The sequence below is a fragment of the Triturus cristatus genome, chromosome 1_2 (assembly GCF_964204655.1).
Source record: "Triturus cristatus chromosome 1_2, aTriCri1.1, whole genome shotgun sequence".
Taxonomy (NCBI): domain Eukaryota; kingdom Metazoa; phylum Chordata; class Amphibia; order Caudata; family Salamandridae; genus Triturus; species Triturus cristatus.
Window position 1 is genome coordinate 1,103,471,147 of NC_140580.1, and position 1,031,247 is coordinate 1,104,502,393.

General features: G+C 47.2%; 2 protein-coding genes and 1 pseudogene across 4 annotated transcripts; all 3 read left to right on the plus strand.

Moving 5' to 3' along the window:
- Window positions 1-288,100: 288,100 nt before the first annotated feature.
- LOC146868756 (uncharacterized) lies at window positions 288,101-308,136 on the plus strand (annotated as a pseudogene).
- An 11,944-nt stretch (window positions 308,137-320,080) lies between these two features.
- LOC146868757 (uncharacterized) lies at window positions 320,081-861,765 on the plus strand. Of its 3 annotated transcripts, XM_085613729.1 has the most exons (5): window positions 320,081-320,239; window positions 383,515-383,607; window positions 447,160-447,311; window positions 481,747-481,882; window positions 859,083-861,759. In XM_085613729.1, the coding sequence occupies exons 4-5, from the start codon at window positions 481,812-481,814 to the stop codon at window positions 860,392-860,394; spliced, it is 1,383 nt and encodes a 460-aa protein (XP_085469855.1). In that variant the 5' UTR covers window positions 320,081-320,239; window positions 383,515-383,607; window positions 447,160-447,311; window positions 481,747-481,811; the 3' UTR covers window positions 860,395-861,759. The 3 variants fall into 3 exon arrangements, with proteins under 3 accessions (XP_085469855.1, XP_085469857.1, XP_085469856.1); XM_085613731.1 differs by lacking the exons at window positions 320,081-320,239; window positions 383,515-383,607; window positions 447,160-447,311; window positions 481,747-481,882 and adding an exon at window positions 617,788-617,843 and having other exon boundaries at window positions 859,083-861,765; XM_085613730.1 differs by lacking the exons at window positions 320,081-320,239; window positions 383,515-383,607; window positions 447,160-447,311; window positions 481,747-481,882 and adding an exon at window positions 618,293-618,334.
- LOC146868758 (E3 SUMO-protein ligase KIAA1586-like) lies at window positions 372,667-373,596 on the plus strand. Its single transcript, XM_085624159.1, has one exon. The coding sequence runs from the start codon at window positions 372,667-372,669 to the stop codon at window positions 373,594-373,596; it is 930 nt and encodes a 309-aa protein (XP_085480285.1).
- Window positions 861,766-1,031,247: the final 169,482 nt, after the last annotated feature.

The window sequence follows — 1,031,247 nt, forward strand, 5'->3', positions numbered from 1 at the left end:
ACCAAGATGAGAAAAGAAAGACGAAGACAGCAAATCCTTCCATAGTCTTCTACGACTCCAGTGCTAACAAAGCGTGACATGCTTTTCATTTTATGTACACATCAGATGAAGAGCAAGGACCTTCCATTAAGCGCTATTGTAACACGCTTCAGTTGGTAACTTGCGTGCAGCTGAAATAGGTACAATTTATGTGTTTTATAGCGCTCATAAACCGCATAAGCGTGTTTCTTGGCACTATTTCAACAAAAGTTAACACTATGCCACTGGCAGAGGTGCAATTTGTTTTATTAATGGGTTGCACACAGACCGGTCTCTGTGACGTGCTGTTCGACGAAAAAGTGCAAGAAAAGACTTCTTAATACCACGTGAGCAGCACTTCAGAACTGTTTGGATAAAGCTTAGCCGATGCCCGGGAGCCGAATAGTGATTTTTGTGTGTCTCTGGCGCCCAGTAGCAGTGCGTTTACCCCGAGGGCCACATTTGGCATGTTCTGATTTGAACTCACCATTATAGAGAGAATGTAATACTAGGTCATTTATTGTCACATGCAAAAAGGGTTGTCAATCCCGGCCCCCTTTCTCTGTAGTCCCCGGCACCTGTTTAGAGGTGGACAGGAAGGAGCCCTCTCTCCTTCCAGCACAGCAAGCAATACCACAGAACAGCGCCAAGGCCGACACAAACGGCTCCCGGTAGCTCAGCTCATGTGCCCCGGTAGATGTGAGGCTGTGAGCTGATGAGTAAGAGGTTTAGGGGCAGAGTGAGGAGCTGGCAGCCTACACCAGGGTGGAGCAACAGCACCGAGGCGTCTACAGCAACAGGGGACGGGTCTCCTCAGCTCCGAAGTGTGAGGCCAGCACGTGGGAGCCATGCAGCGGCAGCCAATGCTTGTGAAGCAAGTAATCAAGCATTGGCAAAGGTAAAATAAAACCAAGCTAGTGCCAACTAACACGAAGGCTGGGACGGTGTAAGGCCCTGAACGTCTCAGGATCGTTTAACAGACACGATAATGAGAACGCAACCACTTGTGAAGGTTTAGTTATTTTAATGAAGGCAAAAATAATACAAGGAATAAACAAAGGTTATAGTCACTGGAATCCTCCAGGCTAAGTATGTTACCAGCCCACAGCACGGATGGTCCTAACCGTCCTCTGCATATACGCCGATCCCGGCGTATGCCAACAGAGGGCAGAAATGAAATGGCCGACAATGCCAATCGGTAGGCTGTGAGGGGGCACGAAGAGTGTTGGGGAGAATCGAGGAGTCAGGGAAACACCCAGCCGGGGCCTCTACCTGAAGGGAGCAGCCGCTCAACCTCTTCCTCAGACTGCACCGGGACGCGGAGTCACCTCCTGGTGATGCGTCACCGATACCCCAATCACAAGCAAAGAAGACTGAACCGAGAGCAGCCGCTCGATCGATCCTGTGGACTTCCGAGTCTGTAACGCGACAAACACCTCCTGGTGTGCGTTACAGCTGGCAGTCCCTGTATCTCTGGTCGGGCTGGGAGTTACGACTCCAACCAGCAAAAGCGCCACTGCGCTTTGACTCAGCCGAGTCAAAAAGCGAAGCTCAATGGTTATCCGGTAGAGCTTCCGGGTCCTTCACAGGTGACGATGGGGCAAGACACGGCCCAGGGAGTAACAACTCGACCTACCTCCGTTCTTGCCTTACTGGAGCACCACTCCGGAACACTGCTCTTCACTAAGCAGGTACGTCGGTGTAAACACAATATCCGACAGCGTTGTACCTCCCGGTTCCTCCCTTTATAGGGCGTGTTTTCCTTGAGTTATGTAACAGCTCTCCTGTTTACATAAGGGCGTGTTTTCCTTGAGTTATGTAACAGCTCTCCTGTTTACATAAGGGCGTGTTTTCCTTGAGTTATGTAACAGCTCTCCTGTTTACATAACCTCTCAACCGCTAAGCATCCTGGGAGAAGTAGTCCGTTTTCGCTAGTTACCGTTTTCCTCCCCTCGCATGACAGGAATTCTTGACAGACGGGGAATGGTAAAATTGGGGGCAGGAGGCAGGCCCGGCTCCAGGAATTTTTATTTGGGTGGGCCAAGGGTACATTCGGGTGGGCCACTGCTGGCCCAATTTATCGCTTATATATCTAGCCAGGCCTGCTTCTGGGCCCTCCTTTATCTCTCCTTACTCTTACAAGGCACAGTAAAACGCACTCTTTTCCAAGTCTCTCTCTAAATGTTATCACTCTCAAAAAGTGCTTTTCTTCCATGCAATGTCCCTTTGATGGGAAGAGGAAGTTTCTAAGGTGGGAGTATCAAGCAAGTGACACTACCCGGGCTCCCTCTGTGCGAGCCTTCAGGGAGAAACCCTCTTCATTACTACCTCCACCTGACCTCTGACTCTGCAGCGCACTCCCTTACAGGCTTGATTATCCACTTTTCTACCACCCTTCTCCATCACACCTTATCTCACACCTGACCTTGGGCCCTAGCCCCATATCAGCCACCATTCAGTTCCACTTTCACTATTCCCAGTAAAAAACAATAGTAAAATCACCTTCAAACTTGAAACATTGAATATAGCAGTAAAAATAATTAGCATGCATGATAAAGTATGCTCCACAGTTGTCCTAATCACCCGACTGTTAATTAAATAAATGAAAACAGAAAGGCCATGACAGGGCCGGCTTTATTGCTGGTGCAAACGTCTTTTTGACCTCTTTTTTGACCTCTTTCTCTGTAGATAGCTCAACTACCACCCTCCAACAGTACCCTTCATCTCGCCATAGCCACTCCCCCTCATGGCCTCCTCCTCAGACTCCCTAACTACCACCCTCCACCAGTGTCCCCCATCTTTACACCCCATGACCTCCTCCTCAGATTCCCTCACTGCCACCCTCCACCAGCGCCCCTCATAGCTTCGTATTTCCCCCCACTCCATGACCTCCTCCTCGGATTCCCTGCCACCCTCCACCAGTGCCCCTCATCTCTCTGTAGTTCCCCCCCCATGACCCCCTCATCAGATTCCTTCACTGCCACCCTCCACTAGTGCCCCTCATCTCTCTATAGTTCCCCCACCCCATGACCTCCTCCTTGGCTTCCCTCACTGCCATCCTTCACTAGTGCCTCTCATTTCTCTGTAGCCCCCCACCCCATGACCTCCTCCTCATATTCCCTCACTGCTCCCTCAACCAGCGCCCCTCATCTCTCTGTAATTCCCCCCGAGCCCCATGACCTCCTCCTCGGATTACCTCACTGCCACCCTCCACCAGTGCCCCTCATCTCTCTGTAGTTCCCCCCCACCCCTGACCTCCTTCTCAGATTCCCTCACTGCCACCCTCCACCAGTGCCCCTCATTTCTCCATAATTCCCCCCACCCCCATAACCTCCTCCTCAGATTCCTTCACTGCCACCCTCCACCAGCACCCCTCATCTCTCCGTAGATCCCCCACCCGTGACCTCTTTGGATTCCCTCACTGCCACCCCCCACTAGTGCCCCTCAGCTCTCTGTAGTCCCCCCCATGACCTCCTCCTCAGATTCCCTCACTGCTCCCTCCACCAGCGCCCCTCATCTCTCTGTAGTTCCCCCCCACCCCATGACCTCCTCCTCAGATTTCTTCACTGCCGCCCTCCACCAGTACCCCTCATCTCTCTGTAGTTCCCCTCCACCCTGTGACCTCCTCCTCGGATTCCCTCACTGCCACCCTCCACTAGTGCCCCTCATCTCTCTGCTGTTCCCCCCACCCCGTGACCACCTCCTCTGACTCCCTCACTGCCACCCTCCACCAGTGCTCCTCATCTCACTGTAGCTCCCCACCCCATTACCTCTTCCTCGTTTTCCCTCAATGCCACCCTCCACTAGTTCCCCTCATCTTTCCGCAGCTCCACCCCCACTCCAGGACCTCCTCCTCCTCTTCCCTCACTGCCACTCTCCACTAGTGCCCCTCATCTCTCTGTAGTTCCACCCACCCCGTTGACCTCCTCCTCTGACTCCCTCACTGCCACCCTCCACCAGCGCCCCTCATCTCTCCGTAGCTCCCCACCCCATGACCTCTTCCTCGGATTCCCTCACTGCCACCCTCCACTTGTGCCCCTCATCTCTCCATTGCCCCTCTCTCATATCCATTCCATTTGTTGTACAGCGCTACTCATATGAGTGTAGGGTGTCACAGTACTTTACATAACAGCACGCATTATACAGAGACAATAAATCAGTCTATGGGGAGTGTCACATAAGCCAATGAGGATTACAAGGTGTAGAAATCACGTCATCCATACTGGTGAGCAATATATTTTACGGGGGTTTGGACTGGAGAAGCACAAACTCAGGATTTAAAGAGTACTCCAGTGGTTGGGGGTCAGCTTTACTGATTAAAATGTATAACTGCCCAAACAAACTCTTTTTGGCAACATTAGAATAATGAAGGAATGGAGAATTTCTAACTATATCACAATACAAAAAAGCGAAGTTTGTATGCAGCTCTTTAAAGACAGTTCATAGGTCACTGTCCTATGTTAAGATAGTAACTTCTGAACTGCAAGTAACACAAGGATATCTGTGACAGAGGTAGTAACCCACTGAGCTATTCTCATAAAATTCAGTTTATCAGCACTTAACCCCTTCGGTGCTCATGACGGAATGGTTCCGTCATGACCCACGGTTGAGCTGTGCTCATGACGGAACCATTCCGTCATGACCACACCCGCGCAAGATTCCGTCAGCACAGCGGCGGAATCTGCGCAGCATCGAAGGGGTTAAAAACTACCAACAGACAAATGGTTACTCTGCAGCAGGATCGTAAATCACCAGTTATCTGCACAGTTTTTATTGTTGTTGTACATCGGTGGCAGATTCACTGGGAGGGCCATGGCTCATGTTTGGGTGGGCCAGGCTCATGTTTGGGTGGGCCTGGCCCACCCGGCCCACCCCACCCTCTAGAACCGGGCCTGGCAGGAGGTAACATATCCTGCACTTGTTAGTGGTGTGAGACAAAGAAAAGGGTCAGGGGGCAGGAGGATATTTACAGCTGGGACTAATTAAAGTCCCAGATAACCTAACTATCTGTAGAAATGTAAATGCTGCATTTTAAAATATATCAGGCATTTGTTATCAACCCACAACATAGCATGTTTTTTGAAGGAGCTCACAATGAAAACTCACAATTAAAACTGCTAGACTTACCACAACGCTGCAGAATGTTATCTGTCCTGCTCTTTACAAGTCTAACCTCTCTCTCTGAAAGCCCCGGAGTTTCTGAAGAGTGGGGCCCCATCCTTTTTCCGGCCGGGCTCTGACTGAAGAGAAACAATGTAACTTGTTACTTTGTTTCTCTTCAGTCCTGCCCTGGGTCAGCGCAGCTCTGAGCAAGCTTCAGACTGCACCTGCTTTCTAGAGCAAAGCATTTCTCTCCCAGCTCTTTACGAAGAGCTGAGGGGGCCCCCTTCACCTAACCGAAGACTGGGGGCCCCCCCGCACCGCGGGGGCTGCGGGGGCGTTTGTTACGCCCCTGAGGAGAAGTGAGTCACGACTGTGCCATGACCACAATGCACCTCATCCCACAGGCATGCTGTTTGAGGGCCAGCACAGACAAGCTACTGCATTAGATATCGTGGCAGAGATGCAGACAAACTCCATACATACAGTGTTGAAGTGGGGGGGAACGGAAGGGCACGGCGTGCCCCTACTTTTAAAAATTATGCTAGTCCGTTCCCCTACTTCTTGATTTTAAAAAAGCGTCCCGGGACTGCCCTAATTCAGGCCCGGTTCTAGTAAGGGCTTGAAGGCAGGCGCGAAATGCCATGGGGCTCAAAGTGCTTCAAAGCCCGGGCGCGCACACACAGACAGTTTCAGAGATTATCGCAGCCGTACCTGAGTACTTCACAGGTCTTTAAAAGACCATTTACATGTTAACGAGGCTTTGTTTATTTTTTCACCCCTTCATCTCCAACAGGGGCATGGCGAAAGGCGACAAATCCTTTCTTTGGCCGCGGTAACCTTTGCCTACTGTCCTGCTGCGTGGATATTCTTTTTCTATGCAGCGCAGGAGAAAAGAAGTTTGTTTATTTTGATTCACCTTTCCCAACCCCTGCAGCTGCTCATCACTTCAGGCTGCGACACTAAGATTGATGGAGTAGGTAGGAGAATGTGTCACTATTTGTTTTTCTTTTTAAATTCTGCACAGGCGCAGCAGGACATGTACTTTGTGTGTGCTTCATTTAATCCGTTTTTATCGTTATCATGGCTGATGCAGAACAACAATAGGACAATAAAAAAATGCCCAGATAACGCTGGGTATTAATGATCCTGCTGGAGAGCAATCATTTCTCTGTTAGTCGTTAAGTGCAGATGAACTGTATTTTATGTGGAAGCTCAGTGGGTTACTGTCATTGTGACAGAGATCCTTGTGTTACGTGCAGTTCAGAAGTTACAATCCTAACATAGGACAGTGACCAATGAACTGTCATCAAAGAGCTGCATGTAAACCTGAATGATATAGTTAGAACTTCGCGTTTTTTGTTTTGTGATTTAGTTAGAACTTCCCCAGTCTTTCATTATTCTAATGTTGCTAAAATGAGTATCTTTGGGCAGATATACATTTTTATCAGTAAAGCCAACCCCTAACCACTGGAGTACTCTTTAAATCCTGAGTTTGTGCTTCTCCAGACCAAACCCTCTTAAAATAACTGCCCACCAGTATGGATGACATGTGATTCATACACCTTGTAATCCTCATTGGCTTATGTGACATTCCCTGTAGGCTGATTTACATACTTGTATGATTCGTTGTCTCTGTATAATGTGTGCGTGGTGTAAAGTACTGACACACACTACACTGATATGAGTAGCGCTACACAACAAATGAAATGCATATGAGAGAGGGGCTACATAAAGATGAGGGGCACTGTTGGAGGGTGGCAGTGAGGGAATCCGAGGAGGAGGTAGTGGGAGTGGCTATGGAGCGATGAGGGGCACTGTTGGAGGGTGGCAGTGAGGGAATCCGAGGAAGAGGTCATGGGGGGGAGGGGGGAGCTAGGGAGATATGAGGGGCACTGCTGGAGGATGGTAGTGAGGGATTCTGAGGAGAAGGTCATGAGGGGGAGGGGCTACAGCGAAATGAGGGGCACTGGTGGAGGGTGGCAGTGAGGGAATCCGAGGAGGAGGTCATGAGGGGGAGGGGCTATGGGGAGATGAGGAGCACTTGTGGCGTATGGCAGTGATTATTGGTGTTGCGCCAAAAAAGACTTTCGCATCAGCGCTAAAGCCGGCCTTGTCATGGCCTAAAGCCGGCCTTGTCATGGCCTTTCTGTTTTGATTATTTAATTAGCAGTCGGGTCATAAGGGCTACTGTGGAACATACTTTAAAGTATGTGCTAATTATATTTACTGCTATATTCAATGTTTTAAGTTTGAAGGTGATTTTACTAATGTTTTTACCGGGAAAAATGAAAGTGGAGCCCGATGGTGCCTGATATGGGGCTGGGGCCCAAGGTCAGCTGTGAGATAAGGTGCACTGGAGAGGAGTAGTGGATAATCAAGCCTGTAAGGGAGTGCGTTGCGGAGTCTGAGGTCAGGTGGAGGTAGCAATGAAGAGGGATCCTCCATGAAGGCTCGAACAGAGGGAGCCCAAGTAGTGTCACTTGCCTGATACTACCACCTCAGAAACCTCCTCTACCCATCAAAGGAAAATGACATAGAAAAAACAGTTTTTGAGAGTGATAATATTTAGAAAGAGATTTGGAAAAGTGTGCGATTTACTGGGCCTTGTAAGACTAAGAAGAGATAAAGGAGGGCCCGGAGGATTTGCAGTCTGGGTGTTGCTACTCCCAAGATAATTTTGAAAAAAAAACTATAGGGTCAAATACTGCATTTTATTTTCAACACCCCATTTTTACACAAATTCTCTCAAAAGCCATTACTGTGCCAGGACAACATCCCCAGGAGTTAACCACATTTTTTTTCAAGATGCACAATATGTTCCTCCCATAAGTAAATATTTACCTCCACTTTGCCAAGGCCTGTGTTTTGTCCTGCTTGCTCACATGTTATCTCACTCAGGCTCACTACCCCCATTATTCATTCTCATTTACTTTCCCTTTTACTCAAAATTGCTCACTTGCACTCACTCTTCAACATTCGGTATCAAATTCTCACTCACTCAGTCTCACCACTTTTTCCTACTCTGATTACCTCATTCTAACTTACAGTTTCACTTACTCTACGTGACTCCTTCTCACTCACTTTCTCTCACTTTCATCGACATACACTCTTTCACTCATGCTCAGTTACATTCAGGCACTCAATCATTCACACCCACATTTACTTACTCGCACTCATTCTTCTTTGCAGGACACTTGAATACATATGTGCTATACTATGTTTGAGCAGCTAGCTGGCTGACATGAATAAGAATTATTTATTTATTTATCTCACTTGTAAAGCGCACTTTCACCTAACAGGCATCCTGGTGCTGACAAGAGTGCACAATTTGTGGATAAGAAGGAGCCCTTGTGGGTTTCCGTGAGTCAGATCAGATTCTCTTGAAGAGTTCCTTTGTCTCTGAGCCCTGCTTAACACATGTGTACAGGAGGAGCCCTATATTCATGTCCTCAATGTTTGAGACAAAAAATACTCATTGATTTCTGAACAAGAGTAAAAGCGTTAAGGTAACATGTCGTTCCTGCTTATATTTTGCATGCTTTACATAATCCTGCATTCCCTATGAGTATTTGCTTTTCCCAGAATGTTCTTACTTTTTTTCAGGCACTGCCTAATTTGAAATGAGTCCCATCCAGGTGCTTATAATGGGGCAGAATTGGGTTGTAGGTGAAGACAGTGCGAGTTTCACTCAGTGGGGCAGAAGGGTGCTCGGTGGGGATAGGATGTGGCATTATGGCCAGAGCTACCGAATTTGGAACAGGGGAACATGGTTCAGCCTTCATGCCTTGTCCATCAGACCACTCCTGAGGGAGCACCCATGATAGACTTTAGAAGGCCCCACTAGACCGTAGAAGCCCTGGTTTCTTAGCACCAGCAGGTGAACCCTACCGGCGGCCAGTTGGGTAAACTTGAAGCCCTGTCCACCACAATTCATACCCAGGTTCACCACCAGTCTTGCGGGCAGGTCTACAAAGCAGCACACCCTAGAGCAGCAGTGGCTTTGTCACGCAGTAGTTTTCCTGCAATAATAAAAGTCTCCCACACAACCCCCACGGTTTTTGACGCATTCATAGATTTACAAGGACTTGTAATCCTGGGAATGCGGCAAAATCTTGCGCTGCCCCAGAGGAGGCATAACTAGGAGAAATATCTATTTCTCCTTGCTTTTTCCTCTTTCAAACTGTGCTTTATTCTGCAGCCCACATAGAAGGATGAAAAAGCCTCTCAAGATTGTTTAAAAACAATCTTGCATGCAAAGGCGGCACCCTTGCACCATGGGGCAAGTGTGCCTGCGTTGAAGCTAGGCTGTCGAAATGGCGCCAGTGCAGGAGGAAAAGACCGGAATGCACCATATTGGATAAATACGGCACATTCCCGCCCTTTCCCTGTGACGCAGGGCAGCGCAGCAAAGTAACTTGCTGTGCTGCCCTGCGCCACCATTCCCATAAATATGTCCCTAAGCTCACAAATAGTAAATTGACCACACTAATTATCTGTGTAAGAGCATGTATTGATAAACACAATAAGCCACTGACCTTTTTCTTGGACCTTGTTGAGTTGCCAAGCACAGCAGCAGATCTAATCTTAGATGCCTTACTTGCATGCTTAGAGACACGGTTTTACTGATGAGTATTTAAAAAGTCATTTGGTTCAGCTTGTAACAGATGGTGCTTCCAATATGATAGGTAGGAAATCTGGTGTGGCAACTCTTCTGAAACTGAAATATCCACAGTTGAGTGTATGGCACTGTGCTAACCACAAGCTGGAGCTTGCTGTGGGTGATGTTTGTAAAGAAGTCGCAGGCATTAATCAGCTCAAATTTTTTTGGGATAAACTATATACCACCTACCATGCCTCTCCGAAAAATCAGAGAGAGCTTGGGGAATGTGCTCTGGAGGTAGAAGTAAGACTTCTGGCAATTGGAAAGGTGCTAGATGTACGTTGGGTGTCCTCAAGTGAAAGATCTGTGAGAGCTGTTTGGAATAACTACAAAGGACTTATTAAACATTTCATGGAATCTTCCGAAGACTCAACGAGGAGTGACATTGAGCAGAGGAAATATGCTGGTTTAAACCGTTTATTAACCTCCCTGGTGTTTGTTGAAAATATGGGCATTTTATATGATGCTCTCACAGAATTGGGTGACCTATCCAGAAGGCTGCAGCGGCGTGATATGACCATATATGAGGCCGATCGTTCAATACAGATGCAGATTTTAGTGTTTGAATCAATGGCTGATGCACCTGGGCCCTTTGTTTGCTACAACTGCATTAGATGCTGCTGAACGGATGCAGTTTGCTGGTGTAGGACTGCAACAGAACAAAGGCTGTGTTAGCATCAATAGGGCACAGTTCTTTAGGAGCTTAGCAAATAACCTGAGAAAAAGGATGACAATGTCTAATGCATCAAATGTTTCTAGATGCACAACCACAAACAATGATGAAATAGAATACAAAGAGTTAGTACATAGAATGAAACTCCTACAACCAGTTTATTGGCCAGATCCAGTAGACATCTTATACGGTGAGGGAGAATTACAAAACCTTTGTAGCAGGTTGCATGTATTTGATACCAGGCAGTACATCCTTGGTTTCAGAGAGTACAAACAAAATAAAAATTGCATCTCTGAAAGCCTGAAACCATTAATGCACATTATAAACACCTTTTGTACCTCAACTGCTGAATGTGAATGGGGCTTTAGTGTAATGAATGATGTGCTCACACCACTGTGGAACAGAATATCAATCAATCGTCTGTCTTCTACAATGTTCATAAATATCGTGGGGCCACCTGTCACCTGTCATAGAATTTAAACCTGAATTTTTATGCTCAGAAATGGTTAGAAAAAGGGAGGAGAAGTGCAGATGAAAGAAACTGCATGGCTCGGAGACAAATGGCTTATGATTCCACTTATAAGCGTATTTGGAATATTCTGTGATTGGAAACATGTCCCACATTGTAAATGAATTAAATATAAACAACTTATATATTAAACCTCAAATAAACATGTTTATTGATTCTTTGAATTAAATAACGTTATAAGCTGTAACTGGTCAGTGAAATGCCAAACGTTCAAAAATTGGTATGTTTTGCTATTTCTAGCCACACCTCTGACTCCGCCCACTAATCCAATCCTTGGGTTATTCCCGCCCCCTGAGTCTCCGCCCACAGTTCCCCTACTGTTTTTTCCCCACTTCGACCACTGCATACATACATGAGGAATCCAAAGCCAATTACTTACTACAAGTAGCCACTAGATGGCACCACGTCACCTGTGTTGTTATTGCTGGTTCTCAGCAGCCCTGTCAGTATGTTAAAGTGGTTTGTGTATCTACCTCAGACTTACCCCAGTTCTCTGTGTATTTTTGAAGAGATTCACTACAAAATGCGAGCACTCCACTAAGACTATTTAATGAAAACACCATATTTTGTATTTTCTCAAAGGACAACACGTTTTTTGATTCGTAAGCCCCGAGTTTTTTTTTGCATATGGAATGGTTTATGCGTGCCTGGGCCCGTATTATAAAATCTGATCTCAAGTACAATATCCATTTGTGATCACAAAGGAGTGAGAGAGACACACTTATGAGCGTTAAACAACAGTTCCCAAACTTTTTAGAACCACAACTCACTTTTTAGAAGGACAAACGTTTGTGACCCACCTAACTTTAATGGACATGCGGAGGGGCGTTTTTTATGTAACTAAAGCATCGCGCGGTAGCGCACTGACTGTTCCATTAGGGAGCAGGGTCAAGACTGATTTGCATATGGCTGAGTCCAAAGCGGAATGGCGTGGTGAGCAAAAAAGCAATGGATTTAACCCAGATCTGTGACTGAAGGTGAATGTTTGACAATGTTCATCATTCCGTCCATCATCTTTTTGTGTTGCTTTAGTCGCCCTAAGTGGGAAGGGTATGACCAGACGTGGGTCCCGTGCTCTCCTTTCCACTGGTTCCAAGCTAGCTGATGAGGGGTGATCCCAAAACCAGTTCCAGGTTGCTTGTTTTCCAGGCCAGGACTTGGCCTGGCAGTTCAGGCTGGACTGTTCCCATGAGTAGCAGGGTCAAGACTGATTTCATTATGGCTGGGTCCAAAACGTAGTTAGCAAAAAAACGATGGTTTTAGGCCTGGATCTCTGACTGGGGGTGGGTGACATTGTTCAGCATTCTGTCCATCAATTGTTCTTGTTGCATCGACGATTGTCTTGGTAGTGTTATTGCTGTTTGCTGTTTAATCACAACCTACAGCCATGGGTTCGAGCTGAATATGAAGTTGCACAATAAAAGGAAGAGGGCAATTAATAGCTGTTAGCATGTGATGGCATGAGGCAATATAGCCATTCCCTCCCAACAGAGAAGACATCCAGGTCAGTTGTCCCTGTTTGCTTCATGTGCCTGCTTTGCATTCACAATCCAGGCAAACCACAGTAGAGTGCCTTTACTCTCAGCATTCTGACTAAGCATTCAGTATGAAATTCAGAACACCAGTATAAATCTGAATCCTGCTGCCAACAACTAAAACACGTGTAAAAGGCCAGCTGCTGGGTATAGGCCGAGCCCAAGACTTAAGCAAGTGCCTATAATGTTAGCGAGGGCATTTAATGACAGATATAGCCTGAGTCCAAAGTCATTTAATGCTATTATGATACTCAATCCAAGAAGGGCACAGTCTTCTAAATAAAACATGGAAATACAAAAAGAGAAATATTGAAGCAGAGGATGCATATGAGGAATTATTCTCCCTCTGTCACTCATTTTTTATTAAAAATGTGCTCCCATAAAATTCCAATATTGAATTATTATTTATGGTGACAATATTTATAATACTGTTAGAATCAAGATAATTATTATATGTTAGCAATTATTCAGTATTGTTTTATTACATATTGCTTCTAGTATCACTGCCACCACATCTAAATAATATTTGCAATATTACTGGTACTCACCGAGGCTGGAATGAATGACTCGATCATAGTGGAAGCCATAGTCCAGTTGACTATCACATTGAGTCCGAAAGACACTCCCCGTATCCAGAGAGGAAGGACCTCAGATATCAGCAGCAAGGAGACTGGACCCCAGCCCATTGTGTAACCAATAACAAACAGTCCCGTTAAACAAGGGGCTCATCAGCTGGGAAATAAAGCAGAGACATTGTTCACAGCATAAACTGAACCTGACCAATAAAGAGACAGGAGAGCTGCAATCACATATCAATAAAATAACACTGAAGAGTTGTGTACATTTATCTAGGGGTTGCTGACACCATTTCTGTAGTTTTTAGTGACAAACCTGGAGAGTTCAGGGGATTTAAACACAGTATCAAGCTCTCTGATGATGCTATTCCCATATGAAACAGAGTAAGGAATGTACCACTCACGTACAGGGATAGATTGAGAAAGATGCTGAAGGATTTGTGCAAAAGAGACATAATTGAGTCGGTGGAGTTTTCATCTTGGGTTTCTCCGTCGGTTATTTCTGGTAAGGTTTCAGGAGAATTGAGGCTCTGTGTGGACTTGCGCAGCCTTAATAGTGTAATATGCGTGGATGCCCATCCTCCTTTCAAACTCCACGAGATGGTCACCACACTGGCTAGTGCATGTGTGTTTTCTTATATAGATTTAGTAAGTGCATATCATCAGGTTTGTCTTGATGATGGCTTAAAAAAGTGACTGCATTCATTACTCCTGAAGGTCTTTTTAGGTTCCGTAGAATGCCATTTGGGTTGGCAAGGGCTGCTTCTGTTTTTCAAAGGTTGATGAAAGAAACTTTGGAAGGGATTAATGGAGCCATAGCTTTTCAGGATGACATTTTAGTTTTTGGCAAAAATGAAGACAAGCATGACAGTAATTTAAGGAAAGTTTTGGCAGGATAGTCCTCCAAGGGTCCCACTCTGCACACAGAAAAATGTATATTTAAGAAGCATGAAGTGGAGTACCTGGGGCTTCGTTAGCGGTGCTGAAATCAAACCCAAACGCAACCACATGGAGAATATCATTATGGCACCCATTCCCAATACTAAAGAGCCGTTAGCAGTTTTCCAAGGCCTTATGGAATTTTACTCAAAGGTTATTCCGAGTAAGCTTCCAGGGTGGACCTGTTTATTGTTCTTTTAAAAAGAAATGTGAGATTTGTGTGGACGGGTGAGATGACGGCTACTTTTAGTGCACTTAAATGCACTTAAGAAGATGATAATGGAGGCTCCTTGCTTCAAACCGTTTGTCCTTGGTAAGGAGTGTATTGTGGTGGTTGAAGAAAGTAATTGTGGTCTTCGTGGAGTACTAATGCAACGTGAACAGGGTAAAGAGTGGGTTGTGGCCTATGCATCTTGTGCATTGTGTGGTGCTGAAACAAATTATTCAGTTATAGAGAGAGAGAGTTATTGGCTTGTGTGTGGGGGGCAGAACATTTTAGTACTTTCCTATGGGGTACCAAGTTTACTTTAAAAACTGATCACAAGCCATTGGTGCACATAATGGCACCTGGCAGAGGCTACACCATGTCAGCAAGGTTGGCTAGATTAGCTTCCAGGCTGCAGAGCTTTCAATACTCATGGGATACATTTTAGGCAAGTATAATGTGCATGCAGATTGTATGTTCAGTATTCCTCTATCATGAGAGGAGCAGATGAGCATGGAGGGAGTTGAATGTGAAGTGGCTTTCAATTTACAAGATGTGAACGTATTAGGTTTGGAGATCCTATTATTCAGGAGACTAAATGTAAAGAGGAAATGGCTACAGATTGTGAATTGAGCAACGTGATCCAATGCATTAAGAAATGGTTGGCCGGAGGAAAGGAAGGTGCCTGGAAAATTGTGAGGATGTTTTAAGGTACGTGAAGAGTTGGCAATAGAAAATTATATTGTGGTCAGAGGGGACATATTTGTTCCTCCTTTCAATTTGAGGAACGTTATTGTAGAAATTGCCCATGAAGGACATTTGAGTATGTCGTGCACTAGAAGGCTGGCCAGGGAGAGCTTTTGTGGCCTGGCAAAACTGCGAGGGCTTTGTCATATGATCCCAGACCGGTTGAGTTACCCAGTGCGCCTTGGAGAAAATTGGGACTGGACATCATTGGTCCATTCTCTGTACTACTGAGGCAGGAAGTGTTTGTAATGTCATGATTGATTATTTTTCTAAGTGGCCTGAAATCTAAATGATAAGGGAGGTCACCTCAGAGAGTGTAGCAGAATTCTAGACAAGGTCATTTGTAGGGAATGCATTCCGCAGTAAGTAGTGACCGACAATGGTCCTCAGGTTGTGAGTGATTACATGAAGAAGTACCTTGAGAAATGTGGGGTTGTGCATAGACGCATGGCAGTGTTCCATCCAGAGGCAAATGGTCATGTGGAAAGGTTTAGCCATGTGGTCAAGGAAGCGATTCAGTTTTCTGTAAAATGGGGTTTGAACTGGAGGAAAGCTTTACAGTCTATGGTATTTTCTTACAAGACTTCTCCTAACTCTGTGCCTTCAGTGAATCCATTCAAAGTACTTAGGGGACACAAACCTAGTATTAAATGTGACAAGATAACCATGAGTGGCACTTTATGCTTCTTGGCACCAGTTTTACCTAAAACATTCAAAATTAATATCACAGGTTCTACTAATTGGTATGGTTATTTTTGTTGTCATTTTATTTATTAATGCACTCTTTTACTGTTTTTCTAAATTCGTTTGGGATTTTTCTTGAGTCATGTTTTCACTTTAATACTGTTGGTGTGTTGCCTAAATACTTTACACATTCGCTTCAAGTTCAGCCTGACTGTTTTGTGTCAAGTTACCACAGGGTTAAGCAGAGGTAATTTTAATGACTTTTGTGGTTCACCCTGACAAGGACCGTGTTTATTATCTGAGTGGGGCTTCCATCCCTCTCAATCAATAACCACATTTCTTGCACTCAGTAAAGTTTGAAGAATCTTGCGTTTTAAAGTGAATATAGACTCCAATGCATGGAAGAATACACCTTTGAAAATTTGAAATAGCATCCAGTGTTAACATACGTAAAATATTAAAGCTCTGCCCTGTACTACAATTAAATGGAAAGACTAAAACAATCACACTAGGTCTTCTAGCAGATAATGGGTCCACAAGGCTCCTGCGTGTAGGACCAGTAAGTTAAGGCCACACTGCATCTACTGACCCAGTGTTGTTGAAGGCATTGTTCGTCAATGGTTGGTTGTGGGATGTCATTGATGGTCCGGCATGTACAAGGTTCTTACATTTGACTTTCGATTTAGATGGAGTTGGAATTGTGGCTCAACAATGTGTTCATGTCATGCAAGTTTTCTTGCTTTCTTACAATGATAATGATTTGAAAATTGATTGTATTTCAGTCATGTGAAAGGATTGTATTGATGTCAACCTACATCATTATTCCATGCTGTTAAACAGAATTTTCAATTGCCGGGGTATAGTGAACCATTTCCAAATGGATTGCATGTGTGCAAAAGTACCTAATTTCTACAATTGGAAAGGGATTTCCCCTTCACTCAGATTTGAAAGGCCCACAGTAGGATAGCTAGAGATCAGCCATCCATATTGCGGAACATAGAGAGAGACAGAAACTCGAGCTAGATGCTAGACTGTGAAAAGCCAGGTTTTAAGAGCTTTTCTGAAAGGGAGAAGGAGGGGTATAGATCTAAGAGCAAGGCGGTAGAGAATTCCAGAGCTAAATTGCTGCCACTAAGAATGCTCTGTCTCCCCATTTCTTCTTCTTGGTTCTTGGAACAACCAGTTGCAGTTGGAGCGAAGAACGCATGGGTCTGCTGGAAGAATGCCAATTAAACAGTCTTCAACCTTGATGGGTAGGAAGCATGCAACGATTTACGAACCATACAAAGTGACTTTAAGCTAATGCGTTGTTCAATGGGAAGCCAGTGCAGGAGTTTCAGTCCCTTCCTGGCAGATTGTTTCCTGGGAATGTCCAGAGTGAGTCTTGACAATGCATTTTGTAATACCTGGAGTTTGTACTGCATACCCTTATTAGCGGCCAGGTATAATGCATTACAGTTATCAACTCTGGACATTACCAAGGCCAGTGCTACCTGTATCCACGCTGGTCGTTGGATAAAAGGGAAGATATATTTTAACATCCTTATGAGCCAGGAGTATGTCGAGATGGTCCGATTCATTTGGATATTAAAACTAAGTTCAATATCCGTCATGACTCCAAGGTTCTTAGCCTTTTTTCTCGGAACAGGAGAGCATCCCAAGGATTGAGGCCAGCAACTACTGTTCCACTTGGATGATCCTGATCCAAATAGCATCACTTCGGTTTTATCCCCATTAAGTTTAAAAAAGTTAGCAGACAACCATTCTGCCACTCTGGTCATGCATCCAAGAATGGTTTTCTGACAATGAACAAAGACCTTTAAGTATAGTGACCATAATTTGTGTATCAACTGCATGTGAGACCACCTCCAATCCAAATGAGTGGATCACAGTTGCTAGGGGTGCCACATACAGATTGAAAATGATCCCTGTGGAACTCCAAAAGGTAAAAATATTTTAAATTCATGCTTTGGGATGAGGACAAGAGGGCTAGTCCTTGATGCGAGATACCAAGATTCCGGAGTCTGTCCAGCAGTAGAGTAGGTGAAATACTGTCAAACGCTGCTGACAAATCCAAGAGGATCAGCACTACCCCCTGTCCTTCATCCACCATGTGCCAATAGTAATCAATGGCTGATATTAAAGCCGTTTCAGTTCCATGATGCTTCCTAAATCCAAACTGAGAATCATTAAGCCATGATTGATGTTCTGCAGTTTCCATGAGCTCCTTGTTAAGATGTGGCTCCAGAATTTTTTTCTGGAGCAGGAATCAAGGAAATGGGGTGGTAGTTTTTGCAATCCCTAGGATCTAGGTTAGGTTTTTTCAGAAGTGGTCTAGTAATGGTCTATTTCCAAGTTTGGGGATAGATTCTGGAACGAATGATATTATTCAAAAGTGGTCCAGTAATGGCCTATTTCCAAGTTTGGGGATAGATTCCTGAACGAATGATAGTGTTCATTACAGTACAGAGGGGTTCAGCTATGACGTCAGCAGCCATATGGAGAATTGCAGGTGGACATGCCTCCATCGGAGAGCCTGCATGCGTTCTCATAAGATATTGTATAAGAAGAAATGGCGTGAGGTCAGAGAATTTTGAAGGCTCTCTATTCTCGCTGCCAGGCACCAGAGGAGCATCCTCAATAGGACTGTTAACTGCCAGTGTTGTGATGGGCATTTTAGAATGTGGATTGAAGCCGGTGTATATGTCCGTGATTTTAGTTTGAAGGAAGATAGCTAACTGGTAGCAAAATATTTGTGATGTTTCTGGTTCTGCTATTGGTTGGGAGGATGAAAGCTGTCGTATTAGCTTAAAAAGCTCTCTTGAGGATGTTGACTTTTCAATTATGTGTGTACAATATTTAGATTTTTCTTCCACTAATGCACCTTCATATTCCTTAACACTAGCTTTGTATTGCGTATTGGGTTATGTCCAACTCCTCCAAAGTAAGTCTCCAAGCTCGCTCAGTGCGACGACAAGCTTGTTTTAATTGTCTAAGTCTGTTGTTGTACCAGGGAGCCGAGGGGCAGCATTTTTTCTGGGTATGTGATTTCAGGGGTGCCACTATATTAGCTGCGGATTCTAACCATGTTGCAAAAGCCTCAGCCCCAAGATTAGTCCTCTTGAATGGTACAAGGAATATTTTTTACGGTATTGATCAAGATGGCGGCTGATATACCTTTCCAGCTTCTACATTTATTAGGACAGTGAGAGGGTCTCTGGATCCACACTTAACGCAGGGGGGAGGAAGTCGAACTGTTCTGCACTATGGTTCGACCAGCAAATGGGTATTGTATCTTGGAAGGTGATACATACATCATTGAAAAACATTCCATGCAGTGTGTGTCCAGCTTTGTGAGTCGGGGCTGTTACTAGTTGGGCTAGAACCATGCTGGCAAGAGTATTGGAGTCAGAGTTATCCCTCATTTCTAAATGAAAATGAAAGTCCCCTAATATTGTTAGAAAATGACGATTCTCCAATTATCATACAGAGAGAATCTTGATTTCATTAAAGACAACGGAGGCTGACATTATGCAATAACTTTTATTGCTGCCCAAGACATGCAGCTCTTCAAAGTGTAACCATTACATCATAAATAAAAACATTCCAAGCAACATAACAAAGCGCCATAGCAACTAAGTATCTTCCTATTTGGAGCTGCGAAAAAAACAATAGGACAACTTTTTCCACGTTAGAAATTATTAGGAGTTGAGTCTGAAAAAGAAAGAATATTGGTAGACAAAATATATAGAAGAAAAAAATTAAAATATATATACATCCACCAGGGAGTGGTGGGAGGGATAATGTCAGCCTCCGTTGTCTTTAATGAAATCAAGATTCTCTCTGTATGATAATTGGAGAATCGTCATTTCAATACAAGACCGGAGGCTACATTATGCAAGTTTAAACCTTTGCAATGCTACATTGCTTACATGTTCTACAGATTTAAGATATAATTTTACAAAAGTGGAAGCATTTGACCAGTCTGCTGCTTTAAGGATATCTGAAAGTGAGCCTCCCCCGCAGGAAACCTTGCTGGCCATAACCCCTCGTGAGGAATGTGCACCAAATTTCAAAAGGTCTATACCTGCTTCCAACATAACTGTTCTAACCCATCTAGAGATCGTAGCAGAATAGACTGCTTTGTAGGGTTAGACAAAGGAAATCAGTAACTGGTTTTCATTTATAGGTCTAAATACATTCATTTTTAGTTATACTTTCATGCAACTTACCACACAAAGTTTGGGAGAGTCAAAGAAGAAAGGGTAGAAAATATTCTCAGACATTGTTTTGGTTCTTTTCCATATTTCAAATAATACACCATCAGGAGAGTAAAACCTATTAGATATTTCTAACGCTTTAACATCTGACACTCGTCTAAAAGATATAAGGCAAAGTAGAGTAGCTAACTTAATGGAGAGTTGTTTTATCGTAAGGGACGAATTATCAGGCCAAGATGAAAAAAGCTCAAAGACAAGATTTACGTTCCATAATGAATCATATTTGGCCTTAGGTGGACGTTTGAGTCTTATACCTTTCATCGCTCTACGAATTAGGGGGTCAGTACCAATAGAGAAGTCATTTAACAAGGAATGTCCTGCAGAAATTGCTGATCTATAACAATTAACTGTTCTATAGCAAAGTCCTGATTTAAAGAGGTCCGCTAAGAAGTTTGCTACATCAACTACAGGTGCGTCCACGGGATCCATATTCCATCCCAGGCACCAACTACACAATCTTTTCCAAGCCCCAGTGTATCTTCTCCTTGTTCCTGGAGCCCAAGATTCGTCCAAAAGGTTTTTAGCCTCTCCCGACAGGCCTGAGTATCTTCTTGTACCCCTGAAATCTTCCAGGCAAAAAGGTTATTTTTTTCCTCTAAAATAAGAGGATGTACCTCTCACTCTGGGCCTTGAAGGAGGTCTAAACTCCCTTGGATAAATCGTGGAGTTTCTATCGCTAACTCCATCATGCTTGGGAACCATACCCGAGAACTCCAAAAGGGAGTAATTAGAACAATGCGGCAACGCTCCATTCGAACTTTAAGGAGTACTCTCTGAATTAGTGCGAAAGGAGGGAAGGCATAACAACCTGGTGTGTCCCATGGTTGGAGAAGAGCGTCCACTGCAATTGCTAGAGGGTCTGGTCTCCAACTGAAGAATCGATCTATTTGACAAGTCAGTCTGCTGGCAAATAGATCTATCTGGAAAGGACCCCAAAGATCCTGAAGACTCTGGAAAACTAAAGGGTTCAGCTTCCAGTCGCTCGAGTCTTTTAGGAACCTCGAGTTCCAATCTGCTCTTGTGTTCAGATGGCCTGGGATGAATTCTGCCCTCAGAATTATTTTTTGATTCCAGCAGAAATACCAAATCTTTTGGGCCAGGTCTGCTAGAAGCTTTGACCTGCCTCCCCCTAAACGATTGATGTAGGAGACAACTGTAAAGTTGTCTAATTTGAGAAGAACTACACTGTTTTTCAGTATTTGTTTGACGCTCATAAGGGCATTCAAGCTGGCCATCATTTCCTGACAATTTAAATGTAAGGGAAGTTCCTCTTGGGACCATTTGCCTCCGGTTTCTAATTTCCCAAGTCTGGCACCCCAGCCTAGATTGCTCGCATCGGATTCCAATATGTGGTCCGGGCTGTTCCCGAATATTGCTTTTCCATTCCAACTGTCTAAGTTGATGCGCCACCATAGTAGGTCCTCTCGAGCTTCCGGGGATAGGGGAACAAGGTCTGAATACCAAAGGCCTTTCCTCAGTCCTGAAGATTTCAGTCTTTGTAAGGCCCTGTAATGTAAGGGTCCCAGTGAAATTGTCTGAATGGGAGAAGATAAGAGACCTACTATCCTTGCACGTTCTCTCAGGCTGACTGCGTCCTTGGATAGGACATAAGAAACTTCTTTCTTTATTTTTGATAATTTCTTCTGGGGAAGTTGTAATTGGGTTAGAGGTGTATTCACCTGAAAACCTAGGAACCCTAAGTTCTGAGAAGGGGTCATAATGGATTTCTCCACATTGATGATGAAATCTAGACTTTCTAGGAGATCCACAGTCCATTTCATGTGAGTCAGTAATTCTTGTTTGCTTTGGGACATCAGTAAAATGTTGTCTAGGTAGATAATGAGGCGGACTCCTCTTCTCCTCAGGGAGGAGACCACTGGTCTCAGTATCTTGGTGAAACACCAAGGAGCTGAGGATAAACCGAAGGGAAGGCAACAAAAATGATAGGTTACATTTCTCCATACAAATCTCAGGAATTTTTGAGAGGTTGGATCCAAAGTACGCGTCCTTGAGATCTAGTTTTATGAGCCAATCTTTCTCTTGGAGGATATCTCTCAGAAGGTGTATACCCTCCATTTTGAAGTGTCTGTATACGAGAAAGGAGTTCAAATATTTTAGATTTATAACAGGGCGCCATCCCTTGTCTTTCTTTTTTACAAGGAAGATTGTGCTCACAAAGCCTGGACTGGGGTCCGAGACGATGAGAATCGCTCCATTAGTTAGTACTTGGGTCACCTCTGCGTCTACCAAAGAGGATTGTTCCTGATCTAGGGTAAGTTCCCTGGGATATTTGGTCTGGTAAGGAGTAGTAATGAAATCTATTTTGAAACCCTTCACAATCTCTAGGACCCAGGTATCATTAGTTATGGTGGACCAGTTGTGTCTGAAAAGGAAAAGTCTTCCCCCTACCCTTGGGAGGGAAGAACCGGGAAGAGAAGGACTTACCTTGTTGTCCTTGGAATCTTCCACGACTGTTACCGCCTCGTGCTCGAGTGTAGCGGCCTCTCTGGGGATAGAAGTTGTTGTTCCTCCAGTAGTATCTCGAGTACCCGCGTTGGTTTTGATGGTAAGAGGAACTGTTGAATCCTTGGCTGGTAGCCGGACCTCCCCTGTCAGCCCTTCCAAAAACTCTTCCTCCAAACATTCTTCTCATATTGGATTGTGCTTTGTTAAAAGCGGAGAAAGTTGATACGTAATTTCCAAGTGTTTTAATAAAAGCCTCTCCAAAGAGTGGGCCGTTAGGGTCTCCTTGAGTATCTTTGTTAGCCAGATCTCCCAATTTTGGAATCATGCGCATTAGGATGGCTCTGCGCCTCTCTGAGGTGAGGTTGGCGTTAGTGTTACCGAGGAGGCAAATTGCACGTTGGCTCCATCCTCGAAGGAGTTCGGTATCCACCGGGGTACCACTCATGGAGGATTCCTCGGCCAGATCCAGAATTCTAGCAAGGGGGCCAAGGGTGTCAAGGAGTTTATCCTGGCACTGCTTAAGGCAGCATTCCAGGCCCTTGTGTGGATCTCTCCCAGTTTTAAACAGGTTGGTGATTAATTTAGGGTCTAGGTTGGGGGTTAAACCGGCCTTGTTGTCCAAAAAGGGGTCTTGGACACTCGGACCACATTAGGTTCCGAGAGTTTCTTTCCAGTGGTTTTCTAATCCAAACCTTAATAAATTTGGCTACATGATCTAGAGGCCACCAGTATGAACCTCTAGGATGGGTAATCTTAGAAGGATTAAACATCTCGGACCCAAATGGGTCTTTAATGATGTTAGAATTGCTAGATTGCCCCAGATCTTCGTCAAGGTCATCCTCCAATTTTTCCTGGGGGTCAAAGATATATTCATCAGCCTCATCAATCATGTCATTTGGGGACAGGTAATCATCGTCATCTTCGATGAGGTCTATTGTGCCGTGAGGTGCACCTGATCTTATTGTGCCGCGAGGGATACCTGTGCTTTTTGAGCCATTAAGGTCGCTCATTCTTTTTGTGCCGCTCTGGACCCCTGGATCATGTGTAGTGCAGAGGCTACCAATCGATAAGACCCTGTCGTTGGTAATACGTAGGATACCTTGAGGCTCAATATGTTTAGTCTTTTTTAGTACTTTATCGATTTTAGTGGGGAGGGTATCCACTTCTTCATCCGAAGAAAGCATTGTTTGTTCACCAGTAATATCCCCTTTACTTTTTGTAAGTGCTGCTTCCACAGCTTCCTTATGGGAGGACTTTAATTGCCTCTCAAAGAGGTTCATTAGTGAGGTTTGAGTAAGGGGAGTCTCACTGCCAGGTTGAGAGCCCTCTTGAGACATAATGCACTTAAAAATATAATATAATATATTTATTTAGTGCAAAAACCCTCTTATTCTTCCCCCCCACCCCTTTTTTTTTTTGGGCAAGTCAAACCTGTAGGCACTCTTTCCTTATTGGATTTTCTGATAAAAACATCCAAATATTGTTTTGTCTTATTGTCTTATTTAGGGATCACAAGGCAGGCAAAGCTCGTATTGTGTTTGAATCGGTAGCGTAGAAGAAAACAGCTGACTCCGGTCCGTTTCTTGAGCGCTGTGCGTCTCCATGGAGACGCACAGCGCGCGAGTTAGACTCGGGTCTTGTTTTGGCTCAGATGTATGCCTTGTGGGTCACAAAGAGCACAGAGCTCTTAATTTGTAAAGTGGGTCACCTCCGGGGGAGTCGGAGTGACCCGGAAGTACTGCGTGTCTAAGAATTGAGGAGACGCTTCAGATCGACGCGCGTATGGTGTCAATGAAAGAAACACCGAGCAAAAAACACCCAGTCATGTCGAATTCGGGAGAAATACGTTATGGAGGTTGAAACTGAGGTTTGTTCCTTACCGTTAATGCCTCGATCTGATGCCTCGTTTGAGTAAATCTGAAAGGGGTGAAAGAGAGCGATGGGAGAGTAGGATACAAAAAGAAAGAGAGGGAGAATAAAGAGCCCAACCGTGAATTGGAAGGGAGATGAGTCTTTGAAAGGTAGGAAGTGAAAACTTACCTTATCAAGAAAACAAGTATGTAACATCTGATATAGAGCATGAGTAAAGGCCACAATGAATTAAAAAGAGTATGTAACATCTGATAAATAACATGAGTAAAGGTCACAATGAATTAAAAAGAGTATTGTAAACACTTCAAGTATGTAAATAAGTAAAGTAACGCCCAAAAAGGCAAGTAAAACAGTTTAAAGATCTTAAAATATCAAAGTCATGAGAGACAAGAAGAAGTTGTACTTAACTGTCCGTGGGGCAGCGAATAAAATAGTAAGATACTTAGTTTCTATGGCGCTTTGTTATGTTGCTTGGAATGTTTTTATTTATGATGTAATGGTTACACTTTGAAGGGCTGCATGTCTTGGACAGCAATAAAAGTTATTGCATAATGTAGCCTCCGGTCTTGTAATGAAATCCTCAGGTATAACTGGCACTGGGAGCTGCTTAAACGCTTGCAAAAACGGTGCCCTGGGTCTTTGGGGTCTGTAAATCAGTAGACCTCCAAAGGTACAGGTGGCTGAGAGAATGAGTTTAAAGTTGGTAGCCTCACACGTATGTGATATCCCAAGACACTCAGTGTGATAGCCTGTGTTATGCTGCAACAAGCATTATTGCTTTTTGGGTTGTGTTCATTTACAATCCAGTTCTCATACACAATGATGATGTGACAGATTCCTCATCTTCAGACCCATGCAAGTCATCCTTAATAACTGTTTTTTCACGTGTGCCTTCCTCTTTTAATGTATGCTTTAGACTTGCAAAGCTTACAACAGCCCCCTTTTATTTGTCACTCACATGGGATTCCTGTGCTGATTCACTGAATTGTTACGGACACTGAGGTATGCTTGGGGATTTTGACCCTGAGTCATATCATCCCTAAATGAGTAGTACATGACATCTCTCTTAGCTGCATATTTATTTTGTGCCTTGCATGTGCATATTCAAACTTCCTTTCAAACATAACCCCTAGGCCTGAAATACGTTTTAATGATACTAGTGAAATTTGCTTTGCACAAAATTCTATTCGACAATTTTGGGTAATTTTTTGCACCCATGAAAATAGAACAAATTTGTTCCGAAAATGTCTTGCCGAAACATGTTAGTCTTGTACTAGTATCTTGCACGTCTTATTATTGTGAAGTATGTTCTTGCAAGATGTCTGCAAAGCACATTTCACTCTAAAATAGTAAACTCTCAAATCTACGGAATTGTACGAGATAAAATATGATATCTGGCACACCCCAATCAAGCCATGCATTTATGTGATCTCTCCCTAAGTCTTAAATGTTGTACTCATACATTTCAAAATTCTATGTTATATTGCAGACAGCAACTCTTTGTTTTGTGTATTAGTTGCTGATTGTGTGCTCTATATTCTGTTTCTTGAGTGTTGCAATTTGTGTTGTTTGTGCTTACCTTTGGTTATTTTGGAATGTAGCCAGAAGCTCATAAATACACTTCAGATGCACTGTAACAATGGTTGTAAGATGGAACCCGACATTCATATACCCTGTATGCCTTTACATGCAGATCCAGACAAGCCCTAATACCACAATCCGAGGAACACTCATCTGCAGTCCCCCCGGACACCCTTCCACACCACCATCACCAACTTAATCGCACCCCACGCCATCGCATCAATGAACTACATACTCATTTGAGATCTTAACTTCCACCTCGACAACCGCTGTGACCCTAACTCCACCACCCTTCATGACAATCTCGGCAACATCGGACTCTCCAACTCGTCACCACACCGACAGACAGAGCAGGACATACTCTCGACCCTTCTTCGCTGCAGGGAACAGCATTCACTTCAGCCACACAAGCCAACCACCATGGACTGACCACCACTGCATTCACTTCACCATCGACAAACCTAAGGCACCAAAAACATCCCCCCGCCCACCACGAAGGAACTGGAGCAAGGTCACCGACGAGCAACTGAACTCGACCCCCACCCAAGACAACCACACCTGGGCGTCCGACGCAAACATCGCAGCCAGAGGACTCCACCCATGGATCTCCAACTGCGCAGACGAGCACGCCCGCTATGTAACTCTGGCAAACAACGCCCCAGAAAAGCCGCCTGGTTCACCACCGATCCCCAAGAAGCCAGGCGCACCTGCAGACACCTGAAAAAGAACTGGAGGAACACCAATAACTACTCCACCTACAAGGACGCCATGACGGACTACCACAACCACATCAGAACAACCAAAAGGAACTTCATCCACAATAAAATCCTCACCAACTCCAAGAAACTCTGCAGTGTTATTCAGGAATTCACCAACCCACGCAGCAAAGCCATAGACATCACACCATCCCAAAACCTATGCGACAAGCTTGGAGCCTACTTCCACCTCAAAATCAGAACACTCTATGACAACTTTACTGACCACCCACAAGACGCCACAGCCGCCCCCGCCTCCCCAAGACACCAGCCAGTCCATCATCTCCAACTGGACACCTAACACGACCGAGGACACCGCTACGACCATGAAAGGCATCCACTCGGGGGCCCCCACCGACACCTGCCCCCCTCACATCTACACAGAGCCGTGGACACCATCGCACCTGAGCTACTTCGCATCATCAACACCACCTTCATTACGGGCAACTTCCCAGATGACTGGAAGCACGCAGAAGTCAGGCCCCTGCTCAAGAAGCCCACGTCCGACCCCACCAACCTCAAAAACTACTTGCCCATCTCACTCCTTCCCTTCGCAGCCAAAGTGGCAGAGAAAGCAGTCATCAGGGAACTGACACGATTCATCTAAGAGCACTCCAGCTTCAACCCATCCCAATCTGGATTCTGAAGCAACCACAGCACAGAGACCGCCCTACTCGCCGCCACAGACGACATTCGCACCCTCCTGGACCAAGGCCACTCCACAACCCTCATCCTCCTAGACCTGCCTGAAAGCCTTCGACCCTGTTTCCCACTGCACACTATTCACCAGACTACATGACGCCGGCATACAAGGAATGGCCCTGGACTGGATCTGCTCGTTCCTCACCGGAAGAAGCCAAAGGATCAGACTACCACCGTTCCTCTCCGCCCCCACGGAAACAACCTACGGAGTCCCACAGGGTTCATCACTGAGCCCGACCCTCTTCAAAATCTACATGGCCCCCCCTTGCTGCAATCGCCCAACAACATGGCCTTAACATCATATCCTACGCCGCAGACACCCAGCTCGACCTCTCCTTCACCATAGACCCACCACTGCAAAACTTTCCAGAGAGGAATGCAAGAAGTCGCAGTCTGAATGACCAACAGCTGCCTAAAACTCAACTCCGAGAAGACAGAAGTCCTCGTCCTTGGAACCACCCCTTCTGCATGGGACAACACCTGGTGGCCAACAGCCCTCGGAAGCCCCACTACCCCCTCAGACCACACCAAAGACCTCGGCATCACTCACCATGAACCGACAGGTCAACACCGTCACCTCCAGCTGCTTCAACACCCTCCACATACTCCGCAAAACCTTCAAAAGGATTCCCCCCTGAGTTGAGGAAAACAGTCACCCACGCACTCATCACCAGTAGACTGGACTATGGCAATGCACTCTATGCCAGCGTCAACAGGTCCCTACTCCTTAAACTCCAAACTATACAGAGCACCGTGGCCAGACTCGTCCTCGGCATCCCCAGGCACGAACACATCAGCCAACATCTGCGGTGACTCCACTGGCTCCCAGTGGAGATGAGTCACCTTTAAAATCCTCACTCACACCTACAAATTCCTCCACAACAATGGACCCAAATACCTCAACGGCAGAATAAACTTCCAGGTCCCCAAAATAAACCTACGATCATACAACCACACACTGGCTGAAACGCCGCGCATCCACAGAGCCAGAGCAGGCAGAAGATCGTTCTCTCACATCGCAGCCAAGACCTGGAACGAGCTACCGGCAGACATCAGACGCACCCCCTCCCTGAACACCTTCAGAAAGACCCTCAAGACCTGGCTCTTCGGCTGAACGGAACTGCATACCCCCGCCCCCTCAGCGCCTTGAGACCCTTACGGGCGAGTAGCGCACTTATAATTCCCTGATTGATTGATTGATTGACAACACAGTCACTAAACCGACTATGATTTTACCATGCATTACTTACCATGCAAGTTATTACAACGACTTGCTTTAGGTGCCACTGGACTTTGGAATAGTATAAATGATTATTCCAACGACAGTCTACGCAAAAGAAGGGAAGGTGTTAGACTTAAAAATACAACGGACCTACAATGTGCCCCTTAGAGCAAGTTCTTATAACGACTTGCGTGGTAAAGTAACGCATGGTAACGTCGCAGTCGAGGTTGTGACTGCGTTGTAAAGGCAGGTCATTGTTGTGACTGTGGGGTTAAAGATATTTCCCTGTAACAACAGCTAATAACAAGGTTGCTTTGGTTCTGTTGGAAAGCTTCCTTTAAATAAGCTTTTGTTCTCCGTCCCAGCTGTGGCAAAATTTCTACCATGTATCCGCTGATTGCAAAACCACTCTAAATTTGATAGTGAGACTATGGACATTTTTTGCAGTCTGTCTGCCTGCTTTTGGTGCTTAGCACGTTTCACCCTAAGTGGGATGGGTATGCCCAGACGTGGGTCCCCTGCTCACTGTGCCACTGGATTCAAGCTAGCCTGGCTGATGAAGGGTAATACCCAGAAACCGGTCCCAGGATGCTTGTTTCCAGTCCAGGGAGGACCTAGCTTGGCAGTTCGGTCTGCACTGTTCCCAAGAGGCACAGGGTCACAACTGATTTGCATATGGCTGGGTCTAAACTGGGGTGGCATGGTGAGCAAAAGAATGATGGATTTAACCCAGATCTCTTGACTGGGGGTAAATGTATGATTTATTCAGCATTCCGTCCATCATTTGTTTGTGTAGTGCTTTTGGGTGATTTGACCTCTATGGGTGAGGCTGGATGATATTGGATGACTACAAAGTACTGTCAAACCATTAACCTATAAATAGGGAGAATAGTATCATGGTTTGATGGTTGGGAGTTTCACTGATATTGATTAACCCTGGGCGTAGTTCGCGAAATAGCACTTCGCGAAGCTACGCAAAGTGCAGTTCGCACTACGCGAGCTACGCGTAGCCCTTCGCGAACTGCGTAGTACCTTGTTCGCACTGTGCCAGATGTCGTTTTCAATGATTGCACAGTGCGGACAAGCAACCGGCACTGTGCAATCATTGAAAATGGCATCTTGCACAGTGCGAGCTGTAGTTTTCTGCTGCTCGAGTAGATTTTTACTCGAGCGGCAGCTTTCTCAATGCGAACTGGTAGTTTCTCATCGCGAGCGGTCGCGAGCATACGCGACCACTCGCAATGAGAAACCTGACCTCCTCGCGTTGGGAATCTCGCCGGGAGGTTTATTTTCCATGCTCGCGATCGCCAACTTGATGTTGCTGATCGCGAACAAGGAAAAAGTCTCGCCGGGATGTCATTTTGCTTGCTCGCGGTCGCCAACTTGACGTTGAGGACCACAAGCAAGCAAAAAATGACCGCAGCACTACGCAACACTACGCTATGCGTGTTCGTACTGTGCTACGTGCAGTTCGCGTAGTGCGAAGTAGCGCGAACTTCGCAAACTACGCGAGCGTAGCGTAGTGCTTTGCCCAGGCAAAATATTGATGGTTTGTCTGCAACCTCCAAACTCTAAATGACCCCTTCAATGTTTAAAGCTTTCTTTAATAATCAGTGTGCATCAAAGCACTTTTTGACAGGCAGTCTCCCAATCCTTGGATGGAACTCTAGAACACATCACTGTAAGAAACTGGGTTATTAGTTGAGGGGTGAGACCCACTCAAGTAATAAAAACAATCCTTGTCCGGGTGCACCATAAGAGTCAATAGATAAACCTGTGTTTGATTTTCGGGGAGCCTGGCACAAAAGCAGTCAGGCTTAACTATTTATGCAGCACTCAAGCAATACAAAAGTGAAAACACAACACAAACAAAATAGTAAATTGTAATAAATAAAGGGTCCCAAAATGGTAAAACTCCATTACATAGAGCCAAAGTTATCAATTTTTAAAATTGTCAACAGAAATGGAACCAAAAAGCACAAATCACGGTTATCTAGTCGCGCTGGACCGGGTCAAAGTCAAAAGTTAAAGCCGACTGCAATGGAGTGCGGGCCAAATACAGGGACCAGGTTTGTCCAGGTCGAAACTTTACCTTTTAACTCAGTCCAGATTCATGCAAGAAGGATTTATTGCCAAGATTGTCAGAAGTCGGGCTGCAGGCTGGATCAGGAGAGGGGCTGTTCAACGGCAGATTAACTGAAGTCCCAAAACTTAGTCAGAACATCATTTTCGGGGTGCTGTTGTAATCGCCACAAAGAGATGGTTGCCAATCAGAGCTGGGCGTTTGCAGATGGGCTGGTTGTTGTCGACTCAAATGGCTCTATGAGGCGAAGTCCGGGGTTCACATCTGAGAACTTCTTGTTGGCAGATGGATGCAGTTCCTGCATTGGCCTCAGTGAAGTCTTCTCCCGTTCACAAGGAAACAGGGGGCTGTTCTTTTCAGCATTAGGAGCCAGAGCCTCTGTATTTTCACATGGAGTCCAGTTGTATGGTTGGAGGAGTACACTAACACCACCAAAGGGTCCGGGATCTGGGGCATACCTCTTGGTAGTTAGGGCTCACTCAGGAAGAAGCCAGCATCAGTATTCAGGCAGGTCCAGTTGGTTCTTGGTCAGCTAGGCTCGCATCAAAGGAAATACCCATGGAAGCTTGTGGCGTCCCTCTAGATCAAACGGGAGGTCAGCCAACTGACCCTTGGAGTCCCTTGTGGGGTCCTGGGTTCAAGGCAACCAGATCCAGTCTTCCTTCAGGATTCATAGAGCATGGCAGTCCTTCTTCTGAGTCTCCACAAGTCCAGAAGTGCTCTCATGAGAGGTTCTGAGGGTGCCACTATTACAACCAATGGCTGCCTGTATGAGGACACCCCCTTTGTCTAACCCTAAACTGTTTCTGGTCAGCTCTTCAGTGTTTGAACAAAATATCAAGTTAAAAATATCCTGTGGACAAAATATTGTGTCAAGAATATTGAGAACAAAAATATTGTGAAGGTAAATGTTTATGGGTAAGTAAAGTTTTACCATACTTAACACCACACACATGTACCTAAGCATTGAATATATTCAAGGTACATCGATGTGGAGTTGGGAATAGTAAATCAATAATTGTCTATTTTCACTTACATTCTTGATATTTTGGTCCTTGATATTTTTGACACAATATTCTCTCCACACAATATTTGTTACCTTCAATATTCTATCAGACGACCCAGTTCTTCTCTTTTCCTGAGGTTTGCTCCAGTCTGTCTAGAAAAACAAAGGCCAGGCAGGCCCATGTACGGGCTGCATTTGCCAATGACAGGGCAGGCATTTCCTGAAGTCCTGAAGGGGGCTGGGTACAGCCCTCAGGCTACCCTGTGAAGCTTAGGTAGGGCTGGGTACAACCCCAAGGCCATCCAGCTCCAAAGAAACACCCTTCCCTACACCCAAGGCCCTTTTTTCCCCTGTCTGGAAGGAATACACATCACACCATAGGAGAGCTATTAGCAGTCCTTATTAGCTTGGACACCGGCAGAAAGGCACACTTGGTTTAGGCAGAAAAATGCCAACTTTCTAAAAGTGCTATTTTCAAAATAGTAATTTAAAATTCGACTTTACCATTAAAGAGGATTTTAAATCACAATTTAAATGAGCGGAAGAAATATTTCTCTAGCTGTTCTCAAACTGAAGTTATCACATATAAAATGTAGTAAGGTAACGCAGTGTTAGTCTATGGAAGAGCTAGACTTGGTATAGTGAAAAAACAACTTTGGTTGTTGTTCACTACCAGGCCATGAAAAACTAAAGTACAAATGTCCCACTTTTTCAATACCAGGCACCCTGCTCTATGAGCTTTTAGGGCCTACCTTAGGGTGATTTATAAATATTAAAAAGCAAAGTTTAGCCTGATAAATGGTATATTTTGCTAAGTCGAGAAGGCAGTGGCAGGCCTGCGACATGTTTTACATTGCTCCTTTAGTGGGTGGCACAATAAGAGCTGCAACCCACTTGTAGGATTCCATTTACAGGCATGTGGTACCATGTACTAGACCCATAAGTATATTAAAGGTGCCAATTAGTTGTACACAAATTATACCACGTTTAAAGGAGAGAATACAAGCACTTTACCACTGGTTGGCAGGCGTAAAGTGCAGAGAGTTCTAATGCCACCAAAAGCAGGTTTTTCATCAGTATGGCAGTGAAGGCAACAATCTGGAGGAATATTACTCAAAAGATGGTAATTTCCAACAATTTGAGTCAGTTACTAAGTCAGAACATGAAAAACAGGAGTTCTCTTACAGTTAGAGTATGTGTCATACTTCAGTTTTTTTGTTCTGTGTAACACTGGGCTGCTCATGCAGTCACCTGCACAGTCTGTACATTGAACGCTGGAAAACCATTACAGTCAGTCATTCAGTTCATATCTGTAACGCCTGCAGTCAGACTGTGAGATACAGCACCCTACGTACCCATGATGTAGAACATGATGCAGAACATGATGCAGAACAGCGGAATCAGTGTGATGTAGTTGGTGGGTTCCATGGTGGTGCTGGTCAGACTGTCTCCAGTGTGGTTGGTGCTGTTCCACTGAGGTAGTGATGTGAAGTGCACATACAAGCCCATGGTGAATGTTGATGCCAACATAAGACCACCTGCGAGACAAAGAATGGAGAAGATAATGTAGTAATAGGCTCGGTACGGTACATCTTCCGTAAGCTGCGGCCTGTCTAGGTGTCCTCAGCAATTTGGTTGTTGTAATTTCTGCTCTGGTCAATTGGCAGCAATATCTTTCTTTCCATCGTGCTGAGAAAAGCCAAAAAGTGACGGGTGGGATGCATGAATGACTCTAATCTACTGGTAATTACCGGGGCCTGGGTTCCAGTCCATCATGTTTATGTTTACTGTGCCACTACAGACAGTGGCCAACCCTATGGTGAGCACTGGTCCTGCTTCAATAGGAGCAGTGCATTAAAAAAATGCCATACTGGGTCCTTTCTGAACGGTAACACAAGCAACCCCAAAGTCAGCTTTTGCCTTCTTTGCCCTCATCATTGAGGTGCAGCTTGAGTCCTATGGCAGCGAGTTATGGCACCCACATCTGCATATATCCAATGCACTAATGATTGGCCCACTGAGGAAAGCAAAAAAGTGCTAACAGATGGTGTTCTCTAGAAGTTCCAGAAAGACTGTTCCCATGGGAACAGTACCAAAGCTAGAATGTGAGTGTCACCGCCTTAGTCTTAGTTACATAGGCCACATCTCTTATACAGCTCTTTTTTGACACCTGTATGAATGTAGGGATGCGTAATTATCATGTGGTAACCTAGCTATAGATCAACTAGGCACTTGTTAGGGAAACCCCATCCCACCTTTAGATGCTCACACACTTTTAACCAACACCAAGCGCAGTGGAAGGTTTTGTCATTTAGAGGGGTCTTTTACAACAGGGCGTACAAACCTGAGACGAAGAGGAGAATTTTCCTGCCTGCCTTGTCCATGGAAAAAGCTGCAATGTCCACAGAAAGTAGCCGCACCAAACCAACCAGGGCCGCATCATATTTCCCGTCCTACAGGAGTAACGGGGAAATAGGTCACCAAACACAGATCGACTCCCATAAGTAACATGTCCTATGTTTAATATATTTCCAATTCTAATGCCTGTTTCAAAAAAACATCTACATCCATTTTCAAAAAAGAATGTCATTAAAGAGCTCAAGGGTCTTATACAAAATGTTATTTTTCTTGTCACAATTGTTCTTCCATTGCTAGCTTGATCTAAAACAAATAAAGGAGAGAGGTAGCATCTCCCAAACTCTATCTTATCCAAAACCTTGTTATGCATAAAACCTGCAGCGAGATCTCCACTGTTGCACCCCTCTGATGAGCTCCAAGCTAAATTAAATCCACTTTAGGGGTTGTAGTGAAGGAAAATGCAAAGACATGTTTACCCTGCGGCCATAATGCAATGAGACACGATAAGTCAGTCTATTCATACCTGGCATTGCTATATAGCAAATGAACTATGAAATAAACACTTACAAGGTCCACAATGTGATGCAATAACAGAAAGAGAAGAAAGACTACTAAAGCCAAGGCACGCGCTGGGGAGACATTGGTGTGGTATGTTGTTTTGCTGCACTGGTTCCTTTGATTTTTCTGCCACGCGACACGCTTTCTCACTTCCTAAGGACTCATTTAAACTTGTTCATATTTGACCACAATATCTCTTTGGAACGTAAATTGAGTTTTGAAATACATTTTGCAAAGACGATTTGTATTGGGAACAAAAACAGCAACACATTGTGTAGACAATCAGCCCACATTACACATTTCAACACATTATAACAGGGGAAAATATAAACTATCTCAAAATGGGGTGGTAATTGCGGAACTGGTAAATATTGCACCCGACGACACCTCAAGGGTGTTCAATTAGCTTGCTGCATAGCAGATCAATGTGAATGAGGCCCTTTATGGGAGCGCACACACCTATTGCACGAACCTCCACTCATATAAGTTGTGTATTAGAATTGAAGCATAATTTCAGCATCTATTCCTAGCTCCTCCCACAATCTTCACCCTCTTTCACCATTAAAGTTAAACAAGCGTGTCAATGAACAGCTTCTCTGATAAGCTACATGATTTACTTTTTTAAAGGAGAAATTCAGAACCTCTAGCTCCTCCCACAACTGCCTGAAGTATTTTCTAGGGGTGTCTGCAAAGTTACCTAAAAACTGGGAAACAACCTTTACAACGCAGTCATTACATCGCACAACATTTACAACGCAGTCATTACATTGCAACATCCTTTACAACGCATGTCACTACAATGCAGGCATTACATTGCATGTCATTACAACGCATACCACTACAACGCATAGTACCCCTACACTATCCAACACTTACAGTACTGTTGCAACCCCTGGAGTTAGAATAGTAATTTTTACCCCTACACTATCCAACTCTTACCCTACTGTTGCACCCCCTGGAGTTAGAATAGTAATTTTTACCCCTATACTATCCAACACTTACCTTAAATGCAATGTAATGGTATGCGTTGTAATGGTATGCGTTGTAAAGGTATAATGCGATGTAATGGAATGCGTTGTAAATGTAGTTTTAAAAAATGTGTTGTAGTGGCATGCGATGTAAATGTATGCGTTATAAAGGATGTTACGATATAAAAACTGCGTTGCTCGCACTGATTTTTATTTTATACCACGCTGTAGAATCAGCGTGATCAGCACCACGTGGTATGCCAGAGGGCGGTGCTTCTTTCTGCCGCTCTTGAAGATGCAGCGACTGCCTGCGTTGAGAAATCCCACTGGGAGGCGATCTAGCGCTCATTTTTTCTTGCTCATGCTCACCAACTGAACGCTGGTGAACTGCACGCAAGAAAAACTGTGTCACACTGCGGTTGGCAGAGTTTTTTTCCAAACTCCACACTCCAAGCGGAGCCAGGAGTGAGCAAAACTCTGAACTCCGCCGGCAGAGCAGAGGTTACCTCGCACCCCTAGTCTTTTCCATAAAAGGGAAAGTCCAAGTCCTAGCCTCAACTTCTGTCATGATCTGACAGATCTATTACTCAGAAAGGGTAATAGCAACCCACACCTTAGCTCCTCCCATATCCTTTCTGTGCTATTATCCTCACTAGCAAACCCCTGCTCACCAGTATTACTTTTGTTTTGTTAAAGGTGGACTCCAAGAAGACCAATATGGGTGCGAACACCGACAGCTGCTGAAGGAAGCGCATGAACACCGTAAGCAGGGGGGATTGTAATAGTAGGGGTCCTGAAGCTCGCCGCATGTGATCTTGTTGCTCTAAGAAAAAAAGCATATGGTGTAACGACATAGCTTCAAAACATAGGATGCAAAAAACGTGTAGTGCAAATCACAGGACATTACAGTGTGGATTATACATGCTTATGGTATAACAGTAATAGATTGCGTAAAGAGTTGAAGTGTTAAGGCATAACATGCAAAGACAGGCAACCTATAGTGTGGCAACTAGAGGTATGGTTCATTAAATCATAGGATGTAAAGCTATAAAGTAACATGCAAGACATTACCATGCGGTTTATAAATGCACACATGGTTTAATGGATAGCTTATAAAGATTCAGTCAATGTCATATATCACCTTAATTATAGAATATATACATTACATATAGAGTACATACCTCAAGACTTCTTGGGACTGCTCTAGTTTTCTGGTCCTTCAACGTCCTTATGGTACCTGTGCGACTTACTCCCCAAACTTGGCCTGAATGCAAGCTTCCGCCAGCCTGGCCTTACTTTTGAATCTCCCTGGTTAGAGGCCTGGTCCCCTCCACCCAGGGCAATGCAGCTACCGCCTTTCCCAGGTCACCAAAGTAGAGCTTCTATGTGGAGGCTAGGTCTGCTCCTTGCTTTGGTGGTATACGGCAAGTACCAAAGATTTGTCCTTGGTAAATGTCTTCTAGGGTGGTACACGGAGCATTTGTTTTTAATCTAGACAAAATGGAAGATGCTTGCCCAAGGAGGGCATCATTTATTCTTGTTCGGAGCACTGGAAGAAATCAAGGGCCAACCAAAAGGCTTCTAAATTCACAGATTAAGCACTCTCCAAAGCTGTGGATCTGGGCTTCATGAAAGAGAGAAGAAGGGGATGTTGATACCAATTGGTAGCTCGATAATGAGTAGCCAGACTGAGTATCCTGACTGGGATCAGACTCTCAGCCAAGGTCTGTGGGTTTCTGGTCGATGCCCACCAAGGAACAAAGGGAGAAAGGTAGCTGAGATATCCTTGCAGTGCAGCTGTGCACCTGGCCGGGAAGGGATGTATGTTCAGTCTCACCCTCTGACTAAAGGCTGCTCGACAGGGGCAGCGATATGCAGATTGTAACATCCATGGCTGAAAGTGACAATATCGAGTGACAACAGATGATCCTGTCATAACCTATTGCCTAGAATATCGACTCCAACAATATTGTGAAGGTAAGTATGTATAGGTAAGTATAGATTTCCAATTCTTAACTCCACATCTGTGTAACTTGAGGAAACATTAAGCACGAACTTACCAATTTTTACGTTCATGCAAGAACACGATGCAAGTCAGGAAACGTTGAATAGGGACAGGGTTGGGCAGCAGTCACGTCTTGTGAGGAGTAAAAAAGATTACCTCAAGCGAAACACAAGGCCTTCATGTTACAGTCTTTACCATTGCAAAGATCCAAGGTATAAACAGAAAGGAAGACAAAACACAAATAAAAAAGAGATGGTAAAAAATATGGTGAAAAGGCTATAGACACTAAGGGCCTGATTACGACACTGGCGGTCTGGGAATCGCTGTCGCTTTTTGGCGGTCCGACCGCCAGATTACGATGAGGGCGGGGAGACTGCTGCCCCTGCCAACATTCCTGATCCTGCGGCAGGAGAGGCAGAGGTGACCAGTGGAGGCAGTCCCCGCTCCTGCTCCGCCGTCGTCATTATGAACTGTGTTTCCGCCGACCTTTTCATGGTGGGGACACCGCCATGAAAAGTTCAGCAGAAAGGCAGGTAATGGGCCAATAACACATGGCTCTAGGGTGAAAATGCCATTATGGGACATAGTTGGTGCTAAGCTGGTGGCCTCCGACATCATCATGTCGGTGCGCACACTGTTTTTAGGTCTAGCCTGACCCAGCGCATGCGCTGGTCTGGCGAGACTTTTTGAGAGGGCTCCAAAAAGTGCTACCAGGCCAGCCTAGAGCTACAGTACATGTGCGCGGGTGTGCGCGCCGCACTTTACCGCGATTACTTTCACTTTCGTGGCCGCACGGCCGCTTTGATGTTTGATCGTGATCGTCATCACTTTCACTTTCGCTTTGCATAGCCAATAGGTCTCGCTTTTGGGACCTTATAAGTATTTAGTTATGCAACTGTTGCATAGCTAAACACTTATAAGGTCCCAAAGGCGAGACCTATTGGCTATGCCAATGCTTGTTTTACATGACATGGTGCAAGGAAACAGTGTGCCCAACTGACTGGAGACACCAGTATAGCCGACATTGGTTGCAGGCACTATCCTTGAGTCGCAGCATGCCGTCGCCATGACTGTTGCCGCAAACACACTGCCAGCCTCGCGGGAATGTCATAATGTGGCAGTCTGGATACCTTCAGCTTGGCTGCGTTCTCCTGACTGTTGTTGCTGCGGGCTGGCGGTATGACCACCAAAGTCAAAATCACCCCCTAAGCCACAGTGCAATGGTTCGACCCAAAAAAAGAATACTAAAAAGGCATGTGTTGAATTGTTGTATTGACACTTATTATTGGGTTTATGGTTCCAGAGGTGACTTGTTTTGCATATATTTTAGGATTCCTACCCCTGTTTTTTATCCCCTCCACCCCGGATGACGCCAACCTCACCGCCAAAGAACTACACAGACGGATCACCAACTGCGCAGACAAACTCGCACCTCTTTACATTCCCGACAGACAGCACCCCAGGAAGGCCAACTGGTTCAAAACCAAACTCTGAGAATCCAGACGCACCTGCAGACGCCTCGAAAAGAAATGGAGGAACAGCAAATCTCCGGAAGGCCGCACCACATACAAGAATACCACGACAGAGCACCACCAACTCATAAGATCTAACAAAAACACTTTCATCCAGAACAAGATAGCCGCCAACTCCAGCAACTCAAAGGAACTTTTCAGCATCATCCAAGAATTCACCAACCCCCCCCCAGCAATGCCACGGATATCACCCACTCCCGGGACCTCTGCAACAAGCTCCGCACCTACTTCCATCTGAAAATAAAGTCCCTCTACGACAACTTTAACAAACTGACACCGGATGGCGAAACCACACACTCTCTCAGCAACGCCAGCCAACCCATCATCTCCACCTGGACCCCAGCCACCACAGAGGGCACCGAATCAACCATGAAATGCATCCGCTCAGGAGCACACACGGACCACTGCCCTCTTCACATCTTCCATATAGCCAACACACCAGAACTAAGACGCACCATCAACACCTCCTTCAAAACCGGCAGCTTCCCCGATGACTGGAAATGCGCAGAAGTCAAGCCCCTTCTCAAGAATACCTTGGCAGATCCTTTGTACCTCAAGAACTACGTCCCATCTCCCTCCTCCCCTTCACAGCCAAAGTCACTGAGAAGACAGTCAACACCCAACTATCAAAATTCATGGAAGAGAACTTCATCCTCGACCCCTCCCAATCCGGATTCCGCAGCAACCACAGCACCAAGACCTCCCTACTCAATGCCAAAAATGACATCCGCACCCTCCTCGACCAAGGTCACACCGCAGCCCTGATTCTACTTAACCTCTCTGCAGCTTTTGACACCGTCTCCCACCGGACTCTCTTGATGCCAGGCTTCACAACGCCGGCATACAGGGAACCACCCTTGAATGGTTATGCTCCTTCCTCACAGGCAGAACCCAAAGAATGAGATTGCCGCCCTTCCTCTCCGAGCACACAGAGATCAACTGCGCAGTACCTCAAGGATCATCTCTCAGCCCGACGCTCTTCAACATCTACATGGTCCCGCTAGCCACCATCGTCAGACAGCATGGCCTCAACATAGTCTCCTACGCGATGACACCCAGTTCATCCTCCCCCTCACCAAGGATCCCGTCACAAACCGACTCAGCTTCCAGGAAGGAATGAAGGACGTTGCATCCTGGATGAGCAGCAGCTGCCTTAGGCTCAACTCGGAGAAGACAGAGGTTCTCGTCCTCGGACCCTCTCCCACCACAAGGGACAATACCTGGTGGACCACCACCCTCTGCAGTCCACCCACCCCAATGGACTGAGCCTGGAACCTCAGCATCATACTTGACTTCTCCCTCTCCATGACCCGACAGGCCAATGCCGTCTCCTCCACCTGCTTCAACACCCTCTGCATCCTCCACAAGACCTTCAAATGGATCCACCCCGAATCAAGAAAGACCATCACTCACACACTCATAACCAGCAGACTGGACTACAGAACACCCTCTACGCCGGGATCAACAAGTATCTGCTCTGCAGACTCCAGACCATATAGAACACCGCAGCCAAACTCGTCTTTGGCATCCCCTGGCAAGAACACATCTCCCAACACCTGCAAGACCTCCACTGGCTCCCCATCAAGAAGAGAGTAACCTTCAAGATACTCACCCACGCCTACAAATGCCTCCACAACACTGGACCCCAATACCTCACCGAAAGAATATCCTTCCACGCACCCAAGTGAAACCTCCTATCCGCCGATCATGCCCACGCCGCAACCCCGCACATCCACAGAGCCAGAACAGGTAAAAGAGCCTTCTCGTTCATCGCGGACAAGACCTAGAACGAGCTCCCGGTCGACATCAGATGCGCCCCCTCTCTGCAAATCTTCAAGAAGACCCTCAAGACCTGGCTCTTTTGACTGACCGGAGCTGCATATCCCCTGCTCACCTCCCCCCCCCCCCTCCGGGCCTTGAGACCCTCAAGGGTGAGTAGCGTGTGTCACAAATCCCTGATTGATTGATTGATTTATTGATTGATTGATTGTCCCGAGTGCTTGTGCAAGTTGCTGATGTGTGCTTCTCCATGGCATTGGCTTGTTGTAGTCAAGGCTATGTCATTTGACTATGCATTTTGGTCATGTCTTGCCCCCATTTAAGTGTGCTTGTCCAAGGTGCTAACTGTATGTAGGCAGGACTATGTCATCCAGTTTTGTTTTGCCCCTATTAGTGTGTGCTTGTTCATGGTGCTGATTGTTTGCAGACATGACTATGTCTTTTGGTTATGTCTTGCCCCGACTAATATGTGCTTGTTCATGATGCTGATTGGTTGTAGCCATGACTATGTCTTCTGGGCATGTTTTGCCCCCACTAATATTTGCTTGTTCAAGGTGCTAGATCTTTGTTGGCAGGACTGTGCCTTTATGTTCTGTCTTGCCCACTCTGACGTGCACTTGTCCATGGCTCTAGCTGGCTGCATCCATGACTAGTTTCGGGTTCCTTTTTGCCCCTCTTACGTGTTTTTGTTTTCCGCAGGTCTTCTCCTACCCTGGCGCTGGCTGGCCGTAGCAGGGATTGTGCCCGTACTTACCATGCTCATCATGCTCTGCTTCATGCCCTATTCCCCTCGATTCCTGCTTTCCAAGGGCAAAGATCAGGAAGCCCTGAAGGCCCTGGCATGGCTCCGCGTGGAAATAACAAGGTACAGGAAGGAATTAGAACAGATTGTGGAGAGCCTAAACCAGGTATGTGAGGCTCATCCTGCATAGTCAAACTCAGGAGTGGGGCTCATCCGGGTGACCTGAAATAAAAGGTGAGGTACTTTCTGGAAGGCCTCCCTCAGACATTTTGTGATAGGAAAACGTTTAGTATTACTGCACAAGTTGAAATCCCAATTTCGGTGAAAGCTGTCTTTTATGTGCAGCATTAGATTCCCTGGGGCTAGGAATGAGCCTGTGTATTATGTTCTGCGCTGAGCTGTGATGGCTTTGTAAACGCAAACTACTCTTGTCTATAAGGACCTGTACTATTACACCCTTTACACCAGTGCTCGATAAGAAGCACGGTGAAGGGACATGAGGTACCTGCTGGATCCAGTTACTGCCACCCAGTCACTGGGTGGTGAGAATTTTACCTGGTCCAATAAATACCTCTGAATCTAAGGTCAGACACTGAATTGGGGCATTCCAAGCAGTGTCCCGGTAATTACCAAATATTTTTCCCCTGGTAAATTTAGACAGGTGTGACTTGGTGAAATGGACCTTGGGATGGTTGAGAGAGTGCGCAGTTTATCGCAGCCAGCAGCTACCAGATGTGGTCAACTCTACACTACTTGGTATTCTGATCCCTATGGAATTTTGCACCCCTCTTTTTACTGAGGCTATTGTATTCATACGTGAATTACAGTTATGGTTCAAGTCTTTTCTTCCCAAGCCTCCATAACAAACCCAAAAAAATGGTTTAATGTATTAAGTTACAATCCAGGGATAAATAAAAAATCCTTCTGGTGATAAAACCAAATTTGGATTTATGGTGTCAGAGGTGACTTGTTTTGCATATATTCGGGGTGGAGGGGGCATCGCGGTTGATGGTGGAATAGAGGTCTTTCTCGGGGACCTTGTTCCAGTTCCTTTGTGGTGGTCAGGGTGTAGGTTTGGGGGAGGTGGGTTTGTTGATGTGGAAGTGAACGCAGTGGTGGTCTATCCAGAGTGACTGCTAGGTGTGGCTGAAGTAGACGTTGTTGCCTCCTGCGAAGATGGGGTCGAGGGTGTGTCCTGCCTTATGGGTGGGGGTGGTGACGAGCTGTTGCAGTCGAAGGTAACCCTGGGCGGAGTTTGCAGAGTTGCACTACGTGAAGCTACGCAAGCGGCGGAGTACGGTAGAAAAATGCAGTTCGCGGTGATTGCACAGTGCCTTAATCGCTTCCTGAGGGTGATGCTTGTCTGCAGTGAGCAATCATTGCAAATAGCACCATACACAGCGCAAGCTTACCTTTTCTGCTGCTCAAGTAGATTTTTACTCGAGCAGCAGCTTTCTCAACGCGAACGGGCAGTTTCTCAACTCAAGCGGTCGCGAGCATACGCAACCACTCGCAATAAGAAACCTGACCCCCCCCTGCGTTGAGAAATTTTGCCGGGAGGTTTATTTTCCACACTCGCGCTCACCAACTTGATGTTGGCGATCACGAACTAAGACAAATCTCGCTGGGAGGTGGATTTTCCTCGCTCGCGCTCAGCAACTTGACATTGGTGAACGTGAGCGAGGAAAAAAACTCCGCTCCACTGTGCGAACCGGAGTTTTCGGAACTCCGCGAGCTCCGCGTAACGCGGAGTGCGGGAAACTCCACAAACTCCGCGAGCGGAGCGAAGTTCACCACCCAGGGTTAGTCAGAGGTTGGCGAGATTGTACAGGAGCAACCACTAAGAAAAGGGGGGACCCCTGAGACGATAAAGGTAGAGCAATGGGGGAAAGTCAATAATATCAAGAAACAAGTCTGCACTACCTATCTATTTTCAAGAAAACGCAATTAAGTCGTTGAATATACCACTCCAGCTATACCATGTGCTAAAGCCAAGGAAGAAAAGATGGTTGTTTAATCAAACATTTTATTTAAGTTTTGCTATTATCATCATAAAATATATACAACAAAATAACATTGGCCCTCAATGCTGAAAATTCCCATGGGACTACCTTACATACAATTCATTCATACACTCTCGCACTCACATAACCCATTCAGACTGTGAAAACACATTTAACATTCATCGAGCATAATACCCAAATGTGATATCAATTCCCTATACAGATGCAACATAACAAAACCTTTTTTTTATATGTATATATACCCTTTCATAAATCAATTAAATTCCTGGTACATAATCCACCGTTAGTAAAGATTGACATCAAAGGTCACAATATAGTTTTGATAAGTTTGTAAAAAAAGTTGATCAAATCAATGTGGATATATGATACTTATTTCAAACAAAAGGATGCATATGAAAGGAACAGGGGCTTTTTTTCAAAGAGACACGCCGACACGTGTTTCGGTTTTGCCACCCCCAATATCGGGGTGTCACCTTCTTCAGGGCATAACTGTGAAATCAAGGCAGGAGTCCATGGGGGCCTATTAAATAGTGAAAAATGTATTAAAAATATTTTTTATTTTTCAGATAAATAATAATTTTTTAACAAATATCTCACATATAAGTTACACATTAGTGTATATGGACATGGCACATGGTGAAGCCAGTGAGTGAGTGCATAATAATAATTCAAATAAGAAGATTAAATAGGATCAACAAAAACAGCACAGATTTCAAGCAATCTAAATAGGGGAGAGAACTACAGTATGATCAATTTTTCTCCATGGAGAAGTCTGGTCAAACAATAACTATAAGTTACTTGCCTGGCGAGAAAAGGAAGACCGAACAGAATATATTTGTCTACTGAAATAATTCAAGCTGAGTAATAAGTTTGATGGAAAGATCTACAGCAGATGGAAAAAAACGAATCTATGTCAGCCTGAATTGAAATGCTGTCTGGTAATGTATAGACATGGGGCAATAGATGGTCTTTTAGTTGCTTACCTGTATGAAAGTGATGGTAGAGGGCAACCGGAGGCGAAAATATTAAAAATAAAAGTAGCTGAATTGAAATTGGGGACTCATCCACCGGGTGGCGTCGTCAACCTAAGAAAGGAAACGAAAACATAAATAAAGCTCGGAAGTACTGAGGGCCTGAACAGGTAGTTTTTAGGTCTCGCATGGGTAGCGCGCATGCGCTGCCTCTACGAGGCATCAAGTAATTATTATTAAGGGTGAAACTCCACCCATTGCGTTTTTTTTTGTTTTGTCCCTTGCCATTGGTTTAAACGTGGCATTGCTCTTTTAAACTCGCTTATTATTGGCTGATGGGCCGATGCGTCACTTCCGTTTTCTTCCGATTTCGGAGGAAGCAGCATCGATCAACTACAGTTACCTTACCCTGCAAGGCAGTATCTTTCAATGTAGGGACTACTTTGTTGTTGCCTGGTGCCTCCTCATGGACCCTTTCTCAGCATTCCATCCACTCGTGGAGTCTGGAGGGTTTTTCGCTCCACCGGGCCAGCCTCCGTGGGAGTGTCTCACTCCTCCTGCATGCAGTGTGCCGGCCCGCCTCTGCTCTTTCCTGGGTGTGTGAGCGCTTCCAGCTCCGAATCGCTCCCTATATAAATTGTTTGATTTGTTTTCAGCTTCAGTCTTTCCGTGTGCTTGAGCCAGAAACGGCCGAGAGAGGCAGGCGGGATGGACACTGTGAGTGAGTGCCCCTGTCCTGGGGGCTCTCGGATGTATGTTGAGTCCAAGTTTAACCAGATTTGGTGGCTTAGTGCATCCCCATCGGCAAAGGTGCAGGGCTTGGGGTGCTTTCAGAGTGCACAGACGGCGAGCCTGGCTGGTAGACTCCCGCGCAGCACCTGTTCACAGAGTAAACTGTTTTGAACCTACCCAGAGTCATCACATTGTTTCCCTCGATGGCGAGACCGTTTTTGTGTACTTCAGGGCGAACTGCGCTTTGCGGTCCCTGGAACACGCAGTGGGGTACTGTGGAGGTAGGAAGGAGAAAGCGCGACGCAGCAATTCTCTGGGGGCCCTATCTTGTTAATGCTGCGTCAATCCTTACACCTGGTTCAGGCAGGCGCAGGGTTTTGACGCAGCATGGGCCTAAAATCTTGTAGATTTCACTCAGCCACTTTTAGGAGGCGTTCCTGCGCCGGAACGCCCCCCCCCGCCCCTGCGCAGGAACGCCTACATGTGGCGCAGGGCTTTACAACGTGACGCATCTCCCAGATTTCTAGGTTAGTGCATTGTGGGATGGGTAGTTTATGTGGTGTTTAGGAGCACTGAAGGATGCAGTAGGGAACGGGACGCGGTTTAATCAGGTTTAATTGGGAAAACGTGTGCAAAACTGGATTTAAGGAAGGGTTTTGGAAGGAGGGAAGTTGATAATTTTCGTAAACAAGGGAAGACACTTAGATTTCGAGCTGCCGGTTTCACGAGGTAAACTCACACTGTTTCCAGATGGCTCTATGTCACTATAAGTGGGGGAGAAATTTTTTTGATATTCTCTTTTGTGTTTCACAATTTAGTTGGCTTGGCTTCAAGAGGGTATGGGTGTTTAATGGCAGACCTGCGCAAAACTGCAGCTGATGTTATTGTTTTATAAAATCAAATGTCTTGAGCTTGTATTATCTTTGATGCAGTTCTTTTTATTTGCAGTACCCCTGAAGAAGAACAAATGTTCGAAATGCATTGGGTTTATTTACTGCACCGGTTTAAGGAAGGTTGAAAGCACGTGTCAATGTTTAAGCTTTCAGCAGCATTTGGCATTTGAAAATGCGGAATAAAACGTTCCAATTCAACTTGGCTGTCTCTGAAGTGATTTAAAAGAATGGAGTACATGGATTATTACTTTCGCAAACTTCCACTGGCTTACCATGGATTACTTGGTTTACTTGGTTGAAACACTGATTATTGGAAGAGGAAGATTCCTCATTTTCGCAGTGCAGCAGCAAGGGGCACAAGTGCTGCCCCTTATTTCCTATTTCTTATCTTGTTGAATGCTGTGTGGTGGGGCGACCACATGCGCTGTTTTGCACACACTTTTGGCAGTCAAAGCAAAATGTATTCATGAAGGGAAGGAGTGCACTCACGGTACTTTTCATTTCAACTTTCTAAAGTGGCATTTTCAAAACTGTAATTTAAAATCTGACTTTACCATAAGAGGGGATTTTTCATTACAATTACAAAGGTACCAAAGATGAACTGGGTGCCTGCTCCCATTTGGAAAGGTAACTCCAATGTTATCATAAGGGAGAGGTAGGCCTTGCAGTAGTGAAAAGTGAATTAAAGAGTTTTTCATTGCCAGGACATATACAACTTATAAGTATATGCCCTATGTTTAAATACACTGCACCCTGCCCTCTGGGCTGTTTAGGGTCTTCCCCAGGGATGACTTATATATATTAGAAACAGAAGTTTAGGCCCGGCAAAAGGTTTTCTTTTGCCAGGTCGAAATGGCAGTTTAAAACTGCACACACATGCTACAATGGCAGGCATGAGACTTATTGAAAGGTATTTTTAAGTACATGGCACAATCAGTGCTGCAGGCCAAATAGTAGCATTAAATTTACTGTACCTGGGTACATGTGGTGCCACTTTCCTAGGGACTTAAAAGTAAATGAAATATGCCAATTGCGGATAAGCCAGTTTTATCATGTTTTAAGGACTGAGCACATGCACTTTTGCACTGACCGCCAGTGTGTAGATTACAAAGCCAGTAAAAAACCAGATCTGCAAAAATAGAGGCAAAAGGCAAAAAGGTTGGCCGGAGACCACTCTAAGGCTAACAGGTCTAACAAGGACACGATGCCCATTGAGGACAGCTTTCCAATGGAATTATTCAGGGCCATACGTGTTCAAACTATTGCACTCAATAGCAATGTTGCAGGAAGCATATCTCTCTCATTCCAAAACTGGGAAAGGACCACCTGTATTGTGCCAAATTCCATCACCTCTCACTTTTGAACTGCAATATGAAGATATTGGCTGAGGTCTTGGCCACCAGGCTGGGATGCGTTATCATGTCACTGACTTATGACAATCAGGTGGCCTTTGTCCCACACAGATAGTCCTGAAATCATCTATGGAACTTGGTACACATCATCTGGTTTAGAAAGACCGACCCTGTGGAAAAGCTGCTGCTTTTTCTCGATGTAGAGAAGGCATTTGGCCAAGTCAAATGGCCATATCTGTTCTGCACCATTGCTAGATTTAGAATAGGACCTACATTTTTCCAATTGGTCCAGGGTCTCTACCAAGCCCCTACAGCAATGATGAGTTGCAACGGCATCCTCTCCAACTCAGTTGTCATCACCCGGGGTACAAGACAGGGATACCCCATATCACCGCTCCTTTTTCTCTTAGCCTTGGAACCGCTAGTCATAACGGTCGGATCGACCATAAGAGACACAACATCGAGACTCAGGTGGTGGAATAAAAGCTTCTGCTTTACACAGATGATATCCTCCTGACACCGGGTAACCCCAGAATATCGATCCTGGGTCTCATGCATCTGGTTGACTCCCTTTCCCACTTCTCCGACTATAAGATCAGTTGGAACAAGATGAAGACTATGCCACTGATACCCCGGAATGATCCTTGTCCCGGCTTTCGATGAAGTGGCTACCAAACAGCCTGAGTTATCTGGGTGTACTTGTGAGCAGCGACTTTTATACCATGGTGAGAGATAATATCCAACCCTCACTTGGAAACTACAAAAGGGGACTTTGCCAAATGGTCAGTGCTCCACCTGTCTCTCTGGGGAACAGTTCAAACTGTTAAGATGGTGATGGCCCAAGATTTACCTACCTGTTTGGCATGCTCCCCTTCAATATACCTGCCAAACTCCTCTCGCAGATTGACTTGATGGTCCGCAAGTACATATGTAGCCTAGGACTCCAAGGCTGGCGTCCGGCAAACTTAATGGCGCCATATCCTCTAGAGGCTTCTGGCTACCTCACTTCCAGACCTATTAGAGGTCTCAGTACTTGTCTCTCAGATATCATTTGAGTTCACACAGCGAAATATCTCTGTGGGTCAATATTAAATTGCAAATCCATGAGGGCACACAAGATATCTCAGCTCTTTACGTGGGCCCCCAGACCCACTCAATCCAATGCTAACAGAGATGAACGTGTTCTGAAAATCTTCCCACTCCCTCGTGAAAGAGGCCAGCTTCCTAAAGCACCATTGTGGCACAGCAGGTCCATTACTATTGATCACTCACCACCGTCCTGGACAGATTGGACCTTTGCCAAAATCCTGGAGATACAACACCTATTGATAGAGGGCTCCATTAAGCCTTTTGCTTACCTTTCCACAGTGTATGAGCTTCCCCGCTCCCACTTTTGGGGGATATCTCCAGCTTAGATATTGCCTCCATTCCCAAACCCGCTTGGGGGACTGGTCCTCACCCCCCTCTTCGCTTCACTTCTCCTTAGTGCAATGGGGCAGCTGGTCCCCAACCTCTACAGCCTCCTCTATGGCCTTCTCGTATCCTAACTGTTTTCTGAACCACTGGAATGCCTCCCCTGGACCTGGTGGCAGAATCGACTTCAAGTAGGCTACACTCCGGCTCATTGGTCACAGCTCCTGGCTTCACATGGCATGGGCCTCCGGGAAGCCCAGATGAAGTTTTGCTATTTTAAGGTCTATCAAGATTGCCACTGGTCCCCAGCCAAACTGCAGAGAGCGCCCACATCTGACTGTTGGCTGTGTTATCGACCAGGCTGTGACATACTGCACATTTTCTGGTCCTGCACGGTGCTCATTCCCTTTTGGAATTGTGTTGACAGCCTCTTGAGAGACAACCTCGGATATACCATCGCACTTCAGGCTCCGCTGGTATCCTCCACCGCACTTGAGGCCTACTGGGTCTTACCACACACAGGGACCGCTCGATAGCCTCCGGTCAGACTGCTGCCATACTTTGGTTACTCCCACGATGGTCTACACACACTGCCACACTCAGGAGAACTGGGTGGAGAGTGTGGCGCTCACGGCTGCATATGAACGCATGATAAACCGATTGAACGGTCAGGAACATATTTCCACTGGCATATCAGGTTCCCTGCTCCGCAGAGCTCAACACAAACCACCCACCCTCTAAGGCCCAGTTCCCATATGACTGTGGTGATGACATCAACTCTGAGCCTTGAACATCTAACCCCTCTTTGAGCTCGTACATGTGATTGCCCACATGGACCTCTCCACCCACGTTATTTCACCTGATGACAAACAGTGACTACTCACTCTGTGTATGCTTGGGGATCGTTTGCCCCCTGACCAATCTTACAGAACCAACCTATGCACTGGTACAGACAGCCATAGTTCTTTATGCACTCCTATGCTCAACCCACTCATGTCACACCAGGATGACGTCCCACACATAGTCCCCACCACAATGTTTAACTACCCTATCCAGGAGAGCCTCATGCGGCAACAGCCTGATACCACTCATGATTGGTATGTTTTTTACTCTACTGTATTCGCACTATCGAACCCTTTTCTTTTCCGTTGCTGAAAACCGATGCCAATATTTTGCCATGTCACACCAGGATGATGACTCACATATGGTCCCTAGCACACTGTGTATCTACCCTATCTTGGAGGAACTCATGCGCAAGACCCTGATACCACTCAAGATTGCTGTATGTTTTCAGTTCTCCTATCTTTGTCCTATGTACCCTTTTCTTTTTTTTAATCTGGAAAACCAATAAAAAGATTTAATTTCAGATAGACTTGAAGAGAACTATTTATTTCTAGCTTCAATTAATCTCATATTTGATATTGATATTGCAGAGGGCTTGATGCCCATGGTGTTGAAGACTCCTCCAAGGTGAAACAGTATGATGAGGATCCACATTCCACCTCGGTGCTTAAAACATAAGTGCCAGGGCTCTCGCCAGGAGGCCACTGTGGCTTGCACCACATATTGCCCCTGCCAGCGCTTCCAATGATAGTAATAACACAACTACTAACCATGACACTCCTCCAAGTTTGACGATTCAGCTATTTCATGCCCTCACAGCTATAAGAATGGCTTGGCAGCAGGTAGTAGTCATTTTTAATGTATATTAAAGTAATAATTAACCGTTGTTGTGGTCATCACTAAATTAGCCAGACACTGCCTCCGCTGGTGTTGACAATTAAGTGCCGGTGCCGAACACCGGAAACCACAGGCTCAAATTAGGCACTGGTCCACCTTTCTCCAAGAGTCTTCTATAATGGAAGCACTCTCTGTGCTGCAGTGATTGTATGTAAATAGTCTAAGATAAGGGTCTCCCTAATTGTAATTTTAATTTTCCCTCACCGTCGTCTGTCTAGTTGCCCCCCACCCGCCCCACTGCTCTTACCTGCACGGGCTGCTCCTGGTGAGACAAGAGCTACTTCTGAAATATGAAACCCATCATGACCTACTGCCTCATTTATGGATTAGATTACGGTACATAAAGCTAAACCAATTTAAGCACTTCATCTACAACACCAGGTCCTGCTACATTGAGCAGACATTAATAATAGCATAAAGTCTACACTCTGTGGGTCCCCATAGACCTGCCTTGTCCCTTTACTCTTTATGAATCCCGTGTGAGAGGCGAGTGTCTGTCTGGAGTTTGTTGTTTCCTTTTCATGAAATACATGGGATGACAGCTCTCATTATGAGCAAAGTTCTCCAAGACAGATCACGAGCTACTGATAGCTCGTGATCGACCTGTTTGAGACTCTTGGGGTATTACAAATAGACACACGTAGAAAACTAAAAGTAGAACGAAAAGTATGGAATAACATGTATTTCGGGGGGCCAAACATGTAGAGTCAAGAATGTAAAATGTTACCACCCATATCAGTAGGTAACCCATAATCTAACTATTTGACTTACTCCAGCATAACCCTTCTCCATCCATTACTATTACTTCAACCCTAGCTATAACCCATCTAACCTCACACCATCCCGGAAACCATCTCTTAATGTGAACTAAATGCTAACCAAACACCTTCTTTTTTTTTTTTAAATAATTTTATAGACATCACAATAGAATGTTATTTAAATATATTCATAACATAGATCAAAATGAATAATGACTGTCATCAGTAAAATACAAAAGAACACATTGAGTAGATCTGAGTAGTTCAAAATAATCATAATCGACAATTGTTATAGTTGATCAGTAAAAATTCAAGAAAAAGAGATTATCCTTTACCAAATTTTCTCGTTCTTAACCATAGAGCCCAAACCCCTGGCCTTACCCAGGGCAGTTTCCAGACCATAAGTTTCTTTAATAATAGCCCACCAATCACCAATAGTTGGCGGTAGCAGTGAGAACCACATCCGAGCAATAGCTAACCTGGCTAACCTGGCTGCCCCCATCATAATTGAAAAAGGCCGCGCCACAGCTGGTTTATCTGCTTTTTAACCTAGCATAATTTCTAAAACCGTTAGTATAGGACTCACACCAATACTGAACCGACACTTGCTTTAATAATGCAGTTTTTAAAAGACCAAAGAATTGAAGCGCAAAGTCATTACATGCAAGCAAAATCAGACACAGATAAGATGTTGCAAATGCTACAGGAGATGTCAGTCAAAGTTGGAGGCCTTGCTAGCGATATATCAGATTTACAGCAGAGAGTCGGAGAGACGGAACAAACTGTAAGTCTTACTGATACTGTGGTCCGGCAGCAAGTTACTCAAATCTCAAATATCCAGCTTAAACTTGAGGATTTAGAAAATCGCCAACGCCATCATAACCTGCGATTATTTGGCATTCCTGAAGGGGTGGGAGGAGCGGATCCCAGGGTCTATCTTGTACAGTTATTTCAAAAGGCTTTTCCCGACTTATCTGATTGGGACTGGGACTCTCAACTGCAAAGAGTACATAGGCTCCCTAATGGTAAACACAATCAGGAAGGCAAATATCCTCGTCCACTTTTGTTTTTTTGTGGAAATTTCTTACTAAGGCAGGCAGTTGCCCTTAAAGCTCGACCTAATACACCCATCACTGTGGAGTCTGTCACTTTTTTTGTTAGATCAGATCTCTGTAAAATTACTATGAACAGACATTGGCAGCTCCGCCAATTGATTGATCCACTTAAGGCCCTTGGGGCACAAGTGTGTTTACAAGAACCAGCACGACTGAAAGTTTTCAAAAATGGACGGTCTTACTTTTTTGTTGATGAACAAGAAGTTAAATCAGCCTCACTGCTATATGGCAAATCGAAGCTGCCCAGAAGTCTTAATAAGATGTATCTGTATTTGTACATGAATATATGTTATTGAATGAGTGGTTTCTTAATCTCTCCTAGTCTTAGCTACTTGCTTGGGCCTTAACTTTTTTCGGGAAAAAAAAAGGGAAGGGGAAACAGAAAGAAAAATGTGTATGATACAGATAACTAGCCCTATGGGATCAAGGCTAACTGATATATTTTTTTCTCTTCTCACAAATGGTATTTGTTCAGTGTGTGAGGCGAATACCGCAGAGGGGTGGCTCTTAAGTGCTGCCCTTTCAGCAGCAGCAGGTTAAAGGGAGGATTCCTCCTTCTAGTAACAGGGAGGGGGGGGGGTGGGGTCCAAGGGTCTCTCGGGTCAGAGGGAGGACTGGAAGGGGTGTGGGTGGATTAAAAATATTTAAGAAATAACATCACTAGGGCAAAATATACTTATTATAAAGGACAATTAATAAGTCATCAGGTTTTTTGTTTTTTTTTAGCTCTTTCAAGGTCAATCTTTATTTGTAGAGGAAAGTTGATAAGGAATATAACTTAGTATGGCTAAGATAAAATGTATAGCATGGAACGTGGCCGGACTTAATAGTGCTAACAAACGTCAATTGGTACAGGAAGAGTTAAAACTACATCAACCGCATTTAGTTTTAATTACTGAAACTCACTTGGCCTATAAAGGTCGTTACTTGTTAAAACATTTAGGATATGAAACAATTGTTAGCACTTCCCAGACAATATCCATGAAAGGAACTGCTATATTAAAAGATAAGAGGTTTTTTTGTAAAATTGTTAAGACATTGGCTGATCCAAAAGGTCAATGGGCATTGGCTCAAATAGAGATTCGGGCAAGAAATATGTATTCGGCTCAATATACGGACCAAATATTGATGATCTCGGCAAATTTGATTTTCTTAATTTGGAATTGCTGAACTGGGATGGGGAACGTCTGTTAATGGGAGATTTTAGTTGTGTCATAGACTATAATATCGACTCAACTAAAAAAGGGGGTTCTAGTAGAATGCGAAAGGTTAGAGCAGCAATACTAGAAATGGCTAGATTACAATCCTTGCAGGACGCTTGGAGGCAGATATACTTACTTATCCCGGGGTACACTTACTATTCAGTCCTGCATAAATCCTATTCCAGAATCGACATGGCGTGGGTTTCTGATAGTTTAATCTTAGGTTTAGACATTGTTATATGCCCTCGGGTAACATCTGATCACAACCCTATTCTGCTATCTTTTATGGCTACCCCTGAAGGTAAGAATGTCAGACCATTTTCTTTTCCTAGATACTTACTTAAGGATGGGGAATACGTTTCCAGAGTGAAGCAACAATTAGTGGCCTTTTTTGAGGAAAATGTAGGGACAGCTTCCCCATTGATTGTCTGGGATACTATGAAAGCCTATGCTAGAGGAATGACCCAACAATATATCTGGCAGCAGAATAAGTTAAAAAGAAAAATATGGAGAAACTGATTATGGATTTACAAAATAGGGAAAGACAACATATAGAGGCGGTAACACGAGGCCAATCAGATCAGGATCAGCTGTTTCTAGCTCTATTAGATGCAAGAACAGCAGTGAAAAAAATGTTTAGGGAAAAAATAGCAGTGAGGTATAATAAGTACCTCTTTGTAGTAGTGAGTCAAATTACCCTCTCTCTTATGATGAACCATATTCAGGCTTTTGGTAGAAACAAAGAGTTCTTTTTATTCGTGAGTTCAATGAACATAAGTAATCAAGTGAACATGGACAGCCAACACGTGTTTCGCCCCCTAGGCTCAGTTGGGGCCGGGGCTTTCTCAAGGCTGGGAATGTGCTTTCAAATTACTTTCCGTATATAACATCTCAATTTTGTCATGATATCTTCATTATCTCCACATTCTTTCACAGGTTACTTGTATAATACAGGTATACCAGCCTTTTCAGGCTTGAAGTCGGGATCACGGCGGGATTGCCGTCTCTGGTATTCTTCCGCGCGGTATAATAAGTACCGTTTGGAACAATATGAATATGGTGAACATATTGGTAAAGTGTTAGCTTTTCAAACAGCAGAAACGAAGGCTCAAACTAAAATCAATACTATAAAGAGTGCGGATGGTGCATTACATACTTTAGCTATTTTGGAGCAGTTCTCACTATTATATCAGAAACTTTCTTCATTCTCTCCTACAGTTGATAAGGAATATATTACGCAGTATATCACTGAGAGCAATCTTCCGGTATTGAATAATGATGAGGTAACATCACTAGATAATTTAATATTATTGGAAGAAATAGGATTAGCCATTACTGCCTTACTTTCTGGTAAAGCTGCAGGGGTAGATTCACTACCTATGGAATTTTGGAAGGTTTTCAAAAGTATTTTGATGGCACCATTCAGCATAGTCATTCAATATATTGGTATGGGCAGTAGGACGCCGGAGTCATGGAATATGACTCATATTCTTTTCTTTCTTAAAAAGGGCAAAACACCTATAGATTGTGGATCATACCGACCCATCTCCCTCATTAACGCAGATGCGAAGATCTTCTCAAAAATTCTCGCAAATAGACTCGCGCCAATGATGTCAGGATTAGTGTCCGATATCCAACACGGTTTCATACCAGGTAGAGACACTACAGCTCATATCAACATGGCCATTGGCGCGTTCGATTATGCGGAGAAAGAGGGAGTAGATATGGGTATGATCCTCTTAGATGCCGAAAAGGCTTTTGACAAGGTCGGATGGGAATTTCTGTGGGCTACACTAAGCGCATTTGGCTTTGGGGGACAGTTTAGACAATGGGTGCGTGCTTAATATTATAAACCTACAGCTAAGCTCTCATATTCTGGTTCATATTCTACCCCATTTGACATCTTTTGTGGGACAAGGCAGGGGTGCCCCCTTTCCCTGTTATTATTTGCCCTCTATATAGAGCCGTTTATACGTGCCTTACAAACCAATAAGCAGATTAAACCATTAATGACTATCTCTAATAAACTGAAGGTAATAGCATACGCTGATGATTTGGCAATTTTGTCTACTAATCCAGCAGAAGCTGACCCAGTTATTGAGAGAGCTGCAATTAAATTTGGATTCGTTTCTGGGTATAAATTAAATATTAGTAAAACACAAGTTCTTATTAATTTCAAACCTAGTTCTCCAATTCCGGGGAGGTGTATAACAGTTACGTATCTGGGGTTCAAGATCTCGGCTAAAGTGGGCCAAATAATATCTTTAAATTATACTCCTTTACTAGACGAAACGGTGAAAATCTTTAAAAAATGGCACAAACTTCCTATAGGGCTTTTGGGAAGATGTAATCTAATAAAAATGATAAATACTGCCAAAATGTTTACATTTGTTTAGATCTATTCCTCTACGTCTTCCTAATATTTTTTTTTAAAAACTGGATTGAGTTCTGAGTAGTTTTATTTGGGGCTTTAAGAGGGCTCGACGAGCCATTAATTTGCTTAAATCACCCTATAAACAAGGTGGCTTGGGTTTATCTGATTTTAGAACTTATTTTTTGGCAGCGTTTGCTGGGCGCTTTCGAAGCCTTCTGGGGGTTTCTCAGCAAGATTCTTTATATAGACTGATTTTAGGCGATGATAGTTTATTTTTCTTAAGTCGCCTTAATGACCCAAATTATTTCAAACGTGTTAAATTTAAGACCGTTAGAGATAGTGTTTTTATTTGGCGGGCTTTGGTTGCCAGAAGTAATTTATCGCCACTCTGGGGTAATCCAATGTTTCCTGAAATATTTCAAGACTATAGTTGTAGATTGTGGTCTACACAAGAGATTTTATGCTTGGGGAATCTGTATGAGGCCAGAGGAATTAAACTATTTGAAGTTTTACAAATAAAATATAAATTACCCACTAATTCTTTGTTTAAATATCTACAGATAAGGGATTATTTGGGGAAGAACTTGGATCCAAATGCGATTACTAAATCTCTTATATGGGATTTTTTATATGGGGAGAAAATTAAATCTCTTATAGGTAATATGTATAAACAGCTGACCAGCTTTAAAGTTGATGGTTCTGTAAAATTAGCAGCACGGTGGAGTCAAGTGCTGAATATAGCTATAACACCTGGTATGATCACTCAGGCTCTGGGTAACATAGGTGATTCAGTCCACTTTGTTAGCTTACGGCTTCAGCATTTTCGCACAATTGGCATGCTGTACTATACACCAGAGAGGATTGCCAAGTGGGCAGGAGGTAGCAGTGGGGGTGAGAAGACCAAGGGCCATATGTAGGTAAATTACATTTACCGATTCTTAAATACCGAATTTTACCGATTCGGTATTTATGAATCGGTAAATGTAATGTAGGTAAATAAATACCGATTCGGTGTCTGTCGGTATTTTAGAATCGGTATTTACCGATTCGGTAATGGCAACTGGCTTCCCATTCATTCCTATGGGCCTGGAGGCCCATAGGAATGAATGGGAAGCCAGTTGCCATTACCGGATCGGTAAATACCGAATCGGTAATGGGGGAGGCATCATCATGGGTGGCAGGGTGTCACATTGACACCCTGTTGCACCCCTGATTCGTCCATGTGTGCACATGTGGCGCACATACATGCCCTAAGGGCATGTATGTCTGCCACATTGCACACTTCAAATAGCCAAAAAATGCCTTTTTACAGGTATTCGTCATTTACCACCAACTTTTAGTTGGTGGTAAATAACGAATCCCCACACCCACGACACACTCCCCCTACATCTCATTTCAGGATTCGGTATTTACCGAATCGGTAAAATTACCGAATCGGTAATTTTACCGATTCGGTAAATTACCGAATCCTGAAATGATCCCCCTACATAGCAAAAGCCTAAATACCGGTCGGTAACGGGATATTTACCGAAAATCGGCCGTTACCGACCGGTATTAGGCTTCCTACATATGGCCCCAAGTGTCCTAAATGTGGGACTCAGGCCGCAAATCTTATTCATATGTTCATAGAATGCCCGGAATTGCGGACCTATTGGCAGAAGATAGGTCAAGTGTTTCATAACCAAACTCCTTAATCATAACCGATTTCGAACAGTTGCCCTTAAACAAAACCCCTACCAAAATCTAATGTTTATTCCACCCAATCCCGGCAGAGGTTTCAAACCTCCCAGTAGATATGTCGTGGCCCGTAAGACTTGTACAAATAATATTTGGAGTGAAAAGAGCCACACAGAGGCCTGCATAAACCTGTCAGGCACCCCAGGTGTGTTATCTTGGGCATGCCCCTCGCTTTGTTTCTAAAAATTAAAAAAACACAACTAATTTGGTCTACAAATCATTTTTCACAACTCTAGAGCAACAAACTTTCAAAGCAGATACTGCAAAGACAAGACCATGAGCCCATGCAAATAGTAAAGGAGAAAACATAGAAATTGTCCAACATCTGGCAGCATTGATGCCAATCAGTTCAATAAATTGAGTCTTATCTTCTGCAATCCCACATATATTTCATGTGCAGTATTCTGTAAACTAAGACCACGCCTATTTGCCTAGCCCACTGGCAGAGGAAAACATGTTTTTTGCTCATCCTTCAGAATATCCTCCAGCACAGTGATTCTCCTCTGTAGCTGTGAGATAAATCATGAACTTTTTATAACGTGTTACACTGAGGACAACCTTGTGGCTAGGCAGCACTTGTTTCCCAAGATGTTCAGGAGAACAGGGTAATGAAAACAGGAGCTACCCTGTGAAGTGAACCGCCAAGAACATGGGGTGATGAATTCATGCATCAATGGCTGATATCTCTGTATTGTATATGCTCACTGATTAACAAATCATTCATGTTACACACATGTCTTACCAAAGACATTAAATGGCAGGGTATTTAAAAGAATAACAGAGGTATTTAAAAAATAGTTGATTAAATATGTTATCACATTTGTTATATGAAGGACAACATCTGGGAAGAGCTGGTTCGCGTCGCGACTGTGTCTCCTTCTGGAGAGTCCTAAACCACCCCTTCTTGGCTTGGCCCTGGTTATACCCGAAGCCTAATGATTCGACCACTTCTCCTTTATCTATTGTTTGGACGAAAGCAAGGGTTAATCCACCTCTAATGTTATCCTCCAGGTTGCCAGTCCTCCCTGCCTTTCTTTTACTATCCCAGAAGTCATTGGTGCCACCAGACACTTGTCTTGTCATAAGGCCCCTGGCCCAGACAGCGTCCCAGCTGACCTTTACACGGGTGACATAGCCATTTGGGCACCTCTGTTGACAAACATCTTAAGTGGGCTGTTTCAACTGGCTCCTTAACCTCTTGGTCACAATCCATTACATTCCCAGTATTTAATATAGGAAGTCGGGAGGAACCAAAATGTTATAGGCCAATCTTGCTTATTGATACTACAATCATGGTCCTGGGTCAGGTTGTCTGAAAAAGGTTGATGGATTGGGCCAATGAGAAGGAAATGAATAACAACTCGCAGTAGGGTTAGGCCTGGGTTTGGCACCATCGATCAATGCCTGAATTTGCATCTTCTGATGCAAAAATATACTGTGACCAAAAAGGGGACCGTTTTTCTGGGTTTTATGGACCGCCCATCAGCCTTTGATCGAGTGAACCAATCAAAGGTGTGTTCTTTATTACTGTCTCTGGGGGTTGAGCAAGCTGTGGTTTCCTTCCTGGCGGACCTTCATATGGATATGTCTATTTCTGTTAGATTTATGACTGATGGCACCTGTGCACAGAACTTTCCTATTACTAGAGGTGTGAGACAGGGGTGCTCTTGTCACCATTCCTATTTACCATCTACATTAATGGTTTGGAGGCTGCATTGGGTGAAGCACAAGGAGAGGAGGCCCTCGGCAACGGGGTTCACGAGCATACCATTCGTCCTATACATGGACAATGGCATCCTTATGTCAAGGATGGCATTAGGCCTTCAAAAGCTTTTATATTCCTACAGCAATTTTATGGAGGGCCTGGTTCTATCCGTAAACACCTTGAACTAGTTAACAGTGGTGTTTGCCCCCCCTCGAATTAAGGAGCCATTTTTGTCTCAAAGCCTAGATTACCCAAGTTTGTTCTTTTAACTACCTGGGCATCCTGTTCGAAGACAAATCCTCCTGGAGCCCATCTTTTCAATAAAAGAAGCTTGCACTTTATAGACTGTGTGGAGCGATTTTGGACCTTAGTTCAAGGGTGGGTAGGAAACCTGTCAAAGTACTGGCCCATGTTTATAAAGCTAAGTGTGTCTCTGCCAGTAGTTATGGGGGTATATGGGTCCGGGAGTTTTAGGATTGGGGCTTAATACAGCTGGAAAAAACAACAAGTTTCTTAGGCAGCTCCTTGGTGCCCCCCAGAACTCATCTACTCTTGCCGTGCACGAGGAACTTGGTATTAGTTATATCTCAGACCTCATTAAACTCGGGCCTTTATTACGCTGGATCTCAATTTGGCTTAGGAGAGAGCCAATACTTAAGAGATTGATACATAGGGACTGCCTTTCCTTGTAGAAGCATAAAGCTATCCCTTGGCTGAGTTATATTAAATCTGTATTCACAGACTTGGGCCGCCCCAGTCTTTTCACGCCACTTGTGGACATCGTTAAAGACAGTTATCGGTGGGTCAAACATAACTTTCTACTGGGTCTTTCGGCCTCTGGAGAGGATACTGAGCTCTGCAAACCTGTGCAGTTAGCTCGATAGAACCACACCTGACCTGGGTGCACAATACTAACCACTGTCAGCTTTTATCCAGATTCAGGCTGAACTTCTTTCTTTGTCCTACTGGTAAGCTTCCCTAAAGGCTGTGCTACAGAGAGCCTTTTAAGTCCTTATGAGTGTGACAAAACCTCAGTGCAGTCTACCTAGCATGTTGTCATGTTCTGTAACTTATACACCCTTCCAATGAAAACGTTTCTGGTTCCTATTTTGAAATAGGCTCAGTTTGCTCACGTAAGGCCAGACATGCTCTGTATTGCCCTATTGGGAGATATTCATATTTGTGTAAACATGGGTTATTTTTCTAAGCAATGTTTTCAAGATCCGAGGGTCCTAGCCTTAACGAGCTTGTTGTATAATCTTTTTTGTAAATACTGTACCCGTCCCTCATACATTTATGCTGCGATTTGTTTTATCGTTGCTTATTGTGCTTGATTTGTCATTTCAATCTCCAGGACTGTTTACCTTGTGTTTTATATTATGTGTGCATTTGCTCCTTTTATTCTGTTTTCATCCTGTTTTATATATTTTATAGTTATTTATTTAACAAATAAAGAATCTACTACTACTATATAAAGTACTGTGCTAAGGTGCTTAAGTGATCACAATGTGACAGCTTCAGAGATATTGGAAAAAAATGTACATACAAAATACCAATACAATAAAGAAATTTGATGGAGCGCAAGACACTATGGGCAGGATTTAAAAACCTTTCATGCAATGCAGCAAGACAACTTGCTGCACTGCGCTGCGTGAAAGTGAGAGGGCAGGAATGCACCATTACTACCAACACATAGTGCAGTCCTGCTCTTTGCCTGTTATGGAGCACAATCTGCTGCCTAACATCATTACAGGCACTCTTGCACAATGGTGCAAGGGTGCCTTAGCTGCAGGCAGGCTTGTTTTTAGTGCAGGAAGGGACACCTTCCTGCACAAAAACAATTCTCCCAGGCCTTTTCCTCTTTCTAAGTGTGCTGCAAAATGCAGCACACTTAGAAAGAGGAATCAACGAGGAGAAAAAAAGATATTTCTCCTCTTTGCACCTCCACTGGAAAGGGGCAACATTTTTACACATTCCAAGGTTTACTGGTATTGGTAAATCCAGGAATGCACCAAAAACTGTGAGCGGATGCATGGGAACACCCATACTCCAACCCTGGAATGCCTTCGCAGGGTAGAGTAATGCAAGGCAGCAGCTTGCCCTGTCATGTGTTACCCCAGATTTACCTAGCAATGCAGGGCCACGCAGGTGTCCTTGCGTTGCTTGGTAAATCTGATTTTGGTATTGCATTGTCCTTGCAACACTATGGGGCCTATTCACGAAGAGTCCTGCAGTGCAGGAAGTCACCTTGCTGCACTGTGTGACAGGGAAAGTGCAGGAATGTGCCGTCTTGAAGGCAGTATGACACATTCCTGCCTTTTCCTCTATGCTGGCGCTCTTTTGGCAGCCTAGCAGAAATGCAGAATACCTTCCTGCACAAAAACAACCCTGAGAGGCATATTCCTCTATCCATGTGTGCTGTAAAATGCAGCACACCTAGAAAGAGGAAGTAACAAGGAGAAATAAAGATATTTCTCCTCGTTATGCCTCTCCTGGGAAGTAATTTCTTTCTGGCGCATTCCCAGTTTTAACAGTTCTGGTAAACCTGGGAATGCACCAAAAACCATGGGAGTTGCATGGGACACACATCCACGCAACGCCCATGGAATGCCTTGCCAGGTCAGAGTAAGACAATGCAGCGATTTGCGCTGCATTGCCTTATTCCAGATTTATGAAGCCATTCAGGGCCTCGCAAAGTGGGCTTGCGTGGCTTCATAAATCTCACTTAAAGGTTGCAGTGCTCTTGCACCACGCTGCGTGGTGCAAGAGGAAATCAAACCACCTCGTAAATAGGGCCCGTATCGTGGTGCAAGGGCAACGCAATACTATGAAAAATCTGCTTGTTACGTTAATCACATTATTCTGTTTCCCTCTATTAATCATTGCAGTGCAAGTATTTTACTCAAGAATCACAATGCTTCAATAAATATTGAAAGGTTTTACTGTGTATTTCTTGTGTATCTCTTTGGGTCTGCATAGTTGGCTGAGCAAAAGTGTTCTAGAGATGTCACCGCAATATCCTTGGCATGTCAGGTTTGTTTTGTTCTGAGTTTGCAAATCCATTTGTTACCTTGTGACGTTAGGGTGCAGCTAGCAGGACTATAGACCAACATATCCTGAGGGGTGCTCAGGATATGTTGAAATCCATTCAGAGCCAACATTAAAATCCAGCCAGGTTTTCTGGGGTTTTTTCAGACATATTTACATTGAATATGCTTGTGACTGATTTAGATATGATGGAATTTTTGGGAGATATTTATTTGTCATGCAATAAAATCTTTTTGGGGTCTGAGCCCCACCTTCCCCAACCAGTATCGATCCAGTGGCGATGGGGTAGTTTTCTCATTAGACAAAAATAAAGCTTTTCTCAACATACCCTGGTAGGCTGTTTCTTTAATATCAAATAGATGCTTCTGGAGGGGGAATGGGTAATTGGGGGGATTTGGCGGGGAAGTGGCTAGGTCTTCAGACCACTGAAGTACAATGTTTGCTTGAACTGACTGGATGCCATCCTCATGGCGCCTCTTTAAAAAATCATGCAATATTGTTTACAGTCGCTGCATGATCCTTCTGAAGACTATGGTGATGTTGGTGGTGTCTTAGTGTATGGTGAATCTTGGTTTCTTTCTATAGTAACCTTTAAAGATAAAATCACAAAAAACATCCAAACGTCGGCTGTTCTGTAATGTGGCATGCTAGTAAGCTAGCTGTCAGACATGCTATGTCTGTTGGTTAAACTTTATAGAAATAAGGCTGTAGGTTGTACTCTGTTGGCACACTCAGCAATGACACAAATTGGTGCAGAATTATCAACTCTTTGTGGAGGTGTAATGTCATCAAAAGTGACAATAACCTGCTCAAAGTGTTGGTCAGGCATTTGCTTTTCAGCGCAAAACCTGTTTTATAATGGAAAAGAGAAGACCGACAATGTGGAAGCCACAATAGCACAACTTCTCATCAACATCCACAGAGGAAAACCCAAGATCCTGAAGGGTATCCCAGCCAGTACAACTGCAGTCACAATGCAGGCGATGCACTCGAAGAGGCTGAGGCCTTCACCTACCTGGGCAGGTAGTCATAAATAAGGACAAATGTTTTCTTTGCTCCAAATTTGTCTAATTTTACATGTGTTCTGCACTGTGCAGCACACATACAAAGTGGGAAAAGTATAAAAGGAAATTGAAGCATAGTAATTTGTATTGTAAGAGTGCCCTTCCAATACAAAATCTATGCTGGACTCATGCAGGCCTCTTTGTACGATGGTGCAAAGGTGTGTGCATAGAGAAAGGCAGCTAAATTGTGCACCAATGCTTAGGAAGACAGCTGCTGTGCCATATCAAAATAGATATATGGTGCTCTGTCTCTCTCTCTCTCTCTCTCTCTCTCTCTCATTTCATGTGGCACAGCACATTAGGTTGCTGCTTTGCATGCGATATTAGTAAATCTGCCCCTTGATGGCTTGAACCCATTGGGAAGCATACTAGCCGCTAGACTTCAATCCAGCTGCATCTTCTGCCTTTAAGACAGTTAAGAGCTAGTGGTGACAGCCTAGTTGTTAAAGGGCATCTATCTTGGGCAATTGCTCTCCGACACAGCAGGAATTGTCAAAACATTTTTCTGTGTTTTAGCTGCATCACCTTTCATTGGATCACCACAGAAACTACCACTATGCCACAGGGGATTACTTTCAAAACCACTATCCCAGATCTTGCAGGTTGTACCAGAAACATAAAACCAGTACTACATTTTTAGCAAGGAAGTAGTCATAAGTTAGTTTTACTGCACATACATTTACACAACACATAATTGAAATACAATGATACAAAGTTGAGCACCAGCAATTTGGTACATTTATGCTGATCTGCAGTCCATGCCACTGGAGGCATGTGGGTGAAGCCCCCGGCATGCAAACAGCAACCAGCCTGATTGTACCCAGTGTGGGGTTTGTATGTTTTGCGGCTACTCATCCCTTTTGTGCATTAAGTAGACCCATGTCAGCATTCTCTCACTTTTTGGTGCATTTGTTCTGATGCATTGCAATTGGATGCTACTGACTTCTATCTTTGCAATTGTAACACTCAACATCTTGTGAAGAGTTTCATGCGTGTGTGCATAATCTCTCAGGGTAGTATCCACTGAATCTGCATCGTCATGCGACAATGCATTCGCTGAGTCCATCGCCACTGAAAGTCCAATCGCTCCAGATGTAGGTCTGGTGGTGTAGACAGTAGGTTTGTCCATGCACCCAGGGTGCATTATCATGCTAACACACAAAGTGGCCAGCATCACACATCTTCTTTGGGTTTCAGATCTTGAGCAGACATGTGTGCATCCTACACACATCAGTGCCTGGATACTCTCATAGTTGACAAGCAGCGCTTTACAAACCCAAATTACATTTCAACCAGTTGTTCTATTGTGACTTAGTGCAAGACCTCAAGAAAGCCCTTTGTGAACATAAGGATCAAATTCACCAACAGCTACAGGTTTGGACCACCTGCTTAGTGCAGACTCTCTTTGCACCTCAGGACACAGATGCACCTGCCTCCAGTCACACCCCAACCTGGTCCCACAAGGTAGTCAGCGTGCCCCGCCGCTAGGGAGTGGGGCAGCGGTCAGTTAATGAAGGACCTTCTTCCAGTCCTGAAGTAAGACTCGATCTGCTCCAGGGTACGGCCTTTGGTCTCGGGAACACAAAACCCAGTAAAAACGAGATTCACTGTGCAGATGACGGCAAAAAAAAAGAAAGGTACGTCAAGGCCAAACGCCTCCTGAAACACAAAGCACAAGAAGGGATAAGCAGATGGATGACCCTAGGTAGAAAGTACATTCTTAAGTTGCAACATCATATCAGACAAATGTTGCACAAAAGTTAATGCACGTTTATAATTTTTTTATAATGAAGTTGACATTGATTGCCAATAGCCATCCTGTATTTCTTAAAACAAGTGCACTATATCCTTGAAAGGGAAAATATTGTTTTTATTGAACTGAACTTTGTGTTTTATGGATTCTTGAGTGAAATGAATTGGGAATAAAGGACTCATGACACAAAGTGAGCCAAAACCATCCTACTCTTGTAGTGGTGTCACACAGGAGAGTGGTGGACGGGGCACGTTGGAATAACAAGTTACATTGCAGTGTTAAGAGGCCTAGCAAATATGTGTCAATTTGGTCCTTTATGTGATTCCTTGATCAGAGACGAATTAGTCAAATGCACAAACAACTCCAAAATTCAAGAAAAGTTACTGACTGGTAATCCTGATTTGAAGGTTGCAGTAGAAGTTGCAAAAAGTGTAGAGCACATAGCAGAGTGCATAAGAGAAATGAAACAAGTAACATATCAGACAATGTTCATGAGGTAAAGAATAAATCTGGTATAGATGTACAATTAGGTGAGAATGGAGAGGGGAAGAACATTAATGTGTACCCTATCAAAAAAAAGAGGATGATAAAAAGTAAAGATTGGATGGGGCGTGGCTTGCGCGCCAAAAGGAAGTGGCGGACCCGTGCTGAGCTCCGCTACGTCGCGGGACTATGACCTTCGTTTCGAGCCTTGTTTGCCTCCTCTGTAAGTAACGAGTGATGGCTCTGAGGTTGCGAGACGGCGGGGACTTGGATTGATGCTTTCATAAGCTTCGACATGCGTCTTTTCTACAGTTTCAAGGCAACGGTGAATATTCCCTCACGGAGACGCGAGCGGCCGCCATTTTGGGTCGCTGAGCTCGCGTTTTTTGCTTTGATGGAGGCTTTCCTGCTCAGGTCTTCAATGTTGTGAGTTTGGCCTCCTCTCCATTTTAAGCATTTTAATTTCTGTGGAATATAAATGAGGGCATAATAATAAGGGCTTTAGTTGTCATTCTCTCATTCATGCACTTCATTTTACCTCATGCAGGCAACTATACATTCTAGCATCTTCCAATACTGCGTCATGACTAACTGTTTTTTCATTTGGAGCGTGAACCTTCAGCTTTTAACCGCAGCACAGTCATTTTTTAATGTCTGCCATTACTCTTGTATCGCTCCTCTGGCTCTTCTACTGCGCTGAGTGTCAGATATCTTTTTGGATGTTTTGGCTGTGCGTATTGCTGACCCGAGAATCCTGTTATGCTCTACATTGTCTCTTGAGGCGCCGACCTTCTTCTTGAACCTGGTTCATATTGCTTATAAATGACAATTGTCTATCCCAGTTCATTTTAGCAAGCGATAATTTTTTCTACGTGGGCGGCTGCCATTTTTGGGTCGTGGATCACGTCTCTCGGTTACCATTCTTTTGTTTGCTGGTGCCATTTTTCATACTTTATCTTTACTGTGGATGACCTGCACATAAGATTTGGCTATTTGTGGATTATCTGTGTCATTTGGTGGCTTTATTTCCCCTTGGCTCCGATTTGTCAGGACTGCTAGCACAATGTCTACTGATTTTCATTCTGCCAAATCGTCTACTTCTGGTACAAAACCCAAGCGTCATAAAAATGATCCGCCTTCTCCTATCCATTCTTCTCAGAATCCTGTTCTGGACTCTATCCTCGATGAGGTTCGTGGTCTTCAACCTTTCATGTCTACTACTAATGAAAAATTAAAGCAGATTGAGGAGAGATGGATTGTCATGGAAAGTAAAGTTCTTGATTTGGAGCAACGTGTTAGTGATCTTCAGGATACCTCTACAAAAATTCCACTGCTTGAACAGGAAATTCATAAACTTAAACTACACACTGAGGACCTAGAAAATCGTAATCGCAGAAATAACTTACGCCTTTATGGTCTTCCGGAAAATATTGAAGGATCTAACATGGTGTCCTTCCTACAGAAGTTCCTTCCAGAGCTCCTTGATTTACCAACTTCTTCAGGTCCTCTTAACATACAAAGAGCACATCGTCTGGGTCGTTTAAACCCTGCTGCTCTTAAGCCGCGTGGAATTATCATGCTCTTCCTGGAATTCACTGAACTGATGCAGGTTTTAAAAGCTGTTAGACTAAAAAGGCATCTTATTTGGTCAGATCATACTCTCTTCATATTGCAAGACGTCTCCACTGCAACCAATGCTCGGCGCAAAGAATTCCTTGCTTTGCGCCCACAGATGAGACGTCTCAACATCCAATATGGAATTCTACATCCATGTCCTTGCAAAATTACGCATGAGGGTCGATCACGTTCCTTTGATGATCCGGAAAAACTTAAACTCTTCCTTCAGAGCCTCCCGTCGCATGGAATGGATACTAATCCTTGACTTCTTTTCACTTTCAGGTTTGTTGCTTTAAATTCTGCACATATGTTTAACTAATATTTTCCTGTTGGTTGTATATGTACTTATGATGTTCCTTTTTTCTTGACTCTTTCTATATCTATTTGTTGTGGTCCGTGTCCTTTGGCGTCACTACGCTCCCTTCCTCAGTTTTTCTTCGCTTTTCTACAGATCTGGATGTTTTTCCTTGATCTGTTTCCGTGTTTCTATCTCTTTCTTCTGTTTCTTTTTTATTTTCTTACTTTTGTGTTTCTTTTCAACTCTCCAGTCTACTCTGTCGCACTCTTATTTATATTCCTCTATATCTACTTTATCTTTTGTATTAGGGTTTTCTTTCCTCATATTAAACAATGTCTTTCAATTTTTCTTGTTATTTCTGCAGTCACGTGTTCATATCTCTTCATGTTCTCTTTCATCCGGTGTTATGGTTAATGTGATTTCGTGGAATGTTCGTGGTCTTGGTCACCCTGTCAAGCGTCAAAAGGTATTGTCTCATTTAGCTAAACTTAATACCCAGGTTGCTTTTTTACAAGAAACCCACTGTAATGATAAAGAATCTCTTAAGCTTAAACGCCAGTGGGTTAATCAAATGGTTTTTTCTCCTGCTATAGATCGTCATGGTGGTGTTGCTATATTATTTCATAAATCTATTAATGCACAGATTTTATCATCAGAATGTGACACAGCTGGTCGCTGGGTAATGGTGGAGGCTATCATAAATAAAAGACAAATCACCTTTTTCAATATCTATGGGCCTGTTAAACCAGATTTGGAGTTTTGGCACTCTATAAAGGTGAAAATACTGTTCATTTCCAATTCTGACATTGTGGTTGGTGGTGATTTTAACAACTGGTTAGACCCGTTTACTGACAGACAATCCAAATGCAAGTTCAAGCCTGATAAATCCCACAAGTCATTTCAATCAGCCCTTTCCTCTCGCCCCCTATTTGATTCATGGAAAACATGTAATCCAGACACTTCAGAATTTACTTTTTTTTCGCCTGTTCAACATACTAGGTCTCGTATTGACGATATTTTAGTATCTAAATCATTACTACCTTGCCTCCAATCGTCTGATATTGGGTCTATTTTTATCTCTGACCATGCTCCTGTTTCCACCCTTTTTGACCTTTCTTTTACCACATGTAAACAAGGCAGATGGCGTTTTAATAATCATCTGTTATCAGATCAAACTTTTATTTCAGAAGCGACTTCCTTTATTAGGGAATTTTTTGTTTTTAATAATTCGTCAGCCACCTCCTTACAAAATAATTGGGATGCATTCAAAGCATCTTTTAGAGCTTTCACTATTGCTTACTCCTCAAGGAAGAAAAAGTTAATGCACACTAAATATAAAGAGACCCTATCCCGTTTGAAAACATTGGAACATAATTATTACTCTTCTAAATCTCCATCTTCATTACAAGAGTTAATTAAGGCCAAATCCTCCCTGAATAAATTAGTCACGGCTGATGCCTGTAACATCCTCCTTAAGATTAAATCGAAATATCATGGAGGCCAAAATAAAGCAGGAAAAATGCTAGCAAACTATTTAAAAATTAAATCAAAACGTAAAGCTATTGGCCCCATTCATTCGGACTCTAACAATGCACTCCTCTCCTCTGACTCTGATATTAGTCTCACATTTCAATCTTACCATAATCTCCTATATACAGAAACTTTTAAGCCCTCGGAAGAAGACTTTATTTCTTTTTTTCGAGATATTCCCAAGCCCATGACTGCACAGGATACTTTCAAACCCCTTGAAGAAGATATCTCTTTACAAGAATTAATTGACGCTCTTAAATCCTTGAAAAAAGCTAAAGCCCCTGGCCCTGATGGATTTTCAGTGGAATTACTTAGCTCTTTTTCCTCAATTTTTGCCCCTAAATTATTAGAACTATTTAATTCTTTTATAGCTAACTCGCAAGCCTGTGGTTCTTTTCTGGAAGCCCTTATCATTGTAATCCCCAAACCAGATAAAGACCCATCCTATTGCAAGAATTTTCGCCCTATTTCACTAATCAATTATGATTGTAAAATTTTTGCAAAAATCTTAGCTTCTCGTTTAGAGAAAGTTATCCCGCTTCTCATTAACCCAGATCAAGTTGGTTTTGTTAAAGGTCGTCTGGCCTCTGACAACGCCAGAATGTTTTCCAATATTCTTGCTCTTAGTAAAAAATATCCATCTCCTCTAGCTGCATTATCCCTGGATGCAGAAAAAGCCTTCGACCGAATCAATTGGGACTTTTTGATTCACGCACTACAATGGTTTGGTTTTGGTCCAAAATGTATTTCATATGTTAAATTGCTATATACCAATCCAAAAGCTTATGTTTTCGTTAATGGTCTTTTTTCCCCTTATTTTTCCCTTCCAAGAGGTACACGTCAGGGCTGTCCCCTGTCCCGTTGCTTTTTTTGATATGTTTAGAACCATTCCTAGAACGTATTAGACGTAATTCTCTCATTACTGGTTTTAGTTTCAAATCCCACCAAATTAAATTGTCAGCGTATGCAGATGATGTCCTCATCTATATGTCCAATCCTGAGTCCTTCTTACCACCCTTCTTACAGGAAATCTCATCTTTTGCTAAGGTTTCGGGCTATAAATTAAATTTCTCTAAAACAGAGATTTTACCCTTAAATTCTTCTTGCTATAAGCATATGTTTGATTTGACCAACTTTACATGGTGTCCTCAAAAAATTAAATATCTTGGCACATGGTTCTCCTCAAATATTCGTGACACATTATCCCACATTTTTACTGCTTTAAATCTTAAAATTATGACTATGTTAACCCTTTGGTCTCCATTATTCCTTTCATGGTGGGTAGACTTGATACAATCAAAATGATGATTGTCCCTCAGATTCTGTTTATTTTATCCATGTTACCTTTTAAAATTCCTAAATATTATTTTGCTCAGATTAACTCGATATGCACTAAATTTCTCTGGAACAACAAACATTCACGCATTGCTCTATCTAAATTGGTCTGTCCTAAAAATGAGGGGGGGGGGTAAGATTTCCTGATTTTATTTTGTACCATAATGTCTTTCTGATTCGTCAATTTTATGCTCTGTCTAAAGATTATCAGGATTTGCCTAAACCTTCATGGGTTAATGTTGAATGTTCTCTGTTAAATGACTTTTCAATACGAGATATTGTTCACATGACTAATTGTACTTTTATTTCCAAATATCCTATTTTAAAACATTCTCAGTCCTTGTTACATGCTCTTTTCTTTAAGAATTTTACTGATTATCAGTCTTTCCTAGCGTCATCACTTTGGTTTAACAAATACATTAAGTTTCGTTTTAAATCATTCTACTTCAAGCAATGGAAAGAAAAGGGTATTTTTTATGTCAACCAACTGATTGTCAATAATGAGATTCTTTCTTTTCATCAATTACAAGAGACTTTTCATTTACCTGACTCTTGTCTTCAGCAGTATGATACGTTAGTCCCTATTTTGCAGAATTGTTTACAGAATGTCACGAATCAACCAATCCCCACTACCTTTCTTCCCGCTACTCCACTGTATCAGGTGTCTGCCGATACTAATCCAAGTGCTTCCTTTATTTATAAATCTTTATCTACCCTTGTTGGCACACGGATTAAATCCAAGGTGGAACTCGAATGGGAGCAGGATCTATCCCTGACACTCTCTGAACTTCAATGGGATCAGTTTTGGCAAAAATTATTTAAGACATCCAAAGCTGCTAATATCACGCAATCTCTCTATTTTATTTTTAATAGAGTTGTCATTACTCCACTTCTGTTACATAAATGTAACCACTCTACTACATCATCTTGTTGGTCGTGTTCTACTGCTGAAGGTTCTTTATTACATTTATTGTTCTATTGTCCTAAGGTATATGCTTTTTGGAATGCTGCATGGTCAAAATGCATACTGATTTTTTCTCATAAGATCCAATTTAATATCCACAATATATTCTTAGGTACCATGTCGCCTGATTTTGCTCAAGTTTCTTCAAAATCAATTTTATTTGATTTGTTTCTTGCTGTTGCTTTTAAGGCTATATTAACCTGCTGGCAAGATAACTGTCTTTTTTACTTTGGTGGAATTATATATGTGATGAACATAGAATTGCTTCTATTCCTCAGTACTCCATCCACCTACAAATTAAATCTGATTTACTTTGGCTACCCTTTACTAATTTTCTATCATCGTCATGCTAATTCTTCTCTATTCCTATAATTTGTTTCTTATTCTCTTTCTTTCTTTCTTCTATCTCCTTTCCTCTTTTCCTTTTTTTTTCTTCGTCTGTTTTCCTTTACTTCTTTTCTTTTTCTCTTTCCTCTTATAAAACTTTACGTCTTTTTTACATTATGTTCCTTTTAACATTTACACAGGTTCTTTATATTCCAATATTGTATAACATGTTAATCCCAGTTTCAATAGGTATCTTAGTTTTATTTTTGTGTTGTTATTTCTACTGGTTAACATTTTAGTCATATTACTATATTGTGTTAAATATTTTGATACCTTTTATGTATAATTTACCTTTTCTGCTGCTAATACTTATATATTCTTGTATTTGCATTCTTTGATTGATTATATCAGCTATTTGTTTTTTCTGTGTTCATTTATCTCTTAATAAAAATTATTTAACTAAAAAAGTAAAGATTGAGGTGTCATCATTGTGGGAACTACAACCATTTAGCCAAGAACCTCAGTTGTCCTGCACATTCTATTGTATGTAGGAAATGCAATAAGAAGAGGCATTACACTATGCTATGTAAGAATCTAATTACAGGAAAAAAAATTACATTCTATTGAAGATTTGGGTGATGTTGGGAAAAAATATGTATTCCATATTGATACTAAATCGGCAGAAAAGAACAATTATTCTATTATTGACATAGCCTTAGATGGGTAAAAATGAAGGTGTATCCTGGCTCATGTTCTCCGTATACATTAATTGATTATAATATTTTCAGAGACAAGTTCCAAGGGAGGAATTATGCCATTCATCTTGCAGACATTGAACCATGGGGATACAAAAAATACCCAATACCCTTAGTAGGAATGATAAGAATGCAGATTTCATTCAAAGATCGTGCAATGGTAGGAAAGATTTACTTAACGGAAAATGAATCCACTTTATTAGGGTGGGCACACCAAAATTATTTGGAGATTAGGCTATATCCTTACAATGTTGAACCTCTCTTATCAGAGGAAGGGGAAAGCAAAAGCAAAGCATTGGGTGATAAATTGACTGATGTATTCACAGAGGAATTAGGACATTTTAAAATTACAGTAAAAGACAACGCAGCTCCAGTTATTTACAAAGTTAGACCAATACCTCTCTTAATGCAGGAACCACTTTGAGAAGAGTTGAACAAGGGGGTCTTGGAGGGCACTATTGAATTGTTTGAGAGTTCACTGTGGCTTACCCCGATAGTGGTGACCCAAAAACCTGGAGGTAGGGGTTTACTCTTGAGAGACCTCAACGCAAATATCTGGGTGGACGGATTTCCTCTCTCACGCAAAAATGGAATGATCAGTGTGATTGGGAAAGCTGAACAATTTACTGTCATTGACCTCTCTTCAGTGTAACACCAAATAGAGTTACATCCAGACTACGAATCTCTAACATCATTCATAACACCTTTTGAAGCGTTCAGGTTTCGCAGAATGCCATTTGGCCTTGCGTCAGCGGCTGCTGTTTACATAGACCATTTATAGGAGAAGTTTACGGCTGCAGTTTTACAACTTTCTTTGTAAATTAACCCCATTGCATTTATTAACCTAACGCTTACTTGAAATATGATGTATACACCTTTATAAATGTACTGTAGCACTTAACAGGCTTCTTTAAACAGCAATTGTGGTGTGCAAACAAAGGTACATCAAACAAAATACAAAGTAAAATCTTATTGAAAATTATGGCTGGAGTAATACTAATGTACATTTATAGCCACATTTCAATGAAGCAATTTCTATCGCTGATTTTTGGGAAAGGCATCTTTCCAATATCGCTTCAGTGTTTTTTTTATTGGTACTCCTCTTTAAGCCTGATTATGGGACAGTGCACTATTTTCATAAGTCTATGCTAGACTCATTCAAATACTCTAGTGGAACTTCTTTGCAACATTCACTGACAGTACACATTTTTTAAATTAATCTTACATTTTGGATTAACTATTAGTCACATTCTGACTGCTTTCTGTCTTCATTGGCATGGCTTTAATGTGCTATGGTATGCATATGATGTCTGTGCATGCCAGAGTTGGCATGTGTCGGCACAATAAGGTCAGACGCATAGACTTTGTCAACGTGGATGGCTTTAAAGTCAGGATAAATTGTGAGTTGCCATATTTGCCATTGAGGGTCCCCTTCAACCTCGACTTTTAAGAGCTGCGTCACTACACACAACTTCATCGATGACCTCTGACTGAGATAGTGCCAGGGCTTCAGGCTGATCCTCTTCCCAGGGTCCCACTTTTGTCAGTGGTTGAAACAGGGCTGTAAAACTACCCCCTTGCTTTGTGGTTGATTTTCATGTAGAGTGAAACTGACCCCTCAAGGTCAAACTTCTGTCTTTCGTTTTTCTGAGTGCTTCAAGACCCATGACATCAAAGTATCTAATGGATTTGACGTCAAAACATTCTTGTGGGTTTTGGTTTCGCCCGTTTTGGATATACTTTCACCGCGGAGTCAAGTGATTGCTTTGTTGTGTTTTGTGGGCATCCTCTGGACTGGGACACCACACAAACCATTCTACTGGAGAATGGTTCTTGTACTATTAATCCCCATTAATATCCATGCATGGTTCTTACAATGTCCACCTTTTCAAATCTTTCTCAAAAGTCCTGTGAGGACTCCTCTGCTGACACAGTTATCCAATGTGCTGGACACCGCAGCCCAGATTAACTAATTGTTCATGCAACGCAGAGCAGCAACCACATTTTCTGTGCTGCATTGTGCCACAGAAAAAGACAGTGCAGAGCCTTATCTACTAAGGTTGGGTTGTTGCTGTTATTTCCTGCACTGGCACTCTCACTAGGCTGCTTAGTGTGCCACAAAACCTCGCACCATGGGATTGAGGTGTGTTCTCTCCGCTTACAATTTGTACTCGAAGCATACATTTCCAGCGTAAATTTCTAAACGTATTGACAAACTCAGAAAGATCCCCTATGTGCTATGCACGTCAACACAAATGAGATGCATGGGGTTTTGGAAAAAAGAAAGCATTTCCCCTTGCTAGTGTCTGCTTTAAGGAATTTGTTTTTGATTTAAAGCCCTTCCAGGCTATTTTAGTAGATTGGGCTTTGCGTCAAAACCCATGTAGTGTTTGTGCTGATCCACCCAAGTAACACCAAGAAACTCCCCCTGGAGGCAAAGTGATGCAAAGTACTTGCGCTTAGAAAAGTGCACCCTTAATACCTTTTGTGCTGCAAATTACTTTGCATCACTTTGCATCAGCAGAAAGCCTGGATCTTGGAGTTATTGTGATTAAGATTAGTGGGTGTTTCACTAGGCACAGACCCCCCAAAAAATTGTTTTCCATTAACGTTAACTCCATCCCCTCCAAACTAATTCTTATACAAGCCAAGTCCACTTGAAGAAAAGGCTTTTAAGATGTTTCTGAATCAGCTTGGTCCTAAGTCACAATTTAATTCTGCCTCTTTGGTGCCATGAAGTACTCAGCCATGAAGTTCTCAAAATATTTTTTAAACTTCATTTAGAGTCTGATGCTAAGAAATAATTCTCCAATTTCTGTTGGAAATACTATCTATGGATTTTAATCTACAAGGTAAATGTCTTTCATCATAAGGATAGGATGGTGGTAGAATCTCTGCGGGTAGATTCCTCTCAATATTTAGACAACCCTATGGAATCTTGTGCATTTTCGTCACCACAAACTCAAAATCGGCCTCCGTCTTTTACCGGAACGTAGGCTGCCTGCCACCTTCTGATTCAATGATAGATAAATACAGCACACTAATTTTATTTACCCAACACTAGATGGCAGTGGTTTAATTTTATTTACCCAACACTAGATGGCAGTGGTGTGTTATGTTATTTTATAACAATTTATATAGCACACTAATACCCATAGGTGTCTAGGCGCTTACGGTTTGCATACTGTGTTAGAGAAACTAATTTGTAAAAAGCCATGTCTTGAGGTGTTTCCTAAATTCAAACAAGGATGAAATCTTCCTGAGAGAGAGCGCAGAAGAGAGTTCCATATCCTGATAGTGCTATGTCTGAAACTCCTCCCCTCCCAGTTCATCCTTTTGACTCTGGATGTGGGCATCAGGAAAGCATTGGCCGAGCGTAGGGGTCTGCTCAGAGAGTACCAGCTAAAGGTATCCCAAAGAAATTGTGGATTTTCGATGTGAAGTACCTTATGTTCAATGCAAAGTGCCTTGTATTTTACTCGCTGGCCGACTGGCAGCCAATGCAGCTTCTGTATCCCAGCCCTAATGGACTGATGTTTGGGAACATCCAGCACCAATCTGGGGGCGGCATTCAGCCCCGTTTGCAATCTTCTGAGTAGATTGGACTGTAAGTTAATGTATAGGCCATTACAGAAGTCCAACTTTGATAAAACCAGAGAAGTTAGAACTGTTTTTCTGGTATTTTTAGGGATGAATTTTATGCAAGGTTCTAATAGTAAAAAATGCGGAAGACACCACCTTCGAAATCTGAGAGTTAAAATTAAGCTTCTCATCTATTATGACCCCCAAATTTTTTGCTTTGGCTACCCGTGTAGGAGGGGGCCCAAGGTGTTTGGCCCGCCAAACTGGCGACCAAAGAGGAAAAAGCTTTCCAAATTGCACCACCTCAGTTTTACTAGAATTAAGCGTCAAGCAGTGTCTACTCATCCAGTTGCTCAAGGAGACCATACAGTCATGAAGTTTGATGGAATAGTTAACATCCTTGTCTATAGTAGAAATGATCAACTGGGTGTCGTCAGCATACGAGGTGGGAATTAGATCAAAACTTCTGATCAAAGGTACTAATTCAGACACATAAATATTAAAAAGCGTAGGGTCCACGAGGAATCCTGCGGCACCCAACAAGGCAGGATAAAAGATGCAGATTTAAAATTGCCCTATTGGACTGTCTGAGTTCTATCTGATAAAAACGAGGTTAAAAGCGATAGGGCTTTTCCTCCTAAACCTATCATCTTTAATCGTTCTATCAACAAGGTGTGGTCCACGGTATCAAATGCTGCGGACAGGTCGAGGAGGATAAGAGCCGCCAACCCTCCACCATCTAGTGCAGTGCGGATTTCCTCCGTGGTCTTTATCAGTTCTGTGACATGCCCTAAATCCAAACTGACTATGGTCTAAAATGTGGTTATCTAAAATATAAGTGTAAAGTTCCGCATTTACAATTTTCTCCACAATTTCAGCAGTTAGTGGAAGCCTCGCAATAGGTCGGTAATTGGCCGGGTCCATTATATCCAGATTGTTTTTTTTTAATAACGGCAGAATGCAGGCCTGTTTCCACATTGTTGGGAATAGTCCTTGTAAAATCATCTGATTAAATATGCAAGATAGCTCCGGACTAATAAAATGGCTAATATTGTGGAGGATCCTCGGAGGGCAGGGATCATCCGGAGAGACAGATTTGGTCCTTGAGAGAAGGGTGGCTATTTGCACTGAGGAGGTAGGAGTAAAATTTAAGAGAGGCGTTAAGATCCTAGCTTCCTGTTCTGTAACATTGGTGTTTGATTTATACATGGCAAACGGATCTTAAATGTGATCAACCTTTGATTTAAAAGCCTGGGCCGGTGTGTTACAGAAGTCTTGAGTACAATTGGCAGCATTGTCCTTTTTAATAATTGTCAGATTATTTATGATCTTAAAAAGGTCCTTGCTCGAATTGCCCGCCTTCTCTATTTTCAGTGTATAATATTGGCTCTTTTCAGCAATTATTTTTTTCTTATAATCTGATAACATTAATTTATGCTGATCTTTCTCAGCTGCTTCATAGATTTTTCGCCAAATTCTTTCTTGCCTCCTGCAGAACATGTGACTCTTCTGAAACTACAGGCTTCAACCATTATCTTGCTAGTTTTGTTATTTGTTAATTCACAACCTACATTTATGGGTTCGAGGGAAATATGAAGAGGCACAATGGAGGGAAGGGCAATTAATTGCTGTTAGCAAGTGAGGGCATCTGGCAACACAGCTTTTCCCTCCCAACAGAGAAGACATCCAGGTCAGTTGTCCCTGTTTGCTTAATGTGCCTGCTTTGCATTCACAAACCAGGCAAACCCCAGCAGCATGTGCCTTTATTCTGAGCATTCTGACTAAGCATTCAGTATGAAATTCAGAACACCAGTATAAATCTGAAGCCTGCTGCCAACAACTAAGGGGCATATTATCAAGGACGGCGTTAACATTATCGCCGGTTTAGCGGCAGAAAACTGCCGCTAAACCGGCGATAATGGGCTTGATAATATGCTCTAGAGAATTCCCATAGAAGCCCATGTTGACACCAGAACATGGGCTTCTATGGGAATTCCATAGAGCATATTATCAAGCCCATTATCGCCGGTTTAGCGGCAGTTTTCTGCCGCTAAAGCGGCGATAATTTTTAACGCCGTCCTTGATAATATGCCCCTAAAACACTTGTAAAAGGCCAGCTGCTGGGTATTAGGCCGAGCCCAGACTTAAGTAAGTGCCTATAATGTTAGTGAGGGCATTTAATGACAGATATAGCCTAAGTCCAGAGCCATTTGATGCTATTATGATACTCAATCCAGTAAGGGCACAGTCTTCTAAATAAAACATGGAAATACAAAAAGAGAAATATTGGAGCAGATGATGCATATGAGGAATTATTCTCCCTCTGTCACTCAATTTTTCATAAAGGGGCTCTCATAATTCCAATATCTAAATATTATTTTGGTGCTAATCTTTATATGATTGTTATGATAAATATAATTATATGTTGGCAATTATTCAACATCATTTTTATTACATACTGCTTCTAGTATCACTGCATCTAAGTAAATTTGCAATATTACAGGTACTCACCGATGCAGGAATGAATGAATGACTCGATCATAGTAAAGGCTGTTGCCCAGCTGACCAGCACACAGAGTCCAGAAGCCACTCCCCGTGCCCGGAGGGGTAGGACCTCAGACATCAGCAGCCAGGTGATTGGACCCCAGCCCATTGCATAACCTGTAACAAACAGTCCCATGAAACAAGTGACTCATTATCTGGGTAATAATGCAGAGATTATATGACATTTTTCACTGCATAAAAGGAATTGGACCAAGGAAGACACCTAGAAAAAAAAAATCACTCTAACAGCAAGTCACTTAAGGGGTGATTAAGATAATAACACCGAATCACTCTAACAGCCAGTCACTTCGGTGGTTGTCTAGAAATAACACTGAGTAACTCTACCAGCCAGGCACATAAGGGGTGATTTAGATAACAACACTGAATCACTCTAGCAGCTGTTCACGGAGGAAGTGATTTAGATAATAAAGCTAAATCCCACTAACAGCTGGTCATTTAGGGGGTGATTTAGAGTTTGGCGGTGCAGGACATTTACCAAAATTGGCAGATGTTTAATCCATCCTATTTACAGTATATACCATAGACGACACTCTTAATTGAACATAAACAACTTCTGCTTATTTTTCTATATATTTGTATACATGGATATACATTCTAAATAGAGTAGATGGGGCATCCACCAATTTTAGACAAATGTTCCACATCCACCAAACTCTTATGGCCATATTATCAAGAATGGCGATAACATTATCGCCGCTTTAGCGGCAGGAATCTGCCGCTAAAGCAGCGATAAGGGGCTTGATAATATGCCCTTGTGAATTCCAATATAAGCCTAGGTTCTGGTGTGAAGGACATCACACCTGGGCTTCTATTGGAATTCACAAGGGCATATTATCAAGCCCCTTATCACCGCTTTAGTGGTAGTTTCCTGCCGCTAAAGCGGCGATAATGTTACCGCCATTCTTGATAATATGGCCCTTAGAGCCTGAATCACAAAGGTAAACTTACACTTCTGTAAGTTTAAGATTCTTTGCTTTTCACAAAAGTGTTTTACTAGAAGTATCTTTATGAATGCTGAGTCTCTGAACATAAAAAGAAAGGACAGTCACATCTGTTACCTTATCCCTAAAGTCTGTCACCATATCAATCACAGTCATCTGCACAGTTTGAAACACATTTTAGTTTCACACAGTCCCGAGGTCTGCTCAAACTGTATTCAGGCTGTAATGTCAGGCCTGGGACATGTTTCAAGGGGCTACTTAATTGGGTGGCATAGTAAGTGCGTCAGACCCACTAGTAGCATTTAATGTTGAAAGTTGGCATTTTCTTGTTGCAACCAACTGTACCTTTCTGCTAGTGTCCTGGATCACGTGACTCAATGGCTCTGCTGTTGGGGTTTGTATATTGCTTTCAGAGAATGAACCAAAGGAAACCTAGGTGTGGGGCGAGAGAGTATTCCTGACCGGATGACTGGAGAGGAACTGTCCGTACTCTGATTACATTTCAAAAGGCCCTGCCTGCAGCACAAACATAGCAAATTGACACCAGGCCTACCTTTCATCACCCTAGACAGTTTGGAGCCAGGGATATGGGAAGAACTGACCAGAACCAGTTTTGAGGGTAGGTCAGGGAATTCCCCCATACAAAAGCTGGCACAAGGAATAAAAATACGATCAGAACTACACATCAGAACACTCCTGGACTTGTGGAAGATTCAGAAGAAGGACTTACCTGCCTACAGAAGGACTGACCTACTGCTTGAAGGACTTCCTTGGTGTCTGAAGAAGGATGATTGGGCATGCTTGCCTTGATCCCTGGCTATAAGAGAGACTATAATGGTCAGTTGGCTAACCTTTGTGAGCTACATCGACACCACAAGCTTTCAGAAGCCTTCCTACAACTGCCCAGCTGACTAGAACCAACAGATCTTGCCTGGACTTGCCTGAGTCTTGATGCTGGCCCCTCTTGGAATGAGTCCTGATCTCCAACAGGTGCCCCCAGATCCTAGACCATTGACTGGCATAAGGAGAGCTATCGCTCGTGCACACACACACACTATTAAAACGTGATATATAAATGTCAGTTAGAAACACCATTAAACAATAATCTTTGTTGTTGTCTTGGATTCTTTAATGTGAGATGTATAGCGCAGCCAGCCGACCCGTGTTTCGTCAGGGAAACAGGTAGTCACCTGACTCTTCAGGGCTGAATGGTGATGGAGCAGGTAGTACAACATTTTGTATACCGCCCCATTTTGCATGTCCATACTAATTAGAATAATCTATTAATTATAATATTAATAATGTGTTTGTGTGAAATCTAATCAACATTACTAACGTATGAAACATGCGTGGGATTTGCATTTTGCATGGCTAAAATAATTTGTAATTTACATATGTACGCATACTAATACTAGAAAAATAGAATATTGCATAATACATGTTGCTTTCATGACGTTATCGTATGTTGCACCAGATGACATCACTGGGTGAATATGAACGCTTTAAATGTCGCCATATGCTAGATAATTACAAGCACATAGGGGAATTAGTGAGGGTTTAACATTTTATTCGTTATTTCTATGTTTTAAATACTTTTTGTGTTTGTTTTGCTTAAGTTATCCTTTGGGCCTAAAGGCAGGATGGCCGCCTGACACACACGACGCGACGGCTACCATTCCACGAGTTTTCAGACCAAGTGTGCATGCGTCAAACACTCTTACCAGTAGCCTCAGCCTGACCCCAAACATGCTGTGCCTTAGCAAGGTCACGATGGGATGCCTGCCAAATGTTCAAACAAAAGACTTATGCAAAGAACCGGATGGATCATGACTGACAATATGTCATCATAGACTGTGTGAAACCGAAACGGACGATCTCAACCAACCAATCGAAAGAGCCCAAACTAAGCAAATGTTACATTTTTTCATTACTTTTATTATAAAAGACGGTAGAATAGAGAGGGAATAGTTGTTGTTCTGCTGCTGAATGGCATACTTCCATGCTGACGGAGATGACGGTGACGACTGCTGTATTCCTGAAACTTTGACAGACTGTATCGCTGACCAATTTCTTGATGAACAACGGACTTCAGGATATCTATGGGCATTGATCGATATTTGCACGTCTCTGGTCCTTGACCTGATCTTTGGGACTGTAGCATGCTGACGACTAAATTTGATGACTTATCGGATGACCGATAGCCAGAATAGGTAAATATGGTGTTCTGTGATTTGCATAATGATTAATAAATTTATTAGATGGAACCAAATTCTTACATTATATAGATAAACAAAATATTGATTAACAAGAACATGTGTTTAGTCGTATATTGAAAGAGACTAAATCAGGAATTTGAGTATGTTTTAGCTGGACTAAATCACTAAACTCAAAACAACTAATTTGATCCGTCGATCACGTGGAAGGAGTATCTTGATATTTAGGATGTGCAGTATTAAGAGTATTAGGGAATAGAAGTGTAAATAAATTTTCTCTCTATGGGTTATAAGGTATTCCTTCCATGTCAGCGCTTGGAAACAGTTATTCCTCCCGTAAGTGCAGACCAGTGAGAAGCAGAGTGTGAATGATTTGTGTTATGGGCCCCACCAAATGATTGTAGGAGTGAATGTGTTAATGTGATATTTGGTCTGTGACAAATGGAGGATATTAGGTACGGGGTTTTGTCTTGATTCGCGTTACCCAGGTTTTCGGCGCTGCAACAGTTTATCTGGTAGCAGGATGATGGTTTCTATTGTTTTGGTTTGGTGATTATTGCTTGTAAATAGCTTATTGATTATTGAAAAGTATTGGTTTATGTATTAACACTCTGGTGCCGATTCCGATCCGTTAAAAAAAAATCCCGTACGACTCGTATCTGTATTTTTTTACGTACGAATCGTACAAGTGCTGTCCCACCGGTGAAGTACGATTCGTACGTGTAAAATAAATACGACTCGTATCGGGAAAATGTCTACGAGACGTCGCCGTAATGTTTTACTTACAAATCGTAAAAATGAAGTCTGAGCGCACAAGTACGATCCGTACCGCCCTTCCAAATACACAAGCGTATGTAAAAAGTCCCGTACGGAGCGAACTCCGTACCACTCGTATCCCGGGTAAACCTGTGCCCAGGATACGAGTCATACAGCACCCCCCCCTCCGCCCCGTGTATGTCCGCACGTACCCCCATATGTCAGCACCTGACCCCCCCATGTCAGCACGGTCCCCCCCATGTCCGCACCATAACCCAGCCCCGTACTTGGATGCACCGTACCCCAGCACCTTACCCCAGCCCTGTACTTGTACGCACCGTACCCCAGCACCGTACACCAGCCCCGTACTTGTACGCACCGTACCCCAGCACCGTACACCAGCTCCATACTTGGACGCACCGTACCCCAGCACCGTACTTGTATTCACCGTACCCTAGCACCGTACCTCAGCCCCGTACTTGTATGCACCGTCCCCCAGCACCGTACACCAGCCCCGTACTTGGACGCACCGTACCCCAGCCCCGTACTTGTACGCACCGTACCCCAGCACCGTACCCCAGCCCCGTACTTGTACGCACCGTACCCCAGCACTGTACACCAGCCCTGTACTTGTACACACCGTACCCCAGCCCCGTACTTGCACGCACCGTACCCCAGTACCGTACACCAGCATCGCGTATGAATGGACCTTACAACAACATTGCGTATGCGAGCACGGTACAACAACATTGTGTATGTACGCACCTTACATATGCGAAAACTACTCGTACTGAACCCGGACACTGTAAAAAACATCAAAATGACTGACCTGGCACATCCAAACAGGCAAACAGAGGCCCAAACTCACAACCACCTCTTATAACACACCCACCAAAAATTCAAACTCAGGCACACCCACAAATGGACCAATAAAAAGGGCCCTCACACACAAACCATGAGCCTTTGCAACAGACTCACTGACGCTACAAACCACACACAAACTACTGCACCCATACACCTTAACATATACACCTTCACACACACTCCTTCACACATACCCCCTCCCACACCCACAACCATCCACACCCTCACCCCACACCATGCCCACAGACAAGAATCCAAAGTTCACAAGGGAGGAGCTGGACATCCTTGTCAACGAAGTCATCAGAGTCGAGCCACAGCTGTTTGGAACATTGGTCAGACAGACCAGCATAGCCGAAAAAACACGCCTGTGGCAGAGGATCGTCGATCGGGTGAATGCTGTTGCGCCCATCAGAAGGACCAGGAATGAATGCCAAGCCAGGTGGTACGATCTGCGGAGGGCAGTCAAGCGCAAAATGAACGAGGACTACCCCCAGAGCAACATCACGGGAGGTGGGCTGCCCCGCAGACCGGTACATTACCATCCCTGGGAGGAGAAGGTGATGGCCCTGCTTCTGCCGGTGGGAGTACACAGAGTCGAAGGAGTTGCCGAGCCTGGTGAGTACACAAACAACTTACGTAACATGGGGGTAATGGCATCCACACCCCAACTACACCAAATGAACGCAACCACCCCCAAACCCTCACCGCACACAACCACACTCAAAAACAACGCCCATGCCACCAACATGTGTATGCCCCATTCACAAAGCAAGGCCATGCCATGTCTCAGGCTACACGAACCACAAACACAAGCCTGGATGTCCTGGATGCTGGGAGGGGGGCTCACAAAACGCATTGTTCAACTCAGAATCAGACAACATTGCCCTCAGCCCATATGGCCCAGGTACATACCCATGCACCATGCTCAATGCACAGGGGCTGGCTAAGTACTGACAAGGTAGCTGACACTTGGCCCTGCTGTAGGCAGCACAAGGCCCTCCTATGACCACTGTAACCACAAACACCAACACCACAAGCTCAGATATCTAGGACAGGAACTCACACTCACTGTCATGGCAGCATGCTCCATAAGGGGACAGATACATCACCTGGGAAACCCACTGCCAAATCACACAACACCCACCAGCAGGCCCTGTCACACACACCCCTTACACAAGCACACACCCCTGGGGCAGCCAATGGATTTACCCACTCTCACAATGGACATGTGACACAACAAGATCAATCCATAGCCAAAGAAGCATCCAAGCCAAAAATAGACATGTCAAACACTCTGGAGAACATTACAATCTGTCCCCTGCAACATACCCATCCACAAGTGAACATTTAGGGGAATGCTAGGCACATACAACTACCTGGAGGAACTGTGACAACTTGAATATGTATGAAACATGAAGGTCGCATGAAACAGCATTAACATTGTCTCTCTCTCACACACAGGGCAACGTCATGGATCTCCCCCCAACAATGGGGGGGAAGAATCACAGTCCCAGGCTCGGGAGGAACATGATCCCACCGGCAGCGACGCCTAAAAACTAGGCCTGGGCCAAAATTCCGTTCCGTTCGCGGAAATTGCGATATTTTGGCATTTTTGCGTTCCGCGGAAAGCGCGAAAATGTAAAAATTTCCGCATTCTGCAGCTTAGCGATAATTTGTTTCTTGCTCGCGCTGTAAAATAATACATTCTCGCGCGCGCGCGATCGCCTTACCTGAATCCCTGCGTTCTCCGACAAGTTTTCTTGATCCGGTCGCGTTCTCCACGAGATGTTGGATTTTGGTAGCCATTTTGCGCTGTCTCGCGAGAGTTCGCGGCCGCATTAACGTCATTTGTCACGCGATCACGTCATTTGTCGCGCGATCACGTCTTTCTTCTCGCGATCATGCACCGCGCGAGTATGAGAAGATTGAGATCTCAAACATGTCATTCTACATCGCGAACAGGAGAAAGAGACCGCGAACACGTCATATCCAACGCGACAGGGACAAAGAAGAGAACGCGATCATATCGTTTTCGACACGCCGGCGGAAGTAATGTGAAGCTCGAGAACTCAACAACGTAAAATTTACAATTTGGAGAGGAATATCGGCTCTAGCAGCATGAAACCATCTGCAAATGCTGATTTTGGATGAAAAGAACTCCTTACATTGACATTTAGCTTTCCTTTTTTGTGCAAGGAGTCATTTTTTTAAAAGGTGGAGAGAGGGAGGAAGTGACACAGAATCTCCAACTTCCTGTTCCTGTCCAGCAGGCTCCTCCCAGTGCTTTGTCCATCTCCTGCTCATTCTGCCTTTGGATTTGGAGCTGGAAAGATCACTCTTTTTGTCTGCTGCATCATTGCAATTGAATTTCAGGATTTTTGGAATAGGATATTTTACAAGTAAGTGGTTGTTGTGTTTGATTGTGGGCATTGCAGTTGTTGTAACTACAATTTATTTTTGATAATTAATTAATTATCATCATTCCTTTTTTTTTTTTTTTAATTTTGTGGGTTGTAGTAGTAGGCCCGAGCTAGCCATGGGCATGGCCTCATGGGTGTGTGTGCATGATGAAGCAAGTGTTCCTTTTGTTTTTTGAATGTATTTCATTTTCAAGCACATTTAGGGCATGGATGGCATTGGATTGAGTTGGGGAAGTGTGTTTTTTGGGGTGGCCTTGCTGATGTTGTTGGGCCTGGCCATGTGGCTGGTGGCCATTTTGAGGTCTAGGCCTGCAAGCTTGCCTGGCCTTGTCTGCCAACAGGCCTGCTTTCATCCACTAGGACCAGAGCAGGTAGCCACAGCTTTATTGATCAAGTGTTTTCTATGTGATCTGTTGAATTTAGACATCATTTAGGGCATGGATGGCATTGGATTGAGTTGGGGAAGTGTGATTTTTGGGGTGGCCTTGCTGATGTTGTTGGGCCTGGCCATGTGCCTGGTGGCCATTTTGAGGCCTAGGCCTGCAAGCTTGCCTGGCCTTGTCTGCCAACAGGCCTGCTTTTTCATCCACTAGGATCAGAGCAGGTAGCCACAGCTTTATTGATCAAGTGTTTTCTATGCGATCTGTTGAATTTAGACTTCATTTAGGGCATGGATGGCATTGGATTGAGTTGGGGAAGTGTGCTTTTTGGGGGGTGGCCTTGCTGATGTTGGTTGTCTTAAAGACAATCCATGCTTTTTTTATGTGGCTGGTCACTGGTGTGTTGGTGTGCAATGCATGCACCCTGCAGAGCTTTTTGGGGCCTGTGAATGTTCCTACATTTTGTTGCATTAAAAAGTCAGAGCAGTGTGCTTTAGCAGGCATCCTTTACCTGGCTTTTATAGGCCTTTTGTCAGCTCCTGGTGTTTCCCAGGCCCCCGTGATTTGTGTGTGTCCATGTGGGTGGTGGCCTTTTTGGGTGTTTGGACTGTGAGTATTAGTGTCCTGCTTTTGCCATTGGCCTGCATGGTTTTCCTATTGGCTCTTTGGCTTACTGCTTCCATCCATCCACCCCCTTTGCCAGCAGCAGCTCCATGGATGCTGAGATGCTCAAATAATGCAATGGACCACCCCACTTCATTAGATTTTTATTTTGTTGTTTATTATTAACTTTCCTATCCTTCCTGAGAGTGTAGTGTGTGGCTGTACACAGTACTAGTAGTATAACATAGCTCTAGTTAAAAAAAATAGTCATACATGGCTAGACTATCTTTTGTTTGAACTAGTACAGTACTAAGTAACTGAACCACAACAACAAATGCAACATTTCACTGATGTTCTTCTCCTGTCTTCTTTGCTTTTAGGTGCACAAAAGACAGAGTAGGAGGTGTCATCGGCATCACCTGGCTACCCGTTGTACTGCCAGCCAGACAGAAGTCCTGCTGCGCATCACGCCCACGTGTGACCAGAACTTGTTGTGCATCTGCCTCCTGCCTGACATCTGAAGAAGATGGCCCCAAAGAAAGGTACCAGGTCCAGTACCAAGAAAGTTGCTGGTGAGAAGAAGGAACAGAAAAAGGAAGTGCCATTAACCACGACTGGTGGTGTGCCGGCCAATGTTTTTTTTGGCACCAAAGCATTGTCCGGGAACCAAGCTGGGAGCAGCACAGCGGTCCAAACCCACCAACCTAGGCCCAAGGGCTTTAGTGTCGCAGAGGTAGCCAGTCTACTAACGAGCAGCGATGTTCAAGAAATGTCATTACCGCAAAGTAGTACACAATCAAGTTCAATGCAGGCGCAAACTCAGCAGATCAGTGTCAAGCCGCCGCAACCAGAACAGCAGCAGCCGCCGCAACCAGAACAGCAGCAGCCGCCGCAACCAGAACAGCAGCAGCCGCCGCAACCAGAACAGCAGCAGCCGCCGCAACCAGAACAGCAGCAGCCGCCGCAACAGCCCACCATAGTAGTTGTTGCTCCTGACGTAGGGGCATTTCAGGAAATCGAGCTTCCTGCAGACAAAGTGGAGCGAAGTTAAACCACTGTTTCAGAAGATCAATTGTCTTCCAGACCACCAGCAAGGAAAAGGAGGCTTAGTCCATCATCTTCTTCTTCAAGCCCCGCTTCTGATGATCGTGATGACACTTGGGTCCCACCAGCTCGGTCTGAGAGTGATGTACGCCACAAGACATTGCTTCTGAAAATGAAGGTCCCAGAAAAACTTAGAGTTATCGAGGTAGATGTAGAAGAGGGGGGTGATGATGTTGATGAAGACGAGCCAGTCATCACGCACATTACTCCCGCCCCAAAGGGATTGGAGACCGACATTCTCACCCTATCCAGAAAGGCTGCTACTGAGCGGGATGTAGCACGGATCTCACCAACACAGGTTACACCACCACTACCTCCAGATGCCATATTTTCCAAGGCCCGGCAGGGACCTACATCCAGCTCAACCATCTCAGTAGGTAGTGGTAGTAAAAGTCACAGTGTAGGTGGACAGGGTCACATATTTTCAAGCACCCCCTCAAGTTCATCTGGTGTTGAAAGTGGCACATCCAGCAGTGCCAGAAAGTTCTCCTCCCCAGCTTGGGACTTCTTTTCTGTTAGTGCCAAGGAGGAGAACGTTGCTATATGCTCAATTTGTCGGCAAGGTGTTCGGCGTGGTAAGCTTGGTACAAACTATGGTACCGGAGGACAAGCAAGTCATCTAAAAATACACCACACTATCGTGTGGGAGGATCACCTGCTTAAGTTAAAAGAAAGTAGAAAAACTCAACCCATTAAAGTTGGTCAGGAATCAGGGAGCGATATTATTGTGGTGGCAGCTGAAGAACAGGGAGGCATTTCTAGCCCTGTCCCCAGTACTGCAGTGGTAACGCCCACATCCTCCTCAGTAACATCAGAGTGGCACCGCAGTAAAAGCCATACTCAGAGTCAGGCTGAGACACCAAGGCGACCGGCGACTACCTCAATGAGACAATCTGTGTCGTTGAGCCTTAGTGGGTTAATGAAAACAGCACCACTAAAGAAAGTAAGCCAGGCTAGCATTGACAGCATGTTTAGGTTGGAGGGGCAGTTCCAACGCAACCACCCAACGGCACGATTGTACAATGCGAAGCTGGCTAAAATGTTAGCGCTGGACCTTCTTCCTTTTTCATTTGTGGAAGGGGTGGGTTTCCTTGAATTTGTGTCTGCCATCTGCCCTAAATGGAAGGTTCCCAGCCGGTCCTATTTTGCATGAATTGCTGTTCCGGCACTACATCATGATGTGCTGAAATTGGTTGGTCAAGGTTTGCAGCAGAGTGCTGTGCACAATATCCACCTGACAACAGACATGTGGAGCAGTTGCCAAGCCACAGATTACATGTGCATCACTGCACACTGGATCTCTTTTGTGGGGGTTAGAGATCAACTATCTGCACGAGGTGTTGTTGACACAGCTGCGATTTTTGAAGGTACTCGGAAACATGCAACTGTAGACATGTTCGCCATGGAGAAACCTCATACGGCTGAAAACATTTTAGAAGAGTTTCGCACCAAGGTTGTGGAATGGCTGTGGCCCAGAGGGCTTGGTATTGGTTTTGTTGCCACAAACAATGGCAGTAATGTACTTAAGGCCATGGAACTTGGTTCCTATTTCAGGGTTCCATGTTTGGCACAATGCATAAACATTATAGTGCAAGACTTTCTGAAAAAAGAACCCATAGTCAGCAATTTACTGGCCATCTGCCGAAGAATATGCACTCATTTCAGCCATTCTTTTAAAGCTCGGAAGCAGCTAAGGATCATCCAACGTGAATTTAGGATGCCAGTCAAGGCACTCATCCAGTAGGTGGCAACACGTTGGAACTCAACGTATTACATGCTTGATCATCTGTACGAACAGCACAGGTCACTCCATGAATATGTCTGGTACAGAAGCAGTGATGCTAGTGTTAAAGGCATGACCCTTCAGAGGGAGCAATGGACCCTAATTAAATGCCTGACTGAGATGCTGTCTCCTTTTGAGGTCTTCACACGTGAAGTCAGCAAGGAGGACTGTACAATGGGCCAAGCTATCCCATTGTTGCAAATGCTAGAGCATGAGCTGAATAATGTGTCTGAATCCTACAAAGGTGTAGAGGACAGAAGGCAAGCCCATGACTTGGTGGAGAGCTTATCCAGGCGCTTAACTGAAAATGTAAGGATACAAAATAAAATTTTGTCACAAAAACATTACATTTGTGCCACAATTCTGGATCCACGTGCAAAATTAGGACTAGTGAAGACATTCCTTGCTTTTTCCGACAATGATGTTGCCCGCTACAAAAGTTGTATAGCTGAAGCAGCCATTAAATTTGAAAAGGAAGGGCTGCTAATTAAAAGCCCGCCACATCAACCCACAACAAGATACTGAAGCAGGCCATGCAGAATCAAGTGCAACTTCGTTGGCTGAGGGCAGTGCGGTTGGCTCACAATCACAACACTCAACATCACCATCGACTACAGAAACAATAACTGGATCATTAGGCCGAGTACAATCATTATCAGATTGGTATGTAAAGATGGGCTATTGTAAGCACAGTGCTGATGCACAGAAAAAACAGCACAAAAGCTTACCAGCAGCAACCCTGAACATTGAGCGGATGGTCCAGGCCTATCTGGACGACCCAACAGAGGTGTACGTTGATCAAAACCCAGTGCAGTATTGGTATAGGAAAAGGTCTGAATGGCCACAGCTCAGCAGGCTGGCGATAAGCTATCTGGCTTGCCCTGTCGCAAGTGTCTCTTCCGAACGTGTTTTCAGTGCTGCTGGTTCCATTGTAACCTTGAGAAGGACCAGTCTATCTCCAAAAAACGTGGAGAGGTTAACAATGATCAAAATGAATCAGCACTTCATACCACCGAATTACACAATGCATGAATCAACAGAGGAAGATGAGGACAGTGGCTCAGGTGTCGGAAGTATTGTGTCAGATGATTACCTACTACTGGAAGAACCACCAGAGTTTGAGGACGAGCTATACTTCCCTGACAATTAGGCTCGCACTTACTGTCTTCCTCCCTTTTTTCCCCCTTTGTTTATGTGTCTGTCGTTCCGGTTATAAACTTGTGAATCGCAACAAATCCATTCTCACCGTCTTCTACTCTTCTAATTTAAGATACAAGTTTCAGGTGTCTACCATTTGACACTACAGTCCTCAGAATCCAGCTCCTCCGCTCGATCATACTGAATCTCCTGCTCAATTCCATTTCCCTCATGAATAATGATTGGATGATGGTAACAACAAATTCAAACTTTCCTCGTCCTTCCAAAACAAGTGGACCATGAATCAGATGACTACTATAGCTATCCTCCTTTCAGAGCCGAGAGAGACTGGCCATTAACTGAAAATAAGATGGAACAGGTAATGATTGATGCCATGCATTGGACGCAGAATCGCAGACTGAATGATGTAGATTTTGTTGTGTGTGTTGCGCATGAATTGATGTAATTGTGCACTGCCACTAATCAACTTTCTACAGAACACACTAATTTTCCCCTTCTTGCAAACAAGAAATGTGTACTTCTCCTGCATCTTGGTGATACATTGCTTTTAATTCAATACAGGAAGGGGACTCACTCAATCTGCGCAATGCAAATGACTGTGACTTAACAGCACCGTCCATCATGATGATGGCGAAAGAGACGGCCTGCAGCGTTAACAAGATGAGATGGAACAGGTAAAGATTGATGCCATGCATTGGCCGCAGAATCGCAGACTGAATGATGTAGATTTTGTTGTGTGTGTTGCGCATGAATTGATGTAATTGTGTACTGCCACTAATCAACTTTCTACAGAACACAATAATTTTCCCCTTCTTGCAAACAAGAAATGTGTACTTCTCCTGCATCTTGGTGATACATTGCTTTTAATTCAATACAGGAAGGGGACTCACTCAATCTGCGCAATGCAAATGACTGTGACTTAACAGCACCGTCCATCATGATGATGGCGAAAGAGATGGCCTGCAGCGTTAACAAGATGAGATGGAACAGGTAATGATTGATGCCATGCATTGGCCGCAGAATCGCAGACTGAATGATGTAGATTTTGTTGTGTGTGTTGCGCATGAATTGATGTAATTGTGCACTGCCACTAATCAACTTTCTACAGAACACACACATTTTCTCCTTCTTGCAAACAAGAAATGTGTACTTCTCCTGCATCTTGGTGATACATTGCTTTTAATTCAATACAGGAAGGGGACTCACTCAATCTGCGCAATGCAAATGACTGTGACTTAACAGCACCGTCCATCATGATGATGGCGAATGAGATGGCCCGTTAACTTAAGATGAAAAGGAACAGGTAATGAATGATGACAATTAATGGCATGCATTGGACACATGACTCTGAGCTATTGGTCTTTGTGTTTGCGTTGTTTGTTTGTTGTGCACAAAGTGATGTCAAAGTGTACTAGTAGTAATCTATCTTTGTGTAAACAATAAAGAATGACTCAAGTCAGTAATATTTATATTTCTACTCTTGTTGTGTCATAAAAATTATACTTATACTGCAGGCCGATCTTCAGTCAGTAAAAGTATCAGAGATGATGATGAAGTCAGGAGGAGGATGTTTCAGGAGTGGCATAAAACGGAAAAGCCTAAAGGTAAACACGTCAACAACAACCACAGCAGACCCAAATGTCTGTGTAGAAGTTGAATAGAGTGTAGCGGTGGGATGACTGCAGTGCATTGATTTTACTAACTTAAACTGTAAAATGCTATGTTTGGAATGGATAATGTGCTTTGCGTTTGTCCAACTCTTTGAGAGAAAAAAAAAGGACTCTAAAGTGTTAACGTAGGATGTGCTAATGGTAAGCACTGTGGGCCTGATCTCTCCTGTTACTGTTGAAGGTCAATGCTGGAAACAGACTAGAGTAGAGATGATGCATATGCATACATGCCACCTCGGAAAGTGTTCTTGTTGCACTACACCATCACTTGTGCATTTGTTTTCACTTGATTTCTCAATATCCCCTTTGGTTTTCAATCTAAAATTACAGTCCGGGCCTTGGCCAAAACTTTGTAAAACATTCCAATGCATATTAATTAATTACCTTACCAATCAATCACCTTTTTTTCCAGCCGGGCAGTGGCGAGTGGCGAGGCGACACACCCAAGATTGATGGACGAGAGGAGCAAGAGGAATGCCGAGATGCAAAAATCCAGTCCACATTTTTGACCAGGATAAGACAGTAACAGTATCCACTTTTAACTTCTTTTAAATAATTTGATTAATATCTTGTATACAATCTTTACAACAGTGTGTTCTTGGAGTTGTTATTATCAATCATCATTAGGTTTGCTCTGTGTTTACGATTCTTCACTACCAATATTTAAAATTTCTATTTGCTATCTGTTAAAGTATTAAGGCCGGAACAGAACAAGAAATAGAAGTGTATGTAATCCGGGTCTCTCATCATCATGCATGCATTCCCTTTTTCTCCCTTAACATATGGATATGGTAGTCTTTAATGATTGTCGTTTATTTGTCTATGTATGCATACTGTTTTTCTATGTCAAACCTTTCCCAAAATCCCCCTTCCCATCCATTCAACAAACCCTAACCCTCTTTCCCCGGGCTGTGTGACTTATTGTCGAGGTGTAACTAAATTAAATTTACACCAATACTTAATCACACACTTGCTGGGGCGGATGTGGTGAAAGCAACACTACTTCAATTTCAATGCAGAGCGATGATCTTCTTCTGCTTGCCCACCCATGAGTAGGATATTTCAGAGGTTATTTTATTTAACAAAGGAACATATACCTCAGCATGAATTGCCGGCATTGATTGGATTTGTTTGTTGTCATTCCTCATATACAGCACTAACTGTTAGACTGTAGGCATAGTCAAGTGACTCGAGTCGACACAACTATAGTTTGTAACTCTGTCTAGTAGGCTATCCTCATAACCACCATTCCGTTTTTTTGTCAAATATTTGAGCATATAATTGTTGCTCAGTAAGTTCTGTAATGTACTTCATTCAACTACTCCTCTAACAGTCTCTCAAAGGCGATTGACTGTCTCCTTTTCTTTTTTTGGAAATGCTGCCACCCTGCCAGTGTCTACTACTACTACTATACTACCACCACCACCACCCCAATCATGGCATGTATGAAAAAGGAAACCATCTTCACCATGCAGCCAGTGCTGTGCCACAGTTGGACATAAACATCAAGCACCGGTTAGAGAGAAGTTTGGGGGAGGCAGAATTAATAATGGACATGTTGTCAATGATTTCATTTTCACACACCACTCCAAAGAATGCATAGACTAGAGGACAGACTGAAAGTACTAGAAGGACCAGTCAATGAGTGAGGTGTGTCGCATCTATCTGTTTGTGTCTTATACAGTCAGCAAATTATTGAAATCAAACACAGGCTATGGGCGGCCATGCACCAGCAAGGAAACAGTGTGATGTAAAACAGTCACCCCACCTACAAAACATTAACAACATTGCATGTAACATAGAAAAATATATTTAATTTACCCTAACAAAAATAAACTAAACCCACAAAAGCTGACCCACCCCTCCCTAACCCCAACCACTGTCCACAGTAGAAAAAAGTCTTAACGGCGAACAAGAACAGGAATTAAAAAAGGGGCAGTGACAGGGACTAACTGGTGGGGCGGGACTGGAGGAGGACACGCATCTGGCGCATCTCGTCCTCTAAATGGGCGACGCGGCGTCTAAGGCCGCGGCAGTTGCAGCCACAGTGGGAGGGGCACCGGAGATGGCACGGTGGCGGCGGGCAGCCGCCAGACGGTGGCGCTGTACCGCTGGAGGGCGGTGGCTGGGGCCCGGGGCACTGGAGGAGGCTTGAATTGCTGCTGCAGTCTCCTCCTCCTCCTCGGCTAGGACCACCAGCCGCCGGTATTCCTGCTGGATTGCCTCCAGCTTCCGGCGCCGTGCCTTGGCGGCCAACTCCTTCCGGTTGAGTTTCGGAGTAGCTGTGTATCAAAAAGAAAAAAACAAGACAATTGTAAAATATAGTCTTAATAAAACAGTAGGACAAGGTAATTATTTATACACATAGTGGCATGGTAGAGTAGCACTATAAAATAAAGCACAGTAGTACATAACATTTTAAATGTCGCCCGTCCTTCTTCCTTCCACCTGTCTTACACTTTTTAGTTGAACAGTGCACCAGGTGCTCTTCTCCATAAAACTTTCAAAGCGGAGTTGAAATCAGATAGATGAGGCCATTGGTTACTCAATACTCCGGCTCCTAGTCCTATACCAATTAAAGGGAATTCTAGTCTTCTAGTTCACTCTTCAAACGTCCCCAACAACTCATACTTACTTACGACATCGGATAGCGGGCGGACTTTGTCTGCCCGCCATCCGACTGCTAAAAAGGGTGGGGGTCCCGTGGGGACAATTAATTAGAATGATGCGCCCGGCACAGTGGCGGGCACACCCTGTTTTTTTTAATTTAAATTCTGGTTGGCTTTGCTGAAAGCAATGCTAAAATGTTGTGCTGCTTTTCCAAGCACAACACGACGGGCCCCGCACGGAGCCTGTCACGTTTTGCTTTGAAAGTCGGGGGGGTACCATAGCATAGGTAGGTACCCTCCATGGGGGCCCCCAAGCATACTCTGCAATGTGTGCATGCCTTTCCGTGGCGGACGGCAATGCCGCCACGCAAAGGCATTCCAAAATGCAGATTATATGGCTGGCGGTGTGGTGAGAGAGACACCACCGCCATATTGAACCCTTTTCCGCCTGGACATGTCTGAATATTTTCTACAGGGATGGCGGGAGGTTTGCCCCTGCGGTGACGGCAGTGAATTCCAGCCGGCCCGGCGGGGGCAATACGCCCACCATCCTAATGGGGCCCTAAGTCACAACTGTACAGTATACATATACATACAGTACACCCTTGCAGTGAGTGTGCTGTCAAGTTCAACAATAGTTAAGGATTATGAATCTAACTTACCACCGCCTGCCACTGGTGCTGCCACTCCCCCTACTGCTCCGTTGCTATCTGCAACTGCCGCATCCTCGCCCTCCGCGTCGCCTTCGCTGGCCCCGGCAATGGTGGTCGGTAGTGCGCCTAGAAAACATTACACATTTATTAGGCGTCATATACACCTCCCCCCTATTGATCAGTAGCAAGGTTGAAAAATGAGTTAATACTAACATACATCACTAGTACAAATCAGGTAGTAGTAGAGTAGACACTAATAGTTATATGATCATTGTAGCCTTTGCTTGATTAGCCCTAGCCATGCACATGTGACGTTACCTTTACCTTGCAGCTTCTTAAGACACCTTTGAGCCCACATGACCTGCCTCACACTGCTACTGTCTAGTCTACGCGCTGCGTACAAGCGGTCAACAAACATTAACAAGCCACTTTTTTAGGAAGAACTGGTGTACTACTGTTACTGTCAGTCCATATTGCTTATCCATAGATGCTACACTTTTTGGCACGGCTGAGAAATGCTTGCAAGTTGCAATATACTAACGCACCCCATTTCTTTTTTCGCATTACAGACGCAAGATTCCCTTCTACGAACCAGAGCTTCTGAACGATGCACCAACTACCAGTACTAGGTTCTTCTGAGGTGAGGGGTCCCTTCACTCACATCTTCATTTATAAATTTATATAAACTAAATTGCTATGGGATTGTGGTGCTGCCTTCCACCACTGTTCAGTTATCATGATTTAATTCCCAACTGTATGAGTGTATCAATGTATATTGTTTTAATGTTATTGATTTGCCGGTTGGTGCTGCTAAGAAAACAGTGTACAGACCTTCTCAAATTGAAATAAACATTTTAAACTTACATAGACTTGGTGGTATTTGGTGTGGACTAACTTACACGAGTGAGCAAATTAAAGTAAGGGTGTGCATGTGAATTGCTTCCACGACAGAGGTTGGGTGTGTTATGTTATGGGTTGTGTACTTGTTGGGTATCTTGGGGGGAGGGTTCCGAGACCTAATAGGTATGACAAGACAGTACTATAGTCAAGCAGTGGAATTGTGGTGGGTGCGGAATTTCTGATTGAGGTGTGCAAGGAAGGTCCAACCTACCATCACCAACATCCTATTTTCTGGTGCAAATGTATGTGCAAGATCGCTACAACATTGGTATGTCCTATAGGGTATCATATCAAAATATTAAGAAATCTGGTAGGGCTGTTGTTGCTGTGAATTTTCAAAGCTTCAACATCAATAAGAGTAAAAGTAGTACAAGACAACGACCCAACGGATTGTACGAGCTACTGGTGAATATGAGTTTTATATTATAACCTTTCACAAAGAGTGGCACTGGCCAACTGGGCAAGACTAGCTACTACAGTACAGACAGACTGATAGTATGTAGTAGTAGTACTCAGAGTCATCATAGCGGAGGCAGGGATAAGATTTTTGAAACCGTACAGATCGAAGGATAATTGGTGGTAAAAAAATAGCATTTGGAAACACACTATAGTTCGGGAAAAATGGGGCAGTAAAAGTTATGGAATAAGAAATATTATTAAAAACAAGAAGACTTACTGGGGCCAGCAGAGGAGCCCTCAGCGGTGTCCTCCTGGTGGTGTTCCTGTCCCGCCGACTGCCCAGTCCCTGTCGGTCTGCCCCTGGGTGCTGATGAACAGGAAAGATATAAGAAAGAGACAAACATTGATGGATGGTGTCAAACAAATACAATATTTTTCATCAACGGTCAAAAAACACTTATGTAAACAACAATTGCAATAACTACATTGACCGATCTCATCTGGTCAACATGTAATATCGGGGGAATTGCAGTTCGACTACTTAAGTTACTATTTATCAACAGTAATCCAGTCTTCCATTCTGATTCCAGAAAACTAAGTTACAACTAAGCCTAAGTAGTAGTACAACGTACCACCCAACCTAGCCCACCTATTCCAGGCATGCCAATTGTACATTAAGTATGCATTTCCACTGTATTCCTCAACAATGCGTATGGTCCAATCATGGAGGACACATGAACATGACTACATTTTTTGTATACACCAAATTTTGGTTTGATTGATGCTGATCTGCTACTGCTAAGTAACTGCTAAGACTACCTCCACTCATTGAACAAACTAGAAAAGGTTCTAAAGACTGCCGTACTAGCAGCACGTCATGTAACTGAGTGAGGGGGGGGCATCACGCATACCACTAACCAATTAGAAGCTCATACAAAGTACCTAAACCTAAGTATCAATCCGCCCCTATCTATTAGTGACAGGACAAAGTAAGGAGTGGACGTGAGTCACTGTAGCATTACGTAACTTAATTTCTCTAAAATAAATTCGTAAAGAATCACGCTAAGCAAGCGCAAACGCAAAGCTGCAAACAAGTAAGATTAGTAGTAGCGCAGAAGAGCACCTGTGTCATAATCACAGAAGACTTTTAAACGTTATTAACCTGGAATGTATTGTAAGAAGCAACATTCTAGCTGGTTGGAAGGAAAAAAAGATCTTCGCAATATATAACATAGAGCAGAAGAACAGACACAAAGTTGTAATAATTAAATAGGTACTCACCAAGCCCCGGGACCTCCACTCCTAGCAGGTCCAGCAGGTCCTGCTCACGGTCCAGGATGTCGGACCACCGGTGCGTCAGCTGTGCCTGGGTGCGCCGGACCCCAGAGATGTGCGACACTGCCCGGCGCACCTTCCCCCACCGCTGTCGACGCTCCCGGAGGCCGTACCCGGACCCAGGCCTGCCACCTGCTGCCAGGGTTGAGGGGAGGTGGCGCTGCACAAAGAAAATTAGTGCAGCCAACTCCACCTCCCCAAATAAGGCCCGTGCCTGCACCCCTTGTGGGCGCCGCCTTCCGCAAGGAAGGCGGTCGCGGCTCTGGCTGCGCCGGCGAACAGCCCTACCCTTGGACATGGTTCTGGGGACGGGGCGGGAAAGAAAAGGTAAAATAAATAAAGGAGTAAAGGAAATAAATAGCAGGCAATAGAAAGAGAAAAAGTAGCTAAAAAACAAAAAAAAAGTAGACAAAAACCAAAAATATAGAAGCAGGAAAATAGTTAGAGAAATAATAAGTAATAAAGATCCAAAAAAAGTGGCTATAAACAAAGGATTGAAAAGATTTAGGGAGGATTGAAAATCAGGCCCCAGAACCATGCAATAGAGTGAAAAACAAGATGGCCGCGCCCATTGCGACCACGTGCGCAAGTTCGCGCGATATTTTCTCCCCGAGCAAGCAAAAAGCAACGCGATCAAGTAAAAGCGGTCGCGAACAGGAAATATCGACCGCGAACAGGTGCGAACATGCATTGCGCGACCCGGAACAGGAAGTAAGCATCGCGAGAGGGCGGGACAAGTGAAAACAAGATGGCCGCGCCCGTGAGCAACCGCATGGGTAAGTTGGCGACCCGCGATCACGCAAAAAATACCGTGAACAGGCGGCAAAAAAACTTCCGCGTCTTCGCGATATTTCCGGCGTGTTTGCGGAGATTTTCTGCATTTTCGCGATAATTTGCGAAAGTTAATTTCGCAAATTCTGCCCACCCCTACTCTCAACACTCCGCGGATGACCCCAACCCACCTGGACCCTCTGGTGTCCAAGCCCCTGCAGCACCTGCTTCAGGTACATCTGTGCCAACCACCACCCCCATTCCTGCCACATCCCAGGAGACACCCAGGAGCCCTGCCCGCACAGAACAACTGAGCCAGTCTGACCTGGAGGGACAAGGTTCGCCAGGCACCCAGGAGGAGGCAGACAACCCCGCAACTGCCATCCCTCAGGGGTCCCGTAGACACGATGTGCCCACAACGGCAGGCCAGGCTCGTGTGGGCAGGGGTGGTGGGAGTGGAGGCAGGCAGAGGCGAGAACCTGACCAGCCAGCTGAAGGGACCGGTATGTCACACGTACGCAACATCATGGAGGCATACCGGCGTGACACTAGGGCCATCAGTCAGGTAGTGGAGACCCTCACAGACATTAAGAACCAGCAGGCCGAGCAACACGCCAGTCAACAACAACACCAAGGACGGATGGAGGCAAGACTGGCTGAGCTCCTGGCGGTGCAAACGGACATAAGCCGTTCACTCCGTCGGATCGCCGACAACATGGGCAACCCTCCCAGTGGCACCAGGCGAAGACCACCACCAGCCACAGGGAGGGAGGAGAAGTAGGATTCGTCCGACGAGCGTCACAAACATCGTCAAGGCCTGCATATGAGGGTCCCGCAAGGAAGGTGGGTCGTCCACGGAAAAGACCGTGAGAGGCAGCGGACCATCCACATCTCCCAGGTCACCTGGCCTGGCACCTGGCCTTCATGCCCAACAGCAGCACCTCATTCACTGACATTCTCTGCCACATGGACTTGCTGGTCACAGTCTGACCAATGATGACCAACACTGTGGTCTGGACTCTGATGACTTCAAATGCCAAGGATCCCATCTCCCCCTGTGAACTTTGGATTCTAGGCACACGGTATAGCACCTATTTTTTTCTAACAAAACACGCACCCCACCGAGAATAAAACTAAATTTCTTTAATTAGATGTTGCAGTCATTTTGCATTAGTCCACAACATACGTGTGGGAAAATGTCTAACTATGCCTGAGTGTTGAACTAACTCCAGTCATCCATACCCTGGGATCTGAGTCAGGTACAGGACACACATGGGTCACAATGTATCATCCAATACAGACTGGGAGCACAATACTCACCCGTGATGGCCTCAAGCTGCTGAGGGGGGGCTTGCAATACTGTGCGGACAGACCAATTAGGAAGAGGATCATTAAGGCGTAGAGGTCATGGCTCATGTGGAGTTTCCCGGGGAGGGAGTACCAGGTATGTTTGGCCAGGTGGGAGAACCATCTCCCTCATGCTGGAGTTTGCTGGATGTGAAGAATGTTGGCCAGGGCAAGTTTGGATGCATAGAGTTTGCCCAACGGGGTCTTGGATGACAGACGTCCAAGGTTGTTTTGGGGTCTGGGATTGTGGACTGCCTCCTGAGTGTTGGTGAGGAGTGTGAAGGTCATCCTGCAGCACACAGTGATCCCTTGCAGCTATCTCAGGTGGACGTTGATGGGGCTGGTGCACAGGATGTTGAAGCTGAGGTGTGCAGATGCACCCTGGATGTGGACAAGTTTGCCGGGAGTTTGGCTGTACTTGCTCTGTAGGGTGCGGGGCTGTAGTTGACACAGCTGGTGTCGTGGACCTAGGGGACGGTCTGTCTTGCCTTGGAGTGGATCTATCTGTGGATCATGTGCATCATGCGGAGGGTGTTGCAGCATGAGGTACAGATGCTGGTTAGTTGCATGGCAATTGTGAGCGAAGAGTCCAGGATGCACACCATCTTGTGTGCATGGCCACTGGGTGCTGGTGCAGTGCCCTGGCGGGTGGGACACAAGGAGTTGAGCCAGCTGGAAGGGGACAATCCTCAGATGATTACCTCAGTCCTGGCAAAGTCCAGCCTCATGTGGCTGATACTCACCCATTTATCAACGGACCTCATGCCTTCTTGAAGGTTGGAACCGGCAATGGCTGTGTCTTTGGTGAGGGTGAGGAGCAGCTGGCTGTCAATGGCATACGAGATGATGATGAGGTTGTGTGCACATGTGATGGTGGAGAGGGGGGTCATGGACACATTGAAGATTGACACGCTGAGAGATGAGCCCTTGGCCATGTGCCAGATGACGCCACTATACCACAAGCTTAAGGCTTGAGACCCACTCCCATGGCCTTGCTGGTGAGCTACTAGGTGATTTCATCAGGGTCCATACCCGGGATACCAGTGTTGGAGATGTGTCAGCTGACAGTGTGTGAGCACATCGTGTACAATGCTGTGGAGAGGTCAAGGGGGGTGGCCTCACCATTGTTGAGCATGGCAAAGTTGTTGTTGTTGGTGGTAATAATGACGTTTGCAGTGGGGTGATTACTGTGGAAGATGGCCTTGAGCAGGTTGCCTGGAGCTCTTTGAGTGGAGGAAGTCTGTCAGTCGCTCGTCACCTGTCTTCCTGATGACATTTGCTGGCTAGGGAAGCACGGTGATGTCCCTTGAGAGCCTGCGTTCCTGCCGTCCGTTGTCTAAGAAGGGCCTGGGTCACTGCATGCCTCCATCTACCATGGATTGTGGCTAACTCCAATGATACATACATGAAGTGCTGGACGGGGGCTACAAGGATGGGGAATGATGTGGTTGAGATGTTGTGTGGGAAGGGGCCTGATGGAGATCCCCAGTGGATGTTCCACATGAGCCGGGTGTTGTATCTCTTGATGATGGAAGGGCTAAACCTGAGGGGGCTTGCTCCTGCGTATAATAGTGCGTTCTGCCTCTGTGTGCCAAGGTTTGCGTGTATGCCCATGAGCTTGCAGTGGTAGAAAGTACAAAGGGATTGGCTCAGCCTTGCAACGGTGGTCTGTCTTTTGGATCTTTTGGATGGAGAGCTGATGTCAGTGCACTCACAATGCTGAAGAGCTCCTTGATGTCGTGCGCAGTGTTTTCCTCTGCACCTTCTGAAGGATCTCCAATTGTCCTTGCTGATGACATGGTGATGGCTGTGTGTGCCGTTTTCCCGGCTTATAAGGCCACTGATGGTTATTTGTGTTGCAAGCTGTGCACAATAGTCCTGCTAGACGTGTATGAGTCCACTAGCTGTGCCTCGTCCCAGGTGGCGTAATTGTTGATGTGCGTCACAGGAAAGCCCGTCAACGTGGCTAGATTGTTGGATCAGTTGCTGATCCAGTGTGTGAGGTTGCAGGGTGTGGCGGTGGTGTTGGTTCCAGTGTCCCACACAGCATGTCTGTGTTGACTTACATCAAGCATCTTTGGTGGTTTGGTAGCGGGGTGTGTGTCAGTGTGTTACTTGTCAGAAACGTGGATGCTAATGTGGATGGACCAATGATGGATGCTGGTGTGGTTCTCATCCACGACGGAGCAGCACGGAGGCATACGAAAGCGAGGAATGATCCTACTTACTTGACTTAAACCAGGCGCCCTCCCCTCCAGTGTGTGCTCATGAAAGCCTGAACATTACGCCTAACTAAAATACCACATTGGTCTTATTTTCACTGGGGTCATTGTACCCTTGTTCGCAGATCTTAATTTTTTTTTTATAAAGGTCTGGCAAATCAGAATAATAGGCATATAAACCCCGTTATCAATTCCATTTAGTGTTAAAGGGATTATTTATTGGTCCTGATGAGTAAAGCAGTGGGGACAGCTTACGAAACATGTTGACCCAGTAGGTAGCCACTAACTTGTGACATCTCCTACTTTCTCCCCCATTTTTAACGCTCCCAGCTAGAGAACAGAATAAAATTGTTTTTTCTACTAGCCAGGGTCCTTTTAATCTTTATATCTCACACATAATCCTAACACTCACATCCCTTGCACCACACATAAGCCTAATCAACATAACAACAGTGCTCCCACGTATTCGTAGGTAGTAGCACGCCCCGCCCCGTAGAGGGACGGGAAGACCCCCATGATGAAGCATGACACTATGGGATTCATAGTGTGTGAGGGGTATTTTAAAAACACATAGTGCTTTCCGTGATATTTCATGGATCACTCCAATACACCTTACTTACCATCACTTAAATTAATAATTAATAATTAAAAATTAAATATTAGTATTTCTTGATAGGATAGAATCACTTTTGTTTATTACACAGTGGTTCTCATCCAGCCAGAAGTTCCGGGTCCACAGCCACATGTATCCTGTGGATGTGAGTGCGTGCGTGAAGATGGACATGTTGATGGCTTTGTGGAATTGTGGATGTAGGCCTGGAGATCTGTAAATGAGTGTTACTCTGAGGGTTTGCAGGGGGTTTGTGCCAAACCCGATTAGTGACCCTGTGTGCGTACTTGGGAATAGATATCAATTCATCCCCCGGGATTGTTAGTGCCGTCCCTGCGGGTGCTCTTTTATCCGTTTGAGATGGCAATGAAGAAGTTGTGTGCTGCGGATGCATTTATCCACGTCACTGTCATGAAGGTGATGTGTGGGCCTGTTGTGTTGAGGAGGTAACAGACTCCAATGCCATGCTGTTGGTCGGAGCCGGTGTGGAGTAGGAGGGACATGACCTGGTTGGTGTGACAGGGCCTGGAAGGCGGGGCAGCGCTGTGTAGGCAATTGGAGTTGCACACTCAGCATGCGAAGGTGTTGTGTGTGAGCTTAGGGTATGCCTGAGAGCATGCAGTTGATTTTCGGTCGGACATTGCTTGGAGGGCGGCTGCAACATGAGACTGTTGGGTGATGTGGGTCATGCAAGGACATGAGAGTCGTGCAATGTGCAGGTTGCATGCGCTGACGGTCCTGTCACCTAATGAATGGGTGGAGGGAGGAAGGGAGGAGCATCTTGGAGTCGTGTGGGTTGCAGAATCCGGGAACTTGGTGGGCCCTTGCCGCAGGGGCCGCAGCAGCAGGCGGCATGCACTGGAAACTAGGCCGAAAGTAGCACAGAAAGACAAGGAGGTCAGAAAGGACAACTGCAACAGGTGTACGTAAAGGAAGGAGTGTCAGGTTAGTCATGGCTCACCCAGAGAAAATGGATGAACAATCACCAAAGATGACTGACACAGGATCAGGAAACAGAAGGCTGAGCTGTGCACAGGAGACACACCCTCAGCAGGCGTGGACGGCCCGTTGGGGGGAGCAACCTGCCCAAAAACATACACACCCATGGACCTCATGCACAATAGAGATCATTATCCATGAAGAACTGCATGCATGTTGACGAACTACACATACACTCCTATGCACAATCTTTGACAACTATGCCAGAGCTGACGCATGCAAAGTGGCAATAGACCTGCATTGACAGAGATGAGGCACTTATGAGTGTGAGGAACACCTCTATTACTCAAACTCACACTAAGGGAAATGCATGTATGTGAACAGACTCACAGGTCAATTGACTGAACATGTGGGACATACGCTGGACACCCCCTTCACAACACGGATGTTGTAATTCCAAATGACCTGGCACACAAGTTAAGGGGATGAGCAAAATACCTCCTGCTGCACACGGAGAGGCTGCAATTCCCCATTGAGCCTGTTATGGGGATGTCCCACACTATGTCCACCCGTAGCATCCCGTATGTTTCAGAGGGAAGTTTTACACACATTGATGCCTTCACCTGAATCCAAAACCCATTACAGATGACTGTCACGAAGGGTGACTATCAATTCATGGGAGGCATGATACATGTTATGTGTCCCATGGTGAGTCGACATGTATGCATGTGAACACAACATGCACAGGAGCAGTCCCCACACATTCCAAACACGTACCACCCCCAAAACGCCTTGCTGCAATCCTTACCCAAAATTACATTTCCCCATGTCCGTGCATGGAACGCTGATTCACCACACATTGCAATACTCATGAGGAATAGCAGGAGGACAACGATGACACGAGCAAACAACATGCGCAAGTACCTGGGAATGACAGACACACAAGAAGTCAGCGCCAAGATTTTTCTACGCATACATGGTCATTTACTAAACATGAACAATGTTGTCCCCATGCTAATTTAAAAGAAAGTGTCTCTGCGAAAATGTGTGGAATGACATCCTCACTCGAGTGACACATCAGAACACACATCTAAGTCACTTAGCATACAGTCAGCTGGACACACACATTGCAACACATGCCACCCAAGGATACAAGCGTGCACATTCAGACCCAGTGACTCACCATTATGAGAAGCAGTTGCGTATGAGCTGACTCTGGATATCCTCCTCCTCGTCACTTGCCTCCTGACCAAGCCCTTCATCCTCCACGGGTGGATGTTCCTGCTCATCCGGATCCAGGATGAGTGGCACTGCCTTCTCCACTGCCATGTTGTGCAGCATGCAGCGCACGAGGAAGATATTGCAGACCTTCACCGGTGCATATGGGAGGGACCCGCCTGTCTTGTGAAGGCACCGGAATCGGCTCTTCAGGAGGCCAAACGTCCTCTCAATCACTCGCCTGGTCTGCCCGTGTGCATTGTTGTAACGGTGATCTGCAGCTGATCTTGGGTTACGGAGAGGTGTCATCAGCCATGGCATGTTGGGATATCCAGAGTCCCCTACATGCAAACATCATGCAAATAAGTGGGTCAGGAGATGCTGTAAGAGCCAAAGATACCGCAACACACAGGACAAACAGAGTATACCCACCAACAAGACATGCTCGTTCGTTGTGCAGCCGCAGCATCATTTGTGGCACCCTGCTATGCCTCATGATGTAGGCATCGTGTGTTGGACCTGGAAAACGTGCACTGACATGGGAAATCAGCATGTTAGCAAGACACACCACAAGGGCATAAATAGAGTGGTAATGTTTACGGTTGCGATAGGCTACCTCCTGTGCCTGTGGTGGTACCAAAGCTACATGTGTCCCATCAATGGACCCAATGACATGGGGCATCCCTCCCAGGGCATAGAAATCACCCTTGACACCTGTCAACTCCTCAGGAGTAGGGAAATGGATGAATTCATCAAGGTGCACCAACATGGCTGCCAAAACATCACGCAGGACACGGCTGAACATTGTCTGAGACATGCCACCAACATCAGCTATGGTGAATTGAAACGTACCGGTCGGCAAAAAAATGTAGGGCTGCCATCACCTTCATCTTGGGGGTCAGCGCAGTAGGATACCTGTGTCGCGGTTGGAGGTGTGGTGCCAGCTTGGGGGTCAGGTCCTCAATCAACTGTGGAGTGAATCGGTAACGTTGGATGCAGTCACGTTCCCTCATGGCACCCAAGTCTGGCATTGGTCGGGGGACAGGCGGTGCCCTGCAGAAAATGGTATTGAATAAAGAAGATTTAGAGCATGACATCATCAATGTCAATGAACAGAGCACATGCTAAACTGCTACTACACATCAGATGAATACAGAGTCTGGTCTGTGCAAGACATCCAGGACACGTATGCCAGCTTGGTGATACTCCTACAAAAAGCAAGATACATCCGTTGATTGTCAAGTCTACATGACATGCCCTGAAACAACCTGGGGGCCAGTCTGAGTGAACAGCCAGAGACATCACAGGAGTGACATACATCCACACAGCTTTATTTAAAGGATGTCATCTCATACAGACAGCTGACGGCAAGCTAGACGCACAGGTCACATGGAATGTCAAATGTACAGATCAAACACATTGCAATGAAGGGGTACACGTGAAAACAGAAAACACAGACATTGAGATGACGCAGATATGTCCTCATGTGAAAATGTCATGTCAGATGCATACAGACCCTGCTTACGTGGGAATCCACATGTGGCATGGTGTGCGCAAATGTGTGCCATGCCCATCTCCACACAGACACATGTTGGATGCAGCAACAGCAGATGTAGTTGACGGAACACTAACAGCAAGCTCATGGGAACACATGACACACACATGACATAGTCACATCGGGGCACGCTGATCGTTAAATGTCAGTTGTTAGTGTCCCTGTCCCTGGCATCAGGGGACAGTTGCGGGTGGTGGTGACTGTACCATGCCAGTGATGCTGTGCTTGACATGTTTGTACTACAGGCACACATGTGCAAAGTGTGAAGGGGAAGTGTGCCACATAGTGCCCCATCACACATGACATGTGTACACAGGTCATCACACAGCAATTGTGCAACTACATGAGGAGACATGTGCAATATCACTGCCTGACACACCTAGGCCCTGCACATGAAAGTCTGCAATGACAATGACTTGATGAACAGCCTTGTGCGAGTCAGAGACCTCCATTCCTTTCGTGTGCGCCTCCTATCACCAGTCTAAACGTGTAAAACGCACCGTACACATGCTCTGAGAGCGTGTGTATGGTCCGTATCACTATTGTAGTGGTGCCTTAGGAGTACGCGTGGTATGGACCGTACACACGTCGTGTGTACGGTCCGTATCACTATTGTAGTGGTGCCGTAGGAGTACGCGTGTGTGTACGGACCGTGTGTAATCACTACTGGATTTAGGCATAGTTCTCTGTACTGGGGTGAATGTATGACATTGTTCTGCATTCTGTCCATCAATTGTTGTTTTTGCATTTGTCACCCCGAGTGGGAAGGGTATGCCCAGACGTGGGTCCCGTGCTCTCCATGCCACTGGAATCAAGCTATCCTGGCTGAAGAGGGGTGAAACCCCGAAACCAGTCCTAGGATGCTTGTTTCCAGTCCAGGGAGGACCTGGCTTGGCAGTTCGGGCTGGACTGTTCCCAAGAGGCACAGGGTCAAGACTGATTTGCATATGGCTGGGTTCAAACTGGAAAGGCATGGTGAGCAAAAAAACGATGGATTTAGGCCCAGATCTCTGTACTGGGGTGAATGTATGACATTGTTCTGCATTCTGTCCATCAATTGTTGTTTTTGCATTTGTCACCCCGAGTGGGAAGGGTATGCCCAGACGTGGGTCCCGTGTTCTCCATGCCACTGGAATCAAGCTATCCTGGCTGAAGAGGGGTGAAACCCCGAAACCAGTCCTAAGATGCTTGTTTCCAGTCCAGGGGGGACCTGGCTTGGCAGTTCGGGCTGGACTGTTCCCATGAGGCACAGGGTCAAGACAGATTTGCATATGGCTGGGTTCAAGGAAAGGTATGGTGAGCAAAAAAACTATGGATTTAGGCCCAGATCTCTGTACTGGGGTGAATGTATGACATTGTTCTGCATTCTTTCCTTCAATTGTTGTTTTTGCATTTGTCACCCCGACTGGGAAGGGTATGCCCAGACGTGGGTCCCGTGCTATCCATGCCACTGGAATCAAGCTTTCCTGGCTGAAGAGGGGTGAAACCCCGAAACCGGTCCTAGGATGCTTGTTTCCAGTCCAGGGAGGACCTGGCTTGGCAGTTCGGGCTGGACTGTTCCCATGAGGCACAGGGTCAAGACTGATTTGCATATGGCTGGGTTCAAACTGGAAAGACATGGTGAGCAAAAAAACAATGGATTTAGGCCCAGATCTCTGTACTGGGGTGAATGTATGACATTGTTCTGCATGCTGTCCATCAATTGTTGTTTTTGCATTTGTCACCCCGAGTGGGAAGGGTATGCCCAGACGTGGGTCCCATGCTCTCTATGCCACTGGAATCAAGCTATCCTGGCCGAAGAGTGGTGAAACCCCGAAACCGGTCCTAGGATGCTTGTTTCCAGTCCAGGGAGGACCTGGCTTGGCAGTTCGGGCTGGACTGTTCCCATGAGGCACAGGGTCAAGACTGATTTGCATATGGCTGGGTTCAAACTGGAAAGGCATGGTGAGCAAAAATACGATGGATTTAGGCCCAGATCTCTGTACTGGGGTGAATGTATGACATTGTTCTGCATTCTGTCCATCAATTGTTGTTTTTGTAATCACTATTGCACATGGTCATCTAGGCTGCCAGTTAATCCAAGTGCACATTGCTTTCTGCATCATGTGTGAGGGTGGTCTGTGACATGTGTTGGTATCTTGCCTGTGCCCTGTCCTCTTCACTCAGTTGGGGGTCCATATTTGTTGGCACTGATGATGAGTCTTACCATAGGAGTGTGAGATTTCCAGTGAACACACTTGCAGCATGCATGACCAATGTTGTGGCCTCAGACATGATGTGCATGAGTGGGAGATATGCATGGTGCCAGGACGGTTGCTCATGTTACAGTCAGATCATTCCAGGAACAAGGAGCCGTGTGCCCACTACAGTCCCCTGAGACACCCTTGCCTCGTAATCATGTGTGCCATCCAACACTGTGCCCATTCTCTGTGTGTTCAGCATTGGTTTGCCTCTGTGGCGTTGTTCCCTGGCCTCATTTGTCTTTATCCAAAGTGTGCTACATGTGTCCACTGGACAGGGAGACCCCATTTGGCTTGTGCATACACACACTGGGCAGTGCCTGTGTGTCTATTCACAACTATCTGTTGATGGTTGTTTGTCACAAATATGTGTTGCCAGCCTCACGAGGTGATGTGGAGTACATTTGGGAATTGTTTCAGCACATTTTTGTAAACCCTGATTAAGAGGTGTCACTTCTTGATCTGTCTCAATCACATTGTCTCAGGTATGGGGTGTTTGTGCGGGCGAGACTGACATGGCCAAACCTTTTGTCTCCTTGCCAGGTCTGACCTGTGTGCAATAATTGGCTTGACAGAGACTCAACGTGCAGTGACCGAGTCATGTTGTGCAGGGTTTAATGTTTGTGCATTGCAGCATGTGTCAATAGTTTAAATACATGATTCATGCTCATACATTTTTGGCACCAGTGTTTGGTCCAGATGCTACGTAGTATTAACTTTGTATGCTGACATCTGTGTGGACATTCTGGCTTGCCATGAGGGTGTCTCCTCAGTGCAGGTGTGCCTTTTTACAACACAATTGCAGGCCCATCAGCTTATGCATTGTCCTGTGTTTGGACGTGTGTGCCACTCCACATGACAGGCAGTGGGTCAGATGTGTCGCCAACTGTGTCATCAGGGAACGGATGGCCATGTGACAACTGACATAATTCAAGTTGTTAGTCAAAAAGTCTTGTACCTTGGCACTCACTACACTTGTCAACATGTCTTCCTGTTTTAAATGCTTTCGTTTGATGTTTTGGTGTGAAGAACAATAATGTGCCTGCATGACAGATGTCTCCCAAGGAAGTGCACAACAAACCACCTTTACACTTTCAGGGAACACGCTGGCACTTTTTAAAAGAAGCCACTGTTCTTATAAGACAGTTTTGCAGATTATACATATACATGTTCCCAGAGTGTTGTGGAATTTGGGTAAGTCCTTGGTTGTTGGTGATACCAACTTACGAGTGTCAAGTCATCAAGACCTCCTTGGGCCCATGTATATGTACTTTCTGCGACACCATTTCTTTTGGACAGTGGCTCCTGTCGATAAGGCTGCCAGCTTCTTCAATGACTGGGTAAATGTAGTTTTGTGTGCACCTCCTTGGGAGACATCTTTTATACAGGCACATGTGTGTTCTGTTCACAAAATGGCACATTCCCACATTCTAAACATGTCGATTGTGTGAAGTATTGTTATTCCCAAGGGACTTAAGTGTTTTTGGGTTAGTGTTCAAAAGTACTTACAAGGCTCTGAGTGTGGGGACACCTTTAGTATTGACGTCTGTTAGTTTTCCTTGGGTGCCCCACTCCTGTTTCTTTCAGGGTAAACAAGAGGTGGCATGACTTCATTGTATTGCTGTGCTCACCTGTTCACAATCACTAGCTTCTCAGTATATTTCTCAGTCAATTTTTGGGCTGGTGTGTCCTATTTTTCCTTGTGTCCAAGAGGCATGGTGGGTCTACCAACTGGGGAGTACAGGGCTTACATATGTGCGGAGAAATCTAGCTGTTACTCATGAAGCATTGCCTGATATGCACTGTGACCTATTGTTTTGGTACTCATGTGTCAGATGTATACAGGTGACTGATGTTTTTCTGTATCTTCACCTTGCCCACAGCATCATCATTGGAAACCGACGGAGACACCTGCACGGACGGAAGTGGCACGGAGGGTGAGGGAAGTCAGTCGGAGGACCTGTCTGGTGGCGACACCAACTACGACGCAGACGGGTCCGAGGCTGACCTCATTGAGGGGGCGGAGGCTGCTACAACACCTTGCAGCTGCCCAACATCTGGCCCCGCCTCCTCCATTCCCATCACCGCCCTCCCAGTTGCTCCGGTCCCTTCTGTCCGTGCAGACCACCACCATGTCTCCTTCGTGCCAGGCACCGCACCCCCTGCCCCTATCACCCCTGCTGCCCTCAGTGCTGAGTCTGTGGACATCCAGCGGCAGTTGCAGGTTGGGCAGGCATCGATGCTGCATGTCCTCCATGACCACACCACACTGCTGACACAGATGGTGTCGTTCATGGAGGGCATGTCAGCATCGATGTCTGACCAACGCCGGTTTCTGAAGTCCATGGACTCTTCACTGACGGCAGCAGTGTCTCTCCTGCAGCGCTGCGTCCCCCCCTACCACAGACCCATCCACACTTCCCTCTCCCATACCTGTCCCATGCACACACAGACCTTCCCAAGCACGCACCACACCAGACACAGCCAGCACACCACCAAGAAAGGGCAAGCGCACACATCCTGGCACGCACACTCAGGGGGATATAGGCACACCCACTGGGTCTGGGGCACAAAGCCATACACGCAGCCACAGTCTGAGTCCGCATGCCTCACAACCCAGTCCCTCCAACAGCACTCCCCTTGGCTCCCCTGCCCCCACTGTGACACACCCCGCAAGCGGTCAAGGAAGTCCACGGGCAGGGGAGTTGAGTCCACCCCCCTGTCCACCCCCTTCCCCAAGAGCGCTGCACCCCATCCCTCCAACCCCCCCTCCGTTGTGCCTGGTGTTTCTTCCGGTGCAGATGTCCGGTTACTCTGGACGCCCTTGTAGAAGTGTGCAGCGCCGAGCTCACCACCACCTTTGGCGCTGCCCCACCCCCTGTGGTGGACAGGTCCACCCCTGCACCCACCCCACCTACCCTTCCCCCTCCTGTCCCTGCGGTGCCTGGTCCTTCCCCACATGATGCCCCCCCCCCGGTCGACGAACCTGAGGGTTCCACTGTGCAGGCAAGCTAGGGGAGACGCTTGTCCCCCCAAGGACTTCTATCATGGACTGGCCATTGGCCTTTGTATATAGTGTTCTTTCTTCTTTTTGTTTAATGCTGAATAAAGCATTTTATTTTACATTTGAACCCTATTGCATTTCAGGTATTGATGTTGGTGCTGAGGCTACAGGAGTTGGTGTTGGGGTAATGTGTTATTGTTCTGAGAAATGATCGAGTCTGATGGTGATGAGGTTGACCATGGTATCTGCGTGCCATCACAAGGTCTCTGCCAAGAATCATTGGTAGTGTGTGTTATTATGGTTTGGAGACATTGTCCCAAGGACTGTTCCTTCCTCTGTGGCACCTGACATCTTCCCTGCAAAGAGTTGCACAATTGTTGTGCTGACCTGTGTCTACATTTCCTTGGTTGGTGACGGATCCCTTCAACTATGGCCATGCCTGCTCAGCAATGTCTCCGGCTGCATCGTCTGTGCCATCCTTGCTAGTCACTGTACTTGTGTATTGAGTATGTTGAAATGCCTTCATGGCGAAATTCTCCCTTTTCAGCACTATGCATGTCTGTAATCCCGGCCTAGCACACATCTGGTACTTGTTCTGCAGGGTATTTGGGCACCTGGCTCACAATTGTGGGCATTGTATCTGTGGGAACTCCACCCTATTCCTTCCATGAGAGACGACATCTTTGTGGCTGGCCCAGCACCTGTATATTCCTATCATTCCTGGGATGTGCGTGACAATGTGTGTTCCCTTTGGCTCTCTTACTTTAGTAGGCAGTGACATGACTATACAGTCTAGTGTCATGATCTCAGTGTGTGTATTGTGCTGCATCCGCCAGGGGTGGGTATGCATATGTCATTTGTCCTCACACCCACATGTGGTGTGTCATGCAGTGGGGGAAAGACAGCCATCCCCCTGGGAGTGGGACACTGCTGTCAGTGATGTGCTGTTATGGCACTATCATCATAGTCAAAACTCAGGGATGCGTACATACACCCATGGAGTTGTGTGCATCTGATAATGATGTACACACCCCCATGTCTTTGTCCACTGCTGGGAGTCCTCTGCACCCACCCCTCATATGACTATCCACTGCTGGGAGTCCTCTGCACCCACCCCTCATATGTCTGTCCACTGCTGGGAGTCCACTGCACCCACTTCTCATATGACTGTCCACTGCTGGGAGTCCTCTGCACCCACCCCTCATGTTGCAGTCCACTGCTGGGAGTCCTCTGCACCCACCCCTCATATGACTGTCCACTGCTGGGAGTCCTCTGCACCCACCCCTCATATGACTGTCCACTGCTGGGAGTCCTCTGTACCCATCCATATATGTCTGTCCACTGCTGGTAGTGATTAGGCCTGGGCCAAAATTCCGTTCCGTTCGCGAAAATTGCGATATTGTGGCATTTTCGCGTTCCGCGGAAAGCGCGAAAATGTCAAAATTTCCGCATTCCGCAGCTTAGCGATAATTTGTTTCTTGCTCGCGCTATAAAATAATACATTTTCGCGCGCGCGCGATCGCCCTACCTGAATCCCTGCGTTCTCCGACAAGTTTTCTTGACCCGGTCGCGTTCTCCACGAGATGTTGGATTTTGGTAGCCATTTTGCTCTGTCTCGCGAGAGTTCGCGGCCGCATTAACGTCATTTGTCACGCGATCACGTCATTTGTCGCGCGATCACGTCTTTCTTCTCGCGATCATGCACCGCGCGAGTATGAGAAGATTGAGATCTCGAACATGTCATTCTACATCGCGAGCCAGAGGATGAGGACGCGGGCACGTGTAATCGAACGCGAACAGGAGAAAGAGACCGCGAACACGTCATATCCAACGCGACAGGGACAAAGAAGAGAACGCGATCATATAGTTTTCGACACGCCGGCGGAAGTAATGTGAAGCTCGAGAACTCAACAACGTAAAATTTACAATTTGGAGAGGAATATCGGCTCTAGCAGCATGAAACCATCTGCAAATGCTGATTTTGGATGAAAAGAACTCCTTACATTGACATTTGGCTTTCCTTTTTTGTGCAAGGAGTCATTTTTTTAAAAGGTGGAGAGAGGGAGGAAGTGACACAGAATCTCCAACTTCCTGTTCCTGTCCAGCAGGCTCCTCCCAGTGCTTTGTCCATCTCCTGCTCATTCTGCCTTTGGATTTGGAGCTGGAAAGATCACTCTTTTTGTCTGCTGCATCATTGCAATTGGATTTCAGGATTTTTGGAATAGGATATTTTACAAGTAAGTGGTTGTTGTGTTTGATTGTGGGCATTGCAGTTGTTGTAACTACAATTTATTTTTGATAATTAATTAATTATCATCATTCCTTTTTTTTTTTTTTTAATTTTGTGGGTTGTAGTAGTAGGCCCGAGCTAGCCATGGGCATGGCCTCATGGGTGTGTGTGCATGATGAAGCCACTGTTCCTTTTGTTTTTTGAATGTATTTCATTTTCAAGCACATTTAGGGCATGGATGGCATTGGATTGAGTTGGGGAAGTGTGTTTTTGGGGTGGCCTTTGTAATGTTGTTGGGCCTGGCCATGTGGCTGGTGGCCATTTTGAGGCCTAGGCCTGCAAGCTTGCCTGGCCTTGTCTGCCAACAGGCCTGCTTTCATCCACTAGGACCAGAGCAGGTAGCCACAGCTTTATTAATCTACTGTTTTCTGTGTGCTCTGTTGAATTTCGACTTCATTTAGGGCTTGGATGGCATTGGATTGAGTTGGGGAAGTGTGCTTTTTGGGGGTGGCCTTGCTGATGTTGTTGGGCCTGGCCATGTGGCTGGTGGCCATTTTGAGGCCTAGGCCTGCAAGCTTGCCTGGCCTTGTCTGCCAACAGGCCTGCTTTTTCATCCACTAGGATCAGAGCAGGTAGCCACAGCTTTATTGATCAAGTGTTTTCTATGTGATCTGTTGAATTTAGACATCATTTAGGGCATGGATGGCATTGGATTGAGTTGGGGAAGTGTGTTTTTGGGGGTGGCCTTGCTGATGTTGTTGGGCCTGGCCATGTGGCTGGTGGCCATTTTGAGGCCTAGGCCTGCAAGCTTGCCTGGCCTTGTCTGCCAACAGGCCTGCTTTTTCATCCACTAGGATCAGAGCAGGTAGCCACAGCTTTATTGATCAAGTGTTTTCTATGTGATCTGTTGAATTTAGACATCATTTAGGGCATGGATGGCATTGGATTGAGTTGGGGAAGTGTGTTTTTGGGGGTGGCCTTGCTGATGTTGTTGGGCCTGGCCATGTGGCTGGTGGCCATTTTGAGGCCTAGGCCTGCAAGCTTGCCTGGCCTTGTCTGCCAACAGGCCTGCTTTTTCATCCACTAGGATCAGAGCAGGTAGCCACGGCTTTATTGATCAAGTGTTTTCTATGTGATCTGTTGAATTTAGACATCATTTAGGGCATGGATGGCATTGGATTGAGCTGGGGAAGTGTGTTTTTGGGGGTGGCCTTGCTGATGTTGTTGGGCCTGGCCATGTGGCTGGTGGCCATTTTGAGGCCTAGGCCTGCAAGCTTGCCTGGCCTTGTCTGCCAACAGGCCTGCTTTTTCATCCACTAGGATCAGAGCAGGTAGCCACAGTTTTATTGATCAAGTGTTTTCTATGTGATCTGTTGAATTTAGACATCATTTAGGGCATGGATGGCATTGGATTGAGTTGGAGAAGTGTGTTTTTCGGGGTGGCCTTGCTGATGTTGTTGGGCCTGGCCATGTGGCTGGTGGCCATTTTGAGGCCTAGGCCTGCAAGCTTGCCTGGCCTTGTCTGCCAACAGGCCTGCTTTTTCATCCACTAGGATCAGAGCAGGTAGCCACAGCTTTATTGATCAAGTGTTTTCTATGTGATCTGTTGAATTTAGACATCATTTAGGGCATGGATGGCATTGGATTGAGTTGGGGAAGTGTGTTTTTGGGGGTGGCCTTGCTGATGTTGTTGGGCCTGGCCATGTGGCTGGTGGCCATTTTGAGGCCTAGGCCTGCAAGCTTGCCTGGCCTTGTCTGCCAACAGGCCTGCTTTTTCATCCACTAGGATCAGAGCAGGTAGCCACAGCTTTATTGATCAAGTGTTTTCTATGCGATCGGTTGAATTTAGACTTCATTTAGGGCATGGATGGCATTGGATTGAGTTGGAGAAGAGTGCTTTTTGGGGGGTGGCCTTGCTGATGTTGGTTGTCTTAAAGACAATCCATGCTTTTTTTATGTGTCTGGTCACTGGTGTGTTGGTGTGCAATGCATGCACCCTGCAGAGCTTTTTGGGGCCTGTGAATGTTCCTACATTTTGTTGCATTAAAAAGTCAGAGCAGTGTGCTTTAGCAGGCATTCTTTACCTGGCTTTTATAGGCCTTTTGTCAGCTCCTGGTGTTTCCCAGGCCCCCGGCTTCTTTGTGATTTGTGTGTGTCCATGTGGGTGGTGGCCTTTTTGGGTATTTGGACTGTGAGTATTAGTGTCCCGCTTTTGCCATAGGCCTGCATGGTTTTCCTATTGGCTCTTTGGCTTACTGCTTCCATCCATCCACCCCTTTGCCAGCAGCAGCTCCATGGATGCTGAGATGCTCAAATAATGCAATGGTCCACCCCACTTCCATTAGATTTGTATTTTGTTGTTTATTATTAACTTTCCTATCCTTCCTGAGAGTGTACTGTGTGGCTGTACACAGTACTAGTAGTATAACATAGCTCTAGTTAAAAAAAATAGTCATAAATGGCTAGACTATCTTTTGTTTGCACTAGTACAGTACTAAGTAACTGAACCACAACAACAAATGCAACATTTCACTGATGTTCTTCTCCTGTCTTCTTTGCTTTTAGGTGCACAAAAGACAGAGTAGGAGGTGTCATCGGCATCACCTGGCTACCCGTTGTACTGTCAGCCAGACAGAAGTCCTGCTGCGCATCACGCCCACGTGTGACCAGAACTTGTTGTGCTTCTGCCTCCTGCCTGACATCTGAAGAAGATGGCCCCAAAGAAAGGTACCAGGTCCAGTACCAAGAAAGTTGCCGGTGAGAAGAAGGAACAGAAAAAGGAAGTGCCATTAACCACGACTGGTGGTGTGCCGGCCAATGTTTTTTTTGGCACCAAAGCATTGTCCGGGAACCAAGCTGGGAGCAGCACAGCGGTCAAAACCCACCAACCTAGGCCCAAGGGCTTTAGTGTCGCAGAGGTAGCCAGTCTACTAAGAAGCAGCGATGTTCAAGAAATGTCATTACCGCAAAGTAGTACACAATCAAGTTCAACGCACGCGCAAACTCAGCAGATCAGTGTCAAGCCGCCGCAACCAGAACAGCAGCAGCCGCCGCAACCAGAACAGCAGCAGCCGCCGCAACCAGAACAGCAGCAGCCGCCGCAACCAGAACAGTAGCAGCCGCCGCAACCAGAACAGCAGCAGCCACCGCAACAGCCCACCATAGTAGTTGTTGCTCCTGACGTAGGGGCATTTCAGGAAATCGAGCTTCCTGCAGACAAAGTGGAGCGAAGTCAAACCACTGTTTCAGAAGATCAATTGTCTTCCAGACCACCAGCAAGGAAAAGGAGGCTTAGTCCATCATCTTCTTCTTCAAGCCCCGCTTCTGATGATCGTGATGACACTTGGGTCCCACCAGCTCGGTCTGAGAGTGATGTACGCCACAAGACATTGCTTCTGAAAAGGAAGGTCCCAGAAAAACTTAGAGTTATGGAGGTAGATGTAGAAGAGGGGGGTGATGATGTTGATGAAGACGAGCCAGTCATCACGCACATTACTCCCGCCCCAAAGGGATTGGAGACCGACATTCTCACCCTATCCAGAAAGGCTGCTACTGAGCGGGATGTAGCACGGATCTCACCAACACAGGTTACACCACCACTACCTCCAGCTGCCATATTTTCCAAGGCTCGGCAGGGACCTACATCCAGCTCAACCATCTCAGTAGGTAGTGGTAGTAAAAGTCACAGTGTAGGTGGACAGGGTCACATATTTTCAAGCACCCCCTCAAGTTCATCTGGTGTTGAAAGTGGCACATCCAGCAGTGCCAGAAAGTTCTCCTCCCCAGTTTGGGACTTCTTTTCTGTTAGCGCCAAGGAGGAGAACGTTGCTATATGCTCAATTTGTCGGCAAGGTGTTCGGCGTGGTAAGCTTGGTACAAACTATGGTATCGGAGGACAAGCAAGTCATCTAAAAATACACCACACTATCGTGGGTGAGGATCACCTACTTAAGTTAAAAGAAAGTAGAAAAACTCAACCCATTGAAGTTGGTCAGGAATCAGGGAGCGATATTATTGTGGTGGCAGGTGAAGAACAGGGAGGCATTTCTAGCCCTGTCCCCAGTACTGCAGTGGTAACGCCCACATCCTCCTCAGTAACATCAGAGTGGCACCGCAGTAAAAGCCATACTCAGAGTCAGGCTGAGACACCAAGGCGACCGGCGACTACCTCAATGAGACAATCTGTGTCGTTGAGCCTTAGTGGGTTAATGAAAACAGCACCACTAAGGAAAGTAAGCCAGCCTACCATTGAGAGCATGTTTAGGTTGGAGGGGCAGTTCCAACGCAACCACCCAACGGCACGATTGTACAATGCAAAGCTGGCTAAAATGTTAGCGCTGGACCTTCTTCCTTTTTCATTTGTGGAAGGGGTGGGTTTCCTTGAATTTGTGTCTGCCATCTGCCCTAAATGGAAGGTTCCCAGCCAGTCCTATTTTGCACGAATTGCTGTTCCGGCACTTCATCATGATGTGCTGGAATTGGTTGGTCAAGGTTTGCAGCAGAGTGCCGTGCACAATATCCACCTGACAACAGACATGTGGAGCAGTTGCCAAGCCACAGATTACATGTGCATCACTGCACACTGGATCTCTTTTGTGGGGGTTAGAGATCAAATATCTGCACGAGGTGTTGTTGACACAGCTGCAATTTTTGAAGGTACTCAGAAACATGCAACTGTAGCCATGTTCGCCATGGAGAAATCTCATACGGCTGAAAACATTTTAGAAGAGTTTCGCACCAAGGTTTTGGAATGGCTGCGGCCCAGAGGGCTTGGTATTGGTTTTGTTGCCACAGACAATGGCAGTAATGTACTTAAGGCCATGGAACTTGGTTCCTATTTCAGGGTTCCATGTTTGGCACACTGCATAAACATTATAGTGCAAGACTTTCTTAAAAAAGAACCCATAGTCAGCAATTTACTGGCCAACTGCCGAAGAATATGCACTCATTTCAGCCATTCTTTTAAAGCTCGGAAGCAGCTGAGGATCATCCAACGTGAATTTAGGATGCCAGTCAAGGCACTCATCCAGGAGGTGGCAACACGTTGGAACTCAACGTATTACATGCTTGATCGTCTGTACGAACAGCACAGGTCACTCCATGAATATGTCTGGTACAGAAGCAGTGATGCTAGTGTTAAAGGCATGACCCTTCAGAGGGAGCAATGGACCCTAATTAAATGCCTGACTGAGATGCTGTCTCTTTTTGAGGTCTTCACACGTGAAGTCAGCAAGGAGGACTGTACAATGGGCCAAGCTATCCCATTGTTGCAAATGCTAGAGCATGAGCTGAATAATGTGTCTGAATCCTACAAAGGTGTAGAGGACAGAAGGCAAGCCCATGACTTGGTGGAGAGCTTATCCAGGCGCTTAACTGAAAATGTAAGGATACAAAATAAAATTTTGTCACAAAAACATTACATTTGTTCCACAATTCTGGATCCACGTGCAAAATTAGGACTAGTGAAGACATTCCTTGCTTTTTCCGACAATGATGTTGCCCGCTACAAAAGTTGTATAGCTGAAGCAGCCATTAAGTTTGAAAAGGAAGGGCTGCTAATTAAAAGCCCGCCACATCAACCCACAACAAGTACTGATACTGAAGCAGGCCATGCAGAATCAAGTGCAACTTCGTCGGCTGAGGGCAGTGCGGTTGGCTCACAATCACAACACCCACCATCACCATCGACTACAGAAACAATAACTGGATCATTAGGCCGAGTACAATCATTATCAGATTGGTATGTAAAGATGGGCTATTGTAAGCACAGTGCTGATGCACAGAAAAAACAGCACAAAAGCTTACCAGCAGCAACCCTGAACATTGAGCGGATGGTCCAGGCCTATCTGGACGACCCAACAGAGGTGTACGTTGATCAAAACCCAGTGCAGTATTGGTATAGGAAAAGGTCTGAATGGCCACAGCTCAGCAGGCTGGCGATAAGCTATCTGGCTTGCCCTGTCGCAAGTGTCTCTTCCGAACGTGTTTTCAGTGCTGCTGGTTCCATTGTAACCTTGAGAAGGACCAGTCTATCTCCAAAAAACGTGGAGAGGTTAACAATGATCAAAATGAATCAGCACTTCATACCACCGAATTACACAATGCATGAATCAACAGAGAAAGATGAGGACAGCGGCTCAGGTGACGGAAGTATTGTGTCAGATGATTACCTACTACTGGAAGAACCCCCAGAGTTTGAGGACGAGCTATACTTCCCTGACAATTAGGCTCGCACTTACTGTCTTCCTCCCTTTTTTCCCCCTTTGTTTATGTGTCTGTCGTTCCGGTTATAAACTTGTGAATCACAACAAATCCATTCTCACCGTCTTCTACTCTTCAAATTTAAGATACAAGTTTCAGGTGTCTGCCATTTGACACTACAGTCCTCAGAATCCAGCTCCTCCGCTCGATCATACTGAATCTCCTGCTCAATTCCATTTCCCTCATGAATGATGATTGGATGATGGTAACAACAAATTCAAACTTTCCTCGTCCTTCCAAAACAAGTGGACCATGAATCAGATGACTACTATAGCTATCCTCCTTTCAGAGCCGAGAGAGACTGGCCATTAACTGAAAATAAGATGGAACAGGTAATGATTGATGCCATGCATTGGCCGCAGAATCGCAGACTGAATGATGTAGATTTTGTTGTGTGTTGCGCATGAATTGATGTAATTGTGCACTGCCACTAATCAACTTTCTACAGAACACACTAATTTTCCCCTTCTTGCAAACAAGAAATGTGTACTTATCCTGCATCTTGGTGATACATTGCTTTTAATTCAATACAGGAAGGGGACTCACTCAATCTGCGCAATGCAAATGACTGTGACTTAACAGCACCGTTCATCATGATGATGGCGAAAGAGACGGCCTGCAGCGTTAACAAGATGAGATGGAACAGGTAATGATTGATGCCATGCATTGGCCGCAGAATCGCAGACTGAATGATGTAGATTTTGTTGTGTGTGTTGCGCATGAATTGATGTAATTGTGCACTGCCACTAATCAACTTTCTACAGAACACACTAATTTTCCCCTTCTTGCAAACAAGAAATGTGTACTTCTCTTGCATCTTGGTGATACATTGCTTTTAATTCAATACAGGAAGGGGACTCACTCAATCTGCGCAATGCAAATGACAGTGACTTAACAGCACTGTCCATCATGATGATGGCGAAAGAGATGGCCCGTTAAATTAAGATGAGAAGGAACAGGTAATGAATGATGACAATTAATGGCATGCATTGGACACCTGACTCTGAGCTATTGGTCTTTGTGTTTGCGTTGTTTGTTTGTTGTGCACAAAGTGATGTCAAAGTGTACTAGTAGTAATATATCTTTCTGTACACAATAAAGAATGACTCAAGTCAGTAATATTTATATTTCTACTCTTGTTGTGTCATAAAAATTATACTTATACTGCAGGCCGATCTTCAGTCAGTAAAAGTATCAGAGATGATGATGAAGTCAGGAGGAGGATGTTTCAGGAGTGGCATAAAACGGAAAAGCCTAAAGGTAAACACGTCAACAACAACCACAGCAGACCCAAATGTCTGTGTAGAAGTTGAATAGAGTGTAGCGGTGGGATGACTGCAGTGCATTGATTTTACTAACTTAAACTGTAAAATGCTATGTTTGGAATGGATAATGTGCTTTGCGTTTGTCCAACTCTTTGAGAGAAAAAAAAAAGGACTCTAAAGTGTTAACGTAGGATGTGCTAATGGTAAGCACTGTGGGCCTGATCTCTCCTGTTACTGTTGAAGGTCAATGCTGGAAACAGACTAGAGTAGAGATGATGCATATGCATACATGCCACCTCGGAAAGTGTTCTTGTTGCACTACACCATCACTTGTGCATTTGTTTTCACTTTCTCAATATCCCCTTTGGTTTTCAATCTAAAATTACAGTCCGGGCCTTGGCCAAAACTTTGTAAAACATTACAATGCATGTTAATTACCTTACCAATCAATCACCTTTTTTTCCAGCCGGGCAGTGGCGAGGGGCGAGGCGACACACCCAAGATTGATGGACGAGAGGAGCAAGAGGAATGCCGAGATGCAAAAATCCAGTCCACATTTTTGACCAGGATAAGACAGTAACAGTATCCACTTTTAACTTCTTTTAAATAATTTGATTAATATCTTGTATACAATCTTTACAACAGTGTGTTCTTGGAGTTGTTATTATCAATCATCATTAGGTTTGCTCTGTGTTTACGATTCTTCACTACCAATATTTAAAATTTCTATTTGCTATCTGTTAAAGTATTAAGGCCGGAACAGAACAAGAAATAGAAGTGTATGTAATCCGGGTCTCTCATCATCATGCATGCATTGCCTTTTTCTCCCTTAACATATGGATATGGTAGTCTTCAATGATTGTCATTTGTTTGTCTATGCATGCATACTGTTTTTCTATGTCAAACCTTTCCCAAAATCCCCCTTCCCATCCATTCAACAAACCCTAACCCTCTTCCCCCGGGCTGTGTGACTTATTGTCGAGGTGTAACTAAATTAAATTTACACCAATACTTAATCACACACTTGCTGGGGCGGATGTGGTGAAAGCAACACTACTTCAATTTCAATGCAGAGCGATGATCTTCTTCTGCTTGCCCACCCATGAGTAGGATATTTCAGAGGTTATTTTATTTAACAAAGGAACATATACCTCAGCATGAATTGCCGGCATTGATTGGATTTGTTTGTTGTCATTCCTCATATACAGCACTAACTGTTAGACTGTAGGCATAGTCAAGTGACTCGAGTCGACACAACTATAGTTTGTAACTCTGTCTAGTAGGCTATCCTCATAACCACCATTCAGTTTTTTTGTCAAATTATATTTGAGCATATAATTGTTGCTCGGTAAGTTCTGTAATGTACTTCATTCAACTACTCCTCTAACAGTCTCTCAAAGGCGATTGACTGTCTCCTTTTCTTTTTTTGGAAATGCTGCCACCCTGCCAGTGTCTACTACTACTACTATACTACCACTACCACCACCCCAATCATGGCATGTATGAAAAAGGAAACCATCTTCACCATGCAGCCAGTGCTGTGCCACAGTTGAACATAAACATCAAGCACCGGTAAGAGAGAAGTTTGAGGGAGGCAGAATTAATAATGGACATGTTGTCAATGATTTCATTTTCACACACCACTCCAAAGAATGCATAGACAGACTGAAAGTACTAGAAGAACCAGTCAATGAGTGAGGTGTGTCGCATCTATCTGTTTGTGTCTTATACAGTCAGCAAATTATTGAAATCAAACACAGGCTATGGGCGGCCATGCACCAGCAAGGAAACAGTGTGATGTAAAACAGTTACCCCACATACAACACATTAACAACATTGCATGTAACATAGAAAAATATATTTAATTTACCCTAACAAAAATAAACTAAACCCACAAAAGCTGACTTACCCCCCTCCCTAACCCCAACCACTGTCCACAGTAGAAAAAAGTCTTAACGGCCAAACGAGTAAAGAACAAGAACAGGAATTAAAAAAGGGGCAGTGACAGGGACTAACTGGTGGGGCGGGACTGGAGGAGGACACGCATCTGGCGCATCTCGTCCTCTAAATGGGCGACATGGCGTCTAAGGCCGCGGCAGTTGCAGCCACAGTGGGGGGGCATCGGAGATGGCACGTGGCGGCGGGCATCCGCCAGACAGTGGCGCCGTACCGCTGGAGGGCGGTGGCTGGGGCCCGGGGCACTGGAGGAGGCTTGAATTGCTGCTGCAGTCTCCTCCTCCTCCTCGGCTAGGACCACCAGCCGCCGGTATTCCTGCTGGATTGCCTCCAGCTTCCGGCGCCGTGCCTTGGCGGCCAACTCCTTCCGGTTGAGTTTCGGAGTAGCTGTGTATCAAAAAGAAAAAAACAAGACAATTGTAAAATATAGTCTTAATAAAACAGTAGGACAGGTAATTATTTATACACATAGTGGCATGGTAGAGTAGCACTATAAAATAAAACACAGTAGTACATAACATTTTAAATGTCGCCCGTCCTTCTTCCTTCCACCTGTCTTACACTTTTTAGTTGAACAGTGCACCAGGTGCTCTTCTCCATAAAACTTTCAAAGCGGAGTTGAAATCAGATAGATGAGGCCATTGGTTACTCAATACTCCGGCTCCTAGTCCTATACCAATTAAAGGGAATTCTAGTCTTCTAGTTCACTCTTCAAACGTCCCCAACAACTCATACTTACTTACGACATCGGATAGCGGGCGGACTTTGTCCACCCGCCATCCGACTGCTAAAAAGGGTGGGGGTCCCGTGGGAACAATTAATTAGGATGATGCGCCCGGCACAGTGGCGGGCGCACCCTGTTTTTTTAAATTTAAATTCTGGTTGGCTTTGCTGAAAGCAATGCTAACATGTTGTGCTGCTTTTCCAAGCACAACATGACGGGCCCCGCACGGAGCCTGTCACGTTTTGCTTTGAAAGTCGGGGGGGTACCATAGCATAGGTAGGTACCCTCCATGGGGGCCCCCAAGCATACTCTGCAATGTGTGCATGCATGTCCGTGGCGGACGGCAATGCCGCCACGCAAAGGCATTCCAAAATGCAGATTATATGGCTGGCGGTGTGGTGAGAGAGACACCACCGCCATATTGAACCCTTTTCCGCCTGGACATGTCTGAATATTTTCTACAGGGATGGCGGGAGGTTTGCCCCTGCGGTGACGGCAGTGAATTCCAGCCGGCCCGGCGGGGGCAATACGCCCACCATCCTAATGGGGCCCTAAGTCACAACTGTACAGTAAACATATACATACAGTACACCCTTGCAGTGAGTGTGCTGTCAAGTTCAACAATAGTTAAGGATTATGAATCTAACTTACCACCGCCTGCCACTGGTGCTGCCACTCCCCCTACAGCTCTGTTGCTATCTGCAACTGCCGCATCCTCGCCCTCCGCGTCGCCTTCGCTGGCCCCGGCAATGGTGGTCGGTAGTGCGCCTAGAAAACATTACACATTTATTAGGCGTCATATACACCTCCCCCCTATTGATCAGTAGCAAGGTTGAAAAATGAGATAATACTAACATACATCACTAGTACAAATCAGGTAGTAGTAGAGTAGACACTAATAGTTATATGATCATTGTAGCCTTTGCTTGATTAGCCCTAGCCATGCACATGTGACGTTACCTTTACCTTGCAGCTTCTTAAGACACCTTTGAGCCCACATGACCTGCCTCACACTGCTACTGTCTAGTCTACGCGCTGCGTACAAGCGGTCAACAAACATTAACAAGCCACTTATTTAGGAAGAACTGGTGTACTACTGTTACTGTTAGTCCATATTGCTTATCCATAGATGCTACACTTTTTGGCACGGCTGAGAAATGCTTGCAAGTTGCAATATACTAACGCACACCATTTCTTTTTTCGCATTACAGACGCAAGATTCCCTTCTACGAACCAGAGCTTCTGAACGATGCACCAACTACCAGTACTAGGTTCTTCTGAGGTGAGGGGTCCCTTCACTCACATCTTCATTTATAAATTTATATAAACTAAATTGCTATGGGATGGTGGTGCTGCCTTCCACTACTGTTCAGTTATCATGATTTAATTCCCAACTGTATAAGTGTAACAATGTATATTGTTTTAATGTTATTGATTTGCCGGTTGGTGCTGCTAAGAAAACAGTGTACAGACCTTCTCAAATTGAAATAAACATTTTAAACTGACATAGACTTGGTGGTATTTGGTGTGGACTAACTTACACGAGTGAGCAAATTAAAGTAAGGGTGTGCATGTGAATTGCTTCCACGACAGAGGTTGGGTGTGTTATGTTCTGGGTTGTGTACTTGTTGGGTATCTTGGGGGGAGGGTTCCGAGACCTAATAGGTATGACAAGACAGTACTATAGTCAAGCAGTGGAATTGTGGTGGGTGCGGAATTTCTGATTGAGGTGTGCAAGGAAGGTCCAACCTACCATCACCAACATCCTATTTTCTGGTGCAAATGTATGTGCAAGATCCCTACAACAGTGGTATGTCCTATAGGGTATATCATATCAAAATATTAAGAAATCTGGTAGGGCTGTTGTTGCTGTGAATTTTCAAAGCCTCAACATCAATAAGAGTAAAAGTAGTACAAGACAACGACCCAACGGATTGTACGAGCTACTGGTGAATATGAGTTTTATATTATAACCTTTCACAAAGAGTGGCACTGGCCAATTGGGCAAGACTAGCTACTACAGTACAGACAGACTGATAGTATGTAGTAGTAGTAGTAGTAGTACTCAGACTCATCATAGCGGAGGCAGGGATAAGATTTTTGAAACCGTACAGATCGAAGGATAATTGGTGGTAAAAAAATAGCATTTGGAAACACACTATAGTTCGGGAAAAATGGGGCAGTAAAAGTTATGGAATAAGAAATATTATTAAAAACAGGAAGACTTACTGGGGCCAGCAGAGGAGCCCTCAGCGGTGTCCTCCTGGTGGTGTTCCTGTCCCGCCGACTGCCCAGTCCCTGTCGGTCTGCCCCTGGGTGCTGATGAACAGGAAAGATATAAGAAAGAGACAAACATTGATGGATGGTGTCAAACAAATACAATATTTTTCAACAACGGTCAAAAAACACTTATGTAAACAACAATTGCAATAACTACATTGACCGATCTCATCTGGTCAACATGTAATATCGGGGGATTCGCAGTTCGACTACTTAAGTTACTATTTATCAACAGTAATCCAGTCTTCCATTCTGATTCCAGAAAACTAAGTTACAACTAAGCCTAAGTAGTAGTACAACGTACCACCCAACCTAGCCCACCTATTCCAGGCATGCCAATTGTACATTAAGTATGCATTTCCACTGTATTCCTCAACAATGCGTATGGTCCAATCATGGAGGACACATGAACATGACTACATTTTTTGTATACACCAAATTTTGGTTTGATTGATGCTGATCTGCTACTGCTAAGTAACTGCTAAGCCTACCTCCACTCATTGAACAAACTAGAAAAGGTTCTAAAGACTGCCGTACTAGCAGCACGTCACGTAACTGAGTGAGGGGGGGCATCACACATACCACTAACCAATTAGAAGCTCATACAAAGTACCTAAACCTAAGTATCAATCCGCCCCTATCTATTAGTGACAGGACAAAGTAAGGAGTGGACGTGAGTCACTGTAGCATTACGTAACTTAATTTCTCTAAAATAAACTCGTAAAGAATCACGCTAAGCAAGCGCAAACGCAAAGCTGCAAACAAGTAAGATTAGTAGTAGCGCAGAAGAGCACCTGTGTCATAATCACAGAAGACTTTTAAACGTTATTAACCTGGAATGTATTGTAAGCAGCAACATTCTAGCTGGTTGGAAGGAAAAAAAGATCTTCGCAATATATAACATAGAGCAGAAGAACAGACACAAAGTTGTAATAATTAAATAGGTACTCACCAAGCCCTGGGACCTCCACTCCTAGTAGGTCCAGCAGGTCCTTCTCACGGTCCAGGATGTCGGACCACCGGTGCGTCAGCTGTGCCTGGGTGCGCCGGACCCCAGAGATGCTCGACACTGCCCGGCGCACCTTCCCCCACCGCTGCCGACGCTCCCGGAGGCCGTACCCGGACCCAGGCCTGCCACCTGCTGCCAGGGTTGAGGGGAGGTGGCGCTGCACAAAGAAAATGAGTGCAGCCAACTCCACCTCCCCAAATAAGGCCTGTGCCTGCACCCCTTGTGGGCGCCGCCTTCCACATGGAAGGCGGTCGCGGCTCTGGCTGTGGCGAGCCCTACCCTTTGACATGGTTCTGGGGATGAGAGACGGGGTGGGAAAGAAAAGGTAATAAAATTAAAAACGTAAGTAAAGGAAATAAATAGGCAATAGAAAGAGTGAAAAAGTAGCTAAAAAACAAAAAAAAAAGTAGACAAAAACCAAAAATATAGAAGCAGAAAAATAGTTAGAGAAATAATAAGTAATAAAGATCCAATGGCTATAAACAAAGGATTGAAAAGATTTAGGGAGGATTGAAAATCAGGCCCCAGAACCATGCAATAGAGTGAAAAACAAGATGGCCGCGCCCATTGCGACCACGTGCGCAAGTTCGCGCGATATTTTCTCCCCGAGCAAGCAAAAAGCAACGCGATCAAGTAAAAGCGGTCGCGAACAGGAAATATCGACCGCGAACAGGCGCGAACATGCATTGCGCGACCCGGAACAGGAAGTAAGCATCGCGAGAGGGCGGGACAAGTGAAAACAAGATGGCAGCGCCCGTGAGCAACCGCATGGGTAAGTTGGCGACCCGCGATCACGCAAAAAATACCGCGAACAGGCGGCAAAAAAACTTCCGCGTCTTCGCGATATTTCCGGCGTGTTTGCGGAGATTTTCTGCATTTTCGCGATAATTTGCGAAAGTTAATTTCGCAAATTCCGCCCACCCCTAGTAGTGATGTGCATCCACCCACATATGTCTGTCCACTGCTGGGAGTTCTCTGAACCCACCCCTCATGTTGCAGTCCACTGCTGGGAGTCCTCTGCACCCACCCCTCATATGACTGTCCACTGCTGGGAGTCCTCTGCACCCACCCCTCATATGACTGTCCACTGCTGGGAGTCCTCTGCACCCACCCCTCATATGTCTGTCCACTGCTGGTAGTGATGTGCACCCACCAACATATGTCTGTCCACTGCTGGGAGTCCTCTGCACCCACCCCTCATGTTGCAGTCCACTGCTGGGAGTCCTCTGCACCCACCCCTCATATGACTGTCTAATGCTGGGAGTCCTCAGCACCCACCCCTCATATGACTGTCCACTGCTGGGAGTCCTCTGCACCCACCCCTCATATGTCTTTCCACTGCTGGTAGTGATGTGCATGAATGAATGAATGACTAGTACTTATAGAGCGCATGGCTACCAAAGGCCTCCCAGCGCTAGAGACAAGCCATCCGACAATCAAACAATCAGACAGTTCTGGAGAACAGCAGGGTCTTCAGTTGTTTACGAAGAATGAGGTGATTAGTCTCAGATCGGATATGATCTGGGAGCTGATTCCACCCTCTAGCCGCAACGAGGGAAAAAAGACGTCCCCTTCTCCGGGCTCGATGTACTCTGGGAATTATAGCTAGGTGTTTTTTCTCAGAACGGAGGGATCTGTTTGGGAGGTACGGGACAATAATAGAACGAAGGACCGGCGGGGCCTTAGCTGAGAGTACCTTGTGGACAACGCATAAGGCCTTAAACTGAATTCTCTCAGCCACCGGGAGCCAATGCAGGGATTTAATGTGATATCTGGCCGATTCCTGCCTATGAACCTGCAGGAGCAATCGAGCCGCACAGTTTTTAACTATTTGTTGTTTTTTGATGGTTATAGATGGGGACCCTAAGTAAAGCACATTGGCATAGTCAAGCCTCGAAAGAATCAGGGCTTGCACCAAAAGCTTCCTGGCAACAAAAGGCAGAAGTGGAAGAACTTTCCTGATCATTTACAGGATACCATAACAGGTACCTGCCACCCTGCATGCCTGTTCCTTAAGATTTAAACTATGATCAAGCCACACCCCGAGACTTCTTATTTGAGTTTTGGGGGCAGGTAAAACCCCCAAACATTGCGGCCAAAGCGTGTTGATGTCCATATTGCTAGTTTTACCCAAGAACATCACCTCAGTCTTGGCCGCATTCAATTTTAAGAAGGAATTGTCCATCCAAACAGAAATCCCCTCCAAGCAGCTGGCCAAGTTGCTCCTAGTATTATTCAAGCTATTCAGGGATGCAATCAGCTGCGTATCATCAGCATACGTAATAATATTAACCCCAAAGGGTTTTACCACATCAGCCAATGGGCGCAGATAGACATTAAAGAGCGTGGGGCTCAACGAGGAGCCCTGCGGCACTCCACATCGTAGAGGCATTCTTTCAGAGCAGGTACTACCCTCAAAGACTTGAAAACACCTGGCTGTCAGGAAAGATTCCAGCCATTTAAGCATAGTTCCTGACACCCCCACCTCTCTAAATCTTGTGATCAGAAGTTGGTGGTTAACAGTGTCGAATGCCGCACTAAGATCGAGCAATATAATAGCTGCAGACCCGCCACTGTCTACGATTTTCCTGGCTTCTTCGACCACAGCTGGCAAGGCTGTCTCTGTGCCTTGTTGGGGTCTTAAACCCGTTTGAGAAGGGTGGAGACGTTCATTTTCCTCCAGAAATGTGGAGAGAACATGATTGACGTGTTTTTCGCATATCTTTGCAATCCCTGGTAAAAGTGAAATTGGACGATAATTGGCAAATACCTCGGGGTCCAGGGAGGGTTTCTTCAATAATGCTCTGACCATAGCTCGCTTCCATGTGAACGGCACAATTCCAGAGGACAGCGAGCTATTAATGAGCTCCAGAAAGGTTGGTGCGACAGAGTCAAAAACCCGATTGAGGGTCACGGGAGATGCTGCATCTCTTGGTGAGCCTGATTTCAGCTGCTCCATGTAGGTTTTCAGGGAGTTTGTATCTAGGGGCGGGATGGTCTCAATCGGGGGCTCCAAAAGACGGGGCTCTGCCTCTGTAGGGGACATTCCTGTGGTCAGAGGAGGAGTAAAGGTGGAGTAAATATCATCAATTTTCTTATGAAAAAATTGGGCCAACCTTGTGCACAGTCCTGCGACATCCTCTGTAGGCACTGGAGGTGCAGGGGGTTTGATAAGGGTTTTCAGAATTTTAAAAATTTCCCTATGGGAGTAAGATGCGGAAATAATCTTTGCTCCATAATACTCAGCTTGGGTGCTTTTAATTCCTGCTTTATAAACTTTAATCGCTTCTCCGTATTTGATTCTTTCCAAACTTAAAAAATCTCTCCTCCAACATCTCTCAAGGCGTTTACATACTTGTTTCTGTTCTCTAAGTTCGGGGGAATACCATGCTACACAACGCCTATCTTTCTTCCTAGTCATCCAACTTTCCGGGATAAGTGTATCTAAGGATGATTCCAGCCACTGCTGGACTATTTGATTGTCCCGTTCAGGGTCATCCCCTAACACCGGTCTAGAGTTGTCGAGGGTAGATGCCCAAGTTTCAGCAGAGAGTTTAGACCAGTTTCGGCACCATGTTTTTTTTCCTTTTCCCATGGCTGGCTACCCTCCTGGATTGTCCAACCGAAAGGGACCAGGAAATGGCCTGACCAAGGCAGGAGTATATGCTTTCCTACCACCAGACTGTCAATATTGAAGAAAAGTGGGTCGAGGAGGTGGCCTTTCTGATGGGTGGGGGCGAGCACTTTCAAAGTGAGTGTCAGAGCACCCAGATTGTCTATGATCGCCTCGGCATCTTCAGATGTGGAAAGATCCAAGTGAATATTGAGATCACCTAAAACAGAGAAATTTGAAGAGGAGCTAACCGCTTTAGCTAAAGTGTCCGGGAGCTCTCTAATAAAGAGGCCCGATGGGCCCGGCGGGCGATAAATGAGGACTCCAGAGAAAGTGCATGTAGGTGAAAAGCCAAGTGTAAAAAGCAGACTTTCACAGTCTGGAATCAGGCCGGGTGTAATCCGACAGTTGAATTTGTCTTTAAACATAATAGCCAGGCCCCCTCCTCTACTCCCTTCCCGATCCTGTCTCTGAATCATATATCCAGGGGGAAGGGCTTGTACTACCGCTGGGTCGGATACACTTGAGAGCCAGGTTTCGGTAAGAAACAAGGCATCCTTGAGGAGCAGGCAGAGCTCTATGGTGTGTCTGGGTAGTGAGCGGCAATTTAAAAGGGCCATCCTGAAAGTCGTTAAGACTGGCAGGCATTTCTCCCCTGCGGGCGTACGCCAGGAGTCTAAATCAAAGCCACATTGGGGACATTTATAACAGTCCTTGACTGACCTCTGCAGACAGTTATGGGGTGACATACCTCTTACCTGACGTAACTGCTCAGAGGTATAGGATATTTTTTCTCTCGTTACGCGGCCAGAGGTCCTGGACCCTGGGCCCAGTCGGGTGCGGACGGGCGCAGACGGGCTTGCCTTAGGCGCGCTGCGTGCGTCCACTGCGTGGCCGCGTCATCCGCCTCTTTTGAGGAGAGATGAGCATAGGGGCCCGCGCTGCTAGACTGCTACACCTGCTTGCAGTGAATACTAATGGTCCCCCCGGGGCATTCAATAAGCTCCTTCCCGCCTCCCGTGCAAATAAGCATTACAAAATTTTGTACACTTTTAAAACTCCCAACACAACTTGATTCTTGGTTCAGAGTAAGTAGCAGCAATTTCAATGATAAATAGCAGCATAAAAATGTGTTTATATTTAAAAAACCCCCACTTATTCCCCCAGAGCGTATTTCTTCTAGCAGCACAAATCGTTCACCAGAGCAGCACAACCGATGCCTGCACCGAACCGAACCGCTAATGATCGGGAAGGAACCCACATATGTCTGTCCACTGCTGGGAGTCCTCTGCACCCACCCCTCATGTTGCAGTCCACTGCTGGCTGTCCTCTGCGCCCAACCCTCATATGACTGTCCACTGCTGGGAGTCCTCTGCACCCACCCCTCATATGACTGTCCACTGCTGGGAGTGCTCTGCACCCACCCCTCATATGTCTGTCCACTGCTGGGAGTCCTCTGCACCCACCCATATATGTCTGTCCACCGCTGGTAGTGATGTGCACCCACCCACATATGTCTGTCCACTGCTGGGAGTCCTCTGCACCCACCCCTTAATGTTGCAGTCCACTGCTGGGAGTCCTCTGCACCCACCCCTCATATGACTGTCCACTGCTGGGAGTCCTCTGCACCCACCCCTCATATGTCTGTCCACTGCTGGGAGTCCTCTGCACCCACCACTCATGTTACAGTCCATTGCTGGGAGTCCTCTGCACGCACCCCTCATATGACTGTCCACTGCTGGGAGTCCTCTGCACCCACCCCTCATATGTCTGTCCACTGCTGGGAGTCCTCTGCACCCACCCCTCATATGACTGTCCACTGCTGGGAGTCCTCTGCACCCACCCCTCATATGACTGTTCACTGCTGGGAGTCCTCTGCACCCACCCATATATGTCTGTCCACTGCTGGTAGTGATGTGCACCCACCCACATATGTCTGTCCACTGCTGGGAGTCCTCTCCACCCACCCCTCATGTTGCAGTCCACTGCTGGGAGTCCTCTGCACCCACCCCTCATATGACTGTCCACTGCTGGGAGACCTCTGCACCCACCCCTCATATGTCTGTCCACTGCTGGGAGTCCTCTGCACCCACCCCTCATGTTGCAGTCCACGGCTGGGAGTCCTCTGCACCCACCCCTCATATGACTGTCCACTGCTGGGAGTCCTCTGCACCCACCCCTCATATGTCTGTCCACTGCTGGGAGTCCTCTGCACCCACCCCTCAAATGGCTGTCCACTGCTGGGAGTCCTCTGCACCCACCCCTCATATGACTGTTCACTGCTGGGAGTCCTCTGCACCTACCCCTCATATGACTGTCCACTGCTGGGAGTCCTCTGCACCCACCCCTCATATGACTGTCCACTGCTGGGAGTCCTCTGCACCCACCCCTCATATGACTGTCCACTGCTGGGAGTCCTCTGCACCCACCCATATATGTCTGTCCACTGCTGGTAGCGATGTGCACCCACCCACATATGTCTGTCCACTGCTGGGAGTCCTCTGCACCCACCCCTCATATGACTGTCCACTGCTGGGAGTCCTCTGCACCCACCCCTCATATGACTGCCCACTGCTGGGAGTCCTCTGCACCCACCCATATATGTCTGTCCACTGCTGGTAGTGATGTGCACCCACCCACATATGACTGTCCACTGCTGGGAGTCCTCTGCACCCACCCCGCATATGATTGTCCACTGCTGGGAGTCCTCTGAACCCACCCCTCATATGACTGTCCACTGCTGGGAGTCCTCTGCACCCACCCATATATGTCTGTCCACTGCTGGTAGTGGTGTGCACCCACCCCCATGTCTCTGTCCACTGCTGGAAATCCTATGCAGCCACACACCCACCCACCCACCCCCTTGGTGCAGTACACTGCTCTCCTTGGCCTCCAAACACACCAATATAATGGTGATATGCTGCACCAGGCCATACAACACCATTCGTGGCATGTGTACGCCTTGTATCCCAAGTGTACTGGTACCGTAGGGTTACGTGTGATACGGACCGTACCCCCGCATTCAGAGGGTGTGTACGGTCTGTAACAAGCGTACCCCTACGGCCCCAATCCAATAGTGGTACGGGCCGTACACACGCTCTGAGAGCGTGTGTACGGTCCGTATCACAATTGTAGTGGTGCCGTAGGAGTACGCGTGTTACGGACCATACACCCGCTCTGAGAGCGTGTGTACGGCCCGTACCACGCATACTACTACGGCACCACCGCTATAGTGGTACAGGCCGTACACCCGCTCTGAGAGCGTGTGTACGGCCCATACCACGCGTACTCCTGCGGCACCACCACTATAGTGGTACGGACCGTACACACGCTCTGAGAGCGTGTTTACGGCCCGCACCATGCGTACTCCTGGGGCACAACCACTATAGTGGTATGGGCCGTACACACGCTCTGAGAGCGTGTGTACGGTCGGTTCCACACGTACCCCTACGGCACCACCACTATAGTGGTACTGGCCGTACACACGGTCTGAGAGAGTGTGTACGGCCCGTACCTTGCGTACTCCTACGGCCCCACTACAATAGTGATACGGACCGTACCCACGCTATGGATGTGTGAGTACGGTGCATATCAATAATCTAGTGTTGCAGTAGGGGTACGCGTCCACATCCACTTCTGTTGTTGCGGGACGCAGAGATTGAGGAACACGCCCCCCGAAGTGACCAGACCCTGGAGGTAAGGTATGTCCTGAATATTGTAGGTTTTAATTTTGAGAGCTCTGAGAGCGTGTGTACGGCCCGTACCACGCGTACTCCTACGGCACCACCACTATAGTGGTACGGGCCGTACACACACTCTGAGAGCGTGTGTACGGCCCGTACCACGCGTACTCCTGCAGCACCACCACTATAGTGGTACGGGCCGTACACACGCTCTGAGAGCGTGTATACGGTCCGTTCCACGCGTACCCCTACGGCACCACCACTATAGTGGTACTGGCCGTACACACGCTCTGAGAGCGTGTGTACGGCCCGTACCATGCGTACTCCTACGGCCCCACTACAATAGTGATACGGACCGTACCCACGCTATGGATGTGTGAGTACGGTGCGTATCAATAATCTAGTGTTGCCGTAGGGGTACGTGTCCATGTCCACTTCTGTTGTTGCGGGACGCAGGGATTGGGGAACACGCCCCCCGAAGTGACCAGACCCTGGAGGTAAGGTAAGTCCTGAATATTGTAGGTTTTAATTTTGGTAGGGGGTATGTTTCCTGCCCCTCACCCCCCCTTTGCCCCTGGGTGTTGTTCTGACCTTCTACGGCATGCGCGGCGGTTTCAGTGCACCAGGTCGTAGGCTAGGAGGGCCGGGATGACACGTAGGATGGGGTCCATGGCTGTCCGTCACGTACCGGGGCTCCCTTTTCGCGTCGGACTCAATTTCCCAGGAGTTTTTGGCTGCCATAAAAAAAAAAGCTGTGCAGAGTGACGAAGGGACGGATCGTACTTGCTGGTCCATAAAACGCAGCCTGACTCCGTACGGACGTCGCGTGCGCGCCGTCCCGGATCAGACTCGTTGGTATTTATTTGCCGTACGGTGTTTTGTACGATTCGTACGGAAATGGTATTTCTGTATGAATCGGACTTGCTGGATTGTACGGTGGACTTCCCGGGTACGAGTCGTACGGAGAAAACGCTCCATACGACGATTCGTACCTGGGTTTTACAGGATCGGAATCGGCACCTCTATGTTGAGTCGCGTTGAGTTCTATTTTGTTTGCACGGCTTCTGGGAGGTAGGAAGTCGGAAGTTTGTAACGGTTCCGTAGTAGAGCAGAGGTAAGCGCTGCTCTCGGGAAAGACGGAATTGTTGTTGCCCTGTAGGTACACAGGGGAAGCGTGTAACGAGTGAAGTTGCACGACGCATTGTCTGGGTTCGATTTGGTGACATCGCCGTGTGTTGCCATTAGAAATATCTCTTGTATGAAAGAAGTGTATGGTAGCGAAGGTCCCTTAGCTTGCTAGAAGGATAAAGTAGAGGGAAGTACTACTTTATTAACAAGTGTTATAATTCTGTAGTAGGACAGACTGTTCGCTGTTCTCGAGAAAGACAGAATTCTGTGTGAATGTACTACATTTTTCTGTGTGAAAGTGCGTGAATGAAATAGCATTCGGGTTAGTTGTGAAACTCTAGTTTTATTTCTCAGGAGCATTGGGTCTCCAACTAGGTGTCTTAATTCTGGAGAAATGGTTAGCTGATGCTTGTTAGAGGGTAAGGTAGAGGGATGTGCTACTTTATCAACAGAGGTAACGATTCCATAGTAGGGCAGAGGTAAGCGCAGCTCTCGGGAAAGACGGAATTCTTGTGAGAAAGGTCATTGACTGTTCTTTGGTTAGCGAAGCGGACAATGGTGGCGTTTTTATGTTGTTATTAACAGATTTGTGAATTGGAAAAACGTAATAAGCTTACCGAGAGAATTTTGTGAAGGAGGGGTCAACAGGAGCAGGAGCTGCGGCAGCGGCTGCTGACGTCAGAAAGACCGTGCTGGGATTGGCCAGTCAGCTAGAGACGTAGACGCTCCTGGTTGGTGCGTTAGTGTACGCCGCGCTAGGAGTGGAGAATTACAGGGTGACGTAGACGCTCCGGATTGGTGCTTTAGTGTGAGTCACGCTACGATTGGTCAAGAATAACAGTACAGTCGTAAGGAGAGGCTAGCGATACACAGAAGACAGAAAAGATGTATTACGATCCACCAGAAAAGGAGAAAAAGTCCTGGTTTGGAAAAATTAAGAAGTGGTTTAAAAAGGACAAACTGATTGTGACTAGGGAAGGACAGTTACTTTCTCCACCGAAACCCCCTGCATCCTTTATGGTTGCGAAATACGGATCTCATACTTATATTTGGTTAGACAATTGGGTAAAATACACTAGGGACTACGGAGTTTTAGCATTTCCAGAGTATGGTTCATTTAATTTTGCAGTTTTGAGAATTTTTAGAGAAAGAATGATGAATCTAGAACCAAGACCTAGACCGACACAGTTTGAAGCATTGACCGAATGGGAAGATGAAATGCATGATAGAGAGAGACAGAGGAGTGGCGGAAGATATAAGGACATGTTTGGTAGATATGGGCATGACACACATGATGAGAGAATGAGAAGGTGGCGAAATGCGAGTATGACTGAAGGTCTGTTTCCCGTAAGATATGCTGAAGAAGTTCCAGGTAGAAAATGTACAGAAAAAAGACATAATGTTGAATCAAGAGGGTATGGAGTGAATGAATCGAAGGATGATGTTCTTGATGACATGTTTTATAAAAATCCACCTCCGTATCAACCAGAATCAGAAATGTTGACACCAAGTGCTCCAATGAGAGAGACTTTGCGAATCATTAAGTCAGAACCAGTGTCCCAAGAATTAGAGAAAAATAATTCCATTAGAGAGGTAGAGAGAAAGTCGGATAGTAAGGTAAATGGTGAGAATTCAGCAGAATTAGTAAAAACAACTTTAGAATTAACTGAAAAGATAAGAGAATTGACTAAAAATTTAGAAGCCATGACCGTTCCAGTGACTATAGGCCCTGTGATGCCTATTTTTGATAAACAGAAAGATAGTAAACATTATTTAACAGTTCCTTATAATAGCAATAAACAGATTGAGAAGTCAAAACAGAGCCTAAATGAAAATCCATGGAGACAGACAATGAGTATGATCGAACCAAATGTTTCGAGTAACCCATTTATAGGCCCAAATATAACAGAAAGACATACAATGACAATGGAGACAATACTAGAGACACAAAAGGATTTAGAACGAAGTAATGTAGAGAAACCAGTAGGTCCATCTTCAGAAGAATTGAGTGAATGGTTGAGAAGCTTGCAGAGAAAAGACAAAGAATCCCAATCAATAGATGTGGCCAAATTACGAATGGTACTGGAAGAGTTAATAGTAGGAACTATCCCCACAGAGAAATTAAAAACTTATCAGGATGAGGAATTACTATTTTTGTGCAAAAGTGTAACATGGAGGGCGAAAAATCTGCATGAAAGACTAGAAGAAGCAGCAAATGAAATGGGTATAGATATTGAAAAGGTAAAGGCATTACAAAAACCATATCGAATAGATTTCACTGAAAAAGATATTGAAAATTTGAACACCACAGGACGGATAAGTCGGATTAAGGAGATAATTATTTTGTTGAGAAAATGGGGAGATGTAGATAAATGGAGAAGCAGGTGGTACCGAAAACGAGATGATGCCTCAGATAAAACATTTGCAGCATTCCTGGTGAGAGAAAAGGAAAAGGTAGTAACAGAATGCCCCATGAGAGAAATTCCAGGAGGAGGATATGTACATGTTCCATGGACTAGACAAGATATTTTGTCATTTACAAATGATTTCCCTCGACTACGCGAAACGCCTGTCGAGTGGTATAGGCAAGTGGACAGATTTGTGAAATTGTCTATAGTATTATGGATTGACCTAAACAGCCTGTTTGACATAATAGTAGGCCTGGGCGGTAAATTCCGTTCCGTTCGCGGAATTTGCGAAATGTAGGTAATTTTGCGTTCCGCGGAGAACGCGGAATTGCCAAAAATTCTGCTTTCCGCGGCTTCGCGGAATTTTTTGCTTGTTCGCGATCGCAAAATGCGTGTTCGCGAGATATTTCCCCCCGAGCACGCAAACAGCGGTCGCGAACAGGAAAAAAGCATCGCGAACAAGCAATTCCGCGTGTTCGCGGAATTTCTGCGTGTTCGCGGAGATTTTTAACCATTTCGCGGAGATTTGCGTAACGCGACTACGCAAATTCCGCCCACCCCTACATAATAGTGCCAGCAGATTTATGGACAGAGTGTAAATTAATGATAAATTGGCCTACACAAGAATACCCTAGGGATCCAAAGACGGGAGCCCCAGACCCCGAGGTAATGAAGAAATATGAACAGGTTATTGCCTTTCTGAAAAATAAGTACCTCCTAAAGAGACAGATTGGGTGAAAATTGACAGAACCCATCAGGAAAGCAAGGAGTCGGTACATGCATATTATGAAAGGATGATTTTGGCCTTTAAACAATTCAGCGGTGATGAAAATTTGAGTGAAAAGGATTTAAGTCATTTTGTATACAGATTTGTATATGGTCTACGTCCAGAGATTAGTGAGATGATCAAACAACATACTGTAGATTGGCAAAATAAGAAAATAGATGAAGTATTGAGACATGCAAAATATTTCAGTGATGAGATTGAAGCAAAACAGCGAAAATTAAAAGAGAAGGCTATGTGGGCACAAGTAAAGGTAGCAGAGAGGCAGGAAGCTCAGTTAGCGGAACAAGCGAATAATACAGGCCCTAGACAAAACTTTATTCCTGGGAAATTTTAATGTAGAAGAAGCTAAAAAGAAATTCCCGTGTCATAATTGCGGTAGAGTAGGGCATTGGAAATCCGAGTGTAAATTTCCCCCAAGTACCAACAATGAAAATGCATCATTGAATCCACAGGTGCAGAATGAGGTGAGTGGTCAACCGCAGCGACAGCAGCAGGTTGTTACCCAACAGAATCAGGTGCCAAAACCTCCTTTTCCACAGAGCAAAAACTCACAGAAATACAGTAATGAGACAGGATTCTACAACGAAGAACAGGTAACTAAGCTGCCGCGCGCTAGCGCTGTTTCGCAGTATTGGCTACAACGCGATGAGAGCGATTCGGAAGAGGGTTATTGACGGTGCCGAAGGGAGGAAGAAGAGTGCGTACTTGGCGCAACTCTTGAAGTAGACCAGACAGGCCCATTTGTGGATGGGAAGATAAATAATGAAAGTGTTACTTTCCTAGTCGATACTGGTGCTACTCGATCAACTGTCAGGTCAGCTGATGTTAAGAACCTTCCTCTCTCGGATGAAATTATCCAAGTAGTTGGTGTATCCAACAGACAGATTAAAACTTATCTTACAGAACCAGTGAAAGTTAGCATAGGGAAATTTTCAGAAATGCACCGCTTTGTCGTGTGTGATACAAGTCCTGTGAATTTGTTAGGTAGGGATTTGCTGTGTAAGATGAATTGCTCTATTTTCTGTACCCCTGATGGGATAGCATTTGAGACCCCTGATGAAGATGTGTTGTATAAAATGACTATGGCAAACAGAGAGAATGAGGTTACTGAGGCTTATGCTGTATTTAACCCTGATGAATTACCTAAAGAATTGTAACAGTCTGTGAAAGCAGAAGTTTGGGATTTCACAGGAGAAGATGTGGGACTAATGAGAAATGTAGATCCAGTAAAAATAACAGTAAAGGAAGGAGTAAGCTATCCAAATGTCCCTCAATATAAATTGACACCTGAAATAATTGAAGGAGTTACTCCCGTGATTGAAAAGATGATAAAACAAGGCATTCTGAGAGAAATAATCTGTAGTCCATGTAATTCCCCGATTATGCGACTGAAAAAGCCTAATGGAAAGTTCAAGATAGTGCAAGATTTGAGAAAGATAAACAAAATTGTTGTATCTTGCTGTCCCATTGTACCAAATCCATCTGTGATTTTGTATCAGATTCCCCATGATGCAGAATGGTATACAGTGATTGATCTATGCCATGCTTTCTTTTCCATTCCATTGCACCATGACAGTCAGCAGATTTTTGCGTTTCGTTTTGGCGAGCGTATTTTGGCTTGGTGTCGAATTCCACAGGGGTATACAGAAAGCCCCTCAATATTTAATCAGATATTGATGAAATCCTTGGAGAGTCTAGAAATGCCCGAAAATTCAGTGTTAGTCCAATACATCGACGACCTTCTTGTGGCGTCGAAAACCCATGAAGCATGTGAAATAGACACTATAGCCTTGCTGAATCATCTGGCTGATGGAAGACTTAAAGTGTCACCATCAAAATTACAATTTTGCAAGAAAGAAGTACAATATTTAGACCATAATATTGAAAAAGGACTGAGAAAGATAACAATAGACAGAATCAGGATCATAAAAGGAATGAGAGCCCCCATGACCCAAAGAGAGGTGAGAATGTTTCTTGGAATGGTTTGACAAGAAGTGATGTGAGAGATCCCATTGATTTGAATAAAGAGGAATTGGCAGCTTTTAAGCGATTGAGAGATGGGTTGTGTGAAGCACCTGCATTAGGTATGCCTGATTATGAAAAAGAATTTGAGTTGTACTGCAGTGAAAGAAATGGATGTGCACTCTCGGTGCTAATACAGAAGCATGGAAAACTGAGGAGACCAATTGCATACTTCTCATCTATGCTAGACCCAGTAGCTGTAGCCTTACCTGGGTGCTTGAAAGCAGCGGCTGCTACCTGTCGGAGTTTGGAACAGAGTGAAGGAATTGTGATGGGATATCCTGTGAAAGTGTTTGTACCTCATGACGTGGCAATCCTTTTAACAAGGAGTCGCACTCAGTATATGACACATAGTCGGCTGACTAAGTATGAGAAAGTCATATTAGGTGCAATGAATGTAAGTCTTGTAAGATGCCTGAATGTGAATCCTTCAACATTGTTGTCTGATGCTGAGAATGTGGAAGTCAGAGATGAAGCAGATCATGATTGTCTGGATGTACTTGATTTCTGTACCAAACCACGTCCTGACATAAAAGATGTGCCATTACCAGAGAGTGATTTTGTGATGTTTGTAGATGGGTCTTGTTTGAGAACAGATGATGGAATGCTGAGTGCAGCCTATGCAGTATGCACAGTTGCAGCAGTGATAGAAGCATCCTACCTGAAGGGAGTAAAATCGGCCCAAGTAGCTGAACTTGTCGCTTTGACTAGAGCATGCAAGATTGGGAAGAGTGTGAGAGTGACTGTGATAACTGACAGCCAGTACGGATTCGGAGTTGTACACGACTTCGGTCAAATATGGCTGCAGAGAGGGTTTCTGACATCGAGTGGAACTCCCATTAAGAATGCTGAGGTGGTGGGAAAATTGCTTGAGGCAATACAGCTGCCCAGGCAATTGGCTGTTGTGAAGTGTACTGCCCACAGTCAGAATGGTGATTACATCGCCATCGGCAATAAGTACGCCAACGATATGGCTCAATACTGTGCACGTAATCAGAATTCAATAAACAGGGCAAAGGAGAAAGAGGTGATTTCTTGCTCTTTGATGTTTACTAACACTGTAGGTACCTGGGAAGAAGTGAGGCAATTGCAGGAAGAAGTAGGAGATGAGGAAATGAAACAGTGGGTAAAAGCAGGATGTGCACCAAGAGAAAAGGATCATGTGTGGGTCTATCGAGATGGAAGACTAGTTATGCCTGATAGTATGATGTTTGCCATGGCATGGATGTATCATGCTCAGGGACACATAGGGAGAGATGCCATGATCAGGTCATTTAAGCAGTCCTGGTACAATGCAAAATTTAGACTTGTAGCAGAAAGTCTTTCTTAAAGATGCCTTATATGTCAGCAATACAATCCTGGAAGAAAGACAGTGGTGAGCCTAGGAACAATAGGTCGAGAAGGAGGGCCTTTTACCAGAATGCAAGTGGATTTCATTGAGATGCCTCCCTGTAACAGGTTGAGGTATGTTCTAGTTATGGTCTGTTTGTTTTCTAGATGGCTGGAAGCATTCCCAACAAGGAGAAATGATGGAATAACAGTGGCAAAATTACTTTTGAGGGAATTTATCCCTAGATTCGGATTCCCAGTAACAATTGAATCAGACCGAGGAAGACATTTCCATAATGAGATCATAAAATTGATTTGTGAAGCATTGAATGTACAGCAAAAACTATATTGTGCCCACCGACCAGAGGCTTCTGGTGTGGTGGAACAGATGAATGTTATTATCAAAAACAGGATAGGGAAAATGTGTTTAGCCACAGGTATGAAATGGCCTGATGTCTTGCCTCTAGTACTCATGACTATTAGATCAATTCCAGACAGAACTACAGGGTTGAGCCCCCATGAAATCATCATGGGAAGAGCGATGCGGCATGTGTTCATACCAGTCAACAAGCTGTTACCTATAACTGATGACATGGTGTTGGATTACTGTAAAAGCCTGGCTGACGCAGTTCATTCTGTGTTTCATCAGGTTGGAGCGGATGTCACCACCCTTGAAAAGAAGCAAGCCCATGATCTGAGCCCAGGGCACTGGGTGAGAATAAAAGTACACAGAAGAAGAAACTGTTTGGTTCCAAGGTGAGGAAAACCACGACAGGTTATCTTGACCACAACAACAGCTGTGAAGTGTGCTGGACTGAAAAACTGGATTCATGCAAGTCACACATTGAGAATTCCAAATCCAGTGGATAGCACAGAAAAGGAGTATTTTGACGAATCAGAATCTAGTACTGAATCTGATGACGAAGAGACAATAACAAAAGAAAATCCTGAAAGGGGGGAATCATATACTAATCTAACTTTCGTCCCGAGAAGTATTTCCCTGAGAAGAAGGTTACAGATTTCTGATACCAGCTCAGACTCAGAGACTGAACAAGGAGCTCAATGTTCTAGGAAAAGACAAAGAAAAGACAAAGAAAAAGACAGTGGAGAGACAATTAAAGAAATTACCGAAAGAGAAGTTCCGGATGAAAGATTGAGAGAAATTCCACCTGAAATAACTCATTTAGATGGACAGGTGCCAGATACAGAGAGAGTGGGAAAGATTTCTGCAGAAGACCCCCGAGGAGGTGTAGGGAATTCCAACATCCAGTTAGAAGTAGGGACAAGTAGTCAGCAGGAAGATTGCGTGCCAGAGATTCGAGGAGGAACAGAAGTAGGGAAAACAAAAGAAGTGGTGGAAAAAGAAGCTGTTGAAAGTAAAAAGCAAGTTGAAACAGAGTCAGAGGAAAGCGAAGAAGAGGTACCTGAAGGTCGAGTTCTAAGGAAGAGAGCTTGGAGAACTGAAAGAATGATAAAGGAAGTAAATTGAAAAGAGCAGCAAAAGACGACGTTTGGCCAAATAAAATAAAAAGATTGAGATATCGACTGACACGAGTAAATTCAACAAGAGCTGAACAAGTGAATGAAGTGAGGAGTCAGGAGCAATCAAAAGACGAAGAAATAGTTGTAATTAAAGAAAGTAAAAGAATGAGGAAACCTTACCAGAAGTATAAGTCGCCAGAATGGACGTATGTGGCCCTGCCTGAAGTAAAAGAAGAGGCGGATAGCCAAGGAAATCCAGAGGTGATTGTACCGGAAGTGGTTGAGGAGGACGAAGAATCAGAAATCCTGAGAGTTATCTTGTCCGATATTGGAGAAGAAGCGGATGTTCAGGACATTCTGTATTCAGATCGCGAAGGAAAAGTGAAAGATGATGAGATGCCAAACTGAATGAGACAAGAAAGCTGCTAATAGAAAGACAATAAAATATGGAAAAAGATAAAAACTGGTAGAACCAAGTAGGTGCTTAGAGCCTTGGGTTAGACAAACTAGTTGTGAAGTAGAAGAGGCAAAGTCAAAAGACACTGTCCATTTTAACAAAAATGGCAAACACAGATAGTAGAAAAGGTAGATGTATATGTTTGAAAAGATGGTGTAAAATGTGTTGTTGTTGTACAGGATTACTAATGCTTCTGTGGAGCATACTTGCTCTCACGATCTCATTTAAGGTTACAATAGATACAATAGAAGGACATAGTGAAAACAAAACCAATATAGAAAAGATCCAAAAGGTAGTTCTGACTAGAATAGATAAAAACTATTTACATAAAGACAGGTCTATAACGGATTTTTCTAATAATGTATTTTCGAAATTGTTGTATGAATATGTAAAGACAATGGACGTAAGGGACTGCTACGTTTGTATGCAGTTACCTGCATCTGTTTCGGAGGGAGTGACTTATCACCACCTCCCAGTAACTTATGGAATAACTTGTAGTGTAATAGCTAGATTATTTTATCAAACAGGGAAGTTAGAGTATTATTTTTCAGACGTAGATAACATATTTTCACAAGTACCATTAATTAACATGCTAAACAAGGTAAAACCCGCAAAGGTATTAGGTGAGTTTTTCTTAGAGACTAAAGAACTAACATTAGAATATATATTTAAAAACAATTTGATTTGTAGTTTGAAGAAAGAAGAAAATACTTTTTGGGATATGGTTGAAGAAAGGAGATTGAAAATGCTAAGGAAGGCATATGAAGGAAAAGACAGTCTGGGATGTAGAAATGGAAAAACACTTGAAAGGAGAAGCTAGTCCAACTATGGCTTTAGATTGTCCTCAGAAAGGGAAATTGTGTATTAGAAGGAATCAGACTGCATATGATAATTACTTTGTAGGTAATAGCGAGTGCCATGATACATACCGAATCATGGGTGGATGGGGATTTAAAGGTGGAAAAGATCCAGTTTTTCCTGGGTTATACTTTATTTGTGGGAACAAGGTGTATTATCGTTTGCCAGACCATTAGTATGGCACATGTTATGTAGGCCTGGTTTTTCCGAAGATCTTTCATATGGAAAGAGGAGAAGATGGTGTACATAATTTAGGTAGTTATTTAGCACGTAGAAAGAGAGAGTCTTGGTCAGAAATTGTGGGTGATATTTTTGGAGCATTGATACCAGCAGTGGGAATATCTCTGAATGCAAACAAAATTAGAAGGCTTTCAACAGTAGTGGCTCGCTTGTCAAGAAGCACCGCTGGAGGATTTTTATTGGTAAACACTGAAATGGTTGCCATGCGTGCCATGGTAATGCAAAATCGACTTGCCCTTGATATATTACTGGCAAAGGAAGGTGGAGTCTGTGGAATGCTGAAAGTTCAACATTGTTGTATTTACATTCCAGACAAAAGTAAAGACTTGAAAATTTATATTAAAAATATAACTGAACTGCATGATGAAATTGCACCACTGGAGGTTGAAGGTGTTTGGGAAAAGATTGGAAAGAAAATATCTGCTATTAAGAATTTCTTAGTCAACCTAGGTAGTACCATTTTAGGTAAAATTCTAATTCCATTAACATGTGTGATTTTCATAGTATTAATAATAAGATTAGGGTGTATTTGTCATAAAAAGAATAAAATTCAGAAAAAGTTAAGAGGAAATTTAAGGAGAAAAGATAAGAAACAAGAGAGGGAATTTGAAGAAATAGAATTAGAAGAATTCAAGGAGAATATGTATAAGACAGCGAAAAGAGAAGACACAGGGGAAACTGAGTTATGAATAAAAGCAAGAAATCGCTTCCGATTCCATAAAAAGAAATACAAAATTTTAATGGTGTGGTGATATAATCACCAAAGGGGGGATTGATGGAGCGGGTAGTACAACATTTTGTATACTCCCCCATTCTGCATGTCCATACTAATTAGAATAATCTATTAATTATAATATTATTAATGTGTTTGTGTGAAATTTAATCAACATTACTAATGTGTGAAACATACGTGGGATTTGCATTTTGCATGGCTAAAATAATTTGTAATTTACATATGTACGCATACTAATACTAGAAAAATAGAATATTGCATGATACATGTTGCTTTCGTGATGTTATCGTATGTTGCCCCAGATGACATCACTGGGTGAATATGAACACTTTAAATGTCGCCATATGCTAGGTAATTACAAGCACATAGGGGAATTAGTGAGGGTTTAACATTTTATTCGTTATTTCTATGTTTTAATTACTTTTTGTGTTTATTTCCTTAAGTTATCCTTTGGGCCTAAAGGCAAGATGGCCGCCTGACACACACGATGCGACGGCTACCATTCCACGAGTTTTCAGACCAAGTGCGCATGCGTCAAGCACTCGTACCAGTAGCCTCAGCCTAACCCCAAACATGCTGTGCCTTAGCAAGGTCACGATGGGATGCCTGCCAAATGTTCAAACAAAAGACTTATGCAAAGAACCGGATGGATCATGACTGACAATATAACATCATAGACTGTGTGAAACCGAAACGGACGATCTCAACCAACCAATCGAAAGAGCCCAAACTAAGCAAATATTACATTTTGTCATTACTTTTATTATAAAAGATGGTAGAATAGACAGGGAATAGTTGTTGGTATGCTGCTGAATGGCATATTTCCATGCTGACGGAGACAACGGTGACGACTGCTGTATTCCTGAAACTTTGACAGACTGAATCGCTGCCCAATTTCTTGATGAACAACGGACTTTAGGAGATCTATGGGCGTTGATCGATATTTGCACGTCTTTGGTCCTTGACCTGATCTTTGGGACTGTAGCGTGCTGTCGACTAAATTTGATGACTTATCGGACGACCGATAGCCAGAATAGGTAAATATGGTGTTCTGTGATTTGCATAATGATTAATAAATTTATTAGATGGAACTAAATTCTTACATTATATAGATAAACAAAATATTGATTAACAAGAACATGTGTTTGGTCGTTTATTGAAAGAGAGTAAATCAGGAATTTGAGTATGTTTTAGCTGGACTAAATCACTAAACTCAAAACAACTAATTTGATCCGTCGATCACGTGGAAGTAGTATCTTGATGTTTAGGATGTGCAGTATTAAGGGTATTAGGGTATAGAAGTGTAAATAAGTTTTCTCTCTATAGGTTATAAGGTATTCCTTTCATGTCAGCGCTTGGAAACAGTTATTCCTTCCGTAAGTGCAGAACAGTGAGAAGCAGAGTGTGAATGATTGGTGTTAAGGGCCCCACCAAATGATTGTAGGAGTGAATGTGTTAATGTGATATTTGGTCTGTGACGAAGGGAGGATATTAGGTACGGGGTTTTGTCTTGATTCCTGTTACCAGGTTTTCCGCGCTGCAACAATGGCAATGCCAAAACTTTGAGTAGTCCCTAAACTGGTGATAATTCCAACCCGGTAGGGCACAAATGGCAATGTATGAAACTTGGGTGGAGCTATAAAAATGGGGCTGTCAGGTAGGTCAGAAATTGGTGTGATCGTTATGCCGGTGATAATTCCAACCCGGCACCACTTTACTAGGTCTATAGATCCGAAGTGTTCTGGTTAATCTTAATGAATCTGTGTTGAAAATATACAACGCCAGTAAACTTGCAGGTAAAAGCTAGTATCGTATGTGAACCAAAAAAGGGGGCAGATGGCTGGCGCATCTAGGTCGGGCATGTGTGTGTGTCTGCCTAAGTCATTTGAAGAGATGCAAGTTGCCGGCGTCCTGGTGGTTCAGCAGTTTCATAATGACTCATTAAGATTAACCAGAACACTTCGGATCTATAGACCTAGTAAAGTAGTGCCGGGTTGGGATTATCACCGGCATTACGATCACACCAATTTCTGACCTACCTGACAGTCCCATTTTTATAGCTCCACCCAAGTTTCATACATCGCCATTTGTGCCCTACCGGGTTGGAATTATCATCGGTATAAGGACTACTCAAAGCTTTGACATTGCCCTTCAACGCTGAAGAGTCAGGTGACTACCTGTTTCCCTGACGAAACACGTGTCGGCTGGCTGCGCTATACAACTCACATTAAAGAATCCAAGACAGCAACAAAGATTATTGTTTAATGGTGTTTCTAACTGACATTTATATATCATGTTTTAATAGTGTGTGTGTGCATGGGAGATAGCAACATGTATACGTTGTAGTTTTTTTCTACACTAATTAAGGGGTTATTGAGGGTTTCCCCTTCCCAGTCAGCACCACACTCCACATTTCCATTTATTGATACCAACGTTAATAAGCAGAGCGCCATACTTCCTATTACTAAAACCCTGCTTCTTTAGGATAAACATAATGAGAGTTTCTCCTGCAGAAAAAGGTGAAAATCCTGAAGTTTGCGCTCTTTGTGAGCACGATTGGGCCTGTTTATGCCAAAATTCTGCCACCCTCGAAAACTGCCAACGCAAAGCTCTAGTGGGACCTGCGCCTCGCGGCAACAAAAACCATCCACAATGACCGGCAACGTGAGATAGTCACTACTCACTTCGTGATGACAATGATCGTCTGTGATTATCAACCAATGTAAATCTCTGGCGATGACTGGCTCTTTGTTCTACAGCAATGACCGCCTACGATCCTTGACATTCTCTTTGCGTCAAAAAATCTCCTCCTAGCGGCCTCCTCTAATGCGAATGGAAATCTTCGTGCTGGATTTGAGAAGGTAACTCGTCATACGAAACGCCTTGACCGAGTTTACCGCAGCCACAGATCTGCAAGCAAACTTGGAGAAATCTGCAATATACCCCTCAATCCGGCCCAACCTACACAACCTGTCTACCTGGGTGAAACTCCCCTTCACTGGCAAGGATCAGAACTCCACTTGACTTGTATGAGGATAATCTTTGTGCTGCGTTGCCTGGCATTAGGGCACAAATTCATTTCTGGCAGCCACTCCCTCTAGCCCCTATTGGGCGGATAGCCTTAGCTAAAAAAAGAATCTATTATCAAGGCTACTTTACTATTTTGCCAGTCTCCCAATAGTTCCTTTGTGTCTATTCTTCAAGGAATTGGATACCTTATTAGGTAATCTTATCTGGGGCCACACAGAACATCGAGTTGCTTTTTGGAAAATACAATAGCCAGTAGACCATGGAGGTCTGGGCACTCCCTCGTTCTAAGCCTACTATTTAGCACATAAACTGAAATGGCTTTCACAATGGACTGCTGGATGATACATGAGTGAGACTAGCAGTGAGGAGGGAGTCCTCCCTCATCCACGGTTAGCAGCTTCCTGCATCCAAAATCCACACCTCCCCCCATATAACCACTACAAGTGGCAGTGGCCTGGACATGCATATCCCGCATTTACCACTTAGCACAGTGTACCGTGGCATATGCCCAGGCATTCCCCCTGGTAGGTTTCCCACACTTCCCTGGCACTTACACACACAGAGACATGACTCCTTAGACGGCTCAGTCAATCCACACCATAGGCGACTTGTTTGTAGACGGACATCTCCTTTCGTTCGACCAGCTGATGTCGACTACAGCCTTAAGCCCAGCCAATTTCTTCTTCATAGACAGTAGTCTACACACCTGCTGTGTTCTTTTGAAACACCGCAGATGCAGAACCTGCCACCCACCCTTTAGTATAGACTGCCCTTATAATGGGGAATGACCAACACCTTATTACCTGGCTCTACAAAGCCATCCAAGACTTTTCAGTGGTCCTCCCTGACTCTCTTCAACAGAAATGGGAGGATGAATTAAGGCTGGGCGTAATTTGCGTAGTCGCGCTACGCAAAGCTCCACGAAACGGTAAATAATCTCCGCAAGCACGCAGAAATTCCGTGAACACTCGGAATTGCTTGTTGGCTATGCTTTTTTCCTGTTCGCGAACGCTGTTTGCGTGCTCGGGGGGAAATATCTCGCCAACACGTATTTTGAGAACGCGAACAAGCAAAAAATTCCACGAAGCCGTGGAACGCAGAATTTTGGGCAATTCCGCGTTCTCCGCGGAACGCGAAAATACCCAAATTCCGCAAATTGCACAAGTGGAACGGAATTTACCGCCCAGGCCTAATGAGTATGGAAGAGGGCTGCATGACAATGAATGGACACAAGCCCTAGAATTTCCTTAGCTGGTCTCTCAAAACTTTTGTTTCAAGAACATACAATTCTTTCTTCTGCATAGATTGTATCTCACCCCGGCTCAAATAAACGGACATTTCCCAAGCGTGCAAGTGAGCTGCCCATGCTGCCGGGTGCTAGATGCCGACCTAATATGTATGCTATGGTCCATCCCGCTTGTTAGACCTGACTTTTTCAGCAGGTTTATCCCCAGACCTTTTGCTTTTTAGACTCCTGTTTTTGACCCTGTTTTCGTTGGTTTTAGGACTCTGGGCACTTTACCACAGCTATTCAGTGCTAAAGTGCATATGCTCTCCATATAAACTGTGTTATTGAATTGGTGTTTCCATGATTGGCTTATTTGATTTACTACTAAGTCCCTAGTACAGTGCAATGTGTTGTCCGAGTATGTAAATCAAATGCTGCTAGTGGGCCTCCAGCACTGATTGTGCCACCCACACAAGAAGCCTTTCACTGGGTTCTCAGACCTGCCACTGCAGTGTCTGAGTGCTGTTTCTTACTGCCATGTCATCCTGGAAAGTGCACCCACTTGTCAGACCCTAACATTCCCTTTTCTGACATGTAAGACACCCCTCAGGTAGGCCCAGGGTACCCCGACTGGCAGGGTGGAGTGTATGTGAAAGATAGGACATGTACTGGTGTGTGTGACATGTCCTGATAGTGAAATACAGTGCATTTTTTTGTTTTTCACTATTGATAGAATGGGAGTTTATTTATAACATCTTATATGTATAACTTCCCATTGGGATAAGATAGAAAGGGAGAGTTTGGTATCTCTGAACTCAGGATGTAATAATGCATCTTTTAGTAAAGATGTTTTTTATATTGTGTGTTTGAAAATACAATTTTTAGAAAGTGGGTATTTTCTTGCTTAGCCATCCTATGTGCCTCTGCAGGTTTGTGTATTGACTGTCTGGTTTTGGAGTGACAGGTGACAGGGTTGGGGATGTGCATTCACTGCAGACAGCCACTGGGGGGTTGAGGTGTGTGCTGCCTTTCCTGGGTGACTCAGAGCTGGGCTGAATATACCTGGGCTGCATTTAGAATAGTGGGAGGTGTTTCGCTAACACCTGAATAGGCCTGGCCTGCATTTAGAGTGGTGGGAGGAGATTTACCTTGCACTTGAATAGGCCCTGTCTACCTTGCACAATCCTGTTTCCACCTCCTGCCAGGAAGCTGGACCAGAGAGGACAGAACTGGTTTGGACTGAACTGAGAGACGTTTGCCACAAGAGAACAAAGGAAAATGTGGAATAAATATTGGGGACCAGGTCCCAGAGCTTTAGATTACTGCTGGACTACGGAACCTGCCAGGAAGAAGAGCTGGAAGATCTGCCAGGACGAGTACTTCCCCTTTGCCGTCTGCTTTGCTGGGTTAGCCTGCAGTTGCTGTATCTCTCTTGGGCAGGGAAAGGACTGGACTGTTCTTTCTGCATTCAAAGTATCTCCAAGGGCTTTATGTAGAGATTGCCTCCTGTTGGAAGTCTCAGGAAAATCAAAGTCTTCAACATCTTCTGGGTATCGGCTTCTGGAACTGGATGTTTCAGCTGCCATAGAGGAAAAAGGTAATCCGACACCGTCAATGATGCCACTGCCGGCTTTGTGACCTGAAGGGACAGCAGAGGGCACTGCTGCACGTCACACTGCAATCCTGGTCTCACCGCCGCCCGATGCCACCACCGAGCCACTGCTTGCACCGTGACATGTGGGCACTGCACTTCAGCCCGCCTCGCTTCACACCGCAACCACAGTATTCCTGATGACACCGTGATGCCGTCACGGACACCGCTGCCTGTACTGTGACCTGCGGACACTGCTCTTGGAGAACACAGAGCACCGTACGGCTTTGCAACGCAGCCCCGGTCTCAAAAACACCGCCACTTCAAGCTGACATCGATGGCACTGCTGGAAGAAAACAAGGACCCCCTGAACAGCAAATAGTTGTATTCCTAGGACAGGGTAATATTCATATAGTAAAGTAAACTCCTAGGCAATCTCCAAATCATGAGTGAACGTCTATCATATTTAGGTTATAGGAAAACGAGAAAAAGGCTAAAACATGCATTCAGTACAGGCATTGTGAGTTTTATTTCTTCATGTTATTCATATGGTCAATAAGAAATATTTTACATACAATGTAAGTTAAAAATAATGAATCAACAATAATAAAAATGCATATACAATACAATATAAAATAGGTGGCAGCTTGTAATGAATAATCGCAATCGACGCGCGTTTCGGCGTTCACAACGCCTTCATCAGGAGTAGCCACTTAAGTATCTACAATAATAAAAAAATTAAAAAAAATAAAAACATATAATTGTAAACAAACAAACTAATATTTATATTTATATCAAATTCATATCTCAATCACCTGTACAAATACATTCTCAGATTCCCTATCTATAGTTTGATATAGTGTCTGTGATAATAGAATGCTAATACAAATTCATTTACAAACATTCCAGACCAATTTTATCAATGTTATAAATTGCAGGTAAAGAGAAGATGGAAAAGAAACAGAGCAGAAAATAGAACAAGAAAAATAGTATTACAAGGGTAAACTTACTTAAAATATTATAGATCAGTCATTTGGAAGAACTCCGCATTTAGGATGTAGTCTATCCGGTAAAGATAATCGCTGTAGGTATAACAATTACAAAAAACGACTTGTTATTTATAACTGTTAAACATATTCAACTAATGTTGACAATAGTGGAACCGAATGTTCCGCGTTATATTCGAGCTGGGGGTCGCGTAACTAGAGATTTAGGTTTATATAATGTGACTTACTTTCACAGGTTAAAGGATAAGAAAGTTCATCTTGAGAGCAATCGTATTTGAATACGAAATTAATAGAGAATCTAAAAATAAAAATAAAACATAATGTTTATGTTTATTGTGTTAAACCAAATAACCTGACAAACTAAATCTTTGATAAGGAAATGAGTGAATAAACTACCTTTTGTGTCCCTTATGGTTCGGAGAAAAAATGATGATCCGAACTAAACCTTAGTCCGCGTATTAGCCTAATTTAATTGTTTCGATAAAATCAGTTGAAGTAGGGTATCTAAAAGAAAACAAAGGAGTTATCTAAAAATGGATAACATAACTAACCTTCATGTAATTACTGATATCAAGAAGAAAAACAGACTAACCATGGCTCAATTCGCTATAAAGATAAACGTTGTTGTTGCGATACCACTGAGAAATAAGTGAGTTCCACGAATGGTTTTTCTGGAACCTGAAAGACACATAAACGAAGTATGGGCTCAATATAATGTCTACACTAAGTGAGTCTAATATAGAGAATAACTAAGGCGAGCTAAATTTACCTTGTATAGTTCTGGTCAGGCTGAAGATGGCCTCCGGCGTATCGCGCATGCACAGAAGAAACGGGATAGCAAAGGGTACAGACTACCTCTACGAATATATACTCGTTGGTAGATCATGTGATAGATCACATGACACCATTCTTTTATTCGTGACCAAGTCATATGACAGGTCACGTGTGTTACGTAATATGCGGATTTTTTTATTTTTTTATTTTTAAATAAATAATCCTCACTACAATCTAAATATTTATATGGATAAATACTATATCTTTGTTGTGTTAAATGTTCAAACACCAAAATTGTTAATCTAAAAGGAAAAAACAGCGCGAGGATAGTTTATTATGAACGAATAGTCCTAATTATTAGAGGAAAGAACCTTGCTTAATGTTGAGAAGCAGGCAAAAACGAGAGCAGACTATACAACTAGAACTACCGATGTTCAACAAACTTTATTGATATGTACATATCATAGTCAGCTCGACAAAAACATGAACTCAAAGACGGTTTAAGGTAAAGAGTCCATTAGTGAATTATCTTAAAAACGGTAGAAATAAATCAATGTATTTATACCTTGTATGTACAAAATACAAGATAATTTTTTATTATTGTAGATACTTAAGTGGCTACTCCTGATGAAGGCGTTGTGAACGCCGAAACGCGCGTCGATTGCGATTATTCATTACAAGCTGCCACCTATTTTATATTGTATTGTATATGCATTTTTATTATTGTTGATTCATTATTTTTAACTTACATTGTATGTAAAATATTTCTTATTGACCATATGAATAACATGAAGAAATAAAACTCACAATACCTGTACTGAATGCATGTTTTAGCCTTTTTCTCGTTTTCCTATAACCTAAATATGATAGACGTTCACTCATGATTTGGAGATTGCCTAGGAGTTTACTTTACTATATCGATGCCACTGCTTGCACCGTGGTTTGTAGGCATCGCTCGTTGGTTACTTGACGCACCACCCTGTCCTACACCACGGCCTTGGCCCACCGATGCCAGCACCATTGACTCTAGATCATCAACTGATGCTGCTGACTGCACTGCAACCTGGGAGCCCTACATGACGCATTGCCCCATCTCACACCGCAGCCTTGGGACGCCGCTGCTTGCACCATGACCTGCCAGCACCATGACGAGCGCCGCATCTCTTTGTACCGCAGCCCTGGTCTCACCAACGCTGCTAGATGACTGTGACCGAGCCGTTGCCTGCACCAAACACTGAGGGCACTGCATGCCGCATCGCTACACTCCATACCGACGCCTGCTGACACCAGTGCTCCTGACAAAAAGCTTACGGAGTTCGAACAGCAACGCGTGTGACTATAAGGGTCTGACGACTCCTGCACCAACTTTCCAAACTGATGCCTGCCGACACCGGCTCTTCCGAGCTCAACGAGGGGTCGCCGGCATTCTGCATTTCTAAAGGTACTGTTTCGCGGGTCTTCCCAACACTGCAGCTGGCCTGCGACGCCGTGGTCAGCCAGAACTCTTTGGATTTGTTTAATCATGACGCCGTCATAGCCCCGGACGGAGCTATCGACTTCAAGGAACTGTATATAAAGTCTATTTTTGCTCTATTGGTATTGTTTATTACTGTATGTTGGATTTGTATCATTTTGTCTTGTTTTACACAAATAAACATTGTATATTTTTATAACACTGGTGTGGTGTCCTTTTGTAGTGTTTTCACTGTATTACTGTGTGTTATGTGCAAATGCTTTTTACATTGCCTCTGAGGAAAGCCTGACTGCTTTTGCCAAGCTACCAAGGGGATGACCAGGGGTTATTTTAGAAGTGTAATCCCCTTATCTTGACTTGAGTGGTGGATTCTGCCTAGGTTTAGGTGCCAACCCTAGCCAACTAGAAAACCCATTTCTAACACCAGCACTTCAACACTGCTGGTAAACAGTCCATGACACCCTGTGGGAGGTCATTGAACTGCCTGTTATACACACCTGGGAAGCGTATTCGCTGGGCATCATTAAGCGCCAAAAGCAATACAAAGAGCGCACCTGTTTTGCCTGCTTGTTGCTCCTCCTTGCCAAATGTGCACTCACCCTACAATGGCGCTCCAACACAGGCCCGCCATTAAAGGCCTGGTATGACAGGGTGCATAAGTGGGCGACAGCAGAGTAAGACACCCTTCGTTATGAAGAGGTGGGACACCTATGCAAACAACCCATATCTTACCACGGGGCTACCCTATTAACACAATTCCTACAGCATACTAGGAACGATGACCTTACCCCCTAGCCACATAGATCCTCTTCACCACCCCCACCAGTGCCAGTATCCCTCACCCTTATCTTACATGTGGAATGCAACTCTGCTTCTTCCCCACTTGGGCCTCCCTTGCTGTGCTCATCCCACTTCACTCTCTCCCTACTCTATATGCTACTACTGTGAAATGCTGCTCCTACTCTCAGTTTATTTTTATCTAGTTCAACATGGTTTATGAACCGAATTCCCACGCTACGTTTACTCCTCCTATCGTTTAGGCCACAGGCAGCACTTGGAAAACCCGCATACAAAATGTCTCGGCCAGAACTGCGCATGCGCTGGATCAGGCGAGACCTAAAAAAGGACGCTTGCAGTCAGAGCTTCACAGTAAAGAACTTGCCTCCCCAGAGCGGGTGAGCATCAGCTGCTGAGCGCGGTAGCCCCTGCAGCCCCTGCCACATAGGAAACTGGCCCGAGTAGAGTGCCTTAGACTCCAGAGCGAAGCAAGTCAAGGCACTTGGTAACAAGCATTTGCAATGCAATAGGTCTTGCAATTGCGAGATTCTGAGCTACTGGCATTCTAAATGACAATGCCTTTTATGTATGTGTTTAAAAAACCTGCAATAATAAAAGGTATTGTCATTTACAATACTAATAGGTCCAAGTTTCGAATATGCGAGACCTTTTGCATTGCAAATGCTTGTTGAAAGTTCTCAGGAAGCACTGGGGAGGCCAAGCCTCAAGTGAACTCCTGCTGATATATTGTCACTGTTGAAAAACGAGGTAGCATCTGTGAGGCCTGCACAAATAACCTGACTACATTTGTCCTTCACTGGGAACCAAACACCCAATTGTAGCGCCTGACTCTCAGAGGGTAGCGTTGCAGAGCAGTCTGAGGCTTACTCAAGGGAGGTGGTGTGGGCTAGTAATCACCATTTGCAGGTGCACAAAAATAACACTCAATAATTGATTGTCCAGTCTGTACTTTGCTTTATAAAAGTAAGAGTACATTTATTAAACACACACTACTCAATACTATGCACCAATTTACAAATATACATAAGCTGATGGAATTACTTTGTGACATTGCATAACATCTCCACCCCTCCCGCAGGGGGGTGGGGTCTAGTACCACCACTCCCATGTATGCACATCAACTTGCCCCCAATGCAGTTAGTTGAACATAACCTGGAGCGAGGGCCCTGCGCACTGGCACCATCCCAGTGGTGACCCACCCCATTACCTCAACAAGCATTAAAAAGGGGTAAACCTGCCTTGGTGACACATGACCCTGACTGAGGATCTCCTACTGACCATAAAGTATGCACCTCTATATCTTAAGGGCTAGCAGTCTGGGGTCTTCACCTAAGCGCAGCAGTAAGAATCCATGTTTACGCACACTTTAGAATGACAGTACTCATCACCTTGGTTGATCATTTGAATGCATTTCAATTACAGCCCCTAAAGGCATCACAGATGAAACCACAGGATTACGCATCTACAGCCAGACACCCTAGCAGGACTGTCTGGCAACATAACCCCACTTGGCTTATGACATCTCCTTACACATGTGACTTACAGTCCCTTCAAAAGAAGTACTCCTGGCAACTACACTTCTCCTGCAGTGCACCTCTTCACTTTAAAAGGAATCACAGGTAAAAGCATGGGATTACTTAAATACAGCCAGACTCCTAGCAGGAAGGTCCAGCAACATAACTCCATTTAGCTTAACATCACCTTACACAGGTACTTCACTTTACACATGTGACTTTCAGTCCACCTAAAAAAAAAATAACAACTAGTAAATGCATTTCGGGGCAATTACACCACTTCACCTCCAGGGGATGCACTTCTTCACACATCCCCAATTCAGCCCTTCACTTCATGATGCACTTTTCCACACACCCTCAGCAGTAGAACAGAAGTTCCAGCGTAGAACGTGTTTAAATGCTAGCTGAGCCCTTGAGGGGTAGTTTCCTTTAGGTCCCCATGACACTGAGGGTGGGACTTTACTTCGTGCTGGGGTGGGGGGGGGGGAGACTGCGCTTCCCCAGCAGCTCTCCCCAGCACCTTTTCACAAGTGAGGGTGACCCCCCTCCTCTGGGGGTCACAAAGCACCAAAACAGCAGATTTCCAAATGCCTGGCGAGGCATTATGGGGCGCTTCATGCTCCTCTTTACCAGCCCCAGCCACTGGGAACACTCTCCTCTGCCCTCTGGGTCTCTGAGAGGGTAGATTCAGCAGTGTGCTGTCTTCACTGGCTCCCTGCGCCAGCCTTTCGCCTGGCTATCCTCCTTGGCCTCTCTTCTTCCTGCGCAGAGGCCACTGCTCCTGCGCTCCGGTCCTGGGCTCTTCTTCTGGTGCTGTTAGGGTCCTGGGGGCAGTCAGGGGGTCTCTCCTTCCAACTGCCCATTGCGCCAGGCTCCAGCACCTTCAGCCTCAGCAGACCACACCACAGAGAGAGCTTCTCTTCCTGTGCAAGCACTTTTTAAAAGTTGAGTAGGGGGCTGGCAGGAAGTCCCTGTTGGTCCTATCAAACAGCGACACATCACTTTCCTGCCCCTGCTCCCTCCTTCTTGTCCAGCCTCTGGGTTTGTTCAAAATGGCATCGTCCAGTGTCTCTGGCCACATGGCCTATGAAACCCAACTCCTTCCCTCCTTGGTGCAGCCTGGTGCCTGGCACCTAGTGATGGATGAGCCTGTAGCCCCACCCATCATCTCTTCATGGAGAGGAGGCCCATGCTTGTGGAAGGTTATCAATCCATCTAGCTGAGGTCAGCCCTCAGCCTGGGTCTGGTCATGGCTGGCTCAGAGAAATATGACAGTTCTGGATGACCCAAAAGCAGTACCAATATGACTTTGGACTCTGTAGAATACTTATTTTCACATTCGCTACATTGGACTTAAGTGCGTGTCTGGAATCTGTAGACCTAATGGAAGTTAATCTAGCCATGGGCCCCACATCCCCATAGGGGAATAATGAAGTGAAAACACAGTAAAACACACTGACTTTCCCTGGCATGTTTCTTTCCAGTGTATAAAGCCTATTCCATGTCACCATCCAATACTGCATAAGTCCTGCCACACCATTCACTTTGTAGCTGCTCCTGGACTGCGCACGCTAGGAATCTCCCCTGCGCAGCCCGTACACGTGTGCACACGCATGTACACAGGTGTCTGCATGTAACCAGCCCGGTGTCCCTTACTCCAGCTGCTGCGCAGTGGCCTGGTCAAGACAGGGGAACACCAGTAAAATCCCCATGCAGTCTCTTACATCCTGAGTTCACTGTGGGTGAGTCCCAACTTATGAGGTTCCCCCACAGTAAAAGCTCAACAATTAGGTGCTCAAAAAGCGAAAAATCCAGGCGGCCCATAGTGTCAGAACCACCTTCTAACAGTCACACTCAAATTACTTTTAACTACTGACCAGGATGCAATCCAGCCCTATGAACTAATGCTCAGGGCAACAGTTCTCTAATGCACATGTACCTTTTTTTAAGCTAATGAGTCTCATGAGTCATTCATGAAAAGAAGACGATTAAGAATAAAGATGTTTCATCATCAACTGCATACACTCTTAACTTGAACTCTGTTAATGGCTCAGTTATTTATTCTATGATTTAAAGAGACTTCCCTCTGTGCGTGTATTAATATTTCCTCATTGCTAATAGTTTGTGTAAACTGTAATGGTTAGCTTTCCTGTGGTTGCGACTTCGCTAGCTGGAACCTGTACCCACGTCATCCGCGGGCCAGGCGTGGCATGCGGGTTTCAATAAAAGGGAAGAGCCCGCTCGGGGGAGTTCTTCTGGCCCCGGCTAACTGGGTGTCATTGTGTGTTTATTGCAATATCCCCTAGTAACAATAATAGGCCTCACCTTTGCCGTTGATCAAACGAGGTCAGCACATTGGCGACGAGGGGGCCGTGACCCTCGCCTCGTCCTGGTGCCCCATGATAGCCTGGCTCCAACAGTGTGCGTCCGGTCCGGCGCTCAAGGAGCCACAACCGCTGTGTCACCCAGCAAGCTGGTGGTGCACCAACAAGGCCAGGCGAGTGAGTGCAACCCCGCCGTGAGCCCCCAGTGTCCCGCTGCTCGAGGACAATGCCTCGACAACACCTGCTGCCTGCTCTTGCACCTGGGGTGGTGGAGTGAGCTAAAGAATGATGATGGATTAAACCCAGATCAGTTGACTGGGGGTGAGTGTTTGATTTGCTCAAACGCTCTGTCCATCATCCCCTTTGGTATCGCTTTGTTCGCCCTAAGTTGGCAGGGTATGCCCAGACGTGGGTCCCTTGCTCACTTTGCCACTGGATTCAAGATAGGCTGGCTGATGGTTATGAACCCGAAACCGGTCCCAGGATGCTTGTTTCCGGTCTGGAGAAGACATGGCTTGGCAGTTCGGGCTGGACTGTTCCCATGAGGCACAGGGTCAGACTGATTTGCATATGGCCGTGTCTGAACTGGAGCGGTGGAGTGAGCTAAAGAATGATGATTGCAGTGGGAGGCTATTGAGGAATCGGCAAGAAGAGTCTAGGCTGGACAGCCCAGTCTAGGAAGACAAAGGGGGCACTGCCCACCGTCCCTGGCGCGGGGGAGGAAAGGAAAAGAAGAAAAAGGCGGATAAAGTGGAAGTAACCTGGAAAAAAATAAATCAAAGAGAGGAAAAAAAAACTGAAAAAACAGGAGGAAAAGGAAAATAGAGGGGCAGAAACATAAAGACAGACACAAAAGAAGGGGGCAGAGTGGCGCAGCAGCATTTCTACCACTCCACACAGAGCCAAAGAAAGAGACATCGGCACAGAGGCTCCGAACACAGGCCCAGGCCGCACTGAAGGAGGCTAAGCACAAAGAAGGGTGAGCTGAGGCACCTACTCACAGGAGAATAGGGGATGAAGACCAACCGCACACTCTACCCAGACTCCCAGTCCAACACGCACTTACAGGGGTACTTCCACCTGTTAACGAACTAGAAGATCCGGCCACAGGGTCCCCGAGGTGGAAGATCTGGATTGAACGCCTGAATAACTATTTCGTTGCCACTAGGGAGACCGACAGGGCAGTGAAAAGATTGTTACTACTCCACTGTGCCGGAGACGAAATATTCAAGTTGTTCAAACACCTGCTGAATACAGGCATTGCCACGGATTACGATGCTGCAGTGGCGGCATTAGATGCGCATTTCGACCCCCAGCTCAACCCAGACTTTGAACGTTTCAAATTGTGCCCGCCAAGGAGAAGGGGAGTAAATTGATGCGTTTTACGCCCGCCTACATGAACTGGCCTGCACGTGCACGGAGGATGATCAGCCAAAGGAGATAAGGGCCCAGTTAATACAGGGGTGCCTGGACAAGTCACTCAGAGGACTCATCCTGCGCCAGCCAAAGATCGCTCTAGAGGAGATACTTATACTAGCGAGGACCCATGATCTATCAGCAGCCAGGGCCAATGAAATGTACCAGGCCCTCACCAAGCCACAAGGAAGACCAGAGAACATTAAGACGGAGCGGGCAGATGCCCTTCGAACGAAACCACGAAATGACATGCCCAGGAAGGCAAAGCCCGAAGCGCCCAAGATTCGGTGCGGGTACTGCGGGCATGAACCGCACACAGCGAAAGACTGCCCTGCGCAAGGAAAAACCTGTGCCAACTGCAGGATCACCAACCACTTTGCTGCGGTGTGCAGGGGACGGAACCGAGGCCGCGACACCCGAAGACAAAGGCCACCATCTCGGACAGTACGGCAACTGTCCCTAGCTGACTTGGTGCAGAAAGAGGAGCCACAAAGAACAAGCCGGAGGTATCAAGGACCAGAAGATTCATCCACAGAGGAGGATGAAGGGGAAACTTACCTGATCTCGTTTGCACGAGAGCTCAAGCAGTGCCGAAGGCCCCAACCAACCTGCACGGTCAGAATCGCAGGTACAGAAGTAAAGGTGATCATCGACACAGGAGCATCGGTGAACATGATGGGCCTCCAGCAATATCGGCATCTCCGACCTCGCACGCCAGTCACCCCGTCCCGGACCAAGATATTTGCCTACGGGAGCCAAACCCCCCTGCCGCTGAGAGGTAAAATATCTGTCCCGATCAGGTCAAATGACCTGATCGGGACAGATATTCACGTCATAGACCGCGAAGCAAATGCCCTACTAACCAGCCACTCAGCGGAGGACCTGGGTCTGGTTTCTTTTGCCGGGAGTGTCCAAGGCTCCAAGCCCATCAGGTAGATGAGCTACTCAACCAATTTCCAGAACTCTTCCAAGGACTCGGAAGCATCAAGTGTGACCCCATCAAGATACACATCGACAAGTCCGTCACCTCAGTCGCACTGTAACACAGACAAATCCCTGGGGCCAGTGGTGGAGAAATACCGAAGTCCTTGAAAATTAAGGAGTAATTGAGAAAGTCTCAGTACCGACGCCCTGGGTATCCCCGATGGTTATCACGGAAAAACCCAAACAGCCAGGGGTCATACGCCTATGCATCGACATGAGGCTGCCCAACCGGGCCATCAAAAGAGAACACCATCTTACGCCAACCATGGATGACATAATTGTGAACGTCAACGGGTCAAGGTGGTTCTCTAAAATCGATCTGAATGCAGGGTACCATCAGCTGCTGTTAGCGAAAGAAAGCTGCTACATCACAAAGTTCAGTACCCACTTGGGGCTACGTTGTTTCAAACAACTGAACTTCGGAATATCCTCGGCAGCAGAGGTATTCCAGAACATGATACGTAAGATGCTGTCAGGGCTACCAGGGGTGATAAACATCAGCGACGACATCCTGATCCACTCTACCATGGCAGCTGACCATCACAAACATCTGAGAAGCACGCTTCACAGAGAAAAGTGTCTCTTCTTCCAGCCTTCTCTAGAAATCTTCGGGTACGTGCTCAACCAGGAGGGCATTCAAGTAGATCCGAAAAAGTCGCATGACATCCGAAACTCTCCAGCTCCAACTACACCTACCGAAGTGAGGAGTTTCCTAGGCATGGCTACTTATCGCGGGAGATTCATCCCTGATTTAGCGACCTGTGCGGAAGCATTGAGAGCCCTCACGAGAGCAGACACCAAGTGGCAATGGGGACAGCGGGAAGAGGAGGCATTCCAGAGTATCAAGGATGCGCTCCTGGAGGAGGCCACCCTTGCATACTTCGATCCGGCAAAATGGACAGAACTACTAGTAGACGCCAGTCTGGTGGGGCTAGGAGCGGTGCTGGCCCAGGAACAGGAGCCGGGCATATGAGCAGCGTTGTCTTTTGCCAGCAAGTCGCTCACTCCCACTGAAGCCGGGTACGCCCAGATTGAGCGAGAGGCCCTCGCTATAAAGTGGGCCTGTAATCACTTCCACCTGTACCTGACAGGCCAGCCATTCACTTTGGTCACCGACCATCAGGCCCTGGTTCCCCTCTTCAAGGAATCAGCCCCTCATTCGCCTCCCCGGATCGAGCGATGGGCTGTACAACTTCAGTCATACCAAATGGAAGACGTGTACAGACCAGGTGCGAACAATCCTGCGGATTTTTTATTCCGACATCCAGCACCACAAGAAGAGATGGGTGACGTCAAAGGGATGGAACAATACGTCAACATGATCTCTGCGGCGGTTTGTCCCCAGGCGATGACACTTGAGGAGATCAAGGAAGACACTGAGAAATACACCGTGTACACTCGGACCCTCCAGGCGGTCCAAGAAGGGTCATGGAGGGACTACCTTCAGCAGACTGGAGGACCGAGAGAGGCTGACGAAGATATGGAGAGTGGGGAGCGAGCTGAGCACCACAGAGGACGCAATACTATTGAGAGGCTTGAGGCTCGTGATACCACAAGCGCTGAAACACCAAGCAATGCAGCTAGCCCATGGAGGCCATCAAGGGATAACCAAAATGAAGGCGAGAATGAGGGATAAAGTCTGGTTCCTGGAACTTGAAGAAATGGTTGAAGACGTAGTTCATCATTGCCCGGCCTGCCAACTGACCAGTGCTCCCGAGAAGCCGACCCCGGTGATCACAGAAGAGGCCTGCACCCTCCCTTGGTCGAAGGTGAGCATAGACTTTGGGAGCTTCCCCAGACGGAAACACACGCTTGTCCTTGTGGATGCCTTCTCGAAATATCCCATTGTAGAACCAGTCGTGACGACCGCCTTCGCCCATGTGGGCCCCATCCCGGAGAAAACATATGCCACGTTTGGATTTCCCTTGGAGATCTGGAGTGACTATGAGCCCCCGTTCCATGAGAAGGAGTTCGCTACCTTACTGCATTCGCGAGGGATCCACCATCGCCATGTCACGCCTCAATGGCCCCAGGCCAACGGAGACATTGAGCTCTTCATGCGGACTTTAAACAAAATGCTATGCATTGCCACAGTGGGACAAATGGATCCCGAACAGCATCTTCACGAATTCCTCAGGGAGTACCAGAGCACTCCACACTGCACCACGCTGCGAAACCCGTGGTCCCTCATGCTAAATGGCCCAAGGAGAGATCTGATCCCTACGTGTCCTGGATAGACACCTTCGCCTCCAGATGCCCAAGAAACTCAAGCAAGGAGGGAATGACAGAACATCCGAGCCAGTGCTCGACGCCATGCTGTAACGCGGTCACTCTGACCCGGCACCACCGTCTTACTCAAAGACCGCTGGCCAGGGGGCAAGTTTCGGACTATCCATGAACCAGGAACCTGGACAGTCGTTGCCAGCAATGGGACCATGGTGACGGCCAGGAGAAGGAGTGAGGATATATCGCGAAACATCTCATGGTTCAAGGAAGTCCCCTCTCAAGCCCCAGCCGAGCCCTCGGTGTATGATCCCCGGCTCCCACGGAGCACCCAGGGTATGGAAGCAGAAGAAGGGGTCAATACAGCGGAACCCAATCCCCAAAACATGCTGCCTCCCTGTTCACCTCCCAGTAGACCAACACCTGGGAAGCCACCTCTAAGAAGCCAACCACATTGTTACAGCCTACGGCCCAATCCTCGCCCTAACCATCGGCTCCAGGATTTTGCGTGCTAAGGCTGTAGAGACTGATGCCACCGAACTGTGTATATTTTACTAGATTAGCAGTTATATTTTCAAGAACCAAGTTGGAGAGGGTAGGGATGTAATGGTTAGCGTTCCTGTGGTTGTGACTCCGCTAGCCGGAACCTGTAACCACGTCATCCGCGGGCCAGGCTTGGCCTACGGGGTTCAATAAAAGGGAAGAGTCTGCTCGGGGGCGTTCTTCCGGCACCAGCTAACTGTGTGTCATTGTGTGTTTAATGCAAGGTCCCCTAGTAACAATAATAGGCCTCACCTTTGCCATTGATCAAACGAGGTCAGCACATTAACTGCGGCAATCTCAAAACTGCATTCAAAACTGCAGCACTGAAACAGCCCTGCTGCTAGTGATTGATGACGCACTGCGGATACTCGATTCAGGGGAGTCTTGTCTTCTAATTCTTCTTGACCTTTCTGCAGCCTTTGACACTGTCAATCACAATACTCTCCTTAACACTCTGCAACAGAGAATGGGCATGGAGGGCACTGTGCTCAAATGGTTTGCCTCCTTCCTCTCTGATAGATCCCAAATGATCAAAATAGCGAACAGTCTTTCATCTCCTTTAGCGGTCGGTCAAGGTGTCCCTCAAGGCTCTATACTTGCACCCACACTGTTCAATCTCTACTTAGAACCGTTGGGAAATCTCCTGAGTAAATCCGGGATCCACTATCATCTATATGCGGACGACACTCAAATCTACCTTAAGGTGGCCTCCACTCACGATCTCTCCCTCCTAAGCTCTACTCTCGACTCCATTCAAAACTGGATGTTAACTCATCAACTGGTCCTGAATCCCTCCAAAACTGAATTCCTCCTCCTCACTTTCTCCTCCCCCAGTGCAATCATGGATGGATCAGATTAATCTACTGAACAATAAACCCATCATTGTCGAGAGCGCAAAATCCCTTGGCGTCATGCTCGACAAAAAACTCAATCTACTCTCCCACATCGATTCCATTGCAAAGTCTGCTCGATACCAACTGCGCCTTCTTTGGGGGATTCGTCGCTTCTTCCCGGAGCACGACCGTAAAACCCTGGTCCAATCGCTGGTTCTCTCCAGATTGGACTACTGCAATTCTCTTCTTACTGGCCTCCCCAAATCCCACCTGTCCCCCCTGAAGTCTGTTCTCCATTCAGCAGCTCGCTTCATACATGGGGCCAAAAGAAGCGACCACATCACACCCATTTTATCCACCCTCCGTTGGCTTCCCATAGAGGCAAGATCTATCTACAAGACTGCCTGTATCACCCACAAAGCCTTGCACTCATCCTCCCCTCGCTACCTGGCGGATAAACTGAAACTCTCTGGTGGCTCCAGACCATCACGGTATGCAGAAAATGTATTGCTTGAACCTCCCACTTTCAAGAAGGAAAGATCGATGGCCCAATCCTTTTCAGGCAACACGGTGAGAATTTGGAACTCACTTCCGCCTCAGCTCCGGACCACCACCTCTTCCCAGGCCTTCAAAACTGACCTCAAATCTCTCCTCCTTCAAAGACACTTCCAAATTTAATTCACGCCCTATATTTTCTGAAGGAAGTCCTTCCATTATAGGAAATTCTGTTCTCCATGCCTATAGAAGTGCCTTCCCAGTGTGTTTTGTGTTTTGAGTGTCTGCCATATATTGCAGTATTATACTTTTACGTGTATTTTGATCGCTTTTGTAACATGCACACGTCACTTTCTCCTTTTGTAACGTATCGTATGCTACCTCTTGTATTTTGTTTGCTTTTGATACATGCACTACGGCCACCACTGCCTCATGTAACGTAACTTCTGTTTTAGTGTTCTGAGTGTCGGCCATTTATTGCAATTTTTTTCTTTTTACCTCTACGTGTACTTTGTATGCTCTTGTAACCTGCACACATCACTTTTTCCGTTTGTAACGTATCGTTTGCTACCTCTTGTATTTTATTTGCCCTTGATACTTGCACAATTGTCACTATTGCCTCATGTAACGTACCGTTTGATTTTGTAACATGCTCACTTGTATTTTTCCTCCTTATGTATCATTATGCTGCTATTGTGAAGCGCTCTGACACCTTCGGGTAAAGTCTGCGCTATATAAAAACGCATTAAATAAATAAACATACAGGAGCAATTCATGTGCTATTTTGCATGTCACACTGCCATCTAGTGGTACTAAGAGGGCGTTTCATCTTCATGGTTTAGAAAAACATATTTTGGAATGAGAACTTACAAAATGCAAGAAAGTGCTCAAGGGACATTGACGCGTTGTGTGGCTGCGGCCCTGGCTAGTTTTGGAGATGCACCAGGGTGCCGCAGTGCACCGATTGAGAACTGCTGGACAAGGGATATTGACGCATTGTGTCGCTGCGCCCCTGGCTAGTTTTGGAGGTACACCAGGGTGCCGCTGTGCACAGATTGAGAACCGCTGGTCAAGTAAGGTGACCAACCGTCCGTAAATTTCACGGACAGTCCGTAATTTCGGCCGTCTGTCCGTGAAGGATTCTATAACGGACGCCATTTGTCCGTAATTTTAACCGGTTTTAACCGGGCACCGGTCGCACCACCCGAAAGCCGATGTTCCGTCGTTTCCACCCACCTCCCTGCTTGACTCCGATGCTGCTGAGGTCGGGTGTAACAGACTCCGATGCAGTACCAAAGCTCAGATACCAGCAGCATTGGAGAGGCACAGCCGGGTGGCAACCCTCACACCTTCAGCCCTTGATGAGCTGTTAAGAGGTGCTTGAAGGTGACTGAGAGGGAAGGGCTTCAGGAGCAGGGGCATCTATTCAGATGCAAACAACCCTGAATGCCTCATGTCTCTGCAATTTAGAGGGGCCTCACACATTCCCTTTCTGCCCAGGCCCCCAAAAATCGTAGAACCGGCCCTGATTACACGAGGCAGCACGTGGTTCTCTTCACAGAGCTTAATTACTGTTACTAATTTGTAAGCAAACCTCGGTTCTTCAAACATGCAGTCTATAATGTAATAAAATGAAGAAATGGCACAATCGCACCCACACTGATTAACAAAGTATGGAGGACAATCAGTTAAATCAGTTCTCTTGGAGTATCTCCTTCAAGTACTGTACATCACATTGGGGGATGGCAAAACTAACATTTTAGAAAGAGAGCCTGTTGTCTCGTTGTCTAGGAGGAGGTGAGGAGCCCTGCCCCACCCTGGAAGAGACCAAGATGATACTAGAATACTGCATGCCCACCCCTGTGCCCACCCTGGTGGATCCTGTTCCCCCTCCTGTGATTGCTCCTGCCCCCCTCCCGTGATGGCTCCTGTCCCCCCATGTGGTGGCTCCTGTCCCACCCCCACACCCACCGTGGATCCTGTCTCCGCCCTGGGTGGCTTCTGTCCCAGTCCTGGAATGGGTCCTGCAGCGAGGGTGAAGTTCTTTATGGGCCTCTTCTCAAAAAGGCTCAGCTCAAAATTAATATGAAAAGGTGGGTGAGTGAGTAAGTGCAGGGATGGGTGGATGGCTGGATGAATTAGTGAAAGGGTGAATGGATGAATGAAAGATTGAATAGATGGATAATGAGAGAGGATGGATGGATTGATGAGTGAGTGGAAGGATGGATGAGAGAAAAGGTAAATAGCTGGATGTATAGGTGGAAGGGTAGCTGGATGGGTAAAAGGGTGGATGGATGAGTGAAAGGATGGATGAGTGAAAAGGTGGATGATGAGTGAGTGGGTGGATGGATGAGTAAAATTATGGATGGATTGATGAATTGATAAGTGCAAGGGTGAATGGATCGACGGATGAGTGACAGGGTGGATGTAAGGGTTGATGAGTGAGTGAAAGGGAGGGTAGGTGGACAAAAGGATGAATAGATGAGTGAAGGAGTGAAAGGATAAATGGATGGGAGAAAGGATGGATGAGTGATAGGGTCAATGGATGGATTCATTAGTGGATGAGTAGATGGATGGGTGGGTGGATGGATGGAAGGAAGGATGGCTAAGTGAAAGGGTCGATGGAGAGAGAAAGGGAGGATGGATGGATGACTGAAAGGGTGGATGGGTGGAAGGATGAGTGACTGGGTGGATGGATGAGTAAGTGAAAGGATGGCTGGATCGGTGAAAGGGTAAATGGCTGGATGGATGGGTAGAAGAGTGGAAGGATGAGTGTACAGATGGATAGGGTGATAGGGTGTATGGATGGATAATGGATGGATTAGTGAAAGGATGAAGGGATGGATGAGTGAAATGATAGATGGAAGGATACATGATGGATAGGTTTGCAAATGGTTGAATATGTTTGGATATGGCTGGGCTTACTTATATACTATTGCGTGACCTCCTCTGATGTGTCTGTAAAACTTACCTATTGTCCTGAAGTTTTGTCCTGAATTTTGACCTCCTGTCCTGAATTTGTGTCCTGAATTTTGACCCTTTGTCCTGAATTTTTACACTCACCGTCCTGAATTTGCACCAATGCCAGTTGGTCACCCTATGGTCAAGGGATATTGACGCATTGTGTCGCTGCAGCCCTGGCTAGTTTTGGAGGTGTACCAGGGTGCCGCAGTGCACATATTGTGAACCGCTGGTAAAGGGATATTGACGCATTGTGTCACAGCGCCCCTTTGTAGTTTTGGAGGTGCACCAGGGTGCCACTGCGCACAGATTGGGAACTGATGACTTGTGTGATTCACGCTCACAAGGATTGTATTTATTATTTGAGTGGGGCTTCCATCTCTCTCACCTAATTTCCTACAGTCACATGTCTAAAGAAGCTTGTGTTTTAAAGTGATAATGAAACTATATGCATGGAAGAATGCATCGTTGAAAATTTGAAATGGCATCCCATGCATACATACGTGCAACATTAAAGCTCTGCTGTAATGCCATTAAATGAAAAGGCCAAAACAATCACAGTAGGTCCTCTACCAGACAGTGGGTCCACAAGACACCTGCGTGTAGGACCAATAAGGTCAAGGCCACACTCGATCTACCTACTCAGTGCTACCCAAGCCATTGTCCGTCAATGGTTGGTTGTGGTTGTTGTATGTCCTTGAAAGTCCTTCATGCACAGGTGTCTTAAATTTTACTTTGGTTTAGATTGAGTTGGAATTGTGTCTCAACAATGTGTTCATGTCATGCATGTTTTGTTTTCTTACAATGATAATGATTTGAAAATTGATTGTATTTCAGTCATGTGAAAGGCTTCTATTGGTCTAAACCTACAACATTACCCTCACGCTGTTAAACAGACTTTTAAATTGCAAGGGGATAGTGAACACCAGTTCTATATGTCTTGCATTTGTGCCAAGGCACCTCACGTCTAAAGTTGGAAAAGGATTTCCCCTTCTCTCTGCTTTGAAATGACACCCAGTGGAATGTCCCAAGACACTCTGTGTGTTAGCCTGTGTTATGCTGCTATTTGGGTTGTGTTCATACATTCAAGTTCCCATACACAATGATGATGTGACAGATTTTCTATTTTAAGACCCATGCGAGTTATTCCTGGTAAATGTACCTTCACGTGTGTCTTGCTCTTTCAGTGTGTGCTTTATACTATCAAAGCTTACAGCAGACCCTTCTATTTGACACTCACATGAAATTCCTGTGTTAACTCACAGTATTGTTCCCAACATTGAGGTATGCTCAGTGTTTTTGATCATGATGCATATAACCCCTGGAGGAGTACAATATTTATTTTGCGCCTTACATGTGCATGTTCAATCTTCCCAACAAACACAAACCCTAGGCCTGAAAAAAGTTTCAATAATATGAGTGAAATTAGCTTTACACTAAATTCCATTAGACAATTTTGCGAATTGTTTTGCACCCACGGAACTTGTTCATTCAGAAAATGTCTTGCCGAAACATGTTAGTCTTGTGATGGTATCTAGCACGACTTTTTGTTACGAAGTGTGTACTTGCAAGAAATAAGTCATGCAAGATATCTGCAAAGCACATTTCACTCTAAAGTAGTAAACTCTCAAATTAATGGAATTTCACGAAATAAAATTATATTTGGCCAATCAACACATGCATCTATGTGATCACTACCTAAGTCTTAAATATTGTACTCATACATTTCAAAATTCTATGCTATATTACAGGAATGCATCTCTTTGTGTTGTATATAAGGTGCTGGTTGTGTGCACTGTATTCTGTTTTTTGAATACTGCCTTTGTGTTGTTTCTGCTTACCTTTGGTTGTGTGTGAATGCATCCAGGAGCTCACTAACACACTTCAGAAGCACTGTAATAACAGCTAATAACAAGGCTGTGTTGCTTCTGGTAAAGGCTTCCTTTAAATAAGCTTTTTTTCTTTGTCTCAGTTGTGGCAACCTTTCTGTTGTGTATCCGCTGACTGTAAAACCACTCTAAATATGATGGAGAGACTATGGACTTTTTTGGAAGTCTTTATGCCTGTTTTTTGGTGATATGACCACCAAGGATATGGTTGGATGATGCTGGACGGCTGCAAAGTACTATCATGCCACTAACCTATAAATAGGGAGGACACTAACCTATAAATAGGGAGGACACCAACCTATAAATAAGGGGGATGAGTGTTCTTTTACATCACTCCTATAGCAAGGAGAAACCTCTCTCTCCACATCAGAACCTCCTCCTCTCTTCTTTAACTCCGCAAGAAGCTGACAACTTGGCATTTCAAATAACCAACTTACCATAGGCAGGGCTAGGCACACTCACCTGCCCAGTGCCAGGCTACTCCAAGGGTGATAGCGCTCTTTACAAACAACCTTACTTAACATAATATAACGGTGTCCTGGCTTTGTGGTTAGGAGTTCCATCAATATTGATGGTTTGTCTGCAATCTTCAAACTCTAAATGACCCCTTGAGTCTATACACTGAAGCATTCTTTAATAATTGGAGTGCACCAAAGTACTTTTCGACAGTCTCTCAATTCGTGCACAGAACTCTAGAACACTTTACTGTAGGAAATTGGGAAATTAGTTGAGGTGAAAGCCCCACTCAAGTAATAAACAGAACCCTTGTCAGGGTGAACCACAAAAGTTTCAAGATAAACAGGTGCTTAAATCTCTGGTAGTTAGGGACAAAAGCAATCAGTCTTACCTTCGAGGAATGTGTAAAATATGTATGCAGGGCACAAACAGTAATAAAGTGAAAACTCAACACAATAAAATAGAGAAAATATTTGCATATGAGGGACCCTCCTTGATAAAAAAGGACGCTTGCAGTCAGAGCTTCACAGTAAAGAACTTGCCTCAGAGCGGGTGAGCATCAGCTGCTGAGCGCGGTAGCCCCTGCAGACCCTGCCACATAGGAAACTGGCCCGAGTAGAGTGCCTTAGACCCCAGAGCGAAGCAAGTCAAGGCACTTGGTAACAAGCATTTGCAATGCAATAGGTCTTGCAATTGCGAGATTTTGAGCTACTGGCATTCTAAATGACAATGCTTTTTATTTATGTGTTTAAAAAACCTGCAATAATAAAAGGTATTGTCATTTACAATACTAATAGGTCCAAGTTTCGAATATGCGAGACCTATTGCCTTGCAAATGCTTGTTGAAAGTTCTCAGGAAGCACTGGGGAGGCCAAGCCTCAAGTGAACTCCTGCTGATATATTGTCACTGTTGGAAAATGAGGCAGCATCTGTGAGGCCTGCACAAATAACCTGACTACATTTGTCCTTCACTGGGAACCAAACACCCAATTGTAGCGCCTGACTCTCAGAGGGTAGCGTTGCAGAGCAGTCTGAGGCTTACTCAAGGGAGGTGGTGTGGGCTAGTAATCACCATTTGCAGGTGCGCCAAAAATAACACTCAGTAATTGATTGTCCAGTCTGTAATTTGCTTTATAAAAGTAAGAGTACATTTATTAAACACACACACTACTCAATACTATGCACCAATTTACAAATATACATAAGCTGTTGGAATTACTTTGTGATATTGCATAACAATGTCACAAAGGGGGTGGGGTCTAGTACCACCACTCCCATGTATGCACATCAACTTGCCCCCAATGCAGTTAGTTGAACATAACCTGGAGCGAGGGCCCTGCGCACTGGCACCATCCCAGTGGCGACCCACCCCATTACCTCAACAAGCATTAAAAAGGGGTAAACCTGCCTTGGTGACACATGACCCTGACTGAGCATCTCCTACTGACCATAAAGTATGCACCTCTATATCTTAAGGGCTAGCAGTCTGGGGTCTTCACCTAAGCGCAGCAGCAAGAATCCATGTTTACGCACACTTTAGAATGACAGTACTCATCACCTTGGTTGATCATTTGAATGCATTTCAATTACAGCCCCTAAAGGCATCACAGACAAAATCACAGGGTTACGCATATACAGCCAGACACCCTAGCAGGACTGTCTGGCAACATAACCCCACTTGGCTTATGACATCTCGTTACACATGTGACTTACAGTCCCTTCAAAAGAAGTACTCCTGGCAACTGCACTTCTCCTGCAGTGCACCTCTTCACTTTAAAAGGAATCACAGGTAAAAGCATGGGATTACGTAAATACAGCCAGACTCCTAGCAGGAAGGTCCAGCAACATAACTCCATTTAGCTTAACATCACCTTACACAGGTACTTCACTTTACACATGTGACTTTCAGTCCACCTAAAAAGAAATAACAACTAGTAAATGCATTTCGGGGCAATTACACCACTTCACCTCCAGGGGATGCACTTCTTCACACATCCCCAACTCAGCCCTTCACTTCATGATGCACTTCTCCACACACCCTCAGCAGTAGAACAGAAGTTCCAGCGTAGAATGTGTTTAAATGCTAGCTGAGCCCTTGAGGGGTAGTTTCCTTTAGGTCCCCATGACACTGAGGGTGGGACTTTTCTTCGTGCTGGGGGGAAGACTGCGCTTCTCCAGCAGCTCCCCCAGCACCTTTTCACAAGTGAGGGTGACCCCCCTCCTCTGGGGGCCACAAAGCACCAAAACGGCAGATTTCTTTATGCTGGGGGGGAAAGACTGCGTTTTCCCAGCAGCTCTCCCCAGCACCTTTTCACAAGTGAGGGTGACCCCCCTCCTCTGGGGGTCACAAAGCACCAAAACAGCAGATTTCCAAATGCCTGGTGAGGCATTATGGGGCGCTTCATGCTCCTCTTTACCAGCCCCAGCCACTGGGAACACTCTCCTCTGCCCTCTGGGTCTCTGAGAGGGTAGATTCAGCAGTGTGCTGCCTTCACTGGCTCCCTGCGCCAGCCTTTCGCCTGGCTCTCCTCCTTGGCCTCTCTTCTTCCTGCGCAGAGGCCACTGCTCCTGCGCTCCGGTCCTGGGCTCTTCTTCTGGTGCTGTTAGGGTCCTGGGGGCAGTCAGGGGGTCTCTCCTTCCAACTGCCCATTGCGCCAGGCTCCAGCACCTTCAGCCTCAGCAGACCACACCCCAGAGAGAGCTTCTCTTCCTGTGCAAGCACTTTTTAAAAGTTGAGTAGGGGGCTGGCAGGAAGTCCCTGTTGGTCCTATCAAACAGCGACACATCACTTTCCTGCCCCTGCTCCCTCCTTCTTGTCCAGCCTCTGGGTTTGTTCAAAATGGCATCGTCCAGTGTCTCTGGCCACATGGCCTCTGAAACCCAACTCCTTCCCTCCTTGGTGCAGCCTGGTGCCTGGCACCTAGTGATGGATGAGCCTGTAGCCCCACCCATCATCTCTTCATGGAGAGGAGGCCCATGCTTGTGGAAGGTTATCAATCCATCCAGCTGAGGTCAGCCCTCAGCCTGGGTCTGGTCATGGCTGGCTCAGAGAAATATGACAGTTCTGGATGACCCAAAAGCAGTACAAATATGACTTTGGACTCTGCAGAATACTTATTTTCACATTCGCTACATTGGACTTAAGTGCGTGTCTGGAATCTGTAGACCTAATGGAAGTTAATCTAGCCATGGGCCCCACATCCCCATAGGGGAATAATGAAGTGAAAACACAGTAAAACACACTGACTTTCCCTTGCATGTTTCTTTCCAGTGTATAAAGCCTATTCCTTGTCACCATCCAATACTGCATAAGTCCTGCCACACCATTCACTTTGTAGCTGCTCCTGGACTACGCACGCTAGGAATCTCCCCGGCGCAGCCCGTACACGTGTGCACACGCATGTACACATGTGTCTGCATGTAACCAGCCCGGTGTCCCTTACTCCAGCTGCTGCGCAGTGGCCTGGTCAAGCCAGGGGAACACCAGTAAAATCCCCATGCAGTCTCTTACATCCTGAGTTCACTGTGGGTGAGTCCCAACTTATGAGGTTCCCCCACAGTAAAAGCTCAACAATTAGGTGCTCAAAAAGCAAAAAATCCAGGCGGCCCATAGTGTCAGAACCACCTTCTAACAGTCACACTCAAATTACTTTTAACTACTGACCAGGATGCAATCCAGCCCTATGAACTAATGCTCAGGGCAACAGTTCTCAAATGCACATGTACCTTTTTTTTACCTAATGAGTCTCATGAGTCATTCATGAAAAGAAGACGATTAAGAATAAAGATGTTTCATCATCAACTGCATACACTCTTAACTTGAACTCTGTTAATGGCTCAGTTATTTATTCTATGATTTAAAGAGCCTTCCCTCTGTGCGTGTATTAATATTTCCTCATTGCTAATAGTTTGTGTTAACTGTAATGGTTAGCTTTCCTGTGGTTGCGACTTCGCTAGCTGGAACCTGTACCCACGTCATCCGCGGGCCAGGCGTGGCGTGCGGGTTTCAATAAAAGGGAAGAGCCCGCTCGGGGCGTTATTCTGGCACCAGCTAACTGTGTGTCATTGTGTGTTTATTGCAATATCCCCTAGTAACAAGAATAGGCCTCACCTTTGCCGTTGATCAAACGAGGTCAGCACATTGGCGACGAGGGTGCCGTGACCCTCGCCACGTCCTGGTGCCTCATGATAGCCTGGCTCCTACAGTGTGCGTCCGGTCCGGCGATCAAGGAGCCGCAACCACTGTGTCGCCCGGCAATCTGGTGGTGCACCAACAAGGCCAGGCGAGTGAGTGCAACCCCGCCGTGAGCCCCCAGTGTCCCGCTGCGCGAGGACAGTGCCTCGACAACACCTGCTGCCTGCTCTTGCACATGGGGTGGTGGAGTGAGCTAAAGAATGATGATGGATTAAACCCAGATCAGTTGACTTGGGGTGAGTGTTTGATTTGCTCAAACGCTCTGTCCATCATTCCCTTCGGTATCGCTTTGTTCGCTCTAAGTTGGCAGGGAATGCCCAGACGTGGGTCCCTTGCTCACTTTGCCACTGGATTCAAGATAGCCTGGCTGATGAGGGTTATGAACCCGAAACCGGTCCCAGGATGCTTGTTTCCGGTCCGGAGAAGACATGGCTTGGCAGTTCGGGCTGGACTGTTCCCATGAGGCACAGTGTCAGACTGATTTGCATATGGCCATGTCTGAACTGGAGTGGTGGAGTGAGCTAAAGAATGATGATGGATTAAACCCAGATCAGTTGACTGGGGGTGAGTGTTTGATTTGCTCAAACACTCTGTCCATCATCCCCTTTGGTATCGCCTGCTCTTGCACCGGCGTGAAGTCCTGCTCCTCGTCGATGCGACTTTGCTCACAGCTCGAGCGTGATCTCCACAGGAGGGGTTCCCCGGTGCAACGCCTGCCCTGCCCCTGCGAGGTGAGATAAGCTCGGCCAGCGCGTACGTGCGAAGAACGTGTTCTGGTGTCCGGCGAGGCCCAGCAGTGCGCATAGTCCCCAGAAAGGGAGGGGGAGCACCACCGCGAGGGAGACAGTGCGCGTCAAGCGTCTCAGCACACAGGAGGAGCCCAGAGACAGCCACGATTGCAGTGGGAGGCTATTGAGGAATCGTCAAGAAGAGTCTAGGCTGGACAGCCCAGTCTAGGAAGACAAAGGGGGCACTACCCACTGCCCCAGGGGCGGGGGAGGAAAGGAAAAGAAGAAAAAGGCGAATAAAGTGGAAGTAACCTGGAAGAAAATAAATCAAAGAGAGGAAAAAAAAAAAAACTGAAAAAACAGGAGGAAAAGGAAAATAGAGGGGCAGAAACATAAAGACAGACACAAAAGAAGGGGGCAGAGTGGCGCAGCAGCATTTCTACCACTCCACACAGAGCCAAAGAAAGAGACATCGTCACAGAGGCTCCGAACACAGGCCCAGGCCGCAATGAAGGAGGCTAAGCACAAAGAAGGGTGAGCTGAGGCACCTACTCACAGGAGAATAGGGGATGAAGACCAACCGCACACTCTACCCAGACTCCCAGTCCAACACGCACTTACAGGGGTACTTCCACCTGTTAACGAACTAGAAGATCCGGCCACAGGGTCCCCGAGGTGGAAGATCTGGATTGAATGCCTGAATAACTATTACGTTGCCACTAGGGAGACCGACAGGGTAGTGAAAAGATTGTTACTACTCCACTGTGCCGGAGACGAAATATTCAAGTTGTTCAAACACCTGCTGAATACAGGCATTGCCACGGATTACGATGCTGCAGTGGCGGCATTAGATGCGCATTTCGACCCCCAGCTCAACCCAGACTTTGAACGTTTCAAATTGTGCCCGCCAAGGAGAAGGGGAGTAAATTGATGCATTTTACGCCCGCCTACATGAACTGGCCTGCACATGCACGGAGGATGATCAGCCAAAGGAGATAAGGGCCCAGTTACTACAGGGGTGCCTGGACAAGACACTCAGAGGCCTCATCCTGCGCCAGCCAAAGATCGCTCTAGAGGAGATACTTATACTAGCGAGGACCCATGATCTATCAGCAGCCAGGGCCAATGAAATGTACCAGGCCCTCACCAAGCCACAAGGAAGACCAGAGAACATTTAGACGGAGCAGGCAGATGCCCTCCGAACAAAACCACGAAATGACACGCGCAGGAAGGCAAAGCCAGAAGCGCCCAAGATTCGGTGCGGGTACTGCGGGCATGAACCGCACACAGCGAAAGACTGCCCTGCGCAAGGAAAAACCTGTGCCAACTGCAGGATCACCAACCACTTTGCTGCGGTGTGCAGGAGACGGAACCGAGGCCGCGACACCCGAAGACAAAGGCCACCATCTCGGACAGTACGGCAACTGTCCCTAGCTGACTTGGCGCAGAAAGAGGAGCCACAAAGAACAAGCCGGAGGTATCAAGGACCAGAAGACTAATCCACAGAGGAGGATGAAGGGGAAACTTACCTGATCTCGTTTGCACGAGAGCTCAAGCAGCGCCGAAGGCCCCAACCAACCTGCACGGTCAGAATCGCAGGCACAGAAGTAAAGGTGATCATCGACACAGGAGCATCAGTGAACGTGATGGGCCTCCAGCAATATCGGCACCTCCGACCTCGCACGCCAGTCACCCTGTCCCGGACCAAGATATTTGCCTATGGGAGCCAAACCCCCCTGCCGCTGAGAGGTAAAATATCTGTCCCGATCAGGTCAAATGACCAGGAGGTCACAGCCATCATTCACGTCATAGACCGCGAAGCAAATGCCCTACTAACCAGCCACTCAGCGGAGGACCTGGGTCTGGTTTCTTTTGCCGGGAGTGTCCAAGCCCATCAGGTAGATGAGCTACTCGACCAATTTCCAGAACTCTTCCAAGGACTCGGAAGCATCAAGTGTGACCCCATCAAGATACACATCGACAAGTCCGTCACCTCAGTCGCACTGTAACACAGACAAATCCCTGGGGACAGTGGTGGAGAAATACCGAAGTCCTTGAAAATTAAGGAGTAATTGAGAAAGTCTCAGTACCGACGCCCTGGGTATCCCCGATGGTTATCACGGAAAAACCCAAACAGCCAGGGGTCATACGCCTATGCATCGACATGAGGCTGCCCAACCGGGCCATCAAAAGAGAACACCATCTTACGCCAACCATGGATGACTTAATTGCGGACGTCAACGGGTCAAGGTGGTTCTCTAAAATCGATCTGAATGCAGGGTATCATCAGCTGCTGTTAGTGAAAGAAAGCTGCTACATCACAAAGTTCAGTACCCACTTGGGGCTGCGTTGCTTCAATCAACTGAACTTCGGAATATCCTCGACAGCAAAGGTATTCCAGAACACGATATGTAAGATGCTGTCAGGGCTACTAGGGGTGATAAACATCAGCGACGACACCCTGATTCACTCTACCATGGCAGCTGACCATCACAAACATCTGAGAAGTACGCTTCACAGAGAAAAGTGTCTCTTCTTCCAGCCTTCTCTAGAATTCTTCGGGTACGTGCTCAACCAGGAGGGCATTCAAGTAAATCCGAAAAAGTCGCATGACATCCGAAACTCTCCAGCTCCAACTACACCTACCGAAGTGAGGAGTTTCCTAGGCATGGCTACTTATCGTGGGAGATTCATCCCTGATTTAGCGACCCGTGCGGAAGCATTGAGAGCCCTCACGAGAGCAGACACCAAGTGGCAATGGGGACAGCGGGAAGAGGAGGCATTTCAGAGTATCAAGGATGCGCTCCTGGAGGAGGCCACCCTTGCAAACTTCGATCCGGCAAAATGGACAGAACTACTAGTAGATGCCAGTCCGGTGGGGCTAGGTGCGGTGCTGGCCCAGGAACAGGAGCCGGGCATATGAGCAGCGTTGTCTTTTGCCAGCAAGTCGCTCACCCCCACTGAAGCCGGGTACGCCCAGATTGAGCGAGAGGCCCTCGCTATAAAGTGGGCCTGTAATCACTTCCACCTGTACCCGACAGGCCAGTCATTCACTGTGGTCACCGACCATCAGGCCCTGGTTCCCCTCTTCAAGGAATCAGCCCCTCATTCGCCTCCCCGGATCGAGCGATGGGCTGTACAACTTTAGTCATACCAAATGGAAGACGTGTACAGACCAGGTGCGAAGAATTCTGCGGATTTTTTATTCCGACATCCAGCACCACAAGAAGAGGTGGGTGACGTCAAAGGGATGGAACAATACGTCAACATGATCTCTGCGGCGGTGTGTCCCCAGGCGATGACACTTGAGGAGATCATGTACACTCGGACCCTCCAGGTGGTCCAAGAAGGGCCATGGAGGGACTACCTTCAGCAGACTGGAGGACCGAGAGAGGCTGACGAAGATATGGAGAGTGGGGAGCGAGCTGAGCTCCACAGAGGACGCAATGCTATTGAGAGGCTTGAGGCTCGTGATACCACAAGCGCTGAAACACCAAGCAATGCAGCTAGCCCATGGAGGCCATCAAGGGATAACCAAAATGAAGGCGAGAATGAGGGAGAAAGTCTGGTTCCTGGAACTTGAAGAAATGGTTGAAGACGTAGTTCATCATTGCCCGGCCTGGCAACTGACCAGTGCTCCCGAGAAGCCGACCCCGGTGATCACAGAAGAGACCTGCACCCTCCCTTGGTCGAAGGTGAGCATAGACTTTGGGAGCTTCCCCAGACGGAAACACACGCTTGTCCTTGTGGATGCCTTCTCGAAATATCCCACTGTAGAACCAGTCGTGACGACCGCCTTTGCCCATGTGGGCCCCATCCCGGAGAAAGCATATGCCACGTTTGGATTTCCCCTGGAGATCTGGAGTGACTATGGGCCCCCATTCCATGAGAAGGAGTTCGCTACCTTACTGCATCCGCGAGGGATACACCATCGCCAAGTCACGCCTCAATGGCCCCAGGCCAACGGAGACATTGAGCTCTTCATGCGGACTTTAAGCAAAATGCTACGCATTGCCACAGTGGAACAAGTGGATCCCGAACAGCGTCTCCACGAATTCCTCAGGGAGTACCGGAGCACTCCACACTGCACCACGCTGCGAAACCCGTGGTCCCTCATGCAAAATGGCCCAAGGAGAGATCTGATCCCTACGTGTCCTGGATGGACACCTTCGCCTCCAGATGCCCAAGAAACTCAAGCAAGGAGGGAATGACAGAACAACCGAGCCAGTGCTCGACGCCATGCTGTAACGCGGTCACTCTGACCCGGTACCACCGTCTTACTCAAGGACCGCCGGCCAGGGGGCAAGTTTCGGACTATCCATGAACCAGGAACCTGGACAGTCGTTGCCAGCAATGGGACCATGGTGACGGTCAGGAGAGGGAGCGAGGATATAGCCCAAAACACCTCATGGTTCAAGGAAGTCCCCTCTCAAGCCCCAGCCGAGCCCTCGGTGTATGATCCCCGGCTCCCACGGAGCACCCAGGGTATGGAAGCAGAAGAAGGGGTCAATACAGCGGAACCCAATCCCCAAAACATGCTGCCTCCCTGTTCACCTCCCAGTAGACCAACACCTGGGAAGCCACCTCTAAGAAGCCAACCACATTGTTACAGCCTACGGCCCAATCCTCGCCCTAACCATCGGCTCCAGGATTTTGCGTGCTAAGGCTGTAGAGACTGATGCCACCGAACTGTGTATATTTTACTAGATTAGCAGTTATATTTTCAAGAACCAAGTTGGAGAGGGACAGGCGGGCAACTAGAGCCAAATTTCGGGGGCGGCTGAAAAAGATTTCGGGGGTGCTAAGTCTTCCAGCCATAGGCAGAGTGGCTGTAAGAAGGGGTGAAAACACAACACAAGCCTCATTAACGAGTAAATGATCTTTTAAAGACCTGTGAAGTACTCTGGTGCGGCTGCAACTAGACGGACGCCAGCCCGCAAGGCTGTCTCAGCCGGGCTGACACACATGACGGGGGGGCTGAAGCCCGGTGAGCCCAATGGGTGTTGCGCGCCTGGAGAGGGATGTAATGGTTAGCGTTCCTGTGGTTGCAACTCCGCTAGCCGGAACCTGTAACCACGTCATCTGCGGGCCAGGCTTGGCCTACGGGGTTCAATAAAAGGGAAGAGTCTTCTCGGGGGCGTTCTTCCGGTGTACCATATTTCCCCGCTCCCCACGGATATATACGCTCCCCCCGCGTTTCTGCGCATGTGCATCATCCCACGCAACCTCACTATGCTCATTCTCGTCATTGCATATAATTTTATGCTCCCCGGTCTTCTGCCTTTCGACTGCGCATGCATTATTGTGTGCATGAGCACTGCGTAGTTTGTCATGCATTCGAAGCTCCGGTGGCATTCGAAGCTCCGGTGGCAGTGTTAACTAACCGCTACCAGTGATTGTGGATGTTGGTGCGTGGTGGCAGCGTTACCTAACCGCTACCACTGAATGTGGATGTTGGTGCGTCGGTCACCCTAGTGATCACAGTACCCAGGTGAGCTGTGGCCGTTCGAGGACGGGCGGGGAGGGCTGAGAAGAAAAAGGTCTGTCTCTTCCTTTTTTCCCAGATCACACAAGGACAGTCTCCACTTCTGTCGCTGGCCATCCCTCCCCATAATTCTGTCTCGCTCCTTACTTAGTGAAGACCACCGACTCTTACCCTAAATATTCTTTCTATTCGTTCCCCTGTGAAATGGACCCAAAAAAGAAAAACACTTGTTGGAAAGGTTGTCTTTTTATGACATTTTTGAATTCCAAAGTGCAGCGTGGCGACGGATAGAAAAAAAGGTTCTACATAATTTATTAAAGCAAGCTAGAGTGGTCGCAAAGTGGCCAGATTGGTTATTATTCACACCCAAACACATTATTGCCACTTTACGGAGTTTGCAAGTGAAGCGCAACTTTAGTTTTTTGGTCTGTATGGGGAAGCGCACCATTCCTGGAGGTATTGCAATACTTAGTTGATGCGTGGAGTGGAAATTGTTTAATGTGATCTGTGTCAGCTGTTTTTCTTACTTTAGTTTATAAAATGTGTACCGCTGCTCTGTTCAGGGATGTGGTCTTTTTAAACCATACTGCTGTCATGTTAACTTTTCAGGCAAAAATACTCATTGATTTCTGAATAATGTAAAAAAAAGTCACCACGTTGTTCCTGCTTACATTTCACTCGCTTTACTTAAACTTGCATTCAGTATAAGTGTTTACTTTTTCAAAGGCTGGTTTTTTTTCAGGCAGTATATAACTTACTCTTGTCTAGTGCGTAATTTGAATAGGGTCTCATCTAGTTGTTTATAGCGGGGCACAATGGGGTTGTAGCTAAAAGAACTGCAAGTTTCTCTCAGTAGGGCAGTATGGTGTTCAGTGGGGAGTGGATGTAGCACTATGGCCAGAGTTGTTGAATTTGGAACTGATGAATTATGGTTCAGCCTTCATGACCAGACCACTCCCCAGAGGGAGCACATTCCTATTTTAGACCTTAGAAGGCCCCACTACACCTTTGAAGCGCTGCTGTCTCATAGCACCAACAGGTGGACCCTAGCGGTGGCAATTGTGGGTTAACCTTGAACGCCTGTCCACTAAAATCCGTACTGCAGTTGACCTGCAGTCTTCCGGGCAATCCTACGAAGCAGCACATCCTAGAGCAACAGTGACTGTCACTGAGGTCACAGGACCATTGATGCCAGTCCGCCTCACCCTTTGGTACCTGTATTGGCATTGTTTCAGCAGTGCAACTCACCAGGGATTGGCAATGCAGGATTTGCACGCACACCAATCTAAGCTTGCAAGCTTCAGGCACAAGCACTTTTAACTAATTGTTCTAGCAGGGAAGCCAGGAAAAAATACTAAGTTTTCAGATTTTTACATTCCTCATTCAGCTACTAGTTTATCATGTCTTGCCCTCTTATACTTTACATTAAAGGTTAATTTTAATAATGTGTTTTTCTTTAATTTGTGGCGCTTTAGTTTACAGCGTGTGTGACAGCCAAAAGCCACATGGAAGCTCAGATTATTTGAGCTCTGGCTCAAAGCTCTCAGTGGCTCGCACACATTTTAGTTTAATCTCACACCACCTGCACTCGGTGGGAATGTGGATACTGCCAAAGAGTTAATTAGCTTCCGTGTTTGTGAGGGGAGAAGTAAGCCAGGAAACCAGATTTTATAGGGAACACTCACCTAGAACAGTCTGGTGTGTACTGGGTGCAGTGAAACTATAAATACTGGTCCTGCCACTGTGGGACGGATCACATAGACCGCCCTTTACTTATGTGGTCTGCTGATATGATTTATTACTTCCCTAAATTCTTGGTCTTTGCAATTTATGTAGATTGTCCGGTATTTTAAGCCATGTTTCTCATTGTTGTTTATTTTCCACTTTACCTTTGGATTGTTTAGGACTCCCAGCCATTGCCACCCCTGTTTATTTATTATTTGTCCTGTACCTGACAAATGGGAGCATTTTGATGTTGTTGCCATGTTTAGTGCTCCCGTACCGAGGGGGTTGGGACACAGGGCGGGAGCGTGGCCTGCTGGTAAACAGATGGTGCGTGCATTCTTTTAAATGGAAAACTCTTGAGAAGGGCGACTGATAAATAGGGGCCTGGGGCAGGAGGGATGTGACGTTTCCCTCATTGGAAAGTCTTTCATTAACTTCAATACTCTTGTGATTCAGTCGCACACAGAATTCTGTTGAGTGGTTGACTTGCATCAATACACTTGCCTTTCTGTCAGTGCATTAAAAAGCCTTCCAATGTGTCCATAATTATTTCCTAAGGCAAGCATGAGTTCCTGAATCAGACTGCATGACCCAGTGATAATAATTGTATAGCTCTTAAATCCCTGGCGGCACAGCACCCCGGATAATGTGCTGCACAACTGAACACTTATAAGGTCCCAAAAGCACAACCTATTGGCTATGCTGATGCTTGTTCACTCCAGTGAAGTCCGCAAGGAGCTGATGACTCACCTGATGGTCTTTGGTACAATCTGTATAGAAAGTCCGCACTCTCTTGTGCTCCAAGTACTGCACCAGGCGACACATTTGTCCTAACAACTGGCTTTATTAATTTTAGTTAAGGGATGCCTGACTGCCAAGAGGATATCAACCACCTCTGGAGTAAGATCAAACGTGTTCAGCTGTCGCCGCTCAATCTCCATGCATGGACATGGATTTTGCAAATGCCTAGGCTGAGAACCCAGCCCTTGTAAAGCAATAGCAGGTTCTCCCGTGGACACAGCCACATCAGAGGACAGATACTCAAACCCAGGAATTCTGATTATCATACCCTCCGTGCCCAATTGGGGTCCTCTGGGTCCATGTTGGTCCTAATATTCTTGATTGTGAGACAGGAGTGGTATCGACAGGAAGGCAAACAGGAGTCCCACATAAGGCGGAACGCCCATCTGAGAGAGAGATGCCTTGGAAACATTGTTCTGCAGAAGTGCTGACATTGCTCGTTCTTGATGGTGGCAAATAGATCAAGCCAAGTTTCTCCCCATTCGTGGAAGAGAACCTGCCGTTGCCTCCAGGTGTAATTGCCGCTCGTGATCCACTAGGCGCTGTCTGCTGAGCCAATCCGCCAAGACCTCTGGCCTCCTGGTCAGAATACTGCTTTTCCCCTCATGCAGCACCCCCGTTGAGTGCCTGCCCCCAGCGCTGCAAGGTTGGTGCTTGAGGCTTCTGTGCCTCCCCCGCTCGTCTCCGCGTCTGTGCCTGATTCTTTCCTCCTTATTCTTGTCTTTTAATTTTTCTTTTCCTTTTCTTGTTCTTTTTTGCCTTTTTCTTGTTCCTTTCTTTATTCTTCCCAATTCCCCCTTCTTTTTATCCTGCGTTTTTTGTCGCTGCTGCCCCCACGTGTTGGCGCTCCCGCCTCTCAGCTGTCCCACCCTCCCAATACTTAATGGCAGCAGCGGGCGCACCAAAGGCAAGCCGATCTGCGTCCCGACCAGTGCCAGGGATCCTGGTCCTTCGACCCACCAGCACTACAGCTCCCTGATCCTCTACGCACTCAACGCCAGCCAAGACAACTACAAGAATTCTTCACTTATCGACACACACAGACCTTTTACCTGCTGCCACTGTCGACACTTCTTCGCCTTCACTGAGACCCAGGACCCACCTCAACCCGCCTCCCACAACTCCACAGCACCCCAAATCATGCAATGAATCCTCCTCAACGTCGGCTCCCTCCACAAACATATCGTTGACCTCCTTGACAGCACTTCCACTGACGTCGCCTTCCTCATAGAAACCTGGACGAGCGCCATCTTGGGACCGGACATCGTGATCGCAATCCCTGAAGGCTCCAAGATCACCCAGAAGGACCGCCACGGAGGAGGCATCGCCATCGCTCACAAATCCAACTTCCGACTGAGCACCTACACTGACGGGCCCACAGACATGATGGAACACCTTCACTTAAAGATACAGCCCAACCCAACCACCATCTTCCGAGGCACCCTCCTCTAAGGACCCGCACACCTTTCTCCGACTCCATCACCAACATCACCCCGCATGACATCGCCTCCACCGACCTACACCTTGCAGGGACACCTCAACTTCCACTTTGACAACCTCCAAGACCCCAACTCCTCCTCCCTCCTGGACAACCTCATCAACATCGGATTTAAACAGATCGTACCAGAACCCACGCCCTCAGCAGGACACACCCTCAACCCCATTTTCACAGCAGGAAACTGCATCCCCTTCAGACCCACCACTCAACTCCCATGGATGGACCATCATTGCGTCCACTTCACCTTCAAAGCCAAAAATCACTCGCAAATGTCCACACCAGCTCCAATGCAGGAATTGGAAACCACATCCCCGATGAACAGCTCACCGCATCCCTCATCTGCTCTGCTCCCACCACCGTGGACGATGACCCAACCACGCCTTCTTCCACCACAAAATTAGGACAACCTCCAGGACAACCTACACGCGGAACCTACACCCACCATTCCCTACACCATGCGGCCTACACTCGACAGCTGGACCGCCCTCTCCATCAATGACACCCTGAAGACTATGAAGTCAGTCCATTCCGGGGCCCCACTGACCCTTGCCCCTACCACATCTCCCACAGAGCTGCCCACATCATTGACCCACTGAGCTTCTACGAATCATCAACCGCTCCTTCGAGACCTCCTTCCCCGGTGACTAGAAACACGCCAATATCAACTCTCTCCTTTAAAAAACCCTCAGTGGACCCCACCAACCTCAAAAACTTCAGCAGCCAGCTTGCCTCCTTCCTAGAAGAAAACAGCATCCTTGACTCCTCCCAATCTGGCTTCACGTAAAATCACAGCACCGAAACCGCCCTTCTCGCCGTGACAGATGACATCTTCTCCCTCCTCGACAGAGAAGAGACTGTGACTCTCATCCTCCTGGACCTCTCCACAGCCTTCCACACTGTATCTCATCACTCCCCAGCCCAAACACTACACAATGCAGAAATCCAGAACAAGTCCCTATACTGGATCCGCTTATTCCCATCTGTCAGTATGCAGCAGGTCAGACTCCCACCCTTCCTCCCGTATCCCACACCGACCACCTGCGTAGTTTCCCAAGTATCCTCCATCAGCCCCACCCTGTTCAAGATCTACATGGCCCCGCTCGCACCCATCGTCGGATCCCACGGACTCACTATCCAATAAACCCAATATCTCCAAACACAACTTCCAAGAAGTAATGGAAGCTGTCGCCAGGTGGATGAAGAACAGCTGCCTACAATGTTGTAAATTGGCAGCGATTGGCTTAGCATTAGCGGAATCCATCTCATATTTAGAGGCTATCTTGTCTATTTTGCGGAATCCATTTTGTATTTCTGACAGCCATTTTGTTTGCCATGTGCTCACCATGTGCTTTATCCTCCCTCAGTGTTGACTGCTCTTGTAATCTGCCTAGAAACGAACTATATTTAGCATCTTCCACCTTTGCACATGCCCAGTGAGTTTTCAACTGTCCTTGCAGCTGTTAGTAGTATGTAACTGTCAGGATGTGTTTACTAGCATTGGCAAACTGTTAACTCCTTCTACTTGTCGACTGTGCATTTCTATATGACCTTATATGTACATAAAATCTTCTGCTGTACTTGTACTGCCCTCTTTCAAGCCCCTGTGTGGGTATAAAAGGACCATGCTCCTTCTGTTTGGTGTGCTACTTCATTCAATACCGAAGTGTGCTGTGTGAATGTAGTTCCGCCTCATGAGGTTTATTAAACTTTGTATTTTCTATTCCAGTTTCTGTGCCAACTTCTTCCTATTGGTCTGAGGACTCTGTGCAGAGAAGGGCGAACGCCTTGCACTGGTAGGCCTAGCTGAGGTCCACTTCTACAAATTGGTGCCCAACCAGTGGGGCTCATCAGCGACTCGGATGCCCAAAGGATTGGTCGCGACGAAGGATTGGAATCTCGCTCTGGACGCAATCGCTGCCCGATGAGACCCGAGTCTTGGTGACCACGGCGTTTTTCCTTTCTTTCTGATCTGCCCATCCAGGTGGTGCCGGTCCTCAACTGAGATCTCTTCTGTTGATTCGCCGTGCAGTGACCATTTGGTCGATTTTAGAACTTGGCAGTTGGAACCTGGACACCAAGTGATTGGTAAGTGTCATTCTGCGACGCTTGCTGTTGGTTTTTATGCCTGGGATTGGTAAGGTAGTTTAGTAACACTTACTGCGGCTTTTGTATTTTGGAATTTGTGTTGGCCAACTTAGATTTCTATGTGATTCATATATAAATTGCAATTTATATAGGCAGGTAATGAGGAGAATTTTCTCTATCTGAATTGATTTGAACGGCACATCGTACTAAAGGTACCTTAAGTGCTACTTTGATTATAATACTGCATATTCTGCACTATTTTTGGCATGCCTGTTTTTAGCACACTTCGTAGGATGTGTTGCTTTTGCAGTGGTACCAATTTGAGACTCGATGAAGCACAACCTGCCCCCCCGGAGGGGACGCCTAATAGGGATATGTATATTAAGCATGGTCTTTCTTTTATAATGTACAGCACATTATGGAATAAATACACTCGTAAGGATCCTGAGTTGCGTTGGCCTATGTATGGGTCATTTGATTTACGAAAGATTGAGTATGTGAAACAATGTCTGTGTAAGCGAAAGACTAGGCAAGATATGTTTGATTGTGTACGAATGTGGGAGAAAGAAGTGCGTGAACGAATGAAGCGTGAGCAAAGCTTGATTGAAAAAGAACAGCGAAAGAACATTTATGTGAAAGCATTAGAGCTGAAGAACAAAGAAATAAAAGAGTTAAAAGAGAGAGAAGATAGGGGGCTCAATTTACAGGTAACTGGCCAATACGCTGTTCGGCGGCCCCTTTATCCTATATTTAATAAACCACAAGATGATTCCTTATTATTAGATCGTCCTCCACCTCCGTATACTGTTCCTTCTGCCCCTCATGAGTCAGATGAGGACTCTAGTTCGGAGGAACACAAGGCACGAGAAACTCGTTCTATGTTGACCGCTGCGCGTTCGACCCAGCTTAGATCTGCTGCTCGTAAAGCAGTTCGTAGCATTGCCCCCGCCTCTGAACTTCTAGATAGTATGAAAGGGTGGCAGGAAAGGGAGCAGCTGTATTTTACTGAGGTGTTTGCCGCAGAGGTCCTTGAGCTGTTTAGGAAATATTCTGAGGAGTTAGAGCCCGACGATGTAGCAGTTAATTGTAAGCAAATGCGTGATGGTCTTTTTGTTTTTCCCCAGGTGAATGATACAATCAGGCGTTTGGTTAAACTGCGTGTTGATGCAGTTCGTTTGCGAGAGGAGAAAAAGGCTGCAGACGTAGCTGCACAGACATCTCAGACCGGCATGGCACAAGCTTCTATCTCCGGAACAGATAAGACTATGATGGTTCATGCGAAACCTATGCGGGAGGCCGCGCCTTTGCATGCTCCTCCTAAAGGACAGGGTACAAGTGATGATAAGTAGGGGTGGGCGGAATTTGCGTAATCGCGTTACGCAAATCTCCGCGAAACGGTAAAAAATCTCCGCGAACACGCAGAAATTCCGCGAACACGCGGAATTGCTTGTTCGCGATGCTTTTTTCCTGTTCACAAATTCGCTGTTTGCGTGCTCGGGGAGAAATATCTCTCGAACACGCATTTTGGGAACGCGAACAAGCAAAAATTTCACGAAGACGCGGAAAGCAGAGTTTTGAGCAATTTCGCGTTCTCCGCGGAACGCGAAATTACGCAAATTCCGCAAATTCCACGAGCGGAACGGAATTTACCGCCCAGGCCTAATGATAAGGCCTCTATCGATGCAAAGGGTTATTTTATTTATAATTGGGTTTACACTCCTTGGAATAGGACGGATGTCATGGCACTTTAAACTGCATTGCCTGATCCGCGGAAAAATCCAGCCGCTTTTTATGAGGAAGTTGAGGGTGCTATTAGCTCTTGTACTATGACTTTGCCTGATATTGATTTATTTTTCGGATTGATATTACCGCCTGATATGTGGAGAACTGTTCATAAAATTGATGATCGTGCAGCTTTTGGGGCGTTATGGAAAGAGTTAGAACAAATGGATGTAGAAAGGGATCCCGCACAGAAGCCATTTCAGTTAATTTTAGATCTTCCCGCAGCTATATTAGTTAAGTTAAAAACGATTATTCCCCCTAAAAAGATAGATTGGACTGTTTTAGCGTCTTGTAAGCAAAAGGCAGATGAATCGGTCTCTGATTTCTTTACACGCTTTGAAGAAGCATTCCACGATGTTAGTGGCCAGTCATTGACAGATGACATGGGCAGACATCTGTTTGTCGATAAATATGTTGCAAACCTGTTGCCAGGAATACCTAGTCGCTTAAAAGCCAGTGAGAGTTCATGGACTACCTCTTCTCCGGTTTCTCTCTTGACTATGGCTCAGTATTAGGAACGCCAGGAATTAGAAGCAAAGGGTAATGAGGATAAGAAGACTAAAGAATTAAAAACAAAGGTTATGTTGGCTCAGGCTTATGGTCCGCCTTTTAGAGGTAGTGATAGAGGTGGACGTGGATCTTATGGTTCGTCTTTCCCTTCTTATACTCGTTCGAATTTGTCTGCTGACCAGTGCGCGTACTGTAAGAAATTTGGGCATTGGGCTTCCGATTGTCCAGCACTGTGTGCTCAGCAGTGTCCACGTGGTCGGGGACAAATGAGAAATCGTTCAGGATATTCAGGGCCTAGAGGAAGCACAGGTGATCGTGCTAGGTTTGATGCTAATATACGTTGGCAGAATGGGTTTAACACTTTTGATAGAAGGAACCAATATCAAATGTCCGACTATGTGCCGTCTGATTCTCAAGATTCTGCTTATGCATAGGATTGCCTAGGATGGGGTAAGGAATCAGTTGAAGTTCCAGTAGATCAGAGGGGTCCCTATGTTACAGCAAATGTTTTGGGTTCCACTGATCAGTTTCTGGTTGATACAGGAGCTACTCGTAGCGCCTTGTCTAAACAATTGGTTCCAAGGGCTCCCTTGTCTGGCTTAACCATTACATCGATAGGTTTCGATGGAACCCCTTCCCTTAGCCCATTGTCACAACCACTTGCATTCCATGTGGATAAATTTACTGCTTCGTGTCCATTTTTGCTTTCCCCGAATACACCAGACAATATTGTGGGTCTTGATATGCTCAAGTATTTCAGGGCTACGATACGATGTTCTCCAGAGGGTGTACGTGTTATCTTGAATGACAACCATCCTGTGAAGGAGAGAGCTTGTCTTGTTAAAGAGGATATTGCATTAGCTTCACTCCCTAGTAATTTGTGGGCTACTTCAGACACTGATGTAGGGCAAATGGTTATTCCACCAGTACATATTAGTGTCAAGGAGGGCGCTGTGCTGCCACGTTTGCCTCAATACAAAAATTCACAGGAATGTGAAGAAGCACTCATACGTATTGTCCATGATCTCATTGAAGTGGGGGTTGTTGAGGAAGTTCCTTACAATGTTTGTAACAGTCCGATTCTTCCTATTCTGAAAAAAGATACTGACACTAGGATTCACCGATTCGTTATTGATTTACGAGAAGTTAACAAGATTGTAGTACCACAATACCCCGTGGTTTCTGACATAACGACACTTCTTACTTTGGTTCCTCCGACAGCAACTACATTCTCTGTGATAGACTTGAAGAATGCTTTCTTTTCGATCCCTATTCATCCTGATAGCCGATATTTGTTCGGTTTCACTTTGAATAATCGATCGTATAGATTTTGTAGAGTTCCTCAAGGCTATACTGAGAGTCCTAGTATTTACAGTCAAGCATTAAAAAGACAACTTGATTCTTTTGTTTTGCTTGAAGGTGTGGCTCTCATACAATATGTCGATGACATCTTGTTGGCAGCCGATACCCCTGAACAGTGTGAAAAATGTACTTTGTCCTTGCTATCTTTTCTTGCTTCCCATCATCACAAAGTGTCACGAAAGAAATTGCAATATTGTAGACCGAAGGTAACCTACTTAGGTCACCTTCTGTCTAAGGAGGGCCGTGCACTCACACCAGATCGCATTCAAGCTATTTTAGACACACCAGTGCCCCTTACTCAGAAAGATGTCCGTGCATTCATTGGTCTTACTTCTTTTTGTAGGCAATGGATATTAGGGTTTTCACACATTGTTACACCCTTGCTAGCACTTTTGACTAAAGATACTCCAATGCCCCTCCCATGGACAGATGAATGTGAGACTGCTTTCCGACAGTTACGACAAGCTCTTTGTTCAGCACCAGTGTTAGGTACTCCAGATTATACGAAGCCTTTTACACTCTATGTACATGAGAAAGATGGAAGCGCATTGTCAGTCTTAGTGCAGACACACGGTGACAAACAGCGTCCCTGTGCATATTTTTCAGCAGTACTTGATCCTGTTGCTCGTGCGTTACCTGGATGCTTCCGTTCAGTTGCAGCAACAGCTGTGTCAATACGTCAGAGTGAAGGGATAGTTTTCTCACATAAGCTGTTGGTGCTAGTACCCCATGCGGTTGATGCCCTTTTAAATCAGACAAAGACGCAGCATTTAACTAGTGCTCGTCTGACAGGATACGAATTGACATTGTTGGCCCCTCACATTACACTAAAGAGATGTGCGATACTAAACCCAGCCACTTTGTTGCCATACCCGGTGACTCAGTCTCAGTCACAGGAGTCTCATGATTGTATATTCCTTACTGAGGAACAGACAAAGGGTCGTGTCGATTTGCAAGACACGCCCCTTTCAAGTGTTGATGGGGAACTATGGGTTGATGGGTCCTGTTTGAAGTTACCAGATGGTACAACGTCAGCTGCATATGCAATTACAACACTTCAGACGGTAGTTGAGACAGCTCGTATTCCACAGAAGTCAGCTCAGGCAGCTGAGCTAATAGCTTTAACACGAGCATGTGAACTTAGTACTGACTTATCTGTGAACATTTATACAGATAGCCGCTATGCTTTCGGAGTGGCTCATGATTTTGGGCTACTCTGGAAGGAGAGGGGCTTTCTTACATCCCATGGGATTCAAATTATGCATGGAGAATTAGTACATAATCTCTTGACTGCTTTAACATACCCGAAGAGAATAGCAATTGTTAAATGTAGCCACATAAGAAAATAATTGATAAGATAGGACAAGGCAATGCTTTTGCAGACCAAACAGCCCGTGAAACTGCCATGCAGCGAAGCACCACGTCTATGTACGTAGTGAAGTCACAGGCTGAACGTTGGCATGATACCAGACAGGAAGTGCTAGATATGCAGAGATCTGCTTCTGCAGAAGAAATTGAGCAATGGTCTAAGGAGGGAACATTGGGCGATGAGGGCTGTTGGAGGAATAAAGAGATGAGCAAGTGGAGACTGCCTACAGCCTATTTACAACCTATGATTCATATGGCACATGGGCCGGCACATGTTGGAGCCTCCTCGATCACAAAATTGCTCTTGCAAGTTTGGGAGCATCCAGAAATTGCCGGCACAGCTAAAAAGATGGTGCAGTCTTGTCTGATTTGTCTTCAGCATAATCCTGGTAAAGGGACACGAACTCCTACAGGAGGGTTTGCTACGCCAACCGCACCTTTTGAAGTTTTGGAAATGGATTACATCCAGCTTGAGCACTGTAATAACTTAAAGTATGTTTTGGTAGTGGTATGTGACTTCAGTAAATGGATAGAGGCATACCCTGCGAAGGACAATACAGCTCTCACTACAGCAAAGGTACTTTTGAAGGAATTCTTCCCTAGATTTGGTGTCTGTAAGCTTTTATGGAGTGATAACGGACCCCATTTTGTTGGCCAAGTTGTCGACTATGTCCTGAAGGGATTAGGAATTAAGCACAAGTTCCACACTGCTTTCCATTCACAATCAGCAGGGCTAGTGGAAAGGTATAACGCCACACTTAAATTGAAACTGGCGAAAATACTGGCTTCCACATCCTTGAATTGGCCAGACGCATTACCTTTGGCACTGTTGTCCATTAGATCAGTGCCACATTAGCGATCTGGTCTTACACCATATGAGGTGGTGTTTGGAAGGCCTATGAACATTTGGGGAATTCCTAAACCACGCCCCATACATGATGTACCATGTGTGTTGATGAGTGACTACTTATCACAATTGACTGACAGTTTGGTTTCTATTCATCAACAGGTTCGAGAAGCTCTTCCTGATAGGTCTGCAGGTGAAGGCCATGGACTTCGACCTGGAGACCAGGTGATGATCCGATCATTCCAGAGGTCGAGCAGCTTGGAACCGAGGTGGCGCGGCCCAGAGCAGGTTCTCCTTTCAACGAGAACTGCGGTCCGAGTGACGAACAGGAGGAACTGGGTGCACTCCACCCATTGCAAGAAAGTGCTGTCTACCTTGGTGGATCCTGCTGCCTAAATCGACCATCGGGACATCCTGGATACAGAGAAAGGCCAAGCCATATCACCTGACGAACTTGAGGGAGTCTTCCCAGACCACAGGATTCCTGGAGTATCCCGATACCAACTGAGACAACGGAAAGAGCCCGCATCGTCGAAATAGACTGGTTGAGCAACCGCCCTGGGGTAGTGAAACGGAATGCCGATGTGGCAAGGGGGGAGGATCAGTCTTGTATAGTGTAGCGACACCCGTCTTGACCCTCGGTGAAGAAACCAACGGCTGCCCAGGGATAAGAGCTCCAACGATTGTTTTCAACGACAAGCTGATCATGTCCACAATGAAATCAACTGTTGCTAAGAGAAAGATCATTTGTGCTATAGGGTTTGTTGTTGCTATGGTGGCTCTAGCAGTAAAAACCTGGTTCGTTGAGAAAGTGGCTCCTGCTCGAGAGCTTTTGATCACCACTACTCCAGTATCAGTTGAACACCACTACTTTACGCTTCCCTACCATGAGCAGAAGCATCGACAATCTTATTTAAATAATACCTTTATCCAGATGTTGCATCATACTCATAATGCCACACATATTACCAACTGTTGGGTGTGTGGGATGATACCTGCACATCAAAAGAAAGGAGGAACACCTTTTATTCCTCTTCCCTTTTCTCATAATGGTTCTTGTCAAGCTTGGTATGCGCTTTTGTTTGCATCTGGAAGACGCACAGTAGGCGGGCTTCTTTTTCGCCTTAATAAAGTATGCTACCAAGATAAAGATGGTTATCCTCAAGCCAAAGGGACCAAATGGGAATGGGAAGAGTATCAACCGGACAATATTTCAACACCATATGTCTTCACAAATATGAGAACTTTTACCAGTAATGAACAATTTGTGATTTCTGTTACTAGAGCTAAAGCAGATCTATGTGTAAGCAGTATTGGGAGAATTCCAGTGAATGTACTGTAATTCTGACTATTGAAGGTATAAATAATAGCAGTTTTATAGCCTCACATAATACCTATTTTGTCTGTGGTAGCCACGGATATTATCAACTACCTGCTGGGTGGTCAGGTGTGTGCTATGTGTCCTTTCTATTGCCCCCTGTGTTTCTGGCACCTGCATCATATCACCGAGACCTTAAATTATTTAACGATATCTCTAGAAATAGATACAAGAGGACAATAAGTACTTACGAAGTAGACCAAACTGATACCACTCTGCAACAATATGTCGATTTTAATTTAGGTTTGTTCTTCTTTGTGGGTGCTGCATTAAACAGTAGGAAAGTAAGACGATTAACTAGAGTTGTGGAAGCTGTTACCAATCAGACAGCTATGGCACTTGGGAACATTACGGAGGAGCTGCAAATTGCAAGGATTGTAGCTCTCCAGAACCGAATGGTTCTAGATGTGGTTCTGGCTGATCGAGGTGGTGCATGTCGCATCATCGGTAGCAGCTGTTGCGTATTCATACCGGATAGCTCACCTTCAGTATACGACACAATATCAAAACTGCATAAGATTGCTGCAGAAATTCATCCAGAGACTGGTTCTTGGACTTTTGCTGGATGGTTTTGGACTCTTGTTTCTGCTTGGGGCTGGAAGCTACTGACTATCCTGTGTGTAATGATTACGATACTTTTTACATGCTGTGTATGTATCCAATGTGGTCCAATGCTTTGCTCCATTTGCATCTCTGCCTGTATACCTGTCAAAAGGAATGTTGCAGAAACAGAAGCCCAACAAATGTTGAATAAAGAGGTGGCCGAAATAATGCTAATAGATGTACGGGATGCATATTTAGATTACCCCAGAGGAACAGATGTCTTCAGCTAATGCTAAAAGGGTCGTCTGTTGTTAATTGGCAGTGATTGGTTTAGAATTAGCGAAATCCATCTCGTATTTAGAGGCTATCTTGTCCATTTTGCTGAATCCATTTTGTATTTCTGACAGCCATTTTGTTTGCCATGTGCTCACCATGTGCTTTGTCCTCCCTCAGTGTTGACTGCTCTTGTAATCTGCCTAGAAACGAACTATATTTAGCATCTTCCACCTTTGCACATGCCCAGTGAGTTTTCAACTGTCCTTGCAGCTGTTAGTAGTATGTAACTGTCAGGATGTGTTTACTAGCATTGGCAAACTGTTTACTCCTCCTACTTGTCGACTGTGCATTTCTATATGACCTTATATGTACATAAAATCTTCTGCTGTACTTGTACCGCCCTCTTTCAAGCCCCTGTGTGGGTATAAAAGGACCATGCTCCTTCTGTTTGGTGTGCTACTTCATTCAATACCGAAGGGTGCTGTGTGAATGTAGATCCACCTCATGAGGTTTATTAAACTTTGTATTTTCTATTCCAGTTTCTGTGCCAACTTCTTCCTATTGGTCTGAGGACTCTGTGCAGAGAAGGGCGAACCCCTTGCACTGGTAGGCCGAGCTGAGGTCCACTTCTACAACAACTCAACGTGGACAAAAGCGAAGTACTCCTCATAAGCCCACACCCTGTAATGACTCCTTGTGGCCCCCACCTTCTGGAACCCTCCCTCCCCCACCACCACACATGGAACCTCTGAATCATCCTGGACTCAAAACGAACCGCCAAATCAACGCCTTCTCCTCCTGTTTCCACACCCATCGTTCCCTACGAAAGACCTTCAACTGGATTCCTCTTGAGCACTTGAAAACTGTCATCCACGCCCTCCTCAGCAGCAGTCTGAACTACGGCAATGCACTCTACGCTGAGATCAACAAGAATCTTACCCCAAACAAAACGTCCAGAACGCCTGCGCTAGACTACTACTCAACCTACCTCGCCACATCACCCAACACCTGCGGACACTACATTGGCTCCCCATTGAGTATAGAATCCCCTTCAAGCTTTGCCACAAAGCCCTCAACAACACCAGACCTACCTATCTTGTTCTACGCACCCCAAAGATCCCTCAGCTCAGCCCAGCTCTCCCTTGCTATGGTGCAGCTCATCAAGAAGACTAGAACAGGAGGCAGTTCCTTCTCCTTCCTTGTGGCCAGGGTATGGAACATCCTCCCTCCTCACCTCCAACAGACACCAACACTCCAAGTTCACGCAGGACCTCAAGACTCAGTGAACATCCGGGACCTGCACGTACCCCCTGGCCCTCCCGAGCGCCTTGAGACCCTTCGGGTGAGTAGTTGCGCTTTACCATCCTTGATTGATTGATGGCCCTCTACTCCAGAAGGTTGATGTGGGGCTGGGACTCCGTCAGAGGCCACTGATCCCCCACCTTTCACAGATGGCCACCCTCAAACCAGAAGCAACGCATTGGTCACTGTCAGCTCTGGGTAGGGAAGGCAAGAAGGCTCTACTGCTGACTCAATCACAGTTCAGTAAGAATCACTGAAGATCTTTTGCAGTGTCTTCCAAAATATCAATTTAGTCTGAGATGTCCCCTTGATATTGAGCCCACTGAGACTTCCGATCCCGCTCCAGAGCCCACATTTGCCACTTGATGTGCTGGAGGCCATCAGTTCCGCAGCCTTAGAGTTGGCCTTAGTCCAGTACCACAGTGTTACATTGAAGGATGCTACTTTGATGTTCAAACATGTATGTAAATATGTGTACTAAAACATGCGGCCTAAACCTGTATATTATTTTTAGCTTTGTACATCCGGCTTTCCATCCTCCTGTTAAACATTGAGGGATTCTGCTTTGTGAGGTTTGAGTGTGGCAGGCAGAAGCAGGTGAAGTCTCTTCAAAATTCACATAACCACACTTCTTGTTGCTTTGTTTTCCATGGAAAATAATTTCGTGTTTTTTGTTATTTCTCTCTGCATTTCCTTAAAATGCGGGAGATTTTCACCTTACTCTTAGATTTTCTCCTACACGTTGTACATTAATGGTTGCACCTTATTTGTGTTTGAGCATGGCGGTTCAGAATCCACATGCAGCAGATGATTGATCTTCAAAATTCATCCAACTTTATTTTTTAAACATGGGTATTTTCAACTTTTTACATTAGATTTTCTCTTGCCCATTCCACATGAAGAGTTTTAGATTTTTCTCTTGCCTGTTTTATATTGTGTTGCTGCTTTGTGTCCCCTCCCCGATATAGTGATATCACCAGGTCTATGCAGCCTCACAGATGAGCCCTAGTAATTGACCCCTAGCAGCCTGTTGTATTTTGGCACGCCTCGCATTGTGGCCCGACTGGTGGATGGCCACTACTGACAGCTAAGCAGTCATGGGCCTAGACCTGCCATGACTTGGGTGGGTGCAGCACTCTGATTCAGCAATTCATGCCTAGTGGGCTCCTGCAGGTCCACTCTATCGGCACATCCTCGCCCACAGACACAGGCTAGCACGGACGCGTAGGTGGTTGCTGCCGATTTCGATCCACCACTGAGGCTACGCGGAGCGACCTCTGCCTCGGGTCCAGAGAGGGCCCTGTAAGACCTGGGACACTTTTCTTGTCATCTTGCTAGGGCTGTGGTGCGTCCATCCCTGTTCTTCTCCAGGTCTCTTCTCCCCTCTAGGAGTTATTCTGAGCTCTAAGAGCAGCTACCTTGCCAAGGTTCTGCTCCTGCTGCCCCCTACCGCATATCCTCATTATGCCTCTCTCTTTCCTCTGCCTGTTTGCTATACTGCTGTTACCTCCCAAGTGTGCCGCGTTCTCTCGTGCCTGATCATTAGATATCCTAGTGTTCCGTGTTCTCCCTACTGACCTGACGGTAATACTGTTGTTTACCCCTTCATTGTGCTTTGGCCTCTCCGCTCCTTATTGTTAGACTGTGTTTGTTAAAAATCTGGTACATTGTGTCCCCTCATTATTTCGCTCTCTCTCACCCCTCCCTCTCTCTTCCCCCTCCATCCCTCGTCACCAACTCTACCTGTTGGAGAGTAGGATCTGCTTCTTATAGTTACCCCCACTTTTTGCTGATGTTTCACTGTTTTTTGACTTATGCTGGGGTCCTGATTGCAAGGATCCCAGTCAGACTATCTGATTTCCCTCTAAATTGATTCCATGTACTTTAGGTACACTCCAGATTGCATACTGGGGTACCCTTATGAGTCCCTAGTATACGGTACACTATGTACCAACGGCATAGGTACCCCAGAGGTCTACCAGGGTCTGCACCATATATTATGCCACCCCTGAGCAACCTTCCAAAATGACACCACAGGTCTGCTACTGCAGCCTGGGTAAGGTGGTGCATTCACCCCTTACTGTGGTATAGGTTACCTATATAACTTTTGATCACACACATATAAACCTATAAGTCTTAACAATCCTGAAGGCAGGGTGCTTGGTTTTCATGTGAGAGGGTGCCCATGCATGAGCAGATCCCCTCTGCAGCCTTTGGAATCTATTCCCCGGGGTTGTATTTGATGCAGCCAGACCATATACTCCTAAGTGCATTATAACCTCACGGTAAATGCTAACTTTGGAATGGCTGCACAGAAACATGTTGTGTTTGGTGTCAAACACTTTGGAATCATACCTCCCTGCCAGTAACTGGCGTGGGAGGTATGATTCCACCCTACTAGAGGGAGAAACATGACTACACTGGTACCAGGTTAACAAAACCCGGGCACCACAAAATGGATGCTGCAGACACAAGTCTGCCCTCCTGCTGCTGGACGAAACTCTGGCAGGGGAAGGCCTGACAATAGGTTTCCTGTCACAGGGAGGTGTGACCACCTCCCAGACAGGCTTTATTGTATTGGGTCTGGGTGGGTGCACTCCAAGAGTGCTTTGATGTCTGCACTGGGGCACGTTTGGTGCCCCTGTGCATAGTCCAGTTCAAACTGGTCCCAGGGGCTACCAGCCCCTGCTCTGGTGCAAAACTGGACAAATGAAATGGGTGTAGCCACCCCTCTTTCCTGACCCCCCCATAGGTGGGTCCACAGAGTATGTACAATCCCTTCCTTGGGTATAAAGTAGGAACCCCTGGCTACAGGACTTTAGATATTCCTGGAAGAAACTCTGACACTGAATCCTGGATCTTCGACGATCTACAAGTCTAGATAACTGAAGAATCTCCCTTGAAGTAAAGGAGTTACTCCCCTGCTTGTCAGGCACCAAAAAGACGCATCTGTTCGGAGTCCTCAGGAGCTTCGGAGATGCCAACAGAAGACTGTTGCCACACAGGAGGTGGGTGTCCAAGCATTCATAAGGCTGAAATGATTCGTCAGCAAACCTGAGACCCGTAGCCCTTGTGGGGACCGTGCAACCCGAACCCCTGGACACTGTGACCATTTGCAGCTGCACACTCTTCCCGGCATTCCCTGAGGCTGTGCTTTGGGCTACTTGTAGTCCAGACCCCGAGCAGCGATTGCACTGAAGATCACTGGCCTACACTCTCCGAGTGTTCCGTGGGCTGGTTTCAAGTGTTTTCTCTCAACACCCCTTCGAGATCTCTTGTCCGTCGACTTGTGGGTCCTTGAGAAGGGCAACTTTACTTTCAGCGGGCTTTCCTGGTTGCTCCAGAAGTTCCCTGACTCTCCATTGCTTGTGGAGTCCCCTGGACCTCGCTGGTCCCCACCGAAACCTTTGTTCTCTCACCGTGTGGGTTGCCACCGCCAAGGCTTGTTGGTTCCAATCCGGTAACTGAGACCCTATCACTGGACATCCTTTGTGGGACAGCTCGCCTGCGGATCCTGGTCATCGTCGACTTCTCCTCGTCCTCATGGTAGCAGAGTCCAGCTTCACCTGTCTTCAACTGAAGCACACGACATCGGTGGGCATTCGCCTATCTTGCCCCTGGTCACTGGCTAGTGACCCAGACTCTGTCGCCTCTGCTTTCAGGTTCTTCCCATCTCGGATCCAAGCTTGGATCTCCTCGGACACTTCTCCTCTTCACGGCAGCAGCACTTTACAGCATCTCGCCATTGAAAACGAGGACGACTTTCGACACCATTTGACACCCATGCACCTGGCTTCCCTGGGTTAGTTAACACGAGTACTCCGGTGCTCCCATGGGTGCTGACATTAGAACCTTCTAAGTCCAAAAGGGTTTGTTCCTAGTCCTCCTCTAAGTGTCCTTAAACTCTAATTTCTCAACCGCAACTTTGTCATAGCATTGTACGGGGTTCGCACCTGTGTTTAGACACTGCACCCGAACCCTGTGGGTCTCCTGTGTCACTACCTTGGGTGGTTCCGTGGGGACCCAGCAAGTCTACGTGCTCTAGGCACTGTGTCTAGCCAAGTCGTGATTCTTATACCACTTTATTTAGTATATGGTCCCCCCCGGGGCCTGTCGTATATATTGTGCTTATTTACTGTGTTGTATTGATTGCAACATATGTGCTTTGACCTCTAATATCATAAAGAGATTAGTAGGGAGTGTTCAGAAATATATATATATATATATATATATATATATATATATATATATACACACACACACCTGGTGTAGATCTCCTTTCATTTGGTTATTTAAGAGATTATAGACTGGTAAAACAAGCAGCTTTACATTCCTTCAAAACTTAGCTTGAAGGCTGCTCACCATAGCTACCACTAGGATAGCGTTCAATAATGGTTGTCTTTAACCTATCATCAATAAGGGTTGTTTGGACTGGTGCAAGGTGCCCACTAGAACTAGTGGACAGCATATACCAGGCCAAACCTTTGAGCTCTGCCTGGCTTGTTGTTCTCCGGCACCACCTGCATCAGCGTTTCAGGATAATACTCATCATCCTCTGCTCATCTCGTTTTTCTTTATGTGCATCACCATTGGGACTATATGAGGGTCCTGTTTTGTATATATATTTATATACATACAACAATACGTAAGGTATAGGAATACAATTTTCTTCCTATTGCCCTTCCTTTCCCGAGACGAAACGTGTCCTAAAGGATTATATAAACCTTTTTTGGATAATTTGCTTGCCTTCTAATTAGCCCTGACGAAGTTCCCGCTTGGAACGATACACGTTGGCTGTGTGCTGTTCGTGTTAAAACCATTGAAATAAAGAGAAAAACATTACGTTTTCTGGACTACTTGATCTTGTGTTTAATTTCAATGAGTGCACCTTCCACCTTTGGATTTACGTTTTGATTTGCTTTGCACCTTTGGACGACGGATGCAGGAAGTGTTTTTGCACCAATTTGTTGACTGTTAATAATACATGTGTTTTGGTTGAGCTGGACCTTGGTCGGTGGTTCTGTTTTTTTGTTTCTTCAACTTCTCACACTACCCACATAGCCGGACACACGCCTGACCCCATTTTCACGTCCAGAGACCTGGTCAAGTTCAACCACATCTCGCAGCTCACCTGGGCCAACCACTACAGCATCCACTTCACCATCTCAAGACTTACCAACACTGGCACTATGCTCCCCAACTCCATGTGCAGAAACTGGAAAAATATAGCAGAACAGTGGAACAATACTCTCAACTCTCACCTCCCACAAAAAGCTGTTAAAAACTTCTCCCAGTGGTTCATAGAATCCGTCGACATAATTACCACTGCCAAGCAAGCCAGATCCAGATAACTTGTCAGAAGAGCCAGCTGGTTAATCGCTGAGCTGAAATCCACCCCATGCAACTGTTGGCAAGTAGAAAGAAGTGGCGCATCAGCAAAGAGATGGGGAATCATACCACCTTCAAGACAGCTCTAAACCATTACCACCCCCTCCTGATAGAAAATAAGAACGCTGTAGCTGACCGCATAGAGGCCAGTACAAAACGAAGCAAGGAGCTCTTCGACATCGTGAATGAGTTCTCTAACTCCCCAGCCACCAAGAACGACACCACCCCCTCCATAGAAACGTGACACCCTGACTAACTTCTTCCATGACCAGATCAGTCAACAACAAAAACTTCAAAAGCCTAACCCCCAGCTGCCGACATGATCAGCCTGCTCACACCCACAAACAGAAACCCCCAACACCTGCTCACCAATTGGGACCTTCACAATTCAAGCCACAATCTCCCTTATGAACTCTGTGTAAAAAGATTTACCCACAGACCACTGTCACCACCCCGCCTTCACCCTCAGGAGCAAGACTATTGGCGACAAGCTGAAGAAAGTCCTGAACACCTTCATTACCTCAGCATTCTTCCCTGAAGACTGGAGACACGCTTAAGTGCAGCCCCTCCAGAATAAACCATCTGTTGATCCAGCAGAACTGAAGGTCTACCGGCCCATCTCCCTGCACCCGTTTCCAGCAAAGGATCTCAGACATTCAACCAGCTACTCGCCAAACACCTAGAACACAACAGTCTCCTGGACTCCTCTGAATCTGGATGCCGAATCAAACACAGCAGAGACAGCCCTCATTGAAGCCACCAATGACATCGGGGCCCTCATTCTCTTGGGCGTATCAGCCGTCTTCAACCCAGTCACCCATCACATCTTGATCAACAGACTTCACCACATCAGAATCCAGTGAGACGCTCTTAAATGAATCACCTCTCACAGAGGAACTCAGAGAATCCTTCTCCCACCAGTCACCTCTGAGCCGGAGAAGATCTGCAGCATCCCACTTGGATCGTTCATCAGCCCCACTCTCTTCAACATGCATATGACCCTCCCCCCGGCCCCCCGGCCAACACCGTCAGATCGCCCAGACTCCACATCATCTCCTATGCCATTGACACCCAGATCATCTTCACACTGTCCGAAGACCCCTCCCCCCACAGAGACAACTTCCACAGATGAATGAGAAACGCCGCTGATTGGATGAATGGCAGCTCTCCCAAGCTCAGCACGCATAAGACTGAAGTCTTCATCTTTGTGGACAACACCTCACCATGAAACAATGCATGGTGGAGTGCTTAACTTGGCCCATTCCCCGCCCTGACAGACCATGCCCGCAACCTCTGCGTCATCTTGAACAGCAAACCATCTATGAAGAAACAGGTAAACGCAGTCTCATCCACCTGCTTCCACACCCTACCCAGCTTGGCAAGGTCTTCAGTTGGCTCCCATTTAACACCAGAAGGACCGTCATGCAGGCCCTTGTCACCAGCAGTCGGGAACACACTCTACAAAGGAGTCACCGCACATCTTCTGAAGAGACTATAGACAATACAAAACTGAGCGGCAAGACACTTCCTCATCTCGCAGACAGACCAGCATTACACTCAACATCAAGAAACTACACTGGCTCCTGTTTCGGAAGAGATTCCGGTTCTAGATGCTGATCTATTCGTACAAAGTCCTGCACAACGAAGGACCAGTATACATCAACAAAAGCATAACCTTCCACTAACAGACCAGACACCTGCGATCGGCTTCCCTCTTCCTCACAGACAAGCCCTCTGATACCCCGTGTTTAATAGTTGAGGACGCTCCTCACACCTGGTGGCCAAAGCTTGGAATGACCTTCCCCTGCACCTTCTGACCGTTCTGGCAATTCAGAAAATGGCTAAGTCCTGGCTGTTCGAATGAACAGAGCACCACAAAGCAGTTCAGCAACTCCAGTGCCTTGAGACCCTCACAGGTGAGATGCCTTGCTTTATAAATCCTTGATTGATTAAGAGGTCGTAGACTGTCCCCTCAATTGCTCTGTGGAACCTGGATAAGTGTAGGGAACTGCAGAAGCCTGAATCCTGCTCTGTACCTACTCAGAGCCTTGCACAGCAGCAATGACTCTCTGTGGTCTACCTCTTGGATGCCTTTTCAGGCTGCTCGAGCTGCCCTGTGGAAAGCGGGCCGGTTGGGGTGTGCCTATACCCTCCCAAGGTGAATATGGCTATGCTGTTGGAGAGGGGCGTGACTAGCTCCCACAGCCGAAGCTGGCCCAAAGACAAATGGACCAGTACATTGAACCTACTGTAGATACCCGGTGGACCGCAGAGCACCTCCCCATCATTAACAATAAACAGACATGCCCATCATTCTCAAAGCAATTCAAGGCGCCGGGTAGCAGTAGAGACAAAAGTGAATGAGGTCTAGGTGGATGTCACCCCCCTGTGCCAATATACTCACAAAATAGCAGACCGGGTGACTGAGGCTGAAGCCGGGGTCTCCACGGTTGAAGATGAAGTGACGATCCTTAAACTCCAGACCTCCAAGTTGCTCTCCACAATGGATACACTGGAAGAACGAGCAGAGGGTGCCGAAAACCAATGCCTGAGAAACAGCCTGTGGCTCGTTGGGTTGCCAGAGGGAGTTGAGACCTCAGTGACAGACTGCTTTCTGGAGCAATGGTTCCATTCTTGTGTCCCGTTGGATAAGCTGTCTTAGTTTCGTGGAGGAGAGGGCGCAGCGGGTCAGGGCTAAGTGTCTTTCCTCAAGGGTTTTCTCATCCCATGATGGGCCACATCTTCAACCACCACTTTCTGTATGTCATCTTCCAGGAGGCTCAAATCACCAATATCTGCGCTTCACCACCAAGCTCATGGTCTTCCCAGAATACACCTGGGCAGTCCAGCAATGCAGGTGCTTTCTTTAGGTCGTTAAACATAAACTTGTGGCCCATCAGATCCAATATATGCTCCTATTCTCGGTACATCTGAAAGTTATTTTCAACCCGTCCACCTATTTCTTTGACATTCACCAACAAGCATGGAAGTGGGCGATGGAGAAATGGGTACTATGGCCCACCAGAGTTGGGGAGGCAGCAAACTCTAGGACAGCTGGGTCCCCCGTGAGTTCTCTCAGGTACCCCCTGGGGAAAGAGAACCCACTCAAGGAGAGACAGACCGAACCAGCACAAGTGACTATGGTTATTGAACCAATCTCATGCTGAGAGTCCACCAGGAGCTCTGGGCCCAAAGGCGTCACTCTCAGGCACCCCCACTCTCTTTCAGACTAAGATGGCGATCATGAACCACTCAATTGAACCCTGGCAGGTGGAGAGGTGCAGAATGACCCAGGCATGGATAACAAACCATTGCTGCAGACGCTGTGAACTATTCTATTGCTATATTGCATAAAAATGTTTTGGATGTGGGGTGGAGGGAGTGTTTTCCTGTGTTCTTTTGTTTTATTGTATTAATTAGAAATTGTTGTCGGCCAGTGTGATCCTTCAATTGAGCAACAGGGAGCCTCCGGTGGATCCTGACCCACCCTACTAGTTTCTTTATGTTGAAATGTTGGGCGACAGATACTTTATAGTTGTAAGTATGTGTTGGAGGTGGGGCTGTTGGGTGGGATGGGTTATTGTTCTGTTTTCCTTTTATTCTGGCTTTCTTTTGCAGGCATTTACAACAAATTTCGTCCACTGCGGGCACTCGCATACAAAATGCTCTACGGCTCCACTAAGTCGATCCCCCTTTGGACCAGGAGGCCTCTCATGAGGAGAGGGGCCAGTTCACCACTTTCCAGTACAGCCCCCAAATGGCTAATGTAATTTCCTGGAATGTAAACCATGTCCTCAGTTCATAAGAGATCGGCAGTACTTTGCTATATAAAGCGGTTTAGCAACGATGTGGTCCTGCTTTAAGAAACGCATCTTTTAGGTTCCCACTGTCCCTTCGCATCATGTTTGGCTATGACTGAGTTTTTCATGTTGGCTTCTTAAGAGGTTCACGAGGGGTCGTGATCCTGCTGCATATGTCCTTCCTAGTTGCGGTGTCCTCCTCATACATTGACCCGCAGGGGAGGTACATAGGGATGGAGGGCCCTCTAGAGACTAGACACCAGTACTTCATATCGGCCTACGTTCCCCAACAGAGGTTGCACTGGACACTACAGGCTCTCCAGGACCTTGTGGTGCCTCCCAAACCCCTGGGCAATCTGATTGGGGGTGTGGGTTATTTTTTATACCGTCCCAGACCCCAGTCTTGATATTTTCGAGACCCTTCGCCCAGGTCGAATTGTGCGCTTATAACAACTTACATTGTAGGCCAACTCAATTGGCCTATGCGATGCTTGGAGATTATGTAACCCCTCACAAGGGCTGTACACTTGCGTGTCAGCAGCGCATAAACTGGGTCAAAGACCTTGAGACCCTCAGAGGTGAAGCATCTGTGTTCTACAAATCATGATTGATTTAATCCGTCTGATTTGGCTCCCAGCCAGTGACCTCCCTTGTATTACAATGCAAAAAGATCCTGACCTGATGCATCTCAGAACACACACCCCTCCTCTTTAAAATGGAAACCCTTTTGTGCACCTTTTGACCTATGTAGCGCATCAACGCCTGGCATCTAGTAGACCAAGACTGTATTGCCTTTACAGAGCACTATAGATCTTCTTTAAGCTCAGCTGTAATACTGTGCCCTCTGCTGGAACCCCTATGCGCGTCAAGTAAACCCATCCTGAGGGGTCTGAACAAACGATATGTAGGGGGAAAGAAGACACGTCAACTGGTACAGGTAATGGATTTAGGAGCCCATATCCTCTCCTTGGAGTGGTGGACCTGTGGCTGACCTCGGCGACATTGAGTGACAGCTGCAAGTCCACCACTCTAGATAGAGGATCTGGACTGCCCACCCTGAAACAGATCTTCCTAGAGGGAGTGTGGGAGAAGGTTGGCCCAGCTGGTCTACGAGCATAGATACAAATCTAGCATGCTCTTATTTTGGCTGGCAGCTTATGCTGCCTCGACTAGAACTGTACCGGCCAATCGCAATTTTCATGGAACCCTTCATGAAAGTATGCCCGAGGTTGCTCATGTCATTGCAGCGTAAAAAAGACTTCTATGGTGCAACCCCTATACCCCCACAGGAGTCTGCATTCCCACTGCTAAAGGAGATTTTCCATGCTCGATTCCCTGCCTTTTCTAGCCAAAAAACTTGACCAAACGATCACAACTGAGAAGATAAACATGGCCATTTCAGATCTCAATTTGGGAAAGACCCCTGGCACAGACTAGTTCAGCATGGAATTCCTTAAAAGTTACCCGACCCGTTCGCTCCCTCACCTACTGGCCCTCTAAACTGCGGGGGCAGAGCATTGATCATTCACCCCCAGACCTGGCACTGCTATTATTGTGGTGATTTCTAAGGCCAACCAGGCTGCAGAACATTGCTCCTCGTATATGCCTATATCTCTCAAAAACGCAGACATCGCATTTTTTCGAATGTCCTAGTGACTACATTGTCAGACACTGAGTTACCTAGTCTACCCAGACCAAATGTTGGTTCATGCCTGGCAGGAGCACCCGTTGTTGCATACGGAGGGTACAACTCACCCTGCCCCAGGCGTGCCGTTTGAGCAGCCCCCCCTACCGAATTGAATTTGAAACGGCCTTTGACACTGTTTTGTGGACCTTCTTGGAAGCTGTGCTGAAGCATGCAGTTTTTTTAACTTACTTCTTCGGGCTCATCAGCCTGCCATACAATGCCCCTGCATCCAAGTCCAGGTAAACTGAGTCCTATACCCGCCCTTCCCAGTAGTCAGAGGCTCCAACCAGGGCTGTCCTCTGTCTCCATTTCTTGTCTTAGTAATTGAACTCTTGGCACGTCTTATCAGATGCGACTCCCAAATTCTGGATGGCTTTAAGAGGAGGATCCTGAAGAGCGCACAGCTCTGTATGTGGATAACATCCTATTATTTCTGGTTTACATGCAGTCTTTCGGCCCCAGACACCTCCACCTATATGGTGAAGCCTCTGGTCTGCAGATAAACTTGAACAAGTCACTGTTGGTACCAGTTGAAGACACAGGAGGAAATTCTTGGTGCCCTGCGATCCCGATATGCTTACTCCTTCAAATAGTTTGATGTCTGTATATTCTACACCTCCCAGCCCTGGCCTGGACTCTTAATTTCAGCCCCTTTACTAAAACCTTGACTAGGGACCTGTAGAAATGGGGCCTCCTGCCTTTAAGCGCTATGGGGCGGGTAGCTTTATTTAAGAAGATGTGCCTCCCACTTTTTGTATGTCATTGTTAACTTCCATCACACAATCCTCCGAGGACAGCACTGTTGTGACTTTTGGAAGAAGTTGGTTGACTGAGACTGGAGAGAACCTTTATCGGTATGGCCACATTGTTGGGCAAACAAGATATCGCCTGTAACTGGAAGTCGCTGGAACCATGCCTCATTCGAGGGGTAGATGGGGGGGTGGACTGGTGTGCCAGCCATGAGAAGCCGATCTCTGAGGCCCAGTTTTGCCACCGAAATTATAAGATGTGGAGCGGGTGGTGGATAAATCATGGCCTGAATGGGTAATGATGTTGATGATAATGTATTTACTATGTCTATATCTCTAATGCATTTTTTTGTAGTCTTGTAGAAGTGTTTGTGGAAAATGACGAAATCTGAGAACTTGGGTATCAAAAAAAGAATGATGTTTAAAGTCCCACAGTTTCCTGGATAAGGACCATGTGTCCTAGTGCCGGCAGTGCTAAAGTTAAAGTAGCTGCCACCCATGGGCTGAGCACCACAAAGTTTTATCTTGCCCGCACCACAGGAGATCTAGCAGCAGGCCCAGAAACATTTGGTAGTCTGGTTTACAAATCTACAGCGGCTGGTGCTGGAAAAGAATACCCGCCTATTTGCAACCATCTCTGGACTTGGATCTTCACGCTGCTCTTCAGAGTTGACAGTAAGTTCCTTTGGTTTCTGATAAAGATTTCAAGCGCGACAGTGTTTACAAAGTTGATTGAGCAGATGCACTTATTGTGTGAGTCTCGACCCACGCTGGTGTTCAAGATCTCCTCTTGCAAATCTGAGGTGTCTTTCACACCCTCAAGACGACCTCCCAATTCTGGTCACATCACTGCCTAGGGTGACAAACCGGTCTTCTCCAGCAGCAGTGTACCAAAGGCGATGGCCCTTGAATCCCCATGAGCCTTTCTTGGTATACAGAGGTTGTGTTACTCACCTAAGGAGGCAAACCACTTGGGGTCACAGCTGTAGCCCTATTATTTCAACATCGTTGAACCAGGGCAACCGTCCCTAAGTTCATGTTGCTCACTCTTGTGCACAGTGGTTGTCTCTCACATTTAAGGCAGCCCTATAGTCTCTGATGTATTGTTAAAACGCGATGGTCCTAACGTTTCATTCCCCCCTTTTCTAATTCAGGGGTCATGTCTTGCATGCAGACAGGTAGTCCGATCGGTGCAGTGGTCCGGATGCACCCTAATCTTTCATTCTGCCTCTCAGATTCTTGCACCCTGACTTCTAGATCTTGCTACCGCCTAGCTCTGTCCTGAACCTCACAGAGTTCACTGGTCTTGGGTTAGGTAGAAGGTTGTGCACTAGGTGAGAATTCTTGATCCTCTTGGGTGATGTTTCCTCAGCAAGCATGGGAGATTGGACGACCCTCTGGGTCACAATCCTGGTTGCAACAAGCTGAACTCTTGAGTTCTTACATGCTGATGATCAGCTTCACTTGACCAAGTCTTCGTCTCAAGACTCCTATTTAAACATTTTCCATATACACTGTTAGATTTTGTCTCTCTGCTTTTCATGTTCGTGTAACGGGTGGCCTATTTGTAAATGCCCACATCTTATGACACTAAGTCATCTATCACTAAAGAACAGTCTTCAAATTTGGGAGCTCCCAACACAGGCCACCTTGATGTTTTCATCAGTGATATGTGGTTTAAAAGGTTACCCGTGACATTGGTACCACTCGTTGTGATTCCCTTATCAGTCCTATAGTCTTCGACAGATGTGCTCAGGCCTCCTTTGACCAGTGATTCCTTACGAATGAAAGAGTTACCTTTTGAAATGCAGGGCAGACCCTTGCTCTCCCTTTACCCAGTGTTTTCCCTTCCAGTGTGAGAAAATGCAATCCACATTTCTATTTTTAAGATTTATTGATTGGCATCTGAACTTAGTGTTATTTACTGTTGATTATTATTAGACTTTTTTGACTACATTCTGTCACATGACCTCTTCAAACTTCATGGCATAAGACAGAGTGCAGGAGTTGCTACGCTTATTGCGAGAAGCAGGGTGACTTGATTCCCTGTTGGACAGGGGAGGGATCTCTGTGTGAGTTCGTCCAGCTAGCCGCCGCAGTATTGGCATGCACTCTAAGGCAGATCCAGTGGACATTATGAAGCCTAGGTAGTTGGATGGGCCGCTTGTGGGTTCAGGGAGGTCCTCTGAAAGCAGGGAGATGTCTGAGTGGAGTGAGGGTGGCAGGAACGCAGACAAGTGGCATAACTCAATGCACTTGCAGTGCAAGACGCTTTCCGCTTGGACTCATGGCCCGCAGAGAAACAGAGATAGCTAGCATAATGAAGCGCATGTGGGGGTTGGGCAAAAGTTATGGCAAGCGAGTCCGGGCACAGAGGTGTCTTGCCCAGGGTAGTAAACAAAGACTGATGCATTGTGGTGCGGCCACAGAAGAAAGCAGGCTAAAGCAATTCACAGGCAATGTAGCACAAAATAAGGTTACAGTTCCTCATATTGGGTGAGGGGGTGATATGGCTGATAGAAGGAACGGGTGGGTGTACTGGGATTTGGTTGCGGGGGGGGGTCTAAGTGATCAGATCTGAATGCCATCAAACACCCAGAAGGGTGTCCAGCTTCATCATTGAGCAGCTCCTCATTGAGATGATGCTGCAGTGCCTGACTGGCTCCTCAGTGGGGTTCTTTAGCTTTGATCTTTTGATCTTAGCCATATTGATGAATTCAAGTGAGGGGGTGTAAGAGAAGGGTGGTGTCTCGGTGATCGAAAATTGCCTAAGGAGTGCCGAGGAGACTTTTACTAAAGTGGTCCCCTTGACAAAGTAAAAACAGTGGAGCTGTCACGGGTAATGATGTACCAAGATAGCTTCAAAAAGGGTGACGTGGGATCTGCCTGACGTAGGCAAAGCACATAGTCCACAATAGCTAGGTGGGCCTCTTTGAGAGGTCTCTCTCAGCCTTTGCTAGACATGGTGGTCCCCTCACAGGATGACCAAACAGAAGCTCAAAGGGACTAAATACCACTGCTTTCTGTGTCACTTCTCTGTAGGTAAAAACCAGACATGGCAAAAGGACATCCGTAACCTTCTGAGTTCATCAGAGAGTCTCATGATCATACCTTTTTTACATTTTCGTGAATACGATAACAGAAAGCAATCCCAGTAGTACATCAGTGTTGAGCAGACGACGCAGTAATATAAAGAATGCAAAGCATCTACTCAGTATGTTACATGGAGATACATCAATGCAATTAGGTGCATAAATAGACACGATGTTTGATCAACGACGAGCAGAATCTAGTACGCACAGGGCTACAACACATGCAGTGAATAACAGGGTTGTTGTCAAATCATCCCACAGGGTGAAACCCTTGTCTCAGTCTGCACCATCAGGCAGGGCCATCCCCTTCAGTCACATCCATCTCTTTTCCAGCTATATAGTGCTGATAAAGACCCCAAAAACGTTTAGGGCAATAGTAATTCACTATACAATTCAGATTGTGTAGTACATTAAACCATATCTTTTGACCAGTCTTTGACAGTAGGAGCTGGTCCTCGAGCACAGCGCATTGCAACCCTGCGTTTTGCAAGCAGTAGACCATGGTGCCGATCACGATCCGGTAAAAAATGTCCCCGTACGACTCGTATCGGGTCTTTTTACCGTACGAATCGTACAAGTGCCGTACGAACTGGCAATCACGATTCGCATGGTAAAAAGTCCATACGAACCGCACTGGGAATATTTCCCCACACGTCCTCGGGTCGGAAAATGTGTCCGACACATCCTCGTACGATTCACCGTACAAACGTGAAAGGTGAAGTCCGACCGGGGAATCACGATCCATCCCGGGCGTCCGAATGTACAACCGTATGGTGAAAAGACCGTCCGCACCGAACTCCCATAACAACCATGGAGACGTCCAAACAGGTGCCCGGTACGTGCCGTACCCCCCCCAGCCCCCGTAGGTACGCGCCGACCCCCCACCCAGCCCCCGTAGGTACGCGCCGACCCCCCCCCAGCCCCCGTAGGTACGCGCCGACCCCCCCCCAGCCCCCGTAGGTACGCGCCGACCCCCCCTGTGTGTACACCCGTGTACGGTGCGTACCCCCCGTGTACGTTCGAGTTGAACCCCCCCGTGTACGTTCGAGTCGAACCCCCCCGTGTACGTTTGAGTCGTACCCCCACCCGTGTATGTACGGTGCGAACCCCCCCGTGTACGTTCGAGTCGAACCCCCCCGTGTACGTTCGAGTCGTACCCCCACCCGTGTATGTACGGTGCGTACCCCCCCGTGTACGTTCGAGTCAAACCCCCCCGTGTACGTTCGAGTCGAACCCCCCCGTGTACGTTTGAGTCGTACCCCCACCCGTGTATGTACGGTGCGAACCCCCCCGTGTACGTTCGAGTCGAACCCCCGGTGTACGTTCGAGTCGTACCCCCACCCGTGTATGTACGGTGCGTACCCCCCGTGTACGTTCGAGTCGAACCCCCCCGTGTACGTTCGAGTCGAGCCCCCCGTGTACGTTCGAGTCGTACCCCCACCCGTGTATGTACGGTGCGAACCCCCCGTGTACGTTCGAGTCGAACCCCCCCGTGTACGTTCGAGTCGTACCCCCACCCGTGTATGTACGGTGCGAACCCCCCCGTGTACGTTCGAGTCGAACCCCCCCGTGTACGTTCGAGTCGTACCCCCACCCGTGTATGTACGGTGCGAACCCCCCCGTGTACGTTCGAGTCGAACCCCCCCGTGTACGTTCGAGTCATACCCCCACCCGTGTATGTACGGTGCGAACCCCCCCGTGTACGTTCGAGTCGAACCCCCCCGTGGACGTTCGAGTCGTACCCCCACCCGTGTATGTACGGTGCGAACCCCCCCGTGTACGTTCGAGTCGAACCCCCCCGTGTACGTTCGAGTCGTACCCCCACCCGTGTATGTACGGTGCGAACCCCCCCGTGTACGTTCGAGTCGAACCCCCCGTGTACGTTCGAGTCGTACCCCCACCCGTGTATGTACGGTGCGAACCCCCCGTGTACGTTCGAGTCGAACCCCCCCGTGTACGTTCGAGTCGTACCCCCACCCGTGTATGTACGGTGCGAACCCCCCCGTGTACGTTCGAGTCGAACCCCCCCCGTGTACGTTCGAGTCGTACCCCCACCCGTGTATGTACGGTGCGAACCCCCCCGTGTACGTTCGAGTCGAACGCACCGTACATACACGGGTGGGGGTACGACTCGAACGTACACGGGGGGGTTCGACTCGAACGTACACGGGGGGTTCGCACCGTACATACACGGGTGGGGGTACGACTCGAACGTACACGGGGGGTTCGACTCGAACGTACACGGGGGGGTTCGACTCGAACGTACACGGGGGGGTTCGCACCGTACATACACGGGTGGGGGTACGACTCGAACGTACACGGGGGGGTTCGACTCGAACGTACACGGGGGTTCGCACCGTACATACACGGGTGGGGGTACGACTCGAACGTACACGGGGGGGTTCGACTCGAACGTACACGGGGGGGTTCGACTCGAACGTACACGGGGGGGTACGCACCGTACACGGGTGTACACACAGGGGGGGTCGGCGCGTACCTACGGGGGCTGGGGGGGGTCGGCGCGTACCTACGGGGGCTGGGGTCGGCGCGTACCTACGGGGGCTGGGGGGGGTCGGCGCGTACCTACGGGGGCTGGGGGGGGGTCGGCGCGTACCTACGGGGGCTGGGGGGGGGGTCGGCGCATACCTACGGGGGCTGGGGGGGGTACGGTGCGTACCGGGCCACCTACTCTGGTGAATTCGCGCCGTACTTCGCTTTTGCGGCACTTTTTGGGTGCCGTGAAAATATTGCCGTCTGGACTGCTGTCGGTTCGAATGATAATTCCTGGTTCGTGAAACGCTGCCTGAAAGCGTCCCGACGTCACGTCGCAGCATTCCCGGATCACATTCGTATGTATATTTTCGTCGGTCGGTGTTTTTTACGATTCGTACGGAAATGGTGTTTCCGTGCGAATCGTAATTCCATGTTTGTAAAGTTTTACGACCGGGTACGAGTCGGACGGGGAATTCGCTCCGACCGACGGTTCGTACGCGGTTTTTACCGGATCGTAATCGGCACCCATGTCTATTAATCGGCATGCGTCTTTCAGCAGTCGCCTTGTACAACCCGGCAAAGCCAATAGTGGGTCCAATGGCAGTGCAACCCTGTGATTTCGCTCAGCATACGAAAAATTAATCTCCAGTGGTTCGCAATCACTGGGCACGACCAGCGATATGCAAGAACACAGCTGGCCGGACTCTATACCGCTCACATTCTGCAGTGTCACGGAGGGCATAACTGTGCAGCCTGTCAGGCGTATAATAAACTCTATTAAGGAACTTAAAATGTATGACACTGTGTATCCCATTCAAGGAGACATGCTGCGTAACCTCACAGCAATATGGCCAGGTGATGTCATGGAGAGCCTCCCCAAGATCATTTAGCCATTCCAGCTAGCCTTGGTGAAGTGATTCCTATGATAGTCCTGTGATATGTTCTAAATACTGGAGACTATCTTAATATGAGATTCTGTACACAGAAGGAAAGAAAAGGAGGCTATCTCGGGCAGTTCCATCATGTCCTCCCCAAGTGTTCTGCGAATGGCATGCCTCACCCTGTGAAAGTGAAACTTCACAAGCGGTGTGTGAACATGCCCTTCCGCCTCAATATCAGCTCATCCTCGAGCCGTGCCTTCAGAAAGTAGCTCCCCAATTTTAACAATGTTAATTGATACCAATGCGTGGACCACCTCTCTTTCACGTTATGCTGGCAGCCAATGGCATCACTCCAGCGGGGTTGAAGGGAAATACAAGATAGTGCCCGCCTGCCTTTTTAACAAATTTTGACATGCATGAGTACCCGAATTAACGGAGTCCAAAATACCAGCTCGCCTGAAACAACAACAATGGGAGAGGAGGGGGCTCAGCTGCAACCCTTTCAATCTGTCCATGTGGGAGGCCAACTTGCTGGTGTACCCAGTGGTACACATGTGAACCTTGCGCCACACAATAATATAGTTCTAAATCCGGGGTCCCAAGCCCCCCCCACGGAGTAGGGTAGTGTGAGAATATCCCATTTGACACATGCCTGTTTCCTGGCCCAGGCTGACTTCACCAATAATGAACAAATGATCCTGAAGATGTGTGCAGGGAGCACCATCGGAACATTCAAAAACGGGAATAAAAACCTTGGGAGCACCACCATCTTCATGAGATATATGCGACCCAATAGAGACCAAGGCAAGCGCATCCAGCATTCCACCTCTTCTAATTTAGCAATTTCTTTGCCATAGTTCTTGATGAGAACCAGCTCAGAGTTTGTATCAACTTTTACTCCCAAGTAGCGCACAGGCTCAGTAGTCCATGTTAGGGGGTAGACTAATTCAATAGGCTCCATGGCTGGGGACAATGGGAAAATAGTTGACTTAGCCCAATTAATCTTGAGGCATGATAGCTCACTGTCTTACCACCTTATCCAGCACTGGGGTCAGATCCCTAATGTACAGAATAGTATCATCCGCGTAGGACGACACAGAGATTGCATTTTGGGAAGCGGGTCACCCTGTTCCCATGATAATCCCTTAAGGCACGTGCCGAGGGCTCCGCCACCAGAGCGTATAGCAAAGGTGATAGGGGGCAGCCCTGAAGAGTGCCCGTGATATCTTGAAAGGGGCAGTGACAGTTTCCCCGACTCTTACCCTGGCTGTGTGGGAGTTGTATAGGACCACCACTAACTGCAGGGAAACTTCTCCCACACCCATCCGCCTCAACACTACCTGCATGAAAGGATTTCTCAGCGTCAAGAAAGACCTCAGCAGCTTTGGTTTCCGGCTTAATATGCAGCAGCTTTGGTTTCCGGCTTAATATGCTGTATTGTTTCAAACTCAGGTGCCAATTCCGATCCGGTAAAAACCGGGTACGAACCGTCGGACGGAGCCGTTTCTCCGTCCGACTCGTACCCGGTGCGAAATCCATCCAAAAATGCAAGTACGATTCATACGGAAACACCATTTCCGTACGAATCGAACAAAACACCGACCGAACAGAAACTAAACACAATTCCGATCCTAAAAGGCGCCGACGTGACGTCGGTACGCATCCAGCCTACGTTTCACGAACCAGGAAGTACGATTCGAACCGACGTCATCCCGCACGGTAAATATTTACCGGCTGCCAAAAACTGCCGGGAAATCAGGACGACACACGCAAGGAGCAGCTGGACGCGACGAACAGACATGGACCCGAACCTACGTGCCATCCCTGCCCTCCTAGCAGTCCACCTGGCGAACAGGAACCGACGCAGACGCCGCAGAAGGTCAGCACAACAACCAGGGGCAAAGGGGGGGGCAGGGGCAGGACACACAACACCAACACATGGTACCAAATCACACATGGCCTGGACATACCTGACCATCAGGGCCTGGACACTGCCAGGGTGTGGGGGCGAGGCCAGCAACGCAAGCGTCCGCCACAATGGAAGTGGATGGTCACGCGAACCGGTACGTACCCTACCCAGGCCGCAAGAGCGTGGGTACGGAACGTACCACGCGTCCCCCTACGTCACTCCAACAATGGCGGTACGGCCCGTACCCACGTCAGAAAGGCCTTGGTACAGCTCGTACCAGCATTGCTGGGGTCATGTAGGGGTACGCGTGGTACGACCCGTAGCCACGCCCCCAAGGCCTGTGTACGGTGCGGACCCCACGGCACCGCAACAATGGGGGGACGCACCGTACCCACCCACCAAAGGCATGGGTACGGCCCGTACCCAGGCACGCAGAGCGTGGGCAGGGGTATGTACGGACCGTACCCCCACCCGTGGAAGTACGGCCCGTACCCCCACCCGTGCATGTACGCCCCGAACCCCCACCCGTGTATGTACGCACCCAAGCACCACCCGTGTATATACGCCCCGAACCCCCACCCGTGTATGTACGCACCCAAGCACCACCCGTGTATATACGCCCCGAACCCCCACCCGTGTATGTACGCCCCGAACCCCCACCCGTGTATGTACGCACCGAACCCCCACCCGTGTATGTACGCCCCGAACCCCCACCCGTGTATGTACGCACCGAACCCCCACCCGTGTATGTACGCACCCAAGCACCACCCGTGTATATACGCCCCGAACCCCCACCCGTGTATGTACGCACCCAAGCACCACCCGTGTATATACGCCCCGAACCCCCACCCGTGTATGTACGCCCCGAACCCCCACCCGTGTATGTACGCACCGAACCCCCACCCGTGTATGTACGCCCTGAACCCCCACCCGTGTATGTACGCCCCGAACCCCCACCCGTGTATGTACGCACCGAACCCCCACCCGTGTATGTACGCACCAAACCCCCAGCCGTGTATGTACGCACCGAACCCCCACCCCATCCTGGTATGTACGCCCCGAACCCCCAGCCGTGTATGTACGCCCCGAACCCCCAGCCGTGTATGTACGCACCGAACCCCCACCCCACCCTGGTATGTACGCCCCGAACCCCCACCCGTGTATGTACGCCCCGAACCCCCACCCGTGTATGTACGCACCGAACCCCCACCCGCGTATGTATGCACCAAACCCCCAGCTGTGTATGTACGCACCGAACCCCCAGCCGTGTATGTACGCCCCGAACCCCCACCCGTGTATGTACGCACCGAAACCTCACCCGTGTATGTACGCACCGAACCCCCACCCGTGTATGTACGCACCCAAGCACCACCCGTGTATGTACGCACCGAAACCTCACCCGTGTATGTACGCCCCGAACCCCCACCCGTGTATGTACGCACCGAAACCTCACCCGTGTATGTACGCACCGAACCCCCACCCGTGTATGTACGCACCGAAACCTCACCCGTGTATGTACGCACCGAACCCCCACCCGTGTATGTACGCACCCAAGCGCCACCCGTGTATGTACGCACCGAAACCTCACCCGTGTATGTACGCCCCGAACACCCACCCGTGTATGTACGCACCGAAACCTCACCCGTGTATGTACGCACCGAACCCCCACCCGTGTATGTACGCACCCAAGCGCCACCCGTGTATGTACGCACCGAAACCTCACCCGTGTATGTACGCACCCAAGCGCCACCCGGCCACCCGTGTATGTACGCACCGAATCCTCACCCGTGTATGTACGCACCGAACCCCCACCCGTGTATGTACGCACCAAACCCCCACCCGTGTATGTACGCACCGAACCTGCAATAAGAATGGGGTGTGCCAAACACCCCCAGCAGTGCCCAGACACAGGAGGGGTGGGTGCAGGGTCCTCCCAGCAGTGCCCAGACACAGGAGGGGTGGGTGCAGGGTCCTCCCAGCAGTGCCCAGACACAGGAGGGGTGGGTGCAGAGTCCTCCCAGCAGTGCCCAGACACAGGAGGGGTGGGTGCAGAGTCCTCCCAGCAGTGCCCAGACACAGGAGGGGTGGGTGCCTATCACTCCCAGCAGTGCCCTGAGACAGGAGGGGTGTGTGCCTATCACTCCCAGCAGTGCCCAGACACAGGAGGGGTGTGTACCTATCACTCCCAGCAGTGCCCAGACATAGGACAATATACCCCATCAACAAGTTCAGTGACCTACAAGGGTGATACCCCAGATGCAGGCGGAGCCATCGCTGAGCCAGCATGGCTATATTGAACGGCAACCCTCACACATCCAGGAAATGTAGACACAGCACAGCACAGCATTTGGGAGACACCCTGCAGGGAAAATGGCCTGCTCCACAGAGGATGGAACACACCTTGGGACAATGTCACCATACAGTGAGAGCAAACATGACCAAATACCATTGGCAGAGACCCTTGTGATGGCACGCAGATGGCAGGGTACACCCCATGAGCAGCACACTCCAACATTTCACAGACCCCTAACACATTATCACCACCCCAACGCAGGGAGCACCAGCACCAACAGCAAGTCCAGGAAAGCATCAGTGTGCAAAACCAAAAGAAAAGGCTTTATTCAGCAGGAAAATATATCTGAGAAAATGTCCACTATGTACAAGGGCCATGGGCCAGCCCAGCAGCAAAGTCCGGGGGGGGGGTACACATCGGGACGTGTGTCCCCTAGCTTGCCTGCACAGTTCACAAGTCCATTTCATCCACAGAAGAGGGGGCATCAGGGGGGAGGGTGGAAACAGGCACCGCAGGGACAGGAGGGGAAAGGGTAGGTGTTGTGGGTGCAGGGAGGGATGATTCTGCCACAGGGGGGGTGCCAGCGCCAAAGGTGGAGGACAGAATGGCGCTGCACACGTCGGCAAGTTCCCCCAGCGACTCCCCCGCACCCAATCCAACCACAGGCCCCAAGGAGGGGGGTGGGCAAAGGGATGGGTCGCAGCGCCACTGGGGGAGGGTGTGGACAGGGTGGGGGACTCAACTCCCCTGGCCGGGTCCCGCCTCCACCGCTTGCGGGGTGGTGTCATCCTGGGGCTGGGGGGCACACTCGCAGTGGATGATGCTGTCACTGACTGTTGGCCAGGAGAGCTAAGGGGAGTGGATTTGGAGGGAGTGGGTTGTGTGGAATGCGGACTCCCACTGTGGCTGCGTGTTCTACGTTTCCCCCCCGACCCAGTGGGTGTGCCTTCCTCACCCTGTGTGTGCGTGACAGGAGGTGTGCGCTTCGACTTCCCTGGTGGTGTGGTGCCTGTGTCTGTTGGGGTGCGTGCACGCTGACGTCTGGATGTGCGTGGGACAGGCACGGGAGTGGGAATTGTGGATGGGGCAGGGGTAGGGGGTGTTACGCAGCGCTGCAGGAGATCCAGTGCTGCAGTCAGTGTGGAGTCTATGGACCTCAGCAACTGCCGTTGGTCAGACTGCGCAGCCGACATGCCCTCCATGTATGCCTCCATCTGGGTCAGCACCTGGGTGTGGGCATGGAGGACATTTAGCATCGCAGTCTGACCAACCTGCAACTGCCTCAGGATGTCCACAGACTCCGCACTCACCGCAGCAGTGGTGACAGGGGCAGGGGGTGCGGTGCCTGGCAGGAAGGAGACATGTGGGGACCGAGCACGGAGGGAAGGGCCACGAGCATGTGGGAGGCCGGTGATGGAACCTGAGGTGGCGGGGGGATGTGGAGGGCTGCCATCAGCTGGGGGGGCAGACTCCGCCACCTCTGGGAGCTCAGCCTCGGACCCGTCTGCGTCATAGTCTGTGTTGGCAGTCAACAGGTCCTCTGCCTCACTCCCTTCGGCCTCCGTGCCACTCCATGTGCCAGACAGGACAGCACTGCTGGCACTGGTGCTCAATCCCTCCTCCCGGTCCGTGCTAGTGTCTCCTTCCGTGTCCCCCGGCGATGCTGTGGGCAAGGTGAAGAGACAGGAGAAAATCAGACACCTGTACACATATGTCACATGAGTCAAATATACATAGGTCACATTGCATAGCCTGAAAATCAACAGGAGTAACACCTACAAAACAATGTACACATGTAGGCCATGGAACACACAGTTTTTCGACCCACCATGCCACTGAGACACAATGGAGATCATGACACAACAGCAAATCACTGCACCTGAAATTTTAGAGAGGAGCCAGCCTCTGGGGACAAATGTGCACAGCACCTGCACCACACTGCGTCGTCAAAAAGGGATGAGCATGAATCATATCCATTTACTCTTGCCGCATGCTGCAAAGGCAATACATGAAACCAGGCCACACATGATAGGGTCACTGCACCTTGAGCGTATGTCCAGTCAAACATCACACACAGGCTAAACCCAGCAAGGAGGATGAAGCTTCTGACATGTAGGCCTTGTACGCACAAACCACCCACACCTGAGACAATCTCATTGAGACGGAGAAAGTATGTACACCTCTTACTCTGGGATGGGAACACATGGCCTCCACTAATTCATGACTGTACACACACAGCCCCTGGTGGCCATGTCCACACATCATTGACAGGCAAACATCATCAGATTGTCTCAACAACACACACAGGTAATGCCCACTGTGAGTATGCACAAGCAAAATGGGTCCCCCTGTACAGTGGACACATGTAGCAACCTGTAGGTCCTAACAGTTGAGCCCAGGGTACAATGCCACCCTACCCAACCCATGGTGAAGACACAGTGAATGGCCATATTGTTGGATGACGCACATGATACCTAGGAAGAGGTGCCCCAGGGCACAGTAGTGCCCACACTCCTCCATGGTCCAGGATGGACATGACTGCAAATTAAGCAACCGTCCCTGCACTTAGCAGGCCTCCCACTCAGGCACATCATGTCAGAGGGCACACAATTGGACATGCATGCTGGAAGGCTGTACATTTTGGAGACACACCCCTATGTCGTGATTCACAATCAGTGCCAAGTGACATGGACACCACAATGACTGAAATTGGCCATGGCACACGCAAGGTCCCCATACCTGTGGCACATCACCCCCACACATGATGCTGATAGCATAGGGCACCTGCATGAACTGCCTGCCTAAATAACCTTGTGCAAGAGTGGCTACAGACAGACCAGGGAACACATTGCAAGGAGGGGAAGGGAGGGAGTGAGAACAGCACTGTGCTACTTTGTGGAGAAGTTGACGCACTGCACAATCAAACCCTGGCAGTGTATCCATGCAACTGCACACTTACATTGGCTGGGGACACACAACTGACACACATGTACCTACCCCCTTCCTGCTGCTGCCTCTCCTGTAGGCGCCTGTCCATATCGGGGAAGACCACCGCCAGCACACGCTTCTGGATGTGGGTCAGACGACGGCGCCCACGGTTCTTACGGCTCTCAGGTGAGTCCCCCAGCAGGAGCCGTGCAATCCTCCTCGTCCAGCACCGGATGTCCTGCCAGCGTTTCCTCACCTGAGACAGGCTCCGCCTCCGACCCTCTGTACCCCTCACGGCACTGACGGCTTCCCTCCAGATCTCCCCCTTGGCAATGCCGCCTACCTGTGAGGATGCAAAAGAGAGAATACATTACTCCACATGAGCAAAGACACAGAGACACACATATAGAACAATCCTCATTATGAACAGGCCATGGTATGCATGCAACTAATTGCACCTTTGTCATAGGGACATTATCCACTGTGGAAGGCCAAATGCACTACGTGCCAGTGAAAGCACACGGGTGGCATGAGGGGTACCACACACTCACTGACCAGGGATCACACTGTGCCTCACAGGCTACACCAGGATTATGTACAGCACCTCACAGCAGTCACCTGCCCCAGCACACTGATGCTACCTCAGCAGAGTACACAGACACACACAGGTACAGGACAATCACATGGCATTGCCAACTGCGGGTACACACCTCACTCTGCCCATGTGCCAGTAGACGGGGGTGTCACAGGTGTGGGGCTGGCTCAGCACGGCATGCACACAGCACTGCTCCCTGCTCACATCGGATGGCCAGGCCATATCCATCCCTCATGCTGCTTGTGTGCAACACTCCCCATATGCACTCACCCACATGACAGGGGACTAACACACACACCAATGTGCAGGGGACGAACACGGCCTTTGGACACTCACAGCACAGGTACACTGAACAAACACACATCCATGGGTACTGACACCTGTCACACTGGGGGGAACACAGGATCACATCAGGACTGTGGAAACAACATCCCCAGGAGGAGTATGCAGGCAGAATGTGGCATGCACCTTGCATTCATTGTCACAGTAGGCACTATGCAAGTGAGGAGTGCACACAGGAAACACAGCATGCTCTGCATGGGTGACATGAGGCCTTCCACACCCTGGGACCCACTCCAAACAACAGTGCATGTCTGTCACACATGGACACAATGCCAGAAGTCACTGTCACACAAAAGGGGCACAGTCTAAGCTAGTGGAGTCTGCACTCACCTGAACCCCTGGTCGACCATACAGGCTCTGGAACTGTGGGAGGATCACATCTATCAGGGCAAGGTTCTCCTCCTGGGTGAATGGCTGTGACCTCTCCACAGTCCTGGACATGGTGCCAGAGGAATCACTATCAGCAGCAGTGGGCATGGATGAATGGATGTGCAGGCAAGTGCTCTCTCATGGGACCTGGCTGCCTTATATATGCCTGGCTGGCCTGTTCATGTATAGGAGTACAGATTGATTGGTCAGTCACATTAGCATCCTACGTTTCATCCAATCCCTTCAAACCTACCCCAGTGTGTGGCTTTGCATGGTTTCAGTTTTGATAATGATGTCAAGTCAACATCCACATTGCAACAATGTAGATTCTTTCAAACTGACTTCTGCTGTGCACCTGGTGCTCAAATTCAAAAATTTAACTCAGTCTCCATGGCAACCATCATGCATTTAGGCCCTTATACTTGTCCCTCATGTGTCCCCTATGTGTTTTCATACATTTACACACAGGTACGGTGCGTTCCACGCCCTAGGGCACCCCACAAGCAGTGATACCGACCGTACAAGCGCTTGTACGGTCCGGATCACAATATGGGCACTGGCGTATGCGTACGCCACAGTAGTACGGACCGTACAAGCGCTTGTACGGTCCTGATCACAATATGGGCGCTGGCGTATGCGTACGCCACAGTAGTACGGACCGTACAAGCGCGTGTACAGTCCGTACTACTGTGGCGTACGCATACGCCAGCGCCCATATTGTGATCCGGACCGTACAAGCGCTTGTACGGTCCGTACTACTGTGGCGTACGCATACGCCAGCGCCCATATTGTGATCCGGACCGTACAAGCGCTTGTACGGTCCGTACTACTGTGGCGTACGCATACGCCAGCGCCCATATTGTGATCCGGACCGTACAAGCGCTTGTACGGTCCGTACTACTGTGGCGTACGCATACGCCAGCGCCCATATTGTGATCCGGACCGTACAAGCGCTTGTACGGTCCGTACTACTGTGGCGTACGCATACGCCAGCGCCCATATTGTGATCCGGACCGTACAAGCGCTTGTATGGTCCGTACTACTGTGGCGTACGCATACGCCACTGCCCATATTGTGATCCGGACCGTACAAGCGCTTGTACGGTCCGTACTACTGTGGCGTACGCATACGCCAGCGCCCGTATTGTGATCCGGACCGTACAAGCGCTTGTACGGTCCGTACTACTGTGGCGTACGCATACGCCAGCGCCCGTATTGTGATCCGGACCGCACAAGCGCTTGTACGGTCCGTACTACTGTGGCGTACGCATACGCCAGCGGCAATATTGGCCCAGGGACCCTATACACGCACTCCGAGCGTATGTACGGTGCGTTTCACAACTGTCAGTGGTGACAGGCGGCACACAGACAGGAATGGAGCGGACAGGTATTGCCAAGGGTGGACACCAATGCATTGTCTGTGCAATACCACATGTGTGTGACACAGGTGTGTCAGGATGTGATGTGGCACTTTACCCCTGAGGTGTGGGCAAAGCACATGTACGATGAGCTGTGTACACATGTCGTGTGTGATGGTGCGCATTGTACAACACATCCCCTGCACTCCTTTGACATGTGTGCATGTCGTACACACTAGTGGAGCCATGAGTCACTTGCATGTCCCAGTCACGGACACCCGCACCTGTCCCCTGATGCCAGGTACACGGAATATTACACATGACATGTGTATGGCTGCGTTGCACGCTGCAACCATGTCATGTGTGTGGCATGTCTTTCCATGATTTTGCTGTAGGTGTGTGGTTCAATGCATCAGCAGTTGCTGCTGCCAACATGTGTCTGTGTGTCGATGGGCATGGCACACTGTTCCGCACACCAGCCCACATATGTGATTTGCCATGAGGTGTGTATGTATGCAACTACACGGAGTATCAACACAAGTACATATCCACATGCTCCCTATGTATGTTCTGTCTCGACATGTACTCCTCAAAGGCAATGTGTGTGGCCTGTCCTATTCCTATGACATGTGACCAGTGCATATCGCATCCAACTACCTGTCAGTACCATACGCATACTACTTCTGCACATGTGTGGATGTCTGTGAATCCTGTGATGCGTGTGCATGTTCACTCACACTGGCCCACAGCTAGTCTCATGCCATGTCATCGTGATCTTGCCCCCCTCCGTTAGTGGCTGTCCCTTGGTAGGAGTGTCACCTGACTGGCGTACGTGTCCAGGAAATGTGGCACAGACCTGACTCACAACGTGGCATATGTGTATTGGCTGTGTAACATGTGCTCAGTGCATTGACGATGTTGTTGTACAGTGCTCACTCTTCGGTGTTCCTTCCATTTCACTGCAGGGCTCCGCCTCTCCCTCGACGTATGCCAGACATGGCTGCCCTGCATGAACGGGACTGTATACGCCGCTACAGATTCAGCCAACGGTTGATTGATGAGTTGACTGGCCGGCTGGAAGCACAACTCCTCCAGCGTCACAGGTATCCCAGTGCCCTGACACCCAAGTTGAAGGTGATGGCAGCCCTACATTTCCTTGCCATGGGTACGTTCCAACATACCATTGCTGATGTCGGGGGCATGTCCCAGACGATGTTCAGCCGTGTTCTGCATGATTTCTTAGAGGCCATGTTGGTTCACCTAGATGAGTACATTAAATTCCCAATTCGTGAGCAGTTGACAGATGTCAAGCGTGAGTTCTATGCCCTGGGAGGGATGCCCCATGTCATTGGGTCCATAGATGGGACACATGTTGCGTTGGTACCACCACAGGCACAGGAGGTGGTGTATAGGAATCGCAAACATTATCACTCCATTAATGCCCTTGTGGTGTGTCTGTCCAACATGGTGATTTCACATGTCTGTGTTCGCTTTCCAGGATCAGCACACGATGCCTTCATCATGAGGCGTAGCAGGCTGCCTGAAATGATGCTGCAGCTGCGGAACGAGCGAGCATGTATTGTTGGTGGGTAGACTCTGGCAGTTCAGTGTTTGGCGTCATCTTCCAATCTCACTGCCTGTGCTGACACACTTCTGTCCATGATGTTTCCTTGTAGGGGACGCTGGCTATCCCAACATGCCATGGCTGATGACGCCTGTCCGCAACCCCAGCACGGCTGCCGAGCACCGCTACAACAACGCACATGGGCGGACCAGGAGAGTCATTGAGAGGACGTTTGGACTTCTGAAGAGCCGATTCCGGTGCCTCCACAAGACCGGCGGAGCACTCCCATATGCCCCGGTGAAGGTGTGCAAGATCATCATCGTCTGCTGCATGCTGCACAACATGGCAGTGGAGGAAGCTGTTCCACTCATACTGGATCAAGATGACCAGGACCATCCACCCGTGGAGGATGAAGGCCTTGGTGACGGGGCAAGTGATGTGGAGGAGGAGGAGGCTGTGGAGGACATGCGGAGTCGGCTCATACGCAACTTCTTTGCTTAGTGGTGAGTTCCAGTGTCTGAGTGTGCACGCATTGGGCCGTGTGTGGCATGTGTTGCAATGTGTGTGTCCATCTGCATGTCTGCCAAGTGAGTCAGTGGTGTGTATTGAAGTGTCACTCAAGTGATGGCGCAATGGAAGGATGTTGTCTGAGGGTCATCATTGTCACCTGTCATGTTGACAACATGATACGTGTTGAGTACATGCTTGCGGATGTGCTCCTTTGTGCTGACTCCTTGTGTGTCTCTCTTCCACAGGTCCATGTGCATGCTGTCTGCTGGTGGCATTGTTGTGCTCCTGCTACTCCTCATGAACACAGCAACATGTGCTGATTCAGCGTCACATGCACGGGCAAGTGTTGAAATCTCCTTAGGGTAAGGGATGCCTCACGTCGTTTTGGGTGTGTGAATTGTTTGTAGTCTGTGTGCACTTCTCCGGTTCATGTGTGTTCCATTTGCATACATGGTGATCCTACATGGGGAACATGACATGGGGCAGGCTTCACCTGGAGCCATGGTCAGACTTGGTGACTGTCATGTGGCAGGGGATTGGGGATTGTGATGAGGCCATCATTGTGTGTAACACTGGCCTCGGAAACATACAGGTTGCACCGGGTTGACATGGTGTGTGATTGCCCCATCAGGGCCTCAATGGTGTATAGCGGCCTCTCCGTGGCAGCAGGGGGTGTTTAGCTGTTATCCGTCACTTGTGTGCCAGGTCAATGGGATACCAGCATCTGTGTTGCAATGGGGGGTGCCAGTGTTGCTCCCACATGTTCATCCACATGACCTGTGTATGTGTTGACAGAGTATCATTGTCATTCCAACACACATGACTAATAAATTTGTCCCTCTGTCTCCAAGGTGCCTCTTCCCTGTCAATGGTGGCCTGTTGCCACTGTGCGTGCGGCATGTCTGGCATAGTTTTCATAGGTGGTGCATATGTGTCTATGTGTAGAGTGACAAGATGCTAGGGGTTTGTCAGGGAGTGGGAACTGTATTATGCACAAGATGCACAGTTCCATCCACCTCAAGGCAAGAGAGACCATCCCCCAGGGCAACTACAACATCCGTGTCGAATCCTACCCTGCAGTCTACGGACATGTGCCTTACGACTCCCATGGTACTTGTCCATATCCGGAGTGCATCTGCACAGCTCTGCTACTGCGTCGGGCAACCAGGCCACATCAACGTCCAAACGGGATGGGGGGAATGTTTCACAGCCAGCTGCAGGATGACCTTCTCGATCCACGCCCACACTCATGATGCAGCCCACAACCCCAACACAACCATGTGGCACTGTGATCCTAAACTGCATTCTGGCATCTCCATGCATCCAACCTTGGCCTAGCCACCATTCTCAACATCCGCCTGACGCAAGCATGCTGCACATTGTAGGGACACATGTCTAGACATACCTGGGAGCGGCAAGCCAGGTCACTCCACATGATCCCTGACCTCTGCGCATGACTCTTGCTCCCCTGAATGTGTCTGTAGCCACAGTTGTGCGGGAACCACTCAGCTGGTTGGGCCCAGCACAGGTGAGTATGGTACTCCATGTCTGTATCAGATGATACATTGGGACCCATGTGTGTCCTGGGCAAGACTGCGACCCCACGGTTTGGATGGTTGGAGTTAATTCTGAGATCAGGCATGCTTTGACTTTACGACACACACATGTATTGTAATAATGCAGAATCACGGCATCATCTTGTAAGTGTGATTAATTTATTTGTGGTGGGGTACGGGTTTGTGGGGATGACAAGAGGTGCACAGCGGGAGTGTAGAATCCAAAGTTCACTGGGGGAGTTGGTATCCTTGCCGTAGCAAAATGTCAGAGTCCATGCCACAGTCTTCGTCAACATAGGTCAGACAGTGACCAGCAAGTCCATGTGGCAGAGAATGTCATGTGCTGCTATTGGGCCAGAGGGCCAGGTGCCAGGCCAGGTGACCTGGGAGATGGTGATGTTCTGCTGACTCTCACAGTCTTTTTCGTGGACGACCCACCTTCCTGCGGGGACCCTCGGAAGCAGTCCGTGACGATGTCTGTGACGCTCCGTCGGATGATTCCTCCTCCTCCTGATCCCTCCCTGTGTCTGGTAATGGCCTTCGCCTGAAGCCACAGGGAGGGTTGCCCATGTTGTCGGCAATCCGACGGAGTACACCGGTCATTTGGGTATGCACCGCCACGAGCTCAGCCTGTCTATCCTCCATCCTTCCTTGGTGTTGCAGTTGACAGGCATGTTGCTGGGACTGCAGGGTCTTCATCTCCTGGAGGGTCCCCTTGATGTCATTGAGGGTGGACGCAATCTGGTCCATGCCCCTGGTGTCACGCCGGTATGTATCCAGGATGTTGCTGACCTGGGACACTACCGGGTCCTGAGCTGCCTGGTCAGGTTCGCGCCTCCGCCGTCCTCCACTCCCGCCACCCCTGCCCACGTGCACCTGGCCTGCCGTTGTGGGTGCATCGGGTCTCCGGGACCCCTGAGGGATGGCATCTGCGTTGCCGCCTGCCTCCTCCTGGGTGCCCGGAGGACCGTGTCCCTCCTGGGCAGACTGGCTGGGTGGTCGTGTGCGGGCAGGGCTCCTGGACGTCTCCTGGGATGTGGCAGGAATGGGGGTGGTGGTTGGCACAGTTGTACCTGACGCAGGTGCTGCAGGTGGTTGGACACCAGAGGTGCCAGGTTGGTCTGGGTCATCCACGGAGTGGTGAGAGTCATCGCTGGCGGTGGGGTCCTCATCCCGCGGAGCCTGGTCCTGTGAGACTTCCCCCCCAGTGTTGGGGGGTGTTCGTCGACGTTGACCTGTGTGTGAGAGAGACAATGTTAACAGTGTCACATGTGGCATCCATGTTGCATGCATTTCTGATTTGGCACTCTTCCTCTGGGTAGTTGGATCTGTCCTGCATTCCTCTCACAGTGCACTTGTGCATGGCTATGTCCCTTGGCCACAGCTGTCAGGGCTTTACGCATGTGTGAGACACAATCTTAGTTGATGCATCTATTTGGGTACACAGTCAGCAGTGTGGTGTGCGGGCGTAGCGAGCCATGCAGAGGCGCCTTACGTGTTGCACTGTACGTGGTCAAATGGTGTTTTGCCAAGGCAATTTGATGTTGCAGGTAGGGGACTGAAGCATTTGTGACAGGGTTCTTACCGACACAGTGGGAGGGTATACTGGGTGTGTGGTTAGGTCTGTGCCTGCAGCACGGATGGACTCGTGCACAGATTGACACATGGACCGGTCTTCATCTACGGAAGGGGGGTTGAGGCACTGCCAGACCTGGTCTGCATGCACACAGTCCACCGGCTGACGAGTGGACATGGCCACACCACCCAAGGGTGATTTAGTCTCCCTGTGTCTCCCTTCCTCCCTCCCTCTGTCACCCTCCTCCCTCCCTCTGTCGGTCTCCCTCTGTCACCCTACTCCCTCCCTCTGTCTGTCTCCCTGTGTCCCCCTCTGTCTCCTTCCCTCTCATTCCCCCTCTCCCTCCCTCTCTTTGTCACTCTCTGTCACCTCAGGCCAGCTTCCTGGGCACACACAGTTAGCCGGTCTTTGAATGGCCATTGGCTTGTTCATGTGAGTTAGTCCCTGTTCTCCGGGCACCCATTGGGCAGTGTGTCTGAGTGTAGGCTGCTGCTGTGGCGGTGTGTGCTGAGACTCTATCAGAGCGATGCATCTTCATTGTCTGCTGTTATGTGCAAATTGTGCCTTCAGACCCATGTCATCCTGCATGGCAGCCACCATTTGCAGGCAAGACAGTACTGTGTGGGTACACACAGTTTGTATGGCTGTGCCCTGGGCCATATGGGCTGAGGGCATTGTTGTGTGCTTGTGAGTTGCTCAATGTTAGTTTTGATGCCCCCACTCCCAGCATCGACCACATCCTGTGTTGTGTTGGTGTTTTGTGTGGCCTGTGACTTGGCATGGCCCTGATTGATGCATGGGGCATGGAGGCGCTAGTGGCATGTGTGTGTTTGTGGAGTGTTGTGTCCGGTGGTGGCTTGGGGGGGGTGGCATGCATGATTGATTGTGTATGGCATCCCCCCCATGTGAGGTGAGTTGTTTGTGTACTCACCAGGGTCTGGGAGTCCTGGCAGTCCGTGTAGTCCCTCCACCGCCAGCGTGGACATCACCTTCTCCTCCCAGGGATGGTATTGTACCGGTCTGGGGGGCGGCCCTCCTCCAGTGATGTTCCCCTGGTTGTGATTGTCAGTCATCTTCCTCTTGACCGTCCTCCGCAGATCGTACCACCTGGATTGGCACTCGTGCCTGGTCCTTCTGGTGGTCCCAACAGCATTCACAGAATCGACGATCCTCTGCCACATGGCCGTTTTTTCGGATATGCTGGTCTGTCTGACCAATGTCCCAAAGAGCTGTGGCTCGACTCTGAGGATTTCGTCGACAAGGATCTCCAGCTCCTCCTTTGTGAACTTTGGATTCTTGGTGGTGGACATGGCGTGGGGTGTGGGTGTGGATGGTTGTGGGGGTGTGGGTGTGGATGGTTGTGGGGGTGTGGGTGTGGATGGTTGTGGGTGTGTGGGTGTGGTAGTGGAGGTGTGTGTGTGAATGTGATGAGGGGGTGTTTGTGTAGGTGGTTGTGTGAAGGTATGCAAGTGTGAGGTTCAAGTATGGTGGTGTGGGTCGTCTGTGGGCTCTGGCAGCAGTGGGTCTGTTGCAAAGGCTCATGGTTTGTGTGTGTGGTCCATTTTTATTGGTCCATTTGTGGGTGTGGCTGTGTTTGAAATTTGTGTGGGTGTGTTATGAGGAGTGATTGAGTTTTGGGCCTCTGTTTGGCAGTTTGGCAGTTGCAGGTGAGTGTATGTGATGTTTGTGGGGTTGTTGGGCATGTTTGGTGGTGTGGGGAAACTCTACTTGACTCTCCTTGTGTAAGTATGGTTTGTCCTGGTTCAGTACGTGTTTTTTTGGCGTCAGTACGGTCCGTACATGCACTGGTGGGGGTGCGGTCCGTACATTCCCTGGTGGGGTGGGGGTTTGGTGCGTACATACACGGGTGGTGGTTCGGTGCGTACATACACGGCTGGGGGGGGGTTCGGGGGCATACATACACGGGTGGGGGTTCGGTGCGTACATACACGGGTGGGGGTTCGGGGGCGTACATACACGGGTGGTGGTTCGGTGCGTACATACACGGCTGGGGGGGGTTCGGGGGCGTACATACAGGGGTGGGGGTTCGGTGCGTACATACACGGGTGGGGGTTCGGGGGCGTACATACACGGGTGGGGGTTCGGTGCGTACATACACGGGTGGGGGTTCGGGGGCGTACATGCACGGGTGGGGGTTTGGTGCGTACATACACGGGTGGTGGTTCGGTGCGTACATACACGGCTGGGGGGGGGTTCGGTGCGTACATACACGGCTGGGGGGGTTCGGTCCGTTCATACACGGGTGGGGGTTTGGTGCGTACATACACGGGTGGGTGTTCGGGGGCGTACATGCACGGGTGGGGGTTTGGTGCGTACATACACGGGTGGTGGTTCGGTGCGTACATACACGGCTGGGGGGGTTTGGTGCGTACATACACGGCTGGGGGGGGTTGGGTGCGTACATACACGGGTGGGGGTTCGGGGGCGTACATACACGGGTGGTGGTTCGGTGCGTACATACACGGCTGGGGGGGGTTCGGGGGCGTACATACACGGGTGGGGGTTCGGTGCATACATACACGGGTGGGGGTTCGGGGGCATACATACACGGGTGGGGGTTGGGTGCGTACATACACGGCTGGGGGGGGTTCGGTGTGTACATACACGGCTGGGGGGGGTTTGGTGCGTACATACACGGGTGGGGGTTCGGGGCGTACATACACTGCGGGGGTGGGGGTTGGGTGCGTACATACACGGGTGGGGGTTCGGTCCGTACATACACGGGTGGGGGTTCGGGGCGTACATACTCTGCTGGGGTGGGGGTTCGGTGCGTACATACACGGGTGGTGGTTCGGGGCGTACATACACGGGTGGGGGTTCAGGGCGTACATGCACTGCTGGGGTGGGGGTTCGGTGCGTACATACGCGGGCGGGGGGGTGGTGGGGTGTTCGGCGCGTATGCGGACACATGTCTCCATGGTTGCTATGGGAGTTCGGGTCGGACGGTGTTTTTTGCGTACGGTTGTGAAATGGGGAGGACGGGAGGGATCGTACTTGCGCAGTCGGACTTTATTTTTCCGCACGGTGGGTTTTTCGACCGGGGACGTGTCGGTGACTTTTCCCGACCCGAGGACGTGTGGGGAAATCTTCCCAATGCGATTCGTATGGACTTTTTTCCGTTCGAATCGTACTTGGCAGTTTGTACGCTACTTTGACGATTCGGACGGAAATAAATCCGGATACGAGTCGGACGGGGAATTTTTTTACCGGATCGGAATTGGCACCTCAGTCGGTAGATTGTATGTCAAGGTATGCCCTGGGACAAACCCTGATTGTTCCGGACCAACAAAGAAAGCAACCAGCGGGCCAGCTGGTTACCTAAGAATTTAGCGAAGAGCTTGGTATCCACATTAAGAAGTGACAGGGGCCTAAAGGATGAACATTCATTAGGGAGTTTGCCTGGCTTTAATAATGTAACTATTAAGGCTTCCCTCGTTGAGGGGGCATTCCCCCCACCCCCTATCTCCTCAAAAAGAGTCCAGTGTGGAGTAAGCAACTCCTTAAAGAAAGCAACAGTAAGGCCATCTTGCCCTGGGGTGCTTCCAGCACGCATTGCATTTAGCGCAGCAAGCACTTCACCTGCATCTAACGGCCTCATTAGGTGCTCCCTATGCTCATCAGTCAACCAGGGCATCCAAATATGTTCTAAGTATTCTTTGATCGCTGCATCATCAGCAGTCACTCTAGAGTGGTGCAGATAGGAACAGTACTGATCAGACTTATCTGCTATTGCTGTTGGGTCTCTCAGTAGCTCGCCACTCTCTGCACGCAACTCAGACACACAGCCCGACTCCCACCAATCTCTCAGCACAGCTTCTTACACTGAGCCCAGCCTTTCCCCTCCCGATATGTTTTGGCAACTGCGTATTTCCCCATGTGTTTAACCTCGCTGTCAGCGATTTTGTGGTACTCCTCCAATGAATTTAATTTTTCCGCTACCTGAGCATCCCAACTCACCAAGGCCTCCTGCTCTATCTCGATCAACCAAATGATTCTCAAGGCTAGCCAGTGTAGGAAACTGGCTCTGTATATACTATACCAAAGAGAGGTATAGTGTGCACAGAGTCCAGTGGAACCCCAAAGGTAGGCAGAGGTAAAGTTAGATAGCACCTCACTCTTTATTTGTGGTAGTGTGGTCAAGCAGGAAGGCATTATCAGAGGACAATGTTAAGCATTTGTTGCACACACCCAGTCAGCAAATTAATTCACACACTCAAAGACTGAACTTCAGACCAATTGGTTTTGTATAAAAATATTCTTTGTTATTTTATTTCCTAGAACCAAGTAAGCCTGGCACAGGTAAGTTGATAATTACTTTGCAGTAAATATACAGTTTGAAATGCCGTTGCAAATGTACTTTGGAATGGTTACAGTTTGAATTAATGGTTATGCAATACTGTGAACTGCTGTACATATACTTTGTATCGATCTTGCAGTTAAAATTACAGGTAAGTTACTTTTACGTTACTTTGAGATTACTTTTTAGATTAATTTTTCTACTCAGTGTGATATGCCTAGCTATCACACTGGGACATTTCCAAGAGAAAAGTAAGTTAAGTCAGTTTTGCACAATTGTTATTTTTCAGTTTTCCATACAATTCAACTCCACACTTGGAACATTTTCCAGAGAAAAATAGTCAATAGGTTCCTATGGAGAGAAATTAAGTTAATGGTTACCAGGTAAGTAATCGGTCTTTGGAGTCGAGCTTCTGGGTTAGAACAAGGGTTCCCCCAGGGTCAAGGATTCACTCTCGTTACACCCTCAGCGGCACTAGGGCGGCCGAGTTAAGAGTGCTGAGGCACAATATTATCCAATGGGGGATGGGGGTTCTCCGGTTGGTGGCTGCTGGCTAGCAGGCCAGTTGGCTGTGTGAGCAAAGCTCCTGAACTTTAGCTAAGGGCAAATGGGGAAACAAAGGTGCACCCCCAGCGGCACTGGGGTGGCCGGGTGCAGGGTGCTGTTTCGACATCAGGCACCCTGTTGTTTGCTATGGGGAACCTCCGGTTTGAAAAGGCACTGCAGGGAAGAAGGTCTTCTGGGTGCGACCACCACTTCAAAATGTAAGTTGGGGGTTGGCTAAGCACCGTTGGTTGGGCCACCCAAGGCCACACGGCGTCGGTTGCAGGGATGCCTTTTGGGGTCCCTTTTGGGGTCGGATCATCTTACCAGCTCCTGGTCGCGGTTGAGGGGTCCTTTTGGATTTAGGTTGCAGGCGTCGGCTTGAGGCAGGTCGGGCATCACTGGATCTCAGGTCAGGATCATCAGGAGGACCACCTCATGCTGTTTTCCCACTTGAGCTCCGGCCGTGGACGGCGGGTGCAAACTTGAGCAAATTCACAATTTCCAGCCAAGGCCAGAGATTGCAGGTTAACAAATCCGGTGTTCAGGGGAGACAAAGTCTTTGGGGTTGAAGGCAGGTAGGTCCTCCGGGGTTTTCAAGGTTGCTGGCTGCAGGACACAACGGGATTTTGCAGGAGCAGGTTCGAGGGGGAGACAGGCCGGTAGGGCTGGGGCCAAGTCAGTTGGCGTCTTCCTCTTGTGAGGTTCTGCACGGCTGTTCAGTCCTTCTTCTTCTTCTTGTAGTTTCATCTTGTTTGAGGAAGCAAGGTTCAGGAGTGCCTCTAAATGCTAGATTCAGGGGCGTTACAGTTTGGTAAAAAGGTTGGGACCAATGGCTCCCTTCCCTGGGGTGGGTACAGCCCCTATTATGCTACCCTACAGTGGGAGGGGGCATAGGCCTATCCCTGGTTAGCTGGGTCTCCCCATCTGCAGGATGGCAGGGACTGAGATTTGTGCTTCACCTCGCTTCCCCCACCTGAGGGGTGAAGTTGGCAGAGGTGGGCACACCTCTCTCCTCACTTGTTCCTGCCGGTTTTCCCGCCCAAAGTGGGGGTCAAAACCAGTGGGGGCCAGTTGCTGAGAGCAGCAAGTGGCCTAGGGAAGCTTACAAAGGCGGCAAGCCTTTGACGCTTCCTCTTCGTGAACCCTGCCAATCCTGGGGGAGGAGGCTTTGTACCTCGTCCCAGGATGTGCATTGTTTCAGGCCCCAGAGATCAGTAAGCTCTCGTCCCAGGGGTCCAGAAACATGTCTGGTGGTGGCAGCTGAAAGCAGCCACTCAGCCTGGACACTAGTGGTAGGTTAGTTTTCAGTGGGCATCTCTAAGATGCCCTCTGTGTGCATTTTTCATTCAGTCCCATACTGGCATCAGTGTGTGCTTAATGTGCTGAGAAGTTTGATACCAAACTTTTCAGTTTACAGTGTGGCCATTATGGCGTTTTGGAGTTCATAATGACAAACTCCCAGCACCATATACTCTTAATGGCAGCACTGCACTTACAATGTCTAAGAATGGACTTAGACACTGTAGGGGTACATGGCTCATGCACCTGTATCCTCACCACTGGTATAGTCCACCAAGCTAGAGGGGAGGCTGACCTATGCCAGGGCAGTGGGTTGCAGGCATGGGACAAAGAGAAGTGTGTCATGTTGACTCTTCACTTTGTTCTGCACCAAAACACACAGCCTGCAAAGGCAGTGTGTGAGTGAAATGGTACAGGACCTCTAAGGGTGGCACAATAAGTGCTGCAGCCTTTAGAGGCCTTCTCTGGTCACAGTGCCCTGGGTACCTGTGGTACCATTTACCAGGGGCTGACCTTTGGCCAGAGATGCCAATTGGGTTTAGGCTTCAATGCAGTTTTAGGGAAAGAACATAGTCCCTGGGTACCTGATTAGCAGGAGCCCAGGGCACACTCAGTCAAAGCACATCATCTATTCAGAAAAAGTGGGGACAACCATGCAGAAAGAGGGCACTTTCTCACAGCCAGTCTCCCTCTAAGAGAACAGAGGACCCCAGAATGCTTGGACATGGCTATCCCCTGTATATAGACTTTTAAAGTCTCCCATACCGTAGAAAACTGGCGAACAGAGCCAATATTTGTTTCAAAGAAGCTCTCTATGTCCGCAGCCGTCTCGGATTTGAAGACCCTGTCTAACAACGAGTATGGGGGAAACCGCCATGTGAAGGGAGCAGGCCTCTTCTGAGGTCTCTCTATGTCCAGCATTATTGGAGAGTGATCTGAAAAGGAGTGGGGGTGAGTCAACCAGGCGAAAATGTGAGGATACAGAGGTCTAGCGACCAACCAATAATCCATTCTGGTATGGAGGTCATGCAGGGCTGAGTAGTGGATAAAGCCCCCGGCAGCCGGTGAGAATGTCTGCCAGACATCCAGCATATTCAACTGAGTTGCCACATCAGTAATCACTATCCGCAGCCGAAGGGCAACGAGCAGGGCCCCAGGATCGGTCCAATGCCTGGTCCAGCACGCAGTTGAGATCCCCACCCCATATTTGCGGTAGAGAGGACTCCCCTTCCAGACCCCCAAACAAGTTGTGATAGAATTGCTGATAGTTAGGTCCATTGATCTTAACTATAAGTAGGTCAGCTCCCTGCCCTAGACAGCTAGAGATCACAAACCTGCCCCCTTGGGTCTGCCTCAAGCGCTTCCAAATGTATTCCTGATCTGGGGTTGACCCAGGTGAGCACCCCCATGGCATGCGTAGTGAACCCCGCCGCATGAAAGGTACCATGTAAACGCCTAAGTGTAAGCATTTTACTATCTATGGGCAAATGGGTCTCCTGTAATAAGGCGATATCAATCTCGTGCCTAGTAAGATAAGCTATCACCTTTCGCGTCTTTCTAAAATCATTAAGGCCCCAAATGTTCCATGTGAGGAAGCGAGCTCTATTGCCCTGGCTCTGTGTCATTTCAAGCTACATTAACTAGATCTGCACTATCTATAGGATCCATGCGTCTCCACCCCTCTCTCATATAACACTGTTACCAGCTCACCGCTTGGAAATCCACAAAGTCAGAAATAAGACGTGGCCATTTGAAAACTGTTTATACATCCATCGAGCAACAGTTAACTGGATCCCCTAAAAGTTGAGGTAGTCTCACAGCCACCAACTCAGAGGCCTTCCTGCCAGGCAAGAGAGGACCATCCGCAAGCTGCGGCAGATCTAAAGTCTCAATGTCGATCTCAAGCAACGCTGACCGCATCCCCAAACAAGCATATGAAGTTATCCCCTCAAACTCTGGGCAGCAGGCATCCATGAATCACCTCTAGTGCACTTCAAACAACAGTCCATATGTTACATACCTGTTCAGAGAAATGTAAGAAAACCAGAGGACAACCGTGTTATACTTGCCCCTTCAGATCAACCCAAACGCCCCGGCCAGCTCCTCAGTGTCTCTTCTCCGCCCATCAGTCTTGATGTACTCCTTGTTGGCCTTCTGCAGTGACTTTGGGTCAGTGAAAATCTTTGATCCGCCATCCACGATGACCCTCAATTATGCTCCCATAGGCAACTCATCAAGGGAGCAAACTGTTGCCTTTCCTCATGCACCCTCATGGTGAAGTCCGGGAAAAGCAAGATCGAGGAACCCTCAAATTGTATATCGAGTCTCTCTCTAGCTTGCCTCAACGCAGCATCCCGGTCCCTTTAGTTCAATAATTTAGCAATAACAGGATGTGGGGGAGCACCAGGCGGTTTCCTAGGACCCAGGGAGCCTTGGGCACACTCAACGACAAATATGGCTGAAAATGTGTCGCGACCCAGGAGTGTCACCAAGAGCTGCTCACCTAACGCCTCCATGTTGCCCATTGCTGTAGATTCAGGAAGGCCTGTGATGCGGATATTACATCTCCTTGATCTAGCCTCCAAATCCTCTCCCTTGTCCTGCAGGACGGTAATGAGCTTCCCCATCTGTTTCTGGGCATTAATTGTTTCCATCTCAGCGTCTTCAGCTTCGAAAACCAGTCTCTCCGCCATATTTAGGCACTCACTATGCTCAGACATGCGGTCCATCCGGTAGGCCAGAGAGTCACTTTTGCCATTTATCGTAGACAAGCTTTTCTGCCTTGCCCTCAAAATTTGACGGATATCACCTTCAGACTCCTCTGTGTTATCACTCTGCACATCGGGAGACTTGTCAGCGCCTATATCCCTCTGTCTCAACTTGCGCTGCTCAAACTGCAGCTTAGACTGTGATTTGTCCATCTTGCCCATAGTCTTTAAATGTCCAAGCCCCACCACAGCTGCCACAAGGCTCCCAGTCTCGTAGTACTCTTCCCACGTCAGCAAGGGTCCACAAATCAATCCGCTCAATCTTCAGGTCCAGGCAAGAGTCCTCTGCTTAATAAAAGCCTACACGGGTAGCACAGCAGGGATACAAACAGGAGAAAACCATAGGGGGAAAGGCCAACCGCTGAGTCGTTAGTAGATCGCAGCAGTTGATAGTGGGCATGGGAACTCCCTAGTCTATCTTCTGGTGCCAGACAGGACAGAGTAACAAGGCCCTCTGTGTGCAGCGATAACGTCTAAACATGTCCCTCATCCGCCGGCCAGCAATTTAGGTCCCCACTCACCGATCCCTAGCAGTCTCACCATGCCTCCCCCAGCAATCCGGAACCAGTATAACAGGGCCCAAGTTGCTATCGCTGCAATTGCTGTCAGAGAGGCGGCTGGGGGCTGTCCGCCGGCGACTCGCAGTGCACTCCCTGTCTGCCAGCAGGAGCACGCTCTATCCGGGCAACGTCACACCCTCGTGGATATTGCCCAGCCGCTGACAACCAGGACCCAGCACCACCCGCCGTCCACCGGTTGGGCACAAAGATCGCTCACGTCCAACGTGGGCACAAGGTTGCGGTTTTGGGCTACAGGGCAGCCATGCACAAGCAAGCCACACCTCGCCGCACAAGCAGCTTGTCCGTTCCCAGACCGGTCAGCAACGAGCCAGACGCCGCCAGCCCCAAGGATGCCATCAGAGCAAGGTATGTGCTCCGCTCACCAGCAGAGGTCAGTACAGGCCACAGGCCCTGAGTCTACTGGTGTCCGTGCTGCCACGTCTCAGCCGGTAATAGACGGCAGCACTCGTCTTCACTAGGCCCTTGGAGGCCGCAGCGCTGCCCCGTCCACCAGCAACTCGGACAGACATGATGCGCACGCCGATGGGCAATGAACCTCAAGTGCTTTACAGAGCGGCAGCGAGCATGTAATTTGTTGCTTGGATGTTGCCGGATTCCTGCCGGAAAGTTACGATGGCATAAGGAGCTCACCTAGAAAGCGGCCATCTTGAGACCAGGCAAACCCCCCACCCCCACCCCCCACCCCCATGATCATACCTTTCATGGTCTTGATGAATCGTTCAACTAGACCATTGGTTTGTGGGTGACATGGGGTTGTAGACTTATGTCAACCCAATTTCAGCCCACATGGGTTTTAGGTAGCCAGATTACTTACTACCCCTGTCTGACACCACCTCCTTAGGAAAGCCCACTCCAGTAAAGATACTGATTAGGGACCTGTCACCAGCAGGAGCAGTAACTGTCCCAAAAGGAATTGCTTCAGGATACCTGGTGGTATTATCCACCAGCAACAGTATAAATCTGTTTGTTGATGATTTACCTTTTCAAAGGGAACCCCAACCACTGGAAGTGGAATTAAGGGGGGCTTTGGGTGGGTACCTGTTTTGCCACTGGCTTGATAGGTAACACAGGTGTTGCAAAACTCCTTCACTTTCTGGGGCATGTTTGGGCAGTATAAGTGGGCAACTTTCCTACTCCAAGTCTTTGCCTGGCCAAGATGCCCAGCTAAGGGGATGTCCTGGTCCAATGAGAGTGAGAAATCTGTATTACTGAGGGGCCGCCCATCCTCCCAATAGGTTTTTTGGGAGCTACTGACATATCCCTTTCCCTGTTAGGCAGCGTGCAGTCTTGGGTTCTTTGTCTATGGCACTGCTCTTCCCTAGAGGAAGGCCCGGGTACCCAGGGCTCAGTTCCCTCTAGGGCTGACAGGTCTTCTCCCAGAGGGGAGGAGAACTGAACTTGTGGCTGCTCTGAATTAGGTTTCCAAACATTTTTACCTTTTCTCTTGGACGGTTGGGGCATTATTTTAGGCTACAACTCCCGTTTCAATGCCCTGGGTTTTGCTCTATTCTCCTTGTTTTTAGACACACCCATTCAGGTATTCCCAGCATAGTTGCTTGGAATCTTGGCTCTACCTCGGCCCATTCTGAGGGCTCCAGGTCATTCCCTAGCAGACACTGTAATGGGATGGCAGAGGACCCAACTACCTTTTTATGGCCAGTAACCCCTCCCCACATTAAGGACACCATAGCCATGACATGAACTTTAGTATAGTTATCAGCATTGGTGACTGGTTAAGTTTGTCCAGCCAAATACTGCTCTGGGGATAGCAGTTCTTTTAGTCGCCTTGGTAACCCTTTTACCTATATCCCTCATGTGGATGTTGTCTACATTTCTCCATGTTACTGGGCAAGACAGCCAGGGCAGTTGCCTCAACCCTGCCCTCTGTGATTAAGGTAGATTCAGTGTGCTCTCTGACCTGGTCAGTGCACACCAAGAATCCCATCTGAATCCCTCAGTGGTAATTGGGTGTGCACTAGTGGAAGCCTTTTTGGAACATGAACAGCCCCAAGTTAGGTGTCCGTTGACCTTTAGGATTGAAACATCAGCCTTTTTGAAATCCCAGTTCTTACTATGGTACCCACCCTTGGATTGTGACGTGCCTCTGGTCCCACCCACCTGAACAGGTTTTTGTGGAACTTTAGAAGACTCTTTACTTTTTTTTTCTTAGACCGTTCCATATCTTTCTAGTTGAGGGAATAGCAAACCCTTTCTTTTGCTCACTCCCACCATGAGACTTTTGGGACACCCTAATTTTGATCCAAAGGTTAGCCTTCTATCCCCAACTCCTCATGAGAGGCTAAACCAAGGTATACCAAGCATTGATGCAATTTTTTAGACTTAGTCACCTACACACCACCATACACTTACAGCCCCTCACTTGAATTCATCAATATGGCTAAGAACAAAAGATCGATGCTAAAGAGCCCCCACTGAGGGGCCTGTCGGGCATTGCTGAATCGGCCCGCCGCAGAGCAGACCAATGCTGAAGCATGAGACCCTTCTGGGTGTGTGAGGGGATTCAGATCTGATCACTCGCTTCCCCCCAGAATCCCACTGATCTACCAGCCAGTTCCTTCTGACATCCTTAACATCCCTCCCACACCCAATGAGGAACTGCACCTTCCTTTTGTGCTAGATGTCCATTTAGGAGCTTTGATGCTGGACCAATTATATCTGCTTCTTGTCCCTCCTTTGGTTTATAGTGATTCAGAAGCAAGCAGTAGTGGAAAGGGTGATCTCTGTTTTAGGCACTGAGTGTAGCGATGTCAGATGAGAGATGTGTGGTAGTGGAAGGGTCTTCCCAAGAGGATTGGTATATCAGAAAAGTAGGATGTGAAGATCAGTGGTTGGAGGGTACATCTGAAGATGCAAGAGTGGCTTGAAAGTTGCTGCAAGGTCTGCATGTACAATGGCCAGTGGAGGTGACTTGGGGGCGGGTAGACCCGAGGTGGTGTATAATGTGCAATATCTGGTGGAGGTACCACCACGCGCTGATTACGCAAAGGGCAGATGAATTGGTGGGTTGTATGGACTTTGACTATGAGAAGGATAGCCTGGAGAAGGACGAGGTCTTGGGCAGTGATGTAATTGATAAGGTGTCACAGAGGTGGTGGCAGCAAAGGGCAGGAAGGTCAGTGGGTGGTGGGGGCTGGATTTGTTAATCAGTGTCCACCTAGTGTTTTACAGGTTTAAGACACAGTATTGTCCAGATCCACTGACACAAGGTTGGCGGGCAGGGGACTTCTACTGGCAAGGCAACAGAAGCAAGGCAGCAGACTACGGAGCGGGTACTGACTTTAATGCCAGGTAAGGATGTAAGTGCCACTTTCTCTGCCACTGTTATGTTTTCAATTGGGGTGGAGGCTGAGAATGGAAAGTAGTAAACAACATGTCTACAGATGTACTGGTATGTTAAGGACACTGGGTTAGGCACGGAGGAGCGAAGGTCTGATACAAAAGAAGAAGGTACACAAAAAAAAGAGGCTGCACAAAGAGATGGAGGATCTTGTGCACGGACAGGTAAGTCAGCAGGAGAACAACGAGGGGGCAAGGTCAAACACGGGAACTGATGCTGTGGAACAGATTGTGATGAGAGGTAGAAAGGTACGGTCAAAATAGCGGAGTTCAAAGAAAGAAAGGATTTAAAAAATGTTGTCATACATGGTGACAAAACAGATGGGGGCACACAATCTGTTGTCCACCACAGAAAAGATCTGGCAGGGATTATATGTCGGAATGTTTAAGCTGTTGCATAGGGAGCTGAAAGCTACAGAAAGGTCCAAGGAGGAAGAATATGACCGGTTCACTGATAAAAGATCGATGTAAAAAATATCGATAACAAATATCGCAGTAAAAATATTGAATACAAAAATATCGACTACCCAAAACTTGAACAGGTAAGTACAAAAATATAGATGTAAATAATATAGATTTTTTATAATATATATAACATAAAATATAATATATTAAATATGAATATTATTTTTAACCAAACTAATTAAATTTAATTGACATTTTAACTAAATATTACAAATAAACTTCATTTGAAAAATATAAACACACTAACAATAATTTATACATATATTTACTTAAAAATAATTTAACAATTATCTTTATTGAATTTGTAAACTTTTAAATTACATAAACATAAAATTAATTCTTATATCAATAATTTAAAATTTAAACATACCATTTTATAAGTAATTCTAACATTTAACTATTACAAAAATAATTACAACATATATTTCACAGTAAAATAAATACAACAGTAGGGAAAATGTTGGATAGCGAGGGGTAAAAATTACTATTCCATCTCCAAATAGTGCAACAGTAGGGAAAATGTTGGATAGCGTAGGGGTAAAAATTACTATTCCCACTCCAGTGACTGCAACAGTAGGAAAAGTGTTTGAAAACACAGGGGTAAAACTTACTATTCCCATTCTAGTGAGTGCAACAGTAGGGAAAGTGTTGGATAGTGGAAGGGAAAAAATTACTATTCCATCTCCAAAGAGTGCAACAGTAGGGAAAATGTTGGATAGCGGAGGGGTAAAAATTACTATTCCCACTCCAGCGAGTGCAACAGTAGGGAAAGTGTTGGATAGCAGAGGGGTAAAAATTACTAGTCTCACTCCAGTGAGTGCAACAATAGGGAAAGTGGTGGTGGTGTTATATGGTAGGGAACAAAATAAATACATTTATGTTTTAAATGTTTTTTTGTTTTTCAAATTTTAACGTAATTAATAATGATTTTACAAATTAGTATAAAAAAAGCTTAATAAACATTTGTTGAATGCACATTCTTTAACACTATAATATGCACAACACACCGAAAATAAATTAAACAATTACCAAAATTACTTATTAATTTTTATTAACTAAATATTGATTCATAAATTAAAAATAAATTACTTCTCACCCTTCCCATCATTTACACCTATAAACACCACACCACAACACACCTAACATTAATTGCACAATTACCATAATTAATTACTAATTAATTAATTCAAAATAGTTAAGTAATTAATTTATCAATTAAAAATAAACTACTTCCCACTCTTCTCGCCATTTTCACCTATAAACACAACACACCTCAAAATATTCACACAATTAATATAAATTGCCAATTAATTAATTAAAATTAACTAATGATTACATTAATAAAAAAGTAGTTTACACATTTAACACATCTCAATTCAACAAATTTGAATGAATCAATGAATTTACTATAATTAAATTACTTCCTACCCTATTCCCCTATAAACCCAGAACCTGCTACAGTATTACAAAACGCAAAATTCAAATTGAAAAAAATGACTACTAAAAATAATCAATAAATCTTAATTAATTGAATTACTTCCCACCCTATTCTCCTATAAACCCACAACCCGCTACGGAACAAAAAATGCAAAATTCAAACCAAAAATAATTGAATAAGTACTAAACTTTTAACACAAATAATAAAAATACAAACAATTTTTATACAAAAAATACATGCATCACAAACATAACATATATACTAAAATACATAACATGAATAAAAAAAATTGATATTTTTAACATCTATATTTTTGCAAACGATATTAAACACTTCGATATGTTTTTACATTTATATTAAATACACAAAATTGATATTCTGCACCACGATATTTTTCTTTCGATATTCTTGACCAACAATATTTTTACCACGATGTTCTGGCTCTGCACCATATGACCTGCCCAAACGACCTAGGGTTCCCATGACAATATGAAACTGCACAGCAGTATTTTTGCTTTTCGCTAGTGTATATTTAGAAAAATCTCCGGGGCCGATTCCGATCTCGGTCAGAAGGGCACCGAATCGGGTTACGGCATTAGCGGATCCGATTCGGAGGCTGATTTTCCGTCCGAGTCGTACACGGGTCCGGATGTCGAAGTACGATGCGAACAAGCGCGAAATCTCTGTCCGAATCTTTTCTGGTTCCGAACTGCTCGGTACAACTTGGTCACAAGCAAACCGTGGCGTGCAATGGAGAAGTTTCACGACCGAGCTAGTATGATGCTCGATTCGGACAGCCGGATCGAGTCTGAGCGTCCGGCTCGCAATAGCTCCCAGAGTTGGACTTCGGGGGTCCGCGTCGGACCCCCCGTCACCCGCAGCCTTACAACTCAGACACAGGGGGAGACCCATGGGTCTCCCCAACACAGGCATGTACGGTGCGGATGGCACCGATGCGTACCCACTGTAGGGGGCGCACTTGTCCGCGACGTACCCATTCAGTCAATGGGAGCCCATGTACGCGTCGTACGACCGGCTCCCATTGACTTCTATGGGAGTTCGACCGAACCGAGTCCGACAGCATACGGCCGCATCGTACTCGCTCGGTCGGACTGCAGGACTCCGGCTCGTTTGGAAAACACTCCGGATCTGGCTCGGTCGGAGTGCTGTCCGACCCGGATCGGAATCCGCCCCTTAATTGTAAAACTCATTACCCGATGTACAGTGTTACCGCATTATATTTTTCTACATTTTGTAAAAGTTTTTCTCTTTTGCATTAAGGAGCACATTCAAGGACTTCATCTTGAAGTAGATTAGTGGTATAGTAATAATAATGTTACAAATATACTTTGCATGTTTTTCATGGTCATCCAAGGGTTCAGATGTTAAAAACGTTTTAAAGGGTTTCAGTGTAACTACAGCCAAACAAGGATGGGTTCCAGGACATCTGGATAACTACATAGGGGGTTAATAACACACTCCACAGGACGACATGATCATTGTCCAGGGCTGTTTCTTAGACTGTGTAAAAAATTTTAAAAAATCAAATAGACCTAGGTGCCGATCACGATCCGGCAAAAACCGGGTACGAACCGTCGGACGGAGCATAATCTCCGCCCGACGCGTACCCGGTCGTCAATTTTTACAAACAAGGAATTACGATTCGCACGGGTACACCATTACCGTACGATTCGTAAAAAAGCCCGACCGAACAAAAAACACCTACCAATGCGATCCGGGAAAGCGCCGACCTGACGTCGGGACGCTCGCAGCCAGCCATTCACGACCCAGGAATCACGATTCGCACCGACGTCACCCCGCACGGTGAATATTTTGCGGCAGCCAAAAACTGCCGGGAAATCAGGACGACGCGAACAAGGACCACCAGTACGCGACGGACAGACGACGCCGCGAACAAGGAGGACCAGTACGTGACGGACACACAGGACGACGCCACCAAGGAGGACCCGTACGCGACAGGACGACGCGATCAAGGAGGACCCGTACGCGACAGGACGACGCGAGCAAGGAGTACCAGTACGCGACGGACAGACATGGACCCGAACCTACGAGTCATCCCTGCCCTCATAGCAGTACACCTCCTCTACAGGTTACGACGCAGACGCCGCAGAAGGTCAGAATAACTAAGGGAGGGGGGAAAGTGGGGTGGGGTGGGGGTGGCACGACCAGGGCAGGCCACAAAACAACCACATAAGTTACACACCACACATGGCCTGGACATACCTGACTCCCATGCCCTGGTCACCACGAGGGGGTGGGGGCGTGTCCTGATAAGCCAGCGACCGCCACAACGGAAGTCCGTCACCACGCGAACCGGCAACACAACCAGACAGGTACGTCCCGTACCCACGCCTGAAGAGCGTGGGTACGAGTCGGACCACGCCCACACACGTCACCCCAACAATGGCGGGACGGATCGCACCCACGTGGCAAAGGCCTGGGTACGGGCCGCACAAACATCACATAGCGCGGGGACGGATATGTACGGACCCTACCCCCACCCCGTATGCAAGGAGCGTACCCCCCAGCCCAACAGTGCAAGTACGACCCGTACCCCCACCCGCGGACGTACGGAGCGTACCCCCACCCCAACAGTGTAAGTTCGACCCGTAGCCTCACCCGCGTATGCATGGAGCGTACCCCCCATGCCAACAGTGTAAGTACGACTCGAACCCCCACCCACGAATGCAAGGAGCGTACCCCCCAGCCCAACAGTGTAAGTACGACCCGTACCCCCACCCGCAAATGCAAGGAGCGTACCCCCCAGCCCAACAGTGTAAGTACGACCCGTACCCCCACCCGCGAATGCAAGGAGCGTACCCCCCAGCCCAACAGTGTAAGTACGACCCGTACCCCCACCCGCGAATGCAAGGAGCGTACCCCCCAGCCCAACAGTGTAAGTACGACCCGTACCCCCACCCGCGAATGCAAGGAGCGTACCCCCCAGCCCAACAGTGTAAGTACGACCCGTACCCCCACCCGCGTATGCAAGGAGCGTACCCCCCATGCCAACAGTGTCAGTACGACCCGTACCCCCACCCGCGGACGTACGGAGCGTACCCCCACCCCAACAGTGTCAGTAGACTCGTACCCTCACCTCGAATGCATTGAGCGTACCCCCACCGTGTATGTGCAAAGCGCACATATCCTGAAATCTGAGGTGTGTGTGCAGAGTCCACGCAGCAGTGCCCTGAGACAGGAGGGGTGGGTGTGGAGTCCTCCCAGCAGTGCCCTAAGACAGGAGGGGTGGGTGCCTATCACTCCCAGCAGTGCCCTGAGACAGGAGGGGTGGGTGTGGAGTCCTCCCAGCAGTGCCCTGACACAGGAGGGGTGGGTGTGGAGTCCTCCCAGCAGTGCCCTGAGACAGGAGGGGTGGTTGCAGAGTCCTCCCAGCAGTGCCCTGAGACAGGAGGGGTGGGTGCCTATCACTCCCAGCAGTGCCCTGAGACAGGAGGGGTGTGTGCAGAGTCCTCCCAGCAGTGCCCTGACACAGGAGGGGTGGGTGCCCATCACTCCCAGCAGTGCCCTGAGACAGGAGGGGTGTAACACATGTGTGTGAGGCCAGAATCATCCACATGCATACTGGCTACAAGGGAACATGTCCCCATGAACTCATGTCAACAGACTCCACACACAAGTACAGTGATCACCAAGGATGCCACGATTGTTGCAGGTGGAGACATGGCCCTGCATGCATGGCCAAAGTAGAAGGGCTCCGTCACACACACAGCTCATGTAGACACAGCTCTGCGCTAAACATTGGGAACACCCTGCAGGGAAGAAAGCTGGGTACACAGAGAAAGGAATACACCCTGGGACAAGTGCACCATGCAGTAACTGCTTACATGAACAAAGAAAGTTAGCCAACACCTTGTGATGGCACACAGATCACAGGGTCCCACCAATGAGCAGTACACTACTACATATCCCACACACCCAAACCCTTACACACCACCCAAAACCATGTAGCAGCCCCACCAACACCAATACCAGCATAGCAGTAGTGTGATAATGAAAACAAAATTAAGCTTTATTCAGCATGAGCACAATGTCCGTGGATCGCAGGCAGTTCAATCTTCACAAAGCCCATAGGGCAGTCAATGATTCTCAGCTGGATGGGGGACACAGTGGGATGCATGTCCCCTACCTTGCCTGCACAGTCAAATGGCATCGTCTTCCACACTGGTGAGGGCATCAGGGGGGGGGGAAGCAACAGGCACCGCAGGGACATCAGGGCAAAGGGGCGGCGTTGTGGGTGCAGGGATGGAGGACTCCACCACAGGGGGTGGGTCAGTGCCAAAGGCGGAGGCCAGGATGGCACTACACACCTTTGCAAGGTCCTCCAGGGAGTCCCCTGCACCCGAAGGGACCTCAGGCCCCAAGGAGGGGGGGGGGTCAGAGGGATGGGTCGCAGCGCCACCGGGGGAGGGTGGAGACAGGGTGGGAGACTCAACCACCCTGACCGGGGACCTCCTTGACCGCTTGCGTGGTGGTGTAACTGTGGGGCTCAGGGACAGAGCGGCCATGAAGGAGTCCTTGGGGGAGATGTGGCCAGGAGAGCTGAGGGGAGGGGATTTGGAGGGAGTGGACTGGGTGGAATGCGGACTCCCACTATGGCTGCGTGTCACACGTTTGCCCCCCGACCCAGTGGGTGTGCCTACCTCACCCTGTGTGTGCGTGTCAGGAGGAGTGCGGTGGACCTTCCCTGCTGGTGTGGTGCCCGTGTCCGTTGATGTGGGTGCATGCCGACGTCTGGGTGTACGTGTGACAGGCATGGGAGTGGGAAGTGTGGATGGGGCAGGGGTAGGTGGGGGGAGGTCGCGCTGCAGGAGACCCACTGCTGCAGTCAGTGTGGAGTCGATGGACCTCAGCAAGTTGCGTTGGTCAGCCTGCGATGAATGAATGCCCTCCAAGAAAGCCTCGATGTTGGTGAGGGTTTTGCCGTGGGCATGGAGGACATTAAGGATCGCAGCCTGACCAACCTGCAGTTGCCGCTGGATGTCCACAGACTCTGCATTGGCGGCAGCAGTGGAGAGAGGGGCAGGGGGTGCGGTGCCTGGCAGGAAGGAGACATGCTGTGACCGGGCACGCTGGGAAGGGACACGAGCAAGTGGGAGGCGGCTGGTGGAAACTGAGGGGGCGGTGCGAGGTGTTGTTCCGCTGTCAGCTGCTGGTGCAGCCTCCGCCCACTCGGAGACATCGTCCCCGGACCTGTCAGCTTCGTAGTCTGATGTGCCAGTCGACAGGTCCTCGGCCACACTCTCCTCCGCCTATGTCCCACTCGATGTGCCAGACCCGATGTCACGGCTGGCACTGGTGCTCGGTCCCTCCGCCTGGTCTGTGTCCATGTCTCCCTCTGTGTCCCCCGACGATGCTGTGGGCAGGGTGGAGAGACAGAAAATAATCAGACACCTGTACACATCTGTCACATGAGTCCAATCTACATAGGTAACATTGCATGGCCTGAAAAGGAAGATCCCTAACATCTACTGAACAGGGTACCGATGTAGGGCATGAAACACACAGTTGGTTGAGCCACCATGCCACTGAAATACCATGGAGAGCATGAGACAATAGCTAAACACAGGAAAAGGAGTCTGACATAGCACCCAGGCCCTGGGGACAATCCAGCACTGCATCTGCACCACACAGCGTTGGCGAAAATACCGATGACCAGGGACCATATCCATGAACTTGAGACACATGCTGCATAGGTAATGCTGAAAACATGCACAACATGACTCGGTCACTGCACATTGCGTGTGTGTCCAGACACATCACACACTGCCCAGACCCAGCAAGTGGTAATCAGGATTTAACACATAGGCATTGCCCGCCCCAACAAGACCCTACACGAGGCAAATTGTTGAGACACAGGTGGCACCAACATCTCATAGTCTGGGTGATACACACAGGGGCAGGCAAAAAGCAAGATTGGACGCCAAACAGCCAAGGTGCGCCTGTACAAATAATGAGGTACCAGTGCCCATCCTCAGATGAGTATAACAAGACACACAGGCACTGGCAACTGTGAGTATGAAGAAGGACAATCAGGTCAGGCTGCACAGTGGACACCTGTACAAAATAGCACGTCTATATACATGGTGACAGGGGACAATGGCACAGAGCACAACTTACGCTGTAGACACTGACAATGGCCACGTTTATGATGACACATACACCACTGAGGAAAAGGTGCCCCAGGGGACAGTAGTGGGCACGCAACTACATGCTACTGAATGGTAATGACTGCAACACACGTCACCATCCCTGCACCATGTGTATCGCACACTCATGCACATCATGTCACAGGCCACTACATGGGACATGCGCGCTGTAAGGCATGACACATGAGAGACCAACTCCCATGTCTGGAGTCAGCATCAGTGCCAACTGACATGGAACCCACATGCAGTGAACTTGACAGTGCACAGGCAAGGTCCCACAACCTGTTACACACCACCCCCACACATGATGCTACAGTCATTGTTCCCGTGGACAAAGCGCCAGCCTACATTACCCTGTGAAGGAGTGACTACACACAGACCAGGGAACACATTGCAAGGAGGGGAAGTGTGGCAGGGGCACAGCGCTATACTGGGGCAAACAGGATCTGCACAGCACCTTTAAACCCTGCCAGTGAATTCATGCTACTGTGCCCTTACAAATGCCGGTGACACACAACAAACACACATGTACCTACCCCCTTCCGGCTGCTGCATCGCCTGTAAGCGCCTCTCCAGGTCTGGAAAGACCACCGGCAGCACACGCCTGTGGAGGTGGCTCAGACGGCGGCGGCCGCGGTTCTTGTGGCTCTCAGGTGAGTCCCCCAGCAGGAGCCGTGCAATCCTCCGCGTCCAGCACCGGATATCCTGCCAGCGTTTCCTCACCTGGGGCAGGCTCCGCCTCCGACCATCCACACCCCTCACGGCACTGACGGCGGTCAGCCAGATCTGCTCCTTGGCAGTGGCGCCTACCTGTGAGGAGGAACAAGTGACACCACATCAATACACCAGCCACATGTCACAGAGAGACATATGGGTACAAATTAGCTGGTTACAACAAGGCATGTCATGCAGCCAACGCATTGCACCTTTGTCATAGGGACATCATCCCCTGGTGAGGGAAAAAGCACTACGTGCCACAGTGGGTACACAGGTGGAATGATGGCAATGTCACAATCAATGATCAAGGCTCACACTGTGCATCACACCCACCCCTCCTGTCTCAGGGCACTGCTGTGAGTGATAGGCCCCCACCCCTCCTGTCTCAGGGCACTGCTGTGAGTGATAGTCCCCCACCCCTCCTGTCTCAGGGCACTGCTGGGAGACATCAGGCACCCCCCCCCCTGGGACCCCCCCGACAGTACATGGCATGTGTGTTACACCTGGACGCAATGGCAGAAGTCACAGTCACCACATAGGGACAGTCTGTGGCAGTGGCCTATGCACTCACCTGATACCCTGGTCGCCCATACAGCATGGAGTACTGTGGGAGGATCACATCCAGCAGAGCCATGTTCTCCTCCAGGGTGAATGGCTGTGTCCTCTCCACAGCCCTTGACATGGTTCCAGGGAATCAGTAGCAGCAGCTGGGTCGACGAATGCAAAGATGTGCAGGCAAGTGCTCCCTCATGGGACCTGGCTGCCTTATATGTGCCCTTCTGCCCAGTCTCATGCACAGGAGTACAGAGAGATTGGTCACTCACATTTGCATCCTATGTTTCCACCAATCCCTTCAAACCTAGCAGTCTGTGGGTTCTCTATCGGTTTCATTCTCCTGCATGATGTCAGCCCCACAAACACATTGCAACAAAGTAGACAAATTCCAACTGACTTCTGCTGTGCACCTTCCAGAACAATTTCGAATTTTGAACTTGGTCTCCATGACAACCAGCATGCATGTAGGCCTTAATACTTGTCCCCTATGTAATTTGGAGCATCACACACAGGTACGGTGCGTGTGGGGGCCCTAGGGCACCCCAAATGCATGGCAACGGCCCGTACATGCATGCCTACGCTCTCCATCACTATGGGTCTGCACGCGTATGCGTACACGTAGTGGTACGGACCGTACACTCGCATCTACGCTCTCTATCACTATGGGTCTGCACGCGTATGCGTACTCGTAGTGATAGTGAGCGTAGATGTGAGTGTACGGTCCGTACCACTACGGGTACGCATACGCGTGCAGACCCATAGTGATAGTGAGCGTAGATGTGAGTGTACGGTCCGTACCACTACGGGTACGCATACGCGTGCAGACCCATAGTGATAGTGAGCGTAGATGTGAGTGTACGGTCCGTACCACTACGGGTACGCATACGCGTGCAGACCCATAGTGATAGTGAGCGTAGATGTGAGTGTACGGTCCGTACCACTACGGGTACGCATACGCGTGCAGACCCATAGTGATAGTGAGCGTAGATGTGAGTGTACGGTCCGTACCACTACGGGTACGCATACGCGTGCAGACCCATAGTGATAGTGAGCGTAGATGTGAGTGTACGGTCCGTACCACTACGGGTACGCATACGCGTGCAGACCCATAGTGATAGGGCCGTACACACGCATCTACGCTCACTATCACTATGGGTCTGCACGCGTATGCGTACTCGTAGTGGTACGGACCGTACACTCACATCTACGCTCACTATCACTATGGGTCTGCACGCGTATGCGTACCCGTAGTGGTACGGACCGTACACTCGCATCTACGCTCTCCATCACTATGGGTCTGCACGCGTATGCGTACCCGTAGTGGCACGGACCGTACACACGCATCTACGCTCACTATCACTATGGGTCTGCACGCGTATGCGTACCCGTAGTGGTACGGACCGTACACTCGCATCTACGCTCGCCATCACGATGGGTACACATACGGCAGCACTCCCACAGTGATTTGGGAACATGCACAGGCCCTCTCAGCAGCAGTACGGCGGATTTTACACATCACTGTGGTGATAGGCGACACACATGTAGGAATAGGGCGGACATACTTGTCCATGGATGGACATACTTGTCCAGGAATGGACATCAAGGCATCGTCTGTGCATTACCACATGTGTGGGGCACAGGTGTCACAGGCTGTGATGTGGAACATGCCTCCTGAGTGGAGAAGGCACCAGATGTATGATGAGATGTGTACATGTGTACTGTGTGAGGGTGCAATGTGTGCCAGGCATGCCCTTGACTCCTTTGACATGTGTGCATGTGGGACTGCGCACTTGGGGTGAGCGTCACTGGCATGGCACGGACACCAACACACGGAAGTGTCCCATGATGCCCGGTACAGGGGTCATGACACATGACTTGTCACTACCCACAGTGCACAATGTGACTATGCCATATATGTGTCCGGGATTTACATCAGGTTGAGGTTGTAGCACCCTCAAAAGCTGCAGCCGTTGCAGCAACCAACATGTGGCTGTGTGTAGATTGTCATTGCACACTGTTCCCAACACCATGCCACATGTGTTATCGGATGTGAGGTGCACATGTATGCAAGGGACACGGAGTAGCGTGACAAGGCCATGTCAGCAAACTCACAAGGAATGTGTGGTGAGTCATGACATGTGCACCTTCATGGCAAGGTGTGTGGGCTGGACTAGTGTAATGTCATGTGACCTGTGGCTCAAGTGTTCCGCTGCCAGTCTCTGCAATCGGCATCACACTTCTGCTGATGTGTGGGTGTATGTCACTCCTGTCTTGCGTCGGGCAGTGCACTTGCACTGGGACACAGCTATTTCCATGGCGTGGCATGGGGAGGTTCTCAATCACCGTGTGTAGCTGGGTCTTGGAAGGAGTGTCACCTTGCATCCATACGTGTCCTGGGCATGTAGCACATGCCTGACTCCCTATGTGGCATGTGTGTATTGCCAGATTTACATGTGCTCAGTAGACATGAGTTATCTCGTAGTGCACTCACTCTTCCCTGTCACTTCCAAATTACTGCAGAGCGCCACCTGTTGCCCGAAGAATTCCAGACTTGGCCACCATGCAGGAGAATGACAGGATACGGCTCTACCGCTTCACCCAACCGTTGATTCTGGAGCTGACGGCGAGACTGGCACCACACCTGCAACCGCAGCACAGGTATCCTACGGCACTGACACCCCAGCTGAAGGTAATGGCTGCCCTACATTTCCTTGCCACGGGTACCTTCCAAAATACCATAGCTCATGTTGGTGGCATGTCCCAGAGCATGTTCAGCGGTGTGCTGCATGATTTCTTGGAGGCCATGTTGATTCACCTGGATGACTTCATCAAGTTCCCAACCCCTGAACAGATGACTGAGGTCAAGCGTGGTTTCTATGCCCTGGGAGGGATGCCCCATGTCATTGGGTCCATAGATGGGACACATGTAGGTTTGGTACCACCACACGCACGGGAGGTGGCGTACCGCAATCGGAAGCACTACCACTCCATCAATGCCCTTGTGGTGTGTCTGTCCAACATGGTGATTTCACATGTCTGTGCTCGTTTCCCAGGATCAGCACACGATGCCTACATCATGAGGCGTAGCGGGATGCCTGATATGATGATGCAGCTGCGCAACGAACGGGCATGTGTTGTTGGTGGGTACAGTCTGTCTGTCCTGTATTCTGTTTGGCCGAGCAGCACTACCGCTTCGCCAGTTCTAACGATATCCATGTGCTTTCCATTTAGGGGACGCTGGCTATCCCAACATGCCTTGGCTGCTGACACCTCTCCGCAACCCCATCACGCCGGCCCAGCTCCGCTACAACACCGCCCATGGCCGGACAAGGCGAGTGATAGAGAGGACGTTTGGCATGCTGAAGAGCCGATTCCGGTGCCTCCACAAGACCGGCGGCGCACTCCCATATGCCCCGGCAAAGGTTTGCAAGATCTTCATGGTCTGCTGCATGCTGCACAACATGGCAGTTGAAAGAGCTGTGCCACTCATCCTGAATCAACATGACGAGGACCATCCACCCGTGGAGGACGAAGGGCTTGGCAATGGGGCTAGTGATGTGGAGGATGTGGAGCCGCAAGAGGACATCCGGACTCGGCTCATACGCGACTTCTTTGCTTAGTGGTGAGTACCAGGGTCTGAGTGTGCACGCATTGGTCCCCGTGTGGCATGCGTTGTGATGTGTGTCTCCACCTGCATGTATGGCACGTGTGTCAGAGGTGTGTGTGGGTGTGTCACTGGAGTGATGGTGGCAGTGATGGTAGTATTTCCCCAGTCATAATTGTGACCTAGCATGTTGTCATCCATACATGTGTCGAGTACATGCACATGCAAGTGGCTGTGCTTTTTGTGGCTGACTTCTTGTGTGTCTCTCTTCCCCAGGTACCTGCGCATGCCGTTTGCTGGTTGCATTGTTGTGGCACTGCTATTCCTCATGGACATGACATCGTGGGCTGACTCAGCGTTACAGGCACGGACACGTTTGGAAGTCTCCATGGGGTAAGGGATGCATCTGGGGTGTATTGGGTGTGGCAGTTGTTCACGATGTGTGCACACTGCCCCGGTCGGGGTTTGGTTCCTCTGCAGACATGTGGCATCCCCATGGGACACGACATGCAGCTGGGTACACCTGAATAGATGGCCTGCCTGGTTGTCAGTCATCAGTGATGGGATAGTGGATTGTGATGAAGGCATCAATGTGTGTGACACTGCCCTCGGACACATACGGTTAACATTGTCTTGACATGGCGTGGGACTTCCACATCAGCGGATGTATGGTGTATGGCAGTCTCTCCGTGAGCAGCTGTGGGTATTTAGCTGTTAGCCGACACTTGTGTGCCAGTTCCATGGCTATCACGCATTTGTGCTGCAGAAGGGGGGTGCCAGTGTTGGAGCCACATGTTACTCCACATGATGTGTTCATGTGTACTTCAAGTTGCCTCTGCAATCCCAAAAACATGACTATTAAAGGTGTCCCTATGCCTCCAAGGTGCCTCTTCTCAGTCAATGCTGGTGTGTTGGCACGGTGCATCCTGCATGTCTGGCATGGTATTCCCTGATTGTGGCTATGTGTCAATGTGTCGAGTGGCAAGATGCAAGCTGTGTGTGTGTGCTGAGACTGTGTATTGGGCATGATGTCCATGACTGTGTGGGTATTGTGACATGTGCCATCCCCATGCATCCAACGTTGTCCATGACCCCATTCTCTGCATCCACCGGACTCAAGCTTGCAGGACATGGTTCTGCCACCTGTCTACACATACCTGGGTGCCCCCCAGGACACGGGCCAGGATCCCTGACCTCTGCGCATGACTGTTGCTGTACTCAATGTGTCTGTCAGCACGGTTGTTCGGCCACCCCCTCAGCTGGTTCTGACCATCACGGGTGTGTATGGTGCTCCATGTCTGTCTTGCCTAAAAAACTGTGACCCATGTGTCCTGTGCCAGACTCAGGCCCCAGGGTGTGGATGGTTGAAGTGAACAGATGACTCAGGCATGTTTAGACTGTACAAGACACATGTTAGGTAATAATGCTACCAGCAGGCATCTACTCTTAATAGTGTGATTTATTATTGGGGGGGGGGGGGGGGACAAAGTGAGGGGCTTTCCGGGATTAGGGAATCCAAAGTTCAGTAGGGGAGTTGGTGTCCTTGCCATTGGAAATCCTCAGAGTCCATGCCACAGTCTTTGTCAACATTGGTCAGCCAGTGACCAGCAGGGCCATGTGGCAGAGAATGTCTCTTGATGCTGTGATGCTGTTGCTCCAGTGGGCCAGGTGCCAGGCCAGGTGTCCTGGGAGATGGTGATGTAGCAGCCACCCTCACGGTCCTTTCCGTGGACGACCCGGCTTCCTGCGGGGAACCTCAGCAGCAGGCCGTGACGACGTCTGGGATGCTCCGTCGGATGTTTCCTCCTCCTCCTCATGATCCCTCCCTGTGGGTGGTGATGTTCTCCGCCTTCTGGCACAGGGAGGGTCGGCCATGGTGTCGGCCATCCTACGGAGTTCAGCGTGAATCCCCTGGGACGCCGTCACTTGCTCAGCCTGTCTGTCCTCCATCCTCCGTTGGTGTAGCTGTAGACAGGCTATTAGCTCCGCATGTTGCTGGGCCTGCTGGACCTTGATCCCCTCGAGGACAGACACAACCTGGGCCATGCCCGTGGTGTCCTGCCGGTATGAGTCCAGGATGTTACGGACATGGGAAAATACCGGATCCCCAGCCAACTGGTCAGGCTCGCGCCTCCGCCGTCCTCCACTCCCACCACCCCTGCCCACTTGCGTCTGGCCTGCACTTGTGGGCACATCGGGTCTCCGGGACCCCTGAGGGGTGGCATTGGCGTTGTCGCCTGCCTCCTCCTGGGTGCCCGGGACACCGTGTCCCTCCTGGCGAGCCTGGCTGCATTGTGGTGTTGGGGCAGGGATCCTGGGTGTCTCCTGGGATGTGGCAGGAGTGGGGGTGGTGGTTGGCACGGTTGTACCTGACGCAGGTGCTGCAGGTGGTTGGACACCAGAGGGGCCAGGTCGGTCGGGGTCGTCCGCAGAGTGGTGAGAGTGGTCGCTGCCGGTGGGATCGGTCTCCTGCAGATCCGGGTCCTGTGAGTGTTCCCCCCCAGTGTTGGGGGGTGCGGCACGACGTTGACCTGTGTGTGAGAGAGAAAATGTTAATTTGGATCCATGCAACATCCATGTTTCATCCGTTACAAAGTTGGCACATTTCCTCTTGGAATTAGGATCTGTCTTGCATTCCACTCACAGTGCACTTGTGCATGTGTGTGTCCCTTGGGCACCAATTTGGCCCCTTTAACTATGTGTGGCACAGTCTTACTTGCTGCGTCAAGTGTGACTGCAGTCAGCAGTGGAGTGTGCATGTGTGCCGAGCTATGCATTTGCGCCTTCCTTGTAGCACTGTACATGTGCACATGGAGTGGATCCACACACTTATATGATGCAGGTGGCTGTCCTTGTGCTCGTGTACAGGTTGTGACATGGCCCTGCGTTTTGCCATGATGAAGAGGGGGGGTTCTGGCACTGGCCACCCTTGTCTACATGCACGCAGTCCACCTGCTGACGAGCAGACATTCCCACACACCAAAGGACTGATTTGCTCTCCCTGTGTCTCCCTCCTTCTCTGTCCCCCTCTCCCTCCCTCTCTGTCCCCCTCTCCCTCCCTCTGTGTGTCAGCCTCCTCCCTGTGTCCATCTTCCTGTGTCTCCCTCCCTCTCTGTCCCCCTCTCCCTCCCTCTCTGTCCCCCCCTCCCTCCCTCTGTGTGTCAGCCTCCTCCCTCTGTCCATCTTCCTGTGTCTCCCTCCCTCTCTGTCCCCCTCTCCCTCCCTCTCTGTCCCCCTCTCCCTCCCTCTGTGTGTCAGCCTCCTCCCTGTGTCCATCTTCCTGTGTCTCCCTCCCTCTCTGTCCCCCTCTCCCTCCCTCTCTGTCCCCCTCTCCCTCCCTCTGTGTGTCAGCCTCCTCCCTCTGTCCATCTTCCTGTGTCTCCCTCCCTCTCTGTCCCCCTCTCCCTCCCTCTCTGTCCCCCTCTCCCTCCCTCTGTGTGTCAGCCTCCTCCCTGTGTCCATCTTCCTGTGTCTCCCTCCCTCTCTGTCCCCCTCTCCCTCCCTCTCTGTCCCCCTCTCCCTCCCTCTGTGTGTCAGCCTCCTCCCTCTGTCCATCTTCCTGTGTCTCCCTCCCTCTCTGTCCCCCTCTCCCTCCCTCTCTGTCCCCCTCTCCCTCCCTCTGTGTGTCAGCCTCCTCCCTGTGTCCATCTTCCTGTGTCTCCCTCCCTCTCTGTCCCCCTCTCCCTCCCTCTCTGTCCCCCTCTCCCTCCCTCTGTGTGTCAGCCTCCTCCCTCTGTCCATCTTCCTGTGTCTCCCTCCCTCTCTGTCCCCCTCTCCCTCCCTCTCTGTCCCCCTCTCCCTCCCTCTGTGTGTCAGCCTCCTCCCTGTGTCCATCTTCCTGTGTCTCCCTCCCTCTCTGTCCCCCTCTCCCTCCCTCTCTGTCCCCCTCTCCCTCCCTCTGTGTCCCCCTCTCCCTCCCTCCGTGTGTCACCCTCTGTCACCTTGGCCCAGCTTCCTGGGCACACACTGTTAGCAGATCTTTGAGTGGCCCTTGGCCTGTTGATGTGAGTTTGTTTCTGATCTCCAGGCACCCATTTTGTCTGCTGTGTGTCTGTGCGCTGCTGCTGTGGTGGTGTGTGCTGCCACTCTCTCACACTGTTGGCTGTTCATTAGCTGCTGGCATGTGCAAAACAGTGCCTTCACCCCCATGTGTTGATGCAAGGCGTCCGCCATTTGCTGGCAAGTCATTCCTGTGTTGGGACACAGTGTTTGTCTGGCTGTGACCTAGGCCATATGGGCAGAGGGCATTGTTGTCTGCTTTGGAGTCGCACTATGTGATTCTTGGTGCCCAGCCTCCCGCCATCCGGGTTACCGTGTCATGTGTTGTTGTCTTCTGTGGCCTGTGACTTGACATTGTCCAGCTGGGTGCATGGGGCATGGTGGCAGCAGTGGCATGTGCCTGCTCATGGAGTGTGGTTGAGTAATGCGATGGCTTGTGGTGGTTGCGTGCCTGTTATTAATTTTGGTTGTGGTTGCAGTTCCCCCCATGTGAGGTGCGTTGTTTGTGTACTCACCCGGGTCTCGGAGTCCTTCTACTCCTTCAACTGCCTCCACCGGCGGTATGGCCATCACCCTCTCCTCCCAGGGATGGTACTGTACGGCTCTGCGGGAGGGCCCTCCTCCGGTGGCGTTGGCCTGGTCGTGTTCCTCCTGTCTCTTGGCTCTGACCCTCCTCCGCAGATCGTACCACCTGTTCTGGCAATCCTGCTTGGTCCTCCTGGTGTCCGCAACAGCATTCACAGCATCGACGATGGTCTGCCACATGGCTGTTTTGGCTGCCTGGCTGGTGCTTCTGACCAATGTTCCAAAGATCTGTGGCTCGACTCTGAGGATTTGATCAACAAGGACCTCCAACTCTCGGTGACTGAACTTTGGATTCTTGGTAGTGGGCATGGTGAGGGGTGTGGGTGGGGATGGTGTGGGTGTGGGGGGGGTGTGGATGTTGGGGGGGTGTGGATGGTTGTGTGTGTGTGTGAATGTGATGAGAGGGTGTTTGTGAGGGTGGTCGTGTGAAGGTGTGCAAGTGTAAGATGTGGTGTCGCTTGTAGTCTGGTTCTGTGGTGTCTGGCAGCAGTGGGTCTGTTGCAAAGGCTCATGGTTTGTGTGTGTGGGCCCTTTTCATTGGTCCATGGGTGGGTGTGGCAGTGTTTGAATTTTGGGTGGGTGTGTTATAAGGAGTGGTGGTGTATTGGGCCTCTGTTTGTTTTTGACAGTTGCAGGTCAGTGATTGTGTTATTTTAGTGGTTGTTGGCCATGTTTAGTGGCTGTGTGCCTTTCGAATGGTGTATTGTTGTGTTGTTTTGTTTTGTCCTTGTGTACGTGCGTTTTGAGCGTGTGTACGGTGTGTACATGGGCCATTTGGTTGTACGATTATGTCCTTGTGTGTGGCTTTGTACGACTCGTACATGCGGTTGTGATGTTGGGGCATGGGGTGCGCTCCGTACTTAGGAGGTTGTGTTGGGGGTGCGCCAGGAACGTACTGGGGTGGGGGTACGACTGGAACGTACTGGGGTGTGGGTAGACGGGGCTATGACACGTCCTGGGGTGGGGGTGTGGCTCGCACGTACTGGGGTGTAGGTACACGGGGGGTACGACACGTACTGGGGTGGGGGTACGACTGGAACGTACTGGGCTGTGGGTAGACGGGGCTATGACACGTCCTGGGGTGGGGGTGTGGCTCGCACGTACTGGGGTGTAGGTACACGGGGGTACGACACGTACTGGGGTGGGGGTACGACTGGAACGTACTGGGGTGTGGGTAGACGGGGCTATGACACGTCCTGGGGTGGGGGTGTGGCTCGCACGTACTGGGGTGTAGGTACACGGGGGTACGACACGTACAGGGGTGGGGGGGTGTACATGGACGGTGGTACGACACGTACTGGGGTGGGGGGGTGTACATTGATGGTGGTACGACACGTACTGGGGTGGGGGTACGACTGGAACGTTCTGGGGTGTGGGTAGACGGGGCTATGACACGTCCTGGGGTGGGGGTGTGGCTCGCACGTACTGGGGTGTAGGTACACGGGGGGTACGACACGTACTGGGGTGGGGGTACGACTGGAACGTACTGGGGTGTGGGTAGACGGGGCTATGACACGTCCTGGGGTGGGGGTGTGGCTCGCACGTACTGGGGTGTAGGTACACGGGGGGTACGACACGTACTGGGGTGGGGGTACGACTGGAACGTACTGGGGTGTGGGTAGACGGGGCTATGACACGTCCTGGGGTGGGGGTGTGGCTCGCACGTACTGGGGTGTAGGTACACGGGGGTACGACACGTACAGGGGTGGGGGGGTGTACATGGACGGTGGTACGACACGTACTGGGGTGGGGGGGTGTACATTGACGGTGGTACGACACGTACTGGGGTGGGGGTACGACTGGAACGTACTGGGGTGTGGGTAGACGGGGCTATGACACGTCCTGGGGTGGGGGTGTGGCTCGCACGTACTGGGGTGTAGGTACACGGGGGGTACGACACGTACTGGGGTGGGGGTACGACTGGAACGTACTGGGGTGTGGGTAGACGGGGCTATGACACGTCCTGGGGTGGGGGTGTGGCTCGCACGTACTGGGGTGTAGGTACACGGGGGTACGACACGTACAGGGGTGGGGGGGTGTACATGGACGGTGGTACGACACGTACTGGGGTGGGGGGGTGTACATTGACGGTGGTACGACACGTACTGGGGTGGGGGTACGACTGGAACGTACTGGGGTGTGGGTAGACGGGGCTATGACACGTCCTGGGGTGGGGGTGTGGCTCGCACGTACTGGGGTGTAGGTACACGGGGGGTACGACACGTACTGGGGTGGGGGTACGACTGGAACGTACTGGGGTGTGGGTAGACGGGGCTATGACACGTCCTGGGGTGGGGGTGTGGCTCGCACTTACTGGGGTGTAGGTACACGGGGGTACGACACGTACAGGGGTGGGGGGGTGTACATGGACGGTGGTACGACACGTACTGGGGTGGGGGGGTGTACATTGACGGTGGTACGACACGTACTGGGGTGGGGGTACGACTGGAACGTACTGGGGTGTGGGTAGACGGGGCTATGACACGTCCTGGGGTGGGGGTGTGGCTCGCACGTACTGGGGTGTAGGTACACGGGGGGTACGACACGTACAGGGGTGGGGGGGTGTCCATGGACGATGGTACAACACGTACTGGGGTGGGGGGGTGTACATTGACGGTGGTACGACACGTCCTGGGGTGGGGGTTCGACTGGAACGTACTGGGGTGTACCTAGACGGGTGGGGGTATACATATACGGGGGGTACGTGTCGGACGTACGGGGGCTGGGGGGAGTGTTGGGCGCGTATGCGGGCACATGTCTCCATGGTTGCTGTAAGAGTTCGGTGCGGACGGTGTTTTTTCCATACGGTTGTAACCTCGGACGCACGGGATGGATCGTGATTCCTAGGTCGGACTTGGTTTTTCACGTTTGTAAGGTAAATCGTCCGAGGACGTGTCGGACACATTTTCCGACCCGGGGACGTGTGGGGAATGATTCCCAGTGCGGTTCGTATGGACTTTTTACCATGCGAATCGTGATTGCCAGTTCGTACGGCACTTGTACGATTCGTACGGTAAAAAGACCCGATACGGGTCGCACGGGGGAATTTTTTACCGGATCGTGATCGGCACCCTAGTATTTCTGTACTACTATTAGGTCATGAACACAATGTCTACTCATGGTCTAGCCATCATTAAATCAAGGAATTGTGCTTTGGAAATTACATGGAAAATCACTATTGAAGAAGGGGCGATTATTCTGGCTGACTCAGGGGTGTCGCACAGACGTCGTAAGGTTCTGGATGTGTTACCTATGGTGCTTTTGAAGTCGGACATGCTCCCTCCTCCTTGTGAAGAGCCTTAATTAATCTACAAGTCAATATTAGGAAAATAATAAACCTATTTTGATTTGGCATTGTAGGAACCTGGATCTCTATGTAGTGCACCAAAGTAAGGTATACTGTGTAGAGTGAAGATGACCCTTCTTGCTTTACAGGGCTCAAATGACGACCACTACATGCTCTATTTTGTGGCAGTGTGGGTGGGAAGTTTAGGCTTATCAGAGGTTATTGCTAAGCATTTATATCAATTTAGATACCACAAACTTCGTATATAGGTATGTACTTTCTGTGTTATTGATTTTAGCAGGTAAGTCAAACATAAAATACATTGCGTCTTTACGTGTAATGCTTTCCTATGAGACAAATAACATCTACTGCATACAGATACTTGTAATGCATTTCCATGGGACCCATTTCGTGCGTGACTCGGTTGAGGGGCCAGGACCAAAGTTTCATCAGCCGATTGGTCATATCTGCCCTGGTGAGGGTTCGCTGACAGAATATCGACCACAAAATATTGCGATACATAAATATTGCAACCAACATATCGATTACAAAAATATTCTCATCCTATGTTCATAATGTGAAGTACAGAAATATTAAAAAAAAATTGATGTAATTACTAGCATTATACTTAATATTATTTATTTATTTCTTTTATAGACATTTAAAAAATAAGTTAAATAATAACATTCAACAAAGTGAAACACATATATAATAAATATATATTTATATATAATTTTTTAAGCTAATAATTTTAATTTATATCAATTTCAAAAATAATTATATATTCTAAAAAAAATACATATACTAATAAAATCTTTAAAAAAACACCATTCTAATTAAAAAACAAAACAACTTTTTTAAAACTTGGTAAAAGATATTTCACGCGTGAAAAAAACAATAATTAAAATTATCATAATTTTGAATAAAAAAAAACAAATTGAAAAAATATATAATAAAATATAACATTTAGGTGCCGATTCCCATCCGTTAAAAAAAATTCCCGTACGACTCGTATCCGTATTTTTTTACGTACGAATCGTACAAGTCCCGTACAAACGGCCAAGTACGATTCGTACGTGAAAAATACATACGAATGACCTCGGGAAAAGTCTACGACACGTCCCCGGACAGTTTTACGTACGATTCTTAAAACTGAAGTCCGAGCGCGCAAGTACGATCCGTACCGGCGTTCCGAAGACACATTCGTATGTAAAACGTCCCGTACGGAGCGAACTGTGTACCACCCCTACCTGGGCGAGGGGTACGAGTCGTACGGCCGCCCCCAGCCTCCCACTCCTCCCACGTATGTCCGCACCGTACCCCCAGCCCCCCCGCATGTACGCACCGTACCCCCAGCCCCCCACCGCATGTACGCACCGTACCCCCAGCCCTACAAGTATGCACCGTACCCCCAGCCCCCCCACCGTATGTACGCACCGTACCCTCAGCCCTACAAGTACGCACCGTACCCCCAGCCCTACAAGTACGCACCGTACCCCCAGCCCCCCCACCGCATGTACGCACCGTACCCCCAGCACGCGCTGGGGGTACGGTGCGTACATGCGGTGGGGGGGCTGGAGGTACGGTGCGTACTTGTAGGGCTGGGGGTACGGTGCGTACATGCGGTGGGGGGGTATGGTGCATACTTGTAGGGCTGTGGGTACGGTGCGTACCGGGCCCCCTTTTCCTCACGTATCGCGACGTACTTAGCTTTTCCGGCACTTTTTGGCTCCCGTAAAAATATTGCCGTGCGGAGTGCTGTGGGTACGAATCGTACTTGCTGGTCCGTAAAACGCTGCCTGACTCCGTGCGAATGTCGCGTACGCGCTGTCCCGGATCGGACTTCCATGTATTTTTTAGTCGCACAGTGTTTTTTACGATTCGTACGGAAATGGTATTTCTGTACGAATCGTACTTGCTGGTTTGTACGGTGGTGTTCCCGGGTACGAGTCGTACGGAGAAAACGCTCCGTACGACGATTCGTACCCGGGTTTTACAGGATCGGAATCGACACCTAAATACATATACTATTCACACCAAAATGTATTTAAAACTACGCAAACTATTATAATAAAAATAGTTAAACGTACAATTCCCACTTTACGCAACGCATTTATTTTATTTTTTTTACAAATCTCCCGCCAATAAATACGATAATAGTGAAAATGCTTATATTGCCTGCCGGTAACCACGTTACACCTAGTCCTACTCTCATTTATCTCCATTATGCAATGAGGCACTTGTGCCTCGTAGACACAATCCCCTACCAATATAAAAAGACATCGCCCAGTACACAACATAGACAGTTGGCCGGGCCACCAGGAGGGAGGGTGAGCCGCAGTGGAGATAAGCGAGAGCAGGACTAAGAGTAATGTAATTACCGTTAAGTAATATTACCTCCACGTCCCTCTTGCTTATCTCCATTACGCAATGAGCCATACCAAGCTAAGGAAAAAACCAGGCCAACAGTCCAAGCATCATCCCAGAGCATCACAATAGATACCCAAATGAAGGGCAAACAAACAGAAAAGATAGGCCAGTCCCAACACAGTGGACCGAATCACGGAGGTACGCCCGGCCTCAAACACAGGAAAGAAAAAGACCCACAGATAACGAGCCGAGGACCCCCGAGTATGCAAGCCGACACAAAAGGCAACCCGAAAACAAAAGGAAGAAAACCAGCAGAACCAGAAGGTGCAAACCCCACAGATAAACGCAACAAAAGGACCGGTAGAACAGACCCAGACTGAGCAACAGACCCCAGCAAGAGGACCGCTGAGCCCCTAAAGTCCAGCCGGAGTGCCAGAGAAACAGAAAGGAACCACGAGCACACCACGTCCCAGCCAACAGTCGACGCAGAGCACCGGAAGACCAGACAGAACCCCAAAAGGCACTCTCACAGAAGAGGCGACCAAAGCCGAGAGACCAAGGCACCCTCGGGCACCATCGTCCACCATGCTCCATCTGCAAGACGCCCACTTGGGTAACACCCGAGAGGGCACCAGGAAAAAAGAAATCACGGGGCCACAGTCACCAACGGACTCGGAGATTCCAGACCCACCACCAACTCCAATAACAGAGGGACTAAAGGAACAGGACAGGCCGGAGGCACCAGAAAACCGGAATCACATCCCACTGAAACAGTAACCTGGAACAAGTCCTAGAGAGAGAAGCCACCAAGAGGCCCGCAGGTCAAGGAAACCGCAGAGCAACCCCCCCACATCCACAAATCAAAGCGGTAGACCATGTAAAAGAGGCGCCTGAACAGCCCCTAGGGCAACCCACACCCAGGTGATCACAGGAAATAGCCCAGTCGGCAGGAACCAGAAAGGCTCAGAGATCACAGCGGACCCCCCAAAAAACGTAGAAGACATGGACCAACGGGGACGTGCAGGAACGTAACCAGAAAAATGAAGCAGGAACGAAGACCCAAGTGCCAACAGCAAATGTCCCTCCCCTGACCCAAAGCCGGCGGAACCAAGGGGGCCTGCCAGGGTTCGGGAGCAGGGAGGCACTACAAACTAGTTTGGAGGAAAAGCCGGGAGACCCGAACAATCCAACACACCCACTAGAAGGAAAGGCAAGCCCCCAGCAGGATTACCCACGGCAACCAACCAGCCACAGGACAGGTGCACACTGGTCACCCCAGACTAGGCACACAGCCAGAGGGACCTTGCAGCACAGCGGAAAAACAGACGCCAATATCATCCGAGCAGAAACCGCCCCACAGAAGGAAAAGAAATGGGGTACTGCATGCAGGAAAAACCCAGGGGATGCAGGCAGCCAAGCTAGAAAAAGAGCCGAGAGAAGACCAACAGGACCAGGAGGGCAACCAAGCCTGGCAACCTGGTAAACCAAACAACCGGACACCAAACATGGAACCAGCAGGCCAGGACAGCAGAGGAGGCTGTCACCGATGCCCCACGAACCCGAAAGAAGCAGTGGAAGCAAGAGGGGCCATGAAGGAACCAGGCAGAACAAACCAGGGCAAGACTTCTGAACTCCTGTTCAGGGACTCTGCCCTCTGCCCCAGCAGCTCCGCTAGTGTGTCGCTGTCGCTGCCCCCTCACCTCACCTAGGGCCATATGTAGGAAGCCCAATACCGGTCGGTAACCGCCGATTTTCGGTAAATATCCCGTTACCGACCGGTATTCAGGCTTTTGGTATGTAGGGGGCACATTTCAGGATTCGGTAATTTACCGAATCGGTAAAATTACCGATTCGGTAATTTTACCGATTCGGTAAATACCGAATCCTGAAATGATATGTAGGGGGAGTGTGTGGTTGTTGTGGGGATTCGTTATTTACCACCAATTAAAAGTTGGTGGTAAATGACGATTAGCTGTAAAAAAGCATGTTTTTGCACTTTGAAGTGTGCAATGCGGCAGACATACATGCCCTTAGGGCATGTATGTGTGCCACATGTGCACACATGCAGGAATCAGGGGTGCAACAGGGTGTCACTGTGACACCCTGCCACCCTTGATTGTGCTCCCCCCGTTACCGAATCGGTATTTACCGATTCGGTAATGGTAACTGGCTTCCCATTGATTCCTATGGGCCTCCTGGCCCATAGGAATCAATGGGAAGCCAGTTACCATTACCGAATCGGTAAATACCGATTCTAAATTACCGACCCATTCCGAATCGGTAAATATTACCGATGGATTACCTACATATCATTTACCACTTCATAAATACCGAATCGGTAAAATTCGGTATTTATGAAGTGGTAAATGTTAGGCTACCTACATATGGCCCCTAGTGAGTAGGTGTGGTGCCTGGTGAGCGTTGATCCACCTGGATTCGTAATTGTGCCTGTATTGTAATTGTAATAGTGATTTTTTTGTTATCTTTCTGTTGCCTCGCTGCTTTTGCCATTGTTGTGTCCGTTTGTTGCCCTTTCCTGCCGCTGCTGCCCCTGCAGCCCCTCCTCCCTGCAGACTCCCGCCTCCCAGCTGTGCTTCCCCTCCACCCCCTCCCCCTTCCCTATTTAATGGCAGCCGCTGCTAGGGCGCGCAAGCAAGATCTCTGACCTCCTGTTAAGGGACTCTGCCCCCTGCCCTAGCAGCTCTGCTCGTCAGCCGCTGCCCCCGCCTCTCCTAGTGTGTTGGTGTTCGAGTCCTGCCTCCCGTGTTGTGCCCAGTGAGCGTTGTTCTGCCTGAATTCGTAATTGTTCCTGTATTGTAATTGTAGAAGTGATTTTGTTATCTTTCTGTTGTGATGCTGCTTTTGCCCTTGTGCCCCCCTGCCAGTTTTTCACCCTTTCCTGCCACAACTGCCCCCGCAGCCCCTCCTCCCTGCCAACTCCCGCCTTCCAGCTGCGCTTCCCTTTCCCCTTCCCTGTTTAATGACTGCTGCCCGCTGCTGGTGTGCCAAAAGTGTGCAAAAGGCAAGCCCGTCTGCGACCAGCGGCAGGAACCCTGCTTCTCTGAACATGAGCCACTACGACTCAGGAGCCCTCCTCGCACTCAACCCTGGGAGGAACAACAACTGCCAGCTGCCTACGCCGAACATCACACACACCCAGTCCTGCTGCCACTCCCGACAGTCCTTCACCACCCTCCGCAACCCTACAGTCTCCTCCCCCACGTCGGACCCCAACACCACCGAAGCCCTGAAGTGCATCCTCAACGTGCGCGCCCTGCAGTCACGCCGTACAAATCTGGGACCTTTTCGACACCCTTTCGCCAGGCGTCGCCTTCTTAACAGAAACCTGTACCAACACCGCCCCCAACATCACAACCGCCAACCCTGACATACAAGATCCAGAGGAAGGACTGCCCCAACCGCCCAGGAGAATGACTCTCCATATCACACACAAGCTCCCGCCGACTCTCCACCTCCACTTAGAGATTCAGACTGGCCCCAAATCCACACTTCGCTGCACCCTAGTCCAGAGACCCCCCGGACCTCAAGCTTCATTCACCACAATCACTGACCTCATCGCACCCCACGCCATCGCCTCCATGGACTACATACTCATCGGAGACCTGGACTTCCACCTCAACAGCCCCAGCGACCCCCCCCCCCCCCAACTCCGTCACCCTCCTGGACAACCAAGCCAATATCTGACTGAGACAGCTCATCACCACCCCCACCAACATGGCAGGACACACCCTCGACCTCATCTTCACAAGTGGGAACAACACCACGCAACCCCCATGGATGGACCACCACTCCATACACTTCCTCGCCAACAAACCCATGCCACCCAAAACTGCACGTAGAAACTAGATCAAGGTCACTGAGGAGCAGCTCAACTCCACCCTCAACTGCGATGCCCCTTCACCCTAACTGATGCCAACCTTGCATCCAAAGAGCTCTACAGATGGATCACCAACTGCACAGACGAGCTCGCAACCCCGACCGACAGCGCACCAGAAAGGCCACCTTGTTCACCGCCGACCTACAAGAAGCCAGACGCACCTGCAGAAGTCTCAAGGAAAAACTTGGAGAAACAGTAAATCCTCAGAATGTCGCTCTCACTATACAAGAACACCATGACTGAATACCGCCAACACATTAAATCCACCAAAAGGACCATAATCTAAAACCGGATCATCGTCAACTCCAAGGAACTCCTCAGCGTCATCCATGAATTCACAAAAACTCCCAGCAAAACCAGACATCACCCCCTCCCAGGACCTTACTAACTACCTCTGCTCCTACTTCCATCTGAAAATCAAGTGCCTCTACGACCCCTTTAACGACCAGACACCTGACTCCATAACCACTCCATGCCCCCCATACCTCCTCCAGCAACGCCAGCCAGCCCACCATCTCCTCCTGGACCCCAATTACCACCGAAGACACCGTGTCAACCATGAAAAGTATCCACTCAGGAGCCCCCATGGACCCCTGCCCCGCACATCGCCCCGTAACTCCAACGCATCAACGCCACCTACTAAACCGACATCTTCACCGACAACTGGAAATGCGCAGAAGTCAGACCCCTACTAAAGAAGCCCTCGGCAGACCCCATGGACCTCAAAAACTACTGACCCATCTCACTCCTCCCATTCACAGCCAAGGTCACCGAGAAGACCATCAACGTCCAACTCACAAAATTCATCAAAGAAAACTCCATCCTCGAACCCTCCAACTTCGGGTTCTGCACAGTGACTATAGAATATTCAGAGGGTGGGATTTTAGGAGTTTTGTGTATTTTTACATGATGCATCATTAACAGAGTGCTAAACGTGGATCAATACTTGAATTCACATGTATACACTCATATGGTGCTATTGCCTTTGAAATAATTTTTCTGCTAACTAAGCCTCCATTAGGCCTCAATGTCATCTTGTTAAAAATGGATGTCACGCCCTGCATATTCAATTTATCATTTCCGCTGCACGCAGTCAAGCAAACTCATGTTTATTAATTTCTGAATGATGTTGTTCTTGCTGTCTTTGAAGAAAACCTTTCTAACATGGGTTCAATAATGTTTCAACTACTCACGGTCTGTTCCGCTAGCTCACTATATAGCATTCTTTCACAATAGTTCACTGCGGTTTGTAATTAGTTTGTTTGGTACGCCATCTCCTGATGGCATATGCATTAAGCGACTGAATCAATATTCATGTTGTGGAATAGTGCATAAAAGGTAGAGCAAGACGACATTAAACAACTCTGTGCTCTGATTTGCTAATACTTGTATTCTTTAGCTCACACTATGACGAATCTGCAATTTTCATTCTGTCTTATGAGAAGATTTCCTATATAAACCCTCAAATTTGGGGTTGAGCTGGATGACTTTCCTAAGCTGCTAGGGATGCTCTCTATTTGTTTAATGATTTTGATATACATTTAGGAATTAGTGTTTTCCTTTATTTTGTAATTGTTCTGAATTAAAGGCTTTTTGCATCAATTTGCAGCTAAATGTAAAACATATGGTTAAGCCATCTCTTTGTGACGGGTCATCAAATCAGTACACTTCTTGATACCCCATATCAAGAATAACACTTATGTTCAAACATAAATGGAGAACTGGTGGAAATAGTCTTGAGTTCCTTCAGTATGTTCATGCAGTTTGTGAAAGTTTCAAATGCATATATTGGAAAAATGTAGGTGCCAGACTGATACATTTAACAACAGTAAGTTATGATGGTTTAAAATTCCATCAGTCCAGGTTAGAAGATCTGTTCTGCACAAAGCCCTCTTCAGTGAAGCAGACCTCCAATCCACCTCTTGCATGGCTGATCAAGGGATATTAGGTTCATTCTTTACCTTGTTGACTGAACTTTGTGAGCACTCCTCATACCATTGGTATCAGAGGAAAAATGTTAAGTTTTAAGCTGTGCCCTAAAGCAACTAATCAAAAGAGTGCTTCTCCTTGTGTCTGGGACCGTAAATCAAAGATACAGTCAGAGATGTTTGTGTTTTCTTAGGTGGTAAACAGACCCCATCTGGACTTTTTCCCAACAGATGAAGTTCTGACTAATGGAATTTGTGTCAGATTTGGAGTTTGGTGGACTTGTTATTAAGTCACAAGCATGACGGAGATTATGTCCGCCTTGATACAGCTGCATTTAGTCCTATGGCACTTGTAGAGAGGAGGACAGGACTGCCTTTCTGACTGTGATGGAGTGGCCCATCCACTAAGCTCTAAGTCGGGTCCACATTCTGCCATGGCCCATTGATATGTTTACGAAATAGTCATGCTCAATGAATTTGCCATAGTAAACCCAAGCATTCTGTTGTATATTTGTACTTCTCTCAACTACTTACAACACATTCTGTCCTTAATATCTTTGCTCTTCAATTTACCAATCTGTACTCATTTTATCACAGAATTTTGTTGTGCACATAGAACTCTGAAACCACTGAATGATGGTCACCATTTGTGTTTTTTTAAGACAACAAGGATTTTTTTTTTGGCTTGGGGAGTTTTCTCCCAATATTCTCAAACATTTGGAGGAAAACAGAAGAAAACCAAAAAAACAGGAAAAGAAAGAGAAACCAAAAAAAGCGGCTCGGCGGGAGAGCAGATGCTTCACGATTCAGAAGTGGGCAGGTTAAAAAGGTCGTGGAGCGGAAAACATGAATAAGGCCTTCTCCCATAAACCCTCTGCCCTGGCCAAGAGACTTGACATTGTGCAAGTGCAGAGGAGTAATGTATTCCCTCTCCCACCTTGCATAAGGGCAGGCTAGGGTGACGGTACTCATCTCCAGTTCAAGATCATATCACAGTCCTGGTCCATGGTGAATGGGCATCTAGTCATTTGTTTCACCTCACTCTTGGGGAAGGAGGGCATTTCCCATACTCCTGAGCAAGGTGATAGGGGTTGTTATTAAACCCCCCAGAAATCACTCAAAGACTGGGAGGTAAGATACCCCCCCCTCACCCTTGGGGATGGTATTGGTGGATTTAGTACACATTCCCACTGTTCTTGGCAAGACAGGGGGGTAAGGTTCTGTAAAGCCCTTCTCCACAGGTGAGAAAGGGGATCGATGTAAAACCCCAGAGCCATAAAACAAATTGCTCCAGAAGTTTGCAAACGTCAGGAGAGATATTTGAAATAAGCTCAGGTCTGGAGTAACGAAACACTACTAATCCATAGGCAGAACTTTTAGAACGTTATACTGGTGTGGAAATGCTGCAAAAGTGGTATTCCAGGGCAGGGGATGTCCAAAGAAATGGGACAAAATGTGGGGGAAATGGACACAATACAGAGGAAACTGAGATATTTGCTGGAGAACTGGGTAAAGAATCGAAGGGGGAACAATACATACTGTACCACATTGTAATGTACTCAAGATTGATTTTACTATTTTGATTTTGCACTGTATACAACAAGATACATAGATGTCAAGATGAATAACAATGTGAATGTATGGAACGTATTTGTTGACTGACGCACTGTCAGATTTTCGGTTACCTACTTAATAAAAAGATTTTTTTTGAAAAACAAATTGTCACTTTGCCATAGAACTCACTTGAGTGTGTCTTCCCCTCATTTTATCAAATTTCTGCCCTGCTGAATGGTGCCTTACCTTGGGAGGACACTTTGCCGCATAAAATTGAGGTTTAACACCAAACTCGATTCATCCACTCCTGGGTGTGTTATTGAGGTGGCATTTGGGGTGTAAGAATTTAGTTGTTCCTCATCCATATATACTCAAACAAAAAGAAGAAAAGGAGTGAATGAAAAAGCAAGCAGTAAAAGGACTTAGTAATGTGACCATGTTCCAGGGGTAGGACAAACACAGGAGGAAGGAAAGCCCACACGGCTAACAAATAAGACACAAGCAAATGCCAGTGAGAATGAAACCAACCAATGGTAAACAATGGTGGCCCACTGTAAGCTAACAATATGTCTTGCATGCAACAGCGCATGTGTTAATTTAGGCAAGACCAAAAAGACTTTAACAACAGCAACCAATAGACACAACTTCCAATCAACAATTCCCAAATGCACCAAGAATGTTTCACCATACTGATTAATTTAACTTAATTTAGAGGGGTCACCTTCCTTTGAAATATATTTGTCGTCCTAAAACAAATAGATCCTATAGTCTTAAATGGTGAACACTTGTCACTCAACAAAAAAGTGTTCACCACCATGACAACTACCAGTGTAAACCTGGCATACGAGTTTAGACATGAACCTGGTGCAGAGTCACTCAGATTCACCTTGATCAGGGCTTGCACCCACAAGGAACACATTGTAGGGAAAAAAAACACCCAGTACTTTCTTTAGTCTTTTTTTCCACTGAAGAAAGTAAAACCAATCCCACCTCAACCAGAGATTTCAGAACTGCTTGTATTCTGACATCTGCATTGTGGGTGGTGTGTCTGCTCCAATTCCTCCTGGTCTGTATGTTGGACTGTTTTCAGGACATCTTACACTCTACACCCTGATCAAGTAACTACAAAGTATGATTACACATTCCCTTCCGATAGAACTCCACTTGATCCCCCTGCCTGACTACATATCTTCAGAACCAGCTGCATCAACTACAAACCCATCACACTCAGCACCCCTGCCTGTCTGGCTGTCAAGCTCAGAGCACTATAAACCAGGGCACAGGGTTCCTTCAGAAAGAACTCCAACAAAGTAAATACCAACTCTTAAGGAAATTAAACACAAAGAGGAGACTACTTGTTCAACCAAGTCCTATCTATATGTAATTAACTCTGATAGAAGATTTTAACTGGTCCAGGAAACTCAATTAGAATGAGGGCACAGATGTTAAAAGAATAAGGTAAAACACATCTGTCAATACACTAACTTATATACAATCAATCAATCAATCAATCAATCAAAGAACTTTATTCGGTTATTGAATAGTGCAAATAACCATAAAAGTACAATTTATAAATCACAGACAACTTCCATAGTTAAAATAGAAAAGATAAATACAGCAAAAAACAAGGAAAAAAATTCATGTCACAATTGATTTACGAAATTTAAAAATGGTTTTTAAAAAGGCAGTGACAGAAGCAACAGTGAATACATTATCTAGATTCTGTAATGCCAAAAATGCTGGGCGGCAGCGTCTCAGTTCCATTCTCTTTAGTAACTTATATACACAACAGGTGGTATGTTGTTAAAACTGAAGCAGCGTGTGACAAGTGAAGACACAAATAAAACAAGCAATGGCAAAGCCAATAGGTTTCGCCTACGCAAAATCTTTTGGCTTTGTTAATGTTTTTTACATGATGCACAGCAGTTGAGTTGCTGTGTAACATGGCTTAAAAAGTACACACACAAAAAATACTATGACGCTGCCAGCATTGGACATGTCATAGTGCTTTTTTTAAGGAACAGGAACCCCCGAGTCAGTTTATTCATAAGTGGCAAAGGTGAAAGTTCCACAAGTAGGCAGACAACTCTGCAGACCAAAATCACAAAAGTTCAATTGCTCTAGGTACACATTATAGAGTGACAACACACTTTGTAATGTCCACAGAATAAACCATGCCCAGTAAACTTTGTACAGTGTTTCCCTCGTCCATGTTTAAATGATCCATGGTCTGCCACATAATTTTTCCCTCTCCATATCTAAACCTATTAGCAATGAGAGAAGATATTAAAAAAGGTTAAAACGCTGCCTGGTCTAGCAGAGCACTGCTGCCTTCAGGAGGAATGCAGTGTTTCGGCGCCGTTTACTAAACATTAATGGGAGATTAAATAGGTTTTTAAAATATCAGAGGTGTAAAACAGGTTTAGAAAGTGAATTTTTACCAGGCAAAGGAAATGTTTCCACTTCATTATAGATCAAATCGCACGAAAAGATAAAGTGTGTCTGAAGGTGACGTTCCTCTTTAATGGTCCTGGTATTCCGAACATGGAATAAGATTAAAATACAGTACTGTATATTGCATTTATGAGCAACATGATTTGTATTCTCTTTGACGGCAACATAATAAGTCACCGCAGGCTCTTCTCATTTGGGTCACATCTTCAAAGGTCTTTGCAGCAGGACCGTGTCTGATGAAACAAAGCCAATTAAGGCCAGGCACCATGGGGTGGATTCTTCCCTTGAAGATACTGACAGGATCACATCACAACTTAATCTCACTTTTGCTTTATGTGGAAAGTGTATTTTTGGTGCTGTAAACACCTGCGTCTCAGCGACACAGATTACACAACTGCACCAGGCGGCTGTTGCTACGAATGCCAGACCTGCCAAGTATCACGCATCAGTCGTGATACTAACGCATTTTAGTGCGTGGTCCGCATTGCCGCACTAAAATGCAACGTCACGCATTTGTAGCGCCTCCTTGACACCACTGTCGGTGCAGAGAAAGAGACAAACGGGACCGAAATCGCCATTTAGGCCAAACACTTCTGACTCCAGATGAGCAAGCAGCGCAAATAGGGAACGCGTGCTGCTCTGGCAGAGTGTGTGATTGGTGTCAACTGTGTGCAAAGTTTGTTCTTGAGTGGCAGGTCAGGAGTATCATCACGCCGATCTGGTGGCTCATTGCTGCACCAATGAGCATTCATTATTAGCTCAGGGGCTGCGGGCCGTCCGGCACGGCATTCACGTAACGTGGTGAGGTCATGTGAATGCAACTAACAGTGTATCCATATCTCTCTCTGAGTGTGCGGCAGGGCGAGCGACAGTTATGGCGCTTTAGTTTGCGGCCGTTGCCCACCACGTGTCGCGGCAATCATTTTATTTGTACCTCATCCATCATGGGCACCGGCGTTTACGGACGGTGAGTGGGTCGCACAGTCATGGCAGAGGCAGCATCAGGTGATCATTAGAATGCGATCTGACTGCCTCTGGTGCGTGCTGCAAAACTCATTGCGGCAGCGCTGACAGGAGTGTGTGAATTCATAGTATATTGTTGTGAATATTTACCTTTGTAGTCAGCCTGATTATGTAACACTCCGCTGTGCTCACCTCAGCTGGTGCCGCGGTAATGTTGGTGAAATATTGGGTAAAAGGCAGCAGCTGAGATCTGCGCTGGTGCCTCAATGCGGGTATATATATATTTTTTTCTTTTTCCAGGGATAGGTTGCTGACTGGATGTCAGCACGAGTATGGCTTAAAGTAATAAATAAGTTGAGACGGTGGGGGGGGGCTGTTGTAGTGGAAAAAGCGCTTGTATAGACACATGGTCACAGAGCAACAAACAAGATGGCTGGCGCTGTTTTGGAACTCGTAATTAAAATGCTTTTTATGTCTCGCCTGAGACAGCGCTTTAGCGCTGCTCTGGCGAGACTTATAGTAAGCGAGTTTTGGAAGTGCAAACGAGTGCATTCAGGCCTCCAAATACAGTGCATGTGTGTCGGGCGCGCGCACCATTTGGAGGCCTGAAAGCACTCGTTTTCTTTCACTTTCCCCTGTCACACAGCCGCGCTTTGAAGTGTGATCGCGATTGCGATCACTTACATTTCGCGGGCGCTTTGATGTTTTCAGTGAGCCGCGCGGCCACTGAGGACATCAAAGCGCCCGTGAACACCATTTGCCACCCCCTTCCTGCTTGTTTTAAAGTTTACAAACTCTCAATTTACTGCAAAAAACGAGAGCTGGGTGTACATGCCCACGTAAAGAATTCAAAGACAAATTTATCGCTCACTATTATCACTGGGTGCCAAATCCTCCTCCCACCCCAATAGCAGGTGGCAGCAGTACACCCTGGTCTGTCCAACCAAAAGGCACATGCAGACTCTACAGCCTATCAGCTCTTCGGGACTGTGATGCGCTAATAGTGGCTGAATGTCTCCAATGCTCCAATCCCGAGCCACTTTACACATTAGCAGTACCGCCCCCTCCAGATTACCCTCAGAATCCGTTAAATCGTGAGATTGGTTGTTAAACGACCGGAAGTACCTACGTTACGAACCAATAGCATGCGTTAACGATCAGCTACGGACATGAGGCTTGATTCACGGATGGTCCCTGTAAGTAGCTGTATTGCTGCTAATTTTTATTTGCTTATGTGTGCCAATTTACTCGGTTTTAATTTTTTATGAGTGACATTTCAGTACCGTGTATGAGAAAAGAACAAAGCAGTAATATAGAAACTGCCCCATACACGTCAGAAATGATTCCTTTTTGTGCACGGTAATAATCTAGAAACTTCCTTAAACAACCACAGCGTTCTGTAACTTCTTACAGAAGGTCGCAATTTTCCTTTTCCTTGTTATACAAACATCTGTGGTGCCATAATAAACAACATGCACTGCAATTTGGTATCTGGCTTTCAACAGAAGGCACAACAGCACGCATATAATGTCATTTGGTAAACATGTAGCTGAAGTTCTAAAAAACTACTTTAAAAAGAAACACAGCCTGCTGACTTTTAAGGTTGAATTCAATCAAAACATCTATCCAAAGTGGAACAGTCGTTCCTTGCCATAACTATCCTTAACAAGCATTTGCAATGCATTAGGTCTCGCATTTACGCGAGTTTGAGCTATTGGCATTGTAAATGACAATGCCAATAGGCATTGTTATTTGCAATGTCAATAGCTCAAACTCGCGTAAATGCGAGACCTAATGCATTGCAAATGCTTGTTAATTGTGCATTCCAAAGGAGTGTCAGCCATTTTAAATGATGAGCTCAATGTTCATGGAGAGGAGGGACAATGTGGTGTAAGGACTAGAGAAGTTGATGTTGGAGCTGGGGAACCCGGTTCAAATCTCGGCTGGAGGCTCGAAATCCTGTAATTTTTGGCAAATTAATCTCTGTGCCTGGGAATGCATCCTATTGTAATGCATCTGGTGCACATATAAAGAACTCCGAGAGTTTGCGCTATCTTAAATTGCTATGATTAACAAATAAAAATAAAAATGAGCAATGGGACATACAAGAGAATATACAAATACAAGGGATTGTGTGAAACAACAGAAGGTGGGGGGAGGTGACAGGGAGCACAAACAGAACAAGCACGCTTGAAATGTGTGCAGCCAGGTGAGATTAGGGCTGTGCAGGCAAAACCTAAAAAAAATAAATGTAAAAAAAAAAAAGAGTTCCACAAAAGGAAATGAAAACAGTACTTGCACCATTGGGCAATGATAAGAGAAACACGAGGAAGAACCGGAAATAGTATGCTAAAGCCAATAGAAACGGAGGACAAGTAAGTGGCAAGCACATGAACCAATTAAAAGGGCGGGATGTCAGCCCCTTTTAAGATTTTTTTTAAATGCAATAGATTTCACAAGCACAGCAAAAGCACTGTTAGGGTGACCAAGCATCCGTAAATGTTACGGACAGTCCGTAATTTTTGCCTTCTGTCAGTTATCCTTGAAGCTGTCTTTAACGGACACCATTTGTCTTCAATTTTAATGATGTTGAGTGACACCCTATGATATTGGGCCTTTCACTGTCCAATCATTGCCATGCAGAAGCAACATAGCTATCTATGATTGGCTTGAAAGCTATCAGCCAATCCCAGGGCTTGCTGCTGCACTCCAGGATGGTTCTCATTGGCCCTGATGCTTTAGAGCCAATGAGAACAGCTTTAGGGTACCAAGTCATAGGATACTTCAGAACGTGCAGAGCACGTTTTTGGCCCTTTCGCTATCAGCTTTTTCACGACCCTGTAATCATTGTTGGGAGAGCGACATCCTCGTTGACTCATGTGTAAGCCTAGTCGTCAACTCGTGTGCCAGCCAGAAGAAGACCTGGACCACGGTCAGCCAGTCGTATGACTCATAGTGGGGGTGGGATTTAAAAATATTAATAAATGTTACCTTAAAGGTTCCCGCGCCGCCTTTGCTACTGGCCCAGTCCAGCGTTTTCCTGCTGCTTTCCTGCCCTGCTGCCTCCGGCAGGAACAGGAAGCAGGCAGCCTCCCTCCCCTCCCCTAAGCCAATCTCAACACTGCAATGGCAGCAATGTGATTGGTGGGGACAGCGCCCAGCCGGGTGCCTTTGAGGAGGCCATTATCTCTATGTAGGCTGCATACAGCCTACATAGAGAAAATGCAGAGTGCGCATGACTGGTTTGGTCGGCCTTAGAGGGCCGACCACACAGTCAGGGCCCACAGCATTGGGCAAGCCACTCCTCCCTGACCCGCCCGCCCCCAACCAGACATACCGTTCTGCTTTCTCGCAGCTCGAGAAGCAGAAACATTAAATGGTATTTTATGTCTTTGCTTCTCGCGCTGCGAGAAAGCAGTGGGGTGACGCTCCTCCGCCCTAGTGGAGGAGCCACCCCTGCAGTCAGCCATGGGCTCCTCCATTACCCCCAGCAAACATCTTCTCGTCTGGTAAGTTCAGTTCCTTTCTTACTTCTTCTTTCAGTGCGTACGTTTATTTGTACTTTATTTAACTTTGTCTAAGGTGGTGCACCTTGTTCTATCAGTCAGTCTCTCCGTTCCTTAAAGCTCCTCAGTCTCCAGTCCCTCTTCTTGTACGTTTGTTTAAGCTTTGCACAAACCCTGTGTTTCTGCTTCCAACTATACCTCACTCTCAGGTCTACTCTGTGAGGAGACGGGAGAGTGAGGCATAGTTTGAAGGGGAATCACTGCGTTTGTAAAGCTTAAACAAATGCAGTGGCGTCACTAGGGGGGTGCGGGGGGTGCGGACCGCACCGGGTGACACCCTCACGGGGGGGTGACACCAAAGGGCCGGTCCGGTCGTTGTGGTGTGGTGCAGTGACGGTCAGGTGCAAAATTGAAACCAGAAACGGCTGAAACGCAACGACGCGTCGCAACCGTTACCTAACTATTCAGCAGGAGGTGCTCTCATCGCCTAGGAGATCGGAGAGTCATGCATAGTTTGAGTATTCATTTTGCCTCTTGCAAGCCCTTGCTACTATCTCAAATTTCACACATGCAGATTCCCTGTCCACATGACATAGAACATTTGTGGTTAGTAAATAACCAGACTCTGAAAGATGTATGCACATCATTGCATTACAAGGGCATGTTAAGATTGGCTGTCGTTTCTATTCAGCATGATTCTCTTTACATGATTGTCAGGTTTTAAACTCTAGATAGTGGGCAGCACAGTATGATATTGGCCCTGCACTGACTTTGGCCAAACTCTGTTTGATCTTTGGCTTTTGCATAGTTTCATCTTGTTCCAGTGCAGTGCGATCTTGTGCCAGTACTCAGTAATACTGGGTCAGCACCAGGCAATACTGGGCCAGCACTGAATAATCTTGACTCAGTTCTGTGTTACCATAACTCAGTGATGGATGATCTGTGCCTGTCTCTGAGATTTTCCTTCACCACTAGGTGAGCTTGGCTAAATTCTGTGAGACATTAATCCAAGGAAGTATGATTTTGGGCCAGTGTCAAGTTGATTGCCAGTTTGCTACTGAGCCCCTCTGCGATATTTGAACAGTTCATTGCATTTTAATATACTTGTCTAAGTGGACAATTATTTCTAAGTCCCAGGATCTTCAATGCAAATGTTATGGCTCAAAACATATTGACAAAAAACTGTTTGATCTTGGTCCAGCGTTGTGTGATGAGTTGACGCTCATTTTTTATTTTTGATGTGGCCCAGCACTGCGATATTGGTTCGCTCTACATGGACATTTGTTACTCTTTGTTTAGTAATGTGAGATCTGTGGTCAATACTGTGTGCCCTTAAAGCAGTTATGTGTGATCTTGAGCCATTGTTGTGATTTTAGGTCAGCACTGTGTGGTGCTCGACCACAGGTATACTGTCTTGTGCCAGTACTATGGAATCTTGGTTCCACTCAGACCAGTCTAATCTTGATCCACTACTGTGATCTCCGTAGAGGGCATACACTATGAAAAGATCAGGTTGAGCCCTTGAAGGGCAGCAAAAAGATGGCATAATGCAAATGGACACTTGGAGATTAAACTTATAATATTTGAACTTGCTTCTTCAGAATTCTTCCCTGATGAAAGGTAATGAGAAACTATAATTATTGCAATTCCAGTTTCTAAAACATACCTTTAGGAGTTCCTAAAATGGTTGTATGGAGGCAGTGGTGTTTGTAATGCGAGGGCTCACAGTCCTCCCTTCTGTTCATACAGCTATGGGAAGAGTTGAGGGACACAGCTCCTTCACAGCAACGTCAGTAATTTGCACAAACATCACAGTGTTCTCAAGTTTCTGTTTTTGAATCAGGTAACTCCAATCCTTTTACATTCAGCCCTATGCTTCAACTTCAGCATCAGTTTTCAAGTGATACTCATTTGAAAAACTACATCCTCAGTTGAAAAGATTCATCCTCATTTTCTGTATCTTGAAATGGTCGTATTCATGCAGTTGATTGCAATTACATGAACTGGCCACGTTGGATGATCACAATATAACCCCAGGAAAAAATTAAACCGGTCAGGAGCTGTGCACAGTGGACAGCACGGGGACCTGCATAGTATTGTAGGACTATGTTATGTGATAATATAATGGCCCAACTTTTGTGGGATATTGCGCCTTCGGAGGGGACTCTTCGGAGGGTAGCGTGTGAAGTTGGGCCTATGATGTATAGTGGACCAACATTGAGGTGGTTGACTCCTTCCCACATCTTAACGCTTGGAGGAAAGGTGACAGTGGTCTGCTGGTTGGTGCATTCCTGGTCCTCCAAGTGGTGCCAGTCAGGAATAATGTTAAGTAACAATTGATGGTGTAGATGGTGCACACCCATCTACTAATAAGGGGCATAAATTGGAGCAAAATGTTAATTGTCATGGATCACACACTACATGAAGGTGGAGTTGAGGTTCACAAATCAAAGCACTGTACAGACTCCAAAACATGCCAAGAATAGGACACATTCCCACACATCAAGCTTTCTCCATCAATCCTGCATTTTAATGTAGTAGTCAGCCATCACTGAAAAGCCTGGCTGTCCTCCTCTGCAGCCACATTCCATACTGTTCCCAATATAAATGCTTTTTAAAGGGTCAGGGTTTCAGCTTCAATAAGGCTGCATTCTAGACTGGTAAGAAGGGCAAGCTGTCACTAGGGGTGGGCAGAGTTTGCGTAGTCGCGCTACGCAAAGCCAGGTGAAATGGTAAAAAATCTCTGCGAGCACGTAGAAATTCCGCGAATACGTGGAATTGCTTGTTCGCGATGCTTTTTTCCTGTTCGCGAACGCTGTTTGCGTGCTCAGGGGGGAAATAGCTGATGAACACGCATTTTGAGAACGCGAACAAGCAAAAAATTCCGCGAAGCCGCGGAGCGCAGAATTTTGGGCAATTACGCGTTCTCCGCGGAACGCGAAATTACCCAAATTCCGCGAGCAGAATGGAATTTACCGCCCAGGCCTAGCTGTCACCCTAATCCAAAGGGTGTGCCAGGCCTCTGGGCCAGTTTCTTATCACCCCAGGTACACAACCACACTACTAACAGCAATGCAACTATTTAAAAGCTGTGTGCCTACACGTGGAAGGCAGGAATTTAAAAAAAAGTAGCAGTGCTCTCTAGATCAGCAAAAAAGCTGAATGTTCTCTTTCCACTTCAATGTCAAGGTACTTATAGAGCACACTGTCACCAGACGGCCACCTTGCGGTGTCGCCTTTTGCGGTTTCCTGGCGCTGATACTCATACCGCTGTGGAACCCCTCCTGGCTTTCACTGTGAAGTGTCCACTCCTGGGCACCCCCAGGGTGAAGCCAGGCATCCTTAGCGCTGTTGGGGCCGGTGTGAAGGCTAAGCAAGCTATTGCCCAGAGTTGCAGCGTGGGGCCCGTGATTAGAATAGGCACCAAGGCGAGAATAGACAGGTCCGAGGAAATTGAGCCCGAGCCCTGCCAAGGCGGGAATCAAACCCTGGTCCCTGGCCAGAGCTCTGCTTCAGGATTTGCCGCTCTAACCATTGAGCCACACTTCCTCCATCTGGCCTCTCTCTCAAATCTATTCAATTCAAAATTAATTTAGGTGACCCTCTGGTTACCTAGACTGATGGTTCTAAGTGAAACAAGTTGTTGCTTCAGTTCCGACCCTTGGTCTTAAAATCTCTTTTCTTTAGGACAGTGCCATTCTGTAGGCGTTCACTAAAAGTCAGATTACGTAAAATTTGCACAAATGAAAAATATGGAAATATAATTTTTTTTAATTCATTTTTTGCATGTGCGATTTGAAATGGTGCAAAGCAGTGCTCTGGTCCATATTAATTTTAAAAACTGTGCATCAGGGCAAAAACGAGGGAGACAATTTGATTTATTTCTGCTATATAATATCAAAAGGATTACCTAAAGTGCTACCCAGCGTAAAAATCTGGAAAAAACTAAATTTGATCTCGAACTATTGTAAGCCATTCAATCCCAAAAGCTGTATATATACTGTAATATATACTATTCATCCACTTTCCTTTCTGCTAAGATTTGTAATACGCAAGAAAATCCATAAAGCGATAGGATTCATTATTTTCAATTGCTTAAAAATTACTCTCCTCCATATTTTGCCTAAATGCAAAAATCTTTACTTAATAGATGGGTACATGAGATCTGTAGCCATGGTATATTCTTATTAGAACTCTGAAGCAACAGCCTAAAGCTAGGGTGCTGTATGAAAGCAACAAATAAAATAAATTGTATCACACATACATTTGGAAATAAAATGTTGTACTTTTCACATAGGGTAAGTATATTGGTTTCACACTTAAATAATTGAGCTCATAACTCACTCTGAGCTAAGCTTAATGTTGGGCGTCCTCGGGTTGTATGTCAAAATATCTTCATCAAAAATATTGTTGGAGAATTAAATTGTGTCTTAAATATTGTTTACAAAATTATCGGCCCATTGGGTGTAACTCCAATCTAAGAAAGCTCAACTGGTGCTTAATCCTCTTACTCTTACACAAGACCAATACGCTATGAGTCTTTTCTATCAAACAGTAGTGTACCAACCACTAAACTAGTCATCACCAGCTGAACAGATATGGAAAGCCTGGAGCGATCTGACACATAAAGCTGGCCAATCAAAGGACTGCACTCTGGTCCACCACTGCTTTTCCCAATAGGCTACATTCTACGAGTGCTTCTTTACATCTTACTACAGCACTCAGATATGGGATGCTAGTAACAAAGTCCATCTCAACAGATCTTCCAAACCACGTCTCTTACCAAATGTGCCTGCTCAGGACCATGAACTGTAAACAGAATCTCAGATTGGACAACCCAGTGCAAGAACCATAACAAATAGAAAATTAACAAATGAAATACCACAAAAAGACCTGCACAGTTCCCTAACGCTGCCAGCATGCCGTAGGACCACAATGGGGCTTATTAGGATGTTGGTCGGCGTTGACTCCGACTGACATCATCTCGAGACCGACCTCCGGTAGGTGATTCCGACCGCCTGATAACTATGCGACCAAACAGTGTTTGGTCGCATACTTCCTTTTCTCTATGGGAGCTTGTGTTACGGCTGTAATACACGCTCCCGTAGAGAAATGGGTGTGTGTGAAATGCTGCACAATGTGGCCCGCACCCCATGGTGCCTGCCACACAGTGTAGGGATTTACAGTGGGGAACCCTAGTTACCTCCTCGACCATCAACCATAGGCAGAGGAGGCAAGGGGGCCTTGCTAGGGGCCCCTAAAGTCGCTTTCCATCAGCTTTTCCATGTTTGATAGAACGGCACGGAAGGGCTGTAAGAAACTTACACTGTAATCCCGATGACGTAAACACCCTCCACAGGGGATTACAGTGCGGTTCCAACCAGCCGGAGGACTCATAGAGCCAGCCGTAACCACGTCAGAATGACCGGCCAGTTTACGCTTCAACTGCCCACATCGTAATTCGGCGGTCGGACGGCAAACCGACCGTGACGATCAGAAAGCCTCCGGCCGTGGTCGGAAACCTTCCATCGATCGGTTGGAGGCTTTCCGTCCAACATCGTAATCGGCCCCTATGTGTACGTTTGTCTCTTACACCTTCACCATTTTGGAAGGATTAGTTCCTTCTAACATAAAACCCACACCTCAGTGGTCATCACACACAACATGGACACAGTTCTCACATTAGGATTAAAAACAAAGACACCCTTGTGTTAGCTGCCATCACCTTTCTCCCCGCAGGCACCCCATCCCAGGCCTACTCCACCCTCTCACCGCCCCCAGGATGATGTACACACACTAATGTGGTCTATGGTTTTCTTTGTCCCTTTGCTTTGGTGCTGCAATTAGAAGTATTCACAGCTGACTGTTGCAGCATGGTTTAAAAAGATTCAGCCAGGTGTCAAATGCACCATATGACAAACTCTTCCAATCACTGCCAAGCCTCTAAGACTTATAGGGCTGTATAGAAGTCGTTCTGTTTCACTCAGGGCAGGATTTGTGATGGGACAGTGGTAGGTGGGCCAGTCCAGTACGGGAGAGGAAAGTAAGCACCTGATATGTTTTATTTTCTTAGTATGCAACTACATTTCAAGATTGTTGGGTATTTTACAGAGTACTTTAAGGAAAAAAGCACAATGTCTGAGTATGAGCCAGGCGAAGGTGCTGCAGAGGCAACGTTCACATCGGATTGTGAGCCATATGCGGAAGCAACATCTAGTTCACAGGCAAACTCCTTGCAAGAGCCACCCAAGAAAAAACAAAAAAAAGTGCTTTGAGAAGTACAGATCAGAATGGGAACTCACACACCACAACATCCAGAAGTTGTCAGAAGATGTGTACAAGGCCAGGTGCAACCTGCATAATAAAGACTTTTCCATTACCAACGGAAGAGAGAGTGATATCAAAATCCATGAGGCTGGAGCACAACATAAGAAAAATGCCTCAGGCAGGGTGAAGATGGTACCAATTTCATCTTACCTGCAACCAAGCTCTTCCAGCCAGAAGTAGCCAAAGTAAGCTATTGCTTGCTTTGTCATAATGTGACATAGGTTGTATGTAATTCTTGTACACTCTTCTTGCTTTGTCATACTCTAAAACTTCCACACTGATTAGGTGAGCAATCTTGTATTTTTCTGTTACTCTCTAAATGTGCATTACACAGCGAGACACTTCCGGAGTCAGAGAAAGAACAAGAGAGATGCGCACGGATTTACTCTGTTTCAAGTGATTTTTATTCTCTAACTAAATCGCTCTTGATTAATTGTTGAACACTATGGCCACTCATTCCGTGTAGCCATCGATATCACAGCAACCTTGCTCAAGATCCCCATTGGACCTCTGTGTTTATGCCCTTCATGTGTCATTTTCTGGATCAGGAGCTATTCAGCCCATCCCCTAAGGTTTTCCACCGCCTTCATTGCAGTGATGATTTGAGGTTGCTCAATTTCTCTGTCCTGAGGAAGACCCTTACCTAAGGAACCACTGGCCTATGCGTTACTTTTTGGGGTTGAAACGTTGACTTTTCTTCCACTTTGACTTGTACTCTTAATATTTGCCCAGATGCAGACGACAAATTACGCATTTACAGTGTCTTGCTACTGGGGAGTTTTAAAGTTAGCAGCAGTGTTTACCAAATCAGGTTGCCTTTACCATGTTTTTCTCACTTTGTTTATATCAAGAGCACATTATAATTGCTTTTGGGTTAGCAGCTGACTCTTTAGTTTAAATTTGCAGCTCTAAGCCCCATGGTGGCCACTATTTTCTTCACCACTGGAGACTTTCTTTGCGTGTTGCTTACATATATGTGTATTCTTTTTTTAATTTTAGGTGACAGCGGTAGAAGTGACTCAGGTGTACCATGCTGTGAAGCATCACATCTCCTACCGCTCCCTGGATTGTGGCATCAAGCTAATGAAAGTAATGTATCCTGACTCATCCATTGTGAAGAAAGCATCCTGTGGCCGCACAAAGGCATCAAGTATCACTACGAATGTGCTTGCACCTCTATCGATGAAGCTGTCAGAGACAGAGAGCAGGGAAGGCTTTAAGGACAGGATCGGGCCTACTTGCCTGAACTGTAAAAATGGAGTAACTTAGCCATATAAAGTCGGTGGCCTTTCATACTTCGGAATCGAATATCCAGTCCATTGATGGCGGATCTGACAGAGAACATGTTGACGGTGGACGCACATATGTTTGCGTTTTGGAAACTGGAACTGGAGGGAACATACATGTACTTGTGACATGCACATAGAACCGTTGGGGTCCAAGATAGGGGACACAACTGATCAGGAAAATCCACACTTCCACATTCCCTCCTTGTCCCCTACTTGCCCTTCAAGAGATATCAATCTTCATCATTCCATCGATTTGCTCATGGAGCATCATTTCTTCTTCCTTCTTCTTCCGGCATTTTGAACGAGAACCTTGATATGGAATGCATGATGTGGCACACAGACCACAAATCGCTGGTCCACATTGCAGGCATAAACAACAACTGAAGAGCATAAGAAGGCCAATACCTAGGAAGGATAGAACTCTCCATCCCCAGGCTGATATCACACTCCAAAACCACCCGGACCACGTCCAAGTGCCTGGATTTTCGTGTATCTGGCTCACAATCTTATGAAGACGTGTTATAGCTTTATATACAGATGGCGAATTTTCTGGTATGAATATGCAGCAGCTGGATCCGATGACCCTGCAAGCTCCGCCCCTATCGGCCAGGATGACGTCAAGGACAAGACGATTCTGGAGAACAACAATTCTCATTACTGATTGTTCCTCTGTCAGATTGCCTAGGGCGGCTATAGTCTCGTTTACTACAGCTTCGAGAGTCTTGGTTAGTTTACGTATCAGCTTACTATTTGATATTGTACCTATATAGGGAAAGATACCTTTATTGAAATCTACATACTTGTCCCATGCCGTCTCAGTATAATCGACAACTGGGAGATCTCTTCGCTCTCTATTGTGTACTAAATGAACATTCCGATAATAATCAGGTGGAGCTAGGAAAACAGGTGGCAGAAGGAATGCTATGTAACAGGTACCATCCCAATCTAGAGGCAGACGCATATATGCCGTCTGACCACATATAAAGTAAGAATGGCGAGAAGCTCTAAATGAAGATTTACCTTGATCACTATATTCTACTGTAGTAACGCATTGGCTATGGCCCATATGTATGGAACCAACTTTTCTTACACATAATTCACCCTTAACTGAAAATACTGACATAGTGGGCAGAATTAGTTCAACTTCGGATTTGACATTCAGAATCATAAGATTAGGTGTAAAATTACCTAATTTATACACTTCATTTTCTAGATCAGTTCCTGTTCTACTGGGGCGACCCTCCTTATTAGGATGACAGACTTTGAATAAAACTAGATTCAGATTTCCCCATATCCAATGTTGTTGATAAACTGCTGTGTCTGGGTCTATGGAATTTAGTAAACTAAACCATGCTCCACAGGAGCCATTGTGTGTGAACGGATGTGGAAAGAAAGGCAGAACTCCTTTGTTATTCTGATAGGGAGGGAGTCGGCCACACACCCAACAATTGGTGGCATTACTAGTCTGATGGGAATGATGTAACATACTAATGAAAGTGTTATTGCGCAGCGCAAGTCTATAAGATAATTCATGTGGCGGTAGGTCGCTAAAAGAATGTTCAGCAGCAACATTATAAACATGTCTAGAAATAGGATGATATATGTGCAAAATCACACTCGTAATAATTATTAAAACACTCAATAAAAACAAAATTAATAATGTCCTCATACAGTAGCTACGCAGTGATTTACAATACGCCTGTCGTTTCAACATTTCTCGGGTATTTTCTCTACTCAGGTCCAAGGGATACATGTCGGAGACAATTCAACCGCTTCACCTTGGAGAGGACTTAAACAATCAAATTGCTCGACTATTTGGGCCTAAGCTTTAATTTATAGCACTGAGAGTCATTCTGTTCAACAAAAGGAAGTTTTGAATCAGTCTGTGAGGGAGTGCAGGGCACAGTGTCTATATCCGAGGATAGTCCATGAAATTTCTTAATGTTGCTGGAATGTATCCAGCCCTTGCGGCCCTCAACTTTCACGGCTGTTCTTGTGGTCAGCAGGACTAGCTTCGGTGCTTTCCACCTGGGCTCCAACTGGGTCTTCCGATCAAAATTTCTCACAAACACCAGATCCCCCGGAGCAACGTCATGGGGTTTCACCTCAGTGTTGTCAGGAAAAGCTGCAGTTACCTGTGAACGACAAGATTGTAGTGCAGACATCAAGGAAGCCAAGTAATCTGTCAGCATATTACAATTAACATCAGTTATTTTACGTGGTATAGGCGTCCCCCACATATTTGGTGGTCTTCCGAAGATCACCTCATACGGGGATAGCCCTGTTCGAGAGTGTGCTACCATTCTTATGTAAAATAGTGCAACTGGTAATGCTACTATCCAGTCAACACCTTTCTCCTTACATATTTTAGACAATCTGATTTTCAAAATTTGATTATGTCGTTCCACGAGACCTGCTGCCTCGGGGTGTCGGACACAGTGGAATTTCCACTGATATCCCAACAAAAGTGAGACATGTTTCATTAATTCGGATGAGAAAGGCTGGCCGTTATCTGAATATACAACACGTGGTAAACCGTACCGCGGGAAGAATTCTCGAACTAACTGTTTGGCAGTAGTCGGGGCCGTGTAATCTGATACTGGGTACGCCTCAGTCCATCGGGAGAGGGCGCAGACAACTACCAGAACATATTTGAATCCTCGACATCGTTCCATCTGGATATAATCCATTTGGAGCACTTCAAAAGGATGATCAGGAGTCTGGAATCCACCCTGTTCTACGGGAACACTTTTTCCTGGGTTGAACTGACAACATATCATACAGGTACGGACTTTTTGTTTAGCTGCTGCTCGTAAATGTTTGTTGAACCAAATGTGTTGAATGCTATCTAGCATAGCTTTCTCTCCTAAATGCGCTGGGCTGTGAATTGTAGCTATAATGGCCTGGACCATAGAGTCAGGAAGAAACCATACAGATTTCTCCTTCGTCATCCATCCCTGATCTGTCTGGATCCCTCCTAGTTCAGTCCATTTCTTTAATTCCTCTGCAGTAGCATGTGTCTGTATGTCAATTACGTCAAGTGCGGGATCCTTAATTGTCATACACTGTGTTGGTGTCTGAACTATTGGCTTTGTCATGTCTAATGTGCGATTCTGAGCAGTCTGTTTAGCTGTTCTGTCAGCTAAATCATTGCCTTGAGAAATGATATCAGTAACCTTCGTGTGTGCTTTACATTTCATAATCGATATGGCAGTTGGTAGATGTATTGCGTCTAACAAGGCATGAATGAGGGTTCCGTGCTGAATGTGGGCACCATGGGAGGTTAAATAACCTCTCTCTCGCCACAGCACGCCGAAGTCGTGTACAACTCCGAATGCATAACGTGAGTCAGTGTATACATTAACTTTCTTATTTGTGGCTTGAATACAGGCTTGTGTTAGAGCAATAAGTTCTGCTGCTTGGGCTGACAAAGTATCTATACAATTTGTCTCAATAACTTCAGTGTCTGTTGTGACTGCATACGCGGCCACTAAGTTTCCTGTACTTGCTCTCATGCACGATCCATCTACATACAACGTCAGGTCTGGATCTAACAATGGAACGTCTGTCAAGTCTTGTCTAGGTTTCGTCTTTATTTCAATAATTTCAACACAATCATGAGCTAGTGGGTCTGTTCCAATTACAGGTAATAGTGTAGCAGGATTCAATGTATTACACCGTCGGATCTCTATGTGTGGCTGAAACAATGTCAGTTCATAACCGGTAAGTCTTGCTATGGTCAAGTGTTGTGTTTGTGTTCGGTTCACAAGAACTTCTACTGCATGTGGTACTTGTACTGTCAATGGATGTCCTAACACTATGGCATCGCTTTGTCTGATTGCTAAAGCTGTTGCTGCCACTGATTTCAGGCATGCGGGCAAAGCCTGAGCTACGGGATCTAATGTACTGGAAAAATAAGCACATGGCTTGCGTGATCCTGCTTGTTCCTGTGTGAGTACTGACAAAGCAGTACCTTCGCGTTCTGTGACAAAGAGTGTAAAATGTTTGCTATAACATGGTGTTGCTAAAACAGGTGCTTGACATAAAGCTTCCTTTAAGCTTTCAAAAGCTTGTGTATGTTCCTGAGTCCAAGGGAGAACAGTCGATGTGGCTGCCTCCTGTGTGGTTAACTGAATGAGTGGTTTTGCTAGAAATGCGTACTGAGGGATCCACTGCCTACAATATGAAGTGAGGCCTATGAAAGCCCGTACCTCTTTTTGTGTCTGGGGTATTGACATGTTAGCAATTAACTGGATGCGATCTGGTGTAAGCTGCCTTCCCTCCTTGGACAGCGAGTGACCAAGATAAATAACTCGCTGGGCACAGAATTGCAGCTTAGAGGGAGACACTTTGTGCCCCTTGTCGGCTAGAAAATGTAAAACTGTCAGAGAAGCCTTTTCACATTCAGGTTCGCTTCTCGCGGTGATCAGCAGATCATCGACATATTGAAGCAGTGCAGTATTGACTGGCATGTGGATACTGTCAAGTTCTCGTTTCAGTGCTTGGCTGTAGATGCTGGGGCTTTCTGTGAATCCTTGGGGAGCGCGTGAGAATTTAAAGCTGCGCCCATTTAAACTGAATCCGAACAAATATTGGCTTTCCGGATCTATTGGGACGCTAAAAAAGGCATTCTTGAGATCAATTACAGTAAAGAATGTTGCTTCGGAATCAATTGCTGTCAATAATGATGATATATCGGGGACCACAGGAAATTGTGGCACAATGCACTTGTTTAGTTCCCGCAAATCAATAACCAATCGGTATACTGGCGGAGCAGTAGGGTCAGTTCGTTTAAGAATCGGAATTATCGGTGAATTACATACATTGGAGTCTGTTTCTACAACTACTCCTTGGGCAATTAACTCATCAATGATTTTCAGCAAAGCCACTACAGCATCTTGCGGTAACTTGTATTGTCGCATTCGTGGTAATACCACTCCTGCCTTGAGTGTAACTCGGTATGGTGTAATGTTCATGCAACCAACATCAGTAGGGCCTTGTGCCCATAGATGTGCTGGTAAAGTCTGTAGTCGGGGATCCATGTCTCTAGACACATAGTGACCTTTAAAATCACGTAAAAACAACCTTATTCCTCCCGGAGAACAACATATTATGGCTCCTAGGGCTTTCAGAGTTTTAATTCCTAACAAATTTTCTGGGCATGATTTAGTAAGCAATAAATCTGTAGTTCGTGTCAAAGGTCCTATCGTAAGTGGAAGAGGCTGTGATACTTCGTTAACAATAGGTTTTCCTGAAAAACCAAGGGAAACATTTTGAGAGCCTGAGAGGGGTGCCCCTGGAACTTCACTACGTTTTATAGTTGTACGACTTGCCCCTGTATCGAGTAAGAATTTTCTATCTTGACCTAATAATTCACTATGTACATAAGGTCCTTCTTGATCTACAGGAATCTCGATAAGCGGTAAGTCAACTTCCCTCTCTAGGCTGGTTCATGCGTAACGCTGATACTCAGGATATTCATACTGTGCAGTCTGATACATTTGTCGTGTGGTGGTTTGTGTGGCAGTAACAGGCAACGGTGGTGCAGCTGGCACAAACTGTATTGGCTGTTGTGCGGCTGGCATGGCCTGGGAATGTGGCATAGCTCCTTGTTCATTCTGATCTTGTCTGAGTGGCCGTGATCTTTCTTGTGTTTTACCTATGGCGATATTATGTTTTAAAACTGGACAATCGTGTACGTAATGACCTGGCTTTTTGCAATAATTGCATGTCCCTTTTACCGGTCCTGCTGAATCGGACTGTGTCATACCCTTTTTATGTCCTTCAGCCGGTACTGTCTGAGACACTAGCATTTTCATTTTTGTATCTTTCATACGTCTTTGTTCGTGTTCTTGTTCATCTCTAATTCTATTGTGATGATACTGTAACATTTGTAGCATTTGTGACGGAGTGTTACTTTGCCAGGTACTCTCGAATTTCAATATTCTATTCTTTACTGGAGGTAATGCATTTTCTACTAATTTTGTCACAAATAAATGTGGATACGACTCACTACTTGTTTTTATACCACTATTTATTCCAAAACATTTTTCAAATCGGGCATAATAGTCACTTGTGTCTTCATCATGCTTTTGTTTACAGGCCGTGATTGCACCCCAATCTTCCTTTTTCGTAGTTAACAAACGTGGCAGTACTTGTACTAGTAAACCTGGTAATGCTTTGACTTTATCCCCGAGCCCTGAACCTGCAGCTCGGGCCTTTTCTTCCGTTTCTAATGCTGTCCAATCTATCTTTTGGTCTCCCACTTCCCACTCTTTTTCTTTCAGTTTTTCATAAATACCAGCAGGTAAGAGCACCTTTAATATCGTCATAATATCAGGATAGGTATACTCTCCCATCAGCAACATGTCCTTAATTTCTCGGTGGAAACCCGCTGGGTCTTTGTCATGACTTGGTACTATTTTCTTCATTTCTAACAATTCAATTTTTGATATGGGTGTGTATACAAATACACGGTGAAACTCATTGTCTTCGCCTTTTATTGGGTGCACTTCTCGTAAGGGATTTTGTCTATCCATATAATACGGCGTTCTTTCTCTGCGGGGCAGCGGGAAAGAATCCGGATTTACAAAAAGGACATACTGTTTACGTGACACTAATATTTCTTTAATCAGCTTGTTACTAGAACCTCTCCATCTGTTCGTGAGTAGTTCCGTTAATATATCAGGTAAAGGACCAGGGTCAGCATGTTGGCTCTTATATAATATAAGGAGTTGCTGAATCATATAGATTCCAGCTAAACATTGTTCATCTGTACTAAGGTTAAAAAACGTGTGTGCTACGGTCTCATCACCGTATTTTTCAGGACTGTCAATCCAGTGAACGGCTGATCTGGCCAATTCTTGCTCATCCATGGAATCGAGGAGGTGGTAACCCCTTCGTTCTCGTAGTAGTTTATCTGCGGCTTGGAACAGATGTTCAGGAGACTTTAAATTTATTACAGGCGTCGGATACGTTCTGCTATTATTTGGACATACAGAGTGTATGGGATCAGAAAAGCATCTAGTATTATCACAGGATCTTCCTCTGCCTACGTATGCTATGGTTTCTGACTGTCTTGCGGAATTCCCTGATTCGGAGACTTCATCTTGCTCGAACTCGTCTGTTTCCAATCTTTCTTCGCGAATGCGTTCTATTTCTCTACGGATTTTTCGGCACATGGCTATTATACAGTTTTTCTTATCGTGTCTCCCTTCTGATATATTCTGGCTCCATCTTGTAAGAATAAGCATTGTATTCGGGTCTACCCCCGGACGGTCTTGATTTCTGATCACGCAGTTTATGAGGAAACGTAACAGTTCCCCCTGTATCTCTACTTTCTGGAATTCCATAGCTCTGTTAATACATTCTGGGTCTCGCCCTGTTTGGACAAAATGATATATGTTATCTAGATGCGTAGTCATTCCTGGTAACCTCGCTAAATACTCTGCGGCTCGTCTGATACGTAATGATGCCAGGACCATTTCGTCCTCTTTACCGACCACCGGGTCATATCTACAATCTATAAGGAGTTCCTTAAGCGTACGTTCACTTACGAATTTGGGTGTACGTGAATGCGCTGATTCTTGAAAAATAAGTTTATTTATTCTAGGTGGCGTAAAAGTATTGCTTGCACCTCCCGTGGCCCCTTCAGGGGCGTCGGGTGTGAATGGATTCGTCGAACGTGACACAGCAACTATAGGTGTCGATACCACTGTAGAATCGATTGCGGGGACAGATGCGGAAACAGACGTGCTTGCCGGAGCTCGCGTCGGGACTTGCTGTTTGCACGGGGACAGATACCTGATCCTGACGTTGAACCCCTCCGCCAGACGGTCTATGTGGTGTGGGGTTAGCATACTCGGGAGCTGCGTCATCTAGATATGAGGAAAGAAAAACATCTTCTGCGGTTCTGGGATGCCCTTTTGGATGTACCTTAATTGGAAATAATGGGGGTGGCAAGTCTTTTGGCCTCTCTGGAACAGCCTTAGGTAGTCCTTCGGCTAGGAGGGGATACATACCACTCATAAGAGCGTTTCTTTGTCTATCTACTTGTTCTGATTTTACTCGGATACCTTCCTCAATTAATATATTTTCTTGAACTTCCTTTGAACTCTCTTTACTCCTCTCCTCCTGTCTACGTGCTTTTTCTGTACGTCTATGAGATTCTTTACGCCATAACTCAACAGCGTCTTTCTGTGACTGTCTGACTTTTCTTTTCCATAACTCTTCCTCCACTTTCATGATGCACTCTGCATCCCAGGTTCCCGCTGCGGGCCACCTTTGACTTTCCGGCAATCCCTTGGTATAATCTACCCATAGATCAAGAAACAATATGGCATCTAAGCCATGCTTGTGATACATAAAATGCCCTGGGGTGTCCCTAGGAGGAATAGGAACTGCTTCTTCGAGCACCCCTTTTCTGGTAGTAATCTGTCTTAACTTCGAGAAGAGCGGCATCTCGGCAACTGATCTGATACTTACTCTTGAATTCACTTAATACGGAAAACACAATAATGAACGGTGAACAATGAACAATCATTCATACCACAATATGCAAGACATTTGAACACTTTAAACATTTAAACATTAAACATTTTAAAAATGACCGACGATGATGACAGTCTGCATGACTAATCACCAAGCTGAATTCTTGACAATAACTGAATACTTCGGAATACTTGATATACTGCTAAACAGTACATATACACTGCTAAACAGTGCAGACCGGATTTGTGTACCCAAATCCGTCTTGACCGGCACAACCTATGTGCTGTCAACACGCCTCCCCGGCGATGGTACTCACCGAGTAGCTCCTTGAAACGGAAGGCCTCAGAGAATGAACGGGACTCGATGACTGCGGACAGCGGACCCTCTGGACATCGGGATTTCGAAAACCTGGTGGGCCTCTGTATACCTCGGATCTTGCTCTCTCAGCTAGGCTCTGGTCGGGATACTTCGCACTTCTCACCGCCTCGTCTGGGTTGATCGCAGCCTCAGTCGCCCCCGCTTGACCGGAGGGAGCTTACAGGAAATCCTGCTGGTACGCGTTTATGGTCCGTCCAGCTGTGGCAGGAGACCGGGCCTGCAACGCACCGCCGGCGCGTGAGATGAGAAAGTGTCCCTGTTCGGGCGCCATTATGTGGTAAATATTCTTTTTACCTTGACTGAATTTCATGCGGAATCTAAAATAAAGTAAAATAGCTCAGAATAACAAGAGGCAGAATCCGTGGTATAAGAGATTTTCTGAATGGGCTTTATTCCAAAATGGCCGACTCGAGTGGCGGCCTTCAGGTTCCGTCACCACGAGGGTTCAGGAAGTGAAGTACAATACTTTATTGACAAGAAGTAACTTTTATAGTTCATACATTACAATGAAATGAATGCAAAAGGCGTAACAATTGATAAGAGAAATGACATATTGGTACGTAATCGAAACTAGGCGTAATAAGGAGCAGAAAGAAACATGATTGGCTCTGATTATCATGCATAGGTGGATCTATAAGATAATTCTTAACATAGATGCGCGCGCAACAGCATGACGTGTGATTGACGTGCAACTAGGGGGTGAAGGGGACTTGACATTTAGCTCTACATGTGGAGACGAGAAGTCTGGGGGGTCAAGTCAACCTAATCCCAAATCATATCTAACATCCTATGTTTAGAGAACTATGTTATCCACAAGAAAAGACTCTCGGACAGAATCTATTCTATACTGACTGTGTGTGCGTGTACAAGCGTCTAAGTGTCTATATGAGATGCGAGGGGCAGGAAACTTTCCATGGCAACAGGGCTATGAATTACTTGCAGGAGGACGGAAAGGCCGAGTCCTTTGCTTGTGAGCTTAGAGGAAATGTTTACCTAAATCACTGGACAGGAATGCATCGGCTGAAGAGCAAAGTAGATAATTCGAAGGTGAAATACAGCTTCTTGGCAGGCAGGCAAAACTGGCCGAGGCAGGCACCGTTAGCTGCACAGGGAGTAGGACAAAGTTCATGGATACAGATGCGAGCTCAAGCTGAAGCTGTCAGAGACAGAGAGCAGGGAAGGCTTTAAGGACAGGATCGGGCCTACTTGCCTGAACTGTAAAAATGGAGTAACTTAGCCATATAAAGTCGGTGGCCTTTCATACTTCGGAATCGAATATCCAGCCCATTGATGGCGGATCTGACAGAGAACATGTTGACGGTGGACGCACATATGTTTGCGTTTTGGAAACTGGAACTGGAGGGAACATACATGTACTTGTGACATGCACATAGAACCGTTGGGGTCCAAGATAGGGGACACAACTGATCAGGAAAATCCACACTTCCACAGAACTATGAACTTCCAAAGAGTGTTAGAACTAGAGCTAAAACGAATAATGCTACTGTCTGTGAGTCCATGTATGAGCAATCGCAATAAGAAGTAAAAATCCTGTTACCTACACCAGTGGTCAAATTTGCTTTGTGCGCTGTACTACTTTTTTAAACTAATATAAACTTATTTTGACTTGTACTTATGTTTGTTGTCTATTTACTTACAAACTATTACACAACCTCGTTTGTAGTGTCTCTAAAACTTGCCCTTTGTCCTGAATTTTTTTCCTGAATCTTGACCTTCCGGTCCAGAATTTTGACCCTTTGTGCTGAATTTTTACACTCACCGTCCTGAATTTACACCCATGCCAGTTGGTCATCCTAAGCATTGTGCAGGTGAATCCCAAAAATTCTTCAAATACGACAACGACTGCCAGATCCACCACGCAAACAGAATTTCTGCAGGGTAATGTTTTAGTGTAAACAGTTGTCTTAAATATTATTACAAAAGTTCTAAGTAACAGAATGGTAGCGTTTTGGCCCCAAAGGAAGGGTGGGCCAGTTTAAATGTTCTCTCAGACTTGATTATGTATAGATAGCCATAAACTTAACTAGTAATCTGTGGGTTCCATTTCCTTGTCCCAGCCCAATGAACTTCTGCCTGGGTCTGAGGCAGGGGCATAATATTAGCCCCCGCACTGGGCAGAGGGGGCTCCAGCACTGTGCTTGGTCAGCGGCTGAGAACTCCTGACTGGTTCCGGAGCGTGTGGTGGGTGGCTCAAGTTTCGATACTCCACTGGTCCGAGGGTACTCGGTTCATGATCTCTGGTAGGGTGACCAGGCGTCCCGGAATTGTCAGGATGGTCCTGGTTTTTCACCAGCTGTCCCAGCAGATTTCAGGAAATTTAGCTCATGTCACGGTTTTTAGAAAACTGAAAACGGTGGGAGGTGTTTTTGTATGTTTTACAAAGCAGGGATAGTTAGCAGTTGTTTCAAGAAAGCAATTTAATTACCACGCAAGCTACTGGGATTACAAATTGCATTTTATGTAAATTCTTACTGCCTGTTCTATAATTCTCTGCTGAGAAGTGGTCATTTTACTTAATTAGTACTTTATTCGGTTATTACAAACATCAAAGTATACATCCAAAGAAAATTTACATCAGTTAAAAATAATAAATACACAGAACATACACCAAGATACTGTATAACATTTCATAGCCCCCTGGGGGCTAATACTGTAAGCAAGCAGTAATACAGAACAGATGAAGCTATCTGGACCTTTCTGCAGCACTGCATTTAGATATTATAATCCTATCCCAAGACGAATCTCTATGACAATGTGAGGTACATAATAATAAGAGAATGGGCTACTACAGGTAAAAAAAATTCAAGGATAAAAGAGCATGCACCAACACACAGCGTTAACAGTGTTGCTTGATTACAGCCCTCATTAAGGGTCATATCAAGGGATAAGGTGCCCAGTGCTTCAAAGTCAGTACAACTAACAATACCAGCGTTAAACACTCACTAAAGAGTATGACACAGCCCCCGTGATGATATCACTTCAAAAGCTAAAGTGATCTGTGCTTCAATATCAGTGCAAAATGAGAGCAGCAATAAATACGCATAAATGGCATACAGCAGGAGTTCCATAAGGCCCTTGCATTAAAAATTACTTACAGAAGGATATAATAAAAAATGTGTTCATAATTAGGTGTATAAAGAAAGAGAGGACCATAGATCATTACACATCACTCTTTAAAATGGCTCTTCGTTTGTGCCTAACTGCCTCTAAAAATTTGCTAACAGCTAAAATGATTTTAAAAGATGTGTTGGTCTTTAAAATCCTAAGAGCTACCTGATAACAAGAGACCCCCAGTTCACGACATATGGGAGTGATCCACTTGCGGCGAGAGACAGAATACTCTGGGGAGAACATTCTCATTGCCCTGTTTGCACATGTGACAAAATGTGGTTACCTGTTCTTAGCTCCATTTATGGGTGAATGATCTTAAAGGAAATTGTAAAACAGGCTCTTAGGAAAGGAGGAGGGTATAAAATCCAAATAATCCTCAAAAAAGGATAAAAAGTGTAATCGAGAAACGTATTGGTCAGGGATCCCACAGGACTTCGATTCATGAGTTATTTGTGGATGTATGCCCAATAAGTAGCTTTCAATATGTTTTTATCCATTTTATTTAATTCAGTTGGGTCGGTCCGAAATCTGAGGAGTCCTAGCTTCCCCATCCAGGGGAACACATGTTTAATCCAGGGGAGCGATCTAGCCCCTGGTAGCTTAAGAACTTCATCAAGCGAGTCCCTGTAATCAGCCAGCTCTGGTGTATTTCAGACATGGACCCAGTAGGCTAATATATTTAGTTTGGCCACATCAGTTACTCTTTTTAACCCTAGTTCAAGATACAATGGAATAAGGGGTGCACTGGATGGGAGGTGGAGTAATTTCCTGGCAAAGTTGTTTTCCGACAATGCCAGGGGCTGGACATCCACATGACCCCATATTTCAGCCCCATAAAGGTCAGCCCCTTGTGCCTTAGAGCGATATATCTCCAGGACAGGTGATACTACATGACACTGTTCTCTTTTGCGTCCTCATAATGCCATTTGACCTATGCTTGATTAACAGCCTACTTTCAGTAATCTGGTCCATCCACTTAAAACTTTTCATGAATCGTACCACAAGGTATTCAAAATGATCTACCCTTTCAAGTGCCTCATTCTCTACCCGATTGGCTGCTTTACCTTTCTTGACTCCTTTGCCCAATACCATAAATGTGGTCTTGTTAACATTTAATTCAAGGCCCCTAGCCTTACAAAAGTCCATGAATTTGTTAACCAGGGTCTGCAGACCCATGGGTGACTTCGAGATGAGGAGGGAGTCATCAGCAAATATAAAATCGACACCTTCCTATTGTTCAGCGTTGGGGAGTCGTTTACACAGTTTTCTAAAACTTCAACTACATCATTTAGATTCAGGGAGAACAGCGTGGGTGCAAGAACACAGCCTTGGCGGACTCCACGTTCGATCAGGATTCGCTCCGTTAGTTCACCATTCAGACTCTAGAGGACCTGTGCAAAATTGTTCTCATGCAGTTTGCTTAGGAGATGTACATGGTTACTGGGAACTCCTATATTAAGGAGGACTTGCCATAGCTTAGTACGTGGGATGAGATCAAAAGCAGCTCCAAGATCTGTGAAAGCTACGTAGAGCTTTTGTTGTTTTAAGAGGATGGTTTTCCAATATAATAACAAAAATCTAAAAATCTGATCAATGGTGCCAACCTTTGCCCTAAAGCCAGCTTGATATAGTGACATTATTTTATTAGCCTCCATCCAGTCAGTCAATGTATTCAAAATGTGTCTGCTAAAAAATGTCTGTGTGTTGTCTATCAGGCTAATAGGCCTGAAGTTAGCTGTGTTGCTAGCATCTCCCATTTTAAATATAGTTGATATGGTTGTGATCTCAGCGCTGTCATTCTGTGCGCTCGCTTGAAGGAAAATCGTTGCCCTTTTTCAATATTTGTGAAATGTCCATGTTTTGGCTTTAAAATTCTGATCACCCTATCTCTGGGGGCTCTCGGCAATCCCACAGCAGGGAAATCATCAGACTGGAGATGAAGACTTGCAAAACATTTTTTTTTAAATGCACCAGGCTTCTCCATGTATGCACCCAGGGTGTTGAACCACATCTCTGCAGCTGCCCGCAGCCCCCGCAGGGGGCCATACTAAAAGGGTGGCCCTTTAGTGCCATTTGGGCACCAGCTCACCCCTCTCTAGTGGTTGGGCTCCTGTTAGGAGTCCGCTCGCCAGGGGGCCATAAGGACGTCACATCAGGAGCGCCGAGGTGCGGGAGGGTATATATGCCTCCCCCGCCCCTCCTGGCGTCCTCTGTTGCACAAGCCACACCGTCGTGAAGGGTTGTGCAATCGTCGCCATTCTTTGCCTGTCCCGGTCGTGCCACGTGCGCTGCTACGCGACATCAGTCACGGTGAGTGCACTAACGCCCCCCCCCCCGTGTCCCGTCCCAGGAAGCATCCCGGGCTGGTCAGGGGCCCTGGCGTGGGCAGCCATGGTGGGGGGTGAGCTCTTTGTGAGCACGGCCGTCCGCCAGCGGCGTTGGCCTACAACCGGGCCAGCAAGGGGTATGGGTTATGCCAGGGGGTTAGGGAGCATCCTGTCAGTAGCCACTTACTCTGGTTCGGATGGGGGTGGTGTGCGTCGCTCCATGCTCCTAGTAAAGCAGAGATGGCGACGTATGACCACTGGGCAGAGGTTTGCAGGAGTGTCTCTAAGACGAGGTGGGCTGGTGCTTGCAAGTGCCGAATATGTGTCAGGGGGTGCGGCAAGCACTGCCTAGAGACGCTTCCTCCTTGCGCAAGTGCCTTGCTGGGGGTAGTACCCGAGGATCTGGCTGGGGTGTCTCACTGTTCCTGGGGAGCTTGGGGGTCATGGGCATGCTTTATGGCACCGGGCCCTGAGTACTCCAGTGCTCGCTTGCTGAGACCACGCGCACCACGATGTACCTGCCAAGATCAGGGTGTGCGCTGGGGTGAGGTGTTGTGCCGGCGGCTAGAGCATCTCTCTCGACTGTTTTGCTTTCCAATTTGCTGGGTGAAAAGTTTGAAGCTCTGGGGCAGTCGCGGTAGGTTGGTGACGGGACTGGTTCTGAGGGCTCGCCAGCCATGGCATCTGCTGTCGCACAGCGAGTGTGTGTGCAGCAGAGCGGGCAGGGGGTGTACTCAGCCTGACGGCATGTCGCCGGCTTCGCGTGTATGCCTGTGGGTGCCAGTGCGGGTTGTGCGGGCACACGGGGGCGAGAGTATGTTCCGGGGAGCAGCGCGCTGGCGGTCTGGGATGCCGATGTTTCCCACCAGGGCCGCGGGCCCAATAGAATAATCCAATGATGGAGCTGTGTAGTTGATGCGTCCGCGAGGAGACCTCCCAGGCTCATGTCATATAATATCATGTCAAATCATGTCAAATGCAAATTAAGTTTGAGGTGTTAATCCTTTGTGTTGTGTAGCGGTGTGTATGGTGGCTTCTTACTACTTGCACTCGCCTGTTAGATCGCAGCTGCGGGTTAGTGGGCCAGTCGGGTTGTACCCCAGCTGCACCAGGTTGTCCCATGCAATATACACCCATGCTGGAGGGCTTGCCCCGGGTCCCTCGCCTGCTTGCCCCCCAACGTGTGATTACGGGGACCGCGTGCTCTCCTGGCCCCCTCATGCGGCACCGCAGCAGTACCGGGACCCTCGTCGGCACCGGAACATCCGGTTGCCGAGGGAACACTGTTTAGGGACAATGCCTTGGAAGGATTGATGGAGGGCGTTGCCTAATCGGGAGGGTATTTTCTTTGGTGCAACTCGTTACCATAGGAGCTCAGAGCGGGGGGAGGGGGAAACGACATCGGAGTGCCGTGCAGGCCGTTAGGGCGGAGGCAGCACCTCGTGGGTCATCATGGCCCAGCGGTTCACATCATGGTGTCTCAATGGTGTGAGTCGGCAACCGGCTGCGTTTGGCAGCAGAAGGCAAGTTACTGCAGAGACAATGTTACTTTGGCGGTGCTTGGTCCGGCCCCAAGTGTGATTCGGGGGTGCAGCAGGGGGAGAGACTGGCACTTAGGGGGCATGCGAGTGGGTTCAGACGTGCCCGAAAGTAAAACCTGTGAATGCGAGTTCCAGGATTGCATGCCATGTGTTCCCATTGCTCATGTCCTGCTAATGGATATGATTATTCTTTGTATTACTGGGTCCCGCCAGTGGATAGGGCACCGTGATGCCCCTGTAGTTTGGAGTATTCAGGGTAAGCGAATGATCCAGTAAGCTGGCCACCGGGTACGGGCCGTGTGAGACCGTGGGGCCTACATGGTCCAGGGATCACAGGGCCAACTGGTCTTAAGCAGGTTGCTGAGGTAATGCAGAAGGGAGAGGAGTTGAGTGTCGTTCTACCTCGCTTGGGGTATATGGCCCTTTGGGACAGAATGCTGGGGGGGGGGGATAGGAGGCGCGGTCCGTTGTGAATGTGGAGATGTCAACAGATTGCCGTGGCGGGGCTAACCTGGGGCTAGGGGTTGTTGGTGGTGGATGGCCACGCCTGAATGCTACCAATGAAATTCTATCTGTCTTGACAGCAGCAAAAACACTGGGCTCTATCCCTACAAGCAGGTCGCTCAGGATAAATAAGGAAGGTTCGTGTCCGCGGACAAACAGGCACTGGTGAGGTGATAGTCATAGCATGAGGGTGCCCAAACGCCATTAATGCGCCTACGGCAGGGGAGGTTTCCAGTCAAAGCGTGGCGAAAACCCTGGGGCGGGGTGTCGACGGGCCACAATGAGTCTCTGGTGATGGGCACGAGTTGTTGCAAAGCGGGCCAAGAAATACAAGGCCCATCTTAACACATTTGTAAGCGTTTCAGAGACTCTGGACACAAGCTCTCTTTTTATGGACCAGAAGGTGCAGGAGTTTGTATTATGGGCCAAAGATCAGGGAAAGAGTCACTCGTGGGTCTGTGGTCACCTGGCGGCGGTGAGCCATGACGCCAAGCTGAAGGGTGGGCAGGACCCAACCAAATCATTCTTGATCAGGGCAGCGCTCAAGGGTGGGCCAGAGAGGAGGTTAGGGCTCCGGACACTAAGGGCCCCATTGACTTTCCCACCCTCCAGGGGATGCTAGAGGGAGTACATCAGGTCACGCACTCGCAATTTGAGGCCAGACTCTTCTCGGCAGCCTTCTGCCTGGCATTCTTTGGGGCATTCAGGATGAGTGAACTGGTGGCTAGATCAAAATCAGACTTGTCTTGCGACGCCTTAAGCAACAAGGATGTTACACTGACGGACAAGCTGGTGATTCATATTAGGAAGTCCAATACAGATCAGGCAGGGCGAGGGGCAGATGTAGTTCTGAAACCTTTGTGGGACCCAAGGTATTGCCCAGTGGCTAGAGTTAAGGATTATATGTCCGTGCGCCCGTGGCACAGGAGTATTTCCTGATACATGCAGACTTGGGTCCCCTGACAAAATTCCAGGGAGACCGGATCATGGGTGCTTGCCTAGCTCGCTCGGGCCTTGCTCGCCCCGATAGAAAGTACTCCAGCCACTCCTTTAGGATTCGGGCGGCCACAGCGGCATTTAAGGCAGGCATGGATCCGGAGGGCATAAAGAGGGTTGAGCGCAGGCAATCGCGCTGTTTGGAGCGTTACATTTGCCCTTGAAGGCACAGCATGTAAATTATAAATATTGAGTGCAGTGGTTTGTAGTGATCTTGATAAAGTTTTATTTAATGGACATTAAACAGTGTATAAAAGATGGCATCCGTTTATTCACCAAGTTCCCGAGTGTGGGTGATCGGCCATTCATTCATTGCCAGGTTGGCTCAGTGTATTATTATCACAATGGGGTAACCCAGTATCCCTCAGAACCTGGGCAGTTTATCAAAATGATACAAACGGTTCTGTCGGGTAAACAGTATTGCTTCTAGCAAAAAACCTTCATTGGTTTGTTTGTACGAACACACATACAGACCATAAATAGTATTCAAAGCAGCTTTATGAATTGCATCATTCATGAATAACTACTTACAATGGCTGTCAAAAAATAACCGTGAAACATATTTGTGACAAAGTGACATATAGTGCTCAGTGCTGTGGTGAAAGGTGCGTAATATATACAGTGTGACTTATGGAGGTATCGATAATTTACAAAGGCCAGAAAAGAAAATATTTGAAACAGTCTGCAGACGGATTGAATAAGTCTTTATGCAGAGTCTTTTCAACTGATCCTTGAAAGAATGTCGACGTTTCAACCCAAGGTAGCGTTACTAGCTAGTCAATACGGGTCTTCATCAGGACAGGGAGTGACAGCCTATGAAATAGTAAGGAATATGGTCAAATGTGTTCAAGAATATGGATGCCGTGAAGATTCGACGCATGCAAGGTGAAAAACTCACCAAAAAGGAGCCCAACGTAGCTCCTGGGGCGGGGTAGACAGATGAGCAAACAGGAGCAACTGTCTCCTGTAAGACGTGGCTAGGAGTCTAATTGAGAGAATAAAACTGTGTAAGACAGGGCCCTAGAATGGCTGTCAATTAAAGGAATTACCGGAAATGCGCTGGTGAACTCACCCGGTAATAAGATATATTCTCTCTCCGAATTTGTTCAAAAGGATGAGATTCATGGAGTTGGGTAACCTCTATGTCGTATTAGTGATCCCCCTGAAGTTCTGTATGGACAAGTGAAAGACAGTCAGAACCATACCATACCAAAAGGTCTGTTTGGTGAGCAGAAATGCTAAAAATGAATTAAAAGGGACTCACCCGCACAAGGGAATGAATCTCTTCCAAGGCGGCAAGGGGGGGCATGGGCAGCAAAAGTCTAATGTCCTCAGGACGAGCGAATCACACTGAGGTCCGGTGAAATAAATATAGCGGGAGCTTAGTCTTATATAATACCATCAAGTAGGGCGAGGTGTCTAGGTCGAGTGGGGCAGGGTGTATAGATCCGGATAATCTCCGCTCACCTTAAATGTCGGCCCGGCAGGGAGCAACTACTTCATGTCTAAGCGAGCGCAGGCAAGCGTCCTGTCTCTAGAGGAATCTGTCGGCGAGTGTTTGACAGACGCTGTCAATTAAATGACTGAGTGAGGCGCGTGTACGTGGCGTGAGCAACCGCGTCATGCGTTCGTTGCTAGGGGACGCTCGTTGTGTGGGAAACTGGCCGGGAATAGGTGATTCCTGATTGGATTTGATGCACGTGGCTTAAGCAACTACGTCAGGCGTTCGTTGCTAGGAGACGCCTATCGTGCGCGAACCAACTGAGTGATTAATTGGATACCACAAATTCCTGAATAAATTAGTGTAACGGCGGTCTCATAATGGAGCGCGGAATCCTAAACGATTCGGAGACTAGCAAGGCTAGTGTGAATAAGTCGCGGTATATGAAAGTGAAATACCGCTTGTTTCCTAGTAAGCAATTATGGTGCTCGGCTCATGAGAATTAAGCATTGTATTGCCCCGCAGTGTCCTCTATCTTTATGAGAGTGCAATGTAAACAGTCGCGGTTGATATGAAAATTATACATATAGGAGGGAAGTTCATAAATTAAATTAAATTAATCCAGTAGTGGCTCTGTTTCATGTGTCTTCAATAAACATGTGACACGATCGTCGAATCTAAATGATCATGTGATTGATGTTAAAACATTGCCTATTACTACAACCAGGACTTTTCTGCATGTATTGTAGTATCATACATATAGACTATTCATGTATTAAAAGCATTACACACAGATTTGTAAAAGTTACGTTTAAAAGCATTCATCAAAGAGCAACATGCCAACATATTGCGTATACTTTGATTACTAAAGTAATACAGTAATCTAGAAAACTTAGTCTGAGACATAATGAAATACATGGGAAGGTTTGCGAGGCAAGAGTTGTCACAACATCTTCACAGTTTCTTCAATGTAGTTCAACCCGGTCTGGACCAAATCGGGCAAGTAAGAACATATACAACAAGGTAACGCGCCAACATGTAGCAGTTACTTGGGGTTCTCAAAATTTACACGGTAAACAGAGGGATGCAACATAATAGAATACTTCTGGAGATTAACAAGCTAAAGTTGCCCCATCTGCCTCGCAGTCTCCTCGATTTCGTTCAGCCCGGTCTGTACCGAGTTGAGCGAATGGATCCATCTACATTCTTTGTAGTTTAAGGCCACAGAGATTGCGCCTCCTCTAACATTAGGGCTAACCTTCTCTAGGATCCACCATTTAATACTGTCTGGAGGGTGATTGTGTGTCATAAAATGCTCGACCATGGGGGCGCCTTGCACTTTGCACCTTATTCTGCTCGTATGCTGAAGAATTCTAGCCTTTGCTTTCTGGATGGTTTGTCCTACATAGATAAGACCACAGGGACAAAGAATGGCATATATAACGTGCGAGCTATTGCAATTGGTGAAGTGGGGCAATTTGTATGTTTTGTTCTCATATGTGAAGCTAGTCCCCTCTTGGCAAAGGTCACATGCCTTACATTGCCCACATTTGTGGTGTCCGGACACAGGTGGTAGTCCAAAGTAGTTCCTTAGGTCAGGTTGTTTTGGTGGTTCAAGAAATGCTCTTACTATAGTGTCCTTGATATTTTTGCCCCGCTTAAATGCAAAGATGGGGTCCTGCTGAGTCATAAGCTCGCTTGCTACCAGGTTCCAGTATTTCTTTACGATTTTTTTGATGTCGTTACTTCTGGTATTGAATGTCGTGACACAGACGATATTGTTTTTTTCAGTGTCTTTAGCTTTGACCTCCAACAGTTGGTCTCGTGGACAGTACCAAGCGCGTTTTTTTGCTCGTTTCAGCAAACCCGTGGGATAACCTCTTTCCTTCAAACGATTTGTGAGGATATCAGATTCTTTAAAGAAATCGACTCTTCGAGTACAATTTCTTCTTAGTCTCAGGTATTGTCCGTAGGGCAAATTGTCTCTCAGATTACGAGGATGGTGTGAGTTGTATCTTAGCAGTGTATTTCTTTCCATGGGCTTTCGATAGAGGTCACAGTACAAGAGCCCTTCCTCCACTCGAAAAGTGAGATCCAAGAAATCTATTGACTCGTTGTTACTAGTTATTGTAAACTGAATGTCGTTGGACCTGGCATTAAGCCACTCATGAAAGTTATTCAAATCTATGTTGTCACCAGACCACACCATGATGACGTCGTCGATGTAACGTTTACATACCGCAATCTGGTTGAGGTATGGATTTTGGTGGCTGTACAAATGCTCCTCCTCATAGTGGTCCATAAAGATATTCGCCAAGCTCGGCGCATATGTGGCTCCCATCGCCACACCTTTACACTGATAGTAAAACTGTTTCTGGAAAACAAAGTAATTCTTTTTCATTGCGATCTCTAAGAGTGTAATCAAGAAATCAGTTGGAATCCAGTGGGGTCTCTGTCGTTCATCCAGGGTGGTTCTGATGACCTCCAACGCTTTATCTTGAGGGATTGAAGTATACAGTGAAGAGACATCCAGTGTTACAAGCAGTTGTGTTTGTGTATCAAATTCCTGCCCCTCCAAAAGTTGTATAATGTGCATAGTGTCTCTAACAAAGGATTTTGTCTTTGGGACCCAGGGTTGCAAAAAATGGTCAATAAACTTGTTCAGTGGTTCCAAGATTGATCCGCAACCAGAGACAATCGGTCTACCTGGTGGTTTGACTTACCGCTTGTGCACCTTAGGTAACGTGTAGATTGTGGGGATTCGAGGTTCTTTTTTATTAAGGAAATCATGTTCATGTTGACTCAGGAAACCACAATCCAATCCGTACTTGGTCACCTGTTGAATCAATGATTGCACTGTAGGGGTCGGATCTCTTCTGGTTAGTTGGTAACTTTCCGGATCTCCCAATTGAAGTTCTATCTCCTCCACATAGTCCCTAGTGTTCTGCAATACCACAGCTCCGCCCTTATCTGCTGCTTTGATAACGATGGAGTCATTGCAGCTCAGGGAGCGCAGTGCCAGCTTTTCTTCCTTGTCGATGTTATATTGTATATACTTTCTTCCATCCAAAAGTTGCATGGTCTCTTGGAGAACAATCTTCTCAAATGCTAGAATCTTCTCACTCATTTGGTAAGCACTTGGAGTGAAAGTGGAGGCAGGCCTAAAACTCGTCGCCGATGATCCTGGATTAAAAGTGTTTTTGCTGAAATAGTATTTCAGTCTGATCTTGCGAAAGAAGTGTTGGAGCTCCAGTTTCACTTGAAATGAGTCAGGTATAACGGTAGGCACAAAGGACAATCCTTTGGTGAGAACATTTCTCTCAGCATCGGTCAAGCTGTGGTTTGACATGTTAATTATTGGTTCTCTATGATCAATTGTAGTGATATTGTTTTTGTTTGTACATTCCGTCCGATCTATTGTGTCAATAGGGCCAGTTATAGCTATCTGAGGTGTTGAGGTGTCAATAATGTCTGTGTTGCCAGTTATAGCTATCTGTGGTGCTAAGATGTCAATGCTGTCTGCAATGGCAATGCTCATCGTATTCTGATGTGTCCTTTCATTCTGTGTTCTCAAATTGATATTGTGGTGAGAATTAGCTAACAAAGCTTCGTTGTTCATATTGTCAATACTGATGAAGGCACTCTGTGTCTGAATGTTATTAACACTGGTTCTCTGGTTTTCTACCACCTGTAGGTTTGTCTCCGAGTGGAGATTTCTCCGTGTGTTTCTGGTTTTCACCTTGCATGCGTCGAATCTTCACGGCATCCATATTCTTGAACACATTTGACCATATTCCTTACTATTTCATAGGCTGTCACTCCCTGTCCTGATGAAGACCCGTATTGACTAGCTAGTAACGCTACCTTGGGTTGAAACGTCGACATTCTTTCAAGGATCAGTTGAAAAGACTCTGCATAAAGACTTATTCAATCCGTCTGCAGACTGTTTCAAATATTTTCTTTTCTGGCCTTTGTAAATTATCGATACCTCCATAAGTCACACTGTATATATTACGCACCTTTCACCACAGCACTGAGCACTATATGTCACTTTGTCACAAATATGTTTCACGGGTATTTTTTGACAGCCATTGTAAGTAGTTATTCATGAATGATGCAATTCATAAAGCTGCTTTGAATACTATTTATGGTCTGTATGTGTGTTCGTACAAACAAACCAATGAAGGTTTTTTGCTAGAAGCAATACTGTTTACCCGACAGAACCGTTTGTATCATTTTGAGGTTGGCTCAGTGGGCTGCACGCAGGAATTGGATGTGGGGTTTGCAAAAACACAGTTTGTTCGGATGGGCTTTCCTGGAATGAGATGGAGCGGCATCACTAACTGACTAGAGCAATGACTGGCTCAAGGGGGCGCACTCCCCAACATCTTGGTGATCCATTTGGGAGGCAACGACCTTATTCCCATGGAGAGGAGGGCACTATTACAAGCCTTGAAGTCTGACTTGGGGGAAATCAGCAAACGCATGGGACAATGCGAGCTCTGGTGGTCTGAGATCATCCCTCGCAGAGACTGGCACGGGGCCAGGTCCAGCGAGGCAGTGGAACATTCCCGCAAGAGGGTCAATGGTTCTATGCGTAAGTTCACAGACGAGAGGGGTCTGGGTTTCATCAAACACAAGCTGATTCAGGCTAATGTCGAGGGATACTTTGAAAATGATGGGGTCCACTTGTCTCCGGTGGGGATGGACCTGTTCCTCCTTGACTTGCAGGAGGCCTTGGAAATGGCAGGTTGCAGGTGACAATACAGCTGTGTTGGTGGGGGGGCTCTGGCGTCGAGGGGAGCCGCATCCAGAGCTGTGGCAGAGTTACAGGGCAATCTGGAAGCAGACGGGTACAGTAAGGGTATAAGAGAAAGAACAAACGGCAGACCAAGGTCAAGCACATCCAGTCCGTATGTATAGTCAATTCAGAAGATGGTGCAGTCACTTCCTACACCCGCCGTCCGGGGATGTCAATAGTAGCCAGGTTCACAAGAGGAAATGGAAGGTGCACTCGTTGTGAAGTCAATACACAAACTTCAAGATTTGTTCCAGAGTTACTTCTTTTTATTCAATAAATCTTTTTAAACTGGCACACAGCCAACGCGTTTCGTTCCCGATTCTTGCCAGAGGGTGCTACCCGAAGTTGCGAGAAACCTTGCCAACTATATTGTTATTGAGGCTAACATTTTGCCCCATTGGGTCCGAATCCCTAAATATATATACCCTTTCTGTTATCTGACCAGCTGAACATATAGGAGCCCTGACGAAGGTCCCTCTGGCAAGAATCAGGAACGACAGGGTACCTCTGCGCGGCACAATAGGGATGCCAGAGCCAAAGACCAGGAGCCTCAGGGCAGGTTCCTGGAAAACCGCCACGGTGCCCCGTTAGTCCTTCGGGTGGTTGGCGACCTGAATAACAGGGGGTTTGACCTACTACACTCCGCCCTGAAAAGGGCGTGAGTAATAAGGGACCAATGTGTCACGTGGCCCGGACAAGGATCACCAAAAGGTGTAGCTCTGACTGGGTGGACCACAGTGCTGGCTCATCAGGCGGGTGGGGCAACATAGGTTGGCATGGCTGCCTGCCCTTGGATCGCCCATAAGATAACCCACGATATTGCATACTTTTGTATGGAATAAACCTGCAGCAATATTTTCCCATAACAAAAGTTGTCTTGTGTATTTTTTTATTCATGCATGCTCAGACTGTGGGTGGGGGAAGTTGGCGATAATAGCACTATGCGGCTGCCCACGGCCCCCGCAGGGGGCCATCCTAAAAGGGCGGCCCTTTAGTGCCATTTGGGCACCAGCTCACCCCTCTCTAGTGGTTGGGCTCCTGTTAGGAGTCCACTCGCCAGGGGGCCATAAGGACGTCACATCAGGAGCGCCGAGGTGCGGGAGGGTATATATGCCTCCCCCGCCCCTACTGGCATCCTCTGTTGCACCAGCCACACCGTCGTGAAGGGTTGTGCGATCGTCACCGTTTTTTGCCTGTCCCGGTTGTGCCACGTGCGCTGCTACGCGACATCAGTCACGATGAGTGCACTAACCCCCCCCCCCCCATGCCCCGTCCCAGGGACCGTCCCGGGCTGGTCAGGGGCCATGGCATGGGCAGCCATGGTGGGGGTGAGCTCTTTGTGAGCACGGCCGTCCGCCAGCGGCGTTGGCCTATAACCGGGCCAGCAAGGGGTACGGGTTATGCCAGGGGGTTAGGGAGCATCCTCCCAGCAGTCACTTACTCGGGTTTGGATGGGGGTGGTGCTCGTCGCTCCGTGCCCCTAGTAAAGCAGAGATGGCGACGTATGACCACTGGGCAGAGGTTCGTGGGAGTGCCTCTAATCCGAGGTGGGCCGGTGCTTGCAAGTGCCGACTATGTGTCGGGGGGTGCGGCAAGCACTGCCTAAAGACGCTTCCTCCTTGCGCAAGTGCCTTGCTGGAGGTAGTACCCGAGGATCTGGCTGGGGTGTCTCACTGTTCCTGGGGAGTTGGGGGGGTCATGGGCATGCTTTATGGCACCGGGCCCTGAGTACTCCAGCGCTCGCTTACCGAGACCACGCACACCATGATGTGCCTGCCAAGATCAGGGTGTGCGCTGGGGTGAGGCGTTGTGCCGGCGGCTAGGGCATCTCTCTCGACGGTTTTGCTTTCCAATTTCTTGGGTGAAAAGTTTAAAGCTCTGGGGCAGTCGCGGTAGGTTGGTGACGGGCTGGTTCTGAGGGCAGGCCAGCCACGGCATCCGCTGTCGCCCAGCAAGTGTGTGTGCATCAGAGCGGGCAGGGGGTGTCCTCAGCCTGACGGTATGTCGCCGGCTGCGCGTGTATGCCTGTGTGTGCCAGTGCGGGTTGTGCGGGCGCACGGGGGGCGAGAGTATGTACCGGGGAGCAGCGCGCTGGCAGTCTGAGATGCCGATGTTTCCCACCAGGGCCGCGGGCCCAATGGAATAATCCAATGATGGAGCTGTGTAGTTGATGCATCCGCGAGGAGACCTCTCAGGCTCATGTCATATAATATCGTGTCAAATCATGTCAAATGCAAATTAAGTTTGAGGTGTAAACCTTTGTGTCATGTAGCGGTGTGTATGGTGGCTTCTTACTACTTGCACTCGCCTGTTGGATCGCAGCTGCGGGTTAGTGGGCCAGTCGGGTTGTACCCAAGCTGCACCAGGTTGTCCCATGCAATATACACCCTCGCTGGAGGGCTTACCCGGGTCCCTCGCCTGCTTGCCCCCCCAACGTGTGATTACGGGGACCGCGTGCGCTCCTGGGCCCCTACCGCGGCACCGCAGCAGTACCTGGACCCTCGGCGGCACCGGAACATCCGGTTGCCGAGGGAACACTGGTTAGGGACAATGCCTTGGAAGGATTGATGGAGGGCTTTGCCTAATCACGAGGGTATTTTCTTTGGTGCAACTCGTTACCATAGGAGCTCAGAGCGGGGGGGAAAACGACATCAGAGCACCGTGCAGGCCGTTAGGGCGGAGGCAGCATCTCGTGGGTCATCATGGCCCAGCGGTTCACATCATGGTGACTCAATGGTGTGAGTCAGCAACCGGCTGCGTTTGCCAGCGGAAGGCAAGTTACTGCAGAGACAATGTTACTTTGGTGGTGCTTGGTCCTGCCCCAAATGCGATTCGGGGGTGCAGCAGGGGGAGAGACTGGCACTTAGGGGGCATGCGAATGGGTTCAGACGTGCCCGAAAGTAAAACCCGTGAATGCGAGTTCCAGGACTGCATGCCATGTGTTCCCATTGCTCATGTCCTGCTAATGGGTATGATTATTCTTTGTATTACAGGGTCCCGCCAGTGGATAGGGCACCGTGATGCCCCTGTAGTTTGGAGTATTCAGGGTAAGCGAATGTTCCAGTAATCTGGCCACCAGGTACGGGCCTTGAGTCCGTGGGGCCTACATGGTCCAGGGATCACAGGGCCAACTGGTCTTAAGCAGGTTGCTGAGGTAATGCAGAAAGGAGAGGGATTGAGTGTTGTTCTACCACGCTTGGGGTATATGGCCCTTTGGGACTGAATGCTGGGGGGGAGGATATGAGGCACAGTCCGTTGTGAATGTGGAGATGTCAACGGATTGCCATGGTGGGGCTAAGCTGGGGCTAGGGGCTGTTGGTGGTGGATGGCCACGCCTGAATGCTACCAATGAAATTCTATCTGTCTTGACAGCAGCAAACACACTGGGCTCTATCCCTACAAGCTCGTCGCTCAGGATAAATAAGGAAGGTTCGTGTCGGGGGACAAACAGGCACTGGTGAGGTGATAGTTATAGCATGAGGGCGCCCAAACGCCACTAATGCGCCTACGGCAGGGGAGGTTTTCACGCAAAGCGTGGCGAAAACGCTGGGGCGGGGTGTCGACGGGGGATGTATGACGTTACAACGCATGCTTTTACAACGCATGCCGTTACAACGCATTTTTTACAACGCAAGATCTGTTACAACGCAAGTCTTTACAACGCATGCTTTTACAACGACATACACTAGATGGCGTGCTGACATTAGAAATGTATAATTTACTATTCTAACTCCAGTCCACGTTGCAGTAGGGAAGGTGTTTGGATAGTAAAACTACACTATTTCTAATGTTAGCACGCCATCTAGTGCATTTCGTTGTAATGTCTTGCGTTGTAATGGCATGCGTTGTAACAGATTTTGCGTTGTAATAGTTTCGTTGTAATGGTAGTGCGTTGTAAAAGTTGCGTTGTAAAGGTTGTTTACCGTCGACGGGCCACAATGAGTCTCTGGTGATGGGCACGAGTTGTTGCAAAGCGGGCCAAGAAATACAAGGCCCATCTTAACACATTTTTAAGCGTTTCAGAGACTCTGGACACAAGCTCTCTTTCCATGGAACAGAATGTGCAGGAGTTTGTATTATGGGCCAAAGATCAGGGGAAGAGTCACTTGTGGGTCTGTGGTCACCTGGCGGCGGTGAGCCATGACGCCAAGCTGAAGGGTGGGCAGGACCCAACCAAATCATTCTTGATCAGGGCGGCCCTCAAGGGGTGGGCCTGAGAGGAGGTTAGGGCCCCATTGACTTTCCCACCCTCCAGGGGATGCTAGAGGGAGTACATCAGGTCACGCACTCGCAATTTGAGGCCAGACTCTTCTCGGCAGCCTTCTGCCTGGCATTCTTTGGGGCATTCAAGATGAGTGAACTGGTGGCTAGATCAAAATCAGACTTGTCTTGCGACGCCTTAAGCAACCAGGATGTTAAACTGACGGACAAGCTGGTGATTCATATTAGGAAGTCCAATACAGATCAGGCAGGGCGAGGGGCAGATGTAGTTCTGAAACCTTTGGGGGACCCAAGGTATTGCCCAGTGGCTAGAGTTAGGGATTATATGTCGATGTGCCCCGTGGCACAGGGGTATTTCCTGATACATGCAGACTTGGGTCCCCTGACAAAATTGCAGGTAGACCGGATCATGGGCGCTTGCCTAGCTCGCTCGGGCCTTGCTCGCCCCGATAGAAAGTACTCCAGCCACTCCTTTAGGATTGGGGCGGCCTTAGCGGCATTTAAGGCAGGCATGGAGCCGGAGGGCATAAAGAGGGTTGGGCGCAGGCAATCGCGCTGTTTGGAGCGTTACATTTGCCCTTGAAGGCACAGCATGTAAATTATACATATTGAGTGCAGTGGTTTGTAATGATCTTGATAAAGTGTGATTTAATGGACATTAAACAGTGTATAAAAGATAGCATCCGTTTATTCACCAGGTACCCGAGTGTGGGTGATTGGCCATTCATTCATTGCCAGGTTGGCTCAGTGGGCTGCACGCAGGAATTGGATGTGGGGTTTGCAAAAACACAGTTTGTTTGGATGAGCTTTCCTGGAATGAGATGAAGCGGCATCACTAACAGACTAGAGCAATGACTGGCTCAAGGGGGCACCCTCCCCAACATCTTGGTGATCCATTTGCGGGGCAATGACCTTATTCCCATGGAGAGGAGGGCACTATTACAAGCGATGAAGTCTGACTTGGGGGAAATCAGCAAACGCATGGGACAATGCGAGCTCTGGTGGTCTGAGATCATCCCTCGCAGAGACTAGCACGGGGCCAGGTCCAGCGAGGCAGTGGAACATTCCCGCAAGAGGGTCAATAGTTCTATGCGTAAGTTCACAGACCAGAGGGGTCTGGGTTTCATCAAACACAAGCTGATTCAGGCTAATGTCGAGGGATACTTTGAAAATGATGGGGTCCACTTGTCTCCGGTGGGGATGGACCTGTTCCTCCTTGACTTGCAGGAGGCCTTGGAAATGGCAGGTTGCAGGTGACAATACAGCTGTGTTGGTGGGGGGGCTCTGGCGTCGAGGGGAGCCGCCTCCAGAGCTGTGGCAGAGTTACAGGGCAATCTGGAAGCAGATGGGTACAGTAAGGGTACTGGAGAAAGAACAAACGGCAGACCAAGGTCAAGCACATCCAGTCCGTATGTACAGTCAATTCAGAAGATGGTGCAGTCACTTCCTACACCCGCCGTCCAGGGGTGTCAATAGTAGCCAGGTTCACAAGAGGAAATGGAAGGTGCACTCATTGCGAAGTCAATACACAAACTTCAAGATTTGTTCCAGCTTTACTTCTTTTTATTCAATAAATCTTTTTAAACTGGCACACAGCCAACGCGTTTTGTTCCCGATTCTTGCCAGAGGGAACTTTACCAGGGCTGCTACCCGAAGTTGCGAGAAACCTTGCCAACTATATTGTTATTGAGGCTAACATTTTGCCCCATTGGGTCCGAATCCCTAAATATATATACCCTTTCTGTTATCTTACCAGCTGAACATATAGGAGCCCTGACGAAGTTCCCTCTGGCAAGAATCAGGAACGACCGGGTACCTCTGCGCTGCACAATAGGGATGCCAGAGCCAAAGACCAGGAGCCTCAGGGCAGGTTCCTGGAAAACCGCGACGGTGCCCCGTTACTCCTTCGGGCGGTTGGCGACCTGAACAACAGGTGGTTCGACCTGCTACACTCCGCCCTGAAAAGGGCGTGAGTAATAAGGGACCAATGTGTCACGTGGCCCGGACAAGGATCACCAAAAGGTGTAGCTCTGACTGGGTGGACCACAGTGCTGGCTCATCAGGCGGGCAGGGCAGCATAGGTTGGTACGGCTGCCTGCCCTTGGATTGCCCGAAAGATAACCCACCACAATGCATACTTTTGTATGGAATAAACCTGCAGCAATATTTTCCCATAACGTAAGTTGTCTTGTGTATTTATTTATTCATGCATGCTCAGACTGTGGGTGGGGGGCGTTGCCGATAATGACACTAAGTGTCCATCAGGAGCGCAAACTCTGGTCCACTTCAGGAAAGAGTTGAAGACAGCTCTTTAAGAAGTGCTGCTTCATGGTAAAACCACTGGAATTAAGTGCGTTTTCGGTGTAAATTATGGATTTCTCTAGTTTGCCCATCATCTGCGCCATACCTGGCACAGCAAAAAAAATACTTTTTCTAGCTCAAAGGAACAAAAAGTAACTAAAAACGCCACGAAACGTGGAACATTGTTTGGTCCGTTTTCAGTTGCTTGTTGCTGTATTTGGGCACTAATGAGGTAAAGCCGTTGCTCAGACAATGTCAAATTGTGTACTAATAAAAACGTAGGTTTCATTTCCAAGCAGTGCAGGCTCAGGCGGCACCGGTCGCTGTGGGCGTCTGATGCAGGCGGCGCTCGGTGGACTACATCGAGCCAGCGGTAGCCCCACATCCTGCGAGAGATAGCCCCACCTCCGCCCTGTACAAAAGCCTGGCGGAAGGCAGCACGGGCTCAGAGCTGCGGCTTGAGGAGGGGTGCCCGCTCTGCGCTGAGCGGCGTCGCGTGGGACCCACAGGATGGTGTGAAGGAAGGTACAGTAGGCACGCCGATAGCAGGGCCTCTCATGCCCAGCTGCTACCCATCCCTCCTGGCTGCAGCCGTCCTTTACAAGCCGCTTCATCTATCAGACGCATGCGCTCTCTGCCGAGGTCCTCCGTCTGTGGTGCCCTCGAGCACCTCCCCCTCCACCACTGTTTGAGACGACGCCCTGCCCGTTATCTTAATTTCCTTCCCAATTTCCTGCCCTTTCGAGTTATGCTGTCATACTGCATCTTGTTTGTGTAGCGTCTTCCAGTGAATAGGCGGCTTTCAAGCGCTGTAGGCAAACAAAAAACAAGCATTTGCAATGCAATAGGTCTCGCATTTATGAGAGTTTGAGCTACTGGCATTGTAAATGACAATGCCTTTTTTTTTTTTTTTTGTAATGCCTTTTATTTATGTGTTTTATGTGTTGGTTTTACAATACCAATAGCTTGAACTATTGCAAATGTGAGACCTATTGCATTGCAAATGCGTGCTATAAAAAAAAAAAAAAAAGGAAAAAAGGGTTAGGCTATAATTAAAGCCTACTGAGCAACAACCCATATAACAGGGGGTGTCGCCATGGGAGGTTACAAAATGAGACAAGGCGGTAGTAAGGAAGGACTACTAAGCATTCTGACCAACGAACAGCCACAGTTAACAGTGAACAGTGACACAAGCCAATTAAAAATGTGGTCGGAGAATGGGTGGAGCTTCATGTCCCTACCTCAATACAGCATGCCTCGCAGAGCAGAGCATGCGCTGCCCAGGCTTGACCTAAAACATAACACCCACGTTCTCTTCCCACGTTTACACAAAAGGGACAGAAATCCTAAAAATATACCAAGATATAAGGAAACTACTTAAGCAACATGTTGAAAGCATAATTCCCTGCAAGGTAAAAGGTAACAACGTAAGCTCGCTTCTGGACCAATCAGACATAAATAAAGGCGCACCTTAGCACAAAATTCAACGGTGTACCTGATTTTGACTAAATCTGTATGCTTAGATACTGATCAGAAATATAGGAGTTTTGATAAATGTGTTGTACTAGCTGGAAACCCTTATGACACTAAGGTTTCGATAACACCGACTTGTCATAAAACTAACATTTTTTATTTTTAAGACAGAGATGGTTCAGGGAAGGACATTCCAAACTGTAAAATTATCAGCTGCTTATTTCATACAGAAATAAAGTGGCTACAGGGATGCCATTAGTAGTCCGCTACTTATTAAATTAATTAGCTGGGTTCTCTTCAAATAAGGAGATGTCGCCTCTACTTACTAACATCGAGCTAGGAGGGTCTAGTCCATTCTCAGTTTTTTTTTTAACCTTAAAATGCATTGCAACAAAGGACTTTTTTTTAGAATGACTAATTATATCAGACATTTTACACATATTTAATTCTATGACCATTAGTCAAGGTTTCCAGGATTCAACACATTCTGCCCCCCCCCACCCCCCGACCAAACATGATAATAGGCCACATGCAAGACGTTTTTTTGTTACTTTAAAAGGTTTACCCTAAAAAGGGAACACAAAGCTAAAAAGTAAAAGTCAGCACACATTTTGATCCAGTTACTCGTTCCCTTCCAATGCAAGCGCATTATGTATTCGTCATTAAAGTAAACACTAAACTCAACAGAATTTGACAATATATTGACCAATTTTGGTACTTGATAGAATGGTCCGCTATTTCAGGTCCCAATCATTTTTCGGGCTTGAATACAAGACTAGAGACTCCTCAATGTTATGTGCATTCAATGTATAGTCTAATAAATGATTACCTACTACCCACTGCATATTAGAGCCTAACAATTATTTTGAGTTAGATACATGCAAGATATAATCAATAGGATATGAGAGGCTCTTAAACTCGCGGCCTTTTTGCATGTAAGTGGTGGAATAATGGGCTCTAATTAGATTGTGAACTAAACTCGGGAGAAATTAACAGATTGATAGAACAATTGCTTAAGCAACACTGTAATGAGCAATAAGGTACTCAAAATATTTGAATACGGGCCATGACTGGATAAAACCAATAGATTGTGAAAAAGATAGTTAAACATATTGAAAACTTTTCTTCATCCAAACAGAGGCTTTATGGAATCCATTCACGGTATTACCATCCATTAATTTGAACAACACGTTCAAATAGAAATATCAGGGAGACTATGAATAAAGCCCGTACACCCCACAGTTTAAATTCTTCTAGTTTCCTGGAATCTTCGTAGGTGAGTAAAGGATCAGAATTGACAAAGAAAATCCGGTATATTCCCACTGGGGAATCCATGTGGCCAAAGCATAGCTGACTAGACTGGCCCTCTCTACACATCTGACAACACATCAACCAACTAGCGAATACTAGATCATCAGTAAAGATACAGTAATATAACAATGGCCACCCATATCATGGAGTAAGTCAGCCATGTCCTCCAAGGATTAATTTATTTCCTCCAAGTGCAAAAGACCACATCGCACCACAAAATTAAAACTCGAATGATAGTTTTCCTGTACAACCTTATGCGATTCTCATTTCTTTAATTTCTGGACTTTAATGGCCAAAGTCTATTCAGCCGCTTATTCAAAATATCATGCAAGCCTTGTTCACAAGGTATGTAACCTTTTTAATCAGGAGATTAGCAAAGGCATATCTGGTCTAGTTATTACTTCAGGGTCGTTTGTCTGTGCCTTCAATAAATCTTTGCACACTTTCAGGTATCCACATCATATTTCCTTTCAGCAGAAGCCAATCGTAATTTAAAGCATTTAATCATCTTTTAGGGTACTCCAAACTGAACTACAGAACCGAAACGTGGTTGAAGTCCATGAACAGTTTCTCATTTACACAGTTGACCTTATAGTCCAGCTTTCTACAGATCCTAAAGCAATGTCCTCAACAGATATTGATACAGACTATTAGGTTTGCCTGCCCATGTGCAGATTTAGCAAGTAATACAGCTGCATGTATAGATATGACAATCTAACCAACTGTAATTCCTCAAATAAAAATCATTCTGGCATTAAAACAATCCTTGAGTAGCTGAAATATTACAATAAGAATGCAAATTCATTTTCAGCTGCCTGCAGTAACAGACAGCCATATAACTAATCAAAGTCCCTCTTAATGTTGATGATGCCCATTAACCATAAATTCATGAAAAAAAAGCGACTTCTGCCTTGCAGTCCCTCAAATCACATCAGAAGTCGCCTTATTACGTTTACATGTAATCTTTGCAAGAATCTTTTATAGAACTAAATAAAGATTTAGATTTTTTTTTGATAAACCCTAAAATACTACACATTGCATAAATGTTTGCAGATTGTTTGGTGATCTTCCCAAATCTGTTGCGTCTCATTCCCTCTCAGCTTCATTGGAAGGTGGTGCTTGGAAAGAACAGAATCAGTTGGTTTAAAACCAGGAGGTAGTTCTGGGGAGAGCCTTGCCCTTATTCAGTCTTTTTAGTACGATCTAACGGTGCAGGAATGCTATTTAAAACTGCCTTAAGTACAAGAATACTTTTCATTTGCAAATTTCTACCATCATATTTGACTCCAAAACCATGGTCAACAGTACTTTTGAGCTGAACTCTGGTGGTTATTCAGGGTATGTCAAAAAAATCACTATAAGAATAGGGTTGGAAACAGTTTTATTTGAGAAGGATATTCTGTGAGTCCATGTGGCACCAAAATGGGAAGGGGTCAGAGCCCAAAGATTAGTTTGTTCAATATGGCACTCGAGGCTACAAAATGTACTCTCAATCAAGGAGGCCGATTTTCCTTTCCATCGATGCATAAATGGCAGCTGTGAGTTTTACGTTTTTTGGCATTATTGTAATGAACGAGGGACAGTCCTGTAAATCTAGCAGCTATACCGTGAATGTATCGACTTGATCTGAAATTATTTGCAATCTTCGATTCCGCTTATTCAACCAGCCTGTTTTTCAGCCATTCACTGCTAATCAGTGTTGTGGGTTTTAGAAAACACTGGTGCTTGGTAACAGCCATGACGTGATGGCCTGAAATGGCATGCTGGTATCTTTCCATCTTTTAGGTTGTTCGAATTAAAACGTGCTCATGTCCATCACACAGCTGGCATGGCCCGGTGAAAGGGTTAACCGCACATTTCCTACAGGACTATCCACAGAAGCTCATAACTGTCCTCATACTGACTGTTCAACAGAGCTCCAAAGACTAGTTATCCCTGCTTTGGTAGTCAAATCGTCTGCCAACGGTGCTAGGTTACATCCTGAAGATACTTTCTTTGCCAAAAGAGATAGTTGGAAAAAACATCCTAAAGAGGCTTCCACAGTGTAGATTTTTTGTGCTGTGGTTTAACTTTTTCGCGGCATGGCAGGAGCCTGCATTTACACTTTTATTACAACAAGCCCGGCGGAGCGTGGCGCGCGCGCGCTTGGGGGCGGGGGAGCGCATTCCAGGCGGGGGAGCGGACCCTTTGAAGTGCTCCCAAAAAGCAGATTGCATGGCGGCACGATGCGCGTGATTGTGCGCGTGCTAGCCATGCAATCCGCTTTTTGAGAGCACTTTTAAATCCCTCTTACAATAGTCTCGCTTAGCGATCGCTTAAGCAATAGCAAGGCGAGACCTAAAAAATCGAGAGTGGCTTGGAATATAAGCAGAAACCAAAACTGAGTTAGGGAGGGTCCGGTGGAGAGGGAAAAAAGAAGCACAATATATGTTTTTCATGCGCTTTATGAAGCTCCACACATTGACATAATGCTGCCTCAAAGCCCTTCTTAGGTTTTTTTAATAACACAATTAATTTCTCTTTCGTTCGCAGGTTTCTCTGTATACCCCACTTTAATTGTTGCGCTCCCGCTGGGGCGGCCAGACGTCCCGGATTTGCCCGGACCGTCACGATTTTAGAAGACTGTCCCAGCGTGTGCCAAGCACTCACACTAATCAGAGTAGCGAATGTTTACGTGTTCACCATCCAGCCGTCCCATAACACCATGGATAACAAACGTTCACCTCTTTAAATAGCCTCTGTGCAGCATCGCTTCCTTAATGCAGCACAGCACACTACCGTAACGAAACGTGGGGGGGGGCGGCACCCGCAGGGTACATAAAGGGCCCCACCCCCCAGGACTCAGGAACTCTCTGGCCAGGATACTGCGCGGCTCTGCCCCGCCCCCATCGCCGGGGCCTATGCTTTGGCACAGGAACATCAGCTTTGAGCAAGAGGTGACTTTGTATCCAGACAAAGTCAAACCTGCCTCGGGGCTTATTACAACAAGCAATTGATGGACGGAATGCTGACAATGCAGACATTCTCCCCCAGTCAAGAGATCTGGGTTAAATCCATCGTTCTTTTGCCCACTACGCCACCCCAGTTTAGACATGGCCATATGCTAATCAGTCTTGACCCTGTGCCTCATGGGAACAGTCCTGCCCGAACTTCCAAGCCATGTCTTCCCTGGACCGGAATCAAGCATCCTAGGACCGGTTTCTGGCTATCAGCCGTCATCTGCCAGGATAGCTTAACTCCAGTGGCGTAGTGAGCACGGGTCCCACGTCTGGGAATACCCATACCACTTAGGGCGAAAAGCGTTACAACAAACAAATGATGGACGGAATGCTGACAACGCAGACATTCTCCCCCAGTCAAGAGAACTGGGTTAAATCCATCGTGCTTGATTCCGGTCCAGGGAAGACATGGCTTGGCAGTTCGGGCTGGACTGTTCCCATGAGGCACAGGGTCAAGACTGGGGTGGCGTAGTGGGCAAAAGAACGATGGATTTAACCCAGATCTCTTGACTGGGGGAGAATGTCTGCATTGTCAGCATTCTGTCCATCAATTGTTTGTTGTAACGCTTTTCGCCCTAAGTGGGATGGGTATTCTCAGACGTGGGACCCGTGCTCACTACGCCACTGGAGTCAAGCTATCCTGGCTGATGACGGCTGATAGCCAGAAACCGGTCCTAGGATGCTTGATTCCGGTCCAGGGAAGACATGGCTTGGCAGTTCGGGCTGGACTGTTCCCATGAGAACGATGGATTTAACCCAGATCTCTTGACTGGGAGAGAATGTCTGCATTGTCAGCATTCCGTCCATCATTTGTTTGTTGTGTCGGGCTTATTACAGCCGAGGGAGGGAGCTCGTCCCCTCTAACAGACCGTCCGTTGCACAATCCACACACCAACTTGGAGAAGGGGCGATGAATGTTTCCTTTTGGTTCCCGTTGTTGTGGAATGGGCACCTCTGGCCCACCTTACATCCCCGCCCCCATACCAGTCCCATGATGCAAAGAAAACGGACTGAGTGAGTGAGGTGCAGTGAGATCTCCGTCTTTCCTTGCTAGCTAAAAATGTTTTGAAATGGAGCACTCGGCGCATCCCTGTAAAGGCGCCTCTGTGTTTGTTTCTTTATCTGTAGTCCTGTTACAGCAGGTGTCTTGGATGCTGGTCGGTTCTAGCGGGTGGGCCGGGTGAGCCAGGCCCACCCAAACATGAGCCTGGCCCACCCAAACAGGAGCCTTGGCCCTCGCAGTGAGGGCTTGAAGGCAGGCGCGCAACGACATCGTGCTCAAAGTGCTTCAAACGGGGCACTGTTGGAGGGTGGCAGTGAGGGAATCTGAGGAAGAGGTCATGGGGTGGCGGGGGGAGCTAGGGAGAGATGAGGGGCACTGGTGGAGGGTGGTAGTGAGGGAGTCTGAGGAGTAGGTCATGAGGGGTAGGGGCTACAGAGAGATGAGGGGCGCTGGTTGAGGGTGGCAGTGAAGGAATCCGAGGAAGAGGTCATGGGGTGGAGGGGGGAACTAGGGAGAGATGAGGGGCACTGGTGGAGGGTGGTAGTGAAGGAGTCTGAGGAGGAGGTCATGAGGGGTAGGGGCTACAGAGAGATGAGGGGCACTTGTGGCGTGTGGCAGTGAGGGAATCCGTGGAGGAGGTCAATAGGAGGGGTGCCATGAAGGGATGAGGGACACTGTTGGAAGGTGGTAGTAAAGGTATTTACGGACAAAGAGGTTATTGGTGCGGCGCCAAAAAAGACTTTCGCATCAGCGCTGAAGTCGGCCCTGTCATTGCCTTTCTGTTTTTGTTTATTTAATTAGCAGTCGGGTCATAAGGGCTACTGTGGAACTTACTTTAAAGTGTGTGCTAATTAGATTTACTGCAATATTAAATGTTTTAAGTTTGAAGGTGATTTTACTAATGTTTTTACCGGGAAAAATGAAAGTGGAGCCCGATGGTCCCTGATATAGGGCTGGGGCCCAAGGTCAGCAGTGAGATAAGGTGCACTGGAGAGGAGTAGTGGATAATCAAGCCTGTAAGGGAGTGTGTTGCAGAGTCCGGGGTCAGGTGGAGGTAGTAATGAAGAGGGATTCTTCCTGAAGGCTCGCATAGAGGGAGCCTGATACTCCCACCTCAGAAACCTCCTCTTCCCTTCAAAGGAACATTACATGGAAAAAACACTTTTTGAGAGTGATAATATTTAGAAAGAGATTTCGAAAAGTGTGTTTTACTGGGCCTTGTAAGACTAAGAAGAGATAAAGGAGGGCCCTGAAGCAGGCCTGCCTAGACATATATGCGACAAAACGAGCCCGCAGTGGCCCACCCAAATGCATCCTTGGCCCACCCAAATAAAAATTCCTGGAGCCGGGCCTGCTTGGATGTGTCCGCAGGCCCGACCCCAGGACATGTGAAGGCCACGAAGAAGCATAGGTGGACCAACAAGATAAATCAGGTTGTCCAGCAAGGACCGGTTCCAGGGTTTATCTGGATGGGCCATAACGAAGAATGGAGGAGGTGGGGCTAAAACATAAGTGGGGCCGCCCAGAGACTCACAGCTGTCTGGGTACTGGGTGTGTGCTAGTGCTTAATTTATAAAGAAGTAAACGCCAGGGCCCTCCTCAGAAGGCCACCGCAGCTTGCACCACCCATTGCCACTTACATAGGTCCCGTCACAGTACCTACACAACTACTAACCATCACACTGCTACAAGTGTGACAATTCCGACTGTTGAAGGCCCCCAAAGCTGTGAGGACGGTTTGGGCAGCAGATATTAGTTGATTTTAATTTGTAATGATTTAATAAAACTGCTCTGCTTATCTCTAAATCACTCAAACAGCGTCACCATGTGGCAGCTGTATTACGTGCAGGTGTCGACAATTAATTGCCGGTGCCAAGCACCGGAAACCACAGGCGAAAATTAAGCTCTGGTCTGTGCATTTTGGGTGGTCTTGTACGGATGTGAGCTAGAGTGACCAGAATTTTAAAGCAAAAAAAGGGACATTTCACAAAAATAGAAGAAGGACTATAACTTTACGTCAAGCGAGCGCTCAGAATGACAGCGCTCCTCAGCAGAGAATTACAAAACAGGCAGTAAGAACATACATATAACTGCTAACTATCCCTACTTTATAAACATAAAAAAACACCTCCCCCCGTTTTTAGTAGACCCTCTCCAAAAACCGGGACATGAGCTAAATTTCTCGAAATCTGCCCAGACAGCTGGTGAAAAATGGGGACCGTCCTGGCAAATCCGGGACGCCTGGTCACCCTAATGTGAGCTGTCTACCATACCTATTGCCAGGGTCGGATTGGGATCACAATTTGGCCCGGGCACTGACGAAAAAAGTGGCCCACATTTGCGGGGCAGAGGTACAGAATGACTTAAGTGTCAGAGCGCAGCCTCCACAACATAAGAAAACCAGACAGGGAGGCACTAAGGGGAATTAAATAAAAAAAATTCATCAGAAAAGCTGTGTTAAAAAATACGGACATGTTTCTTTAAAGTGTCCTCTTTAATTATCATGTTCCCTTTGCAAAATCATAAAGCGTGAACAAATAGATATTTTTTATAGTTGTTTTTCCGTTTGACAGTTTTATATAGTGTGAACTCAGCCCAAGACAAAGGCTATTTGAGTTCTATTCATGAGTACCAATTACAGTACACAAGATCCGATTTTTTTTTATTTAAGGGCCTGGGCGAATCAGTGATCTGCCCAGAATCACAGGGTGTTGAGCAGATGCTGGGACTCAAACCTGATTCCCCATCTCTGCAACTCTGGCGTCAGGCCACATATGCCTATACACACACAAGGAATGAAAGTGGGAGGATACTGTTCTTGCGAAGGACACAGGGCCAAGGTGACAATGGCCTACAAGCTGAGCAACTAAAAAAACAGCAAGGCCTCTTTCTGTTACAAAATTATTCGAGCCCTCCAGCGCAGGAGCACCTGAAAAGCAGCGAGGCCCCTGCTATTAGTTAATTAATCAGCCCTCCACGGTCTCAGGGCAATATCCTGGCAGGGGCGCACAAAACACAGTTGCTGGGTCATCCATGGTAGCCAGGGGGAGGCTGAGGTGAAGATGGTGTGAGTTCCAAACAGCACCTGGCCCCCACAGCAAGACCGATTCTTCCTCGCCCACTATGCCCGGAATGGGAAGGGCTGTGGGCGAGGTGTTAAGACAAACACTGTTTCAGGGTTGTGTGGGCCCCAGGGGGACCGGGTGTAAATGGCTCAAAGGCCTAAGCAACACCTGGCCTCCAGGGAGGCCGATTCTTGCACACAATCACTCCTCCTCAGCCCACCCTCAGCGTGATTGCTTTGCAGGGTCGGGGGTGAAGGAGAGGCCACAGCTGATAATCGCTGTACGGCCGCCCAGCGAAGCTGCTTTCCTTTCTCTGTCTTCTGTCTCAGTGCCCTCTGTGGGCCGTTTTGTTTCTCCCCTTTCCCAGTCCACTCTCTGTGGACTGGGAAAGGGGAGGAAAAAAACGTCCCACAGAGGGCACTGAGACACCGGCCCTGCGGCCAATGCCCGAGTGCCCACAGTGCCAATCCGCCCCTGCCTATTGCTAGATTCTGCCTACTAGTTTTACCTGTGCACTTCTAGAGGCTCAAATCTATAGGTTTGATCTCTTCTGCTCTTTCCACCTCACTCTCCTTTCTCTCCATGTCACCCTCCTCTCTTTCGACTTCACCCTCCTTTCTTTCCACTTCACCTTGCTGCCCTACTTTCTCCCACCCCACTCTCTTCTCACTTTACACTATCATACTCTCTCTCCACCTTAGCCACATGTTTCCATATGTCCCATTCACTTTCTCCACTCCACTTTCATATTTCTCTCACCGCACCCTCCTCTCTTTTCACCTTATCTGACTTTCTCTCTCATGACCACGCAAACCTCTCACTGTGCATCAACCTACTCTCACTACACTTCACCCCTCTATTTCCACCTCACCCTTGTCTCTCCACCTCACTCTCGTCTCTCCACCTCACTCTTCTCTCACCCTTTTCTCTGTTCCTTGCCCTCCACTCACTCTTGCATACTATTCTGTCTTTCCAACTTTCCCTTCTTCTCTCCTCATCACCATCCTCGTTTTGTTCTCTCGCCTCCCTCTTTGCTCAGCCTCATCCTCTCCCATCTTTTTGCTTCACCTTCGCTTATCTCCGCCTCACCCTTCTCTCTCTTATCAGTTTAGGACCAGAAGTAAAGCAACACTAATATGAGGGACTCTAGGATTAGGCAACAGGAGAGAATCAAATTATCTCGCGGGGTTGACTAAATTTTGCAGTGTAATGCGGGATAGTAATACTTTATTATTTTGCCATTTTTAGGTCTTGCTGAGCCAAAGGCTCGAAGAGACATTTTGTATGTGGGATTTTCAAAGTGCTACCCACAGTCTTTTGGCTGGCCTAAACCTTGAGTGCACGATCACATGCACGTGCACAGCTGCTCCCACTCCCCCCTCCCTTCTCTATAGCTTTCTTTTACTTTAACCGCTCTGCTCCTCTGCTCCTTCCATTCCCCCCTCCCTTCTCACCCAGCCCTTTGATGCTCTGCTCGATTCGCTGCTCTAGGAGTGACCTATAGATAGGGGCCATCTGTTTGTAATTAAAGTCACCACGCGCGCTTGTTTATATTGCTCTACTCTCACTCCCCTGCCTCTCTCACCCTCGTTTTCCGAAGCCAGGGCGCATTTCATCTGGAAATAAATTCCCTTTATTGAAAGAGAAAGCACGTGGACATTGAACCCTTACAAAACACGCTTATGCCGAGTTTAATTTGTTTACCATGCAAACACAACATTGTACAGAGCAAAACTCACCAAACAACAGGACACTAGAAGGTCCTGCATGTATGTTATTAGGGAGGTGTGTGGCTCATGTCCACGCATGTTTCAAGGCATGTCTTGTTCTCCCTGTATACCTGTGTATAGCGGTGCCCTCTTAATATTCACCCATCTCTCTCATCTCTCTCCCCCCACACCCGTACTTTTCTCTTTATTTCCCTCTCGCTCTTTCTCTCTCACTCACCGGTCCCTCCCCTTGCCCCTGTGCAGCTCGCTGCTGTCTGTGCTCGTCCCTGCGATGGATGCGCCGCTGCACGGAATGTGGCTACCAGGCATCTCTGGACACTTTGATAATTCTACTATGTGTTTGTGCATATTTATTTTAAGTTGTGTCCAGAAGTGTGTGTGTATGCACCTTAGGTTCGCGAAGCCTGCAGTGGTTACCAAGGGCAAGGAAGCAGTGACCTTCAGGAATGTACAGTTTAGATGTGTTCCTCTCTCGGTTAGATGCTGGTGTTTGCTTGGCATGTTTGCCATTTGCCCCACTGAGTGTCTTCCTTTCTGTTTCCCCTTTGTATGGAAAGTATTTAGCTCTGTTCGGGGCTCGAAGGAGAGCGCGGGCCCCTGCAGGATTCCGGAATTTTATCTCCAATTCATGGCTCGGTTCACAATCTGGAAGTCGTAACACCGTTGCCCCTTGTGCTGCAACTCACTGTCTCAATACTCTGCCAATTTCCCTGCCTTCCACTTACCCCTTTTCCTTTCCTAATTTTGCCCAGTTTCTTGCCTGTGTGCCGCAGTTCCAGGACTTCTGTCTGCCCTGCTTCCCTGTGTCTCTTCTGCTTCCCCGTCTCTCCTCTACTTCCCCGGTTCTCCTCTGCCTCTGTGTTTCCGCTGCTTCCCTGTCTCTCCTCTACGTCCCTGTCTCTCCTCTGCTTCCCTCTCTCTCCTCTGCTTCCCTGTCCCTCCTCTGCTTCTCTGTCTCCTCTACTTCCCTGTCTCTCATGTGCTTCCATGTTTCTCCTCTGCTTTCCTGTCTCTCCTCTGCTTTCCTGCCTCCTCAGCTTCTCTGTCTCCTCTGCTTCTCTGTCTCCTCTGCTTCCCTGTCTCTCCTCTGCTTCCCTGTCTCTCCTCTGCTGCCCTGTTTCTCCTTCTCTGTCTCATCTGCTTCCATGTCATCCCTGCTTCCCTGTCTCTTCTGCTTCTATGTCTCCTCTGTTTCCTGTGTCTCCTCTGCTTCCCTGTCTCCTCTGCTTCCCTGTCTCCTCTGCTTCTCTGTCTCCTCTGCTTCCGTCTCTCCTCTACTTCCCTGTCTCTCCTCTACTTCCGTCTCTCCTCTCATTCCCTGTCTCTCCTCTGCTTCTCTATCTCCTCTGCTTCCCTGTCTCCTCTGCTTCCCTGTCTCCGCTGCTTCTCTGTCTCCTCTGCTTCCGTCTCTCCTCTACTTCCCTGTCTCTCCTCTACTTCCCTGTCTCTCCTCTACTTCCGTCTCTCCTCTCATTCCCTGTCTCTCCTCTGCTTCTCTATCTCCTCTGCTTCCCTGTCTCTCCTCTGCTTCCCTGTCTCTCCTCTGCTCCTGTCTCCTCTGCTTCCCTGTCTCTCATGTGCTTCCATGTTTCTCCTCTGCTTTCCTGTCTCTCCTGTGCTTTCCTGCCTCCTCAACTTCTCTGTTCTCTGCTTCTCTGTCTCCTCTGCATCCCTGTCTCCTCTGCATCCCATCTCTCCTCTGCTTCCCTGTCTCTCCTCTGCTTCTCTGTCTCTCCTCTGCTGCCATGTCTCTCCTTCTCTGTCTCCTCTGCTTCCCTTTCATCCCTGCTTCCCTGTCTCTTCTGCTTCCCTGTCTCCCATGTTTCCTGTGTCTCCTCTGCTTCCCTGTTTCCTCTGCTTCTCTGTCTCTCCTCTGCTGCCCTGTTTCTCCTTCTCTGTCTCATCTGCTTCAATGTCATCCCTGCTTCCCTGTCTCTTCTGCTTCTCTGTCTCCTCTGTTTCCTGTGGCTCCTCTGCTTCCCTGTCCCCTCTGCTTCCCTGTCTCCTCTGCTTCTCTGTCTCCTCTGCTTCCTTCTCTCCTCTGCTGCCCTGTCTCTCCTCTGCTTCTGTCTCCTCTGCTTCCCTGTCTCGCATGTGCTTCCATGTTTCTCCTCTGCTTCTGTCTCTCCTCTCATTCCCTATCTCCTCTGTTTCTCTCTCTCCTCTGTTTCCGTCTCTCCTCTGCTGCCCTGTCTCTCCTCTGCTTCTGTCTCCTCTGCTTCCCTGTCTCGCATGTGCTACCATGTTTCTCCTCTGCTTCCGTGTCTCCTCTCATTCCCTGTCTCTCCTCTGCTTCTCTGTCTCCTCTGCTTCCCTGTCTCTCTTCTGCTGTCTCTCCTCTGCTCCTGTCTCCTCTGCTTCACTGTCTCACATGTGCTTCCATGTTTCTCCTCTGCTTTCCTGTCTCTCTTCTGCTTTCCTGCCTCCTCAGTTTCTCTGTGTCCTCTGCCTCTCCATCTCCTCTGCTTCCCTGTCTCGCCTCTGCTTCTCTGTCTCTCCTCTGCTGCCCTGTCTCTCCTTCTCTGTCTCCTCTGCTTCCCTGTCATCCCTGCTTCCCTCTTAAGGGGTAGCACAGAGAGGACTACTGTAGACTCTGAGCTTAATAATTGTCGCTAGCAATGGTAAAATTACATTGTAGGTCAAGGAGAGGATGTGGCTAGAGCGGCCGAGTTTGAAGTTGGAGAACCAACCAGGTTCGAGTCTCGGCGTCAGCTCAAGCACCCTGTGATTCTGGGCAAATCACTTAATATCCCCTTTACCTAACAAAATGAATGTGTCCATCCGTAATGCAATTTATGCTCATGTAAAGCGCTCTGATACTTTATGGTCGAGTTTGCGCTATATACAAGTCCAACAAAAACAAGCATTTACAATGCAATAGGTCTCGCATTTGCGAGAGTTTATGCTATTGGCATTGGAAATGACAATGCCTTTTATTTATTTGTTTAAAAAACCAACACATTAATAAAAGGCATTGTAATCTACAATGCCAATAGCTCAAACTCTAGTAAATGCGAGACCTATTGCATTGCAAATGCTTGTTAGTTCTCGCTCTGGAGACATGGTGTATCTTCTCTGAGTGGCTTGTAGCACGCCATTTGTTCCTGTGAGTGATTTTTAATTAAAATCCCTTGCCTTTCTGTGGCTAATTGCTCACATTTGTCCCTCCTTCCTGTGGATGGTTTTTGCAGCTGGCGACTGGCCCTGTTACTTTTATTATTGCTCGTCTGTTTATTTCTCTTTGTTGCCTTGCACTCCTTTGTAGGTCTCGCCTACACAGTGCGCATTGCGGGAGCGAGCTTTGGCGCCATGTGTCAGCAATTATCGCTCCTGGCGCTGCTCGCTCCCGCAAGGGAAACGCTTTCTTTGCATTTAGCGCGGCGTGCGTGCGCTTGCTCTCCTTTGATCCCTCTTTCCCTTTCTCAGTCTCACCCTCTCCCTGCCTGTTTCCTTCACGCCCCCTCTCCCAGTCTTATCTCCCCTCTCCGTCTCTTTTCCCTCCCTCCATGTTTACCTCCCCGTGGGTGAGGCGGTCTGCACCTGGAGGGTGGGATGGGCTCTGGTTTACGGTGGGTCCTCTTTGGCTGCACACCATCGGTCTGTATGTATCTACGACTAGCAACCACTGGACTTCGAAGCGCTAGACTCCCCTTCTACGGAGGGGTCCTGAGCTCTCCCGTTTCTGCTCTCAGAGAGGCTTCGAGTCTGAGGATTCAAACCTGGGCTCTGTCTGTATGCCAGCCTTCAGGTAGCAGCAGCAGGCGCTCCAAACATGTGAGCTATCTTAGCATCTCCGCTTGGAGTTCTAAGACACACATGACGCGGAGCACAGCTCACCGGCTGACTCAACATGTTCCAGTGCCAAGGAGGAGTGCTCGTGTCCACAGAAAGACTGCAGAGCTGTGAGAGGTGTCCAGAGTACCCACCTAGCACCCAGACTCCTGTCTCCTCAGCAGGCGGCGCTATACACGACTCCTATATGAACTTCGGTGCCGAGTTAAGGGGCTGGCAGCTAGTGAGCCACTAGTGTCAACCTCGCCCCCCCACCCCCATGGATGACCTCTCTTTGACCTCTGCTGACCTACAGACCTGCCCACCCTCGGCTCCCGGCGCCGCCTCACAGCGTGGACGCGCCTTGTGAGTAAAGCCACCTGCAAGCTCTCTCCCCCCAGGGTGTCTGGAAGGAACATGCTGGGCCGTCTCGCCTCACCTGTTACTGGCTCAGGGCCAACAAACGGCACATTCACCCCCACAAGAGAGGGCGAGCAGGCCGGGGCAGGCATCCACAGGTAACACAGTAGCACCCCAGTGTTAGCCCTGCCTGAGACCGTGGGCAGCACACTCTGAGCTGGCACCATTAGCACTGAACCCGCTGAGCTGCCACCGCCTGGACTGCGGTTTTTTCCAGTTTTATATCACATAAATTTGACCAGAAGTTATTAGGGCGCTTTATATGAGCAACGCATACATTACACAAGGACTGATTCATCCATTAAGTGATTTGCTCAGAATCACAGGATGTTAAGCCGATGCCGAGTTTCGAACCTGGTTCCCCAGCTCCCGACTCGGCATCACTGGCTGTTAACCTGGATGAGAACCCCTGCTTACACACCTAAGAGCCAGTACGCCATGCACCCCTGGTTGACACCCCCGCTGACACTTCAGAGCCGGCATGAACTGCACCCCTGCTTTCACCCCGCTGACACTGCAGAGCCGACATGAACTGCACCCCTGCTTTACACCCTCGCTGACACCGCAGAGCCAGCATGCTGTGTACCCCTGCTTTACACCCCACTGACACTTTAGAGCCGGCATACTGTGAACCCTGCTTTACACCCCGCTGACACTGCAGAGCCGGCATGAACTGCACCCCTGCTTTACACCCTCGCTGACACCGCAGAGCCAGCATACTGTGTACCCCTGCTTTACACCCCGCTGACACTTCAGAGCCAGCATACTGTGCACCCCTGCTTTACACTCCGCTGACACTGCAGTGCCGGCATGAACTGCACACCTGCTTTACACCCTCGCTGACACCGCAGAGCCAGCATGCTGTGCACCCCTGCTTTACACCCCGCTGATACTTTAGAGTCAGCGTGCACTGCACCCCTGGTTGACACCCCCGCTGACACTTCAGAGCCAGCATACTGTGCACCCCTGCTTTACACCCCGCTGACACTGCAGAGCCGGCATGAACTGCACCCCTGCTTTACACCCTCGCTGACACTGCAGAGCCAGCATGCTGTGTACCTCTGCTTTACACCCCCGCTGACACTTCAGAGCCAGCATACTGTACACCCCAGCTTTATGCTCCGCTGACACTGCAGAGCCGGCATGAACTGCACCCCTGCTTTACACCCTTGCTGACACCGCAGAGCCAGCATGCTGTGTACCCCTGTTTTACACCCCTGCTGACACTTCAGAGCCAGCATGCTGTGTACCCCTGCTTTACATCCCGCTGACACTTCAGAGCCAGTGTGCTCTGCACCCCTGCTTTACACCCCCGCTGACACCGCAGAGCCAGAATGCTGTACACCCCCGCTGACACTGCAGAGCCAGCGTGCTGTGCACCCCTGCTTTACACCCCACTGACACCACAGAGCCAGCATTATGTGCACCCCTACTTTACACTCCGCTGACACCGTAGAGCCAGCTAGCAGTGCACCCCTGCTTAACACTAAGCCTGGGCAAAGCACTACGCTACGCTTGCGTAGTTTGCGCTACTTTGCACTACGCGAATTGCACGTAGTACAGTGTAAACACGCGTAGCGTAGTGCAGCGGTCATTTTTTGCTTGCTCGCGGTCCTCAACGTCAAGTTGGATACCGCGAGCAAGCAAAATGACATCCCGGTGAGACTTTTTCCTCGTTCGCGATCAGCAACATCAAGTTGCTGATCGCGAGAGTGGAAAATAAACATCCCGGCGAGATTCTCAACGCGGGGAGGTCAGGTTTGTCATTGCGAGTGGTCGCGTATGCTTGCGACCGCTCACGATGAGAAACTACCAGTCCGCGTTGAGAAAGCTGCCGCTCGAGTAAAAATCTACTCGAGGGGCAGAAAACTACAGCTCGCACTGTGCAAGATGCCGTTTTCAATGATTGCACAGTGCCGGATGATTGTACGCACTGTGCAATCATTGAAAACGGCATCTTGCACAGTGCAAACAGGGTACTACGCAGTTCGCGAAGTGCTACGCGTAGCTCGCAGTGCACTTTGCGTAGCTACGCGTAGCGCTACTTCGCGAACTACGCCCAGGGTTACTTAACACCTCCACTGACACAGCAGAGCCAGCATGCACTGCACGTCTGCTTTACATCCTCGCTGACACCACGGAGCTACATGCTGTGCACCCCTGCTTTACACCCCCCACTGACACCGCACAGCCAGTATTATGTGCAGCCCTGCTTTACACCCCCGCTCACACTGCAGCACCAGCATGCTGTGCACCCCTCATCCTAAGCTCAAAAGCCCCAGTCTGGAACGGGTTAACTACCGATATGTTCAACACGTTTACGAGGTTTTCCGCTCCGATTCCTTAGCCCAGAACATCTGTGAATTTAGAGGCGTCCCTGTGTTTTGCGGCACAGAGGCCTTACGCAACCAATTTACACATTCTAAATAAAAAAGGCAGGCGATTCAAAGAACCACCATCTTAAAAACGTTGTTAGTAATTAGCAACATTTTATTGAATAAGCGTGGAAGCAATGAATTTAACCCGAAATGTGTAATCAATTCATTGCAACCGAAATGTGGAAGCAATCCGTTTTGCCCTAAATGAGTTCCGGAAGCAATGTTTCATCAGCAGCGCTGACACAGCATTAACCCCTACGTCGCGAGAGGCAGCAGAGAAAAGGGGCTGCGAATATAACTCGTGGACAGAAACCTGCTTTGGGCGGAACTGAAGATGGGCATTGAGCGCGCGCCAGTTTCCACCATCCTAAAACCACGTCCGTTCGCACAATAACTCACAATCCACCACTTCTTTATTAGCAAAAAAGGCCACTTTATTAAGACAGGTGCCAAATTATAATTTTCTCAAAACACCATTTTTCCATTATCTGATAATCAAATCCCCAAATTTTCTCTGACATCTATAAAAACCTAACCCCCAAGGTAGACCCCAAGCAAAAACAACTCAATGTCTCCTGTTGATAGATCCCCCTCATTCTCATTTCCCGTCCCCGTGACTGCGTCCCCCACTTCCCCCGTTGGAGGATGGGCAATCCCGCTCCAGTCTGCCCATCCCCCCAGCAAAAACCCGCCTACCAGAAAAACTAGCTAACCGAAAAAACCTGTCTTATCGTGGCAAAAGAAAAAACCCAGGCCTGGCCCTAGCCAAGCCTGGAAGAAAAAACCCCATAGAGGGAAAGGGAAAACACAAAAGGAAACAAAACAAAAAAGGGGAAGGGTGGGTGGGGCCAATTCAAAACCCTTCCTCCCCACTCCCTCGATCGCAATGAATTTCCCGCCCCACATGCCTCTACTTAAAACCTCGCCTCTTGCCTCGCGCCTCCCTAATTAACCCTACCCCGCACCTGGGTGGCCGCTCCCTTGTGCGAAACCACCCAGGGGGAGACTGGCTCGCGCTCCGCTCCCCCTGGGTCCCCTCACGCGCGAGTCAGCAGAACAGACTGTTCCACATCTGACGGCAAATTTATCAAATCCGGGTGGCGAGGCCGCCGCGCTGTCAGTTGGAGTTTCTGCCACAGATTGAAGACCCGAGTGCCACAAATATTATTGTACTGAACCAGTGAGGCATGGACCTGAGACGCCCCCCACTAGGCATGGCGCAGTGCACTTACATGGGGGTCCAAACTGCGCCGTGCCACTGGTTACATGGTTTAAATACACGGCTTTTAGGACATACGACTACAAAGTCACTGCTATCCGTCAGTCTGGAGAGTGTATCTATAAACTATGGCCGGAGCGTGTCGCGTATTACTTCAGAAGTCCTGTTTCTGTAAGGAAAGCAGGAGTCAAAGAATGATAAATATGTAAGATTTTTGTGGGAAACGGCATTCATGCTACCATTTAAAAAAATGCCATATTTGGCCAATAAAGTTGGCTCAAAAGAGAATCGGTTTGATTTTTTTGTGTGGATGTTTTTCATGTCTTTAAAAAAAAAATACAAAAATTACCTTTAAAATTAAAAAAGCCTGTATTTAAAAAACGAAATGTAAGTAAACAACTTGAGTCATAACTTAAACAACAAGCACTGGCATAGCCAATAGGTCTCGCCTTTGGGACCTTATAAGTGTTTAGCCAAGCTACAGTTGATGTAGTTTCACAAAGGATTTTGTGCTGGATAACTAAACACTTCTAAGGTCCCAAAGGCGAGACCTATTGGCTATGCCAGTGCTTGTTCTGTCTGCTTTGGTTTGTTGTTTTGAACCGCTGTTTGCGCACGCTCATGTGCTTCCCTTTATAATAGCGCTGCAAATCAATTCAACCTTAAATATGGTGGCTGCTTCAGGCGGCCCTGCAGGTAACATTTTAATTATAATCAGTGCGGCTGCCCCAGCCTAATCTAAGTCCGCATGAGATCAAGAGGAATTCTAATTTGCATGGCAAAGATCAGAAACCAAGCCTTCCTATTTTATATCACCCAGTACAGCAGTGAAGGTAAGTGTTTTGTTTATTAACCATACACCTAACCTGCAAGAACTGATTTAATAGATTTGACTGGAGATCCGAAGCCGCCATAGGTTCGTGCCAGATGTCTGTCGCCTGCTCCACACACAGCTGCTGCCCAGCTCCTGCCAACAGGCTATGTTTCCCGATCTTTATTACATTCCTCATAAATCTGCTTTCTGGTAGTCAAACAGAACGTGAGAGCTGAGACAGACTAACCTGTCCAGCCAGCTCGGTGTTCTGCATACATTTCATGATGGGAATATCAATTTAACCAGATCTCAACAGTCCAAATTTGTTTTCATTGGCTGTAGTTCATAATCCCATTATTGGCAACACACCCCACCCACACCACAACAGAGTATGCATGCATAAATAAATACACAACATAACTTTTGTTTGGAAAAATATTGCTGGAGGTTTATTCCATACAAAAGTATCCAATATGGTGGGTTATTTTACGGGCGATCCAAGGCCAGGCAGCTGTACCGACCTATGCTGCCCTGCCCGCCTGATGAGCCAAGCACTGTGGAGAATCCAATCAGCGCTACCCTTATGGGGGGGATCCCCTTACTGGATCACGTGACACATCGGTCCCTTATTACTCATGCCTCTTTCAGGGCGGAGCGTAGCAAGGCAAGCACCCGGTTGTTCAGTCCCACAACCGCACAAAGGACTAACGGGGCGCCAACGTAATTATTCCAGGCCTCTCCCCTGAGGCTCCTGGGATTTGGCTCTGGCACAAAGAGGACGCCAAGATGGCCGGGGGAGGCATAAATACCTCCCCACCTCCTTGATGCACCGGAAGTGACCCGCCTGGCTCGTCTGGTAAGGGGACTCCTCCTAGAGTCCCACATTAGTAGTGGGGGTGGGGAAATGCCCAAATGGTACTAACAGGGCCACCCATTTAGGATGGCCCCCCTGCGGGGGCCGCGGGCAGCCGCAATACTCTTACAGCTGCACCACACAGAATTGTATAGTGCTGTTGACTTTAAATGAGGAACTTCTCTTTTTGTCTGTGTTAAAAAGCCTTGTTTTTGTTACAGCTCTTTCTCTTTGCTTCGCTCCCCCATAGTTATTTTAAACTGTAAAATTGCATTTAGCATAAATTAATTATGGTGTTGTTGTGTTTAAGCTGATTTACATGTATGTTTATTTAATTGATTTGGCTGCCAACGTGTTGCACTTTATCCTCTTCAGCGGGTTTAAAACACTGTAAGCAGATGGAATTTCAGAAAAGAAATGTCATAGACCAGCACAGTACCACCACCTCAGCATGACTCAGCAGCACCACCTCAGCATCACTCAGCACCAGCACTGCCCGACTTTAGCACCACAGTATCAGCACAGGACCAACTCAGCATCCGTGCAATAATATCGTAGCACCACCCTAGCATCAGCACAGCACCAGTCAGCATCACTCATCACCACTACAGCAGCACCACCTGAGCTTCACTCAGCAGCACCTGATCACCACCACAACCACAGCATTACCTCAGCATCACTCAGCCCCAGCGCAGCACCACCTTAGTATCACTCTGCACCAGGACAGCACCACTTGAGCACCACCACCGCAGCACCAATGAGTGCAGTACCACCTCAGCACCATGTCAGCATCAGTGCATCACCACTTCAGCACCAGTCAGCGTCAATCAGCACCACTTCAGCAGCACCTCCGCAGCGCCACCTGAGCACTAACACCAGCACACCGCCTCAACATTATTCAGCCTTAGTGCAGCACCACTTCAGCACCAGCACAGCATCACTCAGCACCAGCATCTCCTCAGCATCACTCAACACCAACACAGCACCATCTCAGCATCACTTAGCACCACCTGAGCACCATCACAGCATTACCAAAGCACCACCAAAGCATTACTCAGTACCACCTCAGCATCACTGAACACCTCCGTATCACTCGGCACCACCTCTGCACAAGAACACCACCACTTTAGCACGACATCAGTTTTAACTTATCATGAACGGAGCACCAGCGCAGCACCATCTCAGCACCACCTCAGCACAGCACCACCTCAGCACCAGCACAGTACCAGTGCAGTGCCACCTCACTGCCAGTGCAGCACTACCTTGGAATCAGTGCAGCACCACCACCTCCCGATCAGTGCAGCACCATCACCTCAGCATCAGCAGAGCACCAGCACAGCTTCACTAGCGCCACCACAGCATCATTCAGCACCACCTCTGCACCAGCGCAGAATCTCCTCTGCATCACTCAACACCACCAGCTAAGCACCAACTCAGCACCTGCGCAGCCCCATCACAGCACCAGCACAGCACCAACTCAGCATCACTCTGCATCACTGAGCACCACCTGAGCACCACCTGAGCACAAGCACACCGCCACCTCAGCACCATGTCAGTATAACTTCGCATCACCTGAGCATCAGCACCAGGACAGCCAAACTAGAAGACATTGTATATGTTCATTCTTTTTTTAATAGGGTCGTTCATTTGTGCATAATGTTTACTCGGTTATATATAATATAAGGTAACAAAAATGCTTATAAAACTTTATTATAACTTTTCAACATGCTGCACAGCAGCCACAATGCACTACAACATAGCTTAAACACATTGGCAAAGCCAATGGCTCTGGCAAAACACTTATAAGGTCTCAAAGCAAGACCTACAGGCTATGCCAATGCTTGTTTGCACCTGTTTACACTGTGTGGAAATGGGTTTCACCTCATTAGTGATGAGTAAACCTTTGCGAAGGACCATCCACTGTTCAGCAGCACATCACTGGATTTTTTAGTAACATTTGATCCTTTCATGATTTTTTTTATTTTTAAAATCGTGGAATTATGCTGCAGAGGATGGATTATGTTTCAAATGTGTCAAATCCATAATTACTCGTAAAATGTTGTGGCTACAGAATCGCATAATTCCAATTACCCTGGCTACAATCCATTTCTGTCTATTCATGTGACAAAAAGAGAGAATTTGTTGGGAGAGAATAAATGAAATACACTAGTTCCCCAATGTGGAGGGTATGTTCTTTAAGTTCCTTCTATTTATGTTAGAGAGATCCCCCTGCCGCTAGTACCTCGGAGCACGAGTTAAAGTAGGCAGAGCAGCAGCAGCAGATGTTGCCAGGGCTTTTTTTTTTATGTATAATGGGCACTCCCAGTCTGTACCTGTGGTGTAAAAGTGAAACTTGACAAGTCTTTTCACTTAAGAATCAAAACGTTGCCATTGTCCATGTTTTTGCACAATATAGTAGGGCCACTGCAAATATGTGATTCAGAGACTACAACATATGCTGCATAGCTATGGATTTGCCACATTTGCCACATAATCCATCATCTGCTGCATAATTTGCAGATTTTAAGAGAAAAAAATATTTATGGCTCAAATGGATCAAAACATACAAAAAAACTCAGTAACATGTTGCTTCGTACTGGAGACCCTTCGCAGAGGCTGACTGGTCCCCTTTCAGTTGTCTATTGCTGCATTTTAGTGTTAAACTGGTACTAATGAGGTTTAACCTTTGCCAAGACTGAATTAACATGTAAAAAATTACGAAGTAATAATATCACAAAATGTGCACTATCATGCTGTGTAATTTGGCTTTTCTTGCCACATAATTTAGTCAACCCTGCCGCATAATTTGGTTTGACCCAGCCGCATAATTCCAGTGATCCAAGCCATAAGTATAGAATAGAATCACTGCAGAAAGAAAATAAATGAAAGCACTACTAGGATGTAGATCTTGACTGTATGGGCATTTTCACATGGTTTTCTTTCTATGGCAATATCCTACACACTGTTTCTGACATAAAACTATTTTTATCTTTTAATTACTGTGTGACCGGAGCTTGTGGTCTCAATACAAGGGGAGGGGTCTCCAGTACCCCTTCCATTTAAACTTTCACAGTAATGGCAATCATCTCTTGTGACCCCACACCTGCGCTCAGAAACTTAAAATAGCCCAAGGCATTGGCATTATACATGAAAGTTACACAATTAGGCTTTAATAGTGAGACTGCAGACACGTATGATTGTTTCATCAAGAAAATGAACATAACATAACATGTCTTCTGCTTGTAAATGGGACTTGGGTGAGCCAGGGGGCTATCTTGGGAGGGCCTGGCCCACCCTGTAGAACCGGGCCTGTTGTCGAGGTGTATGAGAGCTGGGTCGGGGCATGCTGAATGGTCTTATTTATTTTTATTTATTTATTTATTTATGTCATTTGTAAAGCGCTTGAATCACCCCGGGTGGGGTATCTCCGCGCTGAGGACGAAGAGGGTGAAGGCTGTGTGAATTAGAAGAGTGTTGTTTTGCGTTTTTTTCTAAAAGACAGGTAGTTGTTACAGAGCCGGATGTCCAAAGGAAGCTGATTCCACAGTTGGGGAGCAAGGTAGGAGAATGACTTGCCTCCCAATCTGGTTTGTTTTATCCTTGGAATGGTAAGGAGACCTTTTCCTTGGGAATGGAGGGTACGTGAAGGGGAGTACCTAACTAGTTTGTCCGCCAAGTATGTCGGTCCCATATGATTGAGGCCTTTGAACACCAGACAGCAGATTTTAAACTGGATCCTCCTTCGTATTGGTAACCAGTGTAGTTTGCGGAGAAGGGGAAGAGAAGGTGTTCGGTGGGGTGCACTGGCTATCAGACGAGCTGCCGTGTTCTGGACCACCTGTAAGCTGTTCAGGGAGGACTCCTTTGCGGCGATAAGTAGGGCATTGCTAAAGTCCAGACGGCTGAGTACTAGAGCATGTACCAGAGTTTTCCGAGTGGAAGGGGGGAGGAAATGGAATACTCTACGGAGTAGGCCAAGGGCATGGAAGCATGCACGTTTGGTTGAAGTTATGTGTTCATCCAAATTGAGTTTGCTGTCAATTAGAACCCCTAGGTTTTTGATCACTGGTTTAGGGGAGGGGGGCGGGCCTAGTTCTTCTGGCCACCAGCTCGGTGCCCAGCTAGTGACTGCATCCTTAAATAGCATTATTTCTGTTTTTCCTGCATTAAGCTGTAGGAAGTTATTGCTCATCCATGATGTTATAGTTTTCATGCCTTCTGAAAAAATATTTTTAGTGTTGGGGGAATCTTTGTCGAAAGAGAGAAGAAGTTGAGTATCGTCAGCGTAAGAGAGTGGAGTGAACCCAATGTTTCTCAGGAGAGTGGCAAGAGGAGCGACGTACACATTAAAAAGGGAGGGGCTGAGGCAAGAACCTTGAGGAACTCCCTTTGTGACCGACGTGGTCTTAGAACTGAAAGGACCCAAGTTTACTGTTTGGGTTCTTCCTTTGAGGAAGTTCCTTAGCCAGTCTAGAGCCGCGTCCTGTATTCCTATAGTTTGTAGTCTTTCCAGTAAAATCTGGTGTGAAATGGTGTCGAATGCAGCGGACAGGTCGAGCAGTATGAGAATTACTGCTCGGCCAGTGTCCGTCTGCATTCGAATGTTATCAATGACATTGACTAAAGCTGATTCTGTACTGTGTCGAGGGCGAAATCCTGATTGTGAATACTCAAGGCAGCCGGAAGATTCAATGAATGCGGACAGGTGAGTGTTGATATGTTTTTCTAGCAATTTGCTGTGTAAGGGGAGTAAAGAAATTGGGCGATAGTTGGATATCACATCTGGGGATAATTTAGTGTTCTTTCTTATAGGCATGATCTGTGCTGCTTTCCAGTCATCAGGTAGCTTGCCTTCCTCGATGGATTTGTTGAGGATATGACAAAGGGGTGTAGCAAGTTCCCCTGCTAAACTTTTCGAAATTTTGGCTGGTATAAGGTCCTTGGGGGAGCCTGACTTAGCAGATCTCAGGAGAGATTCAGTTTCTTGAATCGTGAGCAGGGGGAATTTTTGGAGGGTAAATGTGGTGGAAGGAGGGGAAGCTACTGTAATGTGCGGGTTCTGGTGCGTAGTAGTGATAGTTATTTTGTTATATAAATCGTTTATTTTCTGTGAAAAATGATTGGCTATGTCGTCACAAAGTGCCTGAGTGGGTTCATCTTCTGGGTTACAGGCTTTAGGGTTAATGAGGGTGTTGAGTACTTGAAAAAGGACTTTGGGGGTGTTATCTGTAGCCTCTAATAGGTTGGCTATGTGGTTTTTCCGAGCAGATTTTATGTTTTTATTATAGGAGTCCAGAGCTTATTTGTATTTGCCTTTATCCAGGGGGTCCTGAGTTCTGCGCCATAGACGTTCTATTTTTTTACAGTGGCTTTTTTCTGCATGGAGGTTTTTGGAGTACCAGGGGGCCTGAGTGCGTTTGGTGGTGGCCGAAGAATGTTTCAGGGGGATTAGGGCGTCTATGGTGGATTTAATTGAGCTTATATGGGTGTGAGCTGCATACTGTACCTACTGCCAGCTTCTGTCTGCTACCAGTTTAGACTGTATATTTCTAGAGGTTTTCTGCTCCCACCTCACCCTCCTTTCTCTCTGTCTCACATTCCTCTCTCCCGAGTTCACCCTCTTTTCTCTCCACTTTGCCTTGCTGTCCTGCTCATCTCGCCCTCTATTTCCTTCCATCTCACTCTCTACAAATCATCCTACTGTCTCTACCATATCCACCTATTTCCATGCTGTGCCCTTCTTTCTCCACTTCACCCTCATATTTCTCTCACCTCACCCTCCCGTCTTTCCGCCTTATCCTTCTTTCTCTCTCTACTTACCTCGCCATCCTCTCACTGTGCATTGGCTGACTTACTTTTGCTCCACTTCACCCTTCTATTTTCACTGCATACACCTTTCTCTCTCCACCTCACCCAGATCAGTTTAGCACCTGAAAGGTAAAAGCTGCCCTATATCTGGGCCACTGGAATTATGCAACACGGAAGGACCAAATTATGCAGCAAAGTTGACCACGTTTTGCAGCGTAATGTGAGGTTATATCACTTTATCATTTTGTCATTTTTTTAAAGACGTTAACACTGTCTGGAAAAAGATTTTGGTGCACAGGCATCATAGTTTGAATTTGCGAATCCTTAATAGTGATTTTTAAGGAATCGCTAATAAGGAATTGCAAAATGCAATGCACCCCAAAAATTGCTAAAAAATAGCGAATCGGTAATATTCGCGATCTGTATTAGCGATTACATATTACAGACTCACTATTAGTGAAATCACAAATTGCGAGGCCGCAAATTGCGATATTGCAAATTGTGAGATCGCAAATCGTGATATCGCCAATTAAAAGTCGCTTCTGGTGCAGCTTGATAACATCACAATCAGGAAGTGATGCATCCCATGCTGATTCCAGTGCAATGAGAGAGTCAGAGGAGGAGGCAGACTGCAGGAGCACATCGAAAGTTACAATTTTTGCTTTGCTAAAACTGTTCTGGGACAAAAGCATGGCTTCAGGAGCAACTGGGATGAAGGCTGCTCATCGACAAAGGAAACTGAAATTCAGTAAAAAGGAGATAGAAATCCTCATTGAGGAGGTTGTGAGGAGCCATGACAAGATGTTTGGCAAACTATCACTCCAGGTCCCTGAGTCAGAGAAGTGAAAAATCTGGCTCAGGATACAATCCAAAGTGAACGCAGTGGGGGGTCACCCACCGCACAAGAGGAGACCTGAGTAAACTGTGGTATGACCTACGCAGCCGTGCAAAGGAGAGGGTTGCTGATAGTCTTTCGGAGGCAAAGCAGACTGATGGGGGACCTGCAACACTGTCTGGGAATGCACCCCTGGAGGACCTAGTGGAGTCCACACTCCAAGCTGAAGCTGTAGTCGGAGTGACGGAGTTGGACACATCTGCACCGGCCAGCACTTCACAAGGTAAGATGCATGCAAATGTCCATTTAATGCAGAATATGAAATTAGAAACATCACATCAGATCATGTCTAGTGTTCAGAATCATACTCCAGTTCACATTTTACTTATTACACCCAAATGCATTATGGGAGTAACAGGCAGGGAAGGGAAGTTGGTAGGAAAACAGCATTGTTGCCCACAAGTACATCAAGGAAGTAAAACATATGGACACTATGTGTCAGATAGTAATTTAATGGCACACAAAATGCACTATATGAGACACACATTTTTACATAATAACAAAAAATTGCACTGTTTAACATCACAGATACAGCTGCACAGGAGTCAGAGGGAAGTGACAGTGGAGATACCCAGGAGACTACCAATGAGGCAGATGTGGAGACACCCATGACCCCACAAACCCTGCACCCACTAGATGCAGGTCCACATTCCCACCACTACCTGCCATGGAAGTTGAGGAAGAGAGCGAACATCATCCCCAGACATCCCAGCCTGGACGAACACCCACGACAAGACCCCAGTCACAAGTCCAGCGCAGCAATAACCTAACCCGGAGGCGCAGGTCAAGGGCACAGATGACAACATCAGAGGATAAAAGTTCAAATGTCTGGGGTGAGCTGGAGATCCAAATGCTGAGAGTGCAGCGCCTGCAAGCAAAGAACATGAGATTAATACAGGCACAACTTTGCACTATGTCAAACAACATGGCAGACATGAGGGACTGCTTGAAAGAGCAGAATACAGCAGTGGTGGAAGGACATAGACAGTCCAGTGAGGCCATACAGGAGCTATGCAGGGTGATGCAGGAGGACCAGGTGTCCCAAAGAAAAAGGCATCGCCAATTATTAGGGCGCCTAGATGGCTACACCAGATCCATCAACCAGCTGAGCACCAACACAGCTCTGCTGTCCCGTCGTTCTGTGGCCATGCAGGTCGAAATGAGCCATTGCTGTGCGGATGGGGCCAGGGGACTCGTCCAGGTCACTGATGCAGTAGAGCAATTTCAGACTGCTTCTGCTGGGGGCAGCAATGTTTTGGGGGGAGGGGAGACTGAGGAGGCGTCCAGCCTCAGTAGTCTCTTGGTGCTAGAGACTACATGCAGGAGGCGCACTACTAGAAGTATCACAACTTTAGAAGGCTACAAGAGGGACGTGAATAAGGCCACCGAAAGGTGTTTGGGAGTGCGTGGTCACAAAAAATAAAGTGGTGTTGGCAGAGTACCTCCTATATGGTGATATAACCCTTATCATGGCAGAAGTTGTGACTGACATTCAAGTCCAATGATGATGCCTCGTTTATTTTTGTTTGTTTACACTCACTGTGCTATTTAGCACCTGGTATGTGTGCAATAACACTACCACATTTCTACATTAAAAAACATCCAGTACAGTTCAACCATGCTGTGTCTTGTCTCATAATTAAGCAAAACCAAAGGAAATGATGGACGGAGTGTTGAACATTGCAAGCACTCACCCCCAGTCAACTGATCGGGGTTTAATCCACCACCGTTCTTTAGCCCACTCTGCCACCCCAGTTCCGACATGGCCATATGCAAATCAGTCTGACCCTGTGCCTCATGGGAACAGTCCAGCCCGAACTGCCAAGCCATGTCTTCCCTGGACCGGAAACAAGCTTCCTAGGACTGGTTTCTGGCATTTCAGTCGTCTTCAGCCAGGCTTGCTTGAATCCAGTGGCAAAGTGAGCAAGGGACTCACGTCTGAGCATACCCTGCCTCTGTCTGCCCCAACAGCGTAATGCGCACTCTAAAAAATGCGCTCCTGTATCCTCCTTCTTCTCTGTGCTGCTGCTCGTAGCCGCATCCTCCTCGCCATGACGTAGAGCGCTGCCATTGTGAAATATTCTGAGGCCTCCTGGGCCTGTTTAAATACTTTGCTGATGTTTCCCACCTGTTTTCATTGTTTTCACCTGTTTACCACCTGCCTGTAAAATTCAGTAAATTGCGATCGCTAATTTGCGAATTTCATGAACATCGCTATTTGCGACTTTTCTTGCATAGCTTTGCGACTCTCTAATAGCGACTCGCAATTAAGGAATCGCAATTTTGGTCCTCGCAAAATTGCGATTCCTTATTTTTGCGCATTTCTTACTATTTCGCAGATTTGTATTGATTTATTGCAAAGGGCTAATTTGAGAGCGCAAAAGGCCTGTTTTTGCGAATCGCTATTTTTCGCTCACAATTTAGCTTGATGCATGTGTATCTTTGTCTCATCAGCACCAATTTAAAATGAAAGTACCTCACTAAGCAGCTGAAAGGTGATGAGAAAACCTTTGTGAAGGGCCTTCGACTGTGCAGCAATACATAACCGTGTTTTTAATATTTTCTAATCCATTTAAGGTGGCGTTTTGCTAATATCTGCAAATTATGTAGCAGGTGATGACAAATCCATAATTTTGGGTAAAAGGCTGCGGCTGCAGAAGCACATAATTCCAGTGGCCGTCACTATAATCCTTTTCTGCCTGCTCGTGTGACGAAATGAGAGCATTTGTTGGGAGAGAATAAATGCGCATTCTCCGGTGCCCCAAAATGTTAAGTTAAGTTCCTTCTAATTATACTAGCGACCTCCGCCTTGTGCGAGCACCTCAGGAGATTGAGACCAGGTTGGACCGCGGCTGAACATGCTGCCACTGCTGCCATGGAATTGTTGCCAGAGCTTTTCTCTGGATAGTAGACACTTGCACTGCTCCTTGTCATTTTCTATATTTGTTCTGTTAGTAAAACCTGACAAGCGTTTTTATTTAAGATGAGTCAAAACATTGCCACTGTCATTCTTTTTTTGCTTAAGATAGTGCCATAAGAAGGGCCACTGGAATTGCGCAATTCTGCAGCTGCAAGGTATTATGCATGATGACGTATTTGCCACATAATACATAATCTGCTGATTAAGTCGCAGATTTTAACAAATTGTTTTTAGCTCAAACGGATCGAAAGTTCCTAAAAATGCATTGACACTTGCTGCGCAGTGGAAGACCCTCCGTGAGGGTTGACCAATCACCTTTCTGTTGCCTAGTGCTGTATTGTGGTGTTAGACTGGTACTAACGAGGTGCAACCTTTCCTAAAACAGTGTTCAAATATAGAAATAGTGAAGTAATACTATCTCAAAGTGTGCCGCATTACGCAGCGTAATTTGTGGTTTCGTGCCACCTAATTTCGTCAATCCTTCAACGTAATTTGGTTTTTCAGTGGCCCAACCATAATTTTAGAATAGTGTCACAACAGAAAGAAAAAAAAATGCTCCTAAAATATGTATCCTGCTTGTACACACATTTTCACTTACACTTCTTGAAATGGCAAAATACTTTACACTGTCTCTGCCAATAAACTGTTTTCATCGCTTAATTATTGTGTCACGAGAGCTTGCGGTCTCAATATAGTGGGGGTGTTTTACGTACTTCCGGGGCTTTAAGCGGGATGAAAAAACTGGAGGGTCTCTCAAAGGGGCGTGGCTAGTGTAATTAAGGGCGTGGCTTAACACCTAAGCCGAAAATCTGTGTTTAGCATAGTGTGCCGCCCACCGCCGGACTCGTATTTTGCTGTTTCTGTCATTGCAAACAAGCGGTGCTTAATTTGTGCCAGTGCTTTCAGGTGCTTAGCACCAACACTTTATCAGGGCCGGGTCTACGCACATCTGCTGTGCATGCACGTCACATTGATGATATTGATGTACTATTTTTTAATTTACCTCACTAATGTACTCGTGCAGCCGCAGCGTGTTTTTCACGTCTCCCGAGGGAGTCACGGCGGTTTACAGTGTCGCGGCTGTGAGACTTCGTCACTTGACTTAGCCTGCCATGAGCCCAAGAGGAGATTCATTATTCATATAAACTAATAAATATAATATGTTGATGCAGTACTGTGTTGATGGCGGCTGCGGCCCTTAGTTGAGTCAGTGTTGCCACTTGCCGGTGGGCGGGCCGCCGAACACTGATTTGGGCTGGATTTTGGTTATGATGGGGTAGGGGCTGTGCGGCAGCATGCGCAGATTTGTTTCACATTGCCACGCCCCAGCATAACCACTGCAGCAGCTCCCCACGAGTCATCTTTCAAGTCGGCCCAACCTGACGACGACGTTGAGGGCAGGGCAGCCTGGGCAGGCATTGATCAGCCAGTACTGTCTGATAATAAGCAGCACCAGGCCCAGTCAGTTATTAAAGGCAGTGCAGCCAATATGTGTCCCTCGCTGCCGGCCGGCCCACCACGGGTAACGGAAAGTTAAGTACTAACTTACTTAGTAGCTAAGCCAGCTAGTGATGCCAATATGCCATCATTGCCTTGCCAAAACCAACCCTGCTTTTATTTTTTTGGGGGAGCGTGGTGGGGGTGGCATGGCGGTCACGGTCAACTCCACAAGATTCGATTCACCAGCTGGTCGTAGGTACACTTTAACTAAAGTGATTTCGATAGGGCCTACGCTGCCGGCGCCGTAGTACTGGCCTGCCGGGGTTAAGAAGATTCAGGGGCATATTCTCAAGGAGCTATCGCCGAGTTATCGGCACTTTATCGCAGCCAAATTGGCGATAAATATATCACCCCATTCACAAGCTGGTGCAAACAGCTAATATCACCAGTTTTCCGGCGATAGCATCCTCCAAAAACATTGCCACAAATAACCTCGGGAACTATCGCTAATGAGATGCAGAGAAGGCGTTCCCAAGGAGAAATCAGTAACAACACAACTTCTCAATGACCAGCCCGATCTGCGATAAGGTTACAAAACAGACGATAAGGCGCGATAGCAGCAGGAAATTAACACCTGCTCTGACCTGGTGCAAAGTCGGACTACAACCGGCACCAGAAAAGGGAGCCCAGACCACAGCCACACCTGAAGAACAACAGATGCCATGGAGCCACTGATCATGCAGCTCGGAGCACCAACAGGACCACAACACCCTCTGCCACCACCCCAAGGAACCTTCCCGGACCCACCCCCCTAATCCCGCCTCCGGTACCAACACTAAGGCAGTGCAGACAAAGACAGCGACCTCCTAAAAACGCACCAACCTCACAGACCCAACATCGGGGAATGTCATTGCCCACTACAGGCACAAAAGAACAACCATCCTACGCATCCTGACCACCATTGCCCACAGGCTGACGGTACCAACACAGCGGACAACCAACATCCATCTGCAGACAAAGCTGCTGGCTGTGCTGCACATGTGGGCTCAGGGACCTTCCAACCAACAACCGCCAGAGTTGGAGGAGTCTCACAGCCAGCCCTATCAAAGTTCATCACAACTGTCTTGGATGCCATCATCAGCTTGGTACCCCAGTACCCATACCCCTCCCCCCCACACTGCGCAGGAACAGCTGGAGACCAAGGAAGGCGTCTATGCTATAGCTGGCCTCCCACACATGTCAGGTGGCAATTGACAGCACACATGTCCAACTTGTGCCCCCTGGTGACACTGCACACAATTTCCACACCAGAGGGCACATGCATCACAATAATGTGCAGGCAACAGTTGACCACCGGGGAATCTACACTAATGTCATCGCAACTTCCACCAAAAGACCATAATCAACCAGCGCTACCAGGATGGTACCCATGGAAATGCACTGCTCGTCGGTAAGTACCAAATGAACACACCACACACCACAACTCCACAACCATGCAACTCACAACACTGGGAATGCACACGTTACAAACTCACATACAACATGCCCACCCACCAGACACAACAGCACAACTTACTGTGGCAACCTGGGCTAGCCATGTACATGAGCCTTCAACAGCATGGCACATCGCCCACACCATAGCAGATAGTGTGGAGAGGTGGGCACCAGGCATGTGCAAAGGAGGCAAGTGACCCTTGAATGAGTATGTACACAATGCCAAGTGTGGTTGGACAGACTGCAGTGTGCAGACCACAGTGTCCATGTCAAAATACACCGCTGGTGTATGGAGTGTATTGGACAGTGGACGCAACCCCGTCAACCTGGGCAGTGGGTATGACCTTGGACATGTAGCACTGTCATCCCCCCTCAATACGTTAGAGGAGTGGACTGGTGTGAATGATCAACCTGTGGCTCTGGGCGTGGTTCAGTACTGGAAATATGCAAATGCGTGTGTCTGTGTCACAGTGTGTGTGTCCTTTGTTGAGTGTAAGTGGTCCCTGATGGGAATTAGACACTGGGGTATGTGATCTAGTTTGGCTGCCATGAGTTCGACCCCCACCTGCACCTGTACAGCCACCTCCCTCTTGCAGTCTAAAACCTGGCCTTGGAATGCGATGTGTGCCTGGGTGAGGTGCTGGGAGCCAGACGTAGTGGTGTGTGCCTCCTGCTGTGTGGTCTGTGCAGGGGTGGGGTCTCCAGGATGCAGTTGGGCTGCCCTGTTCCTGGAGGTGGGTTGCCGTGGATGTCCATGACCTGCTGTGGTGCGACGGTGTGGAGGTCCTCATCAGCATCACTGAGAAGTTGTCTGGTCTCCACTGCAGGAGGTGTTGATTGTCCCTCTGCCATGTGAAGAGGAGATGCATGTGAAGATTGTGTTGACATGTTTGTTGTCGCATTGTACATGTGTACATACAGACTGCATGACACTGGACATTGTGACTGCCTGTGAGGTTCTGAGTATTTGAGGCGGGTCACTGGACATTTCAACGCCATCACGGATGTGTGTTTGTACTTTGCCATTTTCAACTCGTATTTCCCTGCCATGCCAGGAGGGGTTGGCCCGTTTCTATGGACTAGCGGCCCCATTTGTGTCCCCAGTTCTGTTTTGGACGTGTTGCGGTTTGTACCACATTGTTCTCAATGTTGATGTGCCCTGCATGTTGTGTTTGTGCTGCATTTTGGGGCAGTCGCCCCTGCAGCTCTGATTTTGTTGCCCCTTATACCTTTCATGCGGTGTGCCTTTGACTTCTGTGCCTCTACGGTGCTGAGATGTTGCATACTTGGGTACATTGGTCTCTTGGTGGGATGTGGTGGTCTGGGGCATTTTATGTCCAGAGATGTGTTGTTGAGGTCAGGGGTTGTTGGTGCACATGGGTGTGTCAGTGCAACCTGCTCCTTTACGGATTTGGACCACACTCAGCCACATCAGTGTAGTTGCGTGCAACGTTTCATGGCATATTGACTGCGTCAATGCTCTTGGTCATGCTGTGTCACTTGCATTGTCAGTGCTGCTCACAGACATGTCGCATTGCTGGGATTGACACATGTGCATGTGTTGGTTGTGTGATTGGTGGTGTGTAGGACGGATCCCCTCTGGGCACATGATGGACGGGGGCCTACTTGGTGTTCCTAGGTGTGCTACAGTGTGGCGAGGGGATCAGATACATGTTCCAGAGTCATTGTGGGTGTGCAATGTGCTGTACTTAATTGTGCATGTGTGCCATTGTGCCCATCTCCCCCCGTCCCCCCGTCCCCCCAGTCCCTGGTCATTACTCACCCTGTTGCTGTTGTGTCAGGTCCTGTTGGGCAGTGTGGGCTCCTCCAAATCCTGCCACCGTCTCCCCACTGATGACTGGAGACCATTTCCTCCATCTCATCCAGCTCCTCCTGTGGCGCTGAACTCCCACCTCCTGTCTGCATTGCTGGCTTCTGGTTGTTGGCGCGTTTCTACTTGGTTTTGAGCTTCACATCATTCCAGTGCCTCTTGACCTCTTCCATTGTCCTCCTCAGCACTCCGACTGCATTCACCTTGTCCACGATGGACTCCCATGTCCCATTTTCTGTTGGCATTGACACAGTGTAGGTGACGAACAGTGGTTGATGGTGTTCTGTCACCTCTGTTATCAGGATCCTGTTTTCTGGCGCTCTGATCCACGTCTTCCTCTTCTTCTTGTCCTCATCTTTCCCTGATTGGAGGTCCCGGGATGGTCGTCTGTGGGGCTTGTGGGATTCGAGTTGTCCTCTGCTCTCGGTCCGGGTACATCCATGGTGCTACGCAGTTTATGTATTTTTTTTTATTTTGACTGCTTTTATGGTGCATTTTCACACACGAATTGCAGGGCTGTCGCTGGTTATCACTGAATTTTGTATCGCAAATTGGGACATTTGACGTGTTATCGTGGAACTATCGCATGGTGCCGCCGGATTGAGAATCCTACGTTAACACGGCGTTGTTTTCCAGCGATAGACTGCGATTTGAAGAGTTGCGTTAAGCTACTTTTGCGGTAGTTCTCACACGTTCTTGACAGGTGCGGTGCGTCCATTAGGGCGTGGGGGCGTTGCCCCCCCGCCCCCGCGCACCCGCCCGCGCCCGCAGCTCCCTCGGAGTCTCTGAACTTAGTTTACTTAAGTTCAGAGTCGCCGAGGGTGGGGAGAACTGACAATGCATGTCAGTCAGCATGACGTCGGACCGTGGGCTGTCCGGCGTCATGTTGACTGACAAGCATTGTCAGACCAGGCAGCACTGCAGCACAAGTGCGCATGGTGAGCTAGTTTTTAGCCCGTGCCCAGTCATGCGCACTTGTGTTTTCACAGATTTGCGCATGCCCATTAGGAGCCCTTCGGTCTCCTAATGGGCAGGTGGCGGGCAAGGAGTAGGCTGTGCCCTCAGCCGATTGGCTGAGGGGTTGCCACTGCAGTGCTGACGTGACGTGCTGTTCCATCCAGTTTGAAGAGGGCAGAGGCGCCAACGCGGACCAGGAGCAGAGGCGGTCAGGTAAGTTTTCCTTTTAATTTTCATAGTATTCTCCTGTGCGACCCCCCCGTGTGTGGCCCCCCCTCGCGACTGCTCACACATTCGTTTGCCTATTCTCCCGTGCGACACCCCCCGCGCGTGACCCCCCCCTCGCGACTGCTCACACGTTCGTTTGCTTCGTTTGCAATCATTTTACGCCCCGCCACTTTCAAATGTCACCAGCCACCCCTGGTTCTTGAGAATATCCCCCTTAGTAAGTTAATGCCAGTTCCTGGCCTAGTAGCAACTGCGCCCGCCGGCAGTAGGTACGCTTGTCTTTAACCCATGTGATTTTGATAGGGCCTGCCCTGGCGGCGCCACATTACTGCCCTGCCAGGGTTAAGACTTAGTAAGTTAAAAGCCAAGGCCCTGCCCAGCGTGCCCGCCCAACCCCTGGCTGGCTGGCTGACTTGTTGTCCAAACATGGCATGCAGCCATGCACAAATTAGATTCACTCCCCGTTCCCGACGAAATGCAGTTTGGTTTCTCAGGTGTGGTGGTGTCACTCAACAAACGGCTGGGTACTGACCCGCATGCTCTGACGAGTAACCCCTTGCCTAGAAGATAGGCAAGCAGCATTCCCTCTTCCTTTCACCAGGGTCAGTTTATGTATGTGAGTTACTCGCTCACAGATAATCATGACCTTATGATGGTCTGGTCGAGGTCCTGTAAAATAACACTTCCGAATTTCTGAGGCATCAAAATCTTGACTGGAATCAATAAATCAAGAATTTTATTAAAGAGGAGTTTGGGCTCACTCGCCCAAATGCTTGGCGGCAACCGATATCAGTCCTCCTGACCGGCCATATTCCAGATTGATTTTTTTTCAAAATTCTTTTTATTAAACATGAAAACAAGCTTCAGATAGGCATCATATACAACATTATATTCCAGGATAGACAGGTGGTACAAGTATTCCAATACATAACAGGTATCTATCGCAATTACTGGTTGCTACCATCCTTATCGAAGGAGATATTGACCTCACACCCTCCTGGAAACTTTGGGACACACCTCATGGTGACACACACTGGCCTCTATACTGTGCCCACGCACCCCATATCTTTTCCCCTTTACATGGGCAGCCCCGGCTCTGGTAGACCACTTGCTCTGCCCTGTGGCACCAATCCATATTGTTCTTCCTGGATTCCAATGTTGGGGCCTCAGCTGCCCCATGCTCGGGCAATATTCCTCTTGCCCACCCCCTGCCAGGGCTAACTAAGTCTTGGCCCACTGTGGCCATGTAGTCTCTCCCTTTACCCCCAGAATGTGCCATCTCGGCTCTGTCGGGACACTCTCTCCCACTACTGTCGCCATAACTCGGGCGAGACCCTCCAAGTACATTTGAATTTTGGGGCAGGACCACAATATGTGAAAGAAGGACCCTTTCTCGCCACATCCCCTTACGCACTCATCAGACATACAATTACCCATGCGAACTTGTACCATTCGTGAGGCATAGAATATATGGAGAATACGGAGCTGGACCAGCCTGAAGCGCACCCTAATAGCTATTTCTCTGGGGCTCTGTAAGGCTTCAGCCCAATCCTCATCCTCGAGTAATCCCACAACTGATTCCTAGGCCTCTCTCAGGGATCCCATACAGTCTGGGGAGTTATTTACAAGTTTTCGTATGTGAGGTATATTGCTTTGTCAATCATGGCGTCTAGGAGGAGATGGTCCTCGAGTGGTGAATACTCTGGTATCAGAGTCCCATCTTTCAAATGACAATGAGGCGCATGGCACAACTGCCGGTATCGGAGGTATCCCCTCCGCATTTGGAGTTCTTCCCGCAAAGTATTGAATTCAATCATCTTACCCTCCTTCCAGACATTTACCAGTAAATCAATCCCTTTAAGGCTCCATTTCCAAAAGCCCTCTAGTCGTTTCATTTCTCCCAGATAATCTCCCTCCCAAAGAGGAGTCTGCTCTGTGAGTTTAGCCTCCCATCCCGTAATGTTTGTTGCCTTATGCCACACTTCAATAACTGTCTGAGTATGTGCCGGGAGGAGTGAGTTGCCTCTCTCCTTCCGATAGAACTCTGCCAAGTAACCACCGTTACTCATTACCAACCGGTCTACTCTATATGCAGGCTCCTTGAGCGGTGAAAAGACCTATCCATTAATATTAACAAGTTGTGAAGCACAATAATATTTTCTAATATCTGGAACGGCCAGTCCCACGTCATACACTCCTTTCTGGAGCTTCTTGAGCGTGATCCTGGGGCTGCCACCCCCCACAGCAACGCACGTTGCTCGAATTTGATGGCTAGAAAGAATGTCTCCTGTATGCGGTATGGTGTGTTCTGACTACATATAATAAATGAGGGAGGGCCATCATTTTAAAAAGGACAGCACTGCCAGCGAGGGAGACAGGTAGCCACCTCCAGTGGGTAGTATTGTCTCTCAATCAATCCAGTTGCGCCTGCACATTTAGTCGCATGAACTCTTCCTCTGATTTTGTTACCCATATGCCCAGATATTTAAACGTCTTCTTTTGCACCAGCTTTGAACATACCGATGTCAGGGCTGGGAGCTCTTCCACCAAAGAGATCACCAGGGACTTATCCCAATGAACACAGTACCCCGAGTATGTACCAAATGACTGTATTATGTGAATGAGCCTGTGGAATGTCTGTCGGGGTCTGTGGCCATAAAGCCAGATATCGTCCACATACAGGGATATGTGGTCTTCCCAAGACCCCCCCTACATCAATGCCTCTCATCAGTGGGTCCCCTCGTATCCAGACGACCAACGGTTTCAATGCCAACGTGAATAGCATCAGTGAAAGCGGGCAGCCCTGTCGCTTGCCCCTATGGAGCTCGAAAGCTCTGGATATGGGCCCGTTGACGCTGACTCAAGCCATTGGAGTGATATAAAATAGTATAACCCACTTCTGTAGGTTTGGGCCAAGTCCTACTTTATCTAAGACAGCGAATATGTATGCCCATTCGATGCTGGCGAATGCCATCTTCGCATCCAGTGACAGGAGGGCTGTAGGCACATCTGATTGCTTTTGGGTCATCAGCAATACGCCGTAAAGACGTCGTAGGTTAAGCCTGGTGCCCCTATGCGGCATAAAGCCAGACTTATCTGGATGAATTAAGGATTGAATAACCAGACTCAAACGATTTGCAATAACTTTGGCCAATACTTTAGCTTTAAAGTTCAGAAGAGAGATCGGTCTGTAGGAGCTACATAGATCGTGGGGTTTTCCTTTTTTAAGGATGACCACTATGGTCGCCATGCTTCCATCCACCTTCATTTCTTGCCCCTAGAAACATATTGAGCATGTGCGGGGCAAGCTTGCTCGCCACACATTTGAACAATTCTGTGGGAAGCCCATTCGGGCCCGCCGCTTTCCCGTACTGCAAACCCCGTATGGCACTTTCTACTTCCACGACACTTAAGTCTGAGTCCAGCGCCTCCCTATCCTCATTCCCAAGTATCGGCAAGGTCATGTCTTTTAGGAGTTCTTAGCTCTCTTCCTCCCCCGCATAGTCTGCGATTGATAAATATTCGCATAGTACCCAGCAAAGACTTCTGCTAGATCTGCACCTGAGCCTCCCCATACACCTTCTTCTGTTCTAATTTCAGGGACCCAGTTTCGAGTCGCATGCGTATGGGCAGCGTTTTCTACTGTCTCTAAGTTCTTTTAGCTTAAGTTTAAGTGCGTGTTTGTGTCTCCCACAGGGTTGGAGCCCAACTTCAGCTCAAGATTCAGTATCTTTTGCTCAAGGTCGTCCCACTGTGTGCGCTTTTCTTTGTGCTTGGTCCCACTTGTCGCCTGCACGAAGTCCCTGGCCACCACCTTATATGCCTCCCAGAGTGTGCAGACTGACCGCACCGAGCCAGCATTTTCGACGAAGTACTGTTCCGTGCGGTCCCCAAACCGGTCCTGAAACTTCTGATGTCTCAGTCTCTTAGGATCGGCCAAAACCCATTATTTTCCAAGTTTCACCGCTCCAAGCGTGGGGCTCCTGGAGCGAGAGTCTCTGGACCGTCTCTGACCTCTCTTCCTCTGCCTGTCGAGTCGGGGACTCCAAATTTCGATTTCTGATTCCTCACCAGTTCTCCTCCCTGCGTCGACTACGTTTCTGGGGGCACCCCTCCTCCAGCCAGTGCTGGACCTCCGCTGGCACAGTAAAGTACCAAGATTTATAGTTATCAATTACTCTGAGTTTTGCCGGAATGAGCATCATGTTGTTGTGTTGCTTGGCAACTAGGTTGCTTTTGCATCCTTGTGTTTTATATAGAATGTTTGTACTTAACTTGGTGTTCTGGTTCCACTGAGGGTTGTATCCAGAACGTTACTAGAGTGGACAGGAAGATGTAATGTTCACTGGTGCTCCTCAGGAAATAAAGGATTTATCTACTGAATTGGATTTCTGCAGCGTCCTTACTTCACTGGCTATGAGGACCGGAGGAGCATTTGAACCTACGTGTGCAGAAATATTCTTATAATTGGAATCTACGTGTTATCTGATCTTTTGGACTTTTTACCGTGCTGAGGCATTCTGGCTGCCTTCGTTTACCTGCTGAGCCCTGTTGTGAACTCTGTATTTTTTTTAATTGGGAATTCGTGCTTTGTTCCGACTCCATGCCTTCTCTTTTGGATCTAGTTACAGCTGAGGAATCACTTGGAGATCTCACATGTCATCGCTTACCTTCCGTTGAGAGATCGCATGGTTTGAAGTTGCTTCAGCATTCCACACTGCATCTTCTCTCTGCCTTCTATCTCGGATCTCCGGAAGCGCACAATTCTCTGTGACGTCCTTCTCCAGCTGCCTTCGATCTTGGATCTTCGGAAGCGCACAATTCTATGTAACGTCCTTTCGCATCCTGCACGTTCAGTGGAGCATCGTCACTACGCGGGTCACGCAGCGTGACCTTCCTGATGGCCATTTTGATTTTGGTCCTTCCTTGTGTGTACTTGTTGCCAAGCTACCAGTTTCTTGGAACTGGTTATCGCCGCAACTGGCAATTTGTATCTCACACAGCCGGTAATCAGCACCTGTATACTGCATCATATTTTTTAGGTATTACGGATACCACATCATCCATTTTTAAAACAATTGAAATACTGTATCATCTGTTTTATTTTCTTACTTTTTATTCCTTGTTGTACTGCACGTCAAGAATAGGATTTCACCAATTTAATTATCCTTTATTCTACATTTTGTCACCATGTCTACAGAGGGCAGAAACACAACTATGAACAATAATTCTGATTTCAGCATTTCTTCTCCTCAACCATTTTGGGCCACGGGAATTGAACCTCCTCTTAAGTGGTCTGAGTGGAAAGCGTACTTTGTTAACTATATTGAAGCTGTTGATGAAGCAAAAAAGATTGCCGCTGAACAGAAAAGAAGATTACTTTTGCATGCCCTTGGTGCAATGGGACTTAAAGCCTTCCATCAATTGACTGATATGGTTACTTCTGGAGATTTTAATCTTTTTGAAATCGCCTTACTACAGTTGGATAACTGCTTTAAACCTAAAGCATGCATTGGTGCCACTAGGTATCATTTTTTTCAGAGAAAACAGTCTAAATCTGAAACTATTGATAACTACTTTTCAGATTTAAAGAGGCTAGCTCTTGATTGTATATTTGGAGTCTTACATGACGATTTAATCAGAGATCAGGTTGTCATGCATACCTCCAATCCTGCGATCCAAGATAGATTGTGGGTGAATGGCGAGGCCTCCCTGGATGACATATTAGCTATTGTAAGGAAAGCAGAAATATCTGGTCGATGTGCTGTTGCTTTAAAAAATGATACTCAAAACGTAGCATTAATTGGAAAAACTAATGTTCCTAATGATTACAATAAAGGCCCTCCCAGGATTAAGAATAGACCACCCCTTAGGGATCGTGGTAAATGCTATAGGTGTGGCAGCCTGGATCATCTTGCTCATAGTAAGACCTGTCCTGCCATTAAGCAGAAGTGTACCAATTTTGGTTTAGTTGGCCATTTTGCTAAAGTTTGTAAAAGGAAGAACTCTAGAGTTAAGTATGTCACAAACACAAATTGTTCAAGTGAAGGTGTGGATGACTGTTCCTGATCCTAGTGATATGATTCTGAATGATGATTTATCTACAAACTTTAGAAGTAACTTGATGCTCAATGTTAATGATGTTGTTTGTACCAACAAACCTATTTGCAACATGTTGATTGGTGGTGTGAATGTAGATATTATAGCAGACTCAGGGTCACCTTACACCATAATTGAAGAAAAGTTATGGAAAAGTAAATTCATTAGTAAGGTAGGTGAGCATTTATTGGAACCAGATATTCACTCAGAGGGTTATAGTGGTGAGAAAATTGATCTCATTGGCTTCAGATGGTTTGTTTTTTAGTTAAAAAACAGACGCTGTTGTGCTAAATTGTACGTTGCCAAGAGCGGCCCTCCTGTTTTAGGTTGGTTGGACCAGAAGTTACTACATATTATTTTAGAACCCAACAGCAAAGAACAAGTTTTGATTGTTGATGAAGGTTCATCATTGGGTGAAAGAATGATAAAACAATTTCCTTCTGTTTTTAGTGGTAAACTTGACAATTTACGGGGTTTCGAACACTTAATCCGTCTTAAAGAAAATGCTACTCCCAAGGTTCACCGTTGTCGTAATGTTAAGGATTATGTGGCCACAGAACTTGAAAAATTGGTATCTGCAAAAGTAATAGAGCCAATAGAGGCTTCGGAGTGGATTTCTCTGGTTGTTGTTGCAAAGCAGTCCAATGGGAAAATCCGACTTTGTGTGGACCTCGGCCATCTCAAAAACAATATTGTAATTGACAGGTTTCCCCTACCTAAAATTAATGAGATGGTGAGTTGCCTTAAGGGAGCAAAGTGGTTTTCCACTATTGACCTCTCTTCAGCCTATCATCAAATTTCCTTGTCCCATGACTCTAAACACCTTATGTCATTCATAACTCCTTTTGGATGTTACCAATTTATCCGTATACCTTTTGGACTTGCATCAGCGGGAGCTGTGTTTCAGCACTTGATGTTTCACTTATTTAAAAAGGAGGCGGGTATGACCTTTTTCCAATATGATATTCTGATTCATGGTGGGACTAAGGAGGAACATGATTGTAGACTCATCAAAGTATTGAGCATATTGGAAAGTAAAGGGCTTACTATTGAGTTTTCTAAATGTAAGTTTGCATGTGAAAGTGTAACGTATCTTGGCCATGTCATTGATCGCAATGGTGTTAGACCTAAGCCTTCTTTGGACTCATCAATTGAAGATGCACCAACTCCTACCAGTAAGGATGATGTTAGGTCTTTCTTAGGCATGGCATAGTTCTGTGTCAAATATGTTCCTAATTTTGCAGACAAATGTTTCAACATTCGTCAATTACTAAAGAAAAATGTGATTTTTTTTTTTTGGGGCCTACTGAATGTGATCAGGATTTTAAAGCTATCAAAACTGCAATTGCAAATGCGGCTTGTCTCAGCAGTTTTGATCCTGCAGCAGAAAGTGTTGCGACTACTGATGCAAGCAATAAGGGTTTGGGCGCAGTTTTATCTCAGTATGATTGTAAGGGCAAGGAACACATTATTGCCTTTGCCTCTAGGCCTCTGTCTCCATGTGAGGAGAAATATCCTATAATTGAGAAGGAGGCTTTAGCGTGTGCTTGGGGTCTCGATCCCTTCAAATCATTTACATGGGGAAAGGTTTGTACCTTAAGATGCGACCACAAGCCTTTAGTTAAAATCTTGACCACTGAAGGTTCTTCTAATGTCTCTTCAAGACTTTCTAGGATTTCAATGCAGATGCAGAATTTTACTTACAGAATTGTTTATACTCCTGGCAGAGACAATTTTGTTGCCGGTTTTCTTTCTAGAATGCCTGTTATGTTGTAAAAGTGTGAAGATGACAAGTGGAATGATTTTCGGGTGGCATTAATTCACGATCAGGGTCGTTCTGCTATCAACAAGATTGAATGGGAAACTGAGTTCCATAGTGACAAAACGTTGTGTAAAGTTGTGTCCTTTGTCTTGAATGGTTGGCCCCGTAAAAACAGTATACCTGATACGGTCAAACCTTTTTGGGAGGTCAGATCTGAACTTTCTTTTTGTGATGGATTTCTGTTAAGAGGAGAGAGGATTATACCTCCTATGAATCTTCGTTCGTTCATCATTGAATTATGCCATGAAGGCCATTCCGGCATTACCAGAACCAACGCGGTGCTCAAGAAATTATTCTGGTGGCCTGGTTTGGATATTGAGACAGAGAGGGCGGTCAGGAACTGTACAGCGTGTGGTAATTCTGACAAGTCCTTAAAGACTTTAAGGCCACCTATGTGTGACACTATTGTTTCAAAAGAACCTTGGGATACTGTGGCTATTGACATTTTGGGGCCTATTAAGGACCAGTGTGGCGAGTCACAAGTATATTATTGTTCTTATGGATCTCTTCTGACATTGGCCAGCTGTTAAAGTGGTTGATAAAGCCGATACTCTTGCTGTTCTTGAGTTCTTGGATGAAGTGTTCTCTTCAGAAGGTATTCCGGCGTCATTAATTAGTGACAATGGAGTCCAGTTTGTGTCTAATATGGCTAAGAATTATTTTGCTAGACTTGGTGTCAATCACAGAACTACCTCTCTTTATAACCCTAGCGGGAACGGTATAGTTGAGAGGTTTAACCAAGTGTTAAAAGGTATAATTCAAATTGCTACTAGTGATTCTCAGGATTGAGTTACATAAGTTGGTAAGACTGTCTGGGCTTACAGGGTGACTTCCACTGAAGTTACTGGTTTACCTCCTTTTATTATTATGCGTGGTCGCAAACCCCGGTCTAAATTCAACCCTGGTTGGTTATGTCCTTCTGGCACTGTCAATTGGTCTAAGGATGAGGTGTGGAATAGAATGCAACGTGTTCATGAGAAAAGCAGAGACTATTTTAAGCATTCTACCAAACCAGTTGTCATTGAGGTTGGTGACTGGGTTAGGGTTAAAAAACCTGGGTTTGTATGCAAAGGAGAGGGTGCTTTCTTCGATGCTGAAGAAGTTGTTGAAGTATCACACAATGCTGTGAAACTTAAAATGGTGAAGTTTGGAATCTAAAAAGTATTGCTATTGATCGTCCTTGTCAATCTAGAAGAATCAATGATGATCCTCACAATTATGAATGGTTGGAGGATGATATTAATATGCATCCTGTTCTCACTCATCTGCTTCTCCTGATACGACAAAGAGTTCTAGTGTTGAGCCTTTTGTTGTTGAGGAGGGGGATGGGGTGGTTCCAGCTGGTTCAACTTTGACTGGTCCAACTTCGGGTGAGAACATCACGCTTCCTGACTCTTCTGCTCTTAATCAGAGGGTGCCTCGTGAGAGGAAAGCTCCCACTTGGCTTAAAGATTTTGTGGTTAACAATATGTAGTTTCTGACTTAAGGATTTTGTGTTAACAATATGTGATGTACCTTCCCTTATTTAGTAAGTTTCTTTTCTGTTTTGTTTTTTTAATTATTATTATTATTATTTCTTTTAAAAAATATATAAAGAGGGGGAAGTATTGTGTTGCTTGGCAACTAGGTTGCTTTTGCATCCTCGTGTTTTGTATAGAATATTTGTACTTAACTTGGTGTTCTGGTTCCACTGAGGGTTGTATCCAGAACGTTACTAGAGTGGACAGGAAGATGTAATGTTCACTGGTGCTCCTCAGGAAATAAAGGATTTATTTACTGAATTGGATTTCTGCAGCGTCCTTACTTCACATGTACTTTATTTGTTTCTCTTTAAGGGCGCGTTTCACCCCATTGAATGTTGCACCTTCAGGGTAAAGTCCGGGAAGAATCATATGGTCGAATTTTTGTAGGGAAGGTTTCCATACACCCTAACGGCCTACAGAATTGCATCGCTGTCCCTGTAATTCAGGATCCTGACTATTATGTTTGAGAGGGGGCCCTAGGCCTCGGCGGAGGGACCGGTGCCCTGTGTGCTCTTTCTACCGTCAAGAAAGTTGAGAGTCTTCTCGGCTTAAGATGGTTCACTATAATGTCTTCTATAAAGGACCCCTACCACTCCGATGTTATTGCGAAAGGCCCTCCCCTCCTGATCTTCCAGTTTCAGGGCCATTAGTTTATGTTGGTGTGTCAATTTTTGTACACGTTCTTCCAGGTTGCGTGTTGCAGATTGTAGCTCCACAATGTTTGTTTCCGCCGTGGTGACCTGCTCCAAGGTCTTGTGCATGTCAGCTCGCATCAGATTCATCTCGATCATAACCTGTTCTATTTTCATCTCCAGGGTCGTACCCAGAACTTGGATGGCCGTCATGATTTCAGCAAGGGAAGGTTCAGCTGCCGCCTCTTTATCGCAGGGTGCACCATCTTTGGACGCCAATTGTCGCGGTACCGCGTACTTATCCGGTGTATTGGCTTCACAGAGGGAGGGACACCCTTCGGTTTCTTCATGGCCAGTACCCCCTCTGTTGGACGTCGCGACTCACCAAGTTCTGAACCTGCCGATAGGCCTCCGCTGGATCTGCTCTCTGCCGGGATTTCTGTATTGAAATAACTCCCCCCTTGGTCTCCAGGACTTCTCCATCAAACCTGAATGTGCAGTGGAGTTACTTCTGTCCTTGCCAGTGCTGCAAGCTCCTACATGGTGCTATCATCTGGGGGTGTCAGGGCCCAGCACCAATTCGGACTCTCCACTCAGGGATCAACTGATTGGGCCTCTTCAATGCCCCACTTTCGGGGGAGTCTCAGGTTGCAGCCCAACTATGCCAGTGGTCCCGGGCCCCCCGTGTCACGTCCCTCCGGGGCCTCAGGCCAGACTTTTCTAAGTAGTTGGGCAGGGAATTGCCCAGCATTCCTCCAGTGGTGGCACCCCTGCACTTAACGCCGTTGAGTTAGGCATGGTCCGGGTTCACTGCAGCTCGGCCTTAGTTTGCAGCCCGGTCTCCTCCCCACATGCAAACGGGCAGAAGCTATGGATCCCCATGGATCCCCCAGGTAGTACTGGGTGAACCTTCGCCCCCACGGGCCAGAATTCTCTCTCGTGCAGACCCCTTCCAGTCGCGCCGATGCCGGCCAAGCGCACGGGGACCGCCCTGATACGTCCCACCGTCTGTTGTGGTCCTGCATCCTCAGGTCTCAGAACGGGCGCACGCCACACACGGAGTCCTGCAGGAGATCCCCAATGACCGTCGCATCCACCCCAGGGTCAAATTACCAGCTGATGGCTGGGCTCCGGATCAGCACGCAACGCCACGGTCCTCGATTTCTCCGTGTCTCAGGAACCAGTTCCGGGTGCCGCAGCTATGTTCTCCACCCCACGTCATCTCCTATCACTGGAACGATCGAGCGAGCAGGCCCCTCACTGTCGCTCTTGATTAGGCACCTCCTGGGGCACAATTCCTATTGATCGACTCCGGGACGATACGCCAGGGTCCGCGATGGCTGTTTTCACATTACAGCTGCCAGATGTCGAATGGATCTTGCGGGCTTTGTAGGAGGCCTGGGCGGAGTCATCTTGGCTGGTGCCAAGCCACGCCCCCATTCCAGATGGATTAGGCTCGGGCATTAAAGTTGAAACCTTGTGCACGCACAACGCATGCACCGGCACCCCATTGTTCTAAAAAAGAAGCACTTCTTGCAAAAAGTTTCCAAGCATGCGACTGAGCATGGATGGATGGATGGAATATATGCAACAGTAACACAGAACTGGTGCAACAGTTGTTCCTTTGGGTTTCTGTATGAAGATCCATGAGTACAGGAGAATGCAGTCCGTGGCTATGTGTCTTTTCAGTGGAGCTCATAGCTTCTATTGACAAGCTGCAGGCCATACTACAGTCCATGCTCACTTCTCGCCCACAGATCACAGTTCTGGTGTCACGAGACCTAAGAAGGCAAGGGCCATTAATGCAATCTGCCTCTAGCCTGTGCCTATGAACGATTGAGTGAATGGAAAGCCTTTGGATGGGAAAGAATTATTATTATCTGTATCAGTCTACTGATCAGGTTTCATTTCTAGAATGGTGTTTCCCCCACATCATAAGTTCAGACTTCGGCATCCTGGGGACCCCTGCCATGATCCTGTCTCGCTGCTGTGGCAGGACATGGAATGCCGGCTATCCGGAATGGCACAGACAGAAAATTAGAACCTCTAACAGTGGGCGATGGGTGACGACCATGGCTCCATTGCCTGACATTTGAGCAGTTGCGTGTTTTAGTATAAATCCACATATTTAGGTTCTTTTATTAAAAGATCAGTGAGAGGCCTATAGACCGACGGATTGAGGTTCCTGCTTGCACTGCCTTTGAAAACTATCTCTCTATATATATATATATATATATATATATATATATATATATATATATATATATATATATATATATATATATATATATATCATGAAATTGCCTTTTTTCCTACCAGTAAGTAAGATGTTGCACACCTAATGAATGAGCCCATAGTCTTAAAGGCTTTTTAAGCAAGCGGTGTGCCATGGTTACTGCTTGTAAATTTGTAATGTAATTGTGCTGTGCCTTAATATGTATTAAAGATTATGTGCAAAAACAACTGACAGGAGTAGGTCAGCGTCAGCCTCGCAGTGTCCTCCATTAACTTAATTTGAACTTCGAAGCAATCTATATCGCGCATCACCTGAGCTGCAGCATTTGATTAAAACAGGTGGCCCCGTGGACTCTTCGTGCCACTGGCTTTCTTGAGTAGCTCGTGCAGATGTATTTTTCCTAAGAATTGTTTGCTTTTCTTTATGGCGGATGCCGGCAGAGCTGCTGCAGTATGTGACTACTAAGGAAATATCTGGGGCTTAATGAAGTTTATTTATGCCTCTACTTTCTTCACTTCATTATTATTACCAGCCGCAGAAGCATGGTAGCAAGAGGGAGGTGAGGTGAAGAATAACTTCGAAGAGGGTAGGGAGCAAAGGGTAGGCAGCAGAGAGAGACCGAGGTAAAGAGGGGTGCGCCCTGAGCCCAGATACCGAGAGAGAGATGACAGAGCAAGAGATGGGCGAGGATTCAGAGAGAAGGAAAGATATATAGAGAAAAACAGGGTGTTGCAGAGAGATAGGTAAAGAAACACGATCGTAGTTAGAGGCAGACAGGGGGTAGGGCCGGGGTGAGAGATTTAGAGAGAAAAATAGAAGCAAGTAAGAGAGAGAAAGAATACCGGGGACTCCGCTATTTTATTCTCCCAAACAGGGCGTTACACTTCCGTGATTGTTCAACACGTTCGAGCGATGTTTGTAATTTTTAGGACTAAGTTATGGTGAAAATGTACTCTATTTTGCTCCAGAGAAAAAATATTTCTCTAGTGTGGCCTGCAACAAAACTGGAGTCCAAAATGTCTATAATACTTTACGCCTTCGATTCTTACTCCCGACAGTCATTACATTGAAGTTTATTTTTCAAATGTGTAAGTTTGATATGTGAAATAAATAAGTCTGCACAGGTGTTCAAGCCCGAACATAGATGTAAAGTATCCCTCCTAATACACACCTAATAGTAGCTACAACACACAGATGTTGCAGGAAGCTTAACAAAGAATCCCTGCCAGCACAAGCATCTCTGGGATAGGTTCGGGTTGCTTGCAGTTTCACTCTTACCTTTAAACACAGGCTGCCTGCAAAGTGGCCTTGACCCAAGGCATGGTCTGCTTTTTAGATCTGGGTAAGTCAAGAGTTTTCCCCATTTCGAGCGAGGCCAGCTCACGTCACCAGCCCATTCCTGACATTGCCTTCAGTTAAAGTGCCAAGCCCTGCAGGTAGTAGTACCAAACATACCGGATGTGACGGCAGGAGTCGGGTGACTCGGGTCCCCTCTATAGTATACAATCTGTCTTCCTCAAAGGACAGGATTCCCTTTGCTTCAGAGTCCTATGTCGAGCCATCTTGAATCGTTACCGCTGCTTCATAGAGCTATGCCTACATGCATATCATCAACAGCTAGCGGTGTTTAATAGCTACTCAACTGTCCAAAGCATCAGCCGATAAGCAGGTATTCTACCACAGCACTGGATAGAGTTGAGGTACTTGGGGTTGGTGAGTTTAGGATTGTGGAAAGATTTGTTTCATACAATTCTCCAATACCACTCAACAAACAGTGGTGTTTTAAATGCCCCACTGCAATACACCTAACCACACCCTCACCACCTCCGCCGGAATGAGTAAGGCTCATTTGCCAGGTTTGTCCTTAGTGTGATGTTTGGATTTTTCACAATCTTATGACTTCTTTAGTGATGTAACATTGAGGGCAGCACTAACACTTTGAAAAGTGTTCCATCGCCTCTGCCTTGAGTGCCATTGTTTGACATTTTCATGCTTTCTGGCGTGAGGCTGGGTGGCTTTGTGTTACGTTTCCATGCTTCCTTGGCTGAGTACTTATGTGTGAGATTTCCATTCTTTCTGGCCTGGGTGCTTATGTGTGACATTTCCATGCTTTCTGGCCTAGGTGCTTATGTGTGACATTTCCATTCTTTCTGGCCTGGGTGCTTATGTCAGGTCATCATTTATGGTTCACTATGCTCTGAAAGTTAATACACTTAAATATGTAATGAGAAATGAGTTGTGCACCATTTTGGTCTTCTTTTTAACAAAATGTACTAGAGGGGGGAATTCCCCCCCAAAAACACCTCTAGCAGTCATTAAACTTGCTGTGCTCGCTTACTACGCACCGCATGGGGGCTGGACTAACAAAACTAGCCCGGGCTGCTTTGGGTTCCCAGTCTGGTCCAGAGTGTCAATTAATTAATCATTTTTGTGAATCACAGTGTGTAACTAACTCTGCACACTGTCACCTCACCCTGCTGTAGTATTACCAGGAGCCAAAGCTTAAAAGTGAGGCAAACTTTAAAGACTTTGTGTATCTTTCCAGTGAGGGCTGCAGGGCAGGCAGGGGTATGAATTGGAAAAGGCCTGAATTTGGGTAGGCAAAGTAGGATCCATTTGGGTTGTACTTGTAGTCAGTCATGGATGATAATAGAGGTACAGCTGCAGAAATGACTTTGGGGCAAACTGCAAATAAATATTAATTGTGCCTGTTACTTAGATGAATTGACATCACACTTTGCACATGTCTAGCGTGTTTTCTTTCACGTTGCTTCCCTAGAATGTCACACACTGGACAGAAGAAGATTTCAAGCTATTTCACAAACTTTAAGCCCAAATATGACGAGGAGCCTGCTAGCAAACGTGCTAGAAAAGACCATGTACTTCCAATGGATGAAGGGAACAAGGAAGATGATGAAGTGCGAGAAAAGGCACTAGATGAGAGGGACACCACTGCTAGCAGCAGCATTATTACCCCTACAGAAGGAAAGACAGAAGATAATCCTCTTAGTGATGAGCAGCATCATGTTGTGGAGATTGCTACAGAGACAGAGGAAACAACAAGCACTAGCAAACAGTTTGACATATCACTAAAATCACATGCAGACAGAGTTTTTAGGAAGGGCATTGTTCCTAAAGGTTGGAAACTTGACCCAAAAATATATTTCCAACGCAAGCATCCATGGTTAATTGTTAAAGGCTCTAACCTTGGCCCTTCTGTGTGTCGCAAGGTCCGTGATCTTGGTGCTGAGAAATCCAGGGGAATGAAATTATCCAAAGAATGTACTGAGTCTACTGGGAAGGCATATGGAACCAATATAGAACAGCAGAAATCATTGAGGAAAAAGATTGGAGAACATGCACAAAGAAAGGCTCGTGTTGCAACTTTAAAAATCTTAGAAAAGGCTAAATAAAGAGCCTTTATTGCAAGTAACTGCAAAAGCACAATCTGTACAAATGTCAACAACAGCCAGAATATTCTGTGTAGCCTATAAGGAAGCAAAGCGGAACAGGTCAGTTTATGGTTTTGAAAACAGAGATAGACTGCCACCAGTTGAATGGACTGGATATGGGGAGAATTTTGCACTCCAATGTTGCTTGCTCAAACATATAATGCCACATATCCTCAGAAATCAAGAGTAAGATATTTGCCCACATTTTTTAACTTTCCCCAAAAGTAAGTCTTTTACTAGATAAAGGCCCTGCATTAAATATGAAAAGTTGTTTAATTGTGTATATGAGAATGCAGCTACCTGGCATGGACTCCCCAGCTAATATTTTTGTTGACCTCATTGAGCTGAGTGATTTGTCAGCTGACGGCATAGTAAACAGTTTACTATCTGCACTAAAAATAGATCCAGTTAACATAAGTGAGGTATTTTTCTCCAAATGCCTGGTTTCAGTTGCCTGTGATGGAGCTTCAGTGATGTTTGGCCATCACAGTGGTGTTGTGAAGAGGTTGCAAGAAAGAAATCTCTCCCCATATCATAGCCTGGCACTGCTCAGCATATCGCCTGGAACTTCATGATGTCATGAAAGATATTGGCGCTACAAATCGTTTCAAAAACTTACTTGATAAGCTGTATTCTCTATTTGCCACATCTGTTCAAATTTTGGAGCTAAAAGAATGTGCAGAAGCTCTTGACATTCAGCTGTGCAGAATAGGTAGAGTGTTAGATACTCGTTGGGTTGCATCAAGCTTCAGAACAGTGGAGGCTATTTGGAATGCGTATCCTGCTCTTTACAAGCACTTTACTAGTGCAGCTGATGATGGTCCCCGTGACAGTTTAACACAAAATATATACACAGGCCTAGGAAAGTGGTTATCATCTATCCAGTTTGTTGCTAATATTGGCCTCATGTATGATGCCCTTCATGAGTTATCAGAGTTATCACTCGAGTTACAGAAACGTGACTCTACAATCATTGATGCTCATCGAGCTATTTGTTGGCAAATAGCAGGGTTTGAGGCAATGGTAGACAGACAAGGAAACCACTTCTCACAGTGTAAAAAGGGTATAGAAGAAAATATATTCCAAGGTGTGATGCTGCACAATGGAAGGACCACTGCCAAAATCATTGAACAGGGACAGTTTTTTCGTAGCCTTGTTTGTTGTCTACAGGAGGTACTAATTCTACTGACAAAAAGGCTGAGTATGATTAGCGAAGTGAAAGTTTTATACAAACAGTACTGGCCTGATGTCCTACCTGTTCTTTATGGTGAAAGTGATATTGAGTCTCTGTGTGAAAGATTCAACATTGCAAGTCAAGAAACCAAACATGCATACATAGAGTATAAGGAATCTGGAGGAAAAGAAATTAAAAGGCAGTTCAATGAACTTTTGATGGCCTTACACACTTTTGCTAGCAGTACTGCAGAATGTGAGTGGGCCTTTTCTCAAATGAATCTTATATGCACATCTACAAGAGCTCCATTGCTGACTGACCAACCTCTTCTTTAATGTTTTTAAATCTTGTTGGTCCACCATTTACGAAATTCAACCTCATCCCCTATGTTCAGTCATGGCTTGCAAAAGGATGAAGAACAGCTGATGACACTAGGAGTAAAGCAAGGAAAGAGGAAGACTTGGAATGCACAAGCAATTCAGACTGTTTGTGGGCTTTTCTAGAACAATAGATGCTAGCCCAGTTCAACTGACAGAACACGTGTCATGGCAATGTTTTGAAAAAAATAGGCTTTACTGTGTTTGGATATTTAATTATTGTTCTAGTTTATAGATTATTTATTTGTTTTTATAACACTTTATTGACAGTGTCAATTTGTTTAATATTTTGTTATATTTATGTGTCTTCCTTATTTGGATGTTATATTTATTGTTCTATTTTATACATTTTATTTATTTTGTTTTTATAAGACTTAACTTGCTTTTTCGTTTTTCCTTTTAGAACATGTATTTATTTGTATTTATCTGTATTTTATTCTTAGTTATTTTGCCTTTATATATTTAAATTTTTTATGGCACTATGGTCATTTTGCACTAGTAGGTATGACTTGAGATACGGAAATTCAAACTGCCCAGCCACTACCTATTCTTCTGACCTAGGTACCTCTAGGACTTTTTTGGAGAGATTACATTCTTCTGTGCTTTGTGTTACAATACAAATCTTTAATTAAAAAGTCATATTTGGAATATATGCCTCTTTTCTAATCTGACTTGTCTGTGTGATGCAGAAGTAGTTCCATGTTTTTACTATTCTGAATGTCTAATAAATGCACATATAGCTCCAGGGGAGTAGGTTATAGCAACGAGTCCAATTATTAATCATCTTTTTTATTGTTTCTCTCAAAGTAATCGCTTTAACGGAATACTCCACTATTTAGGAACCATAAACCCCTTCGGCCACTGGAAGTGACAAAGTGACTCATTCAAGTGTATTGTATGATTTTATTCAGTTTATCTGTTTTGCGAGTTTTCAGAAGATTTTGGTTTATTTTTGTCACATAAGCTATGTAAAAGTTTTATCTTTGAAATCGTAGACTCTGTTAAAAATGTTATTATCCTTACGGGAAATCGACTAATAAAGCACTGGAATTGTCCTTTTTCAATGCATTAGTGATTTTAGCTAATTTATTCCAAAATTGTTCTTTAAATGCACTTTTGAATTCATCTTTTTCAAAATGTTCACAGGGCAGGGGAACCTCCTCTCAAAACCTTACTATGAGGAAGGCTCCCTTGCTGAAATTCAGATCGGGTATTGCATCTGACTTTTGGCAGTACCATTTGAGGATTTGGGTGGAACTAATAGTGTAAGTGGGTGGAGCCAGTGGAAGAAATGGGTGGAGCTGAAGAAAAGTAGGTGTGGCCTCCACCAAACATTTGAGCACCTGCACTTCATATTTTACAAATTAAGCACTGCAAACAAGTAATATCATACCTACAACTAGTCAGAACAATGGTTGTTAGTTGTGTACGATAAATAAGCAGCAACTATGGCTTGTTCTATAGAATATTGAAAAAGCTTCCACTTAAAGCCCTGGTGACACCAAGACGATGTTGCTGCTCCTGAGTTTCAAGAAGAGAAGGGAAATCCAGAGAGAAAATGACTCTCTTTAAAGGATTTCCCTTTCCCTACTACGTTCACATTGCATGACGTCATGCCATAACTTCTCCACTAGCAAAGTGAGCAGTGTGAGCAGGCGCGCATCGATGTGCCTACTGTCACTGCAGGACCGCCTGTGCCAGGGCCCAAAACAGAGCCTAATAGAGACTTGTATCGAGGCCCCCTTTAAAAAACTGCCGGTGCTCAGACCCCGTGAGACCCATCCCACTTACACATGCTTACACTTGTGGCATTCTCCCCCTGTGACCTCAACCCTGTCCCCAGGCATTGGCCTTACACATGAAAGCTGCACAATTAGGCTTTGATAGCGAGGCTGCAGTCCTGTATTATGTTTTTTATTAAGTAAAGAACAAAGGATTGTCTTCTACTTGTGTCTGGGCATTGGGCGGGCCACAGCGCTATTTTGGGAGGTCCTGGCCCAGCCTCTAGAACCTGGTCTGTAGTGGCAGTGTGGTTCTGTGCTGTTTGGTTCAGCTTCTGTCATCAGAGCCAACATTAATTGTGGGCCTGTGTCCGTCCCAGTTTTTGTTTCTGAAAATATGTCCAACCTAACAGTGTCATAACTGTAGTGTCTTCCCCGGCACAGGAGTATGAAAATTAACTCGGCACCTCTCTGTAACGGAGCTCTCTAACGTCTTTGTTCCTCAGCATCCGATCACTCACAGCACTCATTTTGTCATAACATTAATAACCACATCCTGCCTCCTCCCAAGCAGTTACATAATTCCTGTTTAGAGTATGTCTAGGACTGCAAGGGTCGATGTGCACATAATCTCACAACACTACAGTAACCAGAGCATCACAGGCCCTAGTTCGGAGAAGGAAACGCGCAACCTGAACGCTGGTTAAACGCCTCTCCTCCATCCTCCATCTGGTTTTTTGTTTCTGCTTCTTGCACTGCGAGAAAGCAGAAGTGTTTGGTTGTATGGGTCTGCTCTAGGGCAGGGTAGGAGTGGCTTGCCCACTGCTGAGGGCGCCAACTGTTTGGTCGGCCCCAGGGCCGACCAAACCAGTCTTGCACACTCTGCCTTTTCACCATGCAGGTTGCAATGCGGCCTACATGGAGAAAATGGCCTTCCCACAGGGGCCTTGCTGGTCAGCGTCCCAACCAATCACAACGCTGCTATTGCAGCATTGTGATTGGTTTAGGGAAGGAGAGGGAGGCGGCCTGCCTGGTTTCTGTTCCTGCCACAGGCAGGACAGCAGGAGAGCAGGTCAGGAGAGATGACGCGGGACCCCGAAAGGAAAGTTCATGTTCGAGGCATATGAGCTGCAGATTATACACTGTGCATAGCTCGCCATCGGGTGTTGGGCCCGGATGTTTGCAGTTTGTTTTTCTTCTTGGAAAGTCTTTGGAAGTCACGAGTTCGGTGACTCCTCCTTCGGTCCGTACTGCGCATGGGCTTCGGCTCCATCCTCAGATTGTTTTTTTCCGCCATCGGGCTCGGATGTGATACTTCGTGCTCCGGTTCCGAACTTTTCCAGTTCAACCTTCGACGAAAATCCTCGTTCATCGAGATTCTTCAGAACAAAATCAACTTCATCATCTCTCTCTTCGGCACTTCTTCGATTCCAGGCATCGGCGGTGGCCTTCGGGCCTATCTCGACTCCGGTCTCGGCCGATGGAAAGAACTCCCTTTAAGAAGTGCCCTAAATGTGGGTCTAAGTTTCCCCACACCGATCTACATCAGGTGTGCAACCTCTGCCTCTCTCCCGAACACGAGGCCCGAGACTGTCCCGCCTGCAAGTCTTTTAGGTCGAAAAAGACTATTCGAGATCGAAGGGCTAGACGCAGCATGGCGCACTCCTCGACCTCGGCTCCACTCGACATCTTCGGGGACGACGTCGAAGCTCCGGGGCAGCAGCACACCGAACAGGAAGACGACCTCGTCAGCGCTTCCGAAGCCGACGACTCCGACGTGGAGGACATCACACCGGCGCAGAGGGTCGTGAGTACTCTACCCCATCCCTCACCCGCGCCCACACCCAAAAAGGCTTTGGTTACGCCTTCTCCTCCGAGCCTAGGCAAAACCAAACAACCCGCTTCGATCACCCCACCTTCGGGCCCGTTGAAGAAGCCTCATAAGCCTCCCGGCGGCTCGGGCTCGAGCCAGCCTACTAGCGGTGCCGAAAAACACCCTTCGGCACCGAAGAAGACATCGACCCCCACACCAAGCTCCGTTCCGAAGCCATCGGTGTCGAAACCTGGCCTCTCGGTGCCGACCAAACATAAAGCCCTCGGCGCCGATATTCCCATGCCGAAGCCTACCTTGGCACCGAACAAAAAATCGGAGGTCACAAAGAAGCACGGCACAGATAAACCGAAAAAGCCATCGGTCCCGAAAACGTCGGCGTCGACCGATCAGTCGGTGTCGGAGGAACTATTTACGCCAGATCCTTTACAAAAGACCTTAACAAAGGATCCAAAGACTGGACATTTAACATTGTCTTCAAAGAAAAGACATTTGGACAAACCAGCTCCACCTCCACCACCAAAGAGGAAGGACTGTGCTACCTCCCCTTTCAGAGTACCTTCCCCACCTTCTCCACCTCCTCCACCTTCTCCATCTCCGCCCCCTTCACCTTCTCCACCCTTGCCTCATCGCTCTCCAACTCCGTCTCCAGACCATGATGACCAAGGGGACCCATACTATTATCCAACAGATGCCCCACAAGACCCCACCCCTCCTGGATCCCCAGACCAATGGGATGTTTATAATAACCCAGATATCCCAGATGTCCCTCAGGATGATCTTTATCCATCCAGGCCATCCCCACCATTTGCTACAAAGGGCGGCACACTATCATGGGGTGGAGTTACACGCTGATCCAGTTGAGGAAGACTTCCTACTTGACACCTTTGACATCGCAGATAAATCTACTGCCATACTACCCATGCTTAAAGGGGTAATCAAACATGCCACAGAGGTTTTTAAAGACCCAGTCAGGGCTAGGGTCCTAAACCCCCGAATAGAAAAGAAATATAAGGCCGCCCCCACAGATCCTGCCTATATTAAAGGACCTGCCCCATTGGATTCACTAGTGGTATCCACAGCTAGGAAGAGATCAAATTCTCAGTCATCAGGTGAAGCTCCACCACCTGACAAGGAGTCCAAGCTCCTAGACGCGTCAGGGAAACGCACTGCCTCACAAGCTGCCAATATATGGCGTATCGCCAACACGCAAGCGCTGTTGGCAAGGTACGACAGAGCGCACTATGATGAGCTGGAGACTATCATGCAACATCTCCCAGAAAAATATAAGAATAGGGCTAATGAATTAATCCAAGAGGGAAAAACCATCACCAACACCTCTATAAGATGTGCACTGGATGCAGCAGACACCGCTTCCAGGACCATAAACACTAGTGTTCTACTTCGCCGCCATGCCTGGCTCAGAGTCTCAGGTTTTAAGCCAGAGGTACAGGCCTCTATATTAAACCACCCTTTTGACCAGCAACACTTATTTGGTCCAAAAGTAGACAAAGCCCTCGAAAAGATGAAAAAGGATACAGATACGGCGAAGTCTATGGGAGCCCTACAGTCCCACCCTCCTAGGCGCTCTTTTCGCCGCTCGTCCTTTCGAGGCATCGGCAGGGGCTACTCCTCGGATAGCGCCTCTACATCCTACAAGTCCCCTCCTCAGTCTACATTCACAAGGGGTTATCAAAGAGGCGGATATAGAGGAAACAATAATAAGGGCAGAGGCAAAACCAACACCGCCCGCTCTGCCACACCGCCTACCCAATGACTTCCCCCCGCTCCCCCCAGACCATTCCACTCCGGTCGGGGGCAGACTACAAAACTTCCTTCACGTCTGGGAGACCATCACCTCAGACAAATGGGTGACCCAAATTATTCGTTTAGGGTACTGTCTCGAATTAACATCCACCTCCCCAAATATTCCACCCAGACACCGCCCAATGTCGCAAGAACATGCCACATTGCTAAAACAAGAGGTAATCTCCCTCCTGCAAAAGCAGGCTATAGGGCAAGTCCCCATCAATCAACAAAATGTAGGGGTCTACTCCCTGTACTTCTGATACCAAAAAGAGACGAGACTCTACGACCCATTCTAGATCTCCGGCCTCTAAATACCTACATACATTCAGACCATTTTCACATGGTAACCCTCCAACAAGTTCTTCCACTCCTCTGCCAGAACGATCTTCTCACCACACTGGACTTGAAAGACGCATACTTTCATATTCCAATACACCCTGCTCACAGAAAGTACCTCAGATTTGTAGTGGACGGCCAACATTATCAGTTCAAGGTTCTTCCCTTCGGCGTCACAACAGCACCAAGGGTATTCACCAAATGCCTAGCAGTAGTGGCGGCACACCTCAGAAGACAACACATTCACGTCTTCCCTTATTTGGACGACTGGCTAATAAAAGCCACGTCTTACAACCAATGTGTGCAACATACCGCCACTACAATCCAACTACTTCACCAGCTAGGTTTCACGGTGAACCACCAAAAGTCCCACCTGATACCGTCTCACACAAAGCAATACCTCGGTGCCACTATAGACACCTCAAGAGCTATAGCCTACCCCAATCCAGCCAGTATCGCAAGCATACAAGCCTTGCGTCAAAGATTCATTCTTCAACACTTTCTCCCAGCCAGAGTGTTTATGCAGCTCATAGGGATGATGGCCTCTTGCATTTTCATAGTGCCTCACGCAAGACTCCACATGCGTCCACTCCAGGAGTGCTTGGCACGCCAGTGGAACCAGGCCCAGGGACAACTGACAGATCAGGTGTTGGTAGACGGTCGCACCCATCGCTCTCTGCAGTGGTGGAACACCACGAACCTTTCCAAAGGTCGACCGTTCCTGGACCCAGTTCCACAGGTAATCCTTACAACGGACGCATCGCTCTCCGGCTGGAGAGCTCATCTGTTACACCTCACAGTGCAAGGCATATGGACACCACAACAAAAATTACTCAACATAAACCACCTGGAGTTATTGGCAATCTTTCTAGCCCTAAAATCCTTCCAAAGTCAAATTTCAGCCAAAGCAGTCCTCATTCGCACAGACAATATGACTGCAATGTACTACATTCAAAAACAGGGGGGACACACTCTCCACAGCTCTCTCGACTAGCACAGAGCATATGGAGATGGGCAATTCCGCAAAAAATATTTCTCCTGGCCCAACATGTCCCAGGGATACAAAACACCATAGCAGATCTGCTCAGCAGACAGGCGCATCAAATGCACGAATGGGAACTTCACCCACAAGTTCTTCACCCATTCATTCACAAGTGGGGGCATCCTCAGATAGACCTCTTCGCCACCCACGAAAACAAAAAATGCCCAAGCTTCGCCGCCAGATACCCACACCCATTGTCCAAAGGCAATGCATAGATCTGCAGCTCTACATGCCAAGAACAGATGCATACTGGTAAGTAGCATATTCCTTTTAAATTAGCCCCCCCCCCCCCCCGGCTACTGGCAGGTGAGGTGGTTAGCTATTAAGGCTCATGACTGTAAAATTAAATCTAGTACCCTCACTCTGAAAACATAACTCTCAAGCACAACGTTGTGCAAATACTGTACTTTACTCAATCAGCGAGTATAAAACCACAGCACCATGCATTGTTTAATCTTCACACTGCACTTTTTCATAAAGCCTAGGAATACCAATCCTTCTGATTCCCTCAAGGTGTTTTTTGGGGAGCAGCCTCAAAATGAATACAAAAGTCAGGTTGTAAGGTCTCTCTGGGAGTCACCGTGCAGAGATGATACAGTAGCACCGCCGAAGAAACCGCAACGTATGCAAAACAAAATGGTGGTAGACAGAACATCAAAACACACAAGATGAGGGACGGAATGTTGCACATTGGCAAAACATTCACCCCCAGTCACAGATCTGGGTTTAATCCATCGTTATCGGTAGACAGAACATGCCTGCCACTGAATGCACGCTGCACATATCCTAAATCTCCTTATAGCATTACCTGAGGAGCAAACTCTGTGGAGTCTCTATCAACCCTTTATATTTTTTTCACATCTTCAAGGTGTTGAGCGTCTCCTAATCTCATTCTGTTTGAAAGGCCAGAGTGAAGAGTGTTGGCGATGGTGATAATTGAAAGTGGTAGGGCATAATACTTTAAAGCAGCTACCCCACTTTTTTTCCCAAAATTTCCCTTCAGAGTTCTCCATATGTTAGGAATTACCTTCATTGTGCCAAGGCCGACATTTTGTTATGGGTACTGTACCAGAAATTTGCCCATATATCATTGGTGGCCTGTATGTCAAATATCGGCTACAGAGTTTTTGTGCATAACTATGGATGTGCCACATGGCCCATTATCTGCTGCATACATTTTAGATTTTACCCCAAAAAAGGGTCTCGCTCAGACGGGTCATAGTTACTAAAAACCTGCCAATAGCACTTATTAAGTGATATAACAGGCAAATGCGCCTCTAGTATTCGCACTACTGAATTTTGCCTTTCTGTGTATTGAAAAATCACATTAGGGGTGTGCGTCTGAACGCGCACAAGATGGCCGTCGAGTGACGGAGCTCTCCGTCTGGACTTTGCTTCAGCTTTCTGTCCAGAGCTTATACCTGCCTTCTCTCATGGAGGCGGTCGAACTATGAAGGCAGGGGTGCTCGGGTGGTGAGTTTTCTTTTTTTGTTTGTTTGTTCGTTTGCTGAGCCTGTCATCCCACAGCCCGGCCCTTTCCGCACCTCAGCAGCTGAGCGTGATCTTAATTTCTCCTGCCTAGCAGCTACCTGACAGGAATGTGAGCGCTCTTGCACTCCTGGCTTGCTTTTTCTTCAGTTTCTTCAGTCTTTCCTCACACTTGGGCTTCACTTCCAACATTATTTTAAATTTCATTTTAAAAAAAGTTCTGCATTCAATATAATCCTTTTCTCTTCACTTCCAATGCTTCTCTTCATTTCAATTTTGTGCAGTCTCTCACTGGGTCTGGTCGAGACGGTTTATTTGAAGTTCAACATGCAACGTTGCTCATTTGACTCAGATTGTATGTCTGCTAACTGCTAGTGATGGTTTGCAGTTTTATCAGTTTCTAAGTTACATTTCCTGGAAAATGCTGCTCATTGGCGCAATATGTTGGACTAGCCTTTCTGTCATCAAATGGGAGTTCTTTATTGCTACGTTGACTGCTCTATTTGCTCTTCTGTGAGCTGAAAGTATTATTCATATATTCATTTATACGCATTCTGCAGTTACTCAGTATTTTCTTCTATCAATTTCCTCACTGGAAGGTCTGTTATTTTCATCACACAATACTGTACCTTTTCTTTCCTCGTACATAACTTCTTCAGTATGGCGGAGGTTGGCAGCACTTCTATAAATGGTTCTCTTAATACTGCATCTTCTACCAATCGCAAGGAGAATGTTGGTAGAGGTGGTAAAAGACTTAATAGGACCCCACGATCCCAGAAAATCAACCCTTCCAATCACTATGGAGGATTTGATGGACAGACTCAAAATGCTGAAGCGTTTCATGTTAGACACCACCACCACGCTTCAATGTCTTGATGACAAATGGTCATCTCTTGAAGTGAGAGTCTCTGACCTTTATCTTCACTTTGAGGGATTTCTGGACACTTCATCTAAAGTAGCTACTATGGCCAAGGAAATTGAGGTTCTCAAACAATACACCGAAGATTTAAAAAAATCATAACCAGAGAAATAAAGTTTGACTTTATGTTAATACCAGAAGGGACAGAAGGAGGTGACATGATCGCTTTTTGCCACACAAACTTGCCCAAAATTGCAGGTCTCACTAGTAGGTCTCCCCTTAACATCCAGACAGCTCATTGTCTTATTACAAACATATCTAGTGCAAGCTCCAGTTCAAATCCCAGAGGCATTATCATCCTATTTCTTCAGTATACAGACCATATGCAAGCCCTTTCTGCCTCTAAGCAACAAAATCAGATAATTTGGTCGGATCACAAGACTTTTCTCTCACAGGATGTCTCACTGGTAACTGCAGTTCATCGCAAGGAATTCTTAGGTCTACCTTCACTTCTATGTGATGTGGGTGCTAGATACGGTCTCTTACACTCATGCACCTTCAAAGTCACCTATAAGGACAGGACTACTTCCTTTAACTCCCCAGCACAACTAAAGGACTTCATTCATCATTACAAAAGAGTAGACATGGACACTGGTGGATCCGATCCTGAACTTATGCTTTGTACTTTATTGTTTCCTGCTCTCACTCCTTTTTAGGAGGTTATTATATTATTGTCTTGCTATTTCCTTTTTCTTCATCACCAATGTCTTCTCCCTTTTTTCCTTCTCAGGTCTGTTTATGTTGGCATCTTCCATTTGTTCATTGTTCAGATGTGTGATCTTCCTATGTTGGACCGTTCCTCCCAAGTGTTCCACCCTGAAGGGTAAGTCTGTTTCATTGTCTGTTACATTCATCCTGCATGTTTTTTAATCGTCGTTCTTCATTCATGTTTCCCTCCTGCCTTCCTTCATCTTTCTTCCTTTGTTTTCTTCAACTCCGGTTAATTACTTCTTTATCTTATCTCTTAATTTCCGTCCCTGGCACTTTAGCAGGTTGAGCCTTCATTGCGTTCCTCGGTGCTCTCTTTTCAATTTATCTTCTCTTGTTGTTTCTTCTCCTATGGTTCGAGTCCCTTGGGCTCATGGTCATTTTCTTTTCATATCTGATCTTTTGGGTCTTCTTTGGACTCATCTCTCTTTCCCTGTTTCCTCTTTCCTAACTATTTTTCCCCTTTTCTTCCCATCTGTGGTTCTATGATATTATGTTAGTCTTACTTCTCCTTCATATTTCTTTTGTGTCTTCTTTGTCTTTTTTTGTATTCTTTTTTTATTTCCACATTTTGTTTCTTTACATCTTTATTATTCATCCTATTTCTTTTGTTTCTTATCTTCCATATTGGCATAGTAGTTTGCATGCTTTTTTTCTTCTGTACTATCCATGTTTTTCATGAGGTTGTTATGTATCAAGTTTTACAATTATTCTCATAAATAGTTTCAGAGTTATCTCATGGATTGTCAAACGTCTCCACAGCCCCGTCAAAAGACACAGTTCTAACTCACCTTCCGAAATTCTCTTGTCATGTAGCTTTGTTGCAGGTTACCCATCTTCTTGAAAAAGATATTCATATACTTAAAAAGGGTTGGGTTGGTTCTGTTTATTGTTCTCCGGCTATTTCTTATAACAATTGTGTGATTTTATTATTTCATAAGTTTATCTGTAACTTTTTTACAACAAAAAACTGAATCTGATGGTAGATATCTCCACTTAGAAGTTATTATTAATGATTGTCTTTATTCTATTGTTAATGTCTATGGACCTAATAAAGTGAATGCACAGTTTTGGCATTCCCTCTCTTCCAAATTGTTATCTCTCAAAACTGTCAATCTCATTCTTGGAGGGGATTGTAATCAGTTGTGTGATCCATTTTTAGATAGGAAATCAGATTTTAAATATATTCCTAATAAAATGCAAAAGGTCTTTCGTAGAATAATTTCCAATAGAGGTCTTGTTGATGCTTTGCATAATTTTACCCCAGAATTCTTTTTCTTCCCCCTACTTACCATTCCTCTTCTAGAATGGATTATATTTGTCTTGACAAAGTCCGCTCACAACATTTAATCCATGCAGAATTAGGCACTATCTTGCTCTCTGATCACGCCCCAGTGATAATAGACCTAGAGCCCTCACTTTCCCCCACACATTCCACTAGATGGCGTTTTAATAATTGTTTATTACATAATCAACAATTAGTCACCGACTTTGATCACTTTATCACTGAATTCTGTCAATGACTCAACACATCAAGTTTCACCATGATTTGGATTCTTTCAAAGCCTCTGCAGGAGGTCAAATTATTAATTATGTCTCCTAAAAGAAAATTGCCTCCAAAGAATCATCTCCTCTCTTGCAACTTTTAAAAAGAACATGAATATTATTAGTCATACAATAAAAATGCTTTAGACCAACTTATTCAAGCTAGGCTTAATTTTAATAAATCATGCATAACTAATTGTAGTAACCACACTGACAGTGGTTTATAGATAATAACTGTTTTATTCATAAGTACATCTTTAAAGCTGTACAGTGACCTCCAGCTTCTCCAACTGACTGTCTTTCCTAGAACTTCCTAGTGATGCCATTCTATTGCATCCCCAAGTTCAACAATGGAAGAAAGAGATTTCCAAACAAATCCCCCCCCTTACAAGGAAATCCATCACAACTGATAAAGTAAGCAATAAACAATAATGAACAATGTCATACGTGACATAACACTTATACATAATTATCATTGAACAATGGAGCGATCAAGAAATCCCCACAATATAATTGACAAGAAACAAACCGCAATTATTCAGTCGAATTTGGACAATTAACCTTACACAGGCTACCCATACTCCACTCTCTCCCATTATCCAATGTGACCACAGAATTCGTCAATTTAACCACTCTTTGTGGCTTAGAAAATCTGCTCTCTCCTTTCTTGACAAATCTCATTATTTTAACTGCAACCAAATCACCACATCTCATTTCAACAATCTTCACTCCCTTCCTCCTATCATAATCTTCCTTGTTGCGTTCATGAGATTCTTTAACCCTTGCTGCAATCCGTTCACGATCCACCCAGACCTGATCTTTCTTTTGCCACCACACAGGAGACTCCTTGGTTGCAGACTCTCTTCGTTTCAAAGCCACAAATGATGAAACTCCAGTAACAGAATGAGGAGTTACTCTATGAGCCCACATCATTTTGACTAATTCTTCCTTTCACAATAATCTATTAGCCAAAGATTATTGGATGTTGTCCATAATGATACGATTGACCCTCTCAGACAATCTGTTTTCCTGTGGCCTAAATAGTGCCACCCTGTCATGCTTGATTCCTAATCCTGTAAGAAACTTTGTCATAATAGTAGAAACAAGCTGTAAACCGTTGTCTGTGACCAAGGTCCTAGATATCCCTTCCTCCAAGAACACATCTTTCAGAAACTCAATCACTTTCACAGACGTAATGTGTTCCACAGGTCTGACTATAAACCATTTGCTATGGTAGTCTACCAAAACAATTAAAAACCTGTTCCTAACACCTAATCTTTCAATAGGACCAAAACAATCCATCGCCAACTTCTCCCAAGGTCGATCAGGAACTTTCACACATGCTAGGGGAGGTTGACGGATCACTCTACACTTATCACTATTGCTACATGCCTGACAATCTCTAACAATCTCTTCCACCTCTCTATCCATTTCAGGCCACCAAAAGCACTGCCTCAATCTACTCTTACACATGCTTCTGCCCAAGTGTCCTTCGTGTACAAGCTTAATCAGTCCCCCCCATAACATTCTTGGTGGAACAACATGGTTGCACCTCAAGACCTTATCTACTTGAATACTCAGCTGATCTTTCACCTTCACATACTGTTTCAACTCCTCACTTAGGACCACGGCAATTTCCCAATCACTACGTATTGTCTCTTTTAGCTCCATGTACTCTCTATCTACACTCTAAGCTTCACCCCACGCTTCTTGTCTTAAAGCCAATTCTCCATCAACAAGAGTAGACAAAGAGTCCACTTCAATCATAAAAGAAGTATCCCCTTCTTCATCAACTGGCATACACGACAGGTAATCAGCTATGACATTCCTTTTACCTCTGACAAAATCAATTGAACAATTCAAATTCATCACAGACAACAACCATCAAGATATGCGTGGCGTCACACTTCCTTCAAGATGCTTACAACCTTTAAAATTATGTAACAATGCCTTGTGATCTGTCCTGAGAATGAAGGACAAGCCCTATAAATAAAATCTAAAATGATTCATTGCCCAACAACAAGGCTTCCTTTTCAATGACAGAATATAATCTCTCTGCACCCTATAGAAGACGCAATGCGTAACCAATCGCTCTCACTTCATCATCCACCCTCTGGGTCAACACAGCGCCCAACCCCACGTTACTCACATCAGTTGTCAACTTAGTTTTCATTTTAACATTGAAGTGAGCTAAAGTAGGCGCACAAACCAATGACGCCTTAAAATTTTTGAATGCCGATTCACATGCCAAAATCCATTCAAACAGTGCTCCTTTTTAGGTCTCGCCTGACCCAGCGCATGCGCTGGTCTGGCGAGACCTATTGACAGGGCTCCAAAAAGTGCTACCAGGCCAGCCTAGAGCTACAGTGCAAGTGCGCGGGCGCGCGCGCCGCGCTTTTCCCGCGATTACTTTCACTTTCGCGGACGCACGGCCGCTTTGATATTTGATCGCGATTGCGATCACTTTCAGTTTTATTCGGACTCCGCTTGGCCCGTACATTTCAACCCTGACCCATGCTTTGCAACTATACTTCGCTGTCACTGTCCCATTCCTGTCCTTAAAACCAATGTAACCTTACTAACAGGGCGCTTAGCACATAACCTTCCCAAAGTATCCAGTGTCCGGGTTCCAGGTGCATAAATGGCGCTCTAATTTGGCAAAAAAGCAATATGTCGGCGCTTATAAAACACTGACAGTAGGTTAGGGTGCATAGAGTAAGTATACATTGTTTCGCTCCTCACGCGCCGGTGGGATGGAATGCAAACATAGTCGCTATACGCCCATCGCGTTCGCAGCTTTCTTTTCCTCCGTGGTTGGTAAATCGACATACTATACATTGTGTCATAGTAAAATGGTATTTATAATGCTTAGAAACGGCGTCTTTGTTAAAAAGCGCTAGTTGTGTAAAAAGCCTTAGACTGCTTTGCGTGTGACCTCAACCCTGCTAGCAGGCCCCCCGCTGTTCTAGTACACATTGTGCTCCCAGTGTGTGGTGGCCCCAGACTGTCCCTCCCCAGCGCTGCAGTGTCCGAACACCCTTGAGGTCTCACACTCACCCTCTAACCAAACCATTTGCTGGAGCAGCCTTAATTTGAAGGGGGGGTCGACAGAGTTGCTGCTCGTGTGATAATTAAGGGCTATGCCAATTTGCTGCAGACTAAAGTTTTAATTCAGGGTAAACCGGAGTGCAAACTGACTTCAGACTGGTTATCTTCAAAAACAAACACAGGCATTGTCTCCACTTTACTGATGTGAATAATATAGCTCAATGTAAGGCAAAAACTCTGCTCTATTTGCTCTTACATAAGTAATAAGGACGGAGCGAAACCTCTTAAATGCTTTTCCCGAGATTACTTTCAGTTTCGCTTTGATGTTTGATCGCAATCACTTTTGCGGCTGCATGGCCGCTTGGCATTGCCAATAGGTCTCGCTTTTGGGACCTTATAAGTATTTAGTTATGTAACTGTTGCATGGCTAAACACTTATAAGGTCCCAAAGGCGAGACCTATTGGCTATGCCAATGCTTGTTTTAATAGCGCTCTGAATAGGTTCAACAGTATCAGAAAAATTGGATACAAACTTAGAGCAATACTTGGCAAGACCAAGAAACGATTTCAATAACTCCTTATCAGTAGGTTGAGGAGCATCAACAATTGCCTTTATAATACTTCTTGTTTGGTCTAATTCCATTGATGCAAATCTCATGACCAAGATAATTCACCTGTTCCTTTCTCAATTGAAATTTCTCTTTTTTTATGGTTAATCCATGTTCCGCAATTCTTTTCAGCACTTCAAACAACAATTCATCATTTTCATTAAATGACCTTACGACCACCATTATGTCGTCCTGGAAACACAAAACCCCTCGCATCCCCTGAAATATATTTTGCATAATCCTTTGGAACACCATGGAGGATGAAGCTATTCCAAATGGCATACGACAATAGTGGAAATCCCCCAGCGGTGTGACAAAGGAAGTCAGGGGCCGTGAATCCGGATGCAGATTCACCTGGTGACAGGCCGCAGACATGTCTAAAACGCTAAAGATTCTTCCACCCCCATCACACTCAACATTTCTGCTATATTGGGGAGTGGTTGATGATCGACCCATATATTTTTGTTTAAATCTCTCAAATCTATGCAGAGACGAATCTTGTTGCCCGCCTTGGGGGCAACAACAATTGGAGCAAGCCATTCAGAAAATTTGATGGGTTCAATAATCTTACATTCTAACAATTTGTCAAGCTCCTTCTGAAGCAGTTCTCTCATTAGCAATGGTATAGGTCTAACCTTATGCACCACTGGAACAGCATTTTCCTTCAGAATGATGCGGTGAGTGAATTTCTTCAGCATACCCAAATCATCAGTAAAGACTTGTGGAAATGATAGCATCAATTTATTTCCCCATTCTGAATCAACATCTAATCCAGGCAACTTACACTTTTGCATAGTGTCTACAACCATCACCGGTTCCTTAGCATTAGGATCAAGAATAATGTTAAGATGTTTTTGATGACGCCACCCTAAAAGATTAGATCCGTCTTTCGTTACATACACCCTACCATGTACACTGTTATTCTTGAAAAATATATCCATCCATTCCATCCCCACAATGTTAATTCTCTTCCCACCGTAACTCACCGCTTTTATATCAGGATGTTGCAATTTCTTCATGTCTTTTTTTTTTTAGATCTTTCTCATAAATATCCTTAGATATTAGTGTGAATAAACTACCTGAATCTACCAACACGTTGATTTGAGTATTGCCAAAGGTAATCTCACAATGGGGTTTTTCAATTTTTCCTACACTCTCCATTTGTATATTCTTATTCTCATGGATGATTACCTTGTGACTCTGGTTAGACATACCACATTCATCCACAGATAGCATTATTTCTTCTTGAATCTCTCCAAGATTCTCTATTGTTTTAACACTTGGACTCTGTACTTTAAACCTGCACATTTTAGCTAAATGTCCTTTCTTTCCACATGACCTACATGTCATGTTCCTTGCCCCACATGCAAAACTAGAAGCAATGTGCCCAGGGCAACCACACCTATAACACATGATCTTTCTTTTCCCAATTACGTTGGGTATATTCTTTGTATTGGATGCACAGGGTTCTTCTACTTTAGTAGATTTTTTCATTCCAACTTCTTGTACAGCAAGCGCAACAACCTCTTTTTCCGGAGATTTTACAGTTAGTTTTCCCATGTCAATCTCCTTCATCCAGACAGCAGTGTGTTCCATGCTCCTGGCAATCTGCACAGCTTCGTCTAATGTAGGCTCCAAGGACAAAAGTCTTTCTTTGACTTTCTTGTCTCTAGTACATCTCTCAATTGATCACAAATCAAAGATTCCATTAGAGCATGAAATTCGCACGTAACTGCCAGACCACGCAATGTTGCAATATAACTCATAATATCTTCATCATGAGCTTGAGTTCGACAAAAAAATGTGTGTCTTTCAAAAACTACACTTAGTTTAGGTGTAAAATGCTTCTCCAACATTTTCAACGACATGTCATAGAGATTCACAGGTTGACCATTACCAACTCCCAAAGACACTTCAGGAAGATCATCATATATCCTTCTTCCTTCTGTCCCTAAATGATGTAGCAAAATTGCTTGTCTTCTCAGTGGTCCATATTTGTCCCTACCAACAGCTAACATGCAAGTGTTAAAAAATGTTTTCCATCTTTTCCAAGGAATGCTTGGTTCTCCAGGAAGAGGCAAAAAACAAGGTGGAGTAGCCATGCTTTGTTCTGACATACCTGTAATGAGAAGATAAAAATAACAAACTACCCCAACTAATCAAAATAATAAGTTATAAAAATAAACTAAAATAACAATTCAAAATAATAATTTAAAACAAATATCTAAAATAATTATCTAAAATAACTATCTAAAATAACACTGCAGATGATCCTCCTTAAATAGTGGTAATTTCACTTCACTAATGCAGATTAACCTTCACACAAGCTAAACTTTTTATGCAAATAGTTTAGCAATCACGTGGTCCGGAAAATACGTGCTCGCATCACACATTATAATGATCCCCTGTAGAAAAACAAAGCTCCAGTAGTGAAGGGACAAGCCCGTAGAATTTTAACTGGTAGGATCGTCGTTATTTTCATATAATATGTTAAATGCGCGTGACCACTGTTTAGAGTTATAACAGTTTTGTTGATTGTGTGTACATTGCTCCAAAAGAGTGACAATTTTCAACTCGCGCCTATTGTAATGAGCCGCTCGAGAATTGCATATATGGCTCGTGACGGTTCTGTTTGCTCTTTCTGCCTCGTGCGTCGACTCGTGGCATCAGTGTTCCGCCTCGCGCGTCAACCCGTGCCGTCAATGTTCCTCGTGAACACACTTTCTGCTGCCTTGCGCATCCACTCGCGCAGTCAGCACATTCCAAGATACTCGCTCAAAACCAACAGTATCTTGACAACGACATATGTTGAAAACATATGTAAAATGCCCCAAGAAATTGCCGTTTCACTCCGAACAAAATACTGGTGAAACAAATGCGCTGCACGCTGTGTTCTCCTTCATCGTCTTTTTTTTCTTTCCCTTTTTCATTTGAAAGTTTTACAACAACGCCATTGCAGTAAACTAACCATCTGTATGTTCAGAGTTTGACAGAAACAGTGGCAAAAGTAACCTGTTCTTGAGCATTTAATTTATCCCACAAGCAAATTGAAATAATTGTAACTCACGGTTCCAAAGGTCAAAATTCATTAGCAGGACTCCTCACTGAGCTGCTTTTCCAGGGGTGGAGGTCACTCAGTATTCTGCCCCCCTGCACAGATCGCTCGTCGCCAAAAAACTGTAGTAACCACACTCACAGTGGTTTGTAGATAATAACTGTTTTATTCATAAGTACATCTTCATAGCTGTAAAGCTTCTCCAAATGACTGTCTTTCCTAGAACTTCACAGTGATGCCATTCTATTACATCACCAAGTTCTACAATGGAGGAAAGATTTCCACACTAATGCTTGCTGTGTTGAAAATTAATGTTAAATATTATGGTGGTTCCAAAAAGGCGGGCAAACTCATGGCAAACTATCTGAAGGTTAAAAAACAGAAATCCAAACAGAAGTCCAACATGATACCTCTGGTAATCATTTACCTAAAGATTAGGATATTATCACTTGTTTTGCCAAGTTCTATTCCAATCTTTATAATGAAGACACTCTTCCTACTCAAGATTTCCTTGACTCATTTTTCAGTACTATCCTTAATCCCAAAATCCACAGATTGATTTTTCCTCACTTGAGGTTGATATTTCTTGAGCTGAAATTCTCACAGCCATTTCCAAACTTCCACAGGATAAAGCTCCAGGACCTGATTGATTTACTATTGAACTGTAGTCCAAATTCTCAAATTTTCTGATCCCCTAACATCTCACCCTTATAAGCATTTTTTAATTTCTGATTCTTTGATTGGTTATTTTTCTGAAGCTATAATTTGTTTAATTCCCAAAAAGGATAAGGACTTGACTGAATGCAAAAATGTAGGCCGATATCCTTGATTTATACAGATTGTAATTTGTTTTCTAAGATTTTGGCATTTGTGACAATGATCTTGTCCCCTCTCTTGTCAGCATTGAGCAGTCTGGCTTTGTTAAAGGCGGTAAGATGTCTGATAATGCTAGCACCTTTTAAAATATTATACAATGGGCTTCCCATTCCAAAACTCCTTTACCCTTGTTTACTTTGAATACTGAAAAGGTGTTTGACCGTGTTAACTGGGACTTTGGACCTACATTTCTTCAATACATTAAAAATATTTATACCTCTTTTTCCACATCGGTTTTTAGTAATGGCTTGCTGTCTCAATATTTTCCACTAACTAGAGAAGCACAACAGGGTTGCCCCTTTTCACCACTTTTCATTCTCACTTTGGAACCATTCTTAGAATGTATTAGAAGATCCCAGACTTTCATAGGTTATACCCTGAATTATCTCCACATTGAATTCACTGCCTATGCTGATGATATCTTACTTTACATCTCTAATCCTCATGCTTCCGTTCCTGAATTTCTTCAGCTTTTATCTCGATATTCTGAAGTCTTTGGCTATCGTCTTATCATAGATAAATCTGAAGTCATGCCGCTTAATACATTTTGTCTTAAAGATATGTTTAATAATACAGGTTATCTTTATATTTCTTCTAAGATTAAGGGCCTTATAATGACCATGGCAAGGGGGCCACCACACCTTTCTTAATTTCCCTCAATATCATTCTGCTTTCACCCATAGACAGATTTGGTCCCCCTTAGATAGTTCACCTTCTACTTCTCATCCTCTTTGGCGACCTCTCGAACTTTCTTTTAATTTATCCTTTTTTTAAAATTCTCTTATAGCTCAGAAACCTACATCCATGTCCTCTCTTCTACAGAAACACTCTAGCAACATTGTCCAAGAGTGAATTTTCCAGATTTATACTCCTTCTCAATTGTTGCTTTTTACTCCTATTTGGTATAATCCCAATATCACTATAGCTCAAAAGGTTCTTAAATGGTCTCTTTTTTTGACTAATGTTCTTATCTCACTATCTCAGATCATTCATGAAAATCAATTCCTCTATTTCAAAGAATTACAATATGTTTTCATATTCCCTCTTCTCATGGGGCTAAATATAGCATTCCTTCAGATATTCTCAGACAAGATATCATAGATCCTTTTTTAATTCCTTCCCAGTCATCCAGTAGTCCCACTTCTTACGATTTTTCTATTGAGGTTAAAGCTTCTTTTATGTAGCAGCAGTTTTCATCTTCAGATTCAGACAGGGCTGAAATTGTAGAGTCCTGGGAATATTATTTGCAGTCTTCCTTTCCCATACCCTTGTGGAACAAAATATGGCACAAACTTCATCATACTTCTCATTCTGCCAGTTCCACTCAGATAATGTATTTATTTTATAAGTTGTTTTTAACTCGATGTTCTCTTTGTAGAATTACATTTTTGCCTAACAATAATTGTTGAACTTGCCAAGCCCCTCATGCAGATTGTTTCCAAAAGGACATAAAAAGAACATATGAAGACAGTGTCATGCAGAGCAATCCCAAGACTTCGGCATTGAAGAGAGTGACAAGGAGCACTGGCATTTCTCTTACCCAGCTGACCCTCTTCTTTATTTTCAGCCCGTCCCGGGAGCGATCAGAAGCGAGGGAGAACTCCTGTCCTATTAATCGCCGGAAAACGCTGACTCTTTCAGTTATGGGCCCTTTAACTAGAGCAATCCTCTAGATCATGTGACCTCCAACAAAAACGTTGTCATGGGCCAAAGACCAATAAAGAAAGGACCCATCCCGTGATATAGAGAACTGGAAGAAGAGGTGGAGGAGGTCAAAAACATCAGAGGAGAAAGCGAAGAGACCGTGGCAATTAATAGTGCCCAGTGGAAGTCCATCTCAAATCCGGGTTGGCTGTAGACAGCAAGGTGTGACTGCGTCAGCTCAGCAGGTCCAGAGAGTCCCAAGCAGACGTCAGGAGGCCAAAGTCCCTACGAGTTGCCCTGTCACACTCCTGAAGGAATGTGATGTGCAGAGGTAGGTGCATGTCTCTGAGATATAGGTGTGAGGAGGAAGGCCAAATGGAGGACCGTCATCGGGGAAGGAAATTAAATACTATCCGGGCTCTAATTAAGACCAGAGAAGGCTGTTCTATGTGCTTCCAAGTCTGCATACAAACGGCCAAGTCAACAAGTGCTGTCCTTATGTACAAAGTACCATCTTTTGTTTTGCTTGGTAGTATTTCATGCAGAGCTAATTCCCATATCTGTGAAGTAAATACCTGCACTCATATATATTAAGTGTGAATAAAACACTTAACTCTGCCATTTCTTTTCTTTGTTCCAAGGAGAGGAAAAGCTGGCCTCCTTGGCACTCCCAAACAGGAACAGCCTAGAAGAAGAAAGAAGATATATAGAGTTATCTTTACTATCTCATGAACTTACCTAAAATAAAGCATCATAAAATCAGATTTCCCTACGTCTCGGACTATTGTGTCCCACCACTCTCTTACAAACAGGTTTGGAATAAACTGGCCCAATTGCTTCCTATTACTGCACCTTATAACATTCTCACTGTTTTTCTTGGCGACTGTTCGGATATTTGTTGATCTTCTCGTGATGGTGGCATTTCAAGTTATTACTTCCAATTGGAAAAACTGTACCATTTCATTTCTTAATTGGTAGAACTTGATTTGTCATAATCACAGATTGAACACTGCATCACACACATTGCAAATTGCCATCCAAAGGGACCTGTTATGGTATCCTTTGACTTCCTATTTAGCTCATCATCATATAATAAATACCAGAACTGTTGAGGTTTTTTAACCTCCATGGACCCCTATTATATCCTTATTTCATTTTCTATTCCTTTTTTATCACTTATCTTTTAACACACTTCTTTTTCTCATGTTATCCCTATTATCATTGCTTCTGCCTTTTTTCTTTTTGCAACACATCTCCCCCCCTTTTATTCTTCTGTTTGCTTGTACTCAAAATATAAAAATATATAAAATGCTACTTGATATATTTTGATTTCTTTCTGTATTCACTCAGAGACATGTTTTATTTTACTGAGCTGAATTGATTATGTTGTATTTTATAATTATTTCTCCTTCATATCTCTTTGGAAAATATATTGGTATATCTCATTGATAAGTTCATTTGTATCATGAGCACTTGTTTTATACCTTCCATGAAGCTTTTGAAACTAAAAAAAAAATCGCATAAAGGCAAGAACTATTTGTACAGTGAGCATCTGGTCTAAACCACAGAAATATGGGTCTTCACAACGAATGCTTTAACAACGCATTCCATTACAACGCGGTCGTTACAACGCTGTGTCTGTAATGTTGATGTTTTAGAAAATTAAAGAATTGTATGTATTAACTTGATGCAAGCTGCCTTCAATAAAAATGGACACTTGCTCAAAAAAGGATATAAAAAAACAACTAATCACCATACAGGTATGATTAAAGAATTTTCTAAAAAAAACAACATTTGAAACACACATCATAGGGATAAGTGCAATGTAAAATGTTATCAAAATGGCACTAAATAAGGTGTTACCTTTACCTTAGATATTAACAGTAACATAAATGTCAGTCACAAATTAGAAGTAATCAACATATACATCCATGTAACATTTCCCCTTGTCTAGTGAAAGTACTGTACCGTCTCCAATTTCAATAGTCACAATATATTTTTAAGGTGTAATGCATATGTGCTCATAGTAATAAGTAATCCAGGTGAAGCAAACACACCTGTAGTAACACATCCAAATACAATTTGTAAAATCAGTTAATTAGTGCAGGTGGCCATTACTATGATGAATGGCTGCATTTAAATCCAAATGACCATCACATATTATGTTAAGCACTGTATGCACTTTAGAAATGTAGACATTAAAAACGATCAGTTGTATTATCTGCCATCATGATAAAGACCAATAAGTACTTCACATTTTACTCAAACATTGCTAGGAATAAAACAATTGCTAAGGAAAAATAATGCCTGGACTAATGCTGTCAAATCAAATGTATTTATTAAAATGTGATAGGTCTCTAAATAATTTCCAAGCCAAATGGCCGTTCTGATTTTCCAATATGGTGCAATGTTGTGCAGTGGTACAAAGCTTGCCTCCTAATGGACTGCCAAGGGGAACCTCCTCAGAAAGGGCCATCTATTGAGCAGAGCAAGCACCTCACAGATCTTACATGGGAGTGGGGGTTTGGGAGGGGTACCCTTGGGCTTGGTAGGGGGGTGGTTTTTGGAGGGGTGGTCTTGCGTTTGCTAGGTGTCGGTTGGGATGTTGAAGGTTTAGATTTTGGTAAGGGTCAGTTAATCAATCAGGGAATTTTAAAGCGTGCTACTCACCATGAGGGTCTCAAGGTGCTGGGGGAGGGGGGTGCAGCTCCAAGTTAACCGAAGAGCCAGGTCTTGAGGCTTTTCCTGAAGGTGTGCAGGGTAGGGGATCATCTAATGTTGACCGGGAGCTTGTTCCAGGCCTTAGCCGCGATGTAGCAGAAGGCTCTTCCACCTCGCTCTGGTTCTGTGGATGCGCGGGGTTTTCTTCTAGGGTGAGACGGCGGAGCAGAGGTTTCTTTTGGGTATGTGGAAGGAGACTCTTTCGTTGAGGTATTTGGGTCCGGTATGGTGGAGAGATTTATAGGCGTGGGTGAGTAGCTTGAAGATTACTCTCTTCTTGACAGGGAGCCAGTGGAGATCTCTCAGGTGTTGGGTGATGTGCTCGTGTCGTGAGATGCTGAGGATGAGTCTGGCCGCAGTGTTCTGGATGGTTTGGAGTTTGCATTGCAGGTATTTGTGGATTCCAGCATAGAGCGCGTTTCCGTAGTCCAGCCTACTTGTTATGAGTGCGTGGGTGACGGTCCTTCTGGCTTCTGGGGGATCCACTTGAAGGTCTTGCAAAGGATGCGAGGGTGTTGAAGCAGGTGGAGGCGACAGCGTTCATCTGGCGGGTCATGGTGAGGGAGGAGTCGAGTATGATGCAGAGGTTCTGGCCGTGGTCCATGGGGGTGGGCGGGTTACCAAAGGCAAAGGGCCACCAGGTGTGGTCCCAGGCTGAGGGGGTGGGACCGAGGATGATGACTTCTGTCTTCTCCGAGTTGAGCTTCAGACAGCTGCTGCTCATCCAGGCTGCAATGTCTTTCATTCCTTCCTGGAAGATAATTCAGGTGGCTTTGGGGTCGTTCGTGAGGAAGAAGATGAGCTGGGTGTTGTCGGCGTAGGATACTAATCTGAGTCCATGCTGTCTGGCGATGGTTGCAAGGGGGGCCATGTAGATGTTGAAGCTCGTGGGACTGAGCTGTGTTCCTTGGGGTACTCCGCAGTTGATCTCTGTGAGTTTGTAGAGGAAAGGCAGGAGGCAGATCCTTTGGGGTGGAATGGGGGTTGGGGCATGGGAGTGGTCGATTTGGTGTTAGCTAAATCGTGGTAGGGAAGGGGTTAAGGCAAGGCTGAAATGGACATCTTCAATGGGAAACTTGGTAGGTTGTTCGGGTGGGAGTGTGGTTTGGGAAGTAGAGGGAGTGGCAGTATGTGATGTGCATATGTCTGTTGAGGGAGCAGGTGCCTGTGGGTCTATTGTATGTTTTGCACGTTTGGGTGTGTCTTGTGTCATAGGTGTTTGCTGTGTGATTGACTGTGAGCATCTGTGTTTTAGGGTGTGTATTGTAAGGTAGGTGTGGGTGTGGTTCTGGTGCATGTGTGTGGTGGTGGATGTGCTGTCTGTGAGTGTGCTAGTGGTGTGTGGTGCATGTGTGTGGTGGTAGGTGTGCTGGTGGTTGGTGTGGTGCATGTGTGAGTGGTTGCAGGTTTGCTGCCTGTGGGTGAGCTGGATGTGATCCATGTATTGTATTGTAATTGCATATATATATAGGGCTTTCTGCCCCTGGCGCGGAGTTGAAGTGCTTTTTTGGTGAGTAACACGCTACTCCGGAACCCAAAAAGGATTAGTGGTGAATTAGTTTACTGAAATTTGAAAAGTAATTTGAGTGGTGGACATGTTAGTCAGTTATTTGGATTGAGAAGGGTAGCAGAGGGATAGTGGGGGAAAATGTATGCATTTATATAGCGCTTTCTACCCCTGATGAGGTGTTGAAGCTGGTTTTTTGGTGAGGAGCACGCTACTCCGGAACATATAAAGGATTAGTATAGTGAAATATAAGTATATATAATGTAAGGTAATATATATTACCTACAGGCGGTCGCCAGTAGGTAGTTATAGCTAGGACCTTGTGTCTATTTAAAAAAAGTTTTTAATTTTGCCAATATCTTTGACGCTGTTTGAAGAATCTTCAAAACTTTTTCAAAACTAATGGTTCTCTCAGGTCAGCTCCTGTCTTGAAAGATTCGGGATGATTCGTTGAGCGGGGGCCGAGAAAAAAGGGGATCCCAAAATTCGTTTTCTCCATGTTAATTTCCATAGGAATTTTAGACACAGCTACAGCCTGAACTGCTGAACGGAATTACACCAAATTTGGCAAAAGGGTAGCTCTTGGTTCAGAAAGCGACCTTTTTTCAAATGGTGTAAATCTGTTCAGTAGTTCCTGAGAAGTTCAAAGAATAAAAATATCGATATCTGGTGGCCAAGGAGGATTTGCGAACCCTCCAGAGCACGAGCTTCATTTTGATTGGCTGTCAACACTCCAAAACAAATGTTGGCAGCCATCTTGTGACTCTGTAAAACCGAGTTACAAGAAAACAGTGAAAAAAAGGATAAAAAACAAGAAAAGGGGCAGGGTAGAAACACCCTGATCCCCTAGGCCTGCTCAGGGGGTCCCACAAGGACCTCCGGGCCAAAAAAATGCATTTTAAAAATATTTTCAGCCAAATTCATCTGGTTGAAAAAATGAAAAAAACAAAGCGAGGGCTCCCACTGCTTCTTTGAGCACCCGGGTGGGCAGGTCCTGGTGGCAATAAGGAAATTATTTGTGGGGAGCCTGGGGAACGCCACCTCCCTCGCGCTTTATTACGTGGGGGGCACGTGGTTCCCCCGAAGCCCCGGGGACTGCCACCTCCCCAGGGCTTTCTCATTGAAATGCATGGGGGGACTCCTTCCCCCACGCAGCCCAGGGCCCGCCACCTCCCCAGGTCTTCAAAATATTACCAGAGGTGTGGGGAGGGGTCACTAAGTATGGATGCAGCCACGGGGACCACCACCTCCCCGGGGATATTTTCATGTTGGGAGAGGGCTGCGCAGCCCCCCTCCTGGAGCCCTCTATGGCCCTGGAGACCGCCACACCCCAGGGCTGGCTCTGGCAATGTCCCAGAGTGCCCACCCCCAGGACATTGCAGTTTGCAATGGCAGGGCGGGAGCACGACTCCCACCCTGTCATTGCAAACTCCTGCTTTGCTTCATGGAAGCGAGAGCAGGAAACCTGCCCTTGCTTCCACAAAGTTAAACAGATTTCTTTTGGCCAAGGGGAGCTGCATGTCAGCAGCTCCCCTTGTCCAAAAGCAATGCCAGCTTCTGCAGGAGGCGTGGAGCTGGCTGGGACCGCAGCGGCATTGGGGCTCCACCCATGGTCCCCAACATTGAGGGCTGGCCCTGGGGGATGGGGTCCCGGGGCCAGAAGTGGCCCAGGGGAAGGGGACCACGTGTTGCCTCTTTCTGCATCTCTGTTCCTTGTTTCTGTACTTATTTTGTTTCTTTTTGCACATCTCTTGCTTCTTTCTACACCACTCTTGCTTCTTTCTGCAACCTCTTCCCTCTTTCTGCACCCCTCTTGCCTCTTTCTGCACCCTTGTTCCTTCTTTCTGCTCTTTTTTTTCTTTCTGCACCTGTCTTGCTTCTTTCTGCACCCCTCTCGCCACATTCTCCACCCCTGTTCCACCTTTTTGCATCAGTTGCTTCTTTCTGCTCTTCTCTTGCCCCTTTTTCCACCCCTCATCCCTTTCTGCACTTCTTTTGTTTCTTTCTGCAACTCTCTTGCCTCTTTCTCCTCCCCACTTCCCCCTTTCTGCATCTCTGTTGCTTCTTTCTGCACCTCTCTTGCAAATTTCTGCACCCCACGTGCCTCTGTGTGCTCCTATCTTTCCTCTTTCTGCTCCTCTCTTGCCTCTTTCTGCACCCTTCTTGCCTCTTTCTGCACCTCATTTGCCTTTCTCCGTACTTCTCTTGCCTCTTTCTGTACCTCTCTTGGTTTTTTCTACACTGATCTTGCTTATGTCTGCTACTCCCTTGCACATTTCTGCATCCCTCTTGCTTCTTTCTGTACCCTTATTCCCTCTTTCTGCAACTCTCTTGCCTCTTTCTGCAACTCTCTTGCCTCTTTCTGCACCCCTCTTGTCTGTTTCTGCACCTCTGTTGCTTCTTTCTGCTCCTCGCTTGCAAATTTTGGCACCCCTCTTGCCTCCTTCAGCACCTCTGTTGGTTCTTTCTCTACTGCTCTTGCTTCTTTCTGTACCCCTTTTGCCTCTTTCTGCAACCCTCTTCCTCTTTCTGTACTTCTCTTACCTCTTTCTACAGTTCTCCTGCCCCTTTCTGCATCTCTGTTGCTTCTTTCTGCACTTCTTTTCTTTCTGCAACACCCCTTTCTGCATCTCTGTTGCTTGTTTCTGCACTTGTCTTGACATTCTCCACCCCGTTCCCTCTTTCTGTACCCCTTGTGCCTCTTTCTGCACCCCTTGTACCTCTTTCTGCACCCCTTGTGCTTCTTTCTGCACTTCTCTTGCTTTTTCCTGCACCACTTTAGTTTTTTCTGCATTTCTCTTGCCTCTTTCTGCACCTCTGTTGCCTCTTTCTGTACCCATCTTGCCTATTTCTGTACCCCCTTCCCTCTTTCTGTACATGTCTTCTCTCTTTCTGCACATCTCTTCTCTCTTTCTGCTCATCTCTTCTCTCTGTCTGCACCCCTCTTGCCTCTGTCTGCACCTTACTTGCCTCTTTCTGTACCTCTCCTGCCTCTTTCTGCACCTGTCTTGCCTCTTTCTGCACTTCTCTTCCTTTTTTCTGCACCTTTCTTGTTCGCGTTTCTTGTTTCTTTCTGCAACTCTCTTGTCTGTTTTATCACTTCTCTTGCTTCTTTCTGCACCTCGGTTGCTTCTTTCTGCACCCCTCTTGCCTCATGCTGCACACCTCTCTTGCCTCTTTTCTGCACCTCTCTTGCCTCTTTTCTGCACCCCTCTTGCCTTTTTCTGCACCCCTCTTGCCTCTTTCTGCACCTCTGTTGCTTGTTTCTGCACCCCTCTTGCTTGTGTCTGTACTTCTGTTGCTTTTTTTGCACTCCTCCTTGCCTCTTTCTGCACCTCTCTTGCCTCTTTCTGGACTTCTTTTGCTTATTTCTGGTCCCGTCTTCCTCTTTCTGCACATATCCTACCTATGTAGGTATAGTTTAGAAATTCACTGAAAAAAACATAGGTTTCCGGGACATTATAGTTACGAATTAGCATTTAAAAAACCTTTGAAATTCACTGGAAAAAAAACAGGTTTCAGGGACGTTATAGTTGGAAAATAGCATTTAACAAACTATAGAAATTCACTGAAAAAAACCACAGGTTTCAGGGACGGTATAGTTAGTGGGACATTTCAGTTGTACAAAACCAGAGAAATTAGGCCGTTATAGTTAGTTGAGCTAACTATAACTCATAAGCATGCATTGTTATAGAGATATGAATAAATGTTTTATAGAGTTATTTATACAGTGAGTTATCTACTGTTATGTTTAGAATGTATTATATAGTTTTTTTTAATGTGGTGGTGCCCATCGAAATCCTGTTTTTACTTTCTGCTTTCGCAAAGTAACCGTAGGGACCGCGACGAGCGATGTCATCACGATGTCCGTAGTCACTGCGAAAACGGAAAAAAGGATTTAGAGATGGTTCTAGAAATACACTAGAAAAACATGAGTTTGAAGTGAACAGTAATAGCCCCCTAGTGTCTAAAATAGTGCAGTATGTGTTTTCCCTTTATGGGAAAGGTGCGATTGTTGTGGTTAACAACGTGGTTGCGACGTACCGAATAACCGCGAAAACGGGAAATAGGTCAGAAAGATGTGTTTTAAAGAAACATAGTACAAAAATATGAGTGTAAAAATGCTTTGAAAGAAGTATGTATATAGTAATGTGTGTAGGGCAATGTTCAGAATGGATTTTTTTACATATTATTCTTGGATGTGCTGGTGGCCATTGAGTGTCTGCTTTCGTTTTCTGTTGTTGCGACGTTGTCACGAACATCTCCAAAAACTAAAGGATATAAAACCCCTTAGAAAAACACTTCACAATATTTTGGTACTAGGGTGGCTCTGTATGTATATGGCTGCTATACATAAGACTGGATGCAGAGTTTCAGGTTACTTAGAAACACCCTGTTGCCTTCATCTGTAAAGTGCACTCCATCAGTTCTATAAATTCCATGCATGTCAAAACACAGATTGTTGTTATTGGTGCAGCCCATGTGATGGTTTCTGAGAAATGCAGAAACAGGTTTATTAACATGTTTCCTGGCTTTGTCAATCTGTGGACAGAATTGATTTTACTACTTGCATCGCTGTCTTTGGCATATATTGGAGTACACCATGACAGTGTGAGGGAAAAGCGACATCCATTCTGCAAAAGTGCCTTTCAATAGGATTTCCAGTCCTATACCAGTCAATGTGCCTAGGTCATTGCCACCACATTGCACAATCATGAGGTGACATGTTTGGGAATCCACAATGAATTTAACCAAAGCCAGCAACTGATGAAACTTGAATTCTTTCTGGGCAAACCAAGTAATCTGCACATTTGGCAAACCCAAGTCCCTGTCAATATCTCTGTGTTTTGCAGCCTCTTTTGCCCAATAGATATAGGGGTGGCCCACAATTCATACTCTGAACATTTTGAAGTGAAGGAGCAATAGTAGTCAGTAGAAAGCTGGAGCCGAATGAGGTCGTTTTCCAAAGGAATAGTAGTTAAAATGGAGGTGATTAATATATAATATCATTGGATGCTGTCAGCATGAAAGTGAATAAAATTCGGTAGTGTGTTGGATGCCTTAGTAAGAAGTCTTATTATTGATGTCTAAGAAAAGAAATGGAATACAGACATGGATATGCTTTGGAATGTGTGGAATAAAGCACACCTGCTGTATCTAATTTTGAAGCAGCATGTTCCTTTTAGAATGTGCTGTGAACTTGTGACCTACTGTTTCCACTGGGTTGCTAGGTACACTGAGGTAACACTGTATTGGGGAAGGGTGTTATAGAGAAAAAAAAATAAAGTTGAAGAGTGATGACTCTATGTAAGTAATGTCAAGTTTTAATTTCCATCTCAGGACTATGTAACAAACTGTTATATAGTATTTAAATTTCAGAAAAATTAAGCTAGATATCGGTTTGCACTCCAGTTTTATTTTGTGATTTCTCCACAATGATTGCTAACTTTGCTAATATATAGATAGGAATCTCTTTTCGAAAGAGAGGGAAAGGGTTAACCGATACTAACCATTCACAAGAAGAGATAGTGTAGTCTAAAATGAAAGACATGATTTCATTTGCTGCCTTTCTCATGATGATAGACTGGAAAGTTGAAGAGGTTGCCATTTTAGACTTGCTTTATGTGAGAGTGGTGTACCATTCTTGTGCTAAGTTTTAACAGATCTTAACACAGTCCAAACTATGCAGAAAGAACTAAAACAACAATATAATCTACAAACTGAATTCAGTAGTATGTATATAACTTTGTAATTATTTTAAAAATGTACATTAGAAATGAAGATGTATATTGGAGTTTGATTAAAAGGAGTACCACAGTGATGAGAAAAAATATGAGATGAACTGTATCTATTAGAGGCCATGTATATAAGAGGTTAGTTGTGAATGCTTTGGGAAGTAAGGGAAACATTAATTAGTGCCTGTTTATTACATTGTGTATTTTATTGAAAAATAACAGTATAGTTTTGTGGAAAGTTGCATTGAGGAATTAAGAATATTTTAAATATCTTCACATCATGTGCATAATAGATACATCTGTCATTTGCATTCTGGGAGTTGTAGTACTTTACTAACATTATTAAACAGGAAAGGTGTAGTGAGAAATAAAAGATGAGAACCTGTTGTCCGCGTGTATATGAATTAGAAAGAAGTAATACCTGTTAGGTATGTAATGGGAAGTGTTTGTCATTGTGGTTTTTATCTTAGATGACCACTTTGCATATGCTTAGATGGTAAGATAGGTTTGTTGTGCTTGCACATAGCTATATATATATATATGGTGGAACTTTTGAGTTTGCTTAAAGATGCAGAGAGGTATATATTTTGGGGAAGATGGCTTGAAGGTGTAAAACTATTAAGAAATCTCATATATGTTTACATGGTGATCTACGTGGAGTAAGGCTGATGACAATTTAATGTATATGGTGAGGGTAGTGTTTTTCTTTATACATGGTTTGGTTAAAATTGAGAAGCACTAATAGTGCAGAATGCCTCAAGAGTTTGTGTGCTAACTTCTTTTCGAGTGTAATGTTTATTTGAGATATGCTGAAGCAGAAGAAGTATTTAAGAAATGATGCAGGTATGCCATTTGCAAAAGGTTTTGTGCTTTGAAAAATTTCAAAATGTTGTTTTCTGTTATAGAAACTTAATGATGCATGTGCACACTCAGTAACAAAGCAATGCATGTTTCCAAAGGGCCAAGTATGCAATTATATATCAAGTGTGATACCTAGATTTCACTCACACATAGGTCAGAAGAAAAAGCATGTATACAGTAAAACAGGTAGCTTGATACTGACAGAAGGAGATAACCAATGATTCAGAGATATAGTGACAACTGTTAAATATTTCACAGCAAAGAGGGTACTTTCTCAGTCAGGCAGTATTCAGGCACTCATGGAATCACACAGCCACTACGCAGGCAGTCATCAAATCTGTGATTCAGTATCCATGGAATTATTCAATTATCCAGAAACTATACATGTACTCTTGCAATCAGGCAGGCAGAAATTATGTAGTCATTGAAGTATGCAGGCACTACATATACATTCATCTAATCACCTAGGTACTATCTATTGAGTTATGCAATTAAAAAGGCTCTAACTATGCAATCATTATAACATTTGCGCAGAACCTATGCAGCCATCTAAACACCCACTTAAAACCCATGCGGTCATTGAAATACTGAAGCACACACGTGCACTGATGAAACACTCAGGTTCTACTCCTGTAATTACATACCAAGTACCATTGTAGTAAACCTATCACCAATCCAGTACCTATGCAGTTTTTAATTACTGAGCCAATTGTTTTGCACTTATACAATCACCCCAGCAGTATACTTATTTTCATCCATTCTCTCAAGCTTTAACAATGGAATCATGCAGTCACTCAGACTCTAGTCATGCACTCATCTAATTAGGTAGGCACTACAGATGCACTTATTCAATTCTCTGGGCTCTACCGATGTAATTATGTAAGTATCCAGGCACTACCTGTTCAGTCAACCAAAAATACATGGGGAATATCCAATCGCTGAAACACTATTCATCCACTCATCCAATCGGCTAGGTGCTATGTATGGGCTTAAATAATCATGTATGCACTATCCATGCATTGCATAAATCACCTATATGCCATGTATGCACTCTTGCAATCATCCAGGTACTAGGTTGCACTCATTTAATAATTATACCAGTATCTATGCATGTGTTGAATTATTAAAGCATTGGTCATGCACTTGTTGAATCATTCAGACTCTACTCATGCAGTCGTCCAAACATCCAGGCAGTAAGTATGCAAATATGGAATGACATATTCAATGAATCATCTAGGCACTAATTGTATCCTCACGGAATCACCTAGGCACTAGCTATGTACTCATTCAATCATCCAGGGAGTATTGATGTATTCAACTACAAACCCGTGTATTTACAAGTTTAACTGAGGAATATGGGTATTAGGTTTACTTCAATGGTACTCTCTACATAATTACAGGAGTGCATGAGTAGAGCCTGAGTGTTTCATCAGTGCGCGCGTATGCCTCAGTATTTCAGTGCGTGCATGGGTTATAAGTGGGTCTTGATAGGGCCACATAGGTTCTGCTTAGATGTTATAATGATTGCATAGTTACAGCCTTGTAAATTTAGTGTTAAATTTAAAATACATGTTGAAGAAAGAGAGATGCAGTAAAACAGAAAGAACAAGTTGTAAGACTAGTTGACAAGGCCTTTGCTTTGAAGAGGAAGCTTTTAATTTTTCATTCTAAATAGAATGAAGACACTTGACAAAATAGTGTTTTGCATGAGGAGACAAAACCAGAAGAAAAGATTAGTGAATAAAAGTAGCTATTGTACAGTTTTTAGTGGACAATGGATACATACATCTTGTACTGAGGCTTTCTTTAATGAACAAATTAGTTCATGCTATTGATTAAAGAGCAAAAAACAACAAAAGATCTCAACCGGTCTCATTCAGAGGCAATTATGTATGCATGTCTATAACATTGCAAGCACAGAAAGGAAGACTCTCAAGCTATAAAAAATTATTTTAGCAAAAATCATGTATTAAATACAATTCAAACAAAAAAGAGAAAAGAGGGAGGGTTGAGGATTTTGAACCAATCATCAAGGGAGGAAAGTTACAGTTATATCAGCACTGCAAGCAGGATCAATTAGCATAAAACAACCCGAAATTGTACTTGGTGCTGGGAAGTGTACGTGACACAAAAGGACAGCGACACAAGTGACAAAGTGAAGTCAGCAAGGGGACGGCGCAAAGTGAAGTGAAAGTGAATATATACAATATAATACAATCAGCGGTTCCAGTCTCAGTTTAAACAATAGAATTGAATATTTTTCATTTCTCATAGAACCATAAGACACGGTGGTGCCATCAATTAAGCTGACAAGTCGACGGTGTTTCGATCCACGTGATTTGGGATCATCATCTGGACCGGGTTGTCAAATTCAGGTGGTGCTGTATAGAAGGAAAGAACCGGGGGGGGAATTAAACTACAGAAAGGGAGGACAAATTAGACAGGCGTAAACCGAAATAATTCACTCAGGTGGAGTAGGAGTGGAAAAGAGGAAGCAGCTTGTGGAAGAGTGATCATTGAATTAAAGCAGATCAGAAAAGTAACAACACCCAGTGTCCGAAGAACGTGGTTGGTGCATGTTAAGGAAGAGAGGACGGGAGATGAACTAGGCTATTGTTTACCTGAAGGAATTAATTGGTATAAATGAGCTTGTGGAGACGTAAATGCTGAAAGGAATCCAAACGGGGGGGAAAATCTAAAAGAAATGGAGGGGTAGTAAACAAAATTGTACAAGGCATGGAGGGAAAAGGAAACGGTATGCTTGAAGTCTACCTGAATCAATGCGTGTTCCAAGTACAAGTGAAATGCTGGGTTTTGGAAATTCGAAAATGCAGGAGGAATTAAGGGGACCATTGAAATCACAGGTTGTGGAAGAGGAAGGGGGGAAAAGGGAATGAAAACGCTGCGGACATACCTATTGAATAGAGGCAAGGCGACTCAATCGGCCGAAATCCGAAAAAGTGAAGGAGACGAGCAAAGGGGAAACCAGGAAGTGAAGGGAAGGTGGGTGGGGCCAGGTAATGACGTGAGGGGGTGTGCGCGTACAGGGAAGCGGTAGGAAACACTGAAAGGGGACAAGAAAAGACCCGTGGGATAAGGAAGAAGGAGAAGGCAATACACCACTTTGCGCTATGAACAATCGAACATTGTACTGCACTCGGAATTACAAAGGGAGCAATCCATGGAAACGGTTCTTCACCATACATAAAGAATAAAAAGGAATTAACATTAGCAAAAGGCCACAATAGCAGCAAATGAATCCACATCATTTGATTACAATTGAGAAAAATGACATAAATGACATAAGAGGTGCACATTTGATCGTATAAATTGTACAGGGCACAGTTGCATGAAATCAAAAATTGGTATGGCCTAAGGAGCGGGAAGAGAAAGGAAGGAATAGAGTGGCCTGGGTGGGAGGGGAAAAGGGAAGCTAGAGGGGGTGATGTTACAGAAAGAATAATCACAGTCGCAATAAAAACCACATAAACCTGGCATATCAAAATAAGTGATAAATTCAACATAGGTCATCATAGTACAAAGTACTAAACAATAACATGAATTGTAGAGATCACTGTGCAGAGATGCAGAACGTTGATCACAATAGTGCATAAAGGAGAATTTTGAATGGACACTGACATATTCATGTACAAAAACGAAAAGGAGATAACAATGGATAAAGGGACAGTATTGAGAAAATCATTAAATGGCAGAGAGTGTGGGACATAATCCGAGCAGGATTCAAGTCTTGCAAAAACAAGTACAAGTAGATTAGAGTAAAATGGTACTATTCCATTCATCGATTGTGTTTAATCCAGAGTAAACCGAGTTACAGATGGTCATCCACTTGCATTCACTTTTGTTTAATAGTGTTCTAATATTGCCGCCGCGACGGGGAAGTGTAGGCTGCTCTATCACTTGCCAAACAAAGTCAGTCGCACTATGGTCTTTTGCTAGAAAGTGGGTTACGAGGGGAGCAGTTAGTGTTTTGCAATTTATACGGCTCTTATGTTGAATAATCCTCTGCTTGATCATCTGAGTCGTTTGGCCGATGTATGTGAGATTACATAGGCACTTAATTGCATAGATCACATTCTTGGACCTGCAGTTGGTAAAGGTTTTGAGTGTGTAAGTTTTGTTAACACTTTTAAACTCCTTGGTATTTTGTGTCAGATCACAAACTGAACAATTTTGGCATTTGTAGTGTCCAACGGTCGGGGGAAGACCCCAAGATGCAGTGAGGGTGTTGGTCACATTCATTTTTGTAGGCCATGTAATGGCGTGTACCAAGTGTGTGGCCAAATTTTTACCCCGCTGGTATGAGAACATTGAAGTTCCTTAAAAATGTCTAGATGTCTGAGTAAGGACCAATTTCGTTTAATGATTTTCGAAACCAAATGGCTGCATGGACTAAACTTAGAGACAAATGGAGTTCTGGACATCGTTTTGGTGGGATGTGGAGTGAGTAGTGTTTCACGTGGACAATACCAAGCTCTTTTACGAGCTCTGTTCAAGAGGCGTTTGGGATATCTCTGTCTGTGAGTTTTTTTATTAAGACATCTGATTCAAAGAAATAATCCTTACGCCACTTACAGTTCCTGCGAATGCGTAAGAACTGTCCGTATGGAAGACCATCACGGAGTGCACGGGGATGATAACTTGAGTATTGAAGAAGAGTGTTGCGACTGACTTTGTTTGGCAAGTGATAGAGCAGCCTACACTTCCCCGTCGCGGCGGCAATATTAGAACACTATTAAACAAAAGTGAATGCAAGTGGATGACCATCTGTAACTCGGTTTACTCTGGATTAAACACAATCGATGAATGGAATAGTACCATTTTACTCTAATCTACTTGTACTTGTTTTTGCAAGACTTGAATCCTGCTCGGATTATGTCCCACACTCTCTGCCATTTAATGATTTTCTCAATACTGTCCCTTTATCCATTGTTATCTCCTTTTCGTTTTTGTACATGAATATGTCAGTGTCCATTCAAAATTGTCCTTTATGCACTATTGTGACCAACGTTCTGCTTCTCTGCCCAGTGATCTCTACAATTCATGTTATTGTTTAGTACTTTGTACTATGATGACCTATGTTGAATTTATCCCCTATTTTTATATGCCAGGTTTATGTGGTTTTTATTGCGACTGTGATTATTCTGTCTGTAACATCACCCCCTCTAGCTTCCCTTTTCCCCTCCCACCCAGGCCACTCTATTCCTTCCTTTCTCTTCCCGCTCCTTAGGCCATACCAATTTTTGATTTCATGCAACTGTGCCCTGTACAATTTATACAATCAAATGTGCACCTCTTCTGTCATTTATGTCATTTTTCTCAATTGTAATCAAATGATGTGAATTCATTTGCTGCTATTGTGGCCTGTTGCTAATGTTAATTCCTTTTTATTCTTTATGTATGGTGAAGAACCGTTTCCATGGATTGCTTCCTTTGTAATTCCGAGTGCAGTACAATGTTCGATTGTTCATAGCGCAAACTGGTGTATTGCCTTCTCCTTCTTCCTTATCCCACGGGTCTTTTCTTGTTCCCTTTCAGTGTTTCCTACCGCTTCCCTGGACGCACACACCCCCTCACGTCATTACCTGGCCCCACCCACCTTCCCTTCACTTCCTTGTTTCCCCTTTGCTCGTCTCCTTCACTTTTTCGGATTTCGGCCGATTGAGTCGCCTTGCCTCTATTCAATAGGTATGTCCGCAGCATTTTCATTCCCTTTTCCCCCCTCCCTCTTCCAAAACCCGTGATTTCAATGGTTCCCTTAATTCCTCCTGCATTTTCTTCATTTTAGAATTTCCAAAACCCAGCGTTTCACTCGTACTTGGAACACGCATTGATTCAGGTAGACTTCAAGCATACCGTTTCCTTTTCCCTCCATGCCTTGTACTATTTTGTTTACTACCCCTCCATTTCTTTTAGATTTTCCCCCCCGTTTGGATTCCTTTCAGCATTTACGTCTCCACGAGCTCATTTATACCGATTAATTCCTTCAGGTAAACAATAGCCTAGTTCATCTCCCGTCCTCTCTTCCTTAACATGCAGCAACCACGTTCTTCGGACACTGGGTGTTGTTACTTTTCTGATCTGCTTCAATTCAATTATCACTCCTCCACAAGCTGCTTCCTCTTTTCCACTCCTACTCCTCCTGACTGAATTATTTCGGTTTACGCCTGTCTAATTTGTCCTCCCTTTCTGTAGTTTAATTCCCCCCCCCCCGGTTCTTTCCTTCTATACAGCACCGCCTGAATTTGACAACCCGGTCCTGATTATGAACCCAAATCACGTGGATCGAAACGCCGTCGACTTGTCAGCTTAATTGATGGCACCACCTTGTCTTATGGTTCTATGAGAAATGAAAAATATTCAATTCCATTGTTTAAACTGAGACTGGAACCGCTGATTGTATTATATTGTATATATTCACTTTCACTTCACTTGGCGCCGTCCCCTTGCTGACTTCACTTTGTCACTTGTGTCGCTGTCCTTTTGTGTCACGTACACTTCCCAGCACCAAGTACAATTTCGGGTTGTTTTATGCTAATTGATCCTGCTTGCAGTGCTGATATAACTGTAACTTTCCTCCCTTGATGATTGGTTCAAAATCCTCAACCCTCCCTCTTTTCTCTTTTTTGTTTGAATTGTATTTAATACATGATTTTTGCTAAAATATTTTTTTATAGCTTGAGAGTCTTCCTTTCTGTGCTTGCAATGTTACAGACATGCATACATAATTGCCTGTGAATGAGACCGGTTGAGATCTTTTGTTGTTTTTTGCTCTCTTACCCTAATCTCAACTAGGTTTATGGGTTTATGCTCCTGATGCTAAGATTGATTAAAGAGGGTGATGTTATCAAATGAAGAATGGTAGTCCTATAGCAAAAGAGGGGATGGTATCTAGAAATGTAGAAGAAGTTATTGCAGAAGAGGTACAAGGAAGGCGTAGTCAGGGTACTGTATACAAATGGAATTGTAGTAGTGTGTCTAGTATTAGACTGCAATCCATTGATATATTAAGCAAATTCCTATGTATCTTTCCGAGGCAAAGTCTAAAACACAAAATAAGTTATACCAACCAACAATGTGAACTTTAGGTAGGAGGCTTTATTATGTGACAACTCCTGCTTTATGTTTGGGAGAAATAAGTATAGCACTTTTGCATGGTAGTACACCAGACGTAGAAAAAGGTTTGTGGTGATGTGCAGTTTTGTTTCTTTGGTCCTGAGCAGGATTCTAGGGAAAATGAAGAGTTGTTAAGAGGAGGAGTTGAAGAACAAGACACCTATATTACAGCTGATAGTTTTCAAAAAGAGATTCCAAAATTTAACACAGTGTTCTGTAGAAAATCAGAGTATGTTTGTATATGTTGTTAGCTCAGCTAACTATAACTGCAGAATTTCTCTGGCTGTGCACGAGTGGAACTTGAGCCTAACTATAAAATTCCTGTAGCCTTTGTTTTTTTCTGTGTATATATATATATATATATATATATATATATATATATATATATATATATATATATATATATATATACCCAGACAAACAACCACTCAAAGACTCATAAATAGGCGGTGACAAAGCCCTTGAGGGGGTGAAACGCGTAGCCAAAATAAATATTGTGGAGTTGGAATTGTGGCGTACGAGTCTTTCTGGAATCCATAACAATTGGACTCCGGCCTCCTGGACATTTATATGGACTCTGCACCCGTGAACTTGCACGATCCTGCTGGGTGGATGTGGCTGGGCTGCTACAGAACACCTTTTTATTGATATAATATATATATATATATATATATATATATATATATATATATATATATATATATATATATATATATATATATATATATATATATATATATATATATATATATATATATATATATTGTGCTTAGTGCACCAAAGGCCACATGTCCTGGTAAATACCTTGTCTTTCCTCCTCTTAAATTCTGGCAAGGTTGAATTGCCAAAATGTAACAGAGGCCTTGACCTTGTCAACACCCGATAATTAATGGTTGTTATAAAGTCTGCACTTCTCATACTTTCAACCCCTGCATTAACAAAGGTTTGTGTCTATACTTCACACAACTTTTGTAATCTGCATTCCCTGGTGACATCCACTAGTCTTCATTTATAAACTAAATTTACATAAAGTAGCTAACAAATTTCACATGAAAGCACAGCTTAGATAAACCATTCTGCCTGGCTCTTTCCATGGGTAAGTTCTTGTGTCCAGTCATCCCGTTTGGTTTCAATATTTTACTTTAATTTGAGAGTGCACTTCTGATATTTGATATAGGCAGAGCAGTGTTCATGTTTTGTGGAGGTTCATTTTCAGGCATTGCTGTTGTAATAATTTGCACTGCTATGACTTTTGCCTTGTCCGTGTCAAGCAGCTAACTAATAATGAAAACAGGTTTAATGTGGACAGCCATATCAAACTAGTGGTAGTCCAGGACATTTAATACAGCATCGCTCCAGGATTCTCCTGTTTGACACAAGAATGGCTGTGGTTAATGTGTGTGATGTATAAAGTGTAGCCTAATACATCATAGTTTGAGTAAACATCAATCAATCAATCAATCAATACATTTGTAGTGCGCGCTACTCACCCGTGAGGGTCTCAAGGCGCTAAAGGGAGGGGTGCTGTCACTGCTCGAAGAGCCAGGTCTTGAGGTGCTTCCTGAAGGTGAGATGGTCCTGGGTCAGTCGGAGGTGTGCGGAGAGTGAGTTCCATGTCTTGGCGGCCATGTGGGAGAACGACCTTCCTCCGGCAGTGGTTCTGCGGATACGTGGGACGATGGCAAGGGCAAGGCTGGCTGAGCGGAGCTGGCGGGTGGGGGTGTAGAACGAGTGGCGGTTGTTGAGGTATTCGGGTCCTTTGTCGTGGAGCACTTAGTGTGCGTGGGTGAGGGGCCTGAACGTGATCCTTTTGTTGACGGGGAGCCAGTGCAGGTTTCTTAGGTGGGCGGATATGTGGCTGTGGTGAGGGATGTCGAGGATGAGTCGTGCGGAGGCGTTCTGTATGCGCTGAAGTCGTTTCTGGAGTTTGGCTGTGGTTCCTGCGTAGAGGGCGTTTCCGTAGTCCAGTCGGTTGGTGACGAGGGCCTGGGTGACGGTCTTTCTGGTTTCGGTGGGGATCCACCTGAAGATTTTTCGGAGCATATGCAGGGTGTTGAAGCACGATGATGATACGGCGTTGACTTGCCTGGTCATCGAAAGGGAGGAGTCCAGGATGAAACCCAGGTTACGTGCGTGGTCCGCGGGGTCCAGCGCTGTGGGCCACCAGGAGTTGTCCCAGGCGGAGGGAGATTGTCCGAGGATGAAGACCTCCGTCTTGTCTGAGTTCAGCTTCAGGCGTCTGAGCTTCATCCATTCTGCGACGTCTTTCATTCCTTCCTGGAGGTTGGTTTTGGCAGTGGCTGGGTGCTTGGTGAGGGAGAGTATCAGTTGGGTGTCATCGGCGTAGGAGATGATGCTGATGTTGTGTTTGCGTGCGATGGCGGCGAGGGGGCTCATGTAGATGTTGGGCTGAGAGAGGAGCCTTGGGGTACGCCGCAGATGATATTGGTGGCCTTTGAGCGGAAGGGAGGGAGGCGGACTCTCTGGGTTCTGTTGGAGAGGAATGAGGTGATCCAGTCCAGGGCCTTTCCTTGGATCCCAGTGTGGAAGAGGCGAGTTGTTAGGGTGCGATGGCATACGGTGTCAAAAGCTGCCGAGAGGTCTAGGAGAATGAGGGCGGTTGTTTCTCCGTTGTCCATCATGGTCCTGATGTCATCGGTGGCTGCGATGAGGGCGGTCTCGGTGCTGTGGTTTGCTCGAAATCCGGACTGGGACGGGTCGAGCGAGTGGTTTGTCTCGAGGAAAGCAGTCAGCTGTTTATTGACGTCTTCTCGATGACTTTGGCAGGGAAGGGAAGAAGAGAGACGGGGCGGAAGTTCTTGAGGTCTTTGGGGTCTGCCGTGGGTTTCTTCAGAAGGGCGTTGATCTCTGCGTGCTTCCAGCTCTCCGGTAAGGTGGCAGACATGAAGGAGCTGTTTATGACATTCCGGAGGTGGGGTGCGATGATGTTGTCGGCTTTATTGAAGATGTGATGGAGGCATGGGTCAGAGGGGGAGCCGGAGTGGATGGAGTTCATGACGTGGCTGTTGTCTTCCGTACTGATGGGGGTCCATGCGCTGAGGGTGGCGGTGGGGGTCGTTGGTTCTGTGGCTGGAGGCGGACTCTGGAGTCCAAAGCTGTCGTGTATATCTGCGATCTTGCGGTGGAAGAACGTGGCGAGGGAGTTGCAAAGGTCTTGTGACGGTGTGATGTCGTTGTTGCTGGCGCTGGGGTTGGAGAGCTCCTTGACAATGCTGAAGAGTTTCTTGCTGTTGTGGGTGTTCATGTCTAGTCGCTCTTTGAATGATGTCCTTTTGGTGGTGCGGATCAGCTGGTGGTGTTCGCGGGTGGCGTTTTTGAGGGCTGTCATGATTTCTGAAGTCCAGTCGTGGTGCAAGGTTTTTTCAAGGGTCCGGCAGGATTTCTTTGATTCTTTGAGGGCATCTGTGAACCATGATGTTTTTCTGTTGCCGGCCTTGCCTGGGGGGTTCTTCAGTGGAGCGAGGTCGTCGGCGCAGTTGGTGATCCATTGTGCGAGGTTGTGGGCTGTGTCGTTGGGGTCAGCGGTGTCGGCTGGCTGGTTCTGGCTCAGTGATGAGAGGAGCTGGTCTCTGGTGATTTTGCTCCAACATCTGCGGGGGATTTGTTGCGTGCGGTGGTGGGAAGTATTCTTTTTGAAGGTGAAGTGGATGCATCTGTGGTCGGTCCAGTGTAGTTCTGCGGAGTGGCTGAAGGAGACGTGGTTGCTGGTGGAGAAAATGGGGTCGAGCGTGTGGCCAGCGAGGTGGGTGGGTGTGTCCACCAGTTGCTTGAGTCCGAGGTTGGCCAGGTTGTCGAGCAGTGTGGTGGTGTTGTTGTCGTTGTTTTTCTCCAGGTGGAAGTTCAGGTCCCCTAGGAGGATGTATTCTGGTGAGGCTAGGGCGTGCGGGCTGATGAAGTCGGCGATGGTTTCGCTGAATTGTGTGCGCGGGCCCGGGGGTCGGTAGATGACCGTTCCTCTCAGGGTGGTTTTGGGGTCGGTGTGAATTTGGAAGTGTAGGTGTTCGGCGGCGGAGAGTGTGTCTTCGGCGTTGGTTGTGACGTTGATGGTGTTCTTGTAGATGATGGCAATTCCTCCTCCGGTCTGGTTGATGCGGTCCTTACGGGTGATCTTGTAGCCGTTCGGGATGGCTATGGCGATGTCTGGGTGCAGAGGATGCGTTCATCCAGGTCTCCGTGAGGAAGGCGACGTCTGGTGCTGTTGAGTCGAGGAGGGCCCAGAGTTTGACGGCGTGCTTGTGGACGGAGCGGGTGTTGAGAAGGATGCACTTGAGGTGGTTGTTGTGGCTTGGTTCGGTGGGTGGGGGGCATGTTCGGAGGCAGGTGAATTTTCAGGCTTGACAGGTGAAGGGTCCGTGGGTGCGCTTCGGGGTGGCTCGGTAGCAGGCAGGCGGTTGTCCGGTGTTGAGTGCGTTGAGGGCGGCGGAGTCGTATCTCAGCTGGGTTCTCTGGTTCTGGCGGAGCCAGGGGTTCTGGCACTGGGCGCGGTCCAGGAGCGGACGGGCGCAGACGGGCTTGCCTTAGGCGCGCATTCGGCACACCAGCGGCGCGCCCGCTGCGCACGTCCGTTGCGCTTCCGTGTGGCGTCCTCCATAAGAGGCGAAGTGGGAGGGAGGAGCAGCTGGGAGGCGGGAGCGGGGTGGCCAATGGGTGAGGGGACGGGATACAGAAGAGAAAAGGGGGGCGGGGCCGCAGGGGAGTAGCGGCGGGAAGCGGGGATCGGGGGGGGTACAGAGGGCAAGGGTGCAAAAATAGACAAAAAGGAACAGAATACAATGCCAACAAGAGTACAAGTGTCAGAGTACAGGGGACAAGACGAAAATCGAATTAGCAGCACAATGCAGAGCAATCAGTCACCAGACCTGCGGGGCACACCAGCGGTGAACTCCCGGCAGCAGCAGCAATGGGGCAGAGTCACGGGCGCACTGGAGGAGCCGTGCGGCGTGGGGGACGACCTGACCTGAGACAGGGAAAGGTCACGCCAAGATCCCTGCAGAAGTGCAAAATGATATCAAACTGTTCCTCGCATGACCACTCACGTATGTATGTGCGCAGTGCTATATTTGTGCACTTGTTTGCTGGAGGTCAACACCGGCACATTTTATGACATTCCACCACATGGTGGGTTGTCAGTCTAATGTTAAACACAATACAACCACACCTGTATTAACAAGTCAATATACATTTATAAAGCAACATCAGAATGCCCAGCTATTCTTACAGCTTTGGGAGACTTGGAATAGACCAAACTTTCTCTTTTGCAGGCGCGTGATGGTTTGCGTCTGTACTGGCAGGGTCAGAATGCGATCACAAATCGGCCCGGGCACTCCTTAAAGTGGCCCACATTCCCGGATTTCACCATTTATAAAACAGCATTTGGCTAATCTCATTGGGCTAATTTTTAGAGAAATGTTTTATGAATTACATATTTTAAAGCCAGAAACATTGGTGAAAGCTAGATGCATTACCTTTTGGCTGGGCGAGTGAGGTGAAATAAAGTGTCCCAAAGGCCACAACTCCCTATGTGGCAATGTTTGCCACCTGCCCATTATTTGACCAGCATTACTGGCATTTTAATGTCCTGGTCGTAGGAAAATTAAGAAAATCCCCTTTTGCTGGTATTTTCTCCTCTGATCAATATGTACTTTAAACAATAAACCTTAGGTGAATGGAGTTTAAAATGTGGTCGAACGCTGCTTTAATGATCCATGACAGATAGTTAAAAACTACACAAAGGCAGAAAAGCCATGACAAGAAGGAAAAGCGGCATTCGTATTATTGTATAAATCCTCTATTATTATTATTCCACCCTTTTCAGACTCTTAAAACATGCGCAAACTTAAGATAATTGGAATTTGCCCAGAATCACAGGATATTGAGCTGAGGCTGGGACTCCAACCTATTTCCAAATTCAGGAGCTCTGACCCTAACGTTACATCCTCTCATATTTTCTCTCGTCAAAGATGCCTCACTGCGAGGCCTATGCAAAAATACGGCCCCCTCTACCAAGGCCTGAAACTAGACTCTGGTGCTGAGGTGCCAACAACAGGCCCCAGTCGGACAACAGGCCCCAGTCGGGCCCCTCCACCCCCACAGCAAACTATACCCTCAGGGCGATGGACTGGCAGGGGAGAGGTCAAGTGAAGCACAGGACTGCTGCTGCTCCAGGGGAGCTGAGGTGAGAATGGCCCAACTGGGGCATAACCTGCTCCCAGCCAGGCGCCTCAGTTTAACAGCAGGGAAGTGGGACACAGCTTCTGAGCGTCTGCCCCGGCCACACCGGGCCAAGCTAAAGTCTGCAGTGGCCAGAATACTGGCAGAGCAACGTTGCTGCAATAGGCGGGAAAGAACCAGTAAGGATCTGTGGGCCGGTTGCTAGAGATAACAGAAAACCGTCCCACAGGCGACCCTTGGGCACCGGCCCATCGGCCAATGCCCAACTGCCCGCCATCCCAATCCGATGCTGGGTATTGGCCTTTCACAACACTGCCAGGGACAGATGTAATGCGTTTCTGACAATTATCTTGAGCCCTGCCAATTATTATTTTTATTCTTTCACGCAGTGTTTGGGGAAGTTGCGGCGCTCGGGTAGCTACAAAGCAACAGAGTGCTATACAAATAAAGTTTTTTGTGCAGCATGTGGAGGGGGCAGTGCAAGCAGAAAATTGCAATTTACAGAAAGAATAAAGGTAAGAAGATTGTGGTATTGCAGTGAAGAGTAAAAACAGCAATGGAGAAGGTGAACACAAGTTGGTCGCACACTGCTCGTCACACCAGCAAGTTGCCCCAAAGGACTGTGGTGAATGTAGTGGCGACGGCGGGTACGCCTATGCCACGATGTGTAAAAAGAAAACAGTATGTGTTGCATTTAGCCATCCCTGGACACGTGTTTCGAGGTAGTTGCCTCTCGTCAGCAGGGAGCAGGACAGTGTAACGGGGTGCCGAGTGGACTGCCAAAATGTAATTAAAACAGGTCAAATACCTCTCATGGCGCGCAGGTGCAGAACCAGGGCTCGTCAGCCCGTTAGCTCACGGGAGCCGTAATAATTTGAACACAAGTTGGTCGCACACTGCTCGTCACACCAGCAAGTTGCCCCAAAGGACTGTGGTGAATGTAGTGGCGACGGCGGGTACGCCTATGCCACGATGTGTAAAAAGAAAACAGTATGTGTTGCATTTAGCCATCCCTGGACACGTGTTTCGAGGTAGTTGCCTCTCGTCAGCAGGGAGCAGGACAGTGTAACGGGGTGCCGAGTGGACTGCCAAAATGTAATTAAAACAGGTCAAATACCTCTCATGGCGCGCAGGTGCAGAACCAGGGCTCGTCAGCCCGTTAGCTCACGGGAGCCGTAATAATTTGAACACAAGTTGGTCGCACACTGCTCGTCACACCAGCAAGTTGCCCCAAAGGACTGTGGTGAATGTAGTGGCGACGGCGGGTACGCCTATGCCACGATGTGTAAAAAGAAAACAGTATGTGTTGCATTTAGCCATCCCTGGACACGTGTTTCGAGGTAGTTGCCTCTCGTCAGCAGGGAGCAGGACAGTGTAACGGGGTGCCGAGTGGACTGCCAAAATGTAATTAAAACAGGTCAAATACCTCTCATGGCGCGCAGGTGCAGAACCAGGGCTCGTCAGCCCGTTAGCTCACGGGAGCCGTAATAATTTGAACACAAGTTGGTCGCACACTGCTCGTCACACCAGCAAGTTGCCCCAAAGGACTGTGGTGAATGTAGTGGCGACGGCGGGTACGCCTATGCCACGATGTGTAAAAAGAAAACAGTATGTGTTGCATTTAGCCATCCCTGGACACGTGTTTCGAGGTAGTTGCCTCTCGTCAGCAGGGAGCAGGACAGTGTAACGGGGTGCCGAGTGGACTGCCAAAATGTAATTAAAACAGGTCAAATACCTCTCATGGCGCGCAGGTGCAGAACCAGGGCTCGTCAGCCCGTTAGCTCACGGGAGCCGTAATAATTTGAACACAAGTTGGTCGCACACTGCTCGTCACACCAGCAAGTTGCCCCAAAGGACTGTGGTGAATGTAGTGGCGACGGCGGGTACGCCTATGCCACGATGTGTAAAAAGAAAACAGTATGTGTTGCATTTAGCCATCCCTGGACACGTGTTTCGAGGTAGTTGCCTCTCGTCAGCAGGGAGCAGGACAGTGTAACGGGGTGCCGAGTGGACTGCCAAAATGTAATTAAAACAGGTCAAATACCTCTCATGGCGCGCAGGTGCAGAACCAGGGCTCGTCAGCCCGTTAGCTCACGGGAGCCGTAATAATTTGAACACAAGTTGGTCGCACACTGCTCGTCACACCAGCAAGTTGCCCCAAAGGACTGTGGTGAATGTAGTGGCGACGGCGGGTACGCCTATGCCACGATGTGTAAAAAGAAAACAGTATGTGTTGCATTTAGCCATCCCTGGACACGTGTTTCGAGGTAGTTGCCTCTCGTCAGCAGGGAGCAGGACAGTGTAACAGGGTGCCGAGTGGACTGCCAAAATGTAATTAAAACAGGTCAAATACCTCTCATGGCGCGCAGGTGCAGAACCAGGGCTCGTCAGCCCGTTAGCTCATGGGAGCCGTAATAATTTGAACACAAGTTGGTCGCACACTGCTCGTCACACCAGCAAGTTGCCCCAAAGGACTGTGGTGAATGTAGTGGCGACGGCGGGTACGCCTATGCCACGATGTGTAAAAAGAAAACAGTATGTGTTGCATTTAGCCATCCCTGGACACGTGTTTCGAGGTAGTTGCCTCTCGTCAGCAGGGAGCAGGACAGTGTAACGGGGTGCCGAGTGGACTGCCAAAATGTAATTAAAACAGGTCAAATACCTCTCATGGCGCGCAGGTGCAGAACCAGGGCTCGTCAGCCCGTTAGCTCACGGGAGCCGTAATAATTTGAACACAAGTTGGTCGCACACTGCTCGTCACACCAGCAAGTTGCCCCAAAGGACTGTGGTGAATGTAGTGGCGACGGCGGGTACGCCTATGCCACGATGTGTAAAAAGAAAACAGTATGTGTTGCATTTAGCCATCCCTGGACACGTGTTTCGAGGTAGTTGCCTCTCGTCAGCAGGGAGCAGGACCGTGTAACGGGATGCCGAGTGGACTGCCAAAATGTAATTAAAACAGGTCAAATACCTCTCATGGCGCGCAGGTGCAGAACCAGGGCTCGTCAGCCCGTTAGCTCACGGGAGCCGTAATAATTTGAACACAAGTTGGTCGCACACTGCTCGTCACACCAGCAAGTTGCCCCAAAGGACTGTGGTGAATGTAGTGGCGACGGCGGGTACGCCTATGCCACGATGTGTAAAAAGAAAACAGTATGTGTTGCATTTAGCCATCCCTGGACACGTGTTTCGAGGTAGTTGCCTCTCGTCAGCAGGGAGCAGGACAGTGTAACGGGGTGCCGAGTGGACTGCCAAAATGTAATTAAAACAGGTCAAATACCTCTCATGGCGCGCAGGTGCAGAACCAGGGCTCGTCAGCCCGTTAGCTCACGGGAGCCGTAATATTTTGAACACAAGTTGGTCGCACACTGCTCGTCACACCAGCAAGTTGCCCCAAAGGACTGTGGTGAATGTAGTGGCGACGGCGGGTACGCCTATGCCACGATGTGTAAAAAGAAAACAGTATGTGTTGCATTTAGCCATCCCTGGACACGTGTTTCGAGGTAGTTGCCTCTCGTCAGCAGGGAGCAGGACAGTGTAACGGGGTGCCGAGTGGACTGCCAAAATGTAATTAAAATAGGTCAAATACCTCTCATGGCGCGCAGGTGCAGAACCAGGGCTCGTCAGCCCGTTAGCTCACGGGAGCCGTAATAATTTGAACACAAGTTGGTCGCACACTGCTCGTCACACCAGCAAGTTGCCCCAAAGGACTGTGGTGAATGTAGTGGCGACGGCGGGTACGCCTATGCCACGATGTGTAAAAAGAAAACAGTATGTGTTGCATTTAGCCATCCCTGGACACGTGTTTCGAGGTAGTTGCCTCTCGTCAGCAGGGAGCAGGACAGTGTAACAGGGTGCCGAGTGGACTGCCAAAATGTAATTAACACAGGTCAAATACCTCTCATGGCGCGCAGGTGCAGAACCAGGGCTCGTCAGCCCGTTAGCTCACGGGAGCCGTAATAATTTGAACACAAGTTGGTCGCACACTGCTCGTCACACCAGCAAGTTGCCCCAAAGGACTGTGGTGAATGTAGTGGCGACGGCGGGTACGCCTATGCCACGATGTGTAAAAAGAAAACAGTATGTGTTGCATTTAGCCATCCCTGGACACGTGTTTCGAGGTAGTTGCCTCTCGTCAGCAGGGAGCAGGACAGTGTAACAGGGTGCCGAGTGGACTGCCAAAATGTAATTAAAACAGGTCAAATACCTCTCATGGCGCGCAGGTGCAGAACCAGGGCTCGTCAGCCCGTTAGCTCACGGGAGCCGTAATAATTTGAACACAAGTTGGTCGCACACTGCTCGTCACACCAGCAAGTTGCCCCAAAGGACTGTGGTGAATGTAGTGGCGACGGCGGGTACGCCTATGCCACGATGTGTAAAAAGAAAACAGTATGTGTTGCATTTAGCCATCCCTGGACACGTGTTTCGAGGTAGTTGCCTCTTGTCAGCAGGGAGCAGGACAGTGTAACGGGGTGCCGAGTGGACTGCCAAAATGTAATTAAAACAGGTCAAATACCTCTCATGGCGCGCAGGTGCAGAACCAGGGCTCGTCAGCCCGTTAGCTCACGGGAGCCGTAATAATTTGAACACAAGTTGGTCGCACACTGCTCGTCACACCAGCAAGTTGCCCCAAAGGACTGTGGTGAATGTAGTGGCGACGGCGGGTACGCCTATGCCACGATGTGTAGAAAGAAAACAGTATGTGTTGCATTTAGCCATCCCTGGACACGTGTTTCGAGGTAGTTGCCTCTCGTCAGCAGGGAGCAGGACAGTGTAACGGGATGCCGAGTGGACTGCCAAAATGTAATTAAAACAGGTCAAATACCTCTCATGGCGCGCAGGTGCAGAACCAGGGCTCGTCAGCCCGTTAGCTCACGGGAGCCGTAATAATTTGAACACAAGTTGGTCGCACACTGCTCGTCACACCAGCAAGTTGCCCCAAAGGACTGTGGTGAATGTAGTGGCGACGGCGGGTACGCCTATGCCACGATGTGTAAAAAGAAAACAGTATGTGTTGCATTTAGCCATCCCTGGACACGTGTTTCGAGGTAGTTGCCTCTCGTCAGCAGGGAGCAGGACAGTGTAACGGGGTGCCGAGTGGACTGCCAAAATGTAATTAAAACAGGTCAAATACCTCTCATGGCGCGCAGGTGCAGAACCAGGGCTCGTCAGCCCGTTAGCTCACGGGAGCCGTAATATTTTGAACACAAGTTGGTCGCACACTGCTCGTCACACCAGCAAGTTGCCCCAAAGGACTGTGGTGAATGTAGTGGCGACGGCGGGTACGCCTATGCCACGATGTGTAAAAAGAAAACAGTATGTGTTGCATTTAGCCATCCCTGGACACGTGTTTCGAGGTAGTTGCCTCTCGTCAGCAGGGAGCAGGACAGTGTAACGGGGTGCCGAGTGGACTGCCAAAATGTAATTAAAACAGGTCAAATACCTCTCATGGCGCGCAGGTGCAGAACCAGGGCTCGTCAGCCCGTTAGCTCACGGGAGCCGTAATAATTTGAACACAAGTTGGTCGCACACTGATCGTCACACCAGCAAGTTGCCCCAAAGGACTGTGGTGAATGTAGTGGCGACGGCGGGTACGCCTATGCCACGATGTGTAAAAAGAAAACAGTATGTGTTGCATTTAGCCATCCCTGGACACGTGTTTCGAGGTAGTTGCCTCTCGTCAGCAGGGAGCAGGACAGTGTAACAGGGTGCCGAGTGGACTGCCAAAATGTAATTAAAACAGGTCAAATACCTCTCATGGCGCGCAGGTGCAGAACCAGGGCTCGTCAGCCCGTTAGCTCACGGGAGCCGTAATAATTTGAACACAAGTTGGTCGCACACTGCTCGTCACACCAGCAAGTTGCCCCAAAGGACTGTGGTGAATGTAGTGGCGACGGCGGGTACGCCTATGCCACGATGTGTAAAAAGAAAACAGTATGTGTTGCATTTAGCCATCCCTGGACACGTGTTTCGAGGTAGTTGCCTCTCGTCAGCAGGGAGCAGGACAGTGTAACGGGGTGCCGAGTGGACTACCAAAATGTAATTAAAACAGGTCAAATACCTCTCATGGCGCGCAGGTGCAGAACCAGGGCTCGTCAGCCCGTTAGCTCACGGGAGCCGTAATAATTTGAACACAAGTTGGTCGCACACTGCTCGTCACACCAGCAAGTTGCCCCAAAGGACTGTGGTGAATGTAGTGGCGACGGCGGGTACGCCTATGCCACGATGTGTAAAAAGAAAACAGTATGTGTTGCATTTAGCCATCCCTGGACACGTGTTTCGAGGTAGTTGCCTCTCGTCAGCAGGGAGCAGGACAGTGTAACGGGGTGCCGAGTGGACTGCCAAAATGTAATTAAAACAGGTCAAATACCTCTCATGGCGCGCAGGTGCAGAACCAGGGCTCGTCAGCCCGTTAGCTCACGGGAGCCGTAATATTTTGAACACAAGTTGGTCGCACACTGCTCGTCACACCAGCAAGTTGCCCCAAAGGACTGTGGTGAATGTAGTGGCGACGGCGGGTACGCCTATGCCACGATGTGTAAAAAGAAAACAGTATGTGTTGCATTTAGCCATCCCTGGACACGTGTTTCGAGGTAGTTGCCTCTCATCAGCAGGGAGCAGGACAGTGTAACGGGGTGCCGAGTGGACTGCCAAAATGTAATTAAAACAGGTCAAATACCTCTCATGGCGCGCAGGTGCAGAACCAGGGCTCGTCAGCCCGTTAGCTCATGGGAGCCGTAATAATTTGAACACAAGTTGGTCGCACACTGCTCGTCACACCAGCAAGTTGCCCCAAAGGACTGTGGTGAATGTAGTGGCGACGGCGGGTACGCCTATGCCACGATGTGTAAAAAGAAAACAGTATGTGTTGCATTTAGCCATCCCTGGACACGTGTTTCGAGGTAGTTGCCTCTCGTCAGCAGGGAGCAGGACAGTGTAACGGGGTGCCGAGTGGACTGCCAAAATGTAATTAAAACAGGTCAAATACCTCTCATGGCCCGCAGGTGCAGAACCAGGGCTCGTCAGCCCGTTAGCTCACGGGAGCCGTAATAATTTGAACACAAGTTGGTCGCACACTGCTCGTCACACCAGCAAGTTGCCCCAAAGGACTGTGGTGAATGTAGTGGCGACGGCGGGTACGCCTATGCCACGATGTGTAAAAAGAAAACAGTATGTGTTGCATTTAGCCATCCCTGGACACGTGTTTCGAGGTAGTTGCCTCTCGTCAGCAGGGAGCAGGACAGTGTAACAGGGTGCCGAGTGGACTGCCAAAATGTAATTAAAACAGGTCAAATACCTCTCATGGCGCGCAGGTGCAGAACCAGGGCTCGTCAGCCCGTTAGCTCACGGGAGCCGTAATAATTTGAACACAAGTTGGTCGCACACTGCTCGTCACACCAGCAAGTTGCCCCAAAGGACTGTGGTGAATGTAGTGGCGACGGCGGGTACGCCTATGCCACGATGTGTAAAAAGAAAACAGTATGTGTTGCATTTAGCCATCCCTGGACACGTGTTTCGAGGTAGTTGCCTCTCGTCAGCAGGGAGCAGGACAGTGTAACGGGGTGCCGAGTGGACTGCCAAAATGTAATTAAAACAGGTCAAATACCTCTCATGGCGCGCAGGTGCAGAACCAGGGCTCGTCAGTCCGTTAGCTCACGGGAGCCGTAATAATTTGAACACAAGTTGGTCGCACACTGCTCGTCACACCAGCAAGTTGCCCCAAAGGACTGTGGTGAATGTAGTGGCGACGGCGGGTACGCCTATGCCACGATGTGTAAAAAGAAAACAGTATGTGTTGCATTTAGCCATCCCTGGACACGTGTTTCGAGGTAGTTGCCTCTCGTCAGCAGGGAGCAGGACAGTGTAACGGGGTGCCGAGTGGACTGCCAAAATGTAATTAAAACAGGTCAAATACCTCTCATGGCGCGCAGGTGCAGAACCAGGGCTCGTCAGCCCGTTAGCTCACGGGAGCCGTAATAATTTGAACACAAGTTGGTCGCACACTGCTCGTCACACCAGCAAGTTGCCCCAAAGGACTGTGGTGAATGTAGTGGCGACGGCGGGTACGCCTATGCCACGATGTGTAAAAAGAAAACAGTATGTGTTGCATTTAGCCATCCCTGGACACGTGTTTCGAGGTAGTTGCCTCTCGTCAGCAGGGAGCAGGACAGTGTAACAGGGTGCCGAGTGGACTGCCAAAATGTAATTAAAACAGGTCAAATACCTCTCATGGCGCGCAGGTGCAGAACCAGGGCTCGTCAGCCCGTTAGCTCACGGGAGCCGTAATAATTTGAACACAAGTTGGTCGCACACTGCTCGTCACACCAGCAAGTTGCCCCAAATGACTGTGGTGAATGTAGTGGCGACGGCGGGTACGCCTATGCCACGATGTGTAAAAAGAAAACAGTATGTGTTGCATTTAGCCATCCCTGGACACGTGTTTCGAGGTAGTTGCCTCTCGTCAGCAGGGAGCAGGACAGTGTAACGGGGTTCCGAGTGGACTGCCAAAATGTAATTAAAACAGGTCAAATACCTCTCATGGCGCGCAGGTGCAGAACCAGGGGTCGTCAGCCCGTTAGCTCACGGGAGCCGTAATAATTTGAACACAAGTTGGTCGCACACTGCTCGTCACACCAGCAAGTTGCCCCAAAGGACTGTGGTGAATGTAGTGGCGACGGCGGGTACGCCTATGCCACGATGTGTAAAAAGAAAACAGTATGTGTTGCATTTAGCCATCCCTGGACACGTGTTTCGAGGTAGTTGCCTCTCGTCAGCAGGGAGCAGGACAGTGTAACGGGGTGCCGAGTGGACTGCCAAAATGTAATTAAAACAGGTCAAATACCTCTCATGGCGCGCAGGTGCAGAACCAGGGCTCGTCAGCCCGTTAGCTCACGGGAGCCGTAATAATTTGAACACAAGTTGGTCGCACACTGCTCGTCACACCAGCAAGTTGCCCCAAAGGACTGTGGTGAATGTAGTGGCGACGGCGGGTACGCCTATGCCACGATATGTAAAAAGAAAACAGTATGTGTTGCATTTAGCCATCCCTGGACACGTGTTTCGAGGTAGTTGCCTCTCGTCAGCAGGGAGCAGGACAGTGTAACGGGGTGCCGAGTGGACTGCCAAAATGTAATTAAAACAGGTCAAATACCTCTCATGGCGCGCAGGTGCAGAACCAGGGCTCGTCAGCCCGTTAGCTCACGGGAGCCGTAATATTTTGAACACAAGTTGGTCGCACACTGCTCGTCACACCAGCAAGTTGCCCCAAAGGACTGTGGTGAATGTAGTGGCGACGGCGGGTACGCCTATGCCACGATGTGTAAAAAGAAAACAGTATGTGTTGCATTTAGCCATCCCTGGACACGTGTTTCGAGGTAGTTGCCTCTCATCAGCAGGGAGCAGGACAGTGTAACGGGGTGCCGAGTGGACTGCCAAAATGTAATTAAAACAGGTCAAATACCTCTCATGGCGCGCAGGTGCAGAACCAGGGATCGTCAGCCCGTTAGCTCATGGGAGCCGTAATAATTTGAACACAAGTTGGTCGCACACTGCTCGTCACACCAGCAAGTTGCCCCAAAGGACTGTGGTGAATGTAGTGGCGACGGCGGGTATGCCTATGCCACGATGTGTAAAAAGAAAACAGTATGTGTTGCATTTAGCCATCCCTGGACACGTGTTTCGAGGTAGTTGCCTCTCGTCAGCAGGGAGCAGGACAGTGTAACGGGGTGCCGAGTGGACTGCCAAAATGTAATTAAAACAGGTCAAATACCTCTCATGGCGCGCAGGTGCAGAACCAGGGTTTGTCAGCCCGTTAGCTCACGGGAGCCGTAATAATTTGAACACAAGTTGGTCGCACACTGCTCGTCACACCAGCAAGTTGCCCCAAAGGACTGTGGTGAATGTAGTGGCGACGGCGGGTACGCCTATGCCACGATGTGTAAAAAGAAAACAGTATGTGTTGCATTTAGCCATCCCTGGACACGTGTTTCGAGGTAGTTGCCTCTCGTCAGCAGGGAGCAGGACAGTGTAACAGGGTGCCGAGTGGACTGCCAAAATGTAATTAAAACAGGTCAAATACCTCTCATGGCGCGCAGGTGCAGAACCAGGGCTCGTCAGCCCGTTAGCTCACGGGAGCCGTAATAATTTGAACACAAGTTGGTCGCACACTGCTCGTCACACCAGCAAGTTGCCCCAAAGGACTGTGGTGAATGTAGTGGCGACGGCGGGTACGCCTATGCCACGATGTGTAAAAAGAAAACAGTATGTGTTGCATTTAGCCATCCCTGGACACGTGTTTCGAGGTAGTTGCCTCTCGTCAGCAGGGAGCAGGACAGTGTAACGGGGTGCCGAGTGGACTGCCAAAATGTAATTAAAACAGGTCAAATACCTCTCATGGCGCGCAGGTGCAGAACCAGGGCTCGTCAGCCCGTTAGCTCACGGGAGCCGTAATAATTTGAACACAAGTTGGTCGCACACTGCTCGTCACACCAGCAAGTTGCCCCAAAGGACTGTGGTGAATGTAGTGGCGACGGCGGGTACGCCTATGCCACGATGTGTAAAAAGAAAACAGTATGTGTTGCATTTAGCCATCCCTGGACACGTGTTTCGAGGTAGTTGCCTCTCGTCAGCAGGGAGCAGGACAGTGTAACGGGGTGCCGAGTGGACTGCCAAAATGTAATTAAAACAGGTCAAATACCTCTCATGGCGCGCAGGTGCAGAACCAGGGCTCGTCAGCCCGTTAGCTCACGGGAGCCGTAATAATTTGAACACAAGTTGGTCGCACACTGCTCGTCACACCAGCAAGTTGCCCCAAAGGACTGTGGTGAATGTAGTGGCGACGGCGGGTACGCCTATGCCACGATGTGTAAAAAGAAAACAGTATGTGTTTGGGGCAACTTGCTGGTGTGACGAGCAGAGTGCGACCAACTTCTGATTCATTTATTACGTTACGGCTCCCTTGAGCCAACGGGCTGACGAGCCTTGGACCTGCACCTGCGCGCCATGAGAGGTACTCTACCTGTTTTAATTACATTTTGGCAGTCCACGCGGCACCCCTTTACACTGACCTGCTCCCTGCTGACGAGAGGCAACTACCTCGATACACGTGTCCAGGGATGGCTAATGCGACACATACTTTTCTACATACACCGTGGCATAGGCGTACTCGCCGTCGCCACTACATTGACCACAGTTCCTTGGGGCAACTTGCTGGTGTGACGAGCAGAGTGCGACCAACTTCTGATTCATTTATTACGTTACGGCTCCCTTGAGCCAACGGGCTGACGAGCCTTGGACCTGCACCTGCGCGCCATGAGAGGTACTCTACCTGTTTTAATTACATTTTGGCAGTCCACGCGGCACCCCTTTACACTGATCTGCTCCCTGCTGACGAGAGGCAATTACCTCGAAACACGTGTCCAGGGATGGCTAATGCGACACATACTTTTCTACATACACCGTGGCATAGGCGTACTCGCCGTCGCCACTACATTGACCACAGTTCCTTGGGGCAACTTGCTGGTGTGACGAGCAGAGTGCGACCAACTTCTGATTCATTTATTACGTTACGGCTCCCTTGAGCCAACGGGCTGACGAGCCTTGGACCTGCACCTGCGCGCCATGAGAGGTACTCTACCTGTTTTAATTACATTTTGGCAGTCCACGCGGCACCCCTTTACACTGACCTGCTCCCTGCTGACGAGAGGCAACTACCTCGAAACACGTGTCCAGGGATGGCTAATGCGACACATACTTTTCTACATACACCGTGGCATAGGCGTACTCGCCGTCGCCACTACATTGACCACAGTTCTTTGGGGCAACTTGCTGGTGTGACGAGCAGAGTGCGACCAACTTCTGATTAATTTATTACGTTACGGCTCCCTTGAGCCAACGGGCTGACAAGCCTTGGACCTGCACCTGCGCGCCATGAGAGGTACTCTACCTGTTTTAATTACATTTTGGCAGTCCACGCGGCACCCCTTTACACTGACCTGCTCCCTGCTGACGAGAGGCAACTACCTCGAAACACGTGTCCAGGGATGGCTAATGCGGCACATACTTTTCTACATACACCGTGGCATAGGCGTACTCGCCGTCGCCACTACATTGACCACAGTTCCTTGGGGCAACTTGCTGGTGTGACGAGCAGAGTGCGACCAACTTCTGATTCATTTATTACGTTACGGCTCCCTTGAGCCAACGGGCTGACGAGCCTTGGACCTGCACCTGCGCGCCATGAGAGGTACTCTACCTGTTTTAATTACATTTTGGCAATCCACGCGGCACCCCTTTACACTGACCTGCTCCCTGCTGACGAGAGGCAACTACCTCGAAACACGTGTCCAGGGATGGCTAATGCGACACATACTTTTCTACATACACCGTGGCATAGGCGTACTCGCCGTCGCCACTACATTGACCACAGCTCCTTGGGGCAACTTGCTGGTGTGACGAGCAGAGTGCGACCAACTTCTGATTCATTTATTACGTTACGGCTCCCTTGAGCCAACGGGCTGACGAGCCTTGGACCTGCACCTGCTCGCCATGAGAGGTACTCTACCTGTTTTAATTACATTTTGGCAGTCCACGCGGCACCCCTTTACACTGACCTGCTCCCTGCTGACGAGAGGCAACTACCTCGAAACACGTGTCCAGGGATGGCTAATGCGACACATACTTTTCTACATACACCGTGGCATAGGCGTACTCGCAGTCGCCACTACATTGACCATTGTTCCTTGGGGCAACTTGCTGGTGTGACGAGCAGAGTGCGACCAACTTCTGATTCATTTATTACGTTACGGCTCCCTTGAGCCAACGGGCTGACGAGCCTTGGACCTGCACCTGCGCGCCATGAGAGGTACTCTACCTGTTTTAATTACATTTTGGCAGTCCACGCGGCACCCCTTTACACTGACCTGCTCCCTGCTGACGAGAGGCAACTACCTCGAAACACGTGTCCAGGGATGGCTAATGCGACACATACTTTTCTACATACACCGTGGCATAGGCGTACTCGCCATCGCCACTATATTGACCACAGTTCCTTGGGGCAACTTGCTGGTGTGACGAGCCTGAGTGCGACCAACTTCTGATTCATTTATTACGTTACGGCTCCCTTGAGCCAACGGGCTGACGAGCCTTGGACCTGCACCTGCGCGCCATGAGAGGTACTCTACCTGTTTTAATTACATTTTGGCAGTCCACGCGGCACCCCTTTACACTGACCTGCTCCCTGCTGACGAGAGGCAACTACCTCGAAACACGTGTCCAGGGATGGCTAATGCGACACATACTTTTCTACATACACCGTGGCATAGGCGTACTCGCCGTCGCCACTACATTGACCACAGTTCCTTGGGGCAACTTGCTGGTGTGACGAGCAGAGTGCGACCAACTTCTGATTCATTTATTACGTTACGGCTCCCTTGAGCCAACGGGCTGACGAGCCTTGGACCTGCACCTGCGCGCCATGAGAGGTACTCTACCTGTTTTAATTACATTTTGGCAGTCCACGCGGCACCCCTTTACACTGACCTGCTCCCTGCTGACGAGAGGCAACTACCTCGAAACACGTGTCCAGGGATGGCTAATGCGACACATACTTTTCTACATACACCGTGGCATAGGCGTACTCGCCGTCGCCACTACATTGACCACAGTTCCTTGGGGCAACTTGCTGGTGTGACGAGCAGAGTGCGACCAACTTCTGATTCATTTATTACGTTACGGCTCCCTTGAGCCAACGGGCTGACGAGCCTTGGACCTGCACCTGCGCGCCATGAGAGGTACTCTACCTGTTTTCATTACATTTTGGCAGTCCACGCGGCACCCCTTTACACTGACCTGCTCCCTGCTGACGAGAGGCAACTACCTCGAAACACGTGTCCAGTGATGGCTAATGCGACACATACTTTTCTACATACACCGTGGCATAGGCGTACTCGCCGTCGCCACTACATTGACCACAGTTCCTTGGGGCAACTTGCTGGTGTGACAAGCAGAGTGCGACCAACTTCTGATTCATTTATTACGTTACGGCTCCCTTGAGCCAACGGGCTGACGAGCCTTGGACCTGCACCTGCGCGCCATGAGAGGTACTCTACCTGTTTTAATTACATTTTGGCAGTCCACGCGGCACCCCTTTACACTGACCTGCTCCCTGCTGACGAGAGGCAACTACCTCGAAACACGTGTCCAGGGATGGCTAATGCGACACATACTTTTCTACATACACCGTGGCATAGGCGTACTCGCCGTCGCCACTACATTGACCACAGTTCCTTGGGGCAACTTGCTGGTGTGACGAGCAGAGTGCGACCAACTTCTGATTCATTTATTACGTTACGGCTCCCTTGAGCCAACGGGCTGACAAGCCTTGGACCTGCACCTGCGCGCCATGAGAGGTACTCTACCTGTTTTAATTACATTTTGGCAGTCCACGCGGCACCCCTTTACACTGACCTGCTCCCTGCTGACAAGAGGCAACTACCTCGAAACACGTGTCCAGGGATGGCTAATGCGGCACATACTTTTCACCATACACCGTGGCATAGGCGTACTCGCCGTCGCCACTACATTGACCACAGTTCCTTGGGGCAACTTGCTGGTGTGACGAGCAGAGTGCGACCAACTTCTGATTCATTTATTACGTTACGGCTCCCTTGAGCCAACGGGCTGACGAGCCTTGGACCTGCACCTGCGCGCCATGAGAGGTACTCTACCTGTTTTAATTACATTTTGGCAGTCCACGCGGCACTCCTTTACACTGACCTGCTCCCTGCTGACGAGAGGCAACTACCTCGAAACACGTGTCCAGGGATGGCTAATGCGACACATACTTTTCTACATACACCGTGGCATAGGCGTACTCGCCGTCGCCACTACATTGACCATTGTTCCTTGGGGCAACTTGCTGGTGTGACGAGCAGAGTGCGACCAACTTCTGATTCATTTATTACGTTACGGCTCCCTTGAGCCAACAGGCTGACGAGCCTTGGACCTGCACCTGCGCGCCATGAGAGGTACTCTACCTGTTTTAATTACATTTTGGCAGTCCACGCGGCACCCCTTTACACTGACCTGCTCCCTGCTGACGAGAGGCAACTACCTCGAAACACGTGTCCAGGGATGGCTAATGCGACACATACTTTTCTACATACACCGTGGCATAGGCGTACTCGCCATCGCCACTATATTGACCACAGTTCCTTGGGGCAACTTGCTGGTGTGACGAGCCTGAGTGCGACCAACTTCTGATTCATTCATTATGTTACGGCTCCCTTGAGCCAACGGGCTGACGAGCCTTGGACCTGCACCTGCGCGCCATGAGAGGTACTCTACCTGTTTTAATTACATTTTGGCAGTCCACGCGGCACCCCTTTACACTGACCTGCTCCCTGCTGACGAGAGGCAACTACCTCGAAACACGTGTCCAGGGATGGCTAATGCGACACATACTTTTCTACATACACCGTGGCATAGGCGTACTCGCCGTCGCCACTACATTGACCACAGTTCCTTGGGGCAACTTGCTGGTGTGACGAGCAGAGTGCGACCAACTTCTGATTCATTTATTACGTTACGGCTCCCTTGAGCCAACGGGCTGACGAGCCTTGGACCTGCACCTGCGCGCCATGAGAGGTACTCTACCTGTTTTAATTACATTTTGGCAGTCCACGCGGCACCCCTTTACACTGACCTGCTCCCTGCTGACAAGAGGCAACTACCTCGAAACACGTGTCCAGGGATGGCTAATGCGACACATACTTTTCTACATACACCGTGGCATAGGCGTACTCGCCGTCGCCACTACATTGACCACAGTTCCTTGGGGCAACTTGCTGGTGTGACGAGCAGAGTGCGACCAACTTCTGATTCATTTATTAAGTTACGGCTCCCTTGAGCCAATGGGCTGACGAGCCTTGGACCTGCACCTGCGCGCCATGAGAGGTACTCTACCTGTTTTAATTACATTTTGGCAGTCCACGCGGCACCCCTTTACACTGACCTGCTCCCTGCTGACGAGAGGCAACTACCTCGAAACACGTGTCCAGTGATGGCTAATGCGACACATACTTTTCTACATACACCGTGGCATAGGCGTACTCGCCGTCGCCACTACATTGACCACAGTTCCTTGGGGCAACTTGCTGGTGTGACGAGCAGAGTGCGACCAACTTCTGATTCATTTATTGCGTTACGGCTCCCTTGAGCCAACGGGCTGACGAGCCTTGGACCTGCACCTGCGCGCCATGAGAGGTACTCTACCTGTTTTAATTACATTTTGGCAGTCCACGCGGCACCCCTTTACACTGACCTGCTCCCTGCTGACGAGAGGCAACTACCTCGAAACACGTGTCCAGGGATGGCTAATGCGACACATACTTTTCTACATACACCGTGGCATAGGCGTACTCGCCGTCGCCACTACATTGACCACAGTTCCTTGGGGCAACTTGCTGGTGTGACGAGCAGAGTGCGACCAACTTCTGATTCAGCAATGGAGAAGGTGGGCAAATGGAGAGGGAGGCTGCCAAAACTACAGGTGTGCAAAGGAGAAAGTGTGGGATGGCAAGTGTTTCACTTCAGGGGCAGTCAGGGAACCAGATGGTTACATGGCTGGATAAGGAGATGTAACTAAATTCATTTCAAAAGTAGGTAAGAAAACCTCAACTGAAGACTCCCAAATAAAACGTAATTGAACATGTAGGGATGGTGACAGCTCCCGGTAGTTTCAGTTGTTCTGAAATCCTGAAGGAAGACGCAGGGCTTTAAGTGAGCCGGGTCTCACCGGTGCTGAGCACCGGCAGTTTTTGTAAAAGAGGGCTTTGAAACGGGTCACTATCTGACTCTGTTTTGTGCCCTGGCACAGGCAGTATGTTTTTTTGGACTGCAGTTACAGCAGGCATATCGATGTGCGCATGCGCACACTACTCACTTCACCTCTAGTGGAGCAGTTACAGTATGATGTCATGCCAGGTGAGCGTTGTAGGGGAAGAGAAATCCTTTAAAGAGTAATTTTTTCTCTGAATGTTCTTTCTCTTTTTGAAACGCAGGAGCAGCAACATCATTGTGGAGTCACCAGGGCTTTAAGTGGAAGCATTTTCAATATTATATACAACAAGCCATAGCTGCTGCTTATTTCTCGTATGCAACTAACAGCCATTGACCAAGCCAATAGTCCTGACTTGTTGTAGGTATGGTTACTTGTTGCATTATATATCTGGATGCAAAGACAGAAACAGTAAAATACAAGTCGGGTGGCACACAATGCGAAGCACAGATTTTTAGCTTACTTGTTTTAAGCCACGCCCCTAATAACATCGGCCACGCCCCTTTAAGAGACCCCCCCAGTTTTTTCATTCCACTTAAAGCCCTGGGTAGACGTTGTCGCGGGCTCAGTTGGGCACCACCTGATATCGCGCTATGCTGTTGCACGCCACAGGGCTGCCAAAGAAGGGACACAACACTCGTAGCTGGTGGTAGCAGCCGGAAGGTCACGAGCGACCCCGGCTCCTTTATTTATGCTCTCTGGCCACGCCTGGCTAGAGAGTGATACATTGTGTGGTGGTGCTTCCGGGACAGGGGTGTCCAAGAATAAGCTAGACCGCTACATCCCATATCACTTCTTTTTATCAATTATGTTAGAACGGTTTACCATGCAAACTCAGCCAGTCTGTGGTTCGTCAAAGGTTAGGCCTGAGGTTATATCGATGTTGGTCATTACTTGTACCCCTGGTAGGGCTGGTTGTCTCTCCTCCACTTGTGTGGTGTCGTCACTCGATGTGTGTTCGGGGCCTTATTCCTCGACATTTGCCACCAGTACTCTCTTAAACCATGAAATGTTTCTGGTTACTACTTCTCCGTTCCGCTCGGCAGTCATGGCTGTCACTCGGACTTCTCTCACAGTCCACAGCCCTGTCTCGTACGGGGTGCGAAACTTTCCTCCACTCCTGCGATTTCTTAATAGGACCGTACATCCTGGCATCAGTGTTCGAACCTTTGCTCGCCTTCGGTGACTCGCTTTTTCGTTGTTCGCTACTCTTCTGGCTTGGGTGCTTGCTGGGTTATATGGCTCAGGCTTCCAGTTGTCAGCTATTGGAAAGTTATCCCGTTGAGGCTCTGCCAGCATCAGGGACCATGGCGATCTCTGTGTTGTGCAGTGAGGTGTACTGCAGTATTCTCGTAAGAATTTCTGCAACTCGACTTCTGGGTCAGTGTGTTCAGTGACTGCTATTCGTAGAATCTTATTCAGTGTCCGCATGAAGCGGTCTACTTCTTCATTGGCTTGTGGCCACTGCGGTGTAATGCGGTGATGTTTTATCCCCAGCCGGGTGAGAAAGTCTTTGAACTTGTTACCTTGGAATGGGGGACCGTTGTCTGTCTTGATCACATGTGGTAGACCAAATAATGCGAATATTTGCGTCAACACCGGCTCTAGATGGTTAAATGCTGTGGACGGCAGGACTTCAACGCAAGGATATTTAGTGTAGCTGTCGACTAGAACCGCTGTGACCCTACCATCCGCGAAGCTCCCGAAGTCAAGGCTCACCCATGACCAGGGTGATGGAGCAGGATCTTCAGTTATTACTGAAGCTGGCACCTCTGCGTTTCCGGTGAGTTGGCAGGCTCTGCAGTTCCTTACGACGATGTCCACAGCTTCCTCTAGTCCAGGAAACCACAGCTTTTCTCTCATCCAGGATTTCATCTTTCCTGTGCCTTGATGACCTTCGTGCGCTAATACAGTTGTGCGTTCCTGGAGACTTTGAGGGATGACGATGCGTGATCCTCTCAGCAGTAAGCCACACTCAGCAATGCTGAATTCATCTTGGATTCTCCATATTTTCCCCAGTCGGGACCTGTCGATATCGTTCCATCCCTGGATGTCCTGGAGAAAGCCTTCCCAGGAGCCTTTCTGTATTGCGTCTGTCACCCTTTTGATTACCATGTCGGTGTCCATGTGGGTCTTGATTTCGTCAATTGAAAGCGCCTGTGGGCACGACCATTGGGAGATCATGTTGACAAATTCTTCCGTCCTCAGCTCTTGATCAGAGTTCGCTTCCGCGGGATGTGCCGGGTGACGGGACAGGAAGTCGGCTGTGTTCTTGGCACCTGGTCTTTATACAAGTTCAAGTTGATAGTGCTGAAGTTGTATCACCCACCGTTCGATCCTGGGTGGGGGGTGAGGTGCAGTCCCTTTGAAGAGCGAGAGTAGTTGTTGATGGTCTGTTACTACTCTGAATGGATGACCGCTGACATATAAATGAAAGTGATTGCAGGCCCACTTAATGGCAAGTGCTTCTCATTCGATTTGAGAGTAGCAAGTTTCGGTCGCTGTCAGCGTTTTGCTAGCAAATGCCAGCGGGACCCAGGTACCTGGCTCAGTCTCTTGAGTTAGTAAGGCTCCTAGCCCTACTGGACTGGCATCTACTATCAGTTCCGTTGGCCGAGTCGTGTTGAAATATGCCATGGTTGTGCTCTCCACCATTGCCGATTTTTACTTTTTGGAATGCTTCCTCTTCCACTTGAGTCCATCGCCAGGCAGACTCTTTTTTCGTCAGATTTCGTAGGGGTTCTGCAATCGTGGCAAGATTTGGAATGAATCTCCCGCAGTATGTCGCCATGCCCAAGAAGCTTCTGACTTCTGATGCAGTAGTGGGAGCTGGGGCGAGGTGAATCGCCTGCGACTTCCTGGGGTCCACTTTCACTCCGTCTTGACTGATGACATAACCGAAGAATTCGATGGACCTTTTGAAGAATTGGCATTTTTCCTTGTGGAGAGTCACTCCATGTTCTGGCAGACGCTTTAGGGTTGCTCTGAGTCGACGGTGATGGTCTTCGATTGTTGCCGAGTGTATTAAGATGTCATCACTGACATTAATAACTCCTTGAAGTTCCTACAGAACTTCTTTCACCGCATTCTGGAATATTTCAGCTGCTGTAGATATCCCGAAATTTAGCATTTTATAGCGTCAAAGACCTAGATGCGTTGAAAATGTGGTAATATACCTGCTTTCTTTATCGAGTTTCAGTTGGTGGTAACCAGGGTTTAAGTCTAACTTAGAAAACCACTGCGACCCGTTGAGGTCAGCCAGTATGTCGTCAACTGTAGGCATCAGGTGCCTCTCTCTCCTAATCGCTTGATTAGGCATTCTCATGTCAGTGCAGATCCTGATCTTCCCTGGTTGCCTGGGCTTCTCGGCGATGACCATGGGAGACACCCATGGGGTTGGACCCGTCACTTTCACTATTACACCCTGCTGCTCAAGCTTCAAAAGTTCTTGTTCCCCTAGTGGTCTTAGATGAAATGGTATTCTTCAATGCCGTAGAGCGACGGGTTTCACAGCTGTGTCGATGTGTAGTTTTATGGGTGGTCTTTTAATACTCCCTAGGCCTTCAAATAACTGTGGGAACAGCTCCAGTATGTCCTCTGTTTGAAGTGACTTTACTGCGTTCGCAAGAGTGACCAGGCTCTGGTCTTCAGCAGTGTGACTCCCGACTAATATGTCTGCTTCCCTGTCAACTATGTGGAATGTTGTGGTAACCTCATGGTCTTCTGATTTGACTTGTACAGACATTTTTCCTTTCAAAGGAAGCGGAGTCTGGCTTCCGTATGTGAGGATTTTGACCTTGGATGGCGTGAGTGCCGGCCTTGGTTTTAATTTCTTGTAGTGTTGACACCCCATGACATTCACTGATGCCCCTGTGTCTGAGGGCTGTTACAGGTGTCCCGGCTATTTCGATGGCACACGTCGGTTGTGGACGACGTCTTCGCTTGAGATCATTTACGAAGGAAATGAGGTGACATTCTTCTTCGCCATCTGAGGATGAGTCCTCTAGATAGTGCCGACGGTGTGCTGCCGTCATTGGTGTCTTCGAAGTGGCAGGTTCTTCCAGTGTGAGGTGCCTTACTTGTTTGGATGGTGGTTTCCGCCCTGAGGTTCCTCTGTATCGCGTACCTCCTCGACATACACTCGCAAAATGGTTGGGAATGACACATTTTGTGCAGGTTTTTCCCCTCGCCGGGCAGCTGTCTTGGGGGTGCTCCTCCTTCCCACAGTATCCACACTGTGGTTGTCTTGGATTCCTATTGGGCCACCTTCCTCGCCCACCGCAAGTCGTCGCGCAAACGGCATCCACTCGTTCCATCTTGACGGTCACTGCTTGTTCGGTTGTTGAGTTGAGTGCAGCTTCCATGGCGGACGCCCGGACATCTGATAGCTCATGCGACCAAGCTAGGATTAGTATGTCTTCAAGAGATATGCGAGGCTGTCGAAGAATGAGGGTCCGCAGAGTCTTGTTGCGGCATCCTTGGATGAGTTGCGCCCGTACTTCTTTTACCTGGTCATCCTCGGTGCATGTGCTTGCTAACTCGCAGAGACGAGCGTGAAACGTGTCCACTGACTCCCCTTCCCTCTGACGAGCTTGTCGGAGTTTGAAACGTTCATAATCCGGGTTAAGTTGAGGGTCAAAATGGGTATTTAACGGTCTGACAGTTGTGTCGTAGTCCGTCTGTGGTCATGTGTTCGGTAAGTGTGCGAACAGCTTGTATATTTCATCCCCCGTGAAGTGCAACAGAAGTGATCTTTTTACAGATCCATCTGTTTCCCTGGTGGCTATAAAACAGTTGTTGAGATGGCTGATCCACACTTTCCACCTAGGTGACGCAGTTGCAGGGTCAATCAATTCACTAAACGGGAGAAGTGCGCTGACTTGTGAATGCAGATGAGAAGGTGGAGCTGCAGGGGCAACTGGCTGCTGTGCTGGCGCTGCTGCTGCCTGGTCAACCATGGCTGGTGGTTGCTTTGCGGTCTTTTCTGGTGTGGTTTAGTTCTGGTGTGGTCACTGTGTGATTTTGGATGCTGCTGCCAGTTTTTTGTGCCACTTCCAGCTTTATTAGGGCGCTTCTGCACTGTTTATATTCTATTCCTCTGCCATGGGGACTTGCGTTTGTCAGTGCTTGGTTGTATGTTGTGCCTAATGCTCATTTTTAGTGCTCACTGCCTCTTTTGCAATCTGGGGCTTGCCTTTGCTTGTGCTTGTTTAATCCCTGCTTCATTGGAACTTTTTGCCACTTGTGTTAATTTCTCAGAGCGCTGACAATGCGCTCGTGGTTTCCTCTCCACTCGTTCAGCCTGGAGACAGCAGGGGGCTAATGCGCATGCTCGCGTTGATCTTGATGACGCGTGCTCGACCGGCCTGTGATTCGGGAGCTTCGAACACGTCGTATGCTGACTGCGCAAGCGGGCGCTGGGATCTCCGCTTGCGAGCACTCACCGGCAGAGTGGACGACGCGGGCAGCCTGGGTTCTTTCGCTCTTCGCACTCAGTAGGAGTCTTCCATCGAGTGCAGACGCGTCTTCCACATTATACGGCGCCGGGGCTTTCTTCTTACTGGCAGAGTGGCTTCAGTGATGGGCAGTTCTTGCCGTTGTGGGAACGTTGTATCCCACCCTCGTCGCCAGTGTCGCAGGCTCAGGTAGGCACCACCTGATATAGCGCTATGCTGTTGCACGCCGCAGGGCTGCCAAAGAAGGTACACAACACTCGTAGCTGGTGGTAGCAGCCGGAAGGTCACGAGCGACCCCGGCTCCTTTATTTATGCTCTCTGGCCACGCCTGGCCAGAGAGTGATACATTGTGTGGTGGTGCTTCCGGGACAGAGGTATCCAAGAATAAGCTAGACCGCTACAGACGTCACACATCTCACTCTTGGCTTGCTGCCACTTTCAGGGAAGGAGGATTTATCCAGGTCTCAAAAAAATGCCAGTGGTTGGGACATTTGCAACCAGTCCCCCACCACCTTTGTGTTTTCTGCGCAATGTGCCACGGGCATTTCCAGGTGTGGGTTGACAGGACTCGAACTGTACCTCACGGATGAGGACTAACTAGACCAACATCAGTTTCTGGTGGCTTGTGCTCCCGTCTGGAGGACAAACGGCCTGGCATCCTGGGCTTGACTGTCTCTATTGGAGCCCGACCCTGGTTGATTTGCATATGGCTGGTCTCTGTCTGAAGTGACATAGAGTGACAATGACTGGGAGTTTTGCAAGTATATCCCCAAGCGCTTTTTTGTGTTGCTCACTTAGACAACACAATCATACACTGTAATCTGTAAAAAACAAATGAGAGCACAATTGCTGCCCAACCTCATCACTAAACTTTCTTAACCAATGCTGCCTCAATTTCTGCAATACGTTATCGCACAGTGTCCTCACTTAAAAGCTTCAGTTAATGGAAACCACCATTTTTAAAAATGTTCTTTGGTGATGCAACGTTTTCAGCTGCAGGTGCTGGAAAGGATGATTGCTTCACTGTTACTACACGATCAACCGACAGCATTACGTAATTTTCGCTCTTTTTCGTTTGCTGCTGTGCCATCTGGTGGCCGCTCCACTCTGTTCTCATATTATGGCGGCTGCGGACTCTCCAAGAGTCCTTCTCTGACTTCGACGCTTTATTGATGTACTCATGAAGATGACCCTGTGTGCCCGTGGCGTGCTTGGTAGAGGGCACAAGCCATAATTCAGTGCAAGTTAAAAAAAAAAGATAACAATGGAAAGTATTGTTTTTAAATGTACTGTAACTGGGCTGCAAAATAGAAATCGTTCATTTTCTAAGCCACGGTGCCAGAGGTACTGTTAACTTAACTGTTAGTAAATATTGGAATAATTTTCTTTACCAGGGACGCAACTGCTATTATTGTCACAGGTGCAGTGACACCGGGGCCTGGAGCTCTGAGGGGCCATTTGAACCCTGATAATTGCTGTATTTCAGTACCCCAACTGCAGTGAAAGGGACCATTTTCCTTGCTTGCACCAGGTCCCATTGTATACTACTTAGGCAACTAATCTTTACAGCGTACACAGCTTTCGTTTTATATAATTTACGGTAAGTAAACATCAGAAAACATTTACTATATTTACCGCTTTTAATTTGTATGATCTACAGTCAGTACACATCAGAATACCATTACACTACATACAGCTTTCATTCTGTATCATCTATGGTTAGAATACTGTGGCGAGCGTGTTTCTGCGCTCCACTCCCAGTCGCACAGCTTGTTTGGATACTGTGATCCTTTAGCCTTTTGAGCATTTAACCTTGTTATAAATGTAATCCATTTAATCCACAACATTATCCAAGATTTCTTCATGTGATTTAAACCATTTTACTGATCCACATTTTTCCATAATGCATTTTTTTCATGCTTCTCATAATCACGAGTGCCCATCCAGGCCTCTTCGGGAAAACGATCACAAAATACAGATATTAGTTCAGAGCAGCAATTCTTTATTAAGACCCAATGCATTTCGGGCTTATTTCCAGCCCTTTGTCAGGGGTAACTGTGAATCAACAATATAAAAAAATATAATTACTACGTAATCAACTTTGTTACATCTTTTACAAAAAACTGTGTGAATTTACAATTAACAAATATATCTTAATAAACTGAGATAGTGCATGCGCCATTCTATTAAAACCAGAGCTTCTCACTGACCCAACAGAATGAATTATTCAAATATATACCCACGTTCTCTCAAGTATCAGACTTGATTGTGCAACCCCTTTCACATTACACCCGCCCGTTTGCTGGATCATTACGCGCTTTCAATGAACCCGCCACTGCTCGAGTGTTAACACTTATGCGTTTAGACGAACCCTCTCATCCCAACATTTCCATATTGCCGCATTTCATGGACTCTCAAGCCCTTTCTCATGTCTCCTAATATTCCTGTTGTTTCCCATCCTCAACATCTACATAAACCCCGTATGTCACAAATCCTACTCCTCACATACCTGCTCCCCATGATATCTCTTTACGCACGGCGTGCGCCTGAAACAACATTGTATCACCAGTACCGGGCTCTCTAATTTAAACCCAAAATGCTCCACCCCCTTGTGTGTGTGTAATTAATCACCTGATATCTCAGTTTCCCATTAAACTATAATCCCCATAATGCACTTTATCACAGCAGAATCATATGCATCAGTGATTGTATTAATACCAAACGAAAAATAGTTGATCTGTATGCACAATTTTTGCGATTTCATCATGTAAAAAGACTTTGACGATTCATAAGTTAACTTCATTATTCACTGCTGCTACTAAGAACTTGCCGTATCGCCGTATGTGGAGTCCTTTGTATGAAATCCTTCATTTGTAATTCGACTGTTCATTCGGGTGCAAAACCAACAAGGGCAAAAATTTAAATAACAATTCGAGAGGTGGCATGCACACCGCTGTCCTTCTCAATGTAATCCTTATCTTCAATGTACTCATTTGCGTGCGAAACTGGGCCGTGCCTTGCCCAAATTGCATCAAGAGTTATAGAATACTGTGGGGAGCGTGTTTCTGCGCTCCACTCCCAGTCGCACAGCTTGTTTGGATACTCTGATCCTTTAGCCTTTTGAGCATTTAACCTTGTTATAAATGTAATCCATTTAATCCACAACATTATCCAAGATTTCTTCATGTGATTTAAACCATTTTACTGATCCACATTTTTCCATAATGCATTTTTTTCATGCTTCTCATAATCACGAGTGCCCATCCAGGCCTCTTCGGGAAAACGATGATAAAATGCAGATAATAGTTCAGAGCAGCAATTCTTTATTAAGAAAAAAAATATAATTACTACGTAATCAACTTTGTTACATCTTTTACAAAAAAGCGTGAATTTTTTGTAAAAGATGTAACAAAGTTGATTACGTAGTAATTATATTTTTTTTAATTGTTGATTCACAGTTACCCCTGACGAAGGGCTGGAAATAAGCCTGAAATGCATTGGGTCTTAATAAAGAATTGCTGCTCTGAACTATTATCTGCATTTTGTGATCGTTTTCCCGAAGAGGCCTGGATGGGCACTCGTGATTATGAGAAGCATGAAAAAAATGCATTATGGAAAAATGTGGATCAGTAAAATGGTTTAAATCACATGAAGAAATCTTGGATAATGTTGTGGATTAAATGGATTACATTTATAACGAGGTTAAATGCTCAAAAGGCTAAAGGATCACAGAATCCAAACAAGCTGTGCGACTGGGAGTGGAGCGTAGAAACACGCTCCCCACAGTATTCTATAACTCTTGATGCATTTTGGGCAAGGCACGGCCCAGTTTCGCACGCAAATGAGTACATTGAAGATAAGGATTACATTGAGAATGACAGCGGTGTGCATGCCACCTCTCGAATTGTCATCTATGGTTAGTACACATCAGAGTACATTTACTATATTTATAGCTTTCATTCTGTATCATCTACGGTTAGTACACATCATAATACCTTTACACTATATACAGCTTTCGTTTTAGATCATCTACAGCTATTAAACATCAGAAAACCTTCACTCTGTATACAGCTTTCCTTCTGCATCATGTATGGTTAGTGCACATCAGAGTACATTTACTATATTTATAGCTTTCATTCTGTATCATCTACGGTTAGTACACATCAGAATACCTTTACACTATATTCAGCTTTCCTTCTGTATCGTCTATGGTTGGTACACATCAGAGTACATTTACTATAGTTATAGCTTTCATTCTGTATCATCTACGGTTAGTACACATCAGAATACCTTTACACTATATTCAGCTTTCATTCTGTATCATGTATGGTTACTACACATCAGAATACCTTTATACTATATACAGCTTTCCTTCTGGATCATCTATGGTTAGTACACATCATAATATCGTTACACTATATGCAGCTTTGGTTTTATATCATCTACAGTTAGTGAACATCAGAAAAACCTTCACTCTATCTACAGCTTTCATTCTGTACCATCTTGGTTAGTACACATCAGAATACCTTTACTATATTAACAACTTTCCTTCTGTATCATCTACGGTTAGTACACATCAGAATATATTTACAGCTTTCCTTCTGTATTATCTATCGTAAGTGCACATCAGAATAACTTTACACTCTATATAGCTTTCCTTCTGTATGGGCTATGGTTAGTATACATCAGAATATCTTTGGACTATATACAACTTTCCTTGTGTACTAACCATAGATAATACAGATCAGAATATCTTTGGACTATATACAGCTTTACTTCTGTATCATCTATGGTTAGTACACATCAGAATAGCTTTGCTATATTTGCAACTTTCCTTCTGTATCATCTACGGTTAGTACACATCAGAATACATTGACTATATTTACAGCTTTCTTTCTGTATCATCTACGGTTAGTACACATCAGAATACCTTTCTCAATATATACAGTTTTGCTTCTGTGTCATCTACGGTTAGTATACATTAGAATACCTTTACTATATTTACAGCTTTCCTTCTGCATCATCTGCAGTTATTATACATCAGAATACCTTTACTATATTTACAGCTTTCTTTCTGTATCATCTACGGTTAGTACACATCAGAATACCTTTCTCAATATATACAGTTTTCCTTCTGTGTCATCTACGGTTAGTACACATCAGAATACCTCTACTACATATACAGCTTTCCTTCTGTGTCATCTACGGTTAATACGCATTAAAATACCTTTACTATATTTACAGCTTTCCTTCTGAATGATTTATGGTTAATATACATTAGATTATCTTTAGACTATATACATCTTTCCTTTACACATCAGAATAGCTTTACTATATTTGCAACTTTCCTTCTGTATCCTCTACGGTTAGTACACATCAGAATACATTTACTATATTTACAGCATTCCTTCTGCATCATCTGCGGTCAGTACACATCAGAATACATTTACTATATTTACAGCTTTCTTTCTGTATCATCTACAGTTAGTACACATCAGAATACCTTTCTCAATATATACAGTTTTCCTTCTGTGTCATCTACGGGTAGTACACATCAGAATAACTTACTATATTTACAACTTTCCTTCTGTATCATCTACCATTAATACACAGCAGAATTCCTTTTACTATATTTACAACTTTCATTCTGTATCATCTACGGTTTTTACACATCAGAATATCTTTACACTATAGAGAGCTTTTCTTCTGTGTCATCTACAGTTAGTACACATCAGAATAAGTTACTCAATATATACAACTTTCCTTCTGTATCAGCTACGGTTAGTACACATCAGAATACCTTTACTGCATGCACTACTTTACTTTTGTGTTATCTATGGTGTGTAAACATCAGAATAGCTTTACACTAGATAGAGCTTTTCTTTTCTGTCATCTACAGTTGGCACACATCAGAATACCTTTACTGCAGAAGCAAATGATCTTTTTATATTTTGATGATTGGGAGGGGCTTAAATTGTAAAGCTTGTATATGTGAGGTAGAAGAATTGGTATTTCTGGTGAAATATGAGCCTGCAGAAAGCGGTAAAGGGACAGTGTGATGCAACCCTCTGAATTCATGTAGCAGTTATCTTAGATTGCTCATGTGTGAATAGACCGAGTCTGCACTTCATCAGGGTAAAAACGTGTGTGATGTTATCTCTGCAAGCCCTCCAATTTTGGTGAACTAATTCCAATTAACAGAATACCTTGTACCCTCGACATAGAGATTTTGCGAGGGGGCATACTTGAAAATATCCTGCATTTTCAAAGAAAAGAAAATGTAGGCCTTTGGCAATTTTAATTAAAGCTCCCAGTTTTCAGGGTTTTTTTCTTACCGATTTGAACAGATAATTAGGGACTGAAATAAGTATATTTCCTTATTTAAAATATGGACCAGTCGGAGTTGCTGAGTGCTTTATAAATCCTTCATTCATTTATTTATCCATAGGAATGTTTGGCGCCACCAGCACCTCGGGGCGTGGCGCCCTTAATTGCATCTTGGGCGGGAGCCGGATTTTCTCTCTCCCCCTTCAATACCTTGGAAGCAATGGCAGCAAGGGATGGTCCAGTGACGTCACCCGAGGGCACAAGGAGTCCCCGGTAAGGATATAAGCGTCAGGAAGGAACAGCTAAATCTTCTTTGTCCCCTCCAAGAACTCCCAAAGTGGTGGACCGGTGGCAAGTTACCCACCCACCCATCCCTAAAACTGAAGGGTGGGGTCCCTGGCAGCAAAATGGCCTGGGATACTGATGTGGACTCTTTTTGTATGGACTGACCGACCCTTGGGACAGGGCGAGCATTCAATGGGGCTCTGGGCTGGCGGGAGGGGGGACTGACCTGCTAGTGGTCCTGGACTCTCCTGCCCTACCCGAGATGCCGGTCTGTTAAATTTCAGGAACCCCAGTGGCGCCAAGGAGTTATGCGGTGCCCCTGGTGGTAGTTACCTCTGGGATGGAGGGCAGAAAAGTTACTACTAATAAAAATTACTGCTGGTCAATGTGCTAAATCAATGCTGTTGGATGCCCTGGGTGGTACTCAGGGGCCAGTGCAAGTTGAGGCCTGCTGGCACAGCCAGCACAGGGGGTTCACCACACTTTGCTTGCCTTGGTGGTTAATGCAAGGTTTATAATGTATATACAGTATTTGCCTAAATGTAACCTTTGAATATACTTGCATCTTCTGGCCATTCAAAAATTAAGTAGTGAACAATGTTTGTTTTCACTTATGCTTGAATAATTGTTCAAGTTAATGATCAAATTAATAATGAGTACCTTAAAGGTGATATAAAGGATTACACTGTGGATGATCAACAAGCCGTGTTTTGTCGCTCTGTGGTACAGAATTGTTGGGAGAGGGCTGATTTACAATAAGTGGTGCGATACGCACGTTGTATGCATACTAAGGGAAAGGGCCATTTGTTGAAACATTGTTTGCAGTCAGCTGAAACTGTGAAGCCAGTAGCAGTGCAGGCAGGCAGCGAGGGGAGTTTGAAGCAGCAGTTCTGACTGCACCAATTTGATATAAAGTTATCAGCCTCCTTAATGGTTTGAAGCAACCAGGTAATAGTGCAGCTGACTCAGGCCCTGCATGGAAATAAGGGGAATTCATGTTTTATGAAGTTGTTTCCAGCAGTAAGGACATTATGGAAAAAAGTATGTTTTTCAACTGATTAAAAGCTGTTCTTTTTAATGAAGTTTGAAATTAGTAATGTTTCTTTTCAGAATAATTTAAACCTGGAAAATATGTGTCTGAGATTCTAAAGTACCGTCAATGTGCAAGCAGTGTAACATTCATAAATTGTGCGGAAATCACAACCTTAAATTATTATAATTCTTTTTTTTAATTTTCAATTCAAACTAAATAAAATGTACATGGATAAATGAAAAATGTAATAGGCGTTTGTTCACTAACCCCAATCCCGAGATCCCAGAAATCCTTCTGTTTTTAGGTCTCGGCTAGGCAGCGCATGCGATGTCTCGTGGAGAGATGGTGTATACAGTATAGTGGGGGAAGCTACGCCCACTTTCCGCACATATTTTTGATTGGCTTCAGTCATAATTCCTGCATTGCAAATGGTGTTTGGCTTGTTAGCCCCGCCTCCTGACGGCTATGTCATCATTTTTAGATCGAGCCTAAAGCAGCACACATGCAATGCTCTGCAAGACTTTTAGTAAGGGGCTTCAGAGCTGACCACATGCTTTTGCGTGTGTTTGTTTTTCTCACAGGCTATTGGGCTTTTCGTGCGTCTTTCTAAGAAAGACAGCATGCAGTTGGGCAAAGGCGGGTGCATGTCCCGCCTTTGCTCCGCCCACGGCCTATTGCTTGCGGTTACCCGCACGGGCGACATCTGTTTACAATTATCATGCCCAGACGCATGCACGATAATTGGAAACAGATCCCTCACACAAGCGCACGCAATCTCGCGGGCTTGTTGTTGGTGACTTTTTGCTTCCGCCTCAACACCAATTTGAGCACATCACCTTCGGTTCCCTTACATGCTTAAATTGAGAGCACGTTTAAGAAACGGATTCGGTGGGATTAGAGCTACTTACTTGAAAGTTTCCCATGTAATCTGGCTCTAACCCGTAGAATTATTTTGACAGTTACGGTGGCCCTGCGTTTTTCCATACTCGTGGGAGCAAATTGTGAGTACAAAAATATTTGCCTTTGTGCAAGAGACAGTAGTCTGCCAGTACTGACCAGGGGTTATTGGAATAAGTTTCCAATACGTAATAAAGTTAATTGTGATGCCTTTTAGTGTTCGGCTCAGGGTGTCCCCTCCGTAACTCGCCTATGAAGGCCAACAGCTCAACTAGGTTGGCACATCTCTTCTTGGCTCTATGAGAGGTATTTCATCAAATGGAACTGCACGGGACATGGAACCCCGAAAACGTACCCGTCTGTACCTTTAGTTATCTCATTCTTTAGCAGTGCTTTGAATCGGTCCAGTGGCTGTATAAGCGCTGAGCATCTGTTGATTTTCCGGGGCGCGCTTCTAAATGAACGGCTTAACCTACCGCATTTTAACTATATCTCCTAAAAAGTACACAAATGAACTTTGCTGAAATTTGCTCATTATTTTGTCCTTGAGGAGGAACAAGGGATATTGAATGTGCCGATGTTTTCAACAAGCAGTGCTTAAAATTTCCCTCTGTTAAATCGCTCCCAATTTTGGCAGCTGAGGCAACTGAAACTCAAGGGGATTAAACACTTTGGCCAGGGTCACGCCGTGCGATCACATAAGGAAGCCTGGATTAGAACCATAGCCAGCCATATAAGCTCTAGAGGCCATCTTCTATTTTTTTTGTTAAAGTTTTATGTAGTGCGAATTCGACCCAAAGGTAGGAGAGCGCTTTACATGAGCACAAATTAAGTTACACAAGGACGCATTCATTTTTGGTAGGCACAGGGAGATTAAGTGATATGCCCAGGACCACAGGATTTTGAGCCGACGCCGAGACTCGAACCTGGTTCCCCAGCTCCAAAGTCGGACCTTCTAAAAAATATGGAGTGGATCAGTCTCGGGTGTTTTCCTGGGTCAGAAAGATATTTTTCGCTCGAGTGCAGAGAGGGAGATTTATATCTTTGTGGCTTGCATTGAAAAAAACTGTAAACAGTAGATGGGTGGTTAAATATTTTACTCACACCTCTAAGTCTGAGCATTGACCCCGTTCCCATTAAAGAGCCCTTAAGCAACAAGGTATTCGAATGCTTGAGCCGGATTTTGGTTCAGTCAGGTTGCCGCTTCACTAGGATCGCTACGAATTTCAGGAGTAGAAATGTTGGTTGTTCTCAGTGTTAAGCATATTGTGTTTATACCACTGCCCCCTGGCCCAAGGAAATAAAGATAACAGTAGCCACTCCTAATTTTTGTAGCCAACAGAGTAAAGTAATCTGCAACTTAAAAGCCTTAGACGGGAATGTGAACTACGAGTCCCAGCAGGCTTAGTTCTAGAGCTTGGAAAATCCGGACTGGCTTGAAGTTCACATAAGAACATATAGCAAATCTAAATGGAACTCATTTGCATAGTCCGTGGAAGTAATTTGCATAGTCCGTGGTTATTTTCAAAATACAGAATGGATCAGAGACTCTGAGGGTTTAGCAGGGAGTACCACATTCATTTTCCTGACTTTTGGCATTCTCACTATTTCCTTTGGTGCTCATTTTGGAGACAAATCCATTTTTGAGCAGGTGATGGATAATTTGAGCCACTGAGTATTATTATCCATTAGCACCGACAAATTCAATATTTTGTGTGGCTGCCAAATTGAAATGCAAAGAAGACTACAGTAAATGTAAAATCCACTCCCTGTGTCATATGCATAGTTTACAACCAGAACAGTTTTAGGGCATGGGCAAATGCCCATGGCACCACCTTCCAGAAGGTGGAAGAGTCTCCTGAAGAAGTGATAATGGTGGGCGTAAAACGGATTTTTAGGTCTCGCCTGAGCCAGCGCTTTAGCGCTGCTCTCTCGCCTGAGCCAGCGCTTTAGCGCTGCTCTCGCGAGAGCTTTTGTAAAAGGGGGATCTGGAAGTGCAAACGAGTGCTTTTCAGGCCTCCAAATACAGTGCATGTGCGCCGGGCGCGCGTACCATTTGGCAGCCTGAAAGCACTAGTTTGCACTTTCAAATCCCCCGTTTACAAAAGCTAATTTCGCGGCCGCTTTGATGAGAACATCAAAGCGGCCGGGAAATGAGCTCACCATTCGCCACCCCCTCCCTTATCCCACTTCCCTCACAATGGTGACAGCTTGTTATTTCTCGCTCCTGAATTGAACATGTTGCTGCAGCACGGGTTTCTCTCTTCTGCAGTTCATTCTTTTTATTTTTTTGCAGTTTTTATATGGCGCGAACTCGACCCGAAGGGACTGGAATGCTTTACGTGAGAACCCGTTACATTAAGTGCAAACGAGTGCTTTTCAGGCCTCCAAATACAGTGCATGTGCGCCGGGCGCGCGCACCATTTGGCAGGCTGAAAGCACTAGTTTGCACTTTCAAATCCCCCGTTTACAAAAGCTCATTTCGCGGCCGCTTTGATGAGAACATCAAAGCGGCCGGGAAATGAGCTCACCATTTGCCACCCCCTCCCTTATCCCACTTCCCTCACAATGGCGACAGCTTGTTATTTCTCGCTCCTGAATTAAACATGTTGCTGCAGCACGGGTTTCTCTCTTCTGCAGTTCATTCTTTTTATTTTTTTGCAGTTTTTATATGGCGCGAACTCGACCCGAAGGGACTGGAATGCTTTACGTGAGAACCCGTTACATTACACAAGGACGCATTCATTTGGTGGGGGGTGGGGCACGGCACGGAGAGATACAGTGATTTGTTCAGAACCACACGCTCTCAAGCTGATGCCGAGACTCGAACCCGGTTCTAAACTCGGCATCTCTAGCCGTTACGCCACACCATCGCCATCCAAATTTTTATCTTCCCTTTTAAAATCGCATGAAAGGGCCACAGCTCTTTCCTGCAAAGTGCCCTTCTCCCTCTCTCTGCATTTCCCTACTCCTCTTTCTTGCAGTGACTGGTACCCGAGCCACGGTCTTCATAAGCGGCAATAGTTAGGACCCAGAAGAGGAGAGATTAGTGATTTGCCCACAATCACAGGGTGTTGAGCCGACGCCGAGACTCGAACCTGGTTCCCAAGTTCCAAAGTCGGCAGTCCTTTGCATATTGGATTAGGTGTCTCCTACGGGCACTTTAATGTTCGGTGTTTCCACATCACAGCGGCGCTATAAAGCCCAGAGCACAATTCTGCACTTAATAAGAAAAAAACTAGAACTTCTTTCCGTAGTTTAAGCAATTTACAATGCAATAGGTCTCGCATTTACGCGCGTTTGAGCTATTGACATTGCAAATGACAATGCATTTATCTGTTTTTAAAACTTAAATAAAAGGCAGTCATTTGCAATGTCAATAGCTCAAACTCGCGTAAATGCGAGACCTATTGCATTGCAAATGCTTGTTATTTTATTATAATGTAACAGCTGAGCATGTCTGTCCTGTGCTTTAACTCAGTGATGCAAAACCAGCCTCCCCCCCAAACCCAAGCACGCCCCCTCCCCCCCCCCCCCGCCCGCAACATTTGGAGAGGGCGCACTAAAAGAGCACTTAAACTGTCTGCTTCGTTGGTTTACAAAGACATTTTGCCTGATGGGAGGAACCCCCGAGGAGCGTGCAGCCTGCAAAGCAGGTCAGCAGAGTGTTCCAACTGTGCAGCTCCGCCTTTCAACCAGAAATCACTTTATATTACTCATATTGGGCCGTTGCGGCTTTGGCTGAAACCAGCAGCTCTCACGCGGTACCCACACTAAATACACTCCCTTTTATGTGTTGTAGTATGGGCATGCCCGTTCAGTTTTATGTGGTCAGTTTATTTGAGGTGTTATTTCATATGAGCGCTCCTAGGCAGTGCTTTAAGAGGGCCGTGTCCTGACCGTGCTCAGCACGGCCAGTTCTTAAAAGCGGGTGCTGAGACGTACACCTTTCGGGCTCTCTATTTTTGCCATCCCCCTCAGGGTGAAATAAAAATCTTAGCCCTGCAGCAGTACCACCACTTATCAAACCCTTTGATGTAACCTCAAAGAGACTGGTTTTAGTTTTTTTATAGTCTCGTCGTTTCAGAATGGAAGCATTTTCAATATTATATACAACAAAGTCACAGTTGTTGCTTATTTATTTTATGCAACTAACAACCATTGACAAAGCTAATAGTCCTGGCTTGTTGTAGGTATAATGTTACGCGTGTTATCATGGATGCAATGACAGAAACAGCAAAATAACAGTCGGGCAGCAAACTATGCTAAACACAGATTTTTAGCTTATGTGTTTTAAGCCACGCCCTTAATTACACCGGCCACGCCCCTTTGAATGACCACTAGTTTTTTCATCCCACTTATAACCCACTGTACCTAGGCTCTGGCGAATGGCAGAATGCTGTACCACAAAGGTACGAGTTCAAGAGGTTATGTGACCTTTTGAACAATAGCTGGATGAAGGGGAGGGTATGAGTCGATGGCTGCTTTGATACATTATCATTTCACTAAGCAGCGTCGTGCAGCAGCTAGCTTCTGTGCACTCTTCTCTCTGAAAGGGAAAAGAAGGGGGGGCGTCGCAGCATGGTAGTTTACAATAGTGTGGGCAGCCGACCATTTCAAAGGCAGCACTAAAATGTGTACCTCTGCATCTCCACAGAACAGCACTTTAGTATGCAGATTCCTTCTTTATTAGCGCCAAGAAACTACATGGCTTTGACCACTACTCTTTACACCACTTCCCCAAAAACACAATAATTGTTCTTCCCAGCACTGCTGGTTTGGTAGATGGGAAGTGTGAAGGGCGGGGCTGTAGTTTCTATTGCTCAGTTGAACAAGTTTTTAGACAATGCTTTTCTTTTTGTGGGCCGGCCTATGGCTGCTTTCGGATATTTCTTTTTGACCTATTAAGTCACGGTTAAACTCCCCACTCCCTCTCAAACCATCTTAATATTAATTGCGAGTCCCAGTTTTTAGAGGTGGCTAGAGTAAGCTTCAGCTGTTTGCCAATAGGTCGGCGAAAAACACTTATAAGGTCCCAACGGCGAGACCTATTGTCTATGCCAATGCTTGTTCTCCTTCGGAGGCTCTCAGCCCCTTTACTGGAACACTATTTGTTGCCCTGTGTCCCCCCCCTCCTCTCACAGTTCGCAGTTTTTTCGCCCCTCTCACTCCCCCCCACTCCTGTTCCTGCCTTCTTGAACGCAGAAGCTTCCATTTGTAATGCAATACATCTCGCGTAAATGCGAGTCGCATTGCATTGCAAATGCTTGTTTGAAATAGTGCACAGTCACAAGCACACCCACCTCGCGAAAAGGAAGAGCAAAGACCAGAAGTCAGGCGTCTCACACCTGAGTGTGGGCGGGGCTCCTGTGTACCGCGGAGAGCCCCGCCTATTGCTCCAACGCCAGAGAGGGGGATCGGAGCCTACCGGGCTCCATGCTGCTGTTCGCCTCCTGCCCCCAGTTCCCTCCGCAACACAGCCCGGTGAGTAGGGCCGGTTGGTGCGCTATAAACGTCACGGCTTCTGTAACTCAGGTGGCACAACCCGGTGCATCACAGAGCACCGCAGCACCCCTTTGTTTAAAGCAGCACCCCTCAGCCCCATAGCGTCTCTCGTGGCGGTGTGAAGCGAGGGGCGCCTTTCTCTCCAGCCCTGAACACCGAGTCTTCGTCCTCTGTTCGACAAAAGATAAAATTCAAAGTGACAATAGCAGCAGGTTGAATTTAGAATAATTAAAATGGTGCATTTGGTGACAGAGCACAGCTGAGGCTGCACGCGAGCAGCAGCTCAACGCGCATGTATGTCAATTGAAAGCGTGAGACCAACTGCGAACAAGGATTGGGAGGGAGCAGACCACAAACTCGGAAATGTGTGTAAAAGGCAGCTTTATTGAAAACAGGTGCGCATCACATTAAAATTCCTCGGCAAACGCCTTACAAAACTAAACCTCACTAAATACCAAATACTGGCCTTTAAACCCCGCCCCTAACATTTTCTTTGAACCCGCCCATACATTACCACATTACAACCATAACGTCAATGCATCAAAACATAAACACTTTAAATTCCACCCATCCGTAAACAAATTAGCCCGCCTGCTTCTTTTACCCCCGTCAAACCCCTAACCTGCGTGACCTAACTATAACTTAACTTGCCTACCCTTTCCATGACGATAACCTAGATCCAACAATAAACCAACAAACTCTGTCAACCTTGCCACAAACTTCCAATAAACCCCGCACTGCACCTGTTTCCAGCGACAATACATAGTCACCCCCCCTGCGCACCTGTCCCAACAAAACCGCCTAAGCCCTCGGATGAAAAAGACCCCAAACCCATCAATACCGGAAAGGAGGGAGAGAAAAAACAATAATCCCCGCTAAGCTCCAAGCCACCAGGTCACCAAACCTAAAATGGTGGCTGGGAGCAGGAGCCCAATCTACTTATGGTTGAGCTCCATTGGGCTCTTTTTGGGCTACAAATTTACGCAGCCCAAAAATAACATGGCTGGTCCGAGGCCAGGCACACCCCCAACCCCCCGCCCCTCCCAAACTGCCCGGGGGGGGGGGGATCTCCCTTCGGTCGACCGCTCCCCCCAAGCCCTCCTTGGGAGGGAGGGGTGTGGAGAGGGAGCAGACCACAAACTCGGAAATGTGTGTAAAAGGCCGCTTTATTGAAAACAGGTGCGCATCACATTAAAATTCCTCGGCAAACGCCTTACAAAACTAAACCTCACTAAATACCAAATACAGGCCTTTAAACTCCGCCCCCACCCATACATTACCACATTACAACCATAACGTCAATGCATCAAAACATAAACACTTTAAATTCCACCCATCCGTAAACAAATTAGCCCGCCTGCTTCTTTTACCCCCGTCAAACCCCTAACCTGCGTAACCTAACTATAACTTAATTTGCCTACCCTTTCCATGACGATAACCTAGATCCAACAGTAACCCAACAACTCTGTTAACCTTGCCACAAACTTCCAATAACCCCCGCCACCCAGACAGTAGGGGGGGAGAGACACTACCCCCCACTTTCTGCCCCCCCAACTAAGGTGACTGCTTGTCTCTAATCGGAATGCCCCTGCACTTTCAAACATCTCGCTAACGCCTCCCTAATCTCCAACAAGTAGAGGTCCATGCCAACCCTTGACAAATGCACCCCGTCACCTCTGAAAAACTCCACAGCCTCAAAACGCAGCTCTGTATGTGACACTCTTCCAAAACCGAGATGGCGAAAAAACCTAGAAATCTCCAAATTTACCTTCCATGTCAATGGCCCTCGTGTTCAAAGCGCCCCTCTACACTCTGCGCCGGACCAACTCTGTCCACAAAACGTGGCACCCAGCCCATTGCTCCTTTAACCTCGACAAATCCTTCTTCATGGTCCTCATCAGTACCACACCCTCCACTTCACACAAGTCGTTCTCCCCCAGATGTATCAACAGAACATCTGGGCACAGCCCCTGCACCATCCACTTATTAAGGCACAGAAGCAATTCCTTCCACCGCATCCCCCCTTTGCCTTTCCAAACGATGTTAAACAACTGGTCATTAAAGCCCAACAGTGCCCCAAAATAACAATGACATGCCTGTACATGCGCCCATTTGATAAAAGAATGCCCAACAATCCAAATGGTCAGTTCCTTCGTCTGTGGCCCAGCCACTGAACCTGTAACGAGAAAAAAGGGGTGAGATTCACACCAAAGAGGATGCCACATGCGCCTCTTCTACATTCTGCCGAATGTAACGATAATAACAGTCTGCAGACCAGCACCCCAGCCGCATTATGTCCCCTTGCGTCCAGCCCCTGTTATGCGCTTCCGTTGCCGCCCCAAACCTGAAGGAATGTGTCCCATATTCCTCCCCTGCAACCCAAATGCCGTCCAACGCTTTCCGCAACACCATGCGCAGCTGGTACCCTGTAACCTTCTTCCCATTAGCATGCCTAAAAACCTCTCCCGGCCTCATTCCTCTTGACAACGCTCGGAAACGACGGGCCCATGTAAGGGGGCACATCGCTGAAGGCACCCCCGCTTCCAACCGAACCCCTTTATCCAAACCCCTCTGGTCCGTTTTCGAACTGGCCAACCATATATGTATCCCTTCTCCCCCAATGTACACATCCTCCCACCGCACGCCATCCCTGACCTTGTTGCCCAGGAGTTCTGACACTCTGAAAGCCCCAAAAAACATCCAAACCTTAAGGGTGGAGAATAAACAGTCCTCAAAACATCCCTACAGACTGCCGTCAGCTTCTCTCCCCCCTCTCCCTAGCCCACCCTTCCAACATCCTCCTACCACTTCTCCCGCTGATGGAGTGTAACCCCTCAGTAGTTTCCCCATGAACGCAATGCCTGCCAACTTTCCCGCAATTGTAACTTTCATGAGGCCTTTATCAATGAGTGACAAGATAAACTGGATTACATCCTCCGCCCGATGCCAGGCCTCCATCCGTTTGCGTGCCCTGGATGCCAAAAAATCCCGCCATGCAAATTGATATGCTGCCCATGTGGAAGCTGACAGAGACCTACCACCAGTTGTAGCACCCTACGTTGCCTACATACCAAAGGTGCTCCGGCATCGGGGTCGGTGTCCTGTCCGCCTCCTTGGCCAGCCCACGGCATCTCACCCACTGTGAACGAGACAAAGCATCCGCTATGTCATTGTCCACACCTGGTACATGCAATGCCCTGAAAGCAATGTCATGCCTGAGGCAGCCCAGCACAAAAACCCGCAGCAAATTCAGAATTTGCTCATATCTGGCGAACTGTCTGTTAATGACCTCCACCACCGCCATGTTCTCCACCCAAAACAACACCTTCTTGTGTGCCAGCTCTTCACCCCACAGTGTCAATGCTACCAGCAACGGGAAAAGTTCCAGGAAAGCTATGCTCCTCCCCCCATCCTTCCACTCCCGTGGCCACTGCTCCGCACACCACCTGCCCTGCCAATAGACACCAAATCCTTCGCCGCCTGCTGCGTCAGAAAAAATGTGCACATCCCACTGCACGTCCTCCTCCCTCACCAACATGAAAAGACTGCAGGAAAACTAACCACATGCGCAAATCCTCCTTCACCCCTGCTGACAACCGAACGTGGTGGTGAGGCAACTGTTTTCCTGCCAATGCCCACCCCAAGCGCCTGCAAAATGTCAGTCCTGTTCTGACCACCCTGCATGCAAAATTAAGGTGCCCGAGGAGCACCTGATTGTCCTTCACTGTCACCTTCTGTTTGGACAGCATACCCTCCAACAATTGCAACATTTTAACTTTCTTCTCTTCTGGCAAGCGAGCCCGCATTGCTCCTGAATCAATCTCAATCCCCAAAAATACTATAACCGTACAAGGACCCATTGTCTTCTCGGGTGCCAATGGCACCCCCAGGTCACCCATGAGCTTGTGGAATGTGTCCAGAGCTGTCTGGCACTCCGTGGAGCCCGGTGCCCCCACAAAGAAGAAATCACCCAAATAGTGCGTGACCAATGTGTGACCGGTGTGCCGCGTAAAGTACTACTGCAAAAAAGTGCTAAAGCATTCGAACAAAGCACATGACATAGAACAACCCATCGGTAAAGCCTCATCCACGTACCATTTGCCCCCAAAATGTATACCTAGAAGCTCCCAATCATCAGGATGAACGGGAAGTAACCTGAAAGCTGATTTTATGTCACATTTTGCCATCTCTGCAGTCGCGCCCGCGGTCACAACCAGTGACATGGCCACGTCAACTGAGGAAAAGGAAACTGGGGCCGCCCCCTCGTCAATGAAATCGTTAACTGAAGACCCCTCAGGCCAGGAAAGGTGTTGGGTTAACCTGTATTGTCCTTGTTCCTTTTTGGGCACCACCCGATCGGTGATATTATCAGGTTCTCTGTTGGCCAATCGTTAAAGGGGCCTGCCATCCTCCCCTCCCGCACCTCCTTTTCCAATTTCTCCTGTACTACCCCCTTGTGTTCTGATGCCGATTTCAAGTTATCTGCCCACCATCTCTTTCTGGGCCCCTGGTAAGCCAAATGAAACCCCCACTGGAACCCTTCAATCAAAACCTGTTTTGCCCCCAAGTCCCCATACCCCTGCAAGCCCTCAACCAATTTAGCCAGTCTAACTGGCGTAGGAGCCTTTGGGCCCAGCCCCCTGCAGCCCCTTGACCCCCCTGCCATTCTGGAATTGCTGTAAGGTACCAGGAGTGCGGGTACTTCCTTGCTGCCATTGCTGATTTCCTTGTGGCTTGACACCCCAACAGTTAATGAGGGGGTGATGTTTTCCACACTTGGAACACTCATGCCTGAACCTGCAATATTCCCTGGTGCATAGGCCCTTATTAAAGTCCCAGCACGCTCCTGTCCCCGTTTGTGTTGTCACTCCGCTCCCCACCCCTCCCTGGGTGGGCTTTCCCTGAAAGGGCCGATACACCAGCGGTAAACCGCTAGCCGTAAACACTGTCTTACTGCCCGTGGCAGACCCCATTGTGTGTTGCCATAGGTCTGTGTCCAATTCCCCCCACTTGGCCTCCGGATCCCATGCCATCCTAGCCCGAAATTCCTCGTCATACTGTGACCATGCGTATACCCCTCTGTTATCTATGCCCTCCTAATGACGTCCATGTACTTAAACAGGGCTACACAGCACTCGGGGAACTTTTCGCTATAAACACTGGCGTAAATTAAAAAAGCCTCCGTCCAATTTTCTATCGTCACCGGCGCCTTAGGCCTTTTCGCCAGCTCATATTCCTCCTCCTTAGAGCCCTCCTTGGACCTCACCTCCCTGTGCAAGAGCTTCAGCAATTCCACGTACTCCCCTTTCCAAGGGCTTCGTCACGCCCATATAAGGCAGTTTCTTAATCTTTAGCTCTTTACTCTGCAACCGCTCCTTGCCCCCTCCCGTGCTGGTCCCACTCTCCGCTTTTGCTCCTTGCGCGGTCCCTCCGTCCTCCATCCCCACCCAGGTGTCCATGACATATCTTACCTATGTGTAGTCGCCCCTCCGTCTCCCCCCACGCCCCTCACCGCCTGTCCCCACAGACACCATTTTCGGTTTTGCCTGCGGTCCATACCGCTCACCTGGCTCTAAGGAGGGTGCCCGGACAGGCGCAGCCCGCCATGCCACTGACTCCGCATGATCTACCATCCGAGGAGCCCTCACCAAGGGGCCGTGCTCTCTTCTGGCGCCAGCCTCCACTGCCCTTTTTCTCAGTGCCACCGCCGGTGCCTGTAGGATACTAGGAAACCCATGAGAAGACCCCCCCCCTATATTTCCCTCAATTCCCCTTCCTCAGGGCTGTCCTCATCGTAATCCTCCTGTTGCACCTCATGAGCAAAATCTGCACCACAGGCCTTACCTAGCCCCACCTGCCCTATGCTGGCCTTAACAGCCCTTTTATGCCCTCCATGCGGGGGAGCCGACGGTACATGCCGATACTCCCCCTCGCGTTGACCTTTCTGCAAATCCATCTCCTCTGATAAGGCTGGCCACTTCTCTCCGTGTGTAGTTGGGGCCAGCGAGGTCGTGCTGGACCTTTGTGCGATGGCCGTGACGGGATCCCCCGCCGGTATGGGATGTGCCGTGCAGGGCTCTACCCTCCCTTCTCCTCAGTGTACATGGGCCGCACCCCGCCCTACCGAGTCTGCCTCACCACGACGCTCCCTGACCCGCAAAGCAAAAGGTTGGACTGATGTGGTGGGCCCCTCACATCTGCCTAAAGCCCACTCCCCACGCACCACCGGCAACTGCTCCCAGGCTCACCTGCCTCCGACCTGCCCTGACCGTCCAGTACTTAACAATGGGGGGGAATCCCCCTCCTCCTCCCCACTCCACTCCAACATTGCCTGCACCACTGCAGAGCCGGGGCCCGCACTACCCCCCCACCGCACCCCTGAAACCCATGGGCACCCCCCCACGGCCCCATCCCCCAGATACGGCCTGCCGGATCCCCTGAAACCTGCCCCACGCCCCGAGAAAATCGGCCCAGGCCGTGGCTGCCCCGAACCCCCTCCGCCCATGCAGGGAAGATATCCAGGCCCTCCCATGCCGGGCTCCCCCAGCTGACTCAAAGGCCGCCTGCAGGTCCCCCTCCACCCCTGAAAAACCGCCTCCTATGTCTGGCCCCAAAACCTTTTCCCACCGCCCAAATCGATAGCCCGCTGCCCCCCTTGACCAAAATGAGGGCCCAAATTGGCATCCCCAAAGACCCTGCCTGGCAACAAACTGTGCATGCTCCCCCAACCTCCCACCTGTGCCCACTCGCCTTCCCCCAAAGAACTCCCCCCCCACCTCGCCCACAAAGAAACCTGTGGCGAAAAAAGCAAGGGGCTAGAAATATTTTCCCCCACTGATGCGCACCCTTCCACTACCACGGGGCCCGCCTGACCCGCCCGCCCCGCAGGCAGCATAGTGCCATGCTCGCTTGCCGCCGGCGCAGTGCCTAATGCCAGAACCCCAGCCCCGCCCTCCACACCGCCAAGAATGCCCGCTGAACGAGGTGCACGCGCTGGAGGAAAATTATGCCCCACTCCTGCCTCCCGGAAGCTGTCGCCCGTTATCTGAGGGCGAAACGAATGCCCCGGGCCCCCGCCCCTCAGACGCGAAATGCAGAGGAGGGAAACGCCGCTTGCCCGCGCGACTGCCCCTCCACTTAAACTTCGCCGCGGGAACGGACGAATCTCGGGGCTCTATGTCCATGAGCAGCTCCACATTAGCCATCGGACCACTGACTGCTCCCCCCGGGCCACCCTCCACACCGCGCCCCGTCCCGCCAGCCCCCCCAGACACTTCCCCCACAACCGTGCGGTGCGTAGCTGCTGGGGCCGCCTTTTTGATGCGAGGGCGGCCCGTTCACTTACCGGCACAGACTGGGACTGCTTCGGGGACGTGTAGGCAGCCACTACCGCCGCCACCCCTGCCGAGGCTTGACGCGGGGGGCGCTCCGGCCCTGCCGCCTCTCCCACCAAGAGGTACATCCGGCCCGCCTCACGCAGGAACCGGAGGGCCTCTAAAACGCGAGAATCATCCTTCGACATGCTGCCCAACACTTCAGGACTCAAGCTCTTTTCACAAACCGCCACCTGACCACGCTAAAATACCCTAACACTCCTGACACTACAAAAAACAATAATCCCCGCTAAACTCCCAGCCACCAGGTCACCGAACCTAAAATGAAGATTGGGAGCAGGAGCCCAACCTACTTATGGTTGGGCTCCATTGTGCTCTTTTTGGGCTGCAAATTTACGCAGCCCAAAAATAACATGGCCGGTCCGAGGCCAGGCACCCCCCTGCCCCTCCCAAACTGCGGGGGGGGAGAGGAGGAGAGGGGAGAGGGGAAGAGGGGGGATTTCCCTTCAGTCGACCGCTCCCCCCAAGTCCCCCTTGGGCCTGAAGCAGAGAGGCGCGTGTAAACGCTGTAAAAATAGACAGGCTAAGGACCTTGAATCTAGTACCTTCTTTCATGTATTTTTTAGGGATGTGCTCGTTTTTGTTTTTTTTCCAGGCGGTGCGTTTGCTTGCCAATATGTAAACATTCTTCCCAGGTGCTCTAGTCGTCAGAATGTTAACCTGCTGCTATTGTCACTTTGAATTTGAATCTGTCTGTGTTTTAAACTTACTTAAAGACCAAACAAATAGTCCTTATTTTAATATAGTGGTTAGATTTAGATATATATTAACAGAATTCGTATGCTAATGCATTTGTTTTACCTCCCGAATCACGGGCTCTAAGACCTTCCAGAATAATATGTAAAGTGTATTTCAACAGGACGCACGAGCCTCCTGGTGAAAAGTACATCTTCGGGTTTTAGAGCAGACAAAGGCTCATGACGCAGACATCTCGGCTCTGATGGCTATGGCCAGGGCCAGCTTTGGGGCGGTTCCGAAATATTAATAATATATGGGTTTATAAGCACCTGCTGCAGACATCCTTTTGTGTCATCAGTTTTCAGGGAACAAATGTCAACATAACTATGGTGATTAATGTTCTTGCTGAATTGAAAGATTGGAGTTTTGTCTAGTGGCAGTTTTGATTCATCATAAGGTAGTGCCGAGGGTTAACATGCCTGCTGCAAAGAACGTGTACGAAGCAGAAGACAAAACTGTAACTTATGTGCAGGGCAGACTTGCCGCACAGTTGAGATATTGGGCGCTGCCATTTTGGGGAGTGTGCACGCTAGTCCCACATGTGTAAAAGCCTGCACGTGTTCTTTGATTACTTAAAATATAGAAAACCTTGCTAACAATACAAGCTTTGATTTCTGTGACCATTTAATGGAAACTGTTATAATTTCAAAGTTCAGCTTTAGAGATCGTGTATAATGACGTTTGAAATATAGAATGTTCACGTGTACCTTCTTTCCTTTACAATACTGGCACAAAGGATGTTTACACTGCGAAGTCTTCAAAATGACTTTAAACATGAACATCTACAAAGGATACGAAAAGAAGCCGTACTGTAATGCGTAAGTACAGCGGGTGCCAAATGAGAGGTGTGCCAGAAATATGCAGAGAACAACTGGTTCAGTCAGACTCTTGTCTTGGCTGGTGTAGTGTTTAATTGCAGCACTTTTGTGTGACCATGAATGCCCACAGCACTGCCTGGTTTGGTCGACTGTGCCAGTCAACAACTGCTCTGTTATTTCTCATTCACAGTTTCATAACACATTGGTGTTTATCAAACGGTGCAGTAATTGCGATACACTGTAGGAGAGTAGGATCTGCACTTGTGTTGCCCCCACTTTTTTTCTGATGTATACACTGGTTTCTGGCTATAGTCTGGCTGGGTCCCTGCTAATCAGGGCCCCAGTCTAACTGATCTCTCTAAACAACGTGGTATGCATATTAGATGCACTAGTGATTGGATACTGTGGTACCTTATGAGCCCCTAGTATATGGTACCTTAGGTACCTAGGGCATTGGTACTTCACAGGCCTACCAGGGGCTGCAGCATGTATTATGCCACCCCTGGGAAGCATTCACAATCTGACACCACAGGCCTGCTACTGCAGCCTGTGTGAGGTAGTGTTAGCACTCCTCACTGAGGTATAGGTTCCTATATCTCACCATACACACACATATAAACCTATCAGTCACCCCTATGGTAGGCCCTATCAATCCCAAGGGCAGGGTGCTTGGTTTACTATGTGAGGGGGTGCTTCTGCCTGAGCAGGACCCCTCTGCAGCTGGCAGAGTCTATTCTCTGCTGCTGTTTGTGGATGCGGTTAAACCATATACTCTTAAGTGCCTTATAACCTCGCGGTAAATGCTAACTTTGGAATGACTGCATCAAAACATGTCGTGTTTGGTGTCAAACATCTTGGAATCATACCCCCACACCAGTAACTGGTGTGGGAGTATGATCCCACCCTTCTAGAGGGGATGACATGTACCCACTGTACTAAACAGTAGAAATCTTCTAAAGCCCTGGCATCACAAAATGGATGCCACCAGCACAGACACCGGGCTGCCCTCCTGCTGCTGACCGAAACTCGCAGTGGAGGGAGCTCAACAAAGGGGTTCCTGTCACAGGGAGGTGTCACCACCTCCCAGACAGGATTTAGTGTATTGGAGCTGGGTGGGTGCACTCTTAGAGTGCTTTGAAGTCCTTCACTGGGGGAGCAGTAGGCTCCTCTGTGCATATGCCAGCTCAAACCGGTTCAGGGGCTACCTGCCCCTGCTCTGGCGCGAAACTGGACAAAGGGAAGTGGGTGTAACCACCCACTACGCTGACCCTCCTAGAGGAGTGGTCATAGAGCTAGTCCCTCCCATCTTTTCACTATAAGATACCAAACATTGCCAATGCAATTCAGATTACACCTGGACGACGCTCTACGAAGAAGAATCCTGGCCCTTCGATGTTCTACTATCTCTAGAAGACTGAAGGATCTCCCTTGGAGTCAAGGAGTGACTCCCCTGCTTGGCAGGCACCAAAACTCTTGAACAACGGTTGCAAACTTCACCGCTCCCGCCGGAGTCTGAAGTCCCTGCGTCCCCTGAAGCAGATTTCCTGACCTCTTGACGGCCATTTTGAGTCCCCAGCGAAGCTGTGGCATCTGAAACCCACGAGTGATGAGGAACAGCAATACCAGGGAACGGTGCACTGATTTCGAGTGCAAGCCCTAATCTACGTGCTACAAACTTGTGCTTTGGACCATTTGTTGTCCAAGTCCCTAGCAGGTCTAGTACCAGAAATCAGCAGCCTACCTCGTCCCGAGTGACCTTGGGCTGTTGGTAAACTTTTCCTGCAAAGGCGTCTTCGCGGTTGCTTGCCTGTTGGCTAGTAACTCTCCAGAAGACTTCCACATCATCTTCAAGGGCTCGCCTGCTTGCTCTGGGCCTGCCCTCACTTACTCTTGCTGGGTAAGTCCATCAGACCTTGCTGGTCTGCACCATTGCCAATCTTCACTCCACACAAGACTTGCAGTTGCCAAGGCTTGTTGGCTCCAATCCGGGTGCCGACACCGTCATCAGCTGCAGACATTGTGGGAACCTCCGAATCCAGCTGCTGGTCATCGTCGATCTCTCCTGGACCTCGTGAGCGAAGAGACAAATCACGATCATCGACCTGAAGAGACGCGACAGCTGTGGTCATCCATCTTGCTGGCCACCGGTCACTGGCAAGTGACTTTGAACTCTGTCCCCTCAATTTCTAGGTCTTCTGCAACTCCAATCCATCTTTGGATCCCAGCGGGCATCTCTCCAGTCGTCACAAGCAGCAAGTCTTCAGTGATCTCCATTGAAAACAGCATCGCGACCCGACACCAAAGGACACCTATGCACCCGGCTCCCCTGGGTGAGGTAACTCGTGCACTCCGGTGCCCAAGTGTGTGTTGGCTCTCGAAATACTTACCCTGTAAGTTGCTTGCCTGTTGACTTTTGCGAAGTGTCCTAAAACTGTAAAATACAAACCGCGGCATTTGCCATTGAAACCTATGAGAAACACGCGTGTGTGTTTAGACACTGCACGCGCCTCCTGTGGGCTGATTACTTACCTGCTAACACTGCAGAAGTGAAGCCCCAGCGATTCCCAAGGCCCTAGGCCTCTTTATTTTGCAAGTCGAGTTTGTTATACCATTTTCTTTGTATATGGTCTGGTACGCCCCTAGGGCTACAGCCATCTTTGTGCTTAATTTATTGAGAACTGTTGATCTTTTGAATGTTTACCTGACTCTAATCTCATAGAGAGATTAGTGGAGTATATTTAGTAATAAATACATATATATTTGATATATATACCTGTGTGGTGTCTTTTCATTTGGTAATTCAAGAGATTATAAGGTAAAACAAGCTGCTTTACATTCCTCAGAGACTTAGCCTGAAGGCTGCTCTCCACAGCTACCACTAGGATAGCTTTCTTTCAAAAGGTTGTCTTTATACCTATCTACCAAGAGTCGAATTGGACTGGTGCAAGGTGGCCACTATAACTAGTGACCAGCATATGCCAGGCCAACTTCTCACATTGGTGGGCAGCGTGTGGGATTCCAGCTTGCCATTGTTTTACCAGAAAATCTCTATTTGAATTACTAACTGAAAACCACTAAAGGTACTCAAGGTACATATAAAGTCAAGCTAGTATCAATAAGTTATACTGAACTTAGAGCTGTTTGTGAAGGGATAAGCACACCCTTGCTACAGCTCAAGCTAGGTTCAGTAGGCCACAACTAGTGTAGGTAGTACAACACTGCACAACACTAGTATGTCTCACCAGGGTGGAGCCAGTGGGTCCACTCAATCTCAGTACAAAGATATAGCCTACACTGATCTGAAGGCCTTATGCTTTGAAAGACAACTGAGGGTGGGCAGGAGTCTCTCATCACAACACCTGATAGATCTGCTAGTAGCAGATGACCTGAAACAAGCTCTAGGAGCAAGTGGGTCTGCATCAGGGGGTGGGTCAAACATAGTCTCTGGGTCTGGTGATAAAAATCAAGATGACCTGGAGTCTGTGGTTGATGGGCCAGACTCACAAGAGTCTGAAAGAAACAGAGGTATTCTCCTTAAGAGAACTGACAGAGTGGGAGACAGGCCTAGGTCCCTCTCAAGGGACTCTGACAAGTCATATCACTCTGGAAGAGAATCTGTTTCACAGAGGAACTCCAACTTTCCCAGGGAGACCTCCTCTGAAAGAAGGAACAAGTTGCTCCAGTATGAGGAAGCTAGGCTTGCTCTCAGAACCAAGCAATTGGCCTTAGATAGGGAAGCCTTCGAGCTCCAAAAAGCTTCAAAGAAGGAGGGGTTAGATACCCCTGGTGGCAGCAACAGTGTCCCTAGAGGCAGAGATTACATTCCAGACCATAGGAACCTGTCCAAGGTTGTTCCTCCCTACCAGAGTGGGGATGATATCCACAAATGATTAACTGCTATGGAGAGGGCCTGTAAAGTTCAACAGGTCCCCCAGACACAGTGGGCAGCAATCTTGTGGCTCTCCTTTTCAGATAAAGGTAGAGACAAGCTCCTCACTGTTAGAGAAGAGGATGCTAATGATTATGAAGCCCTGAAGAGTGCTTTGATAGATGGGTTTGGCTTAACCACTGAACAGTACAGGTTGAAGTTCAGAGACACCCATCAAGCACAGACTCAGGATTGGACTGACTTTGTTGATTGTGCAACCAAGGCTCTAGAAGGTTGGCTGGTTGGTAGTAGAGTAACTGACTTTAAGGGATTGTATAATCTTATAATGAGAGAACAGATCCTTAATAATTGCCAGAACCAGTTGTTGCATCAGTACCTTGTGGACTCTGATCTGACCTCTCCCCAAGAATTGGGAAAGAAGGCAGACAAATGGGTCAGAACCAGGGTGAGGCAGAAAACCCAGAACCAAGGTGGTGACACTAAGAAGCAAGATCCTAAAGGCTCAGAGAAAGGTGGGGATAAGTCTAAAGACCAGAAGTCTTCACAAGGGCCCCAAAAATCTGCATCTGGTGGGGAGTCACAATCTGCAAAGGGTAAAGGCCAAAAGAAGCCCTGGTGCAAATTCTGTAAGCAGAAAGGGCACTGGACTTCTCATTCATTCATTGAATCTTTATTTCGGTCACTGAGGACCATAAAAGATACAGAGTAAAATACAATATCAATTAAACAAGAAACATAGCAGTAATAAAATCATGTGGAAATCTTAAAACATTTCGGAAGTATATTATTCACTGGGCATAAAACGATTACGAATAAACCATGCTGCAGTTAAAAACTTGGCTACTGCGCATACAGTGGGGGCAGACAGATCAGATTTTAAAACTCTAAATGCAGGACGGTGTTCCCTAAAACCTAGGTTCCTAAGGAGTGGTACAAGCCAGTATTTACGTGGAATGTTGTATGCAGGGCAAAAAAAGATCATGTGTAGATCGTCTTCTCGCTTGAGAGGGCATACTTGGCAATTTGGAGTGGTCGCTGCTTTATGCCAGTGCTCCGTGTAAGCCCTCACTGGGAGTGTTCCATAGCGCCACTGCAAATACAATTTTCGAGTTAGTGGCGGACTAACATCATCAAGGACCAATTCTAGCTGATAAAGATCCTTGATAGCAAGGAAGTGCCTTGATAACGAATCTTGGGATAGGGATTCAATTGCAGTCTGTAGCTTGTACTCGCGGTATGCCTCCACCAGAGATCTGCGCGAGATCCTAGGACAGGCACTCCGCGGGTCCCTCCACAGCTCCGGTTTCCCCATTCTTTCTAGAGTGGTCTTGATATACTTGAACCAAGGTATTTGCAACGCGTTTGGTAGGCCCAGAACTTCTTCTAATTCTGCTCTGTAGCTAGATAGCTCCACCGAACTCCATATTCTTCGCCAATATGTCAAAGGCTTGAGTCCCAGTTCCTCAGTGATTGGTCTTAGGCCGAGGTCCAGTCTCAACAGGAGTAACGGGGTGCTTGATGGTAGGGCGGTGAGTTGCCTGATGAAGTTGTTTTCAGTTATCTGCAACTTACAACACGCGGCATGACCCCATATCTCACCCCCGTAAGTGACTGCGCCTCTAGCCTGGGTTTTGTAGATGTGGAGTGGTGGGCCAAGTGGCTTGTAAGAAGTCCTAGATAACATCCTATGTATGCCACCTGTGAGTTGGGCGAGTTTCAAGTTTGCTCTAGTGATGTGGGTGTCCCAAGTCAAAGTTTGGTTCAAAGTGACACCTAGGTATTCAAATGTGGAGACCCGGTCTAACCTTTCCTGTCTCATCATAGGGTTTGGACGGGTTGAGGTGGACGAGTTAAAAGTCATGAACTTAGTTTTCGTCGCGTTCACTTCCAGACCACGAAGCTCACAAAAGTTCATGAAACCGTCCAAAATTCTCTGAAGGCCCATCGGCGATTTTGAAAGCAGGAGGGTATCATCCGCAAACAAAATTGCGGGTACCCTCCTGCCATTCAACACCGGGGCATCAATATTACTCAACCCTGTCAAGAAATCTACGACACCGTTCACGAAAAGGCAGAACAGGGTTGGTGCCAACACACAGCCCTGTCTTACCCCAGAATCCACCGGAAAACCCTCTGTGAGAGCACCTCCTCTACTACACCTCACTTTGGCATAATTGCCCCAGTGGAGCCTCATCAGCATGGATAGGATGTCACCCGGGACATCTAGATCCTTGAGTACTGCCCATAGTTTGGCACGGGGCATCAAGTCGAATGCTGCCCGCAGGTCAACAAAGACCGTGTACAGCGTTCCTCTACCCAGGTTTTCCAATGTAGGATATTGAATCGGAGAATCTGATCTATTGTAGAGACACCTTCTCTGAACCCTGCCTGATATGGGCTCAGTATGTCCCTCTCTGCAATCCATACTTGGAGACGGTTCAATAGCAATCTCCCAAACAGCTTTTGTGGGACATCTATTAAGCTTATTGGTCTATAATTGGATGGGAGCAGAGGTGATCCCTTTTTGAATATTGGGACGATCTCTGCTCCCAACCAAGTTTTTGGGACCTCCATGCCCCCCAAAATAAAATTAAATAGGCACAACAGGTATGGAGCCCAAACTACTGGCTCGTGTTTAAAAAGGTCACCAGGCAGGCCATCTAGGCTGGGTGCCTTGCCAGGGGCTAGACTGTCTATCGCCTCATATACTTCCTTCAGGGTAAAGGGATGCCCTTTAGTTTCGTCAGTATTTTTAAAATTATTTAACTTTGGTGGGGCAGTTGTGCTGTATAAAGATTTAAAATGGTTTCGCCATGTAGAGGCCGAAATGTTAGGCTCAATTGCATCAGGCTGTGTTTCTTCCCCTGTGTTTACAATGCGCCAAAATAAACGGGAGTCTGCACATGCTAGAGTGGTTTTAAGTTTCTCCCACTTATTGTACTCCCATTCCTTTTGTGCATTGCCAATCATACGTTTGTAGGCTGAGCGCCTGGCCCTAATAACCTCCGTCCCTAGGCTCTCTTTGATTGCCACCAGAAGATCCGATTTAGCCTTACGGCATGCACAGTTATACCAGGTGGGGCTAAATGAACGTTTGGAAGGGCATTGCAGTGTGGTAAAAAGGATATCAGAAAGAGCCAAAGTTAGATCTGTGTGTAGTGTTCCCCACTCCATCCAGTTATCGGGGCAGACATCTCGATCAGTTATCATCAGTGCTTTTTCCAATATGGGAATTGCCCGGGCGTAAAGACTGGGAAGAGTTTCTGGATTCGAAAGTAATCTTTCCCATCTTACTCTGCGTCTATTGTTTGCTAATGTTAAACCCTTCCGAGGGGACGAGGTCTGAGACTTCGCGGCCTCACTATCTGGAAGGATAAATTCTGCTTCCAGAGCGTGATGGTCACTATCCACACCTGGCAGGACCCTAAAATCTTTGATGGAAGACCAGGCTGCTAAGGGGACAAAAATATAGTCCCATTTTGATTTCCTACCACCCCGGCTAAATGTATATTTTGGAGGGATGTCTGATTTTTTCCGGCCATTGCAGGCCCGCAAACCAAATTTTAGGGTTAGGGATGTGATTTGGACCGCTAGAGGTGTCCATGCTCTGGGACCGGGAGCCTCCAGAGGAGGTATAGACCAAAGCACATCCTCCTCGTATGTTAGTCCATCTAATGGGCCATAGAGGGGCTCAAAGTGACAGTTAAAATCACCCCCGATTAGGTAGGGAGTATCAGCGGGAATTTCGCATAAAATGGAGGCGAGATCATCTATAGTTCGTGATTCAAGCCCATTAGGTACTGGGCGAGAGTAAACGTTAACCAACATGAGCTTATTAAAATTTGGCCATTCCAATAAAACCACAAGGATATCCTCCGTGGACAGTGGGTGTAAAACAGCACTACATCCCAAGTCTGCTGCTAGCCATGTAGCAAGTCCACCCGAAGGGCGTCCTTTCCCTCCCCATTTCGCCTGCATGGAAAATGACGCATATCCTAGATAGGTCACCTCGTCACAGGCCCAGGTTTCCCGGAACATACAGATGTCTTTGCTCCTGACAAGTGCATTCCACTCTGGAGAATGCAACTTGTTACCGAGGCCTGCCACATTCCATGCTAGCAATTTTAAAACGGTGGAGTTAGTGCTGCCAATGGATTTTTCTGCAGCTGGGGTACAGCACCGCTCGTGCAATGGGGATGTGCTTGTATTATGAATAGGAGGTGCAGAGGGCGCCGCCTCACAAGGCGGGTTAGCAAGGTGCACCGGGTAATTGGCTATCCGATTCTTAATCTCAGCCTTCATAGTGTTAGACTCCTTTGTGTGGTGGGGTAGGACGGATTCCTCTTTACTGCTTTTCCAGAGCAGTCAGTCCTCCCAGGCTAAACTTCCAAATCTATTCTGCGTGGGGAAATATTCAAGGTATGGTAGGTCACTCATGTAATGAGTACCCATACTCTCCTGGCTTCCCCTGCAGCCATGGCCACGTACGACTTCCCAATCTCCCTCTCCCTGCATTTGTAAGACAGATGGGTAAAAGAAAGATAGTGGCAGGGCTTGGATCGTGGTACCCCTGTCACGATAGGGCCAGTTGATTATGTGGGAGACTGTTCTAGGGTCCCTAAAGTTGACCAGGACACAGTCTCCCGGAATAGATTTCTTATTACCGCCTAGCCATGAAGCTCTTCTTACCATCAGGACCTGGCTACGTATACCATCGGGAAGAGGTCTGTTGATTGTGAGCCAGTTGATAACCTTATTTTTAAGCGATTCAGCTGGCTCTTGTGTTGACTCTTTTAGGGCAGGAACACCTGCCAAAATTACTGTGAATGGGCTAGCCTCAGGTGGTAAGTTTATAGTCAGTTGTTTCCCAGTGATGCTGTTAAACGAGCCCTTGGAACCAGGTACAGACGGGTTCTCTTTTGGACTTCTGTTTAGTGTCTGAGCTGTAGCTGGTAATGTCAATTGGGGAGGAGAAACGTGGGATATTAGGGGGATAGTAGGGGAGTTTGAATTTATAGCTAGAAGGGCTGTTTTGTTTGTGTCACCGCTCGAGTCAGAAGCTGGGGCTAAGACATCTTTTGGACGGGGAGGTGATATACCTGCCAATTCTTTTGCAATGCAATTTAAGGTGGTTTCTATTTTCCCCAGGCGAGCTTCCAATGGTTTGAGCAGCAGCCTCATCATATTACGAATATCCAGTAGTGTAATATCCTCCTCCCCAGAAATTAGTTCAGTGTTGTCAGATTTTGAGGGTGGTGCATTAATTGGTTTGGGCCCCTTAGATTGTAATGGGGTTCGACGTTTGTTCATTGACTCAGATTTCTGGCTCTGAGGTTGAGGAAGGGATTTGGTGTTTTTAAATTTTTTCCCCCGAGACGTCTGGGGCTTCTTACTGTTCTTAGGGATAGCTCCTTCTTTCACTCGTGCCCTATTAGGGTCCATCAGCTCAGCCCCTAAGCTATTTTCCTCCCTACCATGTACAATAGAGCTGGGACTGGGATTAGAATGCGGCGGCTTTGATAAGGGGAGGGGTAATAAGCTAAAATCTATCTGGGATGGTATAGAACAATCAATGTTAGAGGTGCCTGCTATAATAGAATGCGGTGATCTGGTTGTTTCAGGCAATTCAATCTGTCCCTCTCCCCCCGCCATTGATTGACTGCCATCAAGTCTCTGAGTCGGAGTCCTTGCAGAGACTAGGGGGCCCAGCGATGATCTCCTTACCCATTCTATCTCTTGAGAGATACGTCGTTCGAGTGTAGTGATGTCCTCGATTAGTAAAGAACCGGCTTTGGCGAAGTAACTGTCCAGAGTGCATTGGGGCTTTCCAGCGGCCATCAGGGTCTTACTCCGTGTCTCCCTCAAGGCCATTTTCTCAGAGTTGCCAGGAGCAAGTATCGTGAGGTACGGGAAGGTGAAGTAGCAGAGGGGTCTTCGCCCCGGGCTGCGTCCCGCGCGCGTCCCGCTGGCGCGTGAGGCCGAGGCCCTTGATATAGTTGGGGAGTGGGAGGTCCAGAAGAAAGGAGGTAGGGCCAGGAAGAGGATGCAGGTGTGCAAGGTAAACTGGGCAACAAGCACCCTGGTTCTCGCAGTCCCGGCGATTCTAGCCTCTGTAATGGCCTCCCAGTTGAGCGCAGCGTCCCCTTCGCGCTGGTGGTTCAATCAGGCAGGAGAGCGACTCCACAGTATCCCGCTATCCAAGCTGCGAGCTAGTTTCTATTCTATTAAGGACACTGAGGCAAGGATTATGCTGAACTTTAATTATTCCATATTTCCAGCAGTTTTCAACAATAACTAAGAACTATTTTCCCAAGGCTGTCCAAAACAGGTCACCCAGGGTCATCCGATCAACAGCTGGCAACTCCCCCAAAGGGCTTGTCTGTCCATGACCACGTACTCCTTCTTGATTGTGCCAGAGGCTTGGGTCCACTATCCTTTATTCCGCTGTAGAACTTTCTCCGGTACTCCAAAGCACCACCATAGGTCACTTCCTCACGCTGGTCCTCTGCTGGACTTCTGATTGTACCAAGTCCAAAGACCAAACCACCACCACTCCAGCCCCTAAGGCACCTGTTCCCCCTAGTACAGTTATTGGTGGAGGTAATGCTCAGAATAAGGGTGTAGTAGGGTTGACCCTGGGTTCTGTTGTGGACTCTGGCCTAGTCAGATTACCAACACAGGCATTGCTAGTTTGTGAGGGAGACCTTGATATGTCCTTCCTAGTGAGCCCCAGTAATCTGGGCAAATACAAACAGCAGCCTCTTATAAATGGCAAACAGGCGTTGGCATTCAGGGACACAGGTGCTAGTGTCACCATGGTGGCAGGGGACCTAGTGGATCCTGCACAGATCATCCTGGGTGAAATGTACCAGGCAACCAATGCTAGCAACACCAGGACCAACCATAGCCTGGCAGTTGTTAATTTCTCCTGGGGAGGGGTAACTGGCCTCAAAAAGGTAGTAGTCAGTGCAGACCTCCCTGTCGAATGTTTGTTGGGCAATGATCTGGAGACTTCAGCCTGGTCTGAAGTAGAATTATGGACTCATGCTGAGATGTTGGGCATACCTGCAGAGGTATTTGCTGTGACCAGGTCACAAGCCAAAATGCATAAAGCTGAACCAGCTCTGGATCCTGAAACTATGGACCAGGTGCTACCCAAGAGGAGGAGCAGTAGGGTTAAGGCTGGGCCTTCCCCTCTGTCTCAGATCACAGATTCCCCTCCAGAGGGAGGAGAAGCAGAGCCTGAAGAAGGAACTGCCCCAGAGGAACTTGAGCCTGGTCAGGTTGAGTTCTTGGGGGTAGGGGGACCTTCCAGGGAAGATCTGAGCAAAGAGCAACAGTGCTGCCCCACTCTTGAACCCCTCAGACAGCAGGATGCTGCTGAGGCTGCTGGGAGTGCTAGTGGGTCCCATAAAGTTTATTGGGATGAGGGGCTCCTATATTCTGAGGCAAGAGATCCTACCCCTGGAGCCACCAGGAGGCTGGTAATTCCTCAGAAGTTTCGGGGGTTCCTCTTGACCCTAGCACATGTTATCCCATTGGCAGGTCACTTGGGCCAAAACAAGACCTGGGACAGGCTTGTACCACATTTTCATTGGCCACACATGTCTGAAGACACAAAGGAGTTTTGTCGCACCTGTGTCACTTGTCAAGCCAGTGGTAAGACAGGTGGCACTACAAAGGCCCCCCTGATACCACTACCTGTGGTGGGGGTTCCCTTTGAAAGGGTAGGGATTGACATTGTTGGTCCCCTTGACCCACCAACTGCATCTGGGCACAGATTTATACTGGTGGTAGTGGATCATGCCACCAGGTATCCAGAAGCTATTCCCCTCAGGACTACCACAGCCCCTGTGGTAGCAAGAGCCCTCATTGGAGTTTTCTTCAGAGTGGGTTTCCCTAAGGAGGTAATCTCTGACAGAGGTTCTAACTTTATGTCAGGATATCTAACTGCAATGTGGAAGGAGTGTGGTGTAAACTACAAATTCACCACTCCCTATCACCCACAATGCAATGGGTTAGTTGAGAGATTCAACAAAACCCTAAAGGGAATGATTAAAGGCCTCCCAGAAAAGCTTAGGCGAAAATGGGACCTTTTACTTCCCTGCCTTCTGTTTGCATAAAGGGAGGTTCCTCAGAAGGGGGTTGGCTACAGCCCCTTTGAACTTCTGTTTGGGCACCCTGTTAGAGGACCATTATGTCTGGTGAAGGAGGGATGGGTGTTACCTCTCAAACCTCCCAAACAGGATGTAGTGGATTATGTACTTGGTCTCCGCTCCAGGATGGCAGAGTACATGAAGAAGGCCACTAAAAACCTTGAGGCAAGCCAAGAACTACAAAAAGCTTGGCATGACCAAAAGGCTGTCCTGATTGTTTACCAGCCAGGCCAGAAAGTGTGGGTGTTGGAGCCTGTGGCCCCAGCAGCTCTCCAGGACAAATGGAGTGGCCCCCCTACAATTGTTGAGAAAAAGGGAGAGGTCACCTACTTGGTAGATCTTGGTACTCCCAGGAGCCCTCTTAGAGTGCTCCATGTCAACAGACTTAAGCCATATGTGGACAGGGCTGACATGAGCTTGCTCATGGCAACTGATGAGGACCAGGAGGAGGAGAGTGACCCTCTCCCTGACCCCCTCTCTCAGAACCCTGATGATGGATCAGTTGATGGCGTTGCTTTGGCAGGCAGCCTCACTGAACATCAGCAAACTGAATGTAGACAAGTGCTACATCAGTTTAGAAATATGTTTAGCCTGACCCCAAGTCAGACTTCCTGGTGCACCCATGAGGTGGACACTGGAGACAGTCTGCCTGTAAAGAGTAAAATCTACAGGCAATCTGACCATGTCAGGGATTGTATCAGGACTGAAGTCCAGAAAATGTTGGAGCTAGGAGTTATTGAGCCCTCAGATAGCCCTTGGGCTAGCCCAGTAGTCTTTGTGCCAAAACCTCATACCCAGGGTGGTAAGAAAGAGATGAGGTTTTGTGTTGACTACAGAGGCCTCAATGTAGTCACCAGGACTGATGCCTGCCCAATACCAAGGGCAGATGAACTAATAGACACTTTGGCCTCAGCCAAGTATCTAAGTACATTTGACCTTACAGCTGGCTATTGGCAAATCAAATTAGCTGATGATGCCAAGGCTAAAACTGCATTTTCGACCCCTGGTGGGCACTATCACTTTGTGGTAATGACCTTTGGTTTGAAGAATGCACCTGCCACATTTCAGAGGTTGGTGAATAAAGTTCTGACTGGTATGGAAACCCATTGCTCAGCTTATCTTGATGATATTGCTGTCTTTAGTTCTACCTGGCAGGATCACCTGGTCCACCTCAGGAATGTATTGGAGGCCCTGCAGAAAGCAGGCCTCACTATCAAGGCCACTAAGTGCCAGATAGGGCAGAGTCAGCTTGTGTACCTGGGCCAGCTTGTAGGTGGAGGCCAGGTTCAACCATTGCAGAGCAAGATCCAGACCATAATGGACTGGGTAGCTCCAAGCACCCAGACACAGGTGAGAGCCTTCTTGGGCCTGACTGGATATTACAGGAGGTTTGTTAAGGGATATGGATCTATAGTGACCCCCTTAAATGATCTAACCTCCAAGAAAATGCCAAAAAAGGTTCAGTGGACAGCTAGCTGTCAAAAGGCATTTGATGACCTCAAGCAGGCAATGTGCACTGCCCCATCTTACAGAGTCCAGATTACAAAAAGAAGTTCATTGTCCAAACAGATGCTTCAGAGCTGGGTGTGGGAGCTGTTCTGTCTCAACTTAATGATGAAGGTCAAGACCAGCCAGTAGCTTTTATAAGCAGAAGGCTGACCCCTAGAGAGAAACGTTGGTCAGCTATTGAGAGGGAGGCCTTTGCTGTGGTTTGGGCCCTGAAGAAGCTGAGGCCATACTTGTTTGGTACTCACTTCATAGCTCAGACTGACCATAAGCCCCTCCTATGGCTCAAACAGATGAAAGGTGAAAATCCTAAACTGCTCAGGTGGTCCATTTCCCTACAGGGGATGGACTATACAGTGGAACATAGACCTGGGACCCAACATGCCAATGCAGATGGACTCTCAAGGTATTTCCACTTAGAACATGAAGACTCACCTGGTCAAGGTTAGTTTAATGTCCTTGCGTTTGGGGGGGGGTTGTGTAGGAGAGTAGGATCTGCACTTGTGTTGCCCCCACTTTTTTTCTTATGTATACACTGGTTTCTGGCTATAGTCTGGCTGGGTCCCTGCTAATCAGGGCCCCAGTCTAATTGATCTCTCTAAACAACTTGGTGTGCATATTAGATGCACTAGTGATTGGATACTGTGGTACCTTATGAGCCCCTAGTATATGGTACCTTAGGTACCTAGGGCATTGGTACTTCACAGGCCTACCAGGGGCTGCAGCATGTATTATGCCACCCCTGGGAAGCATTCACAATCTGACACCACAGGCCTGCTATTGCAGCCTGTGTGAGGTAGTGTTAGCACTCCTCACTGAGGTATAGGTTCCTATATCTCACCATACACACACATATAAACCTATCAGTCACCCCTATGGTAGGCCCTATCAATCCCAAGGGCAGGGTGCTTGGTTTACTATGTGTGGGGGTGCTTCTGCCTGAGCAGGACCCCTCTGCAGCTGGCAGAGTCTATTCTCTGCTGCTGTTTGTGGATGCGGTTAAACCATATACTCTTAAGTGCATTATAACCTCGCGGTAAATGCTAACTTTGGAATGACTGCATCAAAACATGTTGTGTTTGGTGTCAAACATCTTGGAATCATACCCCCACACCAGTAACTGGTGTGGGAGTTTGATCCCACCCTTCTAGAGGGGATGACATGTACCCACTGTACTAAACGGTAGAAATCTTCTAAAGCCCTGGCATCACAAAATGGATGCCACCAGCACAGACACCAGGCTGCCCTCGTGCTGCTGACCGAAACTCGCAGTGGAGGGAGCTCAACAAAGGGTTTCCTGTCACAGGGAGGTGTCACCACCTCCCAGACAGGATTTAGTGTATTGGAGCTGGGTGGGTGCACTCTTAGAGTGCTTTGAAGTCCTGCACTGGGGGAGCAGTAGGCTCCTCTGTGCATATGCCAGCTCAAACTGGTTCAGGGGCTACCTGCCCCTGCTCTGGCGCGAAACTGGACAAAGGGAAGTGGGTGTAACCACCCACTACCCTGACCCTCCTAGAGGAATGGTCATAGACCTAGTCCCTCCCATCTTTTCACTATAAGATACCAAACATTGCCAATGCAATTCAGATTACACCTGGACGACACTCTACGAAGAAGAATCCTGGCCCTTCGACGTTCTACTATCTCTAGAAGACTGAAGGATCTCCCTTGGAGTCAAGGAGTGACTCCCCTGCTTGGCAGGCACCAAAACTCTTGAACAACGGTTGCGAACTTCACCGCTCCTGCCGGAGTCCGAAGTCCCTGCGTCCCCTGAAGTGAATTTCCTGACCTCTCGACGGTCATTTTGAGTCCCCAGCGAAGCTGTGGCATCTGGACCCCACGAGTGACGAGGAACAGCAATACCAGGGAACCGTGCACTGATTTCGAGTGCAAGCCCTAATCTACGTGCTACAAACTTGTGCTTTGGACCATTTGTTGTCCAAGTCCCTAGCAGGTCTAGTACCAGAAATCAGTGGCCTACCTCGTCCCGAGTGACCGTGGGCTGTTGGTAAACTTATCCTGCAAAGGCGTCTTCGCGGTTGCTTGCCCATTGGCTAGTAACTCTCCAGAAGACTTCCACACTGTCTTCAAGGGCTCACCTGGTTGCTCTGGGCCTGCCCTCACTTACCCTCGCTGGGTAAGTCCATCAGACCTTGCTGGTCTGCACCATTGCCAATCTTCGCTCCACACGAGACTTGCAGTTGCCAAGGCTTGTTGGCTCCAATCCGAGTGCCGACACCGTCATCAGCTGCAGACGTTGTGGGAACCTCCGAATCCAGCTGCTGGTCATCGTCGATCTCTCCTGGACCTCGTGAGCGAAGAGACAAAACACCATCATTGACCTGAAGAGACGCGACAGCTGTGGTCATCCATCTTGCTGGCCACCGGTCACTGGCAAATGACTTTGAACTCTGTCCCCTCAATTTCTAGGTCTTCTGCAACTCCAATCCATCTTCAGATCCCAACGGACATCTCTCTAGTCGTCACAAGCAGCAAGTCTTCAGTGATCTCCATTGAAAACAGCATCGCGACCCGACACCAAAGGACACCTATGCACCCGGCTCCCCTGGGTGAGGTAACTCGTGCACTCCGGTGCCCAAGTGTGTGTTGGCTCTCGAAATACTTACCCTGTAAGTTGCTTGCTTGTTGACTTTTGCGAAGTGTCCTAAAACTGTAAAATACAAACCGCGACATTTGCCATTGAAACCTATGAGAAACCCGCGTGTGTGTTTAGACACTGCACGCGCCTCCTGTGGGCTGATTACTTACCTGCTAACACTGCAGAAGTGAAGCCCCAGCGATTCCCAAGGCCCTAAGCCTCTTCATTTTGCAAGTCGAGTTTGTTATACCATTTTGTTTGTATATGGTCTGGTACGCCCCTAGGGCTACAGCCATCTTTGTGCTTAATTTATTGAGAACTGTTGATCTTTTGAATGTTTACCTGACTCTAATCTCATAAAGAGATTAGTAGAGTATATTTAGTAATAAATACATATATATTTGATATATATACCTGTTTTGCGTCTTTTCATTTGGTAATTCAAGAGATTATAAGGTAAAACAAGCTGCTTCACATTCCTCAGAGACTTAGCCTGAAGGCTGCTCTCCACAGCTACCACTAGGATAGCTTTCTTTCAAAAGGTTGTCTTTAAACCTATCTACCAAGAGTCGAATTGGACTGGTGCAAGGTAGCCACTATAACTAGTGACCAGCATATGCCAGGCCAACTTCTCACACACACACCACTTCTTATGAATGGTATGTAATTGTTTTCCAGAAACGATTATGCACAGATAAAAAGGGAATCGGGAACACCTGAATAGTACAGGCATGGCCATTGGTGCAACAGGTGCAGCGGCACCCGGGCCACAGAGCCCTGAGGGGCCCATTGAGCCCTTAATAGATTTGTCCCTTGTTCCTAAATAAAAATAAATGTAAATTCTTATCAAGATTCAAGCACCTGGTCGGCAGGTATAGTAAACTGTAGCTTGACTTCTACATTAGGTTCTGGCCCCATCTCTTGTAAGCCTCTCATATGAGTTATGCTTTGGATGGCGGAGCCCTCCTTAAAAGCATCCCCCTCTCCATCACATCACACCTGGAATCCAGGGCCCTACGTGGAACTGAGCCATAACCACTCGCAACCTCTTAAGGGATGAACGAATTGGTGCATCCTTTTTGAACCTCACGCGGGCTAATGTATGTTCACAAATAAACTTACATGCCTATGTAATCATATGCATATTTATAGATACTTATGCATGCATGAATAATAATAAAATTAGAATTTTCCTTGCAGCCAGCACAGTGGAAGGGAAATAGTTTTTCTGTTTATATTTTTACATTCAAACTGACCTATAACACTTGGGTCTAACAACCTTCCCATTTTCTCACAAATCCATGGTCCACTGAGATGTTTTTTCGGGCCCACCATTAAAAAGTGGTTCTGATGGGTTTCGGCCTACCATATGATTAACACCTCACTTATCTAATATCTAAACCCTTATATAACCCAGCCTGTCAGGGCATGGTTACTGTGACCTACAGTAATAAAAGCTCAAGCTATCCTAGGCCTCTTAACCTTTTTAAAAGCCCTCTTCAGTCCTCCAGGATACAGGCTGGTTCTACCCAGGCATGTCCAGATTATTCTTACGTAAGGGGTAGAAAAGGCACAGCTTTGCTTTTATTTGTTTATGAAATAGGCTCGTTCGTACAATGAAAAGCACACCATTGTCCATGTTAATGAACAGTAGATGTTTCAGACCACAGGCTAATGTGCTGCATAGCTAAATACATATAAGGTCCCAAAGGCGAGACCGATTGCATTGCAAATGCTTGTTTACACCTGCACACGTTGTTGGGAGGCCTCCTGAGGCAGTTTGAGTAGGTGTGTGTGTGCTTTCCTTGTGCCAATGAATAAAACCTGTAAAGCAAGAATAAAGTTGACTCCACTATTCTCTTTAACGTATTCTTTCTTTCTCTTCCAGGCGATGGTTTACGGTAGCATTTAAAGTTTATGCCAAAGTTATTTTCCTGACACCGGCCTGCTCTTATGAGAAAGGTGCAGAGAGTGGACAGCCTTGTAAAATATGAATGGTTTTCCAAGCAGCAAATGCTTCCAAAGTTAGTAACAGTGTTTCTGGTCTGTGCTCAAGTGAATGTTAAGTGGAAGTTAATTCTAGAAACATACAACATTGAAAATATATATATGTACAATGTTTTTTGCCTGTGTAATGCTATTTGGGCTTGGAGAACTGTGATTACGGGTGCAGAATTTACTAAACGCATTCAAGACACAAATGAATTAGCACTTGTAAATAGATTTTCTCTTACATAAAGTAACGTTATTGTCGCCTAATTTTAAGTGTGGTTATATGCTCAGCTGGGTTGGAAAGGTGCTTCTGGGAGGGAATGCTTACAAAGTAGGTAAATTGTATTGGTGTGCAAAGTTTGCATAATTTCATTTCACATAAATATGAAATTTCAGGTAAATTACTCTCAATTAAGCAAAATACAAGTCTGTCATTCGGTGCTGTTTTTACAGGAGCGGTTTCTTCATCAGGGCTCTGGGGCTGCGCCTCCCTGAAAGTCCTACACATTCCTGTACAAATATGAAATCGATTTATTTAGAGATACGATTGTATCTCTAAACAAATTGATGTATTTAAGTCTGGGCTGTCTGTCCCAGGCTACCTGCCCACCTCGCTTTAAAGCAGGAGACGGAAGCCAGGCAGTAAATTAACTTTCTCAACTGAGACGCACAATGCAGGGCTTCATGTTCCAAGCCCTTCCTTGCCATTGTAGCCTAGGGAAGTATCCACTATAGGCCAGTGATGCTCTCAGCGTCATGGTTTCAGGGGTTGAAGTCTTTATCTCTGCATGAGAGCAGCCATCTGTCATTAAAAGGCACAAGTCCCACCTTTTCGCATTCATGCAAGCACATGTATTTTCGTGCCTTGTTCTCGGTAATGAAAAGTGTTAGAATCTTCTGTTATGTATATTGTGCTGAGACCCCTTGCCATGCTAACCTCCCCCACTGTGACATTCCAGGCTCTGGCTGCACATCATTGACCCCACTAGAAGTCGAGCTGCTGTATTTGTTCCCTCTCGAAATTGATCCAAAAGAGGAGCAGGCCAGGGTTCTTGTTCTCGTGTAAAGTTGGCACAAATATCCGAGTCAAGCGCAAATCGAGAGATATGTGCTTAGAGTACAGAGGTACCTGCTGTATGACATTAAAACTGTCCTTATCTTCATGCCCTAAACAACATTAATGCCAAAAGCGTGGATTGATTTATGAAAAATGAGTGTTGAAAACGTTGTTCCTCTTTCACGTTTTACTTAATCTTGCCTTCCTCAAGAGTAAGCGATCTAATCATGCAGTGTTTCTGTATTTCTTTCCGTGCATCCTTTGTCCCATGCCAGGTGTTTAATAGGGGCTTTGATTGAGAGCTGTGACGCTGATACCAAAGCAAAGTGCCTGTCAGTGGGTTGGCCTCTCTGAAGAGCACACAGAACAATGGTCATGCATTTCAGTTGTAATTGCAATTCTGTGGAAATGCGTGTGAAGGGGGTGCACAGATTGCAAAATATTTAGAGTAAAAGCAAAAAGGAATACATTGCTTAAATGTGAGTGAGTGCAGTGTATGTTGAAAGTGGTGAAGTGAGGGAGGTGTGAGGAAGTGCATTCGGGGAAGAGTGTAAAGAGGGTGCTTAAGAGGAAAGAGAGGTGGTTGAGGGTGTGCAGATGGACGAGATGTGCAGACAAAAAGGGCATACATATCTAACATAAAGCGCGCATAGCTGAAGGCCAAAACTCTTTACACAGGCCTCAGCACTAGTGACATTTTAGAACTGAAACATTTTCAAGGTTATTTATAACAAATCCTTCTTGTTACTCATTTATCTTAAACAGCTAACAACCATTGACAAAGCCAATCGCACTGACAGGTTTAAGTTGTAAGTCAGTTGTTGTGTTATATATCTGGATGCCATTACATCTCAGAGAGAACCCAAAATACCGGTCGGGTAGCTCACTATGGAAATCACAGAAATGTATTTTACCTGTTCCCTTTTAGAGAGCCCCCACATTTTCCATCCCACTTAGAGGCCTGTCTTCACATATTTCTACATGACTGATTGTAGTCAGCAGCGTTGGGTCCTTCCTGAAGCCTGTTTAGAGCAACTTCTTCCAAAGTTGATGCTGCATGCAGTGGAAGACACTGGGCAAGCACACACTTTAAAAGGCTGAAGTTGTCACGTTATACAATTTGCAGTAAGATATAGGGCAGTTTTTAATTTGTTTATTATTTCAAGACCATTTGTTCCCACTGCTTTATAAGCCTTGCTTTATAAGCCTTGCTTTATCGCTAAATTAAGTTGCTTTAAAATGCACCATTTGTCAAACATTTTTCAATTGTTTCCCTGGAGGAGGACCCATCCTGTACCCTATGTTTGACTATTAAGCTTGCTTGCATCGCTCACTAGATAAAATTTCATACTAAACTTTTACACCACACTACATTCAAATGTCTCCAGCCGCCACTGCTGTTTTAACGAAAAACGTCTCCCTAACAATTTTTTGACCTGAGTCTTCATTTTGCGTGAAAGAAATGCCTTGTAAAACACTATTCTCATTAACGAAACCCACTTGCATTTTGGGTGTTTGCATTGTTCCTAGGCTTCTGCACTACAATTTTGCTGCGAACAGCTGCGCAATTAAATGACGTGGAGTAGTGTTGTAATTTGGAGAATTTTGCATAACAAGTGGGACATAAAATTCCCGTAGTATGTGATTTAAGGCAGCGTAACTTAAATTCCACCCAGGCCCAGCGAACCCCCACAACCTCAGTAGCTTGTACATATTCACTCACAACTCAAATACATTTCTAAATTCACTCCTGTCATTGGCAGGAATAAGTGTGGATTTGAGGTTGTAAAGTGAAGGGAGCATGTCTAATTTTAAATAGGTGGAGGGGGTTTTACATGGCAAAAACTATTGTATGAGAACGAAGCTAAGGAAGTTTAGGGCCCGAATCACAAAGGTAAACTTAGACGTTTGGTCTAAACTTAGATCTTTTTCTAAGTTTATGACTTTGAAAATGTACTAAGGGCATTTATGAGTACCATCCTTATGTCCGCACTCGGGAATAATCTCCTTCCCGAGTGTGGATGTAAAGATACTAATCATAAGTGCCCTTTGTGAATTTCCAAAGTTGTAAACTTAGACATTTGGTCTAAGTTTAGACCAAACGTCTAAGTTTACCTTTGTTAATTGTGCCCTTAAAGTGCAAACACACTTCCGTACTACATTTACACCTGCATTAAACATATTATTTTTTTTACATGCTTAAATGGTAAAGCATAGGAGTACCATTCAGTTCACAAAGAATTTAACAACTCCTCCTCCTCAAAGTCTGACCATACTGGGGTGAACGTATGACATTGGCAGTTCGGGCAGGACTGTTCCCATGAGGCACAGGGTCAAGACTGATTTGCATATGGTGGGGTTCATACTGGAATGGCATGGTGAACAAAAAAACGATTGATTAAGGCCCAGATCTCTGTACTGGGGTGAATGTATGACCTTGTTCTGCATTCTGTCCATCAACTGTTGTTGTTGCATTTGCCACCCCGAGTGGGACGGGTATGCCCAGACGTGGGTACCGTGCTCTCCATGTCACTGGAATTAAGCTATCCTGGCTGAAGAGGGGTGGCATGGTGAGCATAAAAACGATGGATTTAGGCCCAGATCGCTTTACTGGGGTGAATGTATGACATTGTTCTGCATTCTGTCCATCAACTGTTGCTTTTGCATTTGTCACCCTGAGTGGGATGGGTATGCTCAGACGTGGGTCCTGTGCTCTCCATGCCACTGGAATCAAGCTATCCTGGCTGAAGAGGGGTGAAACCCCGAAACCGGTCCTAGGATGCTTGTTTCCAGTCCAGGGAGGACCTGGCTTGGCAGTTCGGGCAGGACTGTTCCCATGAGGCACAGGGTCAAGACTGATTTGCATATGGCTGGGTTCAAACTGGAATGGCATGGTGAGCAAAAGAACGATGGATTTAGGCCCAGAACTCTGTACTGGGGTGAATGTATGACATTGTTCTGCATTCTGTCCATCAACTGTTGTTTTTACATTCGTCACAGATTCCCTGGCAGAGAATTGCTGAACCCTTCGTGAATACCATGGTTTTAGGAAATGTACTCCAAAGGTAGATGGAAACTTTTATGGTATTAGTGAACTCCTTTATTGTTGTGATTCAGAAACAAATCTCTAGGAATTCTCATGGAAAGGCAGTCACTTCATAGATGTTCATGCGACTCGTCCTTTATCTCCAGTGCCTTTAACTGCAGGGCTCTCTATACAACCAGGCAGCTGATGTAGCTTATGCTGCTGTGAACAGTAGCTATTCTTTTCCTCTTCACTTATGTGGGATCCCCACTGAAACACTACTGGAAGTTGTGCACCAAGGCTTAGACTGATTTTACAATTTGAACCACAAAACAATTTACAAAAATACAAGTATACCCCAAACAGTCACACAAATTATGATATATTGTATTTAATACACAAGCCGAATATAAAAAAATCAGCATTTTAACATCCAGGTTAGAAACATTTTGTTATGTTTCTAAAACAGATGTTAGACTCTTCCATATCACTTTGTCATTTTTGCTCCTCGTGCGTGCTGTCTTTTTGTCCACTCATAGTAGTGCTCCCATTAAGGTCACCAGTTGTCCATACTAGATTCCATTTGCTATATCTGTGCTGCTCTCACTAATCAAGAGAAGAATACTAACTTAATTTTTAGCCCTGGTTTCAACTGCGTTCGCATTTACAGAGTATTTTAAAATGTTTCATCTTTAAATTTTGCATTTTTATTTGTTTATTCTTCTAATGTTACTTAATTTTCTAAATAGTTGCGGATGCCCTGAATAAGTGCCATAGGACCCCCATTAATCACAGGTTAAGAACCACTGGCATACACAATTTCTGCTTTAAATGTCTTTGTTCTAATTAAAAACCAGCATAACACATTTATGTTGCCCTATTCTTACTCAAGCTCGAACCAGTATTCTTCTAGATATTTCCTCCTGCAAAAAAGTGAAATGTCACACTTGTATACTCTGGAACATTTTGAATGATTAGCATAAATTGAAATATAGAATATTAACCAGATTACGTGGCCATAACATGACTTTTACACAGGCTTACATATTACCCATCAAAGTTTGTGAAGGGGACATTTTGGAAATTAAATTCCCTGGTAAGTCCCCGAGGGCACAGGCTGTTTGATCTCAAAAGTTACCCTTAACTTATTCTTGATTTTACCCTGCTAAACTGCCTAAACATACTCTGCTTCTGAGGCACAATGTCTTTTCTGGTACAAGAAGCACAGAGATTTCTGTCCCGGGGTTTTACAGGACCCTGTGTACCTACAGCAGACTGGGTGCCATCCAGGGGACCTGCAGTACAGAGACTGCCTCTTCCTAGAATCCTCACTTGGAGACAGTCCCCTCTGGGGCCTAAAGCAGAAAGATTGCTATCACCTGGACACACACATTGGTACTACTTGCGGTTGAAAGAGGAACAACGGCACTTTCAGTTTGCTTTGGTCTCACCAGCGCCCCTTGTGTGTTCAGACGTGATGGCAGCACACCTTTGTAGGTCAGGAGAGCCAGTCTTCCCCTACCTCAAATACTGTGTCAACGGTGGGCTCCCCCAGATGGTCGTAAACCACTTCCAGACCACAGAAAACCTCCTGTCATCTTAGGGGTTAACTGTCAACGTGCCGAAGTCGCACATTATTCCTTCTCAGAAGCTCCCCTTCATTGAAACCATTCTGAACACTATCCTGTTTCGTTCCTCCCTCTCCCCCTCCTCCCCCCCAAAGAGAGTCCAGGACATTCAGGATATGATCCTGATCTTTCAGCCGCAGTCCTGGTTTTCAGTGAGGTCGACTCTGAGACTGCTTGGACTGATGGCCTCCTGCATACTGCTGGTCTAGCACCCCAGATGGCATTTGCAGACTCTGCAGTGGCATCTATAGTTCAGTGGACCCAACATCAAGTACACCTCTCCTATCACGTTTAGATTTAGGAAGAGAATCAGCAAGATCTGCAGTGGTGGTACCAGTCCACAAATTGGTCAAAGGCGGGCTCTTCTGCCTTCCCCAACCGGAGCTGACAGTGGTGATAGATGTGCCACTTCTGGGCTAGGTCAGCCACTTGAGAGAGGTGGAGATCAGAGGCCTCTGGTCTCTAGTGGAGGCCTTGCTTCGTATCAACCTTCTGGAGCTTAGGGTCATCCACTTGGTGATGAAAGCCTTCCTGCTGTCCATCAAGGGGATGCTGGTACCAGCAGTGGTTTCTTCACTAGGGCGGGGGAGTGTCACCCCCCCATGCCACACACATTGCCATTAATTAAAAAAATCTATAGATTTTAAAAAAATTAATTCATATGGGTGACCCAGTGCGGCCACATTGTGTTAAATATGTGTTGTGTTTACCTTCTGGGCTGGGCCACAGGGTGTGGCTAAACCTGCTGATTGGCAAGCAGCAGGTATTACCACTATTATGTTAAGTGCGCATGTCTTGTTGGACAGGTTTCTTAGAGTGGTCAACCAGACATGCGCACTTTAATGCCCTGAGCCAGTGCTGTTAAGGAGCCAGGGGAACACAGGACAGCTGCTCTGGTCTCCTTTAGAGTGCTGGTTGCACTTGCTCCCACCAATCCTTGCGTTGTTCTCATGCTGAATATTACTAACATAGCATGAGAGGAATGCACTGATTTGTTCTGTTCACAGCAGTTCCTGTGCTCAGAAGGCAGCATAGGGGTGAGAGTATCACAGATCACGGTCAATCACTGTGCAGCTTTATTTTTAAGTCTTACAGTAATTGGCAATGTTCTATTCCATGTATGTGTCGAGCGACGCTGCAAAATTTTGAGACGCTTTGCTTCGTGCTATTGTACTGCACTATGTGTAAAGAAGTACTGGCGTATCCCTTGAAATTCATCATGCTTATTTTACCGTAGTTTGTCAAACTGATTTTATAGTGCCCGCTTTGTTAATTTCTCTACAATTTTAATAAAGTGGATACTGCTTTGCAAGGCCAGCTTTGCGCATTGCTCTATGGTTTTCAATAAAGGGACTGCGAGAGCGAGAACTCCACAGAAGGTAATGCGGATTCTTTTTTTAAAAATTGTTTTACAACCAGCACTTTGAACGTGCATACTTGAAAGCACTTTCATGTGGAATAATGGAAGGAAAGTGTTTTGGTGAGAAAAAAATGTGTGCCTAAGATCGCACAATTAAACCCCCAAGGGCCAAGCCCAGCCTCACCAATCTCAAACTTTACCAGCTGCCACTGGCCGGTACATGTGCTCAAGGACAACACCACCGTCATGTACTGCAACAGACAGACATGGACCCTGTGCCAGGAGGCTATGCTTCTCTGAAATGGCTGGAGTGCCATGGGATCTTCTTGGTGCAGGCTCGTTCAATGCCAGTTAATATTTTAGAAATACTAGAGAAACCCATATGTCCATGTAAACTGGGTATTAAGCTTATAACAAGTGTTCACATGGAACTCCTTTACAAAGACAGTCTTTTATTGTCACTGACATTTTCTGTGTGGTTTAATCAAAACAGGAATATTTATAATTATAAATCAGAATACATCTGTTCTAATCAAATTGAAGAACAACTCCTATAGCCTGATCAAAGCTGTCATAACACTCAATTCAGCCAAACTGAGTTGTTTATTTTTTGTTATTGTAGAAAAATACAGAAAAAGTATATGTATATGCATTTCGGCGGGTATTGTTTCAGTGATTGGGGTTTGAGAAGTAGGTGATAAAGAGCCCCAAGTTAATTAACCATAACCAAACATGTATTTCTTTGAGTATGCTGGAGAACTTTTGTTTCTCCATGGGTAAAAAGGTACCCAGAGAATCGATCTGTAGCACTCAGAGTACTCAGAGATCGCATCAAAGATGGTGAGTCTAATAGTGGGCCTCTCACCATTACGCACAGTCCAATGCCATGCCCTCCATTATTCCTTTCAGACATATAGGCTTCCCAGAAGGAAGACCGCTTTCCATGGATCTTCCAAGATAAGGAGTTCCACCCACCACTGTTCCCCATGGAGAAAAATAGTTCTCCAGGGTACACAAAGAAATACATGATTGCACTCTATCCTTGGGTAAGTATGCCATTCCCCAGGTTACATAGCCCCCCAGCTGTTACCATATTGGCTTAATTATGAGTCTCAATCCTCTTTAATACGGCACCTTTTGTAGTCCCCAGGTCATTACAGTCTTGATTAGAACCTCATATGACAAGTAGGGTTAAAACGTTGTTAACACCAACGAAAGGACAGCCTCTAGGCGAAAGCACCAGAAAACAATCTGGTTGCTTCTTTTCTATTGTTTAAATGAGCATTTAGACACCCTTGTATATACCAATAACTCCTGTTAATTTGTTGTATTTTTATAAGTCACTTCATTGTCACTTTTATCTACATGTTTGGTTATGGTTACTTTACTTGAGGCTCTTTATCACTTACTACTTAAACACCAATTTGACCCCCTCTGAGCCCAATTGTCTGATGTCCTGTTGCTTGTTCTGTCCCAATCCCAGCAAGTCCTTGATTTGGGCATGGTTGAAGGTTATCTTTTGGCCTTTTTAGCCTCTCTGCGATTGCCTGATCAACCGTGCTTATTTAAATCACCAATGGTGATAAAGTTTTTAAAAGGGCTGCAGCACTTGTTGCCCCTCTACTCTTTTTGTGATGCGCCAACGGGACCTAAATCTCGTCCTTACTTATTTCATGTGTACAGCATTCAAGTCACTCCACAGCTGTTCCCTATGGCTCCTTACCATCAAAACTGTATTCCTAGTTACTATCACCTCAATACAGCGTGTAAGTGAGCTTCTGGCTCTGTATGTTCTTTCACCACCTTCTTCCTGGATAAGCTGGTTCTGCAGACTAGACCATCCTTTCTACCAAAGTTGTGATGCCGTTCTACGTCGCTCAAATCACCACCCTGTCTGCCTTCTATAATCTGCCTCACGTCTCGAAGGAGGTGGAAAGACTCCATCACTTGGACCCCAAAATAACACTCTGTTTTTTCATAGATCGTACAAAGATAGCCGGGTGGATGATCAACTCTTTGTGGTGTTCGCCAAAGTGAAAAAAAGGCACTGCTGTACAGAAGCATACCATGTCACGCTGGTTCGTGATCTGCATTCAGATCTGTTACGCATTGGCTAAAAAGAATCCTCTGGAAATACTGCATGCCCATTCTACCGGGGCCAAAGCTGCTACTACAATGCTAACTCTCAGAGTCCTTGTCATTGTCCTAGACATATACCAGGCTGCTACTTGGCTGTCCCTCCATATGTTCGAAAAGTGCTATTGCCTAGACAGACAAGTCCGCCGAGTAGGGCACTTTGGCTGTTTCAGTCTATTCACAGCCTACCGCCAATTAGGCACTGCCTTTGTATCTATTAAAAAGTTGAGAAATCCACGGCTAGAGGTCTCTTTAAGAAGAACAAGTTGCATACCCTTTCTGGTGAAGACTCTCTCTAGCCGCAGATTCCCCACCGACTGTCCCACCCTCTCTGTTCTGTGATTGGACTCTACCTGTTACAAGTCTAGGAATCTGCACCATACTGGTTCATCAATTGCTTTTGGGGCTCCACATCTGGGGGTGCAGACTGTTTTGAGAGCAACTGTTGTAATCGTACATGAGTGGAGCCTAAATAGGCCCCGCACGTCACTTCAGGAGCCTCAGTGTGGAGCCCATGGTGCCACCCTCTGAAGTACTATGGAAAGATTTCTGGATCCAGTCTGACTCCTGGGAAATATTCAAAAGTTGTAGAATCTGCAGCTAGATGGAGTTCTATTTGAAAAAGCTATACCGAAGGTAAGTAATTTGTGCTTCAGTGTCAAGAGCGAGAATGAGTTGTCTGCTGATCTGAACCATCACAGGATGACGTTACCACAGGTACTCGTATTGAGTGTACAGTATATGATTGAAGAAGACTCCAGTGCCAAGAGAGTGAATTAGGTGTCCGTGGATCTAAACTACTACAGGATGATATTACTACATGTACTGATAAAGAGAGTACAGGATGTGATTGAAAAATCCTACAGTGGCAATACACCGAATGAGCTGACCATGGATCTGAACCACTACAACTTGTCATTACCACCACATGTGCTGATACTGAGTATACAGTATATGATTGAAGAAGATTTCAGTGCCAAAAAATAGAACTCTTTCCAACTGAGAGCCAGTGGATTCATTATAAAGCATTCCCTTCCTTCAAAAATGAGAAACTACACTATTGGTATGATGAGGGGGGGATTAGCCTCCCAGATATCAAAAATACTACTAGCGGGGACATCTGCCCATTACAGCATTACTGGCACTGATGGTGGCTCCCCTGATGATCCGGAATATGCCATGGACCGGTGGCTCCTGCCGGGAGGGAATTACAATAGGGCACTCTATTCAAAACCCAGGCGATACACCGTGACTGGACCAACTAAACACTCGGTTCAAATATGGCACGCCGCAAACAAAACTCTAGGATGGGAGCAATCACTCCCATTAGCAACCCCCTTATGGGATTCCGAGAAGTTGGGTAGTTTGTGGAGTTCCAAAGGGTTTGATAGGTGGGAAATCATTGGGATCTAACAAATCTAGGATATGTGGGAGAAGGGCTAAGTGAAAACATTCGCCTTTTTGCAGCAGCAACATGAGTTAGCTGACTCAGAACACTTCAGATACACACAGATCCGCCACGCCTTACAGTCACATGTCTCGAAAGGCTCCTCCCCTCCAGAATCCTCTCCACTTGAGGACAGACTGCTGGATGGTCACCTGCCCAAGAAATTATATTGTTAACATACAAGAAAGTGATCAATAATATGGAAGGCCCCCTCCAGCAATTGTGGGGAGCATCGCAGCCGCCTAAAGTAGAGGCCTGGAAAGAAGACCTAGATTGGTGTATGTATAGAGAAAAGACAGGTTATACAGCTCAGGGCTGCCCTAAAAAATGGTCTCAAATATGGAGCTCCTGGAACTCCTACCGAGGGAATATTTGCAACCCGCCACATAGTATTGACTTGGACGAATCCCCCACCCCGTAAAATGTCCTTACAGTGTACTGTTGCAAAATTCTGTTTATCATTGTATCCGCTAATAGAACATTTACTTGATTCCTCTGTATTGTATACTATATGTCAATGAATGTTTAATAAAAAGAAATATTTAAAAAAATGTAGAGGTGGGCGGTAAACTCCATTCCGCTTGCACAGTTTGTGGACTTTTGTCTCTACGCTTGGAGTTTGGAGTTCAGCAAAAATTCTGGCGGTAAAGCAGAGTTTACCGGTGTGCACCGCTCACCCCTAATTGTGTTGCAGGACTCGCAGGCATTGAAAGCAGAGTTGGAGATCTGTGGGCGAAGTTACGGAGGAGGTGTGGTGCCCAGGAGACCAGGGCTTGGAGATGTGGTGGGAGAAGGAGTTAGAGGCTGTCCTAATTGCAGCACTACTGTCAGGAGGACAGTGCTTCACAGTACCTTGAGTGCACTGTATCACATATGGTGAATGCAAGCTTTGGTGGAGAAAAGCGGGGGATAACTTCGGGGTGAGGCTAAGGTACCAGTGATTTTTTTTTCTTTTGGTGAGGATTATGTTGTTTTTGGTTAACATGCTTTTCAAAAAATGTAGTGTCAAGGCTAACAGCATGGTTGCTGAGGAGAGGGTTCACTGTGCTTAACACCCCCACCACCCTTTCTCGCCATACTGTTCTCTAACTTTCATGGGGTATAGCGTTTCAATGATTTACCCACATTCCCACTCAACTGTAACATTTATAGTGATGAAAATAGTCAGTTGCCTTGATTTCCCTTCTCAGCCAAGACGTAAGAGCTGAAAGGGGACATGGAGTGGGATCTCTGAAAATTCTCATGTTTGGTGTGTGATGCTTAAGGGGTGTATGGTCCCTGTAGGACTAAGAGGCAGACTTGAGGTACTTGGTTGATACCAAGGTTGGGGGTTGATACATAGAAGAATTGAAGTGGGGTCCTGGCAGGAGGGCTAGAAGCAGTACTGTGTGAAGATAGGTGTTTGAGATGGAACATGAAATGCATTCACTACAATCTGTATTTGCACCAATATCTTCTTTAGGTCGACCATGGCAGTGTTTGTTCTTCCATGTGTGCTTCTCTGCCACACTCTTTTCCTCTCTCTCACGTGTGCTTCTTACCCACACACCCTGCATTGCCTTCTCACCCATGTACTTTCTCTTCACCATCTCCTCATTGATTGTTGTCTTTCATTTGATTTCCCTCCGCCTGCAAGCCTGCTTTGCTTCCTCCACCCATGCGCGCCATTTTACCTCCCCCTCTACCAGTGCCCCGTATTGCTTCTGACCCTCATCCTGTGTATTGTATCTGCAACCCAACCACGTCCCCTTGTTGCTTCCCTCCCCAGTGTTGCTTCCACTCACTGCATGCTTCTTTGTTTTAGTTACTGATCTAACTTAAATGGTTAATTCCTTAGGAACAAAAAAGTGGCCGCATAATTTTGCCTTTGCCAAAGCTTGTTCTGTTGTTGAGTTGGTGAGCATAACCTGTGGATGTCTGTCTTTCTGCTTCACAGTAATATTCCCTGCTTATTTATTCGCTCTTCGCCTGTAAAGGTTAGAAAGAGGATTACATCCCCAACCTAAGCTTTCCAGTAAGTGCTCTACAGGATGCATATTTTGGTGCAGGGAGGGGGGAACAGTGCAGCTCAATTGGCTTCCAAGGATTGTCATTGTGAGGTGTGACGGCACAGAAGGCAGTGTAGTGTGTGGTTACTCTCATGCCAATGTTCTGATGGAGCAGGGTATAAATCAAATGCAGAGGGAGTTTAGTTGGCTCCAACGTGGCTATCTCAAGTGGGCACAGTGCAGAGGTCACTCCTTGAGCTGCCTCCATCAGAAGGGATACACTTTTTACATCTGTGCAGTATAAGGAGGGTTGGTGTCAGGGCATGAGATCCATGCCTCCCACCATGTCCCTAGTCCAGCCAGGCTCTACATGTCCATGAGCATATGGCAGAGAGAGGAAGGGTGAGTGCACTCTGTGTCTATGCATTAGCCGACTTTCAACGACCTTGGGTCTGGAAATGCCTCACTTAACGAATGCAGCTCTGCCGAGGTGGTGCGGAGCCTATGCTAAGGGTCCACACATGATGGGTTGTTTTATAGAATTGAAATGATTGTCACCTATTATGGGTTGCAGATGGAGCGCTTGGCTCCTACCCACTTTTTCAGTAACCCAACTGACAGCTAAATTACATACATCAAGTACACAAGTTAGTGTGGAGCCACAGTCTGCTTATCACATATAATAATTCATACAACTGTGCTAGTTACACTCCTTTGCCTTATTATAAAAGATTTTCCCAAATGTAATCTTCCTTCAAAAGACTTCTTTGTATTCTCAAGACCGACTAACTTCATTCACAGAAATACTTCACATTGCTAACTGCTATACAACAGGCAAAATATTTTCTCTTGAAACCTAAGGGTTCTTAGAAAGTAATAATGCTGGAGAGTAAAATGCCTTCATGCTCACCTAATTTCCCAGCATCCATCAATCCCACTGTGTACATCGAGTAGTATGTATTGTAGAAGATGGTCTAGGCTGTCTAACCCTCAGGTTAGTTTGCAGTGCAGCATGCATGCATGCTTCTTCATTTTAGTTACTGTTTTAACTTAAATAAGGATGGGGATGTAATCCTCTTTCCAACAATTATAGGCGAAGAGCAAAGAAAACATGGTCTACCAGTATAGTATCAATCACACGGTGCACTGGCCTTTTCCCTGGAGTGTACCAAAAAGCAGCAAATGTGCCTGAGCCACCTCGTGATAAAGCCTTATATCGGGGGACACCTAAACCTCCTTGCACCAGGAGCCTCATCATGACACACCCTCACCCAATCAAACCTTGGTTGTGTCTCTCCCATATTAGCCTAGAGATGAGTGTCTGAAGATTGATGTAAAAAACAATGTGCAGTGGAATTGGTATGTCATTAAATACTTACAGAACGTTGTTCAAGATCACCTTTTTGATAATGGTTATTCAATGAGTCATTGAGAGCAGAAGTTGTATTCATCGTTCCTGCTGAAGATGCAACCTTTTCATGACCAGGCCATAATAATCACAAATATGGACTTTCTTGTCATGTAGAACATTACGGTTCAATTCCGTCTTTACTAAGAGAACCAACTAAATCTAATAATCTCACCGATCAGCAAAGGGAGGTTTACATTTGGGGTTTTAACATACAGAAGGATGTTATTGCCATAAAGAGATAACAGTATCTGTCTGGAGGGGTATGATATCCTGTAATGCGAGTATTTCTGCTGCAGCACACAAGTCAAGGGTTCCACTGCCAGGGCCAACAGGAAGGGGAGAAGAGGGCTTCCCTGTCTAGCACCCCTACCTATCGGAAAAGCCTGGGAAAAAGTATTGTTTACCCACACTGTTGGACTTGGCCCTTTTTGCAGGGTCATCCCTGAACTTTTTGTGTTTGCCTTCCTCCTATATTTTTTCTGACCTGTTTGCTGTTTTATGACTTTGGGCACTTTACCACTGCTGACCAGTGATAAAGTGCATATGCTCTCCCTATTGTAAATTGATGATGAATTGGTGATTCCATAATTGACCTATTTGGTTTAATTGTCAGACCCTAGTACAGAGCACTGAGTGTGCCCAGGGCGTATAAATCTAAATGCTGCTGGTGGGCTTGCAGCACTGATTGTGCCACCCACAGAAGCAGCCTTGTAAAATATGTCTAAGGTCTGCCATTGCAGAGCCTGTGTGCAGTCTGGTACTGTCATGCTGACTGGGCAAGTGCACCCACTTGCCTGTCCCAAAACCTTCCCTTGTCTTCTTATCAGACACCCCTATGGTAGGCCCAATGACAGGGTGCATTGTAAGTGTAAGGTAGGACATGCCCTGATGTGTGTGGCATGTCCCAATAGTGAATTACAGCCATTTTTGTTTTTCACTATTGCAAGTCTACCTGTTCTCCATAGGCCAGAATGGGCTGTTAGATTATTACATGTTTATAATCTTAACTGACCCAGAGAACATGGTAGAAATTCAAATTTGACATTCTGTGTTTTAAAATACCACTTTTAGAAAGTAGGTATTTTCTTGTCTAACCATTCAAACCTGCCTCTGCTAGGTTGTGTATTCCTTGTCTGGAGTTTGAGTGACAGGGCTGGGGAATTCCTGGAGACCGAGTGAGTCCGCCCAGTGGTGAATAGAGAGATCTGCATCTAGATGGGAGGGAGGAGTTGCACCTGGGACCTGAAAACGACAGTGCCTGCCCCCCACAGTGCTGGCTCCGCCCCCTGTGGTGCGTCTGATGTCTCTGCCCTGCACTGTGAAAGGAGAGAAGGAATCATGTCAACAAAGTGCTCCAGGGCTGTGCTTTCCCTCCACAATGCTGGCTCCACCTCCTGTGGGGCGTCTGATGTTTCTGCCCTGCACTGTGAAAGGAAAAAAGGAGTCATGTAAACAGAGTGCTCCAGAACTGGTTTGGACTGGGCAAAGGCCCCTCTCCCCTCAGAGAACAAAGGATTTTGGGGTATAAATATTGGGACCCAGATCCCAAGAAATTAGATCACTTTGGGAAAACAAGAAGAACCTCTGCTGAGAGAGGAACCAGAAGAAGCTGAGGAGGAAACTATCCCTGAACCTGGGGGATTGGCCTGCAGTGGTTGCCTTACTGCCAAAGAGAGGAGAAAGGAACGTTGTGTGTACTTTTGCTCAACTTGTGAAGGATCTCCAAGGGCTTGGAAAAGAGCTTGCCTCCTGCTGAAGTCTCAGGAACAGACTTCCCCCCCCAGCTCCCCAGAGTTCTTTGGAAGTGCCTGCTGATGTTGTTGGGCCTTCTGAGGGACTGCGTGTCGCGAGGAGCTGGAAACGCGACTCAAGACGGAGAAGCGTGCCGCTGTCGGAGCTGTTGTCGTCGCATCTCGTAAAGTGTGTCGCCGCTGCAGCATCGCATCGAGCGGAAGCGTCTCGCATCATCCAGGAAGTGTCCTGCAACGCTGAAGAAGCGTGTCGCCATCGCAGCCATCATAGCTGACGCATTGCACCGCATCAAGAGAAGAGTCTCGCATCGAGGAAGAAGCGTGTCGCCATCGCAGCCATCGTAGTTGTCGCATTGCACCGCATCAAGAAAAGCGCCTCGTATCCACGGAGAAGCGTGCCGCCATCGGAGCTGCTGTCGTCGCATCACATAAAGGGGTGTCGCCGCTGCAGCATCGCATCGAGCGGAAGCGTCTCGCAACGTCGGAGAAGAGTGTCGCTGCCAAGGCCGCTGCCGTCGCATCGCGTAAAGTGTGTCGGCGCTGCAGCTGAAGCATCGAGTCGAGTCTTCTCGCAACATCGGAGAAGCGTGCCGCATCTGGAAGATCTTCACGTATTTCTTTGCACCAAAAACTTCATCGCATCAACATCGTTGCAACACTTTCGTTGCCCTGCGTGTCGCATCTAAAAGGTACATTGACTTAAAGTGTCGCATCGAAGAACTTAAGAGAACGAAGCAAAATTCTACCATCTAAAGTAACAGTATTGTGTGTCGTTTAATAGTCTTGTGGTAAATCTATATAAAGAATACTTATTTTTGATATAAAACCTGTTTGGTGTCCATCTGTAGTGTTGTCACTTGGTTACTGTATGTGTTCACAAATGCTTTACACACTGCCTCTGAGATAAGCCTGTCTGCTCGTGCCACGCTACCAAGGGGGTGAGCAGGGGTTATTTTAGGAGTATACCCCCTTACCCTGACTAGAGGAGAGGGTCCCTATTTGTCACAAGTGCATACCTGTGCCAACTAGAGACCCCCAAGTCTGACAGACTCCCTCCCACAAGGATATTAAAATAGCACCCATATCAATCCAAGTATGTGTCTCCCTGCACCCATACGCTCAATCACTGCAAGTAGAAAGGGCCACTCAAGAGAATCAAAGGACTTCTCTGTATCTAAAAAAACCACAACTGCATTAACAATGACTTATCTGCATCATTGCAAACATTGTTCATAGATTCTGAAATGCGACCCTACCAAGTATAAAGACAGGTGGCTCAGGAAGAACCAATCTATCCGTGTACAGGGCCAACCTGGTCAGAATGATTTTTCGCTAGGCTGTTATTATCTATATTAAGGAGGGAGAGGGGCTGGTACAATTGAAATATGAATATATCTCAGCCAGGTCTAGGGAGGAGAGTAAACAGAGTTCCTCACAATGTGGGGGTTAGTTTGCCAAGTTCCAGGGATTCACTATAAACCTGTATCAGGCGTGGAGCTAATTTCTCCCACTACGATTTGTAAAAATGCAGCAGTTAGCCCACCTGAGGCCAGAGTCTTACCACCCTCAAAGCTGTCAATTGCAGTTATAATTTCTTTAACATCTATTAGGGTGTGTAGTGTCTCTTGTTCTGAAGAACATTAGAGCACCTAGATATGGCTGTTCCAAAGACATAGACCTTAATGGCCTCCCACAAAGTAGCATACTGAAACACAGAACCCAATTTACTTTTAAGTGACTTGACAATCTGTGTTCTAATTTCTTCGCAAAAGAACTCTACCCAGCAAGGCTGTAGATGTACACTTCCAGTTCCTCTGACATGGCAAGGAAATCAGAACATCAAGCAACAGCTCCACAGGGGAGTAAAATAACAAATGCTCAACATCGACAGCCCACAGTGTTGTATCTGTATCAAGGAGCCAAAAAATAATCTTGAATGATTGTAATAGACAGAAAAAAAGGAAAAAACCCTCTTGTACCCCCTCCTAACTCTCCATTTGAACTCAATCAGTCAACATCCATGTAAGTAGTAGACCAACCCATGGATGGTGGTTGCAAACCTATCTAACAAGGGATCCACCGCTAAATTAAAATCACCCCTGGAACTCTCACAGTTTTGCTATCACAATTGAAGTTCTTCAAAAAACTATGGTGATTCTGTGGAGCATATATGTTCATGAAAGTGCATTTATTTACATAAATAACCCGATACCAACAAGGACTGGCCACGGGATCAGTTGGTGTATCTACCGAGATAAAGGGCAAAGATTTTCTAATAAAGGTATGTTAAACCTGTCAGCCTGAGGGTGATCTTCCGCTAAACCTTTTGCCTACTTACCTCCAATTTTTGCTGATTTTAGTTTTTGTTGGCCATAGGACTCTGTTCACTTTATCACTGCTAATCATTGTTAAAGTGCTTGTACAAACTCCCTTAAGCATGGTTTGATTGGCATATAACAAGTTGGCATATTTAATTTACTTATAAGTTCCTTGTAGAGTGGTAGACTATATGCCAAGGGCCTGTAAATGAAATGCTACCAGTGGGCCTGCAGCACTTAAATAGCACCCTACTCATGTCCCAAGCCTGCCACTGTAGCCTGAATTCAGTTTTAAACTGCCACATTGAATTGCCATTTAAACCATCTTGCCAAGCCCTAAACTCCTCTTTTATTACATAGAGGTCACCCCAAAGGTAGGCCATAGGTAGCCCACAGGAAAAGGTGCTGTGTAATTAAAAGGTTGATATGTACTTCTAAGTTTTACATGTCCTTTTAGTGAAAAACTCCTAAATTTGTTTTTCATTACTGTAAAAGGCCTACACCTTTGATAGGATAACATTGGGGATTCCATATTACCATTAATAAGCTTCAATTCCTAATTGGGAGCAGATGGATATCTCATGTTTAGTACCTTTGTAATTGTAATGTTAAACCCTCTTTAATGGTAAAGTAGGATTTTTCATTACAATTTTGAAATTGCCACTTTTAGAAAGTTGGCATTTTCCTGCCTTAGGCCTTTGTGCCTGCAGCCTGTCTTGGGTCACATGATTGGGTGAAGCTGCCAGTTAAACATTGTGAATTCCTCTCAGACAGTCACACAATAGAGGGACTTGGTGTGCCATCTACTGGCAGGATGGGGGCATGGAGCTGAGCACAGAACCGCTCACACCTGAAAAGCCTGTGCTTTACCTTCACACAAAGGGCTTAACAACCTTGCATTGTCACCGCAGCCAGCTTGGAGCCAGGGCGGGGAAGTCAGGATATTCTGTGCACTTCAAAGGACCTTTCCAGAAGCTTCTCTGGTCTCCTTTAGAGTGCTGGTTGCACTTGCTCCCACCAATCCTTGCGTTGTTCTCATGCTGAATATTACTAACATAGCATGAGAGGAATGCACTGATTTGTTCTGTTCACAGCAGTTCCTGTGCTCAGAAGGCAGCATAGGGGTGAGAGTATCACAGATCATGGTCAATCACTGTGCAGCTTTATTTTTAAGTCTTACAGTAATTGGCAATGTTCTATTCCATGTATGTGTCGAGCGACGCTGCAAAATTTTGAGACGCTTTGCTTCGTGCTATTGTACTGCACTATGTGTAAAGAAGTACTGGCGTATCCCTTGAAATTCATCATGCTTATTTTACCGTAGTTTGTCAAACTGATTTTATAGTGCCCGCTTTGTTAATTTCTCTACAATTTTAATAAAGTGGATACTGCTTTGCAAGGCCAGCTTTGCGCATTGCTCTATGGTTTTCAATAAAGGGACTGCGAGAGCGAGAACTCCACAGAAGGTAATGCGGATTCTTTTTTTAAAAATTGTTTTACAACCAGCACTTTGAACGTGCATACTTGAAAGCACTTTCATGTGGAATAATGGAAGGAAAGTGTTTTGGTGAGAAACAAATGTGTGCCTAAGATCGCACAATTAAACCCCCAAGGGCCAAGCCCAGCCTCACCAATCTCAAACTTTACCAGCTGCCACTGGCCGGTACATGTGCTCAAGGACAACACCACCGTCATGTACTGCAACAGACAGACATGGACCCTGTGCCAGGAGGCTATGCTTCTCTGAAATGGCTGGAGTGCCATGGGATCTTCTTGGTGCAGGCTCGTTCAATGCCAGTTAATATTTTAGAAATACTAGAGAAACCCATATGTCCATGCAAACTGGGTATTAAGCTTATAACAAGTGTTCACATGGAACTCCTTTACAAAGACAGTCTTTATTGTCACTGACATTTTCTGTGTGGTTTAATCAAAACAGGAATATTTATAATTATAAATCAGAATACATCTGTTCTAATCAAATTGAAGAACAACTCCTATAGCCTGATCAAAGCTGTCATAACACTCAATTCAGCCAAACTGAGTTGTTTATTTTTTGTTATTGTAGAAAAATACAGAAAAAGTATATGTATATGCATTTCGGCGGGTATTGTTTCAGTGATTGGGGTTTGAGAAGTAGGTGATAAAGAGCCCCAAGTTAATTAACCATAACCAAACATGTATTTCTTTGAGTATGCTGGAGAACTTTTGTTTCTCCATGGGTAAAAAGGTACCCAGAGAATCGATCCGTAGTACTCAGAGTACTCAGAGATCGCATCAAAGATGGTGAGTCTAATAGTGGGCCTCTCACCATTACGCACAGTCCAATGCCATGCCCTCCATTATTCCTTTCAGACATATAGGCTTCTCAGAAGGAAGACCGCTTTCCATGGATCTTCCAAGATAAGGAGTTCCACCCACCACTGTTCCCCATGGAGAAAAATAGTTCTCCAGGGTACACAAAGAAATACATGATTGCCCTCTATCCTTGGGTAAGTATGCCATTCCCCAGGTTACATAGCCCCCCAGCTGTTACCATATTGGCTTAATTATGAGTCTCAATCCTCTTTAATACGGCACCTTTTGTAGTCCCCAGGTCATTACAGTCTTGATTAGAACCTCATATGACAAGTAGGGTTAAAACGTTGTTAACACCAACGAAAGGACAGTCTCTAGGCGAAAGCACCAGAAAACAATCTGGTTGCTTCTTTTCTATTGTTTAAATGAGCATTTAGACACCCTTGTATATACCAATAACTCCTGTTAATTTGTTGTATTTTTATAAGTCACTTCATTGTCACTTTTATCTACATGTTTGGTTATGGTTACTTTACTTGAGGCTCTTTATCACTTACTACTTAAACACCAATTTGACCCCCTCTGAGCCCAATTGTCTGATGTCCTGTTGCTTGTTCTGTCCCTATCCCAGCAAGTCCTTGATTTGGGCATGGTTGAAGGTTATCTTTTGGCCTTTTCAGCCTCTCTGCGATTGCCTGATCAACCGTGCTTATTTAAATCACCAATGGTGATAAAGTTTTTAAAAGGGCTGCAGCACTTGTTGCCCCTCTACTCTTTTTGTGATGCGCCAACGGGACCTAAATCTCGTCCTTACTTATTTCATGTGTACAGCATTCAAGTCACTCCACAGCTGTTCCCTATGGCTCCTTACCATCAAAACTGTATTCCTAGTTACTATCACCTCAATACAGCGTGTAAGTGAGCTTCTGGCTCTGTATGTTCTTTCACCACCTTCTTCCTGGATAAGCTGGTTCTGCAGACTAGACCATCCTTTCTACCAAAGTTGTGATGCCGTTCTACGTCGCTCAAATCACCACCCTGTCTGCCTTCTATAATCTGCCTCACGTCTCGAAGGAGGTGGAAAGACTCCATCACTTGGACCCCAAAATAACACTCTGTTTCTTCATAGATCGTACAAAGATAGCCGGGTGGATGATCAACTCTTTGTGGTGTTCGCCAAAGTGAAAAAAAGGCACTGCTGTACAGAAACATACCATGTCACGCTGGTTCGTGATCTGCATTCAGATCTGTTACGCATTGGCTAAAAAGAATCCTCTGGAAATACTGCATGCCCATTCTACCGGGGCCAAAGCTGCTACTACAATGCTAACTCTCAGAGTCCTTGTCCTTGTCCTAGACATATACCAGGCTGCTACTTGGCTGTCCCTCCATATGTTCGAAAAGTGCTATTGCCTAGACAGACAAGTCCGCCGAGTAGGGCACTTTGGCTGTTTCAGTCTATTCACAGCCTACCGCCAATTAGGCACTGCCTTTGTATCTATTAAAAAGTTGAGAAATCCACGGCTAGAGGTCTCTTTAAGAAGAACAAGTTGCATACCCTTTCTGGTGAAGACTCTCTCTAGCCGCAGATTCCCCACCGACTGTCCCACCCTCTCTGTTCTGTGATTGGACTCTACCTGTTACAAGTCTAGGAATCTGCACCATACTGGTTCATCAATTGCTTTTGGGGCTCCACATCTGGGGGTGCAGACTGTTTTGAGAGCAACTGTTGTAATCGCACATGAATGGAGCCTAAATAGGCCCCGCACGTCACTTCAGGAGCCTCAGTGTGGAGCCCATGGTGCCACCCTCTGAAGTACTATGGAAAGATTTCTGGATCCAGTCTGACTCCTGGGAAATATTCAAAAGTTGTAGAATCTGCAGCTAGATGGAGTTCTATTTGAAAAAGCTATACCGAAGGTAAGTAATTTGTGCTTCAGTGTCAAGAGCGAGAATGAGTTGTCTGCTGATCTGAACCATCACAGGATGACGTTACCACAGGTACTCGTATTGAGTGTACAGTATATGATTGAAGAAGACTCCAGTGCCAAGAGAGTGAATTAGGTGTCCGTGGATCTAAACTACTACAGGATGATATTACTACATGTACTGATAAAGAGAGTACAGGATGTGATTGAAAAATCCTACAGTGGCAATACACCGAATGAGCTGACCATGGATCTGAACCACTACAACTTGTCATTACCACCACATGTGCTGATACTGAGTATACAGTATATGATTGAAGAAGATTTCAGTGCCAAAAAATAGAACTCTTTCCAACTGAGAGCCAGTGGATTCATTATGAAGCATTCCCTTTCCTTCAAAATGTAGAGGTGGAAGCTCACACTGAATTGGTATGATGGGGGGATTAGCCTCCCAGATATCAAAAAATACTACTAGGCGGCACATCTTGCGGCCATTAATCATGGCACTTATGGTCGCCCTGACGATCCGGAATATGCCATGGACCGGTGGCTCCTGCCGGGAGGGAATTACAATAGGGCACTCTATTCAAAACCCAGGCGATACACCGTGACTGGACCAACTAAACACTCGGTTCAAATATGGCACACCGCAAACAAAACTCTAGGATGGGAGCAATCACTCCCATTAGCAACCCCCTTATGGGATTCCGAGAAGTTGGGTAGTTTGTGGAGTTCCAAAGGGTTTGATAGGTGGGAAATCATTGGGATCTAACAAATCTAGGATATGTGGGAGAAGGGCTAAGTGAAAACATTCGCCTTTTTGCAGCAGCAACATGAGTTAGCTGACTCAGAACACTTCAGATACACACAGATCCGCCACGCCTTACAGTCACATGTCTCGAAAGGCTCCTCCCCTCCAGAATCCTCTCCACTTGAGGACAGACTGCTGGATGGTCACCTGCCCAAGAAATTATATTGTTAACATACAAGAAAGTGATCAATAATATGGAAGGCCCCCTCCAGCAATTGTGGGGAGCATCGCAGCCGCCTAAAGTAGAGGCCTGGAAAGAAGACCTAGATTGGTGTATGTATAGAGAAAAGACAGGTTATACAGCTCAGGGCTGCCCTAAAAAATGGTCTCAAATATGGAGCCCCTGGAACTCCTACCGAGGGAATATTTGCAACCCGCCACATAGTATTGACTTGGACGAATCCCCCACCCCGTAAAATGTCCTTACAGTGTACTGTTGCAAAATTCTGTTTATCATTGTATCCGCTAATAGAACATTTACTTGATTCCTCTGTATTGTATACTATATGTCAATGAATGTTTAATAAAAAGAAATATTTAAAAAAATGTAGAGGTGGGCGGTAAACTCCATTCCGCTTGCACAGTTTGTGGACTTTTGTCTCTACGCTTGGAGTTTGGAGTTCAGCAAAAACTCTGGCGGTAAAGCAGAGTTTACCGGTGTGCACCGGTCACCCCTAATTGTGTTGCAGGACTCGCACGCATTGAAAGCAGAGTTGGAGATCTGTGGGTGAAGTTACGGAGGAGGTGTGGTGCCCAGGAGACCAGGGCTTGGAGATGTGGTGGGAGAAGGAGTTAGAGGCTGTCCTAATTGCAGCACTACTGTCAGGAGGACAGTGCTTCACAGTACCTTGAGTGCACTGTATCACATATGGTGAATGCAAGCTTTGGTGGAGAAAAGCGGGGGATAACTTCGGGGTGAGGCTAAGGTACCAGTGATTTTTTTTTCTTTTGGTGAGGATTATGTTGTTTTTGGTTAACATGCTTTTCAAAAAATGTAGTGTCAAGGCTAACAGCATGGTTGCTGAGGAGAGGGTTCACTGTGCTTAACACCCCCACCACCCTTTCTCGCCATACTGTTCTCTAACTTTCATGGGGTATAGCGTTTCAATGATTTACCCACATTCCCACTCAACTGTAACATTTATAGTGATGAAAATAGTCAGTTGCCTTGATTTCCCTTCTCAGCCAAGACGTAAGAGCTGAAAGGGGACATGGAGTGGGATCTCTGAAAATTCTCATGTTTGGTGTGTGATGCTTAAGGGGTGTATGGTCCCTGTAGGACTAAGAGGCAGACTTGAGGTACTTGGTTGATACCAAGGTTGGGGGTTGATACATAGAAGAATTGAAGTGGGGTCCTGGCAGGAGGGCTAGAAGTAGTACTGTGTGAAGATAGGTGTTTGAGATGGAACATGAAATGCATTCACTACAATCTGTATTTGCACCAATATCTTCTTTAGGTCGACCATGGCAGTGTTTGTTCTTCCATGTGTGCTTCTCTGCCACACTCTTTTCCTCTCTCTCACGTGTGCTTCTTACCCACACACCCTGCATTGCCTTCTCACCCATGTACTTTCTCTTCACCATCTCCTCATTGATTGTTGTCTTTCATTTGATTTCCCTCCGCCTGCAAGCCTGCTTTGCTTCCTCCACCCATGCGCGCCATTTTACCTCCCCCTCTACCAGTGCCCCGTATTGCTTCTGACCCTCATCCTGTGTATTGTATCTGCAACCCAACCACGTCCCCTTGTTGCTTCCCTCCCCAGTGTTGCTTCCACTCACTGCATGCTTCTTTGTTTTAGTTACTGATCTAACTTAAATGGTTAATTCCTTAGGAACAAAAAAGTGGCCGCATAATTTTGCCTTTGCCAAAGCTTGTTCTGTTGTTGAGTTGGTGAGCATAACCTGTGGATGTCTGTCTTTCTGCTTCACAGTAATATTCCCTGCTTATTTATTCGCTCTTCGCCTGTAAAGGTTAGAAAGAGGATTACATCCCCAACCTAAGCTTTCCAGTAAGTGCTCTACAGGATGCATATTTTGGTGCAGGGAGGGGGGAACAGTGCAGCTCAATTGGCTTCCAAGGATTGTCATTGTGAGGTGTGACGGCACAGAAGGCAGTGTAGTGTGTGGTTACTCTCATGCCAATGTTCTGATGGAGCAGGGTATAAATCAAATGCAGAGGGAGTTTAGTTGGCTCCAACGTGGCTATCTCAAGTGGGCACAGTGCAGAGGTCACTCCTTGAGCTGCCTCCATCAGAAGGGATACACTTTTTACATCTGTGCAGTATAAGGAGGGTTGGTGTCAGGGCATGAGATCCATGCCTCCCACCATGTCCCTAGTCCAGCCAGGCTCTACATGTCCATGAGCATATGGCAGAGAGAGGAAGGGTGAGTGCACTCTGTGTCTATGCATTGGCCGACTTTCAACGACCTTGGGTCTGGAAATGCCTCACTTAACGAATGCAGCTCTGCCGAGGTGGTGCGGAGCCTATGCTAAGGGTCCACACATGATGGGTTGTTTTATAGAATTGAAATGATTGTCACCTATTATGGGTTGCAGATGGAGCGCTTGGCTCCTACCCACTTTTTCAGTAACCCAACTGACAGCTAAATTACATACATCAAATACACAAGTTAGTGTGGAGCCACAGTCTGCTTATCACATATAATAATTCATACAACTGTGCTAGTTACACTCCTTTGCCTTATTATAAAAGATTTTCCCAAATGTAATCTTCCTTCAAAAGACTTCTTTGTATTCTCAAGACCGACTAACTTCATTCACAGAAATACTTCACATTGCTAACTGCTATACAACAGGCAAAATATTTTCTCTTGAAACCTAAGGGTTCTTAGAAAGTAATAATGCTGGAGAGTAAAATGCCTTCATGCTCACCTAATTTCCCAGCATCCATCAATCCCACTGTGTACATCGAGTAGTATGTATTGTAGAAGATGGTCTAGGCTGTCTAACCCTCAGGTTAGTTTGCAGTGCAGCATGCATGCATGCTTCTTCATTTTAGTTACTGTTTTAACTTAAATAAGGATGGGGATGTAATCCTCTTTCCAACAATTATAGGCGAAGAGCAAAGAAAACATGGTCTACCAGTATAGTATCAATCACACGGTGCACTGGCCTTTTCCCTGGAGTGTACCAAAAAGCAGCAAATGTGCCTGAGCCACCTCGTGATAAAGCCTTATATCGGGGGACACCTAAACCTCCTTGCACCAGGAGCCTCATCATGACACACCCTCACCCAATCAAACCTTGGTTGTGTCTCTCCCATATTAGCCTAGAGATGAGTGTCTGAAGATTGATGTAAAAAACAATGTGCAGTGGAATTGGTATGTCATTAAATACTTACAGAACGTTGTTCAAGATCACCTTTTTGATAATGGTTATTCAATGAGTCATTGAGAGCAGAAGTTGTATTCATCGTTCCTGCTGAAGATGCAACCTTTTCATGACCAGGCCATAATAATCACAAATATGGACTTTCTTGTCATGTAGAACATTACGGTTCAATTCCGTCTTTACTAAGAGAACCAACTAAATCTAATAATCTCACCGATCAGCAAAGGGAGGTTTACATTTGGGGTTTTAACATACAGAAGGATGTTATTGCCATAAAGAGATAACAGTATCTGTCTGGAGGGGTATGATATCCTGTAATGCGAGTATTTCTGCTGCAGCACACAAGTCAAGGGTTCCACTGCCAGGGCCAACAGGAAGGGGAGAAGAGGGCTTCCCTGTCTAGCACCCCTACCTATCGGAAAAGCCTGGGAAAAAGTATTGTTTACCCACACTGTTGGACTTGGCCCTTTTTGCAGGGTCATCCCTGAACTTTTTGTGTTTGCCTTCCTCCTATATTTTTTCTGACCTGTTTGCTGTTTTATGACTTTGGGCACTTTACCACTGCTGACCAGTGATAAAGTGCATATGCTCTCCCTATTGTAAATTGATGATGAATTGGTGATTCCATAATTGACCTATTTGGTTTAATTGTCAGACCCTAGTACAGAGCACTGAGTGTGCCCAGGGCGTATAAATCTAAATGCTGCTGGTGGGCTTGCAGCACTGATTGTGCCACCCACAGAAGCAGCCTTGTAAAATATGTCTAAGGTCTGCCATTGCAGAGCCTGTGTGCAGTCTGGTACTGTCATGCTGACTGGGCAAGTGCACCCACTTGCCTGTCCCAAAACCTTCCCTTGTCTTCTTATCAGACACCCCTATGGTAGGCCCAATGACAGGGTGCATTGTAAGTGTAAGGTAGGACATGCCCTGATGTGTGTGGCATGTCCCAATAGTGAATTACAGCCATTTTTGTTTTTCACTATTGCAAGTCTACCTGTTCTCCATAGGCCAGAATGGGCTGTTAGATTATTACATGTTTATAATCTTAACTGACCCAGAGAACATGGTAGAAATTCAAATTTGACATTCTGTGTTTTAAAATACCACTTTTAGAAAGTAGGTATTTTCTTGTCTAACCATTCAAACCTGCCTCTGCTAGGTTGTGTATTCCTTGTCTGGAGTTTGAGTGACAGGGCTGGGGAATTCCTGGAGACCGAGTGAGTCCGCCCAGTGGTGAATAGAGAGATCTGCATCTAGATGGGAGGGAGGAGTTGCACCTGGGACCTGAAAACGACAGTGCCTGCCCCCCACAGTGCTGGCTCCGCCCCCTGTGGTGCGTCTGATGTCTCTGCCCTGCACTGTGAAAGGAGAGAAGGAATCATGTCAACAAAGTGCTCCAGGGCTGTGCTTTCCCTCCACAATGCTGGCTCCACCTCCTGTGGGGCGTCTGATGTTTCTGCCCTGCACTGTGAAAGGAAAAAAGGAGTCATGTAAACAGAGTGCTCCAGAACTGGTTTGGACTGGGCAAAGGCCCCTCTCCCCTCAGAGAACAAAGGATTTTGGGGTATAAATATTGGGACCCAGATCCCAAGAAATTAGATCACTTTGGGAAAACAAGAAGAACCTCTGCTGAGAGAGGAACCAGAAGAAGCTGAGGAGGAAACTATCCCTGAACCTGGGGGATTGGCCTGCAGTGGTTGCCTTACTGCCAAAGAGAGGAGAAAGGAACGTTGTGTGTACTTTTGCTCAACTTGTGAAGGATCTCCAAGGGCTTGGAAAAGAGCTTGCCTCCTGCTGAAGTCTCAGGAACAGACTTCCCCCCCCAGCTCCCCAGAGTTCTTTGGAAGTGCCTGCTGATGTTGTTGGGCCTTCTGAGGGACTGCGTGTCGCGAGGAGCTGGAAACGCGACTCAAGACGGAGAAGCGTGCCGCTGTCGGAGCTGTTGTCGTCGCATCTCGTAAAGTGTGTCGCCGCTGCAGCATCGCATCGAGCGGAAGCGTCTCGCATCATCCAGGAAGTGTCCTGCAACGCTGAAGAAGCGTGTCGCCATCGCAGCCATCATAGCTGACGCATTGCACCGCATCAAGAGAAGAGTCTCGCATCGAGGAAGAAGCGTGTCGCCATCGCAGCCATCGTAGTTGTCGCATTGCACCGCATCAAGAAAAGCGCCTCGTATCCACGGAGAAGCGTGCCGCCATCGGAGCTGCTGTCGTCGCATCACATAAAGGGGTGTCGCCGCTGCAGCATCGCATCGAGCGGAAGCGTCTCGCAACGTCGGAGAAGAGTGTCGCTGCCAAGGCCGCTGCCGTCGCATCGCGTAAAGTGTGTCGGCGCTGCAGCTGAAGCATCGAGTCGAGTCTTCTCGCAACATCGGAGAAGCGTGCCGCATCTGGAAGATCTTCACGTATTTCTTTGCACCAAAAACTTCATCGCATCAACATCGTTGCAACACTTTCGTTGCCCTGCGTGTCGCATCTAAAAGGTACATTGACTTAAAGTGTCGCATCGAAGAACTTAAGAGAACGAAGCAAAATTCTACCATCTAAAGTAACAGTATTGTGTGTCGTTTAATAGTCTTGTGGTAAATCTATATAAAGAATACTTATTTTTGATATAAAACCTGTTTGGTGTCCATCTGTAGTGTTGTCACTTGGTTACTGTATGTGTTCACAAATGCTTTACACACTGCCTCTGAGATAAGCCTGTCTGCTCGTGCCACGCTACCAAGGGGGTGAGCAGGGGTTATTTTAGGAGTATACCCCCTTACCCTGACTAGAGGAGAGGGTCCCTATTTGTCACAAGTGCATACCTGTGCCAACTAGAGACCCCCAAGTCTGACAGACTCCCTCCCACAAGGATATTAAAATAGCACCCATATCAATCCAAGTATGTGTCTCCCTGCACCCATACGCTCAATCACTGCAAGTAGAAAGGGCCACTCAAGAGAATCAAAGGACTTCTCTGTATCTAAAAAAACCACAACTGCATTAACAATGACTTATCTGCATCATTGCAAACATTGTTCATAGATTCTGAAATGCGACCCTACCAAGTATAAAGACAGGTGGCTCAGGAAGAACCAATCTATCCGTGTACAGGGCCAACCTGGTCAGAATGATTTTTCGCTAGGCTGTTATTATCTATATTAAGGAGGGAGAGGGGCTGGTACAATTGAAATATGAATATATCTCAGCCAGGTCTAGGGAGGAGAGTAAACAGAGTTCCTCACAATGTGGGGGTTAGTTTGCCAAGTTCCAGGGATTCACTATAAACCTGTATCAGGCGTGGAGCTAATTTCTCCCACTACGATTTGTAAAAATGCAGCAGTTAGCCCACCTGAGGCCAGAGTCTTACCACCCTCAAAGCTGTCAATTGCAGTTATAATTTCTTTAACATCTATTAGGGTGTGTAGTGTCTCTTGTTCTGAAGAACATTAGAGCACCTAGATATGGCTGTTCCAAAGACATAGACCTTAATGGCCTCCCACAAAGTAGCATACTGAAACACAGAACCCAATTTACTTTTAAGTGACTTGACAATCTGTGTTCTAATTTCTTCGCAAAAGAACTCTACCCAGCAAGGCTGTAGATGTACATTTCCAGTTCCTCTGACATGGCAAGGAAATCAGAACATCAAGCAACAGCTCCACAGGGGAGTAAAATAACAAATGCTCAACATCGACAGCCCACAGTGTTGTATCTGTATCAAGGAGCCAAAAAATAATCTTGAATGATTGTAATAGACAGAAAAAAAGGAAAAAACCCTCTTGTACCCCCTCCTAACTCTCCATTTGAACTCAATCAGTCAACATCCATGTAAGTAGTAGACCAACCCATGGATGGTGGTTGCAAACCTATCTAACAAGGGATCCACCGCTAAATTAAAATCACCCCTGGAACTCTCACAGTTTTGCTATCACAATTGAAGTTCTTCAAAAAACTATGGTGATTCTGTGGAGCATATATGTTCATGAAAGTGCATTTATTTACATAAATAACCCGATACCAACAAGGACTGGCCACGGGATCAGTTGGTGTATCTACCGAGATAAAGGGCAAAGATTTTCTAATAAAGGTATGTTAAACCTGTCAGCCTGAGGGTGATCTTCCGCTAAACCTTTTGCCTACTTACCTCCAATTTTTGCTGATTTTAGTTTTTGTTGGCCATAGGACTCTGTTCACTTTATCACTGCTAATCATTGTTAAAGTGCTTGTACAAACTCCCTTAAGCATGGTTTGATTGGCATATAACAAGTTGGCATATTTAATTTACTTATAAGTTCCTTGTAGAGTGGTAGACTATATGCCAAGGGCCTGTAAATGAAATGCTACCAGTGGGCCTGCAGCACTTAAATAGCACCCTACTCATGTCCCAAGCCTGCCACTGTAGCCTGAATTCAGTTTTAAACTGCCACATTGAATTGCCATTTAAACCATCTTGCCAAGCCCTAAACTCCTCTTTTATTACATAGAGGTCACCCCAAAGGTAGGCCATAGGTAGCCCACAGGAAAAGGTGCTGTGTAATTAAAAGGTTGATATGTACTTCTAAGTTTTACATGTCCTTTTAGTGAAAAACTCCTAAATTTGTTTTTCATTACTGTAAAAGGCCTACACCTTTGATAGGATAACATTGGGGATTCCATATTACCATTAATAAGCTTCAATTCCTAATTGGGAGCAGATGGATATCTCATGTTTAGTACCTTTGTAATTGTAATGTTAAACCCTCTTTAATGGTAAAGTAGGATTTTTCATTACAATTTTGAAATTGCCACTTTTAGAAAGTTGGCATTTTCCTGCCTTAGGCCTTTGTGCCTGCAGCCTGTCTTGGGTCACATGATTGGGTGAAGCTGCCAGTTAAACATTGTGAATTCCTCTCAGACAGTCACACAATAGAGGGACTTGGTGTGCCATCTACTGGCAGGATGGGGGCATGGAGCTGAGCACAGAACCGCTCACACCTGAAAAGCCTGTGCTTTACCTTCACACAAAGGGCTTAACAACCTTGCATTGTCACCGCAGCCAGCTTGGAGCCAGGGCGGGGAAGTCAGGATATTCTGTGCACTTCAAAGGACCTTTCCAGAAGCTTCTCTGGTCTCCTTTAGAGTGCTGGTTGCACTTGCTCCCACCAATCCTTGCGTTGTTCTCATGCTGAATATTACTAACATAGCATGAGAGGAATGCACTGATTTGTTCTGTTCACAGCAGTTCCTGTGCTCAGAAGGCAGCATAGGGGTGAGAGTATCACAGATCATGGTCAATCACTGTGCAGCTTTATTTTTAAGTCTTACAGTAATTGGCAATGTTCTATTCCATGTATGTGTCGAGCGACGCTGCAAAATTTTGAGACGCTTTGCTTCGTGCTATTGTACTGCACTATGTGTAAAGAAGTACTGGCGTATCCCTTGAAATTCATCATGCTTATTTTACCGTAGTTTGTCAAACTGATTTTATAGTGCCCGCTTTGTTAATTTCTCTAAAATTTTAATAAAGTGGATACTGCTTTGCAAGGCCAGCTTTGCGCATTGCTCTATGGTTTTCAATAAAGGGACTGCGAGAGCGAGAACTCCACAGAAGGTAATGCGGATTCTTTTTTTAAAAATTGTTTTACAACCAGCACTTTGAACGTGCATACTTGAAAGCACTTTCATGTGGAATAATGGAAGGAAAGTGTTTTGGTGAGAAACAAATGTGTGCCTAAGATCGCACAATTAAACCCCCAAGGGCCAAGCCCAGCCTCACCAATCTCAAACTTTACCAGCTGCCACTGGCCGGTACATGTGCTCAAGGACAACACCACCGTCATGTACTGCAACAGACAGACATGGACCCTGTGCCAGGAGGCTATGCTTCTCTGAAATGGCTGGAGTGCCATGGGATCTTCTTGGTGCAGGCTCGTTCAATGCCAGTTAATATTTTAGAAATACTAGAGAAACCCATATGTCCATGCAAACTGGGTATTAAGCTTATAACAAGTGTTCACATGGAACTCCTTTACAAAGACAGTCTTTATTGTCACTGACATTTTCTGTGTGGTTTAATCAAAACAGGAATATTTATAATTATAAATCAGAATACATCTGTTCTAATCAAATTGAAGAACAACTCCTATAGCCTGATCAAAGCTGTCATAACACTCAATTCAGCCAAACTGAGTTGTTTATTTTTTGTTATTGTAGAAAAATACAGAAAAAGTATATGTATATGCATTTCGGCGGGTATTGTTTCAGTGATTGGGGTTTGAGAAGTAGGTGATAAAGAGCCCCAAGTTAATTAACCATAACCAAACATGTATTTCTTTGAGTATGCTGGAGAACTTTTGTTTCTCCATGGGTAAAAAGGTACCCAGAGAATCGATCCGTAGTACTCAGAGTACTCAGAGATCGCATCAAAGATGGTGAGTCTAATAGTGGGCCTCTCACCATTACGCACAGTCCAATGCCATGCCCTCCATTATTCCTTTCAGACATATAGGCTTCTCAGAAGGAAGACCGCTTTCCATGGATCTTCCAAGATAAGGAGTTCCACCCACCACTGTTCCCCATGGAGAAAAATAGTTCTCCAGGGTACACAAAGAAATACATGATTGCCCTCTATCCTTGGGTAAGTATGCCATTCCCCAGGTTACATAGCCCCCCAGCTGTTACCATATTGGCTTAATTATGAGTCTCAATCCTCTTTAATACGGCACCTTTTGTAGTCCCCAGGTCATTACAGTCTTGATTAGAACCTCATATGACAAGTAGGGTTAAAACGTTGTTAACACCAACGAAAGGACAGTCTCTAGGCGAAAGCACCAGAAAACAATCTGGTTGCTTCTTTTCTATTGTTTAAATGAGCATTTAGACACCCTTGTATATACCAATAACTCCTGTTAATTTGTTGTATTTTTATAAGTCACTTCATTGTCACTTTTATCTACATGTTTGGTTATGGTTACTTTACTTGAGGCTCTTTATCACTTACTACTTAAACACCAATTTGACCCCCTCTGAGCCCAATTGTCTGATGTCCTGTTGCTTGTTCTGTCCCTATCCCAGCAAGTCCTTGATTTGGGCATGGTTGAAGGTTATCTTTTGGCCTTTTCAGCCTCTCTGCGATTGCCTGATCAACCGTGCTTATTTAAATCACCAATGGTGATAAAGTTTTTAAAAGGGCTGCAGCACTTGTTGCCCCTCTACTCTTTTTGTGATGCGCCAACGGGACCTAAATCTCGTCCTTACTTATTTCATGTGTACAGCATTCAAGTCACTCCACAGCTGTTCCCTATGGCTCCTTACCATCAAAACTGTATTCCTAGTTACTATCACCTCAATACAGCGTGTAAGTGAGCTTCTGGCTCTGTATGTTCTTTCACCACCTTCTTCCTGGATAAGCTGGTTCTGCAGACTAGACCATCCTTTCTACCAAAGTTGTGATGCCGTTCTACGTCGCTCAAATCACCACCCTGTCTGCCTTCTATAATCTGCCTCACGTCTCGAAGGAGGTGGAAAGACTCCATCACTTGGACCCCAAAATAACACTCTGTTTCTTCATAGATCGTACAAAGATAGCCGGGTGGATGATCAACTCTTTGTGGTGTTCGCCAAAGTGAAAAAAAGGCACTGCTGTACAGAAACATACCATGTCACGCTGGTTCGTGATCTGCATTCAGATCTGTTACGCATTGGCTAAAAAGAATCCTCTGGAAATACTGCATGCCCATTCTACCGGGGCCAAAGCTGCTACTACAATGCTAACTCTCAGAGTCCTTGTCCTTGTCCTAGACATATACCAGGCTGCTACTTGGCTGTCCCTCCATATGTTCGAAAAGTGCTATTGCCTAGACAGACAAGTCCGCCGAGTAGGGCACTTTGGCTGTTTCAGTCTATTCACAGCCTACCGCCAATTAGGCACTGCCTTTGTATCTATTAAAAAGTTGAGAAATCCACGGCTAGAGGTCTCTTTAAGAAGAACAAGTTGCATACCCTTTCTGGTGAAGACTCTCTCTAGCCGCAGATTCCCCACCGACTGTCCCACCCTCTCTGTTCTGTGATTGGACTCTACCTGTTACAAGTCTAGGAATCTGCACCATACTGGTTCATCAATTGCTTTTGGGGCTCCACATCTGGGGGTGCAGACTGTTTTGAGAGCAACTGTTGTAATCGCACATGAATGGAGCCTAAATAGGCCCCGCACGTCACTTCAGGAGCCTCAGTGTGGAGCCCATGGTGCCACCCTCTGAAGTACTATGGAAAGATTTCTGGATCCAGTCTGACTCCTGGGAAATATTCAAAAGTTGTAGAATCTGCAGCTAGATGGAGTTCTATTTGAAAAAGCTATACCGAAGGTAAGTAATTTGTGCTTCAGTGTCAAGAGCGAGAATGAGTTGTCTGCTGATCTGAACCATCACAGGATGACGTTACCACAGGTACTCGTATTGAGTGTACAGTATATGATTGAAGAAGACTCCAGTGCCAAGAGAGTGAATTAGGTGTCCGTGGATCTAAACTACTACAGGATGATATTACTACATGTACTGATAAAGAGAGTACAGGATGTGATTGAAAAATCCTACAGTGGCAATACACCGAATGAGCTGACCATGGATCTGAACCACTACAACTTGTCATTACCACCACATGTGCTGATACTGAGTATACAGTATATGATTGAAGAAGATTTCAGTGCCAAAAAATAGAACTCTTTCCAACTGAGAGCCAGTGGATTCATTATGAAGCATTCCCTTTCCTTCAAAATGTAGAGGTGGAAGCTCACACTGAATTGGTATGATGGGGGGATTAGCCTCCCAGATATCAAAAAATACTACTAGGCGGCACATCTTGCGGCCATTAATCATGGCACTTATGGTCGCCCTGACGATCCGGAATATGCCATGGACCGGTGGCTCCTGCCGGGAGGGAATTACAATAGGGCACTCTATTCAAAACCCAGGCGATACACCGTGACTGGACCAACTAAACACTCGGTTCAAATATGGCACACCGCAAACAAAACTCTAGGATGGGAGCAATCACTCCCATTAGCAACCCCCTTATGGGATTCCGAGAAGTTGGGTAGTTTGTGGAGTTCCAAAGGGTTTGATAGGTGGGAAATCATTGGGATCTAACAAATCTAGGATATGTGGGAGAAGGGCTAAGTGAAAACATTCGCCTTTTTGCAGCAGCAACATGAGTTAGCTGACTCAGAACACTTCAGATACACACAGATCCGCCACGCCTTACAGTCACATGTCTCGAAAGGCTCCTCCCCTCCAGAATCCTCTCCACTTGAGGACAGACTGCTGGATGGTCACCTGCCCAAGAAATTATATTGTTAACATACAAGAAAGTGATCAATAATATGGAAGGCCCCCTCCAGCAATTGTGGGGAGCATCGCAGCCGCCTAAAGTAGAGGCCTGGAAAGAAGACCTAGATTGGTGTATGTATAGAGAAAAGACAGGTTATACAGCTCAGGGCTGCCCTAAAAAATGGTCTCAAATATGGAGCCCCTGGAACTCCTACCGAGGGAATATTTGCAACCCGCCACATAGTATTGACTTGGACGAATCCCCCACCCCGTAAAATGTCCTTACAGTGTACTGTTGCAAAATTCTGTTTATCATTGTATCCGCTAATAGAACATTTACTTGATTCCTCTGTATTGTATACTATATGTCAATGAATGTTTAATAAAAAGAAATATTTAAAAAAATGTAGAGGTGGGCGGTAAACTCCATTCCGCTTGCACAGTTTGTGGACTTTTGTCTCTACGCTTGGAGTTTGGAGTTCAGCAAAAACTCTGGCGGTAAAGCAGAGTTTACCGGTGTGCACCGGTCACCCCTAATTGTGTTGCAGGACTCGCACGCATTGAAAGCAGAGTTGGAGATCTGTGGGTGAAGTTACGGAGGAGGTGTGGTGCCCAGGAGACCAGGGCTTGGAGATGTGGTGGGAGAAGGAGTTAGAGGCTGTCCTAATTGCAGCACTACTGTCAGGAGGACAGTGCTTCACAGTACCTTGAGTGCACTGTATCACATATGGTGAATGCAAGCTTTGGTGGAGAAAAGCGGGGGATAACTTCGGGGTGAGGCTAAGGTACCAGTGATTTTTTTTTCTTTTGGTGAGGATTATGTTGTTTTTGGTTAACATGCTTTTCAAAAAATGTAGTGTCAAGGCTAACAGCATGGTTGCTGAGGAGAGGGTTCACTGTGCTTAACACCCCCACCACCCTTTCTCGCCATACTGTTCTCTAACTTTCATGGGGTATAGCGTTTCAATGATTTACCCACATTCCCACTCAACTGTAACATTTATAGTGATGAAAATAGTCAGTTGCCTTGATTTCCCTTCTCAGCCAAGACGTAAGAGCTGAAAGGGGACATGGAGTGGGATCTCTGAAAATTCTCATGTTTGGTGTGTGATGCTTAAGGGGTGTATGGTCCCTGTAGGACTAAGAGGCAGACTTGAGGTACTTGGTTGATACCAAGGTTGGGGGTTGATACATAGAAGAATTGAAGTGGGGTCCTGGCAGGAGGGCTAGAAGTAGTACTGTGTGAAGATAGGTGTTTGAGATGGAACATGAAATGCATTCACTACAATCTGTATTTGCACCAATATCTTCTTTAGGTCGACCATGGCAGTGTTTGTTCTTCCATGTGTGCTTCTCTGCCACACTCTTTTCCTCTCTCTCACGTGTGCTTCTTACCCACACACCCTGCATTGCCTTCTCACCCATGTACTTTCTCTTCACCATCTCCTCATTGATTGTTGTCTTTCATTTGATTTCCCTCCGCCTGCAAGCCTGCTTTGCTTCCTCCACCCATGCCCGCCATTTTACCTCCCCCTCTACCAGTGCCCCGTATTGCTTCTGACCCTCATCCTGTGTATTGTATCTGCAACCCAACCACGTCCCCTTGTTGCTTCCCTCCCCAGTGTTGCTTCCACTCACTGCATGCTTCTTTGTTTTAGTTACTGATCTAACTTAAATGGTTAATTCCTTAGGAACAAAAAAGTGGCCGCATAATTTTGCCTTTGCCAAAGCTTGTTCTGTTGTTGAGTTGGTGAGCATAACCTGTGGATGTCTGTCTTTCTGCTTCACAGTAATATTCCCCGCTTATTTATTCGCTCTTCGCCTGTAAAGGTTAGAAAGAGGATTACATCCCCAACCTAAGCTTTCCAGTAAGTGCTCTACAGGATGCATATTTTGGTGCAGGGAGGGGGGAACAGTGCAGCTCAATTGGCTTCCAAGGATTGTCATTGTGAGGTGTGACGGCACAGAAGGCAGTGTAGTGTGTGGTTGCTCTCATGCCAATGTTCTGATGGAGCAGGGTATAAATCAAATGCAGAGGGAGTTTAGTTGGCTCCAACGTGGCTATCTCAAGTGGGCACAGTGCAGAGGTCACTCCTTGAGCTGCCTCCATCAGAAGGGATACACTTTTTACATCTGTGCAGTATAAGGAGGGTTGGTGTCAGGGCATGAGATCCATGCCTCCCACCATGTCCCTAGTCCAGCCAGGCTCTACATGTCCATGAGCCTATGGCAGAGAGAGGAAGGGTGAGTGCACTCTGTGTCTATGCATTAGCCGACTTTCAACGACCTTGGGTCTGGAAATGCCTCACTTAACGAATGCAGCTCTGCCGAGGTGGTGCGGAGCCTATGCTAAGGGTCCACACATGATGGGTTGTTTTATAGAATTGAAATGATTGTCACCTATTATGGGTTGCAGATGGAGCGCTTGGCTCCTACCCACTTTTTCAGTAACCCAACTGACAGCTAAATTACATACATCAAATACACAAGTTAGTGTGGAGCCACAGTCTGCTTATCACATATAATAATTCATACAACTGTGCTAGTTACACTCCTTTGCCTTATTATAAAAGATTTTCCCAAATGTAATCTTCCTTCAAAAGACTTCTTTGTATTCTCAAGACCGACTAACTTCATTCACAGAAATACTTCACATTGCTAACTGCTATACAACAGGCAAAATATTTTCTCTTGAAACCTAAGGGTTCTTAGAAAGTAATAATGCTGGAGAGTAAAATGCCTTCATGCTCACCTAATTTCCCAGCATCCATCAATCCCACTGTGTACATCGAGTAGTATGTATTGTAGAAGATGGTCTAGGCTGTCTAACCCTCAGGTTAGTTTGCAGTGCAGCATGCATGCATGCTTCTTCATTTTAGTTACTGTTTTAACTTAAATAAGGATGGGGATGTAATCCTCTTTCCAACAATTATAGGCGAAGAGCAAAGAAAACATGGTCTACCAGTATAGTATCAATCACACGGTGCACTGGCCTTTTCCCTGGAGTGTACCAAAAAGCAGCAAATGTGCCTGAGCCACCTCGTGATAAAGCCTTATATCGGGGGACACCTAAACCTCCTTGCACCAGGAGCCTCATCATGACACACCCTCACCCAATCAAACCTTGGTTGTGTCTCTCCCATATTAGCCTAGAGATGAGTGTCTGAAGATTGATGTAAAAAACAATGTGCAGTGGAATTGGTATGTCATTAAATACTTACAGAACGTTGTTCAAGATCACCTTTTTGATAATGGTTATTCAATGAGTCATTGAGAGCAGAAGTTGTATTCATCGTTCCTGCTGAAGATGCAACCTTTTCATGACCAGGCCATAATAATCACAAATATGGACTTTCTTGTCATGTAGAACATTACGGTTCAATTCCGTCTTTACTAAGAGAACCAACTAAATCTAATAATCTCACCGATCAGCAAAGGGAGGTTTACATTTGGGGTTTTAACATACAGAAGGATGTTATTGCCATAAAGAGATAACAGTATCTGTCTGGAGGGGTATGATATCCTGTAATGCGAGTATTTCTGCTGCAGCACACAAGTCAAGGGTTCCACTGCCAGGGCCAACAGGAAGGGGAGAAGAGGGCTTCCCTGTCTAGCACCCCTACCTATCGGAAAAGCCTGGGAAAAAGTATTGTTTACCCACACTGTTGGACTTGGCCCTTTTTGCAGGGTCATCCCTGAACTTTTTGTGTTTGCCTTCCTCCTATATTTTTTCTGACCTGTTTGCTGTTTTATGACTTTGGGCACTTTACCACTGCTGACCAGTGATAAAGTGCATATGCTCTCCCTATTGTAAATTGATGATGAATTGGTGATTCCATAATTGACCTATTTGGTTTAATTGTCAGACCCTAGTACAGAGCACTGAGTGTGCCCAGGGCGTATAAATCTAAATGCTGCTGGTGGGCTTGCAGCACTGATTGTGCCACCCACAGAAGCAGCCTTGTAAAATATGTATGGCTGGGGAATTCCTGGAGACAGAGTGAGTCCGCCCAGTGGTGAATAGAGAGATCTGCATCTAGATGGGAGGGAGGAGTTGCACCTGGGACCTGAAAAGGACAGTGCCTGCCCCCCACAGTGCTGGCTCCGCCCCCTGTGGTGCGTCTGATGTCTCTGCCCTGCACTGTGAAAGGAGAGAAGGAATCATGTCAACAAAGTGCTCCAGGGCTGTGCTTTCCCTCCACAATGCTGGCTCCACCTCCTGTGGGGCGTCTGATGTTTCTGCCCTGCACTGTGAAAGGAAAAAAGGAGTCATGTAAACAGAGTGCTCCAGAACTGGTTTGGACTGGGCAAAGGCCCCTCTCCCCTCAGAGAACAAAGGATTTTGGGGTATAAATATTGGGACCCAGATCCCAAGAAATTAGATCACTTTGGGAAAACAAGAAGAACCTCTGCTGAGAGAGGAACCAGAAGAAGCTGAGGAGGAAACTATCCCTGAACCTGGGGGATTGGCCTGCAGTGGTTGCCTTACTGCCAAAGAGAGGAGAAAGGAACTTTGTGTGTACTTTTGCTCAACTTGTGAAGGATCTCCAAGGGCTTGGAAAAGAGCTTGCCTCCTGCTGAAGTCTCAGGAACAGACTTCACCCCCCAGCTCCCCAGAGTTCTTTGGAAGTGCCTGCTGATGTTGTTGGGCCTTCTGAGGGACTGCGTGTCGCGAGGAGCTGGAAACGCGACTCAAGACGGAGAAGCGTGCCGCTGTCGGAGCTGTTGTCGTTGCATCTCGTAAAGTGTGTCGCCGCTGCAGCATCGCATCGAGCGGAAGCGTCTCGCATCATCCAGGAAGTGTCCCGCAACGCTGAAGAAGCGTGTCGCCATCGCAGCCATCATAGCTGACGCATTGCACCGCATCAAGAGAAGAGTCTCGCATCGAGGAAGAAGCGTGTCGCCATCGCAGCCATCGTAGTTGTCGCATTGCACCGCATCAAGAAAAGCGCCTCGTATCCACGGAGAAGCGTGCCGCCATCGGAGCTGCTGTCGTCGCATCACATAAAGGGGTGTCGCCGCTGCAGCATCGCATCGAGCAGAAGCGTCTCGCAACGTCGGAGAAGAGTGTCGCTGCCAAGGCCGCTGCCGTCGCATCGCGTAAAGTGTGTCGGCGCTGCAGCTGAAGCATCGAGTCGAGTCTTCTCGCAACATCGGAGAAGCGTGCCGCATCTGGAAGATCTTCACGTATTTCTTTGCACCAAAAACTTCATCGCATCAACATCGTTGCAACACTTTCGTTGCCCTGCGTGTCGCATCTAAAAGGTACATTGACTTAAAGTGTCGCATCGAAGAACTTAAGAGAACGAAGCAAAATTCTACCATCTAAAGTAACAGTATTGTGTGTTGTTTAATAGTCTTGTGGTAAATCTATATAAAGAAGACTTATTTTTTATATAAAACCTGTTTGGTGTCCATCTGTAGTGTTGTCACTTGGTTACTGTATGTGTTCACAAATGCTTTACACACTGCCTCTGAGATAAGCCTGTCTGCTCGTGGCACGCTACCAAGGGGGTGAGCAGGGGTTATTTTAGGAGTATACACCCTTACCCTGACTAGAGGAGAGGGTCCCTATTTGTCACAAGTGCATACCTGTGCCAACTAGAGACCCCCAAGTCTGACAGACTCCCTCCCACAAGGATATTAAAATAGCACCCATATCAATCCAAGTATGTGTCTCCCTGCACCCATACGCTCAATCACTGCAAGTAGAAAGGGCCACTCAAGAGAATCAAAGGACTTCTCTGTATCTAAAAAAACCACAACTGCATTAACAATGACTTATCTGCATCATTGCAAACATTGTTCATAGATTCTGAAATGCGACCCTACCAAGTATAAAGACAGGTGGCTCAGGAAGAACCAATCTATCCGTGTACAGGGCCAACCTGGTCAGAATGATTTTTCGCTAGGCTGTTATTATCTATATTAAGGAGGGAGAGGGGCTGGTACAATTGAAATATGAATATATCTCAGCCAGGTCTAGGGAGGAGAGTAAACACAGTTCCTCACAATGTGGGGGTTAGTTTGCCAAGTTCCAGGGATTCACTATAAACCTGTATCAGGCGTGGAGCTAATTTCTCCCACTACGATTTGTAAAAATGCAGCAGTTAGCCCACCTGAGGCCAGAGTCTTACCACCCTCAAAGCTGTCAATTGCAGTTATAATTTCTTTAACATCTATTAGGGTGTGTAGTGTCTCTTGTTCTGAAGAACATTAGAGCACCTAGATATGGCTGTTCCAAAGACATAGACCTTAATGGCCTCCCACAAAGTAGCATACTGAAACACAGAACCCAATTTACTTTTAAGTGACTTGACAATCTGTGTTCTAATTTCTTCGCAAAAGAACTCTACCCAGCAAGGCTGTAGATGTACACTTCCAGTTCCTCTGACATGGCAAGGAAATCAGAACATCAAGCAACAGCTCCACAGGGGAGTAAATTAACAAATGCTCAACATCGACAGCCCACAGTGTTGTATCTGTATCAAGGAGCCAAAAAATAATCTTGAATGATTGTAATAGACAGAAAAAAAGGAAAAAACCCTCTTGTACCCCCTCCTAACTCTCCATTTGAACTCAATCAGTCAACATCCATGTAAGTAGTAGACCAACACATGGATGGTGGTTGCAAACCTATCTAACAAGGGATCCACCGCTAAATTAAAATCACCCCTGGAACTCTCACAGTTTTGCTATCACAATTGAAGTTCTTCAAAAAACTATGGTGATTCTGTGGAGCATATATGTTCATGAAAGTGCATTTATTTACATAAATAACCCGATACCAACAAGGACTGGCCACGGGATCAGTTGGTGTATCTACCGAGATAAAGGGCAAAGATTTTCTAATAAAGGTATGTTAAACCTGTCAGCCTGAGGGTGATCTTCCGCTAAACCTTTTGCCTACTTACCTCCAATTTTTGCTGATTTTAGTTTTTGTTGGCCATAGGACTCTGTTCACTTTATCACTGCTAATCATTGTTAAAGTGCTTCTACAAACTCCCTTAAGCATGGTTTGATTGGCATATAACAAGTTGGCATATTTAATTTACTTATAAGTTCCTTGTAGAGTGGTAGACTATATGCCCAGGGCCTGTAAATGAAATGCTACCAGTGGGCCTGCAGCACTTAAATAGCACCCTACTCATGTCCCAAGCCTGCCACTGTAGCCTGAATTCAGTTTTAAACTGCCACATTGAATTGCCATTTAAACCATCTTGCCAAGCCCTAAACTCCTCTTTTATTACATAGAGGTCACCCCAAAGGTAGGCCATAGGTAGCCCACAGGAAAAGGTGCTGTGTAATTAAAAGGTTGATATGTACTTCTAAGTTTTACATGTCCTTTTAGTGAAAAACTCCTAAATTTGTTTTTCATTACTGTAAAAGGCCTACACCTTTGATAGGATAACATTGGGGATTCCATATTACCATTAATAAGCTTCAATTCCTAATTGGGAGCAGATGGATATCTCATGTTTAGTACCTTTGTAATTGTAATGTTAAACCCTCTTTAATGGTAAAGTAGGATTTTTCATTACAATTTTGAAATTGCCACTTTTAGAAAGTTGGCATTTTCCTGCCTTAGGCCTTTGTGCCTGCAGCCTGTCTTGGGTCACATGATTGGGTGAAGCTGCCAGTTAAACATTGTGAATTCCTCTCAGACAGTCACACAATAGAGGGACTTGGTGTGCCATCTACTGGCAGGATGGGGGCATGGAGCTGAGCACAGAACCGCTCACACCTGAAAAGCCTGTGCTTTACCTTCACACAAAGGGCTTAACAACCTTGCATTGTCACCGCAGCCAGCTTGGAGCCAGGGCGGGGAAGTCAGGATATTCTGTGCACTTCAAAGGACCTTTCCAGAAGCTTCTCCCACCACCCAGGAGAAGGGCACTGGGGTATCAAAATAGGATCTTCAGGCACACTCTTCAGTTCACTAATGGACTTGCAGAAGGACTCTCAGAGGACTGCCTGCTGCTGTGCAATCTGGCAGACTGCTGCTGTAACTGGAAGGACTGCTTTGCTGTCCTGGGCCTGCCTTGAACCCTCAGAGGCATGTCCTACCGTTGAGCCCTGCACCCAGGACTACCAGAAGTGACTACAAGGGCTAGTTTTCTGGCCTCCTGTTCAGAGGCGCAGTGACATAAAAGTCCCCCACCATCTTGATCCCACACCTGGACCTAGCCTGAGTGTGAGCCAAGACCCCAAGAGGTGTCCCCTCAGTCCTGGACCCTTTGTTGTGGTGCTAATGGTGTCCAGATGGCCAAATTCTAAAACTGAGGACTTAGACAAAGTTTGCCCAAAGAAGTGCTCTGAGAACCAGGAAGAGACTGGGTCCAACCTGCTCACCTATCAACTTGAGGTGCATCACTAGTTGGATAGACTTTGTGGCTTCTCGCAATACATTCTCCTCTGCAGCATTAAATCCTTTTCCGTGGTACTTCGCCAAAGGGGTATCTGACATCATGGAACTATCTTCAGCCACAGCCCTCTGCCTCGTCCCACTAGAGATTTTCGATTTCCATTTCTGCGACTAAGTCTGAACGTAAAAACCTTCACTGCTGTTTCGACCCAAGGTCATCCAAAAACGACGCTTCCTCCTCCAATGCCCACTGCAGCCTTGCCCTGTTGAACTTTACCTTCGCAGACACTTTTTCTCAGAATTTCTTCAAAGTCAGAAGGTAAGTGCTGACCTTGTTCAATCTACATCTTGTACCCAAACCGCGCTCCATTGCAATCTGCCATAACTTTTCACTTTGCCCTGGTCTCGTGTGACTAGAAGTCGTGGTTGGTGCTTTGATCTTTTAGGTGCTAGTTTTTCAACAAAAACTTTAAACATTCATAACTCTGATTCTACGGATTAGATTTTTTAAATTTGGGTGTCAAATAGTTTATTACAATACACTCTATTTTTCTAAATTAGTTTGGGATTTTTCTTGTGTTGTGTTTTCACTTTGCTACTGTTTTTGTGCTTCATAAATACTTTATACATTGCCTCTAAGTTAAGTCTGACTGCTATTTGTGCAAAGTTATCAGGGTTAAGCACAGATTTATTCAGCGACTTTTTGTGAGTTCACCCGCAAGGGATTGTGGCTATTGCTTGACCAGGGCTCACTCCCTAGTCAACCAACAACCACATTTTTCACAGTATGGCTACCCCTCATGCATATGAAAACTATATGAAGAGAAGTAGCTAAATGGGCCCCATCTCATGGCAAACTCTTGTGTATTCCTAGGGTCTAGGTGGGTTTTCTGGAGGTGATCCTCCGTAATCTTGAGGTAGGTCAAAACTAGGCTCACTCTTTTACGGTCATTAAGCATGAAAATGTTTCAAATTATACATATAATAAAATGTAGTGAGGAACTGTAGTTATAAATGATTGATACATTTGTGCTACAACAGAAGCGTAGCTACTAATGCCATAACATTTATTATATCTGAGATATCTGATTGCCATCTGACCTATGAAAATACATTCTTATAGCGTACCCCATCCCTCCATATGCCCCCACACTCACACTGTATTCGCCAACAGACATTGGATATTCCCAAACTTACGCTAGCCAAGAAGTTAACTTACAAACACCAAATGCAGATTCACTTAGATGCTTACCCCACCCCCAGCGTCCTTAATGTGTTTGCACCAATATCAATCAATAAGAAGAATCATAGTGAAATATGCAAACTAGTCAAAAACAAGTTATTTTGAATTATTCTAAATCTGCTCACCACGAATCCCCCTCTTAGGCCATCACCTAGAGGATAACATTGTGACACAATGGTAGATCAGTACTTGGTTTACCAAATTATTCTACATCATACTACATACTAGGTAGGAATAGCCTAAGTAAGAAACCATAAACATGATTTACCAACACCAGCAGGAACGCCTTCAGTTGAGGTCGGGTCATCTCCTCTTGCACCATTAGCTGGGTCCCTGGCCATACTGCTTCTGCTGCTACTGCTGCAGGCGGCATTCCCCCTCTTGGCCTGTTTGGTTCTCTTTGCTTCTCTTGGAATGAAGAAATTTAAAAAAAAACTATGATTAGAAATAGTCTCTATAAAAGGGAATTTTTACAAGAATAACATGTTCTGTCTGACTGACCAATCTAAGCCCTCCATTCAACCTCCATTCTAAAATCAGCTCTCTGCCCTGCATATTGTTCACTTTCTACAAATGATATTGCTACTCACCTCACTTCATACCTTCATACATTTTTTGCTATTGATCGGCAAAGTCTGTCTCCCTTGGTATACTGCCCCTCACGGAGATGGAGAGTGTATTAGCAACAAAAAAGCTATGGTGGATGCCTACACCCCTGGTATCAGACAGTCCAAGTGACATCCCTTAAATCAGCCCTGTAAAGCACCTGGCTCAACTTGGAACAGAACTCAGGCAGTATGATTTCACTTGACGTCCACTCAACTTTCAATTCTGCAATCCTAATCCGATACCCTACTAGTCTGGTTTACAAAATGCCTCACTCCTCAGTAGTCCACAGGCACTCCTCAATGTGTATAGAGAAACCCTACCATAGAACATGCCTGATCCTTTGAAACAAATACAGTGGATGCAGGTACTTTCTGGTGCAAACAGTGCATTCATATATGAGAGTGCCACTCACCGTCATACAACACCTCAAACCTGTTCACTGCAAACATGGTGCCACACACATGAATAAATGGAGAGGGCACATGTGTCCACAATCATTGTTGCAAAGGACTGGTAAAAAAAAATACATTTAAATTTTTAAATATATTTGGAATGTTTGGTGTGCTAATAACATTGGTACTGTTTGATGAATCTTCAGAAAATTACCCCCCAAAAGGTTCATCCACCTCTCGGCTCTATCCTGGAAAGCTTTGGGGTGACCTGACAAGTGAAGGCCATGAAAAATGGGGGGTCTCAAAACACGTTTTCCTCATGCAATTTCCTCTAGGAAATTTGAACAGTGCTACAATTTCCTCTAGGAAATTTGAACAGTGCTACAGAAAAAACTGTTGAATGGAATTACACCAAGTTAGGCAGAAAGCTGGATCTTTACACAGAAAACATGGGTTTCTTGGTTTGGTGTAAATCCATTTAATAGTTTTTGAGAAACTAAGGTTGCAAATGTATAGATTGCGGTACTACCGCTGGACCGGCAATTCAAAAGATAGGATTTGATTGGCTGCTGTCCACATCTCCAAAGATGTGTAACAGCCTTTTTAGAACCCAGGAACTTAGTCCCTGTGTCATAGTAAGTAAAAAGAAAAAATATATTGGTGGGCAGGATAGGTATACCCTGCCCCCTAGGGCTTGTACTGTGTCACAGAGGGACATCCCCAGTGCTAAAAATGGGAAAAAGAAATTCTGGGATTGGAACACCACAGTAGTACCACTGTACCCCAGTAAAAAAAAGGTTTTAACAAACAGGGTGGTCACACCCTTTTCAAGACTAAGGGCCCTGGGGTGGGCTAGTGATTAGGGTTTTCAAGCATACTCTGAAAAAATAACATATTGTTCGAGGCATGTGTGCTGTAGATACACATGCTTTGCATACTCCTGCCATCTAGAGTTGGGTCCTGATGTTTGCAAGTTGTTTTTGTTCAAAGAATTCTTTCCCAGTCACAACCTTTTGGTGATAGCGCACACAGGCATCGACTCCATTGTTAGGTTGTTTTCTTTCCACCATCTGGTTCGGAGGTGGATTGCGGCGCTCCGGTTCGAGACCATCTTCGGGTATCCCCTTGACGTGCATGTCGCAAAAATAAGAAAACTCCCATCTTCGATCAAGAAGACGTCATTGGTGGCTTTTGGGCCTAGCTGTGTCTGTCGACTTCCACGCTGTCATAATCATCTAGTCTTCTACTGATGGAATGGACTCCATTTCAATTCTGTCCTCGGTGCCACTCCAAGTGCCCGCGCACCGACCTGCATGAAGTCTGCAACTTGTGCCTCTCACCGAAGCACAAGGAAGAAGATTGTGACGCTTGCCGAATGTTCCAATCGAAAAAGACTTTGCAGGACTGTCGAGCTCCACGTAGGGACATGCAACAGCAGAACATCGACCACACGCCGATATCTTTGGGGAAGGCACCGAACAGGAGGAAATGGAAGCGTCAACAGAAGAAGAGGAGGAGGCCTTCTCGATCCAAGAATAGGATTCGGAACTAGAGATCGAGTTAGTCTAAAGACGTTCCAGCGGGACAGGGTGCCATGAGTAACAAAGCTCATTTGCCCACCAAAATCATTTCCACCAAACAAAAGGTTTTTGGGCCACCATTGCCTTCGGGACAGAGTCGGCACCAAGAGCCTGCTTCTAACGCCCCGCCTTTGGGCTTGGCACCGAAACAGCATATCAAGCATTCTGGCTTGGGCTTGAGTCGAGACAAAACACCCTAGGAACCGAAACCTTCAGGTCCAAAGGATAACAAAGACACGTCCACCTCAGCACTGAAAATTTCGGCACCAAAAGATTCCCTTCAAAAACCTCCGGAACCCATCTTGGAACTTATGAAGGAAAAATTGGACATTCAACAAAATAAAATTTATATTAATCCAGGTACTGGACATATTTTGGCAAAGGATGCAATACCATCCAAAAAAAGACTGTTCAGGAGGATACAAGTTACAAACGTCCACTAAAAACGACATAGCTACAAGTCCTATCTACCCTATCCCCCAGGCCCATCCACTGCTTGCACCATTACCAGGATCAAACCCCTTAAACATCATACCACAGGGCTCTCCTCATACACAGCCTGATATAGAAGAGGGGGATGACAATAGTCCACCACCAATAGATCCATGGAATGGTTGTAATATTGATCAACATATGGATAATGACCCTGATTTATACCCTGCAAAACCATCACCTCCTGATGACAACACAGCATACCAGCAGTTAATCTCAAGTGCAGCATCATACCATGGAGTTACATTATACAACAAATCCTTAAAAGAGGATTTTCTATTTGAAACATTAGGTTCTACACATAGGACAACTCAAATTTTACCCATGCTAAAAGGCATGATGAGACATGCCGATGATATTTTTAAAGACCCTGTACGTGCTTGTATATTAACACCTAGGGTCGATAAAAATATACAAACCTCCACCATCTGACCCAATTTTTTATTAAGGGACAGTTGCCTTTAGATTCCCTAGTGGTATCTAATGCTTGGAAGAGAGCAAATTCTCAAACTACAGCAGATGCACCTCCTCTAGACAAAGAGTCCAAGTTAATTGATGCATCAGGTAAAAGATTAGCTGCACTATGTGCCAACTATTGGCACATTGCCAACACACAGGGACTATTGGCGAGATATGATAGAGCCCAGGGCTGAAATGAAGGAGCTACCCCAACACCTCCCAGAGTAGTAAAAGAGAGAGGACAGGAAATAGTGCAAGAGGGAAAATTAACATCTAATTCCTCTATTAGATGTTCACTAGATGCTGCTGACACTGCGGCAAGGGGAATTAACAACAGCATTCTCCTTAGAAGACATGCATGGCTCAGAATCTTTGGGTTTGAACCAGAGGTTCAACAGTCTATTTTAAATGTTCCCTTGGACAAGGAACACCTCTTTGGGCCTCAAGTGGATGTGTCACTCGAGAAAATGAAAAAAGATACAGAAGTGGCAAAATCAATGGGAACACTTCAGTCACCATCCTATAGAGTTTCTTTGGGCGCTCATTCTATAGAGGAGGATCCAAAAGTAATCCCTCACATTCAAATGTATACTCATACAAATCAAACATGCAACCCTTTTCATCTAGGGTTCTCAATAAGGGAGGTTACAGAGGGAACAATTTCAAAGGCAGAGGAAAAGGCACACCAACACGTACCTCTCCATTTCCCAATAAACAGTGACTTGCCTATAGTTCCCCTGACCACCTTACACCTGTCGGGGGAAGACTACAACACTTTCTTCCAATTTGGCATGCAATAACAACAGACAAACGGGTATTAGACATTATCCAACATGGTTATTGCCTAGAACTCACCAGTAATCCTCCCAATATTCCACCTCGCAATCACAAGCATTCATCACAACACCAACAAGTCCTCAAACAAGAAGTACAAGCTCATCAAACAAAAGGGGCTATAGAACCAGTTCCATTATAACACCAAGGATTAGGAGTCACTCACTTTACTTCTAATTCCCAAAAAGGACGGGTCTCTGCGACCAAGATTAGATCTCAGACCCTTAAACCTATACAGACTGTCAGAACACATTCACATGGTTACCCTTCAACAAGTGCTTCTACTGCTACAAGGCGATTTTATGTCGACACTAGACATAAAGGACGCATACTTTCATATTCCTGTTGACCCAGCACATCACAAATATCTCAGATTTGTATGATAGCAGGAAACCACTATCAATTCAAAGTACTTCCATTTGAAGTGACTACTACACCCAGAGTATTCACAAAATATCTAGCAGTGGTTGCAGCTCATCTAAGAAGACAACAAATTCATGTCCTTCCCTGTCTGGATGATTGACTCATCAAAGCCAACACACAGAGAAAGTGTTTACAACACACTCAAGCTACAATAAACCTTCTCCATCAATTGGGATTTACAGTCACTGCACCAAAACCCCATCTTCCACCCTCACAACTGCAAACATATCTGGGAGTAACGCTAAACACTTATACAGCTATAGCTTCATCCAATGCAGCCAGGATTAAAAACGTTCACACTTTATTACTACAGTTCCAAACCAACCATTACCTAACAGTGAAGACTTTCATGCAGCTGTTAGGAATGAAACCATCATGCATTACAATAGTGCCTCACGCAAGATTACACATGCGTCCTCTACAGGAATATTTGGCACGTCAGTGGAATCATTCACAGGGTCAATTAACAGATCTAGTGTTGGTAGACAGCCACACTCATTGCTCTCTGCAGTGGTGGAATACACAAAAGGGCGGCCTTTCATCAACCCCATTCCACAAGTCATACTAACAGCAGATGCATCTTTCACAGGTTTGGGTGCCCATCTTCAGCATCTAACAGTTCAAGGTTTATGGAACACCAAACACAGAAGTCTCCACATCAATTTCATGGAGCTTCTAGCAATTCAACTAGCACTAAAAGCTTTTCAGCCTCATCTAGTAGGGAAAGTTGTCCTAGTCCGGATGGACAATATGACAGGTATGTACTATGTACAAAAACAGAGGGTATACACACTCTCTACAGTTGTCACGCCTTTCTCAAACCATTTGGCAATGAGCAATACATCATAAAATAAATCTTCTAGCAGAGCACCTTCCAGGAATGCACAACCAGTTTGCCGACCTCCTCAGCAGGATGCAGCAACAAGTACAAAAATGGGAACTTCATCCCCAGGTTCTCCTTCCATACTTCCAAAAATGGGGATTCCCGCAGATAGACCTCTTTGCCACAGAAGAGAACTCATATTGGCTAAACCTTGCCTCCAGATTCCCTCACCATCTATCCAAAGGCAATGCCCTATCGATGAACTGGTCAGGGATGTTTGCTTACACTTCCCCGCATCTCCCTCTACTTCCATTGCTGGTTCCGAAACTCAGACAGACCTTACTCACTATTTACTTATTAGTAAATAACTTATTCTAGTGGTGCCCATATGGGGTCGTCAACCACGGTTCACCACACTACTAGAACTGTCAGTTGTGCCACACCAAAAACTGCACCTCACTTCCAACCTTCTCACAGAGAGCAGTGGAGAAATCAGACCTACAAGCCCAAAGGAGCTCAACCTAGCGATTTGTCTTCTGAAGTCAGAGTTTGGATATTTAAACCTACCACCAGATTGTATGACAATCCTTAAAGAAACAAGAAAACCTATTGCTAGAGCATGTTATGCAGCAAAGTTGAAAGGGTTTGTCATCTATGGTAAAAATAACTCAATTGATCCAATTGCTGCATCTATACAAAATATTATTTGTTATCTTTTGCATCTACAGAGAGTTGGATTAGCTTACACATCTATTCGATTACATCATGCAGCGGTAGCTGCATATCTACAAAACAGACAACATTTGTCCCTATTCAAAGTTCCCTTAATTAAAGCTTTTATGGAAGACCTTAAAAGAATAATACCACCCAGGGTACAACCTGCATCTATCTGGAACCTCAACATTGTTCTCACAAGTCTTATGGGTCCAGCCTTTGAACCATTAGACAATTGTCCTTTACAATTTTTCTCATGGAAGGTTGGCTTTCTAATTGCTATCACCTCATTACGGTGTGTTGGTAAGTTACAGGCATTAACCTTATTAGAACCCTTCTTTCAACTTCATAAACAGAGTGGTTCTTCGTACAAATCCTAAATTCCGTCCAAAAGTAGTTTCTTCTTTTCATATTTACCAATAGTTGAGTTACCTGTGTTCTTCCCTCAACCTGATTCAGTGGCAGAAAGAGCTCTACATACTCTTGACGTAAAAAGAGCATTGTTATACTATATTGATAGGACAAAAGATTTTCGCAAAACAAAACAACTTTTTGTTGCATTCGCTCCACCTCATAAAAGAAATCCCATTTCTAAATCTGATATTTCTAGGTGGATTGTCAAATGTATTCAAATTTGCTATGCTAAAGCTAAAATAACTTTAAATATACCTTCTAGAGCACCTTACTCGCAAAATATGAGCATCTATGGCCTTTTCAGGGAACATTCCCATAGCTGACATATGTAAGGCAGCTACATGGTCTACACCACACACATTTTCCAAACATTGTGTGGATGTCTTAGCACGTCAACAAGCTAATGTAGGACAAGCAGTGCTAAAACACTTTTTCAACAACTGCAACACCCACTGATTAGCCATCGCTTTAGGAGAATACTGCTATGCAATCTATGCAAAGCATTTGTATCTACAGCACACATGCCTCCAACGGACTATGTTACTTACCCTGTGAGCATCTGTTCTTGGCATGTAGAGCTGTAGATTCACATGCGCCCTCACTCCTCCCCAGAAACCTGCGGTTGTTGCAGTTCTTATTATTTACATTACATACACATGGACATCTTTGTACTACACTCACTTTCTCCATTCTCACCCTCTTGCTGGAAAAAAATCTAACAATGGAGTCAATACCCATGCGCAATATCACCAGAAGGAGGAGTCACCTTACCTTGTCACTGGGAAAGACTTCTTTGAAGAAAAACAACTTGCAAACATCCAGACCCAACACTAGATGGCAGGAGTATGCAAGACATGTGAATCTACAGCTCTACATGCCAAGAACAGATGCTTACAGGGTAAGTCACATAATCCTTTTAAAGATAATGGGAGCAGGGTGTGCATAATCCCCCTCCCAGAGCCATAATTTGGCCCCTGGACCCCATCTCCTGGGGCCTGACCATATTTTTATCAAATTAAATATATTGTGGAGGGGGGCTTGTGTGTGCCCCTCCCCTCCATGGGCTAGATATTAGCCTAGAGGACCCCATTCTGTGGGGCCGTGGTGGGAGCGGAAAGGCTCCTACTGGACGGGTTCAGAAAACAAACTCTCTGCTCGCAAGAGCACAGCCAGGAAACAGTAAATGTGTTCCCATCGCGGGAGTACAAATTTAAGCTACTCCCACAAGGTGGGAGCACATTCACTGTTTCATGGCTTCTGGCCAGCGCTTGGACCTCCCCAGCGTGCTTTAAGGGACCCCCACTTGTTGGATGCTCTGGGTTGGACAGGGGTACCGAGGGAAAAAAAGAATGATCTGCCCCCACCGTCGCTAAGAATTGATGCTGGCTCAGGAACTGATGGGGCTGTGGGAGCCTTGGGCCTCACCCCACAGCCCCCTACATTTCACAAATTTGTAAGGTGCCACGAGTGGACCAGGGGCAGGAAAACAAGAAGTAAAATCAAAACAAATTAGCAAGAATATGAAATTAGCAAAGTTGCACAGCGCAGTCCTCCCTCTTGCTGCAGAAAAGCAGAAAATCTGTGTTGTGATCAGGCATTGTGCCAGGGCATGACAGACATTCCCTCAGCTCCAGGAATGCAACCAAACAGTCGCTGTCCCATGGTATTGGATCAGACACATCCTTGTGTGTCAGCTTCTATAAAGGCTTGGCCACTAGAGAATAGTTGGGCATCCACTGTCAACAATGCCCACCATTTCCAGAAACACTGTGACTTCTTTTTGGGTTGTTGGTGGATTTATTTTCAAAATGGCAGAGATTCTCTCTTGTGACACCTTCCTTGCTTTCTTCTCAATATGCTGTCCTAGATACAGGACTTCTTTTTCAAAGTACTGTAACTTGCTTGGGGACAATTTATGTCCATTCTCAGCCACTTGGCTAAGTAGCGCCATAGTGTCCTGTTTACAGGCTTCCTGAGTATTTGACAGGTCGTCAATGGATTGAACCAGTACAGAATTACAGGGCATTTCCAAGGACTCAAGATTAATTTTGAGGATTTGATTGAAAATTGAAGCGCTTCCTGTGTGCCCTTGTGGGATTAGGCACCACACCAAAAACAGTTTGTGAACCAGAAGGCAAAAAGGTACGGCATAGAGAAGAAAGCCTGAGACAAATCGATCTCAGTGAACCACTTGGCCTCACATGGAATCTGATACAGTATCACAGCTGGATTCAGTACCACAGGACAACGAGATATTATGATATTATTAATCTTTCTAAGGTCCTGCACAATTCTGTACTTGCCTTTGCCTCTTGGTTTCTGCCTGCACATAATGGGTGAGTTACATGAACTTCCTGTTATCTCTTAAAATGCCTTGCTGTATCATCGACACAATCACTGGGGTAATCTCAGCTATCATTTCAGGTGTATAATTATAGTGAGGAGTGCTACGGTACTCCACATCCAGCTTGAATTTATATAGACAGGCTCAATAATTTTTTGAAATCTTGTCCTTTCCTGAAAAATACCAGACTTCAGGCTTCCCTTATCCCTAAGATCCGGTGGTATATCGTCAGTAGTCATCAAAGGGTACAGCACAACAGCTGTCTCTTGGCTTGTCAAGTTGAAATCAACATCTTCATCATGGATCTGAAACTCCATACCTTTCGGTATGCAATATGTGGTACAATTCAATTTACATAACAAGTCATGCCCTAAAAAATTTACAGGACTGGAACCACACACCAAAAACTTGTATCTCTGTCTATAAATGACCCTATTTTAACTAGAACTTCCTTGGTGACCGGGTTTGTCATTTTGTTTATTGGCAGCTCCTAAATCTTGGATCCTTTTTCCTGAGAGGGGTAAGTTTGGGACTACTTCTGTTCTAAAAGAGGAACAGATAGTGCCAGTGTCACTCGGTAATGACAGGTGGTGTCCATTCACTTCACCTTCTATGAATATACCGCTCTGGTCTGTCTCCAAGACTGTGCCAAATACGCATTCAATTTCGGAACCTGATTAGTATTGAATCTTGGACCATTTAGGTTTTGTTGAGGCATCAGGTCTTGAGGAACTTGCATCATTGGACCTTGTGGCATGTTAGGATTTTGCACTCTTATCATGGGCACAATTTGTAAGTGCACTGAAATAACATTCTGCATCTGAGCAAACCCCGCATTCTGACCCTGATACTCGTTTGCACCCCTATTTGGATTCAAGCGGCATTCTGCTTCCAATGCCCTAACTTGTTACAATAATGACAAGGAAAACACAATCGCCATCAAAACACACACAGTAACTTCTGCAAGGATTTTGTCTCATTAAGATTAGGGGTTGGCGGTGAACTCTGCTCCGCAGGTGGAGCTTGCAAAGTTTTCCCCGCACTGCGCTCCGCTTGGAGCACGAAGTTTGGTAAAAAAATCAGATTTCCATGTAGCGTTGTTTACCAGCTCCGCCGGTGGCCCACCCCTTCACATTATCTGTAAGTAACTTCAGGAGCAACAAGAAACCGGCAGATGGAAAAAGCAGAGACAAATCACTGTCCACTACAACCACGCCCAATCCGTGGGGAAGCTGTAACTGCTGGTGAGGCCAAGCACTGTAGTGCAAAGGGGTGCCTGTGAAGGGAGTGCAGGTCAGCAGAAGCCCCTTTATTAACATGCAGAGAGGAGGCGGGGTTTTCAGGATCTTCTTCACTGTTGTCGCTCTAATTGGACATTAAATATTAAAAGTTAAGTCTTTTTCTTCATCCGTCTCAAGGAGGGCTCTTCTGCGCAGTAATGGTTCTTGAAAGCTGAACCAATTTGAAAATGTGATCCAAGGACAGTAAGATTACCAACAAATGAGATAGCACACAGAAACAGAGGTAGCACAATGCAAATGTAGATGAGCGACAAAACAGTATCACCAAGGGTTCAATATACGGCTGGGAATTTTATGAAATTTTAATTCAATGTGCGTTTTTTTTTTATTTGTCATATGATTATTCGTTAAATCCCAAGACAATAACGTGCATTATCCTAATTCCATTCTCCTCCTAGGTTGGGAAACAAGAAACATAATAGAAAGGTACAACAAACAATATAGCGAAGTGTCATCATTGGTAACCAATAATCTGGTGAGTCAAATTAATGAATGTGGCGAGCTGATGGAGGTAGCAAGGGGTTATTTAACAAAAAGTCAATCTCTACAATATTAATATGTAGCGTGCAGCCTTAGTCTAAAATAGGAGTGCAAACTTTGCGGATTTTAAAAGAACTGCAAATGAGGAATGCCGCAATAAAGAGGATGACACGGTGCTGGAGTCCATTACACAACTGTAAATGTACTAATATAAGGGTGTTTGGGCGATGCTGCCAAAGTTAGAAAAAACCAAGAAAGTCCTGGCCTCCAAACCACACTGTGATAGTTGCCGGAGTGCACTCAATTTTTAATTCTAGTTCCACCAATGTAAAGAATTTACTCCGTGTACATCCCTTCCAGTGCGTCGTGTCCACTGACGCCCACGTGACGCCCACGTGACAATTGACCTAGTATGCTGAGAGGGAAAAACCCTCAGAGCTGGTGGGAGCACTTTACTAGAAACAATGATGTTTCTCAACAATCTTCATCAAGTTCATAAAGTAAACTCCCGTAATGCTTGGTTGTAGTTTTTTCTGTTCATTCAATTTATTCAAACAGTGAATATTCTTGTGCCAATAGTAACTTGAAATCCAATCACTATATATAGCCGATACACATTTCTAAACTTCCCAATGCATTTCGGGTCATAAGGGACCCTTCATCAGGGTTTACAGCATTTCTGAAACCAAAAAATAGAAGTCTTCACTATACAGTCGCTGAATGTATGCCTAATAACTGGTGCCTGTGTAGCCCTGTAAATGACAAACCACAGGCAACATTTCACAACCCAGACTGAGCCATTTATTTCAACAATCCATTCAGGGCAACTTGGCCTCCAAATCGATGCCAGTTTATGGCAGGCTTCGAATCAAATAAAGCACAGTAACAGTGGTGCAGTTCAGATTCTTCAATTCCCCTCTATTACCACGGACAGAATGATTTCTCAGTCACACACACATACAAACATCATACGCTGCTGGGGCCCATAACACCAACATTCATTCTATCAAACCATCCGTACCTACAAAGGGACAACGGTTCCGAACCAAACTGCTTTCTTGATGGAAGAACCGCTTTCCCTAAATCACCCTAACAATTCCTCCATCAATAGGTCGATCGAATCATTTAGTTTTTATTTAGTTTAATGACGCCTTAACTCTCTAAAATTATTCAATAAACATTTTCAATGAAATAATCACCCGACACATTAATTCAAATAAAGATTTTCTCTTTTATCTAAATCAAATGCAGGTTAAATCTTAATAATGCAATATCATCCTTTGTCATATTTACCTAGTCTGGCTAATTGTCGTTTTCTAAGTCAGAACTGGTCCTCAGTAAATTCGTCAGAGTTCTGTTCTATCATGTAGAGTCAACGTCCTCTCCGTCAGCATAACATCAGGATACTGGAAATGACGAACGTCACGGCGAACTGCGATTCTTACCTCTCTAGTCTACCCTTATTTATAATAAAATTTACATATAAAATGTATCAAATACAATTTTTAAAACATTTGATTGGTTCATTGGATGGCATCTTGGTGCATCAGGAAACATTCATCGGTTTTCCCATGCGGAATAAGTTTCAAAGCGAATGTATGGGAAATAGGAATCCGTAGTCCTAAATGTAACAATTTTTGATGAAGGGTTGGCCTTTCGCCCAGAGCAGCCTTGGTGGGCACTGTAATGACAGGTCACCGGCAGGTCACAGCTGCTGAAGTTTGCTCAGGCGTACTTCTCTTCTCCCTTCACTGATGTCATTCGTAAAAGTCAGATTCAGTCGGCGGCCATTTAATGGCAGGCCCAAATGGTCAACTTAAGCAAAGAAACACAAAAATCGTAATTAATACATGGAAATGATTAAAAAAGTGTTATTCCTTTGCTAATACCCTTATGTGCATGCATTTATCTAGCCATATGCAACATCCAAAGCCGTTAATGCTGGTTTATTTAAGCGCAAATCACAATAACATCACACAAGCAACGTTTATCATATTAATATGCATACAGGCTTAGTTCACTTATTATTTTAGCCATGCAAAATGCATTCCCACGTGTATTCTCTCTGTTAATAAGGTTGATTAATTCACAAACAGCAAACTATTAATTATTATAATTATTCTCTAGTCATTTTAATATAAACATACGAAAATGTAGTGGGTATTTCAAAAATAAAACATTATACCTGCTCCAGCAATCCCCCCTTTGGTGATTTTATCACCACAAAATCAAAACCCAAAATTCATTTTCCCCTTTTATGGAAATTTAAATGTTTTCTTGCTCAAATTTTATAACTTTGTCTCCTCTTCATCTTCTCTTTTTGCTTTGTTATACATACTCTCCCTCCACTCTTCCAATTCTATTTCTTGCAAGTCTCTTTCTTGTTTCTTTTCTTTCTTTTTCATATTTTCTCGTCTAATTTTCTTTTTATTTCTTCTATATCTAGAACACATACATCATAGGCGAAGAATTAATAATGTGAAAATTACACACTTTAGTGGAAATAATATTTTACCAATAATGGTACTACTTACTATAGCTATGAATTTCTTGTTAGCAGCCATTTTATTACTAACTTTAGTCCAGATACTTTCAGCTTCCAGTGGTACTATTTCATCATGCAATTCTGTAATGTTTTTGATATAGACTTTTAGATCTTTGCTTTTGTCAGGAATGTAAGTGCAACAATGTTGAACTTTCAGCATTCCGCAGACTCCACCCTCTTTTGCCAATAAGATATCAAGGGCAAGTCGATTTTGCATTACCTTAGCACGCATGGCAACCATTTCAGTGTTTACCAATAGAAATCCTCCAGCGGTGCTTGTTGACAAGCGATCCACTACTGTTGACAGCTTCCGAATATTATTTGCATTCAAAGATATTCCCACTGCTGGTATCAAGGCTCCAAAAATATCATCTACAATTTCTGCCCAAGATTCTCTTCTACTGCGCATTAGTATGTTATTTTGTCCATTGTTTTCTACTCTATCCATGTGAAAGATTTTTGGAAAGACCAGGCCAACATAACATGTGCCATACCAATGGTCTGGCAACCGATAATAAGCCTTGTTCCCACAAATGTAGTACAATCCAGGAAAGACTGGATCATTTCCACCTCTAAATCCCCATCCGGTTGCAATAAAATATGTATCATGGCACTCACTAGTCCCTATGAAATAATAATCATATTGGGATCTCTTCCTCATAATACATAATTTGCCTTTCTGTGGTGTATCTATAGCCATAGTTGGACTGGCTTCATTTTTCAGCTCCTTTTCTTTATCAATGTCCCACACAGTTTTACTCATTTTATTTCCTTCTGCTTTTCTGTGCATCTTTAATCTCCTTTCCTCAACCATGTCTAGAAATGTTTTTTCTTCTTTCTTCAAACTGCAAGTTAGATTGTTTCTAAAAATATATTCTAATGTTAATTCTTTAGTTTCTATAAAAATTTCACCTAAAACGTTAGCTTCTTTAGCAGGATTCAATTCATTGTTCATAGGCAATTGCCAAGAATGTTATCTATATCTGACAAGTTATAATCTAATTTCCCTACTTGATAAAATATACTAATTAACACACTTCATGATATTCCATACGTAGCTGGAAGGTGATGATAAGTCACTCCTTCTGAAACAGAGGCAGGTAATTGCATACAAACGTAGCAATCCCTTACGTCCATTGTTTTTACGTATTCATACAATAATTTTGAAAACACATTGCTAGAAAAATCAGTTATAGACCTATCCTTGTGTATATGTACATTGCTGGTTTTAGTCGGAACTACCTTTTGGGAACTCTTCCCTATGTTAGTCATATTCCCAGTATGCCCTCCTAATGTATCTGTAGTTACTTTGAAAGAGATCAGTAGAGCAAGTACACTCCAAAGAAGCATTAATAATCCTGTACAACAACAACACATCTTGCACCATCTTTCCATAAAGGTACATCTACTCTTGTTATCATCTATGTTAGCCATCTTGTTAAATTGACCGTGTCTTTTGACTTAGCCTCTTCTACTCCACTACTGGGTTTTCCCACTTAAGGCACAAAGCACCTAACAGGTTATTCCAGTCCTTTAATTTCTAGTTTTAGTTTCTTTATTTTTTCCACAAATTCCTTCTTTGGAATCACTCAGTTTGGCATCTCATAATTGTTCACTTCCTTCTCGTCAACCAAATACAGAAGTTCCTGAATATCCGCTTCTTCTCCAATATCGGACAAGATAACTCTCAGGATTCCCGCTGTTTCTTCTTCTTCAACCAATTTCAGTAAAGCCTCCTCTGGATTTCCTTGACTTTCTGCCTCTTCTCCTGGTTCAGGCAGTGCCACATACGTCCATTCTGGCGACTTAAACTTCTGGTTTGGTTTTCTTGTTCTTTTGTTTTCTTCAGATATCTCTGTTTCTCCTTCTTTTGCTTGGTTCTGACTTGACACTTCGTTCACTTGTTCAGCTTTTGATGAATTAACTCGTGTCAGTCGATATCTCAGTCTTTTGATCTTATTTGGCCAAAGGTCTCCTTTAGCATTTCTTTTAGATTTGCCTTCTTTGCTGTTTTTCTCCTCGATCCAAGTTCTCTTTCTCAGAACTCGACCTTCATGTGTCTCGTTCTCACTTTCTTCAGATTCTGTTTCAATTGACTCTTCCTCTCCAACAGCTTCTTTTTCCACCTCTTGCGTTTGCCCTACTTCTGTCCCTCCTCTGGTCTCTGACACGCAATCTTCCTGCTGCCTACTTGTCCCTTCACCTAACTCAGTGTTGGTTGTCCCTACACCTCCTCGGGGTTTTTCAGCAGAAATCTGTCCCTCTCTCTCTATTTCTGTCCCTTCTTCCCCTTCAAGGATTATTTCAGGTGGAACTTCTCCAACTCTCTCATCTGGTGTAAATGTCACTTCTGTTGGAGTGTTCTTTTTTTTTCTTTCCTTCTTTTTATGTTCGTTACTGGTAGTTGGTATTTCTTGCTTTTTTCCCGAATCTGAACTTGTCTCTGAAATCTGCAGTGTTCTCCTCAGAATTTCTCCTTGTGGAATTAGAGCTGGTCTTCGCCCTTTCTCCCCCCTTTCAGGATTTTCTTTTGTCTTTGAAATCTCGTTATCTGAATCACCACTCAATTCTGAATCATCAAAATACTCTTTGCCAATGCTGTCACCTGGATTTGGAACTCTCAAGGTGTGACTTGCATTTATCCAATGTTTCAGTCCAGCACACTTCACAGCAGTTGTTGTGGTCAGGACAACTTACCTTGGCCTTCCCCACCTTGGAACCAAGCAATTTCTTCTTCTGTGGACCTTTATTCTCACCCAGTCCCCTGGGCTCAAATCATGGGCTGGTTTCCTTTCAAGTGTGGTGGCATCCGCTCCAACCTGGTGAAACACAGAATGGACTGCGCCAGCCAGGCCTTTACAGTAATCCAAAACCATGTCATCAGTTATAGTCATCAGTTTGTTGACTGGTACAAATACGTGTCTCATGGCGCGTCCCATAATAATTTCATGGGGACTCAAACCTGTGGTTCTGTCTGGAGTAGACCTAATCGTCATCAAGACTAGAGGCAAGACATCAGGCCATTTCATTCCCGTGGCTAAACACATTTTCCCAATTCTGTTTTTGATGGTACCATTCATTTGTTCAACCACACCAGAAACCTCTGGTCAGTAGGCACAATGTAGCTTTTGTTGTACACTCAATGCTTCAAAGATCAATTTCATGATTTCATTATAACAGTGTCCTCCTCTGTCTGATTCAATGGTCACTGGGAACCCGAACCTTGGGATGAATTCTCTTAACAATAGCTTAGCTACTGTTATCCCATCATTTCTTCTTGTTGGGAATGCCTCCACCCACCTGGAGAACAGACAATCACCAAAACATACCTCAACCTGTTACCAGGGGGCATTTCAATGAAATCTATCTGCATTCTGGTGAAGGGTCCTCCCTCTCAGCCTATTGTTCCTAGGCTCACTACTGTTTTTCTTCCAGGATTGTATTGCTGACATGTCAGGCATCTTTGACAGAGACTCTCTGCTATCAACCTGAATTTTGCATTGTACCAGGTTTGCTTAAAGGCCCTTATCATGGCATCTCTCCCTAGGTGTCCCTGGCCATGATACATCCGTGCCATGGTTGACATCATGTTATCAGGCATTACTGGTCTTCCATCCCTATAGACCCACACATGGTCTTTCTCCCTTGGTGCACAACCTGCTTTTACCCATTGCTTCAGTTCTTCATCTCCTACTTCATACTGCAACTGCCTCACTTCATCCTATGTTCCCACAACATTAGTAAACATTAAGGAGCAAGAAGACATTTCTTTTTCCTTTGCCCGATAGATTGAATACTGATTTCGAGCACAATACTGAGCCATGTCATTGGCAAATCTATTCCCTATAGTGATGTAATCACTACCTTGACCATGAGCAGCACATTTTACAACAGCCACTTCTTTAGGCAACTTTATCGCTTCAAGCAATTTTCCAACCACTTCTGCATTCTTTATGGGAGTTCCACTTGAGGTCAGGAAACCTCTCTGTAGCTAAAGTTGGCCAAAGTCGTGGACAACTCCAAAGCCATACTGGCTATCATTCATCACAACCACTCTCACATTCCTCCCAATTTTGCATGCCTTTGTCAATGCCAAATGAAAGATTGTTGAGTGCAGCATATGCGATATGCACAGTTTCAGCAGTTCTGGAAGCATCACCCTTGAAAGGAGTTAAATCCGCTCTAGTTCTGCTACTTGAGCGGATTTAACTCCTTTCAAGGGTGATGCTTCCAGAACTGCTGAAACTGTGCATATCGCATATGCTGCACTCAACAATCCTTCATCCGTTCTCAAACAAGATCCATCCACAAACATCACATAATCACTTTCTGGCAATGGCAAATCTTTTATGAACATTCTCACTTCTCTTTGTGTCATCGGGGCTCTCATTCCTCTGATGATTCTGATTCTGTCTATGGTCACTTTTCTCAGCCCTTTCTCAATATTATGTCCTAGGTATTGTACTTCTTTCTTGCAGAATTGCAACTTTGCTGGAGATACTTTTAGTCCTCCACCTGCCAAGTGATTCAGCAAAGCTATTGTGTCTGTCTCACAAGCTTCACGTGTTTTCGATGCCACAAGCAGGTCATCGATGTACTGGACCAAGACTGAATTTTCAGGCATTGCTAGACTTTCCAGAGATTTCTTCAGCAACTGATTAAATATTGAGGGGCTCTCTGTATACCCCTGTGGGATTCGGCACCATGCCAAAATACGCTCTCCAAACCGAAATGCAAAAATCGGCTGGCTGTCATGATGCAACGGGATTGAAAAGAAAGCATGGCACAAATCAATTACTGTGTACCATTCTGCATCATGGGGAATCTGATACAAAATCACTGACGGATTTGGTACAATGGGACAGCATGACACAACAATTTTGTTTATCTTTCTCAAATCCTGCACTATTCTGAACTTTCCATTAGGCTTCTTCAGTCCCATTATAAGTGAATTACATGGACTGCTCAATATTTCCCTCAAAACTCCCTGCTGGATCATTTTCTCAATTAAGGGTGTTACTCCTTCAATTAGTTCGGGTGTCAGTCTGTATTGTGGAATGTTTGGATAAACTGCTCCTTCCTTTACAGAAATTTTCACCGGGTCTACATTTCTCATCAGGCCTCCATCTTCTCCAGTAAAATCCCAGACTCCTGCCTTCACTGTCTGTTTTAATTCTGGTGGCGATTCATCAGGATTGAATATGGCATATGTTTCAGCAACATCATTCTCTCTGTTAGCTATGGTCATTTTATATAGGACATCTTCATCTGGTGTCTCAAAAGCTATTCCATATGGAGTACAGAATATAGTGCAATTCATCTTGCACAACAAATCCCTTCCTAGCAAATTCACAGGACTGGTGTCACACACCACAAATCGATGCATGTCCGAAAATTTCCCTATTCTGACCTTTACCGGTTCTGTAAGGTACGTTCTGATCTGTGTGTTGGACACACCAACTACTTGGATTGTTTCATCCGAGAGAGGAAGATTCTTTACATCAGCTGACCTGACAGTTGATCGTGTAGCTCCAGTGTCGACTAGAAACGTAATGTTTTCATCATTAACCTTCCCATCTACAAAGGGTCCTGTCTGGTCTATTTCTAGAGTTGCGCCAAGCACGCACTCTTCTTCCTCCCTTCGGCACCGTCAGTAATCCTCCTCTGAATCACTCTCCTCATTTCGCAGCCAATATTGTGACACAGCGCTCGCGTGTTGCGGTTTGTTTACCTGTTCTTCATTGTAGAATCCCGAGTCGTGACTATACTTCTGGGCGTTCCTGCTCTGTGGTAAAGGCGGTTTTGGCACCTGATTCTGTGGATTAACAGCCTTCTTCTGTTGCTGCTGTTGGCCACCCACCTCACTCTGCACCTGTGGATTCAATGATGGATTTTCATTATTAGCACTCGGAGGAAACTTACACTCGGATTTCCAGTGCCCTGTCCTACCGCAATTGTGGCATGGAAACTTCTTTTTAGCTTCTTCTATATTACCTTTTCCCTTTCCTGGGCCAAATCTCGGTTTATTTCCTGGGTTATTTGCTTGTTCGACTAACTGTGCTTCCTGTCTTTCTGCAACTTTCACTTGTGCCCACATTGCCTTTTCCTTCAGCTTTCGTTGCTTTGCTTCAATCTCATCACTAAAGTATTTAGCATGTCTCAGGATTTCATCGATTTTCTTGCTCTGCCAGTCAACTGTATGCTGCTTTATCATCTCACTAATTTCAGTACGTAAGCCATATACAAATCTGTATACAAAATGACTCAAGTCCTTTTCACCCAGATTCTCATCTCCACTAAACTGTTTGAAAGCTAGTATTAGTCTTTCATAATAGGCATGGACTGATTCTTTCACTTCCTGATGTGCTCGGTCTATTTTAACCCAGTCTGTTTCTTTGGGAGGTACCTTGTTTTTCAGGAAAACCATGACTTGTTCATATTTCTTCATTACCTCGGGGTCTGGTGCTCCTGTTTTGGGATCTCTGGGGTATTCTTTAGTGGGCCAATCTATGACTATTTTGCATTCTGCCCATAAATCTGCTGGCACTATTATATCAAATAGGCTATTCAGGTCAATCCATAGTACTTTTGACAGCTTCACAAACCTATCTACTTGTCTGTACCACTCGACGGGCTTTTCTCGGAATCGAGGGAAGTCATTTGTAAATGACAAAATGTCCTGTCTGGTCCATGGGACATGCACATATCCCCCTCCTGGAATCTCTCTCATGGGAAATTCTGTCACTACCTTCTCTTTTTCTCTCACAGGAAATGCTGGAAAAGTTCTGTCTGATGCATCATCTCGCTTTCTATACCACCTACTTTTCCATTTATCCACATCTCCCCATTTTCTCAACAAAGTGATTATGTCCTTAATCTGCCCTATTCGTCCTGTAGTATTCATGTTCTCGATGTCTTTTTCAGTGAAATCCACTCGGTAAGGTTTTGTAAAGCTTTTACCCTGTCCATGTCAATCCCCATCTCACTTGCTATTTCTTCTCGCCTGTCATGTAGGTTCTTTGCTCTCCAAGTGACACTCTTGCACAGAAACAACAGCTCCTCATCCTGATAATTTTTCAGCTTTTCTGTGGGGATCGTCCATACTATTAATTCTTCTGGTACCATGCGTAATTTGGCTACATCAATGGTTTGGGATTCTCTTTCCTTTCCCTGCAAGCCCTTCAACCATTCGCTCAATTCATCTGTAGTTATTCCTGTGGATTTTTCTACACTCCCTTGTTCTGTCACTCTTTGTGGTTCTAATATGGATCCTCCTGCCATTCTGTTTCTTTCTATGAAATCGGGACTTAAGAACGGGTTATTTGACACATTCAGTTCACCTTCGCTCATTGTATGTCTCCACGGGTTCTCTCTTGCTCTCATTAGGGGTTGTTCAGCCTGCCTACTGCTCACATACGGAACTGTTAGGCCATGTTCGCTTTCTTTCTGCTTCTCAAAAATGGGCATAACGGGACCTATTGTTACAGGAACTGTGACTGCTTCTAGATTTTTCGTCAATTCTCTTATCTTCTCTGTTAGTTCTAGGGTGGTTTTTGCTAACTCCATCGAATTTTCACTATCAGCCCAGTTTTCCATTTCTTTCTCTCTTTCCCTAAGGGAATTACTTCTTTTCACCTCTGGTGTCATGACTTCTGTTTTGATAATTCGCAGGGTATCTCTCATGGGAGTACCTTGGGTTCCTGCCTCTGGTTCCTGTCTGTACGGGGGTGGACTTTTGTAAAACATGTTATCTAGAACGTCGTCTTCGGATTCGATTGCTCCGTACCTTCTAGATTCTACGTTATGTCTTTTCTCTACGCATTTCCTCCCTTCAGTCTCCCCTGCAGTTCTTACAGGAAACAGTCCTTCAGTCATGCTCGCGTCTCGCCACCTTCTCATTCGATCATTATGAGTTTCACGATCATACTGTCGTCCAAACATATATCTATATCTACCACCGCTTCTCTGTTTTTCTCGCCCATGCATCTCATCTTCCCACTCAGTCAACGCCTCAAACTGTGTAGGTCTAGGTCGGGGCTATAGGCTCATCATCCGCTCACGCAGATTTCTTAATATGGCCAGATTAAATGAGCCATGTTCTGGGTAAGCTAAAACTCCGTCTTCCCTTGTGTACTTCACCCAATTGTCCAACCAAACGCAAGTATGATACCCATATTTCGCAACCATGAAGGATGCAGGGGTTTTCGTCGGAGGAAGTAACTGTCCTTCTCTTGTCACAATCTCTTTGTCTTTTACAAACCATCCCTTTATTTTACTAAACAAAGACTTCTTCTTCTTCTCTACAGAGTGGTAATACATTTTCCTGTCTTACGTGAATTCCCTAGTCTTCTCTACAACTGTACAATCTCTTATCCAATTGCAGCACGACTCACACTAACGCACCAATCCTGGAGCGTCTACGTCACCCTGTACTTCTTCCAATCCTTGCGCAGCACACACTAACGCACCAATCAGAGTGCTTCTGCTGTTCTGACCCACTGTCCAATCCCAGCGCGGTCTTTCTGACGTCAGCAGTCGCTGCAGCAGCTTCTGCTCCTGACTCCTGTCTCCTGTCTACCCCTCCTTTACAAAACTACTCGGTAGACTTTGTTTCAATTTCCACAATTCTGTTAGTTATAACATATAAACATCTCCATTGTCCGCTTCGCTAACCAAAGAATAGCAATAGACCTTTCTCACGAGAATTCCGTCTTTCTCGAGAGCAGCGCTTACCTCTGCCCTACTACGGAATCGTTACTTCCGTTGATAAAGTAGCACATCCCTCTACTTCACCCTTCTAGCAAGCATCAATTAACTGTTTCTCCAGAATTAAGACACATAGTTGGAGACGTAATGCTCCTGAGAAATAAAACCAGAGTTTCGCAATTAACCGGAATGCCTTTTTCATTCACACACTTTTATACCAGAAAATGTAGCACATTCACACAGAATCCTGTCTTTCCCGAGAACAGCGAACAGTCTGTCCTACTACAGAATTATAAGATACGTTAACAAAGCAGCGTTTACCTCTGCTCTGTCCTTCTAACAAGCTCAGAGAGTACCTATTACCTTTCTAGTGATAAGCGTTATCGGAATGCCAATAGGATCCCTGGTACCTAAGACCAGAACTTCACAGGTAACCTTCGCTATCATACACATTTTTCTCACACCCAAAATATGTCTCGAATGGCAACACATGGCAATGCTACCGAATCGAACCCAGACAATGCGACGCGCAACTTCAATTGTTACACGTTTCCCCTGTCTACATACAGGGCCAACAATTCCGCCTTTCCCGAGAGCAGCACTTTCCTCTGCCCTACTACGGAACTGTCCCCGACTTCCTACATCCCAGAAGCCGTACAAACTACATATAACTCAATACGACTTCAACATATATTGTTAGTACACATATCAATACCAATCAATAATCAATAAGCTATATACACGCAAAATCATCAAACCAAACAATAAAAACCATCTCTAGCTACCAGAAAACTGGTGCAGTTCAGATTCTTCAATTCCCCTCTATTACCACGGACAGAATGATTTCTCAGTCACACACACATACACACATCATACGCTGGTGGGGCCCATAACACCAACATTCATTCTATCAAACCATCCGTACCTACAAAGGGACATCGGTTCCGAACCAAACTGCTTTCTTGATGGAAGAACCGCTTTCCCTAAATCACCCTAACAATTCCTCCATCAATAGGTCGATCGAATCATTTAGTTGTTATTGAGTTTAATGACGCCTTAACTCTCTAAAATTATTCAATAAACATTTTCAATGAAATAATCACCCGACACATTAATTCAAATAAAGATTTTCTCTTTTATCTAAATCAAATGCAGGTTAAATCTTAATAATGCAATATCATCTTTTGTCATATTTACCTATTCTGGCTAATTGTCGTTTTCTAAGTCAGAACTGGTCCTCAGTAAATTCGTCAGAGTTCTGTTCTATCATGTAGAGTCACCGTCCTCTCCGTCAGCATAACATCAGGTTACTGGAAACTGCGATTCTTACCTCTCTAGTCTACCCTTATTTATACTAAAATTTACATATAAAATGTATCAAATACAATTTTTAAAACATTTGATTGGTTCATTGGATGGCATCTTGGTGCATCAGGAAACATTCGTTGATTTTCCCATGCGGAATAAGTTTCAAAGCGAATGTATGGGAAATAGGAATCCGTAGTCCTAAATGTAACAATTTTTGATGAAGGGTTGGCCTTTCGCCCAGAGCAGCCTTGGTGGGCACTGTAATGACAGGTCACCGGCAGGTCACAGCTGCTGAAGTTTGCGCAGGCGTACTTCTCTTCTCCCTTCACTGATGTCATTCGTAAAAGTCAGATTCAGTCGGCGGCCATTTAATGGCAGTCCCAATTGGTCAACTTAAGCAAAGAAACACAAAAATCGTAATTAATACATGGAAATGATTAAAACAGTGTTATTCCCTTGCTAATACCCTTATGTGCGTGCATTTATCTAGCCATATGCAACATCCAAAGCCGTTAATGCTGGTTTATTTAAGCGCAAATCACAATAACATCACACAAGCAACGTTTATCATATTAATATGCATACAGGCTTAGTTCACTTATTATTTTAGCCATGCAAAATGCATTCCCACGTGTATTCTCTCTGTTAATAAGGTTGATTAATTCACAAACAGCAAACTATTAATTATTATAAATATTCTCTAGTCGTTTTAATATAAACATACGAAAATGGAGTGAGTATTTCAAAAATAAAACATTATACCTGCTCCAGCAACAGTACCCCACTTTAAAAGAAATGCTGTGGCACGTTTATGTTTATCCTGGCACACTGCACATGTTTCCTAACAAGCAATATGTGATTGGTTGAAACACAGAATACAGTTCTAATGCTGAAAAATAAAGTAATATTTGCATGTATCTGATCAGCTGTGATTTTGTTTTGATTTTGTTTTTATTAATTAAATGCTAGATTAGCGTATCTTTGTGTACCTACCAAGCTTGAGCCAACACAAGTGGCAGCATGCATTCCCAACAAAAGTGGCACTCAGAAGTTTACACTCTGAGGGTTCTCCTCTTCATAACTAATTTCTGGGCTGGCGCCACTTAAATGACGCATTAAACTCACTGAGCACAGGCCCTGCGACAGCAGGCTCTCTGTGCCGACAAGTTCAACCTGGCATAGGTGCAAGTTCAGGACGGTAAGTGTAAAAATTCAGGGCAGAGGGCCAAAATTCAGGACCAAAATTCAAGACACAAGGTCAAAATTCAGGACAAAACTTCTGGGGGGAAACGTAAGTTTTACAGACACAGAGGAAGTTGCACATTAGTATAAATACACAAACAGGCCTTTGGTGAGCCAGAATCATTCATTGGCCTGTTAAATAGTAAATTGTTAAATTTACACTTTGCTTCAGCCCACCACAGCATACAGCAAGGGGCTATAGGTCAACCCACTTTATCATTGCACCCTTCAGTGTGAGTGATGGCACAAAGTCACAGCCACTGTTCATATTTGCCTTAAAATAGTTACTTTCTCTTAAACTACAAAGTGGATTAAAAGTGTACTTTTTAAATTCTTTTTAATTTCTATTTTTTTATTAATTTTAAATACGGGCTAGTTATATTGTATTCACTTCTGTTTAAAGTTCATGGGCTGTGTGTCTCCTAAAGCTTAGGCATTCCTGTCTGGTGCCCTAGGCATAGAATGAGTCAGTATGCCGAAAAGGAGGGTATAGGCGCCACCAAAAACAAAGAAGAAGAAAAAAAATGTCAGCTCAACTAACCGTCAGGAAGCTGTACATGGCAGAGTGACACACACTAATTCAAACATCCTGGCAATTAGGTGGGTGGTGGTGTCCCCAACAAAGAGATGGGGACAGCAAGTGACAAAAATACCTATCCCACAGGGTGAAAACTATGCAGAAATGGGGAATTGGTAATTAATGGGCAGAGTTCATTTCCTGGAGTGCGCTGGACTGACACTCCAACTCTCAAACTAGAGGCTGTGCAGCCATCGCTGTCCTTCAAAATACTGTTTCTGTTGTTTGGCAGTCAGACACACCTCATGCTGCAACTGCAGCATGGCCCATTGTCATGCTGTATGAGAGAGACAGAATGGCAACAGGGTTAACTGACAAGTCTAGGAGGAGCTGTGGAAACCTCTTCACTTTAAAGAAATGCAAGCTGGCCCCCAACAGGGTCTGCTGTGAAACCCCTGAGGCTTCTCAATGGGGTCATCGCAGCCACGCTTCTCAAAGGAGTCATCCCTGCAAACCCCAGAATTATGGACAAAAGGCGTTTGTAAAAAGAAATATAATGGACAACGGACTAGACACCGAAATAACGGACCGTCCGTGAAATTTACGGACAGTTTTTCGCCCTAACCAGCATGGTTGAAATCTCTCGTATTGTACGAATAACTATGGTAGACACCAGTATAATATGCAAATGTATTTAATAATGCAACAAAGGAAAACAACCAGCCAACACGTGTTTCGTTACATAAGGGAAGTAACCCGTGACTTCTTCAGGGCTGAGGAAGATACAAAACATCAAGTAAAATAATAAAAAATCATAGCATTAGTTGTTGCAAAACCAAGATAAACACAACAATGGGGAAATGTGTATCGGGATCACCAAAAGCACATGGAAACCCTAGGAAGAAAAGTGGACAAACAAATGTAAATGTGACTTAGTACGGAGACAGGTCCCACGGCCCGCCCCTTCCAGCGCAGCGTTTCCTGCTTCCCGGGTCCCAGCTGTCCAGCCCTCCCCTTCATACTACTTAATGGCAGCATTGCATGACCGTACCGCTAGCGCGCTGCGGGTGCGCCAAAGGCAAGTCCGTGTGCACCCATCCACACCTAGACCGTGCCCAGCGCCACAGACCCTGGTTCTTGTACCTTCCACCGTTACAATGCCAGCACCCTCCTAGCGCTCAACACCAAACGCCATGCCGCCTGCCACCCTGCGTTGCCAAAGGACACCCAAGGATCTTTCTCTTGCCGAAACTGCAGCTGCACCCTCCCCCACCTTCGTACTCCAGCTCCTCACACCTCCCGGCAAACCTACAGCGCACTAGACTGGCTAGGCTGTATCCTCCTCAATACACGCTCCCCTCCCCCAAACACCACAGAAATCTGTGACCTCCTCAATTCCATATCCCCGACATCGCCTTCCTCATGGAAACCTGGATGAACCCCAGTTTGGGCCTAGACATCTCCACCATCATTCCTGACAGCTGCAAGATCGCCCACAAGGACTGCATCTCCATCATCCACAAGAACTCCCTCTGCCTTACCACCTAATCAGATGACCCAACGACAACCATGGAACATCTCCACATCCAGGTCCAAACCAATCCCAGCACCACCCTCAGCATAACACCCTCATCTACAGACCTCCTAGTCCTCGCCCGCACTTCACCGACGCCATCATCAACTTTATTGCACCCCAGGCTTTAGCATCCACCGATTTCCTCCTACTCGGCGACCTCTACTTTCACCTGGACAACCCCAATCACCAGAACATGGCATCCCTTCTGGAGAACCTCGTCAATGTCTGGCTCAGGCAGCTAGTCACCTCTCCAACCCAAGCAGCATTACACACGCTCGACCCAGTCTTCTCTGCCAGCGAAAACATCACCTACAGCCACACCTCCTAACTCCTCTTGACCAACAAACACTACGTTCATTTCACCTTCACCAAACCCACCATACACCACCGCACCCCTGCCGTAACTGGAACAAGGTCACCAAAGAACATCTCACTGCCTCTCTCAGCACAACCATTCTGCCGACACCCACACATGCCTATACCTGAGCACGCAACCTCCACTGATAGATCTCCAACTGTTCTGACACTCTGATGCCCCTCAAGGAAGCACCCGGCATGTAACACTCCAAGAAAGCAAGTTGGTTTACTGCTGCTCTCCCTGTGTCCAGACGCACCTGTAGACGGCTGGAGAAGACGGAGGAACAACAAAACCCCAGAAACCCATGCAGCCTTCAAAGCTGCAGTCACCACACACCACCACCTCCTCAAAACTACAAAGAACATGGCCTTCCGAGACCGAATCAACGCCAATGCAAATAACAGCCAAGAACTCTTCGCCATCGTCAAGGAGTTTGCCAAACCCAACAGGGAGACCAGAGAAATCCCACCCTCCCATGACGTCTGCAAGAAACTCGCACCTACTTCCACCACAAGATCAAACAGATCTGCGACCGCTTTAAAACCCAAGACCTGCCCATCACTCCCGCCACCACCACACATGATGACGACTCCCCCCAACAGAACCTGCTCAACTGGACCCCACTTACCATGGATGACACTCTGAACACCATGAAGAGCATTTACTCTGAAGCCCCCTTGAACCACTGTCCACTCCACAGAGCTGCCACCTCCATCGCCCCGAACTACGTCACACCATCAACTGCTCCATCGAGACCACCACATTCCCCAATGACTGGAAACAAGCTGAGATCAACCCCCTGCTGAAGAAACTGTCCTCCGACCTGACAGACCTAAAGAATTTCAGACCCATCTCCCTGCTCCCCTTCCCAGCCAAGGTCATCAAGAAGGCCATCAACGCCCAACTCTCCGAGTTCATAAAAGCCTACTGAGTCCTGGACTCCTCTCAATCCGGCTTCTGAAGCAATCACAACACCAAGACTGCCCTCCTCACCGCCACCAAGGATATCCGCTCCCTCCCCGAACTCCTTGGGAGGAACAGCAGCCCTCATCCTCCTAGACCTCAAAGCCACCTTAAACGCCATCTCCCACCGCACCCTAAGCATGAGACTCCACGACGCTGGCATCCAGGACAAATCCCTGGACAGGATGGGTTCTTTCCTCACCAGTAGAACACAGCAAGTCAGACTACCACTGTTCCTCTCAGAACCCATAGAGATCTGCTGCGAAGTCCTCCAGGGCTCTTCCCTGAGCCCCACCCTCTCTAACATCTACATGGTCCGCTCACCGCCATAGTCAGGAATCACGGACTCAAGATTGCCTCTTACGACAACAACACCCATTTGATCCTCTTCCTCACCGAGTCCACAATCACCAGAAACAAATTTCACAACTGGATGAAGACTCTCGCCACCTGGATGAGAGACATCTGCATCAAGCTCAACTCAGACAAGACCAAAGTCCTCATCCTAGGACTCCGCACCTCCACATGGGAAGAATCCTGGTGTCCCGCCAAACTAGGAACCCTCCCATCCTCACGGACCATGCACGAAATCTCGGCATCATACTCGACTCTTCGCTCACTATGAACTGCCAGGTCAACACCGTCTCCTCATCATGCTTCCACACTCTTCACCTGCTTCGAAAGACCTTCAGATGCATCCTCACTGAGGCTACAAAGATGGTCGCCCATGCACTCGTCAGCAAACTCGCCTACGGCCACAAAATCTATGCAGGCATCACTCAGAAACTCCTCAGGAAACTTCAGAATGCTCAAAATACCGCAGGTTGACTGTTCCTCAGCATCCCACACTGCAGCCGCATCTCCAAACACCTGCGAGAACCCCACTGGCTCCCAGTAAACAAGAGTCACCTTCAAGCTCCTCTCACATACCTACAAAGCTGTCCATGGCACTGGACACCGACTCTCATTCTACATACCCACAAGACACCTCGTTTCGCCCAACTGCTCTTGCCACTGTCCCTCGGAACCACAAGACCAGGACCAGAGGAAGATCCTTTTCCTACCTCACCGCCAAAACCTGGAACACTCTGCCTCTCCACCTCAGGCTGTCCCAGTCGCTGACCTAATTCAGGAAAGATCTCAAGACCTGGCTCTTCGACTGAAGCTCAGCGCTCAGTCGGATCTACAGGCCCCTCCCTCCCCCGGCGCTTAGATCCTCACGGGGGAGCAGTCCTGCTGATATACCCAGCCAGAGATGCAGGACAGAGGGGAAAGGAGAAGCTTGGCTACCTACGAAGCATGGTAACAGAACTGCACCACACCCCAGCTAAATGACAGGTAGGGTGGAGCAACTTCATGGAATTCCCTGTAGTGCAACACCGCGAATGCCGCCCACCCCTAATTAAGATCTATGTCATACACTTAGGCCAACTCATAAAGCTTATCATTGGCTTGCCCTACACTTTGTGTAACATCCTTTCACAGATACACAAGTTCATCTTCCTGATAGGTGTCTATATGGGAAAAGTTAATGTTAGAAATTGATTTTCTGGTTGGCCGAGGTATGCACCCTGTCGAAGCATGAACCACAATCTGAGTCACGATAAGCTTATATACACTAAACGATAACCTGTGCTGACCTTGTGGTAGCTTAGCTTACCTAAAGAGGTAATGTGTAAAGTATTTCTGCAACACGCTCACACAATAATACAATGACAACTCACAAAAAGACGCAACAAAGGTTTAGAAAAATAGACAGTGTAATAATTAAATCAAAACCAAAACAGTAAAAATCCAATAAGTGCAAGTCGAGATACGAATTCTTGAGAAATAAAAAGAAGTATAGTGCTTAGAAGCAGTAAGCGCCAAAAGGGGTTAATTGGTCGCGCTGGACTGGGACAAAGTCATAGCTTGGCCGACCTCGAAGGAGTGCAGGCTGGCTACGAGACCCGAACAGGACTGGGAGAGCAAAGTACCTTTCCAGGTCGACAAAAGCAAGATGGGGGCGCAGTCAAGCGATGCATCAATGTCGATCCCTTAGTGGTGGCGATGCTTCAGTTCCGCAGATGAGATGCTAAATTGAGATTTGTTGGTTCCGAAGTACCATGCACTGGGTTTCTCCACGTAGTTGAAGGATGCGTCGATCTCTCCATGCTGCTGTGGTGGAGATGTGCTGTTCCGATACATGGGATTCTCAGGGCTTTGCATTGGTTCGGAGAGAGATGCACCGATTCTATTCTCACAACCAGGTCAATGCACCGGTTCTGCTACACGCAGACGGGAAATGCATCAATTTCTGTGATGCAAGTATCTGGGTCCACTTGCAGTGAACCAGGCACAGGAGCAGAGGAAGAGACTTTGATGGCCCAGAGTCTCAAGCAACTGGAGGCAAGATAACAAGCCCTTGGAGATCACTTTGGTTGCAAGGCAGAATCTAGCTCTCCTCAGCAGGGTCAGAGAGCAGCATACAGCACAATTGCCAGGTCAGTAGTCCAGTCGAGGCAATCCTTAGTTGCAGCACGGCAGTTCCTCTTACAGAGTTCAGTTACAGGTCCAGATATTTGTGTGATTTCATGGGGTCAAAGACCCAGTACTTTTTCCCAAATGTGCATTCGAAGTGAGGGTTTCTTCAAAGAAGGGTCTATGAAGTACACAGGTATCCTTTCTTGCCAGCCCGGGCTCCAGACTAGCTGTAATGGGTAAATCAGCTATTTGTGTGGGGACAGGACACAACCTATTGAAATGTAAGTGTCCGATCCTTCCTCTCTACCTGCCCAGGAAGGGCCATCAGAATGCATATGAATGCAGATGAGTACTCAGACACACCTAACTTTCCTGTGTTTGTTGCTGTCAAATCCAACTTTACCAGTTAAGAGACTTTGTCATTATCATTCCAAAGATATAAAACATGAAACAGGTTCTCCTTTCTACTCAGAGTCCTAATTCCAACAAAAAGAAGGTAGAAAGATAGGAGGAGGAAGGCAAACAATTTGAGATGACTTTTCAGAGAGGGCCATTTTCCAACAGTCAAGATTACCTGAAATCATCAAATCCCATTCCAATTTCAACCTGGCCACATCCACAGGTTTCTCCCTCTCAGGGATGTGGATCTCCCTACTTATCTCTGAACTTTCACATCCTCTAGGGGACCCGCTAAAGAATCTAACCAAGTCTTCTACCTCCTGTGAATTTACACCATTTTATGATACTGGGGTAGTAAACTTTGAAATATAATGGGTTGGACTGCAAATAGACATGCAATAAATTTGAAGTATCGGAGGAGGCTTCTCTGTAGAAGTGAGTCCTGTTGCACTCAATGTTGTAGATGCAGGGGCATTATAGGGTGGGGTTACCTTAGTCAGAAGGCAGGACTAAAGGAGTTCCTCCATACTCTCCTCCCCCAAGCCGGGGGCACAGGAACTGCGGCTGACTTACTTGCAGCAGTAGGAACTGTCAAAGAATATGCACTACCCCAGATGACTCCGGTTTTTACAATGTAAGCACAGGACCAATAGTAACAGGAACAGTTATTGAATCTGGGGCATTAGAAACAGAAGAATTCACAGGAGCACAAATCCCTGAAATGTCTTCCCTAACTATTTGATTTAGACTCACAGAGGCAGAGGCTCCTTTGGATTTCCCACCTGTGACTGCACCACTCATCCCATCAGACAGGCCAACATTATAAGGTGGTAGACGGGCCGACAACAGCACATCCAGACAGTAATCACTACAATTACTATCATCCCCATCCGCAAAACCTTTGCACCCTCTGATGTATCCTTGCCTTTGGTTTTTTTCCTTTTCTGAAGTTCTGGGGTACAACTTCCCTCAATTATTTGTGCTTGCCACTTTTGTTGTTCTGCATTCCACTTAGCTTTAACATAACTATGCACTACTGTCTTCATCTTATCTTAATATTTCCCATTCTCTTTAGCTTGGGCAGCATGCTCCCAAGCAGTAAGTGCTTCATATTGTGTGGGTTCAGGGGGTGGCTTCATCTTGTGCAAAACTCCTCTAAATTTTTTTTATAATTGTTGAGTTAAATGTGCCATAGTGAGGCAATGTCAATGCACCTTTATTTTCTGTGATCTTATGCCACTGACTTAAACAAATGCACATATAGAGCCCCACATTTCCGTCCCTATAATGACCTGCAATGCCTTCTTGTGGAACCTCTTCACCCTCTTGAACAGGAACTCTCACATCTCCTCGGATCATGTCTAATAACTCTGAAACATTCAATTTTTGAATGACAATTCCAACAATCCCAAACAAAACATTTTATTTCCAATAAAGGATAGTTCTTTTCTTAACCACAATAAATGTTTGGCTGGTACTAGTAGGTAATTTCAGTGCTGTACCTCTGCTATGTCCTATCGCTACGCAACTTTCAGTGGCGTAACAACCCATAGCTACAACTAGCCCGATACCAACTTCAACTGCTCAATGATCAGCACATCTACATCTACACAGCTATTTAAAACACCATCACACTATGCCATATAACTTCAAGCTTGACATACACAATTGCCACTTGCGGCCCTATTCATACTCACTCACCTATGCTGCTACCACTCTTTCATGAACCGCAAGCTTGACATACACAATTGCAACTTGCAACACTATTAATACTTACTCTCCTCTGCTGCTACAACTCTTTCATGAAACGTAGACACATCACCAATCCTCCAAACTGGGAACTGAACTTGGGGCTTGGACTTGGCTTGGACAATTCTAGATCTTATATAGGGGCTAACCATCTGACATGCTACCATCTGATGGCGTGGTGGTATCTGCACCTCAATCTTTTGTTAAAATCATCAAATATATTTCCTATTAGTCTTATGGTCTGTGTTAGACCACTTGAAGTGCTGTAAGGGAGTTAATCATCAGAAATGGAATTCTAATTTGTGAAGCCGATGTGACTCCATAATAAGGACCAAGAATCAATGATTTTGATTGGATGAGTTTATTTTAGGATATTCATCTATCCAGTACATATGCAAAGTAAAAATAGATTCACAAGAAACAGCAATATAGTTTGATGGCTGAAATGTGCCAGTGAGTTAAGTCGAAATAAAATGAGATACAGAACATTAGCGGCCACAATGCAAAAAAAGAAAATTGTCGCAATTAGGTGTTCCATAAAAATACTTCCCTAATCTATTCTAAACAAAGGTTGAAAACAGAATTAGCTAACCAGATTTCTATCCAGGAAGCATAGAAGGTGTCCGCATAAAATAGAAGTTCTGTAGAAGCGCAGGAAAATAGAAGAAGTGTTCAGCAGGAACCTTTACACTCAGGACTAGTCCAGCAGAGAGAGAGAGATCTGAAAGAAACACGTTAGTTATAGATTCCTTACCTTAGAATTACCCCCAGGTGTCAGACTGCATCCGGTAAGTGTTTTTGTCAGCAGTACCTCTGTGCATCGGAAGGTGGCGTCGGTCGGCTCAGCATCCGTCATCGGCATCCTGGTTGCCGGGATGACGTCGGGGCAGCTACTTAGATGCCGCACTTGCGTGCTGACGTCAGTTCTTTCTTTTTCCGCGCCAGCCAGCGCAGATACGGGAAGAGCGGTACCTCAGTCATTTTTTGACTAAGTTTTTCTCGACTTTTTGTTGACGTAATTTTTCGAGTCTTTGACTCCGAGCAGGTGCACGAGGGATACCTGGTTTTAAGGCCTGCGGTTCCTTTAACCGGCTGATGACGGTCACAAATCCGCACTGCGTGTGCCTCTTTTGCCTGGAGCGCGACCACGACCCCAAGTTGTGCTCCGACTCTCAGTTGTTGACGCCGAAGGCTTTGCGGGAGCGGTCCTGAATGCTGCTTGAACGACCGCACCATTCAAGGTCCCGGTCAAGAGGGAGGTCGAGGGACCGGTCGCGGAGCCATCGCCATTCCGACTAGTCATCTTCGGGGTCGGGTAAGTCGAAGCATAAGAGGAAGTTGAAGAAGCATCGTTGCTCTTCAACTTCTCCTAGTCGGTCGGCCGACCTGACGAGGCCCGAGGGTGGTGCCCCTCCTGCGGCTCTGCGCACGGAGCCCGTTGAGTCGACTCCAGGCTTCCCTCCCTTTCCGGGGCCTGGAGCGACTCCCGCCCAGCTTCGTACGTTGTACGAGGCGATGCATGTACCGACCCTGCTGGCGTGCTTTTGGGCCCCGCAGACTTGGTCAGGGGGCCTAGGTCTTTGGTGCCATTGGCTCCAGCCCCGATGCCGCAGGCCCCCCTTGGATCCAGGCCTGGATCTGGATCGGTGCTGGTTGGCCTCATTACACCTCCACCGGCGCCGCTACCTCCGGCACCACTACCTTGTTCGGCGCCGGTCGGATCCTCTGCCGGCATCTACCATGGGGTCCATCCCAACGTGGATACGGAGCCGAATTGGCGTCGCTCGACGCCGAATCCAACGCCGATAGGTACTTTTGTCCCTGTGTTCCACCCTGGCCAATTTCAGCCTGTTTGGCAGCCAGAGGAGGGTGAGGAGGGCTAGGAGGGGTCAGGTGACCCTTTAACTGACCAGCTAGAGACTGAGCAGGACTGGAGAGAGGAACTGGGGGATGCCAGTGGTCTTGACACTTTACCCGACCTTGGCATGTTGTCTCCGCCTACCGTGGCTATGGAGGAGTGAGCATCATACGCTGTAGTGTTGCGTAGGGCAGCCGAGGCTCTCAACCTCGAGCTTCCTACGGTGGCAGTCAGGACTAACCTCCTGACTGAGGTGCTTCAACCGGCATCAAGCTATTCAGAGCCCCTGCTGCCGTTTAATGAGGCCCTCACCGACGTCCTTTTGGGCACGTGGTACAGGCCCAACACGGGGGCTCCCGTGGACAGGAAGAGCTCCCGACGCCACCGCCCAGCTCCTGGCAACCCCACTTTCCTCTCCCAACACCCCACCCCGGAGAGCTTGGTGGTCCAAGCCTACACCTCCAAAAGCGCCTACCCTACCGCTCCACCGGAGAGGGAATCCAAGAAGGTCTCCCACCTTGGCAAGAAAATGTTCTCTTCCGCCAGCTTAGGGCTGCAGTCCATAAACCCCGCATGTCTCTTGGGCAGTTATTCGCACTCAGTGTGGGATACGGTGGTGCAAGTACTGCCTCAGTGTCCGGAGGAGGCCCGGGCAGTGCTCTCCCAGGCTGTGGTGGCTGGGAGATCCATTGTGGGCTGGACACCGCCGACTCTCCGGGCAGGACCATTTCAACGTCGGTAGCGCTTCGCCGCTATGCCTGGATGAGGTCCACTGGCTTTTTAGGGGATGTTTAGAACACTCTGACGTACCTGCCCTTTGATGGCCATTGCCTTTTTGGTGACAAAGCAGACAACGCCCTAGAGCACTTCAAGGACTCACGGCCTACGGCCAAGTCCTTGGGCCTCTCCTCCCATCCGACGCAGTCTGCTTTTCACCCCTTTCGTGGCTACGGAAGGGGTGCACCACCACGTCCCACCCAGGGCCACAGGCCGCAGCAAGTTACCAAGTCTTCGCGCGGCCGGGGACATGGAAACAACCGCCGAGGTTCCGGGGGCCAGCAGGTGGGCCAGTCCACCAACCCCCCATCTTCAGCAGCCTCCAAACCCTCCTAGTCCATCCTTTCAGGCCCATCAAACGCCAGTGGGCAGCAGGATTCACCATCTCCTCCCCCACTGGCGCACCATCACTTCAGACAGGTGGGTTTTGCAGGTAGTCCAGAGGGGCTACTCCCTCCCCTTCGAGACTACCCCTCCAGCCATGCCACCGCGATACCACCGCATGTCGTAGAATCATCTGGCCCTTCTCCAGCAGGAAGTTACAACTCTCTTGGCCAAGGGAGCCATCAAGTGCATCCCTGTCCCAGAAGTAGGTTGTGGTTGTTATTCCTTCTACTTTCTGGTTCTCAAGAAGGACAAGGGCCTGCTTCCTATCTTGGGCCTCAGGGACGTAAATCGAATCCTCCGGAAGGAGGAGCTCAAAATGTTGGGGTTGGCTCAGTTCTTGTCTGCCCTCGGCCCGCGAGACTGGATTGTGGTGTTGGACTTGCAGGACACCTATTTTCACATCCCCGTCCTGCCGGCCCACCGGCGTTACCTGCGGTTCACGGTAGTCCACGAGCACTTTCAGTTTACCGTGCTCCCATTTGACCTTACCAGTGCCCCTCGGGTGTTCACGAAAGTGATGGCGGTGGTCACACCCCATCTGCACAGATCAGGGGTTTCAGTCTTCCCCAATCTCGACGACTGGCTGTTAAGGGCGGGCTCACCCCAGGCAGTCATTTCTCACCTCCAGACTCCGACCGACTTTCTGCATATGCTGGGGTTCTCCATCAATGTGCTGAAGTCACACCTGATTCCCTCTCAGAAGCTCCTCTTCATTGAAGCGGTTCTGGACACAATGCGGTTTCAGGTCTATCCTCCCGAACAGCGAGTCTGGGATATTTGGGCTATGATTCCGATCTTTCAGCCTCTGTCCCGGGTTTCGGTCAGAATGACCCTGCGGCTGCTGGGCCTCATAGCCTACTGCATCCTGCTGATTGATCACGCTAGATGGCATATGCGGGCTCTGCAGTGGGACCTGAGGTTCCAATGGGCGCAGCATCAGGGGAATCTGTCCGATTGCGTTCAGATCTCAGAGAGCACTGCTCAACAGCTGCAGTGGTGGTTTACGAACCAGGATTGGGTCAACGGCAGATCCCTCTCCCTTCCCCAACCAGACAACACTGTGGTGACAGATGTCTCCCTCCTGGGATGGGGCGGCCACATGGGAGAGGCGGATATCAGAGGCCTCTGGTCTCTGGCGGAGTCCGAGCTCCACATCAACCTTCTGGAGCTCCGGGCGATTCATCTTGCACTGAAGGCATTCCTTCCCTCTGTCCGGGGAAGAGTAGTGCAGGTGTTCACGGACAACACCACTGCCATGTGGTATTACAACAAACAGGGCGGGGTGGGGTCGTGGACCCTATGTCAGGAGGCCCTCCGCCTCTGGACATGGCTGGAACATCAAGGCATTTCTTTGGTGGTTCAACACCTGGCTGGTTCTCTGAACGCCAGAGCCGACAAACTCAGCCGCAGGTGCATGACGGATCACAAATGGTGACATAATTCGGAGGTAGTGCAAGGTCTCTTTCAACAGTGGGGAGAGCCTTGGTTAGATCTATTCGCCACCGAAGAGAATGCGCAATGTCAGCAATTCTGCGCGTTGGAATTTCCAAGGCGGCACTCGCTCGGTGACTCTTTTCGTCGCAAATGGAGTTGCGGTCTGTTGTACGCCTATACCACTGCTGCCCAGAGTGCTGAAGAAGATCAAGTGCGACTGGGCCCAAGTCATTCTTGTGGCTCCAGATTGGGCATGAAGAGTCTGGTATCTGGAGCTGCTCAACATGGCCATCGATCCTCCGATCAGACTGCCTCTTCGGGAGGATCTTCTGTCGCAGCATCAGGGGACGGTCCTCCACCCGAACCTGTCCAGTCTCCACCTCCTTGCGTGGAGATTGAGCGGCGGCAGTTGACGTCTTTTGACCTGCCCCCCGAAGTCTGTGATGTAATCTTGGCAGCCAGGCATCCCTCCACTATGACGGTATACGCCTGTAGGTGGACCAAATTTGAGGCAAGGTGCTTTCTGAAGTACTAATGTTTCTTCTCTCTTTAGCCCAGCAGGGCTCTGCTCTGGGCACTATCAAGGGCTATTTTCCAGCCATTTCTGCCTTCCTTCAGTTGCCAGATCAGCCTTCTCTTTTCAAGTCCCCGGTAGTCAACCGTTTCCTCAAAGGCTTAATGCATCTGTTTCCCCCCATCCCCTTCGTTATGCCTCACTGGAACTTGAACCTTGTGCTAATCTATCTCATGTGTGCTCCCCTTGAGCCATTGCATAACTGTCCTTTATGCCATCTGACTCTTAAAACAGCTTTCCTGGTAGCCATCACCTCTGCTAGAAGGGTGAGTGAGCTCCAGGCTCTTTCTTTGAAATCTCCTTTTCTATCTGTCCATCCGGATAAGGTCGTTCTTCGGACCCGTCCATACTTCCTTCCTAAGGTGGTCACTGCCTTTCACATCAGGCAGACCATTACTTTACCCACCTTCTTTCTGCCTCCGCATCCTTCAAAGGAAGAAGAGAGGCTCCACTCTTTGGACCCAAAACGTGCGCCCTCCTTCTACCTGGATCGCACAAAACTGTTCCGGGTGGATGATCAACTTTTTGTTGGTTACGTGGGTGCAAAGAAGGGTCGGGCCGTACACAAACGCACCATTTCTCGATGGGTCGTGTTGTGTATTAAGGCTTGTTACTCTCTGGCTAAAAAGGAGCCTCCAGTCAGGCTACGCGCTCACTCCACCAGGGCGACGGCAGCCACTACCGCCTTGGGAAGGGGAGTGCCTCTGAATGACATCTGTCAGGCAGCTATGTGGGCATCGCTGCACACGTTCACCAAACACTACTGCCTGGACAGCCAAGTCTGGAGAGACAGCTTCTTTGGCTGTTCTGTTCTCCAGGACTTTCTGGTGTGATCTTGATTCGCAGACCCACCACCAGGGTTGGTATTGCTGGGGTATCTATTCTAAGGTAAGGAATCTATAACTAACGTGTTTCTTTCAGATGCACAGGTTACTTACGTACGGTAATGATATATCTGTAAGAAACATTAGTTAGTTATAGATTCCTTACCACCCCACCCATCCTCCCCGTTCTGCGAACTGATTTCTAGGGTTAAGTATGTCCTTTCAGGGCCCTTGTTTTGTGCACCAATGATCAGTGTCTTGCATGGTTCTGCGTTTCTGGCGCGGAAAGTCGTGTACAGAACTGACAGCGCGTGAGGGCGGCATCTAAGTAGCTGCCGTGACGTCATCCCAGTGACCACCACACCGACAACGGACGCGGAGCTGACCGATGCTACCTTCCGACGTGCAGAGGTACTGCTGACGAAAAAACTTTCCGGATCCAGTCTGACACCTGGGGGTAATTCTAAGGTAAGGAATCTGTAACTAGCTAATGTTTCTTACAGATATATCGTTACCGAAGGTAAGTAACTTGGGCGTTACCTCTCTTAGTCCAGGGAAGGTCTACCTAACTGGCTATGGAAACATCAATTAAAAATAACAATAGCTTCAAAAACATCCATATCTCTCTTCTCCCTAACAAGAACCAACCAACTTGGTGAATGCGAGAGGAAGTGATATATAGGCCCTAATTTCCCATCTCCTTGAAACCGGGCAAGGAGCTGCCAACCTTGAACACTCAATCATTCTGGTATGTGGTAAACAGAAGGTTTATTTCTCTGAATTAGTTACCAACTTCCTCCCCGCAGGCCTTACTATTAGTCATCCAATACAAACAATAAATCTTTCTATTGCTAACTAGAAGCATTATAGCGTGCCTACAGAAGGAAAATTAACACACTGGTAAATTAAAGAAAGCATTTTCAAACTAAGCCTTATGTCAAGTTAAACTTTTCAGAATCAAAATGGATGTGTTACATTATGAAATACACATAAAATTAATACAATAATCAAATATTAAATATGAATATTCATAACATGGTTTTAGCAACCAATTGATACTCCTATGTATAACTTCAGTGTTTGCAAAGGGTATACTGTATTGATTTGTTCAATGTAATACATACGTTTAAGTAGTTAAATCACACTTTAAATATAAATTTCGTATATGAGAATAGAAATGTGTATTAATGACGTATAAAGGGTGGACACTAAATTATGCTGCTCCACCAAAAAATGGGAACGTTTGAGTTTGGAATTACTAACCAGTGGGCTGATGCTGAAGACTGTCCAGCAAGAAATGTAACATGTTTGAAGTGTAAGAAAAAGGGACACTATGCCAAAATGTATAAATGTACTTGTTGGACCTGGCATCTATTTGTGTGGCTTCCCCTGACTTTTTGCCTTCTGGCCTCGAGTTTTTACTGTGTGCTGAACTTCGTTTTTTGATGGCTTTAGGACTCTGCACACTTCTTAACTGCTGACCAGTGCTAAAGTGCATGTGCCCAGTGTTTAAAATGTAATGTCATTTGGTTTCTTCATGATTGGCATATTTGATTTACTCATAAGTCCCTAGTACAGTGCTCTGCATGTGCCCAGGGCCTATAAATCAAATGCTACTATTGGGCTTGTAGTACTGATTGTGCCACCCACATGAGTAGGCCTTTAAAATATGTCTCAGGCCTGCCACTGCAAAAGGTAGGACATGTACATTTGAGTTTTACATGTACTGGTTGTGAAAAACTGCTAAATTGGTTTTTGACTACAGCAAGGCCTATCTTTCCCATAGGTCAGCATTGGAGATGCCTTGTAGCACTTTACAAGTGTAACTTCCAATTGGAAAAATATAGGAAAAATGAGATTGGTGTCCTTAAAATCACAATTTGAAAACTCATATTTAGTGTAAGCCTGAAAATGCCCCTTTTTGAAAGTTGGCATTTTCTTAATATAACCATTCTTTGCCTCTGCCTGTCCCTAGAATACATGTCTGGTTTGGGTGACAGCTGGGCTTTGTGCACCCCCTCTAGATAGTCACATAGAAAGGGAGCTGATGTGTGCCCTGCATATCCTAATGGCCAATACCAGGCTAATGGATCTTCCTGAGATAAAGTGGTGGGAGGAGCTGACACTTGCATCTAAATAGGCCTGTGACTGTCCCCACACAAAGAGTTGCATACCCCCCTGTAGTATGTCTGAAGCCAGGGCACCGAAGGGAAGGGTCTTGTGCACTACAAAGACCTTTATTTGAAGTCTCCCTATTCCAAAGGCTAGAATGAGTATAGGTACTGAACCTCTGACACCATATATTCAGAACCATACTGGAATGAGGATATTCTACTAGGAAGAAGAGGTGTTGTGCTGCCAGGAAGGACTGCTACTTTACTGCTTGCTTTGCTCTTTTGGACGGTTGTCTACTGCCTCTTGCCTGGGAGTGAGAGGACTGTACTTTACTCTCGACATACCTCATCTTCAAAGGTTCTCCAAGGGGTTGTTTGGACTTGCCTCCTGTTTCTAAAGTCACGGGCTATTAAAGACTTCACTTGTATCTTGCTACTTGCACCTGGGCTCCTCTGCTATGAGTCCTGGTCTGCCAAATGGTGCCAAATCTAGTTCTGGGCCCTTGGAAGTGAGTGTTTGGTGCTGCAACCCAAGAAACCAATGTATTGACATTGGAGTGTCGTTCTGAACTGGTGCATTCCCTGCAAAATCTATGCATCGCCATTACCTGCACCAAAGCCGTGGACACCTCTCCCTGAGTACACGATGCAACAACCTCAACTTATGATGCAGCCCCAACTTTGCCAACGCAGCACCTCCAAATCACTGCTGCTGCATGAGTCTCGGACATCGCATCACCGACATCTGTGAAGCAGTCTCTCTGACTCTGATGTATTGCCGGCCCGGTGTGGCTTCTAAACTACGCATCAACTTCAGCCCAGCAGTTCGACATTAATGCCTCGTAACTAACGCAAAGCACTCTTGACATCGACGCATCAACAACTTTGCCCGACTCCAAAGACCAACGCTTTGCTTGCAACAGTGATGCATCACCTTCGTATTTCAATGCATCGACCCCAAGCATCGATGCTCCAAGGTACTGTAAGCGGGTCTGCGTGACTTCTATATCCAACCCGGGCTCGATCGTGGTCAGACTGAACTTTTGGATTTGCCCTGGTCAACCGCCCCATTGGGAGCTTTTGACTTCTAAGAACTGCATTTTGATTTATTCTTGCAAAATACATATCTTGCCTTGTGTATGTTGGTTGTTTGATGTTTTACTCAGTTAAATAGTGGATATTTTCCTAAATTGGTGTGGAGTACTTTTGTGGTGTTAATACTGTGGTACTGTTGCTGTGTGTGTTTGAGCACAACTACTTTACACATTTCCTCTTTAGTTTAGCCTGACTACTCGGTGCCAAGCTTCCAGAGGGTGAGCACAGATGAACCTTTAGTGTGTACTAAACTTACGCTGACTAGGATTTTGGTTCCTTCTTGGACAGGGTGCACACCTCTGCCAACCAGAAACCGGATTTTTAACAGTACCAAAGAAAAGCAAATGGGTCAAATTAATGTAAACTATGCAACCAACAGGGATAGTAGCGAGATTCAAGAGGAGTATTCTATTCAAACCATCAAGGGTGATGAGAAAACTTCAGAAATGCTGTGTGAAAATACATCAATAATGCTCTGTGATGAGGATGAAATTACAGAAAGAAAGGTTAAAGATCCCAAATGTGCAGTAAAAAATGTATCATATTAAAATTTGTTTTAGTAGATTCAAGAGCAAGATACACCATTGTGTCACAAGAAGATTGAGAAAGATTGTTTGTGAGAAGTTGGCCTGGCATATGCTTGTCACTAGTTATAGTGGCCACCTTGCACCAGTCCAATTGGACTCTTATGATGTTAGGTTTAAAAGACAACCTTTAAAGAAAGCTATCCTAGTGGTAGCTGTGGAGAGCAGCCTTCAGGCTAAGTCTTGAAGGAGTAGTAAGCTTATTGTTTTACCATAATAACCTCTTGAATAACCAAATGAAAGAGTAGCCCACACAGGTATATATATAAAATATATGTATTTATTCTAGACAGAATCCCCAAGTCTCTTTATGAGGCTTAGGCAAAGTTATACATCAAACAAGCATTGATGGATACAAATAAATAGCACTGTTAATATTGGGCCCCAGGGGGGGACCAAACCATATACTAAAATAGTGGTATAAGAACCACGACAATTCTACAGGCAATGCCTAGGGCATTCAGGATCGCTGGCCCCTTAAGAATCCACCCCTGGTTATGAGGAAGGGGACCCACGGGAGGCGCGTGCAGTGCAAGAAGCTGCTATCGGGATCTCTATTACAGCCTATGGAGAATGTCGCGGTTGGAAATAAAACATTTAAAAATACTTCTAGCAGGAGTACAAAGTTAAAACTTTAGACTTAAGCTTTTGAGGAGCCCACTACCTCGAGAGTACCGTAGTACCACTGTTACCTGCCCCAGGGAAGCCGGGTTCATAGGTCGATTCTGGTGTCGGGTCGCGGGCTGCTTTTCAATGGAAAAAGAGTCAAAAGTTTTGCTAGTCAAAAGCGTCGATGATTCCGTGAAGATCAAAGATGTGAAGATTGTAGAGAAGAACCTGAAAGCAGAGGGGACAGAGTCTGGGTCACGGCAAAGTGACCAGGAGGCTCAAGCAAAGAGCCCTTCGATTTCGGGTGCTTCAAGTTGAAAGTGGTGTAGCTTGGATCTGCAGCCACGGGCTCCGGGAGGATTCAAGGAAAGGCAGCTTCGGGAGGGCGACTGTCCCGCGTCGGATGAGGGTCGCTGCGGTGTTAGTGTCTGGATTAGATCCACTAAGCCTTGGCAACCGCGACCCACGCAAGATGCACAAATCTGCTACTGTTTCAGACCCACGAGGTCTGAGAGAGGTCTCCTTTGGGGAGACTGTAGAGCAGGCCTGGAGCAACCAGGGGAACTCTTTGAAACCAAGATTGTCCGCCGCTAGGGCCCACAAGTCAAGCGACAAGGGACCGCGGAAGGCAGCAAAATGGAGTGCGTAAAAGGACGCCCACGGGCCACCGGAAGGTGCTGAGGCGCTGGTCTTTGGCACAGATGCTGCTGGGTGGTTGGCTCACAAGTGGACCAAAGCACGACTTCCCCACTGGTCAGGGTCGTGTGCTACGCAAGAGGTGGCCGGTGTCCTGGGGTATCAGGGATCTCGGCACCCACAGGGTCCACGGTGCCCAAACTCGTTGAGCACGCTCACGGGCCTCTGGGATGCACTGGAAACCCACCTCAAGGGAGCTGGAGGTCGTCAAAGATCATTAGAGCAGCGAAGTTCCAACCGGGTCACTTGCAGTGTTTCAGGTGCCTGCCAAGCAGGGGGATAACTCCTTTATCCCAAGGGAGATTTCTTCAGTCAGCTGGGCAGCAGCTCGTCAAAGGTCAAGTCTTTGAAGTACAAGATTAATCTGAGGCTCTGGGGCCACGTTATTCACCTTTATCCCCAAGATTAGGGGAGTGTCCAGAGTAGTGTCCACCAATGGCTGGTGAGGCGGGAAAGGGTGGCTACACCCTCTCCCCTTTGTGTGTTTCCCGCCTGGGCGAGGGGCAGGATGCCCCTGAACCGGTTCCAAGCGGTGTATGCAGAATGAGGCTTCTGCAGCTGCCTACGTGCAACTCTGAATGGACATTTGGTGCACCCACCCTGTTCCAATCCACAGAATCCTGTCTGGAGAGATGCTAGCACCTCCCTGCCACAGGAGCCCTATTGTCCAGCTGGCGAGGCTGGGGTTTTCCCCAGCAACAGCCAGCCAGAGTCGTGTGGGTGGCGGGCAGTAGCCATTTTGTACTACTAGTGCACTTTTAAATAGTCGAAATTCTACCGCTTTTCCCATATCGCCCCTCTATCAGGGGGGAATCATACCCTCATGCCCATGGCTGGACTGGGGGTATGATTCCTACATGTTTGACACCAAACACGATATGGTTCTGTGTAGCCATTCCCAAGTTATCGCAATGTCGCGATTTACTTATAATGCGGTTAAGGGTATATGGTATGGTTACACTACAAACAACCCAGTAAGGATTTACGAAGGTTGCAGAGAGGCCCTACTTATGTAGGGGTCCCCCCTCACACACACCTCAGCACCCTGCCCTGTAGGATTAGCAGGGCCTGCTATAGGGGTGACCTATGAGGGCATATGTGTTGTAATGGGGTGGGATATAGGGTACCTATATCCCTGTAAGGGGTGCTAGCACCACCTTACCCAGACTACAGTAGTGGTCTGGCGGTGTCAGTTTGTATGGCTGTCCCAGGGTGGCACAATAAGTGCTGCAGCCCTGGTAGGCCTACTGAGGGACCCATGCCCTGGGTACCTAGGGTACCATCTACAAGGGACTGTCAGGGCATCCTCAGCATCCAATTAGTTTGTACCTAGGGTACTTCACATTAGTTTTAGGGGGAACGCAGATAGGCTGGGGTCCTGGATAGCAGGATCCCAGCCAGACTAGTCAAAAACCATTCAAATACCAGGCAAAAAGTTGGGGGCAACCATTAGTCGGATTCCACCTTCCTACATTGATTGATTTGAAGAGTAGAAATGTGATGAGAGCTAAGTAAATTTGAAAGGATCTGAAGGTTGGAGAATGGAGATGACTGGATATTTTATCACCAGCATTGCTTTGAAAGATAGAAGAATCCAAGGTAGGATGCATGTTGCCAAGAAGAGTGCACCAATCTTGGGCTTGATACATCAAACAGCTTTAGGAATATTTTTAAGACCAGAGTCAAAGAGCAACTAATGTTGGTCCAACCAAAACCAGAAGATGGATGATGGAGAAAATAAATTTCCCATTGTTTTCAACGGCACACTTAGAAAATTGGTGGGTTTCAAACATAGAATTGTTTTTAAAAAAACGAGGCAAGCCTAAAGTACATAAAGTAAGATATATACCATTAGTCATCAAGGACCAAGTGAAACAGGAAAAACAGAAAATGTGGGACAATGGTATAATTGAAGTTATAGAGTCCTCTGATTGGTTAGCCCCGATTGTGGTGATACAAACTGATGCCTCAGTGAGAGTACGTTTTGATTTGCAGGATTTAAAATAACGCTGTTTGGATTGACTGTCCTTTGTTGCCCAATATAAATGAAATGCTCTCAATTATTGGAAAATCTAAATGGTTTAGCAACATTGACTTGTCTGCTGTATATCATTGAGCTTTATACTTTAGCCTGTCATTTCACCTAATTTGTAACCCCATTTGGAGCATTTAGGTTTAAGTGCATGGCATTTGGACTGGCGTTGGTCAATGCCATTTTTCAGAGATTAATGCATGTCTTATTTGGTAATTTACAAGGCGTCTGTTATTTTAAAGACCACTTACTAGTATTTGATGAAAATGAGAATGATCATGACTAGAGGTTAAATAAGGTGCTTGCAATCTAGAAATGCACAGGTTCTACTGTCAAAGTACAGAAATGTCACATCTGGCACATACCATTGATAAAAGTGGGGTAAGACCTAGAGATAAAATGGTATATATTATACATGATGCAGAAGTTCCATGCAATAAAGATGAGGTCAGATCCTTCTTAGAGGAAATTGAATATTATTCCAAGTTTTGTAAGAAATGTATCTCAAAAAGATAGGATTTTACTCCCCTTTTTGTAAAAGGGGTGACACTTAGCTGATCTTTAAGACTACCATAAGGATTGTGTTGAGGCTAAAGAATGTATTCAACGTGCAGAATCATTGGGAATGTTTGGCTTAAAGTGTAAGTCTATAAGTACCACAGAGGCCAGTTCACGTGGATTAGGCAAATTCAGAACAAGGAGTAGATAGTATTTGAATATGCATCATGTGCTTTGAATCAAGCAGAGTTTGAAGTACTCCGTAATTGAGAGGAAAATGCTTGCTATATAATGGGTCGTGAAGCATTTCAGGACATGTATGTGAAAAATACTATTCAAAGTAAGGTCCAATCATAAGCCTTTACTACATATTTTGACAACGCAGGGTTCAGGATTGCTATCACCAAGAATAGCCAGAAGGTTGTCAAAAGAAGAATATAGTTTTGAATAATTTTTAAAAGGAAGCAAAAATGTATTTGTGGATTGTTTATCCAGAATCAAATTGAAGAAAAACAGCACAATGATCAATCAATCAATCAGGATTTATAAAGCGTGGCTAATCACCTGCTAGGATATCCAGGCACTTGTTGGCCCCACAGGCTTATTCGAACAGCCAGGTCTTGAGGGCCATTTGGAATTTCGGAAGTGAGGTGATGGTCTGAATGATGAGGACGGGGTGGATATTCCTAACAAAGAGCCTTATTAGGATGTTGGACGACCGCCACCGACAGGCCATCGGTGGTGGTCCATCCGAAATCCAAGGCATCGATCTGACCACTGGATTACAATGCCGGCGGTCAGAGCGATGTTGTCAAAGGGACCAACTGCATCAGTGGGAGGCCAAATCCCTACAATTGAGGCAGTGCCTGCGGGGTCACCACCTTAGGGATTAGGATGTCCCTTACTGGACAGCCTTTCCATGTCAGGCTTTCCGACAGGGAAAGGCTGTCGGAAACCGACTTAGGGGGTCCCTAGCAGGGCCCCCGTCTCCTCTAGGCTGCCACTGTGTGGCCTGGGAGGGGGCACATGTGGTTCCCCCAAAACGTCTATGCACCATGTGCCATGCACCACAGGGTGCCTGGCACACGGTGCATAGATGTTTAGAAACATACCCTTTACCATTGCAGCTTGTGCTGCAGCCCAAGCCGCAATGGTAATGGCTATGTTTCCAACCGCCGTGCTCGGGTGGTCACATCAAATTGGGAGTGGAACCGCCAACTACTTGTCGGGCGGTTCCACTCCAGAAATGTTGTATGTCGGACGCACGTCCGACCGGCATCACAGTAAGGCCCAAAGTTGGGTGGAAGTTGTGAAAGCATTGGATGAAGGTACCATTGTTGAAAATGAATGGTGTGAAGCAACCAAAGATGATGCAGAATTGTAGCGCTTGTCGCAGTCTAGTAGAGACGGTGGCCAAGGAATTTGAAGGTTTGCGATGATAGAGTGTGGAAGTATAACAATGTCGGGGATGAGCTGAGTGAAGACAGATGGTGTGTAAGGATGGGTAGAAGATTTGTGTTCCTCCAGGGAGCCTAAGGAAGAGAATAATTGAAACAGCTCACAAAGGTCATATGAAGTGTAGAGGAACAAATAATTGAGTTTGTGAGGTATTTTTGTTGCCATGATTGGCTAAAGAAGTAGAAGGAATAGTGAAAGACTGGGGGATATGTGCGAACGGTGATAAGTGCACACAACCTTTACAGCCCTTAGAGGTTCCCATGAGCTCTTGGGAACAAGTAAATGTTGATGTTATGGAACTAATGGATGTATGTGATGTACAGAAACAATATATAGTTACAGTTGTTGATTATTTCTCAAAGTGGTTCTAGATATGAGGTAAGTGACTACAAATAACATGAAAAAATGCTTGGGATTTGTTTTTAGTGATGGTTATCCTGATGAATTGGTGTCAGATAATGTTCCAAAATTTTGGTCAGGGGAAATATGTAAATATTTAGAGAAGCAAAGCATACTACATAAGAAGACAGCAGTGCATGATCTGAGGGAGAATGGTTTTGGTTGAGAGGATGAACCAAGTTTTAAAGGATTCCATTCAGATGGCAGAGTCAACAGAAAACATGCACATCTGGTAAAATAAATTATGTAGTCATATACGACAACTATACATGAAGTGACAGGGTTCTTTCCATTTGAGTTGTTGAGGGCGAGGAAACCCAGAACTGCTTTAATGAGAAGGGGCAGTAACTTGTACAGCGATGTTGATTTGAGTAAATTAAGAGAGAGTAAATGCAAAACAGGTTGAATACAAAAAATATTTTGATGAAGGATAAAAGTCAAAAGGATGAAAGTGGAAGTGGAACAATATGTATGTATCAAATCCCCAAGCTATGTGCAGAAGTGTTGTTCTTGTTTTTCTAAACCAATGAAAGTTATGAAAGTAGATCAAAACTATGTGAAAGTTGAAGCTGGCACTGTGCGTCAGCACAAAGTGGTTGTATGTGCTGACAAGTACGATGGTGATGTAGTGGTTTGGGCGATGGTATACGAAGGGACAGTGTGGAAAAAAGAATAACAAGCATTTGCAATGCAATAGGTCTCACATTACTGAAAGTATGGGCTATTGGCATTGCATTATCATTTGCATCACCAATAGCTCAAACTTCCACTCACTAAGATCCCTACTGTGCTTTGGTTATACACAGCAGCTGGTTATGCCCTTTTATTGGTGCTCAAAGAGTTAATTCTAGTCCCCTCCCCGCTTTTGCACCCTGCTGGAAGCACTAGCAGGGTATGACGTGCTTTACAAAACCAACACACTAAAGTAAATAGGAAAAAAATATATTGTGTGGGTTTATAAAGTACAAATGCCAAAAGATAACTGTGTCATAATGGGAAATTCCAAAATAACTACAATCCTCCAATATATAAGACAACAGACACTGCCAGCGTCCCGTGTCCACACTACTACAATGGGCAAACCCTTTAGTGATCTAAACGCTGTACAGTAGTAGGCCTTATGCTAAGAACAGATGACATTTTAGTAATGAGGTGTAGGCTGGTGAACTAAATTCAAACAGGAACTAGGTAAGGTGTGGTGTGCAAAGAACCAGATTACCTTGCATCAGGAAAGAACCTCCTTAATGAAGGTTCACTGAAGTTATACTGCGGAGAACAACCACACCTTCCCGTCAGCCTTCGTGGAGGGCCACCCGCACTCCTATGAATGCATCAGGAAAGAACCTCCTTAATGGAGGTTCACTGAAGTTATACTGCGGAGAACAACCACACCTTCCGGTCAGCCTTCGTGGAGGGCCACCCGCACTCCTATGAATGCATCAGGAAAGAACCTCCTTAAAGGAGGTCCACTGAAGTTATACTGTGGAGAACAACCACACCTTCCCGAAAGCCTTCGTGAAGGGCCACCTGCACTCCTATGAATGCAAACAGGAAAGAACCTCCTTAAAGGAGGTCCACTGAAGTTATACTGTGGTAAACAACCACACCTTCCCGACAGCCTTCGTGAAGGGCCACCTGCACTCCTATGAATGCATCAGGAAAGAACCTCCTTAAAGGAGGTCCACGGAAGTTATACTGTGGAGAACAACCACACCTTCCCGACAGCCTTCGTGAAGGGCCACCTGCACTCCTATGAATGCATCAGGAAAGAACCTCCTTAAAGGAGGTCCACGGAAGTTATACTGTGGAGAACAACCACACCATCCCGACAGCCTTCGTGAAGGGCCATCTGCACTCCAATGAATGCATCAGGAAAGAACCTCCTTAAAGGAGGTCCACGGAAGTTCTACTGTGGAGAACAACCACACCTTCCCGTCAGCCTTCGTGGAGGGCCACCCGCACTCCTATGAATGCATCGGGAAAGAACCTCCTTAAAGGAGGTCCACGGAAGTTATACTGTGGAGAACAACCACACCGTCCCGTCAGCCTTCGTGGAGGGCCACCCGCACTCCTATGAATGCATTGGGAAAGATCCTCCTTAAAGGAGGTCCACGGAAGTTATACTGTGGAGAACAACCACACCTTCCTGGCAGCCTTCGTGAAGGGCCACTGCACTCCTATGAATGCAAACAGGAAAGAACCTCCTTAAAGGAGGTCCACTGAAGTTATACTGCAGAGAACAACCACACCTTCCCGTCAGCCTTCAAGGAGGGCCACCCGCACTCCTATGAATGCATCGAGAAAGAACCTCCTTAAAGGAGGTCCACGGAAGTTATACTGTGGAAAACAACCACACCTTCCCGTCAGCCTTCGTGAAGGGCCACCTGCACTCCTATGAATGCATCGGGAAAGAACCTCCTTAAAGGAGGTCCACGGAAGTTATTCTGCGGAGAACAACCACACCTTCCTGACAGCCTTCGTGAAGGGCCACCTGCACTCCTATGAATGCATCGGGAAAGAACCTCCTTAAAGGAGGTCCACGGAAGTTATACTGCGGAGAACAACCACACCTTCCTGACAGCCTTCGTGAAGGGCCACCTGCACTCCTATGAATGCAAACAGGAAAGAACCTCCTTAAAGGAGGTCCACGGAAGTTATACTGCGGAGAACAACCACACCTTCCCGACAGCCTTCGTGAAGGGCCACCTGCACTCCTATGAATGCATCTGGAGACCCACTAACATTTGTTGCATGCTTTAATACCAAATGTTTTCACGAGTGGGCTCGCCCACTCTATCAGATCCTCGGCATGCAGGGGTGAGTTGCTGGTGAAGAAACAGCAGAGGAAGGCCTGTTAGCCCGATAATATCAGTGAAGTTGCCGGCTTAGGGGCAGACACATGCATTGCTGTAGCGTAAAGAAGAGAAAAATACAGGCTTCCATTTCTACTCACCGTGTACTCAGAATAAAAATAAATACAGTCCTAAAACGGACAAGGAGTGAAAAACAAGCTGCAGATAACTCGTAGCCCTGCCTTAAAGTTTCTGGGATGATGTCAGTTTTTAACCAGGAAAAAATGCAGCGTGTGGGACTAAAAGAGCGAAAGGGGAAGTATTTAAAGAAACAGGCACGTCTGCAGAGACGTAAGTGGTTGATGGGTTGGCATGCCTGTCATGAAGCTCAGGGTTTCATAATTAGCAGCTCCAATTGACTTAGTTTCGAAACTAATATGAAAATCAAGAATCAGGACGAATGAATCCTGTTAACCACAATACAAGGATAATTGCATGTGCCACTCGGATGCTTCTTTGTTGTGAACTGCTACAGTCAAAGCTCTGGTGTGTGAACCAGTCTCACGTTGGTTTGCAGAGATTGTCAGCTGCCATTACGCGCCACAAATAGATGCTGCGAGCTATCCCGAGTTCTGTCAGACTCCGCTCGCTACCATTCTGAAATCTGCTGACAATAAGCATGCCATGAATCATTGTGTTTAATGACGTGGCTAGTAACTTCAGGGCTTTGCATATCTATTCTCCCTGAATTCAAATTAAAAAATCTGCTTGATACCATTATTTTAAAACTGAGGCATTTTCAGGGGATGATGTAGTTGTCTGAAAGATTTCACAAAATATTTTGTGCGCACAGCTTTCACCTGGCGACATGTATGAAGTGACCCTTGAAGAAGACGCAATATTTGAAAAGAATTCCTAATTTCCTGCCTGGGTGGCTTTTCCAATACCTGACGGTTATTGCAGCCTCAAGTGGGCGGGCTGGGGCTTGACTGCCAGGGCTTCCACGGGTAAATTGTGGGTCAGTTTAGGGGCACGCCTGTGGGCAGCTGTAAGTGGAGCTCCCTTCAAAAAGAAACCTCTGTGGCTGCAGGGCAGCGCGCAGACTTCTACCTCTCTGTTACCCGCCAACAGCTGTTAGCGAGAGAAGTGCGATTTAAGCACTGTGTAAACAAGCAACTTCCACACTGACGAAATGCAGCCAGCGAATTGGAAAGCAAAGGCTGTGCGCCGAGAAACCATCACACATAATTGAAGCATGTATCATTTCCATAGGTATGCCGTCGCTTTACATGCCCAGTCTCCGGGAAGCTAAACATATCTGTAATTTTAGATTACTGGGCGCATGTTCCAGATGTGATTTTACATCCTGGGGTGCCCTCGGAGTAATCTGCTTTGTCCCCCCCCCCCAACTGATGAATGTACACCAGATCCTTGGGCATGCATTTATCACTATCCAGGGGGTCCTACTTTGCTGAGTTTAATAGTCCACGACCTCCGCCATGATTCTTCAGTGGCTGGTAACACCGTCCACCCTCACTAATCACAGAGCCATAATAATCAAGAAACAACAAGCATTTGCAATGCAATAGGTCTCGCATATACGCGAGTTTGAGCTATTGACATTGTAAGTGACAATGCCTTTTATTTTTGTTTTAGTTTTTAAAACATAAATAAAAGGCATAGTCATTTACAATGCCAATAGCTTAAACTCTCGTAAATGCGAGACCTATTACATTGCAAATACTTGTTATTAACAGGTCACAGGGACCACACAGGCTTATTAGAAAATGGAGGCATTGTTAAGATTCCCACCTCTTAGGTTGCGTGAGGTATCAGATGTAGTGTACTGGCAAAGTTATTAACACATAAACCTGAGTTATATCAGCTTTGGCATGTCACAAAAAAAGATAAGTGATTCTGGGAAAATCACTTGAACTCCCTTTGTCTAAATTGAGAATACGGTTAAAGCAATCTATATGTGAATTCTATAAAATCAAGGTAATTGTCTCAAATCCCATATTCCCATGCCGCATCACATCGCGGATTCTGTGACCCAGTCTCAACGGAATCTCGAGTGATGTACTGTTTTATGCACTGCACTTGGTTTTTGGCTGCTCCATTACACAACAAGCATCGCGGCACCGACGCTTTACTTTTAATGTTAAGAGTAAAGCGCGGGTGCCGCGATTATACTAAAAGTAAAGAAATAGGGTTATTTTTCTATTTCTTTACTTTTGGTATAATCGCGGCACCCGCCCTTTACTTTTAACATCCAAAGTAAAGCGTGGGTGCCGAAATTATACCAAAAGTAAAGAAAATAAGCGGCACTGAAAGCGATCGCTATTGCCAACAACTAATGGTGCGAGCGCACCACGGAGAGAGGGGGGGGGGGGGGGGGGAGTGGAGCGCGGCAGCAATCGTAAGGCGAACTCGCGCTGCTGCGCATGCTGGCCACCGTCGGGAATGGGCATTTCAAAGGCGGGACATTGTCCCACCTTTGCCCAATAGCGTGCGTTGTTTTTTTTTTTTTAAACAAGCGCAAGCCAATGCCAGACGGGGAAAGCAAAATCACACGCACAAGCGTGTGGGTAGCTTTCTAAACCCCGTACAAGAGGTCTTGTGCTGTGCACTGCAACGCTAGGCGCAAGACCTAAAAAGTCTTAGCATATATGGGACATACTTTGCAACAATACCAACAAGTGCAGGCTATAGTTTTCACCAACCGATAGTGTCTATACAATTTAGAGCTTGTTATGCATTTCCTGCGGTGCTCCAATCAAGAGGTTAGGAGCAGCGTTTCCTAAACAAGGGGTCACAAGTCGATTTTTGATTGGCTGCGGAAGTCCAAGCAAAAAATAAAGATGCTTTAAATCCTATCCATATCCTTATCCTACCCTACCCAAGCTTTTTTTACCCCTCTGGATTTCATTCCTTAAAATGTAATGTGTCGATTACTTTTCTGCTGCACGTCATTGTTTCTAGTATGCAGTTAGAATAATTCCAGATTCACCATTAGTTGTATTATTTCTTTTGAACTTTGCGATGGCCAGCAATGCCCATAAGCCTAGATGTTGGACTTTGCTTACTTTTGGCATTTTACTGCAAACTGTTCCCTTTCACGCGCATCTTTAGGTCAGATGACATGGTGCATCACTTTCCCTTCTACTCCTCTCGCATTAGGTTATGTCGACCACGTGGTTAAAGTTGTGTATAAAACATTTAGGATGAAATTACAATACTGCTGAATAAAGAAAACGGTCCCTCTTGTGACGACCGAGCAGAGAAATTTTAAACCATAAGCAATTGGCCAGGGCACCCTACTGCCAAGCCCTCCAATAAAGCGTATGATGCGTCACAATTCCTGGTTTAACAATTTAGCCCACAAAAAAACAGATTCTTCTAATTGACAGACCAGCATGCCTAATAGAAGTTTAATGCCATGGTTAGTTAATAAGGGTTTCAATCGAAGCAATTTCCTGCGGTAACAAGGGCATTTACTTTCCAGTGCAAACGTTATTTTCTCAGCGCAAGTAGCACTGTGCGAGGTATCCCTTCACGTTCTAATTTGGTCTGCTTAGTGCTAGGCCTAGTTGAAATTAAAATTGCGCTAGCATAATTCGTGCACTTACAAGATGGTTTATGGAAAATTGCCGAAATCACGTCTCTTCACGAGATGGGGCATTCGCTGTAAAAATGTATTGTGAACGCATGCAAACTGTACATGAGAGTCTGTTTGCAACGCTATGTTTAAATACATCCACATAGCAAAAATGTATGCGAGGACACATTTTTTTTCTAAATTGTAATACAAAGAACAATTTGTTTTTTTAACGTAACTTTACTAATATATTACGTAATTACAGTAATAACGTATGTAGGGGAGGGGGCCACATCTGTGAATGCAAATATTTGGGAACTAAAGTTTCAATTCCAAGCGCTCTGTGCTGGCGGACACGAAGTAACTGGAACATTCGGCTGTTACTGTGGTTCCCCGTTTCTGAAGGATTACAATAATTCAGCAATGATCGACATTAGAAGGGCCAGACCGAGCCGATACGGAGAAATACATTATTTTTTTTAAATCACAGGGGACCTAAATATATATATATACTGCTCGTGTCCCACAAAACATTAAAATGTCACTAAGCCAGAGAGTATATCTGATGCTGCCAAACAAATTTCAGCGGGCTGGCACCTCACAAGCAACACGCAATTTAAGCTTTTGGGATGCGGATTGCCATGCAAAATAAGTGCGTACCATCGACTCGTGGAGCTTCCTCATATAGGCAAATAAAGCGGTGGAATAACATGCGAACACTACCAACCGCAAGCAGGAACTCCAGATTTTATTGCAAATATTTTACTGTTTTGAAAGTCATACGTTCTATGAAACGATCAACATCTGAAATTACTTAGCAAAATGCAAACGCTGGGGTATAAACCTTTACCTTAATCGAGTTTCAGCACACAAATATAGACAACCGGTAGAGAGATTTCAGTTTAATAGAAAAGACAGCGGCTTGGCGCCCACCTAACCCAGATAAGCACGTGCGGCAGATCACTCTCCAAAATAGCTTGATTAAAAGCTTTAACAAGACAAGCCCGGCGGAGCGTGGCGCGCGCGCTTGGCGCGGGGCGGGGGACCGGGGACCGGGGACCGACAGCAGCAGTGAATGAGCCCAGGAAGGTTGTGAGGGTGGGGCCCAGCAGCACTGAGAGGAACTGAGCAGAGCAGTCGGCCTGAGGGAGAAATTAAAACAAAAACACAATTGGGGCAAAGGGCATTGTAAATATGACAGATACAGCATGATTTTCAGCCAGTAGCGACCCCTGGTGGGAGTGCTGCTGGGCGCTGACGTGGGGCGGGGGAGGGGTAGTAAACTTCGGATTATGGCTTATTAGAGATAAGTAAACATATAAATAAATAAAACTAAGTTCGTTGTGTGCGCTGCATCGCATTTGGCGATGCAGCGCGCGCAACGAAATTCGGTCCCTGTCCCTGTCCCTGTCCCTGAAGAAGTGACCCGCCAAAATCCAGGGCTCTGAAAGGCACTCCATGGTGAGATATAGATCTTTCTTGAAGTTTCAAAAGAGACAAAAAAGATAAAACACACACAAGACCATTCGGGTCGAGGAGCGATCCAAACCCCGCTGACATAGGGCCTGCAACTGAACAAGCCAACTTAAAAGTGAGTGTCCGATCACAGGCATGCTCCTTTGTAAATCAACCACACTAAGTCAAAGCAGGGGCTAATATACACTGAAAAGGAAAAAAAAAGGCACAAAACTCCCCCCCCTTTCCCCTACTCCTCCCATAACCCCCCCCCCGTTCCATGTCCACCCTATAGATCCCCGGGCCCCCTAATAGGACTCCCTCACCCCCGTCTCCGTTGTGTCCGCTAGGCGTAATAAACGCAGATAACGTGGGCAAGTGACTTCTCGAAATTCGGTTGCCAAAAGTGCCAGAAAAGGCTGCCACAACTCTCTATACTTGGAACCTTCACCCGCCATTGTCAGCGTGAGTTTCTCCATTCCGAGGACGTACCACAAACGATACAGCCATCCCGTGAAGGTCGGCACGGTAGGGGTATGCCAGTGAGTAAGTATGGTCTGTATCGCCGACCCCAGTGCTATTGCCATTTGCCGCCCTCTATGTGCTCGAAGCGGGTAAGTCAAGGGGTTTGGAAGACTAAGCAAAATGTACACCGGGAATCGTGGTATCTCAGTGTTGAAGTGCTTATCTACCTCATCAAGCACTTGTGACCAATAAGTCTGAATATGTTCACACTCCCACAACAAGTGCACCAATGTGCCTATCTGGTCACACCCCCGCCTCCGTCGTGTGGTCCATTAAGTGTTGACGTTCTGGGGTGTAGTACCAATATGTTACCACCTTCGTGAGAGCCTCGGTGAGCCCCATATGATAGGCTGAATGGCGGGCCCTATAGTATATACCCTCCCACTCCTTGTTGCTAAGTGTCCTGCCTAGCTCCTTCTCCCAACGCACCCTGCCAGGGTTGTAAATGTGTGTAAGTCTAACCTGGAGCATCTTGTATAAGTCCAAGATTAACTGTTTGTCCGACGTGCGTGTGATGAGCCATCGCTCGTAAGGAGAAAAACGCCTATCAGCCACCGGACAAACTCGCACATCAAGCGCCCAATGTCGAGCTTGCAAGTACCTGAGCCTCTCTGATTCCGGCAGCCCGTATTTTTGTTTAAAGTGCTGAAAGGGGATAATGCCATCCGCTCCATATAGATGGTACAGGAAGCAGCATCTCGCCGGTTTCCATGCCGCAAAGGCCATCTGTTCCATTCCTGGTGCGAAATCCGGATTGTCCAGCAAAGGATTTAGCGGGAAGGGAAAGGTAGTGAAATCGTGATTAATATTAGTGCGGTCCCACACTTCAAGAGGAACACGGGTGATATACGAGGCGTACAGGTTGAGGGGCCTATGTTGCTTGCGGAGAAAGGGGATCTCCTGCAAAGGCCGTGCTGCTACCGCTTGGTCTTGAAACAACCAGTGTTTCTCTGATTCCCAACGACTCCATTCGACCAAGTGTCGCAATTGGGTGGCCTGGTAATAAAGCTGTTAATCGGGAATTCCCAGACCGCCTCCCTCCGGGGGCAAAGTCGACAAGGTCCGCTTAATGAGCGGCTTCCGACCGTGCCATATGAACTGGGCAAGTTCAGACTGGGTCTGCTGCAGCCAGCCAGTGGGCGGATGTAGGGAAATAGTGCGAAAGAGATAGAGAATTTGAGGCAAAATGGTCATCTTGACCGCTGCAATTCTGCCCAGCCACGAGAGGGGACTATGTTTCCAGCAGCCAAGTTCCCGATGGATCTTCCGACGCAGGGAGGCATAATTGATAGCAACAACTTGCAGGAGAGTGGGCGCCAACTGGATCCCCAAATAGGGAATCGTATCTTGAGCCAACTGAATAAGCAGCAGACCCTGAAGGTATCCCCGAGTGGATCGTTGCAAGGAGAGATCAAGAGCTAACGATTTGTCGGCATTGACCTTAAACCCCGCAGCCTGCGCAAAGGTGTCCAGAACCGCAAGGCATGCCGGCAATGCCGTGCGCGGACTAGATAGCGAGATCAACACATCATCTGCGTACAGACTGATGGTATGGACATAGCCCCCGAACCGGATTCCGGAGATCGCTGGATTCTGCCTAATCCGTTGGGCCAGCGGCTCCATGTAGGCGGCAAAAAGGAGGGGTGACAAAGGGCACACCTGTCTGGTGCCTCTCTCTATCGGAAATCTAGTGGACGTGTAGCCGTTCACCCGGACGGAAGCAGACGGGAACTTATAACAAATAAATATGTGGGTGCGTAATTTCTCTCCCAGGCCCATCCGGTGCAAAACCCGCTCCAAATACGGCCAATGAACGCAATCGAATGCCTTCTCGGCATCGATTGTGAGTAACATATACGCTCCCTCCGTGCGAGAAGCCTTCTCAATCAGATGTAGAGCGCATTTCGTGTTATCCGACGTTTGGCGCTCTGGAAGAAAACCCACTTGGTCTGGGTCAATAAGTCCGGGCATGTGGGGTGCAAGACGATTGGCCAAGATCCCTGTATATAGTTTGAGATCTACATTTAAAAGGGAGATGGGGCGGTACGCGCCACACTGAGTCCTGTCATTCCCTGGCTTGGGAATTACTGCTATTGAGGCCTCTAAAAGATCCGGAGGTATCGACTCCGGTTCGGAAAAGGAATTAAAAAGTTGGGTGAGGAGAGGAGCGTGGCGGGCACAAAACTTTTTATAGAAGATGGCTGGGAAGCCATCCGGGCAGGGTGCCTTGGCGAGCTTTAGCCGGGCTACGGCAGCAATTACCTCCTCAACTCGTATGTCCCTATCTAATAAATCAGCCTGTGCCTGAGTCAGAGCCAGGAGGGTAACACAATCCAGGAAGTCGGCCCTCTCCGTCTCCGCCAACGGGGAGGCATTGTAAAGCGTGGCATAAAAATCGCGGAACGCCTCAGCGATGTCACCGTCCTACGAAACTCGCGTGCCGTCTCCTCTGCAGATCTCGTGCACCCCCTGCGTCTGCCGGACTTCATGTAACTTGTGTGAAAGAAGGCGCCCGCACCTATCTCCCCCCGTGTAGTAAGCATGTTTCAACCTCAGGGCCGCAAACTCTGCCCTATCCTGATCCAGGGATGCGAGTTGTTGGCACGCCGCTTTTAGCTGATGCCACACTCGGGAGGGGCTCCCGTTCTCTGATGCATCTGTTTCAGTTCCCTTGTACGTTGAGTGAGGTCATCCCGTTTACGCCTTCGCTCTACATTACTGCCGCCGATATAGCAATAAACTCCCCCCGGAGGATTGCCTTTAGCGGCGCCCACTGAGTTGCCAGAGTTGTCTGTGTTGGCATTATGTGACAGAAAATCAGAAATAGTGCTTTGAATATGTGTGCCATGTCTGCTCGATGGAGGAGGCGCCATATCCTAGCTGGCTGTGACAAGGGTGGAAAGGTAAAAGTAGCAGTCACCGGTGCATGATCGGAAAGTGAGGCAACCCCTATCTCAACCCCTGCCGCTATCGCTCGGGCCGAGGCAGATCCCAGAAGATAATCTAACCGGGCATAGGTCTTATGGGCATGAGAAAAGTAATAGTACTCCCGTTGCCGTTATGTCAGTAAGGGCGGATTGGAGGAATTGTTCCTGGCCCTCATTGGGGGCGTAGATGGAGCCCAAGGTGAAAGTCGCGGTGCCCAGGGCAAATCTATAGGCTAGCAGCCGACCCCTTATTTCTGCCTCCTTCTGCAGGACCTCCCCCTTAAATCGCTGTGCCACCAATATCGCCACCGCCGCGGACTTGGTAGGGCCGTAGGAAAAGAATTTTGTCTGGATTTTCCGTGACCGGAGACGGTAGCAATCCCTGGCTAGTAGATGTGTTTCCTGCAAAAGGCAGAGATCAGCTTGGGAGTTTTCCAGACATGATAAGACCGCCCTACGCTTAACGGGGTTGTTGAGACCCCGCACATTGAGAGTTAATATTTTAAGTGTGGAAGCCGGCATTTATGGTGTCTCACGGAACCAGGCAGCACGACCAGGACCTAAAAGAACTCCTGGGAGAAGTGCATGGTGTGGAGTCCCCGTGTGTGTTATCGGCTGATGGAGCCCCTTCGGCCCCCCCCAAAGGTGGACATGGAACCCTGAATCCCCATCCAACAAATTCCCCAAATACAGGAACAATAAAACCAACCAAGTAGAAAAGTTTATCATATCTCATTGTCCTCCACCTCGCGGTGAATGGAAGGATGGCATCGTGGAGGAAGTAGCCTACAGTGAGGTGCCCCCCTCCCGCCAGCGACCCGTGTACAGAACAGTTAACTAGCCGGACCCTCGCTGCTGCCGGGGTCAGCCAGGCTGGGAGCCGGTCAGTTCCGTGGACAAAAACTCAAGAGCCGCCTGCTGGCCTTTGAGTATTTCCGCCATTGGGGGTTTCCTGGGCCGCCGTCGACAGCCCTGCAGACGCCATCTGGGCCTCGAATCATTGACCTCCGTTGGGTGGTTGTCGTCGTCGCTATCGCCCGCTGGCAGTTCCACTCCCAGCAATCTGCCTGCCTCGGCCAAGGAGCGCAATTGATAAAGCGTATTGTCAATCCGAAACACCAATCGAAAAGGATGGCCCCAACTTTAAGGAATCTTGTGTTGCTGAAGATGTGCGGTAATGGGCTTGAAGGTTCTGCGATTGTGAAGGGTGTGGGCAGAGAGGTCCTGGAACAAAACCGGCCGTTGGTCACGGAACGACACCGGATGCATCTGACGGGCCTTTCTCATTATATCCTCTTTGGTGCGGTAGTCTTGGACGCACACTAATATGTCCGGAGTGGGGGCGGATGGCGCTCGCGGAGGTCCCACTCTGTGAGTTAGATCAATCCGCAGCTCCGTCTCTAGTGGCCTGCCCAAAATATGATTAAAGAGCTCTCTTGTGTACCTAAAGAGGTCCTTTGAATCATCGTCCATCTTCACTCCACAGATCCGAATATTGTGGTGCTGGGACCGGTTCTCCAGATCCTCCACGTGTGTTTGCAGGTCTACCTGCTGATCGTGAATCTTGAGGACTTCCTGCTGTAGCGCCGCCAGCTCCGTATCCCAACCGTCGCTTTTGCCCTCCAACTCCGCCACTCTCTCCCCAATGCTGTTGACATCTCGGCGAACCTCTCTGAGTTCCGCCGTGAACTCCCGCTTGAGAGTGTTCATATCGTCCCTCAGAGCAGCAAACATGGACTCCAAGAAGGACTTGGTGATTGGTTCTGCACCCTCCCCCTTCTCTGTAGCTGGGCGAGCCCCACCAGTCGCCATGTCGTCTCGGTGCTGACCCACCTGCACCTTCGCAAACAAGTCCTTCACAGTTTTGCCCTTGCGCCCCTTAGGGGGGGACCATAGCGCGCCGCACTCCAAGCCGAGAGGGGCTCCAGACGTCAGTATCTCCCTCCTCCCTGCTCTTCCCCCTGGCTCAGAAGGTCTAGATCGTGACGTCCAGCTGTGTCCCCATGGTCAGCAGCCGCAGAAGCTCCAGCCTCACGCCGCCCGCGCCAGACATCTCAGCGGACCCTTGCACTCCGCCGAGTTCCCACATCTGCGGTGCGCGGACCGTCCCCCCAACTCCCTCGTAGGACATCCAGCTAATGCAATGGGGGCGCCCCCCCACTCTGCCCTTCGTCCGGGAGCCACCCAACTCTGGTAAGTCACGGCCTCAGGTCCACACCGGGATGCAAGCACATGGTGGGGAAGAAGGGCGTCGGCCGTTCTCTGTTCTGTCCCGTAGGGTGTGTGCGCCCCTCCCAGCACCTTCGTGGCCCAAGCCCCCGGGAAGCGCACTAGTCCAGGTGCTGGGTACCCCCCCCTCGGGCGGTAGCACCGCAGAATCCAGCAAGCTGTCACAGTTCAGGCGGGCACTCACTCCCTCAGCTCTTGGGCCAACCGCAGCACTGAACCCCCCCACCTGCGGCATGGGTAGCCTACCAGCCGCCGGATGCGTAGCGGCAGCTCGGAGGAGCGGCGAGTCAGGCACTCTCCAGGGTCACTCGGTCCACCACTGCCTCAAAGGGAGCCGGGGATCGTGCAAGCCGAAAACGCAGGGTCCATTCCTCTCCGCTGCCCACTCCACGACGACCCCCTCCAAACAGTGCTTAAGGCTCTCCAGAGTCCGCACCAGCGCTGCACCAAATGCTGTCCCGACCGCCAGGCGTGCCAACCAGGTCGTAGGTAAACCCTCAGGCCGCCATTTCCCTCCAGGGCGCTAATATGGCGGTCCACCCAGAAGCCTCCGCCTGGAGCCGCCGCCTCACTCGTGGCCCCCTACCGGCCTCCAACGGAGCCTCCCTCACGATCCCAGGAGGAGCCCACTATATCCGCTCATTCCAGGCCACGACAGTCTCTCTGTCTCCACGCGAGCAACCTCCGTGGGGACCCCTCTTCTCACCAGTGCTCAAGGGTGGGCCTCGCCCGCTCCTCCAGATAACAACCACCGCAGGCCCTCCGAATCAAGGAGACCTGGGCGCCAACCACACCACTTACCGGGCCCCCAGCTCAGCCATCAGCCGCTCACCGGTCTCAGCCCTCTCAGCAGGACGGCCGCTTCTCCCGCGGGGTCATCCAAAGCCGGGCCGTCGGGAGGCCTCCCAGAGTCACTGCCGAATCGGTCACTAGCAAAGCCCCTCTCCGCAGCTGGCAGACTGGCTCCCCGTCGTCTCAACAGCACCTCGCCCGTCTTCCTCCCGCTAGGCACGTCTCCGCAGCCCCGCCACTCTCAGACCGCTCCAAAGGGGCCAATAACTCGGCGGGCGATCGCCGCCCCCGGCCGTCAATCAGGCAATCTGTCTGTCTCAAAAGCCTAGCGGCGAGTAGGCCTTCCGCTGCGGGCCTCACCACGCTCCACTGCTGATGCTTCACTACGACTCCCACAATGAGCGCACCCGCTCACCACTGGCACTCCGGATCAGCAGCTCTACGATTCTGGATCATAACCAGCCCCGTAGCGAGGGTCGGCAGGTGCTAAGATGACCCGAAGGCCATTGCTGCAACAGGCCATCGCAGGGAGCTCCGACCCTACAAGTCTGCTCGCACCGCCATCTTGGCCACGCCCCCCTTGTCTGGCTATTTTAAGTTGTAAGATACGTTGTTGGGATGGTCTCTGGCCCCTGCCTTTTCCTTTGAGAAGTTGGCTGCAGTGCTTGGTTTTATAAACCACAAAAGGAACTGGGGGTTCAATGTTAATGAGAAGAAGCACAAAAAGACAAAAGTGTGTATAGAGAATCAAGACATAGAATTCTAGAGCAGAGGCTGGATTCCCATCAATCTTTTTATCGTGATCAGTATTATCAATTGGTCATCCACCCGAGTGAAGAATATATCTCTTGATCATAGAGATTACCTTCATGGGAAGCTCTCTTACTCAAATAGACAGGTGGGACTAGACCCAACGATAAAGAGAGACAGTTGTGTCTGTAGTTAGTAATCCTAGAAAAATTGTGCAGTGCAAAAATGATAGTGAGTGAAATCTTAAAAAAGAGTTGTGCGGAGAAAAATACTCCTTTATTAGACGGACTCCTCACACTCTTATTAAAAACAGTGCAACAGATAGCAGTGTTAACAAATGACTGCTAATTTAAAGGTCGACATGTTTCAGCCATACGGGTAAACTGCCCAAGGCTTTCTTCAGGACCTATGTTCGTCAAAATCTTGCTACTGCATCATATACTCACACCACCCACAATAAATTGTGAAAGTATTTTAATTACATGTTTGATTGTGACTTTTCCTACTCTGATGTGTCCATGGATTGCCTTCTCTTGTCAAGCATGCATTCCTGTTGGCCTCCTACCATGACAGCAAAGGATGCTGTGGATAATTTTGTCACTGAGCCCTCTCATTATATACAGCATCCATTTTAGTTTATAGTGTAAAGCGTTTGATTCAAAACTAACAGCTTTTTAGGTAACTATTCATAAACAAATTTACAAATATTTATTCACCATATATTTGCAAACCCAGCCTCGTACTAAAACATGCTTTTAATGAAGTCTACATATTCACTGAAAAAAAAGAGGGAACTGCCATTTCAGAACATATTTATTTCCCCCTTTTCATGTTTAACAATATATTCGAAATCAGATGTTACACTTCAACATACTTCTGTAACTGAAAGTCCCAAATTCATTATCCACAAATAATTTCACTTCCTTGGTAATGCACTTAAACCTAGTCAGAAGTGCAAGATTTAATTGCCTCCAATCAGTAAGCCATAACCTCATGAATGTGTGTTTGTATGTACAAGATTGGGATATCAATCCACCATGCACCCTCGTGACTAGTATTCAGCTTGGCTGAGATTTAGCAACTATATAGATATTAGAAATGGTTTGTGCATTTATTTTACTAATGATTGTCACCTTTCACTTTATTGCCTGGAATATCACATTTAAGTTCTCACATGCAAACCTATGTACTCCAACTGCTGACTTCTAGTGGGCACTACTTTGTAGCCTTTCTGCAAGGGCATTGTTAACAAGCATTGGCATAGCCAATAGGTCTTGCCATGTTTAGCCATGCAACAGTTGATGTTGTTGCACCAAGGATATTGTGCTGCATAACTAAATACTTATAAGGTCCAAAAAGCGAGTCCTATTGGCTATGCCAATGCTTGTTTGCTTTGTGTGTGTGCACTGGAGTAATTTCTTGTGATGGACAAGAAGTGGTCTGATTAGCACATCGCCTTTTTGATTTGTAGTGTTTCTACTAAGCCTTGACCAGCTGCTCTCGATTAATATTCCCTGCCGCATGGAAAGAAAGCAAGTGGAAAAAAAGTCTATTTTATACAGAGTGTATTTCTCTCCTTCTACGTTTGCAATTTTGAGTTCCTTCTTTGCTTCTATATTGGTCCTTGTTCGTGTATTTGGACATTTAGCATTCTTAAAATAGTCTTCCATTTAATTGCATGAGAAATATTTTTCTTTACGGCTGCCTGTTTGTGTGTTTTGATAAATACTCGTTTATCCGTTTGTAGTGGGAACTGGGGTTCTTTAATGAAGAGGCCTGCCATTCTCTCACCATGTCATTCCTTTTCAAAAGTGTTTCACTAGAGATACTGCGGGCAAAAGAAATCCTTGCTGACATGCATGACTCCAAGTGGGATATTGGAGTGGATGCCTGAGACCCAGCTCAGGGGCTGCGGAGGCACCTTAGGCATTAGTAAACTCTCTGTTGCTTACTGCTAGGCAAGTGCTACTCAACAAATGGGTTAAAAGGCTGCTCCCTGCCATGCAAGACTGGAATGCAAAAGTATGCTACATAATGGGGATGGACCAGATCTCCTACACTGTACTAGAGGAGAAACAGCCCTATGGGCAGTGTTGGGGTCCAGTGTTGGACTACTTTGCAGAAGACTTCATGCCACTGAGGGCCCAAGAATTTTAAGAGCTTTATAAATAGTACCATACTGGGGCATATTTGGGTGCCAAGGGCTGGGGGGGGGGGGCTGGGTTGAGGGGTAGAGCCCAGCGCATCACCTGGGGAGCTGCCACAGCCAGAGAGGGATCTCAAACAGGTTTCTCTGGTAAGTAGCATGTGAGCTTCTGCAAGCCCTCCAGCTACCCATAAGTAGCTCCCCTGTCTACAGCCCAGCATAGTAAACGAGAAGCCTTTGCGTGGCTGAATAAATATGTGGGTACCAAAATTGAAAAGTGTGTATTTGAAGCAAAATCCCTAACCGGTGGGGTTAAAGCTCAAGTTATGTGGAGAGTTGCTACGAGACCCTACTTTATTAGTGCACTAATGATGAAGTGGGCAGCAACATGGGTATTTATAGAAGCAGGCCTGAAATTGGTGCACTTGTGGTGTTTGCAAGATGGTTGGATTTAATTGGTGGAGGCTGGTGCATTGGGCGACAGATGCACAGGGCTACCCGTGCCAAAGGCTATCCTTGTTCTTGGCTGCATCAAAGATGTGCGTGGAAACACACTAAAAGCAAGTTCCAAGAAAACACAACTGACTGGAGAAGCAGTAATTCATTTTGCCTGAGTTCTGAAACATGTCTTTAGCTGCATCCTGGGATGGTGGTGGGATTCCAGTATGCACCTGCTCATGTAGGTTCATAATATTTTCCTGTTATTGAAATCTGATTTTGATTTGAATGAAACGCAAACGTTTGGCAGTGGGTGCTGTTGGGTAAAGAATGCTTCTAGTGGTACACGTCCTTGTACGTGGCTTATGATTAGGGCTCTCGGTTTTATGGTATTTATTTTTTTAACATTTCTGTCTGTATTTATCCATATTTATTTTTTGGCCATTTTATATTTATTTATCCATATTTATTTTGTGTTTTGCGTATAAATGAAGTTGAAAAACTGTACATTAACATATTTATTTAACTGATAGACGCACACTCATACTTTGATGTCTGTTGTGTTTTAGATATTTAAGCTGTCAAATATTACATAACAATACATTTTTTTTTTTTTTTTTAAACTTTTTTTATTGAGTTTTGAAAAACAGAACAATGCAAGAATATCGGCTGTACAGATCTGTAGGCACAAGTGCGGAGATACATCATTACACTCTTCCCTCATATACAAGCAGCAGTTCGATTGTATGACAGCAGACCATAGATAGACCCCCCATCCAGAGCCCACCCTTCTCCTCCGCCCGTGCCCATCGAAGGGAAATGATTCAGTCAGGACTCCCCAACCATCTGCAGTGGGCACCCCCATGGTCGGCACATCTCCACCTATGCAGCCCGCGCAGCGTGCACTCATTCCCCCCAATTCCCCACAGGGAGGACCATCAGAGCTACCCCACCCCTGTGGGTACTATTCCAGAGCTGGCACGCGGTGGGGAAGCGCACGGGAGGTTAGCGATATAGGTCTTGTAGGGGCCCCAGATATCCTTGGGACGCGCAACTGCAGGGAGGAGACTAGCATATATCTCGCTGTTTGTGCTGCAATAAGCCATTGACGTGAGCCACGTCTCGGCAGTGGGGGCCGACCTACCGCCCCAATGCTTTGCCACCTCCCTCTTGGCGACCAGCAGGCCCAGGGAGGCAAGCCTGCGGACGCCCTTGGGGAAGTTCACTGTATAGCCCAGTAATGCAACCTCAGGAGTGGGAACCAGCGTGAGTTCCAACATAGCGCCAAGGATCTCGTGGACCTGCGTCCAGTATGGTTGCAGTCTGGGGCACGTCCAGGACAGGTGTGCAAAGTCAGCGTGTGGTGCAGCGCATTTCCAACATGTGTGCGGGCGCGCCGGGTCAATGGCGTGGAGCCTAGCTGGGGTCATGTAGCAGCGGCGAAGAAATTTATAATGGAGGAGCTTATGCCGACTATTTAGCGAGATCGCATTAGTGACTCTGCAGCAAGCGGTCCATTGTTCATCTGTGATCGGCCTACCCAAGTCCGCCTCCCAGGCCGCTCTCAACCGGCCATCCTCACATGGAACCAGCGCCGCGCATGCCCTGTACAGCTTAGATACCATATGGGCACCCGAGTCGTCGTCAATGAGGAGAGTCAGAGGCTCGAAGGATGTTGGCTCGAGAGGGAATCCCGCAATGTCTGAACGAGCCGCAAAGTAAAGCCGGCGCAGGACAAATTTGTCCATGAACGTGGCCTCACTGAAGCGCTCCTCCTCCGAGACCGAAAATATGTGGCCCCCCGGGTAGAGGTCCCCGGTCGTAGCAAGGTGAAACTTGGTCAGTGTACGCTGAACCAGCGCCTCCCCCGTGCCAGACAGCAATCCGGGATTAGGAAGTGGAAGAGAAGAGGAGTAAAGGAGGGGCTGGGCTAGATAACGAGTAAGACGGTGCCACGCCCAACTTGTGGTGGACACCGTTTGGATATCAACTGGGTCTCTGGGGACCCCCTTTGGCAACACCGCCGCTAAACGGCCCGGGAGAACGAAATCCGCCTCGGGACGCAGGAACGGAATGCGAGCGTCAGGGTGGTACCAGGCATAGGCATGTGCACATTGCGCCACCAGATAATACAAATACAGATCCGGTACCCCGAGGCCGCCCCTATCAGGAGGGAGCATGAGGGTCTTCCAACCAATCCGGGGGTGCTTCCCGCCCCATACCAGCCTGATCAGCTGGGATCGCAACGCGGTGAAAAAGGCACGGGTGATGGGGACGGGGATATTATTGAAGAGGTATAAAAATCTAGGGAGAACTATCATTTTTATGATTGCAATTCTGGCCGACATAGACAGCGGGAGTCTCAACCATCCCTCCACCTGTGTCTCCAGCCTGTCCAAAGCGCGGCCATAGTTAAGACGAATAAGTTCGTCCGTGTTGAGATGGATCTGCACACCCAGGTACCTGACCGAGTCAGAGCACCACTCCAACGGGTACTCGCACTGCCATGGGGAGGTGCCGCTGGTCAAGGGGAAGATGACGGACTTATGCCAGTTGATGCCCAGCCCGGAGTGTGCGCCAAAGCGGAGGATCTCCCGTATCAGGGGGGCAAGGTTGACCTGCGGTTCTCTTACATACAGTATGGTGTCGTCTGCGTAGAGGGACGCTAGCAGTGGACCCGTCCGGAACTGGAGACCCCTGTGGAGGTGGCGCTCCTGAAAATGTCGGATCAAGGGGTCCATGGCCAAAATGAACAGTAGTGGTGAGAGCGGGCAGCCCTGCCGCGTACCACGCGTTAAAGAGAAGGGACAGGACAGCGTGCCATTGATACGCAATCGGGCCGTGGGGCGGCTATACAAAAGCCTCGTAGTGGCAAGGAAGGTCTCCGGCATGCCCATACGTTGCATGACGGCGAGAAAAAAGGGCCATTCTAGAGTGTCGAAGGCCTTTTCGGTATCCAGGAGGACCGCCGCCGCCGGCGTGGCAGGGTTAATTCTATGGAGGACCGTAAAAAGCGTTCGCAGATTTAAAGACGTAGAGCGACGCGGGACAAAGCCCGATTGGACGGGCGAAATGATAAATTCCATCAATTGCGAGAGCCTGTTGGCCACAATCTTTGCCAGGATCTTGTAGTCGAAGTTTAAAAGGGAGAGGGGGCGATAGGAACTACACAACGTCGGGTCCTTGTTTGGTTTAGGAAGGAGAACTATCACCGCTTCGCTGAGGGTGGCCGGTAGGGAGCCGCGCTCCAGGGCCTCCGCATATACCTCTATCAGTTGTGGCGCCAGCTGATCAGTGAACGCCTTATAAAAATCCCCAGAGAAGCCATCTAGGCCGGGGGCCGTGGACCCGCGAAGCACCTTAATCGCCCCGCGCACCTCCGCCACAGTAATAGGCTCAGCCATGAACTCCTGCATACCCTTATCGAGAAACACAAGTGCGATTTCGGACAAGTAGGCCGCACGAGAGGCCGGGGATTCCCCCAACTTGGTCTTGTATAGGTCGGAGAAGTAGGACAGGAATTCGTCTCTGATCGCCGTGGGAGTTGTGCGGAGCGAGCCATCCACGCCCCTCACCTCAACTATCAAGGACCTACCATACGGAGGCCTCAAAGCCTGAGCCAGTGTGCGTCCCGGTCTATCTCCCTCGCCATATCTACGCGCCGTCTGGTACTTCCCAAGGTACAGAATCTCTCTGTCTGCAGCCTCCCTGAAGTCAGTCAGGAGGCGAAGTCGCCTCGCGGACACGTCCCCGTCCAGCCCGCGCTGCGCCTCAGCGTCAATCAACTCAAGCTGTGCCTCCAGCTGCTTAATGGTTGCGCGTAGTGCCTTAAGGACCCCAGAGTGCTTGGCTATGCAAACCCCCCTGATGTAGGCCTTAAACCCCTCCCAGAGCGCAGCCTGTGAGTCTACAGACCCTGTGTTAATCGTGAAGTAGTCTTCTATTGCTTCGGAAATCTCGTGGACAAATAAGTCATCCAGCAGAGCTCTCCCAGGGAATCGCCACTGCCGCTCAAAACCCTCGGGGCGTGGGACATCCAAGCGGAGCAAGACCGGGGAATGGTCAGAGTACGTCCTAGGGAGAGTAAGGAGCCCACCAAACCATGGGGACAGGCCCAGGGACAGCAGCCAATAGTCAAGTCTGGTCCAAGTGTTGTGTTGCCCCGAGAAATGTGTATAGTCAGTGGTGTTTGGGTTGCGCCTGCGCCAAATGTCTACTAGGGAGAACTGTTGACAGAGGTCCGCAAGAGCGCGCCGCGCCCTGGGCTTGGAAGGAGCAGCCCCAGATGTACTATCCAAAGCTGCATCGAGCAATAAGTTAAAGTCGCCGCCAAGAAGGAGGCCCGCAGGCTCCAGCGTCGCAAGCTGGGCAGACAGTGCGTGGAAAAATTCCGGGGAATCAGTGTTGGGGGCATACACACATACCAGGATGATCGCATGACCCATCAACACCCCCCGTACTATGCAGAAGCGACCCTCAGGATCCCCCCGGAACAGTTGGCAGTGAAACGGGACTCTCTTGTGAATCAGCACCGCGGTGCCTCGGGCGTAATTGCTAAAGTTGGAGAAGTATCTGTGGGCGCCCCAGGAAGCTGCAAAGCGAGCGGGAACAGAGGTGTGTAAATGCGTTTCCTGCAGGAAGGCAATGTCGACCCTGTGCCGATTCAAATAGTGTAGCACCTGCTTACATTTCCGTTGATTGTTCAGGCCTCTGACGTTCCATGACATGAGTGAAAGACCCTGGGGGGCTTCATGTAAGCCTATGTGTACTGTTGCCGCCATATCCCTAACAATGAGAGCAGGAAAGCAGAAGTGTCTCCGTGTATTCGCAAAGTTACAATCTGATCAGCCATGTCAAGAGTGTTCAAACTACCCATCCCATCCCCCCACCCCCCACCCAGCCACATCACGCAAACGTGAGGCAATCCCCAACCTGTGGAAGAAAAGCGAAGTTTCAAATAGCAAAACCATTGATAAACAAGTAAACAAAAAATAGGCATTGTAGGTCAAAAAATGCTCCCGGCGGTGTCAACCAAAGGGGAATGGCAACGACCCGCCGCCGACCCAGCGCCACAGAAAAAACAAAGGCATAGCAAAGTGTCTCAAACGTTCCCATTGCAAACAGGTAGAAAAAGAAGTCCAAGCTGCGTCGCGGGCACCGACTCAGCCAGGCCCAGAGCCGGAGAACAGGTCTTGGCTAAGTGCAGCACCACTGTGCGGTGGAGTGTGTCCATCCTCATCGCCCCCCGAAGGGCCCCTGCGTGGTTTATATGTTCGGCAGAACTCCTGCACCGCAGTAGGATTGTCAAAGATTCGCGGTCGGCCATCGATGTCAACCCTCAACCGGGCCGGATACAGCATACCGTACTTGAGGCCCAGATTGCGGAGCGCAGCTTTCGCCCCAACATATTTGCGCCTAGCCTCCTGTACCATGGCGGTGAAATCAGGGTAGAACGAGAGTCTCGAGCCCTGCCAGGTGATCTCGCCCTTCTCCCTGGCCAGCCTCAGGGCCGTGTCCCGGTCTCGGAAGTTCATGATCCGGGCGATCAGAGGGCGGGGAGGGAGCCCCGGGTTAGGTCGCGGCCCAAGGGAGCGGTGCGCCCTCTCAACCACAAAGCCTGGTGTGAAGGAGTCTCTCCCAAAAATGTCCGATAACAGTTGCTCAACAAAAACATCCAGCCTGCCGGTAGCCGTGGATTCAGGAAGCCCAGTGATTCGGACGTTATTGCGCCTACTGCGCGATTCCAAGTCCTCGTTCTTGATGGCCACGTCCTTTAGTATGCGCTCCAGCCGGTCTAGGCGTTTAGTGTCCTGCGCTGCGCCGTCTTCCACCGCAGATATCCGGGTCTCGGCCTCCCCCAAACGCTTATCGTGGGCCTGAACCTTCGCCCCCATCGTTTCTAGCGTTTTGTTCAGGGCATCAAAGCGCCCATCGAGGGCCCTGAATCCAGCACGCATCTCTTGAAGCCATTCAGGGGGTGGAGCGGTAGCCGCCGGGCCAGCGGACTGGCCTCCAGCAGGGTCCGACATGTCTGGGCGTTGGTCCGCAGGCTGATCGTGGAGCCTCTCAAAGGGCAAGGTCTTTTGCTTAGGGTCCTTTCGCCCCATGCCCCCACCAGGAACGACTGCCAGATGTGGGCAGGGTGCCAACAGGCGGTGCCAGGGTACTGGGACGAGGACTCGGGAGGAGAAACGGCTCCGCAACCTCTTCGGCCCGCAGCGCGGGCGACGTAGCGGTCCCCCGCCAGCACCGGCCACGCGTCCAACCGGGCCCGGGCACCAGCACAGGCCGCACCGCCACCAGGTGTCCTCTCCGCGCCAAAGACCAGGGGGCGCCTCTCAGGGGGTCCGAGACACGGACCAATCCGGGCGGCAGCAGAGTCGGCTAGGCGACTCAGGACCGGGGAGGGGGCACACGGACGGCGCAGGCCACGAACCCCAGGGGCGGCCGAGCGAGGTCCCAGGGAAGGGGGGCAGAGGCGGCCCGGGCGCCGAGGTCCGCGCAGATCCCCTCCAACCCACCCTCACCACCAGTCAGCCGTGTCGACGCTCCCCCAGGCCCCCCAGACCGCTACCGCGCGGGGAACCCGAGCGGGGCCGGCAATGGAGGAGGCGGCCGCGGCGCCGAGCAACGGCCCAACGCCCGACCCGCCTCAGGCCAACGGCGGCGAAGGGGGTGAAGCTGGACCACACCAGACCCCGCCCCAGTGCTCAGACCCCCCCCCAGTTACCCCCCGGCCACCCGCATCACCGTCGGCCGCCACCGCCGCACTAACCTCTCCGGCCACCGAGCCAGGCCGCCATCTTGTGCATCGGGTCCGCCAGGCCCCGGCGTTCTTTGGTCGCTCCGGGCGCTGTCGGGGCCGGATCACCCCTCCGGGCTGTTGCGGGAGAGCAGGGGAGTCAGCGCCGGGTCCGGGCAGCCCTCGCCCGCATCAGGATGTCGGGAAAAACAGGTTTGGCGCCGAGTCGACCACGGAGCTTCAACACCGCGCGGCCATCTCAGCCCGCGGCTTGGCCACGCCCCCTTACATAACAATACATCCACTGGTAAATACTAGAATTACACCATAAATGTATGTTGACATATGCCGTTATTTAAATACATTTCATCCTGTTTTTTAATTTCCATGCTGTCCATATGCTCAGCTGCTGGCCTATAATTCATGAAAGGATGCATGGAGAGTCACTTAAATGGAGCAACATTTCTGTATTTATCCACTTTTAAAAATAAATGCAGACAGAAAACACATTGTTTTCTGTCTGTATTTATCTGTAAAAATCAGTAAAAACGTAAAACAGGGAGCCTTACTTATGATTTACCATCAACTTTCTGTTAGTCAATGTAAACTGTATTTCTGTTAATCAGTGTCAACATTATAACCATGATGTAATCCTTTCCATTTTTGGATTTTGTCCAATTAGCTGTTCTAACGAAATATTTGTAGTTGCTAATTATGATAATAATTGTTTTCATATCTCCAAGGGAGTAGCCAGAAAATTAAAATAGCCCTCACTTTGAACCGAAAAACGTGAAGCGAGTGAGCTCGACCCTCCCTAAAAGAGTCTCTTCAATCCAAACATCTATCTATCTATGCATCCTTTCACCCTTGCATCCACCAAAAGATATCCACTGTTTCACCTTTACATTCTGTCATCCATTCATTCTTTCATCCATCATTCAGTCTTTCACCACCCACAAATGCATTCTTTCACATAACCTTTCTCCCACTCACAAATCCTTTCACAAATACACCCTTTCATCCATCCTTTCACCTACCCATGCATTCTTTTATCAAACCACCCTTTTAGACATCCACCCTTTAACCCAAGCATCTTTTCACCCATCCACTCTTTCACCCAACCATTCCCTCATTCATGCATTTTTTCACCAAATGTGCCGCCATTGCTCCGCTAGTAAAGAACAGGAGAAAAAGCGTTAGCACAAATTTTTAGGTCTCGCCTGAGGCAGCGCATGCACTACAATGACGAGATTTTTAGTATGGGCTTCAGAAAATGCTACCACTGTGGCCTAGAGGTTGCGGTTGTGCGCGCGGGCGCGCGCTTACGAGCAGAGGTGCAATATGGCTTTCTTTTCTCATCATGGGTCATCAGCTTTCAAGATACAAGAGCTTTCTTTCACATTCCTGACGTCGATAGCTTCCTTGTCATTTGCGTTACTAAGCAATCCTGGGCGGAGCCAACTGTTAAATTAAATGAATCAGGTTATTCGTGTTAACAAGCATCTCCTGAGAAACGCGGCGAAACTTTCAAACGACTCCATGCTTTGAAATTTGCTGCGTTTTCTCAGGAGATGCTTGTAATCAGCTTTCAAGATAGGAGAGCTTTCTTTCACATTCCTGAAGCTGATAGCTTCCTTTTAATTTGCCTATATATCCCTACGTCTCTTCTACCCCTCTACCTCTACTCTACCTCTCTTCTACTCTTCTGCCTCTCTTCTACCCCTCTACCTCTACCCCACTCTCTCAGACACTCCCTCTCAGACACTCTCTCTCAGACACTCTCTCACAGACTCTCACTCTCTCTCACAGACTCTCACTCTCTCTCATAAACTCTCCGACACTCTCTCACAGACTCTCAGACACTCTCTCACAGACTCTCAGACACTCTCTCACAGACACTCTCTCAGACTCACAGACACTCTCTCAGACTCAGACACTCTCTCAGACTCACACAATCTCAGACACTCTCTCTCAGACACTCTCTCTCAGACACTCACACAGACTCTCACAGATACTCTCTCACAGACACTCTCTCACAGACACTCTCTTACAGACTCTAACACACTCTCACAGACTCACTGGCACTCTCTCACAGACTCTCTCTCACACTCACAGACACTCTCTCACAGACACTCTCTCACAGACACTCTCTCAGACACTCTCTCACAGACTCACAGACTCACAGACTCTCTCACAGACTCTCAGATTCTCACAGACACACTCTTACAGACACTCTCTCACAGACACTCTCTCACAGACACTCTCTCTCAGACACTCTCTCACAGACACTCTCTCACAGACACTCTCGACACTCTCTCACAGATACTCTCTCACAGACACTCTCTCACAGACACTCTCTCTCAGACACTCTCAGACACTCTCACAGACACTCTCTCTCAGACACTCTCTCACAGACTCTCACTCTCACAGACTCTCACTCTCACAGACACTCTCTCACAGACTCTCACTCTCACAGACACTCTTTCTCAGACACTCTCTCACAGACTCTCACTCTCACAGACACTCTCTCACAGACACTCTCTCACAGACCATCTTTCACAGACACTCTTTCACAGACTCTCACTCTCACAGACACTCTCTCACAGACCATCTTTCACAGACACTCTCTCACAGACACTCTCTCTCAGACACTCTCTCACAGACTCTCACTCTCACAGACTCTCACTCTCACAGACACTCTCTCACAGACTCTCACTCTCACAGACACTCTCTCTCAGACACTCTCTCAGAGACTCTCACTCTCACAGACACTCTCTCACAGACCATCTTTCACAGACACTCTCTCACAGACACTCTCTCACAGACTCTTACTCTCACAGACACTCTTTCACAGACATCCTTTCACAGACCATCTTTCACAGACCATCTTTCACAGACCATCTTTCACAGACACTCTTTCACAGACACTCATTCACAACAGACACTCTTTCACAGACACTCTCAGACACTCTCTCCCAGACACTCTCTCTCAGCTACTCTCTCACAGTCACTCTCTCTGACACTCTCTCTCAGACACTCTCTCTCAGACACTCTCTCACAGACTCTCACTCTCACAGACACTCTCTCACAGACACTCTCTCACAGACACTCTCTCACAGACTCTCACTCTCACAGACACTCTCTCACAGACACTCTCACAGACTCTCACTCTCACAGACACTCTCGCACAGACACTCTTTCAGAGACACTCTTTCAGAGACACTCTTTCAAAGACACTCTTTCACAGACACTCTCTCACAGACACTCTCTCACAGACACTCTCTCACAGACACTCTCTCTTAGACACTCTCTCTCAGACACTCTCTCACAGACACTCTCTCTCAGACACTCTCTCACAGACACTCTCTCACAGACTCACTCATTCACAGACTCACTCTCTCTCAGACACTCTCTCTCAGACACTCTCTCACAGACACTTTTCTCACAGACTCTCACTCTCACAGACTCTCACTCTCACAGACACTCTCACAGACTCTCACTCTCACAGACACTCTCTCACAGACACTCTCGCACAGACTCTCACTCTCACAGACACTCTCTCAGCCTCACAGACACTCTCTCACAGACTCTCACAGACACTCTCTCACAGACACTCTCTCAGACTCACATGCACTCTCTCAGACTCACAGACTCACAGACACTCTCTCACAGACACTCTCTCACAGACACTCTCTCACAGACCCTCACTCTCACAGACACTCTCTCACAGACACTCTCTCACAGACACTCTCACAGACTCTCACTCTCACAGACACTCTTTCACAGACACTCTTTCACAGACACTCTTTCACAGACACTCATTCACAACAGACACTCTTTCACAGACACTCTCAGACACTCTCTCTTAGACACTCTCTCTCAGACACTCTCTCTCAGACACTCTCTCACTGACTCTCACTGACTCTCACTGACTCTCTCTCACAGACACTCTCTCACAGACACTCTCTCACAGACACTCTCTCACAGACTCTCACTCTCACAGACACTCTCTCACAGACACTCTCACAGACTCTCACTCTCACAGACACTCTCGCACAGACACTATTTCAGAGACACTCTTTCAAAGACACTCTTTCACAGACACTCTCTCACAGACACTCTCTCACAGACACTCTCTCTTAGACACTCTCTCTCAGACACTCTCTCACAGACACTCTCTCTCAGACACTCTCTCACAGACACTCTCTCACAGACTCACTCATTCACAGACTCACTCTCTCTCAGACACTCTCTCTCAGACACTCTCTCACAGACACTCTCTCACAGACTCTCACTCTCACAGACTCTCACTCTCACAGACACTCTCACAGACTCTCACTCTCACAGACACTCTCTCACAGACCCGAAGGCCATTGCTGCAACAGGCCATCGCAGGGAGCTCCAACCCTACAAGTCTGCTCGCACCGCCATCTTGGCCACGCCCCCCTTGTCTGGCTATTTTAAGTTGTAAGATACGTTGTTGGGATTGTCTCTGGCCCCTGCCTTTTCATTTGAGAAGTTGGCTGCAGTGCTTGGTTTTATAAACCACAAAAGGAACTGGGGGTTCAATGTTAATGAGAAGAAGCACAAAAAGACAAAAGTGTGTATAGAGAATCAAGACATAGAATTCTAGAGCAGAGGCTGGATTCCCATCAATCTTTTTATCGTGATCAGTATTATCATTTGGTCATCCACCCGAGTGAAGAATATATCTCTTGATCATAGAGATTACCTTCATGGGAAGCTCTCTTACTCAAATAGACAGGTGGGACTAGACCCAACGATAAAGAGAGACAGTTGTGTCTGTAGTTAGTAATCCTAGAAAAATTGTGCAGTGCAAAAATGATAGTGAGTGAAATCTTAAAAAAGAGTTGTGCGGAGAAAAATACTCCTTTATTAGACAGACTCCTCACACTCTTATTAAAAACAGTGCAACAGATAGCAGTGTTAACAAATGACTGCTAATTTAAAGGTCGACATGTTTCAGCCATACGGGTAAACTGCCCAAGGCTTTCTTCAGGACCTATGTTCGTCAAAATCTTGCTACTGCATCATATACTCACACCACCCACAATAAATTGTGAAAGTAAATTAATTACATGTTTGATTGTGACTTTTCCTACTCTGATGTGTCCATGGATTGCCTTCTCTTGTCAAGCATGCATTCCTGTTGGCCTCCTACCATGACAGCAAAGGATGCTGTGGATAATTTTGTCACGATGAGCCCTCCCATTATATACAGCGTCCATTTTAGTTTACAGTGTAAAGCGTTTGATTCAAAACTAACAGCTTTTTAGGTAACTATTCATAAACAAATTTACAAATATTTATTCACCACATATTTGCAAACCCAGCCTCGTACTAAAACATGCTTTTAATGAAGTCTACATATTCACTACATATTCACTGAAAAAAAAGAGGGAACTGCCATTTCAGAACATATTTATTTCCCCCTTTTCATGTTTAACAATATATTCGAAATCAGATGTTACACTTCAACATACTTCTGTAACTGAAAGTCCCAAATTCATTATCCACAAATAATTTCACTTCCTTGGTAATGCACTTAAACCTAGTCAGAAGTGCAAGTTTTAATTGCCTCCAATCAGTAAGCCATAACCTCATGAATGTGTGTTTGTATGTACAAGATTGGGATATCAATCCACCATGCACCCTCGTGACTAGTATTCAGCTTGGCTGAGATTTAGCAACTATATAGATATTAGAAATGGTTTGTGCATTTATTTTACTAATGATTGTCACCTTTCACTTTATTGCCTGGAATATCACATTTAAGTTCTCACATGCAAACCTATGTACTCCAACTGCTGACTTCTAGTGGGCACTACTTTGTAGCCTTTCTGCAAGGGCATTGTTAACAAGCATTGGCATAGCCAATAGGTCTTGCCATGTTTAGCCATGCAACAGTTGATGTTGTTGCACCAAGGATATTGTGCTGCATAACTAAATACTTATAAGGTCCAAAAAGCGAGTCCTATTGGCTATGCCAATGCTTGTTTGCTTTGTGTGTGTGCACTGGAGTAATTTCTTGTGATGGACAAGAAGTGGTCTGATTAGCACATCGCCTTTTTGATTTGTAGTGTTTCTACTAAGCCTTGACCAGCTGCTCTCGATTAATATTCCCTGCCGCATGGAAAGAAAGCAAGTGGAAAAAAAGTCTATTTTATACAGAGTGTATTTCTCTCCTTCTACGTTTGCAATTTTGAGTTCCTTCTTTGCTTCTATATTGGTCCTTGTTCGTGTATTTGGACATTTAGCATTCTTAAAATAGTCTTCCATTTAATTGCATGAGAAATATTTTTCTTTACGGCTGCCTGTTTGTGTGTTTTGATAAATACTCGTTTATCCGTTTGTAGTGGGAACTGGGGTTCTTTAATGAAGAGGCCTGCCATTCTCTCACCATGTCATTCCTTTTCAAAAGTGTTTCACTAGAGATACTGCGGGCAAAAGAAATCCTTGCTGACATGCATGACTCCAAGTGGGATATTGGAGTGGATGCCTGAGACCCAGCTCAGGGGCTGCAGAAGCACCTTAGGCATTAGTAAACTCTCTGTTGCTTACTGCTAGGCAAGTGCTACTCAACAAATGGGTTAAAAGGCTGCTCCCTGCCACCCACGCAAGACTGGAATGCAAAAGTATGCTACATAATGGGGATGGACCAGATCTCCTACACTGTACTAGAGGAGAAACAGCCCTATGGGCAGTGTTGGGGTCCAGTGTTGGACTACTTTGCAGAAGACTTCATGCCACTGAGGGCCCAAGAATTTTAAGAGCTTTATAAATAGTACCATACTGGGGCATATTTGGGTGCAAAGGGCTGGGGGGGGGGGCTGGGTTGAGGGGTAGAGCCCAGCGCATCACCTGGGGAGCTGCCACAGCCAGAGAGGGATCTCAAACAGGTTTCTCTGGTAAGTAGCATGTGAGCTTCTGCAAGCCCTCCAGCTACCCATAAGTAGCTCCCCTGTCTACAGCCCAGCATAGTAAACGAGAAGCCTTTGCGTGGCTGAATAAATATGTGGGTACCAAAATTGAAAAGTGTGTATTTGAAGCAAAATCCCTAACCGGTGGGGTTAAAGCTCAAGTTATGTGGAGAGTTGCTACGAGACCCTACTTTATTAGTGCACTAATGATGAAGTGGGCAGCAACATGGGTATTTATAGAAGCAGGCCTGAAATTGGTGCACTTGTGGTGTTTGCAAGATGGTTGGATTTAATTGGTGGAGGCTGGTGCATTGGGCGACAGATGCACAGGGCTACCCGTGCCAAAGGCTATCCTTGTTCTTGGCTGCATCAAAGATGTGCGTGGAAACACACTAAAAGCAAGTTCCAAGAAAACACAACTGACTGGAGAAGCAGTAATTCATTTTGCCTGAGTTCTGAAACATGTCTTTAGCTGCATCCTGGGATGGTGGTGGGATTCCAGTATGCACCTGCTCATGTAGGTTCATAATATTTTCCTGTTATTGAAATCTGATTTTGATTTGAATGAAACGCAAACGTTTGGCAGTGGGTGCTGTTGGGTAAAGAATGCTTCTAGTGGTACACGTCCTTGTACGTGACTTATGATTAGGGCTCTCGGTTTTATGGTATTTATTTTTTTAACATTTCTGTCTGTATTTATCCATATTTATTTTTTGGCCATTTTATATTTATTTATCCATATTTATTTTGTGTTTTGCGTATAAATGAAGTTGAAAAACTGTACATTAACATATTTATTTAACTGATAGACGCACACTCATACTTTGATGTCTGTTGTGTTTTAGATATTTAAGCTGTCAAATATTACATAACAATACATCCACTGGTAAATACTAGAATTACACCATAAATGTATGTTGACATATGCCGTTATTTAAATACATTTCATCCTGTTTTTTAATTTCCATGCTGTCCATATGCTCAGCTGCTGGCCTATAATTCATGAAAGGATGCATGGAGAGTCACTTAAATGGAGCAACATTTCTGTATTTATCCACTTTTAAAAATAAATGCAGACAGAAAACACATTGTTTTCTGTCTGTATTTATCTGTAAAAATCCGTAAAAACGTAAAACAGGGAGCCTTACTTATGATTTACCATCAACTTTCTGTTAGTCAATGTAAACTGTATTTCTGTTAATCAGTGTCAACATTATAACCATGATGTAATCCTTTCCATTTTTGGATTTTGTCCAATTAGCTGTTCTAACGAAATATTTGTAGTTGCTAATTATGATAATAATTGTTTTCATATCTCCAAGGGAGTAGCCAGAAAATTAAAATAGCCCCCACTTTGAACCGAAAAACGTGAAGCGAGTGAGCTCGACCCTCCCTAAAAGAGTCTCTTCAATCCAAACATCTATCTATCTATGCATCCTTTCACCCTTGCATCCACCAAAAGATATCCACTGTTTCACCTTTACATTCTGTCATCCATTCATTCTTTCATCCATCATTCAGTCTTTCACCACCCACAAATGCATTCTTTCACATAACCTTTCTCCCACTCACAAATCCTTTCACAAATACACCCTTTCATCCATCCTTTCACCTACCCATGCATTCTTTCATCAAACCACCCTTTTAGACATCCACCCTTTAACCCAAGCATCTTTTCACCCATCCACTCTTTCACCCAACCATTCCCTCATTCATGCATTTTTTCACCAAATGTGCCGCCATTGCTCCGCTAGTAAAGAACAGGAGAAAAAGCGTTAGCACAAATTTTTAGGTCTCGCCTGAGCCAGCGCATGCACTACAATGACGAGATTTTTAGTATGGGCTTCAGAAAATGCTACCACTGTGGCCTAGAGGTTGCGGTTGTGCGCGCGGGCGCGCGCTTACGAGCAGAGGTGCCATATGGCTTTCTTTTCTCATCATGGGTCATCAGCTTTCAAGATACAAGAGCTTTCTTTCACATTCCTGACGTCGATAGCTTCCTTGTCATTTGCGTTACTAAGCAATCCTGGGCGGAGCCAACTGTTAAATTAAATGAATCAGGTTATTCGTGTTAACAAGCATCTCCTGAGAAACGCGGCGAAACTTTCAAATGACTCCATGCTTTGAAAGTTTTGCTGCGTTTTCTCAGGAGATGCTTGTAATCAGCTTTCAAGATAGGAGAGCTTTCTTTCACATTCCTGAAGTTGATAGCTTCCTTTTAATTTGCCTATATATCCCTACGTCTCTTCTACCCCTCTACCTCTACTCTACCTCTCTTCTACTCTTCTGCCTCTCTTCTACCCCTCTACCTCTACCCCACTCTCTCAGACACTCCCTCTCAGACACTCTCTCTCAGACACTCTCTCACAGACTCTCACTCTCTCTCACAGACTCTCACTCTCTCTCATAAACTCTCCGACACTCTCTCACAGACTCTCAGACACTCTCTCACAGACTCTCAGACACTCTCTCACAGACACTCTCTCAGACTCACAGACACTCTCTCAGACTCAGACACTCTCTCAGACTCACACAATCTCAGACACTCTCTCTCAGACACTCTCTCTCAGACACTCACACAGACTCTCACAGACACTCTCTCACAGACACTCTCTCACAGACACTCTCTTACAGACTCTAACACACTCTCACAGACTCACTGGCACTCTCTCACAGACTCTCTCTCACACTCACAGACACTCTCTCACAGACACTCTCTCACAGACACTCTCTCAGACACTCTCTCACAGACTCACAGACTCTCTCACAGACTCTCAGATTCTCACAGACACACTCTCACAGACACTCTCTCACAGACACTCTCTCACAGACACTCTCTCTCAGACACTCTCTCACAGACACTCTCTCACAGACACTCTCGACACTCTCTCACAGACACTCTCTCACAGACACTCTCTCACAGACACTCTCTCTCAGACACTCTCAGACACTCTCACAGACACTCTCTCTCAGACACTCTCTCACAGACTCTCACTCTCACAGACTCTCACTCTCACAGACACTCTCTCACAGACTCTCACTCTCACAGACACTCTCTCTCAGACACTCTCTCACAGACTCTCACTCTCACAGACACTCTCTCACAGACACTCTCTCACAGACACTCTCTCACAGACACTCTTTCACAGACTCTCACTCTCACAGACACTCTCTCACAGACCATCTTTCACAGACACTCTCTCACAGACACTCTCTCTCTCAGACACTCTCTCACAGACTCTCACTCTCACAGACTCTCACTCTCACAGACACTCTCTCACAGACTCTCACAGACACTCTCTCTCAGACACTCTCTCAGAGACTCTCACTCTCACAGACACTCTCTCACAGACCATCTTTCACAGACACTCTCTCACAGACACTCTCTCACAGACTCTCACAGACACTCTTTCACAGACATTCTTTCACAGACCATCTTTCACAGACCATCTTTCACAGACCATCTTTCACAGACACTCTTTCACAGACACTCATTCACAACAGACACTCTTTCACAGACACTCTCAGACACTCTCTCCCAGACACTCTCTCTCAGCTACTCTCTCACAGTCACTCTCTCTGACACTCTCTCTCAGACACTCTCTCTCAGACACTCTCTCACAGACTCTCACTCTCACAGACACTCTCTCACAGACACTCTCTCACAGACACTCTCTCACAGACTCTCACTCTCACCGACACTCTCGCACAGACACTCTCACAGACTCTCACTCTCACAGACACTCTCGCACAGACACTCTTTCAGAGACACTCTTTCAGAGACACTCTTTCACAGACACTCTCTCACAGACGCTCTCTCACAGACACTCTCTCACAGACACTCTCTCTTAGACACTCTCTCTCAGACACTCTCTCACAGACACTCTCTCTCAGACACTCTCTCACAGACACTCTCTCACAGACTCACTCATTCACAGACTCACTCTCTCTCAGACACTCTCTCTCAGACACTCTCTCACAGACACTTTTCTCACAGACTCTCACTCTCACAGACTCTCACTCTCACAGACACTCTCACAGACTCTCACTCTCACAGACACTCTCTCACAGACACTCTCGCACAAACTCTCACTCTCACAGACACTCTCTCACAGACACTCTCGCACAGACTCTCACTCTCACAGACACTCTCTCATAGACACTCGCACAGACTCTCCCTCTCACAGACACTCTTTCACAGACACTCTTTCACAGACACTCTTTCACAGACACTCTTGCGGACTCTCACACTCTCGCACAGACACTCTTGCACAGACCATCTTTCACAGACCATCTTTCACAGACCATCTTTCACAGACCATCTTTCACATACCATCTTTCACAGACCATCTTTCACAGACACTCATTCACAACAGACTCTCTTTCACAGACACTCTCAGACACTCTCTCACAGACTCTCAGACTCTCACAGACAGACTCTCAGACTCTCACAGACAGACTCTCACAGACACTCTCTTACAGACTCTCACAGGCACTCTCTCAGACTCACAGGCAATCTCTCAGACTCACAGACACTCTCTTACAGAATCTCATAGACACTCTCAGACACACAGGCACTCTCTCAGACCCACAGGCAATCTCTCAGACTCACAGACACTCTCTCAGACTCACAGACACTCTCTCAGACTCACAGACACTCTCTCACAGACTCTCACAGACACTCTCTCACAGACACTCTTTCAGACTCACATGCACTCTCTCAGACTCACAGACTCACAGACACTCTCTCACAGACACTCTCTCACAGACACTCTCTCACAGACTCTCACTCTCACAGACACTCTCTCACAGACACTCTCTCACAGACACTCTCACAGACTCTCACTCTCACAGACACTCTTTCACAGACACTCTTTCACAGACACTCTTTCACAGACACTCATTCACAACAGACACTCTTTCACAGACACTCTCAGACACTCTCCCTTAGACACTCTCTCTCAGACACTCTCTCTCAGACACTCTCTCACAGACTCTCACTGACTCTCACTGACTCTCTCTCACAGACACTCTCTCACAGACACTCTCTCACAGACTCTCACTCTCACAGACACTCTCTCACAGACACTCTCACAGACTCTCACTCTCACAGACACTCTCGCACAGACACTATTTCAGAGACACTCTTTCAAAGACACTCTTTCACAGACACTCTCTCACAGACACTCTCTCACAGACACTCTCTCTTAGACACTCTCTCTCAGACACTCTCTCACAGACACTCTCTCTCAGACACTCTCTCACAGACACTCTCTCACAGACTCACTCATTCACAGACTCACTCTCTCTCAGACACTCTCTCTCAGACACTCTCTCACAGACACTCTCTCACAGACTCTCACTCTCACAGACTCTCACTCTCACAGACACTCTCACAGACTCTCACTCTCACAGACACTCTCTCACAGACACTCTCGCACAGACTCTCACTCTCACAGACACTCTCTCACAGACACTCGCACAGACTCTCACTCTCACAGACACTCTTTCACAGACACTCTTTCAGAGACACTCTTTCACAGACACTCTCACGGAATCTCACACTCTCGCACAGACACTCTCGCACAGACAATCTTTCACAGACCATCTTTCACAGACCATCTTTCACATACCATCTTTCACAGACCATCTTTCATATACCATCTTTCACAGACCATCTTTCACAGACACTCATTCACAACAGACTCTCTTTCACAGACACTCTCAGACACTCTCTCTTAGACACTCTCTCTCAGACACTCTCTCTCAGACACTCTCTCACTGACTCTCACTGACTCTCACTGACTCTCTCTCACAGACACTCTCTCACAGACACTCTCTCACAGACACTCTCTCACAGACTCTCACTCTCACAGACACTCTCTCACAGACACTCTCACAGACTCTCACTCTCACAGACACTCTCGCACAGACACTATTTCAGAGACACTCTTTCAAAGACACTCTTTCACAGACACTCTCTCACAGACACTCTCTCACAGACACTCTCTCTTAGACACTCTCTCTCAGACACTCTCTCACAGACACTCTCTCTCAGACACTCTCTCACAGACACTCTCTCACAGACTCACTCATTCACAGACTCACTCTCTCTCAGACACTCTCTCTCAGACACTCTCTCACAGACACTCTCTCACAGACTCTCACTCTCACAGACTCTCACTCTCACAGACACTCTCACAGACTCTCACTCTCACAGACACTCTCTCACAGACACTCTCGCACAGACTCTCACTCTCACAGACACTCTCTCACAGACACTCGCACAGACTCTCACTCTCACAGACACTCTTTCACAGACACTCTTTCAGAGACACTCTTTCACAGACACTCTCACGGAATCTCACACTCTCGCACAGACACTCTCGCACAGACAATCTTTCACAGACCATCTTTCACAGACCATCTTTCACAGACCATCTTTCACACACCATCTTTCACAGACCATCTTTCACAGACACTCATTCACAACAGACTCTCTTTCACAGACACTCTCTCACAGACTCTCAGACTCTCACAGACAGACTCTCAGACTCTCACAGACAGACTCTCACAGACACTCTCTTACAGACTCTCACAGGCACTCTCTCAGACTCACAGGCAATCTCTCAGACTCACAGACACTCTCTTACAGACTCTCATAGACACTCTCTCAGACTCACAGGCACTCTCTCAGACTCACAGCCACTCTCTCACAGACTCTCACAGACACTCTCTCACAGACACTCTCTCGGACTCACATGCACTCTCTCAGACTTACAGACAATGTCACAGACTCACAGACACTCTCTCACAGACACTCTCTCACAGACACTCTCTCACAGACTCTCACTCTCACAGACACTCTCTCACAGACACTCTCTCACAGACACTCTCACAGACTCTCACTCTCACAGACTCTCTTTCACAGACACTCATTCACAACAGACACTCTTTCACAGACACTCTCAGACACTCTCTCTTAGACACTCTCTATCAGACACTCTCTCTCAGACACTCTCTCACTGACTCTCACTGACTCTCACTGACTCTCTCTCACAGACACTCTCTCACAGACACTCTCTCACAGACACTCTCTTACAGAAACTCTCTCACAGACTCTCACCGACACTCTCTCACAGGCACTCTCTCACAGGCACTCTCTCAGACACACAGACACTCTCACAGACTCTCACTCTCTGACACTCTTTCACAGACACTCTCACAGACTCTCACACACACTCCCTCACAAACACTCTCTCTCTCTCACACTCTCTCACAGGCTCTCTCTCACAGGCTCTCTCTCACAGGCACTCTCTCACAGGCACTCTCTCACACACTCTCACACACTCACACACACTCTCACAGACACTCTCTCACAGACACTCTAACACACACACTCTCTCACAGACACTCTCTCACAGACACTCTCACAGACTCTCACACACATTCCCTCACACTCTCACACACTCACTCTCTCTCACACACACTCTCTCACACACACTCTCTCCCACACTCTCTCACACACACACTCTCTCACACACACACACACTCTCACACACTCTCTCACAGACACTCTCTCACATACACTCTCTCACAGACACTCTCTCACAGACACTCTCTCACAGACACTCTCACAGACTCTCACACACTCTCTCACACACACTCTCTCACACACACTCTCTCACACACACTCTCTCACACACTCTCTCTCACACACACACTCTCACACACACACTCTCTCACACACACACTCTCTCTCACACACACTCTCGCGCACACACTCTCTCACACACACTCTCTCACAGACTCTCTCTCACAGACACTCTCACACTCACAGACTCTCTCTCTCACAGACACTCTCTCTCACAGACACTCTCTCTCACAGAAACTCTCTCTCACAGACACTCTCTCTCACAGACACTCTCTCTCACAGACTCTCTCCCACAGACTCTCTCCCACAGACTCTCTCCCACAGACTCCCTCTTACAGACTCCCTCTCTCACTCTCTCACTGACTCACTCTCACTGGCTCTCTCTCACTGACTCAGTGCCACCACAGCATTACTCAGCAATACCACAGCATCACTCAGCAACACCACAGCATCACTCAGCAACACCACAGCATCACTCAGCAACACCACAGCATCACTCGGCAACACCACAGCATCACTCGGCAACACCACAACATCACTCGGCAACACCACAGCATCACTCGGCAACACCACAGCATCACTGGGCAACAACACAGCATCACTCGGCAACACCACAGCATCACTCAGCAGCACCACAGCATCACTCAGCAACACCACAGCATCACTCGGCCAACACAGCATCACTCACGGCCAACACAGCATCACTCACGGCCAACACAGCATCACTCACGGCCAACACAGCATCACTCACAGCCACAACAATGTCACTCACGGCCAACACAGCATCACTCACGGCCACAACAATGTCGCTCAGCGCCACCACAGCATCACTCAGCACCACCACAACATCACTCAACACCACATCAGTATCACTCAGCATCGCCTTTGCATAGTACACCACCACATCATCATCAGTCAACAAGACCTAAGTATCATTCAGCATCACCTCAGCATCGTCACAGCCCCAGTTACCACCACCACCGCCTCAACATCACTCAACACCACCTAAGCTGCTCTTGGAATCTGCCATCTGTTGATTCTCCCCTAGCGTCTGGCCGCTGCTAGTGGTATAATACAGGTACTAGTTCACAACCTTCAACCTCCAATTGTTTATGCCCTCTCAAAAAAAAACTTTAACAAGCATTGCAAGAACAAAAGAAAAATGAGGAAATGTTTATTTGTACATACATTTTTTAATATGGTTGTTCTGTTGGACATAATGCCTTCTTGCTCATATATAAGGAAACAAAAATGCTTCTGGCACTTTTTTATTACAACTTTTCAGCATGCTGCACAGCAGCCACACTTCTCTACAGCACAGCTTAAACACATTGGCAAAGTCAATAGCTCTGCCTAAACACTTATAGGGCCCCAAAGACAAGACCTATTGGCTATGCCAATGCTTGTTTTTCTATTGATTGACTTTTGTAGCAATGGCGGCACGCCGCGCTTTTGCTTTAAACATCTAAAGCGCGGCATGCAGGCCAGTGCTACAAAAGTCAATAAATAAAAATATAAAGTCAGGTAGGCGCCGCATTTCTTTTCCATTTGTAAAGCCAGTAGCTCAGCCTTTAACTAATGCGAAGCCTATTGCATTGCGAATGCTTGTTTCCTTTGTATATAATTTGTGTATAGTTTAGAAATAACTCGCATTTGTGTTGCTAAGTTATGGGGCAAGATGTGTTGTAAGAAATGTTCAGCAAGTTAAGTTCCTTGCTAGGACATATGAGATGTTTTCAGAATGTTATAATTTGTACCTGGGGAGGTCTCAACGAAAGAAGCCTTTTGGGGAGTTCATCAAGTAAACTCCATAAATATACCTTATGCTTCCTGTCATTACTTTGAGGAGAAGTAATTGCAGCATGGAGTATACTGCGGACTTATATTTAGCTCGCAGTTTGACGCTCCAAGGTGAAACAAGCATTTGCAATGCAATAGGTCTTGCATTTGCGAGAGTTTGTGCTATTGACATTGTAAATGACACTGCCTTTTATTTGTGTTTTGAAAACCTGCAAGTGGTGCGTAAACACACACTTAGTAGGTTTTCTTAACACATACATAAAAGGCATTGTCATTTACAATGCCATATTGCATTGTAAATGCTTTTGGCATGTTCACGCTACATAAAACTGCTATAAATATAAATAAATACTATAACATTACTGTGCCCCTTACCGTGGCTGCAGGGTATGCTCGTTTTCGTTGCTGCTAACCTTTAGCAAGTAAAGAAATATGAATATAATATGTGCCTGTGTATTTCTTTAAAAAATTTGGATTTTTTTATTCAGAAGGAGTAGGGAGATTATTAATGTACCCTTATTAATTGACCGAAGAAATAGAAGACAGATGTTACATAACCTCTGATTAGCTGAGAGAGCATGAACCTAATTTCTATCATTCAACATACGATTCCTCATCTCCCTAATTTAAATAAAATACACAGGGCAAAGACAATTTTATCCAGGTTTTAAGCATAGAAATGAATGAGACCTGTAGTACCTACAGTGGCCGACAGCATCGTTTTTGTTTAACAGCATTGGAATTACAGAAGATTCTAGAACGCACTTCTAGTTATTTTATCGACCCCTGAAGGATGAAAGGCAGAGTCAACTGCTGGTTTTCGAACCTGCGAACTGTAAGATGCAAATAGGCGTCAGCAGCAAGTGTTCAGCTGACGTAGGTATCCTGCCTGCACGCAGCAGTGCACAAACTAGGCAAATTTACAAGAAAATGTCTCATTTGAGTCAGAATAAAAGAACTTCCTCACATGGGCCAATTAAGAGACAAAAAAAACTCATGAATGCAGGTCTGGTCATACTTCTGAACCGAAAGCAGTCTAGCTTCAGTCTAGCAAGAGAGCTGAATTTTTAGGAGCTGCCTCTTGCGTAAAATATGATGAATTCTCCAAACCGATTGCCCCCTTGTCTTCCACAATCGATTGAACATGTTGTTTTTATGGAATTATCGGCGCCCTTTAAACCCAGCGAGATAGAAGCAGCCTCGGGCCCTTTAAGCACAAGCCTCATTTTAAGTTTCTGGAGTGCTACACACATATAACAGCCTTGGTAAGCACTTCAAGGATAACCGTGAGTTCGTGTTCTGCATTTCTTTGATGGCCTGGTATGATCATTTAATGTTGACATATAGTACATTTATTTACTAAGCTTTTCCTATGACACCCGCTGCCTCAGAACACTTTATACCATTTTACAGACGGTGCAACTATCAGTAGTGCAGCAGATTCAGTTGCAGGGGGCCCCAGGGGTCTAAATTCCTGTGCACCCTTGGTTTGGCTGCACAGAAGTACACATGCATACAGTAGGGACCCATTTTACATCCTTCCCAATCCGCTGCTCTGGTCCGGGGCGGGGCCCTGCCGCCTCTGGTTCGTTGGGGATCTTCCAAAAGAACTTGTTCTTCCAGTCCGGGGCTCATTATCCACCAGTGAAGGGGGAGCTGGGCAGGGGCGGGTTTTATAAGGTTCTGTCTGCTGGGGCTTGAGTTTACTGCTGGAGAGGAGGCGCAGGGCCAGGGGAGCGGCTGGAGACAGGGGCCACTGGAGCACAGGTACCGAGATTACAACCAGTGCAGTGGCTTTAAGGCACCATTGTTTGCGGAGCTGTACATTTCCACATGTGGTTTTATATCGGAATGGAAGTCACTTGTGCAGCGCACTGATGTCTTAAGAGTGCTTTGGCGCTAGACACATATATATTTCATTTATTGTTACCTGCCAGAACTTTTTTTACTGTTTATCTCAAAAGCAGAAGGGGCCTGATAGAGGGAGAAAAAAAAGTAAGACGCGACTGCTGAAAAGCAAAAGTAAATACCAACGGATGTAAATACAGCACGAGGGACTTGGTAAAGACAGGTTAAAAAGCATATGTGGGTGCATGTATTGTTGTGGTAGGGTGGTGTATCACAAAAGCACACCAGTGAAGGGGGGGCTGGGCAGGGGCGGGTGTTAAATATCCCTGTCTGCTGGGGCTAAAGTTTACTGCCGGAGAGGAGGCGCAGGGCCAGGGGAGCGGCTGGAGACAGGGGCCACTGGAGCACAGGTACCGAGATTACAACTTCTTTTTTTTTTTTTTTTTTTTTTTTAAATATTTTTATTGATTTTATCCCGTTTTTCCTCACAAAAAACACATTGTTATACATTAGACATTAGTACATTTTCCAATCAGTATTTCAGTCTTCGAATACTCTACCATAACTGGTTTGAAGTTTAAACAATACAAAGTAACAAAACACACATTTTAGACAGCATGTACCTACTTTGGTACAACTATATTTCAAATTATGTCGGATTAACCTATAATACCATACTCGCTTTCCACTTCGCTATCGGTTCCCAAATTTTTAAACCAAGCCTTCTTCCCCTTTTCCCCTTGCGTGCATATATTGTTTTCTCAAGATTGTAACAGAATAATAAATTTGCCAGCCATACTTGCATTCCCGGGGGTACCTTGTCTAACCATGCTCTTGCTATTGACAACCTCAAAACTGCAGCAGCCACGAACACAAATTCCTTATAATCAGATCCAACTTGATTGTCTATCCCCAACAAGATCATCATAGGTGACACTTTTCTTCGTATACCCAATGTATTACCTAGAAAATCCTCAACATTTTTAATCAAGGTATACAACTGAGGGCAAGTAGCAAACATATGGATTAAATCTGCGTCACCTGCATTGCAACGAGGGCAAGTAGTGCCAGTGGAGCCTCCCCATTTAAATATTCTCGCAGGAGTGTGATAGAGTGAGAACAAAGTCTTATAGTGTTGTGATTGCAGGGGGCCCGAACACAAAATACTACAACCCAAGTCCAAAGATTCTTGAAAACTTCCGGACTCCACCCCCAATTTTCCCACCCACTTATTACTAACTTTTTCGATATCATCTAGCTTTCCTTTAACAAGACATGCGTAGAAGGATCTAATTGTGCAATCTTCCGCAATTTTTATTTTCTCCAATATTTCGTTAGTATTAAATCCCATACTCCCACCTTGCTTTCGACAAAAAAAGCTCCTTACCTGTAGGTATTTAAAAAAGTCCTTACTCTCAATACATACTTAAGGGTAAGGTCTGCAAACTGAACTAATCCCTCCTTATCCATTAAATCCCCAATCTGTACTATCCCTTTTTGAGTCCACCTCGCCATTGTCGAATCAGCAAAAACTTCTGGAGGGAAGGACTTATTCTTATAAAGCCTGACATACCTATTATATCTTCCCAGTCCCATTTTTTTAAGGAAAGTATTCCAAATCCTGGTTGCTGCCCCTACGGTCTTAAATCTAGTCCTTTTATGATATCCAAACACAATTCTATTTAGAAAATTATTTTCCGTCTCTGCCCCCAATACTATAGAATACACCTCTATGGGGAGGGTCATATTTCCTGTATCGAGTCCCCATCCACCTATCAAACCCTGCATGTATTGTAGTGCTGCCGCGATTTGGTATAACCTAAAATCAGGGGTCCCCCATCCCCCTCTTTCTCTTGGGAGGGTCATATATCTATAAGCCCGCCTGGTTTTCCCATGCGCCCAGATAAACCTATTCAAAACTCTCTCTAACAGATTAAACCATTTACCTTCAAAGACCAAAGGGATAGCCCGAAAAAAATATAAAAATTTGGGCAGGATCAGCATTTTAATCAAGTTGGTACACCCCATAAGTGAGAGATGTAGGTTGTTCATCCTCTCCAATTTCCTCTTTACCTTATCAATCAGAGGGGTCAGGTTCAGTTCTACAATCTTATCTAGATCCGTCGTTAATAACACCCCTAGGTATACTGCTGAGGAAGCCACCCTATCATCATTACATACTGTATTGCTATTTTTAATAATCTGCGTCTTTGATCTATTTAAACTATAGCCCGAAATCTGGCCGAATGCCTGGGCCTCAATCTCAACCTCCGTTATAGCTTGGGTGGGGTTCGGGGTCATAATAGCTATATCGTCTGCGTAAGCCAAGGTCTTGATGCTGCAACCGTTCACCCTCATTGGTGGAATCTCTTGATTAGCTTCGAGTCGTCATAGTAACGGTTCAAGATACAATGCAAAAAGGAGGGGGGAAGAGGGGCATCCCTGCCTAGTCCCCCTAGCAATTTTAACTATATCCGACAACCCACCGTTCACTCTAATTCTTGCTGTTGGGGTGTTATAGAGTACACACATAGCTTTGATAAACGGCTCCCCCATCCCACACCACCTCAGAACCTGCCAAAGGTAATCCCAGGAGACCCTGTCGAAAGCCTTCTCGGCGTCTAAAAAAAGTGCTGCGACAGGACCCCCTAGGACACCTACAGCGTCAAACATAGTAATAACAGTCCTAACGTGCTGTGTTGTTCCCTTACCAGGGATGAACCCGTGCTGTATGGGTGTTACCAACTGCTCAATGATCCCCGCGAGCCTCTTTGCTAGAATTTTAGAGTATACTTTAACATCAGAATTCATTAATGTAATTGGTCTATATGACCCTGGCATTTCTGGCGGCTTACCCTTTTTCAAAATTACGATTATGTGAGCCCCTCCCCATGATTCCGGGCTAGATACCCCTAACTGCGCTTGTTGCATTATTAAGAGCATATCTGACAGGAGTACATTTTTGAATATTTGATAAAATTCAACCGGAATTTGATCTGGCCCTGCTGCTTTGCCTCCTGGTAGGTTACCGAGGGCCTCAATGAGTTCTTCCATCTGTAACGGTCTATCTAATACCTCTTTATCTTCTTCGGACATTATCGGAGGGGGAATGTTACGCAAATAATTACCGACCTCCACCAAACACGCTGACTCCTCTGGGGTATACAAATCTGTATAAAACTTTCTGAATTCTTCCCTAATTAAATTAGTATCCGTAACCATATTCCCGCATACATCCCTAATTTCCTTTATTGCAGCTGCAGCCGTTTTCTGCCTAGTTCTAATTGCCCATAAACAAAGGGATCCACCCACGAGTACAAGAGATCACTCGATTACTCAATATGTATCCCACGGTCGTGGAGAATACACATTATTTGTTTAAATACCCCTCACACACCAAAAGGGCCCTTGGTGTCATGCTTCATCATAGGGGTCTTCCTGCCCCTCTACGGGACAGGGCGTGCTACGACCTACGAATACGCGGGAGCACTGTTGTTAATGAGACAGCTATGTGTGATGCGGGGGTGTGAGAGGAAGGGTCAGGAGTGAATAAAGAGTGAGTTAAAAAATACCTGGCTCTCAGGTCTAGGAAAATTTATTCTGCCGGTCGAGCTGGTATTATTAAAAGGTGGGGTGAGGAGGGTGTAAGCCTCAATGAGCTATATCTCCCAGTGGTGTCGACATGTTTCGAAGCTTCCCCAAGCTTCTTCGTCAGGACCTTAAGGATCCCTTCCTGTCACTAAATGTGTTGTGTTTATAACAAAAATGAAAAATTAAATGATATGTAAAAGGAAGTAAATAGCCTCCACGGAATAAATGCCTTAATAGGTCTTACATAGTCCTATTAACTTGCTATCAGGAGATAAGTAACCTCATCAGCTCGTAAACCGAGTGGTGGGCGTGCCAAGTAGGCCACGACTCCAGGGATCAGTGTCCCGCCAGATCAACCACCCCGGTCGGCTCCGTATTAAGGCATTTATTCCGTGGAGGCTATTTACTTCCTTTTACATATCATTTAATTTTTCATTTTTGTTATAAACACAACACATTTAGTGACAGGAAGGGATCCTTAAGGTCCTGACGAAGAAGCTTGGGGAAGCTTCGAAACATGTCGACACCACTGGGAGATATAGCTCATTGAGGCTTACACCCTCCTCACCCCACCTTTTAATAATACCAGCTCGACTGGCAGAATAAATTTTCCTAGACCTGAGAGCCAGGTATTTTTTAACTCACTCTTTATTCACTCCTGACCCTTCCTCTCACACCCCCGCATCACACATAGCTGTCTCATTAACAACAGTGCTCCCGCGTATTCGTAGGTCGTAGCACGCCCTGTCCCGTAGAGGGGCAGGAAGACCCCTATGATGAAGCATGACACCAAGGGCCCTTTTGGTGTGTGAGGGGTATTTAAACAAATAATGTGTATTCTCCACGACCGTGGGATACATATTGAGTAATCGAGTGATCTCTTGTACTCGTGGGTGGATCCCTTTGTTTATGTACTATTGACTGGGAGGAAGTATCCACCTCCACCACTCGTTGAGTGGTACCTCTCTACTCCCCCCCTTGTTTTTCTTTATAGTTCTAATTGCCAACACACGCCCCACCTTCTCGCTCAGTTCATACGTTTCTTCCTTCTTTGTTAGAAAGTTTTCTGCAGCTTGCCTAGCGAACCCTTCCACCACTTCAGCTTTTAGGGCTATAATTTCCAACAAGTGTACTTCTAAGGGTAAATTCTGTGCTATGGCCCTGCTGAGGTTTTCTTCCTTTCTCGATAATCTCTGCCCAACCTGCTCTCTCTTAACTCTCTCTCTCTTTTGTCTCCCCCCAACAAAACTAATTGTTTCTCCCCGTATTCCTGCCTTAAAGGTGTCCCAGACCACTCCCGAGGCCGCTGTCCCCCTATTAACATCCCAAAAACATTTAATCCAGGCATTCATGTGCTCCCTATATGCAGGATCCTTTAATAAAGCCCTCTCAAAGGTCCACACTGAGGGTGTCCTTGGTGTTTGTCCAATCTTAAGAGTAAGAATCACCGGGCTGTGGTCTGATATCACCCTAGGCAGCTTCTCCACTTGTGCCCCCGAGAGTAAACAGTTAGAAATCAAAAAGTAATCAAGCCTAACCATTAATTTATGCGGGGCGGAAAAGAAAGTACTTCCATCTACATAGGGGTGTAGCTTTACCCATGGGTCCACCAAAGCATTATGTATAACCATATCAGCTAGTGCCCTAAATACTTTCCTCTTTCTGCCCCGGTATATCGCATCTTGGCGTGTAAATGAGCTATCTAAATCATGAATGTTAAAATCACCACAGCATACTATGGGTTCAGGCCACTGGGCTAACTCCATGTCTAAGAACTGAAATACATCTGGGTCATCCTCCGTAGAACCATAAATTGTAACAAGAGTTATTTTCTGCCCCCTAAAGCATACTTCCAAAATAACCCATCTACCCCATTGATCTTCCTTCTTTTTCCCTACAACCACATCCCTTTGTCTACCCAAAACTGCGACCCCTCTCGTCCTAGTCCCCTGTTTAGTACTTGCCAACACCTTGAACCCTAGTTGCTCCAAGAGGTATGTCCTACCTAGCTCTATATGGGTCTCCTGAAGACATATCAGATCCAATTGCATAGCTTTTAAATATGCTGCCACTCTCATCCTCTTGTTCCCCTCGTTGAGACCACATATGTTGATTGATGCTATCCTGCACGACATACTACTAATATTTGTAGATGCCAAAGATGCCAAAGATAAACATTATTTACCATCCTCAAACCAGTTTGTGTACAACCAATATTTCCTGCATGCATAACAATGTGCCAAATCTTAAAGTATACCAAACAATAATTATTACTGTTCCCCCCCTCCTGAAACCACCCCCGCCCTCTCCCACCCTGCACAATCCTCCCCACCTCCCTCCCCTTAACAGGCAAATAGGCCAGAGACCTATGTGTGCCCGCCTTGGTTGCGCGGGTCGCATCCCTCTCCCGCAAGGTACCTTAACATTCCTGTGCATTACTGTGCTACCCTTCCCCCTGACCCTAATATCTATATACAGGTGGCACTTTAATGCGTACAAGTACTCTAACCCCCCTTATGCTTCCTCATTTCCGCCAAGAATAGCTCAGCCTTAATCTCAGAAGTAAACATCCATATTTTCCCACTCACAATCACCTTAAGCCTGGCAGGGTATAATAGATATGCTTCCAAGCCTAAGGCTTGGAAGGGAGCGATCAACTGCCTTAGCTTCCATCTCCTCTCTATAGTAAAGTGACAGAAGTCGGGTCTAGCAAAGAAAGAGTTACCTTCAAAAATCCTTCTGCTATCTGGTCTTGCCTTACCCAAGATCTCCTCCCTGAGTAAGAAGTTCCCTAAGTACACTAGTATTGCCCTCGGGTGATTCTGCTGTCCATCCCTCCCAGCTCCTCCTGTAGCCTGAGCTTTCTTCATAGTGAATGGGAACCTGTGCGCCCTCTGTACTTCTTTTTCCCACTGCCACTGAGACTCTGGAAAGGCCCCCCTTAAAAGATTAACAACAAATTGTCTAACATCCTGCCCTTCTGACCCTTCCGCCACACCCAGCAGTCTAACATTGTTCCTCCTCTGCCTATTTTCAAAATCCTCCATCTTCCAACACATATCCGCAGCCATTTTTTCCTGCTCCGTCTTGAATAGCTGCCATCTCCCGACATCATCTTCAAGCTTGCCGGTGCGCTCCTCTACCTCTGCTACACGTTCCACCAGTACATCGTATAATTTATTAACCTTTCTTAAGCTGTTCTGAATTTTCTTTGATGCCTGTCTCGCCCTACGGCTTTCTGTCCTTGCCTCACTTTGCATCTGCTTCATTGTAGTAAGCAAAGTATGGAAGGGATCCTGCGGGGGAGGAGTAGGGCCAGCTACCGCACCCTCAATGACGTTACCGGATTTGCTATCCTCCTGGTATACTTGCGAGGTTGCAGAATAATCCCACAGTAACCGTCTATCTACATGTCTAGATGGGTCAGAGTTTTGTCTCTTTAATTTTACACGACTCTTCTTAGTTGTGGATTCTTTCCCTGATGTACTGGTGCCAGAATCAGTGCATTCCTGATTGTCCTGGTCATCGTCCTCTGTGTTGGACTCTGATGAGAGTATTGACACTGAATCTTCGTTCACTGAATAGAATTCTCCTTCCCCTTCAAGGGAGGTACAATCCCCTTCCCCCCAGATGGTGCTTACCGGCTTTTTGCCCCTTTAAGCAGCTCTGATTTTCTACGCTGCTCCTACTCCCCCAGGTGCCGATCCCTTTCTTTGAAGAGTTCATCTCTTCTTCCAACAACGTTAAGGCTTCCAACATATCGTCAGTGGTAACATCTGTGCACCTCATATCAGTAACCAGGCCCCCTCTGGCCCCATCTTTTCCTCCATTATTGTATTCCTTTTGTTGCTCACCCCCGATGTCTGACCCTCCTACCGCTTGTAGGTGCGCTTCTGCAGTTCTCCGCTTAGCTCTCAACTCCGGTCCCAGCTCGCCTTGTTGCCTAGCAACCTGGCTCCCGCCGCCGTCTGTTACGTCCTCGAGGACGCTCCCCGAGGCCAGGATGACAGCGCCGTCAGTCTCATTGAGAGAGTCTGGCATCTCCGACATCACGCTGGGCTTCGCTGCCAGAATCTCTTCCATGGTAGGTTGCCGCATCCCCGCGTCCCGATTCTTTTCGTCTCCTTTCCCGGGGTACAGTTTACTCACAATGCGGTCTCCTCCAGTACTTCCATTGTTGCCTTTAGTAGCCATGTTCGGTTTCCGTACGTCTCCATTTTTCACTTTCCTGATCGCGCCGATATTCTTCTTCCCCACGGGTGTTTCTGTCTTTAAACTAACAGTTGCAGTTCCAGTCTTCGCTGCGGTATCCACTGTCTTTTTCCCTTTTTCACTTGCCTTTTCTTGGTTTACCCGGTTGGATATTTTAGGGGCCATCAGTAATCCTTCTAAAAAACTCCTGATTACTCGTTTAACTTGTTTAACTCGAAGGCAATCCTTTCCGATCCAGAGCACTTGTGCCTTGAAATGCTCAGCTTTGTGTAACCCGTTATACCACCATCGCACAAACTCCATCACAGGTAGCACAGCATCTTACACAGCAGTCTATCCATAGATGCGGGAGAGAGTAGGGATGCGTCCTCTCAACACAACGCAGCGGCGGCCATCTTGCATTACAACTTCAGTGCAGTGGCTTTAAGGCACCATTGTATGTGGAGCTGTGCATTTCCACATGTGGAAGAAAAAGTTGTGTGCTTTTAGTGTGTGAAAGTGCGCTGTGAAGGTGCAGAGGAGGAGTGGGCGGGAGGTTGCTTTATGCCCTCTGGGTTCACATGGAGTTGGCTGAGACAGAAACCCCAATGGCTGGGGAAATAAGCATTTGCAATGCAATAGGTCTCGCATTTATGCGAGTTTAAGCTACTGGCATTGTAAATGACAATGCCTTTTATTTATGCTGTAAAAATGAGAACAAAAATAAAAGGCATTGTCATTTGCAATGCCAATAGCTCAAACTCGCGTAAATGCGAGACCTATTACTTTTTGTTTTCTTTTTTATTGAGTAGATCTGAGAAATACAAAAGAACACATATTCCAGAATTCAAAATGGCAAAACATTCTAGAAGAAAACTTTGACGATCAAATAATAAAGTCAGCGTATTGTACATTCTGATCTCATTACTTTGAGACATTAACATAAAAGACCTTTAAAATTTAAGTTGAGAGAAGAAGGTTCTCTGAGATAGGAGAAGTTAAAATGGAAGAGTGGTTTATATGGACATTATATTACATGGGGCATATATTTAGACCCTTTGCTGCTCATACCAGTTAGCTATTGGTGTCCAAATTTGCTCCCCGTATAAACATGATTTTTTTCCCTCTGGTTCTATAGATTGCAACTTCTTGTTTGTATACTGCTAATAGTCTATTAAGCCAACCCTGGAAAGTTGGAGCATCAGAGTCTTTCCATCTTGCTGCAATAATGATTCTATAAACAGCAGTGCCTATGTAAAAAGCGGGAATTTCTGAATTACTAAAACCTAGGGAGTCATCATACCCTAGCAGAAACAGAGTAGTTGATGTTTTAATTTCGTAACCAAAAATTTCGGCCCAGTACTCCGTGATGCTTTTTTTAATCTGATCTAAGTTGGGGCATTCCGAGAACATGTGTATAAGGTTAGCGGGTCCAAGTGTGCATCTGGGGCATTTATCGTGTGTTGTCTTACCCCAAGTGAATAATTTGAAGGGTGTGTAATATAAATTATATATGGTTTTGTAGATTTGGGCCTTTAGGTTGGAAGCAAGTAAGACTTTGGAAGATAAATGTAGAGTCATGTCGATATCAACATTGGCATTGTTCAGTTTATTAACCCAACTAGCTTCTGTATATTCAAGGTCGTCAGGGTGATTTCTTATGAAGATATTGTATATATTGCTGATTTTAGTTAATTGTTTTCCTATAATATCTAGAAGTGGTATGGGTTTAAGATCAATGTATAGTTCGGTATGTCTAAGAGTTGTGTACATTTGAATAAATTTTAAGTAGTCTGAAGAATGGATTTGATATTTGACGTATAATGCATCAAATGTTATTTTGCCATCTCTGTCTAGAAAGTCACCAATAGTTATTATGCCTAAATTCTCCCAACGCCTGGTTATATTATCGTTAAGGTAGTGTGGTATTACAGCGCTATGCCATAGAGGTGTGTACTTAGTATACTTTGACATTTTCAATATTTTAATGGTTCTATTCCAGATTTTATAGGCGTCTGTAATGGTTTTGAATTTTATTTTTTTTAAATAAGAAGGTTCTACTTGCCTCAGTAGTAGGCCTCTAGCTTTACTACCCAGCATTAGCTCGTAAATTGACGGTAGGGATTGACCTTGATCGTTATAATTATTGGGACAAGATGTAAGCAAAACCGTCGTTTGTTGTAAGATGGTTGCCCATAGGTAGTATGTTAAATTTGGAATTGCTAAGCCACCTCTAGAGGATGGCAATGTTAACTTCGGTAGGGCTCTCCTGATTTTCCCATAGTTCCATATAAAAGAGGAAATTGCTCGGTCAAATGTTTTCATTGTAACATTGCAAGCTATAAGGGGAATATCTCGAAACAAATATAGAATCTTTGGAAGTACCATCATTTTAACATAGTTTCCTCTGCCAATTATGGAAAGATGAAGGTTATTTACTCTGAGTAAGTCTGTCTTCATTTTTTTAATTAGAGGGTTATAATTTAGTTGATTAATTTCACTGATTTTTGGTGAAATGTTGACTCCTAGATATTTTGCATTGCTAACTCTGTGTTGGCTTCTAAAAGGCGTATTATCGGTACATATAACCATAGTTTTGTCTTGATTTAGTGAGTAGCCCGAGTATAATCCAAAAGATTGGGTGGTTTCTTCAATTTCGATTATGGCCTCTGTAGGGTTAGTTGTTACAACCGCTACGTCATCGGCGTAGGCAAGAACTTTGGTACTATACATGCCTGTCTTAATGGGTTTGATCGCTGGTGATGTTATTAGTTTGAGAATTAATGGATTGATATATAGCGCGAATAATAATGGAGAGCACGGGCAGCCTTGTCGCGTGCCTCTCTGGATATTTATATTTTCAGACTCGCACCCGCCAGTCATTACTCTTGCCTTGGGGTCAACATAGAGAGCTTTTATAGATTTTATGAATACCGGTCCAATGTTGTTAATAGCTAATATTTCCCAAAGAAACTGCCAAGAGACCCTGTCAAAGGCTTTCTCGGCGTCTAAAAGGATCATCGACATCTGGCCCCCCTCTGCTCCCATGATGTCAAAGAGGGAAATGACTCTGCGTGTATGATCTGTGGTACTCTTGCCTGGTATGAAACTGTGTTGCCAGGGAGAGACCAGATGTTCGATGATCCTACTCAGACGACTGGCAAAAATCTTGACATATGTTTTTGAATCTGAGTTAATCAATGATATTGGCCGGTATGAAGTTGTTAATTCTGGTGGTTTATCTTTTTTCCTAAAAATGGCTATATTCGTTTGCTTCCAAGATTCGGGGGATTTACCATGCCATTGTATCACAAGAAAAAGATCATGCAAGAACGGAATAATTAGGTTACCCAATATTTTGTAAAGGTCTAGGGGAATTTTATCTGGTCCGGATGCTTTTCCTACAGCTAATTCTGCTAGGGCTAACTCTACTTCTGATCTGGAAATTTCTTTATCAAGTTCTTTTTTTGTATCTTCATCTATAGTTCTAGCAAAATTAGTATCTCTAATCCAGTTGTTTAAAAACTCCTTAGTATCGGCGGTTGAACGTTTACCTTCATTCTGGTATAATTTTTGATAGTAATCATGAAAGCATATGGCTATATCCTCTTGAGTGGTATATTTCCGCCCGCCGTATTCAATACTTTGAATGAAATTGCAAGATTGTAATTGCCGAGTTCTGAGGGCGAGGTGTCTCCCTACATTCTCTCCAGTCTCATAGACTTTGTTTCGATTTGCTTGGAGAGTTTCGGCAGCTTTTTGCGTTACGTCGTTATTAATCTCGGCTTTAAGGACTAAGATCTTACTAAGAATGTCTTCAGCCTGAACCCCACGATGTAGCTGATTAGCGTGTAAATGTTCTAAATCTATAAGCCTATTTGTTAGTTGTGTATATGTATTTTCTCGCTCTTTTTTGCGGCTAGCTACAAAAGTAGCAGTCTCACCCCTTAATGCAGCCTTGAAGCTATCCCAAACATTGAACCGAGAAGCACTATTGGTTGATGTCAAAGAATTCTTTAGACCCTTGCCTGATATGGGTTATATATTCTTGATTGACAAGTAGTTTACGATCAAATGTCCATTGTGGATAAACCATCTTATAGCTAGGGGCCTCAAATATTATACAGAGTGCGTTATGATCTGATATTGTCTTAGGAGCTTTAAATATAAGAGCGTTTAAAGCAATATCCATGGTTGTGAGTATATAATCTATGCGTACATATTTTCTGTGAGGATAGGAGAAGTACGTGTATCCAGGATCTTTTTTGTTGTTTAAAGGCCATATGTCTTGAAGATTATAGCTAAGAATCAAATTGTGTACTGCCCTGAAAACTCTGGGTTTTCGACCTTTGTAGATGTGTTGGATTTGATTATATTGTAGTTGGCCCATTGTTAAATTAAGGTCACCACATAAGATTAAAGTACCTGCCCATAATGCTAATTCTAATTCTAACTCAATGAATAGCGTAGGGTCATCGAGATTAGGGCCATAAATAGAACAAATAATAATTCCTATATTGAGTTGGACAATGGCCCATCGACCGTGAGGGTTAGCTTTTTTACGTGTTGGAGTACCCAGTCTTGTTCTCGCTAAGATTGTGACTCCCCTGGTTTTAGAGGTTTGTGTAGTTGTGACCAATATATTAAAACCCGGAATTTTTAACTGATTTATCTCTCCTATAGGGATATGGGTTTCCTGTAGACAAATAATATCCCATGAGCTTCGAATCATTAATTGAATGAATTGAGCCCTTTTTCCTTTATCATTAAGCCCTGCCACATTCCAGCATCCTAATTTTAACTTCCCCATTTTGTTGTTCTGTGTTTTAGACGGTATTCATAAATCATACATAATGTTTTGCTGTTTCTTAGTGTTCCTTTAGTATTCTCTAGTCTGCTCATTTTACATTGCATTTTTCCCCCTCCCTTCCCTCCTTTCCATCCCGAACGCCCACCCAGCACCCGCCCCGATCCCCACCCCCCTGACACCCCTCACCCCCCCAAAAAAGTCAACAAGACTCCAGAAGAGTCTGTAGTGACGGATTAGCATTGTCCGACCAACACTATCGAAGCATGCAGTCCGAAAAGAAAGAAAAAAGAAAAGAAAACGGAAGAATTGTGAGGATAGAAAAATAAAAAAAATAAAAAAATGTCTAACAAAAAAAGAAGAAAAATAGATAAAGGAATCTGATGATTCTCAGTGATTCTCGATAAAATAGACTGTTATAGGCTATTATGGGCTATTATAGCATGGTATACAGTTTAAAGATTCATTTTAAACTCTCTAAATATTCTTTAGCCTTGATCTCAGATGTGAAGAACTTTGTTTGTCCACCGTAAATTACTTTTAATTTAGCCGGATTATTCAGGTATACCACTGCACTAATAGCCATATTATACTAAATTAACAAGCATACACCATTATTAAAAGACACAGTAAAACAAACCCTAGATTTATAGCACACAGTAAATCTTTGACCAGAACATTAGTAACAGCACCAGATGCAGCTAACCTCTGCAAAAGGTTTGTAGACAAACAGACAGAAGAGTGATAAAACCCACGCCCCCACTTCACTTCTAAAGAGAACACAAGGAATGTTTATGGTGAAACAAAAGGATCTTATGAAACTTGTGCTTATCTCGAGGAAGCGCATTCCTCAAAGGCTCTGTGAAAACTAGCTGAACCGCGAGAATAAGCCCCCAGTAACAACACAGGTTGTTTATGGGCTGTTACCAGAGCTATTATAAACATTAAACCAGGAGAAATTAGAAGTTGACCCACAACGACTATTTAAACCTATGCACAAAAATAAAAAAATATGTGACACACACTGATTTGCAACAGGCACAATAACCTACAAAGTTACATGCAGATTTAATGACTAAAAAGAAACAATGCGATTAAGGTGGTGCAACCTTTTTAGCCCCTGGCACAGAGTAATGTTGGAGAATAAAATGTGAACTAGGTCAAAGTTTCCCTGAGCAGCAGACAATCACAGCTGCACTGATACTGATTTCACACCTATATGTGAAGTAATGGTGATTTCACACCTATATCTGCAGTGATAGTTACCTCACACTTATATGTGTAGTGATAGTGTTTTTATACCGATATCTGCAGTGATGGTTATTTCACATCTGTATGTGCAGTGATAGTGATGTCACACATATAGCTGAAGTAATGGTGACCTCACACTTATTTCGCAGTGATACTGATCTCACACCTATATCTGCAGCAATGGTGATCTTACACATATATCTACAGTAATAGTGATTTCTCAACTTTAGCGTACAGTTATGTAAGTGAGAGAATGGAAAAGTGAAAATGTTGTGGCCCAATTTACTAGACCACTGATAATAAGTGCCGTAATAGCAAATACTTTTTAATGGTGAAAATATTGAAATTATTTGAAACTCGACTGGTTAAATGATCTTTATAAAAGCTAATAAATAGTGTTAAAAAAGCCATCCAGTGGATTGTATATAACAGTAGAACTGTAACTTTTTGCTGCGCAAACCCATAGTTCACCCTACTCCTGTGTGTTTAGGGCCCAAAAGAGAATAAGCATTCTACTGATCAAAATAGCTTTAAATCCTACTGAGAGATAAAACATAAAGCCCCACAGTACAGCGGACATCAGGAAGCATTTGTAAGATAGCTCAGTGAATTGAGCAGATACTGCAGAAAACGGTGTGCAATGTTAACGTTTCAACTTTATCTCCACAATAAGTGGTGTGTCGAACTTTATACTGTGAAGGTTGATTAACTCTCAGAAGCCTGATTATTTGACATGCCATTTTCATGGTAGTTTAAAACGCTGGGCCCCAAAAGCAGGCAGATTGCCCAGAGGTTATATGAATTTGTAAACGTGTCGCTTTAATAAAAAATGTTGGAGAGAACACTGAACCTACATATCATGTAGAACAAAATGGGGGCCTGATGAAATTTGTAATTTTTTTTTTAATAATAAAACGTAAAAGTGCATTTAAAAAAACACTGTATTAACATTCATTTGCCAACTAATATTTACGGGTTACCACTGGCCTGGTACTGGAAGCCTTCACTTTAAGTAAATGCGACCCAGGCTCTAATTGCACTTCACCCGTGATTAGGCTTGAAGCATGTTAAGACCGCACCCTTCACATGAGATTAGTTGTTGAGTAAGCAAAGTGAACTGCATAGATACCCGATCAATAGTTACGGGATAGTAAAGTTTTGGTACTGAAATCCTTCCATTATTGTTGAAAATTGCCATAGCCGAAATAAGCCATAAAAACAAAAGTAAAGCATAAGCATTTTAAACCCGCATGGTTCCTGTGCGATGTGTTGTTTAGTAACAAAACAAACAGCATTTATAGCCGATAAATATTAACGGGGTACCAAAGTGAAAAAACAATGCCTCCCGTGTAATTGAAAAGTGGCACTGGGTAGAAATTGACTACAAACAGGATTATAATAAAAGCGTTCTAACAGTGCAAGAGTAAATAAAAGGGTATTTAAAACTCACGCGTAATGAGAGCCGCAGCAGTTAAATATGTACAAATTAAGTATTAAGAATGCAGCTGTAGCCACGTTACTCGTAATTTTTGGTGTTAACCAAAATGGACATAATAAAAATAGTCTTATAATTTTGTTAATAAGTACGTAGTTTGTACGCTAACTCATGTAGTTAAATCAGTGGGCTTAGCTTTGTTGAAAGTAAGGGAGCCTATAAGTCTGCACTAGTGTTAGAATTCTCCATACCCCCCTCCCCCGACAGTTGTGAAAGGAAACCAAAATGAGTCAATTGTTAGGCTCCTAGTTGTAAAGATCCAAATCTTTTCTTCAGCAGCATGTGTGAAATGCAGATAAGTAACTTGAGAGGAACGAACAGCAGGATGGCTAATTTGCGAAACCTCCATGTTTCTGGCGTAGTGTCTGCAGCGTGCAAATCGGTAACTTTAGAAAACAAGCCACCGCAGCATGATGGCATATATGTGTCTAAACTTTATTTACCATGCATAGGCAAGATGGCGAATGCCTATCTTGAAGCAAGCAATACATTTAAATAACACGTGCAAAAGTGGATTAAAGTAAAATGAGAGGTGCAGTAACAAATTGAAGCTATCAAGCACTCCAAAAAAAGACAAGCAGGAAGTGGGATAAGGGAGGGGGTGGCAAATGGTGATCACTTTCGCGGCCGCTTTGATGTTCTCAGTGGCCACACGGCTCACTGAGAACATCAAAGCGGCCGCGAAAGTGATCAGACAGGCTGCCAAATGGTGCGCGTGCCCGGCGCACATGCACTGTATTTGGAGGCCTGAAAAGCACTAGTTTGCACTTCCAAATCCCCTATTTACTAAAGCTCTCGCCAGAGCACTGCTAAAGCGCTGGCTCAGGCGAGACCTAAAAAAGGTGCTAATCAGTAATGAGGGGGGAGGTCCTGACTGCAGCTCGCATATCGTTTCTGCAGCTTTTTAATTTGACCATCAATTAGAGAGAGGGAAGAAGGGGCAAGGAAATGTGCCGCTTGTGTTGGAAATGCAGCTCAGCTGGGCTGGGATCCAGGCCCTCCCCACTGCATCACTGTCTCCCTGGGAGCCTCCAGCCCAATCACAGGAAGCGGCAGCAAATATTTTTCTCAACAAAAACTTTTTAAACTTTGATGGACTTGCATGATTGAACTTTCTTAAAGCAGCAGGGCTAGACGACCCCTTCCCACCGTGACCCGCCCCCTCTCTATACCCCGAAAGGCAAGTTCCCAGTCACACGCTGTTGTGCTTGATAAGAAATACAGCGGACCAACGCTCTCCATTACAAATCGAGTCCTGTTATTAAACAAAAGATATTAGTTACTTTGCTTTATACATTGTAGCGTTGTTGTAGGTATTTGGGTTAGTATATGCAGGGCCATTAGAATTATGCGACAGGAGACACTCAAATTATGCAACACTTTAGCGTGCCTCCCTGTCAGTGTAAAGACACAAATCCATCCGAAATATTTCCCTTTCACAACGGACTCTTAACAGCTCTGAGTGTACGCGCGGAGTTTGTTTTCTGGAGATCACGGAACGCGGGCAGTCTAAGCAGCGATGGTCATGCCCTAGGTTTAAAGAAAAAGCTGCTTTTGCGTAGGAAAGTGGACTATGGTGAAAGAAGTGCAGCGCCCGGAATGTGTGTAACTGCCAGTGAAGCAGGCATGGTGAGCTGCTCCCTACCAGCTTCCGTGGGGGTCGCGGGCGAGTCCATGTTGAAGCTGGAGGAGGAAGCCGAGGAGACCCTAAAAGAATATATTGCTCACCAACTACATATGAATACACAAAAGCGGACAAAAACTGTAGTTAGGCGGTGCTGCTTCTGGAATAAATGGAAGTGAGTATCGGGACAGCAGCCAATGAAAAGCCCGGTAAGAAGAGCAATGCCAGAGTTCATGGCATTACAACAAACAAATGATGGACGGAATGCTGACAATGCAGACATTCTCCCCCAGTCAAGAGATCTGGGTTAAATCCATCGTTCTTTTGCCCACTACACCACCCCAGTTTAGACATGGCCATATGCAAATCAGTCTTGACCCTGTGCCTCATGGGAACAGTCCAGCCCGAACTGCCAAGCCATGTCTTCCCTGGACCGGAATCAAGCATCCTAGGACCGGTTTCTGGCTATCAGCCATCATCAGCCAGGATAGCTTGACTCCAGTGGTGTAGTGAGCACGGGTCCCACGTCTGGGAATACCCATCCCACTTAGGGCGAAAAGCGTTACAACAAACAAATGATGGACGGAATGCTGACAATGCAGACATTCTCCCCCAGTCAAGAGATCTGGGTTAATTCCATCGTTCTTTTGCCCACTACACCACCCCAGTTTAGACATGGCCATATGCAAATCAGTCTTGACCCTGTGCCTCATGGGAACAGTCCAGCCCGAACTGCCAAGCCATGTCTTCCCTGGACCGGAATCAAGCATCCTAGGACCGGTTTCTGGCTATCAGCCGTCATCAGCCAGGATAGCTTGACTCCAGTGGTGTAGTGAGCACGGGTCCCACGTCTGGGAATACCCATCCCACTTAGGGCGAAAAGCGTTACAACAAACAAATGATGGACGGAATGCTGACAATGCAGACATTCTCCCCCAGTCAAGAGATCTGGGTTAAATCCATCGTTCTTTTGCCCACTACACCACCCCAGTTTAGACATGGCCATATGCAAATCAGTCTTGACCCTGTGCCTCATGGGAACAGTCCAGCCCGAACTGCCAAGCCATGTCTTCCCTGGACCGGAATCAAGCATCCTAGGACCGGTTTCTGGCTATCAGCCATCATCAGCCAGGATAGCTTGACTCCAGTGGTGTAGTGAGCACGGGTCCCACGTCTGGGAATACCCATCCCACTTAGGGCGAAAAGCGTTACAACAAACAAATGATGGACGGAATGCTGACAATGCAGACAAAAAACGATGGATTTAGGCCCAGATCTCTGTACTGGGGTGAATGTATGACATTGTTCTGCATTCTGTCCATCAATTGTTGTTTTTGCAATTGTCACCCCGAGTGAGAAGGGTATGCTCAGACGTGAGTCCCTTGCTCTCCATGCCACTGGAATCAAGCTATCCTGGCTGACGAGGGCTGAAAGCCCGAACCTAGGATGCTTGTTTCCAGTCCAGGGAGGACCTGGCTTGGCAGTTCGGGCTGGACTGTTCCCATGGGGCACAGGGTCAAGACTGATTTGCATATGGCTGGGTTCAAACTGGAATGGCATGGTGAGCAAAAAAACGATGGATTTAGGCCCAGATCTCTGTACTGGGGTGAATGTATGACATTGTTCTGCATTCTGTCCATCAATTGTTGTTTTTGCAATTGTCACCCCGAGTGAGAAGGGTATGCTCAGACGTGAGTCCCTTGCTCTCCATGCCACTGGAATCAAGCTATCCTGGCTGACGAGGGCTGAAAGCCCGAAACCGGTCCTAGGATGCTTGTTTCCAGTCCAGGGAGGACCTGGCTTGGCAGTTCGGGCTGGACTGTTCCCATGGGGCACAGGGTCAAGACTGATTTGCATATGGCTGGGTTCAAACTGGAATGGCATGGTGAGCAAAAAAACGATGGATTTAGGCCCAGATCTCTGTACTGGGGTGAATGTATGACATTGTTCTGCATTCTGTCCATCAATTGTTGTTTTTGCAATTGTCACCCCGAGTGAGAAGGGTATGCTCAGACGTGAGTCCCTTGCTCTCCATGCCACTGGAATCAAGCTATCCTGGCTGACGAGGGCTGAAAGCCCGAAACCGGTCCTAGGATGCTTGTTTCCAGTCCAGGGAGGACCTGGCTTGGCAGTTCGGGCTGGACTGTTCCCATGGGGCACAGGGTCAAGACTGATTTGCATATGGCTGGGTTCAAACTGGAATGGCATGGTGAGCAAAAAAACGATGGATTTAGGCCCAGATCTCTGTACTGGGGTGAATGTATGACATTGTTCTGCATTCTGTCCATCAATTGTTGTTTTTGCAATTGTCACCCCGAGTGAGAAGGGTATGCTCAGACGTGAGTCCCTTGCTCTCCATGCCACTGGAATCAAGCTATCCTGGCTGACGAGGGCTGAAAGCCCGAAACCGGTCCTAGGATGCTTGTTTCCAGTCCAGGGAGGACCTGGCTTGGCAGTTCGGGCTGGACTGTTCCCATGGGGCACAGGGTCAAGACTGATTTGCATATGGATGGGTTCAAACTGGAATGGCATGGTGAGCAAAAAAACGATGGATTTAGGCCCAGATCTCTGTACTGGGGTGAATGTATGACATTGTTCTGCATTCTGTCCATCAATTGTTGTTTTTGCAATTGTCACCCCGAGTGAGAAGGGTATGCTCAGACGTGAGTCCCTTGCTCTCCATGCCACTGGAATCAAGCTATCCTGGCTGACGAGGGCTGAAAGCCCGAAACCGGTCCTAGGATGCTTGTTTCCAGTCCAGGGAGGACCTGGCCTGGCAGTTCGGGCTGGACTGTTCCCATGGGGCACAGGGTCAAGACTGATTTGCATATGGCTGGGTTCAAACTGGAATGGCATGGTGAGCAAAAAAACGATGGATTTAGGCCCAGATCTCTGTACTGGGGTGAATGTATGACATTGTTCTGCATTCTGTCCATCAATTGTTGTTTTTGCAATTGTCACCCCGAGTGAGAAGGGTATGCTCAGACGTGAGTCCCTTGCTCTCCATGCCACTGGAATCAAGCTATCCTGGCTGACGAGGGCTGAAAGCCCGAAACCGGTCCTAGGATGCTTGTTTCCAGTCCAGGGAGGACCTGGCTTGGCAGTTCGGGCTGGACTGTTCCCATGGGGCACAGGGTCAAGACTGATTTGCATATGGCTGGGTTCAAACTGGAATGGCATGGTGAGCAAAAAAACGATGGATTTAGGCCCAGATCTCTGTACTGGGGTGAATGTATGACATTGTTCTGCATTCTGTCCATCAATTGTTGTTTTTGCAATTGTCACCCCGAGTGAGAAGGGTATGCTCAGACGTGAGTCCCTTGCTCTCCATGCCACTGGAATCAAGCTATCCTGGCTGACGAGGGCTGAAAGCCCGAAACCGGTCCTAGGATGCTTGTTTCCAGTCCAGGGAGGACCTGGCTTGGCAGTTCGGGCTGGACTGTTCCCATGGGGCACAGGGTCAAGACTGATTTGCATATGGCTGGGTTCAAACTGGAATGGCATGGTGAGCAAAAAAACGATGGATTTAGGCCCAGATCTCTGTACTGGGGTGAATGTATGACATTGTTCTGCATTCTGTCCATCAATTGTTGTTTTTGCAATTGTCACCCCGAGTGAGAAGGGTATGCTCAGACGTGAGTCCCTTGCTCTCCATGCCACTGGAATCAAGCTATCCTGGCTGACGAGGGCTGAAAGCCTGAAACCGGTCCTAGGATGCTTGTTTCCAGTCCAGGGAGGACCTGGCTTGGCAGTTCGGGCTGGACTGTTCCCATGGGGCACAGGGTCAAGACTGATTTGCATATGGCTGGGTTCAAACTGGAATGGCATGGTGAGCAAAAAAACGATGGATTTAGGCCCAGATCTCTGTACTGGGGTGAATGTATGACATTGTTCTGCATTCTGTCCATCAATTGTTGTTTTTGCAATTGTCACCCCGAGTGAGAAGGGTATGCTCAGACGTGAGTCCCTTGCTCTCCATGCCACTGGAATCAAGCTATCCTGGCTGACGAGGGCTGTAAGCCCGAACCTAGGATGCTTGTTTCCAGTCCAGGGAGGACCTGGCTTGGCAGTTCGGGCTGGACTGTTCCCATGGGGCACAGGGTCAAGACTGATTTGCATATGGCTGGGTTCAAACTGGAATGGCGAGCAAAAAAACGATGGATTTAGGCCCAGATCTCTGTACTGGGGTGAATGTATGACATTGTTCTGCATTCTGTCCATCAATTGTTGTTTTTGCAATTGTCACCCCGAGTGAGAAGGGTATGCTCAGACGTGAGTCCCTTGCTCTCCATGCCACTGGAATCAAGCTATCCTGGCTGACGAGGGCTGAAAGCCCGAAACCGGTCCTAGGATGCTTGTTTCCAGTCCAGGGAGGACCTGGCTTGGCAGTTCGGGCTGGACTGTTCCCATGGGGCACAGGGTCAAGACTGATTTGCATATGGCTGGGTTCAAACTGGAATGGCATGGTGAGCAAAAAAACGATGGATTTAGGCCCAGATCTCTGTACTGGGGTGAATGTATGACATTGTTCTGCATTCTGTCCATCAATTGTTGTTTTTGCAATTGTCACCCCGAGTGAGAAGGGTATGCTCAGACGTGAGTCCCTTGCTCTCCATGCCACTGGAATCAAGCTATCCTGGCTGACGAGGGCTGAAAGCCCGAAACCGGTCCTAGGATGCTTGTTTCCAGTCCAGGGAGGACCTGGCTTGGCAGTTCGGGCTGGACTGTTCCCATGGGGCACAGGGTCAAGACTGATTTGCATATGGCTGGGTTCAAACTGGAATGGCATGGTGAGCAAAAAAACGATGGATTTAGGCCCAGATCTCTGTACTGGGGTGAATGTATGACATTGTTCTGCATTCTGTCCATCAATTGTTGTTTTTGCAATTGTCACCCCGAGTGAGAAGGGTATGCTCAGACGTGAGTCCCTTGCTCTCCATGCCACTGGAATCAAGCTATCCTGGCTGACGAGGGCTGAAAGCCCGAAACCAGTCCTAGGATGCTTGTTTCCAGTCCAGGGAGGACCTGGCTTGGCAGTTCGGGCTGGACTGTTCCCATGGGGCACAGGGTCAAGACTGATTTGCATATGGCTGGGTTCAAACTGGAATGGCATGGTGAGCAAAAAAACGATGGATTTAGGCCCAGATCTCTGTACTGGGGTGAATGTATGACATTGTTCTGCATTCTGTCCATCAATTGTTGTTTTTGCAATTGTCACCCCGAGTGAGAAGGGTATGCTCAGACGTGAGTCCCTTGCTCTCCATGCCACTGGAATCAAGCTATCCTGGCTGACGAGGGCTGAAAGCCTGAAACCGGTCCTAGGATGCTTGTTTCCAGTCCAGGGAGGACCTGGCTTGGCAGTTCGGGCTGGACTGTTCCCATGGGGCACAGGGTCAAGACTGATTTGCATATGGCTGGGTTCAAACTGGAATGGCATGGTGAGCAAAAAAACGATGGATTTAGGCCCAGATCTCTGTACTGGGGTGAATGTATGACATTGTTCTGCATTCTGTCCATCAATTGTTGTTTTTGCAATTGTCACCCCGAGTGAGAAGGGTATGCTCAGACGTGAGTCCCTTGCTCTCCATGCCACTGGAATCAAGCTATCCTGGCTGACGAGGGCTGAAAGCCCGAACCTAGGATGCTTGTTTCCAGTCCAGGGAGGACCTGGCTTGGCAGTTCGGGCTGGACTGTTCCCATGGGGCACAGGGTCAAGACTGATTTGCATATGGCTGGGTTCAAACTGGAATGGCATGGTGAGCAAAAAAACGATGGATTTAGGCCCAGATCTCTGTACTGGGGTGAATGTATGACATTGTTCTGCATTCTGTCCATCAATTGTTGTTTTTGCAATTGTCACCCCGAGTGAGAAGGGTATGCTCAGACGTGAGTCCCTTGCTCTCCATGCCACTGGAATCAAGCTATCCTGGCTGACGAGGGCTGAAAGCCCGAAACCGGTCCTAGGATGCTTGTTTCCAGTCCAGGGAGGACCTGGCTTGGCAGTTCGGGCTGGACTGTTCCCATGGGGCACAGGGTCAAGACTGATTTGCATATGGCTGGGTTCAAACTGGAATGGCATGGTGAGCAAAAAAACGATGGATTTAGGCCCAGATCTATGTACTGGGGTGAATGTATGACATTGTTCTGCATTCTGTCCATCAATTGTTGTTTTTGCAAGAGTTAATGGCAAGCAGCAGTAGAAATTACCTTGAGTTTTACCCAACATACTGATTACCTAATGCCTCGGAGAGGCAGCGCATGCGCTGCCCTATGCGAGAACTAAAAAGAATGAAGGTTATTGAGGGGGATAGAATGCCTCTTGAGAGGAAGAAAACATTGTCCTCCATTGCTTAGGTTCGGAGGGACAAATGGTGCTCAAAACAATTACGCAAGGTATGCCTCACGAGGGTCAAGGTGACATTAATGCTTTTGAAGAAGCTCTACTGTTACAAGTTTATTATTGCTTTGTTAATTATTACCACTGCAAACCATTAAAACATTTGAACAACATGACTACAAATATAGTATCCGGTAACGGTAAACAGCCATTAGTGCGCGACTGTTTCTACGCATGCCATTACTTCGCAAGCGTTACTACGCATGCGATGTAGCAACGCACTGCCTTTAGTACGCGCTGTTACATCGCATGCGTACTAATGCCGCATGCGTAGGGGGCAGGCGCCGCTCTTGGAGCTCGTCACGGAAGCCGGAAGGGAGAGAAGAAGGGAACCACGCATGGAAGGAGGTAAGTGGGGTTGTGTAGTGTCATACTTGTGTTAGTGTTGTGTAGAGTTGTGTGTTGTGTAATTGTGTTAGTGTAGGGAGAGAGGAAGGGTCGTGCTGGGGTAGAGTTTTAGGGTTAAGGGTAGTGTTGTGGAGATAGTGTTTGTTTTTAGGGTTCAGGGAAGTAGGGGGTTGTGTGGGGTAGTGTTTGGGATTAGTGAGAGGACTCAGGCTAGGGGCAGGGTCGTGCTGAGGGTAGAGTATTAGGTTTTAGGGTAGTGTGTTAGTGTTAGTGTAGTTTACAATTTAAGTGTTTTGTGTAGTGTAAGGGGTTGTGATGGGTAGTGAAGGAGTGTATGTAGCGGAGTAGGTGAAAGTGTATGTTAGTAAAGGGTGAAGTGAATTAGGGTTTAGGGTAGTGTAGTGGTGTTTCAGTAGTGTAGGGTAGTGTAGCTTATTAGTGTTTTAGTTTACTTCCCCACCCAAAACCCCTTATTTGTTTGCATCCCGCTCCGGGGGAATGGAAAATTTTTGGAAAAAAAAAACTAATTAAAAAAAAAAATTATCGTTTGGAAGTAATGGGAAAAAAATCATTTCAAAAAAAAAAAGTATTCTTAATTGGAATTAGAAGTAGAAGCAGACGCGAAGTAAAAGCATGCGAAGGAAAAAAATGCGTAGTAACAACATATTCGAAGTAAAAAATGCGTACTAACAGTATGCGCACTAATGCCTTGCGAAGTAAGAACACATATTCGAGCCACAAGGGTGAGTGAATAGTAACATGTTCAAGGCAGATGAGAGCGGAACATAGTCCATACACAACAACAGGGAAATGGACAAGTCATAATAAAAAATAAAGAATAACTGCAAACATAAACAGATGAAATACCTACATAAAACAATGCTCAGTGCTAGCAGCTCCACTGATCAGATCAAAATACCCCCTTTCCCATCTATTCAGGCACTTGTTTGTTCGGAGTTACTGTGCCAAACTTTCTAATATTTGGAGGACTGGTGGGATTGGGAATTAGTCCGTATGGGGTGCCCAGTAAGGAGGAAAATCCACGAGAAAAGCCAGGAAAAACCAGCAGGCCCTGGCAATTTATCCAATGCTGCCATTTTCCCTTACACCTTTTTGAAGAAATTCACTAGGCCACAGTTCAGCTGCGGATCCCCTGGAGCAAAACCAGCCAACTCAGCCTGACTGTGTGTGAGTTATTCTTTGATTGAAGGTCGCTTTTAAGAGTAATCCGCAGTCATCCAATAGCTCTTTGCAAGACCACTGAGCCTTCATCACATAAACGGCAACTGCTCAAACCTAAATTTCCCTGCCATGGGGGTAAATGTAGCTACAATGGAAATGGACCAAGACGGTATTTCAGGAACTTCTCTTTCATGTTGTTACTATACCTAGTATGAAGGTGTGATTGAGAGATGGCTGTTCTATAGTTTTCAAAACTAGCCATGTATCGGCTCGTCTAGCTAAGGTAGCCTTGTCCTCAAGCACAGAGAGCGATTTAATATATTTGCTGGCCACTTTTTTGTAGCACATGTGACAGGAGTTTCCCAGAGGTGAGTTAACCCTGTTAGAGTTGGCGATTCATTAAGATGAGCTCTGGCAGCCAAAATATCATTATTATGTGCATCCTTCCATAGATAGAAATTCAAGGTGTTGGGAGCCGCCTTCCTGATTTCATTCCAACAATTTACGTAGGCCCTGAGCCTTGCCAGAGTTTTGCCTCTGGAGACCAAATTCTAGCCATATCTATGCCGGGGAGATGTATTTTGGGAGATTAAAAATCAGTCTATAAATTCTGGACATGATGTTTTCCAGGTTATTCGCTTCTCTCCCTCGCAGAGTTTCACTCCCATAAGCTATGGTGGGCAGCAGCTTTGCTTGAAGACTTCGAAGGAGTGGCCTGAGAGTTGGCACAGATAGTTTAGGTTTTACACTTTTAAAGGTTATGGCCAGTACATTGCATTTGCTTCTCAGGGCCTCTTTCTAGGGTACAAAGGACCCATCTTTATCAATAATGACTCCAACGTATTTGTTTTCATCTACAGGATGGATCCGCTTCTTGCCCAAATGCTAGAGTCCTTCTACTTGCATTATTAATTGACGTGAAACAGCCTTTACCACGAAGGCTTTTCTACGCGTTACGTTTACAACGGTACACTTACCACGTAAACGTCTTTACAACGTGTATTGCTTCCATGACTGTCTATACCACGCAAGCAACGTCTTCACGGAACGTCGTCTTCCTCATCCGATTCAGTCCTTTTTTAGTGTCGGCGAAGACGTGAGAAAAAGGCAAAAAAAAGAAAAAAGGGGGCTTGGGGGGGTCTTCCCTCCCTCACCCCCCCCCCCCATAAAAAACAAGAAGTAACGTCAGGTCGGGGAGGAAATCGACATCGTTTTAGGTGAAAGGGACTGACGCTTCAACTTTAAGACGTAAAACGTCAACAAGGAAGAACGAGGAGATGACATGAAGAGGTAAGGGGAATATCAATTTAAAAAATAAAAATATGGATTAAGGGTAACGGGCAGGGGTAATAATAATAAGTATTGGGGGCTGGGGGGTCAGGTAAGGTTACAGGGGAGGGGTATAACCTTTACCAAGAGTATGCCATTACCATGCATAAATTTACAAAAAAAGCGTTGTAAAACTATGCGTTGTAAAGGAATAATCGTAGAAAAGGTTATGCGTAGAAAAATCATTCCGTTGTAACGCATGCGTGGTAAAGGCATGCGTTGCAACGGAATGCATAGTAACGACATATATTCTTAATTGACATAGTTGTCGTTTTTTTAGATTGACAGCTAGGCTGTTTTCTATTGAACATTCGTGTGTTCTGTTGGGTAAATGCTGTAGCCCTATGTGGTATTGTTATTGTTCTTGTGCACGAGACGGACACATGCAGTCTTCCATGGAAGGTCTTGCATGCGATCTCCTCGTGCACAAACTTGTTTATACTCAACTATGTTCTACGCTCCATGTCTGTTTGCTGTTAGTGGACTTTCAAGCAACTTTCATTTTCGTGCTTGAATCCGCAGCAGCAGGATGTCATGGCCGTGGGTGTATGTTACTTGCAAATAAACACCTTTTCAATTGTGTACTGCTCACCGCTCTTCATTCAACATCTTGGTGACAACTTGTTTCTACACTCACCAACTTTTTTGAAAAAAATATTCAGGAATTTTGTTTTCACCAACCTTGGGTTACGGTTGGCAATTCTTCAGCTGACTGCATCGCTTGGATTGACCTTCTTCATTCAGCCATGCGGGAATTTCCTTTCCCCAACTTACTTTCATCGGCTTCCACGAATCCTGGTTGAAGGCGCAGCTTACGTTGGCTATCAACACGAGATCTCGCATGCCGATCTCCAACCCTACGTGTTCATCCCTCTTTGTTGCCACGCCTTCTGCATTTTAGGGAGCACCGCATTCATTACGAGATCGTGCACGTCGATCTCCAATTTTACGTGTTCCCCTCTTATCGTTGCCAAGTCATTTAAGGGAACAGCTCGCTTGTACTCAGTTTTGGGAATCTGCATGCGCACGCACGCACTATTCCCAACCGCAACGCTTCAACACAAAGGATTCCTTATCACCTCTGCTTTTCTCTGCTGTTTCGCTCTAATTTATCAAACAACATACGCTAATACCAACACATGTTCAGGCAGGAGTCTTCCCTGAACGTGTACTTTTGATTCGTGAGCTTTTAAATCCAGCAGCCTCTCATCAGGTACTGTGAACCTTTATAATTTCCACTCTGCTGGTCACATTCTTTATTCATTCTCTTTCCAAGCACAAGCTTCTCTCTCAAGTACCATTTATTACTTCACTTTGACATATATGTTTCTTCACAATTTATGACATATATAACTATACCTGTTTGTCTAATTTTTATTACTGATTTTTAACTTCTACTATTTTATTTATATTATTGTTACTAAGCATGGCCTCCTCCCAACAAATTACAGCTCCTCCACCCTTTTTACAGTCACCTGGCAAACCTATTGTTAAATGGCGTCAATGGATTAACATTTTTGACAAGTATTTAGTAGTAATTGATGCCACAGGTTTTTCACCTGCACGCAAAGCAGCTGTTTTGTATAGATGTATTGGCCTTGCTGCACAAGAAGTATTTGATAACTTACCTCAAGTGCCTCATGCAGGGTGAGGTGATGATTGGCACCCTTTTAAAGAGGCTTTAGCTCGTTTGACCAAGCAGTATGATGAAGAACCGAGTATTATGCTGGAACGTCATTTCTTTAAATGGAAACAAAATATTGACGAAACAGTAGAAGAGTATATTGCAGAACTGAGAATACTTGCCTCTACATGTGAATTTGGTGCAAACACAGATTTCGCCATTAGAGATCAATTTTTCTTCAGGTGTTTTTCTCATAAATTACAAGAAAGACTATTGAGTTGCAGGAATCACACCAGTCTGGGGTGGAGGTGGAAGTGGTCACGGTCCAGATATAGGCACTGCTTGTCTGTGCCTCATGAACATTTGTTCTAGTTCCCATCGAGCCTCGCCAGGGTGACGTCAGCAAGTTGCAATTTGGACAAAATAACGTGATACCGCCTCCTGCACCCGAACCATGACTAGCGAACCAACCCCAAAATATTTCCTGACTTGTGAAAGAAAATCTAAGTTTGAACAGCCTCCTTTTCCAGCTGCATTTTGCATTGAGCACGGTTTGCCCAATGTCAAATATAGAGCCTCTCCCACTAAAGTACACGTGCTATGTGCTTGCTGTTCGCTCTCTCTCCCCTGCATCCCTCTGTTACTGTCTCCCTTTGCCCCCCACTAGTGGTGTAACAATAGCTTTCCACGCCCCAGGAAGGGGGGGGGGGGGCAAACTCACGGGGACCAGGCTTTAAAGCTCCTGACTGGGTGCGGGCGTGGGGTGGGGCTCAAGTTTCATTGCGCCATGACCTCACCCTCCCTTGTTGCTGTCTCCCTCATGTGTTTCTCTACCGCTTCCCCTGTGCTTTTTTCCTCGTGCCCCTCCCACTCCACGGTGCATTTCTCCAAATCATCTCCCCTAACCCGCTCTGCATCTCTGCCTGTTTTTTTCTTCAAATATTAAAAACACAAAAGAGTGCTCCACAAATGTTTTTTTTTTAAATTCTATTGACCAATCTAAGTATATAGCCAGGGCTTTATGTGAGATGGAAAACCTGGGGGGGGTCTCTCAAATGTGCGTGGTCCATATAATTAAGGGCATGGCTTATCAACACCTAAGCTAATTTGTGCTTACCATAGTGTGCCCCCCTGGTATTTTGCTGCTTCTGTCTTTGCATTGGGATATATAATGCAACAAGAATCATTATACAGACAACACGATAGGACTATTGGCGTTGTCAATGGGTGTCAGTTGCATAAGATAAATAATCAACAACTTTGGATCCGTTGTATATAATATTGAAAATGCTTCTGTTCTGAAGTGATGAGACTGTGAAAGAATTATATGAGTCTCTTTGAAGTCACATAACAGGCTGTGAAGGTTGGTGCAGCTGCAGAGTTACGATTTGTTTTTCACCCTGATGGTGAGGGACCCATCTCAGCACCTACTATTTAGAACTGCCGGTGCTCAGCACCGGCAGGACCCGGCCCACTTAAAGCCCTATGTATGACTTTCTTGCCTTATTTCCCCATTCCTTATACAACGGCTTTCCTACCTGTTCTAGTGTTTGTCCCACACTTGCAGCATTTCTTCTTTACCATGTTTCCGATTGGTTGCCCACTATCCGTCCACTGTTGATATGAAGGGACTATTTATAGGCCTGGCCTGTAGACAGCAATTTTCCTTAAGTTAAAGCAAATTGCTTTGCTAATGGTATTGTATAGCAAAGCGAATGGCTTTAACTTAATAAAAGGCGAGACTATTGCATTTTTAATGCTTGTTTCTTTTGCAGTTTTATATAGCGCAATCTCGACTGTAGGTATCAGAGCGCTTTACATGAGCACCAGTTGCATTACAGGTGAGTGCATTCATTTTCGGCAGTGGGAGATTAAGGGATTTGCCCAGATTTACAGGATGTTTGAACCTCCCGACAGACTCAAATCCGGTTCCCCAGCTTCAAAGTCGGCCGTTCTGCTGTGTCCCTGAACAGCCAAGTACATGCATGTTCCGGAACTCTTGTTGAAGTGTGCTTCTGTACTGACAGGTGAGTGCACCATGACAGCCGACATTGTCCAACACAGCTCACATATGGTGTTGGCAAGTTTCGTTTCAGCCAGCCACGAATTTTCTATTTACATTCAGTTTCAATTTCCAACAGCTGGGTCTGGCTGAACATGGCTACCTTGTCTAAAGAAACAGACAGTGCGCTGGACTGTTCCTTCTGCTATAACCTTTTCTCAGTCCCCACCACCCTCCAGTGCGGGCACTCCTTCTGCATGGGCTGTCTTGAAAAGCACTGGAGCACTGGCCTCAAGGAGCACAAGTTCCACGTGTGCTGCGCTGTGTACTAGAGGAAGCCCAAGCTGAACAAGAACACCACTATCGCCAAACTCTTGGAGCTGCAGCAGCCCAAGAGGGGCAATGGAGAGCCCTGCTGCCGGGACTGCGCGGGAGAGCGGGCGAGCATGTCTGCCTGACCTGCGGCTATTCCTACTGTCAAGCACTTCGCCCTGCTCTGCAGAGGGGACCACCTTCTGCTGAGATCGCTAGGTGCGGTGGTGCACTGACCTTGCCGAGAGCATGAGCGACCCTGATGCTGTACTGTCCGGTCCACGGAAATCCCATCTGCGCCCCTTGTGCGGAGCAGCAACATGCAGACTGTAAGCTTGTGCCCATACAGCAGCAGCTGCAGATAGCGTTGGTGAGTGACAGCTGTTTAACGCGCCTGCCGCCCATAGAACGAGATTCAGGCTGTAACGATAAATTGGATTATATAGTGAACTGATGGTAAAGGTATTTTGCCAATATTTCTGCTGAAAAATAGATTCAATAAATGTATATGTGCAACTGTAGAGTCAAACCGTGAGCAAATACAAAGCACAGTAATCTTTCCAATAGAGCCAACTTCTGGATGATTGGTAGTTTCTGTTTTTGGCATTGTTGTCAGGTGAGGGCGGGGGAGCATGAAGTGAAACACATTTGCATGTTAAAAAACCTCCCTCTTTTCCTTCAATCTGGGATTTATAAAGCACGGCAAATGGTGAGTGTCTCTTCAAATTGTAGAGGCTTTATCACAGTTTTACATGATGTTTGTTGCATGATTTACGTGACAAACATTTTAAGTGCTCGATTCATGCTTGGGTGCCTAGAGCCATGTAAGACCCCTGGGGTCACCCGCTCAGTGATAGAAATTAAATTAAAAGCATGTAGTTACTAATTGCCCAGGCTATCTTCTATCCTGTAGGACGTAATAATAACGTTTGTTGTCCCTACTGAGATAGTTTTAAACACACACTTTTTGTTGCACTCTGCCCCTCACTTTCACCCTTGAGGTATTGAAATTCCGACGTGCTCTATAAAAACACTCCCCCTCCTTCCCCAAGGGGAAGTTGTAGCCCACACTGGGTACCTTGCGGTCCTTGTGTTTTGGAGGAACCCAATGATGAAGTATGTCACTCTCGAGTGAGTGAGGGTTCTCGTCCATAACACCTGTTGTGCCCCACCAGCCGCAGCCTTTCCTTGGTTGCACTTTGCTACCCTATATCATGCGTGAGTTATATGTTATATTTATAAACATGACCGAGCAGGGGCTCCCCGTGGTGCAGCTTTCAATGAGAGAATACTTGCGCTGCACTTTTGTTTTGAAGTATGGTGGCCGGGCTTTATTTTGTTCCGCACAGAAGAGCTCAACTACCATAAGTTTTTCAATGCCACTTCTGAGCACGCTGCCCAGTCCACGAGAGCTGCGCCTTCTCTTTTCCCAACTACAAAATCACCGTGCCTATTGTAGCTCCTCCCACCCATGCTGCTGGGTTAAGGAGACTACCCATTGTAATCGGCTAGGTGAGCCTCTCCCGGGATCACCTCTACAGCCACAGGGGCCACGGTGATCAGCCGTTGCCGGCCTCAGACCTGCCCATCCCCCTTCTCCCCTCCAGCAGCTGAACCACTGCCATCCACTCTGCTCTGCAGCATGATGGACAGAGAGAGCTGCCTGGGGATAGTAGGCGTCCTTCATGCTTGTTAGGTCTTGCCTGGCGTTAGCAGCGCGCATGTGCTGCCCTCGCCATGCGAAGGCTTTTTGTAATCAATACACTTTTGGAAGGGGACTTGAAGACCCCCCCACCCCTAAGCAAACATCTCACTCGTGAGAAAATGCTTCTGAAAAAGATAAATGCTCGGCCATCCATCCTCAGCTGTCACACCAAAAATCTAATTTCCCACCCACTCTGAGTGCTTTTAATGTGCTGCTGGCTGTCTGGGGTCGACGGATTCCGAAGGGCGGGTTTGCGACCTGTACCCTGTGCGTCGCTGAATGTGCAAAGAACTCAGAGTGGAGAGAGGAGTTCTCGCATCCAGGGGCGTAGCTTCAATTGGTGAAGCAGGTGCAGTGGTACCGGTGCCCAGAGCAGCCCTCTAAACTCTAATTTATCGCTGTATTTTATCATTTCTACAGCATCCAGGGGCCTATTTCCTTCTTTGTTGTAGGGCGCATTACACACTGGCTACATTACTGTGTAGTGAAGATTACTATCTCCCTATGTACAATGCTAAGTTAGCACAACCGCGTCAGCTGTTAGAAAGCCATCTTGACGCTTCTGCTGCTTTTGCACGCGACACTGTTGTTACATGTTTAACATCCTTAACAGTGAGCAGTGACCTTGGTCTGTACATTGTGTAAAGAACTAGTCTGGGTCACTAGACGGTGCATGTTGTTGTGTGCAGGTTGATCGTCCCACTATGTAGCCATAACATGCACGCAGCTGCAGATACCTGAAAGACGAGTGCTTTTAATAGTACAGCGCAGCATGTTTTAGATTCATTCGGAAGAAGAGCTTTTGCAGGAGAGGAGCCTACCCATCCTGTGATGTGATTCCACTAAGCTGATCTATACGGTATGGGGTCCCCCATTCAAGCCTAGAGACCTTCTATTAGTATAATAATAACCTATTAGTTTACTAGAGAAAGGAAGGTGGTTGATTTCCACTGTCATTTTATTATGATTGCTCCTTTCATTTTCTATGGTATTGTAACAATGCTGATGGTTCTGATCTTGACCATTTGTCTGCTTATGTTAGCCAAGTTACTGCATCTTAGGACGTGAGGTTTATAAAATAAACTCTTTAAACTTTACTGTGTCTTTGTTTATTCTGTTGTGGACTGATATGAGAATAATTACGAACAGGTATTTCTGATTCCCACCATTCCTGAGAATATCCTAAGTCGCTTGTTCTGGGTTGTCTATACATTGGGACCGCCGAGCTAAATCTCGGATAACGAATGGGACACTGATGCTGGTCGGATAAGGAGTTCTGGGTTCTGAGGGGAGTTTCTGGTACACCACAATTCTCTGAGGTCCTGGTTTCCTGCGCATAGTTCTGTGCATAAGCAGAATCCCTGCAACAACTGCTTGCAACTATCTAGCGCCTTGACTCCCAAATTTGTAGGGAGTGTCTGTGGACACTGATTCGCTCCAATGTTGATTGCACCCTTCAATGGTACCTAGTGTTTCCACTGAGCATCTGAGATGTGGGCATAACATATGCACTGTCACGCCCTAATGTAATTGATCTACTCAAGTACCTTGACAAGGTTTCACAGTGCTTCTTAGTATAGCGCCAGGATGCTTGTCTACAAGTGGCAGCGTGCTTTAGAGATGTTCCATTCATTCATTCATTCATTTATGCCTCTTGTCTGAGCTCCTGGTATCAGGTGTGATTTAACCTGGCTACATGCCGCCCCCCCTGCAGTCACCGACAGACAGTGAGTGACTCTGCCCATTGCAGTGGGAAATCGTCACATCTTTGTAGGGTCGGCAGCTCATTTTCCTGTAGGAGAATAAAACCACTGTTAAATGGACACATAGCTCCCACATTGCTTGTCAGAAGAACCAACGCTGCTGTAGAAACTACCATTCTGAAGTTTGCCTCCTGGAGGAACATCATTGATTGGAGAAGGTGGGCCAGGTACACTGTGCCAACTTGAGGGGCAGCGTTGTATAATGGAATGTACTACTCCAAACACTGCCATTGCAGAAGCCACAGTGCTCCGCAACATGCAACCATTCCATCTAAGGGTGGTGTTGGCACTACTTGGTGGAGCCAGCATACCTGCCAACTCAAACAACTAGCATTAACAATGCAATAGGTCTCGCCTTTCATTAAGTTAAAGCCATTTGCATTGCTATACAATACCATTAGCAAAGCAAATGGCTTTAACTTAATCAAAGGCGAGACCTATTGCATTTTCAATGCTTGTTTTTTTTCTGTTGTAAATAGCACAACCCCGACCCAGAAGTTATCAGAGAGCTTTACATAAGCGGTGCATTACAGCGGACGCATTAATTTTTAGGCACAGGGAAAGTGAGTGATTTGCGTAGCTTTCCTTGAGCACTGGTTGCATTACAGCGGACACATTCATTTTTAGGCATGGGGAGAGTGGGTGATTTGCCTAGCTTTCCATGAGCACTGGTTGCATTACAGACGAACGCATCCATTTTTAAGCACGGGGAGAGGGAGTGATTTGCCAAGCTTTCCATGAACCTTTACAGACTGACGCATCCATTTTTAGGTCACGACTAGCGTTGCTGCGCACATGCGTAGCTCGCTCTGCGAGATTTAATGATATTGACTACTTTTAGAAAAGGGCTTTAAGCCCCGCCCCTCTTTCCCATTGGCCGGCGTCACCGTTTATGCTAAACGGTGGCCAGCCATTGGAAAAGCGCTTTCTATGTTGCCTCCCTTTGACTTTTTGGGACGGCCTACTTGGACTCCCTCGCCTGCTTTCCTCCCGTCGCAAAAGTTTTCTTATCTTTATGGGGCCATGAGTTTCAAACACATGGCACCATAAAGACAAGAGATCCGGCTGCAGCACGGTCCATGTCTAAGTCAAACATTTTTTTCTATTTCAGAATGTGACAGGCTGGGCTTCATAATTAACATGGCACCCTCTATACTTTATTATGCACAGCGCTGTGCATAATCTTGGCGCCCGCTCAATGTAGTTTAATATGCATGGGCGCCATGCTTAATCACAGCGCCCGCTTAATTTAATATGCATCACGGCACACGCTTAATTTAATATGCACGGGCGCCGTGCATGAAGTTGTAGCACAGCGCTCATTTGGTTGTTTTTTATATTCTGCGCGCCGTGCGTGCTTTCACTTTTGTTTTTGTTTAACAATGACTGCCGCCGCCCCTACACCACTGGCGGGATGCTGCCCTTGAGCAATGGCGGCAGCACACAGGCGCAGGACGCGTGGACTCAGTGGACCCGAACGCAGCAGCGCTTCACCTGGGCGCAGGCTGGTAAGGTTTATTTATATTACAGGTCAGTGGCGGCTGGTCCATTAGGGGCGTTGGGGCAGCGCCCCACAAAAGAATCGGGCAACAGCCATTGAACAGGAATGTAAACAGACGAATTGACAGCTTACAATTCGTCTGTTTACATTTCCGGGCCCGCCTGTGCGCTTCATTGGTGAAGTGCGCTGTGCGCATGTCACGCACAGCGCACGCAGGCAGAGACGAGCAGGAGTTCAAAAGATGGTCTGCGCATGTGAGAGAGGAGCAAAGCCCCTCACTCACATTCACAAACCATTAGGTTTGCTGCGTATGCCCTGTGTAGAGCAGGAGTTTGAAGATAGGCTCCTGCTCGGGCGGTGATGCGTTTTACGCAAAGTCGCCCCATGCCGTATCAAATACCAGGAGACTTTCAGCCGCCCGGCCCCCCAGTCTCCTAATTGGCAAAGGAAAACAGCGGGGAGATTGGAGAAGTTACTTCCACCACGTTGCAGAGCAGACGTGATGCGACGCGGGACCGGAGAAGATGCCTGGTAAGTTCTTTTATTGATCTAATAATTGGTTAATATCAAAATACGTGTCCAGTCGTGTTATTGTCCAAGGTCTGTTCAGACGCTTACACACCTCGAGGTCATGCATTCGTCTACTCGTCTCTCCTCCATGCTTGTGACTTCTCATGCCAGTAGCCGCTCGTGACCACTAAAACACACAAGATGCCGGTCTCTATTCTTGCAGGAAGGATCTGCCTGCCTCCCCTGGACGAGTCGTGTGTTGTGTAGCGCCGAGAGGGTGCGCCTAATGCTCTTGGCACACTGCATGTGCGTTTAAACGTTACATTGTTAGACAGTGACGTTTGCAAGAATATTCTGTAAGTGCAGTCAGGTTTTAGTTTTTTGAGAACAGCTTAACAAGACCCCGGTTTTGAAGAAATGCGGCGTTTTGAAATAATGCGGCAGTTGATTGCAGCTTGGGAAGTGCCTACTGCATTGATCAGTGGGTAACATGAAGGTCGCGGGTTCGAATCCTGTCAGTGCCCTTTCCATCGGGCTTAATGTTGAATTGAAGTGGGTGGTACAATCAGAAGCCACGACTGTGTGTTACTAAGGTATACATTGAGCCACTCTCTTTTTCGAGTTTTTCTTTTTATGTAAGGGAGAATACAATGTTCGAAAATTCAACTGTTTTACAGACCTACTGAAAAGATGTTGATAAAGATACAAAATGAGTTTAGCGTATAGCTCCTCCTTTCAGCGCCTACATAAATTCAAATTCCGTATGTAAAGTGTGCTCTGAGAGGGCAGCTGGTGTTTGAATGTTGCTTTTGCTTATGCAATTACCAATTGATCGGTTGTATATGGTTCCTGCTGGGTTCCTTTGCGGCATGTGGGATCTTGGATGTTTTATGTCCTGTAGAAGAGAAACACAGGGTGTCCTTGTGGTTAAACAAAAATAAAAAGTGGAACAAATTGATAGCACTAGATGCCAGAAACCAGTTCAAACATGTAACTGTAGTGAACAGAAACTGATCTTTAGCGGTTCAGTTGAAGCCCAGAGCTCCACACAATCTGTTTGAAACCTTTTGTTACTGGTGAACTGCAGTCCATCAGGACCGGCAGCGCCGTCGCTGCACCCGTTGTCCCATACACCTTGGAGCGAGGAAGGACAGTGCCGGAAGTTGGAGGCACAGGGACCCAGGAGCCACCTGCCACCTGCATCCCTCCCTGGCTCCATCCTTCTCTGCTGGTCCTGCTGCTGCCGCCGCAGCTCTCGGGAGATGCTGTGCCCTGCAGGTGCCTGACAGCCACCACCCAAGCCTTCCCAGGGCCATGCGATGCTTAAACCTTATGAAAATGACGAATGCCTACAATGTGCCACTAAATTGCTGGTTAGATTGCTCTAACTGCACAGAATCATTACCACCCGTAATGTGAAAATGGCGACCATTTAACACGCTGGAATGTTTACCATGTAATTTACTGCATTATAGCAATAGAATCCATTATAGAGCGTGCAGAGGGTTTGTTGTTGCCCTGTATTTATAGAGGCACTGCTTGTGTGAATGGCTGTCTATGCCGTGTAATGGCTGACCTGTACAGCACGAGCTGCATTCTGCTATTATTATAGCTGCTGGCTCTCATTAGTCTTGGCAATGAACAGTGAGTAATGCCTGTCACCTTTCAGCTTGCTGTCAGAGCAGCCGGAGGGAGTGCGAACTATGAAAAGAAAGCACTTCCACTCACGCGCTTTTTAGTGTTTTGTTCCTGGAGGCCAATACCACACACGTTGAGAACTTCGCATGAGTTACAGTCGGCTTCTTGGTTTCCCAAAAATGATATAGAAACCTCAAATTAGTTTATTATTATCGTTTGGTGCTTGCCTGAGGGAATAATAGTGACGTAAATCCTACATCCTTGTACTTTGGTCTGGGATGTTGACACAGCATACTTTAGGAGTTGGCTGCTGAACTGCAGATGAATGAATAGCATTGTTGCCATATTGAGGGTATTTGCAAATTCTCAGTAACCTGTTTTTCATAATGTAATGTCTACCATCAACCGAATATAGGTTCCTCAAAACTTTAAATATGTTATTGGATTTTCTTTCTGTTCCCTAATCTTCTACAAATAGATGGTCATGGAAATTCTTTATTTTCAAAGTAAGGTTTCAAAGACCTCATGTCATGTGGATAAAGTAGGTTGTGTATTGTGCAACTATCGAAGTACTTGGTTGTGTGTGTGTCCATCATAAAAGGCACACCGTTGAGCAGCAGAAATGTAAACAGGAGGTTTTCTTTATGACCGAGGATGTGGTAAATAAATGAGGGACTGTGTATTACAAGAGGCTGATTCTTGTTGCGTGCTCGATAATTAGTAAGTCATTTACCCAGGCCTTTAAGTGACAATGTATTTCTCCTCTCTAGTGTATTTTTGATAGGAATTATAAAAATATTTATAGAATGAAAGCATGTTACAGCATTTGATGATTTAATTGTTCATTAGTCATTCGCAGTAATATTTTTTATGCATCCCAGTTATTTTCTGTGCATTCAAACCACGTCCAAAACTTTCTTTGCCCGTAAAGTATTCTGCAACCCTGTCGTATGCTATGCATTCAAGATACTTACAGCGCTTTGATTCTGCACCCCTGTCATAACGTTTGTATCCAAGTCATTTACAGCGTTTTCTAGTAAAGTATTGTGCATTTCTGTCATTCGCGATGCATCCAAGTCATTTATACTCTGAAGCTACAGGCCCTGCCACACGTGATGCACCTCTGAGAAGCATACACACTGAGTGCCAGCACTGGGCCTAGCTTCAAATACATAAAAATAGAAAAGTTTCTGACGCTAGGCTCTGCTGGTACACAGCATGTATATTGCTAAGAGGTGCGTGGCACTGGCAGGGTCTAGCTTCCGAAACATTTCTATCTACATGTTGTTATGTGATGTCCCTTTATTAATGTAATAACTGCACTTTCACAATTGCTTTATTAACCTTCTTGCATCTCAAATTTCCTTGAAAATGCACCATTTACCCACTCTTTTTTCAAACTTTTCCCGAACCCCCCCTTAAGATGTTCAGGCTCGCTCGCTCCGCTCGCTCGCCATGATGCACTCTGACAGAAAGTTTACGCTTCACCATTTTCAAAAGTCACCAGCCGCCACTGTTACATGTACGGGCCTGTCGAGAAACTCACCCTTTTGCCTAGTGACCTACCCGTTTCTGGCATTGCCGTGGTCCAAGACTGGAAGAGAGAGAATGGTAGTCGGATAAAACATATAGGCGGAAGGGGCCAGCACTGAAAAGAAACTGCCTTTTTACTCATCTCTGTGTTTTTCCCGGTGCGTGTATCAGCCCAGCGTGCCCTCTGCTCTCTGGCATAAAGGCCTCCATTGTTGACTCTCTCACCGCCCTGTCGTCTCAATGACTGGCTTCCACACACATGACACAATGTGGGGGGCTTCCTAAGGCCACCCGGGTCAGGGTTTAGCCTTCGGGGCGCCCGCTCCACAAGCTCCTCTCCCCTGGCATTTGCATTCCCTACATATATCTTGATTTATAGAGTAAAACTCTTCCGGTTTCACAGAGTTCATTTCCTAGAATGCTTACATGTAAAAGGCTTGTGCAAGTGAACTATTTTCACGCGCTTTACATTTTCGAATAAAAGTTGCTTTTTGGATCCAATTGTCGCTGTAGTGTGTATTTTTAGGTCTCGGCTCGAAGGCTGCGCTTGCGCAGTCTCGATCCGAGATTTAATGACTTGGAGAAGAGGGGCTTGAACCCGCCCCTCTTCTCCCCTGTTCTCCATTGGCTGGCCTCTTGAATGCTGGCCAGCCATTGGAGAAGAGGTCCGTCACTCCGATCAGGCCCCGTCCTTTTCGGATTCAGGGGCGTGTTTTTTTCAACAAATCTAATTATCTCCTCCAGCCAATGGCAAGAGGAGAACACTCCCCCGAATCCGAAGTCGCCGCTGCCTTTCTCCGAGGCATTTCTGCTTCGCCTCGGAGAAAGGCGGTGGTGTGCTTGTTTATGTCTGACTCTACTCTGTGCTGCCCTCTTCCCCCACTCATCTCTCTCTATCAAGCCGACTCCCTCTTCCACTCCTCTCTGTTGACCCGTGCTCTTCCTCTTCCACCCCCTTCTCTAGCCAGGCACATTCCTCTCTCGCTCTCTCGCACCTCGCCCTCATGCTTGCCCAGTATTTTCACCCTCTCCACTCCCTGCACCCCTCGGCCCCCCTCACGCCTCTTCCTGGTGACTGCTCTCTACTGTCCCCCCACCATGTATCTCTCTAACGTCCTTTCCCCTTCCCCCTCTCTGCTCTCCACCTCCTCGCGCCCTCTTTCACACCATCCTTTCTTCCACCTTACCTCGCCCACCCGTCTCCGATTCCTTTTCCCTCTCTCCTGCAGTCTCATATCTTTCGCCCCCCGCGCCTCAACCGCCCCTGCCTTTCTCTTTTTTTTTTTAACGTTTCCTGGTAAAATCTTCCCGTCTCCTTTTTACACCCCCCCCTCATCCTCTCACCTTACCTGTCTGCCCTTCCCCGCCTCCCTCGAGCGCTTTTTCTCACCCGCCCCCTAAATCTACCACCCCTAATCTCCCCACACATATTTGCAGTGCAGTGAAAGGCTTCAGATCAGCCAGTGTGCCCGCCGCGAGGCGCTGGGGTAGATGACGTGTCATGCGTGAGGCTCCAGAGTAGCCAGTGTGCCCAGTGAGAGGATCAGCCGTAGACTGTGTGTGCAGGGAGGTTCTCGGGATTAAACGATGTATGCTGTGAGAGCCGCAGGAGTAAACCGTGTGCGGCTGAGAAGTAGGCAGTGCGCAGGTAGAAGTTCAGGAGTAGCCAGTGCGTGCAGTGAGAGTGCGTTATAGCACAGGGAGGGCTCCGATCCTGGGGTAGATCATGTGTGCAGTGATGGGCTCCTGAGTAGATCGATGGGCTCCTGCGTAGATCGTGTGTGCAGTGAGGGGCTCCTGCGTAAATCGTGTGTGCAGTGAGGGGCCTCCGGAGTACATTGTGTGTGCAGTGAGGGACCCATGAGTACCTAGTGTGCAGTGAGGGGCCCAGGGGCAGTTAGTGTGTGCAGTGAGGGGCTCAGGAGTAGCCACCGGTTGCAGTGAGGGGCTCAGGAGTAGCAATTGGTTGCAGTGAGGGGCTCACGAGTAACCACTGGTTGCAGTGAGGGGCTCAGGAGTAGCCACTGGTTGCAGTGAGGGGCTCAGGAGTAAACCGTGTGCAGTGAGGCCCTTGTGAGTTAACCGTGTGTACAGTGAGACGCTCAGGAGTAGCCAGTGTGTGCAGTGGGAGGCTCAGGAGTAAACCGTGCGTGCAGTGGGAGGCTCAGGAGTAAACCGTGCTGCAGTGAGGGGCTCGGAAATAACCAGTGTGTGCAGTGAGACACTTGGGAGTAGCCAGTGTGTGTGCAGTGAGGGGCTGGGGAGTACCCAGTGCGTGCAGTGAGGGGCTGGGGAGTACCCAGTGCGTGCAGTGTGGGGCTGGGGAGTACCCAGTGCGTGCGGTGAGGGGCTGGGGAGTACCCAGTGCGTGCAGTAACGGGCTGGGGAGTACCCAGTGCGTGCAGTGAGGGGCTGGGGAGTACCCAGTGCATGCAGTGAGGGGCTGGGGAGTACCCAGTGCGTGCAGTTTGTTGTGCATTCTCAGCCGAGAAGAGCACAGGAATGTGGGTGTTCGGAGACGCGCACCTGCTCAAACCTTTATTATTTATAAATCCAATTGTTAAATAACTGATGCACCTGAGTATGGATTTACGACACTGTCTCTTTGTCTAACACAATTACAAGAAGTGTGCCAAATGGAGGCGTCATCATTTGACAAACACAATGAGCCTTTTGACTTGTTTTCAAGAGTCCTGGCGTGGGACACCTTCGCTCACACACCCGGTGACTTCTCGGGGCCTCCACCCCCACCCACACAGACTGCCTCTATACATTGCAAACATGTGCGCAGAGCGGTGCAGAAGCAGACACCGCAGGGGCGCATATAAAACTCCTACAACCTTGACGTCGGTCAAAACGCCCGTTTCCTATTTTAGGGGGAGATGTTACATTAATAAGGGCTGAGCTGCAGACTCCACACCTTTGGCCCCCAGGGGACCATCGCCCAGGCCCCAGGTCTTGGAAACGCAGGGAGTAAGTAACTTGAAGAAACTGAAGGGAAAGAAAGGGCAACTCAGGGCAGATTTCCCGCTGAAAGCGTAAGTTTTTTTTTTTGTGGTAATCGCATTTCACATTTTCTCCATCATTTTTTTCCACCGGGGCCTCTTTAATCCGCCTCTTAAACCCAGATTTGTCTCGGGAAACATATGAAGGCCCCCTTCAAGGTTATAGGCATCCCAGACATGGGATACAAGCTTTACCTTCTTGTTCATTCCAAAATGTGAGTTGAAGCCGTACTGACGTCCAACCAACCATTAACCAGCCTTTCACCGCTTTGTGTGTGTCTCCTTTTTACAAACACGCATTTGTAGGAGACTGTCCTACGTGGATGTTTGAAGCTGGGGTGTGATCCACCAGTCTCTCACTAAGGCAGACTTTTATAAGCAGCAACGTAGCGTGTAACCAACTGTGCCCAGCCCTACCAGCCTTTCACCCCTTTCTGTGTGTCTCCTTTTTTACAAACACGCATTCGTAGGAGACTGGCATGCGTGGATGTTTGAAGGTGGGGTGTAATCCACCAGTCCCCCACTAAGGCAGACTTTTATAAGCAGGAACGTAACATGTAATGGAGTGTACCCAGACCTACCAGCCTTTTACGGATAGCAATACATATTTTATTGAAGTGTGTGTATTTTTGCTCCAAACGCAATCCCTTTCTCTTTCGCGTGCCACGCTTGTTAACATTTTTGTTGCTTTACTCCCTCCCCCCACCCGCTATCCGTGTTCACAATGCGACCACCCTCCTTCCCGATCTCCACATTCCCTTTGTGTGTGTCTCCTTTTTACAAACACACATTCGTAGGAGACTGTCCTGCGTGGATGTTTGAAGCTAGGGTGTGATCCACCACTCCCTCACTACGGCAGACTTTTCTAAGCAGCAACGTAGATAGCCACTCTACCTCACAACATCCCTCTCCCTCACTACATCACTATTTCACTACCTCACTCTTTCTCACTACATAACTCTCTCTACCTCACTACTCCACTCTATCTCACTACCTCACTATCTCACAACTTTTCTCTCTCAAAACATCACTACCTCACTCTCTAGCTCACAACCTCACAACTTCACTCTCTCTCACACACTACCTCAATCACTCTCTATCTCACTACCTCACTCTTTCTATCTCACTAACTCACTTTCACTCTCTCTTTCACTACCTCTCTCTATCTCACTACATCACAACATCACTCTATGCTTATATATCACTACCTCACAACATCCCTCTCCCTCACTACCTCACTCTTTCACTACCTCACTCTCTCTATCTCACTACCTCACTCTCTAGCTACCTCACTCTCTATCTCACTACCTCACTCTCTCTCACTACCTCACTCTCTATTTCAATACCTCACTCTCTCTCTCTATCTCACTACCTCACTCTCTCTCTGCTAATGCAATAGGTATCACATATGCAAAAAAAAAAGCTAATGCCAATAGAAATGACAATGCCATTTATTTAGGGATACAAAAATAATAAAAAATAATGAGCAATACCAATAGCTCTACCTATAATATTGCCGAGACCATTGCATTGTAAATGCTTGTTCCTTTCGCTGTCATGAACACTGCTCTCTGAAGTTAGGTGAAGTTGGTAAAACACACATTTCCCCTCGGCTGGTCTGCTCCTGTACGGGCCCCTCTCCTCACTCAATTCCACCCCATCTGGCTCTTATAAAGAAACGTCATATCTGACTTCCGGTATTTCCCTGTGCCTTTCTAAGCCCCCCACCACAGGTTGTAAAATGAAGCCTCTGTGGGCCTCAGGTGCTCGAGCAGCGGTGTGTGATGCCGAGGGGCCTCCCCAGAGATGGTTCTCTCCTGAACCGGGTCCATAATCCTCAAAAGCCACGTGCACGCCCACACAACACGTCTGGCTGCCTCCAAGAGCGTTTGGGTAACAAAATATGGGGCATATCAACAACAACCGGCGATAATTATCTCTAAGCGCACTTAGCGCTAGGATAATTATCGCCGGCTAGCGTGAATTTTTATCGCTGAGATAGCGTGCTATTAGCAACGCTTATCTCAATAGCGATAAAAATCCTCACGCTAACAGGCTAACGTGAGATTATCGCTGGAAACCCAGCGATAATCACACGTTACCTTGTTGATAGGGACAGGCAAACTTAGCCATGATATCCTCCTTCCATAGGATATCATTGCTAAGTCTGAAAATTAGCAGACGTACAAAAGCAGCGTTAACCACGGTTAGCGTTGCTTTTTTTGTCTCTAACAGGGTTAGCGACATTCTTGATAATAGGAGAAATGTCGCTTAGCGACATTTCTCCTATTATTTTACTCTGGAACGCCCCCTTTGCATCTCATTAGAGATGCAAGGGGAAGAGTAGAGTAAAAGGGTGCTAACATGCAAATTTGCGTGTTAGCACCCTGTTGTTGATAGGGTGCTAGTTTTATCTCTGCTTTTTTGGCTTTTAAAGCCAAAAAAGCGGAGATAAAGCCCTTGTTGATATGCCCCTATGTCTCCACAAGCAAATTGTGCATTACAACTGGGATATTTTGGGGATGGAAAGCTAATGAACCCCTTTCTGCTCCCCCCTAAAAGCACCCCCTGGTCCTCCGTACATGGGAGTTTTCCACTTTTCCCAGTGTCCCACATGGGTCGTTCAGGCAAGATTGCTACAAACTCATTTGTAATTTGAAATGTAATAGATGTAGTAAAATTGGGGAAGCACAGAGTCACTGTGAGTGATTGTTCTAACTGTACACAGGGAAGCTGGACATCTGGTCATTGTTTTTGTTGCGGAGAGAGCCCTGCTGCCTCAGACTTTACTTAAAGTTTTGTGAACAGAGGGGTAGCAGTAGTATGCAGAACATTTTCCAGAGCTATGTAACACAAAAGCTCTTCCCTCCACCTACCCCCTCAGGAGAAGTTACTATAAGAGGTGTAGCAGGAAATGATGTCACTGCGTGTCTCATTACTGTCAGCTCAGTATCACAATAGGTTACTCTGCATCTGCAGGGGTTATCAGTATAGTGTTTCATACACTTCACCAGACCAGAGGCTCTTTATTGTGATTGGGTAAGGTGTGTGCATGCTTACCTTACTGAGGTTGCTTTAACTGCAGATGCAACAGTTCAGTGAAAACGGATGGATATTTGTGCTATCTCACAACTGGTCGCTTCAACTGCGGGCCACCAAGAGCATGTTCTGTTTGTTCCATGTAACTGAGGGGAGCTGAGCTCTCACGGCTCCCACTGACTGCGTACCCGGAGCTATGGACAGCTCTGTAAGTAAGGGCTAGGCCGGCCATCCAACCTACAAATTAAATAGCACATGAGATAGCTTTGTTTCTTATAGGTTAGTATGTGTGGTATAGTATGAGACAGACGCGCAACACCCATAGGGCTGAAACGGACTTTGCCCCACCCCGTCGTATGTCTCAGCCCAGGATGCCGCATCTCCCGCTGCTGGGGTATCATCTAGCGGACTATCTCAGCCACACCGAGTTTTTCACACGTCTTTAAAAGACAATTTATGTGCCTTTTGTGAGCCGGTTAACAAGGCTTTGTCTGTGCTTTTTCGCTGGTTCCAGTACACCCTGGGTCCCCACTTTACCTATTCCTTACATTTGTATTTTATTTTTACTGCCACAGAGGGAGAATGCATTTAGTGAAAAGGCATCTCACAAGTAGGAATGCCAACTTTCACAAGAGCACACCGCTTACCCTGCACGCACATCAGACTCTACACACTTGTCACTTTCACCTGTCACCCTTCATTCACAGCGATCATGCTGTTAACCTGCAATCATCCTCCTCTTACCCTGCACTTACACAAGCACACTACTCACCCTGCACACACGTGACACTTCACTCACCTGCCACTCTCACTGCTCACTTTACAATCTCACTCAAACAAGCACATCACTCGCCATGCATTCATTCCTCCCACTCCGCACTTTCAACGCACCCAAACTCATATGTCACATCACTTACCCTGCAGTTACTCCTTTCACCCTCCTGTCACACTGTCACATCCCTCATTGTGCACTCAGTCACTCCTCCCACTCACACATCTCATCATTCACTCACAAACACACAGCACTCACTCTGAACTCACACCACGCAAACAAGCACAGCACTCACCCTGGAGTCACACCACTCACCCTGCACTCACACGGACAACCCTCTCTATCTGCATTCATATAGGCACTCGGTTCATCTTATCTGTACACACAATAATCTGCCTGAACTAAAAGCGTTAAAGTAGCCATGTTGTTCCTGCTTACATTTCACATATTTAACTTAATCTTGCATTCCCTATCAGTGTTTGCTTTTCCCAGGATGTTTTTTTTTTCATGCTGCATATTACTCATGTCTCCCTTTCCTCATAATCTTTCCAATTTTCTAGTTCTCCAGCACCACAAGGTCATACAAGTGGCAATAGCTCTATGCAAATATAATCATTTCATTGCAAATGAAAAAAAGAAAAGTTAAAAATATTTTCACTTTCAACTCCAAGAGCTCTAACTTTCTTCCATGCGAGACTGATGGGATTGTAAATGCTTGTTTGGCCTTGCCTATCCCTTACATGTTACAGTCCCGCGCTTCCCATGGCCCACAGCAACCTTTCCGCCCATCCCTTTCACTAAGTTTATAATCTGGTTTGGAAATGTGATGTGAAATTAAGGGTAGGCCTCTTATGTGCTTTAGTAAGTGCCTGCCCGTTCATTGCAAACCTTATGTTTAACTTTTATCTAAACAACCAAAGTGCTTCTTTCACACTAGTCGGATGCAAATAAATAAGGCAGTTTGCACTTCCCTGCAGCACCTGCAATATTTCATGTACATTTAACTTGATAACAGAGAAGGAATCATGATGACAACAGTGAAACTGACTCCCAGTCCAAGCCTAGGGTCTTGCAGCAGAACAAAGCTCATCTGTGTTTAGATCTCTGTTAGTAATCTGTCTCTGGTAAAGGTATCAGTTTCCAGAAAAGTATCTCTTAACTGTTAGCACTTGTATTGCGTGTGCATTTCACATTAGGATATTAAAAGAACTATTAAATATCATGGGTGTAGAAACTTTGACAATGAACTGCTTTTTTGTCTGAAAAGCAGTCATTTCATTTTGCATTTCAAGTGTATGACCACCAACTCTGCTGCACCTGCTTGTGTTGCACTGAGGGTACCTAGGATGGTATATATTCTCTTGCAGTATGTCATTCTTCTTTTGTATAACAAGTAAGTTGATATCACAGTATACAATATGCATTGGTAAAATGACCTATTTTTTGCGGTTACATGTGCAATGATAACTGATATCCGCTAGGTAACTCTCTCCCACTAATGTATTCCTTAGCCTCTTTCCTCTATTCACTCCCCTCAACAAATAGCTTTAATTTTAGTACCATAGTGTGTTAGCCTGTATAAGGTTAGACGTTTTCACCTTTTATTGTATTCAACTCCTACTTGGGTGTAGATTCCGATCCTGGAGAAACCGGATACGAATCGTCGGACGGAGCGTATTCTCCGTCCGACTCGTACCCGGGAATAAAAGCTTACAAACATGCAAGTACGATTCGTACGGAAACACCATTTCCGTACGAATCGTAAAAACCACCGACTGACAAAAATATACCCACAATTCTGATCCGGGACACCGCGGACGTGACGTCCGGACGGAGTCAGGCAGCGTTTCACGAACCACCAAGTACAATCCGTGCCGACGTCACTCCGCACGGATAATATTTTACGGCAGCCAAAAATTGCCGGGAAATCAGGACGACGTGCAGAAGGAGCACCTGTACGCGACGGACAGCCATGGACCCCAACCTACGTGTCATCATGGCCCTCATAGCAGTCCACCTGGTGTACAGGAACCGACGCAGACGCCGCAGAAGGTCAGAACAATACCCAGGGGCAAAGGGGGGGGGGATCAGGGGCAGAAAACATAACCCCCACCCAAGTTACAAATCATACATGCCCTGTACATACCTGACACCCAGGGCCTGGTCACTTTGGGGGGTGGGGGCGTGTCCACCAAGGCCTGCGTCCGCCACAACGGAAGTGGATGTTGACGCGAACCGGCAACACAACAATTCTGGTACGCACCGTACCCACGCATTAATAGCGTGGGTACGGCTCGTACCACGCCCACTCGTACGTCACCCCAACAATGGTGGTACGGCCCGTACCCACATCCCAAAGGCATGGGTACGGGCCGTACCGCCATTGTTGGGGTGACGTAGGGGTGTGCGTGGTACGAGCCGTACCCATGCTATTAATGCGTGGGTACGGTCCGTACCGCCATTGTTGGGGTGCCGTAAGGGTACGGCCCGAACCCATGCCTGTGGGACGTGGGTATGGGTCGTACCACGCCTACCCCTACGTCACCCCAACAATGGCGACACTGCCCGTACCCACGTCCCAAAGGCATGGGTTTGGGCCGTACCCTTACGGCACCCCAACAATGGCTGTACGGACCGTACCCACGCCTTAATAGCGTGGGTACGGCTCGTACCACACACACCCCTAAGTCACCCCAACAATGGAGGTATGGCCCGTACCCATGCCTTTGGGACGTGGGTTCGGGCCGTACCGCCATTGTTGGGGTGACGTAGGGGTGTGCGTGGTACGACCTGTACCCACGCTATTAATGCGTGGGTACGGGTTGTACCACGCACACCCCTACGTCACCCCAACAATGGCGGTACGGCCCGTACCCACGTCCCACAGGCATGGGTTCGGGCCGTACCCCTACGGCACCCCAACAATGGCGGTACGGACCGTACCCATGCCTTAGGGACGTGGCTACGGGCCGTACTGCCATTGGTGGGGTGATGTAGGGGTACTGGCCATACCCAGGCCTTAAGGACGTGGGTACGGGTGGTACCACGCCAGTGGACAGACACATAGGGGTGTGTGGCCATCAGTCCCAGCAGGGCCCAGACACAGGAGGGGTGGGTGCAGAGTCCTCCCAGCAGAGCCCAGACATAGGAGGGCTGGGTGCAGAGTCCTCCCAGCAGTGCCAAGACATAGGAGGGGTGGGTGCCTATCACTCACAGCAGTGCCCAGACATATGAGGGGTGGGTGCAGAGTTCTCCCAGCAGTGCCCAGACATAGGAGGGGTGGGTGCAGAGTCCTCCCAGCAGTGCCCAGACATAGGAGGGCTGGGTGCAGAGTCCTCCCAGCAGTGCCCAGACACAGGAGGGGTGGGTGCCTATCACTCCCAGCAGTGCCCAGACATAGGAGGGGTGGGTGCAGAGTTCTCCCAGCAGTGCCCAGACACAGGAGGGGTGGGTGCCTATCACTCCCAGCAGTGCCCAGACACAGGAGGGGTGGGTGCCTATCACTCCCAGCAGTGCCCAGACATAGGAGGGGTGGGTGCCTATCACGCCCAGCAGTGCCCAGACATAGGAGGGGTGGGTGCAGAGTCCTCCCAGCAGTGCCCAGACATAGGAGGGGTGGGTGCAGAGTCCTCCCAGCAGTGCCCAGACATAGGAGGGGTGTGTGCCTATCACTCCCAGCAGTGCCCAGACATAGGAGGGGTGGGTGCAGAGTCCTCCCAGCAGTGCCCAGACATAGGAGGGGTGGGTGCAGAGTCCTCCCATCAGTGCCCAGACATAGGAGGGGTGGGTGCAGAGTCCTCCCAGCAGTGCCCAGACACAGGAGGGGTGGGTGCAGAGTCCTCCCAGCAGTGGACAGAGACATGGTGGTGTGTACACCATCCTACAATTAGCAAAACTCCATAGGTGCATGAAGGCATCCACAAAGTGCGACTATATTGAGAGTGCCATGACAACACATCACTGACAGCAGGGTCCTACTCCCATGAGGGTGGATGTCCATCCCCCACTGCATGACAAACCACATGTGGGTGTGATGACAAATGACACATGCATACCCACCCCTGGCGCTGGCAGCACAATACACACACTGAGAGCATGCAACAAGACTGTATATTCATGTGCCACCCTACTAAACTAAAAGACCCAAAGGGAACACACACTGTCATGCACATTCCAGGACTGATAGGAATGTACAGGTGCTGGGGCAGCCAACAAGTTGTTGCCTCCCATGGAAGGAAAAGGGTGGAGTACCCACAGATACAATGCCCACAATTGCCAGTCAGGTGCCCAAAGACCCTGCAGAACACGTGACACATGTGTGTGAGGCTGTGAGTACACACATGCATAGTGCATAAAAGGAAACATGTCCACATGAAGTCATGTCAATATACTCCATACACAAGTACAGTGACCACCAAGGATGCCACAAATGATGCAGGTGGAGACATTGCTGAGCATGCATGGCCAAAGTTGAAGGGAACCGTCACATACCCAGAAAATGTAGACACAGCTCAGCACAACAATTGGGAAACACCCTGCAGGGAAGATGTCAGGGTCCATAGAGGAAGGAACACACCTTGGGACAATGTCACCATACAGTAAGAGCGTACATGACCAAAGATTCTTTGCAGAGACCTTGTGATGGCACACAGATACCAGGGTACATCTCATGAGCAGCACACTACTACATTTCCCAGAGACCGAACACATTATCACCACCCCAAATCATGGAGCAGCACCACCAACAGCAAGACCAGAAAAACATTAGTGTGCAAATGAAAAACAAAATGCTTTATTCAGCATACAAAATGACTGGATTTGAAATGTACACTATTTACAAGGGCCATAGGCCAGTCCATATTTGAATTCCTGGGGGGGGGGGACACATTGGGGCGCGTGTCCCCTAGCTTGCCTGCACAGTTCACAGTTCCTGTTCATCCACAGGGGGGGGCATCATGTGGGGGAGAAGGACCAGGCACCGCAGGGACAGCAGGGGCAAGGGTAGGTGTTGTGGGTGCAGGGACGGACGACTCCACCACAGGGGGTGGGGCAGCGCCAAAGGTGGTGATAAGCACGGCGCTGCACACACTCGCAAGTTCTTCAAGCGTCTCCCCTGCACCCAAAGGAACAACAGGCCCCAAGGAGGAGGGGGGGGGTTGGAGGGATGGGTTGCAGCGCTACTGGGGGAGGGTGTGGACAGGGGGGGGGGACTCAACTCCCCTGGCCGGGTCCTGCCTCCACCGCTTGCGGGGTGGTGCCACACTGGGGCTGATGGACAGACTGGGCAGGAATGGCTCTTTGTCCGACTCTTTGCCAGGAGAGCTAAGGGGAGTGGTTTTGTGGTTTTAGAGGAAGTGGGTCGTGAGGACTGCGGACTCCCACTGTGGCTGCGTGTCTTCCGTTTGCCCCCCGATCCAGTGGGTGTGCCTACTTCCCCCTGTGTGTGCGTGACAGGAGGTGTGCGCTTGGCCTTCCCTGGTGGTGTGCTGCCTGTGTCTGGTGGGGTGCGTGCATGGATACGTCTGGGTGTGCTTGGGACAGGCATGGGAGTGGGAAGTGTGGATGGTGCAGGGGTAGGGGGGGACGGAGCGCTGCAGGAGACCCACTGCTGCAGTCAGTGACGAGTCTATGGACCTCAGCAACATCCGTTGGTCAGACATCGCTGCTGACATGCCCTCCATGTACGACACCATCTGTGTCAGCAGTCTGGTGTGGCCATAGAGGACATTAAGCTGTGATGTCTGACCAACCTGCAACTGCCGCAGGATGTCCACAGACTCGGCATTGACAGCAGCAGGGGAGACAGGGGCAGGGGGTGCGGTGTCTGGCACGAAGGAGACATGTTGTCGCCTAGCAAGGACGGAAGGGACCCGAGCAAGTGGGAGGCCGGTGATGGGAATGGAGGGGGCGGGGAGAGATGGAGTGCTGCTTTCAGCTCTGGGAGCAGCCTCCGCCCCCTCTGGGAGCTCAGCCTCGGACCCGTCATAGTCGGTGGTGGGACTGGACTGGTCCTCCGCCTCACTCCCCTCGGCCTCTGTGCCACTCGCTGCGCCAGATTCGACAGCACTGCTGACACTGGTGCTGGATCCCTCCTCAAGGTCCGTGCCAGTGTCTCCCTCAGTTTCCCCCAACGATGCTGTGGGCAAGGTGAAGAGACAGGAAATAATCAGACACCTGTATACATATGACACATGAGTCAAAAATACATAGGTCACAGTGCATAGCATGAAAAGCAACATGAGTAACAGCTACAATACTACACACATATGTAGGCCCTGCACCACACAGTTGGTTGACCCACCATGCCACTGAGAAACAATGGAGAGCATGATACAACAGCAAATAACTTGATTACAAATTAGACAGAGGAGCCAGTCTCTGGGGACACTCGAGCACAGCATCTGGACCACACATCGTTGCCAAAAAAGGGATGAGCAGGAACCATGTCTTTTAACTTTTGGCACATGCTGCTTAGCAAATACATTAAACCATGCCCAACATGACTGGGTCACTGCATGTTGAGTGTATGTCCAGACAATCATCACACACAGGCCAGACCCACAAACCCACAAACCCCCCCCTACCTGAGACAATGTGATTGAGACAGAGGAAGTACTTACACTTCTTACTCTGGGATAAAAAATATGCACTTCAAGAAATCAAGATTGTATACAAACTACCCCTCGTACGCCTGTCCACACATATAATTGACAAACAACCATCATCAGATAGTTGTACCAAGACACACAGGCACTGGCCACTGTGAGTATGCACAAGCTAAACTGGGTCACCCTGTACAGTGGACACATGTCGCACACTTCACGTAAATAAAAATTAGGCCAGGGTACAATGCCACAGAGCCCAACCTATGCTGCAGACACAGAGAATGTCCACAATGTTGGATGACACACATGATACCTAGGAAAAGGTGCCCCAGGGGACTGTAGTGGCCACACTCCTCCATGGTCCTGGATGGATATGACTGCAACTGAAGCGACCGTCCCTGCACTATGCATATCTCCCACTCATGCACATCATGTCTGAGGGCACAACATTGGTCATGCATGCTGTAAGGCAGTACACTTTTAAGACACACTCCTATGTCGGGACTCAGCTGCAGTGCCAACGAACATGGACCCCACAATGACTGAACTGTCCAGGGCACAGGCAAGGTCCCAACACATGTCACACACCACCCCCACACATGATGCTGCAAGCATTGGGCAATTGGATTAACTGCCAGCCTAGATTACCTTGTGCAAGAGTGACTACACACAGACCAGGGAACACATGGCAAGGAGGGGAAGGGAGGAAGAACAGCACCGGTTTACTTTGGGGAACAGGATATGCACTGCACATTTAAACCCTGGCAGTGTATCCATGCGACTGCGCGCTTCCAAAAGCTGGTGACACACAACAAACACACATGTACCTACCCCCTTCCTGCTGCTGCTTCTCCTGTAACCGCCTATCCAAGTCAGGGAAGACCACCGCCAGCACACGCTTCATGATGTGGGTCAGGCGCCGGCGCCCACGGTTCTTATGGCTCTCTGGTGAGTCCCCCAGCAGGAACCGGGCGATCCTCCTGGTCCAGCACCGGATATCCTGCCAGCATTTCCTCACCTGGGCCAGGCGCCGCTTCCGACCCTCCACCGACCTCACGGCACTGACGGCTTGCTTCCATATCTCCCCCTTGGCATAGGCGCCTACCTGTGAGGATGAAAAAGTGAGACAACATCAATACACCTGCTACATGTCACAGAGACACACATTTGAACAATTTGGCTGGTTTGAACAGGGCACAGTATGCAGCAAACTCATTGCACCTTTGTCATAGGGACATTATCCTCTGTGGAAGGCCAAATGCACTATGTGGCATTGAAAGTACACAGGTGGAATAAGGGGTGCGACACAAACAATGATCCTGGCTCACACTGCACATCACAAGCTACACCAGGATTATGTACAGCACCTCAAAGCAGTCACATGCCCCAGGCCACTGACGCAACCTCAGCAGAGTACACAGACACACACAGGCACAGGACAATCACCTGCCATTGCCAATTGCGGGTACAAAGCTCACTCTGCACATCTGCCACTAGACTGGGGGGGCTCACAGGTGTGGGGCTGGCTCAGCACGGCAGACACACAGCACTGCTCCCTGCTCACATCAGATGGGTAGGGTATATGCATCCCTCATGCAGCTGGGGTGCAACACTCCACACAGACACTCACCCTCATAACAGGGGACTTACACACACACCAATGTCCAGGGGACGAACACATCATTTGGACACTCTCACCACAGCTACACTCAACTCACACACATCTGTGGGTACAGTCACCTGTCACACTGGGGGGACCACAGAATCACATCAGAACTGTAGAAACAACATTCCCAAGAGGATTAGCCAGGCTGAATGTGGCATGCACCATGCAGTGATTGTCACAGTAAGCACAATGCAACTGAGGAGTGCAGACATGCACTACAGCATGCTCTGCATGGGAGACATGAGGCATTCCCCCCCCTGGGACCCACTCTAAAGAACATTGCATGTCTGTCACACCTGGACACAATGCCAGAAGTGACAGTCACAAAAAAGGGGCACAGTCTAAGCTAGTGGAGTCAGCACTCACCTGCTCCCCTGGTCTCCCATACAGGCTGGGGTACTGTGGGAGGATGACATCCAGCAACGCCACATTCTCCTCCAGGGTGAATGGCTGGGCCCTCTCCACAGACCTGGACATGGTGCCAGAGGAATCACGAGCAGCAGCAGTGGTGTGGAATGAAAGGTTGTGCAGGCAAGTGCTCTCTCATGGGTCCTGGCTGCCTTATATCTGCCTTGCTGGCCCGTTTCATGTACTGGAGTACAGAGTGATTGGTCAATCTCATTTGCATCCTACATTTCCTCCAATCCCTTTAAACCTACCCCAGTGGGTGCCTTTGCATGGTTTAAAAAATGAGCATGATGTCAAGTCAACAACCACTTTGCAACAAAGTATATTGTCTCCAACCGACTTTTGCTGGCCACCTGAATAAAAAATTTGAACTTGAAACTCGGTCTCCATGACAACCAGCATGCATTTAGGCCCTTATACTTGTCCCTCATGTGTCCCCTATGTAATTTCACTATACACACACAGGTACGGTGTGTTCTACGCCCCTAGGGCACCACTACTCCAGTGATACGGTCCGTACACGCGTGTGTAGGGTCCGTATCACCATGGCGTACGCCTACGGCCACACTAGCATAGTGATACGGTCCGTACACGCGTGTGTAGGGTCCGTATCACGATGGGAGTGTTGCCGTAGGCGCACGCCATAGGGATACGGTCCGTACACACGTGTGTAGGCTCCGTATCACTATAGGAGTGTGGCCGTAGGCGTATGCCATGGTGATACGGACCCTACACACGCGTGTACGGACCGTATCGCTATGGCGTATGCCTACGGCAACACTCCCATAGTGATACGGACCCTACACACGCGTGTACAGACCGTATCACTATGCTTGTGTGGCCGTAGGCGTACGCCATGGTGATACGGACCCTACACATGCGTGTACGGACCGTATCACTATGCTAGTGTGGCCGTAGGCGTACGCCATGGTGATACGGACCCTACACACGCGTGTACGGACCATATCACTATGGTGTACGCCTACGGCAACACTCCCATAGTGATACGGACCCTACACACACATGTACGGACCGTATCCCTATGCTAGTGTAGCCGTAGGAGTATGCCATGGTGATACGGACCCTACACACGCGTGTTCAGACCGTATCACTATGGCGTACGCCTACCGCAACACTTCCATAGTGATACGGACCCTACACACGCGTGTACGGACTGTATCCCTATTGCGTACGCCTACGGCAACACTCCCATAGTGATACGGACCCTACACACGCCCTCAGAGCGTGTGTACGGTGCGCTTCACACCTTACACTGGTGACAGGCGGCACACAGAAAGGAATGGAGCTGTCATACTTGTCCAAGGCTGGACATCAAGTCATTGTCAGTGCAGTCCTACATGTATCGGGCATAGATGTGTCAGGCTGTGATGTGGCACATATCTCCTCATGTTTGAACCCAATAGATGTGTGATGAGCTGTGTACACATGTCATGTGTGATGGTGCACTATGTGCCACACATCCCCTTCACATGTGTGCATGTAGCACAGACTCGTTGAGCAATGCGTCACTTGCATGGCACAGTCACCAACACCCGCAACTGTCCCCTGATGCCAGGTACACGGATAATTACACCTGACATGTGACTACCGGCGTTGCACGATGTGACTATGTCATGTGTGTCATGTGTTCCCATCAGCTTGCTGTTGGTGTTCCGTCAAATGCATCTGCAGTTGCTGCATGCAACATGTGTCTGTGTGTAGATGGGCATGGCACACTATTATGCACACCAGGACACATGTGGCATCAGACGTAACGTGTGTATGTATACATCGGACATGGACTTGCGAGACAAGGACATATCTGCGTAGTCTCAATGTATGTGTGATCAGTCTTGACATGTACCCCTTCATGGCAAGGTGTGTGGTCTGTCCTTGTTTTCAAGGACATGTGACCTGTGCCTCTAGTGTCCCACAACCTGTCTGTATGATAAACATCCTTCTTCTGCACATATGTGGATGTCTGTCTCTCCTGTAATGCGTCTGCCTGTTCACTTACACTGGCCCACAGCTAGTTTCATGCCATGTCATGTTGAGCTTGAGAATCCACGTTTGTAGCTGGCTCTTGGTAGGAGTGTCACCTGCCTGCCATACGTGTCCAGGATATATTGCACAGACCTGACTCTGTATGTAGCATATGTGTATTGGCTGTTGAACATGTGCTCAGTACATTGACATTGTTGATGTACTGTACTCACTCTTCGTTGTCCCTTCCAAATTACTGCAGGGCTCCGCCTCTCCCCCGACCAATGCCAGACTTGGCTGCCCTGAGGGAACGTGACTGTATACACCGCTACCGCTTCACCCGACGGTTGATTGAGAACTTGACCGCAAGGCTGGCACCACACCTTCAACTGCTACACAGGTATCCTACTGCACTGACACCCAAGATTAAGGTGATGGCAGCCCTACATTTCTTTGCCATGGGTACGTTTCAATATACCATAGCTCATGTTGGTGGCATGTCCCAGACCATGTTCAGCCGTGTCCTGAATGATTTTTTAGAGGCAATGTTGGTTCACCTGGATGAGTTTATACATTTCCCAACTCCTGAGCAGTTGACTGGTGTCAAGGGTGACTTCTATGCCCTGGGAGGGATGCCCATGTCATTGGGTCTATTGATAGGACACATGTGGCTTTGGTACCACCACAGGCACAGGAGGTAGCCTATAGGAACCGCAAACATTACCACTCCATTAATGCCCTTGTGGTGTGTCTTGCTAACATGGTGATTTCCCATGTCTGTGCTCGTTTTCCAGGATCAGCACACGATGCCTACATCATGAGGCGTAGCAGGGTGCCAGAAATGATGCTGCAGCTGCGCAACGAACGAGCATGTCTTGTTGGTGGGTAGACTCTGTTTCTCCTGTACTTAGCGTCATCTTTATGTCTTACTGCTTCTCCTGACCCACTTCTGTCCATGATGTTTCCATGTAGGGGACTCTGGCTATCCCAACATGCCATGGCTGATGACGCCTCTCCGCAACCCCAGAACGGCTGCCGATCACCGCTACAACAACGGCCATGGGCAGACCAGGCGAGTGATAGAGAGGACTTTTGGCCTCCTGAAGAGCCGATTCCGGTGCCTCCACAAGACTGGCGGCGCACTCCCATATGCACCGGTGAAGGTCTGCAAAATCTTCCTCATGTGCTGCATGCTGCACAACATGGCAGTGGAGAAAGCTGTGCCACTCATCCTGGATCCGGATGAGCAGGAACATCCACCCGTGGAGGATGAGGGGCTTGGTGACGAGGCAAGTGATGTGGAGGAGGAGGAGGAAGAGGACATCCGGAGTCGGCTCATACGCAACTTCTTTGCTTAGTGGTGAGTTCCAGTGTCTGAGTGTGCACGCATTGAGCCTTGTGTGGCATGTGTTGCAATGTGTGGGTCCATCTGCATGTATGCCAAGTGAGTCAGAGGTGTATTTGGATGTGTCACTCGAGTGATGGTGCAATAGAAGAATGTCTTTCCTGGGACACTATTTTCACATAGCATGTTGACAACCTTATACATGTCGAGTACATGCCCATGCGTGCGGATGTGCTTATTTTGGCTGACTTCTTGTGTGTCTCATCCCCAGGTATTTGCGCATGCTGTGTGCTGGTGGCATTGTTGTGCTCCTGCTATTCCTCATGAATACAGCAACGTGTGCTGAATCAGCGTTACATGCACAGACATGTTGAGAATTCTCCTTAGGGTAAGGGATGCAGCACGTTTTTTTGGGTGTGGTATTTGTTTGCAATGTGTGTGCACTGCTCCTGTTCATGTTTGGTAACTTAGCATACATGTAGATTCACCATGGGCCACATGACATGGAGCTGGATTCACCTGAATTGATAGTCACACTTGGTGACAGTCATCTGTAATGTGATTGTGGATTGTGATGAAGGCATCAATGTGTGTAACACTGCCCTCGGAAACATACGGGATGCACCGGGTTGACATAGTGAGGGACATCCCCATTAGAGGATCAATGGTGAATAGCAGCCTCTCCGTGAGCAGCAGGGTGTGTTTAGCTCAAAGCCGTCACTTGTGTGCCAGTTCTATGGATTTCCAGCATCTGTGGTGCAAAGGGGGGTGCCAGTGTTGGTCCCACATGTTCATCCACATGACCTGTGTATCAGTTAATGTAGATGCATATGCCTTCGTGTAAACATGACTAATAAAGGTGTCCCTCAGCCTCCAAGGTGCCTCATCTCTGTCAATGCAGGTCTCTTGCCACTGTGCATGCGGCATGTCTGGCATAGTTATCACAGATTGTGCATATGAGTCTATGTGTAGAGTAGCAAGATGCAAGCTGTTTGTCAGGGGTTATAATATGTATTGTGCATGATGTCCATGGCTGTGTAGGTATTTTGCCATGTCAGTCCCCACAACGGCCACTTTGCTGCATGTGCATCCATTGTCTGTGTGTGTGCCATGTTGAACCAGACACTCCTTCCTTAACATACACCTTTTGCAGTAGTCCTTTCTGACATCCTTGTCTTGGTGTGCAACTTGTGGCATGGTTTTCAGGACATGGCGCATGCTGCTGCAGGCCCTGCAGCAATGGCACACAGAGTTTCTATATTTGGCCTCACACACACGCCTCTAAGATGCACCCCCTTCCTCCCTCCACCCATTCATTTGGGTGTAATCAGCTTGTGTGTGACACAGTTGCGGGGGCAAAGGCTGGACCGTCTGCACATGCTACATTGCACGTGCCTCATGTCCTTGCATGTGCCACATCACGCTACACCATGATGTTGATGCCACCCACCAAGCAATGTCCATCCAATACATCTGTTGCATGCACTCAGGCATGCACTAATCGGCCACACAACACCTTTGCATAATGAGAGTGCAACTCCAACTGCCTACACGGCGCTGGCACGCCTTCCAGGCCCTGTCACACCAACCAGATCATGTCCCTCCTACTCCCCACCGGCTCTCTACCACAACAAGGCCATGGTAGTGGTACTCCAGGCCTCTGCATGTAGTATGGTGTCATTGTGGGACACATGGCACAGGTATCATGTCTCAGCGTGTCAGTCTACAATGTGTCCAGGATCCCCCTCTACACCCTGACATGCGCACTGCATCTCATCATCATCTGGTGCCCCATTGACAGCCAGGTGCTCCTCACCCTCCCCAAAGACGCAGTCCTTGCCAGTTCTCATATTGAATAATGCATGGTATCCATTGGCAGATGGCTGAACATCGGCCACCTGATGCTGGACTTGTACATGACTGAGGTGTCCATCTGCGGATTGTCCCCTTACAGCTGGGTCAACTGCTTGTGTCCCACCCGCAATGGCCCTGCACAGGCACACAGTGTCCACGCACACGAGCTGGTGTTCATCATGGATTGCTTGCTCACATGTGCTATGCTGATCACCAGCATCTGTACCTCAGGCTGCAGCACACTCTGCATTCTGCACAAGATCCCCAGTTCGATCCACCTCAAAGCAAGACAGACCATCCCCCAGGTCAACTACAACATCCGTGTCTAATCCTACCCTGCACTCTACGGACAAGTACGTTACAACTCCCATGATACTTGTCCACATCCAGGGTGCATCTGCACAGCTCTGCTTCTACATCCGGCGACCAAGCCACATCACCGTCCAACAGAGATAGCTGCAATGGATCACTGTCAGCTGCAGGATGACCTTCACAATCCACGGCCACTCTCAGGATGCAGCCCACTACCACTACCCCAACACAACCTTGTGGCACTGTCATCCAAGACCCCATTGTGCCATCTCCATGCATCCAACCTTGGCCTGGCCACCATTCTCCACATCCACCTGACTCCAGCATGCAGGACATAGTTCTCCCACCTGGCTACACATACCTGTGACTCCCACCCCAGGACACTCCACATGATCCCTGACCTCTGCGCATGACTGTTGCTCTTCAAAATATGTCTGTCCGCACAGTTGTACAGGCTCCCCCTCAGCTGGTTGGGCCCATCACGGGTGAGTATGGTGCTCCATGTCTGTATTGGATGGTACATTGTGACACATGTGTGTCCTGTGCCAGACTCAGACCCCAGGGTATGGATGGTTGGAGTTACTTCAAAACTCAGGCATGGTTTGACCTTACAACACACACTTGTTATGGAATAATGCAAAATGACGGCATCATCTCGTGATAGTGATGATTTTTATTGGTGGTGGGGTACGTGTTTTGGGGGATTAAAAGAGGTGCTCGCTGGGTGTTGGACTTGGCCCTTTTCCCTGAGTTTTTTTGTTTTTTTTACTTCTCCCAAGATGGCTGCCACAGGCCCCTGCTACTGCAGAGTGGTCTTCATAGTAGCACCCTAGCTGCCAGGAGCTGGCTGGAACCCCACAACAATGTTGCAACACCAGCCCGCCTTTTTTGTCCCATAGGTAGAATGGGGAAGCTCCTGGAATGTGCTGGAACCTTCTAGAAGGGAGGTGTGGTTTTTACTTTTGCCGCCTTGGCTAGAGGTCACCTGACCTAGGGATACATAAGTGAGGGAGGGAACTTTTGTAGTCAGTTGGCTAGTTGGGGTGAAGCAGAGCCGGAGAATCCACGCAGGAGTGTAGGCAGTAGGGCCTAGCCAGGGACTTATGCCTCTGAGAGTGACAGGGCTTAGGTGCTGACTCTTAAGTGAGTGAGGGATCCTGTGAAACCCACTGATCTTGCCCAGCAGTAGGAGGACCCAGGGAACCTCTGCCCAGCCTGACTAGGAAGGTCCTAGTCGCCAACTCATTCCCTACCCCCCAGGAACAGAACCCCAAGGGCGCCAGTATCATCTGCGCCACCAGAACTGAATACTGAAACTCCATGACAAGAACTGAATGCTGGAACCTCATGACAATGAACTGCATATTGAAACGTTCTGTGGAGAGTGATTGCCGACTGCAGGGGATCAACCAGGTACGAGTGCTGTGTTTCCCGCGCTTCCCAACCTGGTCTGGAATCCCCTACATTGACCTGTCATCGAGCGCGGAGCTGGCCGAGCTCCCGCTTAATTTGTGACCCCCCTGGTGCGAGGACCGGCAGCGTGATCACCGCCGCGGCCCGTAGGCCTCAGGGACGTGACCGGGCTGAGTCGGGGCCCGCGGAGAAGCCCGGGGCCTCGCCGCTGCCGTCGCAGCGTGAGGAGGAGGAGAGAGGATTCGTGACGTTTCCTGCGCCGTTGCGCGTATCGGGCGAAGGGCCCGGAGCGGAGCCGAGCGACGAGACAAAGGTAACCCCCGGGGGCTGGGAGGTAGCGCGGCAGTGTGGCGGCCTGAGACTCGCCCCCCCCCGCTCCCCGGAAGTCTTGAGAAGGCCGGTGCGCCCCCTGCCACGTGGGAGTGACACCACATGCAGAGACTGTGAGTACCCCCTCCGTGGGATTTCCCTCCGTGCTGAGAGTTCCCCCTCCGTGGGATTTCCCCCCGTACTGAGAGTTTCCCCTCCGTGGGATTGCCTGTAACTGAGGACTGCCGTCCGTGTGACTTGCAGTGCTCAATGCGTTCTATGTTTACGTAGCGCTGATCCTTCAGGTGTATTCACAAGTGCTCAATGCGTTCTGTGTCTAAGTAACGCTGATCCTTCATTTGTATTCACAAGTGCTCAATGCGTTCTATGTTTAAGTAACGCTGATCCTTCATTCGTATTCACAAGTGCTCAATGCGTTCTATGTTTAAGTAACGCTGATCCTTCATTCGTATTCACAAGTGCTCAATGCGTTCTATGTTTACGTAGCGCTGGTCCTTAATGTGTATTCACAAGTGCTCGATGAGTGCCCAGTCCAAATGGCGTGTACCCTCCGTTTGTGTCCTCAAGCGCTCCATTCTCCAGTTGAGGCCTCAAGTGCAAGGCGCTCCGTGTAGAGCGATGCCTTAGCGTCATAGGGTGTCCCGCAGCACTAGTGAAGGTCATTCCGCATGGGGTTGCTGAGGTAATCGTAATAAGAGGCGGAAATGCAAATGTTAATGGGTACCAGTTAAGATGCATTGCCTATAATGTTAATGTGTACAAGTTAGGATACATTGCCCTGAAAGATACTGTGCGTGCTGCTTTGATTGGATAAATCTGATTAATTTGCATTCACCTTACTGTGTGGCGTCCCTTATTGTGTGCGGTTACTGCTTCAGGGGATGTGCGTGTTGTATGGTTGCTTAACACACAGGCCTTTGGGTGCCCAGCCGCTCGTGTCACGTTACCGCCTTAGGGACTGGTGACCCCGGTTTCCTACACCGGGTGTCTAGAATCCAAAGTTCACAGGGGGAGTTGGTATCCTTGCCATTGGAAGTCATCAGAGTCCATGCCACAGTCTTTGTCAACATTGGTCAGACAGTGACCAGCAAGTCCATGTGGCAGAGAATGTCATTGTATGAGGTGCTGCTATTGCGCCAGAGGGCCAGGTGCCAGGCCAGGTGACCTGGGAGATGGTGATGTTCCGCTGACTCTCACGGTCTTTTGCGTGGACGACCCACCTTCCTCCGGGGACCCTCAGAAGCAGGCTGTGACGATGTCTGTGATGCTCCGTCGGAAGAATCCTCCTCCTCCTGATCCCTCCCTGTGGCTGGTGGTGATCTTCGGCTGGTGGCACAGGGAGGGTTGCCCATGTTTTCGGCAATCCGACGGAGTGAACGGCTCATGTCCGTTTGCACCACCACGAACTCAGCCAGTCTTGCCTCCATCCGTCCTTGGTGTCGCTGTTGACTGGCATGTTGCTCGGCCTGCAGGGTCTTCATCTCCTCGAGGGTCCCCTTGATGTCTGTGAGGGTGGACACAACCTGGCTGATGCCCCTGGTGTCACGCCAGTATGTGTCCAGGATGTTGCGGATGTGTGACATAACCGGTTCCTCAGCTGTCTGGTCAGGTTCGCGCCTCCGCCGTCCTCCACTCCCACCACCCCTGCCCACTTGAGCCTGGCCTGCCGTTGTGGGCACATCGGGTCTCCGGGACCCCTGAGGGATGGCATTTGCGGGGTCGCCTGCCTCCTCCTGGGTGCCCGGAGTTCCTTGTCCCTCCTGGTCAGACTGGCTGCGTTGTTGTGTGCGAGCAGGGCTCCTGGGTGTATCCTGGGATGTGGCAGGAATGGGGGCGGTGGTTGGCACAGTTGTACCTGACGCAGGTGCTGCAGGTGCTTGGGCACCAGAGGGGCCAGGTTGGTCGGGGTCATCCACGGAGTGGTGAGAGTCGTTGCTGCCAGTGGTATCATCGTGACACCGAGCCTGGTCCTGTGATTCTTCCCCCCCAGTGTTGGGGGGAGATTGACGACGTTGCCCTGTGTGTGTGAGAGAGACAATGTTAATGGTGTTTCATGCGACATCCATGTTTCATACATATTCAAGTTGGCACAGTTCCTCTGGGTAGTTGGATATGTCTGGCATTCCTCTCACAGTGCACTTGTGCATGGGTATGTCCCTTGGCCACAGCTTTCAACACTTTTCCTATGCGTGACACACTCTTTGTTGTTGCATCATTTTGGAACGCAGTATGCAGTGTACCGAGCGTGCGTAGCGAGCGCTGCAGAACCGGCTTACGTGTTGCACAGTACGTGGGCAAATGGTGCTTTTTCATATCTATTGGAGAATGCAGGTAGGTAACTTATGCATTTGTAACTGGGTTCTGACACACACAGTGAGTGGGTATACTGGATGTAAGGTTAGGTTTGTGCCTGCAGCAAGGATCTACTCGTGCACAGTTTGACACATGTCCCAGTGATTTCCAAGCGAAAAAGGGGTGGTTCACGCACTGCCAATCCTTGTCAACATGCACACAGTCCACCTGCTGACGAGCGGACATGCCCACACCACCCAAGGGTGATTTTGTCTCCCTCTGTCTCCCTCTCTCCCTCCCTCTGTCACCCTCCTCCCTCTGTCTGTCTCCCTCTGCCGACCTCTGTCTCCCTCCCTCTCCCTCCGTCTGTCTGTCACCCTCCGTCACCTCAGCCCAGCTTCCTGGGCACACACACTTTGCAGGTCTTTCAAAGGCCATTGTCTTGTTAATGTGGCTTTGTTTAGAATCTCCCGGCACCCATTGGGCAGAGTGTGTCTGAGTCTGCGCTGCTGCGGCGGTGTGTGCTGACACTCTTTCACAGTGATGCCTCTTCATTAGCTGCTGTTATGTGCAAATTGGGCCTTCATACCCATGTCCTCCTGCGACGCGGACACCATTTGCAGGCAACACAGTACAGTGTCGGGACACACTGTTTGTATATCTCTGCCCTATGCCATATGGGCTGAGGGTGTTGGTGTCTGCCTCTGAGTTACACAATGTGTTTTGTGAGGCCCACCCTCCCGGCATCACGGACATCCTGTCTTGTGTTGGTGTTTTGTCTGGCCTGTGACTTTGCATGGCCTTGCTTGGTGCATGGGGCATGGAGCCGCTAGGGGCATGTGCGTGTTTTTGGAGTGTGGCTGTGTCCGGTGCTGTCTTTGGGGTAGTTGCGTGCATTATTGGGAGTTGGGTTGTCAATGCGGTTCCCCCCATGAGAGGTGAGTTGTTTGTGTACTCACCAGGCTCGGTGACTCCTTCTACTCCGTGTACTCCCACCGGCGGCAGCGTGCGCATCACCTTCTCCTACCAGGGATGGTAGTGTACCGGTCTGCGGGGCGGGCCACCTCCAGTGATGTTCCCCTGGTTATATTCGTCCGTCATTTTTCGGCGGACCGTCCTCTGCAGATCGTACCACCTGGCTTGGCACTCATGCCTGGTCCTCCTGATGGGCGCAACAGCATTCACCCTCTCAACGATCCTCTGCCACATGGCTGATTTTGCTGCTACGCTGGTCTGTCTGACCATTGTTCTGTGGAAATATGGATTTTTATGGTCAGTTATGTCCCCTATCTTGGACCCCAACGGTTTCATGTATAAACCATAAGTACATGTATGTTCCCTCCAGTTATAAAGACGCAAACACATGTGCGTCCACCGTCAACATGTCCTCTTTCAGATCCGCCATGAATGGGCCGGATATTCTATTCCTAAGTATGAAAGGCCACCGGCTTTATATGGTTCACTTATCCCATTTTACAGTTCAGACGAGTAGGCCCTGATTCTGCCATCAAGTCTTTTCTGCCTTCTGCCTCTGAAAGCTCCAGTCTGAGCTCGCATCTGTACCCATGAACTTTGTCCTACTCCCTGCGCGGCTAACGGTGCCTGACTCCAGCCTGTTGCCTGCCAAAAACTGTATTTCACCTTCAAGATTATCTGCTTTGCTCCGCTCCCTATCCAATACATTCCTGTCTAGTAGTTTAAGTAAACATTCTCCCAGCTACCGAGCAAAGGGCCCGGCTTCTCTGTCTTCATGCAAGTAATTCATAGCCCTATTACTATGGAAGATTTCTGCCCTCGCATCTAGTGTAGACACTTAGACGCTTGTACACGCACTAACGGACAGTATAGTCAGTATAGAATAAGATTCTATCCTAAGAGACCTTTCTTTCTGGATAACACAGTTCTTTAAACATAGGATATTAGATATGATTTGGGATTAGGTTGACATAACCCCAGATTTCTGTCTCCACATGTAGAGCTAAATGTCAAGTCCCCTTCATCCCCTAGTTGCACGTCAATCACACGTCATGCTGCTGCGCGCGCATCTCTGCCAAGTATTTCTGCTGACATTGCGAAATTCTTTCATGGAACCACCCATTTATGACATCATACCTGATGACGTTCTTTAGTTACACCCACTTTAGTTACGCATGTATGTTCTTATCTTTGTTATCAAATGTTACGCCTCCGGCATCTGTTTCACTGTAATGCCTATTGTATAAAAATGATTACTTGTCAATAAAGTAGGGTCCTTCACTTCCTGAACCTTCGTGGTGATGGAATATGGAGTCCTCAATTCGAATTGATTTTGGAATAAAGCCCGTTCCGAACCTCTAATACCACGGATTCTGCCTCTTATATTACTGAGCTATTATTATAGATTTTCCGCATCAAATTAAGTCCCGGTAATTAAATTATTTACCACATATATGGCGCCCGAACAGGGACACTTTCTCATCTCACGCGCCGGAGGTGCGTTGCAGGCCCGGTCTCCTGTCACAGCTGGACGGACAACAACGCGTACCCACAGGATTTCCTGTATCTCCCTCCTGCCGAGCGGGGGTAACTGAGGCTGCGATCAACACCCAGACGAGGCGGTGAGAAGTGCGAAGTATCCCGACCAGAGCCTAGCTGAGAGAGCAAGATCCGAGGTATACAGAGGCCCACCAGTTCCGAAGTTCCGAAGTATCGAGTCGAGTCCAGTCCGGTCCGAGTCCAGTTCAGTTCAGTTCCGAGGCCTTCCGTTCCGAGCTACCCGGTGAGTACCATTGTCGGGGAGGCGTTCTGACGTGCACATAGGTTGTGCCGGTCAAGACGGGTTTGGGTACACAAATCCGGTCTGCACTGTTTCAGCAGTGTATCTGTACTGTTTAGCAGTATATCAAGTATGTCTAGTATATGAAGTCAGAATTATCTAGTTAGTATCGAGTATTATGCTTAGTGAACGGCCATCATTGTTGTTCATTAAATGTTAAATGTTAAATGTTTTAAATACGTTCTGCATATTGTGGTGTGAATGACTGTTCATTATTGTGTTTCGTTGTATTAAACGTGTTCAAAATTAGGTATCAGATCAGATCAGTTCTCAAAATGCCGCTCTTTTCGAAATTAAGACAGATCAAAACTAGAAAAGGGGTACTCGAAGAAGCTGTTCCCATTCCTCCTAGGGACACTCCAGGGTACTTCATGTATCATAAACATGGCCTAGACGCCATATTATTTCTTGATTTATGGGTAGACTACACCAAGGAATTACCAGAAAGTCAGAGGTGGCCCGCAGCTGGGACCTGGGATGCAGATTGCATCGTGAAAGTAGAGGAAGAATTATGGAAAAAGAAAGCTAGACAATCACAGAAAGACGCCATTGAATTATGGCGTAAAGAATCGTATAGACGTACAGAAAAAGCACGTAGACAGGAAGAGAAGAGTAAGGAGAATTTAAATAAAGTTCGAGAAAATATATTAATGGAAGAAGGTACTCGAGTAAAATCAGAACAAGTAGACAGACAACGAAATGCCCTTATGAATGGTATGTATCCTCTCCTGGCCGAAGGATTACCTAAGGCTACTCCGGAGATACCAAAAGACTTGCCACCCCCATTGTTTCCGATAAAAGTACATCCCAAAGGGCACCCCAGAACCGCAGAAGATGTTTTTCTTTCCTCTTATTTAGACGACGCAGCTCCCGAGTATGCTAATGCTGCGCCACATAGACCGCCTGCAGAGGGGGTTCAACGCCAAGACCCTCTTCCGTCTGTACCTCCGCAACAGCAAACTCCGACACAAGTTCAGGCAAGCACATCTGCTTCGACATCTGTATCCACACCTATAGTTGCTATATCACGTTCGACGAATCCTTTCACATCCAGCACCCCAGGTGGGGCTACCGGAGGTACATCAAACATTTTTTCCACGCCACCCAGAGTAAATAAACTTTCCTTTCAAGAATTAGCCCACCAACGTACGCCCAAACTAGTAACTCCCAACACGCTCAAGGAACTTCTAATAGATTGTAGATATGACCCTGTGCCCGGAAAAGGGGACGAAATGATGCTAGCATCATTACGTATCCGACGAGCTGCAATATATTTAGGGAAGCTACCAGGAATGACTACACATTTAGAAAATATATATCACTTTGTTCAGTCAGGGCGAGATTCTGAGAGTATTAACAGAGCCATGGAGTACCAAAAAGTGGAAATACAGGGGGAACTGTTACCTTTCCTCATAAATTGTGTGATCAGAAATCAAGACCAACCAGGGGTAAATCCGAAAGAAATGCAAAATTCTTACCACATGGAGTCAGAATATATCAGAGGGGAGACATGATAAACGATCATGTATAGTAGCTATGTGCCGAAAGATCCGCAAAGAAATAGAACGAATACACGATGAAAGATTAGCAGTAGACGAACCTGAACCAACCGAAGACGAGGAAGAATTAGAACTACCCACAGGACAGTTAGAAACCATGGCTTATGTAGGTAGAGGAAGATCTTGCAATAATACTAGATGCTTCACTGATCCGATACGTCCGGTACGTCCAGATAATAGCAGAAATTTCCAAACTCCTATAATAAATATAAGGTCCCCCGAACATTCGTTCCAAGCCGCTGACAACATACTCCGAGAACGAAGGGGTTATCATATACTCGATTCTATGGACGAACAAGAATTAGCCAGGTCAGCCGTTCATTGGGTTGATAGTCCCGGAAAATATAGTGATGATACATTAGCACACACGTTTTTGAACCTCGCCCCAGATGAACAGCGTTTAGCTGGTATCTATATGATTCAACAACTCCTTATATTATATAAAAGCCAACACTCCGACCCTGGTCCCTTACCTGATATATTGACTAAATTACTCACGAATAAATGGAGAGGTTCAGGTACTGAGCTAATTAGAGAAATACTAGAATCCAGAAAGCAGTACATTCTTTTTGTATGTCCCGAACATGTTTCACTGCCCATCAAGGAAAGAACGACGTACTATATGGATAGACAGAATCCCTTACGCGAAGTGCACCCGATAAAAGGTGAGGACAATCAGTTTAAACGTGTGTTTGTATACACACCCATATCTAAAATAGAACTATTGGAAATGAAGAAGGTGGTACCCAGTCATGACAAAGACCCAGCGGGTTTCCACCGAGAAATTAAAGACATGTTACTCATGGGAGAATATACCTACCCCGACATTATGACAATATTGAAGGTATTAATGCCTGCGGGCATTTATGAAAAACTCAAGGAAAAGGATTGGGAGGTGGGAGACCAAAAAATAGATTGGACAGCATTAGAAAACGAAGAAAAAGCTCGAGGTCCAGGTGCAGGGCTTGGGGAAAAGACCAAAACACTACCAGGTTTACTAGTACAAGTACTGCCACGTTTATTAACTACGAAAAAGGAAGACTGGGGTGCAATCTCAGCCTGTAAACAAAAACCAGACGAGGACACTAGTGATTTCTACGCCCGATTCGAAAAATGTTTTGGTATAAATAGTGGAATAAAAGCAAGTAGCGAATCGTATCCACATCTGTTTGTGACAAAGTTAGTTGAAAATTCTTTGCCCCAAGTTAAGAATAGAGTATTGAAATTCGAGAGTACCTGGCAAGGTAACACTCCATCACAAATGTTACAAATGCTACAGTACCATCACAATAGAATTAGAGAGGAACAAGAACATGAACAAAGACGCATGAAAGCCACGAAAATGAAAATGCTAGTTTCCCAGACAGTTCCAGCTGACGGTCATAAAAAGGGTATGACACAGTCCAGTGTTTCAACAAGTCCTGTAAAAGGGACATGCAACTATTGTAAACAGCCAGGTCATTATGTACACGATTGTCCAGTTTTAAAACATAATATCGCCATAGGTAATACAAAAGAAAGACCACGGCCACTTAGACAGGATCAGAACCAACAAGGAGCTCCGCAGCATGCACAGTCCATGCCAGCTCCGCAACAGTCTATGCCAGCTCCACCACCGCAGCCTATTGCTGCCACACAAACAACGACACGACAGGTGTACCAGACCGCACAGTATGACTATCCTGATTATCAACGATACTCATGAAACAGCCTAGAGAGGGAAGTTGGCTTACCCCTTATTGAGGTCCCTGTAGATCAAGAAGGACCTTATGTACACAGTGAACTATTAGGCCAAGATAGAAAATTTTTACTTGATACAGGTGCAAGCCGAACAACAATAAAACGTAGTGAAGTTCCAGGGGCACCCCTCTCAGGCTCACAGAATATTTCCCTTGGCTTTTCAGGAAAACCTATCGTTAACGAAGTATCACAGCCTCTTCCCCTTACGATTGGTCCTTTGACACGAACTACAGATTTATTGCTTACTAAATCATGCCCAGAAAACTTGTTAGGTATAAAAACTTTGAAAGCTCTAGGAGCTATAATATGTTGTTCTCCGGAAGGAGTAAGATTGTTTTTACGTGATTTCAAAGGGCACTATGTGTCCCGAGACATGGATCACCAACTGCAGACTTTACCCACACATTTATGGGCACAAGGCCCTACAGATGTTGGTTGCATGAACATTACACCATATCGAGTCACACTAAAGGCAGGAGTGGTACTACCACGAATGCGACAATACAAGTTACCACCAGATGCTGTATTGGCTTTACTGCAAATCATTGACGAACTTATTACCCAAGGAGTGGTTGTGGAAACAGACTCCAATGTATGTAATTCACCGATAATTCCGATTCTTAAACGAACTGATCCAAAGGCCCCGCCAGTATATCGATTGGTCATTGATCTGCGCGAATTAAATAAATGTATTGTACCACAATACCCCGTAGTTCCAGACATTTCTTCATTACTGACAGCTATTGATTCCGAAGCAACATTCTTTACTGTAATTGATCTCAAGAATGCCTTTTTCAGCGTCCCAATAGATCCGGAAAGCCAATACTTGTTCGGATTTAGTTTAAATGGACGAAGCTTTAAATTCACACGCGCACCCCAAGGATTCACAGAAAGCCCCAGCATCTATAGCCAAGCACTGAAACGAGAACTTGACAGTATACACATGCCAGTCAACACTGCCCTGCTTCAATATGTCGATGATCTGCTGATCACCGCTAGAAGCGAACCAGAATGTGAAAAAGCCTCACTGACGGTTTTACATTTTTTGGCCGAAAAGGGGCACAAGGTGTCCCCTTCTAAGCTGCAATTCTGTGTCCAGCGAGTTGTTTACCTTGGTCACTCGCTGTCCAAGGAGGGAAGGCAGCTTACACCAGATCGCATCTAGTTAATTGCTAACATGCCAATACCCAAGACACAAAAGGAGGTGCGGGCTTTTATAGGCCTCACTTCATATTGTAGGCAGTGGATTCCTCAGTATGCATTTCTAGCAAAACCACTCATTCAGTTGACAACACAGGAGGCAGCCACATCGACTGTCCTCCCTTGGACACAGGAACATACACAAGCTTTTGAAAGCCTAAAGAAAGCTTTATGTCAAGCACCCGTTTTAGCAACACCATGTTACTATAAACATTTTACACTCTTTGTTACAGAACGCGAAGGTACTGCTTTATCAGTACTCACACAGGAACAAGCAGGATCACACAAACCGTGTGCTTATTTTTCTAGTACATTAGATCCCGTAGCTCAGGCTCTCCCTGCGTGCCTGAAATCAGTGGCAGCAACAGCTTTAGCAATAAGACAAAGCGATGCCATAGTGTTAGGACACCAATTGACAGTACAAGTACCACATGCAGTAGAGGTTCTCTTGAACCGCACACAGACACAACACTTGACTATAGCACGACTCACTGGTTACGAATTAACATTGTTTCAGCCACATATAGAAATCAGACGTTGTAGTACATTGAATCCTGCCACACTGTTACCAGTAAACGGAACAGACCCACTTGCACATGATTGTATTGAAGTTATCACTATCACGACGAAACCTAGACAAGACTTGACAGACGTCCCATTGTCAGATCCAGACCTGACGTTGTATGTAGATGGGTCATGTATGAGAACAAGCACAGGAGAGTTAGTGGCCGCGTATGCAGTCACAACAGATACTGAAGTTATTGAAACAAATCGCATAAATACCTTGTCCGCTCAAGTAGCAGAGCTCGTCGCTCTGACACAAGCCTGTATTCAAGCTACGAATAAAAAAGTCAACATATATACTGATTCACGTTATGCATTCGGAGTTGTACATGACTTCGGCGTGCTGTGGCGAGAGAGAGGTTATTTAACTTCTCACGGTACCCACATTCAGCACGGACCCCTTATTCATGCCTTACTAGATGCAATACATCTACCCACTGCAATATCAATTATGAAATGTAAAGCTCATACGAAAGTTACTGATATCATTTCCCAAGGCAATGATTTAGCTGACAGAACAGCTAAACAGACTGCTCAAACCCACACGTCTGACATGACAAAGACAATAGTTCCGACACCAACACATTGCATGACGGTTAAGGATCCCGCCCTTGACGTAATTGACATACAGACACATGCTACACCAGATGAAATAAAGAAATGGACTGAATTAGGAGGGACCCAAACGGATCAAGGATGGATGACGAAGGAAAAATCTGTGTGGTTCCTTCCTGATTCAATGGTCCAAGTTATCATTAACACTGTACATAGTCCAGCGCACCTAGGAGAAAAAGCTATGCTAGACAGCATTCAACACATTTGGTTCAACAAACATTTACGAGCAGCAGCTAAACAAAAAGTCCGTACCTGTATGATCTGTTGTCAGTTTAACCCAGGTAAAAGCATTCCCATAGAACAGGGTGGATTTCAGCCTCCTGATCACTCTTTTGAAGTCCTCCAGATGGATTATATCCAGATGGAACGATGTCGAGGATTCAAATATGTTCTCGTAGTTGTCTGTGCTCTTTCCCGTTGGACAGAGGCATACCCGGTTTCAGATTACACTGCCCCGACTACTGCCAAACAGTTGGTTCGAGAATTCTTCCCACGATACGGTTTACCACGTGTTGTCTACTCAGATAACGGCCAGCCGTTCTCCTCCGAACTAATGAAACACGTTTCACTTTTGTTAGGCTATCAGTGGAGATTTCACTGTGTCCGACACCCCGAGGCAGCAGGTCTCGTGGAACGACATAATCAAACTCTGAAAATTAGATTGTCCAAAATATGTAGAGAGAAAGGTGTCGACTGGGTAGTAGCCTTACCAGTTGCACTCTTTTACATGAGAATGGTAGCGCACTCTCGAACAGGGCTATCCCCTTATGAGGTGGTCTTTGGTAGACCACCAAATATGTGGGGGACGCCTATACCACGAAAAATAACTGATGTTGACTGTAACATGCTGACAGATTACTTGGCTTCCTTGACGTCTGCACTACGATCTTGTCGTTCACAGGTAGCTGCAGCCTTTCCCGATAACACCGAGGTGAAACCCCATGACGTAATTCCAGGGGATTTGGTGTTAGTGAGGAACTTTGACCGGAAGTCTCAGCTGGACCCTAGGTGGAGATCGCCTCAACTCGTACTGTTAACAACGAGGACAGCCGTGAAGATCGAAGGTCGAAAAGGCTGGATACATTCAAGTCATATCAAGAAATTTCATGGACTACCGTCCGATGTAAATGACACACCTTGCGTGTCTTCACCGATTGACTCAAAGCTTCCTTTGGTTGAACTGAATGACAAAGAACAATACAGACTAAAATTAAGGTCTACCAAGTCAGACAATTTGATTGTTTAAGTCCTCTCCAAGGTGAATCGGTCGAATTTGTCCCTGACATGAATCCCCTAGACCTGAATAGAGAAAGACACCGAAGGAAGCGAATGAAACAACATGCGTACTATAAATCACTGCGTAGTCATTGCACAGTGACGTTATTAATTTTGTTTTTCTTATGTCTTTTAATAATAGCTGCAAGTATATTGTTGCACATATATTATCCTATTTCTAAACATGTTCATAATGTTACTGCTGAACATTCTTTTAGTGAACTTCCCCCGCATGAGTTGTCATATAGATTTGCGCTGCGCAATAACACTTTTATTAGTATGCTACATCATTCCCATCAGGTTAGCAATGCTACAAATTGTTGGATATGTGGCCGACTCCCTCCCTATCAGAACTATAAAGGAATTCTGCCTCTCTTCCCATACCCGTTCACACACAATGGCTCCTGTGGAGCATGGTTTAGTCTAATTAATTCCCAAGATTCGAATTCCGCAGTTTATCAAGACAACTGGGTATGGGGAAACCTGAACTTAGTTTTACTTAAAGTCTGCTACCCTGACAAGAAGGGACTTCCCAAAAGAACAGGAACTGATCTAGAAAATGAAGTATATGGATTAGGTAATTTCACGCTTAATCTCATGATCCTGAATGTCGAATCCGAAGCTGCACCAATTTTGCCCGCTATGTCAGTATTTCCAGTTAAAGGTGAATTATGTATAAGAAAGAATGGCTCTATACACATGGGCCACAGTAAATGCACCACTGTAATAGAATTCAGTGATCAAGGCAAGTCTACATTTAGAGCTTCTCGCCATTCCTACTTTGTATGTGGTCAGACTGCATATATACGTTTGCCTCTAGATTGGGATGGTACCTGCTACATTGGATTCCTTTTGCCACCTGTTTTCCTAGCTCCTCCTGATTATCATAGAAATACTCATTTAGTACACAATAGAGAACGGAGAGATCTCCCAATAGTCGATTACACTGAGACAGCATGGGAAAAATACACAGATTTCAATAAAGGTCTCTTTCCCTATATAGGTACAGTTACCAATAGTAAGCTGATACGTAGATTAACCAGAACCCTTGAAGCAGTAGTGAACGAAACTATTTCCGCCTTAGGCAATTTAACAGAAGAGCAGTCTGCTATGCGGATTGTTGTGCTTCAAAATCGTCTTGTCCTTGACGTCATCCTGGCCGATAGGGGCGGAGCTTGTAGGGTCATCGGATCAAGCTGTTGCATTTTCATACCAGAAAATTCGCCATCTGTATATAAAGCCATAACTCGCCTTCATAAGATTGTAAGCCAGATACACCAGAATCCAGGCACCTGGACTTGGTCCAGTTGGTTTTGGAGTGTATTATCTACCTTTGGATGGAGGGTCCTATCCTTCCTAGGTATTGGCTTTCTCATACTATTCAGTTGCTGTTTATGCCTACAATGTGGACCAGCGATTTGTGGTCTATGTGCCACCTCGTGTATCCCACATCCAAGTTTTCATTCAAGATTCCGGAAGAAGAAAGAAGAACAAATGATGCTATATGAACAGATCAACGGATTGATGAAGATTGATATTTCTTAAGGGCAAGTAGGGGACAAGGAGGGAATGTGGAAATATGGATTTTTATGGTCAGTTATGTCCCCTATCTTGGACCCCAACGGTTTCATGTATAAACCATAAGTACATGTATGTTCCCTCCAGTTCCAGTTATAAAGACGCAAACACATGTGCGTCCACCGTCAACATGTCCTCTTTCAGATCCGCCATGAATGGGCCGGATATTCTATTCCTAAGTATGAAAGGCCACCGGCTTTATATGGTTCACTTATCCCATTTTACAGTTCAGACGAGTAGGCCCTGATTCTGCCATCAAGTCTTTTCTGCCTTCTGCCTCTGAAAGCTCCAGTCTGAGCTCGCATCTGTACCCATGAACTTTGTCCTACTCCCTGCGCGGCTAACGGTGCCTGACTCCAGCCTGTTGCCTGCCAAAAACTGTATTTCACCTTCAAGATTATCTGCTTTGCTCCGCTCCCTATCCAATACATTCCTGTCTAGTAGTTTAAGTAAACATTCTCCCAGCTACCGAGCAAAGGGCCCGGCTTCTCTGTCTTCATGCAAGTAATTCATAGCCCTATTACTATGGAAGATTTCTGCCCTCGCATCTAGTGTAGACACTTAGACGCTTGTACACGCACTAACGGACAGTATAGTCAGTATAGAATAAGATTCTATCCTAAGAGACCTTTCTTTCTGGATAACACAGTTCTTTAAACATAGGATATTAGATATGATTTGGGATTAGGTTGACATAACCCCAGATTTCTGTCTCCACATGTAGAGCTAAATGTCAAGTCCCCTTCATCCCCTAGTTGCACGTCAATCACACGTCATGCTGCTGCGCGCGCATCTCTGCCAAGTATTTCTGCTGACATTGCGAAATTCTTTCATGGAACCACCCATTTATGACATCATACCTGATGACGTTCTTTAGTTACACCCACTTTAGTTACGCATGTATGTTCTTATCTTTGTTATCAAATGTTACGCCTCCGGCATCTGTTTCACTGTAATGCCTATTGTATAAAAATGATTACTTGTCAATAAAGTAGGGTCCTTCACTTCCTGAACCTTCGTGGTGATGGAATATGGAGTCCTCAATTCGAATTGATTTTGGAATAAAGCCCGTTCCGAACCTCTAATACCACGGATTCTGCCTCTTATTTTACTGAGCTATTATTATAGATTTTCCGCATCAAATTAAGTCCCGGTAATTAAATTATTTACCACAGTTCCAAAGAGCTGTGGCTCGACTCTGATGATTTCGTTGACAAGGATGTCCAGCTCCTCCCTTGTGAACTTTGGATTCTTGTCTGTGGGCATGGTGTGGGGTGTGGGTGTGGATGGTTGTGGGTGTGTGGGTGTGGTTGTGAAGGTGTGTGTGTGAATGTGATGAGGGGGTGTTTGTGAATGTGGTTGTGTGAAGGAGTGCAAGTGTAAGGTGTATTCAAGGTTGAAGTATGGTGCAGTGGGTTTTCTGTGGGGTCCGGCAGCAGTGGGTCTGTTGCAAAGGCTCATGGTTTGTGTGTGTGGGCCCTTTTTATTGGTCCATGTGTGGGTGTGGCTGTGTTTGAACTTTGGGTGGGTGTGTTATAAGAAGTGGTTGTGATTTGTGCCTCTGTTTAGCTGTTTGGCTGTTGAAGGTCAGTGTATTGGATGTATTTGGGCTTGTTGGACGTGTTTTGTGGTGTTGTGCGATTCTAATTGACTGACTCTCCGTGTGGTGTTTTGCATTGTCCTGGTTCAGTACGAGTGTTTTTCGCGTCTGTACGGTGCGTACATCGGCCATGTTGTTGTACAGTGCTCACATTTGCAATGGCTTGGTACGACTCGTACATGCGCGATGCTGGGTGAGGGTGCTGGTGTAGGAGCCTGGGGTAGGGTGCGTACAGGCACGGGCAGGGGCCTGGGGGTACAGGCCGTATACACGGGAAACGGGGGTACGGCTCGTACATACGGGGTGCTGGGGGTACGGTGTGTACCCCCACCCCTGTATGGACGGTGCGTACCCCCACCTCCGTGTGGACGGTGCATACCCCCAGCCCCCGTGTGTACGCACCGTACACCCAGCACATACCCCCAGCCCCCCGTATGTATGCGCCGTACCCCCAGTCCCCCCCTATGTACAGAGCGTACCACCACCTCCGTGTATGTACGGAGCGTACCCCCACCCCCGTTTATGTACGGAGCATACCCCCACGCCCCCTATGGACTGTGCGTACCCCCACCCCCCGTATGGACGGTGCGTAACCCCACCCCGTATGGATGGTGCGGACCCCCAGCGCCTAGCGCTGGGGGTCCGCACCGTACATACGGGGGTGGGGATACACTTCATACATACACGGGGGTGGGGGTCGGCACCGTACATAGGGGGGTGGGGGTACGCTCCGTACATACACGGGGTGGGGGTACGCTTCGTACATACACGGGGGGTGGGGATATGCTCCGTACATACACGGGGGTGGGGATACGCTTCGTACATACACGGGGGTGGGGGTCAGCACCGTACATAGGGGGGTGGGGGTACGCTCCGTACATACACGGGGTGGGGGTACGCTTCATACATACACAGGGGGTGGGGGTGCGCTCCGTACATACACGAGGGTGGGGGTACGGCATGTACATACTGGGGGGCTGGGGGTACGGCGCGTACATATGGGGAGGGGCAGGGGGTACGGCGCATACATAGGGGGGCTGGGGGGGGTGTTCGGCGCGTATGCGGGCACATGTTTGGACGTCAATCAATCAATCATCATAGGCATTTGTATAGCGCACCTCTCACCCGGAGGGTCTCAAGGCGCTGGGGGGGGGGGAACGCTACTGCTCGAACAGCCAGGTCTTGAGTTGCTTCCTGAAGGCGAGATGGTCTTGCGTTGTCCGGAGATGGATGGGGAGGGAGTTCCATGTCTTGGCTGCCAGGTAGGAGAAGGATCTTCCTCCGGTGGTGGCTCTGCGGATGCGGGGGACGGTGGCGAGAGCGAGGCTGGCGGAGCGGAGCTGGCGGGTGGGCTTGTGGAAGGTCAGGCGGCTGTTGAGGAACTTGGGGCCCAGGTCGTGGAGGGCCTTGTGTGCATGGGTGAGGAGTCGGAACGTGATTCTTTTGTTGATGGGGAGCCAGTGCAGGTCTCTCAGGTGTCCGGAGATGTGGCTGTGTCGGGGGATGTCCAGGATGAGTCGTGCTGAGGCGTTCTGGATCCGTTGGAGTTTCTTCTGGAGTTTGGCGGCGGTGCCGGCGTAGAGGGCGTTCCCGTAGTCCAGCCGACTGGTAACGAGGGCCTGGGTGACCGTCTTCCTGGTCTCGGTGGGGATCCACTGGAAGATCTTTCGAAGCATGCGCAGGGTGTTGAAGCATGAAGACGAAACGGCGTTGACTTGTCTGGTCATCGAGAGGGAGGAGTCCAGGATGAAGCCTAGGTTGCTTGCGTGGTCCGTTGGCTTGGGGGTGGCTCCCAGGGTGGGGGGCCACCAGGAGTCGTCCCAGGCGGAGGGTGATGATCCCAGAATGAGGACCTCCGTCTTGTCTGAGTTCAGTTTCAGGCGGCTGTTCTTCATCCATTCGGCGACGTCTTTCATCTCTTCGTGTAGGCTGGCTCTGGCGGCGTCCGGGTCGCTGGTGAGGGAGAGGATCAGCTGGGTGTCGTCGGCATAGGTGATGATCTTGAGGTTGTGTTGATGTGCGATGGTTGCGAGGGGGCTCATGTAGACGTTGAAGAGGGTGGGGCTGAGCGATGACCCTTGTGGAACGCCGCAGATGACTTCGGTGGCCGCTGACCGGAACGGGGGGAGGCGGACTCTCTGGGTTCTTCCGGCGACGAATGAGGTGATCCACTCCAGGGCCTTCTCCTGGATGCCGGTGTTGTTCAGGCGCTGTACCAGGGTGCGGTGGCAGACAGTGTTGAACGCTGCGGAGAGGTCCAGGAGGATGAGGGCCGCAGTTTCCCCGTTGTCCATTAGGGATCTGATGTCGTCTGTGGCTGCGATGAGGGTGGTCTCCGTGCTGTGGTTGGCTCGGAAGCCAGATTGCGAGTGGTCGAGGGATCCGTTGGTCTCAAGGAAGACTGCTAGCGATCTGTTGACGGTCTTCTCGATGACTTTGGCAGGAAACGGGAGGAGCGAGATGGGGCGGTAGTTCTTGAGGTCGGAGGGGTCTCCAGTTGGTTTCTTCAGCAGGGCACTGATCTCAGCGTGTTTCCAGCACTCCGGGAAGGTGGCGGTGTTGAAGGAGGCGTTGATGATGTCGCGGAGGTGGGGTGCGATGATGTGGTCGGCCGTGTTGAAGATGTGGTGTGGGCAGGGGTCCGTAGGGGATCCGGAGTGGATGGTGTTCATTGTGCGTGTTGTGTCTTCGGTGCTGACTGGGGTCCAGGTGCGGAGGGTGGCGGTGGGGGGCATCGGTTCGGTGGAGAGGTTTGTGGTTGGTGGGCCGAAGCTGTTGTGAATGTTGGCGATCTTGTCGTGGAAGAAGGCTGCGAGGGAGTCGCAGAGGTCTTGCGAGGGAGTGAAGTCATTGTTTCCGGCGTCGGGGTTGGAGAGCTCTTTGACGATGCTGAAGAGTTCCTTGCTGTTGTGGGTGTTGTTGTCCAGTCGTTCCTTGAAGGCTGTCTTCTTTGTGGCGCGGATCAGTTGGTGGTGTTTGCGGGTGGCGTGTTTGAGGGCCGTCATGTTGTCTGTGGTCTGGTTGGTGCACCAGGTGTTCTCCAGGGAGCGGCAGTTCTTCTTGGAGGTGATGAGCTCGTCGGTGAACCAGGAGGCTTTCTTGCTGCCGCGTCTGCTGGGGGGGTTGTTCTTCAGTGGTGCGAGGGCGTCTCCATTGTTGCTATTGATGTTCGGTCCGTACGGTGTTTTTTCCATACGGATGTACATTCGGACGGACGGGACGGATCGTACTTGCGCGCTCGGACTTCATTTTTCCGATTCGTACGTAAAACTGTCCGGGGACGTGTCGGACACTTTTCCCGACCCGAGGACGTTTCGGGGAATTTTCCCAATGCGATTCGTATGGACTTTTTCACATACGAATCGTACTTGCCAGTTTGTACGGCACTTGTACGATTCGTACGGAAAAAAATCCGGATACGATTCGTACGGGGAATATTTTTAACGGATCGGAATCGGCACCAAAGTAGGAATAGTGCAAAAGTAGCTTCTTTTGCACATCCTTCACTGATCTTCAAATAGTAACTAACGTGATGGGATTTTTTTGCTAATAATCTTGGGATATTTTCTCATAACAAGATTTATATGGTTTCATCTGATGCATGCTGTCAATTATGGTGCAAAAACCAAAGGAAATGATGGACGGAGTGTTGAACATTGCAAACACTCACCCCCAGTCAACTGATCTGGCTTTAATCCATCACCGTTCTTTAGCCCACTCTGCCACCACAGTTCAAACATGGCCATATGCAAATCAGTCTGACCCTGTGCCTCATGGGAACAGTCCAGCCCGAACTGCCAAGCCATGTCTTCCCTGGACTGGAAACAAGCTTCCTAGGACCGGTGTCTGGCATTTCAGCCGTCTTCAGCCAGGCTTGCTTGAATCGAGTGGCAAAGTGAGCAAGGGACTCACGTCTGAGCATACTCTGCCAACTTATGGCAAACAAAGCAAAAACCAAAGGAAATGATGGACAGAGTGTTGAACATTGCAAACACTCACCCCCAGTCAACTGATCTGGCTTTAATCCATCACCGTTCTTTAGCCCACTCTGCCACCCCAGTTCAAACATGGCCATATGCAAATCAGTCTGACCCTGTGCCTCATGGGAACAGTCCAGCCCGAACTGCCAAGCCATGTCTTCCCTGGACTGGAAACAAGCTTCCTAGGACCGGTGTCTGGCATTTCAGCCGTCTTCAGCCAGGCTTGCTTGAATCCAGTGGCAAAGTGAGCAAGGGACTCACGTCTGAGCATACCCTGCCAACTTATGGCAAACAAAGCAAAAACCAAAGGAAATGATGGACGGAGTGTTGAACATTGCAAACACTCACCCCCAGTCAACTGATCTGGCTTTAATCCATTACCGTTCTTTAGCCCACTCTGCCACCCCAGTTCAAACATAGTGTAGGATGGTTTAGCCACTCCCTATTTACAACACTAAGTTAGCATAACCGAGCCAACTGTTAGAAAGCCAGCTTGCCGTTTCTGCTGCTTTGCACGCGACACTGTTGTTATATGTTATTCATTTAAGAAATGCTTACTCGACTTTGCCTTACAGGATAACAGTTTGTTGTTTAACATTCTTAACAGTGTGCTGCGACCTTGGTCTGTACATCATGTAAAGAACGAGTCTAGGACACTAGACGGTGCAGGGTGTTGTGTTCAGATTGATCGTACCACTTTTTAGACATATAATACATGCAGCTGCCAATATCTGAAGTACAAGAGCTTTTAATATTGCAGGACAGAATGTTTTAGATTCATTCGAACAGAAGAGCTGATGCATGAGAGAGCCTAGCTGATCCTGTGATGTGATTCCACTAAGCTGATCTATACGGTATGGGGTCCCCCATATTAGCCTAAGAGACCTTCTATTAGTATAATAATAACCTATTAGTTGCTAGAGAAAGGAGTGTGGCTGTTTACCACTGTCATTATTATTATGATAGCTCCTTTCATTCTGTATGGTATTGTAACAATGCTGATGGTTCTGATCTTAACCATTTGTCTGCTAGTGTTAGCCAAAGTACTACATCTTAGGACGCGAGGTTTATAAAATAAACTCTTTAAACTTTACTGTGTCTGTATTATTCTGTTGTGGACTGCTAAATAAGTACAAACAGGTATTTCGGATTCCCACCACTCCTGAGAAATATCTAAGTCGCATGTTCTGGGTTGTCTATACATTGGGACCGCCTAGCTAGATCTAGGCTAACGAATGGGACACTAAGCTAGTCGGATATGGGGTTCTTGGTTCTGAGGGGAGTTTCTGGTACACCACAATTCTCTGAGGTCCTGGTTTCCTGCGCATAGTTCTATGCATAAGCAGAATCCCTGCAACATGGCGCACCTAACGTTTGGTCTTATGATCTGAATCGCCTTAGTAGTACTTTTATTAGTCCACAACGCCCGCACTCTGGTTTCCGGATAATGGGAGTGACGGCTTAATCTACCTAGGTTTCGACTAAAGGTTCTTTCAAGCTTGATAATTAAAAAGATTAGTTTTTACTGAACCCGAGTGCTACTGTAGAACTTGTTGTTATTCTTTAGTGTGTCCTAATGGCGGTCGATATAGCCGCACATAGTCGGGTTCCTTGAGGACGTATGGGGTGCCTGATGACGGGCTGGCTGTGGTCTATGTGGTAAGTGCTGATGCAGCACACCCTTATGAGTTGTTTTACTCTTGGGTGACTTTTCCAGAGGTGAATGCGGACGATGATACGTTCCACACCTATACTGCCACACAAGTACCTGCAGCTTATGCTCCGTATAGGACACTAGAAATACCTATTTCTGCCTGGCAGCATACCATTTGGCTTAATGGCGCCCTTCCCCATACGGTGGCACCGCCGAGACTGGGCCCTTTGTCAATTGCAGGGGCTGATTGGCCGGTGCTGGCCGGTTTTACACCCCATCCCAACTACTTGACGGTTGGGGTGGCAGACTTACGGGTACTGCACACTGCCCTGATTACGGTCCATAGGACTTTAGTGCAGTACGTGTCTCGCAACGTGCAGGTGGGGGCACCTGCTGTTGCGGGTCACACGACTGACCACCGTGCAGTGGTCATTAGTCCCGTGATGTTTAATGCGGTTGTAGGCAAGCGCCCCCAAAGTAAGGATGAATTTCCTTACTGGCTTGCTGAAAAGTTTAATCAACTGGAAGCCGTGTTTCCAAACACTTCTCCTGTGGATAAACACAGGATACTCACCATTACTTTGCCGAAAGATCTAGTACCTGATATTGTTGATTGTAACAATTGGGGCAAGGTCTTTGTTGCGACTTATTCAAAGTGCTATGGCACTCCGTCTATGTCTGTACTACCCTCTGTCATCAAGAAAGTTCAGGAAAATCATGGTGCAGAGGCGGCCATTGAATTGGGAATGAGGCTTGTCGACAGCTTCGATGTGGTTTGTTCCATGGTGATGGGGAACCTAAAAGGAGATGCCATGCAGTTCCAAGTAGGCAATATGCTGGAACTTGTGGATCCTGCCGACAGGCCCAGGGAATTTGCAAAAATTATTGCAAAAGCCTACAGAATGGTGGGACGTAGCGCCCTAGGCGTGAAACCCGCCGTTAAGATTCCTGAGGTAGTGCAGCAGACTAAGGTGAGTTCGTCTACGAAAGACGAGAAGCCCAAGTTTCCAAAGGAAAGTTGGCGAACCAAAAAACAGGGGAAGCAGCAACAGAAGCATAGGTCGCGTTCTGCCTCACCAGTTCAGTCGTCTACTGAACGCAAATATGATTTGCGCGATCGTTCTAATATTAAGTCACCTGATAGATTTCAGGTTTCTGAACGCTCTCCTCGTTCTTCACAGGAAACATCGGCTTCACAATCCGGTGGCGGAGACTGTAGAAGAAGAAGGGGTGCCCAAGGTTGTGAGCAACCCCGACAGACTGACGTAAAAGGCAAGCAGGACGACTCTGTGCGTCAAAGACCTCCGTTTCAGAAAAAGAAGGTTGCTGCTCTAACAGCGAGATATGCCTCAGATGGTACGGACACTGCTTCAGAACCGGACATGGGCTCTAACGGTGTTAGACAGCGCGGCGGAAGTTACAGTAGTGCAGCAAGCACTGCGTCCGTATCTGGAGGTGACAGCAACTGATACATATGTGAGTGTTGAAACTGCTGATACTCGCGTAGCTCCCCCTGAACAGATGTTTGACATAATCCTTAAAATTGAGGGTGACATATATCGCAGAATTAGAGTAGTTTTTTGGGATAATTTGTCCTCCACTTATGACATTCTGTTAGCGGAGGCAGATTGGCCTCCGGCTTTCATTTTAGATGCTCCTAGAGGGGAGGTGGTAATCCTCCCCTCCTTTGGTCACACAGTGCCGATGGAACATTCTAACAGGTTGGCCGGGGAGTGGGCGCAGGTGCAAGCGCCTGCGTTGTATCGTAATCAGGTGGGCTGGGATACAATTTCTCCCGACCATACGATTCCGTTGCGGTCCGATCCCCAGCCTCAACCCCAACCGCAATATCCCATGCGTCACCAGGCTAGATCTCACGTCGCGGCTATCCTTGAACAATTGGAATATCAGGGAGTAATTGAAACTTGTGTGTCACCTATGAATAACCCTTTATTTACTGTGACGAAGCCTGACGGGTCGTACCACCTAGTTTTGGATTACCGGCACTTAAACTCGCACTGCCGGACGTGCGCGGTACAGAATACTCACAGTTCGGCTCTCGTCGATAGCCTTGTGAGAAAACGGTTTAAAACCACACTTGACATTTCCAATGTCTTTTACAGCCATAACCTGTCCCCTCAGAGTAGTGAGTGGACGGCTTTTACCTCGGGCGGTAAACAAAGAAAGTTTAAAAGGCTACCTATGGGCTATAAGAACAGCCCTGGGGTCTTTGCTGCTCGAGTGGTCTCGCTCCTAGAGTATATGGACCCGGATTCATACTCGTATGTAGATGACATCTATCTAACGGACGACGAATTGCTCCCACACCTAGCTCACGTGGATAACATAATAACTATGTTTGCAGACTTCGGTTACAAATTCAATTTTGCGAAGTGCCACATTGCCGAGTTCACCGTGTTGTTCTTGGGGTACGAACTCAACAGTGAGGGTCGCGGCTTGGCTCCGCACTTCCTTGAGAAGTGCGCACGCCTTTGTGCTCCTACAACGCTGAAAAAATTGCAATCATTGCTGGGCTTTCTGAATTTCGGTCGTACCCACATTCCTGATTATGCCCAGCGTATCAAGACGCTTTATGCCTTGGTACAACCTACTTTTACCAAATCGTGCTGGCTGCCAGAGCATACAGCTGCATTACAAACTTTGCAGTCTGATCTTTTTGCTTCTAAATACTTACAAACTCGTGATAACCACACTGACCTGGTCATTAGAATTGTACCAGGCGCAGTGGGTTTCACGTACTTAACGTTCAATGAGGGCGACACCGTTCCCATTGCTTACAAATCTCATCTGTACACTTCAGCTGAGCTGCGCTTTTCCGCTGTCGAAAAAGTACTGACAGCAGTTCAGATGGCGATCCTGAAAGAACGAGCGCTATATCAAGGAAAGCACATGCTGGTGGTAACACCGTACCCTGCCCTAAAGCTAGTGTACCAAATTCTAAGGCTTTGCATCCAAGGTGGATACAATGGGCAACTTCCTTAGCTTCGCCTGACGTCACATATATCTTTGACGCGGCGTTGCAGTCTCAGGAGTTCTTGGAGTATGAATTCGTTCATCCGACTCCTTTGACGTTGCGCCCACTCGAGGAGTACCGTTGTGTCATTTACACTGATGGGTCTGCGCAACCCGCTACTGGATCGAAGCACGCCTATTCAGCTGCCTGCGCAATTGTTGTGGGTACTTTCGTGAATGGAGAGTTCCAATCTGATGCTGTGCATACACAGACATTGGGTGATTGTACCGCACAGTTGGCTGAAATTCGTGCTCTGGTGCTTGCACTGGAGTTTGCTGATCCTCGGGTCCCCACTCTTGTAGTGTGTGACTCGTTCTATTGTGTTCAATCTTACAATGACAATCTACATTTTTGGATTCAGAATGACTTTCATGATTCCAAAGGTAGCACAATAAAGCATAAAACGCTTTGGGTTCGAGTGGCAGCACTTAAAGAACTGCTGCCACTCGTGAATGTAATTCACACTCTTGGTCACCAACGAGTTGGTGTCCATGCTGTCGGTAACAGTTTGGCAGACGAGGCAGCAAAAACTGCAGTGGCGACATATCTAGTAGCAGCAGTTACAAGATCAAATAGTAAGATCGATGATGACATCTTGGCGGCTATTGCTGCTTCCGAGACAGGGAAAAACTTTCCGAAAGGTTTCCCTTCTCGCTACCATTATCGCTTAAGTCCTGATAACGTCCCGTTAGTGAGGATTAACGACGTTGGTGACAGATTGCTTCCCAACGCGGACCACAGACCATCTTTGATATCAGCTGCCCACGAGGGTGTTGCGTCTGCGCATGCCGGAGTGTCGGCTACTATATCTCTTTTGCAGCAACGTTACTGGTGGTACGGTTTGTACAAACAAGCGCGGGCATACGTTCTTATTTGTGACATTTGCCAACAGATTAAACCTTCCTCTGCAGCGCGTCCACCACATACACAGTTGCATATATCTAATCAACCACTTGCGTGCGTTTATTTAGATCACTGCGGTCCTATTACCTCTGATACTGCGTACAAATATATCTTGGTTGCAGTTGATTCGTGCACACGTTTCCTGTGGGTATGGCCACAAAGGAGTGCTGATGCCAGAACTGTCATCAAGGATTTGCGTGTCTTTATAGGGAGCTTTTCATGTGGTACCCTTCATTCTGATCAGGGTCCTGCGTTCGCCTCAAGGGCGTACAAGGAGGCCATGAGAAGTTTGGGGGTCCAAGTCAAATTTTCGTCTCCATACCGGCCTGAGGGCAAAATAAGCAATCTTTGACAGCGAGGGTATTAGGTACAGGCCGGAACTGGCGGTCCCACTTGTATGACGTACAACGTGCACTTAATAATCTCCCTAGAAGGTCTCTGGGTGGGAGGACCCCGTACATGATGCTCTTTGGAGTAAGAATGTTTGTCCCGGACCTTGATGGTCTAGACATGGCAGCAGCAGCCGCGCCTTTTGACCTAGATGACCACTGTGCTGTATTGCAGAATCTACAAGAAGCCAGAGACACTCTAGCGAAGGAACACGTACCCTCTACATCCGAAGCTGCGCTCCAGATTCCGGTAGTCGGCTGGCTACCTCGAGTTGGTGACCTGGTCCGTGAGAAGGTGGAGAACAAGAAGGAGTTCGGCCCCTCTTATCGTGCACCGGTCCCGGTGCTTGGAGTCCTGGGTTCACGTACAGTTGTTTTACCTCCACTTCCTGGTCGCAAGGATAACAGGTACATCTCGATTGACAATGTCAAGCTACAGCGGGTGGCCGATTCTCCATAGTATGACACCTTCAGTTTCTTGCCCTTCTATGCTGAGAAACTCTGTTGTGGTGCCACCCTCTAACATCTTGCCTGAAGTTTCCATTGAGTTGCTTAGAGTTACTGGTCCTTCTATGCCACCTAATGCTGGTGGTTTGCCTGATAATCCGGAGTATGCTTATCCTACAGAAGTCCCTTTACCTCTATTAAATTCAACAACAGTTGCCCAGTCACATTCTTCCTTTGACACTGAATCATTGACTTCCACTGCCCCTTCCAAAATTTCTATATTTTTTGCCTGGTTCAAGAGACATTTTTTGGTTGCAACTTGGACTTACATCTTGCTGGTGCTAATATGTATTTTTTTGTTCATGACCATTGGCTTTGTGGTAGTGTTTTTTAAACTGATCAATGGACACTACCTGAATGAACGATCTACAATTCGATTAATTGATGGAACTTTGGCCCAAAGGGACCAGACTTTTGTGAACATCACCACCTGGCCTGTACGTGATGGAATTGCTTGGGATGCTGTGAACTTTCAAATTCATGGTCCCACCGAAGTGATTAATGTGCCCACTGTTTTCCGTGTTTCTATGGGTGATGTAGTTAAACAGAACATCCGATCGGATGATTGGGATGTGCAAGCGATAGAAGCACTGTTTTCTGATTTGAAATATTATGCTGCATTTGATGCTGAAGATTTGTATTTAAATACTGCAAATTACGATGAACAGTTTTGCTATCAACATTATGGCACACATTTCCTACACAGAGCAAATACCTTTCGAAATTTTGTTAATTTCACTCAGTGGGAAAATTGTCCTGTCCCTATGCCTGGCAGCTCTACCACTTTAGTGAAAAAATTCACATACTTTTCGGATTTTAGTGTGTCTCACCCTGCCTCTTTTTATTTTGAGGTGGTGGTGGAACCAGCTTCTAAGGTTAGACTGACACACACCAAATTATTATATTCCAAATCCTTTATGGATGAATTGGCTATTGGAGGTTATGACCTATGGAAAGCTACTATCGATCTTAAATCGGTTTGGGGAACTAAACCGTGGCAGGTGCAAGGAACAGAAGCTTTGCATCGTGCCTGTCTTATCCCAAATCATATGTTATTTTTAAATTCATCTATTTTTCAGACCACCTGTTTTGGATTGGCTATATCTAAAAAATTGAATTCCCCCACAATCCCGGATCTGGGTGCTTATCCTGATTGGGAGAATCACACAGATCTGTCCCTTACTATGTTGCAGTCCCTCGTCTCCAACACCACCTTCAATATTTCAGCAGTAGATCCCAAAGGGTGGTTGGTTTGGCAGACGGGTTCAGATTCCTGTCAATGTCGGTTTCTGGATTTGACACCAGGGTATACACAACTTAGAGTAGACCCTCGTTTTCCATCATCACACATGGTAACTACCTACTCGGTAGGTAAGTTATGCCAGTCATGGTTGCAACATTCCACATTAGCTTCAGTTAAGCTTCATTTATCATGGTTAAATAACAAAATAGATTTAAATGATTTTATTAAGGGTCCTGCGACTGGCAGGTCCAAGAGATGGGTTTATGCTATTTACAATGAAGTTTGGAAATTATCGCAAATTGAAGCTGCTTCCAGGCTACGTGCTATTGACCAGGCCAATATGGAGAAAGTATTGGCTGTTATAGATAATAGTATTAACACCTTGACTTCTAGAATTTATACATTAGATAATATTGTTTCATCTGTCATAGACATTGTGCAAGATGATGTGTCTGTGTTATATCATGGTCAAAATCAGTTGCGTTCAATTATGCAGTTTGCATGGACCTTGCAAACGTTAAAAGCAGGGAAAGTCCCTTGGGATTACATGAATACGTCTTCGTTGTTCCTTCCTTTTAATTTGACTGCTAAACAGCAGTTCATGTCCATGAAAGACGCAACTTACGCATTACTGCACATTGAGAAGTTAGAACCTTTGCCTTTTTCTATTACTGAGTTAAATTCGGCTGTGTGGCTTGTACACGGATTGATCACGTTGCCTTTTTCTCTGTTTAAGTTCAGTTCGTGCATGAAGCATTATGCCATAGGCAGATATGAACAGCTTGGTAATGCCTTCCTGCACGAAGTTTGGTCACTTTCTTTCACATATAGATGTGTGAGGGATGGCAAGGAGGTTTACTTAAAAGGTGAAGAATGCACTTCGGCTCCTGATCATTCTGTGGTTTGTAGACATATACAATTACATGGCGCTTGCAATATACACGCTCCTAATTTAGCGTGTGTCCCAAAAGGGATTCCAATGCCAGTTATAACGTCTTCTTTTAAGCTGCTTGCCAACGGTAGTTATTTGCTTTTAAATAGTGAAGCTTGCTGTGGGATGCTAGTGGGTATTCCTTACATAGTCACTGTTTCGCAAAGGGTGGTTTGCTGTAATAACGTCCTTTTCCCGCCCCCGCAAGGCAGGCTCGATGTATCCATCTGGCCAGCGATTCCAACCTTGAACGCAGAGTTCAACAGGATGAGTAGAATAAGAGCTCTTTTGTCTCAAAAAGAAGTCGCTTTGACTTCGTCCCGTGAAACATTTCTGCTTCACATAGCAAACACACGCACTGAGGTACAGGCTCTTTTAAATACTGACCTCCCCCTACATTTTGGAACATTGATACAGACTATCTTTAATGCTTCGTCTACGACTGGCCTTGTTCATTTTTTTTAAATTGTGGGCTCAGGCCTCGTGACATCTTTCCAAACTATTTTTGGTGTGATCCCCACGTTTTTACATTCTATTTTTTCAAGTGTCTTCAGAGGGCTTCCCGTGCTCCTCGCTCTTGTGGCTGGGATCCTCTTGTTGATCTGCGCACTTCGTTATGGCTACACGCCTAGTGTTACAAGACAGCATGCTCCGCCTGCTCCATCTTCGTAGCCGGATGCTTGATTACTATGGCACTTTACCTCTGGCGACCTTAAGCGTCAAGTATGGATTGTCATTTCGGTTTCCTTTTTTTACTTGTGTGCAACCTGTCTTTCATTGCCTAGATTGTCCCTTCCAGTGGGCTCTGGACTTGTGCCTGTCAAACTTGGCGTCACCTGACCCGGATTTTGATGAACTAATGTGTCCCTTAGTTGCTCATGAGTTTGCTTGTTCTGGTGTTGGGTTTATGGCTTTGGGTGCTACACAAGGAGTCCTTGGTAACTGGGATGTCGGAGAGGCCGCTATTGAATTCCTTGAACGGAGTTATATCGAGGATGCTGACAGTTGTCCTATTATGGTGCTGGATGCTCCAATAATTGAAGAACACGTGTGTTCCTTTCCCTTGCTAAATTGGATGGCAGATACTTTTGCGGAACGCTCCAATGATTTCCTCTTGGAAGCTGTTGCAACTTACGGTGCATATACCTTGATGGATTGACTGTTTCAAATTGTCAAGCCAGGGTGCATTCTTGGATGTCAATTTTTCATCACAATTTTTTTTATTTATTTTTTTCTCTAGGACATCGTTTTTCCTTTTTAACGATTTTTTCTTCTTTTTTTCTTTCTCGACCTTTACACTTACCGTATATGGACTTATAGTTCATACCCTTGGTTCCGTTCTATATCACTTGAACTCTGCGTTCTTGATAAGTGCGCCCCTAGTGGTTACTAGTCCGATCAAGGGGGGGTGTAGGATGGTTTAGCCACTCCCTATTTACAACACTAAGTTAGCATAACCGAGCCAACTGTTAGAAAGCCAGCTTGCCGTTTCTGCCTCTTTGCACCCGACACTGTTGTTACATGTTATTCATTTAAGAAATGCTTACTCGACTTTGCCTTACAGGATAACAGTTTGTTGTTTAACATTCTTAACAGTGTGCTGCGACCTTGGTCTGTACATCATGTAAAGAACAAGTCTAGGACACTAGACGGTGCAGGGTGTTGTGTTCAGATTGATCGTACCACTTTTTAGACATATCATACATGCAGCTGCCAATATCTGAAGGACAAGTGCTTTTAATATTGCAGGACAGAATGTTTTAGATTCATTCGAACAGAAGAGCTGATGCATGAGAGAGCCTAGCTGATCCTGTGATGTGATTCCACTAAGCTGATCTATACGGTATGGGGTCCCCCATATTAGCCTAAGAGACCTTCTATTAGTATAATATTAACCTATTAGTTGCTAGAGAAAGGAGTGTGGCTGTTTACCACTGTCATTATTATTATGATTGCTCCTTTCATTCTGTATGGTATTGTAACAATGCTGATGGTTCTGATCTTAACCATTTGTCTGCTAGTGTTAGCCAAAGTACTGCATCTTAGGACGCGAAGTTTATAAAATAAACTCTTTAAACTTTACCGTGTCTGTATTATTCTGTTGTGGACTGCTAAATAAGTACAAACAGGTATTTCGGATTCCCACCACTCCTGAGAAATATCTAAGTCGCATGTTCTGGGTTGTCTATACATTGGGACCGCCTAGCTAGATCTAGGCTAACGTATGGGACACTAAGCTAGTCGGATATGGGGTTCTTGGTTCTGAGGGGAGTTTCTGGTACACCACAATTCTCTGAGGTCCTGGTTTCCTGCGCATAGTTCTGTGCATAAGCAGAATCCCTGCAACAATAGCCATATGCAAATCAGTCTGACCCTGTGCCTCATAGGAACAGTCCAGCCCGAACTGCCAAGCCATGTCTTCCCTGGACCGGAAACAAGCTTCCTAGGACCGGTTTCTGGCATTTGAGCCGTCTTCAGCCAGGCTTGCTTGAATCCAGTGGCAAAGTGAGCAAGGGACTCACATCTGAGCATACCCTGCCAACTTATGGCGAACAAAGCAAAAACCAAGGGAAATGATGGACGGAGTGTTGAACATTGCAAACACTCACCCCCAGTCAACTGATCTGGCTTTAATCCATCACCGTTTTTTAGCCCACTCTGCCACCCCAGTTCAAACATGGCCATATGCAAATCAGTCTGACCCTGTGCCTCATGGGAACAGTCCAGCCCGAACTGCCAAGCCATGTCTTCCCTGGACCGGAAACAAGCTTCCTAGGACCGGTTTCTGGCATTTCAGCCGTCTTCAGCCAGGCTTGCTTGAATCCAGTGGCAAAGTGAGCAAGGGACTCACGTCTGAGCATACCCTGCTAACTTATGGCGAACAATGCAAAAACCAAAGGAAATGATGGACGGAGTGTTGAACATTGCAAACACTCACCCCCAGTCAACTGATCTGGCTTTTATCCATCACCGTTCTTTAGCCCACTTTGCCACCCCAGTTCAAACATGGCCATATGCAAATCAGTCTGACCCTGTGCCTCATGGGAACAGTCCAGCCCGAACTGCCAAGCCATGTCTTTCCTGGACCGGAAATAAGCTTCCTAGGACCGGTTTCTGGCATTTCAGCTGTCTTCAGCCAGGCTTGCTTGAATCCAGTGGCAAAGAGAGCAAGGGACTCACGTCTGAGCATACCCTGCCAACTTATGGTGAACAAAGCAAAAACCAAAGGAATTTGTCACCCTGAGTGGGAAGGGTATGCCCAGACGTGGGTCCCGTGCTCTCCATGCCACTGGAATCAAGCTATCCTGGCTGAAGAGGGGTGAAACCCCGAAACCGGTCCTAGGATGCTTGTTTCCAGTCCAGGGAGGACCTGGCTTGGCAGTTCGGGCTGGACTGTACCCATGAGGCACAGGATCAAGACTGATTTGCATATGGCTGGGTTCAAGCTGGAACGGCATGGTGAGCAAAAAAACGATGGATTTAGGCCCAGATCTCTGTACTGGGGTGAATGTATGACAAGGTTCTGCATTCTGTCCATCACTGTTTTTTTTGTATTTGTCACCCTGAGTGGGAAGGGTATGCCCAGACGTGGGTCCCGTGCTCTCCATGCCACTGGAATCAAGCTATCCTGGCTGAAGAGGGGTGAAACCCCGAAACCGGTCCTAGGATGCTTGTTTCCAGTCCAGGGAGGACCTGGCTTGGCAGTTCGGGCTGGACTGTACCCATGAGGCGCAGGGTCAAGACTGATTTGCAGATGGCTGGGTTCAAGCTGGAACGGCATGGTGAGCAAAAAAACGATGGATTTAGGCCCAGATCTCTGTACTGGGGTGAATGTATGACATTGTTCTGCATTCTGTCCATCACTGGTTTTTTTGTATTATTTTTTGTTGTTGTTTTTTGTGTGTTTTTTTTGCAAATTATGGTGTGACACCGGCTTTCTTTGTGAACCTCTTTTACATGAAGAGTTTTACTTAGATCACAGTACACAGGATGTACATGATTGACAGCATGTTAGAAGCATGTTTGCAAACCATTAGCAGTGTTAACAGAACTAACTTGTGGACACAGGTTTCTTTACTCTATCCCTCATGTTGACCTTCCTCCCACTTACTTATAGGAGTAACAGTAGATCTTGTAGCACCCAGGATACTGTATTGCATGCCTAAATACATATAAGGTCACAAAGGGAAGATACCTAATCTGCTTTCATCTTATACCTCTTTCTTCTACCAACCAGCACTTCCTGTCTCTTTCTCTCTGTTCATTTTCAAATCTGCTTTCCACTGTTTCCTCTACGTCCTCTTTCCTTCCTCTCTCTTTAAATAGGTGAAAAAATCATCCCTCTGCAACCAAGAAAATATAACTAAAAAACATTGTCATTTACAACGCCAATAGCTCTATATTTCACTAATGCGAGACCGATTGCATTGCAAATGCTTGTTTTAAATTGGTATGGGATCCTTCTTGTGTTGTGTTTTTACTTTATTACAGTTTGTGCATTGCATACATACTTTAGTATAAAGAACAAATAGCCCTGTAAGGGCAGAACAACTCCTAGTTCAAAGAAACAGTTGCTTAGTGACTGTATAATTAAGGTATAAATTCCCTGGAAATCCCATGCTAAGCCGGTTCCTCTGGGGCGATGGAGCCGCCAGAGTTGCGCTTTGCTTCTGGTTCCTTTTCACATGCTGTGGGGGCATTGCCACCGCTGATGTTCAGTCCTATTATGTGGCATCACATCTTCAAGTAGTAAATGACTGGTGGTATGGCTCCAGTGATGAACCTGCATACGCTGTTGAACAATGGCTACTAGGAGACCCCTCTCTATACAAATACATATATGATTATTACTCAAATGTACAGGCCCTTCTCCCAGCTACTAAGGTTGTAATAATGCCATGGTGTCAGTCCCTTCGCTGTATAGACTGGTGGGGGTGCCTCATGCGGGAGGCCCTGTAATGGCACAACAGATTTCTCCCTCAACTGAAACATCTATAGGGCTTCCAAGGGTTGGACCAGATTGGGATATCCTCATTAGGAGACATCTTACATGGCTGTACCCTTAAATCACTTCAAGAGCTACAAGCAGACTTTTCAATGCCCCGTACCCAATATTATAAATACCTGCGGTTCCGTCACGCACTAATTTAATTTAATTGTGGGTTTATATAGCGCTAGAATCGACTCCCGGAGGAGTATCTCCGCGCTTCGACCGCTGGGGAACCCGTCCTGGCTCACCCTGAGAGATGGTCCCTAATGGGTATCTCTAAGGTGCGACCAAGCATCCCCGGCGGTCTGGGGGGGCCGTTGTGAAGATGAGGCAAGCTAATGCCCAGAGTTGCCGAGTGTGGTCCCTGACTGGAGTAGGCACTGAGGCGAGAATTATCGAGCACGCTGACCCTGGTCCACAACCCTGCCGCGTCGGGAATCGAACCCTGGTCCCGGGCCGTCCTCTGCTTACGGGTCTGCCGCCTCTAACCAGTGAGCCACACCTCTCCACACCTTTAATGCATACCTTAAGAACATAACAGTCCGCCCTGAATTTAGCGCATTTGAAGGCAAACTTCTTACGGGAGATCTAGGAGAGCATAACATTTCCAAAATCTACCAATCACTCCTCACTAACTGTGCATCCACACTGGAGACACTTAGAGAGATGTGGCAGACAGATCTAGGTCCCATCGAAAATGATGATTGGATGGAAGCGCTAGAATCCCCCGAAGGAGCAGCAATCTCATCACGTCTGCGCTTGATTCAGTTCAAAGTACTTACACCGAGCATATTACACATGCCTCAGGCTCTGGAGGGGAGGACTAATAGCATCCCCAGAATGTTTGAGATGTGTTGGTGCAGAGGGGACCTTTCTCCATACAGTCTGGAGTTGCCCTACCCTAGATAGATTTTTGAAAGGAGTATTTACATGTCTGACAGAGTTGCTGGGCTGGAATCTCCCTAGGTCACCACGGCTTGCACTGCTACATCACTCAGTAGACATTGGAGGGAACAGATAGAAACGCCATCTTTCATTTCTAGGTCTCACCAAAGCAGGATATCGCCCTGGTATGGAAGGCAGATTACCCGGCCCTTATAGGCGTTTGGAAAAGGGGTATTGACTTTTGTATAGGGTTGGAGAAGCCAGTGTTTTAGGCCAGGGGATGTCACCAAAAATACCAATGCATCTGGAAATATCGGGTCGATTATAGAGGCATTACTCTAGCTTCACTGCCATCAATGACTCTAACACTAGATCCAGAGATTCGATCCTATGGCCAGAATGCATAAATGATGAAATACCAACGAAGGGGCACGGACGAGTTCTTTGGCAGCTTGTTTTATTGTAAAATGTATATAATATTATGTTGCGATATTAAGCCAATTTTACAAGTATACTTGTATATGTATTTAGCTGCCCGTTGGGCAAGATTATGGCAAAATTCAATAAAATATATTCTAAAAAAAATAATAATAATATCCCTGGAATTCAATTGTATATGGGGAGAAACATTTTTAGAGATAAACATACAAAAATGCTCAGTGAGAACCATTTAGATTATATTACCTGCATGTATTGAAACAACTATATATTTTGAATATTTGCATACAGAATGCTGGAGGTTGCTCCATAGGTGCACAGTGAAAAAGTACTCATGCAGTCAGCAAGTGATCAAATGTGATTTAATACACAAAATGCAAATTATAAAGCAGTGCATCAATCTCCTGCAAAACGCCTTAATCAACAGTTTGGTTTTGGGATCCCCTTGAGTCCAGGGCAACAGGTACATTTTCTCATAAATATAATTATGGTTGTTGTTTGAGACAAGTTTTCACCCCCCTCAACAAATACCCCAATTTCTTCCACTTTCATAGTACCTCTTCATGTTAGATTGTTTCTGTGCCAATTTCATTTTAAGTCTTATAGTCTAAGCAGAGATTCACCTTTGGTAGTTTGTGGGTTAGTATGGTATGCTCAAACTTTCCTCCTAACAAACTCCTCCACAATCTGCCCAGAGATCACTTCTGTTTGTACTCCCACTTTTTAATTAGCTAGACCACTTGTCTAGGGGCTATAAAGAGACACAGTATAAAGTTTGTTCCTCCCATCCTTCAAGAACATTTCCATATTTTCAATTGAACACCATTATTTGTAATCAGCTCTTTGGGTAGGCCCTCCAGCGTAAAAAGCATACATAGAAATTCCACAATAACTTTTGTATTCATTGAATCAACAGAAGAGTAATACACCCGTTTAGAAAAATAGTCAATCACAACTACGCAATATCACTTATTCTAAGGTCCTGCAAAATCGACAACCCCTTTGCCCTAATAATTGTCAGTATATTGCACTGGGAACAACAGGGTGTCCCTCAATTTTCCATGCTTATTGGATAACCAATATTATTCACACTTGCTCATTAAAGCCTCCACCTAAGTAGCCATTACGGGCCACCAAAAAGATTCTCCCAAGGTTTTCTTTTTAACTGTGCATCCGAAGAATCCAACATGCACAACCTCAGTCAACTTTTTCTCAACACTTTGAGTAGAACAAACATATTTTTCCTGAGTAAAATACTAGACTTTTGACTGTAGGTGAGTCTCACGACGTGTGTCTCACCCACAGTAATCTCATGGCAAATGGACTGCGTGTGTCTCCTTTTTAAGTGAAGGCAGTTGTGATGCATCTAGGGTAAGGGGCACACACATGTTACAGATGAACATGTGCATAAATAATTAATTACTCTGCTCCCGAGCAGAGGGAACAAAGGCCTCCCCACACAAAAGGAGTAATTAACAGTGCTTCCCTCTGCTCCTCGGGGGGAAGACGTGGGGAATAAAATCTCCCATCTGTTAAAAATCTCCCATCTGTTAAATAGCTCTCATACTGTATCAGGGCGGGGGACAGCTCATACCCTCTGACCAAAGGAGGAAGTCCAAACAACTAGAGTCAACATAGGAATAGGCCCCTCTTTGAAGTTTTGGTGAGAAAAGCCCTGGTAGTAGTGTCAGTGAGGGGTGGTGCTGAGGCTCCCAGAGGAGATGTGATCTATGACTTCTGGACAGTGCCATCTTGGGCTGCCCTAGCATGCTGTGCAGGAGGGTTGGAACAGGGGTGGAAAGTTGATGGGGCATCCTAGCATTTGCCGGGGCTAGCTGGCTTCTAGAACGTTCCACCCCCATTTAAAAACTCTTGCACGATTGAGAAAGAGGACCTTTGTTGTTGGACTCTAGACACTGAGACTGCGGCGGCATCAATGGTAGCAGCCATGGACAACTGGAAGGACAAAAGCCATAAGGGACTAAGCACTCTAGCCCAGTTGATCCTAGGGCCAGGTGGTCCCTGTAGAGGAAATGAGTCTGTCCTCCTTACCTTCCCCCCTTAAGACCAGCTGGGGGAAATATCTGGACTTTTGGTCCATAGCAAAAGGAGAAGAGCACCATAGAACAAAGGCTAGGAGAAAAGATGAAAAACTGGTGCAGGGAGCCAGTGGAACCCAGTCCGTGCAAAGTACACCACCTTGGAGGACAGGAAGCCTATTGGAACTACAGCTCACCACCATGAGTAAAATGAGCCTAAGATCGTCCAAAGCAGCCCAATGTGACCCAAGTTAAGGCCTTTTTATAGTTGGTGGCCGTTGACCAACTCGAGAGGATCAAGCATGCTGGGCTTCACTGCGCTGGTCCAGGGAGTCGTTGCAAGGCTGCTTGTCCTAATTGTCCTAATTGTTGCTGGGGAGGGGACATGCATGGGAGCCCCCTCCCCACATCTCCATTTGCCCCTGGGGCCCCCTAGCTCCCCATGGGCTGACACACCGAAACCAATGGAATGTCGTTATGTACCCCAAGGTGGAAGAAAGGGACCCGGGACACCATTTCAATACCTCAAGGGTGAAAGTGAAGGGCAGAGTGGAACAAAAAGTGTGTGTTTAAAACTATCTCAGTAGGGACAACAAACTTTATTATTACGTCCTAGAGGATAGAGGTTAAAAGCAATGTGAGGCAGGGTTATGGATGTTTTCCCTGTGATGTGGTCAACATGTTTCTGCCCTATATGACATACAAGTTCAAAGCAATCTTCTGGACCAAGATCTTCAGCCACTCTGCTGGAAAAAACATGCAAAAGTAAAAAGGAAAACGATACTCAAGCCTCTATTCTTGAATCACTAAGGCGTACGCATACGCGAGCACTCCCATAGTGACTGGGACCGTACACACGCGTGTACGGTCCGTATCACTAAGGCGTACGCATACGCGAGCACTCCCATAGTGATTGGGACCGTACACACGCGTGTACGGTCCGTATCACTAAGGCGTACGCATACGCGAGCACTCCCATAGTGATTGGGACCGTACACACGCGTGTACGGTCCGTTTCAATGCATATGGGGTGCCCTAGGGCAGTGGAACGCACCGTACCTGTGTTTAATCATTGAAAAACATAGGGGACACATGAGGGACTAGTATAAGGGCCTAAATGCATGCTGGTTGTCATGGAGACTGAGTTTCAAGTTTGAATTTTTGCATCACGTGGCCAGCAAAAGTCGGTTGGAGACAATATACTTTGTTGCAAAGTGGTTGTTGACTTGACATCATGCTCAATTTTTAAACCATGCTAAGCCACTCACTGGGGTAGGTTTAAAGGGATTGGAGGACACGTAGGATGCAAATGTGCCTGACCAATCACTCTGTACTCCTGTAAATGAAACAGGGCAGCAAGGCAGATATAAGGCAGCCAGGTCCCATGAGAGAGCACTTGCCTGCACATCCTTTCATTCCACAACACTGCTGCTGCTCGTGATTCCTCTGGCACCATGTCCAGGTCTGTGGAGAGGGCCCAGCCTTTCACCCAAGAGGAGAATGAGGCGTTGCTGGACGTCATCCTCCCACAGTACACCAGGCTGTATGGTCGACCAGGGGAGCAGGTGAGTGCTGAGTCCACTAGCTTAGACTGTGCCCCTTTTTTGTGACTGTGACTTCTGGCATTGTGTCCAGGTGTGACAGACATGCAATGTTCTTAATAGTGGGTCCCGGGGGGGGGAAGGGCTCATGTCTCCCATGCAGAGCATGCTGTAGTTCCTGTGTGCACTCCTCACTTGCATAGTGCTTACTGTGACGATCACTGCATGGTGCATGCCACATTCAGCCTGCCTAATCCTCATGGGAATGTTGTTTCACAGTCCTGATGTGATTCTGTGGTCCCCCCAGTGTGACAGGTGGCAGTACCCACAGATGTGTGTTTGTGCAGTGTACCTGTGGTGAGAGTGTCCAAATGATGTGGTCGTCCCCTGGACATTGGTGTGTGTGTGTGAGTCCCCTGTCATGTGGGTGAGTGCATATGTGAAGTGTTGCACCCCAGCTGCATGAGGGATGGATATACCCTGCCTATCTGATGTGAGCAGGGAGCAGTGCTGTGTGTCTGCCGTGCTGAGCCAGCCCCACACCTGTGACACCCCCAGTCTAGTGGCACATGGGCAGAGTGAGGTTTGTAGCCGCAGTTGCCAATGGCAGGTGATTGTCCTGTGCCTGTGTGTGTCTGTGTACTCTGCTGAGGTTGCGTAAGTGGGCTGGGGGATGTGACTGGTTAGAGGTACTGTACAGATTCATGGTGTAGCTTGTGATGCACAGTGTGAGCCTGCATCATTGATTGTGTCGCACCCCTCATGCCACCTGTGTACTTTCAATGCCAGCTAGTGCATTTGCCCTTTCCCAGGAGGATAATGTCACTATGACAAAGGTGCAATGAGTTGGCTGCATACGATGGCCTGTTCAAACATGCATAATTTGTAATATGTGTGTCTCTAAGACATTGATAAGGTGGATTAAAGTATTGTCACTTTTGCATCCTCACAGGTAGGCGTCTGTGCCAAGGGGGAGATCTGGAAGGAAGCCGTCAGTGCCGTGAGGAGGACGGAGGGTCGGAAGCGGCGCCTAGCCCAGGTGAGGAAATGCTGGCAGGATATCCGGTGCTGGACGAGGAGGATCGCACGGGTCCTGCTGGGGGACTCACCTGAGAGCCATAAGAACCGTGGGCGCCGGTGTCTGACCCACATCCAGAAGCGTGTGCTGGCGGTGGTCTTTCCTGACTTGGACAGGCGCTTACTGGAGAAGCAGCAGCAGGAAGGGGGTAGGTACATGTGTGTTTGTTGTGTGTCACCAGCTTTTGGAAGTGCGCAGTTGCATGGATCCACTGCCAGGGTTTAAATGTGCAGTGCAGATCCTGTTCCCCAAAGTAAAGCGGGGCTGTTCTTCCTCCCTTCCCCTCCTTGCCATGTGTTCCCTGGTCTGTGTGTAGTCACTCTTGCACAAGGTTATCTAGGCTGACAGTTTATCCAAGTGCCCAATGCATGCGGCATCATGTGTGGGGGTGGTGTGTAACAGGTTTTGGGACCTTGCCTGTGCCCTGGCCAGTTCAGTCATTGTGGGGTCCATGTTAGTTGCCACTGATGCTGAGTCCCGACATAGGAGTGTGTGTTTAATGTGTACTGCCTTACTGCATGCATGTCCAATGTTGTGCCCTCTGACATGATGTGCTTAAGTGTGAGATATGCATAGTGCAGGGATGGTGGCTTGTGTTCCAGTCATATCCATACAGGACCATGGAGTAGTGTGGCCACTACAGTCCCCTGGGGCACCTTTTCCTAGGTATCATGTGTGTCATCCGAACAATGTGGACATTCTCTGTGTCTCCAGCATAGGTTGTGCTCTGTGGCATTGTACCCTGGCCTCATTGGTATTTACGTGAAGTGTGCTACATGTGTCCACTGTACAGGGTGACCCAACTTTGCTTGTGCATACTCACAGTGGCCAGTGCCTGTGTGTGTTGGTACGACTATCTGATGATGGTTGTTTGTCAATGATATATGTGGACAGGCGCACCAGGGGTATTGTGTGTACAATCAGGATTTCTTGCAGGCCATTTGTTTACATCCCAGAGTAAGAGGTGTAAGTACTTCCTGTGTCTCAATCACATTGTCTCAGGTAGGGGGTGGTTGGTGCAGGCAAGGCCTACATGTCAAAACCTGAAGTCTCCTTGCTAGGTCTGGCCAGTGTGTGATGTTTGTCTGGACATACACTCAAGGTGCAGTGACCCAGTCATGTTGGGCATGATTTAAAGTATTACCTTTGCAGCATGTGCCAAAAGTTAATAGTCATGGTTCCTGCTCATCCCTTTTTTGGCAACGCTGTATGGTACAGATGCTGTGCTCGATTGTCCCCAGAGCCTGCCTCCTCTGTCCTATTTGATTTCAAGTTATTTGCTATTGTGTCATGCTCTCCATAGTTTCTCAGTGCCATGGTGGGTCAACCAACTGTGTGTTGCAGGGACTACATATGTACCTTGTATTGTAGATGTTACTCATGTTGCTTTTCATGCTATGCACTGTGTCCTATGTAGATTTGAATCATGTGACATATGTATACAGGTGTCTGATTTTTCCTGTCTCTTCACCTTGTCCACAGCATCGTCGGGGGACTCCGAGGGAGACACTGGCACGGACCGTGAGGGAGCGAGCACCAGTGCCAGCAGTGCTATCTTGTCTGGCACATCGAGTGGCACGGAGGCCGAGGGGAGTGAGGCGGAGGACCTGTCCAGTCCCACGACCGACTATGAAGCTGACGGGTCCGAGGCTGAGCTCTCCGAGGGGGCGGAGGCTGCTCCCACAGCTGCAAGCAGCACTCCATCTCTACCCGCCCCCTCCATTCCCATCACCGGCCTCCCACTTGCTCGTGTCCCTTCCCGCCATGCTAGGTCACCACGTGTCTCCTTCTTGCCAGGCACCGCACCCCCTGCCCCTGTCTCCACTGCTGCCGCCAATGCCGAGTCTGTGGACATCCTGCGGCAGTTGCAGGTTGGTCAGACTGCGATGCTTAATGTCCTCCATGGCCACACCCGAGTGCTCACCCAGATGGAGGCATACATGGAGGGCATTTCAGCTGCGCAGTCTGACCAACGCAACTTGCTGATGTCCATAGACTCGACACTGACTGCAGCAGTGGGTCTCCTGCAGCGCTGCGTCCCCCCCTACCCCTTTACCATCCACACTTCCCACTCCCATGCCTGTCCCAAGCACACCCAGATGTACCCATGCACGCACCCCACCAGACACAGGCACCACACAACCAGGGAAGGCAAAGCGCACACCTCCTGGCACGCACACACAGGGTGAAGTAGGCACACCCACTGGGTCGGGGGGCAAACGGAAGACACGCAGCCAGATTGGGAGTCCACATTCCTCACAACCAACACCCTCCAAATCCACTCCCCTCAGCTCTCCTGGCCAAGATTCCAACAGGGATTCCTTCATGGCCGCTCTGTCCCTGAGCCCCAAAGTGACACCACCCCACAAGCGGTCAAAGAAGTCCCCGGTCAGGGTAGTTGAGTCCCCCCCCCTGTCCACACCCTCCCCCAGTAGCGCTGCGACCCATCCCTCTGACCCCCCCCCTCCTTGGGGCCTGTGGTTCCTTTGGGTGCAGGGGAGACGCTGGGTGACCTTGCAACCGTGTGCAGCGCCATTCTCACCACCACCTTTGGCGCTGCCCCACCCCCTGTGGTGGAGTCCTCCGTCCCTGCACCCACAACGCCTACCCTTGCCCCTCCTGTCCCTGCGGTGCCTGGTCCTTCCCCCCCACATGATCCCCCCCCCCCTGTGGAAGACAAGGAACCTTTCAGAAACCTATCTGCTGCTAAAGTACTCCTGCTGCCTAGAACAAGCATCTGAGGAAGCCGAGTCTTCGCCCACCCGTCTCCCGCCGCCTGACCCTTGTTCCATCTGTGGGTCGGACCGCTGAGCGGAGCGCGGTGCTGCGGCTTGCCAAAACTACATTTCCCAGCATTCCCGGCGACGCTGACCGCGTCAATCGAGCGCCAGGAGGCGCATAAAATTGTTGTCACCCCCGTCTCGTGGGACGCGAGCGGGACGCCGGGCGAAGCCCGGGCCAAGGGCGGGCCCGTTTTAGCCCGTTCTAGACTGTGAGAGACTGGACTGGGCCAGCCCTCTTTCCCCTAACCTCAAATTCACCTGTGGTAAGACGATATATATTCATATTCAAAGTGTAATTGACTTATTATATTTACCATCAGGGCATTTCTGCTCAGGTTTGACTGATCATAATGTCGAGACAAAAAACACCTGTCACCCTGGCAAACACAATGGACAATTATTTAGTCCAGGTAGTGGCAAAGATTAATAATGATCGGAGGTCTTCCCTGGGACTTATGGATTCCCCACCTTGTGCCCAAATTAACCAATCAGGGATATTCCAGTCTGCTAGAGATGAAATCACCACCATCGACCCGATTGAGGACCCCTATGATTCTTCCACAATAAATGTATCCACGGCTTCTATTGTCCAACAACTTGATCCCTTTGTTGATCTACTCATCCTAGAAGAGCCAAATAAATCTGACACAATTGTGGAGCTAGATCCAGAGAGCAACACTCCTCCCACTCCTGTCCCTGCACCAAGAGCTAAAAAAGGGATTACTAAGGTACCTCCTAGAAGAGGTGGCCTACGTTCCTGTAAAACTAAATCTGTAACCCCACCAAGAAGAGCAAAGAAAAGGGTTGAAGAAGGGATAAGGAAAGAAGAGAACGAAAGTGTAGATTGGGAGGATACCTTTTTAAATAAGCTCATGGGAACACTGGAGTCCAAATTATCAGGGTTAATGAAACCTCTTATATCAAAAGTAGACCAATTAGCTAATAAAGTTAATAAATTAGAGTCCCTCCTAAGAAAAACCAATGAGGGGGTGGGGGAAATATCAAACCTAATAATAACCAAATCTGAACATATAGAGGCTGCAGGGAAAACACTTGGGGGAATTATAAATACAGGCCTACAAATTCCACCTGACCATATTCATCAAGCCTGCTCTGGACAGGGTGAGACTCCTAATACCGCCTCAACATTAGAAACAGTACAACCAGTAGGCAATACTGCCTCTGAGACTCTTAATCCAGAAACTGGCCCAGTTGAATTAATCGTTGAAGCTTCCCCCTTGATTCTAGTACTTGCAAACACACCAACGCTGAAAATAGGGCAGATCGAGTCTTCGGACTCCTTACGAAATAAGGCTTTGCAGTGGCTTAGCAATAACATGCACATATCCCCCTGGGGTAAGGAAAAATTATCTCATGATCTGCTCATAGCAAGAAGGGTTAAGTGGATAGGCACTAAGGCAAAGAAATTTCAAGGGGATTGTGTGGTTTTGAATTTTAAGGGCCCTGAAGTTTTATCTGATGTCCTACGGAACATCTTCCCTCCACAACTTAGAACAGCAGAAATAATACCACTGACACTGGATTTCTTCTATAGTAGAAGAGGACTAGTAGCTAAACCTAGCATATTGAGAACAAAGTGGACAGTTGTGGGAAATAGAAGGGCCAGGACTGGCCCATTATACGAGTGGGGGTTAAGGTTGGATAACCACTACTCCGCGCTATCTGACCTAAACGAGTGTGATTGACTCGCATGTGCTTTTCCTGTCGCTCCTGAAATCCAGCTGCACCAGGGACATGATAGGACTCTTATTTCTAATGAGCCTGTATTAGATAAATTGACCCCGGTCTCTAAGGCATCCCCCACTCCCTCCCCAGAGGATCTAAGTAGAGTTTGGATGGGGCAAAAAAGAACACTAGAGGTAATTGAGAATCCACCAATATTGAATGGTGACTTAGCGCCAGGTATAGAACTCGAAGATCGAATATACACTTCTGATATTGATCAGATTCAGCACCAACTGGACATATTGCCATTATCTATTATTTCTTGGAATATAGCTGGCATTACAAACAAGCTAAACATCCCAGATTGGGTCGATTTTATCGACCTTCACGATATAATAATGTTGCAAGAAACTTGGGCGCTCACCCCAATTTTCCGGCAAGGGTATTTGAACTTTCATGTCCCAGCCATAAGAAACCGAGTGGGTCGACACTCTGGGGGCCTGTTAATTTGGGTACGTCAAACATTGAATTGCTCAGTTAAACAAAGGTCTATACCCTCTAATGATATTATAGCTCTTGACATTAGTTGGCAAAATGGTCAACAACTAGCCCTGTTCAATCTCTATTCCAGGGGAGTTGGTAGGGGTAAACCATCAGAGACCCTAACGACCCTCGAGCACTATATTGAAATGCTACCAGTGCTATCCCATGTAATAATAGGCGGGGATTTTAACACCACCTTCGAACCTTTGGGCGAAGAGGATAGGACCCTGGCCGAAGATGAGGATACCAAGTGGAGAATTCCCCAACTGGATATCCCAGCAATTAGAAAATGGAGCACAGTAGCAATCCAACTGAAGAGTCTTTGTCTATCAAGAGGGCTCAGAGCAGTAAATGGACGGGCATCCTCTGATTTAATGGGGAAAAATACATTCGATAACGGTCGAGCAGCCAGCAGAATAGATTATATACTACTGGACGTAAGGGCTTGGGATAAATTGGTGGATATGGAAGTGAAAGACAAAATAGAAAGTGATCACAATCCACTGTGCCTGACACTCCATCCCTACCATGAAATGTCCGATCTTCCAAGAGGGAACCAAATGGTGACGCAAGATCTTGTAAGCTCAAACAATCTTCGCCACCTGAAGTGGAGTATGCTCTTAGAAGATGTTGTCAATCTAGAGACTCTAAAGGAATTAGTGGTGACCGAGGTATTCAAGATTAAGTGCCATTATGGGAGGACTGATTTTACAGACTACATGATGGCTGCCCACGAGAAACTATTTTCGAAAATTCAAAGTTTTTTTGTCAAAACAGTAGCCTCAAATAAAAAGAAAAAAGTCCAAGAGAGTAAAGGGTGGTATGACAGGAGTTGCAGGATAGCACGAGATAACCTTAGCGTGGAACTGAGAACAGGAAATGCAACAGCAGTAAGGTTGGCGAGAAACCAGTATAGACAGGTCCAAAAATTGGCAAAGAAGCGTTGGGATGAGGAATGTTGGCGCGAACTCAAGGAGGCGTGTGCCTCCAAGGATTCTAAGCGCTTCTGGACCACAGTAAAATGGGAAAAGGGTGGCACAGCACTCCATCCTACGAACCATGTTTCGAAAAGCAATTGGGTGGAATACTTCCAACCACAGTATGCTCGTAATCCCATATTTATCATTGGTTGTCCGCCTCCACAAGTCTTCTACAAATCTCCAATATTTGTTGAAAAGGATGTGAGTATTGTACTGGATTGTGTGGCTGGGGGCAAAGCTCCAGGCATGGATGGAATTCCGGCTGATATATTTTTATCGGATCGTAATTCCTGGTGTACCTATTTTGCAATGCTGGCTAATGCGGTGGCAATGGGAGGGAAAGTGCCTGCCTCATGGAAGGGAGCCGAAATTATTCCCATATTCAAGAAAGGTGATAGAACCCTGGCCAAAAATGATAGACCCATTAGTCTGATTGATACAGCACAAAAACTAATGGGCCGATTAGTCCAAAATAAACTGCAGCAATGGATCAACGAAAATAATATCTTGTCATCTTATCAAGCTGGATTTCGCCCTCTAACTAGCAGCGTTGATCAAGTCCTCCACTTTTTAACCATCTACTGGAGAAACGTTACTCTAAAGAAGGGGACATTGTATGCAGTTTTTGTGGACCTAAAAGCCGCTTTCGACTTGGTCCCCAGAGAAAAACTCTGGCAGACCTTGGCGGACGTGGGCTTAAGCCAGGAATTGCTTACACTCCTTGTTCGTCTCCACGAAAATAATTTTGCAAGAATAAGGTGGGGCAAGCAAGGAGAAGTAACTGATCCCTTTCCGGTAGAACGTGGGGTGAGGCAAGGGTGTGTCCTAGCACCGACTCTCTTCTCAATTTATATAAATGGCATCGTTGAGCATCTAGAGAAGATTGCTAGTGACGCCCCAGTAATCGCAGGCTCTCGTGTACCTGTCCTCATGTTCGCGGATGACACGCTCTTACTTTCCCGCACCCCCAGTGGGCTTCAAAAAGTGGTTGATGCCTTTGGTATATTTTGTGACGAGAGGGGCCTTGAACTGAACACCTCCAAAACAAAATTCATGTGCCTCAACCAGCAGTACACCTTCAAAGGTGTAATAAAATATAAAGGTACACCCTTAGAAAGGGTGGACTCTTTCTCTTACCTAGGTATCACTCTACAAGGAAAAATGAGTTGGAAACCACACATAACCACAACTTTACTAAAGTTTAGGCAGCTAGCAGGCGCAATTACCCTAAAACACCGCTCCTCGCTGACAAAGCCAGTAAATTGTGTGTTGGAAATATATTCTATGAAAGTACTGGGGGCTTGCTTATATGGCTCTGAATTATGGGGGTTTTCTAATTTGAGAGAACTGGGCCGAGCAGAAAACAGGTTTTTACGAGGGATTGTGATGGTCCCCCAAAGCACACCCACAATCCCACTAAAATTGGATATGGGAAGAAAAGGAATAGAGGACATAGCGAGGCTACGCCATCTTCTATATTGGAGACGGATTATGGTGACCCCAGAATTAAGCCATTATGCGGCGGCACTGACGGACGTTATTAAATTCGACCGTTTCCATACTATCCCATGGCTAAGGGAGCTCCGGGGACTACTTATAAAATTGAACTTGAATCATCTATGGGACACCAAAGACGTAACCTGCTTTCCTACGAAGGCAAAGCTGAAAGATCTATATTGGGAAATGGTATATCTTACAATGTTTAGTGACGGCACAAGCACAAGCCTAACATCTCGCTTCTTAGACATAAAAATGTACCCTTCTTGCGAAATTTTTTGGGATATTATTGAAAAACCCTATGATAGAAAACTTTATTTTCAATTTCGCATAGGTACACTCCCGGTGAATGCGTTTAAGAAGCACTGGTCCCCAGCATGGGATGAACATTGCCACCACTGTAATGAACAAATTGAGCACATTTCCCATCTTTTGTTCTGTTGCCCATTGTACTCATCCCCCAGACGTAAATGGTTAAAACCTGTGTGCTCTAGTTTGGGAACCCGCAGCCAATCCGTAGCCCTAAGGATACTTGAAACAGATTGTTCCATATTGCTTGTGGTTGGGGTAGCAAAATTTCTGGCTTGGTCATGGTTAATTCGTACTCGTTCACTTATGGCAATTTCATCGTAATGAAATTATGTATATTCCTAATCTTGCACTTTCCCATATGGATTATTGTATTTTATTTATAGAAAAATCTATATTTTAAGAAATTTGATTAAATTGAAGTACTTGTATTCTTATTATGTATTTATTCGACATTTCATGTTTAATATGTATTTTTAGAAGTATTTTTTATATGTAGTATTTATTGTATTAGGGATAGGGGAATGCTTTTATGACAAATGTCGAATAAAGCTTTAAAACCAGACAAGGAAGTCTGAACTGTGCAGGCAAGCTAGGGGACACGCGTCCCAATGTGTCCCCCACCTGGATTGGAACTCTGGACTGCCCTATGGGCCTTGTACATATTGAACTTTTCAATCACAAACTTTTTCCTTAATGCTGAATAAAGCAATGTTTTATTTCCTTAGAACACTACTGCTTTTCTGGTATTGCTGTTGGTGGTGCTGCTCCATGATTTGGGGTAGTGATAATGTGTTGGGTGTCTGGGAAATGTAGTAGTGTGCTGGTCATGGGGTTGACCCTGGTATCTGTGTGCCATCACAAGGTATTTGCTATCAATCTTTGGTCATGTAAGCTGTTACTGCATGGTGACATTGTCCCAAGGTGTGTTCCTTCCTCTGTGGACCCTGACATCTTCCCTGCAGGGTGTTTTCAAAATGTTGTGCTGAGCTGTGTCTACATTTGCTGGGTGTGTGACGGACCCCTTCAACTTTGGCCATGCATGCTGAGCAATCTCTCCACTTGCATCATTTGTGGCATCCTTGGTGGTCACTGTACTTGTGTATGGAGTATATTGACATGACTTCATGTGGACATGTTACCTGTTCCGCACTATGCATATGTGTACTCCCAGCCTCGCACACATGTGTTACGTGTTCTGCAGGGTCTTTGAGCACCTGACTGACAATTGTGGGCATTGTATCTGTGGGTACTCCACCCTTTTCATTCCATGGGCACTGCTGGGAGGACTCTGCACCCACCCCTCCTATGGCTGGGCACTGCTGGCAGGACTCTGCACCCACCCCTCCTATGTCTGGGCACTGCTGGAAGTGATAGGCACCCACCCCTCCTATGTCTGGGCACTGCTGGGAGGACTCTGCACCCACCCCTCCTATCTCTGGGCACTGCTGGGAGGACTCTGCACCCACCCCTCCTATGTCTGGGCACTGCTGGGGGGACTCTGCACCCACCCCTCCTATGTCTGGGCACTGCTGGCAGGACTCTGCACCCACCCCTCCTATGTCTGGGCACTGCCGGGGGGACTCTGCACCCACCCCTCCTATGTCTGGGCACTGCTGGCAGGACTCTGCACCCACCCCTCCTATGTCTGGGCACTGCTGGCAGGACTCTGCACCCACCCCTCCTATGTCTGGGCACTGCTGGCAGGACTCTGCACCCACCCCTCCTATGTCTGGGCACTGCTGGAAGTGATAGGCACCCACCCCTCTTATGTCTGGGCACTGCTGGGAGGACTCTGCACCCACCCCTCCTATCTCTGGGCACTGCTGGGAGGACTCTGCACCCACCCCTCCTATGTCTGGGCACTGCTGGGGGGACTCTGCACCCACCCCTCCTATGTCTGGGCACTGCTGGCAGGACTCTGCACCCACCCCTCCTATGTCTGGGCACTGCTGGGGGGACTCTGCACCCACACCTCCTATGTCTGGGCACTGCTGGCAGGACTCTGCACCCACCCCTCCTATGTCTGGGCACTGCTGGCAGGACTCTGCACCCACCCCTCCTATGTCTGGGCACTGCTGGCAGGACTCTGCACCCACCCCTCCTATGTCTGGGCACTGCTGGGAGGACTCTGCACCCACCGCTCCTATGTCTGGGCATGTACGCTCCATACATGCACGGGTGGGGGTACGCTCCGAACATACACTGGTGGGGTATGGGTATGCTCCATACATACACGGGTGGGGATACACTCCGAACATACACTGGTGGGGTGTGGGTACGCTCCATGCATACACGGGTGGGGGTACGCTTCGAACATACACTGGTGGGGTGTGGGTATGCTCCATACATACACGGGTGGGGGTACTCTTCGAACATACACTGGTGGGGTGTGGGTACGCTCCATACATACACGGGTGGGGGTACGCTTCGTACATACCCGTACACACGCTCTGCAGGCCTGGGTAAGGCCAGTACCCATGCTTTTGGAACGTGGGTACGGTGCGGACCCCCAATGTTGGGGTGCCGTTGGGGTCCGCACCATACCCAGGCATTCGGAGCGTGGGTATGGGTCGTACCACGCCTTCCCCTACGTCACCCCAACAATGGCGGTATGGCCCGTACCCACTTTCTAAAGGCCTGGGTACGGGCCGTAGCAGCATCGTTGGGGTGATGTAGGGGTACGCGTGGTGCGACCCGTACCCACGCTCTGAAGGCCTGGGTACGGTGCGGACCACAATGTTGGGGTGCCGTAGGGGTACGTACCATACCCAGGCCTTCAGAGCGTGGGTACGAGTCGTGAAACGCAGCCTGAATGCGTCCCGACGTCACGTCGGCGCTTTTCCGAATCACATTTGTATGTGAATTTTCGGCGGTCGGTGTTTTGTACGATTCGTACGGAAATGGTGTTTCCATACGAATCGTACTTGCATTTTTGTAATGTTTTTTCACCGGGTACGAGTCGGACGGAGAAAATGCTCCGTCCGACGGTTCGTACCCGGTTTCTCCAGGATCGGAATCGGCACCTCTATTTCCCATATTTTCCTCGACGCAGGCCTCCGGGCCTATCGACGCCACGTGGGCCTTGGGCCAATGGAAAAGACCCCTTTCAAAAAATTGCCCCCAGTGAGGTGCTAAATACCCACACACGGATCATCACCCAGTGTGCAACAGATGCCTATCTCCGGAGCATAAGGAAGAAGACTGTTCAGCTTGCGCACTCTTCCGTTCCAAAAAGACAATCAGGAACCGGAGGGCCCATCGACAAGCGATGCATCGACAAGCAGCAGCACCGGCACCGGACGACATCTTCGACGACGTTTCAGATGCCGAGGGTTGTGACGACCTACAACTCGTCACAGTCGAAGAATCGGACTCAGATGACCCAATCCCAGCGGGGCAGCACGTGAGTACCGAAGCCCCTATCCCAATCACCCCACATACGGCTCCGGTCAAGACATCGCCAGAAGGCCTTCGGCACGATCGAAAAATCCCTTCGAAAGCCCCGCCCTCGGGCCCGGCTCCGAAGATAATAGAAAAGCCTTCCGGTAGCTCGGGACCGAGCAAACTGCATCTCCTGCTACCAAAAATGCCTTCGGCGCTGAGAAAGACGCATACGGCACCAGCTCCGGCTCCGGCACTGAGAGGCTCGACCGTTCCCAAAAACGTTGAACCGAAACAAAATCTTGAGCCAAAAACGGTCGATCCCAAGAAAAATATCGCCCCGAAAAAATTAATCGACACGAAAAAGACAAACGACTCCAAAAAGGTCACCGAACCTAAAAAACAGATCGAACCCAAGAAAACAGTTGATCCGAAAAAGGACGTCGAGGTCTATAAAGCTCCCGAACCGAACAAGAACAAGGTTCCCGAGCCAAACCCGTCAAAGCCGAAGCCTACAAAACCTTTGACTCCCCATAAGAAAAACCACAAATCTTCGGTGCCGAAACCAATAAATACAGAGGAGGACTTGTTTTATCCAGATCCTGTCGATCCAAAACAAGGAAAAATTGGCATTGACCCTAAAACAGGTCATATGGTGCTCCACAAAAGGAAAATTCCTCCTACCTTACCCTCTCCTATTCCTCTTAAAAGGAAAGACATTGCTACTTCTCCTATTAGACCTGTTACTCCTCCTCCTCTCTCTCCTATTATGCCTTATGTGCCATACACACCTCCCATGCCTCCACAACCTGATGTGGACCCAGATGATGACATAGCTAATGATCCCCAGGACCCTTATGTAGATCCTGATGACCCAAATGCCAACCAGGACACATGGGGAGACCCATATTCACCAGACATTAACCCACCCATACTAGACTCCGCACCATATCCTTCAAAACCATCCCCTCCTGACGACACCATTGTATTCCATCAGTTGGTAGACAGGGCCGCTAGTTTCCATGGGGTAGATATTCATGCTGACCCTATGGAAGAGGATTTCTTGCTAGACACTTTCCCAACCACAGAAAGAAGTGTACGCACACTACCAATGCTCAAGGGTGTTATAAAACACGCACCAGAAATATTCAAAGACCCAATTAGGGCTAGAATACTCAACCCTAGGGTAGAAAAGAAATATAGAGCAGCACCCTCCGACCCTACATACATCAAGGGTCAACTACAGCTTGATTCTCTAGTAGTAGCTAATGCTAGAAAAAGGGCTAACTCACAGACCACTGGTGACGCTTCACCACCAGAAAAAGAGTCCAAACTACTAGAGGTATCTGGGAAAAGGGTAGCTTCACAAGCAGCCAACACCTGGAGAATAGCTAACACACAAGCATTGTTAGCTAGATATGACAGGGCGCACTACGACAAGTTAGAGGAGCTACTACAACATCTCCCTGAGCCATATAAACAACAGGCAGATGACCTTATCCAAGAAGGAAAGCTCATCACTAATGCTTCAATAAAGTGTGCTCTAGATGCAGCTGATACAGCCTCTAGATCAGTCAATACAAGCGTGATGTTGAGGAGACACGCATGGCTTTGCATATCAGGTTTCAAACCAGAGGTGCAAACCACTATTTTCAATCAACCCCTCAACCAAGATTTTTTATTCGGGCCGGAAACAGATGTCCTATTAGACAAAATGAAAAAGGACACGGACACCGCTAAGTCTATGGGTGCACTGCAGTTTTACCAATCCAGACGTTCCTTTCGTAGATCCTCCTATAGAGGTACAGGGAGAGGAAATAATACACAAACCTCTCAAACTTTCCAAACTACCTCCCAAAACACATTTCCCAGAGGAGGATATAGAGGAAACAATACTAAAGGCAGAGGTAGAGGTAACAACAACAACCGTACCTCCACCACTCCCAAACAGTGACTTCTTACACCTGCCTCCAGACCCCTTAACACCAGTCGGAGGCAGAATATCACAGTTCCTACCTGTCTGGGAATCCATCACAAGAGACAGGTGGGTGAAGCAAATTATCCATTCTGGTTACTGTCTAGAACTTACATCTACCCCACCCAACATACCACCCAAACACAGGCCAATGTCAGAGGAACATACCATACTATTACAACAGGAGGTCTTAGCAATGCTACAAAAGCACGCTATAGAACCAGTTCCTCTGCAACAACAAGGAAAGGGAGTTTACTCTCTCTATTTCCTAATTCACAAAAAAGACGGCTCCCTCAGGCCCATTCTCGACCTTCGTCTCCTCAATCAATATATACACTCCGATCACTTCCACATGATCACACTCCAACAAGTATTACCACTTCTACAGCAAGGCGACTTTCTCGCCACGCTAGATCTAAAAGATGCATATTTTCACATACCCATTCATCCCGCACACAGGAAATACCTCAGATTTGTAGTACGAGGACAGCACTACCAATTCAAAGTCCTACCCTTCGGAGTAACAACAGCACCAAGGGTGTTCACAAAATGCTTAGCAGTAGTGGCAGCACATCTAAGGAGACAACATATTCATGTGTTTCCATACCTAGACGATTGGCTGATAAAAGCCAAATCACATCAACAATGCCTGCAACACACAGTGACCACAATACATCTATTACACAACCTTGGATTTTCCCTCAATTACCCAAAATCCCATCTATAACCCTCCCACATACAGCAATATCTGGGAGCAACTATAGACTCGACAGTAGCAAAGGCTTACCCAGCTCCAGCCAGAATACAAAACATTCAAGCAATGATTCTAAAATTCCAACCTCAAACTCTATTGACAGCAAGAGTGTTTATGCAACTCATAGGCATGATGGCATCTTGCATATTCATAGTCCCATATGCTCGGCTACAGATGCGTCCCATACAAGAATGCCTAGCAACACAATGGAACCAAGCTCAAGCGAAACTAAAAGACCTAGTTTTGGTAGACAGTCGTACCCATCGCTCTCTGCAGTGGTGGAACACACAAAACCTTTCAAAAGGACGACTGTTCCAAGAGCCAGTTCCACAAGTAGTGTTGACAACAGACGCATCACTCACAGGGTGGGGAGCCCATCTACTTCAACATACAGTGCAAGGTCTATGGACACCGCAGCAAAAAATACACCACATAAACTATCTAGAATTACTGGCAATCTTTCAAGCAATGAAAGCTTTTCAAAAACACATAGCCAACAAGGCTGTCTTAGTCCGGACGGACAATATGACAGCAATGTTCTATATACAAAAACAGGGGGGGACACACTCTCTGCAGCTATCACAACTAGCGCAAAGTATATGGAGATGGGCCATTCCACAAAACATCCATCTTCTGGCAGAACATCTCCCAGGAGTAAACAACCAGATTGCAGACCTATTGAGCAGACACAGCCAACAGATCCACGAATGGGAAATTCACCCAGAAGTCCTACTCCCATTCTTTCAAACATGGGGACACCCAGACATAGATCTGTTCGCCACAAAGGAAAACGCAAAATGCCCATCCTTCGCCGCCAGGTTCCCACACCCGCAGTCGAAGGGCAATGCGATATGGATGAACTGGTCAGGCAGATTTGCATACGATTATCCGCCAACCCCACTCATTCCATTAGTGGTACGCAAACTAAAGCAACAGACACTTACGATGATCCTAGTTGCTCCCACATGGGCACGACAACCATGGTACACAACACTCCTAGAACTCTCTGTAGTTCCTCATCAAAAACTACACCTGTCTCCAAAACAACTAACACAGAACCATGGAGAAATACAACACCCAGACCCCAATCAAATGAACCTAGCGATCTGGCTCCTGAAGTCTTAGAGTTCGGATACCTTAATCTGCCTCCTGATTGTATGAATATCATCAAAGAGGCAAGACGTCCCACTACCAGAGCCTGTTACGCAAACAAATGGAAAAGATTTGGTATTTACTGCCAAAATAATCAAATCAATCCACTAGACGCTTCTGTACAAAACATAATTTTTTATCTACTACACTTACAAAGATGTAATCTAGCATATTCATTTATAAGATTACACCTAGCTGCTATTGCAGCATACCTCCAAAACAGGCAACATGTGTCTCTTTTTAGGATACCACCCATTAAAGCATTTATGGAAGGGCTCAAAAGAATAATTCCTCCAAAACTTCCACCTTCCCCAGTCTGGAATCTTTACATTGTACTAACTAGACTTATGGGTCCACCCTTTGAGCCTCTACATTCTTGCGAATTACAGTTCCTAACATGGAAGGTGGCATTTCTAATAGCAATCACTTCACTCAGAAGAGTGAGTGAATTACAAGCACTAACAATTCAAGAACCCTTCATGCAAATACATCAAAATAAGGTAGTTCTCAGGACCAACCCTAAATTCCTACCATAGGTCATAACTAGTTTTCACATTAACCAATCAATCGAATTACCTGTCTTTTTTCAAAAACCACAGTCAGTAGCTGAAAGAGCACTCCATACACTGGATGTCAAAAGGGCTCTACTCTACTACATAGACAGAACTAAACCATTTAGGAACACAAACCAATTGTTTGTATCTTTCTGTCAACCTCATAAGGGTAACCCTATTTCAAAGGCAGGAATAGCCAGATCGATAGTTAAGTGCATACAAATATGTTATCAAAAAGCTAAACGCACCTTAACTATTCCCCCAAGAGCACATTCCACGCGCAAAATGGGGGCATCCATGGCTTTTCTAGGGAATATCCCCTTAGAAGACATTTGAAAGGCAGCTACATGGTCTACCATACAGACCTTCACCAAACACTATTGTGTTGATGTGCAGGCCAAACAACAAGCTTCTGTAGGTCAGGCTGTCCTTAAAACACTTTTCCAGACTACTGCAACTGACACCGGTAACCACCACTAGAGGAGGAACTGCTATACAGTCTATGCAATAATGTGACTGCAGCAGCTCATATGCCTCGTACGGTAAATGCTACTTACCAGTATGTATCTGTTCTTGGCATGTAGAGCTGCTGCAGTCACATGCCCACCCTCCTCCCTGGTGCCGAGCACAGTTGCAGTACTATCTTACTTAGATACATTTACACCTTTCTTTCTATTACTATCCTCCATCTTTGCCACAATGGCGAAAAAACAATCTGACGATGGAGGTGCTGTCCATGCGCACTGTAGTCCAGGGGAGGAGTCACCTATCTCATGAGACCTCGAAGACTCTTCCAAAACAACAACGTGCAACATCCGGACCCAACACTAGGCGGCGATCTAATGCAATAATGTGACTGCAGCAGCTCTACATGCCAAGAACAGATGCATACTGGTAAGTAGCATTTACCTTTCTGTCTCACACGAGCAAATTGAATCATGCCGTTCTCCCGTCACTTACCCTACGGTCACAAGAGCTCTCTGCTCACCCTGCACTCAGTGGTCATACTGCACTCACACATTTACCCTCCTCCTACCCTGCGCTCACAAGAGCACACCGCTTACCCTGCACGCACATCAGACTCTACACACTTGTCACTTTCACCTGTCACCCTTCATTCACAGCGATCATGCTGTTAACTTGCAATCATCCTCCTCTTACCCTGCACTTACACAAGCACACTACTCACCCTGCACACGTGACACTTCACTCACCTGTCACTCTCACTGCTCACTTTACAATCTCACTCAAACAAGCACATCACTCGCCATGCATTCATTCCTCCCACTCCGCACTTTCAACGCACCCAAACTCATATGTCACATCACTTACCCTGCAGTTACTCCTTTCACCCTCCTGTCACACTGTCACATCCCTCATTGTGCACTCAGTCACTCCTCCCACTCACACATCTCATCATTCACTCACATACACACAGCACTCACTCTGAACTCACACCACGCAAACAAGCACAGCACTCACCCTGGAGTCACACCACTCACCCTGCACTCACACGGACAACCCTCTCTATCTGCATTCATATAGGCACTCTGTTCATCTTGTCTGTACACACAATAATCTGCCTGAACTAAAAGCGTTAAAGTAGCCATGTTGTTCCTGCTTACATTTCACATATTTAACTTGCATTCCCTATCAGTGTTTGCTTTTCCCAGGATGTTTTTTAGGTCTCGCCCGACCCAGCGCATGCGCTGGTCTGGCAAGACATTTTGTGAGGGCTCCAAAAAGGGCTACCAGGCCAGCCTAGAGGTACAGTGCATGTGCGCGGGCACGCGCGCCGCACTTTACCGCGATTACTTTCACTTTCGCGGCCGCTTTGATCGCGATCACTTTCACTTTCTTTGTTTCTTAATTTTCCAGGTTCTTTTGTTGCCCCAAATCTTTTCTTGATTCTTCTATCGTGGTTTTTCTTTTGCGCTCAGTTTCCCTTTATGCTCAATATTTATTTCTTTGACTTTAATGCAGCTTTCTGTGAGATCCTGTCCACTCTTGATATCGTTACCATGGTCCCTATGTTACTGCCAACCCATGGTGGTTGTCTCCTTTCTCTTCTTCCCCTCTTTCTAGCCCTGCTACCCCTCACATGCACTGCTCACCGCCCCTTCTCTCTGATTTTCGCCTTGCTTCCCTTATATTTGTCACTTGCTGTTTCTCCCCTAGTCCCTGCCTTCCCCTTTATCCTGGCGCACCCACACCTTCTTTCTCATGCACTGCCTGTGAATCATCTCTCTCTCTTTATCCCTCCCGGGCCTTTATCTCTGTCCCTCTCAGACCAGCACCGGTTCCTGTCCTGACAGAACATGCCCCGCCTATTTTGTCACTGATTCCTCTTTCCCTCACGAGCGCGACACTTTTTCACTCCCTCCCCCTTGCTCACTCTCCAATATGCCGTGGCTTCTTGTTCTCTGTTCGCAAGGTGGAAAAAGGCCGCGCCTGGAGATATTCAGTTTGCGGCACGTACGTTAAGTGCAAGCAGCAACACGCACGGAGGCCGCACAATATCGTGTGCTTCCCAGTTCCAAGGTCGTCAGCTTGCGGCCGCCACTCTGTGCTGCCATTCTTGCCATCTGTACTGTTGCATGTCTGTCAGACCACAGGCATGTTCATGCCCTCTGAGCAAGGGCTGCGTCTGTTGCTTCTCTGCCTGGCGGCTGTCCATACTGTCTCCTAATGTGTTATGCTTTCCGAGCAATAATCCCCTGGCCTAGGCGTGGCCCTTTTCCGAACGCCTGCACTTTTTCTTATGCGAGCCCACACAAATCCACGTCTAATTTATAAGCATTGAAACCATTTTCACATCCTATTTTCGTGTTTTCGTTAAGCGTCCCCTTGCCAGATTTAACGTTATAACACCGTACACGATGGAGCAGTGCTTAATTTGTAAAATATGAAGTGCCAGGGTGTGAAGAAGATGCTGACTCCCATATGTCTTCAATCTTCTTTATTCAAGACATACATCATCCAAGGTCCCATCCAAAGAACAGTAGTCTTCAACTGACACCAACACTGACATCCACAAGCAGATGTCATTACATTCTACACAGATGTCATTAGATTCTACTCCTACATAACGTTCCATAACCAAGTCAATGGATACCTGTAAGCTATGAATAAAGATATGACAACATCAAGGATACCACACACCTCCCCCCGAATCAACAAAAAAAATACAAATACAAGAAAGTACACTGTTTCAAAATAACACAAAGTCATTGAGAAAAGCAGGAACCTTAACAGCACATGAACACCTACGCTTTAACGTTCTGATCAATTTAACACAAAATCATGAAGAGCAGCAGGAACTCTAACAGCACGTGAGCTCTTACGCAATAAAGCACTACCATCCCTTCGTATGGACTTAGGCACCAGCCTGGAAAGTTTGTCATCACACTCAGGTAGATTATTAGGGATAAGTGATATCCTATTTAAGTTCCAAATGCGTCCATCATGAAGTTTAACCGCATTGTTAAAAAGTTTAACAACTTTAAAAGGAGAGGAGAACTTTGAGCCACCCAACTTATGAGGGAGTCGCACCCTAACACGATCACCAACATTTACACAGGTGCGAGCCACCGCATGTCTAACATCAAACTTACTTTTCCTTTGCAAGGACTTGGCACTTTGTCTTGCTAGCATCTGAGCATTACTTAAATTTACCGTCTCAGCCCCTTTCTCCCTCATCCAGGACTGGAACAATACACTATTAGGAGTACGACCTCTAAAAAGTTCAAAGGGAATAGCACCAGTAGTGGAGTGAGGTGTGATCCTGTAAACCTTGACTCTCTCATGAATCCCAGCTACCCAGTCTTTCCCTTGCGCCTTGGCTAACTGGATGGACTCCTTCAACACTCGGTTGAATCTCTCCACCATCCCATTACATTCAGGATGATAGAGAGAGCAACGTTTATGTTTAATGCCCTTTTTTGCTAAAAACTCTTCCATATCATTCGAGACAAACTGAACCCCATTGTCAGTTAACAAAGATTCAGGAAACCCTTCTCTACCAAATACCTCCTCCAAGAACTTAGTTACATTACTAGTCTGTATACTCTGTGTAACCTTTATTTCTGGCCATCTAGAGAACATGTCCATCAGAACTAGAACAAAAAACTGGCCACTCTTATTGTACACAGGCCCTAGAATATCCAATGCTACATCTTGCCAGCATCGTATAGGTGCTTCACGAATAACCATGGGTTGTACCCTGGTTTTGCATACCTTGTCAGATATGTTACAATCAGTGCAATCTCTTATCAGACGTTCCACGCTTAAATCTACACCAGGCCACCAGAAATGTAGACGCACTCTTTCTTTTGTCTTTGAAATGCCTTGATGACCTTGATGGGCAAGATGAATGATTTTTCCCCTAATCACAGACGGAGGAATTAATCTTGTCCCTCTCCACAACAGACCTTTACTCACAGACAGTTCATTCCTCACGTTCCAATAGCTACGAGCATTTTCACTCAAATTTCTCAATAAAGGCCAACCATTCGCCATTAAACCACAAATTTCCATCAAATCCACATCCTCAGACATGGCATCCCTCCAATCTCTTTCAGTGACAACACCCTCAACAACTTCACACACCTTAAATTCGTCAACCTCCCAAGAGTCCTCAATATCCTCAACACTATCTTCATTTTGCGTTGGAATTAACCGGGACAGACAGTCCGCTACTTTATTGTCAACCCCTGGTATATATTTGACCACAAAATCAAAGTCTTGCAGCGCAATTACCCACTTGCAAATCCGTGAAGAGATTGCATCAAGACTTTTCTTGCAAAACACATCCTTTAAAGGCTTGTGACCCGAATGAACAGTAAAAGCATTACCCCAAAGAAATTTTTTTAGCTTCTTGATGGCCCAAAAAATGCACAGTGCCTCCTTCTCAATTACAGAATAAAGAAGCTCAGGACCTACCAGAGCTCTTGAGAGAAAAAGGATGGTAACCTCTTTCCCATTCTTGATTTGCTTGAGAACCGCACCCAAACCACGTGAGCTTGCATCCGTAACAAGTATAGAGGTTGAAGTGATGTCAAAACTCTGGAGAGAGGGAGCAGAATTAAGAGCCACCTTAACGTCATCAAATTCCAACTGACACTTGGAGGACCAGATAAATTTGACCCCTTTTTTTAAAAGAGATCTCAAATTAGGTGTACGGGAAGCAAACTGCGGTACAAATTTATTATAATACTCCGCCATACCTAGAAAAGTAACCAGCTCATCCCTGGACTCTGGAACCGGCAGTTCACTTATAGTTTTAACCAGGCTCACCTTGGGTTTGACCCCAGTGGACGTTAGACAGTGACCTAAATAATCAATTTCCTTAAGATTAAACTTGCATTTATTTTCTCTTAAGGTCAAACCCCTCTCTGCAAATCGTTGCAAAACAGCTTTCAATCGTTGGTCATGCTCCTCTTGAGACGAACCATACACCAGTACATCGTCCTGGTATATTTTTACCCCATGAATCCCATCAAGTACATCCTCCATGACCCTCTGAAACACAGACGCTGCGGAAATCAAACCAAATGGCAGCCGAGTAAATTTGTAAGTTCCAAAAGGGGTTATGAAAGAAGTAAGACCCATGGATTTCTCATCAATTTTGACCTGGTGATATGCAGCCCTTAAATCCAAAGACGAGAAAACACATGCATCCCCAAGCTGTGTTAACATGGTTGTAATGTTAGGTAACGGATATTTATCAGGTACAACCTCACGATTGAGAGCACGCAAGTCCACACATAAACGAACCTCTCCGGAAGCCTTGCGTGCCAAAACTACCGGAGCCAACCATTCACATGCCTCAGTCTCCACAATAATACCTTCTTTTCTTAACTTCTCTAATTCTAGGCGCATTGGTTCTAGCATGGCCAAAGGTACATTACGTACTTTACACGTAACAGGATTTGCATCTGCTTTTAGAGTTATACAGTGAGTGAATCCAGTGAGACAACCTAGTTTATCACTGAACACATTTTTAAATTGAAGGTGCCACAGATTACTTAGTTTATCTTTAAGAGACACAGAGTTCAAAGTACCAGGACCAGGAGAAGTAACTCTAGCAGAAGTACCCAAATCTCTTAGAACTATACACGGGTCACAACCAGGAGCTAATGACACTCCTAAATCTGCTTGATGAAACCAACTTATTATGCTGTCACCTCTGCAGGAGATATAAATTTTGCCTGCAGTTAACCTTCCTTTATATTCGATGTCACCTAAGAAGTACCCAAATATTTTTATAGGCTGTCCACCATATGCGAGAGGTTTGATGTCAGGCTTGAATACCTTGACCTTACCACGCAATTCCTTATCAAAAAACACTTTTGGTATTAGTGATATCTTAGCCCCAGAATCAAAAAGCATTTTGATACAAGAACTATTCACATTTACATCGTCTAGAGGACCCTTACATTTTTTATCACCATTAGGTAGATAAACCTCCCCACAGTCAACATCATCATAGTCCGAGTTACTTTCCTCTTCTACCATTATCTCTTTAACACGCTTACCCTTGTTCAGTTTCTGTGCATTGCAAGCTCTGGTAAAATGACCCACCTTCCCACAACTAAGACATTTAAACTTAATCGCAGGACATGATTTGTCATTGGCTAGATGATCAAGAGCATTACACCTGTAACACCTGAGTTTACTATCAGTTTTAACTTTAGAAAAGCTTTGAGAAGAGGAGGAAGCACGTTGAGAGCTAGAAGGCTTGGGTAAAAGTTTGAATTGAGACTGTTTTTTACTGATATGAAGCACTTTCTCTTCGGGAACACTCTTTTCTTTTTTTTTAATTGTCTCAACACATACAAGAGAATGCTCTATTCTTTTTGCTATGGCTATGACCTCATCTAGGTCAGGATCATCTTTTTGCCAAAGCTCATCTTTTATTTTCTCTATGTTGCAGCCGAGCATGAACTGATCACGTATTCGCTCCTCAAGAGAATCTTCAAACTTACAAGTGGCTCCCAACTTCCGAAGAGCAGTTACATAAGTTTCCACCGATTCCTCTTCTTTTTGTGTTCGTTTTCCAAATTGATAGCGTTCTAAAATTGTGCTTATCTTTGGAAGGTAATGTTTATCAAGTTTTTTTATGTTTATCTCAAATTCATTTAAATTAGTAGACTCTTCTTCGTTCAAGTCAGGTAGATGTTCAAAAACGTCTTGACCCTCTGAGCCGAGACAGTGTAACAAAAGTGCAGACTTCCTCTCAGCACTGAGTGAAACACCACACACTCTTGCATAATTTAAAAATACTTTTTTCCACTTGGACCAGCGAATAGGTGGATCGCCAGGGTCAGAAAGAAAAAATGGAGCGGAAGTTACATTCTGCATTTTTAGAATAAATAAACAAATAAATCAATAAATAAATAAACTTGTGAATAACACTTGTTGAGAACAGAATATACACACTGCAGCGATTATTGTAAAGTTATCCACTTCTCCAAGTATTTAAACAAGTTATTCCATAAGCTGTGCACATCAGCGTGATTGGAAATTAATCTGTGCACATCAGAGAGAAGATTTCAAACTGCGTGCACAAAGTAGCTTGAACAAGAACTTTCGCTTGAGTTCAACATGTAGAATGACATCTTCACTCAAGAAATTGTTTGTATCACGCCACACGAAGCCACTCGAACACAGCAAGAGTCGCAGGAACGTGAAAGCAGAGCTTGTTATTACACGAGAGTTGCTAGGCAACGTGTAAACAAAGCTTGCTATTTGTTGCGAGGAAACGCTGCCGAAAGCCGTAACTAAGCAACGAAGAATGACGTGACAGAAGCCCAGAAACACGGAAGTAAAGTCCGTCTTCAGTGTTCCATTCACCTCTGCTGCAAGCACGTAACAAAGGCTGACGTCAGCGCAAGCAGAGAAATGGCATCATTTGATCGAAGGACGATGCTCGAGCTCAAACACCAACGCCCGAGAGACAGAAGCGCGAGCTGGCAGGCCTAGAAGTAAGCTTACAAGTTCAATAGATTCAGACGAATTAAGTCTACTTCAATTAGCCTTGCACTCGCAGTAACAGACGTGAGAATTAATTGTCTGTGGCTGACTGCTTGTAAAGCGCAGCGTAAAATAAGGCTCAGAACTTGTATTTTAGCAAGGAAGTAAATCGCCGAAAGTAGAACAAGAAGAGTTAGGCTTGAAACTGCGCAGCGCTTCACATGAAAGTCTCAGAGGTCAAAAGTAAATACCTTGCAGGGTCAGAGCAGTGAGAAACGTCGTGTTGAGACCTTGGTTAGAGTAAAAAAAAAATAAGTCTGTTGATGTATGAGCAGGAGAAAAGATCCCATCAATCGTCGCCAGTGTGAAGAAGATGCTGACTCCCATATGTCTTCAATCTTCTTTATTCAAGACATACATCATCCAAGGTCCCATCCACAGAACAGTAGTCTTCAACTGACACCAACACTGACATCCACAAGCAGATGTCATTACATTCTACACAGATGTCATTAGATTCTACTCCTACATAACGTTCCATAACCAAGTCAATGGATACCTGTAAGCTATGAATAAAGATATGACAACATCAAGGATACCACACAGGGCTCTGACCAGGAGGCCACTACAGCTTGCACCACCCATCGCCCCTGTCACCGCTGCCAAAACAACAACTGATCATCTCTCTCGCATGAGAATGCGACAGTTCAGATTATTCCAGGTCCCCAAAGCTAAAGGAATGGCTGGGGAAGCAGGTATTAGTAATTTTTAAATGTATGTTGTTTTCCTAAACACTGTAATACTGCTCATCTCTAAATTTCATGAGCAGCGCCACCTTGTGGCAGACTGCCCTAAGTGTGGTCTTGACAATCATTATTATTATTGTTCAGTCAGTGAGACTGGTGCGTGTAAGGGAGTTCCTATAAGTGACGCTCTGCTCTGTGTAGTGTTTTACAACAGTGAGGCTCTGCTGTACTTCGGTGTTTTCTCTGCAGCTGGGGCCCATGTATGCTGTTATGTCAGTGAGACTCTGATGCGTGTTCTTCCAGCCAGTAATGCACTGTCTGCTCTGTAGTGTCTTCTGACAGTGAGGCTCTGCTGGGTACAGTGTTTTGTAACAGTGATGCTCTGCTCTATGCACAGTGGTCCAAGCAGGCCCTGCTGGCGGACGCGCCTTTTCTCAGTGCCCCTTTTCTGCTTTCAGTGCTTTCTGTCAGTGTCCCTCTTTTGTACGCACCAATTTTCATACAGTTCGTTGATCTATGTGGCTGTTCTCAGTGAGGCTGCAGAGTTGTTCTTGTTGTGAGGTTCTTTTATACCCCCGCACAGAGTTCTCTTTCTGTGAGTGTTTGTGGTGTGCAGTTTCTTGTGGTATTGAGACTGATGGATGTCGAGTAGCCTTATCAGTGGGGCTCTGTGTACAGACAGATGCTTCTCGTTTAGTGAGGATTTGTTGTGTGTGTGTGTGTGTGCATGGGGGTCTTCTCTGGCAGTGAGCTCCAGTAGTTGGTCTGTTCTTGCTCGGCATCATTCAGATAGAGGTCTGTAGTCACTCCTGCGAGATTTGCTGATGCGATTCCCCGCTTCTCCCGCTCAAAGATAGCAGTGAGCTACACAACGCCCTGATTAGTCTCTTACAAAATTATGCAGGGTGAAAAGATTCTAACCACCTGTACATGCTCTGGGGGACAACCGCGAGGTCCAGGTCAGGTGGCAGGGCGCTCCCCTCTGCAGACTTCGGTCAGCTCTCCACCCCTGCTAAGCCCTGTGCTCCACCTCAGCAGCAGCGTTGAAAGGAGAGGTGCGGGCTGCCCCACAGCGTGCCCAGATAACCTTCAAGGAGCTATAGTGGAGAGCGAGCGATAATGTGGCATGTGTGTGTGTGTTTTAAGTGTGGGGTTTGACAACACAGCTGGAACCCATTGCTTGCTTAGAGTGGGATTTGAGTTTGTCCCTTTCAACCATTGGCTCTCTTCGACCAGCCTTTTTCAGGCATTAGTTTAGACTTAGACATTCATGTCTTGGCTCAGACTAGTGTAGAAACAATTTCTCACCTAATTCCATTGGCTGTCTGAGTGTATCCTTTACACCTCCACTCAGTTGATCCTTTACACTTCCACTTAAGCACTTGTATTAAACTGCATGGTGATTATTTTACATTTATCGCATCTTCTTTGCGCACAGGACTTTAAGTGGGATTAAAAAAAGTGTGTGTGTGGGGGGGTCTCAATGGTGCGTGGCTTAAAACGCAGAAGCTAAAACTATGTGCTTGGCATAGAGCGCCGACTAACTGGCATTTTGCTTCTTCTGTGATTGAGTCCAAATATATAATACACTAAGTAAGATTACCTACAACAAGCTAAGCGACTCTTTGAAGTTATCTCAAAGGCAATGAAGGGTGGCCATGCTGCAGAGTAAAGATTTTTTTTCCACCCCGATGGTGATGGTAACAAGCATTGGTATAGCCAATAGGTCTCACCTTTGGGACCGTATAAGTTTTTAGCCATGCAACAGTTGATGTTATTGCACCAAGGATATTGTGCTGCATAACTAAATACTTATAAGGTCCCAAAAGCGAGACCTATTGGCTATGCCAATGCTTGTTTTTCATGCTACATATTACTCATGTCGCCCTTTCCCCATAACCTTTCCAATTTTCTAGTTCTCCAGCACCACAAGGTCATACAAGTGGCAATAGCTCTATGCAAATATAATCATTTCATTGCAACTGAAAAAAAGAAAAGTTAAAAATATTTTCACTTTCAACTCCAAGAGCTCTAACTTTCTTCCATGCGAGACTGATGGGATTGTAAATGCTTGTTTAGCCTTGCCTATCCCTTACATGTTACAGTCCAGCGCTTCCCATGGCCTACAGCAACCTTTCCGCCCATCCCTTTCACTAAGTTTATAATCTGGTTTGGAAATGTGATGTGAAATTAAGGGTAGGCCTCTTATGTGCTTTAGTAAGTGCCTGCCCGTTCATTGCAAACCTTATGTTTAACTTTTACCTAAACAACCAAAGTGCTTCTTTCACACTAGTCGGATGCAAATAAATAAGGCAGTTTGCACTTCCCTGTAGCACCTGCAATATTTCATGTACATTTAACTTGATAACAGAGAAGGAATCATGACAACAGTGAAACTGACTCCCAGTCCAAGCCTAGGGTCTTTCAGCAGAACAAAGCTCATTAGGTCTCGCGAGCCAAAGGCTCGAAGAGACATTTTGTATGTGGGATTTTCAAAGTGCTACCCACAGTCTTTTGGCTGGCCTAAACCTTGAGTGCACGATCACATGCACGTGCACAGCTGCTCCTCTGCTCATTGCATTCCCCCCTCCCTTCTCACCCAGCCCTTTGATGCTCTGCTCGCATCTACGTAGGGTGCAAGTAAGCACTCAGACCCCCCGGTTTTTTTCTTTTGGGAGCTGCGTGCAAAATTTATTTATTTTTAAATCAAGCCATATTCAGGAGGCAGAGTTATTTCTAGTGGGATTTCGTTGCCAAACGCAAACCCCTTTAACTGAAGTTAAATAACCTCACAAATACTTTGCTCTGTTGGCGCCCATTTGTGTGAAGTAGCTGAGATTAGCACCAGTAAAAAAAAAGCCATTAATCAAGCAGGATTGCTCTGTCTCCCTTCACGCCCAGGGAGGAGGGAGATGCGAGCAGAGCATCAAAGGGCTGGGTGAGAAGGGAGGGGGGAATGCAAGGGTCAAAGCGGCGAAAGTGAAAGTAATCGAGCAGAGCATCAAAGGGCTGGGTGAGAAGGGAGGGGGGAATGCAATGAGCAGAGGAGCAGCTGTGCACGTGCATGTGATCGTGCGCTCAAGGTTTAGGCCAGCCAAAAGACTGTGGGTAGCACTTTGAAAATCCCACATACAAAATGTCTCTTCGAGCCTTTGGCTCGCGAGACCTAAAACACCAGGGGGTCTGAGTGCTTACTTGCACCCTAACGTCGGGGTGAAATCGTTCAACAAAAGGCATTTATTTTAGTGTGCGGACTACAAAGTTTTTTTTTTTTTAACGCAGCCCACTTTGATTTTTTATGCATTTCTTTTCCTTATCAAATTTCGCACTCTTTGAGTTGGTCACAAATGTAGTAATAATGCCAGCCGAAGGAGGACTCGCTTCCAGACTACTTGAGGTTGCCTCCTTTCCACCGAGCGGCTTTGAAGCACTGGTCCCTCCCTGCCTGTTGGAAGCCTCGAGGGCCTGGGCAGACGCTGAGTTGATTGATGTGTCGAGCACAGAGTTATTATAATTACATCCTCCTCTGAACCCGATTGAGGTTTTTTTTTTCAACAGCGGGCAAGAACGCAGGAGGCGTGCCCTGTACAAACACAGGTGTCCCCGCTCAACTTGTACACGAGACGTTTCCGGCCGGGCGGGGCCGAGCGCCACAGTCTGCCCGTGGAGTTTTAAAACAACATACTTCACGTAAAACCCAGGCCAGCGTTCCTCGGAATCCTTGTTTGATAACGCCACTAGCCGGTGAGATAGCTCGGTGGGATAATGTGTCTGATGCGTTAATCTTTTTGAAACCAGAGGGCTACAGGTTCGACTGCTACCAGCAGATCCGCGGATTCAGTTCTAGATCCGCGGATTCCATCATAACCTGTGACATTGCATCTTCTACAGAGATCTGTCTGTCGCAAACCCCAGTCCCTTTAACAGAAGCATAAGAAAAAGGCATCTCTTGAAGGGTTTAGATTCTAGTCCACAGAGCACGATTTCCAAATCCAGTGGGTTGGGTTTAGCAAGTGGGATAAAACACCTGCAGCAGAGGACTGTGAGCATCCTACAGGCCACTGATTTCGATTCCTATAGCACAGCTCAGCAGGTTGACACATCTGCTGCAGAGGTCTGTCTGTCACTTGCAGGTCACAGTTTATATCCACACTGGTGTAGTTGATGTGTGTTAATGTATTCAACATTTGTAGCGTGTCAGCAGCAGCAGTACATAACTGATGACGAGCAAAGGTTGCTGTGATATCATATCTTCAGCGTTTCAAGACTATTTAGACTGTGCCAGATTTGTTTTTTAGTTATAAAACTCGCATTTGCACCTTAACGTCGACTTTTTTAAGACGTTTGTGATTTTTCCTGGCTTTTGTGAAAAGGTTACAACTGTAACAAGCATTTACAATGCAATAGGTCTCGCATTTACGCGAGTTTGAGCTATTCACATTGCAAATAACAATGCCTTTTATTTGTGTTTTCGTTTTTCAAACATAAATAAAAGGCATCGTCATTTACAATGCCAATAGCTTAAACTCGTGTAAATGCGAGACCTATTGCATTGCAAATGCTTGTTTTTGTTTAGTTCCCTGTTAGTAATCTGTCTCTGGTAAAGGAATCAGTTTGCAGGAACGTATCTCTTAACTGTTAGCACTTGTATTGCGTGTGCATTTCACATTAAGGTATTGAACGAACTAATAAATATCATGGGTGTAGAAACTTTGACAATGAACTGCTCTTTTTCTGAAAAGCAGTCATTTCATTTTGTATTTCAAGTGTATGACCACCAACTCTGCTGCTCCTGCTTGTGTTGCACTGAGGGTACCTAGGATGGTATATATTCTCTTGCAGTATGTAATTCTTCTGTTGTATAACAAGTAAGTTGATATCACAGTATACAATATGCATTGGTAAAATGACCTATTTTTTGCGGTTACATGTGCAATGATAACTGATATCCGCTAGATAACTCTCTCCCACTAATGTATTCCTTAGCCTCTTTCCTCTATTCACTCCCCTCTACAAATAGCTTTATTTTTAGTATCATAGAGTGTTAGCCTGTATAAGGTTATACGTTTTCACCTTTTATTGTATTCAACTCCTACAAAATAGGAATAGTGCAAAAGCCGCTTCTTTTGCACATCCCTCACTGGTCTTCAAATAGTAACTAACGTGATGGGATTTTTTTGCTGATAATCTTGGCATGTTTTCTCATAACAAGATTTATATGGTTTCATCTGATGCATGCTGTAAATTATGGGGTGACACCGGCTTTCTTTGTGAACCTCTTTTACATGAAGAGTTTTACGTAGATCACAGTACACAGGATGTACATGATTGACAGCATGTTAGAAGCATGTTTGCAAACCATTAGCAGTGTTAAAAGGACTAACTTGTGGACACAGGTTTCTTTACTCTATCCCTCATGTTGACCTTCCTCCCACTTACTTATAGGAGTAACAGTAGATCTTGTAGCACCCAGGATAATGTATTGCATGCCTAAATACATATAAGGTCACAAAGGGAAGATACCTAGTCTGCTTTCATCTTATACCTCTTTCTTCTACCAACCAGCACTTCCTGTCTCTTTCTCTCTGTTCATTTTCAAATCTGCTTCCCACTGTTTCCTCTACGTCCTCTTTCCTTCCTCTCTCTTTAAATAGGTGAAAAAATCATCCCACTGCAACCAAGAAAATATAACTAAAAAACATTGTCATTTACAACGCCAATAGCTCTATATTTCACTAATGCGAGACCGATTGCATTGCAAATGCTTGTTTTAAATTGGTATGGGATTCTTCTTGTGTTGTGTTTTTACTTTATTACAGTTTGTGCACTGCATACATACTTTAGTATAAAGAACAAATAGCCCTGTAAGGGCAGAACAACTCCTAGTTCAAAGAAACAGTTGCTTAGTGACTGTATAATTAAGGTATAAATTCCCTGGAAATCCCATGCTAAACCGGTTCCTCTGGGGCGATGGAGCTGCCAGAGTTGCACTTTGCTTCTGGTTCCTTTTCACATGCTGTGGGGGCATTGCCACCGCTGATGTTCAGTCCTATTATGTGGCATCACATCTTCAAGTAGTAAATGACTGGTGGTATGGCTCCAGTGATGAACCTGCATACGCTGTTGAACAATGGCTACTAGGAGACCCCTCTCTATACAAATACATATATGATTATTACTCAAACATACAGGCCCTTCTGCCAGCTACTAAGGTTGTAATAATGCCATGGTGTCAGTCCCTTTGCTGTATAGACTGGTGGGGGTGCCTCATGCGGGAGGCCATGTAATGGCACAACAGATTTCTCCCTCAACTGAAACATTTATAGGGCTTCCAAGGGTTGGACCAGATTGGGATATCCTTATTAGGTGACATCTTACATGGCTGTACCCTTAAATCACTTCAAGAGCTACAAGCAGACTTTTCAATGCCCCGTACCCAATATTATAAATACCCGCAGTTCCGTCACGCACAAATGCATACCTTAAGAACGTAACAGTCCGCCCTGAATTTAGCCCATTTGAAGGCAAACTTCTTACGGGTGATCTAGGAGAGCATTACATTTCCAAAATCTACCAATCACTCCTCACTAACTGTGCATCCACACTGGAGACACTTGCTGGCACATGCATCAACGTAGGCTTTTGCGATTCCTTAATTGCGATTATTAAGGAATCGCAATTAAGTAATTACAAAAGCCTATGCATGTAGGAATCGCTATAAAAATAGCGATTCCTACACATTCCTTAATTGCGACTCGCTAATTGCGAGTCGCAATTAAGGAATGCCGTCCTATTCATTCCTATGGGCCTCCAGGCCCATTGGAATGAATTGGAGATTGCATGAGCAATTTGCGAGTACCAGTAGGTACTTGCAAATTGCTCATGCAATTTCAAGGGTGCAAGGTTGTCAAAATGCCACCCTATTACACCCCTGAAATTGATCTGTGCACATATGTTGCACACACACATGCCCTAAGGGCATGTGTGTGCGCAACATGAAACTTTGAAAAATACACACAAATGCATTTTTCAAAGTTTTTGCAAATTACCATGAAGTCCAACTTCATGGTAATTTGCTCCCTCTATTAGCGAAATCGCTAAATTTTTTACTTTAATGCATTGCATTTAAGGAATGTCAATTTGGGATTCCTTAAATGCAATCGCAATTTAAGTAATCGCAGTTTAGAGATTCCTTAAATTGCGATTTTTGCATTTGAGATGATGCATCCCAAATGCAAAAATACCGGTCGCAAAGGGGCAGATTCTGAGAATCTGCCCGTTTGCGACCGTTTTTTTCTTTGATGCATGTGCCTGTTAGAGAGATGTGGCAGACAGATCTAGGTTCCATCGAAAATGATGATTGGATGGAAGCGCTAGAATCCCCCGAAGGGCAGCAATTTCATCACGTCTGCGCTTGATTCAGTTCAAGTACTTACACCGAGCATATTGCACACGCCTCAGGCTCTGGAGGGCAGGACTAATAGCATCCCCAGAATGTTTGAGATATGGTGGTGCAGAGGGGACCTTTCTACATACAGTTTGTACTTGCCCTGCCCTAGATAGATTTTGGAAAGGAGCATGTACATGTCTGACAGAGGTGCTGGGCTGCAATCTCCCTAGGTCACCAGAGCTTGCACTGCTACATCACTCAGAAGACATTGGAGGGAACAGATAGAAACGCCATCTTTCATTTCTAAGTCTCGCCCTTGCAAAGCAGGATATCGCCCTGGTATGGAAGGCAGATTATCCGCCCCTTATAGGCGTTTGGAAAAGGGGTATTGACTTTTGTATAGGGTTGGAGAAGTCAGTGTTTCAGGCTAGGGGATGTCACCAAAAATACTCATGCATCTGGAAATGTTGGGCCGATTATAGAGGCATTACTCTAGCTTCACCGCCATCAATGACTCGAACACTAGATTCAGAGGTTCGATCCTATGGCCAGAATGCATAAAATGATGACATACCAACGAAGGGGCACGGACGAGTTCTTTGGCAGCTTGTTTTATTGTAAAATTTATATAATATTATGTTGCGATATTAAGCCAATTTCACAAGTATACTTCTATATGTATTTAGTTGCCCGTTTGACAAGATTATGGCAAAATTAAATAAAATATGTTTTTAAAAAAAAATATCCCTGGAAATCAATTGTGTATGGGGAGAAATATTTTTAGAGATAATCATACAAAAATGCTCAGTGAGAACCATTTAGATTATATTGCCTGCATGTAATGAAACAACTATACATTTTGAATATTTGCATACAGAATGCTGGAGGTTGCTCCATAGGTGCACAGTGAAAAAGTACTCATGCACTGCAGCAAGTGATCAAATGTGATTGAGTACACAAGATTCACATTATAAAGCAGTGCATCAATCTCCTGCAAAACGCCTTAATCAACAGCTTGGTTTTGGGATCCCCTTGAGTCCAGGGCAACAGGTAAATCTTCTCATAAAAATAATTATGGTTGTTGTTTGAGACGAGTTTTCACCCCCTCAACAAATACCCCAATTTCTTACACTTTCATAGTACCTCTTCATGTTAGATTTCTTCTGTGCCATTTAAGTCTTATAGTCTAAGCAGAGATTCACCTGTGGTAGTTTGTTGGTTCGTATGGTATGCCCACACTTTCCTCCTAACAAACTCCTCCACAATCTGCCCAGAGATCACTTCTGTTTGTACTCCCACTTTAAATTAGATTATCTGGGGGCTATAAAGAGACACAGTATAAAGTTTGTTCCTTCCATCCTTCAAGAACATTTCCATCTTTTCAATTGAACACCATTATTTGCAATCAGCTCTTTGGGTAGGCCCTCCAGAGTAAAAAGCATACATAGAAATTCCACAACGACTTCTGTATTCATTGAATCAGCAGAAGAGTAATACACCCGTTTAGAAAAATAGTCCATCAGAACTACACAGTATCGCTTATTCTAAGGTCCTGCAAAATCGACAACCACTTTGCCGTAATAATTTTTAGTATATTGCACTGGGAACAACGGGGTGTCCCTCATGTTCCATGCTTATTTGATAACCAATATTATTCACACTTGCTCATTAAATCCTCCACCTAAGTAGCCATTACGGGCCACCAACAAGATTCTCTCAAGGTTTTCTTTTTAGCTGTGTATTCAAAGAATCCAACATGCACAACTTCAGTCAACCTTTTCTCAACACTTTGGGTAGAACAAACATATTTTTCCTGAGTAAAATACTAGACTTTTGACTGTGGGCCAGTCTCACGACGTGTGTCTCACCCACAGTAATCTCATGGTAAATGGACTGTGCTTGTCTCCTTTTTAAGACAAGGCAGTTGTGATGCATCTAGGATAAGGGGCACACAGCTAGTTACAGATGAACATGTGTGTAAATAATTAATCTGCTCCCTAGCAGAGGAAACAAAGGCCTCCCCACACAATAGGAGTAATTAACAGTGCTTTCCTCTGCTCCCAAGGAGGAAGAAGTGGGGAAGAAAATCTCCCATCTGTTAAATAGCTCTCATATTGTATCAGGGCATGGGACAGCTCATACCCACTGACCAAAGGAGGAAGTCCAAACAACTGGAGTCAACACAGGAATGTCAGTGAGGGGTGGCGCTGAGGCTCCCAGAGGAGATGTGATCAATGACTTCTGGGCAGCCCCATCTTGGGCTGCCCTAGCATGCTGTGCAGGAGGGTTGGAACAGGGGTCGAAAGGTGATGGGGCAACCTAGGATTGGCCAGGGCTACCTGGCTTCTAGAGCGTTCCATCCCCATTTAAATCTCTTGCACAATGGAGAAAGAGGACTTTTGTTGTTCGACTCTGGACACTGAGACTGCGGTGGCATCAACGGTAGCAGCCAAGGACAGCTGGAAGGACAAAAGCCCTAAGGGACTAAGCACTCTAGCCCAGTTGACCCTAGGGCCAGTGGGTCTCTCTAGAGGCAATGAATCTGTTCCCCTACTCCCCCTTAAGACCAGTTGGGGGAAATATCCAGACTTCTGGACCAAAGCAAAAGGAGAGGAGCACCAGAGAACAAAGACTAGGAGAAAAGATGAAAAACTGGCCAGGGAGCCAGTAGAACCCGGTCCCTGCAAAGTACACCACCTTGGAGGATAGGAGGCCTTTTGGAACTAGAGCTCTCCACCATGAGTAAAATGAGCCCAGGATCATCCAAATCGGCCAAATGTGACCCATGTTGAGGCCTTTTTAGGTCTCGCCTGAGCCAACGCTTTAGCGCTGCTCTTGCGAGAGTTTTAGTAAGCGGCTTTTGGAAGTGCTAACTAGTGGCTTTTTCAGGCCTCCAGCTACATTGCATGAGCGCCGGGCGCGCGCCCCATTTGTCAGCCTGCGTGATCACTTTCGCGGCCGCTTTGATGTTCTCAGTGAGCCGCGCGGCCACTGAGAACATCAAAGCGGCCGCGAAAGTGCACACCATTTCCCAGCCTGCGTTTCTCTCTCCGCCTTAGTGCGACGTGCCCTACCCCCCTCCCTTATCCCACTTCCTGCTTGTTTAAAAATTCAGTTTAAAGCCCTCCGTTCATTATTGCAGAGAAGATACATCTTATGCATTTATAACCACAAATGTATTTTACTGCCATGAAAAATCCACAATAAGAAGAGATTACCATAAATTAGAGGTTTAGCGTTACCATTGGAAATTGTGATATTCTCGAGGGATTTTGTGATGAACAACAGGAGCAAAGACCCATAAACCATGTTGAGACTAGGGTAAATATGCAAAAGACAACAAAAAATCTTAACTGGTATCATTTAGAAAAGACAGTTAAAGATGCTTGTACGAGACATTACAATCAAGAAAAAGGCAGACTCTCAAACAATAAATTTAGAAAAAGTTTTCAAAAAGCATTTTGTATTAAATACAATTAATACAAAAGGGGATAAAACAACATAAATGAGCAGGATAATGTTACAGTTGTAGCAGCACTGCAAGCAAAATCAATTGGCATAAGAACAACCCGAATTTGTACTTGGTGCTTAAAAGTGTACGTGACACAAGGAATAGCGACGCAAGTGACAAAGTGAGATCAGCACGGGACGGCGCAAAGTGAAGTGAAGGTAAGTAATTATACAATGAAAACAAAGGTCCTGGTCTCAATTTTAGGCAATAAAGAATGATTTTTTGATTATTCATAGAACCATAAGACAAAGCTGTGCCATCAATTGAGCTGACAGGTCGACGGCGTTTCGATCCGGTTTAATTCGGATCATCATCAGGACAGGGTTGCAATATTCAAGCGGTGCTTAATTGTATTGACGGCAAATTTGAAGAATCAGTACATCGGTATTTCGAATTGCACGGTCAGGATCTCGAGGTAAATGAATTAAAGTTCGTAGTCCAGGATGCAGGCAAAGCGTGATGAGTCAGGAAATCTTGAGGAAATGAAATTAAAGCTCATGTTTCAGGATGCGGGCAATGCGCGATGAATCAGAAAATCTAATGAATAGAGGGTCGGTGGGGAGGCGTCTCAGTCAGCCAGGATCCTGGACTACGAACTTTAATTCATTGACCTCGGGATCCTGACCGTGCAATTCGAAATACCGATGTACTGATTCTTCAAATTTGCCGGTTAGCACGAATCAGATACACTAAGCAGGTGGTCTCTGTCAAAATGTTACCTTCGCACGTCGAAACTTTTTCAGATCTTTTTCTCTCATCGTCGAGCAAGGCACTTCCTCAGGCTGGATTTGTGTCAACATCGTCAGTTTGTCCAGCGTGAGCCCTGGGTCAACTGCTGGAAGTCTCGTCGATGGCTGGTTCTCCAGATCTTTCAGCGGGAGGAACCTGAAATCCAGGCCGGGTTGCTGTTTGATGGCAGCAGCTTGACTCTTGGCGACTGGTCAGTGCACTTATGGAGCTTTTTAACAAAGTTGCAACGTCTCCAAACTTATGGAACTTCTTCCTGAAGTTCCTCTTGTGGTTTTAACATGTCCAAAACACCAATCCAAGTATCTAGAAGCTCTTAGATGGTCCTTGGGATGTTGGATTACATTTCCCACATTGCACCTGGCCAACTCCTTAAATGTCCACTGAACGCTCTCCACATGGGTCCTTCTTGGTGGATATGATGCAGTTGGAGCTGTTAACCTCTTGCTTTCAGGGAGTCCACTGCTTAATCCTTGTGAAGCCTGGCAAAGTCCTCAGGGCTACAGTTCCAGTTTGTGCATCAGGTGTAGTCCTTCAGAGTGCAATCCTTGGGGTGCAGATCAGGGTTCCAGCAAGGCAGTCCTTCTCCTTGTTGTTTCAGGCAAGAATCTAAGTTGCTGGGAAACACTCACATATTTATTCACAGTTCCCGTGTGAGAAGCAGTAGGGCACCCCTGCCCAATGGGTATGAAAACTTGCTGCAAAGTGTGGCATATTCTTGTCCCAGAAAGCGCTATTCTTCCAAAATCCAAAATGGAGAAACTCTCTCCTGGAAGTCAACATCTAGCTAAGCCAGCTCACTGGTGTAGCTAAGTTTCCCTTACACTCCCTTTCCAGCCCCTCTGCTAATTTAATTAAGGGGCTCCTGTCTGGCTGGAGCATGCAGGATGTGGGGGTGAGCCTGTGCTGCCCTAAACTGGCATTTCCTTTTTGCAGATGAGTTTGGCTATTACACCCCCATCCTGCCTTTTGCTCTGCAGCTGCAGTTCTCCTCCCACAGGATGTCCTTTGTTTCTAGTCAGGCTACTTCACCCCTCACTAAGACAGCTTGGCTCAGTCTGGCAGATGCTGGTCAATCAGAGAAGGGCTGCTGGAAGGCTGAATTTTGGCTCATCAGAAAAGCAAGTTCTATAACGTCTTTTCTGTTATAATAAATCTAACAGTGACAAGTTGTTGAATTTATTCTATAATTTTGATGCTTTGAAGTAAATTTTTTGTTCCTTTCTGTCAATAGTTATACTTTAATAAAGTATTCCCATGTTAGCCTATGAAGCAATTTTGCTGCAATGAGGAAAAACTAAATTGGCATTTATTCTCTCACCAGGGCATATAAAACATGTTTTATAATCTCCCTGCCTATAGCTAGAAGGCACCCTACCCATGGAGAACCTAGGGTAGACCTTAGGGTTGACTTATATGTACAAATATGGTAGTTTGAGACTTCGGAAGCACCTTTAATTCCAAAGTCAGATTTGCATATAACTTTATATTAAAAGCAGCCTGCAAGGCAGGGCTGGCTTTTAAATTAACAGCAGGCACCACAGTAGTGCACACTAAATTGCATTAAATCTACTGGACCTCTAAACCTACATGTCATACCATATACTAGGGGCTTATAGGTAGGTTGTCATGCCAATCGTAATTATATCTAATTACTATAAACCTTTTAAACAGAGCACTAGCCCTGGGTCTGGTTTGAAGAGCCTAGGTTACCATCATAGTCAGTAACCACCAGTATCAGTAAAACAGTGGGGGTGATCAGGGTGAAAAGGATGAATTTCTCACACCAACAATATTTTAATTTGATCAAAAATGTCTGGCTCCCTTTCAGTCCAGATAAACTTTTCTTTCTTCTTCAATAAATGTTTCAAAGGTTCCATTAGCATTGCATAGCCCTCCTCAAACCTAGAATAATAATCATTCAGACCAATAAATATAATCAGCTGAGCTTTATTTCAAATAAATGGTGCATCCTTAATGGCATTGATCAGATCCTGTTGGGGTTTGATGTCTTCAGCTGTTATCCTGTGTCCAAGATATTCCGCTAAGTTTGTCAGAAACTTGCACTTATCACAAATATGAGTCATGCTCCAGGGGGCCCCCTCAGCATAGTACTCTGGCCGGTGAGGTCCTGAATAAGTCCGAAGGGGGCCTGTCCACGTACCTTGCAGGAGGGCGCCTCAAGTTTTGTTACGCCAGTGCACTGAGTTACCTTATTACACTTCATAAGTGATGACTTCAATTTGGAAGCAGATAAAGAAATATTTGTCCACTCATTTGAATTGTAATTTAAAATCCTCCATAATGGTAAACTCAGATTATACATTTCTATATTCACAATGCTTCTTTTGAAAAGTTGGTATTTTTCTGCCCAAACCAAATATGCCTTTCTGCCAGTGTCCAGGGTCACATAATGGATAATGGTTCTCCTTTGGTGTGATGTGTATTCCCCCACACAGTGGACAAAAGGGTCTTGGTTCTGGAAAAGGTGTTCTTCTCCTGAGCAGGGTGTCTTGTGGGGGGGCTGTACTCAACCCTTCCTGAGTGACCCCCCTCTGGGAGGCTAACACTAAGTATTAAAGTGGCTTTCTCAGAACCTCTCATCAGAAGGATTACCCTGCTGTCTGAAGAAGGAAGACTTAACCTGCTAGTCATCCACTAAATATGCCTTTCTGTCAGTGTCCAGGGTCACATGATGGATAATGGCTCTCCTCTGTTGTGATGTGTATTCCCCCCAGACAGTGGACAAAAGGGTCTTGGTTCTGGAAAGGGTGTTCTTCTCTTGAGCAGGGTGGCTTGTGGGGGGCTGTTCTCAACCCTTCCTGAGTGACCCTCCTCTGGGAGGGTACTACTGACTATCAAAGTAGCTTTCTTCGAACCTCTCATCACAAGGACTCCCTGCTGTCTGAAGAAGGAACACTGAACCTGCTTGTCTTTAACCCATGATCCCATAAGGCACTTCAAGGGGCAGTTGGTAGATGTACTGTTTGAGCTGTAGGGACACAGGTTTTCCAAGGCCTTCACTGCAACTAGCCAGCATCAAATAGGCATTGCTGGGTCCTGCTTCTGCCCTCTGCTGCAGTGAGTCCTGATACCCAGAAGGTGCCTCCTTAGGTCCTTGACTCTTGGCTTGTCAGGGTGTACTCCTCCAACCTACAAACTGCAAGAATCGGACCCCAGGTGAAAACCTATATGTTTTGGGCTCTTCACTACCACGAACATCCGCCACGTCTTTCGCCAATGCAAAGTTGCAACAGCAACATGCTCTTCCCGTCAGCAAGATCCACCTGCATCTCCCTCCAACAGGAAACTCCAACAGCAAACTGCTCGTTGCACTGACAGTGCAGCTGTCCCCAACACAAAGGTCCTACTGAGGTTCCTCGCGTGGTCCTGGATTGTGTGAGAAGATAATTCTCCACCGGGACAAATCTGATCCCTGTATCCAACCTGTGCTAGATCTCAGTTGGCCTTAACTATTGAATTTGACCCGATACAGCACAAACAGATAACCACGATTAGTGCTTTGTGCTTCTAGGTGCTATTTTACATTTTCTAATTTATAACTATGATTCTGCTTATTGTAGTTTTTATGTCATTATGTTTATTAAAATGTACCAAATTTTCCTAAATCTGTTGAGATTGTTCTTGTGTTTGGCTTTCACATTATTACTGTTTGAGTGCTCCATAAACACTTTATACATTGCCTCTAAGTTAAGCCTGACCTTTTGTTTACCAAGCTCCCACAGAGTTAAGCACAAGTTTATTTAGTAACTTTAGTGGTTCACCTAGACATGGATTGTGTTTATCACTTGAGTGGGGTTCTCATTCCTTCCAACCAATAGCTACATTTTTTAGTTGATTTTCAACTTAATCAATATATCATTTGGGAAGGCCTGTACTCCTGTGGCATTTTAAAATAACAGGTTCTGGAAACTCCAAGACAAGTCAGAAAGGCAAACACAAATACTTAAATGGGCTGCATGGTATAATAAAGGTAATTGATATTTGTGAGTTGTAATGCCTCTTGATGGTAAGCAACTCATAAGTCAACTGTGGTGAAGCACTTGCCTGTACCAGTTAACGACATCTCCAGCATTTTAGAGAGTGGCAGCTCAATATTCATATTTAAAGACTGAAAGTCAGAAGCTAAACATATTTGACCTCCTTTATTCTTCGCAATAACCACAGCACTAACCCATTCTGATGCATTAACAGGTTCTATTATTACCTTTTCTTCACACAATTGTGCTAAATGATTTTCAACTCCTCTCTAGTGTCAAAAGAAAATCTCTGAACTTGTGTGTCCCTTGTATCACAACCTTTTTCACTATAATTTGATGCTTGAATCTGTTTACTTTGCCTACTTTATCAGAAAATACAACATCAGACTTTTGTAGAGTACAATTCTTTTGTTCTGTGAGAATTACAGTGGTGCTAGACTCTGGTTTTAGCATTGTTTTTAACATTCCTTGGTTGAGCCAACGCCTAATGTCATTTCCATTAATGGCAACATAAATCTTGGAAAATATTTCCCTTTCACCAATTTCAAAATATCCTCAAACAATCCTACTCTTAATGTTATGCTTCCCATAAGATACATATTTAATGCAAGTTGTTTCAGATTCAGATGCATGTGGAGCCACAACATATGAAAAGTAGACTCCGAAAACATAGTTAGGGGTGCACCCAAATCCGCCATACTTTTCACATTGATCTTTCCTATATGGACACTATAAAATGGGCCCTCGTAGTAGCAAGGATAGTCTTCTCATCTCCAACCTCTACCGTTAAAATAACCCACAAACTTCATCTGTGATGTAAAAGTCCTCAATGCTACTAACTCTAATTGGTGCAAAACTACTACATTATCTTTATAAAGTGTCCAGGTGTAGAAATAAGGTAGGAGAAGGCACAATCACTGCATCCGGTTGGGCATAAGGGGGTGGTTGGGGGGTGAAAAGGTGCTGAGAAGAGGTGTCTAGCGGGTTAGTGGAAGTTTATGTGGTTAGTGAGGTTTGTGTGCCCGATGTTGTGTAAGGCTTTGTATGTGTGTGTGTGAGGAGTTTGAAAAGTGCTTGTTTGTGGATTGGGCGGTACAAAAGGGGGTGGTGATGGACGGAGCATCAGAACCAATCAAACACTCACACCCAGTCAACAGATCCGGGTTTGATCCATCACCGTTCTTTAGCCCACTATGCCACCCCAGTTCAAACATGGCCATATGCAAATCAGTCTGACCCTGTGCCTCATGGGAACAGTCCAGCCCGAACTACCAAGCAATGCCTTCCCTGGACCGGAAACAAGCTTCCTAGGACCGGTTTCTGGCATTTCAGCCGTCTTCAGCCAGGCTTGCTTGAATCCAGTGGCAAAGTGCCAGAAACCGGTCCTAGGAAGCTTGTTTCCGGTCCAGGGAAAGCATGGCTTGGCAGTTCGTGCTGGACTGTTCCCATGAGGCACAGGGTCAGACTGATTTGCATATGGCCATGTCTGAACTGGGGCGGCAGAGTGGGCTAAAGAACGGTGATGGATCAAACCCAGATCGGTTGACTGGGTGTGAGTGTTTGATTGGTTCTGATGCTCCGTCCATCACCACCCCCTTTTGTACCGCTTTGTTCGTCATAAGCTGGCAGGGTATGCTCAAACGTTGAGTCCCTTGCTCACTTTGCCACTGGATTCAAGAAAGCCTGGCTAAAGACGGCTGAAATGCCAGACACCGGTCCTACGAAGCTTTTTATCTGGTCCAGGGAAAGCATGGCTTGGCAGTTCGGGCTGGACTGTTCCCATGAGGCACAGGGTCAGACTGATTTGCATATGGCCATGTCTGAACTGGGTTGGCAGAGTGGGCTAAAGGACGGTGATGGATCAAACCCAGATCTGTTGACTGGGTGTGAGTGTTTGATTGGTTCTGATGCTCCGTCCATCACCACCCCCTTTTGTACCGCTTTGTTTGCCATAAGTTGGCAGGGTATGCTCAGACGTTGAGTCCCTTGCTCACTTTGCCACTGGATTCAAGCAAGCCTGGCTGAAGACAGCTGAAATGCCAGAAACCGGTCCTCGGAAGCTTGTTTCCGGTCCAGGGAAAGCATGGCTTGGCAGTTCGGGCTGGACTGTTCCCATGAGGCACAGGGTCAGACTAATTTGCATATGGCCATGTCTGAACTGGGGTGGCAGAGTGGGCTAAAGAACGGTGATGGATCAAACCCAGATCTGTTGACTGGGTGTGAGTGTTTGATTGGTTCTGATGCTCCGTCCATCACCACCCCCTTTTGTACCGCTTTGTTCGCCATAAGTTGGCAGGGTATGCTCAGACGTTGAGTCCCTTGCTCACTTTGCCACTGGATTCAAGCAAGCCTGGCTGAAGCCGGCTGAAATGCCAGAAACCGGTCCTAGGAAGCTTGTTTCCGGTCCAGGGAAAGCATGGCTTGGCAGTTCGGGCTGGACTGCTCCCATGAGGCACAGGTTCAGACTGATTTGCATAAGGCCATGTCTGAACTGGGGTGGCAGAGTGGGCTAAAGAACGGTGATGGATCAAACCCAGATCTGTTGACTGGGTGTGAGTGTTTGATTGGTTCTGATGCTCCGTCCATCACCACCCCCTTTTGTACCGCTTTGTTCGCCATAAGTTGGCAGGGTATGCTCAGACGTTGAGTCCCTTGCTCACTTTGCCACTGGATTCAAGCAAGCCTGGCTGAAGACGGCTGAAATGCCAGAAACCGGTCCTAGGAAGCTTGTTTCCGGTCCAGGGAAAGCATTGCTTGGCAGTTCGGGCTGGACTGTTCCCATGAGGCACAGGGTCAGACTGATTTGCATATGGCCATGTCTGAACTGGGGTAGCAGAGTGGGCTAAAGAACGGTGATGGATCAAACCCAGATCTGTTGACTGGGTGTGAGTGTTTGGTTCTGATGCTCCGTCCATCACCACCCCCTTTTGTACCGCTTTGTTCGCCATAAGTTGGCAGGGTATGCTCAGACGTTGAGTCCCTTGCTCACTTAGCCAATGGATTCAAGCAAGCCTGGCTGAAGACGGCTGAAATGCAAGAAACCGGTCCTAGGAAGCTTGTTTCCGGTCCAGGGAAAGCATGGCTTGGCAGTTCGGGCTGGACTGTTCCCATGAGGCACAGGGTCAGACTGATTTGCATATGGCCAAGTCTGAACTGGGGTGGCAGAGTGGGCTAAAGAACGGTGATGGATGAAACCCCGATCTGTTGACTGGGTGTGAGTGTTTGATTGGTTCTGATGCTCCGTCCATCACCACCCCCTATTGTACCGCTTTGTTCGCCATAAGTTGGCAGGGTATGCTCAGACGTTGAGTCCCTTGCTCACTTAGCCAATGGATTCAAGCAAGCCTGGCTGAAGACGGCTGAAATGCCAGAAACCGGTCCTAGGAAGCTTGTTTTCGGTCCAGGGAAAGCATGGCTTGGCAGTTTGGGCTGGACTGTTCCCATGAGGCACAGGGTCAGACTGATTTGCATATGGCCATGTCTGAACTGGGGTGGCAGAGTGGGCTAAAGAACGGTGATGGATCAAACCCAGATCTGTTGACTGGGTGTGAGTGTTTGATTGGTTCTGATGCTCCGTCCATCACCACCCCCTAGTGTACCGCTTTGTTCGCCATAAGTTGGCAGGGTATGCTCAGACGTTGAGTCCCTTGCTCACTTTGCCACTGGATTCAAGCAAGCCTGGCTGAAGACGGCTGAAATGCCAGAAACCGGTCCTAGGAAGCTTGTTTCCGGTCCAGGGAAAGCATGGCTTGGCAGTTCGGGCTGGACTGTTCCCATGAGGCACAGGGTCAGACTGATTTGCATATGGCCATGTCTGAACTGGGGTGGCAGAGTGGGCTAAAGAACGGTGATGGATCAAACCCAGATCTGTTGACTGGGTGTGAGTGTTTGATTGGTTCTGATGCTCTGTCCATCACCACCCCCTTTTGAACCGCTTTGTTTGCCATAAGTTGGCAGGGTATGCTCAGACGTTGAGTCCCTTGCTCACTTTGCCACTGGATTCAAGCAAGCCTGGCTGAAGACGGCTGAAATGCCAGAAACCGGTCGTAGGAAGCTTGTTTCCGGTCCAGAGAAAGCATGGCTTGGCAGTTAGGGCTGGACTGTTCCCATGAGGCACAGGGTCAGACTTATTTGCATATGGCCATGTCTGAACTGGGGTGGCAGAGTGGGCTAAAGAACGGTGATGGATCAAACCCAGATCTGTTGACTGGGTGTGAGTGTTTGATTGGTTCTGATGCTCTGTCCATCACCACCCCTTTTTTGTACCGCTTTGTTCGCCATAAGTTGGCAGGGTATGCTCAGACGTTGAGTCCCTTGCTCACTTTGCCGCTGGATTCAAGCAAGCCTGGCTGAAGACGGCTGAAATGCCAGAAACCGGTCCTAGGAAGCTTGTTTCCGGTCCAGGGAAAGCATTGCTTGGCAGTTCGGGCTGGACTGTTCCCATGAGGCACAGGGTCAGACTGATTTGCATATGGCCATGTCTGAACTGGGTTCGCAGAGTGGGCTAAAGAACGGTGATGGATCAAACCCAGATCTGTTGACTGGGTGTGAGTGTTTGATTGGTTCTGATGCTCCGTCCATCACCACCCCCCTTTGTACCGCTTTGTTTGCCATAAGTTGGCAGGGTATGCTCAGACGTTGAGTCCCTTGCTCACTTTGCCACTGGATTCAAGCAAGCCTGGCTGAAGACGGCTGAAATGCCAGAAACCGGTCCTTGGAAGCTTGTTTCCGGTCCAGGGAAAGCATGGCTTGGCAGTTCGGGCTGGACTGTTCCCATGAGGCACAGGGTCAGACTGATTTGCATATGGTCATGTCTGAACTGGGGTGGCAGAGTGGGCTAAAGAACGGTGATGGATCAAACCCAGATCTGTTGACTGGGTGTGAGTGTTTGATTGGTTCTGATGCTCCGTCCATCACCACCCCCTTTTTTACCGCTTTGTTCGCCATAAGTTGGCAGGGTATGCTCAGACGTTGAGTCCCTTGCTCACTTTGCCGCTGGATTCAAGCAAGCCTGGCTGAAGACGGCTGAAATGCCAGAAACCGGTCCTAGGAAGCTTGTTTCCGGTCCAGGGAAAGCATGGCTTGGCAGTTCGGGCTGGACTGTTCCCATGAGGCACAGGGTCAGACTGATTTGCATATGGCCATGTCTGAACTGGGTTGGCAGAGTGGGCTAAAGAACGGTGATGGATCAAACCCAGATCTGTTGACTGGGTGTGAGTGTTTGATTGGTTCTGATGCTCCGTCCATCACCACCCCCTTTTGTACCGCTTTGTTCGCCATAAGTTGGCAGGGTATGCTCAGACGTTGAGTCCCTTGCTCACTTTGCCACTGGATTCAAGCAAGCCTGGCTGAAGACAGCTGAAATGCCAGAAACCGGTCCTAGGAAGCTTGTTTCCGGTCCAGGGAAAGCATGGCTTGGCAGTTCGGGCTGGACTGTTCCCATGAGGCACAGGGTCAGACTGATTTGCATATGTCCATGTCTCAACTGGGGTGGCAGAGTGGGCTAAAGAACGGTGATTGATCAAACCCAGATCTGTTGACTGGGTGTGAGTGTTTGATTGTCTCTGATGCTCCGTCCATCACTGTGAGAAGTTGGCCTGATATGTAGTGCTCACTATTCTAGTGATCACTGTGTATCATTCCAAACGACCCTTATTGATGATTGGTTGTAAGTCAACCTTATAGACCAGCTATCCTAGTAGCGTGGATACGAGCAGTCTTAGGCTAAACTCTAGAGGGCATGTTAAGCCAGCTGTTTACCATCACATATGCCCCTTGAACACCAAGTGAAAGGACACCACACAAGTTGTTATGAAAATAAAGGATATTTATTTATAACAAGACTACCCTGGCTCTTTATGAGTCAGGGAGCTAAGCACAATACAAAACTCTTAGGAAAATACTTCTGGTTGCACAATTTACACAAATGCCCGAGGGCACGAAACCATTACACTGCAAGTGGAAGAGGAGAAGTTAGAAAGTCTAAAGTTACTGATTCCGGAGTGATCCGATCAGTGGGACTAAACGAAAAAGGAACTGGACACTTGTAAAGCGAACCTGCGATGGAGCACCGAAATGCTCGAGTTACCTAGCCCAGAGGCTGCGGCTGTGGAAGGTTCGGCAAGTCCTCGTTGTAGTCTCAGGAGCCTGAAAGAAGAGTTGCTGGCAGGCGACCAGTGTCGATGTTCAGCGAGATCCAAACCTGGATCGGTGATGAAGGAAACCTGAAAGCAGAGGGGACTCAGTTCTCAACCGCTAGCCAGCGATCGTGGGGGCACCAGGAGGTACCGGCTAAAGTCACCTCGACCAGGTGAGTGGATGACGTCGGACTCGGCTGTTCCTCGGACCAGGAGGCGCGGCGGCGACCAGGATGGAGGGCGAGCTGTCCCACGCAGGTGTCTGCTGTCGATGATGCTGGGCCCAGGAATGGGGCAGCGGATCGTGGCAGTGGCAAGCCCACGCGGTGGAGTCAAGATGGCGTCTGGAGTGGACCAGAAGGGTCCGTGGTACTCCTCTGTTGAAGGGGAGCAAGAGCCAGTCTGGAGCAACCAGACTAGTGATGAAACAAATGTGGTGCGTCGTGAAGAGGGCCACAAGCCGGTCGGCAAGTGGTCGAACAACGCGGTGAACAGCAAGGAGCGGAAGGGCCCCCACGCCGATCTCGGGGATGCTGGGGAGGCAGACTTCGGTGCTGGAGCTGCTCAGGGTTAGGGCTTCTCAAACCCTAGGTGCACTCACTCGAGGGTCCCTCGGTGGGCGTGCTAGATAAGCGTCGTGCAGGTTCTGAAGATGGCCGGTCCCGCAAGTCTCGTCACACCTACGGCTCTCAGCTGGGCTGATGAGGTAGGTAAAAGGTCAGAGATGGCAGGGAACTCGGGTCTCGTCGAGCTGGGCAGTCTTGATCCGTGGGAGAGACTTACAGCAAACCGCAAGCGCTTAGGTGGTGCCTGCTGGTGCAGGGTGGCTACTCCTTAGCCACAAGGGAGAGTCTTCAGAAATAGTCAAGAGTTCCTTTCGTGGAAAGTAGTTCAAGATTCAGAATTATCCAATTTGGGAAGGGGACTCGCTCCTACCTTTATTCTAAGAAAAAGGGGCTGGCCCGTGACTAGGTTCTACCTATGGGTGGAGCCAGGAGGGGGGTGGTTACACCCCTATCCTTTGTCCGGCTTCGCCCCAGCTCAGGGGCTGGTGTGCCCCCGAAACTGGTGTGAGCCGGGCTATGCACAGTGAGCACCGGGGTGCCACTGGCAATCACCTTCCTTTCAGCCCTGCCTACCTGGGATACACAAACCATGTCTGAGATGGTGCTAACACCGCCCTCAACAGGAAACCCTTTGTCCAAGCTCCCCTCGCTGGAAGGTCTCCCAGCAGCAGGAGGTCGGACTTGTGTCTGGTGGCAGCATCCATTTTGTGATGCTGAGGCTTGAGTCAACTTTAACCGGGGTTCAAGGTTACTTCCATGTCGTGCCCCTCTAAAAGGGGGGGAATGCTAACCCCGTCACCAGAACGGGCGAGGGGTTCGTATTCCAATTCGTATGACACCTTACTCGACATGTGTAGGTGATGCGATGCCAAAGTTAGCAAGTAACCGCGCGGATTATAATGCATTTAAAAGTAGTTGGCCCGCGTCACTATGAAACGGCTATTAGGACTTGGTTCTGCAAGCCGTCGACGGGCTCAGCTCGCGCCAGAGCACCGTCCCACATGATTCCCTGCACTCTGCCTTCAGGATTGATAAGGCCTGCCATAGGAGTGACTGATAGGAATCCATGTGTCCATTTTAGGGTTAGGTGTAGGAATACTACACCTACAGCAACGGGTGATTACGCCACGTTGCCCCAGCTGTCGTGCAGCCAGTTGTGTTAGATTTGGGCGGCCATTCCAGGGGTGGCATAATACATGCTGCAGCCCCTGGTAGGCCCTGGGTACACCGATGCCCTGGATACCTGTGGTATGCTGAGACAGGGACTGACAAGGCGGCCCAGTTCCAATTGGTGGATGCACCTAATGTACATGTGTGTTAATTTCGAGAGAGAACAGCTAGGCTGTGGGTCTGATTGGCAGGCCCACAGCCGGGGAAAGTCATAAACCAATGAAGCAAAAGCAAAAAATCTGGGTGATCATAGGATTGCAGACCCTACTCTCCTACAATCACCACCCCCTTTTGTACTGCTTTGTTTGCCATAAGTTGGCAGGGTATGCTCAGACGTTGAGTCCCTTGCTCACTTTGCCACTGGATTCAAGCAAGCCTGGCTGAAGACGGCTGAAATGCCAGAAACCGGTCCTAGGAAGCTTGTTTCCGGTCCAGGGAAAGCATGGCTTGGCAGTTCGGGCTGGACTGCTCCCATGAGGCACAGGTTGAGACTGATTTGCATATGGCCATGTCTGAACTGGGGTGGCAGAGTGGGCTAAAGAACGGTGATGGATCAAACCCAGATCTGTTGACTGGGTGTGAGTGTTTGATTGGTTCTGATGCTCCGTCCATCACCACCCCCTTTTGTACCGCTTTGTTCGCCATAAGTTGGCAGGGTATGCTCAGACGTTGAGTCCCTTGCTCACTTTGCCACTGGATTCAAGCAAGCCTGGCTGAAGACGGCTGAAATGCCAGAAACCGTTCCTAGGAAGCTTGTTTCCGGTCCAGGAAAAGCATTGCTTGGCAGTTCGGGCTGGACTGTTCCCATGAGGCACAGGGTCAGACTGATTTGCATATGGCCATGTCTGAACTGGGGTAGCAGAGTGGGCTAAAGAACGGTGATGGATCAAACCCAGATCTGTTGACTGGGTGTGAGTGTTTGGTTCTGATGCTCCGTCCATCACCACCCCCTTTTGTACCGCTTTGTTCGCCATAAGTTGGCAGGGTATGCTCAGACGTTGAGTCCCTTGCTCACTTAGCCAATGGATTCAAGCAAGCCTGGCTGAAGACGGCTGAAATGCCAGAAACCGGTCCTAGGAAGCTTGTTTCCGGTCCAGGGAAAGCATGGCTTGGCAGTTCGGGCTGGACTGTTCCCATGAGGCACAGGGTCAGACTGATTTGCATATGGCCATGTCTGAACTGGGGTGGCAGAGTGGGCTAAAGAACGGTGATGGATCAAACCCAGATCTGTTGACTGGGTGTGAGTGTTTGATTGGTTCTGATGCTCCGTCCATCACCACCCCCTATTGTACTGCTTTGTTTGCCATAAGTTGGCAGGGTATGCTCAGACGTTGAGTCCCTTGCTCACTTTGCCACTGGATTCAAGCAAGCCTGGCTGAAGACAGCTGAAATGCCAGAAAACGGTCCTAGGAAGCTTGTTTCCGGTCCAGGGAAAGCATGGCTTGGCAGTTCGGGCTGGACTGTTCCCATGAGGCACAGGGTCAGACTGATTTGCATATGGCCATGTCTGAACTGGGGTGACAGAGTGGGCTAAAGAACGGTGATGGATCAAACCCAGATCTGTTGACTGGGTGTGAGTGTTTGATTGGTTCTGATGCTCCGTCCATCACCACCCCCTTTTGTACCGCTTTGTTCTCCATAAGTTGGCAGGGTATGCTCAGACATTGAGTCCCTTGCTCACTTTGCCACTGGATTCAAGCAAGCCTGGCTGAAGACGGCTGAAATGCCAGAAACCGGTCCTAGGAAGCTTGTTTCCGGTCCAGAGAAAGCATGGCTTGGCAGTTCGGGCTGGACTGTTCCCATGAGGTACAGGGTCAGACTGATTTGCATATGGCCATGTCTGAACTGGGGTGGCAGAGTGGGCTAAAGAACGGTGATGGATCAAACCCAGATCTGTTGACTGGGTGTGAGTGTTTGATTGGTTCTGATGCTCTGTCCATCACCACCCCCTTTTGTACCGCTTTGTTCGCCATAAGTTGGCAGGGTATGCTCAGACGTTGAGTCCCTTGCTCACTTTGCCGCTGGATTCAAGCAAGCCTGGCTGAAGACGGCTGAAATGCCAGAAACCGGTCCTAGGAAGCTTATTTCCGGTCCAGGGAAAGCATTGCTTGGCAGTTCGGGCTGGACTGTTCCCATGAGGCACAGGGTCAGACTGATTTGCACATGGCCATTTCTGAACTGGGTTCGCAGAGTGGGCTAAAGAACGGTGATGGATCAAACCCAGATCTGTTGACTGGGTGTGAGTGTTTGATTGGTTCTGATGCTCCAACCATCACCACCCCCTTTTGTACCGCTTTGTTCGCCATAAGTTGGCAGGGTATGCTCAGACGTTGAGTCCCTTGCTCACTTTGCCACTGGATTCAAGCAAGCCTGGATGAAGACGGCTGAAATGCCAGAAACCGGTCCTAGGAAGCTTGTTTCCGGTCCAGGGAAAGCATGGCTTGGCAGTTCGGGCTGGACTGTTTCCATGAGGCACAGGGTCAGACTGATTTGCATATGGCCATGTCTGAACTGGGGTGGCAGAGTGGGCTAAAGAACGGTGATGGATCAAACCCAGATCTGTTGACTGGGTGTGAGTGTTTGATTGGTTCTGATGCTCTGTCCATCACCACCCCCTTTTGTACCGCTTTGTTCGCCATAAGTTGGCAGGGTATGCTCAGACGTTGAGTCCCTTGCTCACTTTGCCGCTGGATTCAAGCAAGCCTGGCTGAAGACGGCTGAAATGCCAGAAACCGGTCCTAGGAAGCTTGTTTCCGGTCCAGGGAAAGCATTGCTTGGCAGTTCGGGCTGGACTGTTCCCATGAGGCACAGGGTCAGACTGATTTGCATATGGCCATGTCTGAACTGGGTTCGCAGAGTGGGCTAAAGAACGGTGATGGATCAAACCCAGATCTGTTGACTGGGTGTGAGTAATTGATTGGTTCTGATGCTCCGTCCATCACCACCCCCTTTTGTACCGCTTTGTTTGCCATAAGTTGGCAGGGTATGCTCAGACGTTGAGTCCCTTGCTCACTTTGCCACTGGATTCAAGCAAGCCTGGCTGAAGACGGCTGAAATGCCAGAAACCGGTCCTAGGAAGCTTGTTTCCGGTCCAGGGAAAGCATGGCTTGGCAGTTCGGGCTGGACTGTTCCCATGAGGCACAGGGTCAGACTGATTTGCATATGGTCATGTCTGAACTGGGGTTGCAGAGTGGGCTAAAGAACGGTGATGGATCAAACCCAGATCTGTTGACTGGGTGTGAGTGTTTGATTGGTTCTGATGCTCCGTCCATCACCACCCCCTTTTTTACCGCTTTGTTCGCCATAAGTTGGCAGGGTATGCTCAGACGTTGAGTCCCTTGCTCACTTTGCCGCTGGATTCAAGCAAGCCTCGCTGAAGACGGCTGAAATGCCAGAAACCGGTCCTAGGAAGCTTGTTTCCGGTCCAGGGAAAGCATGGCTTGGCAGTTCGGGCTGGACTGTTCCCATGAGGCACAGGGTCAGACTGATTTGCATATGGCCATGTCTGAACTGGGTTGGCAGAGTGGGCTAAAGAACGGTGATGGATCAAACCCAGATCTGTTGACTGGGTGTGAGTGTTTGATTGGTTCTGATGCTCCGTCCATCACCACCCCCTTTTGTACCGCTTTGTTCGCCATAAGTTGGCAGGGTATGCTCAGACGTTGAGTCCCTTGCTCACTTTGCCACTGGATTCAAGCAAGCCTGGCTGAAGACGACTGAAATGCCAGAAACAGGTCCTAGGAAGCTTGTTTCCGGTCCAGGGAAAGCATGGCTTGGCAGATCGGGCTGGACTGTTCCAATGAGGCACAGGGTCACACTGATTTGCATATGCCCATGTCTGAACTGGGGTAGCAGAGTGGGCTAAAGAACGGTGATTGATCAAACCCAGATCTGTTGACTGGGTGTGAGTGTTTGATTGGTTCTGATGCTCCGTCCATCACCACCCCCTTTTGTACCACTTTGCTCTCCATAAGTTGGCAGGGTATGCTCAGACATTGAGTCCCTTGCTCACTTTGCCACTGGATTCAAGCAAGCCTGGCTGAAGACGGCTGAAATGCCAGAAACCGGTCCTAGGAAGCTTGTTTCCGGTCCAGAGTAAGCATGGCTTGGCAGTTCGGGCAGGACTGTTCCCATGAGGCACAGGGTCAGACTGATTTGCATATGGCCATGTCTGAATTGGGGTGGCAGAGTGGGCTAAAGAACGGTGATGGATCAAACCCAGATCTGTTGACTGGGTGTGAGTGATTGATTGGTTCTGATGCTCTGTCCATCACCACCCCCTTTTGTACCGCTTTGTTCGCCATAAGTTAGCAGGGTATGCTCAGACGTTGAGTCCCTTGCTCACTTTGCCGCTGGATTCAAGCAAGCCTGGCTGAAGACGGCTGAAATGCCAGAAACCGGTCCTAGAAAGCTTGTTTCCGGTCCAGGGAAAGCATTGCTTGGCAGTTCGTGCTGGACTGTTCCCATGAGGCACAGGGTCAGACTGATTTGCATATGGCCATGTCTAAACTGGGTTGGCAGAGTGGGCTAAAGAACGGTGATGGATCAAACCCAGATCTGTTGACTGGGTGTGAGTGTTTGATTGGTTCTGATGCTCCGTCCATCACCACCCCTTTTGTACCGCTTTGTTCGCCATAAGTTGGCAGGGTATGCTCAGAAGTTGAGTCCCTTGCTCACTTTGCCACTGGATTCAAGCAAGCCTGGCTGAAGACGGCTGAAATGCCAGAAACCGGTCCTAGGAAGCTTGTTTCCGGTCCAGGGAAAGCATTGCTTGGCAGTTCGGGCTGGACTGTTCCCATGAGGCACAGGGTCAGACTGATTTGCATATGGCCATGTCTGAACTGGGGTAGCAGAGTGGGCTAAAGAACGGTGATGGATCAAACCCAGATCTGTTGACTGGGTGTGAGTGTTTGGTTCTGATGCTCCGTCCATCACCACCCCCTTTTGTACCGCTTTGTTCGCCATAAGTTGGCAGGGTATGCTCAGACGTTGAGTCCCTTGCTCACTTAGCCAATGGATTCAAGCAAGCCTGGCTGAAGACGGCTGAAATGCCAGAAACCGGTCCTAGGAAGCTTGTTTCCGGTCCAGGGAAAGCATGGCTTGGCAGTTCGGGCTGGACTGTTCCCATGAGGCACAGGGTCAGACTGATTTGCATATGGCCATGTCTGAACTGGGGTGGCAGAGTGGGCTAAAGAACGGTGATGGATCAAACCCAGATCTGTTGACTGGGTGTGAGTGTTTGATTGGTTCTGATGCTCTGTCCATCACCACCCCCTATTGTACTGCTTTGTTCGCCATAAGTTGGCAGGGTATGCTCAGACGTTGAGTCCCTTGCTCACTTTGCCACTGGATTCAAGCAAGCCTGGCTGAAGACGGCTGAAATGCCAGAAACCGGTCCTAGGAAGCTTGTTTCCGGTCCAGAGAAAGCATGGCTTTGCAGTTCGGGCTGGACTGTTCTCATGAGGCACAGGGTCAGACTGATTTGCATATGGCCATGTCTGAACTGGGGTGGCAGAGTGGGCTAAAGAACGGTGATGGATCAAACCCAGATCTGTTGACTGGGTGTGAGTGTTTGATTGGTTCTGATGCTCTGTCCATCACCACCCCCTTTTGTACCGCTTTGTTCGCCATAAGTTGGCAGGGTATGCTCAGACGTTGAGTCCCTTGCTCACTTTGCCGCTGGATTCAAGCAAGCCTGGCTGAAGACGGCTGAAATGCCAGAAACCGGTCCTAGGAAGCTTATTTCCGGTCCAGGGAAAGCTTTGCTTGGCAGTTCGGGCTGGACTGTTCCCATGAGGCACAGGGTCAGACTGATTTGCACATGGCCATTTCTGAACTGGGTTCGCAGAGTGGGCTAAAGAACGGTGATGGATCAAACCCAGATCTGTTGACTGGGTGTGAGTGTTTGATTGGTTCTGATGCTCCGTCCATCACCACCCCCTTTTGTACCGCTTTGTTCGCCATAAGTTGGCAGGGTATGCTAAGACGTTGAGTCCCTTGCTCACTTTGCCACTGGATTCAAGCAAGCCTGGCTGAAGACGGCTGAAATGCCAGAAACCGGTCCTAGGAAGCTTGTTTCCGGTCCAGGGAAAGCATGGCTTGGCAGTTCGGGCTGGACTGTTTCCATGATGCACAGGGTCAGACTGATTTGCATATGGCCATGTCTGAACTGGGGTGGCAGAGTGGGCTAAAGAACGGTGATGGATCAAACCCAGATCTGTTGACTGGGTGTGAGTGTTTGATTGGTTCTGATGCTCTGTCCATCACCACCCCCTTTTGTACCGCTTTGTTCGCCATAAGTTGGCAGGGTATGCTCAGACGTTGAGTCCCTTGCTCACTTTGCCGCTGGATTCAAGCAAGCCTGGCTGAAGACGGCTGAAATGCCAGAAACCGGTCCTAGGAAGCTTGTTTCCGGTCCAGGGAAAGCATTGATTGGCAGTTCGGGCTGGACTGTTCCCATGAGGCACAGGGTCAGACTGATTTGCATATGGCCATGTCTGAACTGGGTTCGCAGAGTGGGCTAAAGAACGGTGATGGATCAAACCCAGATCTGTTGACTGGGTGTGAGTAATTGATTGGTTCTGATGCTCCGTCCATCACCACCCCCTTTTGTACCGCTTTGTTTGCCATAAGTTGGCAGGGTATGCTCAGACGTTGAGTCCCTTGCTCACTTTGCCACTGGATTCAAGCAAGCCTCGCTGAAGACGGCTGAAATGCCAGAAACCGGTCCTAGGAAGCTTGTTTCCGGTCCAGGGAAAGCATGGCTTGGCAGTTCGGGCTGGACTGTTCCCATGAGGCACAGGGTCAGACTGATTTGCATATGGCCATGTCTGAACTGGGTTGGCAGAATGGGCTAAAGAACGGTGATGGATCAAACCCAGATCTGTTGACTGGGTGTGAGTGTTTGATTGGTTCTGATGCTCCGTCCATCACCACCCCCTTTTGTACCGCTTTGTTCACCATAAGTTGGCAGGGTATGCTCAGACGTTGAGTCCCTTGCTCACTTTGCCACTGGATTCAAGCAAGCCTGGCTGAAGACGACTGAAATGCCAGAAACAGGTCCTAGGAAGCTTGTTTCCGGTCCAGGGAAAGCATGGCTTGGCAGATCGGGCTGGACTGTTCCAATGAGGCACAGGGTCACACTGATTTGCATATGGCCATGTCTGAACTGGGGTAGCAGAGTGGGCTAAAGAACGGTGATTGATCAAACCCAGATCTGTTGACTGGGTGTGAGTGTTTGATTGGTTCTGATGCTCCGTCCATCACCACCCCCTTTTGTACCACTTTGCTCTCCATGAGTTGGCAGGGTATGCTCAGACATTGAGTCCCTTGCTCACTTTGCCACTGGATTCAAGCAAGCCTGGCTGAAGACGGCTGAAATGCCAGAAACCGGTCCTAGGAAGCTTGTTTCCGGTCCAGAGTAAGCATGGCTTGGCAGTTCGGGCAGGACTGTTCCCATGAGGCACAGGGTCAGACTGATTTGCATATGGCCATGTCTGAATTGGGGTGGCAGAGTGGGCTAAAGAACGGTGATGGATCAAACCCAGATCTGTTGACTGGGTGTGAGTAATTGATTGGTTCTGATGCTCCGTCCATCACCACCCCCTTTTGTACCTCTTTGTTTGCCATAAGTTGGCTGGGTATGCTCAGACGTTGAGTCCCTTGCTCACTTTGCCACTGGATTCAAGCAAGCCTGGCTGAAGACGGCTGAAATGCCAGAAACCGGTCCTAGGAAGCTTGTTTCCGGTCCAGGGAAAGCATGGCTTGGCAGTTCGGGCTGGACTGTTCCCATGAGGCACAGGGTCAGACTGATTTGCATATGGTCATGTCTGAACTGGGGTTGCAGAGTGGGCTAAAGAACGGTGATGGATCAAACCCAGATCTGTTGACTGGGTGTGAGTGTTTGATTGGTTCTGATGCTCCGTCCATCACCACCCCCTTTTTTACCGCTTTGTTCGCCATAAGTTGGCAGGGTATGCTCAGACGTTGAGTCCCTTGCTCACTTTGCCGCTGGATTCAAGCAAGCCTCGCTGAAGATGGCTGAAATGCCAGAAACCGGTCCTAGGAAGCTTGTTTCCGGTCCAGGGAAAGCATGGCTTGGCAGTTCGGGCTGGACTGTTCCCATGAGGCACAGGGTCAGACTGATTTGCATATGGCCATGTCTGAACTGGGTTGGCAGAGTGGGCTAAAGAACGGTGATGGATCAAACCCAGATCTGTTGACTGGGTGTGAGTGTTTGATTGGTTCTGATGCTCCGTCCATCACCACCCCCTTTTGTACCGCTTTGTTCGCCATAAGTTGGCAGGGTATGCTCAGACGTTGAGTCCCTTGCTCACTTTGCCACTGGATTCAAGCAAGCCTGGCTGAAGACGACTGAAATGCCAGAAACAGGTCCTAGGAAGCTTGTTTCCGGTCCAGGGAAAGCATGGTTTGGCAGATCGGGCTGGACTGTTCCAATGAGGCACAGGGTCACACTGATTTGCATATGGCCATGTCTGAACTGGGGTAGCAGAGTGGGCTAAAGAACGGTGATTGATCAAACCCAGATCTGTTGACTGGGTGTGAGTGTTTGATTGGTTCTGATGCTCCGTCCATCACCACCCCCTTTTGTACCACTTTGCTCTCCATAAGTTGGCAGGGTATGCTCAGACATTGAGTCCCTTGCTCACTTTGCCACTGGATTCAAGCAAGCCTGGCTGAAGACGGCTGAAATGCCAGAAACCGGTCCTAGGAAGCTTGTTTCCGGTCCAGAGTAAGCATGGCTTGGCAGTTCGGGCAGGACTGTTCCCATGAGGCACAGGGTCAGACTGATTTGCATATGGCCATGTCTGAATTGGGGTGGCAGAGTGGGCTAAAGAACGGTGATGGATCAAACCCAGATCTGTTGACTGGGTGTGAGTGATTGATTGGTTCTGATGCTCTGTCCATCACCACCCCCTTTTGTACCGCTTTGTTCGCCATAAGTTAGCAGGGTATGCTCAGACGTTGAGTCCCTTGCTCACTTTGCCGCTGGATTCAAGCAAGCCTGGCTGAAGACGGCTGAAATGCCAGAAACCGGTCCTAGAAAGCTTGTTTCCGGTCCAGGGAAAGCATTGCTTGGCAGTTCGTGCTGGACTGTTCCCATGAGGCACAGGGTCAGACTGATTTGCATATGGCCATGTCTGAACTGGGTTGGCAGAGTGGGCTAAAGAACGGTGATGGATCAAACCCAGATCTGTTGACTGGGTCTGAGTGTTTGATTGGTTCTGATGCTCCGTCCATCACCACCCCCTTTTGTACCGCTTTGTTCGCCATAAGTTGGCAGGGTATGCTCAGAAGTTGAGTCCCTTGCTCACTTTGCCACTGGATTCAAGCAAGCCTGGCTGAAGACGGCTGAAATGCCAGAAACCGGTCCTAGGAAGCTTGTTTCCGGTCCAGGGAAAGCATTGCTTGGCAGTTCGGGCTGGACTGTTCCCATGAGGCACAGGGTCAGACTGATTTGCATATGGCCATGTCTGAACTGGGGTAGCAGAGTGGGCTAAAGAACGGTGATGGATCAAACCCAGATCTGTTGACTGGGTGTGAGTGTTTGGTTCTGATGCTCCGTCCATCACCACCCCCTTTTGTACCGCTTTGTTCGCCATAAGTTGGCAGGGTATGCTCAGACGTTGAGTCCCTTGCTCACTTAGCCAATGGATTCAAGCAAGCCTGGCTGAAGACGGCTGAAATGCCAGAAACCGGTCCTAGGAAGCTTGTTTCTGGTCCAGGGAAAGCATGGCTTGGCAGTTCGGGCTGGACTGTTCCCATGAGGCACAGGGTCAGACTGATTTGCATATGGCCATGTCTGAACTGGGGTGGCAGAGTGGGCTAAAGAACGGTGATGGATCAAACCCAGATCTGTTGACTGGGTGTGAGTGTTTGATTGGTTCTGATGCTCCGTCCATCACCACCCCCTATTGTACTGCTTTGTTCGCCATAAGTTGGCAGGGTATGCTCAGACGTTGAGTCCCTTGCTCACTTTGCCACTGGATTCAAGCAAGCCTGGCTGAAGACGGCTGAAATGCCAAAAACCGGTCCTAGGAAGCTTGTTTCCGGTCCAGGGAAAGCATGGCTTGGCAGTTCGGGCTGGACTGTTCCCATGAGGCACAGGGTCAGACTGATTTGCATATGGCCATGTCTGAACTGGGGTGGCAGAGTGGGCTAAAGAACGGTGATGGATCAAACCCAGATCTGTTGACTGGGTGTGAGTGTTTGATTGGTTCTGATGCTCCGTCCATCACCACCCCCTTTTGTACCGCTTTGTTCTCCATAAGTTGGCAGGGTATGCTCAGACATTGAGTCCCTTGCTCACTTTGCCACTGGATTCAAGCAAGCCTGGCTGAAGACGGCTGAAATGCCAGAAACCGGTCCTAGGAAGCTTGTTTCAGGTCCAGAGAAAGCATGGCTTTGCAGTTCGGGCTGGACTGTTCTCATGAGGCACAGGGTCAGACTGATTTGCATATGGCCATGTCTGAACTGGGGTGGCAGAGTGGGCTAAAGAACGGTGATGGATCAAACCCAGATCTGTTGACTGGGTGTGAGTGTTTGATTGGTTCTGATGCTCTGTCCATCACCACCCCCTTTTGTACCGCTTTGTTCACCATAAGTTGGCAGGGTATGCTCAGACGTTGAGTCCCTTGCTCACTTTGCCGCTGGATTCAAGCAAGCCTGGCTGAAGACGGCTGAAATGCCAGAAACCGGTCCTAGGAAGCTTATTTCCGGTCCAGGGAAAGCTTTGCTTGGCAGTTCGGGCTGGACTGTTCCCATGAGGCACAGGGTCAGACTGATTTGCACATGGCCATTTCTGAACTGGGTTCGCAGAGTGGGCTAAAGAACGGTGATGGATCAAACCCAGATCTGTTGACTGGGTGTGAGTGTTTGATTGGTTCTGATGCTCCGTCCATCACCACCCCCTTTTGTACCGCTTTGTTCGCCATAAGTTGGCAGGGTATGCTCAGACGTTGAGTCCCTTGCTCACTTTGCCACTGGATTCAAGCAAGCCTGGCTGAAGACGGCTGAAATGCCAGAAACTGGTCCTAGGAAGCTTGTTTCCGGTCCAGGGAAAGCATGGCTTGGCAGTTCGGGCTGGACTGTTTCCATGAGGCACAGGGTCAGACTGATTTGCATATGGCCATGTCTGAACTGGGGTGGCAGAGTGGGCTAAAGAACGGTGATGGATCAAACCCAGATCTGTTGACTGGGTGTGAGTGTTTGATTGGTTCTGATGCTCTGTCCATCACCACCCCCTTTTGTACCGCTTTGTTCGCCATAAGTTGGCAGGGTATGCTCAGACGTTGAGTCCCTTGCTCACTTTGCCGCTGGATTCAAGCAAGCCTGGCTGAAGACGGCTGAAATGCCAGAAACCGGTCCTAGGAAGCTTGTTTCCGGTCCAGGGAAAGCATTGATTGGCAGTTCGGGCTGGACTGTTCCCATGAGGCACAGGGTCAGACTGATTTGCATATGGCCATGTCTGAACTGGGTTCGCAGAGTGGGCTAAAGAACGGTGATGGATCAAACCCAGATCTGTTGACTGGGTGTGAGTAATTGATTGGTTCTGATGCTCCGTCCATCACCACCCCCTTTTGTACCGCTTTGTTTGCCATAAGTTGGCAGGGTATGCTCAGACGTTGAGTCCCTTGCTCACTTTGCCACTGGATTCAAGCAAGCCTCGCTGAAGACGGCTGAAATGCCAGAAACCGGTCCTAGGAAGCTTGTTTCCGGTCCAGGGAAAGCATGGCTTGGCAGTTCGGGCTGGACTGTTCCCATGAGGCACAGGGTCAGACTGATTTGCATATGGCCATGTCTGAACTGGGTTGGCAGAGTGGGCTAAAGAACGGTGATGGATCAAACCCAGATCTGTTGACTGGGTGTGAGTGTTTGATTGGTTCTGATGCTCCGTCCATCACCACCCCCTTTTGTACCGCTTTGTTCACCATAAGTTGGCAGGGTATGCTCAGACGTTGAGTCCCTTGCTCACTTTGCCACTGGATTCAAGCAAGCCTGGCTGAAGACGACTGAAATGCCAGAAACAGGTCCTAGGAAGCTTGTTTCCGGTCCAGGGAAAGCATGGCTTGGCAGATCGGGCTGGACTGTTCCAATGAGGCACAGGGTCACACTGATTTGCATATGGCCATGTCTGAACTGGGGTAGCAGAGTGGGCTAAAGAACGGTGATTGATCAAACCCAGATCTGTTGACTGGGTGTGAGTGTTTGATTGGTTCTGATGCTCCGTCCATCACCACCCCCTTTTGTACCACTTTGCTCTCCATGAGTTGGCAGGGTATGCTCAGACATTGAGTCCCTTGCTCACTTTGCCACTGGATTCAAGCAAGCCTGGCTGAAGACGGCTGAAATGCCAGAAACCGGTCCTAGGAAGCTTGTTTCCGGTCCAGAGTAAGCATGGCTTGGCAGTTCGGGCAGGACTGTTCCCATGAGGCACAGGGTCAGACTGATTTGCATATGGCCATGTCTGAATTGGGGTGGCAGAGTGGGCTAAAGAACGGTGATGGATCAAACCCAGATCTGTTGACTGGGTGTGAGTGTTTGATTGGTTCTGATGCTCTGTCCATCACCACCCCCTTTTGTACCGCTTTGTTCGCCATAAGTTAGCAGGGTATGCTCAGACGTTGAGTCCCTTGCTCACTTTGCCGCTGGATTCAAGCAAGCCTGGCTGAAGACGGCTGAAATGCCAGAAACCGGTCCTAGGAAGCTTGTTTCCGGTCCAGAGTAAGCATGGCTTGGCAGTTCGGGCAGGACTGTTCCCATGAGGCACAGGGTCAGACTGATTTGCATATGGCCATGTCTGAACTGGGGTAGCAGAGTGGGCTAAAGAATGGTGATTGATCAAACCCAGATCTGTTGACTGGGTGTGAGTGTTTGGTTCTGATGCTCCGTCCATCACCACCCCCTTTTGTACCGCTTTGTTCGCCATAAGTTGGCAGGGTATGCTCAGACGTTGAGTCCCTTGCTCAAGTAGCCAATGGATTCAAGCAAGCCTGGCTGAAGATGGCTGAAATGCCAGAAACCGGTCCTAGGAAGCTTGTTTCCGGTCCAGGGAAAGCATGGCTTCGCAGTTCGGGCTGGACTGTTCCCATGAGGCACAAGGTCAGACTGATTTGCATATGGCCATGTCTGAACTGGGGTGGCAGAGTGGGCTAAAGAACGGTGATGGATCAAACCCAGATCTGTTGACTGGGTGTGAGTGTTTGATTGGTTCTGATGCTCCGTCCATCACCACCCCCTATTGTACCGCTTTTTTTGCCATAAGTTGGCAGGGTATGCTCCGACGTTGAGTCCCTTGCTCACTTTGCCACTGGATTCAAGCAAGCCTGGCTGAAGACGACTGAAATGCCAGAAACCGGCCCTAGGAAGCTTGTTTCCGGTCCAGGGAAAGCATGGCTTGGCAGTTCGGGCTGGACTGTTCCCATGAGGCCCAGGGTCAGACTGATTTGCATATGGCCATGTCTGAACTGGGGTGGCAGAGTGGGCTAAAGAATGGTGATTGATCAAACCCAGATCTGTTGACTGGGTGTGAGTGTTTGGTTCTGATGCTCCGTCCATCACCACCCCCTTTTGTACCGCTTTGTTCGCCATAAGTTGGCAGGGTGTGCTCAGACGTTGAGTCCCTTGCTCACTTAGCCAATGGATTCAAGCAAGCCTGGCTGAAGACGGCTGAAATGCCAGAAACCGGTCCTAGGAAGCTTGTTTACGGTCCTGGGAAAGCATGGCTTGGCAGTTCGGGCTGGACTGTTCCCATGAGGCACAGGGTCAGACTGATTTGCATATGGCCATGTCTGAACTGGGGTGGCAGAGTGGGCTAAAGAACGGTGATGGATCAAACCCAGATCTGTTGACTGGGTGTGAGTGTTTGATTGGTTCTGATGCTCCGTCCATAACCACTCCCTATTGCACCGCTTTGTTCGCCATAAGTTGGCAGGGTATGCTCCGACGTTGAGTCCCTTGCTCACTTTGCCACTGGATTCAAGCAAGCCTGGCTGAAGACGGCTGAAATGCGAGAAACCGGTCCTAGGAAGCTTGTTTCCGGTCCAGGGAAAGCATGGCTTGGCAGTTCGGGCTGGACTGTTCCCATGAGGCCCAGGGTCAGACTGATTTGCATATGGCCATGTCTGAACTGGGGTGGCAGAGTGGGCTAAAGAACGGTGATGGATCAAACCCAGATCTGTTGACTGGGTGTGAGTGTTTGATTGGTTCTGATGCTCCGTCCATCACCACCCCCTTTTGTACCACTTTGTTCTCCATAAGTTGGCAGGGTATGCTCAGACATTGAGTCCCTTGCTCACTTTGCCACTGGATTCAAGCAAGCCTGGCTGAAGACGGCTGAAATGCCAGAAACAGGTCCTAGAAAGCTTGTTTCCGGTCCAGGGAAAGCATGGCTTGGCAGTTCGGGCTGGACTGTTCCCATGAGGCACAGGGTCAGACTGATTTGCATATGGTCATGTCTGAACTGGGGTGGCAGAGTGGGCTAAAGAACGGTGATGGATCAAACCCAGATCTGTTGAATGGGTGTGAGTGTTTGATGGGTTCTGATGCTCCGTCCATCACCACCCCCTTTTGTACCACTTTGTTTGCCATAAGTTGGCAGGGTATGCTCAGACGTTGAGTCCCTTGCTCACTTTGCCACTGGATTCAAGCAAGCCTGGCTGAAGACGGCTGAAATGCCAGAAACCGGTCCTAGGAAGCTTGTTTCCGGTCCAGGGAAAGCATGGCTTGGCAGTTCGGGCTGGACTGTTCCCATGAGGCACAGGGTCAGACTGATTTGCATATGGCCATGTCTGAACTGGGTTGCCAGAGTGGGCTAAAGAACGGTGATGGATCAAACCCAGATCTGTTGACTGGGTGTGAGTGTTTGATTGGTTCTGATGCTCTGTCCATCACCACCCCCTTTTGTACCACTTTGTTCGCCATAAGTTGGCAGGGTATGCTGAGACGTTGAGTCCCTTGCTCACTTTGCCGCTGGATTCAAGCAAGCCTGGCTGAAGACGGCTGAAATGCCAGAAACCGGTCCTAGGAAGCTTGTTTCCGGTCCAGGGAAAGCATTGCTTGGCAGTTCGGGCTGGACTGTTCCCATGAGGCACAGGGTCAGACTGATTTGCATATGGCCATGTCTGAACTGGGTTCGCAGAGTGGGCTAAAGAACGGTGATGGATCAAACCCAGATCTGTTGACTGGGTGTGAGTAATTGATTGGTTCTGATGCTCCGTCCATCACCACCCCCTTTTGTACCGCTTTGTTTGCCATAAGTTGGCAGGGTATGCTCAGACGTTGAGTCCCTTGCTCACTTTGCCACTGGATTCAAGCAAGCCTGGCTGAAGACGGCTGAAATGCCAGAAACCGGTCCTAGGAAGCTTGTTTCCGGTCCAGGGAAAGCATGGCTTGGCAGTTCGGGCTGGACTGTTCCCATGAGGCACAGGGTCAGACTGATTTGCATATGGTCATGTCTGAACTGGGGTTGCAGAGTGGGCTAAAGAACGGTGATGGATCAAACCCAGATCTGTTGACTGGGTGTGAGTGTTTGATTGGTTCTGATGCTCCGTCCATCACCACCCCCTTTTTTACCGCTTTGTTCGCCATAAGTTGGCAGGGTATGCTCAGACGTTGAGTCCCTTGCTCACTTTGCCGCTGGATTCAAGCAAGCCTCGCTGAAGACGGCTGAAATGCCAGAAACCGGTCCTAGGAAGCTTGTTTCCGGTCCAGGGAAAGCATGGCTTGGCAGTTCGGGCTGGACTGTTCCCATGAGGCACAGGGTCAGACTGATTTGCATATGGCCATGTCTGAACTGGGTTGGCAGAGTGGGCTAAAGAACGGTGATGGATCAAACCCAGATCTGTTGACTGGGTGTGAGTGTTTGATTGGTTCTGATGCTCCGTCCATCACCACCCCCTTTTGTACCGCTTTGTTCGCCATAAGTTGGCAGGGTATGCTCAGACGTTGAGTCCCTTGCTCACTTTGCCACTGGATTCAAGCAAGCCTGGCTGAAGACGACTGAAATGCCAGAAACAGGTCCTAGGAAGCTTGTTTCCGGTCCAGGGAAAGCATGGTTTGGCAGATCGGGCTGGACTGTTCCAATGAGGCACAGGGTCACACTGATTTGCATATGGCCATGTCTGAACTGGGGTAGCAGAGTGGGCTAAAGAACGGTGATTGATCAAACCCAGATCTGTTGACTGGGTGTGAGTGTTTGATTGGTTCTGATGCTCCGTCCATCACCACCCCCTTTTGTACCACTTTGCTCTCCATAAGTTGGCAGGGTATGCTCAGACATTGAGTCCCTTGCTCACTTTGCCACTGGATTCAAGCAAGCCTGGCTGAAGACGGCTGAAATGCCAGAAACCGGTCCTAGGAAGCTTGTTTCCGGTCCAGAGTAAGCATGGCTTGGCAGTTCGGGCAGGACTGTTCCCATGAGGCACAGGGTCAGACTGATTTGCATATGGCCATGTCTGAATTGGGGTGGCAGAGTGGGCTAAAGAACGGTGATGGATCAAACCCAGATCTGTTGACTGGGTGTGAGTGATTGATTGGTTCTGATGCTCTGTCCATCACCACCCCCTTTTGTACCGCTTTGTTCGCCATAAGTTAGCAGGGTATGCTCAGACGTTGAGTCCCTTGCTCACTTTGCCGCTGGATTCAAGCAAGCCTGGCTGAAGACGGCTGAAATGCCAGAAACCGGTCCTAGAAAGCTTGTTTCCGGTCCAGGGAAAGCATTGCTTGGCAGTTCGTGCTGGACTGTTCCCATGAGGCACAGGGTCAGACTGATTTGCATATGGCCATGTCTGAACTGGGTTGGCAGAGTGGGCTAAAGAACGGTGATGGATCAAACCCAGATCTGTTGACTGGGTCTGAGTGTTTGATTGGTTCTGATGCTCCGTCCATCACCACCCCCTTTTGTACCGCTTTGTTCGCCATAAGTTGGCAGGGTATGCTCAGAAGTTGAGTCCCTTGCTCACTTTGCCACTGGATTCAAGCAAGCCTGGCTGAAGACGGCTGAAATGCCAGAAACCGGTCCTAGGAAGCTTGTTTCCGGTCCAGGGAAAGCATTGCTTGGCAGTTCGGGCTGGACTGTTCCCATGAGGCACAGGGTCAGACTGATTTGCATATGGCCATGTCTGAACTGGGGTAGCAGAGTGGGCTAAAGAACGGTGATGGATCAAACCCAGATCTGTTGACTGGGTGTGAGTGTTTGGTTCTGATGCTCCGTCCATCACCACCCCCTTTTGTACCGCTTTGTTCGCCATAAGTTGGCAGGGTATGCTCAGACGTTGAGTCCCTTGCTCACTTAGCCAATGGATTCAAGCAAGCCTGGCTGAAGACGGCTGAAATGCCAGAAACCGGTCCTAGGAAGCTTGTTTCTGGTCCAGGGAAAGCATGGCTTGGCAGTTCGGGCTGGACTGTTCCCATGAGGCACAGGGTCAGACTGATTTGCATATGGCCATGTCTGAACTGGGGTGGCAGAGTGGGCTAAAGAACGGTGATGGATCAAACCCAGATCTGTTGACTGGGTGTGAGTGTTTGATTGGTTCTGATGCTCCGTCCATCACCACCCCCTATTGTACTGCTTTGTTCGCCATAAGTTGGCAGGGTATGCTCAGACGTTGAGTCCCTTGCTCACTTTGCCACTGGATTCAAGCAAGCCTGGCTGAAGACGGCTGAAATGCCAAAAACCGGTCCTAGGAAGCTTGTTTCCGGTCCAGGGAAAGCATGGCTTGGCAGTTCGGGCTGGACTGTTCCCATGAGGCACAGGGTCAGACTGATTTGCATATGGCCATGTCTGAACTGGGGTGGCAGAGTGGGCTAAAGAACGGTGATGGATCAAACCCAGATCTGTTGACTGGGTGTGAGTGTTTGATTGGTTCTGATGCTCCGTCCATCACCACCCCCTTTTGTACCGCTTTGTTCTCCATAAGTTGGCAGGGTATGCTCAGACATTGAGTCCCTTGCTCACTTTGCCACTGGATTCAAGCAAGCCTGGCTGAAGACGGCTGAAATGCCAGAAACCGGTCCTAGGAAGCTTGTTTCCGGTCCAGAGAAAGCATGGCTTTGCAGTTCGGGCTGGACTGTTCTCATGAGGCACAGAGTCAGACTGATTTGCATATGGCCATGTCTGAACTGGGGTGGCAGAGTGGGCTAAAGAACGGTGATGGATCAAACCCAGATCTGTTGACTGGGTGTGAGTGTTTGATTGGTTCTGATGCTCTGTCCATCACCACCCCCTTTTGTACCGCTTTGTTCACCATAAGTTGGCAGGGTATGCTCAGACGTTGAGTCCCTTGCTCACTTTGCCGCTGGATTCAAGCAAGCCTGGCTGAAGACGGCTGAAATGCCAGAAACCGGTCCTAGGAAGCTTATTTCCGGTCCAGGGAAAGCTTTGCTTGGCAGTTCGGGCTGGACTGTTCCCATGAGGCACAGGGTCAGACTGATTTGCACATGGCCATTTCTGAACTGGGTTCGCAGAGTGGGCTAAAGAACGGTGATGGATCAAACCCAGATCTGTTGACTGGGTGTGAGTGTTTGATTGGTTCTGATGCTCCGTCCATCACCACCCCCTTTTGTACCGCTTTGTTCGCCATAAGTTGGCAGGGTATGCTCAGACGTTGAGTCCCTTGCTCACTTTGCCACTGGATTCAAGCAAGCCTGGCTGAAGACGGCTGAAATGCCAGAAACTGGTCCTAGGAAGCTTGTTTCCGGTCCAGGGAAAGCATGGCTTGGCAGTTCGGGCTGGACTGTTTCCATGAGGCACAGGGTCAGACTGATTTGCATATGGCCATGTCTGAACTGGGGTGGCAGAGTGGGCTAAAGAACGGTGATGGATCAAACCCAGATCTGTTGACTGGGTGTGAGTGTTTGATTGGTTCTGATGCTCTGTCCATCACCACCCCCTTTTGTACCGCTTTGTTCGCCATAAGTTGGCAGGGTATGCTCAGACGTTGAGTCCCTTGCTCACTTTGCCGCTGGATTCAAGCAAGCCTGGCTGAAGACGGCTGAAATGCCAGAAACCGGTCCTAGGAAGCTTGTTTCCGGTCCAGGGAAAGCATTGATTGGCAGTTCGGGCTGGACTGTTCCCATGAGGCACAGGGTCAGACTGATTTGCATATGGCCATGTCTGAACTGGGTTCGCAGAGTGGGCTAAAGAACGGTGATGGATCAAACCCAGATCTGTTGACTGGGTGTGAGTAATTGATTGGTTCTGATGCTCCGTCCATCACCACCCCCTTTTGTACCGCTTTGTTTGCCATAAGTTGGCAGGGTATGCTCAGACGTTGAGTCCCTTGCTCACTTTGCCACTGGATTCAAGCAAGCCTCGCTGAAGACGGCTGAAATGCCAGAAACCGGTCCTAGGAAGCTTGTTTCCGGTCCAGGGAAAGCATGGCTTGGCAGTTCGGGCTGGACTGTTCCCATGAGGCACAGGGTCAGACTGATTTGCATATGGCCATGTCTGAACTGGGTTGGCAGAGTGGGCTAAAGAACGGTGATGGATCAAACCCAGATCTGTTGACTGGGTGTGAGTGTTTGATTGGTTCTGATGCTCCGTCCATCACCACCCCCTTTTGTACCGCTTTGTTCACCATAAGTTGGCAGGGTATGCTCAGACGTTGAGTCCCTTGCTCACTTTGCCACTGGATTCAAGCAAGCCTGGCTGAAGACGACTGAAATGCCAGAAACAGGTCCTAGGAAGCTTGTTTCCGGTCCAGGGAAAGCATGGCTTGGCAGATCGGGCTGGACTGTTCCAATGAGGCACAGGGTCACACTGATTTGCATATGGCCATGTCTGAACTGGGGTAGCAGAGTGGGCTAAAGAACGGTGATTGATCAAACCCAGATCTGTTGACTGGGTGTGAGTGTTTGATTGGTTCTGATGCTCCGTCCATCACCACCCCCTTTTGTACCACTTTGCTCTCCATGAGTTGGCAGGGTATGCTCAGACATTGAGTCCCTTGCTCACTTTGCCACTGGATTCAAGCAAGCCTGGCTGAAGACGGCTGAAATGCCAGAAACCGGTCCTAGGAAGCTTGTTTCCGGTCCAGAGTAAGCATGGCTTGGCAGTTCGGGCAGGACTGTTCCCATGAGGCACAGGGTCAGACTGATTTGCATATGGCCATGTCTGAATTGGGGTGGCAGAGTGGGCTAAAGAACGGTGATGGATCAAACCCAGATCTGTTGACTGGGTGTGAGTGTTTGATTGGTTCTGATGCTCTGTCCATCACCACCCCCTTTTGTACCGCTTTGTTCGCCATAAGTTAGCAGGGTATGCTCAGACGTTGAGTCCCTTGCTCACTTTGCCGCTGGATTCAAGCAAGCCTGGCTGAAGACGGCTGAAATGCCAGAAACCGGTCCTAGGAAGCTTGTTTCCGGTCCAGAGTAAGCATGGCTTGGCAGTTCGGGCAGGACTGTTCCCATGAGGCACAGGGTCAGACTGATTTGCATATGGCCATGTCTGAACTGGGGTAGCAGAGTGGGCTAAAGAATGGTGATTGATCAAACCCAGATCTGTTGACTGGGTGTGAGTGTTTGGTTCTGATGCTCCGTCCATCACCACCCCCTTTTGTACCGCTTTGTTCGCCATAAGTTGGCAGGGTATGCTCAGACGTTGAGTCCCTTGCTCAAGTAGCCAATGGATTCAAGCAAGCCTGGCTGAAGATGGCTGAAATGCCAGAAACCGGTCCTAGGAAGCTTGTTTCCGGTCCAGGGAAAGCATGGCTTCGCAGTTCGGGCTGGACTGTTCCCATGAGGCACAGGGTCAGACTGATTTGCATATGGCCATGTCTGAACTGGGGTGGCAGAGTGGGCTAAAGAACGGTGATGGATCAAACCCAGATCTGTTGACTGGGTGTGAGTGTTTGATTGGTTCTGATGCTCCGTCCATCACCACCCCCTATTGTACCGCTTTTTTTGCCATAAGTTGGCAGGGTATGCTCCGACGTTGAGTCCCTTGCTCACTTTGCCACTGGATTCAAGCAAGCCTGGCTGAAGACGACTGAAATGCCAGAAACCGGCCCTAGGAAGCTTGTTTCCGGTCCAGGGAAAGCATGGCTTGGCAGTTCGGGCTGGACTGTTCCCATGAGGCCCAGGGTCAGACTGATTTGCATATGGCCATGTCTGAACTGGGGTGGCAGAGTGGGCTAAAGAATGGTGATTGATCAAACCCAGATCTGTTGACTGGGTGTGAGTGTTTGGTTCTGATGCTCCGTCCATCACCACCCCCTTTTGTACCGCTTTGTTCGCCATAAGTTGGCAGGGTGTGCTCAGACGTTGAGTCCCTTGCTCACTTAGCCAATGGATTCAAGCAAGCCTGGCTGAAGACGGCTGAAATGCCAGAAACCGGTCCTAGGAAGCTTGTTTCCGGTCCTGGGAAAGCATGGCTTGGCAGTTCGGGCTGGACTGTTCCCATGAGGCACAGGGTCAGACTGATTTGCATATGGCCATGTCTGAACTGGGGTGGCAGAGTGGGCTAAAGAACGGTGATGGATCAAACCCAGATCTGTTGACTGGGTGTGAGTGTTTGATTGGTTCTGATGCTCCGTCCATAACCACTCCCTATTGCACCGCTTTGTTCGCCATAAGTTGGCAGGGTATGCTCCGACGTTGAGTCCCTTGCTCACTTTGCCACTGGATTCAAGCAAGCCTGGCTGAAGACGGCTGAAATGCGAGAAACCGGTCCTAGGAAGCTTGTTTCCGGTCCAGGGAAAGCATGGCTTGGCAGTTCGGGCTGGACTGTTCCCATGAGGCCCAGGGTCAGACTGATTTGCATATGGCCATGTCTGAACTGGGGTGGCAGAGTGGGCTAAAGAACGGTGATGGATCAAACCCAGATCTGTTGACTGGGTGTGAGTGTTTGATTGGTTCTGATGCTCCGTCCATCACCACCCCCTTTTGTACCACTTTGTTCTCCATAAGTTGGCAGGGTATGCTCAGACATTGAGTCCCTTGCTCACTTTGCCACTGGATTCAAGCAAGCCTGGCTGAAGACGGCTGAAATGCCAGAAACAGGTCCTAGAAAGCTTGTTTCCGGTCCAGGGAAAGCATGGCTTGGCAGTTCGGGCTGGACTGTTCCCATGAGGCACAGGGTCAGACTGATTTGCATATGGTCATGTCTGAACTGGGGTGGCAGAGTGGGCTAAAGAACGGTGATGGATCAAACCCAGATCTGTTGAATGGGTGTGAGTGTTTGATGGGTTCTGATGCTCCGTCCATCACCACCCCCTTTTGTACCACTTTGTTTGCCATAAGTTGGCAGGGTATGCTCAGACGTTGAGTCCCTTGCTCACTTTGCCACTGGATTCAAGCAAGCCTGGCTGAAGACGGCTGAAATGCCAGAAACCGGTCCTAGGAAGCTTGTTTCCGGTCCAGGGAAAGCATGGCTTGGCAGTTCGGGCTGGACTGTTCCCATGAGGCACAGGGTCAGACTGATTTGCATATGGCCATGTCTGAACTGGGTTGCCAGAGTGGGCTAAAGAACGGTGATGGATCAAACCCAGATCTGTTGACTGGGTGTGAGTGTTTGATTGGTTCTGATGCTCTGTCCATCACCACCCCCTTTTGTACCACTTTGTTCGCCATAAGTTGGCAGGGTATGCTGAGACGTTGAGTCCCTTGCTCACTTTGCCGCTGGATTCAAGCAAGCCTGGCTGAAGACGGCTGAAATGCCAGAAACCGGTCCTAGGAAGCTTGTTTCCGGTCCAGGGAAAGCATTGCTTGGCAGTTCGGGCTGGACTGTTCCCATGAGGCACAGGGTCAGACTGATTTGCATATGGCCATGTCTGAACTGGGTTCGCAGAGTGGGCTAAAGAACGGTGATGGATCAAACCCAGATCTGTTGACTGGGTGTGAGTAATTGATTGGTTCTGATGCTCCGTCCATCACCACCCCCTTTTGTACCGCTTTGTTTGCCATAAGTTGGCAGGGTATGCTCAGACGTTGAGTCCCTTGCTCACTTTGCCACTGGATTCAAGCAAGCCTGGCTGAAGACGGCTGAAATGCCAGAAACCGGTCCTAGGAAGCTTGTTTCCGGTCCAGGGAAAGCATGGCTTGGCAGTTCGGGCTGGACTGTTCCCATGAGGCACAGGGTCAGACTGATTTGCATATGGTCATGTCTGAACTGGGGTTGCAGAGTGGGCTAAAGAACGGTGATGGATCAAACCCAGATCTGTTGACTGGGTGTGAGTGTTTGATTGGTTCTGATGCTCCGTCCATCACCACCCCCTTTTTTACCGCTTTGTTCGCCATAAGTTGGCAGGGTATGCTCAGACGTTGAGTCCCTTGCTCACTTTGCCGCTGGATTCAAGCAAGCCTCGCTGAAGACGGCTGAAATGCCAGAAACCGGTCCTAGGAAGCTTGTTTCCGGTCCAGGGAAAGCATGGCTTGGCAGTTCGGGCTGGACTGTTCCCATGAGGCACAGGGTCAGACTGATTTGCATATGGCCATGTCTGAACTGGGTTGGCAGAGTGGGCTAAAGAACGGTGATGGATCAAACCCAGATCTGTTGACTGGGTGTGAGTGTTTGATTGGTTCTGATGCTCCGTCCATCACCACCCCCTTTTGTACCGCTTTGTTCGCCATAAGTTGGCAGGGTATGCTCAGACGTTGAGTCCCTTGCTCACTTTGCCACTGGATTCAAGCAAGCCTGGCTGAAGACGACTGAAATGCCAGAAACAGGTCCTAGGAAGCTTGTTTCCGGTCCAGGGAAAGCATGGCTTGGCAGATCGGGCTGGACTGTTCCAATGAGGCACAGGGTCACACTGATTTGCATATGGCCATGTCTGAACTGGGGTAGCAGAGTGGGCTAAAGAACGGTGATTGATCAAACCCAGATCTGTTGACTGGGTGTGAGTGTTTGATTGGTTCTGATGCTCCGTCCATCACCACCCCCTTTTGTACCACTTTGCTCTCCATAAGTTGGCAGGGTATGCTCAGACATTGAGTCCCTTGCTCACTTTGCCACTGGATTCAAGCAAGCCTGGCTGAAGACGGCTGAAATGCCAGAAACCGGTCCTAGGAAGCTTGTTTCCGGTCCAGAGTAAGCATGGCTTGGCAGTTCGGGCAGGACTGTTCCCATGAGGCACAGGGTCAGACTGATTTGCATATGGCCATGTCTGAATTGGGGTGGCAGAGTGGGCTAAAGAACGGTGATGGATCAAACCCAGATCTGTCGACTGGGTGTGAGTGATTGATTGGTTCTGATGCTCCGTCCATCACCACCCCCTTTTGTACCGCTTTGTTCGCCATAAGTTAGCAGGGTATGCTCAGACGTTGAGTCCCTTGCTCACTTTGCCGCTGGATTCAAGCAAGCCTGGCTGAAGACGGCTGAAATGCCAGAAACCGGTCCTAGAAAGCTTGTTTCCGGTCCAGGGAAAGCATTGCTTGGCAGTTCGTGCTGGACTGTTCCCATGAGGCACAGGGTCAGACTGATTTGCATATGGCCATGTCTGAACTGGGTTGGCAGAGTGGGCTAAAGAACGGTGATGGATCAAACCCAGATCTGTTGACTGGGTGTGAGTGTTTGATTGGTTCTGATGCTCCGTCCATCACCACCCCCTTTTGTACCGCTTTGTTCGCCATAAGTTGGCAGGGTATGCTCAGACGTTGAGTCCCTTGCTCACTTTGCCACTGGATTCAAGCAAGCCTGGCTGAAGACGGCTGAAATGCCAGAAACCGGTCCTAGGAAGCTTGTTTCCGGTCCAGGGAAAGCATTGCTTGGCAGTTCGGGCTGGACTGTTCCCATGAGGCACAGGGTCAGACTGATTTGCATATGGCCATGTCTGAACTGGGGTAGCAGAGTGGGCTAAAGAACGGTGATGGATCAAACCCAGATCTGTTGACTGGGTGTGAGTGTTTGGTTCTGATGCTCCGTCCATCACCACCCCCTTTTGTACCGCTTTGTTCGCCATAAGTTGGCAGGGTATGCTCAGACGTTGAGTCCCTTGCTCACTTTGCCACTGGATTCAAGCAAGCATGGCTGAAGACGGCTGAAATGCCAGAAACCGGTCCTAGGAAGCTTGTTTCCGGTCCAGGGAAAGCATGGCTTGGCGGTTCGGGCTGGACTGTTCCCATGAGGCACAGGGTCAGACTGATTTGCATATGGCCATGTCTGAACTGGGGTGGCAGAGTGGGCTAAAGAACGGTGATGGATCAAACCCAGATCTGTTGACTGGGTGTGAGTGTTTGATTGGTTCTGATGCTCTGTCCATCACCACCCCCTTTTGTACCGCTTTGTTCGCCATAAGTTGGCAGGGTATGCTCAGACGTTGAGTCCCTTGCTCACTTTGCCGCTGGATTCAAGCAAGCCTGGCTGAAGACGGCTGAAATGCCAGAAACCGGTCCTAGGAAGCTTGTTTCCGGTCCAGGGAAAGCATTGCTTGGCAGTTCGGGCTGGACTGTTCCCATGAGGCACAGGGTCAGACTGATTTGCATATGGCCATGTCTGAACTGGGTTCGCAGAGTGGGCTAAAGAACGGTGATGGAGCAAACCCAGATCTGTTGACTGGGTGTGAGTAATTGATTGGTTCTGATGCTCCGTCCATCACCACCCCCTTTTGTACCGCTTTGTTTGCCATAAGTTGGCAGGGTATGCTCAGACGTTGAGTCCCTTGCTCACTTTGCCACTGGATTCAAGCAAGCCTCGCTGAAGACGGCTGAAATGCCAGAAACCGGTCCTAGGAAGCTTGTTTCCGGTCCAGGGAAAGCATGGCTTGGCAGTTCGGGCTGGACTGTTCCCATGAGGCACAGGGTCAGACTGATTTGCATATGGCCATGTCTGAACTGGGTTGGCAGAGTGGGCTAAAGAACGGTGATGGATCAAACCCAGATCTGTTGACTGGGTGTGAGTGTTTGATTGGTTCTGATGCTCCGTCCATCACCACCCCCTTTTGTACCGCTTTGTTCGCCATAAGTTGGCAGGGTATGCTCAGACGTTGAGTCCCTTGCTCACTTTGCCACTGGATTCAAGCAAGCCTGGCTGAAGACGACTGAAATGCCAGAAACAGGTCCTAGGAAGCTTGTTTCCGGTCCAGGGAAAGCATGGCTTGGCAGATCGGGCTGGACTGTTCCAATGAGGCACAGGGTCACACTGATTTGCATATGGCCATGTCTGAACTGGGGTAGCAGAGTGGGCTAAAGAACGGTGATTGATCAAACCCAGATCTGTTGACTGGGTGTGAGTGTTTGATTGGTTCTGATGCTCCGTCCATCACCACCCCCTTTTGTACCACTTTGCTCTCCATGAGTTGGCAGGGTATGCTCAGACATTGAGTCCCTTGCTCACTTTGCCACTGGATTCAAGCAAGCCTGGCTGAAGACGGCTGAAATGCCAGAAACCGGTCCTAGGAAGCTTGTTTCCGGTCCAGAGTAAGCATGGCTTGGCAGTTCGGGCAGGACTGTTCCCATGAGGCACAGGGTCAGACTGATTTGCATATGGCCATGTCTGAATTGGGGTGGCAGAGTGGGCTAAAGAACGGTGATGGATCAAACCCAGATCTGTTGACTGGGTGTGAGTGTTTGATTGGTTCTGATGCTCTGTCCATCACCACCCCCTTTTGTACCGCTTTGTTCGCCATAAGTTAGCAGGGTATGCTCAGACGTTGAGTCCCTTGCTCACTTTGCCGCTGGATTCAAGCAAGCCTGGCTGAAGACGGCTGAAATGCCAGAAACCGGTCCTAGGAAGCTTGTTTCCGGTCCAGAGTAAGCATGGCTTGGCAGTTCGGGCAGGACTGTTCCCATGAGGCACAGGGTCAGACTGATTTGCATATGGCCATGTCTGAACTGGGGTAGCAGAGTGGGCTAAAGAATGGTGATTGATCAAACCCAGATCTGTTGACTGGGTGTGAGTGTTTGGTTCTGATGCTCCGTCCATCACCACCCCCTTTTGTACCGCTTTGTTCGCCATAAGTTGGCAGGGTATGCTCAGACGTTGAGTCCCTTGCTCACTTTGCCACTGGATTCAAGCAAGCCTGGCTGAAGACGGCTGAAATGCCAGAAACCGGTCCTAGGAAGCTTGTTTCCGGTCCAGGGAAAGCATGGCTTGGCAGTTCGGGCTGGACTGTTCCCATGAGGCACAGGGTCAGACTGATTTGCATATGGCCATGTCTGAACTGGGTTGGCAGAGTGGGCTAAAGAACGGTGATGGATCAAACCCAGATCTGTTGACTGGGTGTGAGTGTTTGATTGGTTCTGATGCTCCGTCCATCACCACCCCCTTTTTTACCGCTTTGTTCGCCATAAGTTGGCAGGGTATGCTCAGACGTTGAGTCCCTTGCTCACTTTGCCGCTGGATTCAAGCAAGCCTCGCTGAAGACGGCTGAAATGCCAGAAACCGGTCCTAGGAAGCTTGTTTCCGGTCCAGGGAAAGCATGGCTTGGCAGTTCGGGCTGGACTGTTCCCATGAGGCACAGGGTCAGACTGATTTGCATATGGCCATGTCTGAACTGGGTTGGCAGAGTGGGCTAAAGAACGGTGATGGATCAAACCCAGATCTGTTGACTGGGTGTGAGTGTTTGATTGGTTCTGATGCTCCGTCCATCACCACCCCCTTTTGTACCGCTTTGTTCGCCATAAGTTGGCAGGGTATGCTCAGACGTTGAGTCCCTTGCTCACTTTGCCACTGGATTCAAGCAAGCCTGGCTGAAGACGACTGAAATGCCAGAAACAGGTCCTAGGAAGCTTGTTTCCGGTCCAGGGAAAGCATGGCTTGGCAGATCGGGCTGGACTGTTCCAATGAGGCACAGGGTCACACTGATTTGCATATGGCCATGTCTGAACTGGGGTAGCAGAGTGGGCTAAAGAACGGTGATTGATCAAACCCAGATCTGTTGACTGGGTGTGAGTGTTTGATTGGTTCTGATGCTCCGTCCATCACCACCCCCTTTTGTACCACTTTGCTCTCCATAAGTTGGCAGGGTATGCTCAGACATTGAGTCCCTTGCTCACTTTGCCACTGGATTCAAGCAAGCCTGGCTGAAGACGGCTGAAATGCCAGAAACCGGTCCTAGGAAGCTTGTTTCCGGTCCAGAGTAAGCATGGCTTGGCAGTTCGGGCAGGACTGTTCCCATGAGGCACAGGGTCAGACTGATTTGCATATGGCCATGTCTGAATTGGGGTGGCAGAGTGGGCTAAAGAACGGTGATGGATCAAACCCAGATCTGTTGACTGGGTGTGAGTGATTGATTGGTTCTGATGCTCTGTCCATCACCACCCCCTTTTGTACCGCTTTGTTCGCCATAAGTTAGCAGGGTATGCTCAGACGTTGAGTCCCTTGCTCACTTTGCCGCTGGATTCAAGCAAGCCTGGCTGAAGACGGCTGAAATGCCAGAAACCGGTCCTAGAAAGCTTGTTTCCGGTCCAGGGAAAGCATTGCTTGGCAGTTCGTGCTGGACTGTTCCCATGAGGCACAGGGTCAGACTGATTTGCATATGGCCATGTCTGAACTGAGTTGGCAGAGTGGGCTAAAGAACGGTGATGGATCAAACCCAGATCTGTTGACTGGGTGTGAGTGTTTGATTGGTTCTGATGCTCCGTCCATCACCACCCCCTTTTGTACCGCTTTGTTCGCCATAAGTTGGCAGGGTATGCTCAGACGTTGAGTCCCTTGCTCACTTTGCCACTGGATTCAAGCAAGCCTGGCTGAAGACGGCTGAAATGCCAGAAACCGGTCCTAGGAAGCTTGTTTCCGGTCCAGGGAAAGCATTGCTTGGCAGTTCGGGCTGGACTGTTCCCATGAGGCACAGGGTCAGACTGATTTGCATATGGCCATGTCTGAACTGGGGTAGCAGAGTGGGCTAAAGAACGGTGATGGATCAAACCCAGATCTGTTGACTGGGTGTGAGTGTTTGGTTCTGATGCTCCGTCCATCACCACCCCCTTTTGTACCGCTTTGTTCGCTATAAGTTGGCAGGGTATGCTCAGACGTTGAGTCCCTTGCTCACTTTGCCACTGGATTCAAGCAAGCCTGGCTGAAGACGGCTGAAATGCCAGAAACCGGTCCTAGGAAGCTTGTTTCCGGTCCAGGGAAAGCATGGCTTGGCAGTTCGGGCTGGACTGTTCCCATGAGGCACAGGGTCAGACTGATTTGCATATGGCCATGTCTGAACTGGGGTGGCAGAGTGGGCTAAAGAACGGTGATGGATCAAACCCAGATCTGTTGACTGGGTGTGAGTGTTTGATTGGTTCTGATGCTCCGTCCATCACCACCCCCTTTTGTACCGCTTTGTTCTCCATAAGTTGGCAGGGTATGCTCAGACATTGAGTCCCTTGCTCACTTTGCCACTGGATTCAAGCAAGCCTGGCTGAAGACGGCTGAAATGCCAGAAACCGGTCCTAGGAAGCTTGTTTCCGGTCCAGAGAAAGCATGGCTTGGCAGTTCGGGCTGGACTGTTCTCATGAGGCACAGGGTCAGACTGATTTGCATATGGCCATGTCTGAACTGGGGTGGCAGAGTGGGCTAAAGAACGGTGATGGATCAAACCCAGATCTGTTGACTGGGTGTGAGTGTTTGATTGGTTCTGATGCTCTGTCCATCACCACCCCCTTTTGTACCGCTTTGTTCGCCATAAGTTGGCAGGGTATGCTCAGACATTGAGTCCCTTGCTCACTTTGCCGCTGGATTCAAGCAAGCCTGGCTGAAGACGGCTGAAATGCCAGAAACCGGTCCTAGGAAGCTTATTTCCGGTCCAGGGAAAGCTTTGCTTGGCAGTTCGGGCTGGACTGTTCCCATGAGGCACAGGGTCAGACTGATTTGCACATGGCCATTTCTGAACTGGGTTCGCAGAGTGGGCTAAAGAACGGTGATGGATCAAACCCAGATCTGTTGACTGGGTGTGAGTGTTTGATTGGTTCTGATGCTCCGTCCATCACCACCCCCTTTTGTACCGCTTTGTTCGCCATAAGTTGGCAGGGTATGCTCAGACGTTGAGTCCCTTGCTCACTTTGCCACTGGATTCAAGCAAGCCTGGCTGAAGGCGGCTGAAATGCCAGAAACCGGTCCTAGGAAGCTTGTTTCCGGTCCAGGGAAAGCATGGCTTGGCAGTTCGGGCTGGACTGTTTCCATGAGGCACAGGGTCAGACTGATTTGCATATGGCCATGTCTGAACTGGGGTGGCAGAGTGGGCTAAAGAACGGTGATGGATCAAACCCAGATCTGTTGACTGGGTGTGAGTGTTTGATTGGTTCTGATGCTCTGTCCATCACCACCCCCTTTTGTACCGCTTTGTTCGCCATAAGTTGGCAGGGTATGCTCAGACGTTGAGTCCCTTGCTCACTTTGCCGCTGGATTCAAGCAAGCCTGGCTGAAGACGGCTGAAATGCCAGAAACCGGTCCTAGGAAGCTTGTTTCCGGTCCAGGGAAAGCATTGCTTGGCAGTTCGGGCTGGACTGTTCCCATGAGGCACAGGGTCAGACTGATTTGCATATGGCCATGTCTGAACTGGGTTCGCAGAGTGGGCTAAAGAACGGTGATGGAGCAAACCCAGATCTGTTGACTGGGTGTGAGTAATTGATTGGTTCTGATGCTCCGTCCATCACCACCCCCTTTTGTACCGCTTTGTTTGCCATAAGTTGGCAGGGTATGCTCAGACGTTGAGTCCCTTGCTCACTTTGCCACTGGATTCAAGCAAGCCTCGCTGAAGACGGCTGAAATGCCAGAAACCGGTCCTAGGAAGCTTGTTTCCGGTCCAGGGAAAGCATGGCTTGGCAGTTCGGGCTGGACTGTTCCCATGAGGCACAGGGTCAGACTGATTTGCATATGGCCATGTCTGAACTGGGTTGGCAGAGTGGGCTAAAGAACGGTGATGGATCAAACCCAGATCTGTTGACTGGGTGTGAGTGTTTGATTGGTTCTGATGCTCCGTCCATCACCACCCCCTTTTGTACCGCTTTGTTCGCCATAAGTTGGCAGGGTATGCTCAGACGTTGAGTCCCTTGCTCACTTTGCCACTGGATTCAAGCAAGCCTGGCTGAAGACGACTGAAATGCCAGAAACAGGTCCTAGGAAGCTTGTTTCCGGTCCAGGGAAAGCATGGCTTGGCAGATCGGGCTGGACTGTTCCAATGAGGCACAGGGTCACACTGATTTGCATATGGCCATGTCTGAACTGGGGTAGCAGAGTGGGCTAAAGAACGGTGATTGATCAAACCCAGATCTGTTGACTGGGTGTGAGTGTTTGATTGGTTCTGATGCTCCGTCCATCACCACCCCCTTTTGTACCACTTTGCTCTCCATGAGTTGGCAGGGTATGCTCAGACATTGAGTCCCTTGCTCACTTTGCCACTGGATTCAAGCAAGCCTGGCTGAAGACGGCTGAAATGCCAGAAACCGGTCCTAGGAAGCTTGTTTCCGGTCCAGAGTAAGCATGGCTTGGCAGTTCGGGCAGGACTGTTCCCATGAGGCACAGGGTCAGACTGATTTGCATATGGCCATGTCTGAATTGGGGTGGCAGAGTGGGCTAAAGAACGGTGATGGATCAAACCCAGATCTGTTGACTGGGTGTGAGTGTTTGATTGGTTCTGATGCTCTGTCCATCACCACCCCCTTTTGTACCGCTTTGTTCGCCATAAGTTAGCAGGGTATGCTCAGACGTTGAGTCCCTTGCTCACTTTGCCGCTGGATTCAAGCAAGCCTGGCTGAAGACGGCTGAAATGCCAGAAACCGGTCCTAGGAAGCTTGTTTCCGGTCCAGAGTAAGCATGGCTTGGCAGTTCGGGCAGGACTGTTCCCATGAGGCACAGGGTCAGACTGATTTGCATATGGCCATGTCTGAACTGGGGTAGCAGAGTGGGCTAAAGAATGGTGATTGATCAAACCCAGATCTGTTGACTGGGTGTGAGTGTTTGGTTCTGATGCTCCGTCCATCACCACCCCCTTTTGTACCGCTTTGTTCGCCATAAGTTGGCAGGGTATGCTCAGACGTTGAGTCCCTTGCTCAATTAGCCAATGGATTCAAGCAAGCCTGGCTGAAGATGGCTGAAATGCCAGAAACCGGTCCTAGGAAGCTTGTTTCCGGTCCAGGGAAAGCATGGCTTGGCAGTTCGGGCTGGACTGTTCCCATGAGGCACAGGGTCAGACTGATTTGCATATGGCCATGTCTGAACTGGGGTGGCAGAGTGGGCTAAAGAACGGTGATGGATCAAACCCAGATCTGTTGACTGGGTGTGAGTGTTTGATTGGTTCTGATGCTCCGTCCATCATCACCCTCTATTGTACCGCTTTTTTCGCCATAAGTTGGCAGGGTATGCTCCGACGTTGAGTCCCTTGCTCACTTTGCCACTGGATTCAAGCAAGCCTGGCTGAAGACGACTGAAATGCCAGAAACCGGCCCTAGGAAGCTTGTTTCCGGTCCAGGGAAAGCATGGCTTGGCAGTTCGGGCTGGACTGTTCCCATGAGGCCCAGGGTCAGACTGATTTGCATATGGCCATGTCTGAACTGGGGTGGCAGAGTGGGCTAAAGAATGGTGATTGATCAAACCCAGATCTGTTGACTGGGTGTGAGTGTTTGGTTCTGATGCTCCGTCCATCACCACCCCCTTTTGTACCGCTTTGTTCGCCATAAGTTGGCAGGGTATGCTCAGACGTTGAGTCCCTTGCTCACTTAGCCAATGGATTCAAGCAAGCCTGGCTGAAGATGGCTGAAATGCCAGAAACCGGTCCTAGGAAGCTTGTTTCCGGTCCTGGGAAAGCATGGCTTGGCAGTTCGGGCTGGACTGTTCCCATGATGCACAGGGTCAGACTGATTTGCATATGGCCATGTCTGAACTGGGGTGGCAGAGTGGGCTAAAGAACGGTGATGGATCAAACCCAGATCTGTTGACTGGGTGTGAGTGTTTGATTGGTTCTGATGCTCCGTCCATCACCACTCCCTATTGTACCGCTTTGTTCGCCATAAGTTGGCAGGGTATGCTCCGACGTTGAGTCCCTTGCTCACTTTGCCACTGGATTCAAGCAAGCCTGGCTGAAGACGGCTGAAATGCGAGAAACCGGTCCTAGGAAGCTTGTTTCCGGTCCAGGGAAAGCATGGCTTGGTAGTTCGGGCTGGACTGTTCCCATGAGGCCCAGGGTCAGACTGATTTGCATATGGCCATGTCTGAACTGGGGTGGCAGAGTGGGCTAAAGAACGGTGATGGATCAAACCCAGATCTGTTGACTGGGTGTGAGTGTTTGATTGGTTCTGATGCTCCGTCCATCACCACCCCCTTTTGTACCACTTTGTTCTCCATAAGTTGGCAGGGTATGCTCAGACATTGAGTCCCTTGCTCACTTTGCCACTGGATTCAAGCAAGCCTGGCTGAAGACGGCTGAAATGCCAGAAACCGGTCATAGGAAGCTTGTTTTCGGTCCAGATTAAGTATGGCTTGGCAGTTCGGGCTGGACTGTTCCCATGAGGCACAGGGTCAGACTGATTTGCATATGGCCATGTCTGAATTGGGGTGGCAGAGTGGGCTAAAAAACGGTGATGGATCAAACCCAGATCTGTTGACTGGGTGTGAGTGTTTGATTGGTTCTGATGCTCTGTCCATCACCACCCCCTTTTGTACCACTTTGTTCGCCATAAGTTGGCAGGGTATGCTGAGACGTTGAGTCCCTTGCTCACTTTGCCGCTGGATTCAAGCAAGCCTGGCTGAAGACGGCTGAAATGCCAGAAACAGGTCCTAGAAAGCTTGTTTCCGGTCCAGGGAAAGCATGGCTTGGCAGTTCGGGCTGGACTGTTCCCATGAGGCACAGGGTCAGACTGATTTGCATATGGTCATGTCTGAACTGGGGTGGCAGAGTGGGCTAAAGAACGGTGATGGATCAAACCCAGATCTGTTGAATGGGTGTGAGTGTTTGATGGGTTCTGATGCTCCGTCCATCACCACCCCCTTTTGTACCGCTTTGTTTGCCATAAGTTGGCAGGGTATGCTCAGACGTTGAGTCCCTTGCTCACTTTGCCACTGGATTCAAGCAAGCCTGGCTGAAGACGGCTGAAATGCCAGAAACCGGTCCTAGGAAGCTTGTTTCCGGTCCAGGGAAAGCATGGCTTGGCAGTTCGGGCTGGACTGTTCCCATGAGGCACAGGGTCAGACTGATTTGCATATGGCCATGTCTGAACTGGGTTGCCAGAGTGGGCTAAAGAACGGTGATGGATCAAACCCAGATCTGATGACTGGGTGTGAGTGTTTGATTGGTTCTGATGCTCCGTCCATCACCACCCCCTTTTGTACCGCTTTGTTCGCCATAAGTTGTCAGGGTATGCTCAGACGTTGAGTCCCTTGCTCACTTTGCCACTGGATTCAAGCAAGCCTGGCTGAAGACGACTGAAATGCCAGAAACCGGTCATAGGAAGCTTGTTTCCGGTCCAGGGAAAGCATGGCTTGGCAGATCGGGCTGGACTGTTCCAATGAGGCACAGGGTCACACTGATTTGCATATGGCCATGTCTGAACTGGGGTAGCAGAGTGGGCTAAAGAACGATGATTGATCAAACCCAGATCTGTTGACTGGGTGTGAGTGTTTGATTGGTTCTGATGCTCCGTCCATCACCACTCCCTATTGTACCGCTTTGTTCGCCATAAGTTGGCAGGGTATGCTCCGACGTTGAGTCCCTTGCTCACTTTGCCACTGGATTCAAGCAAGCCTGGCTGAAGACGGCTGAAATGCGAGAAACCGGTCCTAGGAAGCTTGTTTCCGGTCCAGGGAAAGCATGGCTTGGCAGTTCGGGCTGGACTGTTCCCATGAGGCCCAGGGTCAGACTGATTTGCATATGGCCATGTCTGAACTGGGGTGGCAGAGTGGGCTAAAGAACGGTGATGGATCAAACCCAGATCTGTTGACTGGGTGTGAGTGTTTGATTGGTTCTGATGCTCCGTCCATCACCACCCCCTTTTGTACCACTTTGTTCTCCATAAGTTGGCAGGGTATGCTCAGACATTGAGTCCCTTGCTCACTTTGCCACTGGATTCAAGCAAGCCTGGCTGAAGACGGCTGAAATGCCAGAAACCGGTCATAGGAAGCTTGTTTCCGGTCCAGAGTAAGTATGGCTTGGCAGTTCGGGCTGGACTGTTCCCATGAGGCACAGGGTCAGACTGATTTGCATATGGTCATGTCTGAACTGGGGTGGCAGAGTGGGCTAAAGAACGGTGATGGATCAAACCCAGATCTGTTGAATGGGTGTGAGTGTTTGATGGGTTCTGATGCTCCGTCCATCACCACCCCCTTTTGTACCGCTTTGTTTGCCATAAGTTGGCAGGGTATGGTCAGACGTTGAGTCCCTTGCTCACTTTGCCACTGGATTCAAGCAAGCCTGGCTGAAGACGGCTGAAATGCCAGAAACTGGTCCTAGGAAGCTTGTTTCCGGTCCAGGGAAAGCATGGCTTGGCAGTTCGGGCTGGACTGTTCCCATGAGGCACAGGGTCAGACTGATTTGCATATGGCCATGTCTGAACTGGGTTGCCAGAGTGGGCTAAAGAACGGTGATGGATCAAACCCAGATCTGTTGACTGGGTGTGAGTGTTTGATTGGTTCTGATGCTCCGTCCATCACCACCCCCTTTTGTACCGCTTTGTTCGCCATAAGTTGTCAGGGTATGCTCAGACGTTGAGTCCCTTGCTCACTTTGCCACTGGATTCAAGCAAGCCTGGCTGAAGACGACTGAAATGCCAGAAACCGGTCATAGGAAGCTTGTTTCCGGTCCAGGGAAAGCATGGCTTGGCAGATCGGGCTGGACTGTTCCAATGAGGCACAGGGTCACACTGATTTGCATATGGCCATGTCTGAACTGGGGTAGCAGAGTGGGCTAAAGAACGATGATTGATCAAACCCAGATCTGTTGACTGGGTGTGAGTGTTTGGTTCTAATGCTCCGTCCATCACCACCCCCTTTTGTACCGCTTTGTTCGCCATAAGTTGGCAGTGTATGCTCAGACGTTGAGTCCCTTGCTCATTTTGTCACTGGATTCAAGCAAGCCTGGCTGAAGACGACTGAAATGCCAGAAACCGGTCCTAGGAAGCTTGTTTCCGGTCCAGGGAAAGCATGGCTTGGCAGATCGGGCTGGACTGTTCCAATGAGGCACAGGGTCAGACTGATTTGCATATCACATCCAATTGGCCGCACACTGCTCGTCTTACCAGCAAGTTGCCCCAAGGAACTATGGTCCATGTAGTGGCGACGGCGAGTACGCCTGTGCCACAGTGTTAGAAGAAAGTAAGTGTAGCATTAGCCATCCCTGGACACGTGTTTCGAGGTAGTTGCCTCTCGTCAGCAGGGAGTAGGTGAGTGTAAGGGGGTGCAGATTAGACTGCCAAAAACGTATTAACAGGTAACGTACCACTCATGGCGCGCAGGTGCTGGTCCAGGGCCCATCGGCCCAATAGCTCAAGGGAGCCTCAGTACAACACATCCAATTGGCCGCACACTGCTCGTCTTACCAGCAAGTTGCCCCAAGGAACTATGGTCCATGTAGTGGCGACGGTGAGTACGCCTGTGCCACAGTGTTAGAAGAAAGTAAGTGTAGCATTAGCCATCCCTGGACACGTGTTTCGAGGTAGTTGCCTCTCGTCAGCAGGGAGTAGGTGAGTGTAAGGGGGTGCTGAGTAGACTGCCAAAAACGTATTAACAGGTAACGTACCACTCATGGCGCGCAGGTGCTGGTCCAGGGCCCGTCGGCCCAATAGCTCAAGGGAGCCTCAGTACAACACATCCAATTGGCCGCACACTGCTCATCTTACCAGCAAGTTGCCCCAAGGAACTATGGTCCATGTAGTGGCGACGGCGAGTACGCCTGTGCCACAGTGTTAGAAGAAAGTAAGTGTAGCATTAGCCATCCCTGGACACGTGTTTCGAGGTAGTTGTCTCTCGTCAGCAGGGAGTAGGTGAGTGTAAGGGGGTGCCGAGTAGACTGCCAAAAACGTATTAACAGGTAACGTACCACTCATGGCGCGCAGGTGCTGGTCCAGGGCCCGTCGGCCCAATAGCTCAAGGGAGCCTCAGTACAACACATCCAATTGGCCGCACACTGCTCGTCTTACCAGCAAGTTGCCCCAAGGAACTATGGTCCATGTAGTGGCGACGGCGAGTACGCCTGTGCCACAGTGTTAGAAGAAAGTAAGTGTAGCATTAGCCATCCCTGGACACGTGTTTCGGGGTAGTTGCCTCTCGTCAGCAGGGAGTAGGTGAGTGTAAGGGGGTGCCGAGTAGACTGCCAAAAACGTATTAACAGGTAACGTACCACTCATGGCGCGCAGGTGCTGGTCCAGGGCCCGTCGGCCCAATAGCTCAAGGGAGCCTCCGTACAACACATCCAATTGGCCGCACACTGCTCGTCTTACCAGCAAGTTGCCCCAAGGAACTATGGTCCATGTAGTGGCGACGGCGAGTACGCCTGTGCCACAGTGTTAGAAGAAAGTAAGTGTAGCATTAGCCATCCCTGGACACGTGTTTCGAGGTAGTTGCCTCTCGTCAGCAGGGAGTAGGTGAGTGTAAGGGGGTGCCGAGTAGACTGCCAAAAACGTATTAACAGGTAACGTACCACTCATGGCGCGCAGGTGCTGGTCCAGGGCCCGTCGGCCCAATAGCTCAAGGGAGCCTCAGTACAACACATCCAATTGGCCGCACACTGCTCGTCTTACCAGCAAGTTGCCCCAAGGAACTATGGTCCATGTAGTGGCGACGGCGAGTACGCCTGTGCCACAGTGTTAGAAGAAAGTAAGTGTAGCATTAGCCATCCCTGGACACGTGTTTCGAGGTAGTTGCCTCTCGTCAGCAGGGAGTAGGTGAGTGTAAGGGGGTGCCGAGTAGACTGCCAAAAACGTATTAACAGGTAACGTACCACTCATGGCGCGCAGGTGCTGGTCCAGGGCCCGTCAGCCCAATAGCTCAAGGGAGCCTCAGTACAACACATCCAATTGGCCGCACACAGCTCGTCTTACCAGCAAGTTGCCCCAAGGAACTATGGTCCATGTAGTGGCGACGGCGAGTACGCCTGTGCCACAGTGTTAGAAGAAAGTAAGTGTAGTATTAGCCATCCCTGGACACGTGTTTCGAGGTAGTTGCCTCTCGTCAGCAGGGAGTAGGTGAGTGTAAGGGGGTGCCGAGTAGACTGCCAAAAACGTATTAACAGGTAACATACCACTCATGGCGCGCAGGTGCTGGTCCAGGGCCCGTCGGCCCAATAGCTCAAGGGAGCCTCCGTACAACACATCCAATTGGCCGCACACTGCTCGTCTTACCAGCAAGTTGCCCCAAGGAACTATGGTCCATGTAGTGGCGACGGCGAGTAGGCCTGTGCCACAGTGTTAGAAGAAAGTAAGTGTAGCATTAGCCATCCCTGGACACGTGTTTCGAGGTAGTTGCCTCTCGTCAGCAGGGAGTAGGTGAGTGTAAGGGGGTGCCGAGTAGACTGCCAAAAACGTATTAACAGGTAACGTACCACTCATGGCGCGCAGGTGATGGATCAAACCCGGATCTGTTGACTGGGTGTGAGTGTTTGATTGGTTCTGATGCCCCGTCCATTCACCACCCCCTTTTGTACCGCTCTGTTTGTGGATTGGGAGCCCGTGAAGCTCTTTGAGGTGCATGGTGATGTGAATGTGGAGTGGGAGGTTGACAGTGAACCTGGTCCCCGAGTTTTTTATGGTCTGGAGTCTTCTGGCCAGTTGAGCGTTGATTCTGACATAGAGTACATTGCCGTAGACCAGCTTGCTGGTGATGACGTCTTGGGTGACAGTTCTGCATCTGTTGGTGAGAAGCCTTTTGAAGATCTTCTTGAGCGTCTTGAGTGTGCGTTTAATTGGATGGTCGTGGTGAATTGATTGTCAATGTTATGTGGATTTGTAAGGTGTGGCTAATCACCTGTGAGTGTATCCAGGCACTGAGTAGGGTGAAGGGCTGAGAAAGGTGAAATGATTAAATTATGCCTGTTTTTTTTCTGGAAGAGCCAAGTCTTGAGCTTCTTTCGGAGGTCCTTAAAGGAGGGTGTGACTCGGAGGTGTAGGGAGAGGTTGTTCCAGACTTTGGCTGTGATGTGTGATAAGGATCATCCCCTGCATCTGTTCTTCGTGATGCTGAGGTGCATGCAGTAGTCTGGGAGGCAGACTGAAGGTGTCTAGTTGGTTGGTAGAAGTTAAGGCGATGATTGAGGTATGTGGAGGGCTCTGTAGGCATACCTGAGCAGCTTGAATTCGCATCTTTTCTGGAATAGTAGCCAGTGAAGTGTGTTGAGGTACCGTGAGATGTGGGAATTGCATGGGATTTCTAAGATGAGTCTAACATCACTTTTCTGGGTGGTTTGGAGTTGGCGTAGGATGTGGGCTGGGATTCCAGCATATAGGGCATTTCCGTAGTCGTCTGCTTGTGATTATTTATTTATTCATTTATTTACAATCTGGGTGACCATTCGTATAGTGTTCATAGGGATCCATTTGAAGATCTTGAGTAGCATTTGCAGAATGTGGGAGCCTGATTAGGAGATGGTGTTGATCTGTTTATTGATGGTGAGGTTGGTGTCTAGAAAGATCCAGAGGTTCTTGGTATGATCAGTAGGGGTGGGCGTGGAGCCCAGTTGGAAGGGCCACCAACAGGCTTCACAGTGGGAGTGTTTGTTTTTGAAAATCAGGACTTTGGTTTTGTTTGAGTTGAGCTGGAGGCAGGTGTTACTCATCCCTGATGTGATGTTGCTCATGCAGTTGGCGAAGTTGGTTTTGGCAGCATTGGATCTATCCATTAGGGAGAGAATGAGTTGAGTGTCATAGACGTTTGAGACAGTGCTGATGCTGTGCAATCTGATGATGTCTGCGACGGGTGCCCTATATACTTTGAAGAGTATTTTGCTGAGGGACGAGCCCTGAGGGACGAGCCCTGAGGGACCCTGCAGATGAGATTTCAGGGTTCTGAGTTGTATTGAGGTAGTATCCTTCATTGTGGTTGATTATTATTCTGAGGTTCTTTGCATGGGCTGAGGGAGGAGTCTCAGAGAGAGGTGTCTTTGCCAAAGATTACTACTTTCATCTTGTCTGTACTGAGATTGAGACATGCAAGTAAAGAAATTGGTCCGATTGTTTAGGGTCTTGTTAGAGAGGGAGAGTATGGTCAGTGTAGGATATGATATTAATTTTGTGGGCCCTGATGATGCTGGTGAGTGGGGCCATGTAGATTTAAACAGGGTGAGGCTGAATTAAGATCCTTATGAAACTTGGCAGATGAGGCTGACAGTGACCATGGTGAAGGGGGCCAGGATGACCAACTGGGTGCAGCCTGTCAAGAAGGAGCAACTCTACCAAAGGGCAGGCCCTCGGATGCCAGCTATGTGCAGATAAAACCGCTCCTGAGGCGAAAAGCCGGGAGACGCCCTGTCCTTGCTTTTTAAACTGTTAAATTGTAAATAGGGTAAACTGTGCTCACTTGTGTGTTTTGACTTTGTTTTTAAAAAAACTTACTCACCACTAGCTACTCGCCACGCGATTAGCCAGCACCTCGCACAGCTGATTACAAGCTGTCGCAGAGACACGCCCACTCGACAGGCCACGCCCCCCGTGGATACAAAAGCCCGCGCTGATCGAAGCGGCGCTTACTCAGATAAAACCGCTCCTGAGGCGAAAAGCCGGGAGACGCCCTGTCCTTGCTTTTTAAACTGTTAAATTGTAAATAGGGTAAACTGTGCTCACTTGTGTGTTTTGACTTTGTTTTTTAAAAAAACGTACTCACCACTCGCTACTCGCCACGCGATTAGCCAGCACCTCGCACAGCTGATTACAAGCTGTCGCAGAGACACGCCCACTCGACAGGCCACGCCCCCCCCGTGGATACAAAAGCCCGCGCTGATCGAAGCGGCGCTTACTCAGATAAAACCGCTCCTGAGGCGAAAAGCCGGGAGACGCCCTGTCCTTGCTTTTTAAACTGTTAAATTGTAAATAGGGTAAACTGTGCTCACTTGTGTGTTTTGACTTTGTTTTTAAAAAAACTTACTCACCACTCGCTACTCGCCACGCGATTAGCCAGCACCTCGCACAGCTGATTACAAGCTGTCGCAGAGACATGCCCACTCGACAGGCCACGCCCCCCGTGGATACAAAAGCCCGCGCTGATCGAAGCGGCGCTTACTCAGATAAAACCGCTCCTGAGGCGAAAAGCCGGGAGACGCCCTGTCCTTGCTTTTTAAACTGTTAAATTGTAAATAGGGTAAACTGTGCTCACTTGTGTGTTTTGACTTTGTTTTTAAAAAACTTACTCACCACTCGCTACTCGCCACGCGATTAGCCAGCACCTCGCACAGCTGATTACAAGCTGTCGCAGAGACACGCCCACTCGACAGGCCATGCCCCCTCGTTTGCTCCCTCCCTCTCCCACCCTCATAAACATGCCCACTTGTAGGACGCGCAGCGGGCGCGCCGATTGCGTGCCGAAGGCGCGCTTAAGGCAAGCTCGTCTGCGCTCGTCCGCGCCCGGCCGTGCCCAAGGGCTATGTCCCCTGCCCTCAGAGACGACAGACAGGTATATAGCCCGAGCTCCCTACATCAGCTACGGCCACCTGTCTCTCCCAAGTGTGGCACCCCGCTACACCCCCTGGAGATCCCTCGACGCTGTAGGAACTGCAAATCAGACCTACTTACTACACTCCCCGAATCCAGAGCCGAGGTAAAGAACTACTCTATGCTCCTTCTTAACTGTAGGTCTCTTGTAAAACATTGCTTAGAAATCTCCTTACTACTGGAGGAATATTCCCCAAATGCACTTTTCTTGACCGAGACATGGCTGAACCTAGACTCTCAGCCAGACTTGGCACAAGCCATCATCCCGGGATATCAGATAGTGCGGGCTGACCGACCACTGGGTAGAGGTGGCGGCCTCGCGATTATCTACAAAGAAAGCTATACCTGCCGCCATTTAGCGGAAGACCTTGAGGATTGTGAAAACCTCTCCTTCTCCATCGAGTTCACTCCCAATGTCTGCTTCTCCGGTATTCTTATATACCGCACTCCCGGCCCTATAGGACAATTTAACACCTCCCTTCTTTCAGTGCCCTCCCAGTCGGTTGTCTCTCCCTCCAATTTCACCCTACTTGGAGATTTTAACATCCACTTTGACAATCTGCTGGACTCCTTAGCACAAGAGATACAGTCAAGCCTGGCCGCAATTCAACTTGAACAATTGGTCCCCTCCGCTACTCACGAAAAGGGGCATCTGTTAGATCCGATCTTCAGTAACTCCGACCAACTCAAAGTGGGCAGTATCACCGGACTTCCTTGGACAGACCACTTCCTGATAGCTTTTAACTGGACCACGAGCAAACCACACCCTTCCTTATTTAATACAAGGAAAACCCGTAATTGGTCTAAACTTTCCATTGACAGTTGGACGCAAGCTCTTCGCACCACTAGACCCTCTCTTTCTCACGACCCTACCTCTAATAATACAAAATACAACGAATGGATAACCACCTCCCTTGACTCGGTCCTCCCAGAATACTCACCAAACTCCAGGAGACATAGTAAAACTGCTCCTTGGTACACAGAAGATCTTAGAAACCACAAACGTCTCTGCAAAAGACAGGAGAGAAAGTGGCGCATGTTGTATAACCCTGAAGAAAAAGCGACCTATAGGGAAATGATCAGGAATTATAAACTGGCCATAAAAGCCTCGCAAGCTGCCTATTACAACCTTAAAATAACCGCGGCGAAATCTAAACCCAAAGAAATTTACCGTATAGTTAATGCCTTGATCAAGTCTCCACCGCCTGCGACAGACAATAACAACTCACCGTCCAAATGCAACGATTTGGTGGAATTCTTCTTTCAAAAAGTTAATAAAATCTATCTTTCCTTTCCCAACCCGCCCACTGATCCGCCGGTTCAAGGCTTGCACTCAACATCAAACCCGACCAAGCGGCTGGAGTCCTTTCCCCTGATAGCATTGGAAACCTTGGAGAAACTGGCACAACAAATAAAAACCGGATCTCCATGCGACCCTGGTCCTCCAGGCTCATTGTGCCTGGCAAGCAAAACTATCTTCCCCACTCTCGTGGATCTACTGAATTCCTCCATAATAAGCAGGACAGTCCCCACGACCTAGAAACACGCTATGGTACGGGCTCTATTGAAAAAACCCTCCCTTGACCCGGCCAACCCCAGTAACTATCGCCCGATCTCACTACTCCCATGGGCTTCAAAAATCCTGGAGAAACATATCAATACCATCTTGACATCATTTCTGGAGGAAAACCATCTCCTCGACTCCTCCCAAACGGGCTTTCGAGCCAAACATGGGACAGAGACCGCCCTACTGGCAGTAACAGAGGAGGCTAGACGGATCCTGGATCGAGGAGGGTCAGTGGCAGTGATCCTCCTCGATCTAAGCGCCGCATTTGACACGGTACATCATAAAATCCTGTTAACCCGCCTTTCCAACTTAGGAGTGACCGGAGACGCGCTGGCATGGTTCGAATCTTTTCTATCAGACAGAACCTTTCAGGTCTTCAACGGCACATCCCGCTCTTCCACTCGCCCTCTGGGATGTGGAGTCCCGCAGGGCTCTTCTCTAAGCCCCACGCTCTTTAATGTATATATGAAGCCACTGGCTGGGATTGTTCGTCCGCATGGTGTTAACATCATCTCCTATGCGGACGACACCCAGCTGGTGGTCTCCCTTACACAGAAGAGCGACCTCCAGTCACCACCAGACCTAGCGGCCTGCCTGGAAGACGTAAAGAGCTGGATGATGAGCTCATGCCTAAAGCTCAATGATGATAAAACTGAGCTCATGCTCCTGGGCCCGGCCTCCCCTGCCACTATAGAGTCGATCTGGCCACCTAGCATGGGAATGGCCCCACCCCCCAAAGACAACATCAAAAGCCTAGGTGTGTGGCTCGATAAATCTCTGAGCCTCAATACTCAGGCCTCCAAGATATCAGCCACCTGCTTTGGCCTCCTTAGAGTGATCAAAAAAGTCCTTCCCCTCCTCCCGTTCGAGGCCAAACAAATAATCATACAGGGCCTCATCCAAGCTCGTCTGGACTTTAACAACGCCCTCTATTTGGGAGCACCAGACTACACCCTACAAAAACTTCAATGCGCGCAGAACTGCGCCGCCAGGGCGCTGCTGGGAATTCCTCGGAGGACCCCAATAAAAATCGGCCTGAAGACCTTACATTGGTTACCTGTCAGGGACCGAATAAAGTTCAAAGCACTCTGTATTGCCAACCAGACATTCTGGGAAACGGGCCCAGACATCAACTGCTCCCTGATTTCTCCATACAGGCCTAACAAGACCCTTCGCTCCTCAACGGCATTTCTAGCCAAAATTCCCAGAATCTTTAGAGCCAGAGCAGGAGGACACTCTTTTTCGTATAATGTCTCCAAACTCTGGAACACCCTCCCTCTGCAGCTGAGAAACAACCCCTACCTGACCAGTTTCCGTAAACAGCTAAAAACTCATCTGTTTAACGCTTAACAAAAATAACCTCACGAGGGTTTTTTCTCTGTTTTTAGCGCCTGGACGCCTCAGGGCAACTGCAGCGCTTTACAAATCACATTTTCATTTCATTTCATTTCAGTTGTTTGATAAGGATGTGGTGAGAGACAGTTTTGAAGCCTGCAGAAATGTCCAGTAGGATGAGGGCCGTGTAGTCACCTCAGTCCACGATCCTACAGATGTCGTCTGTGGCAGAGATGAGGGTGTTCTTTGTACTGTGGTTGGGCCTGAATCCGGATCCAATGATATTGAGGAGGTGATTGCTGTTGAGGTGGGTTGCTAGGTGTTTGTTTATCATCTGTCTAATTACTTTCACCAGGTAGGGTAGCAGGGAGATAGGACGGTAGTTGGCTAGCGTCTTTGGGTCTGCTGTGGGTTTCTTGAGGAGGGGTGAGTACTGTGGCATGTTTCCAGGCATCCAGGTCAGTAGTTTTGATAATTGAGTCGTTCAGGATCGAGGTGAGGGCTGAGCTGGTGAGGTCCAGACCTTTGATGAAAATGTGGTGAGGGCCTGAGTGTATGGACTACATAGTTGCGTTTCTTGAGTGGTGATGGTGGGCCAGGCATTCATGGTGGTCCTCGTGGTGTTGGTTGAGATGGGCAGGAGGGCTACAAGGGGGGAAAGGTCTGATTGGGGATCAAAGTTATCATACATGCTGATGATCGTGTTGCTGAAAAATAGGGACAGTTCGGTGCAGAAGTCTCTGATGGCGTTACGCTGGTTGAGCTTGCTGTCCAAGAGGGGAAGCCTTTCATAATGGCAAAGATTTTGTTGGCACGGTTGGTGCTGCATTTGAAGCAGTCAGTGAGCGCAGAGCTTTTTGTGGCTTTGATTAGCATATGGTAGGTTCTCAGGACAGATTTTTAGATGCTCTTGTTAGTGTTGTCCTGACATTATCTCCATCTAAGTTCAAGTTGCTTGCTTTGGCATTTGCTGGAGCTGTGCTCTTCCATGTACCAGCTCTATGCTGTCTGGTTCTCATGGCTTTGTTGGCTTCGCAGAGAAGTTAGAGTGTCTGTACAGGCATTGATTTGGGCATTGAGTACGAGTTCTGGAGACATCGATGATTCTGAGATATTCTTCCAGTCCTGTTGTGAAGATCTGACGTAGGCGTTTCTGAGGTTGTGCGGGATGGGTATGCCTAAGTCGACAAGTGTGTTATCAGCTGAGGTGTTTGGCGTGGCCTTGTCTGCTGTGATGTCGCTGTTGCTGGGTACCAGTAGGTGTCCTATGGCATGTGTGGGATCTTCCCTTCACTGCGCAGTCCAAGGTTGACAGGCCTTTGAGGAGTTTGATCGTGTTGGGATAGGTGAGGTCCTCCAAGTGGTAATTGAGGCCACCGAGGAACATGAAGGCACTGGAGTCGAGGATGCAGGGGGCCAAGAAGTCTATGAGGGTGCTGCTGAAGTTGCCACGTGGTTGGCGGTGGTAGGTGAATGAGCTGCTCAGGGTGTCGTTGGCAGAGATGAGCAGTCTGTGAGTCAAGTGTCCCATGTTGCTGATAATGTTTTTTGAGATGGTGGAGTATTGCATGGATTCTTTGAAGATGATTCCAATTATGCCACTGACTCTGTTTGTCTTATCTCCCATCCGGCGATCTTGTATCCGCCGGGAATTCTAGTAACAATGAAGGGTGTCAACGAGGAAGCCAGTCAGCTTTCTGAACAGGAAGAACAGGTCTGGTGAGTGGTCATGTATCAGGTACCAAAATTCAGTGGCGTGTTTAGTGAGGGAGCGATTGTTGAGTATGCCAGACATGGAGGGGTGCAGTATAGAGAGGGTCATGTGTGTGTGCATGTCAGTGTTCAGTGTGTTTGGGTGAGTGAGAAGCAGGGAAGAGTGAGGTGGATGAAGAAGGGTGAATATAAAATGGCAAGGGGTGCAGGATAGCGCAGCTGCAGTGTTGGGCGGCAAGTCATGGCAGTAGCACTGAGTGGTAGAACTTGGGTTCTTGCCAAGGAAGTTTGTGGCAGAGTACGGATGGGGGAGGTGGGTGAAAAGATTACAAGAGGTGCTCTCACTAGGTGCTAGTGGCACGCTGACGGGTCCAAACATGCTTGTCTTTGGCACGTCATTAGCGCATCTGCGACGCGACTTCTGTTGGCATCCGCTATGTATCCACTTGGCCACCGCTAATAAATGAAGACTGTTTTGGCAGGAAATCAGTGATGTCACTTCCTATGCAGATAGATGATAGGTAATCCAGAGATGTCACTTCCTGTACAGCTGAATGAGGGGCCATCAAGTGATGTTACTTCCTTCGCTAATGGATGCTTGGAATGATTTATTTTGCTTGGCTTCTTCTTTTAAAAGTTTCATACAATTTACGAAGTCACATGTCTAGACTATTTAGGACTGTTTGCATGAATAAAAGTTAAATCTTTCCACTACAATACTTGGTCTATTTGCAAACGTACTTTCAAGCCTCTTCCATTTACATCATTTAGCGGCCGCCAGGGGTCACAGCTGCAACACCTGGCATGCAGTCTGCTGCCCCTGGCCATCACCCTTGGCCTCAGAGATGGCAAATGCAGTCTGCAAAAAAGGTACACGGTCTCCAGATGAACACGGTTTACATTTTGCTGATCCCACTGGGATCCAATTCACTAAAATAAATAAATTCAGCAGAGGAATGCCATTCTTCAGAATAAACTAAACAGTGAAAATAAAAACACACATTGATGAACAACTTGTCATGTTTCTTTTTATTTTAGAACCATGCCTTCACCTTTGTGCTTAGAGTTATCAAGTGATCATAAATAAAAACATTTTAACAATCCTAGGAATGCTGTAAGCCAATATTTTGTTTTGTAGCACAATACCCTCCAGTTCAAAAGAAATGGGTAAAGTTTCCCTGGCATATCATGCCAGTATCCCAATTAAAAAACAGTTATATATAAAATATACGTCCATTTGTAATGGCGACTGCGGTGTTATTCTAACTGTGAAGTTCTTACAGAGTTCTTAACGTCAGGTGCAAAGGTCATATGACATCTCTTCCTTTGATGTCACTAAGGTCAAAGGAAGTGTGATGTAACTTCCGCTACCCTAGTAATATGGTGAATCGATTTCCATTGCCTCTTTTCGGCTTTAACACATCCATCTGTCGGAAATCTCTTGTGGGTTTTACTTCAATGAGATGCTCAAATATATTTTACTCCTCTCTGCCCAGGCAGTTAAACAGCAGAGCAAGCCTTTTTGTGGCTTGTACCCTATGGCATTAATAGCCACAAATATAATTCTCGAATAATCTAGGATATTGCCTCAATTATTGTCATGTTTACCTGGACTTTAAAAAAAAATGGCCGCTGAACATGACTCCGCTTTCCAAATTGTCCTTAAATTTTTGACTGGAAGACCTTTCCCCAGCTTAGTGGTGAATAGTGTTTGTAGTTTTTGCACCTACAAACCAAGGCTCACCACTCCGAAATCACAATGTCATCAAGTAACAGATGACTTGGCTTGAGAATCAAATGTCCACTTTCTTTCTTTTTAGGTCTCGACCTTGCTATCGCGTAAGCGATCGCAAAGCGAGACTATAGAGAGCGGGTTTGAAAAGTGCTCCCAAAAAGCGGATTGCATGGCTAGCACGCGCACAATCACGCGCATCGTGCCGCCATGCAATCCGCCTTTTGGGAGCACTTCAAAGGGTCCGCTCCCCCGCCCCCCAGCGCGCGCGCGCCACGCTCCGCCGGGCTTGTCTTTTTTTTTTTTTTACTTTAAGCGCGAGGCGCGCGTGCGGCCAATGCTTGTTCTTCAGCTTAAGGCAGGGGGGTGCATTTAGAAGTGCAGGAGAGGAAGACGTAAGATGGCGGATTCTTTGTCAGATGGAAAACGCGCGCCCTGCAGGTCCCTGGTGGCATGGGAAGACTCTCTGGTCGCACATTGTGCTCCCCTGCCTTTGGATTTCGAGCATGCAAAAGGTTAGGGCGAATTGACCCTCTTTCGTCCGATATCTAAACGCTGAGTCGACGAATAAAGCGAGACAAAAACTTTTTTTAATTAACCAGTTTGTGTTCCTTCGTTTATAGCTCGTTAATTGTATTGCTTGCGCCTAAGTTCTTGCCATTTTAAAACCGTCTTAAAAAATGTGAACCATCGATTCTACACTGGTTGTATGTTTTTCTGCGATGTTTAATGCTGAACATTTGTGCGAAATCTTCGTAAAAAGAGACTGCCAATTCTTGCATTTATAATCCTGTTTAGCGCACTTAAAAACACAAATCGCACCGCTACGTCTTAATGTGCATGCACGTTTGGGGATAAAACCGTGGCGAGTACCAGCTTGGTGGGCATCAAGTATTTAAAAGGCAAGCTGTGTATGGGTATTACCAATCTTTCATCAGCCATTACCCTTAACACATTCAACCTGGGGTTTTCGATATGGTTTTGACCGAAAACAGGAGCATCGCCAGCGAAATCACAAACTTCAAAAGGGGTTTCTCTTGCCCGTGCTCTCCAGCCCCTCGGTGTGAAAGCATGTCCCACACTACCCTCCCCGGCAGCAGCCCTCACAGAGCACCGCGAGCCGGCATGCTGCTGATGTAAGTCAATCAATCAATCAATAAAATACTTTATTTCGATTGAGTTTACAATCATAAAAAGTACATTTAAAGGATTACAACATTATAAAAATCAGTTTGCTCATTGGCTGCTTAAAAAGTGACGCATTTTACGTGTAAGCACTAACACTCTAAGTACAAAAATATTAACACGGTAATCAGTAAAAATCAGTTTGTTCAATAGCTGTTGAGGAAAGCAGACAATTAGGAGTAAACGCTAACACTCTATATACAGGAATAGTAGCCAAGTAATCAGTAAAATCTTAAGAAACAGTTGCCAATAGTTGAGAATGAGTTTTCAAGCAGGCTTTAAGAAAGCAGGCTACAGTTTTGGCTATATACGGGGTATCCAGATATTGAAGTGCCAAAAGAGCCGGTCTGCATCTTCTCAGCCCTAAGTGTCGAAGCAAAGGAACCAGCCATCGTTTCCGCGGAGACTTGTAGAAACCGCAGAAAAAGGTTACGTGCAGGGTTGACTGGCAAGTTAGACCGTCGCAAGGACAGTTTGGTAGTTCCCGTGACCAGACTAAGGGCACAGGCAGTGAAACAAGACGATAAAATAGATCAAACCGAAATCTGGTTAAAACATACCTCTCATAATTTGACAGAAAAAAAGATAAATACAATTGAATGCCATGAGGAGATTGGACCATCGTTAAATGAACATTTGATTTTTTGACAAGTTCAGAACACAAACGAAGATCATTTAAATGATCAGCACAAAGCTTTTTCAAGGATTTTCTGGATATATCCGATAAGGATTCAGGGTCAGTGAAAAATGCAGGGCGATTCAAATCTGTTAAAAATCTCGATACATATAGCAGCCAGGGAATCTTTTTCCAATAGGACAAAGAGAGACAGTCAGATATTAGTGACCTGGTTAGATGACATTGCTCCTTAGTCCATATACGGTGCCATAGTAGAATCGGCTGGTAGCTAATGATATCAGTCAGATACTCCCGGCCGAGTTCCGCATGGGTGCCGAAAGTAGGAGCACTACGGGGGAGGGCTAATATGTATTTCAGGAAGCAATTTTCTATAACTTGTAGCTCGTCAGTGGACACATAGCCCCAGACTCCGGCACCATATGTTGCCACACTCATGCATTTGGCTTGGTAAATCTGCAAAAGTACAGTAGGGGCGGGCTTACCCAGTTTCCTAGAGAACGAGGTCAGTGCAGATGTTGTGCGTTGGAACTGCAGTTTTTTACTGGATATCGCAGGTTTCCAGGACAGTTGATTATCGATAAGGATACCTAGATACGGATAGGTAGTGGCAGTTTCTAATCTAGTCTTCTCAATAAGGAGAGGTTTACATTTTTGGGCTCTCTTCCCGATGTTCATAACGAAAGTCTTAGATTTATTGACTTTGAGACCAAGAGAAGACATAAATTCGCAATATTTATCTAGTTGGATCTGAAGCTGGTTCGGTGTCCTTGCTAGGATAACTGAATCGTCTGCATACAGTAATGCAGGAATAGGGCGGGAGTTTATGCAGGGTAAATCTTTGCTGTCAACCAACATCGCTTGCTCCAGTCCGTTAGTATAGATGTTAAATAGGAATGGAGCAAGGACGCATCCCTGCCTTACGCCTTTTTCGATATTAAAGGATTCAGTAAGCTCCCCTTTAATACCGTATCTCACACAGGCTTTTGCGTCCGAGTATAGCTCTCGGAGAAAATTCAACAGTGCGAGATCGATGCCCAGATGCTTCAAGATCGCCCATAACTTGGAGTGAATCACGCAATCGAATGCGGAACTCAAATCCACGTAGACTAGATGAAGTTTACCACCTTTGGCCCCTACGTATTTGCCTATGAGTAGAGTCAGATTTAAGGCCTGTTCCACGGTGCCCAAGCCCTCCTGAAACCCAAACTGTAGGTCAGTTAAGATCTTATTCTCTGTAGACCAGTCCCTTAATCGCTCCAGAATTAGTCTCCCAGCTACCTTGCCGAGGGAGTCCAAAAGGGAGATGGGCCTATAACAGGCTGGATTGTCCCGATCTCCCTTTTTGAAAATGGGCAGGAGCACAGAAGTAGACCAAGAGTCAAGAGGGCCAATCTGGGTGACTGCAGACATAACCTGCATGACAATTGGAGACCAGAGATCTATATTGCTCACAAATATGTCTAAGGGAACCCCGTCTGGGCCGGGCGCCTTACCGGTCTTTGAGGCGGTCAGTGCTGTAATTATCTCCTCTAGATCAAAATGGAGGTCGATGGGGAAGATGTTATTACTAATAGGAGCTTCCGCCTCTGGGCTAGGTGACTCAGTTGTCAAGGGGTAATCCGCGAAAATCTGCGAGTAGTGTGCTACCCATTTATCAGCAGGTACTGCCACATCTAGATGCTGTATTGCAGTTTCATCAACTAGGAAAGGAGCCCTGACTGTTCTCCAGAACATGGTGGAGTCCTTGGTTAAAGTACTCTGGTGTAATTGGGCCCAGAGATTATTTTTTATTTCCCGTTTACGGGATTGCTGTGCCATCTTATAATTTTTCCTCAAGGAGGCAATTTGGGGCTTGTCCCTGGTCTTGTTTTGAAGTGCGTTTTTCAATGCACGCTGCGCTTTACGGCAGCGGAAATCAAACCACCCTCTTGAGTCCTTATCATTGATGCGAGTCTTATGAGAACGGGTGAGCTCTTGTCTGATGGCTTCTAATATTTTGGTGAAGCTGGAAAGAATCAGCTTTGGGGAAGATGACGTCTCCAAACAATGGTAGATGAGAGGGAGGGTTTTTTCAATGATCTTACTGGTGATCTCTGCGGGATTGATCGTCGTCCACTTAACAGTATAACCATTGGTTTTATTCATCTCCAGAGAGTGCTGCACCAAGAAGCTTGTTTTTGTGCAGGCTGGAGATGGTGAATTTAGAGCTATGGGTATGCTATTTGGGTAGTGGTCACTTGAAGGGTCGGTGCCAGTTGTAAATTGCTTCAATCGGTGTTTTAAAGATTGAGAGCATAAAATAAAATCGATGGTTGTGGTAGCACCTCTACCATGAAAGGTCGTTTTGAACTCTACAGCGGGACACACTAGGGTATTAGCGAATTCGAGTTCTAATGTAAAAATACAAGTATTTAATGCGTGACCTACTGCATTATGAGTGAAGTGGGCCAAGGGAACGTCGTGCTCGTCTGAAAGCCCACAGATACCTTTACCATGATTGTTGCACAGATACACATTAAAATCCCCACCCCACACAATATGACAGTTTTGCTCGTGACTCTTAGCTTTTTGGTCTTGTATATAGTGAGTAATTTCCGACAAAGATTTTACACAGTCGCTAGGTGAGGAGTTATTATACATGTTAATGAGGTAGTAACTGGAATTATTGTCAGGAACTAGTTTAAGGATTTGAAAAATTGACGAGTCTAGCTGAACTTCCGAGATCGTAAAAGGAATTAAGTTGGAAACATAGATGGCTAAGCCGCCCTTAGGTCTACCATGAATGGACGGTAAGGGAGGAAGGTGAAATGTTTTGAAACCCTGTATATGAATAGGGTTAATTGCCCAAGTTTCTTCGAGACATATTAGCTTAAATTTATTAGTAAGTTCCACCCAAGACTGAAGATGGATTTTCGATCTTAGGCCAGCTACATTCCAAAATATGATTGGAAGATCCTGGGTTGGTGTAAAAATAGAATTTGAAGGGTGAAGTTCGGCAGAGGGATGTGAAAGTTGGGACAGGGACTGAGTGGTTATAGCAGGAAAAGGAGGGATGGGTTTAGGCTCCCTGGGTTGGGGGGTAGGAGATTGAGGGTTTGGGGGCGGATCTGCAGGAGTAGCTGACAAGCTATAGCATGCGTCCTGGTGGGGGAAGGATGGCTGCTGTTGGGCCAGGGTATGCTGGGGAAGGGAAGACTCAGACTGGGTACCATGCAAGAATGACAAGGAGGAGCCGGCCACCCGGATGGTCTTACAGGGAACTTTTGGGTTAGGAAATACGCTGTTGTAACTGCTATCTTCCATAGGTACAGATGATAGTCAATCCACCATGTCCAGGCAATCATATCTGTTGGATAGTAGTGGACCTCTCCAGTTCCTAACGTGGCCTGATGGTGGGTTGCTGAAACCGTGCCCCAACCACTGATTTCGGTCTCTGGTACCACCCCAGTTCCCTACCCTCGTCCAGGACCATGGAGGGCCTGCATTGCGTCGCGTATTAGGGGGATAGAAGTACGACAAGTTATGGGTAGCGATCCCTTCGGGAGAAGTTTGATCACCCCAGGAGCCAATATGCTCGACTGTATTGGGATTTTCAAAATTTACTATTATACAGTCGCCCTGTATATTTTTTGGTTGGTTGCCTAACCAAGGCACTCTTCGCACTGTAGTAACTCTGTTGTCCATAAAGATTGGAAGCGGTCTATTGTTGGACAGCCAAAAGATTACTTTATTTTTCAGGGACCAAACTGGTTCATCCTGATTTGGGGGGAGTTCCGGAACCCCAGTCATTATTACTACGTATGGGGAGGCCTCGGGTGGGAGATGGATAGGGGGAATCTTTCTGTTACGGTTAATAGGAATAGTGTTGAAGCCGGTAGTGATGTTGGATTGGACAGGAGCGGTGGTAGGGGGTATAGGAGTGGGAAGGGAAGGAGGAGGGTTTGATGGGGGGAGTGCTATTGATTTAGAATTAATTACAGGGCGAGATTGTGGCGGATTCAAGGATTTAGGAGGTGGGTGTAGCTTGCTTACAGATGTTAGGGGATGATTTTGAATAGGCTTCTCAGGGACTTTTTGATTGTTAGATTTAGAGTCCTGAACGGAGGTTCCTGGTTTTGACACTTTGGCGTTAGGGGTATTTAAAATAGTGGACCTACCTTTCACCAAATTGGAATCCTTCTTGTTTCCTGTACTTTGAGATATTACTAGAGACAGTTGAGTGAGTTGGGACTGAACCATGTGTAGGGCCTTTTCTATGGGTTCCAAGTGAGATTTAAACAGATCGCCAATTCTAGTAAGCAGTAAACTGTCATTGGTGCATGCGTTAATTTTGAGATTGCCGTCCATCATGTCTACACTGCTGTAAATGCTGGTTGAGCTGGTGGAACTTATGTTCAAGTTAGCTGGAATAGAGTCCGCTATTTGAACATTTGGCAGTGAAGGGGAGTGATGGAGGGATGAAAAATTAAGGTTTTCCGAAGGAAGATTTGGGACAAGAGAAGTTACAGAGATAATTGGGGCAGATGGAATGGTGGAATGGGGAGGCTTAACAATTGACTTCCTCTTTACTTTCTTAGGGATAGCTCCTTCTCGTGTACCCCTAGCCTTTGAAGGGGGGGTGTTATCTGGTTGGGTGGCAAAAATAACTGGAGATTTTTCCAAGGATAAATGGGAGTCAGACAAATCCAGAGATGCAGAAAGATCCACTGTGCGAGGAACCGTATGCGTTTCTGCATGCACTATCACTGGAGGAGGTAGATCAACAGGACGTAAAGGGGTTTTTGCAGTGCCCAATAGGCCCATCGATGAGCGCCTGGCTATCGTCAGATCTTGTGAGATCCTTCGATCCAGTAAGATAATGCCCTGCTCAATGGCGTCATTGGCTTTGGTTATGAATTGGTCAATTGGGCCAATGATCTCGCCAGCTAATTGAGCTTGCTTTTTAACAGTGTTCCTAGTGGTTCTTGGAGACATTATACCGTACAAGTTGATTACAATATGAATACTTATTCTCAAACCAATACTAATAGTGTCAATGTGAGATATCAATGGTAATAAAATTCATAAAGCACTAACTTTAACTGGGGTGGCCCAGTCCAGTCCTGCGCCCGCGCTTCTCCCCGCGCGCGTCCCGCGTTGCGTTTGGGGCTGGTCAATTTATAATATGGCGGACAGGGGGCGTGACCTCCGGGGGAAGAGGCTCCAGCTGTTAGGTGTAGGGGCTGCTGGTCCTCGCAGTCCCCCGGTGAAGTGGACAGGTAGCCCTGGGGTCTAGTGCACGCTGGGAGCGTGCAGGCTGTCCGCCGAATGCGGATTAGCTCCCACCAGCGACACGACCCTTCGTGAGCAGAAGCTGAGCACTAGCAAAGCGCCCTCCTTGACAGCGTTCCGTGGTCCCTTCAAATGGCAAATTCAGCAAATTACAAGTCAGCGGCACCCGCGAAGCGGGTGTCGCGAACAGTAAATAGGCGTCAGGTGGGGGGCGTGACCTCCGGGGGAAGAGGCACCAGCTGTTAGGTGTAGGGGCTGCTGGTCCTCGCAGTCCCCCGGTGAAGTGGACAGGTAGCCCTGGGGTCTAGTGCACGCTGGGAGCGTGCAGGCTGTCCGCCGAATGCGGATTAGCTCCCACCAGCGACACGACCCTTCGTGAGCAGAAGCTGAGCACTAGCAAAGCGCCCTCCTTGACAGCGTTCCGTGGTCCCTTCAAATGGCATATTCAGCAAATTACAAGTGAGCGGCACCCGCGAAGCGGGTGTCGCGAACAGTAAATAGGCGTCAGGTGGGGGGCGTGACCTCCGGGGGAAGAGGCACCAGCTGTTAGGTGTAGGGGCTGCTGGTCCTCGCAGTCCCCCGGTGAAGTGGACAGGTAGCCCTGGGGTCTAGTGCACGCTGGGAGCGTGCAGGCTGTCCGCCGAATGCGGATTAGCTCCCACCAGCGACACGACCCTTCGTGAGCAGAAGCTGAGCACTAGCAAAGCGTCCTCCTTGACAGCGTTCCGTGGTCCCTTCAAATGGCAAATTCAGCAAATTACAAGTGAGCGGCACCCGCGAAGCGGGTGTCGCGAACAGTAAATAGGCGTCAGGTGGGGGGCGTGACCTCCGGGGGAAGAGGCACCAGCTGTTAGGTGTAGGGGCTGCTGGTCCTCGCAGTCCCCCGGTGAAGTGGACAGGTAGCCCTGGGGTCTAGTGCACGCTGGGAGCGTGCAGGCTGTCCGCCGAATGCGGATTAGCTCCCACCAGCGACACGACCCTTCGTGAGCAGAAGCTGAGCACTAGCAAAGCGCCCTCCTTGACAGCGTTCCGTGGTCCCTTCAAATGGCAAATTCAGCAAATTACAAGTGAGCGGCACCCGCGAAGCGGGTGTCGCGAACAGTAAATAGGCGTCAGGTGGGGGGCGTGACCTCCGGGGGAAGAGGCACCAGCTGTTAGGTGTAGGGGCTGCTGGTCCTCGCAGTCCCCCGGTGAAGTGGACAGGTAGCCCTGGGGTCTAGTGCACGCTGGGAGCGTGCAGGCTGTCCGCCGAATGCGGATTAGCTCCCACCAGCGACACGACCCTTCGTGAGCAGAAGCTGAGCACTAGCAAAGCGCCCTCCTTGACAGCGTTCCGTGATCCCTTCAAATGGCAAATTCAGCAAATTACAAGTGCCACATCGATTCATCAACGAAACCTGGGACGGGTGTGGGCTCCCTGGGCGGGAGCAATTACTACAGCAGGTGTACTGGCAACAACAGCACAGCTCCACACACGACCTGCTTTGGGGACAATCCTGCTATGGGTCACACAACACAAGCCGGACCTCTCCCTTGAATACGGCCCGTGTGAAGGAAGTCACTAACGACTCGTTACGTAACGAGTGAAAACTGCACTAATCCCCCGCAGAGAGATGGAATCTCCCTACAAGCAAGTGAGAAACTCATTACATGAGCAGCTTCCCGGCATTTTAAAGTAAACCTGCCACGCTGTGTAATGATTATAAACGTCTATGCTCTAAAGACGCCCAACGTGTCTGTCTGTCCTCGGCACCGAGCGTGAGATTAACAAGTGTCACAAGTATTGTTGTGCACCTGGCTCGGGTGAAGGTGTAAACCAGGACGACTTCCCAAATGTGAATAATAGGGTGGTACTACTTCAGTACAGGGTTGGGGAGCGGGTATGTATAATAATTTTTATAATATTTTTCAGTGGCTCGCCATGATTTGGTGAGGCATAATTGTGGCAAGGGCATTAGTAGACACACCGACCCCACCCCCCTCCCCTCGAGGGGGCATCAGGCCCTCCCTTTTCATGAAACCTCGCTCACACAGGAGCTATGTTCATATCTGATGTTCGTAAACTATGCGACGTGTGTGGCCTCAGTGGACCAGTGGGACTCCAAGATGGCAGTGTGGATTTGGGAGGGGGGTCAAAGGTGTGCCCAAGGGCTGGAAGAGCCAGACCGTGTGTAAGTCCCTCTGGTAACACCAATAGACAGTTTCACCATTGGCAAAAGCAGAGCAAGCATCGGGCTACTGTCCTCGGCCCTTTGATCTCACCAGCCCCCTGCATCTCCTGCCCCCAATCCAGATTCTCATGTCCTGCTGCCGCCCCCAATCCGGATTCTCATGTGCTGCTACGGGCCGTGAACACTGTGGAGATAACTTTATGAACTCAAAATCATTCGTGCCTTTCAGATTATTTTCCAGCATTTATCAATTGAAAGTAGCACTGAACACGTGGATGGGAAAGGAGAGGGGCAAAAAGGAGAGGGACAGATGGTAAAAAGCAACAGAGCAGGAGGGAAAAGAACCAGAGAGGTAAGTAAAAGCAAGGCAACTACGAGCATTGAAAATGCAATAGGTCTCGCCTTTTGATTAAGTTTATTAAATTCTAGCTTTGCATTATTTAATGTATAGTTGTGATATGTTGTAGTTGTATGTAGTTACAATTGTTTTGTTAGCTGTGTAGTAGTTTAAAGCATAACGTTAGTAGGAAAAGAGCAGTGTTTCAGATTTGGGAGGTGAATGAATAGAAGAATAGTATGTGTGTTAATTTTGTATAGTGAGGATAACAATAGCATAAGGCAGACGAAAGGGGCGAGGGGAGAGCAAATATATGCACATATCACAAATATACATTAAATAATGCAAAGCTAGAATACAATTCCATTAGCAGAGCAAATGGCTTTAACTTAATCAATCAAAGGCGAGACCTATTGCATTTTTAATGCTTGTTTGTGTATAGATACCAAAACAACAATATATGGATAAAACTCTAAACGAACAAGAAAATATACTAGTCATAATATCTGTAATGAGCTTCACAGAAGTGGCTGAATATAGAACAGACCTCTAACTCCAATGTATTTTTTTTTATGTAACTCTAAAATGAACTTATTTTCTTCTTCCTGTTCACAGCATCAGTGACCAAATGTGTTGTATGCAATTCTACATGGCCACACATTGTGTGCGTTGTGCCCCTGAACGTGTGCATGTTAAGAAACAGATTGGAACAAAAGCGCTTGTATTTAAGTATATCAATCCCAACTTAAGGATATTATAAAGAGTACATATTTGTAGTGTTTTATCTTTTCAATACCAAATCCATCAGAGTCACATGGACAAATCATATTACAACCGAGTCAAGTATTCTTGTATTGAATTCTTCTTTATTTTTTTTTAATTATATTCCTTTAAAGCCCAACGCATATAATGAATACAATTTTAAAAGAACAATTTTTGAACTGGTAGAACATACAGAGTGAATTTTCAGGATTGCGCACAAGATATTACCTGGAGTGAATTGATTCACCAGTTTACGTGCTACAACTGATGATGTCCTTATAGACGAAACATGTTGGTTGGGCTGACTGATTTAAGGCTTTAAAAGAAAAATAAGCCTACCCGCTTTGCCATTGCTTGTATGTTCCAGCTGTGCTACGAGGTTTCACCTTTTCACTGTCTGGGATGCTCTAAGAGGGTCGTGACCTTGGGCATACTCTCTTCCACCTCTGGCCAGAAACAACTCATTGCTAAATATGTAGAAGTTTAATGCGCAGATGGGCAACAAATATTAGGCAGCAATTTAGTTACTAAGACGTTGAAAAGAGCCCCCCACTCGGTGACGTACTGCGACCAGCTTTATCCTCCAAGTGGCAGAAGAACATGAAAAGTATGTCTCGAGGCACAGCTGGAAGATAACAGCTGTTCAATAAAAAAAATAGATAAAATGCATTTTGGATAAAACAAGGGCTCCAGTTCTCGGAAGAGTAAGAGTTGGGAGAATCTATGGGTTGAACGACCATGGGTTGAGGGAGGCAGGTGGTGCTCAGAACTTTCCTAGAATTGCTGCACTTCGGACCCAGGCTGCACAGTCCAGAGCAGGAGTAATTTGTGCTCCTACCATGAGGGGTTCCTCAAGATGCCTCCAGTTTCAGGGCCTGATTTAGATGCTGGCAGATGTGTTACTCCTTCTCAGCGGTGACGGTCCGCTGAAATATATATCCCATTATAGCCTATGGGATTTATATGTCGGCAGAGGGGATATCCGTCACCGTTGTGACGGGAGTAACCCGTCCTCCAACATCTAAATCAAGCCCTTAGTCTTCATAGGCCATATACTTCACAAAGTTTACAACTAATTAAAAAATATTTAATATATACGATCCAAAGTGGCAACAGTGGTGACACTTTTACAAAATGACAAGAGAAAAACTACAAGAGTAATTTGAGTTGAAAACTAGTCACAAAACATTGATCAATACATACTAAGTTTCAAGTTTGAGGCATGTGCCACATCCCTAAGATCAGATTTCCTCATCATTAAATACTGCTGAACTGGCAGAAATTCTGTGTGAACAAATTCTTTTCACATGCACAAAATGCCACAGGGCTCTATGAATTGGCCGCAAAGCTGTTTTCCGATAAATGCATATATATGTGCACATCTAGGTTACAATTGGGCATGCGGACTACTTTGCGTTTCAGGCCCTCTATAAGCAAATCAGTATTGTGATTTGGACAATTTAGGTAAAGTATGTCTCGTAACACGACCAGATCACCTTGATATTCAGTTTCTCTCATTTTCCACACAAGACAGGAAGAAAAGGTTCTAAAAAAACTGGTGTAAGCTTCCACGTGATAACTCATCAACTGAAGCCACTGCACATTTACTTGTTTTATGCACAAGTACTCGAGGCTAAAGTCAGCCTGACACAAAGGATCCTAAGCCTTATTCTGCATTAAAAGTTTAGGGCTCATTCTGCATTAAAAGTCTTTTGCTTTTTCGTAACAAAACAATGGTTCGCTCCGAGAAAGAAGAACTGGAAGCATAATTCAAGCAAAAGAGAAATACGTATTTCAGATTCCTCTTTCGCCAAAGGTTAGAAGTGCAGGTGTAAATATATCCAGCAATTACAGGGAAAAGCCACCAAGGACAGAAGAAACAAAAAACACAAAAGGATATGTTTTAGCTGCAAAGCCATTATATATTTAAAAAGAGGAAAAGGGAAAGGAAATCTGAAATGTAGCTGTGTATTTTAAAGAAGCATTTGCAATGCAATCTGTTCAGGAAGGGAAACTTTCCTGCACAAAAACAATCACAAGAGGCTTTTTCCTCTTTCTATGTGTGCAGCAGAAGTCACCACACATAGAACAAGCATTAATAATGCAATAGGTCTCGCCTCTTATTAAGTTAAAGCCATTTGCTTTGCTATACAATACCATTAGCAAAGCAAATGGCTTTAACTTACTCAAAGGCGAGACCTATTGCATTTTCAATGCTTGTTTAGGACTTGTGCCCTGAATATCCCCCTGTCTCCTTCCTCTGTGTCTCTCCTTCCTATCGGACACCATCGCAAGCTGTCAGGGGCAGGTCCAGTCCCCAGTGCCCTCCCCCTATCGCACTCTATGCCACCGCTCTTCCGTCCATGACAGATGATGTGCACGTGAGACTGCCTTTACTGGCGGCGGAAAAAAAGTCCCCAGTGTATTACGCCACCAGTAACACATCCAATCCTTGCGTGCACATCTTCTGTCTCATTTGTCTCCCCGCGTGCACGCTATAATCGTATTGATTCCAAAAGTCCTCTCATGGCTGAGCAGCGCGTGCTCTGCTTTCGCCAGGCCGAGACATAAAAAGGACAAGCATTGGCATAGCCAATAGGTCTCGCCTTTGGGACCTTATAAGTGTTTAGCCATGCAACAGTTGCGTAACTAAATACTTATAAGGTCCCAAAATCGAGACCTATTGGCTATTCCATGCGGCCTTGAGGCCACGAAAGTTAAAGTGATCGCGATTGCGATCAACATCAAAGCGGCGGCAAGGCGAAAGTGAAAGTAATTGCGGTAAAACGCAGCGCGCGCGCCCGTGCACATGCACTGTAGCTCTAGGCTGGCCTGGTAGCACTTTTTGGAGCCCTCTCAATAAGTCTCGCCAGACCAGCGCAAGCGCTGGGTCAGGCGAGACCTAAAAAACAAGGAGAAATAAATATATTTTTCCTTGTTGTGCTTCCTTTACGCAGGCGTAAGTTTTTGGCGCTGCCTCGGAGTTATGTTTGCTCGTGAATCTGGGGCAGTGTCAAAAGCCCTGAATGTGTGTGGGAACGCCACCAGCAACACCCATTAGTTACCCCTTTAACGCAGAAAAATGCGTTAAAGGGAACAATATTTATGAGGCAGCATTAAGCCCAAAAAAGTGGCTTAGTGCTGCCTCATAAATATGGAGCAGGCGCTTGCGCCACAGAACATCATAAAAAGTGACGTTCCGGTGGCGCAACCCTGTGTTCTTTTGGTACCCGTAGGGTCACAGTTTTTTTCTGCGCTATATAAATATTTATACATTACATACATTACATTACATTATAAAGATGACAGGCAGTGAATAAAGTTTCCAGTGAGTCGGGCGGGAACGATCGGACTGAATCCAACTTCTACCCTTTATAAAGACGGAAGCTGGCAGGTGGAAAGTGAATATCACCAGTGATCTAAACGCAAACCTTACTATAAAAATTATTCCTAATTATTCCCAAGGTTGGGGGATGCATAAAGTAACACATTTAAGGAGAGAATGAAAAAGGTATAATTTTCTTTACTAAACAGTGGAAGTAGTAGCGCAACATGGACACTTCTGAGGAGCGGTGGGAGGGATAGATAAGGGCTTGGGGTTGTGTTAGAGTTCTACAAAAAATAATAATGATTTACAGAGATTTAGAACATTTCAGATAACTAAAACAAGATTCAAAATTTAATTGTGAACACCGATTGCAAAAATATGACAATAGATATAACAACCAATGAAAACCTTGCGAATCCCTCTGTTGAAGTTGTTACGCAATTAACAAAAATAAAAACACAATTTGAATTTAAAAAATCCCGCACATTGCATGGGTGGGAGCTTTACATTATTTTTTTGTTGCAATGCGTGATGCATTTAATTTGAGGACAGATCTCTTGAGCTTTACAAACCATACATCGCTGATGCTTAGATTTGTTTATTTAAGGTTCCTCCAACCCTCTTAACTAGAGGTGGGACTGTGTGAAAGGCTGTCATTTACTACCAAGAGATGTAGAAAAATACGGGACTCCCTGGTTCAACCCTTAAAACACCTAGGGCCAGATTTATGAGCCCCTTGCGCCACTTTTGCGTCACTTTTCCCATGTTAAAAGTGACGCAAAAGTGGCGCAAGGGGCTCATAAATCTGCCCCCTAGTGATCTTGGTTAAATGATACCAGCTGTGGGGTATGCTGTGATGGCTACCTGTACTAATACTAGTCCGCCGCATTCTTCTTTCCATGTGCAAGATTACGGTACCCGAAACCATTTCCAAACTTCCCGCCAAACACTCTTGGCCAACGATAAATCTTCTTGTTGTTTTTCCCTCTCGGAACCCAGGTGGAAATCCAGCAATATGGTCTCCGGGAATCACTGCATTGACCAGCAGCAGTCCAAGGGATGTGATGGTAGGCACAGCGCATGCATAGAGACCATCCTTCTGTGAAAGAAGCCCTAACCGAGCAAAACCTGCTGCTTGGGGCAGCCAGGGTAAACAAGGAAATGATTATAGAAGGCAGTTCAGCGTGTTCATGCGATGCTCGCAGCAGAGTAACTATGATAAAATCTCGCCTTTTAATTACAACACTCAAATTCCTTCCCTGAATGTCATTAGATGAAGCTGTGGGGTTGGTCATCCACTGTAATGGGTCAGAAGGAGGATGAGGGGGCTGAAGGGAAGAGTCAATGAAATACGGCACTGAAGCTGAACATGGGCAGGGAAGAAATACAAATATGCGCATGGGCGCCATTTCAGAATGCTGTGCATTTAAACGCAGCAAATTACACTGGTCTCAAGGAATCCCTCCGCACCACAAGGCACATGGATGTGGATGCCTGCTATGTGTAGTTTGCCCAGGCACGGGCACGGGAATACTTTATTATAGGCCGTGCTGCTACGCGGTGCGGACAGACTCAGCCCACACCAGATCACAGAACGGAGACCGCGCCCTCGAGCGGGCTGCTCTTTTTATTTGACCCCGCAGGCCACGCCTGGCCTGCGGATGCAGTGTGACGTCTAGTTGCACCACTAGACCGTGGGATATTACATCCCTATCCAAATCGGTCAATGAAAACACAAAAATACAAACTCAGATCATTTAAACAGTTCAAACAGTTGAATCCCCAGAGGGGTGGTACTTGCAGCCACCGAGCACCTTCAGCAGGCAAAGTCCTTCAACCGCTGGCTGGGGCGAGGATTGGGCCTTAGGCTGTATCTTTGCGGAGAATCTCGCAGTTGTGGACCCGTGGGAGGTCCACCCTCTGGTACTGAGTTAGGTGCTGGTGTCTTGGTGGCCTCGGTGGTTTCGGGTGTCTGTGCAGGTGTACTACCGGTGGGCTCTTCCGGGAGTCTTTCTGGGTGGCATGGGGGCACCTCTTTGAACCAGGACACATTTCGGGACACTTCCTCTCCTCCCTTTTGGGCTGTCACCATGGTCCCTCGCTTCGCGTTGACTGTCCAGGGTCCCGGTTCATATTTGGTTTTGAACTTTCCTCCAGGACGGCGGTCCTTCAGAAGAACGGTGACTCCTCTGCAGAGTGTCCTCGGCGTGGCACGGCGGCGTATGCTTGCCTGTTGGTTTCGCCGGGATCTTCTAGCTTGTACCGCCTCAGTCTCCATTGGGGGCGGTGACCACCCTGGGTACGTAGGGAGTAAGTCTCTCCATGGGCCCTGGAGCATCAGTGCCCATGGGCTCCTTTGGGTGGTGCAGTGTGGTGAGCTCCGGTATTCCCGCAGGAACTCGTGCAGTCGTAGTTCCGGGTCTGCTTGTTCTACCCCTGCGATGCGGAACACCTTGTTCAGCACACGCATAAAGCATTCCACATCACCGTTGGCCTGGGGCCACTGGGGGGTTATTCGCCGGTGGTGTATTCCCCTCTGTCTTAGAAACGTGGCGAATTCCGCTCCTTGGAAGGGTGGCCCATTGTCACTCCGGATTTCATGTGGGAATCCGAACATGGCGAATACTTTTTCTAAGACTGGCTCTATCTGGGCAAATGCCGTGGACGTCACTGGCTCTACTATGGGATATTTCGAAAAGGCATCCACTAACACCAGCGTGTGTTTTACTCCACGGGAAACTTCCAAAGTCTATGCTGACTTGTGACCACGGGATTGTACATGCATCTTCGGTGATCACCGGTGCCGACCTCTCCAGGTTTCCGGTCAGTTGGCATAGGGGGCATCGCCTGATGTACTCCTCCACCATGTTTTCCAGCTCCGGGAACCAGACCTTCTCCCGCATTCTGGCCTTCATCTTTGTGATTCCTTGGTGTCCCCCGTGGGATAGTTGCGTCGCCTTGTGTCTCAGGGTCCACGGTATTACCGGCCTGGGTCCTCGGAGTAGGAACCCGTCACTTGTGGCGCTGAGTTCATGTCTTATGTGCCACATCTTCGTGGAGTACTCCCGCTCGTCCGGGCTCCATGAGTTGGCTTGCCGCAGGTAGTTCGTCCACGACCCCTCCTGGACTGCTTTCAGAGTTCGGCTATACACGGCGTCTTCGGTAGCCGCACCCTTGATGTCTCCCAAAGTCATGTTCACCGGGCATGCTGCTGTGGATACGAGGTGTACATATTGTTCGATATCCGCATTGTCTTCCTGTGCGTTGGCCGGGGCCGGGTGCTGGGACAGAAAATCGGCAGGATTCTTTGCTCCTGGTCGATACACGACTTCCATTTCATACGGATGCAGTTGGACTGCCCATCTCTCAATGCGCGGCATCGGGTGAGGCGCCGTCCCTTTGAAGATGGGCACAAGCGGCTGGTGGTCTGTGACCATTGTAAACAGTTGTCCCTTGAGGTACAAGTGGAAATGGTTGCAGGCCCATCTAATGGCCAGCGCTTCTCACTCAATTTGTGCGTACCTTGCTTCGGTCGGGGTAAGAGACTTGCTGGCAAATGATAATGCTGCCCATCGCTCTGGTTCCTGTTCCTGGGCCAGCACCGGGTCACTTACAAGTACCCGCGGCAGGTGGTTTTGAGATAGGCAATTTTGATGTCACCTCACTACGTTTTGGGCCCTTGCCTGTCGCGGGTACTTGGGCCTCCCACACAAGTGAGGCACCATTTTTACCGGGAGACCCAGGGGATCGCTGGGAGGTGTGAAATTTGAATGAGCCCGGTGATGCCACAACTTTCCCACACAAAAATGTGTGAAAAACGTGATTTTTTCAGCTAAAATTGAGGTTTGCAGGGGATTCTGGGTAAGGAAACGTTGGGGGATCCACGCAAGCCATACCTACCTGGAAGCCCCCAGGTGTCTAGTTTTCAGAAATGTATGGGTTTGGTAGGTTTCCCTAGATGGCCGCCGAGCACCGGGCCAAAATCCCAAGTAACCCCCCTTGCAAAACCAGGTGGTTTTGGGATAGGCAATTTTGATGTCACCTCACTACGTTTTGGGCCCTTGCCTGCCGCGAGTACTTGGGCCTCCCACACAAGTGAGGCACCATTTTTACCGGGAGACCTGGGGGAACGCTGGGTGGTGGTAAATTTGTGTGAGCCCGGTGATGCCACAACTTTCCCACACCAAAATGTGTGAAAAACGTGATTTTTTCAGCTAAAATTGAGGTTTGCAGGGGATTCTGGGTAAGGAAACGTTGGGGGATCCACGCAAGCCATACCTACCTGGAAGCCCCCAGGTGTCTAGTTTTCAGAAATGTATGGGTTTGGTAGGTTTCCCTAGATGGCCGCCGAGCACCGGGCCAAAATCCCAAGTAACCCCCCTTGCAAAACCAGGTGGTTTTGGGATAGGCAATTTTGATGTCACCTCACTACGTTTTGGGCCCTTGCCTGCCGCGAGTACTTGGGCCTCCCACACAAGTGAGGCACCATTTTTACCGGGAGACCTGGGGGAACGCTGGGTGGTGGTAAATTTGTGTGAGCCCGGTGATGCCACAACTTTCCCACACCAAAATGTGTGAAAAAAGTGATTGTTTCAGCTAAAATTGAGGTTTGCAGGGGATTCTGGGTAAGGAAACGTTGGGGGATCCACGCAAGCCATGCCTCCCTGGAAGCCCCCGGGTGTCTAGTTTTCAGAAATGTATGGGTTTGGTAGGTTTCCCTAGATGGCCGCCGAGCACTGAGCCAAAAACCCAAGTGACCCCCCTTGCAAAACCAGGTGGTTTAGCGATAGGCCATTTTGATGTCGCCTCACTACGTTTTGGGCCCTTGCCTGCCGCGGGTACTTGGGCCTCCCACACAAGTGAGGCACCATTTTTAACGGGAGACCTGGGGGAACGCTGGGTGGTGGTAAATTTGTGTGAGCCCGGTGATGCTACAACTTTCCCACACCAAAATTTGTGAAAAAAGTGATTTTTTCAGCTAAAATTGAGGTTTGCAGGGGATTCTGGGTAAGGAAACGTTGGGGGATCCATGCAAGCCATACCTCCCTGGAAGCCGCCGGGTGTCTAGTTTTCAGAAATTTGTGGGTTTGGTAGGTTTCCCTAGATGGCCGCCGAGCACCGGGCCAAAAACCCAAGTGACCCCCCTTGCAAAACCAGGTGGTTTTGCGATAGGCCATTTTGATGTCGCCTCACTACGTTTTGGGCCCTTGCCTGCCGCGGGTACTTGGGCCTCCTACACAAGTGAGGCACCATTTTTACGGGGAGACCTGGGGGAACGCTGGGTGGTGGTAAATTTGTGTGAGCCCGGTGATGCCACAACTTTCCCACACCAAAATGTGTGAAAAAAGTGATTTTTTCAGCTAAAATTGAGGTTTGCAGGGGATTCTGGGTAAGGAAACTTTGGGGGATCCACGCAAGCCATACCTCCCTGCAAGCCGCCGGGTGTCTAGTTTTCAGAAACGCATGGGTTTGGTAGGTTTCCCTAGATGGCCGCCGAGCACCGGGCCAAAAACCCAAGTGACCCCCCTTGCAAAACCAGGTGGTTTTGCGATAGGCCATTTTGATGTCGCCTCACTACGTTTTGGGCCCTTGCCTGCCGCGGGTACTTGGGCCTCCCACACAAGTGAGGCACCATTTTTACCGGGAGACCTGGGGGAACGCTGGGTGGTGGTAAATTTGTGTGAGCCCGGTGATGCCACAACTTTTCCACACAAAAATGTGTGAAAAAAGTGATTTTTTCAGCTAAAATTGAGGTTTGCAGGGGATTCTGGGTAAGGAAACGTTGGGGGATCCACGCAAGCCATACCTCCCAGGAAGCCGCCGGGTGTCTAGTTTTCAGAAGTGCATGGGTTTGGTAGGTTTCCCTAGATGGCCACCGAGCACCGGGCCAAAAACCCAAGTGACCCCCCCTTGCAAAACCAGGTGGTTTTGCGATAGGTCATTTTGATGTCGCCTCACTACGTTTTGGGCCCTTGCCTGCTGCGGGTACTTGGGCCTCCCACACAAGTGAGGCACCATTTTTACCGGGAGACCTGGGGGAACGCTGGGTGGTGGTAAATTTGTGTGAGCCCGGTGATGCCACAACTTTCCCACACCAAAATGTGTGAAAAAAGTGATTGTTTCAGCTAAAATTGAGGTTTGCAGGGGATTCTGGGTAAGGAAACGTTGGGGATCCACGCAAGCCATACCTCCCTGGAAGCCCCCGGGTGTCTAGTTTTCAGAAATGTATGGGTTTGGTAGGTTTCCCTAGATGGCCGCCGAGCACCGGGCCAAAAACCCAAGTGACCCCCCTTGCAAAACCAAGTGGTTTAGCGATAGGCCATTTTGATGTCGCCTCACTACGTTTTGGGCCCTTGCCTGCCGCGGGTACTTGGGCCTCCCACACAAGTGAGGCCCCATTTTTACCGGGAGACCTGGGGGAACGCTGGGTGGTGGTAAATTTGTGTGAGCCCGGTGATGCTACAACTTTCCCACACCAAAATGTGTGAAAAAAGTGATTTTTTCAGCTAAAATTGAGGTTTGCAGGGGATTCTGGGTAAGGAAACGTTGGGGGATACACGCAAGCCATACCTCCCTGGAAGCCGCCGGGTGTCTAGTTTTCAGAAATGCGTGGGTTTGGTAGGTTTCCCTAGATGGCCGCCGAGCACCGGGCCAGAAACCCAAGTGACCCCCTTGCAAAACCAAGTGGTTATGCGATAGGCCATTTTGATGTCGCCTCACTAGGTTTTGGGCCCTTGCCTGCCGCGGGTACTTGGGCCTCCCACACAAGTGAGGCACCATTTTTACCGGGAGACCTGGGGGAACGCTGGGTGGTGGTAAATTTGTGTGAGCCCGGTGATGCCACAACTTTCCCACACCAAAATGTGTGAAAAAAGTGATTTTTTCAGCTAAAATTGAGGTTTGCAGGGGATTCTGGGTAAGGAAACTTTGGGGGATCCACGCAAGCCATACCTCCCTGCAAGCCGCCGGGTGTCTAGTTTTCAGAAACGCATGGGTTTGGTAGGTTTCCCTAGATGGCCGCCGAGCACCGGGCCAAAAACCCAAGTGACCCCCCTTGCAAAACCAGGTGGTTTTGCGATAGGCCATTTTGATGTCGCCTCACTACGTTTTGGGCCCTTGCCTGCCGTGGGTACTTGGGCCTCCCACACAAGTGAGGCACCATTTTTACCGGGAGACCTGGGGGAACGCTGGGTGGTGGTAAATTTGTGTGAGCCCGGTGATGCCACAACTTTTCCACACCAAAATGCGTGAAAAATGTGATTTTTTCAGCTAAAATTGAGGTTTGCAGGGGATTCTGGGTAAGGAAACGTTGGGGGATCCACGCAAGCAATACCTCCCTGGAAGCCGCCGGTTGTCTAGTTTTCGGAAGTGCATGGGTTTGGTAGGTTTCCCTAGATGGCCACCGAGCACCGGGCCAAAAACCCAAGTGACCCCCCCTTGCATTGGTTTTGCGATAGGCCATTTTGATGTCGCCTCACTACGTTTTGGGCCCTTGCCTGCCGCGGGTACTTGGGCCTCCCACACAAGTGAGGCACCATTTTTACCGGAAGACCTGGGGGAACGCTGGGTGGTGGTAAATTTGTGTGAGCCTGGTGATGCCACAACTTTCCCACACCAAAATGTGTGAAAAAAGTGATTTTTTCAGCTAAAATTGAGGTTTGCAGGGGATTCTGGGTAAGGAAACGTTGGGGGATCCACGCAAGCCATACCTCCCAGGAAGCCGCTGGGTGTCTAGTTTTCAGAAGTGCATGGGTTTGGTAGGTGTCCCTAGATGGCCACCGAGCACCGGGCCAAAAACCCAAGTGACCCCCCCTTGCAAAACCAGGTGGTTTTGCGATAGGCCATTTTGATGTCGCCTCACTACGTTTTGGGCCCTTGCCTGCTGCGGGTACTTGGGCCTCCCACACAAGTGAGGCACCATTTTTACCGGGAGACCTGGGGGAACGCTGGGTGGTGGTAAATTTGTGTGAGCCCGGTGATGCCACAACTTTCCCACACCAAAATGTGTGAAAAAAGTGATTGTTTCAGCTAAAATTGAGGTTTGCAGGGGATTCTGGGTAAGGAAACGTTGGGGATCCACGCAAGCCATACCTCCCTGGAAGCCCCCGGGTGTCTAGTTTTCAGAAATGTATGGGTTTGGTAGGTTTCCCTAGATGGCCGCCGAGCACCGGGCCAAAAACCCAAGTGACCCCCCTTGCAAAACCAAGTGGTTTAGCGATAGGCCATTTTGATGTCGCCTCACTACGTTTTGGGCCCTTGCCTGCCGCGGGTACTTGGGCCTCCCACACAAGTGAGGCCCCATTTTTACCGGGAGACCTGGGGGAACGCTGGGTGGTGGTAAATTTGTGTGAGCCCGGTGATGCTACAACTTTCCCACACCAAAATGTGTGAAAAAAGTGATTTTTTCAGCTAAAATTGAGGTTTGCAGGGGATTCTGGGTAAGGAAACGTTGGGGGATACACGCAAGCCATACCTCCCTGGAAGCCGCCGGGTGTCTAGTTTTCAGAAATGCGTGGGTTTGGTAGGTTTCCCTAGATGGCCGCCGAGCACCGGGCCAGAAACCCAAGTGACCCCCCTTGCAAAACCAAGTGGTTTTGCGATAGGCCATTTTGATGTCGCCTCACTACGTTTTGGGCCCTTGCCTGCCGCGGGTACTTGGGCCTCCCACACAAGTGAGGCACCATTTTTACCGGGAGACCTGGGGGAACGCTGGGTGGTGGTAAATTTGTGTGAGCCCGGTGATGCCACAACTTTCCCACACCAAAATGTGTGAAAAAAGTGATTTTTTCAGCTAAAATTGAGGTTTGCAGGGGATTCTGGGTAAGGAAACTTTGGGGGATCCACGCAAGCCATACCTCCCTGCAAGCCGCCGGGTGTCTAGTTTTCAGAAACGCATGGGTTTGGTAGGTTTCCCTAGATGGCCGCCGAGCACCGGGCCAAAAACCCAAGTGACCCCCCTTGCAAAACCAGGTGGTTTTGCGATAGGCCATTTTGATGTCGCCTCACTACGTTTTGGGCCCTTGCCTGCCGTGGGTACTTGGGCCTCCCACACAAGTGAGGCACCATTTTTACCGGGAGACCTGGGGGAACGCTGGGTGGTGGTAAATTTGTGTGAGCCCGGTGATGCCACAACTTTTCCACACCAAAATGCGTGAAAAATGTGATTTTTTCAGCTAAAATTGAGGTTTGCAGGGGATTCTGGGTAAGGAAACGTTGGGGGATCCACGCAAGCCATACCTCCCTGGAAGCCGCCGGGTGTCTAGTTTTCGGAAGTGCATGGGTTTGGTAGGTTTCCCTAGATGGCCACCGAGCACCGGGCCAAAAACCCAAGTGACCCCGCCTTGCATTGGTTTTGCGATAGGCCATTTTGATGTCGCCTCACTACGTTTTGGGCCCTTGCCTGCCGCGGGTACTTGGGCCTCCCACACAAGTGAGGCACCATTTTTACCGGAAGACCTGGGGGAACGCTGGGTGGTGGTAAATTTGTGTGAGCCTGGTGATGCCACAACTTTCCCACACCAAAATGTGTGAAAAAAGTGATTTTTTCAGCTAAAATTGAGGTTTGCAGGGGATTCTGGGTAAGGAAACGTTGGGAGATCCACGCAAGCCATACCTCCCTGGAAGCCGCCGGGTGTCTAGTTTTCAGAAATGCATGGGTTTGGTAGGTTTCCCTAGATGGCCGCCGAGCACCGGGCCAAAAACCCAAGTGACCCCCCTTGCAAAACCAGGTGGTTTTGCGATAGGCCATTTTGATGTCGCCTCACTACGTTTTGGGCCCTTGCCTGCCGCGGGTACTTGGTCCTCCCACACATTTTTCCCGGGAGACCCAGGGGAACGCTGGGAGGTGGGAAATTTGAGTGAGCCCGGTGATGCCACAACTTTCCCACACAAAAATGTGTGAAAAAAATAATTTTTGCAGGGGATTCTGGGTAAGGAAACGTTGGGGGATCCACGCAAGCCATACCTCCCTGGAAGCCCCCGGGTGTCTAGTTTTCAGAAATGTATGGGTTTGGTAGGTTTCCCGAGATGGCCGCCGAGCACGGGCCAAAAAGACAGTTGACCCCCTTGCAAAACCAGATCGTTTTGACATTGTTTGTTTCTACAGCGTGAGAATTTCGGCACAATATTGCAAGGAAAATGTGACAGACATTTTGAGGTTTGCAGGACATTGTGGATAAAATAACTTTTTGGAATTCACAAGAGAGACATCACCATGAACTCCCGTGGGTTTACGACAATATCTACAGTTGGTGGGTTATTCTTACATGGAACATACACCTTGGCAGAGAAACTAAAAAGACAAAGATTACTGCACAGCCATCTATTCCTCAAACGCACACACATACTGGTTGGATTTGGCACGAGGGCGAGTGATGGTTCAGTATGTTAAATTTTATTAACAAGAGATTTCACAAAAATGAAATGCACTGTCAATAATTAAATGGAGAAAAAACTGAACCAATGACTCGCAGCTCGTGAGCTGTAAAGCTACGACAAGGCACCAACCTCTTTACAGGCCATTCATACACCTTTCATACGTGTGAGACATACAAAACCATTCACACCGCCAGCCGTGGGCCCATCACATAACCAAACTCACACCAGCACACAGCGCCATTCAAGGGCCCATCACTTTCACACGCCCACATTCCTGACACAGCAACTACACAAGCTGATGGATTGCGTGGAGTGGCACTCAGCTAGCAGTGTTTGTAGTGCCCAGCAGCAAGTCACTACTCACACACAGCCAGCCGAGCGCCAGTCCACGCACACCGCTAACCGAGTGCCAGTCCACGCACACCGCTAGCTAAACACCAGTCCACGCACACCGCTAGCCAATCGCCAGTCCAGGCACACCGGCAGCCAAGTACCAGTCCACGCACACCGCCTGCCAAGCACCAGTCCACGCACACCGCCAGCCAAGCACCATTCCACGCACACCGCCAACCAAGTGCCAGTCCACACACACCGCCAACACATTTAGGATTTTTTTAGACAAAAATAAAAACACAAACAAATCGCAAATAGATACAAATCTACAAAAACACAATCAGAAACTAAACACATTGCACTAACGCCAACCTTGAAACAGAATCAAATTTTCAAAAAATACAGACCAGGCAGTTCACTTTACCACTCATGAATGCTCCCAAAAAATAAAGGTAACTTGTCAAACAAGTCAACAACAACAAACACTTTGTAAAATAAGTAATAAACAAAAAGCACCTTTATCAAAAACTCATATATACTCCAACAAAATACCACTCACTTGCCAGAGGCAGCTAAACTACTCACCACCACCTACTCTGTACAGACATAGTATAGATCAACAATATCCCACTAAAAAAGAAAGAGAAAAGCAATTACACATAAGACTATGCAAAACACATCGCAAAGAATTTCATGCTCAAACCACTAACTAAATATGCCGCCATTATGACATCACTTACAAACAAATTCATTCAGACATTACAATTTTACTCATTTGGAGTAAATACAACAACAAAAAAATTCTTACCAAAACAATGCAACTACACAAAACTGCAGAACAAGCACTGTCGAAACCGGAATCAAAAGCTTTAGACTAGAATAAAAAGTAGAAAAAAACATTACTGTCAAGAAGGAAAGATCAATGGCCCAATCATTTACAAGCAACGCGGCGAGAATCTGGAACTCCGCCTGAGCTCCGGACCACCCCCTCCCTCTTCCCAGTCCTTCAAAACTGACCTCAAAGTTCTCCTCCTGCAAAGACACTTCCAAACTTAATTCACACCCTCTCTATTGTCTGAAGGAAGTCTTTACATTATAGAAATTCTGTTCTCCATGCCCGTAGAAGTGCCTTCCCAGTGTGTTCCTGTGTTTTGAGTGTCTGCCATTTCTTGCACTTTTATACCTCAACTTGTACTTTGTACTCTTTTGTAACTTGCACACATGTCACTTTTCCTCTTGTAACGTATTGTTTGCTAGCTCTTGTATTTTGTTTGCTTTTGATACATGCACAATTACCACCATTGCCTCATGTAACATAACGTTTGCTCTTGTTTTCAGAGTGTCTGCCATTTATTGCAGTATTTTACCTCATGTGACATCCATCAGAGAGCTGCGTGAATAATTACCTGGTAATCCCCTCAGCACAATGCAAACACCCACCCGAAATAGGTACCCAGTGAGGTCACACCGTTCGCATCGCCCTAACCTGCTCAAGGTTCATGTGACCTCAGTGACAGTCACAGCGACTGGATCACTGTTGCTCTAGGGTGTGCTGCTTCGTAGGCCTGCCCGCAACACTGGAGATGAACTTCAGTATGGATTGTGGTGGACAGGCCTTCAAGGTTAACCCTCAATTGACACCACTACAGTACACCTGCTTGTGCTAAGACATCAAGCCTTCTAAGGTCTAGTGGGGCCTTCTACGGTCTAGCATGGGAATGTGCTCCATCAGTACAGTGGTGTGGTGGACTGGTCATGAAAGCTGAACCCGGTTCCCCAGTTCCAAATTCGACAGCTCTGGCCATAGTGCCACATCCCCACTGACCGCCATACTTGCCCACTGAGAGAAACTCGCACTGCCTTCAGCTATAACCTAATTGTGCCCGCAATAAACACTTGGATGTGGCTCAATTCAAATTATGCACTTGAGAAGAGTAATACGCTGCCTAAAAATTTTTTTTAAAAAGCAACCACTCATAGGGAATGCAAAGCATGTGAAATGTAAGCAGAAACAACATGGTTACCTAAACGATCTCTCACTAACTATTCAGAAATCAGCGAGTGGTTTCACCTGAAAAGTTATGGACATGACCGGAGGGCCCTGAAGGGAACCGTTTCACTGTCCATTGCTTATATCCTTACAAAACATAAGCAGTATGGTATAAAAAGACCACATCCATAAACACAGAGCCATGGTGCACATTGTGTTTTCCAATTCACCCATCAACCAGGTATTGCAGTACCTCCAGGAATGGTACACTCTCCCAACCTGGAAACAACAATGCTGTTCAAAGAAAGACGAGAAAACGAAAGTAGCACTTCACTGGCAAACTCTGTAAAGTGATGCTGGTGTATTTGGATGTAAAAAAAAAACAATCTGGCCACTTTGCAACCCCTCTGTCTTGCTTTATTTAGTTGTGTATTTATTTCCCATATAATATCTTCTAACTCTCTCCATCCTGCTGCACTTTGTAATAGTAAAGATCAGAAGAAGGGCATTACTTGGCAGAGCGTTTTTCCTTTTTTGGATCCATTTCACATGGAAGCAACAGACAAAAACACGAACGAAGCCGAGCCTTGCAGCATGGCTTCGACCTCCCCCTACATAGTGCCCCAACCCTGAAAAAAAACAACGAGGTATTGCAGTACCTCCAGGAATGGTACACTCTCCCAACCTGGAAACAACAATGCTGTTCAAAGAAAGACGAGAAAACGAAAGTAGGACTTCACTGGCAAACTCTGTAAAGTGATGCTGGTGTATTTGGATGTAAAAAAAACAATCTGGCCACTTTGCAACCCCTCTGTCTTGCTTTATTTAGTTGTGTATTTATTTCCCATATAATATCTTCTAACTCTCTCCATCCTGCTGCACTTTCTAACAGTAAAGATCAGAAGAAGGGCATTACTCGGCAGAGCACAATGTTGTTCAAAGAAAGACGAGAAAACGAAAGTAGCACTTCACTGGCAAACTCTGTAAAGTGATGCTGGTGTATTTGGATGTAAAAAAAACAATCTGGCCACTTTGCAACCCCTCTGTCTTGCTTTATTTAGTTGTGTATTTATTTCCCATATAATATCTTCTAACTCTCTCCATCCTGCTGCACTTTGTAATAGTAAAGATCAGAAGAAGTGCATTCATCGGCAGAGCGTTTTTTCTTTTTTGGATCCATTTCACATGTACGCAACAGACAAAAAACACGAACGAAGCTGAGCCTTGCAGCATGGCTTCGACCTCCACCTACATAGTGCCCCCACCCTGAAAAAAAAACAAAGACCATAACAAAATCCCCCCTCCCCACCCCCAAAATTCACCTTGACTCTCCGAGGCGCAGGAAGCAAATGGCTTCCTGCGCCTCAGAAAACCAAGCGGAACCCTCTGACGTCCTCGCGTGCTGACGTCATTGATGACGCGGGGGTGGGGGGCTTTGGGAGGTAGGGGAAGGTCTTCCCCTGCCTTCCCAATAAAAAATAAATAAATCAACCACTCACGGGGGGGGGCGCCAGCGCTTCCCCTGTTGGTGGGTGTCATGACGAGCTGGACTCGTCATGGGCACAGCGCGACTGTGCTCCATGACGAGTCCAGCTCATCATAGGCACAGAAGGGTTAATGGACTGTGACTTACGGGGGTCCACCTGAATGCCTTCTTGGTTGAACACATAACCAAAGAACTCTAGCGACGGCTGGAAGAACTGGCATTTGTCCTTGTGTAGGGTCACCCCGTGTTGTTTGAGGCGTGTCAGGGTATTGCGGAGATGCTGGTAGTGCTCTGCGGCCGTCACCGAATGGATGAGGATGTCATCACTTACGTTCAGCACGCCGGGTAACCAGGACAACAGTTCTCGTATTGTGTTTTGGAACACCTCCGCCGCAGACGATATTCCAAAGTTGAGCCTTTTGTACCGTCGTAGGCCTAGGTGGGTGCTGAAAGTGGTGATGTAGCGGCTTTCCTTGGACAGTGGGAGTTGGTGGTACCCTGCGTTTAAGTCAATTTTTGAGAACGACTTCGAACCGTTCACATCTGCGATGATATCATCCATAGTTGGCGTGATGTGGCGTTCCCCACGTATGGCTTTATTTGGTAGTTGCATGTCGATACAGAGGCGTATCGCTCCCGGCTGTTTCGGCTTCTCTGCGATAACCATTAGTGAAACCCAGGGCGTCGGGCCGGATACTTTTTCAATGACACCTTGTCTTTCCAAGTTCTCTAGCTCTTTCTCGACCAGCGACCGCAGGTGGAAAGGGACTCTCCTATGTCGCAGCGCGACTGGGACGACGGTTTTGTCAATGTGCAGTTTGACTGGGCTGCACCTAATGCGTCCGAGGCCCTGGAATAGCTCCGGGAATTGATTGAGCAGCTCTTCTACCTGGTGGACTTGTACTCTCCTCACAAAAGATATTAGCCCCAGGTCTTCTGCGGTGTTGCTGCTTAGCAGGGTGTCTGCTTCCCTGTCAATCACGTGTATCGTCGTCGTGACCTCCCGATCGTCTGCCTTGACGGGGACTGTGATTTTCCCCTTCAACGGAAGGGGCGTGTCCGCTCCGTACGCGTAGATTTTGGTTTTGGATGGCTTTATCGGGGGACAAGGCTTTAGGCATCGGTATTATTGGAGGCCCATTACGTTCACTGTGGCCCCCGTGTCGATGACCGTCTGCACTTCCATTCCCGCCACGTGGACCGTGCACGTTGGTTGGGGTCTGCGGCGTAGCTTGAGTTCCCTCGCGAATGAGATTAGGTATGCTTCTCCCTCGTCCTCGTCTGACGACTCTCTGCTCATCTCCTGATATCTCCTTCCTTTCACCTTCGAGACATCTTGCGGCTGCCCCTCCGTCACCGCTAGTTGTCGTACTGCCTTCATCGGGGGTCTCTGGTTTCGGAAGTCTCGGCCTCTCGTGCGTCTTCGGCACACGGATGCAAAATGGTTGGGAATTCCGCAATTGGCGCACGTTTGCCCTTGTGCGGGGCAGTCCTTTGCGGCGTGTGGCTCATGCCCGCAGTATCCACACCTTGATTTGGTCTCTTCGGGTTTCTGACTTCTGCTGGAGTCTCCTCTTGGCTTAGTTCGGAGGGTGTCTGCCCGTTCCACCTTGATGTTTTCGGCCCGTTCTGGGGGCTTTGGGAGCGCCTTGTCCATTTTGTTTGCTCTGGCTGCTGACAGGTTATGTGTTCTTGCTAGTACTAGCATATCTTCGAGCGCGATTTTTGGTTGGCGCATGATGAGCCCTCGCAACGTCTTGTCTCGGCACCCTTGGATTAACTAGGCGCGTATTTCTTTGGGCTGGTCATCTTCCGTACATGTGCTGGCGAGCTCGCGAAGCCTGGCATAGAATACGTCCATCGATTCCCCTTCTCTCTGTCGAGCCTGGCGCAGCTTAAACCGCTCGAAATCAGGGTTCAATTGGGGGTCAAAATGGGCGTCGAGGGCGGCCACCGCCGCATCTTAATCCGTGGCTACTCCCGTGTTGGGTAGGTGTTTGAATAATTTAAATATCTCATCACCCACATAGTGCAGGAGTAGGGACCTCTTCACTGCGTCGTCCGTCTCCCTGGTTGCGATGAAGTAGTTGTTGAGTCGCTCTATCCAGATCTTCCACCGGGTAGAGGCTGTTGCAGGGTCTTCAAGCTCACTGAATGGGGGCAGGACTCCCGACGCCGCATGTTGGAACGGAACGTGGACTGGCACGGCAGCTTGACCTTGTGCGGCCCCTGGGCCTGGTGCTGCTCCCCCATCGTTATCCCCCATCGTTCCCTTGAGGCAGGTGGCTTATCTCGCTTTGCTTGTAGTCCTGGGCTTGTCCTACCGGTAGGAGCGGCTCTATATATGTGGCCTCCTCCCTGTTGCGTGTCCCTACGCCTTTATCTGGCTTGCTGCAGCTTGGCGGTATTGAACCCCTAGTGGGGTGTGCTGTAGGCCTGCTTCGTCCTTTTCCCTGCACTCTCCTTTGGGGCTCAGGCGTGGTGGTTTGCCTTGTGCTTGTTATATTCTGTGGCCACGTGTCTCTAGCAGCCTCCCTTATGGCACAGGCTATTTTAGTGCCTTGTGCTTGTTTTTCCTTTGGGGCCCCTTGTGCAGTTGCACTCACCGCCTTATTTCCGCCGACACTGCCAGACCGGGTGACTCCTCTGGGGCCTGGTGCACGTGCGCGCTGCTTTCGGCGCTCCGTCTCTTCTCCCGTTTTCTTTTTATTTTTCCTCTCCGTGATGCGTCGCGGGCCCTTAGCGGTTGGGGCGCGGGGTTTCAGAGAACCTGCCTCGTCGCCAGTGTAGTTTGCCCAGGCATGGGCACGGGAATACTTTATTATAGGCCGCGCTGCTACGCGGCGCGGACAGACTCAGCCCACACCAGATCACAGAACGGAGACCGCACCCTCGAGCGGGCGGCTCTTTTTATTTGACCCCGCAGGCCACGCCTGGCCTGCGGATGCGGTGTGACGTTTAGTTGCACCACTAGACCGTGGGATATTACATCATGGTCCCTGTGGCACCGGAGAGTGCACCTCTGACCTGCCCCCATAATGTACTGCTGACCTGCCTTGGAGTTCGTTTGACCCAATCATGGGTCAGATTAGTTCGTCAATGGTCGGCGTGTCTGTACATTACCGGCCCGCCCCCTTATCTGTTTGGCCTTTATCATTTGGTGCTCCCCCTGCCTCCCTTCCTCCTTTTGAACTTCCTCTGCTGCAAGTACGACTACGGACCCCCGACCGACCACCTTGATTGAGGCCTCCTGTTGCCAAGTATCGTGCTACTCGGTCTCCGACTTGCAGCTTGCCCTGCAGTCAGCTGTTCCTCCCAGTCCCAGCCCTTTTCCAGCCAGTTAAAGGTGAGTGAAAGGTACAGCGATTAACGCGATGTTTTTTCCCCTAACTAAAACAACATGTTGTGCGCTTTGTCACTGTTTTACCCGAGCTGAGGGATACGGGAAGCGTTGATATTTATTCACCTCACGCACCCCCAGCCTCCTCCACCCCGCACCCGACTCCTTCCTAAATTTGGATAGCAAATCCTTTGCATCTCTTTAGTTCCGGGCTTAAGTAACTAACTCCAGCATAGAAACGAAAAGTTTTAGACTGACTCCAGTCAGCATCCTTCTGGAAGTATTTAAGTGATTGGCTCAAGTACCATCTGCGGGTCACGGGGTTGGTCCCAAAGAAGATTCTATGGGTGATCACTGCTTCTGCCGCGGGGATGTTTGTACGGCCTACCAGCCAAAAGTTAAAATTCATTGAGATAACTCAGTGGCTTAATGCCGATCGCTGGTCTTCTGTGGGGGATGAATGTGTTCTCGCTGTATTACCGAATTGCACTCCGCCCCCACAAAACACAATCGGGCTTGTCTGCTGTTAAGCAGGAAGGGTTCACGCAGACACTCCCAATAAGTGTAGGAACACACTTTCTTACCTCCTTCGCTTCCTTGAAGTTGGGATACAGGGAGGTGTACGTACGTACATTCCTTGCTCCTGGGAACATTCCAGGCTGATCCAACCCTTCTGGGGTTGTGGGTGACCTTTCATTCGCATTGGCATCAAACCCCCTGTACTGTCCGGCACAGACTGGATATATCAAGTGGTGACCAAGAAGTCAATGTTTTCCAAACTCCCAGAAGTCTCTCTCTGTGAGTTATACAGTTTGTTTGACTTAATCGTTTCTTCAACACTTTTCATTTGGTTCGCAGTTCTGGCTAAAAACAACGGAACCACACTTGAATACCAACTACAATAATTTATTTTTCGAAAGCGTTACTGAAGTTTAACAATTATACAAACAAATGTATGTTGCGCAAAGAGAATCCCTTTCCTTTATAACAATAGTAAGAGAAACAGTTCTTGGGCAGAAACTCCTACTGCATTACTTTTTTTTTTTTTCGCCTAGCATTACCCCATTCTCCCACTTGTATGAGAGCAGTGCTTGAAATGGAAAAATAGAAGTGCAGGTACTCAGTACCAGAGTACCTGCTTGTTTCTGAGAAGTGCCGGTACTCTCCCTCTCAAAATAAAAAAGTACCGGACAGTACCGGCCCATTTAAATCAATGTACCAGAGGAAGGTGCATGGTGCCTGTACCTCTTAGAGCAGTGGTTCCCAAACTTTAAAAACCACAACCCAATTTTTAGAACCAAAAACTTTCGCGACCCACCTAGCTTTAATGGACATGAGGCGCACAATTTTTTAATGTAACTAAAGCATCCTGTGGTAATGCACTGTCATTTACAAACAACACATTTTCCATTGAAATAGCCACCTAATTTGCACAGACATACAGTTTTACTAATAAAAATATATTGCACACAAATGATAATGTGTGGAAAGCAGGATTCAGTTAATATTTATCACTTGTGCATCACCAAGTAAAGTGTCTTCATTTCTTTCCTATTTAATTCTTTGTTTCCTTCACATTTCACAATTGCCAAAAAATGTGCTTCATTTTTGCTTTCTTAACTGCTGAATGTGTGCAGTTCATGTATAGGTATTTTCCTTTTGTCTCAAAAAAATAAAATGACATCCTACAACCTTTCCTTTCATATGCTCTGTACCCCAGCAATATTGTCACATAATTCTCTTTACTTTTCTGACTGCAAAGTGAGGAGTTTGTAAACACCAATCCCCATTTTAAAAAAGCACCAATTTGTCAGAAAACCTTGCCTGACAAAGCCTTTAAAGCACAGCAAATGTGACAAGAAAAATGCAAAATTTAAAGGCATCTTAATTTATTGCTTGGACGTTGACGACCCACAAAAATCGCCTCACTACCCACCAGTGGGTTGACGCACAGGTTTGGAAACACTGTCTTAGAGCATTTTTCGTTACAATAGGATTACAGGGGATCTTCCTCAAGTTTTGTTAGACTAGTTTTACGTTAGTGAACATATCTACGAAAGCTGCACCTTCCCACTCTACCCCTTCTGACCCCTTGCATACTAGGGTCTTTTAGGTGTTGAAAACAGTGCAGGTGCAATGCTTCTATTTTTAGGTCGAAGCCTACCAGACGGCACAGCTGCCTGGTTTTGCTAACAACGTCTTGTGGGGATTTTGATTGCCACTGCCAGACTCTGAAGGCTGCTGCTAATCTTGGCAGTGCCTGGCCCAGAAGAAGACGTGTGTGCACCTTAACCAGACAGAAGAATTTTGCCCACCTCAACCTGCCATTGCCAGACCCTGAAGGATGCTGCTATTCTTGGCAGTGCCACTGCCAGACTCTGAAGGCTGCTGCTAATCTTGGCAGTGCCTGTCCCAGAAGAACTCTTTGGCACAATTGAACTTTCCACTGTCTGAACAAGGATCCACCATACTGTTGCCTGGCAAAGAACAGGAGATGGAGATTCTTCTGTGAGTCTGCAGAATGCACGTGCACTTTATTGGGTATTAGCTCATGGGAACATCAAGCAACAATCTCTGCACCCCATGCCATGGACTGCTCTGTTCTGAGGAGTACCAAAAAGTATGAAACATGTAATTTGCGTATGTAAAGAGATGTTCAGTGTTGGTCTTGGATCATTAAAACAAGTGTGAAAAAACATGGAGCATTGGCCTATATTGCCGTCACTCTGGGGAGCCTGACGTGAGTATGCAAAAGGAACTTCATGCTGAAGAGCACCTTTCCCAAGAAGAACGTATCTGCAGTTGCAGTACTCAAAATTGGACCCCGAAAATGTTTGGGCAGCTTGCACCACACCATGCTATATAAAGTGAGACAGTTGTCCTGACAGGTCAACTTTGATTTTAGTGTACCAAATATAGGTAATCTGATTAATGTGGGTACTAAACATATAATCCTTGAACTATAAGTAAGTTTTTTAATGTTGTAGTCAGGCTACAGGTAAGTTAATGGAGTGGCAACATTGGGCTATTTTGGGCTACTTTTCTGTTGCTTTTGGGCTTGAAAGTTGTGAAAAAATCTGGCAATCAATCGGATAATTTGTAAAGTGCACTACATACCCACAAGGGTTTCAAGGCGCTGAAAGGAGGAGTTGAAGGGGGTGCTGTTGCTACTGGTCGAACAGCCAGGTCTTGAGTTGCCTCCTGAAGGTTAGAAGGTCTTCGGTTTGTCTTAGGATGAGGGGGAGGGTGTGCCAGGTCTTGGCGGATCGGTGGGAGAAGGATTTGCCTCCGGCTGTGGTTCTATGGATGCGTGGGGCGGTAGCCAGGGAGAGGTCTGCGGAGCGGAGTTTCCTGTTTGGTACGTAGAAGGAGGGTCGACTGTTGAGATAGGCTGGGCCGGTCTTGTGGAGTGCCTTGTGTGCGTGGATCAGGATTTTGAAGGAGATTCATTTGTCGACAGGGAGCCAATGCAGGTTCCTCAGGTGGGGGGGTGATGTGGTCGCGGCGCGGGACATTGAGGATCAGGCGTGCAGAGGCATTCTGGATTCTTTGCAGTCTGTTGATGAGCTTGGCCGGGTCCTCCGGCGTAGAGGGCATTTCCGTAGTCGAGTCTGCTGCTGACTAGGGCCTGGGTAACTGTTTTCCTTGTGTCTGTCGGGATCCATCTGTAGATTTTTCGTAGCATACGGAGGGTGTTAAAGCAGGAGGAGGAGGTAGCGTTGACTTGTTTGGTCATGGTGAGTTTCGAGTCGAGGATGACTCCCAGGTTGCGTGCGTGGTTGGTGGGTGCGGGGGGTGTCCCCAGTGATGCGGGCCACCAGGAGTCGTCCCAAGCTGAGGGGTTGGGCCCGAGGATGAGGATCTCCGTCTTGTCTGTGTTCAGTTTAAGGCGGCTATCCTCCATCCAGTCGGCGACGGCCTTAGTTCCCTGGTGGAGGTTGGATTTGGCAGTGAGGGGGTCCTTGGTGAGGGAGAGGATCAGTTGTGTGTCGTCGACGATTATGTTGAGGTCGTGATGTCCGGCGATGCGTGCGAGAGGCACCATGTAGACGTTGAACAGCGTCGGGCTGAGGGAGGATCCCTGCGGGACGCCGCAGATGATCTCGGAGGATTTGGATCGGAACGGGGAGGCAGACTCTCTGGGTTCTGCTGGCAAGGAAGGAGGAGGTCCAGTCCAGGGCCTTGTCTCGGATCCCTGCGTCGTGGAGTCGTGTGTGCAGTGTGCGGTGGCAGATGGTGTCAAAGGCGGCAGAGAGGTCCAGGAGGATGAGGGCTGCCGTCTCGCCGTTGTCCAGTAGGGTCCTGATGTCTTCTGTGGCGGCGATGAGGACGGTCTCGGTGCTATGGTTGCTGCGGAAGCCTGACTGGGAGTGGTCCAGGATGTTGTTGTCTTCGAGGTAGCGGGTGAGCTGAATGTTGACTAACTTCTCGATGAACTTAGCTGAAAACGGAAGCAGGGAGATGGACCGGAAGTTTTTCAGTTCATTCGGGTCCGCCTTGGGTTTCTTCAGTAGTGCGTTGGTCTCGGTTTGTTTCCAGCTTTCAGGGAAGGTCGTGGTCTCAAAGGAGAGGTTGATGATGTAGCGTAGGTGGGGTGCGTTAGAGCTGCCAGCTTTGTTGAAGATGTGATGTGGAAAAAGGTCAGACGGCGAGCCGGAGTGGATTGTGCCCATGGTCTTGATTGTGTCTTCGATGCTCATGTTGGTCCAGGTTGTCAGGGGGTCGTGGTCGGTGCGGTGAGGCGGTTCCGGCGTGTTGGGGCAAGACTGGCTAAGCCCACTAGGAGGTCCCTGCTTGTGCCCTGGTGGAACGGTGGAGTGCGTGCTCGATCGGAGCGTAAAACTGACCCAGGCAGAGAGCAAAGCTGTTGAGGCAGAGAAAACGGTGAGGTGGAGAGAGAGGGATGTGACTCAGAGAGTGGGAAGAGTGAGGTAGTGAAAAGTAATGTGAAGCAGAGAGCAAAAAAAGGCACAAATGTAGCCACTCAAGACACGGTGAAAAAAAGCCCCAAAGCAGAAGGTAAAAAGCGGAAGCAGACAAGTTCAGCCGCAATACTCCAGAGCCCACAAAGTTCAGATTATCCTGCAGCGCTAGCACTGTAGACTCGACCTAAAAAGGATAAAGGAAGTCATGGCAGCGTAGTGTCTTAGTTTGCAAATAAATTACAAAATGATAAAGTATATGCAACCAGCATTGGTAATGTCAGTATGTCGTGCATTTGCGAGAATTAGCGCTATTGGCGTTAGTAAATGCAATGTCTTTTACCCATCTGTTTTAGTTTGGAGTGGATGTATGTGGTGTGGAGTGAAATTATGTGTGTCGGATTAGAATTGTTAGTTGTGAAATTTTGTGTGGTGGAATTGTGTGGTGTGGAGTTGATTTGTGTAGTGGAATTATTTGGCATGGAGAATAGATAGAGGGGGGGAGCTGCACAGAATAGATAGCCCATATCAGGATGTGTTGACACCAATATATACTGATGTCAAGATATGCTTACGTCAAAATACACCAACATTAAGGTATGCCGATGTAAATATAGGCTCACTTCAAAATATGCCAATATCTAGATACGCCGTCGTCAAGATATGCCGACTTCAGCATACTACAACATCTGAATATGCTGGTGGCCAAGCCTGAAAAGGTTTTAGAGCTTGTATGCATGTCTGCTTGTGTATGAGTGTGTTTAGTAACATGGTTGAACATTTATTTAAATGTATATTATCTTGCAAATATAGTGCATGCATGTCACCTATCTTTAATACCCATTAGGTACATATCTGTATTTACATGTTATACACCCGCATGGGAAATAGATGGACATACAGAGGTAGGTGCTGGAAAGACAGTGGGTGGGTAAATAGACAGACGAATGGATGTAGAGGGTTGTTGGAAAGACAGGATAATCTCTTAACATCATCCTTGTCACCGTACACAGCCGCCCTCACATGACATGCCAACATGTCCCTGTCTACTGATCTTCTATCATGAGGTTGTATGGTGTATAAGCTGTCTCTGCTGGCATACAAAACCTAAGTTAATATTGATTTGCACCTAATGAGTTTAGCCTCATACGAGTGGCAATCTCGCCTTTTTAATCTGCAATCTTACATTGTTTGTTTATTCATTTATGTGAAATGGTTTAATCCTAAAGTATATCTTTTGCACCTCTTAGTGAAAAGGTGTGAAATAAGCATTTGCAATGCTATAGGACTAGCATTTATGCGAGACCTATTGCATTGCAAGTGAGAGTGCATGCAACAAGGCACAAAGGGAGGTTCGGGGGGGTCGAGAAGGCATCGGACTGTTGGAGGGAGGGGCACGGGAAGAAAGTAGTCTGTGCAGTAAAAGAGCCAGTATCCATGGAAGGACACAAATGACATCATGGCCATCATAAGGAGAGACTAACAAGCCTACAACCAATCGGAAGCCAGCATTTAAGACACAAGCCAATGAAAATGATGGGCGGAGAGTGGTTGGAGCTTCCATGCTATACTGAATACTGCATGCCTCGCAAAGTGACAGCGCATGTGCTGCAACGCTAGGCTCGACCTAAACAGGGATTAAAGAGTATAACAGGCTGGCTGGCTGGCTCTTTAAAGAGCAGAGATCTTATAATGTGCTATAAAACTTTATGAAGAAAGAGAGTGAATCACCCCTAAACACTAAATTGCAACACATCAGCATATGTTACACTACCGATGACACCAGAGCTGAAAATGTATAGCAACAAGTAAAAGGAGAAGGAAGAAGGAAGACATCTGCCAGGGGGCTGCATTGTTATAAGGCTGCTGCAGGTACAAAAGGGAGACCAGTGGGAACCTCCAGGGTCTGTTGCATCCAATAAGGGCTACTTTTATGCAAAAATAATACACAATTCACAGCTGATTAACAATACATTTTCTCTACAGTGTTTTCTTCGTGAAACGTTTAGCAACTGGCATGTTAATGAGTTTCACCAGAATGTGACACACTCATTAGGGTGTCACGAAAGAGTTGCACAGCCTGATACACGTTTGTGAGCAAAATAACCATGTACTCGATGCTGTTATCAAATTTAATTCCATTTATTCATCAATGTTTATCCAAATTTATCCGTCACGTCAAAGATGCAAAGTTTCATGTCTTCAAGCATTTTTCATTTGCACAGGAATTGCCCATCCGGGCCTATTCGCAGGCACGTATAAACTTCATTCCTCCGTGTTATGCAGTTCACCCAATGCATTTCGGTCGTTATTAGACATCCTTCAGGGGTATCTACAATGGTTTAAAAACATACGTCAATCCCACACAATCAACTTGCCAACCAAAAAAACTAGTTATTGTTGCCTCTCAATCCATACCATAATTCATATTCCTCCCTCCTCAAACGAAAAAATAATTCAAACGCAATGCCTCATTACCCATGTTCCCTACTAAACAAACCTCCAAGCACATGATTCTCGATGTTACCACCCTCACGTTTCCCTCACTGGCCTCTGCTTTCCATCAAACCGGTTCCCCTTGCTTACTCCAAACATCGATGCGGGAACATAACCATCCCCGATGTTCACCTGTGAAAAGCTTGCAATTTCAACAGCGGCGTAATCTCCCTATGACCTGGCGCGTTGTTCTCAGTACGATCTCCCACAGTACCAGATTTTATTCACAGCGTTAACGGCCCGCCTCTATTCCACTCATGTCACATGGTTCACGTGCCCCACCTTCAACAAATTCGACTACAAAAAGAAAATGAATTTGAAAAAAAACATACCGCACGACTACAACACCCACAATCCCATTGTTCCCAAAATTACATTGTAATATAATAAAGAAAAAACAATCTTCTTAACAACCCAGGGTCCTTCAAAAAACATCTGTAATTGCTGTGATTAGACATATGTTTTTGTGTTGACATTCACTAGGAGAGTCTTTGGCATGACAATGTTGCTTTTAATGTTCCACTTGCTCTTTTCTTGGGGTGCTAACAGGGTTGGAACGAAAAAACAGTTCAAACGCAATGCCTCATTACCCATGTTTACCCGTATGTTTTATAAACCATTGTAGATACCCCTGAAGAAGGTCTAATAACGACCAAAATGCATTGGGTGAACTGCATAACACAGAGGAATGAAGTTTATACGTGCCTGCGAATAGGCCCGAAAGGGCAATTCCTGTGCAAATGAAAAATGCTTGAAAACATGAAACTGTATCTTTGACGTGATGGATAAATATGGCTAAACATTGATTAATAAATGATATTAAATTTGAGAACAGCATTGAGTAAGTGGTTATTTTGCTCACAAACATGTATCAGGCTGTGCAACTCTTTCGTGACACGCTAATGAGTGTGTCACATTCTGGTGAGATATACTATGGTGCCAAAGGAACGGAGCGCTTCAAGAGTGTATGCATGCCAAACTTTACGAACATGTTCAACAGAAACTTTTGGATTAACAAAGGGTGTGCTTCAGGTTCTTTTGTTATTGATGTTAATGAGTTTTCCTATATTATCTGAATGAAGAAACGCATTGTTTTAGTAGAACTGCAATTTGAAAGATATTAAAAGCAAAATGTCTCTTCTGCGGGTGCAAACACATTATGAATAGTTTTAGAGCTACACATTTGAATTGGCTAGACCCACATACAGATGGCATTCATTAGTTGTGTTGTAGAGTTCAGGGCCCTGCAACAAAGAAGGGGGTGGCTGCACAGGGTTTCTTTGTGTTTGTTGCATAACGCAAGAAGATTAATATACATCGGCAATTCCAGAGTTATAGGCTTTATCAATGTTAATGTCTTTTAGCTATGTGTTATGGAGTGCAGTGGATGTATGTGGTGTAGAGTGGAATTATGTGGGTTGGAGTTATTGTTTATTGTGGAATTGTGTGGCGTGGAATTGTGTAGTGTTGAGTGGAGTTACGTGGTTTGTAAATATGTAGTATTGAATGTAGTGGAATTATGTGTAGTGGGATTGTGTATTCTGGGGTTTAATTATGTGGAGTGCTTTTATTGGTTGTAGAACTTAGTAGCATGTTGTGGAATTCTGTGGTGCCCTCAACTCAAGTGTTATAACTGTCAGGAAAGGTGGCCCCTAACTTCCTGAAAGGCTATCTTTACTAAAGCCTAAGACATCCTTCCTACTGTTCTAATTTTCTGCTGAGGTATGTCATTTGTTTGGTCGTTTAAGAGAAAAATCATGTGCAGGGTCTCTCCTTTAATAGTCTTGAACATAAGGCTTCATACAAATTGAGATTACAAGTCTCTAAGGCCTAATATCTTTCATTTTAAAAGTACAAAAACGTTCTAATACAAATGTGACTGTTGGGATTTAGGAACATTAATATGACTATCACGTAGTGTATGCAACAATAAAAGTTTGTGCAGAACACAGAGTTGGGCTGCGTAGGTTGCTGCGTAGGTTATTCCACCTCTTCGCTCTCACATTTTGTTTATCTCCCAGAAAGTTGATTTATGAGGGGGGTTATGAACTGTAAACTGGGCAGCAGCTGTCTGTGGAGGAGGGGGTCCAGTCTCTGGCTGGCGCACATAGACGCTCTGTCACAGGCATGTGATATGCAGCTTCCCACTTCGTTGCAGTGGAAAGAGCTGTGTGCATGTGAAAGGTGAAGGTTCTTAGAACTTAAAGTGCAAGAGGTTTTGTATAAGTTGGAAATTATAATTATATTGTGACGTTACAGGTACGCTGCCAGGAAGCCTAACTAACACCACAATATAATTATCATGAACTCTGACCCATAACAGTTGGGCTTACGTATTTTTTGTTGTTTGTTTTTATATTTTTGGTACATTGGTGTATGGTGGTGGCGTGTGGGGGGGTGGGGCAGAATTGAAAAGTGGGTGTCACGAATGGAAGTTAACAAGGCTTATGTGGAGAATCCTCAACAGGCCCGTACCGCTGGAGGATTAACAATCGTAACAACTGTCACATGTCAAGCAAAGATGCCCCTTTAAAACTAGTCGTGACACATTACTGGGTGGCTGAGTAATCATGTTTATTATCAATTGGAATTGCCCTAAAACGTAAGCATTATACTGCAAATGGACATTGCAGACCCTTTAAATAAACAAATACTTGTTCAAATTCTCTGCGTATAATTAAAAACAAGTTAGACCATTACCCAAGTCTGGCAAGACAAAATATTTAACCTAGAGCAAAGCATCACCTGGAAAGCATAAGCTTGCATGCGTATAAGGACAGAGCTAAAATGTCATATAGTAAGAGGCATATTTATGCAAAGAGAAAGAACAACAAACAATTCTAAAGCTGTCCGTGGCGCTGGTGTTAGCGTCGCTCTGGGCTTGAGGTGATGTGATACAGAAGCCTATGGGGGAATTGTCTCTCCGCACATGATGAATAAAAGTGAAGACGAGGGGGCACAGCAATAATTGCCACCATCACAATCTTTATTTTACAGATAAGCACCCATCTTCTGATTTGATAATAGCTTATCTGTCTTGCTGAGCAGATTTCCACCTCTCTAAACGAAAGAGTGCACCTCCACTCACTGAGCTGATGCGAAGCTCCATCACAGCTGCTGTGATGGGAGTACAACAACCGATCTTTTTCGGCTAGGGAGGATGTGGGAGGGATGAATACTGGGTGGGACGAACCAGTTGTGCGCATATAACAAAAACATGAGATGGCAAAAAATCATTAGTTCCTGACAAACACTTAAACACACTGAGTGGAACCATGCAGTAGTTGGTCTCTGCTCTCTGGACGTTAACAACCAAATAAAAGGAGGGACAAAAAAGAAAGATTACCCACAAGAAAGAAAGACTTTCTAAAGGACAATCCAAGTTACCAATAAAAAGCCAATAGGCGGGCTTGTAGCCTATACTGAGAATACAGCATGTCTCGATAGACAGCGCATGCAGACTGCTTAAGCTCAACCTAAAAAGGTTACCATATGCTGGTGGCTATTAGCCGTGAGGCCCTTCTACCTACAACACATCTTAATAATAGACCTAGTAGTCCAGAAATTGCTCGAAGAATTATAAGGTCAAGGCTTCAGCCTCAAAGGCTTACTTGAATAGGGCAATCATCAGGAAAGCATCTAAGACAATAAAAAAAAACAACTTCGGGTTAGTCTATAGAGACACATTGAAACACAAATAGGACAGATCTAAAGAAGAGTGCATACATTGTGATCTGGAACTGTTCAAGGACAACTAGTCAGGGAGGCCGGTATGAAACTGGCTGTGAAAAGAGACCAATTTTACTGTAGGTAAGACACCCAAGAGGTGCTCAAAAAAAGGCAAGGGGAGAAATGGACCTGCAAACATTGAAGGCACTGGCTGGCATGGAGTACGGGGAGAGGGCACCAACCAGTGTAAGCAAGCAGCCTAGTAGCTACATAAAGAAAAGTCTAGTTATCGAGCCACCAAGGAAGCTGCTTCACAAGGTGACTTAGATGCAAAAAGCCTAACCAAAATGGGAGCCAGATACCGGAGCAAAACCAGATCTCCAACCAGCACTCGATTAAAAGAGTAGTGTAGCAGTTGTGTGTGTGGTATGATTGTAGAAGATACATAGAATACTCTGTGCTACAGTTCTCGGCACTGCGCTTTCCTCTTCTCAAATAATTCAATCAGCATACTTGGCAACATGTACAGTTAAGACGAGGACTGGTTTTAGGCACTGTAGCATTCTAGATTTATTGAAAACAGGCATTCCCTGTGTGCTTTTACATCACAAATGTCGATCCATGATCTTAAATGGACTCCATTACTAACAAATTACAGATGTATGTGGGCAGCCCATTGCCACTCATGTGTTGATAATTACAAAATAAATAATTTTAAGACATACAGCAGTAGACCAAATCCTCAAGTTCGGACTATGGAAGAGGAGGGTATGCAAGCGGAATGTTGCAATGGCCTGTTGGTTAATCAAGATAATTCAAGTTGCATCTTAGTTGCAGTAGGACAAAGCATGTTATTTAGATCTGTGTTGTGACATTTCTATCTTTAAGAGAGGCTTTCGATGATTTTAAGTAAAGAACCTCACGGTGTCGTAAATTGGCTGCGATTGGATTAGCATTAGCGGAATCCATCTCTTATCTAGAGGCTATCTTGTCAATTCTGTGGAATCCATTTGTATTTCTGGCAGCCATTTTGTCTGCCATGTGCTCACCAAGAGCTGTTTCCTTCTTCACTGTTGTTTACCCTTGTGCTCTGTTTAAAGGACTGGTTATACTTAGACTCTGCTACTCTGCGCCTGCGCAGAAGAATCTAACTGTCCATGCATCTGTTTTTAGCCTGTAGCTGTCAGGTTGTTTCTACCAGAGTCAGCAACTGCTAGCTCCTCCTTTACTGTTGACTGTGCATTTCTGTATGACCATCTATGTATGTAATTCTCCTCAGTGTGCTTGTACCGCCCTCTTTTTGAGCCCCTGTGTGGGTATAAAAGACCCATGGTTCTTCTACTCTGTGTGCTACTTCACTCAATACCGAAGGGTGCTGTTTGAATGTGGTTCCACCTCATGAGGTTTTATTAAACTTTGTATTTTCTAGTCCAGTTTCTGTGCCAACTTCTTCCCAATGGTCTGAGGACTCTGTGCAGAGAAGGGCGAACCCCTTGCACAGGTAGGCCTAGCTGAGGTCTGTCTTTCAACAACGGCTGATCATAAAAGAAGAGTGGTGAAGAGACTCGCTATTTCTCATCTGTGCAGTGATGTTCTGCCTGCACCTCCTTTCAACCTGGCCTCTCCTTTTTGCACGCATGGAGTGTACTTCACAGAAGGCGTCATGCATGAAGATACTACACAGTGGAGCCCTAAAGTTCTACAGATATTCCACATTTTTCTGAGGCCCACAAACCAATGTTGTGGTTTATAGATCAATTAAATGATCCATAAACAAAGAAGTGTAGTTCACCCATCCTATTTGAACTGCACTCAACCTAGAATAAAGACCTGAGACTATGTGGAGATTAAGTCACTGGGTCCCTCACTGCTAACTTTCATAAATCCAAGCCCTAGACTTCCTCATCACAGTCGTCTGTGACCGTACATGTTTTCAGCACTAGTGCAGACTTCATTCAACTATTCAACCAATGCACTATGTCTTTTATGGACCACCCTATATTGTGTAATTTGCTTATTTGATTTGGCCGTAAAAGTTGTTATTAATTTGCAATTACTGATGCATTTATTTTCATTACTAAACAAATTCTGTGTTTTGTTAGTCTACTTCATGTTTACAGATTCATGTATTTATTTGCAAACATGGTGCTTAGTAGAATTTATAATAACTTTAGTCTTTCACTATAGTGTTCAATTGAATTTTCATATGTCTCTTACCTTAAATCATGACCACAAGGTTTACTTTACTTAAACTAAACCCTTACAGAAGGATAAAATGTACCCTATGAAATATGTTGCCTGTTTTCATAATCTTTATATATTTCTACTTATGCTTTTAGTAAAGTTTTACTTGTGCAATGGTTTTGTTTAATTTATTCTGCAATAAAAGTTGCTTGAAATAAAGCCCCTAAAAAAAAGTGTGGATTTCTTTAGTGTACAGTTGTGGTAAGAGGCTGCTAAAACTCACAACTACAATAAATAAATATGCCTGACAATCTTTAGCATTTTTGCTGCCCAATTGACATTATCCCAAGGCAAGTTGATAGGGTGCATTGGTTTTAACTTGTCTGTTCCTTTTGCCAAGGAAACCTGTGCTTGGCAGAGATACTAAGTATGTACCGAGTTGTGTTTACATAATGCTTGCATCATCATCCACAACAGTGATTAGAAGCAGTCAATCAAGAATGAATTAATTTACCTGTTTTACCTTTCAGTGAACAATACTTTAAACCATATACCTTTATTTTGATTCCAGGTACATGGCCGCTGCTGTACAAAAAATGTCTTCGTTAAGAAAATGGTGGGTGTGCTGTTTACTGACAGCCGTAATTCTAACTTCTGTGATACACCATGCGCTAGAAAAACGTCGCCTTCTTCTCAACAACACAGTACAAGAAGCTGCAAGTATTACACCCCTGAGTGACAACCGAACCTTTATAATTGGAGCTTACTACGATAAACGAGAGAAATACCTTGCACGGGTGGTCGCCATTGTTCATCGCCAGGATGTGAAAGAACTCTACTGTTGGTCCAACTGCAGTAACATTACGGGCCATGTGGCTATAAAGAAGGCTGTTATCGATTTTCTTGCCCATGATTGTGGCTTCCCCTATGTCATAGCACATCTGCTTTGCCCAGAAGTCAGCCACTGTGACCCAAAATATGTGTCAATTCACTGGTCCAATAAAGGAGACATTGCCAAGCTCCCTGTATTTGAGATAAGAAACCGCGGGCCCAATACAATATCTACAAACTTCACGGTCTGTATTTCTACTATGTTTGGAAATTCGACCAATGTTTTACAATTCATTCAAGCCATAGAGATGTACAAACTGCTTGGTGCCCAGAAAGTGATGATCTATAAACATAGCTGCAGCTTGCTGGTAGACAGAGTCTTACAGCATTACATCTCTGAAGGTACTGTTGAGGTGGTACCATGGCCAATTGACTTGTATCTTCATGTCTCTACAAACTGGAAATTTTCAATGGATCTTTACCCAAGAGATTTGGGCTATTATGGACAATTGGCAACCCTTAATGACTGTGTCTACAGAAATATGTACAGCAGCAAGTATGTGGTAATCAATGACTTGGATGAAATTATTATCCCCCAAAATCACACCAATTGGGCAGATATGATGGATTATCTCCAGAAGCAATATCCGGGCACTGGAATCTTTTTCTTTGAAAACCACGTCTTCCCCAACAATGTGGATGACCCAACTTTAAATGTATCAGCATGGAGTGCAATACCTGGAGTTAACCTCTTGCAGCAGGTTTACAGGGAGCCCAAGACCCCTTACCATGAGAAAATGATCATCAACCCCAGAAAAGTGATACAGATTTCGGTTCACACTGTTTTAAAAGCCTACGGAGGTCGGATGATGGTCCCTGGAGAAGTTGCAATTCTCCATCACTGCAGAAATGCCATGCAACCAAAGTTACCAAAAGAATCCTTAATTAGGGACACAATACTCTGGAGGTACAGTATGTCCCTAATCAGTAGGATTGAACAGCTGAAAAACGACACTTCACTGATTGGAACCTTTTTCCCACAAGCACCATGACATTGGTCCACCGACTACCATAACTCCAGCTCAAACAAGTGCTCATCAACTTGTACTGTGGATCAATCACTCGAAAGGTGGAGGGAAAGTAAAATAAAGTTTTTTTAAGACAAGCAAAAAGCCTTGTGTACAGATAACGTAGCGGCACAAACAGGAAAAGAAAAACAGTGTTGGGAAAAAACGAATATTCAAAACAATTTTTCAACAGATTTGCACACAGTATGACCTCTGAGGATAAAAAAACACCAAGAAGTGTTGTCCGTGATAGATTCCATGGTCTAAATTTAAAAACTAGTTGTGAAGGCCATTAGATACATCATACTTGATACTTCTTCACACATCAACTCACTGAGTTGCCATTAATCATGTGGATCTTTTTGCTTAACCTCTATTTTCCTGCTATGATACGTTATCTGAAAATTGTAATCTCGGGCAGTGATGTATACTATGAAATTCCCAAAAGGCAGCCATTAATGGAATGCCAGCAGTTCACGCCTGGATTGTAAAGCCAATTTCAGGCATATTTTAAGGATAAACTCCCCCTTAATGTGGTAATTGCTGTATGAATGAGGGATAATGCCATGACTTCAGCTAGTAAACGAACACAAGGGATACACAACGGCATATTTACGCCACCGGAGCATCAATTTTGTGATGTTCCAGAGGCTCAGTGTTCCGGCCCATATTTACAAGGCCACGCAAAGCCACCCTCTGTTGCTTTTCACAGCCTTGTAAATATGGAGTAAGACATTGCCTTACTCTGCATGGGAGGGCGTTCCCACGCAACACCCATGGGTTTGCCACAGATTTACAACATAGTGCAAATCTGGGGCAGTGCGCAAACTAGCACCTTCCCAAAGCAGGCATAAAGAGGAGAAATGTTAAAAGTGCTCCTCCTTTTTCGGTTTCGCTTGCACAGCGCCTGTGATGTGCTTGTGAAATCTCTTATATTTAATATATCTTAAAAGTGGGCTCTTACCATTTCCCATAGTTGGATTGCCATGTTCATTCGCTTTTGTGTGGAACTTTTTTTTCTTAACTTCCCCTGGCTGCACGTATTTACAACAAAAGGCTGTTCACACTGTTTAAGCCCCATTCACTGCCATGACAAGATCTCATGTCAAGATAGGAACTCTTCCCACTGAAATGGCAGTCTTCTAACCATATGCTGGAATGCTTGCTTTATATTACTTAGTTGTGTAAAGCAGAGGCTTTAGCCTTAGAACATTCGTGGAATTTCCTATTCATGCCTCAGTACCTTTCTTTGCACTTTGTAGGCATTATCGGATTGATTTTTTCAACTTAATCTATTTGGTCATTATGATTTAATTCTAAATGTTGTAATACAAATTGTGCATTAAAAATAAGGTTAAAATACATGAGCTATGCTATATTTTACTACTAAACAGGCAGCCACAAGTGCAGTTACTTTACAAACAACAGGATCATGATTTGAATGAAGCAGGTGCAGTAGCACCGGGCCCAAAAGTTGTCAGAACTTCTCTAAAAACATAATATTGCTATATTTGATCACTAAACAGAAAGGTCACAATTGAAGTTACCTTGTAGTTAAAAGGGACTTGATTTGAATGGTGCAGCAGGTGCAGTGGCACCGAGGCCAAAAGGTCTAGGGACCCCACTAAACCCAGATTATTGATAAAATTTTAAACTAAACAGGCGTTCACAAGTGCAGTTACCCTGCAGACAACAGGATCATGATTTCAATGGTGCAGTGACACCAGGACCAAAAGCTTTAGGCACGCCACTAAACACCTAGAATTGCTGTATTTTACTAATAAAGAGGCAGTCACAAGTGCAGTTACCTTGCAGATAACAGGGGCTCGATTTGAATGGTGCAGCAGGTGCAGTGGCACAGGGACCAAACGCTCTAGAGACCCCACTGAATGCAGAATATTGCTAAACCTTACTAGTAAACAGGCAGCCACAAGTGCAGTTACCTTGCAGACAATAGGGTTTTGATTTGGTGCAGCAGATGCAGTAGCACCGGGCCAAAAAGTTGTCAGAACTCCTCTAAACACAGGGCCCGATTCACAAAGGTAAACTGAGAGATAAGTCTAACTTTACGACCTTCGGTATTTACAAAGGGCCTTTACGAGTAGTAAAGTTAGACTTGTGAATCGGGCCCATAATATTGCTGTATCTGACTACTAAACAGGCAGTCACAATTGCAGTTACCTAGCAGTTGAAAGGGCCTTGATTTAAATGGTGCAGCAGGTGTAGTGGCATCAGGGCCAAAAGTTGTCATAACTTCACTAAACACCAAATATTGCTATATTTCACTATTAAACATGCACTCACAAGTGCAGTTATCTTGGAGGCATCAGGATCACTTTTTGAATGGTGCAGCAGGTGCAGTGTCATTGTGCCCAAAAGTTATCACAATGCCTCTAAACACCTAATATTGCTATATTTTATTACTTAACAGGCAGTCACAAGTGCAGTTTTCTAGCAAGCCCTAGTGTCATGATTTCAAAAGTGCAGCAGGTGCAGTGGCACTGGGACCAAAATCTCCAGGCACCCCACTAAACACAGATTATTGCTATATTTGCAAACTAAACATGCAGTCACAAGTGCAGTTATCTTTCAGGACTAGCTCATTGATTTGAATGGTGCAGCAAGTGCAATAGCACCAGGACCAAAAGTTCTAAGGCATCCCAGTAAACACCTAATATTGATATATTTTTCTACTAAACAGGCAGTCACAAGTAACCCTGGGTGGACAACTACACTACGTTCGCGAAATTTGCGTAGTTTGTGCTACTTCGCGCTACGCAAATTGCACGTAGCACAGTGCAAAATCGCGTAGCGTAGTTGGCATTTTTTGCTTGCTCGCGGTCTTCAACATCAAGTTGGCGACCGTGAGCAAGCAAAATGACATCCCGGCGAGACTTTTTCCTCGTTCGAAATCAGCAACATCAAGATGCCGATCGCGAGCGAGGAAAATAATCCTCCCGGTGTGATTCTCAACGCGGGGAGGTCAGGTTTCTCATTGCGAGTGGTCGTGTATGATCGTGATCGCTCGCGATGAGAAACTACCAGTCCGCGTTGAGAAAGCTGCCGCTCGAGTAAAAATCTACTCTACTCGAGTGGCAGAAAACGACCGCTTGCGCTGTGCAAGATGCCGTTTGCAATGATTGCACAGTGCGGACAAGGATCCGGCACTGTGCAATCATCGCGAACAGTGTACTACGTAGTTCGCGTAGTGCTACTCGTATATCTCACGTAGTGCGAAGTGCACTTCGCGTAGCTACGTGTAGCGCTACTACGCGAACTACGCCCAGGATTAGTCACAAGTGCAGTCACCATGCAGACATCATGGTCATGATTTGAACGGTGCTGCAAGTGCAGGGACCCAGGGCCAAAATTTTCCATGACCTCCTCGAAACACCTAATATTGCTATATTTTACTACTGTACAGACAGATACAATTGCAGCTGTCCAGCATTTTAAAGGGGCTTCATTTGATTGGTGCAGCAGGTGCAGTGGCAACAGGGCCAAAAGCACTAGGGACCCACTAAACTCAGAATGTTGCTAAACATCACTGCTAAACAGGCAGTCACAGGCACTAGAGCCATGATTTCAATGGTGCTGCAGGTACAGTGGCACCAGGGCCAAACGTTGTTAGAACTTCCCTAAACCCCAAACATTGCTATATTAAACTACTAAATAAGCAGTCACAAGTGTAGCTGCCTTGCAGGCACTAGGGTCATGATTTTAATGGTGAAGTAGGTGCACTGACAGAGGGGCCCAAAGCTCTATAACCCTTCCAAGCACCAAATATTGCAATATTTTATTACTAAACAGGCAGTCACAAGTGCAGTTACCTTACAGGCAATAGGTTAATTATTAGAATGGTGCAGCAGGTGCAGTGGCACAGGGCCAGAAATGTGTCAGAACTCCTCTAAACACATACTTAGGCTATTACATTAATGAATTCCATTATTTTCCTCTTTCATTTTTCAAAATGTTGCTTTTGCTTACCCACACTATACCACTAGTAACAGCACAATATATTGCCTTTTGTACATAAACAAATGATAACACTTTAATAGACTTTCTGTATCTTAAAATGCACAACCACTCAGCAAGTTACAACTTACAACAAAAAACAGCTTATTATTAATCACATGGAGAATCCTAATGCATTTACCAATGCTTGTTTCTCTTCCCACGTGTGCTGCACTCTGCAGCACACATAGAACAAGGAAAATGTGTTCCTTCCTGCACAAAGACAATCATGCCAACAACACAGACACCCTTGCAGCATGGTGCACAGCTACCTGCGTTGGCGCTTGACTGCGGTTTGTGCGCCCGCGCTTATAGATACGGCACATTCCTGTCCCTTTTTTTAGCTTAGGGCATCACAGCTAGAAGGCATGTGGTGGTGCCCTATGCCAAAATAGTGTAAATATGCCCCCTAGTGTGCCAGTCAGGAAGCAGAGTATTTAATTACGGTTCAAGCAATAGTGGTGCACTGTGAACTTATTTACTAAAACAATAATAAATACGGGGGATGTCTGACTTATCCACGAGAGTGGTAATGGGGGGGGGAAGGGGAGTGAGAAAAGTTGTTTCTTGACCACGTAGATTGAATCTACTGCCACCAGCACTTGAAAAAAGCGTGCACAAGTTTTTTCGGTTACTTTAGTATTAGCATGAAATAACTTCCTCCCCGTGCCACATAACATCTAATTATTAAATTGGATCCAGTCCTGTCCTTTTCACAGACCAAGATGGCATATGCACTGTTTATCCTTCTGCAGAAACCCAACTCGTCTAGGGCCCTTCTTCCGCTCTGAGGCAGCCAGTATGGCTTTGCTTCTATAAATGCCCAGTAATCAACAAGGGGCAGAATTTTGGGGGCATTTGGGGGCCAGGCCAGCCCATATACATTTCCCCCCCCCCCCAAAACGACCAAGACAGCTGGCACAGTATTTATCGAACACTCCCTTTAAACAGAGTTTAGCTAAACAAACTACATTCACATTTGAATACATACAGTCTAATCAATCAATCAATGGCAGCTTTATTCGATTTTTGTAGATAAAATCATAAAAGCAAACAGTTTAAAACAGCAGAATTACATAGTAAAAAGTACACCAGGTGCCTTTAAAATGAGTTACTCAGGGATACAATGATTAATTCCACCAGTAATTTACAAATCAATTTTGTCCTCTCTAGTGAATTTCATATAATAATTCTCTTCCTGTAACTGACAATACTTTTCCGAAAAGATGCTGTCGACTTTGCGATACATTCATTATTTAAAAATTGCAATGCTAAAAACGCTGGCCTACATTGTCTCAATCCTAACAATTGTAAAATGGGTAAAATTAATCTTTTCTTTGCGTTACATAAAATGTATAGAATAAAGTCTAATCGAAAACATGCTGGAGTTTAGATAGTGAGAGAGCAATAAAACTGGGGTTTTTTCATCATGTAACATTTGCTGCTTTTTCACAATGGGTTTAAATGTCAGGCTATGTCTTCTGCCAAACTACTATTTATTCTTTTGAATGTGGAGATGTTTTTTACTGTGACTGTAAAGTGCAAGGATTTTGTAAAGTGAACTATGTGACAATCTTGTTAAGGTACAGGCAGGGCCACTGGGATTATGCAGCCGGGGAGGCCAAATGTATGTGGCAAGGTTGACTAAATTAAGCTGCAAAAAAACACGATTATCTAGTTTACTGTGATAGTATTACTTCACTGTTTTACCACTTTTACAGATTAGCACTGTCTGGGCAAAGGTTTCACTTCATAACCACTAGTTCCATATCCAAATACAGCTGTAGCTGAAAGGTTCAGTTGAACATGGGAGAGCTTTTGGGGGTTTTAAAGTGTGAAGTTTTGGGATTATAGTATTTGAAGTACTGTAGGGAGATTGTCTGTTCTACCCAATTGATCAATAATTTTATCTGTATTCCCTTTATTGAGGAAGCCCAGCTATTACACAAGTATGGGGGAGAGCACCCCTCTGCCTATAAGGCCAAATACTAGACAGAAAGCATCTGTGCGAACCCCCATTGTGAAACCCACAGCTATCGATAAAATGTTACAGCAGGCAATTGGGGCTGTCTCCAGTGAGATAGAACGCACGGAGAGACGCCTCTCCCTAACGCCAACGAACCCAAGAATTACACCAATTTTGGGAACAGGAGCTTTTGATTCTCCGCAAACAGTAAATCTCTCGATCACTCCTGATTTAATGCCTGCCCAAGAAAACGCAATTCTTGTAAATTTAAGTAAAACTGACACGGGGGGGCAAATAGGAAAGGTGGTCAGCGGAAACAAAAAGCTGCTTATGCCATTAAGAGGTTCAAAATGACAATTAAAATCCCCTCCAATGATTACATGTACAGACTCCGGTAAAGTGGGGAGGAAGGAGGCCAAACGGTCCAGGGTCTGTGAGGTTTGCCCCATCCTCACTGGGCGAGAATAAATATTAATGACAGCCAACTTAAGTGAGTCATCAAAAGAAAGGAGGATACAAAAAGGTGCCGATTCTGGTCCGTCAAAAAAATTCCCCGTACGACTCATATCCGGATTTTTTTCCGTACGAATCGTACAAGTACCGTACAAACTGCCAAGTACGATTCGTATGGGAAAAAGTCCATACGAATCGCATTGGGAAAATTCCCCCACACGTCCTCGGGTCGGAAAACGTGTCCGACACGTCCCCGGACGATTTTACGTACAAATGTGAAAACCGAAGTCCGAGCGCGCAAGTACGATCCGTACCGGGCGTCCGAAGTTACAACCGTATGGAAAAAACACCGTACGGACCGAACTTCCATAGCAACCAGGGAGACATGTGCCCGCATACGCGACGAACACCCCCCCATCCCCCATATGTACGCGCCGAACCCCCACCCCATCAGTGTATGTACGCGCCGAACCCAGCCGCCCCACGGATTGACGCGCCGAACCCCCACCCCACCAGTGTATGTATGTGCCGAACCCAGCCCCCCTACGGATGTACGCGCCGAACCCCCACCCCACCAGTGTATGTACGCGCCGAACCCAGCCCCCCACGGATGTACGCGCCGAACCCCCACCCCACCAGTGTATGTACGCGCCGAACCCAGCCCCCCATGGATGGACGCGCAGAACCCCCACCCCACCAGTGTATGTACGTGCCGAACCCAGCCCCCCCACAGATGGATGTGCCGAACCCCCACCCCACCAGTGTATGTACGCGTCGAACCCAGCCCCCCCACGGATGGACGCGCCAAACCCCCACCCCACCAGTGTATGTACGACGCAAACCCACACCCCACCAGTCTATGTACAAAGCGTACCCCAGGCCCCAACACCAGCACCCTCACCCAACATCGCTCATGTACGAGTCGTACTAAGCCACAGCAAAGGTCAGCACTGTACAACAAAATGGCCGATGTACGCACCGTACAGATGCCAAAAACACGCGTACTGAACCAGGACAAAGCAAAACTACACAAGGAGACTCAAGTTGAATCGCACAAAGTCACAAAACATGTCCAACAAGCACAAATACAACCTATACACTGACCTGCAACTGCCAAACACCTAAACAGAGGCCCAAAACACAACCACTCCTTATAACACACCCACCCAAAGTTCAAACACAGCCACTCCCACAAATGGACCAATAAAAAGGCCCAACACACAAAAACCATGATCCTTTGCAACAGACCCACTGCTGCCAGACCGCACATACTAACAACTGCACCATACTTCAACCTTCACTACACCTCACACTTGCACTACTTCACACAAACACCATCACAAACACCCCCTCATCACATTCACACACACACCTGCAGAACCACACTCACACACCCACAACCATCCACACCCACACCCCCACAACCATCCACACCCACACCCCACACCATGCCCACTACCAAGAATCCAAAGTTCACTAGCCGAGAGTTGGAGATCCTTGTCAACGAAATCATCATAGTCGAGCCACAGCTCTTTGGAACATTGGTCAGACAGACCAGCATATCCAAAAAAACAGCCATGTGGCAGAGGATTGTTGATGCTGTGAATGCTGTTGGGGCCACCAGAAGGACCAGGCATGAATGCCAAGCCAGGTGGTACGATCTGCGGAGGCGGGTCCGAGCCAAAATGACCGACGACCACAACCAGGCCAACATCACTGGAGGAGGAGGAGAAGGTGATGGCCACGCTGCCGCCGGTGGGAAGTGGACGGAGTAGAAGGAGTCCGAGAGCCTGGTGAGTACACAAACACATGGGGGGAACGCCATCCACAACCCATATCACAATAATGTACCCAACCACCCCAAAGCCATCACCGGACACAACCACACTCCAAAAACACGCACATTCCACTAGCGCCTCCATGCCCCATGCACCCAGCAAGGCCATGGCAAGTCACAGGCCACACAAAACACCAACACAAGACAGGATATCCCGGATGCCGGGAGGGTGGGCCTCAAAATTAACATAGTGCAACTCAGAAGCAGAGAACAATGCCCTCAGTCCATATGGCCTAGGGCACAGCCAGACAAATAGTGTGTCCCCACACAGTACTGATTTGCCTGCAAATGGCGGCCGCGTTGCATGATGACATGGGTGTGAAGGCACAATTTGCACATAACAGCAGCTAATGAACAGGCAACACTGTGAAAGAGTGGCAGCACACACCACCACAGCAGCAGCGCAGACTCAGACACTACATCCAATGGGTGCCTGGAGATTAGAAACAAACCCACATGAACAAGCCAATGGCCTTTCAAAGACCTGCAAACTGTGTGTGCCTAGGAAGCTGGGCTGAGGTGACAGACAGAGGGAGGGAGAGGGGGAGAGAGAGGGAGGGAGACAGAGGGGGACACAGGGAGACAGACAGAGGGAGGGAGAGGGGGAGAGAGAGGGATGGAGACAGAGGGGATACAGGGAGACGGACGGAGGGAGGAGGCTGACACAGGGAGGGAGAAAGGGAGACACAGGGAGACGGACAGAGGGAGGAGGCAGACACAGGGAGGGAGAAAGGGAGACACAGGGAGATGGACAGAGGGAGGAGGCTGACACAGGGAGGGAGAAAGGGAGACACAGGGAGACCAATTCACCCTTGGGTGGTATGGGCATGTCCGCTCTTCAGCAGGTGGACTGCGTGCCTGTAGACAAGGTTAGCCAGTGCCTGAATCCCCCTCTCATGTCCATAGCAAAACACTGGGCCATGTGTCAATCTGTGCACAAGTAGATCCGTGCTGCAGGCACAAACCTAACCTTACAACCAGTATACCCACTCACTGTGTGTGTCAGAACCCTGTCACAAATGCATAACTTACCTACCTGCATTCTCTAAGTGTGTGCAACAACACTATTTGCCCACGTACAGTGCAACACGTAAGGCGCCAATGCATGGCTCGCTACGCCCGCTCACTACACTGCTGACTGCAGTTACAAATGATGCATCAACTAAGAGTGGGTCACACATAGGTAAAGTGTCGAAAGCTGTGGCCAAGGGACATACCCATGCACAAGTGCACTGTGAGTGGAATGGGAGACATATCCAACTACCCAGAGGAACTGTGCAAACTCTAAAAAGAATGAAACATGTATGTCGCATGGAACACAAATAACATTGTCTCTCTCACACACAGGTCAACGGCGTCGATCTCCCCCCGTCGACTCACAGGACCAGGCTCTGCGGCAAGAGGATCCCACCGGCAGCGACGACTCTCACCACTCCGTGGATGACCCCGACCAACCTGGCCCCTCTGGTGTCCAACCACCTGCAGCACCTGCGTCAGGTACAACTGGGCCAACCACCACCCCTATTCCTGCCACATCCCAGGAGACACCCAGGAGCCCTGCCCTCCCACCACAACGCAGCCAGTCTGACCAGGAGGGACAAGGTCCTCCGGGCACCCAGGAGGAGGCAGGCAACACCGCAAATGCCATCCCTCAGGGGTCCCGGAACCCAATGTGCCCACAACGGCAGGCCAGGCGCAAGTGGGCAGGGGTGGCGGAAGTGGAGGACGGCGGAGGCGCGAGCCTGACCAGTTGCCTCAGGAACCGGTATTTTCCCATGTCAGCAACATCCTTGACACATACCGGCATGACACCAGGGGCATCAGCCAGGTAGTGGAGGCCCTCAACGAACTAAAGAACATGCAGGCCGAGCAATATGCCAGTCAACAGCGACACCAAGGACGGATGGAGGACAGACTGGCTGCGCTCTTGACGGTGCACACGGAAATGAACCGTTCACTCCGTCGGATTGCCGACAACATGGGCAACCCTCCCTGTGCCACCAGGCGAAGAACATCACCAGCCACAGGGAGGGACCAGGAGGAGGAGGATTCATCCGACGGAGCATCACAAGCATCGTCACGGCCTGCTTCTGAGGGTCCCCGCAGGAAGGTGGGTCATCCACGCAAAAGACCATGAGAGTCAGCGGAACATCATCATCTCCCAGGTCACCTGGCCTGGCACCTGGCCCACTGGCCCAACAGCAGCACATCAGCTAATGACATTCTCTGCCACATAGACCTGCTGGTCACTGTCTGACCAATGTTGACAAAGACTGTGGCATGGACTCTGATGACTTCCAATGGCAAGGACACTGACTCCCCCAGTGAACTTTGGATTCTACACACCCGGAAATCCCCTCTTGTCACCCCCCCCCCCCAACACGTACCCCACCACAAATAACATTCAGCACAATCAAGAGATGATGCCTTCATTTTGCATTATTCCATTACATGTGTGTGTTGTAAAGTCTAACCATGCCTGAGTTTGTAAATGACTACAACCATCCATACCCTGGGGTCTGAGTCTGCCACAGGACACACATGGCTCACAATGTATCATCCAATACAGACATGGAGCACCATACTCACCCGTGATGGGCCCAACCAGCTCAGGGGGGACCCCCACAACTGTGCCGACAGACCGATTTAGTAGAGCAACAGTCATGCGTAGAGGTCAGGGATCATGTGGAGTGTCCTGGGGTGCTACTCCCAGGTATGTGTAGACAGGTGGCAGAACCATGTCCTGCATGCTTGAGTCAGGTGGATGTGGAGAATGGTGGCCTGGCCAACGTTGGATGCATGGGGATGGCACAATGGGGTCTTGGATCACAGTGTCACAAGTTTGTGTTGGGGTTGTGGGCTGCATCCTGAGTGTGGGCGTGGATTGAGAAGGTCATCCTGCAGCTGCCAGTGATCCATTCCCCCCATCTCTGTTGGACGTCGATGTGGCATGTTCGCCGGATGTAGAAGCAGAGCTGTGCAGTTGCACCCTGTATGTGGACAAGTATCATGGGAGTTGTAACGCACATGTCCGTAGAGTGCAGGGAAGGAGTAGACACGGATGTTGTAGTTGGCCTGGGGGTTGGTCTCACTTGTCGTGAGGTGGATGGAACTGGGGATCCTGTGCATAATGCAGAGTGTGCTGCAGCATGAGGCACAGATGCTGCAAATCAGCATAGCACATGTGAGCAAGCAATCCATGATGAGCACCAGCTTGTTGCGTGGACACTGGCTGCCCTTGCTGCAGGGCCTGCAGCAGCATGCACCATGTCAAGACAAAAATGCCGCAAGTTGCACATAAAGACAAGGATCTCAGGATGGAAACAAGCAAAAGGTGTATGTCAAGGAAGGAATGTCTGGTTCAACATGGCACACACATACACAATGGATGCACATGCAGCACAGTGCCCGTCGTGGAGACTGACATGCCACAATACCGACGCAGCCATGGACATCTGGCACAATACAGATGATAATCCCTGACAAACAGCTTGCATCTTGCTACTCTACACATAGACTCATAGGCACCATGTCAGAGAACTATGCCAGACATGCCGTATGCACCGTGGCAACAGACCAGCATTGACCGAGATGAGGCACCTTGGAGGCAGAGGGACACCTTTATTAGTCATGTGTGTCGGAATGCAAATGCAATTATATAAACAGAGACAAAGGTCATGTGGATGAACATGTGGGTCCGGGACTGGCACCCCCCTTTGCACCACAGATGATGGAAATCCATGGAACTGGCACACAAGTGACGGGTTACAGCTTAACACCCCCTGCTGCTCACGGAGACGCTGCTAGACACCATTGAGCCTCTAATGTGGAGGTCCCACACCATGTCAACCCCGTGCAACCCGTATGTTTCCGAGGGCAGTGTCACACACATTGATGGCTCCATCACAATCCACTATCCCATTACAGATGACTGGCACCAAGTCTGACCATCAATTCAGGTGAATCCACCCCATGTCATGTGCCCCATGGTGATGCTACATGTATGCAAAGTAACCAAACATGAACATGAGCAGTGCGCACACATTCTAAACAAATACCACACCCAAAAACCCATGATGCATCCCTTACCCTTAGGATGATTTCAAACTTGTCCGTGCATGTAACGCTGAGTCAGCACACGTTGTTGTGTTCATGAGGAATAGCAGGACAACAACAATGCCACCAGCAGACAGCATGCGCAAGTACCTGGGGATGAGAGACACACAAGCAGTCAGCCACAAGAAGCACATCTGCTTGCATGTGCATGTACTCAACACATATACGGATGAGAACATGCTAGGTGACAATGATGACTCTGGAAAAACATTCATCAAGTGCACCATCTCTCGAGTGACACATCCAAACACACCTCTGACTCACATGGCATACATGCAGATGGACACACACATTGCAACACATGCCACACAAGGCCCAATGCGTGCACACTCAGACACTGGAACTCACCACTAAGCAAAGAAGTCGCGTATGAGCCGACTCCGGATGTCCTCTTCCGCCTCCTCCTCCTCCACATCACTAGCCTCATCACCAAGCCCTTCATCCTCCATGGGTGGATGGTCCTGCTCATCCGGATCCAGGATGAGTGGCACAGCCTTCTCAACTGCCATGTTGTGCAGCATGCAGCACACGATGAAGATGTTGCAGACCTTCACCGGTGCATATGGGAGTGCGCCGCCGGTCTTGTGGAGGCAACGAAATCGGCTCTTCAGGAGGGCAAACGTCCTCTCTATCACTCGCCTGGTCCGCCCATGGGCGTTGTTGTAGCGGTGCTGGGCCGCCGTGCTGGGTTTGCGGAGAGGCGTGATCAGCCATGGCATGTTGGGATAGCCAGCGTCCCCTACATGGAAACAACATGGACAAAAGTGGGTCAGGAGAAGAAGTCAGACAGGAAGATGATGCAAAATACAGGACTGAGAGAGTATACCCACCAACAATACATGCTCTTTCGTTGCGCAGCTGCAGCATCATTTCAGGCACCCTGCTACGCCTCATGATGTAGGCATCATGTGCTGATCCTGGAAAACGAGCACAGACATGTGAAATCACCATGTTGGCAAGACACACCACAAGGGCATTGATGGAGTGGTAATGCTTGCGATTCCTGTACGCTACCTCCTGTGCCTGTGGTGGTACCAAAGCCACATGTGTCCCATCTATGGACCCAATGACATGGGGCATCCCTCCCAGGGCATAGAACTCACGCTTGACACCTGTCAACTGCTCAGGAGTTGGGAACTTTATGAAGTCATCCAGGTGAAGCAACATGGCCTCTAAAAAATCATGCAGAACATGGCTAAACATTGTTTGGGACATCCCACCAACATGAGCAATGGTATATTGAAAGGTACCCGTGGCAAAGAAATGTAGGGCTGCCATCACCTTCATCTTGGGTGTCAGTGCCGTAGGATACCTGTGTAGCGGTTGGAGGTGTGGTGCCAGCCTTGCCGTCAAGTCCTCAATCAACCGTCGGGGGAAGCGGTAGCGGCGTATACAGTCATTTTCCCTCAGGTCAGCCAAGTCCGGAATTGGTTGGGGGAGAGGCGGAGCCCTGCAGTAATTTGGAAGGGACAACGAAGAGTGAGTTCAGTACAACAACGTCAATGTACTCAGCACATGTTCAACAGGCAATACACATATGCTACATACAGAGTCAGGTCTGTGCAATATGCCCTGGACACGTATGCCAGGCAGGTGACACTCCTACCAAGGACAAGCTACAACGTGGATTGTGAACCTCCACATCCCATGCCATGAAACTAGCTGTGGCCCAGTGGAAGTGAACAGCCAGACGCATAACAGAAGTGACAGACATCCACATATGTGCAGAAGAAGGCTGTCGATCGCACAGTCAAGCTGCGAAACACTAGAGGCACCGGTCACATGACATAGAATATGGACAGACCACACACCTTGCCATGAAGGAGTACATGTCAAGACTGATCACACATACATTGAGAGTATGCAGAAGTGTCCTTGTCTTGCAACTCCGTGTTCCATGTATACATACACACCTTACGTTGGATTCCACATGTGGGGTGGTGTGCTTAACAGTGTGCCATGGCCATCTACACACAGACACATGTTGGTTGCAGCAACTGCAGATGCATATGAGGGAACACCAACAGCAAGCTTATGGGAACACACGACACACACATGACAGTCACATTGTGCAATGCGGGTAGTCACATGTCAGGTGTAAAATCCCCTGTACCTGGCATCAGGGGACAGTTGCGGGTGTTGGTGACTGTGCCATGGCAGTGACGCATTGCTCAACTAGTCTGTACTACATGCACACATGTCAAAGGACTGAAGGGGATGTCTGGCACGTAGTGCACCAACACACATGACATGTGTACACAGCTCATCACACATCTATTGGCTTCACACCTCAGGAGTTATGTGCCACATCACAGCCTGACACCCCTGTGCCCGACACATGTGGTACTACACAGACAATGCCTTGATGTCCAGCCTTGGACAAGTATGACCGCTGAATTCCTTTCTGTGTGCCACCTGTCACCACTGTCACATGTGAAAGGCACCGTACACACGCCCTGGGGACGTGTGTACGCTCCCTATCACTATGGGAGTGCAGCCTTAGACGTACGTAATGGTGATACGCACCGTACAGGCGTGTGTACGGTCCATTTCACTATGACAGTGCCGCGTATGCGTACGCCATAGTCTAACGGACCGTACAGGCGTGTGTACGGTCCGTTTCACTATGGCAGTGCTCGCGTATGCGTACGTCATAGTCTAACGGACCGTACTGGAGTGTGTACGGACCGTTTCACTATGGCGTACGCATACGCGAGCACCGCCATAGTGAAACCGTTTCGCTGCATTTGGGGTGCCCTAGGGCCCCAGTACGCACCGTACCTGTGTGTGAATATCAAAATTACATAGGGGACACATGAGGGACAAGTATAAAGCCCTAAATGCATGCTGGTTGTCATGGAGACCGATTTTCAAGTTTGAATTTTTTTATCAGGTGGCCAGCAAAAGTTGGTTGGAGACAATATACTTTGTTGCAATGTGGTTGATGACTTGACATCATGCTCAATTTTTAAACCATGCAAAGGCTGTCACTGGGGTAGGTTTAAAGGGATTGGAGGATACGTAGGATGCAAATATGACTGACCAATCACTCTGTACTCCTGTAAATGAAACAGGGCAGCAAGGCAGATATAAGGCAGCCAGGTCCCATGAGAGAGCACTTGCCTGCACATCCTTTCATTCCACAACACTGCTGCTGCTCGTGATTCCTCTGGCACCATGTCCAGGTCTGTGGAGAGGGCCCAGCCTTTCACCCAAGAGGAGAATGAGGCGTTGCTGGACGTCATCCTCCCACAGTACCCCAGGCTGTATGGGAGACCAGGGGAGCAGGTGAGTGCCGAGTCCCGTAGCTTAGACTGTGCCCCTTTTTTGTGACTGACTTCTAGCATTGTGTCCAGGTGTGACAGACATGCAATGTTCTTTAGAGTGGGTCCCAGGGGGGGAATGCCTCATGTCTCCCATGCAGAGCATGCTGTAGTGCATGTCTGCACTCCTCACTTGCATAGTGTTTACTGTGACAATTACTGCATGGTGCATGCCACATTCAGACTGGCTAATCCTTCTGGGAATGTTGTTCCGACAGTCCTGATGTGATTCAGTGGTCCCCCCCAGTGTGACAGGTGACTGTACCCACAGATGTGTGTGACTGTAGTGTACCTGTGGTGAGAGTGTCCAAATGATGTGGTCGGCCCCTGGACATTGGTGTGTGTGTGTAAGTCCCCTGTCATGTGGGTGAGTGCATATGTGGAGTGTTGCACCCCAGCTGCATGAGGGATGGATATACCCTGCCCATCTGATGTGAGCAGGGAGCAGTGCTGTGTGTCTGCCGTGCTGTGCCAGCCCCCCACCTGTGACACCCCCCAGTATAGTGGCACATGTGCAGAGTGAGGTTTGTAGCCGCAGTTGCCAATGGCAGGTGATTGTTCTGTGCCTGTGTGTGTCAGTGTACTCTGTTGAGGTAGCGTCAGTGGCCTGGGGCATGTGACTGCTTAGAGGTGCTGTACATAATCCACGTGTAGCTTGTGATGCACAGTGTGAGCCTGGATCATTGATGGTGTCGCACCCCTCCTGCCACCTGTGTACTTTCAATGCCACCTAGTGCATTTGCCCTTCCCCAGAGGATAATGTCCCTATGCCAAAGGTGCAATGAGTTGGCTGCATACTATGCCCTGTTCAAACAAGCCTAATTTGTAATATGTGTGTCTCTGTGACATTGATCAGGTGGATTACAGTATTGTCACTTTTGCATCCTCACAGGTAGGCGTCTATGCCAAGGGGGAGATCTAGAGGGAAGCCGTCAGTGCCGTGAGGACGACGGATGGTCGGAAGCGGCGCCTAGCCCAGGTGAGGAAACGCTGGCAGGATATCCGGTGCTGGACACGGAGGATCGCACGGGTCCTGCTGGGGGACTCACCTGAGAGCCATAAAAACCGTGGGCGCCGGCGTCTGACCCACATCCAGAAGCGTGTGCTGGCGGTGGTCTTCCCTGATTTGGATAGGCGCTTACAGGAGAAGCAGCAGCAGGAAGGGGGTAGGTACATGTGTGTTTGTTGTGTGTCACCAGCATTTGTAAGTGCGCAGTTGCATGGATACACTGCCAGGGTTTAAATGTGCAGTGCAGATCCTGTTCCCCAAAGTAAAGCGGTGCTGTTCTTCCTCCCTTCCCCTCCTTGCCATGTGTTCCCTGGTCTGTGTGTAGTCACTCTTGCACAAGGTTATCTAGGCGGCCAGTTTATCAAAGTGCCCAATGCTTGCAGCATCATGTGTGGGGGTGGTGTGTAGCAGGTTTTGGGACCTTGCCTGTGCCCTGTCCAGTTCAGTCATTGTGGTGTCCATGTTAGTTGGCACTGGTGCTGAGTCCCGACATAGGAGTGTGGATTAAAAGTGTACTGCCTTACAGCATGCATCTCCAATGTTGTGCCCTCTGACATGATGTGCCTGAGTGTGAGATATGCATAGTGCAGGGATGGTGGCTTCAGTTGCAGTCATATCCATACAGGACCATGGAGGAGTGTGGCCACTACAGTCCCCTGGGCCAACTTTTCCTAGGTATCATGTGTGTCATCAATCAATGTGGACATTCTCTGTGTCTTCGGCATAGGTTGGGCTCTGTGGCATTGTACCCTGGCCTCATTTGTATTTACGTAAACTGTGCTACATGTGTCCACTGTACAGGGTGACCCAATTTTGCTTGTGCATACTCACGTGGGCCAGTGCCTGTGTGTCGTGGTACAACTATATGATGATGGTTGTTTGTAAATGATATATGTCTACAGGCGCACCAGGGGTATTTAGTGTACAATCAGGATTTATAGCAGGCCATGTGTTTTTATCCCAGAGGAAGAGGTGTAAGTACTTCCTCTGTCTCACTCACATTGTCTCAGGTAGGGGGTGGCTGGTGCGGGCAAGGCCTACATGTCAAAACTAGGGGTGGGCGGAATTTGCGTAATCGCGGTACGCAAATCTCCGCGAAACGGTAAAAAATCTCCGCGAACATGCAGAAATTCCGCGAACACGCGGAATTGCTTGTTCGCGATGCTTTTTTCCTGTTCACAGTTGCTGTTTGCGTGCTCGGGGAGAAATATCTCGCGAACACGCATTTTGAGAACGCGAACAAGAAAAAATTTCGCGAAGTCGCGGAAAGCAGAATTTTGGGCAATATCGCGTTCTCCGCGGAACGCGAAATTACCAAAATTCCGCAAATTCCGCGAGCGGAACGGAATTTACCGCCCAGGCCTAGTCAAAACCTGAAGTCTCATTGCTAGGTCTGGCCAGTGTGTGATGTTTGTCTGGACATACACTCAAGGTGCAGTGACCCAGTCATGTTGGGCATGGTTTTAAGTATTACCTTTGCAGCATGTGCCAGAAGTAGATAGACATGGGTCCTGCTCATCCCTTTTTTGGCACCACTGTGTGGTGCAGATGCTGTGCTCGATTGTCCCCAGAGCCTGGCTCCTCTCTCAAATTTGATATCAAGTTATTTGCTGTTGTGTCATGCTCGCCATTGTTTCTCAGTAGCATGGTGGGTCAACAAACTGTGTGTTGCAGGGCCTACATATGTACCTTGTATTGTAGATGTTACTCATGTTGCTTTTCAGGCTATGCACTGTGACCTATGTAGCTTTGACTCATGTGACATATGTATACAGGTGTCTGATTTTTCCTGTCTCTTCACCTTGCCCACAGCATCGACGGGGGACTCGAAGGGAGACACTGGCACGGACCGTGAGGAGGGGGCGAGCACCAGTGCCAGCAGTGCTATATTGTCTGGCACATCGAGTGGCACGGAGGCCGAGGGGAGTGAGGCGGAGGACCTGTCCAGTCCCACGACCGACTATGAAGCTGACTGGTCCGAGGCTGAGCTCTCCGAGGGGGCGGAGGCTGCTCCCACTGCAGAAAGCAGCACTCCATCTGTACCGCCCCCTCCATTTCCATCACCGGCCTCCCACTTGCTCGTGTCCCTTCCTGCCGTGATAGGTCACCACGTGTCTCCTTCTTGCCAGGCACCGCACCCCCTGCCCCTGTCTCCACTGCTGCCGCCAATGCCGAGTCTGTGGACATCCTGCGCCAGTTGCAGGTTGGTCAGACTGCGATGCTTAATGTCCTCCATGGCCACACCCGAGTGCTCACCCAGATGGAGGCATACATGGAGGGCATTTCAGCCGCGCAGTCTGACCAACGCCAGTTGCTGAGGTCCATAGATTCGTCACTGACTGCAGCAGTGGCTCTGCTGCAGCGCTGCGTCCCCCCCTTCCCCTGCCCCATCCACACTTCCCCCTCCCATGCCTGTCCCAAGCACACCCAGACGTCCCCATGCACGCACCCCACCAGACACAGGCACCACACCACCAGGGAAGGCAAAGCGCACACCTCCTGCCACGCACACACAGGGTGAAGTAGGCACACCCACTGGGTCGGGGGGCAAACATAAGACACGCAGCCAGAGTGGGAGTCCACATTCCTCAAAAACCACTCCCTCCAAATCCACTCCCCTCAGCTCTCCTGGCCAAGATTCCAACAAGGTTTCCTTCATGGCCGCTCTGTCCCTGAGCCCCAAAGTGACACCACCCCGCAAGCGGTCAAAGGAGTCCCCGGTCAGGGTAGTTGAGTCCCCCCCCTGTCCACACCCTCCCCCAGTAGTGCTGCGACCCATCCCTCCGACCCCCCCCTCCTTGGGGCCTGTGGTTCCTTCGTGTGCAGGGGAGACGCTGGGGGACCTTGCTAACGTGTGCAGCGCCATTTTGACCACCACCTTTGGCGCTGCCCCACCCCCTGTGGTGGAGTCCTCCGTCCCTGCACCCACAACGCCTACCCTTGCCCCTCCTGTCCCTGCGGTGCCTGGTCCTTCCCCCCCACATGATGCCCCCCCCCCTGTGGAAGACAAGGGAGTCTGAACTGTGCAGGCAAGCTAGGGGACACGCGTCCCAATGTGAATGTGTCCCCCACCTGGAGTGGAACAATGGACTGCCCTATGGGGCTTGTACATATTGAACTTTTATTGACCAATTTTGTTTCATGCTGAATAAAGCAATGTTTTTTTTCCTTTGAACACTACTGCTTTTCTGATATTGCTGTTGGTGGTGCTGCTCCATGATTTGGGGTGGTGATAATGTGTTAGGTGTCTGGGAATTGTGGTAGTGTGCTGCTTATGGGGTGGACCCTGGTATCTGTGTGCCATCACAAGGTATTTGCAAAATATCTTTGTTCATGTAAGCTCTTACTGCATGGTGACATTGTCCCAAGGTGTGTTCCTTCCTCTGTGGACCGTGACATCTTCCCTGCAGGGTGTTTCCCAATTGTTGTGCTGAGCTCTGTCTACATTTCCTGGGTGTGTGACGGATCCGTTCAACTTTGTCCATGCATGCTCAGCAATGTCTCCACCTGCATCATTTGTGGCATCCTTGGTGGTCACTGTACTTGTGTATGTAGTAAATTGACATGACTTCATGTGTACATGTTCCCTTTTACGCACTATGCATGTGTGTACTCCCAGCCTCGCACACATGTGTTCCGTGTTCTGCAGGGTCTTTGAGCACCTGACTGACAATTGGGTGGATTGTATCTGTGGGTACTCCACCCTTTTATTTCCATGGGCACTGCTGGGAGGACTCTGCACCCACCCCTCCTATGTCTGGGCACTGCTGGGAGGACTCTGCACCCACCCCTCCTATGTGTGGGCACTGCTGGGAGGACTCTGCACCCACCCCTCCTATGTCTAGGCACTGCTGGGAGGACTCTGCACCCACCCCTTCTGTGTCTGGGCACTGCTGGGAGTGATAGGCACCCACCCCCCCTATGTCTGGGCACTGCTGGGAGGACTCTGCACCCACCCCTCCTATGTGTGGGCACTGCTGGGAGGACTCTGCACCCACCCCTCCTATGTCTAGGCACTGCTGGGGGGTCTCTGCACCCACCCCTCCTAATGTCTGGGCACTGCTGGGGGGTCTCTGCACCCACCCCTCCTATGTCTGGGCACTGCTGGGAGTGATAGGCACCCACCCCTCCTATGTCTGGGCACTGCTGGGGGGTCTCTGCACCCACCCCTCCTATGTCTGGGCACTGCTGGGAGGACACTGCACCCACCCCTCCTATGTCTGGGCACTGCTGGGAGGACTCTGCACCCACCCCTCCTGTGTCTGGGCACTGCTGGGAGTGATAGGCACCCACCCCTCCTATGTCTGGGCACTGCTGGGAGGACTCTGCATCCACCCCTCCTATGTGTGGGCACTGCTGGGAGGACTGTGCACCCACCCCTCCTATGTCTGGGCACTGCTGGGAGTGATAGGCACCAACCCCTCCTATGTCTGGGCACTGCTGGGAGTGATAGGCACCCACCCCTCCTATGTCTGGGCACTGCTGGGGGGTCTCTGCACCCACCCCTCCTATGTCTGGGCACTGCTGGGAGTGATAGGCACCCACCCCTCCTATGTGTGGGAATGTACGCTCCATACATACACGGGTGTGGGTACGCTCCGAACATACACTGGTGGGGTGTGGGTACGCTCCATTCATACACGGGTGGGGGTGCACTTTGTACATACCCGTACCCACGCTCTGCAGGCCTGGGTACGGGCCATACCCATAGCTTTGGTACGTGGGTACGGTGCGGACCCCCAATGTTAGGGTGCCGTTGGGGTCCGCACCGTACCCAGGCCTTCAGAGCGTGGGTACGGGTCATACCACGCTCTGAAGGCCTGGGTACGGGCCAAACCAGCATTGTTGGGGTGACGTAGGGGTACGCGTGGTACGACCCGTATCCACGCTCTGGAGGCCTGGGTACGGGCCGTACCAGCATTGTTGGGGGGATGTAGGGGTACGCGTGGTGCGACCCGTACCCACGCTCTGAAGGCCTGGGTACAGTGCGGACCCCAATGTTGGGGTGCCGTAGGGGTACGTACCGTACCCAGGCCTTCAGAGCGTGGGTATGGGTCGTACCACGCGTACTCCTACATAACCCCAACAATGGTGGTACGGCCCGTACACACGTTCTGAAGGCCTGGGTACGGGCCATACCAGCATTGTTGGGGTGACGTAGGGGTACGCATGGTACGACCCGTACCCACGCTCTAGAGGCCTGTGTACAGGCCGTACCAGCATTGTTGGGGTGATGTAGGGGTACGCGTGGTGCGACCCGTACCCACACTCTGAAGGCCTGGGTACGGTGCGGACCCCAATGTTGGGGTGCCGTAGGGGTACGTACTGTACCCAGGCCTTCAGAGCGTGGGTACGGGTCGTACCACGCGTACTCCTACATCACCCCAACAATGGTGGTACGGCCCGTACCCAGGCCTTTAGAACGTGGGTACGGGCCGTACCGCCATTGTTGGGGTGACGTAGGGGTGGGCGTGGTACGACCGGTACCCGCGCTCTTAAGGCGTGGGTACGGTACGTACCGGAATTATTGTGTTGGCGGTTCGCGTCGTCACCCACTTCCGTTGTTGCGGACGCTGGCGTTGCTGGACACGCCCCCACCCCCTCGCAGTGACCAGGCCCTGGAGGTCAGGTATGTCCAGGGCATGTATGATGTGTGACTTGTGTGGGGGTTATGTGTCCTGCCCCTGTCCCCCCCCTTTGCCCCTGGGTGTGGTTCTGACCTTCTGCGGCGTCTGCGTCGGTACCTGTAGAGCAGGTGGACTGCTATGAGGGCCGGGATGACACGTTGGTTGGGGTCCATGGCTGTCCGTCGCGTAGAGGTGCTCCTTGTGCGCGTCGTCCTGATTTCCCGGCAGTTTTTGGCTGTCGGAAAATATAATCCGTGCGGGGTGACGTCGGTACGAATCGTACTTCCTGGTTCGTGAAATGCAGGCTGTATGCGTCCGACGTCACGTCGGCGCTTTCCCAGATGACATTTGTATGTTTATTTTCGTCGGTCGGTGTTTTGTATGATTCGTACGGAAATGGTGTTTCCATACGAATCGTACTTGCATTTTTGTAATGTGTTTTAACTGGGTACGAGTCGGACGGAGAAACTGCTCCATCCGACGGTTCGTACCCTGTTTCTACAGGATCGGAATCGGCACCAAAATGTCTGGGGAATCAGTGTCTATCAGCTTAATAGTACAACCCACATGTATGGCAACCCAAATACAGAGACCCCTGAGGGTCTCCCCCTAGGGCCCTGGACAGCAGGAATAGAGTATGCAACATATCCTGCTCTATACAGTGGTAAAGTAGACCATGTTTCCTGAAAGAGACATAGCTCATGTTTTTCAATATATTCTCCCCAGTCGGGGAGGTCCATTTTAGAAATAAGACCTGCTATGTTCCAGGATAAGATCTTAGTATTCTGCGGATCTTTCGGGCCGATTGCAATCATGGATGGACGAGATGAATGTATTAACTCCCTTACATGCAGGATTTAGGTCCAAAACCTCGACCATCGATCAGATCTTCAGATTGCAATTGATCCATTGGAAAACTGTCATTTTGGAGGGTGGTAGCCTTTGTCTAACCTTTGTAGACCTTAAGTCTGCATTTGATATGGCGCAGCGCGACCAGCTATGGGGTTTACTTTACGACATGGGAACGCCAGTCTACCTTTGCCAGCAGCTGAAGCGCTAACATGAAGGCACCAACGCGAGGGTAAGATATGGCAAGAAAGGAGAACTGACAGCTCCCTTCCCTGTAGAGAAAGGGGTGAGGCAGGGATGCGTTTAAGCGCCAACCCTCTTTTCCCTTTTTCTAAACGGTTTAATTGAAATGCTCCTGTCAATGAAGGACATAGATTCACCAAGGCTAGTGAAAAGCAAAATACCAGCTTTAATGTTTGCGGATGACACGCTGCTCCTGTCTAAATCACCAATGGGTATGCAGCGTGTACTGGAAGAGTTTAGCGCATTTTGCAGGAAGAGGAATCTAAATATATGGTCTTTCATGCCAACGCTATCGATTGCCCGCACCCCCAAATGGAGGGTAGGTCCCTAGAGAGAGTGTCCATTTTTGATTATTTGGGTATTACACTTAACGACAAGATGGACTGGGGGACCCAAATAAAGAAAGCCAACTTAAAATTAACACAGTCAATAGGTGGCATCTTAAAAGTTCACAAAAATTGCACCCATAAAGTGGTTGGCCCGCCAGCAGAAATCTATAAAACCCAAGCAAGGGGAGCTTCACTGTATGGAGCTGAACTTTGGGGACATTGCTCATCCAATATTTTATCTGATACAGAGAATACCTTTATTAGGCAGTTGTTGGGCCTCCCAAAAAGTACTCCCTTAATTCCACTTAGTATGGATTTGGGTATTGGACCTATAGCTGATCTAATTGCCTCTCACCCTCTTCTATTCTGGTGTCGCTTTTGGAGCACGCTCAAGCTAGCTACCTAAAGGGAGGAATTGAGGGATGTTATGTCCATATTGGGAGCAGGAAATCTACCTTGGCTGTCATATATTAGGAGTGCATGCCTCTCACTGGGGAGGGCAAATATGTGGCTAACCCCAGAAGAGACCTGCTCCTCCATCCCCAAAAAGTCCTTATCCCTAGCTTTTAAAGAACACAAATTTGCCCTATTGACCCAGAGTATGAATTCATGCTGCCTGACATCTAGGTTTCTGGATGTCAAGCAACAGTACAAACTGGAACTGGCTCTGGACAGTATTTAACCATTTATGGCAAAGAAATTGTTTTTACTGCATATTAAAGGGCTAGATCTAAGTGGGTCCTCCAACTTTGTAGAAATTTGGGGCTTAGAAATTATATTGAGGTTTTTAGGCTACTTAAATATGAGACACATCCACTAATTGTAGTCGCTACTTCGAAATTTTTATTTGCGATGTGGTGCATACGTAGAGGCATCATACAGGGAAAAGAGATGGGCAATAATTTGACTGTGTTCTCCCACTAGAAATGCTACTGTACTATATTTGTACATACCATCACCTAGAGAAATGCTTTGAAATTTCTTCTTTTTTGAACGTGTAATTTTAATGTTTTTCTTTTACATTTTTTTTTTTTTAAATGCTTCAATTCTAATTGTTTTAAATGTTTTTAAATTTTCTACTTAAGAAATCCTGGGTATACTTGATACATAGGGTCGCCAATTTTAGGGGGTCGAGTAGTAGGGTTGATAGCAAAGTATATAATAAAAATGTAGCATATTATCCTACATCCATCTAATGATATCTTGTACAACTATTTTTAGCCCTTACTTGTTGTCCATAATAATTATTTGTATTCTATGTAATGTTACAATTATTTTTACTTTTATGGCTGTACAGCCGAAATAAAGTTCTTTGACTGACTGACAATATTATATACAAGCCATAGTTGCTGCTTATTTATCTTATGCAGCTCACAACCATTGACAAAGCCAATGGTCCTGACTTGTTGTAGGAATGTTACTTGTATGATATATCTGGATGCCATGACAAAAACAGAAAAATACAAGTCGGGCGGCACACTATGCTAAGCACATATTTTTAGCTCACGTGATTTTAAGCCGCGCCCTTGTTTACATTTGCCATGCCCCTTTGAGAGACCTCCCCACCCCCGAGTTTTTTCATCCCACTTAAAGCCCTGGGCATAGACCCACTCCCGATGTAGAGCGCTGGAAACTTTGTCATGTGACAGCTCCAAGGGTCTCTGGAGAGTGGGTCTGCCATCTGACCATTGTTCTGCATGTGTCATTGGAAGCTGTAAATTAGATGAGATGGATATTGGCTCCAGCTCAAAGGTGCTCCAAACGGGAAATGAGAAGCACTGACTTTTAAAAACCACCTTGCTTTCAGTGAAGAGTGCTTTCATTACCCACTGATGCAGTGATGAACACATGTTCATCTACCTTAAATCTTTAAGCTTTGGGAATCCACACGTGACGTAATGCAGATACGTCACTATGCTTATTCACGGGTGGGGGGAACTATATCACATTTTGGAGGTCGGTACCCAGTCCTGTATAATGTGGTTATCGCTGGAATAGGAAGAGCATTACTCTTCTGTGTCAAGGTGTGGCAACTAAAAGTGGGTGGAGTCACAAGAGGCGGAGTCATGAAAAGCAGTCCATCAGTTGCCATGGAGATTTATTTTTTAAAAGCTCTGCCACAAAGAAACAACAAGGAGAAACGTGGCAGTAAATCAGTTTTGGCTTAGTTGGTCGCAAAGGTAGCATTATTAAATTTCTTGTGAGGTTAAAGCACTTGCTGCAGAGAGCTTTGTGTGCCCTGTAAATCTCAGGGAATAATAATGGCGGGAAAACTCTGGTGGTTAATGCGCTTGAGGGAGAGGTCCGTGTTTCGTCTAGTCACAGTCTTGACTCATAAATTAGCATAGAGGGTTAATGTGTATCCTGCAAGGGACACTGAGTAATGTGCAGATAGCAAATGTTTATTTTATGTAGTTAGGTAAGGGAGTTACTGCTTTTGACAGAGAGATCCTTTTATTACATGCAGTTCACACATTGTAGTCCTAACATAGCGCAGTGAGCTGTAAATGGGCATCGAGGACCTGCTTGCAAACTGCAAGGCGTGGATTTAGAACCTTATTGTTTTTTTCCAATCTATTATTATTATAAGCCTGCTAAAAAGGGTTTATTTGGGTAGTATTAAGGTCTTACTAGTACAGACAAGCCCAAACACTACATGATGCTTCAACCCTGATTTATTGTCGATGTACAATGTGTGCATATGAATTAAATAACAAAAATAGGAAGTGATTTTTAAAGTTGTTCGTCTAAATGCTTGTACAGACCAATAAATCTTCCATTTTCGCAGTACCTGCATATGTCTTATATACAGGGATTAAACACATTCAAAAGCTTGTTTCCAAATTGTAGTGTCTCTTGAGTACTTGTAAAGTGATGCCAAGCTAGTAGCCCTTTGTTTTTAGGCCCAGCTGCAATCTGAAATACGTAAGGACCCCTGCCGCTTGCACGCTGCCGCAACAAACAGAAAGAGGACAACGTGCGGGTGTTGCTGAATTGTGCCCTGGTGCTTCCGAAGTACTTACTGAAATATGCAGAATTTGTCCCTGAGGCCAGATGGATCTGCGAACCGGCTCAATAATAGAGCCAGATCACCCTTTATTCCAGCACTATGTGCCACCCTCATTGTTTCATGGTGTCACTCAAATGGATAGCTAACACTGTCCCTCAAACCCTCCAAATGGCTAAAAGTTTTGCTTTGGGGGGAGTAATGATGAATATATTTTGTTATTACTTTGACGTCAGAGTTTCCAACCTTTTCTGTAATAAGAGCTACTTATGTTCAATAAAAATAATTCTGTGCTACTAATAGTATTAGCGTTGTACTACAGTAGACACGATTCCATTTGTGACCACCATAAGCAACATTATTAGCAATGATCACGTCAGTGCTTGAGGCAAGATTGCCAGCAGTAATGTAAACAAGCATTGGCAAAGCCAATAGGTCTTGCCTAAAAGTACTGTCCTGGGGGTTTGGCCACCAAACAATCCCAGGATACCCCTTTCTACCCATAAACTAAGATGGCACAAGCTTTCTTCCAATGTGCGGAGCCCTGGTCACATACCTGATATGTACCCAGCATAATGAGCCACTCCTCCTGGAAACTCAGTTCTGCAACTGGTTTTCCCCTTCTGGAGGAGATGCCAGCCTGTTTGCCTACACAAAGGAGTGAGCAGGTAAAGACGTGATTGCCATTTGCTTCATTGAGGTGTAGCCTCTTTGAAGGTGGGCCATCTGATAGTCTTCCTCCTGGAGGAGGTCACACCTTCTCCCTTCAGAAATTCTCCTTGTTTCCTGGAAGTGCTTCACAATTTCTAGCGGGTGGGCCACTGCTTCAGATAGTCAGGAAAGGCTACCAGAGCTTTGGGCAACCAAGTGGTGACTTTTTAAAGTCACAGTTCAATTAAAAGTTATCTTAAATCCGACCTTCGCAATGAATCAGGTTTAATGTTATGATCAATTTGATACATTTTAGTAATACCTTTGGTGGTCCCAGCTGGAGGTTAGCACTTTGTGCTGTAGCTAGAGAAACTCCATAATAGCCAATTGGATCACCGGCCTTGGTTCAGTGAAAACAGCAGTTTTGTGTTTCACTATCAGAAAACAGGCCCTTTTTTTTTTAGGTGTCGCCTAGGCAGCGTTTGCACTTTCTCTTCGAGATATGCTGTTTTCAGGATATGGGCTTGAAGCTCCACCCATTGCTCACCCATGTTTTTAATTGGCTCTTGTGACTGTCTTTTCTAAATGATTTTTTTCTTTGGTTAGTTTGCTTAAAAGTTCCTCCCTACTACCTACTTTTCTACTCTTGTAACCGCCCATAAGGACTGCCCCTCTTACATGTGCTCTTACTCTGTGTTTCATTTACAATTGCAGAGCACTACTTTCTTAATAAGCTCTGTGCAGGCATGAAGCTACCACTTCCCAACCGTATTTCCCCAAACCTAATTGTATTTTTAATGTATTTGATTTCTTTTGATGCAGTGCGGCATGCCACACTTTATCTTGAAGTATGGCAGCAACGCCTTTCTTTTGTTCTGCACGGCGCAGCTCGCCCACCTCCATTTCTTAAATAAATAACTTAAAAAAGACTTTTATTCTCAGTGGGGCACCTTTTTATGAGCGCCAAGCTTTATCTTTTACTTGCAGCTTTGGCGCTACATCTCCCCGTGCGATGCACTTTTTCCCTCCATAGAACAAAACCCTGCCTATTCTACACTCCTCCCGCCGCCTGCTTATGGAGACCACGCCTTTAATGTCAGTCACCACTCTGCTTGTAATAGATGCACCGTGGCCACCATTTTTTTTTCTTTTGTTACAGCTTGGCATGTTTGCAGAAGCGTATGAAATAGTATTTTTTAATAAGTTACTTGCTTCTGTTGCATCGCGGCATGCTGGTATTATTCTATAAATGCCGTTTCTGTCGCTGAACACGATCCCTCATAGTGTACAGTACCTTATGTGGCCAAAAGAGGTCCCAAGGGACACCTAGTGATAACCTGTGGTACTGCACCCTTTCACTGCTTCGTGCACAGTAAAAAAGTAAATGTTGCTGTACCCACAATAATATGCTGTATAGCTAAATACTTCTAAGGTCCCAAAGGCGAGACCTATTGCATTGCTGATGCTTGTTATTTTTGTTCAACACTCCATTACAGATGAATGTCAGCCACTCTGGGATCCATTCACAGAGCTATTAGCACTTGTAAGTTTAGCTTCATGCACCGTTATGCAATTTTTACTTAAGTGATTATACTATGTTTCAATTCACAAATGCAGGTTTTGCAAATCTTATAAGAGATTTTATTCACACAGACATTTTGGTGCCGATCAGGATCCTGGAAAAACCGGGTACAAACTGTCGGTCGGAGCGTTTTCTCCGTCCGACTCGTACCCGGTCGTAAAACTTCACAAACATGCAAGTACGATTCGCACGGAAACACCATTTCCGTACGAGTCGTACAAAACACCAACCGACGAAAATATACATACAAATGTGATCCGGGAAAGCGCCGACGTGACGTCGGGATGCTTTCAGGCAGCGTTTCACGAACCAGGAAGTACGATTCGAACCGACAGCAGTCCGGACGGCAATATTTTTACGGCACCCAAAAAGTGCCGGAAAAGCGACGTACGCCGCGATGCGAGTGGAATTGGGGGCCCGGTACGCACCGTACCCCCCCCCAGCCCCCGTGAGTATGCGCCGAACCCCCCCCAGCCCCCGTGAGTACACGCCGAACCCCCCCAGCCCCCGTGAGTACGCGCCGAACCCCCCCAGCCCCCGTGAGTATGCGCCGAACCCCCCCAGCCCCCGTGAGTACGCGCCGAACCCCCCAGCCCCGTGAGTACGCGCCGAACCCCCCCAGCCCCCGTGAGTATGCCCCGAACCCCCCCAGCCCCCGTGAGTACGTGCCGAACACCCCCCCAGCCCCCGTATGTACGCGCCGAACCCCCGTGTATGTACACCCGTGTACGTACGAGTCGAACCCCCCGTGTATGTACACCCCCACCGGTGTATGTACACCCGTGTACGTACGAGTCGAACCCCCCGTGTATGTACACCCCCACCCGTGTATGTACACCCGTGTACGTACGAGTCGAACCCCCCGTGTATGTACACCCCCACCCATGTATGTACACCCGTGTACGTACGAGTCGAACCCCCCGTGTATGTACACCCGTGTACGTACGAGTCGTACCCCCACCTGTGTATGTACGGTGCGTACCCCCAGCGCGAACATACACGGGGGTTCGACTCGTACGTACACGGGTGTACATACACGGGTGGGGGTGTACATACACGGGGGTTCGACTCATACGTACACGGGTGTACATACACGGGGGGTTCGACTCGTACGTACACGGGTGTACATACATGGGTGGGGGTGTACATACATGGGGGGTTCGACTTGTACGTACACGGGTGTACATACACGGGGGTTCGACTCGTACGTACACGGGTGTACATACACGGGGGTTCGGCGCGTACATACGGGGGCTGGGGGGGGTGTTCGGCGCGTATGCGGGCACATGTCTCCATGGTTGCTATGGGAGTTCGGTGCGGACGGTGTTTTGTCCATACGGTTGTAACATCGGACGCACGGGATGGATCGTACTTGCGCGGTCGGACTTCACTTTTCACATTTGGACGGTAAATCATCCGGGGTCGTGTCGGACACATTTTCCGACCCGAGGACGTGTGGGGAATTATTCCCAATGCGATTCGTATGGACTTTTTCCCATGCGAATCGTACTTGGCAGTTTGTACGGCACCTGTACGATTCCTACGGTAAAAAGACCGGATACGAGTCGTACGGGGAAATTTTTTCCAGGATCCTGATCGGCACCTTTGTATGTCTAAATGTGCACCTAAGATTTGGGAATGACCAGGTTACTGATTGGTAATCTTCATTACTCCGAGTTCAGGTCTTCCAGTTACATTCCAGAGCCCCTCTCCCCCAACCCATTTGTTCCAGGGGTTGATGCTCCGGTGCTCATATTGTTTGGGAATTCAGGATTTCTTCATCAGGAATACCTCTTATATTTGCTATGTTAGAAGAGGCCATATGGGAGGGACTTTGTGTTTTGGTTGGCTGGACAAAGTGTTTCTCTCCGCAGGATTACTGCTCAAAGTGCGAGGACTGTAACAGGAAGAGGTAATGAGTGTTACAGGTAAAGTTGTGAAAGTCCTTTTCCTTCTAGACTATTTCCACAGTGAAAAAGGTAATAAATTCTCTCCTGTCAAGGGCAGGATAGAAGTTCCTTGTTCAAGATGAGAATCGGAATGAAACACCCAAATATTTTGTGGCAGAGTAGATGTTTTTTTTCCTGTAGAGGAAAGAAAAGGAAATGAAATGCCTTCACACAAATGAGAATGGGTTCTCCCACGCACAAATGTGGACTATGTACACTTGCTCGTGAAAATATCTCCTAATGTGAGCAAATAAGAATTCACAAATGTTTCCCAACAATAAGCCTTGAAACCTGTGGCTATTGCAGATTCTTAAGCCTACATTTGAAAACTTTTGTAAGTTTCAATAGGTCAGAAATCTTCACTAACGAAAGTCAGAAAACTGCAGGGGCAGATTTCCAACTTTGTGGGGTATTCAGGAGACAAAGAGAGCCCGTCCATCTCTTGGGACTTTCTTTTCACTCCAGGTTTTTGGAAAACAGAACGTTTTCTTCAGATAACCCTGACCCACCATGGATTCCCCTCTGTGGCATGCTTCATCATTGGGTTCTTCCCGTTCTGCTGTGGAACGCGCCGTGCTGCGCCCTTCAAGCATTTTTGGTGTTACTCAGAAAACTGAGCATTTGCTAGGAACTATTCAACATTTATAGAAAAACATTTATTGATCTATTTTGCATCGCAACAAAGATGTGATTTTCACTTGTTCATTTTTACTTATCAGAATGAAATACCTCAGGTGAAACCTATTTAATGATATTAGCATTATCTGAACCGGATACTCACAGTTTTATTCCCTAACTAAGGCAACCAACAGGTGTCAGATAAACATTTATCTTTTACAAAGTTTTGGATTTGAGGTTTGTATAACATATTGAGAATGTTTAGAAACTTTGGATCTGTTTGTCAGAGAATGTTTTCTTTTTTTTGCGGACATCTGCAAAATCAAGTGCAGAAGCTCGATTGCTTGGTAAGTGCAGCAAATCTGGAAATTAACGGTGAATTTTAGAAGTCCAGTGGCCTTAGGTAGTGGTTGAGCAGTAATATCGAGGCTACACAGAGGCCAAAATGTTGCACACATTACCTATATCTTGTTTTCTGTGTATTGTTCATTATCTTCTTTAGGCAACATTACCTGTGTCTCATAAGTCAGGCAAGGGCCAATACTGAGTGTTATAGACTGCCCGTACAGTTAGTAATGCTATAATATTGCCTTGCACGTACTGCATTGCCGTATGTCCACTTTAAGAATGTACCAAACAAACGTATTCTTATAGCCAGTGACATAAAAACACTCCATCCACAGTTAAATGTCGTAGAAAGCAACATTACCGATGATCACCTCAACAAAACACTGGTTAACATTGCAGCTTTTATTTCCAACTAATTTCACCCAAGAATCTATGAACAGACAGAAGTTATGGATATTAAATATTCACCAGGGCAACATCCACCTTTAGAATCACTGACCCTAAGCAAAACCTGGCTCTGAATTCACAATCTAGTTACAGTATCAATGTGACGTGATTTTGTTAGTCATTTAACACAAAGTTCAGTTCAATAAACACCCCTTTCATGGACATAGTGCACTTGCTTGAACAAATATGGAATGGCTATTGGTAATGAAATGCAACTTCATAAAAAATGATAAAAGGGCATTCACTTTTGTGCCACATTTATTTGATGCAATGTTGCAACTTAAGAATGTACTTTCTACCTGGGAGCATCTGCTTATCCCTTTATATGCTTTGTGTTTCAGGAGGCATTTGGCCTTGAAGTACTTTTCATTTTCTTTGCCATCGTCTGCACAGTGAATCTCATTTTCACGGGGTGTTGTGTTCCCGAGACCAAAGGCCGAACTCTGGAGCAGATCGAGTCTTACTTCAGGACCGGAAGAAGGTCCTTCATCAACTGACTGCTGCCCCCCTCCCCAGAGGCAGGCCTTGCTGGCTATCGCGCAGTGCTTAATTTGTAAAATATGAAGTGTAGGTGTTCAAATGTTTGTTAGAGGCCACACCTACTTTTCTTCGGCTCCACCCATTTCCTCCACTGGCTCCACCCACTTACACTAATAGTTCCACCCACATCCTCAACTGGCACTGCCAAAAAAGTCATAAGCAATACCCGATCTGAATTTCACTAAGGGAGCCTTCCTCATAGTAAGGTTTTGAGAGGAGGTTCCCCTGCCCTGTGAACATTTTGAAAAATATTAAATGAAAAGTGCATTTAAAGTACAACTTTGGAATAAATTAGCTAAAATTACTAATGTATTGAAAAGGGACAATTCCAGTGCTTTATGAGTCGATTTCTGGAAGGACAATAACATTTTTAACAGAGTCTACGAGTTCAAAGATAAAACTTTTACATAGCTTATGTGACAAAAATAAACCAAAATCTTCTGAAAACTCTCTAAACAGATAAACTGAATAAAATCATACAATACACTTGAATGAGTCACTTTGTCACTTCCAGTGGCCGAAGGGGTTTATGGTTCCTAGAAAGTGAGTATTCCGTTAAAGCTATTACTTTGAGAGAAACAATAAAAAAAAGATGATTCATAATTGGGCTTGTTGCTATAAACTACTCCCCTGGAGCTGTATGTGCATTTATTAGTCATTCAGAATAGTAAAAAACATGGAGCTACTTCTGAATCACACAGAGAAGACAGAGATTAGAAAAGAGGCATATATTCCAAATATGACTTTTTAATTAAAGATTTGTATTTTAACACAAAGCACAGAAGAATGTAATCTCTCCAAAAAAGTCCTAGAGGTACCTAGGCCAGAAGAATAGGCAGTGGCTGGGCAGTTTGAATTTCCGTATCTCAAGTCATACCCACTAGTGCAAAATGACCATAGTGCCATACAAAATATAAATATATAAAGATAAAATAACTAAGAATAAAATACAGATAAATACAAATAAATACATGTTCTAAAATGAAAAACGAAAAAGAAAGTAAAGTCTTACAATAACAAAATAAAATAAATGTATAAAATAGAACAATCAATATAACTTCCAAACAAGGAAGACACATAAATATAACAAAATATTAAACAAATTGACACTGTCAATAAAGTGTTATAAAAGCAAATAAATAATCTATAAACTAGAACAATAATTAAATATCCAAACACAGTAAAGCCTATTTTTTTCAAAACATTGCCATCACACGTGTTCTGTCAGTTGGACTGGGCTAGCATCTATTGTTCTAGAAAAGCCCGCAAACAGTCTGAATTGCTTGTGCATTCCAAGTCTTCCTCTTTCCTTGCTTTACTCCTAGTGTCATCAGCTGCTCTTCATCCTTTTGCAAGCCATGACTGAACATAGGGGATGGGGTTGAATTTCTTAAATGGTGGAACAACAAGATTTAAAAACATTAAAGAAAATGTTGTTTCAGTCAGCAATGATGCTCTTGTAGATGTGCATTTGAGATTCCTTTGAGAAAAGCCCCGCTCACGTTCTGCAGTACTGCTAGCAATAGTGTGCAAGGCTATCAAAAGCTCGTTGAACTGCCTTTTAATTTCTTTTCCTCCCGATTCCTTATACTCTCTGTACGCACGTATGGTTCCTTGACTTGCAATGTTAAATTTTTTACACAGAGACTCAATATTACTTTCACCATAAAGAACAGGTAGGACATCAGGCCAGTACTGTTTGTATCATACTCAGTCTTTTGTCAGTAGAATTAGTACCTCCTGTAGACAACAAAAAATGTCTTAGATTTTCTGCAAGGCTTCGAAAAAACTGTCCCTGTTCAATGATTTTGTCAGTGGCAGTGCCTAATTTGTAACATTTGAAGTGCAGGTGCTCAAATGTTTGTTGGAGGCCACACCTACTTTTCTTCAGCTCCACCCCTTTCCTCCACTGGCTCCACCTACTTACTCTATTAGCTCCACCCACATCCTCAACTGGCACTGCCAAAAGTCAGATGCAATACCCGATCTGAAATTCAACAAGGGAGCCTTCTTCATAGTAAGGGTTTGAGAGGAGGTTCCCCTGCCCTGTGAACATTTTGAAAAAAATTAAATCAAAAGTGCATTTAAAGTACAATTTTGGAATAAATTAGCTAAAATCACTAATACATTGAAAAGGGACAATTCCAGTGCTTTATGAGCTGATTTCCGGAAAGGACAATAACATTTTTAACAGAGTCTACAAGTTCAAAGATAAAACGTTTACATAGTTTATGTGACAAAAATAAACCAAAATCTTCTGAAAACTCTCTAAACAGATAAACTGAATAAAATCATGCAATACACTTGAATGAGTCACCTTGTCACTTCCAGTGGCCGAAGGGGTTTATGCTTCCTAAATAGTGGATTACTTTGAGAGAAACAATAAAAAAAGATGATTAATAATTGGGCTTGTTGCTATAACCTACTCCCCTGGAGCTATATGAGCATTTATTAGACATTCAGAATAGTACATAGGGGATGGGTTTGAATTTCTTAAATGGTGGAACAACAAAATTTAAAAACATTAAAGAAGATCTTGTTTCAGTCAGCAATGATGCTCTTGTAGATGTGCATATAAGATTCCTTTGAGAAAAGCCCCGCTCACGTTCTGCAGTACTGCTAGCAATAGTGTGTAAGGCCATCAAAAGCTCATTGAACTGCCTTTTAATTTCTTTTCCTCCAGATTCCTTATACTCTCTGTAAGCACGTATGGTTTCTTGACTGGTAATGTTGAATCTTTCACACAGACTCAATATCTCTTTCACCATAAAGAACAGGTAGGACATCAGGACAGTGCTGTTTGTATAAAACTTTCACTTTGCTAATCAGTGTATCATACTCAGTCTTTTTGTCAGTAGAATTAGTACCTCCTGTAGACAACAAATGATGTCTTAGATTTTCTGCAAGACTACGAAAAAACTGTCCCTGTTCAATGATTTTGTCAGTGGTCCTTCCTTTGTGCAGCATCACACCTTGGAATATATTTTCGTCTATGCCCTTTTTACACTGTGAGAATGGTTTCCTTGTCTGTCTACCATTGCCTCAAACCCTGCTATTTGCCAAAAATTAGCTCGATGAGCATCAATGATTGTAGAGTCACGTTTCTGTAACTCGAGTGATAACTCCTGAAGAGCATCATACATGAGGCCAAGATTAGCAACAAACTGGATAGATGATAACCGCCTTCCTAGGCCTATGCACATATTTCGTGTTGAACTGTCATGGGAACCATCATCAGCTGCACTAGTAAAGTGCTTGTAAAGAGCAGGATACACATTCTAAATAGCCTCCACTGTTCTGAAGCTTGATGCAACCCAACGAGTATCTAACACTCTACCTATTCTGCACAGCTGAATGTCAAGAGCTTCTGCACATTCTTTTAGCTACGAATGGTTTTTAACAGATGTGGCAAATAGAGAATATAGCTTATCAAGTAAGTTTTTGAAATGATTTGTAGAGCCAATATCTTTCATGACATCATGAACGGCAAGTTCCAGGCGATTTGCTGAGCAGTGCCAGGCTACAATATTGGGAGAGATTTTTTCTTGCAACCTCTTCACAACATCACTGTGGCGGCCAAACATCACTGAAGCTCCATCACAGGCAACTGAAACCAGGCATTTGGAGAGAAAGTCCTCACTTATGTTAACTGGATCTATTGTTAGTGCAGATAGTAAACTGTTTACTATTCCGTCAGCTGATAAATCACTCAGCTCAATGAGGTCAACAAAAATATTAGCTGGGGAGTCCATGCCAGGTAGCTGCATTCGCATGTACACAATTAAAGAACTTTTCATATTTAATGCAGGGCCTTCATCCAGTAAAAGACTTACTTTTGGGGAAAGTTCAATAATTTTGGCAAATATCTTCCTCTTCATTTCTGAGGATATGTGGCATTATATGTTTGAGCAAGCTACATTGAAGTGCAAAATTCGCCCCATATCCAGTCCATTCAACTGATGGCAGTCTATCTCTGTTTTCAAAACCATAAGCTGGCCTGTTCAGCTTTGCTTCCTTATAAGCTACACGGAATAGTCTGGCTGTTGTTGACATTTGTACAGATTGCGCTTTTGCAGTTACTTGCAATAAAGGCTCTTTTTTAGCCTTTTCTAAGATTTTTAAAGTTGCAACACAAACCTTTCTTTGACATGTTCTTCAATCTTTTTCCTCAATGATTTATGCTGCTGTTCTATATTGGTTCCATATGCTTTCACAGTAGACTCAGTACATTCTTTGGACAATTTCATTCCCCTGGATTTCTCAGCACCAAGATCACGGACCTTGCGACACACAGAAGAGCCAAGGTTAGAGCCTTTAACAATTAACCATGGATGCTTGCGTTGGAAATATATTTTTGGGTCATGTTTCCAACCTTTAGGAACAATGCCCTTCCTAAAAACTCTGTCTGCATGTGATTTTAGTGATAATATATCAAACTGTTTGCTAGTGCTTGGTGTTTCCTCTGTCTCTGTAGCAATCTCCACAACATGATGCTGCTCATCTCTAAGAGGATTATCTTCTGTCTTTCCTTCTGTAGGGGTAATAATGCTGCTGCTAGCAGTGGTGTCCCTCTCATCTAGTGCCTTCTCTCGCACTTCATCATCTTCCTTGATCCCTCATCCATTGGAAGTACATGGTCTTTTCTAGTAAGTTTGCTAGCAGGCTCCTCGTCATATTTGGGCTTAAAGTTTGTGAAGTAGCTTGAAATATTCTTCTGCCCAGTGTGTGACATTCTAGGGAAGCAAAGTGAAAGAAAACACGCTAGACATGTGCGAAGTATGATGTCAATTTATCTAAGTAACATGGAAATTTCACATATAAGTACCCAGGCCAGAAAGAATGGAAATCTCACACATAAGTGCTCAGCCAAGGAAGCATGGAAACGTAACACAAAGCCACCCAGCCTCAGGCCAGAAAGCATGAAAATGTCAAACAAAGGCACTGAAGTCAGTGGCGATGGAACAGTTTTCAGAGTGTTAGTGCTGCCCTCAATGTTACATCACTAAAGAAGTGATAAGATTGTGAAAAATCCAAACATCACACTAAGGACAAACCTGGCAAATGAGCCTTACTCATTCCGGCGGAGGTGGTGAGTGTGTGGTTAGGTATGTTGCAGTGGAGCATTTTAAACACCACTGCTTGTTGAGTGGTGTTGGTGAATTGTATGAAACAAATCTTTCCACAATCCTAAATTCACCAACCCCAAGTGCCTCAACTTCCTGTTCTGTCTAGTGCTGTGGTAGAATACCTGCTTATCGGCTGATGCTTTGGACAGTTAAGTAGCTATTAAACATCGCTAGTTGTTGATGATATGCATAGCTCTATGAAGCAGCGACACTTTAACTGAAGGCAATCTTAGGAATGGCCTGGCAAGGTGAGCTGGCCTCACTCGAAATGGGGAAAATTCTGACTTACCCAGATCCAAAAAGCAGACCTTGCCTAGGGTCAAGGCCACTTCGCATGCAGCATGTAGGCCTGTGTTTAAAGGTAAGAGTGAACCTGCAAGCTATCCCAAACCTATCCCAGAGATGCTTGTGCTGGCAGGGATTCTTTGTTAAGCTTCCTGCAACAGCTGTGAGTTGTAGCTACTATTAGGTGTGTATTAGGAGGGATACTTTACATCTATGTCCAGGCTTGAACACCTGTGCAGACTTATTTATTTCACACATCAAACTTACACATTTGAAAAATAAACTTCAATGTAATGACTTTCAGGAGTAAGAATCGAAGGCCTAAAGTATTATAGATATTTTGGACTCCAGTTTTGTTGAAGGCCACACTAGAGAAATATTTTTTCTCCGGAGCAAAATAGAGTACATTTTCACCATAACTTTGTCCTAAAAATAACAAACGTGTTGAACAATTACGGACGTGTAACGCCCTGTTTAGGAGCATAATGAAGCAGAGTCCCCGGTATTCTTTCTCTCTCTCTTACTTGCTTCTATTTTTCTCTCTAAATCTCTCACCCCAGCCCCAGTGGCGTAGCTGGGGTGGGCTGTGGGGTCGGTCCGCCCCAGGCGGCACTATTTTGGGGGCGGCCGCACCGCACTGGTGGCCCGTTGCGGCGGCCTTTATAATTTATTTGGGGACACTCACTGACACTACTGTCAGTCACAGTAGTGTCAGTGACCCCAAATAAATTATAAAGGCCACCACAATGGGCCACCAGTGCCGCGCGTACGGCCCATTTTGAAAGTGCAAGTAGCGCGCACCTGACTTGCTTGCTTGTTGTAACTGGTGCGCCAGTGCGCCTGCAGTGCTGCCACAATTGCCGCCGCGACGTCCCGCGTTTGTGCTTGCTTGACTGTTGGTCCGTCCCAGAGCCGTCAATCTTGTAGCGCACGAGCGCTACCAATGACGGCCCTGGGCATCATTTTGGCCAGCCCTCACGATGAGAACGTAGCAGTGACGCATCACGCGCTTCACCACTACGCGCTCTCGTGAGGAGTCAATACTGGCCTGGGGCAGTGGCAGTGCTGCTGGGCGATTTGCTGCAGCAGAAATGAATGAACTAACCCCTGCCTGCCATAGAGACCCTGGAGCGAGTGAGGTAGGAGGAGAGCTAGCTAAACGTTTTCAGAGGGGTGGCTGACTCTGAACCCTCTAGGGTAGAGGCCCTCATAGTCTCTTAAAATGTCAAACCTACTCTGATAAATGGAAAATTTTGTGTTGCCGCAAATCTGTCGTGGAAAGGGAGGAGAAATCCAACAGTTCTGTACCCACAATTTCCAGACGCTTGGCCTCGGGTGGGGCGTCAGAAGTGGGCACGCCGTGAGTAAGGGAACCAACCGCAAGACTTGGCTCCGTCGCTGAGGAGGGCTGTCACTTACAGGCTCGGCAGCCCTGCCCTGGCGCTACCTCCCAGCTCGTGTCTCTCTCTGCAGTGACTCCTGGCTCCCTTCCCGTGCCCTGGGTAGACTTGGGGGTAGGTTACAGGCTCAGCCCACAGACTCTCAGCTCCCCACCATTGGCTGCACTTCCAGCCCATTAGGAAAATAAAGCCCTCTCTCCGGTTTCCCGAGCGGCTAATGCCGTTTTCTGGAACATCCAAGACATCCTACGGTGGGTCACTAGGGGCAAACAGAAGCACAGGGTGCAGATATTTCTCTCTACTGTACTCACCGCCCCCTGCTCTTGGGATGCCTTTCTTCCCCAACCTGTGCTGTGCTATGCTTACAGTGTCCTATGCTACCTTGTGTTTTGTTAGAAAAGCTTTAGTGCTCACAACCAAGAGCTGAGTCGCCTCATGGCACTAAATTGTTTTTCTTTTGTAAACATGTCATGCTCACCGCTGCCACTTTTCATCCTCTTCCTTACTCCCTGGCCTCTCTTCCTCACACACTGATCATTCTTTTCATAACTCCCTGGCATCTCTCCCTCACACTGGCCCTCCTCATTCTCTTTATCACACCCTGGCCTCTCTCCCTCACACTGACCCTCCTCATTCTCTTCATCACTCCCTGGCCTCTCTCCCTCACACCCTCCTCATCCTCTTCATCACTCCCTGGCCTCTCTCCCTCACACCGGGCCTCCTCATTCTTTTCATCACTCTCTGGCCTCTCTCCCTCACACTGGCCCTCCTCATTCTCTTCCTCTCTTGCCTGTTGGTCGCCCCCCTAAGTATGTGAATCCACAGTCCCTCTACCAATTTGCCTGCCTCTACTCCTTCATTACCACCAGCTGCTCTCTGACACAAGCCTGTCCATGTTTTTTCACGTTCTCTTTTCTTCCTGCATCGCGTCCTCTTCCATGAGGTCCCCTCCCTGTCAGGAGTGTGTCTTGCTGTGCATTGCCCTCCCAAGTTCTTTTGTGTCCTCCGTCCCCACCTCTCTTCCATTGCAGTGGCAGTGCTGGGCGATTTGCTGGCTGCTGAATCAGAAGTGAACCAACCTCTGCCATAGAGACCCTGGCTGCCACCACTGTGAAGTGCTGCTGGAGGCTGAGTGAGGTAAGAGCTAAACGTTTTCAGAGGTGATGCGGTTTTTCTGAGTCCCCAGATCATGCAGTCTGTGTGTTCTCTTTTGTACTGCCAGTCACCGGTCTATTCAACTCTGTAGCCTTGGACCGTGTCATGTATGTGCATGTAACTTGCATGATCGAGGTAACTATTAGCGGCGATACTACGTGTCTCTCGGCCCTCTTTCAAGTGCTCGCCGTCCTTTTTCCCCAGCACCCTTCCCCCCCAGGGGCGGCAATCTGAGGGATAGCCCCGGGCGCCACAAGCTCTAGCTACGCCTCTGCCCGGCCCTACCCCCTGTCTGCCTCTAACTATTATTGTGTTTCTCTACCTATCTCTCCTCAACACCCTGTTTTTCTCTATATATCTTTCCTTCTCTCCGAGTCCTCGCCCATCTCTTGCTCTGTCATCTCTCTCTCGGTATCTGGGCTCAGGGCGCACCCCTCTTTACCTCGGTCTCTCTCTGCTGCCTACCCTTTGCTCCCTACCCTCTTCGAAGTTATTCTTCACCTCACCTCCCTCTTGCTACCATGCTTCTGCGGCTAGTAATAATAATGAAGTGAAAAAAGTAGAGGTATAAATAAACTTCATTAAGCCGCAGATATTTCCTTAGTAGACACATACTGCAGCAGCTCTGCCGGCATCCGCCATAAAGAAAAGCAAACAATTCTTAGGAAAAATACATCCGCACGAGCTACTCAAGAAAGCCAGTGGCACGAAGAGTCCACGGGGCCACCTGTTTTAATCAAATGCTGCAGGACAGATTTATACTAAAACCCGCAACTGCTCAAATGTCAGGCAATGGAGCCATGGCCGTAATACATCACCCACTGTTAGAGGTTCTAATTTCCTGTCTGTGCCATTCCGGATAGCGGGCATTCCAGGACTGCAACAGCAGCGAGACAGGATGATGGCAGGGGTCCGCAGGATGCCGGCGTCTGTGAACTTATGATGTGGGGGAAACACCATTCTAGAAAGGAAACCTGATCAGTAGACTGATACAGGTAATAATACATTACTTCCCATCCCAAGGCATTCCATTCAGTTACTCAATCATTCATAGGCACAGGCTAGAGGCAGATTGCATTAATGGGCTCTGCCTTCTTAGGTCTCGTGACACCAGAACTGTGATCTGTGGGCGAGAAGTGAGCATGGACTGTAGTATGGCCTGCAGCTTGTAAATAGAGGCTATGAGCTCCACTGCAAAGCCACGTAGCCACGGAGTGCATTCTCCTGTACTCATGGATCTTCATACAGAAACCCAAAGGAACAACCATTGCTGCTGCACCAGTACTGTGTTACTGTTGCATATATATTCCATCCATCCATGCTCCCATCCATGCTCAGTCGCATGCTTGCAAACTTTTTACAAAAAGTTTTTTTTTTTTTTAGGACAATGGGGTGCCGGTGCATGCGTCATGCATGCACAAGGTTTCAACTTTAATGCCCGAGCCTAAATCAATCTGGATTGGGGGCGTGGCTTGGCACTAGCCAAGATGACTGCACAGTGCTCCGCCCGGGCCTCCTACAAAGCCCACAAGATCCGTTCTACATCCGGCAGCTGTAATGTGAAAACAGGCATCGCGGACCCCGGAGCACCGTCCCGGAGTCGATTGATCGGAATTGTGCTCGAGGAGGTGCCTGATCAAGAGCGACAGTGAGGGGCCTGCTTGCTCAATCGTTCCAGCGAGAGGCGATGACGTGACAGTAGCTGTGGCACCCGGAACTGGTTCCTGAGACCCGGAGACAGAGAAATCGAGGACCGTGGCGTTGCGTGCTGATCCAGAGCCCAGTCATCAGCCGGTAATTTGAACCTGGGGTGGATGCGACGGTCATTGGGGATCTCCTGCAGGACTCCGTGTGTGGCGGGAGCCTGTTCTGAGGCCTGAGGAGGCAGTGCCACAACAGACGGTGGGACGTATCAGGGCGGTCCCCGGGAGCATTGCCAGCATGGGGGCGACTGGAGGGGGCCACGCAAGAGAGAATTCTGGCCTGTGGGGGCGAGGAGAACCCAGTACTATTCGGGGGATCCATGGGGATCCAGAGCTTCTGCCTGATAGCGTGTGGAGAGGAGAACGGGCCGCAAATTAAGGCCGAGCTGTGGTGAACCCCGACCATGCCTAACTCAATGGCGTTAAGGGCAGGGGCGCCACCACCGGAGGGACTCTGGGCAATTCCCTGTCCCACTACTTGGAAAAGTCTGGCCTGAGGTCCCGGAGGGACGTGACACAGAAGGGCCCGGGACCTCTGGCATAGTTGCGATGCAACCTGAGACTCTCCCGAAAGTGGAGCAGTGAAGAGGCCCAATCATCAATTGATCCATGAGTGGAGAGTCGGAATTGGTGCTGGGCCCTGACACCCCCGGACGCTAGCACCACGTAGGAGCTTGCAGCACTGGCGAGGACAGAAGTAACTCCACTGCACATTCACGTTTGATGGAGAAGTCCTGGAGACCAAGGGGGAGTTATTTCGATACACAAATCTCGGCCTGAGAGCAGATCCAGCGGAGGCCCAACGGCGGGTTCAGAACTTGGTGAGTCTCGATATCCAACAGAGGAGGAACTGGCCATGACGAAACCGAAGGGTGTCCCTCCCTCGGTGCAAACCAATAAATTGGATAAGTACACAGTCCTGCGACAATTGGCGACCGAAGAAGGGGCACCCTGCGATAAAGAGGCGGCAGCTGAACCTTCCCTTGCTGCAATCATGACAGCCATCCAAATTCTGGGTACGAGCCTGGCGACAAAAATAGACAAGGTTATGATCGAGATGAATCTGATGCGAGCTGACATGCACAAGACCTCGGAGCGGGTCACCACGGCGGAAACAAACATCGTGGAGCTACAATCTGCAACGTGCAACCTTGAAGAACGTGTACAAAAATTGACACACCAACATAAACTAATGACCCTGAAGCTGGAAGGTCAGGAGGGGAGAGCCTGCCGCAATAACATCGGAGTGGTATGGGTCCTGGAAGGGCTGGAGGTCCCGAGTATGGATCTCTTTATAGAAGACATTATACTGAACCATCTTAAGCCGAAAAGACTCTTAACTTTCTTTACCGTAGAAAGAGCACACAGGGGACCGGTCTCTCTGCTTAGGCCTGGGGCCCCCTCTCGAACAATAATAGTCAGGATTCTGAATTACAAGGACCTCGATGCAATTTTGCAGGCTGCTAGGGTGCGTGGAGACCTTCCCTACGAAAATTCGGCCATTTGATTCTTCCCGGACTTTACCCTGAAGGTGCAACAGGATTGATGCACATTCAATGGGGTGAAACACTCCCTTAGAGAGAAAGGAATAAATGATGCTCATTCCGGAAAAACTCAGAGTAATTGATAACGATAAATCCTAGGACTTTACTGTGCAAGCGGAGGTCCAGCAATGGCTGGAGAAGGGTTGCCCCCAGAAACGTAGTCGATGCAGGGAGGAGAACTGGTGAGGAAGCAGAATTTGAAATTTGGAGTCCCCAACTCGACAAGCAGAGGATTAGAGGTCAGAGAAGGTCTAGAGACTCTCCTTCCAGGAGCCCCATGCTTGGAGCGGCGAAACTTGGAAAATAATGGGTTTTTGCCGATCCTAAGAGACTGAGCACGAAACTGGATACCTTTCTGTTCAGAGATCAGGAGTTTCGGGGCCAGTTTGGGGAGCGCACGGAACAGTACTTCGTCAAAAATGCTGGCTCGGTGCGGCCAGACTACACACTCTGGGAGGCATATAAGGTGGGGGCCAGGGACTTCATGCAGGCGACAAGTGGGGCCAAGCGCAAAGAAAAGAGCGCACAGTGGGACGACCTTGAGCAAGAGATACTGAATCTCGAGCTGACATTGGGCTCCAACCCTGTGGGAGACACCCGACACAAACACACACTTAAACTTGAGCAAAAAGAACTTAGAGACTTAGTAGAAAACGCTGCCGGTATGCATGCGACTTGAAACTGGGTCCCTGAAATTAGAACAGAAGAGGGTGTATGGGGAGGCACAGGTGCAGCAGAAGTCTTTGCTGGGTACTATGCGAATATTTATCAATCACAGACTATGCAGGGGAGGAAGAGAGCTAAGAACTCCTAAAAGACATGACCTTGCCGATACTTGGGAATGAGGATAGGGAGGCGCTGGACTCAGACTTGAGTGTCGTGGAAGTAGAAAGTGCCATACTGGATTTACAGTCCGGGAAAGCGGCGGGCCCGAATGGGCTTCCCACAGAATTGTTCAAATATGTGGCGAGCAAGCTTGCCCCGCTTATGCTCAATATGTAAAAAAGGAAAACCCCACGATCTATGTAGCTCCTACAGACCTATCTCTCTTCTGAACTTTGAATCTAAAGTATTGGCCAAAGTTATTGCAAATCGTTTGAGTCTGGTTATTCAATCCTTAGTTCATCCAGATCAGTCTGGCTTTATGCCCCATAGGAGCACCAGGCTTAACCTGTGACGTCTTTACGGCGTATTGCCGATGACCCAAAAGCAATCAGATGTGCCTACAGCCCTCCTGTCACTGGATGCGAAGAGGGCATTCAACAGCATCGAATGGGCATACCTATTTGCTGTCTTAGATAAAGAAGGACTTGGCCCAAACCTACAGAAGAGGGTTAGACTATTATATACCACTCCAATGGCCCGAGTTAGCGTCAACGGGCCCATATCCAGAGATTTTGAGCTCCATAGGGGCAAGCGACAGGGCTGCCCACTGTCACCGATGCTATTCACGTTGGCATTGGAACCGTCGGACGTCTGGATATGAGGGGACCCACTGGTGAGAGGCATTTATGTAGGGGGGGCTTGGGAAGACCACATATCCCTGTATGCGGACAATATCCTGCTTTATGGCCACAGACCCCGACAGACATTCCACAGACTCATTCTCATAATACAGTCATTTGGTACATACTCGGGGTACTGTGTTTATTGGGATAAGTCTCTGGTGTTCTCTTTGGCGGGAGAGCTCCCAGCCCTGACATCGGTATGTTCGAAGCTGGTGCAAAAGGAGACGTTTAAATATCTGGGCATATGGGTAACAAAATCAGAGGAAGAGTTAATGCGACTAAATGTGCAGGCGCCAATGGATAGATTGAGAGACGATACTACACACTTGAGGTGGCTACCTGTCTCCCTCGCTGGCAGAGCTGCCCTTTTTAAAATGATGGCCCTCCCTCGTTTATTATATGTAGTCAGAACACACCATACCGGATACTGGAGACATTCTTTCTAGCCATCGAGCCCGAGCAACGTACGTTGCTGTGAGGGGGTGTCAGCCCCAGGATCGCGCTTAAGAAGCTCCAGAAATGAGTGTATGACGGGGGACTGGCTGTTCCAGACATTAGAAAATATAATTGGGCATCACAACTCTTTAATATTAATGGATGGGTCTTCACCGCTCGAGGAGCCTGCACATAGAGTAGATTGGAGGCGAAACTCACAGACAGACTCCTCTTTGGGAGGGAGATTATCTGGGAGAAATGAAACGACTAGAGGGCTTTTGGAAATGGAGCCTTTTAGGGATTGATTTACTGGTAAATGTCTGGAAGGGAGGTAAGATGATTGAATTCAATACTTTGCGGGAAGAACTCCAAATGGGGGAGGGGTACCTCCGATACCGGCAGCTACGCCATGCGCTTCATTGTCATTTGAAAGATGGGATTCTGATACAGGAGTATTCACCACTCGAGGACCGTCTCCTCCTAGACCCCATGATTGACAAAGCAATATCCCTCACATACAGAAAACTTGTGAATAACTCCCCAGACTGTTTGGGACCCCTGAGAGAGGCCTGGGAATCAGATGTGGGATTACTCGAGGTTGATGATTGGGCTGAAGCCTTACAGAGCCCCAGAGAAATAGCTATTAGGGCGCGCTTCAGGTTGGTCCAGCTCCGTATTCTCCATAGATCCTATGCCTCACGAATGGTACAAGTTTGCATGGGTAATTGTATGTCTGATGAGTGCGCATGGGGATGTGGCGAGAAAGAGTCCTTCTTTCACATATTGTGGCCCTGCCCCAAAATTCAAATGTACTGGGACGGTCTTGCCTGAGCTATGGCGGCAGTAGTGGGAGAGAGTGTCCTGACGGAGCCGAGATGGCACATTCTGGAGGTAAAGGGAGAGACTACATGGCCACAGTGGGCCAAGACTTGGTTAGCCCTGGTAGGGGGTGGGCAAGAGTAACATTGCCCGAGCATGGGGGGGCAGCTGAGGTCTCAACATTGGAATCCTGGAAGAAAGATATGGATTGGTGCCACAGGGCAGAGCAAGTGGTCTTCCAGAGCAGGGGCTGCCCACGTAAAGGGGAAAAGATATGGGGCACAGTATAGAGGCCAGTGTGTGATGCCATGAGGTGTGTCCCAAAGTTTCCAGGAGGGTGTGAGGTCAATATCTCCTTCGACGACAAGGATGGTAGCCACCAGTAATTGGGATAGATAAATGATGTGTATTGGGATATTTGTACCACCTGTTTATCCTAGAATATATGTTGTATATGAAGCTTGTTTTCATGTTTAATAAAAAGAATTTAAAAAAAAAATCAATCTGGAATATGGCCGGTCAGGAGGACTGGTATAGGATGCCACCAAGCATTTGGGCGAGTGATCCCAAACTCCTCTTGAATAAAATTCTTGATTTATTGATTCCAGTCAAGATTTGTGATGTCTCACAAATTCGGAAGGAGTGTTATTTTACAGGACTGCGACCCGAACATCATAAGTTCATGATTATCTGAGTAACTCACATACTTACACTGACCCTGATGGAAGGAAGAGGGAATGCTGCTTGCCTATCTTTTAGACAAGGGGTTACTCGTCGGAGCATGCCGGTCGATACCCAGCCGTTTGTTGAGTGAGACCACCACACATGAGAAACCAAACTGCATTTCATCAGAAACGGGAAGTAAGTGAACCTAATTTGTGCGTGCCTGCATGCCATGTTTGGACAACAAGTCAGCCAGCCAGGGGCTGGTCGGGCACACCGGGTAGGGCCTTGGCTTTTAACTTACTAAGTCTTAACCCCGGCAGGCCAGTACTGCGGCGCCGCCAGGGCAGGCCCTATCGAAATCACATTAGTTATAGACAAGTGTACTGTGGAAATTAAATGTTCTTTGATCCAGGTATATAAAGCAGGTTGGATTTATTTAAGCTTAGTTACAAGGTAGGTTCAGTAGAAGAAGATAGATAGATGGAAATGTAACCCCACCAGGAGCAGCCGCCCTGCCGCTCAGCCTGCCTGCCCTCAACTGACACTCCCCACTCAAGCCAGGCACGCAAACATTTCATGAGGTCATCAGGCATTCTAACATTCATACTAGCTGAGCAGCAGGGAAGATACAGCCAAAGGATGGAAAGACACAAGCCAATTATAACATGTACCTACGGCTGGAGGGCGCAGTGGCTACTAGGCCGAGCACTGGCATTAACTTACTAAGGGGGATATTCTCAAGAACGTGTGATAACTACCGCAAAAGTAGCTTAACGCAACTCTTCACATGGCAGTCTGTCGCGGGAAAACAACGCCGTGTTAACGTAGGATTCTCAACCCGGCGGCACCATGCGATAGTTCCACGATAACCCGTCAAATTTCCACGTTAAAAGCAACGCAACGCCGAACAAATACGAAACGCCAATGCGAAAAAAGCAGCGATGCACCAAATTGCAATAACAAATTCAGCGATAACCAGCAACAGCCCTGTAATTACCACGCCTCATGCATGAAAGTGCACCATAAAAGCAGTCAAAATACAAAAATAAACTGCGCAGCACCATGGATGTACCCGGACCGAGTGCAGAGGACAACTCGAACCCCACAAGCGCCACAGACGACCATGCCGGGACCTCCGGTCAGGGAAAGGCAAGGACAAGAAGAAGAGGAAGATGCGGACCAGAGCGATAGAAAACAGGATCCTGATATCAGAGGTGACAGAACACCATCAACCACTGTTCGTCACCTACACTGTGTCATTGCCAACAGAAAATGGGACATGGGAGTCCATCGTGTACAAGGTGAATGCTGTCGGAGTGCTGAGGAGGACAATGGAAGAGCTCAAGAGGCGCTGGAATGATATGAAGCGCAAAACCAAGCAGAAACGCGCCAACAACCAGAAGCCAGCAATGCAGACAGAAGGTGGGAGTCCAGCACCACAGGAGGAGCTGGATGAGATGGAGGCAATGGTCTCCACAGTCATCAGTGGGGAGACGATGGCAGCAGTTGGGGGAGCCCACACTGTCCAACAAGACCTGACACAACAGCAACAGGGTGAGTAATGACCAGGGACTGGGGGGACAGGGGAGATGGGCACAATGGCACACATGCACAATTAAGTACAGCACACTGCACACCCACAATGACTCTGGAGCATGTCCCTGATTCCCTCGCCACACTGCAGCACACCTAGGAACAGCAAGTAGGCCCCCGTCCATCATGTGCCCAGAGGGGGTCTGTCCCACACACCACCAATCACACAACCAACACATGCACATGTGTCAAACCCAGCCATGCGGTGTGTCTGTGAGCAACACTGACAATGCAGGTGACACAGCATGACCAATAGCATTGACGCAGTCAATATGCCATGAAACATTGCACGCAATGACACTGATGTGGCTGAGTGTGGTCCAAATCCGTAAAGGATTAGGTCACACTCTGACACATCCACGTGCACAAACAACCCCTGACCTCAACAACACATCTGTGGACATAACATGATCCAGACCACCACATCCCACCAAGAAACCAATGTACCCAAGTATGCAACATCTCAGCACTGTAAAGGAGCAGTAGTCAAAGGCACACCGCATGAAAGGGATAAGGGGCAACAAAATCAGAGCTGCAGGGGCGACTACCCCAAAATGCAGCACAAACACAACATGCAGAGCACATCAACACTGAGAACAATGTGGTACAAACTGCAACACGTCCAAAACAGAACAGGGGACACAAGTGGGGCCGCTAGTCTGTAGAAACGGGCCAATCCCTCCTGGCATGGCAGGGAAATGTGAGTTGAAAATGGCAAAGTAAAAACACACATCCGTGATGGCGTTGAAATGTCCACTGGCCCACCTCAAATACTCAGAACCTCACAAACAGTCACAATGTCCAGTGTCATGCAGTCTGTATGTACACATGTACAATGCGACAACAAACATGTCAACACAATCTTCACATGCATCGCCCCTTCACATGGTAGAGGGGCAATCAACACCTCCTGTAGTGCAGACCAGACAACTTTTCAGTGATGCTGATGAGGACCTCCACACCGTCGCAGCACAACAGGTCATGGACATAAGTCCAATTGGTCGCACACTGCTCGTCCTACCAGCGTGTTACCCCAAAGCATTGTGGTCCATGAGGTCAGCATCGGCGGGTACGCATCTGCCCAAGTCTTGAGTGAAAGTAAGTGTTGCGTTAGCCATCCCTGGACACGTGTTTCGAGGTAGTTGCCTCTCGTCAGCAGGGAGTAGGTGAGTGTATAGGGTTGCTGTGTAGGCTGCTAAAAAAGTTTTCTCAGGTAAAGTACCCATGAGTGTCCATGAGGTCAGCGTCGGCGGGTACGCCTCTGTCCAAGTCTTGAGTGAAAGTAAGTACAGCAACCCACCTACAGGAACAGGGCAGCCCAGCTGCATCCTGGAGACCCCAACCCCTGCACAGACCACACAGCAGGAGGCACACACCACTACGTCTGGCTCCCAGCACCTCACCCAGGCACACATCGCATTCCAAGGCCAGTAGACTGCAAGAGGGAGGTGGCTGTACAGGTGCAGGTGGGGGTCGATCTCATGGCAGCAGAACTAGATCACATACGCGGGTGTCTAATTCTCATCAGGGACCACTTACACTCAACAATGAACGCATACACTGCGACACAGACACACGCATTTGCACATTTCTAGTACTGAACCACGCCCAGAGCCACGGGATGATCATTCACACCAGTCCACTCCTCTAATGTATTGAGGGGGGATGACAGTGCTACATGTCCAAGGTCATACCCACTGCCCAGGGTGACTAGGTTGCGTCCACTGTCCAATACACTCCATACACCAGTGGTGTATGTCGACATGGATATGGGTGTGGTCGGCACACTGCAGTCCATCCAGCCAAACTTGGCATTGTGTACATACTCATTCATGGGTCATTTGCCCCCTTCGCACATGCCTGATGCCCACCTCTCCACACTATCTGCTATGGTGTGGCTGATGTGCCATGCCATTGAGGGCTCATGTACATGGCTAGCCCAGGTTGCCACAGTAAGTTGTGCTGTCATGTCTTGTGGGGGGGCATGTTGTATGTGAGTTTGTAACAAGTGCATTTCCAGTGTTGTGAGTTGCATGGTTGTGGAGTTGTGATGTGTGGTGTGTTCATTTGGTACTTACCGACGAGCAGTGCATTTCCATGGGTGCCATCCTGGTAGCGCTGGTTGATGATGGTCTGTTGGTGGAAGTGGTACCATACACACTGCCTGGGTAGTTGACGATGACGTTAGTGTAGATTCCCCGGTGGTCAACTGTTGCCTGCACATTGATGTGATTCATGTGCCCTCTGGTGCGGAAATTGTATGCAGTGTCACCAGGGGGCACAAGTTGGACATGTGTGCTGTCAATTGCCACCTGACACGTGTGGGAGGCCAGCTATGGTGTAGACGCCTTGCTTGGTCTCCAGCTGTTCCTGTGCAGTGTCGGGGGAGTATGGGTACTGGGGTACCAAGCTGATGATGGCATCCAACATAGTTGTGATGAACTTTGATAGGGCTGGCTGTGAGACTCCTCAGACTCTGGTGGTTGTTGGTTGGAAGGTCCCTGAGGCCCACATGTGAAGCACAGCCAGCAGCTTTGTCTGCGGAGGGATGTTGGTTGTGCGCTGTGTTTGTACCGTCAGCCTGTGGGCAATGGTGTTCAGGATGCGTAGGATCGTTGTCATTTTGTGCCTGTAGTGGGCAATGACATTCCCTGGTGTTGAGTCTGTGAGGTTGGTGCGTTTTCAGGAGGTCACTGCCTTTGTCTGCGCTGCCTCAGTGTTGGTCCGGGCGGGGGGCAAGGGGTTCCTGGGGGTGGTGGCGGAGGGTGTTGTGGCCCTGTTGGTGCTCCGAGCTGCATGATCAGTGACTCCATGGCATCTGTTGCTCTTCAGGTGTAGCTGTGGTCTGGGCTCCCTTTTCTGGTGCCGGTTGTAGTCCGACTGTGCACCAGGTCAGAGCAGGTGTTAATTTCCTGCTGCTAACACGCCTTATCGCCTGTTTTGTAATCTTATCGCAGATCGAGTTGGTCGTTGAGAATGTTGAGGTGATGTGTTGTCGCAGATTTTTCCTCGGGAACGCCTACTCTGCATCTGATTAGTGATAGTTGCCGGGGTCATCTGTGGTGATGTTTTTGGAGGATGCTATTGCCGGAAAACTGGTGATATCGGCTGTTTGCACCAGCTTGTGAATGGGGCAATATATTTATCGCCAATTTGGCTGCCATAAACGGCGAGAGCTCCTTGAGAATATGCTCCTAAGTCTTCTTAACCTCAGCAGGCCAGTACTGCGGCGCCGGCAGGGCAGGCCCTATCGAAATCACATTCGTTAAAGTGTACCTACGGCCGGCTGGCACGGTGGTGTGGCTACTAGGCCAGGCAGGCACTGGCAGTCAGTGAATCTGAATGCATCATCATATCCAGATAATCGAATCTTGTGGAGTTGACCGTGACCATCACGCCACCCCCACCACGCTAAAAAAAAAAAAAGCAGGGTTGGTTTTGGCAAGGCAATGATGGCATATTGGCATCGCTAGTTGGCTTAGCTACTACTAAGTAAGTTAGTACTTAACTTACCGTTACCGGCCGGCAGGGAGCGACACACATTGGCTGCACTGCCTTTAATAACTAACTGGGCCTGTTGCTGCTTACTATCAGACAGTACTGGCTGATCATCAATGCCTGCCCAGGCTGCCCTGCCCTCAATGTCGTCATCGGGTTGGGCCGACTTGAACAATGATGACTCATGGTGAGCTGCTGCAGTGGTTATGCTTGGGCGTGGCAATGTGAAAAAAATCTGTGCATGCTGCCACACAGCCCCTACCCCATCATAACCAAAATCCAGCCCAAATCAGTGTCCCGTGGCCCACCCACCGGCAAGTGGCAACACTGACTCAACTAAGGGCCGCAGCCGCCATCAAAACAGTACTGCATCAACATATTATGTTTATAAGTTTATATGAATAAGGAATCTCCTCTTGGGCTCAGGGCAGGTTAAGTCAAGTGACGAAGTCTTACAGCCGCAACACTGTAAACAGCTGTGACTCACTCAGGAGACGTGAAAAACACGCTGCGGCTGCACGAGTACAGTAGTGAGGTAAATTAAAATATAGTACATCAATATCATCAAAGTGACGTGCGTGCGCAGCAGATGCGCGTAGACCCGGCCCTGATAAGAAAGTGCTGGTGCTAAGCACCTGAAAGCACTGGCACAAATTAAGCACTGCTACCTCGAGGGATAAGGTTGGGGTGTGACTGGTGGCAGGTGCATCTATCTCCTGAGGTGCATGGAGAAAGTCTGCCCAAAACAGGTGGTCCAAACCTTTAACATTAGTAGCTGTTGGTGAATTTGATCCTTGTGGTCCCTGAGAGCTTTCAAGATATCTTGCACTAAGTCACACTAGAACAACTGGATGTAATGTAAGGTGGATTTGTAGAGTGCTGCTTGTCACCTGTGAGGGCATCCAGATACTGATGTGCGTAGGAAGCACACATGTCTACTGAATATCTGAAACCCTCATGGGTCTATGTGCAGACATGTGTGTTCAAGAACTGAAACCCAAGAATATGTGTGATGCTCACTAGTTTGTGTGTTAACATAATAATGCACCCTGAATGCACGGACAAACAACATCTACTGTCTACACCACCAAACCTACCTTTGGTGTGATTGGACTTACAGTGCCGATGGACTCAGCGAGTACGCTGCTGCATGATGACGAAGGTTCAATGGTTGGTACCCCGAGAGATTACTCACACAAGCATGAAATTCTACACAAGATGTTGATGTTGACTCTGAGTGTTACAATTGCAAGAAGGGTGACCACCTGGCATGGAGGCAAATTCAGGACAAGACTGTCAGAAATTCAGGACAAAGGGTCAATTTTATGGACACATCTGAGGTGTGGCCAAACCCTACTAATTTATCAATGCATTTATTTACTATTTTTTATATTGCACTTATTTACCATTTTTATGCACTGTGCTATATGACATTGCCTCTAGGCGTGCTATATTCAGATAGTGCACTATGGCCTTATTCAACAGTAAATTGATGCCCTTAAGCATGGTGTCAAGGGCATCACCCCTATCCAAATCAACCCAATCTTTCTTCGAGAGAAAGCAACAGCAACATTTAGATTGTTTCTAAACATTTCAATACCCATAGCAAACAGTTTCAGAAACATTAAGGAAAGTGACTTTTTCATGCTCTGCTCACCTCACCCCCCTCTAAATGTCAAACCTGAAAAAATTAATGAGGCAGAGCAGATGGTGTGGGTGACATTCTCACACCTAATGTCAGGATGTAAGGTACCCACAAACTTGTCTGTACTCTCACAGCACCAAGAAAACCGGACTGATACATTTGAGTGTGCGTCAGGGACTCTACATTTATCTCAGAATTGGGAGCCCAATCACCAGAGAATTAAAGAGCAGGATAAAATTAAGATCAGATGGGAGATCCATAGCTACTGATTCAAAGGGGCATTGCGAAGAACTAGACAAGTAAGGGAAAGAAGAAAAAGGCAGAGCAATTGCTAAAATCAGATGGGCCCTCCATGATTATCGGAAAGTATTGCCTACATGAAGAGTAATCTCAGCAGAGCAACCAGAAACAAAAGAAGCACTGTCAAGTTGTAGAATAAGCAGAGCCCAACACCCTGGCAAACTCTGCCTGTGCGATGGTCCATTGGTGGTGCTTCTAGAGGGCAGGCAGGAGCTGGGTCCCTTGAAAAATTGGGCCCTGAGCAATTGTCCACTCTGTCCATGTCTTCAAATGGCTCTGCAGCTGAGCCAACCCCAAACCAATGGTCTGACTCATCCCTAAGTATAAAAGAACATGAGAATCCTCAGAATATTTGGGATACAAATTACAGAATGTAAGAACATGATAACGACTTTACAATCTAGAAAGTGTTTCTTTAACACATGGAAGTGTTTCAAATTAGTATATTAGATCACAACATTGCATTGATATTTATTTGAAGTAGAATTTTCTGAATATGAACTTTAAAAACATTTATTAACTCACCCTTTTGACAAAGTTGTGAGTGACCAAAGAGAACCAATTGTCTGGTGTCCCTTATATCATGGACAATAATATTTGTATGGTTGGTGGGACCTTGTTAATATGGAAATCCAATCATTCATCAATGAAAATAAAATCTCGTCCTTATTAACAGAAGAGCCCGTTGTGAACTCAACATCAACCTTGACTAGCAAATATGTAGTCAAGCAGGCCCTGAGACCAAGGCTGGGGATTGCTGATTGATAGGTCACAGGTGGGAGGATGTAGAGCTGTCAGGCAAACGTTCGGGCAAGAAAATCTTGATCAAAGCCACGTATAGGTGCATCGAAATTATATGGGTTAAGGGAGATTGCCCCAACAAAGCACACATGGTCAGAGGGGGTACACGCGCTTCTACAACACTATAAAATGTCCGATGCCACATGAGTTACGAACACATAGCCAATTTGGGTCTAGCACATGCAGTGATCACACGCTCCTCATGCCAGACATCTGGAAACGTTATCCACTGGCCACAATGTGTCCATGCAAGGTCAAAACCCACTTGTGGTAACCATTAGACAGTTCATTTATGACTCCAAAGGCAGCAACCAACATTCCTCACCATATATGGTATGGCGGAAACTTTTGTAACCCATCATGTTTTGTATAAAAGAAGGACACATACTGATTGTAAACTGAGGCAGTGTCAGACAGTTTGACACAGTGTAATAGGACCTTGTGCCTATAACTGTACTCCCGGCAGCATTATTAAATTAAACAAACTATTCCTGTTTTGCCAAATGCCTCTTGTCTCCTGTTACTGAAGGTACTTTGAACTATAGTAACAACGGTACAGACCATTAAAGCATATCCAAGTGAGTTTTTTGTATGGAATCCATAATGAACTGAATTACTCGAAAGTGCAGAGACGGCAAAGAGGGCATCCGCAGGCTGGACACGCGAGCGATGAGCTCCTCAAGGAATTCCCCTCTCTTCGAGATAACCCGTGTATAGAGATCGCAGAAGGGAGAAGATAAATGGAAATAAACAGATGGAGTTCTAAGAAGCTAAAATTGCCGGGAAAACGAAGGATTAAGCAGGATTAAGAAACCTGCACTAAACAACTACAGACCACCCGTGCTGATGAGGCTGGAAAGCTAGCAGAAGGGCACGCTGGTTAACTGAGTTCGGACTGCTGAAGGTGACACTGCTGCAGAGACTGCAGCTGCGGATGTTTTTTGGCTCTCGAGACTGGGAGCTGGAATAGGGAGCAGCGGATTTGAGGCTGGCGGCCGCGGTCGGCGGTGCAGCAAGGGTAGATCGCTGCCTCTCTGGATGCCTATAACGACCGCAAAAGACGGTAAAGTAATTGGCATTCTCCTGCTTAGTTTGGTGTGAATTTATGCTCTTTAAAAAAATAAAGAAGGACAAATAGAGAGAAAAAAAACGCTACTGCTGAGTGCTGTTTTTTTTAGTAGTGACGGAGCAGGAGTGTTGAGAAAGCTACGCTAGGGTGTTGTCTGTTGAGGTGACCACTTCAGTTAGATTACTGGGCTAACTAAACACACCAAACACGCTAAGCACGTTTAAATATGCCACCAAAATCATTGCGTGGAGGCAAGACTCGTGGTATGTCAGAGACCCCTGCTTGCAGTAGGAAAGTAGGCACAGAGACTGTTGGGAGCAATTTGAAAGCTGCCCTGCTGGGGTGTGTTGGAGACTTGGATAGCTTGGTGTTGGGGCTGAGCACGACATCGGACCTAACAAAGAGAAGGTTCCGCAAATGTTCGCAGCACCAAACAAGAAAAGACAGACGACCACCAATGATGGGAAAATGAAGGCTTTAAGAAGTGGTACAGTAGTAGTTGATCATGTGGATAAAGGTGCGAGCACCGTGTATCAATGCATCCTGTACCTTCGGCAGCAGAAGGGGATGCAATTGAAGTATATTCGGATAAAGAAACTGGCCAGGCAAAGATACAGTCAGAACAACCGCAGAGCGATCCTGAAGGGCATCTAGCAGCTTCAAAACAAGATAGTGTTCAGGAGATTTGTACTCAGACCCTCTTGCTGGGCAAGAGGTAGAAGAAGGAGAGGATGAAGAAAACGAAGTAGTCGGTAATAGAGGGAGTGATCCTGGAGAGAAATTCTATTCACTCTCAGAACCTTCAGACTCATCAGATGAAGATCAAGAGGGAGGATTAAAAGCAGGGTCTCTGAATGGATCAATAGTGAGTCTTGGCAGTGAATTTAATCTGTCAGAGCCAAACCTAGATGTTACTATGGTCCAAATAAAGGAACGTAACCTAGAGAATGAGAAGACAATACAGCTTGGGACAGCCAGAAGCCGTACATGGGAGATTTGACTCTCCCCAGACATCACTCCTGCTGGTGACGAAGGCGATGACCAAAGTCTCGATGCCGCAATAGCTAAACCGGAAGAAATATCGCTGGCATCAATATATCAGTCTATAGTAGAACAGAGAGCGGAAACCCGCACCGAGAATCTTAAGACGCACACAGCATGTCGTAAATTGCAAAACACCGTTAGGAGGATAGCCAAAACTTGTAATGAATTCTCAGAGAGAATAACTGAGGCAGAGGGTCGCATATCGGTACTAGAGGATGAACTGGCTGCACAAAAAGTTACTATGAAAGATATTACCTCTCATCGAGACGATACTCAGCATAAACTGGTTGATTTAGAAAATCAACTACGCAGGAACAATCTCAGAATACTGGGCATGAATCACTGACAAAATATCGATACACAAATTATCGACCTACAATTATATCGACACAAAATTATCGATTACATTATTATCGACATCATATACTTATTTAAAAATTCAAACAAATATCGAGGACACAATATCGAAGTACATAAATATAGATACCACAAATATCGGCAACATACTTATCGAAATACCAAAATATCGCGCTTTATTATGATACATGCTCTAGGTTACAAATATCGTAAACCAAAATATTGACGACAGTAATATCGTAATTTTATATATATCGACTATATAAAATATTCTAAAATATACATAAAAAAAAATATAAATAACACTCAATTCATAATACCCCATTCACACATTATTTCTGAATAATTATATTTTTACTACACTAAATCAATTTACACAGCTTAAAATTTCCTAAAACATAATTCACCACATAACTACATTAAACATTAATAATAGTCAAATGTACTAGGATACTTCTATTTTATAATATATTCTAAAAGCGATGTGATTATATATACACAATTATACACAAAACAATACTAATTAGCGTTTTCCTTATTTGGAAACTAACTCCCAAACATTTTTTTTTTCTAATACAAATTGACCAATAGAAACACTCCAAATTCAAACTAACCAATTAAACAGACATTACAACATCCAATACACTATATAAACAGTTAAACTTCATTCCTATTCCGCAACCAAAATATCACGAAATAATGAAGAAGAAACTCGACTGGAATTGGACTACAAAACGAAGAAGATCAGCATACACCCAAATTTTTACTCTATGAAACGTAAGTAAACTAAATTAAACTCATTAATACTAAAAGCAAATTACTTGAAACAATAATATACATTAACTATACATTAATCTATATATTCTTTGGATTTTATATTTCCACTACAGGAAACTCCTGAACAAACTAAGAAAATACAGAAAAGCACAAAAATAAAGACAACTAACAAAGTAAGTATTTATAAACTCTAATTAAACTAATTAATTACACATCCATCCTAAATCTAAAACAATGCCAAACTCCCTATCCACCCCCCATAAAAATATATAAACTAACATGTTTAAAAATGTCCTTTCTTTTTCCAGACAAAGAAAATACAGAATGAACATTCCACAACTAAAGAGTTAAGGTCATTGTAGGCCAATACATAAAGATCCACTTAGTAAGTCTATTATAACAAAATATTTTGGCCGTGCTACAACAAGGGAAGCAACAGTACTATATACTAGAGACATAACCACCCACCAAACATTACTGAAATAGAAGTCAGATCTGCATTAGAAACTATAAAAGAAGCTAGCACGAGTTCTCAAAAACCTACAAGTGTAATTTTAAAAGAGCAGCTTCCCAAAATTCCTAAAACAGCTACTACACAAATGCCATCTGTATCTTCACTAAAGAGAACTATAGCACGTACAAAAAATAAAACTACTACTTCTACCCCAATTCCTAAAACATATAGCAAAGTTGTTATAAGTCCTCAACATAGTATCACTTTAAACAAAGAACCATTTGTCATTTTTGATAATAAAAACAATGACAAAAGATTAATTATATTTGGAACTGCAACTAATCTCTTAAAACTACAAGAATGTCAAAACAGGATGATGGATGGTACTTTTACTATATGTCCCAAACCCTTTTTCCAACTCTACACAATACATGGCCTACATCACAATTGCAATATACCATTAATTTACACACTATTACCAAACAAACAAAACTCAACATACATGGAACTATTAAATACAATAAAAGAAAAAACTAACAACTTTTCTCCACAAAAAATAATCCTAGATTTTGAACTCTCAATGATTAACACTATATTAAAAACACACCCACATACAAGGCTGTTATTATCACTTTAATCAGTGCTTATGGAGACACATGCAAAAATCAGCACTAAGCATTGAATATGCAACTAACTCTTCTTTTGCATATCAAATAAAAAAATTAACAGCACTAGCTTATGTACCTGACACAGACGTACCAGAACATTACAACATTTTAATAGACAGCACCTTCTACAAAGAAAATGAATTAAAACTAAGTCCACTATTGGACTATTTTGAAGACACATGGATTGGCAGACTACATAGATCCAGCCACAGAAGAAACCCTAAATTCTTAATTCCCTGGTGGAACGTATACAGAAGCACATTAAATGGAGAATCAAAAACTAATAACGCAGTTGAAGGATGGCATAACGCCTTCCTTCAATCAACAGGCAGAACCAAACCAACACTAGATTTTTTTTATCATGCCTACAAAAAGAACAGAGCTATCAAGAGTTCCGAATGGAACAATCCATAACTCCACCAACTCCAAAAACCTCTAAACAAACCAAACAAATGCATAAATATCTAGAACAACAAGTTAAATTGTACCCTAGTACAAAAGGGCTAGAATACCTAAACATAATAGCCAAAACTCTTCTTTAAATCATTAATACAAATAAATAATCTTTCAAACATAGCATAAAAATAGCTAACAATTTATTTTATCACAAAAATAATTACTGTGTGTAACATATTGTACAATTTCTCATAAAATATATAAACACACATTAATTATATTTGTAATAAAATACAATTAAACATTAATGATTTATAACATTACCCACCCACAATAAATAATAATAAACAAACTTACCAAGTTGACTCCAAACTAGGTAAAATCCATTCTCTGCTAACACAATCCAAGTATTAAAAAATCATGTTTCCCCCCAAAAAATGGAAAAATCCAACTGTAGCAAAAACAATAATCCATTTAGCAAATGTCCATCGGAAAGCCATAAAAATACCCGAAAATATATAAAATATGAAAAAACGCTCCAGGAAAACCGAAAAATGTCAAGAAGTGTAAGTAATATATTAGTCAATAAAACTAACCAACACTTCTTTAAAAAAAAAAAAAAAAAACCTTCCAAACGAAGAACTTCTGAAAATAAAAACAGTCAAAAATAAAGAACATACATTCCCACCCACATAAAACAACACATAAACACCTACTAACAAAACTACTACCTCTAAATTTCATACAAATATACATTAATCATGGTAATCCTAACTCTCGACACAAACCTTCACAATGTTAACAATACGTAAAATCACGATACGTAAGGATACCATTTAACATTTCCGAATATAACTACTAAGGTTTCGATTCCGATCCTGGAAAAACAGGGTACGAATCGTCGGACGGAGCGTTTTCTCCGTCCGACTCGTACCCGGGAAAAACACCTTACAAACATGCAAGTAGGATTCGTACAGAAACACCATTTCCGTACGAATCGTAAAAAACACCGACCGACTAAAAAATACATACGAATGTGATCCGGGACAGCGCATACGTGACATTCGCACGGAGTTAGGCAGCTTTTTACGTACCAGCAAGTACGATTCGTACCGACAGCACTCCGGACGGCAATATTTTTACTGGACCCAAAAAGTGTCTGAAAAGCTAAGTACGCCGCGATGCGTGAGGAAAAGGGGGCCCGGTACGCGCCGTACCCCCATCCCTACAGTCCGCACCATACCCCCAGCCCCCCCCATGTATGCACCGTATCCCCCAGCACCCATACGTGTACGCGCAGAACCCCAGACCCCCGTATGTACAGTGCGTACCCCCACCCCCGTATGGACGGTGCGTAACCCCACCCCCGTATGGACGGTGCGTACCCCCACCCCCGTATGGATGGTGCGTACCCCCACCCCAGTGTGGACGGTGCGTACCCCCACCCCACCCCCGTATGGACGGTGCGTAACCCCACCCCCGTATGGACGGTGTGTACCCCCACCCCCGTATGGACAGTGCGTACCCCCCACCCCACCCCCATATGGACGGTGCGTACCCCCACCCCCGTATGGACGGTGCGTACCCCCACCCCCGTATGGACGGTGCGTACCCCCACCCCCGTATGGACAGTGCGTACCCCCACCCCCGTATGGACGGTGCATAACCCCAACTCCGTATGGACGGTGCCTCCCCCAGCGCCACGCGCTGGGGGTCCGCACCGTCCATACGGGGGTGGGGGTATGCACCGTCCATACGAGGGGGTGGGTGTATGCACCGTACATACGGGGGTGAGGGTATGTGCTGGGGGTACGTTACGTACATAGGGGGGGTGTTCGGCGCGTATGCGGGCACATGTTTGGACGTCTCCATGGTTGCTATAGAAGTTCGCTCCGTACGGTGTTTTTTCCATACGGTTGTACATTCGGACGGACGGGACGGATCGTACTTGCGCGCTCGGACTTCAGTTTTCCGATTCGTACGTAAAACTGTCCGGGGACGTGTCAGAGACTTTTCCCGATCCGAGGACGTGTCGGGGAATTTTCCCAATGCGATTCGTATGTACTTTTTCACATACTGTGGTAAATAAAATTCATTACCGGGACTTAATTTGATACGGAAACATAATAAAATAGCTCAGTAAAATGAGAGGCAGAATCCGTGGTATTAGAGGTTCGGAATGGGCTTTATTCCAATGAACGATTATAATCGGTTGCTCCAAGTTCCGTCACCACGAAGGTTCAGGAAGTGAAGTACATACATGATTGACAAGAAATGACTTTTATAGAACATACAATACAATGAAGCGAATGCGGTAGGCGTAACAATTGATAAGGAAGATGACGATTCACCTGCGTAACCAAAAATGGGCGTAATGAGGAGTAAAAAGGAACATAATTGGTTATGATGTCATATATAGGTGGATCTATAAGATTATACTTAGCATAGATGCGTGCGCAGCAGCATGACGTGTGATTGACGTGCAACTAGGGGTTGAAGGGGGCTTGACATTTAGCTCTACATGTGGAGACAAGAAGTCTGGAGGGTCAAGTCAACCTAATCCCAAATCATATCTAACATCCCATGTTTAAAGAACTATGTTATCCACAAAGGGAAGTCTCTTGGACAAAATCTATTCTATACTGACTGTGTGTGCGTGCACAAGCGTCTAAGTGTCTAAGTGTCTATATGAGATGCAAGGGGCAGAAACCTTCCATGGTAACAGGGCTATGAATTACTTGCATGAGGACAGAGAAGTCGGGCCTTTGCTCGGTAGCTGGAAGAATGTTTACTTAAACTACTAGACAGGAATGCATCGGGCAGGGAACGGAGCAGATAATTTCGAAGGTGAAATACAGTTCTTGGCAGGCAGCAAGCTGATGTCAGGCTTCGTGAGCCGCGCAGAGAATGAGGCAAAGTTCATGGTCACGGTTGCAGGCTCAGACTGGAGCTTTCAGAGGCAGAAGGCAAAAAGAGTTCGATGGCAGAATCAGGGCCTACTTGCCTGGACTGTAAAATGGCATAAGTGAACCATATAAAGGCGGTGGCCTTTCGTACTTAGGAATGGAATATCCGGCCCATTCATGGCGGATCAACAGAGGACATGTTAACGGTGGACGCACATGTATTTGCGTCTTCATAACTGGAACTGGAGGGAACATACATGTACTTGTAACATGCACATAGAACCGTTGGGGTCCAAGATAGGGGACATAACTGACCAGAAAAATCCATATTTCCACAATACGAATCGTACTTGCCAGTTTGTACGGGACTTGTACGATTCGTACATAAAAAAATACGGATACGATTCGTACGGGGAATATTTTTAACGGATCGGAATCGGCACCTAAATATCTAACTACACTAAACAGTATGTAACTAGTTTCAAAAGAATGTAAAAAATTAGCTAAAACAAAGAAAACAAACCTTACCTTTACCGACGTGAAGTTGCTCCCAACCGCGAGCTTTCCTGCAACCCAAATAACACAAAACGACATGACCCGGTTACAAAATAAAGAGCCCAAAACCTAATAAAACATTTCACCAAACTAAATTAAAGTGAATTTCTACCTAAAATGTTACTTCACCTCAAAAAAACCTCACACATATTTTACTTAACTGACAATTTTTTTTCATGTTACAAAAATTGTTACTAAATGTACCTAATGTGTAAAATAATAAAAAATCATATTATAAAAATTATATTTTTTATTGTTATAATTAGAGATAAATAACTAAAATAAAACAATGTATAAACAATTGTTACAAATATATTTCATTTATTATACAAATATATTTCAGTTCAAAATTGTTTTACTTTATAAAGCTGATCAAAACATTTATAATAAATGTTAGTAATATTAATATTATTGACATTTGTTACATGTTTGTAAAAAAATTATAACAATATTAAAAATGTATATGATGTGAAAACTGTTGACACTTTCTTTGTATTGATATTTACAATACCTATCATTATATTTAACTTTCTTTAAACACAAAAGCCTACAATGGTGTCGATTCCGATCCTGGAAAAACCGGGTACGAATCTTCGGACGGAGCGTTTTCTCCGTCCGACTCGTACCCGGGAAAAACACCTTACAAACATGCAAGTACGATTCGTACAGAAACACCATTTCCGTACGAATCTAAAAAACACCGACCGACTAAAAAATACCCACAATTCTGATCCGGGACACCGCGGACGTGACGTCCGGACGGAGTCAGGCAGCGTTTCACGAACCAGCAAGTACGATCCGTGCCCACGTCACTCCGCACGGATTATATTTTACGGCAGCCAAAAACTGCCGGGAAATCAGGACGACGCGCAGAAGGAGCACCTGTACACGACGGACAGCCATGGACCCCAACCTACGTGTCATCCCGGCCCTCATAGCAGTCGACCTGGTGTACAGGAACCGCCGCAGACACCGCAGAAGGTCAGAACAACACCCAGGGGCAAAGGGGGGGCAGGGGCAGGTAACATAACCCCCACCCAAGTTAAAAATCATACATGCCCTGTACATACCTGACCCCCAGGGCCTGGTCACTTCGGGGGTGGGGGCGTGTCCACCAAGGCCTGCGTCCGCCACAACGGAAGTGGACATGGACGCGAACCGTCAACACAACAATTGTGGTACGTACCGTACCCACGCCTTAAGAGCATGGGTACGGGTCGTACCACGCCCACCCCTATGTCACCCCAACAATGGCTGTACGGCCCGTACCCACGTCCCAAAAGCATGGGTACGGGCCGTACCCCCATTGTTGGGGTGCCGTAGGGGTACGGCCTGTACCCATGCCTTTAGGACGTGGGTACGGGTCGTACCACGCCTACCCCTACGGCACCCCACCAATGGCGGTACGGCCCGTACCCACGTCCTAAAGGCATTGGTACGGGCCGTACCCCTACGGCACCCCAACAATGGCGGTACGGGCCGTACACATTCCTTTAGGACGTGGGTACGGGCCATACCGCCATTGGTGGGGTGGCGTAGGGGTACGGGCCGTACCCATGCCTTTAGGACGTGGGTACGGGCCGTACCGCCATTGTTGGGGTGCCGTAGGGGTACGGCCCATACCCAGGCCTTTAGGAAGTGGGTACGGGTCGTACCACACCAGTGGACAGACACATAGGGGTGTGTAGCCATCAGCCCCAGCAGTGCCCAGACATAGGAGGGGTGGGTGCAGAGGACTCCCAGCAGTGCCCAGACATATGAGGGGTGGGTGCAGAGGACTCCCAGCAGGGCCCAGACATATGAGGGGTGGGTGCAGAGGACTCCCAGCAGTGCCCAGACATATGAGGGGTGGGTGCCTATCACTCCCAGCAGTGCCCAGACATAGGAGGGGTGGGTGCCTATCACTCCCAGCAGTGCCCAGACATAGGAGGGGTGGGTGCAGAGTCCTCCCAGTAGTGCCCAGACATAGTAGGGGTGGGTGCCTATCACTCCCAGCAGTGCCCAGACATAGGAGGGGTGGGTGCCTATCACTCCCAGCAGTGCCCAGACATAGGAGGGCTGGGTGCAGAGTCCTCCCAGCAGTGCCCAGACATAGGAGGGGTGGGTGCAGAGTCCTCCCAGCAGTGCCCAGACATAGGAGGGGTGGGTGCCTATCACTCCCAGCAGTGCCCAGACATAGGAGGGGTGGGTGCAGAGTCCTCTCAGCAGTGCCCAGACATAGGAGGGGTGGGTGCAGAGTCCTCCCAGCAGTGCCCAGACATATGAGGGGTGGGTGCAGAATCCTCCCAGCAGTGCCCAGACATAGGAGGGGTGGGTGCAGAGTCCTCCCAGCAGTGCCGAAACATAGGAAGGGTGGGTGCCTATCACTCCCAGCAGTGCCCAGACATATGAGGGGTGGGTGCAGAGGACTCCCAGCAGTGCCCAGACATATGAGGGGTGGGTGCAGAGGACTCCCAGCAGTGCCCACACATATGAGGGGGTGGGTGCATATCACTCCCAGCAAGTGCCCAGACATATGAGGGGTGGGTGCAGAGGACTCCCAGCAGTGCCCAGACATATTAGGGGTGGGTGCAGAGGCCTCCCAGCAGTGCCCGGACATAGGAGGGGTGGGTGCAGAGTCCTCCCAGCAGTGCCCAGACATAGGAGGGGAGGTGCAAAGTCCTCCCAGCAGTGCCCAGACATATTAGGGGTGGGTGCAGAGTAGGCCTGGGCAAAAATTTCGTTCCGTTCTCGGAAATTGCGATAATTTGACATTTTTGCGTTCCGCGGAGAGCGCGAAAATGTCAAAAATTCCGGTTTCCGCAGCTTGGCGATAATTTGTTTCTTGCTCGCGCTGTAAAATGATACATTCTTGCGCGCGCGCGATCGCCTTACCTGAATCCCTGCGTTCGCCGACAAGTTTTCTTGATCCGGTCGCGTTCTCCATGAGATGTTGTATTGTTTTTAGCCATTTGCGCTGTCTCGCGACAGTTCGCGCCCGCAGTGACGTCATGCGTCGCGCGATCACGTCTTTCTTCTCGCGATCATGCACCGCGAGAACAACTCAAAACAAGATGGCCGCGCCCGCAAGCAACCACATGGGTAAGTTGGCGACCCGCAACCATGCAGAAAATCTCGCGAACATGCCGGAAAAAAACTTCCGCATCTTCGCGATATTTCTGCTTGTTTGCGATAATTTTAAACATTCTCGCGATAATTTGCGAAGGTTAATTCCGCAAATTCCGCCCACCCCTAGTGCAGAGTCCTCCCAGCAGTGGACAGAGACATGGTGGTGTGTACACCATCCTACAATTAGCAAAACTCCATAGGTGCATGAAGGCATACACAAAGTGCGACTATATTGAGAGTGGCATGCCAACACATCACTGACAGCAGTGTCCCACTCCCATGAGGGTGGATGTCCATCCCCCACTGCATGACAAACTACATGTGGGTGTGATGACAAATGACCTTGTGATGGCACACAGATACCAGGCTCCACCCCATGAGCAGCACACTACAACATTTCCCAGACACCTAACACATTATCACCACCCCAAATCATGGAGCAGCACCACCAACAGCAAGACCAGAAAAGCATTAGTGTGCAAATGAAAAGCAAAATGCTTTATTCAGCATAAAAAATCATTGCAAAAGAAATGTCCACTATATACAGGGCCCATAGGCCAGGCCATGTGCGAAGCCCTGGGGGGGGGGGGGGGGGACACTTAGGGACGCGTCTCCCCAAGCTTGCCTGCACAGTTCACTGTTCCATATCATCCACAGAAGGGGGCCATCATGTGGGGGGGAAGGACCAGGCACCGCAGGGACAGGAGGGGCAAGGGTAGGTGTTGTGGGTGCAGGGACGGACGACTCCACCACAGGGGGTGGGGCAGCGCCAAAGGTGGTGGTTAGCAGAGCGCTGCACACGGTTGCAAGGTCTTCCAGCGTCTCCCCTGCACCCGAAGGAACCACAGGCACCAAGGAGGGGGGGGTTGGAGGGATGGGTTGCAGTGCTACTGGGGGAGGGTGTGGACAGGGGGGGGGACTCAACTACCTTGCCCGGGTACTGCCTCCACTGCTTGCGGGGTGGTGTCACACTGGGGCTGAGGGACACACTGGCCATGAAGGACTCTTTGTCCGACTGTTGGGCAGGAGAGCTAAGGGGAGTGGTTTTGGAGGAAGAAGTCGTGAGGACTGCGGACTCCCACTGTGACTGCGTGGCTGCTGTATGCCCCCTGACCCAGTGGCTGTGCCTACTCCCCCCTGTGTGTGCGTGACAGGAGGTGTGCGCTTGGCCTTCCCTGGTGGTGTGCTGCCTGTGTCTGTTGGGGTGCGTGCATGGGGACGTCTGGGTGTGCTTGGGACAGGCATGGGAGTGGGAAGTGTGGATGGTGCAGGGGTAGGGGGGGCGGAGCGCTGCAGGAGACCCACTGCTGCTGTCAGTGACGAGTCCATGGATCTCAGCAACATCCGTAGGTCAGACATCGCTGATGACACCATCTGTGTCAGCAGTCTGGTGTGGCCATGGAGGACATTAAGCAGCGATGTCTGACCAACCTGCAACTGCCGCAGAATGTCCACAGACTCGGCATTGACGGCAGCAGGGGAGACAGGGGCAGGGGGTGCGGTGCCTGGCACGAAGGAGACATGTTGTCGCCTAGCACGAACTGAAGGGACCCGAGCAAGTGGGAGGCCGGTGATGGGAATGGAGGGGGCGGCGAGAGATGGAGTGCTGCTTTCAGCTCTGGGAGCAGCCTCCGCCCCCTCTGGGAGCTCAGCCTCGGACCCGTCAGCGTCATAGTCGGTGGTGGGACTGGACAGGTCCTCCGCCTCACTCCCCTCGGCCTCCTTGCCACTCGCTGCGCCAGATTCGCCAGCACTGGTGGCACTGGTGCTGGATCCTCCACGTCCGTGCCAGTGTCTCCCTTGGTTTCCCCCGACGATGCTGTGAGCAAGGTGAAGAGACATGAAATAATCAGACACCTGTCTACATATGACACATGAGTCAAAACTACATAGGTCACAGTGCATAGCATGAAAAGCAACATGAGTAACATCTACAATACTACGCACATATGTAGGCCCTGCACCACACAGTTGGTTGACCCACCATGCCACTGAGAAACAATGGAGAGCATGACACAACAGCAAATAACTTGATATCAAATTAGACAGAGGAGCTAGTCTCTGGGGACAGTCGAGCACAGCATCTGGACCACACACCGTTGCCAAAAAAGGGATGAGCAGGAACCATGTCTTTTAACTTTTGGCACATGCTGCTTAGCAAATACATTAAACCATGCCCAACATGACTGGGTCACTGCATGTTGAGTGTATATCCAGACAATCATCACACACAGGCCAGACCTGGCAAGGAGACATAAGGTTTGGACATGTATGCCTTGCCCGCACAAACCCCCCCCTACCTGAGACAATGTGATTGAGACAGAGGAAGTACTTACACCTCTTACTCTGGGATAAAAAATATTCACTTCAATAAATCAAGATTGTACACAAACTACCCCTCGTGCGCCTGTCCACATATATAATTGACAAACAACCATCATCAGATAGTTGTACCTAGACACACAGGCACTGGCCACTGTGAGTATGCACAAGCCAAATTGGGTCACCCTGTACAGTGGACACATGTAGCACACTTAACGTAAATACAAATTAGGCCAGGGTACAATGCCACAGAGCCCAACCTATGCTGAAGACACAGAGAATGTCCACATTGTTGGATGACACACATGATACCTAGGAAAAGGTGCCCCAGGGGCTGTAGTGGCCACACTCATCCATGGTCATGTATGGATATGACTGCAACAGAAGCAACCGTCCCTGCACTATGCATATCTCCCACTCATGCACATCATGTCTGAGGGCACAACATTGGTCATGCATGCTGTAAGGCAGTACACTTTTAAGACACACTCCTATGTCGGGACTCAGCATCAGTGCCAACTAACATGGACCCCACAATGACTCAACTGGCCAGGGCACAGGCAACGTCCCAACACATGTCACACACCACCCCCACACATGATGCTGCAAGCATTGGGCACTTGGATTAACTGGCAGCCTAGATAACCTTGTGCAAGAGTGACTACACACAGACCAGGGAACACATGTCAAGGAGGGGAAGGGAGGAAGAACAGCACAGGTTGACTTGGGGGAACAGGATATGCACTGCACATATAAACCCTGGCAGTGTCTCCATGCGACTGCGCACTTCCAAAAGCTGGTGACACACAACATACGTACATGTACCTACCCGCTTCCTGCTGCTGCTTCTCCTATAAGCGCTTATCCATCTCTGGGAAGACCACCGCCAGGACACGCTTCATTATGCGGGTCAGGCGCCGGCGCCCACGGTTCTTTGCTTCTGGTGATTCCCCCAGCAGGACCCGGGCGATCCTCCTGGTCCAGCACCGTATATCCTGCCAGCGTTTCCTCACCTGGGCCAGGCGCCGCTTCCGACCCTCCACCGACCTCACGGCCCTGACGGCTTGCTTCCAAATCTCCCCCTTGGCATAGGCGCCTACCTGTGAGGATGACAAAGTGAGACTACTTAAATACACCTGCTACATGTCACAGAGACACACATTTGAACACTTTGGCTGGTTTGAACAGGGCATAGTATGCAGCAAACTCATTGCACCTTTGTCATAGGGACATTATCCTCTGGGGAAGGCCAAATGCAATACGTGGCATTGAAAGTAAACAGGTGAAATGAGGGGTGCGACACAATCAATGATCCTGGCTCACACTGTGCATCACAAGCTACACCAGGATTGTGTACAGCACCTCAAAGCAGTCACATGCCCCAGGCCACTGACGCAACCTCAGCAGAGTACACAGACACGCACAGGACAATCACCTGCCATTGGCAACTGCGGGTACAAACCTCACTTTGCACATGTGCCACTAGACTGGGGGGTGTCACAGGTGTGGGGCTGGCTCAGCATGGCAGACACACAGCACTGCTCCCTGCTCACATCAGATGGGTAGGGTATATGCATCCCTCATGCAGCTGGGTTCCAACACTCCACATAGACACTCACCCACATGACAGGGGACTTACACACACACCAATGTCCAGGGGACTACCACATCATTTGGACACTCTCACCACAGGTACACTCAACTCACACACATCTGTGGGTACAGTCACCTGTCACACTGGGGGGCCCACAGAATCACATCAGGAATGTAGAAACAACATTCCCAAGAGGATTAGCCAGGCTGAATGTGGCATGCACCATGCAGTGATTGTCACAGTAAGCACTATGCAAGTGAGGAGTGCAGACATGCACTACAGCATGCTCTGCATGGGAGACATGAGGCATTCCCCCTCCCCCCCCCCCCTGGGACTCACTCTAAAGAACATTGCATGTCTGTCACACCTGGACACAATGCCAGAAGTGACAGTCACAAAAAAGGGGCACAGTCTAAGCTAGTGGAGTCAGCACTCACCTGCTCCCCTGGTCTCCCATACAGGCTGGGGTACTGTGGGAGGATGACATCCAGCAATGCCACATTCTCCTCCAGGGTGAATGGCTGAGCCCTCTCCACAGACCTGGACATGGTGCCAGAGGAAGCACAAGCAGCAGCAGTGGTGTGGAATGAAAGGTTGTGCAGGCAAGTGCTCTCTCAGGGGACCTGGCTGCCTTATATTTGCCTTGCTGGCCTGTTTCATTTACAGGACTACAGAGTGATTGGTCAATCTCATTTGCATCCTACGTTTCCTCCAATCCCTTTAAATGTACCCCAGTGGGTGCCTTTGCATGGTTTAAAAATTGAGCATGATGTCAAGTCAACAACCACTTTGCAACATAGCATATTGTCTCCAACCGACTTTTGCTGGCCACCTGATGAAAAAATTTGAACTTGAAACTCGGTCTCCATGACAACCAGCATGCATTTAGGCCCTTATACTTGTCCCTAATGTGTTCCCTATGTAATTTCACTATACAAACACAGGTACAGTGCGTTCCACACCCCTAGGGCACCACTACTCCAGTGATACGGTCCGTACACACGTGTGTAGGGTCCGTATCACTATGGTAGTGTTGCCGTAGGTGTACGCCATAGGGATACGGTCCGTACACGCGTGTGTAGGGTCCGTATCACTATGGTAGTGTAGCCGTAGGCGTACGCCATAGGGATACGGTCCGTACACGCGTGTGTAGGGTCCGTATCACTATGGCAGTGTAGCCGTAGGCGTACGCCATAGGGATACGGTCCATACACGCGTGTGTAGGGTCCGTATCACTATGGCGTACGCCTACCACTACCATAGTGATACGGACCCTACACACGCGTGTACGGACCGTATCCCTATGGCGTACCCCTATGGCAACACTACCATAGTGATACGGACCCTACACACGTGTGTACGGACCGTATCCCTATGGCGTACGCCTACGGCAACACTACCATAGTGATACGGACCCTACACACGCGTGTACGGACCGTATCCCTATGGCGTATGCCTTCGGCAACACTAGCATAGTGATACGGACCCTACACACGCCCTCAGAGCGTGTGTACGGTGCGTTTCACACCTTTCACTGGTGACAGGCGGCACACAGAAAGGAATGGAGCTGTCATACTTGGCCAAGGCTGGACATCAAGTCATTTTCAGTGCAGTCCTACATGTCTCGGGACTAGGTGTGTCAGGCTGTGATGTGGCACATATCTCCTCATGTTTGAACCCAATAGATGTGTGAGGAGCTGTGTACACATTCATGTGTGATGGTGCACTATGAGCCACACATCCCCTTCACACCTTTGACATGTGTGCATGTAGTACAGACTTGTCGAGCAATGCATCACTGGCATGGCACAGTCACCAACACCCGCAACTGTCCCCTGATGCCAGGTACACGGATAATTACACCTGACATGTAACTACCGGCGTGGCACGATGTGACTATGTCATGTGTGTGTCATGTGTTCCCATAAGCTTGCTGTTGGTGTTCCGTCAAATGCATCTGCAGTTGCTGCATCCAACATGTGTCTGTGTGTAGATGAGCATGGCACACTATTACGCACACCAGGACACATGTGGAATCAGACGTAACGTGTGTATGTATGCATCGAACATGGACTTGCGAGACAAGGACTTATCTGCGTAGTCTTAATGTATGTGTTATCAGTCTTGACATGTACCCCTTCATGGCAAGGTGTTTGGTCTGTCCTTTTTTCAAGGACATGTGACCTGTGCCTCTAGTGTTCTGCAACCTGTCTGTATGATAAACATCCTTCTTCTGCACATATGTGGATGTCTGTCACTCCTGTAATGCGTCTGCCTGTTCACTTACACTGGCCCACAGCTAGTTTCATGCCATGTCATGTTGACCTTGAGAATCCACGTTTGTAGCTGGCTCTTGGTAGGAGTGTCACCTGCCTGGCATACATGTCCAGGATATATTGCACAGACCTGACTCTGTATGTAGCATATGTGTATTGGCTGTTGAACATGTGCTCAGTACATTGACATTGTTGTTGTACTGTACTCACTCTTCGTTATCCCTTCCAAATTACTGCAGGGCTCCGCCTCTCCCCCGACCAATGCCAGACTTGGCTGCCCTGAGGGAACGTGACTGTATACACCGCTACCGCTTCTCCCAACCGTTGATTGAGAACTTGACCGCAAGGCTGGCACCACACCTCCAACCGCTACACAGGTATCCTACTGCACTGACACCCAAGATGAAGGTGATGGCAGCCCTACATTTCTTTGCCACGGGTACGTTTCAATATACCATAGCCAATGTTGGTGGCATGTCCCAGACCATTTTCAGCCATGTCCTGCATGATTTTTTAGAGGCCATGTTGGTTCACCTGGATGAGTTTATTCATTTCCCAACTCGTTAGCAGTTGACAGGTGTCAAGGGTGAGTTCTATGCCCTGGGAGGGATGCCCCATGTCATTGGGTCTATTGATGGGACACATGTGGCTTTGGTACCACCACAGGCACAGGAGGTAGCCTATCGCAACCGTAAACATTACCACTCCATTAATGCCCTTGTGGTGTGTCTTGCTAACATGGTGATTTCCCATGTCTGTGCTCATTTTCCAGGATCAGCACACGATGCTTACAACATGAGGCGTAGCAGGGAGCCTGAAATGATGCTGCAGCTGCGCAACAAACGAGCATGTCTTGTTGGTGGGTATACTCTGTTAGTCCTGTATTTAGCGTCATCTTTATGTCTTACTGCTTCTCCTGACCCACTTCTGTCCATGATGTTTCCATGTAGGGGACTCTGGCTATCCCAACATGCCATGGCTGATCACGCCTCTCCGCAACCCCAGAATGGCTGCCGATCACCGGTACAACAACGCCCATGGGCAGACCAGGCGAGTGATAGAGAGGACTTTTGGCCTCCTGAAGAGCCGATTCCGGTGCCTCCACAAGACCGGCGGGTCCCTCCCATATGCACCGGTGAAGGTCTGCAAAATCTTCCTCGTGTGCTGCATGCTGCACAACATGGCAGTGGAGAAAGCTGTGCCACTCATCCTGGATCCGGATGAGCAGGAACATCCACCCGTGGAGGATGAAGGGCTTGGTGACGAGGCAAGTGATGTGGAGGAGAAAGAGGACATCCGGAGTCGGCTCATACGCAACTTCTTTGCTTAGTGGTGAGTTCCAGTGTCTGAGTGTGCACGCATTGAGCCTTGTGTGGCATGTGTTGCAATGTGTGGGTCCATCTGCATGTATGCTAAGTGAGTCAGAGATGTGTTTGGATGTGTCACTCGAGTGATGGTGCAATAGAAGAATGTCTTTCCTGAGACACTATTTTCACCTAACATGTTGACAACCTTATACGTGTCGAGTACATGCCCATGCATGCGGATGTGCTTCTTTTGGCTGACTTCTTGTGTGTCTCTCATCCCCAGGTATTTGCGCATGCTGTCTGCTGGTGGCATCGTTGTGCTCCTGCTATTCCTCATGAATACGATATAATATATCTAACAACAATGTCTCATAGTGGGATTCATTGGAAGGGCAAGTTATTTAACGCGAACCATATCAACAAATAACGGAGGAATGAATCCATACAGAGAGAACACAGGGAGACCAAGAATGCAAGAGAGAGTTGTATTTTCAACACATGATGGACATATTACGTCATATGTACATATCATATAAGTTTAAAAGCACTGCGTGACACTTAGTGAAAGTGTAACCAACAAAATACTGTGCACAAGTGCTCGTGGAATTTGTGACGGCGCAAGTGACACATGAAGTGGTATGTACAGCGGTGAAAGGGCGCAACAGAAAGAACAATGGTACATTGATTATGTCAAAGTTTTAGGGCATTTACACAATTGATGAAGAAATTATAAAGGAACATTAGAGCAAATGCCCATGGAACAATGCGCCAGAAATAACGCTGTGGAAGTCGACGGCGTTTCGGCCTGTAGTATTCTAGGCCATCCTCAGGACTGGTTACACATATTTGGGGCAGTGCTAGGGTAAAGGAGAGACAATTCTTAAACAAGGAAAAGCACTCCAATTAAAAGGACCAAAGAGAAAAGAAAGAAAAGGAGCCGTGCAACGTAGTGGTGACCACGAGCGACGTAAGGCGACCAGGTATGACGGACTACTGAACGGTCAAGAGTGAGAGGGCAAAGGGGCATAGACAAGAAGACAGTAATAAGGAGAATTGATAAAGGTGCCTGGAAAAGCAACGGAACTGTGTGACTCACAAGGGACGACTAAAGGTGAGGCCAGCAGGGTGACTGAACTAAAACAGAATAGCAACTGGCCGGGTAGTGACTGTGAGTAGTAACAGTCGGCATCTGTACAAACTCCTAACCGAATAGGTGAGAGCTGTTGAGCCACGAGGAGAGTGCTGTGGAAGAGCAACTATGGGTAGTTGACAATGGACTAGCCAAATAGGTTAGAGCAGGCGAGCCACGAGGAATGTACTGTGACTAAGAAAGAACAAGGGAGGCTATGCGCAACAAAAGCGGGAAAGTGAACGTGGATGACAGGACAAGGGTGATCATAGAAAGAGTCACAGAAAGGGAGAAAACGTGAGGCGACGGAAGGAAAACTTACAATTACGGAGCCGGAGGGCTGGAAACGGCAGGAAACAGCCGAGAGGGGGTACGGGCAGGTCCAAGGGGGTCTTAACTGTAAAGGGAGAGAGAGACGGGAGGTGAGGGGAGGCACGGGAGTGCGACGGGCAAAGGCGGGAGAGCGGCGGGCAGTACTTACTTGGAGGAGGAAGAGGACGCAATCAATGGAGAAGCTGAAAAGGGAAAGAAGGGAGGCGGGGTTAAGAACGAGCCAGAGGAACGAGCGAGGACAGTGGGCCAAACGATGGGAGAGGGTACTTACAATTGAGGAGGCGAATGAATTGTCGGGAGGGGGTCCAAGGTCGGGTGCTGACCGGTACGAGTCAGGCGGCGAGTGGTGTGTAAGGACCCCAGGAGGTAGGTGGGAGGCTATAACTCCGGGTCACGTGGTGAGTGGACGAATCACCGCAGATGTGAGAATAGCAGAGGCGTGTGCAGATGGAAGCTAGGTGATGAGTGGTGAAGGGGTGTGGACAGGGGAGTCATGGTAACTAGGAAAGCAACTAATGCTCATGAGTCACGGAGGCGAAACGGCGCGTGTGTCAAAGAGACAAGAAGGGAGGGAAAGCGGATTGAAGGGAGGGGAAGGATACAAAAGGACGAAAACAGGAGGAGGAATACCAATATATATAGTAAATACGTATCATTGGAGCATGGAAAGGCAAAAATTACACAATTCAAATAAAAGCAGAAAGTATACAATTCAAATGATTAAGCATGGGGAAACATACTAGTGGAATTAAAAAGGGGATAGGAGGGCGGGAAAAGGAGCTGGAGAGCGGAGGAAAGGGAAGGCAGCGGGGTGGGGGGGGGTAAAAAGGGTCGGGGAGAGATGAAAAAACAAATTTCTAAGAACTGGAGAAAACATAATTGGCAAAATCAAGTATGACAACATAGTTACTTGGAAGTAAAAAACAGAATAATTCTAATAAAACAGAGAAAGGGAGGGGGGAGGAGAAAAGGGCAGGGGGGGGAAGGCAAGGAGAGGGGAGGCACCAAAGAGAGGGGTATCAAAAAGGTAGATAAAGAAAAAGAATGGAGATGGGGATGTATCAGCTAGACAGAGAAGGTAGGGCAACAGAAATTCAGGATTATGCAAGGGTGGAGTTCCATTCGTCAAGGGAATTCAAACCATGTTCAATGGTGTTAAAGCGAGCAATCCAGCGGCATTCACATCTATTAAGAAGTCTTTGAATGTCGCCGCCTCTTAATGGAGTGGACGGTTTGTCGATTACCAGCCAGGTGAACTCGGTTTCTTTGTGATTTTTCTCTTTGAAATGGGAGACCAAGGGAGCTGTTAGGACTCCACACCTGATGCGGCTGCGATGCTGAAGGATGCGGTCCTTGACCATCTGGGTCGTTTGCCCAACGTATAGTTTATTGCAGGGGCATTTTATCAAATAGATCACGATTTAGGATCTGCAGTTGGTGAAGGAGTTCAAATCAACTTTCAAACCATTGTATTCAAAAGTCTTGGTATTGGTTGTCGAGGAACATGCTGCGCATCTTTGGCATCTGTAGTGGCCCTGTACCGGTGGGAGTTTCCATGAGTTCTGGAGCGATTCCGATATGGCCGGTGTAGTAGGCCAAGTGATTGCATGTACCAGGTGGTCGGCTATATTTTTACCCCTGCGGTATGAGAATAGAGGGGGTTCGTTGAAGATGGTGAGTGGAGCTAGAATGTTCCAGTTTGATTTGATTGTCTTGGCTAGTTTATTGCTGGAGGGTGAGAAGGTAGATACAAAAGGAATACGGCTATTTGATCTCTTTTCCTTGGGGGTGAGTAAAGTATCGCGATGGTTATACCATGCTCTTTTTCTTGCCCTGTTGACCAGTTTTTTGGGGTAACCGCGGGCCACAAGTTTGGTAGTGAGTACTGCGGCCTCTTTGAAGAAATCCTTTCGCCATTTGCAGTTACGCCGAATCCGCAAGAATTGTCCGAATGGGAGACCGTCGCGTAAACCACGTGGGTGGTTGCTAGAATAGAGTAGTAAGGTGTTGCGCTCTGTTGGTTTCCTGTATAATGAGGTGCCGATTTTGCCCTCTTCAACCCGTAGAGTAAGGTCCAAAAATGGAAGGTTGTCTTCTTTTGGGTCAGCTGTGAATTTGAGATGTGGTTGGCTATTGTGTAGCCAATCAATGAAATGGGATAGAGAAGTCCTGTCACCTGTCCAGATGAGCAGGATGTCATCTATATAGCGACGCCAGAAGGTGATGTTATTCCTGAAGGGGTTGAGGTCGGTAAGGATCAACGTACTCTCGAGGTGGTGTACGTACAAGATGGCAAAATTTGGAGCAAAACATGCGCCCATTGATACTCCTTTGATCTGTAGGTAGTAGGTGTCCTTATACAGAAAATAGTTATTTTCCAAGGCAATTTCCAAGAGATCCATCACGAAATCTGTAGGTATTCTTGAGGGGGATGGTCGAGTGTTGAGGATGTTTCTTATAACCGCAAGTCCCTCTCTGTGGGGTATATTGGTATAGAGGGATTCGATATCCATACCCACCATCAGATTAGTACCCACCTCATGAATACAGCAACGTGTGCTGAATCAGCGTTACATGCACGGACATGTTGAAAATTCTCCTTAGGGTAAGGGATGCAGCACGGCTTTTTGGGTGTGGTATTTGTTTGGAATGTGTGTGCACTGCTCCTGTTCATGTTTGGTTACTTTGCATACATGTAGAATCACCATGGGGCACATGACATGGAGCTGGATTCACATGAATTGATAGTCACACTTGGTGACAGTCATCTGTAATGGGATTCTGGATTGTGATGAAGGCATCAATGTGTGTAACACTGCCCTCGGAAACATACAGGATGCACCGGGTTGACATAGTGTGGGACATCCCCATTAGAGGCTCAATGGTGAATAGCAGCCTCTCCGTGAGGAGCAGGGGGTGTTTAGCTCAAACCCATCATTTGTGTGCCAGTTCTATGGATTTCCAGCATCTGTGGTGCAAAGGGGGGTGCCAGTGTAGGTCCCACATGTTCATCCACATGACCTGTGCATCTGTTAATATAGATGCATTTGCCTTCCGGTGAACATGACTAATAAAGGTGTACCTCAGCCTCCAAGGTGCCTCATCTCTGTCAATGCAGGTCTCTTGCCACTGTGCATGCGGCATGTCTGGCATAGTTATCACAGATTGTGCATATGAGTCTATGTGTAGAGTAGCAAGACGCAAGCTGTTTGTCAGGGATTATAATCTGTATTGTGCATGATGTCCATGGCTGTGTAGGTATTTTGGCATCTCAGTCCCCACAACGGCCACTTTGCTGATTGTGCATCCATTGTCTGGTTCAACATGGCACACACACAGACACTCCTTCCTTAACATACACCTTTTGCAGTAGTCCTTTCTGACATCCTTGTCTTTGTGTGCAACTTGTGGCATGGTTTTCAGGACATGGCGCCTGCTGCTGCAGGCCCTGCAGCAAGGGCACACAGAGTTTCTATATTTGGCCTCACACACACGCCTCTAAGATGCACCCCCCTCCCTCCCTTCACCCATTCATTTGGGTGTAATCAGCTTGTATGTGACACAGTTGCGGTGGCAAAGGCTGGACCGTCTGCACATGCTACGTGCACATTGCATGTGCCTCATGTCCTTGCATGTGCCACATCACGCTACACCATGATGTTGAGGCCACCCACCAAGCAATGTCCATCCAATACATCTGTTGCATGCACTCAGGCATGCACTAATCGCCCACACAACACCTTTGCATAATGAGTGTGTTGAAAGGAGACCTCAGCTAGGCCTACCAGTGCAAGGGGTTCGCCCTTCTCTGCACAGAGTCCTCAGACAAGTAGAAGAAGTTGGCACAGAAACTGGAATAGAAAATACAAAGTTTAATAAACCTTCATGAAGTGGAACCACATTCACCCAGCACCCTGTGGTGCTGAATGAATGTAGCACACAGAGTAGAAGAACCATGGGTCTTTTATACCCACACAGGGGCTCAAAAAGAGGGCGGTACAAGTATACATGAGAAGAGTTACATACATAGATGGTCATACAGAAATGCACAGTCAACAGTAAAGGAGGAGCTAGCAGTTGCTGACTCTGGTAGAAACAACCTGATAGTTACAGACTAAAAACAGATGTATGGACAGTTAGATTCTTCTGCGCAGGCGCAGAGTAGCAGAGTCTAAGTATAACCAGTCCTTTAAACAGAGCACAAGGATAAACAACAGTGAAGAAGGAAACAGCTCATAGTGAGCACATGGGAGACAAAATGGCTGCCAGAAATACAAAATGGATTCCATAAAATGTACAAGATGGCCTCTAAATACCAGATGGATTCCGCTAACGCTAATTTAATCGCAGCCAATTTACAACAAGTGTGCAACTCCAACTGCCTACACAGCGCTGGCACACCATCCAGGACCTGTCACAACAACCAGGTCATGTCCCTCATACTTCCCACCGGCTCTGTACCCCAACAAGGCCATGGGAGTGGTACTCCAGGCCTCTGCATGTAGTATGGTGTCGTTGTGGGACACATGGCACAGGTATCATGTCTCAGCGTGTCAGTCTACAATGTGTCCAGGATCCCCCTCTACACCATGACATGCGCAATGCTTCTCATAATCATCTCGTGTCCCATTGACAGCCAGGTGCTCCTCACCCTCCCCAAAGACGCAGTCCTTGCCAGTTCTCATATTGAATAATGCATGGTATCCATTGGCAAATGGCTGAACATCAGCCACCTGATGCTGGACTTGTACAGGACTGAGGTGTTCATCTGCGGATTGTCCCCTTACAGGTGGCTCAACTGCTTGTGTCCCACCCACAAGGGCCCTGCACAGGCACACAGTGTCCACACACATGAGCTGGTGTGCATCATGGATTGCTTGCTCACATGTGCTATGCTGATCACCAGCATCTGTACCTCAGGCTGCAGCACACACTGCATTATGCACAAGATCCACAATTCGATCCACCTCAAGGCAAGACAGACCACCCCCCAGGTCAACTACAACATCCGTGTCAAATCCTACCCTGCCCTCTACGGACAAGTACGTTACAACTCCCATGATACTTGTCCACATCCAGAGTGCATCTGCACAGCTCTGCTTCAACATCCGGCGACCCAGCCATATCACCGTCCAACAGAGATAGCTGCAATGGATCACTGTCAGCTGCAGGATGACCTTCACAATCCACGCCCACACTCAGGATGCAGCCCACGACCACTACCCCAACACAACCTTGTGGCACTGTCATCCAAGACCCCATTGTGCCATCTCCATGCATCCAACCTTGGCCTGGCCACCATTCTCCACATCCACCTGACTCCAGCATGCAGGACATAGTTCTCCCACCTGGCTACACATACCTGGGACTCCCACCCCAGGACACTCCACATGATCCCTGACCTCTGCGCATGACTGTTGCTCTTCGAAATAGGTCTGTCCGCACAGTTGTGCAGGCACCCCCTCAGCTGGTTGAGCCCATCACGGGTGAGTATGGTGCTCCATGTCTGTATTGGGTGATACATTGTGACCCATGTGTGTCCTGTGCCAGACTCAGACCCCAGGGTATGGATGGTTGGAGTTACTTCAAAACTCAGGTGTGGTTTGACATTACAACACACATATGTTCTGGAATAATGCAAAATGACGGCATCATCTCGTGATTTTGATGATTTTTATTAGTGGTGGGGTACGTGTTTGGGGGGATGTAAAGAGGTGCTCGCCGGGTGTCTAGAATCCAAAGTTCACAGGGGGAGTTGGTATCCTTGCCATTGGAAGTCATCAGAGTCCATGCCACAGTCTTTGTCAACATTGGTCAGAGAATGTCATTGGATGAGGTGCTGCTGTTGCGCCAGAGGGCCAGGTGACCTGGGAGATGGTGATGTTCCGCTGACTCTCACAGTCTTTTGCGTGGACGACCCACCTTCCTCCGGGGACCCTCAGAAGCAGGCCGTGACGATGTCTGTGATGCTCCGTCGGACGAATCCTCCTCCTCCTGATCCCTCCCTGTGGCTGGTGGTGATCTACGCCTGGTGGCACAGGGAGGGTTGCCCATGTTTTCGGCAATCCGACGGAGTGAACGGCTCATGTCCGTTTGCACCGCCACAAGCTCAGCCAGTCTTGCCTCCATCCGTCCTTGGTGTTGTCGTTGACTGGCATGTTGCTCGGCCTGCAGGGTTTTCATATCCTCGAGGGTCCCCTTGATATCTGTGAGGGTGGACACAACCTGGCTGATGCCCCTGGTGTCACGCCGGTATGTGTCCAGGATGTTGCGTACGTGTGACATACCGGTTTCCTCAGCTGGCTGGTCAGGTTCGCTCCTCCGCCGTCCTCCACTCCCACCACACCTGCCCACTTGAGCCTGGCCTGCCGTTGTGTGCACATCGGGTCTCCGGGACCCCTGAGGGATGGCATTTGCAGGGTCGCCTGCCTCCTCCTGGGTGCCCGGAGTACCTTGTTCCTCCTGGTCAGACTGGCTGTGTTGTTGGGTGCGAGCAGGGCTCCTGGCTGCATCCTGGGATGTGGCAGGAATGGGGGTGGTGGTTGGCACAGTTGTACCTGACGCAGGTGCTGCAGGTGCTTGGGCACCAGAGGGGCCAGGTTGGTCGGGGTCATCCACGTAGTGGTAAGTGTCGTCGCTGCCGGTGGGATCATCGTCACGCCGAGCCTGGTCCTGTGATTCTTCCCCCCCAGTGTTCGGGGGAGATCAACGATGTTGCCCTGTGTGTGAGAGAGAGACAATGTTAATGGTGTTTCATGCGACATCCATGTTTCATACATATTCAAGTTGGCACAGTTCCTCTGGGTAGTTGGATATGTCTAGCATTCCTCTCACAGTGCACTTGTGGATGGGTATGTTGCGGGGGACAGATTGATATGTACTCCTGGTTATTTGGCTTGTCTAATGAGTGTTGGGATGCTTATTTGGCTATGGATTGGTCTTGTTGTATCACATGTCCATTGTGGGAGTGGCAATTTCCGTTGGCTGCCCCGGGGTTGTGTGCTTGTGTAAGGGGGGGTGTGTGTGACCGGGCATGCTGTTGGGTGTGGTGTGATTTGTCATTGGGTCTACCAGGTGATGTGTCTATCCCCTCATGGTGCATGCTGGCATGACAGTGAATGTGAGTTCCTGTGGTAGGTAGGTGGCATGTGGAGTTGGTGTTTGAGTGTACAGTGGTCACAGGAGTGCCTTGTGCTGTCTACAGCAGGGCCAAGTGTCATCTACCTTGTCTGTACTTGGCAAGTCCCTGTGCATTGAGCATGGTGCATGGGTATGTCCCTTGGCCACAGCTTTCAACACTTTTCCTATGTGTGACACGCTCTTTGTTGATGCATCATTTTGGAACGCAGTAAGCAGTGTAGCGAGCGGGCGTAGCGAGCGATGCAGAACCGCCTTACGTGTTGCACTGTACGGGGGCAAATGGTGCTTTTTCATATCTATTGGAGAATGCATGTAGGTAACTTATGCATTTGTGACTGGGTTCTAACAAACACAGTGAGTGTGTATACTGGGTGTAAGGTTATGTTTGTGCCTGCAGCCAGGATCTACTCGTGCACAGATTGACACATGGCCCAGTGATTTCCAACCGAAAAAGGGGTGGTTCACGCACTGCCAAACCTTGTCAACATGCACACAGACCACCTGCTGACGAGCGGGCATGTGGCTTTGTTTAGAATCTCCCGGCCCCCATTAGGCAGAGTGTCTCTGAGTCTGCGCTGCTGCGGCGGTGTGTGCTGACACTTTTTCAAAGTAATGCCTCTTCATTAGCTGCTGTTATGTGCAAATTGGGCCTTCATACCCATGTCATCCTGCGACGCGGCCACCATTTGCAGGCGACACAGTACTGTGTCGGGACACACTGTTTGTATAGCTCTGCCCTAGGCCATATGGGCTGAGGGCATTGGTGTCTGCTTCTGAGTTGCACAATGTGTTTTGTGAGGCCCACCCTCCCGGCATCACAGACATCCTGTCTTGTGTTGGTGTTTTGTGTGGCCTGTGACTTGGCATGGCCTTGCTTGGTGCATGGGGCATGGAGCCGTTAGTGGCATGTGCGTGTTTTTTGAGTGTGGTTGTGTCCGGTGATGGCTTTGGGGTAGTTGCGTGCATTATTGGGAGTTGGGTTGTGGATGCGGTACCCCCATGTGACGTGAGTTGTTTGTGTACTCACCAGGCTCGGCGACTCCTTCTACTCCGTGTACTCCCACCGGCGGCAGCGTGCGCATCACCTTCTCCTCCCAGGGATGGTACTGTACCGGTCTGCGGGGCGGCCCACCTCCAGTGATGTTACCCTGGGCATATTCGTCTGTCATTTTGCGCCGGACCGTCCTCCGCAGATCGTACCACCTGACTTGGCATTCATGCCTGGTCCTGATGGGCGCAACAGCATTCACCCGATTGACGATCCTCTGCCACATGGCTGATTTCTCTGCTATGCTGGTCTGTCTGACCAATCTTCCAAAGCGCTGTGGCTCGACTCTAATGATTTCGTCGACAAGGATGTCCAGCTCCTCCCTTGTGAACTTTGGATTCTTGTTTGTGGGCATGGTGTGGGCTGTGGGTGTGGATGGTTGTGGGTGTGTGGGTGTGGTTGTGAAGGTGTGTGTGTGAATGTGATGAGGGGGTGTTTGTGAAGGTGGTTGTGTGAAGGTGTGCAAGTGTAAGGTGTAGTCAAGGTTCAAGTATGGTGCAGTGGGTTGTCTGTGGGGTCTGGCAGCAGTGGGTCTATTGCAAAGGCTCAAGGTTTGTGTGTGTGGGCCCTTTTTATTGGTCCATTTGTGGGTGTGGCTGTGTTTGAACTTTGGATGGGTGTGTTATAAGAAGTGGTTGTGGTTTGGGCCTCTGTTTACCTGTTTGGCTGTTGCAGGTCAGTGTATTGGATGTATTTGGGCTTGTTGAACGTGTTTAGTGGTGTTGTGCGATTCGAATTGACTCTCCTTGCGGTGTTTTGCAGTGTCCTGGTTCAGTACGAGTGTTTTTCGCGTCTGTAAGGTGCGTACATTGGCTATGTTGTTGTACAGTGCTCACATTTGCTATGGCTTGGTACGACTCATACATGCGCGATGCTGGGTGAGGGTGCTGGTGTAGGGGCCTGGGGTAGTGTGCGTCCAGGCACGGGCAGGGTGTAGGGGCCTGGGGGTACATGCCGTACATTACATACGGGAACCGGGGGTACGGCGCGTACATAGGGGGGGGCTGGGGGTATGGTGCGTACATATGGGGGGTTGGGGTACGGCGCGTACATACGGAGGCTGGGGGTACGTCGCATATATAGGGGGTGCTGGGGATACGTCGCGTACATGCGGGGGCTGGGGATACGTCGCGTACATGCGGGGGCAGGGGGTACGGCGCGTACATACGGGGGGGGCTGGGGGTACGGCGCGTACATACGGGGGGGGCTGGGGGTACGGTGCGTACATACGGGGGGACTGGGGGTACGGTGCGTACATACGGGGGGCTGGGGGTACGGCGCGTACATACGGGGGGGCTGGGGATATGTCGCGTACATACGGGGGCTGTGGGTACGGCGCGTACTTGGGGGGGGCTGGGGATACGGCGCGTACATACGGGGGCTGGGGGTACGGCGCGTACTTGGGGGGGGCTGGGGATACGGCACGTACATACGGGGGCTGGGGGTACGGCGCGTACAACCCGGGGGGGATGTTCGGCGCGTATGCGGGCACATGTTTGGACGACTCCATGGTTGCTATTGAAGTTCGCTCCGTACGGTGTTTTTTCCATACGGTTGTACATTCGGACGGACGGGACGGATCGTACTTGCGCGGTCGGACTTCATTTTTACGAATTGTACGTAAACATGTACTGGGACGTGTCGGGGACTTTTCCCGACCCGAGGACGTGTCGGGGAATTTTCCCAATACGATTCGTATGTAGTTTTTCACATCCGAATCGTACTTGCCAGTTTGTACGGGACTTGTACGATTCGTACGTAAAAAAATACGGATACGATTCGTACGGGGAAACTTTTTAACGGATCGGAATCGGCACCAATGTTGTTAATAATTCATATGTACTAAAAATTATGGTGTAGATTCCGATCCTGGAGAAACCGGGTACGAATCGTAGGACGGAGCGTATTCTCCGTCCGACTCGTACCCGGGAATAAAAGCTTACAAACATGCAAGTACGATTCGTACGGAAACACCATTTCCGTACGAATTGTAAAAACCACGACCGACCAAAATATACCCACAATTCTGATCCGGAACACCGCGGACGTGACGTCCGGACGGAGTCAGGCAGCGTTTCACGAACCTCCAAGTACGATCCGTGCCGACGTCACTCCGCACGGATAATATTTTACGGCAGCCAAAAACTGCCGGGAAATCAGGACGATGCGCAGAAAGAGCACCTGTACGCGATGGACAGCCATGGACCCCAACCTACGTGTCATCCCGGCCCTCATAGCAGTCCACCTGGTGTACAGGAACCGACGCAGACGCCGCAGAAGGTTAGAACAACACCCAGGGGCAAAGGGGGGGGCAGGGGCAGGAAACATAACCCCACCCAAGTTACAAATCATACATGCCCTGTACATACCTGACACCCAGGGCCTGGTCACTTCGGGGGGTGGGGGCGTGTCCACCAAGGCCTGCGTCCGCCACAACGGAAGTGGATGTTGACGCGAACCGGCAACACAACAATTCTGGTACGCACCGTACCCACGCATTAATAGCGTGGGTACGGCTCGTACCACGCCCACTCCTACGTCACCCCAACAATGGCGGTACGGCCCATACCCACGTCCCAAAGGCATGGGTACTGGCCGTACCGCCATTGTTGGGGTGACGTAGGGGTGTGCGTGGTACGACCCGTACCCACGCTATTAATGCGTGGGTACGGTCCGTACTGCCATTGTTGGGGTGCCGTAGGGGTACGGCCCGAACCCATGCTTGTGGGACGTGGGTATGGGCCGTACCGCCATTGTTGGGGTGCCTTAGGGGTAGGGCCCGAACCCATGCCATTGGGACGTGGGTACGGGTCGTACCACGCCTACCCCTACATCACCCCAATAATGGCGGCACAACCCGTACCCACGTCCCAAAGGCATGGGTTCTGGCCGTACCCCTACAGCACCCCAACACTGGCGGTACGGACCGTACCCACGCATTAATAGCGTGGGTACGGGTCATACCACGCACACTCCTACGTCACCCCAACAATGGCGGTACGGCCCGTACCCATGCCTTTGGGACGTGGGTACGGGCCGTACCACCATTGTTGGGGTGACGTAGGGGTGTGCGTGGTACGACCCGTACCCACGCTATTAATGCGTGGGTACGGGTCGTACCACGCACACCCCTACGTCACCCAAACAATGGCGGTACGGCCCGTACCCACGTCCCACAGGCATGGGTTCGGGCCGTACCCCTACGGCACCCCAACAATGGTGGTACGGACCGTACCCATGCCTTAGGGACGTGGCTACGGGCCGTACCGCCATTGGTGGGGTGATGTAGGGGTACTGGCCATACCCAGGCCTTAAGGACGTGGGTACGGGTCGTACCACGCCAGTGGACAGACACATAGGGGTGTGTGGCCATCAGTCCCAGCAGGGCCCAGACACAGGAGGGGTGGGTGCAGAGTCCTCCCAGCAGTGCCCAGACATAGGAGGGGGGGGGTGCAGAGTCCTCCCAGCAGTGCCCAGACATAGGAGGGGTGGGTGCAGAGTCCTCCCAGCAGTGCCCAGACATAGGAGGGGTGGGTGCAGAGTCCTCCCAGCAGTGCCCAGACATATGAGGGGTGGGTGCAGAGTCCTCCCAGCAGTGCCCAGACATAGGAGGGGATGGTGCCTATCAGTCCCAGCAGTGCCCAGACATAGGAGGGGTGGGTGCAGAGTCCTCCCAGCAGTGCCCAGACACAGGAGGGGTGGGTGCAGAGTCCTCCCAGCAGTGGACAGAGACATGGTGGTGTGTACACCATCCTACAAATTAGCAAAACTCCATGGGTGCATGAAGGCATCAACAAAGTGCGACTATATTGAGAGTGCCATGACAACACATCACTGACAGCAGGGTCCTACTCCCATGAGGGTGGATGTCCATCCCCCACTGCATGACAAACCACATGTGGGTGTGATGGCAAATTACACATGCATTCCCACCCCTGGCGCTGGCAGCACAATACACACACTGAGAGCATGCAACAAGACTGTATATAAACTAAGAGACACAAAGGGAACACACACTGTCATGCACATTCCAGGACTGATAGCAATGTACAGGTGCTGGGGCAGCCAACAAGTTGTTGCCTCCCATGGAAGGAAAAGGGTGGAGTACCCACAGATACAATGCCCACAATTGCCAGTCAGGTGCCCAAAGACCCTGCAGAACACGTGACACGTGTGTGAGGCTGTGAGTACACACATGCATATTGCATAAAAGGGAACATGTCCACATGAAGTCATGTCAATATACTCCATACACAAGTACAGTGACCACCAAGGATGCCACAAATGATGCAGGTGGAGACATTGCTGAGCATGCATGACCAAAGTTGAAGGGAACCGTCACACACCCAGGAAATGTAGACACAGCTCAGCACAACAATTGGGAAACACCCTGCAGGGAAGATGTCAGGGTCCACAGAGGAAGGAACACACCTTGGGACAATGTCACCATACACTAAGAGCGTACATGACCAAAGATTCTTTGCAGAGACCTTGTGATGGCACACAGATACCAGGGTACATCCCATGAGCAGCACACTACTACATTTCCCAGAGACCCAACACATTATCACCACCCCAAATCATGGAGCAGCACCACCAACAGCAAGACCAGAAAAACATTAGTGTGCAAATGAAAAACAAAATGCTTTATTCAGCATACAAAATGATTGGATTTGAAATGTACAATATTTACAAGGGCCATAGGGAAGTCCATATTTGAATTCCTGGGGGGGGACACATTGGGACGCGTGTCCCCTAGCTTGCCTGCACAGTTCACAGTTCCTGTTCGTCCACAGGGGGGGGCATCATGTGGGGGGGAAGGAGCAGGCACCGCAGGGACAGGGAGGGGCAAGGGTAGGTGTTGTGGGTGCAGGGACGGACGACTCCACCACAGGGGGTGGGGCAGTGCCAAAGGTGGTGGTTAGCACGGCGCTGCACACACTCGCAAGTCCTTCAAGCGTCTCCCCTGCACCCGAAGGAACAACAGGCCCCAAGGAGGGGGGGGGGGGTCGGAGGGATGGGTTGCAGCGCTACTGGGGGAGGGTGTGGACAGGGGGGGACTCAACTCCCCTGGCCGGGTCCTGCCTCCACCGCTTGCGGGGTGGTGCCACACTGGGGCTGATGGACAGACTGGGCAGGAATGGCTCTTTGTCCGACTCTTTGCCAGGAGAGCTAAGGGGAGTGGTTTTGGAGGAAGTGGGTCGTGAGGACTGCGGACTCCCACTGTGGCTGCGTGTCTTCCGTTTGCCCCCGACCCAGTGGGTGTGCCTACTTCCCCCTGTGTGTGCGTGACAGGAGGTGTGCGCTTGGCCTTCCCTGGTGGTGTGCTGCCTGTGTCTGGTGGGGTGCGTGCATGGGTACGTCTGGGTGTGCTTAGGACAGGCATGGGAGTGGGAAGTGTGGATGGTGCAGGGGTGGGGAGGGGACGGAGCACTGCAGGAGACCCACAGCTGCAGTCAGTGATGAGTCTATGGACCTCAGAAACATCCGTTGGTCAGACATCGCTGCTGACATGCCCTCCATGTACGACACCATCTGTGTCAGCAGTCTGGTGTGGCCATGGAGGACATTAAGCAGCGATGTCTGACCAACCTGCAACTGCTGCAGAACGTCCACACACTCCGCATTGACAGCAGCAGGGGAGACAGGGGCAGGGGGTGCGGTGCCTGGCACGAAGGAGACATGTTGTCGCCTAGCACGGACGGAAGGGACCCGAGCAAGTGGGAGGCCGGTGATGGGAATGGAGGGGGCGGGGAGAGATGGAGTGCTGCTTTCAGCTCTGGGAGCAGCCTCCGCCCCCTTTGGGAGCTCAGCCTCGGACCCGTCAGCGTCATAGTCGGTGGTGGGACTGGACAGGTCCTCCACCTCACTCCCCTCGGCCTCCGTGCCACTCGCTTGGCCAGACTGGACAGCACTGCTGGCACTGGTGCTGGATCCCTCCTCAAGGTCCGTGCCAGTGTCTCCCTCGGTTTCCCCCGATGATGCTGTGGGCAAGGTGAAGAGACAGGAAATAATCAGACACTGTATACATATGACACATGAGTCAAAAATACATAGGTCACAGTGCATAGCATGAAAAGCAACATGAGTAACATCTACAATACAATGCACATATGTAGGCCCTGCATCACACAGTTAGTTGACCCACCATGCCACTGAGAAACAATGGAGAGCATGATACAACAGCAAATAACTTGATTACAAATTAGACAGAGGAGCCAGTCTCTGGGGACACTCAAGCAAAGCATCTGGACCACACACCGTTGCCAAAAAAGGGATGAGCAGGAACCATGTCTTTCAACTTTTGGCACATGCTGCTTAGCAAATACATTATACCATGCCCAACATGACTGGGTCACTGCATGTTGAGTGTATGTCCAGACAATCATCACACACAGGCCAGACCTGGCAAGGAGACATAAGGTTTGGACATGTAGGCCTTGCCCGCTCAAACCCCCCCCTACCTGAGACAATGTGATTGAGACAGAGGAAGTACTTACCACTCTTACTCTGGGATAAAAAATATGCACTTCAATAAATCAAGATTGTACACAAACTACCCCTCGTGCGCCTGTCCACACATATAATTGACAAACAACCATCATCAGATAGTTGTACCAAGACACACAGGCCCTGGCCACTGTGAGTATGCACAAGCTAAATTGGGTCACCCTGTACAGTGGACACATGTAGCACACTTCACGTAAAGAAAAATTAGGCCAGGGTACAATGCCACAGAGCCCAACCTATGCTGCAGACACAGAGAATGTCCACATTGTTGGATGACACACATGATACCTAGGAAAAGGTGCCCCAGGGGACTGTAGTGGCCACACTCCTCCATGGTCCTGGATGGATATGACTGCAACTGAAGCGACCGTCCCTGCACTATGCATATCTCCCACTCATGCACATCATGTCTGAGGGCACAACATTGGTCATGCATGCTGTAAGGCAGTACACTTTTAAGACACACTCCTATGTCGTGACTCAGCTGCAGTGCCAACGAACATGGACACCACAATGACTGAACTGGCCAGGGCACAGGCAAGGTCCCAACACATGTCACACACCACCCCCACACATGATGCTGCAAGCATTGGGCACTTGGATTAACTGCCAGCCTAGATTACCTTGTGCAAGAGTGACTACACACAGACCAGGGAACACATGGCAAGGAGGGGAAGGGAGGAAGAACAGCACCGGTTTACTTTGGGGAACAGGATATGCACTGCACATATAAACCCTGGCAGTGTATCCATGCGACTGCGCGCTTCCAAAAGCTGGTGACACACAACAAACACACATGTACCTACCCCCTTCCTGCTGCTGCTTCTCCTGTAACCGCCTATCCAAGTCAGAGAAGACCACCGCCAGCACACGCTTAATGATGTGTCAGGTGCCGGCGCCCACGGTTCTTATGGCTCTCTGGTGAGTCCCCCAGCAGGACCCGGGCGTCCTCCTGGTCCAGCACCGGATATCCTGCCAGCGTTTCCTCACCTGGGCCAGGCGCCGCTTCCGACCCGCCACCGACCTCACGGCACTGATGGCTTGCTTCCATATCTCCCACTTGGCATAGGCGCCTACCTGTGAGGATGACAAAGTGAGACAACATCAATACACCTGCTACATGTCACAGAGACACACATTTGAACAATTTGGCTGGTTTGAACAGGGCATAGTATGCAGCAAACTCATTGCACCTTTGTCATAGGGACATTATCCTCTGTGGAAGGCCAAATGCACTACATGGCATTGAAAGTACACAGGTGGAATGAGGGGTGCGACACAAACAATGATCCTGGCTCACAATGTGCATCACAAGCTACACCAGGATTATGTACAGCACCTCAAAGCAGTCTCATGCCCCAGGCCACTGACGCAACCTCAGCAGAGTACACAGACACACACAGGCACAGGACAATCACCTGCCATTGCTAACTGCGGGTACAAACCTCACTCTGCACATGTGCCACTAGACTGGGGGGGCTCACAGGTGTGGGGCTGGCTCAGCACGGCAGACACACAGCACTGCTCCCTGCTCACATCAGATGGGTAGGGTATATGCATCCCTCATGCAGCTGGGGTGCAACACTCCACATAGACACTCACCCACATGACAGGGGACTTACACACACACCAATGTCCAGGGGACGAACACATCATTTGGACACTCTCACCACAGGTACACTCAACTCACACACATCTGTGGGTACAGTCACCTGTCACACTGGGGGGACCACAGAATCACATCAGGACTGTAGAAACAACATTCCCAAGAGGATTAGCCAGGCTGAATGTGGCATGCACCATGCAGTGATTGTCTCAGTAAGCACAATGCAAGTGAGGAGTGCAGACATGCACTACAGCATGCTCTGCATGGGAGACATGAGGCATTCCCCCCCCTGGGACCCACTCTAAAGAACATTGCATGTCTGTCACACCTGGACACAATGCCAGAAGTGACAGTCACAAAAAGGGGCACAGTCTAAGCTAGTGGACTCAGCACTCACCTGCTCCCCTGGTCTCCCATACAGGCTGGGGTACTGTGGGAGGATGACGTCCAGCAACACCACATTCTCCTCCAGGGTGAATGGCTGGGCCCTCTCCACAGACCTGGACATGGTGCCAGAGGAATCACGAGCAGCAGCAGTGGTGTGGAATGAAAGGTTGTGCAGGCAAGTGCTCTCTCATGGGTCCTGGCTGCCTTATATCTGCCTTGCTGGCCTGTTTCATGTACAGGAGTACAGAGTGATTGGTCAATCTCATTTGCATCCTACGTTTCCTCCAATCCCTTTAAACCTACCCCAGTGGGTGCCTTTGCATGGTTTAAAAAATGAGCATGATGTCAAGTCAACAACCATTTTGCAACAAAGTATATTGTCTCCAACCGACTTTTGCTGGCCACCTGATGAAAAAATGTGAACTTGAAACTCGGTCTCCATGACAACCAGCATGCATTTAGGCCCTTATACTTGTCCCTCATGTGTCCCCTATGTAATTTCACTATACACACACAGGTACGGTGCGTTCTACGCCCCTGGGGCCCCACTACTCCATGCAAGGCCATGCAAAGTCACAGGCCAGACAAAACACCAACACAAGACAGGATGTCCATGATGCCACACTAGCATAGTGATATGGTCCGTACACGCGTGTGTAGGGTTCGTATCACTATGGGAGTGTTGCCGTAGGCATACCATGGCATACGCCTACGGCCACACTCCTATAGTGATACGGAGCCTACACATGTGTGTACGGACCGTATCCCTATGGCGTACGCCTACGGCAACACTCCCATAGTGATACGGACCCTACACACGCGTGTACGGACCATATCACTATGCTAGTGTGGCATCATGGACATCCTGTCTTGTGTTGGTGTTTTGTCTGGCCTGTGACTTTGCATGGCCTTGCTTGGTGCATGGGGCATGGAGCCGCTAGGGGCATGTGCGTGTTTTTGGAGTGTGGTTGTGTCCGGTGCTGTCTTTGGGGTAGTTGCGTGCATTATTGGGAGTTGGGTTGTGGATGCGGTTCCCCCCATGTGAGGTGAGTTGTTTGTGTACTCACCAGGCTCGGCGACTCCTTCTACTCCGTGTACTCCCACCGGCGGCAGCGTGCACATCACCTTCTCCTCCCAGGGATGGTAGTGTACCGGTCTGCGGGGCAGGCCACCTCCAGTGATGTTCCCCGGGTTATATTCGTCCTTCATTTTTCGGCGGACCATCCTCCGCAGATCGTACCACCTGGCTTGGCACTCATGCCTGGTCCTCATGATGGGCGCAACAGCATTCACCCTCACAACGATCCTCTGCCACATGGCTGATTTTGCTGCTACGCTGGTCTGTCTGACCAATGTTCATAGAGCTGTGGCTTGACTCTGATGATTTTGTTGACAAGGATCACCAGCTCCTCCCATGTGAACTTTGGATTCTTGTCTGTGGGCATGGTGTGGGGTGTGGGTGTGGATGGTTGTGGGTGTGTGGGTGTGGTTGTGAAGGTGTGTGTGTGAATGTGATGAAGGGGTGTTTGTGAATATGGTTGTGTGAAGGTGTGCAAGTGTAAGGTGTATTCAAGGTTGAAGTATGGTGCAGTGGGTTTTCTGTGGGGTCTGGCAGCAGTGGGTCTGTTGCAAAGGCTCATGGTTTGTGTGTGTGGGCCCTTTTTATTGGTCCATTTGTGGGTGTGGCTGTGTTTCAACTTTGGGTGGGTGTGTTATAAGAAGTGGTTGTGATTTGGGCCTCTGTTTAGCTGTTTGGCTGTTGAAGGTCAGTTTATTGGATGTATTTGGGCTTGTTGGACGTGTTTTGTGGTGTTGTGCGATTCGAATTGACTCTCCGTGTGGCGTTTTGCATTGTCCTGGTTTAGTATGAGTGTTTTTCGCGTCTGAACAGTGCGTACATCGGCCATGTTGTTGTACAGTGCTCACATTTGCAATGGCTTGGTACGACTCGTACATGCGCGATGCTGGGTGAGGGTGCTGGTGTAGGGGCCTGGGGTAGGGTGCGTACAGGCACAGGTAGGGGCCTGGGGGTACAGGCCGTACACACGGGAAACGGGGGTACGGCTCATACATACGGGGTGCTGGGGGTATGGTGTGTACCCCCACCCCCATATGGACGGTGCGTACCCCCACCTCCGTGTGGACGGTGTGTACCCCCACCCCCCGTATGTACGCGCTGTACCCCCAGTCCCCCCTATGTACAGAGCGTACCCCCACCCCGTGTATGTACGGAGCGTACCCCCACCCCCGTGTATGTATGGAGCGTACCCCCACCCCCCTATGTACGGTGCCGACCCCCACCCCGTGTATGGATGGTGCGTAACCCCACCCCGTGTATGGATGGTGCGGACCCCCAGCGCGTACATACGGGGGTGGGGGTACATTTCGTACATACACGGGGTGGGGGTCGGCACCGTACATAGGGGGTGGGGGTACGCTCCGTACATACACGGGGGGTGGGGGTACGCTTCGTACATACACAGGGGGTGGGGGTACGCTCCGTACATACATGGGGGTGGGGGTACCGCGCGTACATACGGGGGGGTTGGGGGGGGGGGGGTGTTCGGCGCGTATGCGGGCATATGTTTGGACTTCTCCATGGTTGCTATTGATGTTCGGTCCGTACGGTGTTTTTTCCATACGGATGTACATTCGGACGGACGGGACAGATCGTACTTGCGCGCTCGGATTTCATTTTTCCGATTCGTACGTAAAACTGTCCGGGGACGTGTCGGACACTTTTCCCAACCCGAGGACGTGTCGGGGAATTTTCCCAATGCGATTCGTATGGACTTTTTCACATACGAATCGTACTTGGCAGTTTGTACGGCACTTGTACGATTCGTACGGAAAAAAATCCGGATACGATTCGTACGGGGAATATTTTTAACGGATCGGAATCGGCACCTATATGTTTAAAAATGTTGTAAAAGTACATAATATATTTTCTGAACTATATACAGTAATATGTTTCAATTGAATTATAATGTAATTTAATAATGTACTGTATTACCCTACTCAAATTAATAAACAATAAAAATTTACTACAACTACGATAACAATTGTGTGTTTTTCTTATTATATCTAATTTTCTTATTACTTTCATAGAGTTTATATTATTTAGATTTAACATATATAAAATCATCTTTTAAAAAACACATTTAAATAAATCAATATTGTCAATAGATTAACTGCCATTACCCATTACTAAAAATCAAACTATTCCCACTCCAGTGAGTGCAACAGTAGAGAAAACGTCACATGGCGTAAGGGTAAAAATTACTATTCCCACTCCAAAGTGTGCAACATTAGGGAAAGCATTGGATAGTGGGAGAGTAAAAATTACTATTCCCACTCCAGAGAGTGCAACAGTAGGGAAAGCATTGGATAGCGTAGGGCTAAAAATTACTATTCCCACTCCAAACAGTGCAACAGTAGGAAAAGCGTTGGATAGCGTTGGGGTAAAAATTACTATTCCCACTCCAAAGAGTGCAACAGTAGGGAAAGCATTGGATAGCGTAGGGGTAAAAATTACTATTCCCACTCCAGAGAGTGCAACAGTAGTGAAAGCGTTGGATATCAGGAGGGCAAAATTTACTATTCCCACTCCAATGAATGCAACAATAGTGAAAACATCAGATGGCGTAAGGGTAAAAAATTACTATTCCCACTCCAAAGAGTGCAACAGTAGGGAAAGCGTTGGATAGCGTGAGGGTAAAAATTACTATTCCCACTCCAGAGACTGCAACAGTAGGGAAAGCGTTGGATAACGTAGGGGTACTAATTACTATTCCCACTCCAAAGACTGCAACAGTAGGGAAAGCGTTGGATAGCATAGACGTAAAAATTACTATTCCCACTCCAGTGAGTGCAACTGTAGGGTAAGCGTTGGATAGCATAGGGGTAAAAATTACTATTCCCACTCCACAGAGTGCAACTGTAGGAAATGCATTGGATAGCAGTAGGGTAAAAATTACTATTCCCACTCCAAAGAGTGCTACAGTACTGAAAGCGTTGGATAGCGTAGGGGTAAAAATTACTACTCCCACTCCAGAGAGTGCAACAGTAGGGAAAGCGTTGGATACCATAGGGGTAAAAATTATTATTCCCACTCCACTGAGTGCAATAGTAGGGAAAGCGTTGGATAGCGTTGGGGTAAAAATTACTATTCCCACTGCAGTGAGTGCAATAGTAGGAAAATAAATATTGTAATATTTGATGAAAAATAAATAATGTATTAATATCCTAAAAAATATTAAAATTAATTACCAATAACACAATATTTCATAATTATTTTGTTATAAATACCAATATATTTGTTTATTAATAACCTATTAATAATTAATTAACAAGCAATTAATTTTCAATACCAAAAATTATTATTAAAATTTTCTAACAATTAATAATTAATTACAAATAAATTAATTAGCAATATACAATTTTGTTCTATAATTATTTATTTATTAAATTAATTACCAACACATACCCCTATAAACACACAAGCTGCTACAAATAATTAATACAATTAGCATAATTATCAATTAAATAATTATAAAAAATTAATTACCAATTAATACTAATTATTTACCAATTATTAATTCATCAACAACCAATTAATTTTCAATACCAATTAATAATTACTTAATAACTAAATTACTTCCCACCCTATTCCCCTATAAACCCACAACCAGCTACAGAAGTAAAACTCAAAATTAAATTTAACATAATTATTAATTACTAAAAATGACAATTTAATATAATTAAATGACTTTCCACCCTAATCCCCTATAAACCCACAACCCGCTACGGAATCAAATTACACAAAATTTAAATACCATAAAATTAATTACTTAAAAAATATTCTAACATACAATCAAAAATTTATACATACTTTTAACACATATACGAACACTTAAAACACTATAAAAAAAAATAAAAAAAAAATCGATATTTTTAACATCTATGGTGCCGATTCCGATCCGTTAAAAAAATTCCCCGTACGACTCGTATCCGGAATTTTTTCCGTACGAATCGTACAAGTACCGTACAAACTGCCAAGTACGATTCGTATGGGAAAATGTCCATACGAATCGCATTGGGAAAATTCCCCCACACGTCCTCGGGTCGGAAAATGTGTCCGACACGTCCCCGGACGATTTTACGTACAAAAGTGAAAAACGAAGTCCGAGCGCGCAAGTACGATCTGTACCGGGCATCCGAAGTTACAACCGTATGGAAAAAACACCGTACGGACCGAACTGCAATAGCAACCAGGGAGACATGTGCCCGCATACGTGACAAACACCCCCCCAGCCCCCGTATGTACGCGCCGAACCCCCCCCATCCCCCGTAGGTACGCGCCGACCCCCCCCAGCCCCCGTATGTACGCGCCGAACCCAGCCCCCCCACAGATGGCCGCGCCGAACCCCCACCCCACCAGTGTATGTACGCGCCGAACCCAGCCCCCCACGGATGGACGCGCCGAACCCCCACCCCACCAGTGTATGTACGCGCCGAACCCAGCCCCCCCACGGATGGACGCGCCGAACCCCCACCCCACCAGTGTATGTACGGAGCGTACCCCAACCCCCCTATGTACGGAGCGAACCCCCCACCCGTGTATGTACAAAGCGAACCCCCACCCGTGTATGAATGGAGCGAACCCCCACCCCCGTATGTACGGAGCGAACCCCCACCCATGTATGTACAAAGCGTACCCCCACCCGTGTATGTACAGAGCAAACCCCCACCCATGTATGCACGGAGCGAACCCCCACCCGTGTATGTATGAAGCGTACCCCCAACCGTGTATGGACGAAGCAGACCCCCACCCCACCCGTGTATGTACGAAGCGAACCCACACCCCACCAGTTTATGTACGAAGCGTACCCCAGGCCCCAACACCAGCACCCTCACCCAACATCGCGCATGTACGAGTCGTACTAAGCCACAGCAAAGGTCAGCACTGTACAACAAAATGGCCGATGTACGCACCGTACAGATGCCAAAAACACGCGTTCTGAACCAGGACAAAGCAAAACTACACAAGGAGACTCAAGTTGAATCGCACAAAGCCACAAAACATGTCCAACAAGCCCAAATACAACCTATACACTGACCTGCAACTGCCAAACACCTAAACAGAGGCCCAAAACACAACCACTCCTTATAACACACCCACCCAAAGTTCAAACACAGCCACTCCCACAAATGGACCAATAAAAAAAGCCCAACACACACAAACAATGATCCTTTGCAACAGACCCACTGCTGCCAGACCACACATACTAACAACTGCACCATACTTCAACCTTCACTACACCTTACACTTGCACTCCTTCACACAACCACCATCACAAACACCCCCTCATCACATTCACACACACACACCTTCACAACCACAATCACACACCCACAACCATCCACACCCACACCCCACACCATGCCCACTACCAAGAATCCAAAGTTCACTAGCCGAGAGTTGGAGATTCTTGTCGACTAAATCAGAGTTGAGCCACAGCTCTTTGGAACATTGGTCAGACAGACCAGCATATCCAAAAAAACAGCCATGTGGCAGAGGATTGTTGATGCTGTGAATGCTGTTGGGGCCACCAGAAGGACCAGGCATGAATGCCAAGCCAGGTGGTACGATCTGCGGAGGAGGGTCTGAGCCAAAATGACGGACGACCACAACCAGGCCAACATCACTGGAGGAGGGCCGCCCCACAGACCGGTACACTACCATCCCTGGGAGGAGAAGGTGATGGTCACGCTGCCGCCGGTGGGAGTGGACGGAGTAGAAGGAGTCCGAGAGCCTGGTGAGTACACAAACAACTCACCTCACATGGGGGGTAATGCCATCCACAACCCATATCACAATAATGCACCCAACCACCCCAAAGCCATCACCGGACACAACCACACTCCACAAACACGCACATGCCACTAGCGCCTCCATGCCCCATGCACCCAGCAAGGCCATGGCAAGTCACAGGCCACACAAAACACCAACACAAGACAGGATATCCCGGATGCCGGGAGGGTGGGCCCAAAATTAACATAGTGCAACTCAGAAGCAGAGAACAATGCCCTCAGCCCATATGGCCAAGGGCACAGCCAGACAAACAGTGTGTCCCCACACAGTACTGATTTGCCTGCAAATGGCGGCCGCGTTGCATGATGACATGGGTGTGAAGGCACAATTTGCACATAACAGCAGCTAATGAACAGGCAATACTGTCAAAGAGTGGCAGCACACACCACCACAGCAGCAGCGCAGACTCAGACACTACCCCCAATGGGTGCCTGGAGATCAGAAACAAACCCACATGAAAAAGCCAATGGCCTTTCAAAGACATGCAAACTGTGTGTGCCTAGGAAGCTGGGCTGAGGTGACAGAGGGTGACAGACAGAGGGAGGGAGGAGGCTGACACAGGGAGGGAGAAAGGGAGACACAGGGAGACGGACAGAGGGAGGAGGCTGACACAGGGAGGGAGAAACGGAGACACAGGGAGATGGACAGAGGGAGGAGGCTGACAGAGGGAGGGAGAAAGGGAGACACAGGGAGACCAATTCACCCTTGGGTGGTGTGGGCATGTCCGCTCGTCAGCAGGTGGACTGCGTGCATGTAGACAAGGTTAGCCAGTGCCTGAATCCCCCTCTCTGTTCCATAGCAAAACACTGGGCCATGTGTCAATCTCTGCACAAGTAGATCCGTGCTGCAGGCACAAACCTAACCTTACACCCAGTATACCCACTCACTGTGTGTGTCAGAACCCAGTCACAAATGCATAAGTTACCTACCTGCATTCTCTAAGTGTTTGCAACAACACTATTTGCCCACGTACAGTGCAACACGTAAGGCGGCAATGCATGGCTCGCTACGCCCGCTCACTACACTGCTGACTGCAGTTACAAATGATGCATCAACTAAGAGTGTGTCACACATAGGTAAAGTGTCTAAAGCTGTGGCCAAGGGACATACCCATGCACAAGTGCACTGTGAGTGGAATGCGAGACATATCCAACTACCCAGAGGAACTGTGCAAACTCTAAAAAGAATGAAATATGGATGTCGCATGGAACACAATTAACATTGTCTCTCTCACACACAGGTCACCGGTGTCGATCTCCCCCCCAACACTGGGGGGGAAGACTGACAGGACCAGGCTCTGCGGCAAGAGGAACCCACCGGCAGCGATGACTCACCACTCCGTGGATGACCCCGACCAACCTGGCCCCTCTGGTGTCCAACCACCTGCAGCACCTGCGTCAGGTACACCTGGGCCAACCACCACCCCCATTCCTGCCACATCCCAGGAGACACCCAGGAGCCCTGCCCGCCCACCACAACGCAGCCAGTCTGACCAGGAGGGACAAGGTCCTCCGGGAACCCAGGAGGAGGCAGCCGACACCGCAAATGCCATCCCTCAGGGGTCCCGGAGACCCGATGTGCCCACAACGGCAGGCCAGGCGCAAGTGGGCAGGGGTGGCGGGAGTGGAGGACGGCGGAGGCACGAGCCTGACCAGTTGGCTCAGGAACCTGTATTTTCCCATGTCAGCAACATCCTTGACACATACCGGCGTGACACCAGGGGCATCAGCCACATTGTGCCCACCCTAAACGAGATGAAGGGGACCCTCAAGGAGATCAAGACCCTGCATGCCAAGCAACATGCCAGTCAACAGCGACACCAAGGACGGATGGAGGACAGACTGGCTGCGCTCTTGACGGTGCACACGGAAATGAACTGTTCACTCCGTCGGATTGCCGACAACATGGGCAACCTTCCCTGTGCCACCAGGCGAAGAACATCACCAGCCACAGGGAGGGATCAGGAGGAGGAGGATTCATCCGACGGAGCATCACAAGCATCGTCACGGCCTGCTTCTGAGGGTCCCCGCAGGAAGGTGGGTCATCCACGGAAAAGACCGTGAGAGTCAGCGGAACATCACCATCTCCCAGGTCACCTGGCCTGGCACCTGGCCCACTGGCCCAACAGCAGCACATCAGCTAATGACATTCTCTGCCACATGGACCTGCTGGTCACTGTCTGACCAATGTTGACAAAGACGGTGGCATGGACTCTGTAGATTTCCATTGGCAAGGATACTGACTCCCCCAGTGAACTTTGGATTCCACACACCCGGCGAGCACCTCTTGTCACCCCCCCCCCAACTCGTACCCCACCAAAAATAAAATTCATCACAATCAAGAGATGATGCCTTCATTTTGCATTATTCCATTACATGTGTGTGTTGTAAAGTCTAACCATGCCTGAGTTTGTAAATGACTACAACCATCCATACCCTGGGGTCTGAGTCTGCCACAGGACAAACATGGGTCACAATGTATCATCCAATACTGACATGGAGCACCATACTCACCCGTGATGGGCCCAACCAGCTCAGGGGGGGCCCGCACAACTGTGCCGACAGACCGATTTAGGTGCCGATTCTGATACTGGAAAAATTTTCCCCGTACGAATCGTATCCGGATTTTTTTCCGTACGAATCGTACAAGTACCGTACAAACTGGCAAGTACGATTCGTATGGGAAAAAGTCCATACGAATCGCATTGGGAAAATTCCCCGACACCTCCTCGGGTCGTAAAATGTGTCCGACACATCCCCGGACGATTTACCGTACGAATCGGAAAAATGAAGTCCGACCGCGCAAGTACGATCCGTCCCGTCCTTCCGATTGTACAACCGTATGGAATAAAGACCGTCCGGAGCGAACTCCCATAGCAACCATGGAGACGTCCAAACAGGTGCCCGGTACGTGCCGTCCCCCCCCACAGCCCCCGCATGTACGTGCCATACCCCCACCCGTGTAAGTACGTGCCGTACCCCCACCCGTGTAAGTACGTGCCGTACCCCCACCCGTGTAAGTAAGCGCCGTACCCCCACCCATGTGTGTACGCGCCGTACCCCCACCCGTGTATGTACGCGCCGTACCCCCACCCCAGTAGGTATGGCGCGTACCCCCACCCCCGTAGGTACGGCGCGTACCCCCAGCGCATAGCGCTGGGGGTACGCGCCGTACCAACGGGGGTGGGGGTACGCGCCGTACCTACGGGGGTGGGGGTACGCGCCGTACCAACGGGGGTGGGGGTACGCGCTGTACCAACGGGGGTGGGGGTACGGCGCGTACATACACGGGTGGGGGTGGGTACAGCACGTACATACACGGGTGGGGGTACGGCACATACTTAAACGGGTGGGGGGACGGCGCGTACATGCGGGGGCTGGGGGGGGTACGGCGCGTACATGCGGGGGCCGGGGGAGGGTTCGGCGCGTACCGGGCCCCCAATTCCGCTCGCATCGCGCCGTACTTCGCTTTTCCGGCACTTTTTGGGTGCCGTAAAAATGTTGCCGTCCGGACTGGTGTTTGTACGAATCGTACTTCCTGGTTCGTGAAATGCAGCCTGCATGCGTCCCGACGTCACGTCGGCGCTGTCCCGGATCACATTTGGTATGTCTTTTTACTAGGGGTGGGCGGAATTTGCGGAATTAACCTTCGCAAATTATCGCGAGAATGTTTAAAATTATCGCAAACAAGCAGAAATATCGCGAAGATGCGGAAGTTTTTTTCCGGCATGTTCGCGAGATTTTCTGCATGGTTGCGGGTCGCCAACTTACCCATGTGGTTGCTTGCGGGCGCGGCCATCTTGATTTGAGTTGTTCTCGCGGTGCATGATCGCGAGAAGAAAGACGTGATCGCGCGACGCATGACGTCACTGCGGGCGCGAACTGTCGCGAGACAGCGCAAATGGCTAAAAACAATACAACATCTCATGGAGAACGCGACCGGATCAAGAAAACTTGTCGGCGAACGCAGGGATTCAGGTAAGGCGATCGCGCGCGCGCGAGAATGTATTATTTTACAGCGCGAGCAAGAAACAAATTATCGCCAAGCTGCGGAAACCGGAATTTTTGACATTTTCGCGCTCTCCGCGGAACGCAAAAATGTCAAATTATCGCAATTTCCGCGAACGGAACGAAATTTTTGCCCAGGCCTACTTTTTACAGTCGGTCGGTGTTTTTTCCAACTCGTACGGAAATGGTGTTTCCGTACGTTTCGTACTAGCAAGTTTGTAGTTTTTTTTTACCGGGTACGAGTCGGACGGAGAAAACACTCCGACCGACGGTTCGTACCCGGTTTTTCCAGGATCGGAATCGGCCCCTTAGTAGAGCAACAGTCATGCGCAGAGGTCAGGGATCATGTGGAGTGTCCTGGGATGCTACTCCCAGGTATGTGTGGACAGGTGGCAGAACCATGTCCTGCATGCTTGAGTCAGGTGGATGTGGAGAATGGTGGCCTGGCCAACGTTGGATGCATGGGGATGGCACAATGGGGTCTTGGATCACAGTGTCACAAGGTTGTGTTGGGGTTGTGGGCTGCATCCTGAGTGTGGGCGTGGATTGAGAAGGTCATCCTGCAGCTGCCAGTGATCCATTCCCCCCATCTCTGTTGGACGTCGATGTGGCATGTTCGCCGGATGTAGAAGCAGAGCTGTGCAGTTGCACCCTGTATGTGGACAAGTATCATGGGAGTTGTAACGCACATGTCCGTAGAGTGCAGGGAAGGAGTAGACACGGATGTTGTAGTTTACCTGGGGGTTGGTCTCACTTGCCGTGAGGTGGATGGAACTGGGGATCTTGCGCATAATGCAGAGTGTGCTGCAGCATGAGGCACAGATGCTGCTGATCAGCATAGCACATGTGAGCAAGCAATCCATGATGAGCACCAGCTTGTTGCGTGGACACTGGCTGCCCTTGCTGCAGGGCCTGCAGCAGCATGCGCCATGTCAAGAAAACAATGCCGCAAGTTGCACACAAAGACAAGGATCTCAGGATGGAAACAAGCATGTCAAGGAAGGAATGTCTGGTTCAACATGGCACACACACACACAATGGATGCCCATGCAGCACAGTGCCCGTCGTGGAGACTGACATGCCACAATACCGACGCAGCCATGGACATCTGGCACAATACAGATGATAATCCCTGACAAACAGCTTGCATCTTGCTACTCTACACATAGACTCATAGGCACCATGTCAGAGAACTATGCCAGACATGCTGTATGCACCGTGGCAACAGACCAGCATTGACCGAGATGAGGCACCTTGGAGGCAGAGGGACACCTTTATTAGTCATGTGTTTTCGGAATGCAAATGCAATCATATAAACAGAGACAAAGGTCATGTGGATGAACATGTGGATCCGACACTGGCACCCCCCTTTGCACCACAGATGCTAGAAATCCATGGAACTGGCACACAAGTGACGGGTTACAGCTAAACACCCCCTGCTGCTCACGAAGACGCTGCTAGACACCATTGAGCCTCTAATGGGGAAGTCCCACACCATGTCAACCCCGTGCAACCCATATGTTTCCGAGGGCAGTGTCACACACATTGATGGCTCCATCACAATCCACTATCCCATTACAGATGACTGTCACCAAGTCTGACCATCAATTCAGGTGAATCCAGCTCCATGTCATGTGCCCCATGGTGATGCTACATGTATGCAAAGTAACCAAACATGAACAGGAGCAGTGTGCACACATTCAAAACAAATACCACACCCAAAAACCCATGATGCATCCCTTACCCTTAGGAGGATTTCAAACTTGTCCGTGCATGTAACGCTGAGTCAGCACACGTTGCTGTGTTCATGAGGAATAGCAGGACCACAACAATGCCACGAGCAGACAGCATGCGCAAGTACCTGGGGATGAGAGACACACAAGTAGTCAGCCACAAGAAGCACATCTCCTTGCATGTGCATGTACTCGACACGTATATGCATGAGAACATGCTAGGTGATAATGATGACTCTGGAAAAACATTCATCAAGTGCACCATCACTCGAGTGACACATCCAACACACCTCTGACTCACGTGGCATACATGCAGATGGACACACATTGCAACACATGCCACACAAGGCCCAATGAGTGCACACTCAGACACTGGAACTCACCACTAAGAAAAGAAGTCGCGTATGAGCCGACTCCGGATGTCCTGTTCCGGCTCCTCCTCCTCCACATCACTAGCCTCATCACCAAGCCCTTCATCCTCCACGGGTGGATGGTCCTGCTCATCCGGATCCAGGATGAGTGGCACAGCCTTCTCAACTGCCATGTTGTGCAGCATGCAGCACACGATGAAGATGTTACAGACCTTCACCAGTGCATATGGGAGTGCGCCGCCGGTCTTGTGGAGGCAACGAAATCGGCTCTTCAGGAGGCCAAACGTCCTCTCTATCACTCGCCTGGTCCGCCCATGGGCGTTGTTGTAGCTTTGCTGGGCCGCCGTGCTGGGGTTGCGGAGAGGCGTGATCAGCCATGGCATGTTGGGATAGCCAGCGTCCCCTACATGGAAACAACATGGACAAAAGTGGGTCAGGAGAAGCAGTCAGACAGGAAGATGACGCAAAATACAGGACTGACAGAGTATACCCACCAACAATACATGCTCTTTCGTTGCGCAGCTGCAGCATCATTTCAGGCACCCTGCTACGCCTCATGATGTAGGCATCGTGTGCTGATCCTGGAAAACGAGCACAGACATGTGAAATCACCATGTTGGCAAGACACACCACAAGGGCATTGATGGAGTGGTAATGCTTGCGATTCCTGTACGCTACCTCCTGTACCTGTGGTGGTACCAAAGCCACATGTGTCCCATCTATGGACCCAATGACATGGGGCATCCCTCCCAGGGCATAGAACTCACGCTTGACACCTGTCAACTGCTCAGGAGTTGGGAACTTTATGAAGTCATCCAGGTGAAGCAACACGGCCTCTAAAAAATCATGCAGAACACGGCTAAACATTGTTTGGGACATCCCAACAACATGAGCAATGGTATATTGAAAGGTACCCGTGGCAAAGAAATGTAGGGCTGCCATCACCTTCATCTTGGGTGTCAGTGCCGTAGGATACCTGTGTAGCGGTTGGAGGTGTGGTGCCAGCCTTGCCGTCAAGTCATCAATCAACCGTCGGGGGAAGCGGTAGCGGCGTATACAGTCATTTTCCCTCAGGTCAGCCAAGTCCGGAATTGGTCGGGGGAGAGGCGGAGCCCTGCAGTAATTTGGAAGGGACAACGAAGAGTGAGTTCAGTACAACAACCTCAATGTACTCAGCACATGTTCAACAGGCAATACACATATGCTACATACAGAGTCAGGTCTGTGCAATATGCCCTGGACACGTATGCCAGGCAGGTGACACTCCTACCAAGAACAAGCTACAAACGTGGATTGTGAACCTCCACATCCCATGCCATGAAACTAGCTGTGGCCCAGTGGAAGTGAACAGCCAGACGCATAACAGAAGTGACAGACATTAACATATGTGCAGAAGAAGGCTGTCGATCGCACAGTCAAGCTGCGGAACACTAGAGGCACCGGTCACATGACATAGAATATGGACAGACCACACACCTTGCCATGAAGGAGTACATGTCAAGACTGATCACACATACATTGAGAGTATGCAGATGTGTCCTTGTCTTGCAACTCCGTGTTCCATGCATACATACACACCTCACGTTGGATTCCACATGTGGGCTGGTGTGCTTAACAGTGTGCCATGGCCATCTACACACAGACACATGTTAGTTGCAGCAACTGCAGATGCATATGAGGGAACACCAACAGCAAGCTCATGGGAACATACGACACACACATGACATAGTCACATTGTGCAATGCGGGTAGTCACATGTCAGGTGTAAAATCCCCTGTACCTGGCATCAGGGGACAGTTGCGGGTGTTGGTGACTGTGCCATGGCAGTGACGCATTGCTCAAATAGTCTGTACTACATGCACACATGTCAAAGGACTGAAGGGGATGTCTGGCACGTAGTGCACCAACACACATGACATGTGTACACAGCTCATCACACGTCTATTGGCTTCACACCTCAGGAGTTATGTGCCACTTCACAGCCTGATACCCCTGTGCCCGACACATGTGGTACTGCACAGACAATGCCTTGATGTCTAGCCTTGGACAAGTATGACCGCTCAATTCCTTTCTGTGTGCCACCTGTCACCACTGTCACGTGTGAAAGGCACCGTACACACGCCCTGGGGACGTGTGTACGTTCCCTATCACTATGGGAGTGCAGCCTTAGACGTACGCAATGGTGATACGCACCGTACAGGCGTGTGTACGGTCCCTATCACTATGTGAGTGCACGCGTATGCGTACACCATAGTCAAACGGACCGTACAGGCGTGTGTACGGTCCATTTCACTATGGCAGTGCTTGCGTATGCGTACGCCATAGTCTAACGGACCGTACAGGCGTGTGTACGGTCCGTTTCACTATGGCAGTGCTCGCGTATGCGTACGTCATAGTCTAACGGACCGTACTGGCGTGTGTACGGACCGTTTCACTATGGCGTACGCATACGCGAGCACCGCCATAGTGAAACCGTTTCACTGCATTTGGGGTGCCCTAGGGTCCCAGTACGCACCGTACCTGTGTGTGAATATCAAAATTACATAGGGGACACATGAGGGACAAGTATAAAGCCCTAAATGCATGCTGGTTGTCATGGAGACCGATTTTCAAGTTTGAATTTTTTTATCAGGTGGCCAGCAAAAGTCGGTTGGAGACAATATACTTTGTTGCAATGTGGTTGTTGACTTGACATCATGCTCAATTTTTAAACCATGCAAAGGCTGTCACTGGGGTAGGTTTAAAGGGATTGGAGGATACGTAGGATGCAAATGTGACTGACCAATCACTCTGTACTCCTGTAAATGAAACAGGGCAGCAAGGCAGATATAAGGCAGCCAGGTCCCATGAGAGAGCACTTGCCTGCCCATCCTTTCATTCCACAACACTGCTGCTGCTCGTGATTCCTCTGGCACCATGTCCAGGTCTGTGGAGAGGGCCCAGTCTTTCACCCAAGAGGAGAATGAGGCGTTGCTGGACGTCATCCTCCCACAGTACCCCAGGCTGTATGGGAGACCAGGGGAGCAGGTGAGTGCCGAGTCCCGTAGCTTAGACTGTGCCCCTTTTTTGTGACTGACTTCTAGCATTGTGTCCAGGTGTGACAGACATGCAATGTTCTTTAGAGTGGGTCCCAGGGGGGGAAATGCCTCATGTCTCCCATGCAGAGCATGCTGTAGTGCATGTCTGCACTCCTCACTTGCATAGTGTTTACTGTGACAATTACTGCATGGTGCATGCCACATTCAGACTGGCTAATCCTTCTGGGAATGTTGTTCCGACAGTCCTGATGTGATTCAGTGGTCCCCCCCAGTGTGACAGGTGACTGTACCCACAGATGTGTGTGACTGTAGTGTACCTATGGTGAGAGTGTCCAAATGATGTGGTCGGCCCCTGGACATTGGTGTGTGTGTGTAAGTCCTCTGTCATGTGGGTGAGTGCATATGTGGAGTGTTGCACCCCAGCTGCATGAGGGATGGATATACCCTGCCCATCTGATGTGAGCAGGGAGCAGTGCTGTGTGTCTGCCGTGCTGTGCCAGCCCCCCACCTGTGACACCCCCCAGTCTAGTGGCACATGTGCAGAGTGAGGTTTGTAGCCGCAGTTGCCAATGGCAGGTGATTGTTCTGTGCCTGTGTGTGTCATTGTACTCTGTTGAGGTAGCGTCAGTGGCCTGGGGCATGTGACTGCTTAGAGGTGCTGTACATAATCCACGTGTAGCTTGTGATGCACAGTGTGAGCCTGGATCATTGATGGTGTCGCACCCCTCCTGCCACCTGTGTACTTTCAATGCCACCTAGTGCATTTGCCCTTCCCCAGAGGATAATGTCCCTATGCCAAAGGTGCAATGAGTTGGCTGCATACTATGCCCTGTTCAAACAAGCCTAATTTGTAATATGTGTGTCTCTGTGACATTGATCAGGTGGATTACAGTATTGTCACTTTTGCATCCTCACAGGTAGGCGTCTATGCCAAGGGGGAGATCTAGAGGGAAGCCGTCAGTGCCGTGAGGACGACGGATGGTCGGAAGCGGCGCCTAGCCCAGGTGAGGAAACGCTGGCAGGATATCCGGTGCTGGACACGGAGGATTGCATGGGTCCTGCTGGGGGACTCACCTGAGAGCCATAAAAACCGTGGGCGCCGGCATCTGACCCACATCCAGAAGCGTGTGCTGGTGGTGGTCTTCCCTGATTTGGATAGGCGCTTACAGGAGAAGCACCAGCAGGAAGGGGGTAGGTACATGTGTGTTTGTTGTGTGTCACCAGCATTTGTAAGTGCGCAGTTGCATGGATACACTGCCAGGGTTTAAATGTGCAGTGCAGATCCTGTTCCCCAATGTAAAGCGGTGCTGTTCTTCCTCCCTTCCCCTCCTTGCCATGTGTTCCCTGGTCTGTGTGTAGTCACTCTTGCACAAGGATATCTAGGCGGCCAGTTTATCAAAGTGCCCAATGCTTGCAGCATCATGTGTGGGGGTGGTGTGTAGCAGGTTTTGGGACCTTGCCTGTGCCCTGTCCAGTTCAGTCATTGTGGGGTCCATGTTAGTTGGCACTGATGCTGAGTCCCGACATAGGAGTGTGGATTAAAAGTGTACTGCCTTACAGCATGCATCTCCAATGTTGTGCCCTCTGACATGATGTGCCTGGGTGTGAGATATGCATAGTGCAGGGATGGTGGCTTCAGTTGCAGTCATATCCATACAGGACCATGGAGGAGTGTGGCCACTACAGTCCCCTGGGGCACCTTTTCCTAGGTATCATGTGTGTCATCAAACAATGTGGACATTCTGTGTGTCTTCAGCATAGGTTGTGCTCTGTGACATTGTACCCTGGCCTCATTTGGATTTACGTTAACTGTGCTACATGTGTCCACTGTACAGGGTGACCTAATTTTGCTTGTGCATACTCACGTGGGCCAGTGCCTGTGTGTCTTGGTACAACTATCTGATGATGGTTGTTTGTAAATGATATATTTGGACAGGCGCACCAGGGGTATTTTATGTACAATCAGGATTTATTGCAGGCCATGTGTTTTTATCCCAGAGGAAGAGGTGTAAGTACTTCCTGTGTCTCAATCACACTGTCTCAGGTAGGGGGTGGCTGGTGCGGGCAAGGCCTACATGTCAAAACCTGAAGTCTCCTTGCTAGGTCTGGCCAGTGTGTGATGGTTGTCTGGACATACACTCAAGGTGCAGTGACCCAGTCATGTTGGGCATGGTTTTAAGTATTACCTTTGCAGCATGTGCCAGATGTAGATAGACATGGGTCCTGCTCATCCCTTTTTTGGCACCACTGTGTGGTGCAGATGCTGTGCTCGATTGTCCCCAGAGCCTGGCTCCTCTGTCCAATTTGACAACAAGTTCTTTGCTATTGTGTCATGCTCTCCATATTTTCTCAGTAGCATGGTGGGTCAACCAACTGTGTGTTGCAGGGCCTACATATGTACCTTGTATTGTAGATGTTACTCATGTTGCTTTTCAGGCTATGCACTGTGACCTATGTAGATTTGACTCATGTGACATATGTATACAGGTGTCTGATTTTTCCTGTCTCTTCACCTTGCCAACAGCATCGTCGGGGGACTCGGAGGGAGACACTGGCACGGACCGTGAGGAGGGAGCGAGCACCAGTGCCAGCAGTGCTATCTTGTCTGGCACATCGAGTGGCACGGAGGCCGAGGGGAGTGAGGCGGAGGACCTGTCCAGTCCCACGACCGACTATGAAGCTGACGGGTCCGAGGCTGAGCTCTCCGAGGGGGCAGAGGCTGCTCCCACTGCAGAAAGCAGCACTCCATCTGTACCCGCCCCCTCCATTCCCATCACCGGCCTCCCACTTGCTCGTGTCCCTTCCCGCCGTGCTAGGTCACCACATGTCTCCATCTTGCCAGGCACCGCACCCCCTGCCCCTGTCTCCACTGCTGCTGCCAATGCTGAGTCTGTGGACATCCTGCGGCAGTTGCAGGTTGGTCAGGCTGCGATGCTTAATGTCCTCCATGGCCACACCCGAGTGCTCACCCAGATGGAGGCATACATGGAGGGCATTTCAGCCGTGCAGTCTGACCAACGCCAGTTGCTGAGGTCCATAGATTCGTCACTGACTGCAGCAGTGGCTCTCCTGCAGCGCTGCGTCCCCCCCTTCCCCTGCCCCATCCACACTTTCCCCTCCCATGCCTGTCCCAAGCACACCCAGACGTCCCCATGCACGCACCCCACCAGACACAGGCACCACACCACCAGGGAAGGCAAAGCGCACACCTCCTGGCACGCACACACAGGGTAAAGTAGGCACACCCACTGGGTCGGGGGGCAAACGTAAGACACGCAGCCAGAGTGGGAGTCCACATTCCTCAAAAACCACTCCCTCCAAATCCACTCCCCTCAGCTCTCCTGTCCAAGAGTCGGACACAGGGTCAGTCCTGCCAAGTCTTTCCATCAGCCCCAGTGTGGCACCACCCCGCAAGCGGTGGAGGCAGGACACCGGCAGGGGAGTTGAGTCCCCCCCCGTCCACACCCTCCCCCAGTAGCGCTGCGACCCATCCCTCCGACCCCCCCCCCTCCTTGGGGCCTGTGGTTCCTTCGGGTGCAGGGGAGACGCTGGGGGACCTTGCAACCGTGTGCAGCGCCATTCTGACCACCATCTTTGGCGCTGCCCTACCCCCTGTGGTGGAGTCCTCCGTCCCTGCACCCACAACGCCTACCCTTGCCCCTCTTGTCCCTGCGGTACCTGGTCCTTCCCCCCGACATGATGCCCCCCCCCCCCTGTGGAAGACAAGGGAGTCTGAACTGTGCAGGCAAGCTAGGGGACACGCGTCCCAATGTGTCCCCCACCTGGAGTGGAACAATGGACTGCCCTATGGGGCTTGTACATATTGAACTTTTATTGACCAATTTTGTTTCATGCTGAATAAAGCAATGTTTTTTTTCCTTTGAACACTACTGCTTTTCTGATATTGCTGTTGGTGGTGCTGCTCCATGATTTGGGGTGGTGATAATGTGTTAGGTGTCTGGGAATTGTAGTTGTGTGCTGCTCATGGGGTGGACCCTGGTATCTGTGTGCCATCACAAGGTATTTGCAAAATATCTTTGTTCATGTAAGCTCTTACTGCATGGTGACATTGTCCCAAGGTGTGTTCCTTCCTCTGTGGACCCTGACATCTTCCCTGCAGGGGGTTTCCCAATTGTTGTGTTGAGCTGTGTCTACATTTCCTGGGTGTGTGACGGATCCCTTCAACTTTGGCCATGCATGCTCAGCAATGTCTCCACCTTCATCATTTGTGGCATCCTTGGTGGTCACTGTACTTGTGTATGTAGTAAATTCACATGACTTCATGTGTACATGTTCCCTTTTCCGCACTATGCATGTGTGTACTCCCAGCCTCGTACACATGTGTTCCGTGCTCTGCAGGGTCTTTGAGCACCTGACTGACAATTGGGTGCATTGTATCTGTGGGTACTCCACCCTTTTATTTCCATGGGCACTGCTGGGAGGACTCTGCACCCACCCCTCCTATGTCTGGGCACTGCTGGGAGTGATAGGCACCCACCCCTCCTATGTCTGGGCACTGCTGGGAGGACTCTGCACCCACCCCTCCTATGTCTGGGCACTGCTGGGAGTGATAGGCACCCACCCCTCCTATGTCTGGGCACTGCTGGGAGGACTCTGCACCCACCCCTCCTATGTCTGGGCACTGCTGGGAGTGATAGGCACCCACCCCTCCTATGTCTGGGCACTGCTGGGAGGACTCTGCACCCACCCCTCCTATGTCTGGGCACTGCTGGGGGGTCTCTGCACCCACCCCTCCTATGTCTGGGCACTGCTGGGAGGACTCTGCACCCACCCCTCCTATGTCCGGGCACTGCTGGGAGTGATAGGCACCCACCCCTCCTATGTCTGGGCACTGCTGGGGGGTCTCTGCACCCACCCCTCCTATGTCTGGGCACTGCTGGGGGGACTCTGCACCCACCCCTCCTATGTCTGGGCACTGCTGGGAGTGATAGGCACCCACCCCTCCTATTTCTGGGCACTGCTGGGGGGTCTCTGCACCCACCCCTCCTATGTATGGGCACTGCTGGGGGGACTCTGCACCCACCCCTCCTATGTCTGGGCACTGTTGGGGGTCTCTGCACCCACCCCTCCTATGTCTGGGCACTGCTGGGAGTGATAGGCCCCCACCCCTCCTATGTCTGGGCACTGCTGGGAGTGATAGGCACCCACCCCTCCTATATCTGGGCACTGCTGGGAGGTCTCTGCACCCACCCCTCCTATGTGTGGGCATGTACGCTCCATACATACACGGGTGTGGGTACGCTCCATACATACACGGGTGGGCTTACGCTCCGGACATACACGGGTGGGGTTGGGGTACGCTCCATACATACACGGGTGGGGGTACGCTTCGTACATACCCGTACCCACGCTCTGCAGGCCTGGGTACGGGCCGTACCCATAGCTTTGGTACGTGGGTACAGTGCGGACCCCCAATGTTGGGGTGCCTTTGGGGTCCGCACCGTACCCAGGCATTCTGAGCGTGGGTACGGGTTGTACCACGCGTACCCCTACGTCACCCCAACGATGGAGGTACGGCCCGTACCCACGTTCTAAAGGCCTGGGTACGAGCCGTACCGGCATTGCTGGGGTGATGTAGGGGTACGCGTGGTACGACTCGTACCCACGCTCTGAGGGCCTGGGTACGGTGCGGACCCCAATGTTGGGGTGCCGTAGGGGTACGTACCGTACCCGGGCCTTCAGGGCGTGGGTACGAGTCGTACCACGCGTACCCTTGCATCACCCCAACAATGCGTTAGGTGTCTGGGAATTGTAGTTGTGTGCTGCTCATGGGGTGGACCCTGGTATCTGTGTGCCATCACAAGGTATTTGCAAAATATCTTTGTTCATGTAAGCTCTTACTGCATGGTGACATTGTCCCAAGGTGTGTTCCTTCCTCTGTGGACCCTGACATCTTCCCTGCAGGGGGTTTCCCAATTGTTGTGCTGAGCTGTGTCTACATTTCCTGGGTGTGTGACGGATCCCTTCAACTTTGGCCATGCATGCTCAGCAATGTCTCCACCTGCATCATTTGTGGCATCCTTGGTGGTCACTGTACTTGTGTATGTAGTAAATTCACATGACTTCATGTGTACATGTTCCCTTTTCCGCACTATGCATGTGTGTACTCCCAGCCTCGTACACATGTGTTCCGTGTTCTGCAGGGTCTTTGAGCACCTGACTGACAATTGGGTGCATTGTATCTGTGGGTACTCCACCCTTTTATTTCCATGGGCACTGCTGGGAGGACTCTGCACCCACCCCTACTATGTCTGGGCACTGCTGGGAGTGATAGGCACCCACCCCTCCTATGTCTGGGCACTGCTGGGGGGTCTCTGCACCCACCCCTCCCATGTCTGGGCACTGCTGGGAGGACTCTGCACCCACCCCTCCTATGTCTGGGCACTGCTTGGGGGTCTCTGCACCCACCCCTCCTATGTCTGGGCACTGCTGGGGGGGGTCTCTGCACCCACCCCTCCTATGTATGGGCACTGCTGGGGGGGACTCTGCACCCACCCCTCCTATGTCTGGGCACTGTTGGGGGTCTCTGCACCCACCCCTCCTATGTCTGGGCACTGCTGGGAGTGATAGGCCCCCACCCCTCCTATGTCTGGGCACTGCTGGGAGGTCTCTGCACCCACCCCTCCTATGTGTGGGCATGTACGCTCCATACATACACGGGTGTGGGTACGCTCCATACATACACGGGTGAGCTTACGCTCCGGACATACACGGGTGGGGTGTGGGTACGCTCCATACATACACGGGTGGGGGTACGCTTCGTACATACCTGTACCCACGCTCTGCAGGCCTGGGTACGGGCCGTACCCATAGCTTTGGTACGTGGGTACAGTGCGGACCCCCAATGTTGGGGTGCCTTTGGGGTCCGCACCGTACCCAGGCATTCTGAGCGTGGGTACGGGTTGTACCACGCGTACCCCTACGTCACCCCAACGATGGAGGTACGGCCCGTACCCACGTTCTAAAGGCCTGGGTACGAGCCGTACCGGCATTGCTGGGGTGATGTAGGGGTACGCGTGGTACGACTCGTACCCGCACTCTGAGGGCCTGGGTACGGTGCGGACCCCAATGTTGGGGTGCCGTAGGGGTACTTACCGTACCCGGGCCTTCAGGGCGTGGGTACGAGTCGTACCACGCGTACCCTTGCATTGTTGTGTTGCCGGTTCGCGTCGTCACCTACTTCCGTTGTTGCGGACGCTGGCGTTGCTGGACACGCCCCCACCCCCTCGCAGTGACCAGGCCCTGGAGGTCAGGTATGTCCAGGGCATGTATGATGTGGGACTTGGGTGGGGGTTATGTGTCCTGCCCCTGCCCCCCCTTTGCCCCTGGGTGTGGTTCTGACCTTCTGCGGCGTCTGCGTCGGTACCTGTAGAGCAGGTGGACTGCTATGAGGGCCGGGATGACACGTAGGTTCAGGTCCATGCCTGTCCGTCGCGTACAGGTGCTCCTTGTGCGCGTCGTCCTGATTTCCCGGCACTTTTTGGCTCTCGGAAAATATAAACCGTGCGGGGTGACGTCGGTACGAATCGTACTTCCTGGTCCGTGAAACGCAGGCTGGATGCGTCCCGACGTCACGTCGGCGCTTTCCCGGATGGCATTGGTATGTTTATTTTCGTCGGTCGGTGTTTTGTACGATTCGTACGGAAATGGTGTTTCCATACGAATCGTACTTGCATATTTGTAAAGTGTTTTCACCGGGTACGAGTCGGACGGAGAAAATGCTCCGTCCGACGGTTCGTACCCGGGTTTTACAGGATCCGAATCGGCACCTATATTATGACTATCGATATTACTTACTTCTATATTATTTCAATCGATATTTTATTCCTTACCCGATTTTCGATTTTCTTCACCACTATATTTTGACTATTCGATATTCTGTCCATTCTATATTAAAAACTCAATATTCTTTCCTGTCGATATTTTTAATTCGATATTATGTCTGTTTACCACTGGGCATACCAGAAGGGATGGAGGGAGCGGATGTCTGAAAATTTGTGGTGGACATATTCACAGAAGCTTTTCCTGAACTAACAATATGGGATTGGGGCCGCGAGGTGCAAAGAGCCCATAGGTTTCCGTTTAAGCAGGCTGTTGTAAAAAGAGGGCAAGCAGAAATTAGGCCTAGGGCGATTTTGATATGTCTAAATAATTTTTGGGCACGTCAGGCCCTGTATGACTTGGCCCGACCCGATAGGAAGTGCATGGGAAAAGGGGGACACTTTTTTGTAAGACCTGATATCTGCCACCGCACTATTGAAAAAAGGTGTCAGTTGCGACAACTCATAACCCCTTTCCAGAATAAAGATGCACTTGTTTTCCTATTGAACCCTGCAACATTAAAAGTGGTAAACAAGGGTCAGACACGTTATTTTCTCTCAGACATACAGGCAAAATAATTTTTGGGATCAATTTGAGTAACCATATGGAAGATTGCTAAATCTCTTGGGAAAAGCATGGACTCGAACCTCTTAGAGCCCCTTGTATAATCTTAATTTAAGCAACGATTAGTTTGTCTTCATGAGGATTTCTAGCAACTGTAATCATGTGCTTGAACTGACAGTTTATGTAGATTAGATAAGAAGAGAGGGGGGTTTGAGGGGTGAGTCTCTCCCCATCGCAAGGGCTATATGCCCTTTTGCTGGTGTACTGGGAGAAGGGTGGGTGGTCAGGTGAGGTGAGAGCATGGGGGTTGGTATGCCAGGCGGTAGCGATGGGGGGGTGTGGGGGGCACGGGGGTAGGGATGGACGAGGGTATAGGGAAGGGGCAAGGGGGGAGGTGAGGGGAGGGGAAAACTAAAAAAGTGTGTAATTCAGGCGTACTTAATGATAAAGGGAAAGGAAGGTCAATGAAATATGATAAGCAATGGCAAGCAAAAACAAACAAGCTAAATAGAGATGGATAGTTTGCAGATATCCTCATCTAACATGGCTGGCTTCAACGACAAGAAAAAGAGAGAAAGTGTTTTTCTGATTCTTAGAACGGTAAACCCAGATGTGATTTGTCTCCAGGAGATGCACATTCCCTGGAAGAATAAAGATTTGTTGGAAATTAGGGGATACAATCTCGCGGTGTGCTCCTCGCAAACAACCATGATAAGAGGAGTGACTATATATCTGAAACAGGGCGTTGGGGGAGCTATCCGCACCGTGGCAGATAAATGGGAACGCTGGGCTATAATAGAGCTAAACATGGGGCTAACTCTGGTCAACATATATGGGTCTAATCTGGATGATGAAACCATCTGGGAAGAATTGGAGGTGGAATTGGCCACATGGTCACAATCATTGATAATATGTGGAGATTTTAATATACATATAGAAGTAGATGCACAACCGCAGATTCAGAAGTACTCAGGGAGGAAACCTAAACTATACAGAGCAATAAATACATTTAAAGATACGCATGGACTGATAGACGTGTGGATGTTATGTTATGTTAAAATTATTTGTAAAGCGCTCTTACACCAAGCGGTTTCATGGCGCTAGTGGAGGGAATACAGCAGAGGTGTGGTGACAGGGGCTTATTCGTATGCCTGAGAGAATAGAAGGGTTTTAAGGAGAGTTCTGAATCGGGAATATGAGGTTACTGACCTGAGCTCAGTAGGAAGGGAATTCCAGAGTTGAGGGGCCAAGAGAGAAAATCTGAGGCCACTGTGTTTTTTTCGCTTGAAGGAAGGGACGACGAGCAGATTCAGGTGTGAAGAGCAAAGTGCATGTGAGGGAGTATCAAGGATGAAATAAAGGCCGGGCCTTGACCGGCCAGGGCTTTAAAAATAGTGCAACCCAATTTGAATGCGCAGCGGTTTGCAACCGGAAGCCAATGGAGGCTCTTCATCAGGGGGCGGACATGTTGGTGTCTCGGTTGGTGGAAGATGAGCCTAGCTGCTTGGTTCTGGACCAATTGTATGTGGCGAAGCTGGTAGGCCGGGATGCCAACATAGAGTGAATTGGCGTAGTCAATACGGGAGATGACCAAAGCCAGAAGAACCAAGGTGAGGGCCTCGGTGGTAAGAAATCTAGAGATCTTTCGGATTCTGCGTAGGTGGAAGAAGCAGGATGATACGACTGCGCCAATTTGGGCTTTCATGGACAGATCTTTACTTATGACGACCCCTAGGCTTTTCGCAGAGCCAGGTGGTTGAGGAGGGTTGCCTAAGAGAGGGGGCCAGAAGTTGGAGTTCCAGGGGTTGGAGATACCGCCAGTCAGAACTAGCTCAGTCTTGTCAGGATTAAGTTTCAGTTGACTGGCGTTCATCCAATTACTGATGAGGTACAGGGTGGACTGAAAATTTGAGACAGAAGTGGTAGAGGAGTCGATTTTAAACACTAATTGAAGGTCGTCAGCGTAATTAAAGGTGGCAACCTCACAGTTACGTAGGGAGCGAATCAGGGGGAGCATGTATAGGTTAAAAAGAAGGGGGGAAAGAGAGGACCCCTGAGGGACAGTCTTACCCTCTCAGCTGAGAAGGTGGCCAGGCGGACTGCCTGGGAACGATTATCCAGGAAGGAGGAGATCCATTTCAGGGCATTTCCCTGGATGCCGGCGCTGCCGACACGGTCGATCAGAAGATCGTGGTCGACCGTGTCAAACGCTGCCGAAAGATCCAGGAGAATGAGGGCCTGTGGGATGTTATGGTCAGCCCCCTTTCTGAGTTCATCCATGACTGCAAGTATGACCAGCTCTGTGGAATGAGCTGGTCTAAAGCCAGCCTGCTGGGGATCAAGAAACAGCGAGAGTTCAATGAAGGAGCTGAGACATTTAGCAACATGAGCTTCTAGGATCTTGCCTAGGGAGTAAGGAAATCGGGTGAAAGTTAGTGAGTGTCGAGGGGTCGGCGTTGGGTTTCTTGAGAATGGGGACAACTTCGGCAATTTTGAAAGAGTCGGGAACCAAGCCTAGTTTCAGAGAGTTGTTGAGAAGTGCTAAGGGGGGGGATCAGGGCATGTGGAGAAAGCTTCTTGTAGAATGTGCGGGGGACAGGGGTCTGTAGGGGAGCCTGATCCGACTTTTTTTAACAGGTCAAGGAATTCCTCTTTCGATATCAGAGGTATTTGATCTAGCACCGGAGGATTATTAAACATGATCGGGGAATTCGTAGGAAGAGCGGACGAGGGGATACTGTTTTTGATAGTGGCGAGTTTCTCCATAAAATAGACGTTAAGGGAATCGCATAGCAGTTGGGAGGGGAGTGGTTTAACAATTACTCAGTCTGGCAGTGATAGTTCGTCGACTATGGCGAAAATGTCTTTGGTTTTGGTAGCTGAGTTGGTGATTTTCAGGGAGAAGTACGTGGTTTTGGCCTGAATGATAGATTTTTTGCAGTCTTTTAAGAGACTCACGTAGGTGGCTTTTCTTTCCAGGGAATAATCGCGTCTCCAGCTGCGCTCGGCCTGTCTGAGTGCTAATTTCTTAGTTTTCAGTTCGTTGGAAAACCAGCGTTGGGCGTCATGAGGACGTCTAAAGGGAGCGATGGCGTTGTTGGTTGAGTCGAGCCAGTACTTGATGGCGGCAGCCTGATTGTTAAGGGAGTCCAAATCAGCAGGGATGGAAGTCTTTAATAAGGTGCAGAATTCGTCCATGTTGGCCCGGTTCCAATTTCTAGCCAAGTGCTTGCCCAGGGGCGGGGGTTTTGTGAGGGGAGTGCAGTCCAAGAAAAGTAGATAATATGGTGGTCTGACCACGGACATGGGGAGATGGAGGGTGGTGTAATATCCAGGTTGGAAGTCCATGGAAAGTGGATGGAAAAGAAACAAAAAGACCCGGATTTACATATTTTTCTTATCCCCATAGGAAATTTGTCAGCTTGGATTATTTTCTGGCTTCCAGTCAATTGATGGATCAGCTAAATGTTAGGAAACTACCCCAACTTTTTTCTGATCACAATTCTCTGGTGTTGGAAATAAAAGGAATGGGGGATAGGCAAAAACAGAGCTCCTGGTCTTTTGATAAAAAATTATTAGCTGATGAGGGATTTTGTTCTTATATTAAACAATGGGCGGTGGAATTCTCTGATTGTAACAGGTATAGTGCTGCTCGTTAGATGGTTTGGGATACTTTCAAAGCAGCTTTTAGGGGGGAAGTTATAGGATATGTAGCCCGAATCCAAAAACAGCGGAAAGTAGAAACGGATCAAATGATTGGGAAATTGACAGAATTGGAAGCCGAGCATGTTCTATTAATAAGGAAGGGAGGAGTGGAAGCGGCAATATGGGAACATATGCTTAAACTAGAGGTAGTCAAATCTGATATTAATACACATTTCCAGCAGAAGGTGGCCAAAATGTATCAAACCTATAGGGGGAAATCTATGAATATGGGGAGTCGGTAGGAAAAACATTGGCTTATAGGATGAGGCAAAGAAGTGCTAGAAACAATATTCTTAAAATTAGGAATAAAAAATGTCAAATAGTGGAGGGCTCCGAGAAGATAATGGAAGTCTTGGAGGAGTTTTATAGAAGATTATATCAGGTGGATACTACGGTGGATTCGGCAGAGATGGTGAATAGGAATCCTATCTTGCCTAAACTGGATGAAGACACAATACAGGAATTAGAGAAAGAATTTAATATGCAAGAGGTTCAGGAGGCATTAGGATCCCTCTCTGCAGGGAAAGCCGCCGGACCGGACAAAATACCGGTAGAAGTCTATAAATTACTAGCCTTACAGATTCTCCCTATTCTGCACAATCTATTTTTAGGCATACATTATAGCGGGATCCCACAAGTATCGTGGCAGGGTACAGATATGGTGGTTTTCTGTAAAAAGGGTAAAGCATTAGAATTGCCATCCTCGTACCGCCCGATCTCGTTAATGAATGCGGACGCAAAGATATATTCTAAAATAATGGCCTCTCGTCTGCAAAGAATAATCATTCTATTGGTATCACCTTGGCAACATGGATTCGTTCCTGGCAGGGGGACCACAGACCACAGTAGGCGCGTTATATCAATATTAGATATTGCAGAAGCAAAGGCTAAGGACGCGCTTAAGCGGACTTGGAGATTGATTGAAGCGCTACTGGAGCGCCTGGTAAAGGGCTCCTGGTCACGTAATTTGTGATTTATTTTAAAAAACAGCTGTTGATTTGCACTATCTTCTAGAGAGCACCTGGTAAAGGGCTCTGATGTTTTAGAATACTTTTTTAATCGTTTTATAAATTGCTTTTGCTCACTGATAATTACCTGCGCACTGTTAGCACTTTCACCCGGTATCCTCCCCGGTCCAGCACGGATTGTTCTGATTGTCTGGAGGGAGGCAACTCAAACCGGAAGTGAAACCTGACTGCTTCCCTCCCAATCCCGACGGGAGGTTACCAGTCTAGATCCTTTACTACAAAAGCTGATGCCCAGTCAGTCGCGCAGCGGACGCGCTTAAGCTGACTTGGAGATTGATTGAAGCACTACCAGAGCGCCTGGTAAAGGCCTCCTGGTCACGTAATTTGTGATTTATTTTAAAAAACAACTGTTGATTTGCACTACCTTCTAGAGAGCACCTGGTAAAGGGCTCCGATGTTTCAGAATACTTTTAAAATCGTTTTATAAATTGCTTTTGCTCACTGATAATTACCTGCGCACTGTTAGCACTTTCACCCGGTATCCTCCCCGGTCCAGCACGGATTGTTTCGATTGTCTGGAGGGAGGCGACTCAAACCGGAAGTGAAACCTGACTGCTTCCCTCCAAATCCCGACGGGAGGTTAGCAGTCTAAATCTCTTACTACAAAAGCTGATGCCCAGTCAGACGCACAGCAGACGCGCGCAGCGGGCGCGCAAAAGACGCGCCAAAGGCAAGCCCGTCTGCGCCCGTCAGGAGCAGGAATCCCTGCCGGTTTCACCCATTTTCAGCCCAAACAGGTGAAGGGACCTTTTACTTATACTAGTAGAGAGTTGATTGCGATCGAGAACGTCAGCTCTAACGTAGACTTACCAACCTACGCCTGCCCCACCCTTTCTGAAATGGAGGGGCCTTTTTCCTGTAATAATTGTAAATACCAAAGCGCTCCAGTTCACTCCATGAGTGCTAATACCAAGCCTAAGCAGATCATAGACTATCTCTCAAACGGAGAGGAGACATTTTGCCATTACAGATTCCAGCAAAGGCTGGAACTGTTTCCTGGCTAATGTAAGGTCATTGCCCAAACATGCCGCACATATATGGGACCTGCTGTCCTCCAATAATCCCCTCATAGGGTTCTTAACAGAAACTTGGACCAAACCTCACTCCAATCCTGACATAGCAGTAGCACTCCCTGATGACTACCACATACTAAAATTAGACAGGCCACATAGGATAGGGGGAGGAATAGCAATAGTATATAAAAACCCTGCAACTATTTCTGTCCTAGACCAAGTAAGTAACGATCAGTTTGAGATACTGGTATTTAGCATGAAGTTGGACCATAACCTTAGCTGGAAAGGAGCCATAGTATATCACCCTCCTGGACCATTAACCAATATCACCTCACAGCTCATCGAATTCATTGCTCATCATGTCATTTCCTCCAGAAAGTTTCTTCTTCTTGGAGATTTCAATATACATAGCGATATACGAGACAATCCGGAAGCCTAATTTTTTCTGTCCAAATAAGCCGCCCTCGACCTTACCGTAATAAACAAAGATCCTACCTATCTGGCAGGAAATACGTTAGACATCATTTTGACTAACTCTCCCGACATATCTTATGTTGCCACGACTCCTTTGACCTGGTCTGACCATTTTATGCTCGAGTTTTGGATTAATACCAATAATGCCCATCCCGCTCCCAAATGCTATCCTAAGAAAAACTATAGAAAGTGGAACTCAATTACACCTACACACTTTGAAAGTACATTTTGCCCACATCATCAGATAATGTAGAGAAATGCCTTGCCTCCTTCAACGCTAGCCTATTGGCTACCATAGATACTTTATCCCCCCTGAAAAAATGCCCCACAATCATTAAACGTCGTCAGGCCCCATGGTACTCGGCCCCCCTACGGCTAGAAAAGGGATCATGTAGAAGACTGGAACGCCACTGGCGTCGCTCTCAAAACCCTTCTGATAAAGAAAAATTAAAGGAGGCTCTAAGCCATTACCATCGTAATCTAAAAAATGCGAGGAAGACCCATATCGGAGCCTCTCTTGAACAAGCAGGAACTTTCCAGAAATGCCTCTATCAGATCTTAAAAACCTTCACTAACCCCTCGGCCTGCGACACGGCTTTCGTACCATCCCAAACGCTGTGCGATAATATCGCTAATCATTTCACCCAGAAAATAGACACGATCTATAACAAAATCACCTCAACCATAAATCCTCAACCAAAATTAGAATGTGAATCTCCATTCTTCCGGCAACCAGTTTATTAGGAAATTTCCCACAACTCACATTAAAAGATACTGAAGCCCTCTTAAAAGGTGCTAAATCAGGATCTCCATTAGATCTGATGGAGCTCTCCCTTCGGATTGGAAAGCTGCACAGATACTTCCAATTAAAAAGAATCTCAAAATCTCACCAGAAGACGTCACAAACTATCGACCCATCTCGCTCCTTCCCCTCCACACCAAAATCTTAGAAAAGCACATCAATACACATCTTTCCTACTTTATTGAATCCACTAACACCCTAGACTTCTCACAATCTGGTTTCTGCCCCAGATACAGCACCGAGTCCACCCTAGTGGCAGTAACAGCCAACATCAGAATGCTGTTGGATAAGGGTCAGGCGGTGCTCTTGGTGCTGCATGACCTTTCCACAGCATTCAACACCATATCCCATCAAATTTTACTCAATAGACTGGAAGACATAGGTATCACAGGGAAAGCCCTGAAATAGTTTACCAACTTCCTATCCGATAGAACACAGACAGTCAAGGGAGTACCTCAGGGCTCATGCTGGAGCCCTACCTTATTCAACGTTTATGTTGCTCCCCTGGCGAGACTGTTGAGAAAACTGGGCTTCATCCCTATATCATACGCTGATGACACCCAGCTACTCCTTTCATTTGACAAATCCAGCCCGAATATTCAAGCCATCTTTCGCGAAGGAATGAAATCTATAGCAGATTGGATGAAAATGAATTTTCTCCAACTGAACGCTACGAAGTCCGAGATAATGCTATTTGGTGATGCAACCATGTTATGGTCACCTAGTTGGTGGCCAGAGGAACTAGGTCCCACCCCTTGCCCTAAACCAGTGGTAAAAAACCTTGGAGTCAGACTAGACCAAAAACTCACTCTGAGAGACCATGTCTCTTCCACTATCGGAGCCTGCTTCCACAACCTTACCATGCTCAGAAGAGTCTTCCCTTTCCTACCAATGTCCTCGAGGAAAACCCTGATACAGGCACTAATTTTAAGCCGCCTAGACCATTGCAACGCGCTGATGATCTCAGCTAACGAAAGGGACATATATAGACTACATGTTGTCCAAAACACCGCGGCCCATTTGGTGACCAATGCCCCCTCAAGAACAGCCTCCCTCCCTTTGCAACAGAAATTACACTGGCTACCCATTCGAAAAAGGATCCATTTCAAAATATGCTGTATGGCTTATAAAGCCATAAACAGATTTGACCCTAGTTATCTCAATGACAAATTTGTTAACTATGTACCTCTCAGACTCCTCCGCTCAGGAGACAAAGCCCTAATCTCAGTCCCTCGCGTTAGAAAGGCTCGACAAGGCAGTAAGGCTTTCTACCATCTTGCCCCGCGCCTATGGAATGATCTCCCTTTCCGCCTGCGACAATGTACAGATTACCTGGCATTCAGGAAAATGCTGAAAACATCTCTTCTTAATTGGTCTCCTAGTTTGCTTGTCTGGCTCCAGCACTGAGATACCCTTATGGGGTGATTTGTGCGCTTTATAAGTGAAATATAGAAATAAATAGGGAAGTGGCTGTCGTCCTCCTGGATGTAGAAAAGGCCTTCGACCGAGTGTCCTGGCAATTTCTGTGGGACACTCTGGGTGAGAGAGAGCTCGGTCCTGGGTTTTTGAGGGCTATTCAAGCCATTTATTTCAAACCGTATGCACAGATACAATTTATGGGTATCACATCACGGAGGATCGAGATCTCTAGGGGCACGCGTCAAGGGTGCCCCTGTTCCCCCATTTTATTTGCATTTTATCTCGATCCATAAATAGTAAGTATCCTGAATAACCAGGTGATTAAACCAATTACTACACAAGGCTACGAGACAAAGATCCTCACGTATGCAGATGATATCGGGATAGTCACATCAGACCCGCAAGGGACAATTAAAGAAATTGAAAGTATGGAAATAGAGTTTGGGAGGCAGTCTGGCTACTTGCTAAATAAAGATAAAACGCAAATTATATGTTCCTCCCAATGTCATCTGCAAGATCCTCGGGTGACAGAGGAGGCCATTTATTTAGGGATTAATTTAACATCACAGATAGACAACTTTTGGGACATTAATATAGATCCTGTATTGGGGAAAATAGATGCTGAATTTAGATGAATTGATAAGCTACATCTTACGATTATAGGCAGGATCAGCGTAATAAAAATGCGGATATTCCCCAAGATTTTATATTTAATACGAGCGATACCGTTGGAATTACCTGAGAGTAAAATAAAAAAAATCGAGGCCACGCTCTCAAAGTTTATATGGGGCTATCAAAAGATACGACGGGCATATACATTTTTGACTCTGCCTAAAGAAAGGAGGGGATTGGGAGTTCCTAACATATTAATGTATTACTGGGCATGTGTCCTAATACAGCTTGGTACGTTGTATTTTTCAGAAGTAGATAGGGCTGAAGGATGGAAGATACCCAACATGTATCAGCTGGCATTGGGGAAAGAGGCAGAAGGTCTCTTTCAAAGGCAATCTGAACCCAGCTATAGTTAAAGAAATCGCTATAAATGTGTCCAGGGGGTAATAAAGGTTTGGGAAAAGGTGATGAAGCACTGTCAAATTTCCAGATATAATAGATATACATAAGTATGGCATTCAGATTTTCTCCCACATACACTTTATGATGGAATGGCCAGGCAATGGGAGCAGGCAGGGATTGAGAAGGTGGCAGATTTGTTTAATAATCAAGAACAAGTAACTTTCCTGGAGCTTGTCCAAAGGTTTGGCTTAAACAGAAGCTCATGTTTTAAATATATACAGATACATCATCGTATAAAGGCCCTCGCTAAGGGGACTGCTAAAAGGGAAGAGGTACCAATGCTGAGAGTAATGAAACGCTTAGATAGTAGAATCAGGGATTTTTATGTGGAATTGCTAGAGAGATTATCAGATGATATGGAGAAAATCGAGGTAAAATGGGTGGAAAAGCTTGTAGATTGGGAGGTAGATTTGGATAGGATAATAAAGATTGGGATTAGGGTTGTGCTGTCATCAAATTTGAAAGCGCAACAGTATAAAACTTTGTATGATCTCTTTTATACACCAGCGAAGTTGTTTGGCTGGGGAATGACCCAGACAGATGAATATCCAAGATGCCAAAGTAGACTGGCAGATAGCATTCATATGTTTTATTCCTGTGGAAAACTGGATGAGCTTAAAACAGGTATAGAGAATTTTTGGATACGAGTAATGAATATAGAAATAAAAATTACTTCAACATTGATGCTTTTAGGTTATGACAATAGGATGGAATTAGATGTTCCACAGAGAGATTTTGGGGCAGATTTACAATAACTGGCGCATCCCTGCATATCAGCAGGGATGCGCCAGTCATTGTGCGTCACGGCTCCGCCACCATGGATGCACCTCATTTACAATGCGGCGCACCATGGGGCAGATTTACAAGCCCCTTGCACCTCTTTTACGCCGCCGTTGCGTCACATTTGTGGCGTAAGGATTGATGCAGCATTTTAAAGATAGGGCACCCCCGAGCCACGCTGGAGCTGCGTCGCGCTTGCGACGCAACTCCAGCAATGCGCCGCCTTTACGGCAGCAGATGTGTCACGCATCTGTCCATTTTTGCCCCATGGGGGCAGATTTACAATAACTGGTGCATCCCTGCATATCAGCAGGGATGCGCCAGTTATTGTGCGTCACTGCTCCGCCACCATGGATGCGCCGCATTTACAATGTGGCGCACCATGGGGCAAAAATGGACAGATGCATGACGCATCTGCTGCCGTAAAGGCGGCTCAAGGGTCTTATACAAAATGTTATTTTTCTTGTCAGAATTGTTCTTCCATGCTAGCTTGATCTAAAACAAATAAAGGAGAGAGGTAGCATCTCCCAAACTCTATCTTATCCAAAAACTTGTTATGCATAAAACCTGCAGCGAGATCTCCACTGTTGCACCCCTCTCATGAGCTCCAAGCAGAATTAAGTCCACTATAGCGGCTGTAGTGAAGGAAAATGCAAAGACATGTTTACCCTGCGGCCACAATGCAATGAGACACGATAAGTCAGTCTATTCATACCTGGCATTGCTATATAGCAAATGAACTATGAAATAAACAATTATAAGGTCCACAATGTGATGCAAAAACAGAAAGAGATGGAAGCATTCTAATGCCAAGGCACACGCTGGGGAGACATTGGTGTGGGTTAGTTGTTTTTGCTACACTGGTTCCTTTGATTTTTCTCCTACGCGACACGCTGTCTCACTTCCTAAGGACTCATTTCAAATTGTGTAGACAATCAGCCCACATTACACATTTCAACACATTATAACAGGGGAAAATATAAACTATCTCAGAATGGGGTGGTAATTGCGGAACTGGTAAATATTGCACCCGACGACACCTCAAGGGTGTTCAATTAGATTGCTGCATAGCAGATCAATGTGAATGAGGCCCTTTATGGGAGCACACACACCTATTGCACGAACCGCCACTAATATAGGTTGTGTATTAGAATTGAAGCATAATTTCAGCATCTATTCTAGCTCCTCCCACAATCTTCACCCTCTTTCACCATTAAAGTTAAACAAGCGTGTCAATGAACAGCTTCTCTGATAAGCTACATGATTTACTTTTTTAAAGGAGAAATTCAGAACCTCTAGCTCCTCCCACAACTGCTTGAAGTATTTTCTAGGGGTGTCTGCAAAGTTACCTAAAAACTGGGAAACAACCTTTACAACAGTCATTACATCGCACTACATTTACAACGCAGTCATTACATCCCAACATCCTTTACAACACGTCACTACAATGCAGCCATTACATTGCATGCCACTACAACGCATGACACTACAACGCATGTCACTACAACGCAGGCATTACATTGCATGTCATTACAACGCATACCATTACAAAGCATAGTACCCCTACACTATCTAACACTTACAGTACTGTTGCACCCCCTGGAGTTAGAATAGTAATTTTTACCCCTACACTATCCAACTCTTACCCTACTGTTCCACCCCCTGGAGTTAGAACAGTAATTTTTACCCCTACACCATCCAACACTTACCTTAAATGCAATGTAATGGTATGCGTTGTAATGGTATGCGTTGTAAAGGTATAATGCGATGTAATGGAATGCGTTGTAAATGTAGTTTTAAAAAATGTGTTGTAGTGGCATGCGATGTAAATGTATGCGTTATAAAGGATGTTGCGATATAAAAACTGCGTTGCTCGCACTGATTTTTATTTTATACCACGCTGTAAAATCAGCGTGATCAGCACCACGTGGTATGCCAGAGGGCGGTGCTTCTTTCTGCCGCTCTTGAAGATGCAGCGACTGCCTGCGTTGAGAAATCTCACTGGGAGGCGATCTAGCGCTCATTTTTTCTTGCTCATGCTCACCAACTGAACGCTGGTGAACTGCACGCAAGAAAAACTGTCACACTGCGGTTGGCAGAGTTTTTTTCCAAACTCCACACTCCAAGCGGAGCCAGGAGTGAGCAAAACTCTGTGAACTCCGCCGGCAGAGCAGAGGTTACCTCGCACCCCTAGTCTTTTCCATAAAAAGGAAAGTCCAAGTCCTAGCCTAAACTTCTTTTATGATCTGACAGATATATTACTCAGAAAGGGTAATAGCAACCAACATCTTAGCTCTTCCCATATCCTTTCTGTGCTATTATCCTCACTAGCAAACCCCTGCTCACCAGTATTACTTTTGTTTTGTTAAAGGTGGACTCCAAGAAGACCAATATGGGTGCGAACCCCGACAGCTGCTGAAGGAAGCGCATGAACATCGTAAGCAGGGGGGATTGTAATAGTAGGGGGCCTGAAGCTCGCCGCATGTGATCTTGTTGCTCTAAGAAAGAAAGCATATGGTGTAACGACATAGCTTCAAAACATAGGATGCAAAAAAAGTGCAGTGCAAATCACAGGACATTACAGTGTGGATTATACATGCTTATGGTATAACAGTAATAGATTGCGTAAAGAGTTGAAGTGTTAAGGCATAACTTGCAAAGACAGGCGACCTATAGTGTGGCAACTAGAGGTATGGTTCATTAAATCATAGGATGTAAAGCTATAACGTAACACGCAAGACATTACCATGCGGTCTATAAATGCACACATGGTTTAATGGATAGCTTATAAAGATCCGTCAATTTCATATTTGTCACCTTAATTATAGAATAAATACATTACATATAGAGTACATAACTCAGGAGTTCTTGGGACTGCTCTAGTTTTCTGGTCCTTCAACGTGCTTATGGTGCCTTTGCGACTTACGCCCGAAACTTGGCCTGAATGCAAGCTTCCGCCAGCCTGGCCTTACTTTTGAATCTCCCTGGTTGAAGGCCTGGTCCCCTCCACCCAGGGCAATGCAGCTACCGCCTTTCCCAGGTCACCAAAGTAGGGCTTCTATGTGGAGGCTAGGTCTGCTCCTTGCCTTGGTGGTATACGGCAAGTACCAAAGTTTTGTCCTTGGTAAATGTCTACTAGGGTGGTACACTGAGCATTTTTTTTTTTAAATCTAGACAAAATGGAAGATGCTTGCCCAAGGAGGGCATCATTTATTCTTGTTCGGAGCACTGGAAGAAATCAAAGGCCAACCAAAAGGCTCCTCAGGTCACAGATTAAGCACTCTCCCAATCTGTGGATCACTGAAGCTTTCTTCCTGGGCTTCATGAAAGGGAGAAGAAGGGGACGTTGATACCAATTGGTAGCTCGATATGAGTAGCCAGACTGAGTATCATGACCGAGTATCCTGTCTGGGATCAGACTCTCAGCCAAGGTCTGTGGGTTTCTGGTCGATGCCCACCAAGGAACAAAGGGAGAAAGGTAGGTGAGATATCGTTGCAGTGCAGCTGTGCGCCTGGCCGGGAAGGGATGTATGTTCAGTCTCACCATCTGACTAAAGATTGCTCGACAGGGGCAGCGATATGCAGATTGTAACATCCATGGCTGAAAGTGACAATATCGAATGACGACAGATGGTCCTGTCATAACCTTCTGTCTAGAATATCGACTCCAACAATATTGTGAAGATAGGTATGTATAGGTAAGTATAGATTTCCAATTCTTAACTCCACATCTGTGTAACTTGAGGAAACATATTAAGCATGAACCTACCTATTTGTACGTTCATGCATGCAAGAACACAATGCAAGTCAGGAAACGTTGAATGGGGACAGGGCTGGGCAGCAGTCACAGTCTTGTGAGGAGCAAAAAAGATTAACCTCAAGCGAAACACAAGGCCTTCATGTTACAGTCTTTACCATTGCAAAGATCCAAGGTACAAACAGAAAGGAAGACAAAACACAAATAATAAAGAGATGGTAAAAAATATGGTGAAAAAGGCTATAGACACTAAGGGCCAGATTACGACATTGGCGGTCTGGGAATCGCTGTCTTTTTGGCAGTCCGACCGCTAAATTACGATGAGGGCGGGGAGACTGCTGCGTCGTCATTATGAACTGTGTTTCTGCCCACCTTTTCATGGTGGGTACACCGCCATGCAAAGGTCAGCAGAAAGGCAGGTAATTGGCCAATAACACATGGCTCTAGGGTGAAAATGCCATTATGGGAAGTGGTTGGTGCTAAACTGGTGGCCTCCGACATCATCATGTCGGTGCGCACACTGTTTCTTTACATGACATGGTGCAAGGAAACAGTGTGCCCAACTGACTGGAGACACGCAGTATAGCCGGCATTGGCTGCAGGCACTATCCTCGAGCGGCAGCATGCCGCCGCCATGACCGTGCCGCAAACACTGCCAGCCTCGCGGGAATGCCATAATTCGGCAGTCTGGATACCTTCAGCTTGGCTGCGTTCTCCTGACTGTTGTTGATGCGGGCTGGCGGTATGACCACCAAAGTCAAAATCACCCCCTAAGCCACAGTACAATGGTTCGACCCAAAAAAAGAATACTAAAAAGGCATGGGTTGAATTGTTGTATTGACACTTATTATGGAGGCTTGGGAAGAAAAGACGTGACCAATCACTGTAATTCACGTATGAATACAAAAGCCTCAGTAAAAAGAGGGGTGCAAAATTCCACAGGGTTCAGAATACCAAGTAGTGTAGAGTTAACCATATCTGGTAGCTGCTGGCTGCGATAAACTGCGCACTCTCGCAAACATCCCAAGGTCCATTTCACCAAGTCACACCTGTCTAAATTTACCAGGGGAAAAATATTTAGTAATTACCGGGACACTGCTTGGAATGCCCCAATTCAGTGTCTGACCTTAGATTTAGAGGTATATATTGGACCAGGTAAAATTCACACCACCCAGTGACTGGGTGGCAGTTACTGGATCCAGAAGGTACCACATGTCCCTTCACCGTGCTTCTTATCGAGCACTAGTGTAAAGGGTGTAATAGTACAGGTCCTTATAGACAAGAGTAGTTTGCGTTTACAAAGCCATCATAGAACAGCGCAGAACATAATACACTGGCTCATTCCTAGCCCCAGGGAATCTAATGTTGCACATAAAAGACAGCTTTCACCGAAATTGGGATTTCAACCTGTACAGTAATACTAAACATTTTCCTATCACAAAATGTCTCAGGGAGGCCTTCCAGAATGTACCTCACCTTTTATTTCAGGTCAGCCAGGATGAGCCCCACTCCTGAGGTTCACTCACCCGTTCTGGCTCTGTGGATGTGCGGGGTTGCGGCGTGGGCGAGATCGGCGGATAGGAGGTTTCACTTGGGTGCGTGGAAGGATATTCTTTCGGTGAGGTATTGGGGTCCGGTGTTGTGGAGGCATTTGTAGGCATGGGTGAGTATCTTGAAGGTTACTCTCTTCTTGATGGGGAGCCAGTGGAGGTCTTGCAGGTGTTGGGAGATGTGTTCTTGCCAGGGGATGCCAAAGACGAGTTTGGCTGCGGTGTTCTATATGGTCTGGAGTCTGCAGAGCAGAGACTTGTTGATCCCGGCGTAGAGGGTGTTCTGTAGTCCAGTCTGCTGGTTATGAGTGTGTGAGTGATGGTCTTTCTTGATTCGGGGTGGATCCATTTGAAGGTCTTGCGGAGGATGCGGAGGGTGTTGAAGCAGGTGGAGGAGACGGCGTTGACCTGTCGGGTCATGGAGAGGGAGAAGTCAAATATGATGCTGAGGTTCCAGGCTCAGTCCATTGGGGTGGGTGGACTGCAGAGGGTGGTGGTCCACCAGGTATTGTCCCTTGTGGTGGGAGAGGGTCCGAGGACGAGGACCTCTGTCTTCTCCGAGTTGAGCTTAAGGCAGCTGCTGCTCATCCAGGATGCAACAGCCTTCATTCCTTCCTGGAAGCTGAGTCGGTTTGTGATGGGATCCTTGGTGAGGGAGAGGATGAAATGGGTGTCATCGGCATAGGAGACTATGTTGAGGCCATTCTGTCTGACGATGGCGGCTAGTGGGACCATGTAGATGTTGAAGAGCGTCGGGCTGAGAGATGATCCTTGAGGTACTGCGCAGTTGATCTCTGTCTGCTCGGAGAGGAAGGGCGGCAATCTCATTCTTTGGGTTCTGCCTGTGAGGAAGGAGCATAGCCATTCAAGGGTGGTTCCCTGTATGCCGGCGTTGTGGAGCCTGGCATCAAGAGCGTCCGGTGGGAGACGGTGTCAAAAGCTGCAGAGAGGTTAAGTAGAATCAGGGCTGCGGTGTGACCTTGGTCGAGGAGGGTGCGGATGTCATTTGTGGCATTGAGTAGGGAGGTCTTGGTGCTGTGGTTGCTGCGGAATCCGGATTGGGAGTGGTCGAGGATGAAGTTCTCTTCCATGAATTATGTTAGTTGAGTGTTGACGGTCTTCTCAGTGACTTTGGCTGTGAAGGGGAGGAGGGAGATGGGACGTAGTTCTTGAGGTACGAAGGATCTGCCAAGGTATTCTTGAGAAGGGGCTTGACTTCTGCGCATTTCCAGTCGTCAGGGAAGCTGCCGGTTTTGAAGGAGGTGTTGATGGTGCGTCGTAGTTCTGGTGCGTTGGCTCTATGGAAGCTGTGAAGAGGGCAGTGGTCCGTGCGTGCTCCTGAGCTGATGCATTTCATGGTTGATTCGGTGCCTTCTGTGGTGGCTGGGGTCCAGGTGGAGATGATGGGATGGCTGGCGTTGCTGATAGAGTGTGTGGTTTCGCCGTCCGGTGTCAGTTTGTCGAAGTTGTCGTAGAGGGACTTGATTTTCAGATGGAAGTAGGTGCTGAGCTTGTTGCAGAGGTCCTGGGAGGGGGTGATATCCGTGGCATTGCTGGGGGGGTTTGGTGAATTCTTGGATGATGCTGAAAAGTTCCTTTGAGTTGCTGGAGTTGGCGGCTATCTTGTTCTGGATGAAAGTCTTTTTGGTAGATCTTATGAGTTGGTGGTGCTCTGTCGTGGTGTTCTTGTATGTGGTGCGGCCTTCTGAAGATTTGCTGTTCCTCCATTTCTTTTTGAGGCATCTGCAGGTGCATCTGGATTCTGAGAGTTTGGTTTTGAACCAGGTGGCCTTCCTGGAGCGCTGTCTGTCGAGAATGTAAAGAGGTGCGAGTTCGTCTGCGCAGTTGGTGATCCGTCTGTGTAGTTCGACGGTGATGTTGGCGTCATTTGGGGTGGAGGGGATAAAAAACAGGGGAATGATTCTGTTCCGGAGTACAGAGGTAGGAATCCTAAAATATATGCAAAACAAGTCACCTCTGGCACCATAAATCCAGATTTGTTTTATCACCAGAGTGTGGGGGTGGTGGAGTGGTGGGTAGAATACTACTCGTGTCTAAGGACGCGTGGTTCATGACGCTTTTTAATCACACAGGTACTACAAGTCCTCCTTGATAAAGACTCACCCCGATAAAAATTTACCCTGATGAAGACCTTTGTCACAAGAAGTGCCACCTAGAAGGTCGAAACGCGTTGGTCTAATATCTCAGAGAGGATCGCTAAAAGAACCTAGCACAAACTTTGGTCTTGGATTCAGACACAATAGAGCCTACGGTTTATGTCTCTTTAACTAGGTTCTAGATTGTGGTGCGACCTCCTATTGGCATATAATATTAGCGTACTGTGAGGACATCAATGAGAGGAGTCCCTGCATTGTTTATTCAGAAAGGAGTATGACTACTATTTTCTTGGTGAAAAACAAACCCAAAAAAATGCTTTAATGTATTAAGTTACAATCCAGGGATAAATAAAAAATCCTTCTGGTGATAAAACAAATTTGGATTTATGGTGTCAGAGGTGACTTGTTTTGCATATATTCGGGGTGGAGGGGGCATCACGGTTGAGGGTGGAATAGAGGTGCTTCTCGGGGACCTTGTTCCAGTTCCTTTGTGGTGGTCAGGGTGTAGGTTTGGGGGTGGTGGGTTTGTTGATGTGGAAGTGAACGCAGTGGTGGTCTATCCAGAGTGGCTGCTAGGTGGGGCTGAAGTAGACATTGTTGCCTCCTGCGAAGATGGGGTCGAGGGTGTGTCCTGCCTTGTGGGTGGGGGTGGTGACGAGCTGTTGCAGTCGAAGGTAACCCTGGGCGGAGTTTGCAGAGTTGCACTACGTGAAGCTACGCAAGCGGCGGAGTACGGTAGAAAAATGCAGTTCGCGGTGATTGCACAGTGCCTGATGCTTGTCTGCACTGTGCAATCATTGCAAACCGCACCATACACAGCGCAAGCTTACCTTTTCTGCTGCTCAAGTAGATTTTTACTCGAGCAGCAGCTTTCTCAACGCGAACGGGCAGTTTCTCAACTCAAGCGGTCGCGAGCATACGCAACCACTCGCAATGAGAAACCTGACCCCTCCTGTGTTGAGAAATTTCGCCGGGAGGTTTATTTTCCACACTCGCGCTCACCAACTTGATGTTGGCGATCACGAACAAAGACAAATCTCACTGGGAGGTGGATTTTCCTCGCTCGCGCTCACCAACTTGACATTGGTGAACGTGAGCGAGGAAAAAAACTGCGCTCCACTGTGCGAACCGGAGTTTTCGGAACTCCGCGACCTCCGCATAACGCGGAGTGCGGGAAACTCCACAAGCGGAGCGGAGTTCACCACCCAGGGTTAGTCAGTGGTTGACGAGGCTGTCCAGGAGCAGCCACTAAGAAAAGGGGGGACCCCTGAGACGATAAAGGTAGAGCAATGGGGGAAAGTCTATAATATCAAGAAACAAGTCTGCACTACCTACCTATTTTCAAGAAAACGCAATTAAGTCGTCTAATATACCACTCCAGCTATACCATGTGCTCAAGCCAAGGAAGAAAAGATGGTTGTTTAATTAAACATTTTATTTAAGTTTTGCTATTATCATCATAAAATATATACAACAAAATAACATTGGCCCTCAATGGTGAAAATTCCCATGGACTACCTTACATACAATTCATTCATACACTCTCGCACTCACATAACCCATTCAGACTGTGAAAACACATTTAACATTCATCGAGCATAATACCCAAATGTGATATCAATTCCCTATACAGATGCAACATAACAAAACCTTTTTTTTCTATGTATATATACCCTTTCATAAATCAATTAAATTCCTGGTACATAATCCACCGTTAGTAAAGATTGACATCAAAGGTCACAATATAGCTTTGATAAGTTGATCAAATCAATGTGGATATATGGTACTTAATTCAAACAAAAGGATGCATATGAAAGGAACAGGGGCTTTTTTTCAAAGAGACACGCGTTTCGGTTTTGCCACCCCCAATATCGGGGTGTCACCTTCTTCAGGGCGTAACTGTGAAATCAAGGCAGGAGTCCATGGGGGCTATTAAATAGTGAAAAAATGTATTAAAAGGATTTTTTATTTTTCAGATAAATAATAATATTTTAACAAATATCTCACATATAAGCTACACATTAGTGTATATGGACATGCCACATGGTGTAGCCAGTGAGTGAAGAATAATAGAAAAACAATTAGGTCTATTAAGATAACTATGCACACATTACAAGAGTACAAAAATACAACAGAGATATAGAGTGTAAATAAAGGGTGAGATGAAGAATTTGGTCCGCCACCAGTGCATAATAATAATTCAAACAAGAAGATTAAATAGGATCAACAAAAACAGCACATATTTCAAGCAATCTAAATAGGGGAGAGAACTACAATTCGAACATCAGCATGATCAATTTTTCTTCATGGAGAAGTCTGGTCAAACAATAACTATATAAGTTACTTGCCTGGTGAGAAAAGGAAGACCGAACAGAATATATTCGTCTACTGAAAAAATTCAAGCTGAGTAATAAATTTGATGGAAAGATCTACAGCAGATGGAAAAAACTAATCTCCATGTCAGCCTGAATTGAAATGCTGTCTGGTAATGTATAAACATGGGGCAATAGATGGTCTTTTAGTTGCTTACCTGTATGAAAGGGATGGTAGCGGTCAACCGGAGGCGAAAATATTAAAAATAAAAGTAGCTGAATTGAAATTGGGGACTCATCCACCGGGTGGCGTCGTCAACCTAAGAAAGGAAACGAAAACATAAATAAAGCTCGGATGTACTGAGGGCCTGAACAGATAGTTTTAAGGTCTCGCCTGACCCAGCGCATGCGCTGGTCTGGCGAGACTTATTGAGAGGGCTCCAAAAAGTGCTACCTGGCCAGCCTAGAGCTACAGTGCATGTGCGCGGGCGCGCGCGCCGCACTTTACCGCGATTACTTTCACTTTCGCGCCACACGGCCGCTTTGATGTTTGCAAGTGATCGCAATCACTTTCGCGGCCGCAGGGCCGCTTGACATAGCCAATAGGTCTCGCTTTTGGGACCTTATAAGTATTTAGTTATGCAACTGTTGCATGGCTAAACACTTATAAGGTCCCAAAGGCGAGACCTATTGGCTATGCCAATGCTGGTTAATAAATGTTCTCATGGTGGAACAGACGGGAGAGCTATCCTGGTGTAGTTTCTATATCGTGTGTTGGGTCACAACCATAGATTTACACCAGCGGCGTTTCCCAAGTTTGAAAGAATCCTAGTACTGGCTGAGCTATTTATAACAAGATTGGGAGCATACAGATGACGTGGCGCCGATTCTATGGGCACTTAGAAAGGCTGAACCATGCATCCAAACTCAAGATGAAAAAACTGATGGCTACATGGTGGCTACATGGGTGGAAATTAACAAATGGTGAGATACTCCAATAGCAGATTAAAGATAGACAAGTAACGCTGCGGTCTACCTGGAAATGGGCAAGGATCGGCCATCCAGGGGAGGGATCAGAGTGAGTCAGGGCTGTTAAAAAACACAACGTCGAGCCTTCTGAAGCCTACAAGACATAAGAATAAACGGCTAAATCGGATGGAAGTTACAAAAAATTAAGATTCAACCAGTAAAGACCACGGAAACCAGCAAATAATAAAAGAGGCTACCTTGTATTCAGCAGTGGCCTGTAATTCTAAGTCTTTAATGCTCGGATAATAGAGGGGCAGTCCAATAATAGGAACAGTCTGTATAACCAAATCAAATGCTCCTGAAAGAAACAGGAGACTGCGATGAAATTCACGTACTACAAAAGGAGGGCCATTCTAGGAAGCTGAAATTAACTTAATAGACTCACCGAGAGACCTGGATAATGGATGTCAGGGAACCGATCGGCTAAACCGGCAATCCTCGAATGCCCACAAAAAACTTTGGAATAGAAAACGCGGGAAAAGCCAGTAGTTTAAATTCTGTCTGGCGAGTGGTCCACGTTCACTGGACGAATCATCGGGCAGTTTAAGGGAGGAGACTATGACCTGCCAAGTAAACAGGGAGACTTAAAGGGGCAGAGTTCCGCTAATAGTAATAATAAGGCAACTGATGTTGAACATGGGAATACTGCAAGCCCCAAGAGTGTAGAACGACAAGAATTCTCTGGATATATTGGAAAATCTGAAGAGCTGTACAAGTAATAAGAGCTTACAGTACTGGGTCATAGGTTATCGCCAATAATGATGCACAAACAACCTGGAATACCAGGTTAAGTCAGTGGGGTGGATAAATGGAAGACAAATAAAAACAAGGATGTGTTTGAGGTAAAGGGATACATTGAGGTTGTCCAGGAGGGCAGAGGAGTTGGGGTCGTTGAGGTTGTTGAGGTGGAAGTTGAGGTCTCCAATGAGTATGTAGTCTTTGAAGGCGATGGCGTGGGGTGCGACGAGGTCAGTGATGGTGGTGGGGAACGCTGTTGTAGTCCGGGGGGCCTGTATGCAAGGGTGCCACATAGGGTGGTTCTAGGGTTGGCCTGGAACTGGAAGTGAAGGTGTTCGGTGGTGGCGGACGAGACATTCGTGGTGGAGGTGGACAGTTGGAGGGAGCTCTTGTGTGCGATGGCGAGTCCTCGTCCTGGGTGATTGGGGCGGTCTTTCCTCTGGATCTTGAATCCGTCAGGGATGGCGATGGCGATGTCGGGGGCGGAGAAGGCATTGGACCTAAAGATATAGTTCATCCTGAATACAAATACTGGTGCATTTGCAGGATCGGATCTCAGGAAAGGCTTACAAATATTAGATGGAGTCAAGCACAATATAAGGGTACAATGTTTGCCATGAGGAATTAGTCAGTTCCACACCTGCCGATAACACTAGAGCATTCTTTAGGAGATGAAACAAAGCCCATGGGTGCATAAGTAGCCACAGCCAGAGAAGGCACGTTAGATGTTGGGGTGGGCGTAACTCGCGTAACCCTGTGTTTCGTAATCGTGCTGAGTTGACTAAGAATTCTGCAAGATTATGTGGAATTATGTGAGAAGAGTTATTTTATGTTTAGTGCTATTTCCTAGCATATAAAAGCCCCCTCACCTCCAAATTGAACATAAGGAGACATTTTGTGGTAAAAAATAGCATTAAATACAACAGAACAGGAATAGCCGCTCGCACTCGCTAAATGTGCTCCTGAAGTAGAATTTCCCCCAACATGCTCCTGGCATTTTGCGCTATTTTCTTCCCATCCCAAATAGATACAAGGATGCATTTTGCCCTAAGAAATAGCACTAAATGCAGCAGAACTCGAATACTGAGCACAGGCAGCTACTTGTGCTCACTAAATGCCATCTTGCTGTAGGATTCCCCTACCCCCCACCCCAATTACTTTTAATCCCGCAAGCAGGAGTAATCACTTATTATCGGTAATTCCACGTCAAAGAGTAACACGGAATTACTGAAATTACTTTGATTACTCTGGCGTAATTGAAATTCCTCCCAGGCCTAGATAGATGTAAAAATACATACTCTCAGGCAGCTCCTCAGCTCTTACTAGTACCAGATTAAAGTGAAACCTTGCAAAATGCAAGGTATGCTTTTAGGGGAAAACACAGGACCAGTCAGTCAGCACTGGACCTCCTTCACCCTCTTTCTATTGTACTAAAGACACCTTTGGCCTCATTCGCAAATCTTTTGTAAGTGTGGAAGCCAGACTCAGGTGCCCAGATATCCTTTTTCACAACTGCAAAGTGACTCCTGTAGCTCACAGAAGTCCTTTATTTACACTCGTAAAAATCTTTATGTGCATGAACCTTTTGTGTGTGCAAGTCGCCTTCTGTAAGTGAGGAATGGGCACTCTGGTATAGGAATGCCATGAACAATTTTGAGCTCATTACCCACTGATCCAGCATTTTCTGGGCCCACTTTCTTACCATCTATCTTCTTCATATGAACCTGTTTTATCCACACTGAGAGGTGAGGAGAGTTAGCATTTCATCAATAAATATCACTTAACAGTGTAACCTATTTGGCTCCACAATAAGGACAAGGAATCAGGAGCTATAGTTAAGATGGTTTATTACAAGTTAATAATCAAGTTCTGGTACAAGACTCTTAACACCATGCTATAAAGGTACAGAATAACCACAAGGAAGCCCACCCTCAGGAAGCGATTAAGGCAGGCCTGTATTAGGCAGGCAAGAAGTTCAGTCACAGCACTACAGAAGAGTAATACAAGGATTTGATGTTCAGCGAAAAGTCTCAAGTTATCTTGTGTAGACAGTAATACATCTAAATCTCCTACATCAGTGTCTAAGCTAAGAGGATGGTTCCTAGAATCCTAAAGGATGTAAAATATCAGGGAATTTCCATGAAGGAAATTAGAACCAGGCAAGGAAATATTAAGTTGGAATGTGCCAGCACTTCAGAGGCTCGGTCAAGAATCGTTTTGGGTCAAGGAATAGCTGTTAGCCTAAGCCACACTCAGAAAAGAATCAAAGGGGTCTGAAGGGGTCTCCAAGGTATCTCTCAAAGTGTCTGAAAGAAGTCTCAAAAGGTTCTCTCTCAAACTGTCTCTCCCTGAGCAGTCAGTGTGAACACTAGGGTACAGCACACAAGAGTCTTATGGGCAACACCCCTCAGGGGTCCATTATCCTCGTCACTTTTCACGTTGCAGACTGAAACATTGACAAACTATCCCACACTGGACATATGAATGATGTCATCTTCTCAGACATAGGCTAGATCACAGCATTCCTGCATAGGCCTTTCAGTTAATGCTCTGGCGCCCCATGTTCTTTTGTCAAGGTCTTTTTCTCAGGCTCTCTCCTCTATCATTAGTACAGTAATGTATCTATTCTTAAACTAACAATGCATGTGTAAACCGCAAGAAATATCTTGTTAGCAGAAATTGAAAGCCAGTAATTTATGTAGTATGGCAAGCAGGTCTAGTCAAGACAATTTGAAGTGTTAGCTCAATGGCCCATGGTTAATATGCGTGTGCACATTTAAACACAAACACATATAAGTCTCTCATGACATTAAATTCATATTATGTATAGCGTAGAGTTATAGGTACCATATTTGCCGGTACCATTCATCAGACTGGCTTGAATGCCTGTTGCAGTGTTGAAGTTGAGTAGAAGATCGACAGCATCTTTGACACGCTCTCTCCATCCCAACCCTCTTCCCCCTGGATTTGCCTCAGGAGCAGTGTCCCCTTCTGTGAACCGAGGGCAAGTCTTGGGAGGATTCGAGATTTAGCGTTGCCGCCCACTTGGAATCATCTGGGATTCAGGTAGGTGGCTTATGACACACAGTGAAGCCCATTCATAAAAAAGTCAAAATGGATCAGCCTGCTAAACATTTTGCTCAAACATTATTAAAACATGAACTGCCTGGCCTTTTGACACTGGACTGGTCCCTGTGGAGCGGAGGTTTCAGACCAAAGCATTCAACGATGGACTACCGTCTCAAGCTATGGGGAGTCGCAAGGAAGTCAATGGACTCTGTAGGTAGCCTTTGCTGCTGCTTCATTGACTTCAGAGCGGTAATCGATAAGGTGGACAGAGGTGGGCTTTTATGCAAACTCCAGCAGTGAAATATATGTGAACCCCTGTTAGGCCATGTGATGAAGCTTCATAGTGACAATTGGGTCCAAGTCGACCTGGACAGCCTAGGTAGCTTGTTGAGGAAAACGACTTACAGCAGGGGTGTGTTCTAGCACCCCTGCTGTTTAGTCTGTTCATTGTGGGCCTCCCCCAGACATTAAGTGGAACACATAGTTACTCACGAAAGATTGGGGGGGGGGTAAGCATATCAGCTGCCTTACGTACGGGGATGATCTGGTGGTGATGGATCTCATGCCAATAGGACTCCAACCAAAATTCATGCCCTAAACTCTTATTGTCTTGAGAATAAACTAACAAGTGCTGGCAATGGATAAACGGGTCTTATGAAAAGGTTTAGAGGGTAATTCCTTGAAATTTCTCCTCGATTTACCTAAAAATGTGAAGATCCAAGCTGCAAGGTGGGAGTTGAGAACTGTAGCCTGCAGTGCGCTGGCAGATGCCAGACCCGTGTGTTTTTATTTTTCGATCAAAAATGGGGTCAGTGGCAATAAACTGTCATTGCTAATTTTACCTGAGATATTGTCAATTCTTCTCAGTGAGAGGGACCCTGTGACAATAATGTTAAAGCGCCTGGGAATCCCTGACATGCACCTTGAAGGAGGCGAAGCAGACCAAATCAGTCAAATAAAGAGTATCCTCAGGCAATGTGCTATCGAAACCAGCTGGAGAGAGGGCCTTTAGCTTCTCAAGGTCGAGTTCACTTACCCCCTTCCTAGTTTCCCAGGAGAGTATGGACCTCTTCCCGTACTTATATAAAATCACAGATAAGATTCTACTAAACAAAATGATGCGACTGAGGTTGGGAATTGACGCTGGTTGGCGAATTTTGGGGCTAAAAACTGAAATAGCTGAGAACCATGGTCAATGCCCCTGTAAGCGGAGTAGGAAATATTCAGTGAGCCACCTATTGATGGACTGTATATTCTTCCTTGAGGAAAGGAAGACAATTCTCTGCCCTGTTTTAAAAAAGTATGGGATACGGTTGAGGGAAATGGGTTTAAATTTGATATGTGGCCTCAGATATCAGGATGTAGCCATTACCACTGGTCAATACCTGCGTAAAATCACAACATTCCATGTTAGGCTTTCCTCCTCTTAGTGTTTTAAGACCTAGGTTGGCACTCCTCTAAGGTCGGTAGTGTTGTTTTTCTAACTGGTAAGCAGATGCAGACTGCAGTAAGAAGATGCACTGACTAGGCATACTGCACTTTATAATGTTACACTTGGGCAAAACGAGTTGCATGCTGCTGGTTAATTTGTCACTTTCTTTTTAAAATATTTTTAATATATGTGGATTTTTGGGCTGTTGACTTTCTATTGAGTTTTAATGTGGAGAAATGTTAAATGCTCATATTGCTATATCCTTTATAATCTGAAGTCATCTGCAGGTTGAATTGATTCAAATGATGGCTGCACACTGATTTTATGATATTGTGATTGTTTATGTTATTGAATTGGGTAATGTGAAATGAAATATTTCTGTAAGACTTTATTTCCTCGCATTTCCGCGCAGTCAGGACGATGTGTCGGTTCCGAAGAGCTGCGAGGCTATTATGCGTGGTCCGGCATCATCGCTGAGGCTGTCGTTAAAAAGAGATGTGAGGGCCTGAGCTGGTAATTCATTGTGCAGTAGTTGTTCCAAAGAGGCGACTGGCTACGATGTGATGTGGATCTTTGTGGCGGTTCTGATTCATGCAGTAGTGGTGAAGCGTCAGTTCTGCTTGGGGTTGCACCACAGCAGAGGAGATGTGTCAGTTCCACTGGATCCAGAGAGGCTGGCAGAGCACCTTAGGCCCACTTCCAAGGGTCCAGAACTGGGGTGTCACAGCTTGCAGGGTAGACTCACAGATGGCAGGGTCTTGCCTGGCTAAAGGTTGTTGGAGCCTCCTGCCCCTGAGACTCTAGTCTGGAGGCAGCAAACCAGCCCTTGGAGCTATTTTGGAGTCCTGGGTTCAACAGATACACTTCCAGTGCTTCTCACTCAGGCAAGAGGGTAATAAGAAGCAGGTCAAGCCAGCAGAGCAGCAGTCCTTCAGAGCAGCATCCAGCAGAGTGCCATTCCTTTGAGCAGCACAGCAGTCCTATTTCCTGACAGAGTATCCACAGGTCCAGAAGTGTACTGAAGAGTGGGTGTCTGATGTCCAGTATTTGTACCAAGTCGTCCCTTCGAAGTGGAGGGAGACACTTCTAGGGTGTTTTCGTTTGAAGTCCCCAGCCATACTGCATTCCCTGTCTTGGCTCCAAACTAACTATGGGGGTAACTATGCAGCCCTTTGTGTGAATGCAGGATTTAGCCTATTCAATTGCAAGTAGAGCTGGGCCTAGCTCCACCTTCCCATCCTGCCAGTGATGGCCCATCCAGGCACACCTATGATCTCTATTGTATGTGGCTGTCTAGGAAGAATACACAAAGTCCAACTGCCAGCTAAACCCAGTCATGTGAAAAAGGGACAGGCTCTATATGGCTAAGGCAGGAAAATGCCAATTTTCTAAAAGTGGCATTTTCAAAACTGTAATTTAAAATCTGACGTTACCATAAGAGGGGATTTTTCATTACAATTACAAAGGTACCAAAGATGAACTGGGTACCTGCTCCCATTTGGAAAGGTAACTCCTATGTTATCATAAGGGAGAGGTAGGCCTTGCAGTAGTGAAAATGAATTAAAGAGTTTTTCATTACCAGGACATATACAACTTATAATTATATGCCCTATGTTTAAATACACTGCACCCTGCCCTAAAGGCTGTTTAGGGCCTTCCCCAGGGATGACTTATATATATTAGAAACAGAAGTTTAGGCCCGGCAAAAGGTTTTCTTTTGCCAGGTCGAAATGGCAGTTTAAAACTGCACACACATGCTACAATGGCAGGCATGAGACTTATTGAAAGGTATTTTTAAGTACATGGCACAATCAGTGCTGCAGGCCAAATAGTAGCATTAAATTTACTGTACCTGGGTACATGTGGTGCCACTTTCCTAGGGACTTAAAAGTAAATGAAATATGCCAATTACGGATAACCCAGTTTTATCATGTTTTAAGGACTGAGCACATGCACTTTAGCACTGACCGCCAGTGTGTAGATTACAAAGCCAGTAAAACACCAGATCTGCAAAAATAGAGGCAAAAGGCAAAAAGGTTGGCCGGAGACCACTCTAAGGCTAACAGGTCTAACAAGGGCACGATGCCCATTGAGGACAGCTTTCCAATGGAATTATTCAGGGCCATACGTTCTCAAACTATTGCACTCAATAGCAATGTTGCAGGAAGCATATCTCTCTCATTCCAAAACTGGGAAAGGACCACCTGTCCTGTGCCAAATTCCATCCCATCTCACTTTTGAACTGCAATATGAAGATATTGGCTGAGGTCTTGGCCACCAGGCTGGGATGCGTTATCATGCCACTGACTTATGGCAATCAGGTGGCCTTTGTCCCACACAGATAGTCCTGAAATCATCTATGGAACTTGGCACACATCATCTGGTTTAGAAAGACTGACCCTGTGGAAAAGCTGCTGCTTTCTCTCGATGTAGAGAAGGCATTTGGCCAAGTCAAATGGCCATATCTGTTCTGCACCATGGCTAGATTTAGATTAGGACCTACATTTTTCCAATTGGTCCAGGGTCTCTATCAAGCCATCAAACAAAATTGGAGAGGGAGGGACTGAGAGTGGGTTAGGAAAAAAGGATTAGGTGTAGAACCAATACTCCCAAAAATAGACGTTTTCTCACAATGCGGTATCTGTTCCTTAAAGATAAGAAAGATCAGAGATCAGATTCGATCACTGAAAAGGTGAAAGGAGGAGGGGGAATAAAGAAAAGGAGTCTCTGTGCGTGAGATGGTTCTACCCTAAGGGATCTCTCCTATTGGATAATGGTGCCCTCACACACCCTTGCGGGTGTCATGCTTCATCATAGGGCGTTGCTCCTCGTGGGGGTGGCGCTGCAGTCCCCCACGGGCCCCGCAGGGGGGCTCTTTGTCGGAGATCTTTTTGTAAAAAACGCCGCAGTTGTGCATGTGGGTTTGAGGGACTCAGAAAAAGGGGAAGTGATGGTGGTGTAAGTGATTGTGTCTTAAAATACCCTTCGAAACCGTGGGTTCGATTCTATTCGTCAGTCCGAGGGTAGAATTAAAAGTAACAGGACAGGGCCTTAGAAGAACCTCTATTAATAGATGACATAGGGGACGGGATATTACTCCATTGTTCCTAGAGCCGTGTGTGACAAAGGTGTGCACTGGTCAACATGTTTCGCGCCTTCAACGGGTCCCTACTGGATCCCTTTGCGCTTCGTCAGGACCAAAGAAAAAAGTGAAAGAAAAATAATGTGTGTGTAGGGAGAAGAGTAAAGCACTCTTTAATCCTTAAAGTACTTTTTGTCAGGTCTTTATACATGCAAATTTTGCACCGCGGGACTGTACGTAGTCTGCCCAACCTTGACCTATGGAGATAGGAGGGAGAGAAAAAAAAGTGAGGGAAAAAAACACACAGAGACTTAAAAACATGATTATAGTTCACACTGTATCTCAAGTGAGAAAAAAATACGGATACAGGCTGTCATGTAGTGCGCTTATCATCAGACAACAACCACAGACAGGAGTGAGTCTTTCATCCTGCAGCAGATGTATATACACATGAGACTGTACAGTTAGTGACTAAGCCTTATAGTTAAAAACCAGATAATGTGGTGTAAATGAGCCCGAGGACCAAAGTCGCCTCTGTGAATTCATAATTGATTGATTCATGCAATGCGGCGCACAGTTCAATATCAATTAAAAAAGGGAAGAACGACTTGTCCGCTAAAAACGTGGGCGTGCAACCGTACCACCACAAAATTCTGAACATGTAACAAGAGTAAAGTACCCCAAAAGGAAGGAGAAGTGCCCCCTCACGAGTTCGTCCAGCAGTGGGGGTGGTTTACTGTGAAGGTAAAACATGTTGATGGTTACATCGTTTCGTTATAAACATACCTTCTAAATCTTGGAGCGCAGGAACAATGGAGTAATACTTACTTGAGTCACCCCCGCTTCAAGTATATTAACCAGCCCAGCCGAAAGCGAACTCCGGAGTAGTTGTGCCCAGAGTCGCTGCGGTGTTAAGAGTGGATTACTGGCGGAAGTCTCTCCCAAAGGGGGGGGCGTGTCCCTTCGGAACGGGGAAGCGTTACCTAGGAGACGTGTCGGGAAACTATGGTGGCCATCTTGGGTTGGGACTTGTAAAGGAGTCAGAGTAAATAAAACGTGTTTTTTCTCTATTGTGGCAATCGCCGATGTATGTAAAGGAGACTTGGGGCATATTTAAAATGTGATAATGAGGTATTGTTGAAGTGTGGCCATATTCGATCCAGTGAATATTGTTATATTAACAACTTATAAACACATGGGTGCAGCAATGATTATGTAAGAAAAATATAGACAAACGCCTAAAGAGCACTATTCAATAAGGGTCGTGAAAAAAGGGGGCGTTGGGTGAAAAGTGTGTAACTATAAGGAGAGGCAAAGTTGTAATAGCCTAGACCTAAAAGTTACAGGGAGACAACTATAAGTAAAAGTGAATCATGAACTAGTGTTATCACTGTTGTTCTGGTCGCCTGAACGGTTCTGATGGCGGCAACAACACATCATTCAAAAAAGGATATGGTTCTAGGTTGTGTGGAAAGTTCTACTAGGGATAGGTACTATGTGTATTAGGTAACAAGCTCAGACCGCGGTATATCGTCGTTTAGTCCTTGGGTATGACTTTTCAGGCGGAACACCCAGCGTTGTTCTTGTTTAAATAGAGTGGTACTGGTCCAGTTCGGGTTGGACTTTATAATGGTCCACCTCAAGTCAGTTATCGTGTGTTGTTCCTCTATAAAATGGTTCTGGAGTTTTGTACTCATTTTTTTGCACCTTATTGTGCTCTTATGTTCCCCGATACAAATCTTTATTGGTCTGGTGGTCATCCCCACGTAGTGTTTATCACAAGGACAGGTTCTTTGTGTTACAGTCCGTGTGGCGTTTCTGTACCCAAGGTTTTGTAAGTCCTAAATCTAGGCTCTTTGATTGGGTAGTTAAAGGGCATATGGAACATGACCCACAGGGGTAGTGTCCTACAACCGGTGGTAAAGACCATAATGTTGGTTGATTACTCATGGTGTGTCTGGGACGTGTGTGGACAAGAAGATCTTTTAGATTCTGGGTCCTCTTTAACGCAAAGAGCGGAACTGGTCCGGGTTCAAAAGAACCTGTAGTCAAAATTCTCCAATGTTTTTTGATTGTTTTTTGAATGTTGTTGGAATTGGGCGTAAAGGTTGTGACACAGGTGAGGGTTTCATTCTCTTTTTTGTCTTTTCTGTCCTTTACCTCTAGTAGGGCTTCTCTGGGATTGTTCCTAGCTCGTTTCTGAGCTCTGTTGATGGATTGTATCGGGTAGTGGCGATCATTAAGATTGCGCGAGAGGATGGCGGATTGTTTCTCATATTCACAGGTGGTGTTGCAATTCCGTCGTAATCGTAGGAACTGTCCTACTGGGAGATTGTCTCTCAGTGCCTTGGGATGATGACTTTCATATAGTAAAAGGCTGTTTCTGTCTGTAGATTTGCGGTAGTTGGTGGTAAATAATGTACCATTGTGTAGAGTTATCCGAAGGTCCAAAAATGGTATGCTCTCTCCTGAGCTAGACCCAGTGAATTTCAAGAAGGATCAAGTGTGTTAAGCCAAGTAAAAAAAGTTTCACAAAGATCCACATCTCCTGTCCAAAAGAGTAGGACGTCGTCAATATATCGGCGCCACGTCATGGTGTTCTCTTTATATGGATTGTTCTCGGTCAGGATAAACCGTTCTTCGAAATTGGCCATGTACATGCATGCCAGGCTCGGCGCGAATGTACTACCCATGCTGGTACCTTGTACCTGATGGTACAGCTGGTTCTTGAAGGCAAAGAAATTCTCTTTTAATGCTAGTGATGCTAGGTTACATATGAAGGAGACGGGTGTATTGTGAGTCCATGGGTGTGTTCTCCGTAACATGGTCTCCATCACCTCCAGAGTCGCTTCCTGTGGAATGTTCGTATATAGGGCCTCTACATCTAAGGTGGCTAGGAGGGTGATGGCACCTGGGTTTTCATATTGGTTAATGATGTTCAATACGTCTGTGGTATCCCTGATGTAGGTGGGAATTCTCGTCACGATGGGTCGGAGAAAAGAGTCATAGAACTTACTGAGTGGTTCGAGGAGGGAGTTGATACCCGACACAATGGGTCGTCCAGGTGGAGGGTTGACACCTTTATGGATCTTAGGTAGGGTGTAGTAGTATGGAGTTCTTGGATTGGCATTACATAGGAATTCTGCTTCCTGCGTTGTAATCCAATTTTCTCCAACAGCTTCATTGACTAGGATCCTGATCTTCAAGGTAAGTCGAGGTGTGGGGTCTTCTTCAATAGGGCGATAGTAGGTGGTATTCGAAAGTTGGCGATGGCATTCAGCTTCATAAGTTCCAATATCCTGAATAACCGTGGCCCCGCCTTTGTCGGCTGGTTTGATGATGATAGAGGTATCATTGACGACATTCTGAATGGTTCTCCTCTCCTCTCCAGTGAGGTTGTCAAATGGACGTCTGTGTGGGAGACCGGTGATGTCCTTGAGAACGGCTTGTTCAAAGGTCAGGACCTCGTTGGGGGTCCTGGCAGCATTTGGGGTAAACTTGGATCTGTTCCTTAATCCAGTGCCCGTCTCTACATTCTCAGGTTTGTCATTAAAATACGCCTTCAATCTGATCTTTCTGAAGAAAAGATGAAGCTCCTGGTGTAACCTGAAGGAGTCCTCTCCAGGGGTGGGAACAAAACCCAGTCCCTTCTACAAGAGATTTGATTCGTTGGGGGTGAGGGATCTCGATGAAAGATTTACTACTAGCGTCTTGTTCCCACGGTGTTGCTCCTCAAAATCATTTGTTCCAGTTGCTGCCAATGCACGCTCCTTGAGCCATTTTTCTTTCTGCCTCTGCCTCTGCCCCTTCCTCTGCCGTGAAAAGGGGGGTTCGGAAACTGATTGAATGAGTGTGACTGTGGAGGATGACTCATGGGTGTGTTCCATCCAGGTGGGTTGCCAGCCCAGGGTCTTGGGAATGGTGGTTGGTAATATGGATAAGGTGGAAAGTTCTGGAGCAGTGGAGGAGGGGTGGATGTCTCCATATTCCTCTCGTGGGTGTGGAGTAGTTGTTGTTCTCATAGCTAGAGACGCTGCTCATCAAGTTGGTCCTTTTTGAACTCATGCTATTCATGTCATCTGAAGATAAGTTACCATTTTGGAAGGTGTAGTCTTCTCTAGCGTAAGGATATACTTTCTCTTGAGAGAAGCGTTTCACATCTTTTTGGAGTTTTGTAACCTTCTGTTTGGTGAGGAAATCTCTATGTTCTGACATCTCCTCGAAACATGTTGACCAGTGCACACCTTTGTCACACACGGCCCTAGGAACAACAGAGTAATATCCCGTCCTCTATGTCATCTATTAATAGAGGTTCTTCTAAGGCCCTGTCCTGTTACTTTTAATTCTACCCTCGGACTGACGAATAAAATTGAACCCACGGTTCCGAAGGATATTTTAAGACACAATCACTTACACCACCATCACTTCCCCTTTTTTCTGAGTCCCTCAAACCCACATGCACAACTGCGGCGTTTTTTACAAAAAGATCTCCGACAAAGAGCCCTCCTGCGGGGCCCGTGGGGGACTGCAGCGCCACCCCCACGAGGAGCAACGCCCTATGATGAAGCATGACACCCACAAGGGTGTGTGAGGGCACCATTATCCAATAGGAGAGATCCCTTAGGGTAGAACCATCTCACGCACAGAGACTCCTTTTCTTTATTCCCTCTCTACCAAGCCCCCACAGCAATGATGAGTTGCAACGGCATCCTCTCCAACTTAGTTGTCATCACCCGGGGTACAAGACAGGGATACCCCATATCACCGCTCCTTTTTCTCTTAGCCTTGGATCCGCTAGTCATAACGGTCGGCTCGACCATAAGAGTCACAACATCGAGACGCAGGTGGTGGAATAGAAGCTTCTGCTTTACACAGATGATATCCTCTTGACACCGGGTAACCCCAGAGTATCGATCCTGGGTCTCATGCATCTGGTTGACTCCCTTTCCCACTTCTCCGACTATAAGATCAGTTGGAGCAAGATGAAGACTATGCCACTGATACCCCGGAATGATCCTTGTCCCAGCTTTCAATGAAGTGGCTACCAAATAGTCTGAGATATCTGGGTGTACTTGTGAGCAGGGACTTTTATACCATGGTGAGAGATAATATCCAACCATCACTTGGAAAATACAAAAGGGGACTTTGCCAAATGGTCAGTGCTCCACCTGTCTCTCTGGAGAACAGTTCAAACTGTTAAGATGGTGATGGCCCAAGATTTACCTACCTGTTTGGCATGCTCCCCTTCAATATACCTGCCAAACTCCTCTCGCAGATTGACTTGATGGTCCGCAAGTACATATGTGGCCCAGGACTCCAAGGCTGGCGTCCGGCAAACTCAATGGCGCCATATCCTCTAGAGGTTTCTGGCTACCTCACTTCCAGACCTATTAGAGGTCTCAGTACTTGTCTCTCAGATATCATTTGAGTTCACACAGCGAAATATCTCTGTGGGTCAATATTGAATTGCAACTCCATAAGGGCACACAAGATCTCTCAGCTCTTTACGTGGGCCCCCAGACCCACTTAATCCAATGCTAACAGAGATGAACGTGTTCTGAAAATCTTCCTACTCCCTCGTGAAAGAGGCCAGCTTCCTAAAGCACCATTGTGGCACAGCAGGTCCATTACTATTGATCACTCACCACCGTCCTGGACAGATTGGACCTTTGCCAAAATCCTGGAGATACAACACCTATTGATAGAGGGCTCCATTAAGTCTTTTGCTGACCTTTCTACAGTGTACAATCTCCCCCGCTCCCACTTTTGGGGGATATCTCCAGCTTAGATATTGCCTCCATTTCCAAACCCGCTTGGGGGACTGGTCCTCACCCCCCTCTTCGCTTCACTTCTCCTTAGTGCAATGGGGCAGCTGGTCTCCAACCTCTACAGCCTCCTCTATGGCCTCCTGTTTTCCTAACTGTTTTCTGAACCACTGGAATGCTTCCCCTGGACCTGGTGGCAGAATCGACTTCAAGTAGACTACACTCCGGCGCATTGTTCACAGCTCCGGGCTTCACATGGCATGGGCCTCCGGGAAGCCTCAATGAAGTTTTGCTATTTTTGTCCCCCAGCCAAACTGCACAGAGCTCCCACATCTGACTGTTGGCTCTGTTATCGGCCAGGCTGCGACATACTGCACATTCTCTGGTCCTGCACGGTGCTCATTCCCTTTTGGAATTGTGTTGACAGCCTCTTCAGAGACAACCTCGGACATACCATCGCACTTCAGGCTCAGCTGGCATCCTCCACCGCACTTGAGGCCTACTGGGTCTTACCACACACAGGGACCGCTCGATAGCCTCCGGTCAGACTGCTGCCATACTTTGGTTACTCCCACGATGGTCTACACACACTGCCCCATCTCAGGAGAACTGGGTGGAGAGTGTGGCGCTCCCGGCTGCATATGAACGCATGATAAACCGATTGAACGGTCAGGAACATATTTCTACTGGCATATCGGGTTCCCTGCTCTGCAGAGCTCTACGCAAACCACCCACCCCCTTAGGCCCAGTTCCCATATGACTGTGGTGATGACATCAACTCCGAGCCTTGAACATCTAACTCCTCTGTGAGCTCGTACATGTGATTGCCCACATAGACCTCTCCACCCACTTTATTTCACCTGATGACAAACAGTGACTACTCACTCTGTGTATGCTTGGGGATCGTTTGCCCCCTGACCAATCTTCCAGAACCAACCTATGCACTGGTACAGACAGCCATAGTTCTTTATGCACTCCTATGCTCAACCCACTCATGTCACACCAGGATGACGTCCCACACATAGTCCCCACCACAATGTTTAACTACCCTATCCAGGAGAGCCTCATGCGGCAACAGCCTGATACCACTCATGATTGGTATGTTTTCCTCTCTACTGTATTCGCACTATCGAACCCTTTTCTTTTCTGTTGCTGAAAACCGATGCCAATATTTTGCCATGTCACACCAGGATGATGACTCACATATGGTCCCTAGCACACTGTGTATCTACCCTATCTTGGAGGAACTCATGCGCAAGACCCTGATACCACTCAAGATTGCTGTATGTTTTCAGTTATCCTATCTTTGTCCTATGTACCCTTTTCTTTTTTTTAATCTGGAAAACCAATAAAAAGATTTAATTTCAGATAGACTTGAAGAGAACTATTTATTTCTAGCTTCAATTAATCTCATATTTGATATTGATATTGCAGAGGGCTTGATGCCCATGGTGTTGAAGACTCCTCCAAGGTGAAACAGTATGATGAGGATCCACATTCCACCTCGGTGCTTAATTAAAAAAAAAACATAAGTGCCAGGGCTCTCGCCAGGAGGCCACTGCGGCTTGCACCACATATTGCCCCTGCCAGTGCTTCCAATGATAGTAATAACACAACTACTAACCATCACACTCCTACAAGTTTGCCGATTCAGCTATTTCATGCCCTCACAGCTATAAGAATGGCTTGGCAGCAGGTAGTAGTCATTTTTAATGTAAATTAAAGTAATACTTAACCGTTGTTGTGGTCATCACTAAATTAGCCAGACACTGCCTGCGCTGGTGTTGACAATTAAGTGCCGGTGCCGAGCACCGGAAACCACAGGCTCAAATTAGGCACTGGTCCACCTTTCTCCAAGAGTCTTCTATAATAGAAGCTCTCTCTGTGCTGCAGTGATTGTATGTAAATAGTCTAAGATAGGGGTCTCCCAAATTTCAATTTTAATTTTCCCTCACCGTCGTCTGTCGAGTTGCCCCCCACCCGCCCCACTGCTCTTACCTGCACGGGCTGCTCCTGGCGAGACGAGAGCTACTTCTGAAATATGAAACCCATCATGACCTACTGCCTCATTTATGGATTAGATTACGGTACATAAACCAATTTAAGCACTTCCTCTACAACACCAGGTCCTGCTACATTGAGCAGACATTAATAATAGCATAAAGTCTACACTCTGTGGGTCCCCATAGACCAGCCTTGTCCCTTTACTCTTTATGAATCCCGTGTGAGAGGCGAGTGTCTGTCTGGAGTTTGTTGTTTCCTTTTCATGAAATACATGGGATGACAGCTCTCATTATGAGCAAAGTTCTCCAAGACAGATCACGAGCTGCTGATAGCTTGTGATCGACCTGTTTGAGACTCTTGGGGTATTACAAATAGACACACGTAGAAAAATAAAAGTAGAACGAATAGTATGGAATAACATGTATTTCTGGGGGCCAAAAAAGTAGAGTCAAGAATGTAAAATGTTACCATCCATATCAGTAGGTAACCCATAATCTAACTATTTGACTTACTCCAGCATAACCCTTCTCCATCCATTACTATTATTTCAACCCTAGTTATAACCCATCTAACCTCCCACCATCCCGGAAACCATCTCTTAATGTGAACTAAATGCTAACCAAACTCCTTTTTTTTTTTTTTTAAATAATTTTATTTACATCACAATAGAATATTATTTAAATAAATTCATAACATAGATCAAAATGAATAATGACTGTCATCAGTAAAATACAAAAGATTACTTTGAGTAGATCTGAGTAGTTCAAAATAATCATAATCGACAATGATCAGTAAAAATTAAAGAAAAAGAGATTATCCTTTAATAAAAATGATCGCATTCTTACTACAGCTAATCATTCCTTTATACATACAAATCGAAAATAAATTACGGTATCTTAATTAGTCTATATCGAAACAATAAGACCCCAAATTTTCTCGTTCTTAACCATAGAGCCTAAACCCCTGGCCTTACCCAGGGCAGTTTCCAGACCATAAGTTTCATTAATAATAGCCCACCAATCACCAATAGTTGGCGGTAGCAGAGAGAACCACATCCGAGCAATAGCTAACCTGGCTGCCACCATCATAATTGAAAAAGGCCGTGCCACAGCTAGTTTATCTGCTTTGTAACCTATCATAATTTCTAAAACCGTTAGTATAGGACTCACACCAATACTGAACCGACACTTGCTTTAACAATGCAGTTTTTAAAAGACCAAAGAATTGAAGCGCAAAGTCATTACATGCAAGCAAAATGAGACACAGATAAGATGTCGCAAATTCTACAGGAGATGTCAGTCAAAGTTGGAGGCCTTGCTAGCGATATATCAGATTTACAGCAGAGAGTCGGAGAGACGGAACAAACTGTAAGTCTTACTAATACTGTGGTCCGGCAGCAGGTTACTCAAATCTCAACTATCCAGCTTAAACTTGAGGATTTAGAAAATCGCCAACGCTGTCATAACGTGCGATTATTTGGCAAGGGAGGATTCCTCCTTCTAGTAACAGGGGGGGGGGTCCAAGGGTCTCTCGGGTCAGAGGGAGGACTGGAAGGGGTGTGGGGGGGCGGGTGGATTACAAATGTTTAAAAAATGACATCACTAGGGCAAAATATACTTATTATAAAGGACAATTAATAAGTCATCAGGTTTTGTTTGTTTTTTTAGCTCTTTCAAGGTCAATCTTTATTTGTAGAGGAATGTTGATAAGGAATATAACTTAGTATGGCTAAGATGAAATGTATGGCATGGAACGTGGCCGGACTTAATAGTGCTAACAAACGTCAATTGGTACAGGAAGAGTTAAAACTACAGCAACCACATTTAGTTTTAATTACTGAAACTCACTTGGCCTATAAAGATCGTCACTTGTTAAAACATTTAGGATATGAAACAATTGTTAGCACTTCCCAGACAATTTCCATGAAAGGAACTGCTATATTAAAAGGTAAGAGTTTTTTTTGTAAAATTGTTAAGACATTGGCTGATCCAAAAGGTCGATGGGCATTGGCCCAAATAGAGATTCGGGGCAAGAAATATGTATTCGGCTCAATATACGGACCAAATACTGATGATCCCGGCATTTTTGATTTTCTTAATTTCGAATTGCTGAACTGGGATGGGGAACGTCTGTTAATGGGAGATTTTCATTGTGTCATAGACTATAATATCAACTCAACTAAAAAAGAGGGTTCTAGTAGAATGCGAAAGGTTAGAGCAGCAATACTAGAAATGGCTAGATTACAATCCTTGCAGGACGCTACTTACTTATCCCAGGGTACACTTACTATTCGGTCCCGCATAAATCCTATTCCAGAATCGACATGGCATGGGTTTCTGATAGTTTAATCTTAGGTTTAGACATTGTTATATGCCCTCGGGTGACATCTGATCACAACCCTATTCTGCTATCTTTTATGGCTACCCCTGAAGGTAAGAATGTCAGACCATTTTCTTTTCCCAGATACTTAATTACGGATGGGGAATACTTTCCACAATGAAGCAACAATTAGTGGCCTTTTTTGAGGAAAATGTAGGGACAGCTTCCCCATTGATTGTCTGGGATACTATGAAAACCCATGCTAGAGGAATGACCCAACAATATATCTGGCAGCAGAGTAGGTTTAAAAAAAAATATATGGAGAAACTGAATATGGATTTACAAAATAGGGAAAAACAACATATAGAGGCGGTAACACGAGGCCAATCAGATCAGGATCAGCTGTTTCTAGCTCTATTAGATGCAAGAACAGCAGTGAAAAAAATGTTTAGGGAAAAAATAGCAGTAAGGTATAATAAGTACCGTTTGGAACAATATGAATATGGTGAACATATTGGTAAAGTGTTAGCTTTTCAAACAGCAGAAACGAAGGCTCAAACTAAAATCAATACTATAAAGAGTGCGGATGGTGCATTACATACTTAAGCTATTTTGGAGCAGTTCTCACTATTCTATCAGAAACTTTCTTCATTCTCTCCTACAGTTGATAAGGAAGATATTACGCAGTTTATAAATGGCAGCAATCTACCGCATACCGCTCTTCTGGTCTTGTTGGACCTGACAGCCGCCTTCGATACCCTATCTCCCTTGGTCCTAATATCTCGTCTTAGGGAGATGGGGGTGGAGGGTTTGGCCTTGAGCCTTCTGGCCTCCTTCCTTGACCAGAGGGAACAGAGGGTCAAATTGGGTGAATACCTATCTCCATCCCGACCTCAGGGGTCGGCCCTAAATCCTACCCTTTTTAACGTTTATGTGGCCCCACTTGCCAAGCTAATAAGATCTTATGGGATGGAGGTGGTATCATATGCTGACGACACCCAGATTATGGTGTCCCTTTCCCACTCGGGCAGTACCTCCGCTCTCAGCTTTAGGAACTGCATGGAGGCAGTTTCTCAGTGGATGATTTATAATTCACTAAAGCTGAACGGGGAAAAAACCGAGGTCCTTATTTTTGGTGGAAACAGGGACATTTGGTCCTCCGAGTGGTGGCCCCCTTCTTTGGGAGTGTGCCCTGTGCCCACGGACTCGGCCCGTAATCTGGGAGTTCTGATCGATCCCGCTCTCTCCATGTCGCAGCAGGTTAATAGGACCGTTGCTACCTGTTGGGGTATCATTAGGATCCTTACGAAAATCAGACATTATTTGGCTCCGCATGCCCGCAAACAGATTGTTGTTGCATTGGTCGCCTCGCGGCTTGATTACTGCAATGCTCTCTATGCCGGCATAAATAAGGGCCTTGTGGCACGTTTGCAAACAGCCCAGAATGTGGCAGCCAAATTTGTGCTTAATGCTCCTAGGATTTCTTCGGCTACCACTGCCAGGAAGAGTCTGCATTGGCTCCCGATCCAAGATAGGATCGTTTTTAAGATCCTTTGCATGACCTACGGGGCTTTATCTGGCGTGGGGGCCGAGGGGTGAAGGACTTGCTTGTACCTTATGTCCCGGCCAGAAACCTTCGCTCTTTGAGAAAGAATCTGTTGTCAGTTCCCCGTTTTCGAAGAGTTAAATGGGGAGGGAGGGCCTTTTCGTCTTTAGCCCCAAAACTGTGGAATACTTGCCCCTCTGAAATTAAAACTCAATATACTGTCCCTCTGTTTAGGAAGGCATTAAAGACGTGGCTCTTTGCCAAGGCCTACCCGTAGTTTGGTTCCTGGTCTGTTTGATTTTTTTGTGTTAGGCGCCTTGATGCCTTTGGGCTTAGTTGCGCATTACAAGTTGTCCTTCATTCATTCATTCATTCATCTTCCGGTATTGAGAAATGATGAGGTAACATCACTAGATAATTTAATATTATTGGAAGAAATAGGATTAGCCATTACTGCCTTACCTTCAGGTAAAGCTGCAGGGGTAGATTCACTACCTATGGAATTATATAAGGTTTTCAAAAGTATTATGATGGAACCATTCAGCATAGTCATTCAATATGTTGGTATGGGCACTAGGACGCCGGAGTCATGGAATATGACTCAGATTGTTTTCTTTGTTAAAAAGGGCAAAACACCTATAGATTGCGGAACATACCGACCCATCTCCCTCATTAACGCAGATGTGTAGATCTTCTCAAAAATTCTCGCAAATAGACTCGCGCCAATGATGTCAGGATTAGTGTCTCATATCCAACACGGTTTCATACCAGGTAGAGACACTACAGCTCATATCAACATGGCCATTGGCACGTTCGATTATGCGGAGAAAGAGGGGGTAGATCTGGGTATGATCCTCTTAGATGCCAAAAAGGCTTTTGACAAGGTCGGATGGGAATTTCTGTGGGCTACACTAAGCACATCTGGCTTTGGGGGACAGTTTAGACAATGGGTGCGTGCTTTATATTATAAATAGCGTTACAACAAACAAATGATGGACGGAATGATGACAATGCATACATTCTCCCCCAGTCAAGAGATCTGGGTTAAATCCATCGTTCTTTTGCCCACTACACCACCCCAGTTTAGACATGGCCATATGCAAATCAGTCTTGACCCTGTGCCTCATGGGAACAGTCCAGCCCGAACTGCCAAGCCATGTCTTCCCTGGACTGGAATCAAGCATCCTAGGACCGGTTTCTGGCTATCAGCCGTCATCAGCCAGGATAGCTTGACTCCAGTGGCGTAGTGAGCACGGGTCCCACGTCTGGGAATACCCATCCCACTTAGGGCGAAAAGCGTTACAACAAACAAATGATGGACCGAATGCTGACAATGCATACATTCTCCCCCAGTCAAGAGATCTGGGTTAAATCCATCGTTCTTTTGCCCACTACACCACCCCAGTTTAGACATGGCCATATGCAAATCAGTCTTGACCCTGTGCCTCATGGGAACAGTCCAGCCCGAACTGCCAAGCCATGTCTTCCCTGGACCGGAATCAAGCATCCTAGGACCGGTTTCTGGCTATCAGCCGTCATCAGCCAGGATAGCTTGACTCCAGTGGCGTAGTGAGCACGGGTCCCACGTCTGGGAATACCCATTCCACTTAGGGCGAAAAGCGTTACAACAAACAAATGATGGACGGAATGCTGACAATGCATACATTCTCCCCCAGTCAAGAGATCTGGGTTAAATCCATCGTTCTTTTGCCCACTACACCACCCCAGTTTAGACATGGCCATATGCAAATCAGTCTTGACCCTGTGCCTCATGGGAACAGTCCAGCCCGAACTGCCAAGCCATGTCTTCCCTGGACCGGAATCAAGCATCCTAGGACCGGTTTCTGGCTATCAGCCGTCATCAGCCAGGATAGCTTGACTCCAGTGGCGTAGTGAGCACGGGTCCCACGTCTGGGAATACCCATCCCACTTAGGGCGAAAAGCGTTACAACAAACAAATGATGGACGGAATGCTGACAATGCATACATTCTCCCCCAGTCAAGAGATCTGGGTTAAATCCATCGTTCTTTTGCCCACTACACCACCCCAGTTTAGACATGGCCATATGCAAATCAGTCTTGACCCTGTGCCTCATGGGAACAGTCCAGCCCGAACTGCCAAGCCATGTCTTCCCTGGACCGGAATCAAGCATCCTAGGACCGGTTTCTGGCTATCAGCCGTCATCAGCCAGGATAGCTTGACTCCAGTGGCGTAGTGAGCACGGGTCCCACGTCTGGGAATACCCATCCCACTTAGGGCGAAAAGCGTTACAACAAACAAATGATGGACGGAATGCTGACAATGCATACATTCTCCCCCAGTCAAGAGATCTGGGTTAAATCCATCGTTCTTTTGCCCACTACACCACCCCAGTTTAGACATGGCCATATGCAAATCAGTCTTGACCCTGTGCCTCATGGGAACAGTCCAGCCCGAACTGCCAAGCCATGTCTTCCCTGGACCGGAATCAAGCATCCTAGGACCGGTTTCTGGCTATCAGCCGTCATCAGCCAGGATAGCTTGACTCCAGTGGCGTAGTGAGCACGGGTCCCACGTCTGGGAATACCCATCCCACTTAGGGCGAAAAGCGTTACAACAAACAAATGATGGACGGAATGCTGACAATGCATACATTCTCCCCCAGTCAAGAGATCTGGGTTAAATCCATCGTTCTTTTGCCCACTACACCACCCCAGTTTAGACATGGCCATATGCAAATCAGTCTTGACCCTGTGCCTCATGGGAACAGTCCAGCCCGAACTGCCAAGCCATGTCTTCCCTGGACCGGAATCAAGCATCCTAGGACCGGTTTCTGGCTATCAGCCGTCATCAGCCAGGATAGCTTGACTCCAGTGGCGTAGTGAGTACGGGTCCCACGTCTGGGAATACCCATCCCACTTAGGGCGAAAAGCGTTACAACAAACAAATGATGGACGGAATGCTGACAATGCATACATTCTCCCCCAGTCAAGAGATCTGGGTTATATCCATCGTTCTTTTGCCCACTACACCACCCCAGTTTAGACATGGCCATATGCAAATCAGTCTTGACCCTGTGCCTCATGGGAACAGTCCAGCCCGAACTGCCAAGCCATGTCTTCCCTGGACCGGAATCAAGCATCCTAGGACCGGTTTCTGGCTATCAGCCGTCATCAGCCAGGATAGCTTGACTCCAGTGGCGTAGTGAGCACGGGTCCCACGTCTGGGAATACCCATCCCACTTAGGGCGAAAAGCGTTACAACAAACAAATGATGGACGGAATGCTGACAATGCATACATTCTCCCCCAGTCAAGAGATCTGGGTTAAATCCATCGTTCTTTTGCCCACTACACCATCCCAGTTTAGACATGGCCATATGCAAATCAGTCTTGACCCTGTGCCTCATGGGAACAGTCCAGCCCGAACTGCCAAGCCATGTCTTCCCTGGACCGGAATCAAGCATCCTAGGACCGGTTTCTGGCTATCAGCCGTCATCAGCCAGGATAGCTTGACTCCAGTGGCGTAGTGAGCACGGGTCCCACGTCTGGGAATACCCATCCCACTTAGGGCGAAAAGCGTTACAACAAACAAATGATGGACGGAATGCTGACAATGCATACATTCTCCCCCAGTCAAGAGATCTGGGTTAAATCCATCGTTCTTTTGCCCACTACACCACCCCAGTTTAGACATGGCCATATGCAAATCAGTCTTGACCCTGTGCCTCATGGGAACAGTCCAGCCCGAACTGCCAAGCCATGTCTTCCCTGGACCGGAATCAAGCATCCTAGGACCGGTTTCTGGCTATCAGCCGTCATCAGCCAGGATAGCTTGACTCCAGTGGCGTAGTGAGTACGGGTCCCACGTCTGGGAATACCCATCCCACTTAGCGCGAAAAGCGTTACATCAAACAAATGATGGACGGAATGCTGACAATGCATACATTCTCCCCCAGTCAAGAGATCTGGGTTAAATCCATCGTTCTTTTTCCCACTACACCACCCCAGTTTAGACATGGCCATATGCAAATCAGTCTTGACCCTGTGCCTCATGGGAACAGTCCAGCCCGACCTGCCAAGCCATGTCTTCCCTGGACCGGAATCAAGCATCCTAGGACCGGTTTCTGGCTATCAGCCGTCATCAGCCAGGATAGCTTGACTCCAGTGGCGTAGTGAGCACGGGTCCCATGTCTGGGAATACCCATCCCACTTAGGGCGAAAAGCGTTACAACAAACAAATGATGGACGGAATGCTGACAATGCATACATTCTCCCCCAGTCAAGAGATCTGGGTTAAATCCATCGTTCTTTTGCCCACTACACCACCCCAGTTTAGACATGGCCATATGCAAATCAGTCTTGACCCTGTGCCTCATGGGAACAGTCCAGCCCGAACTGCCAAGCCATGTCTTCCCTGGACCGGAATCAAGCATCCTAGGACCGGTTTCTGGCTATCGGCCGTCATCAGCCAGGATAGCTTGACTCCAGTGGCGTAGTGAGCACGGGTCCCACGTCTGGGAATACCCATCCCACTTAGGGCAAAAAGCGTTACAACAAACAAATGATGGACGGAATGCTGACAATGCATACATTCTCCCCCAGTCAAGAGATCTGGGTTAAATCCATCGTTCTTTTGCCCACTACACCACCCCAGTTTAGACATGGCCATATGCAAATCAGTCTTGACCCTGTGCCTCATGGGAACAGTCCAGCCCGAACTGCCAAGCCATGTCTTCCCTGGACCGGAATCAAGCATCCTAGGACCGGTTTCTGGCTATCAGCCGTCATCAGCCAGGATAGCTTGACTCCAGTGGCGTAGTGAGCACGGGTCCCACGTCTGGGAATACCCATCCCACTTAGGGTGAAAAGCGTTACAACAAACAAATGATGGACGGAATGCTGACAATGCATACATTCTCCCCCAGTCAAGAGATCTGGGTTAAATCCATCGTTCTTTTGCCCACTACACCACTCCAGTTTAGACATGGCCATATGCAAATCAGTCTTGACCCTGTGCCTCATGGGAACAGTCCAGCCCGAACTGCCAAGCCATGTCTTCCCTGGACCGGAATCAAGCATCCTAGGACCGGTTTCTGGCTATCAGCCGTCATCAGCCAGGATAGCTTGACTCCAGTGGCGTAGTGAGCACGGGTCCCACGTCTGGGAATACCAATCCCACTTAGGGCGAAAAGCGTTACAACAAACAAATGATGGACGGAATGCTGACAATGCATACATTCTCCCCCAGTCAAGAGATCTGGGTTAAATCCATCGTTCTTTTGCCCACTACACCACCCCAGTTTAGACATGGCCATATGCAAATCAGTCTTGACCCTGTGCCTCATGGGAACAGTCCAGCCCGAACTGCCAAGCCATGTCTTCCCTGGACCGGAATCAAGCATCCTAGGACCGGTTTCTGGCTATCAGCCGTCATCAGCCAGGATAGCTTGACTCCAGTGGCGTAGTGAGCACGGGTCCCACGTCTGGGAATACCCATCCCACTTAGGGCGAAAAGCGTTACAACAAACAAATGATGGACGGAATGCTGACAATGCATACATTCTCCCCCAGTCAAGAGATCTGGGTTAAATCCATCGTTCTTTTGCCCACTACACCACCCCAGTTTAGACATGGCCATATACAAATCAGTCTTGACCCTGTGCCTCATGGGAACAGTCCAGCCCGAACTGCCAAGCCATGTCTTCCCTGGACCGGAATCAAGCATCCTAGGACCGGTTTCTGGCTATCAGCCATCATCAGCCAGGATAGCTTGACTCCAGTGGCGTAGTGAGCACGGGTCCCACGTCTGGGAATACCCATCCCACTTAGGGCGAAAAGCGTTACAACAAACAAATGATGGACGGAATGCTGACAATGCATACATTCTCCCCCAGTCAAGAGATATGGGTTAAATCCATCGTTCTTTTGCCCACTACACCACCCCAGTTTAGACATGGCCATATGCAAATCAGTCTTGACCCTGTGCCTCATGGGAACAGTCCAGCCCGAACTGCCAAGCCATGTCTTCCCTGGACCGGAATCAAGCATCCTAGGACCGGTTTCTGGCTATCAGCCGTCATCAGCCAGGATAGCTTGACTCCAGTGGCGTAGTGAGCACGGGTCCCACGTCTGGGAATACCCATCCCACTTAGGGCGAAAAACGTTACAACAAACAAATGATGGACGGAATGCTGACAATGCATACATTCTCCCCCAGTCAAGAGATCTTGGTTAAATCCATCGTTCTTTTGCCCACTACACCACCCCAGTTTAGACATGGCCATATGCAAATCAGTCTTGACCCTGTGCCTCATGGGAACAGTCCAGCCCGAACTGCCAAGCCATGTCTTCCCTGGACCGGAATCAAGCATCCTAGGACCGGTTTCTGGCTATCAGCCGTCATCAGCCAGGATAGCTTGACTCCAGTGGCGTAGTGAGCACGGGTCCCACGTCTGGGAATACCCATCCCACTTAGGGCGAAAAGCGTTACAACAAACAAATGATGGACGGAATGCTGACAATGCATACATTCTCCCCCAGTCAAGAGATCTGGGTTAAATCCATCGTTCTTTTGCCCACTACACCACCCCAGTTTAGACATGGCCATATGCAAATCAGTCTTGACCCTGTGCCTCATGGGAACAGTCCAGCCCGAACTGCCAAGCCATGTCTTCCCTGGACCGGAATCAAGCATCCTAGGACCGGTTTCTGGCTATCAGCCGTCATCAGCCAGGATAGCTTGACTCCAGTGGCGTAGTGAGCACGGGTCCCACGTCTGGGAATACCCATCCCACTTAGGGCGAAAAGCGTTACAACAAACAAATGATGGACGGAATGCTGACAATGCATACATTCTCCCCCAGTCAAGAGATCTGGGTTAAATCCATCGTTCTTTTGCCCACTACACCACCCCAGTTTAGACATGGCCATATGCAAATCAGTCTTGACCCTGTGCCTCATGGGAACAGTCCAGCCCGAACTGCCAAGCCATGTCTTCCCTGGACCTGAATCAAGCATCCTAGGACCGGTTTCTGGCTATCAGCCGTCATCAGCCAGGATAGCTTGACTCCAGTGGCGTAGTGAGCACGGGTCCCACGTCTGGGAATACCCATCCCACTTAGGGCAAAAAGCGTTACAACAAACAAATGATGGACGGAATGCTGACAATGCATACATTCTCCCCCAGTCAAGAGATCTGGGTTAAATCCATCGTTCTTTTGCCCACTACACCACCCCAGTTTAGACATGGCCATATGCAAATCAGTCTTGACCCTGTGCCTCATGGGAACAGTCCAGCCCGAACTGCCAAGCCATGTCTTCCCTGGACCGGAATCAAGCATCCTAGGACCGGTTTCTGGCTATCAGCCGTCATCAGCCAGGATAGCTTGACTCCAGTGGCATAGTGAGCACGGGTCCCACGTCTGGGAATACCCATCCCACTTAGGGCGAAAAGCGTTACAACAAACAAATGATGGACAGAATGCTGACAATGCATACATTCTCCCCCAGTCAAGAGATCTGGGTTAAATCCATCGTTCTTTTGCCCACTACACCACTCCAGTTTAGACATGGCCATATGCAAATCAGTCTTGACCCTGTGCCTCATGGGAACAGTCCAGCCCGCACTGCCAAGCCATGTCTTCCCTGGACCGGAATCAAGCATCCTAGGACCGGTTTCTGGCTATCAGCCGTCATCAGCCAGGATAGCTTGACTCCAGTGGCGTAGTGAGCACGGGTCCCACGTCTGGGAATACCCATCCCACTTAGGGCGAAAAGCGTTACAACAAACAAATGATGGACGGAATGCTGACAATGCATACATTCTCCCCCAGTCAAGAGATCTGGGTTAAATCCATCGTTCTTTTGCCCACTACACCACCCCAGTTTAGACATGGCCATATGCAAATCAGTCTTGACCCTGTGCCTCATGGGAACAGTCCAGCCCGAACTGCCAAGCCATGTCTTCCCTGGACCGGAATCAAGCATCCTAGGACCGGTTTCTGGCTATCAGCCGTCATCAGCCAGGATAGCTTGACTCCAGTGGCGTAGTGAGCACGGGTCCCACGTCTGGGAATACCCATCCCACTTAGGGCGAAAAGCGTTACAACAAACAAATGATGGACGGAATACTGACAATGCATACATTCTCCCCCAGTCAAGAGATCTGGGTTAAATCCATCGTTCTTTTGCCCACTACACCACCCCAGTTTAGACATGGCCATATACAAATCAGTCTTGACCCTGTGCCTCATGGGAACAGTCCAGCCCGAACTGCCAAGCCATGTCTTCCCTGGACCGGAATCAAGCATCCTAGGACCGGTTTCTGGCTATCAGCCGTCATCAGCCAGGATAGCTTGACTCCAGTGGCGTAGTGAGCACGGGTCCCACGTCTGGGAATACCCATCCCACTTAGGGCGAAAAGCGTTACAACAAACAAATGATGGACGGAATGCTGACAATGCATACATTCTCCCCCAGTCAAGAGATCTGGGTTAAATCCATCGTTCTTTTGCCCACTACACCACCCCAGTTTAGACATGGCCATATGCAAATCAGTTTTGACCCTGTGCCTCATGGGAACAGTCCAGCCCGAACTGCCAAGCCATGTCTTCCCTGGACCGGAATCAAGCATCCTAGGACCGGTTTCTGGCTATCAGCCGTCATCAGCCAGGATAGCTTGACTCCAGTGGCGTAGTGAGCACGGGTCCCACGTCTGGGAATACCCATCCCACTTAGGGCGAAAAGCGTTACAACAAACAAATGATGGACGGAATGCTGACAATGCATACATTCTCCCCCAGTCAAGAGATCTGGGTTAAATCCATCGTTCTTTTGCCCACTACACCACCCCAGTTTAGACATGGCCATATGCAAATCAGTCTTGACCCTGTGCCTCATGGGAACAGTCCAGCCCGAACTGCCAAGCCATGTCTTCCCTGGACCGGAATCAAGCATCCTAGGACCGGTTTCTGGCTATCAGCCGTCATCAGCCAGGATAGCTTGACTCCAGTGGCGTAGTGAGCACGGGTCCCACGTCTGGGAATACCCATCCCACTTAGGGCGAAAAGCGTTACAACAAACAAATGATGGACGGAATGCTGACAATGCATACATTCTCCCCCAGTCAAGAGATCTGGGTTAAATCCATCGTTCTTTTGCCCACTACACCACCCCAGTTTAGACATGGCCATATGCAAATCAGTCTTGACCCTGTGCCTCATGGGAACAGTCCAGCCCGAACTGCCAAGCCATGTCTTCCCTGGACCAGAATCAAGCATCCTAGGACCGGTTTCTGGCTATCAGCCGTCATCAGCCAGGATAGCTTGACTCCAGTGGCGTAGTGAGCACGGGTCCCACGTCTGGGAATACCCATCCCACTTAGGGCGAAAAGCGTTACAACAAACAAATGATGGACGGAATGCTGACAATGCATACATTCTCCCCCAGTCAAGAGATCTGGGTTAAATCCATCGTTCTTTTGCCCACTACACCACCCCAGTTTAGACATGGCCATATACAAATCAGTCTTGACCCTGTGCCATAAATAGGGCTCCCGGTTTTATGGTATTTATTTTCTTGACATTTCCGTCTGTATTTATCCATATTTATTTTTTGCTAATTTTATCTGTATTTATCCATTTTTATTTTGGGTTTTGTGAGACAAATGAAGCAAAAATAGTAGATTTTCATATTTATTTAAACAATAAAAGTAAACTTTTATCTAAATGTATGACAGATTTCAATAATATGAAGTCCCACAGATGATAAATCAATACACATTTATGAAAATATTAACATTTTAGTATCAACCTTTGCATATCTACTGGAGTTAAAGCCTCATAACAATAATTTGTTCATTTTTTAACTGCTTACTTGTCAATCTTCACAGCTATTGGCCTGACAGTCACGACTTAAAGTATTTAGAATCACTCAAAAAAAGAGACACATTTCCGTTTTTATCCACATTTACATATAAATACAGACTGGAAAATAAATGATTTCTGTCTGTATTTATCTGTAAAAATCAGTAAAAACGGAAAACAGGGAGCCTAAATTATAAACCTACAGCTAAGCTCTCAAATTCTGGTTCATATTCTACCCCATTTGACATCATTTGTGGGACAAATTTGCCCTCTATATAGAGCCGTTTATACGTGCCTTACAAACCAATAAGCAGTTTAAACAATTAATGACTATCTCTAATAAGCTGAAGGTAATAGCACACGCTGATGATTTGGCAATTTTTTCTACTAATCCAGTAGAAGCTGACCCAATTATTGAGAGAGCTGCAATTAAATTTGGATTAGTTTCTGGGTATAAATTAAATATTAGTAAAACACAAGTTCTTATTAATTTCAAACCTAGTTCTCCAATCCCGGGGAGGTGTATAACAGTTACGTATCTGGGGGTCAAGATCGCGGCTAAAGTGGGCCAAATAATATCTTTAAATTATACTCCTTTACTAGACGAAACTGTGAAAATATTTTAAAAATGGCACAAACTTCCTATAGGGCTTTTGGGAAGATGTAATCTAATAAAAATGAAAAATACTGCCAACATTTTTATATTTGTTTTGATCTATTCCTCTGTGTCTTCCTAATATTTTTTTTTTAAAACTGGATGGAGTTCTGAGTAGTTTTATTTGGGGCTTTAAGAGGGCTCGACAAGCCATTGATATGCTTAAATCACCCTATAAACAAGGTGGCTTGGGTTTATCTGATTTTAGAACTTATTTTTTGGCAGCGTTTGCTGGGCGCTTTCGAAGCCTTCTGGGGGTTGATCAGCAAGATTCTTTATATAGTCTGATTTTAGGCGATGATAGTTTATTTTTCTTAAATCGCGTTAATGACCCAAATTATTTCAAACGTGTTAAATTTAAGACCGTTAGAGATAGTGTTTTTATTTGGCGGGCTTTGGTTGCCAGAAGTAATTTGTCTTTAATACATACTAAATCGCCACTCTGGGGTAATCCAATGTTTCTTGAAATATTTCAAGACTATAGTTGTAGATTGTGGTCTAAACAAGGGATTTTATGCTTGGGGAATCTGTATGAGGCCTGAGGAATTAAACCATTTGAAGTTTTACAACTACAACATAAACTACCCACTAATTCTTTGTTTAAATATCTACAGATAAGGGATTATTTGGGGAAGAACTTGGATCCAAATGCGATTACTAAATCTCTTATATGGGATTTTTTATATGGGGAGAAAATGAAATCTCTTATAGGTAATATGTATAAACAGCTGACCAGCTTTAAAGTCGATGGTTCTGTAAAATTAGCAGCACGTTGGAGTCAAGTGCTGAATATAGCCATAACACCTGGTATGATCACTCAGGCTCTGGGTAACATAGGTGATTCAGTCCACTTTGTTAGCTTACGGCTTCAGCATTTTCGCACAATTGGCATGCTGTACTATACACCAGAGAGGATTGCCAAGTGGGCAGGAGGTAGCAGTGGGGGTGAGAAGACCAAGTGTCCTAAATGTGGGACTCAGGCCGCAAGTCTTATTCATATGTTCATAGAATGCCCGGAATTGCAGACCTATTGGCAGAAGACAGGTCAAGTGTTTCATAACCAAACTCCTTAATCATAACCGATTTTGAACAGTTGCCCTTAACCAAAACCCCTACCAAAATCTAATGTTTATACCACCCTGATCCCGGCAGAGGTTTCAAACCTCCCAGTAGATCTGTCGTGGCCCGTAAGACTTGTACAAATAATATTTGGAGTGAAAAGAGCCACCCAGAGGCCTGCATAAACCTGTCAGCCACCCCAGGTGTGTTATCTTGGGCATGCCCCTCGCTTTGTTTCTAAAAAGTAAAAAAACACAACTAATTTGGTCTACAAATCATTTTTTACAACTCTAGAGCAACAAACTTTCAAATCAGATACTGCAAAGACAAGACCATGAGCCCATGCAAATAGTAAAGGAGAAAACATAGAAATTGTCCAACATCTGGCAGCATTGATGTCAAACATTTCAATAAATTGAGTCTTATCTTCTGCAATCCCACATATATTTCATGTGCAGTATTCTGTAAACTAAGACCGCGCCTATTTGCCTAGCCCACTGGCAGAGGAAAACATGTTTTTTGCTCATCCTTCAGAATATGCTCCAGCACAGTGATTCTCCTCTGTAGCTGTGAGATAAATCATGAACTTTTTATAACGTGTTACACTGAGGACAACGTTGTGGCTAGGCAGCACTTGTTTCCCAAGATGTCAAAACAGGGCAATGAAAACAGGAGCTACCCTGTGAAGTGAACCACCAAGAATCTGGGGTGATGAATTCATGCATCAATGGCTGATATCTCTGTATTGTATATGCTCACTGATTAACAAATCATTCATGTTACACACATGTCTTACCAAAGACATTCAATGGCAGGGTATTTAAAAGAATAACAAAGCCATGCAAAGGTATTTAAAAAATAGTTGATTAAATATGTTATCACATTTGTTATATGAAGGACAACATCTGGGAAGAGCTGGTTCGCGTCAGTGACACCAACGACTGTGTCTCCTTCTGGAGAGTCCTAAACCACCCCTTCTTGGCTTGGCCCCGGTTATACCCGAAGCATAATGATTCAACCACTTCTCCTTTATCTATTGTTTGGACGAAAGCAATAGTTAATCCACCTCTAATGTTAGCCTCCAGGTTGCTAGTCCTCCCTGCCTTTCTTTTACTATCCCAGAAGTCATTGGTGCCATCAGACACTTGTCTTGTCATAAGGCCCCTGGCCCAGACAGCGTCCCAGCTGACCTTTACACGGGTGACATAGCCATTTGGGCACCTCTGTTGACAAACATCTTAAGTGGTCTGTTTCAACTGGCTCCTTAACCTCTTGGTCACAATCCATTACATTCCAAGTATTCAATATAGGAAGTCGAGAGGAATCAAAATGTTATAGGCCAATCTTGCTTATTGATACTACAATCATGATCCTGGGTCAGGTTGTCTGAAAAAGGTTTATGGATTGGGCTGATGAGAAGGAAATTAATAACAACTCGCAGTAGGGTTAGGCCTGGGTTGGGCA

Excerpts from the sequence above, each read along its gene's own strand:
- LOC146868758 (XM_085624159.1), top strand. The coding sequence starts at position 372,667 with ATGAAAGATATTGGCGCTACAAATCGTTTCAAAAACTTACTTGATAAG.
- LOC146868757 (XM_085613729.1), top strand. The coding sequence starts at position 481,812 with ATGAGAAAGGTGCAGAGAGTGGACAGCCTTGTAAAATATGAATGGTTT. Across the intron at positions 481,883-859,082 it reads AAGCAGCAAATGCTTCCAAA|GTACATGGCCGCTGCTGTAC; the intron begins GTTAGTAACAGT and ends TTTTGATTCCAG.